The sequence below is a fragment of the Myotis nattereri genome (assembly GCF_964212035.1).
Source record: "Myotis nattereri genome assembly, chromosome: 17".
Lineage (NCBI taxonomy): Eukaryota > Metazoa > Chordata > Mammalia > Chiroptera > Vespertilionidae > Myotis > Myotis nattereri.
This window is the reverse complement of record NC_138092.1, coordinates 19,905,418-21,058,850: the sequence shown is the minus strand read 5'-3', so window position 1 is coordinate 21,058,850 and position 1,153,433 is coordinate 19,905,418. Positions and strand designations below refer to the sequence as shown.

The 1,153,433-nt window shown below is 36.3% G+C and overlaps 1 protein-coding gene across 2 annotated transcripts; it reads left to right on the top strand.

Annotated features, from left to right (window-relative positions):
• The first annotated feature begins 260,816 nt into the window (after positions 1–260,816).
• On the top strand, positions 260,817–1,140,552 carry CSMD3 (CUB and Sushi multiple domains 3). 2 transcript variants are annotated; one of them, XM_081111574.1, is made up of 71 exons: positions 260,817–261,370; positions 354,330–354,552; positions 378,394–378,506; positions 450,402–450,596; positions 497,474–497,681; positions 540,576–540,688; positions 588,060–588,371; positions 608,430–608,507; positions 614,860–614,947; positions 634,420–634,544; positions 677,064–677,185; positions 704,758–704,861; positions 714,971–715,083; positions 777,580–777,762; positions 783,033–783,359; positions 786,560–786,754; positions 797,974–798,112; positions 801,946–802,133; positions 806,067–806,255; positions 809,563–809,679; positions 811,733–811,948; positions 813,525–813,713; positions 851,594–851,763; positions 861,698–861,854; positions 874,634–874,825; positions 880,288–880,414; positions 883,443–883,645; positions 900,391–900,582; positions 906,282–906,420; positions 910,607–910,794; positions 916,166–916,360; positions 934,532–934,648; positions 992,182–992,295; positions 992,796–992,891; positions 994,485–994,688; positions 1,001,366–1,001,490; positions 1,008,401–1,008,497; positions 1,014,552–1,014,656; positions 1,027,192–1,027,310; positions 1,028,646–1,028,715; positions 1,033,011–1,033,127; positions 1,034,296–1,034,505; positions 1,036,660–1,036,848; positions 1,037,540–1,037,717; positions 1,038,554–1,038,699; positions 1,053,817–1,053,897; positions 1,054,580–1,054,693; positions 1,057,759–1,057,947; positions 1,058,300–1,058,446; positions 1,060,889–1,061,077; positions 1,062,860–1,063,045; positions 1,064,289–1,064,483; positions 1,067,810–1,067,983; positions 1,073,674–1,073,847; positions 1,075,546–1,075,719; positions 1,077,702–1,077,887; positions 1,080,196–1,080,369; positions 1,082,480–1,082,662; positions 1,088,055–1,088,231; positions 1,096,422–1,096,601; positions 1,098,601–1,098,774; positions 1,103,672–1,103,845; positions 1,105,208–1,105,281; positions 1,111,629–1,111,740; positions 1,114,040–1,114,219; positions 1,116,803–1,116,868; positions 1,122,369–1,122,527; positions 1,125,935–1,126,047; positions 1,131,222–1,131,309; positions 1,133,359–1,133,494; positions 1,138,658–1,140,552. In XM_081111574.1, exons 1-71 carry the CDS (start codon positions 261,193–261,195, stop codon positions 1,138,815–1,138,817), a joined length of 11,124 nt encoding a protein of 3,707 aa, XP_080967700.1. In that variant the 5' UTR covers positions 260,817–261,192; the 3' UTR covers positions 1,138,818–1,140,552. The 2 variants fall into 2 exon arrangements, with proteins under 2 accessions (XP_080967700.1, XP_080967701.1); XM_081111575.1 differs by lacking the exons at positions 588,060–588,371; positions 608,430–608,507; positions 992,182–992,295; positions 992,796–992,891.
• The last annotated feature ends 12,881 nt before the right edge of the window (positions 1,140,553–1,153,433 follow it).

Sequence of the window (1,153,433 nt, the reverse complement as noted above, 5' to 3'; positions counted from 1 at the left end):
AACAGGAAGCTCTGCTTCAAGAAACAGAGAAAACACATCCGGGGTGCTTATGGGCTAAATGAAATAAAAAAGTAGAGAATTAATTTGCTTTGTTTCAGCAGCTCAATGTGTGTGACACCGAGGGCCAATTTTCTTGTCATCTGCCTCCTCTGCCTTCCATAGTGTAGCTTGTTTTAAACTCCCTCTCCTTCATATTGGCTAACTAGTTTCATTTAGGCTTCACATCAACACACACAAAACGCTGAACAAGAAGTACGAGCGGAGCAAGTCTTGAAATCGTACTGATCGAAACACTTAAATTGAATTAGTGATGGGCTTCAACTAATCAGGGCTTGTCCCCACACCTGAGGTCAGTTCACAACTGGGCATTATTGAAAGGAGTGGAAACCCAAGGAAAATATCTGGATACTTTGAGGTGCATGTGGAAAGGAGAAACGGATGCTAGATTTCTACCACACATACAATGAAATAGGTAAAGCTGAGGATAACTTTAGTATTCCTCTCCCCAGAATGCTGCTCATTTTAAAGTTTCCACAGTTGTGTAGTGTATGTCCAAAGTAGTTCAGTCAATTTATCACATTAAGGACAAAGGGGGTGGGGGGTGGATAGAGAGCAACCAAAGGACTTGTATGCATGCTTATTAGCAAACCAAAGGCCACAGGCACTGGGGGCTTGCCAGGGGTGGGAATGGCTGCGGGGAGGGGCGAGTCAAGTGGGCAAAATGGAGACATATGTAAAACTTTAGACCAGTGGTTCTCAACCTTCCTAATGCCACGACCCTTTAATACAGTTCCTCATGTTGTGGTGACCCCCAACCATAAAATTATTTTCGTTGCTACTTCATAACTGTAATTTTGCTACCGTTAAGAATCGTAATGTAAATATCTGATATGCAGGATGTATTTTCATTGTTACAAACTGAACATAAAGCATAGTGATTAATCACAAAAACAATATGTAATTACATATGTGTTTTCCGATGGTCTTAGGTGACCCCTGTGAAAGGGTCGTTTGACCCCCAAAGGGGTCGCGACCCACAGGTTGAGAACCGCTGCTTTAGACACTAAAAGAAAAGAAAGTAAACGCAGTTCAAAAGAAAACAAGTCTAAAACCTACCTCACTGACTTCCCTTCTTTGATATCTTGTTTCCTTCATACTGGGAAATCACCATATCAAGGTGAAAATACAGAAATATAACCTGAAACAAACGTCTGTTGCTATTCTAAGATTTTATTTATTTATGTATTTCTAACTTAGGAAAGTACATGGGGATTATTCTCCACTTCATGTACACAATTTTTATAGTGTATCATTATAGTCTAACACTCAAAGACATTATACATTATATTACATTAGGAATTTAACATTTTTCATCCATAAACCATCCATTTTTCCAGCCTAACCATTTTGTATTATAATTATAACTAAGTAATAAATTGCATACTGCTTGGATTTCATTTATTAATGCATTCGTTTATGTACAAAGTACCTCATTCCTCACTAGACTTGAAGGCTATCAGTGATGCTTTTATTTATTAATATTACCTTACTAATAAGCATGGGCCCAACATCAATAAACAGCCCTTACTGTCCAGAGTTTAAACAGATATTACAGAAAATAGAAACAATAATTATGACTAAACATTCAAATTCACTGTTGATTTTTATTTAGCAAATGTTCACTAAAGTTTTTACGATGACTTTTGCACATTTTAGGACATGTATTTCTGAATGAGGAGAGATGCTGGAACTTAAACCTTAGATATATTCATGTCTATATCATCTATATCTATATCTACATATCATCTACCTTTATATCTATTAGCTGCTTTGAACATTTTGGTCTTGATAGAGAAGAGAGAGGATATTTGAAAGGACAACCTACAATGAAGTGAGCATGTGTGTCATTCTAGCTTTATTAGTGAGTCGTGCTCCGGTGGGTCCTATTTTACTTCAATTCATTGCATGCAGTTTCTCAAATTTCCCATGTTCCCCGTGTCATTTAATCTTTTCTTGTGTGATCCCTCAAAATGGAATACAGTAATCCCCTCCCTGTGCTTCCAAAGCTTCTTTATTTACATCCCGTGGGTGACCCCGGCAAGCCACTTCTCCATTTTCTGTGCTCCTATTTCCTTATTCTGGGCCGGAAATAATAATGATTCTGACACATGAGATTGTTGCAGCTAATGAACATAATTTTGCCTAAGTGTGTGTGTGTGCTTAAAGTGTTACTGCACATATAGGTTTAACTAGAAATTGTACATTATTAACTGTGCATTTCTTAGTCCTTCTCAATTCTGCTTAATTGAAAGAAGACTAGTGTACATGAAGTGCAGACAGAATAGAGAGTAGAACAAGATGAGGTGGGAGAGGAAGTATGGATCAGAACATTCTTTATCCTGAGGCAACGGAAACGATTGGACAATATTAATCAAGGTTGATAGGGACTGGGGCTTTGAATAAAGCAATATCTTTAGAAAAGAGCTTTTTAGAGCATAATGGAAATAATCCCCTCAGGTACATATGTGCCACGTGGGCTTTCCCTAAACTGTCTGCAGAGAAACATCAATAACCAACACATTTTTAGATGCATCACACATGGCAGATGCTGCACTAGGTCTTGTAGATGCATCACGAAATATCTCACCTTCCTACAGACAGCTCACAGTCCTACTGGGCAGCATTTCTCAAACCTCAGCTCTGTTTGACATTGTGGGCCAGGGAATTCTTTGTTGTGAGGGGCTGGCCTGTGCACTGTAGGGTCTAGCAGCATTCTTGGCCACTACCGATTAGGTGTTGGTAGCAACATCCCCCACCTCCAACTGTGACATCCCAAAATACCCACAGGCATTATGTCTCCCCAGGTGAGGAACATTGTCCTAGGGAAAGACAAATAATTACACCACAGAGAAATAGGATTAGAAAATGGGTACCGGTTTTGTTATTGTATCACAGAGAGGTTAATGTTGCATTCTTATATTGGGGCCTAAATAGTATGTACCTCACCTTGTACAAAATTGATATTGCAAACATGTAGCTACATGGTGGAAACAGATCTAATTGAGTATAAAATATGGTATCATCACTTTTCAATTTTTACCATGATGTAGTCTCATCCAAAGCCTACTTTGTGCTCTGTACAAGGGAAGGAACCAAAGATGTATAAGTAAAAACTACTGCAAGTTAAAATTTGTGCTTTTTTCAATTGGAGCTAAACGGTTTTATGTATCCTTTATGGAGAAGCAGCATGGAGTAATGGGGAATAATGGATTTACAATAAGAGCTCTTCATTATCTTTACCTTATAAAGGGGATATATATTGCACATTTAGGTTTATGTATCACCCATTGTTTTTATGGCACTAATTTATTTCTTCTGTCTTCTCTTAAACTACAATTTCTTATCATTTTAATGTTAATATATAATTATTATTTTTTTTAATATTTTTTATTGATTAAGATATTACATATGTGTACCCTCTACCCCCCCTCTCCCCGCTCACCCCCTCACCCCCCCGTTGTCCGTGTCCATTGGTTAGGCCTATATGCTTGCATATAAGTCTTTTGGTTGATCTTTCCCCCTTGCCCCCACCCTCCCCTACCTTCCCTCCAAGGCCCGACAGTCCAATCAATGCCTCTCCGTCTCTGGATCAGTCCTTGTTCATCAGTTTATGTTGTTCATTACATTCCACGAATAAGTGAGATCTTGTGGTATTTATCTGCTCTCCAGTTCCATCCATGCTGTGGCAAATGGTAAGAGTTCCTTTTTCTTCTTCCTCTTCTTAAAGAATACCTTTCAGCATTTCATATAATGCTGGTTTGGTGGTGATGAACTCCTTTAGCTTTTTCTTATCCGTGAAGCTCTTTATCTGACCTTCCATTCTGAATGATAGCTTTGCTGGATAAAGTAATCTTGGTTGCAGGTTCTTGCTATTCATCTCTTTGAATATTTCTTGCCACTCTCTTCTGGCCTGCATGGTTTCTGTTGAGAAATCAGCTGACAGTCGGATGGGTACTCCCTTGTAGGTAACTGACTGTCTTTCTCTTGCTGCTTTTAAGATTCTCTCTTTATCTTTTGCTCTTGGCATTTTAATTATGATGTGTCTTGGTGTGGTCCTCTTTGGATTCCTTTTGTTTGGGGTTCTCTGCGCTTCCTGGACTTGTAAGTCCATTTCTTTCACCAGGTGGGGGAAGTTTTCTGTCATTATTTCTTCAAAAAGGTTTTCAATATCTTGCCCTCTCTCTCCTTCTGGTACCCCTATAATTCTGATGTTGGTACGCTTGAAGTTGTCCCAGAGGTTCCTTACACTATCTTCATCTTTTTTGAATCTCTTTTCTTTTTTCTTTTTCGGTTGGGTATTTTTTGTTTCTTTGCATTTCAAATCTTTGACTTGATTCTTGGGATCCTCTTGTCTGCTGTTGGATCTCTGTAAAGTATTCTTTATTTCAGTCAGTGTATGCATAATTTCTAATTGGTCCTTTTTCATGACCTCCATGGTCTCACCATACTCCTTGAGGGATTCATTAAATTTATCGGCGGTTTCCATAAAATTCTTGACAAACCTTATAAACGTGGCCTTGAACTCTATATCCAGTCGTCTGGCCTCCTCCGTTTCTGCCAATTGTGACCTGTTTCTTTGTCTCCGCATTTTGGCTGCTTCCCTGTGTTGATAGAGTGGCCTGCGCGCCAGGTGTCCTGTAGGGCCCAGTGGCTCAGCCTCCCCAGTTACCTGGGGTGGACACTCTTGGTGCACTCTTGGTGCCTCGGTTGTTGTAGGATAGGAATTGACCTCCAGGCCAATTGGCTGTGGGAAGCAGCTGTGTCTGAAGTGGGAGAATGGTCCCCCTCTGACCACTGGGTACAGTGGCTCCTGGATCTAAGGAGGTGCTAATTCAGCCCCTGCCTGAGGCCACACAGCAGGAACTACGAAGAGGCTCAGCTGTGAAGCAATGCAAGCCGCTGCGGGGCCTTGGGCCTTCTCTTGGAAGTTCTGGGTCTGGCTGGCCCGGCTGCAGTTAGGTAATTATCAGGTTGCAAAGGGCCGGGGCATTCACATGCAAAAGCCTCTGCCGCAGCCCGGGTGGGGCGTGGTCTCAGGGAGTCAAAAGGCCGGAGAAAGAAGCAATGGCTGATTCTCCGTGCCCGGAGTCGCGCGTCTCAGTGTCCCGGTAACGGCTGCAAGCACCTCTGAGGGAAAGCGGCCCTCAAGTTCGCCCGCTGCCGCCTGAGAGAGCCGCCTCTCCCCGTATGTGTCCTAAGTCCCCAGAGACTTCCCAGGACCGGAGATCAGAGCAGTCGGGAGCTTGTGATTCAAAAAGCCAGCCGCGTCCTCAGGTGCCACCCCCTTTCCACGCGCGCGAGCCGCCGCCGTACCTCTGCACTCAGCCTCCGCAGCTCCTCTGGCTCTCAGCGTGCTTTTCTTTTCTTCTAGTTGTAGAAATTACACTCAGCCAGCCTTCCTGTTGTTTTGGACGATGTTTGCTCCGTCCTTTGGGCTAATTTTCAATTGTTGTGGGAGGCGACTATTTCCCGGTGTTTATCTATGCCGCCATCTTAGTTTCTCCAATATATAATTATTTTTAAAATAACATGATTTAGACTATTGAAAACACTATGATTAACAATACAAATGCCTACTTAAACAATATATAATTCAATACATATTCAGACAAAACGTATCTAGAAAATATCTTTTTTCCAAAAAAAAATAGAAGCAATATCTCACTGCCTTTTGTTAAGTTGCCTTCCTATCATTAGGCAATGCTGAGTAATACAGAAACTATTCACTATGTGTAGTGTTAAAAAATACACATTATTGTACTAGCTGGTTTGGCTCAGTGGATAGAGCATGGGCTTGTGAACTGAAGGGTTCTAGGTTCGATTTGGGTGAAGGGCACATGCCCAGGTTGTGGGCTCAATCCCCAGTAAGGGGCGTGCAGGAGGCAGCCAATCAATGATTCTCATCATTGATGTTTCTCTCTCACTCTCCCTTCCTCTCTGAAATTAAAAATATGTATATTTTACAACATACACATTGTTTTAGTTAATAGTTAAATTTTCTATGCTGAAGGGAAAAATCTGACTACATTTCTGTGAGAATCTAAGCTAATATTTAATGTCATTATAAATTCCTTAGATATAAGTTGATAAGAACTTTGATATCACTAAGATACTCAAATGCTGCTTCTTTTAGTTTAATCTAAAAAATAAAATGGCTAGTCTTCTCAGTTTAACTGGTCGAGTAAGATATTAAGAGGGATCTATGGTGAATGTTAAGATCAGCAAATACAAATGAATTTCAATATAACCTATATATTATAAACAAATTAAACAACTTAACAATTTACATAAGATATTCAATTGTTAATACAAAACTGGGCTGAACTTTTAAGAATGCTTGCATGGTTTGATCTGTTGCTCTGAGAAATAAAATTGTTCTAGGAGTAATCAAATTTTATTTGCCTGTAGAAACATCATGTACTCTTTCTCTAGAAAGCACTCCAGACTTCACAGAAATATTTTGTTACATCTTTATTATAATTACTAATTTATTGTAACTCTTACATTGAATCTTTAAAATTATAACAAAGAATCAAAGTAATATAATGGTTGTATAGAATATCTGCTTGATTCCCCCCATCTGAATAAGATATGTGGATATATTTTCATAGAGATATGAAAATGAAGAGAGTATTTAAAATAAGTGTTTTATGACCTTATTTTTTACAATTCATTCGAATGAGTTACAAGGACTTTTACAGTAAGGAATGCCTTCCTTTTAGTTATTCTTTATTCTTTTGATTTCGTTTGAGTTTGTCTTTATTTTTTTTTGATTCGTAGTAGAAATGGAAAACAGCTGGTCATCTCTATTAGTTCAATTTTATGCACATCAAATGAACTGCTAAAAACTGAAAACTCCATGAAACAATCATTATTTTTGTCTCTTAATGACCTGTTTGTCTTTTTTCCCAACTTAAATAAATAGAAGTTATGTGGCTGAATTAAATGATGTGATTGCTTTTATATAGTTATTTAACTATTCACAACCACACTTGGCCTCCTTTATTCTAAGTTGAATAGTTAAAATTCCATTAACTTTTTTTCATGCAGATCTTATTTTCAGACCTCTGAATAATCCCTGAGAATGATCTCTAAATTTAAAAAATAAAAATCCTCTTGTCATTTGCAGTTACAGTAATTCATCCTACCAATGTTTACTTAGTGGCTACTATGAGCTAGGTATACTGAATTTGTAGAATAAATTGCTGAACCAAAATAAGACACATTTCTAGTCTTAAGATATTTGCATTCTACTGAAGAAATAATAATAGTTAAAGATATTATGCATTTACTATATGCTATTCTGAACATGTAATTTATAGTAACTAATTTAGTCTTCACAACAACCCTACAGGGTTGTTATGTGTACTGAAGACAATAGACACATAAACAGGTACAATCATTACAGATATTAAGATCAATGAAGAAAACAAAACAGAGGTTGGAGTGGGGGCTCTCCTACTTGGCGGACCTGAGATAGCATCACTACCGACATGGCCATTAGCATAACACATGAATTAATGAAGAGGCCAACTCATCCAGCTTTGTGTGGGGTGTCCCAGCACCACAAACTCTCTACGGTGGGAAAGAGTGTTCCATATGTGAGAAAGTGAATCAAACCCTGTGTACCTGCACCTGGGAAAAGGTGAATGATGGGTTGAGAGAGGTCTAGACAGTGTTAGCTAATAAAAGTTGTTTGGATTTTCTGATTCTAGTTTCAATGAATGGTTTTAGGAACTGGATATATATTTTAATATACATATACTTTTTAAAAAGTTTATTTGGGAAGAAACAAATATAAAGTGAACAAAAGTGCAAACAAATGTAAATTTTGCAGTCACCTTGATATAGATGGTATTTCTATGTAAACACATGCTAATAAATGAGGTCATTTGAGACAACATCTACATCAGACTTGAACAAGACTGACTTAGGGGACACTAACATTATTGGTGGAGAGAGGAAGAGGATCAAATACAAGAAATGAAATAGAATACAATGAGGTTAAAAGAAAATCAGAAAATTGAGTCACAGATGTTAAATTAAGATAGGGAGTACTTTAACTGTGTTGCATGCTGTTGAGGAGTTGATTAAGATGAGAACAAGGGGAAAAATAACCTTTGGACTTTACAGACTAGCAGTCATGTTGACCTTTTAAAAAGACAGTTTTGTGGAGTAGTAAGGATTGAAGATCGATTGGAATGGGTTAAAGAAAAAAGTAAGATATTAGGTTAAAACAGTAACTATAGGTGATTCTTGTTTGTTTGTTTTTTTCTACATTTTATTATATTGTGCAAAGAACATTTAGCATGGTCCCTACCTCCTAAATTTTCTTATAATACACTAGTGGCCCGGTGCACTAAATTTGTGCGGGGGGGGGGTGGGGGGGTTGTCCCTCAGCCCGGCCTGCACCCTCTCCAGTCTGGGACCCCTGGGGGGATATCCAACTGCCGGTTTAGGCTCAATCCCGGGGATCGGGCCTAAACTAGCAGGCGGACATCCCTTTCGCAATTCGGGACCACTAGCTCCTAACCGCTTGCCTGCCTGCCTGCCTGATTGCCCCTAAGCACTTCTGCCTGCCAGCCTGATCGTCCCTAACTGCTCCCCTGCTGGCTTGATCGCCCCTAAACACCTCTGCCTCAGCCCTGAACCTAGTACCCAGAATTCCCTCCTCCAGCTGGCTGCAGGCACTCAGAATCTGGGCTTCCTTCCCTCTGGCTGGCCACAGACACCCGGGACCCAGGCAAACTTCACCTGGGCTGGCTGCAGCCGAAGGGGATGGTGGGCAGGAGGCTTCACCCAGGCCACAGGTGCTGGTGCATGGGACTGTGGGGCGGGCGGCTTCTCTGGCTGGCTGTGGCCTGAGACCGTGGGGCGGGCAGCTTCTCCATCTCCCAGGCCATAGCCAGCCGCAGGCGCTGGTGCCTGGGACTGCTGGCAGGCAGCTTTGCCCTGGACTGGCTTTGTCAGGAAGGACATGTGGACGGTCATCCGGAAGACATTCAGTCTAATTAGCATATTACCCTTTTATTAGTATAGATAGAGGCCTGGTGCATGGGTGGGGGCCAGCTGGTCCACCCTGAAGGGGGTCCCGGATCAGGGTAGGGGTGCCCTTGGGGGGCGGGACCAGCCTGAGTGAGGGGCCTGGGGTGCTTTGTAGGCCAGTCACACCCCCATCAGGGTTGGGGGTCCCCGCTGGGGGACAGGACGGGCCTGGGCAAGGGACTGCCAGGGGTTTGCAGGCTGGCCACACCCCCATCGGAGTGGGGGTCCTCACTGGGGGGTGTGGCCAGCCTGGGGGCGGGGCTGAGGGCCATTTGGGGGTTGTTTGCAGGTTGGCCAAGCCCCTGGCTTTGTCCGGAAGGACGTCCAGAAGGTCTCCAGAAGGTCTTCCAGTCTAATTAGCATATTACTCTTTTATTAGTATAGATTATTATTGATTAGAGCTACAATGTTGTACTTATCTCTATAGCTTATTCATCTTGTTTAACTAAAATTTCATGCCTATTGATTAGAAGCACCTCATTGCCCCCTTCTAATTCCTGGAAACTAACATTTCCCTCTTTGAGTCTATTAATTTGACTTTTAGATGATTCATATAAGTGGAGTCATGCATTATTTGTCTTTCTGTGACTGGCTTGTTTTAGTTAGCATAATTTCCTCAAGGTTCATCCATGTTACATACTGAAGAACTTCCTTTTTCTTAGGATCAAATAGTATTCCAATGTATGTCCATAGCTCATTTTCTTTACCAATTCATCTGCTAATGGATAATTTATTTACACATCCTGGCTATTGTCAGTGATGCTGGAATAAACATAAGAGGGCTGATAACTTTTCAATTCTTTTGGATAAATACCCAGAAGTTGGATTGTTGAATCCTGTGGTAGTTCTAGTTTTTATTTTCTGAGGAGCCTCCATACTGTTTTTTTTACAGTGGCTGTATCATTTTACATTCCCACTGACAGTGTGAAAGGTTCCAATTCCTCCACAATACTTGTTGTCTTTTTTTTTATTTTTAATAACAGCATCCTACCACATGTGACATGATATCTCTGTGGTTTTATGTTGCATTTCCCTGGTAACTAGAGACAGTGAACATTCTTTATATACCTGTTGGTCATTTGTATGTCTTCTTTGTAAAAATGTCTATTCAAGTCCTTTGTCCATTTTTAATTGGGATAATTTTTATCACATTGTAGGAGTTAGTTATATATTTTGGAGTTTAATCTCTTATGAGATATATGAGTTGCCTTTTACTCTGTTGATTGTTCCCTTTGTGTGCCGAAGCTTTTTAGTTTGATGGGTGACAAAAACACACAATGGGGAAAGGATAGTCTCTTCAAAAATATGCAGCTGGGAAAAATTAGCATCCACATGCAAGAAAATGAAATAGGATCCTTATCTTTCACCTTACAAAAAAAAAGTCTCAAAATCTTTTAAACGAGAGCATTCATTCAAAAAGATATCTGTACCCTCATGTTCACAGCAGCATTATTTATAATAGCCAAGACATGGAAACAACCTGTGTCCATCGTGCAGTGGACGGACAAAGAAATTGTGATATACATATACACACCTTTTATATTCAGTCATCTAAAACAAGAAAATTCTGACATTTGAGACAACAAGAATGAGGCTTAAGAGCATTATGCTACGTGAAATAAGACAGAAACAAAACAAATAATCCATGCTCTCAATGATATGTGGGATATAAACAAACACATAACATAAAAAACAAAACCCCAAGGTCAGAGGAAAAGCTATCAGACTTGTGGTCACAAGAGGCAGGGGATAGGGTTGGGGGAATTGGAGAAAGCTGGTCAAAAGGTACAAAATTCCAGTTACAAGGTAAGTGTTAGGGATGGAATGTGCAACCTGCTGGCTATAGTCAACATTGCTGTATGATGTACATGAAAACTGTTAAGAAAGTAGATCCTAAGAGTTCGCAACACAAGGTAATTTCTTTTCCCTTTTTATTGTGTCCATAGGAGATGATAAGTGCTAACTAAGCTTACTATGGTGATTATGTCACAAAATATGTAAGTCAAACCATTATGCTGTACACCTTAAATTTACATAGTGATGTATGTCAACTGTATGTAAATAAAACAGGGAAGAACTTAAAGACTCAAACATAAGACCTGAAACTATAAAAGTTTAAAAGAAAAAATAGGGTAAAAGCTTCATGGCACTGGCCTTGGCAATGATTTCCTAGATATGACTCCATAAGCACAGGCAACATAAACAAGTGGGACTACATAAAACTGGATTATCCTTTGAGAAAAAAAAATTAGCATAGAAAATTAGCTCCATACTAGAATGGCTTTGAGATTGAGGAAGGACTTATTTTTTTTTAATATATGTGATTCTATAATATACTTATTTGATGAGGATGAACCAGTAAAAAAGTTTAAGTGGAAAAAGTTATTTGCAGCATCAAAGTTTTGTATTGTGCTCTACAATAGGGAAGCCATAAGCTACATGTGGTTTACTTAAATTTAAATTGAATATACATAAAACTAAGTTAAAAATTTACTTCCAAGTTACACTGGACACATTTCAAGTGCCCAAAAGGCACATGTGTCCCATGTGTACGTAATGAAAGCACACATAAAAATTTCTATCATCACAGAGAATTTTATGGCAGTATAGCTTTCAATCATGAGAAGGGAAGTGACAGAATTCATAAAAATACACTATTGGGACAAAACAAATTTGACTATTGTCCAAAATGGCATTTATACTTAAAGATAAATTATAAAGAGTTTCTAAAGTTTCAGCAGATGCACATTTGGATAGTAAAATCTTAAAAGGCAACCAAGAAAGACAGCTTTTTGTGTGTGTGTGCTTATTTGTTTAATAAGAATGTTTCTGCTAGATCACAGGAGCTCATACTATGCCTAGTAAGTCTTTAAATTAGCTCCAGAATGGCAAAGGATATGCATACATATAAATAAATATATATGCACACATTAACACAGACATGCACACATATAATGAATTGTAACCTGTGTGCTAAAGAGGGTACAACTTACATTTTTTCCTGTAGGATACTGACCCAAGTAAGGCAATTAGCTTCATTTTACTTGTTGACATACCTGTCTTCCTTTAGACTATAGGCTTTGGTATCTTTGTTTTCCCAACATCCAGCACAGTACAAAAGAGAAGTATGGTAATTATAATAAATATATTTAAGCATCTTTACCAAATATAAAAACAAAAGTAAAAGGCTGTTTCTCCCTACATGTTGACCATTAGCTCAAAAATCTGTTTCTCTTTCTTCCTTTATTTATAGTATAGTGATTGACATATATTAAGGGTTTTTTGTTGTTACTTTTATTGGTTGTTTTTGTTGTTGTTTTGTTTTGTTTTTACTAAATGAGCATCAGAAATTTGACATTTTACTTGTGACCAGAATAAAACTCTGAACTGCCCTAAATTAAATTGCAGCAGGCTGGAGGGTAGACAGAAGAGACAAGAGATGCTAATCTGTTACAACTACTGGGCAAACCCAACCAAAGATTATTTACAGTCCTGAGCGCATGTTGAAACTTTGAATTCACTTCCAGGTGGCTATTTTCAAGATTAAAGAGAACAGTCGGGCACCGCTGCCCACCAAGTATCTCTGCTTCTTACTTAGGCATGAACTTTCCAGACGTGAACACTCCAAATCCAAAGGAGTAAACTGTTCTTGACGGACTATGTACCTATCCCAGAACTAGCCCTGCTTCACCTTCTCCAACCTCTTTTTCCTATAGCTAATGCAGATTCTTTCCAAACAATGTATGTCTTTCTTTACAAATCTCTTTTCTTAAAAGAGCCCCTCAACTCCAGAACCACGGGCATGCTTCTCTTTTCTACCTAGCCCTACTACGGGAGGTGTAGACTTCATGCCCGGGACCTGGCCCTTTTCTGGCTATCATTTGGCTCAGTAAGCCTTTTATTTCAGAAAAGCTTTGGCCATGAATGTTTTCTGTTTAACACTTGAAATCACATTCTATATAACTATGTTAATTCTCCTACCTGCTCTCTCTTTAATGACATAGGGTAAAGAAGAGGAGGGAAATAGGTATTTCATTTTTCTTGAATTTTTAGTTGAGAAAATCTTATTAGCCAAACAAAATAAGGAAACAGACTAAAAACACAACTTACATGAGGCTGTGTGGTGTAAAAAAAGACCCCCTTCCCAAACATGAATTGCTGAAATCATTGCTTTTGCACATACTAGAAACCTAAACTTGTAAGTTAATTGGAAATTAACTCAGACAAAGAAATATAAAATAAAATCCACCCCCTCATTCTGTTTTCATGCTTTAAAAGATGTTCTTGTCCTAAATTATCATTATTTCCATAAAACTTTTTTTTATTTTTCCCACTTTGTTGGATTACTTAGTCTCCTTTGTACAAACTTGTCTTGGCATCTAAATTTGGGTAAATGAAGGTAAAGTTGGGAAAAGCTAAAAATGTACATTTCCCCTTATTTTATTTTATTTTTTAATCCTCACCTGAGGATATGTTCATTGACTTTATATAGAGGAAAGGAAAGAGAGAAACATTGATTGGTTTGGTTACCTCCCATACACGCCCTGCCCTGGGATGGAACCCACAACCTTTTGGTGTACGGGACAATGCTCCAAAAACTGAGCCACTGGGCCAGGGCTCCCCTTGTTTTTTATGCAAAATTTAAAAATTAGAATTTTTTTCACGTTGGTTAGGAGGAAGGAAGGAATGAAATATTTCAGATGTTATAAGGCAATATTAGCCCAATTAGGATTTACAAATACAGCAGTGAGCTGGCTGACCTGATAAGGTTTTCCTTTCTAATCCTGTTATCTCCCTTGGGTGGTTCATAGGGTTTGTTTTTTGGTTTTGTGTTTTTTTTAAAATATATTTTTATTTATTTCAGAGAGGAAGAGAGAGGGAGAGAGAGAGAAACATCAATGATGAGAGAGAACCATTGATTGGCTGCCTCCTGCACGCCCCCACTGGGGATCGAGCCTGCAACGCTGGGCATGTGCCCTTGACTGGAATTGAACCTGCGACCCTTTGGTCCGCAGGCCATCACTCCATCCACTGAGCCAAACCAGGTAGGGCAGGTTGTTTTTTGGTTTTTTTGATAGGAATATAATTGTTGAGGGACAACTGTTTAAATTATTATAAATTTAGATATTGTGTATATTTTATAAAGTTATCTGAATCAGTTTAATCATGGGATCTAGTTTGACTCCTATATTATTGACTTAAATACCAGGTGCTTAATAATCTGCCAGGTGAAGAATTTATTCCTAATGTGTCCTGGCGTTCTTTATCCCAGAGGATGCAAAGGCAGAGGTGAATGTGTCCTTGTTAGTTATTTCAATCTCTATAGCACAGAGTAGTTCCAAACTTATAGATAACAGGCAATACTTTACTCCATGCCAGTGTATACTGGACCCTCAAGAAATGTTAGATGCCATTACCACCATTATCTTACTCCTCAGATCTAATTGCCTAGGGCCTAGGCAAATATATAAAACATATATAAATACATTTATACTGTGCAATGCCATTTCAAGTCCTTAAAATAGTGTTGGTTTTGCACCTGACTCTTAAAATGACTATAATATGAGCCTGGCCAGTGCGGCTCAATGGTTGAGCATCGAACCATGAATCAGGAGGTCACAGTTAAATTCCAAGTCAGGGTATGTGCCCTGGTTACAGGCTAGATCCCCAGTAAGGGGCATGCAAGAGGCAGTCCATTGATGTTGATTCTCTCTCATCATTAATGTTTCTCTCTCCCTCCCTCTCCCTTCCTCTCTCTGAAACAAATAAAGACGTAAGATAATAAAGCTCAACAAATAGCCCTAACCAGTTTGGCTCAGTGGATAGAGCATCGGCCTGCGGACCGAGAGGTCCCAGGTTCGATTCCGGTCGAGGGCATGTACCTTGGTTGCGGGCACATCCCCGGTAGGAGGTGTGCAGGAGGCAGCTGATCGATGTTTCTCTCACATCGATGTTTCTAACTCTCTATCCCTCTCCCTTCCTCTCTGTAAAAAAATCAATAAAATATATTTTAAAAAAATAAAAAATAAAGCTCAACAAATATACTAGTAAGATAGAATATTTTATTAAATTAGAATTCTGAAGATAAAGCATGTCTTATTTAATTTCAATGTAGATTTTAGATATGGAAATTATATAAGGTTCATAAGACATACATGTTAGGGAAGTTTCTTTCTAAGTATTCCTAGTATTTTTATGGATGCTCTTCATTCTTATTGTTTATGTAATGAAACTTCCTGCTACTTTCTCTTGAAAAGTCACTTATATACCTTGGATCTTGCAATCTGAAATATATTACATGGAATACTAGTTTATTATTTAATTTTTCTCCAAAAGATATCTCTGTCCAGTACAATATTTTTTCTATATTCATTTGTATTAATACATGCATGATCATATTTCTCCCTCATCTTTAAATTAACTAAACAATATGAAATATTTTAAATTTTAATATTTTATTGCTTCTACTATCATCTTAATATTTTTTATTAACTTTTTTATGTGTCATTGGAATTTTCTTATTATAATTTAGGATTTCAGTGGAACCTACAGATGAAAAATTATTTGACAGTTTTTTGTTAATTAATTCTCCTGACACACATTATATTTTAATAAGAATAGTGGAGGCAGTTTTTATAATGGGAAACTGAAATGTAACAAGCTTTAGTGATTTACTCAGAGTTAAAAAATAAAAATCTTTAATAAAACTAGATTAAGACCTGTAAATATCTTAACATCAAATTTTAGTATCTACTGAAATCATATGATTATCACATAACATTATTTCTCCTTTTACATTCCATGTTTAAAAATATAAAATTCACACATGAGAGATGACAATTAAGTCGTGTCTTATTGGGGAATTTTTGTTGCCAACTAGCTCAACTACAGGTCAAATATGAAGACATAAGTTCTGTGAAGGTAAAGCTGTAATAATGCATTGGTTTTCACTATTTTTGTTCTTAGGAATCCTTTATACTCTTGAAATTTTTTGAGGATATCAGAGAGAGCTTGTGTCTGTGGATTATGTTTATTTATATTACATTAGAAAATAAAAATGGTTTAAAATGTTCATTTATAACTTATTAAATATAATAATAACAAACCCATTATAGTTATCATAAACTACCAATTTTTATGGAAAAAAAAAAACACAGCTGTTTCTAAAACAAAAAAAATAAAATGGCTAAGAAAGCAATGGTTATGGTTTTTTAAACTTTTAAAATATATGGCTTAATAGAAGGTAATTGGTTTCTCATAACTATGCCTGCATTTCAGTATGTGATGATGTGTTTTTGGTAGAAATATATGAAAATAATCAGGCTTCATATAGATAGAAGGTAAAAAAATGGATGTGTATTACAATATATTTTAAAGATAATTATCAAAACTTCTATTTGATATTGTACCAACACTCAAGAAGTGTGCATTTCTTAAGGTATGTTGAAATGTTGAATTATTTTTTACACTTTGACTGGATCATTTACTTCTACATAATTTTGTAACATATTGCATTGCTATTTCATTTTTTTAACTTTATGCATTGCAATATTATGAATTGGTCATATGGAAACTATTGCTTCATTGAGTTATACAGATCTCCCATATTTTAACAAAATTCATTGTATCAAACAATCACAATCATTATTACACTGCCCTCATCAAAAGAGACTGAAAATATTGAAAAGCTGTCAATCACCCAGTAACGTAAGTTTCACCAAAATCTAATTTTCTCTTGAAAGCTTGAATCTTATTGTTAGAAATAAGTATCATAGTTTGTTTTTCACAATATTATACAACATTCAATTAATACACAGACTCATTTCTTTCACTTTTTTTTTTTGCCAGAAAATGTCAGTTGAATACCCAAGTGTGAATAATTACAGTTAATTGTTTTCTTAAATAAAAATGGTATTCTGAAATAAAAAATGGGGGTGGGGGGCTAAACAGCTCACAAGTCTCACAATCACAGACTTTTTCTTCCAAACAACCATCATGTTTACCTATGATCAGGTAGGTGCTTTACAGTACTTGCCCTCTTGTCACTAGGGATGAGGGTAAGTACAATTATTTTTTCCATTTTCAACAAGGACACTATTAAATGGAACATTTTGTTTGTTTTTTATTTGTTTGTCTAAAAAACTGATAGACATCCTGACAGGGAAGAACAAAATGACAACTACTACAGCTTGGGACCACTCCCTTGGTTTCTACTAAGTCGCCAGCAGTTCCCTTCACCATTGTTTTTGCTCTATCAGTGCCAATGTCAGTATAATGGAAAGGCAAATAACCTCAGTATTATTATTATTATAGTAGCTGAGTTTTAGAACATCTTGACCTGGATTTCTAGGTCCATCTGTCATAGGCAGACTGCAGTTTAAGACACTCCATAGTAAGAAAAGTTGTTATAACAGGGACTTCATATATGCGCTAACAGTCATAAAGATTTAGTGATATTGTAATTCATAAAAGAAAATTTTTAAGGGACTAAGGGAAGAAAAAAAATCAGGTCTACAATGTGCCTATAACTTGTCCCAAACACACATACAAACTTGCAACAATCTTAGGGCTTCATGAGCCCACTTTCACGGCTTCTTATTCCCAAGACAGGTTTTGATAGAGTATTTATTAGTTTTATTAATTGCATAATTAGTGTACATCTTAGACTACAACATAAAGTAACAGTTCTCTAATATTTTATTAGTGTTCTTTCACTTCAAAATTCAAACTACCAGATATACAGTGAATATGTCAGTAGATCTCATGATAGAAATCATGAGAAGGAGGAAGAAGAGTGTCAAAGCTTAGCAAAGGGGACATCTCATTCTGGAAGCAAACAGAAGGAAGTAGATGAGTTGATATACAATTTTATCGCTTTCATCACAGGCTGACTCTGTTTCTCTTTAATTTTAAAAACAGACAAGTGTAACTGTGCACATAGATTTTTTTTGTTTTGCAAATGTATGGCTTTCTGGAAATATTGATGCTCAGCAAGGCATAAGATTTATATAAAATAAAATGCGATTATGCTTTCCAATGTAAAGCCAAAGAAGAACAAATTAAAAGAGATTTTCTCCTCTGTTTAAGAATAAACAATTGAAGATGTTGGATATATATATATATATATATATATATATATATATATATATTCAACATACTTGAACATGAACTTAGGAAACAATTGCTTATAAAATAGAACAGAATAAAATTCTCTACTAAATATTTTTTTAAATTAGGCCATGTAACATCTAAAGTAATGGAACTCAGTTAATAATATATGACATTCTGAAACAAGTAGTCCTATCAGTGTACTCTCCTGGTCCCAGTTCAGATCCTCATTCCAGTCCCACAGTGCCCCACAATGCAATATTTTACCTCAATGGTACTCATGAAATTCCATTGAAACTCATGAAATTCCATTGGAACTCATATTCATTCATGGAAGAAACTCTTGAGGGAAAGAGAACACTCCATATGCTATGTATAAAATTTAATGAATGAATGATTGTGAGGTAGAATAAAATAAACATATAAACACATAGTAATAATATTTCCACATTGTCAGTTAATGCACAATAATATATTTATGTGTTCTAGATGCAAATCCTGATTCTATTGTTCCAATTATTTTTAAAAATTATTTTCCTTTTCTGACCTATATGTATGTTTCCTCCTTTTACTGTTGAACTAAAGTAACTATGCTTATAAAAATAGACGTTTGACAAAACAGCAAATAATATAAAAATGAAACAATTTTTACCATATATCACCAATATTATTAGATTATTTTTGATTGCTCAGAAAAAAATAATAAAGAATACTGAAATAGGAATGATTTGACTGATAGATTGGAAATAAAATACTATAATATATGGCAAGTTATTTTAAGATGCCTTGAGAAATTTGCCAGAAAATTTATCTAATTCATTTTTTTCATTCTATAATCACTTATATACCTATAATGATACTGAAAGAGAGCAGTGTTAACATTTCCAGTTATTCTGTGGCAAACATAGCTTCTAATTCTAACATTAATTAAAAAACATAAAAGGAAAGAATCTCAAGTTATTCAGAGAAACAAATGTACTGCTAAACTATTAATGATTTAATTAGAGAAAATGAAAAATTGTGTTCTGGCACGGAAAAGAAAAAAAATTAACAAAATGTAAATTTCAATTAATTAATGTTTGCTTAAGTGGCCATTGTGCTAACAGGAAGAATTTTTCAACATTGAAAACCCATCTTTATCATTTTGCCCACACTAACTCATTTTAGATTATCACTTAATCTTGATTAGAATTTTTCAAAGCAGAATTTCACAGTCCTTAATTATTCCCCTGAACATCCAGCCCACTCAACTTTCTCTCTCACACACAGAGTTCTCTGAAAGACATTGTGTATCTGAAACATGAATGATGTAGCTGCTAAACATATAACAAAGCTATAGCTAGAGTTGATTTGTATTGTATTACTTTTATCTACATAACAGTAACCTTTATTGCATGAAATGGGACACTACCTAGTTATAATGCTTGTAGAGAATATTTTGTGTATCCTTGTTCCTTCTAACAAACTCATCAAATCCCAATAGAAATATCCAGATCCCTGTACAATTCACCTTTTTTTTAAATTAAATCTTTATTGTTCAGAATATTACAGTTGTTCCTCTTTTTCCCCCCCATAGCTCCCCTCCACCCAGTTCCCACCCCAGACTCTGCCCTTACCCCCCACTATCCTCATCCATAGGTGTACAATTTTTGTCCTGTTTCTTCCCGCACCCCCCACACTCCTTTCCCCCCAAAAAATAGTCAGTCCACTCCCTTTCTATGCCCCTGATTCTGTTATATTCACCAGTTTATTCTGTTCACGAGATTATTTATTCACTTGATTTTTAGATTCACTTGTTGATAGATGTGTATTTGTTGTTCATAATTTGTATCTTTACCTTTTTCTTCTTCTTCCTCTTCTTAAAGGATATCTTTCAGCATTTTATATAATATTGGTTTGGTGGTGATGAACTACTTTAGCTTTTCCTTATCTGTGAAGCTCTTTATCTGACCTTCAATTCTGAATGATAGCTTTGCTGGATAAAGTAATCTTGGTTGTAGGTTCTTGGCATTCATCACTTTGAAAATTTCTTGCCATTCCCTTCTGGCCTGCATAGTTTCTGTTGAGAAATCAGCTGACAGTCGTATGGGTACTCCCTTGTAGGTAACTGACTGTCTTTCTCTTGCTGCTTTTAAGATTCTCTCTTTGTCTTTTGCTCTTGGCATTTTAATTATGATGTGTCTTGGTGTGGTCCTTTTTGGATTCCTTTTGTTTGGGGTTCTCTGCACTTCCTGGACTTGTAAGTCTATTTCTTTCAGCAGGTAGGGGAAGTTTTCTGTCATTATTTCCTAGGTTTTTAATATCTTGCTCTCTCTCTTCTTCTGGCACCTCCATAATTCAGATGTTGGTACACTTGAAGTTGTCCCAGAGGCTCCTTACACTATCTTCATATTTTTGGATTCTTTTTCTTTTTGTTTTTCTGGTCGGGTGATTTTTGCTTCTTCGTATTTCAAATCTTTGCTTGATTCTTGCAATCCTCTAGTCTGCTGTTGGAAGTCTGCATAATATCCTTTATTTCAGTCAGTGTATGCTTAATTTCTAGTTGGTCCTTTTTCATAACCTCAAGGGCCTCACTAGATTTCTTGAGGATCTCACTAAATTTATCGGCGGTCTCACTAGATTTCTTGAGGGTCTCACTAAATTTATCAGCGGTTACTAGAAAATTCTTGAAAAACCTTAAAAGTGTGGTTTTGGACTCTATATCCAGTCGTTTGCTTTCCTCCATTTCTGTCATTTGTGATCTGTTTCTTTGTCTCTGCATTTTTTATGCTTCTCTGTGTTGACAGAGTGGCTTTCTGTGTTAGTTGTCCAAAAGGCCCCGTGGCTCAGCCTCCCCAGTTACCTGAAGTGGACACTCTTGGTGCTCCCCTTTGTGCACAGTCTTGTTGTAGTTAAGCCTTGATTGTTGTAGGTATCACTGAGAGGAATTGACCTCCAGGCCAATTGGCTGTGAGAATCAGCTGTGTCTGCAGTGTCTACAATTCATCTTATAAACAATCACCAGATGGTGATGATTGCAGTACTTCCTTATTTAGCATGAACTTTTTAGAGAATTGTCCCATTAAATTTTATGTTTATGTCTATAGAACTTATTTCAGTATTTAAAACAAAAACAAAAAAACCTAATTTTCATTTCATATTTCCAAATGTTTCCTAACCCATAGTAAGTTTATTTAGTTTACATTTTTCTATTATAATGTGAAAATATTCCACAATGGAATATTTTGGCATACAGTTTAAAATATATTTTATTCAATAAGAATAGTCAGTAGACAGTAGATAGTTATGCAATTCCTTTTCTATGGAACCATTTTCATGCTACTAAATTTTTATAGTGTTTGCCTCCAGTACAGGAATTAGCATCCTCTGATCATGCCTGCTGACATTGCTCTTAAACACTCCTTTTCTTGTAAGTGTTGTACAATGCTTTGTTCTCATTGCTTCTAATTATTTATATATTCTTTCTCTTTATAACTTTAGCTAACCTTCACCACTCATGCCCTAAGATCTGCTTCAAGGTTCCTGTGTATGCATATTTCAGCACCAATACCCATTGCTAATTAATTCATCCAATTAATGTTTCCTCATTTACATTTTTGAGAAAGAAAATTTTGTTTTTACCAGATTCTCATTCCTCAGCAGGTTATTAGATATGTTCCAGTATATTGAATATGTTTCTATATATTATAAGAAGTGGCTTCTCCAATGTTTTATACTGTTCCAAGTTTAATATGCTGAAAAATGCTAGCAGAGAAAGGCCATTGCAAAGAGGCTGCCATAAGAGTGGGTACCATGCATGGCTTATCTAATTCATTTGGATAACTGATGGGAAAGTCTGGGAAATATTCCTACAATCATAAATTGAGGCCAAAGAGCAAATGACTTTGAATTTCATACTAACTTGAAGTGGCTTTGCTTGATAGTCAAATTTTTGACATATAAATATTGTGATCAGCAGTGTGCTTTGGTAAAGGTAATCTGGTGATGTAAATGTGACGGAAAGAAAGTGAGGATAGAGAAATCCAGTTAGCACATGTTCAAAAGAAGTAATGAAGTGTTAGATTAGAGAGGCGGTGAGTAGATTAGAGTTGTGTACTAAGCAGTCAGACTGATCTCGTAAACTTGGCAATGGTATACTTTGAGTGATCAATTTGTGAACTATAGGAAACATGTTTTATGTGTCTATTGTTCATTCTTTATCTGTCTGCTTCACCTCTAGAAAGTGGCTGTATTTTCCGCTGATTCATATACCCTACTAAATTAGACATGTTCTTATATTAAATATGACTCTATCCATATTCAGGCAAAATCCTAATAAGAAAGTGTTTAATTTAACCAGATGTCTTGAGAAAGGCATGCTCCTGTACAATGGTAGCTCATAAAATTTCCTTGTAGAGAAGTGCAGGTATTGAATCAAAATTTAGTGATAGCCCTACTCATTCAGAAGGCCTAGACCCCTCTAGACATGACTGAAAAATGAATGCCCCTACTTTTATATTTAACTTAGCAGTTATTCCTGTCATCCTTTAAATGACAGGAATACCGATGCCACAATTCATGTGAACTTTGAGAAGCCATTCATTGTTTAAGATGCATGACGCTAATTAAGATACATTTTAATTTTTTTGAAGTATCTCTCGCCAGTTAACAACTTCACACTGTCTTTCAAAGTAGTTTAAAAATTCTGTCTTATATATAAAAAATATATGTTTTCTAAAAATCCAATATTACGTTCTAAATCATGGTGAACAGTTTGTTGAACCTTGTGGATGACATTGTCACATCTCTGTGATCTTAGTTCACAAAAAGAAGAAGCCAGAACAGAATGCTTCATCAGCTAATCCTCACATTTTACTTTCACACCCATGGGAAATATTCTCATTTGAGATGACAGCTGTAAATTTTTATAATCACCATGTGATATCTAGTCCTTGCAGTTTGCTGGCCACTGTGTCAGCTGTGTTGACATTTGATAGCTAGGATATACCTAAAAGGACTTTTCAGAAAGAATGATACCTTTTTTCCTATTGACTTGAAGCAGTCCTGTGGTAAGACACTCAAATTCTGCAAAGCAAGCAGACTGAGCCCTGTCAAGAGAATTTCCGGAGCAATCCATTACACTTGTCAACAGGGACATTAGAGTATGACCCATCCGTGGTAAGCAATGCACATCATTTTAACAGAAACATTGTGTTAAACAGAGTCCAAAGAAAACTGGAGCTCTCAAAAATGTTTTACATTTTCTTTCATAAATTATAAAGTCCCAAATCTAATTTTGCTCTTCTTATTCTAGAATAATTTGCCCTCCTTGACACCAAAGAAGATGAAGAATATTTCTATCAGTCGACTTTCAAGTTTCATCTCAACAGGCATTCTCAAACTTACTGGGCTATTTATAATTAGGCAGGTTTTTTTAGATGTAGTATGACGAAGAGATACAAATATAATACCTGCCCTGAAAAGTGTTAGGGTAATTTGCAATTATGTTCTCATATTTTCATCTTCTTAACAAAGATTTTCATGAAGCAAAAGTCGCTAATTTTATAAGGTCCCATATTTTAACTTTACTTTCATGAATCATGATTTTAGTGTCAAGTCTAAGGATTTTTCTCTACTCCAAGTCCTGAAGGTTTCCTTCTATGTGTTTCTTTTCTAAACGTTTCACTTAGACATACATTTAACTTCACGAACCATCTGAATTAAGTTTTGTATCAAGTATGGGATTTAAGTTGAGGTTATTTCTTTTTTAAGTACAGATTCCAATGGCTCCAGTACAATTTGTTAAAAAAAAAATTCATCCCTTTTCTATTAAATTGTCTTGTACCTTTGTAGATTCATCTCTACCTTAAGTCTTAATTCAGAGTCAGCCTTCTCCAAAATGGGATCTCTGATAACTCATCAGTTTCATTCTGTCTCATTCTACCGTGTACAAATTACTATTGCTACAAAAACATGACTGCTTTGAACCCATTGTGTGACCTGAAAACTATAAGCTATACTCATGGAAGCTAGGAACTCCTGCATTGAGGCCCACTTAATCTACTATGCTACAATGAATAAAATAAGGTATTTTAACTTTTTAAAAAAGTGTTTTTATCTGGTCTCTGCTATTTAAATGGTGAGTAATTTGGGAGAGCTACTAAAACTTTATGAACATTGATATCTTCATATACAAAACTGAGGTAAGAGAGTATACTTTACAGAATTTCTGTGAGGATTAAACAAGATGAAGAATGTAACATGCCTATCATATTTCTGCCTACCAATGGTTATTAGAAACTTTATTATCTCTTTTCCCACAAGACAGAGGTCTACTCTTAGAAATTGTCAATTATCATCCAAATACTACGAATTCGTTATGCAGAAAAAATATGTTTTATTGCCCCAAACATGTAGAAATAGGTAAAAAAAAAGTGTTATGGACTGAATGTTTGTGTCCCTAACAAAATCCACATGTTAAAATCCTAATCCCCACCTAGCTGGTATGGCTCAGTGAATAGAGTATCAGCCTGCAGACTGAAGGATCCAGGGTTTGATTCAGGTCAAGGGCATGCACCTCACTTGCAGGCTGATCACTGGTCCTGGGGGTTAGGGGGATAGGCAACCTCCTGCAGAAGGCAACCAATATATGTGTTTCTCTCATATTGATGTTTCTCTCTCTGTGTCTCTCCCCATCCTTCCACTCTCTCTCTCTCAAAAACAAAAACAAAAAAACAAAACAAACAAACAAAAAAAAACAATGGAAAAAGGTGAAGATTAATAAATTAATAAATAAATAAAGTCATTTGGTTGTGGTCTCTTCGGGAGGTAATTACATTTAGATGAGGTCATGAGGGTGGGGCCCCTGTGATGGTATTAGTGTCTTTATAAAAAGAGACCAGAGGTTTTGTTGTTTTTAATTTTTTGACTCTCTCTCTCTCTCTCTCTCTTTCTCTCTCTCTCTCTTTCTCTCTCTCTAGCAATATATAGATATATAGATATCTGCAGTGTAAGAACACAGTACAAATGTAGCCATTGGCAAGCTATGAAAAGTGCCCTCACCAGAAACCAAATCAGCTGATATCTTGATCTTAGACTTGACAACTTCTATATATATGAGAAAATAAAGGTATGTTTTTGAGTCACACAGTCTATGGCATTTTGTTATGATAACCTGAGCTTTGTCAAAGAGAAAATAACCTCTCAGAGAAAGTCCCTATACTGTTCTCAGAAGACTTCCTAAAAATTTATCAGTCTAGGCATTGATGCAAGGATATAAGAATAATAAAACAGACTGCAATCAGGGCTTATCTGATTGGAAAAGGAAATATGTACACAAGTAGTACTAGGGAATGAAAGCAGAGGAAATAGGATTTTGAGGAAGGTTTGTGCATGAAGCTTTATATAAATGCAATGTTTCACATTAATGACACTGCTTTTAAATCTCCGAGCAATTGCACGAACACTGGTTGGAAGACTTTATTTCAGAATGGGGAAGGAGAGCAAACCACGGAGGGTTTTTCTCTGAAATCCCACTGTAATGGCTAGTTATTTTCTTTACTGTTCATTGTTCAGTAGCCTTCTCAGGGTCAGCAAACAGGACAGATGGTTCATAGTAATACTGTGAACTTTTTCATTTTTTTACTTTCTTATACAGTACAGAACTTGGAGTGAGAACTCTTAATCAAAGTAATGTGTTATTGACTTAAATACCAGAACTTGAGCCAGTTTTCTCACAAGTAAAATGTGAATTACAGTGTCTACTTCAATAGTAGTGCTATCTTGATAAAATAAATAGATTTCAAGGTCATTGTGAACTCTAAACTACATAATTACACATTATTATCATCATCACCATCATCATCATCATCATCATCATCATCATCATCATCATCAAGGTATTTTCTTAGGTCAAGGCTAAGATACATGTTTCTAAATAGTGTAGGAAAGCCTTGATCAAATTCTTCTTTTTGGCCTGAAGCTTTTTCTCATTTGTATTTAATACTTCCCCACTTCTTTGCAGAGGAGCATAAAAACCATGACTTTTAAAAAATATATATTTTTCTTTATTTTAGAGAGGGAGAGAGAGATAGAAACATCAAGGATGAGAGAGAATCATTGATCAGATGCCTCCTGCATGCCCCACACCGACCATCGAGCCGGCAACCTGGGTGTGTGCCCTGACTGGGAATCGACCCATGACCTTCTGTTTCAGCCACACCAGCCAGGGGTAATCATGACTTTTGAAAGTTATTTTAATGAAGTCACATCAAGATCTTTGTGTATCTACTTCAGAAAAATGAACATGTTTGTAAAATATGTGACAAGTAAAATTTCCCAAGTTCCTGTAAAAGACCTTTCTTTTCACAAAAAGAAAGGAAGATACCTAGTAAACTTATATCATATGAGATGGAATTGTGATCGGACCTCATTTCTAATCATCACTGTCCTAGTTGACCATATAGAAAAACTAGAAGCCCAGTGCACAAAATTCATGCACTGGAGGGGGTTGTCCCTCAGCTCGGCCTGCGTCCTCTCGCAATCTGGGACCCCTCACTCCTTACTGCCCGCCTGCTCGCTGCTCCTTACCGCTTGGCTCTCTGCTCCTTAGTGCTGCTGCAGAGGCAGGAGAGGCTTCCGCCATTGCTGCTGCGCTCGCCAGCCATGAGCCCGGCTTCTGAGTGAGTGGCGCTCCCCCCGTGGGAGCACACTGACCACCGGGGGGAAGCTCCTGCATTGAGTGTCTACGCCCTGGTGGTCAGTGCGCATCATAGTGACGGGTCGTTCTGGTCATTCTGCTGTAATGGTTGCTTAGGCTTTTATTATATAGATGTTAGAATACCACCCTCTTCCCTAAGAGATCCCAAAGTATCGAGGAGACACTTTGGGTCTGCCACCCAAAAATGTGAGTGCCTTAGACCTGTTCAGAAATCCAGGGGAGAATTTTGAACATTCTAGCAAATGTAAATTCTGCACAATATTATTTTGTGTGAAACGCAAGGTGACTATAAAATTAGCCTTTACATGGTCTTTCAGATTTTAGGTGTTCTGAAAATTTCTCATTTTTTTATCCTGCAAAAAACAAAACAAAAACACACTAAATGTATGCTTCTTTCACTAATGACATTAATTACCTTACATTAGACTACTGAATGTATGTTTCACATTAATAATTATTTATGGCAATTACATTATGTATAATTATAATTCACTTATTTATTCAATGAATAGAATAAGTGCATTGTCTAGGCCTAATGTGTAGTCATCACTTATAATTTTTAAACAAAAAATTATCTCTGAATTTCAGATATTTGAGCTCTACAACTCATTAGAATGTTGAGGAGGCTTTAGAGGTAAAATTCCATTACCATGAAAGGCAGTGCTTCCACACCATCTTGTTGTTATAGGCTTATCTTATAATGAATCTTTTATTTGATATGAAATTTTCAGTCAGCAGAATTAGAGTAAAATTTGAATTGATGCCCAGTTTTTCTAATTCATTAGAATAGAAAAAAAAAAAAAAAGCTTTAAACTCAGCAAAGGAAAAAGAGAAAAGCAAGTTTCCTGTCATCCCAATGCAGTGAACCAGGGAGATCATTCTCGCTCGGCTACAGATTCCATCTCATTCCCCTTCTATCTTGTTTTTCTATCTTCCCCTCTCTTTCCTTACCATTTTCTTTCCTGCTCTTTTTTGGCAAGAACCTGAACATTTAGTTTGAATAAATGAGTGGTTTTGAGGTTGTAGGAGGCCTTTGGGGGATGAGATGAAAATATTTAAGATTCAGGGCCATGAAAGTTAATGGCGAATTTTTTTTTTTAAGTTAATGAAATCTTTGCTTCAACTTCTTTTCTCTCAACATGTTTGAGCTTGGACCCACTTGACTCACTCTGATAATGCAAATTACTCTTATACGTGGTTTTGAAAGTGGCTGTTGCTGGGTTAGAGACCATAGGAATCATCCACAGTGTAATGCGATCCATTGTGGAGGGTTCCATTCAATCACATTATTGGAGTTCGTTCAGTGTTGGCCATCTGCCCTTGGTCGAAATAAGTTGGTTAAAGGGAACATTTCTCTGTAATGATGTTTGCTACAAATGGGCTTAAGGGATGGAAGTGCACTCTTAATTATTTATGTGCTTGTTCAATATTTGGTCGTTCTCGGGGTCCTTAATGGCAGGGATCATACATCTAAAATTATGCTAAGCTAAATGAAGTGCTTAAATGGCTTGATACTTGTTTATAGTGTTGTTGAAGATGATGCTAATGGATAAAATGATAATGATAACAGTGATGATGATAATGATGATGATAACAAAGAAAAATAAATGCAACTCAAACATAAGAGAAATGAATTCTCAATAACAAAAGCTTTTAACTAATTGAAAACAACAACAAAATAAGGCTATATGGTTCTGTCTAGATTTGAAAACCCAGATTCTATATGTAGAATGTTTACTAATTTGTGTCAATTTGTAAATTGAAATGATTATTTTTTCCACAATGCCAATTCTCATTTTCTCAATTTGGATAGGTTTTTCCCAGGGCTGGTGAAACAAAGTACTACAAATGTAAAATAACAGAAACAGTTCTCTCACAGTTCAGGAGGCCAAAAGTCTGAAATCAAGGTATCAGCATTGCTGATTCTTTCTGGAGATTTAATAAAGAATCTGTTTGTTATTAGTCTCCTACCTTCCGGCAGTTGCCAGCAATCCTTGGCTTCCCTTGAACAGTAGACACATCACTGTGACCTGCCTCCTCATCACATGGCATTTCCCCTGTGTGTCTCTCTGTGCCTTTCTCTAGGCCTTGAATTCAGAGCCCCGCTCAATGCAGCATGATCTCATCCTAGTTAATTACATCTCGAGCTCCTATTTCCAAATAAGATCAAATTCTGAGGTTCCTGGTAATGGACATGAACTCCTTGGGGACACTGTTCAATCCAATCATGTTCAACTTTAAATTCTCATATCCTTTAGATCTTCCTTTTGGAGAGACTACCTAGTTATTAATGATTTTTAAAAATAACGATAATTAATAACTCTCAATGTTCTAATGCACATCTATACGCTATTAATTTTATAGTAATACATGGAAGAGCTGAAATAATAATATTCATTTTGATAGCTTTATTTTTGTAATTTTTCATTTTTATATACAATTTAATTTTTCTGTTTGGTAAAACCAAGTTTTATTAATTTTGTAGACATTAATTTTGTAGATAAGCCTATTGGGTTCCATTCACAATTCTAGATGCTTTGAAACATAGTTATATGTTAGATACAGATTATTGATTTTAACGCTCTTCAAATAAGAATGATGTAATTTTAAATGTTTATCAAAATAAATACTACTTATATTACACCAAAGAGTTTTGGCTAACTGTTTGGTAAAGTGAGGCCTTTATATCAACCCATGACTATTAATAAGTGGTGCCAAGACTATGTGTAAGATTGTAACTCTCAAAAATTACTAGGATATTTTAAAATCTGAATCTCAAATTATTGTAATTAGAAAATGAACATACACATGTGTGTGTGCACACGTGAACACATAATTTATAAAAACAGTTTGGATTTTGTGAGTATATGTGTGCATTGTATGTGGGAAAGGTGCACATGAGGGCCTTCAGGCTACTGGAGCACTGGAAGAAGACTAGACCCTCTAGTCCAGCGGTTCTCAACCTGTGGGTCGCGACCCCTTTGGGGGTTGAACGACCCTTTCACAGGGGTCGCCTAAGACCATCTGAAAACATATATAATAACGTATTGTTTTTGTGATTAATCACTATGTTTTAATTATGTTCAATTTGTAACAATGAAATTGGGGGTCACCACAACATGAGGAACTATATTAAAGGGTCGCGGCATTAGGAAGGTTGAGAACCACTGCTCTAGTCCAACCTACCAAAGCAGGAGTCTTCTGCACAATATCATGGAGATGGCCATTTGGCTGGTATATTGCAGGGGTGAGGCCACTTACTACCCCATCAGAATAGCCCATTCCATTTTAGAGAAACCCACACGGGCAATATCTTCCTGGCAACCCCACCTTCTGTCCCCCTCCCTCCCTTCACCCCCTCCCCCCGCCGCCCCACCCCCACTCCCCACCCCAGAAACATTCACTATCTCCTCAGCTCTGCCCCTGAGGATGAAAAAGGCAGGTAGGGCCTGAGCAGGAAGGTGTAGAAAAAAGTTAAACCTTAGACTCCTCAGAGATGTGGCAGGATGGGGGAGCATTTCAACGGCCTTAAGTTTCTAGCTTAATGAGGTGGCTAAATGTAGGTTCTACTATAGAAAACTGCTCCGAAGATTGAATTGTGGATGGTCTTCTAGACCCCAAGGTCATCTGCTCCTAAGGTTGCAGGTAGGAAGTACTCGACAGGAGAGGGGGGAATTGATGGGCTTCTGAACAATGCTGTTGTGTGGTGAGAGAGCTCCAACTGATATGGGACACTTTCATGTTAGCCTTCTCCTCTTTCCCTGACTCTCTCTCTCCACTGCTTTATTCTGGCTTTTTAAATTGACATCGAATATAAACTCCCCTAAACCAAGTTCTTACCTCTGATTCTGCTCTTTGGCAAACTAATCTAAGATATCATGATCCTTAAGTTTGTATGAACTTCTATAGCTTTTACAACCTACCAGTGGAAGTTTTGTAGAATTCCTTTCTACTAATTTAGAACAATATGGTTGCTTTAGCTATGGAAATCTGAATAAAAGCTTTAAAAGCCAGCATATGTTTTTCCACATTCTCATTTTCCTCACCCAACAAAAACAAAGCATGTTGCAGGTAGAGGCTGCCCTGTCGGTCTGGCGCTAAAGTGGAAAGCATATGAAGCTCAGTGCAGCCAACCACAAAGATTATATACTCAGGTTAAAAACACCTTTACCATTCTTAGATAATGGAGATTTTGGGTTGTTGAATAGCACAGCAACAAACCTAGTTACTCCTGACTCATGAATCTTATCATTTACTCAGCTGTATACTTACTACTTGTCATCACTTTATCATAATGAAGTCCATGAGACAGAAATGTTTGCATTTCTATCCCTATTCTATACACTCTACCTAGAATAGTCCAAGACATGTACAACATACACACCTATTTTTAAAGTGATGCTGACATCTAGTCAACTCATTGTCCCTAAAATAAAATGAAAGAAATCCCACATATGAAATTGGGTCATGCCATCCTCTAACTCAGACAGGCAAATAAAAAAATCTATAATTTTTTGTTTTGTTTTGTTTTTACACCTAAAACTTCTTAAAAGATAGTTGGCATACGTAGATATTTAAAGTGTATTCAGTGGCACAATAATACCATTTTCAATCCGTGGTTGGTTGACAAAGAGGATGCAAATCACAGAGCGAAGGAGGGCAACTGTATATTTACTGAAAAAAATACGTGGATAAGTGGACCTGGCCAGTTAGAACCTGTGTTGTTCAAGAGTCAACTGTATACACTAGGTTATTATTAACTACAACAGCCACGCTGTACATTAGGTTTCTAGAACTTAATCACTACAATTTATTTCAAATTCAACAGAATGTCACTGCTGAGTCATCAGATTTTAAGGTCTATGTGAGAAGACAGACTTTTTCAAATATGAAAATATTCAGCCATTTCCATGAGAGGAACTAGAGAAATGCACAATACATATGGACGCTTAAACTACACTATGCCTCACACCCTCACCTGAGTGTGCCAATCCTAGGATATGGCCCTCACCTGAGGACTTCACACACATTCAGTCAGTTAAAAGAGGAAGAGATAATTTGTACACAGTAAGTGGGATAAAGTGAGGGGAAAAGTGAAAATATGAAGAGGTGATTTTTTTTACCTCACAGAACTGACCTTTTCTCAGGAGTAAGCAAGGCAAGTACGAGGAATCACACTCTCAGTGGGAAAACATGCAGAAATATCCTTTTGGACAACAAATGTCTGCTGAAAACAAGACAAATGAACAGGGTAATTCAGTATGTAAGCATATGGGTAAAGAGTTTTAATAACATGTCTATATCTCTAACTATATATCTACCTATATCTATCTAACTCCATTGATTAAAATAAAATTAAGGAATCTGGCTTCTGATAAAAAAAACCTGTATGTGTGATTCTTTTGTCCCAACAAGAGGCGCTTATAAAGCCTTTACCTGCCTCGAGCGGAAAGCTACCCTTCCTGTTCCAGACTTGAAGCAAGACCAGTGCGTTGCACTCTCTGAAGGCAGCTGCAGTCATGGGCGCAGGGCAGCCAGCCAGCCATGCTTTCATTCAGAGACCTCTTCATCCGGAGCCTTCTGCCAAGGCCTTCCTCAGAAGCCTCTGAGGAGACTTCCTTACTGGGAGAGAAGAGGAAACCTGAAGACACTCTTCTCCACTCTGACTCACTATCCTAAGTGCTTTTCCACTGCGCTGGTTGGTCTACCTGACCCTTGTTTTAAACTCCTGCCCGGTTCCATTTTTTCTCTGGGGAAATGGTGGGGAATGCTGTTTGATGGGAGAAAATGGAACAGGCAGGAGGTTAGCCTCTTGCTTATATGATCATAGTAAGTGATTAAAGCTTTGATTTTTTTTCTTTCATTTTGGCTTGTCCTAATTGGCTACCTTCACACCTGGCAGCTCTGCTTGCTCTTAGCTCAGCGGAGGTCCTGATAAGGTTGTGTCATTTTATGCCAGTCAGGTTAATTATCTATCTTAGTTTAGGATGAACTTTAAATGTCTAGGTCTTACCACTGTAAATTGCTTTAAAGTATATTCTAATCCTCTAGCTCCAACATAGGTGATATTTTGTTACTTGACTTACTATCATAATAAATAACACTTTTTTTCTGTCTCCATCATCATGATGCTATAATATACCATACTTATAATTTCTAACATATAGTAGAACCTTTTAGAATATTGGCTTTAAAATAAGTAGGTGTCAAATTTTGATGAGTTACAGGCAAACTCCACCTAGAAAACCATTAAAAAATATATCATTTTTACATATTAATATCAAGTCCTTGTTGTGGGATGACTGCCTGATTGTTAGAAATTTGTTTAAGAAAAAGTCTAGGTATGAGAGTTTAACAATATTCACATTTTGAACAACGATAGTCTCTTAATTGGGTAGGGGCAAAAAAGAAAAATAGCACCATAATTACGAGTAATTAATTGGAGAGTACAACAAAATTATTTACTTGTGTCTCTTTTTGGAACTCTGGATTGAAAAACACCAGAGTTAGCTGAATACCACTCAAATACCTTAAAGTTATAGATTATTTTACCTCTCACTGATATGCTGATATATACATTATTTCACTTGATCATTAAAACTATAATCTAACTCTGATTGATTCCACAGTAGAGCTAGCTGAAATATAAGTAAATCAAAGTGTCTTGCTCTGGATATCATATATAATAAAAGGCTAATATGCTAAGTGCCCAGTTGTCCAGTCGGCCATTCAACCAATCAAAGTGTAATATGCTAATGATATGCTAAGGCCACTCAACCACTCACTATGACATGCATTGACCACCAGGGGGCAGATGCTCCGACCGATAGGTTTGCTTGCTGCTGGGGTCCGGCTGATTGGAACTGAGTGAGACTGGCCAGACACACCCTGGAGTCTGCCCACGGTCCCTTCCCGGCTGGCAAACCTCCCGTGTCTCTCCCTGGCCCAGATTTGCACTAGTGGGGTCCCTCGGCCTGGCCTGCGCCCTCTCGCAATCCAGGACTCCTCGGGAGATGTCAGAGAGCTGGTTTTGGCCTGATCCCTCAGGCCAGGCCAAGGGACCCCACTGGTGCACGAATTCATGCACCAGGCCTCTGGCTTTATAGTAAATGGCTAATAGGCACTGACTCAAATCTCTTCAGTCATATTTCAATTTTCATACTTAAGGACACACAGAAAAAGAAATTCCAGGCAACAGAAATATTAATGGATTTGTGATAAGCATCCTCTTCCAGCTTTACTGAAAATGGAAACCCAGGGGGCTCTCCCAACCACCAAATTTAGCTCTAATGAAAAGAGCATGTGATTGGAATTCAAACAGAACTGAACCTCAACACTCTGTACCTGTATCTTCAATCAAAATGTTCTATCAACTTCAGTTTATTCATCTGTAAAATGAATCCTGATTCTCATCTCCCAAGATTGGCAAAAGAAAGCCTCTAACACACAGTACGTATATTGTTGAACTGAACAGAAGCACAAATTGCCAACACAGTAAAGTTTCTTACAGGCATTACTCTCAAATACCAATACTGCTAAGAAAAAAATTGATATGAGACATTAGGAAGATGAAAATGTGAAAACATTGTGAAGTGAAATTCACACAGCTTTTTAATCACTTAATTTATCCTACTCTGCAGGTGACATGCTAAAAAGGGGCAGGTGTTGGCTTTAATAAAACAGGAGTAAATGGTATGTCCCTGTGAGTGCTGAATGCAATCTCTAAGCGGTGAGGAGTTAGCCAAGGCTTTCGCAAGTAGTTAAAGAAAGGAAACAAAAGTGTATCACAGTACCCTGGAGACTGACTCAGTGCTGCATAGAAAATTATCAAGACAGTAATACCAAAATGGGATTTAAAATAAGCCATCTAGAATCTACACAATTTATCAAGTCATAGCTGTGAAACCTCATTGTTATTTATGCTTCAATGTCTTTGTTTCATTCATCTGTGAAATGTTTCTACTCCCCTTTCTCACAGGCTTTGAGAAACATAATTCTCTGAACAATTCTTTGAAACCCATAATAATGATCATAATCTGGCAGCAGTATCAAAAGGAAAGTGAAAAATAAAAATGTGTTGAGGGGGGAATAAGTAGAATGAACAGAGAGTAATGCTTGAGGCTGCCTATGTAATGTGGCAGAAGTCATAGATAATATCATTTGAGTTAGTGTAAGTATGGGTTAAATTGTCACAATGCCATCAAACTAGCTCATAATTGTTGTTGGGTTCAATAGCATTTTGCTCCATGTTATATGTCCAAAGCAGCAGAAACATATCTTTCTCTTCTGATTGACTTTTCATGATCATTCTTTTTGTTGTTGTTGTTAATCCCCGAATAATGATATCTTTCCATTGATCTTTTAGAGAGAGTGGGAGGCAGAGAGAGAGAGAGAGAGAGAGAGAGAGAGAGAGAGAGAGAGAGAGAGAGAGAGAGAGAAACAAAGATGTGAGAGAGACACCTCCATTGGTTGCCTCCCTCACACACCCCAACCAGGGCCAGGGGTCAAGCCTGCAACCAAGGTACATGCCCTTGACCAGAATGCAACCCGGACCCTTCAGTCTGCAGGCAGACACTCTATCCACTGAGCCAAACCAGCTAGGGCCATGACCATTCTTTTTGATGAAAGTTTAGAGCACCTTTGCACACTACTCACTACCAATTCTTCTTTCAACTATCTTTAAAGCATATGCCAGTATGTGCAAATGTATATACCAGGTATATCAATGGATGATGAGCAATGATAATAATACAGTAATTAAGACAATATTGACTAATATTATTGACTCCTTGCTGCATGTGCCTAACTTACATTACTATATCTAATCCTCGATCCTAAAAAGTAAAAGCTGAGAACACTGTATTTTTTGAGATGAGAAATGTGAGGCTTAAAGAAGTGCTCAGTGAGTGCTAACAATCTATTAACAGGAGCCTGGCAGTGAGAGAAACCACTCACTGGAATTCAGTCTTAGGTCACAAGCAGACATAAGAGGCAGGGAATTAAGATTTTCAAAGAGTTTTTAAGGGTTGGGGTTGGGGGGCGTGGGGGGAAGCACCTGTGGTTTCTTTCTTTCAGAAGGATATTTTATTAAACTTTCTTGGGAAATATGATCGTAAGTGTGTATATCATATCCCCCATATGTGTTAAAGTTTTAAAGCCTATATTTTAGACCAATAGAACCTTAGTAAAAATTAAATCTATTAGGTCACCCCACTCGTCTTTTCTCCAGATATGTGTATTTATGATCCAACAACATGGACTCAGTCATACAGTTTTGTGATGAATGCCGATTTAATATGACTCAAGTTGTTAGAATTTTATATATTCTATCAAACTAGAATCTGCTTCTCTGCAAAATTCAGTCACTTTTTCATTTTCCCTTCTCCTCCTCCTCCTCCTCCTCCTCCTCCTCTTCCTCCTCCTCCTCCTCCTTCTTTTCTTCTTCTTTCTCCTCCCTCCACAGTCCTGAAACTTACTAATAAGAGGCTGTCAAATACTATACCAATGTTTTAGAATACTACTGCCCACTCCATGCAAAACTGTGAATATAAATTAAGTGTTAGTATAAGAAAAAGAGAGAGTGTGTGTGGTGGGGGGGACAGCAGTTCTTATACAACTATTTAGAAGACTTCCTAGTAGCAGACTTTTCTTATTCCTCCCAATCTATGTTTAGTAGCTGTTCAGAAATTTTGCCTGGGAATCATCATATCAAATATTAAATTTAAGCCGAAACCGGTTTGGCTCAGTGGATAGAGCGTCGGCCTGCGGACTGAAGGGTCCCAGGTTTGATTCCGGTCAAGGGCATGTACCTTGGTTGCGGGCACATCCCCAGTGGGGAGTATGCAGGAGGCAGCTGGTCGATGTTTCTCTCTCATCGATGTTTCTAACTCTCTATCTCTCTCCTTTCCTCTCTGTAAAAACTCAATAAAATATATTTTAAAAAATAAATAAATAAATAAATTTAATATATATATTTAAAATGTTTTAGCAGACAATTTTAATTTTCTGATGTTTATTTGCCCACATTTAATATATGTGTTTATAAATTATATTCTCTCAGACATGTCTTGACGGGATTTCAACCTTTCAGAGTTGGTTGCATACGTTAAAGGATTTTACAAATGCTAAATACTAAAACCCTTAAATAAACAAAACCCAATAGCACAAAATTTTCACCATGGTCATGGACTGCAGTGACTCTTGCTTTTTCACATGTGTCAAATTTTTTAGTGTGACTTCCTTTCTTCTAGGGTACCCTTCCATTTTCTGTGTAGCCTACTCAAGGTCTTGTTCAAATGTGAAGCTTTATTTTAGTCCCCACAACATAAATAACTCTTCCCCTTTTAATCCAACTTATTTTACTAAGATCTCTATTCCACTTAATCCACTGTTTCTGATATTACATGTCTGTTTCCCCAGCTGGATAATAAACTCAGGAAGAACATGGAATATGTCTATTAATCTTTACATCCACATGACTGAGGGGACACAGGTTTGATGAAGAAGCAAGAATGATATTTTAGGGAAGAATCTAGCATCTTATGAAAAAAATATATAAACTCCCATCTTCATGGGCTCTCTCAGGAGGGAAGAATGAAATCAGGGTTCTGGTGTTGTTTTGTTTGTTTATTAAGAGTGGGCTAGAATGACAGATTTCAGAGGTGTGTGAGGGTAAAGGAGACAGGAAGAGATTAACCAAAGAACATATATGCATGGACACAGACAATAGTGTGGAGAAGACCTGTGGTGGGATGGTGGCTGGGTGGAGGGTGGCAAAAGAGAGAAAATGGGGGACATCTGTAATACTGTCAACATTTTTTTCTAAATGGAATAGGCTGGGTCTAATAGAAGAAAATGAATTTTTGAATGGGCTATGTTGCTAGTTTGTATAGATCAGAGTTTGAACATAACAAATGATCTATGAAAATATCTTCTAAAAAAGGATTTTAACATAAATGAGCAAATATTAAGGCATGAGTGATTTTCATTCTTGAATATATACAAATCATTTAAGTATATATTTTAATTAATATTTTAGATTTTTAAAATGATTCTAGGAATAATTATGTTAAAATAGTTATAGATTTTCATTTTTAAATGTTATGAATTATTTTCAGAGAACTATCAGAAATAGTAACAATAAGCACTCATTTTCCATAAACAAAGCAAATCGATCCAGTATATCTGATATAATAAAAGGGTAATATGCAAATTGACCCCAATGGCAGAACAACCACTGGACCAGTCACTGTGAGGTGCACTGACCACCTCTCGGTTCCTTCCCCTGGCTGTCAGGCACTGATCACCCGATGGCGAACGGGGAACTGGGAGTGGGTGGCGGCGGCGGGCAGAGCTAGCTGCAGGCAGCTGGGGAAGATTGCCCTGATCACAGGCCAGGCCTAGGGACAAATTTCGTGTGCCAGACCTCTAGTAAATAACTAAATTCATGTTCTACTAAAGAAAAAGTAGAATTATCAGTTATTAACTAATATTTGTTCTGTACCTGAGAATAATGTTACATAAATCATATTTACTAATGTATTTATTATAAACTTCAAAATCTAGAAATAGTGTTTAGTCATTTCCCTTTTTCAAGAGGCCATAAAATCAATAAGTCCATTTATAGCCATATTATGGTATAGCTCTATTGTGGTAGAAATAATTCCAGTGTAGAATCTCTTTAGTAAATGGTTAATTTATTCTATATCTTTGACATCAAAAAATTTCTTATTACCGTAAAATTCTTGTTAATGTTTTGTAGAATTCAGGTAAAGTCAAGAAACATACTTAAGTTGTATTAGTGGGGTAATATCTGGACTCTTTACGTGTGCATTCTACATTAACACACAGGTGTTGCACAGCTAGGTAGGGGAGTTCATTATGATACAATAGGCTTATGAAATACAGTGAGAGACATTTGGCAGTCATAGAAGTTTTTATTATCACTGAAATGTATTGACATTTTTAAATATTAGCCCTGAGATTTACCGGTGTCACATCCCATAAAATATTATTTGCTAAACTCAACTGAATTATTAACATAAATGATAAGAGATGTCTTAATTCATCATTTAAATTATTGATTTCAGTGGATTGTGCTGTCAAAATCTTGAGTTTCACAAAGATATATATGCTAAACACTTTTTAACTCAATGAGATATAAATTTGATGTGACTTGCCTTATTCCTTCAGTATACTTATCAGATTTGGGTTATGTTTTCTTCAAATACTTTCAAATCCAATTATGTTTCCTTCAAAATATGAGTTTGATTTCTCTCGAAAATTCAACTCTTAGAACATTATTTAATAATATTTTCCTCATGTATTCATTTTTCTAAGCAAAGATACTATAAAATAAAAAAGACATACTTTTCATTCAAATCATTAAATATTTAATGATGGTTCAAGCAGTTGTGTAGGGGCTTCATATATGTCCCTTCCCCTCCAGACACATACCCAGACATGTAGAGAACTACTGAAATCTACAGTTGGTTAATCATTCAAACAAAGAAATATATAACATAAAAACTCAATGCAGTCAGAAGATGAGATATTCTCAGTATTTGGAAATTTCATGATCGTTGATCTTATATGTTCCAGGACAGATTTGCACTTAAAGTCATGTTATTTCACTGCTACCTCCTATGCTTTTCTTATTCTGTTTCGAAGCACAATGATCTGATTCCTTTGCCAGTCTTTTCAGCAATAGATTGACTTTACCCCCTTTTTTCTTCCTTAACAGGCAGACAAGCACATCATTAGACAATGAATTGACCAGGAACAAGTCCTCAGGGTCAGGCTTCAGATCCGTTTTCTAATTTCATTTCGGCATATTGTTAGTTTTCTCTTGATAGGCTATCAGTCCACCACTTCACTTGTCTTGCCAAAAGGGCCATGTCTTATTTTTCCACATGTCAAGAGCATGTTATTAGTGTTGAGTTGTTGTATATGATTGTCTCAATGACTTAAAATTGTGTCCAGAACAATTGTAAAATAGGTATTCCAGTGATCTGATAGCGTTTTGGATATACACGTTAGAAACAGGTTCTAGACTTAGCAGAGATATAAATTTAATGTACAGGTTCCACAAGATAACTGGAGAACTAAACAGGAACACAGCTAGTGCTACTTCTAACAAATATCCCTTCTTTACTGGATGCACACACACACACACGCTGATATGGACAGCACTGCCCTCCCCACACCATGACCATGAAGATCCTCCTTTTACTTTCCCTTAATCTTGAGTCATTTTTTGAAGATTCATAATCCTTGGTAGGTTTATCTCATTGGCCAAACTGAGATAACTTGTTCTCACCCTTGCTGCCAAAGATTAAGGACATAGTCTGTCTTCTTAATTTCTTTCTAAACAAAAATATTTTTTACCACTTCAAGGACCACAGAAATATGTATATCTCCAAACTAGGAAGGCGGGTCAGATGCTAGGAAATTTGACTTCAAAGCATCTTCTAATAAAGCCCAGAAACATATCCAGGCATTAACTTTCATAAATCTTATATTCCATGCAGCGAACATGCCTGGACCTACTGTGTAGTCAATTTTACTATGCAGTTTATAAGACATAAGTCAGAGAAAGTATATGACTTACTTGCTGTGAAATCATGAAAGAGTCTGAGTTATGGTAACTTTTTAAGACTGCCAAGGTAGTAGCTGCCAGAGCAGAGTCCCACGTTCATTAATTTTATTCATTAGACTAGTAAACAAACCATACGTCTTCATAATATTTCCTAGCTAATCTACAAGAAAGAAAATGCTGATTATAAATAAGGGATAGCTTCCATTTTTCAGATATTCTGTTTAGCAAGAGGAAATTCAGATTTGCCAATAACTATTTTCAAACTATATTCTCAACTTCTTAAATTTCATATATTGCAAATTGTAATATGTTTAAGTTTAGCACAGTTGGAAAACATATTATGACACTGAGATCGCAATGTCCAGTCTTTTTCATTAGAAGACATTTAGACATTTCCTTGAAACTGCTATTCATATTTTAAATTTGGGGAGGGGGAAGGGAGGGAGAGTTATCTGTTATTAGGATGGATTGCCTAGCTAGCTATATGCCAGGGAAATCCCTTGTCACTATTACTCAAAACAGGTTCAATTATTATTTCCTGTTAGTCGTATTCTAACATCAGTGAATCATGTTGAACTTTCCCACTGCTAGTTATTTACTCTTGAAAACCTTGAACATTGTTTAAGATACTTCTCAATTTCAAGAGCTAAATTTACTTACTAAACTGATTGGAAACACTAGCAAATATAGACACATTTGGCTTGAGAATGTAAAATGTAATTTTAAGCTAATGGAGAACATGTCTGTGTTTAATTGAGAAGAATGTCACATAAATAAGAGCAAAACTCTCAAATTAGACTTGAATTAGAACTGGTTCTGCCACACATGGGCACTGTCGTCATTGGCAAATTACCTAACAATTTTAAGATTCACTTACCCAAAATAAGGATAATTGTGCTATTTAAATTATTGGGTGTCTGTGATGATTGCATAAATTGATGTATTTGAATCATCTAGCATAGGTCCTGACATATAGGATCATAATATAACTCTACTGCTGTAAAATCTTCAGTTTGCATTGAAAAAAATGAACCCTTGGAGTCTATCACAGTAACTCAAGTGAGTACTGAGTACTGAGTACTTAGTACTGAGTACTGAGCCTGGGTCAGTATAGCTGAACAGTATCAACTGTGTCTTGCCCTTAACCATAATCTGTGCAGTGACCCCTCATGGTGCCCTACAGTTACAGGAACACAAGTATTCAGACATAAAAACAAGAATTTGAAAGTTATAGCTGCTAGAAGGTGAATTTGTCTACATAAAGAACATCAAGATGTATTCTATATAATTTCTTTCATGTTTTCAGAATTAGAATATGCTGCATTTTAGGGGGAAATTTTTAATGAAATTTTTGGTTCCGGACATTACAACCATGTCAGTTTCTAGTTGTACGTTTGCATTAATTATAATTTTTGTTTGTTTGTTTTGAGTTAAAATTTATATATAATGAGGTAAAAAGGATCTTAAGTGTACAATCTAAAATGTTTTGGGAAATGCAAAAGCACCAGGAATAAACATGTAAATCAAGATATAGAAACTAGTTGCTACTTCATCACCCCCAGAGAGTTATCTCTTTTTCCTTCCCAGTCAATTCCCCCCATCCCTCCCCCCACACACACTCTACAACTTCATATATTGTTTGATTTTCCAGTGACTATTTGGTAGTGTTTTGTTTTTAATTTGTAAAAAACTATTATCTTTAATTTAATAATATTTCACTGGATATTATATTCTAGATTTCTTGATTTGTTAGATATTAGCATTTTAAGGATTTCATCCAATTATTCTCTATTTTCCTTTGTTTCTGATAGAACTGAGCTTGTTCCCCTGTGTCAGTTTGGGATCCAAAAGGGAATAGACATTTAAGAGATTCTTCGGGAGAAATGTTGTGAAGGATAATGGGAGAAAGAGCCGATCAATTGTGTTCCATTATGTAAATGCTAACCATGAGCTTTATTCAATAAATTGGAAAATGCATCTTAAGAATTTTTTTAGCCGAAACCGGTTTGACTCAGTGGATAGAGCGTCGGCCTGTGGACTGAAGGGTCCCGGGTTCGATTCTGGTCAAGGGCATGTACCAGGGTTGCGGGCACATCCCCAGTGGGAGATGTGCAGGAGGCAGCTGATCGATGTTTCTCTCTCATCGATGTTTCTAACTCTCTATCTCTCTCCCTTCCTCTCTGTAAAAAATCAATAAAATATATTTAATAAAAAAAAGAATTTTTTTAAAATAGTATCTGCATCTTTGGTTGTAGTTCTGCTTCCATACTAACACAGATAATAAAAGCTATCATTTATGAAGTTTACTACAGCTCTGGAAAAAATGCTTCATATCAGCCTTTGCCACCCTCCGCTCTAGTTTCTCTAAACAGAATGTTTGTTTAGTGTTTATTTCTTTACTTTCTTTCACTAAGTGCCTGATAGAGGCATACACATGCACTATTAAATTTATAGGTACATAGATTAATAAGACAAAGTCTCCAGGCTGAAATACTGAGAGATTAACATAGAACAGAGAAATGTGTACAAATCCTTGCTTTGAAATAATTGAGCTCTTATAAAATGATTTGGGGGTCTAGAGAACAAAACATCTCTTATCGATCATTGCTATGAATTATGTCCTCCTAAATTTCATATGTTGAAATTCTCTCCCAATGTGATTTTTGGAAATGGGGCCTTTGGGAGGAAATTAGGGTTAGGTGAGGTCATGAGCATGGTTGGGGCTCTCATAATGGAATTGGTGCCTTCAAAAGAAGATACATAAGAAAGAGACCAGGCAAAGAGGTCATGTGAGCACAAGGATGATGGAGGCCATCTGCAAGCCAGGAAGAGTCTTACCAAAACCCAACATGCTGGCACTCTGATCTAGAACTTGCAGCATCCAGAACGGAGAAAATAAATTTCTATTGTTCCAGTCATCCAATCTATAGTACTTGGTTATGTCAGCCTCAGCTGCCTCAGACAATTATTAACAAAATTATATTATAAACATTATTGTTGAATTTCGGACATGAGAACCTGGAGATTTATAAATTCTTCAAATAACCTCTCTCTCACTTTTAGATCCATTAATTGCGGGTCTGTTACTCACAGGCCTTATTACTTACCAGTCCAAACAAAAATTTCCTAGAATCTCAGACCTATAAAATGCTTTAACATCCCCCTGCTTCCTGTTTCTTTACCGTTTCTCACGCCTGACATTCTTGCTCTCTGCTCTTCCCTGGGGCATTGCTTCGAGGTGTCTGCTAATTGATGCCTCATTTTCCTTTACCCAGAAACAATGGCTCCATCTCTGCACACATTTCTCAGGATGAAGAAAATCTCTGAGTTACTTGTTGGAATTTCAGCTGCTTCCCATTCTTTGTATTAAACATTATTTATATGAACAAGAGAATCATTACTCTCCGAAATAAAGACGCAAAAACTACTTCTTCCATCTCTTACATTCAGTCCTAAAACCAGAGCCACTTTCTCTCCTACATTTGGTGTAGTTACCAACACAAGTTGCGAGTATCTAGAAGTCTCATTCTCCTTATTGCCAACATTTGGCTGACCAGGCAAATCAATAACATACATAACAGAGCAGACAAGCATACTATATATCATGTACTAGAAACTTCAGCAAGGCACAAAGATAAAAAAGTAGTAACAGCATATGTTTCATGGGTCACAATTTCCGAGAACTTACATCAAGAGATGTGTCCCATGGAAGATGCCCCCCACTCAATGTCTGAGATAATTAGAGCCTCTAGCGTTTGAAGTTAGGAGCCTAATCTTTAAAGACCCACAACTATAGCATCTCCTGGGAGAAGATGCGCATGTGGGTAGGAGAGCAGCTGCAGAGCACAATTGTGAATGTTATATTACAGTGGGCTGTATTTTACTTAGGAGTACAAATTATAAGTCATCATACTTAGTGAGATGATTAGCTGCCTTGATTTTCTACCACCTGCAGTTTGCTGGCTTTCTACATTTCAATTCTTAGACTTAGTTTTTATTGCTTTGTGTTATCATTGTATTTTAGATCAATGCCCTTGTTGGGTTATGACAATATTATATCCATAGGCTCTCTAAACATTTTACTTCAAGTTTACCTAATCTATCCAGATTGAGCCACTATCTTTATTTACACAATATCCAATATTTAGTTATATTAATTCCTTACTGATGGTTAAATATATATTTGTGATAACTTTCTAGTTTTAACATAAAAGCTGCCTTATTATTGAGATGAAATAACTGGTGAGCCTCAATCAATATGCCTTTTTCTTCCCTCAATTAAATACGGTCATCAGAATCTGAAAATACATAAATTCAAAATTTTTCCATACAATTTATTGGCTAATTGAGATATTTAATTTATATTTCTAAGAAAATATAGGGTATTCTGAACTTTATTGCAAAAATAAAAAGATGCAATAACTAATTTGTTTTAAAATTTTAGATATACTTTAAAAATAATTAATTTATATGCCTGCTATAGTTTGACTAAAGCAACTGGTGTAACTGAGGGAACTGGAAGACTTTTTTGCTGTTTGTTTTTCCATTCCCTGCCAAAGATTTAAAATTTCTAATAGCTCCATTCAAAACTATTATGATTATGAATAAATAGCAGAAACTCTCCCACTGTTGTCTTAAGTTCATGTCACTCCCATGCCTTCTTAAAAGAAAAGGAGCTAGGAAGATTTATAATCTGTCTCTTAACAAAAATATCTTATGACCATTTCAGATATATATATATATATATATATATATATATATATATACACATATACATGTAATTATTTAATAAAACAGTTTATATTAGCTTAAAATGAGCTCTGTCTCTAGTTATAGTCTGTAAGAAGTTTTTTTTGGGGGAAAAAAGTTCAATTCTAAAATTATAATAGGACTAATCAGGCTTGTAAAATACTCCCAAAACTGTTCAAGCCCAACTGAAACGAAAGTGACATTTTAAAGTATAAATATGTCCAGCATATTAGTCAGGACTCATTTGGAAGCATGCCAGGGAAACTTAAACCAAATTGGCTAACGAAAAAACCAAACTAAAAAATAATTCACGTAGTCCTATATTAAGGAGGTACAAGAGATAGAGTTTTTTCAGATATACGTAGATCTAGAAATTGTCCAATTTCTCAGTTACTTCTGTTTGCCTAGACCTATTTTCATTGTCAGATAATGTCATCTTGCTGTGTGTGTGTGTGTGTGCACGCATGTGCTATATATAAAAGCAAAATGGCAACTGGCTGTCTCAGCACAAAGATCATTTATTCACTCAACAAAAATTTAGTGAGTATCAACCATGTGCTAGGCATTATTCTAGTGACTGAGAATATAGGAGTGGACCAAAGAAATAAAACACATGTCCTTCTGGAGTTTCCTTCCGTATGGCGAGTGAGAGACAATAAATAAAATTCCTGCTGACTAGTCTCATTTAGCTGCAGACACACTGGCTGACTTGTTCATCTGCCACATGTCTTGCCCCATCAGAACCTTTAAATCATTCCTCAAATAATACTCTGCTCTATTAGGCCCGCCCTGGTAGCCCCACTTAAAATTCCTCCCCACTCCCACTATTAGCATCGGCAATTTACTTTCTCTACTCATTTTCAACATGGTGCTGCAGCAATCTTGCAAGTAGTGTTTATGGTCTCTTCCACCTAGAATGTGAGTTCATAAGGACTTTTTGTTAGTGTGCTTCTTGCTGTAGCCTAGTGTTTTGAATACGACGGTCACGTTATAGGTGCTCACAGATATTTGGTGTATTATTAGTAGACTGGGTAGCAGAAATAGATTCAGGCATGCTGGATCAGAAACAAGAAAACTGTCAAAAATTATTTTTGTTTTACTATCTATCTCTATTTCTATCCTAATATTTGTTTGTTCTCATAAAAACTCTCTCTATATGCACCAAACTACCCTCAGGCAGAGTTAAATCTGCATAATCCTTTAGAGATTGAAATCCCATTGAAAATATAAGTTCTAGCTGCGCCAGCATCAATTATCAATTCCCTAAAATACCACAGAGATCCACTTCTGTGTTGGAGGAGATAGGGGCAATTCTAAAAAGAAATAACAGATTAGAAGAGCAAAACGAACATAATCTATTCTAGCTACTATCCCAGACCAGGAGAGAAAGTTAAAATAGCAGCCTAGTTGATTTTTTTTTTTTTTTAAAGAATGGCTTTTCTTTTCTTTTTTTTCTTTTTTTATATTTTATTGATTTTTTACAGAAAGGAAGGGAGAGAGATAGAGAGTTAGAAACATCGATGAGAGAGAAACATCGATCAGCCGCCTCCTGCACATCTCCTACTGGGGATGTGCCCACAACCCAGGTACATGCCCTTGACCAGAATCAAACCTGGGACCTTTCAGTCCGCAGGTCGACGCTCTATCCACTGAGCCAAACCGGTTTCGGCCTAGTTGATTTTTATTATTTGCTTCTCTTCAGGGGAAAATGATGTCTAAATTTGTTCTCTAAATAATAGAGGTCATTGAATAGAATTATCAAACCAGCCTCTTATGTACTTCTCAACTAAAGTGGTTAATATAAATATTTAGATGGGGCCATTCACAAGGTCATCATGAAAGCCATCTAAAAGTGTTTTGTAACAGAGATATCAACCATGCTGTGATAAGATTCTTGAATCAGAATTCAGAGCAAGTCACTTCATATTTTGGGGATTCAGATTCTTCAATTTTAGAATTGAGATTTGACCATAGGTACTGTAGTCATGGTCTGCTTTACCAATAATTTATTCTAAAGTAAGCATATGGGAAGTTAAGAAATTTGACATATTTCTGAAAACATATCCACAAATAAGAAATAGTTTTAACATAGATGAAAATATATATCTGCAAATGGACACATACCAAGTATTAACTAATGTCTATTTGTTTGTTTTGCTGTTAAGGGGACCTCCACAAATAAAAACAGGAATAACTTTGTCAGGTTCTTAACAAACTCAAGGTATTTCATTGCTATAACAATTGCTTTCTTTCTGCTTTTGAATTAGTAATATAAAAACATATTTGAAATTTATCAACCTGGCTACATCAGTAAGCGAAGTTATATCAAGATATTGTTAGGCCAAAACCGGTTTGGCTCAGTGGATAGAGCGTCGGCCTGCGGACTGAGGAGTCCCGGGTTCGATTCCGGTCAGGGGCGTGTACCTGGGTTGCGGGCACATCCCCAGTGGGAGATGTGCAGGAGGCAGCTGATCGATGTTTCTCTCTCATCGATGTTTCTAACTCTCTATCCCTCTCCCTTCCTCTCTGTAAAAAATCAATAAAATATATATTAAAAAAAAAAGATATTGTTAGGTTTGATCAAATAATTGAATCGATTACCCCTCCCCTGGGAACTAACCTTTAGACCACTTCACGATGGACATTCCCTTTCCCTTAGACCACACTACACTTGTTAAGACCCTTATCTCTCCCCTCAGGACTTCCCGGGATCCAGACCTGCCCAGGGAATTCTCCGCCCAGAAAAAGCCCACCTTAGAGTCTTTAAAACCTCTGACTCCCAGTCCCGGGTGCTGGTGCCATTTTGGGGCTCAGCTACTCGCACAGGATTTCGTGTGCGCTGGGCCTCTAGGAAATTTATAATCCCTTACCATGAACCCCTGGACCTGCTGGGGTTGGACCCCGGCATTTGGTCTTGTGTGTTCCTCTTTTGGCAACCCTAAAAGATATAAATTAGATTATAGCTCTCACCTAACCAATGTGCTTTAATTTAACATCCCTCCCTATTAAATTTAATCATTATTTTATTAAAAATGATGAATTATAAACAGCCCAAATAAGGTTATTTTGCTCGCTGATTATGAAAAAATCTAGTCTATGCTTTTGAGCAACAACATGTATATTCACAATGGGCTATTCCTTTACTAGCTTCTGTCTGTTGAGAGTCACGTACTGCTTTTAAGATGGCTCCTAGCCAATGCTTTCACGACCTGTTGAATGAATCACCAAAAAAAAAAAAAAAAAAAAAAAAAAAGTCATGCTGTTTGGCAAAACGTATTGTATTGTCTTAATTAGTATGAGGCATCCCCATACCTCTGCAGATTTATCCGATATTGAACTTCATTTACCAATTTTAGCTTCAATACTGGGATCTCCCTTGCAACACTTAAACTATTTTTTTGGTAACCAATGGCTGGTACTCGCTCCGACAATATCCCAGCTCTTAAAACATAGATATCTTGTTGATTCTCTAGTATCTTTTACATCCCATGCCCCAAGCTGAATTTAGTGTAATGTTCATCTTGTCTCCACCTCCTCTAGATACGAAAGTTATTATATACTGTGCAAATATATAAATAAGTGTAACAGTTTCTGAATATGATGAAAAATCGAGAAAAGAGTTGGCCAACTCTTTCCCTCTAAAAGGTAATAACATAAATAGGTTGGCAAAAATTGCTTTCTTTCAACATTCTGATATCTGCAGGCTTACATCATACTCTCTGTAAAGCATTATAACCCTCAATCTTTGCCTCAAAACAATAAAGGTAGGGAACAGCTTATTATTATATTACCAAAAAAGTAATGAGAACAAGCATTTCCCAAAATCCCATTTTTAGATGTTAGTTTATATTTTACATTCCATTTCATTTTGTTCAAAGTGAATTCTGTTGTAATATGTTGGTTTCTCATTCTTAATGTTTGAAATCTTATTTAGCTAAAAGCCAGCACGGAAACAAAACAAGCTGCTATGAAAAGAATTCATGTATAATTTGAAAAGAATTATATTTATATTCATGAATTTTTATTTAGAAAGCTGTCAAAATGAAACTATTCAAAAAATAGAATACAACTTTTTTTCCATTAGGGAATTCAATGTACAACTGATGTAAAGGAAAAGATCTGGGTAGTCGTATTTTGATTAAGTAGTGTTGATGTGCCCTGCATAAGTACACACTATCTGAAAAATTTATTTAAATTATATTAGTAGTTGATTTTCATAACTTGAAAAGTAGAGACCTATCACTTGTACCTAACACTATGTTTCTGTGGATTTGTTTTCCTGGGTTCATAAACAGTTGATTATTTTAAATAAATTTTATTTTAATAATTGTTTATTCTTAATTGAATAAAGAATATTTTTATTTTTAAATAATTTATTAAAACCGCCGAAACTGGTTTGGCTCAGTGGATAGAACGTTGGCCTGCGGACTGAGGGGACCCAGGTTCGATTCCGGTCAAGGGCATGTACCTTGGTTGCGGGCACATCCCCAGTGGGAGATGTGCAAGGGGCAGCTGATCGATGTTTCTGGCTCTCTGTCTCTCTCCCTTCCTCTCTGTAAAAAATCAATAAAACATATTTTAAAAAAATACTTTAAAAAAAGATTCTATTTTAAAAGAATTGATTAAAATGAATTATAACGAATTGAAATTAATAACCTCTCCTATGCCTTAGTGTTTGATACTCAGCCTGAATCACAGATTAACTTTTTCAACCTGGACCTTAAGTAAACCAAACCAGGTTAAAATAAATTTTACCAGAACTTAGTAAATGTAAGAATTTGGACATTAGTAATTTCATTCAGCATGTATTTTTGGTGACCACTGTGTTTTCAAATAGGTAAAAAGACTGAATCTATATAAGCATCAGCACATTTAGTCCACATCTCTCCTGATCACCTCCTACAGAAAAAAAGTGCCTTTCTCTCCCAGGCTGACGTTTCTGTGCTACCGACCTGTCATTGTATCCTGTCCTATCTTCTCCAGGGCTTTTTCACTCCAATTGACATTTCTTCTTGTATATTAACCCTCTCTCTCCTCTGACTCTGCTTTCTCTCTTTTTATTTGTATTTATTTTATTTCCACCACCATTTATCCCCTCTATACCTTCTTCTACACCTACCCACCTCCTTACCCCCACAATCACCACACTGTTGAGCAGGTCCATGAGTTCTCTCTTTTTTTTTTTTTCTCAATCCCTCCACCCCTATGTTCATTGCAGTGCTATGTATAATAGTCAATATTTGATTCTCTGTTTTCACAATATAAGCTTAATTGTATGTTCACCATCTTATAAACGCCTTAGGCTCCGAATTTCTCTTTTATTTTTTTCTCTGCTTACTTAACAGCTAATATTTAGATAATATTTTATAATCTCTACAAAAATGCATGTGTGTTATTAAAAAATAAATGCCTCAGAAAAGCTCAAAAAAGAAAACTGAATATCATAGTTCCACTATGAATAGCCACTTAACATTCACTTATAAAAATCATATGTCCCTATGTCCATAAACAAATATTTTAACAAAACTGGGACTGCACCATGCATGCTGTTTGAAACAGTTAAATAGATCATATAACATTAAATACTATTTGACAACCACAGAACATTTCTACTGCATACACTACAATCTGGGTTCTATCAGCAACATGCCAGGGAAACTGCTCCTGCAATTTCACCACTGCTTTTCTAATTTCCCAGCAGAAGGGACACTTTTAAGAATTTCTATCAGTAGCTAGTTTTTATCATTCACTTAGGGGATTCAATCTACATGGATGTGAATAAAAATATCCAAGTAGACATATTTCGGTTAAGTGGTTTTGATATATCCAGTATCAGTGAACACTATCTGAAAAAATGTATTTGTGATACATATATGTATTCCCTTTTCTTACTGCTTCGTTTAGTAGAGTCAGCAACATATCTTACTGGAATCATTGCAAAATCCACCCAAGTCATCTGTTTACCACGTGTTTTTTCATACCTACGTCTTCTCTAGGTGCCTCCTTACAGAGCTGCTGCTACCATGCTTGTCTTTCTGATCTTCATTGCTTTCCTGTTCCATCTCAGGTCACTTCTGTTCTGTCAAATCTGTCTTTGGCTGCCCTTGATTCTACCTTGTGATCTCATTAGAATTTACATATTCTTTCTACCTTGAATAGCCTTCCCTTTTCTATCCCCTAGTGATTGCCAAATACTCAAGCTTCATCTGAAATCTTCCCATTCACAATAATTATTTTTATTGTTTTAACTTTTTAAAATTAAATTTATTGAAGTGACATTGGTTAATAAGATTATATGAGTTTTGCCTTGGCCTGTGTACTCAAGGGTTAGAGTGTGGACCATGTATGAAAGGGTCACGGGTTCAATTTCTGGTCAAGTGCATGAACCTGGGTTGTGGGTTTGATTGCCAGCCACACTTGGGGCACATGCAGGAGGCAACCAACAGAAGTTGCTCTCTCACTTTGATGTTTGATGTTTCTCTTTCCCTCCCTCGCTCCCTCCCTTCCTTCTAGTCTCTCTAAAAATCAATAGAAAAAATTATCCCTGGATGAGGATTAAAAAAAAAAAGGTTATATAGATTTTAGATGAGAAGACAATAAGGCTAGTCTACTCAGTTGCCTTATTGATTTGCTCTCCCTTAACAGTATTTTGAAATTGTTCATGTATCTCATTATACTTATTTTCTAAATAAAAAGTACAGTTAAAGAAAATAAAAGCATTCATGTAGTTAAACACTGATGCTAACTAAAGAATGCAGAAATCGAAACACTTTCAAGTGATTCTTAGAGTGTACAGTCTGTGAACGTGGTTGACAAATAGATGGCTTGCAGATAGTTTTCAAAACCCATTTAAGCATCTAGAATTAATCAGGAAATTCTGAATTGATTCTACTATAGTTTAATAAGCATTAGTTTGGTCTCACAGTGGAAATCTCAATTTCTTAGAAGGAGAGTTCACAGTTTAATTCTTATACACAGCCTATTATAGCCCTTTCCAATGTGCATCCAGCACATTTCAATGCTAATATGGAACTGTGCAACAGACATTAATTGATGACTCAGTTAAAGCATTTGAGAAGATAATAGCTTATTCCAAATATACAAAAAATACATTATGCATCTTATAAACTGTAAATCCCATGTTACATTTTGAATAGTGTATAAAGTAAGCTTATTTTAATAAGAGCATAAAAATAGTGTTAAGAAGTTACTCATATAATTATTCAAATTCAAAATACTTTAGCTTTTGTTAGACCCACAGATTTAACAGTGCTTAGAAAAAGGACAAAACATCAATTAGCAAAAGGTTGCTAAGCTTATAAAATAGTTTTAAAAACTACTGGGAGCTCCAACCTCCATAAAGAATGTCAATTCTATGTTAATGAAGCTATTCCTATGAAAGTCCTAGGAAACTTAATGGAGGAAAAAGAAAGCATAGAAAAAAATAATATGACTTGCCAAATTAGTAACTTAATCACATAAATACGGGGGGGGGGGGGGGAACACAACACTCATGCAGAAATAGCTTTCTGCAACCTTTTTTTCTCAAAAAAAAAAAAAAAAAAAAAAAGACAACCAAAGTATAAGCCTCCTAGGAATTCAAGACACTTTATCTTTCTCCATGCTGCATTTAATAGAAAACACTTTCCGTAAGAGCTCTAGGCTGTGTCATTACAATATACATCTATGTCAAGCCTTGGTGCCCAAAGGAAACATCTGACACAAATTCAGAGGTCTTTTAGCAAACATGCGGCTAACCAAGAATTATGCCTTGTATCTGAGTCCAAAGAGCTGATAATTTGTCACTTTATTTTTTTTAGTGTTTTTTTTTTAATACTCACCCAAGGATATTTTTTTCCATTGATTTTTTTAGAGAGAGTGGAAGGGAAAGGAAAAAGAGAGAGAAACATCGATGTGAGACACATCGAAGGGTTCCCTCTCACTCACGCCCCCATTGGGGCTGGGTATAGAACCCAATCAGGAATCGAACTCGCTACCCTTTGGTCTGAGGGTCGACACTCTAACCGCTTAGCTGCATCAGCCAAAGTGATAATGTGCCGCTTTAAAAGCTAGAAGTCCTTTATAAAATGTTTGGGTTATTAACCCCTTATCAGATGTATCATTGGCAAATATGTTCTCTCATTCAGTGAGTGGTATTTTCATTTTGTTTATGGTTTCCTTTGGTGTTAGTCCCATTTGTTTTTGTTTGTTTTTTTTTTATTTCTCTTGCCTGAAGAGATATATCAGAAAAAAATATTTCTACAAGAAATGTCTGTGATTTTACTGCCTGTATTTTCTTCTAGGATTTTTATGGTTTCATGTCTAACATGTAAGTCTTTAATCCATTTTGAATTTATTCTTATGTATGGTGTAAGAAGGTGGTCTAGTTTTTATTTTTTGCACATATTTGCCCAATTTTTCCAGCACAGTTTATTGAATAGACTATCTTTACTCCCTTGTATGATCTTGTCTTCTCTGTCAAGTATAAATTGACCATAAGTTGTGCATTTATTTCTGTGCTCTCTATTCTGTTCCTTTGATCTATATGTTTATTTTTAGGTCAGTACCAAGCTGTTTTGATTACTATGGCCTCGTAGTAACGTTTGATATCAGGTAGCCTTAATTCCTCCAACTTTGCTCTTCCTTCTCAAGACTTCTGTGGCTATTCAGTGTCTTTTGTGATTCCACATAAATTTTTGGAATATTTGTTCTAGTTCTGGTGACATACACTGTAGGTATCTTGATAGGAATTGCTTTGAATCTATAGCAGTGATGGCGAACCTATGACACAGCCTATTATACACAGCCTATTATAGCCCTTTCTAACTCATCTAACTAACTCATTTTTTGGTTGATTTTTCTTTGTTAAATGGCATTTAAATATATAAAGTAAATATCAAAAATATAAACCTTTGTTTTACTATGGTTGCAAATAACAAAAAATTTCTATATGTGACACAGCACCAGAGTTAAGTTAGGGTTTTTCAAAATTCTGACACGCCGAGCTCAAAAGGTTCACCATCACTGATCTATAGGTTGCTTTGGGTAGTATGTAATGCAGATTGGTGCAGTCACTGTGGAAAGTGGTATGGAGTCACCTCAGAAAAAAAAATAGAAATGCCTTATGACGCAGTGATCCCATTTCTGGGAATATATTCAAAGAAACCTGAAACACTAATTCAAAAGTATATGTGCACTCACTATGTTCATTGCAGTGCTGTTTACAATAGCCAGATTTGGAAGCAGCCCAAGTTCCCATCAGCAGGTGAGTTCTCACTCAAGCATCATATCGTTTTCTTCAGACATCTTCATCCTCACCTAATATAGCTATATCTTCTTCAAAATATTCCGTGGCTTCCATAGCCTCTTTGTTTCTATTCATGCCATTCCCTCTAAATAATTGGTTAGGTAAAAATCTTCAAGGATATTTTTCTCTTCAAAAGAATCCATGAATCTTTATGTTTACTCTCTCAAAATTTATCTCACTCACCGAAACTGAATTAGGTTCACCTCACTTTTAGTCTCTTAGACCTTGTTATGAACTTCATCATATTGCCTATCCTGCATCTGCCTGTATGCTTTTCCTTTTCTACTAGGCTAAGTCTCCATTTAAAAAGACATCCTTTTTCTGTCATGAATTCCCAGACACTAGCATAGCGTCAGCATGCATTTTGTAAATATTTGTTGAACACATAAATATATAAATATATTAACTGACTGATTTTTTTATACAGTTAGGTTAGTATGCCTCTAGAGGCCAAGCTTTTTTTTTTTTTTTTTAAATCATCCTCATTGAATATTCAGAAAAGATAGGACATTAAAAATGGTAAAATCCCAGCATTAGGAAAAGTGAGAAGGCTGTGAATGCCTCTTCTTTTGTCTATGGAGATGACTTAAAATAGATTTGGAAAGCTTGTATGTACAGTGCATATGTCCCAGTATTCTCAGGACAGAACTGGTTTATACTTGCTGCATTTGCTTAATTATTGATTCTTTTGAGTCTCAAGACTGGCTCAGTTTGAACAAAAAGTATGTAACTACCATATTGCATATGATTTTGAATTAGAAGCTCATGGCATCTATATTTGAGTAAACATAGGAATAAGTAAGTTTATTATGAATAGGGAATAGTACATGAAATTGATAAAATCTTTCCCAAGGAAAAAAGGGAAAAATAAGACAAGGATTCTGCAAGTAAAAACTAAAAATATAGACAGCAATAATTATACTATATACAAAATCTTAAAGATGTGATATACATTATATCTGGATTTACATGCTTGATAATATTGTGTAAAATCTTTGGAAGAAAATATATACCTTCCAGTAAAATATACCATTCTATATTTAATGATAATTTACTGATTTTAAAAATTAAATTACAAACATTTAAATATAACATTGTATTTATATTTGCATAGAAGTTTTAAATTCTATCACTTTTATTATCTAAAAAAGTGCTAGTGTAGTGTAGCATCCAGACAAAAGGTATGCTTGTACAGTTCAAAAAGAATCTTAGACTTAAATAGTATTACTGCAGCCTTATAGCCCAATAGGGGGCTCTTTAAAAAATTAAATTTCTCCCTGTTGGGGAAAAAGCCTCAAAAGATGTTCATAATTAGTCTTGGAAATGTGCTCTCAACTGTGCACAGAAAAAAGAAAAAGAAAATAGTACAAAATTTAGGTTTAAAAACAGAAAAGGTGAAAAAATGCAACATAAAAAATACACAATTACTCAAGTGTGTATATGCATGGATTTCTAATTCTCACATCATGAGACCCTGGAGAAGAGGGATTGTGTTTTTTTAATTTATGTATTAATTCAGTCCCAGATTTAAAAAAATATTTATTGTTATAAATTAATTAGAAGAGACAAATGTTAACTGGCTATAATATGCTGGTGAATATTGGATAATATTATACTTAAATGAATGGATTTAAATCTATATACTGGGATTGAAGTCAGGTTTTATAAGAGATCCTGCCTCACATGATTATTACAAATATTAATTGAGTAATTATTTATAAAGTGCTTGAACATACGCATATAACAGTGTTTGTAAGCTTTATTATTGTTATTGTTATTATTACTGAGATAAAAGATCAGGCTTTATTGCCCATTTGTTCTCTTAACAGTGGAGGAAATAGAAAGATAAATCTATTAGGATGGATTTGAAGAATTTCAGAGCTATAATTATTTTCATTTATATCTGCATTTAGTAATAAAGGCAGTGATATTTGCTCAATAAAAGACACACTGCTAACAATATAAATGACTTAGATCTATGTGTGTGTTTATCTATTATTTTCCACATCATTTAAGTAATTGTATTAACTTAAAGAACAAATAAAATTTTTTCATTAAGGCTCAAGATTTAGAGTTTCATTAGAACTCTGATATTTTTTAACTTCTTACTAATACAAAGAGCTCCTATTATTTCATCATTTTTATAGTCATGGTGTGATGGAAGAGTCAAGAATATTGAATCTTTTGAATCACCAAATTCTAACTATAATGTAAAACAAAGGAGTGCATTAGCAGTAATAAGGCATTTCATCTGTTAAAAGAGTAACACACTGGTTTAAGCTATTATGTATTTCTTTCATAAGTTGATGGTTCAGTTTCATCAAAGGAGTGAAAAAAATTAGGGACAAAATACGAGATGATGACTTCCTAGCCCATTGGCTTTGATATTAAAATATTCACATTCACCATAAGAATACACAAACTCACTTGTCTATACTATTACATTTTCATGATTTTATTTCTGAATAATACGTCACAATTGTATGGGATCCAATATAATAAGAATAAGAATAAGAATAAGAATAAGAATAAGAATAAGAATAAGAACAAGAAATATCCTCTAATGAGATTGCCTATGCCTGCACCTGTAAAGAGGCACTCAATTTTGAAAAAAAGCACTTTGGGAGCCAATACATTAATTTGCTATTGATGAAAGTCACATTCAAGAATCTTGAGAGGTCTGAACATTAGCCATGTGTCTTATAAAAATATTTACCTACATATACATTGTTTCATACAGAACACTGACTTGTTATTTATATCATAACATTTAACGTCACGCATTGTTTTCAAATAGTCAATTTATAACTGGATTGTTCAATAAATACATACATTGTAGTAAATGTATTTTCTCTTCTTTATGATTTTCTTAACATTTTCTTATTCTCTAACTTACATTATTGTAAGAGTACAGTTCATGACACTTATAACACACAAAAATATGTGTTAATATACTGTTTATGTTATTGGCAAGGCTTCTGAACAACAGGTAAGTTTTTGGGAAATCAAATGTTACAAGCAAATTTTCAACTGTGAGCATGGAGGGGTGTCAGCGCCCTTAACCACTGCATTGTTTCAGGGTCAACTGCAATACAAATTCTACTCTTGAACAGAGTGGCTCAAACTTCGCAGAAAGTTTTCTTTCAAAAACTCAACAATTCATGTTGCCTGCTTTGTTTCTGAGTGTATCTTCAGCACCAAGAATAGATTCTAGCACATCTAAGCACACAATTGTCATTCACTACACTTTTTTATTTTAAGGTAGTAACCAATCCCATAGAACATCTCACCATACAGTTATGACAAGCTTCTAATTTAGAATTGGTGGGGAAGGAGGACAGTAATCAAAACCATTCATTCATTCATTCATTCATTCATTCAAAGCGAAAAATACATAATGAGAAAAGCAGCAGCAAGTACAGTATTAGGCAGTGAGAATTCAGGAGACGGAATTACTGGAGACTTGGTTACTGCTTTTATGACCTGTAAATATAGCAGGAATGAAATCACCATTAGCTCTTGATCATAAAAGTGATTTCTATCTCAGGTTTATCTATGACCCAATCAATATTAACATTTCTCTGAAGTTTGAATAAAGGGGAGAGAAGAGAATACAAGTCTATATATAGTCCTTAATATTTTTAAGAAGCAACCAATTTGATTAAGTATTCTTTTTATATTTGACCACATTATGTCAAAAAGTCAAGTCCAATAAAATATTAATGCAATATATATAGTGTCTAAATTTGATTTATTTCAGTTGTATCTTCTGAGACATTCCTTTTTTATACATTTGTGCTTGTAACTTTGCACAAAATGTTATATAGCCAAAGACACTGACAACATTTGCTACCCTCAAACCTAAGGATACTCTTTGAATGCTATTACTTGGGTTAATTAGGCTCAGTAAGTTTCATTTTAGTGCTTAAAATAATGCTGATCTCACTACTACAGAGTGCTTCCCATTCCCATAAGTACTTTTCCTGATAGAATAATACCACGGGGAGGTCCATAATTGTTTGTCTCTTTAAGGAAATTGCCATAAGAACAACTGTGCTTGGAACATTGGGAGGATAGCTTCAGAACATTTGGCCTCAAAGGTTAAAGGGTCTGTTAGTGAGTTACTTATATTTTGAATCAGGTGTGAAAATATAGGAAGGCCAGTAGGAGATGTGTGAAAATTGCTGGACAAGCATTAGCAAAATTAAACCTAGTTCAAGATATTAACATCAAGTACATTTTAATATAAGTTTATTTAACCGGGCCAAAAGAGGGTACTATAAAATGACATATGATAAAATCCAAAATCCCATGAATCCTTAAAAACTAAATTACCATTGTATAGGAAATATAAAAATGAAGTCCATAGAAATAGAAAACTAATTTTCCTCTTTCAGTTTATGTTAAACAATGTACCTGAAAGTAAGATGATAAAGAATTAAATGAGGTTTACATAATAGTGTAGGCTTATAAAATACATTGAATCTATATTCTGAAAAGATGGGACTTCCTACAAATTCTCATGGAACATTTAAAAACGTTGGCTGTTTATTATTATGCAAACCAAATCTCAATAAAAGTTCAATAAATACCAAATAATATAGGAATTGTACTTTGACTATTATAAGTAAATGTAATAAAAAGAATGAGAGACAGAGAAAACAAAACAAAACAGTAGAAAAAAATCAATGAAAAATAATTTCAGTGAGAAAAATGGAAATTACAACCAGAGTGGCTAAATATCTAGAAAAATGTTTTTATGTAAAATTGTATATCTCAACTTATGGATACTCAAAATCATTCTTAGAAGAAATATCAGTTTTAATCTGTTTTGATGTTAAAGATAAAATTAAATTGGATTAATCATCTACTTTAAGAATTTAAACACAATATAAAATTAGGAAAAATGTATTTAAGTAATGAAGAATGGGTTGAATAATAAATATATATAAGAAACAATCCTATATAAAAATAATATCCTATATAATAAAAGGCTAATATGCAAATTGTCCCATCGGGCTGGAGTTCACCCAATGGGGAGTTCGACCAGGGGGCGGGGCCGGATGGCTAACTGCCTGAGACCCCTCCCCTTGGCCATCCCTGCCCCCTATCGGCCCCTCAACCACGGTCATGGGCGGGCCTGACCAGCCAACCTCCCACATCCCCTCCCCCCACCTGGCCCGACCGGTCCAGATCGGGGCAGGCCAGCCAGCTGGACCCCACCCATGCACGAATTTGTGCACCTGGCCTCTAGTCTACACTAATAAAAGACAAAATGCAAATTGACCGTACCCTCACTATGTCTTAAGCCACGCCCACCAGCCAATCAGAGCGACTATACGCAAATTAACCCAACCAACCTGGCAGCGGGCAGCCATGGAGCTGGAGTGAGCAGAGGCTTGTTTGCCCCAGTGATGGAGAAAGCCAAGCTTCCCGGCTCTGAGCTCCACTCAAAGCAACAAAGTTTCAATTATAGGAGGTAAATAAACCCCAGATACCTGCTTTCAGCCAGCCGTGGCCATGGAGCTGGAGAGAGCAGGAGGCTTCCCTCTCGCCTGCCATGGCCGGCTCTGAGCTCCTCTCAAGGCTACAAAGTTTCAATTATATAATGTAAATAAATCCCAGAATAAAAAAATAGAAAGAAAAAAAGGAGAGCCTGGGAGCTTCTGTCGCTGGGGTCTTGGCCAGCCTGAAAATGGCCCTCAGCCCCTCACCCAGACTGGCCAGGCACCCCAGTGGGGACCCCCTACCCTAAAGAGGGTGTGGCCAGCCTGAAAACAGTCATCAGCCCCTCACCCAGGCTGGCCAAGCATCCATGGGGTGAGGGTCCCCACTGGGGGGGGTGCTTGACCAGCCTGAAAACAGACATCAGCCCTCACCCAGGCGGCCAGGCACCCCAGTGGGGACCCCCACCCTGAAGGGGGTGTGACCAGCCTGCAAACAGCCATCAGCCCCTCACCCAGGCTGGCCAGGCACCCAAGTGAGACCCCCACCCTGATTCAGGACACCCTTCAGGGCAAACCAGCCGGCCCCCACCCATGCACCAGGCCTCTATCCTATATTATAAAAGGGTAATATGCAAACTGACTCTAACAGCAGAAAGACTGGTCACTATGACACACACTGACCACCAGGGGGCAGATGCTCAATGCAGGAGATGGCCCCTGGTGGTCGGTGCGCTCCCACAGGGGGAGCTCTGCTCAGCCACAGGCAAGGCTGATGGCTGCCAGCACAGCGGTGGTGGCGGGAGCCTCTCCTGCCTCCTCAGCAGTGCTAAGGATGTCCGACTGCAGCTTAGGTCTGCTTCCTGCTGGCAAGTGGACAACCCCTGAGGGCTACCGGGCTGCCAGAGGGATGTCTGACTGCCAGCTTGGGCCCAATCCCCCAGGGAGTGGGCCTAAGCCACCAGCTGGACATCCTCTGAGGGATCCCAGACTGCAAGAGGGCATAAGTAGGGCTGAAGGACCTCTCTGAGTGCACAAATTTTTGTGCACCGGGCCTCTAGTATTCTAATAAAGGAAGACAGAAGGAACCATACATGCACTGAAATAAAAATGAGAAAAGTCACAACATAGCTACCGTAAACTGAGTCAGAGTACTTTATAAAACTCATGCAAAAATTTAAAGTATTAGATAAAAATATAAAGTACAAATTTTAAAATATTATTATGGCCCAACCAGTATGGTTCAGTGGTTGAGCATCTACCTATGTAACTGGAGGTCACAGTTTAATTCCGGTCAAGGCACATGCCCAGGTTGCCGGCTCCATCCCCAGTTTGGGGCATACAGGAGCCAACTGATCAATGATTCTCTCTCATCACTGATGTTTCTATCTCTCTCTCTCTCTCTCCTTCTCCTTTCTTCTCTGAAATCAATAAAAATATATTTAAAATAAAAATGTCATTATGTAATGGAAAATTTAAATAGTTAAATACCTTGGAAGAAATTGGTAAACTGTCAGACTCATATCATTAGTAAAACTGATTAATACTTACTGAATATATAATATTCTAAGCTCTGAGTAAAGAAGTTTACACACATTTTGGACATAATCCCAATTAAAATAACTTTTTATTTTTTCCTTGGAAATTGACAAAATTATACTCAATTCTGTCTGGAAATTAAGCACGTAAGAAGAATCAGGATAAAGGAAAATAATGGAGTAAAAAAGGACTGGCCAGCTACCAGTTACTAAAATATTTATTATTATTGACAAAAAAAAACTTTGTTAGTTGAGAGAACAGAAAGAGTCTATAAACACTCTCAAAGATATACTAGATTTTACTAGATGATTAAGATGACACTTAAATACCAACATAAATTTCAGGTGGATAAAAGATTTGTATTGAAAGTATAATATGAAAACATAAATTATTAGAAGAAAGCTTGCTTAATAAGTTTAAAATTTGAAGTATAGTCGGCCTTTGTAAGCTTGGCCTGAAACCAGAAGACTATAAATAAAGGGCTGAATAATTAGATTCTATAAGATTGTTAGAAAAATATTTTATAAAATACCATTAACAAAGAAAAAAAATCAAAGAAACCAGAAGAAATGTTTGTGAAACATAATAATTGAGGTTCTAATTCTGTTGGCAATAGTTTATTTAAAAAAAAAAAGAAAGAATAAACAGAGAAAAACATAACTAGGGAGAGAACAAAATTTTTAAATATATGTTGAAAAGACTATAAAACACAAGATAATTTAAGACATGCAAACGAACCAACAGCAACAGCAAAGCGATGAATTTGAATAAGCCATTAAAATAAGCTGACATCTAGTACACGTAAGGCAAACTAAAATAAAAAGTCTTATATTGTTCAAAATAATATAAAGTTTGTTATTCCTAAGTTTTAATGAGGTGATGTACTACTGTTCCTTAGTTACTGCTAGATAGGGTCCACAATGTTCTCAGGGAGTTGCCAACAGATGTGAATGCCTACGCTTGCCAGCCAGAGAGAACCAATAAAAAGCAGGTTCACTGCATGTTTTAACTGGTGTGATCTCATAGGAAGAAGTCAGCAAGATTTCTGGAAGGAAAAGTGCGCCTAATGCCACTCGAGTAAGTTCTTGGATTGATCAATAATGATGAGGTGAATCACAATAATGAATTAAAATGTGTAGATTTTACAAAGAATTATGACAAAGTGCATTAGGCATATCTTTTTATTTTTTGTAATTTTGATGGTCTGACAGGCGGGCCTAACTGGCATGGGAAGGACGGCCTCTCCCAGGGTTGGCTAATTTTTTAGAGCAGAAGACTTGCCTGTGAGCCTGACTCCCACCTGCAAACCAACCAATTCAGAGTCCATACTAAAACTGTTATGACCAAAATTTATTTTGTGAATAGCAAATGATTATTTTCAAAAGCATAATAACTGAATCAGAGAAAGAAATGACGATGTAATGTAAAGGATGGTCAACTGACTAATGCCAAGGTAGTAAGTTTCCTCAGGGATATTTTAGAGTTAAATACATCGTGATGTTCCAGTTTTGGGAGTAAAAACAAAATTATTTTTGTGGCCTGGCATATGGGATTAAAGGGATTATGTCTTAGGGCTTGTAAACCAACAACAACAACAAAAATTTAAGAAAGAAAAACATCTAATATTTATTATAAGAATATGAGGAATATAAGCTAGCCCACAGCATAGAAGGATATAGGAATAAAAAGATAGTTTCTACAGGACACCAAGATATTAGCTCCAGAATGAACTAGTGTTTGTTAGCTCATTTTAAAATTCTAGGTGGTAAACACTGCACTAATTTCACCTAGACCAAATGTTCACTCCTTACCCCAAAGAATGTGAATATGATAGTTTGTGATCAAAACTGATAAAAATGAAGAAGTGGTGAGAACTGGAATATGGTCAACTCAATTATATCTTTGATCTTTTAAATAATTGTTGCACTGCCTTTTTGCTGGTCCAGTGATAAACCAAAGTAAAAGCAACTTTATACCTGATTCTATGTGTCGTTTTTTTTCTAGTCTTTGAAGCTGGGACTGCATATAAGATCCTTGGCAGAAGGATGTCATGATTGACAAACAATAATTTTCTACAGAGAATGGATAATTTCACGATGAAAAATGTACTTGCTGTTACTAAAAGTAGGTGCTGTGTGAAGAAATAAATCATGGAAATTCATCAGAGATAGTTAGTTTGATGAGAGACAAGTAGGATAGTCATTTCAATTCAAAAAGGATTCCCACATGAGACAAGACACTAAACAGCATAATGCCTAACATTGACAATCATTCTCTATGAGTCTCCCCAATCATTGGGGAAGATTTTCTGTATTTATCCACTTGTCCAAACCTATTTCTGAATTAAGTTGACATATGGAATCTCTCCAAGGCATCTTCTTCCTAATCGTAATTAAACCCTGGATACTGAAATATTATCACTTCCAACTGCCAGCTAGGTCAATCCTAAAATGTCTGAATGCCAATGCAATAATCTACAAAGAGATACTCAGAATGTATGTGTTATCTGAAGCATAATCTGAGTTTCCAAGAATTTCCTCTCTCAAGCCGGACTCCATCTAAATTGCTAGTACCCTTCCCTGCCTGGGTCTTATGGTTAAGTTTAAGACATTTCTTGAAACCTAACATGTAACTGTTAGGTAATCTACTATGTTAGGATTTATTCCCTACAACTGTGCATTACAAAAAAGGGAAAAGGTAACATAATCATGGAATTGCCTTCATTGTTTCTAATCTACATAGTTTAGCCTTAAAGGGAGTAATATTACATTTTAACCTTGGGAGAGTTGTTTGTAAAAGATAGTTGAAATAATTTAGCCCCTTCATTAGCATTTTTGAAACCAACAAAGCAGTAAATTTTTGACTCAGTAGGATGTGATGTGACCTTTTAAATTCTACCATATACTTATTTATATAAAGGGGAACAACAGTAACGGCTCATAATAAAATGATAGATGTGGACTAATTTCTCAAAGAAGTTTCTATCCTGCAAATTGAAATAGAAGAATGGCATTGTATGAACCAGCAATTTAAACTGCATGGTCATCTGAATTCCAGTTTCCTTAATAGCTTTATCTCATGCCCCACTAGAAGTTAGGCAATTGTTCATTTAGCTAGAAAAGAATTCTCAAAAATGTGTCAGGCAATCTGAATTGTGATCACTACTTTAGACTTTTTGTAGAACAATGAAAATGCTAGTCCAGAAACTGCTCCTTTCTTGTAAAGAAAGAGCACTATATCATCCACCTACTGGTTAACACAAAACTGTGGATATATGGTCCATCAGGCAGTACTGCAAGTAAAATGTGAATGTTTTCTTAAGAATTGAGAAGGAAAAGGAAGGTTTACCAAAAATTTTTCCTTTGAGACTTCAAGAACCAAAATTAAGGGTTGTGAATACTAATCTAATTGCTTATCTAATTTCTCATAATTTTATACACACTGGTGAAATATTGTAAGGCATGGGGTACAATTCAGTAAGATGTGGCTTTAAATCTTCCAGCCTTTATTAGCTGTGTGGCATCACATCTTAAATATTGTGTTTCATTATGCATAAAAATGATCAAAAAGTTCTTGAGAAGACTCAAGGCAATAAGGAAAGCACCTACCACAACTTCCAATGCATTAGTCAATCATTTTCTTTCTTTTTTAAAATTAAATGTTATGGAGTGACATTGATTAATAACATATAGATTTCAAGTATATATTTCTATGACACGTGATCTGTATCTTGCATTGTGTACCCATCACTCAAAGTCAAATCTTCTTCCATCACCATATATTTGACCAAATGTACCTTGCACTAACTCCTCCCTCTTCCTTCTGGTAACCACCATACTGTTGTCTGTGTCTATGAGGTTTTGTTTGTGTTTCTTGCTTTTAGTTTTATATCCCCCATACGAGTGAAATAATATGGTTCTCAACTTTTCCAGTCTGACTTATTTCTCTTAGAATGATATTCCAAAATTCCATCTGCGCTGTTTCAAATGACAATATTTCATCTTTTCTTATGGCTGAGTAGTATTCCATTTATCTAATCATCTATCCAATAATACTTCAGTTTTTTTCCATGTCTTGGCCACTGTGAATAATGCTGCAATGAACATAGGGGTGCATATATCTTCGTGAATAAAACTTTTCAAATTTTGGGGGTAAATACATAGAAGAGGTGTTGCTGCGTCATATGGTAACTGTATTTTCAGTGTTTTGAGGACTCTCCATACTGTTTTCCATAGTGGCTGTATTAGCTTACATTCCTACCAGCAGTGAATGTAATCTCTGCAACCTCCTCAATGCTTGTTGTGACCTGTCTTGTTGATAATAGTCATTCTAATAGGTATGAGGTGGTTTCTCATTGTAGTTTTAATTTGCATTTTCCTAACAGCTAGTGAAGTTGAGCATATATTCATAAACCTGTTAGCCATTTGTATGTCTTCTTGGTAGATGTGTCTGTTCAGGCCCACTCCCATTTTTTAATTGTATTATTTATTTGTTTTGTATAATACCATATGAATTCTTTATATATTTTGTATATTAACCTCTTGTCAAAACTGTTGTTTGCAAATATCTTCTACCATTCAGTGGGTTGCTTGTTTGTTTCTTTGGCTGTACAAAAGCTTTTTAGTTTGATATAGTACCATTTATTTATTTTTGTCTTTACTTTCCTTGCCTTTAGGGTCAAATTCATACAATTTTCTTTAAGACCAACCAAGGTACGTGCCCTTGACTGGAATCAAACCTGGGACCCTTCAGTCTGCAGGCCAGTGGTCTATGCACTGAGCCAAACCAACCAGGGCTAGTAATTATTCTATTGGAGAATATTTTAGTTTAGGCAGGAAATCCTTTTCTACATTCTTACATCTGGAAACCAAGTACTATAAACACTCAATAAATATTTGATTATATATTATGACCCTCATCCCTACCACCCCAAAAAGTGAAAATGTTTAATAGACTAAAGGTTCATATTTAACTAACCTTGGCAGTAAAAACCACATGACTTCATGTATCACTTCAGAGAGCCTCAAGTCTACCTCCCCAACTTCACACTGCCTCATTCTATTTTAAATGCCAGCAAAGGGCAGGTGATTGCATTTTAAATGTCTGGAGTGACTTTCTACTAGCTTTAAATTATTGGCTATTGCTAACCCACAGAGTTGACAACACACTCACAGTCCACTTGGTGGGCAGACTAATAAGGATGTCCTCAGGGTTTGCATTACCAACAGCTCCTATTGAGTTCTGCTCTGTGGGATCTTTAAAGTATTGTGCTGTTTTAATGGACTTTTCTCTATTTGTTTCTGTCCAGGATCTCTCTTAGAAGTAACTTCACTAAGTTTTAGATTAAAATGACAATTATAATCTTCTCAATTAGCTAATCAAAATGTGAATAAAGCTCATGCAAAATCAATTACTTAAATGATGACATTACAGATACTATAGTGCAAGATTCAGGAAAATAATGTAAACTTGGAATTTTAGCCTAATATTTCCAGACTGAGAATTTTAATATAATAAAAATTGCATTTTACTGATAAATCCCCATATAATGATGTTTCATTTTTACCATTTATTAATTTCTATGTTCACAGTTATATAATATTATTTTTATGAACTGCTATAAAAGTTCAAGAATTCAATACCAGTAGCAATATCACTATAGAACCATCTATAAAATTCAGCATGTAAATGTGTGAGCTTAATTTTCTACATCTTAACAAGTGCTGGTGGCATTTTAATAACAATCTACCGGTCAGATATGAAGGTAGCTCTGAAAAATGCAGCCAAATCAAAGAGCAAAATAAATGAAAATATCCAGTAATTCTTGATAGTGATATTTAATAACGTAGCATCCGGAAGTATGATTTTAACTCTGATTTAAAGAATGATAATACTAACTTTGGAGATCAGGGGGAAATATTATTGTATATACTGATAACTGCTATTTGCTCTCTATTAATTAGATTTTTTAAAGGTATATTATCTTATTAAGAATTATTTGTTAATGTCCCCAAAGAATTACAATGGTTATTATAAAACTGCAGTAATAATTTGAAGCAACCAAGTTTAAGAACAAGCTTAGGATAGAAAAGAATTTTAAAATGTTCTAAATGCTTTTTCTCTATTCTCCAATTCTAAGGTCTATAAACAAAAGACAGCCTACTGCCTTCTTAAAAGTAAATCTTTGATTTCTCATCTCTTTTATAGAGAGTAACTAATTGAATACCACAAAAGTAGGTGGATGAGTTTATGGATTGTTTTAGTGGAGTCAAGAATAGGGCATATGAAGCATTTTAAACATTGAGTTTCATATTTTATAATGTCTAACAATAGACTCTGGGATCAATGAATTACCACATCAATTGTACTTTGAGTAAAAATACCCCCACAAGATTTGGAAGAACAAAGAGTATTAAAAGGAAAGGTTATCGAACTTGGAATTGGGAGAGCTGGATTTCACTCCAAATTTTGGCATGACAGATATTTAACTTTAAATGACATTTTGATCATTGTTAATAAAAATATTTGAATCCCAGACAATTAGATATATTTTAAAATTTCCCAAACTAACTTTAGACTTAAAGGATAGTTGAACAATTGTACAAAGATTTTTATATATCCCTCTCACAGCTTTCTCTAATATATCCATTTCACAGAACTGTAATGAAATTGTTGGAACCAAGAAATTAACATTGGCATATTACTATGAACTACACACAAGACTTTATTCAAATTTTATCAGTTTTTTTAGTAATGTTCTCTTTTTGTTTCAAGGTCAAATCCAGGATCACACATTACATTTAGTTATTATTTTTCCTTTGTCTCTTTTAGTCTATAACAGTTCTTCATACTATCCTTGTCTTTCATGACTTTGACACTTTCAAAGATTATTAATAATTTACTTTGCCCAATGTAAGTTGGCTGAGTCTGAGGTGTCTTCATGACTAGACTGAAAATATGTATTTTTGTCAATAATATCACAAAGCTAATGTTGAGTTCTTAAAGCATCACATCACAGGACCATAATCTGCTGTCTTACTACTGATAATGCTGACCTTCCTGGTTTCTCCACTGTAATGTTGTTGTCTTTCCTTTGTGATTAAAATATGTTAAGATGTGTATTTATTTACATATTTATGGATTCACTATTATTTTTATTCCCTGGGTTAAAACCAAGTCTATTATATTTATTTTGTTGGTCAAGTAGGCAGTACTTACTTCAGTTTGATGGATGTTTTATACTAAGACTGCATCTTTTTGTGAGCATGACTTTATTTTTTAGTTTTGAAGAAATGATAAACCAGAAACAAAAGAGTTTGTTTTTTTGCCAGGCATGTGTAAAAAAGAAATGGAAAGAAGTATTGTTAATAACATAGCAGAGATTAGAAGGAAGTGACATTTCTCATTATCTTTTGTATATTCAAACTGCTAGAATTATAGTAATATTTCATATATTTCAAAGACAAATCAACAATTAAAATCAACCAGGATGTGGGAAAACTCAAAGTGGAATACAAACACTAATAACTAACCCTAACTCTATTAGCATGTTGATGAGTGCCAAGAAAAGAACTATTGTAAGTAATTTCAGAAAATAGGACCTTGACTGGACATTGTCAAGGACAAAAAAAACCAAACATATGTATGTAACAAGTATGCTTCATGCAGAGATATGGGTAGCAATTCTGAAACCTCTTTGGATGTATACTATAATAATCAAACAAGTGAATATATTGTAGTTAATAAGAGCCAGGTTTCTCAATGTTGGAGAAAGAATTTATAAATACAATGGGGCAATAAGGACACATAAGTAATACCTTAATCAATAAAGAAAAAGACATTATTAAAAAAAGGCAATTTGTCTGTGGTATTCGAATGAAGTTTAACTTATAAGTATATATATGTGTGTATAAATAATTAGATGCAGAAACATTGAAATTCTTATTTACAGGGATTGGTGTACATATATTCCCTAGCTCTGTGCAATGAGAAGTCTGGGAAGCAATGGCACCCCGGTAATAATAAATATACCTGGAGACCAGATCGTGGATCCTAAATGCTATTGTTCATTTAAATATATTTAAAATGCATCAAGACTCCTTGTGGAATCAGGGTTGGGGCAGAAAATATAGTTTAAGGTATTTTAATGTTCTAGTTCTAAATTATTCAGTTTTGTTCACCAGGGAAAGAGCATTAGTACATCAAGCAAATAATCTTCTATTAATTTTAAAGAAATTGAAGAAGACATCTCCTTAATAGTAGGATTAGAGCAGAGGTTTTCTTCATATTAAAAGGAAAATAGTGATGTTGATGCAAGCCAAAAAAACAACTGAGGAACCCTCAACTCTGCAAGCCAGTGATTCTAAGACTGGTTTGTAATGTGTGTAAGTTATACTTATGCTTGTTCCAATAAAAACTTATTTATTTCTTTATCCAATACCTCTAATAAATAAACAAGTATTTTTATTTTCAGTAGGATTCCCAAATACATTATTTAATAAACATATTTCTTCATTACAAAAATGTAAGTGAAATATGCGTAATAAGCAATATCTAGTGAGATACGTATCCACAAGTCATGCTTCACAGGTACGTTCCAGTAGCAGATGTATGAAGAATACACAGATAGTTACAACACAACGTATAATCTATCATCATTGCAAAACAACAAAGGCTATATTCTGGGAAACAAATTTAAGTAAATTTTCATAGGAGGCTGTTTTCGGAGAGATGTGACATTTGAAGAGGACCATGAAACGTAGGCTTTGAAAAGGGCATGAAAACGCTAGGCCATTGGTCGGCAAACCGCAGCTCACAAGCCACATGTAGCTCTTTGGCCCTTTGAGTGTGGCTCTTCCACAAAATACCACGTGTGGGTGCGCAGGTACAGTGTGATTGAAACTTTGTGGCCCATGCGCAGAAGTCGGTTTTCAGAAAGGAGACAGACGGAACAAGTATACAAGACGAGTGTGGATGGGAGAGTTGGAAGGGGTCAACCTCAGCGAATGTACCTCAATCAGATTGAGAACGTTTTTAGCAAAGGCCAGCTTAGGAGTACCCTAGTTAAGTTAATAACAATGTACCTACCTATATAGTTTAAGTTTAAAGAATTTGGCTCTCAAAAGAAATTTCCATCGTTGTACTGTTGATATTTGGCTTGTTGACTAATGAGTTTGCCGACCACTGCACTAGGCTGTGGAAATCTAATGTGTTAAGACGTTGTAAAAAAAAAAAATAAGTGAGTATTTCAATGTGTCTTAAGTTCAAGCAACTAGTTAAGTATTGCTTTTAAAAGGTGGCAAAAAAAAGTTAGAAGTCATTGTGTTAAACCACTGTCATTTATTCAGAGAAGATCAAAGCTGAGCAAATATAGGAGCAATTATTTCTGCCTCAAAAGTTTCAATTTTCCTACTGGGACCAGAAGTCAGCCTGGGCATGACTTTCTCATGGTTGTGGCAGAAATGTAAGAGAGCATCTCTCACTTGTGTTACATCAGCCAACATCCCTTTAATCAAAACAAGTCATTTGCTCAGGCCCAGAATCAAAGAGTAGGGAGTGCCCTTGTAAGAAATGGGTAGAGAATGAATATTTTCAAAAAATAATCTTGTATGAAAAACACATTAGTCATTTTCTTTCTACAAAATATCCTCTCTGCATTCTACTAAAAATTCTTATCATTATCTCTTGTTATTTGAATGTTTCTGAATTAAGGAACAATAAATAATTTATATTTTTGTACCAGTTATGTAATCCACTACCTTGACTTTAATATTTCAGTTGCTCATGGAACAGACATTTGTAATAATTAAAGTTTACTATATTTACAATAACTCAAAACAACATATCAAGTGCTCATTCTAGTAGCACATGTACTAGGAATAATAACAGAGAAGATTAGCATGGCCCCTGCACAAACATGACATGCAAATTCATGAAACGTTCTGTATTTTCTTGTAAGGAGTAGCAAATAAGCCATAGAGCTCCAATGCACAGTATAATGACTATCCTATATAATAAAAGCCTAATATGCTAAGTGTCTGGTCGTCCATTCAACCAATCAAAGCATAATATGCTAATGATATGCTAAGGCTACTCAACTGCTCGCTATCATGTGCACTGACCACCAGGGGGCAGATGCTCCAACTGGTAGGTTAGCTTGCTGCTGGGGTCCGGCCAATTGGGAATGAGCGAGGCAGGCCAGACATACCCTGGAGCCCTCCCATGGTCTCTCCCCGGCTGGCGAACTTCCCGCATCCCTCTCCAGCCCCGATCGTGCACTGGTGGGGTCCCTCAGCTTGGCCTGTGCCCTCTTGCAACCTGGGACCCCTCAAGGGATGTCGGAGAGCTGGTTTCGGCCCTATCCCGCAGGTCAGGCCAAGAGACCTCACTGGTGCACGAATTCATACACCAGGCCTCTAGTAGATAATAATATTGTACTACAATATTATGTGACAAATATTGCTTCAATGGCAATCATATGGCAATATACAAATGTATCAAAGTAAGATGCTGTACACTTTAAATTTATGAAATGTAACATCAAATTTAATAATTAAAAAAGACAGTCCATAACGTTATACATTTCATTGAATTCATGATTGATTTTGAACTATTTGTCACAGAACTGAAACTGAACTGTTTTAAAGGAGAGAAATATAAATGGTATAATTGATGTAAATGGTGCATTTTAGCTATAAAAATCTATGGTAGCTATATATGGTTTTAAAAAACATTTCCCTCTCAGCTTTTAGAGAAAACTGAATTTAATTAAAAATACACCTAAAAAAATGCTTTGTGACATATTGGTAACCAGTCCAGTTTTAGCATATCTAGTCACTCGAAGCATGGAAATATGTATTCTCTAAGAAGAACTTCTGTATCCCAAAGTCAGAGTCTAGCTGGAGGATTTCCAACTAGATGCCTAGTCATTGTTACAGAAAACTTCCTAGCTTTCCCAGTCTGAACATAATTCCATGTGTACTATCATGTACTACCTGGGGAGAATACTAGGTTTAAAAATGTGTTATGCATAGATATGAGAGTTCATCCTTCTGTTACATTGTCATTATTACTCAGCAGGGAGTTCAAGGTACCTTGAACTTTGGGTCTCCAACTTTACAAATTACTATATTTACCCTAAATTTTTAAATCTATAGTAGAGGGAAGGCAGGTATTTATTTTTTTCATAGTTGTTTAACTTTAAAGATCTGGGAGATTGAGCTATCTTGCACAAATAACAGGAAAAAAGAATGTATCTGGCTTTCAAAATGTGTAAGTAATGGAAACCATCAATCTCTCTATACACAGTTATTATGGTTTCAAATAACTTCTAGAATGTGTTTTGGAAGTTGATCCTCCAGTTTTACACATGTAGTCAAGAAAACTGTTCCTTACTATAGTAAAGCAAGCAATACACTACGTGTGAATGTGTGTGTGTGTGTGTGTGTGTGTGTGTGTGTAAAACAACTGGTGAAAGATCTAGAACTTTAAAGTATACAAGTCATTTTAGGTTTGTATGTATAATCTTCTTAAGACTCAATAAATATTAAACCCATAGATGATATATGTCAGTAATAGCTATTTTGAATGTGGACATTTATCTTCTGTCTCTATTTCAGTGGTGTTCAAAGTTTTTCTCATTTGATATGAGATTGTACTATATATATTTCAGAGGCAAGATTATGTGAATCTGTTCTCCTGAAAAAAAATATAAGATTTGCTTTAAAATATTATTTTCTCCCACCATATTCCTTTGCTCAGAATAAATGAAATGTAAACAATTGGAAAGGAACAATTCACCAATTATCAATTTATATGCAAATCTCATCAACTTTTCTATGACAATCATGCCTAATTCCAGGAAGGAATATGTATGATACTGTATCTCTGCTTTCCTACGTATTCACAAACTATGCTTTTTAAATGACTGCTGACCACTGGCTACTATGACCACACTTTAGAATGCAGAAGTGAAATATAGCACCTAACAGACTAATTTTTCTTGTTGGCAATGTACTATTTTCACTACTTAAAATTAAGTATTACAAAATCATGCATAGAGTAAAAGTCCAACATAAAATGTAAAAAGTAACATTTGAGCCATCAATTTAGTGTATTTGAATACAGCTCTTAATAAAATTTTCAGTGTATCCAGGGCATGCAAAAAATACTTAATTATTCTCCTTATTACCTGAAAACTGTGATTAATTTTGTTCACTATTAAAACCATGTTTTCAACAGCACCCCCAAACTCATGTTAGATCTAATATCATAGCCCTGACTCCTGAAAGTCAATAAATACTGATTGATCTGTAACCTCTAGAGCAGTGCTTCTCAACCTTCCTAATGCTGCGACCCTTTAATACAGTTGCTCATGTTGTGGTGACCCCCAACCATAAAATTATTTTCGTTGCTACTTCATAACTGTAATTTTGCTACTGTTATGAATCGTAATGTAAATATCTGATATGCAGGTTGTATTTTCTTTGTTACAAATTGAACATAATTAAAGGACAGTGATTAATCACAAAACCAATATGTAATTATATATGTGTTTTCTGATGGTCTTAGGCGACCCTTGTGAAAGGGTCGCTCGACCCCCAAAGGGGTCGCAACCCACAGGTTGAGAACCACTGCTCTAGAGTATTGTTTTTCAGCAGAAGAGTTTGTTGAAAATTGTCCAGAAATATAAACTAAAATATTACCTCTTATGAATATAAAATTTGTTACATTTCACCAAAAACCATCTCTTTTTTAAATAGGTCTTATTTTCTTCCTTGTGTAAGTCTACCTTCTCCTAGACCAACATCTGGGTTTTCTCTTCAACCCTATTCTTAAATCCTCTTAAACTCGCTGAGGATGAATGGATGCTGTCATGGTTACTGAGATCCTGAAAGGGTGAGAGTAGAGAGAGAGTGGACCTGAGTTTACTCTTCATGGAAATAAGCACATTGCAATCATCAGTCGGATTTCCCATAGATATGCAAGGGAAATCAAAGTGGAATATTTCTCCTCAATATGCCTAGGCCCTGCAGAGTTTGAAATTTGAATTTAATGTCACTTTTTTGTTTTACAGAATAGTCTATTGATTATTGAGAGAGAGAAAGGGAGAAGAGAGAAACATCGATGTGAGCGTGAAACATCTATTGGCTGCCTCCTGCACACTCCCTATGGGGATCGCTTGTAACCAGGCATGTGACTTGACCAGGAAATGAACCAGCAACTTTGGGTACACAGGACGATGCCCAACCAACTGAGCCACACTTACACTGACCAGGGCTGATGTCACTTCTCTTTATGAAATGCTTTTGTTGTGATTGAGTCGATACATAACTCTATAGGTAATAGCAGGTCACATTCAGTGAGCTCTGATTTCTCATACGCGCTGTTGCTAAGGGTCCTTGGAGAACAAGAACTAGACCTTTGACCTTTCTGTCTTTAAAAATTGAGGCATGATTCATACCAACGTTGCATCTGGACTTTGAGATTTCTGGGTGTTTTGTTTGTTTGTTTGTTTTAAATATGTTTTTATTTATTTTAGAGAGAGAAAGAGGAAAGGAAAGGGAGAGAGAAATATCAATGTGAGAGAGAAACATGGATAGGCTACCTACTGCATGCCCCTTACTGGGGATCCAGCCCAGAACCAGGGTATGTGCCCTGACCGGGAACTGCACCAGAGACCTTTAGGTGCATGTGATGATGCTCAACCAACTGAGCCACACCAGCCAGGGTAAGGTTTCTGTTCTAAGAGAGTAAAGCAATCCCTTTCATTTGGTGATTGAAGAAAAAGGCTTCTCCACGTATCTCCCCTACCCTTTGCCCTCTTCTGCCTTTCCACAGCCATTATTTTCCTTTCATTATCATATTCATGACTTGCCAAAAAGTTAATATAACTCAAAAGACAGGGCCAAATTGGCAGAGGGGTATCCACCAAAGCTATTCATCCACTTCTTTTTAAATTAATTTGCAAATCAATTTAATAAGTTCTTGAAACCTCTGCCATCCACAATCAACACTTGGTTTGGGATGAGGATGTCTACAATCTCATCTTATTACATTTTGACCTGTGGGCCCATGTCCAGCAGGGAGAGAAAAGAATATAACCTTTGATCTCAATCTGGTACTTTAATCCACTTTGGCAAAGGGTGAAACCACCTGGGATAGCCAATTGACAGACTTGCTGCTATGGAAAATAAAAATATGCCTTGTGAAATTATGCTTACAGACTTTTTTTGGTCTTGATCAAAAATTTCCCCCACCAAAGTTTATTTGAATATAAATAAAGAAAGAGAGAGAAACTCAGAAAATAAATATTAGAAAAGCAATAAAAGATCCCTTTATAGGAAATGGCTTGCCCTAAAAGGAAGAACCACATCAAACCCAGCATAAGACCAATCCCCGCCTTTCTGTTTGCTCCTGCGAGTCCATCTGCAAGAAGCAGACAGACATTTGGGATTTTAAGGTGATGACCAGGAAAACAGATTTATGAAGCTAAGTCTCCTCTACAAATTGACAAATGTATTTAGACATGAAAATTTGATTTTAGTCTTTTTAGAAAAGCCAACCTATACTAGATAAAGAGAAAAGTCAAGATTATATATATAAACATTATATAGATATATATTATATATATATACATATATTTAATTTTTACAACAAAAACATCCATAATTATTAAGTAGAAAACACTATAGATGAAGCCAAGCAGTACAGCAAAAAACTATTATAGGCCTGGCCCAGCTGCCTGCTTTAAAAGTATTAAGGTCCCATGACTCCAGCACATTCATTTTATGTGAAAATAAATTTTCCTGAACCTCTTATATATCTTTCAGGACACATAAATATATTTTAATTATACACTTTTGCTTTCATTTTTTAAAATGTACGTTTTTTAATATTCTTTAGTATTATTGAATTCGCACCATTCAGCTCAGTCTCATAAAATATAATTCATATAATTGAAAAATAAGAAACTGAAGGATAATTGATAAGATCAGGCTTTGGTTAAGTTTCTAAGTGCTAATTTCATAATATGAAATTCTTAATTGGTTATAAAGCTATAGGATTTTTAGTTAGCATTTATTTTCAAAAGGAAAAAAATACAGCCCTAGACGGTTTGGTTCAGTGGCTAGAGCGTTGGCCTGTGGACTGAAGGGTCTCAGGTTCGAACCCAGTCAAAGGCATGTACCTTGGTTGTGGGCACACCCCCAGTAGGCGGTGTGCAGGAGGCAGCTGATCAGCATTTCTAACTCTCTATCCCTCTCCCTTCCTCTCTGTAAAAAATCAATAAAATATATTAAAAAACAAATATATAAATAAATAATAAAAAGCCATTCATTTTTAAAAAAGGAAAAAATATGGATATTTCTTAGCATTTAATTCCTAGGAGGGATTTTAAAAAGTTTCAAAATTCTATAAGTCACAGTTGAAGATGCTAAGACTTAAGAGTAGAGATAATTTGCTTTGTTACCACAGCCAATAAGTTATGGATTAATAACTCAAATTTCCATCTGCTGATTTTCACTTCCATGTTCCTATGTCTTACTACTGTGTATATTTTTCACCTTCTCTGGCCATCCATTTTTTGTTGTTGTTTTATTTTTCCTTTCTGCCTTTAATTATCTGTCCTGTAACTGAAGCTCAGGACATTGAACATAATGCATTAGTCACTGCTTTTCCCTGTTTATTTTGCATTGGTGTATCTGAAATTGGTTTACTTGAAAATTACAGACTGTAACATTTTGTTCACATAATAAAATTGAACTTGCTGGAGTTTTCCAGTTCCCTGCCCCCTCCCCAAATCCTGATACAGGAATATGATTTAGTTCACCGAGTCAGCAACTTTTCAGGATAAGTTACCCTTCTGTTCCCTACACTCTGCTGACATTTCCAGAGTTCCCCCAATCTGTGCATCAGAAGAGGCTACACAGAGTAGAGCATCCACGTAGGGCTGCTGCAAGGAGATCTTGGGAGGCACTGAAATGTTCCGAAATTAAGGCAGCCCATCACTTGGAAATAGAGTCTATGATGTACATTCTAAAAATCCATTTGAAATGTCACTGCCTTCCACTAAGTACTCACTATGGCAAATTCTAGTTTGGAGCTGATTTCTTTTACAAGCAAGTCATAAAGTTTTTGAAAATAAAGTTTGCATTGAAAATGCCAACAAACATTTAATTGTTTAAAAAAAATCAGTGCCTGAAAAGTAGAGAAAATATATATTTCCATAAATTATCCCTGTGTTTTTTGTTGTTGTTGTTGTTGTTTTTTAAGAGTAGGGGACTTTGGCCAAAACCGGTTTGGCTCAGTGGATAGAGTGTCGGCCTGCGGACTGAAAGGTCCTAGGTTCGATTCCGGTCAAGGGCATGTACCTGGGTTGCGGGCGCATCCCCGGTGGGAGATGTGCAGGAGGCAGCTGATCAATGTTTCTCTCTCATCGATGTTTCTAACTCTCTGTCTCTCTCCCTTCCTCTCTGTAAAAAATCAATAAAATATATTAAAAAAAAAAAGAGTAGGGGACTTTGGTGATTGTTTATATACGGTTCAGTAGCTTTGGTTCATTTTCCTTAAAATATTGTATTAGATAAGAAAATTGCCCTAATCGGTTTGGCTCAGTGGATAGAGCATCAGCCTGCGGACTCAAGGGTCCCAGGTTCAATTCCGGTCAAGGGTATGTACCTTGGTTGCGGGCACATCCCCAGTAGGGGGTGTTCAGGAGGCAGCGGATTGATGTTTTTCTCTCATCAATGTTTCTAACTCTATCCCTCTCCCTTCCTCTCTGTAAAAAATCAATAAAATATATATATTTTTTTAAAAAAAGGAAAATTACTGAAACATATTAGTACACATATATGCATTACAATTAAACAAGAATAATTGCTGGAAACTGTATCTTTTTTTCTAGCCTTTGGGCCACATGTCACCAGAACACAGAAATTCCAAATGTCTTTTCACTCTTTTCTTTTAATAAGCAACGGGGCCAGCTAGATGGTGTGTATCATCCAATAAGCTTCCTGTACCTAATTGGTTTCCACATACAAAGTGGCAGGAGTTTTAAGCAGCAGAATTGGATCATAGATAGCAGCACAATCCAATGGCTTATTTTTAGCTCTTCTCTATTCTCTATTATAGCATGTTCTATCCACAATAGCAATGTCTCAAAGTGAGATGTCCATTACTGTGAATTTCAAATTGCACACTGCTGGAGTCTCTGTATCCTAAAGTACCACACAACCTCTCCCAGGCAATCATTTATATTTTCCCAGTCCGTTTTGCTTTCCAATCTGGCCTGTGACCAAGTAAGAGAGCAGAGCACAACTGGAGCATGAATACCTGTTTCACTGATCAAGAGGAGTAGGTTGGAATTTCTCTGCTACACCCCGCTATAAATCAGTGTCTTAAAAATACCTGGCATGTTAACAACAGATCACTATCCACTGAAGCAGAAAATGTTACCACGCAGGAGGAAAGAAGTTGAGAGGTTAGGAGACGGCATTTGGTTCGGCAAAGGAATTAAACCTGAAAATAGCAAAGGGAATCTCGGCTTGCTGCATATTTGAATGCTATATTAAGTGTACTGGAAGAGCAAATGCAATGAGTATGAACTATAATCTTCATTTATTCTTTTTTGTTTAAATTATATTTTTATTTACTTCAGAGAGGAAGGGAGAGGGAGAGATAGAAAGATCAATGATGAGAGATCAATGATGCCTCCTCCTGGGGATCAAGCCTGCAACCCGGGGATGTGCCCTGACCAGCATAAGACTATTACCTTCTAGTTCATACGTAGACACTCAACCACTGAGCCACACCAGCCGTGCTATTCTTTACCATTCATTGGTGGAAATTTTCTTGGGGATGACAAGGCTAATAAAATAGAAAAAAATAAATCATTCAGTAATACTGGGATATGAAATCAAAAGCATAGAGACTCTTAACTAAAATATGGACATTTTTAGTTATAAAGGCAATATGTATACTTTCATAATTTTTATCTTTTTGGAGAATTTATAGCTCTAGTCATTTAAGACTTGCACTATCCCAATATGTTTACAAGGGCAACATTACAATTGCTATAAGCAATTGAATAAGCTCAGAAGACGATAGCAAATAAGAAATGAAAACTCTGCCCTAACCAGTTTGGCTCAGTGGATAGAGCGTCGGACTGCATACTGAAGGGTCCCAGGTTCGATTCCGGTCAATGGCATGTACCTTGGTTGTGGGAACATCCCCAGTCGGGGTGTGCAGGAGGCAGCTGATCGATGTTTCTCTCTCATCGATGTTTCTAACTCTCTATCCTTCTCCCTTCCTCTCTGTAAAAAATCAATGAAGTATATTAAAAAAAAAAAAAAAGAAAGAAACAAAAACTCTGGTACAGAAACTGTTTCATCATTTCCCATTTACGTTCCCATTCAGTTTTTCAGGACCCAGTTGCCTTACTTAACTTATTTTTTTCATGTGAATTGTGAGAATTCAAGATTGCATGCATGTGTGTATACTTTCACTTACATGCTTGTTGAGGCCTTATAAATGTGCACAAGGATGGAATAGGATTGGTTGACAGGCAGGATATAGAGCTAAGCATAGAGATGAGATATTAGAGAATTACAGGTTGAAGAATTAATGCTAAAGGTAAAGAAATAAAATATTTGGGGAGTATAAGATACTTTATAACTGGTATTATTTGGGCAGGGCAGGAAAACTTAGTTCATAAGAGTTTAGCTTTACATTAATATTTAATATTCAAGCCCTCATGTAAGAATATCAAAAACACTAGCAGACTGCTATATGTGTGTGGTTGAAGGTTGGAACAAGATTGAGACATGCTGAATATTTTTAAAAGCACTTAGCAGTCCTGTTCAATAAAATATTTAACCAAAAATTGCTGTTTCAATCCTGAAACATTGATGTTTAATGACCATGGAGCTCTGATTGCACACCCAAGACCTTTGTTAATAATCATATTATAGCCCAGTCGGCGTGGCTCAGTGGTTGAGTGTCAACCTGGGGGCCAGGAGGTCACAGTTTGATTCCCAGTCAGGGCAAATGCCTGGTTTGTGGGCATGCAGGAGGCAGCCGATCAATGATTCTCGCTCATCATTGATGTTTCTATCTCTCCCTCTCCCTTCCTCTCTGAAATAAATAAAAATGTATTTTAAAAATAATAATTATATTGTCTCTGATATTGCAGTAAAATGTTCCAATCTTGACTAAATGTTGTAAACACTACCATTCCTCTAGGCTCTGGGACAGTTTGTCTGTAATTTCTATTAGCAGGTGCCCCCACAAAGGTTCTAGTACTTTCCTTACTCCCAGTCCCCAAAGTAAAGTCTCCAGGGAATTCTGTCTTGCCATAAGGAGTGTATGGGTTCCTTTTCCCTTTCCAGTAAATAGGGAAGCATAAAATAATTATTTCCTTTCATTTAGTTTGAGTAAAAATGTCCAATTCCTTTTCTCACTGCTTAATTTCCTGGAAAATTCCTTGTTTATAATCCTGAATGAATTGGCATTGCATTTCATATACTTGGCTTCTACACGAAACATCCAGTTTTGAAAGCTACATCACACCAGTGTTGCAAGACTGAACTCAGAGTAGTTTTTACAACATGCCTGTACCCTGTTGAAGTTGTAATCCTGTCAGGTAAATCTCTCCTTTCTTGTAATATTAATATTATAGAAATGCTATTGAGGATATTTGCTACTATTACATTTGTTCCTAATGTAAGCTGTTCGTCAAAATCAGCAGAGTGGTACATTTAAAATGATAGATTATTGGACCCAGTCATTACTGAATCAATGATACCTGATATGCCATATTCCGGCCTACATATTCAGATATAAAAGTTTTGTTTATTGCTTGGTTGTTATAGATTTTTCTAAATGTTTATAATAATTTTTTTCACTAGAACAAGAAAAGAACAAGGAGAGAGAGAGAGAGAGAAAGAGAGAGAGAGAAATATGAGAGCTAAACATAAATTGGCTGTCACCTGCATGCCCCACACTGGGGATTGAGCCTGGAACCCAGGCGTCTGCCTTGACCAGGAATCCACCTGGTGACCATTCAGTGTATAGGTCAGTACCCAATCAAATGACCCACACCAGCTAGGGCTGGTCAATATTTATTTTAGAACCTGAAATAGCAAGTCATATAATTTACAAATTGAGTGTGTTTTCCATATAAGCAATTTTACATGTTTTGAATATTTAGTGTTACAAGTTTTTTACCTTCATGCACATGCTTACAATCTTCCTTTTGTTTTGCTTTTAGCACTCAAATCTAAGTGTGTAAATCTATCATGAATCTAGTTGGATATTTGGTACTTGTAAAAGCTTCATTTTAAATTTCCTGCAAGGTAATACTTTTACCATTATTAGGTAGATATATAAGTAGAAACAATTTTGATATTCAATAAAAAATTGTAAACACACAAAAACAAAACAAAACAAAAATGAACAAAAGAACACATACACACATTTTGCCCTGGAATGTTTCCAGCCAAGAAAATTGAAATGTCAGCCAGACATCCTAAAAAATGCTGCCAAGTTGTGGAAAATAAGTGGGAGGAGTTACTCACACGAACAGAAAAAAACATTTTCAGGAATAACACAAGAGAAAAGGAGATATACACTGACATCGGGAAGAAGATGCATTTTTAATGGACTCAATCACCACAGATTATAAGATACTATGCATTTGCAGCCAGTATTATTTAGTAATTTAAAGCCTCTTTTAAAGCCTTCAGTAGACAAGAAATTATAGAAGTAGCAGAAGTTTCATCATAGTTTTTAGATATATTTTAAAACTGAATAGGCCATGGAAATTCTAGTACTCCTACCTTTCATGTTACCACAATCATACATATTTTATCTACCTCCACCTCTTTCATATAATTTTTAAAAATAGGTATGCAATGAATAGAGTAGAACTGTCAGATTTGTAGATTACCAATTAGTATTTTATTGAATAGTCTTTGTATCTGCGAAATAACAAATGCTGGCATAACATAACATAATATAAATGGTTATTCACACTCTAATTTTCTAAGAAGCATGATTCTGAATAATTTCAGTATTTTTAAGGCTATCATTTAGAAATTGTAAAGCTTCATCATATGGGAAAGTAAGGTTCGCAGAAAAATTATTTTTTTTTTAAATATATTTTATTGATTTTTTACAGAGAGGAAAGGAGAGAGATAGAGCGTTAGAAACATCGATGAGAGAGAAACATCGATCAGCTGCCTCCTGCACATCTCCTACTGGGGATGTGCCCGCAACCCTGGTACATGCCCTTGACGGGAATCGAACCTGGGACCTTTTAGTCCGCAGGCCGACGCTCTATCCACTGAGCCAAACCGGTTTCGGCAGAAAAATTACTTTTTTAAAGCCAATGTTTTATATATACAATGAGCATTAATATCTTTTAAAATTGACCATCTATAAGAAGGTCAGCCTAGGGAAAGGATACAGCTATAATTGGTAAAGAAGCAATCGTCACTCAGATTCACTAGAATACAAAGACGGAAGGGAGGAAAACGCTGTTTCTTTTACACTTACACTACACTTCTGCAAGCAGATGTGTGGGCCTTTCCCCACACCAGCTAATTCTCCAACTCTCTAAGACACCGACTGGATGTCCTAGAGCTTAGTTATGACAGTAACTGGAGTTAATACAGACCCCGCTGCTTAATAGCTGTTCCAGGAGACTTCCCTACCCTACTTTAGACACCAATTGTACGTCCAGGTTGTCACTCAACTGTGCTTCTGATCAATTGACTATAAATCGTAGATTTCCATAGCCCTCTTCTCAGGTTTGATAATGTGTTAGACCAGCTCACAGAACTCAGAAAAACTTTTACTTACTAAATGACAGGCTTATTATAAATTACCCCTCAGAGACATCCACATGGAAGAAAGTCATGGGGCAATGTTTAGGGAAAGGGGTGCAGAGCTTTCATGCTCTCTCTAGGTGGTCACCACCTTTCCAGCACCTCCATGTGCTGGAAGCTCTACAAATCCCTTCAGGTAAAGATTTGGTAGAGGTTTTATTGAGTAGGCATGATTGGTTAACTTATTGGTCATTGGTGATTACCTCAACCTGGTGAGGAGGGCGGGAGAGTAATGAAAATTCCAACCCCATGCTCTAGCTGGTTTGGTTCAGTGGACAGAGCGTCAGCCTATGGACTGAAGGGTCCCGGGTTCCATTCTGGTCAAGTTCCCGGGTTCCATTCTGCCTGGGTTGTGAGCTCAATCCTAGTAGGGGGCGTGCAGGAGGCAGCTGATCAATGATTCTCTCTCATCATTGATGTTTCTATCTCTCTCTCTCCCTCTCCCTTCCTCTCTGAAATCAATAAAAATATATTTTTAAAAAAGAAAATGTCAACCCTCTAATCACATGGCTATTTCACCTGTCAACCAGCCTCCCATCCTATTCAGTTACCCTGCCACCTGTCGTCACATTAGTACACAAAAGAATATAAATTGTAAAGCTTCATCACATGGGAAAGTAAGGTTCACAGAAAAATTATAGGAGTATAATTTTTTTTTTCTTTAATAAAGATTTCACATGTCATGTGTTTAATGGGAAACAAAATGTTACATACAGTAGCCCTAGCCAGTTTGGTTCAGTGGATAGAACACTGGCCCGTGGACTGAAGAGTTCTGGGTTCGATTCCAGTCAAGGACGTGTACCTTGGTTGCAGGTTCCCCAGCCCTGGTCGGGGTGTGTGCAGGAGGCAACCAAACAATGTGACACACTGATGTTTCTCTCTGTCTCTCCCTTTCCTTCCACTCTCTAAAAAATCAATGGAAACATATCCTCAGGTGAGGATTAGCAAAAATAAAAAATATTAAAATGTTATGTAAACAGAGCAGTAAATAAATTTTTACTGTTTCAGATCATAGGAGTATAATTTTGTTATAGGAGTTGTATATCAGGAAATGGGGTCAGGGACCAAATATTATCATAAGAATTATACATTTCTTATTATGTCACAGGGATGTTTTGCACTGTAGGTTGGACAATTTTCATGCTTTTTATGTGTATGTTTATGGAATATAATGGACTGCACTGATTTTTCCCAAAATTTTTTATGTTGAGGCCATAACTCTAAGTGTAATTCTTTTTACAGATAGGGTCTTTAGGGAGGTAATTAAGGTTTAATAAGGTCATAAGGCTTGGGCCCTAATCTTATAGGACCAATATCTCCATAAGAAGATGAAAGACACCAGAGAGCTCTGTAAAGTGTATACAGAGGGAAGACACCATAAAAAGGCACTTTTTACAAGCCACAAAGAGAGTTCTCACCAGAAACCAAATCTGCCATCAACTCTCTTTTGGGACTTCTAGACTCCAGAAGTATGAGAACAAATTTCTGTAGTTTTAATCCCGAGTCTATGATATTTCTTCATGGCAGCCTAGGCAGACCAATACAAAGAGGCTTGTTTTCATGTTGATCGATCATAGCCACAGAGAGAACGTGACATATGGAACTCCTGTGAGATTGTTCATTTCAATAGACTATCGCTGTCTGTTTCTGACTGCCGGGGCAGTTCATACAACACCAAGGTCTGACTGATGGTCTGAGGGCAATTCCCGGTTGTTAGGGGCTGCTTTTCTCTTTAAACTTGTATACATCTCAGTTACTCTTGGGGTTTTGTTGTTGTAGTTGCTGTTTGGTTTTCTTAATCCGAACTAATACAGATGGGACTATGGATGGTCTGAGAAAACAGGCAGAAAGGTGAAGTTTTAAGGCTATCTCTCATTACCCACTGCAGGGAAGGCTCCATCCTGAATGAACGTGGACCATAGTGATGCACAAGGAAGCAGGACTAGATCTGGAAGATTTTTATCAGTGGTGACCTGGGAAAACATCCCAGTGGTGGGAGATGCCTTGACTGGTTGGTGAGACGATAAAGGCATTGCAAGTTGTAGAGAAAACAATGTCTACAAAGGCAGTAACATTGTCTTTTCTTTCTACCAAGTTACATTAATGTCCTGCAGCGGAATGATTGGGAAGAAACTGAAGGCAGTTAATACAGATTAAGGGTCAGAGTAGGAGCTTAAGATCCTACTTGGTAGCCTGTACAAAAGCCCTTGGCTCCTACACTAGAAGTGACTCAGGTGAGTATATAACTCAGGATCTGAGTCACAGAAGACCAGAGATGCTTAAATGTTGTCAAGACTGGCTGGTATGCCAACGTCAGGCATCATTTGTAAAACTTGGCATCCTTCGATGTGTGATGGTGTATTTCCACCTAGAACCCTGAGAACTTGTGGTGTGAACACCATTCAGAGACTGAAGAGATGACCCATCTCTGTGCAGGACGATGCAGCACTCCCGCGTACAGAAAGGTATATACAGCCTTTCCTCTACAAGACAACAGATGACTCTCTCAGGAGCTGCTTTCCTAACCGCCAGGCTCAAAACCAGAGTTATACCATCATTACCAGGCTGGGGACATGTTGAGCCTGATAAGGGTGAAAAGTAATTACAGGCAAAAGGAACTGCAGTTTCTGAGATTCTATTTGAGGGCTCAAGGGGACTATAGCATAACTATGTAAATAATAATTATCATAGGTATTTTCTTGGTACAGGAAATAGTAATAGCTAGGCAAGGATTTCAAGGGACTTTCTGCTAGGGTGGTCCTTAGGAACCTGGAGGAAGTAATGGCGTAAGTTTAGCAAAGTGTAAATGCCTGAGTTGCCCTGACAGTAAGGGTGATATCAAAAAGCTCAGGCAGGTGCGTGTGCTGACTGGTTATATGAGCACATGTTTTACCAAGGCTGTACTATTTGTATGATATGTCATCAGTTCAGTGCACCAGTGGTAGTCTGTGAGATATTCAAACAGTCTAGATCTCTTTGGATAATATGAAAGGGAGCAACAGAGTTAACATAGCCCTGGGCAATCTGTACCTAAATGCCATTATCACTTCCAAGTGAATGTGAGCTTACTCTGATTCTCTCCGATTAGAGAAATAAACAAATAAATTTGATAAATCGATGGCCTCATATCATGTGTCTGTGATCATGTTAATTTTCTCTAGCACAGATACTGCATCTGGTTGAGTGGAATTAAAGTCACCACTTACTTGAGATAATGGAATTTAATTTGTATGCTCCACATCCTGCCTCATTTTTCCAGGATCTGGACTTGTGAATTAAATTGAGATATAGTAGGGCTACCACTCCTGCATCCATTAGTTTCTTTTTATGTCCTCACCCAAAGATATATATTTAAATAGAGAAGAAGGGGAAGGGATAGACAGGAGGGGTGGGGGGAGAGAGAGATGTGCGAGAGAAACACTGATTGGTTGCCTTCCATATTCACCCTAACCTAGTAGCAAGCCTGCAACCTCAGTATATGTCCTGACAGGGAGTGGAACTCACAACTTTTTGGTGAACAGAACGATGCTCCAACCAATTGAGTCACCTGTCCAGGGTCATCAGTTTCTAAGGTGCTGTTAATGTTTGCTATACCCTCAAAGATATGATTGTTATTTAATTAAAATCCTAACTGTGTGAGAGGACCAGTTTCGGAGGAACCCTAGGCTATGGACCAAATGCAGAAGTTATGCTTATGCCAAATAGACTCATTCTGATTATGTATTTAGTGGTTAGTGTTTAGAAAAATGAGTACCAGGTAAGTCTGTGGACTCTTTATGGAACCACTGGGTCTGAGCTCAATTTTATAACTATTCCTTTTGTGTCTCAAATGTAGAGCAGGGTAAGAAAAAAATAGTTAAAAACTGGGAAGCATCTAGGATTTGCTCTGCTTGTAAGCTAACAAGTCAGGCTGCCACAAGTTCATGGATGCTAGCAGAAGACATGAGTCTCCTGAGTCAGAAACAAAGAATTTTATTACTCACAACATGGGAAGAATCTTGAGTTTCATGTTTTCATTAGTTCCCGCCCCCCCTCCCCCCCCCCCCCCCCCGGTTCTCCAAGTCCCATTGAGTGTCATGTGGAGTGATCCAGGTAGACACTGCAGAAAGAGTAGCTTTACATCACAGTTGAGGATCTCATGCTTTCAAAATACAAATCAATAATGAAACACTATCAAAAAACTATATCAAATACCTCCCCAGAGGTGGTGATAATTATATTATCATTTCCATAATTATAATCTGATCTCTGCCCTGGAAGGAGAAACTATCTTTATCTTCTAAGGCTGTTTGTTATATACAAACATTCTTTAAAACATATTTCAGAACAGAAGTTGATACAAGATATGTAAAAATTGAGAGCACCATGGAGAATTCTCTACCAACATTCATGATGCTACTTCAGGTCTCCAGATATACATGTCAAATTGGACTTTGTGACCAGCATCATCAAAAGTCTTGGGTATTCCCCCAATTCCTCTTCTCACCATCACAGAGTTATTACAATACTCGTGTTTCAGTTATTTTGGGAAAGGACTGAGGTAATTATCCCTATGTACAATTCCACTGTGGAGTCCTTCCTCTTGAGTACCTAACCTTTAGTTCAGTCCATTTTCTGAGTCAGAAAACTAACTTAGGTTTAAAAAGTAAACAAAGCATCATGATGTTTTATTGGGGCAACTGCCCTTAAAGACAATCTTCCATCGTTGATATCTTTGGATTTTATAAAGTTAGAATAACCCTATTGACTGCCCACATATTTTGCCCTCAAGATCCTGTGTGGTCCTAAATATTCCTTAACACTCTTTAGGTCTTGGCTCTCATTCTGACATTATTATTCATTACTAGAGGCCTGGTGCATGAAATTCATGCACTGTGGTGGTGTGTGTGTGTGGGGGTCCCTCAGCCCAGCCTGCACCCTCTCCAATCTGGGACCCCTTGGGGGATGTCTGATTGCTGGTGGTCGGACATCCCTCTCACAATCTGGGACTGCTGGCTCCCAACTGCTTGCCTGCCTGCCTGCCTGATTGCTCCTAACCACTTCTGTCTGCCAGCCTGATCACCCCTTAACCACTCCCCTGCCATCCTTATTGACACCTAACTGCTCCCATGCCGGCCAATCACCCCCAACTGCCCTCCCCTGCTGGCCCGGCCACCCCCAACTGCCCTCCCCTGCCAGCCCAGTTGCCCCTAACTACCTTCCCCTGCAGGCCTGGTCCCCCCAACTGCCCTCCCCTGCTGGCCTGGTTGCTCCTAACTGCCCTCCCCTGCTGGCCTGATCGCTCACAACTGCCATCCCCTGCTGGCCATATTGTGGCTGTGGGCCCCGCCATCTTTGTGACAGCATGAGGGTCAACTAGCATATTCCTTCTTTATTATAGGATGATAATTGAACATGTGGTAATTGATGACTAAGCATATAATTTTGCACTTCTAATGTCCCGATTATTATCAGTGAGCACAATATTATAACAGAATCTTTCTAAGGTCAACTCTGGCTTTCAGATGAAAGCCACCAGTGAACAGCCAAGATGCTCCACTCACCAGTGCACCCACATCACTTTGGTAAACGGAGTGACCTCCAAACCTTCCCCTGGAACATGCTCATCTTGTGGGTTTTGCGGAGTGGATAGTGCATTCACCTTAACATGCTCAGTGCAAGCATCTCCACCTCAATTAGTACAGCTTATTTCTTGTTTATAATTCTAGGAACCATCATTACAGCAGATTGGTCCTATCTGCAGGGATAGAAAGTAAACATAGTTGCTTTTTAAAAAATGATAAAATAAGCTAATAAACTCCCTGCAAGACTAATCAAGAAGAGAGAAAACACAAATCAACAATATCAGCAATGAAAGAGTAGACAACCACCAGATATACTATAGTAATTAAGAAAATAATAAAAAGTATGTATAATGAACATTATACCAATAATTTGAAAACTTAAATCAAACACAAATTTGTTTTAAGTAAAAGATCAAATGAAAGTTCTCAGTAATGAAAAACTAATTTTTCATTTGAAAATTAATTAATTATATTAGCAATTTCATGGAGAAAAGTGTATGATCATCTCAGTAAATGCAGAAAAAAACTTTTCATAATATTTAACTTGCATTTATTTTTTATAAAACCATTAATTTAGAAATAATCGTCATAGTTCCTAATAAAGAAAACTTAAAAAAAATATATAATATTAGCACATAAGAAAGCATTATATTGAGCAAAAGAAATAAGATTGAAAGTATATTTAATCATAAGTTATTATTTTATTTGTATAAAACCTAAAGATAAGCAATATAAGTCATCATAACATAAATTATAAAATGATATTTCTCAGGGTAGGGGTGTAGAGGATTGGAAATTGACTGAAAAACATTCTGGAACTTTTCATGATAATGGGACGATTCTATTTCTAATTTTATTTTTTATTTTTTAAATTTTTTTGTTAATCCTCACCCAAGGATATTTTCCATTGATTTTTAGGGAGAGTGGAGGAGAGAGGGAAAGACAGAGAAAAACATTGATGGGAGACACATGGATTGGTTGTTTCCTGCACTGGCCAGGGAGAAGCCTGCAACCGAGGTACGTGTCCTTGACCGGAATCGAACCTGGGATGCTTTGGTCCACAGTCTGATGCTCTATCCACTGAGCCAAACAGGCTAGATCATTTTTAGATGGTGGTAGATAAGTATGCATGATTTTAAAACTCATTAAAATAAAAATGTAAAAACTTTATTTTGTTATATATAAATTATATTAACAATCCTATATAATAAAAGGCTAATGTGCAAATAGACTGAACAGCAGAACAACTGAACAACCGGTTGTCATGACATGTGCTGACCACCAGGGGGCATGTGCAGAACATGGTGGGCGTCATCAGCAGGCAGCAGAGCATGGAATATGGCGGGCATCGGCCGTGGTGGGATGGCGAAGCAGCTGAGCGGGGGCACCAGTTACTGTCATTGGGGTGAGCCTCTGGTGGTTACTGAAAACTCTTTGCTCCTGCGCACCATGGTCCTGCCCGGCACTCGCACCTGCTGCTGGCTCTGGCCCTGTTCACACCCACTGCCAGCACCTGGCACCAGCCCTGATTGCTTGGCACTGTCAGTGGGTGCGAGTGGCGACTGCAGGCCCTGATAACCCCTCAGGGCTTCTCTACCTCCCCTGCTCCTGAGGGGTGATCAGGGCTAGAGTCACCACTCGCACACACTGCTGGCGCCCGTCTGGCTTGTACCTGGAGCTGGAACCGCCACTCACACCTGCTGCCAGCATCTGGAGCCGGTCCTGACTGCTCGCACCCACTGATGGTGCTGGCCCCGCTCACACCCGCTGCTGGTGCCAGCCCCAATCGCTCCGCACTGTCAGTGGGTATGAGCAGGGCCGGCGCCATAAGCACATGGCTATTGGCAATAGCAGGAGTGGGGCTGTAGGCAGACAGGGGACCAGGGGCAGCAGCGGGAGGGGCCGGATTGGGGCATAAAGGATGGGCCTAGACTTGTCCCTGTGCCCACCGCAGCCTCGCAGCCCACAGTTCCTTTCAGGGTGCATGGATTTGTGCACTAGGCCCCTAGTATTACATAAACCATTAGATTTGCTTGTAATATTTTCTTTTTATAAGTGGATTCTGAATTGGCCAATTAAAATGGCTTATTTGTTTTGGTTTTGCTGGTCTATGCAAACATGACCCATGATAACTGTCTTGTTTGCAGTGTGCCTAATTCATGTGTAAGTAGACATGGTGATAAAATATCAGGCAAGCTGTAATAGGAGCATTTATTAATGTTTTATCCATTTTATGGGTTTTCACACCAAATTAACCTATTTGTAGCCAATAGTATTTATATAAAATGTAATACAACAAATATTTATTGTGTGCCTACACATCATTCATTCACTGATGACTTCCAAAATCATATCTCCATCTCATCTCCCTACTGAGCACTGAACTCCTTTATCCAACTCCCAACTTGACTTATACAACTGAATATCTAATAAATATCTCAAATATACAAGTCACTATGACCGTAGGTCCCAGTTTAGCCAAAACAATCTACTACATTTATACTTATAGTCATTGTCTTTGCATAATTAGTTTAATGCATTTCTAATCCATCTCAAAGGGATCTTGATTTGGGAACATTCTATCCAAACAGCCCTCTTGAATCCACTCCCCAATTTAGTTTTATTCATGGTAATAACAGCAAATCAATTCACCTAAGCACTTAGTCCAAAATAATGTTTCATTCTTGACTACACTCATTTACTTATATTCTGTCTGCCAGAAACTTCTATCATTTATGATTTCAAAACATATTGAATCTAACCAATTTATTACATGCCACAATCATTTCAGATTTATAATACTTTCATTTTCCTTAGAGGGTACTTTTTCCTCAAATTTTACAACCACATGGCATCCAGGGTGAAGTTACTAAAATCTAAATTAAATCTTGCCATTCCATTACTCAAGCCCTTAAATAGCTTCCCATGACTCTCAACATGAGCTCCACATTAAAACTGATAATAAATATTCTATATAATTTTGCCTATGTTTATCTCCCTGAGTTAATTCTCTACCACTATATGCTTTATTTACTCTGCTTTTGTCAAATATAACATCTCATTGTTTCTCTAATGTGCCATTTTATGTGACTCCAGAGCTTTAAAGTTATTGGCCTTTTCTGATGCTAGCTTCCTCGCTTTAATTCAAATGTCTTCTCAAGGATTCTTTTAGTTGGGAGAAGAAAATTTCAATGAATCTCTTACATTTCTTCATGCCTAGCTATTCAAAATACATTTACTTAAATTTATTTACATTCAATGATTAATATAGAGAATCTATCTATCTATCTATCTATCTATCTATCTATCTATCTATCTATCAATCATCTACCTACCTACCTATGTACCTACCTACCAAGATAGCAAATATAAAGATCTCAATTCTCTTCCCAGAGAAAACTTACTTTTCAGGGTAATCAAAGTAAGGTTTCTCTCTGGAGAGGAAGGCGATCATGTTTTCTAGAAGTCACATTATAAGAATTCCTAAATATTCCTGAGCTGTGACACAGACCTCTGTATATACAACATCCACTTGGGCCCACCTATGAAGCACCCCAGTAGGACTTGCAAGGGTAAGATAGTGATACAAATATTGAGTTCATGCTACCTGATGTACTCTGATTACCTACTTTCTAGATTCATTTGGGTTTATTGTCTCCTCATCAGCTGAATCAATTGAAGTGCAGTGAACCATCCTAGAACCTAGAAGTCGCCACTGCACTACCCCTGAGGAACAACTGGCTATTTAACAATAAAAAATACTATTCACTTAATTTCAAGGAGTGTGTGGTCACCACATCAATAACAGTTCTCAGATACCAGCTAGAGTTGGATAAGCGATAAAGCAGTGATAATAGTTCTTAGTTTGGGAAATGGATTCATACGCTCTCACTAAAAATATGACTGTCAAAACTTATCTTTGAGGAGATTAAATAGTAATGAGTTGATGCAATTAAATTATGCCTTTGATTGAAAATTATTATTTGATTTTGGAATGTATGGGTCGACGTTCTCAAAATTATAAAACAGAAACCAATTTTAGGGTGTTAAGAGAGATTTACCATGGTTATAGCACCATATTTATCTTAGACTGAAATTCACCAACTGCCAAGCATTTTCTTCACTAAGAAATAACTTAAAAAGAATAATGACAACTACAGCAACAAATTGTCAAACAACAACAGCAGCAAAACCCATCCAGCTATATATGACTAGGAGACAGATATGCATTCTAACAAAATATTTGAAGGTAAAAGAAACCCAATACAAATAAATGTATGTCTAGGGATGAATGTGAGTATGTCCTACTAAAAGGAAACGCATTCTATCAGTTTGTTCTATGATTTAGGGTAGAATTCTGCAGTGTGTTTGGCTGCTTTCTGCTGGTAGAGACTTTCAAGTGTGATTTTCAATTTAGGTTCCTTGTATGTTGAAAATATTCTTCTGAATGCATTAAAAAATCATCTGGAATATTCTTTAAGGGTTTCAAATTATTTTATCCGATCTTATAATCTTGCTGGGATAACTAAAAATAAGCAGGCTTATGACAATATTTTATTGACTAATTTTAATATGTGTTAGAGGCTCACATGTATTAAATTCTTAAAATGTACCAGAAACTGTCGTAAACATGTGTATATATTAACTCTTTGAAATATCAGTATTCGTTGAGCTAGCAATTGTTACCTCTATGCAGAGAAGAGGAAAATAAGACACACATAAGTAAACTGTGCAAGTTCACATAGCTAGCGAGGAATAAATCTGAGATCTACAGTTATTTTGCTTAATTGCAGGCCTGATGCTATAATAACTACATCAAGATCTATTAACTATTATGAACTGGAGAATTAAATATATGGAAAGGTTAGCAGAACTAAATACATGGTGGAGGGATGATAGACTTTCACATATTTAGAATACTATTATGCATCCAAAATAAAAATCAATATAATTATCTTGTTTTTACACACATACACTTATTAAGTAATGATATATTTAAAACAACTCTTCATTCCAGTTATAAAACACTCGAGTCCTCATTAGATACTACATGTAAGTGAAATCATGTGGTACTTGTCTTTTCCCCACTGGTTTCATTTAGTATAATACTCTCCAGGTCCATCTGAAATCTATATAATTTAATTAACCAATACCACCCCGATAGACTCAATAAGAATTTTAAAAAATACTCAAGTCTTTAAATGCCTAAGCTTTGTAAGCATGGAACCAATAATGTACTTTATTTATTCTGACCCTGGGATAAACTCTGTTATAATGCTCCTTTGTGAGCCATTGAAATGAGTATGGGATTTTAAAAACCATTTATCCTTACACATTGTGGGTCAAATCAATACCAATGAAGAAACTAAGGTCCTTATAAAATAGCTACATAAAAATGATGGGGGAAAGGAAAATTGAGTCATTTGATTTTTTTTTTCTAGTGCCCAGCCAGAATAGAAATGATGTTAATATTTTCATTCAGTCATACAAGTATACAGTCAGTCCAAAAACCATTTTGATCCAATGAAACACAATAAAAACAAAAAGCAACCCTTTTATTTTATGTCAAGTAAAAGTAATAGCAAGATAGAGGGATGGGGTCAAACTGCTTCAGCCTTAGAGCTTTCAGGGTCCAGAGAACTCGATCTTAGCCTGTGTGTGTGTATGTATATATATATATATTTTTTTTTGAGAAAATAATCATGCAGATTTTAGGTTCTAAACCAGGAATTAGCAAACTATAACCCAAATGCATAGTGAGGCCTTCTGCCTGTTTCTGCTTTGTATGGTGAGCTAATTAATTTTACCCCTAATATTTTAAAAAATATCAAAAGTATGAAAATTATAGGCAGTCTAGCTTTAGTGTATGTAAATAAGGCTTTTTTAAAAACACAAGCATGCTCATTCCTTTATGTTTTGTCTATGGCTGTTTTTGCACTACAAGAACAGATTTGAATAGTTAGGAAAGACGGCATGGACTGCAAAGCCCAAAATATTTGTATCTGTATCTTTATAGAAATGTTTATTGCCTGTCACATATACTATCCTTAAATGAAACACTGACATTAAGATGCTGCCCATTTAAACAATAGCAGTGACTGATTATTTCAATTTTTATTTAAAAATATGATAAGTAATATGTTTCCATTTGTTCAATATATAGTATTTTTGTATTATACATAATATTATTCTATTTAGCTATGATGTTATTAAAAAAAAACTTGAAGGAAATCCTTATTTTCCAGGACATGGATATCATTTCTTTTTAATTTAAATCTTTAATATTAGAATAGATTAATGTTGGGAATAAGGCTAATGTTTGGTGATTTTACTATACCCCAGATTTCCCAAAAGCAGTTTTCAACTCCTGGTTATATTTTTAAAAAGCTCCTGGCTTGTTTTATTAGCAATTTGATTTTCTGGCAGCTTACATTATTAAAAATTAAATTCATATTGATGGCCTAGATTAAAATCAATGATTATCCCCAGATAAGCTGTTCTACAATATAAGTGATAACTTTGGATTCTATCTTATTAGAACAAAGCTTTTTCTCCAGACTTATTTTTCCATCAGAAAATGTTCTGGATTGATTACATAAAAACGTCACTAGTTCTGTAGTTAAGTCACACATCTAAGAGTGGGATATCCTTCATACGTTAACGTGAATAGTAGCATTCATTGACACTTACTGTAAACTGTAACTTGACTTGGAAGAGTGATAAATTATCTATTCAATTATTAATGAATCCCAGTGTAGCCCTAACTATCTTCTTACTAAATTTTTATTTTAAGGACCCCTTTATACCCATAGTTTTTTAAATCACTTTTACATGCCCTTGACTATCCAAAATCTGTACTGCAGCTCTAAATTCCTCTTGAGCACCAAACCAGTGTCTCCAAGTGTCTAGTGAATATCACCCTGTATGTTTCATAATTTAATCTCTTAATGTCCAAATCTGAATACATCTAGTTTTCCTTGCCCTTTCCAATTTCACTTCATGGTCATCTTCTTAATTTCAGGGAATAGTATTAGTCTCCTCCCTCTTGAAGCCAACATATCAGCATTATTCTAAACATTTTCCTCACCACTTCTCCTCATTGCCACACAATGAAACAACTGGAGATCAATTATTTATAAATGTTAGCTTCTACATATATCTCTAAGTACTAAGTATCTAAGCATTCTCTTCTCTCCATTTCAACAATCATATCCTTAGTTTGGTTTATCATTCTGTAGGTTCTTGTTTTTTATATTAATCTCTTTACTAGATTCCTTACCTAATTCATTCAGAAACTATCTATCCTCCATAATGTTTATAAAAACAGTTTAAAAAATCTGTTTTAAATAATTCAGTTGACATTGCTCAAATTAAATCCAAGTATTGTGTTATCAGCATAAAGAGCTCTGAGTCTCCATCCTATCGCTTTAAAATTCATGTCTTTCTACTTTAAAATGTACCCTATAAGTTAGCAAGGAAGAACTAGGGGCATTTTCCGGCACGCAGACCAGTCTCCTTGTGTTTTTGGGCCTTTTGACCCAATACTGTCTCTACCTGGTTTGTTCTCTTACCTTTTCCACCTGACTAATTCCTGTGGGTTCTTTCAAACCCAGTTGTAACATCATCTTAAATGTTTTATAGTGTTGTCAGTGAAAATGGCAAAGAAATCCAAAGTTCACCCTTCCATAAAGTCAATAAGAAACTTGTAAAAACTGTCAGAACCAACTTTCTTCGAACTCTGGAAACTCACCAAAAGCTTTCAGCAATAAGAGTAATGCTTAAGCAAGAAAAGGCATCTAACTCTTGGTTAGAACAGAGAGCTTTGTGGTACCTTAAGTTAACCCATTCCCATTTCACATTCCCTACTTAGGCAATGTCTTTGAAGACAGCAACCCATAACCCTTATAGGGCACCAGTGCTAAAGGGAACAAAACATAGCTCCTTTGCAAAGAATGGTGACAGTTTCGACCTATCTAGTGGTTCCCTGGGAGACCCTCCAAAGGGTTGCCATGATTTTGACTTAATAGAAACTCTTCTGGTGCTGGGGCAGATATCTAGGGTATTTGTCAAGCAAAGGGAGATGTATTAGCCATTGTTCACTGGGACAATGAATAATCTTTGGAACACATCATTGACTAACTAAAAAGCTTAGGTGGAAAAGCTGGGGAATAAAATGCATCGGGGTAATAAGCATTTTTTAAAGCTCCAACATATTCCTGGGAGTCTAGAAGGCCATGTGAAATCTCAGAGCAGGGAAAATGCTCAAGAAAAAACAAAAATGGTCCTAAGCTCTCACCTCTGACTGCTCTTCAGGTGCTGCACAGAGAGGAAGTAAGGGCTAAGGCAGAGTTGTAAACTGCCTGGCTGTGTTGAAGGCATGACCAACATGCATACAGAGGCCATCAGCAAAGACTGGGAGTTCATTGTTTCCAGCTCTGTAAGCAAATCTCGGTCCAATTTCCATCCACCACTAAACTAACAGAACAGAGACATTAGTGGCAACACATGACAGAGAACAGAGACTTTACAAAATTAGTTTAGAAAAAGTCACATAAGTAAACAATAGCAATGGCTATGGGAGAAACAACAAACCTGGGGAGGAAGGATAACTGATTTACAGAGATGCCATTTGTCTAGATTTTAATATTAGCATATTTCAGTTTTCAACAAAAAATATGATGCAAACAAATAAACAAGAAAGGATGGCCTATGAACAGAAGGGGAATAAATGCAATAAATAGAAACTGTCCCTAAGGTAGATCAAAATTTGAACTTACTAGACAAAGAGTAATCTATTTATATGTTTTTATTTATATGAAATGTCCAGAATAAGCAAATTCATTGAGACACAAAATAGACTAGTAGTTTTCAGGAGAAAGGAGCAGGGGGAAATGAAGAATGACTTCTTAATGGGGTGTTTAAATTTTTTTGACTTATAGAGTGGTGATGGCTGCACAGTATTTTGACTATACTACATCTGACTTGAATTGTAAATTTTGAATGATTAAGGTGATGGATTTTTATGTTATGTAAATTTATCTCAATAAAAAGTATTCTCTCCTCTCCCACCCAAAAAAAAAAGACTTTCAAGGCTTCTCCACATTAAGTTTGGTCCCCCGTACAGGTATCATATGATGCCTTACAGGATCACAGCACCTATTACATTATCTCTGTCAGATTCTCTTGAAATTGCCGTTTTCTTCTGTATCTTTTCAACTTGACTACGTGTTCACAGAGATTAGTGACAATGTAACTCAGCCTGATGGCTAGAGCTGTGCTTGATGTACATGTCAACTACAATGAAAAAACTTAAAGCAGAGCCTTTAGATACCTACTAAGGATTTCTTTATGATCACAAGGCTGTTTCAAAAGAATGGTAATTGCCCTGAAAGGAAGTGTCAGGAACTAACATGGTAAAAGGAAAATGCTATAGGTATTCACCTTTCAGAGGTGGCCAGAGAGAGCCTTCCTTTGAGATATCAAAGAGCATTCTGAGGAGAGATGAGCACAAATGAATCAGTTCAGCTACAGCACAAGATTTATAAAATTAAAATATAGGAGATTATATGCATTAAAAGATATCAGGATAAAAAAGTAAAATATGAGAGGGAATGCCATAGAAAGAGCTACTGGGGAAACTGGGACTGGGTCTGGGCATGAATAATGGTTATTTAAACCTTCCTTGGGGAAGTGACTCCCCACTTCCCTATCTGCAGACTTGAGTTCTTTCCCATCTAATTGGGTTGTTGTCAACATGAATGTGGTTAGCAGATATCCTCAAAGCCTAAGACAATTCACTGAATATTATGGAGCAAAAAAAATTTGAAAATTATCCTAAGTTTGCAGGATTTGTAATGCCTCGAATAGAATGAAGAAGACAAGAAGGGAAAACTGTTTTGAGTGTAAAATGATGACCTTAGGGTTGGACTTGTTATGTTTGCAGAGTAAGTGGAACACAGATACAAAAAATGTCAGAATTCAGAGGTGAGGAGTGAATCTTCCTTAATATAAACCCAGACTTTTTACAAATAAATAAAAATCGATGCTTTTCAAATTCACTTCTGGGTTTTATTGCATTAGATGACACATAGAAATTTATGTAACAAATACGGAAAATGTTTTTTTAGCAAACTATTATTTAATTTGGATTTCTAATCCTTGATGTAATGATTGATCCATTAATCCATTTAATCAATATTAATGAAGGTCCTAACATATGCTGAGAACAGAGGCTGAGGATAGTTGGTAAACACTATCTACAAAGTTCATGCCCTTATAGAGCATATATCATAGTAAAGTTCAGCGTATGTCAGTCAAGTAAGGTCTTAATGATTGATTTTAAAATATCAGTATGAATGTTCATTGCATAGCTGCTGTCACATAAAGTTTTGTTTTGTTGTTGGTTTTACCTCCTGTTCCTCAGCAAATTAATTCACTGTTATTAACTTCATGGCAAACCTCAGGTGGTGCTGCCAAGGAGAAACATTTTCATTAGGCTTCAGTTCTGAGCTGTCCATACAGCTTCCCTCATTTGTTTTTGTTTTATGTAACAAAGACGTACTGAGTAAAAATAAGTGCTTACAGCTGAGAAGACAAGCATACCCAGGGATATCTGATGGTAGCCCTATACCAGAAAGATTTTATAGTCTAGAGCAGTGGTTGGCAAACTCATTAGTCAACAGAGTCAAATATCAACAGTACAACGATTGAAATTTCTTTTGAGAGCCAAATTTTTTAAACTTTAACTGTATAGGTAGGTACGTTGTTATTAACTTAATTAGGGTACTCCTAAGACTTAGGAAGAGCCACACTCAAGGGGCCAAAGAACCACATGTGGCTCGCGAGCCGCAGTTTGCCGACCACGGGTCTAGAGGATGAAGCAGAAAAGTACACAAGTATGAAATTTTTAGAGTATGGGATGAGATGTGCAGATTGTTAGCTCTATATATCAAACCAGCGAAACTCAATGTTTTAATCAGAATTAGGATATTCTGTTAAAGGTCCCAGGATCGTGGTCAGCATCAGAATGTCTGAGTCACTAGTGTAGTGAGCAGCAAAAGTGAGAGGAGGTATTTTGCATCCTGTTTCGGTAGCCCTGTGTATCCATGTGGTATACTCCCCATTTGCAAAAGTCAAGATGGTACCATTTTGCTTGATTAAAACTATATTTAGAATCACACATTCATTTCTCCACACTTCAGATTTTAACCCTTTAAAATTATCAAAGTTGGAAATATTTTTAAAATTTAAAAGACAATAAACTTGTATCAGAACTGAAAAACTGAAATTCTATAAACAGTTCTTAAACCATGGACACAGACAATAGGGTGATGAAGGCCTGGGGTAGGGGGCAGGATTAGAAGAGGTCAATGGAGGAAAAGGGGGAATGAATGTAATACTTTCAACAAAGATTTAAAAAAAAAATTTTTTGAGTAGATAAAAAGTACTTAAAAAGAAAAGACTAAACCAGAATATATATTCTTTTCAAATAAGTTAGGAGGAATTATAAAAAATGATCATGTACTAAGTCACAGAGACATTCTTACTAAGTTCCATAAGACAAATTAATTTGCATGACTAAGGTAAAATTATTCTAGAAATGTATTTTGAATTTTTGAGCAAAGACATTCTGGTGACAGGCAACTTCAACTCTTATCACTGAAGAATGGATATGAAGATGATAGAAAAAGTCAAGGAAAAGTATACACAAGGTAGTGCACTGCAGTGGAAGAAACTCGTAGAGCAAAATACAGAAGTCAAATATAAGTGCTGAGTTCAGGAGATGGCACTTAGTTAAACTTGGCCAGAATTTCATTCTTATTAAGGACATGTTGGGAATAGACGATAGACCCCAAATCTAAGTCTGGATAAGCTATGACTCTTTCATTGGCAAAGCATGTATTTTCTCTTCCACAATGTGTACCTGGATAGAGAAACATATAACATATTTTCACATTTTTGCTCTTCCCAGGTAGCATGCTAACTGGCATAAAAGGTTTAGTTCTATCCTTTAAAAGAATTTTTATTTACTTGGCTTGCTTCATAGTCCATCTCTAAATCAATCTTTTTGAGTCAGGGTTTCAGTCCCCATTTGGTTTTACCTACGTTATGTAACCACCACCACGCCACCCTACTGTCAAAATTGTTCAAATGACTCATTTTTGTTTTCTACCACAAATATAGAAGCTTAAAACAACACACAGTTACCCTTTCACATTTTCTGTGGTCAGGAGTTCAACCGTAGCTTAGCTGGTCCTTCCCTCGGGATCTCAGAGGCTGAAATCAGGGTCCAGCCAGGCTGCACTGCATCTATGTTGAGAGTTTAGCTAAACTACATAATATTCTACCTCAGGATCCACATGTGTAGTCAGGAGCCTTGAAATGTCACTAGCCCTTTGCCAGAGTTCATGCCCTAGAAAGCAGTCTCCAGAGTCCCAGGTAAGCATCAACTGCTGATAAGACTCCCCCAAACTCCCTTGTGATAAGCACTGTACCCCACCTCCTAGGGCCTTTCTCTGTGCATCTCTTTGATAAGATCCAAGTGAAGCCTATAAAACTAGTGTCCTTTTGGGTTTGAATTGATCAATCCACCCTTAGCTAGGAAGTCCAAAGCACCCCATCCATATACCCTAATAAAGGCATGTGCCACAGGTTCTGATGTGCTCTGTCGGCCTACACCCCGCCTTGACATTCCCACCACATGGGCTCTGGAGGTGTGCCTTTCAGCTGCCCCAGGATCTGTGAGTAATGAACTTCTCTATTTTCACTTCCCTCTGTGATCTCTCCTTGAAGTCTGGCTCACCACCAACACCCTAGGGCCGTGGTCAGCAAACTGCAGCTTGTGAGCCATACACGGCTCTTTGGCCTCTTGAGTGTAGCTCTTCCTAAGCCTTAGGAATACCCTAATTAAGTTAATAACAATGTACCTACCTATATAGTTAAAGTTTAAAAAATTTGGCTCTCAAAAGAAATTTCAATTGTTGTACTGTTGATATTTGGCTCTGTTGACTAATGAGTTTGCCGACCACTGCTAAGGAGTACCTAACAAAAGTTAATTTAACAGAGTCGCAACATTCGGGAAGGTAGGCTAGGGACTAATCCACTTTAGGTCCCTGAGATTATTGACAGATTTCATTTCTTGTGATTGTAGGACAGTACTCTGCGTTCTTTATGGTCATCAGCCAGGAACCAGTGCCCAGATACTATTTGTAGTTTTTTGCCACGTGGCCCTCTCAACACAGGAGACTTCTTCAAAGTCTGCAGATGCTTTTTTCTTCAGTTTGCTACTCCTTTCTGGACCTCATGCCATTCTTGAAAGTTCCATAATAATTTCCCACAATTATCATGCATTTATTTAAAATTATGCTTTAAAAATCAAAGTAGTCTGATACAACTTTCTGATACAACTTTCCACCTAGATTTGCTTGTTGTGTGTATTTTTTTTTGTATTATCACACACAAAAAAGCCTTCTTTTTCTGACCATCTTTTCCTTTTATCACAACTCTTATAAAAACGATGCCTCATCTGTAGAAATAACCTTCTACAACCCTTTTCCTACGAGGCTAGTCCAGCAAGTTTCAATTCATTGATTGAAAGCAATGTCTACAGGTGAATGACATAAATACCTCTCTCTTGACAAGACTAAGAAGACCACTGAAGAAATGGACACTTTTTTGAAATTCTGAAAGAAGACTGTTATGTGTATTAAATGTATTTGGAAGACCACATTTAAATTGTTAAAATCTTTCTCTAGTGTAGTTCTGCACATCACTCAGTTTACTAACAAACACTTAGAGAATATATTTTCATTTATAATTAAAGCCAGTTAATTATATTAAATATCTAAATTTTATAGGAGAACGAATTTATTGGAAACCTATAATATGATGATACTTTTTAAGGAACATAGGAGTTTACCATGTATTTAAAAGTAGAAGGGGCCATCCTAACTGGCTTTGGTCAATGGATAGAGCATTGGCCTGCGGACTTAAGGGTCCCAGGTTCGATTCCAGTCAAGGGCATGTACCTTGGTTGCGGGCACATCCCCAGTTGGGGGTGTGCAGGAGGCAGTGATCGATGTTTCTCTCTCATCGATGTTTCTACCTATCCTTCTCCCTTCTTCTCTGTAAAAAAATCAATAAAAAATATTAAAAAAAAAAAAAAGTAGAAGAGGCCTGGCCTGGTGGCTCAATTGGTTGGAACGTCATCTTGTACACCAAAAAGGCTGCAGTTTTGATTCCCGGATGATCAGAAATAGTAAGATATGATACTGAACAGATAGGCAGTTTGGTAAATAAGCAGTTTGGTAGAGAGAACTAGAACTGGAAGCCCCAAATTCCTCCATTAAAATTCTAACTCTCCCATTTATTAAACATGTTACCTTGAGAAAACTACCCAATTTCTCTAAACCTCATTTTAAAAATTAAACTTAGAAAGCAATGTATACTGATTATGCATTATGTGTGTAATGAGCCTAGCATAGAATATGACAACAAATAAGTGCTAAATAAATGTGAGTTATTGGTACGGAAGAGTTTAAGCAGGGAAAAGCCAAATCTTAAACTTGTGATGGATCATGCATGGATTTTATCATGAATCACCCACAAATGATTTTAAATTACAAAGTAAATTGTAGGGTAAATATATTCTGAACCATTTAAACTCAGCTTCATTTTCTTTGAAAAAATTAAAATGACTGCTTTTAGCACTTGATCAAAGATCCATTTTCCAAATGTGTTGTATTTACTGTGTGTCATTTTTCTAGTATTTTCCAGTACATAACTTTAGCTAACCTAGTTTAGTATTTTTCCACTCCATTTAATGTATACATCTTATCACAAATAAGTGTGATAGTCTCAACAGTCGTCTTGTATTCAGAGAAGAGATCTAAAATATAATTCAAATATTAAACTTAATAACTGAAAAGCTTATAATTTTTTAAAAGCCATTTCTCAATAGTTAGTGTTGACATGAGAGGAAAATAAAGATGTGATAAAGTACTACATTGCATTGAAAGTGTTCCAAACTCACTAAAAGTGACAATTTATAAACTTCAATTATATAAAATCATACCTCACAATAAATAGGAACCTCAGACTTCTTCCATGATCAAACTAAAGACTTAGACAAATATATTTATAAAATAGCTTTCCAATGAAATACTGGAACTTCTTGGTAGTTTTCTGTGGCATACTAGCTACAAGTGGTATGTAAACAATAATTTCATTTGGTTTAGGAAAAACGTGGACATTTAATCCTAATTCTAGGAGAGAGATCATCAGTTTGAATCTTTCCCTTCACTTTTCCAATGCTATGATGATACTATAAACAGAAAAGTTTTAAAAATTTCTGACATGGCCAGTTTGGCTCGGTGGTTAGAAAGTCAGTCCACAGACTGAAGGGTTATGGGTTCAGTTCCGGTCAAGGGCACATACTTTGGTTGCAGGCTCGATCCCCAGCCTTGGTCAGGGCACGTGTGGGAGGCAACCAACAGATGTGTCTTTCTCACATTGATGTTTCTCTCTCCCCACCTCCCTCCCTTCCACTCTAAAAATCAATGGGGGGAAAAATTATACAAAAATCCAGTATGGTGAGTTAATAATAAATATATTCATGAGGATATATAAATTTTTATATTATAGTTAAATATCTTGTTTATATTTAATTTCATGAAATTATAGTCACTGTTAGAGAGTTGGAATATTTCCAACACAGTTTTCTCTGAGAAATGTTAAGAAAGTCTGAAATTGACCTTAATCCTAAGAAAGCAATTTTAATTATTGGTATGTCATTTGTCTTTACAAACGTCTCCCTGGGTTTTCTTTATAATTAGTTATAGGGATCCTTTATTATTTCAGGGTGGTCTAAGGCAATACCCTAAGTGAATTCCAAATATTTTCACTCCTATTCTATTTTTATGGCTACGGCTGAATCATTTGATGATAAATATTCATAAAGGATTTTTTTTCTTCAAGAAAAAGTATACATTTTTGAAAAATTTTATCCAAGTTTTTTATTTTATGTAGAATTCCTCCACACCCTATGCTACATAGATTTCCTTTAGATGCCCCTTCCTTTTATTTCTAATTTGAAGCATTTATAACTATAATATCAATGTTTTATTTTTGAGTGTCTCTAGAAGCTTCTGAGTTACTTTCTCACTTAGAATCTGAGGCTGTTGGACCCTATGTTAATTCTAAACTAGATGAAACATGTATTCAAATATAGACTCAGTAAAGTAACTCATTCTCTCACTTACCAAATTTATTTTGTCGGCTGTTACTTCATTTACCTGTTTACTCATTATTTTTAGGGAATATGCAATGAATGGCTACCATGGGCCAGAAAATGAACTATGTTACAGGTCTCAGTTACTACTATAAGGGAAATAAACTATGAATGTCAATATAATGTGATAAAATCCATGCTAAAGAGAAACAGTTTTCCAGGACACTTCACAGGACAACTGAATGTGGTACAGGTCAGGAAACCTTTCTTGGAAGAGGTGACGTCTAACCTTATCTTAAGAGGGAACATGCCAGTTAGGTAGTTTGGAGGATGACCATGCCAGGTTAGCAAGCGGGGAGGGACCTCACTGTGAAAGCCTGGGAGCTATTTCCAGGACCTTCCATCACCTCCTATTGGAAATATTTACATCTGTTTATGTACTGGGGTCTCTAGGTGGGTTTGAGGTCACGGGTTATGGAACAAGTGCTTCCAAAACATTCCCTTTGTTTATTCTTCAATAATATCTTTTCATGGTGACTTTGTACAATGTACTGAAGGTTATAATCGGCATGCTAGATTCCCAGTTCAGTCATCTCTAGATGTTCTCAGTATCAGATATAGTATATTCCCAAGGATGTCACTAAAACACTCATACTTACTTGCCTTTTCTCTTCTGCTACAAGATCAAATTTGTTCTACTCACCTTTGACTCTTTTATCCTACATGCACTCCCAAATCAAATTAAGCATTGTGACAGCATTACTATTGTCCATAGTAGTTATGATTTATTTAAAATAAACCACCAAAACCTAGTTCAGTTAGGTTTAAAAAAATTCTTTCTAAGTTTACTTCAGAGGAACACATTAGCGGATAAGGACAAAGTTGCCATGGTTTTTATGCAGAGTCCTTTCCTGTCTTTAATAAATCATTGTGTGAAATCTACATAAATGACTTGAGTAAAATACTCTGAAAGACATTTAGTTTGCCTATCAGTGAAAAGGTAATGACACAGCGCGTATAAATGTAATAGTGTGAGAAACAGCTAGGCAGAATATTATAAAGCAAAATGAGAAAAAATATAATTATTTTTTAAAGGTAATCATAAATTTATATAGATTTTTAGTGGCAAATAAATCAGTGTTGATCAGTGTAGCTGAGCAGTCTTTGATTCTAAAGATGTCAGGCATGGATTTACTTGATAGATATTGTATTTACTGAATGATGACTGAAAATCAATTTGATTCCTCTTTATTCATGCTTAGGATCAGACTATGCAAAACATTTCATATTATCTAAATCCAACAAAGCTAAAATATTGATTGTACATCAGCGTATTGAAAGTGGAAGACACAAACAAATATAAAGAGTGATTATCAGATTGACCATATTGAATAATTTTTTAATGGGAGGGGATGGACACAATTTTAATTATGTACATACTTATGTGAGTTCCTCAAAGAAATAACCCCAAAATTACCTAAGTTTTTTGCATCAGAAGTGTTACTTTTTAAAAATAAAGTTTCTTAAAAAACATCTTTAGTTTTAAAAGGTACTCTTTTAGTATTTAGATCGCTTCCATGTAACATGCATGATTTTTAAATACTACACACTGAGTCACCTTTCCTCCATTTAATTTTCTGAAAATAGGAATAATAAAGACACGAGAGAGCGATTGTTAAATTTAGCATAATAAATAGACATTAAGCTAATCAAAGGTAGTAAGAATACTAATTTAATTTAGCTGATGCTATGGTGAAAATCTACCCATCCTTTCTAATGGAGTCACCTATAGGTGTTTTGGATTTAATGTACCAAAATAGCTGCAGCATTACAGTAGATATTAGTTTCAATAATTCATCTTTGTAATAATATTTGGCAGGTTGGAAAACTTCAATTGTACACCAAATAGTATACAAGAAATATAACTATCTACAGCTTTTAAATCTTTAGTTAGGTGGCTGTTGAGTATATGGCTAAGGAATGCTTTGTCATTGTTTGCTTCTTTGTTAGTTTCTATGAAGAAAGAAAAACCAAATTTAGTGCTATTAAAAGAAATATGCATATTATTTTACTATAAGTCCTGCAATGATATATTAACAGGGTGGATAATATGCAAGTGATATATAGAGAATAAATGAAAGTTTAATTTATTCACACAAATAGTATTTGAATAGCTACAAAGTGTCTAGAACTATGGTAGGAATTCACACTACAGACATAATCTCTGTCCTTAAATAGTGTAGAGTCTAGTTAAAATACAAAAATAAGCCAGGTAAATAAATGTAAAGAAAATGAAAGTGGCACTACAGTGGAGAGTGAGATGTTCTACAAGATGTGTGTAGCTATTTGATGGTAGGTAAATAAAATTTTGAGAAGACCTAGAGTAAGGCAATAACAAACCTGGAATTTCAAAAATCACATAAATAATGTTTCTTAACACTGCCAGATCTTAATTTGTTTGGAATTCTGTTCACTAGCAGTCTGGTTCACCCTGCTTCAGTATTTACTGTAATGAAAGGTATCTGGTTCAGCAGTTGCCTCTTTTCATTGATCTGTTTATAATTTATAAATGAAAGACTCATATTTCCTGTGATCTAATCCTATCGAATTATGTACTGAACATCAAGAATTGTGTTTATTATATTTCATTGTGAAATTTTCCTTCAATCACAATTATTGACCAGTTTTAATACATATCTTTTAAGTAGCCAAGCACATGCTTGTTGGTGTGTTTTTTTAATATAGTTTTTAATTGATTTCAGAGAGGGAGAGAGAAACATCAATGATGAGAGAGAATCATTGATCAGCTGCCTCCTGCATGCCCTACACAGGGATTGAGCCTGCAACCCAGGCATGTGCCCTAACAGGGAATCGAACTGCGACCTCCAGGTTCATAGGTTGATGCTCAACCACTGAGCCACGCTGGCTGGGCAGCACTTGGTCTTAAGTTGACTTATTCCTCAATACTTCCACATTGTACTCTTTTACCAGAAACTGCTTATGCCTACTAGGTTACAATTCTAGAATGAGCCATTCTTCATGTTCCCTTCATTACTTAATACCCCATAATAATAATAGCTTCAAATAGTTACACGCAATTTAACTCCCAAACTCATCTGGCCTTACAAACAGACCTTATCTCCATAACTATAAAATACGTGATATTGACAAGAATGTCTCTTAGATAATAATAGTAAATAACAACATGAATAACAAATTTGTATTATTCATACTTTACCAACCAATTACAAGTTTAATAATTGATCTGACATATAAACATAAATTAACCTTAACCCATGAAAACACAGATCATTAGCATATTTAGATATCACAGAGGTAATAAAAATAATAACTTTGAGATAAAACAAAGACTTAAATATAATTTTTCTAACTGTAGCATCTTTTCCAATCTGTTATACTGCCTTAAGATTATAAGGTGGTATATTAAACATGTATGATAGAAAGTTTATATGAAGTGGACTACACATGTATGCTTATGTTTAAATTATTTATGAAATGTCTTCTAGACAAGTAATTAAGCATGAATTAAGAAACCAAATTCATATTTAGTGTATTTTGTCTAATCATAAATAAAATAATGAATTACAAAAAATGTAGAAAGCAAATTTGAGTTTAAATAAAAGCTTGTTATTAATATGAATAATATCCAAATAGAAATATAAATTTTATGTTAAAGAGTGGATCAGCAGATGACAATCACAATTTTTTCTATACAAGCCACTTAGAGTATATAAACTATAAAATTAATACTCATCAAAATTAGTACTTATAACAATCCTTTAACATGTATATGTCTGCGTGCATTTATTTTCTAATTTTAAGGAACATAAAACTTAACAAAGATTCCTTGAGGGATCAGTTTAAATTATCTGCCTTTCAAAAGCTAAACACAAAATAAAACAAAAACTGACAGATGCTGACATATCCCGTTGATAGTCCTGAGTTAAATTTGTTCCATAATTTCTGACTAAGAAGGTAAGAATTATAGGGAAATTACATGACTTCATATAACCAAGTAGAGAATGGTTTAGAAATGAACTCTATACCACATTCTTTCAAAATGGTATTAAAATCATAAAGCATAAATGATCAAAATGATAGCATAAGCAAAAGTTAATATTTGCACTGACAACTAAAATATTAATTTTAATTTTTCAGAGCAAGCCCTAAAATGGCTGGGGAGTTACAAAGTTTTAGAGATAAATCTTTCTAAACATAGCCACTGAATTATCACTGAATAAATACATGTAGGAAAAACTGATTTGCCAAAATTTAGTGAATAAAAGGAAATACATACTCATTTTTTAGAATCACTAAAAAAAATGCTATTTAGTGTGTTTTCTTTTTTCCCTTTGCACTTACTCCTATTGAAGACCTGAAATATTACAGGTGGAAAAATCAGACTTATAACACTCAGGGCTACTATAAGAACAGAAAATATAATTTGAAAAGAAATCCTAAGAATGGAAGCCATCAAAACAAACAGCAGTTTCTATATAAATATTTAATGTTAATTAACAGCAAAAACATGTAACAATAAATCAATAGGTCTCAAATTATCTATTTCTTTAATCATAATGTTGTTATGCTTTTTCAATAAGAAGCAGTCAACAGACTCATTTAAATATTTTTGCAAAATTTAAGCATCACTCGTGATAGATATGGAATCTTAGAGATTAGATGTAGAATTTAGTAATACTTTTTCTCTACTGATTATTAAACATTTTCCCTTGATTAATGTAGCCCTTTTTGGTCTACTGAATTTTTGTCTTATGTTTTTAAAATTTTAATTATATGTGCAACTATAGTCAGAAATCACATTTTGAAACTACTTCTGGGTATCAAAGTTTGACTCAAATAACCCAAACAATTTGATTTTATAACCCAAATAATTACAAAATACATTGCATGTAGTGGGTGCTTAACATATTCTGTTAAGTTAAGGGGCACATAATTTGTCTCTGCATGATGTGAAAGCTTGCTTTGTATTACTACTTTCTAGATGCTGTACTATTGGTGTTAGAATGAAAAGGCATCATCCTTGTAAAGACCTTATCTAGATATTTAATCTGTTAATACTAATCTCTGACATTTCAACAATAAAATTTGAGGAATTTACAGAATATGTAGAGTTATACACCTTGCACTTTGCAAGGAAGAAATGAAAGTATATAGAAAATGAGAAAAATTACTTTTTATCAAAAGGGAGTAATCAATGATTAGGAGATAATACATTCAAAATCAAAGTTTCTACCTGAAACAAAATGACAAGAACAGATCTCATGCTTGGAGACCACCCACACAGAAAGAGTATATGACAGGAAAATATGACAAAGATCATTTTCATTGCATTGTGGTTTTACTTTTTATTCATGCAATTACTAGGTTGGCAACTTGACACTATTATTTTTATCTACTTAAAACAGAGAAAAAAACCCAAACTCTTTGTGACTCTTCATATCATGAACTAAACGGTCATGAACTAGCTGGATATAAATGATTATTTTATTTTCATTGTTTTGAGTATTTAAGTATTGTTTTCATGAATAGTAATCAATTTTAAGTAATGTGCACATCATTAACTCTGCAAATATTTAGAAAGCTATGTTAGTTTTGGAAAAAAGTTGTCTTTTTCAGGCAGATATATTTTGAGAGAGGATTAAAATAATGAATATCTTCTTCCCAATCTATTTAAGTATGACAGTATTAAATAAGTATTTTTTCTGAGTCAAGTAGAATAAGTATTTTTTCTGAGTCAAGTAGAATTGTATACCTAAATTAGATGAACTGCTTCAAACTCTTTTTACTAAAACAAAATAAAAGGCTATTTACAGGTTATGGAAATAGCTTGTTCCTATGTTTCATAATTTCTTTAAGTTTCATCCACTGTATTGAATGTGAAGATCTGAAAAAATATTCTGCAATTCAGGTCTTCTTTGGAGGTAGTAAAGAAACATCACTAACTGAAAAATACAAGTGTAAATATATATATACTCAGGTATTAAATGTCACCAGAAAAAAAGGATTGATTGAAATCAATATGGGGTTAGCAAAACAAAAAGGAAAAATGAAACTGTCCAAAATTATCTAACAAATAAGAGGAGAGAGAAGATAAAGGAAACATTGGAAAGACTAAAAATAAGATATCATCAAGAAATATGATATCAGATAGACTAATGCCAAGTATATCTATAATCCAAATAAATCAGAATAAATTTGACTCTCACAAAGGAATATAAAAATTATTCAAAAATGGTCCCCAATGGAGGACATGCAGGAGGCAGTCAATCAATAATGTTCCTCTCTCGCCCTAGTTGGTTTGGCTCAGTGGACAGAGCGTCGGCCTGCAAACTGAAAGGTCCCAGGTTCGATTCCAGTCAAGGGCACATGCCTGGGTTGTGGGCTCGATCCCCAGTGGGGGGCATGCAAGAGGCAGCTGATCAATGATTCTCCCTCATCATTGATGTTTCTATCTCTCTCTCCCTCTCCCTTCCTCTGTGAAATCAATAAAAAATACATTAAAAATAAAATAAAAAAATGATGTTCCTCTCTCATTGATGTTTCTATCTCTCTATCCCTCTTCCTTTCAACTTTTTAAAAATCAACAAAAACATTAAAAAAAAAAAAACACCCATGTTATCTTTAGACTGGATGTCTTCAGCATCACCTGGGAGCTTAGATAGTATCACCTCAGGCCATATCCTACCTGCATCAAAATTTTCATTTCAACAGCAGATATTAAATGTGTTATATGGAAAAATGACACATTAAATAAGATATGTGTCACTAAAATATTGTTCCAAACTGTGCAAAGAATTTGTAAATCTCATTTACTAAAAGAGAAAGGAAGTTTGGTCATTTTTTTTCCCTCTTTAGATAATAAACATGGTGATTAAACTAGCCTCTTGATATGTAGCTCTCAATTTACTTTAAATTCCCTGAATTTGAAATTCTGCACAACTTGTACATTAGTAGCATTCAGACAAGGTTGAAAGCAAGAATAGTTTCTTCTCTCCCTCTACCTCATTCTGTCTGAAATGACTAATTCTCTGCTATGGTCTTTGATTGGAAACATAAAGTGAGACTGGAAACATTATTAGCTGAGATAAGGCATTGAAAATATGTATTTTCAAGAGTGTCTGTTTGAAGGCTACCTTATAAAAACTTGAAATGATGAATCTAATACATCATTTGGAGTTTAAAATGCAGAACACATTAAAGGTTTATACATAAGATCATTTTCAGAGCTGTTGCAAGGTTATATTCATTACAGTGAGTGACTAAAGAAACCCCATTTCCTCCCAAACATCTCAGTGAGATTCTTTTGGCTGAAACTGAACAGGAGAAAATATTGCGATCTTTATTTAAATACTTGTTGGACATGTGTGGACTTTTATGTCTTTAATTTAAGATATGTTATTTCTTGAATTCTAATTTCTCCATGAGATCTTAAATTTTTAGAGGATTTAATAATTTTATTATTATTTAACACTGATAATCTTAAAATATTTGTAAAAATGTTATGCTGTTTTTTAGGCTCTGTGTAACTTCTCTTTGGGACTAGTACAAGATAGCAGATAGAACAGAGAGTCATTTTATGCCTAGGGAACTGTATATACTTGATCCATATCACAGCCTATTAAGGACAAAATAAAAAAATACATTCCAATGCTTCCAAATACATACACAAAGCAGCAGTGGTTGACATTGACAGAGCAGAATTATAAATATGGGCATGTGGCTCTGGTCTCTTCCCAGGATGGCAGTTATAAGAGTAGTTGATTGTAATTCTAACCAGTAAGTCCAATATACTATGCAATACTGCCTGAACTTTAATTGACTTAGTAAGCATTTAAAACCCAGAGGTTACTCAGCACCATTCTCAGAGCTTCTGACTTAATTGGCCAAGGATGGACCCAGGTAATGATGTATTTTAAAATTCATTGAAGAGGATTCTAAGGTGCTGCTATATTTGAGGACCACTAAGTTAGTATTAAAAAAAAATGGAGAATGTAAAATGGAATTCCATTCTCCTTTCCTCATTTTTTTCAGCCTACTTCTAGTATTTTGGGCCATTTATGAACACCATACTCTCCCTCTCCCTGGAAAAAGTGTGACCTACAGGATTAGGGATCTAAAATGAAGAAATTAAGAAATCTTAATGCATCCCCTGCTGCATTTTCCCTCTTTTTAAATATCTCATCTTCACAAGTTTTTGATATCTTATGTGGAAAATTGTAGGGGTAGGCCTTATTCTGCAAGTGATTTCTGTGTGGAAGAGGGGAAGAAACAAAGGGAAGTTATAGATCTGAGTGTATGGGCAAAGTTGTAGCAGAACTATTTCATCATGGGTCCTGTCGCAAGTACAGTGGCTCACCACACGATGCTCCCTTCAGGATTGAAAGTGTTACCTACTGATGCCCACAGCTGAATCTCTGTGAAAGTTCTTAGGCAAAGGGAGTTGCTTGCCCAAAGTAACTATTCCTCTTCAGAGATGGCTTTCTTCCAATGACTGTTTCATGCAAGGGTACAAAGCATCCCCATATCTCCTACCCATGAGATGCAATGCAAGATATTGCTGAAGAGCTACTCCAGCTTCAGATCCATTCATGAGACTGGTTGAGCATTTTGTTGCAGCTACATTGAAGGTCAAGTTTTCCCTCTGCCCTGTCCTACTTCCTTGAGTCTCTGAAAGGGATTGTTTTCTAAAGCATTCCCTAATATTCCTAGGACTCCATTTTCTGCAGAATCAAGCTATTGACAGACGATGTCAAGAGAAGGAAGCAGCCCCTAAGAATGGTATTTTGGAGATGAATTATTCATTGGCTATTGACAAGGAGACTCCCTTTACTGGGTGGGATAGGTGTAATATTGTAGTTTCTGGCATGAGTAGCAGTGTAATTGTCAACACTTCCATCAATGATGAACTGGAATGGTATACCAGTGGAAGGAATGCACTGAAGTATCAATATCTTGGGTAATTGAGAGGTTCTGGGGAAATAGTAATTATGAGAAACATAATTGCTAGAAGTATTGCTAGGAGTGATCAATAAATTGGAGAAAGATAGCAAAAACCTGAGTTAACACATCACCAATTTAGGACTATGTGTTTAAAAGCCATACTGCCACCGTGGAAACATAAAGAATTTTACCTTCTGAAGCTAGAAAGCAGAAAGCTGAGGCTCAAGGTCAGCACTTAACTATAATAGTAATGCAGCTCCAGAGAATGTTGGACCCTCAACCCTAGCAATTCCACTGCCCCATGATCTGAACCCTAATTTGGAAGGAGTGAGAATTTTATACTTGGCATTTGGGACATGTATGCCAATGCATATAAACATCTAAAGTCTCCATATTCTCCTGAACTCTCTGAAATTGCAGAATATCCTAAATCCTCCGGGACTTTTAGTGCTCCCCAGAAACCTGGGACACCTCCATGTTAAAATCATGCATGCAACTTGCTCAAAGAAAATCTACCAAGCACTGCCTTAAAAGATAACATGTGTCTCCCACAGATTCTCTGTCTTTTCTCCTATTTTGTCCATGAGAGCAATGGCCAGGGTTAGGAGACAACATAACTCAGCTGGGATGGCACTTGATCTACTGCGGCCTATAACTGAAGGAGCTACATAGCCTTGACAAATGTATTCAACAGGAATCAGAGCCCATGTAAGAAACTGGAGCAGAAAGTCTGATATTAAGGGCATCATGACATAAAGTTAGATAAGGGAAATTTATAAAATTGGGATCAATCTCCTGTGAAACTGGATTTAAAACTCTATTGAGGACACAGGAGGTAGTGCTCACCTTGTAGGATGGTAGTTGAAGGCCTGGAGAAGGATGTCCTCCACTAAGTGAAAAATAGGAGCCATAACTATCACAGCTGGCAGTATAAAAAGGGATTGAGAAGCTCAACAAAATGGAATGTTGAAATAGATATCTATTATGTAAGGCTGAAAACCACCAGTCAACTATATTTTAAAGGAGGCCTGAAGGACACTCCATTTACCCAGTCAATAAGGCATGCACTGGTGAGACACAGGGAAGTAGTTTCTCTGTAAGATTCTGTAGCCCAGGTCTGACAGCTGGAAAGGCTGTTACCACACTTAGTTCCTTGATAGCAATGGTGATGGTAATGGTAGTGAGTGTTTCCTGCAATAAAGAAGACCATGTGAAGGTTCTTAATTGTCAAAAACCAGGTGGAGTTTTTGTTGTTGTTGTTTTTCATTATTGTCATAAGCAACAATATCATAGTAAAACCAGGGTGGAAGATGGCATCCAGACAGAGTTTTTTTTTAATAGGATATAGAATCCTAAAGGAAAAGATATTTAGGGCAAGATGGCTTTATCTGCATAATCAATCTGAACAATCAAGATGAATTGTAGATGCATTATCAGGAGACTCAGGACAACCACTCACAAATGCCATCAAAAAATCTTGATATTGTGCCTACTTTTTGGTCCTGGACCAGTTTTCAGGCCCAGAACTATTTGATTGAATGAAGGAGGGTCCAAGTTCCCAGAAGAAAGGACCCTGAAAAAACACATTATGTGTAAATAGTAATAATTCACCCAGGCTTTTCCAAAAAAGGGTCAGGGCTATTTACTCAGAAAACAATATACTACTAGGAAACGAGGAATTCAAAAACATTTGGAAGATTGATGGACAGAGTCCTAGTTGATGCTGATATAGGATACCAGAAGCAACACAACTCTTGTTAGAGTGGCAGGAAGGGGGGCCCCACTAGTAAATACATAACTAGCTTAGGTCTGGCCTACATCGAAGTCCAATAAGTAAACAGCCCATCACCTAGTCTTCATTTCCCTAATCCCTGAGTGTATAATTTAACTGGACAGTCTTGTGACAAAACCAATCCCAAGATTGGTTCCTTGGCCTGTATAGTAAAAGCCTATTGCCGTAAGGCCTGCAAAATCACCCATTCCCCTAGCCAAGTTACCAAATAAAACAATATCACATTATCAAAGGAAATAGGAGAGGTCAGTGCTACCTTTAAGCACCTAAAAAAATCCAGCATCATGGTCTCAATTATATTCTCACTTATTCGTCATGCCAGCTTTATAAACACAAGATGATAACAGTCAACTGCCTCAAATTTAAACAAAGAGGTATCCATTTTGCTTCTGTACAAGAGGAGCTATCTCTTTAAGGGTATATTATCATGAACCTTACTGTAAAAAGGACCAGAATCAGTTTACAATGTCCCTGGGCTATGTTCACTCTCACGTCCCCCTCTCATAAAATACTCCTTAGGAATCTAGACCATCAAGATATTCAAGACTATCAAGTTGGTTCACTATATTAATGGCAGGATAATCAAACCAACTGAGCAAAAAGAGCAAGTATGTTTGAAGATTTGTTTCAGAAGGTGGGAGATAAGCACTAAAATGCTATGGAACTGGTCAGAGCAGTGAAGATTTTAGTTATCCAAGGCTTTTCTCAAATGTAAAGAACAATAGATTGCATCTTGCACCACTCAAAACTACAAAGGAAGCACAGAACCTGACAGACACTTTATATTCTGTGTACAGCATAACTCACACTGGGTGTTACTACTTTGATCCATTTGCCAGGTGACTGGAAGTCTGACAGCTTTTAAAGAGACCCAGAGCAGAAAAGGTATCTGCAGCAGACACAGGTTGTGATCCCAGCAGCCCTTGTTCTACTTGGGCCATATGGCCCTGCAGGAATAACACCACTTAGAAAGCATGGCAAGTCGCAGAAGTATTGTCATTATGTAAAACCTTAATTTTCTCCAGCAATGTTATGCCATCATGTTAAAACAGAAGCTGGCATGCTACTATGCACTGGAAATATGGAACATCTTATTAAAAGGTATCAAGTGACCTTGAATTAAGAATGTCTGCCATAAATAGTTTCTGTCAGACCGACTGAGTTACTGAGTCAAAAGGTTGGGAGGCCTGGTAGCAATGCATCATAAGACAGAACTGTTATATGAAGCACAGGGTACAGGTAGGTCCAAAGGGCATAAATGAGCTCCACAAGCAATACTTCTCCCTCAGGTCAGACCTCTGGGTGCCCAGGTGTGGGCAGTGGAGGTGCTTAAAATAGACAATGGAAGAACAAAGGTTAGCTTGGTTTGTACATGGCTCAGCTTATATATGGACACAAACTCAAGATGCACTCTTTCTGTGCTATAGCCACATTCAGGTATGGCCCTGAAAGCAAACGGTGAGGTTCAATTTCCCTCTTTGTTGAGTTATGACTTGAAAAACTCAGGTCAAGTCAACCTGTCTTTAGGAAACCCAGTGCTGTTATAATGGCCCCATGATAACAGCAATAAAGAGAGCTACCCCAACTAACTAAAGCTAGTCTAGCTACTGATGCCGCTGAATATCCAACAGAATCCAATGCGTAAGATATAGTATGGAATCGTCCCTAGGAGGCAGCAATGAACTACTTGGTTCCAAGGTGATTGATTACATTGGACTCCTTTCATCATTGGACACCTTCAATTATGAATAACACTGACCCACATTCTTAACATGGCTTTGCCTTGCTTTCTTATAGGACCTCAGCCAGCATCACTATGCAAATATTTGTATAGTGAGCCACTGACACAGACCCCTTCTTATATCACATAGGACAAAACAGAGGATGTGTATTACTGAGAACATGATCATGAAACCCATTTATTCCCCCACATACCACACCCTCAGCAACCACTAGCCTGAGGAGGAAAAGAAACATACTTTTGGAGGTTCACCTAAGACTCTAGCTTGGAGATGGTACCTCAAAAAGATGGACAGCCATCCTCAGGATGCAATATATATATGCTAAATCAATATCAATGAAAATTATACCGTTCTATGTATGTAATATGTCGAGTACATGAGCCAAGAGACCAAGTACCACAGAAGTGGCCTCTTTCACTATCACTCCCAGGGTTTCTGCTCACTTAGCGTTTTTGCTTTCTGTCTCCACAACTCTAAGTTGTGTGGATATAGGTCTCCTGGTGATCACTGGTGGAGTTCTACCAGAGGAAATAAGCAAAAGTAGGATTAAAAGTAGTTACAGCTGATGCCTGGTAATTTGTACTTCTTGTTTTAAGGGGTCAGAAAAAGAGTCACCATGCTGTCCTGATTTCCAGAGGGAAGCTATTACCCATGGAACAAGAAAGAATACATCTGATATTAGGTGATCTAGATAATCCAATGTTACTCCCCTAAAATGATAATGGAAATGGGCAAGAGCAGCAGTCACAGGCTAAGAAGAATATGGCAACTAGACTCACTCAGGAATTCAGAGGTGGCAGCTAAAGGTGAGGAGACGGTAGAAGAGGAGCAAGGTGACATATCTAAGTTGCTGCTCTGAAATGAGCTATAGTGTCAGGGACTTTAATTAATTCAATTAGCTATCCTATATAATAAAAGGCTAATATGCAAATTGACCAAACCGCACAACGACTGGTCGCTATGATGCGCTCTGACCACCAGGGAGCAGATACTCAATGCAGGAGCTTCCCCCTGTTGGTCAGTGAGCTCCCACCACAGGGGGAGTGCCGCTCAGCCAGAATCCCAGAGCCAGGCTCATGTCAGGGGAGCACAGCAGTGGTGGCAGGAGCCTCCCCTGCCTCCACAGCAGCGCTAAGGATGTCTGACTGACAGGACTAAGCCATCAGTTGGACGTCTCCCAAGGGCTCCCAGACTGCAAGAGGGAACAGGCCAGACTGTGGGACGCCCCCCGACAAGTGCACAAATTTCATGCACCCGGTCTCTAGTATTTTTATAAGTTTTCCCAAGGTAAAAAAAAAAAAAAAAAAAAAGAACAATCAGAAGCCCTATTCCCAAAAGATATGATCTTTTTGCATATACAGAATAGATGAAATTAACAAAAAGAGTATTTTCCCAGCATCTTGAAATACTGCTTGGTAATAATAGCTGTCTCTAGGCTAAACAGATTTAATTTTCTCAAGTTTCCATGTGGCCTTAAAGAGAATCCTGTACTCAACGACTGGTCTAGGGTGGGTACAGAGGCCTGACTCTCTTGCATCAATAAGGTACATCTGAGCTTCAGAGCTCCTCATAGAATTGCATGAGATCTCTATCACAACCACTCTCCTCACCCTCCTTCCCCTGTCATACTTCCCCCAGCCTCTTAGGTGTGGTGGATGAGATAGAACATATAAAAGATGCACTCAGAGAAATATTCCAGAACATATCAAATAGGATTCTGTAAGCCAATGTAAGGAGTCCGTGTTTGACATAAGTATAATAAGAAATGGAGGATTTTACCTAGGTGAGTGATATACTCTAATTATCATTTTGAAAATATCACTTTTGCTGCTATGTGGAAGTGGATCAAAGGAGAATAAAAGCAAGAATACCCTTTAAATGCCTAATGTAATAGTCCAAAAAGGAGTTGTTTGAAGTTTGGATACTAAGGAGTTAAACTATGAATATGTTGGAGTGAAATCAATAAGATTCGACATTGAATTGAATTATGGCATGATTTACTAAAATAAAGATTCTTGGAGATCAGGTTAGAGAGATAAAAATAAAACACTGCATATTTTCATACAATGACTCTTACTGACATAATATATCTATTTTCTACAATTAAACATTTTTTTAACTGTATTCTATTGTTTGAAGTAATACAAATAGTATGCATATAAGCATAACCAATGGACACAAGACACAGGGGGGTGGGGGTTGAGGGGGAGCCAGGGGAAGGTCAATGGGGAAAAAAAGGAGACATATGTACTACTATTTGTAATACTTTAAACATTTTTTATTAGGGATTTAGTGCCCATTCTGGATTTAATACTGACTTCAACATGCAAATTATAATAAAATTAGGCTTATTTACCATCACATCAACCTCATAGTCAACAACAACAAAAAGCCATATATTTTAGTCACAGTACTTTGGTAGTATAGGCTTAACTTAGAAACTAGGAGCAATAAACATTATTTGGGGCAAAATTGGTTGATTTAAAAAATTATAGTAGAGAAAGGCAGTTTTTTCTTTTTCTGAGTAATTTGAAAATTCTTAAACATAAAACCTCAAAACATTTTGCAATCTTCATTTTACCAGAATCTTACTTAGTTAGATGATTTTATTGAATTTGTCTCACAAGTGACCTGTTATAATATACGTAGAGCAATTATGCAGGTGCCTAAATGTAGCAGAGACTTGGTATCCTAGGTAACCCTGTGCAAGGATATGAAAACTCTCCCAACTAGAAAATGAGTTGGGTCGATGTTCAATTTATGCTTAAGGTTAAAAAGTAAAGAAGCAATCTCTATTTTACAAAAACAAAATCCCTTCCAGATCCTTTAGTTTCTCTAAATGTCTTTGATGGATTAGCTCTGGCAAAGTAATTGCTACAGCTGACCATTATTTTATATTTAGACTGTGAGGATTAAAGTGAGATCAAGTAGGTATAGGAGGAAAATGGTCACAATTAGGCAGTGATGCTTACATTTATTTTAATTAACTCCTCTTTAGACTCTCTATCCTTGAGAGCTTTCCAGATAAATTTCATGACTGAGCCTTTTATTCAACAACTAAGTACATCCATCTCTATTTTCTCTCCACTTTGATCCACTCTTTTCTCTTTCAGACATTTAACTGTCATCCTTTAAAAAAGAAATGTTGAACATGTTTCTTTTAAAGATTTTTTCTGAGAATGAGGACAATTTACTCATGAGTAAAATTAGAGTATGCCATTAGACTTCCAAATAACACCCTGAAACTATGCCAGATATCTTTTACGATAAACCTCTGATGGCATTATGCATCTATATATATAAAAGCCTACGCTACTGAACGACCAAACGACCAGTCAACTGGTCGCTATGATGCGCACTGACCACCAGAGGGCAGATGCTCAACACAGGAGTTGCCCCTGTTGGTCAGTGCACTCCCACAGCCAACCTCCCGTGGCCGACCAACTTCCCATGGTCCTCCTCCACTGCCGGCCGTTCCCCTCAACTGGCCCTGATGGGGGGTAGCAGCCGGCCAAACTCCTGTAGTCCCTACCCCTGGCTGGTCAACCTCCTGCAGCCCCTCCCCCAGTCGACCAGCCCTTCCCCATCGGCCCCAATCATCGGCCAGGCCAAGGGACCCCACCCGTACACAAATTCATGCACCAGTCCTCTAGTAATAATATAAAGGGCAATTGTAAATATTACAGAAATCTAACAAAATGCATGTTATCATTACTATCACATCACAGGCCAATCACTATATGATCACGACCTTATTACTATCAATTAAAATAAAATCACATATTTTCTTGTAGTCCTATGAAAGGAAAGGAGAAGGAATTAGGGTTATATAAGTGGCATCATGGTCTTGTTAAATCCTATGCTTTTCTTTCAACTATAACAATCATCTTTGTGTTTAGAATTATATAAAAGAAGCCAAATTCACTCTACTGCATTATTTTCCAAGTAAGTCAGAAACTAATCAAACTTAAATTTCAATATTCTTCACACTAAAATAAAATAGAGCAGTGGCTTTCAAAAACGAATATTTGTATCAGATGTATAATTTTCCACTTACAATTTTCTTCTCACCAAATTTATTTCTCATCAGAGATTGGGATTCCAGCCCAGCCAGTGTGGCTCAGTGGTTAAGCATTGACCCATGAACCAGGAGGTCATGGTTAGATTCCCAGTCAAGGCACATGCATGGGTTGCAGGCTCAGTCCCCAGTAGGGACCAGGCAGGAAGGAGCTGATCAATGATTCTCTCTCATCATTGATGTTTCCATCCCTCAGTCCCTCTCTCTTCCTCTACCTGAAGTCAATAAAAACAAAGAGATTGGAACTCCATAATCTCTCACTCTACTAATGTGACAGCCCATGTGATTAATTCATTAAGTTCTTATTTTAGAGACATCATATGCATGAAAATATGGGCATTATGTTGTTGAGTGAGTGGGGAGAGGCAGGAGACATAGAAAAGGAGGGAGGAAAGGACCAAATTTGTAAGCGGCAAATATTAGGCTGAAAGAATTATAGCAGGAGTTTCCTGTTAAAATTAGTAACATTTCAATTCATGTTCTATATAAATCAGTGTCTCATAAAACACCAATAATTTTATCAACAAAATTCTGTTCAACACTTTTGGAGGTCAGAGTTTTAATTTATAATACCTTGATGATTTTTTTGGTGGTGGTTGGGGGGGAACAATACTATGGAAGAATATGTAGTAATATTAGCAGCAGAGAAAAACTGCAGTGACCAAAACTTTGAATGTCAAAGTGTAGCCAAAAGTTAAATATTAGTATCAATGCAAAGTTGATTGATCATAAAATCCAAAACAACATGAAAAAAATGTAGGTTGTTATGGAAGGCAGAGAATATATATTTAGTGGATAAAGCTAGAATTTGAATCCACCTGGAATGAGTCACAGTTTTTCCATTCATTACTTTTATGGTTCTCTATAAGTATTTTTTTTTATTCACACTCCCTCCCACCCCCCACCCCCCCCGCCCAAATGCTCCGAGAATCACCTAGAACAGTGATCAGCAAACTCATTAGTCAACAGAGCCAAGTATCAACAGTACAACGATTGAAATTTCTTTTGAGAGCCTAATTTTTAAAACTTAAATTATATAGGTAGGTACATTGTTATTAACTTAATTAATAATTTTGGATTGAGTACTTAGTATTAACGACATGAGTTCAATACACTAATATATTTATGGAATGCCTATTATGTGTCTAAGACTGGAGATAACATGACATCCTTCTGGAACTTACATTCTAGTGAGGAAGATCAACTTTAAATAAATAGTCACATCAAATAATTGCAGTTGTCATGAGTGCTAAAGAAAGAAATAAACAGTAAGTGAGAGAAGTTATTTAGCAAGGTTAGGCATTTCAACCCCTCTAAGCAGATAAGTTTCTTTTTATAATAAAGCTACCAACACAAAGTAATTACAATTCTTAAATTGATGACAAAAATACCTGTAGGATTTGCAGCTGGTTGGAAAAATACAGGTAACTTCATGCTTCGAGTAGGTACTTTTGCCTCCCGCGCGCGATTTGCGGCCACAACTAGCACTAACCACTGCACAGTGAGACTGTGACTGACTGGCTCACTCAACTAGGGCATGAATCGCGCCTCCCCCGCGCTGCACATCCCACGGCCTGCCTGCTCCGCGTCTCCCGTCCCCCGACTGACCGACACCCCCCACTTCCGAACCACTTCTTCAATATAGACTCGCCCAGGCCGAAAACCGACTTCTGCGCATGGGCCACGAAGTTTCAATCCCACTGCACGTGCGCGCCCACACATGGTATTTTGTGGAAGAGCCACACTCAAGGGGCCAAAGAGCTGCATGTGGCTTGCGAGCTGCAGTTTGCCGACCACTGCCCTAGAATAAGTAAAGAGAAAGTCCTCTGCAATCTGTAAGTGTCTAAGCAAATAATGTTTACTAATGAGTTCTTTCTCTATTCTAGATGACTCTATCTGCTATGGTTAGGGGCAAAAATAGAATATAGTTATGGGAAATATTAATCATGCTCTGTTAACCATGATTGTTTTGTATTGGTTAAAGAAAGGACATTGTAACCTGGTTGGGAGCTATACTCCCCAGAGCCAACCTTGGACCTGGGAGTCAACCTTGAAATGTGGTCCATTCTCATTCAAGAATTTCTTATTATTATGGAAAGATTAACAATGGCGTTGCCGGAACAATGGCGTCCCACTCCAGCCCACATTGCCTACTTCCCCATGTCATCTTTGTCCTACCCTATAAAAGCAACTGGCTTATGGGGGTCTGCAGACCAGATTTTTGTGGATGACCTACTGCTCTCCATACTGCCGGCATTACTGGAATAAACATTTATCGCTGAGTAATTGGCCCAAGTAGTGATAGGCAGTATGGACCCATTGATTGTCTGGTTACACTATTATTTTCTTTTCAAATGTAAAGGTTGTGCCATTAAAAAAAAAAAAGAAAGAAAAGCAAACAAGCAACATGGTTAGGAACTAGAAATTATTCCAAAAACATGTCTAAAAGGTTACATTTTTTAAAGTTTTAATAAAGTGTTTTGAATATAAACTTCAGGAAAAGAATTTGCAATTTGCCACAATTAATTAACCTGAGGGAATAAAATATTTTAATGGTAAGAAGGTGCTCTGTGGAGAACCAAAGAAGTTTATTGTCAAAACAACATAATTTTTAATAACAGATATTTTAATGAATGGGTAGTGGATAAATGGATATCTTTCATCAAATAATAGAAAAATATTTGTCTCAGAATGCTAATCATTTTTCTGTCTGAAGGCATGAAATAGACCAACTCAACATTCTCTGAAACCTTCTTCACAGCCTGTGGCTACAAATAGTCCATAAAGTCAAAAGATTTCTTCTTCCCCTCCCGATTTTGAAAAGTTAATATTTTGACATGTTTTTGTCTTATCTTTCAAGAGACAGAACTTTAGTAAGTCTTCAGAGACTATTTGAGAAACTTCTAGTTACTATCTATAACTCTAAGTTTAGCACTAAAATTTACAGGTTTAAACACAGGCATATTTATGTTTCAAAATTTGCTGTTATTTGTTTTAGCATAATTGTTTTAGCACACTGACCGTTGACCCAGAAAACATGATTTTTCATTTCTTAAGTCATTTATTTTTTTTTTAATTTTATTGGATTTATTGGGTTGACTCAGGTTAACAAAATTATACAGGTTTCAGGTGCACAAATCCATAACATGTCATCTGTACCCTATATTGTGTGTTCAGCACCCCAAGTCAAGTCTTCGTCCATCACCATGTATGCCCCTATACCCTCCTCTTCGAAAAGAATTCTCATTCTCCACAGACCCAGTTTTCGATGGGTCAAGACATGTATCTGCTTCTACATTCTGAAAATATGCAGCTCTTTTTGTGCACAGAGTACTTTTTTTTAACCAGAAAAAAAGTCCTTTCTACTAAAAGAACATGATTCCCGCAGGATGAAATTTTATGTTAAAACGAAGAATAACATATTTACTAAGCATTACTGTGTGCAAGAAACTTGACATAAATTATTTCCAATTCTTCAAAGCTCTGTGAGGTACAGACAGGAAAAACTGAAGCCATGAGAGGTTAACTAACACACAGGGTAGAGAAGTCAAGGTAAAAAAAAAAACAAGTTTATCTAACCACAAAACCTGTGTTCGCTACTCACTGTTCCCTGAAGGTCTCCAGCTAGGAAAAGTTCCTTCTGAGAGATGATGATTCACCCTTCTGTGTATCATTTTCCTGACCATTTAATGTTATGGCCTTCTTGCAGGAGCTTTTCAAACTGAAAATATGTCTGGTAAATCTTTTCCTAAGTACCACCTACAACTTAGCCTTAAGCATATCTGGATGAATATTTTTTTAGCACAAATTACTATGTTCCAAGCTCTGTGCATGGAGTTGGAGTCTAATCTAAATAAGAAAATGTTCCTACTTTTAAAGAATTCAGTAGTTAGAACACATAACACATGAGCAATTTAAAGTTTACATTTTGCCAGAGCAAGAGAAGAGCAAAAGACAAATATTTAATGGGTGTTTTCTGTGTACTAGATTCTTCCTATTCCTTGTTGTCACTTAGCTCTACAAGGTTAGTATCAGTGACCTCTTGGTGTTGGTCAAAGGTCAAGTTATCTACTTAGAGATACGTGAACATGTAAGAGGAAGAGTTGGAAGTTGGACCAAATATGTGAATTCTAAAATATAAGCACTTCCATGTCTACCACACAGCTTCCTCTAAAATTTATGTTAAAATAGTTTAAAAGGATACTTTCTGAAAGCGGACACGGCTGGCTCCCTAAAGTGGTCTATTGGAAATCTTAAAATCTAGGCATAACACTCTCCATTTCAGTTAAGAAATGTTGAGAGCTGGAAGTGTATCCTTCCTACACTGACAAGAAAAAAGCTGGAAAATGATAAGTTAACTACTTTACCTGAGGGAATTGAGATTGCAGGGCAAACTAAACCAAAATATGTTTAAAAAAACAACAACAAACAAAAAATTGACTAAAAGGAGAAACAGGCAGTTGCTTACCTGGGACAGAAATTTCCAAATGTCACAAAATCCAGGAAGAGGAGTCATTTTTATAATTTTTCAAACAAATCTTGAAGGGTTACATGTGGACTAGTGTTGAGTTTTGAAACCCATAGGAGATGCAGACCTATGGAGACAGATACCCTCTAGTGGGCTTTTCCTTCTGGAACCCCAGCGAGTTCCAACAAGGTTAACAAATATGGTGAGAAAACTTCCCTGTGGTGCTGGCGGGACAATAGCAGCCACTGCTGGTGACCCACCCAGAGTCATCTTTGCTATTTCCCCTCAGGAACAAAAGCCTTCCCCTGCAAGAGGCAGAGTTAAAGGCTGCAGCCTGAGGGCCCTGATGGAAATCCACTGCTTCTGGAAAGGGGAAATGGGAAAACAAAAAGAAAGCCTGACTTCTAGGGGTGGGCGGGAACACAGGCAGTCCTTGGGTTATGTCAGACTCGACCTGCGTCCTTTCATGGTTACGTCGCCATCTCCCATTTATTTATTTAAAATAATGTCCATCATTTCGACATATGTAATAATGTGCTTTCTGTTTTTTATTATTTATTTACCACAAGGAAAGGTCTGGAATTGTTATCTTTCTTTTAATTTTTTTTTACTGTTTCACTTCATTGCTGCTGTGTCTGTGCTCCATGTGAGTGACATAGGTGCTTATGTAGGTGGGTTCCGACTTACGGCGAAAATCGCATTGCATGGCGCCATAGGAACGGATCTCCCATGTAACCCGAGGGCCTGCTGTACCTGTGAGACTTTGTATTACATCTAAAGCAGTGGATCTCAACCTTCTGGCCCTTTAAATACAGTTCCTCATGTTGTGACCCAACCATAAAATTATTTTTGCTGCTACTTCATAACTGTAATGTTGCTACTGTTATGAATCGCAATGTAAATATCTGATATGCAGGATGGTCTTAGACGACCCCTGTGAAAGGGTCGTTGGACCGCCAAAGGGGTCGGGACCCACAGGTTGAGAACCGCTGATCTAAAGAGAGAAGGACCTTTGGGGAACACCACACTCCCAAGGCTGAGGGTCACAGTGCCTGCAGTCACACTACAACCAAACAGGACAATTTATGCTTCTCCAAAAAAGTTCTATGCATGCCCTGCTGGATTCTTCCAAGTGTACACTTACTGAGTTTAAGCCATGCATTAAGCACTATGCCTATACTGTATCACTGGGAATAAAATGTGTTCTCTGCTTCCTAAAGATGTTGTAATCTAATAAAGAGATATTCAAGTGTACCTGCCAGAAATCGAATCTAACTCACTTAAGCCAAAAAGGGATTTATTGGCAGGATATCGGATTGAACTGAGGCTTAGGAACCTGGCAAAATCCAACAAGCTCTGAAAGCAAAGGCATTAAGAACCACAAGGAAGGATTTGTCTTGCCCACTGGGTTGCTGCTGTGGCAGATATAAAAGTGACCTCTAACTAGCTCCGTTTTTCTATTACCCCTTTAAGTTTGAAAGTCCCGAAGGAGAGAATCTGATTGACCAGTACATATTCTATATTGCAATCTGACAATCTGTGGTGCTATTCAAACATTCCTTATGCAAGCTATAATATAATGATTTGGCTGTAGTAAAATTTCATTTTTCTTTAGGTATATATTTTAAATAAACGTTGAGGCATAATGTGTGTACAATAATATTCAACAATTTTAAGTGTATAATTCAAGGAGTTATGCCAATGTATGGTATACTCATGTTTACATTTCCATTCCCTCAAAATTCCTCTGTGTCTCATTGGAAGTAAATTCCCAGAAAACCACTCTTTTTCTTTCCGTCCTTACCTTTTAGCTTTTCTTGTTCTGATTTAATGTAAAACTGTTTAATTTAAATAAAGTAATACAACATATTCAATTCTGTATTTGGCTTCTTTAGCTCAAAATATTGTTGAGATTCAATTTTGTTGTGTGATTTAACACTCAAGATTCCAGGTTTTGCTATTGTTGCTGTGTAATATTTCATTTTATACCTAAATATGTTTATCAGTTCACTTATTGGTGAAAATTTGAGTTGGAATACAAATCAAGGTAGTACAAGTTCCATCTTTGTTCTTATTTTTCCTAATTATTTTGGCTATTCTATGTTCATTGCTTTTTTCACATAAGTTTTGTACCAGCTGGTCAATTTTAACCAAAAAAGAGAAAACCTGTTATTTTAATTGGGATGTAGTTAAATCTAAATCACAACTTGCAGAGTTTAAATTAAAATCACATTGTCAAATTTATGTGCATAATATAACTCTGTTTGATATTTTTCGTTGTACATGCCCTTCACCTTCCTCAGGCCCATGACTGTTACCACTTCCTTAAAAGTTTGCTCAGGAGATTCTAGGCTCTCATATCATGTACTCTAAACCACTATTGCATTCCAGTTTTAAGGACTCCTTCCAGCCTCACATTAAAACCAGCTCCAGGTATTCACACAGAATATTATGTTTTATGCCATTGGAGCGTGCTTCCAGGTAAACGAAAGCCTTACTTCCCCAGCCTTATATATGTATCCAGAAAAATACTCTCAATATTCAACTCTATACATGTTTCTGCTCATACATATTCACCTATTAGCCAGTCCTGAGATTTGTCTGATAAAATAAATTACTCATAGCAGAGACTGTAGTTCCTCTCTTGGACTATACTGACAGTTGAACATAGGTACAGATTTGAGTCAAAAGGAGAAAACGTATAGCACAAGGCACTCACCTCAGGTAATGTATTTACATGGTCCGCAGTCAAGGGGAGATTGCCCTCTCGCAACAGTGGCTGCTCTCAAAGTCCAGCAACATCAGGAAAATGTGGAGATGCAACAGTCTCAGGTCCGTCTTTCCCAGCAATCCATCAAGTTCCTCGGTCCCACTTATTCACACCACGTCTTGATGTCAGGACACCCACAGAAGCTGAGCATCCCATGTGTTCAGCGCTGATAATTAAATCCTGGACCTCTTGTTGTTATGGTTTGGTTTTCAGTGCTGCCTGTCCTCCAGTTGCAGGTAGTAAACAATGCAAGAAGGCCTTCTTGTTTTTCTAGCATGTCCTGAGTTGAGAGTTGGCTGACCTGAGCCTGCCATTCTTTTACCTCAAGACTTGTGAGGCGCCCTCCACAAGCCTTATGGATAGCTTGCCCTCAGCGCTTTCAGGTGCTAGAGCTATTGCATCCACCTGGGATCTCCCCCACCTGGGTCTCATTCAACTCTCCACAGTTGTCTTAAAAAATGTGGTGGTAAAGCATATCCAGAGTTTCCAGCACCTCATTTATGACGGGTGATGGGGTCCTTGTTGACATTTGACCTATGAGGGAACCAATTTCAGGGAATCTCATCTTAAGGGGCTACTTTCTATTGCTACTTCCAGTACCAACTGTTTGTTTAGGTTCCTCTCTGAAAGCAGGTCCTGAAACAAGCATTTGAAACATGCTTTTAGGTGTGGGGTTTCTTGTGTTGTTGGGGCAGACGTGGGGGGAGGTTGGGAAGAGAGCGGAGTAACAAAATGGAGAGAGTGGGACAATGGGACAGGTAAAGAAGAAAAGCTGGCGATGGAGCAGCACGAGCTGGTTACCATTGTGCTTTAAGCCGTGAGGACTCAAACCCACTCTCAAAATGTGAGAAAGTACATCACATCTTCCAGTTATCCTTCCAGAGAGCGTGGAGGATAAAGCATCTATGGCTGAGACTCACTTGAAGGGCATTAAATTCCCCTCAGTTCCTGATTCCTCTCATTGTAACTGAGTGGCATTCCAGAGCAGAGAGGCCTCAAGGGAACATTTGATTTAGGGAAACGGGCAAAGGTGTGTGACCATGAATCCTAGTTGTGTGAGCTGAAATCGATGGGCTGAAAGGACGTGGCACGGAGCCTCATGTGCAACCATTGTAACGGCACAGAACCTGTGCCCCTGCAAATGCCTGGCACTTAGTAGGATATCAATAATGTTTTAACTTGTTAAATTGTGGATAAATTAACAGAGTTAAATTCTAATGAAACCATGTGCTTAAAACATTTATCTAACATTAACTACTAAATTCTTGGGGTGGGGGGATTCTTTTATTAATTATCCCCATAAGCTATAAAGTCTCAGCAGAGAAGAGCTATCTCCTTTATATCATCAATAAACACTTCCCCTTTCTGTGTTGCATTTTCTCACCCATTGGGTATGCTTGTGTCCTTTAGTTCAGGAGTGTGTTTGTCAGAAAGAAGAGTGTCTGAATTCTGATGTGCATTAACGTGAAATGTTCCCGGTATTTATATCCTTTTGAGGCAAGTGCCTATGATATATCTTTGACATTGATGTCCTAATATAGCTCATTCATGTCAGATTTCTTTTAATCCCATCTACCTGGGCTGGAAAATTATTTGAGGAAGGCGGGTGAAGGCGGGGGAATCACTTTGTGCTTGCTCATGCTGTAATTATTTCAGAGACTGAGGAAATTTAACAATGTGCTGCACTTAAAGTGCTTTGTGATAGTCATCATCTTTGATCAATGTTTTAAAGCTTCACCGCTGCTAGAGAGGATGAAAAGCAATTAAACAGAATTACTGTTGAGTTGTTATTCAAGGTCCATCGTGTTTTTCATTCTTTTCTCCCTTCTGCTCTTAAGAGTAATATGTTTTTAACATTCTGACACAGGCCTTCATGTTTTATTTTGAGTGGTCGTAAATATCCTGTCTTCCAAATGAAGTCATTGATAAAGCATGTATATGTTGAATTGAAAGATTTATTCTCAATAGGTTATGTTTATCCTCACTGGGAGACTACTTTTTTGAATGTGCATGTCTACTACTCCATTTAGCTCTGGCTCGAAAATGCAATTGACAAGATTTGAAGTTGTTTTGCCTTACATAGCCATTCATGAGTTGAAATAGGGAAATACATAGATTTTCATTACAGTTAGAGCAACACTCTATGGGTTATACTGATTTTTCATGTATTCTGAATTAAAAGAAGTAGAAATATGTTAAACAACAAATATTACATATAGAACCTATATTAACTATGAGAACATTAATGGTCTATTTTGAATAAGGCAATTAGCAAAACATTTAATTTTTAAACCATATTTATGCATAATAAAAGTTTTTAACTTTAATATACTGTCAAAAATAATTTAGTATGATTAAAATAATTTTTGCTATTAAGCATAGATACATAGTAAGTCACAAATGTAATATGCTAATTCAGAATTACTGTACCTACTCTTTGGAGACCAATGCCATTGAAATTTTATTTGACAAAATTAATTCAACAAATGTTTATTGAACACTACTATTTGGTGGATAATTTACTAGTCTTTGGAAATTTTAAGAAAACATCTCAAGATGTCTACAGTTCATATTTTAAGTAAATAACTTGACTGCCACCATTTCCTGTCCTAGAGTCTATAGAAAAGGGTGTAAAGGAAAGGCTTTAATTTCACTAATTCCTTAGTAAAAATTAGCAATCATTTAATATTAAACTATTAAATAACCCTGACAGGGTGACTTAGCTGGTTGGAGTGTCGTCCAGTACACCAAAAGGTTGTGGGTTCAATTCTGGTCAGGGCATTTACCTAGGTGTGGGTTCGATCTCCGATTGGGGCATATATGGGAGTTAATCAATCAATGTTTCTCTCTCTCTCCCTTCCTCTCTCTCTAAAAAAGAAAAAAATTTTTAAGAACTATTAAATAGCATTTAGAATGCCTCCTGTTATTCAACATACATATAAAATAGTCATTTAGTGGCACTAAATTTCAAATAAATCTACCTAGTAAAAATAGAAAAAATTCTTACAAGAGATACTTTTTAATTATATCTCAGAAAAGGAGACATTTTTATTACAAGCAAATAAAACACATAAAAATTATTAAAGCAAATGAAGCATATGAATACATTCAAATTGCTTTATTGGAAATTAGATTTAAATACAACATAAGAACTTAGAGATGAATATGGTTAATCACAATAAATGCAATAGTGGAAGAAAAATTTTAAGCAGTATTTAAAGTGAATTGAATAAAAGAAATTGGAGAAAGTAGAGGAGAAGATACTCCAAAGATAAACTGTCATGGTCAGAAAGAAGATGGTGTGGCTGGGAATCATATGGGGCAGAGGTGAGAGAGGGATGGCCGTGAGGGTTGGGGTGGGGGTAAGAATGAGTGACCACGAATGTATGTCCTGGGAATGGTGGGGAAGGAAGACAAAAGAAGAATATAGAGCAACAAATTTAACAATTTAGAAGATGTTCTTTCAGCACAAAATAAATTAAACACGAGGTAGCATAAAGCCCAGATTGTACTGTCATTTTTTGCCATGATTTAAATAGAATAATGAAGACTCATCAAAAAAAAAAATCTCATAGAAAAGTTTTACTCTTTCTTTTTATAAACTTTTGGTTCGATAAAGCAGACCAAATCAAAGAAAATGAAACGAAAGGAATGTATTTTTAATACTGAAATTAAGAATATGTCAAGGTCAAAACATTGATTTATAAAAGAGATTTTAGAAGTATGAGAATCAATAAGTGTGGAACGGTGGGAAGACTATTTTAGACAATAGATTAAAAAAAATCTCTACTGTTTTCTGTGATTATTTTAAAAGCAGAGACCATAAGGAGCTCTAGGAGGTAGGAGAAAAATAAAAGGAATTCAAATAAGAGCAATAAAATAAAGTTGCTTTGGTTCTTATCCAGGTATAGTAACTATGAGTAAGTTTAAAAAATAAGAAAGCCTTTAAAAAGAATAAGACATTGTTAGGAAATCTCATAAAATAATAATAATTTGATCATGTTTCTAAATTAAAGAAAGAAAATATTTAGATAATTTTAATGGTGAAAATTTTAAAGGTTGAGGAGCATGGAGTTACTTCAGATTAAAAAAATTGAAAAATTTCTCAAAAAAGTAGCAACTTGATTCAGCATGCCCCATACCTCTCAAAAAGTGGCCCCTGGCCTGGCACAAGAAGCTGGGTGCCTTGGTTCACAGTTTGGTTCTCCTGGGCTTCCCAAGCCCAACACAAGTAGTAGTCATCTGCTGATCACCCTAAAGCTTGCTTTAGGTGGCCCCAGGCAGGGCACAGGCTATGGCTGGCTTTGCACCTCCCAGGAGGCCCTATAATCAGTGGACCCGATGGACAACGTCAGACCATGCCAGATTACACCCTATACACCTAGGAACAACACACTCAAGGGTCAGACTTAGTGAACAAGAAAGCCATGCTGAAGCAAGCCCTGCTCCATAGGGGTGTTCCCATTAGAACTGCTTAATAAGCATAACCATTGCATAATAAATATTTATTGCATAATATTATTTTTAAAAATATGCCATAATCTTGACATTTAGGACTCCTATACTAAAACATTTCTAATTTCCTCAATAATATCATTGAGTCAACTTTATTTTTATTTCATACTAGAGCCCCGGTGCATGGATTCGTGCACATTGAAAATAAATTAATTAGAAGGTGTTTGGTGGGGTGGGACTGGGTGAGGTGGGCTGGACATGTCCCAGAGCCAACAGGGGTGCCGCCGGGGCTTGAAGGGCATCTGTGGAGTGAGCAAGGTCCCTCCAGCAGATGGGGTCCCTCGGCCTGGTCTGTGGGGATCAGGCCAAAACAGGCAGTCCAACATACCGGGGGGGGGGGGGGGGGGGGGGGCGTCCTGGACTGCAAGAAGGCACTCTGCAAAGTTGATATTGCTTGGCAGCTCCTGCATTGAGTGTCTGCCCCCTGTTGGTCATTGTACATCATAGCTACCAGCCAGTCAGCTGGTCACTTAGGCCTTTATATATAGGTCATTTGCTTTGGTTTATTACCAGAAATTGTCAAAGGTAAAAAATGGTTTTAACTGTTTTACATATTCTCATATTTCCTAATAATTTTAGAAGGGAAAAGTTTGCATTGGTTTTCTATCCCAATCATAAGTTAGGGAAAGATCTTTCTTACTCTGCTCTAGTGTCACAAGTTCTATTCTCCAGCAGCAGACACTGAGATGGAATTTAAGGGACAAGATCTTTACTGGGATTCAATACCTGTGAATGGAGAAAGCTGGATTGAGCTAAAGGAAAAAATCAAACTACAGTACAGGATTGACAAAGGCTCAGCCAACACGGTAGGGAGCTCTGGAGTACACATTGCCTGTTAGGATGTTTCATGCCCTTGTTGAAATGACAGACCCTTTATAGCCTCACCTGATTTAATAACTGCACATGGGTTGGCACAGGAAGGATGCGATGTTGGGGAAGCTGGCTCTCTGTGACTGAGGCTGGCATGACAGAGCTGACAGCTAGGCAGCTGGCTGCTCTCCCTGCTGGTGGGCATCCAGTCCTTCTTTGAAGTGGAAATTGGGCAGCGCACATCCATGTCTACAACATCTTGCTGTCTAGCTGTGTCAGGTTCTCTTAGTTGAATTCTTTTCTCTTGAGTTAAAATCTTAGATTCTGCCTCTTTGAAATGCCTTATTCTATCCTTTTTTAAAAATTTTTATTAAAACATGTTTAATGTTGACATAATTGCCCACCTCCACTCACCCACACTTCCCCTCCCTTGGCCTTCACCAAACTATTGTCCCTGTCCATGGAATATGCATATATGTTCTTTAGCTAATTCCTTCACCTTCTTTATCCAGTCACCCCCTCCTGACGAGGCTATTTTGTAGCAAATTTTCAATCTTCCAACAGGACTAAGTTGTTTAATGTGCTTATTTCCAATTGCAGCAAGAAAATCCCAAATATGTGTCCATTCTTAATAGTTAGGGCCAGAGAAAAAAATAGCCAGGATATTTAACATCATTAATTCATAAATTAATTATATTATAGTATATAATTATCTGATAGATTTCCCACATTAAAATATTGGAAGAGAAGTGCGGCCAATGTAGCTCTGTGGTTAAGTGTTGACCCATGAACCAGAAGGTCACAGTTCAATTCCTGGTCAGGGCACATGCCAGGGTTGTGGGCTTGATCCCCACTAGGGAGTGTGCAGGAGGCAGCCAATCAATGCTTCTCTCTCATAATTGATGTTTCTCTCTCTCCCTCCCTCTCTCTAAAATCAATAAAAATATATTTTAAAAACTATATATTGGAAGAGCAATTATTTGTTTCCTGACTCACTTAATGACCTTGCCCTATTGTCTCTGTCTCATGGAATAAGTAGACATCAATTATCCTGAACTGATTTACTGAGTGTTTTTTTTATCTTGATACTAATAAAATTAAATTACCAGATATAAATAGTATACAAATTAATTTTACAAACATTACATTATCCAGCATTCAAAAAAATCTACAGAGGGAACAATATTAAAAATAACATTTATTAACACTTAATATTAACAGCACAGTGTGAAGTATCTACACAGAATATCTCATTTAGTATTTCTGGCAACTTTAAATTAGGCAGCATTAATATTGTTTCCATTTTACACATAAAAATACTGGAGCTCAAAGAGAAGCACTTTGCATTTACTAGCAATAAATGTGTGAATTAGAGCCAAGGACTTTAACAAAAACACTCTTTTGTTTCAGGAAGATCACATATAGTTATAATCCTCCCATCCCAGGTGAGAAACCTACATTTTTTTAAGGGAGGTGTCTCACACCATTTGGTTAAATGCAGTGACTAGAAATCTCAGTTAATAATAGAACACCTAAAAATTACTATAAATGATTATTAAAAATAAATTAATATTTGTAAATAAAAGCTAATTTTAGCTCTCTTGGGATATATGATTGAAAATTAAATAATATTGAAAAATAATTAAATATATAAAAATATGTACTATATATCATTTAGAAAATACTATCACATTTATGATCAAAAATTTTTTACTGAAAGTAGCTTAATATAAGGTGTATTTTATTAAAATATTGCCAGTGCCAAATTTAATCTCAAGGAAGTAATATAAAAATGATTAATGTGATTCTTCATTTTGAAATAGGAGACATTCCTCTTTATGTGTGTCTGTGTACGTGTGTGTGTGAGTCTTTGGACAAATGCTGAAAGACAGAGAATGAATTTATCATTTTTAGAAGTGATTCTCCAGATTCTTTTTTGGGAACAGTGAAGTGCTCTACCACTCATTGGTTTCCAACCTCAAGAGTTCCTCAGGAGTACCCCCAGGTGAAATTCAAAACTGGTTCTTGTTCACGGAGGCCAAGGCGGGATGGAAGAAAAAGACCACGCCAGACTGGTAGGTGGCAAGTACACCTGAAACTTTTATAGTTTTGTGAACCAATGTTACCCAATAAATTAAATAAGGAACAAAACAAAAACACAGAGAACTTGTGTTCTATAAATAAGACAACAAAAAAATTTTTTATTTAGAATACTTCATGGAAATAGAAACCCCATTCAGAAAAAAAAAATATATATATATATATATGCAAGGGACCTCACATACAAGATTTGTTTTGGGTGGCAGCCACAAGATGAGATCTCTATACCCTCCTGCCAGAATCTTAAGGGTTTATACAAAAAATAAAAATAAAACATCACCAAAAAAACAAACAAACAAAAAGTTTATACAGAGGCCTTAATGGGACTGTCATGTATGACATCCACCTGGTCTCAACAATGCATTACTCTCTAAAGCAGTGGTTCTCAACCTTCTGGCCCTTTAAATACAGTACCTCATGCTGTGACCCAGCCATAAAATTATTTTTGTTGCTACTTCATAACTGTAATGTTGCTACTGTTATGAATTGTAATGTAAATATCTGATATGCAGAATGGTCTTAGGCTACCCCTGTGAAAGGGTCGTTCGACCTCCAAAGGGGTCGCGACCCATAGGTTGAGAACCACTGCTCTAAAGACTTTGTCCTGGAAATAGCAACTACTATGGAAATAGTGCATGGAAGGTACATTCCAAGAACAGGGCATGGAGTCAGGAGCTCTGATTGCCCAGGTCCAGCTTGCAGGTCAACAGGCACCTACATCCTCTCAATAACCTCCTCCATCATCACTATCTACAGTTTTACCAAAAAGGACTATCCTTTCCATGCCTCTTAGGAAGCATACACCAGACTTGGCAACTTACAACACACATTTATTATCTCACAGTTCTATGGGTCACAAGTCCAGGCATGGTCTGGCTGGGTTTTCTGCTAAGGGTCTAAGGCTGAAATCAAGATGCTGGTCAGACTGATTTTTTTCCCCCCCCTGGAGAACCTGAGAAAGAATTTGCTTCCAAGCACATTTAGACAGCTGACAAAATCCAGTTCTTTCTTAATGTAATATTGAAGTTTTCATTCTTTGATGACTGTCAGCCGGGGCTACTTCAGCTCCCTGAGTTTGTCTCCATACTTTGCTGCTTGGTGCTCTCCATCTTCAAAGACAACTACAGAGAATCTCCCTAATGTTGAATCCTCTCACATTTTGAAGGAATATTTCTCACCAGGAAGATTCCATTTCTTTTGAGGACAATCTCCTTATCTTAAGGTACACTGGTTTGGGAGTTTAATTACTTCGATAAAATACCTTTCGATATACAATATAGCATAATCTTGAAGTCATGGCTCATCATATGAACAGGTGCCACACATACTTACTAGGAGGTGCTTGAAGCAGGGGGTCCCACGGGGGTGAGGCCGACGGAGTCCTAACGAAGCATTCCCGACTCCGGAGGCCAGGTTCAGTGACGCAGATCTAAGTTTATTGTGTAAGTGCAGCAACATATATAACATTCTGGACCAATCAGAAGTTTACACCATCCTTAGGGCAGCCAATAGTAGGAAAGATCAGGGTACTATGTAGGGGCTCTAGGAGGTGTGCTCAGGCGGGTCCTGCCACTTCCTGGTGTGCCGAGGAAGCTTGTATAGGCAGAGTGTGCTCACGCCATTGCATCTGTCACTGCACTGAGATAAATCTCCTGAGCTCTTCCCACAGGTGCTTATACAAGGGTAAGGTCCATTGAATTAGAATTAGAATGAGAATCCTACCTACCACACTCTCCTGGGCCTTTTCAAAGACTCTTCCCAAATCCATGGAGGAGCAGTCTGAGTTCCTCTCTTGATAGCAGGGCATGACAGTTTCAACAATTTGGCCTTGACATTAAAGATGATATCTCAGCATATTTATACCATGGTTACTTAAAAACTTCACTAATATAACAGACCCCTGAAATTTTCCATCGCTTTGGTGTATATACATCTTACTAAGGCATCCAGAAGGCTCCTCAGGTTCAACTAGCATGATACCATTACTACAGCATGATGTTCTAGGAAATGTCAATGTTAACATCCCTGTGAACTAAATTGTGACAAGAGCATGCACATGTATGTGGACAAATGTGGACTAAGTTCTAAACACTTTTCTCAAAACAAATTTAGAAGATATTTGTTAGGACACTAGCTAAATACCAAATTTTCCAAGTCCCCCAGAGGTCCCCTCAGAGAATGCTGGTCATTGTATTCTGGAACAACCCAAGATTCAGGGGCTCATCACATATATATCTGGGATAAAAATAAAAAGAGGGGTATTTATCATTCTATCTGACCTCCAAATACTCATTTTCTTTTTGTAGTGTATTATGCCTATGTCTCACCAATTGTATTTGGTCTTTTTCCTTCAGGATTGAAACAGATAGTTGCTATTTTCTTCCCACTGTCTCAGAAATTGTTTCATCCAGGTGTAAATGTCTATTTATCTGTTGAAGTTGGTGTAGGAAAAAAGAAGTTCATTGTCACTTTCTATTTCTATACTTCCTTCTTCCTGGAAGTCTGGGATTCCTGTTAAAAGCTCTGACTACTGTGTAGACACATCTTTCCTATCAGCATTCCAGCCTGCAAACAGCTCCAATTTGATCCTTGAATCACTAAAAGCCATCGGCTGGAGTTAGTAGCAAGCTCAATGGTACTAGTTTAATCTGGCTTTTGCTGAAGAAATAGAAGTTCCATGAGGCAAAATTCAGTTTCCAGCGAGGGCTCTGGTGTCCACTTGACTTAGAATGTTCAGGGTTCCCTCTCTTTTCATCAAGCATCTGTTTGGGGAAGCAGTGTTGCCTTCCTGGCTTTGTTGTCCTCTTGTCTGAGGAGACTCAGGGAGGCCTGATGGCAAGGTGGCAGTGGGGAGAATAAAGAGTTTTAAAAAAATTAATATGGAGATAAGATAAGCAAGCCTCCTTTACTGCGTGTTTGAGAGTTCAGAGGCTGTGTGCTGTGGGGTTGAGAATGAATACCCCAGATCTCTAAAGGACAGCAGTATCCTCACACAAGCCTTCCTCACACAAATATCCTAATGATATTTCCCCCTCCTCTTTGACGTTCCAGATGTTTCTTGTCATTATCCTAGTTTGTCCAGTTCTGACAGTTTTCTCCATGTCAGTTTTTTTTTGTTTTTTGTTTTTTTTTTTCATCCAGTCTGGTTTTTGAATCAGCCACACAGAACCTCAGTTGCTGGCAAACATCCCGGGAGTTTGGCCCAGAGCAAGAAAACATTAATCTCTCAGACATCCCTACAATTCAGGAGGGGAACTTTTCTAATACAGCAGGCTGTCCGCAAATGGAATCAGAGTCAGAGGGAGTCTTTTTTGCTTCCTAAGTTCAGTGGCTCTCTTTTTCCTTCTGATGGGTCAGTCTATTGCTTTCATGAGAAGTGAGGCTTCTATGTTAACCACTGTCTGCCAGCATTCACTCATTGAAATCAATACTTAAGTTTCTAGCAATTCCAAATGAATAAATGGTGAATCTAGTTGTGTGTCTCACATCTACAGGGGGAAAGATATTCTAGCAATTCCTCCAGGTATTTTTACATATCTATTTGTCCTGAAATATTCTCGAAAGATCCTGGTGTTCTCGGCAATATTAGGATGCTTTAGCACCCCCACTATAGGATGCTGAGATCTTTTATTGTTTTCTCCTTGTCCTTAACCTTAAAGTTCAGAAAGGACTAGAGACTCAGGAGAGGGAGTCATTGAACTGAATTATAGGCAGGTTTGTCTCTTTGTAAACAAAGAAATGTAACTGGATACTGGTCATTAGCAGTTTCTGTTCCAGGCTCTCATTTCAAGTTGAATGCACCTCACAAGGATGCCTGAGAGGTCTCCCTTCTCCTGGACACTGCGTTCACTCATGGTAAGTTGTGGCTTTTCAGGCAAACAATGAAATAACTAGACAACTGGCCCTCCTTATAACCCAGAGTCTTGACTCTCGGTGGTCCTGGTGACACTTGGGTAGGAATATAACCATTAACATCTCCTGTGACCCATCTTTATGCCCAAAGGGTATGTCTCCCATACCCAAGGTAGACCACCTGACCATGATCTCCAGGTGACTTAACTTCAACCAAAGACATGTGTGTCCCAGCCTCTAGGTGGTCAAAATGAACCCATCTACTGTATTCCAAAAGCCATTTCTGGTGCTGGAAGAATATGCCCTTTGGGAGAATGTAACATTTTAATTTTTATCATTGATTATTAAGATTGCTTTGCAAAATTCCACTTTGAACAGTCATGCATATGGCCCCAGACTAAAATGCAAAGCAAGAACTTTGTGCATAGTAATCATTTGTAGTCCTATATACTAACAACAAACAGGAGGAAAATTAAAAAAAAAATTAAAGCATTAATCAATTGGAGAAAATGTGCCATCTAGGAGATGTTGATAATAGGGGAGACTGTGTAGTTGTATATTTAGAAAGTATATGGAAAATCTCTATACCTTTGTTTTACTGGAGTCTTTGCCAATGAAATAAGAAAGTAAAAAGAAATAAAAACTGTAATGATTAGAAATGAAGAAATAAAACTATCTATATGCAGATGACAAGATTGTCTATGTAGAAAATCCTAAAGAATGGACCAAAAATTTCCATAAATAATAAACAAGTACAGCAAGTCACTAAATAAAAGGTTAATATAAAAAAAGAGTTGAGCCTGGCCGGTGTGGCTCAATTGTTGAGCATCAACCTATGAACCAAGAGGTCACAGTTCAATTCCCAATCAGGGCACATGTCCAGGTTGCAGGCTCCATTCGCAGTGTGGGGTGTGCAGGAGGCAGCTGAACAATGATTCTCTCTCATCATTGATGTTTCTATCTCTTCCTTCCTCTCCTTTCCTCTCTGAAATCAATAAAAACATCTTTAAAAATTTTTTTAAAGAGTTGAATAGGGAATGCTTAGGGATTTCTTTAGACTGGTAAAACTATTCTGTATGATGTTATAATGGCGAATAGAAGACAGTAATAATTTGTCAAACTGTAAAACTTGACAACACAAAGAGTAAATCTATGGTTTGTAAAATTTTACAAAAGAATATAAATATATTACAACTGTCTGAAATAACTTCATTGAAGAGGGACTGGGGGAATAAGATGCTGACCTAAGTACCTTTGTAAATGAATGGAGTCTGTGAGACTAAAGACAAAAGGAACCTTACTTAAGACTTGATAAAGTTGTTTACCATGAATATATAGGTTAACAATTCTGAAACAACTTTTCTCCAGTACTCTAGCCTGTGAATTATAGATGTCTTAGCTATCTCAAATTCTAAATTCATCAACTTACAAAAGTTGCCAGGCTCTGTTTGGGTTCTGTGCTTATTTAATTTGTTCTCTCAACAATCTTTACCTTATACTACATTTGGTTCAAGTCTGCAATTATGATTCTTATATTGTGTCTGAATTTTAGTTGTTTAAGAAAAATGGGCAAATGTGTTATTCTATCATGTCTGCAAGTACATTGTCTGATGTACTAGTATGTTTTGCAATAAATTCTCCTAATATATGGATGGCTTATTAAAAAGTTTAATGATGTCTTCTGAACATAAACCTCTTAGTAATAATTATGATACAATTTAATATATTGAGTTTTAATAATGGTTCATGTGTTTTGTGTTATGTTTAAGAAAGCTTTGTGTACTCCACTGTGAAAAACAACAGTCTCTTATTTTTCTGCTAAGAGTTTTATAATTGTAAGTTTTACTTTTAAGCCTAATGATCCATTTTTGGGTTAATTTTTGCTTTTGCCACTATACCAACTTGCTTTCTTTGAAGCAATTTCCAAAAGAATAAAAAAGGTATGTTTTGTCCTGGCAGGTGTGACTCTGTTGGTTGAGAATTATCCCATGCACCGTGAGGTCACCTGTTTGATTCCAGTAAAGGCACATACCAGGGTTGCAGGCTCCATTCCAGTAGGGGGCCTGCAGGAAGTAGGCAATAGATGTTTCTCTCTCATCAATGTTTTTCTCTCTCTCCCTCTCCCTTTCTGTCTCTCTAAAATCATTAAAAAAAAACTTTTTAAAAAAATGTACGTTTTTATCATCTTTCTGAAGTTGTTTCTCAAATATCCAGTACATTTTATTAGCCTTTTTTTTAAAAAAAAAAAATCCAGTGTTCCTGTTTTCACTCTTGGGTTAAAAATCATTTCCTTAATCCATGTTTACAAGTATTGATATTTATAGGTAGATTTTATGTCCCCTGGTAGACTTTGCTCACTCTAGCTCATAAAATTTGAGGTACTTTAATCCCTTCTCATTTGTCAATTCACTTTCTTAATCTCTCATATTGCTTCTGCTGTGAGCTCCTGTTTTTAATTTATTTATGTATTCCTAGGATTAAAATGTCTATAACTGAATATTTAAGCAGGTGAGTTGACATCAAATAAAGTGAAGGCAAATCATTATTTTCATGTTTGTATAACTTGACAAAAGTTGCACAAACAAAAACACTCTCCTATATTAATTTTTTCAACATTTGATTATTATGAAGCATTTTATAGCATGCTATTTACATATCACATTTTAACTTTTTAACACATATCTATATGTCTCATACTTTTGTCTATTTGTTAACTTCTTGGTGTTTATTTATTTTTATTTTTTATTGTTTAAAGTATTACAAATAGTAATACATATGTCTCCTTTTTTTCCCCATTGACCTTCCCCTGGCCTCCTCTACCTCCCGGACTTCTTGGTGTTTTAAATCCTCAAATGCCCATTTTTGTACTTAAGTAGTATGTCTAAATTCTAAAATTTATTAAATATTTGAATTCTGTCTCTGTTAGTACCAATAATATTGCCTTATTATCCCTGTATACCTAATTTTAAAGTCACAAATGTATAGAAAGATGTAGTAGCTACTCTAAAAATTACCAGTTGTAAAATTGTGAAGTTACAGAATGGTTACAAATAATGATGGGTAAATACCTTTTTTTTTAAGATGGAAACACCTTCTCTGATGAAAATCTATTTTTTTTTTAAATCACCATATGAAAATCAATTAATTTAAAATAGCTGAAAAACCTAAGGTATGCCATCTTGGTATTGAGATTTTTTTAACCTACATTTATTTTTGTTTGTTTTCTGAAACCAGAGTCATGTACATCTTTTTAAAACATTAGTACATAGGTCACAACAAATAGTAAATTGTATTTAGGCTTAATATAAGAACCTGTTCCAGGCTCCCTTTATGTTATGATGATATAAATTATAAATAATTCTGCCAGTTGATGTCAGTTCTATTTTAATCATTCCATTACGTATGAAAATCTAATCAATTTATTTCCCACATGTTGTTAAACAGAAAGTTAATGGATATTTATAGCCTTCACAATGTATAAAACCAACTCAAGCTTTTACTGAAAAGAAAAAGTTCACTTTTGTTAACCAATTATGCTCTTTATAAATACTAGCCAATACAGAAAAATAAAATTATAACGGAAAACACAAACTGTATTTTCTATGGAGTAAGACTATAAAATTTATATCTCAAAATCAAACAGCAACATAATCAAGGTATCCAGAAAAATTTACAAGGAGAAAGCATTTTCCACTCACAACTCTGGGAAAGGTAAAAATAGAGAGTTTGATGAAGAATTAAACAAATAAACAGAGAAAGCATCTCCATATCACTGCATCTATCCAGCCCCAATATTAGAAAGTATATTCAAGGACACTTCAAAGTTTCTATGAAGACATTCTGACTAACACCAGTTTCAATTTTCATTGCAACATGTCATATCACAGTGTTATACACATGAAGACACAGGAAACCTTAAATATCAGACTATTGCCATACACTAGGGCTGAGAGGCAGCTTAACACTGGGCTGTAAGAGTCAAAGGTAGCTAGAACTGGAATGAGAGAAACATTGTCTGGCCCTTCCTTCAGGAACCTTAAGGCTCTGCCTCATGAAACTGGCCGGGGGAAAGAAAATACCTCCTACGTCCCCTTGTGGATGCACTTTCCTTGTGTCCTGCAGAAAAAACAACAACAAAACAAGACAAAACCAAAAACCCACGCATTCCCAAAATCCCTAGAAAATGCGGGTTTGTTGTTGTTTTGTTTTGTTTAAAAAAGGGGCACTACAACATGAGGAGAATAAGGATTCTGGAGGTGCTGGGGGTACCTATTTCAGAGCTTCTCTGAACCTCCCAGAAATAAATCAACTTCCCCTAAGTCAGTGGTTCTCAACCTTCCTCATGCAGTCCCTTTAATACAGTTCCTCATGTTGTGGTGACCCCCAACCATAAAATTACTTTTGTTGCTACTTCATAACTGTAATTTTGCTACTGTTATGAATCGTCATGTAAATATCTGGTATGCAGGATGTATTTTCATTGTTAGAAATTGAACATAATTAAAGCATAGTGATTAATCACAAAAACAATATGTAATTATATATGTGTTTTCCGATGGTCTTAGGCGACCCTGTGAAAGGGTCATTGATGAAGAATTAAACAAATAAACAGAGAAAGCATCTCCATATCACTGCATCTATCCAGCCCCAATATTAGAAAGTATATTTAAGGACACTTCAAAGGTTCTATGAAGACATTCTGACTAACACCAGTTTCAATTTTCATTGCAACATGTTTTAAAAAGGGACACTAGAACATGAGGAGAATAAGGGGTCGCGACCCACAGGTTGACAACCGCTGCCCTAAGTTCTTAGGAGTTCCCAGACCCTTGACATTCCCTAATGGTTTTATCTCATAACAAGTAATGCACCCTATTACAATAATGTCAAGTTGTTAGAAGAGTGGCTGAGTACCACTCTGTGGAAATCAGTGACACACAATAAACTTCCCCAAAGGATAGCAACCAAGATTTACTTACAGAGAATGATTAAATAGACTTGCTTCACAGTTCAAACACTCAAAAAGGCTTTTGCAGTCTTCAGAGTCAGACTACTGTTTATTGCTGTTTATAATGCAGTATCCTTATCCACTTTGTAATTCCCTTAGACATCACTATAATTATCAACAGTTAAGGAACACATATTCACAGTATACAGAAAGTTACAAAATACATCGGGGATTTTAACTACTCTCAAGAAGTCTTATGCTGTAAACTCAAATGACAACAATGACAATAATAATCTCAGATAATAATCTGCATTCTCTCATTTTTTGGTTCAAGGATAACATATTGATACCTCTGCATCTACTTTGCCATTCCCTATTGTCCATATGATGGTCTGCCACAATTAGAATTAAAATCACATTTATTCTGTTCTCTGTATGGCTTGAAGTTATAATGCGACATTTTTCACACACACAAAAAAATGTATTTTCCTCTATATGGTGAAATCAAAGCTGTGTTGGTACATGAAAATAGTACAATAAGGCTACTTGCAAGATTTTTTAAGGCATATTTTACATATTCTACTTTAACTGCTAATTTTCAAAATTTGAATACTTTTTTCCTGACATGAATGATTTCTTTTTTATTTTATTTTATTTTATTTTATTTGGGGGGGGGCATGGGATAGTGAAAGATTTTATTTAATGCTATTGTCAGGAACAAACAAATAAATAAACAAACCAAAAAAACTTCTCAGGACATCAAATATTTCACCTGGAGGAAAGTATCAAAATTCTGTAAGAAACATTTTTAATTCTCTGTTACAAACACAATAGAGAGTGAGATCCATTTCTAACATCTTAGGAGACAGAGGAAAAAGCGTAAGGTTACGTTTATGTGAGGCTAATGTGCTGACATGAATGATTTAGGTAACTATTCCATTTTTGTGAATTATTTTCCTTTCTGTTCTTTCCCTTCTTATCTTTTCTCTTTTCTACCATTCTCCATAATAGTTTCTATCCCTTCAACCTCTCGTGTTTCTTTGTCATTTTTCTATCTCTCCTTCCCACTGTCTTCCTTCTTTCTCCCTTTACTTTATTTTTTCTCCTTATAGGCAAGTATAAAGAAAAAAATATCCATTGGTACTCTCTTCAGAAATATTGAGCTCAGAAATTATATATTCTCCCTTATCTGATTGATCATGTGTGAGTATGTTTGTGGGTGTACATGTGTGCAAGTGTATGTATGCAATTATTGTAATTTTGTATTAAGTTTTAAAAATAGAAAGTGAAGTCTTCTAAATTAGTTACTTTTTCAAGCTTATTTTGGCTATTCTAATTCTGTTGAATTTCATATGTGCTTTAGGATCAGCATGTCAATTTCCACAAAGAAGTTACCTGGGGTTTTGATGGGTTGTTGTTTTGTTTTGTTTTTTAATCTGTAGATCAAACAGGGTGTATCGTTACCTTAAAAATGTCTTTCAATCCATGAACATAAGAAATATATTTATTTGTCTCCTTTAACTTGTTTCTACAATGTTTCGTAGTTTTCAGCAAAAATTTTGGACTTCTTTTGATAAATCTACTTTTATGTATTTTTGATGGTATAGGAATTTAAATGAAATTGCTTACCTAATTTAATTTCGTGTTTGCTCATATCTACTATGTAGGAAACCATTGATGTATTTTGCATTGATCTCATGTCCAGAAAACTTGCTGAACTCATTTTTCAGTTCCCATATTTCTTGGTGGATTCCTCAAGATTTTATATAGCAGATCATATCATATGTAAAAATATGCTTACTTTTTTCCTTTCCAATCTAAATGTCTTTTATTTTATTTTGTTGATTAATTGCCCAGGATAAAATATCTATTACAATGTTGAACAGAAGTGGGGAGACTAGACATCCTTTTCTCATTCTGATCATAGTGGCAAACCATTAATTCTTCAGTTATTTAGTATGATGTTATCCATAGGGTTTTCATTTTTATTATCTTGAAAGTATTTTCTTCTGTTCCTAGTTTATTGCATGTTCTTTTACGGAAGGGAGTTGGACTTTGTCAAATGCATATCTTGCACCAATTGAGATAACCATGTGTTTTTTGTCCTTTATCTTATTGATATAGGTTATTACATTGATTTTTATATGTTGAAATTACCTTGCATTCCTTTGATAAATCCCACTTGGTTATGGTACATAATCCCCTTTATATGCTTTAGGACTTGACTTTCAGCAATTTGTTGAAAAATTTGTCTATATTGGTCTGCAGTTTTCTTTTGTTGTGATGTCCTTGTCTAGTTTCAGTATCAAAGAAATACAAGCTATCATCATAAAATACCTTAGGAAGTACACCTTCCTTGCCGGGAGCCGGTCCATCCTTGCTGTTTCAAAGGACCTGGCATATATGGCATACTGTTCTTAAAATGTTTGCTCACCTTCTTGGCACTATGTATTTTAACCAAGGTCTCCTCTCTGAGAAAGATTGTTTCCCCAGGTAGGGATTTTCCCCTGAAGTTAGGGAGGGAATAAAACCCCTCAACTAAGTGCCAGGTGGGTAATTAATCACTTTAACTACGAACAATCATGCTTAAGCTACATAATCTTTACTCCCTGGAATGGAGATAAGAAACGCCCTAATCTTTGTAATAGAGATTGATAGGATTGAATCAACTGGTATAAATACAGATGTAACAAGACAGCAAGAGACAGAACTTAGAAGAAGAGACACAGAACTAAGAAGACAGAACTTAGAACACAGAAAGAAGAAGACAGAACTTAGAAGACAGAACTTAGAAGACAGAACCTACACAGAACCTAGAGACAGAAGAACTTCGCTGGAGAGAACATGGCAAAAGATCCTGGACTGAACCTGACTACAGAAATTGGCAAGAGAACCCGACTAGAATCTGGTGACTGAACCTGGCTGGAGAACCTGGACAGAACCTGGCTGGAGAACCTAGCGAGGGAACATGGCTACAGAACCTGGCTAGAGAACCTGGAGAACCTAGCAAGAGAACATGGACACAGAACCTGGCTGGAGATCCTAACCAGAACTTCGCTGGAGATCCAGACCAGAACTTGGCTGGAGATCCTGGCTAGAGATCCTGGCTAGGCTGCTGATCAAATGAACACTGTCTCCGTGTCATTCCTTCTTCGCCGACTCCGTCCACACCTTTGGGGACCCCTGGACCCGCTGGGGTTGGACCCCGGCACCTCCTCTTCTATATTTTGAAAGATAAGCGTCATTCCTTTCTAAGCGTTTGCTGGAATTACACTCACGAGTGAAGACATCTGGTGATGGTTTGTCTTTTATTACTTTTATGACTAACACATTTCTTCATGTGTTATGGATCTATTCAGAATTTTTATTTCTTCTTCAATCTGTTTTGGTTGATTGTGTTATCTAGGATTTTGTCCATTTTATGTAGGTTATCTAATTTGTTGTCATATAATTTTTCATAGCACTGTATTCTCTTAAATTCTCTATTAATTTCTAAAGGGCCAGTAAAAAACTTTCCATCTTTGATTCTGGTTTTAGTTGAATCTTTAGTCAGCCAAGAGGTTTACAACTGTGCTTTAGCCTTCACTTTCTGCTTGTGCAATATCAGTCAGAAGTGCGAGCTTGGGGAATTCTTAGGTCTTCCCTGAGCATGTGCAGAGTCCAATGCTTATGTGCGCTCTTTTATTTATTTATTTTAAATTTATTTGTATTGATTTCAGAGAGGAAAGGAGGAAAGTAGAGGGAGAGAGAGAAATAGAAGCATCAATAATGAGAGGGAATCATTGATTGGCTGCCTCTTGCACACCCCCTCACTGGGAACCAAGCTCTCAACCCAGGTATGTGCCCTTAACCAGAATCAAACCTGGGACCCTTCAGGCCACAGGCCAACGCTCTATCCACTGAGCCAAACCAGCTAGGGCTATTTATTTATTTTTTTAAAATATATTTTTATTGATTTCAGAGTGGAAGGGAGAGGGAGAGAGAAACATCAATGATGAGAGAGACTCATTAATCGGCTGCTTCCTGCATGCCCCACACTGGGGATGGAGCCCGCAACCTGGCCGTGTGCCCTGACCAGGAATCGAATCGTGACCTCCTGGTTCATAGGTTGATGCATAACCACTGAGCCACGCTGGCCGAGCTGTGTGTGCTTTTTTAGGTTCTCAAAATAAATGGGAGATTTTCAAAGCCCTTAGGGACATCTGACTACTCAGTTTTCCCTTTTACATTCTTCGGTTAGTCAATCGTTTGCTCCAACTCTTATTTATCAGGCACTCAAAACGTTAACATATTTGATCAATTACCTCTGACTTCTAGAGAAATGTGTTTAGCTCTGGGTAAGTAGGGGTGAGATCAGATAAAGGTGCGACTTTCTAGAGAGTCTACCAGGGAACTACTCCACAGTTCTAATGACTATTGTTTTGGAATGAGGCTTTGAAAAACAAGCTCTGTTCTGCTCCCACCTGTACCAAGAAAGCAGGCTATTATTGTTAAGGCTACTGCTGTGCTAAGGAGTCAGATATGGGACAAGGATAAGTTAACATGTCACAAAGCTCTGTGTTCTTGTAAGGATTAAGTCATTTTTCTTGACTAAATTCTTCCTAGGTTGCTGCAAGCCTTATGTTGAATTCCAGAATTCTGAAAGTATTGCTTCTGACCATTTTGGCCAGTTTTCCATAGCTTTTATGTAGGGGCAAACTCAATGGTTCTTACTGTCACTGCCATTTTCATTTAGCATACATATTTAAAGCTATGCTATTAAGCATACATATATTTAGTATTGTGATAATTTTCAATTGGATTAACCTTTTATTTATATGAATTACCCTTTTATCTCTAGCTTCCTTCCTTAAAATGTATTTTGTCTTATATTCTCACTAGAGGCCTGGTGCATGAAATTCATGCATGGGGGGGGGGGGTTCTCCTCAGCCCAGCCTGCACCCTCTCCAATCTGGGACTCCTTGGGGGATGTCTGACTGCCGGTTAAGGCCCAATCCTGGGGATTGGGCCTAAACGGGGAGTCGGACATCTCTCTCACAATCCTGGACCGCTGGCTCCTAATCACTTACCTGCCAGCCTGCCTGGTTGCCCCTAATTGCCCTGCCCTGCCAGCCTGATCGCCCCTCACTGCTTCTGCGTGCTGGCCTGGTCACCCCCAACTGCACCCTCAGCTGGCCTGGTTGTCTGCAACTGTCTCCCCCTGACAGCCTGGTTGCCCCACGCAGCCTGCTGTTCAGTCATTTGGTCATCCCTCACTAAACCCCATGCCGGCCTGTTCGTAGGCAGTCATCTTGTGAGGGCATGAGGGTCAATTTGCATATTACCTCTTTATTATATAGGATAGTTACATTGGCTTTTTTATAAGGATTATTTTCTATATTTGCATGCTATATTTTTATATATTATTCAATTTTCTGCTTTATTTTATTTTATTAAATATATTTTATTGATTTTTTACAGAGAGGAAGGGAGAGAGATAGAGAGTTAGAAACATCGATGAGAGAGAAACATCGATCAGCTGCCTCCTGCACATCTCCTACTGGGGATGTGCCTGCAACCCAGGTACATGCCCTTGACCGGAATCGAACCTGAGACCTTTCAGTCCGCAAGCCAACACTCTATCCACTGAGCCAAACCGGTTTCGGCTCTGCTTTATTTTAAGTGAGATTATATTATCTCAGGCTTGGGAAGAACCAGGAGCTTTTTTAAAATAACCAGTCAAATTCCCAAGTTTTCACGGGTCCATCCCCCAGCCAATTGATCTCGTTTCCAGGTTAGACTGATAAGCCTCTGTAGTCAAGAACCTCCCCTGCACCATTGTGACTTCTATTGTGCATGTGCTTACCTCCTCCTGCTCCCCCCAAAAATTTAGTACAGGAGGGAGAAGGGAAGAGTGTTCCTCTTTGGTGAAGCAATGCTGTGACCCTCTGGAGTGCGTCATTTCCTGGTGGGAACAAACAGGGCCATGCTTCACAGATGACCATGCTTAACGATGTCTGATTCTCTTTATTAGAAACTAGTTAATGACCTATGCTAACACTAGCTGCCATTTCTCTTTGGTTAAGTTTCCATCCATGGTAAGTAAACTTCCTTGCACTTCAGTTTGCAGCATTCAGAACTTCTGCTCTTGTTTAAGAAGCCACATTCCAAAGCTTCTGAAACAGCACTTAATTTAATTAGGAAAGTGGGAAGAGGGCAGTCAAGAGAGGCTAAAAAATATAAGGTTTGTATCCCAATTTTCTGAGAAGTTCATATTCTTTATAAATTAAGTCTCACAACAAGTCTGTAGGGTAGGCAACTAATTTAATCCCTTTTTACAAATGTGTAAGGGATCTTCTTCAAGGTCATACACCTAAAAGTGGTAGAGGCATGATTCAGATTTAATATGATTTTCTCAAGTGCCCACAGTCATATATAATCACAGGCTCAATATTAAATTATTATTCTTTAATTAAACAAAAAGAATGCTTCTTCAATCAATAGTATTATACTGCTACACAGGGAGTCTGCCCTTAGAGTGGTTTGTTTTATCCCATTTGGAAAGATTTAGTAATTTTTTAATAAAATGTTGCTCTGTGGAATTAGAATATAAAATATATGGAAAATTCATTGGATTTAATTTGAAATTGGTTACATGAAAGTTAGAGCAACATTCATAAGGAAACCTATTAAATTATCTAGGAAAAGTACAAACCTAAATAGTTCTTGATACCCAATACATTTTGGCCTAGTAAAGATTATTATTTTCTTAAGGAAGTGGATGTAATAAATATTTGATGCTGAGCCAATTTTCCTCTACACTTCATAGTCATAACCAGCTTCTCCAATACTTTGCCCCATAGACGAAGCACACATTTCACTCCCTCCAAAGCTCAATTATTATCCAATCGCCTCTGAATACAATCACCCTGTGATATACTAGTGAGACAGCAGATAATTAGGAGTCATTTCTCAGTATTCTGGACATCCTTTCTTTTTGTGCCTCTTTAAATAGACATACTCCACCTCTGCAAATCTCACTATAAGTAATGCTCACAGCTTAGGCAACATGATACAAGGTTATGAGTTCACTTTTACTGTCAATTAAGTTCAAGTCTCTTGTTCTAAATAACTAGAATAAAAAGAAAAAAAAAAGCTTTTTTAAATATATATTTTTACTGATTCCAGAGAGGAAGGGAGAAGGAGAGAGATATATAAATATCAATGATGAGAGAGAATCGTTGATCAGCTGCCTCCTGCATGAGGGCATGTGTCCTGGCGGGGAATCAAACTGTGACCTACTAGGTCATAGGTGGATGCCGGTTTGGCAAGACAACAGTTTTTGCAATGCTTTTGGTTTATGCAAACACATTAATGTTCGGATTAGTCATAATTAAATGAAGGATTATGACTAGAACTTTGAGTACATTCCAATGGCCAATTTTGCAAATAAGGACATCAGTAATTATCGCAATGATTATAGAGACAAATAATTATAAAAAGACTCTTTAATGCCTCTATTTTCTTTTCCATCATTTAATTCATTCTGTTTCTTCATCTTTTAGAGAAGTTTTAAGATTTATTTTCACATGAGACAATACTATTACTCAAATTTCAGATATACTCTTTAATTGTGTGTGAGCTTACACACAGTTACAGAAGATAAAACAAATGGAAGATAGGCACCTCAGTAGCTTTACCTTCCTTGGTTTTCAAATTGGTGACAATCAATTTAAATTATTTTGTTTATTAATTACCCATTTAAATGGGAAGTGTAACATTAATTTGAGTTTATTTATTGAAAAGCAATATCACTGGGAAAATAAAGTTAGGTGATCTAAGAAGTTAAATTTATCTTTCAATAAGATAAATGGATTTCCTCCCTCTTTTTAAAGAGACTGTATTATTAAAAGAGGAGGCTATTCCTGCTTACTGTGAATTCTTGTATTTTGCTATGTTCTAAGTACCAGATAAGCTTTACCAATTATATCCTCTTGTTCAGCACTTAAAGTACAATGGGTCAGCTCTAAAATAGACCAACTAGCAGCTATACAAAATTTGATTGAAGTTTGATCTTTATCTTCAAATGGAATAGATACGTTCACTAATTAAACTTTTTTATGGTAAGGTATAGTATGTTACCTTCAGAAAGAACCTTCTTTCTGAAGGTAACATACCTTTAAATTGTCTTACTTAAATTGACATTTTTCTTCACAAGTATAGACTTTAAGATGCAAACTAAATCCAAGTCTCTTATCCTAAGTGAATAGAATAGAGTGAATTGAAAAAGAAAAGTTTTAAAAATACATATATTTTTACTGATTTCAGAGGGAAAAGGAGAGGGAGAAAGAGACTCCCTGATTTTGATGGCCTAAATTGAAGAAAGAAGACCAATCATTCTTCTGTCTTTTATTACCCAAAGGAGTTAAATTATTTTTTTCCTGAGAAAAATAATGTTGCTCTATAACATACTGGGTATAACTGAGGTATCTGAAATCCAATTGTGTTCATTCAAATGTCTAAGTTTAAGTTTTCTAAATCCTTGAGTCTCAGTTTTTTCATTCATAAATGGTAATAAAATAGTAATTTAAGTATACAGATGCCAAATTATAATGTGTATACCTGAAAATTATACTGTTATTAACTACTGTTACCATCAATAACTTTAATAATAGAAAAGAATATAATTACTTCAAGGAATGTAGTTTTATAGTGAGTGTAATATTTGAGTACATTGTTGGATAATTTGTTTTCAATACATATTAACCAATTATGTTATTTTTTATACTGATGTCAATTTTAATTGACTAGGGCAATTTCATTAAAAATTGTTAAAAATTCTGATTAATGATTGGTATCCTGGAGTGGATTAATATCAGAAAAGCATAATGGAGAACTGAGAGCCAGCATTTGAGTCCTAGAACTCCACAAAAGGAGTTGTTTATTGGTAACTGGCCCTTAGCTTAGGAATGGAAAAACAAAGCTAACCATTAGTTCTGGATTGCATCAGAAATTAGTAGGTAAAACACATGGAACTGCAGTCACTAAGAACTGAGATTTTCATTCTAATCTTCTCCATAGCACTTCAATGCAAATTTAGCTCTGCCTTTTAACCAATTAAGAGGAAGTAAACCTGTCATTGGCTATAGTATCAATCCAATAGCCCTGTCTACAGATAATTGAAAATATTTTCTGCATTAAGAAGCAAAATCATTTACATAGTCAAGAGCTGTTGCTAAAATTCTATAAATCCCTTTTCATTGCCTATTTTATAACTATAGAAGCAAAAATGGTAATGTACAACATGGGCAGCATCCTTAGCCAACAGCCATTCTGGACCGTAAGGTTCCAAGTAATTTAGTACTTAATTTATTCTAAATACTCATAAATTCACTGCATGTCAAGTATTATGCTTGATTCTGGGGAAAATGATAAGAGAAGACAAGGTAACTATTTAGTGAAACAGCCTCTATAAAAGGAGATAGGAAATAAATAAGAATATAACGGCATTGATCAGTAGCACTAAATTACATAGTAAAAATATGTAAATTGAGATAAAGAATGGATATAATATCACTACATTTCCAAGGAAAGCCTTATCCTGGGGATAGTCAATACAATACTTGAATGGCAAGACATGAAGTCAGCCAACAGAGTATTGTTAATGTCAGGCTTTTACGAATGTCATATGAAGTTTGGATGCCATTCTAAACTTAATGGGAATCCATTGAGGTTTAAACAAAGTAACTTCTGGACCTGAGTATCCATGGGAAATCATTCTGGTCAAATACAGAAAATTAATGAATTGAGGCAGAGAGACTAAATTGAAAGGGGGTGAATTTTTGTTACTGCATGGGTGGATCTGGAGACCATTATGCTAAGTGAAATAAGCCAGACAGAAAAAGACAAATACCTTATGATCTCACTTATGTGTGAAATCTAATGAACACAAATAAACTGACAATAAAATAGGAACAGAGACATGGGTACATGGAGCAGACTGACAGCTGCCAGAGGAGAAGGGGTTCGGCAAGGGGCGCTATATGAAAGAAGGTGAAAAAATTAATAGACACAGATAAGAGTGTGGTGATAGCTGAAGGGAAAGGGAGGTGAGGGTAGATGGGGGTGGGCAAAGGGGAGATATTTTCCTATAATGAATTGTGCTCTTTCAATCTATAGATTCAAGTCTATTTTAAGAATTTTTTAATGTCTTACATATTTCTATCTACTATTTTATTTCCATTTGCACAGTTCTCTGCTTCTTGAATACCAATACATAAGGTGTCCCCAAAAATGTATACACGCACTTTGAATAATTATAAAGGCAGTGTTTATTACAATACATCTCATTTTCAAAACTGAGCCATCAGCTGTTAAAGTTTGTGTGTACAATTATTTTGGGACACCCTGTATATATCTTGATTCTACGTTGTCTCTACAATAACTATCTTGCCTCCTTCCTTTGCATATATTTTCGTTGTTGTTTTGCTTTCTATTTTGCAGTGAGGCTTTCGCCTTATGAATTGCTCAAGCCAGGGAATATGAGCAGAAGTAATGTGCTACATCGGAGAGGGAGTGTGAAGCATGTCCCTAAGAGGCCATGTGCAGTGACAAATTTTGTTTCTACCAATGAGCAATAGTTTAGATGATGAATAACCCACCCGCTGGGTCCCTGAGTAAGAATGAAATTGACCAGAACCCTATGCCAAGTTTAGTTGAATATATAGTATGAACAAGAAATAAACCATTGTTCTTTTATAGCAGTGAGATTTGGAAATTGTTTCTTACTGCAGCATAACCTATCTTTTCCTGACTGAGGATAAAGAACAATTTGTTTTTCTCACTTATCAGTCATACAATTTCTTCAATTTTATTTTAATTGTTTGTATCTTCATCCTCTCAGTTATGCTCCCCTTTTGCTATTAAGTAAAGTTTAGACTGTCTAATCAATGGTCGGCAAACTCATTAGTCAACAGAGCCAAATATCAACAGTACAACGATTGAAATTTCTTTTGGGAGCCAAATTTTTTTTAAAGTTAAACTATATAGGTAGGTACATTGTTATTAATTAGGGTACTCCTAAGGCTTAGAAAGAGCCACATTCAAGGGGCCAAAGAGCGGCATGTGGCTCGCGAGCCGCAGTTTGCTGACCATGGGTCTGGATCTATGTTCCAGTGTTTAAACTTTTTTCTCAAACCTTCCGTTTTTGTATTTTTCTACTGTTTTTAAATATTTTTTTAATGTTCCACTTTACTAATTTGCTTTTTTTGGTTAACTTAGTATCATAAAATGTCTTCAATTCAAGAATTCTAAGTAATGTTTCCTCATTGGGTTCAATATTCTTTGGAATCATATTTAAGATACAATTTATATTTTTTCCCGAGACTTATTAATTTTCTTATAAATTTGATTCACTGAATGATTATATATTAGTTTCTTTCATTCTTGGCATTGTTTTCTTTCTAATTATTTCCCTATCTTCTGCAATGGATAATTCTTGTTCACTAGTGTTTATTGTTTATTTCTGTTGAGTGTATGAAAGGGGTAGGACTATGTTTAAGTTATTATTTCCCTAAAGCATTTCCCTCAATCTTCAGTGCTTCCATTTACTGGCCAAACCCACCTATACTAAAGCTTTCCACTTAATAACTTTAGCAAATGCCAGAGGGTCAATACTATTTCTATTAACTCTGGTTTATATATCCCTTGAAATATTCCTACTGCATCAACCATATATTTTTGCTATTGATTTGAACTCTGGTTTCCCTAGTTGTGTTCCTCTCTAGAATCTGAAACTGAAATCTTCTTTTACTGACAGAAACTTCCGAAGAGTTTTGACACATTGATGGCAATCTTTCTTGTTTTTATGTGTTATTGTAGCTTTAGTCTGAACTCTGTTTTGTTGCTTAAAGTTTTTACGGGACATGGGAGCTTACAAAGATTGGTGATCTTGACTTTGTCTGGAGTTTTTGTCTGGTGCCCTAGATTTGCTTCTCTAAAGCACAGTACAATTTCTTTAGAAAATGTGACTGTATTTTCCAGTCTGTTGTGATAACTTTATACCTGCCTATTGTTTCAATGGCTTACTGCCAGCTTCAGGTATCCTGTGAATTTCATTAGCATGTTTTCCATGCACCTAAATGAATCACAGATAAAGATACTCAACAGGATAATATTAAAAACCAAGTCCTATCTCTCAGTTCATTTCAAGTTGACATTGAGTCATTAATCAACATTCTCTTGGTAGCCTCATAGAAAAGTTATTAAGCATACCTAACTATGTTATAGGGAAGTTCCAAATGTTCTACCAATTTCTCAAAAATACAAAAAAAAAAAAGGATTTGACAATAGCCCTGCTAACATTCTTTTACTCTGCATCTTTAGCAATTCATATCTGGCCTCTCTGCCTCCACTGCTCACATGACTGTTCATGGTACAGGATCCAAAAGAATCTTTCAAATTTGATGAGAATACAGCCCTGATCCCGAGGCATCAATGTATTTATTAGTTCCCACATGACCTGAGCTCTAGTTACCTCCTACCAGTCTTGTAAAACATTGTCTTTCTTCAAAATCTATTCAATTGCTAATTTTCTTATATACAATACTTTCCCCTTACATAGGACATGGCTCTCACCTTAACAGTCATCTAGTAGATGACTTCTTTAATTTTTCTGTTTCAAAGAATATGCCCCTTCCTTCACATTTTATCTCTTTATACTGTTTTAAGGTTTTTCATAGTACTTGTCACTACTTGACATTACATATCATTTATCACGTATAGATAGATGATAGATTTAGATGTAGGTATAGGCATTGATATAGATGTAGGTAAAGGCATTGATATTGATATAAATATAAATATATGCTTATATTACGCAATTATGTTTTTATCCTTTTTCTTTTCTCATTAATAGGTCAGGGTCATTGTTGTTTTATTCACAAGCCTAACCTTGTCCTTTTAATGAGTCCCTGGCACTCAATAGCTATTTGCTGAATAAATGTCTAAATTACGAAATGAAGGAATCAACCCTCCTCATCTATTTGTCTATCAAAAAATAAATTTAATTAAATGGCATGATTTTTTTGCATTTTCATTTATATGTGGAATCTTAAAAAACAACAACTCACAGATAGAGAGTAGAAAAGTGGTTAACAGAAGCTAGGTGTGGAAAATATAGGGAAATGCTGGTTGAACTGGTACAAACTTCCAGTTATAAGATGAATGAGTTCTGGAGATAATGTACAGCATGGTAACTATAGTCAATATCATTGTGTTATATACCTTAATATGATAAGAGAGTAGATCTTAAACATTTTCACCACAAGCACACAAATAAAAGTAAACTATGTGAGGTTAAGGATGTTTTCATTTTACTGTGGTAATCATTCAAACATACACGTACATTAAATCATTATATACGTATATACTTCTATACTTTAATACAATGCTATTTATTAATTATCTCATTAAAGCTGGAGAAAAATAAAAAATGTGAAAGTTAAATAAAATATTTCCTCTGACTCCAAGAGAATAAACTATAAATCAAAACAGAAAGACAGACCAGCTGGTGTGGCTCAGTGGTTGAGAGTCGACTATGAACCAGGAGGTCAGGGCACATGCCCGGGTTGCAGGCTCCATCGCCAATAGGGGCTGTGCAGAGGCAACCCATTGATCAATGATCCTCTCTCATCATTTATGTTTCTATTTCTCTCTCTCCCTCTCCCTTCCTCTCTGAAATCAATAAAAATATATTTAAAAAAAGAAAGACATGAAAATTCCCAGATACACTGAAATTAAATGATCTACTTCTAAATAACCCATGAGTCAAAGAGTCACAGAGAAAATTTTTAAAATATTTGAATTTATTTTAATAATGTTAAATAATAAAATACTTTCATTTGAAAAATAAAATAATAAATTATTAAATTTTGGTTCATCAAACAATACAATTCAAACAGTAAAAAGGCAGGATATAAAGTAGGAGAATTTTACAAAGGAATTTCAAAACAGAATTTGAGGCAAGTTCCTAAAAACATGTGAAAATTTTCTCAACCATAGTAGTCATTAGATAAATCAAGCCAGAATAACACTATTCACCCAACAATACAAGTAAACCTAAAAACAAATAAAAATAATAAAACACCAAGTGGAAACAAGCCTGTAGAGCTACTGGAATACTCAAACATTACTCATGAAAATATAAATATTATACAACTGCTTAGTAAAATTGATTGATAATATCTATGAAAGCTTACAAAAGCACAGCCTATATATCCAGCTATTTCGGTATTGTATACATAGGCAGAAAAAGACATGTGCAACAATGATCACCACAGCACCATTCAGAGTAGCCCAAACTTGAACAAACTTCCCCACTTTAATTAATGGGGTGCGTTTGACATTTGGGTGAGAGTGTCTGTCTTATTGTAGTATAATTATCATCCTCCGGTCCACCAAAAATAGCAGTACTGTTCCCTAGTCATTTTGACAACCAACGTGTTCCCAAATATTTTCAAATGGCCTCTAGTAGAGCAGCACAAATGCTTTTGTGAATTACATTACCTGAAGGCCGAAGAATGGATGATACTGCAGAATAATAGATACAGAAATAGGACATTGCAGGAGGACAAGAAAATAGTTTCAGGGATTTATATTCTTCTTCATGTGCAGAAATGCAGCCTTTCTCTAAAGGATTGTGAGGAGTTTCAGGAAGAAAGACTTAACAGAGTACATTTAAATTACTTTAGAAAGTGAAATTTTTCACCTTTCTTTGTGGGGTTGGGATCTCATTATATAGTTACACAACCAGTAAGTGAAAAGCTTCTACTTAGACTTTCAGTGCCAAGGAAATAATCCCGGTAGAAGTGAAACAACGTGTCTCACACCTTCTGGCCCTTATAGAGAGAGGCAGCAGCCCACTGAACCTGCCATGCAGGGAGTGGTTGGAGGGAAAACGTTGTGCCAGAGGGTAAGAGAAGTAAGATCCAAGATGCTCCAGGAGAACATATACAGGATAAGGCAAAAAAAAAAAAAAAAAAAGGTGGAAACAGCTCTTCCCCACCATAAGTCTTAAAATGAGGAACTCTCACCCAAGTAGATATCAGCAAAAAAAATATTTGTGGGGTTCATTAAGAGGGGGGCAACAAATAGCAGACTCTTGTCCACCTTAGTCTGAATAACAAAGAGTAAAGGTAGAGGCTACTATATCATCCTTCTTATTAATGAAGACTAATGTGTGGGGTGTAGCTTAGGTTAGCACAAAATAGGACTCCCAACTAGATCCCCAAAGGAGGCAAATTTACCCAGTCATGGCCATCTTGGACTGGAAAGACCTCCCGCGAGCAGGAGCAGAGAAGTATTATGCTCTCTGTGGGCAGCTTAGCTTCCAAGAGAGATGGTAGAAGCTGAGTTCAGTTTGCCCAGTTATTTATTTATTTTTTTCAAATTTATCAATAGGGTAATGTAACATATATCCCTGGGAAGGAGCTAGTAAAAGTGGAAAGAGGCCGGGCCTCTATTTAAAGGAAGAAAATATCAGGCATGAGGAGAAAGTCTCCTTTATTCTGTCCTAGTTTTTCCCCTTGACATATTGGGCTTAGCAATGGAACCCTGGTTAAAGGACTTTGTGGTATTCCTCTGGCTCAAGTGATTAGCAGTTTATCTGAGTAGTTCTGCGCATTTCATGAGTCCATTTCTCCAAACATCTGTAAATCAAAACAACACATTCATTAAACTAACTCCAAGATGACTCTACACTGTCAGCTAAAAAAGTCACTTCTTCTATTTTCATACCAAATTAAGTGCAGCCAGATTATTTGATATTTTATATAAATTAGAACAAACTCAACAAACACAAATAACATAAAAATACTTAAGTAATAAGACATACAAATATACTTCAAAAATAAGTACATACCAAAAATAGAAATGTCTTCTAATCTAACACAAAGTTTCTAATACACTCTAGAGAAAAATTCAAATTCAAAGATTATACCTCCTTATAATGATGTTAAAAATGCAATGAATTAAAGTTCAAAATGAAACCCTCTTCTATTTGGATTACTGATTAAATTCTAAAGTATTAATTTAAATCCTAACCGTTTTCCCAATTCTCTTCATCTGTTAATGCTTTTGTTGAAGGGATTCCTGATGCCTGCTAGGAGCTAGAAATTATATCTCTGGAATTGTATGTTTCCTGCTGCGTCCCAGAAGTTGCATTAGTTTTTCTGAAGTGTAATAAGTACTACATTTATTCATTAACCAAATATTTATTGTCTCCTGTGTGACAGGCACTTTTCTAAATTCTTAGGACACATTAGTGAATAAAACATGCATTTTTTAGAGAAGATGACATCAGCTAAACAATTAATAATACATTAAATAAGTTATATAAAATTTTTGAATGCGCGATTGGAAAAGGGTAAAGAGAATAGTGATGAGGGGGCTAGGAGCTACAGATGATAGTTTTAAACAGAATGGCTGGAATAAGCCTCATTCAAAAGGCACCATTCACACATGATCTGGGGTTGGTGACTTGGGAGAGTGAAACATGTTGGCATTGGCCATGAGAGGAATAAAAAGTCAGAGTTGCTCCAAGACTCAGAGAGTAATTCGACATCTGGGAACAGCTGGGATTCTTCCAGTCACTGTTCCTGAAGTCTCTCACTGATATGGGTACAATTCCTTCAGAGCTTCAGAAGTTACCATATTTGAAGCCACACACATCTAACAAATGTAGTTTACTTTTACTTTCCTGAATTGTATAATTCTAGCTAGGAGGTATGTTTTATTCAGCTGAACTTCTAAATCCAGAAATAGTCTTTATCTGTCATGAGTGCCTTTGCTGCTTCTTCTCTTAGTTTGGGCATATTCCCCCAGGTTACAGGTAAATATGCCATCAATCCACCTACAATGGCTATATTCTAATATTCAGCTCTCCCTCTCTCAAATATATCTAGAGTTTTTAACCTCTAAGTATGTCTGTAATAATTTTAATGGGTAATTTTCCAATTGCTCTTATTATCAATTCCAAAAACCGTAGCTTTCAGAAGTATCTCTCAATGGTTTCCTGAGTACCAATTCCCTTTTAGGAGTAATTTTTGTCTACTCTGGGCTATTTTCTTTTTCCCTTTTAAATTTCTTTGGGTGTCGGTCACTTTTTCTCAATTGCATTTAAAATACTTCTTTCGTTTAATGGCCTTAAGAGCAGTTATATACCAGTACTTATCAGTGTAGCCTGTGCTTCAAGATCTCATTTTCCTCTTAGCTATATCTAATCTGTCCTCTAAGATCTCAATCTTTTTCTTAAAAATATCTCTCCAATTTAATCATCCTCACTTGTTTCGTTTTGTTTTTATTTCCGTACTGTTTCTATCCTGATCATTAAACTGAAGCACTCTTCTCAAATCAATCCAGTTTCTTCTCAATTTTTAAGCAAATCTGACTCGAAGATTCAAAGTACTCCAGATCCAGATCATTGATGCCGCTTTATTAGTGTGCAATAATTTAAGTTGTTTCTCTGCTCTGAGTCATAAAAGTCACATTTGATTTTAATATACAGCTATCACTAATATTTCTTTTATAATCAAACATTTTTAATGGGTAAAACCACAAGTTGAGTCATAGAATATTAAGCTCTGGTCAGAGTTTATGTAATTAAAAAAGCCAGTGCCAATTTGGTCCCAAAGAATGGAGAGGGATACCTAAGTGTCTGTGAATAAGCTATATGACTCCAAAGTGATCTAGCTACTTCATGGTTCCCTCCTTTAGCCTGAATGGAAAATTAAATTTGAACCAGCCTATCTAAAGCTGCCCAAGTATGCCTGGTGTGAAGAAGTAGGAGTTAGGGCCTCATTAATGCTCTGTAGCAACATGAAGCCCTGCTTGAAGGCTTATCTTAGTTTTATACACTATGCTAAAGAGAATATTTCTGAAGCCAAAGAAGAAGTGTTTTTATCCCATGTCCCACAGTTACTGACAGGATGATTTTCCACAATTTACCGTGTTTATGTCTGAGGTGTTCCTTATCTGCAAACTGAAGATACTTGGATTGTTAATACAAATAAAACTGAATACATAAATAGTACATTGAACAGTGTCTTGCATAGGAGAACTAAATACATGGTCAGTTATTTAATGATATAAAAATATACATCTATTAAAAAACAAAAAAACTTTTTTAGAAATAAGTTACAATATAAAGAAGTGAACTTCACAGGGTTAGAGGATGAACCTCTGTGGAAGGAAAGGTGAAGGATTCCAGTCATCCAAGGACTACAAGCGATTAACGGTGTTAAAGAAAAGGGGGTTCAGACCCTGTGTGTATCAATGACTGATTGGGAAATATTATTCTACTTCTCATGTTATGACTGTCCTCCCAACAAATCCTAATCAAATGTTCTAAACACAGCAACGAAAAAGAGAACGAGTTGGGAATTTGGGATGATGGAGTTTCAGAGATGCCATTTCCCATCACATTCTTAAGCAGAGAGAAATATTTTAGGAATGTTGAGTTTCCCATATTTAATTCCAAGAACTACAGCTTTAGAGAAAGAGTATTTTGCATGCATTGCTTCTAAACACTTGATTTTTTTTTTTCCACCAGAGAGGAACAGTTTATCACTCCCCAGTGCTTCTTGTCACACTGCCCTCAGTCGGGAAGATCTCCTCAATGTATTCTACCTTCTAGTTTCATTGATTGTGATTTTGAAGTAACTGATTCTATATTAGTCTCACAAGGTGTTTTAGTTTAGTTTTGTTTTGAACCAGCTTTATATTCCTCGATTTTCTAAGTCCATTTCAGTAGGAGAGCCAAAGTCAGAGAAACTTCATACAAACTCAAGCCTACCACACACTCACTATGTGTCGTTTTCTTTCTGTTAGCCAAACTAGCTATTATGTTCTATATATGACAGTTACCATACTCTGGACTGTATAGTTCTTTATATGATTCCCCCATTGTTCCTTATACTAGTAATCCATGCCCGACATTTCAAAGAAATTTTTCTTAAGGAAGGATACCCTGATGAAGAACATGAGTAGGGTCTCTAAACAGATTGAGGTTTCATGAAAAATTTTTCACTTAGTTAATTTATAGCCCTTAGAGATTTACTTAAATGGTTTGAGTTTTATCTATAAAACTAGAAGCCCAGTGCATGAAATTTGTGCACTCGGGGTGGGGGGGGTCCCTCAGCCTGGCCTGCACCCTCTCCCAGTCAGGGAGCCCTCGAGGGATGTCAGATTGATGGCTTAGGCCTGCTACCCAGGGGGATCAGGCCTAAACCAGCAGTCTGACATCTTTAGCACTGCCACGGAGGGGGGAGAAGCTCCCGTCACTGCCACTGAGCTCACCAGCTGTGAACCCAACTTCTGGCTGAGCAGTGATCCCCATGTGGGAGTGCACTGAGCACCAGAGGGCAGCTCCTGCATTGAGTGGGATCAGGCCAAAACCAGCTCTCCAACATCCCCTGAAGTGTTCCGGATTGCGAGAGGGCACAGGCCAGGCTGAGGGACCCCACTGATGTACAATCAGGGATGGGGAGGGCCGCAAGAGGTTGGCCAGCCGGGAAGGGACCACAGGAGGTCTCCAGGGTGTATTCAGCCCATCTCGCTCAGTCCCAATTGGCTGGATCCCAGCAGCAAGCTAACCTACCAGTTGGAGCATCTGCCACCTGGTGGTCAGTGCACATCATAGCGACTGGTTGACTGGTCAACTGGTCGACCGTCTCCCCCCTGGTGGTCAGTACACATCATATCGAGCGGTTAAGGGGCCTTAGCATATCATTAGCATATTACGCTTTGATTGGTTGAACAGACGACTGAATGACCAGACACTTAGCATATTAGACTTTTATTATCCTATATAATAGTTAATATGCAAATGGTTGTCACGCTCTCACGTCGTCATGCCCTCACACCATCATACCATAACTGCTCAGATACTCAACACTGGGGAGAGAGGAATGGGAGACCAGCCAGGCACAAATGAGCTTGTGAGAGAGGAATGGGAACCAGTCAGGCTATGGCCCGGGTGAGGGACAAGCCACCTGTCCTATGGTTCTGGGCACCAGCGGCTGGGGCTGCAGCCTGGGAGAGGTACAAGCCACCTGACCTGCAGTCCCTGCAGTCCCAGGCACCAGCACCTACACCTGCACCCCGGGAGAGGGACAAGCCACCCACCCTGTGATCCCAGGCACCAGTGCCTGTGCCTGCGGCCTGGGAGAGGGACAAGCCGCCTGCCCCATGGTCCCAGGTGCCTGCGTCTGTGGTCCAGGCAAAGCTGCCTACCCACAGTACCCTGTGGTTGCAGCTGGCCCAGGCGAAGCCAGCCTGGGTCCTGGGTGCCTGTGGCTGGCCAGAGGGAGGGAAGCCCAGGTCCCAGGTGCCTGCAACTGGCCGGAGGAGGGAATCCTGGGTCCTGGGTATGAGGCGAGGCAGAGGTGGTTAGGATCAATCAGTCCAGCAAGGGATCAGTTAGATCAAGCTGGTAGGAAAGCAGTTAGGGGCGATCAGGCAGGCAGAGGTGGTTAGCGGCGATCAGGCAGAGGGGTTAGGGTCGATCAGGCAGGCAGGCATGCGAGCGGTTAGGAGCCAGTGGTCCCGGATTGCGAGAGGCAGTTGGACATCCCCCTAGGAGTCCCAGATTGGAGAGGGTGTAGGCTGGGCTGAGGGAACCCCCTCCCCCATGCACGAATTTCATGCACTGGGCCTCTAGTAGAGGATAAGGGAGAACCATATAATTTCATGCCATTGTTGTACAGATTAGGTTAGATTATATATAATCAGTCATTGGCATATAGCAGGTAAATTCAAAGAACTTAGCATGATGAGGGTGATGACAGTGGTTTTGGTTATCTCACATTTTCTCCTAGGGAGCTATTCTGCATTCCTTTGTACCATGACCTCTGCCTTGGGAGGCTGAAGTCTATAGGGAATGTGTCAGTGTTCTCCCTTGCCTTCTTATGCCCTATTGACTTTGGCCAATTGGGAGCACCATCAGTAGGCTGGAATAAGAAGGAAAGGTAAAGTCTAGCTACTTATTACTTTGGGTGTCTCCTGGGAAGTTCAGGGTCATAACAGCTCTTCAGTTACTAGCTTCAAACATGTTGCATTAGTCCATGCATTTCCTCTACACCAGAAGCACTTTGAAAAGAGCTCCTTTACTAAAATTTCCTCAAAATACCCAACTTGAATGCTACCTCTGTTTCCTGCCAGGACTTTGACTGATGCTATTATAAATTATGATGATAATTGCTTTGTTGTTATTAATTATTATGTTGATTGTTATTTTTAATGCTACAATAATTTCTGTTAAGGCAAAAATCATGTATTGTACCCCTCTTTTCCTCAAAGTCCATTATATCCGAATATAATGCAGATATAAAATCAAAACATTGGATTCTTCTGTTTTAATTTTATTTCTATTAATATTAGTTAAATCATCTAGGTCAGTGATGGCGAACCTTTTGAGCTTGGCATGTGAGCATTTTGAAAAACCCTAACTTAACTCTGGTGCCGTGTCACATATAGAAATTTTTTGATATTTGCAACCATAGAAAAACAAAGATTTATATTTTTTATATTTATTTTATATATTTAAATGCCATTTAACAAAGAAACATCACCCAAAAAAATTAGTTCGCGTGTCACCTCTGACACGCGTGTCATAGGTTCGCCATCACTGATCTAGGTCATTTCATAAGAAGCTCTACACATTACTAAATGATAAGAAGCACATTAAGACAGACACATCAATGGTAAGCTAGCACAAGTGTAACATCATTTTAATATTGGGAATTGTAATGTTCTCTCAGAATTTATACATACAAAAGCCTAAGCAACCATCTAACCAGTAGCTATGACCCACACTGACCACCAGGGGGCAGACGCTCAATGCAGGAGCTGCTGAGCTATGGTGACTTGGAAGCTGCAGTTCTCGGGTGATGCACCCAGAACCAGAGAGAAGGGAGCCCGGTTCTGGAGTGCATCACCTGAGAACCACCCTCTTGCAATCCGGGACCCTTCAGGGGATGTCAAAGAGCCAGTTTCGGCCCAATTCCTACAGCCCAGGCCACGGGGTCCACAGTGCACGAATCTGTGCACCAGGCCTCTCAGAATAGTAATTTTTTTTTAAAATATATTTTATTGATTTTTTTACAGAGAGGAAGGGAGAGAGATAGAGAGTTAGAAACATCGATGAGAGAGAAACATTGATCAGCTGCCTCCTGCACATCTCCCACTGGGGATATGCCCGCAACCCAGGTACATGCCCTTGACCGGAATCGAACCCGGGACCCTTCAGTCCGCAGGCCGATGCTCTATCCACTGAGCCAAACCGGTTTTGGCAATAATTTTTAAGCGAATGTTTCATGTTTCATTCTCTTCCAGAATTTTAAAACCTTGGAAAAAAAATTCCATTAAGCATAACAAATCCTTAACTTGAAATTTAAATAGTTGATAAGCTTCTCATATTGCAATTGTTAGCTTAGGGTTCTCAAGAGATTTGGCTCTGAAATCAGATACAATCACTTTTCTGCCAAAGAAAATTACACCAATTTAATGAAACTGTCACACACTGGACCAAGCAATATACACATAAAATAGATCAGTTCTCAAAGATTGGACTTCAAACTTCATGGCTTTTTATTCCAACAGAATAGCAAAAGATGCTCAAACCTGGGCATCTTTTTACTGTAGGGAGCAATTTCTTCTCAATAGTGAAAGGTCCTTTGGGATCTAAAGTATTAGGCCTATAAATTTTATGTGATCGTGTCATTTATCACTCTAACTGGAACACTTTGAGAATATCAGGAAGGGTTATTAGTAATTACATGAGGCAACAGGTATAAACTGGGACCATGTGGAACAAACCATGAGGTTCACTCTATTAAGTTCATCTGAATTGAATAAAATAGTTGTTAGTGGTTTTGTTGTTGTTAGATTTACAGGTTCTTTCTTCTAGTTCTGTACTAGTGACAGTCCTTGGAATGTCTCACCTTAGCCTGCACATCTCCTACTGGGGATGTGCCCACAGCCAAGGTACATGCCCTTGACTGGAATCGAACCTGGGACCCTTCAGTCTGCAGGCTGACGCTCTATCCACTGAGCCAAACCGGTTAGGGCTTCACAATTTTTTAACAAATATATTTGTGTGTGTGTGTGTGTGTGTGTGTGTTTGTTTTTTTGTTTTTTAGGGATTTAAGATTAGCCCCTGGGTCTGCTTAACAATATGGTTGGCACTTCCATTACTCTACTTCTCTTCTCAGTAGGCATTAACTAAAAGCAAGCAAACAAACAAAAACCACATATCTGTCGGGGTACCTACATCTATCAGTATTTTTTCTTTGTGATTATAAATTAAATATTTTCCAAAATGTTTGCATTCCAAATAAGGCACCCCGCAGACAGTTTTGAATGTTGGTAAAACTTCTGTGAAAGGTATTTCTTATTTTAGTTCAAATCTCTCAGAAAATACCAAAGTCAATAGCATAATATGGAGAGTGTTCTTTCAAATGAATAAATGTAGCTGATTAAAAAAAAATTAAATTTAAAACTCATCTGTAAAGGAAACATAGATGACAAAAATGTCATGTACAGAATTTTCTGCCTGCGGCAAAGTGAACTGACTGAGATAACGACCTCCAATATGACAGTCTGTAATGCAAATAAATACGGAATCATAACACTGAAAACTCTATTAGTGCTGCTGATATAAAGTGAATTAAATATAATAACCTTGTAAATACTCATATTTCAATCAAGACATGAGCATTTTTATGTCGTTTCATGGTTCTACTTTGAAGCAACAAATCATTATCTATGTACTGCTTTGCCATGATTAAAGTTTAAATGGATGAACTAAATTCCACTGAGCTTTGTAAAACCTTTAAAACTGAATATTGAATAACAGCTCTGAGCAGTTTATAAATAAAAACATTCAAATTCAAAGCTCTTTCACTAAAGCTTAAGGCCAGGATTTTGATATATAAAGAACTGTACAATCTATGTAAGTAACTGGAGTTTATCAAACATCTTTTATTAAGCCTTCATGAATTGAAAGATGTGTCTTTTTCTTTTCTTTTTCTTTTTTTTCTTAGTTAATACAGAAAAACTTTTGGCATTCTGTAAAGTAAAATAGTGTTCAAGTTAAAACCACAACTTAGAACTTTCTAGCATGACTAAAACTCATGGTGCAAACTTCAGAAACACACCTGCCATACGTCACTCACCCAAACCATTATTACCATTGGAACTACATTACATAAATGAATGAGTCAGATTAACAAAAAGATGTAGGATGTCCTGAGAGCACACCTGTTGTTGGAGCTGAATCCTATGTATGTAATACATAGACAAAACTTTTTATAATAGATCGATTCATCTTCCATGCCTTAGTTTCTACTTTAATGGAGAGAAAGGAGTTCTGGTTTGAATAATTAAGAAGTGTCAGCAGTAGAGTAAAAACATCGAAGTATTTTCTAAATGTCCTATTATTAATTCATCCATACTTCCATTTATTGATTTATCTACTCAACAGATATTCATTGTACCCCTTAGATGCAGAAATATACACTAAATAATGTAGAAACTCAATTAAACTGAAACAAAAATTCCAGAACTTGCCCAAGGTAGACAGAAGAATTAGCACCAAAGAAGTCTACTTACTAATCCCAGTAACCTGTGAATATTCTACACAGCAAAAGGGACTTTTCGGGTAGGGTAAATTAAAGACTATGGGGTAGGATTATCCTGGATTATCCAGTTAGTCCCAGTGAAATCACAAGGATCTTTATGAATGAAAAACATTTGAGTCAGAAAGGAATTTGCAACTATTACTCAGGTGGTGCTGAAGATACAGGAAAAGACCAGAGGTAAGAAATACAAGTGGCCTCTTGACGGTGGGAGAGGCAACCTCTTCCCTAGTTCCCCAGAAGGAATGCAGCCGTGCCCACATGATGACGTCAGTGTGCTAAGGCCCCTTTTTAACTTCTGGCCTTCAGAAATATTACATTTACTTAATAATAATTTACATTATTTAACAAATAACTAATTTATGTTGTTTTTAAGCCAAGTAGCCTATAGTAGTTTGTTACAGCAGCAATAGAAAACGAATGCACTGATTTGAAGGCATTTGTAGGCTGTGAACTACAGGCTAACCATACAAGTTAACCAAAAAAGTCAATATCTCTTTGAGAGATAAAAGACCTGAAAAATGATAATAAATACTAACAATTGGTAACATTTATTGAGCACTTATTATATACCAGGCACATTAATCTAGTTTTCACAGCAACTCTTAATGTAAATGTATCTGTCACCATTTCTGAGGTGGAAATATTTTTTTTAATATATCATTATTGATTTCAGAGCAGAATGGAGGAGAGAAAGATAGAATCATCAGTGATGAGAGAGAATCATTGATCAGCTGCCTCCTGCATGCCTTCCCCCCACCCCCCCCGGCACTGGGGCTTGAGCCCGCAACCCGGGCATGTGCCCTGACTGGGAATCAAACTGTGACCTCCTGGTTCATAGGTCAATGCTCACCACTGAACAACACTGGCCGGGCAAAAAAAATATAATTTTTTAAAAAGATTCTCTTGATAACAAGTTAAATCCTGTAGATAGGTTGCAGGGAATAAATATTAAAAGAGAAAAAAAGTTTGGAGATCACTTTTCCTAAATCCCTGGTTATTTCAAAGGAAACATTTCAGAGGAACTAACTACACAGTCAGAATTCAGAATGAAATGGGCAAGAGAAATAAGAGAGAAATAATTTGAGTTGGAAATGTGTCAAAATTTCAAAGACGTTAGTGAAACTTGAAGAGGTAAGAGATGAGGAAATTAGGGGGGGGGGAATATTTTCAGTTAAGTAGGGCCTGATATGTTCATTTGCAGAAGGAAACCATTAATAAAAAGACTAATGAGATTCATTTAGGTCCAAGAGAGCGACACAGGAAAAAGCAGGAAAAAAAAATTGGAATAACCTATAAAAAGTGAAGAAGTAGGGGGGAAAAAGAGATAAGAAAGGCATCTTTGTAGAGGTGAAAATGAAAGTGCCTCAGGTGAGATTAACTTGCTGTGAGAAGCCAAAGACTCAGGTCAACACAATGATTTGGCAGGAAGCTGGACTGGAATGGGAAGATCATTGCCTTTAGTCACTGTGTAACTACCAACTGGGTAAGTCTCTCTAACTTCTTAATCTTAGGTTTCATATTATTTTTGTGGAAAGTGGTTTGTAGAGGATGAAACCCGTAAAGAAGATAAAAGGATATAGTCTACACACAGAAAGGTCACATAGGTTTCATTGCCTTGTCAAAGAACGTTTTACCTTTAAGACCTCTGATCTTTCTCCAATATGCATGACCTTAAGCATTTCCTTTATCCATGGATATTCGCAGTATGGATTCTGCTTGGAGTTTCTGTGAGCTTGAGAATCTCTGTTTGTTTCTCAAACTGCTCACTCTCCCACCCTGTTCTATGTGCTCTTGGGAAGGCTGATATTTGTGGGTTTCATCTGTGGCTTCCCTTGCCTTTTGTCTTTCTCTCTCTTTTTTCTTTTTAATTGAATTTATTGGAGTGATATTGGTTTGCAGACCGTACAGGTTTCAAATGTCAACTCAACAAAACATCATCTGCACACTGCATCATGCGTCCATCACCCCAAGCAAAGTCTCTTTCCATCCCCATTTCCCCCCATTTGCCCACCCCACCTAGCTCCCATCCCCCTTCTCTCTGGCTATGATCACACTGTTGTTTGTGTCCATGTGTTAGGTATATATATTTTTTGGTTAATCCTTTCCCCTTCTTTCATCCACTCCCCTCTGACAGTTGTCAGTCTGTTCCATGTTTCCATGCCTCTGTTTCTATTTTGTTCATCGGTTTATTTTGTTCATTAGATTCCACATACAAGTGGGATAAGATGGCATGTCTTTCTCTGACTGGCTGAAATAAGTCACTTACTAGGAAGAGAAACAATTCAATTAAAAAATGGGCAAGGGGCCTGAGTAGACACTTCGTCAATGAGGACATACAGATGGCCTACAGGCACGTAAAAAAAAACCCAAAAAACTCAGCATCACTGATCATCAGAGAGATGAAATTAAAACCAATGAGATATCACCTCACATCTGCCAGAATGGCTACCATCAATAAATCAACAAACAAATGCTGGCAAGGATGTGGAGATAAGAGAACCCTTGCATACTGTTGCTGGGGATGCAGACTGGTGCTGCCACTGTGGAGAACAATATGGAGCTTCCTCAAAAAATTAAAAATGCAACTGCCTTTTGAGTAGTGATACACTTTTGGGAATATATTGGAAGAAACCCAAAATACTATTTCAAAAGAATATATGCACCCTCGTTGCAGCATTATTTACAATTGCCAAGATCTGGAAATAGTCCAAGTGCCCATTAGTAGATGAATGAATAAAAAAGCTGGGTATGGTACATTTACTCAGCAGAATACTACTTGGCCATAAAAAAAAAAAAAAAGGAAATCTTACCCCTTGTGTCATCAGCATGGATGGCCTTCTGTCTTTTAATATGAGTCTACAAAATTAACTCTTCAGTGTAGGAAAGAGAATGGTCAGAGCCACAGGTTGACTGCTTCCCTCTACCAAGGACCCGACTTCTGCAGAATATTCTCTCTATATTCCGATCACTGCTCCTTCACGTTTCTCCTTCAGGCCTTGTTGTGATAATAGCTCCACCACACTGTTGCTTGGAAGTGTGTGCTTCACTATCTTACTGATTTCCCTTAACTCTGCCAACAACTTTATAAATAATTGTGTTTTCTCTTAATTGAATTTATTTTAATTACCCCTGTAATGTGTGTAATCTGTTTCCTCCAAGTACCATGACTGATGCAATTGGTGAATACATGTGTGTGCACACAGCAGAGCAGGTCTACATTTAGGCAGGTTCCCATTTATTAGCTATATTATAAGATTATATCCCTTATTAGTCCATACTGATTTCTCTTTCTCTAACACTGGAAGTGTGTTTTGGATAGGTCAGTTACTTTGATACAACTATTTAGGTGTCTTTAGCTTGGGTGAGTTCATCTAGCCTACCATGCTATTTATTTATCTTCTTAATAAAGATGATAAAACAGAGGCAGATAAATAGAGATTATTTTGCAAGGTCTTATTATTATCTGTATCACCTTGAAAAAGTTATTTCTCACCTATAAACTGTGGATAATTATTTCAACTAATTAATAGCTTCAATGACTAAATTAAATAGGTAACATATGGGAAGTGGTTTAAACTATACATAGTACAGGAATATTAGCTGTTCTTTGTTTTATCTTCTTCTTCTTGTCATTGTTATTATTACTGTTGTTGTTATTATTCCAACATAGTACATAGTACAGGAATATTAGTTATTGTCTTTTCTTGTTCTTCTTGTCATTGTTATTATTGTTGTTGTTGTTGTTATTCCAACATAGTACATAGTACAGGAATATTAGCTGTTCTTTGTCTTTTCTCATTCTTCATGTCATTGTTAATATTATTGTTGTTGTTATTCCAACAGTACGTAGTATAGGAATATTAGCTGTTGTCTTTTATTCCTCTTTTTGTCATTGTTATAATTATTACTAGAGGCCTGGTGCACAAAAATTTGTGCACTCTCAGGGGGAGGTCCCTGAGCCAGGCCTGTGCCCTCTTGCAGTCTGGGACCCCTCGGGGGATGTCCACCTGCTGGCTTAGGCCCTCTCCCTTGGGGATTGGGCCTAAGCTGGGAGTCACACATCCTTCTGGCAGCGCGGGAGCCCTCGGGGGATGTCCACTTGCCAGTGGGGAGCAGGCCTAAGCTGCAGTCGGACATCCTTAGCGCTGCTAAGGAGGCGGGAGAGGCTCTCGCCACCACCGCTGTACTGGCAGCCATCAGCCTGGCTTGTGGCTGAGCAGAGCTCCCCCTGTGGGAGTGCACTGACCACCAGGAGGCAGCTCCTGCATTGAGCATCTGTCCCCTGGTGGTCAGTGTGTGCCATAATAACTAGTCATTCCCAGTCCTTCTGCTGTTAGGGTCAATTTGCATATCACCCTTTTACTATATAGGATAGAGGCCTGATGCATGAGTGGGGGCTGGTGGGTTTGCCCTGAAGGGTGTTCCGGATCGGGATGGAGGTCCTGCTGCGGTACCTGGCCAGCCTGGGTGGGGGATGATGGTCTTTTGCAGGCTGGCCATGGCCCCCAGACACCCAAGCTCCCAGTGGAAGCTGGCTGGAAGTAGGTATCTGGTGTTTATTTATCTTCTATAATTGAAACTTTGTTGCCTTGAGCAGAGCCCACAGACGGCCAGGGCAGGCAGGAAGCTTGGCTTCCTCCATCGCCAGGGCAACCAAGCCTCCTGCTTGCTCCAGCTCAGTGGCTGCCGGCCGCCATCTTGGTTGGGTTAATTTGCATATAGTTGCTCTGATTGGCTGGTGGGCGTGGCTGTTGAGTGTAGGGAAGGTATGGTCAATTTGCATGTTTCTCTTTTATTAGATAAGATTATCATCATCATTCCAGTGGGATCAGCCACCCCACAAAAGATGTGAGTTCCTTAGGGTCCAGACAACTTCCATTGAAATGCACTGAAAACAGCTTAGATGTAACAACCCTCCATTCTATGATTCCATCAATGCTAATTTCATTATTCTCCATATGCCTGTTTACCTCATTTAATACTATAAACCCTCGCCTTCTAATAGATGCATTATCACCTAGAATATTATTTCTATATCACACTTCATATTTCACAATCCCACTAAGTTTCCTTTTCTCTTTTGTCTCAAAACTCTTCATTTTACCTCCTGAAACTCAGTTGTTCATCCACAAATGCTGAAAATTCTTCAAATGTGTCATGCCACCCAGTTCTTCTTCAATGGCTACGTTGATTGAGGGCACCCCATTGACCTCACTACATGACCAAATCTATCCCTGTTCCTTCTTGTCATATTTATCTTTACCCAACCTAGAGTTCATAACTTATATGAAGTTCAATATAACTTATATGCAAGCACCCTCTATCAGTCAAAGATCTCAGAAGAACAGAACCAATAAGATGTATGAATTTGCTAACAAGATGAATTGATTGTTGCAAGTCCGATATCTGTAGGACAGGTAGAAAGGCTAGAAATTCTGTTACAGTCTTTTTTTTTTTTTTTTTAAGTTATAGGCCAATATATATATATATATTTTTAATTTTTGTTAATTTCATAGAGGAAGGAAGAGGGAGAAAGAAACAGAAACATTAATGATGAGAAAGAATCATTGATTGGCTGCCTCCTGCACACCCCCCACTGGAGATAAACCTGCAACCCCGCATGTTCTCTTGACTGGAATCAAGCCTGGAACCCTTTAGTCTGCAGGTTGATGCTCTATCCACTGAGCCAAAATGGCTAGGGCTGTTGTAGTCTTAAGGTACAATTCCTTCTTCTCTAGGAAGGCTTAGTTTTTCCTTTTTAGGCCTTTGATTGATTTGATGATGCCATCCACAAAATGGAGTGTAATCTTTATTAAAATACATTAATTGTAAATGTTCATGGCATCTACAAAATACCTTCATAGACTAGTGTTGACAAAAGAATTGGTCATCATAACGTAGTCAAGTTGACACGAAAATTAATCCTCATACGTCCTTCAATGTGGATACTTTTTAAAAATCATTTATTGGGGGGAAAATACAACTATCAGTTTATTTTGACTGCTTTCCAACTATATTTCCCCAGTAAAGTCATGGTTCCAGTCATCAAGATAGATATTTTAGATCGCTCCTATAATCTTAAACCTCATTCATTAGGTACCTTCAAAAATAAAGAGCACTCGATATTTTTATAATTCAAGAAAAAATAAAGTATGACTAAAGTATTGACAAGTAGATTTATTTTATAAAAAGCTGGAATATGAATTATAACTAAATAATCTGATGATGTAAACTCACATATATCTGATAATTATAGCAAAATTTTTTAAGGTAGTAATATATATTAAGGATAAAGTTAAACCAAAAAAAATTATAACAATGCATAAAAAGATGATCAGTTTCACACTCAGATATTTTTAAAAATACATATATAAATTATATACATGTAGAAATATTTAGATAGACTGAAAGATGCTTCTTAATATTGTACCTTTTAGCTTGTCAGTTCATTGGTGAACATATGGATTTACTACTTTAACAGAAAAACTGATGCTGGCAGGATTAATGTGAGTGATTGCTGTCCACCAACACACTGGAAATGGTGATGGATTTCCATTTTTGGCTACTGTTCTTGTTACAACCCGAGTGGAAACATTCTTCCTTCTAGCCTATCATTAAAAACTCCTACACACAAATGAAGGCAGTCTTTGAATGAAATGCTCTTGAAAAATGAGGAAATAATTTTTTGAAGATGGAATGTATTACTATTTTTAGTATAATTTTTACATGTTTGTTTGCTTGATTGATCTCCCAATTCACATCTAAGATCAAAATTTTGATCTGGTGTATGAAAATGAAATATTTACACATTTCCATCACTATTCTCTATAGTAGTTACTATCATTTATAAACCCCCATCTGACAGCAGATTTAATGAAATAGATTGATATTTGCAATAAAAGATGAATGAGTGAGTAAAGATATTTATTTTCTATTCCCTTCAAAATGCCATTGAAATGACATCATATACAAATTAAAAATAAAATTATAACAATGCTAGTAATGGAACAAGAAGCTACCAATAATTCAGAAATTTAAAGAAATGTCTGGAAGAAAATAAGTACATGGCATCAGAGTGATAGAGATTGAGCAGGAGAAAGTACAAACCAAAACAAGTTAAAGATAATCTTTCTAGGATGTGAGTTTAACTTACATCATCATCATTATTATTATTATTATTATTATTATTATTATTTATTATACACTCCATTTTTTTCTTCTTTATTGCCTCAGTGATGGGGTTTACCAACCATTCAATACTTCCCTGTAAGAACTTTCTGATGTTAATACAGGTTCAATAGTAAGATTTGGCCCTATCGGTCAGACTAAGAGATATTCTAGTAATCGGGGCACCACACGAATCTTCAGGGCTCTGCAAGTCAGGAAACGTGCAAGACAGATGGGGACCGCGGGGACTGAATCGCAAGGTGAACTAGGACAATGAGAAGAGCCCCAGTGTGAAAAGCTTTATAGACACATTGGTAACGAACAACCTTAATTAATTCCCTAAAGAGATACTAAGAGAAAACACTTTTTCAAACAAAAGTCAAAATGAAATTAGTTATTAGAGAAACATAATTATGAGTTTAAGGGGCAGCATGGTAAATAGTGATTACAAACGCCCACAATAAGGAAGATTGGTATAGGAAGGCTTTCTTGTAAAAACCACTAATTGCATCAGCTTTTGTTGTCTTGTTCATTCTCATTCAATCACAATATCATAATAAGCATCAACTTCAAACATCAAGGGCACGAATCATGAAAAATCAGTACTTTCAACCAGCATAGATAAGATCAATTATAAGCTCCTAGTAATAGCTCACAGGTTTCAGTTTAAGAGAACTAGAGATTTTTTTCAGGAAGCATTTTTTTCTTTGCACATCCTTCCAGACTTACACAGAATTATTTCGGATATAAATAAAGCTTAGTAAATTAATTAACTTTGATATTTCTTCTAAGGTGTGTTCTCTACAGCTATAATCAAAATATTTGTGAACCATTCTCAACAAGTTATCTTCCTAGGGAACTTGTGTACCAGTGACTTTTTCATTTTTATAGATTAATGGTAAAATTTAAAATGGAACAAAAGCTTTTTCAAACAAGGTCAAATTTAGTGATTTCTAAGTGAAGAATTCCTGAATTTAAAGATTAAATCCACGGTTCCACCACCACCATCAGTATCATCATACCTAATTTACAAGACCCACATATCCTATATGAAAATTGATTAAACATGGGTCCATATTATGTAAAATGAAAATTATCTTCCTATCTAACTCCTTTTCCTATTTCCATTCTTCTGGTATGTTTTAGAATATGTTTTCCTCGGTTATTTTTTTGTGACCAAATGGAATAAGAGAGTATTTTAATTTTTACAATAACAACAGAAATGAACTGATTGCTTTTTGATCATGTGTCCTGCATTGTCTAAATTGCTTATATGTATTATCTCTTCTCACTTAATAAATGCAACTCTGTAATACCAGAGTTGTTAATATCCCTATTTTATAGGTAGGGAAATAGACATTTTAAGTAAGTTAAATAGACTTGTATTTGTATGTATGTATACATATTAATATTTGTGTATTTGTGCAACATACATGTTCATTGTTGTGCCCAGATTTCAAAGTTCCCAAGACCTCCAGGGAGCCAGTCAGTCCGATGCAAAAGCAAAGAGTCATTTATTTCAAACCTAGGTTTGGCTCCCCTGCCACACTCACCGATGCAACGGTAAGCTCCAGTGGCCGAGAGAGAGAGGCCTGATGGGACAGGGGGTTTTAAAGGGGGGTGGAGTGAGGGCAGGAGAGGGGACTGTGGGACCCGCCGATTGGCCAGGCGCGAGTCGGTACAGGATGTGGTCATAGTGATGGCGTGCACTTCCCTTGATTATTATTGGTTAGTCCAGAGAAATCCTGGGTGTGGCTAGCAGCGGCTTCTTCCTGAGGAAGCACATGGCACCCTCCCAAAATGGAGGACCAAAGGCAAGATGGAGGGCGCAGTCCTTGTCCGGCTCCTGCTGCTGCCGCTCGAACTTGCCACAAGGCAGGATGGCCCTCCCGCACAGCACCCGCAGCTGGCCTGCGGGCAGACCGGGACTCCAGCGCGTCTGGGCGGCACAGGCCCAGCAAACAGGGTGCGGCCGGTGGAGTGGCGCAGCTCCGGAGGAGCGGCATCCGCTCGGAGCAGGCCCGGCCCATGGGGCCGGTGCACTGCAGCATGGCGGCCTCCCAGAGCTAGGGCACGCGCCCCACTCCACTGCCGCTGCTGCTGCACTGGGCCCGGTCTGGGGGGCAGCGGGCGGGTGGCAGCCCGCACCGGGCTCCCGCCGTGGGCCGGGGAGCCAATGCCCCCCCCATGGGGCCCGGCGGTCGGCCCATGCAGGCCCCGGTCCCCCCCCGACCGGGCCCCAAGGGCCGCATGGACCCCCGGCCCCAGCGCGGGCAAGCGGGGAGCCGACCAGGAGGGAAGGGAGGAAAGAGCCAGGCGGTGAGGCCTTCCGCTCCCATGACCTCCCCCGTGGTCGGTCGCCGCCCGGCCCCACCCCTCAGCCCGCCGCTGGCCACCACGCAGCCGGTCCAGACACTCAGACCCGCTCCGGGGAGGCCAGGCCCTAAGGCAGGCGCGGAGGGATTTCAGAGCCCAGCGGCCAGACTCCTCCTCCCGCACCGCCCGGAGAGGCGGGCGGCGCGCCTTTCATTCATAAATGTGCACATACATATGTGTATGTTTATGGACATTGATTCTGGAAAAAGAAACCTTGAAGATAAATTTTTGGGTCAAACTGTGGGGTTATTTCATGTTTGACAGTTATCAAAGAATTGTTTTCTAAAGAGACTAGAACAAATGTCCCTCTCATCATCTAATCACACATGGAGAAGTACTTTATCCGTATCTTCAGCAATACTGGACCTTATCAATCCTTTATTATATTTTTCAATATAATGATTTTAAAGATGTCAAATTTGGTCTGTGATTTGCAGCTATTTTTCCGCTAAGATGTAAGGGATATTAACCCCAAATTATATATGTTTTAAATATTTCTTGTCAATCAATTTTGTGTCTATCCTTGGATGATTTTGTTACAAATCCTTAGCCTACCGAAAAAGTAAATACAAACCCTTAAAATTTATGCTGGATTGCTTTGACCTCTTTAGAGACCTTACAAATGGATATGTCTCCGACCTACATTGTTTTTCCTGGGAGACACAGAAGTTCTCTTTGTGTCCTGTTATCTAAGATGGAGCTATATTGGCTCAATAATCGAAATGAGAAACATCCTGTCCTGAAGATATACTCCTGGACCTTATTATAAAATTTCTGACTTGCATTATCCTGTTAAATACAATATAAACGTATTAAATTCTAATCATTTTGACCAAAGAGCTTATGAAATAAAATATTCACTTGAAAACTTTTCTTTGAAAGACAAAAAAACATACTTTCTGACCTCATTATTATTGTATTTTCCAAACTATATGGAAAGACAATAACCTGTTAAGTCATGTCAATAATATAAAATATGTATGCCCTGTATTCAGGTATCAAGTAGACACTACCATAAATAAATCAAATGTTTAAAAATCTCTGGCATAATAGAGTGTTTATAAATATATAGCCATTTACAGGTACAGAGAGAGCTCTGATGTTTGGCCACTTGGCAGTTCAGACAGGAGATGTCCTTGAGGTGGATACACCTGTGAAATACTAAAAGTTTCTTTGCAACTGTTAGTCCACTAAGTGGGTTTAGGAGCATAGCTATGAATACAATTACATGCCTTGTCTCTTTACTAGAAACTTTAAATTGGTGTGTTAGTGAAGTTATAGCTCAATCTATTTATATGTTTCACTCAATTCAATGGTTTCTTCCAAACACCCTTAGTAGAAAGATTAGCATTCCTAGTTGACTGCCTAAAAGAGAGAGTAGTATTTGTGTTAGAAAGACTTGTATCAATTCTTAAATATACACAGAAAGAAAAGTTGGGGGAGGAACATAAAATTTATAAGCTCCCTTTTATAAAAGAAGAAACAGACTCTTCAACATGAAACTTCATTGATAACACAACACAGTAATGGGAACCAAAGTTTTAAAATACCAAGTCTATTGTTATTCCTGCTACATCACACAATGCCAGGTAAATTATGAGCATCAATATTGAAAAATCCATCCACTGAGAGATGAATGAATAAAGAAAATGGATAATGAAATACATAATTATATATATATAATTATTCAGCCATAAAAAAAAGAATGAGCCCTGACCAGTGTGGCTTAGTTGGTTGGAGTGTTGTCTGTACGCAGAAAGGTTGCAAGTTCAATTCCCAGTCAGGGCACATATTGAGGTTGTGGGTTCCATTTCTGGTCAGGGTGCATATGGGAAGCAACTGATGTGTGTTCTTCACATTGAAGTTTCTCTCTCTCTCTCTCTGTCTCTCTCTTTCTCTTCCTTCTCCTCTCTCTAAAATCAATTACAATAAAAAAATAAAGAATGAAATCTTGCCATTTGAAACAACATAGTTGAGCCTTGAGAGCATTATGCTCAATGAAATAAGCCCAACAAGGTAAAGACAAAAACACCATATGATCTCACTTATGTGTAGAATCTAAAAATATTTACATGTCAATACAGAAACCAGAGTAGTGGTCGCCAGCAGGGTTTGGTGTGCAGATGGTTAAATGGGAGATGAGAATCAAAAGTTCAAAAACGTCCAGTTATGACTCATGGGGCCATAATGTACAACATGGCAACTGTAGTTAATAATATTGTACTGTATATTTCAAAGTTGCCGAGATTCAATCTTAGAAGTTCTCATCACAAAAAACTGTGTAACTATATATAGTGATATATATTAACTAGACTTATTGTGATCACTTCTGAATACATTCAAACACTGAATCATTATGTTGTACCCCTGAAACTAATATAATGTTGTATATCAATTAAACCTCAATTATGTAAAATAACATTTACATAAAAATTAAAATTCCAAGGTATCTTTACCTCAATTAACTTAAAGTAATGGACCAGTAACCCTATAAAAGATGTTTTCTTAAAAAAATAATTTTTAGAAAATGTAAATATGGAAGCCCAATTTATATAATACTTATATGGACTTATATTAGGGTTAGAAGTGAAAAAATATATACAAATTAATTGCAATAATCATATTTTAAGTAAATCAAAACACATCATTATATTTTTTCAAGTTAGGGAAAGTAGAAGGAATGCTAAGAGATGCCAAACATAATTACTTATTTATGTTTTTAAGAAATTGTACAGTGAATTTGATTTGTATATTTCTCTCTACATTTAGACTGAAAAAAACCCGAATATAACATAGTCTACAATATCCTTTAAGTTTTGACCAAAATATTTTAAAATAAAATCTAGGTATAATCAACTGATACAAGATTTCTGGCCAGAAATCCTAAACCTGCAAAATATGGTACAACTCATATTAGTCATTTTGCTAACAGACAAGAAAAGATTTGAAGCCCTGGAGATTTTTACTCAGCTTTCTTGTTTTAAATCAGTTTCATTTCTCCTAAGGCTGGATATGAGAAATATTTCTTCTTTAATGCTAGCCACTTCATCTCCCTTTTCTCATGTTAATTCCTATTGTTCTCCGCTTCTAGTACAAACACACATCTATGACAGGCAAATCTTGCCAAGGGATGTTTCTATGGATGGTGAATTCTTATGATAACTCTTAAAAAGTTAGTATAACTATTATGGATCACATTTTAAATAATTTATATTAGATATAATTTAACATTTTCCTTAATGTTATATTTACCCCCTTATTGTTTTCTCTCCAGCATTAAGCTGCATCCATTCATTTTGAATATTCCCGCTGGCAGGTTACTATTTGATTAGCTACATGGAAAATACAAGTTCAACATCAATTCTATTAAAATTCACGTTTATTTCAGTAAATGACACAGAGTAACAGCAAATATCTATAGGGCAGATTAATACAGAGGTGTCTTGCTTCTTTCTCTGATCTTACATGTAACAAAGGGGCCCTCGGAGACACCACAAAGAGACCTGGGTGACAGAAGGCTCTGGGAGCTCATGGTTGACTTTGTTATTTGATAGCTGACCCAGGAAATCTCTGACTGCTGCTCACAAGTGCCTGCTGAAAACAGCTCAGCCGGGCAGAACAAGTGCTGAGACTAACGGCAACAGAGAATCCAAACACCTGCTGTCTGCTGAACTGAAATAGGCAGCTACAAGCTGGAAAAAGAGATTTAGAAAAACAGACACCAGAGCCACACATCCTCAAGAAATTCTGCCTTGCTTTAGGTATTACACAGTGCCCAACCTGAGTGACGATTGTCTTTCAAAGAATTATTTGGAGCCCAGAACATACAGATCTGTGCAAAATAGAACATAAATATTTTGGATGTAAGGGGCTGTGTTGATTCCCAGAATATATACAACAGTCAAGATTTCCCTTCAGCTGTGAGTGGCCATATGCCTCCCTAGAGGGTTACATGGAAATAAAAGCCAAGGCAGAGGGCAGGGTGGATTATCAGGAATCCAAGGTCATAGAAAAGTGTGGACTTTCGTTGTTGTTGCTGTTAATCCTGAGGATATTTTTTTTTTCCCATTGCTTTTCAGAGAAGGAGTAGAAGGGAAGGGGAGGGGGGGAAAGAGAGAGAGAGAAATATCAATGTGAGATAGAAACATCAATTGGTTGCCTCCTACACTGGCCCCAACCAGGGGCAGGGAGTGACCTCGCAACCCAGCTACCTGCCCTTGACTGGGAATTGAAATTTAGTGAAGAAAGGGCAGTTCCTTTCAGGAGGCATGGGATTTGTCACAAAACTGTGCATGGGCCAATGCTCTAACCACTGAGAAACATAGGCCAGGGCCATCCTCTTCCTTTTCCTTAGTGAAGAAGAACTGACATTCCAAAGCCATTTCTGAACTAGGCCATAAAGCATTCAGTTATTTTCAAGCCAAGTGAAAGTAGAAATCTGCTCTTACGCAGTTGATGTGGGTCTTGTGGCCTAGTGTAAGTCAAGAAATAGGGGAAAGAAACAGATAAGAATAATGGATATGCTGACAGCATTTCTGGATTTTTCATTGCTAATAGGAAGAACAAGAATGGAGCCCATATGTTAGAGAACGACCAACCGAAGGAGCTAGTAAACAGCAAGTTCTAATCATACGATGAGACACTTGTCAGGAGTCCCCTTTGAATTGGAGTACAGAGAAACTTTCAACATCCGAAAGAAGGGAAGCACGAAGCAATTGACCCTACTCATGGACGTCTTTGGAAAAGCTGCTCCCTAATAGTTCTGCAAAAATACCTATTTCTACTTTTGAAGTGTATGATACTACACCTGAATATCAGCTGGTTTAATAAAAAGAATAGTGTATAGTTTTGTGACAAATCCCATGCCTCCTGAAAGGAACTGCCCTCTCTTCACTAAATTTCATAGGGTAGAATCGGACAGGTGTCTTCTCAAAGATTACTTTGAGGATCGGGTTGACCACAGGGCTTAGTACAAGAGGCGGGGTCTGGTAAGAGTCTGTAAGAATTCAGGCTTGATGAAGTGAATGTGGCTGACAGGCAAATGCATGTACACAGAGGTTTTTAAGTAGCGTCAGCTCCGAAGTCACTGTGGTCTTGACAAGGAAAACAGTATTTAGGGCCTCAAAGAAAGGAGCCCATTTGTCTCCATAGGATTTTTTAAAATAAACCTTGATTGTTTAAAGTATAACATATGTCCCTCGCTTTCCCCTTCCAACCTCCCCCCGCTGTTGACTACAGGATATTTTTTAAACACCAGCCTAATGAAGGGGGCTGTGAGCTACTTCTATGTGGCAGTAACTTTGTTTAGTGCTGCCTTTCTGACCGTTGGAATCCAGTTCCCTCATTCATGTTTGTCTCCAAGAGGGTTCAGAGGGCATTCAAAATGAATTTTATTGTTCCCATCAGAAGCATCAACTTCTGTAGCCTCCATGTAATACCTCTGATTCTGCATCCGGGTGCACTGCCTACAGTGGTTTATATACTACTTGAGTCACTGCCCCCGCGCTAACATAGTTACTGCACTGCAGCTACGCCTGACCAGCACTTTATGAGAAAGCTAATTTCTTTGCCTGTCCTTGGCTGTGCCCTGGGTCAACTGCTCTCAATGGCCTCCTAGGTCCGAGTGCAGGACAAAGCCAGCCTTGTTCCCTTCTCCACTTCTGCGAACACCATCTCTTTCACCAATACTGTCCCTGTCGACAGAGCACTTTCTGTGCTGGTTTGCGAATAGCCCTTCCAATGCCATAGATTCTCATAGGCTTTGTCGAGGTGCCAATTCCTTGCCCCAAAGCCAGGTGCTAAAAGGCAGAATGATAATCTCTCTATTGCTCCCCAAACCCCAGAGGCCATTCTGCAGCCAGAAAGGCTCTCTTATTTCTGATCTACCAGACCAAAGTGTTCCAGCATCTCCTGGTTCTTCCCATCATTTGGCTCCGGCTACACCGAGAAGCAAGTCTATGGCCACAATCCAAATGCAATATGAATAAAGCAAGATAGAAATTAAATGGCCAGTATCTGTATAAGTTGTTTAAAATAAGCCTCAAGAGGACTATAGAACCGCTGCTTTTTCTTCTTTGTATCTTATTTCAAGCAATTTATTGTCAAATTAATGAATTTTTAGTTTCTTTGCTATAAAATATGAAGAGGCCATTAAAATGAGGGAGAAATTGCCTACCAAGGGACATTCAATGACCAATAGTTGAATAAATAAATAAAGAACAAATGGAGAACTACTTAGATTAGAAACATATGGCATGCAATGACCTTAAATTTTCCAAACACTTTTCAAAGTGTTCTCCCTAAACTATTTTCATTTAGCTTATATAATTTTGTCTTTGTATTTCCTTAATAAATAGGAAATTTAAACACAGAGTTAGATGTTTAATACTTGTAAGAAATTATATTATCTAAATATCATAGAGTATGCCTTCCTTATTTTATTATATGTGTCTTTGTATGTAGGTACCCTTTTTCTTCATATTGGACCTTCATTATAGGAAGAGTCTGATCTGAGGTTTGCCACCTCATCAAAAAAAAATGAGTTTTTGAAGTAAAATAGGCACTAATGAATGCTCAGACAGGCTTTGTGGTCCTTCTTGATGAATGTGAATGAAAATGATCAATCAAGCCTATGATTCAGCTGTTACGATATACATCATCGCTGCTATATGATGACAGCTCCAATATGGTCTTCTTAATCTTGCTTTGATGCCAGTATGTCACGCAGATTTTCATGTAATAGTAAGAATATGATGAACAGCAGTTACATTTTAAGAAGCTTCACATAATTGTATTGATTCTAAAGTTGATGAATGTTGACTCAGCTTCACCCGATTAGAGAGAGAAGAGGGAAGTGCGTCTGCATCATGAGGAGGGGGGGCCATCCTTTCGGCTTCCTAAGATTGGATGAGAATTCTGAGGCTATGGTACTTTATGAGATGCCTGGACATTTTTTAAAAAAGGCTTTTTGATCTGTAGCCCCAGAATGGTAGTCACTAGAATTGAGTTACAAGTAGGTATGGTCATTTGAGGAAGGCAGCTCCAGTTCCTCCACACTCAGCGTTGTCAAAGAGCATCTGCTGTCAGTGTTCACCTTCCAGGAATCCTCCGCCACTGCCTCAGAGGTCTCATCTGAGGATATGTTCATAGTACTCAGTCCACTAACCAAATCTGCCATGGTTGCTGACTTCCAAGTAACCCCCTTTTAAAAACCTATGTGAGCAGAGCAAATCTACCACTTCCAGACTTATTAATGGCATCATTTAGTCTGCCAATGTATGCTTAAAATGAATCCCTGGGTTGAAGTGTTATTTTGTTGTATTAAAATAAAGTCTCCACAGCACAAATCACCTTTTTTTGACTGAGAAGACCAGACTCTTTAGAAAAACTTTCAAGTCTTTTAGAAGTACTGGAGAGAAAAAAAAAAACTGACAATCAATAATGTCTATCATCTATCTATCTAATTATCTAAGAGTTATAGAGAAAGATACATATCAGTAGGAATATACTAGTAAGACAAATACAAAAGTTAATATATTGATACATTATCCTCACTGGTAACCTTACTTATTCATTTATATAAAAAAATATTTATGGGGAAAATTTTAAAAATGGTATATTCAGGTATATTCAGCTTTTGACTATATTATCACTAGACCCAATTCTTCACGTTTTTTTTTTCACATTCAAAAAAAGAGAATATAAAAAAAGTTAAAATAAATTAGAAACAAGATAAGCCATATGAAAAAACTAGGGACCTTAAGGTAGCTGCTGCTACGATGGTGTCACTTAAAAAACATTCTTGCGGATTAGTCTGGTAGCCCCAGGCAATGTCAAGTAGCTGAAAGGACATTTTCTTTTCAAAAATACTTATAGTTGCTACATGTGAAAAATGATATCTACATATATCCACATCTTTCTCTGTATAGAAGAGTGTCCTTTCCACAACTTTTGCAACTTTAATATATACCATCCAAAATATGTTCTTGTGAAAAATAATTATGAATCAATGAAAAAAGTAACTATTAACCACATAGCACATCAACAGTCCTGTGTTAATAAATCTAAGTCATTTTTAAATTAATGTGACATAAAAATGCCAGGACCTGACTCAAGATCAAAGGCAAAGATTTCTGAGAACATTTGCGATTAACACAGTTGCTTCCTCATGAAAGGTCTACCCTAGAGAAGAGTCAAATGAAGCATCTGTTTCTTGTTAATTTCCTGAAGAAAGAAAAAATGTGAAATGTTCTAAACTAAGCTGAAGTAATCAAACAGCTGCTTTTGTGGCAAACAGTGAAAGGGATTTGGGGATGTTTGACTTTAGGGTGTCTATGGAAGAGACTTTTATCGTTAGCATAAAGAAAATGTGATGACTACATTTACCTTTTAATTGCGTGCCATTTTATTGCAGTCGTTTATGTGCTAATCAACTACTGTCTCATCGGTACCTGAAAATAGTGCAAAGTTATGAAATTTGTATAAAGAAAACATAAAACATTCCACTCCTATTAGACATTCACAAATCTTACAATAGCACAGAGTGTTGATTATTTTTGACAAGAGGAAAAAAATAAACTGTCATTGATCTACTTAAATTATACATACGCACACACAGAACAGTCTCTCTCAACTTCCAGATACAAATATTCCTTTAAAGTAAATAGCAATCAATATGGGTAAAATATAAATGAGAGACAACTGTACAATCTTACTTTTGGTTTCTATAAATTATTGATCACCTGAAAGTGAAAAGGAGTATATTCTGCTGGACAAAACCACTTATACATTTTATCAGTTATTCACTAAGAATAATTCGATGTCAAATGACCTAGAGTTCTAATTCCACCAAAACATAAGTGTAGTCTACCAAATTTGGTGGGAGGTACAATACACTTCAAAATTACTTTCTATTAAAAAAGAAGATAACATTCTAAAATAATTTATTCAAATTGGGGGCAAGAGAAGAGATTTAGAATGGTGCTAAGTGATTTGGAGGATTAATCTAATCCAAAGTTATGCATATTTCCTTACCCCATCACCATAAGTAACTTGAATATTATAAGTCTCAATTGGAAATGAAAATAATTTCTAAAGTCTCTGTAATATATTTTAAAAGTTATGGAAACCAAGAGAACCTCTGCACAAAGGCAACAACCATGTTTAAGCTATTCACGGCTCCACCCTCAATACCTCTCATGGTACTTGGTTTACAGTATAAACACTCATTAAATATTCAATAAAATAATAAAATCCATTCCCTATTCCTTTGGGAATTCTCAAATACAGGGTTACACAAAGGAGGTTTTCAGTTGTGAATACATGAAACAGTTTATTCTTGTGTTATTATAATTATAACCTGCGTGTCTTTCCCCATATGAACAGCTGTAAACCTACGTTTGCCCACCTCTGTATTTGAGAATTTCTTTGCAGAACTATCAACTACTCATAAAAGTTCCTTACATGCACAAATGTGTATATAGTTTTATCACCCTCAAACAGAATTAGAGTGAAAATAATCTTTGGAGTATGATAAATTTTTATCATTGGCACACACCTGGCCTGCCTTGTTTTATTTACTTACTTGCTTGTTTACTTACTTACCCTTCCACTCTCTGCCTTCCCTCTCTTTCAAAATAAAGTTATATGTTCTATAAGCCACCTTCTCCAGGAACTAAGACTTTTATAGTAATTTGCATCTAGCCATGTGAACCTCCCCTATCCTATGCTCCTACCTCCCTCCCCCAAATTAACCATGTCCCTCAATTTTAATTTTCTTACTTTTCTTTACAAATATTTTTTTATCTCATATGTATATATCTGAGAAGTAAATAGACATATACTTAATTTTGAATCTTTTAACGACTTAAGAAGGACATCATTAAGTGTATAATTTGGGATGACTTAATGTTACTTATTGTGCGTTTAACTTTCATGTATTATTAAACAGCACCACAGGTCAGTAACTTATATGATTCCATTAGTATTTCAGTTTATGTATCCACTCCTGTCATAGGGGATCATCTATTCATTTTTTTTTATTGTGCTATTGTTTATGGCATCTTTGTGAATGTCTTGATATACATTATTTAATGTGTACCAAGTGCTAGGTTACCAAGTGCTAAGTAAGAGGATGTGTGAATGTTTAACTTTATGATGCAATGAGTATCAAATGATTTTTCTTCCTTGTCTTGATTTGCATTTCCCCAATTACTAATTAACTTGTTTTAAAGAACAAAAGACCTTAATTTTAAAAGTAGTGCATTTATTTATTTAAACAAAAAGCCCTATTTTGTCCTGCTTAAGATATATCTTTTAATCCATGGTATGGGGAAGTCTTAAGTAGTGCATAAGCACTCTAATTGGTGATGATGTTGGAATTTTTCAGAATTGTTGCTTTTTTTGGCTTTTAACTTTCCATATAAATTTTAGAATCAACCTAATACATTTCATAAAGTACAAGTTGGAATTATGATTGGAACTTCATTGACTCTATATATTAAGAAAAACTAAAGAAATTCAGCTTTTCTATCTCTCCATTTATTTTAGTTTTCTTTAATTCATATGACAATGCTTTATGTTTTTGCCTGTAATTATCTTTTCCATATATTGTTTTACTGATTATGAGATCTTGAATACTATTGTAAATTATTTCTTCTCAATTATCTTTTTTACATGTTTGTCACTGATGTAATGAAAAGCAATTGATTTTTGAATATTAAACATATCATCACCTTTAAAAATTGTTCTCATTTTCAATGATTTTAAAACAAAATGTGTTTCTAATATTTTCCATTTAGATTCTTTTTTTTGTCTTAAATAATTTTAATATATACTTTTGAACTGGTTAGAAAGTTTCTTCTTTTCCTAATTTACTGAGAGTTTTAAAATAAATTTCTGTCAAATTTTACCAAATTTCTTTTTGGTGTCTATTGAAATGTTTGTGTACTTTTTTTCTTCAACGACTGCTATGTTATATTCAGCCAAATTCAGTAATTCAGTTAATATTACTTATATAGATCTGCTAAGGACTACCAATTTTCTAGTTTATTTTTTTCCTCCCCAGTATTCAATTAAACATTCTATTTTGGCAAATTTAAGGTTCAGTATGACCCAGATTTAATTTAAATAAAAATGCCATAGATTTGGTTTTTCCATATATTATCTTTTAAAGCTTCATGCTCTGGTATCATTTATATCTATCTATCTATCTATCTATCTATCTATCTATCTATCATCTATCAGGCTAATCTGCAAAGTGTCCCCTCAGGAGTTTGACCAGGAGACCGGGAGTTTGATTGCTCACTATGATGTGTGCTGACCACCAGGGGGCGACGCAGAATAAAGGAAGGCCCTGGCCAGCAGCTGGAAGGTCCCAATCGACCCAGATCACCGGCCAGGCCTAGGGATCCACCGGTGCATGAATTTCTTGCACTGGGCCTCTAGTTTTTATATTTTTCTCATTTGGGGGCAAATATCTCTAGCAAATACCTTCAGGTTTTATGATAATGATAAAATGTAACATATCTAATACACAAATGCCTACTTAATATAATATAAATGAAATGATTTAGAGTCACATGAGCCAAATATGAATCCCTATTGTACCAATTAGTTTTGCAACATTATGAAATTCATGCTTCTTTGCATATTACTTTATTTTTCTGTATTAGTGTAAACATTTTGTTTTTTTATTATTAAAGACCTGGTCTGTAGGAAGTGAACAAAATTTAATAGGTATTAATTATTAATACCATTGCAGGTACAATTATTAATATTGTTCTATATCAAACAATACATAGGCATAATACAAAGTGAGATTTTATAGGAAAACTTTTTAGGATATTATATTACATGTATAAATATCAAACTTTCAAATAATTTGAAAGTGGTAAATATGAGTACTTAAAAGTAAAACCTCCTATTTCTAAAATAATTTAATTAAGCTTTGGAGTATCAAAATGAAATTCATATTATCTTCTTTTCCTTAAAAGGAGCACTAATAACCATTTACATATGCACAGTATAAAAGGCAGACTGTGCAGAATTAGGCCACCTTTGGGCTGATTCCGGATATATAATTGTGGACCTAATTCTCTATTTTGAGTATGAATAAATGATTGTTTCCATAGATACATGATGACTAATTAGAATAATAAGCTTTTCAAAATTTATTTTTCTCATGGGAACTCATTTGTGATGCATTATATATAGTTCTCATTTCTTTAAAAAATAATAAACTTGTGCTTTAAATATCACTAGTGGTTAATGTATAGAGATAATTTATTATGAAAAGTATTTTTGGTAATTATTATAGAAAAATTAAGTTAATAGACTACTTGCACAATCTTTTCAACAGTATTTTTTGAAGGCCTGATTTTACAAGCACATATATATTATAGCCTTGGACTTTATATGCACTCATTATGCATAAATTAAATAGTTAAGGATTTAATGTATTCTTTCATATAATCCCTATATAACCTGTCAGGCTTTAGATATTATAGAATAAATTTATTTCCATGATAAAGGCTATATTGTTAAAATCCTTTATTTTTTGATGAGCTAAATCATTGTTATATGTAAAATATTTTTAAATGTGTATCTCACATCCTTTTATGTATTTGAGGTACCAAAGACATATGTAATAAAACTAGAGGCCCGGTGCACAAAATCTATGCACGTGTGCAGTACCTAGCCCTGGCCAGCAATCGAAGTGTGAGCATCTGGCATGGAAGGGAAGGTCCCAGCTGACCTCAGGGCCCTGGGCAGCACTTTAGAGAAAGCATTTTATTAAGGGCATAACAATATGCAGTTTTGCTCATCTTCCTTAATGTAAGAATATATACATGAACTCCTTGGTAAATGGGTGATTTTCAAACAAACTTTCTTAAAACAATTGGCCATAAATACTTATTCTCCAGTAAAGTTACCTAACAGATAATAAGGAGAGTCCAGTTCTACGCTAAAATCCTATATGTTTTATTCCAAAGTGAGTTAAGAATATGGGAGATTTATTCATTAACCAACTTAATCAGGGTTTGGTAGGATTGGCTTAAAATACAACTTTTTATAGGGACTCAATTTCACAAGGCCTTGAACTTTTCTTTCTTCTCTGAGTCTAAAGTCCTCCACATTTTTTCTAAGACCTAATATCACCTCTCCTAAGGCAAAATTACTATGGTGTGAACAATCTCTCTTTTAAAACATCCTGGTGCAATGGGAAAGAAGCAATAATTATAATTCCTTCTGATTGGCTGGATACCATGTTCACTCTTGATGAATTACTGTGCTAGTGGAATGTGAACTAATGGGATCAGGGGAGGGGTCTTACTCAAAGGAATGAAAGAAAGATTATAAAACATAACATATGCAGATAACCTAGGTGCCAATCCACTTATGAATGTAGCCTTACCTTCATTGGTCTGAATAATTTTTAAAAACTCTCCTCTCTTTAGTTCTAGAGAAGAAGGCGGTGCCAAGAAAGTTTACAAAAGGAAGCAAACCCAATGCAGGCATATATTGAGCAGGTGATTAACCTGGATATTCTATGTGGTCAAATATAAAGATAGGACTTTAACAAAAACAGAAAGAGGGAGTATTAAGTATCTAGCTGTGCACATAAAAAGAGTCAGAAAGTAGGGCTGTAAATTAAATCAGTTGCCAGCGTCTTGCATGGTATCTTGGTTTTTCGTCCTTCTCATTTTATGAGATAAACTATAGCATTCTGAGTCACAGACTTTGTATGAGGAAACAGTTGAAACGTAGAATCCAATTAAAAAGACAATTTTTTTTTTCTCTACCCAACATCCTGAGTGGAAGACTGCATTGCAGTACTAAATGCATAAATCTATATTAATATACTATATTAATATGGACTTGAATTATATAACTCTTGGATAATGATATTTACTTGCCTATTCATTAAACCATTTATTTAACTAACTCATTAATTTATTATTTAAGCAAAACTTAGAATCCAATGCATGCTATTTATTTTGCTAGTTGCTGAGCGATAACATTATTTTATTTCTCCCTTTAAAAACCTTCCAATTATATAGTTTTTAAAAAATGGGGGGTTCCATGTGTTTATATATTTTCTCTAATCATTAAAATCCCCCAAAAATCTTGAAATTCACTTTAAAAAGTAAACAACTTGTCTAAGATCCACTCCATCTCTTCGTATAGTATCTAAGTATCCTTAAGACTTGTCACCTCCCATCTCCCCTAGCCTTCTATATCCCCTGTCCTCCCCAGAAAGACTATAATTCCCAATTAAGCCCTGAGAATATGAAACTAGAAAATATGCATATGATATGTCTATAATGTATCAGTAAATGGTTAACAATACGTGTCAAATTAAAATATTTACTAATATTTACGTACTAAGTGAGCAACTCACAGAAATTCAATAAAAATTTCTTTTATAAATAGATTTTTATTGATTTTAGAGAAGGGAGAGGGATAGAGAAACATCAGTGATGAGAATCATCCATTAGCTGCCTCCTGCACGCCCCCTACTGGGCATATGTCCTGACTGGGAATCAAACATGGCCTCCTGGTTCATGGGTCCACGCTCAACCGCTCAACTACACCAGACAGGCATATTTCTTAAGGTATATAAAAGACACTATGTTTCTTTAAGACTTTCAGGAACTAGCCCAATGTGTGTAAAATATTTAGGCAAACTTTAAAATATGTATATTAAATTTAATAAAATTTTAATAAACTTTTGGAGGTCATTTCAAATAAAATGGAAGTAGAAACTATTTTATGTCATTCAATTAGAATATAACAAATATATACATTTATAAAACACGTACATAAGAGGAGGGGGTGGCATTCCATCCAAAGGAGAGAGAAAATGACTGTATAACCATAACCAGAATTCCTAAATAACACTTACTTACACTAATGAGCTGAAGATTTCTGCCAAGTCTATTTCTGTTTCACATGCTACTGACAAAAATCTATCAATAAAGGAAACATGTAAAATGTGGGTTTAATAAACTTCAAATATAATGAGATGATTACATTTTAAAATGTCAAGATGCATACACTTCAAAATTGATTATCTTGGGGGTAGGGTCAAGATGGCAGAGTAGGTACATGCTAAACTCACTTCCTTCTATGAACAAATCAATATTACAACAAAATATTCAACAAACATCACTGAGAATCACCGGAAGACTAGCTGAACAGAATTCCTGTAACTGAAGATATAAAGAAGAAGCCACGTGGAGACAGCTAGGAAGGACAGAGAGGCAGTCTGGTCAGGATGCCCACCCATGGTGTAGCAATTCACAAATGGGAGGGATAGGTGAGGCGAGGGTCTTGAGGAGCAAAGGGCTTCCAGACTTCCCAGCTTGGGGAACCTGTGGTGGGAAAAGGAATCCTCACAATGCCCTTTGAAAACCAGCAGGGATAGGCGAGAAGATGAAGACATTCAGATGGCCAACAGACACATGGAAAGATGCTCAACATCACTAATCATCAGGGAAATGCAAATCAAACATGATGTCACCTCAGATTGTCTTTTATCAAAAAAGACACAAGTTAACAAATGTTGGCATGTGTGTGGAGAAAGGGAATCCTTGTGCACTATTGGTGGGATTGTAAACTGGTACAGCGCAGTGAAAAACAGTATGGAGATTCCTCAAAAAAAATAAAAAATAGAACTATTACATGGCCTCGCAATCTCATTTCTGGGTATTTATTCCAAAAAATCAAAACCACTAATTCAAAAAAATATAAACTAGTATATCCCTATGTTCATGGCAACTTATTTACATTAGGCTAGATATGGGCACAACCTAGATATAAATATTGATGGGATATGCCCATCAATACATAAATGTATAAAATAGATGAATGAATAAAAATGATGTGGTATAGCTCTGGCTGGTGTGGCTCAGCTGGTGGGACATCATCCTTAGCACCAAAAGGTTGCTGGTTTGATTTCTGATAAGGGCACTTGCCTGGGTTGCAGGCTAAATCTCCAGTAGAGGGCGTGCAGGAGGCAACTGATCCATGTTCCCCTCTCACATTGATGTCTCTCTCTCTCTTCTCTCTTTAAAAGTCAATAAAGTTTTTTTTAATGATGTGGTATACAAAATGGCATATTATTCAGCCACAAAGACAAATGGAATCTTGTTATTTTTGACAACATGGATAGACCTAGAAGATATTATACTGAGTGAATTAAGTGCAACAGAGAAAGACAAATGCCATCTGATTTCACTTTTTTGTGGAAGTAAAACATACAAAACAAAATAGAAACAAACTCATAGATATAAAAGAACAAACTGATGTTTGCCAAACTCAAGGAGAGTGGAGAGATGGGCAAAAAAAATGTGATGGGATTAAAAAGTACAAATTCTCAATTATAAAATAAGTCATGAAAATGTAATGTACAGCATTGGGAATATAATAAAAAATATCATAATAACTATGAATGGTGACAGATGGTTATTAGATTTATTTTGGTAATAATTTTATAAGGTACATAAATTTCTAATCACAATGTAGTATACCTAAAACTAATATAATATTGTATGTTAAGTATAATTTAAAAGTAAAAAATGGATTACTCTTGCTGAATTAAAATTTAAGTTTTGCAATTCTAGCAAACAAATTTGAAGGAGCGAGACATTATCTAGTTAATGTATCAATTTAAAACAATTCTAGTCAAGTATTTCAGTTATGCAGATGTAGCCCAATTGGTACTATTTTTTAGATGATTTGCAAAACATTTTGTTATCTAACATACATTTACTTTGATATATTCTGCACTTTAAAACCTATGGGGAAATCTCTAGCTTTATCACATTACTTTGCATAGTCATTTTTCCTAAGTTCCATAATATCGTTGCTAACAGTATCTTATTCTACCATCTTTGAAATTAATGGCTATGTTGAGTTCTTTTAACTTACAGTCATTATTTCTGACCCTTATTCTGATAGTTAAACTTTCTTCTGTTTCTGTTAAAAATCTTATAGAATAATTCATGAATTTCAGTATATTGGTCCTAATTAATCTAAATTTCTTGCTACAAATTAACAAGATATTTAGTCTCTTAAAATAAGTAAAAACAAGGAAATACATCAGTATAAATAGAAATCTACACCATGAAAAACATGAGAAATGTGTAACCACATTCAATCCTGATTAGCTTCAGAACTTCCTTGAGATTTATAGATTTGATTTGGTCTAATACATCTTTTATGAGTAGTAAAATCCCGAAAGTAGAATAATAATAAGGTGGAAATTAATTTTTTAAAAAACACTGAAATGTTCACATTGTTATCTAGTCATTTTTGAAGTTGAAAATCTTGTTATACTGCTTCAGAAATGTTTGGGAATTGTTTGAGATGGTAGATGATAAATATAATTTTTCTTAAAAAAGGGAAAATCACAAACTTTCACAATTACTGAGAGCTGTATGGAGGAAACTTTTTGAAGGAACAGCCCTTCTTCCAAATACATAATTCACTCTTTCTGTTTAATCAATTACAGAAGTCTTTGATCTACAGCTTCACTTTTAGAGGTTTCGGTTGCCTGCAATCAACCATGGTTTGAAAATACTAAATGCAAAATTGCAGAAATAAACAAGTCATAAGTTTTAGCAGCATAAATGAAATTGTGCACCCGCTCCATCCCACCTGGGCTGTGGATCATCCCTTTGTCCAGTGTATCCACTCTGGACCGGCTACCCACCCACTGCTCACTTAGCCATCTGGATTATCTATCATGGCATTGCAGTGCTTGTGTTAAAGTAAATCTTATTTTACTTAACAATGCCTCCAAAGTACAAGACTGGTAAAGCTGGCAATTTGGATTTGTGAAAGTAAAGCCATAAAGTGCTTCCTTTAAAAGGTGAGAAAAATTATAAACGTGTCCATCAAGGGAAGAAAATCTATGAATTTTTTGAAATAGAAAGCATACCACAATGTATTCTTTGTAAGTTCTTGCAAATGGCAGCCTAAAATCCTTTTGCTTTAATAATAAAATTTAAATATACTGACCATTTTTCAGCATTTGTTTTATTTTTGATGTAATAACTCCAAGATAGTTTCAATCTCTCTATTTTAAAACTCATATGTATCCAAATAACAAATGACACTATAAGGAATTTGTGAATATCAACAAAAACATGTTTTTTCTTGTATAATTTAAGATGAACGATGGTTATCACTTGTCCAATAAAAAACAAACCAAACTTCTATACTCCTAGTGCGCCAGTTAGAAATGTTTTTGGCTACAGCTTACAGAACACATGACTTTGACATTTGTTTCATATTTCAAGAAGGCTAGCAGCAGTCACCTCTCCGTCTCTTGGCTTTTTTCTCATGACTTTAATATGGCATAGCCGCTAAAGCATTACAATCTTACAGAACACTATCCATGATAAGGAAAAATTCTTAATCCCCTCTCTCCTAGGGAAGAAAATCTTGCCCCGAAGCCTTAAACAGATACTCACTATGTCTCTTTGGCTAGAACTCTATTGTACACCTGTCACTAGAAAAAAATCATTTGATTAAGGAAAACATGAATGTCTTTATAGAATTAAACTCAAAATAATGACCCTCTTGGGCTGGGTGTTTCACTGTAGACATTTTATTTGAGATCTGTTTGCAAGTAAAGAAGAAGAAGAATGGCCGTTGGGAAAGCAATCAAATATGTCTACCATACATATTAAAATATAATTAAAGACTGCATTAAAAGGAAATGTATAACATAATGTTTAGCCAAATCAAATCATAGCTGACATGTTAAATTTAAAAACACAAATGTTTTATCAGACACCATGCTTTGAAAGAGCTTCCCAAGTCAAAAAGGATGGAGATAACTCTGCAAACATGAAACCAAATAAAATATTCCAAGAATAAAATGATCCAAGTTTTCGTTTTGTATTATCCTCACATGGTCTGTCTATAGCATTTATGGCTTACAGAAAAATACAAGTGTTCTACCTGACACATTATAATGGAAATTGGAAATCAAATGTGGTCTCAATATTTCAACTGAAAAAGAACCTGGATTTAGAAACCAGGATAATGGGATTCTTAGCTCAGTAGATACTTCTAATCCTACTTGATCAGCAGCTCTGTGAAAACAGTCTTCATTTCATTCAGGTTTGACTTCGAATAATGCTCACCTGTGATCAGCATGTGGCTGTTCTTAGTATACAATTGTTATGATGTGTGAAGCCTACAGTAATAACGGGCACTCTTTTAGATCTGGACCTAACTTCAAATAACTTTTCTTTTTTTGTAAAAAAAAAAAAAATGAAAATAGATACATGTATGTAGGAGGCCTGGTTCTGTCTGCATCTCTTTGAGGAAGCCAGGTGTTAAGAAAACTTTCAGATTGCAATTTTCAGTATAGCCAGTTTTAATTTTTAATTATTTTTCAATATGGAAGATGTGTTTATTCCGTGATGTTCAGCATCCTTTTATAATGTTACTCCAACACCATGTTTTGAGAAACTATCTCTTCCTCATTGGGCAAGTCAAAGGACAGGCACATAATGTGACTGTGGCAAAATCTCCCCAGAACTCAAATCTTGGCTTGAAAATAGTTGCAGATGCTAGTGATAACGTTATTTCTGGGTGTTCTTGTTTAAAACTTTATGATGATCCTACTTCCTTTCCCATGTGCTGCCTGTTGGATTGGAGCCTAGATTCCCAGCCTACATTCATTTCTGTAAACTGCCAATGTATTTCCTTGTAAAATAATTCCCTTTTCAGTAAGGGAATAAAGGTCAATTTTTATTGCTTTTACCCCCCCACATTTGTCTGATGTTTTTGCCAAAATATTATTTTTGATTAAGGAATATTCAGCCTGCGTATAGGAATTACGAAAGTATGCTCCTCCTATGGGATTTATTTTGTAATTTTGTTACTATACTGTCAAATCCTCATGCAAATAGTTAACATTTAGAAAAAGCAATAGTCATGTTTGGGGATCAATTTGTACAGAAGATAAAAGTAGCAATAAATGTTTTAAAAATGTATTTAAAACACCTTTTTTATTTTCCAGAAGCAAAGCTTCATAATGAAAGGACAGATTTGCAGTATACAAAATCTCAGTTTATTGGGGGTCTTCCATCAATAGTTTCATTAATATTAGGCCTGTGAACATGAATGTCATATTATGTATATTATATATGGTAAAGCATATTGGATTTCTATCAACTTCTGTCTAAATGTTTTCCAAATACTTAAAATTTCTTGACGACATCTGTTAGTAATACAAAAATAATAAGAGTCAAGAGAGCCAGCACGAAGCTTCTCAGATTTTAGTCTACACATATACGAGTACAGGTACAAGATCTGACTTCCATTACATTCATCAGCTAGTGCTTTCCCTACACTGTATGAATGTAAGCAATTTCCTCAGCCCAGAGACTATAATAATAATTGCCTCCCCATCAGTCCAATTTTGTCACTTTATTTTTAATTCATATGATAAAAAATAACTTGCTTGTTAAAAAAGCACATTTCATGAAGAAAATTATCCTTTTTACCAGTCACCTCTCATAATTTTAAAGCTTATTAATGACTTATTTTTTTATTTTGTTTTGGCTAACTATTTCTGTTGGTTAGAGTATCATAATCATGATTTCAACCCCCATTGGGGCCTATTGTTTTTATCCAGCAAAAACAAATATTGTGATTGTCCTCCAAAAAAAATGAGCATTGGTTAATGTGGTATGTGCTGTCAGTGTGTAGAAATTCAGAGCTCAGGGATCATGGACCTGAAGTTTAAGGGTATTTCCACAAGAGAGCATCCTTGCATTTTTGCTATGATAGCCCAACAACGTTACAGTTTAAAGAACTGGCAATTAAAAGAAAGTCTTGGAAAATAAAAACTTTGTTCCAATGTCTCCCAGGCAATAACCACAAAGCTTTCAATACAACTCATAAAGGCAGAGATTCTTTTTGAAGTAGGAATATAAAAGAATTAAGGTTTAAAAATTTTAGATTCCCAGCCCAACTTATATTTCCTACATTTCTTATTATTTCTTTTCAGTTAAATGTTAGAATTGAAATGTGTGAAGACATTTCTCCCACAGATGGTAATGAAGCAAAACTTTAACTTGACTGCTCATTAGAATCATTTGGGTTGCATTTACAAATTCCCAAGCCCAGGTTCCACTCTCAGAGAATCTTATATAATTGGCTAGTTTTGAGACCTAACAATCATGTTTTCAAAAGCTCCCCCAAGTGATTTTAATGCAAATCCAGGGGTAAGAACCATTGTTCTGAAGTCATGATGGTTATTAATGAATGATGCAGCCCATGGAAAGAACTATGAGCCCCAGGTATTCTAAACTTCAACTTCTATATTGAGAAACTTCATAGCGATCTAATTAGTGGCTATTTATACCATTGCACAGAAAAAATCTTCTATTGACTTTATTTCAGCTGTTCTAGCAGCGGTATCATATCTCAATGTGATTTTAATTTACATTTTTTTCTGATAAAAATAATGTTGATCACCTTTTCATTTGTTTATGCCTAGTAGCATAACCCCTTTTTTGAAGTATTACGATCATAATTAAGACTTGATAGCACTGATATAAAGATAAACAAACAAAGCAAAAAGACAGATGGAGTCCAGAGATAAACCCAAACATATATGGACACATAATTGTTAACTAGGTTACAAATGAAATTTATACACAGATTTTTTTCAGTCCCCCCCAAAATTGTATATTATAATCTACATTTTTCTACCACTTTATTTTATAAATAGGATATTTAAAAATAAATGGTTAATTTTAAATGACTGTGGATTATTCAATTATATGAATGTGATTAAATTACTATCCTATTCTCTTTTCCATGTATCTTTTGATTTCTTTCTGACTTTTATTATAAAAATGATCTAATGACAATCTGTAAAATAGATTTATCAAATTATACAATAATTTTTTAAAACTGTGGTAGGAACATTTAACATAAGATTTACCCTCTTGCCTGGCCAGTGTTGCTCAGTGGTTGAGCGTTGACCCATGAACCAGGAGGTCATGGTTCGATTCCCCAGGCATGGCACATGCCTGGGTTGTGGGCTTGATCTTTAGTGGGGGCATGCAGGAGGCAGCTGATGGATGATTCTATCTCATCACTGATGTTTCTATCTATGACTCCCCCTTCCTCTCTCTGAAATCAATAAAAATATATTTTAAAAAAGATTTACTCTCTTCACAAAATGTTAAGTGTACAATACATTATTGTTAACTATAGGAGCAGTGTTGTAGAACTTAGCTTTCATATATGAAACTTTATACTTGTTGAATAACAATTCTTCATGGTCCTCTTTACCAAACTCCCAGAAACTACCATTCTACTTTGAGTTTATTTTAGCAATCTCATATAAATAGAATCATGCAGTATTTGTCTTTCTGTGACTGACCCTTTTCACTTAAATAAATGGTTAATTTTAAATGACTGTGGATTATTCAATTATATGAATATAATTAAAGTATTATCCTGTTTTGTAATATCTTCAAGGTTCATCCATGAAGTCACATATAGCAAGATTTTCTTTTTGTTTAAGGCTGAGTAGTATTTCAATTTATGTGTATACCACATTTTCTTCATCCATTCATCAACTGATAGATATTTAGGTTGTTCCTAACCGACACCTTGGGTTATTGTAAATAAAGCTACAACAAACATAGGAGCAAATATGTCTTCAAGATACTGATTTGAATTATTTTTAATAATTACCAAGAGTGGAATTACTGGATCACATGGCAATTTAATTTTTAATTTTTTGAGAAATCTTCATACTCTTTTCCATAGCAGCTGCACCATTTTGTTCCCACCAACAGTGTACCAGTGTTCCAATACTGCCACATCTTCACCAACACTGTCTTTCCTTTTTTGTTCATAACCACCCTACTAAGCATGAAGTGATCTCTCACTGTAGTTTAATTTGCATTTCACTGACCATAAAAGAAAAATGTATCAACTTGTTTCACCACATTTAAAAATCGCTGCTTATCCAAAGACATGACAAGAAATTGAACAGGCAAGCCACAGACCAGGAAAAATGTCTGCAACATGTATCTGACAAAGGGTTTCTACCCAGTTTACATAAATAAGTCCTACAAGATGATTTCTACATGAAGTTCTGATACTCATAAGAAATCCTAATCACTGTACAGCTTGAGGTACTGACAGAGTTCACATGAAACACTGAATCCCACACATCTTAACTCCTCGCAGAGGTCCTGGAGGAATCTGTGTAAGAGATCTACAGTTGAAAACTAACTCTTGAATGTTGACATTTAAAGCAGCACTCTAAATAAGAAAACAACTTTGTATTTGGCTGCTTGCTTCTGTTTACTCCCCCAGGAAGTCTTTCGGAGGGACCTCACTGTCAAGCAAGAAGGCACTGCCTACACTGAAGGCTGCTTTCCAGCAGCCGCGACGATTTAAGTTGTCTAAAGTGTCATGAAAAGCAACAGTTCACCCCTGTCGCTGGCTGGTATGTTTGCTCACAAAAAGATGTTTCATGATTTGTTTAAGACTCCGTTTGAATTGTGATGAATGTAGGCATATCCTAGCTTTCCGATCAATTCTAACAAACCTTTACCTCCTCTGAAGAGCATGGTAATAAAATATAAATCAGATCACAATGAATGCATGGGGTGGGCAAAGTAGGTCTACAGTTGTTCATATGAAAAAGCATACAATAATCTATATATACTAGAGGCTCAGTGCACAAAATTCCTGCACTCAAGGGGGGAGTTTCTCAGCCCAGCCTGTGCCCTCTCGCAGTCCGGGAGCCCTCAGGGGATGTCTGACTCCCATGGCAGAGGTGGGAGAGGCTCCTGCCACCGCCGCTGCACTTGCCAGCTGTGAGCCTGGCTTCTGGCTGAGCGGCGCTCCCCCTGTGGGAGCGCACTGAACACTAGGGGGAAGTTCCTGCATTGAGTGTCTGCCCCCTGGTGGTTGGTGCATGTCATAGAGAGTGGTTGAGCAGACTTAGCATATCATTAGCATATTTTGCTTTAATTGGTTGAACAGACGCCTGGACAACCAGACACTTAGCGTATTAGGCTTTTATTAAATAGGATAAAAACCAAGTGACCTGAATGGTGGAATGACAGAACAACCAGAATGACCAGAACAACCGGTCGCTATGATGCACACTGTGGCGGCCAGCTAGCCCGATCAGATCCCGATTGCCTCCCCCAACCTCCCGTGGCCCCTCCCCCTATCCAACCCCGCCCCAATTGCCTCCCCACCCCAATTGGGGGTGGGGCCGGCTGGCGAACCTCCTGTGTCACCTCCCCACAACCAACCCGGCCCGATCGGCCCCCATCAGGGCAGGCCGACCAGACCCCACCTGTGCATGAATTTGTGCACCAGGCCTCTAGTAAATGACTAATAATATAAGAATAAACTGTGTTTTGTGTATTCACAACTGTAAACCTGCTTTTGCTCACCCCTGTACATTCTCTTGACTCCCAATAAGTTATTTTATCTTCCTGATAGGAGGGCAATCTAATGAAAAGGAAACACACATACACCTAAGAAAGATAACTCTAACTACAGTGGGAGAATAGCACACCATTTCTGCTGAAAACATAATGACAGCAGTCTCCTGCAATTTACTTCATACCTTACCTTATGCACCATGGTTTACCCCAGCAAGTAATAATAATGTCTTTCCACTGAACACCCAGTTTTCTGGTTTGGAGGGGACCGTTTATCTACCTCTTTTTGGGCCCTAGTTCTTAACCACTTTTGTATCATCTGTTTAATGCCTGGCTCATTGAATATTACCTGAATTGATTTCATTGTTTTAATTTGCCATTCTTCTCACAACTGTACATTTGAATTAAAAATCTCTGCAGCTTTGTCTTTTTGTTTCAGTAATGCAATTATACCCAGGACTGAAGTAATTCAGTTATTGTGGGTTGGTTTGGTAGCTCGGCACCATCTATAGCATTGCTTCCCCAAAAAAGCATATTCCTGAAATATGAAATGCATTTATAAACAACTTTGAAATATAAATAATTCATAACTTGGAAGCTTACGAAAAAATAAAATAAGATGAACTTAGTTATTCCGAGAAGTCAGTTGGTAGCAGCACTTCATATGCATCTGTTAGCAGTAGTGTGTGTGTCTGTGTGTGTTTGATCTATTCTCCATTCTACCCCATGCCCCCAAAATAATGATGATATGACCACGGGTGTTCCTTAACATTTGAAAAAGGCTGCACTTCTAAATAGAAAAAAGAATATAAAGATAGTATTCAGTCTCTGGTTTCTCTGTTATTAAATTATACATTGCTTAATTCATTATTCCTTTTGGGGGCATTTAAACTATTCTTTAAGTAGCACACTTTGGGACTATTCTAATTTGAATATTCTAAAGGAAAATATAGTTTCACACTGAATTATTAGCAAACAATCATTTGGTTAAGTAAAGTTAAGGTCTATGCATTCAGAATTACATAAACAATAAACTCAAGTATATGACATGCTATAGCAAACAGAATAGGAAATTAATAAGTTCTTCATTTAGATTAGCCTCTAAGATGCAAATACAAAGCAATGTATTCATATTTGAGGACAAAAGGGGGATTGGCAATTTCCAGTTTTCTTCACATACTTTGTGGCAATGCCAGTGCTTTCAAATAATCAGAGCACCATGGAGCTGAAATGGGCTTTAGAGATCATCTCAACCAGCAACACTTTTATCATAAATTTCTGAATCTCTGAAGGGTGCCAATTCTCTAAACAAGTATATTCTAGCAGAGAAAATAACTTTATTATATGTTTGTTTCAAAATAGTTGTTTGAAGTCCTGATTAGGGTAGTAAATCCTGTAGAGCGTTTATATTCTGTATTGTTTGCATTTCTCTGTTATATGAATTACATTTAAGAAAAATAAAATACAAAAAGTTTGGGTTTTCCAAGTGGTTCTTTTGAAAAATAAAAATTAGTTATCCAAATAGAATATATCAGAAATAGTATTACTTTTTTTCCTGTTAACTAGCAAACTCAATAATTTCTATTAAGCCATACATGAGAAAAGCTGATTATAGGAGCTGAAAGGGCAAATTCATTCATGTTAAATGCAAAATATGAATTTATAAATCCGATAGGCATGAGGTTATTTATATTCAAGAGCATTTCTATACAGCAAAGAAAACCCTAGAATCATTACTGAAAGATGTAAATTATCTATCTATCTATATCTATATCTATATCTATATCTATCTATCTATCTATCTATATATATATATATATATATATATATATATATATAAAGCCAGCGACCGGAACACTGGAACGACTGGAATGACTGGTCGCTATGACACCCACTGCGGCCAGTAAACAGCCCATCAGGGGTGGGGCCAGCTGGCCAACCTCCCGTGGCCCCTCCCCCTGGTTGGCCCTGCTCCCACTTGGCCTCTCCCACCCTGATCAAGGGCGGGTGGCTGCCCAACCCCTCCTCAAGCCCCCCCTCCCCGGCCAGCCCTGCCCCCAATTGCCCCCTTTACCCCAATAGGGGGGCAAGGCTGGCTGGCCAACCACCTGTGCCCCCTCCACCTGGCTGGCTCCTCCCCCGATCAGCCCCCCCACCCCACCAGCTCACAGCCCCTCCCCCCAGCTGGCCGATTGGGGCTGGGCCACTGGACCCCACCTGTGCACGAATTTGTGCACTGGGCCTCTAGTATGTTTATAAGATTCAATTGAGGAGAGATTGTAAACTTCCTTCTGTAATTCATTTCAGAATTTTAAAATTCTATTGTCAGAAATTTCTTCTTTCTATCTAACCTATTTTACTCATGTTTCAGTTAAATCCATTATCTTTCCTCCCTCAATATAAATTGAGAACTGCTGAGATAGAGCTGATTTAACTGAAACAAATTGAATTGTTTCCCAGATTACTATGTCTTTGAAGAGAATATTCTAAAAACAAAGCAAATGGGTAATTGAGTAGAGTTAAATATATTGAATTACCAACAACAAAAATTTTCACTGAAATAATATGTAAAATTATTAGAAATAGGGGGATTGGTGGTACATTCCTTTTCCTTTGTTTCATACTGCCAGTTCCTTAGGTAAAAATAGGTAAATGCTCTCATTACATTAAAAACAACAGAAATAGAAAAATATGTAAGTACACATTCTCAGAAATGTCAGAATATGTAGAACTCTCCCTAAATAGAGAGTTCTACATATTCTGAAATTTTTATTTTTAAAAGAATGCATCTCTTTTTCTCTTTGATTTAATTGAGCTTACTAAATGAATACTGCAGTTCCTATTTAAGTTGTTGAAACTTAGTCACCAAGTGATTATAACAACTTAGGAAAGATGAGAAAAGCATAGCTTGACATGCAAATCTAGGTGCTGACTTTTTGGAGTATTTTCAAACCAAGTTCACATACCGTACATTATTAGCACTCCCTAGTTTGACCAGTAGCTTCTCTGCCTTTGACTTTCAAACCTTTCAAGGTTAGAGGAACTATGAGAAATCCTTGGCTTTGGAAGAAATGAAACAGATGGACACAAAGATCTGTCTCTGAGAGAAATGGTACTTCATACTCTGCATTAATCTGTGTAGTACCTGTAGTTGACCTGAAGATGTGTATGACCAAAGAGAAAAATTAGCCAGTTCACAGCAAACTTGAAATATTTTATCCATAGAGAAGAAAGCAGAACTTCAAGAGCAAGGGAAAAGTCACTTCTAAGAGATTACAAGTCAGACAACTTGGGTTAATCAGGGTGCTAACGTTCCAAATCCGTTGCACTTGACCTGACTTTGCAGGTTCAGTGTTGGGAAAAAAAAAAAAAAGAAGAAGAAGAAGAAGAAACATATTTGGCCTCCACCACTGCCCTACTTGAAACTTTAATACTTAAGAGGTTTTTCTCTTAATTTTTTTTCTCATTTTCAGCCGTTCCGGCCACTATATTAGTATTATTTTATGTAATAGACATAGTATACATTTAACTTCTCTTTTAGACTATTTTTTAAGCTTTAAAAGAATTCATGTGAAGAAAGAGAGAAAACAAAATTTGTACAGAAATATCTCCTACCCATACAAGAAACTGCCACAAGATTTTAAAAAGTTCCAGATCCCGTAGAGGGGGGAAACAAACAACAGATTTTGCTTAAACCCAGAAATATATTTCCAAACTTATATGAACTGCATACACTGAGGTTAAGATTTTATTTATTTTTTTCTAAATAAGGACTACGCCTTAGAATAGATACTAGTTAAAGATACAGGTTTCTGAGCATCAGCCTTGACTTACTAAATCAAAATCTCTGAAGGTGGGTCTTGGAAATTTGCATTTGAAAGAAGCTTCCTACATAATCACCAGAGTCTCTAACATTTGACAACATCCCTTGTAGTGTTTTACCAACATAAAAGCAAACAAACAGTACCTCTTCTAACAAGAGAAATTTTAATGATGTCAGGTTTAAGTCCCGTTAGACTGGTTAGCTCAGTTGAAACAGGATCCCTTCCCCTTGCCAGAAAGCCGCCTCATTAATACTGGTGTTGGCTGGTAACAGAGTAAAGGCAATCGCCTTGAGGACAGAAACCATGTGGTTCATGATTCTATCCCCAGAATGGAGTAGGCACATAAATATTTGTCAAATGAATGGGTGAACATGATCAGAAAACTTGCCCTACCAGCCAAAGGGCAATCAATTGCCTATTCAAAGCACAGCAAAGTCTTTTCCAAAATGTATCACCGGCTACAATACCTTGAATAATCCAGCTCTGAAATATATTGAAGGCAATGGCGTGTGGGGGAGACTAATGGAAAACTACCAGCCCAGAATGAAAGCAAGCTGAGTTCTTGACCTTCTTCATGCTTTTCCTTTTTACTATGCAATTTGCACTATTATTGTTTTTATCACTGCTGCTCATGGCACTCTTTGTGAGCAATTTATTGGCATACTATTATTTTCTCTACATCTTTCTATTGCATTTCTTCCCTTTAAACTTTCAGTATTTTTTTTTTTTGGATGTAACTATTTATTTTATTACAACAATGGTAAGTAGATACTTAAAATCATAAGAAAGTTTACATTTTACTTACATTTCTTAATGCATTGATTTTAAAGCATTAAACTTTTGGCAGAAATTGAGTGCTAGAAAGGGGAAAAATCAATAGCTGGAGAATAAATGAAGCACTCCAGCAGAGGCTGGTGATTTTATGGTGGACCAAAGCAAAGAGCTTTGTGAATAAGAATGTAATAGTCTGAAGAATGCATACATATTAAAGGATACAGTTTGCAGAAAAATGTTGCTATAAAATAAAACTTCACAATCCAACAGTCAGGCCAAAGTAAGATAATCATTTGATCTATTTATTACAATTCTGACTTTCTGAAAACTTGGTGAAATAAAGTTCATGATTACTCAAATCAAATATTTTTACTTAAAAAATGGAAAGTGAAATACTAACGGGTGGATTTAAAATGGGATGAATTTTGCAAGAACAGAAATGGTACAAAGATTACCTACCACCATTTCCAATTTAATGTACATTTCAAGTATTATATATTGTTTATAAATAATGAGATGCCCATTAAAATCCAGCATCACCTTTGTAAATACATTGATTGATATGAAATATTTTACAAATACAATACTTAGCATTATGAAAATAATAAAATGTTGACATTTGCAAAATAAAAAGTAGTCATTGAAAACATGAAAAGAAGAAGGCAAGGAGAACATTACAGAACATCTCAAAAGCCCTGAGCTTTTCAGGGAATTATTATCAGCCCCGAATAACTTGTGTATGGGGAGAAGGAGAATAGTGGAAACTGAACCTATGTAATAACTGCTTTGTTGATGACAGATGAGAGCTTGACCCACTTTTACAGTACATTTTGTTTTAAACCTGAATACTCCATTATCCCATCTGCATGAACTTTTCCAGGTTCAGACACACCTGCCAACAAACTGTCCTGCTCACCCCTTTTTTGTGTGAAAGAAAATAATGGAACTCTTTTGCCTTTATGATTATTTTCTTCTGAATCTCCCAGTTAAAAAAATTTTTAAGTATAAAGCAATCTTTTTTTGCAGTCTCCACTTTATTGCCTCCCTTCTCATCTGCTTCAAATTCCTTCACACAGCAAAATTATTTTTAATGCCTAAGGGTAAAATCTTTTAAACATCCTTAACTCCAGTTAATTATCACACCTAAGAAGAACTGGATCTATTTCCCAGGCTCGATGGGTCCCTTTAACTTGTGGTTATGCTGGCAGTAAATCACCATGATCCATGTTTACTTTTGCTGTGTGTGAGAGTCTAGGACAGAGATGGTGTCACCTCTGACACGCGAACTCATTTTTTTGGTTGATTTTTCTTTGTTAAATGGCATTTAAATATATAAGATAAATATCAAAAATATACATCTTTGTTTTACTATTGTTGAAAATATCAAAAAATTTCTATATGTGACACAGCACCAGAGTTAAGTTAGGGTTTTTCAAAATGCTGACACGCCGAGCTCGAAAGGTTCGCCATCACTGGTCTAGGAACAAATTACCATTTGTGCTGAATGAGGCAAATATTTACAAAGTTGACAAAAAATAAACACACTTTCAGGAGTTTAAAAATGGTGTACTAATATCCACATCTGAATATTTCATTTTCGTAGAATTTTGTATATTTGAATTTGAAATATATGTATTTGAAAACTCAATTTCTAGTCCTCCTCTAACACTGGCATTCACCATGGTGCATGAAACATTCTTTCTGCCAAGTATTTAATGGAAAACCCACAGGCATGCAGTCCCTATGCATATGATAAACCATATACTAAAAACAGGTATACATAGTTCTTCAGAGTTTAGAGTGCTTGAGCATATATTATCCTATACTAGAGGCCCAGTGCAAGAATTCATGCACAGGTGGGTCCAGCTGGCCCACCCCGATGGGGGCTGATCAAGCCGGGCTGTTGAAAGGGAGGGGATGAGGAAGGTTGGCTGGCTGGCCCCGACCCTGGTCAGGGTAGTGGTGCGATTGGGGGCAGGGCCAGCCCAAGGGAGGGGCCAGCCCAGGGGAGTGGCTGCCCCTGATCAAGCCAGTTGGCCGGCTGCAGTGCACATTATAGTGACGGTTAGTTACAGCGTTCTGGTCGCTTGGCTTTTATATTATCTACACTAATAAAAGAGAAAAATGGTAATTGGCGTATGGCGATACCTTTTTCATTGGCTAATCAGGGCTATATGCAAATTAACTGCCAACTAAGATTGGCAGTTAACTGCCAACTAAGATTGGCAGTTAACTGCCAACAAGATGGCGGCTAATTAGCATATGTAGGAACAATGCAGGGAGGTGAAAGGGAAAGCAGGAAGAAGCCCCCTGCCACTGACAGTGATCTGAAACCCAGGGGGGAGCTAAGAGCTGGGTGTCCCTGCCCCCCAGCCATGATCGGAGAATCAGGCGCCTTTGCCGCCCTGGCCAGTGATAGCAGGAAGTAGGGATGGAGCCAGCGATGGGAGCTGGGCACGGTCGAAGCTGGCAGTCCCAGGAGCTAGGGGTCTCTTGCCTGGGCCTAAAGCGAAGCCCACGATCGCGGCGCCCCCCGCTGCCACTGCAGGTCCCCGCTGCCTGGGCCGGACGCCTAGGCCAGAGGCGTTAGGCCTGGGCAGGGGCGGAGCCTGCAACCGCGGGGAGCTGGGGGTCCCCTGCCCAGGCCTGACACCTCTGCCGGAGGCCTCAGGCCTGGTCAAGGGGCCGATCCGGTGATTGGTGATTGGAGGGTGATGAGGGTCAACTCCTCTGGCCGAGGCATCAGGCCTGGGTGGGGGGCGGAGCCGGGGATTGGGGGGATATGATGGTCCCCTTGCCCAGGCCTGAAGCCTGGGTCAGAGGCGTCAGGCTTGGGCGGGGGGTGGAGCAAGCGATCAGAGGGAGATGGGGGTCCCCTGCCCAGGCATGATTCCTGGGCCAGAGGCCTCAGGCCTGGGCGGGGGCCAGAGCCAGTGATCGGGGGGAGATGGGGGTCCCCTGTCCAAGCCTGACACCTCTGGCGGAGGCGTCAGGTCTGGGCAAGGGGCCGATCAGGCGATCGGAGGGTGATGGGGGTCAACGCCTGAGGGCTCCCAGTATGTGAGAGGGGGCAGGTTGGGCTGAGGGACACTCTCCCCCCCCCACCCCCCACACCCAGTGTACGAATTTCGTGCACCGGGCCCCTAGTTGATAATAAAACCCTAATATGCAAATCGACTGAATGGTGGAACAACTGGTCGTTATGATGCACACTGACCACCAGGGGGCAGACACTCAACACAGGAGCTGCATCCTACTAGTTTGTGCACTCCCACAGGGGGAGCACTGCTCAGCCAGAAGCCGGGCTCATGGCTGGTGAGTGCACTGGCAGGAGCCTCTCCTGCTTCCACTGCAGGCAGACAGTAAGGAGTGAGAGGTCCCGGACTATGAGAACCCTAGACTGCAAGAGGGATGTCCGACTGCTGGTTTAGGCCCGATCCCTGGGGGGATTGGGTCTAAGCTGGCAGGCGGACATCCCCGAGGGTTACTAAACTGCAAGAGGGCACAGGCCAGGCTGAGCGACAACCCCCCAAGTGCACAAATTTCGTGCAGAGAGCCTCTAGTCTTATATAATTCTCTTCTCATTTGTGTGAGGTTTCATTGTCATCACATGGTTTTATTTAGAAAGAAATTAAGAACTTTAGATTATTCTTTATTTTAAATTTAGCTAGTAAATATCAAAGCTCAGTCTTGAGTTAAATTGTATTACTAATCCATGTGTCTTTTGTTAAATTCTTCTCCAGGTGACCAGAATGCATGGGTAATAAAGCCGAAGTCAAGAGTGACATCACTCCAAAACATAATTAGATTTATTCTAATCCAATAATGTATCATCTTAATAGTGACTGAATGTCAGTCCCCTGGTAAATACTTAACACAGATAACTACAGTTATTAGGAAAAAAATTGTGGATAGTTCAGGAGAAATCATAATAACTGCTGGGTAAAACAAATCAAACTACATATAATTCTGATGGTATATTAATGCAATATCAAATGCACGCTTGACTTTCTGTCTTTTTTCATATCTGCTTATCTAAATCTATATTTATAAATATATAAGTTTAAATATATGAAATATCAATGTATAGAAACAACTATTTCTATTTTTTCAACATTTCAGCTTTAACATGCCTTTATTAGTATAAATATTTTTAAATACTTTTGAGAAACTTCAACAAATATATAAATGTTTCACTATTTTTATTATCTTCTTCCTCTCTCTCTGTGGTTTTACTTAGAATTTTGTCTCTGAGTTTTAAGCTCAGTCTAAGATGAAAATTGTGCCCTTTTACTTTAATGTATTAGTTCTCCATAGGTCTCCGAATCCCATTAATCAGTTAAATGAATTGGCATTTTTTTCTAAAAATAGTATGGATTTGAAATATAAATATATACTTGGGTTTTCTATAACTTCTGCCTAAACCTTGCCAATGGCCCATGGCCTGACACTGTGATTTCCATGTAATATATATTCAGTTAGTGTTTATAGAATTAAGGTGGAAATGCAGGGGAAGGATTCAGTTCATGGAGGAGAAGTGATATTGAGTAGAATGATGGATCTGTCAACTTATAGGCAATTTAAATTCTCTTACCATGTGTGATTCACATCCCCATGTGAATTATTCATTGCTCATAATTTTTCTTCCTCCATTTATAATCAGAAATGAAACAGGGAGGGGAAAAATCAGAAGTAATGATGAGAAAAGATTAGACTTCTAAACTTCATGAAAGTTAAAAGTTTGCAGATATGAAAGTTTGTACTTTACATGATCCAGATCATTCGTTTCTAGTAACTCATTAATGACAATTTCTTTGTAAGTGAATTCCTTCTTAGGCATGCTATTTTAGATTAGTCATAGGATCCTTTGAAAAGATGAAAATTATTCCTGTCTGGATTTTAATAAACTTGTATGTTAGAGTGGAATTTGGGGGATAATTTGGTTTCTTTTTCCCATCAGGCTGGAACTATTAGGGTAATATGGGCCAGAAATACAAGGGTCAGAGAAAATCTCCTCCAGCCTACATAGCTTTCTTCATTGAGACGATGTTAAAGACATGATCTCAGAACAGTCCCGGAATTTGACCACCCAAAGCCAATTTTCCTGTTGATAAGCTTTTAGATTGTGTTCCACTTTCATGCAATTTTCTTTTTCCCCCAAAGTACAGGCATTTCAATTCAACACACAGGCAACAAACAGAGCAGCACACTGCTGGCTTGTGTGGTTGATTGTTTTCCTTCCTCAATTCTTTAAAATAAACTAATTCTTCTTAAACAATTTACTTATTTTTTTCTTGCCATCATTCACAACATTTTTTGAAGGCTTGCTAAGTGCACTGCACAGTGAGAGATGAAATCATCTTAGCTCTGCCTTCAAACTCGTTGGGGACTCAGACAGGTAAACAAGTCATTACTCAACACACTGGGATGGGAGGCCTAAGAGAAGCAAATGCAAAGCACACCGATGGCATAAAGACAAAGATGTTTTCAGAGAAGGGCGTACTGAGCAGGATTGTTTTAGAGAAAAGCATGGGCTTGCAGAGGTACAGAAGTGAGAGAAGTGTTTCAGCCAAAGGGAAAACAGTGTGAACAAGATGAAGCATTTTGAGAACAAATGCGATTAAAAAATATCCCTCTTTAGAAGAACAAACATAGATCAAGCTAAAGTGGGAGGCTTACGAAAACCAAGTCCATTGCTGAGTGCTCAACTCATTGACCCCAGTGCCTTCAAAGTAAAATGGTGGCAGCAAGTTCTCAGAGAGAAGAAGAGGAGGAAAGCATTTGTATTGGTTGGAAGCATGGAGTGGGAAGCAATGCTAGCTACTATGCAAGGGCTCGCTACTTCTTACGCTTTCTCTCACTGCCAACAACTTTTAACACTTGGGAAAAGACATGGCGAACAAGGAGCAATGCAAAAGATGGAACGTTCTTGATTCTTCTCTTTATATAATTCCTTACACATATTTTATTCATCAACTTGTCCTGGCACTAAACCTCCAAAACATACGCTATACCAATTCACTTCTCTACTTTTTATGAATTTTCACCAATCAGTGTCTTCAATATATCTGCCTCCACTACTTAAGTAATCTCCCAACTGATCTACTGCTTGTCAGTACTGACATCATGCCCACTACTCCTTCATTCTCCACCCAACTTCCAAACAGTCTTTCTGAAATAAAATAAAACTAAAACATATAGGTTAAGCCCTTTTGTGAAAAAACCCCAAGTATTTTTTATAGCACTTTAAAAAATTTAGTTACATATTTACTTAAAATTTAGATACAGTAAAATATATTATTTTATGTGTACAATTCTATGGGTTTTGTCAAATGCTTAAGTTTATATGTCCACCACTGCAATCAAGAAGGAAGGAAGGGATTTTACAAAATGAAAATAAATAAGACTAATTGTTCAGCCCCCTGTTCAGGCTCTGGGGTGCCCATGCAAATTCTCTAAGCAGTAGACCTCACATCTCAGTGGACACTTGAATGAAAACAAACAGATAAACCACGTAAAGATTCGGCGGCATAGCATTCCAGGCATAAGAAATCAAACCTAAGTGAGAATAAACTTTGCTATTTTTGAGGTATAGAAAGAGCGGAGTGACTATAATACTGTGAACAAAGGGGGAAATAGTACAAGACGAGCCAGGAGAGGTGGTTGGACCAGCTCTTTTAAAGCCTTATAGGTATGGTGAAGAGTTTGGATTTTTTTTTTAGTTGTGATAACAAAAATGATGTGCTTTAATTTATGCATTGAAGATACTTCTGCTGGCTGCTCAGTAGAGAATAAATTGAAAAGAGAAGTAGAATCAGATTGTTCAGCTGGAATACTGTAGCAGTAGCTCAGAACAGCATCTCATGGTAGTTTGAGCAATATCAGTGAAGATGATAGATATGGCTGAATTGGAGATATATTTTGGAGATTGAAGAAGTAAGATTTTCTCTGGAATTAGATGTGATGGTGCAGTATTGCAAAGAAGAGAACAAAAGGATAAATAATTCTGTTCAGTTTTGGGCTGAAAAATCTGTAGAAGGAATGGAGACATTCTTTTTTTTAAAATATATTTTATTGGTTTTTTACAGAGAGGAAGGGAAAGGGATAGAGAGTTAGAAACATTGATGAGAGAGAAACATCGATCAACTGCCTCCTGCACAGCCCTTACTGGGGATGTGCCCGCAACCAAGGTATATATGCCCTTGACCGGAATTGAACCTGGGACTCTTCAGTCCGTAGGCCGACGCTCTATCCACTGAGCCAAACTGGTCAGGGCAGGAAATGGAGACATTCTTAGTGAGAAATTAAGGTCTACCTATTTTGCACTTGCTACATTTAATATTCATTATTACATCTAAGTATTATTGTACAAATCACAGATTTTAATTACACAAGGTGTGGCAAAAGTAGATTTACAGTTGTGAGTATGCAAAACAGTTTATTCTTGTATTATTATTTAATAATTATTGTATTATTTTTCCATAAGAACAACAGTAAGCCTACTTTTGCCCAACCCTGCATTTGGAAGCATATTATTTTCTCAATTCTCAGCCCAAGTGACACCTCTTGTAGAACCACTCCTTGATGTCTCCAGGCTTATCGAAACACCTCTTCTCTGTCCTCATAGTACCCTGGGTTCACCTCTGATAGCCAAGATAATTACAGATACAGCACTCCTTTCATGAGCCCTAGCAGAATTCTTACCCTAAGATGTAATCAATTAATAGGTTTTAAATATCTAGTGTTTCTTTTTCACACTTTTATTTTTTTAAATCATATTTTCCCCCAAAGAAGGACTTTCTACAAGTAATGTTTGGAAGATATCAAAGTACAAGACAACCACATTGGTTGAAAGAAGCACAGACAGCACAGGGTAGAAGAGAAAGAGACATATCAAGAGACAGACCATTAAATTTATTGGGATGACACTGGTTAATACAATGTAAAGGAATAAGAGATAATTTGCTCAAATGAAATGGCCCAAATTCAGGTAAGCAGATGGTCACCTACAGTCAAAAGTGCTGCTTTGATTCCAATAACTTCATAATATTTTATTTACTATACCTCAGAATCTTTTTAATGTAACAATTTATTCTCATCTTTTGCCTTCGGTTTTATATTTTTTTTTAAAAAAAAAATATGTTTTTATTGATTTTTATAGAGAAAGATAGAGAGATAGAAACAACAATGAGAGAGAAATATCATCTATTGGCTGCCTTCTATACACCCTCAACAAGGATGGAATCCACAATCGGGCATGTGCCCAGACCAGGAATTGAACTAGTGGCCTCTTGGTTCCTGGGTCAACGCTCAGCCGTTGAGTCACACTAGCCAGACCAGTTTTGTATTTTTTGATAGTTTAAAATATGTTTCTTTTTTTACATCCAAAAATTCATCTTATCACTGCTTTCTTCCTTAGTTCACATGGAGATTTTTTTCACATCTCTGAGATGAAACTTTGCCAAGATTCCATTTAATCTTTAGATGAATGGTCTTTAATTGCTAGTTGTTATTATGCTCACACAAATATTATAGATGAAACTGACATTTTCTACTGAACATAGTTTTGCCTTTACTCCATTACATGACTGTAACCAAAGCTGAAACTATTTTTTGTTACTCTCAGCCCAAGCAAATTCCAAGATTTTCGAATACTGATCTTTATCCCATTATTTTTACTAATATTGTTGATGCCGTTAACCTGTGGCATCCAGCTTCTATATAATTTAACAGAATAGAGTTTTGCTAAGATTACACAGTATTATTAAACGCACAAAGTTAAAACAATACAGCATATATTTTAAATTAATACCTCACATAATAAGGTAATACCATATAGAAGTAATATTTTACATTAAATATCTATTATCTATACAAAATAGTTAGGAATTCAATTACCCAGATATTTTTTTCACTCCTACACATTTAAAAACAACTAAAGGACTTGTATGCATACATATAAGCCAAACCAATGGACACAGACAACAGGGGGATGAGAGCATGAGTGGGGGGAGAGGTTGGGGGTTAATGGGGGGATGAGGACACATTTGTAATACCTTAACCAATAAAGAAATTAAAGATTAAAAAATAAAATAAAAACAACTTAGCAACAAGTGAACAAATAAGAAAAAAACAAACAAAAACCTCATAGAAACAGACAACAGTATGGTGGTTACCGGAGGAAAGGGTGTGGGGGCTAGTGAAGGGTAAAAGAGGTCAAATATATGGTGATGGGTGATTTCACATTGGGCGGTAAGCATATAATGCAATATACAGATGACATATTATAGAATTTATACTTGAAACCTATATAATTGTATTAACCAATACCCCCCCCAATAAATTTAATGGAAAAAGAAAAGAGTGGAATGGATATAGAGACTTTATAACCAGTTTACAGGAAACAGGTTTTGGAAAAATTATTTAAATAAAAGACTATAATGATGAATCATTTTGGAAATAGATATGGTGATGTTTGCATACTTTCAAATGCAATTAATGTCACTGAATTATACACTTAAAAGATGGGTAAAATGGAATAATTATGTTCTGTATATTTACCACAATAAAAAGACTATAGTATATATGTGTGTGTGTGTGTGTGTGTGTGTGTGTGTGTGTGTATGTGTGTATACACTAGTATATATGGAAAATAATAACAGCTTAACCACAGAAAAAGTCATGTAGCTCCAGAGAGAGTTTCTAAAAATGCTTGATGGGTTGTTGAATTCAGGATGTAAATACTTCTTAATATCTGTTCTATTTGGATTTTTTAATGTATGGGTATTTGTAAACTTTATTTGCAAAGCAGTAGCATTTAATTAGAAATGTTTTTAGGACATTTCAGATGGACAGTGGGTGTAATGTAGGAAAAATGCAGTCTTGTAACCACAATAGATCTAAGAAAGGCAAATTACAGAAAATACAATATTTTGGGTCAATTAAATTGCAAAAACTCCAAGTATATTATCCACATAAGCAGATTGTTACAGCAGAGGTAGAAGATGGTATGGATGAGGAGAAACTTGCTTGACCAATTTGCTACAGGAACCACATAGAAAAAAGTACTTCATACATAGATTATAAACTAAACCCTATATTAGATGCAATGATATAGCAAAGGTTGTTTACTTAAAAAAAGTGTACACATTTATTGGTAATAAAGGAAACTATATAATTGGCATCAAATTGATTTAGAAAATTACAATTACTTACAACTTTTAATATCCTCATTAAGGCTATGAATAATAATATCTTATTTACTAATTATCTTGTGATTGACTTGATTATCATACCATTATTATCCAGAAACATTAAATCAAATGACAGAAGTTTAGTAATATTTTATTTATTAAATGAGAGAATGTCTGCATAATTTAATATTTTCTCTGATTTCACAGAGAAAATGCTTTCTTCATAATAAGGTATAGATTATCTTTATTATCCTATATAATAAAGAGCTAATATGCTAATTAGACCAGAAAGCAGAATGACCTGGTTGAATGCACTTCCAGAATACCCTTTCAGAATGACCAGTAGATAGGGGGCGAGGGCCAAGGGAGCTGGGGCTGCCAGGGCCTGCTCTTGCATGAATTTCATGCATCGGGGCTCTAGTATATATATAAAAAGCTAAATGACTGACCAGCTGGCATATATGACATGGCAATTTAAAAATAAATGTTGACTCATGCATGTGCGATACATATAAAGCTCTTTCTGGGACCAATTGCACGCATGTTTTGATTTTATAATACGATATTATATATACTATTTTGATATGTAATTTTTTGCGGTAACGTAATTACTGCATGAATCTTTGTTCAATTAATTTCCTTTCAATGTTGCACAAATCCATGCACTGGGCCACTAGTTTACTTGTAAGAGATGTTACTGTTTAAGTGGGTTAAAAGTTGCATTGCCTTTAATCTCATATTGAAATGTAAATCATTGTGTCCCTATCTGGTAATATTTTCTTGATTGTTTCTAATTTTAAACTAAGTTTCACATTCCACTTTTTTCAAGTGATAGATCACACAGTAAATTTTTATATTCTTGAGCCTCAAAATTGCTTATGCTTGAAGTTATTTACTGAACCAGAATTGAACCCATGCTTCTTACATTACATCCAAATAAATGATTATCTGTAGCATATTATGCATGTACCACAATCTAAAATATACACACATGCAATATATTTCTGCTGTGTTAAGAAATTATGAAGTTCTCTTGATAGCCTATAGTTCTCTAAGTGAAAAGGCCAATTTTCACAGATTTATTTATTTAAATAAACATATATTGCAGCTATTCTGAAGCACACAACTTTATAGGTCTTTTCTCTAAAATTACTATTTATTCTTCAACAATTATACACAATGAGGCAACAGATACCAAGTTATTAATATCACTTACAATAAGGTTACTATGATTAATGTCTTTATTTTCTGTTTTGTTGGAAGATTTCAATTAAACACTATATGATACTGGAGCTAAAATTTTAGCTCTTTATGCATTTAAAAATTCATATCGGTAGTTAAAATTTATCGGGGCAGCATGCATGCCTGTTTCTACCAAGAGATATTGTGTAAGCTGCTTATCTTTCAAAAACTCAGTCAGCATTGCCCACAGCAAGGACATCATGGGAATATAGAGGAGATAAAAGGAACAAGAGATAAAAATAACAGTTATGTTTCATGATATGAGGCACTAAACAATAGCAACATAGCAACAGTTCAGCCAATGAGAAGTGGGCTCTCAAATTTGGTGTGGAATCTTAGTAATAAGTAAGTCCAGAGTTACACACACACACACACACACACACACACACACACACACACACACACCATCTGATGTAGCAATTCTAAAAATGTTCCATTGTAATGCAAGTCCAACTCCTGATACTGTGATTAAGGAAAAAAACACACACCTATTAGAATAAAATCTATAGCTTTTAAAATACTCAACCTGCCTGATATCAGATGATGCTGTGAGAACATATCCGTACGAGAAGTGGGAACTTGGCAGCATCTAAGTCCTGGTCTAAGAAGCATCACCCCCATCACCACGGTATCCATCACTAGCCAGCCATCTGGATGGAATCCCTTGGGATCCAGGATGAAATGATATGAGTATAGGCATTTGTTGCCTAATGTGCTATTTTTGCTTGATGCCCAATAAATATTATGTTCCTCAGAAGTCTACCAAAGGTTGCTTAATTTGATCACTCCTAAAAGAGGGTCACAAAGAAGTGGGAAATGCTGTGAAAACCCACACTCCTTTCCTTCGGATTCCCCGGATTCCCCAGCTCACTCAGCGGCCATGGTAAACACAGAGACCCTTCGCCCAAGTTCCAATCATTTAGCTCTTCATGAGCCACACTTCACCTCCTGTCGAACTGTTAAACATTCAGTTAATAAGGTGCTAGTTGATGCTGCCTAATTAATTGAATGTGGCCTGAATTTTCTGTGCCAGTCCATTTCTAAAAGATCTACTAGAGGGGTTGAATTCATGTTGCCAAGATGCTTGGATGGGAACAAAGATGGACAGAAATATATATGTGCTGCCCTAGTTTTATTAATTCTTTTGCCTTGCAGTAATATGGCATCCAACTCTATAACAAGTGGCCATTAAATGAATTTCCATTTTTTTTTTTCACGGTCAATAGCTGAAACCATCACAAATCTTCAGTAAAAACCCTACTCTAGTAAAATCACAAGATTTCCATTTCCCAACACATTGTATAACCTGATATGAGAAAACACTAACAAAATAAAGAAAGTATAATCTCATGCTTTCATTTTGCCATTGGAATTAATGGACAAAATTGGCTGCCAATGAATATGACTACCCTTAGTAACTATTAGAAATTGTTTCTCTGAAAAATATTCTATGAAGGAATTCCATTAATTATCAGCCATAAAATGAATAGCGCAAAGTAATTTGGGAAATTTTTATTAGTGAATTGGGAAAGGAGAGAATTTGGAATTAATTATTAAAGAAGAAAACTTACTATAATATTCAAAACTGATTAAAACTACGATGATGAAATAAACTTTGCAATTTTTTTTCCAGACCCTTGGCTGGCCTTCCTAATGTACAGAAAAGCCCCAAGCTCTCAGAGCTGACCAAAGCAGAACAGGCATTCACTCATCATGCTACTAAGGACTTCCTATGATTTTTAAATATTCTATGCTTGCAAAAGAATAAAATCAGTAATCTTTTTAAAAAATATGTTTATTGATTTTCAGAGAGGGAAAGATAAAAACATCAATGATGAGAGAAAATCACTGATCTCCTGCCTCCTGCATGCCCCCTAGTGGGGATTGAGCTGGAAACTCGGGCATGTGACCTGACCAGGAATCGAACTATGACCTCCTGGTTCTGGTTCATAGGTTGACGCTCAACCAGAGTCATGCCAGCCTAAAATCAGTAATCTTTACAGACAGATTATAAACCAATATGAAAAGTAGTTAATTAAAATATCATGAGCTAAGAAAACATCTGAAATCTCTCAAAGGCAAAAAGTGTCTACAGATAGTTATATGTATATCTAGCCGAGGGATTTTAAACTTGTTTTTAAAACAAATAAGAGATCTCAGAATTGAGCTAAATACAAGATTTGCCAAGCTAAGATGTCTTAGAGAGTTCTGAGTAAATGTGTTCAGATCAAAGTTTTCTGCCTCCCACAAAAAAAAAAAAAAGTTTGAGAAAAGAAAAATGTTGTTGAAAACATTATATTGTGAAAATAAAACTGTGAGGCCTAGATGCTCTGTTTTAAGAGAAATAAAGCAAAGAAAAAATAGATCATGAATATGTATTTATTGTAAAGAAATTTTTAGGAACATTCAATATTAATTCTAGATTTCAAACTAAAAATATGCCTATACTATTCAATCAGATACCAACGTGAGTGAGACCTTGACAAAATAAAATATTTATATACAAATCAAAGCATTCATAAAGGAATATAAAATTTACTCTTGAGTCTGCCACTCTAACTCTATAACAGCAGATGGTATTCAATATAGCATAAGTTTACTTCCTTGAAAGAAATCATGATTTGAAAAACCACCAAGAAGTTCTCTGGCAGTAAAATAATATAGCACAGATTAGGGTTTTGTCCTTGTTGTTGTTAATTTTAAAACCCTTAAGCTTACAGAGATTTTAAAATTATGATTCATAATCATTTATTTATTCATTTAACTATAATTTATTTAGAATACTAGAAGCTAGAAAACCAAGAGCTATAACATATATAGACTTTGTCTTCTAGCTTTCATTCTAGTTGAGATAAAAGTGAAATAGAAAAAAAAATGATTAAGCACATGACAGTCAGAAGTTACATGAAGGAAATAAACCAGGGTTAACTGAGGAGTTACTTGCATATGTAACTACTTAAGAAATAATTTAAAAGTGCTGTATATGGCAGGGGTGGTGTGAGATATATAGACACTAAACAAAAAGCAAACTTTGTTCTGAAATTTTAAGAGCAATTTCAATGACTTATAGCATGTACAGCATTGATATAATGTTTCTAGTGTTTAGCCTTGATTTTGGAATACAAAAATGTAAGGGTTTTTTTGTTTGTTTGTTTTTCAAAAACTCAAGCTACAATTTGAACTTTTCTGAACTAAGAGTCAGAAAACCTGGGTTCTGGTTATTTATGCTTATCCATTCATCTTTCCCTGAACATAATTGTTCATTCATTCAATATATACTTATTACATGCCTACTAAGAACCACAAAGTCTTGAGTGGAATTCTTGATATGCAGCAGCAAGTGCTACATGTAAAGACTTTACCTTTTATTTTCTTCATAGAACTTACAACAATTTGGATTAAATATGTATTTTTAAACCACTTGTATATTTTGTCTTTCCTTATCAGAGTAAAATCTCCAAAGATCAGGTAATACATCTGTGATGTTGACTTTATATCTTTCACTGCCATGTAGTAGATGCTCAGTAAATAACTGCAAAAAAGTAATGAAGAGAGGAGTGGGGAAAGGAGAGTAGGAAGACAGAAAGGGAAGAAAGAAGGCAGGAACAGAGGAAGAGAGGAAGGATGGAAAGAAGAAAAGAAACGATGGAATGTAAAGAAGGAAGAAAGGGAGAGACAGAGGGAATTGAACATATGTTTATTGACTTCTACTATTTGTCTAACAGTAGAAAAGCCTTACTGTTCAACCCTGTCTAAATCCTGTTGTTTAACCCTGTTAAACAAACTATTTCTTAGATCAAAACAAATAAGCCACAACCAAGAAAACCCTACCAGTTTAATGCAAGTAAATACACATTTGAAGAGCAGAATGGCTATTGCTATGGAAGAGAAAAACACAAATGAGGACCAATAATCAAGTTTAGCCCAGAAATCAGAGAATGAAAGTCCTGTCACAACTGCATGTCTTCGGATGCTAGAATTCTAACATAACACATTTTACTGAAGTTCAAGTGAACATTTCTAACTGCCTACTAGATATTCACTACGGAGCATTCCAGTGTTAGATAAATTCACTGTTTCCCAACAGACTTTCTCATCCTATTCTCTACAACTGTTCTCAATCATGATTTTTTCACTTATAAATCCTGATCATCAATCTGATTATGATAAAAACAAACACACATAAGAATCTTGAGAGCTTTTCCTTATCTACGCTATCCAAGTGGTTTCCAAGTCCTATCAATGTTCCTGGTAAATATGTCACAAGTCCTTTCTCTCCATTCATACTTGCCATGCCTTGTTTCTGATTCACCTTGTTTCTTTGCTAATTATAATGGCTACTAACAAGAACTCCCTATCCCTCTTCTTGGAACTTTTATCCTGCAACATAAATAATTTTTTTTAAACCCAGATATAATTGTGTCATCTCCTTGACTGAAGGATTTAGTGGCCCTCCTTTAGTAAGGATAAATGTAGCACAAATACAAGTTCCCTCATGATTTGGTCCATAAATATCCCCCCTACCTCATGTTCCCTATGCTCAAATCAAACCCAACTGCTTGAATTTCCCAAATGCATACTTCGTTTTCTCATCTCCATTACCTTGCATATGTTGTTTATTCTGCCTTTACTGCCTTAGCTCTTTGTGTACAAAACGACAAATTAATTGCTTCTTATTCTTCACTTTCCCAACCCCCTCCTCGATAATATTATACAGCCTTAGCAACCATGGGTATCTCCTCCTAGAACTTACCACAATACTATGTAGAAGGTGATAAATTGTCTTCTCTGCTGAATTTTGAACTCCTGGAGGGCAAACAGTCTTATCTGATGCGCTATTTGGTGGATAAGTTTATTTCTAGTTAACTCCAATGATCAAACTTCTCTAATCTTTATTTTAAAAGAAGAAAAATATTCCAGGATCTTGCATCTTATTCTAAGAATTCTTCCCACACAGACCATGTGTGCATTCATGAACACCTGCCTATATATGTACCATTCAGGATATTGTTTCCATATGAAGAGAAAATAGATCAAAAGGATGTTGAGCTCTGGCCTGGTGGCTTGGTTAATTGAAGCATCATCCCACACACCAAAAGATTGTGGGCTCAATTCCCCATCAGGACACATACCTAGGTGGCTGGTTTGATCCCTGGTTGGGTAGTACAGGAGACAACCAATAGATACTTCTCCCTCTCCCTCTCCCTCTTCCTCTTTGCCTTCTACCTCTCTCTCTCTCTCTCTCTCTCTCTCTCTCTATATATATATATATATATATATATATATATATATATATTTCCCCTTGGGTGACGATTAAAAATAATAATGATAATAATAATATGTCAAAATATAAAATTTCCCTGTTGAGGCAAATTATCATGCCAATGATTGATTACCTCTGATTGGTAGAGTTTTCCAAGTTCTAATAATGTGAATAAAGTATTTTAAGCTATACTGTTTTCTCCCCATCATTTTCTTAAGATAATTCAAAGGTCTAAATGACTCCAGGTGTAAGTTTTAAAGAAGTAAATGACACATATAATTTACCATTCACACACACACACACACACACACACACACATCTTAAAAAGTTGAGATGAAAAGCAATGAAATGAAAATTTAGATAAGATGGATTAAATACATATATTAAATGTTAACAGCAAGACAAATCAATCTGTGCAAACCAGCATCTTTTATTCTTTTATAAAAGGAAAAAATACAAGACACAGTCCTAGAAGGGAAAACAACAACAAAATCCTTGGACAGACAGTTTAAATTTATTTATGATTTCTAATTCTTGATTAAATAAAAACCAATACAAATGATTCAGTAGATGCTATTAACACAACAAGCTAGAACCCAATATTGAGTAAGACAAACTATTCTATTATCAAACATACTCAAGGAGAAAAAAATAAATAACACTTGGTAATATAAACTCTAATTATGAGAGGCAAACATCCTCAGACACAATGTACCAGACAGATATATCTTTATGAAGGGAAATATGAAACATGCCCACACCACTAATCACCGCCTACTTTCTTGATGCCCCAAGGTTGAATCTGTGAGGATGCTAATGTAAAAAGAAAATCAATTAGCATTTTTAAAACCTGAATCTAGTACTTTGTTATTTTTGTTTATCCTTTAACTTTTTTTAGTGGCATTTCATACACAATAATGGAAACCATTTCTAAATGCTCGAAATGAAGGCTTATATCATACTGTAATGAAATAGCTCATGTTTTTATTGTTCCCCATCCCATGCAACTGTAAGCTTCTTGAAAATAGAGTCTTTTTACAGACCATGAACACGGGCAATAGGGTGGTGAAGACTAGGGGCGGGGGTGGGTAGGGCTTAGGAGGGGGATAGAATGGGAGATATCTGTAATACTATCAACAGAAAAATATATATATACTAGTAGCCCTGCGCACAAATCCATGTGCCAGTATCTCACTGCCACCCTCCTGTGGCTCCCCCCACCCCCTCATAGCTTGCTGCCCTTCCCTCTCCTGTACCTCTCTGCCACCCGTTTGTAGCTCGCTGCCCCACCCTCCTGTTAATCCATGATCCGGTCCTTACACAGTCGGTCATTACATAACGACCATTTGCATATTACATCTTTATTATATAGGATTTTAAAAGAAGACCACTTGGATCCGATCTAGGACTTGAGTTGTAGTCACTTGAACACCTTGGGTCCCAAACTCCAGATTTTACTACAGATGCTGTTTTTCCTAGAGATCCATTTGTTTTGAATATCGTTCAAAGTGCATGTTACCAACGATCTAACGTCAAGTGTTTCTGAGGTATATGCAGTTTCAGAGGGCATAATACCCAAGGCTCATTTCAATGAGCCAAATATAGTCATTGGTAATATTTATGTGATGTGCTACTCTTCAATTATTGTGAAACTTCTTTCCCATGGTAGGTAGACACTGGAGCCAGTTATCTATAGGCATATACTTCAAGGAAACCTGGAACAACAAGGAAATGTTCCACCTGGCACACTGAGCTTTGATTCACCTTGTCCCACAGTCAACACGAAGGGATACATTTAAGCAGTAAGAAGTGATGTGCTTTTCATTGGCAAGCGGGGATATTACTCAAACCTACACACATATCCTGCCCCCATAAAAATAGCAGAGTTCTCTGGAAAAGGAGTAATGGGCTACACACTTTATTCAGGGGGTGATACTGGGCACTGTGACAGGGATTTGAAAGTCACAGCAGCTTGTCCTTTGGTCTGAGACCACTATTGTTTTCCTGGCTTTGAATCGCCGTTTTGTGTGTATTAAAGGGCCTGTGAGACCGGGCTGAGTCTTGAGTCACCTTTCAGGCACCATCCTCACAATGGAAGCCCTGCTGATGGATGCCTAAAGTACGTTTAATACAAAGCATCCCACTCTGGTATACGGAACTGGGGACATAAAGGAAGTGGAAGGATATGATCCCAGCAACAACAGGATCATAGTTTTAACCATTCCTGGTACCAGACAACAAATGCTGAGTAGCTGGAGAACTGAGACCAGTTGCAAAAGTTTGACTCCTTTGGCCAACTGGTTAAAAAAACAACAACTCCAGAATCTGAAGTAAGCAAAATGTATCATTTCCCTGTGGCTTCTAATGGCTCAATAGAAGAGGCACCTGAGGTTTTGTAAAAGAAAACCACCAGATTAGATGTCTGGCTGGCAAGGAAGCAGATACTAAAACTGTGGTCCCCATGGCTGGAGAGAAGACAGCTGCAATGGTGGTGCTGTGATTGGCTGAGGCCCTGTGGGGCCTTGCAAGACCCAGCCTGGCAGGAAGCAACTTCCTCGGCATGCACTTGCAAACTGCTGAGGTATTAGGTATGGGAAAAGGTAAAACAGGAGTCAAGAAGTGCTTTACCTCATAACCATGCAGTTCTAACTTCCAGAAAGAAAGGGGGGTGGGGGAAGATAAGGGCATCAGAACACAGAAAGGAGACAAAATAATTTAAAGTTTTGCTATTATTTTTAATTGTGAGTAACTGTTTTAAGATGTGTGAGCTAGTCTTGCTTTTACAGACAGGCTGAAGTGAGAGCCCTGACCCTTGCAGCACTGTGCTTTGTGCAAGCTAATTGGGTTACAAATAATGGTATTCAGAAGGCTGGGTATCGGAAATAATTTTCTAATTAGAACAGGTGGCCTCCAAGTGCAAATGTACAAGTACTTGGGGCGGAAAACTTTAATTAATAAAGTATGGTGGGTCTGTGTATGTGATCTGGCTAGAAATAAGGGGGCACTGTTGACGCTGTGAGTGCTACTGTTCAGAACAACCCCACCCATTAGAGGACAATTAGTGATACCAGAACCAGGTGAGCAGGGATTTTTGCCCGTGTCCTGTGTCATGGAATGAAAGAATGAAGAATGAACCCGCACACCAGGGGAGTTAAAACCAGGCAGGAGTTTATTGCACACAAATACAGGCTACTAGCTTGGGAGGGGGAGTCATAGGCGTTGCCCCTGAAGCACTCTGCTCTTCCCCTTACATCTGCTAAAGGCCTGCTCTTTGTCTATGGGTGCCCTTCTCTGATTGATTACTGGCCTTTTTGCAACATTTTGTTTTGCACTTGCTAGAAAAAAATCTTGGTTCCAAAACACCCTGTCTTTCTCTATCCATCCTGTTTTCCTGCAAAACACATTGTTTGTTTCAACTAGCTCCATGATTCCTCCTTCTTCCACCCCTTACCCTGTCTGTCTACCTAATTCTGTTTTAACTCCTTTCATTAGGATCTCTGCTTCCTGCTCATCAAAGGATGGGCATTATCTTAGGGTCCATAGTCATTGAGCAAAAGCACTTCCACAGAATCAAATCATAAAAATATGCCAGAGGATGCACCACCTAGAGGTGTACTTAATAAATACAAGCTGCCCTGACCGGTCTAGCTCAGTGGATAGAGCGTCAGCCTGCAGACTCAAGGGTCCCAGGTTCGATTCCGGTCAAGGGCATGTGCCTTGGTTGCAGGCACATCCCCAGTGGGGAGTGTGCAGGAGGCAGCTGATCGATGTTTCTCTCTCATCGATGTTTCTGAGTCTCTATCCCTCTCCCTTCCTCTCTGTAAAAAATCAATAAAATATATTTAAAAAAATAATAAATAAATATAAGCTGACACATTTTTATCGGTTCAAGATTCTAATATGTTGAGTTCATATGGTCTTGGGACCATGCATATGTCCGTTTCTGGCATAATTTTGGTGAGGTAAAAATGACTTCTTTGGGCTGACACTAATTGGAATAAGGGGGCAAGGGTGAGGAGTAGGCTGGGGGCTGAAACCAGGGAGGGGTTGTCAGTGCGTTTTAATCCTCCCCATGTGACTAGTGTAAAGAAAAAAAGAGACATTTTCCTGTTGTGTTTTTATTTTTAAATAGATTTTTAAAGTGTTGATTTAAAGCTACAGTTTCTCTGCTGGAAAGTGTCAGAGTGGGTAAATATATGTATGTTCTTTCAATATAAGGTGGCTCAAATTAGGGTAAAATTCCTCCAAAAAGACGGCAACCCAGTGGGAGTTGACAAGTATAAACACTTCCCTGTAGATTCTAAATGGAAAGAAGAGCTCAAGTATGATGAGAAACATGTAGACTTGCTAAGATGCTAAGCCCTTACAAGAGGTGGTCCGCTGAGACTTTTCTAATGCAGGTGAAAGGTGGCTGTCCCCCAAGGAGCTCAGGCATTAGATGGAAATGATTCCGTGGCAGGAATGGCAATACAAATGCTTTCTGGTATGGTAAGTCTCCTGCATGAGAGCAGACACTGATTTGACAAGCCAAACAAAAACGTTGGCATCACAAGCCACCAGGCAGATAATGGACGTGAAGTAATTCATGGGACATTTTTGTCAGTTTTTACTCATGGTAATGCCATGTAGTTATCCTGCCCACGCCAGGGGAAACATAAGATGATCCACGCCTTTTTGAAATTTGACAAAATCATAACTGCCTGCTCTATATGAATTTACTCAGATACAGTGATTTGGTGCGCCTTCTCTATTTAAGCCATGCAGTTGGTTCCCACAGGGATGCAATAGCAAGCATGCCCTTATGGTGTGTCTTACTTCATGCGAAATGTTGAACATTTGCAACTGATCTTTCCATAAAAATGATTTAGTGAATGCTTCATGTTTTAAGTGTACATTAAAACCTCTGGTGACGAGTCTAAGGTGACATACAGTGATATATAAAGACATTGAGAGATGTGCAAATGTAATGTAACAAAAATAAATATGAGACAAATTTATTAGCATCCTTTATGGATTGGGTCTTGGGAAACATATATCCCCAGCCTGATTATGAAAAAAACAACACATAGAAAATCTAAAATCTAAATTGAGGAACATTCTACACAATATCTAATGAGTATTCTTCAAAACTGCCAAGGTCATTAAAAACAAAGGAAGTCTGAGAGAAAATGTCATAGCGAAGCGGAGCCTAAGGAAAGATGATGACTTAATGTAATGTGCTATCCCTCATGAGATCCTGAGCAGAAAAGGGATATATATTTGGTAAAAATTAAGAAAATCTGAATGAAGTATAGATTTAGTTAATTATGATGCATCGATATTGGTTCATTAATTGGAACAAATATACCAAACTAATGTAATGTCCTAAATTATAGGGTGAAACTCTCTTCACTGTCTGTAATTTTCCATAAATCGAAAGCTGTTTTAAAAATAAAAGTTTACATAAAAAATAGACTAGATCAGCCTTTTCTTAAAAGCTACTTCTATTATTCCATGATAAAACCTCAGACACTGTTAATATGTGTGATAAGTAATAGCATTCTGGGATACATGAAGCCCTGGAATTATGGCATCTACATTAATAAAAGAGAAACATGTAAATAACCATCACTCCATCACCCCGCCACTCCGCTACACCCACCAGCCAATCAGAGTGACTATGCAAATTAACCCAACAAAAATGGTGGTTAATTTGCATACACAGGTGTGGAGTGAAGACTGAAGATGACTGAAGATGGCAGGAGCCACGGAGCTGGAGCGAGCAGGAGGCTTGGGTTGCTCCCGATGACAGAGGAAGCCAAGCTTCCTGCTGGCCCTGGACTCCGCTCAAGGAGTGGCTGGGGGCCTGGGTCACTGCGGTGGCCGGACCAAAGGCCTGGGTCCCAGGTGCCGGAGGAAAACCGGTGCTGGCAGCCAGGGGAAGGAAGGCCTATTGCATGAATCTTCGTGCAATGGGCCACTAGTATTATGTAACTTGTATTCATTTCACAGTGAATATGGAGCATAATGAATGGAAGGGGAAGAAACATGGGATGAATATACTATTTTAACTCAGTTACACATATGTTTTCCAAAGCTTATTTAGCAAAAATTATAGTTAGCATTAAAGTACGGTTTTGTATGTGTTGTTTCGGGGATAGGAGAGTCGAATTAAAAACCATGGTACACCCTGAGAGAGGGTATGTTTTAAGTTCAGTAGGAATGAATCACAGCTATAAAGTTCTTTGAATGTAATTATTTTGAAAAAAAATTAGAAATCACTGTCCTAACTGATGTTGCAGACATATAGGGATAAAGGCTCTTTTCAGTCTATTTAATTCCATCATGGAAACTGTTTGATATGGGTTTTTAAGCTCTTCTCCAGAAACTTCTATTATCCAAACTATTTGGTACACCTCTTCTAGAGTTACTCTAGAAACCCAGGTTTCCTAGTCTTAGACCAATGATATGTTTATGGAATGAATACTCTCCCTGAAGTCCAGTTAAGAGCATTTTACTTTCTGTTTTATTAAAAGAACCAAACCCAAGGCCTTGTACTCAGGAATTGTAATCAAGAATTCAGATGCTGTCACACATTACAATGAGATTAAATCAACTATTCTTAAATAAGTTCATCACTGTTTTCTTGAGCAAAGCATCCATGCAGAAATGCAGTGAGGAGAAAGCAGGTGGGAAGGAGAGGACACTAATAACAATTCAATTTAGCAAGTATTTATTATATGCTCACTGTGTGCCTGGCAGGGAGAGGCAAAAGTTGTTTTACATCATTGTCCTCGCGTTCATACATTTCTATTTCAAAATTTATCGTAGTGAAATAGAATGGGAATAAGTCCTGATGTTATAAACAACATACTTCACAATGAATTACCTTAGTGCCAAGACGACTCGCTTTAATGAGATTAGTGTTTCTAGCCCATTCATATAAACACATTTTTTCCTATATTTTCGTAACACATTAACTTGCTTATGGTTAATAATCTAACAAAATACAGCCGTTAAGCGTATACTAGCTATGAAAGTCTTAGAATGAATATAGAGACAATTATTCCCATGTCATTCCAAAAGCTGCCATCTCATGCAGTTTGTGAGAAAAGCCTAAACTGGCTTTTATATGTAATTTATCATCAGTTATACAATGATCCAAAAACTAAAGTACCCCATGAGGAAAAAGGCAGAAAAACAAACTAAATGTTCAGATATCTGAATTTATACATTCAGATATCTTCCCAAATTTCTGCAGTAGGATTTTACCTATTTCACAAAATCTACCTTGAAACAAGATTGCTTACAATATGGATAGCTGAAATTTGGAGATATATATGTATATATTAGAGGTCCAGTGCATGAAATTTGTGCACTGAGGGGGGGGGGTGTGGCTCAGCCCGGCCTATGCTCTCTCACACTCCAGGATCCCCGGGGGATCGGCCTAAGCTGGAACTCAGACATCTCTCTCACAGTCTGGGGCTCTCTCAGTCCAGGACCTCTTGCTCCTTATTGCCTATCTGCTGTGGAGGCAGAAGAGGTTCATGCCACCTCTGCTGTGCTCGCCAGCTGCCAGCCATGAGCCCAGTTTCTGGCTGAGCAGGGATGGGGGGGGGTGTGAGAGTGTGGCTCAACCAGAAACAGGGCTCACTGTTTCTTAGCGCTGGCTCTGCTCTCGCCCACTGGTGGGGGGAGGCAATCTGGGGCCAGGCTGGCTGGGGGAGGAGCTGAGGGAGGTTGTGGCACCATGGTTGCACCCCATCCAACCTCTGCGGAGGCTCTGGGACCATACCCCCCTCCCCCCCCCCGCCTCTGTGGCTGCCTCTGCGGAAGGGGTCACAGTGCTAGGACCTCTGGGCGAGTCCCAGGACCCCGGCAGCTTCGCCCAGGCCCCAGCTTTGTCAGGAAGGACGTCCGGAAGATGTCTGGTCTATCCGGTCTAATTAGCATATTACCCTTTCATTAGTATAGATGAGAAGATGTCTCCAACAGAGCATTTGTTTTTGCGAAAATATTATCTGGATCGGTGACTTGTTTTGACCACTTCTTTGAATTAAACAAAGCAATCAATCAATTCTTCAAAGCAAAATATTAGCTTATACAGTGGGGCCTTGACTTACAAGCGTCCCGACTAACAAGTTTTTCGACGAGTCGTCTCTCTGCCGATTTTTTGCTTTGAGTTGCAAGCTAAAATTCGGGTTACGAGCCAGCTTCAGATACCCCACCACTAGTTGGCGCAGCGAATGTCACAGTGAATGCCACAACATCAGCCCAACATCACGTGTCTCACTTGTTCACTTTAATGATTGGACATACAAGTAATTTGAGTTACGAGCTCCGTCACGGAACGAATTAAACTCATAAGTCAAGGCCCCACTGTAATTTATTCAATAGGTTCATTCATTCACAACTGTTGATGTAGATACATGAAGACATTCATAACATCTTCAAACTGCAATATTCCTCTTTTCTTATTTTTCTTTAAATTTATTTTACAGTTAATTTTTATACTAACAAACTTGACAGGGCATAAAAATCACTTAGTTAAAAGAGAGAAAACCATTTTATATTTCCTGGCTCTCAAGGTTTCCTTTAAGGTTCTGTCCTTGGCTCTCTGATTTGTTTTTCCATTCAAGGTTCCATGGTAGATGGATCACCTCTTATTTCATAGTAAACTTTTAATGAATTGTGTTTGCATCATATCACCCTGTACACTTACCTATTGGCATAATACTATTCCTTCATTTTATTGATATTGAGGTGCCAAGCCTAACTTAGCAGCTAACACTATACCAAGCATTAATTGAAACATTTTTTGATAAATGCAATTTTGTTGCTCAAAATACACAGTGGACTTCCACCCCCAGCTGTGTGGTGGACTAGACATTCTGAAATGTCTTCAGGCACTGCAGAACACACAGATGTTGTTTCTGTTCTCTTTATTATATGCACAAGAGAATACTAAACAGTTCTGAAAGGTCAGCCCACATCTTTTATGTAATCCAGAGTGTGTAAAACTCTTTGCTTTTTATCCTTCAACTTATAAAGATGCTAGCTTATGAGAAATTCGTAAAAAAAAGAACACCCCAACAAAACCCACAAATATTGACTAAAACAATAGTTCGGTTTTTTAGTTGTTTGTAAAGGTTTGTATAGTTGGTTATAGAGTAACAGTTTGTAAGTCTACCTATTGTCTAAATTTGTTGTCTTCATAAAGTTAATTTAAACATATTAATCATGTTGTTTTTTATGGATCATCTGCAAAATAATTCTCCAAACAAAACTGCATTAAAGTTTTAAAAAGAATTTCGCCTTAAGGTTGTGTTTTTGTTTTGTTTTTTTAATTTCAACACACTTGCTTAGAGACTTATGCTAAAGAGAACCTTTTAGGCAGAAATGTCAGAAAACATTTATTTTTTAAAAAAATGTTTTAGTTAGGCAAAACTTAAATTATTAACTAACTAGGGGCCAAATGCACGAAATTCGTGCAAGAGCAGGCCTTCCTTCCCCCAGCTGCCAGCACTGGCTTCCCTCTGGCACCCAGGACCCAGGCTTCCCTCACAGCCCTGGCTTCGTCCGGAAGGTCGTCCGGTCTAATTAACATATTATGCTTTTATTATTATAGATCATATCAGTTCCCTCTACTACATCATGACATTTTTAAAGATAGGTCTTGAGTCTTCATATTTATAATATTCACCATTGATCACACTGTACAGCGCGTAGTAAAAATAAAGGAACACACAAGCTGGAAGTAACTTTCTCTTTCTGTATTTATATGCTTTATAATAAGAGGCAATTTTTTCTTGAATAAGCAGATATACTGCTACTTTTGTTCAATATCCATTTCAAAGCACTAAGAGGAGCATAGCAGTATGTGAGATGAGACCATTGATTTTTTTTGTTTCTGTCATTGTCATAATTTCTCTTTGTAGTCAAGGAAAAATCATCTGCCCATTCATGTTATAATGAAAGCAATTGCCTCCTGATTATCCAACGGGGTGGGAATATACAATTCTGCAACTATAATATCCTAGTTTAATTTACTAGGTATATTAATTAAACGTGATAATTAGTTCAAGGGAAAAGGTTTCATTTTTGTCAGAATCAACTAGTAATTTTAATGAAAATGATTGTTTTGTCTGATAAATCCATAGAGAAGATGAGCACATATTTTCATATTTCTTATTTCATATTATTTTTTTTTTTATCTATGTCTATCGAAGAGATAGGTGCTTTCTAGTTTAAGGTGATTTTAATTTGGCTGGAAAACTTTCCTCTCTCTCTCAAAAAACAAAAAAAAAAGATTTGTTCAAGAATGTCAATGCTAAAAACAGGCATTTTGAGAAGTGACATCTTCATAAAGTTCCAAAATGCCTTCTAATGATTCCGGTATTTAGATGGCCATTTGCACATCTTTGAAGAGTAATTTAAAAATGGACATCCTACAGCCAACCAAACTTGGAAGGGAGGGAAACTCCTCTTTACCCTCTGGATGCACTCACTTAGCATTGCCAGGAATACTTTGATGGTGCCTATCTTTTAAAAGCATCTTCGGATGAAAAAGCAGAGAAGAAATGGACATTGGCAGGATGAAGCTTGAGGCCCTTTAAGCTGTCAACTTGTCATTTTTCAGAGAATTACGGTTAGCTTAAAGTGGTTTTACATTATTTCTAATGCTGTCTTTAATGTTATTTCCCGTGAGTTGGTTTCACTCTATGTACGAGGTAAAATATTTCTGATACAATTTATTTTTCCCGGGTGTTAGATATATGTTTTTACCCTCTTTAATTTTTCCCCCCACTACACTACAGAGTTTACTTAAGGGAGTCGTACCTATGATGAGACTTAATTTTTAAGGGTTGAGGATATTTTTTATGTCATAAAGTATCTTGTTGAAATTCCCTTCATCATTTTGAAGCACTAAGAAATGGCTTGGCAAACCCATGAAAATGGGGTTTCTACCGTAAAGTGCACTGCCTTTAGTCACTTTCATATGGGGATGAGGAAATTTAAAGCAGAGAAAATATATTTCCTTTTTTAGCTCATTATAGTCATTAATCCTATAACTAACAAGTGGATAGATTTTTTTTTTGCAACAGCAAATTAGCTGCGAAAGAAGCAGCATGATTTATATAGACAGAAGTACAGAAAGGCTTGCTTTATTCTGTCGTCATTCCATTTTCTGACCACTTGAAGTCTCTTAAAATCAATGGCATTTACACATCAAAAGAAATTAAGGAATTTCTATCGTTCTAATGAATGGTTAATGCAGTCAATATAGTCAGGATGGGTCCCTATGAGTTATGTTACCTGACCTGGAGAGAAAAGGCTTGGGTTCATAACTCACATCTTCCCCTCACTGGTTGTGAAATCTTGAGCCTCTGAGCCTCTGATGAAATATCAGATGCCTGCTTTAAATGAGTTCTATTGAAATTTAAGATAGATTTGCAAAGTTCTCGGCAGAAAGCCTGACTCAAAATTGGTTCTGAGTAAAATGCTAGTGTGCTCTGTATTGAACAGAAAAAAAAATGTATGAAGGGATTAGCCAGTGATGCATTTTTGCTCTGTATGTCTTGTCTTCCCTCTTCCTCACTATCCTGCTCCTCCCCCACCCCCATTGTATAAGCAGCTCAATCTTTAACATGCATTACCTTAAGGGAGAGAACATGACCATCGCCTGCTCACTGGCCAGCTGAACCCAGGTGGTCGGAAGCTTCTTACCCCCTTTCCTGTCCTTGGCCTTGATGTTCTGCCCTCTATTTCCACAGCCTGTTTTCCAGGGCACAGCCTTTGAAAGAGCAATGCATGGAGAAACCTTGGCATATGTGACTGAATCCCTTGAAGGCCTCTATATAAACCGTAAGATTCTAGGAGGTGTGTATGGAGATCTACTCTGCTCACAGCCGCGCAAAACAAGACTCTTTTGTCAGTTCTCTTATTTAATAACCCAGTCGCCTACCTGCCGGAGTCTTCGCTTCCTGGGTCTCCATCCGCCCTCTGGATACAGGGCCAGTTTCTGAACCAAAAAATAGCGAGCCAATGAGGAGACAGACGACATGAGTTTTGGAAAAGAGACTTGAGAGGTGGGAATCCCCAGGTCTCTATGTGAGAACCAGTGGCCGGCAGGTTGAATGCTTGTGGACCACTTCTTACCCCCTCTTTTTCCCCTCCCCCCGCCCCCTCCCCCTCCAATTCCATGTGAATACGCAGATGTTCCGGGTATATTGGCTGATCTCAAACACTTGTTGCAGAACTGCGCTGAGCTCACTCAGGCAAAGAAGGGAAGAGGCGGCAGCTGGTAAGGTAAAAACCTGTGAATTGTCATTGTTTGTTAGGATTAATTAATTATATGTTTGTGCCCTTTCATGCAGTATGTCCTACTATTTTTCTTTAGTTCAGAAATACATATAAGTTAATTAGAAATAAAGTAAATACTGGAATGAATGTCAGAAGGTCTGAGTTCTAGATCTGACATATAATAAGTGACTATTTGAATGTTGAGCAAATCACTAAATGTCAACATTGGTATCATCACCAACTAATGGTTGAATTAAAATATCTGAGCTTAAATTTTTAAGTGGTCAAAATAAATAAATTTAGATAAAGAATTAGCTTTTGAGAAATAACGTTTTAACAGTGAAAACAAAACTTGGTTCTAAACACTTCTTTCTTTTCCACTTGCATTGCCAAATTTCTTGTATTATATTGTTGAGTTACAATAAATAATATTTTTATGTTATTATTTATACCACACTCTGGAAGACAGTCTCTACCGAGATAATAAATGAATGCACATCACCATTATTGGCTGTTATAGTAATGTTGATTTATTTTGCAAAAGATGCATAATTAGAAATCTTTAAAGATGAAGAGAAACACATTCATCTTATGTCATCACTTTCTATCCACATCCCAGTGAGGACATCGTAGAAGATCAATGACTTACAATAATAATAACTAAATGTGCCATTTGCTAAAAAGTAATGTCTACTAACTTTTTTATCACTATATTAAATAATACAGGGAGAAAAACCTAGGAGGAAGATATGATTCATTTTTATTCATGACATGTGGCAATAGCCAATAATGAATACTAATAATTAAATATAGGAAATTTACTAAATTAAGTAATAAATTTTTAGACGAGTTTCATCTTAATGATGAATTTTTCTTGCCTATTCACAGAATCCTTACCACAATTTAATTATGTATATTACTCTTAAAGGAACTAAAGATTGAAAAGAGAAACATTTTCTGTAAAAGTTGATCTAACAGAGATTAAGATTATGGACCTAAGATCTTTCCATTTGTAACATATGACAGATGAATATGTTCTTGTAAATTTTTCATATAGTAGAGAATTGTGTCCTCTAAGCAGAGAAAATTTACTGTTAAAGCAAATACATAACTACTGTTGCACATGCCTTCAACATTTTCCTATGTATTTAGAAAGAGATTTAATTCATAGAAAGGAATTATACTGTATGTTTTCTTATTTCACCTAATAATGTGTCTTGGCAATTTTTCATGTCCAGTAATAGACATCTACCTCATTTTTTTTCAGTATGTTATAGAATGCCATTTTTTAAAGTTGCCATATTTTATTTAACCATTTCAACAATGATGCATATTTGGTTGTTTTTAATTTTTCATGACTTCAAAGTTACACTGAATATATTTATCCTGGATGCAATATACTTGTGAAAGCAATTGTTCAAGGACAGATACTAAAAAGAGAATTGATAAATTGTATGAATAATTATACTTTTTTCTAAATTCTACAAAATCGTGTGAGTAAAAATGTGTAGCAATTACCATCTCACTAATGTACAAAAATCCCAGTATTTCCCTACACAGTAACCAACATACACTATTAACAAACTTTTGCCAATATATTGGAAACAGAGGGAAGAGACTACTTTGAATATGTACATTTAATCACTATTTATAGTATTTTTCATGAAATGTCTGCTCATTATTTTTTAAATACTTTATGTTTTTTATTAATATTAAAATATTGCTTATTTGATTTTTATAGCAAATATATCTGTATGCTTAACACTAACTGTTCAAGCAAGCCTTCAAATTCTGGGGAATTAACAAGATAGAAATGTATTTATCACTAACATGGCAGCTTATTTCTTACTTACATGACATACGACTCATCATATATGTGTTCCAGGTTGACCAAGTGGCTTTCCATAGATTAGCAGTGGTTGGCAAACTCGTTAGTCAACAGAGCCAAATATCAACAGTACAACGATTGAAATTTCTTTTGAGGGCCAAATTTTTTTTTTTAAATATATTTTATTGATTTTTTACAGAGAGGAAGGGAGAGAGATAGAGAGTTAGAAACATCGATGAGAGAGAAACATCGATCAGCTGCCTCCTGCACATCTCCCACTGGGGATGTGCCCGCAACCCAGGTACATGCCCTTGACCGGAATCGAACCTGGGACCCTTCAGTCCGCAGGCTGATGCTCTATCCACTGAGCCAAACCGGTTTCGGCCAAATTTTTTAATCTTAAACTATATAGGTAGGTACATTGCTATTAACTTAATTAGGGTACTCCTAAGGCTTAGGAAGAGCCACACTCAAGGGGCCAAAGAGCCTCATGTGGCTCGCGAGCCGCAGTTTGCCGAGCACGGGATTAGGGTCTCTTCCATCCCAGGACTGACATCTTCAGGGCCCTCAAAGTGCTTTTTATTCAGCCTTCAAACAGATTAAAAGTGAACCAAGGATTCTCACCTGCTTCTCAGAATCCCTGGGCCGGAAGTGAAGCATTAACTTTCCATGCACTACGACTACTCTGGTGGGAGTAAAGGATGAACAGGGGCTGGGAAATACTATCTGTGGCTGGAACCAACTCTATGCTATAGAAGGGGGAAGGTAAACATGGCAAATAGCTCTTCAATATCCTGTTTTCATTTCCTTGGTTAAATAGCCAGAATGGGATTGCTGTATCAGATGGTAGTTTTATTTTTAGTTTTTGAGGCCCCTCCATAATGTTTTCCATAGCGGCTGCATCATTTTGCACTCCCACCACAGTGCACAAAGGTTCTTTTTCTCCACAACCTTGGCAATACCTGTTGTATATAATGTAGTTGTCCGTTTATGGTAGCCATTCTAATCGGTGTGGTTACACTCTATTCTCTCCAAATTTTCCCTTCCTAAAGGCAACAGTTGAAAAACATTTTAATTATTTCTTCTGATATTTATAACTATATTTCAAATGGCGTATTTATTCAAACTGCCTTTTTTGAATGACTTATCCTTGTGGCCATAAAAATTGAAAATTTTACAATCTTCTTTTTCTTGTCTGTTTACCCATTATCTTAGTTCACTGGGGCAACTAAAACAAAAGTACCATAGATTGGGTGGCTATAAACAACAGAAATTTATTTATCATAATTCTGGAGGCTGATAAGTCCAAGATCAATGTACCCACAGGTTTGGTGTCTGGTGAGAGCCCACTGCCTGGCTCCTAGATGGCTGTCTTTTAAGCAGCCACTTCATATGACAGAAAGGGGAGGGGATTTTTTCTGGGGTCTCATTTATAAGGCCACTAACCCCATTCTTGAGGGAAGAATCACATCCTAAGGGCTGCATCTCCAAATATCATCCCATTGGGCTTTAGGATTTAACATATGAGTTTTGCAGGGCACAAACATTTGGACTGTAACACCCATAATATATTAGTCACATGTATAGTTTCCCCTTAATGTGGTAGCAATGCATCCTATTGTTATTAACAACCCTGAGACTGGTACATTTCCTTCCTTTAATAAAACAATTCAACCGAAACCGGTTTGGCTCAGTGGATAGAGCGTCGGCCTGTGGACTGAAAGGTCCTAGGTTCGATTCCGGTCAAGGGCATGTACCTGGGTTGCGGGCACATCCCCAGTAGGAGATGTGCAGGAGGCAGCTGATCGATGTTTCTCTCTCATCGATGTTTCTAACTCTCTATCTCTCTCCCTTCCTCTCTGTAAAAAATCAATAAAATATGTTTAAAAAAATTTATTTTTCTGATCAATATTATCCAGTATTATCTATTATATTATGTTCTTTAATTATATTATTCAACATAAACCTCCTAAAAAAAAACTTCTGAGTTAAGGATTTTGATATTTCTGTTACATATGAATAACTAAGAAATTCATATCAAGTGGTACCCATCAAATCCTATTTACTGGATAGATCGATAATTTAAAAACTCAAATATTTGGACTTGAATGTACTAAAAATCAAACTATGTTTCGAAACCTTTATATAGTCATATATTAAAAATATGAAAGTACCTCATGATTAATCTATGGACACTTCTAGATGGAGATTTCTTCACTGCAGAGTCCTCACAAATAGTATTTCAGTGTTAGAATATAGGCATGATCGTATCTTCTAACTTCAACATATCTTCCAGAACATTCATTATTTCTCCAAACTCCAGAAAAAGCCCAGATATTTTGTAGATGGTGTGCATATGCCACCTTCTATATCAACATTTGTTAAATAATTACTATCTTGCTTTCCCCTTTCAAAAATTAAAGTCATCCTTCCATTCCAAGTTCTTTATATTTCTGGATGACTCAATGTCTATGTGGACAATTGAATACCCTGTTCTGAGTTTATAACTTCATCTCTAAGAAATACTTTCATTTTTCTTCCATTACCACCACCTGAATCCATGCCCACATCTAACACATTATCATCAACCACGGCACTGCTTCATCTTCTAGTTCAACCATCTTAGTTCCCAATTATTTTCCCAGCTTGTTATACCTTTAAGACATTAAGACTTTCAATCTCATTGTCTCTCTACATTGTCTTCCCTTTCCTTGAATTCCCCTCCTGATCCAACTTTGTGGACTTTAAGCCCCAATCCATATTTGTCAATATCCACAATTCCATTGTGTTTTCAACATTTAAGGAGACTAGGAAGTTATTGCGGCAATCTCATCATAATTGAAAATAAGATCTGAAAAAAAAATGGTTGTTTGAATAAATACTGTGAATGACACCACTGTGTCAAAAATAAAATAAAATGGCCCTGCTAGTGTGGCTCCATTGGTTGGGCACCGTCCTGTGCACCGAAAGGTCACAGGTTAGATTCCCAATCAAGGCAGACCCAGGTTTCGGGTTTTACCCCAGTCAGAATGCATGCGGGAGGCAGCCGATTGGTATTTCTCACATGGATGTCTCTGTCTCTGTCTCTCTCTCTCTCTCTCTCTCTCTCTCTCTCTCTCTCTCTCCCCCTCTCTCTCTCTCCCTTCCTCCATCCCTCTTCCTTCCTCTATCTCTAAAATCAACAAAAACATAAATAAAAGTAACTGCTCAGAGATCTCCATTTTCCCTTTCTTAAATTCCTACTCTCTAACCACGTAAAATTTTTATTTTCATTAATTTGTAACTCTTGTCCCCACCAGTCATCCACCCAACTTGACATAACAAAATTCTATTCATATTTTAAATGTCATTTTTCTTAGCTTAAAAAATTAATAAAATATTCTTGAGTACGCCCCATTGAATTTTGTAGCTCCTATCACTGCAATGACAATGCTTTATTGTGGTCTTGTTGTTTATGTCTCCCACTGAATTGCAAATTCCTTGTAGGCAAAAACTTTGCCTTACTTTGTTTATTTGTTGTTGTTTTTTTGGGGGGAGGGGGGTTGATCGTATAGTGTAGCACACGGAAGTCTTCCATAAACCTTTATTAAGGGGATAAATAGGTGGAGAAATAAATATATTAATTGATTAATCTGTAAAGCCGAGTTGAATTAATAGATGGGCAGGTCCGAGGTGGAAGGAGTCAATGGGGGGAAAAAAAAACAAAGGGGACATCTGTAATACATTCAACAATAAAGATAAACTAAAAAAAAACAAACAAACAGTAGAAGAAGAAACATCCCAAAAAACACAAAAAGGCAACAGTACCAATTTGATAGAGTCAGTAAGTTAAAATTTCAAGGGTAAGAAATTCTATTGTATCATTGAAAGTCTTAGTTAATGGTATAAAAATATAAGAGATCAAGGCTTAGAAAATTCAAACAATCTCCACAGTGTTTTCCTGGCTGGTCGGATTTAGAATATGGCAAACCCCCTGATACCTCATTCAAATGCTGAAACTCCCCCTAGTGGGTGTGATGGGGCACCCTGCACTTTCCCAATCCAGCAAACTGGCTTTTGGCTTAATTCTGGACACCTGAAAACTAACGTCCTCCTATGTATGTATAAAGTGAATTATATGGAAAAACTCATGGGGCCTTTTTGAGTTTAAAGTGTATAATTTAATGTGGTATTTTATCCATTTGAAGTATTTAAAATTCACTTACATTAATTATTTGGTGTCATATGACTACAAAACATAAAGTTTCACTTTATTCTATCCAACTCATTCTACAAACAGACATAATTCCTAAAAGGAAACTTAAATAATTTTGGAGTTATCATTTTTGTTTGTTCTTAATTAATGGCACAAAATCTAAACTACATTATCTCTTTATTTGATATGGTGGCTTTCATTTTTATCTGGTTAGTAAAAAATGAATTTGTCTTTTTAATGTACCATAATTTGTACATTAAAATAATGTTTCCTAATTTGACTAACAGCAAATGTTTGTTTGTTTCTAATGCAGCCCAAGGTTGTTAAGATTATAAAATAGCAAATGTTTATTTACTGATAGGTAATTGATTTAGAAATATACACAATTAGGATGTAAAACAGTCATGATTCAACTGTATATAGCTAATAATGTTTCTGCAGAACAAAAATATAAGCACTGAATTCTATGTAAAGCAAGTACAATGAACGTAAATTGTATAAAATGATGAACTTATTTCTTGTGAGACTTAACCAGATGGATACATTTAAGGCAATCTTAGGCATCAGCAGCAGAATTATTTAACATGGCAAAGTCTGGTGGCAGAGAAAGAATACTGGCCAAAAGACCATACTCGGTGACTTAATGTAAGTTATGCTTATTCACTATTTTAGAACAGGTTGTCCTAGAACTGACCCTGAGTCAAGGATTTACCTGAATAACAATATCCATTAATAGAGAACACTCAGAGAAAGGGGCCAAATGATTTAAAATAGGGGTGTTCCCAGCAGAAACGAGAAAAGGACTTGAAAGTAAGGCCTGCATGAGTGGGAAGCAAGTGAGGCCCTCACTCAGGTGGCCACAAATCTCAGCAATTAAGGTAAGTTCTATCTTAATGCAATAGCTTACATAGGTAGAAATTAATACAAAAAGCCATGATGAACAAAATGTCAGACAGGCTGCTGTGCTGCTCTTGGTTTGGAGTTTAACCCTTTGCTACTGAGCAACAAGAACAGCCGTGTGAGCAGCAGAGGGTCCCCAGCCCTCCTGCAAAGTAGGCTTGCGACAGTTGACAATAGTGTGCAAAGAGATAGAGCAGCACGGGACTTTGAATATTGTCATTTTAAAAAATATATTTTTATTGATTTCAGAGATGAAGGGAGAGAGAGATAAAAAAAATCAGTGGTGAGAATCATTGATCAGCTACCTTCTGCATGCCCCACACTGGGGATCAAGCCTCAACTCTGGCATGTGCCCTGACCAGGAATCGAACTGTGACCTCCTGGTTCTTAAGTCAATGCTCAAACACTGAGCCATGCCCACCGGGCTGAATTTTGTCATTTTTAAAATATAGAGCTTCCGCTAACTTCTTCTACTGGGTTTAAAATATAGGAAACTATTTTGGCAAGTATGCATATGGGCACACGTTTTTTGTTTTGCCTCAGGCTCCAGTGTCGGTCAGTGTGGTACAAGGAAAGGCAAAAGCATGCCATTTTAGGTGAAGCCTTATATGCAGCTTAGTCCCTTGAGGAAAACTGGAATATAAATGACACAAAGTTTGTCCATCTTGCAATAAAGGAGCTGAGATTTTATTCTCTCATACCAGATAAGCATTGACCATGAGCAACCTCTGGAAGAAGGTGGGACAAAGACCCCCGCCCTTTTCAGGTTTTCCATACAGACGTCCAAGGACAGTGGTCTCAAAAGATGGCAGGTGCAAGGTTTAGCAGCAAAACACACTGACATGTGGAACAAGAGGGTCGTCTGGCCAGGGCAACAATTTTTTTTTCTTTCCCACTAGACATGTCTTGTGACCATCAGCAAGCTACTTAAATTCCCTAAAGATAATTCTTTTTTTAAAAAAAAAAATACATTTTATTGATTTTTTACAGAGAGGAAGGGAGAGAGATAGAGAGTCAGAAACATCGATGAGAGAGAAACATCGATCAGCTGCCTCCTGCACATCTCCCACTGGGGATGTGCCCGCAACCCAGGTACATGTCCTTGACCAGAATCAAACCTGGGACCTTTCAGTCCGCAGGCCAACGCTCTATCCACTGAGCCAAACCGGTTTTGGCTCTAAAGATAATTCTTATTTTGATCACCTCACATGTTTGGTATAAATAAAAAAATGTAAGGTAGTAAATTAACTCACCATTCTCAAATTATCTATCACTGTCCAAAAATAGAGCAGTCAGACATAGGAGCCAACAAGTGAGGCTAAAACAGTTCTGAGTAATGAAATAATAGTACAAATTATTGACATTGAAATTCACACACTATTCACAGTAGTGGTTCTCATTTTCTCTCTGAGACTCTATTTCTTATTATGTTGAATCAAAATTACAGAATTTAGTTGTTTGGTTTCCAAGCTCCTGCATAACTGGGAAAAATAAATCAGGTGAGAGATAGACTATTCCAGATAGAACTGCAGACAATGAGACAGCTTGGCTGGAGAGAAATGAGAAGTGACCATCTACAAGAAAAGTGTGAATTTTTATGATAAAAATTAGCATAACCAATAGACAGGGCCACTGGGACAGTGGGGGCTTGTCCTGGGGGGTGGGAGTGGCTGGGGAGGGACTGATGGAGGGGGGGGGGAGGAGATGTATGTAATACCTTACCAAACAAAAAATGCTATAGGACTTAAAAAAAGATAAAAATCAGACAAAGGACTGAATTAAAAGAATCAATTTTTTAAAATATATTTTTATTGATTTCAGAGAGGAAGGGAGAGAGAGATAAAAACATCAGTGATGAGAGAGAATCATTGATTGGCATCCTCCTCCACACCCACCACTGGAATCAAACCTGGACCAGGACCTGGAGGATGTGTACCATATGCATACCAATGGAGGGTGCCTTTATGGTGGCAAAGGCAACAGAAGCTAAGGGTTGTGGTTGTGATAGTGTGCTCAGTAATAACCAGTGACTATGAGAGTGCTTTGAATAACGGAGCTAATAGTGAGCATGTCTATAAAAAAAGAAAACAGCCACATTGAGGCCAAAATTAATTTTTGCATCTAACTTATATCTAACTTAAGGAAGGTTTCAGATGCAAGATATATATATGATTTTATTTTACCTTTTTCAGCACCATTTATACCCTCTATACCCTCTTCCACCTCCTCCCCCTCCCCTCTCCTCAATCACCATACTGTTGTCCATGTCCATGAGTTCTCTCTCTCTCTCTCACTCTCTCTCTCTCTCTCTCTCTCTCTCTCTCTCTCTCTCTCTCGGCTCAATTCTTCACCCTTCTCCCAACCACCCCCTGCACACACACACACATGCACACACACAACCAGAGCTGTCTGCCTGCTTTCTATCTACGAATCTGTCTGTATTTTGCTTAATAGTTTTAGTTTGTTTATTAAATTCCACATATGAGTGAAATCCTATGGTACTTATCTTTCTCTTACTGGCTTAGGAGAACATTATGCTAAGTGGGGGGGAAAAAAACCTTAAACTCAAACAGAGGACTCTTCAAACTAAGACTATTTTATTTATGTATGTATTTATTTTTTTATTTGCCATCTTGACCTTGTAGGCATTACAGGCCTGTTACTATTGTGGGGATAAGCAATAAAAATCAATTCTGATTAGCAAATACAAAATGTAAATTCATTAAAGAGCTCTAGAGATACTGGGGTCACTCACAAAATTAAAAAAAAATAGAATAGAAAAGTGAAGAACCAGGTAAATAAAAAATTTCATGTAGTAGGAATTAATTCACAGCTGTATTTTCAAGTCTTTTGACACTGTTCAAGATTCAAGCATCTAAAATAAGTCGCAATGATCCAAGCTAAGTCCTGTGCCCATGTATGTCTAGGGATCTCCAGAATACCCTGACAGACAGCTCTATAAAGATTACAGACAAGGAGAGAGCAGTAATACCTAGAAAAGAAATCAAAGTGTAATTAAAAAAAAAGAAAGTCATGGACACAGACAACAATGTGGTGATTACAGGGGGAAGGGGGATGGGTGGAGTTGGAAGAGGGGATAGGGAGGATAAATGGTGATGGGAACAAAAATAATACTGGCATAATTATAAATAAAAACTTAACAATTGAGATTATATGATATGAATAGAAAAGCAAAAACATTCAAAACCAAAAATCATTGTTTAAAATAAGTATCTCAAAAGCTATTAAGTGCATGTTGGTTAGACAGGCGTCATATGCAGGCTAGAGCAATTTCTGAATAATACTCAATAACATCATGTCTAAATCATCTAACAAAAGTGAGAGTGAAAGATAAGCAAGTCTGATGACCCTACTGTTATGAGGTTTGAGCTGCAATTTGAATTCAATCTTCTTGTCAACCAAACCACAAGTGTCACATCAGAGATCCATATTCAACCATATAAAAATTGATGTTAATACTTACTCTTTGAGTCATCAAAACAATTGTTTTAAATATAGAACCTCTGTGCATTTTGAAACAATATTTTGAATGATACTTAAACAATTATGCCCTCATATATTTAAGAAGTTCTGATTCAAAAAAAAAGGTTTTCTCACCTAGCCAGCATGGCTCAGTGATTGAGCATTGACCTATGAACCAAGAGCTCATGGTTCAATTCCTGACCAAGGCCTATGTCCAGGTTGCAGGCTCGATGCCCAGTGTGGGGCTACAGGAGGCAGCGATTGAATATTCTCTTTCATCATTGATGTTTCTATCTCTCTCTCTTCCTCTCTGAAATCAATAAAAATATGTTTTTAAAAAGTATTCTCCCATAGTTATGAATAACTAAGACAAATAATTGTATTATTGCTGTGCTATATGTACAATACTGAAAAACTGCCATGTTAGAATCCCATAGTCTATAAAAATATGAAGGGTTGATAGAGCTACTCAAGTACTCAACATTTAAATGCAATGTGTAGAAGTCAGTGATATTTTAACATTCTGCATTCATTAATTTTCTAACAAATTAACACATTGTAAATTTGTTAGATGTAAATGGCAATAGCTTTTGATTACATGCCACTTCCGAATTAAACGCTGGTTTGCTCTGCAAAGGAAAAAGGAAATAAAAGCTTACAGGTGCATTAAACATTTATCTGTGCTATTCATATGAAGATAATCAATTTCAGGATTCTACTGCATGCAAGTTTTATAAGAATAGCGAAATAATTGATGCAGAGCTATTGACCTGAGCAGCAGCATAACTTACTTATCAACAAGTCAACGACATGCTCTTTCCCATTGCCTTAGCTCTTCTAGGGTCTCTGTGTATGTTAGATGATTAGTGATTTTCAGATATTATAACAGCATCCCAAGAATCCAGTATTATAATTTCTATTGAGGAAATATGTATATATTTCAGTTAAATTAATCGTAAAAGAGGGTGTGTTTTTTCTTTCTTTAACATTTCTACAATTGTTTTCCATTTATTAAATAGCCATTGGCACCCAAAAGCTTGTTCGAGTAAACCTGGGGGTGGGGTGTCTATTCTCTCTCATGGGAAAAGTGACTTATGTGAAATTCTGTATCCTCTTTGAACCCCTGCTATGAAGGTGCATGTTTAAAATGCAGGGGCCTTGCTCCCATTCTTTTGATACATTAGGTTGTCAGGTCATTTTGATGTACACCAAAATCTTAAAAATTCCCCCATATATGGCACAGAAAAATCCAAGTATCACTTCCAGAGAGAAAACCTTTCAACATGATCAGAATTTGACTAACACAACATCATGATTTGCCAAAAAAAAGGCCTATGTCATAACATCTCTCTCTAGGGCTTTACAGAATGGCCAGCAAGCATCTCCAAATGCCAGAAATAGGTTTTCAACATGACTTCTGTAATACCAGAAAAAGTGCTGTGTTTTCCTGCACATTTTCTCCTTCCGTGTACTATCTTCTTAAATACTCTGACTAGACACTTACACAACGTGTTGGTCTGACAAAGCCTCCCCATATTTTTTTCTGCATTTTAGCAGGATGCCCTGAGCATAATATATCTTATCGATGCCAGATCAGACAAATCTCAGAGTAAAGGAAAAACCAACTGCTTGCTTCAGTGCAGAGTAGCAAGTATAGAGAACCAATCAGCATGAATTATGTCAATACTAAACTAAATTTAGATCTAAGCAGCCCAAGTAACTCCCTTGCTGCCCTTATTTCTATTGATTAGAGATGTTTAAAATCTTTAATTGATTAGGGTCAAATTCCTTGAGGATAATTTTAAAATAAAATGAGAAACAATGATGTTTTTAATATGTGTTTTTGTGCCTGTTACCAAATTAAAATAACTTTCGTGCTTCATTTGTAAGGGAACCTCTACTATTCACTATGAAATGGATTCTTTCCTGCCAAGTCCACTAAAGATGTAGTTGTTAAACTATTCATTCATCCATTAAATAACTTACCAAATGTCCAATATTTCAGGGTCCTGTATTAGTATTTGAAGTTTAAAAGGGGGAAAAAATACACTCTGTCCATCAGGACTGCAAACATTAATACAAAAACTAAATGGGGGGATGGGGGGAATGACAATAAATGTTCTAACAGGATTATGCACAAATTTCTACAAAAACAGAAGAAGGCCATTTTGTTCAAAGCCAGGAGAATAATAAATAAATCCTACACACACACAAAAAAAGTCACCTGAATTTTGGTTTACAGTTTCTGCAGTTTTCCAGGCAAAGTGGGAACAGAAGTAGAGTAAATGTCAGGGAAAAGGAGCCACGGCAACTGGTAGAAATTCACAGATGTTTCAAATATATTTTGAAGAAAACATAGACATTGGAGACTTTTAAGTAGAGAGACTACTTGGTATTATGTTTCAGAAAGATCACTCTAAGTCCTCAGCGGACAATGCATTGGATTGGCCTGGGGGTGTGGAGTGTGAGGCCCACACAAAGGCCGGGATGATGAGATTCACAGAAGACACTGAGGTGAGATACCGAAAAACAAATTTTGGAATAGGTGAGGGACAGAGAAGGATTAAGAATAAACTCTAGGTTTCTCTGCTTTTGTCTGCTGTCTAGGTAATTACGATTCAAACGTTCTAGGCTTTAATTGTGAAACAAGTAGGAAAAGAAATAAAAGAAATTTGATACAAATATAAGAACTATTTCAAATAATAAAAACATTAAAATATATAAACTTAAGAAACTATTTTGCTGGACTACCTAAAACTAGCCTTGGTTTTAGTTCAGAAGCCAGTCTAGTCATCAGTGAACTAAGTAGATACGTAGCAATACTGATAAATCAGAGTACTGCTGTCTGCTACTCATCTGAGAACCAGCAATACATCCATTAAGACCCCATTATTAAGAGCCCAATAGGTATTCCTCATCCTCCATAAGTGAATTATGAATAAAACAAAAGCAAAAGCTGTTTGAGAGATAACAAGAATTAAAGAATTTGCAGCAGATGGTACCAGCTGTGCACATTTAATTCCAGCTCAAACAATCTGCCAACAGACAGAACTGCCTCTGCATTGGAAATTGGGGTGTCTCAGAGCCAAGGAAGAAATCAGAGTACTCTTTCTGAAATTAGTTATCAAACCTTTTATTATAATTAATGTTAGTGGACACAACACTTTCCTTTCCCTGCTTTCTTTGCACAATGTGCATTCTCTCTCTCTCTCTCTCTCTCTCTCTCTCTCTCTCTCTCTCCCAACCCCCATAACTATATACACACCAATGTTTCTATCAATTAAAAAAAGAATAAACTCAAAGAGTTAAATTGTCAAAATGTCATATACTAGGCATTCGGTAAATGTATGATTGTATAGTATTAAAAAGGGTTTATTGAAGACATTTTAAAGATACATTTTTAAATAAACCCTAACATATTTTAATATATTTATAAGGACAATAACTGTAAATAACAAAACACAAATAAAGCAAAGTAGTATAAATGTCACAAAATAATCTATAGTCTTAAAAAAAGATATGCTTAAATTCCATGGAAATTAACAAATGCCACAGGACCGGAGAAAATAAGACCCAAATTCAAAGTTGAAATTTGGAGAGGTTAGTGAAAGATAAGCAAGTATTAAAGGCCAAGAGAGCAATATCAACAAAGGCTTACATGCAGAATGCAGACACGTTCAGTGTGTACATTGATCAGAATGGACTCAGCAGAAAGAAGAAACATCCACGAGTGGACCTGACTATGAGAGTTAAGACCATCAATTGCTCTTGAAGATAATGATAATGAAGAGACAAGAAGGTATTTTGAGAAGATATGAGCCATGATGAAATGACTATACACAGTACATGATAGAATGGAGTAGAAGCTGCAAGCCTGAAGACAGAGTAACTTGGAACTAACATATGCAGGAGATCATTATTACCTAGCTCAGGTGATGGCAGTAGAATAGATGAAAAGATACACAGTAGAGTCGAATATAAAGGAAATATTTTCATATATTAGTGTTCAGTCCTACTGCAATTATGAGAAGAATAGAGGTGTAAAAATGAGGTTTTGACTCAGCAGTTGGGATGAAAAATGGAGTGATTACAGAGAAGTTCAATCAGAAGAAGAAAATTTGATGAAGGAATGCATGAAAGAAGACGAGTGCGATATTACTACATTGAGTCTGAGATTTTAGGAAGAGAATAAAATGTGCAGCTAGGACTCAAGTAGGGCTTAAGAGTTCTAGATCAGACTCAAATATTTATGTAAAACTCATTCTAAAAGACATGAGTCGAAGGAATACATAACTGTTATTGAAATAAAGGAATATTAATAATAATTTATGAAATCTCAAAATATTCCAATTAAGATTGCTCCAAATTTAGGGTGGAGGTAGAAAGAAGAACCCATCATCAAATTGAAATCCTGTAGCCATGTTCATAAGATTAATGTCTTGGCTATTTCAGATGCTGTGGTTTTTTAGGGCTGCCATAACAAATACCACAAACGTGGTGCCTTAAAACAACAGAAATTTATTCTCACACAGTTTAAAGTCAAGATGTTGGCAGGATCGGTTCCTCTTGGAAGCTCTTGGGGAGAATTCATTCCCTGCCCCTTTCCTAAATCCTGGTGACTGCCAGCACTCTGGTGTTTCTTGGCTCTTATTCCAATTTTTGCTTCCTTTTTCCCATTGACTCCTCTTTTGTGTCTCTGTGCCTAAGTCTCTTTCTTTTTTAAGGACACATCGTCGGATTTAGGGTCCATGGTAATTCCAGTATGATCTCATCTCAAGGTTTTGATTTTACTTATATTAGTTATAACTGCAAAGACTCTTTGAAAAAAATAAATAAGGTCACATTCACAGGTTCCAGGGGTTAGTGTGTGGAAATACCATTTTTTGGGGGGGGAGGGGGCACACTATTCAACCAAAATTAGAGGTACTCTGAAAAGGTATGGAGTGATAAGGTAATTTCTTATACTATCATACCTGTTGAGTGAATTACTAAAATTCTGTGAAGTAAGCAGTTATTCTCATTTTACAGATGAAAAATTAAGGTGCATTCTGTTATTAAAAAGTGATAGCTCTCTTACCCTAAAGGCATTTTCAATACCAGTTTGTTTGTTTTTTATCTTGAAGACATCACTGCATATTGACCCAGACTCAGAAAAGCATTGATTTTATTGTTTTTCCTTTGGAAAGGAAGAATTTGTGTTCATCTGTCACATTCGTTCTCCTCACTATCTTCTCATCACTTGAGTGAGCAAGCTTTCCAACCAGGCATAGAATTATTTGTTTTGTCATTGTTGTTGCTTGCTGATTGGAATTTGCTTGTTTGTTTTTATTTAGAAAAGGGCAAAGCTAATTGGGAAAAATAAAGAACAAGATTCATTTTGTCCCAGGAGAAACACCCTCTAAAAAATTTAAATGGACAAATTGAGTTTATTATGATATTGTAATTAAGGAATAGCTTAACCTCCTAAAAAATCCTACGCCTATTATATCCATATATCCATATTATGTAATGCATTCAATTCGTGCTTCATTCAAGCCTAACCTAAACAGGTGAAATCTTCCAAAATTCAGATTGGTATTCATATACTGGATAATGAGGTAAATTATGCATTTTCAAATACAGCATTTGTTCATAGTGTTACTATAAGCAAAGAAAAATATATTCTAGGTCTATAACAGATTCAGATTATATATTGATATTATGTTGTATAGTTTATATATTACATATTACATTTATATTATCTTATATAATTTAAAAATTATTGAACCTTATTTAGTGTGTTTATAATAAATGCCTGAGGACTTCAATCAACTAAAAGGCTAAATTGATTCTTTTTTACAAAGCACTGCAATACAAAATACCAAAACAAATTGATTTGCTTATTCAATGAAACAATTCATTGATTGAGCTGCTTAAGAAATGTGCCACTGGAGGTTTACTTGAACTGACCAATCATTATGGTCCATTAAAGAAAATAGTGTCGGAATTATTGTCAGGGACTCATAACTTCCCAATTCACACTTCTCTCCGACTAATTTTATCTTTCTGGCCTCATCTCCCATATCTTTTCTAAAAGTATCACTTAACCTTAATTGACTAAATCCTAAATATGTTTATAGCATATAAAGTTTACTTATATTTCTGGAAGACAACCTCCCCTCCAAGGTATTTTCCTGTCAAACATTCCTAGATGTTCTAGAAAGGCTCAAATGTATATCTCTTCCTTGAATTTTCTTTCAATTCCTCCAGCTATAATCTCCCAACATCTTAGCATTTTACAGGTATTTCTCCTAAAGTGGTTATACTGTATTGACATTCACTATTATTACTTGAAAATATATTCTATCCATCCTATTACATTGTAAGCTCCTTGAGGATAATGTGTAATTCTTGTTTATGTTTCCTTGCAATAGGAGCTCAAAATGATTTCTCAAATAAATGAATGAACACACAGATGAAAATGATACCTGCTACATAAAGAATAAAGATGAAATTGATCCCTGCCCATGTGGGACAGATATTTGTACTTACAACCCAAATTGGATTATGTGCAGCTAAACCAAAATCAGCTGCATTGATTTTCTTCTCTTTGGTGGCCAAGATGATCATTCTAAGCAAAGGTAAATGTTATCTCTGAAGAAAGAATGCTTATAGTATTTGGCTTCTTGTACTACTCCAAAATATTTCAACATCTGTTCATTTTAGATAAATTTGGAAAACCAATGAAATAACAGTTGTTTGTGATCATTGGGGAAGTTTAAACATTGGGTCAAATTATGCAGTAATGGGTATTCATTCTCTTAATATGGTTCAGACACAAGCACATGTATAGACTTAAATGGATTATAGACTTCAAGTTTGTGAGGTTTCTTTTAATTGGTTTCTGAGATTATGATCAATTATAATTTGAAAATAAATGCTCACAACTTTCCAGAATTCACTTTTAGTTGTAAGTTTGATGATTGCTAGTGTTTAGACTCTTCAACAAAACTCCACAAACTGATGTTTAAATAGGTAAGTGAAATAAAACATAAGATCTCACACATGGTACCTAATCTATGATAGCCTAGAAAGCTGCAAAATAAAATGTATTGGGGTTTTACTATATTCTGAATATTTGAAAATATGCATTTATCTCAAGAATTTATAATCAGGTTTGAAGAATAGCAGAGAATATGTGGATGAGAATAAGGTCAGAGTGTTAATTTGTAGGAGATAACAATGAATTTATTGGCAGAAAAGTTCAGGGCGTGAAATCAAATATGCATTGCATTTTTATAGTAATTTTGATAATTTTTGTGTCTTTTGAAATCCACGCTACTTATGTTCTCTAAATATGTACATATTCTCAAGTGCATTTGGGGCTGATACCACATATCTATGTTAGCGTTTAGAAAGGAATGATAAAAAGATCTGCTACACCGGGGAATTGAGATTAATTCAGATCATGACAGCAAAACAACTTTATTACTTATACAGAGACCTGGATTACCTTTATTATTCATGGAAGCTACCATTTGCTTAACTTTTTATTTCTATTCCTCTACACAGAGACAAATGATATAGGCCTAGTGTTAACAGGAGAGTGAAATATACCTCAAGACAAACAGAAAAGTCTTTAAACATTTTCTAAATTCTTATCTCATTTCTTTTAGGATTATTACCCACATGTGCCCCAACTATTCACCATGTTTCTCTTCTTTCAGTGAAATGTGCTCATATCACTGATAGTAAACTTTCTATATATAATATACTATATTGTATATATTTAAAAGGCAAGAGTTAATAAAATTTCAATGTTCCATTGTGTAGATGTACCACAGTTTTTTAACCCACTTATCTGCTGATGGGTACTTAGGCTGTTTCCAAATCTTAGCTATGGTGAATTGTGCTGCTATATTACACTGCTGTAAAAAGGAAGGAATTCTTACCATTTGCAACATCATGGATGGAACTGGAGAGCATTATGCTAAGCGAAATAAACCAGTCAGAGAAAGATAAATATCACATGATCTCACTCATTTGTGGAATACAATGAACAACATAAACTGATGAACAAAAACAGATCCAGAGACAGAGAAGCATCTATCAGACCGTCAAACCTCAGAGGGAAGGCAGGGGAGGGTGGGGGTAAGGGGGAGAGATCAACCAAAGGACTTGTATGCATGCATATAAGCCTAACCAATGGACACAGACAACAGGGGGGTGAGGGCATGATTGGGGGGTGGGTGGCAATGGGGGGATAAGGACACATATGTAATACTTTAATCAATAAAGAGAAAAAATAAAATAAAATTTCAATGTTAATGTACTAAATTTATTATGTATGTTGTGCATGTTAAAAATAAGTTTTTGTGTGTGGGTTTTTATTTTTTTGAGTCAAAGTATGATTCATTTACGTGAATACAGCAATAGATACTGTCTTCAGTTGTAAAATTTTTCTGTTCTCCCATTCTTTAAAATAGACTATTATTACCCTTATGTAATATAGAAACTTCATTCTCTGATTTTCTTAATGTCATTAAAGCTTAAAAAGACTGGAATGCCTGCTAAGCCTCACTATTCATGAAATTCAGAGGAGTCAGGATATAAGAATGCCTAGGAAGGCACACTTAGCACATTTCCAAGAGCCTGTCTCCATCTTTCAACAATGCTTCCTGATTAACAGCGGGACACATACTTTCATCCACCTCATAATTGAACTTCTTAAATATGATTGTTTTTAAAAAGTTGCTTTATCATGAATATTAGATCTCTTTCTTTTCTCCTCACCCGAATAGGAACTATTGCAAATCAAGGAAAACTTATAGACTTGCATTAGAACTCCCTCATTATTCAACATTTACCTTCAAATATTTTATTTCCCAGGAGTTAGAGAGGTCAGAAAAGACAGTTCCAAGAATGGACATTTATAGGAAAATGAGGAAATAAGCTCCTCTTATTCTCCTCCTCTCCAGCAACAAATTCTATATATAAACATAAAAAAAAATGCAAGCAAGGGGGGGGAAAGCCTCCTTGATTATTTGTAGATCATTAAAAATTTTAGTTTACTCTCACTAGGTTTTCCCCACAGACTCACAGTTCTGAATTTGAGCCTTTTAATTGAAAAGCGTATCTCCACAATCACTGGGCTATCAGCTCTAACAGGCAGCAATGTTATCTATAACAAAATAAATACTGCATTTGGGCAATAATACTCATGGAAACTTGTATCTCTGTGACATCAGTTAAGAAATAAAAACACTTTCTAAGTTCCCGGACTCTGTCAGAAGGATCTACACTTCTTTTAAAAATTGAAAGGAGCCCTTTCTCACGTCTTCGTTGCTCTTTTTCCTCACTGTTCTCAGCCTGCTTTGCTCATGTCTCTGTGATGCGGCCCCTATGATGCTAAACCAGAGTAAATACATAGAGAGGATCAGGTTTAATACACAGCAATTTTTGAAAAGGTGCTTATTTTCTCCCTTTCAAGAGCCATCTGAGCCCTGTTTAAAGATCATGCTTAATGATATTACGTAAGTATTTTGGGGAAAATGGAAAAGGAATGGAAACCTGGCACTTAAATACCCTGTCCATTTCTGATCTAGAGTCTTTTTAAAAGCTATCAAGGGCACTTAATCATTGTGATTGGCTTAATGATCCTTGCCAAGTCACTTTTTTCCTTGACCTATATGTAAGATCAATAGGTTGCAAGTAGAAAAAAAAAAAAAAAGGAGGGAGAGAGAAAAAAAAAAGGATGGTGGTGGTAGTAACTGGCAAATAGAAACAAAAAGATTTCTCTTTATATGTCTACATACATATTTTAAACTTGATCACCTTTAGATTATCTTATAACTTTGTTTTTCTATGATTATACAGATAAATTTACTATAACAATTATATTTTTGTTACTAGACTATTTTAGAACAAGCATCTTTGGGAGCTAGCATAGTAGAGCAGAGTGTGCAAGCTTATTGACTGGGAAATTGGACAGCAGTGGTTCATATTTCCTCTTAGACATATTACCTTGAGTAAAGCAAGATAGTTAACATCTTTGTGTATCAATTTCTTCACCTATAAAATGAGGATGATTGTCGTACTTGTCTCAGCAAGTTGTATTGAGATTGAATAACATACGCCAGGTAAACATAACACAATGTCGGGCATACAGGAAGCGCTTCGTGTTTGCTATTATGTTAGCTATTTTTTATCTTCTCTTTCCAAAAGTCTTAAATAAAGCGGTGCACAACTGTGCTGTTTTCCTACAGATCAGATGAGATAGATGAGTCCTACCTCCCAAATGTCGACACTGTATTTTTCCGGGACTTCTCATGCAGGATTCTGGCTGATAATGTTATGTTTCTGGAATAGCTGTGGAAATAAATGCTCCCTTGAAGAGGAGTGGGTTTAGCTTAAAAGACAGGAATGTGATCCAGCACTAAATGTATTGGATTAAATGGCCATGCTTCTGACGGTGGCCTAGGATAAACACTGGATTTCTCTATGCCTTAACTTCCCCATCTGTACAATAGGACTTTCCATTGGGTCTCAGGAGCTAGGAGGTACGAGCAGAGTAAAAAAAAAAATGTTTGTGATTTATTCTGAGCTATAGAAACTAGAAACTATAGTATTGTTCAGTGTCTTATGAACTAGTAGATAAATCTTTTAACAACTTCACATTAAAATGATAGGCAGGATTCATTTAGGAAAAGATCACTGGATTACAGAATTAGCATTTTTGAAAAGAAATATCAACAACTGGTATCTTGTAGTAGTCATGATAGTCCCACAGTCAAAGTTTTTTTTGTTTTGTTTGGTTTGGTTTTTTTTGCACAATAATTCCTGTTAAAATATTCCTGACTTTTGAGAAATAAAGATTTTTGGTATTTTTTTTTTTTTTTGCTTGTTTAAAGTCCTCCTCTCTTTAAATAATCATGTGTTCAAGTAGAGTACATACACCCAAGAGTTCCCCACCCCTCTTTGTGTAAAAGAGTGAATTCAGTGGAGGTAGCTAACCTCTGCACACCTGCTAAGGAGGGTTTTGTCCAGTGACCTCATTAAGTCCAAGGACCTGTTTGCGTCTACCGCCTTGTTCAGCCCAGCAAAAGCAACAGCAGCAGCAACTCACCCTGACATGGTGACTGTGATCAATGCCAGAGCTGCCACTAAGGCGGTTGATCAGGCTACTGATCTGACGTTTGCAGGGTTGATGCTCCCAGATCACCATTTAGTCCCAACCCTGCGGCCCACTCCCCTTAGAAATCTGCATATGCGACCTAGGGTGGGGAGCCCTGTTGGGAAGGAGCTCTTCTCTGCCACACGCCCTGAAGGCGCCTCTCCGTGTCTAATGAGGTCAGCGGGCGCCTGCAGCTTTTACCTCTAGGTAAGGCTCCCTCCCCAGGAGAGAAATCCTTCACACACACACACACACACACACACACACACGAGAACATACCCGAATGCACACACATATGTACTGCGCACACACACACACACTTGGGAAAACACCCACGCATATAGAAAATCACACCTTCCATCATCTTGCATAAACACGATCTCTTACCCTTCACTACAGCACAAAGCGCGCACGTACACACACACACACACACACACACACACACACACGCACTCCCTGGGAGAATCACAAAATGCCACGTACCCGGAGAGCTCAGAATCCCTCCTATGCTGCAGCTCGAACCCACTCACCGCGCACGCCTTACAGGCGGCTCGCTCGCAGGGCGCCCACTTCCCAGAGCCGGACTCCCTTCCGACGCAACCGCCTGGTTCCCCTGGGCCCGCAGCCCCACCCGGGAGCCCAGGGACCCGAGCTGGCCCGGGCGCTCGTGCGGTGTGCGGGACGGGAGCCATCGTGGGCGGTGTGGGGAGCTGCAAACTCAAATCGGACAGTGCTCGCAGGAAGTCCGGCAGATCGATGCCGATCCCCCTGACGGCCTCCAGCATGCGGATGGAGCCAGAAGCCCCCACAATGATCTATCTATTCCAGAACCAGCCCTGCCGCCCTCCCCTCTGCTGAGATGGGGTCAGATCCCCGATCACCAGTCAGGCGCTTGGTCTAAGGAACTTGGTGGTGGCAAGATCTAGGACAGCTGGGGGGAAAAAAAATTAGGAAAATGACAGCCCAACAAAGCAGCGCGGCTCGGGACACAGCTCTCACAGGCCAGGGGATGAGGGAAAGGGGTGCCTTGGAGACGGTAGAGAGAAGCCGGCGAGTTAAGCGTGGCCAGTAGATGGCGCGAGAACTCTTCCCTTGTACGGTCTTAACCCTTGCGGCGTGTGTGGGGCTGCCAAGTCCAGGCGTATACATAGATACATGCATTTCCCGTTTTGAAAGAAACCCTCCATTTACATATTTGGGACCGATTCAGAATTCAGACAAATGGGTTCCGTCCTAGATAGCTATCCCAGAAAAAGTAGTTTTAACGCCGGCACACGTCAGCGGGAGAGGCAGTAGGGACGAGGAAAGGGCGAACTATTTGGGGGAAATGACTCTGACTCCCCACCCTACCCCTCCCCACCCCAGCCCCGGCCTGGTCTCCGGTGAAATCGGTTGACCGAATCATGAAAATCCGGTTCCCGGTTTACGCGTAAGCATTTGCATATGTAAATGCCGGTGTGCAAATAAATCCTGCTCTGTGCCCTCCCTTTCCCATTAAATCACAGGATAACACATGTGAGGCGCCTGCCTGAATTATGCTGCAACTACAGTAGTAACACATGTCCCATGGTAACGCGTGGGCATCGGTGGAGCCCGATGCCTTCTCATCACGGTTTCCCCAAAAGCAATACCGACCCTCCGATTAAAATATTCCTTTAGCATGCTTCTGTAGTCGCCGGCTGCCATGGCGAGCTCACTAACATCATATTTCCTGGGCTGCTTTTACAGGCAGAATTGATCTATTCGGGGGAGGAAGAAGAAGAAAAAAACACACACACACACAAGCCCCTGAATTTCAAATATTGTGGGGAGTTTGTCGGAGAGCGGAGCTGGGCTTTAAGAGGCTCACTAGTGGTGTCTGGTGGTTCCTACAAGGAGCTAGAATTGAGGTAGGTTTCGGTGGAGGGGAAAAAAAACGCGCAAGAAAAGACAGAATCCAGAGTACGGAGACTCTGTGCCCCCGTTGGAGAGATGGTTGAGTCCTCCTCAAGGTTGCTGTGGTATCCCAGAAACACCATTCACTCCGAGCTGTGACCGCGCACCAACAACAGCAACAACTCCACTGCGCCGGCTGAGGAGCAGGAATCGGGAGCTCGCGGAGAATATGAAAGGGAGCCGCAAAGGAGAGAGCCGAGCAAAGGAATCCAACCCCCTGGAGCCTGGCAAGAGAAGATGCGCTAAATGTGGCCGCCTGGACTTCATCCTGATGAAGAAAATGGGGATGAAAAGTGGATTTACGTTTTGGAACCTCGTCTTTTTATTGACGGTGTCTTGTGTGAAAGGTAGGTCTGCTTTTTTTTGGGGGGGGGGTGAGGGGGATGGGGTGGGGGTCCCGTCTGCTTTTGGATGGAGGTGAGCTGACTCGTCACCAGAGAGAGGCTGGTAGGTTACTTTGTAATTTGCACCGATAAAATAATCGTAATGATCCTGAAGAAGGAGTTGATTCAGAGCTCTTACTTCCCCCCACCTCGGATAGGAAATGCATTTTGCTTGCCAGATTTGGCGTTCAATGCAGTGATTGAGCCTGTGCTCAATAAATATTCTTGCAGTATGCTCAAACGAATACGTGAGTTGGTTCTTACAGCCTCTCTAACTAGTGGAGGTCCAGGCAGGATTCCTCTGCAAGACTTTTCTGGGTGGTGTGGGGGTTACCTTGATTTCTAGTCAAACCAGTCGGGTTTGATGCCTGGGTTGGAATATTTATATTAAAGACACTCCTGGAAATGCCTTTTTTAACCCTTTCCAGTAGGAAAGTTACCGACATGCTAGGAATGTGGTGGTTTTAAATGCATTAGGGCACAGGGGTCTTCCAAGCACCCCCCCACACACACACACACACCTACATAAATATCTTCATGTATATGTGAACAAATGCTATGTTGGTTCTTATCCATTGGTACATGGTAGGGGAGCTTCCTTGGGTCCTGTGGTAGAGGTTTGGCTTAAAATGAGGCTTTAGAAAACCGTCTGAGACACCTTGAAGTATAAAGATCCACCCTTTGAGGGTGAATGAAGGTAGGAGGAAAGTCATTAGCTGACGACCAAAAAGAAGATCCCCAGCAAGTCTCAGCGTTCAGACAGGTAGAGTGAGTGTCACATGCACAGACAAGGGGAGGTGGTGGGTGGGATGTACAATTTATTCTTAAACAGGAAGGCAAGGGGGGCGGTCAGGATCATTGGAAGGAGAACTGTCCTCGGGGGGAGAAAATAGACCCCCCAGCTCTATTCCACAACTTACCCTGCACCCTGCTACCCATTAATTGCTGCCAAGAATACTCAGGAGGTGTTTGTGACTCATGCCATCATTTTTGAACAATCACCTCCCCCTATACTCATGTCAGCTCTAATAGACACGATGGATCTCGCTTTCAGTGAAGCTAGTTTCAAACCCTGGGCGTCTGTGTGTCACGGGGAGGTGGTGTGTGCGTGTCGGGGGTGGAGGGGGCGGGGGTGTCTTGGCCCAGGCGCGCCGAGGCTGTCAACACAAACTGGCCGCTTCTTCCTTTGTGGAGGAGCGAGCGCCGCTCCGAACCGCAATCCGCCGAGTCCCTATGAAACAGTTTATTGTCCAGCTTGCAGCTGGCTGTCCCCCCACAGAAGGCAGCCCATTTGCATTCCGTGGAAATGATAATTCATGTTTTGGGTGGAGGGGTTCCCTCTCCCTCTATTAGGACCCATGATGGGTGGTGGCCTGTCTCGAATTTTAATGTACATCTCGAAATGCCAAGAAGTCGCCCTGGTCTCTCTGGCAGCAACAGCCCTGCAATCAACCTGCTCCTCCAAGCTCGATTCCCGCCGCCCCCACCCCTACCCCCAGCCCCTGGAACCTCAGCGCAGCTCGAAGCCCCGCGGTGTGTTCTGAGCTGCGTAACTACCCTGGCGGGAGCACAGAAAGCGTCTCGGTGGCTTGCGCGGGGGTTGCGTCGCCGGCTCCAAGTGCGAGGAGCCTCACATGTGTGCTTAGTTCGCCTGCCACTGGGAGTCCTTGGTTAATGGATGGCCCTGGGGCTGCCTGCTAGACGCGCGACCGACGTGGGGGAGGCGCAGGGAGCCAGCAACGGCGCCGCGCAGGAAAAATGTGTGTGTGTGTGTGTGTGTGTGTGTGTGTGTGTGTGTGTGTGTTGGGGGGGGCGGGGGAGGGGAGGCTCCTGCCAGAGGGTGACCCGGGGTTAAGCGCGAGTTTTCCAGTGATACCTGTTGAGCCAAAACCCATTCCGGGGGCAGGTAGGGAGAGGGGGTCTCCGATGTAGAGAGAGCACGCCCGCCCGACGAACCCCGAGCCTCGCCGCCTGCAATCCCTGCCCAGCTGCCCGCACCGACCGCATTTGCCCGATCAGGCGCGCCCGTGGGAAGGGAGGGAGCCCGCCTTTGCTTCCAATGGCACCGGAAACGGGACCCCCTCTCCTCTCCTGACAACTTTGCGTTAAGCCAATGGGTCGCCACTAAGGGTATTTCAGTTTGGGGGGCATGGGGAGAAAGTCGTGTGTCACACTCTGCTTTGGTCGGGGCCCAGCACCAAGGTTCTCCGGACCGTTTGAAAAACGTGTGTAAGGGTAGTGAGGTCCTTTATTGTCACTTATCTGCCACTTGGAAGGCGTCTCCTCTACTTTACAACTTGGAAGGCTGCCCTCAGATTCTGAGAAACCAACCTGGAGGCGGCATGCTCTAGACCTGCGCCCTCAGGGCTGGTGGTGCCAATGCTGCCAGTGGCTGCTGCTCCTCCTTCCCTCTCTCCCCATCTCCTGTCCATTTCACCTGAGTCTCCAGGCTTTCCCCAAAATGGCCCTGCTAAAATGGCACGCATGCTGTCTCCCCTCATGCCTGCGCCCGCTTTTGTCTTCCACGGGGTTTCTTCTGGACTCCCGGGCCCACGGGAAAGCTCAGAAGGGGCGCCGTTGGGAAGGCTTTGCAGGTCTCACCCACGCTGGCTCCAGGGCGCAGAAGTTCAGGGGGCGCCGTTTTCCAAGCGCGCAGCTCCGCCTGGAGATTTCCACCTTGTGTCCTGCACTCGCACCCGCCACCTTTTCACCTCTGCCTGCAGCAGCAGAGACAAAGGGGCTCCGTGGGAGGCATCGCTTCGGAATAGAAGACACGGTGGCCCTGGGTAGTAGGCCTGAACCTCCAGAGTGGGGCTGGAGAGAGAGCCGGCCTTCTCTGGGTGTTTCATCTCCACGGTCATCATCTAAATTTGCAGGACAGCAAGCTGGAGGGGGGTGTGCGTGTGGGTGGGGGGCGCAGGGCAGGGGCTGCTTAGAAATGAGGCTTGCTTGTTTCCCACGGACACACACGAGCACAAACCCAGGCAGTCCGAGGTTTGTGAAACGCAGCATGCAGCTGCAGCGTGTCTGCCCAGGTCTCGCTCAGAGAGAAACTGTGCATCTCCAAGTCGTGCTGAAAAGTCCCGCCCACGTAAACAGACACGCGTGGGGGGCTTTCCCACACGCCTTCTCCCGAGAGCCCAGTGCACCGAAGGTACAGAACACACTGACCTTGCTTGGTCCACAGCCAGTGGGAGCCAGGGCGTGCTTCTGGGGTTTCTCTGGGGACCCTGGACTTCCAGAAGGATCCACGTTGCCGGGGGGCCTTATAACTCCGAGGAGGTCTCACTCCCACCACAAGGCTCTCCTGCAAGACTGGGGCTCACCCCCACTCCCCGAGAGAATCACTGCTGGAAAGGGTCTTGTCTCAGGTGTCCGTCTGGTGGAAGAGCTGCCTCCCCTTTCGCCCAACCTAGGGGGGGCCCCCACCCTGCGATCTCAGGGCTGACCCCCTCACTCCCCGCCCTCGAGACTTAGAGTCTGACCGGACAGATCAGAAAATTAGCTTTTCAAAGAGGGGTCGGGTGGGTTAACGTCTTTGCCAAACAATCACAGCAAACAAAAGACCACCCACCGCCAGGCCATCGTCACCCACAGAACCTTTCCCTGGGGGTTTGCAAGACCGGGACTCCTGGGAGATGGCCTTTGCGTTGGAGTCCGGCGTCCCTGTCCGGCCCGGGGTTTGGCCCGGGGTTTCTCCCTTCCATCGATTTCCTCTGGGAGTGTTAGTGGATTTCTTTTAGAAGGCCAGGCTCCCCGAAATTTCCTAGGACCTCGAAGGTTGAACCCGAGTGCCTGACTTGGATCGTGACGCGTGCCTGCATTCGTGTGTGTGTGTGTGTGTGTGTGTGTGTGTGTGTGTGTTGCTCGGAGGGGAAGGTCCACGTGGATGGACACGGAGGGGCCTTTGGGAGGCCTCGAGAATGCGGGGGGTGGGGGGGGGGGGAGTCCGAGGAGAAAACGGGTGGTAGGTAACAGTGCGTTGATGTTCCCCAGACTCATGGTCGGGGAGCTGCGCCACTGCTGCCACACATCTGACCGAGGCGCCCAGGAAGGCGCCCTCTCCCCAAGCTGACCACAGTGCTGCCCTCTCCCAGCTTCCACTCCAACAGGCACTGGGGGTTGGAAAGCCTCCTGGGGGACCAGTCATGGGGTTGCTGATCCTCTCTGATCGCCCGCACCCTCACCCCAGCTCCTTCGCTGAAACGCCAGCAGGGGAGCCCGGCCCGGGGTTCCCGCCCCGCAGTGGCTCAGTGGGACCCGGGAGAGGACAGGGGAACTGGAACCGCGCAGGGTCACCCCCGGCGCCGCCGGCCGAGAGCGGGGGTGCGGGGGGTGGGGGGGGGGTTGCAGCGCATTGCAGAAGAGTAAGGAAGCAGCACGCCCAAGGAAGGGAGACGCACGCGGGCATCAGGCGGAGTCCCTGCTCCCAGAGCTGAGCACCGCGCCTTCGGGGAGGCTGGGCACTGCCAAGTAGCTAAGCCAACCCACCTTACCGCCCTGAAAAGGCTTGCACAGTTCCCAGGATTCTGAGTGGAACTTGCCCTGGACAGTTACCTGGTTGAAATTGTTCTGAAATGTCATTTTTTTTGCAGCGACATATTTCCCCCGAATCTTCTGGTGTTAATGGTTTGGGGAGGGCGCGAGCTCACACACACACACACACACACACACACACACACACACACACACCCATGTAGCAAAAGTGTGAGCAGAAATAATTAAGGAGCACATTTTAGTCTCTTGCAAATCTGATACCAGCTCCTTGGAGATCCTTCAAGGAGAAAGGGGGTGTAATTACTCACTATATTAAGTACTCCAGGAGCATCCACTCAGTTGCAGGAGCTGTAACTGTTCATGGTATTCATCACAGTTACTATTTGTGGGGTAGCTAAGTATATTTGGGGTATACATGTCTTTTCCCTGAACACACAATTTGGTGTCTACAGAAACAATGGAATAATACAATGAAGCAGTAGCTAATGGTATCTACACTGTTCTAAATATAGTGTAAGTAAAACTCTATTAAAAGTGAGATCTGGGAAAAGAAAGTGGTAAGAGAAGTACGACATTAATAATGCCTTGTACGTATGTGGAAACAAACACTGATATTAAATGCTTTCTACCATCTCAAATAGCAATAAGTAAAACAGACTAAACTTCAGTTCCTTAGGCTCCAACTACACTTCTCCCTGTGTCCCAAGAGGTGACGTTATGTATCCATCAGGGTCCCTAGAAAACACTTCAGGATATTAAATACTTTCAATGATTGTATTCATTGGTTCTCAACCTGTGGGTCGCGAACAATGAAAATACACTCTGCATATCAGATATTTACATTACGATTCATAACAGTAGCAAAATTACAGTTATGAAGTAGCAACGAAAATAATTCTATGGTTGGGGGTCACCACAACATGAGGAACTGTATGAAAGGGTTGCGGCATTAGGAAGGTTGAGAACCACTGCTGGAGGCACCCAACCATATGTCTGGCAAGGAACCTATTACTTTAGGGAACGTGACTATTTGAGAAAATATGCCATCTTGTATTTTGAATTCCAATGTTTGGGAGATTAGAAGTACAGTGCTTACAAAGGAAGAGATTATGAAAGATGTGTGAGATACAAATAAAATGAAAGGCAATTTCATCTATGTATGCATTAAAACATAACTCCTGTTTCTATTCTTTCTCCCATTCCTTTTACTCGTAATTTAAAGGGGTTTATAATTTCAGGATACAATGGCAGTTCTGATTGGGATTTTGGATGAGGTCTGTCTCATCCATAGACACTATTCTTGGCAAATTCATCTTTTCTCTCAAAGTGAGTGGGTGGGTGATTCATGGTTCTGTCCAGGGAGATCAATCCCCATGTCTTCAAGATTTCTTCAGAATTAGACCCTTATGAGACTCCCATTCTCATCGGGATTATCACTTTAAAAAAAAAAAAGTCAATTTACTGAATGTCTTCCAGTATTCCTGGTCTTAGTACTGATGGTCGACTTTCTCTCAATCCTCCCATCTTGCAGCCATGAAACGTGTCATGCCATCAGGCCCCTTGTTAAACTATTTCTTGGTGCCTGTTGAGAATTCATAAGGATTAATATTTTCTACATAATGATGGCTTGTTGCCCAAAACCCAGTTTGAAATCTCCTCTAAAAAAGTCTAAATGTAGACCGTTACCATATGCATCATCACATACCTTGTAATTGGTTAACAGGAAGATCAATGACCATCATGTGGCATTAGATCTCACAATATTATTCTACTGGCTCTTAAGTGGTTGCTCTATGATAATTTTCTAAATGTTCCTGAACAGGTAGCACCCTCTGGGGACATGTTAAAACTATGAACTCTCAGATCCCCACCACAGGTCTATTGAACCAGATGCCCTGATAGTTCGGCACTGACATTGCTATTTTTATTTAGTCATCCAGGTATTTCTGATGCACTCTAAAATTTGTGGATCACTGGGGTAAAGTGGAAACTCTGGAGGCACCATGACCCTGATGTCAAATAATTTTACTAGCAACTCAACTTCCTTAGCTTCATTTTCGTTATCTATTTTTAAAAAGTTTAAAATATCAGTAGGACCATAAGGAGATTCTAGAGCAGGGGTGGGCAAACTTTTTGACTCGAGGGCCACAATGGGTTCTTAAACTGGACCGGAGGGCCGGAACAAAAGCAAGGATGGAGTGTTTGTGTGAACTAATATAAATTCAAAGTAAACATCACTACATAAAAGGGTACGGTCTTTTTTTTTTTTTTTTTTTTTTAGTTTTATTCATTTCAAATGGGTCGGATCCAGCCCGCGGGCCATAGTTTGCCCACGGCTGTTCTAGAGGTAACATATATAGTGCCTAACACTAGCAATCGTCAGTATTATCAAAATACATGTCCATGTGCAAAGCCAGTATGAACTCTCACACACTTTATCCCTCACACAAGCAGCCTTAACTTTTCCATAGCAGTAAATAAAAAATGCAGCATCTTCTCACTAGCTATTATTGCACTTTGGCTAAGTTCCCAGGCTGTTATCCATTTGAGAAACACTCTGAAATGTCTACTTATCACCGTTACTCCGTTACTTCAGGTGCTGGCTCTATGAATCAAGGCCAGACCCATAGCTTCAAAATGTTACCCCTGATCCTGGGCTCATTTCATCTGTTACATTTCAATATTGATTTACTTTTAATATTGCTCAATTAATGCAATTACATGAACTTGTGTTATTCATCTTGTCACAGATCATGGTGTTTACAGTGCTGGGAGGATTCTTAAATATCAGCTAGTTCCATGCCAATATTTTAATACAATAAATGCACATGCCTAGGAAGGATAAGTGATTTTTACTAGGTTACAAAGATCATTAGCTCCAGAATTGAGACTAGATCATTGACATTCAAGTTCATGTTCAACTCTCTTTGTACTATGCCTTATCAGTTTTGCTACAGAGCTTGCTCAGATGGCACCAATGAAGAAAATCACAACAGTTAATATTTAAGTACCACATATCAATTAGTGATTATATGTTGTGTGGTAAAATTTTGAAAATGTTAACCACCTGTTTTGTAGAAGAAAAAAAGAAATAATTATGTTATGAAAAACAGTTTCTAAAATATATGATATGTATATAAAATAAATAATTATATTTTAATAATCTATTTCATAAAATATGTCTATAAAAATAAAATCAGTGTATTGACAGCTTTTTATGTCTCAGAGAACTTTGAGGGATAGTATTTAGAATGAAATTCTTATTTATTTTTTCTTATAATCTGGACCAATTTAGTATTTAAAGGCTTTTAAATCTAGAAAATTTGTTCTTAATTTTTTTCTGCATTTTCATTATGTTTAAGTCTTATTAACATCAAATTTATTCATTCTCTCTCACCTGCTTTCTCATGTGCATATTTCTCTGACATGGTCTATATAAGAAAATGCTGTAATTCAAAACTATACCGTAGGAAAAATAGCACATTATGTAAATATTAATAGCACAAAAAACAAGCAATGATATTAAGGGGTTATCTTTAATTTTATTGATATGGGAGATATCTTTTTAACTTTCTTTAAGATATGGGAGTAAAATATCCAAAATAATGAATGCTAGTAAATTTGAGGAGTTTAAATGTTCAAAATGTGATTGAAAAAATAATGAGTGATCTCTTAAAAGCTGAGTTTGTAATGGTCAAGATTATGAAAGTCTTCTTCCTGTCTTTGCTTTATGTTAGTCGATTTTAAGGGAATAGTTATGATTATATATTTTAAAGTGATTGTAGGAATTTAAAAAAATTACATTTAAAAATATGATTGGATACCATTTTGAAAGGAAATTTATAAGTGCAAAAAACAATTCAACTATAACTCTTAGATTCCAACCCAGTGTCTTGAGTAAAATGAACAATTTATGAATGCAGATGAATTTATGGACTTCACATATAAAATAATGTATGGGCATAAAAATTGTTTATGAGTTGTATTATGATCCTTATAAAATAAATTTGTTCCTTTTGGTACCTTAATCTTCCATTTGATTTTGTAGAATTTTAAGGATGGGAAAACTCTGAAAACCTATTTTTACTACCTAGACTAGTGTCAAATAGTCAGGAAATGCACATTAGATTTATTTGAGGGCCAAGGGAAGATACTTTAAAATATTCATATCCAAGTTCCATCAGTACAGTCTACTTCATTCCGTAAGTACACCTTGGTAAAATGTACAGGTGTAGCTGCTTATCTTCACACAAAGAGGAAGCAGGTAAGAGAAATGAAGTGACTTCCCAAGCTAGGGTGCAAACCCGTCTTTACCTTTCCTGCACAGGGCACATTTCTCTTTATTGGATGCTGCCTTATGAGCCTCCTTAATTGTTCCTAATGGGTTGATGGGAGCAAAGCTTCTTGAAATGAAAGCACACTGTGCTTACACCAAAATCTTAACCAGACTTACGGTAAAACAGTATTTCCCGAAGCAATTGTGTTAGGAGACACACATACACCCATGTAAATGAGAAACTTAATATACAATGTAAAGATTAACCTAAAAATTAAATGGGAGCATTGAAATGTATATTATCACCTATAAAAATACATCTATTGAATAGATTACATTTCCTTGTGAATGTGATAAAATGTATTTTCATATGTAACAAAAGTGCTATACTTTGCCCTTTCTGAACTTCAGACACCCCCAACATAAACTAGCCTTTTTCTTGCATTATTAAAAAAATATTTTTTGTTGGTGTATATTTTAGAGATGTTATTTTTACCTACATTAAAAATTTAAAAGCTGATATATCCTAATAATACCCTTATATACAATGTTTGTAGTGCATACTTGTTGCATTGAACACTTTTTTTTTTTTTAAATGGGACATCCTTATTTTGTTAAGTAGTTTTGCATCTTACAACAGCTAGATGTAGATTTCTCTATGGTTGGCAAAAGTCAGAGATAAAGGTACCTCTACAATCTGTCTCCAAGTCTATTTCCTCTAATTATGATTCCAGAAGTTTTGTAATGTTGAGAATTGATTGTCAGCCAAGTTCTTTATTTTAATATTGACTCTATTTTTAAATAATTCACTTGAGTTCATTGAAATTTTAAATCAGAAGTTGACTTGACATTTTGCTTTGATGATATTGGTGATGGGAAGGGAAGCGGATTGCTAACTAAAATACATTTTTTAAGCTTGTTCACATTCCCATTAACTGTTTGTTTCATAGTTACTTAATAAAATTATCAGCTGTGTTATTATTTTATATTATTCTAATTTCTCAAATATCTATTTTAGTTTTTCTGTAGGGGCATATCTTTTATTTTTTTTGTTTGTTTGTTTACCCTATGAGGGTTCTCTGATTTGAAATTCTGAAAAAATGTTAATTTTATTTTCTCTTATAACACCACATAATGGGTACCTGAGGTTTAAGAACTGAGTGGATACTTTAAAAAATGTAAGTTTAAGCTGTATTTTATTATGAGCATTTTAATATAGAGAAGTGAATATGAGTCTACTCTTTTATTCTATTAAAGCATAACAAGATACTGTTAATTTCAGGTAATTTGCAATTGTTAGAAATGACTTGGCTTTCGGTCTTTAAATTATATTTTTGGATACAAAAATGACTCTTCTGAATCTGTTATTGGACATATAATTTGAATTTCCCCCAAATGTTGGTAGTGAATTTATGCTGATCTGCCTGCATGTTCTATATCACATTGAGCTCTGTGTTGCTAAAAGCTGCATTTGCAAGATAACAGATCAAAGTTAGGAGAACAGGCAGAACAAACACAACTGAATCTCCTGGAGATGAAACACAGGATACACTGGATTTATTGGCTTTGTGCTCCAATGGACTGAGCTATGCAGTCTAGACGAACTATTTAGTCAGTGTTCACATATATAGAGAAAACCCGAGTTAAGGTTTTTTGACTAATGTCTAAATCAAAACAGCTGAACTGATTCAAATTTTCCTGTAAACAAATTTGCATCCAGGCTGCTAATTTGTGTGCCAATTTCCAGCTCCATAACTTCTAAAGATGAAAAAGATGATAAACTCTCTTAAATGAAGTTTGCAATAGAAATGCTGACAGGCCCATGATTGCTTGTATTTCATTCATGTTCAATGCTCTCTGCTCATGATTTTAAAAAAAAAAAAAACTTTCATCTATAAATCCTACTAAGACTTGAGTGCCTTTTCATCTGTTAAATCTTTATAAAAGAGGTCAAATAGTAACTCTTAAAATCAATTCTCTAGCAAAGTGCTAAGAAATCTTTAATTTCTGTGTTAGCTTGGCAGTATTCATTAACATATTACAGATGAAAATCAGAAATGACATTTTGAACTTAATTTTTAAGTATCACCAATGTGTAAGTCCTTAGAAATCAGCCATTGCTCAAGAATTTGAAGTTTACTACCTATGTGTACCTGTTATTGTATCTATTATTGAAATCTCCCCATTTTATAAGGACTTCTTTCTAGTTATGCAATTCTTTCAAAAGCAAAATTCTTGAGGTCTCAAAAGAAATTGGAAGATGTTAGAGATGCTAGGTTATATCTTGTGCTAGTAAATATAATCTCAATTGTTTCTATCATTTTCTTTTGGTTAAAGTCAAGTTTGGTTATTATGTCTTTTATTACAATAGTATTATCTTGAATTGAATACTGTAGCTTTGACACATTTTAAGTTAGGAGCTATGAAAGATGCAGTGGTCAGTAGATTTTATGACTACAAAGAGAAATAGCGACTTATTTGATCAGTTCTGGAACTCATCAACATATTCATTCAGCTATCAATCATTCATTAAGGACCAGTATGTATGGGAAACCCTTGCCTAGACTTGGGAAATCAGGGCCCTGACCCTCTGTGGCTCGTTGGTTAAGTGTGGTCCCATACACCTAAGGGTGGTAGGGTTCAATTCCCTGTTAGGCCAGGTTGCAGGTTCTGTCCCCAGTAGGGGGTGTTCAGGAGGCAGCCTGTTGATGTTTTACTCTCACACAGATGTCTCTCTCTCTCCCTTCCCCTTCCTCTCTTTCTAAAAAAGAAAAAAATCAATTAAAAAAAAAGAGTATACCTATTCACTACCCTAAAAGAAGACATAGGCTTTATTTTGAAGTAGGCGAACATAATACCAAAGCAATTGCTTATAGTAAAATTGTTTAGTTCTTCAATGGAATTCTTTTATCATGAAATATCAGTGATATACCACCTTTATTTACATATCTTATATAGTATATCATTATCTATCATAGGTAAGTGTTAACATTCTACAGACATTGTTTGAAACTTTGCAATGAAATGCATCATTTTCTGGTTTAATCTAATGTAATTTCCCTTGTAATTTTCCATTAAAATGTTTATTGACTCCCATCTGTTCAGCCAACTGATATTAACTAGTTTATCCAGTATTAATGATGATCCCACATGTATTTTTGTAACAGTGCTTGTACAGTTATATAATAGCTTGTGATCAGCAAATTGTGCTTCTTACCCGTTTTATTTTTCCATGTTAGGTTTTGCTTCAGAACTCCTCACTTAGCTTGCTAATGCTTTCAGATTAAAATTTAAAATTCTGCCCCTTCTCTTGGTGACTCATATGAAATGAGCCTTGAGCTAACTTATCAAGGTCAATATATGCAAAGGGCCAAATAAATAAGTAAATATAAAATATAACAGTTTCTGTTATAATCTTCTATTCCTTATTTTTGTCTTTATTGAAGACTTAAATAAGTAGATTATATTTCATTTTGCTTTTTTAAAATCTGTAATATAAAGAGAAATAGAAGAATTTATGAATGGCTAAAGGATGAAATACTGGCAATGATTAATACCAATTTTGATACATAGGAGTCAAATAGAATAATCTATCTTTACAAGATTAGGATATTCACCAAATTTGATCTAGGATTTTATATTTATTTCATTTCCCCCACATTGATTGCTTTGATGATACATATTATTTTAATGTTTGCACCAATACCCTACATCATAATTTCCATCTCCTTACCTGGGGTCCTCAAACTACGGCCCGTGGGCCACATGCAAATACAAAATGTTTCCATTTTGTGTTTTTACTTCCAAATAAGATATGTGCAGTGTGCACGGGAATTTGTTCATAGTTTTTTTTTAAAACTATAGCCCGGCCCTCCAATGGTCTGAGGGACAGTGAACTGGCCCCCTGTTTAAAAAATTTGAGGACCCCTCCCTTAGTTCCTTTCACATTCCATAAAGCTTCTTCATTATCTAATGATAATGTAATATGTAAGAAACCAGATTTGGTGTTTATCCATGCAACCGATATTGAAAGATTTTTCAATTTCTAAGTCTCAAAATCTTGACTTATTAATATAAGATCAAAACCAAACATATCTATTATCTATGTAAATTGCTATCTTCTCTGTTTTGATTACTTCAGCAGGGTGAAAAGGTAAATTCAGAAGCCTGAGATATAAGCTTTGGGTTGTTCTACTTAGTAAAACTAAAGGAAGAAATTTCCACGTGCATCGTGGTGAATTTCCAACACTTTCCACAATACATAGGATTAGCTCCTCCTATTGAAACCCCAAACTAATGCATGGGAGACAAATCTGCAGGATATGCTGACTTGTTTTCATCAACATTTCAAAACCAATGTCTAAGTTTCTTCCTTTCTTTGCCATAACAAAAAAAGTGGTCCCTTTACTTTTCACAGAGCTCCTTACACAAACAAATAACCAACCCTGCACTGCCTTTCCATTCCTTTCATCTTTTCTTCTCAACTTCCAACTCTCTATTCTATTCAAAGTATTACTGACACTTCATATATAAAGACAGTGTTATAACAAGGACTCCTTGCTTATAATGAAGTGGAGAGGTTCTCAAGCTGTCTTGTTTGTTGTTAATACATAAGAGAATCTCACAGAAGTCACCTGTTAAGATATATAGCCAGCCTTGGTGAAAATTAGAAGGGGTCATAGATGGTGATGTTTGCCTACTCAGCTAGTTCTAGGAAAGGTGTTTGGATAAAAGAGGCAACTCTGTTACACACTCTTCAAGTACTTTAAATTCCAAAATTAAATGCAGTTGACAAAATCTTGTTGATAGCGAATAAACACAATGCCCAATAAGCACATGCAGATTCATTAATTGTATATTTAAGCACAAATATTCACAATTTATGAATTCTGTCTCCTACATTTTTACTTCAACTTTTATGATGTTTCATTTTTCCTTAAAGCACTTGTGAAAACATTTTCCCCAGTAAGATATCTCATTAGGCATTTCTACTTCAGAATCTTTTCTTCTTTCATCATCTTCATGGCAGGGAAGGAAACTGATTGTCCCTGACCACTGCCGTGGAGTGTGAGAGCCTCTCGTTTAGGCGTCTCAACTTGGCATGACAGATAGACTTAACTCCTTTTAAACTTGAGGAAACAACGTAGAAGGAGGAAATTGGCAAGTGCAGAAAACGGAGTTCAAATCCGGCGTGCCCGCCTCAAAGCCTCTGCTCTTTTTACCCAATTGAAAAGGATTTAATTGACTTTGAGGGGAAAATTCCGGAGATTGAGATGACTTCTTAATTGGTTCACATGTACACGGTTATTTCTTTTCTGGAGTGAGTATTTATGAACATAGAACAATTTATTTCATATGCTGCAAGATGAAGGGAAGGCTATAGAAGCAGGAGAATTCAGACAAGTCAGACGGGTTATGTTATCAGAGGGACAGGCCTCATGTCAGTGTTTGGACATACTTTGTTGAATTCTTTAGTAAGTTACAGATATGTAACAACATATATGCGCATATATACATTTATATGCATATGTACATATATATATATATATAATAGTTAGATATTGTATTTAATGCTACCTAATATTATATATTTTTTACAAATTAAAATAGAAAGTCATAATTATAATTTATGTATAAGGCCTTACTTCATGCTTACTTATATTTTTCCTTATTTTCAACAGCCCAGACTTTATGGAAAACTTTCTATGAATTTATTTCTTAAAAATGTAAAAGAAATGAAACATGTTTCCTTAATTCATAACTCTACTGAGTAAAAGAGAGTTTGTCAAAGATCGTAAATCACCTAGCATGGGATCTCTATACCTAACTTAGTACCTTATAAACAGTGTAAGCACTCATTAAATATTAGGAGAATTGAATTGGATTAAAGTTAATTGAATTCATTAATTTAATTTAAGTCCAACCTGCATTCAGAAAAATCAATATATATTGCCCAAATCTTGTAGTTGTATAAACTTCAAATGTTTCCAGCTCTTTCAATAGTGGCTAGTGATATCCAATAATTTGTAGGAAATAAAAGAATACATAAAAATTTTATCTACTCAACATGTCAAAGTATGAATTACCTTTGCTACTTTCACTTTTGAATATTTAATGCAGTTTCTTTTACTTGAGGATCTGTATAAAGTTCCTTAGTCAAAATATCACTACCTCCATTACAATCAGATTAAGAGCCCAAAGAAACATGAGCCCTGATAAATTACCCTGGCATCAAAAATAACTGTTCATTGTGAGACCCCCTTAGCACATATTTTCAAATAATACTCAGTACATCATAAAGAAAATTAAGTTGGAAACATTGATTATGATTATCCTCAATCTCTAATCTGACAGACTAGAATGTGGATTCTAATACCAGTTACATCCTGTTGGCCAGATGACCCTAAGTGCCTTGTTTCTTTTAGGCTTAGGTTCCTTATCTCTTGACATTTTCACTTTAATAATTAGCTTTTGCTAAGTTCCTATTTTCTTACTCTGGTCAAAATGGTAGATTTGAAAGAATAAGAGAGACTTGAATAATGGTCTCTTGACATTATCCTATTGACATATCTTATCATCTCTATTGACATTATCTTTCAAGTCAGAAGATTCTTTTCAACCATTATTTTCTCATTGTTTTTTTTTTTTTTATTCTATGTCTTCATTTATTATATTTAACTTGTGGAAGTTGGGGGCAGATATTTAAAAATCCCATGCATTTTGAAAACTTTGTACCTCTATGTGACTATTTGACTCACCAAATTGTTCCTTTCTGTTGTTAAAAATTTTACTTTGCAAATTATTTTCCTCAATTGTAAACACTTAAACATGCATTTCATATTCCTTTTTTGAATCTTCTTTATTGGGCATGAGAACTTTTTGGAGGAATGAAAGTGATGTTGACAGGATTTTCTCTGAGAGACACTATTGCTTGTTATATACTGTATCTACTTAAAGTTGCTTCACGAATAACCTTTTTTATTTCCTTTTTGTCTCTAGGCAGCCAGTTATATTACTATAATTACCAAAGCTGTTTATCATTCCATAATGTGCTTTTTATATTACCACATTGTAGTTATATTTCTAAAGAAACAATTGTTTAAAAAATATCTTCTTGTCTTCCTCAGAGTGGGGATACAATAGACATCCATTTTTTCCGATTTGATACACAGGGCATTTAATGATTGTTAGCTTATCTCTTGACTCAGAAAATAATAAAGAAATCAACCAACAGCATATGAATTCAGATATATTTAATCTGTAGCAAATATTTTTAGTAAAATTAACATGACCACTACCAATTGAATGGTTTACAATAGGCCAATCACATAGCTGAAAAATGCTTAGATATTTAGTAGGGGGTTTGGCCATCAATGTTCTGTTTTTACTCACTTTTTGGTTAAGTGGAAAGGAAGCAGAAAGTGAGAAAAGTGGTATACTCCAGCAACTTTATTGCACTACTGCTGCTTCAAATGCACAGGGGGGCTTAGAATCCTAAAACCAGCTTTCGGTGCTCAGGTAGCTGTAACATGTGAGTGATTATTTGCAAAACCGACATAGTTTGTAGACATAAAATTATAATAGTTCTCCACAGCATGAATGAATCTGACATTTGTTTTAGAGGTGCAATAATTCCCAATACCAAATTTTTTACTTTAAAAATTTAATAGCTTATATAGGACTGCTTAGTGAAAACTGCTGTTACAATGTAATGCTATTGGCAAGCAGAATAAAATTGCTGTAAAAAATATAGCATGTATCCTCGCCAGTGTGGCTCAATGGTTGAGCACCCATCTGTAAACCAGGAGGTCATGGTTCAAGACCCAGCTAGGGCACATGATACTGGGTTTCCCGCTCCATCCCCAGTAGGGGGCATGCGGGAGGGAGGCAGCCAATCAATGATTCTCTCTCATCATTGATGTTTCTATCTCTCTTCCTCTCCCTTCCTCCCTGAAATCAATAAAAATATATTTTAAAATAGAAGAAAAAATGTAAACCAGAAAAATTGCTTTACAAAAATATAACATGTAGGTAGCAAAATTCTGTACACTTCTGTAGCACAGCTACCACCAACAAAATCTGAAGCAGGACATTTTCAAATGGTAGGCTCCACATTGGACTTTTTTTCCAGTTTTTAAATTTGATCATCACTTTGCTTCATCCACTGAAAATTAATTGTGGTAAGATTTATTTAAACCATAAAAAGTAAAAGATTCTGATGAGTTAATTTATGTACCACACTTCACATTCCACAATAACAAAAACAATGTGTAGGACATAGTAAAAGGAGAACGAAAGCATTTGAACATATGCTATGTATTTATGTACAGGTTTCTCCCATTGTCCAAAAAGAGAGTATAAGCTGAAATGGCATAAAGGGAAGAAACAATTACCATGAAATTATATGGAAATACTTTTTAGTATTCTCAGAGGCCTCAAATAATCTGCCAAATCATACTAAATATCTTTTAAAAAAAAAACCTAAAGTGGCACTGGCATACAATAAAAGTAGGGGTTGTATGATAAATACACAACCTGTAAAAATAATAAATGTACGGTGTAGTTTTACTTATAAAAAAAGATTGGCCAAAACCGGTTTAGCTCGGTGGATAGAGCGCCGGCCTGAGGACTGAAGGGTCCCAGGTTCGATTCCGGTCAAGGGCATATACCTTGGTTGCGGGCACATCCCCAGTAGAAGGTGTGCAGGAGGCAGCTGGTCGATGTTTCTGTCTCATTGATGTTTCTAACTCTCTATCTCTCTCCCTTCCTCTCTGCAAAAAATCAATTAAAAAAAAAAAAAAGATTGATTTCCCCTAGCCAGTTTGGTTCAGTGGATAGAGCATCAGACTATGGACTGAAGGGTCCCAGGTTCGATTCTGATCAAGTCTTGATCCCCACCCCTAGTTGGGGCTAAGGTGTGAGGCAACCAGTCAATGTGTCTCTCTCACATCAATATTTCTCTCACTGTGTCTCTCCCTTTCCCTTCCACTCTCTCTAAAAATATCCTCGGGCATGGATTAACAAAAACAAAACAAAACTATTTTCTCTTTAAGTATAAGTTAACAGAACACCACAATTTGTTCACTCATCAATCCACACATTCCATTTTATCTATTCCTGGGTGCTGGATAAAAGAGACCATTGTGCTACTAGCAGAACCAATAGCATGTCCAGCAGCTTTTAATTCTTTTTTTTTAATGCATAAATACATTCATGGAGAGACGTTCTGAGAAATGCCTCATTAGGAGATTTCATCATTGTGCCAACATCATAGAGAGCCCTTACACACACCTACCTGGTACAGCCTATTACACACCTAGGCTCTATGGTGTAATAACCTATTGCTCCATGGCCACAAGCTGCACAGCATGCTACTGTGAACAACGGCATGAGACTAAGTCAAGCACAAGAGAAAATGATGCAATGAAAAGACGTGATCAACACAAGATGTATGCAGCTGCTGCTGATGTAGCATGGCGTACTGTTTTATAGCAAAAAAAAATTTAATAAGCACAAAGAATACACTTTAAAATAGTGATAAGAAGTTTAGTAGAGTAAACATAACTAGTAACAGCCATTCATGATCATTATCAAGTATTATGTACTGTACATAGCTGTATATAATCATTCCAGCTTATGAGATTGCTGACTGTCAAGTATGGCGTCCATGCATTGTGGCCGCTACTCCACATACCTAGACATACCTAGAGTCAACTGATGTCCTGCTAAAGCCCCACCCACCAGAGACATGGAGGCCAAAGTAACTTTAATTAGGAAACGGTGAGGTTGGGATTTGGGTGGCACCAACACGTTTTCTGTGCTGCTTATCTTTTTCTGACCTGGGCCCCATATCCAATAACTGGATTGTCTTCTTTAAAAATACAATACCCTCATTAGAAAAGTAGCTTTGATATTTCTTGAACTCAATGAACAAATATATATGTCACTGCATGTATGAATTCTGGGGTTTTATAGGATTCTAATTTTAAAGCCACAAACTTCTGTAAGTCGTTTGGTTTGTGAGACTGAATCAGCTGAGCTAGCTTTTTTCAAAATGAGGACACAATGCTTCTTAAGTACGTAAAAGCCTAAAACCAAGGATTCATTCCTCTGCTTACTTATATAGACATTATAGCACTCTAGACAAAAAAGAAATACTGAACCCATTTTCCAAATTAATCATATTAATTTGAATATTAATTAAGCTGTTGAACTAATCCCTCATTGGCAACATATTCATGGTACTGACAGTTTCAGAGCAAGAGCCTTTCAGTGTATTAGGCCAGTTTTATGATGGAAAAACATTTTTTTTGAATTCTAACTACTGCAAGAGTTTCTTATCTGCAGCATACTCATTATGATTTTGGACTTCAGAAGTCAAAAATGTATGGGTTGTGCCCTGGCCAGTTTTTCTTAAGCTTGGCCTCTGCCTTTGTTTCCAATTGTCAAGCTCAAAGTGCAGGGCGTGGCAGGCTATATCACCTGCCCTGAGGCTGCTGGGAGGGGCTAGCTCCTCTCCAGAGAAATGGCCTTTCCGGTTTGGAAGCAGACGAGCATCCCAATGCAGGACTCCTGGCTCCTGCTTCCCCAGGTCTCGCTGCTCTGCTTCCCTCCCCACCTCAAGTCCACACCTCCCTGCGCCAAAGCCTCAGGTGAGTAGTTGCAACTGAAAAATCCTGTGTTCTGGGTTTAGAGATTCAAAACAAAAACAAAACAACAACGAAACTGCTACCTTCCTTCCCACCAGCACCGCGCTGAGCCGCGTTCCCCTTTCGTGACATCACCTTTTGCAGGGACCCCCTTTCTGGGCTGGGTCTTAGGTCCAGACTCCCAGGCAGCCAGCAGCTCTGAGGCTTTTCCTGTTCACAGTTGGGTGTAACACCTGCCGCTGCTGGACTTGACTCTGGTGCTCAGCCTGGGCCGGGCTTCTATTGTTCTGAGCGAAGAGATTCTCTGGTAGCACAGTGCTCCCTCCCTGGGGTTGGGCCCGCTCCTCTGGAGACGTCGCCGCCCTTCCTACAGGTCTCCAGGTGTTTTCTGTCCTTCCTTACTGTAAGTCTCCTCCTCAGCGGGGCCTCATTTGGTAATTCCGGGTGAATATTCTCCAATTTAGTTGTATTTTCAGACTGGCCTGGGGACGAGGTGCACAACAACTCTGCCTATTCAACTGCCATTTTTCTATTCCAAAGCTCTTTATTTATTTTTTAAAATATATTTTATTGATTTTTTACACAGGGGAAGGGAGAGGAATAGAGAGCTAGAAACATCGATGAGAGAGAAACATCGATCAGCTGCCTCCTTCACACCCCTTACTGGGGATGTGCCTGCAACCAAGGTACATGCCCTTGCCTAGAATCAAACCTGGGACCCTTCAGTCTGTAGGCCGCCACTCTATCCACTGAGCCAAACTGGTTAGGACTAAAGCTCTTTAAACATCATTTGGGAGACTTCTTGTGTGGCCATTATTTTGAATGCACCTGAGTTGAGGAGTGTTTTGTATGCAAAATAAAAAGAGTACAATGTCAATGATAGAACCTTGGAGACCATTCATTTCTAAAAGTAGAAAGTAGATAATGACCTAATGAAAGAGAGAGAACAATTGATGGAAGTTGGAAAAGAACCATGAGGGTTCACTAGTAGGAAAGAAAAATACGGGTGTACAAGAAGGAGGGGAAGATGTACAACACTGAGAGAATTAAAGATTAAAGGGAAAATAATTTAGGAAGGTTCATTGGATTTGGCCATTGATAAACAACCTTTTAATGAGTTGTCTCAGTAGAGTGGTGGAGGCATAAATCAATTTGCAAGGAATTAAGAAGATCATGGGTGATGATAAAATGTAGACACACATACCCAGTTTCCTTAATGAACTTCTGATGTGGGTTATTGGAGGGGTGAATAGAACAGGATTTCCTAGAGCTCTGGTAATAAGAATTTGGATACGTAATACCCATTATAAAATATAACACAAAAGCAAGTAATTAGAAATCCACAATTATCAGTGTCTGTATTTGTGTGTGAGAATTTATTTACCATGCAGAGAATATGGACAATATATCAGCATCTATGCTGATGATATAAGGCAAAGAATAAATAAAAGAAGAACAAAGTGAAGTTATGTAATACAAATATGTATTTTTTACATATTTGTCTATGGCTCAGTGGTTGAGCATCAATCCATAACCAGGAGGTCATGGTTCCATTCCCGTTCAGGTCAGGGAACATGCTCTGGTTTCGGGTTTCAGGCTCGATCCCCAGCAGGGGGTGTGCAGGAGGCAGCTGATCAATGATTCTCTTTCATCATTGATGTTTCTATCCCTCTCTCCCTCTCTGAAATAAAAAAATATTATTTAAAAAAAAATGAAACTGAGACCAAACCCAGGTTCTGTTGCTTGCCACTTGAAAGCCAGTAATCAAGAGACCAGGGCTGGTGGAAGGAGAGGAAGTTTATTCAAGAACAGGCAGTAGGAGATGATAGTGGACTCAGGTCCCAACAACCATCTCTAATATCTCAGCACTGGCAGAGTTTTTCTAAGGAGGGAGAGGGCAAACAGAACAAAAATAAAGGGTTTAAAAAGTTATCTATGTGCAGGCCAGCACAGTCTCTTCTGATAAAGACCATGACACTGGTCAAGGGATGGTTTGGTGTGTGTCATCCTGGTTTTACATCATCCTGGTTTTACAGTTGAAGGTCAGCAAATCTCCCAGAGCTGGAATGCTTAAAGGTGGGAGTTTGCATCTTCTGAGGTTAGTTCCTAAAAGTCTTATACAAACATGCTGTTTATCTACAAGTTACACGTTTAGTCAGAGTCAGTATTTGCAGAAACAATGTCAAGGGAATGGTGAAGAATGGTGGAGTGCGTTACAAAGCAACATGGATATTTTAAGTAGGAGAACTGGATGAGTCTTTCCAGAGATGGGGAGGGCTATATTTGGCCCTCTGCTTTCAGGTTAAAGATTTTCTTTCTTTGGTATGCAAAGGAGGTCAATTAACTTTAATTACCTAAATGTCATCAAGATTAAGACTGCCACAGGCAGCAGCTGTGGCCCAGTGGTAGACCCATGAACCAGGAGCTCATGGTTCCAGGTTTGATTCTGGGTCCCGCACATGCCTGGGTTGTGAGCTCATTCCTCAGTGGGGGCATGCAGGAGGTAGTCTATCGGTGATTCTCTCTCATCATTGATGTTTCTATCTCTCCCTCTCTCTTCCTCTCTGCAATCAATATATATCTCTATCTCTATCTCTATATCTATATTAAAAAAATTAAGACTGACAAAAGTATTCCAATCTATTAATTCCCACTGAGAATGAGGAATGTTCTGAGGATACAGATTCCTGCTATCTCTGTGATCATCACTTGATTTAAAAATACATATGTAAGTTTTTATTATTTGCCAGGAACTGTGCTAGGCATAAGTATATGATGCTGGCCAAGATATACTCTTGGGGGATTTATAGTGCCTCTCATTTTGCAGTCAAGCTTCATGACTTGCTTTAATGAAAATGGGTAGGAACTAAAAAAAATTAGATAATGTAACACAATGTCTCATTCAGGAATATTTTTCAGAAATAAATCACTTTTTAGTTCTGCATCTAGAAACATTTGAAATTTTGTTGCAAATAGTCTCTCTACATTACATGGAAATGTGTTCATACTTCTTTGCTCTTTTAATTAGCATTTATTATTCTTAATTATGAGTAATTAATATATTAATATTATGTCAATGCTTTTATTTCTCCTTTGATCAGAAATGTCCTTGCTCATGCAAATATTATAGAATATAGCCCCAGATGTTTAGAATTATATCTATATTGCCTAATTAAAAGAACTTCTTGAGTTTCCTCTTTTATTATTTTAGCCTCCTAACCCTGTGGGTCAGCCAACTTATGTCAGTGAATGTTGGCAAATTTATTTCTTTAATTTCAAAGTTCATGAGGAAGGTCTTACTGTTGTAGGCAGTGGGAATGGCACCCGGTGTTAGACCCATGGGATGGGAATGCCTTGGGTTCAGCAACCTTAGTACTTGGGTTCCGGCTAGGAAAGAATTCAGAGCTAAGACCCAATTATAAGAAAACATCCTATATAATAAAAGAGTAACATGTAAATTGACTGTCGCTACGCTCACCAGCCAATCAGGAGTGAATATGCAAATTAACCCGACATAGATGGTGGGTTAATTTGCATGCACAGGCGCCAGGTGGAGAGCAGAGCAGGAGAGCTGGAGGCTTGGGGGGGCCGTGGCTCCCTCGGTTGCTCCCAGCACAGGGAGCACCAGGACTTCTGGGAATAGTAGTTCTGATGGCAGCCCCAGGACCAGAAGCGGAAGCCCAGAGCACAGGGAGCACCAGGGATGCTGGGAATCGTAGTTCTGGTGGCAGACGGATCTCCTAGACCAGCGGTTCTCAACCTGTGGGTCACAACCCCTTTGGGGGTTGAACGGCCTTTTCACAGGGGTCGCCTAAGACCATCCTGCATATCAGATATTTACATTACCATTCATAGCAGTAGAAACATTACAGTTATGAAGTAGCAACAAAAATAATTTTATGGTTGGGTCACAACATGAGGAACTGTATTTAAAGGGCCAGAAGATTGAGAACCACTGCACCAGAGCAAAGTGAGCCTGGAGCAAGTTCCTGTTGCAGTGGGGGATGGAGGGGAAGCAAAGGTGAGAGACATAAGTAAAATCAGAGTGTCTAGGAAAAATTAAAGGGAAGATATCCTAAAACTTCCAGGAAATCTCCACCAATGAAGCAAAGTAAAAAAAAAAAAAGAATGCCTCTATTACTCTGTGAGCAACAAACCAAACTGGTTTGGAGGTTTCAGACATTTCGTTCATAGGATTTCAAAGACAGACAGAAACTCCCGGATTAGAGAGGGCTCCCCTGAGGGCTCCCAGATTGGAGAGGGTGCAGGTCGGGCTGAGGGACCCCCCCCCCCAACCCTCGTGCACGAATCTTCGTGCACTGGGCCCCTAGTTTATTTATAAAATGACAGAGGTAAAAGTATTTCATAGAAGACATGGGCTGAGGAAGTGGAAGGGCCATAGGGGCTTGGGAGTGAGGAAGCTAATGGTAATGCACCTGAGGGGTGGGGGAAGGGAAAGACAGAAGGGAGCAGTGTCCCAGGAGGAAGCGCTCTGGGCCCTCAGTCCTAAGGGTTTTAAGGGGGGAGATTTTAGGGGAGGTCTCAGATTTTAGAGCTCAGTAGACTATTGATCAGTTTTCCAGGTGTGACCTTTTAGGGTGGTGGTCTCCACTGATTGCTTGGCAGACACCAGGGCCGATGTCATTATTCAATGCAGCTGGCCCTGACGTCAGCCATGGCTAGTTTTGCTGCTATTTTGGGCCTGGAGCTGAAATACAGATGAGGCCTAGATGATACCTACGGGGAGGAAAGGTCAGGGGGTCCAAACTGCATGACCAGTTATATGCTAGGGGAGAAAATTCACCCTGGGATGAGGTCCCATCCTACAATTGTCCTTTGCTAGGCAGGCAGGGCTTTCTGACCTGGTGGCCTTCTGTACCTGGCCCGTCATCTTGGCTCTGCTCATGTCTGTCTAACTGCCTACCACATTACCATGACCTTCAACTACTGAAAAGAGTTTCCTGTTTGTGGGTTGTTTGTAATTTATGTTTTTAATTATTTGTAACTATAACGTTGTAACAATGATGCATATAGAACCACAGAAAATTTCCATTGATTAGTGGCTTTTCATTAAACTCAATTGAAGAACTATCAAAAATTCTGTTGCCCATTTTCTTATATATTGAGATTTGGAAACTTTTGAGGTAGATCATTGATTTCCTTGCATATTGTAGAATATTCCAGCAGAATTCTTGAAGAGAGGTGGCTAATTTTATGTTTGTTTAATTTTTTCACTATTTTACAAAATAGCTTTGATTAACCATTTAAAAACATTATTTTCTATCACTTTAAACATTGATCCTAGGTGTGCTTTGAAGAGTTACTTAGAATATTAATTCAATGGGGAGTCTATTGGTATTTTTACATTGGCTTTGGTGGAATTATTTAGTGTTAATTTTGGCAAATGCTACAAATCAGAGCTTTTTTTTATTATAGCCACTTTACTGGTAAACATTATATACTCTGTGTACCATCATACCACATGTTAGCACATAGTATTTCACACAGAATTCAAAGTGTATCTAAGAGACAGAGGTGTACATGGATAACTATGATAAAGCTTGCAATGTACAGTGTTAAAGTCATTGTCAATGAATACCTTAAGTATAGCTAGCTCCTTGAAAGTAGTACTACCCCGATACCTCAAATTAGATCTACAGAACACAAAGACATAGACTTTATTCTCATTCTGGATAAAGTAGTTGAAGTAGTTTTAATTTTAATGTTGTAAAGTTATTGTACATGTTGGCTCACTTAAATTTCAGTGAAGTGCAATCCAAAAGATATGTAATGAACTCTTGCTATATCCCAATCACTGAACTAGGTTCCAGAGCAAAGAGACATATATATCCTTTCTTCAAGGAATTTAAAGACAAATTCTTTAGTGGTAAGATAAAACTTCTGCAGTCTATTCATATCAAACATTATTGATTATAGTTCTTAATTTAATTGGAAGATTTCACATTTATCTTTTTTAAAAAATTGTTTGTACTCCACGCCTATTATTTCAGCATGCATAATTTTTATAAAAGTCTAATTTAGCTACCTTTTCTAACTTCTGTAATCTACTAAGTTGGTAAACACGTGTGTGCTGCTGTATGTGCTCAATACTGTTAGAGACTATATTCAGCTGACCATAAATTTACTAACATACTATTGTCAATACAGTTTTAGAAATATCTACAATTTACCACTTCATATGTCTCTGGGTTATTCATATATATATATATATATATATATATATATATATATGCCACTGCAATAAAATAGGATAGCTATATAAGCACTTAATAAATGATAGCTTTGATTATTAATTTGATCATTAATACTTAACAAATTTGTTGTTTAATTCAAGATATATACTCTGTGGAATTCTTCTTCTTTAGTAGATTATAAATAAAAATAAAAGACTCTGTAGCATAATCCTTATTTTATATATTAAAAAAACTAGAGCCAAGTACCTTGATTAAACTCATGTAGCTTAGAATTATACTATAAACCATATTTCCTGATTCCTGGTTCATTGTTTTGTCCACTATGCTATGCTATACTATATAACATTTGTTCTTAGTAAACTATTATTGGCATCTTGTTTTTCAAATGCACTGAAATGTCTATGTTTCTTTATGTAAGATTCCAATTTACCTGCTTAACATTCAGATTAAAAATTATTTCCTATATAAATACTATTATCTCTTTTCTAGAGAAAACTAGTGTTACCTTTACATGCTTCTTAGCATTTGTATGCAAATCTATCACATGACTGTTTTTCCATCATCTTGTTATGCTAAGAGTATACATTTTATGTTATGTGAGTCTTTAAGTATCAGAACTGAACTTAACCTTTGTTTGTTTGTTTGTTAAATCCTCACAGGAAGACATTTTTTCCATTAATTTTTAGAGAGGTGGGGAGAAAGGGGGGGAGGAGGGAAGGGTGGGGAAAGGGAGGGAAAGAGAGGGAGAGAGAGAGAGAGAGAGAGAGAGAGAGAGAGAGAGAGAGAGAGAGAGAGAGATCTATTGGTTGCCTCCCGCACCCGCTCTGACTGGGGCCGGGGATTGAACCTGCAACCCAGGTACATGCCCTTGACTAGGAATTGAATCTGAAATCATTCATTGTGCAGGGCTCACCCTCTAACCAGCCAGGGTGGACACAATCTTTTAAAATGGTAAATGTCTAATAGATATTTGCCACAGGAATTAATATCTCTGTTCCAGATTTGTGCCACTGTTTTGCATCAAACTCTTTTTCTTATATTTCCGAAATCTGCTTTCTCTCTTACTCCAAAGTTGGACTATTTTACCATATACTGCTAGAACACCACTTCTTAGCTTTGTGATTTATTAGGTGATGACAGTGGTTGTAAGATGCTATCTGCAAGTTGTTATATTATCCAGGGACATAATTCAACATAACTCATTTAGAACAGCTTGATATCCTCTAAATAATCCTCTCTCTCACACTGACCTTCAAGACACTCTTAATCATGATTCTTCTATACTCTCTTCAAGAAAAAAAGAAAAAGCATGCTTTCACTTTATACTACCGACCATAACCCAATACTCCCCATTCCCCTCATTTATCAGTTTTGAAGATAACCTTTTAAAAGGTTTTTGTTGTTGTTGCCCTTGCACTGATTGCAATCCTTAAATTATCCTAAATTTTAGTCTTCCTGATATTGATCATACATGTACTGCCATCTTCGTTTGTCTTTAACCTTGAACTGTACTTACCCTTCCTGGCTCACCCCACCTTCTGGATTTTCACATAACCTTTTATGTGAAGCTTCCTCTGAAATTGATTTAGTTTTCTTTTTCCCAAGATTTTTATTTGTATTTTTATAGGTCTTACTCCCCTTATTTCATCTTTTCAATTAATAAAAATCATAATACACTTCATTTTGCAGTACTTCATTTATAAGTACTTTCATACACCGTTTGGGTTGATAGAAATTATTGTTCACATTTTATTCATGAGAAAATAAGACATATTAAGAAATTTTCCCAGGTACCTATCTCTCAAATGACAGAAATGCAATTTAAATCCACATCTTCTCTTATGAAAACTCATGAATTTCCTAATAGTTAATGCCTCCTCTGGTTTCAGCTTTTGGAAGCCTATAATTTTTGAATATTAATTTTATGGAAATGATTTTTCTAATAATAAGGATATTTGCATATATGTGTGCATATGTATATATCCATATAAATCAATCTTAAATTGATAGAGATACATATGAAAATTACAATAATAATTCTCATTCCTTTCATGTTTGTTGCGATTAAAAATAAAGAAAACTTCTTTTACTGCTTTATGAGATTGCTAAAGGAGTACATTTGTAGTAACGTGTTAGGTGATCTTCATAGACTCAGATTGAAAATCTAGACAATTTATGATCACCATTAATAACATACCCTTCATTAGAACAGTATTATTTTATAACTTATATAGTAAGGACCTAACTCCATATCTTGCACATAACACATACATATATTTTTATAAAATTTATGTAAAATTTTATATAATATATATATATATATATATATAAATTTTTAAAGAAAACAAATGGTTGTCAGCTGGTTTCTTTGGTTTTTAACCAGCAATAAAAATATATATTGTGCCCTAGCTGGTTTGGCTCATTGGATAGAGCGTGGGCCTGGGGACTGAAGAGTCCCAGGTTCGATTCTGATCAAGGGCATGTACCTTGGTTGCAGGCACATCCCCAGTGGGGGGGTGTGCAGGAGGCAGCTGATCGATGCTTCTCTCTCATCGATGTTTCTAACTCTCTATCCCTCTTCCTTCCTCTCTGTAAAAAATCAATAAAATATATTTAAAAAATATATATATATGTATTGTTGATTCTGGCAACCACTGCCATTTTTGTGTGTCTTTCTTTTCCCAGAATTGTTTTGTCATGTTTGCTGAACAATGTGAGCGAATGAAGAGATAATTACTTTAGAATTATAATAAAGTTGTTTCCATTTTATAATATGTAATTTCTCAATTTATAACAAAATACAGATATTGAAAACTTGCTAAATCTCAGTCACTGAATTGGATTGTAGATAGAAAAAAATGATATACCCTACCTGCAAGGATTTGAAGGCTAAATTCTCTTATTATCATATAAAACTTATATAGTTTATCAATATGAATAAACATGTTAATTTATCTTTTTAATATTTATGTTAATAAACATGTTTATTCATTGCATGTTTATTAAGGTGTTTTCAATAGCTTGGAGCATGACTAAATTATCTGGTTGCTACATATAAAGCCATGGTAATAGAAACACATTCTTTTGTCTATATTATTTATTTTATTTATTATAAAAAAATTGCATGTATTGGTATTCATTTTTGTTGTTCAGAGAGCATATGAAAATATGGTCATACATTTTTAAAATATAGTGCATATATTTAACCCATTCTTTTAAATTTTGGAAGAAATCTAAAATTTGTATGTTAGATTCATTTTAGAAATTCTACAGTACACATTTTTAATTAAGAAATCATTCAAATGTAACATTTCAAGAAAGTAGTTATTAATGTTTCAAATCTATATAATTACTTCATTAAGTTGGCTTTGGGAATAAATTTGATGGTTGATTTTTTTCCAGTGTTTTTTGCTTGAAACTAAAACTTTTCATGTGACTAGATCATAAGGCATTATTGTGTCATACGTGAAACTTCAAGTACAGTGGTAACTACTCTGGTTTAGATGGGGCCAATGAAATTTTTTCTATCATGCAGGGATGGAAAAGGTCCCTATTTTCAGCCAAACACAAATGTTTATAGTCAGGAAATATGGCTTGATGGATAAGATGAAACTTTTATCATTATAATTTCAAAAAGAAGTATTTACTTTTACATTTGCTATGGCTTCATTTAAAACAGCTGTTCTGGGTTTTTCAGGAGAATTTTCACAATATTAATGCAAAAAATTGCTTTTTCTGTAGAAGTTCATAATCATAGTAAGAAATCATGTTTTATTATGTTTTTTTTCCCCTTACTGTGTCCTCTGAAAAGAAGAAGCGGGGAGAATGGGAAGTTTCCAAATCTCAGGCTGGTGCTTTTGCCAGATTTTTTATGTTTAGTATCCTTTTTTGCCCTGGATTTGATACCCAAACAGCAAGCCAAGGTTCTTTTTGGGATTGTGTCTCACAAAGTCGAAGAATGAAACTGCAGACCAGAAGAATCAAGCAAAAGCATGGAATTTATTATAAGCAGATACAGGCTCCCCACATGGGGGGTGGCAGGGACGGCTGGAGGGCCAAGAGAGGGTTTCCACCAAATCTCACTTGACTAGGCCATGGTTGGCAAACTGCAGCTCACGAGCCACATGCGGCTTTTTGGCCCCTTGAGTGTGGCTCTTCCTAAGCCTTAGGCGTACCCTAATTAAGTTAATAACAATGTACCTACCTATATAGTTTAAGTTTAAAAAATTTGGCTCTCAAAAGAAATTTCAATCGTTGTACTGTTGATATTTGGCTCTGTTGACTAATGAGTTTGCCGACCACCGGTCTAGGGGATTTTATCCACTATGGACCTGTTCTTTGTCTATCTGTGTCACTCTCTGATTGGCTCCTTCTATCTTTCTTGTCTAGCAACAATTTCACAATCCACCTGGTGTTCCCCATCTCTCTTCCTCTTTCTCCCCTTCTCTTGAAACATTGTGCACTTGAAGGATAAACATTCTTGTCTTGTGACATCCTGTTTTCTGCAAGACAAATATTTCTATGGTTTTGGCTAGCTCAAGTGGTCACGTTTGCACATCCCCCTACTCAGTCTGTCTATTCACTTCTAATTCCTCTCAGTATCCCCTCCAATCAGGAAACCCCAACTGCTGTTGGGAACAGGGGTGATGACCACTAAAGCTGCTTCCTGCTGAGCAGGGGTGTTGATTGAAGCAGCTGTCAGGGTCCCATTGGAGTTGGGTGATCTAGGGGGTCCACGGAAGAAGGTGGCTTTCATTTGTGGTTTCATCTGTAGGACCATTTAGACTTTTATATCCTCTATGTGAGAAGAAACAAAAGGCACCAGGAGATTAAATAAGCAAGGGCCAAAGATAAGTAATAAAACTAGCATAAATAAAGGGCCATGAAGAGTAATCAGCCAGCCTCTTAGGGATGGGATCATTCCTTTAATTTGTGTCCAGGCCTCTTGGGTGAGAGATTGTGAGTCCCTTTCCGTCGGCCAGGCTGCTTGCTGGAGGCTTTGGGAAGCATATTACTCCACCTCACTGGAGGTGTTCACGTATATGCAGCAAGAAGTATTAATGGTGGCACAAACCCCACCTTATTCAGCTAACAGATAATCTAAGGACCATGTGGGCTAGAGAGTCTCCAGACTTCTGAAGGTCCCTGAAGTTTTGGCCCGTGTCCTCAGAGACTTGAGAAACTGTTCTGGTTAGATTAGTAACTCCCACCTTAATCCTAAAATAGCCAAAATTAGCCATTCCTTCTAAAGCAATCGGTGTGATAGGCTCTTGTCTGTGTCTGTGACTTGGAAAAGAAATGTTGTTGAATAATGGAATTATTGAGGATTTCGCTGGTGGCTTCATTTAACATGAGCTGTCCTCTGGTCAAAATCCAGCACACCTTTTCCAGTCCAGGCAACGGAGTCCCCATGATTCTGATTTATTGCCCCTTGCAAATAGATATTCTTCTGGGAGGCACAGGGGACCAGGAGTAGAGGGGATAGTGGAATGGGGATCTATAGTGACATCGATCTGTTCAAATCCTGAAGGTTTAATGTGGGGGGAGAGTGCTTCAGAGGAGCATGTGCTGGAAATTATAGGTCTTAGGAGGGTGTCTCATAAACTGCTGGTGTATGGCTTTTGTTTATCATAGTTGTAATTAATGCTGTTAATAATAATACAACTTCTGGTCTCACTAGTAACCCTGAGTGGAGAATTGTTGCATTGTAAAAGGTAAGGAAGGCTCCTGATGCTATTATAGCAAACAGCCTGCTGAGAGGAAGTACAGGAAAGGTTCCTCTGAGAGACTGCATGTATTAAATATGATTCAACAAGGTAGTTGGGGTCTCAGGTTTGCTTACAATTGGGATCTATATTTGTCATATAAGAGTAATATTTTGTGGAGCTAGTGAAGGCTGTGTTTTTAAGAGCTCCAGGAATGATAATCAGCGAATCGGAGATGCTCAAAGGCGCTCATGTGAGGGTGAGATTACGTGACTCCAAAAGGGATATGGGAGAGATGAACACCTAATCATTAACCTCTGACCCTGAGTTATGCTGCTCAGAACACACCCAACAGTCAGGGATTTGGAGAGCTAGTATAGCCGAGAAATTTACTAAAGTGTTTTCTCCCCAGCCCCCTGCTGTGGAAGGGATAAGGAAAAGGGCTACAAGCAAGAATATTTTACTTATCTTGGCACCATGCAAAGAAATAGTTCTACCCTGATGACCACCAGCAGTGTCAAGCCCGAGTCAAAGATGATAAGGAATATCCCTAGGAGAACAATGGCTTCTTTCCTGATTTGAGACCCTGTTAGCTTCCTGGAGTGCGGCTACTATGACCTTCTCCATTTTCATAGCCTTGGCTTGGTCTGTCTTGTTTTTCCTCTTCCTCCTCCTGGCCTCTACTATAAAATACAGAGGTGGCAACTTTCAGGAGGTTCTCTGAGGTACTCTTGGGACCAATAGCCAATTTCTGTAACTTTCTCCTAATGTCTGGATTCGACTGGGTGATAAATTTGTCCATTAAAATCAGTCATCCCTCTACTGTGTCTGGGGTCATATTGGTGTACTTAACCAGTGCCTCCCTGAGTATCTCTAAAAAGGCTGAGGGGTTTGCATCAGCGCCTTGATTAATGGTGGCCAGCTTAGGGTAATTAACGGCCTTTGTTTTACTACATTGGAGGCCCTCTACAATGTTTTATCTTCCACATCTCAATTTCAGGATTCCAATTAGAGTCCGGGATTTAAGACAAATTAAGAGTACTCTAGGAAACTTCCTGGAGTGAAAAGGGGACCTTTTGGGGAGGGGGAGGGGGCAAAACTCTCCACCTGCCCATTCAACTAAGGCAGAGGTCGGCAAACTCATTAGTCAACAGAGCCAAATATCAACAGTATAACGACTGAAATTTCTTTTGAGGGCCAAATTTTTTAAACTTAAACTATATGGGTAGGTACATTGTTATTAACTTAATTAGGGTACTCCTAAGGCTTAGGAAGAGCCACACTCAAGGGGCCAAAGAGCCGCATGTGGCTCACGAGCCGCAGTTTGCCAACCACGGAACTAAGGGATATATACCCCTGGGTCAGGCTGAGACCAAGTCTGGTTTAGGTGTGGGTCTCGTTGTCAGAGGAGAGGTTTTCTCCAGGAGCCCGGATATGACGGGCAGGAGGGCTCATACGGGGAGGCTGATGGTGGGGTTACCATGAAGGATTTTGGGTAACCACTGCTGGAATCCTTGCATAATTCTGGGTTTTCTCTTATGGCAAAGAAGTGTGAATGTAGGGAATTTCTGACCATTTCCTTTCTCTTCTACAAAAAAGGATCTAACTGTAAAATGGTGGTATAATTAAGGCTCCCATCTGAGGGCTAGCTCTCCCCATCCACTAGCTGATACTGGGTCCTGGGTGCAAAAAAGATCAGGCACTTCTTCTTTATTAAGCCTGTGGGTCAAATGCATCTCAGTGTTTAAGAATGCAGCCCCAGGGGCTGTCTGCACGGGGTGTGGATGGAGCGCTTCCCATCTGGAAGAAAACACAGGGAAGGATGCCCAGCATCCTCTCTTCTCTCTTTGGGGCATCCACCACCTAGACAAAGGGATGTGAAGAAAACATTTTTAGCTCATTCCCCTAATAGTGAATAAGTGCCTCATTGTGCACGCCTGCAGATGAGGGTCTGCCAGTCTAGTCACGCTTACAGGCAAGGCCTGGGGTGCCCAGACCTGTAGCCAGGCGCCCTTCCTCCTGATGTGGGGAAGCTTATTGTAATCCTGTTCCTGCTTGGAAATGTCTAAGATGATCCCAATGTTTCCGAAGACTGAGACTCCCAAAGGAGTTGAAAAAGAAGGGCCTGGTAACAGAGTTTTCAAGGGGGGTGGGGTGGGGTGGTGGCAACTTCCCGGTGCCCAAGGAAGGGAGTAGAGAGCTTGAGCTCTACTCTGGTGCCCAAATCTTCCTTCAAAAGACCCTAATCCCTCTGCTTGACTCCTGTGTTTATGATTAAGGATGGACTGATGTAAAAGGGATGAAACCCCACCTTTACTAGGACAAGGGACCTAAGGACACTTATAAGGTATTTTCCTTGGTGGAATAGGTGTTTATGATAGGATGTCCCAGGGAACTCGGAGGGACCATCTGTAATTAATGTTGGAGGGCCTCCTCTAATCCCGGTTGTCCCTTTTCTTCCCAGTCCTCAAATCCATCCACTACTCTCACAAAGGGGAGAAGTCCTAACCTTCCACCCCAGCTCATCTCAAATGCTTTCTGACAGATGGGGAGGTGCATGTACAGGGACAAGCAGTACCTCCTGAAGAGAAACATTCCCTTTGAGGTTTTCCTAGAATTCTAATGAAGACCCAAACCCACTGAGGTCCCCACAGTTCCATAACTAGTTGCCTAAAGAAATAGGGCTCCTGAGGATTAGGTCCGAGGAGGCAATGAGGAGTGATGGGAGTCCTCCTCTCTCACATAGCTGGGTTCCTATGTGTTTGGGGACATCAAGAACGGCAGATCAACCAAGACTGGGACCTGAGGAACGAGGAATCCCTCTACCCCCAACCTCGGGCAAGAGGAGGAAAAAGGCAAGAAAGTTTGAGCAGAGCTCTGGCAGTAGAAATTCTAACACGGAAACAGGCAAGGGTTCAGCTCTGTGTGTTTTTTCAGTGTGTCTTTCGGTGATCAGACTTTGTCTTTCAACCGGTAAGAAGCCTACTGCTTTCTAACCCCATCTAACAACCAATTTATCCTAGCATGGGAGTCTTCTCACAGGGGCGGCCCTACTGGCATTTAATTGGTAGACGCATGCCCACAAAAAGATGACCCATGGGCTGGAGATTACGCTTTGAGAAAAGATTGTAAAAAGAGTTGCCCATTAGGTCTGGCAGTCAAGCAAAGCTTTTAGGGGGCTGACAGGCATCCAGGACTGCCTCCAAAAGTAGAAGGATAGTGAAAGTAGAAGCAATTGGGCCCATTTGCTCACCGTTTGACATCAAGAATAGAGGGTATATCCTAGATAAGGCCCCAAAGCTGATACCCGAACAGTGAGCTGAGGTTCTTCCTGGGATCAAGTCGCACAAAATCAAAGAATGAAATCACAGACCAGAAGAATCAAGCTTTTCATAGTGTGCCCAGCAGCAATTTTCAAATCCACCCAGTGCTCTCCCTCCTTCGTCCTCTTCTCTTGCAACATTCTGCACTTGCAAGATAAAAATTCTAATCCTGTGATATCTTGTTTTCTGCAAGACAAATATTTCTATGGTTTTGGCTAGCTCAAGTGGTCACCTTTGCACTTCCTTCTTCCCCACCCTTACCCTGTCTGCCTATTCGCTTCTGATGCCTTTCAGATTCTTTATGCATTTGAAAGAACTTTTTTTCAGACTTTTTAGTCAGATCCAAAAATACATCCATAGAAGGTACCATAGAAACCAAAAGTAAATATAATTTAAAATTTTAGATTCTGCATTAAAAATCCTTGGCTTTTCTTTTACATGATTGTTCTATGTTACTCTAGTGATGCTATCTTTTCAAGAAGACTTTCAGAAATAGAGCTGTCAAAATTAGTCTCTGGCTGTTTAATTATTCATCATGTTTGTAATACAAACAGTTTTTCATTAGTTAAAATTTTCTAAAAATGTGATGAATTGTAGTGAAAAAGCAATACTAAAATGGACACAGCTGCGGGTTTATTAAATCAAATTCATTCCTGAGAACTCCCACTGATTCTAAAGATAGTTTTGCCTGAGTAAGGGCTGAAAAATTGGTCTTTATATTCAGAGGGTGCAGTTGTATTTAATGCTTGTATAGTTATTCTGTTCTGTCTTGATATCAAGAGGGCTCCTGGTTTATAACTTAATGTTCAAAACGAAAACATGTTTCCTAAAAAAAAAAAAAAAAAAATGGAGGCTATAAAAAATGAACCAGCTGCTTTAGAGATATGCTTTACTAGGGCATATTGTTGTTGTTTTTATAACAAATTATTTACTAGTTAAATAAAATGTTTTACTCTGTACTAAAATCTCAGAGTTCCTCTCTATATTTAGTTACTTATATCTTAATATCAGTAATGGATGCATTTATTTAAAAGTAGTCGTATCTTTTTTCGAGTTAAGAAGAAAAACCTCTGGCTTTGAAGAATACTATCAATTTTCCTTCAAGCACCACTATCAGAAAGAATGAGGAAAATAATTATAACAGCAAATAAGATTAAGCCAGATGATTTATCTTATATTAATATATATCCTCACTAGATTATTAAATTCTTGGACATTGTATATTCATCACCTAACTTGCAATATTCATAGAAGGCACAGATATTCTTTTGAGTAGTTTTAAGCAACTTCTGTACTTAAATCCTGGCCTTACAGCAACCCATGTTTTAAAGAAAATAGAAATCCAGAAATTATATGTAGGTATGTATTAAATTTATTTAAAATTGAAACATAATATTGGTATTTTGGCAAGGGATTCTAGTTGCTTTCATGACTATTCTCTCAATCCCCCAAGAGTGTCAAATGTAAATTAATGTCATCTTACTGTGATGGCTAATTTTATTATGATGTGTTAACTTTGGTGATAAGAACTAATAGTCCTTAGTCATGAAGAAAGCTGTCAACTCAGAAAATTAAGGTAAGACTGTTTGCCTCTCAAATAATGATATAAAATGACAGTCAAAGCCAGGAAGAGCTATCTTCCTGAAGCAAAGATGCCAACTTTTCTAATGGTCTGCATTGTGCTTAATGGAAATTCCTGTCTTTAATCTGGCTTTACTAACTCTAACCAAATTTTTAAAAAGCTATTGAAAGCATTTCACTTCCTTGGGTCTTAAAAAAAAAATTTGTGTATTTCAGTTGAAAGTTATGATTACTTGAAGGTCTCAGTTGCCTTTTATATGCTTCTTTATGTACTATATGCATCATCCCATATCTTGCATTTCTGTCTACTGATGTTTAGTTCCAAACTCACTTAAGGAAAAAATAGTGTTGTCTTCTCCTTTTCACTGACCCATTCCCTTAGATACCAAACAGTAAAAGATACCTCAAAGGCCAGTTTTATCATTGCCCCCATGACTTCTCCATCACTGTAGAACAGTGTCCACATAATCCAGGCATTCATGAGTCTACAAGGCTCTGAACCTACATTTTCATGATCTCTTTCAACTCGTCCAGATGGAAACTCCCTTTCAGAGACAGTGAGCAACCCACCTTCTAAACTTAGCTATATACTCTGCTTTTTTTCACTTATCTCACCCTGGAAGTCTTCCCTTCTTGCTTACCCATTCATATTTATCAAGTTTTCTGGTTGTATCACATATTCCAGCTTCTTGGATGAGGACTTCTGAAACTGACCCCTTCCCACTGAAGCAAATATCAGAAAACCCAATTCTTGTCCAAGCCCTATCACAGTTATTTATATGACCCAGCAAAATAATGAATCTCATACTCTCCGTCTATAAAATACATTCAAATAAGTGCTCATTGAGTTTCTTCCTGCTCAAATTTCAGCATGCCATGATGCTAAACATCCCTCCATAGAGCCCAAGGGACATATTTCTAGAACTCTGAGCAAGCAGTAGGGAACACTCAAACAACATTCCTTCTTCTTTATGTTTGCTAAATATTATATGCAAAACATTAGTAAGCATAATTCATTGAAATGCCACCCAAGGCTACCATTCCTGTTGCCTCCTACATGTCAGACACTGGACCAGAAACTTTAAATTTATTTTTTCCTAAACCCCTACCCCAATTTTGAAAATATGTATTAGAGCCCTTTAGAAAAAAAAAAAAAACACAGTAAAAAAAAAAAAGAAACAAAAATGTGGAAATGTTATATCACATGCTAAGAGTCTCAAATAATTCATATTGGAGTCTGGTTACAAGTAAGGTTCTGTGAATTTCAAAGCATATGTCTTCTTCTCCATGTTATTGCACACTCAAATTTACTGTTTTGTAAAAACTAGCTCAAACTACAAATCAGAGCTGGCTCTGAATTCCAGCAATATGTGGGTGCTGTGCTAAATGCTTCTGTGAAATATTTTCTATTATTATTTTTCCATCTTTACTTGACAAAATTGCGAATTAGAGAACTTAATTTTTCTAAGTACTGTTGGTACAGAAAAAAACACAACACATTTTCAAACTTAGAACTGATATCTTGCTTCTAGCTTGTATAATATAGTGATTCTATTTCACCTCATGAGTTATTATTATTTACCTCAATCTAGGACCCAATCAAATATTTCTGCTTTTTTCCTACTGGAAGTGGGAAATCTATGAATTAATATATTTCTGGATTAGGAGACTTAGGGACAAAACAAAACAAAATTTCTAAATGGGTGCAAATGGTTTTTCTGCTGTAATATTTTATGTCTGATTTTTTAACCTCCCTGAAGTCAATTTCCATGATTTTGTAAAAGTAGAATAATGGTTTCTAAAGGATCAAATTTGAAGATATAAGTGCAAATGTTTTGCCAAAGGAGATACCAACTACTTTTTTTGTTTTCCTTTTCTGAGAAATGATTTTCTGGATTATGTTATGCAGACTGGCAAGATTTCTAGGTCAATTGCTCTTACTGAATTACTCACCATATGAGAATGAGACAGGTTTATTTCCATTTTTATCCATTACCGTTGTGAATCTACCCCTTTTCTATTTATGTCATTTTTTTTACTTGTTTGTTTATTTTGGTATTGTTTTGGTGTATGGGTGTGCATGCTTGCGTGCATGCAGTGTGTGTGTGTGGGGGGGGGGCATAGTTCCTAACATATTTCCTAAAAGTATTAATTTTCGTGGGAGTGTATCACCCTGCGTTTGATAACTACATAGTGTCCTGCTCAATTATTTTGCCAATGAGATATATGTTGAGCATCTTCTCTTTTGGAGAATGTTTCCAAGGACTTTTAGTTCTTTTAATTTTCTTTCCTCGAAATTTAGAGAAAACAGGGTGCACAGAGTTCTGAAGGTTTTTTTTTTTTTAATTTTATCTCAGTGATTGTCCTCTTCCTCATAGCAACTTCTTGCTCTTTATTTTTCTTCCTCCTCCCCCTTTTATTCCTTCTTCTCTTTTTGCTCCTCTACTACTCTGCTTTCTTCATTTTCAGTTAAAAGCCTTTTCAGTAAATTTTAACTAAACTTGAACATGACATTACCTTCAGAAGAGTTAAGCAGGAATTTTGTTGATGCCTAGTTATGTTTTCCTGTAAATATGTTCTTTTTTTCCAATGTTGAGTTTTCATCCCTTGGCTACTATCTCAGTTTTAATATCTTAACTTTCTCATGGCTACAGGGGCTTTATTGTTTGAATATAAATCTGGGATGTCCTAGAATATCTAGAATTTTTTAGTGAACATACCCATATTTAATAACAGTTCTTTGCATAACTGATGAATATATGTTTATTAACTAGATTACACAAAGGTTCATTTAATTAATTATGGCTATAATGTCCTTAAGTGAGGAAACTACTAATTTATAGTGTTTGACCTATATAAACAAACATTCTGAAATTTGGTAAATGCCATATGTACATGTAAAAGTATCTATTGCCAAAATAATGTGCAACTAACCATTTCAAATACCATTGAATTAAAGCAAAAGCATATACTTAGCTCAAAAGTCTGAAAGTTAATTGGAATTGTCTACTGTTCTTAGCTGGATTTGATCACATGATCAGGCGATGCTTGGCTATCAGTGGAAATAGGTTGATTATGGCTGACATAAGTGGAATGAGGTTCTACCTGCCTCAAATTCCAGCAAACCAAATCTGGGCACAGAGATGGCTAAGGCACAAGAGCCGAGGTCAAAATGTACAAGTGCTTTGTCATGTTTCTACATGAATCACATACTAGTATGTTACTATAACCTTAGCCAACGCAAATCATATTGCCAAATTAAGAACCAAGGGGCAAGAAAGTAAACCTAGCCTCATTAGTAGAGAAATTGTAAATTTACTTAGCAAACAATATTAATGTAAGGGAAAATAAAGAAACAGTGCCATTAATGTAATAATTCCTCAATAATTCAAGTGATCTGCCATTCTATATATTGTAAGTATATATAAAACAGTCTTGATTTTTTAACTTAGTGAAGCAGAGTCAATGTTATATGAAATAATAGATTTCTTTTTTTAAATATATTTTATTGATTTTTTTACAGAGAGGAAGGGAGAGAGAGAGAGTTAGAAACATCGATCAGCTGCCTCCTGCACATCTCCTACTGGGGATGTGCCCGCAACCCAGGTACATGCCCTTGACCGGAATCGAACCTGGGACCTTTCAGTCCACAGGCTGATGCTCTATCCACTGAGCCAAACCGGTTTCGGCAAGATTTATTTTTCTTCAACTATTTCTTAGGTACTCCACCCTACTTCTCTAGCTTTCTTATAGTTTTAAAATCTAACTTCATGAGTCAAAGACTTGGCATGCCTCTCATGAATTTTTTGGGCAATTCATGTTTTGTACATTTGCCTTTAAGTATACAGGTCACTGAAAATACCCTGTCTTTATATTTTAACTATAATGGTGTGGTTTAAGTAGACCATTTATCACTTCTTTGAAACTTGAACTTAAATTCTTCATTGTATCAAAATGCTTTGTTCAGTCATTTTAGGGTAAATCATGCTGGTGACAATTTCAAAAATTAGCTTTTTAACTAAATTAACTTTGTATATTTTTATGGATTTGCATTCAGACTTAAATTCTAACTATTGAGCTTATGGTATTTCTGAAGTATTATGTGTGAGTTCACTATTACAGTGATGGTCTGCTTCATGACTAGGATACGTTCTTAGGAATGCATTGCTAAGTGGTTTCATCACTGTGCGAACAGCATAGAGTGCGCTCATACAAACCTATAGTAGAACCTACTACACAGTTAGGTTATGTGTCATAGCCTTTTACTCCTTGGCTACGAGCCTGTATAGCGTGTTGCTGTACAAAACGGCAAGAGATTAAATCAAACACAAGAGACACAGTAAACACAGGATGTATGAGGCTGCTGCCAGTGTAACACGATATACTGTTTTATAGCAAATATTTTTTATTAGTAGAAAGAGTACACTCAAAATTAATGATAAAAAAATAGAATAAATACATAAACCAGTAACCTACTCATTTATTATCATTACCAAGTATTATGTAATAGAGATAAATGTATGTGCTATATTTTTATGTGAGTAGCAATGCAAAATGTGTGTTTACTTTAGCATGACCACAAGCATGTCACTCCTGTGTTGGGCTATGACTTTATGACCTTACAAGGTCACTAGGTGATAGGAATTTGTCACCTCCGTTGTAATCTTATGGGACCACCACTGAATATGTGATCTGTCTTTGACTGAAACATTGTTATGTGATGCATACCTATATAACATATAAAATATTTAAATTAATATTTGTAAAGTAAGAAAACAATCTGATCCTCAACTAATGTTATTACATCCCACTCATGTTATCATTATTATTTTATCACTCATAGTTTTGAAGACTATGAAAACTCTTTATTTGCTTGTTGATATGTTAGCAATGGAGCTTCATTACTTTTTTATGGCACCAAGCAAATGTCAAAATGTAAGTATAAGAAAAAAGAGATAAGAAGTTACTGATGAGTTGTTATCTAAATGAAGAGTACTTGGAAAGAACATTCCAAGAAGGGCAAATGCATGCACACATGTATACAGTATATATGTAGACAGCCCTATTGGAAAATAGAACTAATTTTGAAAAATTTATGAATTTTATGTAAGTGAAAAGAACACATCAGTAACCTCATTCTTTAGAAATACAGTAAATATATAGAAATGAATATTAAGAGCATCATACATTTTTCTAAATATTTCTTTACAATTCAAGCACACACATGTCCATTTTTCTACAAAATTGGTGATGGACTCTATATGTAGTTTTGTCATCACTGTCTCGTTTGCTAATGTACCCAAAGCATTTCTCATCGGGAATAAATGTGCTTGACAACCCCACTATAAGGACAGTAACATTTTTACAGTATGCATATCTATAATATCTATCTATTTCTATATCGATTTCTCTGACTGTATGCAGTTTTCTATTGTTGGGCTTTTGGGTTGTTCTTGCAAATCTAAATATTACTTCAAAAAACAATTTAAACATAAATTCTTTAGCCACATTTCTGATTATTTGCTTCAAAAAATCCTTAATGAGAAATAATTGAGACATATGAGATGGACAGTTTTAAGGCTTTTGATATTCATTTTATAACAGCAGAGAATGAAGAACATTTTTCTGTAATTTCCTTAATATTAGGTATTAGCTTTAAAAAAGAGCTAATCACAGTGTCTTGCTTAATATACATCTCTGTATATTGGTGAGAATGGAAAGTGTTTTTCCAATTTATAATTATATCTATTTTCCTCAGAAAGGTGTGGCAGCATGTATGGATCTTGAGAATATCCTGCTAAGCAAAATGTCAGACAGAAAAAGTTAAGAACCATATGATTTCACTCATAAGTGGGATATAAAACTGAAAGCAACAAATGAGCAAATAAGAAATACAAACAAAACTCAAAATTTAACATTGGTATTATCTTACATCCACCTTGTTTTCATTTATTGTTTCAAGAAATATTTATTGGGTGCTTTTTTATGGGCCAGGCACTATACTATTTGGTTAGAGTAACACAGTAAAGAAGACAAGAGCTCTCTCATATACACAGCACAGATAGACAATAAAAAGCAATGAAATAAATAACATTTCATAGTATTAGTGTAATTTGATAGAAGGTGACTATGTAATTAGACAATGATATGTGTTAGAAAATTTATGCTGCTGTCCAAATAACTTCTCTGATGTTCCTTTAAAGAAAGAATATTCCTTTCAATATTCTAATTTGGTACTAATCTACCAGCTCATTAAAAAATTATTCAGAAACGCACTTGCAAGCATGTCAACCTCATGGCCAGCGGGCGACATACTTCATTTATTTAAAGCATTTACTATGTGCCCGCACTGTTCCAAGCCTATGACAAATGTGGACATATTTGAAAATACAAAAACATCCTAGCATTTGAAGATATTGCAGTCTATTTAAAAAAAAGAAAAAGTACATAGGAATTTATTCACTAAATAAGTTTATAGATGTCAGATGATGAAACCGAGCTAATTAAGTAGAATATACATACATTAACCTCCTGCATACTAAATGGAAGTGAAATAATCACGAGTAATTTAAACTCAAATCTACATGTGACAGTACTGGTAACTTAGCAACTGATTGGTTGTTCTCTGATAGAATGCTTTATGAAAACTTTCAGATTGCTCCTGAACACTTCTTTTTTTTTTTTTTATTGCTTAAAGTATTACAAAGGGTATTACATATGTGTCCATTTTATCCCCCCGCCCTAGACAGTCCCCCAGCCTCCCCTATCCCCCAGTGTCTTATGTCCACTGGTTATGCTTATATGCATGCATACAAGTCCTTTAGTTGATCTCTTACCCCCCTACCTCCTGCCCCACAACCCTCCCCGGCCTTCCCGCTGCAGTTTGACAATCTGTTTGAGGCAGCTCTGCCTCTGTATCTATTATTGCTGAACACTTCTTCATGGTACCTGTGTGACCATATTTCTCTTACAGAATGCAAGGCTCTCTGGGTCATCTAAGAGCTCCATGGTGTCACATATAGTAATCACTTTAAAAAATGATTCCCAATGGGAATCTGGTCTTAATACCAAGGCTGAGCACTCTGAGGTGCGTTTAAAGCATAATTAAATCCGTTTGCCAAGTCATCCCTTAGAGAGTCACTTAGAAGAGGGAAATATAGCATTCTTAATGTAATTAACTATGACATGGTTAGTGGAGTGGACATTGCTTGTCATTTGGAGTTCCTCTCCTCACTGATTTTAACTTAGGAAGAAGAAAATCAATTAATATTGTTGGCAGGAGGAAATGATACCCAGGCTGACTTCTCTTCTAGGATCCAGATACCACTAACTCTGAGTAGAAATTTGAGTAGGAAAAAGTTCCTTCATCGAACAGGAAATTTGTTAACAGAAAATATTAATAATTAAAGGTAGTTTTGAATAAAATAACATAAAATAAAACTTCATTTAGCAAAGCTCCAAGATCAGGGAATGATAATGATGAAGTAAGGCTCAGTAAGGAGATTTACTTAACTACTAGGAAATTTAATATCTGTAATGACTACATAGAAATTTTTAAAAATAATCACACACTTTCTTTAATACTTCATACAAATTTTTAAAGATGAAGCAGTCAAATTGGTCACTGACAACCTCGATAAAACCATGAATTATGAATATGGGGACAGAAAGGTTAATAAATCAAATGGATTACTTCTTAAAATTAACTCTTTATTGTATTTGTGTTTGATGTCAAATTTTGTTAGTTTCCTTACAAGGGTCATACTGATTTCAGGAAAAAATTGACACTAAAGCAATATCACATTGAATATATTCAAAGGGTACATATATATCCACTATGTAATTTTTGACATTCCTTGAACATATACTATGCTATTTAATGCCCCCATACCTTAAGGTTTGGTTTTTCTCTATTCTTTTCTCAGCTTCCAATTACATGTCATCCTTTATGGCCAAACTCAGTCACATCTTATGCAAAATCTTCCTAGACTCCCCCAGTCAATTCTTTATTCTGGTTTTCTTGGCACCTTGTTAACACCTGGACTACATTTCATAATATATTTAATTAGGTTTTCAATGGTTTCTTATACATTAGTCAATTTATTGAAGACAGGGTTTATGCCTTTCATCTACATATTTATATCATCTAAGCGGTTCTCAACCTGTGGGTCGCGACCCCTTTGGCGGTCGAACGACCCTTTCACAGGGGTCGCCTAAGACCATCCTGCATATCAGATATTTACATTACGATTCATAACAGTAGCAACATTACAGTTATGAAGTAGCAACGAAAATAATTTTATGGTTGGGTCACAGCATGAGGAACTGTATTTAAAGGGCCAGAAGGTTGAGAACCACTGATTCCAGCAACTTTTATTTTCACTTGATAGATGAGCAAATGTTCATTAACCTCAAGAGCACAGAGGTGCTTAAGATTGTAGCTTAGTATATTGTAAAATGTAGCTTACAATTTTCCTTTGCTACACTAAAGTGAAAAACACTTTGGAATCCTGAGTTATTTAGCACTTTAAGGACATTCTCTCTCTAGCCCACGCTTCCATTTTAGAGATATAAACTCAATTTGGATGGATTAAATGACCACTTTAACATTTCCTGATTTTGTGCCAGGGGACATAAAGTTAATAGGTGTTCGATGAATAAGGATTTCAAATGACACATTTGTTTAAGACAATAGTCTTATATTTGGAAATTCAAACTGCACATTAGAGTATAAGAGATTCTGAAAATTTTTGTAAGCAATAATCCTATTTAACTTTTAACTCAGCATTTTCCTCATGTGGTTGATCATGAAATCTTGTGTGTGTGTGTGTGTGTGTGTGTGTGTTTGTGAACATGTGTATGTGTGTGTGTATGATTTGACAAACAATAGAGTTCTTTAGTATCTACTTATAAAAATGCTAGAACATACTAGTATTTAACATTGCCGGCAAGATATCTGTGGACAAAATCATCTCCAGAATACATATTCCACGCATTCTAAGTATATTTTAAAACTTCGAAAACCTTTCTTTATAAAATAAAGCATATAACTGTTTTATAAAGAACTTAAAATTATGTTATTTCATTTGATATCATCAATGTGCGCCTGGGGGTCTGCTTTATTTTCAAACAGATGCAGAGACAAAGGGCTCCCCCAAATTCAATGTTTATGCTGGATGATTTTTTCACAAATAAAATTGAGGAACAGAATAATAGTGTTTTAGACCCTGAAAGAATCTCCAAACATGAGTTTTTTCCAGTGTCCATGTGTAAGAAAGCAAACAAAAATAAAACTAACAGCTTTTGTTATTCATTGTAATGTATTCGTGCTTTCAAGTTGTGTTTGTTATCCTTGGCGCTAAATGAAGCTGTACTCACTGAGAAACTGCCATGCAGCTGTCTCTTTTCTTTTCACTAACAGCTTAACAACAATTGGTAATCTATAAGCAGTCGTATTTGCCCATCTAACATTGGGAAGATCGCATTTTAATTTCTTCTCAATATATGGAAGTGGAGAATGTAGGCACATTATCGTGAAACATATTTATCATGCTTTCTCCCACTTCATTTTTTTTTAAATTTTTTTTTCTTTATTGATTAAGCTATTACATATGTGTCATTATCACCTCATTGCCCCCCACCTGCCCACTCATGCCCTCACCCCCCTGGTGTCTATGTCCATTGGTTAGGCTTACATGCATGCATACAAGTCCTTTGGTTGACCTCCCCTCCCCTTACCCCCACCCTCCCCTACCTTCCCTCTGAGGTTTGACGGTCTGATCGATGCTTCTCTGTCTCTAGATCTGTTTTTGTTCATCAGTTTATGTTGTTCATTATATTCCACAAATGAGTGAGAGCATGTGATATTTATCTTTCTCTGACTGGCTTATTTTGCTTAGCATAATGCTCTCCAGGTCCATCCATGCTGTTGCTTTTCAGGTTAAATGCCTCTGTCACTATAAGGATGAGATGAATTTCCTTTCAAGCTTACTTGTTTTCATCTGATCATTCATTGTTATGTCTTGTACATATGTCTTTATGACTTCTTTAGTGAAAATTCTGTCAGCCTCCATGAATTATTGAGTGTTGTGCAATAGAAAGGGAGAAGCAAAGGTCCTGTCCACCAAGCTTTCAAAAGCTGCTTAACACCAATCGCAAATTGTCAACAGTGCTCATCAAACACAGTATGCTCTTCAGAATCTGTAGTGCACAGAAATAAAGTATAAGGCATACATTTTTTTTCTCAACCTATAGAGAGATAAGATACATACTTCTTTCAAAGCACGCCTATATGGTGCATGGTAACAGTATACATTTTTACACCAAAGTTAATTGTACAACAAGTTCAAAAATATAGCATGATAGCATATATAGAATGAGGGCAAAGAAGGGAGGGAATATAAATGTGCAATGGAAAAACCAGAAAGTTATCATCAGTTCTTTTTTTAAAAATTAAATGTATGGGGGTGACATTGGTTACTAAAATCATATAGATTTCAAGTGTACACTTCTATCATACATCATCTGGTATATTGCATTGTATGTTCACCATACTTTTGACCTCCTTTACCCTTAACTACTTCTCATTGCCCGCCATTTCCCTCTGGTAGCCAATAGACTGTTGTCTGTGTCTATGGGTTTTTGTTTGTCTGTCTTGTTTGTTCATTTGTTGCTTTCAATTTCATATCCCATATGAGTGAAATCATAGTGTTGTTGATTTTATTCCATCTGACATTTTGCTTAGCATGATATTTTTAAGACCCATCGTTGTCACAAATGGCAGTATTTCATCTTTTCCTACGGCTGAATAGTATTTTGTAAAGGTATATGTACCCCTATGCTCATTGCAGCAGCATTCATGTGGCCAAGATATGGAAACAACTGAAGTCTCCTTAAATAGTTGAGGAAATAAGATGTGGTACATATATATATCACCAGTTCTTGAATCTCCAAATAACTTTCTTTCTGAGTTGCTGTCTTCTTGCTGGTGACTTTATAGATTTCTTATGAGGATCATCTGAGATAATATATATGAAACTGCTTCCTAATCTGTTTTTCAATAAACATATACAATTACTAGTACCATCACCTATAAGTCCAAGAAGCATTTCCTGGATACCTGTTGACAAATAAATCATTATAGTGATAGGATCCTGACCCTATTTTACACTCATATTCTAATAATTTAGAATCTAGTGATACCACATTATTCTAAAAGTCAGTATATTATTCAGGTTAATGATGTGGCATCTGTACCAGATTTTGGCCTAATCTAACTTTGACTTTGGTTAAGTTACTTAACCTCTCTGGGATCATTTCATCTATTCAGTGAAGATGACAGTACACGGCCTATCTGATAGGATTTTTGTTAAGATTAAATAAAAGTTAATATAAGCTATAAGGACCGGTTACTACATGACAGTGACACTCAGCTGTCAATGTCATACAAACAAAGTGCAACAGAATAGGCACTTAGGGAGTTTGGACAAGTGTTTTAATGTTTTATGTAATGCTTAGAACTGTGATCGCTTAATAAATGGATAGTTTTCACATGAAGTATATTTAAATTTTTACAATAAAATGTTTTATTTCTTAAAAAAAAAAAAAAAAGAGTTAATATGCCCTGACCAGTTTGGCTCAGTGGCTAGAGCATCGGCCTGTAGACTGAAGGGTCCCAGGTTTGATTCCGGTCCAGGGCATGTGCCTTGGTTGTGGGCACATCCCCAGTGGGGGGTGTGCAGGAGGCAGCTGATGGATATTTCTCTCTCATGGATGTTTCTAACTCTCTATCCCTCTCCCTTCCTCTCTGTAAAAAAATCAATAAAATATATTTTTTAAAAAAGAGTTAATATAAACAAAGTTTTAACTGTTCCTGTCACATGGGATACACTAAAAGTCTGTTAGCTACTCTTGTTGCTATGATGTTCCAAGATTAGGTGCTATTTTAACATCATAAAACTGAGGGACAAAGAAAGCAAACCTCCTAGAGTCACACAGGCACACAGTGGAACCCCTATAGGTCCTGGCATCAGACTAAATTGCGTCTGAATTGTAGTTCCTTTGCTACAACTTATCTAGGACACTTCAGTTCTCTCTATTCCTGCCTCTTATCTTGTCAGCTCCTGAGCAACAGAAGGGAAATGTATCAGCACTCTTTTTTCATTTGGTATAAGTGACATTTCTCTCCTTTGCTACCTAATTCTGTATTATATGTGGGTCAATATTCTCCACTTCAATTGTAATCTAGACCAACCAGCACCTTAGACAAAAGATTATTTATACTTTACTCTAAAAATGAATTATAATTTGCTGTTTGAAGAGTTTGAGTGTTGTCTCTGTCAACTTGAGGTATGTGATACCTCTCTGTCTATTTTCTCCAGTATAATTAGTGGTCATAATAAGAGTTTTTAGATTAGATGGGGAGCTTTCCTTTAGGAAATGTTTCTAAACTTTTCATTAGAACAAAAAGTGTTGTGCTGTAAAACTTCAGATTTAATCAAGAGATCTATTTACCAGTTAAAAGACCCCCCAAACCAGTTATAACTTCTCGTAATTTCTTAATGGCATGCATTGTCACAGTTACGGCATTGCTTTTCTACTATAAATAAATTGCTTCTAAAGTCAGGGAACTCTTTGAGGAATTCATCCAAAGTCTCATGTACAAACTAATTATCCCATGTTACTACCATGGGAAACCAAGTGGAGCATTTATACATATTTGATTTGGTTTCTAATTATTATAGTGTTTCATCATAACAAGCCAATTTGAAGAACACTTGGAATATTTGAACAGTTAAAATATGCATACACAGTGCCTATTTTTTTTAGCAGTGATATCTAGAACAAATTTTGTTTCACTTTATTATGGATCTCCTGTATAGTATCATAATATTTCCAGATATTTCTGTTGAATATAAACATCTACTTAACTATGTATATGCTTATCTCATCCATATAATATCAATGGGATGTCTGAGAATGTGTCAGTATTTCTTTGCCAGTATTTTTGCACCCATTTGCAGTTTCTATTTCGCTAATGCATCAGGCTTGTCAATTTCAGGAAGACCTAGGGGCTTTCCCAGTTCTGTCTCCAATGTAAAAAATCTTTTCCTATCTCTCCTAATATGGAATTTCCTTTATAAATGTTGTACTGCAGTCACAGAACTGATTTCTTTTAAGATTCTCATGCTTTCAGATGTAGGAATAGGTCCCAGAGACGTTCCACTATGTATACCAACCAAAGATAACATCATTCATACTTTCATTTAATCATTTATTAATGAAGAATTATGAGCACCTTTAAGTGACAAATCTTGGTTGAGCCCAAGTCCATATATAGGAGGTAATAAAGCAAGTCATGTTATCCATTAATTTTACGGGTCTTAAAAGAGTATTATTTTCTATAATTAAAAAATATTCTGTAAAACTCTGAAGAGGTTCACACATGGTGATGAAAAGAACTGAATAAAGAAATCAATAACTTTAAAATTTGTTACGCTCTTTAATGAAGATAAATAGTGCAGTAAGAGTAACCTGGAGTTTTATTGGGGGGGGGGGGCGGTCCCTCAGCCTGGCCTCCGACCTCTCGCAATCTGGGACCCCTCGGGAGATGTCGGGCCTAAACAGGCAGTCGGATATCCCTCTTGCAATCCAGGATGCTGCATGCACCAGTGATCATACTTTTCATACAGGTGAAAGGCATCTTGCTGTTGTACAAGCAGCTACATTTTTTTTGCCCTGATTTTAAAAAATAGTACATATCACGACCCTTCTGAGGCAGTAGTACGATTTTCCCCATTATATGGGTGGAAAAACTGAAGCAGAAAGAAGTTAACTAATTGGGTTTGTCACACAGTTATAGCGTCAGAATCAGGGCTGACCACAAAATGTGCAAGCCAGAGTCCATGCATGTCATCACTGTATCATCCTGTTTTTTCAGTGTTAGTGTAGCCTTGCCAGGTTTTAATTTTTAAATCTAAGAGATGTTCCCAGTGCATAGGGTAGGGTCGCTAGGCCAGGCCAGCGATCAGGGCCATCTGTGGGGTGACCGGCAGGTGGGGTGATCAGGGTCCCCGGCTGGCACTGCCTTGGCTGGCCTGGGGCCTGTGGGCTGGGGGAAGCTTCTGCATTGAGCATCTGCCCCCTGGTGGTCTGTGCGCATCGCAGCGACCGGTTCTTCTGCCTGTAGTTCTGCTGTTCAGTTGATTTGCATATTAGGGTTTTATTATATAGGACTAGAGGCCTGGTGCACTAAAATTTGTGCACTGGGGGGTGGGGGGATCCCTTAGCCCGGCCTGTGCCCTCTCGCAGTCTGGGACCCCTTGGGAGATAACGACCTGCTGGCTTAGGCCTGCTCCCGGGTGGCAGAGGGCAGGCCCAATCCCTAGGTGCAGCCCCTGGTTGGGCTCAGAGCAGGGCCAATTGGGGAGTTGGGGCGCCGCCCCCTGTCATGCACAGAGCAGGGCAGATTGGGAGGTTGCGATGCCACCCTCAGTCACGCTCAGGGTAGGGCCGATTGGGGGGTTGGGGCATCGCCCCCTGTCACACTCAAGGCAGAGTCGATGGGGAGGTTGTGGTGCCACCCCCTGTCACGCACAGAGCAGGGCCAATCAGGGGGTTGGGGAGCTCCCCCCGTCACGCACAGAGCAGGGCCCATCAGGGGGTTGGGGAGCTCCCCCCTGTCACACACAGAGCAGGGCCCATCAGGGGGTTGGGGAGCTCCCCCCTGTCACTCACAGAGTAGAGCCGGTAGGGGAGTTGGCACACCGCCCCCTGTCACACACAGAGCAGGGCGGATCAGGGGGTTGGGGCGCCACACTCTATCACCCACAGAGCAGGGCCGATCAGGGGGTTGGGGCGCCGCCACTCTCACACTCAGGGCAGGGCCAATGGGGAGGTTATGGCTCTACTCCATCACACAGAGAGCAGGGCCCGTGGGCGGGGGGGGGGGGGTTTGGGGCGCCGCCCTCTATCACCCACAGAGCAGGGCCGATCAGGGGGTGGGGGCGCCTTCCCCTGTCACGAACAGAGCAGGGTAGATAGGGAGGTTGTGGCCCCGCCCCTGTCACACACAGAGCCACAGGGCGATGGGGGTTTGGGCGCTGCCCCCTGTCACGCTGATCCCGGTGCCGGGAGGTCTCTCACCTCCACTGATCCCGGTGCTGGGAGGCATATTACCCTTTTACTATATAGGGTAGAGGCCTGGTGCATGGGTGGGGGCCGGCTGGTTTTCCCTGAAGGGTGTCCTGGATCAGGGTGGGGGTCCCCACTGGGGTGCCTGGACAGCCTGGGTGAGGGGCTGAGGGCTGTTTTCAGGCTGGGACTGAAGCTCCCAACTCCTCCTTTTGTTCTTTTTTTTTTTTTTTTTTTTTTTTTTTTTTTTTTTTTTTTTTTTTTTTTATTCTGGGCCAGCTTTAGCTCTGAGGCTCTAGCTCTTAGGCCTCCGCTCCTGAAAGCAGGTATCTGGTTTGTTTTGGTTCTCGAAACTCTGTATCAACTCCAGCTCTGAGATCCCAGCCGGCTGAAAGCTGGTTTCTGGAGTTTTGTTTAGCGTCTGTATTTGTTATAATGTTTGAAACTGCAGGCTCAGAGGCCGGCAGTGGCAGGCGGAGTCCTCCGTCACTGAAGCAAGCAAGCCTCATGTTAGTTTCAAGCTGCCTGGCTGCCGGCCGCCATCTTGGCTGACAGTTAATTTGCATATTGCCCTGATTAGCCAATGGGAAGGGTAGCGGTTGTACACCAATTACCATGTTTCTCTTTTATTAGTGTAGATGTTCCAAAAAGAAGTAATATTTTTTTCCTGGGTCCTAAAGTTCTCCAAATTAAGAACTTGGAAATTATGTAGAAAGGAAACAGCATAATTGAATGAAATACTGTGTTGAGACTCTTTTGGCATTATTGTGTTGGGTTTATTGGTGTGGGTGCAGTGACAGATTTGAAAGGTAAGGCAGGTTTAAGAAACCCAGAGTATAGAAATAAATGAGCTTTGATTGGAGACCTATTATTGGCAAGATAATTTGTAATCATAATTTCTCTAATGTTTATAGAGATTCAATGAAGTAGAAATCATGACATATTATTTAAAAATGAAAAATCTGCAATGTAGAGAGGTTTAAAATGTCCCAAGGCCACACAGGTAAGAGAGTGTAAACTGGATCCAAAGCCTGGAATAATATCTGCCAACAGAGCTTGGCCTGTTTACACCCCACATACTGCCTCAAGAAGTTCACTACAGAGTGTAAAGAATGGATTGAAAATAATCTAATATTAAATAACAGATATTTTATTAAATAGGAAATGTGGAGTCACCACACATAATTTTAACATAAGAGTGGCATTATCAGTCTAGGTTTTATAGGACAACTTTGGCAGCTGTATGGACAACAGAATACAGCTAGGGAATGTAAGATGAGTATGACAGGAGAAAACAATAGCAATGAGAATGAACAGTACTGAACATTACTTATGTGTTGCTAATACTCTACAGATTATCATTTAATACTCAACAAAATCCTTAAAGTTGGACTATTTGACTAGGCTTACTTTTCAAATATGAAAGTGTGATAATTATTCAAGGTCTATATCAATTTTAGCCCTAAAAATCCCGTCTTTCAGGACATCCTTCAGTCTAGTGCAAACCTAGATTGTTGGTCACCTAAGTCTTAAATTGGATAAATAGTTCACCCAGGATCAATCATTTAGTATATAGTGAAGACAGAATTTAATTTTAGACAATCTTACCTTGGCAACATATATATCCTTGGGCAAGTTACTTAATCTTTTTATGATTTAGTTTCTTCAAGGGCAGAGTAAAAATAACCTCAACTTCCACCTCATGGAGTGTTTTAATGATGGAAATAAAATGCCTTAGTCCATACCAGTGCTTAATAAGCCGGTGTATGGAACATCAGAAGTGCTCAATACATGTTAGCCACTTTATTCATGACTGCACAAATTTTATATGCATCTTTTTTAGGAAAGATAAGAGAATTAACTGATGATACAGAAATAGGCCGAGTTAAGGGCTTAAGAGCTTTTGGAGGGTGTTTTGTTGATATTGTTGCCATTTTTATGTTTTTTAATTTAAATTCTTTACTGTTTAAAGTTTTACATATGTCTCCTTTTTCCCCCATTCACCTCCCCCCAGCCACTCCCACCTGCCAGCACATGCTCTTACCCGCCTACTGTTTGTTCCCATTGGTTATGCTTATATTATGCATACAAGTCATTTGGTTGAACTCTTACCCCGCTCTGAGATTTGAGTCTGTTCCATGCTTCTATGTCTCTGGATCTATTTTTGTTCATAAGTTTATGTTGTTCATTATATTCCACAAATGAGTGAGATCATGTGATATTTATCTTTCTCTGACTGGCTTATTTTGCTTAGCACAATGCTCTCCAAGTCCATCCATGCTGTTGTGAACCGTGAGAGTTATTTTTTTGTTTTCTTTCTTTCTTTTCACACAGCATAGTATTCCATTGTGTAGATGTTCCACAGTTTTCTTTTTTAAAAAATATATTTTATTGATTTTTTTTACAGAGAGGAAGGGAGAGGGATAGAGAGTTAGAAACATCGATGAGAGAGAAACATTGATCAGCTGCCTCCTGCACACCCCCTACCGGGGATGTGCCTGCAACCAAGGTACATGCCCTTGGCTGGAATCGAACCTGGGACCATTCAGTCTGCAGGCCAACGCTCTATCCACTGAGCCAAACTGGTTAGGGCAGTACCACAGTTTTCTAATCCACTCATCTGCCGATGGGCACTTAGGCTGTTTCCAAATCTTAGCTATGGTAAATTGTGCTGCTGTGAACATAGTGGTGCATATATCCTTTCTGATTGGCCTTTCTGATTTCTTGGGATAGATTCCTAGAAGTGGAATCACTGGGTTAAATGGGATTTCCATTTTTAATTTTTTGAGGAAACTCCATACTGTTCTCCACAGTGGCCGCACCAGGCTGCATTCCCACCAGCAGTGCATGAGGGTTCTTTTTCTCAGCATCCTCATCAGCACTTGTCATTTGCTGATTTGTTGATGATAGCCATTCTGACAGGTATGAGATGGTACCACATTGTCATTCTGATTTGCATCTCTTGGATGATTAGTGACTTTGAGCATGTTTTCATATGTCTCTTGACCTTCTGTATGTCCACTTTTAAGAAGTGTCTATTTAGGTCCTTTGCCCATTTTTTGATTGGATTGTTTATCTTCCTTTTGTTAAGTTGTATGAGATCCCTGTAAATGTTGTAGATTAAACCCTTATCAGATATAACTTTGGCAAATATGTTCTCCCATGTGGTGGGCTCTTGTTGCTGTGCAGAAGCTTTTTATTTTGATGTAGTCCCATTTGTTTATTTTCTCCTTAGTTTCCATTGTCCTAGGAGCTGTATCGGTGAAGCTATTGCTAAGACATGTCTGATATTTTGCTGCCTGTATTTTCACAAGTAAATCTATTTACTCCTAAATTAATGGAGCTGCTATCTAGTCAATCTGTAAAACTAAAAACAGCAACAATAGGGTTTTTTTTTTAATTTTACAGATTGACTAGATAGCAGCTCCATTAATTTAGGAAGAACTCGAAGAGGCATAGATTTACTTGTGAAAACATAATACATTTTTGCTTAAAATAATGAATTTAAGGTGTAAAAGGCCATTCATTTTATCCTAAATATTTATTCTTTGTCCTTATCAGCCTGTTAATAATAGAAATTAGCTGCAGATGGACAGGTCTCTGTAAATCGGAGTAACTCAAATTTAACATTAATTCCACTGGACCTTTTGTACTCCATTAAACAACTGTGTTGTGGTAACTTGGCATTTACATCTTGATTTATTTTCATAAATTTCACCCAGTAATGAGGCAGAGGAAAGAAACGAGAATAGGGAGAGCAGTGACAGCTGTCCTCAAAGACTCAAGAAATTCAAGCACTCAGGTACTCATGCTATAATTACTCCCCTGGTGCTTTAGAGCTTATGATAAACAGGTATCTTGTTTGATTACCACATATGTCTCAGGAGCTAATATCTGTGAGCTAAAAATATCTCTGAAATGGAAGTCAATGAAGCTAACATTGTGAAAGGAGCAATTCAGATAGCTGAATGATGCCTTTTCTGAAAGGAATGCATGCATGCTGGTAAATTCAGAACTTGAGTTAACCACGGTCATGTAAATGTTTCTCTTTGGATTGAATTTCCTTAGTGATAATCTTGTTAGGTTGGTAGTCTATTTTAAAAGCCACAGTACACATATTCAATTCAATACAACTGCCATGCCCGGGTATGTACTGTGTGCCAGACATTGGTTTAAGTACTGTGAGTTAAATTTTTTTTAAAAAGATGTCAGTTCCCTACTCAAACTCAGCCAGATGGTTCAGAAAAGGTACCAGATAACTATTATTAGATAGGGCAACATGCCGTATAGAGAAATGGAAAGTAGAAAAGCAAAGTAATCATCTCCCATTCAAAATAGCTTTCTTGGGGGATGGTAACAAAATTTATTTATTTATTCATCCAAACCAGGAACCTGGTCTTTCTCCCTTGTTTTCCACCATGAATTCATTAATATCCTTTTTCTCCATTCCATTCGAGTGGCGCTTTTTAATCCATGCTGGTATAACTGTCCACGAGAACAATTATATTTGCCTCTGGTTCATCTCAATCTTGCACATCAAAATGAAAGTGTGATTATGGGTTATCCCCTGCTTACAATCATGTATTCTAGTTCTGTATTATTTATACTCATTAGCATGGCATATGCAGATAATCAAACATTGGTTTAATTAATATATGAATGTATGAATGAATTGGTGAATGAATGCATTTATTTGCTATTGACCTATCCAAGTTCATCTTTGACCTTCCCCAAATATCAGGACATCTGGCTTTATGTTTATGCCATGGTCTGGTTCTTGTACATGCTACTGCTCCTCTGCTCTGTTATCCCTTCCAATAATATTCACATTATGAGATCCTTGTCACCTTCCCATGTATACTTCATCTTCCCCAGCCACTCTCAGGAAGAGTTAAAATCCCCCAATCTTGTCTCCATGCAGTATGTCTAATCACCTCTGTGCTTATAGTTATGCTGTTAGTCTATGGAACTCTTTAACTGACCAAGAAAAACTTGCGGTCATGAATTGTTTCTTATTTATCTTCTTAACACTATGCCTCATGTCGTCTCTGGAACATAGTAGGTTACTAATATACCTGCTGATAAAGGTCTGTATAAGGTGGGCAAGCGATGTAGAAATACTGCTGTATTCCTAAAAGAATAATAACAACCGTTTCTTAGTCCATTACATTTTACAGGTTCCCAATTTCAACAGGCATCTAATTTCAGTCTCGCTGATGTGAGGTCAGTTATTATAAAGGTAAAATGTAACTATGCCTAAATGAGAAAATAAATTGTCTGCTTTTTCCCCCCCAACAGCTGGATATTTAACAATTAAACCAGCAAGCATGTGTCCAATTAATGAATGAAAAATAGCTTGAATTTGCTATCAAAGCCATACTTCATTCGTTTTGAATCTTCTTTAAGAGCCAACAGAATGGTCTTCTGATGTAAAGGAACACTTCCCATTCAAAATATCTCTTGCCTTTCTGGGTCAAGAAGATAATTTTTCTAAGGTTTAATTACAATAAAAGATTTAAAATGTTTCATAGTGTATAAGTTCAATATATGCCATCACTGGAAACTGGAAGCTCTCTTTATGTTCTTCTTCTTAAAAAATTTTGGATCATATACTTTCTGCACAAAGATGTTCTGATCTAGTATGCTGGAGAAGCGTTTGAAGTAGCAGCGTGAAATGCAATTTCTGGGCTTAATCTCCATGGACTATTGTTCAGTAGGATTGAGTCAAGGTCAGTAATCTCTTTAAATAAGCATCGCAGCTTCATCTGATCTGGTGGTCTATGATCGCATTTCAAAAAAGATTGGTGAATGTACCCTCACAGCTATGAATGTCACTGAACGCCCATTTGTTGTTTTTAGGGTCAACATACTAATATCTTTAGGTTTCAGTTTTCTTTCTGGTAAAATATTCGTTTTTACTTGTTAAAGATACGTATTGTGAGAGAGGTGTCTTAACAGTAGGTGCTGATTACATTAGGCAAGGGAGTACGGAGATGAATAAATGTAAAAGCTATTATTTATTAGAGGTTTCTTATGTGCAGGCACTGATGTAAATTGGCTTCGCGTATCAATTCACTTAATATTCACAATTACTTTACTTAGTGGCAAAAGTTACTCTCATGTTTCAAAATGAAAAGTGAGTCAGGGAAGGTGCATAATGTACTCAGGAGCCAAAGCTTGTAATTGGTCAAAATCAGATGGAAACCCAAGAATGTTGCTTGAGAAACATCTACTCCTCACCCTTAACAAGCACGTTCGGATTCTGTCTACAAAAATAAAAAAGGCAGGACAGGGACAAGGAAAAGAGAATACTGGCACAGCTTCTGCTGCGTTTCCATATATTTGGGCTTTCCCAAAACATTTTGTTTTGTTGGCACAACATTTCTTAAACGGCAACTAAAATTCAAGGCTGTTGTAGAGGAGCAGCTAGAATCTCATTAAAGATTTTCTATCTAACGATACAACTTTATATTTATTTATTTATTTTTATATTTTATTGATTTTTTTACAGAGAGGAAGGGAGAAGAATAGAGAGTTAGAAACATCGATGAGAGAGATACATCGATCAGCTGCCTCCTGCACACCCTCCACTGGGGATGTGCCTGCAACCAAGGTACATGCCCTTGACTGGAATCGAACCTGGGACCCTTGAGTCCGCAGGCCGATGCTCTATCCACTGAGCCAAACTGGGCTACAACTTTATATTTAAAGTTTCATAGAAATGTCTAAAAGAACATCAGGAAAGCTCCAAAATAAAAACCTAATAGAAATAAATAGATAACCCTCATGTAACAACAATAACAACAACAAAAAAACACACCAAAAATAAATGACTACTAAATATGGGAAAGCCATTCAATTGGATTTTAATAAAAATGCAAATTAAAAGAGCAATGTAATAGCAGGACCCATCTCTCTTGAATTGCATCTTTTAGTGCTTTCCATTCTCTTCTTTTCTCTCCCCACATCCTGCCATAAACTTGAAATATTCTTGCTTCCCAAGTACAATCTTGGGTAATTTATCATTGTCTGCAAATTTCTTTGGGAAATTTTATTCTCTTTCATCATTTGAAGTAAATGTTAAAGACTCCACAAATTTTGTCCTCAGCCCTGTTACCTTATTTGAGGTTCAAAATCCTATGTAATACTTCAGTTCTCCCAACAAAAGACAAGAACAAAAAATGTTAGGCAAAGCCATAGTGTGAAATCATCACAGTGTTTATTGAGCACCTCTTCTTCATAGTGTACGCCTGATCAGTTCTCAAACCAACCAGAGGCATTGATGAATTCAGTGAGCTCAATCTTATTGTGTACATTATGTCATTATGGCTGGGCATAAGCAAGATCTTAATGTTTAGGACATTGGTAAGTCATCTTTTATTATTTCTTTTTTGAATGAGTATGCTTCCCCCCCGCGCCCCCCCCCCCGCCCCCTGAGAATCGTTACTTCTTCTACTTATTAAGATTCTAGAATAAATTTTTAAGGTCAAGTTGGTTTGTGCATATACTGTTTCTTAAACTATTTTCTAAGCTCCAAATTTATCCATCTGGTTTGAATGTAAAATAAAATATAGAGGCTGTTTTGGGTCCTGGTGCTGGGGTTATACAAATTCAAATTATCCCTTTGGCAACCTAGCTGGTAAGGATTACTAGGTTCCACAACTAAGGTTATTGGAGAGCAAATGAAAAGCCGGGCAGAGGAGAAGATATTTGTATCTTGTTTGCTTTTCCTGGTAGTGAAGCTCCATTGTGGACTTTCATGTCAGCACTTACACTTTATTCTATCCTCCAGAATCTTTTAGTACTTCTCAAAGCAACTTCATTATGCTTTCTCACATGCTCAAGAAGCAGCTGAGTGGGTGCAGGGGAGCACATCTTCTTGCCATCCACCCAAGAATCTTGTGCCACCAGAGAGAGAAGAAGAGAGGAAGTACTAGGGCTTTTTTGTATATATGCTTGCTAGCTCCTGATTGGTCCTTTCAAAGAATTCTGTCTTAGTAAGATTCTTGGGATTTATTTATATGCCACACTGCCTTGTGATTGATTACCTGCACGTTGCCTATCTTAGCAACATCTATACGTTTTAAAGCTTGCTTTTTTTTCTCACGAACCGCCTCCCCCCCCCCCCCCCCCGCCACCCCCACACACACACCCTCCTAGTTGGGTTTTCTTAGTAACTTCCTCCTGCTGGCTCCCCTGGTTCTATTTTCCCTTCCCATGGTCCCACCTCTATCTACCTAGCTTCCTTCTATCTCCTCAGTGGGACTATGGGTATTATTATTTCCTTATAATTGTGTATTTTTTAAATGTTTTAGATAAGCCCTCTTTCATAAATTTATATATTTCTTCCTTTACCAAAGTGGCCTTTTGGTTGTTAAATTAATGTGTTTTTGACCTCCCAGACCGCATACTGCAAGGGGACATGCACTCTTCTTACTCCTCATTGTATTCCTCAGAAACTTCCCTGCGAGGGCATTAGGTGCCCTAAATGTTTAACAAATGAGTAGATAATTGGAGAGTACTTAAAAAGAGTTTTCCTTCTTTAATAGAGATGGGTTTATTTTAATGAAATTTGAGCTCCCCAGTCCTGCATTTGCTCAGCCTTTTAAAAACACAGCAAAGAGTTTAGTAATTTTCTTTTGGTAATTTTGCACTCGATCTCTTAAAGTGGGTTCCCCAGCAGAATAAACTTCAGGCCTTAAAAGCCAGAATCTGTCTCTGCTCCTTGAATGTTCATTATATTCATAAATTTCTCCTTCACATGTTAATGTTTCATTTTGCACAACCCTCTGTATTTCCAAAATATACTATATAGGTTGGTTTATCCACTTACACCTTAATTATCCTATGAAAACAATTTAATTGTGCTCCCTTTTCCATAGCACCTAGGAAACCATTTTAGTTTACCTGTAGTGATAAATTCTTTTTTTAAAAAATATGTTCTATTGATTTTTTACAGAGAGGAAGGGAGAGGGATAGAGAGTTAGGAACATCGATGAGAGAGATACATCGATCAGCTGCCTCCTGCACACTCCCCACTGGGGATGTGCTCGCAACCAAGGTACATGCCCCTGACCGGAATCGAACCTGGGACCCTTGAGTCCGCAGGCTGATGCTCTATCCACTGAGCCAAACCTGTTAGGGCTGTAGTGATAAATTCTTATCAATTGTGCCAAATAAAAAGAAAAATCTCTTGAAATAATTTGATAACTTTATTGAAGAGAAACATCTAATTCTGGAGTCAAGAAATATTGTGCAAACTTGGCATTTATATCTGGAGACAAAATTTGGATCTATTCCTAGCTGAGAGCGCTGACTGCTTGGAAAAGGCCGGAGGGAAGAAGTGAGAAGCCATCTTCCGAGATTTGCCTTTTTTCCCCTTTTCTTCTTTTTGGCTTATTTGTTTTACTTCAGACTGTAGGACTTCAAGGCACTGTATTTTGGTTACATCACACATTTTGCAAAGCATTTTGTCTCTGAGTAACACATTCTCAAAGGCATGAGAATATAAAGGGATTCTTGGGGTAAGATGGAAGTTTTATTTGATGACTTATTTATAAGTTTAAAGTAATCAGCTCAGTACCTATTGTTTGCTTCACGAAATGCAGTACTAGTTTAAAATCATTTTTGTATTTTAATGAAAGGTTATAGGGGCTCTCTGGTTTTGAAATTGGATGTGTTAGTAAATTGCAGTTGATGTTCATGGCCAGTCTCTGGGAAACTGGCCACAGTTATTCTTGATCAGCAAGTCTAGGAACATTAGACCTGGGTGAAGATCCATTTCCATAAACCGAGTGTATAGTGGTGCCTAATTATTTCTCCTCTTTCTAAATTAATAAGAGAGGGAGCAGATAACCATTTCTATGTGCAAATATTTCAACAATACGGGGGGGAGGGCAAAAAGTAGGTTTATAGTTTTTGTACGCAAAGCAGAGTATATTATTTTATTATTTATTAATTATTGTATGATTTTCCATACAAATAACTAAACCTACTTTTGCCACATCCTGAATATTCAGGAAAATATAGTTCACAGATAGGATATTTTTTTCAACTATATTTTATTCATGTCCTAGTTTGAGGAATTTAAGGATGTGATGGCAAACAATTTGAACTGAACTAGAAAAACATGTCTTGTTAAATTAAAATGTAGTAAAATACACATGTTGAAAAGATAATTTCCAAGCCAAGGTTAAATTTATAGGTCATAAAAATATCAAAATGAACACATGTTAACATTTTTATTGTACATACTAATCAATGAAAGAACCAGATAAATATTATAAATGGTTAAAAAGAGAATCGTTTAAAGAATAGACACATTTTTAGAACAGGAATACTGAAATGAATGTGCAAGTGGAGGCAAACTGGAAAGTCAATTGAACATCTACTGGAAAGGGCCAAATTTGCATTGCTATCAGTTTTCTACAATTTGCATAGTTGTAAAATAGCTTCCATAGAACAGGACTCAGATAAACTGAAGGGGTGTATAAATAATGCATAGTTTTCTATTGATGCACAAAATTTTTCTATACATACAAGATCATTAAAGTATAAAGTCATTATTTTCTGTTTTGTAGCTCTAAGATAAATCTAACCTTTGTTCAAATATAATGAAATACACAAAGGTTCTATTATTAGAATAGCTCAAAGTCAAAATGTTATTAACTTACAGAGGGAGTGGTGCATTTGGAGACATAGAACTCATTGCAAAATTGTTTCATAACCACATCCTTTCTACCTTGCTTACTGGCACCTAATCTGCTTAAATGCTAAAGCAAAAACTTGGGAAGTATTTCTAACCAGGTCTTTGTCCTCGTGTTACATATACACTAACCTATCAGCCAGTTCTCATATTGTACTACCATTGTTTGTCTTAAATCCATCCAGTTCACTCCATTTTATCGGCTCCTTCCTAGAATAAGCTTGTATTATTCATACTCCTCCTGAACATTTATAATAGCTTCCTTACTGACACTCTTGTGTTTGCTATCATCACATGCAATTCTGTAACCCACAAAATGCTCAGAATGTGTGTGTGTATAATTCACAGAAAACTCTGTATTACCAAAGGGGATATGCAGGCTGTTTTTTTTTCCATATATATATATATATATATATGAGAAAGAGAGAGAGAGATTGTTTTCATTGGCCCAGTGTTTCCCAGGGCAATGATTTTTAAATGTAAATGAATGTTATTTTATGCATTTAATGAAACTGAGATGGGCAACTCTCCTAAAAGAGGTAGTATGGATTACTGAAAACAATATATTATTCTAAATAAATTCTAAGTTACTTATAAGTTTTATTATGTTATTTACACTAAAGAAAGATGAAAATGGAATTGAAATTGAAAAATATTGGGAGAAGTCAGGTATAATATCAATATAGTAAACAGGGGCCAAAATAAAAGACTAATATTGTATTTATAAAATCAAAGATAACATCACAAATTATTTTATTTTATAATATATGAATAAAATATTTTTTCAAATAAATCAACACAGATAAATATTTTATTTTTCCCCAAGCCATCTTGAGTACAGATTGGTAGCAGGTGTTAGGTATAAAGGCACAGAATATAGGAATACCATCTGTGTGTGTCTAATTCTAGCCAAAATCTTTTCTCTCACTGAAAGATTAGGGGATTTGATTTTGCTTCAGAGTGGATGCTGGGACTAGTAGCTGATCCTGATGATGCTCAAATGAAAATGCTAATTTTAAACACTCAAAAATTTCTCTTAAAACATCAGAGAATTTTACATCATAATACCCCTCTACATTTTTTATTTTTTACAAACTTGGCATAAATATACATTCCGCATGTGTTTTAGGATGGTGTGAAAAAAGCAGCCAGATTTCTTACAATTGTTTGCCAAAATCTAAGGACTCTGTAATTCTGGGGATAACATCAGGACTCCCTCTACTGGCTATATGCTTGCTTTATTTGCATTAAAAGCAGTGTTTAAATCACTCATGAAAAACTAAAAAAATTAGCAGAATGATAAATTAAGATCATACAAGCCAGTCCCTCATGTTTTATATCATGAAATTGAGGCCCAAGGTATTAACAAATTAATCCTTGTATTCATCCCCTGTGGCCTCAAACATCTAAACTACCGAGAGCCAGCCAAGAAAACGTGTACCAAATTAATATGCTAACTACTAAGGATATTAAGAGAAAAAGGATATTAACTGTAGATTTGTGTGCTAATGTGAACATATTCAAAATAATATTGTTATGGGTCTTCATAGAATTTAAAAATTACAAGATACCTTGAGGAACAAGAGTATTGTCTTACACAGAAAATCATTTTTCTTTCCAAATACAGTACCGGGAACAATTATAATTGGCCTTGCAGAGTAACAAATCCTGAGTGAACAATAAATCAAAGGGTTTAATCATATTGACCTCACCTTAACTATACTTAACTAGTATGGATTTGCAGACTGTAACTAGCTTTTGCCTTATAGTCACATGAGTTTAAAGTCCTTTTCAGTGTTTTTAACGTCTACTTGCTGTAAATTTGTTCTCATTAAAATACTCCCATATGAGCACTTTTCTATAAAAATTGTTGAGCTCTATCTTTGCTTTTTACTTTATTAGCTAATAACTACAATTCATGCAACCATTTCTCAGTGAGCCCATTTCAGAATCTTTTAATATTTTTGTTGATCTTTGTGGAATCTCTTAACTTCCCTTTCCAAATTGAGTAGTTAACATTATTCTTTGCTTAAAGATTAACTTCACAATTCATATTTGTATTAATCTGTGATTCTTTACCTACATCCAACTATTGTTTGTTGTGATAACCTTCCAATATCAGTAAGTCACACCTTCCAATATCAGTAAGTCACATTAACCTTATGAACACTGTTGCTGAGCTTCAGGGCAACTGTCATCCAAGCAATGCAAAACACATCATAATAATAGGCTTGATTTGCATGAAATATAAATTGAAGAAAGCAAAATAACAATTCTGACTCTGTTATATAGCAAAAAATGCTGACATATATATAAATATATTTAAAATATATATTTTATAATTTATAAAACTTATAATAAAGATTAAAGGTACAATACACACTAGAGGTCCAGTGCATGAAATTTGTGCATGGGGGGTGGGGTCCCTCAGCCCGGCCTGCACCCTCTCCAATCTGGGACCCCTTGGGGGATGTCTGACTGCCTCTTGCAATCCAGGACTGCTGGCTCCTAACTGCTCGTCTGCCTGCCTGCCTGATCGCCCCTAACTGCCTCTGCCTCGCCCCACACCTGAGACCCAGGATTCCCTCCCTCTGGCCGACCGCAGTCACCCAGGACCCAGGTCAGCTTTCCCCGGGCTGGCCACAGCTACAGGGGACCATGGGCAGGTGACTTCACCTGGGCCATAGCCACAGGTGCTCAGGACTGTGGGGCGGGTGACTTGTCCCTCTCTCAGGCCACAGCCGCAGGTGCTGGCACCCAGGACCACGGGGCAGGCAGCTTGTCCCTCTCCTGGGCCACAGGCACAGCCACTGGCGCCCAGGACCATGGGGCAGGTGGCTTGTCCCTCTCCTGGGCTGGGTTGCAGGCGCAGGCACAGCCATTGGCACCCAGGACTGCAAAGTGTGTAGCTTGTCCCTCTCTCAGGCCGCAGGCGCAGGCGCAGCCACTGGCACCTGGGACATTTGCATATTAGGTCTTTATTATATTGAATATATATATATATATATATATATATATATATATATATATATACATAAACACACACACACACACACACACACACATATATATATAACATTTTCTTTATCCATTCATCCATCAATGGACACAAGTTGTTTCTATGTCTTGGTTACTGTATGGTACAATGAACACTGGAGTGCAGATATCTCTTTGAGAGTGATTTCAGTTCCTTTGCCTAGGTACCCCAAATTAGAATTATTAGATCATATTCTAGTTCTATTTTTTTTTTTTGAGGAGCCTTCGTACTGTTTTCCATAGTGGCCGAGCAAATTCACATTCCCTCCAACAGTGCACAAGGATTCCCTTTATCCACATCTTTGCCAATATTGTTATCTTTTACCCATTTGATAACAGCCTGTGGCTTTAATTTGCATTTCCCTGATGATTAAGTACCTTTTCATGTACTTCTTGACTATTTTTCTGTATTCTGTAGAAAAAAAAAAATGTCTGTTTAGTTTGCCCATATTTTAATGGAATTGTCTGGTGTCCTTTGCTATTGAGTTTTATGAGTTCTTTATATAAATTTTAGATTTCAATCCTTTATCAGATATATGATTTGCAGGTATCTTATCCCGTTCTGCAGGTCGTCTCTTCATTTTGCTGATGGTTTCTTTTTCTGTGCAAAAGGTTTTTGTTTGTTGTAGTCTCACTTGCTTATTTTTCCTTTTGTTGTCTAAGCTCTTGGTGTCAAATCCAAAAACACTCATTGCCAAAACCAATTTCAAGGAGCCAAGCTGTTTTATTTATACTTATAATTACTATTCCCTACTCATGTATCATTTTGAGGCACATCCAAGGAATAACGATAATCTATTAATAACCAAACAATAACTTTTTATTACCTGACTTTAAGATAAAGCCAAGCCCTTTAAAGCTGTAGACACTTGAAAAAATGAATCTTTTTTTTATGGGAGAATAAGTATAGACGTAGTGGAAAAGACCAATAAACAGAGCAGGGCTCAGAGAATGAGGAGGTTCAATAGGGATGTAAGTTATCATAGAGACTTCTTGTCATAGAAGTGTAGGAAAATCACTGTAAAGTAAAAGTATATACTACGTTTAGGAAAGGATAGATAGCCTGAAGGTGGTGATTATGCTTTGAAAGGTTGGACAAAGGCATTTGCTAATGACTCTGGATGCCATAACTGGAGTTTTAATTTCCTTCTTTTAGGAAAATAAACATCATATTTTTGAGAAAATTTATACATGTATTCAATAAATGGTCTATAATGATCTTTCACAATATTCATTTTCAAGCTTTAGTAACTATTCATTGATTCTATAGTTGTCCACAGGATAAAGTCGAACACCTAAGTACAGCATATTTTGAAAGCTGTTTTTGAAACCTTAGCTTCAAGGCAATAACCCAATTGTAATACATAAGGCTTTATTATATATTTAAATACTGTGGAGAAAAGAGAGCCTCTTTGCTTTAACACCAATAATTTATATAACTGTGGGTTTTCTGAGTATCATTCGGTAAGCATAATTTTTCATGCTTAACACATCATCCCAGGACAGTAGATATTAAAAAGTAGTAGATTTTGTTTAAAGAGTGAATAAAAAAACACTATCTCAGAGGAAAGGGAGAAAAGGGGACAAGAAGAGATTAACCAAAGAACTTATATGTGTATATGCATTGCCCATGGACACACACAATAAGGTGGTGAAAGCCTGGGGCAGGGCAAGAACTGGTGGAAAAAGGGAGGACATCTGTGCTTCAACAATACAGATACATTTTTAAAAACACTATGGTTTAGAAATATTGAATATAAAATATACATTAAAGTTTCCTTTAAATTTTAAAATGCGACAGAAGGCAATGTTTGTGATACTAAATGTCAACATATTAGTTTTAATTCTATGACTTTCTTGAAAGCATTCTCACTGAAGTTACATGGAAATATGTAAAATTAAAAATTTAATGTAAATCTCTACCTCCAAAGTATTACATGTTTCTTCGTCTGACTAATTTGCAAATTCATTTTATTTTAATAACACTTTGAATTTATTTTTACTCCTGAATTATAAAAATGTATTATTTTAGATGTAAGTAATTTATGAATTATGATTAAAGTAAATGTCTCAAAATCTAATGATATAGAGTCTGATAATTTTGAATTCTTAATAGCAGCTTAATTTTCAACACTTGTGGCTGACTCTTCCATGTTAAAGTGAGTTATCTAAAATGTTGTTCTGCTTATATTTACTCTAATTACTATGAAAACTCATACACCCCTGCTCACTTCCCTTAAGGAAAGCTCATCAGGTCCTTGCCTTAGGCCTTTTTATAGTTCAACATTTCATATGAATGTATTCAGTATTTCATATGAATGGTCTCATGAGAGATATTGAGATGTGAGTCATGAAAGAAGGGTTCCAAGGCCATTCAGTTTGAGAATTATGCTGCTCCATTAATTTCAACTTTAAAATGCACATAACAGTGTAACTAATTACAGGTTTTAAGAAACTTATATAGTAAAGAAAACTGTCTCCCCCCCCCCCCCCCCCCCGCCCCCAACAGTATTTAACCTCAGGAGGAGGTTTTGGGTTTGTTTGATTGTTTGTGTTTTTTGATTTTTTTAATTTTTTATGTAACATGCAATGGCATATTTTTAAGGTAATGCATTTTTTCCAGAACATAGTTTTAGCATAGAACAGAGACCATAGCCACAAACAAAGCCTTTCATTGTATTTTTTCCTTTCCCAAACTTCTCAGATATAGCCAATTTTAGAAGACCTTGTATGTATTTTAGACAACATAGGACAGTAAGAGAAAGTTATTTGAAAATTTTAGTTGTTGAGAAAGAAAACTTCAGGTAGTCTTCTATTGCTGAAGGATTTATTTGGGACCATATAGTTTGTCTTTATGTATTCATCATGAAAATTTCATCTGTGAATATCCTGTCAAAAGGCTAGAACTTGTTGGACTTGAAATACATGTTTTGGTGAAATATGTCTGTCAGGAATATTGTATTATAGTTTTCTCAAGAATTCATTTTGGAGAAAAAGAATACATGTCCAGAAATATTTGTTTATTAAGTATTCCATTTGAAGGCAATTACTTGGAGAACATAAATGTAAAGGTAAGGCAATATGGTGATAAGATCTCTTCAACTATACACAACTTGGTAATATTTCTATTCATGTCCTCATGAATATGCTTTATCCATAGACTGTAATAGCCCTTTTTAAACAAAGTATATTTTTATTGATTTCAGAGAGGAAGGGAGAGGGATAGAGGGATAAAAAAATCAATGGTGAGAGAGAATCATTGATCTGCTGCCTCCTGTATGCCCCACACTGGGGATCGAGCCCGCAACCCGGGCATGTGTCCTGACCAGTAATTAAACCATGACTTCCTGGTTCATAGGTCGACGCTCAACCACTGAGTCACGCAGGCTGGGCTGTAACAGCCCTTTTTAAAGACCGATTCTAATAAAGAAATATGCAAACCAAAGATTAAAGAGCACCTCTTCTAAAGAAGCAGATGGATGCTGTAACAAAAATGTGTAGAACAACATAATGTCCACACGCAAAAAAGAAAAAGGAACCTAGATAACAGACCTGACCTACCTTTTACAAAAAATTACCCCAATGAGTGATTTTAGTACGATTGTGGAATAGGAGGTTCAAGCCCTGTGCCTCCACAAGTGAAAATACCTTTATGAGAGATCAGATTCTAGGTGAAAGATGAACGCATACCAGTGGAACACAGAAGTGAGAAAAGGCTTTATCGCAAAGGGTAAGAAGAACAGTTTCACTTTACCCATCTCACCCTTCCCCTAAGCCAGCACAGTGCAGCACTGAGAGAGAACCCCCAGCTTGGGACTTCTCCTGTTGGAGAAAGAAAGGGTGAAGTGACCATTCACCATCCCCAGCTTTTGGGAGCAATAGTTGACAGGCCTGCTTCTGTTGCACTTCCCCCAGAACACTGAGGGAATAAGCATGGCTAGATCACTTGGGGCAGCTAAGAAAGAAAAGGGAAGGGGGCTCTCAACAACTCATGTGCAGCTCTCTACAGCTAGACCCTGGCTCCTTACACTGAGCCTGACTGTGTCCCCTGTTGCTGGCCCCATCCACCCATTAGCTCTGCCAACCAACCCACCCAGAACCTCTGACTGTGGTCATTGGGGAAAGGCTTGTCCTGCCAAAGGCAATCTGGGTTTATATCTAAATGAAATAAAAAACAGAATCTTGAGGGGATATGTGCACTCCCATGTTCATTGCAACACTATTCACAATAACCAAGACACAGAAACAACTTCAATGTCTATCAATGAATGGATGAATAAATAAAATGTGTTATATATGTCATTATTATTCATATTATTCTGCCTAAAAGAGGCAAGAAATCCTACCATTTGCAAAAACATAGACACACTTGGAAGACATTGTGCTTAGTGATATATAAGCCCAACACAGAAATTTGATACAGTATCATCTCACTTATTTAAGGAACCTAAAATAGTCAGACCCATAGAAGCAGACAGTAGAGTCGTGGTGGCCAGGGGCTGAATGAGAGGGGGAAAAGGAGTGGTATTAATATTATTTAAAGTGTACAAAATTTCATGTATACAAGATGAATAAACCCTAGTGATCCATTGCACAGCTGTAGCCTATAGATAATACTGTATTTGTATATTTACAAATTTGCTAAGAGAGTAGTTGTTATATTGTGTTCTTATCACATTAATAATAATAATAATAATAATAATAATAATAATAATGGTAGAAAGCAACTTTTCAAGGTGATGGATATGTTTCTGGCTTGGAATATGGGGAGGCTTCATGGAAGTGTGCTTATCTCCAAACTCATCAGGTTGTATACATTAAATATGTACAGTTTGTGGAATGTCAATCATATATGAGGTGATTTTAAAAAATAACTTTTAGAGAACTTCTAGAACACATAAGAGAAAATCTGTGTAAGCTTGGGTTGGTGATGAGTTCTGAGATACAATGCCAAAATCATAATCCATGAGAGAAAAGTATTCATAGGTTGGACATTATTAAATTAAAAACTTCTGCTCTGTGTAGTGGGTTGAATAATGTCCATCGGAAAGTATCAAGTCCTAATCCTTGGAATGTATAAAAGTTACCTTAAAAGGAAAAAAGGGTCATTGTAAATCCGATTAAGTTAAGGATCTTGACATGGGGAGATTGTCCTGTATTATCCATGCAGTCCGTAAATCCAATCCTTATGAATAACAGGTAGAGAGAGATTAGACACAAGAAGAGAAGAAGGCAAAGATGGAAGTGCAGAGGTACAGTCATACAGGAATGCCAGCCCCACCCGAAGCTGGAAGCTAGAACCTCTCACTCCAGAACCTGCAGAGGGAGTATGGCCTTCCTGACACCTGTATTCCAGTAAAACTAATGAGCTTCTTGTCTCCAGAACCGGGAAAGAAGACATGTCTGATGTTTTAAGCCATCAGTTTTGCAGTAATTTGTTATAGCAGTCCCCAAAACTAACACACTCCACGGAAGACACTGTTGAAAGAATAAAAAGACAAGCAGTGAACCAGGAGAAAGTATTTGCAGATCTTATCTGTTGAAGCACCTATATTCAGAATCTTTCAAAGATACATGTGAGCGATTAATGGGCAATAAAAGGAGTCTTTGATGCAAAAAATGGTTTTGTGTAATTTGACTATAAAGTTAAAAAAGAAGAATTGTGACCAAGACCGAGTCACTGAGTCACAATGATTAACCTTGTAAGACTCAATGTGACTTCATGGTAAAGCAATTAGACTCAAAATATGGACATATCTGAGTTCAAATTCTTTTTTAAAATGTATTTTTATTGATTTCAGAGAGGAAGGGAGAAGGAGAGATAGAAACATCAATGATGAGAGAGTATCACTGAAGGCTGCCTTCTGCATGTTCCACACTGGGGATTGAGCCCACAACCTGGGCATGTGCCCTGACCAGGGATTGAACCATGATCTCCTGGTTCATAGGTTGACACTCAACCACTGAGCCATGCTGGCTGAGCTGGGTTCAAATTTTTGATATGCCACCTTCTAGCTGTGACTCCTTTTACTATTGTGAAACTCTCTTAAGCTGCAGTTTTCCCAGTTGGTAAGAGGACAACGTAATGGTATCTAAAGCAGACGGTTATAAGCCATAATATCAAGTATATAAAAATTTGAGTATCGTACTGGCACATATTGAATTAATGTTATTATTATAATATCTGAATATGATTGATATTAGTTGATAATAAGGCTATAATTTTCACATTGATTTTAAAAAGTCAATCAGAAGTCAGAAAACATTTTTCTGTTGTGATTGGAAAAGGAGCGGTGTTTGTACTAATTTTCTACTTTGTGGTAGCATATGTTACTGGGCAAGAAACACACACACAAACATAACTTTCCGTTATGCTCTTAAAGGTTTTCTCTGGAGAAAACTTGAGTGGTGAGAGATGTTTATGTGTGAATATTTCAATTACATTTATTTCTGTATTTTGCTACTAGAAGTAAGATAAATGTTTAATTAGTTGCTCCCAATGAAGATCAATTGAACAGATTCACTTCCTTTCTGTGCAGATAGTTGTGCATTAGAGCTGCAAAACAGTTCGGATTCCATTAATGTGGGTTCATGCTATTGGGAGGGTAGAGCGCATAATGGGATGGATGTTCACCACTGCACCTGCACTTTTTGTATACTTATTTCTGGCAGGCATAAGTATGTAGTAATCATCTGAAGGATGCAATTGACACATACCTGCCCCAAGGCGCTGCAGGTGCATTGGCCAATGGAGTTTTTGGAAGCTGACATTTTTAAAATGATAGGCTGTATTTAAGGCTATCCAATATCTGTGTGTCATAGGACCCTGGCAAATGAGCCCATCCTTCAAGCCATCTATACATTATCATGAAAAATTACCCACCCAAAGAGATCTCCTTTCAAGCTGACATAATTATACAGGGAGAGGAATGAATGTGATGTAGACACACTATCTTAATTAAGATTTCTATTTTCTAGCCAAGCACATTAGAAATGATGGCAGTGGTTTCCTTGAACTGAGGAGAAATTCTTCCTTCCTTCTCACTGTAAGACTGGGAGAAATTAGTAAGTCTTTGCTGCTCAGGTTAAAAATGATTTTCTTTTTGGGGGGTGTGGAAGGCAATGATGGAAAGGCCAGGCTCTGTCTCTGCGATTTATTGTGAATGTGGTGAGGAACCAGTGAGAGATTTCATTTATAACAGGCGCAATCACACTGACATTCTGTGATGTTCACTCGGGAGTCAGAGAGGAGCTTATGGTAGCAATCCAGACAAGGGATCTGGATGGCTTGGGCTGAGGTTGTGATAGCAGTGACTGTGAAAAGAAAATGGAGTAGAGAAATAGTAAATAAAATCATTGTCTAAGGTAACTTATCCCCAGCTTTTGTTGTTGCTGTTAAGGATCATTCTTTACTGGAAGTGTGATAGGGTCAAAGCTGGTCTAGAATATCATGTTTAGTAACTGCAGGAGATTTCATGTTTCTACTCTGCCTGTAGGTTTTATGAAGTCCTTTTTGTTTGGACTATCATGTTGCCACCTTATTGCTTGATTTTGCACTTATCCACATGACAAATTTTTGCCTTTTTTATTCCAAATGCATATATACCATATACAGTAAATATTAACCAATATTTATTTTGAATTTTGGAAGTTTGAAAATAAAGTGTGGTCGTCTCTATCTTCTGATTTCACCACAATCTCCTCCATATGCCACTATTTCCTGGATTCATTTAGCACTAGTATTATTTTCATTTTACTTTTCCTCTTGAATATGGCTAAGTACATCTGTACTATAAAATGTTTTCCTTTTTATCATTTTCATTGTTGATATTATTTTACTACAACTAGCTTTTTTTTTTTTTTCCTTAAGAATTTCCTGGTCAGGCAAATAAGTGTTTTTCATTTTTTTAAAAAATGGTGCATATTGTTTTCCACTCCATAGTTATGTCATCATTTTTAAAAACAAATCTTTCTCTTCAGAGTCATATAAGTTGTTTCACAAATATAAATAATGATGGAAAAACATACGTGTATACAATTAAGTGTTATAATGAGGATAGTTTTATTCTCAGATCCTTAGATGTGGAATTGTACAGAGAATATGAACTTCTGATAATTTTTATGACTTTATCACTCCCAAATATTTACTGAGTACATCAATATTTTTTTATTTTACATACTTATTGTAAATATGTATTGAAAATATTTATTAGTTATATTGTGTGATAGTATATAATATTATAGCTTTAATAATACTGTATGTTTATACTAAATATACATTCTTATGTTTCCCAACTTGATATTAAAAATATCGAGTGAAGAGAGATAGCTGCTTTGCCTAACCGGGGGTGGGCAAACTTTTTGACTTGAGGGCCACAATGGGTTCTTAAACTAGACCGGAGGGCCGGAACAAAAGCATGGATGGAGTGTTTGTGTGAACTAATATAAATTCAAAGTAAACATCATTACATAAAAGGGTATGGTCGTTTTTTTTTTTTTTGTTTGTTTGTTTTTTAGTTTTATTCATTTCAAACAGGCCGGATCCGTCCGCGGGCCGTAGTTTGCCCACGGCTGGAACCTATACAATTTGCCATGGGCTAAACATCCTCATTAAAATATTAAGCAGTACTACTTCACACTGTCATAGTCTTGTTACCCGCACAGTACCAGAAATGGTGGCTTTCTAACTATAGGGAAATTGTTCTCAACTTTTATGCAGATTATTTTTATTACAAAAAAAGTATACAAGAAAATATCGTGTGAAGATCAAACAATATACTTACTTTTGATCACGGAGGTTATCAAATGAGAAATAGTTTCGACTTTTCTCTTTGCCTCTTTTCTATGGTGCAAATAACTAAATAATGACTTCACTGCTACCATTATTTAATCATATTTTCCCTTCTGGTCTATATGGATGTCACATTTGTCAGTTGTGTTTTGTTTATCCTTGTATGCCCCAAACTAGCAGAGTTCCTAGCCCATAGTTTTTGTTTAATAGTTTTTAAATCAAAATATTTGACCAGCTAGACTTCTGTGTTCAACTTCAGTTTAACATTTCAAATTCATCCTTTCCAATTGTAAGCTACACATGCCGTTTTCCTGCATGCTTTACAGAGATGCAGACTCTTCCGGATAACTTATTTACATAGCTTGTGGCCAATCAAAGCTTAGGAATATACTTTAAAAAAATCTATTTCAATTTCCCTTTGAGATCAGTCTAGTTCTTAATATACACTTGTATATAAAATTAGGAATAATCCTGAGCATAGCTTAAATTGGTCAATGAAGCATTATGATTAGTTTGTATTAGGACTGTATTTCCTGCTGTTAATGAGCTAGTGATATTGTTTTCTGCTCATATGATTTATATTATAAATTTTCCTTCATAGCTTGTACAATGATACAGCTCCTATAAATGTCACGAGTGTTCAGTTCCTTAAAATTACAATTTCACAGTAATAAATTTTAGATGACCTATTGTTCTACTAAGACTATATAAGTTTTGAATTATTATTTTACACCACATGGTAGGAGGAAAGTAGATTGTCTTATCTAATTTTTTTGACAACTTATTAAAAATACTACTATGGTATTTCAATGAAGTGTTTTATATAGAAAAATATTTTTATTTCTGCCAGAAGAAGAACTAATGAAGGTATTTAATAAACATTATAAGAAAATATATTTGTTAAAGTATTTAAGGTATTTACACATCATAAGTTCTTCTTTCATTACATAATTAATTCCACTGCTTTATTGTCTAGTGACAAATGTGCTATGGGTTCAAAATACAGGTTTATATCATAACTAGAGGAACGGTGAATGAAAATTCATGCACTGGAGGTTGGGGATCCCTCAGCCTGGCCTGTCCCCTCTCACAATCTGGGAGCCCTCAGGGGCAGGAGGCAACCTGGCGATCAGGGGAAGACGACGCCCCCATCACAACTCTGCTTCTGCCATTGCCGGCAGCGCAAGCCTTGGCCAGCCCTGGTTACCTGAGCCTCAGGTAGCCTGGGCAGCTGGGCAGTCACCATCCGAGACTTGCCTGTGCCTCGGGCCAGCCCTGGGCAGCTGGGGGGCTAAGGGGCTGGGTGCTGCCATCTTTGTGACAGTGTGACAGTCAATTTGCATATTCCCTCTTTATTAGATAGGATGCAAGTCTTATTCTGTTCATCATTTTGTTTTTAATTGATGATCACAGGATTTGAAATATAAAATTCTGTGACATAGTGTGACATTTTTAGTGATTAGGGAAGTAATGATATGCGCAGTGATTGTTGTGGGAGGGAAACCAACTCAGAAAAGGACAGAATCACAATGAGTTTGCAGTGAAATCAAAAGCCAGCAGGTGGAGCTTTTCAGTAACAGTTACATAATCTGGAGTTAAAACTGTTATCTAAAATAAAATATAGGACATTTAGAAATTCCATAAATGTTCATTTTTAAAAAAATTAAAACTGTTCACTACTAGTAAAACTGCTAGATTATTTTTAGTGAAATAATACTTACATACCCTTATTGATGATTGATTATACATGTTTTCCTTCCTGTGAGTTCATCAATCATCACATTCCTGGTGATAGTACATTGAAATTTTATTGGGACTGAAGTCACATGGTGCTTTCATAGTTAGGTAATAAATGTTTATAATGTAGTCACTTTCGATGTGCTGCAGTGTTATATTGCCTCAAGCACAAAATGCATAGAGTATTCCACCATTTGGTCATAGCCAAAATGCAGCACTGTGGCCAGGCATGCTACAAAGTTCTTGATACGTCCTAGTTTGTCAATCAATCATTTGACATAAATACTGTTATCATAGCACTGTTTTTTTTTTTTTATTATTTAATAAAACACAGTCTGACTGAGGCTAAGACACAAGCTCTGTATCACGTAGCTGTAAGGGGCTGAAGTGGAATGTAATCCCTGGGCTGCCTGAATCCAGAGCCAGTCCTCTGAGCACTAACATGAGATTGCTTGTATAACTTATTTTAGAGTATATTTGTATTGATTTCAGAGAGGAAAGGAGAAGGAGCGAGAGATAGAAACATCAATGATGAGAGAGAGTCATTGATCGGCTGCCTCTTGCATGCCCCTATGGGTGATCGAGCTGGAAACCCAGGCAAGGGATCAGGCCCACAATCCGGGCATGTGCCCTGACTGGGAATTGAACTGTGACCTCCTGGTTCATAGGTCAATGCTTAACCGCTGATCAATGCTGACCATGCTGTGTAACTTTTATTTTTTTAAATCCTTACCCGAGGATATTTTTTCATTGATTTTTAGAGAGAGTGGAAGAGAGAGGGAAAGATAGAAAGAAATACTGATGTGGGAGAAACATATCGATTGGTTGCTTCCTGCACGAGCTCCAACCAGGGCCTGGACCAGGGAGGAGCCTGCAACTGAGGTACATGCCCTTGGCTGGAATCGAACCTGGATCCCTTCAGTCCACAGGCTGAGGTTCTATCCACTGAGCCAAACTGGCTAGGACCAGGATGTATAATTTTTTAACTGCCTCTACCCCATCCCACTATTATCTTGGTTAAAAACCAAAAACAACAACATTGGAAATATACATCAAATTTACTTAAGAAACCTATACCAACAAAAAAAATTGATCCCTAAGGGCAGATTTTAGGCAAACCTGAAGCAAACCTCCAAAACTTGTCATAAACTTGTCTGTTCACTCTTTGCATAAACATCTTCTTTGTATCTTTAGCTTGGACTTTGGAACTTAATTTCCAAAATTGAAAGTGTTGGGTATATCCAAGGTAGCCCACAAAGCCAATTCTATTTTGAAGGCATATACCACTTTGATTTAAGAATCAAGTCTGAATGCTCTTTCCATATGTTAAATACAATGTATCCTTGTCATATGTCGTGAGTTTTGGTCGACTGTAAAGAATATGGAGCTAAAGACTTTCAGTTATTTTCAGGTATATAACCTTTTAAAATTGCTATATACTGAGATGGAGAAGACGTAGGAAGGTATATACATAGCATTGGAGAGTAAATTGGAGAATATTAACATTTTTAATGCTATGTTATATGGAAAATAGACCTCCATCCCCTGAAAAAAAATATTAAGAAAATGTTTAGCAGGATGAACCAGTATCATTCATGAATTTTTGTAAGGCCTTCATAATTTAGTTCCATTCTTAGTCTGCACTACTTTTTCCAGAAATTAATTCTATGATTTGTTTTAGGCATTTTTTTCCTTGAAACTTCAAGGACTGTCCCCAAGATAGAGTAAATAAATTCTTATTGAAACTCCTCTAACTCACTTAAAAAAAAATTTAGAGTAAATTCAGGCATTCAAATTTAGGAGTGCAAAACTAAGTTTCCTAATTTTGAAAAGTGCCCTATTGCAGTTATTTTATGCTCCAGGAAAGAGAATTGTGTAAGAAGCAGAAGTGAGGACACCTTTGAACTCTCTTTGACACAGTGTATTCTGATTTTATCTGGCATCTCCTTTTATATACATGCAATGATTTTTCCTTAACTTAAATGGTGATTCACAGGTGCAAAGGGCAGCCTAAGGATATTGTATTCCTTTAGCAAAGAAAACAGCAAATGAGAATGTTTTGCTACAAGGAAAGCAGATCATATGAGAAAGCTTGGGGACAAGAGAAACAAGTTAGTGGAGAGTTTTAAAAAGGAAAGTAGGTCACTGAGACAAGCAGAAAAATATCTTTTTAAAAAATGAAGTAATTCTTAAAAGGTATACTCCAGCCAGCGATTCAAAAAAAAAAAAAAAAAAAAAAAGGAATAGCTCGACTCAAAATCGCAGAAAACTATTTATAGAGAGAACCATTACATGATTCAGGGTGAAGAAAAATGTCCTCTCTAGTAAGGGTGAAAAACTGATAAGGAACCTTGCCTAAAGAGTGAATCCACCTTAAGAGAACCCTTAGAAGGTCATTATGTAGAACTGGTGAGAAAAGCGAAAATATTGCCAGGAAGAAGTGAAAGTAGTTTTGAATAAACTCACTTGGAACAAAATAATGCCAAATTTGAAACAAATCTAAAAATGTCTTGATGCAGAAAATGGTCCTAAAATGGGCACGGGGGAAAGAATGTGAGGTTAACAACTTTGAGGCAATTGAACTTAGTGTGTCAGTGCTGATCATAATTACTATTCTTTATAGTCAAAGGGATATAAACAGAGCTCAACGGAAAATCGGTCTTGTTAGAAGAGCGTTTAGAACAAAAATACTTTATCAACCCTTCTCCCTCCAGCCTCTTGTTTCCCATATTCATATGAGATATTTTTAAAATTAGTAAGCCACTCTTATTCATATATATAAGACTCTCTTCCTCGGAGGAACATTTTCTAGCTGACTTAAGACAGGAAAGGATAGAGATATCTCTGGCCTGAACAGCTGGTAGAGCCGTAAAGGTAATAAGTCTCTGGCCAAGAGTAAAAAAAAAAAAAAAAAGAAGCTGCTTTACTCTTCTGAGCAGAGAAGCCAGCGGTTTCAGTCCCAAGACTTGGCGGGATAAGGTTGCTAGGTACCATAAGGTAGATCAAAAGTAACTCCAACTCAAACAGATAAGATGAATATGTGAAGGACTAAGAATAGACACAGAATATTGGGGCAAAGGAAACATATTTTCACAGAGGATAGAGGAATGTTGCATATAGGGGAAAGAAGGAGGGGGCATGTGGGCTTTGGTCTTAGCAGAGTGACTAATGAGGAAAGCATGGGAGTCCTAAGTTGGGGGAAGAGTCCAATTAGAAAGGTCATGAAGAGACAAAGAGCCACAGCCTTATAATGCCTCAAGACAGCGGTCACCCTGCTTAGGGGACCCCTCTGTTCCTCTGCACCAGGAGGGACAGAGTGTTAGGAATTTAGAATTATAGTTTTAGAGATAGTATCTGCTTACAATAGTTTTTTTCTGCTTGCAATAAAGTTTCTGTACTCATCACCTACCAACTAATTCGCTCCATGCCAAGTTACTGGGGTTGTAACCCTCTTATGTCCCCTGTGTCTCAGTGCAGAGATTTGATGTTTCACTTTCCTTCCCTCTTATCTATCAACATGGGGAGTAGGACATTCACAAAATCCCTCCAAGGTGTCTCAATTATCATTGCTACTACTGGAAAACCCAGTTTCCTCTCCTAGATAATTGCAAAAGCCTATTTCCGCATCCCCCTCCTTCTACCTTTTCGCTTCTGGTTTGCTCTCCTCAGCCAGTACTTCATATCACCACTTTAAAACACAAATTGGGATCATGCATTCCTCAGCTTGTGTCTCCTTTACACTTCCACGGAAAATATGAGATCGCTTTATGGCTTTCCATTGAACTGAAAATGCAAGGCAATGTCCTCGATAAACTGTACAAAGACCTACTGGTACAGGATCTGGCCTCTTTTTACATCCCCCAAACCCACCTGCGTTCCCTATCTACCGCACTTGAGCCGCACCGGTCTCCTTCTTGTCCTGCAAACACTCGTTAAGTTCCTTCTCATCTTTGTATATTGTCTATTCCTTGCAGTCATCTTATTGTCAGTTCCCTCCTATTTGAAATACTCCTGGTATAATCTTAAATGTCACCCCCTCAAGAGAACCTTCCCTAAGCACTGCGTGTAAACAACGAAGGCATTCATGTGCTGTTTTGGCCCTCGGCATAACATTGCCCAGGGCAGGTGCGCAGAAATGGGAAATAGGTGCTCTATTAGTTTTCTAGGGCTCCAGGAACAATTACAATACACTTGGCAGTTAAACACACACACACGAAAACACCCAGAAACCCATTCTCTCACAGTTCTGGGGTCTAGACGTCTGAAACTGCAGCATAGGCAGGACTGTGCTGCCTCCAAAGGTTCCAGGGGAGAGCCCTTCCTTGCCTCTACCAGACCTGGGACGCCATGAATTGTTTTGATGGACAGCATGATTCTAATCTCTCTGCACCCATTTTTCACGTGGCCTTTTTGGTGCCTCTGGGTGTCTTCCCTTCTCTAAGTGCCGGAGACCAATTCTAGCATGTCATCATTTCAAGCGTTTCATTAAAAGGTTGATGAGACTTGGGGACTCAACAGGGTTGAGTCACACATGTAGTCACCTGTTGAGAATGGCTGAAGGCATTTCCCCAAACCTGAACAGGAAACTGATTGTGGCTGCCAGACAGCTTAAAAGGCATCTTAATCTACATGTTTATTGCCTCCTACTGGCCAAACACCTGAACAGCTGTAGGCTAATTCCCCCATTCTGACAATGGACTCTGTACCTAACCCTGACCCTTTGAAGTGTATATCTCCACCTTGCCTCAGGACAAATTGTGTTAATAAAAAGCATGGGGTCCTGGGGATGAAGGGAGAGAACCTAAGACCTTGGACTTAAGATCTTGGTTCTTAGTTCCTTTAGCTAAGCTCCTCTGACCCCCAATGCCTTTCAAAATTATATCTTGTCTCCGGACTCTTTATTAGTCTCTGGATTCCTATGTCATCTACCCACAGCCTTCTCCAGATTCCTGAACCCTTCTTGATGCTGGGACACGAACCCTGGCATCTAAGGATAACGGTCATTGGATTTAGGGCCCCAAATAACACAGGATGATCTCCTCGTGAGATCCGCACATTAGTAATATCTGAAAATATACTAATTCCCCAAATCATGTCACATTCTGAGGGTGAAAATATCTGTTTTGAAGGGACACTAGTCAACCCTTGTACACACACAGATGCTTTTATATGGCCATTGAATGGCAAGTAATCTACTGTAAAATATGTAAGAAATAGCTGTTATTTCTAAGGAATGTGACTTTTGAAGTGACAGACATTCATGGAAGCAAAAGTAAAATCATGGTGCTAAAAGGATTAGTGTTCATGTAATAAATAGAAATTATTAAGCAATTGAAGATAAAATTGTAATTTTTAAAATAAAATTCTTGTATGCAGGAAATTCCACAGTTTTAGTCTGTTTTTCATCTCATTGTTGACAAGAAACCAAGAGTTAAACCAGAAATCTCGCCATGGCTCTGCCATTTTTTAACACAAAAAATGTGTTAAATTTTAATTTCCACATTTGCAAGGAGTATACTCATTCTTGTCTCATAGATTTTCCTAAGAATTAAAGTTGATAATGTCTGCAAAGCACTTAGTACAATGCCTGGAGTTTATGGATCACGCAACAGCTGCATTCAATATTGTCTCATTGTAATAGTAAATAAATTCAATTCTGTGACTTAATAAAATATTGCTTAATTTAAATACATGCTTCTCATTCTATTCAATATAACTAATTTACCTTTACTTATCTCCATTTTTTTCCAAATCATTTTTAAAACTACCATGATCAAATAGTTAATTTCTTTGGACAAATACAATATAAGGTAAATTATCACTTCCCAGTCATTACATTGATTTTTCTTTTCATTATTTCTTAATGTATTTAAATATAAATGTATTTTATATTTATTTTGCAGGCAACCTTCAGGCCACTTCTAGTGTATGTATATGTAACCACTTCCCACTTTCCCCAGATATAGTAATTTTACTAATCTGATTTCAGTCTACTCTTATAGGAAATATTTTTACAATCTGTATGTAGAAAATATCAAAATAATAGTTGCAAAGTACTTCTAACTTTATAAAATACTAGAGGCCCTGTGCACGAAATTTGTGCACTCAGGGTGCGGGGTGTCCCTCAACCTGGCCTGCGCTATCTCGCAGTCTGGGAGCCTTGGGGAGCAGACCTAAGCCTTCAGTTGGACATCCTTAGCTCTGCCGTGGAGGCAGGAGAGGCTCCTGCTACCGCCGCTGTGCTCACCAGTTGTGAGCCTAGCTTCTGGCTGAGCAGTGCTCCCCCTGTGGGAGCACACTGACCACCAGGGGGCAGCTCCTGTGTTGAGTGTCTGCCCCCTGGTGATCAGTGCACATCATAGTGACCAGTCATTCTGCCATTCGGTCAATTTGCATATTAGTTTATTCTATCGGATTTTTCACATGTGTTATCCATTTCATTTATTATCCACTGATTCACCCAACAAGCACTGCATTGGCTAGCATTCTTGGTACTAAGCTAGATGCTGGGAGAAAGAACTAAAAGCTATCCTCAAGTACTTACAAGCACACTAATGGAGTGTGGTCAGTGCTGCGATGGTATATGCGCTGTGACACAGTATTTTAAAGGTGCAGTAAATGGTTCAAAGTTGTTGTTTTTTAACGTACATAATAGGGTTACAGGGGAAAAGGGAAAAATTGGGAGAGGTAACAGCAGATGCAAAGGCATGGAGGCTTACTATGACTGAAGTCTTGATTTAAAGGAGAGGGGTGACACAAATTAAGAGCAGGGGGGAAAAAACACCCAAGAGTCAGATAGTAAAGGGCTGGAAAGTCCTGCCATGGATGTGGAATTTATTCTTTTTTTTTTTTAAATATATTTTATTGATTTTTTACAGAGAGAAAGGGAGAGAGATAGAGAGTTAGAAACATCGATGAGAGAGAAACATCGATCAGCTGCCTCCTGCACATCTCCTACTGGGGATATGCCCGCAACCCAGGTACATGCCCTTGACCGGAATCGAACCTGGGACCTTTCAGTCCGCAGGCCGACGCTCTATCCACTGAGCCAAACCGGTTTCGGCGAATTTATTCTTAAGATAATGGAAAGCCATTGAAGAATATTAGGTTAGGTATGATTTTTAACTAATTTTAGAAAGCAACAAATTAGGAGTTACAAATCCATTGGAAAGGAGTTATATAGGAGGTATGGGGAATAAGGGTTCCTAGTAATCCTTGAGAGAAGTGTGAAGGGTCTAATCTTTATCTTATAAGTGAGGTTGAAAAGAGTGGAATAGCTTTAAGTGACATTAAAAAAGTGACTTAGAAAAATAAATTTAAAAAGAGAATGAAAATTGGATGTCAGTTCTCAATTAATTTAGGTGACTTCAATTCATTTAAATAGTAATTGTTCACTCTTGAAATATAACTCTCCTTATATATGCCAATAGTTACTATCATGTTGTCTTTGGAGAAACAGCTTTATTGTAGGGTCTGGAATTTCCCAGGAGAGTCTGAAGTTAATTTTTTCCATTTAATTATTGTCTCTTGGTTTTTGATATGTTTTAGTTATCTAAAGCTGGACAAGAAATTATATCCAAAATTTAGTGGCTTAAAACAAAAATGGTGTTTTATCTCTCACCATTCTCTGGGCTGTCTGGGCTCTGCTGACTGGTTCTTCTCTTCTATGTGGTGTGGCCAGGGGTCACTCTGGTGTGGTCTGGTCTGCCTAACCTAGGACCCCAGCTGGGACTACAACATCCAAAATTGCTTTACACACATGTCCTGGACCTCTTCTCGGGTTGCTGAAAGGCTGTGATTGGTTGTGTCTTTCTTCAGCAAGGAGTTTGATTTATGACATGGTGGCCAAAGGCTCCAAGACTGAAATTGGAAACTATCAGGCTTCCCGAGAGCTAGGCCCAGAACTGGCACAGACTTCAGCTGCATTCTATTAGAAAAAGCGATTCAAACAGCCTGCCCGATTCAAGGAGGAAAAACAGACTTCACTTCTGGATGGGTGACATGAGGATGCAGGGATGGGAGGAATTATTTGGAAATGTTCTACTATACTGCATCATTGGTGCTAACCCATTTTGCAGATCATCTCTGAACAGATATTACTTTTTTCTAATTATTATCTTCTTTGAAGTAGGTAATGTAAATTTAAGGGTATATGGTAACTTATAAATGCTTACAGAACAGGTTATTCCTCAGACTGACAATTTAATATAGGCATAGAAGAAATTATTTTTTCATTGCATATGCCCATGAAATATTCTTGAGACATACAGCTTAGATATCTCTATGAATGCATTAAACATCTATCCTGTTCCTTGTACATTCTCCAGTTTCAACAGTGATGATAAAATTCTTTTGCTATAAGACATAAATTTTATAATAATCCCACATAGGGAGGAAAATCTCTTTATAATCTAATATTTTCTGATGAGAAACATTAAAAGGAGTGGTTTATATGTCCCTTTGGCACATGTGCCGGTCAATGTTAGAAATGGGTAAAGTAGATAAAACAAATGGTGGAGTTGAAGAGTCATTGATTTTGTGAGGGCAGTAAGAAACCCTCCACCTTACAACAAAAATTGTAATGTGCGGCTCCTAGGAACCTTTTATTTCTGGGGTAAGGTGATCATTTTATTTCAGAAGGACTAGAGAAGTCTATCATTCTTCCCTTTTCACTGACTCCTCATGGTCATTTAAACTGGACATCCTATATTCTAAATCAAAGAGTAGTAAACTAGTAACACTATTCAGGATATGATACTAATAAATATATATTGCAGTTGTGTAGAAAATTATCTATTTGAATGAGGCAAAGTCATATGGACTTTATTCTATATTGGTTAAGAGTCTTAAAATGAATGTAGTTTAATTTATAAACACACTGAGAAATTTATATGATACAGGTAAGCCTACAATTGAAGTAGACTGATATAAATAAACATAACCCTAAAATACATACACACACACACACACACACACACACCATGACCAGTACTACCTCCCCATTATCAAAAACAAAGCAAAAGCACAAGCAAATAAACAAAACTGTGTCTTTGGGCATTCTATGAATAATTTCTTTGGTTCAATTATGTCATGTATTTGGAATATTAAAACCTTTTTAACTGAATATGAGGACAATCTGGATGTAGCTCCTCACTGCTCCTCTTTCCAGAAACACCAACCCCTTTGATATCCAGGGTTGATTTTGTTATAATTGATAAACTATCTCTTTTCATCCTCACCCTTGCTTCCCAAAGCTGTGTGCTCTGGTAAAGAGAGGCATCTGATCACTTCTTATTTTATATAGGAAGCTGCACTAAATATCTCAGAGCAAGAGCCATGGGTTCACTTGGCCTCTGTTTGAGATAAGGGTCTACTACCTATTAAAGCTGTGTGACCTTGAGAAATAATGTAAACTCTCTGTGCTTCTACTTCCTCTTCCGCAAAATGAGAATAACAATAGTAGGTGCCTCAGTGTGTTGTGATTAAAATCTATGGGTGAACGTCATGCATGTTACACAATTTAGAAGAGCGCTGTGCACACATATCAATTAATAATTGCCTTTAATCTTTAAGCTTCCAGTGAATAGATATCAGTATTTGCTAAATGCATATTGTGGTCAGGACACATTAAAATTACCCTCACGCTTCCTCTTTTCTAATTTTCTGGTGAGAGAACCTGAGGCAAAAATCTTTCTCAGTTGTACTTATTTGGTGACTTTTGCCGTTTTCAGTGAGCAATCTTATCGTCATAATGCCCAAGCCCAACTCCGACCTTCTTTCTTAAGGATTTACTGTTTTCTTGGAGGCATTCACTCCTAGGAAATTTAGTTATCTTCCCTTTGCCAACGTAGGCCCTGCTTTGGGTTCTCAGATATTCTTTTCATAATGTATGTGTTCAATATCATTTCTCTTTTTTTTCATCATCCTTTGAAATACTCTTTAGAAAACTGTTCTTTGGTTAATATGAAAGCTTGTATCTTGACAGTACGTCTCAAATATATCTTCCTGCTAGCAGCCATCTGTCAGCAGGTTGGAGCTGGACTGTCACTAGCGTTAAACTGAAAGACACTTTCAGTGGCGCGAAAACCCATTCAACAACAATTTATCTCTCCCCTCCTTTTGTTCCCCTTTACTACGTCATCTGCAGAATTGAGTCCCCTAGAATGGCAATATCATCTTAGCTGCCACTCATACTCTCACTGCCTTCAAACAGTGCGTGGAAGAAAGCCTACAAGAGAATTCAGAATTCCTTGTGATTTGTTTGTTGATGTGCCAAGGGCTATAACTGCTCTTTGGAATCACAGAATGCCTGGTTTTCACCTTTACATGCCTTTCAATGTACTGTTCCTTCTAAAGTAAATAGTGACTCTAGGCCTAAAGAAAAATCCACAGAGGTGTGAAAGAAGATAATACACAGAACCATTATTATTAGCACTAGGTTAACATGTGTAAGGTAATAATAAGAAGGAAAAAAAAAAGGAAATCATATTATTGCTGCTTGCAGTGAAGAAAAGTAAATGTCAAAAGGAAGATAAGTTGGAAAATACAACCTGAATGCCTTTCAGTCACTTTATTGGTATAGAAATATTTTCTCTGCTCTTTCCAGCTCAGCACTTTCTTGCAAAGATTCTTTTAAAAATAGTATTGTTCATTAAATAAATAAGACAGGCAGCTCACGTCTGGAGGACTATAGGACACCTCTCTCTGGATTTTGTCAAGTGTGAGGAGAAGGGAGATGGAATTAACAGTACCCCCAAATATAATAATCTGGAATAATTTTATTGTTGATGGTATCTTTATTTTGTCATAAAGAAGAAGTGGTGGAAAAGCAAGTTAAATGTTAAGACACCACCAAATCTTGTATTTCTCCACTAGTACCCCAAAGCAGTAAATTCACTATAAACAGTAGAGAACATAATACCCGTTTGTATTCTTAACCATGGCAAAGCATAAGATCATTAAAGCAGTATTTATTGTCACCTCACATAAATTATTTTATAATTTCTATGCTTTGTGATGATTTTCTTGTGTATTCCTCACACTAATTTTATTATTTTAGTACTTGATTGGAGAGAAGGATTCTCCCATGCTCAATGAATGATAGTGCCTTGAACTATTCAATTCCCTTTGAATTATTTTTGCCAGAATGAATATGTCAGTTGATTATTGTGATATTGTTTAGACATAGGCTTTTAGAATGAAAAATTATGTTTGTTGAAAATAGATGCTGAGAGGATGTGTAACTAAAGTCTACAAAAACAGTAGTACAAACATTAAGGGAAAGAGGTAGACTTATAATGCTCTGATGTCCTGACTTTGTTCAGGAGGTGATTAGTATTAATGTATAATTTACCCTAATAAACATGGACACACATTTTACCCTTTAGGGTTACAACTAATATAGGGGTCAAGCTTCTTGGCATTGGTTTGGGCAATGGTCTACTGGACACCAACTGTAATTCCCAACTAAAAGCAATTAACACAATTAAATGGGTAAAGGACTTAGACATTTGTCAAAAAAAGACATACTAAATGGACAACATGTCTAAGAAAACATGCTGAACATCACTAAATATCAGGAAAATGCAACTTCAAACCACAATGAGATATTCTCACATCTGTTAGGATAGCCATCATTCAAAACATCCAAAAGAAATAAACAAACAAACAGAAAATAAGTATTGCTGCGTATGTGGAGATTTTGAAATCCTTGTGCACTGTTGTGAGAGTGGAAAAGGATGCAGCTGCTATGGAAAGCAATATGAAGGTTCCTCAATAAATTAAAAGCAGACTACCATATAACCCAGCAATCCCATGTATGCATAGTATTTATCCAAAGGAGTTGAAATCAGGATCTCAAAGAGATAAATGCACTTCCATGCCCATTGACATAGTATCCATGATAGCCAAGAAGTAGGGGACAATCTAAATATCCATTTAAGTGTGAATAAAGAAACAGAGGTATACATATGCAATAAAATTAGCTTAAAAAAAAGGAAATTCTGTCACATTCCACAACATGGTTGAATCTTGAGGTTATTATGCTAAGTGAAGTAAACCAGTCACAGAAAGGCAAACACTGCATTACTCTATGCCTATAAAGTATCTAAATTATTCAGATTCATAGAAGCAGAAAGCAGAATGGTGGTTGCCAGGGAATAGGATGATGGGAAGATTAGAAGTTATTGTTTAATGGGCATAGCATTTCATTCATGCAAGATGATAAAGTTCTAGAGATCTGCTGTACAATGTACATAGAGTTAACAATACTGTACCTTTCAAAATTGGTAAGAAGATAGACTTCATATTATGTGTTGTTTACCAAAATAAAAAAGAATATTCTGACTGTTAAGTTTTTTTACTTTATAAGTCTTTATCACATAAGCGCTATCTCTCTATAAGAAAAAGTGAACTCTTGATGAAGAACGAAAAAGAGCCATGTTAATATAATTGGGCACAAAATCCAGATTGTAATAAATAAACACAAGTGTGAGAAAGGTAAAAAGTAAATATAAATGTAAATGTTGGTCTATCATGGAACTTGGTTATCACAAAGTAGAATAAAATATATTTAAGCACATCCCTGAAAATACTGTACAAATACTATTTGCACAATTCTCTACTGTACAGGAAAAGTAATATATGGCAAAAAAGAGCAAATATTTAAAATATATGTTGTTAATAAAACTCTTGTTGACAACGTGAACCAATTCTTATACATTGTGATTTTTTTCAAGAATAAATCAACTGTTCAATTTTAGTGGACATTAACAGTTAAGGTGTGAAAAATACAACGTGAGGCACTCAGAAACTGTTAAAGACTAAATCTGTGGAAATTTGCCATGCCAATTTTTGAGACATGTTTTCCATAAACACATAGTGAATTATCTTGATTAGTTTGCTTTCATGGCAAAGTGTGCTTACCCTAATCATTCTGTAAATAATAGCGATCTGCATCTCCCTGCTTCCTCATATTGTAGCTTGTCAGTTCCATAGAGACACTCTAAGACAGGGGTGGGCAACCTTTTTGTGAGTGCGTGCCAAAACCAACAAAATCTCCTACTCAAAATCTTCTGCGTGCCCAACCTAATTTTTTGAGAACATGTTACACCTACTTGATATCTCTTAAGGTGTACGTATGTGAAGAACCTTGAAGAAACAATAAAATTCATTCGAGCGACAAAAACACAGTATATGATGATGAAAAATACATTTATTTTTTAATGTATACATGCACACTGATAGTCCGACAGAAAACTTTATGACTCCGTTTGATATTATCAGTGGGACTTTTGCTGCTGCATCACTGATGACAGAGATTTTACATCAGGTTTATATTTCGTGACCTTCAGAGATATGCACGAGCTACTACTTTCATCCATCAGGCTACTCCTATTACGAGACGTAACAAAATTCATCACTGAGAACAAAGATTCACAATTGTAAATGGAAGATTATAAGAGAGGGTTTCGCGTGCCAGTAAAAGTTACTGGTGTGCCATGTTTGGCACGCGTGCCAGGGGTTGCCCACCCCTGCTCTAAGGTAATGTCCTTTTAATCATGATATATGTGATGAATACATGAGCAAATGTGGAAGCAAGATCATCAGAGGTGATGGGTGGAAAAGGAGATAATGCTTCACACGAACTCTAAAGATCAATAGGTAGTTGTGGATTTATGAGAGCAATGAGTTACAAAGAATAAGCAATTGTTGTTTCATTCAGAAAAGGCAAACATGGATTACCAAACAATAAACAGAAACCAAAGTAATTGTGTCCAAAAAGAGAAATGAGCGTAGGTGGTGTATCCCTTAAAAAAATATGTTAAGGCTATGGAGAGGCAATTCATAAAATTCGAATTATGAATGAATGAGAAGCATATGATATTTGATTTCCATAGGAATCAGAGAAATGCAAGATAAAATACATAACATTTTTTGTCTTGCAAAATTTGCCTTGTGAAAAATCTGGTATTGCCAAAATTGGGGTTGCAGGTAGGAAACACTTCATAACCTGGTAATAGCAGTAAAATTTTTTATATTTATTGAGGATAGTTTGGCTCTTTCAGTTCCATTTCTGGAATTCCATCTGAAGACTATTTCACACAAGTATACAAGGATATACATTTAAAGTTCCTCTTTACAACTTTGTAACCACAAAGAATAAAGCCTTCAATAGGAGATTTATTATATAGATCATAGTACAGGCATACCTTATGCCATCTAGCTCTGTAGTCATTACAAAAGAATGTAGTAGAAGTACACATGGGGATCAGCAATATTTTACAAAAATAAATAGATTCAGAAAAATGTACATAGTATAACTTACTCCATATGTTAAATATATATACAATGCATAAAAATATGCCTATATAAGTGTGTGTCCAGAGGTGGCCTGGAATGATAAACACTAAGTTCATAACAATGACAAACCTTGTGAAGCATAAATAAATGAGGGAAGATTTTATTTTAGTTTTTTTTAAAAATATATATTTTCATTGATTTCAGAGAGGAAGGGAGGGGAAGAGAGAGACAGAAACATCAATGATGAGAGAGAATCATTGGTTGGCTGCCTCCTGCATGCTCCCTTCCCCGGGCATGTGCCCGTGATGGGAGTCGAACCCAGGACCCTTCAGTCTGCAGGCCGACACTCTAGCCACTGAGCCAAATCAACTCGGGCTTATTTTAGTTTTTAAAAAATCTAGTAACTTCTGATTATTTTGTGTTGGAAAAAGTGTACTATCTTATTATGAATAATGTGATGTTCATCAAACAAGCTTAGATATAAAAAATGAAATGAAGAATCCAGATAAAAAAGCTTGGAAAAAGGTATAATTTCTAGTTTGCCTGGAGAATAAAAAAAAGGAAAGTAATTGAAATGCATGAATCAACAGGCCCTTGAGGAATTAGTGGACAAAGCTGAGCATGTTATTTTAGGACATACGTCCTTTTTCTAAAACTGTCAGGGTTATGGGGCTTGAGAGCATATAAAACCACCCATAGATCAGTTTGCAGATGAAGGGATTCATGCCTGCGTTTAGTTATGAAGTTCAAATTGGAAGCTGTTCAGGCAGAAAACTAATAGAAACAGGTGATAGCTAATTAACCTAAGGCTTCACAGTAATTGCTCTGCAAGAAGCAATTTAAAAGGGACCTTTCCCTTTTTTTACTTTGAAAATAATAAAATGCCCTATTTGACATTTGGCGTTTGAGCAACAATACATGTATACACACAAATACTGGCTTTTTAAAAAAACTTCCACCTTATTCAGCTTTTTAGTAAGTTTTTTAAAGGGCAAAAGAATCGTAAGACCTGTGGTTCATGTCACAGTGAATATCCCAGGCTTAGAACTTTGCCCTATATGGAGATAACTGGAGTAGATTCCTGGAGTTACTATGGTAGGGAGCATAGGACTATATTGAGTCATCCAGTCCCCAGCCATAGGTCTCACCACTCGTCAGTATTGTCAGCTAGCAATGAAAAGGTGCTCTTGTGAACAGAGTGTGGGGATAACATACAGCATCCCAAATCAGCCTCTGTCTGTCACAATCTACAATCCGGCCTGCCATCTTTCATGCAAGGTTCTTCACACTTCTTTTGTTTTTGTTTCTTTTTTAAAATTAAACTTATTAAGGTGACATTGGTGAATAAGATTACATAGGTTTCAAGTGTATATTTCTATGATACATGACAGTTTATTGTGTTGTGTGACCACCATATGAAGTCAAATCTCCATCTGTCACCATATTTTTGGCCCAATCACCCTTTACGACCCCCACCCCTGTTCCCTATAGTAAGCACCATACTGTTATCTGTGTCTGAGATTTTGTTTGTTTTTTGTTCTTGTTTATTCACTGTTGCTTTCAGTTTTATATCCCACATATGATTAAAATCATATGATTCTTCACTTTTTCTGTCTGACTTATTTTGCTTAGCAGGATAGTCTCAAGATCCATCCATTTTGTTGCAAATGGTAGTATTTCATCTTTTCTTATGGTAGTATTGCATTGTATATATGTACCATATCAACCATCTACAGAAGGATTTTGGTTGTTTCCATGTCTTCACACTTTTAAAAGAGATCCGCCTATAAAACAAAAACTCATTTCTTCCCAGAGAGAGAAGCCCCAAGTTGCCTGCATTCTCAACAACTACTTCCAGACACAGATGCTTTGGGTAGTATGACATTCCACATTCGCCAAAGTAGCTAATTTCTTCTTCCCCGCGTTAGCTCAGTATCTCTGAATGACACTTTCATGGCACTTAAGCTTCATGTTTGACCCCAAAATGTGGAGATGATACCTGGGTAAAGAGTTCTCTAAGAGTCATACTCTCAATAATTTAGACCTCCGATAGAACTAGTATGAAATCTATAGGATGGCTGATGACAGTTGACCAAGATTGAATTTCTCAAAATATTTTTTCTCCAACATCAGGTTTCACTTGTTGCAATTAAATTAGGATTGTGTTCATTTTGGACCAACTACTCTGGTTTATGACAGAGCAATTGCATTGATTTTTTTTTTTTACTTTTTATTTTTTAGGTCTGAGTCTGCTAGAATCAGTGTGGGGCAGACTATCCTAAAACACATTAGTAGATGGTAGAGATATAGATACCCAAAAGAGTTATGCTTTACCGAGAAAAACTGGAGTTAATTTTTTAAGGTCCAAAGTGCATACTAAAATCATTATTTTTACTTTATTTTTCAGTAATAGTATTTTACATTTTATATTATTTTGTATTCATTTCAGATGTACATCATAGTGGCTAGACAATCATATACTCTACAATGTGATCCCCTGATATTTCAAGTACCGACCTGGCCCAAACACAGTTACTACTATATTCCCTGTGTTGTGCTTTATTTTCCTGGGACTATTTTGTAACTACCAATTTGTAGTTCTTAATACTTTCACCTTTTTCAGCAATGCAGTTATGGGAATCCAAAATTAGATTGGAAACTACCTCAGGGAAGATATCATGTTCTAGAACTGTGTTTGTCTGTTGAGTCATGCAATAGATGATGAGTCACATATGTGGAAGGTTTCATTTCATCTATTGGTATAAAATTATTAAACAATGTATATGACAAATGACAAATCTTCTAGAATTTTGCTAGTTATGTCTTACCTTTTTAAAAAATTTTGTAATTTACATAGCTCTAAAATTGTCATTTCCAAAATGATTGGAGCATTGGTCTTGGAAAAACAATAATAGATCTGGATTATTCTTGTTTTACATAGTGTTAATGTCCGTTTATTTGTCTTTTTGTTGCAGGATTTATTTATACATGTGGTGGCACTTTAAAAGGACTTAATGGCACTATAGAAAGCCCTGGTTTCCCATATGGATATCCAAATGGTGCAAACTGTACTTGGGTAATAATAGCAGAAGAAAGAAATAGAATACAAATTGTTTTTCAATCATTTGCTCTAGAAGAAGAATATGACTACTTATCCTTATATGATGGACATCCTCATCCCACGAACTTTCGGACAAGGTTAGTGTATTTTGAATGGAAGAATGGAGAGAAAATATTTTATGTGTAAAAGCAGTTTATCTTACAAAAGATGATTAATATTTGTGGTGCAAGTATAATGAAGTCATATACACCATGTATCATTCATTTGGAAATATATTATCCCATGAATAAATTAACTCAGAATCTCTGACTTCATGATACTGGTATATTAATATTATCTTGCAAAAAAGTTAATATTAATTAAATTGTGACCTACCTCTTTAGAGTGGCTAAAGGTATTATGTTTTTAAATATATTTATTTAAAGGCTTCATTCTTTATGGGTATAACTTTTGATAAAGTGAATGCATTCCAGGAAATGTGTCTTTCAGTGTATGTACCTAATTTTAATATATAACAATATGCAAAATGCTTAAAATAAATATTCATACAGTAGTAGAATACATGATTTGTAGATAATGTGTATGATTTACAAATATAAATATCTGAAAAATAGGCCCTTTTATGTCACCAACTGGGACATTCACATTTCTGTCCATACAAATGAAATTATTTATTTTTAAGCTAGATGATAAGACAGAGGTGAAATTAGCCGGCACCCTGTCTGTTATTTCAGTGGTTCTTCAGAATTTCTTTTTGGCAAATACAATATGTAAACATAAATATTTTTGCTGTCTTACCGAAAATTCCTTCTAAGCATAGATGAACTCTCATTCAACCAAGTTAAAAGTGCCAGATATTACATATTTCATTGAGTCCTAAAATTTTACCCCAGCGTGTACATATTTCTTTAACTGTAGTAAACCGTTTTTCAAATTTCCAAATTAAAATATTCTAAGCAGATAACTTATAAGAATTAGAGGCTTTTTACATACTTGGCTATGTTTCCAGTCAGAATGACAGTTAAAAATGCCCTCATTGTTGTTTCAAACCACATGTCTATGCAAAGACAAAGGTCACTGGAATGATTACAGGTGAGATTTTGTTTTTCCATTTTTGTGTGTGATACATTCATTCGAGTATTTCTAGTTTCTTCTTTCTTTTACACTGTGTAAGGCATTCAATATTCACCCTATTAAAAAATATACAGTGTGGCTGACTTACTTGACAGTGTTATTTCATCATTAAAAATCTGGATGCTGTTTGTTAATGAGAGAGCATCGAGTCAAGATAGTAAACAGACAGTGCAGTGTGTGTGTTTCTGCTTGCCCGTCGTACTGTGGACGTGTGAGTGTCTGCCTTCACCTGTACACAGTCAATCATATTACAGGCTGTAAGAGAATAAAGAAAACAATTCTCAAACTGTCAAGCCAGCTAAAATGGTGTATATACAAGTTTAAAAATAAAGACTTTTGCATATTTTTTATAGTAGCAATATATGCTCTATAAGTGGTGTAAAAAAAAAATAAAGCTCTTTTACGGCTATCTGGCAGTTTCTAACTATCAATTTAGATGGTTTGGTTTGTATAAGAATCTATTCTCTCTAGATCCCCTTGAAAATGAAAACACATTTTTATTTTACCCCTGCTGTCCCCTTAAAAACAATAATTGTGGCTCCTGGGAAGTTAAAAGACTTTGTCAGATGGGTCAAATCAATTTTTTTGTCCTCATCCTTTGCTTCTTAATCTGTAAATGAAGGAATAATAGCACTTAACAGATATTATGAGGATTACAATGTAATGAAAGCTCAATAACCTAACACAGCATTTACTGAGTCCCTTGTACTGAACACTGCTAAGTATTTTTTATTCATTATATGATTTAACTTTTTTCTTATTCAAACAATGTGAAAGATTTCTATTATTATCATCACTTTACAACTGGGAAAATGAGGCTTATGTTACTTGTCCATGTTTAATACTGTTGAAAGTTGAAAGAGGCAGAATTATCATTGCAACACAGATTTTTCTCAGTTCAGAGCTCATGCTCATTAAAAATATGTTTAATGCATACTATATAATTCATAACTCTATATAATAAAAGCCTAATATGCTAAGTGTCCGGTCGTCTGGTAAGCCATTTAACCAATCAAAGCTAATATACTAATGATATGCTAAGGACCCTCAACCACTCACTATGACATGCACTGATCCCAGGGGGCAGACAGCTGACCAGTCGACCAGTTGCTGTGATGTGCACTGACCACCAGGGAGCAGATGCTTCGACTGGTAGGTTAGCTTGCTGCTGGGGTCTGGCTAATTGGGACTGAGTGAGAGGGGCCACACACTCCCTGGAGCCCTCCCAAGGTCCCTCCCTGCTGACCAACCTCCCCTGTCCCTCCCTGGCCCTGATCATGCACCAGTGGGGGTCCCTTGGCCTGGCCTGCGCCCTCTTGTTATCTGTGCTGAGGAACCCCCCGCCCTCAGGGTGCATGAAATTCATGCACCCGGCCTCTAGTTAATCTATATGTATGTAATCACCAGGGTTTATCTATTCAAATATGAATTTAAGCCTATTTTTTAATAAAATATGGTAAGATAAATAATAAAAACAAATTTTAAAACATGCATAACAAAGATATAAAACACAAATGTAAGCCCCAAATATCATCCTGTCCATCCTAAGTTCATTGGTTAATCTGTTCCAGCTCCCCCCTCCCACCTCCACTGCTCTTTTCCTCTGAAATAAGTCAGTCTATTGCATGCTTCAATGACTCTGGATCTTTTTGTTCAACAGTTTATTTTGTTCATTAGATTCCACATGTGAGTGAGATCATGTGTTACTTGTCTTTCTCTGACTGGCTTATTTCGCTTAGCATAATGCTCTCCAGGTCCCTCCATGCTGTCTGAAAGGCTTAGAGATCCTTCTTTTTTACAGCTGCTTGGTATTACATTGTGTAAATGTACCATAGTTTTTTAATGGTTTTGAGATCCCTCCACATTTTTGCCTGTGTCAACAGTTTTTTACTTTTTATTTCCGAGTAACATTTCATTCCATGAATTGTTTATTCTCCTGTTAATGAACCTTTAAATTGTTTTCCTTAGGGGACTATAAATAAAGACACAATGACCATTCATGTACAGCTCCTCTCTTGGATGCATCATTTGTCTTGGACAATACTTAGAAGTAGAATTATTGGGTTATTGAGTATCTATATGTAACTTTATAGAGGAAAATAAACACACACAAAACTCCCAAACAGGTTTCCAAAGTAGTTGCTTCATTTTATATTCTGCCGTAATTTTATGAGAGTTACAACTGCACACACTGTTGTCAACATTTGAGGTGGTCGATCTTTACTGTGTTTTTATTTTGCATTTATGTGATGATTAATAATATTGAACACTTTTAAAAAGTGCTATTAACCATTCATTCATATATCTTATGTAGTGTGTTCAAATATTTTGTCTACTTTATCAGCGGGTTGTTTGATTTGTCTTGATATTGAGTTATGTCTTTTGATGCAATCTTTATGCTATTTTTGACAAATATATACATTGTAATTTTTTCTTCAGATCTATGACTTGCTTTTTTCATTTTATTACACTATCTTTTGATGAGCTGAAGTTTTAAGTTTTAACACAGTCTAATTAATTAATAATATATATTGTTAATGCTTTCCATGTAGTCTGATAAATATTTGTTTATCCAAAGATAGAAAAGATAGTGCTGTATTTCTCCTGAAATTTTAGAACATATTTAGGTCTATGATTGGTTTCAAATGTGTACAAGAGTCTAGATTCATTTTACTTCATGTGGGTATAATAGTGAACAAGAATTAGCATGGCCTATGTTTTAATGAATTGTAGGAATGATAATTGAAACTATAAGTCCCAGCTGGCTGCTTCTGGGCACAACTATAGTTAAGTATATTTTAAGTAGTTTTTTTTTTAAATTACTACCTGATCAACTAAATTTTGCTATAAGCCTTGTCATATATTTTTCCTATTTCTATGATAAAACTTTTTGCCCTTTCAGTTTTCTTACATTGTGATCGCCCATAATCTATTTATTTCTTTTGGTCATAGTTATAAAATATACTTCAATTACTGTAGCTAAACTCTGTGCTTTATTTATCCTTTTATTGTTTTTGAATGTCATTTAACCAGTTTGTGTTCTCAGTACTGTGAAGACAGATATAAAAGAGTAATATATTCTGCCATAATTTCTTGTTTATTTTTATAAATTTGCTGGATTCTTGACATAATCATGGAATTCACAAGCCTTGGGGACATAATCAAGGAACAGTAATTAGAATGAATAAACAGCAATCTGAAGCTTGAATTCCCACTTGTGTAATTGGTAGACCTTTTCTTCCTCAGAAAATGTTGGCAGTGTGCCCATAAATGTTCTCCAGCAGCCACTATAGTTCTCTTCTGACATAATTAATCTTGTCTCCTTTCTTTTCTCCACTGCTCCCTGGATTTCCCATATCACTTCCTAATACTCATGTTAAAATCCCTCCTCACCCTAATTGCTGCTCCTTTTACTGAAACACAATGATCTCTCTCTTTTCCTATACAATGTTGTGGTAGAAAACGGGTTTCCCACAACAATTATTAGAAAATATCAAAAGGACTTGTTAGGCCACGGAAGTAACTGGCCGTAGAGTGTTCTTTGTGGGAGAGCACCCTAGTGATTTCATCGTACTCCCAAGGCCCCATTTACACAGGTTTGACTGAGCATGATATAACTCCGTCTGATTTGTTGTCTCTGAAGGTATCCCCCTTCCGAGTTAGAACCAGTCCTTATATCTTGATTATGTCTCTTATATAATAAAATGCAGACGCTATAAATGTGTGTGTGTGTAAACTGCATGTGATATTAACAACTGTTTGCTCAATAAGAAAAACAATACCAGTTTTGCATGTTTCTATATTATATGAATGAGTTCCACCTCATAACGTCATGAATTTTGCTTACTGTTAATCTAACTGTGACCTTGATCATAGCCTAGTATATAATATAGAGATTCCACAGGTCACAGGATGGAGGGTAGAATTAGGTTTTTCTCTGGGCAAGCTTGCAAAAGATGTATTGTGGTTAGTGCCTTCCTCCTCAATGCTTTAATTTACTGAAGATTTGTTGTATCACCACGGGGCATGCAAGTGAATTAGAAGAAAAAAGCCAATTAAAATGTTGATGCACCTTAGGCAGTTAATGACTCTTCTCCTTAGATATCATTCCTCACTTTGGAGCATGCAAATTAATAATTGGATAGATCTCAAGGATGAGGTTTCTCAACTTTTTGTCAACACAAAAGACTCTTTCACATCTGAGCAAGGCAAGGATTCAAGAGTATACACAATCAGTTGTTGTTTATACTGGGCATGTTGCCGAAAAGAATGGAGGTGGCTTTTAGTGAAGAAACAGACGTAATTAAACCATTAAGGCAGTGGTTAAAGCACAAAACAAAAGATGTCAGCAAGCAAGTTTAACACTTTGTTCCGTGATTAATATTTATTCAATCTTTTATAGAAAATCTGTGAAACATTTACTATTGTTGCTCTGCTTTCAGTAAAACAGCACTGCTATTCTACAAGCAAACTATGCATGGTGTTAATAAAGTATAACTAGAGCTATTTTTGTGTGCAAGTCACTTATTCTCTGTAAACATTCATTTTTTTTCACCTGTAGAATGGCATTAATCTAAAGCCGGTTTGATGATCTCACAGAGAACTAGTTGATGTTCTCATATATGTTTTAGCAAAAGAAAATTTCATATTGAAATCTCAAACCCTAAATAGAAATTTTAAATTAGACATCCCAGAATTAAATCCTGTGAATTCTTTTAGATTTGTTAATGTATGATATTCTAAGGGAAGATACAGTTATTCTGTATCTGTTAAAAATGAACATTTTCTAATATACATCTTATGCCATGCTATTTATGTACAATTCTCAGAACATCATTTCAGATATTATTCCCAATACTTTTATTATACAGATAAAAAAAGTAAATTAAGAAATACTGATAATTTCTCCAAGATCACAAAATTAGGTGTTTAAGAGAATGAACTTGTAATCTTAATAGTTTAGTGAATAGTTACATAGCTGTATTTATTTACGTTTTGCAAACATACCATTTTTACAATAATGGATTAGAAGATTTACCTTAAACTAGACAATTACAGAATCAGATAATTTTTATTGACCACTTATTTTATAGTCATTTTACTAAATCAAAATTAGGAGGTCAATAACATTAAAAGGCACATATTCATATCAGAAAATACTTTTTTAAAAAAACCACCTATTTACTGTTATGACACGACATACATCCAAAGGCATATTTATAGTATCATAAAAATAATTGTACAATGGGAGCAGGTAGAAGAGGATAAAAGGGAGATAAATGTTGATGGAAGGAGACTTGAGTTTGGGTCCTGAACACACAATACATTATACAGATGATGTATCATAGAATTGTACACTTAAAACCTATAAAGTTTTGTTAATCAATAACACCATAATAAATTCAAACAAAATTTAGGAAAATAATTGTACAAAAAGACTATTCTTTCATTAATATTTAAAGCTTGACATACTCATAATATCTAGAAATTATTGAGCCCACATAGAAAATGAACTAAATGTATCAACAATGATATATAATTTGAGCTAAAATTTAGGAAGACAAAAAGAAATGAAATTTAAGAATTCAAGAAACTTAAATAATAATTTTCTATGTAATCTTCCTCATTAAATGCAGATTTAAAAACATTGAACATGGAGAATATAAGGGATCATAAATTTGTATACACACATCAAACATAAGGACTTCGTAAAATCAGTGGAAAAAATAGTGTGTCAAAATATTGTTATTCTCAAACCATATTAAAATAAATGCATTATATTTGTAATGTATATTTCTTTAAAAATTGCCTTTATGAAGTATTTGAAAATCAGAATACTGCTATATACAGGTTACGGCAAAAAGTAGATTTATCATCGTGAGAATGCAAAACAGAGTTCAGTCTTGCATTATTACTTATTAATTATTGTATTCATTAATGGGATATAATTATGTTTCAGACTAGTAGGAATAGTTCAGTAAAGAAGAAATTTTAATAATACAGAAGAAATAACTATAACTAGCATTTGTCCCCATATGTAAAAGGACATGGAGTCCAGTGTACCAGGTGAGGGAGTGGGTTTAGGACAATGAGAGATTCATTCATAAGGACCTGTTTTCTTACATTATCCTACATGGTCACCTGAGGTGGGTGTTCAGGTGGATGTTTCTCTGTTGCCTGCAGAGCTCCCTGCAGGTCCAAGTCTGTGTTAAGACTCACTGAAAAGTTGCTTTTCATCCTGGCTTGTGATACATTTGGCAATATAATTTCCACTAGAATTTAGTAAGCTTGCAATCTTTTTGTTTTTCTTGAGTCTCATATGTCTGTAACTATGTTCAAACTTTTGTTTTTTCCTAAACCTAATTCCAAAATAGATTTTCTTTCTTTCTTTCTTCCTTCATTGCCCTTCTCTCTCTCTCTCTCTCTCTCTCTCTCTCTCTCTCTCTCTCTCTCTCTCTCTCTCTCTCTCGTCTCATTACTGGCAGCCATCCTGAAGACATATGAAACATGAGAATTTTGAAAGATGGCATCCTTAATCTAATTGTTATTTCTGACTTTGAGGCTCCTTGCTCTCTGGTTCTTTTCCAATCTTCTTAAATAACACATTTGATTCTAAAAGAAGTTGGCCATTCCAGTTTTAGGAGTCTGTTATCTTTACACTCTTCCCTCAGATTTTTACTTGAAAACTAGCCAAATCCTGCTTGAACCCTATTTTGGTAACATAAATCTATATTTTAGTATATCTGTAAGCACAAATGTGTTGCAATATATTTTTAAAGACAGGCAGTATTTACTTTCTGGTCTTTTTAGCCACTTTCTCTAGAAGTAAGGTCTCAATATGCTTGTGATATGCCTTTAAAGTTATTGAGGGGAGTGCTTTACCAAATGCTGTATTGCTACCAAAAATCTATCCTTACATGTTTTGCCTGTGATATCTATTTTCTCAACACTCATTGCCTAACTGCTAAGCCAAAGGCACATATTTTATATTTCTGTTACGAAAACATAGTATTTTAAATAGTAATTTTCTATATTTTTTTCCAAATAAGCACATGAGCGGCAAAAGGGATGGAAAATAATTCTAGTTTTAACACTGTCTTAATTCTTTTAAAAAACTGTAAAATATTCTAGATTATAAATAACTAGAGGCTCGGTGCATGAATTTGTGCATGGGTGGGGCCCCTCGGCCTGACTGGCAATCTGGGCTGATCACAGTCGGCCAGGGGGTGGGACTGTGGGAGGTTGGCTGTGGGAGCACACTGACCACCAGGGGGCAGCTCCTGCATTGAGCATCTGCCCCCTGGTGGTCAATGCGCATCATTGCTACTGACTGGCCGTCCACTCATCTGGTTGTCCCATCATAATGGTTGCTTAGGCTTTTATATATATAGACTAGAGGCCTGGTGCACAGATTTGTGCACTGGTGGGGTCCCTCAGCCTGGCTTGTGGGGATCAGTGGACCTCCGTGCTGCTGCAGCCTGGCCTTGCCCGCCAGCTCGTCGGCCTCCAGCCCACTGTCTGCGTCGACCCTGCACAGCATGAAGTAGTGCACAAAGTGGCAGGCAGCCAGGGAGGAGCCCTAGCCGGGCCAGGCGCTGCGCCGCTCCTGCTCATCCTGGCTGCTCCTGCTCATCCCAGCCCGCTGTGCCCATCCTAGGGTAATGCCTGCGCGTCCATGACTGTGCAGCCACAACTCCTCATCACAGCGTTGCTCCTCGTGTGGCACTGGAGAAGCGACCGCAGGCTCATACCCAGTCAGTCCAGATGCTGGTGTCGATCTCGGTCCCATTCAGGATTGGGGAGGGATGTGCAGGGGAAGTGTCTGCAGGAGAGGCTCACACTGCCACAGCTGTGCTCGCCAGCCAGCCGTGAGCCCAGCATCTGGCGCCCATTGGTCAGCTGAGCAGTGCTCCTGCTGTGGGAGCACACTGACCACCAGGGGGCAGCTCCTGTGTTGAGTGTCTGCCCCCTGGTGGTCAGTGTGCATCATAGCTACTGGCCGGTCATCCAGTTGCTTAGGCTTTTATATATATACACTAGAGGCCCGGTGCACAAAAATTTGTGCACTCAGGGGGGAGGGGGGTCCCTTAGCCCAGCCTGTGCCCTCTCGCAGTCTGGGACCCCTCGGGAGATAACGCCCTGCTGGCTTAGGCCTGCTCCTGGGTGGCAGAGGGCAGGCCCAATCCCTAGGTGCAGCCCCTGGTCGGGCTCAGAGCAGGGCTAAATGGGGAGTTGGGGTGCCGCCCCCTGCCATGCACAGAGCAGGGCGATCGGGAGGTTGTGATGCCACCCTCAGTCACGTTCAGGGTAGGGCCGATTGGGGGGTTGGGGCACCGCCCCCTGTCACACTCAAGGCAGGGTCAATGGGGAGGTTGTGGTGCCACCCCCTATCACACACAGAGCAGGGCCAATCAGGGGGTTGGGGCACTGCCCCCTGTCACTCACAGAGCAGGGCCCATCAGGGGGTTTGGGGCTCTGTGCCCTGTCACACACAGAGCAGGGCCAATCAGGGGGTTTGGGCGCTGCCCCCTCTCACGCACAGAGCAGGGCCCATCAGGGGGTTGGGGCGCTGCCCTCTATCACCCACAGAGCAGGGCCGATCAGGTGGTTGGGGCACCGCCACTCTCACACTCAGGGCAGGGCTGATGAGGAGGTTATGGCTCTACCCCGTCACACACAGAGCAGGGCCCGTGGGGGAGGGGGGGAGGGGGGCCGCACCCTGTCACACACGGAGCCGCAGGGAGATCAAGGGGTTTGGGCGCTGCCCCCTGTCATGCTGATCCCAGTGCTGGGAGGCCTCGCGGCTCCGCTGATCCCGGTGCTGGGAGGCGTATTACCCTTTTACTATATAGGGTAGAGGCCTGGTGCATGGGTGGGTGCTGGCTGGTTTGCCCTGAAGGGTGTCCTGGATCAGGGTGGGGGTCCCCACTGGGGTGCCTGGCCAGCCTGGGTGAGGGGATGACGGCTGTTTGCAGCTGGTCACACATCCTTCTGGGTGGGGGTCCCCACTGGGGTGCCTGGCCAGCCTGGGTGAGGGGATGATGGCTGTTTGCAGCTGGTCACAGACCCTTCAGGGTGGGGGTCCCCACTGGGGTACCTGGCCAGCCTGGATGAGGGGATGATGGCTGTTTGCAGCTGGTCACATACCCTTCAGGGTGGGGGTCCCCATTGGGGTGCCTGGCCAGTCTGGGTGAGGGGCTGAGGGCTGTTTTCAGGCTGGGGGTGACTGAAGCTCCCAACCGCTCCTTTTTTTATTTTTCTTTTTTTTTATTCTGGGCCAGCTTTAGCTCTGAGGCTTGGCTCCAGCTCTTAGGCCTCCGCTGCTGAAAGTAGGTTTCTGGCCTTTGCTTACAATGTTGCGATCCTGCTAGCTGAAGCCCGGCGGACTAAAGCAGGTTTCTGGGGTTTTGTTTAGCTTCTATATTTGTTACAATGTTTCTTAAACTGCAGGCTCAGAGGCCAGCAAGGCAGGCGGGGAACATTGGAGTCCTCCGTCACTGAAGCAAGCAAGCCTCATGTTAGTTTCAAGCTGCCTGGCTGCCGGCCGCCATCTTGGCTGGCAGTTAATTTGCATATTGCCCTGATTAGCCAATGGGAAGGGTAGCAGTCGTATGCCAATTACCCTGTTTCTCTTTTATTAGATAGGATAACGTGTCTCCAGAAGGTCATCTGAATTCTTTTCTAGATGGAATGATTTTATTTCTGGCTCTGATATCAATTACAAAAATTGTTCTTTTCACCTTCATTTCTCTTCAACAAGTTGAGTATAACTAGCAAGGCTTAGAAATAACATTTTTAAATAGGCATTGTGTGCAGACAGTTCCTCTAGGAAATCTTCCATATTACCTTCTTCTTGCTCCTGAGTTCTTGCTCTTTCACCTCCTCTCTGTGTCCTTCATCTATAACCAGACATTGAATTCTTTTTTTATGAATTTTTCATCTTTGCTCTCTGCCATCAGCACCTCCCCTTGGTTAGTCCACATCTCTAAGAGGGTCTGATATAAAGACTTCATCTAATCTCTTGAAGTTCTCTTCCTCTATCCTGGGATGATAACAGAATGTTAAAATAGTAAAATATTGCAGTAAATGGTGAGAACATATTATGTTCTTGATTAATTCATAATAGATGCTCAATAAAATGTTGGTTTCAAGTGAAAAGCAGTTTTTGGTTATGAAACTGATTCAATATAGTGATACATTACTTCTTAATTTTTAGGTCAACAATGAAAATAAAATTTTGAAAATGATCACATAAATTTATATTTTAAGTGTTCATAAATATAAAATGAATTTCACTAGTCATTTAGAAATGACTTTTTATTCTAGAAAAAGCCTCATTTACTTTAAAATACTTCAGTATTGTCAAAATGTTTTGAGGGAGTCCTAGCAGGATTATTCCCCAGAATTAATGAAAATTTTGGGGAAATAGTTTCATATAAAAGCCTAAGTTCTCATTTTTAAATTCTGACCTAACTATACTCTCATAATGCCTTTCCTCACACCATGTAATAACTAAATTTTTATTATGGTATCAATCTATTTTCATACTCTCTCTAATTGATCTTTTTATTCTCTGTTAGTTCATGCAGCTAATATATTACTGGGCACTGGATTAAGGCCTGTTAAAAAATTCAACTTTGTTTATATCAACCAATTTTACTTTGTACATATTGCCTCTTCTGCATACTGTCACTTCTAAATTATTGTATGTTATATAACAAAAGCAGAAAATTGACATTTTTCTAAAAAATTTAGGAATAGCTATCATTTTGTAGGTCGACCAAGTACATGTTACAAAGTAACAATTACATAAATTTTCATCATAAATATTTAAAAATATTGTTATTACCAAGATTGTATAAAAATTAATATAAAAACCTAGTATAATCTGTTCTTGGTCTTAAATAGGCCTGAAGTCTTTGTGGTTAAGGAAGACTTTATCTGTTTTTGTATCTCTGATATTTACTAAAATGATGTAACTATTCATTAACATTTGCCTAATGAGTAGGCCTGAGATGACCATAACTATATTTAATAGCTTAAATATAAGATTACACAATTTTATTAAATTGTCCAAATTAAAATTAATATTTTCTTGGGAAGATTTATTTGACTTATTTAATTTTCCCAACTGATTTACTATTGTGTCAAATTGTTAGTTAAATTTCTCACATTTCAATTCCCTTAGTTTACCTTACTATGGTCTATGATCTAATTCTAACATGCAATTCCTGTGTGTTATATAAATAAAAGTGATGAAAATAAGGACATTGTAAGAAAAATATGAGTGGCTAACTTATACAAAAATGTTGTGAAAAAGTATTATTGTAAAGCAACTGTATAATTGGTATTGGTAATAAATTGATGAGTAACACCATTTTTGTAGTCAAGGACCATCGTATCACCTATAACTACATATATCCAACCATATGACTTTAATAGTCACGTGTGTGTGTGTGTGTGTGTGTGTGTGTGTTTAACATATAATTCCTTAGCTATATGCCTACATAGATTTCATCCTCTAGTATTGAAGTCTACTTGATAACTTCAAAAAACAAACAAACAAACAAACTGGTATCATCATATTCTGCCAATAAAGCTGACATCTTCCTTAAATGAATCTTTTTTTCCTATTATGTGACATTTAAATTTTTTTCTATGCAACCTCCTTTTTTTTTCTAATTTAATGAAGACTAGCTAATATTGATTCAAGGGATGTTGTACTCTTATATTGTAGATTTTAATATCGTTAAAATATCCATACTACACAAACCAATCTCTAGATTCAGTGCAATCCCTATTAAATTACCCACAGCATATTTCACAGATCTAGAACAAGTACTCTTCACCTTCTTTTAATATTTAGATACATAATCTATTTGGAATTGATTTTTGTGTAAGGTATGAAGTAGAGAGCAAGGTTTATATTTTCATTTTTTGTTTCCTTTTTTTTCTATATGAATATATCCTTCACTAAGCACCATATATAGGAAATAAATCTTTTTCTACCCCACATCAGATTATCACAAGTCAAGTAGCTATTTATCTGTGACTCTGTGTCTGGACTCTATCTCATAGGTCTATTTATTAACAATTGAACTAATACCATACTAACTTAAATACTGTTGTTTTATAATAGCATTTCAGGAGAACATTTAAGAATCACATTATTAAAAGTGAAACATCAAGATATACAGACACATTATTTCTAAAATGAAATATTTATACCATTATTTAATTATGTTTGCTAATATTTATTGATCTTAATCATCATCAGTGTTGTGTAATTAAAATTTTACAATTGTTTTATCTTGACAATGCAAAAGATTTTTTAAAAATGCTTTATATACAGTAAAACATCTCATAACAGTATAAAAGTAATTTATAATTTAATTTTAACTAGTCCAATTAAAAATGTTTGGATCTGAATTATGATTATTTTAAAATAACAGATTAATGGACTGAATGATTTTGCACTTGACATTAAAATTTTCATTTGATAACACTAAATTAGTTCATAAATCATGTCTAAATTCACTAATTAATTAGGTAGACAAATGACTGTACATATGTTCTATGTCATTGCATTCTCATATTACTTTTTCTTCATAATGTATTCCAATGAAGAAAGATCAAAATTTTATTTAGCCTAAAATGACTAGAGAAAGTTTATAAGGTGCTATGTATTCACCAGTTGTGTGTATGTATTATATATATGTATATGTATATATATGTATATGTGTGTGTATACACACACACACACACACATATGTATATATATATATGTTATGAAAATTTATAAGATAAAGTGGTTTTGGGCATAGTGAATATAATTAATGGCGATGTACATATTGTAAGAGTGGTTATGTTCTCAATTGCGTCTATCTAATAGCTTTGGGATTAAAAATTTAAACAGGCCCTGAACAGTTTGGTTCAGTGGATAGAGCGTCGGCCTGTGGACTGAAGGGTCCCAGGTTAGATCTGGTCAAGGGAATGTACCTTGGTTGCAGGCACATCCCCAGTATGGGGGTGCAGGAGGCAGCTGATCGATGTTTCTAACTCTCTATCCCACTCCCTTCCTCTCTATAAAAAATCAACAATATATATATATATATATATATTTTTTTTTTAAAAAAAAGTTAAACAGAACCAAAATTTCTGAAAAAGTCACCACTTTCCTGAATTTTAGATGAAGTCAAATTGTATAGTATCTTTATCATAAAATCTTCAATCCTTATCACCATAAAGCTATATTTAAACCTCTGCAATTGCAGTGTTCTCTTTTATGTACCACATAATACTACTTCTTAATGCATTTACTACTTATATAAACCCATAAAACTGGTGGGTGGCATAGAATCTCAAAATCTTTCTTATAATCATTTTAGGTTGATAACAGTTATAATCTGTCTTCATCACTGGAACATGTCACAAAGAATATAGAACCCAAACATTATATATATACTGTGTCTATCTATCTATCTATCTATCTATCTATCTATCTATCTATATATATATATAATCTCCTATATCTATTTAGGGACATCGAATGTGCAGTCATTTCTCTTTTGAAAAAAGCCTTTGATGCCTGGAATAAATAGACAAAATTCCATACTTCTAATATACACATGTTTTAAATACATAGATAAGTAATATTAGTCATATAAATTAGTCATATAAATAATATAGTTTTGCTAAATCTAAGAGTTCAGAATTAATGCCTTTCTGGGAATAGAAAGAGCCATTAATTCTTATTGATGTGCATTGCATAACTGGCTCAAACAAAGAATTGTCAATATGGAAGAATGCAAAGTATACATTTTTAAAGTCATGTTTTTTTTCTTACTGAATGTAGATGGCCCATTAAGAAAGAAAGTAAAATTCCCATGTGTATAAAATGTCTGTTAGATGTCTTTGAAATGTACCGAAATGATCTCAAGGTTGAGGGGAATCAAATTGGCTCCAGTCTCAGGAATTGTGTGTTCCTAAAGGCTGGTCTCTTTTCATCTCTTTGACTCTTCCTCCCTCCCTCTCTCCCACTCTTCCTCCTCCTCTTCCTTTGTCTAATTGAGAAGCTTTATTAATGGTTGGGTTGTAATAATGCTCTCATCTCTTTCTTTTCATAGTTTTGCCTTAAATTTACCTTAAGCAAACAACATGTAATCAGTCTTTACTAATTTAAATACATAAGTCTTGAAATGCTAAATTAGAGGAAAGAAAAAAACAACAACATAGAAGAGCATATTAGAACATATTTGAAGGATTACACTTGTTCAAATAATCCAAATTTATTAAAAGTATCAATAATTGGTGCCACAAGAAGAAAATCTGATAGGTGTGTGAGAGAATTTTCTAATTCTCACATCTGCCATCAAGAGTGGATAGCAATAGTAGCAACTATGCATGTACTGCTTTCTAAATGCCAGTGTTCCAAGTGACATGCTCGCATTAGCATATTTAAAACTGACAAGACTTTAAAGGGTAGGTCATAAAGATTTTCATCTACATTTTGACAGAAAACAGAATGAGAGGGAAGTAACCTGCCCAACGCCACAAAATAGTACATGGCAACATTGAGATTCATTCCAGGTAATTCACCCAAGAGTGATCACTTAATGTGTTTATGCTATTTAAATGAGTCCTGGGTAGGTTCATTATCAATTTATGGTGGAAATAATATTTAACATGTGCTAGGCACTGTGTTACATTTTTACAAGCAATATCCCATTCAATACTCACAATATTGCCATGGGATAATTTCTAGTATTAAACTCATACTTACTTGTTTTAGAATAGTACCTTACTCAATATCAAATTGATGATAAGCAGTAGAATATATCTTTTTCCTTTTGTTTAGAATCCAAGCTCATAAGCACTAACTTCAACATCTTTCTAAAGCCCCGGAAGTTGGAAAAAATATGTTCATTAACAATTGAAGGTGTTTATGTAAGCTGGCGACACTGTTAAATAGATTTAAATGTCTGACATTGATTAATTGACTGACATAGCTTTTCTGCACTTTGTGTATCTCAGTTGTTCAAATAAATTGCCTTTGGAATTATGATCATGTATAACTTTAAAGATAAATGAATCAATGATTTAAAAAAAAGATCTGGAGGCAGGGGCAGTATTTGCAGCAGATAGAGAAGAAATTGTAAAGGTTGGATTTGGAAGGCAATTTCTAGTAATACTGTATTGTATGGTTCCTGGATAAACTATTGATCTTGCAGATGAAATTTCAACACCACTAAAAAAAAGAATTTTATGTAGATGGAGTGACTGTAGAGATGACTTGAGGATATTCTCAAGCTGTTTTCTTTGTTGAATAGAGGTTTCTTAGCCCTGTGCATCCCTTGGGGTTCAAACAAAAAAAGAAAAACATGGAAATACTTAAAGCATAACACTTTTAATAATAAAAATTCCCAATTTAAGGTTGGACCATGAGTGTCAGAGAGAATGTACACTAGCTTTCAGGAAATAAGGAATTTGTAGAAATTGTAGAAAAACACCAGTGATAAGTTCAATTGTTTGTAGCACCAAAACAATTATTTAAAGAAGAATTCTGGTAAGCTTGTGGAATAATCTCACTTTCTCACACACTGCAGCCCATGCACTTACCTGCCAAGACATAATGATGGTTGACACTTTTAACTTACATGCCAAATTTTATGGAAGTGTGTTCTTTGGTAAAATATAATGGAGAACACCCCTGATGATGAGAGATATTCTGGCAAGTGTAGTTCTAAGATTTAAAGGCACTTGAATACAGTGGAAAGATTAGAAAAGAGTGGAAATGAATTCTGTCTGCTTACCTATTTATCTATATGTTTATTATGTTCAAAGTCATATCCTTATCTCCCCCAGTCCCTATCTATATCCATTTGTATATCAGCATCTATTCAATTTCCATAGCTAGAGCTATGTATAGCACATGGTCCTAACATTGTGAATTTGCCTTTCTCACACATGATGCCCTCTCCGGGAATTTTGTATTTGAAGAGAAGCTTCAGATCATTTACTCTCAGCAAATGATCTAATTATTCAAATATGGCCATGGTCATCTTTTTCTTTAATAGTACAATTACTTCCATCTTGACATAACCATGAATTATTTGCTGTGCTTCATGTACCCAGATATCAATAGGGTATGCATGATTTATTCTCACAGAACAGTCATTACTTTAAATATCTACTTGTTCCTGCGTTCTGCTCATTCATTTTGAAATTAAGTAGGTTAATAGTTTGTTTCAGCAGAGAATTCTCTGTGTATCACCTGTTTCATTTTTGAGAACTGTATAACTTAAGTAAAATTGTAAGATAACTCATATCCAAGAATCTTATTGTAAGTCATGATAAATCTCTGTGAAAATGCTGGTGTTATAACACAGTTTGTCTCAGCCACTGCATGCCAGGTTTAGACAAAAGGGCAGTGGGTTCTGAGTCATATCACTAATGAAAATAATTTTTAGTGGCTATTTTTTATGTTCCTGAAAATATACTAGGCCATTCCATATGAATTCTCTTATTTAACAATCACAAAATTCTGAGATTTTGGTAATGTTACCACTTTTATTGTTCAATAAAGCTTCTCTCTCATCTGTGTTTACCATTCCTCATGTCTATTTTCCTTAAATCTCATTATAAGCAGAAATATGCTATGGCTTTTTTAAATTGAATTTATTGGGGTGACATTGGTTAATAAAATGATACAAGTTTCAAGTGTACAACTCTATAATATACTAACTGTATATTGCATCATGCACCACTCAAAGTCAAATCTCTTTACATCACCATTTATCTCCCTTTACCCTCTTCTGCCTCTACTCACTGTCCTTTCCCTCTGGCAGTCAATACTGTTGTCTGTCTCTGATTTTTTCTTCTTCTTTTTTTTTTTTTTGGTTTTCCTGACCCAAGAATATTTTTTCCATTGATTTTCAGAGTGAAAGGGAAGGGGAGAGACACAGAGAGAGAAACATCTATGTGTTTGGATTGGTTGCCTCCTGCAGGTACCTTGATGGGGCAGCCTGGGAGGGATTGAACCTGCAACCAAGGTATGTGCCCTTGACAGGAATCAAATCCCGGACCCTACAGTCCATGGACTGTTGATCTATCCATTGAGCTAGACTAGGTAGGGCTGATTTTTTTTTTTTAACAATTGGAGTTATTTTACATTCTTATGATTTTTGAAAATACTGTTAAAAAACACAGTGTTTTGGTTTGTTAAAGAAAGTGTTCTGACTCCATTCACATTCTCCTACCACTCCAATTCATTAATTTAACTGTTATATACTGAGAACCTTTCACAGGTATGCTTTTCATGAAAGCACTGATTATAAACTAGTGAGTTGTAAGCATTGACTTGACAAAACTTCATGTCCAAAGGAGAAAGAGACATGCTTAATAAATAGTCATACCCATAAATATTAAATTGTAATATGGAGCCTTGTAAGGAAAGTAACTAAAGGGATTCATAACTGAAAGAGCTTAATTTCAAATCAATCAAGCATTGTATTACAGGAGGGAGTAAAATAGGAGCAAATCCTCATAATACTACAACTATTAAAAAATAAGTTTAAAAGTAAATCTTTCCTTATTTACTGAAATAAAAAATTAAATATCCCATTATACAAGATAGTACAGCTGGTTATTTAAAGACAACTTCAGAAAACTAGATTTTTAAAAAAAGGAAAATAATCTTCAGATTATCTTTCTCTATTATCTTGGAGAATTTAATAGTAAGAATCTTCTAAATGCTGTCTAAAAACATTGAATTATTTAACATATCAAAGTGAGCGTAAAAATATGAGACTGCATATAAAAGAATTTTTGTGTTTATGTGTCCTCTACCATCTTGGAAACTTTAATAGTAAAAGTCTTTTAAATTCTGTCTAAAAAATATTGGACTATTTAACATATTGAAGTGAGTGTAAAAATCTGAGCTTGCATATAAAATAATTTTTATGTTTATGTGTACATTAAAAGTTCAGTTTTTTATTTCATCAATGTGCCAAAGAGAATGAACAGGGTGTTCACTAGAAAATGGGACACAATAAGTTATAGTCTTAGACACGACTCTATTGTGAATTTGATCAAGTTGTTTAATTTTTCCCAGCTTCTTGTATCCTCTAGGATGAGTATAAACTTGCATGTTTTACCTACCTAGAGATATTTTTTTAAAGTTATATTCAAATAAGTTTTACACTAATGGGCTCTGCATCTGCTTGTGTTGTACAATAACAACATGGGTCTCAGTGTTAGCTAGGTTCCATGCGGCTTCTATTTTCAATTATTGCATAAACTAATATTTTAGAAGCTTAAAAATTATATTACAGAGCCCCCCAAAGAGCTATGCATTGGTTTCTTATTGCTGCTGCCAAAATTGCCACAAACTTAGTGGCTTAGACAACATAAATTTATGATCTTGGAGACCTGAAGGCTGATGGCCAAAATGAGTTTTGGCTGAAATCAAGGCATCAGCATGGCTGCATTTTTCCTGGAGATTCTAGGAGTGAATCTGTTTATTGCCTTTTCCAGCTTGTAGAGGCTGTTTGTCATTCTTCGGCTTGTGGTCCCCTTCCATCTTCAAGCCAGTAATGGCATCGGACCTCTGCTTCCATTTTCATATTTCCTTCTCTTCCTCTGACCTTCCTGCCTCCCTCTAATAAGGACCCATGGATTACTACTTTGGGCCCATCCAGATAATCTATTCTGGACTGTTTCCTTCTTCTCAAGATTTGAACTTAATCACAGTGGGAACTATTTTATTTTTACATCAGTTTATTAAAATATAAAGTTGAAAAATATCTAGAAAAATATTTATTTAACAGCTAATTAGTTACCAATGATCCTGCAATTTCACTACTGGATATATAGAAATATGTATACATGCTAAAAAAATTATAGTAGTTTTTATGGCAGTATTATTCATAAAAGACCTTAACTGTAAAAATATTCTACCAACATTAGAATGGATAAATTAAAGTATATTCATAAAATATAATCCTATATAACCATAAAAGTTAAATTCCATAGTAAGGCTATAAAAGTACAAACATAATGTTGAGTCAAAAAAGGCATATGCAAAATAATTTTATTGTATAATTTCATTTATATAAAGCTCTAAACATGCATAACTAATTTGTTTTGTAGAATTCAGGATAATGGTAATCTTTGGAGAGGAGTGAGATAGTAACAAATGGGAAGGAACATTAGCAAGTATTCAATATTCCTTGCAATATTTTTTAAAAAAATATTTTTATTGATTTCAGAGAGGAAAGGAGAGAGAGAGTGAGATAGAAACATTGATGATGAGAAACATTGATCAGCTGCCTCCTGCACACCCCTTACTGGGGATCGAGCCCTCAAGCCAGGCATGTGCCCTAACTGGGAATTGAACCGGGACCTCCTGGTTCATGGATTGATACTCAACCACTGATCCACACCGGCCAGGCACAATATTTTATTTTTTATATGAAATATATTTAATTTGTGATAATTCAGCAGTATATATACTTTTGATTTATGCACTCTTCTTTATGGATATTATAGTTCATTGAACATATGTATAAACAAAGAGACCAATATTAGAAGATTAAATTATAAACATATAATCTTTTATGCATATAAAAGTATAACCCAAGTATATTCTGATTATAAGTGATACATTTAAAAAAATAAGTATATCAAAGGATTGAAGGAAAAAGATGTGCTAGACAAATTCTAATAAATGGAAGTTGTACGTTGATTTAAGATAAATTTTAGGATCACATTATTATTAGAAATAGAATGGAAGTTTAAGACAAAACATTTAATTCACCAGGAAATAAAATAAATCAAACCTTTATACGTTTAATAGTGTAGCACCAACATATATTTTGAAATGGACATATTAGGAGCTTTCATCATATCCCTTTAAATAACTAGTAGATCAGATTTAAAAAATACAGCCAATGCTAAACACCCATATTGTTGGCAGAGCAATAGTCCCAGGATAATGGTTGCCACAGAACCTGTGAATATGGTATCTCACATAGCAAAAAGGAACTTTGAAAATGGAATTCATATTACAGATATCATAATAAGGAGATACTCTCTTACGCTGAAGGAAGAAGAGGCAGAAGCGATAATTCAGAGGTGAGGTAGGAGGGGAGACCAGAGAGCTTTGAAGAATGAGAAGGACTTGGACTGCCTTTGCTGACTCTGGAGATGAAGGGACAGGGCCACAGAGCAAGGCATGCAGGCGATCTCTCAATACTGAGAAAACCCCACTGAGAATAACCCCGAGTTAAAGCCAACAAGGAGACAGGATCTCAGTCCAACAACTGCTTGGAACTGAATTCTGGCAATAGCCTTATGAACTTGGAGATGCAGTGGTTCCAGAAAGCAATGCAGCCCAGCTGACCCCTTGATTCCACCTTTGTGAGATTCCAAGCAGAGAACCAGTTGAGCTACCCTCTGCCTAGACCTACATAACTGTGTGATAATGATGAGTGTTGTTTACTAGTAAGTTTGTGGTCATTTGGATTAGGAGTAGGAGAATAATATGCTTATTCTTTATAAGAAAACCAGGCACATAATAAAAAAATTTACACTATCTGATCCAAAAAGCAAATCTCAGCGAACTTCAAAGGATTAAATTCATACAGAAAATGCTATCTGACTATAATGCAAATGAGTTATACATTGGTAACAAAATATAGCTTAAGCAACTCGTGTGTTTATAATTGAAGAAATATAGCTCTAAACCATGGGATGTAGCTTCTGCAGCAAACATAAGAAAATCCAAAGCTTTAAATGCTTTTATACTCTAGAGAAACTGCTACGTAAGTGTGTATCAGTGAACTTTTACCACAGGTGTTGATGAAAATACAGCAGACAAGTTCTAAACAACCCAAACGTCCATCAACAGAAGGACGCATAAATGAAGTATGGTATCTCTATTACAATGAATTCCCATGCAGCTTTGGTTCTCGAAACGTGATGCTTGAAGGTCCTGGGACATTTTTAGGAGGCTCACTAGATCAAAAATATTTCTATAATCATACGGATACACTATTCACTTGTTTCACTGTGCTGACATTTGCTTTCCTGTTACAAAAGTAATAATGGGTAAAACTGCTCATGCATTAAAGAATCTGAATTGGTGACCTCACACTATACTAGTACTCACTAGTCACTGAATTCTTTATGACAGCCTACCAAAGTGCAAACGAAACAAAACAATCCTATTGTACTTAAGAAAGTTCCTGTTAAAGCTGTAATTATTTCATTAAATATCCACCCACTAGTACCTTGTTTTCAATGACTTGTGTGACAAAATGAAAAGTATGCAAAAAATCCTGCCTGTGCCTGCCAAAATATGATGGTTGTCCCAAAGAAAACGTTATATGATCGAGCTGTCCGTTGAACTAACCACCTTTTTTCATGGAACAAACTCTTTACTTAAAGGAATGACTAACATAAATTACTGTTGGCTGCATTTGAGTATTTGGATATGTTTCCTTTTTTATTATTTATTTATATTTATTTATCTTACATTTTATTTTTTAAATTTTATTGGGGTGACATTACTCAACATGACAATATAGGTTTCATGCGTGGATTACTAATTTACAAAATCTGTATATAGGACCATGTGCCCACCACCCAAAGTCAAATCTCCTGTCACCTTGAATCTGACTAGTTCCTTCAGGGAAAACAACTGCCAGGATTTGTTGTCAATATGAAGTCTGAGTTTTCACGTAAAGAATTAACTTGTGGTGGTAGATTATTTTAAAATGAAAGAATAAATGTACATTTAAAATTTTCTCAGCTTCAATTGAAATAGGGCATATCTACCCCACAAAATCCCTTTGGGGTTCTCAATAATGTTTTATAATGTAAGCAGACCTAAGACAAAACTGAGAACTACTGCTGTACAGCAATGAGAATATAAGGTAATTTCAGCATAGATTAATCCTACACATTTAATGTTGATTTTAAAAAAGGAAGTATGTAAAAATATAATTCTATTGCATGCAATTTTATGTAATAATTAAAATGAGAAAAAACAATTCATAAAAATAAAATTATGTATCTTCATTTGTTTTAGGAACATTCTATTCCATGAATGTGCATTTAAAAAAATTTTCTATTGGAAGTGTCAATTGTAAATTACCTTATATATAATTGAGCTTGTAATTATATGCAATAAAGTATTAACCAGATAAGTGATAAATTATGGGTAAGATGGTAAATGTTTATTATGTAAGCATATGCAATATTAATCAAAATGTAATGAAATTGTAATAGAACTTACTGGAATTTTAGAATCTGATAAAAACAAAATCACTTCTCATTTTTAGAAATTTCAATTGCAAGATTTCATAATTAGAGCACATCTCTAATTTCAGCATTAAATTTCACTAAATATTTCCCATTTTTACATAGATTTTTAACTATTAGGGCAATAAATTATTTGACAAAATTGTAAATGCTCAGTTGTTAAAATCAGCAGCATAAAATATGCACAAACACATACTCTCACAATTCATTTCCCAAAGTTTGAATTAATCAATTATTTTCATATAGATGATGAATATGATAGATACAATAAACAGTACTGTGTACATATACATAAATAAATAATAAATTATATTTACATATATTTACAGTAATTGCTTTTGATAAGTGAGATCTAATCAACATGTCATAAATTCATACAAATGTGTATATATATATATATATATATATGTATATACATACTTATACAAAGCTAGGGGGTATGATGAAATTACTCTAATCTCTTTGAACCCTATTAGTTGAAATGTCTGAGACTCTAACAATTAATTCCTTTATGTTTTTAGGTTAACAGGATTCCATCTGCCACCACCAGTAACAAGTACCAAATCTGTGTTCTCGCTACGTTTGACCAGTGATTTTGCAGTTAGTGCTCACGGGTTTAAAGTATATTATGAAGGTAAGTGATGATAATACAAAAGGACCACCACACAGTCTGATGTAGTCATAAAGAAATTCTCCAGGGTGGAAATGGAAGCATCACCTGGAAGAAAGATACAGTTTATCCTGTTACCTCAAATCCTGTCCCGGATTGTTTTGTTATTCACCATTAATCTATAATAAAATGCTGGAATTGATGGGTCTTAATGCTTCAGAGCAGTCTGCCTAGACATAGAACAGTCTTTCCCTGAAATCTTAGGAAATGAGACCATGAAATCATTATAGGGTTAGAGATTAACAAAAGGGAATAAAATGTGAGAATAACAGGAAACTGGGCCTGATGAGAGATTCAGGCAGCATGGTCTCCACCCTGACCCCTGTGAGCTTTGCCTCTCTGCCAAAAATCAAACAAGTCACCTGTCTTCTCTGCAAGTTCAAGTCAAGAACTAAGACACAAGAGTTAACATCTCCTGTTGTAAACCAACCTTTCCAAACCCAGGGATCTAGAATCCCTTAACAACAAAGAAGAAAATGAAAAAGTTCTTGATACTGAAGATTTTAATTTAGAGGTTGGGTACAAATTCATTTGGCATCAAAACATGACTTGAACTGACTGGAGGACACATCACCTTTATTGATCTCACATAGTATGGGAATTCACGTGTTTACTGCAGAAATATTGTTTGATAATGGGGTGGTAACCCAGGCTCTGCTGAGGGTGTTTAAAAATGTATAGAATCTGCATGTTTTTCTTTTTAAACTGTGAAAATATTCCAATGGCAAAATAATCTATCCTGAGGCTTTCAGATAGAGGTCACGGACTTGTAATTTCTTCCGTATGTGATGTGACAATAAAATTCACACCTAGTTTAGGTAACAGCCCCTGCCTTACTCATAGGAATAGTAGATCAGATTCCAACCCACCTCCCCAGAACTCTATCACACCAGATCTAATATTGTCATAAGTACAAAAACGTAAAGCATAGGATAATTCAAAATATGATACATTTAAAAAACACACTAGAAAACAACCTTATATAAAATAGAATTGCTTTAGGATAAAGGTTAGCAGTTTGCATGTGGGGCAGGTTTTAAACTGAACGTTTTACCTAGTGCTACCTTTCTCAGTAGAAAATAAAAATACCCCCTAACAAACAATTGAGTAAAAGTGTTTTGTCCTTTTCCCATCTTAAAAAGGTAATGCCCCTGTTGCAGCAGTGTTCAGCACTGTTTTGTACCTAACACATTACTTAACTCTTTTGTCTAGCAATGGAGGATGCATCCCAACACTTTCATTTCCTCCATTGTGATAGTCAGAATCATTATTTTAAGGTGTTTTTACCCTAGTTGAATATTTTTATCGTAGCAACTTAATTCATAGTTTAAAACACAAAGGTTTAATTTTAATTAAGGTAATTTTGGCAACATTGAAAGAGTTAGTAATGCAATAGTTTTCTATTAAAGACTCCTTACTAGAAAATCTGTTTCTGTGCATGTACATATAAAGTTATTTTAGGTTAGTTTATTGTTTCGGTAAGCAATAGGTATGCTGAAAATGTAGCAACTTGGAAGATGACTTACGACATTGCTGTGTTTTCTGATTTGACAGTAAAGTTTTATGAAATACATTAAAATATATTTTTAAGGCTCCCCATTGTTTCTACATATGCAACATTAAATTTCTGCCTGACATTTGTGCTTCAGTGAAATGGACTCATATGTTTTTGGGACATTTAAATGTATGCGTGGGAGTTCCTGACTTAAAATATAAGGTACTAGGCATCCAGGTAGAATTGAGGGATTGGCTCTCATGCTGCAGAATCTTCAGGTATTGATTTGTGATGGGTATCTTTTACTATGTCTGTTGGGTTTATATTGCTACCATAACAAATGGCCACAAGTTTAGCAGCTTAAAACAATGGAAATATATTATCTCACATCCTATAGACAAGAAGTCCTGCTTGATCTCTGCCAGTTACTCTGCTCAGGGTCTCCAAGGCTGAAATAAAAATGTCAGCTTGTTGAGCTCTTGTCAGAAGACTGTAAGAATCTATAGCTCATAGCTCCTACAGGCCTCTCTCTTCCTTAGCCTCTCTTCCTCGAGTCCTACATCTGAGAGTCAACACTGGAGCATTGAGTCCCTCTTATACTTGGAGTCTCCCTGCCTTCCTCTTCTGATACATTTCTCTACTATCTTCTCGCTTGTCCCCCTCTACATACCTGACTTCAGCTGGAAGTATTTCTCAGCTTTTAATGGTTTATGTGATTGCATGAGGCCCACCTGAGTAATCAAGACTAATCTTTCTTTATTATATCTGCAAACTCCTTCTTGCCATGTAGCATAACATATTAACAGGTTCCAGAGATTTTTTTTCTGGAGAGGGTGGTGGTTGTCTTCATTTGTCCTACCACACCAGGCACAACACTATGTAACACTTTCCAGAGGGCATACGGTAGCTATGAGCATTCGCTATTTAACCATGGTCAATGATGCTATAAAAGCCAACAGGTATATTGATTGTGAAGTCCAGAAAACTGAGTTTGAAATTTCAAAGGCTGCCCTTTTAAAAATTTTTATTGTTTAAAGTATTACATATGTCCCTCTTTTCCCCCCCATTGACCCCTTCTAGTCCCTCCCCACTGCCTGCCCCAGACCTTCACCACCCTATTGTCTGTAACCATGGGTTATGCATTTGTGCATACAAGTTCTTTGGTTGATCTCTTCCTACGCACCTTCCTACCCTTGCCGAACAAAATAAACTGATGAGCAAAATATATCTAGAGACATAGAAGCATGGAACAGACTCTAAAATCAAGCCTGCTCTTTAATACCCACCTCAACCCTCACATTTTGGATCCAGGTTATCACCTACAGTTACCTCAAACTACAAATCTGTACCCTACCCATGCTACAGTAAAATTAATCCTCTAATCTGGACATTTCTCTACATTTATCCTTGCATCCTTTTTTTTTTTTTTAATTTCAAGATGGTCCTAATGTCTAAATCTCATTTATTTTTTTTTCATCTCCCTCTACATAATAATGTATTATTTTCTTCATTTTTAAAAACTTTCCCAAGACTTTGTCCTTATGGATTAGGATTTATGAGAATGCTATTTATTAATGATATTTGTGCATTTATCTGTGTTTGTCAAACTGCCAACACCGGACTACATGCATTAGAATCATCTGGCTAATGACACTGTTACTGTTAGGTATTATTTAATGAGTAATTTCTTTTCAGCCAGTCACAGTGCTAAATATTTTATGTTTTTTTTCTCACACTAAAAAATTTTAAAAAATTGTAATGAGCAGGGATTTAACAAAGCAATAACCTTAATGTAAAAATATGTTTAAATGCCCTGCAGATGTAAATTGTATACATATTGGAGACTTATTTTTATATATAACTATAAATATAATTCCATTTATAGTTAAATGGATGTAACCACATAGAATTTAGTATGAAAGAGCATTACAAAAATAAGAATTACTGAAAACATTGTGTATTGAAACATTATGTATTATAAAAGTTGCAATACATTTTTGTATATAATATGTGACCTATGTATTATTTGTCCTTTTTAGTTAATTAGTTAATTAATTAATTAATTTATTTTTTATTGATTTCAGAGAGGAAGGGAAAGAGAGAGATAGAAACATCAACAATGAGAGAGAATCATTGATTGGCTGCCTCCTGCACGCCCTCCACTGGGGATCGAGCCTGCAATCCCAGGCATGTGCCCTTGACCTGAATCAAACCCACGTCCCTTTAGTCCACAGGCCCACACTCTATCCACTGAGCAAAACTGGCTAGAGCTATTTGTCCTTTAAAATAATTAACATACAAAAGAATATTTATACTATTTACTATTCTATTCAGCTTCCTGTCATACATGTTTATTAAATGTTTATCTTGAAAACATCAAATTATTTTAGTGTTTTTAATTTCAGGGGTTAGTTTTAATTCCTAAGCTCTAACAATTTAAACTGCAGGATGGAATTTAATGAAGAGCTTACAACTTAGAATCAAGTGAATTATGCTTCTGGCAAGATAGTTGAATTGTGAGAAGATAAATTTAAAATAAAATTACATACATTGTTTGCTGGCAATAAAGGCAGGTTAGATTCATAAAAGAAGTAAATGAATCTTTATCTTAAACACTTTCACGAATAAATGAGAAATATTTTTTAAAAAGACAGTGCAAGGAGATATCATATATGTGGACACATTTTTTGCTTCTTGATCAAATTCAAGTCTTTTGCCTTTAGGATTCCATAGAGTCAGCCTACTTAGGAGTTGAAACATCCTAATTCTACAGTGACCTTCTTGCTAAATCATGAGTGTCTTCTCTTCCATTTAAACAGTTGGAAGTGTTCAAAATCCCAATCCAGAGAATGACACAAATCAGCCATTTCCTTAAATATTATCTTTAAAATGGAATGAAAAGACAGTTATAATAAATATGTGGATTTGGTTGGGTATACACAAACACTGATTACTTGTTCTACATCATTTATCCAGGAAGACATACATCACTTTCAACTGTGCTCACAACAAAGCTTCAACCGTACTATGAACACTATAAATGTTTTTAGAAATGAAGGCAGGCATTTTAAATGTTTCGCGTTTCTGCACAGTGTGGCATACACAACCTCTGAAACTAGATAGATCTCCAGTCTTGTTTCCCACCACTCTTTGCCTCAATTCATGAAAAAGTCACATGAACCCTTTACATTTCTACATAGACTAGTACTAAGCTTTTTAAGCTATTCTACCTTCAATCTCCATCTCCTCTGCTCAGATTGCCCTACACAAACCTCTTTGATCAGCACACTTTTTTCTTATCCTTCTAGATTTGTGGTAGACCTTAATCAACTTAAGAAAGTCATGTATAGAAGCCAGGATTGAGCTCAACGATGCCCAATGATCTTTTCTCTATATGCACAGATATTTACACACCTTATCACAACACTGTATTCTACCATTTTAGAGTTTTCACTCACACTAGTCTGTGCGAAATTTGAGGATATAGAGTATATTTTGTTTTGTAAAAGTGTCCCATATTTCAGCACATTCCTGGAATATTGCAAACACTTAACAAATGCTTGTTAAATTCAACCGATATACAGGATATCTAATAATTTTTATCAGTGATGAGAAAATATTAAATACATCTGTCTCTTTCAAAGAATTAAAACTCCAGTGAATGTGTTAGAAGGCAGACATTTGCTATGTTTACCTGCTTAGAAATTGGGTAAACAGATATTTACATTAAATGAATAAGGTTTAGAAAAATTATTGGCCTTTATGTGAGAAAAGCCATCAATGAAACATATAATTATTTTTACTATTTATGGATATTTTCTTTGCTTGAAAATCTTTACTACCGCCCTAACTGGTTTGGCTCAGTGGATAGAGCGTCGGCCTGTGGACTGAAGGGTCCCAGGTTCGATTCTGGTCAAGGGCATGCACCTTGGTTGTGGGCACATCCCCAGTGCCGGGTGTGCAGGAGGCAGCTGATCGATGCTTCTCTCTCATCGATGTTTCTAACTCTCTATTCCTCTCCCTTCCGCTCTGTAAAAAAAATCAATAAAATATATTTTAATTTTTTTTTAATTTTTTAATTTTTTATTTTTTTTTAATTTTTTTTAAATTAAATCTTTATTGTTCAGATTATTACATTTGTTCCTCTTTCCCCCCCCCCCCATAACTCCCCTCCTCCCAGTTCCCGCCCCACCCTCCGCCCTCACTCCCCACCCACTGTCCTCATCCATAGGTGCACGATTTTTGTCCAGTCTCTTCCCGCATCTCCCACACCCCTTTCCCCCCCAAGAATAGTCAGTCCATTCCCTTTCTATGTCCCTGATTCTATTATAATCAACAGTTCATTCTGTTCATCGGATTATTTATTCACTTGATTCTTAGATTCACTTGTTGATAGATGCATATTTGTTGTTCATAATTTGTATCTTTACCTTTTTCTTCCTCTTCCTCTTCTTAAAGGATACCTTTCAGCATTTCATATAATCCTGGTTTGGTGGTGATGAACTCCTTTAGCTTTTCCTTATCTGTGAAGCTCTTTATCTGACCTTCAATTCTGAATGATAGCTTTGCTGGATAAAGTAATCTTGGTTGTAGGTTCTTGGTGTTCATCACTTTGAATATTTCTTGCCACTCCCTTCTGGCCTGCAAAGTTTCTGTTGAGAAATCAGCTGACAGTCGTATGGGTATTCCCTTGTAGGTAACTGAGTTTCTTTCTCTTGCTGCTTTTAAGAGTCTCTCTTTGTCTTTTACTCTTGGCATTTTAATTATGATGTGTCTTGGTGTGGTCCTCTTTGGATTCCTTTTGTTTGGGGTTCTCTGCGCTTCCTGGACTTGTAAGTCTATTTCTTTCACCAGGTAGGGGAAGTTTTCTGTCACTATTTCTTCAAATAGGTTTTCAATATCTTGCTCTCTCTCATCTTCTGGCACCCCTATAATTCTGATGTTGGTACGCTTGAAGCTGTCCCAGAGGCTCCTTACACTATCCTCGCATTTTTGGATTCTTTTTTCATTTTGCTTTTCCGGTTGGGTGTTTTTTGCTTCCTCGCATTTCAAATCATTGACTTGATTCTTGCGCTCCTCTGTTCTGCTGTCGGGAGTCTGTATAATATTCTTTATTTCAGTCAGTGTATGCTTAATTTCTAGTTGGTTCCCCAATATAAGATCGAGGGTCTCATTAGTTTTCTTGTAGATCTCATTAAGTTTATCGGCGGCTTCTAAACAGTTCTTGAGAGACCTTAACAGTGTGGTTCTGAACTCTATATCTTCCATTGACAATTTTGTCCTGTTTCTTTGTCTCCGCATTTTGTTATGCTTCCTTGATGCACCCCCTAGTGGTCTTTGTTCGTGGTCTTACAGTTAAATTTTGATTGTTGTAGCTAATTCCAGGGAGGGTTTGACCTCCAGGCCAAGTGGCTATGAGAATCAGCTGTGTCAGCAGTGAGAGAACTTCTGTCCTCTAGGGAGGTGCTAATCTGGCGTTTGCCTGAGGCTATCCGGCAAATGCCTCTGTGCAGGGCTTGGGCGGGGCGGGTCGCACAGGATCAACAGGGTGGGCTGGAGAGAGCAGATATGGCCGCTCTCAGTCCTGTCCCCAGGGGTTCTGCCTCTCTGAGTCCCGCTGCAAAGCTCGGAGAGAAAGCTGCACTCGCTCTGACCGAAGCCAGGCAGTCCCGCTTCTCCCGTTTGAGTCTGGGTCCCTAAAGACTCGCCCGGATCTGGAGCTCAGAGTCTGCGACTCCCTCCCGATTGAAAACGCCAACCGCGCCCTCCGCCGCCAGCCCGCTCCGCACTCCGCACCTCAGAATTTGACTTCAGCACTGCGCCTCCTCTGAGTGTCCGTATGCGTTTCTCTTTCCTCCTAGTTGTAGGACTTCCACTCAGCCAGCGTTCCAGTGGTTCTGGGTGATGTCCCTCCGTCTTTTAGTTTCACTTTTGAAGTAGTTGTTCAAAGCAGCAAACTCCGGCGTTAACCTATGCCGCCATCTTGGTTCTCTCTCAATAAAATATATTTTAAAAAATCTTTACTACCTTGAACTAAATGGTGTCTTTTTTTTTTTTTTTTTTGTGGGGAGGGAGTTCAATCAAAACCACAATTTCAAAAAGCAAAAATATAGGAATATTTAGAAATTTATTTAAATGAAGAAAGTGTAAATGCTATAGAACTGAAAGTATTAGAAATCTCTATATAATGGAAAGTTAATATAAATTAGCCAACTCTATATGAACATTTCCAACTAAGAATTCATACAAGCCCATTTTATGTATACATGACATGATTTTGGCAAAATTAAGCCAGAATATTAAAAATAGTCACACATTTTAAAAATGGTATGGAATAAGTTTTAACAATAACCTTCTACATGAATGGAAACCTCTGATTTAATTCCATACTTTATTCATGCCAGAAGCATGGTTGGTTTTAATTTTTTTAAATTGATATTGGTATCACACACATTGACTTATTAATGATTAAGGCATTTTGTATGCACAGTATCTCAGTGTGGACAAAATGTTTTGTTACAGAATTTGCCATGAGACCCAAAAATACGCAGGGAGTACTTGGAGATCCAGGATAAACCCATTTATTTTCAGATGTACCAGTACAGTGACTCAGGGGGTTAGTTCTCCAAATCCCTGAGTGAGTGAGTGAGTGACTATGAAAAAAACTTTTCCTTTATAGCCTTTGGTTTCTTTGTCCCCCAAATATGGATCAGGCTTCTGGATCTTTCTAGGGCTTTCCGAAAAGCCCCATGTGCTGGGATGGGGGACATGGGATTACACCCAAAGGCCTGGCCTGGCGCCAGCGCTGATAACCCCCTCCGGGGTTTGTGTATGGTTCATGGTTTATGGCCTCTGCAAAAAGGGAGTATTCTTGGAAACAGGTTCTGCAAGGCAGTTCAGGCATCAATGGAGTTAATTATCGGCTAGCAAGAGTGTGCTTTAGAAGGCAGGTTACTGGCACAGAATCAGATTGCTAGCCCCCCCCAACAATGGCTTATATTTCCCATCAGTTTTAAGATTGATTATTTGCTCTGATGTTTTGAACTTTCAAAGTCTTTTCAACATAAGAAAATAGCTACACGCATTTGAGTGTTTTCTTATAAAATACAATCTTAAAAAAGGTAATGATTCCTCTTTGTGATTTCTAGTAATGTTTTCTTATTTTTTCCACATGGTATAAAGTATATTCTTATGCAGGATTGCATTAAGATCCAGATCCAGTATTTTTAGACAGTGTTACCAAATAACCATATAAATAGAAAAAGTGAACAATCTTCATAGGGCACCTTCTCCTCATTGAAATTGAAGTTGCTCCTTTCAGATAATTTTTTATTTATTTATTTATTTATTTATTTATTTATTTATTTATTTTTTAATTTTTTATTTAAATATAAAGCAGATTGTTACAGTTTTGTTAGTGTTTTCATTATGTGGCTATATAAAAAAAAAGGGTTTTGATTTCTTCCATAATTTGATTATGAGGCATTTTTTTTAGAAATCAAATAGTTCAGGAATGTTTTATATAACCAAATGCTCTTTCATAAATGAAGTCTCTCAATGCAACTGTAATAAATAAGCATCTACATCCTTAGCTATATTATCAGTATTATCCTGGAACCAAAGTTAGATGATTTTCTTGTTCCCATAAGTGCTTAATGGTTGTTTTTAAAATATGAATATTTTACAATTTCTGTTTGGGATGATAGTTCTGACGACCACCTTTTAAAACAACTACTATACATTCTTCAAATTTGTTTTTAAATGGTGTCTTTACTAGAGACAATAAGTATACACTGCAGCAAGGTGTGATGTAACGTTTTCTTCCTGTAAACTATTGGTCAATGCAAAGAGGCCACCCCCCCCCCCCACCCCCACTCCAGGGTCTTCTATCTTCACCAAAATAAGCTGCAAGTTCACTTACAATTCCCTTTTTTCCAGAAAGTTAAAGCTACATTCAATTGCAGATTTCTGCTGAACAAAACTTTTACCATTGTTGCAAGATCCTGAGAAACCTCAGAAAAACAACACAAAACAAACACTGTATTTTGCTGATGGGTGTTTGTGAAGAACCAGAATCACTGGAATTAAGCAAATACGTTTGACTGTGAAGGTGTAATTCTTCAGGCAGGTGGCCTGCACAGCCAGTTTATTTTCTTAATTTACCATGTCACAGCCCCAACATCTACTGGACTGTTCTTTTCATAACAAGAACTTGGAAAAGGATGATAAAGTTTCCTTCTGCAGTACATCGCCTTACACAGTTTGGGCTATTCACAGCTTATCCAATTGTTCTATTTATGTGAGTAACCACCTGTTTGTAGATGTCTTAACCTTCTTCATGTTCTTATTAGTGAAAATAAACATACCTTTTTCTAGGAAGATCAGTGGAATGATCCTCAATATTATCACAAAAGTTTCATTTTTTTACCATTGTAGATTTCAGATCTCTTGAATACCAGCCTCTCAGCTCAGCCCTGGTGCTGATGAATTGTGCCTGGAGTCCAGAAAGTCCCTTTGCTTCTGTGAGAGCCCTAATCAGGGTCATTCAAATGTGGCTGCCTGCAATTTATTCTAATAGAAAAATAAACCAGTGGTGTGTTCAGTTCCTTGTCCCCTAAACACAAATGCGATGGGTGTGCTTTATTTTATGAACTACAATGTAGTCGACAAGGGAAATGTATAAAATCAGCTTTATACAGCTTAAACACAGGCATTAATAATACAATCATTATTATATTAGCTGTCACACTGGTAACTAGAATCTAAGGAAAAATATATTATGGATATTTTTATACACGTTTCAGATGCACTGATAAAATACGTTATAATTATTTGAAAACATGGCTGGGTCCTGCTGAATATTTCCCCTCCTCTAATAAGGCTCCCTGTTAGCCCATGCACATTTTACAGACTGACCCCTGCGCCATTCCCAAGCCTCGCCTTTCAGGTGGAGATAGTGGGAGGCTGTCTTTAAACAAATTTAATGAGCATGGGATCACTTTTTCATTCTGGCTTGACCCTGTTCTTGCGGTGGAATGTTTATTTGCACAGTGACACACTCATCTGAAATATGCGTCTGGTCAGAGGTCCGACCCCAGAGGGTGGTGCTGGGAGGCCTGAGTACAGCCAGCCTCCGCTCCCGCTCCTCAGGTGGGAGAAGGGCTTCATAAACAAGCAGGGCCACGCCTGCTCTGCTCACCTCCACACCCCTGCTCAGGAGAGCCAGAGAACCAGTGACCTGGCACACATGTCACCTGAAACTGCAAGGAAGATTCTGCAAAATAAACCTGGTCAGGAAATTCACCAGATTGACGCGGCTTCTCTGCCCATGACACTCTTCCAGGAGGGGTGTGAGTCTGCAGTCTGCACCCAGTCTGACCGTCTGTCTCTTGGTTCTGAGATGCCCTGTGAGGAGATCCAAGTTGTGGGGCTGAAGCCCCTGCAGAGTGGTGGCTGCGGGCTCTTCCCCAGCCTGGAGGTGGAGAGGGAACCCTTTGGCCTAAGTCTGGAGGAGATGACTGAAGGCGAGTACAGTCAGCTGCACAAGGAGGTAGCAGCAGAAGGCCTGGTGGAGACAGCCCTTAACACTGCCTCCCAGGCTACTAGCGCTGGGCGGGGCTTCCCAGGGGTGGGGCTTCCCAGCACCCAGGGTTGCACCTGAGGGAGCATACAGGGCAGTGGGAGGGAGGGGGTGATGGAGAGGGGGCCTCTGAGGTGGCCCCGCTGGCCAAGGGCAGCATTTTATGCTCATAGAGCAGAAAGAAACGAGCTGAAAATGAAAAATTGCTAAAGTCAGTGATATATGACCTACTTAATCTTTGTGCTTCATGTGGAAAAGATGAGATGGTATTCAAGGTTGTATTTTATTCTCCAGAAATAAGCATGATTAAACCTAGTAGGTAATTTCATTTCACATTGAATTTCCTTCTTTTATATAGGTTGCTGAATGTGTCATATTTGTCAACTGCTATAATTCATCATTTTGATATGAATGCTAGGATTAAGTTTAATTGAGACAGTGATTAATTCAATATTCTAATTATATGTCAAATATAATTTTTGTGTTTCACAGATTCAAAGGCCATACATTGGGACAGGTTGTTATAATTGATGGTACAAAAATAGAAGTTTAAAAGAAAAAGCATAGTATGAGATAGGTCAAGAAATTAATGTGTGAATTTATCTTGATTTCCCCACTACCAAAATGTGGTACGTTAGAAAAATATAATTTTATGTTTATTATTTGTTTTTAAGCATGATACAATATCACAAAAATTAAGCTTAACATAGTTTCTTTTTTATTAAAATACTACAGGCACAGTGCATGAATTTGTAAACCAGTGGGGTCCCTTGGCCTGTCCTGCTTGAGTGGGCTGAAACCGGCTTTCCCACATTCCCTGAGGAGTCCCAGATTGTGAGAGGGTGCAAGAGGTTGGCTAGCGGGGGAGGGACCACAGGAGGGCTCCAGGGCATGCCTAGCCCATCTCGCTCAGCCTCAATTGACTGGACCTTAGCAGCAAGCTAACCTACAAGTTGAAGCATCTGCCCCCTGGTGGTCAATGCACATCATAGGGCTGATGGTTGAGCAGCCTTAGCAAATGAGTAGTATATTACATTTTGATTGGTTGAACGGCTGACCAGATGACCGGACACTTAGCATATTAGGCTTTTAATATATAGGATTATGCTATTTAATAGGGTAACATTTAATTTCATGAAAAAGTAAACATAGCTAAAATAAAATATGCAAATCAAAATTTTAATAGGAATAATAACAGGTATCAATCATTTTGATTCAATTAACATACCTACTGTATTAGATGAAATTATAAATCTTTATGGAGAAGTAATTATGTCATCAAATCCCATTTTCAGTACTTGATACACAATTCTCAGCTTTAAGATGGAGTTTTTAGGAATTTTCACCATACCACATCGGACAGCATAGTTTACAAAATATTTTCAATATTTCAATAAAAATTATATATCTCTATGTGGTGTGATATGTTAACTTGTAAATATATTATTTCGATTTTGTATACTCTTTAAATGAAACAATTTAAAAGTGAACCTTTAATCCCAATGAATGTGGGAAGATGTTAAAACCTTACTTAATGGACTGCCATAATGAGAAATGAAAAAAAAATTATGCTTTTCAGTTGGCCATAGCTGGGGGAGTAGGGTGGGAGAATAATCTTAGTTCCTGCAAGGTCATAATAGGCTAATGTAGATGGGAAGTGGATGATAAAAAATCAAAAGGAATGCAAGAATCTAATCTGAAGCATTATTAATTAACAATACTCTTTGAACAACATATTGATTCTTCCTCATGGAACCAAATGTGAATTGACCTCAAGGCACTGTTTGTGGTGCTTTTAGTATTTCAGGTGACTAAATATTCATTCCATATTGCTCTTTTTAAATCTAATTATTAAATTAATGATAATATTCCCAAACATATAGTTAAAATAATTGAATCTTTCAAAGTAGTTTTCTTCATATCAATTTGAATTTTTTTCATATTTCATAATTTTATTTTTTTAATATTTATTTATTTATTTATTTATTTATTGTTTAAAGTATTACAAAGGGTATTACATATGTGTCCTTTTTTTTTTTCCATGCCCTTGACAATCCCCTGGCTTCCCCTACCCCCCAGTGTCTTATGTCCATTGGTTATGCTTATATGCATGCATACAAGTCCTTCAGTTGATCTCTTACCCCCCCTCACTCCTGCCCCCCAACCCTCCCCGGCCTTCCCGCTGCAGTTTGACAATCTGTTTGAGGCAGCTCTGCCTCTGTATCTATTATTGTTCAAAAGTTTATAATGGTCTCTATTATCCATGAATGAGTGAGATCATGTGGTATTTTTTCTTCATTGACTGGCTTATTTCACTTAGCATAATGCTCTCCAGTTCCATCCATGACGTTGCAAATGGTAAGAGTTCCTTCTTTTTTTACAGCAGCATAGTATTCCATCGTGTAGATGTACCACAGTTTTCTAATCCATTCATCTACTGATGGGCACTTAGGCTGTTTCCAGATCTTAGTTATGGTGAATTGTGCTGTTATGAACATAGGGGTGCATATATCCTTTCTGATTGGTGTTTCTGGTTTCTTGGGATATATTCCTATAAGTGGGATCACAGGGTCAAATGGGAGTTCCATTTGTAGTTTTTTGAGGAAACTCCATACTGTCTTCCATAGTGGCTGCACCAGTCTGCATTCCCACCAGCAGTGCACGAGTGTTCCTTTTTCTCCACATCCTCTCCAGCACTTGTCGTTTGTTGATTTGTTGATGATAGCCAGTCTGAGAGGTGTGAGATGGTACCTCATTGTTGTTTTGACTTGCATCTCTCGGATGATTAGTGACTTTGAGCATGTTTTCATATGTCTCTTGGCTTTCTGAATGTCCTCTTTTGAAAGGTGTCTATTTAGGTCCTTTGCCCATTTTTTGATTGGATTGTTTATCTTCCTTTTGTTAAGTTGTATGAGTTCCCTATAAATTTTGGAGATTAGGCCCTTATCAGATATGACATTGGCAAATATGTTTTCCCACGCAGTGGGTTTTCTTTTTGTTTTGTTGATGGTTTGTTTTGCTGTGCAGAAGCTTTTTATTTTGATGTAGTCCCATTTGTTCATTTTCTCTTTAGTTTCAAGTGCCCTAGGAGCTGTATCAGTGAAGAAATTGCTTCGGCATATGTCTGAGATTTTGTTGCCTTTGGATTCTTCTAGAATTTTTATGGTTTCCCGTCGTACATTTAAATCCTTTATCCATTTTGAGTTTATTTTAATTTATTTAGTTATCAGTCATCTTTGAAGACACTTATCAGTACTTTTGCTTCTGTCATGGTGCTTCCCATGGAAGACTTTATTCCTCAGTTTACAAAGAGATCTCTGACAGTGTGCTCTTTGGGTCATAACTTTCAGGCACTAGTCATCACTAGCTGTCCTTTATACAAAATTTCATTGTGTCTTTCCATGTCCAAACATGTCAAACTTGTGGCCAGCAGGTTTGACATGCTTGGCGTGCATTTGTTTCTCATTGGGATGTTTAAGGGACTTTTCCCCCCACAAAATTATAATTTCCATCTGTATTGTTTATATTGCTGTATAACAAATTGTCATTAGTTATTGGACAAGCATGGCACCCATTATAATTGCATCATTCTGTAGGTCAGAAGACTGGGCAGGCATCAGCTGGGGTCTTAGCTAAGATCTCACAAAGCTTCAGTCAAAAAGTGTTGACTAGTACTGTGATTAAACCTAAGGCCAGGGTTCTATTCCAACTTTACTTGTTGCAGGTATAATATTGCTTAGCAGCAATGTAATTGTGGTCCTTATTTTGCCACGTATTGACCAGAAACTTTGCTTAGTTTTTATAGACTATCTGTGGTTCCTAATTGTTTCTCCCCGCAAAGATAGTTCTCAGTCTGTCTTTCTTCCGGCTCAGCGGGAGCACATCTCTCAGACTTTACTTCCCGCTCCAGCTTGCCTACATAGAATAACATAATCTCAGGAGTGACTGTCCCATCACCACTGGTATATAATGCAAACTAATTAAGGGGGCCACTACTCCACCTCAGCCCCAAATTCCACCTACACGCAGGAGAGGGGATGGAAATCTTGGAACCCATCTTAGAATTATGCCTCATATATCATGTTGGGCGACTCATTTAGGTGATAGTTGAAAATGGGATAAAAAATATAACAAGGGAAAGAATGAGTTTAGAAGATGCATTATATAATCAATCAACTTAAATGGCTCCATTTTTAACTAAAAAGATATTTTTAATGGGTTATTTACATTTTTCCTTTTGATAATCAGGTCAGTAAATAGCATATTTTTTATATGTTAATGCATAAGTTAAGTGTAATTTAATTATAATCTTATAATTAAAGTGTACTTCAGATTTTTTAAGGATCATATTTTAATATTAATGCATTTTTGATACAGCATGTCTTTCTTCTTAGTAGTAACTTTAGGGTAATGGAAATGGTGTTTGTTTTTTAATGCTAGACATGGTGTTACAAAACCTAATATTTAATGCTGACTTCATCACTCAGATGTTGTGAGGCTCAGTTCTTCATAATGTAAAATGAGTAATATACTGATTCTACAAGGTTGCCTTGAAGATCAAGGGAGTGAATGATGCAACATCTACAGAGTAGTGCCTCCTATATAAGCACTATTCAATACATTTTAGTTAGCTAGTATTTTTTTCAGTTCCACCATACAAATAAAATATTATATATTGACATTATTGGTATACACTTAATATTACATATTGACCTAATAATCAATATGTTGAATACATATTGATTATGTATGGTGTGGCTCAGTTGGTTGGAGTGTCATCCTACATACCAGGTTTGATCCCTAGTTAGGGTGCTCATGAGAGGCAATCCATTGATGTTTCTCTCTCACATTGATGTGTCTCTCTCTCTCTCTTCCTCTCCTTCTCTCTCTCTCTCTCTCTCTCTCTCTCTTTCTCTCTCACTCTCACTCTCTCTTTCTCTCTCTAAAGTCAATGAAAACATGTCCTCGGGTGAGGATTAACATAAATATATATATATATATATATATATATATATATATATATATATATAATGTTATATATATATAAATATATAACATAAATATATATAATGTTATTTATATATATAAATATATAATCAATATATAATGTTGATATACAGTATATTCATTAGTGTATATTTATGTATATTATAATGTTTGGTCATGCCATATAACTCTTTGAATTTCTGTTTTTTTTCGAAAGGAACACTATGTCCAACTATTGGTTTTGTCTTCCTTAGAATGTTGTCAAATAAGAAAGTAGATGTGATAATTTACCCAAGTGTTATTTGGGCTAAAATAAGTCATCCAGGGGTATCCCCAGCTAAGGTTTCCCAGAACCATAGTGCAGCCAGTGGAGTAATTCATTTTTAGACTGAACCAAGGAAACAGATGACACTTTCCATGGACACACACACACACACACACACACACACACACACACACACACACTGCTCTTCCAGTGACCAAGCTCAAAGCCCTGACAGAGGCTAAAAGAAGTACTTGAGAGTGGCAGCTCTGCCCTAGCCGGTTTGGCTCACTGGATAGAGCGTCAGCCTGGGGACTGAAGAGTCCCGGGTTTGATTCCAGTCCAGGGCATGTACCTTGGTTGCAGGCACATCCCCAGTAGGGGGGTGTGCAGGAGGCAGCTGATCGATGCTTCTCTCTCATCGATGTTTCTAACTCTCTATCCCTCTTCTTTCCTCTCTATAAAAAATCAATAAAATATATTTTAAAAAAAGTGGCAGCTCTGAGCTAACAGGTCATTGTTAGAGACAGAACTGGAACATGATGAGGCACTAATTCCAATTGACTTGAAAGGGGGGCAAAATGGCAGAATGGCAAGTTTTGTGTAGGGACTAATTGAATAATGACTGTTATTCCGTCCTTTGAATAAGTGCATAAGCAAAAATTCACAGGAACTTTATGGAGAATTATAAGGTCCCTAAAGCAAAGAACCCATTTGTTGTAAAATTAGTTATGACTAGTATAAATCTTTATTAATTGGTGTCAAATATAATACAATGATGCAAATATTTATGAATGTAAATGATTTGAAAAATAAATTCTATTGCTATATGTATACATAAACTATTTGCTTTATTTACCAATTATATGCTAATGAAAAACATACTGTTAGGCCACAGGACAAAGGCTTATTAGTCAGCATTAAAAAGCTGAAGAGAATAATGATTTTGACCTAGTTCAGGGTTTCCTAACTTGTGGTACATTGCTACATATGTGCATTATATTAGATGTGATGGCACCTAGAATAGGCCAGATCCTCTTTTAATGTATTCAAATTCTAGGGGTTTTGTTTGCTTTACTCCATTTCTGCAATTGTGTCTCTGCCTTCTGTATGATTATTTTTTTCCTAATAAATCTTGTCCATTGCTTTCCATAGAGGATATAATATTAGCTTTCATCTTAGGGTAAACAAAAGCAAACAAATGAACTTTCCTTGATCCTGAATTACTTCCATCCCTTGCTCCATCTCTCTGGTTTTCCTTACAATAATGTCCTCACAAAGTTTTCTATATTTTTTGTGGTCACCGTCTCCATTTTTAATATGCCTCTTTGAATACATTTCAATTGCCTCTATTCAATTAAATCTTATTGTTGAGGTTAACAATGATAAAAAAAAGTTGACAGATTTAAAGGTTAATTCCCAAATTACTGTTCCTCTTTTCAGCATTTAACAGATAGCACTTCTCAACTCTTCTTCTTAAAACATTTCTGTCACTTGCCTCCCAGGGTGCCCCTTTTAATCAATGATTTCCCACTAATATACCATCATTCTTTAGACCTCCAATGCAGGTCCTCCTGATTTTATGTGTTGTGAACTGACTATAACATTCTTCAATAGTAATCAGTTCAAAATGCATTTCATTGGCTAAAGGAAGTTTATTACTCAAGTTTCTAAAGAGGTTGGCTCTGTCACAGGTGATATTGGCTAAACTAACTCATGTTTCTGCTTATTGGTTAATCTGGTTTACCTCATCTAAAATAAATGGAGAGATTTGGCAATACTCAAGCCTGTCATCCACTAACATGATACTTCAGGCATGCTCTCATGCCTATACTAGAGAAACAAACATGAGAAAAATGAAAATGAAGAAGTACTTTTTCAGTTTCTTCTTGATTTGGTCTACTAACATCCCCTCAGCTAAAGGAAGTTATATAAGCAAGTCAAAGGCCTATCATACTTTCCAACATGAATTCTAAATTTTTTCATCCCCATGTCTTTCTCAATAAATGGCATCACAATGGTTCAAGAACTATGAGGTTATACTTTATTCCTCTCTTAATCTAGTAACTTATATCTAAATCAAATTCAAATATTGAATCAAAATATATTTTGAATCTTAACTCTTGGTGAACATCTTTCCTACTAAGACCCAAGTCCTAGTAACCATCATCTCTTCCCTGGATTAAATTAGACTACAACACTAGACACTTACCTGGCTTCCTAGCTTTTTCCCTTGCCTTGCCAGTACCTGTGCATTCTTTAATAATGGTCAGTTCATTACACTTCCCTACTCAAAAAATATATATGACACTTTGATTTATATCCAATTGGCCAGATTATAGTCACATGGAACTTGGCTGCACTGGAAGGTGGGAAATGTGGTGTATACTCAGGATTTTAATGTGCCCAGCTAAAACTTATATTACTATGAAAGAAAGGAATAGAGGCCAATGAGGAAAAACAGGCAAGTCTCTGCCACAGAAACAGCACATATTCATGCAGATCTATCTATTATAGGTTTCAGTCCATTTTTCTTTAACTTACTTACGTTTGAGTATCAAAACTTTTAAAATAGGCTGTGAAAGTCCCTGGGATGTTTTGCCTGCATTTATAGAAAGAGAGAAACCTTTTCATTTTTCTCCTGAAAATCATATTATAAAAGGTTAGTTAATAAAGGCTTTTGAGAAATCCTGTCATTACATTCTGGGTATAATCTACGCCCCCACCCCATAGAACGTTCCAATTTAATACAGAAAATCATGTCTTAGATAGTAGGGTTTTACATATTGTAATAAGAAAAGTATGCTTGCAAACAGTTCATATTTAAACATTGCATGTATAAAATGCATTCCTTTGTTACACAAATCTGCCTCAAAAATAAATTAATTTCCCTTAAAAATTCAAAAGGACCTCAAACTTCATTCTGTTACCTAACAATGAGTTCTCACAATAGAGAAGAATTGCTGTTAATGACACAGTTGGAAGCAGAGTGCAGTGTGATGATTATCTAATCTTGATTATCTAATCTTTTGTCTTTACTATGGTGTTAGCTTGATTTCTGATTTTCAGATTGGTAAACTGAAGCTACTCTGGCAGCTGGCCACAGAAATTTTCGTCACTTATTATAAGTGGTTGGATGTTAAAATTCAAGTCACAGAGATAGTACAGAGATGACTGAGTAGATGGCAATAAATTGAAAACATTAAATGTCTCCTCAGCCTCAGAAATGATACCTGATAATATTTAGAGAAACAAAAAGAACTCCATTATACTAATGCTAGAGGCCCAGGGCACGGATTTGTGCACCGATGGGGTCCCTTGGCCTGGCCTGCACCCTCGCAAAATCCAGGACCCCTTGGGGGATGTTGGACTGCTGGTTTCTGCCTGATTCCTGCAGGCCAGGCCGAAGGACCCCACAGGTGCACAAATTCATGCACCAGGACTCTAGTATGCATATAAGATCTTTGGTTAATCTCTTCCTGCCCTTCACACTCCCCCTTCCCTCTGAGATTCATCAGTCTGTTGCATGTTCCATGCCTGTGCGTCGAGTATTTGCTGCCTGGTGGTCAGTGTGTGTCATAGCTACCAGTCGAACGGTTGGCCGGTTGCTTAGGCTTTTATATATATATAGATTTCATTCTGGTCATCAAACTAAAATGTATGTGAGTGACTACATGTCCCTAAAAACACCAAGGCTAACTCTAAAATGTTTATTTTCTTTCCATATAAGTAACATAAAATCTTTTTAATATGTTGACATTAAATATTTAGCTTTCATAATTATTATTTTATTAAAATTTAAATCTTAAATTCATCCCTAGCTGGTTTTGCTCAGTGGATAGAGCGTTGACCTGCGGACTGAAGGATCCCAGGTTAGATTCCAGTCAAGGGCACATGCCCAGGTTGCAGGGCTTGATTCCTAGTAGGGAGAATGCAGGAGGCAGCTAATCAATGATTCTCTCTCATCATTGATTTTTCTCTCTCTCCCTCCCTTTCTCGCTGAAATCAATAAAAATCTATTTAAAAAATTTAAATTCATGTTGCAGTTACTCAATCTTAATGGAAAATAGAAATGATATTCTTCTGAATATATAATGTTGTTAATATTTTTAGTAGAACACATATTTACCTATTTAAAATTGTGTAAATATATTTAGTTATTTTTCACATAAACAGTTATATTGCTTACCAAGTCTAATATTCAGTGCACATCAAGAGCTATCAGAAAAAGAAAAAAACAAAAGCAAACATAAAAAATAATCACAACACTTCTCTTGTGTCAGCAAGGAAGCTTTTCTGAAAAAGTCAGTGATGTGTGTCAGAGGACAAGATAGAATCCTCCCACTTGGATGATGTTTTTCATTTTGAAGTGACATCCATTCTTTGAAATTTCTAACACTTAATGCCTTAGGACCAACCTCTTTTATTCAGAGATCTTAGAGTGTTTTCCTTTCTAAAAAACTGTACTTCTTCACTTTCATTTTGCAATTTACTTTTTTGTACTTAAGACATTCTTTTTCAGTAGGCAGTTAAATACCTGGCATTTAAAAATAGCATTCAAAGAACTCATCTGGCCCTGGCCTAATGGCTCAGTTGGTTGGAACATCATTCCATACACCAAAAGGTTCTGGGTTTAATGACCAGTCAGGGTATATACCGAGGTTGCAGTTCTATCCCATGTTGAGGTACATAAAAGAGATAAGTGTGGGGGGCAACTGACCGATGTTTCTCTCTCACATTGATCTCTCTCTCTCTCTCACACCCCCATCCTCTCTCTCTCTCAAGTTAATAAAAATATATCCTCAGGTTAGGATTAAAAAAAAGAATTCATCCAGATGATTGTATATAATTTAGTGTATAATTTAATATTTTTCTGAGTATTTAAGATGATATAAATTCTTTTTGTGAAAAAATACTTGTGATGAAATAGATCAACATAGGCATAATAATTATTATTTGCCTTTATTTCTTTGGAGACCCACTGCTAAGTGCCTTATATATGTAGGCGTGGATTTCATTCCACAATATTATGTGGCAAAAACCGAATTTAGTAGATAATAGTTAAAATTGATAATTGCTTCAGATTTTTTTATAGGTTGAGGCTAATCTTGTTATTTTTATTTGAAATAACAAAAGTCTGAGTTTCAGAATATTTTGGTCACCTGTTCTAGAAGCTTTAAAGAGAATACAAACTACTTGGTTTTTATCCATTTCAACATTGTGTATATTTCTTCTTTCAACACCTTTTTATTAATAATGACATAGTAATAATAAATACATTCATTTACTTAAAGGTAGATTATTTAACATTTCTTGTCTATCAGATAATTTTACAAATACTGTAAAAAATTAAAATTTTTTATCTTATTGCATAATGTCAAATTTTTAACAAGGAAAATTTATCTGCTGTAACACTGAATACTTCTTTTAAACCCCAAACTACTCAGAAATACTTATTGGTTTATGCCTTATTCTAAAACTTCATTTCTTACTCACAATGGAATGTTTAAGCTACCAGAATGACTGGGTGAATTATAGCTGAATATCATTCTAACGTCTGAAGCAAATTTAGGAGATTTAACCTAAAGCTTATATTAAATATTTTAGTTAACATCCTCAACTGGGTTTACAAATAGTGGTTCTTTTAAAAAGTCTTCAATTTGATCAAATTCAGATTCCCAATTATAATGCTGCTCCGTGCACAGAGAATCCTCAAATTCCCATCATTAAATCAGCAAACTACCTACCACTAGTTATCAGTCACTCTCTTTTCTTTAAAGAGGGAGTTTATATTTATTAATTGCCTTTTAACATTTCAGAATCAGCTATCCGACCCAAAATTGCCAAGTGGAATTTTGACTGAGATTTCGTTAAATAGGCAAATTAATTTAGGATAACTAATATTTTTTTTATTTGACCTGAGTTTTCCAATCCAAGAACATGGTATATCCCACGGTTAATCAGATCTTTAAGTTTTTCTCTTATTGACAATGCATAGTTTTTGAACAGAGGACTTAGACATAGTTAATGTATTTGTTTTCATACATATGGAGTTTTTTTTAATGCTAAGGTAAACACTATTATTTTTAAATTTTAATTTTTACTTATTTTTCAGTGGATTATAAAGAGCAATGACCACTTATTGATTGGTCCTACTTACAGTTACCTTTTGAATCTGTTTATAATTATAATAGTGTGGCTTTAAATATTGTAAATGTCCTACATTTGGTTTTTATGAAAAATAATTGTTTTATTTCTTTTCCAATCCTTCTATCATGTCCCAGTTACCACAGCTGTGTAAAGAAAAATACCATTTTTTCCTAAGTCCAAGATGTCTCCCTCACAATGGCTGAGACTAGAAGCTAGCTGTCAACTGTGAGCGAGCTGGGGGCGGACTCAGGCCTGCCATCTGCCACAGGATAGACTCGGGGTGGGGGACTTCGTGCACGGCAGCCAGGCTTTCCCAGCACAAGAGGCCCACCAATAAGGCAGCAGCTACGTGTGTTCCAGCTCAGGTGTCACGTGGCATCCCCTCTGCCTCATTCTCCTGTTTACAAGCGAGTGGCACACCTGCCCACATTTAAACTTCGGGGCCATAGACTTGACCTCTGTCTAGAGGAGTCTCAACTCATTTGTTGTCCTTGTTTAAGATCATCTTGATCTGTAGTCTGCTCCCTAAGTATTTACATTGTGCCATTGTACAAAATGCATTCACTCCCCAAGGACCCCACAAAAGTCTCCATTATCATATTATCCGTCCCAAAAGCGATGTCCACAATCTTACTCTCTATGTCCTTTGGAAGATGAGGCCACTCAGATATACTAGAGTAGTGGCTCTCAACCTCGGCTGCACATTAGAATCACCTGGGAATCTTTTTAAAATCCTGATTTCTGGGCCTCATCCTCCGGAAATTCTGTTTCTTTGTTACGAATGTTGTGGCCCCACCCCATAACAAAGAAACAGAATTTCCGGAGGATGAGGCCCAGAAATCAGGATTTTAAAAAGATTCCCAGGTGATTCTAATGTGCAGCCGAGGTTGAGAGCCACCGGACTAGTAGATCCTTGAGTAACCTCATCCCTCTAGTTTCAGAGGCCGAGAGCTATGAGAGGCAGGTTATACTCCTCTGGGGGTTGCAGACAGTGATGGCAGAAGCAACAGTAACCACGCCCACAAGCACCTGTTCCAAGCGGGGGCGGGGCTTCCTCCCTGGGACTCTTGGCAGCAGCAGCAGCAGCAGCAGCGGAGGCCTCGGGGTTGGTTCTGTGGCTGCTGAAGGTCCGGCCTGGACCCCTGAGCGCCAGTCTCCGCTGCGGAGCCAGGTGTGCGGGCGCGGGCACCGGTGCTGCGCCAGGTCCCGGAGGCCCCAGGTGAGACCCGAGGCCTGCGTGTCCTCGGACCCCTGTGACCCGGGGGAAGTGGGTCTGGGTGGGCCACACGGAGGCCTAGGAGGCGGGCTGGGCTTCAGGGCCTGCACTGAGGGGCCAGAGCCAAACCGGCCGCTGCCATGGAGGGGTTGGCAGGTGGTGGCCGGTGTCCCAGAGCAGCCCCCCTTTGGCCTCCAGGAAACCCACTTTCTTCCTAGGGCTTTGCTTCTAGGGGTTCTTTGGCCTTTAGCTGGTGGTCTGGGAAATGACGGGGTGGTGGGAAGTAACCGGGTGGAGGTCGGGGTAACCGGGTGGAGGTTGGGGGTAACCGGGTGAAGGTTTGGGGTAACCGGGTGGAGGCCTGGGGGTAACCGGGTGGAGGCCTGGCCTAGGCCGCACACCTAGGAGTGGGGAAAGTGATAGCCGACCGCGGGAGACTGTTAGGGTCACTGTTACAGGTTGACTATTTGAAAATAAACCATCAATGAGAAGCTTGGGCCCTAACCTGCTGAAGGTAAGGAGGCTGTACAAGAACCCACAGTGGTTGATACTGGCTTTTCGCCTGCTAGGGGATGGGGAGGAATCCAGTGGAAAGTCCAAGGGCATTGAAAGCAGGGAAGGCGGGCTGCTCTGTCGTGGAGGGAACCGAGGCCCAGAGCTTAAACGACTGGCCCAGGTTTGCGTGATTGGTTAAGTGGTCACGTTGGGATTCAGCTGCCAGTTGCTGCTGTGTGAACTGGGACCCCTCATTTCCCCCTTGTTGCACCTGCCTCCCCAGATAATAGGTATAATGATACCTGGAGTTGCTCTTAGAATTAAATTAAGATGTGTTTAAAATAGGACAGGGAAGTCTGTCCTTCAAAGGCTCAATAACAAACAATTGGAATAAATTATAGTCTGAATATTGTTGGGCAGTACCCTGGTATTGCAGTCTTTGAGTCAAGTCCTGTTTCCCAGGAGCTGAAGTCACATTTATGGCGATTCTGTATCTCAGTCCTTTTTACAGCTGCGTTTGAGCTTTACGAGTAGAACCACTGCCATGATGTCCATTTGCTATAGTTATACTTAGAGGGAAGGGAAAGAATTGTGGGAGTTCTGTGCACCAGCCGGGGTGCACAAGCAAACAAGTTGCGTAAATGGATCATGAGGAGGATGGGATGATCTGTGCTAAGAGAGTGAATTGTGCAGCACAAACAGATTTTCTAACCGATCCACACCCCTCCACAACCTTATTATCTTAGCAATTCAACTAGCATGTTATCTCCAAGGATCACTAGGGGTAAAAGGTTTGTCAGAAGTTGTTGTTGCAGTTTTGGTAGTCATGCTATTCGTATCCTTTCAGTTACTGAGTTCCCTTTGTCCTGCAAGATAGCTTTAGGGGATCCTGTGACAGTTGATGGCAAAAATAAAAGGAGGCTCAAGAGATTTGAATTTCTGGCCAAGTATGCTAACTAGCTTACAGATGACCTTGGCTTCCAATGAGATGTCTCCTGGATACCTTACAATTAGGGGCTATTGGGTGGGACAAAGATGGTGCACCTGAAACTACTTTTATTTTTTTAAAATATATTTTATTGATTTTTTACAGAGAGAAAGGGAGAGGGATAAAGAGTTAGAAACATTGATGAGAGAGAAGCATCGATCAGCTGCCTCCTGCACACCCCCTACTGGGGATGTGCCTTCAACCATGGTACATGCCGTTGACCGGAATTGAACCTGTGACTCTTCAGTCCCCAGGCCAATGCTCTCCAGGGGTGGGCAAACTTTTTGACTCGAGGGCCACAATGGGTTCTTAAACTGGACTGGAGGGCCGGAACAAAAGCATGGATGGAGTGTTTGTGGGAACTAATATAAATTCAAAGTAAACATCATTACATAAAAGGGTATGGTCTTTTTTTTCAATAGTTTTATTCATTTCAAACGGGCCGTAGTTTGCCCAAGGCTGCATCCAGTGAGCCAAACCTGCGAGGGCCTGAAACTACTTTTAAAGTGAGATGAACTCTGCAAAACAGAAGAGTGGGCAGCTCATAATTAGTCCTAGGAAATGAAAGTGCTTGAACATAATTGCAACGTAGTTTACAGTAGAACTTTGTCAGGAAAGTGTGGGTTGAATGCGTTGCTACTGCAACAAATGTAATTTTAAGTGAAGTTTCAGTGTGACTTGTGAACATTATTTGGAGAATTTTATCTTTAAAGAATTTAGAGAATCTTCAGCAATAGTTTTTGAGTGGTCACATCTTCAACCTCTAGTTTACAGAAAAAAAGCAAGTGATATGAAAAAAATTGATTTCGATGTCACTGTTAATGGAAAACAAAATTCAAAACTGTAAGATAGTGTAGATCTATGTTTAAATGGATGACCATTTACAATAAAGGCTACTTCAAAATTTATGTGCTTTTTTCCCCACCTTTTAAATTTCTTTTTCTTTTTACTAGAGTCACATGTAAAACCAGAATGTACAAAAAGTAGTAATAAAGTGGTTTATCTGTGATAGAATTAAATTTACTTTAAGTGGTTATATTTTCGTGTAAGACTTGACAGTTTCTTAGTTGCTTTAAAACTCAAGAGTTTTAGAACCATTAAAACTTAAATGGCATTGCTGGGCAATCCCTAGTAATGTAAAAAGCACTGCTAATGTTGAGCACATACTGTAAGCCAGGTGCTGTCATAAGCACTTTGCAAGCATTTTGTTTATTCAACAAATCTAAGAAGTAGTTAGTGTATTATTCTTCTCATTTGAGGGATGAAGAAACCAAAGCCCAGAAGTTAGTAATTCACCCAATACGCCATTTTTTTTAAGTAGCTGAGGAGAAATTATAACTTGAATTGCCGCACGTAAACACTACTGTATGTCTATGACTTTGGACAGATTAAGTGCTTTATCAGCCTTAGTTTCCTCATGTGTCAAGTGGGGATGAGAGAACCTCTTGGGGTTCTTGAAGGATTCAATTAGACAACCTAAGGTATCTAAAACCCACAAGATTTAAAAAATTTTAAAAATATATTAATAGATAAGTGGATAGCCAACATGAAAGACAGACTTCTTTATTTTTTTATTACCCATTTTTAAGATCACTTTTTTTAAAACAAGAACAATAGCTAGGTCATTTCTTGTACGCCAAATCCTTCACAAACTCTTACAAAAAATAGAAGACATGACAATACTTCCCAATTCATCCTGAGGGCAATATTGTCCAAACAAACACTTCACAATAAAAGAAAACCATGGACCAATATTTATTTTTTTAAAATATATTTTATTGATTTTTTACAGAGGGGAAGGGAAAGGGATAGAGAGTTAGAAACATTGATGAGAGAAAAACATCGATCAGCTGCCTCCTGCATGTCCCCTACTGGGGATGTGCCCACAACCAAGGTACATGCCCTTGACCGGAATCGAACCTGGGACCCTTCAGTCCACAGGCAGACGCTCTATCCACTGAGCCAAACCGGTTGGGGCTGGACCTATATTTCTTCTGCAAATAGACATACAAAGAGACAACTTGAAAAGATAATGTTTAAAAATTTAAATTAAAAAAATAAATAAATCGAGCCTCCATTTGTTTAAAATATTTTTTTCTGAATGCACCCTTATTGAGGATAATGTTTCTGCCTTTGAGAGGTGACGGATTTAACACTTATTTAGTGTTTGCCCATTCCTAAGGTTGATCTAAATAGTTGTCTAGATTTGCTAAAATCCTATGCAGAATATGTCTGCTTCTGTTAAATAGAATGTGTTCAGTTGAAGTTTTATGAACATTATTAAATGTCTATAATAAAATATAGACTGTATTTAAGAATGTTTGTGTATAATTAACCATAAATAGGACAAAATCTTAGATCTTCCATCATTCTTGACCCTTTTTCTGTCAATAATTGTACATGTCTATTTCTTTTTTAATTTTCATCATTTTTTTGCTTTCTGTATGTATGTATGTCTATATTATTAGCTGCATAAATATTCTGAAAAGAGTATGATCCAGCCTCCAAGAATTGTGGAAATAACCAGTTAAGAACTTGAAGTATTAATTATTAAAATTTATATCTTAACTTTTGTACCTACAAAGTATAACTCATCTTTAATTTGACTTTTAAATTTATTGCTAGGGAAGAGAGTAGAGATAAAAAACAAATGTTCCCCTTACATAAAAAATAATGTTATGAGACATTAAATTTGTCGCAGTTGGAAACACATTTGTGGGAGGAATACTTACAATAAAGTTACACATACTGTTTCCTTTTTTTTTTAGTTTAGGTTGAGTTTTTATGAGAGTAATGTTCATAAAAGAGCCAATGAACCAATAAATGGTACTTATGGATGCTCAAATGCCATAGCACAGGCAAGGCATTTGATTAACTTAAATGTTATTGTCCAACACACTGGACATTACTCCTATAATAGAAGTTGATATAGATATGATCATAAGCACTTTATTTTTTAGCCACATGAGAGGTACAAAATTCAAGTTTTTACCTTTTAGTTTTACTGCTAGTCTACCCAGATCCTTATGTTCAAAATATATTTCTTAGAATTAGCAGCATAACCTGGTAGCATATTAGAAATGAAAATATTAGGCTCCACTTCAAACCCTCTGGATAATATTATGCATTTTAATATATCCAAATAAATTTTAATGCGTATTAAAATATAAAAATACTGGTCTAGATAATTTAAGGACATATCCAAACAGTGAAAAGTTAGAAGATTAGTTTAAGGGCCTTGGTTAATTGATCATGTTGAAAAAAATAACATTTTTTGAAACACTCTTTTTCTTCTAAGTCTCCTGAAAAATTTGATGATAATAGTTTAGACAATTAATAGTTTTAAGAAGTCTTAGAAAAGTAATATGTAAAATATTTTTGTATGTTATATTTAGTTCTATAACTCTATGTCATAAAATTTTCAATAAATATTAGCTGAAGGAAGGAATATTTCCACAGATATTTTTTATAATCTCTAAATTAGATCACAATAAATTATGACATTAGTTGGAATTAATAAGATAATCGGTTGCATTTGAAAAAATTTCCACAAAAGCATACTTAAGGTACCATTTTGTATTAACATTAATTATTAAGCCCCAAATGCTCACTTATAGTAAAGTGTACTCTATGCTTGTTATGCTATGAGTTGACATTACGCTTTAGAAAGATATGCATATGCCCATGACCCAGTTTTTCTCACCTATTGGCAAATAACCTTGAACAGTTAATTATTCACTATAAGAGTAAAGTTTATGAAACAGAAATACCTATCATTTTTGTATAGCAAGATGAAAAAATTTATTGACAACAAAGATGTAACTATAGGGAAATGGTAAAATTATTTGCATCTTACTGCCAAATACTAATTTATTTTACATATTATGACTATGAGAGAATAGGAAATATTTATGATATTTATGTTAAATAACAGTAATTTTGTATTATTATAGTAATCCTGACTAATTCACATGCAAGATAGTGTATATGTTTGTATTCAAAGAGATACAGAGTTGAAGTAGAGTTTAGGACATGCAACTAAGTGGGCTAGTTTCTGATTTTCTTTAATCACACCTTTATATTGATGATTAGAGGTGGCAGGTATTATAGGGAACATTTATAAGCTAATGGGTGCAATTGGGATTGTTGTAAATCATGTCCATGTGAAAAAAAAATTAGCTGAGAAAATTTAATTTGAAGGAGATACATGAGAGTGTTATAAAAATATGATAATCTCGTAGCAATTTTCCAATTGTTTTAAAAACTAACATAGGGAAAATGGACTAAATAGACTAATAGAAGAATAAAGAACAGAATCACAACTAGACTTTCTGGGCTTCAGCGTTAAAACATTAGTAACAGGATAATGCTCAGTGCAATGTAAAACAAAATGAAATCTCTTTAAAATGGCAACAGACAGAAGTAGTGAGTACTTTGTAATAGAGTGTTCAATAGTAGTCGAATTACCTTTGTATTGGATGTTTTCAGAGAGAATCATTGCATTGCATTTGATGGAAGTTGGGCTGAAAAAAATCTAAACTCTTATAATTCAATAGTGCTGCTCTTAGTTTCAGAAAAATATATCTGGGACTCTACAAAGACCTGAAGGTTGTATGAGCAGCGTTAATCATTGTACAGTATATTGGGCAACACAAAAAGTAGCAAATAATTTTTGAAACTAAAAGGAAGATTACAGATCATTTCAACCATTCCTATCATTCTACGCAGGATGAAACTGAGGTTCAAAGGTGTTAACTGACATTAAACTTAAGTCAACAGATGTAATCATGGTTTATCCAGCACCTGTGAAAGGTATTTTTAAAACATCTGGCAATTTAGACAAAGTATTTAATGGAGGTCTTTATTAGCAGATATGCTATTTCTTAATTTCTACCCATGTATGAGTTTAAAACTTCAGAAGCCAAAGGATTCAGAATATTATCTCAACATCCCATTAACATGCTTTCATGGATGTAGTTCATTCAAGTCAACAATCTTGTGATAATTTTCCTCTCTGCATTTGGTTGCATGCTGAGCATAGTGGACACAGTGATAAATAAAGCAGTCACAAACCCTGCCTTCAAGTGGTATAGAGTCTAAATGGCCAGGAATACAGATATAAGAAGAGTAATTATAAGTGTGAATAATGTTACCCTGTCAAATTATTTCACTACTATCTATCTATATATATATATATATATATATATATATATATATATATATATATATATATATATATCTCAGACAGGTGATCCATCTAAGACTGGCAATGAGGAGGGAGTAGATAACATTAGAGAAGACTCAAGAGCAAATATTCAACAATGGAAGATTTGACTTTGGGTTATGGGCACACTATGCAATATACAAATGATATAGAACTGTACACTTGAGCCCTGTATAATTTTATCAACCAATGTCACCCTGAAAAATTTAATTAAATATATAAAAAGAGATTCAGCAACAAGTGGGAAAAAGGGATAGCTGGCATACTTAAAGTCTTAAAATTTTAGAGAAAGAAATTTCTGTAGGAATTAATACAATTAAATATATATTTTTTCTGTGACTTTGCCAAACTTTGTTTACTTTTTTCTTAATTACTATTTTATAAATTCTATGAACTCATTATGTTTGTCATGCTCCTGGGAAATATGCCCATGATCTTAGGAGAGTGTCTAACATACAGTGGGATCTTAATAAATGAATAAATGCAGAGCAGCAAATACAATTTTCACTCACAGAGGTGTACAAGAGAATTAACTTTAAAATTCTTTTTAATTGAACTTAATTATTATGTCAAATGTCCATAATGGTGGGAAATTTCACATAAGCCATTCTTTTGGTCCTCACCTTCAATTTATGCCTTAGACTTAAGCAGTGAGTCATCTCCACATACATGTAGCTGATGGAAAATACATTTATATGCTTAACAGGGCCTTTTAGTGCCAGTGGTCCCCTTGCTTCAATTCTATGTTGGATGGATGCATTTATTCCTTGGTCTCATTAGCCAAGATGATGTACTAGTATGGTACCTTTCCAGTCTGTGGTCTTGCCCCTCCGTGGCTCTGCTCAAGAACCATGTCACAGTTATGCTCTACCCAAGATTCATGGGGCTCTCTATTCCAATTCCATAAGGCAGCTTACCTTTCTGTATATAGCTGTATACTAATTTCTTACCCTATTCTGGCATAGGTAAGTTTGAGAAAGAAAGCTTGGTTAAGATAGTTATTCCTTTAGTTCTAACATAAGACTCACATTAAATGTTTCTCAATCATACCTTGAGATGACAATCATTAAATTTTATCAGAACCCTGTATACCTGTAGGCATAAGTAACAACACTCATTTTTTTTTTAAAAAATTTGCTTGGGTTCTGACCCTCTCCTCTTTGACTAAGGGGGACTCATTTCAGACTTACTCATTTAGGGCAATGCAATAGGATCATTCATAAAGATCCACAATATTTGTTCATATTAGGGAAGTAGCAAACAGGTAATGTTCCTTCAATATATATTTAAACAAAACTTCCATTAGAAACAACATATGAAATATTAACACCCAGGGGATAGATTCACAGCTAGCATGTCATTTTATACTTAGTATTGGTGGTTTTCGAATATAACCTTAATGCTGAATATAACTTCACAGACATTATTGACACAGAGGAGAAAACTGATATGTCTGTCAAATTCTAGGTTCTTTGCTATTGCTCTTTATTCATCATTTAGACGATATTATACAGCACTGGAAGGAGATAAAACCACATATGAAGAGAGTAGGAATGATTAAGGTCTTGAACTTGCTGAATTACTAGTAAGTGCTTGGTTGTTTAAGTGGTGGAGAATCTTCTTTTACATGGATGGATACTCAATATATGGAGTAGGAAGAAAATGCTTTGGGGCCATATATATCTATTTAAGTTATTTCTACAGCTTCACTAGAGCAAATCTCAAGTAATTTTACTATCTTCCTGTAAAGCTGCTTGACTGGAATTCTTCCAGAATAACATTTGCATATCATTAAGTACTAAATACGCAGCAGGAAGGTACTTGAATTTTGTTATATAACCTGTCTTTGGGAGACCAGGAGGCAGGGTTCAGTATATCAATCAACAGTATGTGGCAGGCCTAGAAGGAGGTTGCATAGGTAAATGAATATCGAACCAGCTATGTATTTGGACCACTTATTTTTTCAAAATAGCTAAATGTTATATTTAAAAGGTGAATTTCAAATCTTTTGTGACTTTTTTTATTATGACTTTTTCTCTGGTATGGGAATTGGGACAAAGCACTATGTATACACATTTCATGTTTATTTTTGTAACTTTAATTATTATCTTTACCATACCCCTATAATTAGTCATATAGGGATGTGGAAAAATGTGGAAAAATGGACCTTGAATATGGAAAGTTAGTTGAAGATATTATGACAAAATAAAAATATCCCAGAAGTTTTTAAAGAAATTGGGAATGCTTTCTTTTTCCAAAAAAATCATAAAGACTATAACTGTAGCTTAGTTTATGATGTTGAAAACCAATATAAAAATATACTGAAAGAAAAAAGAGGCAAACCGTAACACTGATAACACTGAATTGTAAGAGTCAGAGGGGTATGATTTTAGAAAATGACCCAAGAACATAGGTGCACAACATTTTGTTCTCTGTAACAATCAGTAGTGCACGAGTTAATTTCATCTAAAGCATTGTAGAGCACTGTGTGGACAAACCAACCAACAGTGGCCAGAGAAACTAGCCTAGAGAGGGACCACATATGGGTGATGGATATGACTCCAGGTCAAACATCTGCTTTTTCAGTCAGACTCATAAACACCATCTGTGGAATTTAATTGCAAGGATAAGATTACAATGTATATATGCAATGAAAAGCTTTATATATATATATGTATATATATACACATATATGTGTATATATGTATATATGTATATATAATGATCTAAAAACAGATTGTATATTTTAAATCATATTGTGGCTCTACTAATTCCTATGGAGTTTAATAATGATGAAGGCAGGGGCATTAGTTGATATCCATGCAATATTTTGAAGGGTTTATTTACTTTAGGTTCACACTCCATTCTAATGAGGAAAATACAATGTAGTTATTACTCAGAACTAACAGAAAAGATGAAACATTTATAATGATACTAACCTGATAAAGTAATTTTTGTTTGGAAACTCACAAATTCAAAATCTCCTTTCATTCTCTAAGTTTCGTTTTCTGAATTCTATGCTTACTTGTCTAACACTACTACTAATTGGTTTCATTAGAATTCGCTCAAAGAAATACGTCTTTGTAATTAATGGTGTCTTTTTACTATGGTGAATTTGCTTAGTCACTATATCAGAAGTGAACAAGAGTAGAATGTGCCTCTTGAAAACTAAACTGCCTTGACTCCTCAACATGTTTATATTAATTCTCACCCATGTGGTAGCAGAGATTGGAACTCTGACTAGTGGAAAAGAGAGCAAAAACAATGCATTAAGATAAGAGCTGAGACACTTAGGGACAAGAGAAGAGAACCCCCACACAAGATGCAACTTTTCCTGAATGCTCTTGCCTAGATGTTTTGGTCAAGAAATTCATGGCACTACTTTCCCCTCTGCTCTCAATCCCTTTTACATTCTTCAGTGATTCATTTAGACATTTCTGGTGTTTTAGGTAAGACAATGCTTTTCCAAGCCTCCTTTGGGATTCATATAAGTACAGGTTTTAACAGTGTTTGGAAAGAGTATGAAACTTAAGACATAGTTATCTAAACTCATCACTTTAATAATTACATTGATCATACTTATAATAAAAATAAAAAATAAAAATACAATAATATATTTAGTTAACTCTATATTACTTAGAAAAAATTTAACTTTGAGCTATTCAGGTTCAAATTAATTACACATAGAATTTGAGATTCCATTTCAACAAGCAAAAAAACCCCACAAAAAAACACCTTATATCGCAAACCAGTTATTTTTTCAGGTCCTAATAGGAATCAGAAGTAAAATAAAAATAAAACCTGGAATTTCTGTCAGGTGTTTCTTAGTGGTTGAGCATCAACCCATGAACCAGGAGGTCATGGGTTCGATTCCTGGTCAGGGCATATGCCTGGGTTGCTGGCTAATCCCCAGTGGGAGTGTGCAAGAGGCAACCAATGAATGTTTCTCTCTCTCTCATTTCTTTCTCTCTCTCTCTCTCTCTCTCTCTCTCTCTCTCTCTCTCTCTCTCTTCCTTTTCTCTCCTCTCTAAAAATCAATAAAAATATGTTTAAAAGAAAAGAACATTATGAATAAATATAATTTAGGTGAATCATTATACCAGTATATACTTTGGTTGCATCAAGTAATATATTTGCTATTTATAAAACTTATAAGTTAAAATGAATATGCCTAAGAAAAGATTTTTGGGTGTTTATTAGTAATAGTTAATCAGTACATAGATAAGCCAAGACTAATTTTCACATGTGTACTTGGTTGCCGAAATTATTAATCATCCTATCCTATATAATAAAAGCCTAATATGCTGAGTGACTGACCGTTCGACCAGTCACTAAGATGCGCACTGACCACCAGGGGGCAGACTCTCTGACCAGTAGGGACTGGGCAATGGGGTCTGGGTGAGACAAGCCGGACACGCCTTGGAGCCCTCCTGCAGTCCCTCCCTGGCTGGCCAACCTCTCTCGTCCCTCCCTGGCCCTGATTGTGCACCGGTGGGGTCCCTCGAATGGGCCTATGCCCTCTTGCAATCTGGGACCCCTTGGGGGATGTCAGAGAGCCAGTTTCGGCCTGATCCCCGCAGGCCAGGTCTAGAGACCTCACTGATGCACAAATCTGTGCACCAGGCCTCTAGTATATTATAAAAGCTTATCCAAGAACTAGAACTTGGAGTCAATGAAAATAAATACTGCTGCCGGAACCAGTTTGGCTCAGTGGATAGAGCGTCGGCCTGCGGACTGAAAGGTCCCAGGTTCGATTCCGGTCAAGGGCATGTACCTGGGTTGCAGGCACATCCCCAGTAGGAGATGTGCAGGAGGCAGCTGATCGATGTTTCTCTCTCATCAATGTTTCTAACTCTCTGTCTCTCTCCCTTCCTCTCTGTAAAAAATCAATAAAATATATTTAAAAAAAAAAAGAAAAAATAAATACTGCTATCCATATATACAGGTGACGCAGGTAGAGGATGTTAATAGATGTAAATTTATGCTTTTAAGAGAGAATAATTTATTATACTATTCCAGTTATAATTTTATCATTTTCAGGAAATATAAAGCCTCAATTGTAGATGTCAATACATGGAAATGTTACCCAATTTTGGCTGATGACTTGAGTGGGTAATTGAAGTAAAAGAGAGAAAGAATGACTAGTTTCAATAAAGGCTAGTACAAAATAAGAAAATACTAGTAAACCAATGCAAAATTAGCACAAAAGTCAGTTACATTAAATGTTTGAGGTTTTAAGAAAAAACAGAAGCTGCAAAAATATAAAGCACAAAGTACAGAGAAAACATGTCTCCTCCCACCCTCCCACCCCCCCTAATAAAGCAATTGCAAACAGAGTTATTGAGAAAATCTCTGATAGGTTTTTGAAGGCATGAAATTGTGGGACATCTGTCTGATGGGAGAATCATGGTATCACTTATTTATTTGGTTTAATAGGAGACTACATGCTGTAACAACCTGCTATAAAATATGGGATGATTACTTTCATTTTCAGCCCACATTCAAGTTTTTCACTTTCCTTGAGTTTCTTCCTTGGGATTACTTGTCTACTTGCTTACCATTACTAATCAATAATATTGCTTACTAGTAATAATAATATTGCCCCTTAATGGTAGAAACACATCTTGTTTACCTTTATATTTCCTTTCATTTTATACCCAGACAAATATATACAGAATTATACACACACACACACACACACAGCTTAGAATAAGTTTTGCCTAAGAAAGTGCTTAATATAAATCTGATAAATACATGAAAAAATAAAATAATGAATAGACAAATATGTAATAATTTTGAAGTATGTTAAAATTCTATATAATAAAAGGCTAATAGGCAAATTGTGCCCTAGACCGGGAGTTCAACTGGGAGTTCGATCAGGGGGTGGGACTGGCCAGCCAACTGCCCGCAGCCCCTCCCCCCAGCCAGCCCCACTCCCAATTGGCTCTCCTCACCCTGATTGGGGGTGGGGCCAGCTGGCCAACCTCCCATGTCCCCTCCCCCTGACTGGCCTGACCTGATGGACCCCTATCGGGACAGGCCGGCTGGACCCCACCCCTGCACAAATTCATGCACCAAGCCTCTAGTATACTGTAAAATATAATACTATTGATATATTTAGAAACTAGTATATATTATGAAAACCCAGTGACTAATCTATAAAAGGGTAATATGCTAATTAGACTGGACATCTTCCAGATGTCATTCCTGACGTCCTTCCGGATGTCATTTCGGGCATCCTTCCTGACGAAGCCAGGGCTGGAGGGAAGCCAGCCTGGGTCCTGGATGTCTGCAGGCAGTCCTAGGGAAGCCAGCCCGGGTCCCAGGTGCCTGCTGGTGGCTGGAAGAGGGAAGCCCACGTCCTGGGTGCCAGAGGGAAGCTGGTGCCAGCAGCTGGGGGAAGGAAGGCCTCCTCTTGCAGGAATTTTCATGCATTGGGCCTCTAGTACAATAATAAGGCTAATCGTTATTTTTGCTGTGAGTCATTTCCTCTTCTGAGTGTTTTATAATCGTTAATCTTTTAAATATTCAAAACAACCATATTGGGCAGATATACTGCCATCCCTATTTTATAAATTAAAAAAACTAGGATGCAGAGAGTTTGTAATTTTCTAATGTCATAAAGCTAGGAAGTTGTATAGCTTGCATTTGTTGACATACTTGGCTCCAGAGCTCAAGTTTAAAAAATGCTAGAAGACTATTAAGTTAGGGTAAACTTGTAAAAGTAGCACTAAAATCCGACCTGCTATTTTTTTGAATTCAGCATTTATCATAGACTTGAATACATATTAAAATGACCTATTTAGTAAAAGAAGTTACTAGACAAATAAATAATATTAAATACCCCCTTTTAAGAAGAAGAAAAGTAAAGTATATGTCAGGATGTAATAAACAGGAGGAGCATGATTCCAGAATAATACTTTATTTTTGCAATAACTGCCTACAACTTATCTCATCTTAATTAGTCATACCTTGTCGATAACTGCCAAAACACAAACGAAGCAGAAAAATTTTGTGAGACCATAACGACAAAAGCAGTAACACTGAGTGATCCTCACTATTTCTTTCAAAGTATGCCACATTGTATGTAAAGCCATAGGAAGATTTATGAAAATGAAACTCGTAACTAAGTTCTATGCCTGATTAATAAAAACAGGTCCAATTAAGTATTTCTTTAAAAAATGCATTTGTATTGATTTTCAAAGAAAGGAAGGGAGAGAATTAGAGAGAGAGAAACATCAATGATGAGAGAGAATCATTGATTGGCTGCCCCCTGCATGCTCCCTACTGGGGTTCGAGCCTGCAACCCTGGCATGTGCCCTGACTGGGAATAAAACTGTGACCTCCTGGTTCATGGGTCAAAGCTCAACCACTGAGCACACTGGCCATGCCAAATGAAATATTGAAATGAGTTGTTTAGAAATGCTTCCATTAGGGAAAATGATATCAAAGAAACAAGATTTTCAAGTGCTAATAAAGAGGGTACATTTAGCATTTTAATTTGTAATATATTTTGGTATAAAAATAATTCAAGTACATGAAGTAACCATGTACAATTCTTAACTTTGTGATAATGATAAATGATAGTTATTTCTTCTCACATAATTCTCTGGATCCATTTAATTATTTTTAACTATGTTATACTTTGGAAAATTTATTCTACTTAGTTTGTATTTTTTAAATTAATGTTTTATAACACTTGGAACTTGTTTTCTTGAAATGATGCATTTGCTATACTTTATGATAATTTGCCATATGTACTACTAGATATCTTTTCAAAATATTACAAAGAAACATTAACATTTCTCTTTTATTTTTATAGACGCAAATATTAGAAGAAATAGATGAATCTACCCTGCTTTTTATTGAATTGTGAATGTTTTGAGATTTTTCAACAGAAATTATTTGTTGAATTTAAGTATTTATTAGGAAAAGAACAGATGTCAGTATAAAATATTAGAATGTGAGAATTTTGGAAACTCTGTCTACCCAATTTCTAAAGGCGTAATGAGTCAAAAATGTTTAAAAAATATTTAGGGACAGTTATCTTTCTTATATCATCTGCTTTTTTAATTTGAAATTTATAAATTCATATTCCATATTTAAACTTCATGTCTAATCATTGCATTTATTGCTTCTTTCAACAAATACTCAATGTCTACATTACTCCACGAACTGTTTGGGTTTTGGGATTGTAGTAATTAACAAAATGAAGACCCTGTGATCATTGACTCACATTTTAATCAGAAGAGATACAAAATAAAGTGCTCTGAGGAAAAATAAAGCACATTTAGGATATATAATTAGATATATGAGAGTGTTCTTTTAAAAAGACTAATAAGGAAATGTATCTCTGTAAGACAATATTTGAGTGTAGATCTGAATAAAATAAGTTTGCAAACTAAGACCTTATCTAAAGGGGGAACAGTCTAAATCCATGGTATGGCAGATAGCGATATTTGCTTGGGATGTGGGGAAAAAACACAAGGAGGTAGAAGAAAGTAAGATGAAGCCAAATAGAAGAGGTACTTATAAGTCAGTGGCAAGATAAATTGAGTCCCCCTATAATGCTTTATATTTAAACAGTTATTTTAGACTTACAGAAAAGTGCCAAAAAAAAATGAGTAAAAACAACATTCATATAACATTTTTCCAGACTGACCTATTATCTACGTTTAAGACCAGTTTCTTTATTTGCCCTGTCTGCTTGTCTTAGGATTTCTCTGTGTGTATACTATATATTTCCTGTTCATTTAAGGGTAAATTAAAGACATTATGGTTCTTTACTCCTATTATTCAGTGTACATTTCTTTACGGATATTTTCTACAGAGTGCAGTTTCAACTTCAGTATAGTCAATATTGACAAAATGTTATATTTATATTCTAAATTTGTAAATTGACACACAACATTTATTCTTTCATTCTCTTAATGTTTTGAAACTTAATTTTTCAAATTACAAAAAATGTGGGTTTATTATCACAACTAGAGGTCCGGTGCACGAAATTCATGCACTGGAATGAGGGTGGGGCTTCCTCAGCCTGGCCTGTGAACTTTCACAGTCTGGACCCCTCGCTCCTTACTGCTCGCCTTCCTGCTTGCTGCAATTTACTGCTCTGCTCATTGCTCCTTAGTGCTGCTGCGGAGGCAGGAGAGGCTCTCACCACCGCTGCTATGCTCACCAGCCATGAGCCCGACTTCTGGCTGAGTGGTGCTCCCCCTGTGGGAGCGCACTGACCACCAGGGGGCAGCTCCTGCATTGAGTGTCTGCCCCCTGGTAGTCAGTGTGCATCATAGTGACTGGTTGTTCTGGTTGTTCTGCTGTAAGGGTTGCTTAGGTTTTTATTATATAGACTAGAGGCCTGATGCACGAAATTTGTAGCTCCGGCTGTCTCAGCCCTCGCAGCCCCAGCTTCATCTGGAAGGTCATCCAGAAGGGTGTCCGGAAGGGCGTCTGGACGGTTGTTCGGCTGTTTGGCCGTTTGGTTGATTTGCATATTACCCTTTTATTATTATAGATTAAAAAATGCAAATAGAATTATTAGAACTCTTGCCAACATTCCTCATATCTCATTCCCTGTTCAAGCTCACCAGTGTTAATGGCATAGTATAAAAGTTTCCTAACCATGTCTCATTTCCATATGGATATATGTAGATATAAACATAATTAGATCATAATTTTTAAGCTTTTTTTAAAGGTATAAGCTTAAAGCATACATAACTAAGCAGATACCTTTATCACTAACTAGAGGCCCGGTGCACAAAAATTCGTGCACTCAGAGGGGTCCCTCAGCCCAGCCTGTTCCCTCTCTCAGTCCAGGACCCCTTGGGGGATGTCCATCTCTCAGCTTAACTGTCAGACATCCTAGCGCTGCCAAGGAGGCAGGAGAGGCTCCTGCCACAACCACTGCACTGGCCAGCCATGAGCCAGCTTCTGGCTGAGCGGTGCTCCCCCTGTGGAAGTGCACTGACCACCAGGGTGCAGCTTCTTTGTTGAACATCTGCCCCCTGGTGGTCAGTGCACATCATAGCAACTGGTTGTTCCTGGTCGTTCTGCCATTAGGGTCAATTTGCATATACCCTTTTATTATATAGGATGAGTATCTCATGTGTATCACTCATAGATCTGTTTCATTGTATGACTAGGAACAATTCAACTATTTGTGGCTCAGAATTTTAGATTATAGTTACTACACAATATAGTTAGTAAGCTTCTTGTTTTTGTTGCTTTTTCTCTGTATGCTAGTATGGGATCCCTGAGTGAGAGTAATACATTCTAATATGTTTTTGGATTACTATCTGAAAGCACATGAGCAATTCTTTTTCACCAGCAATGTATGAAAATGCTAGTTTTCCTGCCTTTTGTTGAAATAGATTTAGAAGTTGGAAGTTGAAAATATCTCTCTTACCAAAATTTTTGAAAATTTACAGAAGCTGAGCCTGACTGAGGTAGAATAAAAGACTGAATCAAGCATTATAAACTGTTTCAAAAATTTATAAATGGCTCAAGGATGAATGAGAAAGTTTGAAAGGTTATGCAGTCTAGTAGAGAATGTAGCCATAAAAAAATAAGTAGTACAGAAAAGGCAAGTGAACATATTAGGATTTATCAAGGTTTTCTTATTTGTTTTACATGTGCTTGCATTATACCATATAATGTTGGAAATATTAGTGTGAAACTGATTTATTATCATATTTACTTGATAGTAAACAACTTCAAGAAAATAAGATTTGCAGTCATAAGTTAATGACCCAAAGTCACACTGACATTCTCTCACCTTTAATTGAACATCCATTGAGAAGATAATGATTTTTTCCAAGGTCAGCTGTAATTAATTTGAAGGCACTTTTATCTTGATTAGTAATTTCACTGATACCATTAACAACAAATGGTCCACCAGCCTGAGAAAGGTTAAATCTACAAATCTAAAGTTCTGATCAACAACTTGAGCCTGTTGTATTAATGTTTAGCTTTCCTTTTGTCTTTCTATGTACAACAAGAAAATATTAAATGGAAACTCTTGCAACCTATGTGGATCACTTCTTTGGTTTTATTTTGAAACTGATCAATCAAAACATGTCAGACTTTTTATCTTCTTCTTGAAACTTGAAACAGAGTCATTAAATTTAGTTGTTCAAATCACAAACAAAGCCAGTCTGTCAACAAGTTTAGATCAGTGAATTCCTTTGCTTCTCTAAAACCATAAAAATGGTATTAAGAAAACTAGAGGCCTGGTGCATGAAATTATGCAAGAATAGGTCTTCCTTCCCCTGGCTGCTGGCACCGGCTTCCCTCCCAGCCCTGGCTTTGTCTGGAAGGTCATTCGGAAGGACGTCCAGTCTAATTAGCATATTATGCTTTTATTATTATAAATATGAGCTTTTCCTGTGGTTCCATAGAGCAGAGCATGCTTGTATAAAAGACTTAAATGTGTTCCCACTCTAAGAGTCTTAATTACCTGATTCCTAGAATCATCTCTTAGTTTCATATCATGTTGGTATCACTATTATATATAGAACGCTACAGTGTTTCTGATCTATAGGTATTCAGAAATTATTTCAAGATGACCAAAACATATATTAATCCACTGTATATTTCAGACTAGAGATACATTTAAGATTTTGTTTTAAAGAATTACATTATTGTCTGCTATGCATAATATATAAAAACAACCTAATTACTGTAAGCATATCTTTATTAAACCATCACTCACCATAGCACTTTCAAGCATTCCTTCTTTTTTTTTTTTTTTTTCCTGAAACAAGTTGATTCAGAGGGTGAAAGAGTGAAATGATGATTTGTAGATTTTTTTAAGGGAGAGTTATTGAATGTAATAATTGAAGGTAGGGAAAGAGACAGTAATAATGCCTAGAAATGTTTTCTTACTCAGAAGGCAGATGATGCAGAAGATCAGAAGTTGTATTTTTCTTATACACTGTACTCAGAACAAAAATCATGTCTCTTATAGGTTCTCCATAAATGTATGACGCTCATGCTAGGGCCATATTCAAATCACCAAACATGCATTATGAATTTACTAGGGGTGGTGGTCAAGGAACTACTATGAATGTATAAAATAACATCTGCTCCCCAGTTATTCACACCACAAACACACTCACTCTATGTAAACACATGGTAGTGGGTGGGTAAAAATCGATATCAGTATACATATTTTTCTTTATCACAGTATATTTTCTTACTGCCTTTTAAACAATTAATTTATCTTTATTGAAAGTTATACAGATGTACCCTTTCCCCCGCATTGATCTCTTCTAGCCCGGCACCTTCCTGTGCCTCAGGCCTTCACCACACTATTATAGGTGTCCAGGGGCTGTGCATATATGCATATAAGTTCTTTGGTTAATCTCTTTCTACCCACCTACCCACCCCTGTCTTATAATACAACATTATAATATTATTATTATTATACAGAGTTGCTAATCTCTTACTGTGCCTAATTTATACATTAAACTTTATGAATAAGAGAAATACGTAATACTGTATATGCAGGGTTTGGTAGTGTTCAGTTTCAGACATCCACTGGAGGTCTTGGGACATATCCCCCGTGGATAAAAGGAGATTATGAATTTTTTTTTTCTGCTTCATCCACAAGGAGGCATGAAGGTGAGATACAGTCTTGGAAATTTCCGTGATCACTTTCCTTGTCTTTAACTCCTGCTCTCTACTTCTAGCTCAGATTATCTTAGCCTGCCTTTAGTAAAAATTGTGCTGTATGTATTTTGTAAAATAAACTTTCAGAACAATTCATACCTCTAATGTAGATCTGATCTTAGCAGTGTGAGACTTCCTCGAATTCCCAAGTTTGGATAAGGTGTTTTACTTCAGAACGTTGGTAGCAACACCTGTCATACTTACTGTTAAAATTGATGAAAGTATAATAAATGAAATGTGGAAAAATCTTATGCCCTAAATATAATGGAACAACTCACACCCTCAAAATAAGTATTGCATTTAATATAATTACTAACTTACATGTACCTCAGCAGATTATAACCTCGGAGAGGCCACAGAACACAGGCATGTTGTATTCACACTGTGTCACACGTGGCAAGCACATTGCCTGCGACTGTGTAGGTGCTGCACATTTGTGGGAAGGGTGAATAAAACAGTGTCACACATTGTGAGTCTTTGCAGATTCCTTTTAACCTTTGTTCTTTTGAAACAGTGGTGTTTTTCTTACAAAGAATCTATACAAGACTTCTTTGAAAGTACTAACTTACTGCACAATCTAGTATATTTCATAAAATAACAATATAAAATTGATCTTTCTCTAGAAAGATGTTTTAAAATGTTTTCTCTACTGTAGAAAGTGAAAAAAAAGCTCTCATTTTCAGAACATTTGTTTATTTAAAAAGAGAAAAGTCAACTTATGCATATCAACACAGAAATATATGTATACCCACACATACATACATATTATATTACACATACACATATATAATGTATGTAATGCTATGTATATACACATAAATTGTTGTTATTATGTGGAAAAGTCAATAGTGATATTTTTTTTTGTATTATTTTAATTTTCAGGTCTTCATGTTTTATTTATCTTGTATACTGTATAGATTTGCTGAGAAACTTTAGGGTAATATTTTAAAACTATAGGTGGTAAATGGATCAAAATAAAGAATGATGTATGTTACATATTATAATGTGGACAAAAATATACACTGCAGGAATATGTTTTTTATTATGGTGATACTTCTAACATTTAATGGCTGGTTGTTCTGTAAGTCACTGTACAAAGTGCTTTCACATATTTTATCTTCACACATCCAATCTAGAGAGTAGGTGTGATATTTTTCTCATCTTATATAGAAGTAACTTTTTATTATAAGCCTTTCAGTGGCATTTGATACTTTAGTTATATACATTTGATAAAAATTACTATATGAAAAAAAGTAAAAAGAAAAGTCTTTAGAGAGCATAGAAAGCATTATAAAAGCATACTTAAAAAATTAAGTTGACAAACAGGTGTGACTCCAAAATTGGATCACCAATGGCGATTTATCCTTCTGTAATTCCATAAATTGTCCAAAACTAGGTTGGTTCTAAAAAAGCATCCAATACCTAGACATCTGCTTCGATGAAAGTAGATTCTAAAAGATGATTCAAGGACGCTTTCTTCTTTACATGTTATTATAGAGCTATATATTCATCGTCTATATTACATGTTAGTGTAAAGTCTACTTATAAGTAGGTTGCTGAATCATTCAGTGTCTATATTACATATTATAAATAGGTTGCTGAATCATTAGAGTATATCATGCTGTTTTCACATTAAATACAACTGGGTTGGCAGCTTGAACCAAAGATAAATCAGTCTAAATCAGTCTATGTAGACATGTGCCTGAGTCATGCGAATGATGACAAAAAAACAGGCCTAAGTGCTATTTAGGTATACCGAGTATAGTTGTTATTTGAGGGTTGCTTATAATATTACTTTTGGAGTTTCAGATGGAAATTTTTCAGAATGAAAGGCAACATCAAAGAAGGTCTGTATAGCAATCCCATGACAAAGGCAGTTCTAAGTGGCCTCTCAAGAGGAATGTCTACTGGTCATCATCAGAGTGCCCTCTGGTGGCTTAGTAGAGTAGTTCAAGTCCCTTCTCACAGATGAACAAAGACAATAGAACTTTATTCAGTTTCTAAAAGAGGCTTTTCGTCACTGGCAGCAACCCGGCAACAGTAATTTGCAAACCCTGCCCTTTATTAAAATTCATTGTTGCTTTCAGAGTTAGAGAACTATAATTTGAGAGATCTGAGCAAGACCAAGAATAAATAACATTTTATATAATCACTTTCAAAAACTGCTGTGTAATTAAACACATGTGTAATTAATTTTAAGCAAAAACAGCAGCCATTATGCAGTGGAAAGTTGCTTGATATTAACCCTGGTTTATAGCAACAGAATGGATATGATGTCAAGTGTTACAATTTAGTATGGTTTCAGTAAATTTACAATTTCATTCAAGTGCCATCAATAGAGCATTGATTTTTCTTTATTTTTACCACCTTTGTCCCTCTATTTTAGTAGCAAAACATGTGGTGTATTAGTTGTGGAAGTTTGGGCTATAGCTGTTGGGTATGTAATCACAAAAAATCTATGTTGGACTTCCATTTATAAAATAAAAAGTATCCCAGTGAACTGGGTGGAGGGGTACATTACGATGTGCAGATTTAGCTATTCCAATTCCTTGTAAACAATTTATTAAATGCACTTTAAAAATGAACTAATAATGCAGTAATTTGATTTACAGAGAATAACATAAAAGCAAAACTTTCTGTGTTAAAGTTTTTAAAGAAAACATACAATTTCAAAAAGTCACATGTCTTTTGACAAGATAAGGGCCACCTTAAAAATATTATGACTATGTAACTCTCCATTAAATGGTAAAACTCCATTTTAAACAGATTCTGTGAGGAGTGTACGTGTTTATGTAATGATATGTTTTCTGGTAATGCAGTCATCAAAGAAAAAGTAAAACAGGCCATCAAACAATTTACCATTTAGCTCAATATCTAGTTAATGTTTAATTTAGACCATTCTGGGACACAGATCAGCAGAGAAGATTGGTTGCATAAAGCTCATCATAATTTTGAAATGTAATATTTCCATTTTCAATAAACCTTTGATAATAAGTAAGCTACAGGAGGATTTTGACATTGTACAATACCCGAAGACAACTGCTATAAAATGCAAGGGACTGAATTCTCAATTAACTTCATGCATTCTTAAAATGATGCCAGTAGAGGTTCAGAAAACAAAGAACTGCAAAACCCAGCTTTGAAATAAGGATATTTATCAGATTTTAGACTCCTTATAGCAGACCTATGACTGTAGGAAATGATTTGAATCCATAAATAAGCTCCATGCAATGCCATCTAAATCAAGATAATGCAAGATCTTGAATATTAAGCTGTCTGTAGAAAGAGTTCTGCGATAAAAATGGTTTGGATTTGCTCCCTTTAACCTGATAGTGGATCTTGTTTCTTTGTGAAATTTCTACTCTAAGACAATTAATTCACTTAGTGCTTAGCACTTTCTAGATGGCAGGGGTTACACAATGCACTGGGAACCATTGATGAACAAGAGAGGCATAGCCTCTAACCTAAGAGATCTGTAGTCTCCATAAATAATAAATAATTATTTTTGCATAAATACCACTAAACACCATATGCATGTACTATACATATGTATTTATGTATGTACATATATGTATGTATGTATATACAGTCTTCAGGTCAGTGCAAGTTTGGCTGAGACTAGGAAGAAGGAGTAAGTATGCAAACGGATTTCTTTTGTTTCTAGGCGCAGTAGTGTGTTCTAGAGCACATGGGTGGTGTTATAAATGATAAGAGAATTGTTACAAGGTTTACACTGGAAGTGCCATGCTGCCGTTTATCTTTTAAGATCATCACTGTGCTGTGTAGGCAGATGGATTGCAGGGAGGCAAGAGTGTGCATAGGCAGACCAGTAGGAGCACATGCCAGCATTCAGGAGAAAGTGCTGGTTGAAATAAGGTGGCAGCAGTAGAGGTGGAAAGAAGAGAGCAGGTATGATGTATATTCTGGGGATAAATATGGTAGAGTTTGAAGATGAATAGAAGAAAAGGTATGAGTTGAGTCAAAGACATGAGGACTCCCACCCTTCTCCTTTTAACAGCTGGGAAGGCAGCAGCACTGGTGACTACACATGGCATAGACCTGGTAGAAAACAGGAAACTCATTTTGGACATGTTATATTTGAGATGCCCAGAAGGCATCTGAGTGAAGATGTGAAATAGGCAGTTGGGTGTATAAATCAGGAGCACAGAGAAGAGGTTGTTGGGTTGAGATAATTGAGGGAGTTTCAGCCTGTAATCAAGCACTGTTCTCCTTCTGATGGCCAAGGCCCTCGCCCTGAGAGAGCAGTCGCCCAGAATATTACTTATTATCTATAATAATAAAAACATTATATGCTAATTAGACCAGACAGCCAAACGACCTTCCGGATGTCCTTCAGGATGACATTCCGGACAAAGCTGGGGCTGTGAGGGCCAAGCCCCTTGCATGAATTTTGTGCATCGGGCCTCTAGTATTTCCAATAATAAAGAATTAAAACAAAAGGCTATTCCACCCAAATTGTGTTTTTATACTAGAAATATACTATACTACTAGTATATATACTACTAGTATATTACTAATACCATTTTAAGTGTGAATGTATTTCTTATTAGCATACTGATGATTATAATTAATGCTCAGCATCTATTGGAAAATAAAATTAGAAGTTATATATTACAGTCAGAAAATTAAATTGTTGCTTTGCCTCTTGAGAGTTAAGTAATTTCATATTAGAACATCTTTAATATTGGCTCTTTTTACTGATTTTGATAATCCTACATATTATTCCAAATGACAGTAAATATTAACTAGGTTAAGTGCAGATTCACAGAATGCACTGAAGTCTCTGAAGTGGACGGGAGAGCCTCAGCGAGCTACTGTGGTTACACTCCTACCCTGAGGGAGTAATAATTAAATAGTAATAACTAAAATTGCAAATTAATTGAAACAGTTATTTAGCTTATACAAAAAAGGTTGTTAATAATTAATATGTAGGAATGTGCTTTGTATATCATGGAAAAAAAACAAACACAAACACCTGTCCTGAATTAATGTATCAAAGGAAAGGAAATGGTATTTAAAAACATTGGTCAGGGACATTTTTGTCAATTTTGTATGTGTATTATATAGTAGGAAGTTTAACATATTTCCCAAAATAAATAATTTATTTCATCTTTATTCAAAGAAGAACTTCAAAAGCTATATGCATACAATCCAGGATAAATATTTTTTTCAAAGAAGAATTGTAAAACCTATATGTATAGAATCTTTCCTTATATTAGGAAATTAAGACCATTATAGAGTACAACTTGGATTGTTTTCTAAAGGGTAAAATTCAAAGTTTGAGTAACAACAATGTGTGTCTTATCATGATTAAAACACAACAATGTGTCTTTTAATTTTGGTTTTATATATATTTACTCAGAATATTCATGATAGACACTATACATACAAAAACAAACCAACCTATGTTATTGTTTTTTCCACTTACAAATGTAAGAACGCTACATCCCTGAAAAGTAAATTTTAAATGTTTTTAAACCTATTGAGTTAATGAGTTTATTGTAAAATTTGATCAGAATTATTTGTTATGTATATAGTATTTTATGGTTTATTCTGGGGATAGATAAGAATCATCCTTGTGTGAGCCACTTGTGAGGATGCTGCAAATCTCTCTTGAGATTGTTGGGATTTGACAGGATGATCGCATGTGTGCTGAGTAATCGTGATAATACTAACTAACAGTAGCTTATACTCAGTGGTGACCATGTGTCAGGCAATGTACTAGGCAGGTTATAAGCACAGTGCCATATAATCCTCATTAACAACCACTTGCCATGATTATTATTACATCCAGTGAACATACAAGAAAAATTGGAGCTCATGGAGATTAAGTGACTTACCAAAGGTCACCCAGATCCTAATCCATGGCAGACCTAGAATGGGAGTCCAGGATCCCAATTCTAAGTCCACAGGGTACCCATTACACAGCAATGGATTTCTACGTGTGTTGATCATTTTAGACATATTGTCAAGTAAATAAGTATCCATGGATTGATTATTTCAGCATTTATCCATTCATTACTATCCACCCTTTATAACAGAAGCAACTATAGTTATTAAGGTTCTATCTGCTTATCAAATATATGTATGTTGCATCAATGCTGAGTCCTACTATGGTGTTTCATTCAGTAAATTGACTTTTTTTTTGTAAAAACAACCTCTCCATTTAATTTTTCCACAAAGAACAGAAATGGTATTATCCAATAAGTCAGATAATTAAGTTACTGAATGTGAATATAAAAATAATGTACAGCTAAGGCCATGTTGTAAAAAACATTTAACGACATGCATAATTTTTATAATCTATTATTGATAGAAAAATAGAGTATAAAATATCCTGTGCCATACGATCTTTATTGTAAGGCATATATTTCCATAGAAAAAGCCTGAATGTGAGCTCATCTTGCTGATTATTTCTGCATAGCATAATAATTCTGGTGAATTTTGTGATTTATTATGATTCAAAGTTTTTCTATGGTAAATGCTCATTATTTTTTGTGTGAGCAGAACATACATATAATCAAATAATAATCAGATGACTATTTTTACATGGTTAAACTGTTTATAAATGCTTATCCCTGCATTCTTTTATTTGATCCTTATAGGACCCCTGTCTGATACAGAAGGCAAATATTATCACTCTATTTAATGAGTAAATGTTTACTGAACACTTATATAATAAACTTTAGGACAGCCGTGGGCAAACTACGGCCCGCGGGCCGGCCTGTTTGAAATGAATAAAACTAAAAAAAAAAAAAAAAAGACCCTACCCTTTTATGTAATGATGTTTACTTTGAATTTATATTAGTTCACACAAACACTCCATCCATGCTTTTGTTCCGGCCCTCCAGTCCAGTTTAAGAACCCATTGTGTCCCTTGAGTCAAAAAGTTTGCACACCCCTGCTTTAGGCCCTAGCAGTGGTTCTCAACCTTCCTAATGCCGCGACCCTTTAATACAGTTCCTCATGTTGTGGTGACCCCCAACCATAAAATTATTTTCGTTGCTACTTCATAACTGTAATGTTGCTACTGTTGTGAATCGTAATGTAAATATCTGATATGCAGGATGTATTTAGGTGACCCCTGTGAAAGGGTCGTTCAACCCCCAAAGGGTATAACTATAGAGTCTAGGCTGAAATGAAACAGAGGACAAGGTAGACATCGTCCATACACTCATGCAACTTACAGGAAAGGAAACTTGCTCTACAAAAGGGTTAAGTACTCACCTGAGGTCACACACCAGAGTAGCAGGACCTGAGCTAGATTTCAGATCTTCTTTAAGTCACTTTTTTACTAGTTTTAGGAGGACTTTTAAAAACACTAGAAGAAGAAATGATTATATAAGAAGAGTGAGCTTAAATAGTGGGTGTCATTAATGCCAGGAAAATGTGAGGCTTTCTGCATGGGGAATAAGAAGCCATGATAGATTCCTGAGCCAGGGGAGTGACTATAACTGATGAATAGGAAATTAGTTTACCATCGGCATAAATCCTTCTTTTCTCTAATTGAAGAAACTTCCTAGCTGATTCCAGTGTCCTTTTGCTCTCTGTTTCAACTCAGCTTTGATTCTGTTGCCATAATTACATTTTCAATATATAATCCTGATCATGTCATTTAACTTTTGTGAAAGCCTTTCATGTACCCAGGCAAAAATTTAAAGTAATCAACAGTATTCACAAGCTGACCCCAATTTATTTTTCTAACTTTGCCACTGTTTGTCTACAGGACCATATGCTTTAACTCTGTTCACTCCAATCTGCTTGTCTTACCCAAACAAATCTTGTGTATTTATGTCTCTTGGTTTTGCTAAAGTCCCTTTTTCTGAATGCCTTTTATCTCATCTTCACCAAGCGATCTTTTATGCATAATTTAAGAGCCAGTTCAATATATATTTTCTCTGAGTTTTCTAAGTAAACCTAACTAGCTTTTCTTTTCTTTTCTGTCTTTCCCATGGCACTTTGCATATAACCTTACTGTCACCTAATATCATAATCAAATATTCAAGAGAGTTTTTTCTACTAGAGAATGTCTACAGAGCAGAGAGAATTTTGGGGAAGACACAGCACCATACTGGGCACACAGAAAGCCAATAATGGTGTAATGAATTAATGGAGAAAATAGTAATAATTTTCAGAATAGATAAGAAATATGTGTGCTGCGGTTAGGAGAGTGTGTGCTCTCTGACCTTTTCTGTCTGCATTTTTGAAGCAATTAGATGATAATCATAGTAGTGATACATGGATCAGAATACTATACTAGTATTTATTACTCTAAAACTGGAGAGGAGGCTACAGTGAGCCCAGGACCTAGATTCGGCTTCCCATTTTTAGCCTCCCAAACATACATACTCACCCACAGAATGCACAGATGGCCAATGGAAGGCTCTCCTGTAGGGCCAGAGCCTCCCCATGAGTTTACACCATAGGAAAAAAGACAGGAATACATAAAAAGTTCTCAGACAAATAGTGTCAGGGGGCAGTAGACAAAAGGGCTGGCTACCCTGCAGGCCAGCAGTGAGACGAGGCTCCCGTGGAGCGAGACAGTGACACTTTGCTGCAGACCTTATAAGAGGATGGTATTTCCTGATGAATGGACTGAAAGGCTTTGGAAGACAAGTTTTCTCATTGTGTAAGTTGTCTTCAAATACTTGTACCGGAGGGATATATAACTGTTCCTTTGGATGGAAGTGAAGAAAAGTCGGCTAATTTTTTTTAGGTAAGTTATGATGAATATGGAGTTATTCCAAAATACACTTACCGTTATGCAAAAAAGCGACATTAATTTTTAATCATTTAATCACATCTAGCTCTAGGCCCCTTCTGAATGTGATAGTAGGAGATGAAGTCTGTTATGCATTGGCGAGTCCATCTTCTTCTGTTTACCCAGAAGGAGCCCTTAAATGATCTCCCTGCAAAATTAGGGTCGTTAAATTTAGCAAATAAAAATACGGGACACATATGTAATACTTAAGATATACAAGACGTGCTTATATTAAATGATTATTATTCATTGTCTGAAATTCAAATTTAAATACACTTTCTCTAATTTATCTGGCAACCCTATTCAAAATAGAAAATCACAATGCTTATTTCTCTCTGGCCCACAAATTCCATTTGAAGGCTTAGTCCCAAAGCTCTTTTCTTGACTTCTAAGACCAAATATTTAGAGTAAGGCTCTCTCAATATTGTGTTTTATACGATTTCTATAAAATATAAAAGTTGTCAACAAGCACCTTAAGTGTGAAAAACACAAGTACATTAAGGATTCTTGGAATGGGGAATGGGTAGTAATATGGAGAACTGGCAGTGTCATGGAAAATGGTTTTCAGTTAGTACTAAGTGTTTCTTAATAAGAAATAAAGCAATAAAACAATATATCAATAACTTGCTGTTACAGTGATAATATATAAGATGATATAAAGAAAAAGATGTATGCCCTAATCTCTTGATGTCAGTGAAGTAGAAGCACAATGACCTGAAATTAAGTGGAGGGGACTGACTAACGCAAAGAGAGAGAGCAGGGGAAATTGAAGTTGGAGGAAAATTTCTATAGCCTATACTTAAAATTTAATAACAGATATCTTATAGTAAGTGCAATTCTTTGCTTGGACAAATAATGTTAAATCTACCTGGTGGCAAACTATGTGTAATCCATAGGAAGGATCAAGTAGCAGAAAGCCTTTGAAATTCAATAGCACCAATGCTAACTAGCATATTTTATTACTATTATTATTATTTTTTTTTAATTTAGGATTCTTATTTTATTTTATTTTTATATATTATTGATTTTTTACAGAGAGGAAGGGAGAGGGATAGAGAGTTAGAAACATTGATGAGAGAGAAACATCGATCAGCTGCCTCTTTCACACCTCCTACTGGGGATGTGCCCTCAACCAAGGTACATGCCCTTGGTCGGAATCAAACCTGGGACCTTTCAGTCCACAGGCTGATGCTCTATCCACTGAGCCAAACTGGTTAGGGCACTATTATTTTATTTTAATAGACTTTATTTTTAGAGCTTTAGGTTCCCAGCAAAATTGAGCAGAACATGCAAAGTTTCCCTAACTAAACCCCTTGACTCTATACACTCATAGCTCCCCCTATTTTTAAATTAACAATGTATGTTATTATGCATCTTAGATTTATGCCTTTAATATATATATATATATATATATATATATATATATATATATATATATTCATGCACCAGGCCTCTAATATATATATGTTGCATGAAATTCACTCAGCAGGGGCGGGGTGGGGGGGGGGCCCTCAGCCCAGCCTGCGGCCTTTTGCAATCCAGAACCCCTTGGGGGATGTCCACCTGCCAGCTTAGGCCTGCTCCCTGGGGAATCGGACCTAAGTTGGCAGTCAGACATCCCTCTGGCAACCCAGGAGCCCTTGGGGGATGTCTGACTGACAGCTTAGGCCTGTTACCCACAGGGAGCAGGCCTAAGCCACAGTTGGACATCCTTAGCACTGCCAAGGAGGCGGGAGAGGCTCCCACCACTGCCACTGGGCTTGCAGCTGTCAGCCCAGCTTGTGGCTGAGTGGAGCTCCCCCTCTGGGAGCACACTGACCACCAAGGGGGAGCTCATAGCATTCTCAGTCATTCTACTGTTAGGGCGAATTTGCATATTATCCTTTTATTATATAGGATATATATATATATATATATATATATATATAGAGAGAGAGAGAGAGAGAGAGAGAGAGAGAGAGAGAGAGAGAGAGAGATAGAGATAGAAGTGGTGTGTTTGGGCATATAATTTAGGGGGAATTTGAGCAAGTTTTTTTTCCTAGCATATAGCGAACATTGTAAACAATGATTGTAAAATATTTCCTTCTGAGATAGTAGGTGCTTTTTGATTTTTTATTACAGTACACAGCTTAGTAGTTTTAAGGTTGCTGATTATAAAATGAGACTTAAAATGTTTATATTCTATATTTTCTTGAAGTCTTTAATATCTAACTGATTACTTTTCTCATAATATAGCTCCAAGATCGTCTAATGAAAATACTGTCTATAACAGTGATGGCGAACCTATGACACGCGTGTCAGAGGTAACACGCGAACTCATTTTTTTGGTTGATTTTTCTCTGTTGAATGGCATTTAAATATATAAAATAAATATCAAAAATATAAATCTTTGTTTTACTATGGTTGCAAAGATCAAGAAATTTCTATATGTGACATGGCACCAGAGTTAAGGTTTTTCAAAATGCTGACACGCCGAGCTCAAAAGGTTCGCCATCACTGGTCTATAAAATATCTGGGGCATCTGCCTAAGAACCACTGCACCAGAATGGAGCATCTGTTACAATCCAAGAACCTACACTGACACATAATTATTACCCCAAATCCATAGTTTACATTTCAGTTCACTCCTCTTGTTGTACATGCTCCGGGTGTGGACAAATGTATAATGGCATGCATCTATCATTATAATATCATACGACTATTGTGCTGCCCTGAAAATCCTTTGAACTCTTGGCCTATTCATCACCCCCCCCCCCAGTGTTTTCCTATATTCATTCACATATCTTTGAATGCATACTTTATATAAAGCAGTGTGCTGTACAAACTATAGGAACAAAGATAATTAATCTTGTAGTTTTAGAACTATATGGCGTTTTAAAGTACGTTTAGTTAAATATTACAATAAGAATTAAATATTTTAACATGTAGCTTTGTGCATAATTATCATATGATTGTCTTTTTAAAATGATGATTCAAGGGTAGTATGGCGGGATTCTTTATCGTTTCATCATATTAAACACTCTGTCTTGTACAGGTACAACAAGTTTAAAATGTACCAGTGTATAGTTTTTTTTTTTTCAAAGGCAGTTGGTACTTGATGCAATGAACTTTCAGATTTGTTCAATTTATGGAAATCAGTAGGCATTCTGTTTTACAATTGTGATGTTATTTTATGTTGTTTCTCCAGACTCAGAAGGTGAAACAGTGTGCACATTTAAGTTAATTTTAATTAAAATGACTTATATGCGGGTAGATTCAACATATTTTCTAATTTGATGACTCCAGATCCTTTAAAACAGTACATATTCTTAGTAAATGTGTTTTAATTAATTCAAAGATATATTGCATACTTAAAATACTCACTAGAAAGAGATCATTTGGGTTTAGGATTTTACAGAGCTTTTTATTTTTTAATATATATTTTATTGATTTTTTACAGAGAGGAAGGTAGAAGGATAGAGAGTTAGAAACATCGATGAGAGAGGAACATCGATCAGCTGCCTCCTGCACATCTCCTACTGGGGATGTGCCCACAACCCAGGTACATGCCCTTGACAGGAATCGAACCTGGGACCCTTCAGTCCGCAGGCTGACGCTCTATCCACTGAGCCAAACCGGATTCGGCAACAGAGCTTTTATACACCTGTAACCAAATGTACCATATGCTTACTAAGTGATGCTCACTTTATAGCTCATTGATCGCCTTCCGATTGATGTCTGAGCACTGGGTATGCAGTTTTGTGTGAAGATAAAAAAGTAAACACATTGACTATTATTCTCTCCTGAAACATACAAAGATTTTTAAATGGCAAAAAGTCATAGATAGATAGGTAGATAGATAGATAGATAGATAGATAGATAGATAGATATAGCTATAGAATATAGATATATATAGAATATAGATATATAGATAGAATATAGATAGATAATGGGAGAGGATAAAACCAAAGAGACAAAATTTTGGGAGCTAGTAATTGGATGAACCAGTAGTAATGAGACTAAAAATTCACCAGAAAGTTGAATCTTAAAGTCACAAGTTGGGAAAGCCAAGAAGTATTTGAATTTAACCTCTCTGAATGTCATGAAGGTCTTATGAATTGGTGGAAATAGGAACCCCTACAAGAGGCAGCGTTTTAAGCTACACTTAAAACAGGAAGATTAGTTAAAAATACAACTAAGAAGCAGTGAGAGAAATAAAAACAAGCAACTATGTAACTTTCATTGAGTTTAAGTTGAATGCTCGGGAAGATATTCAGACAAGTGGCAAAGAGTTTGAGGTTGAGTTTATACTGAATGTGGAATTTTTTAAAAAGGGAAATTATTAATACTATAGGATACAGAATCGTATGCAGGAAACAAAAGTAACCAATATTTAATGCATGTTTCTTCTAAGAATGCTAAGAATAGCACTTACATAGTTATAATGTTAACATTAAATATTTCAACTAAATTTTTATGGGGAGATGTGTTAGGAGGGGGATAGTTTGGGGTGATGAAAGAGAGTAAATCTTTTTCTCCATTGTGAGGAAATAATTTACATGCCTTAAAAAACAAATCATGAAATAGTTATATAAACATTTTTTTTTTCAGAGACAGAGGTAGATATCAGCCTGCCTCAACCCCCCCGTCCCCCCCAGCCCCCCCTCCAGCCCCCCCCCCCCCCGCCCACACTCCCAGTAATGCACATAACCTATAACAGATTCTACCACCCCATGAACTCACTACAGGGCCTATGCTACATTCTATGCTACAAGGTCTTTGTACTTGCAGCTCTCTTTCCTGGAATGTTTTCCCTGGGATATCCTTATGGTTGGATCCTTTACCTCCTTTAGTCAGGTCTGAACTCTGATGTCACCATCTCAGTTTTGTCTTCCCTAGCTAATGTATATAAAACCTCTACCTCCCCCATCAACCTTTTGTTCCCTTTTTTGCTTTATATTTCTCTTTAACACGTATTATCGAATAATACCCTAAATATTATCTGTGTCACCTCTCCACCACCATCTCATAAGTTTAGCTCACAAGCTCCATGAGGGAAGGAGTATACATTGCTCACTGTGGTATCCCCAGTGACTAGAGCGGTGTGTGGCATGCAGTAGGTGCTTAATAAACAAGGAACCATCTATAATAATAAAACCGTAATATGCACATCGATGGACCGAACGAACAACAGAAGGACCACGCTACGACACTCACTGGCGGCAGGCCAGCCAAGGCGGGTGCAATGTGATTGGTTGGGGGGGGCCCACCATTGCCCCACGATCGCTCTGCAGAGGGAGGCCTGCAATCGATCACCCCAAAGAGGGAGGCCCAGGCCATCCAAGCGATCACACCCCATGGCTGTCGCCCGCAGAGGGAGGCGACTGGTAGCAGAGGAGGCGGGAGGGCCCAGTACCGCACAGATGTCAAGCAGTGGTAGCAGCGGGGGTGGAGTCAGCTGCCGGCAGCCTGGGGACCCTAGCTGCAGGGTCCTGGACTGCGAGAGGGCGCAGTCTGGGCTGAGGGACACCTCCCCCCCAGCCCCCCCACACACACATACGATTTTCGTGCACTGGGCCTCTAGTTCAGTGATGGTGAACCTTTTGAGCTTGGCGTGTCAGCATTTTGAAAAACCCTAACTTAACTCTGGTGCCGTGTCACATATAGAAATTTTTTGATATTTGTAACCATAGTAAAACAAAGACATATTTTTGATATTTATTTTATATATTTAAATGCCATTTAACAAAGAAAAATCAACCAAAAAAAATGAGTTCGCGTGACACCTCTGACACGCGTGTCATAGGTTCGCCATCACTGCTCTAGTTAGATAATATTAAGTGAATGAATAAATGAAAATAGAACATCAGCTTATAATGAAAGTAATTTCTAATTATAGTGGCTGAATAAAATAAAAAATAATTGAAAACTAAAATAAAGGTTATACTTTTAGTGCACATTAAGTATTTATATTTTAATGAAATATTTCCCAAACATATATTATCCCAGAAAATAAAACATGATTGATAAAATGCAGCAGGATATAATTATTAATGTTCTCTTACCTGAATTCAAGTGGCTTGCTCTAATTTTTCCAAAGGAAAAGTTAGAGAAAAACAATTCTAAGATCAGAGCTATTTTATTGTCTGATAGTTCTTGCAAGACTCCATCTCATTAACAGTTTCATTATGCAGAGCTCAGTTTTGTCATTCAGAAACAGTTGAGATATATGCCATTATAGAGTTTGCATGCATAAATAAGCATATTATTAATAATCAATGGCAATTACCACACAATATACTTCCTCTTAAATTTAATTATATGCTGATTAAGAATGTTTGGGTACGTAATTAAAATAAGAAGGTCCGATGATACTTAATTTTTGCCTATACTCATATTACTAATAACTCCAGTCCTCACTCAATTAGTTTTTCATAGCTTTGGTGAAGCTATTTCTATTGTACTATATCATCAGTTATAACAAGTACCAAAACTAGTTGTCATGATTATTGTGTGGCAGTGCTAAAAATGGTAAAATATATTCTTGCCCTGGCTAGGGTGCTCAGTTGGTTGGAGTGTCATCCTGTATATCAAAGGTTTACGTGTTTGATTCCTAGTAAGGTTGTGGTTTCGATTGTGGGTCAGGGTACATACCTAGGTTTCGAGTTTGATCCCTGGTTGAGTGCATGTGGGAGGCAACCAATCGATGTTTCTCTCTCACCTCTCTTTCTCTCTCCCCCTCCCCCCACTTCCCCAGAATCGATAAAAGCATATCTTTGGGTGAGGACTAAAAAAAATAAATAAATATATTCTAAATGTTAAGATCTCAGTGAAGATAAATGAACTGAATAATAATGTAAATGCATTGTTAGGAAATCTTTGTCATTGTTAAATGTGATGTGGTTTCTGAATGCAATGAAATCAGACATATTCAATGAGCTCAAGCCTCATAAATACGTTTTCTGAGGAAAATGAGCACATGTACAAACAGCTATGGAAGTGGTTATGGAAGGAGACTTGACTTGGGGTGGTGAACACACAATACAATATACAGATGATATAGAATTTTACACCTGAAACCTATATAATTTTATTAACCAGCGACCCCAATAAATTTCATTAAAAATGAACTTCAGAATATAGAGATATTAAGAAAACAAAACATGATTAAAATCGTAGTGAGTTACTATTAATTGGCTTAAGTAGCCCATACTAATTTTAGTAATGCCTGTGGTACCAAAGAAGAAACTGAAGTATTAAAATCCACATTGGCCACAAACTAATAAATGGCAGAGATAAGATTCAAAGCCAGATTTCTTTTGATTTCATTATATTTCATTTTCTAATGATAAGGTCAACTGCAAGAATGCAGATCAACTAGATCAAGACCTTTGATCTTTTAGTTTTTAGTTCTCTTCCAGATTTTCAGAGCTAGCTCTATAGGAAGGAAAGGTTGAGCATTATTTTGGAAGAGTGAAATAGTGTGGATTTATTATACTCCTTGTCATCCAGGAAACTCTCAAGGCTCTGGCTTCCACTTCCCTACCGTTCATGTCCCCATAAAGTTTATTGTATCATCCTTTGCTTCAACTGGGCTTTGGCCCTTTTCCCCCCAAGGGAATTGAATTCTCAAGTAGATCTGAAATAATTTGGACTTCTTAGATATTTCTAACTTTCTAATTATTCTTTGAACTAAGCTAATTCTGTAACCAAATAAATATTAAGAGCCAAGTATATCTGAATTAAAGAGTTTAAAGATGCACATGAAAAACACAGTATCGCAGTGTAGTATTCCATCATGTAGATGTACCACAGTTTTTTAATCCACTCATCTACTGATGGGCACTTAGGCTGTTTCCAAATCTTAGCTATGGTGAATTGTGCTGCTATGAACATAGGGGTGCATATAGCCTTTCTAATGGGTGTTTCTAGTTTCTTGGGATATATTCCTAGAAGTGGCATCACTGAGTCAACTGATGAACAAAAACAGATCCAGAGACAGAGAAGCATAGATCAGACCATCAAACCTCAGAGGGAAAGTAGGGGAGGGTGGGGGTAAAGAAGAGAGATCAACCAAAGGACTTGTATGCAAACATATAGGCCTAACCAATGAACACAGACAACAGGGGGGTGAGGGCATGAGTGGGGGCGGGTGGGGGGTAACGTGGGGATAAGGACACATATGTAATAACTTAATCAATAAAAAAAAAAATAAAGAAACACCAAAAAAAACCCACAGTATCTGTCTTGATTATGGCCACAAGTCAATTGAGTAGATAGGGGTTTACACATTAAAAAATAGAGAACAATGTAGAATTTTTTAAAAAGATGGCAAATGAAATGTCATAAAATATTTGAATAAGTGATCAATGAATATAATAGAAAATAGAAACTTTTAGTTCTAGAGCAAAGGTGATACTATGGACTGAAGTGTTTGGGAAAGTTTTATGCAAAGGGATTGGTTTAAATCTTCAAGTATAGAAACATTTAGATGGAAATAGGAGATATTTCAAAATGCTGTAAACCTATGAAGCAGGATCACATGTGACATTTTGGGGAGAAGTGACTATTTGATGAATAGAGCATGCGAGTAGGAGTGCATAGGGAGATACAGGCAGTGCATACAGGGGTATGGCTGTGGAGGATCTCGACCATCAGGTGAGAGATTAGACTTCTGTAGGCAGAGTTAGAAGGATTATCCAGGGGTATTTTGAAAGAATTAATTTATAATTTCTGAAACAGGGTGAAAGGGGAATACCTGCATATTAGGCAGTTTGATCAGACGCATTCTCTTGTTCTCCATTACACAATTTTTCAATCGGAAAAATTTTAAAAATAAAATCACATTTCTAAGGCTCATAGAGTGCATGTGAGTTAAGTACTACATCTGTATGTACCTGTGTGAGCCTGAAACATCGAATCTAGGCACAGGCAATTGTCTTGCAGACTCAATGTTTTGCTACAGCCCCTTCCAGCATTTTCTAGCTTCCTGTGAGTAAAACACAGTTGTTGTATTTGTTGCCTCTTGATATAACTCCCTTATGCTTGAAATGTAATTTCAACTGACGCCTTTTCAGTCTCCTGCTGTTCAGGGGATGGTGGTGAGGTGGCAGTGATTCCAGGTAAACTTAATTTCCGAGGTGGCCTCAAGGAAGCAATCCCCTTATTGGGCTAATGCTGTATTAATCAAGAGGCCCAGCCTAGAACCTATTCCTAAAAACTATTAAATCCATTTATGCTTTGAAAATTGGTTTTTATTTCTGACATTGATGAAGTATTGGTAACAGAAGTGGTGCATTGAAAGAAAAACCTAAGATATTTGTTACTGTTTTGTGGCTAGGAGTAGTAGCAAGAAAACATATTATAGCAAGTGTAATGAAGTTATTGTTTATGACAATGTGGATGGCAGACCACTGAAGCTTTAGCTCAGAGGGATGAGGTTAATAAGAATGTTGTTAAGGAGTGTGGCCTGTTCTTGGCTGCCTTTGACAACAACGGGTTTATAACAAAGACAAAAGCCCAGGAATATATTGGCTATTTTTCATGGAGAGATTTAGGGAAATATAGTCTAAAATCCTGGTTAAATGGATTGGAAAAGTCAACTGCTACTGTACAGTAGGGGTAAGAAAGCTTGATAAGTTTCCTATTTTCTTATTCAGGGCAGCCCTGGGGCAAAGATCAGATAAAGAATATCTCATTCCTGCACATTACTTCAGATCAGCCTTGGTAGTCCCAGTTGAAAAGGTTGAAAAGAGAAAGAGAAATGGTTAAAGCAGGTTTTGGATAGGGCCTGAGTATTTACTGGTACATGAAAATAGCTGGAAGCAAACAAACCAGTTGCCAATAAGATTTTGAGGGAACTTTTAGCCAAATAAATTCTAAACTCATTGGCCAGATCCCTTTGGTTGTTCAATCCTTAAGGCCATTTTCATGCACAGGCACACACACACACACACACACACACACACCTTCTGTGCTTATCCAGGAAACCCTGGGTTTGAGAAGGTTGTTGTAATGAGAAGGGGTTTTGTCAGGAGTAATGGGAAGGGAGGGAAAGTTTCTTTCTCTGAACATCCTCTGATTCAACTCCCAGTAGCCTGGATTTCATACTTTTTGATAGTCCAGCTTCATCATATAAATGCAATGCCCTCCAGGATGATAGAGCAATAAAATGGAAAAAATCGGGGTCTTTGATAACCTGAGGGAATAATCTGATCCAACCTAGCCTAGACCAGTCAGAGAATCACATACTGAAAATCGCTGCTATCTCTTTAAACCATTTTATTTTGAGGCCTTTGGTTGGCAGAATTCTGGCCTTGGCAGAATTTGCATAGCAGCATGATCCTGAAACAGCTCATTTAAAGGCTCTAAAGTGTGAAACTCACATTCTTTTCTCAAGTTTAATTCTGTGTTTCCTCATATGTATTGTATTCTGCTTAAGCTATTCACTTTGCATTTTGCCCTTGAGCACATATTGTACATTCTTTTCTCTGACTTTTATTCATATAATTTATTTTACTCTTGACTCCTCTCCAAATAAAATCTTACTTATCTCATACAATATCCCTCCTTTTGTAAAAGTATATGTTTTGTGTGTGTGTGTTTTTTTTTTTTTAGCTTATGGAACCAGTTTTATTATTTAAATGCCAGAAGATCACTGTGCATGACTTATGCTTCTAAATGAGTTATAATTTCAAAAAGAACAGGATTGGTGTCCTATTTTTATATCCCTTTTATATTTATACCTCAGGCTTCAATAATTATTTGGTGATTAATTAATTGCTGAAATACAGTGGCATCTCTCACTCATTGGGTGAATATATAATTAGTAAATTATCCACAATCAGCTTACCATTTTTTAAAGAATTAAGTTACTTTTATCTAAAAGTCTTAATACAGATACTTGTCCCAATTCTGTCACTGGGAGAGGAGAGTCTATTCATATTTTTTTCTATTATTCGGAATCAAGCTATCAAATGCTACCCATGCCAGATGCAGCGTTATTCCATTTTTAGAAACTGTAAAGTGAGAATGGCTGCTAATATATACTTTGTTCATATTCTGATAGCTGCACAGGGTATAGTTAGGTTTAAATAATCATATTTTAAAATAGTTTATTACATTAGTAGTTAAATAGTTTGCAAAAATAATGTTTTTCATCAGTTAATTTTATTATTTTTATTTAAAAAATGTTTTATTGATTTTTTACAGAGAGGAAGGGAGAGAAATAGAGAGTTAGAAACATCGATGAGAGAGAAATATTGATCAGCTGCCTCCTACACACCCACCCCCTACTGGGGATGTGCCTGCAACCAAGGTACATGCCCTTGACTGGAATCGAACCTGGGACCCTTCAGTCCGCAAGCTGACACTATATCCGCTGATCGAAACCAGTTAGGGCTCATCAGTTAATTTTAGATGGGAAAATGTGTTTTGCCAGAAAAGAGCACAAATATTTGAAATTGAAAGAACATTAATTTCCTCTTATTCACATATTCAAAATTACATATCCAGTAACTTGCTAGTCCTTTGTGCAAATGAATTTTCTTCATAGAATCTGATCATTGCTTTCTAACTGACTCTGAAAAATTTATCTATATTGCCTGTGAGATGTACCTACACCCCATTTTCAAAACAGAATCATGTTGCCTAGATAGCATACATTTTTAATGTATTTGGTTTCACACTGACTCTTTGCACTACTTTATATTCCTTCACTTGGAAATATAGTCAGCCCCCTGAAGATTTATCTTAATTTGAAAAAAAAGAAAAGTGTAACAATAGACTTTGATCTTCCTACTGCTTGAAATGCTGGGTAATATGTTTGCATTCCCCGACCCCTCTCCCCGCCACCTAGTCAGTGAGTCAGTGTACAGGCTATTTTCCTCTTGCGCATGCTAGCTAAGAAAACGCTAGTTTGCTCTCATTTCTCCCCCAGCAACTAGTAGTTTGTTAGAATTCCCTTTCATTAAGTGAAAAGAATAAAAGTGGTAATGGACATTCGTCCTTTTGATTGCCAAATCTGAAAAAGAAGCTTTTCAAAGTTTCAGTATGGCTTTCAAAATGCAAATGTGGCCCAGTGTGTGCTCCATCCCTAGTATTCCCGTGAGGATTCCTGGTGTAACCAGTAGTTTGCGAATTGTGCGCATTATTAGGAACTGTCTATAGCAGTTAATGTAGTTTCATAAAACAACAAAAACACAGACATATTTGAATGGCGCAGTATGTAATTTGACCCATACAAGCATGTCAAACTTGTGGCTTGCAGGCTGCATGCCTCGTTTATTTGGCATGTTTAAGCCTTTGAGTTTGACATGCTTGGACCAATACAAGATCACATGTTGCCAATGTGGTCCAGTACTTATCCTGACGTTAGTTTAATCCATGATATACCTACAGCTCTCTGATACTCTACCATTCCACTCTATTTTGTGTCTAAACATCTAATAAACTCAGTGTGATAATCATCTTTTATGTTTTTCCATTAAAGGAAATAAATCAATTAATTGAGTAATCCTTTTGCTTATTTACAGTATACTATATCAGGCGATATGCTAAATTTTTGAAACACAAAGATGAATTAGAAACCCTATTCTCAATATGGTCATTGTCTAGCAAAAAAGAAAATGTATAAAGATATAAATTTTGCCTGGCCAGTGTTGTTCAGTGGTTGAGCATCGATCTATGAACCAGGAGGTCACAGTTGGATTCCCAGTCAGGGCACATGCCCACGTTGCAGGCTCTATCCCCAGTGGGGGCTGCTGGAGACAGCCAATCAATGATTTCATCTCATAATTCATGTTTCTATCTCTCTCCCCCTCTCCTTTCCTCTCTGAAATCAATAAAATTTTTTTTAAAAGGAAATAAAGTTCATTTATATGTATATTTAATTTATATATATATACATATTAAAGTCCATGGGAGCATGATAGATGAAATAACTGATTCAAAATAATCTCAGAATATTTGCTAAACAAAGTCTCCAAGAGAGATCTTAAGCAACACCATTTATATCCTGTATAAATGGAATGACTCAATGACTCAGTATCTGTAATAAAATAACATTTTGTACAACTAACAAATATAGAAAAGCGTATTAGTTTGTTAAGTGCTTTGAAGTCTCAGGATGAGAGGTAGTAGCTGTTTTAACTTGATGTTATGCTTTTCTAAATTATTTTAATCATCTGGGAAATAAAGCCTTGAAATTAATTTTCTGTAAGAAGTACAAACAACTTGATTTTACTTCCCTTAGTAGATATAATTTTACAGTGTTTTAAAGCATTGTTAATTGGTCTTAGCAGGATTATGCTTCATCTATTTGACTGAATAATTATTGAATTCTATAGTCATGGTATTCCTTTTCCTTTCATTCAGTTTTCATTCAGTTTTCTAGGTCAGGTTTTCTTCTTGATGTTTTGCTAAATATCTTGCCTTTCATAATTATTCATGTGTTCCTAATGAATTGTTTTTTTTTTTTTTGAGCCAAGTTTGTTTTAATGTGTTTACTAGTAAGTCACTCTTTCTAAATCGCTTGGTAGAGTTTTATTGAATTTCTCCAAGGAACACCTGATGAAAACACTGTCCTTCTATAGTCCTTTTTATATGCCCTCTTTCAGGATTTACATTTTATTTTAAACATTTTTTTCTTTACAAAAAAAACCACAAAAAACTACAACACACACACCACAAAACAAACTACTGTGGACTTCTTAGGCTGTGGTACATCAAATATATATTTTTTATAATCATAGTGCCTGGCATAGTGCTTGATAAATGGTGTCAACTAGTAGAGGAAAGAATGCATGAATTAATGACACCTATAGGAAAGCTTTGTGAATTTGGTTATACAAATCTTCTACCAGGAGTTGAGATTATCCCTTGAATTTTATATATGACTTAGATAATTAACTCAATTTTACCCTTGATTAAATTGATATTTTTAAATAATTTTTAAAACAACAGGAATGACATAACATAGTATGTTAGCATTTAATGAAGACATGACTCTACCTCTAGTAAATTATAACTTAATCACACCTAATTTAGATGTCTCAAATGCAAAGTTAATTATAATAATAAAGTTGCAATTTGATGAGCTAATATGTTCCATGTATTGAGTGCTTGCTCAGTGTATAAATGAATAGATTGTATTACTTTATGTAATCATATCAACAGCTCTACTTGATAGTATCATATCTGAATAGTATGCATATATTACTTTGGCTGCTCATTGTTTTAAAATTAATTTTGGTGATCTATTTTAAAATCATTCATATTCAATATTCTAGTATTAAGCTTGTAAACTCACACAGCATATATCATACATAGGAAAATCTCTGCTCATATGTGTATTTTGGATGGATTTCAGTAATTTATTTTCTATTTTCTTCTGAAGAGCTTCCAGTACCTCCCCCAAAAGAAAAAGATGACATAAATAGTTCTTTCTATTCATAAGTCTATGCATTGTATATGCATTCACTGTATGAACTTGTCTTTGGTCACCCCTTATGGATTTCCCCCCTCAAAATTCAGTTTCTACCCAATCATATTCATAGAACCTGTACTACCTATATTGTTAAATCTAATAACTATTATACTTTGATTCTTATATTTTAAAATTTTCAAGATACTTGTTAACTCTTTTGTTATCCAGCTAACTCCTTATCCTATTTCTGATCTCAGCTTAAACCTTATTTCATCATGAAATTCTTTTCAGACTTCCTCTTAATTAAGACTAATTGTTTTCTCAATCATAAACTTCATTATAGCCTATATATTTATCTCATTTGTCACCTTATAATTACTGTTCTGTAATCAATTATTTATTGCCTTTGTCAACAGCAGGTTATAAACTCCATGAGGGCAGGACCATGTGTGTAATTTGCAAATCTGTGTTCCCATGAGTATTGCCCATGATAGCTGCTAAATAATCATTTGTAAAAAGAACATCTGTTTTTCATGAGTAACAATATGCAATTATAAAATGATCTGAGACTTTAAACTTGGAAACATCTAAGCTTGAGCCACAAGTCTACCATTTATTGTTGGTGGCCTTGAGAAAGTTACTTCATCTACCTGAGCCTCAAGATTTCCTTTCTATTCAGTGGGGGAATCATATATGTTGTTGGGTATTTTATGAAATGTAATTGGGAATATGAATGTCTATGTGCCAAAACAGTATAGCTCAGAGCTGACCTCAACAGTTAAATTAAGACTGTTAACTTTCTTAAATTGTAAACTCTTAGAAAGCAAAGAAGGTGATGTTGTTTTAACTTGTGCACATCGCAGAGCAATGTTAATAGTAACCCTCAAGAGCTTCTAATGAATAAGTTAGTCCTATCACTTACCAAGTACAGTAATTATATTTCCGTTTAACTGATATTGACAAGTGTCACCCAACTATAACCTCTATATAACTCAATTGGATTTGTTGTTTTTCTTGGGTCTTTCCAAGTAATTTTTTTGATGCATCAACAATATTTTACACTTTAGAATAGTTTATGTTGCCAGAATGTCTTCATATTATTTGCTGATAATTGCAATATCTATGAGAAGACAGATTATATAAAGTACACATCTCTTCATAAAACACACACCCAAATGAGTTTTAATTTACTCAATCATATGCTATGGATAGAGAAGTAAGCTTACATAGAGGGTCTCTGCCATTTTCAGAGAAGTGTTTTGAATGTAAAATCTTCAGACATGTTTTCCAGTAATCTTCTCAATTCACTAAACTGTCTAAGTATTTCTCTTTTATCTATAAACTTTATCTCATGAGATAGATTCCAAGAATTACTTCAAATAAGGCTGCAGTACATGGGGAGATTCTTTCACATATTTATTATTGCATTAAAAAATAAAGGACAAATATGTAATACCTTAATAAGAAATAAATAAAAAAAGAAGAAGAAATAGAAAAAAAATAGATCCAATGCTCAGCAACAGTATGGTGAAACTTTAGGTACTCCCCCTCCCCCAATCACGCTCAACCCCACTTTCATCCTTGCTGAAGGAATGAATATCAGATAATAATTTGTCAGATCCTATCACCGAAACCTTTGATCAATATATTAGTGACATCTTTGATGAAAGAAGAAAATAGTCTATTTGACAATTCTGCTTTTAGATGTAATTATTTGCTTTAGAAATGAATTGAAATGGCAAGCACAATGTGGTTATCTTGCATGTACATCTGATGGATTCTAGGAGAAATCTTAAATTTCTATTTCCCTTAATGATTTTAGAATAGTTAAAATCACTACTTATTGTAAATAACATGTTTTTTTGTTGTTGTTGTTTTATGTTAATCCTCACTGGAGATTATTTTCTCCGTTGACTTTTAGAGAGAATATAAGGGAGGGAGAAGAGGGAGAAGAGGGGGAGAGAGAGAGAGAGGGAGAGAGAGATAGAGAGAGAGAGAGAATGATACAGACACATTGATTGGTTGCCTCCCACACACACCCCAACTGGGGCCAGGGATTTGAGCCCACAAGTGAAGTATGTGCCCTTGACGGGAATATAGCCCTCAACCTTTCAGTCCATGGACTGTTGCTCTAACCACTGAGAAAACTGGCTAGGACAATAATGTGCATATTAATGATTGGTTTATAATCTGCTTTACTGAGTATGGTAGAGTATGTCTTCCTTTTCTCCTGAAATTCAAACTGTTATTTAATTTTTCAGTTAGTTTAGATTCATTATTATTCTGCATTAGTTGCAGATGTATAGCAGAGTGGTTAGAAAATTACGTACTTTTACAGAGTGATCCCCCAGCTGCTTCAAGTACCCACCTGGCCCCGTACATAGTCATCATGACATTATAGACTATATTCCCGATGCTGCAACCTACATCTCTGTGACTGTTCTGTAACTACCAATCTGTATTGCTTAATCCCTTCACCATTTTTACTCAGCTTCCCCAACCTCCCCTCCCCTCTGAAAGACAGCTGTCCGTCTGTTCTCTGTATCTGTGAGTCTGTTTCTATGTTGTTTTTAGATTCAACATACAAGCCAAAGCATATGGTATCTGTCATTCTCTTTCTGACATGAAATTCAAACTCTTATGAAAAATATGATTTTATTTATTTATTTATTTATTTATTTATTTATTTATTTATTTAGAGGAGAAGGGAGAGAGAGGGAAACATCAATCGGCTGCCTCCTGCATACCCGCTACTAGGGTTGAAGCCAGCAACATAGGCATGTACCCTGACCGGGAATTGAACCTGGCAACCTCTTGGTGCAAGGGACAGTGCTCTACCTACTGAACCACACGGACTGGGCTGAAATTCAAACTCTTGCCAGCTGGTAGAGACATGGCCTAAAAGTTAGTCTAACTTAGCTATTCCCAAACTCTTTTTAATAAAAAAGTTAATTTCATTTAAAAATTCAGATAATCAGCACTTTTTTTTAAAGAGCAAGACTAATGTGAATATTCAATCAGAATAAAACATTTTTTGATGGTGGATTATATAATTCCTTCAGTTTATAGCACATCCTTCTTGGCACTGCATGTTAAAATGGACATAGAGAGCTTAGAGAGCAATCCCAAATTAAAGGGTTGGAAGAATACTGAAAATAGAATCCATGAACAATGGATACGGAATTGGAATCTATTAATCTTGAGTGTGGAGCATCTTAATAACTGTCTTCATGGGTTACTCAGTTTACAGAGGATGATGTTAGTTGTTCTTATGAAGGTCAAAAACAAGGGCAATCAATAGCAGTAATTACCTGAAGGTGAGAACCAGATATGTTTTTGAGTTATTTATTTTAGTTTCTTTCGAAACAGCCTGAATATTCTTGTCTATTGGTTTTGAAATAATTCAGCCACAGGCAGATTAGGGCAATTCATTAAGATTTCAACCAGTGTTGTTATTCATTTATTGACTCAATTCATTTGTGTTCCATTTTTGCTTTTAGATACTTTGTTGTGGATAATGTTTATTTGTTCATTTAAGTCCAAGTTAAATATGAGCGTAACAACTATTTAGAGCTTTCCTCTCTCTCTACCCTTTTATTTCTCCACCTAACTACTTCCTCTGAAGTGATTTGGAATCTGCTTTTCCTCCTAAATATATAACTTTTTGATAATTGAAGTACTGACCTTAATTATTATTTAGGGGGTGAGAAGGAAAGAACTTTATGGATTCTAAGGCCACAAATGGTATTTTCATTAAAAGTATTTTCTTTGTTAATACTATGTTCAAGGGGTTGAATTGTTAGTCAGGTTATCAAAACTGATTATAACTTCACCATTTCCTGCAGCAAACATCTCATTTTTTAATCAAATGAATTTGCCAAAAAAATAATTGTTTCAAAATTAACTATTAATTTCAAATTTATTTTGTAAAGAATTGCTAAAATTCACACAAAAGAAATATGTTTTAAATTACACTGAAAATTAACTTATAGCATATGCCTGGAAAAAATAGTAAGGTAGAATATTAGAAATGATTAAACTTGGTTACCAGTATTTAAAAATATTTATGATTATCATTACATGCTAAGGAAGCATAAGGAAATTGCCCATTATTTATAAAAAACATTGATATTTAATTGGTATTAGTTATATTCTTTTCTAGGTTTGAGTCTAAAAAATAAACATTCCTAAAGAAACTAAAAGCCTATTGTGGGTAAAAATACAAAAGTTTAGTTCTGTATACATTTCTTATCCATATATGACCATTGCTTTTGTAAAGTTGCAACTTCATATTATGAAAAAAATTTAATTTTGATGTTTATTTAATATTGTTATTAATATTTTCAATATTATAGTGGCTAATAATTATTTTGTTTAAAATAAAATGATAATGCATGGAATTTACTAACTGCACAAATGGGATGAATATTAAAGAAAAATGTAAAGGTACTTCATTTTTGCCTTGCAATGTCTTGATTAACGTTTTATTTTGCATTAATTACATATTTTCAGGTAATTTATGAAAACAGTACAGAATTTTTATAAATTTTTTATCCAGCTTCCCTTAATATTAATTACTTACCTAATCATAGCATGATTGTCCAAACAAAGTTTCTGGTAGGAACTTACATTTGCAAAAAACTATTAACTAGGCTTTAGGCTTTACTCAAACTGGAATGCTTTTTAGTGCATTGATACCTTACTTTTTTATTCCTATTGATTATGACTTATAGAATAAAAGTAGTATAATTTTATAAATTAGAAAATTTAGAAAATAACATAAGGCAAAAATTCTACTCTAACTTCATTAAATTCTATAAATTTGTATTTCTATAAATTTCTTTCCATTACTTTATATTTAAAGTGAAATTGTATTTTTGTTTGAAGTGAATATTACTTTAAATATTTCATATTTGTATACTCATATTTTTAATCATCAACTAATAAAATATGACAATAGGAAAATTATTCTGCTATATTGGGCATTTTCCAGATATTTTGCATATTGATCTAATTAAAACTTCACAACTTTATATACTTATTACAATTCTTATTATAATTCCAGGTTAAACAAATAATAGAGCTAGGAATTCTAGCCCAATCTCTAACTTCAAAGATGTGTTCATTTTTACTGCACTATGTTTTCAAGTGAAAAAAAATTTCCATCCATATGTGTATTTTTTTCAGATGAATGCTCATGATTCAGGTTTAAGTACAAGTATCAGTAAGGAGAGATATTAATGTTACTTGACTTGTTTATTACCATGTTAGTAAAATGTAACTTTAAAGAAGTGAAGTAAATGGTATTAATTTGCTTTAATTATATGTACAATATGAGTAGTGCTGATTTTAGCATTACTGCAAAGACTAAGCAAAGACTAAGCAATATAAAATATCTAAATTTTTTAGCTCAAAAAAATGACATTTGTTCAATAAAATCTGGTTCCCTTCCCAATTTTCTCTGTTCCCTTTATTCAAATGGAATACTTTTTGTGTGACTCCTCTTAAAAGCATAGGATACATCTTGATCTACATTTTTATAAATCTAAAACATTTAAACTTGTATTAAAATAACTGTAAACTCTCCTTTCCCTGTCTTCTACAGAATTACAGAGTAGCTCTTGTGGAAACCCAGGAGTCCCACCCAAAGGTGTATTATATGGTACAAGATTTGACGTTGGGGACAAGATCCGCTACGGCTGTGTAACTGGATATATCCTGGATGGCCACCCTCAACTCACGTGTATAGCCAATACAGTTAATACAGCCTCATGGGATTTTCCTGTACCCATCTGTAGAGGTAAGGAGAAACACAATGTTTATTTTTATGCTGGTTGAATATTTGACACAATAAAATCATTTTGAAAGTAAGAGTTGCAGTCAGAGATTATATTTGCAAAACATGATTGACATTTGCCAACTGTTTCTTTTATAATATTTGAAGCTTAAAATTATATATACATATCATATACTAGATGACAAGTTAAGAAAAAATGCTTGATAAGGAAAGACTATTTTAAAAATGAGATAGTAAATACATTTATATTTATATATATTTCTACATACATTGTGTGCATGTGTCTTCGTATTTATATTAGAAAAATATGGAACTCATGATGTTCAGAAATATAATTAGACTGTCAAAATCATGTTTTTTTAAATTTTGAAATATTGACTGGATTTGTGAATCTTTTAAAGATTTCTGGTAGAGAACTTAGCAGAAGAAATTATGAAATTAAGAATGCTGTATAGTTTCTTATCAATACTGATGAACATTATTTGTATTATGGGGAAAACACTATAATATATTAATACTAGAGGCCTGATGCATGGAATTCGTGCACAGGTAGGGTCCCTAGGCCTGGCTGGCCATCAGGGCTGATCAGGGCTTTTGTTCCCCAGCTGCCGGCTGCCAGCCAGGGCCTTCCTTCATTCTGAGCCGCCCCCTGGTGGTCACTGAATGTCATAGCAAGCAGCCTAACTCTTGAGGGGAAAATTTGCATATTAGCCTTTTATTATATAGTATGGACAAAGGCTCAAAGTACAGAGACTAGAGCAGGGGTGGGCAAACTTTTTGACTCGAGGGCTACAATGGGTTCTTAAACTGGACGGGAGGGCTGGAACAAAAGCATGGATGGAGTGTTTGTGTGAACTAATATAAATTCAAAGTAAACATCATTACATAAAAGGGTATGGTCTTTTTTTTTTTTTTTTTAGTTTTATTCTTTTCAAACGGGCTGGATCCAGCCTGCGGGCCGTAGTTTGCCCACGGCTGGACTAGAGGATAGAACAAGTTCAACATTAGCTGAATTCATGGATGAATTGTGTCCACAGAAATACTGGGCACAGACTGTTTTCTCTCTGGGCTTCATATTTCCTAATAAACAAATGAGTATCTCATTTAGCTTTGACAAGTGTCTGTAATTCCTCTACAGATGGGATGTAGGAATGTCCAACTGCTCATCTAAATTACTTTGTAGTTTACTCTTAAACATGTCACCACAAATGCATGCAAGAGAAACCCTTGGAAATAAGACACAGCTAACTTCTTATCCCAGCTCTGACTTTTACCATGTGAGCTATATCAGGCAAATCATCAACTCCGTGAGCTTTATCTCAGATTTATCTCTTTTGACCAGGGAGAGAAAACAACAACCGCCACCTGTTCATTTATTGTGAGGATTAAATGAGACATCTATACCTGCCTCTTAGTAAAATATCTGACATGTATGACATTCTCTCAATGTTAGCTTCCTTTAATGCTGCTGCTAATAGTAATACTACCACTGCTGCTATTGCACTGCTACCACTGCTGTTTCTGCTGCTGGTGCTATTTCTGTGACTACGCTTAGCTACCATTTATTTGTGCACTTAGAGTGTACTAAGATATTATAAGCATCATCACTTTTCAGTCTCACAACAATATGAAACCGTGGTTCAAGGTTGCTCAGCAAATGTCAAAAACTATGAAGAGTATGAGCTTTTACTTAACTTGCAAGTTCACAAGTTTGTCTGCCACAGGTACTTGATGGTCATAGAAGGGACAAGACAGTTGGGTCAGAAACAAAGGGGAGTACATTATGCACAGAGGTGTTAGGACCTAAATGTATCGCCATTTGTGTCAGCTCTGCAAGCCAGAGTCTCATAGAACGATAGGAAGAATGTGAGATGTTTTCATGTGTAGTTGGTGGCACTATAGGAAAGGAATCATGAACTTAGGAAAATTGAATCTTTTACAATGGACACATCTGCCCTTTGCTCTAGAGCAGCGGTTCTCAACCTGTGGGTCACGACCCCTTTGGCGGTCGAACGACCCTTTCACAGGGGTCGCCTAAGACCATCCTGCATATCAGATGTTTACATTACGATTCATAACAGTAGCAGCATTACAGTTATGAAGTAGCAACGAAAATAATTTTATGGTTGGGTCACAACATGAGGAACTGTATTTAAAGGGCCAGAAGGTTGAGAACCACTGCTCTAGAGAGAGACCTTACCTCTGTCTCTCAAGCTTGTAAGGTAACTTGCCCTCCGTCTGGTGGAAGACACTATTTTTTTTTTCTTTGCATCTATTTGCTATACAAGCATCTCTGAAAAGGCAGTCTGGTACAAAGATGTGCAGAACTGTTAGCGTCCAAGGGAGAAATGTCTGCCAACGTAAATGGGGTATGATGGCGATGTCAGATTTGAACCCATTCTGTCTGGTTTCAAAGCCTGAGCTTGCTACCACTTTGGCGCTTCACCAAAATAATTTGCATCTCTCTTCAAAAGAGTTTTATTATGAGAGGAAATGGTGCTGTATATATGAATCAGCCAAAAGACATATATTCAAGTTTTTACAAGTGTAAAACTCCCTTTATCAAAAGGACTTAAGATAGTTAAAACCATGAAACATTTGTAGTAGTAAGATGTTTCAATGGAGTAGTTTCAATACTATCTGAAAATTAAATTCTGTTGTGGGGCTTTTTCTCTATCTCAGTTTAATAAGAAAGATGAGTCTAAATACTAATTCTGTCACATATTGACTAGGGCCTTTGAGCAAAAATTATTATTATTTTGGATACTATTTCTTTAGCTGTAATAAGATGAAAAGATAGAAATACCAAAATCACAGTACTGTTAGAGTTTAATATGAAAGCATATGTAAAGGGCCAGGAACATAACTATGTTCTTATTTATGCTCACTCTATCTTTCTAACTTTCTTTAGCACTTGTTACCATCTCCTTCTGAGAGAAAGGAATTACGTCAACAAAAACTGCATGAAAATCAATTATTCTTATATCCTAAACCTAAAACGTTTCAGTTTTAGTTATTGTTGATATTTTGTTTGATTTTGCCATAGTATATGTTCAGCTTTCCTACTCATCAACCTCAAGTATCTTCAGAATTACTTCCTTTGACCCTTTGACTCCATTCTAACCTCTATGATTAAAAAAAATCTAAAATAAATAAAATAAAAATGGCTCTACTGTTTTTGAAAATTCTGCCACTTCAATTTCAGTCTGTCAAATTTGCATTTTCTTCTCCTTAGCAGTAAATGAATACATTTACTCATTGAAATATATTTATTAAGGACCTACGATGTGCAGAGCATTATTTCTTGTACCAAGGATCAAAACATGATGCAGAAACAAGTTTTGCCTTTAAAAACCGAATTCTAGTGTGGCTGATCATAATGTAATCATATAATTAATATATGATAATTGCTTTAATATCAGAATGTGTAGTGTGTTAGGCACCTTGATAAGGAAAATCATAGATTCTCTCAGTTGAGTGGAAGGAAATTCGGTTAGGGACAACATTTTAAGAGAAGCTCTCAGAGAGGTCTTGCTAAAAACACAAACTAGATAGAACAACATTTTCAATGAAGCCATCATTTTCCTTTTTAACCTCAACATAGTTCTCAGTGTTACTAATATTCACTGGCTAATGGTAGAGTACATAAAGTCACACTTAATAAAGCACATGATCTAATTTTTTAAGGAGCAACTTATCTCCCATTAACCATTTTAAAAAATGAAAACTGAAACAATAGAGGAATAGTGTATTTTGATTTTGTGTAGTTGTCATTCATTAGGAAAGAAGAGATGGGAGGCTGTTCAGTCCATGGCTTCCCTCCTCTGTTCTTTGCCATTTGATAGTGTGCAGATTCTTTATTTTATAATCTCACAGGGGGCTGATAACCCTGTAAGGATATACTTATTGCTTTCCCTAGAGTTTACATAGAGTCTGTCCTTGATGAAACTCTTGTCTTTCAGGGAGTTCTTTTGATGCTTCCTAACAATGATAGTTTAATTAAGAAAAATGAATGCCACATCAACCTAGAGGGTATGGTGCAAGGGCTTTTGTGTTCATTCATAGGCAAGATGAATTTCATCAACACCATCTGCTATTATTGGTAAAAGGCAGCTAGCTACCTGATGCTGGGCTAAAGAATATTCTATAAAAAGTGAAACTGAATCCTGTGCTCTCAGTTTAGAATGAAAATACCTGGCACATATGCCATTTCTGCATCCCTCCTTCAATAGACATTTGCATGACACTTATTGCCACTGAGCTTTGATGTGGCCTCAGAGTCCTCTTCATTCCATTGCTCCCAACACTGTTTACTAAATAAGAACAGTTGGAGGACAGTGTAAAATGAATATGCTCTTGCCAGGTTAAACAGTCTAAAATTCATAATGTTGTTTGTATTAAGAATGGCATTTGATATACACATCTCAGAGCAAACTAATAAAGGTGTGTGTAAAAGTTACACATAAATTATAGTGTTATCAAGGCAGCTAAATCTGGGTACACACACACACACACACACACACACACACAGGTCAAGCTATTTGATTGGAAGAATTAACATTTTAAGATTTAAGGAGTCAATCATAGACAATTTAAGGCTGTATTAGGATGATTTTAGATAAATTAGAAAAATATTCAGAAGGTGTTATATTTCCTTGGGTGATTTGATAACTGTATAGTCAAAAGTAAAGATCTTGGACTCTATATAAGTTTCAGGGATAGCACAAATCATTGAAGTGTATAATGTAAATTATTGACATTTCTTTTGATCTGACAGGTGAGATACTGATCGGGGGAAGGCTTGGATGTTAGTGATATAGATGTCATAGTCAACTGGTGCCATCTAAAGCAAATATTTGACAGTACAGTAAGCAAAAGGGCTAATAAGTGAACTGTTGTCTCTGACAAAGCAAAAGGAATTGCAATTATGTAAATTAGCAGTGAAGAGTAAAAGGTCTTCTACTGCAACACGATAAAGAAAATAGCTAATGGAAAAACTAGCAGCAACTTGTATAGTCAGAACATAATATTCTCCTACTTTAAATCTGGATCAGTGATTCAGGATCAAAGCATGATACTGAAACAGGGAATTGGATGAGCAATTAAAGGCAATAGTGGGAAAGGGGAAAGAGAGGGAGGTTTAGCCAGATGTTTTTTATATGAAAATTATACCAAAAGTCCTCCAAAGAAGTAGTGACTTCTAATCAAAGGTTAAAGGCAAAACAAACAATCAGAAGACCTAGCAAAGTGTGTTAGGAAAAGTAAACTTTGTAAAAAAATTATTTATTAAACTGTTGTAAGGGGGCTGGCAGAAAGATGTTCACTGTGTTTATTCCTGTGCTTGGGTCTCTGGAACCATCTCAAAAGGCATTAGAAAACAGAAAACGCCATTTATCCTGTGCATATGTACTGACCACACACTTATGCATGTATAAAAGCTGAGATTTGATATTCACAAGTATGATGCTACATTAATAATAGATCTGGTTATTGATAAAAGCCAAGTAAAAATAATGAAAAATGAAGAAAACTGGAAACTGTGTTTTTGAATGGAAAACCCAAACACATAAATAACTCATTGTCACGTTCTATTCATTCCCTTATAGTCATTAAACATATTAATAAGCTGCAAATTGAAAAATAAAACTCTTTTCTGCTGTGAGATTTTTCAAGACTAGATCAAACTTTACTTTTTTAAAGCTAAAATCTGCAGTTTATTTATTTATTTTTTTTGATCAAGAGAACCTAGTAAACAGCCTTCTTTTTCCCCCTTACATAGACTTCCAAAGCAGAGGAGTTTTAGTGTAACTCCCTGCATCACAGGAGGAAGAGTGTTAATGAGAAACTGATGTATGCCAAAGAAAAATAATTCAATTTGTTGAATATCAAACTGTCACGATCCAGGCCATGAATTAGGAATTCATTTTTAGAATCAGGCCTTTTATGGTTTGATAATGTTACTCAAGAATAATGGCAAGAGTAGTGGAGAAAGATAAAGCCTGTGCTAAAACATTGCCATGTTTTTGAGCAGCGTAGTCTAGGTAAAACATCTTGTTTTCATTTAAAGTGATCTGGTCTCTTTATGTGAACTGCTATATTTGATAGTAACGAGGAAAATATTTTGTGTATGCTTTTCAAATAAATAAGCAAGTTAAGCATGAATCCTTTGGTGATAGGGTTATATTATCACCTCAAAGACTGCCAGCCATACCCCAGTGGTGTCTGGCCACAAGGAAGAATTACAAGTGCCCAGCTCACCTGCTGCTGCTTCATTTCTCCCTAGAAAAATGCTGACTGTTTTATCAACAGTCAGACCAAGATTCAGCTGCCCTCTCATGTACCCTAACCTTGTTCTGAAAAGCCCATTTGTGTGATAAAATGATGACATTGTTTTAGTAGTATCCAGCATGGTAGTGCAAAGGACACATGATTTGTATTTAGGGGCATAAGACCTGTGAGTTTGTCTTCCTGCCACGTATTACCTGAGAGTGTTGTTTCATATGTAAAAATTGAATATTTTTACCTATTTCAAGAGATTGTAAATGTTAGGGAGATTAGATTAAGTGAAATGATGTTTTAAAAAATTGCTTATATAATGCCTAGCACAAAGAAGGTACTCAGAACGTGAAAATTGGTTCTAAATAGATAAAATCATAATTTGTAAAAATAATGTGAAAGTTATAGCTATCACTGATTATATTTTGTTTAAAATATTTAAAAATATCTATTGACAGTTCAATATGTGCCAAGAGTTTTGAAATAATGGAGAGTATTTTTTAAAACAAGAGATTAAACTCTAGAAAGAATAGACATTTGACTAGTAAAGGCCATGATATGCTCTGTTTCTGCCACTGAGGAAAAAGAAGGACTTTTATCTAAATATGTAATTTTTCAGTCTTGTTTTCTCATTAGTATAGTAGGGAAGTTTTTCATTATTTTATAGTATTGTGATGAGGATTATATTAGTTTATATGTATATAAAATATTCTATATTTTATAGAATCTATAATATTCAACTAATCTATAATATTCAACAAGTAGTAATTACTATCTTATGCTTATTGCCTTCATTAAAACAGGTATTTGAAGTCCAAGCAGCAGAGAATGGATGTTTCTAGGTTCTAGAACCATAGTCAGTGGGAATTAATTTTTCTCAAAGTTGCAGTGGTTAAGTCCCACATTGGTTTAGTAAATTAGTTTGGGATCAGCAAATAATATACATGAGTGGGAAAATATATTTCCAAGGCAAGTATAGCATTTCTGAGTCATTTATTTCTGGAAGTACTCATATTTAAAGTATCCTATGTAATAAAAGGCTAATATGCAGTTCTACCGAATGGCGGAACGACCGGTCACTGTGATGCACACTGACAACCAGGGGGCAGATGCTCAACACAGGGAGTGGGCACATGGCTGGTGAGCGCAGTGGCAGTAGCAGGAGCCTCTCCTGCCTCCATGACAGCTCTAAGGATGTCCGACTGCCAGCTTAGGCTCACTCCCTATGAGGAGTGGGCCTAGGCCATCAGTCAGATATCCCCTGAGGGCTCCTGGACTGCGAGAGGGCACAGGCCAGGCTGAGGGACCCCCAGGTGCACAGATTTTGTGCACTAGGCCTCTAGTATTCAATAATTAAACTAATGTCTATTAAGAAGTCACTAAGAACAGATCGCACTGCTAATTACAGTGATGGATGAAACAGCTTCAAACTTCATGAAACCCATAGTCTGTTAAATATGGGAATGTTATCTATTTGGTCATGTGGGTTATTGCCCAAATGTGTGCCCTCTAATTCTATGCAAAAACAGTGGTATTCTTTCATAAGCAATAGGTGCTGGCCTTTCCTTTTATTTCTTACACTTAGAAAAGAAAATTGGGACCTTCTATTAACCTATATAATAAAAGCCTAATATGCTAAGTGTCTGGTCATCTGATCGGCTATTCAACCAATCAAAGTGTAATATGCTAATGATATGCTAAGACCTCTCAACCACTTGCTATAACATGCACTGGCCACCAGCAGGGAGACAGTTGACTGGTCAACCAGTCGCTATGACATGCACTGACCACCAGGGGGAAGACACTCTGACCATAGGTTAGCTTGCTGCTGGGGTCTGGCCAATTGGGACTGAGACAGGCTGGACATACCCTGGAGCCCTACCGTGGTCCCTCGGTGACTGGCCAACCTCCTGTGTCCCTCCCTGGCCTCGATTGTGCACTGGTGGGGTTTCTCAGCCTGTCCTGTGTTATCTCACAATCTCGGACCCCCTCAAAGGATGTCGGAGAGCCAGTTTTGGCCCAATCCCGCAGGCCAGGCCAATGGACCCCACTGGTGCACAAATTCGTGCACTGAGCCTCTAGTTTCCATATAATTAGCCTGTGTTCTGCTGTTGCAACTCATAGCCATGTTCTTATCATCCTGCTCACACATTTTTTCCCCATTTGATATTTGTGAGTTCAGTCTTCATTCAGGTAGCTATTGATCTTCCCCCCGCACACACTTTTTAATCCTGTGTATAAAAACTTAAACATTTTTGTTGCTTTACTGTATCATCCAAGTTTTTCTGATCTTTCATCTGTCATTTTTATTTTAAACTAATCCATTTTCTTTGACAATAAATCATTAGACCTTCATTTTTAGTATTATATGTTATATTATTTATTTATAGAGGTTTGCATTTTTTCTTTAATAGAATTATTCCCATTTTTATCTTTCTGTATAATTCCTAGAAAAATTCTGACAATTTATATTTGAAAAATCAAAGACAAAAGTCAGTTTCTTTTTGAGGCAACTGAGTCTTAATTTTTCCCACTTGTGTAATTTTTGAGCCACATGCTTCTATAGAGGCTTTTGTTTATTTGGGAATTTTTAATGTATTTGTTTTGAAAAATAAGAATTTAAAGTATTTGTTTCAAATGAAAGATCCAGATCATCTGAGGAAAGTTTAATTTTTTTGAGGAAGCTATAACAAATAGGTTTTTTTTAATGTTGCTCCCAAAATAGAAATAGAATTTTATAGACAGCAAGTAATACTCATTTCTAACACTTTATCTATATTTTAAAACATGTAGACATAAAAAATTACATTATTTTTTATTCAAATATGGGACCATGACTTAAATGAAAAATGTTGGGGCATGCTTAGCCAAAAATATATTGACAGCTTCAGAATTCCCTGTGGTGAAATAGACTGCTCAATGCATGATAAGAACCTTGAAAGGCAATCTTCTAACTTCCTGCTAGGACATAAACTCAGTGAACCACAATAATGACCATCTGGTATTCTGTTGCTCTTTGTAAAGCCACCAATCTAAAGATAAGGAAAAATAATTTAGGATAAATGAATGGAGGAAGAGGATGGAAGTGCACCAAAGATACTGGATAATGTCATATGACACATATTCTAATGGACTATTGCCATGTCAGAAGTCCTTACTTTTTTGTGCTAAGAAAGCAAAATAATAAGAATTTTTTATAGGAATTATTCTGCAAAACACTTTACACATTTTTTTTATATTGAGCTCTTTCTCCTCTGTGAAGTTTGGTCACTACTAACCTAAATAAATTATGTTAAGGGTATGTGTGGTTGAGACGTTCAATGCTGAAAGATCTTCTATACAGTTAATGATAGATGACAAAATCCAGTCTTGAAACTTGTATGCCTTTAATAACTCTAATTTTTGGTCTTTTGCTGAATGTGCTTGAAATCTAAATCTATGGTTACTTTTCTTAAGCTTTTTCTAATTACAGATCTGACCCAAAAGAACAAATAATTTTCTTTTTATTATGTAATTATTATGTGTGTAAAACTGGCAGTGACTATCTTAAAAATGAAATCTTGAAAAAAATAACTATTTTGTCTATCATTTTTGTTATCCTTGTATTTATTTTACTAATTCCTTATGGTTTTTACCAAGCAATTTTCTCTTTATTTATTGATCTTTATATTTGAGGATACCATAGCATTCAAATTAAAATATTAAAGTCACTTATTACATATTTATATTTAACTTATAGCTAACATAAAAAATCAATTGATGCAGCATGAAAAACATACACATAGCAAATAAGTTAAATGAAAATAGGGATATCTATGTTAAAAGATAATAACAGAAGAATAAGATGAAACCAAGAGCAAGGTTTATACACAGTATAAAGTTCTGCATTTTTAGATGCTTGATAGAATCAGAATTTTATTTTGTTTTAATTCATCTGGGAACATAAACATCTGAAAAATATTAGTTCATAGTCTCACAAAGTAAAAGAAAATAATTTGAGGTGGAAAAATAAACTTACTAAGAAGAATGCGAAATTCCGTGTATACTATATCACAAAGAAAAAAAATGTAATTTAATCATCTATGCTCATTCTATAGAGAGTGGATACTCTCTAGATCCCTATTTTATATATAGAGAAACAGAGGGACAACAAGGTTAAAATTTCCCAAGGTTAGTAAAAGGCAGAGCTAGGATATGAAATCAAGCAATTTGGCTCCAATACCATTTGTATTATACTCTCTAGTCCACTGTTTTGATTATAAAACTTGTTTTGCATGTTTTTTTTTAGTCTTAGCCTATGCAGATACTTTAGCATTTTTGTTTTTAAAATTTATCTTTATTGTTGAAAGTATTACAGATATCCTCCTCCCCCCGCCACCATGGCCCCCTCCTCCCTGCTCCCCAGTCCTTAGACCTTTTTTTTCTTAAATGAAACATAACCAATCAACCAGAGTTTTAATCTTATAACAACCTACTGTCAAGTGACTGTCTTGTTTACTACTTTATTTATTTCAACTCAAAATTTATTAAGACTGATCTTTTCTTGTTTGTCTATTTTTTCCCTTCACTAAACACTTTTTCAATTTTCAAAATATTTTAATGAGTAATTATAGAGAAAGTACTTTCTAGGTTTAGGGAACAGATGTATTTAGTCATATATAACGCGTATAGTCATTTAATGTTTATTGCTATTTGTATAACTTGGGAAAACTAAAAGTGAGCTTACTTTGGATGGAGAGGAGATAATAAAATTTCAACTGAGAAGATCTGTTAAAATCATCTTTTGGAGAGTTTTTAAGCCTAGAATAAAGAGCTTGAAACTTATTCTCTAGGCAGGTGTAAGCCATTAAGTGTATTTGAAAGTTTTTTTTGATAGTAAGCTTGGTTTTTTTGTTGTTGTTTTTTTGACAATATGGCAAATGCTCTTCATCTAAATGCATTCATCATAAATTAGAGACCATCAACAGTAGGCAGCAAGTTTGTCCTCCATTTTTTGCATACACAAAACAATTTGCACAGTAATGGAGGATCATTGGGGAAAGTTTCTATTTGCCATCTGTATCCCTTCAGATGACTGTAAAAAATAGCATAGAATGGATAGCTTATAAACAACTGAAATTTATTTCTGACAATTCTGGAGGCTGGGAGGCCTAAGATTAAGGCACCACTACACTTCAACATATGAATTTTGGAACATCACATACATTTAGTTATGGCACCATCTCTGGAGTAATAATAATCGATTACTGTTTATTAAGTCCTTACCATGTTCTAAGGATAGTTCTATAAGAATTACCTCATTTTACCTTTATAAAAGCTTGTCATTTAGGTATTATGATTTTCTTATCATAAGTATCTACTGAGGCTTGTGGAAGTTAAAATCTTGCCAAAATTCATGGTGAATAGGGATTAAACCTAGAAAACTAGAACTGTTTTTTATAACATCTTTGTGAGACTCTAGAACTATTATAAATTTCCAATTATAGTAATATTTCGTATTTATAGTACTCTGAATTTATGGAAAGACTATCCCAATTCCTTGTAAAAGGGGAGTGAATCCACCATAGCTAAATAAGACAAATGAAGATCCATTCCCTGGGATACCGTGAATGCTCAGAGGATAGAGTAAAATTCCCTTTAGCAAGAAAAAATTGAGTGGCTGTTGATTACTACCTTAGTAACTAGTATAAGTTTAGTTAGGAACATGCTGCAGTTGGTCCTGGAACATTTTAGTAGAAAGACCATCTTTACATTCCTTGTGGGGCTCTCTTTCCTTCTCCATAAGTTTTAGCATCTTCAGTGCATGGTCTCTTTGATTCAACATTCTTCCCTGAACAAAGCATATTGTTCCTGGATTATATTGTAGATGACTACTTTAAAGATTAAATAGAGAATTTCTTGGTAATGGTCAGTGATTAACAGATATTGTATGGCATATGGGAGTAGATTATTCAATGAGGACATTTTTATGATTTCCTTCCCCAGCAATCCCCAGTAATGCCAAAGGTAAAATTCAGTTATAAGGGGATAATTTGTGTGCATGAATCCTTCTAAAATTTAACTAAATTAATTTGAGATTAACCAAGTAAGTATTATAAGTTATGGTTCATTTTCCTTTGTATGCTATAAATACACAAGTTCCTGAGAAAATTAGTTTGTTTCATACAATGACATTCTTCTACCAACTATAAAACTTATGAATTCTTCCTAGTTTAAACTACTTTCAACATAAAATCCGTGTAGTGAGAGTTAAAAATAAAAATGGAAAAGGAATAAAAATAGTAGAAAGAGAAAATGTGAAAATGCTTATAACATATCTATTTAACTGAACATATTGTGGAACTTAGCCATTGTTATTTATTGGATTCAACATTGAAGATTATATATTACTTTTCCAGTTGAATCAATGGATATCATCTAATATGCATCAATGAATTTTGCATTGTAAGCAGTTTATTATTGAGGAATATGCTTAAAAAAACTGCTAAGTTTTTTATGGATGACTGTAGAAGAAAAATTTAGTAAGATTATTTCTTACTAATTTATACATAATCTATATAATAAAGGAATATGCAAATTGCTGGGACGCTGTAACATCAGGATTGCTCAGCAGGTAGTGGGACGGGGGCAGGGCCATGGCTGCTGGGGCATGGGAGCCTGTGGTGCCTCCTCTCGAGTTGGGGAGCTAATGACTGAAGTGGTTAGGGGCAATCATGCAGGCAGGCAGGCAAGCAAGCGGTTAGGAGCCAGCGGTCCTGGATTGTGACAGGAATTTCCAACTACCGGTTTAGGCCCGATCCCACAAGGACATCCCCTGAGGGGTCCCAGATTGGAGAGGGTTCAGGCCAGGTTGAGCACCCCTCCCTCCCCCCGCATGAATTTCGTGCACCTGGCCACTGGCCATCATTATATACTTTCCACATTATTTCCCAATAAAACTTGTTACCTAATTATATAAATGGATAATTGAAAGTAGTTGATTCCATAACTTTAAATAAAGTTTATTCTGTCAACTTACATTTTCAGAAACATCAAGGTATTCCTCTCACCTATAGTTATTTACAAAAATATCAATGGCCACATTTTTTTTTCACTGCCTGACATAGCTTTTTTTGTGTTGTTTTTCCTGAGCGCAGGTGTTTTGATTAGTTTATTTTCATTCTATAATATTCTGACTTAGTAGCTGGCAGGATTGGTGAGCAGGAGCCCTGTTTCATTTCATTTTATATATAAAAATTGCCGAAACCGGTTTGGCTCAGTGGATAGAGCGTCGGCTTGCGGACTGAAAGGTCCCAGGTTCGATTCCGGTCAAGGGCATGTACCTGGGTTGCGGGCACCTCCCCAGTAGGAGATGTGCAGGAGGCAGCTGATCGATGTTTCTCTCTCATCGATGTTTCTAACTCTCTATCTCTCTCCCTTCTTTTCTGTAAAAAATCAATACAATATATTTAAAAAAAAAATTGACTGGTGTATGGCTTGTATCAGACTAGGATAGGTCACATGGCAATAACAAATAACCCCCCACAATCTCAGTAGCTTCATAAATGAAGGTTGATTTATTTTTCCTCTCAGTCTGCCTATCCAGTGGCAAGTGGACTTTGCTTTCCATAGTCACTAGCTATCTCAGGATGATAGAGGCCTCCTCTCAGCACATTTTCCCATAATTGCTATTGGAAGGTAAAAAAGGAGAGAAAAGAAAAAGTACAAATGACAATTAAAATTTAGGTCAGGAAGTGACTGCCACAGGGTATGCCCCATTTTATTTAATTGGGCAAAAAAAAAAAAAATCACCTGACTACAAATACTTAAAATGGTAGAACAGTATAAGCCTCCCACAAGCCCAGAAGTAGCAGTCTGTAAACATTCGTAATACCAAATGGCTTTAAGGAACAGAAATTACACCGGGATTTCCTAACAAGGCGCCACCGTTCCTGAGTTAAAATACAATGTTGGTACCTGCTAACAGGCTAAGGTATCTCAGACACTCGAATAATGGGAAAACTCTTTAGAAAATCTTGCTAATTTTAAGAAATCATCTAGCACCATCTTCTTTACTGTCCTCCATCATGTTCTCCATTATGCATGTGTTGAAAAAGGGATTATTACTATAAATTTAGGACATATTTCCCATCATCGGATCTTTTTTTTATAAGCACATCCTTTAAAAATTGTGTACAATACTTACATATCTAAATCTAGACCTATATACAGACATTTATAACCAAAATGTTTCCGATCACATATTTTCACAGCACCATATTACAAATGCTGTGTCTAGAGTGGGTAGCTATTATGCTTAAATTTGCAACTTTATTCAGGCAGAGGCTCTGTGCCTTTTAAAAAGATAAGAGGAAAAATGTTTCAACTTGCTTTAAAAAAGGATTTGCTTGGGGCGATGGGTACACAGTGCAGTGTGCAGATGATGTTTCATTGAGTTGTACACTTTAAACCAGTATGGCCTAGCAAACCAATGTCACCCCAATAAATTAAAAATAAATAAATTTAGTAGCTATAGTAGGTGAGGAAGAAAAAAGAATGAAATTGGGTAACTTGCATTTGAAAACTATGAGCTTAGACAGAATCAAACTAAAGAGATGGTGTTCAACTTAATTTATTGTTCTCTTTCATCACCTCATAAGTAAAATTAAAAAGCCAGCAATATCGGTGGGGGAACTTGCTTATCTTACATGCAGCTCACAAAGTCACAGATGTTCTGTTCTTGTTCCTGCCCCTCTTCTCATTGCGGAATCAATAATGTCAGCTTTTCTTTCGGCAGATTGATTTAAAAATTTTTTTTTTTAAATTTTTGTCTAGAAGTGTTGGCTTACCATAGTTTATTACAAACCTGCCTATTCAGTCACAATGTTCAGTTCGGTTAGTGGTGATAGCATTAAATTTCTTTTCTGCCTTAGATGTTGTGAACAAATATATTCTGTGTTAAGTTCCGCCCCTCCTTTTACTAGTACTTATGTTTGGAAATTATTTCAAAATTTGTCATCATGAAAGCTGATCTATAAACATATCCTAAGAATTGAATTTTCCCAGGAACCTCACTAGAGGCAGAAATGTTATGGTTTAAAATTCAGAACAATAGTTTATTTAGCATTGTAACTTCCCAGAGAATAGCATAAATTTGATTTCTGTGCTTTTCTCTGCGAGGTAGCCATTTTTACAGCTGTCACACAATTAGATTTAAAGTCAGCATAGGGAAGTTATATATTCATGGGGAGAGGTGTTTATAAACATATCTCATCCTCTGAAAATAGAACTATTTCTGCATTTTGAGCATCTATTTCTGAAATGCTGAATGCAAACAGAGAAAGCATAGGAAATACACAATGATTTTCATTAACTCCGTCAATGCCTAATGTATTTAGTGTAAAATTTTGTGAGGAAAATACATATGAGGACCTTTAAGCATTAAGAATACATGAAGCTATTTACAATGTTAATTATTTTGGCATAAGTAAACTGTATCAAATGAAACTGCTCTATATTGCAGCATACGGAAATTTCCCAGATTTTTATTTGCCTTTGAAGAAACTGATGAGAAACAAGGAAATAAAAAAGAATATTGTCAACAACTACTGAGGTTTTAAGATTTTTGCCTTACTTAGAAGCTAGCAAGTTAGCCTGTCACAGAGTTATATAAACTGGCAAAAAACCACACACACACACAAAACAAACAAACAAACAAACAAAAAACAAAACAAAAACAAACCCATGAGACCCTAGGGGCAGAGACAAAGGACTTTATTAATTTAAACACAGCAAACATCATGAGCTTCATGCTTAAATCAGTTCACCCTCTGAGAACCACAAAGCAATGTGAACTATCACAGGTGGACACTATATGCAGTGAGTTTGTGTCATGCTGAAGGAGTCCAAACTTAGGAAGCTACAATAGTGTAAATAAATGCAGACTTTTAGCAAACCTGCCTAATATTTGCCCCACAGGAAGACATAACTTGTGTGTGAGTGTTGTAAATATTTAACAAAGGTTTTATACTCTTACACATACTGTATAATTTATTTACAAGTTATTACGTACAGCTGTAGTAAACACATTGTATCTTTAAGGATTACTTACTCCTAAGATTCTTCTCTTTATTTTGTAGCACGATGGGAAGACAGTTCTTCATTTCACCCAACCTAAAAAGATCCTTTAACTTAAAAAAATAGGAATGGCCATGTGGGGATCCATAACTCTCAATACATTATTTTTATTATCCTTGTCAGGAAATCTCCTCTCTGCTCCAGAGGGAGACCCTATCTATATCGCCCTATGCTGTTTGTTATACTAATGTCCTTATAAAGATAGTTTAAGACAAAAACTTAATGCTGTGCTCAGTCACAGTAGAGTCAAAGGATAGAAAAATGAGGTGGGGAAGAGAACATCTACCTTGTCTTTTAAAAAAAATTTTATATCTTCCTCAATCATAGAATTTTCATATTTTTAAAATAAGTTGTCTTGATTATTGATTTTTTAGCATCTGAGATAAGTGCCTCACTTCCCTGACTTTAGTTCTTGCCCCATAACAGCCAATATAAAATTTCAGAAATATAATATCATCTAACAAACTAACATTATTGCTTGTTTTTTGAGGGGGCTTCAAAGTGTATGTAATGTAAGGTTAATTTCAGAAGATGTATTTGTACTAAGTTCCAAATACATTCTTCCCAAGGGTCTACTAATTTCCTTTCTTAAAAAAAAATAATGATTTTAGCCAAAGCCGGTTTGGCTCAGCGGATAGAGCGTCGGCCTGCGGACTGAAGGGTCCCGGGTTCGATTCCGGTCAGGGGCATGTACCTGGGTTGCGGGCACTTCCCCAGTGGGGGATGTGCAGGAGGCAGCTGATCGATGTTTCTCTCTCATCGATGTTTCTAGCTCTCTGTCTCTCTCCCTTCCTCTCTGTAAAAAACCAATAAAATATAAAAAAAAATAATAATGATTTTAAATATTTTGGTGTTCATCTAATGAGCATAATCACAGATATATAGTACAATACCTTGTACAATTATGGTCTGATCTGTTGCTTGTCATATTTATCAGCTTTGTTGATGAAAAATACAAAAATATCTTAAAATACTTTCAAAAATTATTTTTTAAAAATATATCACGTTGTAAATGTAATTCATATCAGAGATCCTAAGAAATATTTAAAAATCCAGGTATTTAGCTGGTTCTCAGATGTTTCCAGTGCTTTTAGTGGGTGGAAGTAAGTGGGGCACAAGCTCTTGAGTCCCTTGAGAGATGCGTCCTTCACTACCCCATTTATACAGACTTCAGGACTTCTGAGAGGTCTTTTCCTTCAATAAGATGAAGTGGCATCTTTCCAAAGCTCCTATTGGTGGCCTAAGAGGTCTTTACACTTGGAAATTCAGTATGACCCTTTGAGTTTCAAATTATTTTAAAAGGTAGACACTAACCATGACAGAGACAGATATTCTTAACAGATTTCTGTGTTGTCTAATAACATAAAGTCTGTTTTTGCTTAACCTTACTTTTTATTGTAGTAAAATATACATGCCATAAAATTCACCCACTGACACATTTTTTAAATATATTTTATTGATTTTTTACAGAGAGGAAGGGAGAGAGATAGAGAGTTAGAAACATCGATGAGAGAGAAGAATCGATCAGCTGCCTCCTGTACTTCTCCCACTGGGGATGTGCCCGCAACCAAGGAACATGCCCTTGACCGGAATCGAACCCGGGACCCTTCAGTCCGCAGGCCGACGCTCTATCCACTGAGCCAAACCGGTTTTGGCACTGACACATTTTTAAGAGTTTGTGATTTAAGTATATTCATTTTGTTGTGCAACCGCCACCACCAGAACTCTTAACATCTTGCAAAAGTAAAACTCTATACTCTTTAAACAGTAACCCCCCATTCTCTTCCTCTCCTCAATCCCAGTTCCTGACAACTATTATTTCATTTTCTGTCTCATTTTGACTTCTCTAGGTATCCCATGTAAGTGGAATCATACAGTATTTGTCTTTTTGTTACTGATATATTTTACTTAGCATATTGTCCTAAAAGTTCATTAATGTTCTAGCCTATGTCAGAATTTCCTTTCTTTTTGAACCTGATACTATTCCATTGTGTGTATGGAATACACTTTTGTTATCCATGTACCTGTGGGTTGACACTTGGGTTGCTTCGATGTTTTAGCTACTGTGAATAATGTCTCTATGGACGTGGTTGTACAAATGTCTTCAAGATCCTGTTTTAAGTTCATTTAAGTATAACCCAAAAGTGGAGTTGCTGGGTCATATAGTAATTCCATGTTTAATTTTCATATGAAGCACAACATCATTTTCCACCGTGGCTGCACCTTTTAACATTCCACTAAGTGTGCATCATTGCCAGAAGTTCTTTCCTTTTTAATTTTTTTAATAGTGGCCTTTCTAATGAGTGTGAGGTAGCCCCATAATCTTATTTTTAATTGATAAAAAACAGCCTTTAGAATATGGTAACTATTATAATGTTAATATTGTGAAAATATAGTAAAAAGAGAAAGGCTAGACAGGAACAGATGATGATTTATTCTGTTTTTAATATGCTAGACACTGGAGATCCAACTATAGATCAAATAATACCAACCATAGTTCCTACAATAAGAGAATAGGATAGTAAATAATATAGTTGCAATAATCTTACAGAAACATATGTAATTATAAATTATAATGGCTGCTCTAAATGGAAAGGTCCTTAAAAAAATAAGGTGCCATTGAAACATATCTGTTGATTGGCAAGAAAATTTAATTGCTGTGGTCATGGTTTATGCAGAGATATTGCAATTGTGTCCTATTTCACTTACAACATATTTCTATTTGGCACTCTGGGAACCTGACTAGGATAATCAATAAACTTATTTTTCTTATAAGATTAACTTAGTAATTTTCCTTTCCTAGCAATTTTCTCTTTTCCTTTTTAATCTAAATCTCAGTTTTCTAAGCTCAAAATTCTTGCATTTGGCTTGATGCCAGTTGTAAGGTACTTAATAATGGGAAACAAAGAAGAAAAACATTCAAGAAAATGAATGGCCATCTATAATCCTGATTATTTAACTCTTGATCCTAGGAAATGAAGGACTCTTTTAAAACTCATAGAAAGCCTAAGAAATTGGGAGGCTTAATATACTCATCTCCCAACAGTTCAGATATTTTCTACATTTCCTCTATTAGTAGGACAACCGAGTAACCTACATGTTGTCATTAATCACTCAGTATGTAGTTACATGATCTATATATAAAAGCCTAAGTGACTGGCCCACCTGTTGACTGGCTGACCGGCCAACTGTCTGGTAGCTGTGATGTGCAATGGCCACCAGGGGGCAGATGCTCAATGTAGGAGCAGAAACCAGAGGCATGGAAACATGGAACAGACTAATAAATCTCAGAGGGAAGCGGGGAGGGGAGAAGGTGGAAAGAGATTAACTAAAGATCTTATATGCATACTAGAGGCCCGGTGCACAGATTCGTGCACCAGTGGGGCCCCCTCGGCCTGCCCTGTGCCCTCTTGCAATATGGGACCTCTCGGGGGATGTTGGAGAGCTGGTTTCAGCCTGATCCCAGCAGGCCAAGCCAAGGGACTCCACCGGTGCATGAATCTGTGTACTGTGCCTCTAGTGTATCTATAATAAGCTTCCTACTATATATGATAGGCCCAATCTCATTGTCAGAATCAACGCTACGTTCGTTATGCACTTTTCCAACAAAATTGAGCCGTTATTCTTCCTAGAGTTATAATATTTTCAGGTTTGCCAATTTGGAATTATTTATAGACAGAAATATTCACAATGTATAAAATTTTGTCATCCAACTGTACTTCTATTTCAATTTTCTTTTTGATTATTAACTTTTACTGAAAAATTCGACCCGCTAATCTTATTCCACTGATGATAGGTATTTGACAGCTTCCATACTCAAACAATAGCTTATACTATTTAATATTATAATGTCATTCTACTTTTGCTTCATAGGTAAAAGTGCCATGAAAGACAAATGCCATTATGATCTTACTTACATGTTAAATTAACAACAACACAAAACAACAACAAAAAACCAAGTTCATTGTTGGTTGTGAGAGGTGGGGGTGGGTGGGTTAAAGGGGGCCCAAAGGTACAACATCCAGTTATAAAATAAATAAGTCCCGGGGGTCCCCCCAGGTGGTGGGAGCATTCATTGTCTTGATACACCAAGGTTGAGGGTTCAGCTATCCCTGGCCAGGGCACATACAAGAATGCCTAACCTCTTTCTCTTTCCCTCCCTAAAAATCAGTAAATAAAATAAATAGATCACAGGATGTAAAGTATAGTATGGCGGCTATTGAATATTTGAAACTTGGGAAGAGAGTAAATCTTAAAAGTCTTGATTACAAGAAAAAAATATTACCTATGTATGGAGATAGATGTTAACCAGATGTATTGTGTTGATCTTTTTGCAATATGCACAATTATTGAATAATTATATTGTATACCTGAAAATAATACAATGTTATGTGGCAATTATACCTCAATAAAAAGTGCTATAAACATGTACAATAATTAATTTAACAAAAGAAAAGTTCTGGAAGCCACAAAAACAAATTTTTACTGTTCTTATGGGTCATATACTGTGCTTGATGAGGGTCATCAACTGAACTCCTGTATTATTAGGTTTGCTCTGAGGTAGGCATTGTCATTTCTATTTAAGATGAGAAACTGTGGGATGGTTGATTTCTGACTCAAGTACTACTGGAGTAGTTGATGTGGAAACTTTCACAAGATACTTAAACTGCTAAATTTTCTCCTTGCTCTATCACTAGAGGAAGGCTGTTTCCCCACTCCAGCAACACCTTTCAGATTGTTACTACCAGTAATTACTAATTTTCCCTTACTTTGCTTAATTGCAGTCTTTCTAACTCTCAGGCAAAATTTTAGAAGATAGTTCATCAAGTTTTCTATTCTCTTTACCTTTAGACACCAAACTAACTTATTTGTTCAAAGAAACTATTTTTTTATTTTAACTCTTGCTTTCTGAAGGAAATACCTTCATCTTAGGGCACAAAGAGAGACACATTTATATTAAGTTCACATGCGAAGCAATTAGAAGTTTAACCAGGTATAGTAGCAGTGATAATAAAAACGGAGAATGTGACAAATAGTGTACATTCAGAAATTTCTCCACCTGACGGGAGAGACATGCAGTATACAAAATATTTCAACATGCCTTATCTCTTTTTATCCTTAAACCAAAGCTCTGAAGTAGGTATTGTTACAGTCAGCGTTTCTTTTCCTTATCCACTCCTGCACAATGTGTTCACTTCTGTTATTCATTTCTGTTGCCTGAATTAAAGTACTTACTTACATAGGCAGCCCTGCTCTAAGATTCTGAGTTCCCCGAGATTATGTTCTACGTGCTTAGGATTCACCCCATAGTAATCACTCAATAAATATTTATTGAATCAAATGAGTTTCAGAGATTAAGAACTGAGTTTTACGAAGAAGGACACACTTGTTAGGCAACAGTACTGGACTGTGAACTCGGGTCTTGTGACTATTAATTTCATAGGCTCCAAATTCCAGCTTTGATACTCTTTATTTTTCTTTAATAAATTTCAGTGATCAAAACTTTTATGATGTTCTCAAACAAAGGTTTCTCTCAGTCACACTTGGATGTCCTGTCAATAATCACGCTATTAAAGTGTTTATAATTATTCAGTTCCTTAGATAATTTTCTCTTAAAAACATTAAATCACTCATTCTTCTTTGTGCATACATTTTTTGTTTGAATTTTAAAAAAGTACCTTCAAACTCAAGTCAAAATGAAAAAGAACCAAAAATCAGAGAAATTTGCAGTAAATGGTATATTTTACATTCGTGCATTAAATTTGACTTTTATTTTAATATAATTTATCTTATATTGACATTGATATATATTTTAGAATATAGAGTGATGACTGACTGATACAGTGGGTAGGTTCATTTCTTACCTCATAGTATTATAAGTTTAAGGGAATCATTTTAAGTCATCTAATTTGGTATTTATGAACTTAAATGATATTCACGTGCATTTCCTATCATAGACCCACAATAAGAGGGTAGAAGAGAAGGTTAAAAAAGAGTATGACTGTGATAAGTCCATCTGCCTGACAAACATTTTTAGTAGCACTAACACATGACTACCTCCTGTTGCATCCTCGCTACTTTTGAACACTCCAGTGACTGTGACTCACAGTCTTTAACAGCTCTATATAGAAGCCTCTGTTATATTGAAATGAAATCCCCATGAATTCCACCTAGCAGTTCACATTGTTCCAATTTTGCAAACAGCTGGTGGAGGAGGTCTTTCAAATATTGGAAAACTGCCGAGACCGGTTTGGCTCAGTGGATAGAGCGTCGGCCTGCGGACTGAGAGGTCCCGGGTTCGATTCCGGTCAAGGGCATGTACCTGGGTTGCGGGCATATCCCCAGTGGGAGATGTGCAGGAGGCAGCTGATCGATGTTTCTCTCTCATCGATGTTTCTAACTCTCTATCTCTCTCCCTTCCTCTCTGTAAAAAATCAATAAAATATATTTAAAAAAAAAATATTGGAAAACAACTTTCATAGCCCTAGTGCCCATCACCAACTCTTTCCTTCTCCAGAGCAATCATTGTTTGTTCTCTTTATTATTTATCTTTCAATAATCATTAAGTCTTCACATATTCCACTATATCTATGGAAATTTCACTTAGTAGTTTAGACTTAACCAAAGAAAGAGAACTTCTCTAACTGGATTAATTTATATACTAGAAAGAGCAATCTAGACCAAAAAAATGCACAGGATAAACTAAAAAGGACTTTAAAGACTAAATAATCCTATCCCCTTATTTTATATAATCACAGTTGTCTTTGGTATTCATAGCTTATGTACAAGGGATTGAATTAATCATGTTTTTTTATACCTGGAACATTGTTATCAGAATTCTTTGCAAGACTTTAAGGTCCTTTTCTTGTCTGGATATGGGTGTTTATATGTGGACATATGTACATTGAATTATTTTATCCTCATTTCATACTCCCATGCATCTCCCACATGAGGACTGCTCAGATGTGTATGTTACGTCCTTTACTTTTTTTTTTTTTAAATATATTTTATTGATTTTTTACAGAGAAGAAGGGAGAGAGATAGAGAGTTAGAAACATCGATGAGAGAGAAACATCGATCAGCTGCCTCCTGCACATCCCCTACTGGGGATATGTGCGCAACCCAGGTACATGCCCTTGACCGGAATCGAACCCGGGACCCTTCAGTCCGCAGGCCGACGCTCTATCCACTGAGCCAAACCGGTTTTGGCCGTCCTTTACTTTTGAGTTCTTATAAAAGACGTAAGTGCAAATGAATTCTTGATTTGTCTAATTATTTCTAAGCTATTCTTCAGAATGGTCACACCTGCTTGTATTCCCACTAGTGAAGCATTGACATTCCTGTTATGCCTTGCCAAACTTGTCATAATTAAAATTTCTAATATTTACCAGAGAAGTTTAGTATTTTTCTAAGATCATACAGTAAGATAATGGCAGAAGTAAAATGCAAGTTTAAATATTCTTTATTCCAAACTCTCTCTATATATTTTTTACCATACCAAAATATGTATAAAATAACAGTTTCTTTGGTTCTATTAGCAATTTTAGGTAAAAAATATCAGTTGTAAAACTGACTAAATTCCTCTGAACATATGAGAAACTTCTGTTAATATTATTATATTATAAAATCAAAGAAATTTGTTGTCTCTTCAAATCTGTATTTCTTACTGTTTTGTATCACTTATTATTTAATAGGATGTTTTATACATTACATATATATTTCTTGTGTTTTGCCTTAAAATGTGATAATTGATGGTTTCCACTGGCTTCTAAAAAAGACCTTAGCACAATCTTTAAATTGAGAAAAAATATTAAGGAACAAAGTATGTTAAAATAAACAGTAAATAAAATAGTAAATAAAAATTGGAAGACTAGAAAACAGATAAGGATGCTTAATATAAGGTGTGAAACAATGGATGCACTGTCCTGAAGCAGAGAAATAGATGTGGTGTTTGTTAGTGATGTACAGAGAAATGTGACAGTTGGGAGCCTGCCAACGTAAAGTTTTTCACCTACAACTATTATGCATTTTCCAAAGTTAAAACCTGATTTCCTTTTTTATGATTCTAACATTTCATCCTAAATAGCTTAATTATTGATGGGAAATTATTTGTGCTCTCAAATGAGATCTCTTATTGTGGAAAAGCTATACTTCTGGTAACACTTTTAGACAAATAAGCAATGCTGGGTTGGCAGTGGCAGCATTTGCTGAATGATATCTGCATCCATTCACTATTCACTCACTAATTAAGCAGTATTTATTGCATCTTTTTCTGTATCAGGTACTGGAAATATAGTTGTGAACACAGCAGACACATTTCATGCCCTCATGGAGGTTACTGATCTGTAAAGAGGAAGTTAAATGTATAATTTAAAGAATTATACAGGAGATACAATTGCAGTTATTGTAAGTACCATGAGGAAGTGATAAAATTTTCTGTGTGAAGATTTAACTGATACATGAAAGGCAACTCAAGGGAATGACATCAGACTGAAATATGAGGAATAAATAAAGCCAACATAGTAAAAGGCTGTGAGGAGGAAAAGGCTGGTAAAGAGACCTTTATTTTTTATTCTTTGAATATCACCTTTTTATAATATTTATTTAATTTGTTACTAAATTATTTTTCAAATATATACTTTATATTTTTTTCAAATTTATACTTTCTGTTTTTATACACACACATGTGTGTGTGTGTGTGTGTGTGTGTGTGTGAATGAATTCAAACATTCTTCCAATTTGTCTCCCACTGGGATAATTCAGAGTGATGTCACGATTTCAACATCATCTGATTAGCAACTTTAATCTGCAACTTTTTTTCTTTTGCCAGTAAAGTCACAATCATAGGTTACTAGGGTTAACATCTCTAGAGTAGGCATTAGTTTTCCTACCACACATTATTAACACTATTTTTAAGTCCACATGTTCCTACTTCTTAGCTGTGTAATGGGGATACATTTATTAACCTCTCTGAGCTAATTTCTTCCTGTTTAAAATAGTTCTGTGAATATGGTTTAATTAAACAATACAAATAAAATGTCTAACAAATGGTTTGCATGGAATGTATGTTCAGTCAATGAAACTACTAAATCTAGTGTTATAACAATTAGTTGGTCCCTCTAACTTCAGGTAGAAAAAAATGATGTCTCAGGAAGGAACCATATAATTGTCTAAAACCCTTCAGCTAAAGTGATTTATTTTCTTGATGTGGGACGCAGAAAGGAACGAGATAGACTGAATGAACATAAACGTACAAAATTATATATACTTCTCTTTATACATCATGTTCTTTTCTATTATTTGGTTTATTTCTTAATAGTAATCCTCTCAATCCATATTTGAATACTAGTTAATGGTATGAGATACATTTGGATAAATATTTATTTTAAAATATTTCTATTTTAGTTGTCTTTGTTTGAGATTTTTTTCTTTATTGATTAAGGTATTACATATGTGTCCTTGTCCCCCAAAGTCCCCCTCCCTCCACTCATGCCTTCACCCCCCTAGTGTCTGCGCCTGTTAGTTATGCTTACATGCATGCATGCATACAAGTCCTGTGTTTGATCTCTCAAGAAGAACTTTGAACAAATCTCATTTTTTCCAGAAGTTGAGTTTTTATGATCTTTAGCTATTTGGTAAGATTTTCTTCTTATGTTTTAATAGGAAAAATTTAGATAATAAGCCCTTTTGGGAGAGAATTTACTTGTTGAAATATTTTTGTATGTTGGTTGGTTGGTTTGGACATTTTCAGTGATTGTATAGCATTTCAAGGTTAGAGCCCAAGCCTCTTCAGGTCTAGATTGAGGGGAAAACCCTGAACTATTGTATTCCTCGGGGAGAAGGTCTTAGGGCCCAGCTAGGTCTGGGAATTAAATAGCACAGGACATGAAGCTTTTGCTTGTGTACCTCATTAGTAGCATTTAAAGTAGCTATGGTGCTTGGTTCTAATAAATCCATCTTCATAGAAAACAGTGGTACACTCCGAAGCACATAATAATATACACTGGAAGCATCAGCATTGCATCCTGATAGCCTTTTCCTGAGGACAAGAGAAGCAGATGGTTTTTTCCCCAGTATTTAACACAGTCGATTGTGCATGACTAATTCTTTTGCTAATCTTGTCTGGTGTCAATCTTTTGGTTTTTAGTGGAGGCTTCCTTTGGGGATTTAGCAGCACACATGGCTGACCTGTATGCTTCTTTATCTTCAGGGCTCAAGTGAAATATTAGCACACAAAGCTAAATTGATTTGGAAACATAAGGCACAAAAAAATCTGGTTTTATGCAAATGTTACCACTGTGTAAAAAAGCCCTTGGACATCATTTAAAGTGCAGCTTTACCTCTCTAACTGGCTCACTGATGTTTGGATGGATGCTAAAATTAACCACTTATAAAAACGTAAGCTTTGCTTGTCCTGGGGCCCTGCATGTAAATATGGATGTTCTATATCTCTGTTCACCCCTACGGTACTACACAGCCAAGTTTTTATTATTTTACGCCAAGAGAGAAATTATGCAAAAGAGCAGAGTATCCAAAACTCTTACATTTGGCTCTAACTTACCTCCCCAGTTATAATGGGTTTGGACTCTATAACAGTCAGCTTGCATTCCCTAACACTTGGTAAGTGACACTGTGAAAGGTGACCTAGATAAATAGCAGGCAGCAAGGTTTGGATGAAAAATTCAGCTAAAATTTATAGGCGAGATATGGACTGGCTATAATTTCTATAAATGCATTTTTGCTAAGCAACTTTTATTGTATTAGAATCAGATACATATTTCTTATAGTAGTATGTTTATATAAGCTTGGTATTTATATTATCTGCTGAATAAATGAAAACACTGTTTACTTTTACATCTAGCATAAGTCATTGATTAGAAGTATTCATTTTATTTCTTAACTTTGAATTTCTTAATCATATAAAAATCCAATTTTTATAAACACATTCACATGTATATAAAAACACTTTGTTTTGAAATAGGAAGTTGTATACAGCTAAAGGGGAATCAATAAAAATAGCAAAATCATAATATGCATAATTTCCCATTTGATTTCCATCTCATTTAATAGATAATTGTGTATTTTACTATTACTATATAACAAACAAAATGAAAGAAAGAAGAGAAGTAAGAAGCATACTAAACTGGCATAAAAATAAAATAAATCGGACCATTGCTGCTCATAATGTACATTTCAGGTACAAAAAATATAAATTCTCCTTTACTTTAGAATAAATAACAAAATATAGAAAAAAAATCTTCAAAGGGTCAGACTTAGTTCATTTAATTTTAATAATAATGAAATTCTTGATGTACATAGGTAGCCTGCAATTTTTAATTAAGTGGAAATATTTTAAGATACTGTACATTTTGTCAACATGCTATATTAAAATAATGAATTTGAACAAGAATATTCTATGTCATATTGAAAACTTTAAATATCGTTCTACTTAAGACTGCAGAAGGATTCTTTGTAACATCATATTTTAAGGTTTAAGAGATGTATGTATACATGTGCACACATTTGTATGAGTGTGTGTATATATACATATTTTACATTGCATATTTAGGCTAACACCTTAATTGTTAATTTAAAAGCCACTAAAAAACGTTTCTATTGAATAAACATCTGAATCATTTAAATAATTTAAATAAAAATTTAAATCCTCCATTTAAATCCACATTTTTCAGAAAATAATCCAGGTAGTAACACAAAACCTATAGAAATATTATAATGATAGTTTTATTTTCATAAATCACTGTAATCTTATAATTTACTAATAAAACAAATAAAAAATGTAATGTGCATTCCGTATTTCATTTGTTTACCATTAAGAAATTTTGTATTGTTTATTTAACTATTTTTTCTATTTATTGTAATTTGTATACAGAGATGACAAATTGAGATAGACATTTGAAATAACATTGTTTTCTTTCATTATATGTGTCTAGATCTAGTCAGAGGGACTTTCTAGAAAAAGTGAAAAGGATGATCTTTGCCTTTGATTTGTTTTATTTCTCTCCCCTTTGGATAGCTTCCATTTCCCCATGCTGTCTCCATTACTGTATATGGTGATACACTACATTCTTGACTTGTGTCACTTAAACTTTATATCACTCTGTAGTATGTACAGTGGTTAAAGCTATTCACTTAGATGACTTCATTGAAACGGCTCTTCCACCTTTTAACTGTGTGATCCCAGACAAGTTAGTGACTGATATTTGCCTTAGTTTCCTTTCCTGAAAGACACAATTAATTATTGCTTTATTTTGTTCTATTTTACTTATTCAGGTATTTAGGATTAAATATGAGAATTTATCTTAAAGGCTTAGAACAGTACCTTTATGCACACAATGAATATCAGCAATTTTAACCAAAATTATCTAGCTTATGACCCAAAAATTTATGATTCAAAGAATTTATGATTTCTAACCAATAGGATCCAAAGCAAAGTGATATTTAAGTAAATTCAGGAGCAGATTGAGAGAGGGCCTATTTTTAAGTGATCGATCGGGTACTGTAAAAACTTCAAGTTATATTACAAGTGCTCTCATAATTTGCCTTTTCCTAGGGCTTTTTCATGGACAAGGACTGGCTACTTCCCCCCACCCACACACACACTTTCTATTCTTTTCTTACTACCGTGTTTTGTCACAGAAAATGAGAAACAAGCAGCAGCAGTCACATGCCATTTCACTAGTAGAGATGGCAATAGTGAAGTGAAATATATGGGACTGAGCGTGCCTTCTCTCTCCCCCTGCTGTGACAATGTTGCTGGAGGTAATAACAAGTCAATTGTGCCATCACCTTACTGGAACTTTCTCCTCACCAACAAAAACATACTCTTAGGATACTGACAAAGAAAACATGTCAGTTAGAGATTGTTAGCAACATTTAAGTCAATAGACATGCATTATCAAAATAATTATACTTTTACAAATAAGAAACCAATTAAGGTCACACAATTTGTTAGTTTAATATTTATCCCCAGGTCTCTGTGATTCTAGAGTACCCGCTTTTAAGTTCAACATAGTAGGTCCTATTTATATAATTGTTCAAAATTTCATGGACAAACTGGGGAGTAAAAATGTATATTTAATCAGGTAATATATTATTTCAGTACCTACCCTAAGCTAGTTCTCTGTTCTGGGAACTTGAGGTAATGCTATGACTAATGTATTAGTAATGTAGTCAAGAGGTCATGACAAGTGTATTCTCAGGTAAATGAGGACACAATAACAAAAATTACTGACTAGTGATAAGATGAATGAAAAATATATATAACAAGGTGAGTGACAAAGACTGATCAGGGATTATTTTAACTGGTATAGTGATTAGTTAAGGAAGCCCTCACGTGTTTGAATGGCATCATATAACCAGTCTTAGGAAGATCTTGAGAAAGAAGACACAAGGCTAGGGGATAGTTATAACACAGGTCATCAAGGTTGAAGGAAGTTTGTTAAATTTAAAAAATGAAAAATGAGTACTGAGGCTTGACTTAACCGAGAGCTTGGTGGATTAAGATCATTTAATATCACTCATGGTAAGAATACTGGTTTTATTCCAAATTCAAGAAAAGCTGTTAGAATGTCCCAAACAAAAAAGTCTGAGTGACATAAACTAATTTCCATTAAAATGTTCTTTTGATTTCCATGGGAAGAATATATTTTAATGGGACAAATGAAGAATTGTAAAGTTGGTAGCTTATTAATTTGGTCCCAACGAGAAATTATGTTGCATGGATAAGTAAATAAACCAAAAATATAGTGAGAAATAGACAAATATATATATGTAGTGACTGGCACAAAATGAATACTCAGATACTTAACTATTATTAGTTGTATTAAACATCTATGTTCAAAGAACTCAGTGTTTATCTGGAAAGATATGAGAAATACACATACTCTTAAGTTTAAAGGCTATTTCTTATAATGCTTAGAACAGTGTTAGTCAAGGTTAAAATTATTTATCTTAATAAAAGGATTTGCACACACAACTGTAATGATACAATATAAGAGTCAGTAAGATTGAACTGAAGAGGGAAATACTCTAATTTTGTAAGAAATCACTCAAAGTCCACATGAAAGTGCTTGATCTCTTCCAAAGACATTTTGTTCAGTATCATTTAACATAGGTAACTTTGGCTACGCATTTAGTGCCAAACATATTTCTAAGCACTGAAGCACTGAAAATATGAGAAAAATAGACATTGTTTCTTAGATAGAGGGTTAAATTATTTCTGCTTAATTGAACTTTCCATAAAATAAGACAACAGATGCACCCAAATTTAAAATTTAAAATTTTTTAGTAAACTAGGCTCAGGTTCTGTAATTTCAGATAAAGTAAAATACTTTGTGAGATTTATAAAAATAAACACAAGACATGATGTCTATCAAAAATACATCACATTTACTAGTAAATCTGAAATTGGGAATTCCTTATTTTTGGAAATTAAAACAAAATACACTTGACAAAATGATTTCCAGGAGGATGGATTACCATTGTCTATATAACTAATAGTTTAAGTTGCAATAATAAGTACATCTTGACATCACAAATATCTAATTCAGTCAATATTTATTTCTCAGCCATGCAATATTCATCGTAGGTTTGGTGACCCATCTTGATCTTGTAGTTATTCCATTCCCATCTGTGTATTGTTATCTTGAGAAGTCTATGAATTAAGATCATTTAAGGCCATGGTAAATACATTGGTCTTATTCCAAATTCAAGGAAAGCAATTAAAATATTACAAACATGGAAGTAAGTGTGACATGATCTGATTTCCAATTTTAAAAATACTCTAGGATTCATTATAGAAAATAAATTTTAAAGGGACGGGAGAAGATGGGATTAAAGTCATAATCTAAGAGAGGAATCTTAAATCACATTTGTTCAATTTCCATTGCACAGCCATTAGCTCCAATGGACCAACCTAACTTTCTGATGGTGGTATATGCAATCTTCCTGAGGAAATAGGACAGTACACACACAATCTTATTTCTGCCTCATAATATTTGCAATCAGAATCTTGGTAGCAATGATTCTTCATCTACAAATGATAACTATTTCTTCATTTTATTCATCATCAGCCACTCTTTCAAACTCCTACACTTTCTGAGAGCTCATTCTCCAGATGAGAATTAATAACTCCTATTGAAATTTATACAATCAATCACTATGAAATGAACAAAGATTTTGGATAGGATGATTGCTGCCCAAATTAGTGAATATGTTTTATTAATATTAAAGATTCCTCTTCAGCAGTTGGATGGGTGCTGAAGAAGATGAAGCTAAATGACATAGATTATGGGATGGTCAATATACCTGGAGGGTAGTTGAAGTAAATATGTAGAGTAGATAACATCACCTTGGGAGAAAAGTGATATTTATGATGAGAACAATGGAGACCTTGGAAGACAATGTGCTTTTGAAGAATTCTTCTTCTTAATAATGTTTTTATTTAAACATATATAAAGAAAAGTCACAAATTATAAGTGTGCAACTTGATGAATTTTCACAGAATGAACACAGGCCAGATCAAGAACAGAACAGTAGCCAGGACCGGTTTGGCTCGGTGGATAGAGCGTCGGCCTGCGGACTGAAAGGTCCCAGGTTCGATTCCGGTCAAGGGCATGTACCTGGGTTGCGGGCACTTCCCCGGTGGGGGATGTGCAGGAGGCAGCTGATCGATGTTTCTAACTCTCTATCTCTCTCTCTTCCTCTCTGTAAAAAATCAATAAAATATATTTAAAAAAAAAAAAAAAAAAAAGAACAGAACAGTACCAGAAACTCAGAAATCTCTCAAATACTTCATTCTCTACCCTGCCCTTCCCTGAATGTAAACACCCCTCTGATTTCTAGCACCACAGATTTTTGTATGTGCCTATTTTCAACTTTTATAAAATGGAATCTTACTAATTTACCCTTCAACCAGTAATATTCTTTGTGATATCCATCATGTTGTTGCATGTAGTAACAGGTTACTCATTTTTCGTTGATTGATAGTGGCACATTGTAAGACTAAATCACTATTTATGGGATATTTTTGATGAACATTTGGATTGTCTCCAGATTTGGCTACTATAAATGATGTGTTTAAGAATATTCCCATAAACATCACTTGATGCACATCTGAGAAAATGCCTAGTAGTGGCAACATTAAGTCATAGGACATGGGTAGCTTTATTAGGCAGCTTCAAATGAGTTTTCTAAAGTGGCTATACTGATTTACAGAATTAACAGGAGCATATTTGAATTCTAGTTGATTCATATCCTTGCTAAGCATTTATGGTATCAATCTTTGTCATTTTAGACATCCTGGTGTGTGTCTAATAGAGAATCATTGTGGTTTTAATTTGAATTTGGGATGACTAATGAGCTGAGTACCTTTTTTATATGTCCATTGATGGTTGGTTGATCCTCCATTGTAAGATGCCTATTCTAGTCTTTTGTCCATTTTTCTATTGTCCTTTTTCTTGGTGATTTATAGGTGTCCTTTATAGATTTTGAATGAGTCCTTATCAGCTTTGTGTATTGGAAATACCTTCCACTGTGTGCCTGGACTCCCTTAGTGAAATCACTTAAGGAATAGAATTCCTAATTTTTATGTAGTACAATGTACCTATCTAAGAAATATTTGTCAGTTCTAAGGACATGAAGATGTTGTCTTATATTATGTTTCAGAAGCTATATTTTCCTTTTACATTTAGGTTATAGTTCATCTGGAATTGACTATTGTGTATGTATAGATATCCAATTGATCAAGTACCGTTCAATAAAATGGATGTTTTAAAAAGATGGTACATCTATATAATGGAATATTATTGAAAATAGAATGAAGTGATGATACTAGTACATGCTACAGCATAGAAAATCATTTAATTGTATGCTTTAAGTGGATAAATTTTATGGTATATGAATTATGTCTCAATAATTCATCTAATTTTTTTTAAAAAGATGTCATATACCCACTGCTGTGCAGTGCTGTTTTTGTCAAAAATTGAGTGTTTCACTGTGTGTGTGTGTGTGTGTGTGTGTGTGTGTGTATGTGTATGTGTATGTGATTCTGAAGTCATTATTTTGTTCAGTTGCTTGACTGGTCTATATTTACTTTTAATTTTTCATTGCTTTGACCAGGGTAGCTTTATAATAAGTATTAATATAGATTATTTAGCTTTATTTTCCTCTTCAAGATTGTGTTAGTTATGCTTAATCTCTTTGAATTTCTGGATAAATTAAAAAATCAGCTTGTCAATTTACACAGAAACCAAATTTTGATTGGGATTACACAAAACCATAGACCAGCCATTCTCAACCTGTGGGTTGCGACCCCTTTGGGGGGTCAAATGACCCTTTCACAGGGGTCGCCTGAGACCATCAGAAAACACATATATAATTACATATTGTTTTTGTGATTAATCACTATGCTTTAATTATGTTCAATTTGTAGCAATGAAATTGGGAGTCACCACAACATGAGGAACTGTATTAAAGGGTTGAGGCATTAGGAAGGTTGAGAACCACTGCCATAAACTAATCTTGGAGAGAATTAACATTTTTAGATTTGTAATCTGAGAGCATGGAATATCTTTAATAATAAAAACATAATATGCTAATTAGACTGGACAGCCAAATGACCTTCCAAACGTCCTTCCGGACCAAGCCATGGCAGTGGGGGCCAAGACAGAGGTTTTTAGGGATGATCAGGCAGGCAGGCGAGCAGTTAGGGGCATCAGGCAGGCAGGTGAGTAGTTAGGGGTAATCAGGCAGGCAGATGAGTAGTTAGGGGCAATCAGGCAGGCAGGCAGAGTGGAGAGGGGCAATCAGGTAGGCAGGCAAGGGTTAGGGGTGATCAGGCAGGCAGGTGAGCGGTTAGGAGCCAGTGGTCCCAGATTGTGAGAGGGTGCAGGCCGAGCTGAGGGAATTTTGTGCACCGGGCCTCTAGTCTATTTATATAGATCTGTATATTCTCTCATAAACAGAAATAGAAATTCTTCAGGGTTTTCATATTTCACTGTTTTTATTCAAAGATATATAAAATATCTTAGTAGAAATATTTTAAAATTTCAGTTTCTAATTGTTTATTGCTGATATATTTTTATATATTGCCCTTTTATTCAATGGTTTTTCTAAATTTACACATTAAGTTGTATATTTTATCTGGTGAATCTCTTTATTCTACATTTTAATTTTCTACATATATAATTCTGTCATTTACAAACAATGAAGTTATAATTTATAGAAGTTAAAAATGGAGAGAAGTTTAAAAATTAACTAACTTCCACCTCTGGGTTCTGAATAACAATAAGCATTTTCCAGTTTTGCTACCTCTCTTTTCCTATAAAGCTTTTGACCTGCGAAATACATTTTGTTCCTTGAATTTATTTGGCAATTCCTCTTATCCTCCTTCTTTGTTTTGATTTTGCACCAGTTATCATGCTATTCCTCTTATTTTCAATAGTAATATAGTCCTTGTGATTCTCTTTTTATTCTACTCCATTGATGTATTAGAGATAATAATTAATTTAATGATCACTTTAAATAATTACTCTTTATTTCATATCTAATTCAATGAATTCACGTACATTTCTACTCTATGACAGTCTTTAAAAATAATAGACATGTTATATTAACAAAAATGGATATAATCTCAGCCTTTATAAAGATTTATAAAGATTAGAGATTTCAAATACCCATGTGGAAGAAACTCTTCCATCAACATGTGGTCTTTAAGGTCACTCAGGACCACAACATCCAGATAGCATAAGTAGAAAAAAAAATAACATGAATAATATTTTGGTAGGTTTTTATGCAATAGTAGCTCATTTCACCGACAACCAATTCACCAGAATTCTATCCACAGTTACATGACCTGACTTAGATGGAAGGAGAGCTCTGGAAAAAGGGTCCTGTTTGAACAGCTGCTTCCCAGCAACAACTGTGTACATGGGGAAGTGGAATAGGAATTTTGGTGCTTAGCTACTTGTCCCTGCCACAGCAAGATGCCTAAAAAAAATCTATGCTTTCTTATTTGGAAATATTTGGGGCCATTATATATTCAAGTAATTTTATATGCTTTACATGTTCACATGCCCCACAACTTTTTTGGTATTTTATTATCACTTATGTTAAACTCCTTAATATTTTCTACAGGGGAGAGGTTTGTTTGTTTGTTTAAGATTTTCTATTCTCCTTGCTTCATTTTGCATGGTTTCTATTGCTCTGTCTTCTATTTCACTATGATTTATTCTGTAGTATCTAATTAGCTGTAAGGCCCAGTGAGCAATTATTTTTATTTCTAATAATGTAGTTTCCATCTCTTAAAGTTTCATTAGTTATACCTTGTATCTTTTCTTTGTTTCCTTACTATGTTCCCTGTGTTTACTTTTTCTGTAAGGGGCTATATCATAGATATTTTAAGCTTTGCATGGCACCTATGGTCTCTATTATGTATTTAATTATCTTTGATTCTGGTTTGTTTTACAGTTGTATTTATAATCCTTTACAATTATAGAAATCATTATTAGCCCTGACCGGTTTGGCTCAGTAGATAGAGCTTCGGCCTGCAGACTGAAGAGTCCCAGGTTCGATTCTGGTCAAGGGCATGTACCTTGGTTGCGGGCACATCCCCAGTGGGAGGTGTGCGGGAGGCAGCTGATCGATGTTTCTCTCTCATCGATGTTTCTAACTCTTTATCCCTTTCCTTTCCTCTCTGTGAAAAATCAATAAGATATATTTTTAAAAAAATCATTATTAGGTCTCAGGCAATGAAACAAGGCACAGACAAGATATGGTCTGAGCTATGGTTTTCCAACTTTTGTTTAAATAATAGAACATAATTATAACATCCCTTATGAAGTCCTGGTCTACTAATTCCATCATCTCCATCATTTTTATTCTATTTCTACTGACTGGTGTTTCTCTTGGTAATGGGTCATAATTTTTACGCTTCTTGATGTGACTAGTTATTTTTACTGGATGTTGATCATTGTGAATTTAAGTTATTTTTTTAAATATATTTTATTGATTTTTTACAGAGAGGAAGAGATAGAGATAGAGAGTTAGAAACATCGATGAGAGAGAAACATCGATCAGCTGCCTCCTGCACATCCCCCACTGGGGAAGTGCCCACAACCCAGGTACATGCCCTTGACCGGAATCGAACCCGGGACCCTTCAGTCCGCAGGCCGATGCTCTATCCACTGAGCCAAACCGGTTTCAGCGTGAATTTAAGTTATTGAATGTCTGGATTTAGTTATCTTTCTTTAGAGGATGTTGGGCTTTCGTCTGATATATGTGAAGTTACATTTGGTTCAGTTTGTGTCTTTTGTGGTTTATTTTAAAATCTTGTTAGGGAAAATCTAGAGTAACCTTTACACCAGGGATAGTTTAGCCCTTCAACTGAAGTGCCTCCCTTCTGAACCTTCTCCTGAATACTCTGGTTATTTAGAGAGGACTGTCCACCCTAGCTGGAGGACACTTAAAAATACCCAGCCCTATGTGCTCTCTTGGAACCATTCAGCAACCAGATCCCTGGTCTCTCTTCGTCTGGCTTCATGCCGTTTCACCCATTGCATAGATTTGTTAGTATTTAGCTAAGACCCATGGGCCCACAATGCAGATTTTGTGAGTTCTTTTTCTGAAAAGTTTCCTCTCCTCTGGAATTCTATCTTAAAACTTACAGGCACCTCATGCTCCCTGAACTCAGCTCAGGGAGAACACCAAGTTCTACTCATAATCACCCTCTCTAGTCTATTGTCCTGAATTGCTTAGACAGAAAGCCAGGCAATTATAGGGATTTCCCCTTTTGTACCCCCTTTTATCTGGGATCACAGTTTTGTATGGCTCTGGGCTAGTGTTTGAAAATAATTATATTTTGCTAATTTCTTTTAAAAAAGAAAAGAATGTAAATTTCCTCCCTGTTGCTCTGCCATGACTTCTGGCTGTAAAGATATTATCTTAAATATTTAAACTATCATAAACAAATGCCTGTATTTTTTTATTTTTAGATTCTGTAAAGTATTTTAAGCTGAATATAAAACTGAACAATCAAACTATAATCAACATATTTATTAATTACTTGCCTCAGTGCACTAACTATCCCTCTCATTTTCTCAACATGTCTCTTAGGAAGTTAATTGTAAATTAACATGGAATATTTTCTCAAAAGCATATTTGAGTATTCAGGAATAAACCTTCCATTCTGAGATGCCATTATGTATAGTTTTTTTTTCCTCTTTCCATGAGGTGTTCATCTGAATGAATGATGAATGTTTTTCTTTGACTTAGAAATCTGTTTCCCAGATAAATCTAATTTCATCTGTTTTAGTATGAAAGGAGCTGGACTCAGAACTGAAGATGATTAAAACCCTTTAATTTTTCTTCATAATCATAAAAAAAAACACTTGTCTTTAAAACTTGGAACAACATTATTTGTTGTGCCTTGACAAACATAAAATAAAACTAGCAATCTGGATGTGCTATTTAACTACCCAGGTGATCAATTCTCTTCTTTATCAAGAAAAGTTTATCTTTAAACACAAAGATGCATAAGGCTGAACTATTAGATGTAAACAAGGACAATTATACTAATGGAACTGCTGCCCTGTATATATAATGTAATGGATAATTAGTGAGTGTATTATTTAAATGTTTTGTCTAATTAAGAGGCAGAGGACAATGATGCCTGTCTTGGGAAGGAACATAAAGCCCCACATAGATGTCTGCTTTACTTGGGAGCTGCTGGGGCTGATGGAATGTTGAGATTCAGCAAAGGAGATTTGCAGAAAATTTTCCCAAGATAACCTTGGAGATTGGATTGAATGCTTAACATCTGGAATTGACCAAGTGTACTCATTGGCTAAATTTATAATTCTTTCTCTTTTGTGATAAACAAGCGTATTTCCGGTCTACCTACCCCGATCCCTAAGCTATTTCACAAGAAACTATTAGGGCAGAGCACAGTCAGAGATCAGTATCCAAAGTTATGTGTTACAGAAAATTGTTCTAGTGGTTTTTTGAAACTTTTTTTTTTAATTGCCATGTTTTGGGGGAAGTTCCCGTTTACAATATGTTAAATGTAATGTATGATCTAAAGACAAAGCAAAGTCAGGTATTTTTTGGTATCTAAATATGTCTAACAGAAATTGAGAGTAAATAAAATTTAATTTTATCAAAAATGCATTTTTTGGAAGGTGCTGAAATATTTTCTTAATTTTTAGCACTTCAAGAAAACTAATTTTGATTTTATTTTGGTACTTTCTCCCTGCTCTATGGCAAGAAATTTAAGAAGATTGTTTAGTAAGTTTACATAAATTCAGTTATTTTAAAGCTAGAAATAGGAGTTATTTGATGATACATTTACAATATTATAAGCAATTAAAATGAGATTTAATAACATTTTATATTTAATATCTATACTTTTTAGCAATAGACTTGAATACAATAAGGAATTAAGAGGCAATTGATAGTATTTCTTCTAGATAATTGGAATACATCTCAAGTCATAATAAGGATTAGTGCTTTAAAAATTCTTATTTTTAAATGATTGCATTACTCTCATTGATGCTATTGGCTGAATCAATTGTTTTCTCTATATTTTAAAACACATTGACTCTGAAAGTTATTAATATACAACTTGCCATCATCCAGTTTATGTATATGTGCATGCATACATACATACATAAAAAAAATTACCACACTATAAACTTTACAACCTATTCCCTTCTCTTAGAACAGGAGTCTGTGTGTGCATATACTAACCTTTTTGTTATGCAAATGATACATATAAAAAAGCAGTTAATATTTAAAATTTATAAAGAGCTTGCACAACTTATTATCAAAAAATGAACAACACAATTAAAAAATGGGCAGAGGTCTTTAATAGACATCTTTTCAAAGAACACATAGGTGGCCAACAGGCATATGAAAAATTGCTCAACATCACTAATCATCAAGGAAATGCAAATCAAAACCTCAATGAGCTATCACCTCCTATCAAAATGGCTATTAACAAAACACAAAAAGTACTTAAGTGTTGAGGATATGGAAAAAAAGGGGACCTTAGTACCTTATTGTGGGAATGTTATTTAGTGTACCCACTCTGGAACATAGTATGGAGGTTCCTCAAATAATTAAAAATAGAACTCTCACACCATCTAGCAATTTCACTTCGTATTTATCAGAAGAAAAAAACCCCATGAATTTAAAGAGATGGAAATACCCTTATGTTCACTGCAGCATTAGTTATAGTAGCCAAGAAATGGAAACACCATATGTGTTCATCAATAGATGAATCTATAAATAATTTTTGGTATGCATATACTATGGAATATTACTCAGCCATAGAGAAGAAATTAACCTTGCCATTTGTGACATGAGTGGATATAGAGGGTATTACGCTAAGTGAAATAAGTCAGATGGAAAAAGACCAATATATGATTTTACCTTTATGTGAAATCTAAAAAACAAAATTAATGAAGAAACAAAATAGAAACAGACTAATAAATGCAGAAAACAAACTGGTGGTTGCAAGAGGTGTGAAGGGGTTATGGGGTGGGTAAAATAGTTAAGTGGTATGAACTTATACAGTTTAGGAATACAGTGTGGCCTTGACTTACGAGTGTCCCGACTAACGAGTTTTTTGAGATACCAGCTGTCTCTTGGCTGATTTTTTGCTTTGAGTTGACAGAGTAATTTGAGTTAATGAGCTCCTTAATGAGCTCCCTAACGAGCTCGGTCTCGGAACGAATTAAACTCGTAAGTCAAGGCCCCACTGTATAGTCAATAATATTGTAATAACTTTTTATGGTGACAGATGTTAACTTATTGTGGTGGTCATTTCATAATGTAGATAAATATTGAATCACTATGATGTACAACTGAAATTAATAGGATATTGTATGCCAATTATACTTCAGTTAGAAAAAAATAAAGGTTACTGACAGGATTTGTACCAACTCACTTTGACCAGAGATCTGGAGATGCTACTTAGCAAAGAGAGCCCAGGACTAGGTTTAAGGATATCGTGGCTTGTTCCAGTGCTGCCTTTCATGTGTCCTATCTCTGCTTAAAATAAAAATTTTACTTTACATAATACATTCTGCTTTATGAATCTATGATTACAGAAAATGTATTGGTTTTTATAAATACTGTATTAAGTCCAGGGAAAATCATAATACATAGGTTCTAACATTCAAATTGTGCCAGCTAGACAAAATACTGCCTCTCTGGCATGTACTAAAAAGCAATCTTTACCTGTTTCACAATTCTGTCATGTAAGGATTCTATGATAGTTTCTGTAGTAATGAAACATCAAACAGCAGCGCTGAACAAAGAAATTGTTACAAGAATTGGCAAGAGCATTGGTCTGTATGCTGCAAGATCTGAATTTTTATTCTTGTTTTCAAGTGTAAGCGGATCCATTTTTAGGCTTGAAGTCATTTTGCTGTAAAATAAGAATTTGCCTGGAGTGATCTATTCTACAAGTTGCTCTCCATTTCATGTGTCATACAAGAATTTTATTTGTATGCCCTGGAGCTTGGAGAACACACTGTATTATTTTTAAAACCATGGATGAAATACTTAAATGTCTCTTGGAAACCCATAGGGCTGCATTTGGGAAGAAACTGAATTTCCACAGAGGAAGAATACATGGAGCATGTTTTCCATTGACCACGTGCAGGACTTTTGTGAGGGATTTCTGGCCTAAAATGGTCTTAGATCCTGCCCAAGAGGCTCACCTCAGTGATAAGAAGACAGTCAGAAATAAGATGGAAATATACTATTCTGTATCCATGCTATGAAGGGAAATGTAAGCAATCAGCAGAGAAACATACTCACCCGAGAAGGAATGATTGGGGTATCTCTGTGGTTCCCGTACAAAGGCTCATGACCAAAAAGAACCACCATTTTTAATCATCTGCCATAGTTCTTGGAAATTTGTACCAAATCAGGACCAGGCAAATGAAAGGATTCACGTCCCCTAATTTCTTCCTGCTTCAGGAGGCATCACAGAGAGCGCAGTGAGGAGGGGGAATGAGTAGAAATACTAGGAAGGAACACGGAAAGGAAGAAGCCGCTTCTCTTCCTCAGCTCCGCCCCATCTGCCACAAGCCCAAGATATGGGGAGCAAAGAACTTTAAGCAAATGAAGTAATTTTTTTTTAAGTGACTACTCAAGACTGGACATATTAATCGGTCAATTTACATTTTTGAATTAAAAAAATGGATAAATGTATTCCTTTAATCTGAGTGTGAGCTGAAATGTCATATGTCTGCCTACAGTGTTATCTGGAGATAGGGAAATAAATAACTCTCAGAGCTGATTTCAGTAGGTTATGTACCAGTTCCACTACAAATATAGAATAGTGTAACATTTTATTTCCAAAGCAGTACTCAACCTTGGTATTGGTACTGAGAAGAAAAAGAGTAGAACTAATTTCTGTTTGAGGATGGGGGCAGCAAGACACATTTACCAGACACTAAAGGTAAAGTGTTGAGGGAAGGCATTGTGTGCTCTGGCAAGAAATTTATAGTACTATATCTCATAGTCTAGACAGGAGCACCAGTTCATTTTAATTACTCTAAAAAAGTGGTAGGACTTGTAATGAAAATAAATATCATATTTACATAGTTTGTGATTTAAATGTTTTATAAGTAATATATTTATGCTTTAAATTTATCAATTGTGGAATTAAGTGGATAAAGAGTGGGGCAGAAAGAAGCTAATGTTATTTGATGTATATAGAGAACATGGTAATAAAGTTATCACCAGTATCAAGGCATTTTGCTATTCCCTGCCTTTGTGGAGTTAGATAGGATGCTGCCCATCTCTATTTATGAAAGTTATGGAATATTAGTCTTTACATGAAATAATAAGTGGTCATTATAGAACCAGATTTTTCCTCTAATGTTTGACTTGAATTGGAAGAATTCCCTGAGTGGATTAAAACAACAACATAAATCTTGAGCAATTTATTGCACAAGTAATCTATTAACTTATTAACTTGACTGGTCTAAACAGTGTTATGACAAGATAGCTTTTATAGCTTCAATTTCTTTATTAATCAGGATCTTTATCTTATACTTTCACACTAAACACAGCTGGTCATGTAACCCCTCTGTCATTATACATTATTGGTCAAAAATAGATTCATGGAGAATTTATAATTCCTATTTGTAAAATGAAAACCATAAGTCCAAAAGTATAGTTAATAGAAAATTTATTTATAATATTTGTATATCCATATATCATGTGAATACATAGAAAAATATATATTATACTAGAGGCCTGATGCATGAACATTCATGCACTCTACTGGGGAGGGTCCCTCAGCCCAGTCTGCGCCCTCTCATAGTCCAGGACCCTTCAGGGGATATCCACCTGTGACTTAGGCCTGCTCCCTGGGGAATAGGGCCTAAGCTGGTAGTCAGACATTCTTCTGGCAGCCTGGGAGCCCTCGGGGGATGTCCAACTGACAGCTTAGGCCCACTCCCTGTGGGGATTGAGCTTAAGCCGCAGTTGGACACCCTTAATGCTACCGAGGAGGTGGGAGAGGCTCCTGCCACCACTGCTGCACTTGTAGCCATCAGCCCGGCTTGTGGCTGAGCAGAGCTGCATTGAGCATCTGCCCCCTGGTGGTCAATGCACATCATAGTGATCAGTCATTCCTGGGCATTCCACCATTAGGGTCTATTTGCATATTATCCTTTTATTATATGGGATTATTGATTATATTTCTACTAGGAGTCCAGTGCATGAATTCATGCACCTTGAAAGGAACTGTGGGCCACAAGGCTGCAGTGGGCACTGGGACAGGTCTTGGTCCATCCCCCTGCCTGCCCTCTCCTACTGTGGCCCCTGTCCCCTGTCTGCCGGCAGCCCCGCTCCTGCCACTACCGCTCCCACATGCTGACGGCACTGGCCATGCTTGCAAGCGTTAATGGTGCAGAGTGATTGGGGCCGGTGCCAACAGCGGGTTTGAGCAGGGCTGGCACTGTCATAGGGTGCTAGCGGCGGCTGCCACCCCAATCACTCCTCAGGTGTAGGGGAGGTGGAGAAGCCCTCAGGGGCGATTGGGGCCTGCAGCTGCCGCTCACACCCGCAGATGGCACCAAGCGATTGGGACTGGTGCCGGGCGCCTGCAGTGGGTGTGAGCAGTGGCTCCAGCACTGGCTGTGGGTGCTAGAAGGGCTGGCGCTGGCTGTGAGTGTGAGCAGTGGCCCTAGTACCGGCAGTGGATGCGAGCAGGGCCTTTGCCAACAGTAGGTGCAAGAGGTGCCTGCCAGTCCTGATCGTCCCTCAGGAGCAGGGGCAGGTGGAGAAGCCCTGAGGGGCGATCGGGGCTGGAAGCTGCCACTTGCACCCACTGATGGTGCCAAGCGATTGGGGCAGGTGTGAGTGGGGATGGCACTAGCAGCAGGTGCGAGTGCTGGGTGGGACTGTTGCATGCAGGAGCAAAGAATTTTCAGTAACTACCAGAGGCTCGCCCAGATGACAGTGACCAGTGCCCTGCCTTAGTCTGTTGCCCCTACCCAACTGCTCTACTATCTTGCTGCGGCCAATGCCTGCCATGTTCCATGCATGCGCCCTGGTGGTCAGTGCATGTCATAGTGACCAGTTATTTAGTTGTGTGATTGTTCCGCCGTTTGGTCTATTTGCATATTAGCCTTTTATTATATAGGACTAGAAGCCTGGTGAACAAAAATTTGTGCACTCGGGGGGCCCCTCAGCCTGGCCTATGCCCTCTTGCAGTCTGGGACCCCTTGGAGGATGTTCACCAGCTGGCTTAGGCCCACTTCCTGGGGGATAGGGCTCAAGCTGGCAGTCAGACATCCCTCTGGCAGCCTGGCAGCCCTCAGGAGATGTACACTTGTCAGCAGGGACCAGGCCTAAGCTGCAGTTGGACAGCCTTAGCACTGCTGAGGAGGCGGGAGAGGCTCTCACCACCACCGCTGTACTGGCAGCCATCAGCCTGGCTTGTGGCTGAGCAGAGATCCCCCTGTGGGAGCTCACTGGCCCCCAGGGGGCAGCTCCTGCAATGAGCATCTGCCCCCTGGTGGTCAATGTGTGTCATAGTGACCAGTCATTCCCAGTCGTTCTGCTGTTAGGGTCAGTTTGCATATTACCCTTTTATTATATAGGATAGAGGCCTGGTGCATAGGTGGGGGCTGGCTGGTTTGCCCTGAATGGTGTCCCGGATCAGGGTGGGGGTCCTGCTGGGGTGCCTGGCCAGCCTGGGTGAGGGGCTGGTGGGTGTTTCCAGGCTGGTCATACCCCCTTCAGGGTAGGGGTCCCCACTGGGGTGCCTGACAAGCCTGGGTGAGGGGCTGATGGCTGTTTTCAGGCTGGTCACACTCCCTTCAGGGTGGATGTCCCCACTGGGGTGCCTGGCCAGCCTGGGTAAGGGGCTGAGGGCCGTTTTCAGGCTGGCCACCCTTCCCCCGGCGACGTAAGCTTCCAGCCTCTCCTTTTTTTCTTTTTCTTTATTTTTTAATTCTGGGATTTATTTATTTATTTACAAAGTTTACCTTCTAAACTTTGTAGCCTTGAGAGGAGCTCAGAGCTGGCCAGGGCAGGCAGGAGGGAAACCTCCTGCTCGCTCCAGCTGCGTGTCCACGGCCAGCTGAAAGCAGGTATCTGGGGTTTATTTAGCTTCTAATTGAAACTTTTTTGCTTTGAGTGGAGCTCAGAGCCTGCCGCGGCAAGCGGGAAGCTTGGCTCCCTCCATCATTGGGGCAACCAAGCCTACTGCTCGCTCCAGCTCCGTGGCTGCCGGCCGCCATCTCGGTTGGGTTAATTTGCATATAGTCGCTCTAATTGGCTGGTGGGTGTGGCTTAAGGCATAGCAAGGTGCGGTCAATTTGCATGTTTGTCTTTTATTAGTGCAGATTGGTGGAATAATCGCTATATATAAAAGGCTAATATGCTAATTGTCTGTCCGACTGGTAGCTATGATGTGCACTGACCACCAGGGGGCAGATGCTCAACGCAAGAGCTGACAAGCTGCAGTGACTTGGCAGCAGCAGTTCTCGGGTGACACACCCTGAAACCAGAGAGGGGCGAGCCCAATTCCTCATGGGGCTGTGCGATTCCACCTTTGGCTGGCTGTGGGTTATGTTGTTGCTGGGGCACTGTCGGCCCCGCATCTGGTTTATTGCATACTTTCATTTGTTCCACACCCTGTACGATAGCAACTTTGCAGAGTGCCCTCTCACACACCGGGACTCCTCGGGGGATGTCGGAGAGCCTGTTTCAGCCCAATCTCTGCAGGCCAGGCTGAGGGACCCCACTTGCCAAAGGGACCCTCCCCCCTCACTCCACAGCTGCCCTTCAAGCCATGGCACCACCCCAGGTGCAGCTGGCTGGGGAGGGACTGAGGAAGGTTGACTCCAGGGCGTTTCCAGTCTGTCTTGCCCAGTCCTGCCCCACCGGCCACTTTCTAATTAATTTCTTTCAATGTGCACGAATCTGTGCACTAAGTCACTAGTCATATCTAATAAAAGGTTAATATGCTAAGGGTCTGGTCATCCAGTCAGCCATTCAACCAATCAAAGTGTAATATGCTAATGATATCCTAAGGCCACTCAACCACTTGCTATGACATACACTGACCACCATGGGGTAGACGGTCAACCAGTTGACCAGTCGCTATGATGTGCACTGACCACCGGGGGCAGATGCTCCATGCAGGAGCTGCCCCGTGGTGGTCAGTGCCCTCCCACAGGGGGCACGCCACTCAGCCAGAAGCCAGGCTTACGCCTGGGAGAGCACAGCAGTGGTGGTAGGGAGCAGGCCTACGCCATCAGTTGGACATCCCCCAAGGGCTCCTTGATTGTGAGAGGGCACAGGCCAGTGAGGGACCCCCACCCACCAAGTGCACGAATTTTTATACACTGGGCCTCTAGTAGGAAATATATTACCAATGATATATTAGTTGATATATTATTTCTCTCTAATTAAAGTTTCTAGACATATGATATATTTTTATTTAAATTGCAATTACACACGTATTTTCAATAGTATTTGAATCATGCCATTAACAAAACTCTATTATATTCTCTCTCAAATTGTTTCTTCATTTTGTTTTTTACTACATAAAAACAAAAAATAAAGCTCAGCCTTACCATAAACATGCACAAAGTGATTAAAGATTTCTCATTACAGACTTTAAGGGTGATGTTTCTTTTATTTTGCTCACTTCATCAGCTAACCAATGAAAAGAAAATCCTGGTTCTGTTATCCTGAGAGCAATTGGAGTTTAGATTTTAATTACTTGTATTGCTATTTCAAATAATGGCTAGAAAATTGTCAAGATGTAGTTTATATATGTTCTTAAATATTTTTTATGGATTTCTCATTTTATTTTATCTCTATAAGGTATATACACTTGGTATCACAACATTTGGTCTGCTATTTTATTTGAAAATGTTATAAGAGTTGCATTTCTCTCTTATATCTGAACATTTCATTCTTGCTCTTAACAGCTGAAGATGCATGTGGAGGAACCATGAGAGGATCCAGTGGTATTATATCAAGCCCTAGTTTTCCCAATGAATACCATAACAATGCCGATTGCACTTGGACCATTGTAGCGGAGCCTGGGGACACGATTTCACTCATATTTACCGATTTCCAAATGGAAGAAAAGTATGATTACTTAGAAATAGAAGGTTCTGAGCCACCTACAATATGGTAAGTAGATATTTTTTATTAACCTAGCATTGATATTGTTGCCTAAGACAAATTGGGGATCAAAGTATAGTTATATGTGGGCCTTTACATTTTTGAAAGAAATTTATAATTAACAGGAAAATTATAAGTGGCAGCTGTCAGAGATAAGGGATATTTTAGAAAGTCAGGGCACTGATAGAGCAAATAGATTGGTAGTATTTTGAAAGACAGAGCTTCCCGTCAGTTTTTCCTTATCACTCTATTCATGGAAAGTAATGTGATTTAATCAAAACTTGAGTAAGGATATTACATTTCTAATGTAATCTACAGTTGTGTTATTTAGTATGCTGGTCCATACTTGATGTTTCCTTTCAAATTAATAGAATAGTCCTGGAAGAAATTTGGCTTGATTTTTGTAGTTAAATCTTATATACCCTTTTATCTGAAAGCAAAATTTAAACAATATATTCTGAGTAAGTATGGTTTCTTTCTTTAGAAACTCAAGACATGTTCAGAAAACTGCAGTTTTAAGATCATAATTTTAAAAGAAAATGTTCCTTTATGCCATTTTAAAAAATTGAACGCATTTATTACTAAAGGGTAAAGTAGATTATGAATCAGTAATTAAGTAAAGAATGATAAGATTAGTGAAGAAAAAAAATATATAAACACTAAACTAGGAAGGGCCTTTTAAGCCATGTAGAGGATTTGATAAGAACAATGGGAATTTATTGAAGTGTTTTTATAAAAAACAATTGCATGAAGAGGTCTAAATCCTGAATTTTCAAATGGTTATTCTTATGTGCAAAGATTGATTTTCAGGGGGACTCAATTAGCTGTGGGAAGACCACTTGAGAGGTGATTGCTGAAATCCCAAAACAAATCATGGTAGCTTGGATTATGATGGTATTGATGGAGATAAAAAAAAAAAAAAATGAGTTGAGAGATATTTAGGAGGTATAACGAAAAGGACTCTGTAATGGGCTGAGGAGTGATTAAAGAAAAGATAGTGCTAAAATAAAACATCATTTTCTAACATACAGACTGTTAAAGACGTATTGGAAAATGTTGAATGAAGGTCAAGTTTGCAGTAGGGATGCTATGAATATTGAATTTTTTTAGATATATTTAGTTTGAAGAATCTTTTATATCTGTCTGTATGATTCAGGAGTTCTGAATAGAAGCATAACTGGTATATAGTACACATAGATGGTAATTGAACCAGTAGACATCAGTAATCATGGCTAGATAGAGGCAGGATGGAATGAGAAGACAGGACTAGAAAGGGACTAAGTCTGTGCATCAATAACATAAGAGTCGGGCGTTTTATTTTCTGGAGTAAGCATGGGGCAGTGGAAAGAATGACTTTTAAAATTGATATGAACTTTTCAGTTCAAGAGAAAGCAGATGATAGACTCTTGGGAGAAGCTGCAGTCAAATTTCAATGGCTGTGTAAAGGAAAGCATGGAGACTTTGGCTGTGTTTGCAATATACCACATACAACAGGACAATTTTAATAATTCAGTATTTCCTATATTTGAAAGTAATGGATACTTAAAAATTAATGTTTATTATCTTTCATGAAGTAAAATATGTTCAGGATTTTTTCATCTCTATATTCAACAAGATAATTACCTATTTGTTTTGGTTCATAGAAAATATTGTTAGTCTTCAATATATCGTTAACTTTATGAGCGAGAGTATATAGTTCATGCTATCATTCCAAACTTTTGGGGAAATTACTTCAGAATTTTCCTAAAAGAACTATTGTCTTCATTTAGTTAAGCTTGAATGGCTGGAAAGTAAAATAAATAAATAAAAATTAAAAACACCTTTTTGGCATATCAGGGATTGACTGAGAGTACGAAAAAACATTAATAAATTGTTCCAGGAATACTACAACAAAAATGAAACAAAACAAAAACAGCAATACAATTGAAGAGGATAAAGAAAGGGCCAGCTTGAGTGAAAATTATGTAGTGAGAGAGAGTGGGAATAGCTGAGAAGGACAGTAGAACACCAACAATGTGCATTAGGGAGTTATTAAGGAAAATACCTGTTTAATGTTCAGTATTAAGATATATGCTCAGGCCCTAGCTGATTTGGCTCAGTGGTAGAGCATCAGGCTGTGGACTGAGCGATCCCGGGTTTGATTCCAGTCAAGGGCTCATACTCAGGTTGCGGGCTCAATCCCCAGTAGGGGGCATGCAGGAGGCAGCCAATCAATGATTCTCTCTCATCATTGATGTTTCTATCTCTCTCTCCCTCTTCCTTCCTCTCTGAAATCAATAAAAAAATATGTTAAAAAAGATATATGTTCAGCTGGGTTGAAATTTAATACTTAATTCCATTCTTGTGGGGTAATCGTTGACAATTGAAATCTGTTGAAATCAGCCTGAAACATTTGCACCAGGTTTTGAAGAGAAATTCATCACCTTTTGACATATGATCCCAAGGTATGTGGTTTATGTACTAGTAAGTAAAGTACAAACCTGTCTGTTTTCTCACAATGTTGTAAATTATCAGAAAAAGAACAATGATTTTTCTAACTTTTCATTTTTTCCTTATGGTGTGGACGTGTTGTATAGTTTCTTAGGAAATAATAGTTTTAAACCAGGGGTTTTAAAGGATTTGTGATTGGGAAAGGATTTTTATAAATTCTATCCTATCTAATAAAAGAGAAACATGGTAATTGTTGTACGACCGCTAACCTTCCCATTGGTTAATCAGGGCAATATGCAAATTAACTGCCAGCCAAGATGGCGGCCGGCAGCCAGGCAGCTTAAACTGAACATGAGGCTTGCTTGCTTCAGTGACGGAGGACTAAAACGTTCCCGCCTGCCTTGCTGTTCCCTGCCTACCTTGCCGGCCTCTGAGCCTGCAGTTTGAAACATAGTAACAAATATAGACGCTAAACAAAACCCCAGAAACCAGCATTCAGCCAGCCGGGATCTCAGAGCTGGAGATGATACAGAGTTTTGATTATAGAACCTAAACAAACCAGATACCTACTTTCAGCAGCGGAGGCCTCAGAGCTGGAGCCAGAGCTAAAGCTGGCCCAGAATAAAAAAAAAAAAGAAAAAAAAGGAGCAGTTGGGAGGTTCAACCCTCAGCCCCTCAACCAGACTGGCCAGGCACCCCAGTGGGGACTCCCACCCTGAAGGGTGTGTGACCAGCTGCAAACAGCCATCATCCCCTCACCCAGGCTGGCCAGGCACCCCAGTAGGGACCCCCACCCTGAAGGGTGAGTGACCAGCTGCAAACAGCCATCATCCCCTCACCCAGGCACCCCAGTGGGGACCCCCACCCTGATCCAGGACACCCTTCAGGGCAAACCAGCTAGCCCCACCCATGCACCAGGCCTCTATCCTATATAGTAAAAGGGTAATATGCCTCCCAGCACCGGGATCAGCGGAGCTGAGAGGCCTCCCGGCACCAGGATCAGTGTGACAGGGGGCAGCGCCCAAACCCCCTGATCGCCCTGTGGCTCTGTGTGTGACAGGGTGCGGTGCCCCAACTCCCCCCCACCCCCCTTACACACACACGGGCCCTGCTCTGTGTGTGACAGGGTAGAGCCATAACCTCCCCATCGGCCCTGCCCTGAGTGTGACAGTGGTGGCGCCCCAACCCCCTGATCAGCCCTTCTCTGTGGGTTATAGAGGGCGGCGCCCCAACCCCCCCCCCCCCATGGGCCCTGCTCTGTGTGTGATGGGGTAGAGCCATAACCTCCCCATTGGCCCTGCCCTGAGTGTGACAGTGGCAGCGCCCCAACCCCCTGATCGGCCCTGCTCTGTGGGTGATAGAGGGTGGTGCCCCAACCCCCTGATGGGCCCTGCTCTGTGTGTGACAGGGGACAGTGCCCCAACTCCCCTATTGGCCCTACTCTGTGAGTGACAGAGGGGAGCTCCTCAACCCCCTGATGGGCCCTGCTCTGTGCATGACAGGGGGGAGCTCTCCAACCCCCTGATGGGCCCTGCTCTGTGCGTGACAGGGTACGGAGCCCCAACCCCCCTGATGGGCCCTGCTCTGTGCGTGACAGGGTACGGAGCCCCAACCCCCCTGATGGGCCCTGCTCTGTGCGTGACGGGGTGGCGCCGCAACCTCCCCATCGACCCTGCCTTGGGTGTGACAGGGGGCGGTGCCCCAACCCCCCAATCTGCCCTACCCTGAGCATGACTGAGGGTGGCATCGCAACCTCCCAATCCGCCCTGCTCTGTGTATGACAGGGGGCGGCGCCCCAACTCCTCAATCGGCCCTGCTCTGAGCCCAACCAGGGGCTGCACCTAGGGATTGGGCCTTCCCTCTGCCACCTGGGAGCAGGCCTAAGCCAGCAGGGCGTTATCTCCTGAGGGGTCCCAGACTGCGAGAGGGACCAGGCCAGGCTGAGGGAACCCCCTTCCCCCAGAGTGCACAAATTTTTGTGCACCAGGCCTCTAGTTGTTTTATAATTAAGCAATCTTTTTCAATTAAATTGGAGTTCATGAACATACTAAACACATACTGATTAACACTGAAAATTCAGTTAAAAAGAAAATTCAAGTTATACTTTTAATTTACTCAGGAAGTAAAGTATAATATCACTCAAGGAAAGACTAGATGAGGTCATATTTAAAAAACAAATACTTAACTTTTCAAGTTCGTTGCTTATATCTTAATGAGCATAAGTAAAACCATTATATTTGTAGAACTATCTTGCTGAATCTTCAGGTAAATTATATAAATTCTTTACATATATTCTTAATATTAATGTAATAAATTATATATACACCCAGGCACATATGCTTCCAATAATGTCTTTGTACTTAATTTACCTTTGTCATATTATCTATTGTTAATATATATATTTTATCTTTTTTAACTCTTCTTTCTTCCACAAGAACAGTTTATCCTCCACATAACCACTTGTAATGATAAATTCTGAAACTTCATGGATTTCACCTTTTGAAATTATTCTGTTTCTTGAGGAAATGATTGAAGGAGCATGACAGGATTAGGTTACTAGGAATCACTGAGTGCTATGAAGACACTTTTTGGAATGAGATCATGGATTTTGACAGAACTGAATCTGTCTTATTAGAGCAGGGTAACATTATGCAAACTCACAGAAAATAGAGTGCTCATTTAGCTATTCACCATGTTCTCATCTTTACTCCCACCCTTCCTTCCCATGTTCCAGTAATAATGGCATCCCTTCAGTTTCTTAAAATAGGACACAATTAATAAGTCCTTTGCAAATGCTATTTAATTTTCCTGAATGTTCTGCCCCTCCTTCTCCATTTTTTTACCTGACTAATGTTTATTCCCTCTTCTAATTACATTTTAAAAATTACTTCCTCTCTTTTGTCTTCTCTGAGTGTTTAAAGTAGGTAAAATCGTCCTGCTGCACTTCCACAACATTGTCTACATCTTTTAATATCCATTAGAGTTTAAAATTCCTTGTTCAGTGCTTATATTCCTTAAATACTATAATCTCAGTGAAGGCAGATACCATATCAATTTAATTTAAAAATCTTAGGACTGTGTCCAGAGCGTATGATGTACCTCATGCTTTTTAAGTGAATGAATAAATGTTATTTATTTGTTTTATGCACCAGAAAACATGTCACCATAACAACATAGTCTCTCCCTGAGTGTAGATATTTATGGCAAGACACGTTATAATTAGAATCTTGCTCAGTGATCACAGAATTAGAACAGAAAAAGGCAGTTATTGGTTTTAACATTCCTAAGCTACCATAACCACATTTGGCCATTCCAGAGTGACATACTTGCCAAAGGAGTGAGAACGATCAAGTCTGTGGGCTGGTGGACTGTTCCATTGAGTTGATGTCTTTCCTTCACTGTGTAAACTGGACAAGTTATAATCTGCTGGGTTAAGATTTTGCTTCCATGCTTTTAAATTCCATCCTTGCCTCGTTAAAAATCTTCACAGGTCTTCTTGACTGAAGTTTGAGTGTTCTTGAATTCACATATCTATAATACCTATACACACACACACACACACACACACACACACCCCATATCTTGCCTAGGAAAAAGTAATTTTGCAGAAGCCTGGGTATATACTACATGCTAAAAATAAGGTCCAGTTTTCATTCATTCAACAAACACATCATACTTTGTCCTGGGGGATATATTTACACTGGTTAATAAAATATTCATGAATTCTGATCACACGGAGACTATAATGTACTCTTCTCTATATACCTTATGATATTAAACACTAATGAACCAGTGCTTGTATAGAATAGTCCACTTGATCTCATCTTACAAATAATTCTTGTTATTACATAACATTTTTCATGATCTTCTTGATGATAGAACTAGATTTGTCTGCTATAATAAAAATTACATACTAGACATAACTGAAAGGCATCCTGGGATAACTTTTTTTTTCTAAAGTACGTTACCTTTTACTTACATAGTTGACCCTTGAACAACTCAGGAATTAGGAAAATTGACCCCTAGTACAATTGAAAGTCTGTGCATAACTTTGACTCCCCCAAAACATAGGTGTCCTTTAGTATCAATAGAGAATTGATTCCAAAATCTATTGAGGATAACAAAATTCATGCATATTCAAGTCCTCTATATCCAAAGATTACCTACTGTGAATCAAAAACAAATATGTAAAGGGGGCTAACTGTATGGTAATAGATGGTAACTGCACTTTTAGGGTGATTACTATGTAGTATATAAATATATCAAATTAGAATGTACACTTGAAGTTACATATTATTGTTTTTTAAACTATCTCTTGATAAAAAATATGATTAATTATTAGATGATTAAAAATTTGGCATTTTTCTGTTTCTGGAGACATTATAGTTATAAATTACCTTCCTAGACTTTTCCATGTAATAAAAACCGGCCTACACTATTATAACCATAATTTATAGTTTTATTACATTCTTTCAGTTGGTGTCACTCTACCCTGTATAACTGAGAATATGCTGTAATGAGATAAAGTTTCTCAACTTGTATTCATAAATGTCACAAATAAAGAACCTTTAAAATATTTTTACGAGTAGAAATCATTATCATGTATACATGTGCTATTTCTACTACTAAATTATTGGGTAAGCTCAGGTATAAGATTTACTGTTTCTGAGTTTTACATCTCTCACAATTTTCCTTGTGCTTTTGAATATTTAATGAACTTTTTAATATTGTCCTGCTGGGTATTGTGGCATTGCCCTCTATCTTTAATTTATTATTTAAATTATTCAGAATTTATATTATTGAGGATTAGACCAATGTTAAAATTAGTTCATGAATTTGTCCTTGATAGTGGCAGCAAGGATATGGATAACTTGCTGAGTAGGCATCAACTTTAAAAGGTTAATTGTGTGATTCATAATCTAGAGCTCTCATAGATAACTTAGTATGTATAGCATCCATGAGTTTATCTTAAGTTCTAGTTGAATACTCAGAAAAGAAAATGCTATGTCCCAGTGATCTTAAGTTTTTATTTCTGTGATTTTATTATCATATATAAATAATGTGATCCATGAGTTCATATTTTACTTTATAAATAAGATTTCCTATTATGCTTGTTTTCCTTAAACTTTGTCAGTTTTTCTTTTTTAATTCTTACCCTAGGATATGTTTTTCTTAATTTTTTTAGAGAGTGTGGAATGGAGGGAGGGAGAGAAGAAGAGGGAGAGAGAGAGGGAGAGGGAGAGAGAGAAACATCTATTAGTTGCCTCCTATACATGTGCCAGGACCAGGGATCCAACCTGCAACCTAAATATGTTCCCTGATCAGAATTCAAACCCGCAACCAGTGCACAGGACAACATTCCAACCAACTGAGCTACCCGGCCAGATCAGACTTCGTTAGTTTTTAAAGTTGGCTTCCAGGGTAAATGCTCTGTAGGAATACAATATTTGTAGAGACCAGAAGAAATTATGATTTCTTGATTCTTTTACCTAATATTTCCTGTCAAGTTATCTTTGATTAAATCATGAAATTTACCAAAAGTAGTCAGCTTTTATGTTATTGGTAGAACATTTTGACCTTTCCAGAAGATCACTGGGCCATTGCATTTTCTTTTATGAGTATATTATTTGATTTCATGTGAGAGCCAATATCAACATATATCAGTGTTAATTATCTTAATAATTATTGGGTGTCACTTAAATATATTGAGATAGATCAATTGCCCTGAACACTATAAGTATATTTTATTACTGTTATCTTTAACAATATTCTTTCAAATATTCAATCCTTTATCTCACTGTTGATGAGAAATGAATTAGTAAAGGCTCTATTGTTCTGGTACTACTTACTATATATACATATTGAAGCTATTTCATGATCATCTTAATCAGAAAATATATAACACTTAGGATCAGAGAGAATTTCAGATATTATATTTATAATACAGGAGGAATTATATGTTTGAATAGATGGAAAAACTAAGGGTAATCAATAATAAAGAGTCAGGGTCGTAATGACTGATTACGACCGAAGTCTTGACCAGACCGGAAGTCAGTGCTGGGTTGCTGTGGCACCCTGACCCAGCACTGACTGCCTAGGAGGCTGCAAATCAGACCCAGAGAGAGTCCTGCAGAGAGAGAGGCAGGGTCTGATCTGTAGCCTCTGTGGCAGCCATTGAACAGAACTTGCCTCACTTTCTCTCCCAGCCTGGCCAACAGCCATGCCTCCATTTCTCTCTAGGCCTCCACCGAGGATGCTGATCAGTCCTGCCTTTCTGATCAGGCCCTGTTGATACGCCCAGAGATGCTGACTGGCATAGAAACTGACCAATCAGAATCAAATCTGGGTGAATGTAAGGAGCCAATGGCTGCCTAGGAGGTAGAGCTTTTGATGCTGACTGGCATAGTAACTGACCAATCAGAACTAAATGGGCAATTGGGGGGCAAGATCAGGCCTGCAGGCTGGCAGGGGAGGGCAGTTAGGGGTGATCAGGTAGGCAGAGGCAATTAGGAGTGATCAGGCTAGCAGGGAAGGGTAGTTGGGGGTGTGCAGGCAGGCAGAGGCAGTTAGGGGCCTAAACCGGCAGTTGGACATCTCTGGAGGGGTCCCTGATTGGATTGGGTGAAACCTGAGTTGAGGGAACCCCCTCCCTCCTCCCATGCATGAATTTTGTGCACCAGGCCTCTAATAGTTATCTACACTAATAAAAGAGAAACATGGTAATTGGCGTACGACCGCTACCAATTTCATTGGCTAATCAGGGCAATATGCAAATTAACTGCCAGCCAAGATGGCGGCCGGCAGCCAGGCAGCTTGCAACTAACATGAGGCTTGCTTGCTTCAGTGACGGAGGGCTCCAATGTTCCCCGTCTGCGGCTGCAGGCCTCTGAGCCGGCAGTTTAAGAAACTCTGTAACAAATACCACCGACTTCAGCCAGCAGGATTGCAACATTGTAAGCAAAGGCCAGAAACCGACTTTCAGCCCAGGCCTAAGAGCAGGAGCCAAGCCTCAAAGCTAAAGCTGGCCCAGAATAAAAAAAAAAAAAAAAAAAAAAGGAGCAGTTGGGAGCTTCAGTCACCCCCAGCCTGAAAACAGCCCTCAACCCCTCACCCAGACTGGCCAGGCACCCCAGTGGGGACCCCCACCCTGAAGGGTGTGTGACCAGCTGCAAACAGCCATCATCCCCTCACCCAGGCTGGCCAGGTACCCCAGTGGGGACCCCCACCCTGATCCAGGACACCCTTCAGGGCAAACCAGCTGGCCCCACCCATGCACCAGGCCTCTACCCTATATAGTAAAAGGGTAATATGCCTCCCAGCACCGGGATCAGCATGACAGGAGGCAGCACCCAAACCCCCTGATCGCCCTGCAGCTCTGTGTGTGACAGGGGAAGGTACCCCAACCCCCTGATCAGCCCTGCTCTGTGCCTGATAGGGGGGAGCTCCCCAACTCCCTCCCCCGCCTCCACGGACCCTGCTCTGTGTGTGACAGGGTACAGCCATAACCTCCCCATCAGCCCTGCCCTGTGTGTGAGAGTGGCGAAGCCCCAACCCCCTGATCGTCCCTGCTCTGTGGGTGATAGAGGGCAGTGCCCCAACCCCCTGATTGGCCCTGCCCTGTGCGTGACAGGGTACGGAGCCCCAACCCCCCTGATTGGCCCTGCTCTGTGCGTGACAGGGTACAGAGCCCCAACCCCCTGATGGTCCCTGCTCTGTGCGTGACAGGGAGTGGCGCCGCAACCTCCCCATCGACCCTGCCTTGAGTGTGACAGGGAGTGGTGCCCCAACCCCCCAATTGGCCCTACCCTAAGTGTGACTGAGGGTGGCATCACAACCTCCCAATCTCCCTGCTCTGTGCATGACAGGGGGCGGCGCCCCAACTCCCCAATCGGCCCTGCTCTGAGCCCGACCAGGGGATGCACCTAGGGATTGGGCCTGCCCTCTGCCACCTCGGAGCAGGCCTAAGCCAGCAGGTCGTTATCTCCCGAGGGGCCCCAGTCTGCAAGAGGGCACAGGCCGGGCTGAGGGACCTCCCCTCCCCCCCCCCCCCCCCGAGTGCACAAATTTTTGTGCACCGGGCCTCTAGTAAATCATAAAAGGAAAAATTTGGTTCAAGATAAGTAGACATTTAAAGTAAGTAACACTTTACCCAAAAAATAAATGATTGCTTATAGGTATTAAGTTTCTTTCTTTGAAAAGATTTTTACATAGGTGTAAGTAATTGATTATTGGCAATAAAGGATTCATGAAGTTTACAGGGATTATTCTGAATGATTATTGAAATATCTTTCCAATGCCAGGTTTCTATTTTTATTGGCAATCTTTTCCGTTCTTACCATATGTTACTAGCATCAAATGGTATATATTCATCAAATAAAACTTCATCTAGCCTGAATTTTGCTTAGTGACAATGCTTGCTATAATACCAACTGATTAGCATACATTGATCATTTCAGCAATAATAATGTATGCCACTATCAAATGTAAAATTATAAAAAATAAGATATAACAAATGTCTGAAAACCTATTTTATCATAGTATTTGAACTATTTAAACATAAAATATCCTTTAAAGTAATTGTCAAGTGTAAAATTATTCATTTTACTATATGAGGGCATAACTTATAGAAAATCACTCATGACCTTGGAATAGACTCTTCTAGAGAGGTTAGCAATTTAGAATGGCTTCTTTTCAGATTCAGTTTGTGACTTAAGCACAGTTGTGCAACACTTTTGTGGATTAAAGGGAAACTCCATGGCAATAAAACAAAGTAAGTAGAGCTATAAGGAGTGTTGCAAAGATAATAAACACATGGCCTTAGCCTCCTTAGCTCCATGGTCTACCAAAGGTCTGACGATAGCATGTAACATTATATGATACAAAATCCCATTCATTAAACCTCTGATTGGAGCAGGCAAAAACTATTGCATTCTCATTTCCTCATTATACAAGTTTCTGCAAATGGCATACCATTAAAAACCTGGTGGAAAGGTATGCCTTAAGGTTATATATCCCATAGCTCTTGATAATATTCAGTTCAAATTGAAATAACTTAATTATATTCTCCAAGGATCCATTTTCAGAGTAGATGCAGCTGTTGCATTTTTTTTTTTGTCTTAGAAAGACAATGATAATTACAGGCAACTTGCTTAAGATGGGAGTTATATTGTGTTATAATTTTAGGGAAACAGTGAGAGAGCACATGTAAGAAAATCTATCAACAAGTTTATTTTTTAAGAGGGCCATTTAGTGTTTACTACATACCAGGCAGTGTACAGTATATACAGTCAAAACAAGATATAATAAAAATGTAGGCAAGCATGCCAACTCAGATCAGCAAGATCACAATCTGGTAAGGAATTTGTCTATAAACAAACACTTCCATGATATGTTCTCATATATAGCATATCCGGAGCAACACAGAGGCAAAGACTGGCTCAAGGATTTAAGGGAAACTGCACAGAGGGAGTACATTTCAGCAAAGTCTTAAAGCAAGAGTTATAATTAATGAGGCCTACAAGATATGGCGCCATGCTCTCTCTGGCCAGGTGGCCCAGTTGGTTGGAATGTAGTACCCTACACCAAAAGGTTTTACCCAGGTTATGGACTCAACCCCCAGTAGGGGGCGTGCAGGAAGCAATTGATCAGTATTTCTTTCATAGATGTTTCTATCTCTCCCTCTCTTTTCCTCTCTAAAAAATCAAAGCATATTTTTAAAAAAGAATGACAAGAAGTTTCATTTGGGTAAAAGATAGTGTACTATTTTTTCCTGGAGAAGTGGAAATTCCAGGGAGATTACCTGATCATGATGATCTTGGCATACTTTATTAATACAGTTGGCTTTTATTCTGAAGGTTGATTAGGAGTGTGGGACACACAATTATTTCAAACAAGTCAATTACATAATCCAACTTGAAGTTGGAAGTGTCATTATGAGTATTGGTTGAGGATGGAAAAAAGGTAGGCAAGCATGCCAACTCAGAAGCTTTGAAAATTAGCCCCTGTGAATGATGAAAAGAATAAGAACCAATAAAGTTGTTCTCAGGTTGAAGGTTAGGAGGATTATATAAATTTAATTTAGTAGATAGTGTTTGGTATTTGCATATTAGTTGAAAGTAAGATGGGATAAAAGAGGTGGAGGAATTGAGCATGCCTAAACATTTTCTGATTCTAAATGGAATAAGAAATATAGAAAAAGTAGTAGTTTAATGGGAGACAAATATATAATTATTCAAATATTGAATTTCCAAAGAATAAGACAAGAAGTGGCTGGTAGGAGAGGTTTTGAAGTTGAGTGAGAATAATTTTGAGGAGTATGGATGAAGTTCTAGGAGTCCCTGAGTTCAAAGAAAATTGTGGAATAATAAAAACTGAAAAGAAACAACTTTGAGATATGGGCAGGAGGAGGCATTAGTGAACAAAACTGAAAACTGTAAGGGGGAAAGGAGAAGAACCCAGAAAGAGAGGTTCTGTGGAAGCAGGGAGAGGAGACAGTTTCAGGGTGGTTAGTGTCCCTGAAGGTTGAAACTCAAAAATCAAGAAAGAAGTAGTTAGAAGGATTTGGAAATTAGAAGAGCCTTAAAAATTCTGGAAATAACTTAATGCTAATTTCCTCTCTCTTCTTACCAATTTGGGGGATGGTGAAGTATTCAGTTAAATATATTCACCTTCCAATACTCCCAGGTAATCGAAATGGCCATATGAAGGAATGTTGGTCAATGAAATTTGTGTACAAGTCATTGAGTTTTGCCTTTTGAGAGAGAAATTTAGAAAAACATACTTGGTTAGGATTTTCTTTGACTATTTGCCTTTCTCTTTATCTCCTACCTTCTGGCCTGAAATGTGATAATAATGGCTAACAGGGTGTCAGTTATCTAACTGCAAGCCTGATGATGAAAACCATCATGTATTAGCTAGAGTCTAGGCCAGTGATGGCGAACCTTTTGATCTCGGCGTGTCAGCATTTTGAAAAACCCTAACTTAACTCTGGTGCCTTGTCACATATAGAAATTTTTTGATATTTGTAACCATAGTAAAACAAAGACTTATATTTTTTATATATTTATTTTATATGTTTAAATGCCATTTAATAAAGAAAAATCAACCAAAAAAATGAGTTCACCTGTCACCTCTGACACGCATGTCATAGGTTCGCTATCACTGGTCTCGGCTATGGAGTGAAACAAATTAATCCTAACATTTCAGTTGCTTACTAAACAAAGGTTTATTTCTCAGTTGTAGTATCAACTCTCTAGGGTAGTGATTTTCGTCTTTTTCCATCTTATGGCACACATAAACTAATTACTAAAATTCTGTGGTATACCAAAAATATAGTACATTTTATGCTGATTTGACAAAAATAGGTCTACTTTTAATTGATTTATAAAATAATAATAATAGTAATTATACATCTTCTGTGCTCTAAAGTGACTTAAAAAAATCGGTACTTGTATATAAGGATTTCTAGTACCAATAATTAACCAATCAGATGCAACCTCATTAGGACATGTGACAAATAAATAAGATGCAACTCTATTATATGACCTATATATTTATGGTTCAATACAGGACATTCACACCAGATGACTATTGTTGCGTTGCTTGTTGTCGTTTTTTTAATTTGACTATCTAAGGCAAAAGAGGTTAGTGCCTCTGACTAAATAGTCAGGTATTGCATGTTTAAAAATTCCTGCAGCACACTGGTTGAAAATTGCTGCTCTAGGGCAACTGCTTTTTAAATAGTAGCTCAGGGATTTTAGCCTGTTACTATCTTGTGTGTGCAGTTACAGCACAGAGTTTCTAAGCCCAGGGAGGGAAGAAGTGAGATGGAATGGGTCAGGAAAGGGCTTTTAACTGCCTTAGTTTGAAAGTAACACTAGACTTCTGATCTTTGTCTGTTGGCCTGAGCTAGTCCCAGGGCCTTGTCTGGCTGCAAGAGGGCAACAGTACATCTTCAAAGTGCTCAGGAAGGGCAGGAGTACTGGGAAGCAGGGAGCATTAGTGATGCAATCCTCCAAGGCACCTGAAGCAGTTGATCAACCCTGTCCTGCCAACTCTGGGAATCTTGCTGTACAAGACAACATATTCCTGCTTATTAGGGCTACTATAAATCAAGCTTTGTATCTGGAAGCCAAATAGAATTCTAAGAGATTTAAGAAATATTTAACTTACTTTAAATTAGCTCTCAAAATACATTAGCTTACATTCATGGTTTATAAAACGAGCTTGTCATACACAGTAAACAGGAAATGGGGTTGCTGTTGAAATGATCCACACTTTGATTTTGTTAATAATGTGATGGTCAGGACCACTGAGACCAAACAATCTTACTTTGAATCCTCGCTCCACCTCTTTTTAGCTGGGTGGCCTTGGACAACTTAAATTTTCTCTATTTTATTCTCTTCTCTAAAATGAGCATGGTATTAATGCCCCCCCCCCCATGGAAATATGAGTTGTACACAGAAGAGCTCAGCATGAGGCTACTCTGAATGCACAATAACTTTTAGACATTGTTATTTTCAATTGTCCAAAGATTTCCTTCTGTTACTTGACAGTAAAGATTACCTTCACTAAATAAGCCTTATCAATAAAAATCATTTTACTTTCACCGTAAACTTTTCATTTCTACTGAAAAGTTGGTATTTTGCTAAAAGAATAAACTCATTTTAGACAGCACTCCTCCCCTCCCCCTGGCTTTTCCTGGGAATGCGATTTTACATGAACAGTTTGTTTTAATTTTGAAGAAGTGCAATTATATTTTAAACCACCAAGGGCACATTTAAACCAGTGAAGTGAAAGGTTGCCCTGGTGATTTTGGAATAGTGCTATGGGAGAATCTCTCAGGCCATTTATTATCTTCAAGTTAAAAAGCCATACTAATTCTTTCAAACCATCAGTACACTATGTATGAACTTCCACTTACACTATTTTCCTGGGTGCTGAATTTAGAAGAATAAAGAAACACGAGGAATATTTTATTGTATACTAGACGCCTGGTGCACAGATTTGTGCACCAGTGGGGTCCCTTAGCCTGGCCTATGGGATAGGGCCAAAACAGACTCTCTAACATCTCCCGAGGGGTCCTGGATTGTGAGAGGGCACAGGCCAGGCCGAGGGACCCCACCAGTTCATGATCAGGATGGAAGAGGGACAAAAGAGGTTGGCCAGCCAGGAAGGAACTGTGGGAGGGCTCCAGGGTGTGTCCTGCCCATCTAGCTCGGTCCCGTCCCGATTGGCGAGACCCCAGCATTAAGCTAACCTACCAGTCAGAGCGTCTGCCCCCTGGTGGTCAGTTCACGTCATGGTGACTAGTTGACCAGTTGACTGTCGGCCCCCTGGTGGTCAGTGCATGTCATAGTGAGCAGTTAAGTGGCCTTAGCATATCATTAGCATATTATGCTTTGATTGTTTGAACAGCTGACTGGGTGACTGGACACTTAGCATATTATGCTTTTATTATATAGAACTAGAGGCCCGGTGCACAAAAATTTGTGCACTCGGGGTGGAGGGAGGGGTCCCTCAGCCTGGCCTGTGCCCTCTCGCAGTCTAGGACCCCTCGGGAGATAACGACCTGCTGGCTTAGTGGCTTAGGCCTGCTCCCGGGTGGCAGAGGGCAGGCCCAATCCCTAGGTGCAGCCTCTGGTCGGGCTCAGAGCAGGGCCGATTGGGGAGTTGGGGCGCCGCCCCGTCATGCACAGAGCAGGCGGATCGGGAGGTTGTGATGCTACCCTCGGTCATGCTCAGGTTAGGCCCGATTGGGGGGTTGGGGCACCACTCCCTGTCATACTCAAAGCAGGGTCGATGGGGAGGTTGCGGCGCCACCCCCTGTCACGCACAGAGCAGGGCCAATTAAGGGGTTGGGGAGCTCCCCCTTGTCACGCACAGAGCAGGGCCGATCAGGGGGTTGAGGAGCTCCACCCTGTCACTCACAGAGTAGGGCCGATTGGGAGTTGGGGCAGCCCCACCTGTCACACACAGAGCAGGGCAGATCAGGGGGTTGGGGTGCCGCACCCTGTCACCCTCAGGGCAGGGCCGATGGGGAGGTTATGGCTCTACCCCGTCACACACAGAGCAGGGCTCGTGGGGGGGGGGGGTTTGGGGCGCAGCACCCTGTCACCCACAGAGCAGGGCCGATCAGGGGGTTGGGGCACCGCATCGTGTCACACACAGAGCAGGGCCGATCAGTGGGTAGGGGCGCTTCCACTGTCACACTCAGGGCAGGGACGATGGGGAGGTTATGGCTCTACCCCGTCACACACAAAGCAGGGCCCATGGGGGGGGGGGGGTTGGGGCCCAGCACCCTGTCACCCACAGAGCATGGCTGATCAGGGTGTTGGGGCACCACACCCTGTCACACACAGAGCCGCAGGGTGATCAGGGGGTTGGGGAGCTCCCCCCTATCAGGCACAGAGCAGAGCTGATCAGGGGGTTGGGTTGCCTTCCCCAGTCACGAACAGAGCAGGGCAGATAGGGAGGTTGTGGCCCCACTCCCTGTCACACACAGAGCCATAGGGTGATCAGTAGGTTTGGGCGCTGCCCCCTGTTAAGCTGATCTCGGTGACGGGAGGCCTCGCGGCTCCACTGATCCCGGTGCTGGGAGGCATATTACCCTTTTACTATATAAGATAGAGGCCTGGTGCACTGGTGGGGGCCGGCTGGTTTGCCCTGAAGGGTGTCTTGGATCAGGGTGGGAGTCCCCACTGGAGTGCCTGCCCAGTCTGGGTGAGGGGCTGAGGGCTGTTTTCAGCTGGCGGGTGACTGAAGCTCCCAACCTCTCCTTTTATTCTTTTTTCTTTTTTTTTATTCTGGGCCAGCTTTAGCTCTGAGTCTTGGCTTTCTGCTCTTAGACCTCGGCTGCTGAAAGCAAGTATCTGGTTTGTTTGGGTTCTATAATCGAAACACTGTTTCAACTCCAGCTCTGAGATCCCAGCTGGCTAAAAGCAGGTTTCTGGGGTTTTGTTTAGCTTCTATATTTGTAACAATGTTTCAAACTGCAAGCTCAGAGGCCAACAGCAGCAGGTGGAGAACGTTGGAATCCTCCATCACTGAAGCAAGCAAGCCTCATGTTTGCTTCAAGCTGCCTGGCTGCTGGCCACCATCTTGGATGCAGTTAATTTGCATATCGCCCTGATTAGCCAATGGGAAGGGTAGCAGACGTATGGCTAATTACCATGTTTCTCTTTTATTAGTGTAGATTAGAAAAGCATCAAAGTAAATCAGATAATTTCTGGCTTTTCCTTTCTATTATAAACTTTTCTGTCAATTTACAAATATTTCAGTATCCATTTTGCCTGCTAATAACACATCCAAGGAGGAAATATTTTAAAGACTGGCAGCATTCATCTTAAATTTATATTCTACATTTCAGTGAATTCTAGAGTATTTTGTCTTTAATATGGATCCATAATACTGATGGCCATGTGTTTAGGGTGTAGTCTCAGTAATAGAGTTGAACCAGAATGTTTTCTAATTGATATTTGCAGAGGTGGACTAGCTTCAGGAATGTGCTGCTAAGTTTCCTCTCCCAAAATAAAGGGGACATTTGTCCTAATTTGTGGTATGTTTCATCCCATGGTCCAAGCTACTAACCTCTGTCACTGAACATGGAGTGTGAAGATGTACGAGTTAGGCTCAAAAGCTGGTCCCAGGAAGCTCCAGCTTACCACTGGTTGGTTTTATCTTGTTCTTCTGTAAATTACCCTTCAGTGATTTTTCTTAATAGCTTAGGTTTATCCCATTGTATTATTGATAAGAATGTCAAATGCTTCTTGAGAGTGAAGTGAGCTTAGACAAATAAATTATTTAAAAAAATGTCTTTTTAAAGATGTCCAAGTTTTCTGTAACTTGTTTGTTATTATTTATGTATAGGTTGCTTGCTTTGTAAACATATTAAGTAAACTTGACATTAAATAAAACAAAAATTACAATTCGTAGGTATCTTTTAGCAAAATAGACAAAAATGGGGCATTACTGATGCATACTAATTGTATTCATAATTTTTTTAATCTAATATACCAATAAAAACTATTTAAAGTTAAGTAATCACTTAAGCTACTTAACAATGATTGAAGATGAAATCAAAGCAAGTGGTATAATATAAAGTTATTGAAGTTTATATTTAAAATATATATATATGTGTGTGTATGTCTATGTATGTATGTGTATATATATATATATATATACACACACACACATATATAATTGATTCCAGAAAGGAATGGAAAGGGAGAGAGAGATAGAAACATCAATGATGAAAGAAACCATCTATCAGCTGTTCCTGCACACCCCGCACTGGGGATCGAGCTGGCAACCAAGGCATATGCCCTGACTAGGAGTTGAACTGTGACTTCCTGGTTCATAGGTCAATGTTCAACCAGTGAGCCAAGACAGCTGGGCTAAAATTATTGAAATTATTTTAAAATACTCTGATTTAATAAAACTCTTCCAATTGTACCTATAATGAATACTATGATTTAAAGAATTTAGAAAACTTCTTTAATATATTGCTCAATATAACAGCACTTAGCTTGTTAACATATGATTTTTAATTCATAATTATTCTTACATTCATTGATATTTAGCTTGCTATAAAAATCTATAAGCATAAGCTACACTGAAGAAAATAGGATATCTTTAACTGAACAAATTCAATGGAAAAGCATTTAGTTTGTAGGCAATTGTTTCCAACAAATGGAGGTGAAATGCTGTGACATGGATCAGTTGTTTGCAGAATGATTTGTTGAGAACAGCAGGGAGCTAACAACCAAACTTACAAGATAGTGTCCCTGAACAGTGTGCTTGTTTTTCAGGTTAGCGTTTTAATTTTCAAAGGAAACCAAGTGTATAAGTAGTGAGTCTGACACGGATTGAGTTGCAATTTTATCAGCAAATTAAATATAAATCTGAAGTGCAGAAAACAAATGATATATTAAACATGGAGCATGCTATTTTATGGAAAATGTAATTCTTGTTTTAAATCAATATGGTTTTTAAATGAATATCTATGAATTGAGGATATGCTAAGAACAAATAACTTATTGACTCAAAGCAATGACTTAATATTAGTTGAGTAGGAAGTTTGATAGAAGAAGGAAGAATGTTTTGTTCTTATAGTGCTCACTGAAAGGATAAAAACTGAAATGTGAATTCTAATTTAAATTATCACTGTAAGGATGTAAATATTTTTCTTTTTACTTTTCTGTTCATAGTCTGTACTAATTAAAATAAAGGAAAACTTTGTTAAAATTATTAAAACATTTGTATTAGTTCTGAAAATGAAAAAAAAAGTTTATTGTAAACAGTTAAAATTATTCAAATTAGTTCTTGTAAATGCCCTTTAACAAAATGATAATCAGAAATCACTGTATCTAAAATAAAGTGTAATTCCTTTCATATACACATGTGTGAACCACCCACAAAAGAGGAGAATATTTTTTTGTAGTGTCACATGAATTCAGTTATGGTATAAATATGGCTTTGCAAAACAAATTCCAAGACTATAGATTTGGGAATTAGTTTGAGTTATGTATATATGTAACTTGATGAAATGTCAATGAATAAGCAATGAAATTTGTATGAAATGAATTTGAATGCTTTGATAAAACAATAAAGATGAATGACTAAAAATCTCTGTAAATTATGTATGGACAAGATAGCTTTAAAGATAAGAAGACAATAACAGAAAACAATAAAAATTATAAAGTAACAGAAAACAGCAGAAAATAGAAAAAATAAGAGAGATTTAAAAACTGAGGTTGATTAATAGGGGTCTTGCCATGGCTGGGTGCTTAGTGGTTAGAGCATCAGCCCATCTATAGAACGGTCCTGGATTCAATTTCTGGTGAAGAGCACTTACCGAAGCTACAGGTTTCATCCCTGGCCCTGGGGGCACATGTGGGAGGCAACCAATGGATGTATCTCTCTCACATCCATGTTTCTCTCTCTCTCCACACCCTAAATCCCTTCCACTCTCTCTAAAAGAGATCTATAGAAAAAATATCCTTGCATGAGGATTAACAAAAAAGTGTCTTTTGTTATTATTTAATTTTAAAGAAATTGGAATAAAAAATTATGCGTCATGAATTATATGTAAAAAAGATATCAAAATTAACTAAATTTGAAAATATTAGACCTTTATATAAAGAAAAAATCTTGGGTTTATATCAGAAATTAGATAAGTGAGTAAATATACATATATAAAGATATAGTATTTAAAGAATTTATGTGCCTTCTTACAGATTGTTCGATACCCTGCTTTAATTTTTTTTATTATTTTATGTGTTCAAATAAAATAGAATAAAGTGTTTCTACTATAAAACATGAACATAATTCTAAGGGTATAAATTATAGAGCTACGGCAATGAATTATTAAAAACACAAGGGGAACTAAACCAGTTCTTAAATTAAAAACAGCTTTATGAATTTCTGAGGTAAGGTGTGATCAAGGGAGGGGTAGAGAGGGAGAGATTAACCAGGGAATTTACATGCATATAAGCATGACCCATGGACACACCGTTGTCTGGTGAAGGCCTGGGAGGTGTAGGTGCAAGGTAGAGGAGGTCAGTGGGGAAAAAAGAATAAAAACAAAGAGGACATCTGTAATACTTTCAACAATAAAGAAAAACAAGTAAAAACTTTATGACAAAAGTTTATTTGAAATATGTTAACAGTGAATTCCATGTATGGCTTTCCTATCATTAATTCCAAAATACTGGACAATGTCAGTTTGTATGTTTTTCTCAGCCTCACATTCCCCCCCCCCCCCACACACACACACACTAATTCAGTATCCAGGTCATGTTGTTAGGACCTCAACAAGGGATTTAGCTTTCCTACGTACAAATTAGCTCTGCATTATGATTCACACAGTTATCTTAGATGCCTTTATGGTTTGGATGATGACCCCTCTACTACTCTAGAACAGTCTGTTTGGCACTAATGCTCATTCTCTGTAGAAAACTGATGCATAGATGAGTGGATAAAACAGCTGTGGTACATTTACACATCGGAATACCATATGGCTGTAAAAAAGAAGCATATCTTACCCTTTGCAACAGAAGCATGGATGGACCTGGGGTTATTATGCTGAGTGAAATAAGCCAGTCAGAGAAAGACAAGAATCAAATGATCTCATATGTGGAATCTAATGAACAAAATAAACTGACCAAAAAACAGGTCCAGAGGCCTGGATGCATAGAACAGACTGACAGAGGTCAGAGGGTAATGGGGTGGGGACAGGAAGAGATTAACCAAAGAACATATAGGTATAGCCTATGGACACAGTACTGTGGTGAAGGCCTAGGGTGGAGCAGGTGTTGGGTGAAGGGAGTCAGCAGGGGGGGAAGAGGGGTATCTGTAACACTTATAAAAATAAATTTTTAAAAAAAGATAGCTGATGCAGAAACCTTTGAGGTAGCTAAGATTTTTTAGGGAGAGTGTACTTTGCAAAACATAAGAATCAGAGCATGAACTTCCAAACTAGAGAGAAGGGAAATATGGGATCATAAAGGATCTGAGGAGAAGCAGACATACGCATGGCCTCAAGGAAGAGAAAAGAAGTGGGTGTGTTCTAGAAAACCAACTGCATCGTTTCTGCGGTGTGTTCTAATACAACCCCCTTTTCTTCCATAGCGGTTTTTCTTCTTGAAAATAAATGAAATTTCTTTATAATATGTAGTATGTCTTATGACGTTTATGAATAACATAGCTCTCAAGCAAATATTTTATTTTTTATAACATTTTTTATTTTTTAAATTGTCAATTATTGTTAAGATACTATATTACAAAATAGTGATTGGACATTTATATACCTTACAAAGTGATCACCTAGATAAATCTGGTACCCATCTGGACTTATACATAGTCATAACAATATTTCTGACCATATTCCCTATGCAGATATTTTAAAAATCTGTTTTTATTGATTTTAAATAGAGAGGAAGGGGAGAGAGGGAGATGATAGATGATAGATAGATAGATAGATAGATAGATAGATAGATAGATAGTTAGATAGATAATAGATGAATAGATAGAGAGAAGCATCAATGAGAGAGAAACATCAACATGGATTGCCTGCCTCTTGCACTCCTCCTGCTGGGGATCAAGCCCACAACCTGGGCATGTGCCCTGACTGGAAATTGAACCAGATAACTTCTTGGTGCATGGGTCAACACTCAATCAAAGAGACACACTGCCTGGGCCCCTATGCAAATATCTTAAATAAGCACACATAGAACTGAGAAGTATTACTATATTTATGGTTAATTGTATTTTGTCACCAATTTGTCAGGTTTACAGTATTTTGTTCCAAGGCGCTTCAGCTCTCAGATTCCCACATAAACCTTGGCATGGAAACAAGGCCCCGCAGACCTCAGAGCCGACTGCTAGGCTAATTGCTCTTAATTAACTTGTAGATCTTATTAAAAGAAAAAAGAAGTGTTATACTTTACTCATCTGCTGCGGAGTCTCTGGCTGCTCCCTAGAAATGCTTTCTGTTTTCCTCTGCTCTTCACGCAGAAATTTCCTAGGGCCTACTTTTCCAACCCAAATGTTTCCAATGAGAACCCCATAACAAAGGGGCCAGCCCATATATCTGAATAAATGTTTTCCTTTCTTCTTTGTTCCCAATAGATAAAACTTTATTTAGAATAACTGATGTTTCAAAAGTCATTCATGGTTCTGATAGGTTATTTAGCAAATGAGATCTGCATCTTAAATAAAGCTACAATTACAGACTATTTCTTTTTTTTTTTCCTTTTTCTGATTTTTTTTTTTTTGTAATTTCTTAAAGTATTACAAAGAGTATTACACATGCCTCCCTCTTTCCCACCCTTGACATTCCCCCGGCTTACCCCACCCCCCAGAGTCTTGTGTCCATTGGTTATTCTCATGTGCATGCATACAAGTCCTTCAGTTGATCTCCTACCGCCCCCCCACCCCCCGCCCCAACCCTCCCCAGGGTTCCCACTGTAGTTTGACAGTCTGCTCAATGCTGCTCTGCCTCTGTATCCATTTTTGTTCATCAGTCTATAATGTTCCTTATTATCTATCAATGAATGAGTTCATGTGGTATTTTTCTCAGCTTCCCAGGGGCCATCTCAGCCTCAACTGGCAGGCTGCGCTGGGTGGGTGGGGCCTCCCTCTACAAGGGAAGCCTGGGTCCCAGGTGCCAGATGGAAGCTGTTGCTGGCAGCCAGGGGAAGAAAGGCCTACTCTTGCATGAATTTTGTGCATCAGGCCTCTAGTTTTAAAATAATGATTAGGTTAGCCCTTACACAGACAAGGTGTGGTGGGGAAATGAGTGAGACTCAGGCAAGTATGTCTGAAAAGGTGTTCTGGAATAAAGGATTACTAAGTGCAATAGTTGTGGCACCTTTTGGTCATTTAAGTAAGCAACATGGTTGGAAGCTTATGGGGACTGGGTTGAAAAAGACAAGTTAGATGAAATTAAGGAAATTAAAACTGTGTGTGCATAGAATTCTTTCCAGAAGTGGCACTTTGATGGGAAGCAAAGAAATGAAGTGAGGCAGTTGCTAGAGGAAAGCATAGCATAATGGTAGGACCTCTCCATAAGAGTATAAAGAATTTGACTGATGAAATATTTTATATGCGTACAAATGAATACTATATAATACAATTTTAACATTAATTACCTGACATTAATTCATTCTTTATCTATTCCAAGGTCATTCAGATAAATGTCCCCCAAATTTCCTTCTGTAATTATGACAATGAAGAATATTTACATTTGCCATTATAATATCCAAAGCTTACTAATAGGTAAATGAAGTAAATTTTAACAATTTACCAGAAACAGATCTCCAACTTCATTATGAGAAAAATGAAAGTAAGTTTAGAGTGAAGTCTTAAAAAAATTCTCTTTAAAAATTAGCATGTAAAAAATAGCACATAAAAAAGCAACAAACCTTCTTTCCGCAGTTTGTTATTGACATATCATCTTGTCACATTTGGTCTTTTCCTTTATTGAAAAATGTGATGACTTTTTCCTGAAGGTTAGATCTTGACATTTAATGCAATTCAGCACGCATTTACTGAGCACCTGTTATATGCTTGTGCTATAAACACTGTGAAGAATTTCAAATGAATCCCTGACCTTCAGGAAATTATAATATAGTTCAGTGGCCAAAGCGGTTGGTAGTGTCTTATCACAAATGCATCATTTTTGTTGAAGTTAATACATGATATCTTAAAATTATTTAAATATATACTTACATTGTATCCTATTTATATAGTTGGTAGCCAATAAACATCTTAAAAATTCTATTTATAAAATTTCTTTTGTCCATAAAATTGAGTAATTAAAGAATAAAAGTAACATTTGCAAATATAGAATTCAGAAAAAATAATTCACTTTTTAACATGAGGAAACAATATATTCTCTCTATAGAAAAGCTTTATTTTTTACAAAGGGAGAGATTTAAAACGCATATATACTTTGAACAGGTACCAAAGGTAATTTTTGAGATACCACCAAGTTAGTTTACAAAATTACCTCATTTGAAAATTAAACATTGAATGGGTAATAGTTTGTCCATCCAGACTATGTGCTTTACTCACTGGAAGCAGTAGGTGGAATGAAATGACTCTTAGAGTTTCCATGGTAATGTAACCAACATTACCAATAGCATATTTCTCAATGAAAGTCAATTGAGAATTTACTTAGCAAAACATCAGCTTCAAAATAATTACCTAATTTTGAGTACATTGTAGGAAAATTGTTAGATTATTTTTCACTTTTAATGTTGACTCCTTGTGAATTTGTTGAAATTAAATTGGAAGATGACAGTTTGATAATAATCTACATTTTTGTCCGCTCCCCCTTTTCATTCCCTTTCTCCCACCAAACGTATCACTGTTGCTAGATATGGAAGCTTCACTCTTTTGTAGAAATTTGAATTGTTAAAAAATGAGAATGTATAATTCTATCTCAAATTATACAGTTAAAAATAGGTCATTTGGTTCCTATATAAAGTATTTTGATATTTATGAGATGTTTGGATTGGTTCACATGCCTAATACTTTATACTTAAAGTAACTTCATGCATATTTATTTAAACAAATTGCCCCTTAGACAACCACATTTGGAGAGCAGTCATTACTGGACACAAGTTATGAATCTAAATTTTTTTTTTATAGATTCAAAAAGCTTAAAATCAAGATGTGGATATATACAAATATATTATGCTTTAAAAATGTTTATCTTTTCAGTTTTCGGCATTACTCTGTAAAGTTTGATATGCTCTTATTCTGGCTTTGGCATGTGTTATTCTTACATCACTGGAAGAGGTGGTTAATTCTTTTATGCCATTTTCTTATCGAGGACGTGGTAGACTTTTTGTTTCTGAAACACTGCCTCTGAACTCTGCTGGCAAGCTTATAAATCAGATCATACATAATTTATTTCTGTAAGTAACTGAATGTGCAGTATAGAATACAGATATGTTTAGAACAATATTTTTTCACATCTTAAATTTAAACAGGTTTAAAAGTTTATAGGATAAATCAATATTTTTGTTTACTTTTTTTTATCCCACTTTCTCTTATCAGTCATATGTGTTATGTTACATGCAGTCATGCAAGCCAGACATGTGCCTTATTACTCTAAATGTATAAACTTATGTTATTTCACTTTAGAAATCTTAGTGTTTAAATATCTATTTTGAATTTTGTATTAGTTTTAAAATGAGGTTAATCTCCTTAATGAAAAATTCTTGTTTCATTTCCTCTAGAGATAACAGATTGTATCTACTGTTAAAAACAGATCCTCTCATGAATCATCATTTTGCCATTGAGAGTATTTTTGTAAGTTAATGAGATATGTGCTAATGTTGGACATTATATGAAAATTCTGAAATGTGAAACAGTGTGACATTTACCCTGTTATATCATATGGGCATGGGTGTATCACAGACTTAAAAATCACTGAAAACAGACTCTTGGTCACAGTTGATGTGGATTCTAAACAGGGAAGAAATAGTCTAACTGCTTCCCTTAAATTTTTACATTCCTTCCTAAGCTCATTTCTAAAAATGTGCTAGCATCAAACCTTTCTTATTTTAAAACCTTTGTACAATTAAAAATGTCAACATAAAATATATGTAAATGTGCCATAAAATATAGCTTGTCCTTTTATTTCTGAGATCTTAATATTTACTGATCTGCTTTTGTTTTGTGTCTATTGTGTTTATTTGTTTTTTTATTCTTAAAAATAATAATTTTTATGCAAAAAGTAATTCTATACTGAGCAGTGTATGAGTCATGTCAATATTCGCACAACTGATTCGTGTATTAGAAGCCCCAAGCACCTTGTTTTAGAAGAGAGACAATTAAAGAAGACAGCTCAGTCGTCAGGGGTGTTGGGACATAGGTTCCCAAATATTTTGCTTGCTGCTTTCACGTGCCTCTGATTATTATGAAGAGTTTGGATTAGTACAAAAATCAAAATGCACATGGCTTCTATAAGAGACTTATAAATCATTAAATGCTAGCTCAATGATTTTTATAGAGAACATTCAAACTTGTAGATCCTGATGCTCATTAAATCAACTTAGTTTAAATACTTATTCAGATGACTTTGGTTTGCTTACAGAAAGTAAAAAGGGAAAGCCAATATAGGACGAGGAAGAAGAACCTTGCCAAATCTCTCATGGTTTTTATTTCCCTGCTGTCTGTCATCTTAATATTGTATCACAAGGACAATGCAGATCCAATGAATCCATCTGACATGTAAAATCATTATAAAGAATAAATGAGATCATGTGTATTAACACATTATGTACAATTTATGTGAATATGTAAATGTGTTTACATTTAATCATCTTGCTTTGTAATCCAGAGTATCCTTTGAGAAAATATTGAATAATGTTCTAAAACACTGCTTTTTAAAGACGTGCATATTACTTTATAAACTTTCTGCTCTAGAATAAAGAAGTGTGTAGAGAGAAGCCTTATGCATTCATTTCTGCCACTTTTCTGCCACTAGGAATTGCAGTCACATCAAATTACATTATGGTGCACGACCCTCTGTTAGGCCTTATTTCAGAGTTGACTCATTTCCCTAGAAAGTTAGTCTTTTCTCTTTGGCACACATGGCCATAAAAAAGGAGGGACATAAAGCTTTATATGATGCAGACTTTTTATTTTCAAAGAAAGTCCTGGTAATGTTCTGAAACAATATTGTGCAGTCATCTGCGTCAGTTACGGTCTCTGTAGCATTGGGCTGTGCCTGCTAAGGTACATGTGACACACACCCAGACCTTTGCTGATTATTGGTTGAGTTGAATGCACACCACTAAGCATAATTAGTTTTAATTTGTTCCACTATTCTGTAACAGTTTTGAGTCATGTTTTTAAGCACTTATAAGTGATTAATTATCTAAAATTTTATGATTTCTGAAATAACTACAAATTATTTTACACATCTAGGATACTTGCCTTGTTTATCAGCACATGATACCTTTTATTTCTTTTTTTATTGTTTCCCATTAAGACAATTGGGTAAAAATATACCACTTGGGATTTAATTGTTCAGTACTCTAGGCTTTTCATTATGGTAAATTCAAGAATAGGAGAAAAATACAACAAAACAAAGCAAAAACCTCTGTTCAGGGACATTTTTTACAAGATTTGGCAAATATTTTAATGACCATCTATGTTGTTGATTTTGTTGTAACCAATTGGCACTTTTGTTATTGAATCCCATGAAAACAAACAAAAATAATTTAGGATTAGTTTATTCTGCAATGTATATTACCCATATTATCTATACCAGAGATATTTACAATTTGAGAATAGATTAATGAATAAAAAAGAATAATTCTTAGCTCATGAAGCTTACATTTTAGGTGATAGGGAGATAGACAATAAAGCTACCAAGTAAATAAAAATTAAATATTCTGTTTATATATATTTAGAAGGTGGTAAGTGCTAATGGGAAAATAATACAACATGGTAAAAAGTGTTAGATCTGATTGGCTGGGGTGGATATGTAACAATTTAAAACAGTAGTTAGGATCTAAATGACATAGTAATACCTGATGCAGCTGGGTAAGCAATAGGAATATTTGATGGAAATGCTTTTGAGAATGATGGAACCAACAGTCCAAATCTTCTGAGAACCCATTCTTTCTTGGAATTACTTCAAGAACAGATTTGTTTTTTTGGTTATATCACATTGAAAAGTTAAGTCCACGCAATCATTTGAAAGCAAGCAAAAGCAAGAATTATCATTTTTTAATTTTCTAGATATTTTGGCATTAAAAACAGGAAAAGCCATGATGAAAACTTGTCTTATAAAAATAACCTTTTTAAGATTGCAAGGATACTTAAAATGTAGTATTTTTACATTTTTTCATCTAAAACTGCTTTTTTTAAACTGAAAGCAATGTGATGTGGCCAGTGTTTCCTGTTGAACATATTCAATTAGCTTGAATTATGGAGGGACATGGAAATAATATATTAGCAGAGGTATGTGTTCTTTGGGCCACAATCCAAGTTTCTAATGTCTAGTTCAGTTCAGATGCTAGCGTAAATCTACATTGTACAATATATAAATTATTCAAGTAGGTAGGTATATAATTGCCTTACTTAATAATTAAATTTTCTTTATGGTTTGTTTTAATTACAGCAATGTGATCAATGATTTTAATTTAGAAATTATAGGTTAGAATAGAATTAGACTTTAGTGGCTTATGTCATTGCCTTTACATGGTTAGAGACATGCAATTAGAAGAAGTGTTAAATTTACTCCAATGGTCCAAAGATTATGTTAGGACAAAAAGATAGAAAATAATGTGAAACATCATGGTTAAAGTTAGTAAAATTATTCAAAACTCTACAACTATATCAAACAGGTGTAACTGCTACTTGAAGTGTGAGTTTGGATAACTACATTAGGATGTTGCTGCAGACATTCAAACAAGCATCTGAAGGTGGTTGATCTAAATGTCCTAAACATTTTTGTTCTTTTATTTTTAGATCTTTTACTCAACAAAGACTTGTAAATGCTAACACTCTAAATTTGTGCTAGACTGTATCTCTGCCTTTAGAGAATAATAAGGCATGACGGCAATTCTTACGTGATTCTGAGAAAATCGCTTATATAATAGCGACAGCACAAAATGTTGTGTGATCAAGAAGTTCAGTTTCACAGATAAATGATGTTTGTGTTGAATCTTTAAGGAAAAGTAGCAATTTGCCAAGCTGCTTGGGCAGGAACAACATTTTAGAAAGAAAAGCAAACAGCATAAAGAAAAATAAAAATAAAATGCAAGGGTTGTTTGGAGGGTAATTAGAGATGGGAAGTGAGTTAAAAGAATGACAAAATGGTACAAATCAGTGACTCTTGCACTTCGGGGACACAGGTGGGGCACATTCATGTTCATGTATTCCAACTTTTACACCAGTTTTAAAGACTAATACTATCTCCAACTTTTTAAAATAAGTCATCGAAGAATTCACTAAATTTTATATGAAGTGAATTACTTTAAAACTTTGGAATTTCAATTATTAGTAATAAAAATTACTTTATAACATATTATGAAATTATATCTGCTCTGTGTCTCTCAATAGTTGGGTTATCGTATCATGTGTCTCAAAAATAATAGGATCAAAATAGAAAAAAATTAACAATCATTCATGGATTCATTCAATAGAACTTACTGAATATCTAGTAAATATTAGGCACTTTTCTAGATACTAAAGACAGAATTACTTCTTTAAAAGGGGGTAAACTATTGGAAATTGAAATTGAAAACAAAAAGAAAAATAAACTTTGCTCTTCCATGTTTCTTATTTCCGATATTATTTTCTGCTCCCTTCAGCACTTATAAAACATTCAAGTATCCTCCAAAGATATAATATCTAAGTACCTGAGAATCTCAATTTCAGATATTAATATTTCTTATTTCTTTATCTTTTCTGTTAGAGGTTGTTGGTAGCAGAACTGCTTTTTTATTTTATATTTTTAGTGTCTAGTTTATAGTTAACACCAAACAAAATGTTATTGATTTGAATAACAATTAACCTAGAGGAAATGAATTTAGTGTAAGTAAATTTATGTAAATAAAATATTTTAATTTTATTTTAACTTTTTAAGTTCTGGTTTTAAAAATTCCAGGATACATGACTTAATATGCTAGGTTTCTTCCTTGCTATTTCTCATCTCTATGATTGTACAATCATATTTGCCTAGTTTTATATCATGGCTTTGTACCCAAATAGGTTTTTAATTTTTAACTCAGGTTATGTCTAGGATGGTTATTTACCTTATTTCTTTTAAATTATTGGAGGTGGAATTACAACTTCAACATGTTTATACTTGATCATACTCTTGGATTGTTTTTTATTTTTTGGTTTAGATTTCCAGTATATTCCTGTTCTTACTTTAGCTCCAGATTTGTAATGTAGGTTATGAAGAATCTCATTTAATAGCAAAATATTTTAGAGAATAATTCTGTTTGGCAAAGTTGTAAATAGTGAGAGAGACAGAGACAGGGAGAGGGAAAGAGAATAATTTCCCAGTCTAAAATTTTCTATACAATGTAATAAATGTTATTATCAAAAGATAGGGTATTGTGGGAGCTCTGAAGAAAAGCAATTAACACAGAATGATGGATTTTTGAAAATGATGATGTATAAACTAAGTCTCTAAAAACTAGCCATTTTATTCATTTACTTCTTAAGCGTTTTTTTCTTTATTGATTAAGTTATTACATATGTGTCCTTATCACCCCTCTCATGCCCTCACCCACCCTGGTGTCTGTGACCATTGGTTAGGCTTATATGCATACATACAAATCCTTTGGTTGATCTCTCCCACTTCCCCCACTCTCCCCTGCCTTCCATCTGAGGTTTGATGGCCTGATCAATGCACGAGGGTTCCTTTTTCTCCGCATCCTCACCAGCGCTTGTCGTTTGTTGATTTGTTGATGATAGCCATTCTTACAGGGGTGAGATGGTACTGCATTGTCGTTTTGATTTGCATCTCTCAGATGATTAATGACTTTGAGCATGTTTTCATATGTCTCTTGGCCTTCCTTATGTCCTCTTTCAAAAATATGTATTTAGGTTGGTTGCCCATTTTTTGCTTGAGTTGTTTATCTTTCTTTTGTTAAGTTGTATGAAATGTTAGAAACCCTTTTTGGTGATAACATTGGCAAATATGTTTTCCCACGCAGTGGGGTTTCTTGTTGTTTTGTTGGTGGTTACTTTTGCTGTGCAGAAGCTTTTTACTTTTATGTAGTTCCATTTGTTTATTTTCTCTTTAGTTCCATTGCCCTAGGAGCTGTATCAATGAAGAAATTGCTTTGGCATATGTCTGAGATTTTGCTGCCTGTGGATTCCTCTAACATTTTTATGGTTTTCCATCTTATGTTTAAGTCCTTTATTCATTTTGAGTTTATTTTTGTGTTTGGTGTGAGTTGGTGGTCTAGTTTCATTTTTTTTGCATGTATCTGTCCAATTTCCCCAGCACCATTTATTGAAGAGACTGTCTTGACTCCATTGTATGTTCTTGTCTCCTTTGTCAAATATTAATTGAGCATAGTGGTTTGGATCGATTTCTGGGTTTTCTATTCTATTCCATTGATCTATATGTCTGTTCTTGTGCCAGTACCAGGCAGTTTTGAGAACAGTGGATTTGTAATAGAGCTTGATATTTGGTATTGAGATCCCTCCTACTTTGTTCTTCTTTCTCAGGATTGCTGCAGCTATTTGGGGTCTTTTTTATTCCAGATGAATTTTTAGAGAGTTTGTTCAAGGTCTGTGAAATATGCCGTTGGTATTTCAATGGGGAGTACATTGAATCTATAGATTGCTTTGGGTAGTATGGACATTTTAATGATGTTGATTCTACCAATCCATGAACACGGTATGTTCTTCCATCTGTTTATGTCTTCCTCTATCTCTTTTTTTTTTTTCTTCTCAGTGTCCTGTAGTTTTCTGAGTACAGGCCTTTTACTTCCTTAGTTAAGTTTATTCCCAGGTTGTCTAATATTTTTGGTGAGATGGTAAATGGGATTGTTTTTTAGTCTCTCTTTCTGTAAGTTCACTATTGGTGTATAAAAATGCCATCTATTTCTTGGCGTTAATTTTGTAACCTGCTACATTGCCGAATTCATTTATTTTTTATTTATTTTTTTAAAAAAATATTTTATTGATTTTCCACAGAGAGGAAGGGAGAGAGATAGAGAGCTAGAAACATCGATGAGAGAGAAACATCGATCAGCCGCCTCCTGCACATCTCCCACTGGGGATGTGCCCGCAACCCAGGCACATGCCCTTGACCGGAATTAAACCTGGGACCTCTCAGTCCGCAGGCTGATGCTCTATCCACTGAGCCAAACCGGTTTCGGCCGAATTCATTTATTAAGTCTAATAATTTTTTGATGGAGCCTTTAGGGTTGTTTTTTTTTATGTACAGTCTCATGCCATCTGCGACAGTTTTATGTTTTCTTTTCCAATTTGGATACCTTTTATTTCTTCTTCTTGTCTAAATCCTATGGCTAGCACTTGCAAGAACTATGTTGAACACGAGTGGTGAAAGTGGGCATCCCTGTCTCATTCTGTTCTTAAGTGAAATGGTTTTAGTTTTTGCCCATTGAGTACGATGTTGGCTGTTGGTTTGTCATATAAGGCTTTTATTATGTTGAGGTAGCCATTTTAAAGTAGAGGAGAGACACAGAAACCAGAAAGAGAAAATATCATGTTCATGAAAGTGCCAGTTATTATAGCAAGAACAAGGTACGAAGGGAAAGAAATTGGGAAACTGAGGTTTAAGTATTATGTCTGATCTTGTAGAACACTGGATGTTTATGTTGTATGGTGAACTATTCTGTATGTGTTTGAGTATCACTGAATACTTAAGCAAGGGATTGATGTCACAGTTTAGGTTTTTAATAAAGAATACTATATTGGCTGTCCTAACCTGTTTGACTCACTGGATAGAACATCGGCCTGCGGACTGAAGGGCCCCAGGTTCGATTCTGGTCAAGGGCATGTACCTTGGTTGCAGGCACATCCCCAGTAGGAGGTATGCAGGAGGCAGCTGATCGATATTTCTCTTTCAACGATGTTTCTAACTCTCTATCCCTCTCCCTTCCTCTCTGTAAAAAATCAATAAAATATATTTTTAAAAAAGAATACTACATTGGCAATGAATAAGATAAAGTGAGGAAAATTTTATCTGGAGACAGTAAAACTAAGTAGTAAGTTCTTGTCATAACTTTGGTCATATATGTTGAGTATCTGGGCTAAATACTGTTGGTTCAGAATGACAATATTTATAAAGTAACAGTAAATAAACTTGATAAGATTCTGACATGATTCAGATGTGAAGGTTATATAATATTTCCAAATCGCTGGATTGAAGGACATTGTAGAGATTGGCTTCCTTCATTCAGCTAGAGGCTGGATTAGGAGAAGCAACGTTAAGGTCTGTAATATTTTCCGTTAGCGCTTTTTCATCTTTTTTATTCAATGAAAAGTTCCCAGCTCCACTTGTATCCTATATTTCAATTTAAAAGTGTATATGATATTGAACATTGGTCCACAAGTTCTTGTTAAAGAAATAAAATGTGAAATTGAGTTGTTTTTAATTTAAAAGGAAGAGACACATAAAAGGAATTAAGTAAAGAACACTTAGAATTTGTAAGAGTCTGCAAGAAAATGACAAAATAAATATACAAAATTTATTAGAAGTAACAAGCTTTTAGAATATATGAGAGCAAAAATAGCAAACTCTTTAAAGTGTAAAATAAAGAGGAATTATTCTAAAAAGAAATGTGAAGGAGCTGTGAGGAAACTAGGGATATATCAAACTAGACAAAGATACATCATTGAGAGATATCAAAGAAGACAGAGATAACAGCATCAGGCTGATACTTTGTTATATTGACTTTAATTGGGTGATATCCTATATAATGAGGTACTATACAAATTGACCCTCACGCCCTCGCGCCATCACAAAATGGTCATCTCACATCATCACGAGATGGCCACCCCTATGTTGTCACAAGATGGCTGGCAGTGGAGGGCAGTTCGGGATGACCAAGCCTGCAGGGGAGGGCAGTTGGGGACAACCAAGCCTACAGGGGAGGGAAGTGTGGGCGACCAGGCCTGCTGGGGAGGGCATTTGGGAAGGACCAGGCTTGCAGGGGAGGGCAGTTGGGGATGACAAGGCCAGCAGAGGAGGGCCGTTGGAGGTGATTGGGCAAGCAGGGGAGGGCAGTTGGGGGTGATCAGGCCAGCAGGGGAGTGGTTATGGCAAGGGTGGGCAAACTTTTTGACTCGAGGGCCACAATGGGTTCTTAAATTGGACCAGAGGGCTGGAACAAAAGCATGGATGGAGTGTTTGTGTGAACTAATATAAATTCAAAGTAAACATCATTACATAAAAGGGTATGGTCTTTTATTTCAATAGTTTTATTAATTTCAAACCCGCGGGCTGTAGTTTGCCCATGGCTGGGTTAGGGGGTGATCAGGCTGGCAGGCAGAAGTGGTTAGGGGCAATCAGGTAGGCAGACAGGCAGGTGAGTGGTTAGGAGCCAGCAGTCCTGGATTGTGAGAGCGATGTCCGACTGGGCAGTCGCACATCCCCTGAGGGGCCCCAGATTGGAGAGAGTGCAGGCTGAGCTGGGGGACACACCCCCCTAAATGCACAAATTTTGTGTACCAGGCCTCTAATTGGTTAATAAAACCATGTAGGTTACAAATGTACAACTCTATAACATCATCTGCATACTGCATTGTGCACTCACTACCAAAGCCAAGTCTCTTTTTGTACCATATCTACCCTTGCCCTCTTCTATATCTCCCCACCCCCTTTACCTCTGGCAGTCTGTGTATTTTTTTTCTTAATCCCTGTACTTTTTTACCCATTCCCCAATACCCATCCCCTCTGACAGCTGTCAGTCTGTATCTATGAGTGTATTTTTTTTAAATTTATTTTTTTCATTAGATTTCACTTATAAGTGAAATCACTTGGTATTTGTCTTTCTCTGACTGGTTTATTTCAATTAGTATAATACTCTCCAGGTCCATCCATGCTATGGCAAAGTGTAAGATCTTTTTTATGGCCTATAATATTCCAAAGCTTTTTTTCTTTGTTGTTATTTTTTGTCCACTCATGTATTGATTGGCACTTAGGCTGATTCCAATATTGGCTATTGCAAATACTGCAATGAACATAGGGGCGCATATATTATTTCTGTTTAGTGTATCAGGCTTATTTGGGTATATTGCCAGAGTGGAATTACTGGTCCAGAAGACAATTCCACCCCCTTTCACCATATGCAAGAATAAACTAAAAATGGATTAAAGACTTAAATATAAGTCACAAAACTATAAAAATCCTAGAAGAAAATATAGGCAGTAAATCTCAGACATTTCTCATAGCAATATTTTTTTCTGATATACTAGTATTTTCTTGGGGAAGGGAAAGAAAATAAATAAAATAAACAAATGGACTACCTCAAACTAAAAAGCCTTTGCACAGCAAAAGAAGCCATCAACAAAATAAAAACACAACTCACTGAATGGGAGAACTTATTAGCAATGATACATCTGATAAAGGATTAATTACCAAAAGTTATAAAGAATTTATAACAACTCAATACCAATAAAACAAATAATCTAATTAAAAATGGGGAAAGGACCTGAATACATACTTCTCAAAAGAGGACATACAGATGGCTAATAGACATATGAAAAGATGCTCAATGTCACTAATTATCAGAGAAATGCAAATTAGAACCCAGATGAGATATCACCTCACACCTGTTAGAATAGTTATCATCAATAAATCAACAAACAGCAAGTGTTGGCAAAGATGTGGAGAACAGAGAACTTTGACGCACTGTTAGTGAAAATGCAGATTAGTGTAGCCATTCTGGAAAAAAGTGTGGAGTTTCCTTAAAAAAACTAAAATTGGCCCAGTTGGTGTGGTTCAGTGGTTGAGCATTAATCTCTGAACCAGGAGGCCATGGTTCGATTCCCAGTCAGGGCATATGTCTGAGTTGCGGGATCATTCCCCAGTGTGGGGCATGCAGGAGGCAGCCAACCAGTGATTCTCTGTCATCATTGCTGTTTCTGTCTCTCACTCCCTCGCCCTTCCTCTCTGAAATCAATAAAAATATTAAAAATAAAAAAGTTAATAAAGTAAAAAAGGCCAATACTCTTCTTGTCTTTTTTAATTGATTTGTATTTCTGCTGTGCTAGTTGTTAACTATTTTTAACCATTATCCAGTTTGTTCTTTCCAAGTGAGTATACTAGTCTATTCAGAACTTCAAAATTATTTTTTAGAAACTTGATAACAAGTTTTGAAACAAATACAGGTGGACATAACTAAAACTTTTCAAAAATTAAATAAGGAGGATGGATCTTTGTACTAGCCATGAACATGGAAATAGAGATGCAGTCATTAAAACAGTCTTGTTAGTACACATGAAAACAGATGGAATCAATGAAACAAAGTAGTAATTCTATTATATATTGGAAAATAAGGCTTGATAAAGCAAACATCTCCATAAGAAATTAGAGTATTTTATTTCCTTTTTCTAAGTTTATTTTTCATTGTTGACATTATTATAGAAGTCCCATATTTTCCCTCAACTTTCCTCTCCCACCCAGCCCCTGACACACCCCAGGCCTTGATCACACTATTGTGTGTGTCCATGGGCTGTGCATATACTACCTGGCTGAATACACTTACTAGTTCTAGGAGTTTATTTTGTAGATTGCTTCTATTTTCATCTTAAATAATCATTTCATCTTCAAATCAGAATAGTTTATTTCTGTTTAATGTATATTTATTTTATTTTATTATTGTACTCACTGGAACTCCCAGCACAATGTTTAATAAGAATGATGTGCCATATTCCTGATCTTAATCAAAACCATTATTTAATATGAAGTTGGATGTTAGTTGTAGGATTTTTTAATATCTCTTTATCAACTTGAGGATGTTCCCTCTATTCCTAATTTGCTGAAAGTCTTTAGCATGAATGGGTGTTGGATTTTAACAAATGCTTTTTCTGTGCCCATTGATTTGATCACTTAAATTTTTTTCTATATGATAGATTACATTGATTGATTTTCAAATGTTGAATGAGCCTTATATAATTTAAATAAATCTCACTAGGTCCTGACATACAATTATTTTATATGTTGCTGAATTTTATTTGCCAATACTTTATTTAGGATTTTTAAAGCTAAGGTAATGAGAGATATTGGTATGTAGTTTTTTGTTTGTTTTTGTACTGATTTTTTTTTGTTTTATTATTAGAGTAATAACTCACAAAATGAGTTCAGAAGCGTTTCTTTATCTTCTTTTTTCTGGAAAAGAATGGATAAAATTGTTAATTTTTTTTTATCTGTTTAGTAGATTTCTCTTTTAAAAACACCTGGATCTGGAGATATTTTGCCTGCTTTTTAATTTTGAAATGGTTAGAGGATTATTTACTTTTTCTTTTTTATTTTCGTTAAATTTTGGTAGGTGAATACACACGTATTTATCTAAAATATAAGCGTATTTTCTTAAGCATGTGTTTATATAAAAGAAAACATTTCTCTGCAGCAGGCAGTTTTTATAAGAGAATATGTGATAGGTAGATCATGGGGGGCGGGGGTAAGTAGAAAACCAGAGTGGAGGTATAGATGGTGTTAACTGGGGGGAGGGGAGGGCATTTGGGTGAAAGTGGAGGAGAAAAAGAAAGGAAATTTAGTATAGCCACTTCTCTTATTTGCTTTGCAAATATTTTATAACATCTGGTTTCACAATAGTTGGATTGCATAACACAGTGCTTAGCTTCTTAATGCTTTTGTTAAAACCACATAGGATTGTCTGTTCTGCAGTCACTGACTTTTTGCATATTTAACCAAGAACAGTCATCTGTGACATAAAAGCTCAGCCTGGTCATGTGTATATCAGTACACTCCACACAAGAGTATTCATGATTACATAGCATGGAATATTAGTGCTTGTAATGTCATCCAAGAAATGGATTAATTTTGTTGCTAATAATAAATTTCCCACTTATGCTGCAGAACATAATATAAAATTATTTTTCTTTTTGACTATTTTAAGATGCTGTATTTTCTTGCAACTATGAAATACCTTCTTTTTTAGAAATGAAATAAATACAGGTAGTGGTTTCTTAGAGTTCTATAAAATAATTTCATTGCATGTTATTTTATTTTATGGCAAAACATGGAAGTGGGAGAATGCTTGTTAAATTTAAGAAATTTTGTATTAAAGCACATATCCGGTATGTGCCCTGACCCGAAAGCAAACTGTGCCCTCCTGGCTCGTAGGTCAATACTCAACCACTGGCCACACCAGTTGGGCTAATTTCTTTCTTGATAAATAATATCAGTGTACACATACTATGTGTCAATCATTCCGTGCAGCACCAGGGATTTAATAACCTACCTTTAAAGTAATGTTGATAGAAAACTTACTACTATATAGAATATTAATGATGTGATAAGTGCTCTCTGAGGACAGAGAAGGAGATTAGCTTAACCTTGAAACTTTAAGGCTGGCTTCTCGGAGAATGCTTAAGGGTAAAGTAAATAAAGGCACAAAATATTATATTTACTCAGCCTCAAAGAGGAATATATAAAAAAAGACCCCGAGTTAAATGAAGGAATGCATTTTAGCAACTAATTATAGTTCAATATAGGGCAATTAACCTAACAGAATCTTGGAAAACAGCATGTGAGGAATGCATCTTATCTAATTGCCACAGGAAGAAGGAGATAAAATGAAGTAAAATAGGGGACTAGAGAGTGAGAGAGTGAAAGAGGAAGAGAAAGAATTAAAATTAGGGAAGAGCAGGAGAACTGGAAAGATTAAAAAAATAAATGTTAGAGGCACCAGACATGACACTTGTTGTTACAAGTGCGGTTTTGAGAAAGTTGAGAATCAGAAATCAACCGGTGATAGCAATAGGGATCTGACAAGAGAATTATGATCCAAAGGATAAGGTCAGAATAATTTTAGGGACTTTTGAAAAATGGTAAAGACTGTTGGTTCTCTTAGGTTTCTTACACTTAAGAACTATTGATAAAAGAAAATGTTGCAGCTATTTTTTAAAAATTATGATTTAGTTATTTCTGAAGAAAGATTATATAAATAGAAACACTTTATGCAAATATTAATTATGGAAAGTTGTACTATATTATTTTCAGTATTTATACATTAAATATTCAGTGAAATTCAATGTCCTTATTAAGTTATTAGGTTAATTTACAATTAGTCATCAAAAGACACGTTTTGAATTCTTCTTTGATACAAATAGTTAGGTTACAAATTTATACCATTTTTAATTATCATAATTTTCTTTGGTTTAATTCTTCTAAAAGCCAGATTAGTAATCTAAGACATAATCATGAGTATGGCTGCTTTGAGTATAATCAATTGGGACGTTTGCTATTTCTAGACATTCTTGAACATGTTACTCTTATTTATTTAGTACATCATTTACTACCATCTGAATTTATATCAGTCATTTACTTATGTTTTCTTCTGTATTTTCACATTGTAAAATCATGGATTGATCTGTCTTGGTACTACTCTATTTCCAATGCTTATTTACCATAACATTTGCCATATAGTAAGTGATCCATAAATAATTATTGAATATACCTAATCTCTTCTTTATCAAGTGTTGATTCTTACTGACTTTATATAAGAATGCACACATAACTGCTTGCCTTCAAATAACCATAGTGATTTGACATAGAGATAACAATTAGTTATATTTAAGAAATACCTCCTTTAGTCTTTTATAAATTAACTAGGGGCCCAGTGCATGAAATTTGCACATGGGTAGGGTCCCTAGGCCTAGCCAATGATCAGAGCCAATCTGTGGGGCAACTGACAGGGCAAATGGGCCCCCACTGGCACCCGCCTTGGCTTCCCTGGCTCCACCTGCTTGCCATCCCCACCCCTCACCATTGTTGCCGGTTGCCTCCCTCTGTGGGGCAACCAGCGGGGTGATTGGGGGAGTCCCCCACCGGCACCCGCCTTGGCTGGCCTGTGGCCTGTGGGCTGGGGGCAGCTCCTGTGTTTTACGTTTGCCCCCTGGTGGTCAGTGCACGTCATAGTAACTGGTCAACCAGTCAACTGTCTGTCTCCTGGTGGTCAGCAAGCAGTTGAGTGGCCTTAGCATACCATTAGCATATTACACTTTGATTGGTTGAACGGATGACTGGATGACCGGACACTTAGCATATTAGGCTTTCATTATATAGGATTCTTTAAAATAATTAGTTTAATTGAATCTTTCTAGGTGGCATATATTTTCCATCTTCCATTTTCAAGATCTCCTCTGATAATATGTAAAATATGGTACAAAGATAAGTAGATTCATTTACTAGAGTTCTACATAAACCATAAATTCATATTGTGTAAGTTGTGTTTAAATAGTAGGTGACTACAATTTGGAAAGTCCATATGACTGCTTTAGAACCAGTGAAGATGCTTTTCTTGTCTGCAGTAGAGGGGTGCTGTGGCACAGTTGCTTTCTAGTTCAGTGTACTGGCTTATCCACCATTTGGCTTCATGAGCTGAAGCAATGAAGGCATCAGGAATATCTTCTTAATTCCACCCCTGTTAATCTGCCATTATCTGATCCACCTCATGGACATTATACCCCAGCTACTGCAGTTCTAATATCTTCAGTTCCTCCTTTGTCAATTTCTGAAGGTAAATTTAGGCTCCGACCTATCATGCCTTAGTAGCTATTACTAGTCTTAACTACACTTTGTTGGTGAAATTATCTTTGATGTCCCTGGGATACATGGGCATTTATCACTTTTATTGTTCTTTTAATCTTCTTTCTTTTCCCACTTTTCTTGATGTCCTTGTTGAGTTCCTTCTCATTTATTGGATCTTCTAAGGACCTCTCTCCAAACTCTGTACTCATTATATTTAGAAATGTGTACAGCCTGTCAAAAATAATTTAAAATTTTGTGAATGGATATTTTTGCTTATCAAATCAGGGAATTGAAGAGAAACATTGTACATCAAAATCTGGCATGAACTGTGCTACTCTATGGAAAATAAAATTATATCAAATCCAAATGTTTAAAACTGTGTTGCTATTTATACTGAACCAACCAACAAGCAAACAGAAGTAAACATAACAGATATTTTCTGAAAGCAATGAAGTGAAATTTTATAACTTGAGTTTTAAACTTCTGCAAGTGAATTACATATATTTACTAAATTCAAATATGAAAAACCACCCAGCTTGAACAATAAATAGAAACACCACTATAAAATAGAAAATAGAGCATTGATAGAGAAAAGTTAAAGATGCATTCCAAAGAAGGAAGAGAAATGAGAAATGTTTGGAATAAAACCCAGTTTGTTCATGTTAGAATGCAAGAAAATTGGGTTATATAGTCTGTTTCCAAGCCCATCCTCTATACCCATGAGTACAATTATACAACAAAAGGTGGTTTTGTATGTCCATGACTTAGCTCATGATCATTCATTATAAGGTAAGGGAAAAGAGTTGTAATCACCACACACACACACACACTCACACACCTAATATGCCTTCTGATGAAGCAAAAGAAAAGTGTAAGCTTTGAAGAATGGAAAAGATACATAACATACTTGTTATTAGAACACTTCAGTCTAAAATTCCCATAGTTTCAAGATCTTGCTTTAAGTGCCTTGTTTTAAAGAGATTATGAAATGTTTTCTTTATGACTAGCTATGTAGAGACTAAATACAGGGTGTCTCAAAAATGTATACACATATTGTAACAGCTGATAGCTCCATTTTGAAAATGAAATGCATTTAAAAAAAATACTGCCTTTATAATTATTCAAAGTGTATATATGCATTTTTGGGACACCCTAAGTAGAAACCCAAAATGCCATGTTTTCTGTCTGTCAATAGGAGCAGACCTTTGGTGCATTATAGGGAATTTTAATAATAAAAATTATAGTATTGTGAAATTACATTAAAATAGTTCTATCCTATGAAATTAAATTGTAAAGTTTGTCATCAAATGTGAAATAGTGAGAATATATTAGGTAGAAAAAAGTATATCTACTGCTTTGAAGTCTTTCTGTTTTGTAACTATACTATATCAATACAAACATAGGGACCACAATGAGCAGCACCATTAAACTCAGTTTCCATTATATTTATTATTACATATGCAGTCAATTTGGGTGAATCAAAAATCATATGTAGGTTACTGTTGAATTTATAAATGTATGCATAATAATTGGAACAATGGGTGTTTGGAATTTCACTGTTTTATGATTGACTTTTCTATACCTAAAACAACTGTTTCATTTTTCATAAAAAAGTTGATGCAGAGTCATGGATATTGTGTACATGTATATAAATTCGGGAGGGGTCCCAACTCAGTAAAATTGTTTAGTGCTGCAAGGCTTTTTAAATGTTTTTGTTGTTGTCTTCCATAATTCAGGTTATCTGGAATGAATATACCACCTCCAATTATCAGCAACAAAAACTGGCTCAGACTGCATTTTGTTACAGACAGCAATCACAGATATCGTGGATTTAGTGCTCCGTATCAAGGTATATTTGATGAATACTTCTGCCTCCTTTGATGTGTAGAATGTTTTTGGTATACACAACTGCATTTTGTGATAGAAGCAAAATATCTTTAGCATTAACAAGTGGTAACTTGAATAAGCAAAAATGGACATTGTCTTGCTATGGCAGTGATGTGATCATAACTAAATGACAGTATAAAAGTTGATTTTCATAGCACAATGTTTAGAATAAAGGGTATTGTGACCTCTAAAGGTCATATGTGACAGATGTTATATTTTACTTTCATGAAGTGCTCCAGCAATTGGACATTCTACCTAAAGCTGCATCACACAACACTGCAAAAGACCTGCAGTTGTAAATAGTCTTTTCATAAATTGAAATTCTTTTTCATATACAGTGTGTCTGCTATTGCTAGTTTAATAAACCTTTTTGGGGGGTTTATTACCTAAAATTTACATGAAGGGGTATACTTTTGAATAAGTAGGATATAATATTTGATGCATTCACTTGAAAACACTCTGTTTAGGATAAGATTGTTATGAAGATGGAGTACTAGTGAAACTGTAGCTTCTACAGTGTTTAGTAATACTATGGGCTTAGTGTACTTGATCCTCAGACTATTATGTAAATAATTCATTTCATTCTCAGTAGTGTATCAGCTACTGTTCAGGGAATGGTGAGCATTGCCACAGTTACATTTTTCCATTTATCTGTTTGTTTTATTTAATGATTTCCATTCAGTAGTCTTCAGACTTAAGTGCTTTGAAAACTTAATATGGTGACTTTAGCCAGCTTATAATCAATATCTAAAACAGTATGAGACCACATATTATTTTCTGGAATACAAATTTCAGCAACCAATTTATATTTTGAGGACCAGCATCCTCTCTTTAGAGTCCTAACAATGAAGTTTTTCACAATAATATCAACACATTAATGTGATAGTATCTTGACCCTTATAATAGTGCACTTGCTATCACTGTAATAAAATTCACTAAGAAAGTAACTTGAAAGTAGAGGTTTTACATAAAATTCACTATAAAAAATCTGTAATTTCTATTTCTAATATAGTTAATTCAAATAGAAGCATGAATGCAAATATGCTCTTAATGCTATACATTTTATTAACATTTCTCAGAATATATTACTCACTTTAGAACACTGTATTTTAAAATTAAAAATTAAATATTCATAGATATTTTATTTTTATATCTTATTAAAAATAACCATTAAAATCATAGTAACTTGAATCTTACCCTTTTAATCTAATGTCACTTTTAATAGAGAACAATACTTTGAGTTTCCTATTTTAGTCTCAAAAGTGCCTGTGCACTTCAGAAATCAGAGGGCTTTTTTTATTGAAAAGAAGTAATTGTTGTGGAGCCTCTTTTTCTCTAGGTTAACCCATTCCCTTGAGTTTTCCTACCGCATATTTTTATGGCTCTGATTCCCCACTGCCCTGAGTTAAGGCAGATGGCACTGCAGAAATGCAAGACTCGTCATCTTTGACTCATGTGGTCACTGAACCTTTAAGACGGCTCCTCTTCTTTATCCTAATATAAATAAAATAACACTTACTTTGTATTTAAATATAAATGTATTTTTTGTTGCATGAAAACCAGATCTCTCTCTAAAAAATAAAATGGTACATAATTTGTTTTATGCTGTATAGTTTCATGAAACTAGTATCTGCAGATGGGGTTATTTTGCATCAAAAGACAGCAGTGCAAAGCTGCGAGTAGATTTGTGTATTTAATTATTATTTTTAATATTCTACTTGCTGATCTTAAATTGAGTTTTATAGTACTTTCAGGATTCAGTTTTATTTTCTGGTATTGCCTCACTTGTTTCATCATTGAAAAATAGCACATCAGTGAATTGACTGAAGTAAAATAGTAAGGAAGTGTTTTATGGGGTATGAGTTATTTCTATTTCCGGCAGGGAAAGGAGCTTAAAATGAGGTAATTTTGGATATAATCTATATCTACCCAATATAGAGGAAATAAAGTGGCCTAACAGAAAAAAGCAATGATTTTGTAGTAAGATCAAAAAAGTTTTATTACATAAAAATACACCTTTGTATTGTGTCCTTTTAAGCCTTTCCTGATTCAGACTTGATTTTCTAATTGTATTATCTCCAAATAATATTTTACCTACCCAACATAAATTCAGTTGGATACGTAATTCTTAAAACAAAAATAAAATAATTTGTATTGATAAACAAACTATCTTAAATAGCTATGAAAATAATAATTCTGACATGTTGAAATGCATGCCCCAGCATGAAGTGGTGATCATGCATTTTAGATCCTCCCATGCTACCATTTAATTTCAGTGGTATCTAAATTACCGTCAAATTAAAACCAATTCAAGGGAGAAAATTTGTGGAACATACTATACAGTAGTCACAACCAAGTCTCCATGTAACAGTTTCTTAGTAAATCAATTTTTTAATCAGCAATTAGTATTGATTTATCAATTATTTTCAATATTTAGTACTTTACTGGAGCTTAGGTTTCCTTATAGCATTTCTCCTTAACCTCTGGTCTTATAAAATACAATGAAAATTAACTGAACATTACTACGAGTTCCTAAATGCCAGTAGATATTTTTTTATATAATTAATTCCAAATGTCTAAATATATTACTATTTCTATATTATAGATTAAGTCTTCTAAATCAATTTATAGTCGATCCTCATTTTGATTTTTAAAGGTTTTTCCCATACTATTCATGTGATTCTTCTTATGCAGGTTAATATTTTGGAGATAGTTATTTTCAATGTAACAAAGATACATTAATAATTATATGGACCATTTTATATTTATGAATAAAATATTTTATATTTGTTCTCAAAGGAGTTATAGTAATTTTGGTATCACCTGTGTATTTTTTGGCAAGAAAACATATTTAGTGGACCAAATTTTCAAATTGTATTGAAAATACACTGCCATTACCCTCAGTTACACAGAGGCCCTTGGCATTTTAGATGTCAATTATTTATATGAAAATAATTTAGGGGCACAGTTAGTCGTCGATCAGGTTGGCAGGGGACTGGTTAAGTGGTGATCAGACTGGCAGGCAGGAGAGTGGTTGGGAGCCAGCAGTCCCGGATTGTGAGAGGGATGTACAACTGCCGGTTCAGGCCCGATCCCAAAACATTTGAAATGTTTTGACAAATTTATGTACACAGTTACTGAACAAAGGTAAATAAGATTATTGGGGATTCAGCATAGAGTAATAAAAAGAGTAGGATTTGGAGTCAGAAAATGAGGGTTAAATTATGAAGTTACTAATTGCTGCTTGAGTTGTCTGAGCTTTAGTTTCCCCATCAATTGAAATATTCACAATAGCCAGATACTGTTGTTGTGTAAAGCAAAAGATATTAAGATTTCTAATAGTGAAAGTTGGGCATGCAGTGAATAAATACACTTCAGTGGAAAGAGGTAATCAACCATTTGGAATGGTGAGAAACACACTTTTCAACCATGAGGTATAACATATTTAAAATTATGATCAAACATAAAATTTAAATTCAGTAAACAACTAAAAAGGGAAAACACTGGCTTTTATATTTCTCACTATCACAAATGAGGCAGCCCATATTTTCTAGAGAAAAACACTTTTCAACTTAGAACTCATTTAAACTAAGATTTATTTTCTAAAGTAAACATGAGAAGCAGTTTCATTTGTTTAAGTGAATTTTTAAAATCACACTTATAGCCCAGAGCACAGCATTAAAGCAACCTCTTTAATTATATATGTTTTTTCTAATTTTGTTTAGACATCAGTTTTTTTTGTACCTTTATATATCCACTAGAGGCCCGGTGCATGAAATTCGTGAACTGGGGGTGGGGGTCCCTCAGCCCAGCCTGCACCCTCTCCAATCTGGAACCCCTTGGGGGATGTCCCTGTGGAATCGGGCCTAAACCGGCAGAAGTACATCCCTCTCACAATCCAGGACTGCTGGCTCCCAACCGCCCTCCTGGCGGCCTGCCTGATTGCCCCCAATCGCTTTTGCCTGCCAGCCTGATCAGCACTTAACCAGTCCCCTGCCAGCCTGATCGACGCCTAACTGCACCCCTGCCGGTGTGATTGCCCCAATTACCCTCCCCTGCTGGGCTGGTCCCCCCCCAGCTGCCCTCCCCTGCCAACCAGGTTGCCCCCAGTTGCCCTCCCTTGCTGGCCCGATCACCCCCATCTGCCCTCCCCTGCTGGCCTGGTCGCCCCCAACTGCCCTCCCCTGCAGGCCTGGTCCCCCTCAACTGCCATCCCCTGCATGCTTGGTCACTCAAACTGCCCTCCCCTGCAGGTCTGGTTCCCCACAACGGCCCTCCCCTACAGGCCTGGTCCCCCAACTGCCCTCCCCTGCAGGCCTGGTTGCCCCCAACTGCCCTCCTCTTCAGGCCTGGTCCCCCACAACAGCCCTCCCCTGCAGGCCTGGTCCCCCACAACTGCCCTCCCATGCTTGCCTGGTTTCCCCTAACTGCCCTCTCCTGCCAGCCATCTTGTGCCCACATGGGTTCGGCCATCTTGTGTGAGGGCATGATGGTCAATTTGCATATTACCTCTTTATTACATAGGATTGTTAATAAAAGATTGCAAGTCATATCCCACCATTCTAATTATAAAACCCCTCCTCTAATTTGATAACTGTCAGTGTATCATGTTTTTGATTTCAAGGTTGGTGGTGAAAAAGTAAATAGTGAAGATCAAAACTTTGGGTTCAGATAATGTAGGTGTAGTTCACTGTCATGGGAATGTTGGGCATGGGCAAATAGACTGCTTTTCCGGTAAAGTCAGTGAAGAGTGCTTTGCCAGCACAATTCAAGAAGTCTGTACGGATATGTATTTTTTCATATTATAGTATTTATTATTTAATTTTTAGTGAGTACATGCTGTGGGAAAATTCATAAACTCTATTGAATCCTTAACTCAAAAAATCTCCTTTTCATACATAGACAAACTGCATTATTTTAAGTTTGTGAAGTAAGCTATTTTTATTTACTGTGTTTTGACAGAATAGGAAGGTGAGTTTCATTGGTGTTCAGTGTTTGAGAATAATTTCTAATCTGTACTTTGTTTTATTTTCTTCTGATTATTATTATTATTTACATAAATTTTCTTCAAATCGCTCTCAATTCAAAATAATTACTTTTACCTGGATTTTCTACCCTTTCCTTTCCTTTCCTTTTCTAGTTAAAAATAAGAAACTTCTTTTTACTTCTTGCTTTATATACCTGTCCTGTCAATGGGATTTATCATCTTAAATAGTATAACCATCAGAGATAATCAAAATAACATATTTAGTAGTCAAATTGTCTGTATAAGTAAACATTGGTCTAAAATAGCCATTAAAAACTCCTAATAGCATTATTTTCTGGGGTGCAAGTGTATATTTTATAGTCATGCCAATATAAAATTTAACGCCTTTAACCATATCTATATATATAAAAGCCTAAGTGACCGTTACAACTGGTTGACTGGTTGCTATAACAATGCACTGACCACAAGGGGGCAGATGCTCAATGCAGGAGCTGCCCCCTGGTGGTCAGTGCACTCCCACAGCCAACCTCTTGCAGCCGACCATCCTCCCATAGTCCCTTCCACAGCCGGCCAGCATCCATTGGCCCAATCGGCCCAAATCGCCAGCCAGGCCGGTGGGCCCCCACCCATGCATGAATTTGTGCACTGGGCTTCTAGTTAGATGATAATAATGATTGCATGAAAATCTTCCATAGCTAACTAGACTTATTTCTTCATTCCAATCCTTATAATTTATTTCTTCCATTTCACACTTCTGTTCATAAATTGTGGGTGTGCTTGACAGTAAACTGGCAAATTGTCATTTAATTACAAGTTTTCCTGAAATAGAAATTCCACTGCAACATAACCTGCCAAACAGAGCTAAGGGTTTTATATCAGAAACACAATGCTGGTGACTTATTTGCTTAACTCTATTCAAACTAATTTCTAGTAAAATACTTTATCTTGCTATACATTTTAATGCTTATGAATTAAAAAGCCACAAGACTATATTTAGAGTTGGAATATAGTTTTACAGTTTATAGATATACATATATGTAATATATGCATACATAGATAAATATATATAAAATGAGATTTAGAAATAAGTAGAATATTAGAAATGTTGTTATTTCCTTTATGCTGTCTGTTTTATAGTCCTTTTTATTCTGGTTATGAGTTAATGTTATGCATGAAAACAGAGACTACCCATGAAGGACATTCATTAGAAAAAGTTACACTTGGAAAAATTAAATTCAGATTCTGATAAAGAGGATTGCTTAAAATCAGATGATAATGGATTTCTGAGAAAAGTACAGCAGGAAAGTATAAAATAAGTTAATGTATATGCTTATGAAATGGTCATGGAAATCAGAATATTAAGGAGTAGATGGATATCTGCTACAAGATTTTTAGTCTAAGAAACTGAATCAATCTTCATTGATAGGAGAGTGACAAGAGCTAATAGTCAAAAGGGAAAAATATCATGATTGTTATTTTTTTAAAAGGTCTTTAGTGCTTACTTTGCTAAGTATTCTTCAGCCAATGTTTTATTTCTTTATAAAATTTTTAATGTTTAAAAATTGTTTAGTGTTTGAGAAATATTCTTTCTTAAATTAGTGTTCAATCCATATATATGTGAACCTTTTATTGATATACCTTAAAAAATGAAAGGCAAATTATATTAACCTTATATTTCAATCATATGAAATTCATGAGGTTCCAGAAATAGTTTAGTAAAATTACTGTGATTTAGATTGCTATCTTCAAATAGAGCAACTACTGTGAATGGGAAATAATCTATAAAATATCCAGTTGTAATATGGACAATATTTTCTGAAACATGTAGTAAGTTTAAAATGTAGCACTTAACTGCAAAACTGGGGGAAAAATCACTATACAGCAACATTTTAATTTGGCTCACGTATTCCTGCTGATGATAGAATAAACATAAAATTAGCCAATCTCTTTTAGGACAGTCTCTTTTGTGTTAACTCAGCATCCTTGGGGTAAACGTTCAAATGTTTAAGGTTCAGATCACTGCCTTCTTCCTTTTTAAATAAAGCTTTATCTAAGACAAGTGATGTCTGCTGAGCACTAGTGGTGGCAGGATGTAACTGACTGGTCCGTATGTAAACTCTTGTTCTTATTAATATCAGCTGACTTCAGTGGCGAGGTCACCTCTTTGTAACCGAGGACCCTGCATTTACGGCGGGTGTCCTCAAGGCAGCTTGTGCTGTGCTCTGTTAGCAAGGTCTGCTTACTATCTTTCTGATTCTATTCCATGACAATTTTTGCTGGGTCTTCCATCTCCAGTTTAACTAAAACTCTTCAATCCACATTTTCCTTTTCTCTTATGATGATAGCCCTGTAGCAGGGTCCTAGATCTTTAACTTACTTATACCTATCTGACACCCAACACTCATCATTCAGCACAGTCAAGACTACCAACTTGCTGGTCACCTATTACTCTGGTGTTCTGCTGAATGTAGGTGTGCCTTTAAGGGGCTTACATTTTCCCTGAGTCCATATTGTAAAATGTCAGAACTAATTCCTTTAGCAAATGGAATTTAACAAATCCATATAGATATTTGTAGTCTTCCTTACTCTATACCCCATGAACATTTTTACACAAAGGGACAGCTTAGGGTTTTTTTATTCTATTAGATTATGGGAGAGCCTTTCTTTTACATGTCCTGAGTTTTCACTAATCATGGCTTTTTATAAAGTCTTCCAGACTTGTCTCTTGAGTTGAAAAGGAAACTTTTTCAAATTCACGATCTCTCTCATCATAGCATGACTCTCAGGACTAATATCTGGGTAGGACTTAAACAATGTAATTGTCAGTCAAAGTTGTATAAGAATGCTCCCAAAACAGAGTAATCCAAGGGATTCAAAGAATGAGGAAATCCACAGCGTCGAAATTAATAGGATTGAGAAATACATGTTTAAAATTTTTTAAATAGCTTTCCTAAATAAGCCTAAAATATATTACTACTAGGGGCCCAATGCACAAAATTCATGCAAGAGTAGGTCTTCCTTCTCCTGGCTGCTGGCACCGGCTTCCCTCTGGCCACTGGCAGGCACCCAGGACTCCGGCTTCCCTTGCAGCCTGGCTTTGTCCAGAACTTCATCTGGAAGGATGTCTGGTCTGATTAGCATATTATGCTTATTATTATAGATTGATTTAATAATGTTCAACCTGCTTTTATAGCTGCATTTTGCTTTTTCAAATATACATAAGTCTATAATATTTGCCATCTTTATTATGCCAACTAACTTTGGCTTAGCATTTTCACTTAATGTGGTTTCTGTCAAGTATTTTAAATTATTATAATGTAATAAATTCATGAGTACACTTTTTAGTCTGTAATTGTATAAATTTCTTGCATTTAAAGTACATTGGGTAGAGTACAGAAATTGCATTGTTTAATGGTAGTACTTCATGGTGATCCAATATTGTTCCAATTAGTATCCATTTGTTTATGATATATCTGATAGTTTTACTCACATAAGCCTCTAGTGAGGGCAGTTTTGTTATATTACCTAAGGATAAGCACATAACAAATGATAACGGATTAATTTGGTGTACAATAAACAAAATTCAGTGTTTTGTAAATTCTGTTGACGTTACAAATATATTTAACAAGTAATTTGTTTTTATAATGACTCAGTAATTGCACAAAATGACCTCCAAAAGCATCAGTCAAGCACAGCAGGTACAAGCTATCAAACACATTATAGATGATTGATCTTCCACGTCAATGTGAAAAGTGGGGTCTGAGGCAACAAGCCATGGGATTATACTTATATTTATTTTATAGACAATTTCATCATGAAATTGAAAATGTCATCATGAAATTTAAATCCCTAGATATTTTCATTCAAATTCAAAGATACCCAGAAATATCTAAAGGCAATTTAGGAAAGTTTATTCAGAGGATAAAGATATTAACTTTGGATTTTCCTTTAGTTTAGAGTTGGAAGGTAATAAATGCTTTGTCAACACTGGATTGAACAAATTTAAGCTGAAATATTTTCTTTAGGTAAATAACCCCTTTCAACTTATTTTGGAGCTACTTATTTCTCAGGCCACATTTTGGGAAATGATTCTATAAGGCGTGATAGTAAGATTTAACTTCATGTGACAATACATTTATCATTAGTTAGTCTGACCTTTTCTTTAGTTATTTAATTACTCAAAAGTTATAGATGAGGCAGGCAAATTGCTAATGCTGTTGGCTGAACCTAAAATAATGTCTTAAATTAAAACCCCCACTTGAGATCTATTATGGCACATTTATGTATTTGTTCATTTGTCCATCTATCCCATTTTGTTCAACAAAAATATTACTGAGCACTTACTCTGTACCAGATGCTGTGCTAGGCTCTGATATTATATAGTCTCAGAATTCAGGGGGTTTCTTCTAAAGGATTTGAAAAGATGAATGTATATTACATTAAAATAAGGATATGATATATTAAAAGTAAGAAATTATGAGTTTCTGTGGGGAGTGAAGGATAATGCTTATTGTCTAAACCACTCAGAGGTTCAATATGAGCTAACTGTAGCCCTTTCAAAAAAAGTGTTAAAGCCCAAAATCATATTAGAAAATGGTGGAGCCAAGTCTTAACCTTTAGAGTTTTGTTTTATTTTGTTTGTTTGTTTCTTCTAAGACTTATGATAATTTTACTATGAACTCCAGCCTTAAATATCTTCAAATTTGCAAATTTACAATGGATTTATTTTATTTTTAGAAAAGGATAAAATTCATTGATAATGAAATTTGGTGAGTAAAGAAAAAAATTGCCTCAGTACACTGTGCTTAATTAAAAGTGACGTGTTAATAAAGCAATGATATTGGTTATGTAATCAGTTAATATGCATAAAGCCTTGAACAGTGTCTGATAGAGCGTAGGCATCATATAAATGGTAGCTGCTATTACTATTATCAGTAGCAGCAGCAGGAGAAGCATTGTTACCCTTATTGTTTGACTACAAATGACTTGGAAGGCAATTTCAAGGGTATTATTGGTAATAGGAGTATTATCTGAAATAAGAATATCCAACATTTCATAGCAATATGTTGCAGCAGCTCCAAGACCAAGCAGCCCTGTGCCCCCTCCCATACTTGATAACATAAGTGCTTGGTTGTTGATTTTTTAAAAGGGATGAATTTAATATAGGTTTCAATACAGTAGATATTATAAAGAAAATTATTCCTAGTAAAACTATATAAAACATTTAACAGACACATGTCTTAAAAATTAACCATGTGATATATCAGCTATATATTCCTTGTCTATTATATGTGCATAGGACAGAAAAAAAATAAAAGTATCTTCTCTTACAGACTTATTTATCCTTTTATTATATTAGGAATACTGACTGTTATTGGAAAACCCAAGGAGGAATTTGTAGCTATAAAATAGCTTAAGGTGAAAGAAGTATAATAACCCTTATCAGAAAAGGCAATAGTTTCATAATACCCAAGTGTACTTTTGTTTGAAAAGGTTGAATTTAAACATTATGCTATTGATCTAACAAGAAAACAACCTTGTTGCTTTGGATTACATTCTTCTGTCCTATGGAAAATATAACAAGTACTTCAAAGAGTTTCCATAGCTGACATGTGTCTCCAGATTTTGTTGTTATGCACTTCTGTTGAATTTCCAAGCATATACTAATTTTTCTAGCTTATCAATGTAACAAAAATCCAGTAAACTTTTACATGGCAGCTGTTTAAGTGATAAGTGACAATAAAAACTAATATTGGAAAAGTAGAGAGAGGTAAAGATTCCCAGGAATACACTTTACTGTGAAGAGCACTGAACTAGAAGTTGGTAAATTTTGCTACAGACTCCACGCTGTGAACTTGAATGTATTCCTTAACATCTCAGGAGTTTAAGGTCATTAGATAATGGGACAATAATTTCTTCCAAGTCTAAAACTTTTTGGGCTTAATCTGTTCCTGATGCCGCTAACTCACAAAAGTTGGCCTAATTAAAGCTCAACTTCACAGTGTTATGTATGTATATGTGTGTGTGTGTGTGTGTGTGTGTGTGTGTGTGTGTGTGTATATATATATATATATATATATATATATATATATATATATATAAATTTTAAATTTTCTTGTAGCTACATAAAATAGAAAAGAAACATTGATCAGACCGTCAAACCTCAGAGGGAAGGCAGGGAAGGGTGGATGGGAGGGAGAGAGAGCAACCAAAGGACTTGTATGCATGCATATAAGCATAACCAATGGATGCATACCCTAGTGGGGTGAGGGCATGAGCGGGGAGGTGGGGGGGTATGGAGGGGTAAGAACACATATGGAATACCTTAATCAATGAAGGGTAAAAACACGCAATGTTTATTTTAATTATATTTAACTAGCATGCCCAAAATATTAAAATTTTAACATTTAATGTAAAAAATGTTAATGCTATTTTGCATTTTATTTTCTAATCAAATCTCAAAAATCTATGTATCTTATAGCAAAACTTGATATAATCATGTATCAAGTGATTTAACAGAAGAATAATCTACTTATAAATAAAATAAAAATATTTAAATTTATGTATTGGCATTATAATTTACTTAAGTTTCATTATTTTTAATGTTTACATAAAATATTCAAATACATACTTTATAACCTTATGTCAGTTTATGCTCCTAACACTCTCACTGTAATGCTACATCTTACAGTGCAAGAGTTAAAAGAAAATCTAATCTATTTAAACAGTAAAGGTGTATTTAATAAAAGATATTTTGTACTGCCTATTCCTAAATTAAAATTAAAATGCATTTCAATGGGATAGAATTAAAATTTCATTTCTTCAGTCTTACTACCTACATTTTAAATGCTCAAAAGCCACAAGTGGCTCGTGGCTGCCCTATTAAATGCAGCAGCCTCAGCAGACAAGGTGAATCGCCTCTTGTGGAGCTGAGTTAGTGCTCTCCAATGATCAGAATGTAGGAAACTGAAAATCACAACACATAGCACACAGAGAATATGATGTATTGTAGTTTTTCTCATTCCTATGCTTTTTGTCATTATTATCCACCAAAACTTTATAATTTATTGTTTATGATCATTGCACTGCAAGGTCTGGCTTATTTCAGAACTTTAGGATCCATAATTAAAAATGATCTCCCATCTCACCATATGCAATTTAAAAGTAATCCATGAAATAAAAGCATTAAAGAAATTCTGACTTTCTCATTTTAAAACTTTAAAAATCATGACCTTATTTAGAATCAATCTCCCCCCACCCCTCTCGCCCTCCCTCTTCTCCCTCTTCTCCCTTTTCTTCCTTTTCCGTGCCCTCAGTTCATGCTCACTCCATCAGGGCATGTAGCACAGATCTGTCTTTTCGGTAACAGGAAGATATTGAGAAGGTTACACTCGTGCTTAAGAAAAGAGATGAATGTTTCTGATTCAGTATGTTTTGATTATCTACCACAGGCGTGATTTCATACATTCCATTATCTTTTATTTTTCTCATAAGGATATTCATTCTTTGATTCAGAAAGTGTAGTAACTCTATACAAAAACAAAATATCGCAAATGAATGTTAAGTTTTAAGAAAAGCCTCAGATTCCTTCTAGTTTTCACAGTAATATATATTGACAATTTTTAATACACTTTAGTTTTACAGAAGAACGTTACCCTCCGTATACATCTGCGCCAGGATGAAAATCCATTTAGGCCCAGTGGACACACGAGAGAGGTGAATTGGTTCGCTAGGGAAGCTGTAATAAAATGCCACAGACGGGTGGCTTAGACAATAGAAATTATTTCACGCAGTTCTGGAGGCTAGAAGTACATCAAGATGTCTGAGGCCTGATCTTTGGCGGCTTCTCTCCTTGGCTTAGAGATGGTTGCCTGCTTGCTGGGCCCTCCTCTAGCTTTCCTCGTGCATACCCATGCCTGGCGTCTGCCTGCATATCCAACTTTCCTCTTCTTAAAAGGATATCTGTCATATCAGACTAGTGCCGCCCCCCCCCCCCCACCGCAAAGACTTATTTAATTTAACCAGCTTTTAAAAGATTTTACATATAAATAGTCACACTTTAAGGCACTAGGGATTAGGGCTTCAACATATGTTTTTTAGAGACATAAAATTCCATCATTAAAACTAGACACACAGTTTGAATTCTATAATTAGAATACCAAGTCCAAGATATTAAATCACCAAATTTGGTTGAATGTCAATTTCTTCTTCCCTCTCCCCTTCCCCAGGCCTTATGAGCCAGGTGCCTTTGTAAAGAAAAGAGAGGATTGAGGTTGGCCATTCTTGTCCCTTCACCTTTATTTTCCTCTTCTTTCAAACTTCTTGCTTGCCGCTCTTTTAGCTTTCTGTAAGATCACGCGGAGGAGCCTTGCCGGTGTGGCTCAGTGGTTGAGTGTTGACCCACAGTTCGATTCCTGATCACGGCACATGCCCGGGCCGTGGGCTGGATCCCCAGTAGTGAGCATGCAGGAGGCAGCCTCTCCATGATTCTCTCATCATTGAGGTTTCTCTCCCTTTCCCTTCGTCTCTCTCAAATCAATAAAAACATTTTTTAAAAAGAAAAAAACAGAGTAGAGGGGAAAGGGGGTAAAAAGGCCTGACCTGGAATTAAGTCCTGAGTTAGCTACATGCTCTCTGGTCCACTATTTAGGCTGACTGGGGCCTAGACAATGACTTCAACTGGTCTCTCTCTTCTGTGATTGCTTATCCCAGGGCAATGCACCTTTATCCTAAACAAATACTTGCCCAGATTTGTCCCCAGTCCCTAGATCCCCCAACATTCTTCTGTTGAGATATATTTACCTTTCAGGTGGCCTGATTGGACAGGTCCTCAGATGATGCCAATTTTGAATCTCTGGTGAAACTGGAAGCAAACCCTAGCTCTGAGAAACATAAAAAATCATGCTTATCTCAACACAGAAGCTCTCCTTTCCCCTCTAGGTTTCCCCAACAGATGTCAGTTTTACCTTAATCGTGTGTGAGTTTGACTTCAGCTTTGTCAGACAGGAATGGTCAGCAATCTTTTTTTTGTGCCAAGGGCCTGAAACAAATTTCATATATGAGTGATTCCATTTAAGCCCATCTCTCCAGACTAGCACTAGAGGGTGTCATTTTCCCACTGCTCCATATAAGTGGCGCGGGGAAGGGTACTGACCCATCTACAGGAGCTCTTTCAGAGGAAATAATTTCACCAAACTCCTCTCATCGCTGTCCCCCTTCTCCATCTTGTTGTGTCTTAAGAGTCCAAGAGTCTCAGAACAGATTTTTCTACATTTCCTTTGAAAATGATTCATATAAGAGGGTGAACGTCATACAGTCACTGAAATATCTTAATATCTACTAAATCAATGCTTCCATTTAAACTGAAGTAGGAAGAGCCCCAATCTAACCTCCTGGTATGCTCTCCTCTCATACACATATAAATACATGGAAATGCTTACACAGTTGCAGAAGTCAAGTCTTTACACGTTGCTAGAATATTTAATAGCTAATGGAAACTGTATCATGTTCACTTATCATTTATATTTATCATTGGTATGATATTTGTGCATATGATGTGTATCATTGTCTTCTTTTAGTTGTGAATTTTCTCTCCCAATAACCGATATTCCACATTGAGATTGAACTTTTGTGATATTCTATAGTTCCTAAGCTAAATATGAAAAACCAACAAGGAATTGATAATGCAAAATTAGCCAATAGTAGGGAATTTCTGGAGATTAAGCTAAATCGGAGGTAAATAGAAAACTAGCAACTTCAAATTTGTTTTTCAGTTTTTTCAATAAGAGAAGTTAAGAGATACACTCTTATTAAGCCAAAGATATAAAATTATGTATTAGAATCCCAATTATGTTACTGGTAAACTTTTAAAAAATTGTTGAATGTCTTTGAATCTTAATTTACTTATAAATAAAATGAGGGAGATGGATTAACATACTTATTACACTCTTTTTGGGGGTTAGGATTGTTTTAAAATTGAATAATTAAATTTCTTTTAAAAATGTTATATTAGTGACTTTCAGTGAATTATTTGCAGATGACAGAGCATTTGATAGCATATTTGCATTTCAGGTATGGCTCTAAATTTGTATATATAGTTATGAGAATGAATTTTTAAGGGAGCTATTATTGGAACTCTGACTTCAAATTAGAAATAGTCAAATGGACATCATTTCTATAGGGTCTTAAATTAAATTACATTGTTCATGATTTCTTATGTTCGCATATAGCATACATGTTCCTATGATGACTTTATTCATTTATATATTTACTAGTGGCCTGGTGCATGGATTTGTGCACATTGAAAGGAAATTAATTAGAAGAAAGATCCGTGCAGTAATTGCATTACTGCAAAAAATTACATGTCAAAATAGTATATATAATATAGTATTATAAAATTAAAACATGTGTGTGATTGACACCAGAGAGAGCTTTATATGTATCACACATGCATGATTCAACGTTTGTTTTTAAATTGCCAGTGCGCATCATATGTACCAATGTACCAGCCAGTCGGTTAGTCACTTAGCCATATATGTGTGTATATATATATATATATAATCTCAAGGAACATAAACCATGGCTGTGTAGCCACATTTATCTGTTAGTTGTGTGATGTGGCAGTTGAAGGCCTGATTGAGGAAATGGAAGACAAGTACTTCCTTCTAGTTTGTGCAGTGACTCAATGATACTTGTCGAGTGGTTTATTTTGGTAATTTCTTTCTCTACATTTCTTCCATCCGAGTGTCTAGAGTCAAATATTGTTCTTATTATTCAAAAATTGTTCATTTTTTCATTTTCTTTCTGGAAGAGAGAGAGATAGATTCCTAGATAGATGGATAGATATCACTGATGCAAGTTAAATTACTCATCCATGGGAATTTAAGTAGGGCACCAAGTTCTCTCTGTCATTAAAACTATTTTTGACAATTTTGCTATTACTATCTATCTTTTTATATACATATCTATTTATTTTTCATCCTTTAACTCAAAAGGTTTATTTATTTACACATAAACTGATTTTTGAAAAAAACTGTCTTAGGCAGTACATGAATAAGTTTGAAAATCTCTATAAAATATAATAAAGTACTTCCTGAAATCTTACACAGGACATAGAAATAATAGTATAGTCTAATAAAATACACTCATTCGTCTGCTCTGCATGATTTTTTATTATCATGCAAATGTTTATGCTTTAGTAGTTTTTTTTTTTTAATTCGTGATGTTGAGCATCTTTTATTTTCTATTGTCCATCTGTGTGTCCTTTTTTTTTCCTTTTTAAACTTTATTATTGAAAGTATTACTAATATCTTTTTTCCCCTGTTGACCCTCTCAACCCCACTCTTGCCCACCCTCCATTTTATATATTTTAAAAATACATTTACTAAATCTTGCCAGCTATAGTTAATACTGATTAATCAGTAAATTCAAACTTTGGCCCCTTTACCTAAAATTCTGAATAAGAGTTACTAAAATATACTAAAGTTCTCTTTTGATGTACAGATTTTAATTTTGAATTTTTCCCATTGAGTTGTACTATTGATTCTGCAGCTATTAAATTACTTTGAAAAAGAGACCCTAACTAAATCTAGTGCTAAATGCTCCAAATTGGAATGATCTTCCTAAAACTGCAAAGGAAAGGAGATGAGGCCAAGTTCTTCTTTTAAGAAAATATATTTTTGCAAAAAAGGACCCAATGTTTTAAGCCTTTCTCTACATTGTTCAATAGCTCTTCTATTTCCTGTCCTGTTTTCTTTTTGGCTGCTGAATGCCTTTTAGCATACCTTTGTGTATAGATGACCCTGCAATATACTTTTATCTTCCTGAGAGAATTCTTTCTATATAATTTGTAATGTGTTTTCATGCTACATTTCTTTGCTGCTTCTGCTACATGACTTACTAAATAGCTCTGCATAATGCTTTCCATTTAATTAAGTGATAAGTAGGGCTGGAGGCGAAAATCAATCTGAATCTGAATGGGACCAACTTAGGATATTATTCCTAAATTTTGTGTTTTTTTTAGGTACTTAGAAAACATATTTTAAAAATTATATTTTATTAATTTCAGACAGGAAGGGAAAGGGAGGGAAAGATAGAAACATCATTAATGAGAGAAAATCATTGATTGTCTGCCTCCTGCATGCCCCCTACTGGGGATCGAGCCTGCATCCCAGGCATGTGCTGCCCTGACCAGAAATCAAACCCTGACCTCCTGGTTCATAGGTTCAGAACAACCACTGAGACATGCTGTCCAGGCAAGGATAACATATTTTAAAGGTGGTACACCTTCCACTCTAACTTAATAGAAAATTTCCCAGTAACGTCTATTCCTAAGGGTATCTTTAATCAGAATGATGTCATTATAAACAAAAGGCAGAAAAAAAGTTGCTGCCTTTTCAAAATAAATTATATTGTTAGAATGCATTTCTGTCATTCTTTTACTGGGCTTTTTTGGGGGAGTGGAAAATAAACATTTTATATTTGCTGAGACTAATGTCGTCCCCAAAATTATAGAGGTATGTTGTTAAGGCTGTACTTATATTATGCAATTTCTTTTTTAAGGCTTTAACTTCTACATTGCTGAAATACACAGTTTCTCATGTGATGTAATTTGATGATAATAGCAATACTGGTTTCCATAGCATAGTAGTAAATAGTGTTTCAGAAATCAGAATGCCTGGAGTCAAGTCTTGATTTTTTTTTTTTCCTCTAAAATTGTGCTTTATTTTTTTCTCTAAAAATATTTCACTAAATAATGTGCATTCTGTTTTTTCCTCCCCTTTTGTCAAAACCTCTGTTCTATCTTCTATTTTCTCAGAGCTTATTTTGCTTTATATTAATGCATAAAATATTACTATAAGGTATTCTAATTATTCTGATAATTTATTTCCAGTTCTAGATAAAATTATTATCCACGGTTTAGGTTAAGTAACTGGAAAAAACACATTTCTTATAATTCTGTAGAAAAAAACAACAAGGAAACTATATGTTAAAATAGCATAGGTTACTCTGATTGTTTAAAATATATATTTCTTTATTGATTTCAGAGAGGAAGGGAGAGGGAGAGAGAGATAGAAACATCAATGATGAGAGAGAATCATTGATCGGCTGCCTCCTGCACACCCTACTGGGGATTGAGCTCGCAACCCAGGCATGTGCCCTTGGCCGGAATTGAATCTGGGACCCTTCAGGCCACAGTCTGATGCTCTATCCACTGAGCCAAGCTGGCTAGGGCTACTCTGATTTTTATAGGGTGTGAAATAAAGAATCAATCTTTTGAAGAACAAATGTATAAAGATAATATAAGCAAACATTAAAAAATTAGTAACCTCAACACAAGTGAATTTCTGTATTAAGTTCTTAACCATAAGAGCAGATTCTTTTTTAAATATGTTTTATTGACTTTTTAGAGAGGGAGGAAGGGAAAGGGGGAGAGAGAGAGAGCGAGAGCGAGAGCGAGAGCGAGAGAGAGAGAGCGCAATGTGGAAGAGAAGCATCAATTGTTGCCTCCCCTGCAAACTTTTGATGCATGAGATGGTGCTCAACCAACTCAGCCACACTGGCCAGGGCAAGAGCAGGTTCTTAAGAACCACTATTTTTCATACTTAGCATTATTTATAAGCTTATGTAATTACTTAAATATTTTTCACAAACTGGAAATTCATATAACATTGAGATCAGTTGTGGTAGATGTCAGAAGAATAATGACATGTACCCTAGTAAAAGAAGTTGATAGGAAAATCTATATCTCTTTATAATCAACGTCAGGAAGCATGAAAAATACAACGTGCAGCATATGATAAAAGGTATATCCTAGTCAAATTAAATATTTTTTCAGACCTTTAGCCCAACTGGATTAATGAGCTAATTGAGTTTTTAACTCCCTCAATTCTGACTTTCAGCTTTCTCATCAACACAGTAAAATTGAATTCAGTATGATCCTTGGGCAAACACAGACATTCAGGTCCAAGTGATTATTTTAAAATTTCTTTTAAATTTAAGCTGATTACCTCATTACAGGAGACTCATATACCTGATTTCACATTTTTCCTTCTCCATGAGTGAGCATTTATTTTTTTCTATTTTCAATAAAATTATTTTTGAAAACCATAGTTTAATAAAAATAACAAATAATACATATATCAGAAAATAATAAAATAATTTAAATATAATTTATGAATGGTGAAGTTTTTTATGATTCATGTAGACTCTGGAAAAGGAAGCCAAGGTTCAAATTCTGTTGTCATTTTTTAGCTTTTCTAGGATCCTCATAAACTTTGTCTCTTTAACTGTAAAATAGAGATGTTAATGCAAATTATTTCAAAGACTTTGTGTCAAATGAAATTGTATACAGGAAATTAACACATGGCTCAAATATTATGAACTGGTAGCCAAAATGTCAGCTCCTATACATTTCTACCCAACAGGTAATGCTTCTCTGGGCTACTTAAGATTATTTGTTTCACAGTTATTTGCAAGTTCCTCTCTTAATGAAGTTCCTTAAGAAGCACATTTAATTCATTCCCATAGTTTCACTATGTGACCTAACCATAGCAGCCATTCATCCATCCATTCATCCAGTCAACATTTATTGAGGATGATGTGTGTACTTTTTCTAAGGGATAGGATGGTAAAGGAAGAACTACAAAGTCCTTGCCTTCATGGCTATTGCAATGTAGTTGAGGAAAGAGTCAAATAAAATATATAACTACAAATATAAATACGTATTAAACAAACCAAAAAATGTGTAAGTGTAAATGTCTGCTATAAATAAATAAATGAAGGGGCTGGAATAGGGAATAAAATAGGAGATGTAGGATCTAGGTTAGGTAGATACCCAGGGAACATATCTTCCCGGTGAAATGATGTAAAAGAGGAGAAGAAGGTTGCTCTGAGAGAGTGGAGGAGGCAGTGCCAGAGCAGTGCCATTGACAAGAGTGGGCCAGTCAGAGGAAACAACGTTCCTGAAGAAGAAAAACAAGTTTTAAGGACCTATAACAACCCATGTGGCCGAAACAGCGGAATTGAGAGCGAGCTGAAGTAATGTTGTAGAATTATCTCCTCAGACAGTCATAAGGGATACATAGCATAATTTTAAGCAGGGGAGAGGGGAAAATATGGTTTGATCTTCAAGGAGATATTTTTTTCCACATCAGTGTGAAAACTGTAGAGGGGCAAGAATGAAAGTGGGAAAAGGTGACTTGTGTTGTCCTGTCCTGGTGGCAGATATGAACTGCCTGAATTAGGATGATGAGGAAAAAATGAAAAGAAAACAGATTTAATATAAATTTGAGTTGAAATTGACAGGACTTACTGATTACTTGGAACTTTACCTGAGGGATAAGAAGACATTATGAATGATTTCTAAAGTTTTCTTGGTAAGATACTAAAGACTCTAAGGAGAAAATTTTTATAATGGCAAGGAAAACAAAACTATCTGAGGCCTGTTATATTTGATTTCTAGAGTATATTTGTGTTAGTACAGAAATGATTATATAGGTATGTTAAAAAGAAAGACAAATATTTTTGTCTGAAGTTCAAGAAGAGTTATACACTGAAATTTCATTTGGGATTGAGCCTATTAAACAAACATTTAAATCCATGGGGTTTGATGACTTCCCCATGAAGACAGAAAAATGCAAAGTGAGAAACGACAGCCCAGGATTGAGCCCTGAAAAATTCACTATTTACATTTTATGTGGAGGAACAAAAACCAACAAGAGATTGAAAAATAATCTACCAAGATGAGTAAAGTAGAGTAGATGGAAACCTGAGAGTGGCTTTATAAAAGCCCAGAAAACAGAATGTTTCAAAAAGAAGGTCAAGTGAATGATAGGCTCTGAAAGATTTTCTGTTCTCCTTTATATTAAATGCTCAGAATAATTTTTAAAAATATTCATTATATGCAGTTCCTCTCTTCTAATTCTGTCTTAGACCATTTAAGTGTCTATGCCTATGATGAATAGAGGTCACCATTCTCAAATTTTGTATTATTTAGTTTCTTAATAGAATTTCACACAATTGATTTTCCCCTCCTCATTGGAACACATTTTGCACTTGGCCTCAACAATGGCATTGCCCTGTTTTGCCCCAAACTCACTGGTGATTCTCCTCACAGAGTTCTTTGGCATCTCATGCAGCCCTTCAGTTTGAAGCAATCTGTGCTAATGACTCCCAAGATTGTACTCCAACTCTGCCCTGAAATCTAGTGTCAACATGCAAGCTCCTTTACAAAATCTCTACTTGGATTTTTAATATGCTTCTCAAACTTAACATCTCCATACTGAAGTGTTTTCTCACAAAGTCTGCTCCTTCCTGTCTTTCTTTCTCATATTAGCAAATGACAGTTCTTCATTTCCAAGTTAATCAGGACAAATCTTTGAAATCATTCTTAACGCCTCATTTTTCTTACGTATCAGCAAGTAATGATCAAGATCTACCTTCAAAATATACGTAATATAACTACTTCCTTCCACCTTCATTGCAGATCACCCGTTTTGAGCCACCACTTTCTTGCCTCTGTCATTGCAACTTCTTCCTAAAAGGTCTCCCTGCTAACATTCTTGGTCTTCCATCATCAGTTAGAAATAAAGCAGCCAAAATAATATTTTAAAAATCTAAATCAGATAGTGTCATTCCTCAGCTAAGAACCCTGTAATGGTTTTGTCCCAATCAGGATAAAAGCCTGTCTAATTTACTTAGAGGAGTTAGCCTTTTAAGTTGCTGACCTCATTCCTTCCTTCCCCACTCCGTCTCTTACATAGCGGCATCCTTGCTGGTTCTCAATGTCTCTTAAAGGTTCCCGTACTAGATCTTTTGCATTCATTGTTCTCTCTGTCTAGACAGGTCTTCCCTCAGATAATTTGCATGGCTCAATATCTGATATACTTTATATCTTTGCTTAAATATTACATTCTCAGTAGGTTTTTTAAAATATGTTTTTATTGATTTTACAGAGAGAGGGAGAGAGAAACATTGATGAGAGAGAAAAATCAATCAACTGCCTCGTGTATGCATCCTACTGGGATTGTGCCCATAACCTGGGCATGTGCCCTGACTGGGAATTGAACTGGCAACCTCTTGGTCTATGGGTTGATGCTCGACCACTCAGCTACTGTGGCTGTGCTCAATGGGGTTTTTATAATATCCTACTCAAATGGTATCTATTTGCTGGCATTTAAACCCCTCATTTTTCTTCATAATGCTGTTTGTCATTTGAATATAAGTTCCTGAAGTCAGGGGTATTTGACGCTTTTCCACACTGCTATATTCTGAATGATTAGAAGAGTTCTTGGTGTGTGATAGGTGCACAGTAAAAATTTATCAAATGAGCAAGTTGAAGACATAGTATAAGATAGTATAAGATAAGAGGGCATTTTAGTGGTAAAATGTGTGCAAAATTCTAAATGAAATTTTAAAAAGGTGTAAATAATAAGTGGGGAAGTAAAAATAGGTTGTGTAAATAATGCTTTCAAGAAATTCACCTAAGAAGGAAGAGAGAAAAGTGAAGGTGGATAGCAATGAAATGTAAGATCAGCAGATGGTTCTACTTTATTGTTTTTTTTAACTTCGAGAGTATATTTTTGTATTGTATAAATGACCAAATAAATTAAGAGAGTAATAAGGGAGAACAAAGAGAATAACCATAGGACCAAGTTCTAGATACAGAAATACTGTTACCTTGACTCTTATAATTAACCTTTTTAAATTAGAATTCATCTCTATTTCAGAGCTCACCTAGTTTTTAAGGCTACTAAGATACAGGCTATATAAATACACAAATTCTGTCATGGTTGTCCACCCTCTAATAAAAAACTATTGGGCATTTTCACCCATCTACTTGAAACAGCCCCTTTCCCCCCCCCACCCCAAAAAAACCAAACAAACTACACACACTTCTTTTTAAAATAGCCAAGTGACAGCTATGCAAAAACAACAACTATATAATTTATCTCCATGAATGCCCCCTTAACGGAATTGCTGTGCATGTATGTTTCTTACATTTAGGGTAAGGTTTGCCCTTCCTGTGACTATATAACTCCAAGGGCTACTCAGTCATTGCATACTTTGAAAATCCCTTTTCTCCTCATAGACTTCATTAAATTAGATCCTAAACTTCATAAGATGGAAGGGAAACCTAAACTGCCCTGTCTCTCAAAGACAAATATTCTTTTTAATTATATCATTTAACTGGGAATAATAAGAACAGCTGCAAATACACCCATTTAATCAGATATGACATAATTCATGGAACAATTACACTTTACAGTTTAAGTCATTTGAATAGAAATATTCAATCTGAGAAATATTAAGGATATGAAAACGAGAGACAAATATTCTCCCTTTCGTTTGAATATTTCTGCTTTAATCTTCATAAAATATTTTATGAATTAAAACTAAATTATGGCTATATTGGTTACTTTCATTATTTAAGGCACCTTAATTATTTATAACTTAAATGCTTAAACTCCTCAGTTACTTCAATTTTCCTAATGTAAATTTTGATTAAATATTCATCACTTAGTGAGACTTAGAGAGAATTAGAGATAAAAACTGACAATTGTGACAAGTTAAAATCCTTCAAACAAATCTCACATACTCTCACTAAGGTTTCTGAGTGGCCAAATAGTAACTAAGAATTGCTTTACACTGTTTAATATATTTTACCTTACACTTTATAGATTTCTTCTATACGAATCCTCTCACATTACCTGCACAAACTGAACTATTTGTCATTTTCTATTTTTTTCATTCTTCTTCATCCTTATACACACTTTTCTTTAAGCCTCAGTTGCCTCATCCCATAATTGCCTATATCTCTCAAATGCAAGCCTCCATATTTTTATATAGCAATTCAGATATGACTTTTATCTTTTTCCATTCTCCCCTTGATTGTAGGTAATTTGTGTAAATCCTATAACTTTTTAAAGTTAAAATATATGCCTTATTAACCTTTATATTTCTCTTCAGAGTAAGAATAGTACCTTGGAAATGATAAATCTAGGTATCTTTTATAGAATGAGTACTTAGAAAATTGTATTCATTAATTTTTATAAAATATTTTATATCAGGTAAATTTTATCTGTTTCCAGCCTCTTACAGATGTATTTTTTTCAGTAAGAATTAAATGCATGCTTACCACTAATACTAATTTTATTATTTTTTAATTGGCAAGGTTATTATTCTTCCACATTTGTATTCCCTAATTACATTGCATTTGGAAAGGAATGGACTGAGTTGCTTGTAAAAGTATTCTAATTTCTAAGTAAGTGTGGATTATATGCATTAGGTGTATTGGTTCTATACTTGTCTTCAGCATAATATGAAAAAAAAGGGATAGATATAAAGATGTAGGGTGCTGTCCTGTTTGGTGTTGCTTAGTGATTAGAGCATTGGCCTGTGCACTGAAGGGACCTGGTTTGATTCCTGTTCAAGGGCATGTACTTGGGTTGCAGGTTCAATCCCTGGTCCAGGTTGGTGCATAAGCAGGAGGCAACCAATTGATGTGTCTCTCTCACATCTATGTCTGTCTGTCTGTCTATCTCTTTCTCTCTCCATTCTCCCTACCACTCTTCTACTGTCTCTAAAACTCAATGGGAAAAAAATATATATCTTCTGTGAGGATTGACAAAAAAAATGTAGGGTGTCAATGCAGTATAATAGAACAAAGAACATTTATTGGATTTTGATTCAAACCCGTGAAATTCTTAGCCTTTGGAATCTCAATTTTATTAGAGATGAAACAGTAATACTTTCTAATAGGTAATACTATTTGTATTAAATATAGCCTGTGATAGTTTTGGAAGATTTTATCACATTAATTTGCCACTTTAGACACACTAAGGACTCATAGAGCTAATTTAACTATTTTCCATTATGCTTAGTTTTTATGAAAGAAGATTGGCAAAATAATCTTCCTTTATTGTGTTTATTCTCTTCATCAGAGTAATAATAATGAAGATGCTTGTGGTCTTTTCCAGTTGCCTTTTGCATCGAGTTATTCTTTACAACAATCCTATTCTGGATTGTAGCTGGATGTATACATGTTCATTGGGTTGGACTTTTGTGATCAAAATAAAGAACATTACTTCACATACTAGTATGTAGACTCTGCTTTTAAAACTTCCTTGCTAGGTGGAACCAGCACAACACAAATGTGTTCTTGAAATTTGGAAGATTTACATATATATTATCTAATTTGAAATACATGTTAGCTTCAATTATTCCATGGTTATTGATTTGCCTGTTGAGTCAATCCATTGCCCCCAATTATCAAGAAATATCTCTATCTTATAAAACTTCCCCAGCCCTTTTTTAGGTCTGTGTCCTCTAACTTTGTTGTCTCTCTATTCTCTATGCAAAAGTAGGGTGACTTTGTAAAATATAAACCAGGTCTAACTCCAAACCTCAACATTATTTGCCAGCACATTACTTAAAAAAATATTGACACAGCTATTTGGCTCTTCTGTGATCAACCCTCATCTATATCACCAAACTAATCACGACCTTCCTCCTCCCTGCCTTATCTCAGCAACACTGACTCTCTTTCTGGAATTCTTTTCCCAGACTTCAAGTAATTTCAACTCCTTCTTGTCTTCCGGGTCATAATATAAACGGTCTCTTCACAAAGAGACCTTCATGGACCAGGCTCCAGGCACTCTCCATTCTGCCACCATAATTTTTCTTTTCTTCAATTCACTGTTGGATATTTCCTCTCTTTGATGATTCATTGGTTTATTGTTCCCTTCTTTAAACATGTAAGTTTTTTGAAAAGAAGATGCTCACCATCATCGGGCCTAGTACACAGCAGCACACAATAAATACTTGTTAAATGAATCAAGAATTAACATTCCCTTTCAGTCTGTAGAATGCCCAGTCTTATTTACTTTTCATTTTAGCCTTGGCATCCTCCTTCTTATTCCTAAAAAATTCAAAGATGAAAATGTTCTGAATACCTTGCATACACATCCCCAGCCGGTAATGCAGGCTTTCAGGGTCATGAAAGAGCATTATTCAGTCACATTTGTGCCAGTGATGCTGGCGTCTCCCTGCTGCTCACAGCACGTGTTTCTTTCAGGGACTGTGCTCCTCAGCTTCTGGCATTCCCATCGCTTTGTCATTTATTTGAAACATCAGTTTCAATTAGCCATTTGGATAGTTTTTAAACCTCAGTACTCATTGTGTGTTCCATATCATCCCAGGCCGCTCCTCCTTCTGCATGGATCTGCGCGTGGCTCTTAACATGGGGTCTCGGGTCTGATCTGTTTACCTCTTCAATCTTTGCACATGTGCATTCTGCTGCAGAAGCTCTATAATAGCTATTTTTGAACCTTTTAATCTTTGCAATGCTGTAGTGGGGGAAAGGGCCAGGAAATGGACTTCATTTTCTTCACTGCTACTGTGTCACATATTTCTTGTCACAACAGCAAACTAGCAACATCATCAACTCCCCACATACATGTACACATACACATAGACAGGCATGTACACACTTGCACCAAGACACTTTGCCCATTAAAATCAAAGTGGTTTGTTTAAATTTAAGTTAGCACTTCATTCTACGTTGCTTACTTAGAATCAATTAGGAAAAAAAAAAGTCCAAACTTCTTGCCATAGCATACAAGTTCCTTATTTCTTAATATCCAGCATTATCTCACTGCCTTCTTAGACACACAATTCTTTTTTCTGCCTTAGGTTCTTTGTATTTGCTGTTCTCTCTGAGTAGAAGATTAGGCTCTCAAGTCTTCCTCTGGCAGGCTTTTTTCACCATTCAGCTGACAGCACAAGACTTTCCTTCTCAGGATAAGCCAGTATGAATTACCCTCAACAGCTTAGGCATTCACTGCCACTACCTCCTTTATTTGTGCTTTAATAGGACTCACATATCAGCCCACCTGGAGTGGCTCAGTTGTCTGAGCATTGTCCTATGCACCAAAAGACTGCTGGTTCAATACTTGTCAGGGCATGTACCTGGGTTGCAGGTTTGATGCCCTGAAGGCTACAGACAGATAATTCTCTCACATTGATGGTTTTCTCCCTCTCTCCTTTCCTCTCTCTAAGCATGGCCTGAGGTGGGGATTTTAAAAAAAAGTACTAACATTCCTGAAATCACCCTGCTTGTTTTCTTGGGATCTCCTTTCTTCCCTTGGTCATTTTAGCAACCTGGAATGGCTGGAATGTATTAAATTCTTAATGCAGTTCATAGAAGGAAAGAAGAAACAGAAAAAGGGATTCTGCGGGAGGAAGAGGAAGGCAGGCAGTCAACTATTAAAATAAATGTATTATTTAAATTAGATTTTCTATTCTCATGGATTTGTAGAGCTGGATGGACCTTAAACACCTTGTAGCCCAGTAAAGCATTATTTTCTGTTTTTCAAAAAGCATATTTAAAATGTAACCATTATAAGACATCATGTGCTAACAAAAAATATCTGATTTCTTTGCTTAGCCAAATAATTAAGTTAACCTCTGGTAGATTGTTTACCTTGTGGTGGTTAGAAGTGCTGGTTAGCAGATGCCATGATTGGTGTCTTTAGATGTGCGTACATTTCTTGCTCTGAAAATAATTTCGTTTATTTGTAGGCTAAAAAGATTTTTTTCAAAACAATAATTTCTTAGGGAAATATAATGAAAGTAGCATTTCATGATGAAACATTTGAGAGCCACTAATTCAGTCCATACTCTTCATACGATAAGTGAGAAAACGAAGGCAAATCACCCACAGTTTTATTCCTAGCTTCAGCCTTTCAGTATAGCCAGCATTGCACCCAGAACTAATTTCTAGCCACTATTTTTCCTCACAGTATATAGAGCTAATCTCTAAAGTGGTATTAAAATGTATTCTAAATAATTGCATTTTGCAGAAAGTGAAAGTATAGATGTAGTCACATTCAAAATAATATTACAATGGATCATTTAACTGGGATAACTCAAGAAGATATTATACATTTAATTTATGTATACAGTTTTTAGGATTACAGAATAATAATTTCTGTATACCATCCTCTCTTTTTTACAGCCCAACCTCAGTTTATGTTATTGACTGACTAGCATATTATTTTTTCATTCCAATTTGTTTCAAGGCATACCATAGGCAGTTTTATTACCGAGGACATGAGAAGACCTTGGTTCTTGTCTTCTTGAGACACAGATTTCAACAAGAGACAAAATTTAGAGAAGCAAGAAATACGGTGCTGATAGAGTGAGTGGGATGAAGGGACTGTTTCTCCAACTGCATGACTAGGTCCAAATATCTTCTCATGCCTCGTACCATATCACCTGAGCTAAATTCTCATTATATGCACTTTACCTATGTTTTCAGCTTAAATTCTTGTGATTTCCTGCTCGCAGTCTATGCGATGAACTCCCATGATATCCATCTGCCATACTAAATGTTCTTTAATTCCTGGAAACCAACACAAGCTGTCTTTCCTCACGGCCTTTTTGCATAAAACATACTCTGGACCGTCTCTTTCCTTTCTCTTCACCTTGGCAATCCCCATGCATCTTTCTGGTTTCAATCTGAAACATTTTCTGAGAAACGTTCTCTTTATTGAATCACCCCCAAGATCAGACTCATGTGGCTATTATATGATCCTATAAAACTCTGTATTTTACTCATTGTGTTAGTTATTCATAGCTTGCAAAAGCCACCCCAAGTCTTACAGGCTTAAATCAGCAATTATTTATTATTTTTTACAATTCTGTTGCTTGGCAGGCTGCTTCTGGCTCACATGTGGGGATACATTAAATTCGAGTGTTGACTGGGCTTCTGGGTCCAATATAGCGTCACACATAGAATGTGAACCAGGGCACGTCAGTTCTCCTCCTTGTGCCTCTCATCTAGTAGGCTGGGCATACTTGCTTATGGCAATCTTGGGAGAACATCCCACAGCAAAGTTGGGAGCTTCAAAGTTGGAAGCTATAAAATTTTTTGCAACTGAGGTTCAAGAATGCCCCTGAAATCATTCTGCTATACTCTTGGTCATGGCAAGTCACAAGGTCAACCCAGATCTGGGGGGGTCAGGGGGGGGTTAGGGGGGGAATAGGCTACCTCTTGATGGAGAGAGTTGAAAAGAATTTGTGACCCCATCTAACCTAATACACCAATATATCGTAATGATATTTTATTATTTTATTCTTGTTTGTTTATCTGCTCACATTATCTGTCTCACTCATCATTATATCCTAGAATGCAACAGTGGCTAGCAAACTGTTACTAGTATATATATCTTCATTGAGTAAAAAATAGTGATGCTGTTACTATTAATTTAAGTTTTATTCCTGAAATGTAGAACTTAAATATTTAAATTTTACTCTCAGTGTATAGTATTTTATTAAATGAAAATACATATTACTTCATAGCACAAGAGACTGTGGAATGTAGTTATAGAGAAAGTAAAATGTCCAATTCATAACTGTATAGGAAGCAGTATGTCACCAAGATTAAAAATATGAGCTGTGGAATATGACAGTCTGAACAAAAGTGCCAGATCTGTCAGGTCTTATATTTTTGCTTCACTCTTTCATTTTATTAAGGTTTTAACTCAAATGTCACTTTGTGTTTCACCACCAGCTATTATACTAATCTGTCCGTTTTTTGTGTCTCCCACTTGAGTGTAATCTTTTCAGGAAACATACTGTCTCTACTACTTACCTCTGGATCATTCAGTGCTTGGCATAGAGTGGGCACTCAATAAATTCTTGTTGAATGAGAGGAAAGAAAGAAAGAAAGAAAGAAAGAAAGAAAGAAAGAAAGAAAGAAAGAAAGAAAGAAAGAAAGAAGAAAGAAGAAAGAAGGAAGGAAGGAAGGAAGGAAGGAAGGAAGGAAGGAAGGAAGGAAAGGGAGAAAGAGAAAGAAAGGGAGAAAGGAATTGATTAGGAAACAAACATGAGTGAATACACCAGTGAATGTCAAGTTATTTACCTTTGTATAAGTTATAATAATATCTGCTGCAGATGAATGTTATGAAGATTAGATGTAAAATGTTTATCATGGAACTTGCATTAAATAAGTAATGTTAGAGATGATGATTCTTAGGACTTTGAATCTGCAGGGACTAGTTTCTGAGGGCTACTTTATTCCTGGGGCAAAAGTTCTCTAGTATGCATCTACTCTCCGTGAGGAATAAAATTTTTGTCAGATTGAGAAAAAAGATTACTCCTATGACATTTTTATGAATATTGGAGAAGTTCTTGTAGGTAAAAGTTAGGAACTAGGAATTTATAGAAGCTTTATTCATGCTAAAAAGAAAACAAGGTCCAATTTAGCAACATAGTAAGAGGCCTCAGGGATGATAATATGAGTCATGTAACTATTGTGCAATTGATAATTTTCAAAGATAAGTGAGATTCGATTACTAAGAACTTTTTTATGAAAAAAAAAAAGACTAAAATAATTATAGAAGGCAATAGAACGCAGAGGCATCATGTCAAACTGAAAGTAAATTCTTAAAAAACACCCACAAAAAACAGCCAACCAGTGTGGTTCAGTGGTTAAGCTTCAGCCTAGAAACCAAGAGATCATGGTTTGAATCCCAGTCAGGGCACATGCCCAGATTGAGGGCTTGATCCCTAGTGGGCAACGTGCACGAGGGAGCCGATTGAAGATGTTTCTCTCTCATCAGTGTTTCTATTTCTCTATCCCTCTCCCTTCCTCTCTCTCTAAAAATCAATAGAAGCATATTAAAGAAAATGAGATTCCTTAGAAGCATGGCACAGACTATGGGATCTCAGAGGAAAGGCGGGGGAAGGTGTGTGGGAAGAGATCAACCAAAGAACTTGCATGCATACTTGAGTAACCCATGGGCGCAGACAATACAGTAAAGGCCTGGCGTGGTGGTGGGGAAGCAGGCGGAGGGGTGAGGGCGTGGGCTAGAAATGGTCAATGGGGTAAAAAAAACCCAAAAAACAGTACATATGTAATACTTTCAACAATAAAGATTAAAAAAATATAAAACAACAACAACAAAAATAAACAAACCCTGGTCAGTGTTTCTAAGTGGTTAAAGCATTGGCATCCACAGAAGGCAGAGGGGTCACTGGTTCGATTCCCAGTTAAGGCCATGTACCTAGGTTTCAGGTCCGATCTAGGCCATTGTTGGGGATCATTCAGGAAAAACCAATTGATATCTCTCTCTCTCTCTCTCTCTCTCTCTCTCTCTCTCTCTCTCTCTCTCTATCTTCTTTCTCTCTCCCCCTCCCCTCCCCCTTCACCTTCAAATCTCTCTGGAAATCAATGGAGAAAATATCCTGGGGTGAGGATTAAGAGAAAAAACAAGACAGGCTATTGGGGTAGGGTGTGCTTTTCTGCTGTATTTGCAAGTGAAACACTTACGAAATTTAATTCACAGACTTGTATGAGCAAGAAATGTTAGTTTGTTCTCTTAAATACAAATAAATTAGAGAGCCCTCATTGTACCTGACAGGAGGAAAATTCTATCTAGGTTATTTGGAGGGAGAGTGGAAGCAACATTGGTGCCTTCTTCCCTTGAGTTGCACAAGAATTCAGGGGGTCTTTGTAGTGCCTGGACATTGGGGAGAAAGGCACACAACCGTCACTGTCCAAGCCCAAATTCCCCACGAAGGTGATGACCTTTCTGCTTCCCGTGACAAGCCCTGCATGGGGAATCTTAGCCAAAGGTGAGTGTCAGGTTCAGGACCCTCCTACTTCCTGCAGTACAGCAGCGAGGGTGTGTATGTCATGCCCTCTCTTGCACTTCCAATCTCTATCCTTATTCATTGCCCATTGCCTATCACTTGATGTAATCCCCTGAAGAGACCTTGACTTTCAGGAAATAAAAGCTATGGAGAGATCTTAGAGGAAATTTATCTTTCAGCCCTGAAGAACCATTCTCCCTTAAGGCAAAGGAATTTCAAGAAGGGTATGGAAATAGACATGGAAGGAAAGGAGATGATGGGAAAGAAATAAAACAACAAAACCATAACAGAAATGTACATGTTGATGCATACACAAGTGCTGTATTGTATTACGGGGGAACAAGTAGAGATATACTAATTTCACAGGATTTAGGATTATGGTTTGGGGTTACACTATTTGGATCCAAATTTCAGCTTTTCCATTTACTAACAAATTGAGTTAGGCTATGTTTTGAAACTGCTCTGAGCTTTAATATCCTTGGCTCATAGGTATATTAGAGGATGAAATGAATTAAGACAGTGCCTAGAACATAATAAATGCTCAGTAAATACTGGTTGCTTTTTACAACATGTTTGTTTAAATAGTTCTGTTATCTAGTCATTTTAAATAAACATGTTGGAATGTCAGATACATTTAACAGTGTCTTAAGTACCTCTGTTCAGAAATTTGGGGAGATATAAAAAGCTCTTCTGCAGGTGAGAGGAGCAAGCCTCTGTCATCCTTACAGGAGTTAAAAGTATACTTCAAGAAAATGAGTGGATAGTTATATTATTACCTGTAATTGGAAGGTACCAAAGGTATTCAGGTAGATATAAAACTCAGATATTTAAAACTCCTTTAATGATCAAGAAAATTACCTTTGACTTAAGATTTTTCCTAAGGAAGTCAACCAATTAAAATGTATATGAGCTTGATAAAATAAAATCTGCTTAGTCCAAAAATCAGAATTCATAGTTGTTTATCTATATAGACCATAAGTATCTATATTTTATATATGACCATATATATATTATATATGTATTATATATATATATATATATGTATTATATATATATTCTATATATACACACACACATACAAACACATATATACACAATATGGTCATATATGATATCATATATATAATGAATATCATATATGTATGAATTTCAAGTCCCTTACATGAAAGAGTATAAGGGATTGAGAGAGAAAACTGAGTTTTCTACTTTCCATTTTGTATTTTCTATCATCTGAATAAACAAGGGAGAAAAGAGTAAAGTTACTTACTCGATAATTTGAAAATAGTCAATTTATTCAATATTTTTTTCTATTTTAGTGCCTTCATACAACTCATTCTTGCAGCAAGTATGTTCGGTTCAGATTTCAATGGACTGGAACATTGTTAAGAAAGCACATTTTATATGTCCTGTTGACCTTAAAATGAAAAGCTAGTATTTTACCAGCAAAATTGGTTTATTTGGGAACATTAAATAATTGCAATTTGGGCCAAGCAAGCTATATCAACAGCAATAGATAGGTCAAAAAAACAACAACCAAACAAAAACAAAACAAAACAGAAAAAAACAAAGGAGAGGAAAGTTAGTTTATGGAGAAAAAGGAAGAAATTGGGATGAATTGTTTTAAATGCAAATCTATGGTAGAAAAGAGCGAATTTAAAGAGATGGCAGTTTCTCATTGGAGGAGTTGCTGGGGTAGTCAATTTCTTGTAGGAGAAGCAAGATACATCTTTTCTTGTTGGGACCTGGAATTGATCATTCTTTTCCATTGATTCTTCTGTTGGGGTCTGTAATCAACAATTCTTCCTGTGATTGAACATCTAGTGATACTCTGTGAGAGCTCCCCCTTCTGGCCTCCGGAAACCATATTAGTGAAGTAAGTTTCCAGTTATTAATTATCACAGGCATCTATAGATTTAATTTTCAGTATGTATTTTCTTAAGTATAGAAAATATATTTTAAAATTAATAAAGGATTTACCTAGAATATTAACTCTTTTAATACTAAATGGGGTTTAAATACAGATGGAATAAAAGTCCTCCGCATACCTCATTCAATTTGTCTTCTTTTTATTTTTCTTTTTTTATATATATTTTATTGATTTTTTACAGAGAGGAAGGGAGAGGGATAGAGAGCTAGAAACATCGATGAGAGAGAAACATTGATCAGCTGCCTCTTGCACAACTCCCACTGGGGATGTGCCCGCAACCAAGGTACATGCCCTTGACCGGAATCGAACCTGGGACCCTTCAGTCCGCAGGCCGGCACTCTATCCACTGAGCCAAACTGGTCAGTGCTTCTTTTTATTTCTTATTAAAAAAAAATACTTGCATGAATTTGGTCTAGATGTTCTCGTGATGTTATCATGCCTACTCTTTGTCATTCCATAAGTTTTCACAGCATCAATGAAAGAACACTTAAATTAGAAAGATCAGTGTTTGTATATAGTTTTTACTTGCTTGGTATGCAGAAAATATTCAGAGTTGTAGGTTAGAATTACTTTCAAAATAGTGTTTCCAGATAATATCCAGAATTCCTTGTTGAGTACAAAGTTCAGGTAAGTAATGGATAATTTTTTATTACAAATGTCTCCCAATTATTACATAGGACATAATTATAGAAAAATATTATTTATCTGACATTTAAATTAACTGAGTGCCCTATATTTTTATTTGCTAAATCTAGGAGCCCTATTGCAAGGTGTTCATAGTCACATGGTTGAGTTACCTGAATGTTTGCCCTGCCTTTAGTCCATATATCTCTAATAGCTTCTCCATATTACATCAGTTACAGTCTTTCTAAAATGACAATCTCATCATATCAGTCTCCTACTTATCTGTCAGTGATGTTGATCTTTTCAAACTAAGTTGAAATTTTTTGGCTCTTAAAGCATTGGTTTCTGTCTATCAAATCTGCTATGGCTCTTTTAATTCCTGTAAACCAAAAAAAATTTAATTGCTTCAGCATGTCTTGCCTTTTATCCTGCCATTCCTTTTTTCAATGCTCTTACCTCTGCTAGGATGCTCTTTTTATTCTTTACATACCGAAGAATGCTCATCCTTTACTATCAATTCCAATACCTCTTCTATTAGAAAGTCTTTCCCATTTTTTTTAAAAAAATACTTTTGTTGATTTACGAGAGGAAGGAAGAGGGAGAGAGAGAGATAAACATCAATGATGAGAGAGAATAATTGATCGGCTGCCTCCTACATGCCCCCACCCCCACCCACTGGGGATGGAGCCTGCAACCCAGGCATATGCCCTTGACTGGAATCGAATGAGGGCTCCTTCATTCAGCAGGCCAATGCTCTACCCACTGAGCAAACAAGCTAGGGCATCGTTCCCATTTTTGAAGCTTAGGTAAAGGGCTATGTGTATTCTTTATTGACTATAACATGTGGCTCTGAATGTTTAAATTTGTGATGGCTTATTTTCAAGGCAGGATTGATGGATGACTATATATATATATGTATATCACACGACACACACACATATACAGATACACACATATTGTATGTGAATTTGTGTGTGTGTGTGTGTGTGTGTGTGTGTGTGTGTGTGTTTGGGCTTATGTATAGTAATCAGCTCAGTGATGGCGAACCTATGACACGCGTGTCAAAGGTGACACGCGAACTCATTTTTTTGGTTGATTTTTCTTTGTTAAATGGCATTTAAATATATAAAATAAATATCAAAAATATATATCTTTGTTTTACTATGGTTTCAAATATCAAAAATTTCTATATGTGACATGGCACCAGAGTTAAGTTAGGGTTTTTCAAAATGCTGACACGCTGAGCTCAAAAGGTTTTCCATCACTGAGTTACTAACTCATTTTTTTCAAAATAGATAATAGGGAAGATAGAAATTACTAGGTATCAGAATCATTTAAAATTCTACTGAAACAAAGAACAGGGGGGAAATCCTTATTTTCTTTCGTGTAGAAAGGATGGGGAATAAAAAGTTTCACTAAGTATATAAAATTTGCTTCCTCTAAAGTGAATATGCGATAATGTTTCTTTTTTTCAGTATCAACAAAGATGTAAAAGCACAAGTTCTTTGCTAAATCTCTTTGCTCATATTTCACTTTCAGTTTTTTTTCTCTCTTTCCAAGTAACTTTTGCTCTGAGATGGAATATATTTAAAGCACAAACATATGTGTTTCTTCCCCAGGGAAGATTTGAGTAAAGGATGCTCTAATTAACCTTCTGATGTATATAACCCAGAGGGTCAGTCTCTCTACTCCTAGAGTGGAAAGTGTCAAAGAAAGTAGCCAGATGTCACAATATTAACACAGATGATTTCTGAGGTCCTTCTCAGTCAGGTCTCCACATTTTATCTCTAAAATTTAACACCATCTATTTCCATAATCAAACTGAAGAACCAAAACATACTTGAAGCCAAATATAAATGTAAATCTTAGACATCATTGTTAGAGTCTTCATGCCTTCGTTTAATTGATGGCATTAAAAGACAGTCCTTTTACTTATTGTCTTGAAAGAAAATTACTCTTTGTAAAATGTAACTTGAGAGGGTAATTATATGAAGAGTTAAGTGTTTACCTCTCAATATGGAAATGTATTTTTAAATATCACAACATCCTATATAATAAAAGCCTAATATGCAAATCAACCAAACAGCAGAATGACCAGTCTCTATGACATTCACTGACCCCCAGGGGGCAGACACTCAATGCAGGAGCTGCCCTATGGTGGTCAGTGTGCTCCTACAGGGGAGTGCCACTCAGCCAGAAGCCGGGCTCAGGGCTGGCGAGCGCAGTGGTGGTGGCTTGAGCCTCTCCCTCCTCTGCGGCAGAGCTAAGGAGCAGTGAGTTGAGCGGAGCAGGCGGTCAGTAAGGAGTGAGGGCTCCCGTACTGCGAGAGGGAAGTCCGACTGTCCACTTGGGCCCGCTCCCCGTGAGAGGGCGCAGGCCGAGCTGAGGGACCCCTCATCCCCCCGTGCAAAAATTTTGTTCACTGGGCCTCTAGTATAATTATATTTAATTCCTCAATGCATAATGTATAATGTATTTGTCTTTCCCGTTAATGATAGCCTTTGATGCTAAAACTTGTAGGTTTTTACCATTTCTGAAGTGTTTTTTCCCCTTTAACATGCTACTTTTCTAAGCCAAGGTTGATATTTATTTTTAAACAAGTTACTCCTACTACTAATTAATTAGCTGCTATAAAATAAAAGTGTTTCAAAGACTTTTTGTGATTCAGGAAACTAAGAGGATTTTGGCTTGAATTTCTTATTAGGCTGCTCAACTTCAGTATATTTATGTAGCTACTCACCAGTTGCTCAGCAACCTTTCCACAGTCAACAATATAATTGTCTTTCCTCCAGAATGTCAGCCCTTCCAACTTGCCCACATTTCCCTTATAACCCACCTGCTAATAGTGAACTCAGTTTTTCCAATTATATATCCATGACATGAGATCACTTATCAACTTATGATAAATGCCTCAACAGTGATCTTACTTCAGCGATCTTACTGCAAGCTTCACACTTCTCCTCAAAACATTTATTTCTCAAACTGTCTCTGTTATTTCTTTAAAATAAACTAATTCAAATTAAATAGTTAAGCAACCACAGGAGGAGGCAGTTCTCTCAACCCAAAAGGTATTTCTCTGGTTGTAAGAGAACAATCTTGAGGGCAATACCTAAAAGAGCATTGTTTTTAGTAGCATCTGGGCACACAGAGAGAAAAATGTGGGCGCGAGGATAGCTCCGTGGTTCCCTTTAAATCACATCACATATATTAACCCAGCATTGTGTACATTTTAACACTTAAGCATTAGAAAGAGGAACATTTACAATCAATGGAAAATGATGAATCCTCAACCTCTGCCAACTTAAAGGCTTTTATAGAATTGAATGGAGAATAAACATGGATACAGCCAATAGTCCAGGTAAGCAGGACTCAGGGACTGAACAGCTGGTAAGGATAAAAACCTCTTATTTTCCTCTCCATGATGATTGGTGTAAAGGATAATCTCATCAGTTCCTTTCCTTCTTTCTATTCTCCCTTTCACTATATGAAATTTAGTCATTATACATTTTTTTTGAGGGGGGGCGGTGGGCTGTTAGGAGGTTGCTGGGAATGGAAGAAAAGGGAAATGCTACCCTCACTGAGAAAGCACCAATGGGGGGCTTACATGTTCTTGGATGTTTCTTCTTTTTTCTTTGCTTTTATTAGACAATGTGAAATTACAGTTATGTGATTTTTCTATTGTTTGAACACATCAGGACAGGTTCAGTTTCTTATATTCTTAAAAACACATGTAACACAAAATATTAATTACACATAAAATAAAATGTATTTTTGAGAAATAAGAGAGAGGTATGTTGAGCCACATTCATTGTTCCCTCATATATTTATTAAATATTTAAGGGGAAGTGGGGGATGCTCAAATATAAGACTTGATCTTTACTTCAAAAAAGTTATTAACTCATTGATTATCAGAGACAGTAAGCTCTGAAAGTAAAGGAGTTCCTGATACAGCACTTTGGAATAAAAGATATGCATATCCTTTTTTAAAAAGCCTTTAAACATCCTATGAGAACGGGCAGCAATTCCACAAGACTTTGTGCAGAAAATTAATCAAGTGTGTGCTAACCTATGTTTTGTTTGTTTAGGGGAAATCCAGAATAGCAAACACTTCCACTTTAGCTAAGAGATAAGAGCTGTTGCAAGAAAGAGGTCTAAAAATACAGGATTTGGGGAGGTGGGATTAGAAAGGTGCGGAGGGACATTTCTATCCCTTCCTCTTATTCGTATGAAATGTTGCCAGGATGACATGAATCTCTTTCAAATCCTCTATCTCAGTCTGGTCTCAGTATTATGGCTTTATGGAAGAACATCATGCTTAGTTACCAAATCAGATAAAATACCAAACTTCGGTTTATATTTTTGTGGATATTTATTCCTGTGAGTGGTGTGTGTGTGTGTGTGTGTGTGTGTGTGTGTGTGAGTGTGTGAGTGTGTGTGTGGGCGTGGTGTGTGAGTGGGGTGTGTGTGGGTGTGGTGTGTGAGTGGGGTGTGTGTGGGTGTGTGGGTGTGAGTGTGGTGTGTGTGTATGGGTGTGTGAGTGTGTGAGTGTGTGTGTGAGTGGGGGGTGTGTGGGTGTGTGTGTGAGTGGGGGGTGTGTGTGTGTGAGTGAGTGTGTGTGTGAGTGAGGGGTGTGTGTGTGTGTGTGTGTGTGAGTGTGTGTGTGTGTGAGTGGTGTGTGTGTGTGTGAGTGGTGTCTGTGTGTGTGAGTGGTGTCTGTGTGTGTGAGTGTGTGTGTGTGTGTGTGTGTGAGTGGGGGTGTGTGTGTGAGTGGGGGTGTGTGTGTGTGAGTGAGTGTGTGTGTGAGTGAGGTGTGTGTGTGTGTGTGAGTGTGTGTGTGTGTGAGTGGTGTGTGTGTGTGTGAGTGGTGTCTGTGTGTGTGAGTGTGTGTGTGTGTGAGTGTGTGTGTGTGTGTGTGAGTGGGGTCTGTGTGTGTGTGTGTGTGAGTGGTGTGTGTGTGTGTGAGTGGTGTCTGTGTGTGTGAGTGTGTGTGTGTGAGTGTGTGTTTGTGTGTGAGTGGGGTGTGTGTGTGTGTGTGTGTGTGAGTGGGCTGTGTGTGTGTGTGTGTGTGTGAGTGTGTGTGTGTGTGTGAGTGTGTGTGTGTGTGTGTGTGTGTGTGAGTGGGGTGTGTGTGGGTGTGTGTGGGTGTGTGAGTGTGTGAGTGTGTGTGTGTGTGTGTGAGTGTGTGTGTGTGAGTGGTGTGTGTGTGTGTGAGTGTGTGTGTGTGAGTGGTGTGTGTGTGTGTGTGTGATTGGGCACATTAAAAAATGACACCGAGGACCCACTGCTGCACATTGTCAAGACTTCCAAAATATATGGAAAAAAAGTGATGAGATGCTGAGGCCTGAATCTGCAAGTTCATTTTTATCAAGGAGGTAAAGGAAGAAATAATCCTTTGAGAGAGAGAGAATATCTTGAAGACCCTCACAATCCTCTACTTAAAATCATTTCCCCGGCCTAACCGGTTTGGCTCAGTGGATAGAGTGTTGGCCTGAGGACTGAAAGGTCCCAGGTTCGATTCCAGTCAAGGGCATGTACCTTGGTTGTGGGCACATCCCCAGTGGGAGATGTGCAGGAGGCAGCTGATCAATGTTTCTCTCTCATTGATGTTTCTAACTCTCCTTCTCTCTCCCTTCCTCTCTGTAAAAAATCAATAAAATATGTTTAAAAAAATAAATATAATAAAATCATTTTCCTTGCCCTAGCAGGTATTGCAAAGTTGTTTAGAGTATCATCCTGCCATACATTGAAAGGTGAAGGGTTCCATTCCAGGTCAGGCCAAATACCCAGGTTTCAGGTTCAATCCTCAGTTGGGGTGCATACAGGAGGCAACCAATTGATATTTCTCTCTCACATTGATATCTCTCTCTCGCTCCAAAATCAATAAATTATATTCTTGTGTGAGGATTAAAAAATAACAAACTTATCCTAGCATTCTCTTATCCTAAGGAATGAAATATCTGTTCTCTCATATTTTTATGACAAAACAGTGATGATAATTAGTATAACATTCATGCACTCACAACATATAATATATATGTGTCATATAGAATATACTAGAGGCCCAATGCATGAAATTTGTGCAAGAGTAGGCCAGTCTTCCCCTAGCTGCCAGCACCAGCTTCCCTCCCTCTGACCACCAGCAGGCACCCAGGACCTGGGCTTCCCTCGCAGCCCCGGTTTTGTCTGGAATGATGGAAGGATGTCCAGAAGGACATCTGGTCTAATTAGCATATTATGCTTTTATTATTAAGATGTAGTTGCTGCACATTTAATATATATGACACAAGAAGCCTGGTGCACAAAATCTGTGCATGGATAGAGTCCCTAGGTCTGGCCAGTGATCAGGGCCCATCTGTGGGGTGACCAGTAGGATGATGGGGGGGGGCGGGGCCTGGCACTGCCTTGGCTGGCCTGGGGCCAGAGGGCTGGGGGCAGCTCCTGTGTTGAGCGTCTGCCCCCTGGTGGTCAGTGCACGTCATAGCGACCAGCCGTTCCACGAGTTGTTCTGCTGTTAGGTTGATTTGCGTATCAGGCTTTTATTACATAGGATGATATAATGGATAGGTGTGCATATGTATATATAGTTTTGTCATAGTTGACTAAGAGTACTCTCCACATGCTTTCTGAAATGATACTTTTCAATATTTCACTTAGGCAAAGATATTTATGTTTTTTAGCATGTGGGTTTATAACATTTTCAAAATTCAGAATATGAGGTTTTCTCTTGCATGTAAACAACTTGACATTACTACATATTTGTTGAGCATTTTTACAATCATTTATTTACTCTTAGTAGATTTAGTAAATGCATCATTAAATCTTGCTATCATTAATTTCAGCTTAGATTGCAAATATTTTTTCAATTTTTATATTAAATCAGTAAGATCACTTGCACTTGATAAACAATAACAAATCTATTTGCTACACTTAATATTGGTTATCCTATTAATGCGTAGAAATTGATTTAGAAATATGTAACAAATAGGAACAAAAATATATAGTAATACGTCAATCAGTTCAGAAAGATTATTTGTATTTAAATTCTCAGTTCTAGTTTTAAATTAGTACTAGTAATTTAATTAATTCATGTTCATAGGAAGTCTTTTATTTGTGTTAGTGATTTTGTTTTTTTTACTCTACGAAGATCAATTTGTTTTACATTTAACATCTCAGAATTCTGTATGTAGGTGACAGCATTTTTTGCATTGCTATGTCATAGTTTAATTGGCCAATGTTTGCTTTCTCAAAGGTGCATTTAACAATCAAGTGTATCTTATACTCATTTAATTAGATATTTTAAGATTATAATCATAGGTAGTTTCAATATCAATTCAGAATGTTAGTTTAAAATCAGAACTTTATAACATCAATGAAGACATACTCTTTAAAACTAAATTGCAATATTTTTCAATCTTTTTCACTAAAATTCTCCTAGTTAAAGACTTTTCTATTAGGTAACAATCAAATGTAGATCATTTATATTCTACACTTAAAGGGCTACTTTCCATTTCAGTTTACCCATTTTTCTTAAGTTGAATATTCATACGACATACACTTTCACCAATTTATGCAGTTAAATACTAAGCAATACAGATTTTGGGATACTGGAATTAGTAATGTTTAAAATGCAAATTACTTATTTTCCCCAAATACAGTATGCTTCCTAAAACTTGTAACATGTAACAAAGCAGTGGCTTTGTTTAACTTACTCTTCATATTTCAACTAATTTTCAAGAGATCTCACTTACTGACTTGTTCTTATAAGTTTCATCTAAGTAATATTAATTAAAATAATAAATACAATATTAAATTACACATGCTAAAGTTTATAAAATATTTAAATTATGGCTCACATTGAATTGTTGCATTAGTTTTATTTAAATTTTATTTTGTATATATTTTCTTTTGCATGTTTCATGTTTAATGTTTTGCAATTTTCTTCATTAAATATCATAATGCCACCAATTATTCATTTAGAATTATTTTGTAAATTAAATTTTCATTCAAATATTTTATTTGAAATACTAAAAATGATGGAACAGAATATGTTTTTATATGAAATAACATGCCAAACAAATATCTAAAAGCTACCACTTTGAATATACAATTATCTTTAATTATACACACACACACACACACACACACACACACACACATATACACACTAGAGGTCCAATGCATGAAAAATTGTGCAAGAGTAGGCCTTCCTTCCCCTTGCTGCTGGCACCGGCTTCTCTCTGGCACCTGGGACCCCGGCTTGCCTCCTCTGGCCGCAGGCTGGCACCTGGGACAGGGGCTTTGCTCCAGCTGCGTGCAGGCACCCGGGACCTGGGCTGCTTCCCTCCAGCCGCCAGCAGGCATTCGGGACTCAGGCTTCACTCCAGCCCTGGCTTCAGACATCCTTCCAGATGTCAGGTCTAATTAGCATATTACCCTTTTATTATTATAGATATATATATGGCCACCCCTTATGTTTCTAGCAACATATTCTATCCTTTACTTATATGGTGAGTTAGACAATAATTACAAAACTAAGTAGCATGCTTTAAAAATATATATAATGCTAAAAATTTAATAAAAAAGAAATTCAAAATCGATTATGATGTGAATATTTGGTACACTTTTTAAATGACACATTATAAATGGCTTTTCATGAATTTTGGTTAGTTTCTTGCAGGTATATTGCTGAAATAAAAAAGCCTTAAAACATATTTTTTTCATAATGAAATCTAAATTCAATGTTGTAAATATTACTATTTAACAAATTTGCCAGTTTACATGTGTAATGTATGTCATTTTTCATTATCATAATTCAAAGATTACATGTAGTTATGATTTCTAGAAGCATGTTTATATATGTAAACCATTTCATTTTTTTTGTTATTTTGGGAAATGTTTTGTTAAAGGATATTAATAAAATTATTTTTAGATGCATTTATATTGTAAACATCTAATTTTATATATATCTCAAGCAATTTAATGACAGCATAATCTAATTGTGATAGACTATATCTTGTATACATGATTTTATTTTAAGTGAAGAATGGATTTTCTCAATGTACTCTTAAAATTTTTGTTGTATGTTTACAACGTATGCATTTAATACTGTGTTATTAAAGATAATATTTACATAATTGTGTAGTAATTTTAACGTTTTTAAGGAAAGTAAAATATATATTTTAATTTTAGATTAGATATATTACATATTTAACATTGGGTTGTTGTTATATTTAATTCTAAGGCTTTTAACAACATTGATAATTACCTCAAAAAACAATTATGTATGCAAACATGTTGAGTACTTTAAATTGTTAAATAGTACATTTTGACAATTTAAAAATCTTTGTTTCATACACTTTCAATTTAAAGTCTAACTAAAATCAGTATTCTATGATCTTCATTTTAAATTAGATTATTAGATCATGTATGATATAACTATATGATAGAGAATGATTTTATGGCCTATTAAGGAAATAAGTATTATTTCTTTATAGTTCCACTAAATATATCAAACATATCTAACTAAAATTACATGCACTTATACCTCCTGACCATATAAAATATAATTACTTTTCACTCTGTAGAAATTTGAACATTCTAAATAAACCTATTTTACACTAACAACGTAAGCTTTTATGTTTTGGGAATGATGGCAAAATATTTAAAGTAACTCTTATTACTTATCTACAGATTCCACACTTTTTCAAAGTGATGTTTTTGAAAGTTAAAACAAATTGTTTTTCATTTTGTTTTTAATTATCCTTGAATCATTTTATTGTTTGAAATACTACTTGGCCATTTTACAAATTATAATCATGTTTCCTTTGGAAAATTTACCCTCCTTATTACTATTAATATTATAGTAGCATTATTATTAAGTAAATTCATTAATTTATTATTTCTTTTGAGAAATATTTCTTGATCATCTACTATGTACCAGGCAATAAACTAGATGTTAGTGAATGGAATATACAAAAACTTAGCCTTCAGAGAGCTTGCATTCTAGTATGGGAAGGAAAGAATGTGAACATGTAAGTAAAGCATAAAAACTAGTGAGTAAAATATCTTGTTGAAGTATATATCTGGTTAGACTGTGATTATTAAGTAAATGGGGTGTTCAGTGCTTTATTCCAACATTACATGTTGTGCACTCGGGTTAAAAAAATAGTACTGAATCATCACCACCATTACCCAGAAGTAGAGCCTTGTCATGAGAATGGCTAGCAAATTCTAGCTGTATATACTACTAAAGATCAGTCTGATTCTCAGATTTGGTCAGAAACTGTATTTATTATCTGGGGTTTTCAAGAAAATGGGTTTGGAATTGGTCTGTAAGTCTTGAAGATTAGTTATAGAAGCAATCTAGATACATTTCCAAGAATTACCACAGATTAATTGACCTAAATATGAGAGATTATTTGGGCTTAGTTGTAGTAAACTCAGTGACAGAATATAGTATCTATTCAACTTACTTCTTTGTTAAAGGTAGGAAAACTGAGATTTGAGACAGAGCAAAAATTTCATTATTTTTCATACTTTTAGATTATATATGGCAACATGTTTGTAGTTAATGGTTTCCTTCTTTTTAAAATTTTTTTTTATTGATTTCAGAGAAGAAGGGAGAGTGAGAGAGAGATAGAAACATCAATGATGAGAGAGAATCATTGAGGGTTGCCACCTGCATGCCCCCCACTGGAGATGTAGCTGGCAACCTGGGCACATGCCCCAGATGGAAATCGAACCATGACCTCCTGGTTCATAGGCCAATGCTCAACCAGTGAGCAACACTGGCTAGGCAAATGATCAAAAAGCCTGAAAGTTATGAAAAGTTTTAAAGTATTAGTCTTTGATTCTAATTTCATATTTTTCTTTAAAAATGCAAGGTATAATTAAATTGTGCAGGAGAATAATTTGAATCGGGTAAGTTTTTGTAGCAATGAGTACAAAGGCATCCCGAAAATCTGATTTACCAGGAGGTCAATTACTGAACATTAGCTGTGCAATCATAGTTATTGCTTAATCATGTGATTAGAGAAAACCTTTACCAAATATTAGTTTAGTAAATAATACTGGCCAGTTGGAATTGCCAGCATTTATTGAGTAGATTCTAATCCTCTCAAAATACCTTGGATAAATATTCAATAACTACTTAATTTTTTTATTTATGCTTTAAAATATATTAATAGTCTTTAAAATAATCTGGTGACTATCATATTTCATTACCCCTTGCCCTGTCAAAATACAATAGTCATTTAACATTTTTGAATTTCTACATCAAATTAAAACAAAATAAGACAACAGGCTGGAGAATTATTAGCAGACATGCATCCCTTTACTTGATTATAAACAAGTGAGCCCCATGCTTGCCTGCTTTTTTGAGTTTTAAAAAAAGGCCAGGATTACTTGTCCTACTAATCACCTGCCTACAAGAAGGAAATACAGGCCAAGCATGCTCAAAACATATTGAGCAATATAACTGTTTTCTTCTTGCAGAATGTTTAAATATCTCTGTATTTTTGTCTAAAATTCTAATTATTTATTGGACTGAAGTTTTAAGGGAAGTTTATTGAAAAGGCATGTATATGAAGGCATATGCCATTCATTGGCTTTAAAAAATATTTAGAAGTTTTCTAACCAGCATCCAACTGTTATTTTTACTGTTATTTTTAATTAGTATCTATACATCCAAATTTTTTTCTTATAAAGCATCTTAACTGTCAAGATTCTTTTAAATATATCTTCTTTCAGTTTCATGCTTCTATTACAAGGTTACTTATTTTCCTTTAGTAAGAATTATTTACTGCCATAGACAATCTTATAAAAAGAATAAGTGAACAGAAAAAAATACACTCTAATTTGGCGTATTTAAAATATATCTTTAAATTATAGTGAAATTTTAATGAAAATAAAAATGAGGAGAGATATATATTGTTAAATACTAATGAGATATTTGGAAATTATCAACCTTTTAAAAAAACTAGTTTTGTAACAATAAATATTCCAAGGTAATATAGTTAACTTTTAAGATATGTTTTTATTGATTTCAGAGAGGAAGGGAGAGAGATAGAAACATCAAGGATGAGAGAAAATCATTGATTGGCTGCCTACTGCACACCCCTCACTAGGGATGGAGCCAACAACCTGGACATGTACCCTTGCCTGGAATTGAATCCAGGACCCTTCAGTCTGCAGGCCAAGGCTCTACCCACTGAGCCAAACAAACTAGAGCAATTTTTAATCATTCTTAAATAAAATAATTTGTTTATTATTAATTAGTTAAAATTGGTTAATCTCAAATTTTACTTTAAAATAGAGAAATTACAAAAACAACTCACTGAATAGCTCATGACATTGAATAATTGCTTTCTGGCAAATGAGGTTAACACATTGTATGCGGGAAACGTATTTATATGTTCTACCAGTGTAGTAGAGCGCGGGACACGTATTAATACGTTTTTATAGACTAGCGGTAGAATGCGGGTAACGTATAAATATGTAAACTAAAGTTATCGTAATTTTACTGAACGTTGCCATTTGTACAAAAGATTAGCAAAAATGGCCCGCGCCACCTGTTAGCGTGAGATAAAAACTACCCGCAAACAATTTAAGTTAGATATTTACATAGAGCAATGATTTCAGTTTAATTTTAAAAATCATTTTTTATTTTGACTTTGATTTTTAATTCTCCATTTGCTTGTCTTAAAATAGATTATTTTGATATTTCCCCCCCCCCCAAATTATGAAGAGAGATGGCACATATTATTCAAACTGTCCTTTTGAGAAAAGTGTGGTTCCTTAGTTACCCATTCTGTCAAAACTTGTCACCTGAATGGCATTTGTTGTTAAACTTCATCTGTAGATAAATAATGAAGAAGACTGATTCAGGGCCACATAAAGGATTTACTCTCCCCTCAATGTGTTATAGTTAAAATTTGGAATATTTTTGTTTACTATCTATTCATTGATGCAGACCAACCCTTGGATCTGGTTGCTTCACATTTTAGTGGTGTGTGTGTGTGTTTTGCCTTTTAATGTTGATTATCTTTAAGGTGATAGAAGGGAATATAATTTATTAAACTTATCAGAAAAATAAATTTAAAAGAAAAAGTTAGCATCTAGTGCTACTGTGTCCCACAGGTTCTTCTACATTGACCCTCACTACCTCCACTGGTGAGTTAGAGGAGCATAACAGGACTGCCACTGGTGCTATTGCTGTTGCTAGCACATCTGCAGATGTTACTGTATCCAGTGTTACAGCTGTCACCATCCATAGACTTTCCGAGGAACAGCGAGTGCAAGTTACGAATCTCAGAAATGCAGGTCTGGACCCCAACACGTCCAAGGACGGGCTCTCTCCTCATCAAGCAGATACACAAAGTACAAGGAGAAGACCAAGAAATGCTGAACAGATAGAAAGAACTAACGAGCTTGCAGTTGTTACTCATAGAGGTATTGGATGTTATTTTACTTGTGCCCATTTAGTTAACAGCCAAAGCTTTATTTTGGTAATGGTTCTAATTAGAGAATGAACTGAAAGACAACCAAGATGTAGGAAGCTAAAGAGAGAGATTCAAAGTAGTAGCTGAAAATTATAGATAGTACTGCCAAAACCAGGATAATTTGAAAGCACAGAAGGTAAAATAAACAAATCAAAATTTTAAAGGGGGTGGGGGTAAAAGCAGAAAGAAGAGAATGCATAAAGAGTAGTAAAACCAAGTACTAAACACATACTGCATATTACATATCAGTTATGTTGTTGAGATAGCATGGAAATAAAATAGCCAGTTTCTACTATTGTGCACATATTTACACATTGATAACTTATCCTATGTAGTAATTTTCAGTATTTGCATGAGGTTTTTGTGCTATACAAATAAATGTTAATTAATGATTGAGAAAATAGATAATTTGGTAAAAATGGAAACATTATGTCTGGTGATTGTTTTGCATAGCTTGCTCTTCTATTTCTAAATAACCTATTGCCTGACTCATATGGGAACAGATTCTCATTTTGAAAAGTAACAGGTATTCATTGAAATTATGGCTCAAGGAATTTAAATATTCCTTGACTTCCTAATTTAATTTTTAGGGAAAAATGATCACAAAGCCAAATCATATATTGGTAATTTTCTAGTTGATTAATATTAGCCTGCCCACCTTTCGCAAAATTAGGGAGTGTAGCAAGCATATTTTTTCTGTTTCTTGGTAGCAAGTTTCATTTAGCAGTTAAGGAAAAGCCAATGTAGTGTCAAAAAATAAATGGATTTCATTTATATCAATATATGCATCATTGGAAATCTTAATTAATTGAACATATTTCAGATACAGAATATCTACTCCAACTCTGTTTTCAGTTCATTATCATATATTCTCTAAAATGGTTATGGTTTATGTAGTGTGGCCAGGCATAGTTTATACAAAGCATGCTATATATAAGTAATCAAGATCTGTTCAATGCTTGCCACACCTAGAGCCAAATTTCAAAATTGGAATTGGCTGATGTCAAATCAGTATTCTTTGTAAAAATAATGCGAACTTAGCCAACATGCTTGAAATTCCTACTGAGTGAGTGCCATGCTCTGATTTATGGGAAATAAAGATAAAGCCTTTCTTTAAAGACAAATACAGTGGACAACTAGAGAAACCCATCTTGGTGAAACAAGGAAGATTTTCTGAAGCTTGCGGCTGATCCCAGTACTAGAGGAGTTATAGGGTATGCAGGCAGTGTGTCACTTAATTGACAGTTTAAATAATCAGTAAACATGATACAAAACTAATTGCTTAGTCTAGATATTTTAGGAAAAATAACTCTTTTTCTTCTATTTTATTCTCCACAGTATAGTCCGAATTATTTTTAGAAAATGAAAGCTTAATCACATCACTCCACTGCTTTAAACCTTCCAGTAGTTTCCCAGCAACCTTAGGAATAACATCAAGGCTCAATGATAAGCTATAGAAACCTTCATGGTCTGGCTTCTGTTTATATCTCCAACTTTAAAATCTCATATGACTCTCACTTCACTCCCTGTGAAGCAGAACTTTCTTTAGTTTGTCAAACATACCATGTTATTTTCTACTTTGAGCTACTCTCATAAGCTATCTCATTTTTCTTGAAACCTGGTCATTCTAATTTATTTTCCAAGTTTTAGCTTAAATTGTTACATCCACAAAGTTTGGGTTTTCCTGTTATAACTCACCACAATACTGAACTTCCCTTGCTTTTGTCATCAGCAGCCCTAGACTTGTACATTTTAAGTTCTATGAGGTAAGGAATGGATTGGTCTTGTTTGTATTGCATTCCCAGGGCCTAAAATAGCTTGTGACCCATAGATTATATTAATATAATATTTGCTAATAAAATAGTGAATATTTACAATTTTATTAGCCAGAGCATTCACCTCAATTACTAAAAGACATAAAATTATACTTCATTATAATCAAATATTTACATATTTCAGAATTAAAGCTAACTACTTCTTTTTGCACATTTATAAAAAGACCAGTGTTTTTTATTTTATCCCTGTTAAAGTGAACAACATTCCTATTAACCCACAATAATACATTGCTTTTATTATATTAGCACTTCAAACCAGATGTAAGTGCCTTGCCTATAGTCTCTATATGTTCATAAAGTCAAAGGAAATTATAATTAAACACAGGAAATATAGAGTTAATGAATTTCATATTAATATTAATATAATAAAATAGATGCAATTTTGCTGACTTTACTATCTGTGACAAGAGAGTGCAGTAGTCATCAAAGGACCATACTTTTCTCCCTTGTGTGACACATTTTTCATCACTTTTCTCTATTCACACTGTACTTAAAACTTTCATTTTATGCTTTTAAATTAACTAGAGGCCCAGCGTATGAAATTGTGTGCGGGTAGGTTCCCTAGCCCTAGCCTACGATCAGGGCCATCTTCCGCCCGTTGGCCAGTCCCCAGTCCCGTCCTGCCGCCCACACCCACCCCGATTCCCTTTTCTCCATCTGGCGATCTATCAGAGCCTGTGGGCTGGGGGGCGGGACCTGGAGGTAGTCAATGCACCTCATAGTGACTGGTCGATCAGTCGTTCTGGTCGTTATGCCATTATAGTCGCTGGCCTTTAATTATATAGGATGATTCCTGATTTATTATTAATAACTGGAGCAAATAAAATACTTACCATTTTCAACACTATCACTATGAACACAGAGAAAACCTGGACACTGAAATTGCATATAGTATTTGGTACTTCTGTGTGAATGTGGACTCAAAATATATGTATTAATTGATGGTATATTAAATTTTAGATCACTGTGACTAGTTTATTATAAATAAAACCTGCACAATTAATTATATGTGAAAACACTTGAAATATCTGTGAAAGATATTTTTAATTTTCTCTGTGGTACTTAATCCAACTAATTTTATGACTTATTGTACTACGGTTAAAGCAGCACTATTTCAATTTAAATTACCTTCTTAAGATATATCTACATTTTGCTTTCTACTTGTTCTTATAAAAAACATTTTTGATTTCCACCATTTAGAGTCTGTTGAAATTGAAATAAAAATAAGTAAAACAGGAATTAAAATACTAATGAAAATATGGTTTGGGTCTTTTCTAAACTCTGCATTAATACCACACCACAATTTCTTGTATTAGTGCCTGATAGTCCTCAGACAAAAATTCAGCTTTTATTGACTGGATTTTAGTTCACTTTACCCCCTACTATGAGTGAGACCCTATGCAGGTCACATGAACTACTGAAGTTCAATTTTCATTTTTGTAAAATAGCATCATAGCAAAACCTTTAAACTCTCAAAGCTGCAAGTTTTGAGGATACTTGCCTCATAGGTAGTTGTGTATAAAACTAGCACAGATACTAACTTGTGTTCAACAAATACTAATTATTATTATTTTATCATTATTTACCCAAATACCTTTTAACTCTTGTTGTGAGCATGACTTTGTACTGGGTAGTAGGGGTATAACAATGATCAGTGCAGGCTTTGCCACCCAATAGTCTATATAATTTTTTTAAAAAAGAGTAATTACAAGTTATTATGAGAAACTGCCATAGCAATATTTCTGAAATATTGTTGAAGTAAAGTAGAAGGACTGACTACATCTAAATGTAAAATGAAGGATGGCTGCATAGAGAATATTTAAACTAATTCTTGAATGGTGAATAAAAATGTCAAACTAGGAGGTTGTGTTTGTATCACTAAGATGCATAAAGAATGCTTTGAGTAGATACTAGTGCTAAATAGAAATATAATAAGGCCATATCAAAATAAATGCAATGTTCAAATATCCTTAAAGTAAGATTTGTATTCATATAAATAAACCTAAAACAATTATATTATTAGTTTAAAAACTATCCAAATATTTAATATTGGACAACATAGTATCTAGTGATATTTAAAATTTTATCAGAATAGTTGGTTGCCTTAACTATAAGATCTCTTTTGAAATTATTTATTAACATTTCATAAAATATATTTTCCAATATTCCCTAAATCCGTTAATTTAATATTATAGCCCAAAGACATTTCAGCTCAAAGCTGTCTTAAAATAGCAGATCCTATGTAATTTTATGATTTAAAAATTGTAAATTCTAAGACTTATGTATCTTAGAATTAGATGCAATCTTTCAGATCATCTAACATAACACCATTACTTTATAAAGGAAATTGTGGTCTGGCAGAGCTTAGAAAAATCAGTCTTCATATTGCTGGACTAGTGTTCATTTATCCTTTCATTTATTCAGTATTCACAGGGTCCAAATTATGCAAAGCCTTGTATTAGGTTAAAGTAATATAGATAATAAGCGAAACTGGGTTTTCTTCCGTGAGAAGTTAATAGTCATACCATCTCAAAAATAGTCATTAAAGTGTGTGTCACTCCACATAATTTATTTTAACATTGTTTTTCTTATGTATTGTACTAGAATTACGTTTCTTTTTAATATGTGTGGGTAAGTTCTGTCAGCTGTTAATGAGCAGTCTGGGTAGTTTCTGTTTTCAAGTACAAAACGTGGACCTATTCTTCTGGAAAATTAGACTCTTCTCACATTGAGTTTGGTTTGATTATATTAAGTTCCTAAATTATTATTTATGGTGAAAATTTAATTTAGATGGCTGTAACCTCGGTGGAGTCTAATATGTGTTATGAGCATTTATAGCCCATTGCTGATGTTTGTTTTGACATAGGGCAGTCAGTTCTTCCATACTGGGTTTAATTGGTAGTGATTACATTAATAAGGTTAAGCATGGTTTTAGCTTAATTCATGGTGTAATTCAAAATTATGAATAACTGAAATTTTATATGATGTAGAACACCCACCACCACCACCAATAAGGGCAAATTAAAAGGTAGTTGATTTTTTAAAAATATATTTTTATTGATTTCAGAGAGGAAGGGAGAGGGAGAGAGATAGAAACATCAATGATGAGAATGAATCATTGATTGGTTGCCTCCTGTACGTCCCCTAATGGGGATTGAGCCCGCAACCCGGGAATGTGCCCTTGACCGGAATTGAACTTAGGGCCCTTCAGTCCGCAGGCCAAATGCTCTATCCACTGAGCCAAACCGGCTAGGGCAAAAGGTAGTTGATTTTAATAAATGATTTTAATAATCATTTTTAAGTAGAACTTTTTATTATTTTCAACTTCTGGTAAGAATGGCTAATTTAGCATAAAACCAGTCATTTTAGGTTAGTGATTTTAAACCAAACAAAAGCAGGAGTTGTTTTTTTAATTTTTGTCATAAGTATTTTTTTTTTTTTTGAGTAAGGTCGTCTGAGCATTTACCTTACTCAGCAAAAAAGGGAACACAGCAGACTATTAGACACATGTCTACACTAAATTTTCAGTTTATTTCAGAAGTGACATTCTATAATAGACAAAACCTTGTTCAAAGTATTAGACTGTAATATGAAAAAAATCCTATTATGTGGAAGTAACAGTTTTTGGGTCCCTACTATGTGCCTTTCACAAATAGGCTATTTGGCTACATGTACATTTTTTTAAAAAAATATTTTACTGTTTGCAAGCAACTAATACTGTGTTCAAAAATTCTGTTAATACTTCTATAGAGCATTAATTTGTAAATCCAGAGCATCTTCATTTTTTTAAGCCATCATAAGAAATACCACAATGTGGAAGTTAATTTATGGATGGTTACTTAATGGATAATGATACATGTCTATTATGTGTCAGGGTTTTATTGAACATAATATCTTTGTGCTAAGTGTGTGATGAGTTCAAAAGTATAAGAGATAGTCTCTATTTCAAAGGAAGAAGTTGTAAAACTAAGACTACAGAGAAACTTTATTGGTCAATTCTAAGAGAAAAATTGATCCAGAATGAGTATGATATGTGGGTAGGGATGAGTTATAACTGTCTTCAAATGTGACAGGTTGTTCTAGGTAAGAGAAGTCAACCTGTTCATAGTTGTAGAACTTAGTGTATGGAACCACTAAAGAAACAACTAGCTTACTACTATAAATTAGACTCTTCTCACATTGAGTTTGGTTCGATTATATTAAATTCCTAAATCAGTAATCAGATATCTAAGCATAGCTTGATGGAAAACTTGGGTATTTAGAAAGCATTTACGCATCAAAGGGTATTGTAGCAAGATGATTGTTACTGTACCTACTAAACCTGTTAATGAATTTATTCAGAGATATTATATATTAATATATTTGCCATCATCTATAGTCTCTTACTTAATTTTGAGTTGACAGGGACTTATCTAATTGTATAGCCAGTGTTAAATAAGCAAAGAAGTGGCCAGTGCCACCATCAAGAAAGTTAGAGATTGGCACTCTTCTAATCCCAGTAAATAGGAATTCAGCCACATATATATTTCCCCCAGGGTCCAGTGCCTACAGAGATACCTTAAATTCCCAAAACTCTCCATTTGAGGATCTAACTCTAGCTTGCCTTTCAGTTAGTGTCCAAGACAAGAGTTATTTTCTTTAAGACCTACCTATCGTCTTTCCTTCTTCCTTCCCTTCCCTACCTCACTCCCTCCCTCCTCCCCTCCTACCTTCCCTCTCTCCCTCCCTCCCTCCCATATTCCCTTCCTCCCTCCCTTCCTTTCTCCTTTCCTTCTTTCCTTTACTCCTTTCATTTTTCTTTCTGTTCTTATTTTTCCTTTCCTTTCTTTCATTGTTTCTTTCCTTCTTCATCCCTCCTTTTCTTTCCTTCCCTTTCTTATTTATTTCTTCAACAAACATTTTTTGTGTACTTACATGCCAGATTTTCTTCCAATTCTTGACTATCAAACATTGAACAAAATTAAGTAGGCCTTGCTTAGTTGAGTTTATGTTAATGTGGGGAGAAAAAGACTATAAGTGAATGAACAGATATCTACCTGATGGTAGCAAGAGCTGTGCAGAAAATTAAAACAGGTTATGGCCCTAGCTGGTTTGGCTCAGTGGATAGAACATTGTCCTGCTGACTGAAGGGTCCCAGGTTCGATTCCGGTCGACACATGCCTGGGTTGCAGGCTTGATACCCAGTAGGGGGTGTGCAGGAGGCAGTCGATCAATGATTCTCTCTCATCATCGATGTTTTTATCTCTCTCCCCCTCTCCCTTCCTCTATGAAATCAATAAAAACATATTTTTTAAAAAAAATTAAGCAAGTTATGTAGTATATGGGTGACCACCTTAGTTTGGATGGTAATTTGGATGGTCAGGAAAGGCCTCTTTGAGGAGTTAAAATTTAAACTGAGGCCTAAATAACAGTAAGTAGGCAGCCATGCTAGGATTAGGGGAGAAAGCATATCAGAGAAAACAAGTAGTAAAAACTTGAGTTTTGCTTGAGAAAAAGAAAGCAGAGTATGCCTGGCGCTCGCTCATTGGAAGTGGAGAGTGGTGGAGGTGAGCTGGGAAACTAGCAGAATCAGACCATACAGGGTGGCTCTGTGGCCTCGGTAAAGAGCTTCATTTTGATCTGAATGAGATATGAAGCCATTGATAGGCCTTAGTAGGAAAGTGATATTATTAATGTAACTCTTTTAAAGCAATCATTTTAGCAGAACTGTAAATAATAAATGACAAGTAATTAAAGGCAGGCAGACAAATTGGTAAGGCACACAGACATGGAATGAAGAGTTGATAGGGACTTAGAATCTGAGTCAGACTATGCTGCTTTCAAACTCATTGTGAACACAAATCAGTGGCTGTCTTACCCAAAGGCGGACTGTGACTTGATGGAACTGGGGTGCAATCTGAAGTTCTGCATTTCAAACAAGATTACAGGTTATGCTGATACACTGCATAACATGAACATAAATGAGGATGATGAACAAGCAGAGAGAGCGATGCATATCAAATAGTTCTTGCTCCCCCTCCTGGCTCCAGGAGAACATGGTTTCCATTAGAATAATCACAATATTGATAAACTATCTCAGATAATATACTACGGCTAGACTTAGAATTCTACAGGAATGAATTGAATGGTAGCAAACTGATGAATGGAAGGGATATTTTAGGGCAGGATTGTCCTGACTAACTTTAATAAACAGTAAATTCGGTCTATCCTTAAGATAGAACAGATTGAGTTAGTTATGATTTTACTGAAAAGATAAATGAATATGTGAATAAATGATGATGACATTCCCAAGTCAAGTTTTAACTAATTTGTTACTTTTAATTTTTACCCTAAATTCTATACCTTAAAATTATTTTTAAACTTTTAAACTTTTAAAACATTTAAAATATATATATTTTTTTTATTGATTTCAGGGAGGAAGGGAGAGGGAGAGAGAGATAGAAACATGAATGATGAGAGAGAATCATTGATTAACTGCCTCCTGAAACCCACAACCTGCGCATATGCCCCTACTGGGAATCTAACTGTGACCTCCTTGTTCACAGGTTGATGCTTAACCATTGAGCTATGCCAGCTGGGCAAAACATTTTATCTTTGAATAATTATGCATTATCTTCTATTTTATACAAATGGTGAAATTGCATTTGATTGCTGATTGAATTCCCTGGTCCTTCTTTATGAGACTAATGTGTTGATTTTCATGCATGTTCAGCATAAGTAATAATTAATGGAGAAGTTATCATTTTTAAAATAATTATCTGGTTCCATATGTTTCTTGTAAGATACTTACTATAATTTATTAAATTAATCATTAATTTTTGAGTAGGGACTTTCATACTGGTAAAGTAAATACATATTTACTACTTAGGTATATTAACTCTTGCATGCTTTATCACTCTTATAATTTTTTATAGTTCTAATAAATTTTTTAAATTATATTATTTTGTGGGAAATTGTGGTCACTGCTAATATTTGTAGCAATTTAAAAATATATGTCCTGAAATATACCAATTTATTATTTAAATACATAATTATTTATTGAATATCATGATTATTTTATATTCTACTACTACCTTTCATCACATTTGTGAAGTTGTCAGAACTATGTCCTTCATAAGAGTAAATATATTTATTGTTTCTAATTATTTTACATTTTGTAGAATAAGTTGCTGTTAGGAGAAATGAAAAAGAAGTGTTAGAATTTACTTCAGAAGATATTTGTGCATTTTTTATAGGTATTATATAAAAATACTCTGAATGCCTGAGAACCTTCATGACAATAGTAAGCAGTGACAGTTTATTTTTTTCACCAGTGACAAATCTGCAAGTAATGATTTGAACATTTTTATCTAATGCTACCTCGCAAGCCATGCTTTTAATTTATTCTTATATAGATACTAGAGGCCCAATGCACAAAATTTGTGCACTCGCGGGAGTCCCTTAGCCTGGCCTGTGCCCTCTGGCAGTCCGGGAGCCCTTGAGAGATGTCCACCTGCCAGCTTAGGGGGAGCGGGCCTAAGCCATCAGTCGGACATACTTAGTGCTGCTGAAGAGGTGGGAGATGCTCCCACCACTGCCCCTGCGCTTGCAGCTGTCAGCCCGGCTTGTGTCTGAGTGGAGATCCCCCTGTGGGAGCTCACTGACCACCAGGGGGCAGCTCTTGCTTTGAACATGTGCCCTCTGGTGGTCAGTGTGCATCATAGCAACTGGTCGTTCCACCGTGAGCGTCAATTTGCATATTACCCTCTTATAATATAGGATTAAAAACTTCTGATGGACAATGCTTTTGTTTTTCCTTTGAGTAGATCTTAGGGAGCATATATCTTTTAACATTAACTGGAACCATCAACTTATAACAATGACCTTGTTTCATAAATGATTTTTTTTTTCAGATTTTCAACCCCAATGTTTGATAGTAATAATTAATCAGAAATCTTAGTAGTTTGTTCATGGTTTTAACATACTGCCTCTCAGTTTTTAGAGAATGGGTAAGAAAAAAAAGGAAGATAATAACATGTACAGCAGTAAATTAAAAGGGAAGGTGTACCTTCAAAGATTGGAAATGAAACTGGTTTTGTGTATAATTGACTTCTGCAAATGGTTACCAGACTTATTTACCTTTGAATAATATGGTCACTGTGAATGTGATGCTTGTGACTTTTAAACTTTTTCCCTTTTAAAAATATTTTGAAAGGGAGAGACATTCTATTTGTGCTCAGAGCTGGTGCCAGAGCTAACTCCTCTGCCTTTTGGAGTATGAAGAAATGGTCCTATATCAGAGACATTTTTATCTTGTTCAGAATTATTTCAGGGCATTTTCACCCACTTTTGCAACAAGCTGCTTCCCTTGCATGTAGTGTTCTAGAGCATATGGCTGCCCTGCTGTGCACAGTGTGAAATCACAATTAAGCTTTAAAATTTTAGGAATAGCAGAGGCTTCATATGTGGCAGAAGAGCATGGTGTTAGATTTGGGGTGCATTGCATAGAATATTTTTCTCTTCATAATTACACCATATTCTAAGTTATGGGCTGTAATTTTTAGTGTTGATGCTTGATTTTTCTTTGTTTAAAATAGTCTTCAAATGACATTTCTTTGGAATACCAAATGAGATTAACATGACAGAAATTCCTAGATTGTATTCATCCAGAGCTCATAGAGGTTCAAACATTTTTCTTTTATTTGGCTTACATAAAGGACACATAGTTCATCAACTCTCCTGAACTTTCACATTAGAAAGGAATGCAGGCAATGATGATTTTCTTAAAAGACTATATGATGATTTGAATTTCAGGTAATAGTTGACTTTTGCTACACCTTTTTATTTAATTTTTTCACACTTTTTAATATAAGTAGTAAAAGGCTCCAAGCCATGCATAAAACTTGGCATTATCTGTACATAATCAATGACATAATCAATATTTTTATTCAATATTATATTTAATTAGTAAAGTTGGTTCTGTTCTATATTAAGTAAACATGCTGAAGGTCAGATATTGTTGACTACTTAACTTTTGACATTAGTTTGCCTTGAAGAAATGAGGACAGGGTACACTAATCCCATCTATTTGTGGTTTTCTAGGATATGCACTTGGGAGTTTGATTGAATATGTACAGTGTCGGTATACACAGTCAGGTGGTGGTACAAATGCTAGGATTCAAATTTCAGTCAATGAATGAACATGTTTTGCTAAAATATATATCTAAGACCTTGAATTCTACTTAGCCCTTCTCTATTTTTATATCTGTAGAAAGGAGAGAAATTATCCCATTCTGAGTAGACAGTTGGCATAGAGTACCTATACTTAAAAAGACATTCAATAAATGATACTGCCCCCTTGTGGCAATTTTACAATAAAAGTATGTTCTCATATAAAAATCTCATAAGGTAAAATATATTTAAACAAAGAAAATAGCACATAATTTTAAATATCTTTGGTATCTGATTTTCTTAGAAATAAAGGAGTTTAATGTAATTTTTAAAGAAAATTATGGAAACAACTAATATATACAGTTCTAGCTCCTACTATTTATATTCAGCTCATGTACAAGTTATACTAATGTGTTGCATTCAGTTCATCTTGAGTTTCTATTAGCCCCATATTTTTTCTTGCCATTTTTACCCTTAGTTCAGTTACTCTAAACTTCAGTATATCCAACTCACTTGACTTTCCTTTTACTTTTGTCTTGTGAATTATCTATGCTTCTTGGGGGGGATGGTTTCTAGAAAAGAGCAAATATGTGTGATATAGATCTTCAAAACATTTCCTAGCAAACAAACCACCATGTTAGGATGTTGAGTACTAGCCACCTATAATCTTACTTGAAAATAATCTTTTGAAGATTTTAAGAATGGTTATAGGTAAATTAAGAGATGTGGTTTAATATAGTTCCTAAAAATTCAAGTCTCTAATGATTTCCATGTAACAGTGGTACTAGTATATCCATCAGAGTCCCTTTGGAAACAGTGGGACAAGAGCTACCTCAAGGAGGGTTTACTTACAAGAGGATTATTTCTAAATGAATGGCTGTAAAGGAATCACAAGGGATCATGCTATAACCTAGAGTCGTAGCAGCCAGGCTGTTATCATTCCCAACCCACTGGGATGGAGGGAGAGTGATGCATATATAGCTATCTGGCTTGAGAGGACTCATTACCTTCAGTGAAGGGTCCTAGTCAGTACCTGTCAGTGTAATGATGAGGGACACAGTGAAATAATCTTACATTCTCCCCACTCTCCATCCTCCTGCTAAAATTCCCCAAGGGATAAGGGAGTCTGTTGATAGAGTCTAGTGCTTCACAAACTTAAGTGTTAATAAGAATCACCAGGGGATCTTGTTAAGCCATAAAGTCTAAGTCAGTAGGCCTAGGGGGTGGGGGGCTTGATTGTCACTGTTTCTAATAAGCCCCCAGGTGATGCCAGTGCTGCCAGTGCAGTGTCACTGTTTGCATAGCAGGATACAGTCTATTCATACCAATCTGCTGTACCAAGAACAACGAAGAGAATAGGTCTAGAAAGGAATATGGGCAATATAGAACATAGATGGGTTAAGACACATGCCTTGCTGTCTTCAGTAGCCATGAATTTAGCAGTATATCCCTGCATGAAATACAGCTATGGGAGCCATCTACACTTGTTTTAAATAGAATCCAGGTAATGATACAAGACTTCTAGTGAAGAACTTGAAACAGTGGAACTGTTTACCTATAACCATTCTTATAATCTTCAAAAGATTATTTTCAAGTAAGATTATAGGTGGCTAGTACTCATGATCCTAACATGGTGGTTTGTTTCCTAGAAAGCATTTGTTGTGCTAGAAAGCTTTCTAGTGTACATATGCAGTCTCTGACTTTGAGTGTAAGATAAGTATGTGACATACAATTACTTAATTTATTTGTAGTAAGAATTTTTAAAATTAGGCATTTAAGTATGTTTTGGTTGTAGAGATAATATGAGGACTTTTGCCTCATCTTCATAATTCTCTTAAGGCATCCATGTGAAAACAAGGGACATACTAAGTATTCCCCAAAAAATGTTAGTCATTTTTCATGTTATGTTTTATAGTGAAATTATCTTTGGTAAAAGTGACTCATAAAAAACACACATAGAAATTATAAACAAAGCAAACAAAACCATTTCTGTGCAAAAGAATATGACATATCAAAATAAAAAAGGGCCTACAGAAGTGAATGGAGGGGGACCTTCATATTTAACTGGGGGACTAAAGATAAAAACATTTATATAAAACTGTGAGAAAGTGAGAATTAAAACAATTAGATTAAAAGTCTCAGACAGTCTTCAAAGTGTTAAAATTGTCTGTAAATCTATCAATGGTAACTCTTGCTATGTAGACATTTTATTTGCTCATTTTAAGAATTCACAAAGAGAATATAAAGCCCCCACATTTTTCATCCTGACATTTTACAGCACACCATAACTGCAAGACCTGTTACGCCAAGCATTGCAGGTACATCTGCTGGTATCTACATAAGTATGATGGATTCCTGAATTTGTTTCATTTCTGGGGGGAAAAAAGCCTATATACACATTTTAGAGTATTCATTTAAATATTAGTTGTGTGATTTTTCAAACAGTTATTTATCCCATTCACTTTCTCTTAAATAAAAGGTAACAAAACCAATTCAATCTCCATTTGTAAAAATTAACAATTTGATTTTATAAAATATGATGTCTTTTAAAACTCACCACTGTGTTTAGTTTTCCAAGCAAAAAAAAATATGCTTATTTTTTTAGTCTAAAGTGGTCAAAAAATACGATTCCAAAGGTTTAGGCTCAGGGCTGACTAGACACAAAACTTTGAGACCAGGTAACTTCATAATCTTCTTTTATAAAAGTGAAAATAGGCCTGTTACACGAATACCTAAAAATATGCTGAATATGCATATGTTCACAAAACCTAATATAAGTATAGTTTAAGGGCGTTTCTTTATATTCATACAAAATTACTATTTTGAACAATGGATTTGGGAGATTTCTAATTTTATATACAAAATAAAATTTATGCCTGGCCATGGTAGCTCAGTGGTTGAGCATCGACCTATGAACCAGGAGGTCACAGTTCCATTTCTGGTCAGGGCACTTGCCAGGGTTGTGGGCTCCATCCTCAGTAGTGGGTATGCAGGAGGAAGCCACTCAAATGCTTCTCTCTCATCATTGATGTTTCTATCTCTCTCCCTCTTGCTTACTCTCTGAAATCAATAAAAATATATAATCAAGTTAGAAATCCAGGGAAAGTTTCTACACAATGAAAAAGACAACACAAAATAATTGAAAAAACGTGTGTATATTGCACAACCAATTGGAAAGGCCTCAGAAACTAACTATATCTTAAAATTGTAACTGATAATAGCAATAATAAAAATAACATTTACTGAACTCTTGCTATTGAGTCCTAGAATTTATTGTAGAATTTAAGCATAATGCTAGAATATATAATTGTGATTTTTTTCAACTAAAAATCGTGCATCGCATAAGTTTTATATTTACATTTTATATTTATACATCATATAGCAAGAATAAATACTAGCCACAAATCAGAATTTTAGCATAAATAGAGGTTAGGACTTAAGAAAATATTGGAGTATATGAGTATATGATTTTTTTAAAAAGGAGACTATATTACATTTTAAATAATTATAAAGTTGAATGCACATCATTTCTTGCTAAATTTAGCAAAATTTAAATTTGAGAAAATTTTGGATCTTGCATATCTCTTAACATGTAAGTTTGTAAAATTTAATTTTTTAGTGCTTTTGAGCATTAGTTGTACTGCTACTTTTCTCATCAAATGATGGCTGGTATTGGTTGAAAGAATTATAAAGCAAATATCAGTTTATCAGAAATTTATGTAGAGTGGTAAGCTTTATGTGAAGGATGGTAAAGCAATCGCCACAGGAATACTAGCTAGCTTTTACTCTGTGTCCGTATAGTTTCTTGATCTTTCTTCTTCTAAGGATAGGGAAGCAGTGACCAAATAGTAGCCTCCGTGATAAATATGTTCTGAAGGACTGTTTTGGTTGAAGCATATGAAGAAAGCCTAGTCTAATATAATGCAGCACATTGTATGTGGAAGCAGATAGAAGTTTGGATGTCATAGTTTTTTTCATTTTGAATAATAATGTTTAAATAAAAATTTAACATGAAATGAGTTTATTATTTATTAATTTATTTAGAAATAACACCTTAAAATGTGCTTTTAAAATTTCTGATGCAATTTATATTAATAAATATAAGCCACGTAAACAAGAAAAAAAAAAGCAAAAGAAATGTTTTGTTTTGCAGTATGGGGTATAAGAAAAAGTGTTAAATTGTAATGTTTTTAAGCCCATAACAGGGATCCACCATTTATTTAAAAAAAAAATGATGAAAAGTTATCCTCCTAACACAGTCACATACTTTTGTAATTGCTAAACACAATTTTAAACTTTGAGATAGAATTGAGAATTCTGATTATATTTGTCTTTCCTTCTTCCTTTGGTTAAAATTCTACACCTGAATACTTAGTGGTAAATGAAAGAATCTCTTAAATAAAACAGAAAAATTAAACAGTGTACCCTGTGTATTATGAGACTAGAACACAGGTCTTCCAACTCTTAATCCAGTGGCGGAAATGCCACAAATAACGCAATGGGTTTTAACATTATACTGACTTATGTTGGAATTACTAGTTAGTGAGTTAGTAATATATTACATTTCTTGTTACCAAATTAAACAAATCTGTCAGTAGTGACATGTGCCATATTTTCAAATTCAAATACACATTAGTTTTAATAACTAAAATGAAAACTAAAAATCATTATATCACTATAGTTTATTGAGTATAAATATAAAGATAAAATAATAATTCAAGGTAACAAGTAGGGATTATTCATCCAGCTTTCATGATATCAAATGCAGTGGGAGGGAAAGGTATTATTGTACATTTGAAAAGTTAAACAAGACAAGATACAAACCACTTTCTAAAAAAGTTATTTTTCAGAAAAGTTATGATCTGATTTAATCACACATTTGAAATGCAGCTATTGCCACTTGCAAGATAAGTTATTGTAAAAATAAATACTATAAATTTGAAAAGTTAAGGTAATAAAATGAATATTGCATTCTATTTCTCTTTATTTGTGTTAGAATATCATCTAAGTAGGAAATGAATGGGGTTGGGGATGTTCTGATAACATTTACTAAATAATGCCATAATAAATAAAGGTCTGCCAGACCTTTCCCCACATTATAAAATATTTCTATTATGCTAAAAAAATCATGTTAAACCTAAAAAGCAGTGAATACAATAAACAAAAATGCTTAGCATTTGAAAACAAGAAGAAAACAAAGGAATGTCTATGTCTTGCATTTAATGAATTTTATTTAATAATTATTAGAACATACATAGTTTCAATGGTTTTAAAAATAGCTGTGAATATAAAAATGCTTCACCTTGAACATTCTTTATCGGTTCCTCCCTTCCTAATTCATGGTTAGTAAAGAAAATTCTTTCCCAAAAAATGCCTTTGTTAAATGAGCCAGAATTTACACTATTGAATTTATTTATTCAATCATACACTCACATGCACGTACCAGACATGTACAATACTATTCCCTTGTTTCAAAAGTTTTTCCAAATATGTGGTGATGGAAGATGATTTGACTTTGGGTGATGGGCCCACAATGCAAGACACAGATCACATTCATAAAAATGTACACTTAAAACGTATCTGATCTTATTAACCTATGTCTCCTCAATATATTTAGTTTTTAAAAGTGTAAACACAGTACACTGGAAGAAATTGAAACATAAAAGACCACAGCATACTTGAATTTATCTTTATGATAAAATAAATTTTAAATGCTTATTATTGAAATACAACTATTAAAAATGTCATTTTAGTTTTATGTTTAATAGGATTTATAGAAGCCCTAGTTGCTTGATCACATGTCAATATTTAAGGTATATGCTGTGTAATACACAATAGAATTTACATTTTTATAGCATACACTTCAGATTTAACATTTCATTGATACATGACTTAGAGCGGGGTCTTGCAATTGTTAATTGAAATATTCATCTTTTTTATATATGTGTTCTATTGAAATTATAAAAGGATGCTAAGTATGGATATATCATTTAACATTTAAAATTTTTGTGAATTTAAACTTTGTTATTTTCAATTTACTCCTTATTGTCTCTTACAATAGATATTCTCTTGGCCTTCTATCTTCTGCATTTGTATTACAATATTTATAATTTTTACTTTCAAAAATATTGATTTTTCTTTTCAATTTAAATTGACAAATGCTTTATAAAGAAAACATATAAGGTTAAGTCCTATTTCAAACTGTTTGGACCGAGGTGGCACCTTCTTAGCTAGGTGTTGTCCCCTAACCTCACCCAACCAAATATTCAAGTTTAAATGTAAGTACATCACAGAAACGTACCCTTTCTACACACACACACACACACACACACACACACACACACACACACACACACAGCTTTTGTAGTGTTCAACATCTCTTATTCCTAGTAACAGCATTATCCAGCTGAGCTCTTTGACCATATGGACTTTTCTTCTGTGGGCTTGCAATCTTTTTTAAATTTTTATTTGTTTTTTTTAGAATCACAGATTTGTGTTGACACTACCATCAAATCTTTAGACTCATTTGCAGTACTTAAATCTTAAAATGAAGAGAAAAGAAGAGGTAGAATTCCTACTTATAATACATTTTTGAATTGGTAGAAACGACAATTATACTTCAAAATACAAAATGCAAATTTTGTTAAAAGGAACTTTAAGACAGCTAGAACATTCACAAATGGCAGAAACAAAATTTAGAGCAGTTGAAAACTCCAGTAGAACTAAACTTTAGCTTACCATAAGGGTGGGTGTGAGGAAGAGAATTACAACTAAAAGCACAACTTGAGAGAGTTGTAGTCATTTTTACACTATAAATAAAGGGTCATAAATAATCTCAAAATTGTAAAGAGACTGAGCAGTCCTCTGATCATAGCTTCTTATTTCTAAGAGAAGAACCCAAGCTCTGGCCTGCGTGCTCAGTGGTTAGAGTATGAGACCCCGTGCACCAAAGGGTCTGTCAGGGGCAGGTATATGGTTGGTTTTATCCAGCCTGGTTGGAGATTGCCTGTTGGGGTGCTTGCAGGAGGCTACCAATTGGTGTCCCTCCCTCCCTCCCCCTCTCCCCCCTCCATCCCCTTTTCCCACCCTTCTTCCCTCCCTCCTAGTCTCTGTAAAAATCAATTGGAAATATATTAGTGGGTGAAGATTAACAAAAACTAAAGAAAGAAAGAAAAAAAAGAGATCAAGGTAAAAAGGCAGATTTTTGTCTAAAACCACACAACTAATATTTGCTAAGAATCAGGTCTCTCTCTCTTTTTTTAATTCTCACTTGAGGATTCCCCCTCCCCCCCCCCCATTGATTTCTAGAGAGAGTAGAAGGGAGGGAGGAGGGAGAGAGGGTGAGAGGGGGAAAGAGACACCCATGAGAAACATCAGTTGGTTGCCTCCCACACAGGGGGATAGAACTGCCACCACTTGCCCTTTACCAGGAATCGGACCTGTGACCCTTTGGTTCCCTGGGCCAACACTCTGACCATGAAGCCAAACCAGCCAGGGCAAGAATCAGGTCTCTTTAAAATACTGCTCCAGGGATCATTATATCTTCTTTTAAAAAAAGTGGTATGGATAGATAGTTATTTGTTTATTCCAGGAGCCCATCAGATCCTGTCTCTACCTTTCTACTTTTGAAAATATTAACAAGAAAAAAAATCATAAACTGTTAAAAACCAATAAAATATCCATAATTGGGTAAAATGAAAAAGTACAATTAGTGAAATGGTCATTTAAAACTAACAAAAACAGTTTTGTGTTTCTCAAATTCATGGCATGAATAAAACCTAATTGCCTATTTTTTTTCCCATTATTCCCACCTATAAGCCTCATAAAGACCAATCTGTAAAAAATTCTAAGTTATAACTGAGGAAGTTAACTATATCCCTCGCCTACTTGCTCATGCTGTATTTTTTTTTTTAAAAGAAAATGATTGATATTTAAAAATCTTGTTAAATAAGATTGCATAACTTTTAATTAGTGGGGTTTCAATTAAATAGATTTTCTTTATTTTACTTGGTATCATTAAAATTTTAAATAGTATTCCGAACTATGGTTTATCAATTTTAAAAATGATATAGCAACTTCAATCAAATAATTTTTACTTAAAAGGAAACGATTCTTTTTTTCATCCAAAATACTTTAAAAAATGTTTTTAGAAAAAGAGTAGTAGACATTTTATTTTATTTTTTTTAAATATATTTTATTGATTTTTTACAGAGAGGAAGGGAGAGAGATAGAGAGTCAGAAACATCGATGAGAGAGAAACATCGATCAGCCACCTCCTGCACATCCCCCACTGGGGATGTGCCTGCAACCCAGGTACATGTCCTCGACCAGAATCGAACCTGGGACCCCTCAGTCCACAGGCCGACGCTCTATCCCCTGAGCCAAACCGGTTTCGACAGACATTTTAGATTAATTCCAACAAGTAGCTGTAATTCAGTTTCACAAATTTTAAACAATATGGATTAATATCAATCATATTGTCAAAACCAATGACTATGAAAGGAAATGGTTATTGGCAGAAATGGTAAAGTATATTTTAATTTTTCAAGTTATGCCATTTAATAAATGTGCCCCAACATTTTAGTTAGGCTAAATTACCTAAAAATGCATTAGTTTATTTTAAAGACCAAGTTCATTAAATTCTTCACACTTCTATGTCTCAGTATTTTAATTTGTCCTGTTTAATACATAAAATTTGAAGAATTCAAGTGGTTTATGATAAAGTATTAATGTTTTGCTCTCATAAAAACCTTGAATAGTATAAAAAATACCTACATGTATATGCAGGATTCTCCCCATAGAACACTTAGAAACCCTTCTTTACTGCTTGGTATTTTACTACTTAGTGATTATATTGCTAATTTTTCTTTTCTAAATTTTTCTTCTGGATACCCTATATTAAGCTTAAGAAAGCAGTTTTTTTTTTTAACTTGCATAAATCCATGCTAACAAGATTTGTTAACTTGAATTTCATTTTAAAATTGTATATCCTGATACATGTTTTTGTTTGTTTTCTTAAATAGTGAAAAAGGCCATAGATTTTAAATCTAGAGGATTTAAATTGTTTCCAGGGAAAGACAACAGCAACAAGTTTTCTATCTGTGAGTGTACCCCTTTTTTTGTTACTTTCTCTAGTGCAAGAGTGAAGTTTGTGATGTCTGTGTTGTTTGTGTGTGTTTTATAAGTTTGTATATTTACCAAATTAACTGCATTAATATCTATATAACATGCATGATTATTATTCAGTAACTTACTGTATTTAAATGTATATTGAGTTAATGGATTAATATGATACACTCCCAAGCTCAGCTTATTTCAAAAGGTAAATAAACTCTTTTGATTTAGTATGTTGATAATACTCTAGTTTTGTAATTCCAGGATATGAGATTTAAAAGAAGAAAAGGAGTGAAATTTCTCAAATCAGAGGTTTCTTGTAGGAATTTTTGTTTGATCATATCTAAATTTCAACAAAATTACTTTTCTAAGGAAAGGCATTAATAACAAATTTTTATTTAAGGAAAAAATATATACTTAATTTGAATTTAAATATCCAAACCTTTTATCTCAATAGTCTTTTGTGAATTAATTATGACGTTCATCCATGAATCTTATTATGAGTAACTAAATGAGTGCATTTATTTACATTACTATACATAAACATAAAAATTTTAGGAGCGGTATGCATTTTTGTAGTATAAATCAATAGCAATTTGTAGAAATCCCTGCCTTGCTGTTTACACAGATAGATATTATAAATTTTGAAAGAAGCTATTTATGACACAGCATCTGACTTCTACAATAACATGTTGGCAGTAAATAAGATTAACAATGTAGCCAAAATGAGGCTACATTATATGCTACCTGCTTTATACTTTTATATATCCTAGAAAATTCAAATTTTTTATACTAAAATATATTAGATTTATTAAGACATTAATATGTATGTAACTCTGTATACTTGGTATATTGCCTTAGTGGGCATATATATTTTGTTCATTTTTTTTGTACATGGGTTATGAAGGTGATCAAGAAAGGAAACAGACATAACAGTATTTGGGGGCTATTGGGGTGACCTGGATTAAAAAATTCTTTAAAGAATATTTGCTTTAAAATTGTCAATAAATTTCATAGGCCAAAAAATATTAATATGAAACAAAAAAGTTAATTTACTTAATAAATTTATAACAAATTTTGTACTTCTCTATTGAATTTTATGTGAGTAGAAAAACACTCTTGTACTTACTTATTTTTATTTTTGGATGTAAATAATCCCACTTCAATCAAAACAACTTATGCCAAATTTTTAAAGTCACAAAATAAGCCATTATTTTACATTTTATTTTACTATAATTTTTATCTAATACTTAATCACTACTTTCAAAAATATATTCTCTGGTTGTTTAAAGAAAAAGATTATATTTCAATTTTATCATTATTATATATCTGTTATCAAATAAGCATTTGGGGCTTCATTTCTTTGAGATCATTTATTAAACACAGGACCAAATAATTTTAAAAGGAGGCATTTTTATATGACACTTTCAAATGAAAAAAAAAAGTAAAGCTTGTGGTATTTGTAAAAACATTAAATTCTGTTACTGGAACTGCCAGACATGAGCAAAATTGTACAGGACATGAACTACACACACTGCCAAAGCATGTCTTTCCATGACAGCACCTGTAAAGTTTATCAAGAAACAAATTAATAAGAGGTTCAAAAAGCTGCAGGTAGTCCTCCTGGGGAGCATTTGGTTGTTTGGATGGCTAATTCTGATTTTTCTTCTAACTTTAGTGAGTAAAATTAAATAGTCTATATTCCTCCTTTGTTATTCTTCTTCAAAAAGAGTACATTTGCGGAGAAAGGAAAAGTATATATACAAGTTCTTATACTTAAAAATGTGGGATTTCGTGAACTAGAAATCTTGCCAAATTTTCTACTAAATTCTAGAATATTCAGGTGTAATAATAAAGAAAACGTGAGCTTCCTATAATGCGTCATTTTGTTTATTTTTTTCATCTTCTTCAAATCCATACTTTCATTCATTCCACAATTTTATTTGAGCTACTTCTCCATTGCAGCACCATGCTAGAAGGTAAAAGAGTGAATGAATAAAGTACAGTCTCATATAACAATTTATAAATACATATAATAAAGACACTTCAATTTTATAAGAAATGACAATTTATTTGATTTTTAAAATGCTATCAATTTTGTCCTTTCTTTTGCCACAAATGTCTGGGGAAAAAGGACTCATGTTGAAATATTGATAATAGTAATAAAACACTTAAAGATCAGAGCAAAAGGGTATGCCTCATAGTAATGCTCTTTTCAACAGGCTGCACCCTGTTCATGTATTTTAACTTTTAAACAATACTTATGTTCTTACCATTTTGCAAGAAATAAAGTGATCAACCACCCAGCCAGTGTGGCTCAATGGTTGAGCATTGACCTATGAACCAGGAGATCACGGTTTCTCAGTCGGGGTACATGCCTGGGTTGCAGGTTCAATCCCCAGTAGGGAGTATGCCATAGGCAGCTGATCAATGATTCTCTCTCATCACTGATGTTTCTATCTCTCTCTCTCCCTCTCCCTTTCTCTCTGAAATAAATAAAAATATATTTTTTAAAAGTGACCACTCTGTTCAGTTACCTAAATAGCATTATGTAGTGGAAGCAGCTGATTAAGTGAGTGAATGCTAACTTCATTTGAATGTCTTGGCATCAAGACAAGTTAGGTAACTTGGGTAATTATAAATTTCTAAATATCAGATAAATAAGTGATTATACATTTTCTTTATTTTTATTTTAAATTTTTTTAATCAATAAACATTAAATACATATATCATGCAGAAGGTTTCCTGTTATCTTTGCATTTTAAATTGGGAAGTCGTTTCCATATAGCAGATGTTCAAAAACACAATTGTTCTAAAGCACAATCCCAAATAGACACAAATAATTAAAATCTGAGATTAACTAAGTGAAAATGGTGAAAGTAACATCTATGCTTTGCTTTTTCAGATAAAATGTCTAGAAAGTGTTTTCAGTTTTAAGTAATGATGCTGTTTGGTCCTGGTGAGATTTCTAGACAATAGATAGGGCTCAAGAGCTAAGAGTAAAATTTCCTGAATCAATCTGCGAAGGTTAAAACCTAGATTAAGGCATTAATTAACAGTATGACCTTGAAACATTTCTAACTTCTCCATGCCTCAGTTTTCTCACCTGAAGGAAGTGTAGAATATTAGTAGATACTCTTAAGGTTGTTGTGAAGAGTAAATGCGTTGATACACGTAACATAGATGTAGAATAGTTTCTGATGCATAGTTAGTGCTAAATATGTGTTTTAGCTATTATAAAAATTTATACAACCCCGGCTTGCTTTTTGAGGCAATAATGACAAAAAAATGGAAAAAAAATATGTTTTATTGTTTTTTATTTCTAATATTTTAATAAAGTACTTCTAGATTATCAACACATAATCTTTTATATATTGTAATATAATGTTATCTATTATAATATAATAGAGTAGGTAAGTATAGTCATACCACTTATTTTCTTCTCTATCTCATGCTAAAAAATTTTTTTGCAATAAAGGAAGATGCTTATTCTTATAAAATATATAATAATTTTTATAAAAGCCATTTAAAGATGTAAAAGATAGTGCTTCCATAGAAAATACTTGACTCATTGAAAATCATATACAAGGATATAGTCATTAATCATACAACTAGGACATATTTACTGTTATTAAGTCCTTTTAGGCATTGTGGGTATATTAAAATAATTATAAGTCTTCCAACTATATTTATCAGGGATATACTATTGTGTGCCTAGGACTAAAGAATGTGAAACTACTCTTTTATAATATGATAAAATAACTTTAAAATTAACTCTATATTTTCCGTGATATATAAAAAGAGGGTTGTGAATAATCTGGAAAAAAATGAAAGATTATATTTTGTAAAAAGTAGCACATGATATGAGTCTTGAAAATTAAATAGGATTTTGACAAAGTGGAAGAAAGGGAAAACATGGAGATATGGAGAAAGCAGAAAGCATAGAATAAGCAAGGCTAACCACTTTTGTCACTTGGAGGCATTTCTGACCTGTTGGATATAACAAGTAAAATTGCAGAATGATAAAGAATCTGTTGCTCTTGAATTATGGATGTGTCTTGATGACCAGTGAGAAATACAATTAATATACTAGAAATTCAGAATAATAGAATTGAACAGTAATAAAAATTTTGTTTGAGGAAGTTCAGTCCGCAAATAAGATGGATTGGAGCTGAGTAATAATGGAATCACAAAAGCATCTTGGTCAGGTTGGTTAGAGCATGCACATGAGATGACAAGAAGAATTTTTATTTTATTTACTTTTTAATAGTTTATTGATTTTTTTACAGAGAGGAAGGGAGAGGGATAGAGAGTTAGAAACATCGGTGAGAGAGAAACTTCAATCAGCTGCCTCCTGCACACCCCCTACTGGGGATGTGCCCGCAACCAATGTACATGCCCTTGACCAGAATCGAACCTGGGACCCTTCAGTCTGCAGGCCGATGCTCTATCCACTGAGCCAAACCAGTTAGGGCAAGAATTTTGTTGGTTTAGTAAGTCATTGAAGGAACAAGAAAGGAACTTGGAAAAGATGGCAAAACTATACTTTGAAAGTCATAAGCAAAGAGGTAATTTTTTCAAGCTGTGAGGAAAATATAAACTATAGATAACTATTGGTTAGTGCCTTTGAATTTGTCCACTATATGTGATATCAACAAAAGTAGCAGAATAGCCACATACACACACACACACACACCAAAAAACAAAACAAAAAAACCAAAGACAGGTAAAATGGAATTAAATAGGAAGTCAACAGACCAAGGCAACATACATATCACGTGCTTTGACCAATGAATATGTAATAAAGTCAGCAATAAGACTATTGTTGGGCTATGGCTATTTAGGCAAGTGGTTTTTTATAGAATAAAGTATACAAAAGTAAAATTTAATATCTAATTGAAAATATGTCAGCATTATTAGAGACATGAATGTTGGGCCATCATCTGACAATTATCTTGCTATTTGATAAATCAATTTAAGCATATTGACTAGTCTGAAATAAATGATGCAGGGATCCAGCTGTTCTCAACATTGACTTTACTTTAGAATCACTTTGAGGTTTATTATAAAATAAAAATTAACAAAATTAATGCCAGGTCCTGCCATAGATTAAATATGTTAGAGTATTTAGAGGTAGAAGTAGCCATCTTTATTTTTTAAAGAAAGCTCCACAGTGATTTTAATCCATTGTGTAAAATGAGAACCATTACAAGGTTTATATATTTTTTCTTTTCTGAAATCTCTGCTGAAAGATACTATTCTTTTCTTTTTACAAAAATTATTTGAATTTATTGGATTAATATTGGCTAATAAAATTATATAGGTTTCAAGTGTATAATTCTATAATACTTCATCTTTATATTGCATTGTGTGTTGACCACCCAAGCAGATAAATTCATGAAGAGCAAAATAGAAGTTATTCTCCAGTTTCTTATACAATTGAATTTATGAAATGATATCAATCAGATATTTCAAAATTATCTGGTTTTATAATATTTCCATTAATAAGCTATCTATCTTAGGAATTTATCCAATGTGGTCACATTCACTGAACATATTAATTAATATTTCATTAACTGGGTGTTCTGAAGAAACTATTGAAAATGTGTACAATGGCTAAGTAAAACATAGTCATGACAATTGCTAGAGGATATGTCATTATTTTATTTATCAGAATTATAACTAGAGGCCCAATGCACAAAATTTATGCAAGGGGCTTGGCCCTCGCAGCCAATGCGACTTCACTTGGCTCTCACAGCCCCAGCTTTGTCTGGAAGGTTGTCCGGAAGGACGGCCAGTCTAATTAACATATTACGCTTTTATTATTACAGATTCTAGGCTTTGCTTAGTAATTTGCCCCATAGTTTTATTTTGGCATTTGTAGCCTAAATTAATAATTTTAAACTTTTTTCATAATAGCTTATTTTTCTATTGCACCTTTAGAAATAATAGGTATCCAAATTACACTGTTATAATTGGTTATGACTTCTTTACTGCAAATAATTAATGGAAACTCTGTTATTGATGCCCTGGGAATGCATATACAGAGATTTCACAATTTAATGGTAATTAAAAATAAATTGTTAACTGTTGATGTATTAATATCATAATAGTATGTCATTTAGAATATGACCATCAAACTTAATATTTTTTAGGTATATAAATAGAAAAAATTGTTTTGTATTCATTACTAGATTATAGAATTTTATTTTAACTTTTGATATTTAAACTGTAATGACAAAATGCAGGAATATATTTTATGTAATTATAAAAATTAATATCCTTACTTTTCTAATTACATAGGTTTTGATTCTTTTTTTTCTCTTTTCTGTGTTACAGTAAATGAGGGAGGTATTAAAACAGCTTCCAATTTATGTCCAGATCCAGGTGAACCAGAAAATGGGAAGAGAGTTGGATCAGATTTTAGGTAATATTTAATTGTTTATTTCGTTATTTTGTTAAAGTTTATTTTAATTAAAATTTAGTTGATGTGTTACTATTAACACTATTTTATTATTTTAAAGTATCAAATAAAAAAAAAACTTTAAAGAGCACTTTTGGAGTTTAAATGATTAATTTCTCATCATGTACTAAGGGAAATGATGGGATTTGGATTTGAAAGACGTGAGTTTGAATCTGAGTTCTCCTGCTTATTAGTTGTTTGATATTGGGTAAGTCATTCACTTTTGTTTGTCTGAATTTCCTTCTATGCAACATGTAAATCAAATCTACCACATGTGATGATGAGTTTGAAATGAGGTACTGCCTGTGAAACCTTCCTGCAAACATTTTATATGTATTTTTTGGAAGTAAACATGAATATGTTTTATCACCATCTTAAAATAGTATTAATTTTGTTAGTTTTAAATTAAGTTACTAAGAACCTGGAGCATGTATGTTATATTTATGGTAGCCATTATTTTACATTACTAACAAATAATATTTTTTAAATCTTGAATTTTCAGTTGTCCTCTGATTATAGCATTTTACAAATAAAAATGTTTTAAAAATCTGTAAAATACTAAATGATACTAAGTGACTTACTAAAATCAATTAAATTCTCAGCTTCGATAAATAAAATTTATAGTTTATAGACTACAAAATGGTAAGCATTTACATGCATTCTTTATTTATTAAAAATTCCCAGCATATATTTATTTAGCCCCTCTTTACAAGTGAGAAAATTGACAATCTGTTTACCCAGCTAATAACTTGATGAAACTTAGATTTGAACTCATTACTCTCGGAATCTAAAACCTTTTAGTCACTACATTACATTTTATTTTGAAGGCAAATTTCATTCAAATCCCATCTTTGCCATAAACTATCTTGTCTTCTCCAAGAGTTTATTTCCTCATATCCTTGAGGGGAAGATTACATGAGATAAGTTATGCGTGGTAGAAATCATAGATCTTAAAACAAGTACTCAATGCTAGCTGCTATTATAGTATGCTATAAAATGAATTTTATTAATGTTAATATTTACTTTGCCCCACTATTTTCAAAAATATATGGTTTATTGGAAATCAATTTATTATAAAAGCAATACAGTGAGTTAAATACCATTATGTATAGTGGATTTCAAGTCTTAAGATCATCTTTCAATTATGTTTCAAGCACCATCATAGATATTAGGCATCAAGAATCCCACACAGGACTACATTGTAATATGGTCATCATCATTTAAGAATGTGCCTGGCCAGCATGGCTCAGTGGTTTAGCGTCAACCTATGTATGAACCAGGAAGTCATGGTTTGATTCCGGGTCAGGGTAGATGCCCAGGTTGCGGGCTCGATCCCCAGTGAGGGGCATGTGAGAAGCAGCCGATTTATGGTTCTCTTTCATCATTGATGTTTCTATCACTCTCACTCTCTCCCTTCCTCTATGAAATTAAAATAAATATATGTATATTTAAAACAAGAATGTATGAAATATTATAGAAGCACAGACAAGGTACGGTGTTTTGGAGACTAGGAGGTAAGGGTCACAAAATGCTAACATTGAACTGGTTCTAAAGGATTACTAGAATCTGGTATAGATAGGAAGAGAAATTCAGAAAAAAATATATTCTTTATTTCTTTATCTATTGTGTGTCCATTATGTACCTGGCCTTGTACTAGAAACTGATAAAACAGACATAATACATGACTTCCATATTTCTTATAATTTAAAGGCAGAAAATAAGAAAAAATGAACACATGCAGATGTAATCACAAATTTATAAGTGCTTTAAAGTAAAAAAAAAATTAAAATTGTGTTTTATGAGAGAGAGAGAGAGAGAGAGAATAAAAATGTCATGGTGGGAGCCCACCCAATTTAAGAAGGTCCCACTCTCATATTTACTGGAATAATTTCCCCCCATATTTTGTATATATATATATATATATATATATATATATATACACACACACATATATATGTGTATATATATATATATATATTCATTCTTTGATGGACAATTTTTAAATTGTTGACATTATTACAGATCTCCTTCATTTTCCCCAACTTTGCCCACCTCCACCCAGTCTCACCCTCCTTCCCTGGTCTTTGCCAGACAAGGAAGGGAGATCCTCAGAGTGAGGAAGAGCTTGATTAACTGTTCCAGGAAAGTAAAGATCAGAGAGTCTAAAAGCATCGAATGAAGTTGAGGAGATAAGAGGGAAACCGGATCTCTTTTGCAGAGGAAGCTAGTTGGCATCCATTCAGCCTAATGAATTAAAGATTTTTTAAACAGTGTTTTTATAATGTGGGAGCTAATATTTAAAAATCAACGGAGTTCTCTCTCTCTCTCTCTCTCTCTCTCTCTCTCTCTCTCTCTCTCTCTCACACACACACACACACACACACACACACAGTTTTTGCACTGTTAGACTTAGCAACTGAAACAACTGTATGTTCATGTTGACATCTGGTTCAACCAGTGAACAGCTGCTCTCTTTGGGCTGAGAAAGCCTGTTCTGCTTCACCATGGTCACCCCTAGGCTACTTCAGTCATTTAGGGCACCTACCTATTATGGGAAGTTGTAAAGAGTTGTAAGAGGGTGGCCTAGCGCAGCTTATATTTTCAGTTGGGCGTGCTTTATATTTTAGATAAATTGATTCAAGGAAAGAGAAGTTTTAGTTAAAAGGCTGCTGAACTAGTCTGGGTGTAAGATGGTGGGGACTTGGACTCCAGTGGTGAGGACAGTAAACTAAACAGATTTAAGATACATTTTAAAGTTAAAATTCTCAGTATTCAATGATAATTTGATGTAGAAAGTAAGAAAAACAAAAAAAAATAATGGAGATACCTTTTTTTTAGCTTAAACATTGTAAAATGAAAATCCAGAGGTTTGTGGAGAAAAATCAAGAGTTCTGTTTTGATATTGTAAACTTTAAGTGATTTAAATATTTTCAAGTGGGAATATTAAGTTTGTAGTTGAACATAATTGATATTCAGAGATTGTAGGGAATCATCGGCATTAGATATTGTAAAGAATATTAAATCAGGAGAACCAAGATGGCGGCATAGGTTAACGCCGGAGTTTGCTGCTTTGAACAACTACTTCAAAAGTGAAACTAAAAGACAGAACGGACATCACCCAAAACCACTGGAACGCTGGCTGAGTGGAAGTCCTACAACTAGGAGGAAAGAGAAACGCATACGGACACTCAGAGGAGGCGCAGTGCTGAAGTCAAATTCTGAGGTGCGGAGTGCGCGGAGCGGGCTGGTGGCGGAGGGCGCGGTTGGCGTTTTCAATCGGGAGGGAGTCGCAGACTCTGAGCTCCAGATCCGGGCGAGTCTTTAGGGACCCAGACTCAAACGGGAGAAGCGGGACTGCCTAGCTTCGGTCAGAGCGAGTGCAGCTTTCTCTCTGAGCTTTGCAGCGGGTGCTGGGACTCAGAGAGGCAGAGCCCCTGGGGACAGGACTGAGAGCGGCCATAACTGCTCTCTCCGGCCCACCCTGTTGATCCTGTGCGACCCGCCCCGCCCAAGCCCTGCACAGAGGCATTTGCCGGATAGCCTCAGGCAAAGGCTAGATTAGCACCTCCCTAGAGGACAGAAGTTCTCTCACTGCTGACACAGCTGATTCTCATAGCCACTTGGCCTGGAGGTCAAACCCTCCCTGGAATTAGCTACAACAATCAAGATTTAACTATAAGACCACGAACAAAGACCACTAGGGGGTGCACCAAGGAAGCATAACAAAATGCGGAGACAAAGAAACAGGACAAAATTGTCAATGGAAGATCTAGAGTTCAGAACCACACTTTTAAGGTCTCTCAAGAACTGTTTAGAAGCCGCCGATAAACTTAATGAGATCTACAAGAAAACTAATGAGACCCTCGATGTTATATTGGGGAACCAACTAGAAATTAAGCATACACTAACTGAAATAAAGAATATTATACAGACTCCCGACAGCAGACCAGAGGAGCGCAAGAATCAAGTCAATGATTTGAAATGCGAGGAAGCAAAAAACACCCAACCGGAAAAGCAAAATGAAAAAAGAATCCAAAAATGCAAGGATAGTGTAAGGAGCCTCTGGGACAGCTTTAGGCGTACCAACATCAGAATTATAGGGGTGCCAGAAGATGAGAGAGAGCAAGATATTGAAAACCTATTTGAAGAAATAATGACAGAAAACTTCCCTCACCTGGTGAAAGAAATGGACTTACAGGTCCAAGAAGCACGGAGAACCCCAAACAAAAGGAATCCAAAGAGGACCACACCAAGACACATCATAATTAAAATGCCAAGAGCAAAAGATAAAGAGAGAATCTTAAAAACAGCAAGAGAAAGAAACTCAGTTACCTACAAGGGAATACCCATACGACTGTCAGCTGATTTCTCAACAGAAACTTTGCAGGCCAGAAGGGAGTGGCAAGAAATATTCAAAGTGATGAATACCAAGAACCTACAACCAAGATTACTTTATCCAGCAAAGCTATCATTCAGAATTGAAGGTCAGATAAAGAGCTTCACAGATAAGGAAAAGCTAAAGGAGTTCATCACCACCAAACCAGGATTATATGAAATGCTGAAAGGTATCCTTTAAGAAGAGGAAGAGGAAGAAAAAGGTAAAGATACAAATTATGAACAACAAATATGCATCTATCAACAAGTGAATCTAAGAATCAAGTGAATAAATAATCCGATGAACAGAATGAACTGGTGATTATAATAGAATCAGGGACATAGAAAGGGAATGGACTGACTATTCTTGGGGGGGAAAGGGGTGTGAGAGATGCGGGAAGAGACTGGACAAAAATCGTGCACCTACGGATGAGAACAGTGGGTGGGGAGTGAGGGTGGATGGTGGGGCGGGAACTAGGAGGAGGGGAGTTATGGGGGGAAAAAAGAGGAACAAATGTAATAATCTGAACAATAAAGATTTAATTTAAAAAAAAAGAATATTAAATCAACATGAGTTGATTCCATTAATTAGATAATGTAGAAAGATAGGAGAATCTATGACATAGTCCCAAAAATCTATGCTATTTGATTATTTGATGTAATACAAGGAGCAATCAAATCATGCTTATGAGTGGCAAGAAAATAGTAGTGAGTAGACCAAGGGAAGGAACTGCTAGTTTCAGCCTGATCCCTGCAGGCCAGGCTGAGGGACCCCACCAGTGCATGAATCTATGCACTGGGCCTCTAGTATGCATATAAGATCTTTGGTTAATCTCTTACCACCCTCTCCCCTACCCACTTCTCTCTGAGATTCATCAGTCTGTTCCATGTTTCCATGCCTGTGCATTGAGCTTCTGCCCCTTGGTGGTCAGTGTGTGTTATAGCTACAGGTCGAATGGTCGCTTAGGCTTTTATACATATATATGATATGCATAACTCATGGGCACAGACAATAGTGTAATGAAGGCCTGGGGTGGGGTGGGAGCCAGGTGGAGGGGACAACGGAATGGGACAAAAATGGGAGACATGTAATATTCTCAACAATAAAGATAAATAAAAACAAAACAAAAAGACCTTCCTAATTTAAGCCACTGTCATCTCCCTTGAACCATTAAAACAGCACTAAATTATCTGTCTATTACTCTTGTTATCTATGATACATTCACCAGAGATCAGTCAGAGTGATTTTTTCAAAACACAGATCTGATCAATTCTCTGCTTAAAATCCCCTAATAACGTCCCCCTTGGACTTAGAATAAAATTGATACTCTTAAAAGTAGTCCTTATAGAACCTGTTCTGTTTTTCCCTCAATGAGCCCATTTTGGATTATTCTCCTCATATCCCACTCTGATCCAGCTATCCTGGCCTCTTTTTTGTTTTTGAAACATATCTAGCTTATTCCTACTTGGGGACCCTCTGGCAGATGCCTATTCCAGTAATGTCTCTTTGTTATTAATATGTCAGATTAAATACAACCTCCCTAACAAGTCATTTTTTATTAACTTTATGTTTTATTGTTGACACTATATAGACAACCACATTTCCCCTCCTTTGCCCACCTCCACCCAGTCCCCACCTCAACCCCTTTCCCTGTGGCCATCACCACACTGTTGTCTGTGCCCATGGGTTGGTTATGCATATAGGTCTTTGGCTAATCCTTTCACCTTCTTTCATCCAGGCCCCCTTCCTCATCCCCTCTGATAGCTGTCCGTCAGTTCCATGCATCCATGCCTGTTTCTATTTTGTTTGTCAGTTTATTGAGTTCATTAGTTTCCTCTAGCCAAGATCTGGAAAGAGCTAGAAAGTCTTTTCTGACCCCTTTAGACATTTCTCACTCTATCTTTGATATTATTTCTCTATAGTATTTGTTATGGGATACTGTTCTACTTGTTTATTCATTTGTTTGCTATCTCTGTGCTGGTCCCTGATCTGATTGCCCTCAAATTCACTTCTTAGACCTTCCCTGCTCTGCTGTCTATCATGGGAGAGTTAGGGAATGAGCCTTATAGGCTCAGTTTCCTAGGCTTCTTGCTGACTTTGACCAGCCACTGACACTAGCTGGAAACGGAAAGATGTAAAATAGGGTGAATCCAGGCTCATCCTCTTCTCTCTCTGCCTTGGAGGCTCCTGGACATGGCAGGCTCAACAGTACCCTCACTTAAAACACACACACACCAAAAACAAAAACCAACACCAAAACTAACAACAACAAATAAATCCATCCCCTGAGTTCTAGTTACACTAATCTCTGAGTGCAGGCTGTGTTTTAAGTGCCCCTGCTCTTTCATTGCCCAATTATAACCAATGTCTTGTAGTAAATTGCCTCCCTTGGAAAGGCCTAATGCGATTTCTATTTTGCATTTGGATCTTCACTGATAGAGTTTGTCTATCCCCACTGGAATGCAAACTCGATGAGAACAGAACCTGCCCTGTCTGGTTTATTTATCGGCATGCTTATAATGTGTGGTTTAAAAAAGAAAACTTTTCTTTTTGGCATAGCCCCAAAGATTAAGAATGTTGTACCTAGCTTAATAAGTTCAACCTTTTTAAAGTATGTAAAATAAGCTTTTATCAAATAATATTTTAGAATGATAAGATCTCATATTAGATAAAATTTTCAAGTAGTTTTTTTCAGTGAGCCTAAATATACAATTTCCATATTCCTTTTTCCAAAGTACTTAGAATCAAAGGATAAAAAAGAGGGCAGAGTCTACCACTGAGCTAGGTCTACAAACATTACAGTTATTCAATTTAATGAACATTTACTACATGCCTACAATGTGTCAGACATATCAATTGCTACAGATACAAAGATAAAAAGGGAATATTAGATTGTATAGAAAAAAAGTTTATGATATACTCTGATGTGAAATTACAGATTTTCAGGGTGAGGGTGGGCCATAGGCAGAAACACAGAGCTCTGTAAACCATGCTATTGTTGAATGTAAGTACAAAGTGGAGAGGTAGATACAGCCCGTGAAGGAGATTGCCAAGTAGACAATGGATTTGTATATATTCCCAACTGATGGAATAACACCGTGATTTACACTTTACAAATACTATATAATTTTAAACAAAAAAAGGGAGAGGCAAAATTTGTATGTCATAAGGTAACTTGTTAAACTCTTTTACATAAATATTACAAATAAGGGAATACCCAGTGACCACTTTACAAATGATTATTTTTTCCAAATAACAAGAATTGTAGAAGAAGTTCTTTCTGGCACAGATTCAGCTCCTCAGTAATGACAATTAGGCCTGAGCTACTTGCTATCTTTTAAAACATTTTTCTTCATAATTCTTTGTATATTAGTTTTGAATCTTGTGCTGAATGTCTCATGATGGTGAAATGGCTGCTCTTCCTCTTGTTCTAGATATGAATCCTCCAGATATCAAAACTAAGAGTAAAGAGTTTTCTCTTTCTGAGAACTTAGCTGATGTGGCTCACTTGATTAGGTGTCATTCCAAGCACCAAAAGGTTGCTGGTTCCATTCCTGGTGACAGCACTAGCCTGGGTTGCCGGCTTGATCCCCAGTAGGGGGCGTGCAGGAGGCAAGCAGATAGAGGTATTGCTCACCCAGCATAGTTTCTCTCTCTCCCCCTCTCTAGAAATCAATGAAAAACTTTAAAAACAATAACAACAAACAATTATGAAATATTTGAGGTATATTTGTTTTGGTGAATTTACTTTAATAACAAGGAGATTGATGCATGGAATGTTACAGCTATAATGCAACTAGAGACAATCAAATCCAATCTACTTGAAATTTTCCTTGGTGAGCTATCATGTTGATAAACTGAATTTGAAAAATTGAGTTTATTTTATATGATAGGCTTAATATGGCAGTTGCAACTTAATATGCCAAATTTTCTTTACTAACATATACAATAATTTAGTATTAATTGTCAACATCTCTATATAGGTTTGGAGCTACAAATATTACATGTGATAGTCAGTGTTCAGTCTTAGTTGTACTTCCAATCTGTAAAACATTGAACGTTCATAAACAATGAGGTAGTTGATCTGTGTATTCCTCTTTGCACTTTAAATATCACACACAAAATGACTTGCATAGTTTTATTCTTTGGTGAGAGAATAATTGGTATTTGTAACTGTTACAGCAGTAGATCAAATGGGATTTTATGTAGGAGAGTGCTTTATAAACAAGAATCCCCTAATCAAATATTAATTCTTCATATTCTTTTCAAAAATTTATTCTAAGATTTTAAAAAAGTGATCACCTTGGATATTTTATAACATTGTGTTTGACAAGGTTCAGTTGATCTGTGCCTCTGGAATATCTTCTTACTTTGACTTTAACTCTTTAAACTTTCACTTAAATTGCTTTTTTCCTCTAATAGCCAGTCTTAAACACAGGTGGCAGTCATTGGGAGGGAGGGGGGATTTTTACAGTTAATTGGTTACAAATATTAAAATACCAAAGTTTTATAATTATTGAAACTGAAAAAATTAGGGACAAATAAGGTTATCATCATTGCATTTCTGAGTTCATGCTAATATGGAGAAGAGGAGAGGAGAGGAATACAACTGAGTACAGACAGAACTAATACCATGTGCAAGTACATGATGGTTATTTGTGCCAATGCAAGGCATATTTTATGGATGCCCACCTGTGAACTTCAAGACAGCCTACGGTGGAAACCATTAAGAAGCTTCGCAACCTAATACCACAGGAATAATACTTTTCAGACCTTAATTTTCTTGCAAAATTTATTTTAAATTTTGATTTGTAGGGATTATATAATCAGGTTATAATTCCTAATTGCATAAACCACTCTCTGTCCTATGGTTATAACAACAAAAATGGTGTGAAACATAGAGCTTTTCAAGCAATACTATTTTCAATGCTTATTAATCCCAAGTAATTTAATCCTTACCGATTGTAAAAATTCCTATCACAGAATAAAAATGTCTTCCTAGATTTTAAATAAGTTTTATTTTGTCTCTTAAATGTGTGCCTATGTTGTGATTTTTAAAAATATTATGTCACTTCATAACTCTTTTTTTTTAATTAATTAAATCTTTATTGTTCAGATTATTACATTTGTTCCTCTTTTTTTCCCCCATAACTCCCCTCCACCCAGTTCCCACCCCACCCTCCTCCCTCACTCCCCATCCACTGTCCTCATCCATAGGTGCACAATTGTTGTCCAGTCTCTTCCCGCATCCCCCTCACCCCTTTTTCTCCCAAGAATAGCCAGTCCATTCCCTTTCCATGCCCCCGATTCTATTATAATAACCACTTCATTCTGTTCATCACATTATTCACTTGATTTTCAGATTCACTTGTTGGTAGATGTGTATTTGTTGTTCAAAATTTGTATCTTTACCTCCTTCTTCGTCTTCCTCTTCCTCTTCTTAAACTATACCTTTCAGCATTTCATATTATACTGGTTTGATGGTGATGAACTCCTTTAGCTTTTTCTTATCTGTGAAGTTCTTTATCTGACCTTCAATTCTGAATGATAGCTTTGCTGGATAAGGTAATCTTGGTTGTAGGTTCTTGGCATTCATCACTTTGAATATTTCTTACCACTCCCTTCTGGCCTGCAAAGTTTCTGTTGAGAAATCAGCTGACAATCGTATAGGTCAGCCATGGGCAAACTACAGCCCGAGGGCCGGATCCAGCCTGTTTGAAATGAATAAAACTAAAAAAAAAAAGACCCTACCCTTTTATGTAATGATGTTTACTTTGAATTTATATTAGTTCACACAAACACTCCATCCATGCTTTTGTTCCGGCCCTCCGGTCCAGTTTAAGAACCCACTGTGGCCCTCGAGTCAAAAAGTTTGCCCACTCCTGGTATAGGTACTCCCTTGTAGGTAACTGACTTTCTTTCTCTTGCTGCTTTTAAGATTCTCTCTTTGTCTTTTGCTCTTGGCATTTTAATTATGATGTGTCTTGGTGTGGTCCTCTTTGGATTCCTTTTGTTTGGGATTCTCTGCGCTTCCTTGACTTGTAAGTCTATTTCTTTCACCAGGTGAGGGAAGTTTTCTGTCATTATTTCTTCAAATAGGTTTTCAATATCTTGCTCTCTCTCTTCTTCTGGCACCCCTATAATTCAGATGTTGGTACGCTTGAAGCTGTTCCAGAGGCTCCTTACACTATCTTCGTATTTTTGGATTCTTTTTTCATTTTTCTTTTCTGGTTGGGTGTTTTTTGCTTCTTTGTATTTCAAATCGTTGACTTGATTCTTGCAATCTTGTAGTCTGCTGTTGGGAGTCTGTATAAAATATTATGTCACTTCGTAACTCTTATAACTACTAATATCCAAAAGCACTACTTACTAATTTATTTCTTTTCTCCATCACAGTATATTATTATCCTACTATGTGCCTTTTCCTTAGTTTCTGACATCATTATTGATCTGTATGGTTCTTCACTTGTAATGTAAAAGCACTGTTTATCAAGTGAACATCTATAAGAAAATCATGGTCAAGTAAGACACATACTTTGTTCCAGCAGATGTTGAATATAAGATGTAAACAAAACGAAACCAAAGGAAAAAATAGTACATTGTGGTAAGGACTCCAGAAAAAAAAAAAAAGAGCAAAAAATATCAAGATAAAAGTAAAAACTTTAGTTTCCACTTTTATTCACTAAAATTGTATTGAATTTTAAAATCTGGATGTAAATAATGAGGAGAGGTGTACAAATCCAAAACCAGGTGGAGTAATAGCCTTTTTAAAAGAAGAGATCATTGTTTTGAAATTAGATTAAAAACATGTTAACAATTACAGCTTAAAGTAATTTTCACTTTTTATTGCTAATCTCCATTTCAACTTGTCTAATTTTAAAAGATAAAAAAACATGTTATAAAAATTTTCTATTACAAATTTCATTTTAGTAAAAATTACCTCAGACTATTTTGCAATTAAACTATTTTTGAAATTACTAATATAAATACATTTAGAGAATCATTTGACTTTCAAAGTTATTAAACTGGTATTTACAGGTCATTTTTATACTTAGTTTCTGCATGTTTAATTTTTCTTTTTAATTTAGAAATGACTTGCAGATTCACTAATTTTTAGGTCATTCTGCATGCCTAGATAATTTCTACTTGTGCAGTGATCATTTTTAAAAATGCACATTGCTTTAGTGGGGAATTTCTGTATTTGTCAGGATATCTGGACCTTTAAATCAAACACACACACACACACACACACAAAACAAACAAAAACAACAACCTAAAACTAAAAAAAACACCCCACATAAATACAAATTCACTCTTTATATAATGCTCTGAAGATTCCTTGCTCCATATTCCTTAAATCCAACATCATGTCTTGTGTTAAAATATGGGGGGGAGATGTAATATATATTTTTATTCTTTGTTTTTTCTTTATTGATTAAGGTATTACATATGTATCCTTATCCCCTCCCTCCAGTGTCCTCCCTGTACCCCCCACTCATGCCTGCACCTCCCTGGTGTCTGTGTCCACTGGTTAGGCTTATATGCATGCATACATGTTCTTTGGTTGATCTCTCCCCCTCACTCCCACCCTCCCCTACCTTCCCTCTGAGGTTTGACAGTCTGATCGATGCTTCTCTGTCTCTGGACCTGTTTTTGTTCATCAGTTTATGTTGTTCACTATATTCCACAAATTAGTGAGATCATGCGATATTTATCTTTCTCTGACGGGCTTATTTTGCTTAGCATAATGCTCTCCATTTCCATCCATGCTGTTGCAAATGGTAAGAATTCCTTTTTTATCGTAGCATAGTATTCCATTGTGTAGATGTACCACAGTTTTTTAATCCACTCATCTGCTGATGGGCACTTAGGTTGTTTCCAAATTTTAGCTATTGTAAATTGTGCTGCAATGAACATAGGGGTGCATATATCCTTTCTGATTGGTGTTTCTAGTTTCTTGGGATATAATCCTAGAAGTGGGATCACTGGGTCAAATGGGAGTTCAATTTTTAGTTTTTTGAGGAAACTCCATACTGTTCTCAACAGTGAATGCTCCAGTCTGCATTCCCACCAGCAGTGCATGAGGGTTCCTATTTTTCCACATCCTCGCCAGCATTTGTTTGTTGATTTGTTGATGACAGCCATTCTGACAGGTGTGAGATGGTACTGCATTGTCATTTTGACATGCATTTTTCAAATGATTAATGAATTTGAGCATGTTTTCATATGTCTCTTGGCTTTCCTTTGTCCTCTTTTTGAAAAGTATCTAGTAGTATTTAGGTCTGTTGCCCATTTTTTGATTGGGCTGTTTATCTTCCTTTTGTTAATTTGTATGAGATCCCTGTAAATGTTGGAGATTAAACCCTTACCGATGATAACATTGGCAAATATGTTCTCCCATGCAGTGGGCTTTCTTGTTGTTTTGTTGAAGGTTTCTTTTGCTGTACAGAAGTGTTTTTTTGTTTTTTTTTTATTTTGATGTAGTCCCATTTGTCTATTTTCTCTTTAGTTTCCATTGCCCTAGGAGCTGTATCAATGAATATATTGCTTTGGCATATGTCTGAGATTTTGCTGCCTGTGGATTCTTCTAATATTTTTATGGTTTCCTGTCTTATGTTTAAGTCCTTTGTCCATTTTGAGTTTATTTTTGTGTATTTTGGTGTAAGTTGGTGGTCTAAGAAGGTAAAAGACCTGTACTCAGAAAACTAAAAGACACTGAAAAAAGAGATAGACGAAGACACAAACAGATGGAAGAACATACTGTGTTCAAGGATTGATAGAATCAACATCATTAAATGTCCATACTACCCAAAGAAATCTATATTGATTCAATGCACTCCCCATTAAAATACCAACAGAATATTACACAGACCTACAACAAACTCTCCAAAAATTCATCTGGAAAAAACAAAACAAACAAACAAAAAAACAACCCCAAATAGCTGCAGCAATGCTGAGAAAGAAGAACAAAATAAGAGGGATCTCAATTCCAGATATCAAGCTGTATTACAAAGCCATTGTTCTCAAAACTGCCTTTTACTGTCACAAGAACAAACATATGGACCGATGGAATAGAATAGAGAACCTAGACATCGACCCAAACTACTATGCTCAATTAATATTTGACAAAGGAGGCAAGAACATACAATGGAATCAAGACAGTCTTTTCATTAAATGGTGTTGGTAAAATTGGACAGATACATGCAAAAAAAAGAGAAATAATTCCATATACTTTTAAAAATTCATACCTTCTTTCACTGAGAGCTTAGATGTTTGTGTTTTGCAGTAATATGTACAGTTTTGGGTTTTTTTTCAAAGATAATAGCACTTAAAGTTAGGCCAGTATAATCATGGTGAAAATCAACACTGTTTTCTAAACTCTGTAGTTGCATAATATATGCTTGGTTATTTAGTAATATCAGTTTAAAATGTGCCCAATTGTTTATTTGCGGGTATACAATCAAATTGAGTAACTTACTGAAATAGAAAGTTTTTTTAGCTGGAAAAGGCAGGTGTCTCTTCAGTGGTGACAGAAAAATTATAGTGAATACAGCTTGTCTTCCTTGATTGTTACTGCAGTATAACTAAATACTTATTCAAGAAATACATATTTTTGAGGAAATGTAGTTGTAAGTGATCCTTTAAATTTGATTCAAATAATAAATCAGTTCATAAAAAGAAGGTGGTGCATTTGCACATGATACCCGTTTCCTGGATGTTACTGAGCCTGGATTTTACCGGAAAGACTAGTTCTTTCGGTGATTTCTGTCCTCTCTATGCTATTTAGTACTTCTGTATTTTTGGTTCAGAATATTTTAAAGTTTAGCTGTGGTCCTGGATAATAGGGCTTGTAGATGACAAATAGTCTTTCTCTTAATAGTAGGTAAGAAATTAATAATTTTCACAATTATTTCCAGTTGGAGAGAAGTAACTTAGTGTTCAATGTGTGTGAAGTCCTGTGTCCGTTATAAATTACATTTCATTATGTGACCACTGCAGATGAGGAAGCTTGGAGAGATTTTTATTGTCTCCGAGCCATAAAGCTGAGCGAGGGAAGTGGTAGGGTTTGAAAGGCCTCTGGGACTCTGCAGCTCAAACTGTTAACTGCAGTTCGAAACTACTTCTCCAGCGTAGTAAAGGAAGAAAACCTTGCTGAGACAGTTAAACTTCGGGTGGAGGGGAGGGTATTCAATTATTTGATGCAAATACCCGGCTGGTCTGGTATCATAGCAATGCACTCAGTTGTTTATTATTGCCAGTTGTCTGTCTTCAGGGTAAGTGAGTTGCTTTGCTATAAAAAAACAAAAACAAAAAAACAAAAAACAAGCTCAAACACTTGTTACAAGATGCAATTTATTATTTTTAGCAAGAAGAGCCTGGTCAAAAAACATATTATAATTATGTGACCAGCAGAGTGACCTTGACAGAATCATTAATTCATTAAGTTAGGAAGAAATTAGTAATTAAAATTACTTCTGTAGACCAGGCCTATTCTAAGGCCTTCTAAACAATTTCTTTTCACCATTGTTAGTTTCTGAAAACCACCTCTGTTGTACAAACCACCATCACTGCATCTCCATGAGAGCTAGGATTACTGGATAGATAGTTAACCGTACTCCCTGATTCTGCCTTTGCCCCTTAAATTGTATTCTTCACCCAGTGCCAGTATTATCACTTTAACACCTAAAGTCACATAATGTCATTCCTTTGGCTCTCAGTCCTACAATAGCTGCCCAATTCCCTCAGAGTAAATGTTAAAATATTTACCATGACTTACAAATTCATAAAAGATCTGACCCCAGTTTTTAATTGCTTCTTTAACGTAATTTTGTACCACTGTCTTTTTCATTTGCTGTGCTCTTATCACATTGCTTTCTTGGCTGTTTCTGGACCATAGCAAGTGTGTCTAGTGGTGGGAGGTGAGTGCACATGGATTAAAAGCCATTAAAATATCCTTGAGAAGGTATTTTACCTGAGAAAAATTTTGCCCCGTTACAGGGATATGGCATGAAAATTTTTGTTTATTACATATATTATAAAGAGCATTTATTCACTCTCAAATATATACATACTAGAGGCCTGTTGCAGGAAGATTCCTGCAAGAATAGGGCTTCCTGCGGCTGAAGCAAAGCAGAGAAGGGAGCAAAACCCACTGAGGCAGGCTTCGCTCCCGCTCCCAGCTGCTGTGGAAGGGTTTGCCCATCGGCTCCCCTCTGCTGCGGCCGGGTTTGCCCTGCCACTCCCAGCCACTCTGGCTGGGTTTCCCCTCCTGCTCCCAGCCACTCTGGCTGGGTTTCCACTCCCGCCTCCCACCTCCGCAGCCTTGGCTCCATTCCTATCTCTGCCGCCTCTACTTAGCTCCCTTCTGTAGCACTTCACTTCCATGTTGTCTTCAGTCTTCGCTCCCAGCCGGTATATGTTGGCGGTTAATTTGCATATCACGCTGATTAGCCAATGGGTGGCGTAGCTAAAGTACAGTCAATTACCATGTTTCTCTATTATTAGATTAGATAGACATATTTAACAATTTACAATATATATGTATGAATATACATATCTAACAATTTACTGTATACTAGGATATATTTGACAGGTTGGGAAACAAAACAGATAAGCACTGTGAGTTTTTCTTGTGGAATGAGAGATGCAATAAGTAGACAAATGAATGCACAATGTATCATAAAATGTAAAGGAAATAACATAGAGGAAGATTACAGAATAGGACCAGCTGTTTTTTAGAGAATAGTCACAATGGACCTTATGAATAAGGTGATGTGAAGAAAAACTAGAAATGAGGATGTGACAGACATGGACTTCTTGCTGAGTATTTTCCAGACTGATATCAGAGCAATGTAAAGGCCCTGAGGCAAGTGCATCCTTAATATTTTCAAGCCAGAGCAAGGAAGTCAATGTAGCTAAAGAACAGAGATTGAAGGAGAAAGGAGAGAAATGGGGGAAATAATAGAAGGTTTGATGCATAGAAATCACATAATTTGAACCATTTTCTAAAAATGATTGCCATGGATGCCATTTAAGGATAGATTGCAAGGAGCCAAGAACAGAAACAGGAAACCAACACATAGCAAAAGGACTATTGGCAATAATATATATGAGAAATTATGGTGGCTCATATAATGGTGGTGACACTGTAGGAGGTGAGACATGTTAGGTTCTTGATTTTGAAAGTGTCGCTAACTGGATTTGCTCCATGGGGAGTGGGTGTGTAAAATAAGAGAATAAGATGACTAAAGAATGACTCCATGGTTTTTGATCTTCAGTTGGAAGGATGGAGTTTCCATTTATGAGGTAGGGAAGTAAGAAAAGGTAGGAAGTTAATCATTAGTAAATTTTTAAGGCTGCTCAGACTACAAGGTCATCTGAATAAAACTTGGGAGTCATGAAGAAGTCCAAGAAGATGCTAAGATCATCTATTTCTTGATATCTGGGTGTTTATTTCATGATAACTCAGTGAACTGTGGATTTTGTTTTGTTGCTTTGTTTTATATTTAAAATAAAACCACTTTTTAAAAAGAAAGAGAGAAAGGAAAGAACTCTGGTGAAGACTGGATTCTAATGCCTAGATTTCCCCTATACTAACCTTTCGGTTCATTGCCATGCCACCACTTACTTCTTACCTTTTGTCTTCTTTAGTCTGGAACAGAAGTTGGATGGCTTTTTCTTTAAAGGGTTAGATCAGGGGTGGGCAAACTTTTTTACTTGAGGGCCACAATGGGTTCTTAAACTGGACCGGAGGGCCTGAACAAAAGCATGGATGGAGTGTTTGTGTGAACTAATATAAATTCAAAGTAAACATCATTACATAAAAGGGTACGGTCTTTTTTTTGAATAGTTTTATTCATTTCAAACGGGCCGGATCCGGCCCGCGGGCCGTAGTTTGCCCACACCTGGGTTAGATAGTAAACATTTTATACTTTGACTACAGGGAACTGGGGGTCTCCGGAGGCAGGCACGTGGAGCGGCCAGGCCCGCCTGGGGGTGGGTGCGGCCAGTCCATGTGCCTGCCACCCCAGTGGGGCTGAGGGGACTGGGCACCACCATCTTATGGCTGTGGGCGCTGCCATCTTTGAGGGCGTGACAGTCAATTAGCATATTCCATCCTCATTGGCTGCGGGCACCAACATCTTTGAGGGTGTGACAGGCAATTAGCCTCATAGGCTGTGGGCGCAGCCATCTTTGCGACAGTGTGATGGTCAATTAACATATTCCCTCTTTATTAGATAGGATAGGCCAAAGTGTTTCCATTTTAACTACCCAACTGTGACATTATAGCATGCAAACAGCCATATATTTTGTAATGAAAGAGGATTGCTGTGTTTCAATAAAATTTTATTTATGGACAATGAAATGTGAATTTGATGTATATTTTACATTTCATAAAATAGTATTAATTTTGTGATTTTTTCAAATGTTTAAAAATATAAAGTCGATTTTTAGCTCTTGGGTTGTGTAAAAACAGTCAGGGGACCAGATTTGGGCTGCGGGATATGGTTTTCTAACCCTTGGTCTAGATTATTTGTTATTTTCTTAGTGGTTTCCCTTTATCTATTTGTCTTCCTTTTAAATTGTCCTCTGCATTTTTGCAGAAATATTTTCTTGCAACACAAGTGTGATCAGATGATCCCTTAGATGAAGAACTCAGGGAACTAGAGGAGCTGTTCTGGCGCAGGCCGGGTGAGAGGGTGCAGGGAAGGCCCTCTGGTCAGGAAGGGCCAGGAAGAGCAGACAGAGAGCCGCATGGCAGGTACAGAAGCTCAGCTGCTGGAAGGGCTCATCATGTGTGGGAATTGCCAGGGACTTAACTGCTTGAAGACATTTTATAAGTTAAGGAAATTGGACTTTGTAAAGTGTGTCCCAAAATTCACGCAAGAAGTAATTTTGATAGAAAACACAGGTTTATAATTAAAAATTGTAATTTTTGTTATTGATTTGTAAAGTATACAGTATAGAGTTATGTATGGAATAGCACATCGGGTAAATGGCCTCCACAGCTTTGCTGGCACATACGCAAAGCTGTGGTCTTCATTGGTCTTCATTGTCCCTGCTCCTGGGCCATAATTGGTACTTGGTAATGCTTATCAAATTGAAGGGATTGAAATCAAAGGGCAACAGATATTAGAATCTGATTCTACAAATCAAGTAAAATTAGGCTTTTATTTTTTGTTGTTGTTAATGCTCACCCAAAATTCAAATCTTGCATAAATTTTGGGACACCCTTTATATATATCTTGCTGGTGAGTTTCTGTTTAAGGATTTTAGGAATGAAAATGCATGGGCAGTTGTTTATTTCAGAAAAATATTTGTTACACTTAGCAATTAGGGTTTTTTAAAATAAACATTTTAGTAACTTTACTTTCAGTGGAAAGGGAAACAAAATTCTAATTACAAAAGGATAAATAATAAAGGATGGGTTAATTCTATAGAAATGATCAGCACCATCTTGAAGCCCTAAATATATGTATACATATACATATAGGCATGTCCAAGTCAATCTATAATAATAAAAGCCTAATATGCTAATTAGACTGGACAGCTGAACGACCTTCCGGATGAAGCCGGGGCTGCGAGGGCCGAGGCAAGCTGCAGCGGCTACAAGGGCCGAGCCCCTTGCATGAATTTCGTACATTGGGCCTCTCGTACACATATAAAAATCTGCTAGAGAAGTACTGTAATGTGGTATGAATATAAGCACGGGGATTCAAGTTAGGAAACCCAATTTTTGCCTCACAATCACCACCTACTTAGATGAGACACTCAATTATTTAATCTTGGCTTCTACATTTAATACAAGATACTTAAACTTGATGACAGTTTTATACAATTCCTACCGATATCTGCATGTTACTGATTTACAATAGATTGATCTGTTTATGACTTTTACTATACATTTACTCAAGCCATTTTTTCATATTCTGCTTTCAGAGTAGACACTTTTGTCACCGTGAGGCACTTTTGACCTGTTGGATATGGCCAGTAGAAATGGAGCCTAATCATTATGTTATATGCTTCTAATCCTGCTTTTTAATCCTTTGTTCAATTTTAGCCTGGGATCAACTGTGCAGTTTTCTTGTGATGAAGATTATGTCCTACAGGGTGCTAAGAGCATCACCTGTCAGCGAATAGCTGAAGTCTTTGCTGCTTGGAGTGATCACAGGCCCGTATGTAAAGGTAAAGTCTTTAAAATAAAAATGGTCTTTTAACACATTTAAATAGTTTGAACTTTGTTCTATTGAGTATAAATTTTAATGACTTCTTTGAGGTGTAATGCAGTCTTTAAGCAAACATTTAGCTCATGTATTTAACAATGTTTATTGAAAATCTGTAATCTGTGAACCACTATCTTAGGTTCCCAATGTGTTTCCAATCTAATAATCACATAGCAACAGATTGGAGCATAAAATATATAATACAAAGCACTAGTAACTTAGTTGGCCTTTTTTTAAAAAAAATAAATCACCAATTACTCTATATAGGCATTGATATGGATGAGATGAATTTTTAACTGTAATTCTACCTCCATTTGTACAGTTTGCCATTTTAATCACTTACGTGTCCAATAGTAGTGATGTTGGGGGCAGTGGATGTGTAGCACAGGTTCCATAGTTAAGTAATTTAATCTAAGACCAATAATGAATATTCTAGTTTTCATATTACCAGTAATCACTGATAAAATTTATTCCCACCACCATTCTACAAATTAAATATTTCCATCTAAATTAAATGAAGCCCCCTTTTTTCATAAACTTTATTAAGCTATGTTTGAAGATGAGCACCTCATCCTAGTCTCCTGGCATTCTTGATTACTTATTTGTGATTATGGAATCTCTGCATATTTCAGTGTCTTACATACTCAACATCCTGTTAGCTCTTCTTCTGCTTCAGAGAACATTTTCAGGGATTCACCACACCCTGTAGATTACTCCCTGATAAAATGAGGGTGAGGTCAGAGGGACACAGAAAGGACACATTTGAGAACTATGGTAAAGAGAGGACAAACTATTTAACAATTGGCTAGATAGGGACGGAGAAAGTGACAAGACAGAGTCAAGGATGAATGTTAATGCCTGTGGGACTAGAAAAAGCTCACACTGTTAAAAGTATGAAGGAAGTGAAAAATCCGGTTGTATGGGGAATTATCCACTGTTACTACAACATTGTTATCAGCACCATGTTTTAGGCACTTAGTGCATGCTAACCACTGCGTGGACTCCATCTCATTTAATCCCCAGGACAAACTGATAGAGGCATTTTCATCTCCGTTTTATAAATGAGGAGTATGAGGCATAGAGAAATCCAGTTACTTTCCCAAGTTCAAATACCTAGGAAATAGCCAAGTCCTTAATAAGGGTATCTATAGAATGGAGAGGAAAGCTAGATTTCAGAGCAGTAGGGAGGAAGGAGAAAATGATAAAATGGAAGCCACAGGTATATTCCACTCACTTGACAATGGCAATGCAGAATAAGAATAAGAATCTAGATTTTTCTCAAATTCAAGTAAAACTTTCTGGTCACAGGTAGATTTTTATTCATTACTGTCTGGCTTTGAAAGGCTTAAAAATGAGATACAGTATGATAGCATAAAAAATAAATATTGAAATAGGGTTAATGAAAAAATAAGACTGAATAGTTACAAATGCTTACGTACAAATTCATAAACAATTTTTAAGGTTGTTTACGGTGCTGCTCAGTTGGTTGGAGCGCCATCTGTGCACCAAAAGGTTCAATTCCTGGTTCGAGGCGTGTGCAGGAGGCAGCCAATGAATGTTTTTCTCCCTTCCTTACTCTCTCTAAAAATCAATTTTAAAAAGAGTCCTTTATATATTAGACAAATATGAGAGCTGCCAAACAAATAGGGAAACATTATCAGTTTAAGGAAACTATTTCCGTGGCTTTAGAACCTGAAATATCTTGCATTGTTCTTTATAAAGTGCACACTGAGTAATAAGTGTTTTGGGGTTACACTCATCAATATCCCAACAATTAATAGAACCGTAAACTGCAAAAGGTTGATTTCTTTACAGTGTCCTCCACTTAAGACAAATTATATTTATAAGAGACAATATATTGAAAATCATGTTTGAAAATGGTGAGATCCAAATGTCCTGTCTCATTAGATGTATGCATTTTTATGGCAAAAAGAATGGGAAAATAGATGATAGATTAAAGAAAAAGATTAATTTAATACAGAAACAAAACATCACATAAGAAGAGAAGTTATAACCATTCCATGGAATTTAAGGTATACATAAAGTAAGATTGAGACTATGAACCATCGTTTTTTCATTCAATCATCTCATTTCAATAAAAAGAATAATATTTATTATAATTGTAAGTTGTTCAAAGACAGAAATGTTACTTTATTTTTTATTTTTCATAATTTCTGTAGCACAAAGAACAGCTGTGTACTGACATAAATCTCAAGAAATATTTGAATATTAGTGTATGATTATTTTTCTTCAATTCTAAGATATATGATATACTATTATACATATATGATAAATATATACATCTATGTATACTAGTACATACATTCAGCAGTCATTCAGCAGTACCTGGGAGGTATAAAATTTTCATCTTCAAGATGTATATATTGATATTTTCATATACATTTTACTTTTCTGCAGATATTAATCATTTATACATAGCTTTATGTGTTCATTGCATGCAAGGCATATGTGTGTATGGTTTATAAAGTACATTTTTGCTATTAGAAATTACTGGCTGTGGTGCTGAAATGGTAATGGAGGGAACATGCTGAAATAGTAATTGAAGTTTTGAAATGACTATCTACTGTGAGACTGAAAAAAGAATAGTTTCCATGTCTCATGGGTACTTGAACAGAATAAATATGCTTTGCTCCAGACAGCAGCATAAATAGCCGTATCAGTGCACTGCACCTTTGAGAGGTTATTAATATAGCTGCTGTCTATGTATTGCATGGTTGAGCAATGAAGAAATGGGGATTTTATAGGAAATTAAAGTTCACAAACAGCAAATTATGAATTAAAAGCAAAAGAGCAATTCAGAAATTAATAATAATGGATTTTACACAAACTTAGATAATATTTTTATTCCCTAAATGGGATATATATATTAAATATTTGTCAGTTTACAGTTATGGAAACATTATTTCTTTGTTGAAAGTGCAATAGATATCCAAAAGCTGGAGCTTATGCAAATAAGCAGATTTAGTCACTTTAATGGCATATAGAATGTTTATTTTAGACATTGATGATGTTCAAAGAAGCAGCATTTGTTTGAGAATTGATAATTTGTTAACTAAGATACATTTAAGAGAGTTCATACTGATTGATTTGACTAAAAATGTTGACTGATTTTCAATTAATATATATTTGGAAACCCCCAAATACATAATGTTTTTTGTCTGTTAGGCACAAGGCGAAAAGAAGGCAAAAGGAAGAAATAACAAAACAAAACTGGAAACTGGGCTAAAATTTAGGGATATTCAATATTGTGTTAGTTTCAGGTATACTGCATAGTGGTTAAACATTTGTGTAACTTACAAAGTGTTCTCCTGATAAATTTTGCACCCACCTGACACCATATGTAGCTTTTACAATATTACTGACTATATTACCTAAGCCAGTGATGGCTAATCTTTTGAGCTCGGTGTGTCAGCATTTTGAAAAACCTTAACGTAACTCTAGTGCTGTGTCACATATATAAATTTTTTGATATTTGCAACCATAGTAAAACAAAGACTTATATTTTTTATATTTATTTTATGTATTTAAATGCCATTTAACAAAGAAAAATCAACCAAAAAAATGAGTTCGTGTGTCACCTCTGACACGCGTGTCATAGGTTCGCCATCACTGCCCTAAGCTGTACTTTGCATCTCCACAACTATATTGTGATTGCCAATGTGTACTTAATCCCTTCACCTTTTTCACTCAGTCCCTCCACCCTCTTCCATCTAGCAACCATCAGTCTGTTCTCTGTATCTATGAGTTTGTTTTTGTTTTGTATGTTTCTTTATATGTTTTTTAGATTCCACTTGAAATGATATGGTATTTGTCTTTCTCTGTCTGACTTATTTCACGTAGCATAATACCGTCTAGGTCCACCTCTTTTGTCACAAATGGTAAGATTTCATTCTTTTTCATAACCAAGTGATATTCCATTGCATATATGTACCACCTCTTCTTTATCCATTCATCTTTTGATTGAAGCATTTAATCCATTTACATTTAAAGTAATTATTCATAGGTATGTAGTTATTGCCATTTTATTAATTATTTTATGATTTTTTTTATAGTCCTTCTTTGTTCCTTTTTTATCCTCTTGCTCTCTTGTATGTTGATGATTTTCTGTTGTATTTGGGTTCCTTTCTTTTTATTTGTTGTATATCTCTTGTAGATTTTTGGTTTTTGGGTGCTCCAGTGGTGTCCCTTGTGTGGGATTGTTTGTGCTCTTCTGTTGTAGTTGAGCCTTGATTGCTGTTGGCACATCACTGAGTGGGTTTGACCTTCAGATGACTGGCTGTGAGGACTGGCCATGACTACAGTAGACCAGCTGTTGTGTGAGGGCTGATCCCAAGGACAATGATTCACATTAGCAGGGCTCCGTGCCTGCCAAGAACACCCTTGGGTGTGTCCTTTCTGGTGCTGATTGGGTGGTGTTCTGGTGGAGTCTGAAGTCATCCACCACGTTTGTTGGTTCTGGGGTCTCCTTGTTGCAGAACAAGTTCAGCTGCAGCCTGTGCCTGGCCCTGGGCAACCTGGTGGGAGCTACAAAGTGATCTGCAGTTGTCAGCTGCCTCTGCTTAGAGGTCCTGGGAGAGGTTTTGTGGTGAACTGAGGTTGGCTGCCATTAGTGCTGGGCTTGGGGCCGCTCAGCAAGAGGTACAGGGCATGCCGATGCCAGCTGTCACTTGTTTGGGATTTGTGGAACTATACAACTCAACACTAGGAAGAAAAACAATCCCATTAAAAAATGGGTAAAGAACCTGAATAGACACTTCTCCAAAGAGGACCTACAGATGGCCAAAGACATATGAAAAGATGCTCAATGTCACTAATTATCAGAGAGATGCACATTACAACCACAATGAGATACCATCTTATACATGCCAGAATGGCTATCATCAATAAATCAACAAAAAACAAGTGCTGGCAAAGATGTGGAGAACTAGTGCACTATTGGTAGTAATGCAGGCCAGTGCAGCCACTATGGAAAACAGTATGGAATTTCCTCAAAAAATTAAAAATCAGAACTGCCTTTTGACCTAGCAATCCCAGTTCTGGGAATACATCCTAAGAGTCTGAATACCAGTCAGAAAGAATATATGCCCCCCTATGTTCATCAGTTTATTTTGTTCATTGAATTTTCTCATTCCCCTGTAATGTGGAAAGCCTTATTTTCTGTGTGTGCTGACAGGATGTGCCATTTAGCATGAAGCACCTGGAAAACCTGTGATGACTTAATAGGCTTTCCACTAATTCTGGTCACATCAAAAAAGGGGAGAAGTAAAGGTAGTCGAGTGAGGACTCCACTTCCTTCCTTAGCTTCTCCACAGTGGAAACTCACTTTTGTTTTAAAATAGCAATGGAGCCCTAACCGGTTTAGTTCAGTGCATAGAGCGTCAGCCTGCGGACTGGAAGGTCCCAGGTTCGATTCTGGTCAAGGGCATGTACCTTGGTTGCAGGCACATTACCAGTAGGGGGTGTGCAGGAAGCAGCTGATCAATGTTTTTAACTCTCTATCCCTCTCTCTTCCTCTCTGTAAAAAATCAATAAAATATATTTTAAAAAAATACCTGTGGAGCAACATTTTTGCAACTACTATTTTAAAACAAAAGTGAGTTTATAAATAAAATGATCACAGCATGGTTGCTAGAATGTCTGACACTTCGCATGTGTGCGCAAAATATAAAATTGTATGATGCAAAGTGACCGATACAATGTGAAATAAAACTATACAAACCTGAGAAAGACATAGAGACCAAAAAAGTAAACAAAAGGCATAGGCAAAATATAAACAGACATGATTGGTGAGAAGAGGGAAATCTTTAATATTTAATTTTATTTGAAATTTTAGAAATCATGGCTTTTACCCTTGATATGAACATACGTAATTTATCACATTTGACAGACCTTTTCTTATATCAAAGTGTAAACTGTGTTGTGCTGCTTAGTTGGTGTGATAGCAGTTTGCGTGGATATAGGTATAAAGCATCAACATCACCAACAACTAGCAATGCTCAGCACATGCCAGACACACTCACAAATACTTAAACGAATGAATGTTTCTGTTTCCCACTATTCTAGACACAATTTAAGAAACACAGGAAAGAACTGAACAAAGCATGCCCTTGAGGACTTTACAGTCTCATTGAGAACACAGTACATTCAAAACAAAGCAACCACAGAACATCCCTTAAGCAACAGAAGCACAGCTGCACAGGCACTATTTAAGTCATAAGGACAATTCAAAGCAAATGAGGGACAGAAGGAAGAAATGATAATATTAACCTTTGGGAAATAAACTCCACTGACCTTGAAAATATTACTTAGTCACTTTAATCTCAGAGTTGAGTATTACTATATAGTTCTTTTATTTGGTAATAATTTATTTAATTATATTGATATTTGAGTGTTAATTATTTATTAGGTAATGAGAGAAAAAATATGACCAAGAAATTATCTTTCCTTCAAGGAGATCTATGGTCTATTTTAATGCAAAAAAAAAAAAACCCACAAAAACAATAGAAATACATATATTACCATACATTGCAATAAAAGATATTGCAGTTAAAATAACACAGTGCTTTGATTCAAAGATGTTAAAACAACAAGAAAATTTTATTTAAGAATTAGTAATGATTTAAGAAGGAGAGGCAGACAGACATAGAAATTGAGAGGTAGAAATATATTGAAGACAGAGTATCCTATATAATAAAAGCCTAATATGCTAAGTGTCTGGTTGTCCGGTCATCCATTCAACCAATCAAAGTGGAATATGCTAATGATAGGTCAGGCCACTCAACCGGTCGCTATGATGTTCACTTACCACCAGGGGGCAGACAAGTCAACTGGTCGACCAGTAGCTATGACATTCACTGATCACCAGGGGGCAGATGCTCCAACCGGTAGGTTAGCTTGCTGCTGGGGTCTGGCTGATTGGGACTGAGTGAGCTGGGCCGGACATGCTCTGGAGCTCTCCTGCGGTCCCTCCCTAACTGGTCAATCTTCCATGTCCCTCCCTGGCCTTGATCTTACACTGGTGGTGTCCCTCTGCCTGGCCTGTACCCTCTCAAACTGGGACCACTCAGGGGATGTCAGAGACCCAGTTTTGGCCCGATCCCACAAGCCAGGCTGAGGGTCCCCACTGGTGCATGAATTCATGCACCAGATCTCTACTACTATACATAAAGTTTCAAGGTTATGAAAGAGATCATATTAGAAAGAGAGACAATGGTGAATGAATTGTGGAAGAGCATGAACTTATTGAGGGTGGGGAAATTTGGGAGATATGGTCTATCTTATTGTGAAGGGTCTTATATGTCAATGCCAAGGTGAATAATGAGTTTTAGTTTAGATACATAAAGAATAGGAAATATTTGCTTTTGCCTAACACACACACACACACACACACACACAAGATGTTAATGTAATTCATTGAACAAGTATTAATTGAGTCATCATTATGTGACAGTCAGACACCGTGCCAGGTACTAGGGATAAAAATAAGCAAAGGCAAAGTCCATACCAGCAATGAATGCACTCTAAGTGGTTGGGGGAAAAGGAGATTCCAAAGTTAATACAATTATAATACTTTACCATAAACTCCATGCTACAGTTGTGTAAAAAGTGAACGTCCTGGGGCTCAACAGAGAAGGCTTCCCACAGGAGGAGAACCTGAGCTAAATCTTACCACGTAGCTGACAAGGCTAATGAGAATGGTGGTGGATATGCGGAGTACACCAGTTAGAGGGAACCACATGGGCAAAGATAACAAAATACCAGGGTGCAGTATGCTATGAAAAACAGAGTATTAAAGGAGAGAAGCAGGGCTGAAGGCAGAGTTTCCAGTTTGGAAACTATTATAATAATTCAGGTTAAAAATATTACTTTAGACTAAGTCAGTGATAAGAGAAATGCAGAGAAGGGATTAGAAGAGAAGTAAACTGCAAGGACACCAGTATGCAACAGGTAAGGAGAGGAGTTGAGCCTGGGAAGGAGACCAAAAAAGGAGCAGCTGGAAACAGATGGTTAATACGAGAGAATGGTGATATATCACCACAGGGAGAGATCTTATAAATGACATGTGGTCAACACTTAAAATCTGCTAACTGGTCAAGAAAATAAGAACTCATTGAATTCAACAACCGAGAGGTCACCAGTGGCCATGGCAGAATCGTTTTCATTGGAATTGTTGATGAGAAAGACACATGGCTATAGTTGAGGAGTAATGAGGTGAGAAGATTGAGTCTTAAAGTGAAAACCAGAAACTTGACTATGAAGCAAAGGCAGGAACTAGGTTAGTAGATAGAGAAGGGAATGCAATTGGGGAAAGGTTGTTTTTTAAAGATATAAGAGGTTTAAAAGCAAAGACAAATCTCCAGTGAGTCAGAGAGCATGCGATACAGATGAGAACTGGGTCGAAATTGAAAGATACAGTTCAGGACACGAAGGGTCTGGGATTCAGAATAGAGGGGATGGCGTTTCCCTTAGACAGGAGCTAGCGTACTCGCTCCTTTGAGGAAGCAGCCAGTGAAGGTAGCGATCATTTTTCAGGTGGGAAACAGCGGCATCATTCTCAAACGGTGCCCTACTCCGCTCCCCATTATTTTTTTATTAAGTAAGTGAGGAGTTTGTAAGGACAGGAAGAGATCCAGCAGTTCTGTGATGAAGTAGGATGGAACTGAAGATGAACTAAATAAAAATAGGGAGCTGGGGAAGTCACCAAGCAGTCAGCCTCTGAGAAACACAATCATATCCTGCGGGTTTCATCTAGCCCAGTGGTCTTCATCCCTGGGTGCATATTACAGCCAATTGGAGAGCTCTTAAAATAAAAACCCATGCCTGGGTCCCAACCCATAACAATTAAATCAAAGTCTTGGGAGGATAATTCAACTAATTTATCCCCTTTGAGATAAATCGGTCAATTTAACTGCATTGAGGATTCAAAAAAACCAAAACAAAACAAACTTGAAATGATATTCTGTTTTCCTAGGGAGTCTCTCTTTCACTCCTAAGGAGCAATGTACTCACTGCCAGGCTGGTTGGACACTTAGTTACACATGCCATGTCCCTGCTCTACAGAGGGCAAAGTGGACGTTTGATGTGTTCAGGTCACAGAGCCGAAGCAGCAGCTAACTGCTTCCTCTTCTTACTGGACACATACGGATACTGAGAGCAATATAAATTTGCATGTTGAATGTCAGAGATGGACTCATTTTCATACTTACCATGTATTAGCAGCTGGAAATGGCACTGATTTACTTTGAATTAAGTGTTTCTTGGGAGGAGATGAAATGGGGTCACACTGAAGGAGCTGCACTTCACTTGCATTCCCACTGCCCCTTTCAGCCACCTTTAGCTTATTCATTCCAAGGAAACAAGACAAGACAAGTGTAGGTTTGCAGCATGGAAATAATGAGGATAAAATTAAGTAACTAAATATGGCTTTATGAAAAATGAATTCTTTTTAAAGTTTGTCAACAAAGTGCCAACATTTGTACATTTGTATTACTTTTGTATTTCTTGTTTTTGTGTATTGATAATCCGATTTATGTATTCAGTATTTGCTTCACTGGCTTATCATTTAAATTATTTTATAAAAAATATTTCTGGAGATTCCAAGATGACTACAGATTCAGTGGAAGCTGGACTCACACACTTCTATCACCAAACCAGATTTACAGCTAAATTATAGAGCAAACAACCTGACTAACTAACTGAAGGCTAGCTGAACTGAAATATTATAACCAAGAATTTAAGAAGAACCCACAAAGAGACTGGTAAGAACGCCAGAGATGTGCAAAGGGCAGGCCCCCTGCGCATAGGTGTGGCAGCTGAGAAACAGAGGGATATATTTCCCCAGGAGTGTGGGGTTGCCCCCACCACAGGGATCCCCAACTCAGAGCAACAGAGATGGCAATAGCATTTGCTAGTGAAAATCACTGGGGATTCAGTGCATCTGGGAGAGAAGGGAGTCTGCTAAAGACACAGAGGCCTTCTTCTTAGGACCAGTCACTCAAGTTGTTACAGCACCAGCCTGGGGAGTGTACTACCTGGTCCTCCAACCACTGGCGACACCACCCTGTGGTGCTCCAGTCCTGCAGGGGCATCTGCGGGCTGCACCCAGCAGGGACCTGCAGGTGCCCTCTCTCTGGAGAAGTTCTTGGTGGAGACTCAGACAGTGATTGAACTGTGTAGGTTTGGAAGGGGGACCCTTCTTCCCCACCTCAGGTGCACAGCCGGTGCGCCCTCCCCAACCTGTTGAATCACTTAGCCTGCCCTTCCCCTCCCTGTGGCCCAGTCCTGCTGAGTTCAGTTTTGTAGGAGGATACAAGTGCCATGCTGAGCCTGGACTTATGGAGCACGAATCCCTGGGAGACTTTTGTCTGGGAAGCAGAGGGCTGGGTTCTGGGTTTGTGGCTTTATCTTGGTGGGGAGGATTTGTGGGGGAATGCTGTCTTCTCTGTAAGCTCAGCTCATGTTATTCTCTCAACAGGAGACGCATTTGGCCTGTCTCAGGCAGCTGGGAGCCACACCCTGCTGAGCTCAGTCCCTTGGTGGGTGGGATCTGAGCGCTGCTCAGAGCTGGGACCTTTGGAGCACAGTCTCCCGCAAAGACTCTTGCCCAGAAAGGGGAAGAAGTGCCCTCCCGCTTCTATAGGCTTCCAGCATCGCCCCCAAAGGGAGACTTTGTGAATCTCCCCCCCCCCCAAAATCCTATTTATGGGAATATATCGAAGAAACCTAAACACTAATTTGAAAGAATATGTGCACCCTTATATTCATAGCAGCATCCTATATAATGAAGAGGTAATATGTAAATTGACTGTCATGCCCTTGCACAAGATGGCTGCCCCCATGTGGTCACAAGATGGCCAGCAGGGGAGGGCAGTTGTGGGCAATCAGACCAGCAGGGGAGTGCAGTTAGGGGTGACCAGGTCGGCAGGGGAGGGCAGTTGAGGGCGATTGGGCTAGCGGGAGGAGGGCACTTGGGGGTGATTGGGCCAGCAGGGGAGCAGTTCGGCATCAATCAGGCTGGAAAGGGAATGTTTAGAGGGTGATCAGACAGGTAGGCAGGCAAACAGTTGGAAGCCAGCAGTCCCGGATTGTGAGAGGGATGTCCGACTACCGGCATTCAGACATCCCCCGAGGGGTCCCAGATTGGCGAGGGTGTAGGCTGGGCTGAGGGACACCCTCCCCTGCCCCCAGTGCATGAATTTCATGTACTGGGCCTCTAGTTAATAATAAACATGCATAAAAGGAACTCAGTATTATCCAAATATATGATTTGTTATGTTACTTTGCACAGCTTGTCAGAATTTCTAATATTGTCATTTTCTTTGTTTATCATCAAAAATAGAAATGTAGCATATAGCATAATCTCCCAAAATATGCTAACCTGAACTAAAAATTTTGGAAGCTGCTGATTTGGGGGCTGTTTTATTGCACTAATTTCCTAACTTTTCTCACCTCTAGTTTGCCTCTTTTCACCTTTGCTTCACATACTACTAGAGTACCTTATTTAAAAACCACTTTCAGTGTGCCATTCTATTTTACAAATAATTTATTGGTTGACTATTCAAGTCAAAATTTGTTAACTTGACATTTTGGAGGCTCTAAAAACTGACCCAAACTTCTCTTCAGCTTTATTTCTTCTTAGTCCCATTCACAAACACTCTTCAGAAAGGTAGATGTGACCACACCCTATGTTGCATTCCATTATGTTCCCTTAGTGAAAAGAATCCCAGACTTAGAGTCAGAATACCTAGTTTCAAGAACCACCTCCTCCATTGCATTTTATGCTAATAATATATATCAATATTTTAATTTACTCTCTGTAACAGAATTTGGTGGACTACTTTACATATATTATCTATAATTAATGCAATAATTTTGCCTTTTATAGTTGAGAAAATAGGTCAAGTAAATTGCTCAAGGAAACACAGCTCTTAAGTGCAGGAACAGGGGTGCAAATTGAGATGTGCATGATTTCAAAATCCATGTTGTGTTCACTGTACCACACTGAATTAAATAACTCAAAACACCAAAAGATGCAAAATATAGAAACCATGGACATGAGTAACAGTTACATTTTGCAAAGGGTCATATAAAGTTTTGGCTCTTAGGAAGTTTCTTGCAAATAAGATTGACTCCAGTTCTAGCCTATGTAAGACTTTGACCTCCTTGGATAGAAACTGCTATTTCATTTTTTTTAATTTTGGTTTATTGCTTAAGGTATTACAAAGAGTATTACATATGTCTCCTTTTTTTCCCCTTGACCTACCCCCGGCCTCCCCTACCCCACAGTGTCTTGTGTCCATTGGTTATGCTTATATGCATGCATACAAGTCCTTCGCTTGATCTCTTACCCCGCGCCCCCCCCCCCCAAGGAACTGCTATTTCTTGTGCCACCTAAACCCCAACTCAGCAGTATTTCTGGATTTTCTTGAAATAATTTTTCTGCATTAACTTGTACCTTTTCTTATTCATCACCCCTGAGTGGTCCTTTGGAAAAGTTCTCATTTTCTTCTTAAAATTAAGTTTCTCCCCAAATTCCAAATTGTAATTTATCAACGTGGTAGGTGTCTATTCACACTTTTCACATTTTCATCCTGTATTTTATTCATAGGCAAACATGGTGATAAGCATTGGCATACCTAATTATTCTTCAATAATGTATTTGGGGGAGCTTGAGGTTGCTGTTAATCCATACATCAACTAATTTTGAAAGAAACGGGACATTTTATGTACAGATATTCAGGTCCTATTACCATAATCTGGAAGAATCAAGGGAAGCAAAAAGATTATTCAGCAAAGACTTAGGATGCGGGAGTGAGAAGAGGAGAGATCTAGAAAGTTGAAGGAATATAAAGCAATATGAAAGGAGGCCAGAGCCTTGGGAACAGGAAGCCAGTTAGAAATCCTTGGGTCTGATGCAGACACAATTATGAGAACGGAAGGATCTGTTATTTGTTTTCTTATTTTAATTTTTTATTTTTTCTCACTGCCTTTGATCCGTTTTTATTCAAAATGAGCTGTCCAGCGTGATTGGACCTTTATGGAGTAAACGCTGTGAAGTCCATGCAACAGGCTTCTTTCCTTCTGTGGGGGGTTCCTTTTCTTAGGGCTTCTTCTCAGCTCTGGTGACTTGGAAGCTCCCTCCTTCTGCTCTGTAGCACCAACAACCGCCTCCCCTCCCCCCGCTTCCATGGGCTTCTTGCCTGGAATCCCCTTCTCATCTGATTTGGTTCTGGTGCTGCTGCTGCTGCTTTATCCCCCCGGAGCTTGTGGTTCTTGGCCTGGTGAAGAATGGTGCTCCGGCACATGGTCTTTGCACATGGGTTTAGCTTCAACATGGTTCTCAGGTTTTTCAGTGGCTCTTTCTTCAGGACTCTGCGGTGAATCTTCTTGTGTGATGCTGGGAGGGCTCTTGGGATGTCTGGGCTTTCCAAGATTCTGCTGAGGTCTGTATTGTGCATCTTGTGCATGGGAAGGCTCTAGTTACTCTTGAGGGTGGCAGCTTTACACTGAGTGCTAACAGATCATCTAACTTGTGGAAAGCACGTTCAGTCCAAATGCAGAAACAGCCCACATGCCCATCAGGAGCAGTTTCGAAATGTTCAGTTTGCTTACAGTGTACAGGGTAACTCCAGGGATGTTTCTGAAGGCTTTGATGATACTGTTACTGGTGAATCAAATCCCCTGTGGCTCCTGGGAGTGAAGCTCTTGTGATATCTTCGGAAAATTAATTTTCTAAGACTCGCAGGGGAGGATGGGATGTGGAAGAAGATTTTATTTGTGCAAAGTTACATTTCTTGGTTTCTAAAGGCCCCTGCTCCTTAAACCAGTCCCGGAAAAGGTACAGCTGGGATTCTAGCAGAGCCAGAAACAAGGCCAGTGTCCAGAGCTTCTGTTTCATGTTGCAGCTGGGTGAAGTTCAGGCCAGATTAAAGTCCATTCGTTTATTCTGTGGAGTCCAACATGGCTGTGCACCACATGGGAGCGGGAGAGTGCATCCCCGGTCACAGGAGAGCCAGGAACCCGTGTGCCAGAGAGAGAAGAGCAAGAACTTCCTCTGTTTGGAAGTTTTATATATTCAACTTTCGCTTACTTGCAGTGGCTATACCTACTCTGACCATGACTGGCTTTCAGGTGTGCTGATGGGCAAACAGGTGGGCATCTTCCTGTGTCCCTCAGACCTTACTGGACATGTGTCTAAGTCTAAACTGCCTTGCCCCATCAATCAGTGGGGAATAGACTTGGAGTGTTAAATGTGCTTTTGGGCAAAGCTGTATAAATGGCATGCCTGTGTTATTGTTCTTCCTTGCTCCTTTCCTGTTAAATAATAACCAGGCTATTACAATGGCCTCCATACTGTTGTCCTCATTATAGATGATGCAAGGTTCCCTGCGCTGCATAGGATGATGATTTGTCATTTTGCCCTTTCCAACTCTCCTTTGTTGAAAAGGAAGTTAGGATCTAATACTTAATCTTAAATTGTTTGTGTTGCTGTCATGTAAACTCCCTACCTGTCCCACTGCCTCAAACCTTAAATAATAATTGATCTAGTAGTGATAGTAGCTAGGGAAACATAGGTGATAAATATAAAGGACAGTTGTCACCTTTTCCAATTATTAGAGGGTTTTTGATTATTTTTAATGAAATTGAGAGTTCTCAATTGTTATAGGGGCTGATTTCATTAAAGCACTGCAGATAGGTGATTTGTTCTTTTGCTAAGGCTTTTGATTGATTGCCAAATAGGTACTCTGGTGATATAAATGGTAGTCATTCTTTTTCAGCCTGTGGATCTAATATATGCCTCGTAGGATGTTCAAAGGAATGTGTCAAGAAGTATGAAGGGTCTGAGATTTTATAAAATTGCAAGTTAACAAGTTAGCTTTAGCTTGCCACAGTTTTACAGTTGCTAAAAGAAGTGAAAAAGACCCCTACTTCAGAGACCAACGATAATTTTCTACTCACTACAAGAATGATAGCTAGTGAGGTTGGGACAGATAATAGGGACCAGTATAGACTGATGAACAGGGGTAGATGCAGAGGCAGAGCAGCATTGAACAGACTGTCAAACTACAGTGGGAAGCCTGGGGAGGGTTTGGGGGGGGGTGTTAAGAGATCAACCGAAGGACTTATATGCATGCATATAAGAATAACCAATGGACACAAGACACTAGGGGGTCGGGGAGGCTGGGGGAATGTCAAGGGGAGGGGGGGAAGGAGATATATGTAATACTCTTTGTAATACTTCAAGAAATAAAAATTATTTAAAAAAGAAAAAAAAAAGAATGATAGCTAGAATATCAGCATTGTTGCCCCTTCCCTGAACCCCTGTTCCTACATGGACACATGAGGAGGACCAGGTAACAGTTGCTCTTGCAATGTGTTGTCGTAACAGGAAAGAAATCATGAATATAAGAAATCCAAACACTTTATGACAGGCAGTATGCATGCCTATCCCTTTGCTCTGGAGGAATACACTCTCTGTTCCTCCCAAGACTATAAATAAACTTGCCCTTTCACTCTCTCCATCTTCCAAGGTTGTCAAATGGTTGACGTATTCTTCAATATACAAAAAAAATGTTAGCAGGTTATTCCAGAACAAAGGCACTTGGTGCCTTTGGTTTCAAGATGTCTACAACTATGATAGACCCATGGAGAATTGCCTCCTGACAATAACCACCCATCATTTGTATAACATTTAACTTCTGGTACATTTTCCCGTGAGAATTTCCATTATTAGTATGACACTCTGATTAATCTGAATGCCAGAGGCTGGAAACAAATCCATTCAATTTTTATCATACAGCATTTAATTAAGATTATTATCAAAGGGACTCCAAACTGGAGAATGAGGCTAACCTACAGGGACCCAGATCGAACTAGCAGAACAAATCACATCAACTATCAATGTCTACTTTAGAAAGCCAGATGGCTTTCTTCTTTCATTTCTGTATTTATCTTTTCACTGTCCCAAGGCATTAATCCAAGTACTTGGGATCCATTAGCAATTTCTATGGTCCTCACGGTAGAAATCTTGGGCAGTTCTGCCATCTCTAACAATTCTGGGCAGTAACTTGAAATTGACCTGAATGTCTTCCAGAATCAATGTGGTGTCATTGATCAATTTAGCTAAAGTCAGAGATAAATTTCATGCAGCCTTTTTAAATTCAATATTTCTCACTATTATAGGATAAGTGCCTACAGGGAACTCATAAATAATGAATCAGTTGTTCCTTCTAGTAGCTCCCCAAGTAACCAACGTAGACTCATATGGCAAGATCTTCAGTTACCTAATGGCTACATGGCCTGTATGTGCTGCTGTTATTAAACTGTTGGGTGTCTCTTGTGTAGATTGTTAAGGTGGATGTCACCATATTTTGGTAAAGGAGGCTAGTTAATACATATCTTCTACATAAGAACTGTCCCCAGTACGTACATCATGCCTCTAGAAAGAAAGTTTTGTTTAAAAGCACTGCCCTCACCTCCCAAGGGAAACCTTCGTTAGTTATGAAACCGGTTTGATAATGCCTTTTCCCAGTGAAGTTCAAATAATTGAGTTTGGCTCTTGTTTCTGGAGGGACTCTCTGTCTTATTTATCTATGCCACCAGAAGGTTGGCATTTGTTCACCCATGGAACAACAGAGTGAAAACGGTAAGAATGGAGGTGGGGAGAATATCTGGAGGCATGAACAGACGTTTTACCTGGAATGTATAGAAGTTGGGGTCATACCCTGCTAGAGACTCCTCTTTGGCATTTTCAGGCATTCATAATATAAAAATGTAACATTCAATACTAATTATATATTGAACAGTAGAATTCTCAACATTACATTGATTTTTGCCAAAAAGGCCCTGCCCACAGGGCCACATTGTCTTCTGTTCTCCATTGTGGCCTCTACTCAAACCTCATCAGTTTGATTTGGGCCTGTAGTTTTCCACAGTATTGACTAGAATAGTGACTTAGGCAAGTATCTACACTAATAAAAGAGAAAAATGGTAATTGGCGTACGGCGATACCGTTTTCACTGGCTAATCAGGGCTATATGCAAATTAACTGCCAACTAAGATTGGCAGTTAACTGCCAACAAGATGGCGGCTAATTTGCATATGTAGGCACAATGCAGGGAGGCGAAAGGGAAAGCAGGAAGAAGCCCCCTGCCACTGACAGTGATCGGAAACCCAGGGGGGACCTAAGAGCTGGGGGGCAGGGCAAAGGCGGCCTGGGGCCGCCTTTGCCCTGCCCCCCAGCCATGATCGGAGAATCAGGTGCCTTTTCCGCCCTGGCCAGTGATAGCAGGAAGTAGGGGTGGAACCAGCGATGGGAGCTGGGCACGGTCGAAGCTGGCAGTCCCGGGAGCTAGGGGTCCCTTGCCTGGGCCTAAAGCGAAGCCCACGATCGCGGCGCCCCCCACTGCCACTGCAGGTCCCCGCTGCCTGGGCCGGAAACCTAGGCCAGAGGCGTTAGGCCTGGGCAGGGGTGGAGCCTGCAACCGCGGGGAGCTGGGGGTCCCCTGCCCAGGCCTGACACCTCTGCTGGAGGCCTCAGGCCTGGTCAAGGGGCCGATCCGGTGATTGGTGATCGGAGGGTGATGAGAGTCAACTCCTCTGGCCGAGGCATCAGGTGGGGGGCGGATCCGGGGATTGGGGGGATATGATGGTCCCCTTGCCCAGGCCTGAAGCCTGGGTCAGAGGCGTCAGGCTTGGGCGGGGGGTGGCGCAAGTGATCAGAGGGAGATGGGGGTCCCCTTCCCAGGCATGATTCCTGGGCCAGAGGCCTCAGGCTTGGGCAGGGACCAGAGCCAGTGATCGGGCGGTGATGGGGGTCCCCTGTCCAAGCCTGACACCTCTGGCGGAGGCGTTAGGCCTGGGCAAGGGGCCGATCAGGTGATCGGAGGGTGTGGGGGTCTACGCCTCTAGCCGAGGCATCAGGCCTGGGCAAGGGGCAGAGCCAGCAATCGGAGGGGTCAGAACCAGTGATGGGGGGAAATGAGGGTCCCCTGCCCAGGCCTGACACCTCTGTCAGAGGCGTCAGGCCTGGGCAAGGGGCCGATCCTGCGATTGGAGGGTGATGGGGGTCAACGCCTGAGGGCTCCCAGTATGTGAGAGGGGGCAGGCTGGGCTGAGGGACAACCCCCCACATACACACACACCCAGTGCACGAATTTCGTGCACCGGGCCCCTAGTCTATAATAACAAAAGTGTAATATGCTAATTAGACCGGACAGCCTGACGACCTTCCGGACGAAGCCGGGGCTGCGAGGGCCTGAGGCAAGCCGCCGCAGCTGCGAGGGCTGATCCCCTTGCATGAATTTTGTGTATCAGGCCTCTAGTCTATAATAATTAAAGGGTAATATGTTAATTAGACTGGACATCTTCCAGATGTCCTTCCTGATGAAGCCAGGGCTGGAGGGAAGCCAGTGCGGGTCCCAGGTGCCTGCAGGTGGCCTGAGGGAAGCCAGCCCAGGTCCCGGATGTCTGCAGGTGGCTGGAAGAGGGAAGCATCCCGGGTCCCAGGTGCCAGAGGGAAGCCGGTGCCAGCAGTTGGGGCAAGGAAGGCCTACTCTTGCATGAATTTTTGAGCATTGGGCCTCTAGTCCTATATAGTAAAAGCATAGTGTGCAAATGGTCTCCTCAACCAGGAGTTGTCTGGGAGTTTAACCAGGGAGCGAGGCTGGCTGGGGGAAGGGAGAGAGTACCTGTCTGGCAGCCAGCAGCCGCTAGGGACCCTAGCAGTGCACGGATTTCATGCACTGGGCCTCTAGTATCCAATAGTCCTTCCAGTTTCCTAAATTTTCCAGCATATTTAGAGAAATGAGTATGGCTTTTGGTCTCCATGAGGGTCAGAGAGGCTTTAGTCCCATCCCTAATCCTTGTCTCTAAAGTATCTGAGGTTGGTGATGGAGGGAGGAATCAGGAAACATGGATGGAGAGACTTCATGCCAGTAGAGTGTGTTTACTTTTTGTTTTGAGCAGTGTAGTAGCTGCATTCAGGAATTTTTCTAGATATCTTTAAGTCAGTTTCTCATCCTCCAGGAGGTCAACTTTGTCAGCATTTTAATCTCAACCTGGGGCAGAAAAAGTGGGAATATTAGTTGATGCTTCACTTATAGTTCCTATGATAATTTGTTTCAGTAAAACATCTGCCAGTGGGCTAAAAGCCATTATAGCAGCCAGAATCCACAGCCAAAAATTCTGAGGCCTTTTAATAGGGCCCTTTATCTTCAAACTAGAGGCCTGATGCACAAAATTTGTGCAAGAGTAGGCCTTCCCTCCCCAGGCTGCTGGCATCGGCTTCCCTCTGGCATCTGGGACCTGGGCTTCCCTTCAGCCACCAGCAGGCACCCAGGGCCCGGGCTTCCCTTGTAGCTCAGGTTTTGTCCAGAAGGTTGTCTGGAAGGAGGTCCAGTCTCATTAGCATATTACACTTTTATTATTATAGATGGATTCATGGTTGGCATTATATGCAGCAGAAGGTTCTGAGTAGTAATGATGGTCCTGTTGTCATTCTTCCTTATCAAGCATTATTTCCCCTACCCTCTCACCTGTGAAGTGAACCAAAAATCTAACAATTAGTCTTATTTCCTTACATGGTGCTTATAAATTCACCTGTTTAACTCTTCATGTAGGTAAGCACCTCTAGAACTTCTCTGAAAGTAGGCAGAAAGCTTTGCCCCCTCTCCCTAGTAGAAATCTTAATTCTAGTTGTTACTATGGTATGCACCTGAGACTGGCTGCCAATTTATTGAGAAATTTCTCTACCTGGAAGAGAGGTTGCATACATAGCATTCTGTGAGATTGTGTCATACTTTCAATTTAAAAAGTTAGACTTCCACAGTTTTGTGGGTACTGGCAGAAGTCAAAGTTTGCCTAGGTCATAGTTTATTACTCACAGTCATGGGAGTAGCCAGAATATCAGCTTTGGTACCACTTCCTTGAACCCCAGTTTCCACATGGCCAGATGAGGAGGGAAGACATCAGCTGCACATGCTGTGCATCATAGGAGAGGAACATTGTGCTTAGGGAACCCTAGCCTTTTACCCCTGGAGGGAGGTATATCCTTATTTCCAAAATTGTAAGTAAATACGTAATTTGTTCTAGAAGGAGATACTGTCTCTCTTTTCTAAGGCTGTTTGCTACATAAAATTCTTGAAAATATAGTCCAAAACAATGGTTCTGCATTCAAGAAGTTCAAACACAGGGCCCTTGGAGAATTGTCTCCCAACTGCCCGGAAAGAAACTTCTTGATCCTGAAGGCACCAAATTCTCCTCAACGGCCTGCTGTGACTCCATGGGCTGTGATGCCATGATGGCTTTACAGGGGTTGATTGCTCTCCTTTCCAGGGGCACAGTGATTAGAAAAACATGGCCATTGGTAGCAAGTGAAAGAAAATAGAGAGAAACATATTTACAAGTATGAAATCAGTATAATTTATTATAATAAGCATTATAACATTCCATATTGAATTAATTTATTCTTACCAATGAAATGAATATCAGATAATAAATCTCTTAAGTGCTGAAGCTGATCAGAAGATCTACTTATAGATGGTTGCTTAAGATATTATAATCTAATCTTGCAAATAATAAATGAAAATTATTTACATTTATAAAAATATTTGTATATGGATAATGATTTGGCTGGCAAATATAAGGACAATAGGCAATATCTATTTTAAACTTGAACTCCTCCGTCTTGGTTTTTATAAGTAAGTCCCTGAAGAGAGGACCACTCAATGTCTGTTCTATTAGTGTTGTTTTGTTTGTTTTTTAACCTGTAGGTTAGAAAATAGAAATAAAATTGTCTGCCACATCCACTTATTATTCCTTTTATGTTGTAGTTAGAGTGTATTCTCTTTGTCTTTCTTTTACTTTATTCTGTGCGTATTTTCACACACACACACACACACACACACACACACACACACAGGAATTGTATCTTTAGAAATTCTCTATTAAAGTGCCTCTTTTCCTGGGATATTAAGATATCATTACAGGCCAGCCATTGGGGCTTGGTGGTTGAGTATTGACCTATGAACCAGGAGGTCAGGAGGTCAGGGTTTGATTCCCAGTCAGGGCATATGCCCACTTGCAGGCTCGATCCCCAGTATGGGGCATGGAGGAGGCATCCAGCTGATCAATGATTCTCTCTCATCATTGATGTTTCTCTCTCTCTCTCTCTCTCTCTCTCTCTCTCTCTCTCTCTCTCTCCCTCCCTCCCTCCCTCCCTCCCTCCCTTCCATTCTGACATCAATAAAAAATATATAGAAATATCATTCCATTAATGCAGATATTCACATTAATCTGAGTTATTTATTCAATGAGATTCAAAATATGAATAAGTCAGAGAAGGTGGTCAGTGGGGCAGAACAAAGCCCTGCAGACTGACATCTAGTTTTTCCTTCCTCCTTTACCTCTGAAACTGTTAGCATCGTGATTCCCTCCTACACTGCTGAATAAAATGTCTTTATGTTCCTTCTTCATTTATTCTACTAATGTTTGCAGATTATTGATTACATCTGTACATCAGGCATCAGACTAGGTTCACTGAACTGTAATGGACACAGTCCCTACTCACTGAACTTACTGTCTAGTAGGGGAAGAAAAAAACCCACACACCTACATATATACGTAAGTGCAACTTTATCAGAATAATGACTTTCTAAGAAGCATTTGGCTCAATAAAAACATTAAATTGGGTGATTGCCTAGAAATGGGAAGATTCATCTGACCATATAATGATTACATTGACCTGTGAAGAATGAGTAAAACTTAAGAAAGGGAGAGAAACATTTTCCAGCAGAGGATGTAGTATATGCAAAGCCTTTGGCTGAAGGGAAAGTGGGTGAAAAATGAGAAGGACCTGGAGAGTATCATGCTTAGCAAAATAAGACAGAGAAAGGCAAATATCGCACGCATATGTGGAATCTAATGAACAACATAAACTGATGAACAAAATAGATCCAGAGACACAGAAGCATGGAACAGATTGCCGAATCTCAAAGGGAAGGCAGGGACAAGGGGAGAGATTAAACAAATAATTTATATGCACATATGCACAAACACAGACGACAGTCTGGTGAAGGCTGGGAGGTACTGGGGGAAAACTCCATAGGATTCAGAATCATAAATGACTTCTGAATATCTGGCTCATATCATTTTCTATTTATGTATGGCTATGTAATAGATCATTCCAACACTTGATAGATTCAATAGTTATTTTGTTCAGATATCTGCAAGTAAGGGCTTAACAGGAAAGCTCATCTTTGTATCATTTGGCATCTACTGGGAAGTTCAAAGGCTAAGAATACAATCGCTTGAAGTTTCTCTGATTCACAGGTCTGGAGTGTGATGCTGAGTGATGCCAAAATGTGTCAGAGCCACGGCCAGAAAACCCACATGTGGACTTTCTACGTAGGTGCCTGGCTTCCCCCAGCCAAATTTCTTCTTCTAGAATAGTGTCTGGCTTTCAAGGATAAACACTGAGAGAGAGTGCCAAGCAGAAGCTGTAGAGCCTTTTATGACTCTGCCTTCTAATCACTCAGCATCATCTCCATCATGTGACATTCCTTAGAAACAAGTCAATAAGGCTGACCTCTGTTCAAGAGACGTGATATCAAAGAATTGTGGACCTGTTTAAAAGTATATATAGAGAACTGGATGGCAGGTTAGACCCACTATTGAGAGCCAAGATATTAGAAAAAGATGACATTTGGAAAAAAATATATTTTTTTCTTCTGCTTCTGGTTGATCTTTAAGCAGCTGTTCTGCATCCTCCGATTTTTTCAGGAATTGATCTATTACTTCTAAACCTATCTTCTAAAACTTATCAAACCTTGATTCCTCATCGAGGCACTTGTATCTCCAAGCTGCTTGTTGTCCCTCAGATGTGTCAACATCATCTCCAATTTAACTTGTTTAAAATCAAACATGTTATTTTTCCTCAGATATTCTCTTTATCTTGAAATCTTTTTTTCAGTTAGGGGAGAAATCATTCTGGTTCAAACTCTTTTTTTTTTATAATATATTTTATTGATTTTTTACAGAGAGGAAGGGAGAGAGATAGAGAGCTAGAAACATCGATGAGAGAGAAACATCGATCAGCTGCCTCCTGCATATCTCCCACTGGGGATGTGCCCGCAACCCAGGTACATGCCCTTGACCGGAATCGAACCCGGGACCCTTGAGTCTGCAGGCCGACGCTCTATCCACTGAGCCAAACCAGTCTTGGCTGGTTCAAACTCTTGGGTTTATTTTTCACTTGTTTCCCTCAGTACCAATTGCAAGCAAATGTCAGATATGGTCAAGTCCACCTTATTCACAGTATTCCGGAAAAGTGACCTTTTTGCTAATCCCAGAATATACCAACTCATTATCTCCTTAGGATTTTGCTCTTTCTGGAATAATTCTCTCAAAAACATATCTCATTTCTTTTACTCATTCATTTGTCTGGTTAGGCTCCCGTGACCAGTATTGCTAATGTGCTTCCCCATACTAATTATTCCCTTTTAAAATTCTTTTTAATAAGATTAGTAAGTTCCGGGGATAAAATGTATAGTATGGTGACTATAGTTAATAATACTGTGTAATTAAGTGTAGTTAAAAATGCGTCTCAGAGATGTTAGAGTGCATGTCCACACAGCTAAAAAGTATCAGGACTGAGTTTCAAACCCCAATCTTCCTCACTTCAGCCCTGTATTATTTACCAGTGCATAATGGTAAGTAGTACCAATGCATTGGACTGTCTGGGTGCATAAATCTGGCTGAAAGTAATGCTCACACAAATGAATCTCTCTCTGATGGAGTTATCGTCTTGAAAAGCATTGTCAGACTTGGAGATATAATGATCGCTCAGAACCTAACTTAGTAAAAACTTTTGAAATTATCTGTTTTCAAAACTAACCCAAGTTTTGTAACAGGGACATATTATCAATATTTTAATCTTTTTTTTAATTGTCAGACTTTGCTTACAATGTAATGTACTTGGCACTGGAAATCTCCCTAATTTTGTTTTATCATGTCACAGCACAATGCTTTTGTAACACATCTGTGCTTTTTAAAACATGACCATCGTGTTTAAAGGAGTGGTTTTAAGGGCCTGTCCTTTGCTCCACAGAGACAGGATACAGACTCCTCTCTCTGTTGTTATGTCATAAAGGCACCTTACAGTGCAGAGAAATGAGGAGCAGTAAGTGCTCTCTGTGTTTTGTGTGTATGTGGGGTTTTTTCCCCACTTACATTTGTCTTTCAGCAATTGAGCACCTATCTATGAAAATCCTATAATAATGAGAATGAAATTTTCATGTTAGTGTATGCCTTTTCCCCAAGATGCACAAAAGTTTAAGAGGACATAGATTTCAAAAAGTTAATATGCAGAATTTCCACGTGTCTCAGGAAATTAAGTAAGAACTTGAATGTAGGTGCCTCCTTCAGTAGCATGGGCTTATCATCTGCTTATTTTAACTTTGTATTACAATGTGAAGTCATTTAATGAAAAATAACTTTAGTTGGCCTTGTTTCTGTCATTGTTATGAAACTATATGTATTATAGAATAGGGGAAAAGATAATATTCCCTCATGTTTCTAAACTAGCTGTTCTTATATCAAGATTTGTTTTCCTCTCTATGCCAGAGACTTATAACAAAGACACTACCATCACCTCGGGAAGTGCTGGCAGTCATTTAAAGAACTTTCATCTGTCTTGGATAATGGCAGTTTAACCCCATGGTGAAATCCTATTCTCACTTGTTGCATTTTGATGGAAGGCCATGGATGTTTTATTTCTCCCAGGAATTTTAATAGGAAATAAGCCATTAATGACAAAACTGACTACAGTATACATCAGTCACACTGTAAAAATTGCTTATTTAAACATTGACAATTACTTTCTTATTTGTTTTTTAAAACTAAGCTTATGTCGCATATATTACTCACTTATAAATTCATTCTGATGAATTTATAATATAATTCTTCAGCAGTGATGACCTGTCAGGTTGTAAGGACATATCAAAAGACTGGCGTTTTACACTTGAGGTCAATGATAAAGGAATTCTGCCCTGAAGACTTATCTTTGGATATATCCTCTTACAAGACTGTCAGGAGGTGGAGAGGGAGGGCAGAATCAGAAAGACCTCAGCATACTTGGAGTATTCTAGTTTAAAATTACTTTTATAAAAGGAGTTGATAAAGACTTTACATCTATAATTAATACTTTTATATACACCTTTCTTTTTTCTTTTGAGGAATTCCAGGTTATCAGTTTCACAGGACCAACATAATCAACACAAATCTGCTTACCTGCTCAGAGGTCAGTGTGAAAATTTCCCAGGCAAACATCAAATCATTGAGTAAGGTTTGCAAGGTTCAAATTAAATACAAGAAGACAAAAAGCACTCATTTCCATAGGCACTGCCTGGAAATGCCTGGGCAGATTGAGATCTAGAAATAGACTGACACTAGGTCTGCGGGAGTCAGTTCATCTGAGAAAACCCAAACTTCCTCTTTTCAAGTCCCTTGGCGTTTCTTGAGCATACCAGCCAAATCTCTGTCTTTAATGGTTTGGAAATGTGCCAGCTCATCTCTCCTCTGGACTTGGCTGCTGAAGAGAGCATGGAGGCTGAGAGCCATCTGAGTCCAGAGGAAATGAATGGCACAGCTGAATAGCATCGGGGTAATGATGGTATCTCATTGCTCTCTAAATCCATTATTTGGGACAGAAATAGAGCAGGGGATTTTCCTGGCATTTCAATTATAAGCATTAGAAGGAAAACGTGAAAAAAAAATATAGGGGCTGTGGGGGGAAAGTTGTGGAGAAAATCCCACAGTGCATTTAACTTTGTCTTTTCCCATTAGAGAATGCAATATTGCAAACTAGGCATTTGCTTTTAGTTTTAAAACATTTCCTGAATGAGGTAACTTTCTAAAAATATTAAATGGAATTCATTTTTGTTAATTGGTTGCCTTAGTATTAGAGTTTTAATGAGGGGGGCAATGTGTCCAATACCTCTCTCCAGCCTACACAGCCCCTGTCTTATTCCGGTAACTGTTGTGGTGACAGGTAAGCATTTTGCAGGTGCACTTGATCAGGCCTCTCTCTCTGCATCTTAGTGTCTAACCTGGGGCCTCTCTGACACGGGGCCAGGACATGTATGAACTGGCTGGGCGTCTACACAGGTACCACCAGACACTGTAGAGGAACTAATGCTTTAGGAATCTACCTGCGATCTGCAAGGAGATAGGAGCCAAGAAAGGCATCCTTCCTCCTTTCTTCTGCAGTTTCTTCTGCTATTCTGAGAGGTATTTCACCAGAAGTTTCTATGGGGGCTAATTCCATAGCCAATTGGATAACACATCCTTGTACTGATTTCCCGGCATTTCAGGCCTGTTTCACTCCCAGCTTTTGCTCATTTCTGCCTCCGGAGAACATACCACCAGTTAAACCTTTCACATGTTAGCCCTTGTTTCAGGCATAGTTTCTGGGCAACATATTCTAAGATGTCACTGTGTGGGCTCCTCCTTTGCCCCCCCCCCCTTTGGCTCTCAGTCAACATCAGGGTAATGATGGTATCTCATTGCTCTCTAAATGGGATACCATTATTGATAGATCCAATCAATCCCTACTTGGCCTTTGACTCTGGGTCATATAATTAGATTACCCATGTTTGGAGAATAATGAGAAATTTATATCCCTAGAGAATGATCCCATAGGACACTTAGGCTAGCAAACACCTGTTTCATGCTCCCTTGGTTCAATGGATGGTCCGAATTCTAAAGGGAATTCAGACATTTTTCTAACCCACATGAGCATTGTATGTGCTAATCTCCAGGGAATGGCGCACTTGCTGATATGTTTATAGGGAATAGACGTTGAAGTCAATCTCTTCACAAAATTTATAGTTGTGTTGTAGATGGGCTTGGTTTCTAGTTTTATGTTATTAGTGTTTTGTTTTGTTTTCTTTTCTCTTCTGTGGTTATATATTTATATGTACACATAAAGGGAAATAGCAGTTGCTGAAATCATTTACTGTGACTCACTACCTAGTTGAAAATGTCACCTAGCTTCCCACCCAGCAGTGCATTATGTACACATTTTTCAGTGACAAACAGAATTGTATTACCAGGTAGAACACTAACGGTTTGACTTGACTTATGGACTAAATAAGTGTGACTTTATTACTGTCCCTTTTTTGGTGAGGGTTTACATGCTGTGGGAAGTTCTTGATAATCCTGAGCTCTTGGATAGTGAGGGTTGTTTTTCTACATAAAGACTGTTATCAAACTGTCTTTTAGTTTGGACTGTTCATCCTTTGGAGGCCAAATGATCTTTAAAATCTTATTAAGTGTACTATCTATATAGTAAAAATAATATGCAGAAAATGTGGAAAGAATTATGTATTACCTATGTATAAGATTTTATTCTTCTAGGGACTAAGGAGTGTTTCTAAGTATTGAAAATAAGAAATGTTTTCATGTATTCAAATATGAAAAAATTGACATACTATAAGTGCACATAAGTAATGGTATACTGGTATTTATATTATGAATATATTTATATATGCAAATAAAAAAGTTACAGTGAGGAGTTAGAACATTTTCTCACTAATATTTGATCATAATTTTACCTTAAAAGTAAACCAAAATTTGACAGTACTATAACAAATATTTAAAAGCACATTAGATAAGAACTTATACTTTGACATGTAGCTGCTGTGAATTCAAATAAATTTGTGGGAGTAATTTAAATGTCTACTCTCAGTTACATTCTTTATAAAATTCAAATAATAATAGTAAATCTTAATTATTATAGAAACTAACACTAATATAGAGCTTACTATTTACTAGACAAGCTTCAATTATACCAATTCACTTGATCCTCTCAACAAATCTGTGAGAGACTAAGCTACCACTTCCCTCTTACAGATTAAAGAGCTGAGGCACAGAGAGAATGAGTGATTCACTGTAGACAAACTGTAGTAAACAGTAGAGCCTGGATTTGAACCCATGCAGTTAGGCTCCACTGGCTGAGCTACAGTTCTCAAAAGTACTATTTACCTCCTGGGTGCTGTATTTTGTTGTTTTGTGTGTTTTTTTAATGATTAAATTCTATAAAATAGACCTTTATACAGCACCTGGCATATAGTAAGTCCTCATGATAAGGTTTTTGTTACTGGTGTTTCTCAGATTAATATAACGATGCCATCCTATTTGACAATCTCTGAGGAATAGGAATGAGTAGTATACACACAAGTGATCTTGGCAGTCGGACATTCGGTAGAATCTTCTATTTTGTTCTTGGAAATAATCTACACTAATAAAAGAGAAACATGGTAATTGGCGTAAGACCGCTACCCTTTTCATTGGCTAATCAGCGAGATATGTAAATTAACTGTCAGCCAAGATGGCGGCCGGCAGCCAGGCAGCTTGAAACTAACATGAGGCTTGCTTGCCTCAGTGACGGAGGAAACCAACGTTCCCTGCCTGCGGCTGCAGGCCTCTGAGCCTGCAGTTTGAAACATTGTAACAAATACCGCTGGACTTCAGCCAGCAGATTCACAACATTGTATGCAAAGGCCCGAAACCTACTTTCAGGAGTGGAGGCCTAAGAGCTGGAGCCAAGCCTCAAAGTAAAGCTGGCCCAGAATAAAAAAAAAAAAAAAAAAAAAAAAAAAAAAAAGGAAAAAAGGAGCGTTTGGGAGTTCAGTCACCCCCAGCCTGAAAACAGCCCTCAGCCCCTCACCCAGACTGGCCAGGCACCCCAGTGGGGACCCCCACCCTGATCCAGGACACCCTTCAGGGCAAACGAGCTGGCCCCCACCCATGCACCAGGCCTCTACCCTATATAGTAAAAGGGTAATATGCCTCCCGGCACCGGGATCAGCATGACAGGGGGCAGCGCCCAAACCCCCTGATCGGCCCTGCTCTGTGTGTGACAGGGGGCGGGGCCAACCCCCCCGCCCCCCCCGGCCCTGCTCTGTGTGTGACGGGGTAGAGCCATAACCTCCCCATCGGCCCTGCTCTGAGTGTGAGAGTGGCGGCGCCCCAACCCCCTGATCGGCCCTGCTCTGTGCGTGACAGGGGACAGTGCCCCAACTCCCCTATCGGACCTACTCTGTGAGTGATAGGGGGGAGCTCCTCAACCCCCTGATGGGCCCTGCTCTGTGCATGACAGGGTATGGAGGCCCAACCCCCCTGATGGGCCCTGCTCTGTGTGTGACAGGGGCAGTGCCCCAACCCCCTGATTGGCCCTGCTCTGTGCGTGACAGGAGGGAGCTCCCCAACCCCCTGATGGGCCCTGCTCTGTGCATGACAGGGTACAGAGCCCCAACCTCCCTGATGGGCCCTGCTCTGTGTGTGACAGGGGGCAGTGCCCCAACCCCCGGATTGGCCCTGCTCTGTGCGTGACAGGGGGTCATGCCGCAACCTCCCCATCGACCCTGCCTTGAGTGTGACAGGAGGCGGTGCCCCAACCCCCCAATCGGCCCTGCTCTGAGCCCGACCAGGGGCTGCACCTAGGGATTGGGCCTGCCCTCTGCCACCTGGGAGCAGGCCTAAGCCAGCAGGTCATTATCTCCCGAAGGGTCCCAGACTGCGAGAGGGCACAGGCCATGCTGAGGGACCCCCCCCCCCCACCCCGAGTGCACAAATTTTTGTGCACCAGGCCTCTAGTCAATAATAATTGTTTGAGGCCCAGCCTGGGGTAGAGGGCAGGGGCAGGCTTGGGGAGGACAATGCAGGGAAAAGGGGACATATGCAATACTTTCAACAATAAAGAATTTTTAAAAATTTTAAGTATAATTTTTTGCATAGGGAACTAGACTCTCCTACGTATCATCACTTCACTTAGAGGATCATTCTATTTGCTATAAGCAGGGAAAAGCTTCTAATGAAGCCCCATTATTTTGGGAAATGGTTAGCTATCATGCGGCCTTCATATCACCAAGGGTTTGTCAAGCCTATTGGTAAAAATAAAAGGATTAGATAAAACAAATTGTTTGCATATATTTTAAAAATTGTTTAGCAGCATCACCAAGACCTCAATTCTAGCCATGAAAGTTCCTAATAATTCATGACAGCATAAGTATAAGATTCAGAGAAAATATTAACATTTGGTTTGGTTGTTGGATACATTTGAAAGAAATAATTTTTTTATTTTGTTTTAAAAATACTGTCAGATTCAGCTTTTAAAAACATGCTTTGTACCTCTTTGCTGGGGTACCCTGTACATTTCTTTTGTAGCATTTTTCATTATTATGTAAATAATCTTATTAAAGACTGCTTCAGGTTTGTATCTCTTGCTATAATGAGAGATGTATGAAGGCAGGACCTGTATGATCACTAATTCTCATACAGTTGAGTGCATCTGATTTCTTGAATACATAGTGTTAATTGAATGAATGAGTAAATAAGTGAAAAAATGTGTTATGCTCTGTATTTAAAACTAAATAGATCTACCTTTTCAAAAGTAAGTATATGGGGAGGAGAGGTCAATACTTGACTCTTATGCTTGTCTCCAGGCCTCTAGTTTTTACTTTCTTAAATTCATCCTGTGTTTGGCTCCTGGACTGATCAAATTAAATTCAGTCATGGTTAGGTCAAATGTCCTTCAATACCGCCAAAGTATCCCTTTAGTTTTGACATAAAGCAAAAATCCCACAACTGCCATAGCCTATCATATATGGCTCTCCTAGAACTGTTATTGTTTTACATCTCCAGCTCCATCTAGAGCAGCGTTTCTCAACCTGTGGGTAGCGACCCCTTCGGGAGTTGAATGACCCTTTCACAGGGGTCGCCTAAGACCATCGGAAAACACATATATAACTACATATTGTTTTTGTGATTAATCACTATGCTTTAATTATGTTCAATTTGTAACAATAAAAATACATCCTGCATACCAGATATATACATTACGATTCATAAAGTAGCAAAATTCCAGTTATGAAGTAGCAACAAAAATAATTTTATAGTTGGGGGTCACCATAACATGAGGAACTGTATTAAAGGGTCGCGAAATTAGGAAGGTTGAGAACCTCTGATTTAGAGAATCTCGCCAGCTCAAATTTTAGGTGTTTGGGGAATTACAAAGTTTTCTTATATCCAATGTGTTATTTAATGCACCTTTTTCCCTTTTGCCTGGAAGCCCATCCTGAATTTCTACTCAGTGTTTCTGTGTTGTAACTTTTCAGGAATCAACTTTGACATCATCTCAAAGACACCTTCTCTAAATTCCCAAGTTGCAAAAATGTCCACCTTTTATGTTGCCATGACCCCTTTATCTTAGCTTTATCTTAGACTTACAACACTAGTAAAATACCTTGTTTGTCTAACTCCACTTTAAGACTTCAAGTTCCTTAAAGGATTCTATCTTATTTCATTTTGGCATTAAAACAATGTAAGTCAGTGTTTGTTGTTGAATAAATACCTTCATAAAAGAATGATAATAAATCATCATAAAATATGTATTTGACCTTCTGCTAGGAGGAAAGATTGTCTTTATAGAGTTACAAGTGACATTCAAATTTCCCTTAGATACTTTTTTGATGAATTGCTTTTTTCTTACATTTTCATTGAAACATTTAAATTGTAAACTTTGACATTTTAATTTTTTCTATGTAGGAACATTTCACATTATTTATTTAATTATTATTAAAGAAAACTTTTTGAGCATTAACTATGTGTTATACTCAAAGCCATCTTCTTGTCACTAAATGAAAGACTTGGTTGTGGACATAAAGAAACTAGTAGGTAAACAAACAAAGTAAAGTATTAATCCTCTAACATAAGTAAGGATGTGGAAGAATGAATTTTAGCTAACAAGTTAGGAACTAAAAAATAATATTCCAGATGAAGGAAATAGCATGTGAAAAGCTATGGAATTAAGTTAGAGCATGGTACATTTTGAAATTACAAATTGTCAAGTGAAGTTTCCTGCCTTGCAGATGTACATTAGATAGTTTAACACCCGTTTTAAATTCTGGGAAGGTGCATAGTCTTTTAAAATATTTCAGTGTATTTCTTGGATCAGTAGGTAAAAAATTTAATGTCTAATGGTTAATACTCCAAATTCCTGCTTTCTTATTTTCTGTGTTATGTAAATTTTACATAAATTCAAGTAGCCATTGTTCACAATTTCTTCTAATCAAACAAGCAACAACAGTGTTTAAATGTACAGGAGGTAACTTGCTCAATTGGGAAGGGATGGCATTCTTATCTTTTAAATCCTTCATCCAGCCAGTTGCTTACATTTTTTTTTTGTTTACTCCTGACTTCCCTATACACCATCGTCCTGCTCACACCATCTTTTTATATTTTTCTCTTCTTTCTGCTTCCCATTTCACTTCTACTCACCTTTTCTTTTGAATGGCCTCAAGAGCATTATAGTTTCTGTATATATTGCATACCGATTCATCTCATTCTGTCTTACAACATAATTTGTCTAATTTTCTTACTGACAAACATATTAAACTAGAGGTCAGGTGCACAAAATTTGTGCACAGGTAGAGTACCTAGGCCTGGCTGGTGGCCAGGGCCAATTGGGGCCGCCTGGCTGCTGGCTGGGGCCTTCCTTTCTTCTGTGCCGCCCCCTAGTGGTCAGTGCATGTCATAGTGAGAGATCAAACTCCCAGTCTCTTGGTTGAACTTCTGGGGGGACAATTTGCATACTAGGCTTTTATATGTAGACTAGAGGCCCGGTGCACAAAAATTTGTGCATTCGCGGCGGGCGGGGGGGGGGGGGGGGGAGGGGGAGAGGAGGTCCCTCAGCCCAGCCTGTGCCCTCTTGCAGTCTGGGACCCCTCGGGAGATAACGACCTGCTGGCTTAGGCCTGCTTCCAGGTGGCAGAGGGCAGGCCCAATCCCTAGGTGCAGCCCCTGGTCGGGCTCAGAGCAGGGCCAATTGGGGAGTTGGAGTGCCGCCCCCTGTCATACACAGAGCAGGGTGGATTGGGAGGTTGCGATGCCACCCCTAGTCACGCTCAGGGTAGGGCCGATTGGGGGGTTGGGGCACCGCCCCCTATCACACTCAAGGCAGGGTTGATAGGGAGGTTGCGGCGCCACACCCTGTCACGCACAGAGCAGGGCCGATCAAGGGGTTGGGGCACTGCCCCCTATCACGCACAGAGCAGGGCCCATCAGGGGGATTGGGGCTCTGTACCCTGTCATACACAGAGCAGGGCTGATCAGTGGGTTGAGGAGCTCCCCCCTTTCACTCACAGAGCAGGACTAATAGGGCAGTTGGGGCACCGCCCCCTGTCACACACAGAGCAGGGCAGATCAGGGGTTTGGGGTGCCGCCACTGTCACACTCAGGGCAGGGCCGATGGGTGGGGGGGAGGTTGGGGCGCCGCACCCTGTCACAGACAGAGCTGCAGGGCAATCAGGGGGTTGGGGAGCTCCCCCCTGTCACGCACAGAGCAGGGCCGATCAGGGAGTTGAGGAGCTCCCCCCTGTCAGGAACAGAGCAGGGCGGATAGGGAGGTTGTGGCCCCACCCCCTGTCACACACAGAGCTGCAGGGCGATCAGGGGTTTTGGGCGCTGCCCCCTGTCACGCTAATCCAGGTGCTGGGAGGCCTCGCGGCTCCTCTGATCCTGGTGCTGGGAGGCCTCGCAGATCCGCTGATCCCGGTGCTGGGAGGCATATTACCCTTTTACTATATAGGATAGAAGCCTGGTGCATGGGTGGGGGCCGGCTGGTTTGCCCTGAAGGGTGTCCTGGATCAGGGTGGGGGTCCCGCTTGGGTTCCTGGCCAGCCTGGGTGAGGGGATGATGGCTGTTTGCAGCTGGTCACACACCCTTTAGGGTGGGGGTCCCCACTGGGGTGCCTGGCCAGCCTGGGTGAGGGGCTGAGGGCCATTTTCAGGCTGGTGGGTGACTGAAGCTCCCAACCTGTCCTTTTTTCCTTTTTTTTTATTCTGGGCCAGCTTTAGCTCTGAGGCTCGGCTCCAGCTATGAGAACTCTGCTGCTGAAAGCAGGTTTCTGGCCTTTGTTTACCCTTCTGTATTTGAAACAATGTTGCAGTCCTGCTGGCTGAAGCCCGGGGTTTTGTTTAGCTTCTATATTTGTTACACTGTTGCTTAGAGTGCAGCTGAGAGGCCGGCAAGGCAGGTGGGAAAGCTTGGCTTCCTCTGTCACTGAAGCAAGCAAGCCTCCCTGTTCGCGTCAGCTGCCTGGCTGCCGGCCGCCATCTTGGCTGGCAGTTAATTTGCATATCTCCCTGATTAGCCAATGGGAAGGGTAGCGGTCGTATGCTAATTACCATGTTTCTCTTTTATTAGATAGGATTGTATTTTCTCTTTTATGAAAAAGTTTAATGAATCATTAATTCATAGAAATTATTTCTATTACTAATAGAATGCTCTATATGCTTTTATCCTAGCACACAAATAGGTGATTCAGTGGAACAAAGCAAGCAGAGGGAGCACTGTATACATAAACATGACCATCATGACTAGGGTAAATTACTAACAACCAAGATCTGTGGATGGGGTAGGAAGGAAGAATTTGCTTACTTTTTTTTCCTTGACAAATCTGTACATTATAGTTCCTCTTTTCAATAGGAATTGAATTTGCTGGGTTTTAATCAAAATTATCTGATCCTGTGCAATCTGCTGTTGCTGATTTTAATTCTGTTCCTTTTATAGTATCTTCTCTGTTTTTCAGTTCCCTGCTTTGGGTTTATTTCATTATTATTTCACATTTATATGCTTCCTATCAGTGAAGACATGGTTTAGACTTCCATTCTTATGCAGATGACAGATGTATTTGAAGATTAGCCCTAATTGTCACTCCACTTCTGACGTTTTATCAGCTTCTCATGAAGACATAGAGACTAGAATGTTCAATTAAATGTTATTAAACTGAACTACTTATTGATAGCTCCAGACACTGATTTAAATAGGTTTTATCATTCACCTTCAGGTGTGTGTATGTGTGTGTTTCATGACCAACAATCAACAATCTGAATTTTAATTGACTCAGAGAACAGTTTTTTATACCTGTTATCTGCAGTTTAATAAGAGTTTATTGATATTTAGGTAAATAATTCTGCACTTTTTCAAGTATCTTATATACTATATTAAACAATTGAAGTAAAATATGAACAAAATGCAATTCTAACATATTAAAAGTGTTATAACTATATTTTATGGCATCACTTAAATCCACACTTTTGTGTGTGGCTTGTTATAAATTCCAAGGTAGAATTTCAACATATAATGTAAATAAAATTGTGTATGTCTTTCAAAACTACCAGGAGTTTACATCCCAGCAAGAAAGTGCAAGAAAAAAGGTGAAGGGTGGTTGAACAGAGGCCTTCAACACATATGCCAGATATCATGCAGAAAGATTAATATTGTGATTCAATCCATAAATCTCTATCTTTTTAATGGAATTCTAGTCTCTGTGTGAAAACTTCAGAGTTCCTATTTATGTCCATTAAGAGAGCAGACACTCTATTACTGGTGCTGTTCTTCTCACATGTCCTATTTTCCTTTGTCCACTTTGATAGTAGGCTTCTAGCAAATCTTTTTTGATCTGAGTTGGAAACTTCCCAACCCTTTTCATTTTCTGAGCATTTCCTCCCTTCCTACATTACTAATCTCTTCATTAAAAAATATTTTGCTTTAATTTATAAAGTATTTTTTTACCAATTTGGAAATATTTATTTTGTTTGAGCTAATAGATCTTTTGTACTTCCTATGACTTCTGTCTTAGAAATTATTTACTTTTCTAAACCAATATATTTTCTCAAAGTCCTTTTTTCACAGTGCATTGTTTTGTATTCAAAAACACATTCATTGCTGAAACCAGTTTGGCTCAGTGGATAGAGCGTCGGCCTGCGGACTGAGGGGTCCCGGGTTCGATTCCGGTCAGGGGCATGTACCTGGGTTGCGGGCACATCCCTGGTGGGAGATGTGCAGGAGGCGGCTGGTCGATGTTTCTCTCTCATCGATGTTTCTGACTATCTCTCTCCCTTCCTCTCTGTAAAAAATCAATAAAATATATTAAAAAACAAAAACAAAACAAAACAAAAAAACACATTCATCTGCCAACACGGAATGATTTTTTTTCTTAGAATGTTCCTAAAGCTTTTCAATTTAGCCATCTCTAATAGTAATGATCACATGCTAATTTTAAAAGAAAATGTCTCATGAAATGTTGCCATGGAAATGGAAGCTGGGTCATTGTGTACAAGTTCACTCCAATTTGATTAGAATGAGTGTTGTTTATAAGGTTTCTACAAAAGCCATAGGAAAAAGACTACCAAGTTACTCTGAGAGGGGGATGTGTGAGGGGCCAAATGTAGAAACAAAACAATTAATTTTCTATGTCACTTCCTATGAATAGCCTTTCCTGAACTGTTATCTAATTCCATAGCCTTTCCTGATCTATTTACTCTCCTAGCCTCTTATAAATCCAACTCTATCTACTAGTTTAGTATTTCTCTTTTTTGCTAGACTATGATGTCCATCATCAGGAACCAATATTTATCTATTTCTGGTCATTTCATATTTGTCCCTAACAATATTTTACCTTGCCATTTCCAATATCCAGCATAGTGTTTCAAAGAGAATTTGCACTCATTTAATGTTTGTGAAATATGTAAATTTGCAGAATAAAAGTTCACAGCATTTAACTTTTATAAATGATTTAAATGTATATTATCTAATATTGAGTAGGTAGACTTTATTAGAAAAATATACATTGAATATAAACATTGATTTTTTTTCCCCAGTGAACAATTTGACTTAATATTTCACTGAATAAAAATTCTTAACTATTAGGTCATAGTTTTTAAGTGTAGAACATATTTGATCAATAAACAATAAAATATTAATTTTTCTTTGCCATTAATTTGGCATTAATCAGATATTGCTATGATAGTAGTTTATGTCAGCTTATATAATAATATATGCTATAAAATATATGATAAAAATCTTAATATTAGTTTATATCATAGACATAGTGTTTTAAATTCTAGATTCTTATTGAAATTTACAAACTATAATAATTCTGATTCTCTTAAACAACCAACTTTAATATTTATAATAGATAATGTGCTAGCCTGGAATACAAAATAAATTTACATTTTTAAAATTATAATTAAGTCACTGGGAACACTGTTACCAGTCTCTCTTCCTTTTCCCTCTTGGGCTTCACTCAGTCCCAGAAGACATTCTTTTGCCTCCTGGAAAGAAAATAAGTAATTAAAAGTCATCCCCCAAAATTCCACATTGTGCTTCAATTGAATGTCATGATGAAAACACAAGCATGTTGCAAAGTGTAGATGGTAAGGAATTGGTGCATGGACAAAGAAGGATTGGGAAGAAATAGTGGGTAGCACCTGCACTAGCTCATCTCTATGAGACCAGGGATAATTCCCTTTTACGTCTAGAAAGTAGCCACGCCATGTCTTTCCGTATTCAATTTCCAAGGACTAATAGAAGTTGTCCATCCTCAGGGACCAGCATTTATCTACTCCTGGTAATTTCATATTTGTCCTTAACAATATTCTCTGTCCTGCCTTACAAGGCCCCATTGGAAACCATTGAACAACTAGGTCTCTTATTGGGATATTTCCCGAGATATGAGCCACTCTCACTTGACGCACTTTATAAAATCTGTGCTGTTCATGCTTATTTATTATTACATACTTATAACTTATTAAACTATCTAATTTCAAGGTACAAGTTAGATATTCTAGAAGAAATAGAAACCCTACTTAGTTAAAATTAGTGTCACCTGCTTTGTCCACCACCTCTTGTGTAACTGAAGAAATATGGTTTATTCTACGGCCAATGGCTAGTTTTTCTCAGAGGAAATTTAACACTATTACTTTTTTAAATCCTAGTCCCTGTCTAATGAGCAATAAAGTAACTGTGGATATTGGAAGATAGAAATAGGAATACTTTTGCTAAGGGGAAGATCACAATGTTTCCCAACTCACAGGTGAAAAAAGAAAAAGAAAAATTATAAATACAACTGAATTCAAAGTGATTTTATAGCGGATCCATTATTTAAAAAATATTTTTATTGACTTCATAGAGGAAAGGAGAGGGAGAGAGAGATAGAAACATCAATGATGAGAGAGAATCATTGATCGGCTGCCTCCTGCACACCCCTCTCTGGGACTTGCGCCCAGAACCTGGGCATGTGCCCTGACCCAGAATAGAACCATGACCTCTTCATTCATAGGTGGATGCTCAACCATGGATCCATGCCAGCCAGGCTGGATCCATCATTTTCCATGTTTTATATGTCATGAAATAATTTTAATAACAATAAGGCTATTTTTCTGAGATAGTAAATGCCTCATTGGACAAAACATAACTTTTTATTGCTCAACCCAGAATTATGGAAACACTCTAATCATCATATATTATTCTCATAGTGGAAGGCTCTCCAAAATTTGCAATACTTACATCAGCTATTGCTTGTTTGTGCTGTTGCAATATATTAAATGCGTTTACATATGCTAATTTGGAATAGTCATAATGATAGGTAAAAACAAAAAAGCAAACAAAATATAATTTCTGAGGAATATTATGGCATTAGCTCAATTTCTTAAAACACACAAACATGTAAAAAAACACCCAAAACCACAGACACAAAAAAAATAACAAGTTCAGACAGTGTGGCTCAATTGGTTGAGCATCCTCCCATGCACCAGGAGGTTGCTGGTTTGATACCTACTCATGCCCAGGTTGCTGGCTTGATCTCCAGTAGGGGGCATCCAGGAAGCAACCAGGTGATATTTCTCTTTCTTTCTCCCTCTCCCTCCCTCTCTCTAAAATCAATAAAAACTTATTTAAACAACAGCAAAGCAAGATGTGTGTAAAAGCACATACACCTAAAAAAGGAAAATGTCTGTAAAAATAAAACCTAACTTTTTGAGGCGTTACTCTCTGGTTTGGATGACTGGAACGAACAGGAAGAATAACATATTCACAGGTGATTTTTACCTGTCATGTTATGAGGACTTTTTTTCTTTATTTTTATATGAAAGAAAATCATTTTCAAAAGGGAAAATTTCTCATTCTGAAACATATTGATAAGGATTCCTTATCAGCATGCAGAGAACACTTATTTTACCGTCTATTTAAGAGCTGTGTCAAGGAACTTGGGTATTCCCATAGTAAACATTCTTGCATGAAAGCCACCTCAGGAGTTAATGAACAAAGATGACAAGCAAGGCCTTGTCCACAGTAGACTGTGAGTGTATATTGCATTTTAGAAAACGCAGCATGCCATAGAATTACTAAGTAGTAAGTGCCACTCAAAGAAGGTCTGTGTCCCATCAGAAAGCTCATTCTACTAACTTCAAACTAATCATTGGATTGCTGTAATTTTGTGTTGCTATAAGTTCTTAAAATATGTATAACTACATTTTCTATTAGGTCACTAGCACCTACACACCTATTCAAATAATGTGCTGTGGGTACTATTATCCATTGCAGAACCCTGAATGGAAGAAATGGGGACACTTCCTGTAGAAAAAGTGGCACATCAGCATGGCTTTGTTTAAATGAATATGATTTCTGCAGGCAAATGTAAGAAGTAATATAATTTTAGACTTTGAGACCATCATAGCAGAAGTAGAAAATTGTAAAGGGTATGGTACATTTAAGAAAGAGCAAGAATTCTTTTCTGGCAGAAGTTGCACATATGGTTGTATAAAATGGCAGGAAATTGTATTGGAAAAGCAATCTAGGTCCTCACAGGAATCATTTTATGTTCTATATAAGCCAGTTTTAATTTAGTAAAATAATCAAATCTGTATTTTAGAAAGAGAAATTAGTAACACTAGTGAAGATGAAACAGAGAGAGCAACTGGAGTATAAGAAGGATTTAAGTAGCTATTTCTAGTCCTGGAAAAAGATGATATGAAGCAGTGGGTATTGAGAGGGGAAGAAGAAAAACAAGATGTTTAGAAGAGGAGTGCATAGGTCTTTGCGAGTACTTATGTGTGGAGAGGGGTTAGATAAGAAAGGTTTAATTAAAAATATCTTTAAGCCCTAGCTGGTCTGGCTCAGTGGATAGAGTGTTGGCCTGCAGACTGAAGGGTCCTAGGTTTGATTCCGGTCAGGGGCACATGCCTGGGTTGTGGGCTCGATCTCCTGTGTGGGGCGTGCAGGAGGCAGCCAGTCAATGATTCTCTCTCATCATTGATGTTTCTATCTCTCTCTCCCTCTCCCTTCCTCTCTAAAAATCAATAAAAATATATTTAAAAAAACAAACATCTTTAAAACATTTCATGGAATATCCAGCAAACAGAAAACCCTATATAATAAAAGGCTAATATGCAAATCAACCAAATGGTGGAACAACTGGTTGCTATGGCACGCACTGACCACCGGTGGGCAGCCGCTCAATGCAGGAGCTGCGCCCTGGTGGTCAGTGTGCTCCCACAGGGGGAGGGCCGCTCAGCCAGAAGTCAGGCTCAAGGCTGGCGAGCACAGCAGTGGTGGTAGGAGAGACAGTGCTAAGGATGTCCAACTGACTTAGGGAGCAAGCCTAAGCCATCAGTCGGACATCCCCTGAGGGATCCTGGACTATGAGAGGGCACGGGCTGGGCTGAGGGACCCCCCTAAGTGCACAAATTTCATGCGCCGGGCCTCTAGTTACTCTATAAATCAAGAGAGATGGCAAAATTGTTGATGCAGGTTTGAAAGCTATCAATACAGAAGTGACCATTGTAGAAGTGAATTGGATGCACTATTTGGAAAGATCATTAAAGAAAGAGAAAATTGGCCATTAAGTCAATTTATAATTATGCTATTTCAGGGTCAGATAAAAAAAATAGAACTAGGACACAGGGTATGGAGCATAACTAATGTTAACAAATGGGGCAAAAAATTACGAGAGTTCAGGGAACTCTGTGTGAGGGAAGGAAGGCAATTCCAAACAAAGTTTATCATTACTTTCCATTACTGCTGGAGATTAAGTATGTGGAAAAGATGAAGAGATATTATTAGGTTTAGCAATTAGGTGATCTTTGTTAGCACTGAGAATGCAATTTCAACACTGGAATGGGAGAAATCAGACTAAAATGCTTTCAAAAGTAAAATAGAGGGAAGAAAGTGGAGTAGTGAACATGGATAATGTATAAAATGTTATAGTGATCTCACTTATATGTCAAACCTAAAAAAGAAAAAATCATAGAAATAGAGTATAAATTGCCAGAGGTGGAGCTGAGGGTGTTAGGTGGAATGGGGAGATTTTGTTTAAAGGAAATATATTTCCAGTTATAAGATGAATAACTTCTGGTGATCTAATGTACAGTATGGTGACTATAGTTAATAATATTGTATTAACATATTGCTAAGAAAGTGTAGAGATCTCAAATATTCTACCACACAAGCACATACACAAATAGTAATTATCTGAAGTGATTCTGTTAACTGACGTTATTATTTTGCAATATACATTTATCAAATGATGTTGTGCACCTTTAACTTACACAAAATCACATTTTAATTGGTTAATAGAGCTGGTAAAAAGAGGCAATTGTGAAATATTCAGAAATTGGTGAAGTCTTGATAAGCCTTTGTTAGCTTAAAATCAGCCAAGATGGGACTATTTATATCATGTGACTTAAAAACCAAAAAACAAAACAAAAAAAAGAGTGAATGGAAGAGAAGAAAATGAAATAGTAAGCATACAAGAATATAAAGAAATTAGGCAGAGAATAGGAAATTAAAGATTGGTAGTTAAATGTTGGAGAAAAAGATATTTATTTTCTCATTACAAAATGGCATAGCTTTATTGTTTAAAATTTATAAATCAGACACAAACAAGATAAAATGAAAAGCAATCATTAAATCACCACAAGATATACACTTCAAGTTAAAGAAAAAGATGGAAGTTAAGACAGATGCAGTGTGGTGACAAGCTCTTTTGTTAAGTAGAAGAAAGAAGGGTTAGAGGAAATATTATAACATTTAACTTTGTGGGACTTTGAATTATTTCATTGTGCTAACTCTTTGTGCAGCCTGAGTGGTCTAATTCACAGTTATATATAAGAACAGAAAGAGTAGTTTAATATTGATGCCTCAATTTTGCTATTATGTGTCCTAGGGTACTTAATAAATATAACTGAAAACTCTACCCTTAGCTTGCTTAATCAATCCAAGGCTTTGCTTCTTTCTCTGTAGATTTTTGTTAATATAATATTGGATAAATACCTATACCTTTCTCTAACTAAACTAACCTATTTGCAGTCAGAAGACACTTCATCATGCCTCACCCTTGCTCATCACTAATTTTCCATTGTTGAAAATAATGAGCTTGTGAACTGCAGAGTGTAAAAAACACTCTCATTTTGATAAGTGAATATTACCCAGCAGTCATATATATATCAGCACAGTTATAATTGTGCAATTTTGCATTTAAAATCCATTTGCACGTTATTTCATCGCTCTGGTTTTGCACATGGTATATGCTCATCTTTTAAAATGCAATTTCTCTTCCAGTGAAGACATGTGGCTCTAATCTTCAGGGACCAAGCGGAACCTTTACGTCTCCCAACTTTCCCTTCCAGTATGACAGCAATGCACAGTGCGTCTGGGTCATCACAGCGGTGAATACAAATAAGGTAAGAACGTCACCCGTGGGAGAAAAGCATAATCACAGAGCCAAAGACAAAGCTCGTGAGGAAAGTGCAGCAAAGAAAATTCATGTCTAAAGTATGATCTCTGCAGTATTTTCTACGTATCTGTTCTATGGAACATAAACTTATCTGAAAAATTTGGAAAAAATAAATTGAAAATATTACAATTCTACTCCCAGTTACTAACATATAATTGACAACACATTAACATTATAAATGAATGTGTTCTGAGACATGTTTTGGAAGGTTTTAAGTATATATTTCCTTTTTAAAAAAAGAAGCCATGAATAACGGCTTTTCACTTCATATCTTTTTGGCTTGACATATTATTCAGGGATATGATGTTTTCAACGTAGCTGACTTTCAGTGTTTCTCTATGCCATGCAGCTATTTTTTATTATAAATTCTTGATTTTAATGTGCTCTGCGCTAATAGAAGTTCATATTATAACATCTGAAAAGGTTGGGTTGTCTTTCTGTTTCACTAAAAGTGACTAATACATCCAGACATGTATGTGCTACAACACTTTGAACAAAATTATAATGCTGAATGAGTGCAAGGGAGGCTGAAAAATTAGCTAATTTTCCTCTCCTGCTCTATCCTGCTTTTCCTTGTAAAAATATAGAGGAAATAATTTTAACCCCCCCAGCCTGTGTCATCAGTTCAGTTCAATTCAACAAATGTCTATTTATCGATTACCTTTAAACTGCAAATTATGGCTTGTTGAGAAAATAAAAAATCATGAAGTACTTGAAAAATAAACTCAGGTTTAATGAACACTTATTAACATGTCAGGTAAAATTTGCAGCACTCTTCATAAATTATTTAATCTTCATAACAACCCCCCCCCAAAGGTAGTTTTATTTCTACATTTAACAGAGAGGCTAAATAACTTGCCTAAGATCTCAAACAGTAAATGTCAGAGCTGTGTATTTTATTTTTTTAAAATATATTTTATTGATATTTTACAGAGAGGAAGGGAGAGGGATAGAGAGTTAGAAACATCGATGAGAGAGAAACATCCATCAGGTGCCTCCTGCACACCCCCTACTGGGGAAGTGCCCGCAACCAAGGTACATGCCCTTGGCTGGAATCGAACCTGGGACCCTTCAGTCCGCAGGCCGATGGTCTATCCACTGAGCCAAACCAGTTAGGGCAGAGCTGTGTACTTTATAAGATACACAGCTTATCCTATTTATGAGGATATAGCTCACTCTAAGATGTAAATAACTTACACGAAGACAAGCATAGAGTGAGTTCATTGTAAAATACAGAACAAACACTTTGAATTAATCTTGCATGGAGATATAAAATCTTTTTGTGTCATGGTAATTACCTGTAATTTTCATCAAAACTTGGCAATTATGTTCTATTCTATAAGATATCTCCTCTGCTAAATTTAATTTATTCTCATTACTGAGTTACCTGAAGTTTCACAGAGGTTGTCACATTTCCTCTTGTTTATCTTACCTAATCTACCAAACTTTCATCTCTTCTTTTTCTCCCTAAAAGAAAAAAAAAAAAATTCCAATTTATTTTCTAAGGAGGACATATTACTTTCACCTCTTTATACTTTTTTCAAATAGCTGACTGAGGACATTAATTTTTAATCTGTTGCTTTACCTCTATGTTCATATAATGTATAAAAATTGGTTTTCAAGCATTTTTAATCCTGACACACAGTTAGAATTATATTTTACATTGTGCTATTGTGTCCCAGATCATACACACACACACACACACACACACACGCACACACAGTGTCACAAAATTATATTTTATCTTACTACAAAAGTGTACTTTTTTATTTTTCTAATTTATTATAATGTATTTTTAAAATATTGTTCATGCTTCACTAAATCAGTATCACAGTGCACTAAGAAGTTACAACACACAGTTTGAAAAATACTTTTTATAGTTATGCTTCCAGGGATTATCACAGTAGAAACTTGTTTTGGAAGGCAATTAATGACATGAACTATAGACAACACAGCTCTCCTAATTAACCAGCCTTCTTGATTCCTCAATAGCTATAATTTCCTCAAAACATTATTGCTCATATTTTTCATTATGTTTGGTAACTTGAAAAGTAATCATTGTATTCTAAATGTCCAAAACAAATATATGGGAGGTGAAAAAACTCTGAGATTTGAAACTGAATGAAACTGGATGGAACTGGTTTTCTATCTGGGCTTTCCCTCTTGGCTAATTATACAACTTTAGGCAGGTCTTTTCCTGGAGTGCTCTGAAACACAGTTTTATGTGTTTTTTAATCCTGTAGATAAAATAACACCATATCATAAAGTTGTTTTACTGATTAGATAAGGAAGTGTGAAATGTCTGGTTCAGAGAAGGATCACTGTAAATGGCAGTGGTTATCAGTTATTTGTGAGATGAGACTAACATATTAATTTAGAAAAACACTACATTATTGTTTTCTTCCACATTTGATTATGTGGCGGAATAATTTGTAGAAAGCTGTGTCTTATACTAAAAGTATTAGACATTAAATTATAGCCATTTTTACTGATCATTCTATCAACATTGCCATTAAACTTACTAAAATAAAGTGTAATGACTGAGCATTACAATCTTAAAGTAATACGTAATTTTAAGGTTGCTTTATATCCCTTTCACAAGCTTTTGTAAGGGAATATTTTCTTTAATTATAGCATTTCAGTAATGGGTATAATTGAGGATTTCTTCATAACAGCAAATTAAAATATTAAAGTTGATATTTTAAATTATCTGATCATTGAATTAATTATTCTCCTTGCATTACGATATGCATTTATCATCAGCTCTGTGTGAAATAATTTTCTGTCTTGAACAGTTTCTTAATTTTTATAAAGATGATTTTCCTCAGTATTAGAGGTGGTCTAGTGCCATGGTTGGCAAACTGCAGCTCGCGAGCCACATGCGGCTCTTTGGCCCCTTGAGTGTGGCTCTTCCTAAGCCTTAGAAGTACCCTAATTAAGTTAATAACAATGCACCTACCTATATAGTTTAAGTTTAAAAATTTGGCTCTCAGAAGAAATTTCAATCATTGTACTGTTGATATTTGGCTCTGTTGACTAATGAGTTTGCCGACGACTGGTCTAGTGCATTTGTCTTTAATCTCAAGGTGTACCTGAGTAGCCTGGGCACCATTTTAAGATATTCCACTTTCTACCACTGTCCTGCCTGATGACCCTCTTCTATCTGTTTGCTTTCTTTTATCACTCTCCCTTTTATGACTATCTTGTGCAGTGTCAAAAGAAAGGCATACATTGCTCTTCCAGCTAAAATATTAATATCCTACTTTACCTGAGTGTAAATAAAACTCTGGACATTCAGAGTAAGAAATTCAAAATCACAGCTCCTAAGTAAGATTCCTTGAGAACAAATCCAAACATAGATTCACTAAGATATATTTGAAGTAGACAATCTTATTTTAGCCAAACAACAAACTTATTAAATGCCCCATATCTTTATGTATGCATCTATGCATATAAGTACCTATCTATCTATCATCTATCTATCTATCTATCTATCTATCTATCTATCTATCTAACTATCTATCATCTATCATCCATCCAACTATACATCTATTTTTAATCTATCTATCCTTCTGTTTATCTCTTTCTATCCTAGAACTAGAATTCACAATACATAGAAGTATGTTATATACCAATTGAATTGAAACACAAAGTTTGGCTTTTAGAACAGAAATAATTTCTGATTTGTCTGATTGATTTTATAGTTTATTCATTTTTAACATATAGATATTTTATAGAAGTCAAATAAACTAATGATGCAAGATTTTAAGGGAACTAATATTTAAGGTATTTGTAAAATTAGAGTATAGTAGAAATTGAATTATTTGCATCTACTCACACTAGGAATTTAAAAAAAATAGATGCCTGTTTAAAATTGTGTAAGAAAGTAGTTTTCAAAAATATTTGATCTATATGTGTAAAAGTATTTGAAGGCTCTTTAGACCAGCACTGTCCGGTAGAAATATAATGTAAGACACATACTTAATTTTACATTTTTCTAGTAGTTGTTTTTTAAAAGATGAAATTAATTTTAGTATTCTATTTAATTTAATCCCAATATTATAATTTCAACATGTAATTAGCATAAAATTATTAATACGGTAATTTACCATCTTTTTTTTTTTCATTCTAAATCTTTGAAATCCAAAGTGTGTTTAACACTTAAGTAGCATCTCAATTCAGATAAGTCCCCTGCCTTATCTATAGCCACATGTTGCTGGTGGCTATCATATTGTACAGGGAAAATATTGAATAGTTTGACTGCTCTTTAGATAATATAAGGTGATGATGGTGACTCTTGAGGAGAAGAAATGCCCCATTGCAAGGGAATTGCCTGAAATGAAGTTTCTGTAGGGGCTTCATGGAAAGAGATGGGAATCGACAGGCAATTCTGGAAGACTTGGGGTTTTAAGATTCTCAGCTTTATTCTGAGGCATCCAGATGTCTCTATTTCAGATTTCAGGATCACTCTCCTTCTCAATTATCGCCCTAATTTTCACATGAGAAATTGTGAATCTATAAGTTAATCATACACTATAATTATGCAATGTGTGTAATTAAATTATGGGAATAAGTTTCAGCCCTATCTGCTCAGTGCTACATTGTCACCGTAGAAGGTCTCTTGTTCTCTGACCATGACTTAAACTGTAATTGAATTTTTTCTGATTCCAGTAAAGCCATCAATAGTCATCTCCTTCCATAATCCTAATAGTTTTGGGTATGACGGTCATCAAATGCAGCAACAGTTGTCTTGCCCCCTCAAGCCTGTGTTCAATAACTGTTTCATTCTAATCACAAGTAATGAATTAAATCATTTTTATGCCATTTTCTACAGACCAGGAGCTCCATGTCAAGACCAAAAAATAAGCAAAGCACTCTCCTAAATCCTATCTCTGAGAATCTATTTATTGGGCTCTTCTTGATACCAAAGGATGTATCAATCAAGGTCTGGTCAGGAAATATAATCTACATTAGTTATTTAAAATACACGGAATTCATTTGGAGGATTTTTATGCAGGTGTTTTAATTTGAAAATAACAAATTAATATACTAGCAGAAGCAATAACGGTATAGATAAACACCATATTTAGTGCTGGAGGAAGAAAATAGAAAACATGGTATCACAGAATCTAAGAGTTTATAATAGGGACTTTCTAAAATCCGCACTCAAATTTCAAATAAGGAAATATCCCATGGTTGGTTAGAGCATCATACTGACACACCAAGGTTTTGGGTTCCATCTCCAGTCAGGGCACATACCAGAAGCAACCAATGAATGCATGCGTAAGTGGAGTAGCAAGTCTCTCTCTCTCTCTCTCTCTCTCTCTCTCTCTCTCTCTCTCTCTCTCAAAGTCAATAAATAAAAGTTAAAGAAGGCACAAGAATAATATTTAATAGCAATAGTTAATCTATATTAAATGTCTACTATATAATAGGCATTGTTTTAAACCCTTATATATAACATTTAATTTAAGCTTAACAACACCCCTATATTGTAGGTACCATTATTATTCAGATAAAGAAACAGATTCTGGTAGATAATTTGCCCAACACCATAGTGTAACTTTCAGAGACAATATTGTTAATTACATCTATGTTTCTTACGTTGTTCACTTTTGTGTTGTTGTTGTTGTTTTCTTATTACCTCGCTTCCAAAGTCTCACTGGGCTCCTGTTCTTTCTTCAATCTTGGATTTTTAGCTTTTTCTTATTTCTATGAACTACCCCATATCGTTATATACGTGCATATTTTTCTAAAGTCAGCCAAAATAGTTTTTTTATTACTTGTCACCAAGAAATATTGAGGCGGGGAAATAATAATACAGTTGCTATTTCTATTGTTTTCTTCTGATCTAGCATAAGGAGTCTGTTGCAATGTTTAGCTCTCCCAATTTGTCCTCTGATACATTGCAGAATATTTTGCTAATTGATAATATGCACATTTCCTCTGTTCTTGTCTATATATAAGTAGGAGAAATCTACCCCAATATACAGTAATGTTTGCTACCTTTAACTTCTTGGGTTTCTAATGTCCTTTGGAGAAGTGATTCTTCAAATATGAACATATAAATTAAAAGTAAAGTCAAATAGTCTTTTCAATTAAATAATTATTCAGTGTAATATGCACAATCAAGAGGAAATATGTGAAAAACAATTATTTTTAAATTTTTGACCAGTTTTTGTTCTCACTTTAAGTGGAATGCACTTTTATCCACATTGAATGATTATTAGAAGAATAATGTTGATGTCTCCAGGATGTCAGCAATTCTCACAATGGAGAAAATAAAACCCATTGGGAGTAATAAAAGATTAAATTAACTGAGCATAGAAGAATATAATTCAGAGAGAATAAAGACAGGCACATGAGGTCAACCTCAGTTTAGATTATAACTCTCAGAAGGTTAGCAGGCATCTTAAGTGTCAGAGAAATAAAATTGATCATCAAAGAATAGGAATTTACTCTTTTGTTTTAATGTTGCATAACACTAACCAAAAGCCCAATATCTTTTTGTACTAAAAGGCTCTGAATATTTAATTTTTAAAAAAATATGGCTCATATTTGTACCTAAGGATTCATAGAATGTTGTTTACTATAACCTAGGTATATCAGTGAAGAGGATCAGTGACTCGCATGATTTAAAATTGTATATTTAAGAACCCACTTTGGAACTTCCTGATTTACGTATAGTAACTTTCTTCTTATTATAGATAGATTTAGAGGCCTGGTGCACAAAATTCATGCACTGTGTGTGTGTGTGGGGGGGGAATGGGGGTCCCTCAGCTCAGCCTGCACCCTCTCACAGTCCAGGAGCCCATCATCAATTGCCCTGAATAGGGAGACCCCGCCCACTTGCCACAGCCCACAGTGCCACCAGCCAGGTAGCCTGGGCCTCCCTCTTTGGGGTGATCTACAGGGGCTCCATGATCAATCGCCCCAAAGAGGGAGGCCCGGGCCACCAACCAGTGGGCTGCAGTGGGTGGGCGGGCCTACCTCTGTGGGACAATCATGGGGCGATGGCGGGGGCCCCCTGACAGATCGCATTGCACACGCCTTGGCTGGCCTGGTACCAGTGTGTGTCATAGTGTGGTTGTCCAGAAGGTCGTTCTGCTGTTCAGCCTTTCAGTCTATTTGCATATTATGCTTTTATTATTATAGAAAATCTATGGACAGAGTTTTGATTTAAGAGACAAAGCCCTGAATTCTTGTGTAGATTAGCTCACCTCTTTGACTCTTGTTTCCTCATATTTCAAGCGGGAATAATCGTCCATGCCTTCCATTCCATACAAGTGTTGGAGGATCCACAAGTTAATAAGCTAAACAACTTTATACATTGGAAATTATCTTGAAAATGTGAAGTATTATCTATGCCTATTATTTATACCAGACCTATTTCAAAGATTATTTTAGGTGGATGATATTATCAGATAAACTATAATACATAGGTTTAGATATGTTGAGTAACTAAAGATGTCCAAACATAAAAAATAGTACCTAGCTAATAGTGGGTGTTCAGTTAACATTTGTTGCATAATAAATAAAAATACTAATAGATAAGAATAAGCAATGTATATGGAATATGTGAGAAATTATTAGGCATTAGTGGGCAGTGGATAGAAAATATTTTGTTGTCATTATACTGCTTTATAAATAAATATAAACTATATTTATATTATATTAAATCATATTTATACTTGTATATTATTTTCTCTAATGTTATCATAAAACAGAGTGACTGGCTGTTTCATATAGTTCTGATAAAATTTCACTATTATCCTCACAGGGATTTGGTTTCTGTTGAAGTGACAGGATAGATGGGAGTTTCTCTCCTCACCTTTTCAAATGTAAATGCAGGAAGCAGAGCCAACCTTTTCTAGTGGGGGTTACTATCCCTTTCTAGGAGGTCCATTATTCTCCTCTTTATTCATTAAAGAAGTAGTGAAGGTCCATTTTATAATGTGGTAAAATAATTAAATTTGAGATATTTTATTCATATATTTAATGCAACACTTAAGCCCATGGTTTGTGTTTAGACTCATAAAATACCCACTCAGTACTCCTCCCTATAAACTCTGCAGGTGTCAGAAAACGCCCTTGACTTCCATGATAACACTATTATTAGGAGTCTTTCCATATTGTCACTGTTCCATCACTGAAGCTACCCTTTTGCCACCTAATTTAGCCTGACCACTTTAGGCACTAGTTCTTTGTGCCAAATAGTTGGAGTTTGAGGACAAATGCCAAACTTCAGTGCCAGGTCTGAGACGTCAGCCAGAGACTAGAGTGTTATTTTTTTTATAGACTGCAGCTGTCTCTTGCAAAAAGCACACCTAAGGTGAGGATTTGTTTGCCAGTGATTTATTAAGAAAGTGTGCCCAGGAAACTATTGAGACAGTGGGAAGTAAGATAGGAAATAAGTAGTTAAGTAAGAGTGCGAGTTCAGGTCAAATCCCAGGTGCAGTCTGAGTCCAGACAATGCACATTACATCTGAAAGTTTATCCCAAATTGGAGCAGGGGAGCTGGGATCTCTTCCTCTATAAGCCATAATCATGGGCTCAGGGTTACCCTGGCCCTTCAGGGCTCATGTAGGACAAAGCAGTTAGTTCCCACAGCCCAGAGGCAGTCTCCAGAAGACTTAGAGGCAAAGGAGTATGGGAGGTAGCAAACAGTTCACAGAAAGGACAAGAAGCACCCAAGGAGATCTGGGTGGAGTACTGACAGTGTCTGCGACACTCAGAGAAACCGGAGGGAGCGAACCTGAGGCGGAAGTTCAGGGATAAACTGAAGTCAGCGCCACCTGGGCTTACCAGGTCTTACCAAGTAACGACTCAGAAAGAGCTCAGGAGTACAGTGCAGATCAGTAGGTTAGAAATCAGAGAAACAAAGTAGAAGCTACTATCCCCAAGCCAGGCAGCGTGGCTGTGATCTCCAGTTACAAGACACCCCGACTTGGGAGCCGGGGAACTATCCGTGGTGCTGACCTTCATTTCCCCTCCTCTTGCCTCACTCACACCCGCCGGTATAGCACTTCTCGATTATTCCCAGCACTTGTCCTCTTGTCAACATGACTTATTTAGTTGAAATATTTTATATAAAATTAATTACTCTAGGCGGGCACATTGAGTAGCCATCTAAAAATAAACAAATATCAATTTGGTCTCAAAGCGGGTTTGCCGGTTTCCGTTGTCCAAGAGCTGCCTTTAATACCAGATAAGACTCATCAGGATCCCGCTTTCTCAAGCTCCAACCAGCAGAGCTGGTTGTGAGAATATGGCAGGGATGGTTTCCCGAGGATGTGGACAGTTGTATCTGGATTTTTTAGATTGGATTAATCATTTTGCTACTGGGACTTGCTGTGGCAGCTTTCTTATGGAATCATTCACATTTTTCTCTTGAAATGATAATGGCTGTTTCTGAATGGTTTTTGCTGTTATTATTGTAATGTTCATTTTCTATGAAGCACATCAAAATTCAGATTCACCTTTCAGCTTAGAAGAATTATCAAACCTTAGAAACACCCAGAGGCTCAGAAAATCTATTGTGAAATGGAGGCAGCGACAGCAACCACTAGACTATAATTTTTATTAAACCCAAATATCTTTGGGCTTTTGGACCCTTTAAGCCCCTGTGAGCATTGTTTTAAATAGAAATAAACTCTGGCTTCTAAAAAAACCCCACAAATATGAACAGAGAAAAAATAAAAATAAATATTACATAATGTTAAAAGGATTATTTTTTGGATAGAACAATGCATTTATTTTATTTCTTTTATGCTCACAAAAGCATTCTGTTTTAAATTTCAATAGTACATGTTATATTCTATAATGAAATATAGTTTAAACAATACAAATTAATTTTAAAAAAATATAGGTAGGGGGTACTTGACATTGCTGATTACTTCCTGCTTTTTGAAACGTTCTCTTCCGCTGGCTTTTTAAAAAAATTATTTTCTGATTCCTGAATTTTCTCCTACCTTCTCAGTCTTTGCGCAGTACTCATCTTCTTCTGCCATGTCATTAAAATATATGTTCTTCAAAATTCTGAATTCAAGCTTTTTTCATTGTAAATTCTTTTTTTCTTTGTTCACACATCTAAATAAAAAATCTGATTAATTCAGTATAGCTGATTAATATGCCTCAGGGTTGCTTAATTCTCTCCTCTAGATTTCCATTATTTCTCTTTTTAAATTATCAATCAACTTTTCAACTAGCGAAACTTCATCTCATTTTACTGCTTACCCAAAGACTGTTGACAAATCCAGTGCAACATTTTATTGTAAAATATAATATCTAGTTCCTTGATAAAATATTAAATACATCTGCAATCTGAATGACTCTTACCTTTCTGGGCTCATGCCCCAATAGTCTACTTCATTCCAGTGCATTACCTGAGCCCTCTGTTTTGGGGACACGCGGCTCTCTCTCTTTAAGGAATATGCTTCCACACGCTGTGCCTCTTTAAACATGCGGTCCTGGTTATTCTTGGCTGTTCTCTAGGCTTCAACCCATGTTTCACTTTTTCAAGGGAGCCTTTCCTGTCTTTCATCTTAGATTAGTTTAGGATCCTGCTCTGCATACTTGCTCACCAATTATTGCATTAAACTGTGATTTTCTGTTTACTCATCTATTTTCTTTAATTTTTAAAGACAAAAGTCATACTTGAATCCTTGCATCCTTAACATTTAGTCGAATAGCTGTACTAAATATCAGGTGAGGGTATTTCAAACAAATATTGAAATAACTGATTAAATGTTCCCATGTAAAAATCTCACTGGTGTATTTGCATATTTATTAGCTTTTCCTGAGAACTGTGATTCTTACAAAAAAAAAAAAAAGGAAAAGTTTTAGTTATTTTTTTCCCCAGTACTCCTCCCATTACTAACTGTTGGTGTTCCTACCACATTAATTTCAATATTGTAATTGTTTTTGAATGATCAAAGCTGTGTTGTCTGATAATTAAGCGTAAATTTTAATTCACATAAATGTTGACAATTACTATATTTTATAAAACCAAATAAAATTTGGGGGGCCTGGCTTAGGAGAGGAAAATGAGAGACTAGACAAAGAAATCCTTAGTTAAAAGTAGCAGGATACTTACCAGTTAGGACTAGGTTGTCTATCCGTGACAGAAAACCCCATTACAAGAGAGATTTAAACAAGATGTGGTCCAAGACTCACGGGAGCTCTGCTTTAGGAACTCCTCAGTGACATAGGCAAACTCACTCCTCTGCCATTCCTAGGGAGGGACCCCTACCCTCAGGTTCCAGCACGATGTCTCACACATTCTATACAGCATACTGTGGGAAGAGATAAAAAAGATGGGGGCGAGGGCAATGGACCAATGCAAGCTATTTCTTAAGAAAGGTTTCTGCAATCTGCTAAAAAACACACACACATTTGTTTATTTATTTGTTTGTTTGTTTACACCAAGACTTAGGAACATGGTCATACTCAGCTACAAGAGAGATGGAAAATATAGTTTTATTTAGGGTAACTTGGCATCAGCTAGAAATCCTACTACCATGGAAGAAAGAGTAATAGGATGTTTGGGAAAGGTTTGACAAACCCTATTACACAAATTTAGTCCAAAATTGATGGGTAAATGAGGACTATTCCTGTTTAAGAGCTGCCTGGTAAGAAGACAGATATTATTAATAACTAAAAGCCCAGCACATAAAATCGTGCTTGGGTAGGGTCTCTAGCCCTAGCCTGTGATGAGGGTCACCTTCCTCCTGGCTCACCAGTCCCCAGTCCCGCCCTGCCACCACCCACCGGGTTCCCGGTGGTTCCCTGTCCGCCATACTGCGATCGGAGCCTGCAGGCCCAAAGGGGTGAGGGGGGGACCGAGGGGTGGTCAATGCATCGCATAACAACTGATTGAGCAGCTGTTCTGATCATTATGGTTGCTGGCCTTTTATTATATAGGATATTGAGACATTAAAATGGACAAGAATTGAGCTCACATAACAGGAATTATTCTAAGCTCTTGTTATATATAATCTCACTTAATCCTCTCATTAAATATATTAAGTATCTGCTATTATTGTGTTCATATTATACATGTAGAAACCAGTTTAGTTAACTTAAATGACTTGTCTAAATTTGAAAGGCAAGTGGCCACACTAAAGAATGTAAAAGTTATGATGGTTACATGGCATTAAAATGGTGATGGTTCTATTGCTGCTGTAACAAATTATCATAAATGTTGCTTAAAACAACACATATTTATCACCTTACTAGAGGTGATAAAATTTGTGCGTGACATTTGTGCATGGGTAGGGTCCCTATGTCTGGCCAGCGATCAGGGTCGATCAGGGCCAGGCCGATCAGGGCCAGGCCAGAAAGGAGGCAATGGTCGCCTGGCCGGGCGTGGAAGGAACGGACGCAGGATGCTGCTGCCACCATTGTCGGGGCTCCGCCACCCCCGGGCTTCCCGCCTCCCCCCTCCTCCTTCCCTTGGCGCTGCACTGCCACAGCAGTGGAAGGGCGGCGGGCTGATGGGCGCCTGCAAGCCGGGGGAGGGACAGTGCATGGGAGATTGGCTGTCATCCCCAAGGAGGAGCCGGCCCTCAACCCCCTGGGAAAGGGGCTGCGTCCACACCACCCACCCCCAGTTCTTTGTCCCAGCCCAGTGGCCAGCCCTAATTAGGCGAACAGGGCCTTCCGGGGGTGAAGGGAAGGAACCACAGGAGGTTGGCCGGCCAGGGGAGGTTGGCTGTGGGAGCGCACTGACCTCCAGGGGGCAACTCCTGCATTGAGCATCTTCCCCCTGGTGGTCAGTGTGCATCATAGCAACCAGTTGTTCTGGTCATTCCAGTCATTCCAGTTGCTTAGACTTTTATAGATATATAGACTAGAGGCCCGGTGCACAAAAATTTGTGCACTGGCAGGGGAGGTGGGGGGGGTGCCCCTCAGCCCCACTTGTGCCCCCTCATAGTCTGGGTCCCCTCGGGAGATAGACACCTTCTGGCTTAGGCCTGCTCCCCGGGTGGCAGATGGCAGGCCCGATCCCTTGGTGCCTGCTCCGCCTCCCTGGGTCGCGCACACGGCAGGGCCGATCCGGGGGTTGGGGCGCCACCCCGGGTTGGGTTGCACATGGACACCCGCCGCCCTGGGTCGCAGATAGCAGGCCCAGATGGCGGCAGGGAAGGCGGGATGGCGCTGTCCCGCCCTGCCTGCAGTATGCAAATTGGCAGTTAATTTGCATATCACACTGATAAGCCAATGGGAGGTGTGGTGAAGGTATGGTCAAGTACTATGTTTGTCTATTATTAGATAGGATGGCTCTCTGGGTCATGAGTTCAATACAGGTCTCACCACAAAAAATTAAGGTCTCAGGAAGCTGTTTTTCTGGAGCTCTAGGGAAGAATGTTTTCTGTTTATTAATGCTGTTGGCAGGATTCAGTTCTTTGTGGTTGTAGGACCAAGGTCCTCAGTTGCTTTGCTGGCTCTTAGCTGAGGGCCATTCCCAGCCACCTTCAAATCCAATAAAGGCAGGTGTATTTCTTCTGGTGTCACATTTCTTTGCCACAGTCTCTGCCATTCTCTTCCACTTTTAAGGACTGTGTGATTAGATCAGGCCCACCTTGAATATCCGGGATAAATTGTTCATCTCAGTGTTCTTAACCTTAATCACATCTGCAAGTCCCTTTTAGCATGTAAGGTACATATTCACAGGTTCCCTAGATTAAGGCATCTTCATCTTGGAGAGGCCATTATTCTGTTTACCACAGGTGAGAAAGAGAAGGGGCAAGGAAATTGGTGACTTTTCCAAAGTGACTTTTAAGGAATGGTGTCTTAAATGGTAAACTCTGTCCAGCAAAGGAGACAGAGAACTCTAATTACTCTCTAAGATATAAAAAAAAAAAAAATGACAAAGGCCAAGCTTAAAATCTTGACTGTGTCCCATTCTGTCTTTCTTTTTCTTTCCCCAAGAGGGATCCCTTTATCAGTAGACAGATTTAAATATCATTTAATTATTCCAGAATTCCATGCCATTTTCATTCCATGCCTTCCCTCTATCCCTAGCAATGAAAGATGATATTTCTACTTAGGTGAGAGGAAGTATTCATGGAAAGCGTTTATGTCCAGATGTCCTCATCTACCCATAATGATGCCTTTAATGGTGAAAAACACAGGCAAAAAGGGAGCAGGTGGTAAAATATAGGTTAGGTAAAGAAGAATTGCTTGTGTAAAAGAGATACCAAAACATCTTCAAGCTAAACCATAGCTTGTCACATCTGTTAATTAAAAGGGCCTGTTAATCATCTTGAGTAAGAGTTATAGAATGGGAAGTGTTCTTTCATAATGATGAGAAAGGGAGAGGTTGTTATGAGTTAGAGTGTAGAAAAGTGTCTGGCATACAATAAATATTTAACAAATATATGGTGTTGATTGTATAAATTTTTACATTTCTGTATAAGCAAATATTGTATGCAGTTTCATATTATAGAAATCACCTAAATGTAATAAAATAATGAATTATAAAACATTTATATTCTTATGTTAGTGAAACAATTCTCAAATATTTATAACTTACTGTGTGCAAGGCACTCTACTCGCTGTAAAAATATGTAAGCTGAATTTATTCATGACTTATGTATGATTATTTTATAATTTTTAAAACAGCTCCTAGAATTGTACAGTTTTCATATTATATCTTTTTTATTTCTATAAATACAATTTTTTAAAATTTATTTTTCTGCTTATGATTATCAGTTTTCCAACTGATGGCACAGAGAAGTAATAATAATAAAAAAAAAAGACCAAAATCTCTCTTCTTTGCATAGCATATATTTATTTATTTTAGAAGCATTATATTTCACTTATTCTTAAAATAATATTTTAACAGTTCATCACATGTATATTGGTTAATTCCATAATTACATGACCAATATTCTAGATTGTAGTTTTAATAAAGTTAGATGTCGTTTCATTTTACATCTTGAAAACTGAAGCAACATCATGTTGTTTTTTTAATAACATGAGACTTTCATCGTGTTTTCTTTAATCAACATTTTACTTTCTCCAGAAGGTGAGTCACCACCTACCTACCTGTTATACCATTTAGGATAAAAATAAAATACTTGTTCTACTTCTTTTCTGTATTTTTTACCATCAGTGCTACGATTTTATCATATTCTAACATAAAATATAAAAATTTCTGTTCGTATGCAAACATACATATTGCATAATGATATAATGAATCACAGATCACCACCCATTTAACCTACCTCGGCTTTTGTTTTCTCAATAATAAATAAAGATAATAACACCTTACTCATGGGGGTTTAGGAAGGATTATATGAGATAATCCACATTATACACTTAAACAGAATCTAGAATATGGTACGTGTTCAGAAAAGGGTAGTGAAATAATAATAATAATAATAATAATAATAATAAAAAATATTACTACTGCTGCTGCTACTAGCACCAGCGGCAGCATTCTCCGAGAGTGTTCTGAGACCTAATGCCTCCAACAGCATTGATGCTTCACTTTCTACTGTGCAGATCACACAGGCTCTCACACATTTCAGAACTCGGAATATCCTCGTGGCGAATCCCTGCTGAAATTAGTCATCAGAGCCATGAACAGATGCTTCTAAGAAGTCAGAATGGTCTTCTGCTAAGAGCCTGTAAAAGGAACTGAGATACTTTATTATAGATTCGAAGGTTATCTTAATGACAGCCTTGGAGTTGCCGAGAGCTGCAGTCACCATTCTGGGGCATTGTTTTCTGCTCCAGCTGCCCATCATCAATAGGTGCAGCTAGAAATGTTAAGGGGGCCCCTTAGCAAGCGGTACAGGGCATGAGGAGGCCAGCCACTGCTTGATTTGGGGGTTGTGAGCCTTTGAGAGGTTTTAGGGAAGTTCATAACCTGTGCAGAGGAGACAGGCCATTTGGATGGAAAAGCCCCTGGAAGCGGTTGGCTGGACCTGAAAGGTGGGTGGGGTGGGGCCTCAGGGGACCCCAGGGCAGGGTGAAGGGTGCTAGCCAGGTTGATGAGGGTGGGAATTAGAATCCGCTTCATGATTCATTACATGTGAAAGTGTATTGTAGGTGATTCTCACTACCATAGTATTGTGCTTAATCATTTTGAATGAATCTCATTTTTTAAGAAAGTTTCAAGTTAAAGATTCTTTGTATAAAAATAGATATAGATGTATAAATGGAGAAACAAATAGATATGGATTAGGCTGACCCATTACTAAAGAGGAAAATAAAACAGCCAAAGGCCTTTCTTATCAAACTCATTTTAATAACTTCATTTTTATTTGTTTCCAAAATATTTGGATATGTACAACTGAACATATAAAAATTTGTAATGAATATCCTCCTAAAACCAATGACATTATCCAAAAGCATTTTCTTCAAAAATTTTAAATTCAAGTTGATAAATTATATGTATAATGAAATTTAAATTATGTCCGCCAGTAGCTAAGCATGACTAAATGACAGAAAAGATCCTACAGTTTTGTACAGTTATGTTATAGATTTGATGCAATTTTTATTTTTACTTTTGTAGCTTCTTCCCTTCAGTGAAACATTTGTAATGCCATATTTAATCTGTCGCTGTTACATTCCAGCAGTCCCCTGAAGGGGAAGGCCGTGTAGTGACACAAAAGGCATAAGAAAAATAAAACAAAGCTGAAAGCTTTCATCATCCTATCAATATCTTTCTGAGTCTCCAGGCTCCCGTCCTCCCCTGCCTCTAATATATGAGCCCTTGTAAGAACTGAAACTATTAACCTGATGCTGGCAGCATCGTGGACGAACCTAGAGAACTGCCTAGGCTGGCACTTCTCATTTTATATGGTCTAGTTCAGTCCTGGAATATGTCTTCTGTAATAAAGTATCCATGTATTCTGTTACAATGTATAATTCTTCTAGAACCTGAGACGTAGTCTTTATTTTAAAGAGACAGAATTACTTTCAAATGAGTAAATGTTGATTTGCATGTGTCATATGAAAGCTTTTTATATCTTACAGTATTTACCTATTTCACGTAAATTTAGCTTTGTAAATTTCTTTTTATGAAAATATGCAAATTGAGATGCTTACTAATCAAACAATTATTAAACACTAATTTTCCATAAGCATATGAAATACATACCACATACAATATCTATTACAGAAACAGGCACATTCTAGGGTTGTTCTGAAATGTGACGTTTAAAACAAATGTACTTCATCTTCTGCTCTGTCTGAATTAGACTTTACACTCAATAAAATTTGGTAAAATAGTCCTGAGAGCCATCGTTTTTGTAGTGGGCTTTTGAATAGTGTTTTTATATGTATGAAGAAGGAAAAAAAGGTAAAAATGATTACAATTATTTTTATTTGGGGTAAAGAATCATGAGGGAGTCCACTCTTCTTCACGCCCACTTCCAAAGCCAGTTTAAGTTCTTGACCCTAACCTTGCCCTGCTCCCCTTCAAATTCAGATGGTTCCTGCTGCCAAAGTAAGCAAGCGAAAAGCAAATGCAACCCAGTCAACCCTTTGCCCAAAACTCACTGCTTGCAGCTCTTCATTTACAAAGTTCTTAACACCATTTGTTTCCTGCCTCCATCTTTAGTTTTCCTTCTCATCACTTCTTCTCTCACAGTTTCTATTGCAGAAACAAAAAGAATATTCCTTCCCACTGTGCCATGTTTTGTCCATTCCCCTACAGTGTTCTTTCCCAGTTCCCATCTTCACCTTCCATTGCACTGCCTGGGAGTTTTATCCTGGGGGAAATCTTTCTTCTTTCCTCTCCAGTTGGATTAGGGGCTCTCATCTCTGCTTCCCTGTAATTCTGTGTGTCCTTGTCCAGAAGCATTTAATACAGAGCGCTGCATGGGTCTTGTTTACCTCGTGTCTCCCCCTTGTATTGTGATTGTCAAGGTCTCTGGAAAGTATGTGAAAAAGGAAGTGCTTTAATTGGATGTTAAATTGATTGTGTGACATGGCATTGCATAGCTGAAACTTAATTAAACTGTGTATATTTTTGTATTTAAGCATATATTTTGCATTCTGGATTTCCTCATCTGGCAACAAAAATACTTGTTAATGTTGGAGTGAATTATTAATGTTCTAAAGTGAACATAATGGAGAACACTACTTCCAGAAAAGAGAATTTTCTAGCAGCATAGAGTTTGGGGGAAATCTCTTCTCTTTGAATCATAGAGGCATTGCCAAAAAAAAAAAAGAAAGAAAAGAAAGAAAGAAAGAAAGAAAGAAAGAAAGAAAGAAAGAAAGAAAGAAAAAGAACTTTATCCTCAAGATTTACTGTGAAGAGATATGAGCATCTATTTTGTGCTGAATTAGTTATCATAGCTAATAATAACTGCCACTTATTGAGGATCTACTGTATATCAAGTACATATATGTTGTTTTATAAACTTTAATTAGATACTTGCTTCAATATGAAAAAAGTATGAACTTTTTATAGCTATCAGAGACTCTCTCCAAATAATATAACATTATATGGCAGCGATGGGCCTTAATACCCTAGGCTTTGCTTGTGCACTTGATTCTATCATTCTGTCTCACTAAAAAGCATAGCATGGTATTGAAGTTAAGCTATCATTAATTTGTTTAGTTGAACATCATGAAGGGTTTATTTTAATTCTCTACTAAATATATTGGTACAAATGCCTAATACCAGCGTCAGGTGCTAAAGACATACTGAGAAATTTCATTTGCTTTCAGATTTGTTTTGAAGAAGACAAACAACAAAAACAAATAGACTTTACCATAGAAGATAAAATAGCTTATTCCAACCCATCCTTCCTGTATTTCCCCCAAGGATTTGACACTAGATATCAGAAATTATCTTCCCTTGCCAACACTACTAGGTATTTAACACATAGGGCATATGCCCAACATCAAAGAGCATAGTTAGAAATTGTTATGCAGTATTTGGCAGACAGAGAGGATTTCCTAAATTGCAGACTTTACTATACAAGCACAGAATAGTGTGATGTTTAAGCACACAGAGTGTGTCATCAGACAAATCTGAAATAGATTTTAGCACCATCATTGTTTGCCAAATAAATCTGGGCAAATTATTTGGACAAGGTATTTCTTTAAAAAGAGAATAGATTAAGCCTATTTATCCACTAGAAAGTTTTCAGTTTTAAGTATAGGAAACCATAAATCAAATGGTTTAAGTAATAAGGAAATGCATTTTTTGGCACAACATGCTGTCCAGAGGTATGCAGTCCTCAGGTACACAGTAAAAACATCTAATATTGGCTCTGAGCATCTTCATGCCCTGGCTTTGTCCTCAAACCATGTTACACAATGGCTGTAATAGTGTCAGTCAATACATTCAGTCACTTCCAAAGCAGACTGATTCTTTGGTTTTCTTCTTACTTCATTATTTAATTAAATTATTGTGGTAACACTGGTTAATATCATTATATAAATTTTAAGCATACACCTTTATCATACGACATCTGTGTATTCTTATTGTAAGCTTACCACCCAAAGCTATGTCTCTTTCATCACCATGTATTTGACATAGTTCACCTTCTTTATCCTCCCCTGACTCTTCCCCTCCTGGTAACCATGATTCTGTTGTTTGTATCTGAGTTTTCCTTTTATTTGTTTTGCTTTTTTATTTGTTACTTCTTGTTTTCTATCCCATATATGAGTAAATCATACTATTCTTGTTCTTTTCTGTCTGACTTTTTTTACACTTAGCATTTAATTTGAGCACCAAGAATCCTTTCCAAAAGCCTTCCAGTAGATTTCTTCTCACTTTTCCCTGATCAGAAGTAGGTCACATACTAATATGTAATCTTACCCATGACAAATTGAAATGAGACTGCTAAGATGGGCACAGGCTGATTAGGACCATTCCATAGAACTCAGAATGGGGTCAGCAATCCATAAATCATGTGGATATGTAGAGTAAGATACATAGTTGAACAAAACCAGTGTTCTCCTAAGAGAAAAAGGTCGGGGTGAACAAAGGAGAGGGCTGTGGGAAGGCAGTTGATTATTTCTGCCACAGTGCTCCCTTTTGATTACCAGATTTCCATATAGATACCTCTTCCTCTGCATTCACTTTGTAAAAAAAAAAAAGCCTACACGAAACAGTCTTCACCTATGTCAGTGGAGAAAACCCAAAATGTCAGCCTGTCACTTCATGCAATGAGCTTAGTATGTCCAAGTGTTGTACTGGCATCTCCATTATTTCCAATGTGGTTTCCCATTATCCAGAGACCTATGGTAAAAAAAAAACAGGGTATCATCACATCCCGAATATAATGATAGAAAACAAAGGTGGTAACTGTCTTAAACACTCCCATTCAGAAGAAGAGAGTATTGAAATTCATAGAGCAATACCCTGCTGGACAAGATTGGTGGAGAGACTACCTTCTCTGGAAGTGGAATGAGTTCCTTGATGAGCCTGGCAAGTAGCAGAACTCCATCTCTCTAGGACCTTACTCTGATACAGTGTGACATGGATTCTGAGAAGATTTTTTTTTTCCATTGGACAATGCTGCTCTAAGACTTTAGTATTATAAACACGATTGCATCTAAAATTAGATGTTTCTGTTGCTTTTGCCACCCTCTACCAGAATCCATAGTTCCTGATCCATAGGTCAAATGCCTATACTCTGCTCATTGGGAAATAGGCTCCTATTTCCTCAAATTCAAGGAGGATATTTAGGTGCTAAGCGGCCAAACGAATGTACAAATATGCACTACATATAGTTTTAGGGTTAAAACAAAGCAATGCATGTAGAATAACGAGCCTAGTATCTTACACATTATAAATATTTGTCAAGTTTAAATTTTACTGGGTAACAGATATGCAGCTTAAAATTAAGCATGAATTTCACATGACTTCATAAAATATAATGATGTAGAAATCATGGCTCTGTGAATAATGCAGAGATTGAAAATTATGAGACATAAGTTTTACACCAGTTTTATCAAAATACCCTAAAAAATCCATGTATTGAAACTTATCGGAAATGAAACTATTACGCATGTAATGTTTAATGCTATTTTCAGATTTCAAACTTCTGTAAAGCCCATGTTAAAATGCATGAGATTATTCTTAACTGACTGCCTTAGTAGCTTCAAAGTTTTAAATAACCCTCAATAAGCAGCACTATATAAGCCATTTGGAATTACCCCCCTACAAATGGAAGTAATTGCTTTTAAAAATCAAGACAGTTATAAGTAATTTCTACATTTTATTATTACGAGTTTTTTGGCAGTACTCTGAGCTAAATGCAGCTTTCTTTTTCTACTCACGAGTGATTAATAATAAAGCAAATAAGGCAAAATATATGACATTTCTTTCTTTACTAATAAACATGATATTATTCCTGTTTTCCTACTAAATATTTCAGCCCTAATGCCAACTAAACATGTAAAGAAAGCATGCATATTATATTGATGATGATTTATTGATTTTTTAAAATCTTTCTACTTTATTTCCACATTATGCCAAGATAAAGGCATGGAAAATGGCTATTTGGTCAACTCCATATTACAGTAGAATCTGTAGAAAATTTCACATCACACTCCTGATGTTACATTTTCTATTCTTGCACAGACAAAAGTATAGTGTGTTGTTTTTTTCTTTTTTTAAATTTTCCAAATTACCTTTATACATTCTATTAAATAATATTTTCTCTATTGGGAGTATCTAATGTACTATTTTTGAGTTTTATTAGCATGCTTTATTTATATTAATGTGACCATTTGAGGGAAAGATCGTTTTTGTTTCTTTTTTAATATGTAGATTTTACTTTTAAACTACTATTTTAGAAGCAATGTTTAAATTAAGCCTCAGTGAATTAAATTATAATGAATGTTTTCTACAAATCAGACTATTCTAGCTTCTCAGTGATTGGGTGTCATTGAAACTGTTCAATAATTACAACTGTCTCAAATTTTAGTGACAGCTCAGTGGTTAAGTGCTTACCAGAAAATATATGGATTATTTAGTAATTAACCCATCACTTTAAAATGGATAGAGTTCTCACTGTGGCATATATACATGCATGAGTCTCAGTTACAATTCAGGCAAAGTCAAGTCTACCATTAAATGGATGTCCAAATTCTTTAGGACATGATTACACAAGAATGACTATCAAAAGATTCGCATAAAATTAGCAATTCAATCAATGAGTCGTTTATTAGACACATATTTTGTATCTACTAGCCTATTAGGCTTTTTAAGCCATTTTAAAGGAGATGTTCCTTAATTTTAAATGAAATGCACTCATGGATCTATTTTGAAATGTTTGGAGTAAAGTGGATCATGGCATTTCTTCTTTTAATAGGATGACAGACGAAGTATTCTGAGAGGTCTACCCACTGAGAAAACACACATCATATTTTTCTTCAGAGCATTGCTAGTTAACAAGAATATGTACACATATAATGAAAAGAACAGTGAGCTGAAATGAAAGAATAAATCAGTATAAAGCTCGGTTTTCCTTGGAGCAAACAGCAATTAGTCTATGGAATTCTAAGATTAGGGCCTCCTCTCCTTAGATCAATAAGTAAAGAAGCTAAACTTGAAGCTTTAACATTTATCTAAAAACCCACAAAGGGTGTTAAATTTACACTAGCATGCTAGTAAACCTTGGATCTAGTTAGCAGACAATGAATGAAATTATACCCAATTTAGGCCTTCAGGATTCTCAAAGCTTAAATTCAAGCAAGATATTCTAAAGAGATATATATACCTAGACACAATCTTGTCAGATTGTTGAAAGGTAAAGACAATCAGGATCTTAAAAGCAGCAGGAGAGATGCCACTTCACACCTGCTAGGATGGCTGTAGTAAAACACAAACAAAAACAAACAGAAAGTAAGTGGTGTTGATGTGGAGACATTTGAAGCCTCACGCATTCCTAGTGGGATTTAAAACGTTGCAGCACTTCTGGAAAATGGTTTGGCAGTGTCTCAAACAGTTAAACATCGGATTAATACATGACCCAGAAATCCCACTCCTATTTTTGGAAGCTAAGTAAAACTATCCTGTAAAAACATCTGAGCCTCTTTTTGGGGAGCAGTAGTTGACATTTTACTGCTTGTTTATTTCATAGTTTAGGCCTCTTATTTTATTTATTTATTTAGTTAGTTATTTAGTTGTTTATTGAGTCAAGTTATTGTTGTTGTTTTTTTCCTAGAAACAGTCAATGCTGACAAAGTTTTCAAATTCACTGTCATATAGTCATTCACTTTCTTTTAGTCTGTGCTGGGCCTGCATTTCTGCCTTGTTTCTATTTCTAATATATAAATGTGTGTCCTCTATTTTTATTTACTACTTTTCTTTTGGTAAATATTTAAAAGAAAACTTACAATTTCAACCATTTTAAGTGTACAATTCATTGGCATTAAGTACATTTACTATGTTGTGCAACTATCACCCATGTCTGTTGTCAATAGTTTTCACTACATCAAGCTAAAAACCTATTACCATTGAGCAATAACCACCAATTACCCTGGCAACTTCTATCTCTATAAATTTAACTTCTATCTCCACTTGTATTTTCTAACTCTACAAATTTACCTATTTTGATATTTTATATATGGGGAATCATATAATACTTGTCTTTTTGTCTGGCTATTTTCAAAGTATTGGAAAGTCTTTCATAAGATAAAAGAACATGTATATTTGTCAACTTATTTTATGATACCAATAAATTTTAAGAGTAAATAAGCAAGGAAAACCAGAGAAGCAAACTTCCTCATGTTTATAAAGTATTATCTACCTTAAAAATATTCTTAATGGTGAACCATTACATATACACCTTTTAAAATAAAATACAGTTTTAATGAAGTTAACTATCACCTATTCTAGTAAAATTATATAAGAGATCCAAGGCATTAAGATAAAAGAAATTTTTTAAGAAGCTTAAAAGCAAGATTTAAAATGTTATTTACAGAAGACATGCTTGTTATGTAGAAAAATTAAGATACTTTACAAAGATTTTTAAATAATAGGGAAGGCTTATCAAATTGCCTAAATATGAAGTCATTTAGCAAAAATAAATTTCATTTCTACATACCAACAGTTGAAAATATAAAGATATATATCATTGAAACAACAGCAAGAAAAGATTTCAGCATATGTATAAAAAAAAGAGTTAAGCCAATTTATGTTGGTTCAGGGCTAGATAAACTGATCAAGAGAATAGAATCTAGAGCCCCAAAACCAACACCCTCTTTATAGAATCTTTATGTATGTCCGAGTTTGACATGCAGATCACTAGGGAAAGGAGGACTATTTATTCAATTAAACTACAGAGACAATTTCTTGTTCATATTGCAGTTAAAGAAAAATTGAAAGCGATGCTGGGCTTGCTTTCTGTTGTTGCATAACAAATTATCCAAAATTAGCAGCATGAAACTAAATAAATTTGTTATCTTACAGTTTCCATGGGAAAGGACTTTAGGCACATGTTAGCTAAATCCTCTTATTAAGGTCTCACCAGAATAAAATCAGGGTGTTGCCCAGGGCTGCAATCTCATTTGAGACTGTGATACCAAGCTCACTGATTATTGGAAGAATTTAGTTACTGGGGTTTACGATTGAGGTTCTCAGTTTATAAAGGCCACCCACTATGCCTGCTACCTGGACCTCTTCCCAGCAACAATGTGTTCTTCAAAGGAAAATAGGAAAGAATCTCTTTTGATTTATTTTGTCTCTCACTATTAGACCTTCTTTAAAGAACTTCCCTGAACTGGGTCAAGCCCACCCAGGATAATCCCCTTTGATTAACTTGAAGTCAACTGAATAAAAACCTTAATTACATCTGTAAATCTATAACATCCCTTATGTTATCCATATAATGTAACCAATTATGGGATTCATTCTCCATCATAGTAATAGGTTTTGCCTGCATTCAAAGGGGAAGTAATTATACAGGCCATCTACATGGTTTGGGGTGGGGGGGCGGGATCTTGGACAGTCATAATCCTGCTCACTACACATACCTACTTTATCCTTTCTATGAAAGTCATTTCCCAAAGATTAAAGTTTTGCAGGAAATATCTTTATCACCTTGGCTCATAAGCCAATGCAAAAGTGCTACTTATAGCTTAATAAGTCTAACTTCATTAACATTATTTCTTCTAGACTAAAATATTTAACACAGAAAGTGAAAAATCAGATTATACACTTAAAGAACATATCGCAACACACATAACATGTAATGTATTAGTATCTAGAATATACACCAGTAAAGCTGATCTTCTCAACAGGTGAGGCAGGCTCAATGATGTATTATGAATGATGCATTATGAATGAGTTACAGGTAGAACTAAAATATTGATCTTAGCTCTCAATATCTGGGGCAAAAAACTTCCATTGTAAGCAGCCTCATCAGCTCCACCTCATTGTTTCTATTCTTTCCTTATGTGTGCTATAATGGAAAACTGTGGGGAATCACTGACATAAAGGATTCTTGAAATCAATAGCAAGCAAACAAGCTGTCCAAGTGAAAATTAGCCAAAATACAAATAGTCATGTCACAGAAAAGGTAGTGTAAATGACATATACATGAAAATACTTGCAACATAATAATTAATGAAGAAAATGCCACACAAATATCATTTTTACATACTCTAAATTGGTAGAAATAATGAAATATAATGTATACATGTTGTGAGCATTTAAATTAGTAAAATAATTTTGGAAAATCATGGCACAGTGTTATAAAATTGAATTTTTCCTTTATTATTTGGACATCCCACTCCTAAGTATATAACTTAGAGATATACTTGTATTTTTGAAGCAGAAAATGTTTAATATTGCTCATAACCGTGTTGCTTATAATAGCAAAAAGTAGAAACAACCTAAATCTCTATTGACAGGCAGTTATTAAATGAGAGTATTTATATTTAGCTCAGGGTAAACTGGGAAACATTTTTAAATTGCAGTCATGTAAAATGTATAATTCAAGGGTTTTTTTGTATCTTCTGTATTAAACTTGACTGAACAATTTCTTTAGTCAATGCAAATATAAAATACTTTTTTAAAGAGTCATAATCACAATTTGTTGTTATATAGCTTTGAAAAGCCAGGTTATGACATCTGTTTCTAGAATTCCTTTTTATGATACCACAGTTATAAATAGTTATAATAATTATTAAAGGTATGCCTTTTTAATTTATTTTCTAGTAATATTGGTAACCTAAAGCATTCATTTTCTTTATGTGGTGATGAGTTATACTTTACTATAAATTAATTTTTGCTTAAGGACTTATTGAATATAGGATAGTGTTTATGTAATTTCTTACAGTATTGATTCTTAACTACATTATTTTTAATTTTTTAAAAAATTTCTTTATTGATTAAGTTATTACATATGTGTCATTATATTAGGTTTCTAACTTAAGAATTACAATTTAGTTAAATATGGCATTTGCATAGGAGCATAAATGATATGGATGTATGAGTATGCTTTAGTAAAAAATAATAATTATTGCCGAAACCGGTTTGGCTCAGTGGATAGAGCGTCGGCCGGCCTGCGGACTGAAGGGTCCCAGGTTCGATTCCGGTCAGGGGCATGTAACTGGGTTGCAGGCACATCCCCAGTAGGAGATGTGCAGGAGGCAGCTGATCGATGTTTCTCTCTCATTGATGTTTCTAACTCTCTGTCCCTCTCCCTTCCTCTCTGTAAAAAATCAATAAAATATATTTTTTAAAATAATAATAATTATTTATCATGGATTAATGTGTCTTCCAAAGTACTGAGCTTTGTTTTCTAAGCCAAATGTTTTGGGGGTTGCCTCATCTGGTGCAGCTCCCAGGGGTTGGGGTGCCAGATGTTGGACACCAAACCCTGGCTCCTCGGGGAGAGATGCCTGTGTGGTGCGATCCCTCCCTATTGTATGCTGCCATGTCAGGGTGGGTTCTTTGGGAAAGTGTCTCTGCCTCTCCTTCGGTCCGATGTGGTCCTTTTATCTTTTGTTGTGGAGAACAGAAGTTCATCTAGAGTCCAGGTTATTTTCAGAGGGAAATGATCCGTATTCAGTTGTGAATTTGGTGTGCTTGTGTGAGGAGGTGAGTTCAGGATCTTCATATGCTGCTATCTTGGACTCTGCCCCCGATACTTTTAAATATGATGATCTAGATTCAAATTTAGCCGTAACATATTTTAAGCTATACTATTTAAGCATGCTCTGTGTTTCATTGAGTTAGCTTTATAAAAATATCTGCAAATGTATGGAAAACCACTCTCCACCTACATGTGCTTTTTATAAAACCTTCTCTAAGTAGATTTGCATTCATCATTCTTCAAATACTTCCTGTACGAGTATTCTATAAACAGAAGCCATGCCATTTCATTGAAAATTATTACAGAAAGAACAATGTGCCAAATGAAAATTGTTGGAGAATCATAAGGATTGAACTTTAGCAATAGTCTGACATGACCTGCTGCCATAGTATGAAATGTCTGAGGTGCATTTTAAATATTTTGCTCCTATTGCTTTATTTTTGTTTTTATTTCATAATGCTACATATTTGAGATGTTTGTTTCTGTGTATTGCTAGGTTATCCAGATAAACTTCGAAGAATTTGACCTTGAGATCGGCTATGATACTTTGACAATTGGTGATGGGGGTGAAGTTGGAGACCCCCGAACAGTGCTCCAAGTGTAAGTCCTCAGTGTTTCCCTCTTGACTTTGCCTGTCAGGTATTTTTGAAAAATTTCCCTTATTTTTCTTTATGTTTCACTACCACCGACAAAAGCATTGTACCTTATTTGTTATCATCAGCCTGCATGTGAGTACATTACATCCCCTTCAGTGGGACTTAATGTACTTAGTCCAAACACAACTTCTTAGAATGTATTATCGGACAGGAGCCCATTGGAAATAGGCATCTAAAGTGAAATTGTGGCGTGGTTGATTGGGTTTTATATGGAAAACACATTTGCCCTCACATAATTTAAAAACAGGATGGAAAAAAGTATAAAATAGATCCCAGAGTCTTAAACTGGTACCAAAGACTGGTCAGTGCTGCTCACTTCCTGGTGGCAAACTCATCCCTAGCTGTCAAGGGTTGGAGCTGAGAGTTTATCAGTGGTTATAAATTTGAAATCTTTAGCAATGAAACTTGAAGTAGTGAACCAGCAATGAACCTCTTATCACAGAACTGAGATAGTTAAAATAGGCCAAATTTGGTTCTTAATGAGAGCTAAAAAAATGAAATTATGTTGAAAAAAGGGAAGTATTAGAAACTTACTTATTGCTGGGTCCTTGGGCTGTTTCCAATTATTTACCTCTGATGAACCCATGAAGAAATGTTACAGGGAAAGTATGTTGTTTACTTGCTATGAACTTCAAAAGCTTAGGGTATGCTCTCAGAATTCCTTTCATAACTCTTGATTTGCAATTCAGGCTTTATCAAATCCATATTTCTAAAAATGGGATATTTTGCATCATAATTACCTGAAACACTTTTTAAAAGTAGACTTCTGGACCCCTATTCCTGACCTATTAAATCAGTGTTCTGGGATTTGCACCACAAAATATACACGTTTAATAGACTTGCCAAGTGATCCTTAATGCACATCAAAAGTTTGAGAACTACCAGCATAAATATTTATAAATTATTTTCAGCATAAACTACTCTCAGATACAATGTGCTTATCATGTATGTATTTCTTTCTGTGTAAATTGATTGAAGGTAAGGTAATTTCATTTCATTCTTTTTTCTCTCTTCTTTTTTCCTCATTTTCTTTGATTATTAATTTTACAAGTTCTTCTGGCATTATTATTCCATAATCCTGTAATAAAGCCTAGGATTTACCTTATGTGTATATTATAGGCCCCAGTACTATTCCTTCTTTGTTCTTATAATTCTAGGAAAAAAAAAACTAAAACAAAACAAAAGCAAAAACCTACTCTTCTTAGCTGTCCTCATGCATGCTTGACTTCAAATTTAACCTCTTCCTCTCCCCACAACATGTATATCATTCATCAACCACAACTTTGTTGTCTGTCTCTGAGCTATTATAATTCCATTTTGTGATTCTTAACATAGAATGTTTAAAAGGGTCAGCATTTTACATGTTTGGCTGTTGTGCTCAGTTTGTAATGTCATCCCCCATAAAAAGTCTCAGCATTTTTATCAGGATGGTGAGCCTGGCAGGTAATTTACTACATTGGACTACTATCTTCTAGAAATAATCTGCAGTTTTTCCTAGATTTCCTTGTGATTTTTATACCTGATAGCTTGGATTTCATTATGCTATAATACTGTATTAGAAATTTGCAGCCACAGAGTTAATATGATCAGTAGATGTGTTTGTTTATTGTTGTTTGGGAAATACAAGGTTTCAAAGAACTGGATATTGCATGCAAGAAAATCTAAATTTATGGTTTCTTTTGTCAAACTGGCAACACTAGGCTTGGATTGTCACCTAGCAAATAATAGCTGGAACACTCTTATTGCCCTCTTTAGAGAGGGTACAGTTTCTCCATAGTCACTAATTCTTCTTTAGTTTTGCACTTGAACTTCTAAGAAGCTTTGCATTTGCCTGCCTGGGCCTGTAGCCATTTATGTATATGACTCCTGATATAAAATTGGTTTTATTCTTGAATTTATAACAGTGTTTACCAGATGTTCTCACTTTTACTCTGTCAATATTTAGATTGCTAGATTTATAAGAACAGATTATGTCAATACTGGTGTAACGGAAAAATTCTGGCAGGCCAGTAAAACAGCCAGGGAGACTTTACTCAAGACAGTTGCAATAGGAATCAAGACTATTGCAGTAGGGTCCCAAGTATTGAACAGAGTCAACATTGTTTCAATAGGAAAGAGAAATTGAACTCAACTCTGCTGAAACAAAAGGTAGGATTGTTTTGTTGTGTTAAAAACAAAAACAAAAACAAAAACAAACAAACAAACAAAAAACACCTCAAGGACAAGTTTTTTTCTTTCTTTTTTTTTGTTTTTTTGAGAGAGAGATGAAGGTAGGGAGGGTAGGAGGGAGGGAGGGAGGGAGGGAGGGAGAGAGAGAGAGAGAGAGAGAGAGAGAGAGAGAGAGAGGAGAGAGATATCAGTGGCATTAAGTTGCTCTAGGAAATTTAAGTTTCAAGTCTTTTGTGAGAGCCACTGTTCAGCCCATCTGAGGTGCCGGCTTCCCCTGGCAAGCATGTGTCCCCCTGGAATTCTCTTCCATTTTGATAGGCATATGGTTAGCCTGCCGAATATAAGTTTACAGGGAAAATATCATGCTTGCTTGCAGGAGTTGCTCTAATTTTTAACAAAGTTAGCAGTAAAGTTATAGGCCATTTTAATCTAGTGTATTGCTGAGTCTTAGCAAATGAGTTTGATTCAACTTATGGGAATCTGCAAACATCTGAATAATTACTGAATGACAGTGGAAACAAGACATCTTTCTCTCTCTGATTCATTATGCTATGGTCTCCCCAAAATAGACAATATGTGAATTAAGAGAGACATAACCTTACCACCACCTGAACATTGGCACCTGAAGAGGGAGAGACTTCAGACCCTGCAGACATCATATACAACATAACTAGACAAAATCTTTTATTATCCATAGGCAATAATTCTACGAAATCCAAATGCCATCAAGTTTCCTGTGAAGTTGTTTGGGGAAGACTGCCTACATATACCTAGGGAATATCCTGTAAAGAATTCTGCTCACAAATTGGCCATCTCTTTAATAAGTTTTCAATAACTTCATATATATTAGATATATGTATATAGTTAGAGTCTATCTATCTTTCAAATCTCTTTTACTTAGATGATTATGATGATGACACAACATAATTAACCAAGAAATAAGGACTGGGGTATAGGAATTGCTTTGTTAGATTATTCCCATAATTTAGTAAAATTTATTCTACAGCTCTCTCAGCAAAAGCATTGCCTTTCGCAGTTTTCATTCTGCCTGGTGTGAGCTCTGCAATGGATTGCTGGCCTGTGTAGGCAGAAGGGCATCTTCTCACAAACCAGTTATCAGCTCTCTGTAGGTTATGTTATTTCCCCTCAAAATTTTCCACATTTCTTCTTTCATGACTGACATGAGGTAACTTTTATATACGTGTTGTAATTCTCTTGTTATTGTCATTGACTAGGCTGTTGTGCCAGTAGTTCTCTAGGAATTATATCTTCCAAAGTTTCATGAGATGTCACTATAGCATACAAAGCTTTAGGCTGGCCACTTTCATTCTGAACACATGATCCTCAGCAAACATCATTAAATCGGCATATAAACGAGGATATCAGACGAATCAGGTAAGGGCCTAGTCTAGTGCCTTATTCTATTACTGTTGTACAGTAGCGATCGTCTATTTGATCCGGATCTTGTAAAAGACTAACAGGATGTTTGCGTCTCCCAAGCACAATGTTGGGATTGAGTAATAATTCTTGTTCACAGCTAGTCTGATGGCACACTCACATAGTCCAGATCTTAGGCCCTTTGTAAGATAGCTGTAACCACACATAGGACATGCAAATAAGTCAAGTGACTAAAGGCAAGGGTTTCAGTCTTTTTAAAAGTATTCTGCAGAGTAGAGTCTTCATTTTCATGACAAAACAAGTAGGAAGGCTTTACAAAACTTAGATTCTTCAAAACTGAGACCAAAGTCAATTTTAGGTTATAAGCATCTTCAGAATCCATAGACTTAACCAGAAGATCTGAGAAAGTATCATGCAGTCGCTCCTTCAGAAGTATCTTCCTCACTGCAAATGCTGGAATCCATTGCCTACAATATTCCTGAGTGTTGCCAAAATTTTCTCTTTTTTTTTTTTTTTTGCAATAGGGAATTTCATCTGCCAAATGGGCTGACTCTTTTGGTGCCTCAACAGCAATAAATGCCCTAAATATTTTACCTCAGTTTAGTAATAATGTAATTTTTCTCGTGAGGCCTCATGCTCTTTCTAAGGGGGATTATGACAAAGAAAAGGCATTGGTTTTGCTTTGCTCTTTAGTTTCTGACTCTACTGGCAAATACTTATAGATCCTTCTGGTGGGAGAGCTTCCTCAAAGTTTTCCTGTAAATGACTAGTGCCATGTAGGAGAGCACTGAAACACTTGAGGAATCCTTGGCCCATAAATATTGGACTTCTTTAAAAGTAAAAGCAAATAAAAAGTTAGACTTGTCTATTAGAGAGACAGGATCCCCCAAAAAGCAGATTATAGATAAATTGCAGAAAAACTTTGTGGATGATGGTATCAAAGTTATAATGTTCCAGTGATAGGAACTATAGAGGCATTAATGGAACAGTGAATTTATTTACCTCTTCAAGATCTCGACAAAGGTCAGCCTTCTTTATCATATTTACCTTCCTTTTTTACTGAACATTTGGCAGTCTTAGTATCACAGGGTGAGTTCCCTTTTATAATTATTCCTTATTTTTCTAATTTGTTTTATAACTGGTTTATTCCTTCTAATTGAGCTCTCGACAAAGGGTAGCGTTTGACAACACATGGCCATGGGTTATGCTTTTGATATGCTATTTCTGTTGGTTCTACATATCAGTATTATTATTCCTAGGGCCCAAAGCGATACATTGATTTGTTTCTGCTGAAGGTACTTTTCCAGTGCCTTGCGAGTCTGCCGCTCTCTGCTGTACCCCTATTTTTAGTAAGAAAATCAGATGCTTTTATTTCCAGGGCTTTCCACAGATGCTCCATATGGAGTATACAATATGGTATTCTTAATTACACGAGAGATATCTCCACAATAGGCTTACATGGGAAGCAAGAGAAAGTAAGAAAACGTGTTCCTCAGTTACAGGATCTATTCATGTGGGAACTACAGAAGAAGAAAAAAAACGCACACACCACAATTATAAAGCTTATTCAAAATACCAGCAGCCAACCAGATGGAAAGTGAGGGGTTTCTGGGGAAATTTCAGAATAAGTAGTGGCAGTATCTACCATAAAAAGCAAGGATATGTTAACTTGAGAGAAAGTTGTTGGAAGTATATTTCACCAGTTCCTACCTCTGAGATTCAGTCAGCTGTAATCCACTTGTTAATTGTGCCCTAGCCTTCTGCACTTTTCTGATTCCCTGTTTCTGCAGTTTCTGCATCATCTGGATCTTTCTCTCCAACCCCTGTTCCAGTGCCCCAGCTTCTTGCAGTAGCAAAGCTTCTTCCATTGATTCTTTTCTAGATTGGACAGCATAGAGGTTATTTCCTTTAGTGAACAGTTTTAACTGAACAATAAACACAGCAGTTTTTAACTTCTTCACATTTTTCTAGATTGTCTCAAAACTGAGGAAGTGCAGCTAAGATTTGAGTAATAATCTTGTTATCAGGATATTTGGAGTGTCCCCTTCTCCATTGAGTGTTGGGGATGGAGTCATTATGATGTGTTGAGAAAAATAATTTTCTGAGGCTCACATGAGAGGATGAGTGATTTTTATTTGTGTGGACTTGCATCCCTGGGTTTCTATAGTCTCATCTCCTTTAACTCAGTCCTGGAAGATGTGTAACCTGGAATTCAGTGGAGCTAAAAGCTAAGCCAGTGTCCAGTTGCAGCCAGGTCCAGGTCAGCACCAGGTTGTGTGGGGTCCACATGGCCATGAGCCATGTGGGAAAATGCAGGCGAGCAGGAGCATGAGAGCCCTGTAAGTTCGGAGTCAACCAGGAGAGCAAACTCTTTTGCTTAGGGAATTAAGTATCCCCAACCTTCCCACGCTTGCAGGGAGACTGACACACAAGTACCTTCCAGACATCACTTTACTGAGCATGCATCTCTTCTCTTCCTTGTCCAGTCCCTTCCCCCAGCCAACTGCAGGGAATAGACTCATGGCTCCCTGAGGAGTGTTAAACTGCAGCCTCCTGGCAAAGTTGCCCAAATGACATTCCTATAGTATTTGGCCTTCCCTTTGCTCCATTTCTGTTATTCGTAACTAAGTCAATTATAATGATGTCTGTCTGTCCTTGCCATTCTGCCACTTTGTCCTTAATTTAAACTTGGATAGTCAGCAAGAGACCCACGATAAAGGTGGGTAGGACCAGAGGATGATTTTGATGTGTCCCTGGATCCATGCAAGTACATTTTGTGGAAATAACGGGAGACTCACCTCTTTTGGAATATAACACTGAGCTTCTCCCAGCTCACCTTGAAGGAAAGGCTATGAGCAATCTCCTCTGATGGGTCTCCCAAGCCCTTAGTTCTTCTGCAGTTGTGGAGGGTGGTGAATATTTGGCTACCCCTTGATGTGGTGGGTCATGTTCTGGTGCTTGCAACATCAAAGTCGCCAGTTGCAGTATTTCATACAATAGCTCGTGCACATGTACAAGCGTGGGGGTCTGAATTGAAAACATGCTGTGAAGGACATCTACAACTTCTGGGAAACAAGGAAAGCTTTCCTGTTGAGTACCATCAGCTGGCAGCAATGCTGGGTAGCTTCTCAATGGCATTAGCATCACTGGTGAGCAGATAAGAGAAGCAGGCTTTCCTCACATTGTAACAAGAAAAATGTGCACTTGTATGGCTCTTTGGCTCACATTATCATGTCGCTGTATTCATCAACATAACACTTAGTAAACCATTTGCCTTTTTCCAAGGAACTAGGGAAACTTCTTTGCATCATGTTGCCTTTGTATAGGGACAGAGTCTTTTATGCAAGTTCTTAACTACTCCCTAAACATATTCCTTTGTAATTTCACCTTTCCTAGACCCATGATGAATAGATGGTAAGAGACTCCTGAAAATAGAATCTATACTAAAACATAGAGTGGGCTCAGGGCTAAGATATGAGGAGCACAAGTCTGTATCCTCTAAGAAGTCAGGTAATCCATTATCAACTAAAGAACTTGTGTCCTCATCCTTCTTTGAAGGGAAACCCATTGACAAATGGAACCATATATCTAAAAACTCATCACTTTCCTTTTCCCAGGATCTATTTGAAGCAAGAAAGGATAAGGAGATATTGGGGGAACAGAGGGAGTAGAAATAGCAAAGAAAGGAAGAAAAGGTTTCTATGAAAGAGAAAGTACCTTTAATTCTCACATTACCTCTCCCATTCTTCTCATTCTTTCCTACTGGCCAGTCAAATCATTTTTAACTTTCCTCTTAGAATGATATCCATCCTATAATTAATTTGCTTGGACTGAGGCCCTCCTAAAGCCCTCACAAATCCTGAAAGACTGGATTCTCATATATATATATTCCAGATGTGACAGAGGTTTACCTATTTAAGAGAAAGAATTGCTGGCAACATTCCTGGCTTTCCATATTTCCCCTCTATCAAAACTACTAATCATGATTTTGATAGGATTTTAGAGCCCAATTTATCCACACTATTGAATAATAAAATCTTGACTTTGGAAAGGGTAGTCTATCCAGCTGGTATTCCAAAAGAGCAGAGCTCTAGAAGGGAGACTTTTATAATCCAGGGCCTCTTATAAGACCGTTATGGGCCCCAAGACCTTCAGCTGGCCCACATCATTCAGGAACTGCCATTTGTGTCCCATCCTCACCACCAAATTGTTGGGGAGGTAGAATTAAAAATGAAATCTCCTGCCAACCCAGTAAACATTCTGCACAAAGTGTAGAAAATAATGAAACAGTAGAGTTGATATTGAATAAGCATTAAACCAGACTGTAATATGCATTACAGGCAATCTGCTAAGAAGATTGCAAAGAGAAATAAATCTCACCTTTGTATATCACCAGGCAGTTCCAGTCCATTACATACACATTAGTTGTCGTTACCAAAAGGCTAAATAAAACTTCTGTTTTTGTGGCAAGCTGTGTGCCTAGGTTCAAACTCCCACAGAAACAGGAAGACAGGGCGATAGCCTCCTGGATGGTCACGTTTCAAAGAGGTGGTTCCACAGCTTCCAAGGAAAACATTCATGGCACAAAAATTGACAAGAGGTTTATTTAGCTTAAAATATGTCTGTACATTTGAAAGATTCAGATATCATTTATTATTTCAAGTTTTCTAAATAAATTTACTAAACTAAAGGGAGATTCGTCTTTCCCTTCTAGTGTCAGGGAAATTATTACTTTTTAGATTTCTATTTTACCTTTATACCAAAAACGAGCTGTGAACTAGAATTGTGGCCAATAGAAGAACAAGTTAATAAGGGAACAATTTGACTATATGTTTAGCTGTTCTTTATGAAGAGACAAAATGACCATGCTAGAGGTTTATTTTTTGTGAAATAGATTGTCGGCATATTTGATATAGTGTATCTAATGCACATCATATTGTTTTAAGCTCTCATGCCCATTTCATAATGGATTTATTTTACTTTGTGTTATATGTCTACCTTGAATCTCACTCTTGCCCATAAAGAGTGAGGGTTCAAGGTAGACACACGACAGAAAGTAAAATAAATCCAGTCTTTTGAACTTCCTATAACTCACCTATTTGCAAATTAAAAGTTCACGTCACAATGTTTAATTGCAAGATGTTTTCAAATAATAGTGTTTGTGTGTGTGTGTGTAGATATATACGTACAGATATATATATATTACAAAGGGGAGTTATGTGTCTCTTTTATATTATAATACTTTAAATTTGGCAAGTAAAAATTAAATATAATCTATATATTTTATGGTATCTTATAGGATCTTGATATCATACTATTAGTTTTCCTCACTATCATGGATAATTCCATCATTAAATCATGATATTTAACTGGGTTTCTTTGTGATAGATTCCCATAGATTCAGGGACATTGGACAGTGGGAACGCAACTGTATTGCGCATGCAGTCCACTGATGATATTTTACAGTTTTGACGGCTGGCATGTTCTGCAATGGTCACTTCAGGGCTATGTTCCTCCATGCTGCCCTCTCCTGGTCTAATTACAGTATAGCCTCCATCCAAGAGCTTCCTGCTTAGGGCAGGTACCTTTTTCATTATGAAGGGTAACTTTTTGCTAATGTAATTTCCAGCAATTCTCTGTTTATAGCAACAAAATAGGTAGGCTCTTAGAGTAATTTCTTCTTTTGAAAAGAAAACACTATATTGTTAATGTGTGATTTAGAATTCCCAATCACTATGGATATTTTACTCAGCAGTGAATCCATTTTTTTTTTCCTCTTTCTATTCTTGATAGCTGTTTACCCCCAAGACCTCATTTACTTATTAATGCTGTCCCCTTTATATGACCTTTGGCTTTGTTTCAAATGTGTGACTGCAACCTTATGAATGATAAAGAAACATGAAGTAATTTTCCTTGAGAGGGTTATAAAATTGAGCATTACTGAATGACATTAATGCATAGATTTAATGATGTCATATGAAATTAGCAATATGTTTTAAATAGAAATATTTGCATTAATACATACCCGAAGCAGTTATCCTAACATTGGTATTGCAGAGGGTTATATGATAGTCCTTGACATTTTATTGTTTTGCACAGTGATTAAATATTTTTACAATATTTCTTTAGAACAGAGTTCTGTGAAACTTGAAAGGTTAAAATGAAGTGCATCCCTGGTGTGTTTATTTTAAGTTTGAAGACTTTTATAGAAGTATACAATTCTCAGAAGGTCTAAAATTTACTATGTTGCCTCAGGAATTATGAAAGATCTAACCTAGTTAAACACATAAAATGTTACTTGTTTGTAATAAACCTTGATCACTAAATGGTGTTTGTTCTGTTACATCACTGCAGAGTGTTGTAAGTTTATCTGACAGGTGCTTTTTTCTAGCGGAGAATGTATTGAGAAACATGTCTTTCTCATAATTTGCCTGCAGAGGGTGTTGTAATAACCCATCTCTCCCTTCTTTGCCCGTCTCTTTTTAGTCTTACTGGAAGCTTTGTGCCAGACTTGATAGTGAGCATGAGTAGCCAAATGTGGCTGCACCTTCAAACAGATGAAAGTGTTGGATCTGTTGGATTCAAGGTTAACTACAAAGGTAATGGTGAATTGCTACTATGGGAAATATGTTATTCTAATACCACCAGAGAATACTTTTAAATTCTAGTTTAATTGCATCTGCAAAGTAAGTTTCCCAGAACACAAGCAAGAATATATTTTAAAAAATGCTTTTCTTTTAAAGTTATCTACAAATGTTTATTTCATTTTCCTTTACATGGAAATTTTTTTAATTGTGTCTGTTTTGCATACATCATGTCTCCCCTAGTCCACTATAGTATCCTTATGCTTTAATCACTCTGAACTCTTAGCCCTTCCCAAAATAGACAGTGTAGTTTTATACATATCACATAGTTTTCCTGGCTATGTATATATTATATATATTTATATATAATCTATATATAATACATAATATATAATATATATATACATATATATATATATATATATATATATATATATATATAAATTATTAAATATTTAAGTACCAAGTAAAGGGCTTAAAAATTTGGAATACTTTTAAAAAATTTATTAGTGATTCTTTCAGATCAAATACATGGTCTTAGTGTTTAGATTATCGACTCCTGTGGTCTATGAACTCATAGACACAAATGTGTGAAATTGCTACTGCCCATACCAATGTTGGTAATGATATAGATTAATTATATGTATATAACAAAATATTTTGTTCTATTTCCAGTTGTAAGAGATAGATGTAAGCATTTTGAAATCATGAATTTCTTTGACACATGATGAACCTTGATGAAAGTTAAAAACAATGAATATATACACACAACCTACATATTAGAAATGCTAATTTGGAATTCTGACTGAAGAAATATATAAATGTTAATAAATTCAATTAAAATCCGTGCTTTAAAGTATGAAAACATAAAAGAGCCCTTTAGAACATTGTCACTTGAATTTATTATTTCTGTTGTGGTAAAAAATTATTATTCTTTAGCTTATCAATTAAACAATGGCTGTACAAAAGTCTCTTACTTGCATAACAATAACTTTTAATCAGAGTTTCCTTTTTGAGCATTGGCTTGCCATGCCTTTGTATGCAGACACAGGGAAATGAATGCATGATGTTGTCAGGGAGACAGGACACAGGCATTCTGTGCTTCTAACTTTTGACTAAAATGGTTCTATATTAATTTGAATAGTTCATTAAAAGTAAAAAGGTTACCCTGATTATAATTTAAAATATATGTTTCTTTCATTTAAAAATCCACATCTATCCCCAGTGAATAAAATAATGTTACAAAATTTAAAGAATAGTCAGCTCATGTTGAAAATACCTACATGATATCTCTTTTCCCTCCTCTAAGTGACTAATTGAACCTGGCATCATTATATTCCTCTCGGTTTTATTGTTTTCTTCACCCTATGAAGGAAAACCTGTGGTCATTTAAACCTTAGACACGATATTAATCAGTAACTACAGCGCTTCAGCGAAGAGCACAGTTATTAGCTCATGACCAGGCGGAGCAGCAGGGAGGCTTTCTCTGTGTTACAAAGCTCTTCACGCCACTGCAGTTCAAGAGTTCCAAGTGCACGGTAATGGAGCACAAAGATTAGCATTGCTTTGTTTTCTTTCTGCTCAGTTTCAACAAGAGTAATTCAAAAAATATTTCCTAAGGATCAGCTACAGAATGAGTTGTTGAATATAGAAGGAACATCCAAATATGATCTCTCTCAGCAAGATCATAAGATAGAGACAGAAAAAAAAAGCACCTAAGTATTCATACACAAATATCCGTGAAGATGAGATAATTGAAACTAACCCCGGAGATTCTTAGTGAATAATGCCCTTATTCTCCCTCCCTTCAATCTGTTCTCTTCCAATCTAACCACCACATCACTAACCGTGATCTCCCAGCAGCAGAGAAGGAATCATATTACTGTGTTTCCATAACTTTCCATTTTCTAGAGTTAAAGTCCAAAACCTCCATAGGTCTTATCTTCTAGCTTCCTTCATCCCATTTTTGTCTTTTTTCCTACAATCCATATTTATCAAATTATCCATAATCCTCTGAACTCAGCAAGTTGTTTCACACCTGTCCTCTGGATATTCAGTAAATTCTACCTGAAGCCCTATTCTAATTTTAATTCAACATCGCATTACTCAGCCTTGAAGACGAAATTCAAATATATTTTCTTCTGTGCAGCTTTCCTTAACTCCATCCATCACAAAAAAAAACCTTTTCATATATATCATATTTATCTTTAGTTTTCCAATAGCAACTCCCTATTTTGTCATCACAGGTGATTAATGATTGTTCAGTAAAGCTGGACAAATGATTTGACCTGTATAACATGATGTAACATATGGTAAAATATGTCCTCAAAAATTTATTTATCATGATTTTTTTTACACTGAAAATATTAATTTTGCATTCTCCATAATTTTAAAACCTGAGCTCAAAGTTGAAGTGGGGTTCATTTTAAGAAGTTTCAAGTTTTGATATGCAGATAACTTCAGCAACCTCGCCTACTAAAAATAATTTTCATAATTATCATGCTCCCTGTTAAGTAGTGTGTTGGTTTTAAATGGAATACTTGCTAAAATAGCTTTCCAGATTTGATCTAAAGATTTATTTTTTGGTCACCTGTAGATTTTGCACGGTATAGCATTAGATGTAGCTCTCCTGTAAATTAAACATATATTGCATATATTGCAATATATATATATATATTTATATAATATATATATATATAACATATATTATACATAATATATATATTATATATATATTATATATATATATATATATATATATATAAATAATCTTACCTAATAATAGACAAACATGTAAATTGACCATACCTGCACTACGCTAACCAGCCAATCAGGAGAGTATGCAAATTAACCCAACAAAGATGGTGGTTAATTTGCATATGTAGGCTCCAAGCAGCGGAGCGAAGACTGAAGGCGAGCCAGAGCAGCAAAGACTGAAGACTGAAAGAGGCTCCGGTGGGAGCAGCGAACATGGAAGGCGGCTCCGGCCGGAGCGAAGGTCTGGGTCCCGGGTGCCGGAGGAAAACCCGTGCCGGCAGCCAGGAGAAGGGAAGGCCTATTGCACGAATCTCTTTGTGCAACGGGCCTCTATATGCATATGTATGTGTGTGTGTGTGTATGTGTATATACACACACACACATACATATGCATATATTTGTGTATGTATATATTCTCTTCTAAATTAAAATAAATTAAACAGTGACTAAGTTATGTAATTTATATATTGTTTTTCACAACGTATTTTAATTCTTAAATTTTACTTTGCTAATTACCTAAGACAGTGTATTTTAAAAAAATGTATTGCAGTAACATTGTTAATACAATTATATAGGTTTCAAGTGTACAGTTTTGATACATCATCTGTATATTACATTGTGTGCCCATCACCCAAAGTCAAACCTCTGTCACCATATCTTTGCCTCCATTTGCCCTTTACTACCCTATTACACCCCGTCTGTCTAATAACCACCGTACTGTTTCTGAGTTTTAATTTGCTTTTCTTGTTTGTTCAGTTATTGCTTTCAGTTTATATCACACATAAGAGTGAAATCATATGGTTCTGGGCTTTTTCTGCCTGGCTTATTTCAGTTAGCATGATATTCTCAAGATCCATCCATGATGTCTCAAATGGTAACATTTCACCTTTTCTCCTGGCCAAGTAGTATTCCATTGTATATGTGCACCACATCTTCTTTATCTAATCATCTATTGAAGGACACTTTGGTGTTTTCCATGTCTTAAACACTATGAATAATGCTGAATGAAACAGTATGGAAGTTCCTCAAAAAATTAAAGATACAGTTACCATATCCCCGAGCATCCTTTCGTCTAGGTATGTACCCTCAAAAACTTGAAAACATTTATGCACAAACATACATGTATCCCTATGTTCATTGCAGCATAAGACAATTCTGTTAGAAACTCAAAGTAGAAAAAGATTAGAATCTAGAACTCTAGTGTCTCATCAGCTACACATATTTGTGTGCGTGCACACACATACACACACACACTTGATTTGTAATGTTTTTACATATTTAGTTAAACATGTTTACTTGATATTCCTTAAGAATATTTAGCAGAGGCATATAAAGAAAAATCTCTAGCCTTTATAGAGCTATGAAAGTGATAATATCTCTTTTTTGAAATCCAACATGTTTTGATTAATTTCCAGTTGTCTAATAGTATACATTTCAACAATAATATTAATAGCAAGCACTTATTGAATGGTTATGTACAAATGTAAGCACATTTAATCTCATTTAATTAACTACAACAAACCTACCAGGCAAGTAATATTATTATCCCTGTTTTATGGATGAAGTAACTGAGACAAACCTCATTAATAAATTGGTCATCATTTTCCCACAGAATTGCAATCTTACATTTATAATCGTAAAAGTTTTCATATAAATTTGCATTCCTGTAACTGTTTTTGTTTTTCTGCTCAAACCATACTGTTACAATTTTACTAGCTTTGAGGTTTTATTTTTTTAAAATATCTTGTAGGTAAAGCTCTCTAATACTATTCTTCAATCACAAAATTTTCATGACAATCCTTTACACTTAATTTCCACCTGTTTGAAAAATAACATTGTTGAATAATATAAAAACTAGTTCTGATTTTCACTAGAATTGCATTAATTTTATATATCACTGTGGGTAATATTGATATTCTTATGTAATGTTTTCTCCTCAAGTCTCCTTTAGTCTTCTTAAATTTCAATTTTATTTATTTTCAATACAGCTTCTTTATCATACATGATAGCTTTATTCCTAAATATTTTCTAATTTTTGTTACATTCTAACATAATATTTATTTTATATTTCCATTTATAACTGATGATAAAGGACTATTATATTATTATATCTCTATTATAAAGATGTCAATTTTTGCATGCCTGTGTAGTATTTGGCCATATATTTAATGCTCTTATTACTTAAAATTAATTATAGTTAGGCATTGTAATAATTGAAAAGGCATTCGTCATTAAATTACAGAAAACACAAATAATAGTGTTGTAATTAAGGCTTTATTATTTTCACATGGCATGTCTAGAGAAGCGTAAATGCTGATTTGGGATGGTTTCTTAACATTGTCATCTGACACTCAGAGGCATCCCTTTCTCCACCTCCCTTAGTGTATTTATCTTTATCCACAAAGTTGTAACATCACTGTTGCCAAATACTGATTGCAGAAGTAGATTGGAACTACTAACCCTGCTAAATTATAATCATGAAAGCTGGCAGTTCTGTTTGGTTCTTCTTTTGATGCTCATGACTTTATTATTTCAACGTTTAACATGATATTTGACTCAGATATGGGGAAAAGAGTCTTTAACAAGTCTATCTGATTGACAAAATCAGATAATTAACTATGTCACTTCTTTAACTCTGTTCATAGATTTCTAATGCTGGGACAAACTTCCATTCTTGCAATAAAACCTTCTTGAAACTGATATTAAATATTTTAATATATTTTTGGATATAATCCTAGCTAATAAAGAGGGAATATGCTAATTGACCCTCACGCCGTTGAAAAGATGGCGGCGCCCACAGCCACTAAGGAGGGAGCATGCTAATTGACTGCCCCGCCCTCAAAGATGGTGGCACCCACAGCCACAAGATGGCGACACCCAGTCCCCTCAGCCATCTAGTTGCCCAGGACTGGCTCAAGGCGCAGGCAAACCTCGGATGGCAGCTGCCTAGCCTCCCAGGGCTGACCGGAGGTGCAGGCAAGCCTTGGATGGCAGCTTCCCAGCTGCCCAGGGCCACCCGAGGCTCAGGTAACCAGGGCCGGCTGAGGCTTGCACTACAGGCAGTGGCAGCAGCAGAGGTGTGATGGGGCATTGCCTTCCCATGATCGCCAGGTTGCCTCCCACCCCTGAGGGTTCCCAGACTGTGAGAGGGGCAGGCTGGGCCGAGGAATCCGCTCCAGTGCATGAATTTTCATACACTGGGCTTCTAGTTTACTAACGTGATTATAATTTTTGCATATAATTAAACTTGTGGCCTGGTGCACGGATTTGTTCACCAACTAGAGCTCGGTATATATTGTGCATGCGTGAGTCAACGTTTATTTTTAAGTTACCAGTGTGTGTCATATGTATTGGCCAGTCGGTCAGACGGTTGGTCGGACGGACAGTTGGTCACTTAGCCTTTTTAATATATATAGACTAGTGGCCCAGTGCATGGATTCATGCACAATGAAAGGAAATTAATTAGAAGATTCATGCAGTAATTACATTAGTGCAAAAAATTACTTATCAAAATAGTGTATATAATTTAGTATTATAAAATTAAAATACAAAACAATGATTGATAAATTGATTAATCTTATTCTAATATTTCCCTGTATACCACATTGAGTAAAATCACTTTCAGGGTGCTTGACTAATTTCCCTTTTGATGAAGTATTTAGGACTTTACCTGTAACATCACACACTCCTCAAACTCGAGAGAGAAAGCAACATATAACTGACCATGACCGAAAACGGGTTCAGGTAGGAATATTCCTACTCTGTCTAGAGTTTATCCTTGGGATTTATTAATAGTCATTGTAAATGCTGGCGTCACAGGAAACTGTCTTCAAATTAATTTAAATGGGTGGCCAGTGTCAGACAGGGACAAATCAGTCCCTGGAATCAGAGTAACCTCTCCTTCTGCAGATCCTATTCATACTTCAGCTTTGATTATGTTAGGTCGCAATCTTTTGTGCCAGTAGTTGGTCTTCAGACATACACTGTTGACGATGCCACTTCCTTTCAGTTTCAGGGGTATGTTGTGTCAATAGTTGGTCTTCATATAAATTCTGGCATCATGTGCGATTGGCACCAGCATGAGCTTTATATGTATCACACATGCACAAGTCAACGTTTCTTTTTAAATTGCCAGTGCATGTCATATGTACTGGCCAGTTGGTGAGTCGGACAGTTGGACAGACAGTCAGATGGTCACTTAGCCTTTTATATAAGTAGATGTGTACTGGACTATAGTTTTTTTGTTTGTTTTTATTTTTTATTACAGTTACATTCAATATTGTATTAGTTTCAAATATTCAGCATAGTGACTAGGCATCTATATGAAGTGATCCCCCAGTAAGTCTAATGTCCACGGGCACCAAACGTAGTTGTTACAATGCTATTGACTCTATTCCCAATACTGGACTTTGCATCCCTGTGACTATTTTGTAACTGCCAATTTGTACTTCTTAATCCTTTCACCTTTTTCACCCAGAACTATAGTTTCTTTTTATGCTAGTTTCATCAAAGTTGGGTTCCAGAATTTTTGCAGTTCCTAAGAATTACTAAGGAAGCTTGTCAATGTTCTGGTAAAGTCTGAATGACATAAAAGTTACATGTCCTTGAGTGTAAGAGAACCTAGCTATAAAATAATTTGGTCACTTTTACTTAAATGTATATACTTAGCAAATTTAAATTTTTCCCCTTATGGCTGTGTCTATTCAAATCTCTTCTTAGATTAATGTTGGTCATTTATATTTTATTTCAAAATTTTCTAGGTTATAGATACTATTTTTCAAATATATTGCTACTTCATATATATTTTGCTTTTAAAGAAAAAACACTTTCTAAAAAATAATGAAGATATCTTTCCAGGTGCTCTATTTATAGCATATACTAGAGGCCCAGTGCACAAATTCACGCACGGGTGATGTCCGGCCAGCCTTGCCCCAATTGGGGCAGATCAGGGCCGGGCCTGTTGGGAAGAGGAGCCGCGGGAGGTTGGCCAGAGGGCCCCAATTGGTGTGGGGGGCTGATTGTGGGTCGGGCCAGCCATGGGAAAGGGCTGTGGGCAGTGGGCTGGTGGCCCCTCTAAATGGGGTGGGGGGGGCAATTGGGGGCCAGCGGCTTGGGGGAGGAGCCATGGGTGGTTGGCCAGCTGGCCCCGCCCCTGATCAGAGTGGCGGGGCCTATCAGGTGTGGAGCTGGCTAGGGGGAGGTGCCATGAGCCACTCAGGGTGGTGGAGGCCCATTGGGGGTGGGGCCAGTAGGGGAGAAGGGCCACAGGTGTTTGGCCAGCTGGCCCTGCCCCTGATTGGGGTGTTGGGGGGGGGGCGATCTGGGGTGGGGCTCCCCAAGGGGAAGGGCTGCAGGAGGTTGGCCAGCTGACCCCGCCCTCTATTGGGGTAGGGGGTGCGATCAGGGGAGGGCCACCTGAGGTGAGGGCTTGCTGGCCAATTGGGTAATGGGAATCTATCAGGGTCAGGGCTAGCCCTGGGGAAAGGCCAGCTGCCCTGCCCTCAATCAGGGTGGGAGAGGCTGATCAGGGGTGGGGCCAGCTGTGGGGAAGGGTTGTGGGAGGTTGGCCAGCCAACCCCTCCCCCGCTCCCCCCCCATCAGGCCAGTTCAGTGGCCACAGTGGGTGTCATAGCAGCTGGTTGTTCTGGTCTTCAACGAGTTCTGGTTGCTGGCTTTTTATTTATATAGATTAATTCCAAGGACTAAATTTTTCTCTGTTTCTTTGCCTGTATCTGCTTTTCTGCCTGCTCAGCAACACTTCCTCTTGCTTCTAGTAACTGAATTACTCTAGGCTTTGATGAACCTTATCTCTTCTAATTCTGTACAGCTCTATAGGTTTGGCTGAACTTATCAAAATTTCCTTTGTTACAGTTATCACCAGGATGTGAGCCAATTGATATAGATTCTGGGTGAAAGAAAATCTGTTTTCTGAGGTTGTAAACCCTAAGGGTCATTTAACTTGGTGCTAAATGAGGTCAACTTTTGTTACCTTGTGTCAATATCTTGCCAACAGAGACAAGGGATAACCAACAGCTGGAAAGAATGGAAACAGTATTGTGGACATAACTGAAACTCTGAAATGCCTGAGGGGAACCCTGTACCTTGGTTTTCCAATTGTATGAAACTATAAACTTTTCCTTGCTTAAGCCACAGCGGGTTCGATTTTTGTCACTTATACCTAAATGAACCCTGATTGTCATCTCTTTACTGTTTAATTCTTTCAACATAGAAAAAAAAGGAATATCAGTATTTATATTATAGTTTAATGCTTTCAGAATCATATGTATTTCTTTATTTTTAAAAGATGTTAGCATAGAAAAACACTATAGACTGGTCCAAAGGAGAATATGTACTCAGAGAAAGGAATAATTATATTTGAGTAAGTAGTATTTATTGCTTTATTTGCTTTATCTCAGGAAAGGAAACAGAAATACTAGAGTTCTGTAATTACCTTCTACTAACGGTATATATCTTAGTGGGAAAAATTCTTTGTTAATCTTAGCTTAGCACCAGTCCTAGTTTTGTTTTATCCTCAGATCATATCATGAGATTGATTGAAATGTGTAGCATCAGTTTCTTGGTTCTTTCATGATTAACTATGACACTGAAATAATTTTGTAGGGATAATGGGAAAATGTGTGTAAAATTTTTTCGTTCTTAGTTCTGTTATGAATAGTTCAGAAATAGATTCACATCTATTGATTTTTAACAAAGGTTCTAAACATTTCAGTGGGAGAGTATATTTATTTTTAATAAATAGTACTGAAATAATTGGATAGATACATGCCTCCTCCCCCCAAAAAATCCTAACAAATCTTACCTTACACAGTATACAAAAATCAATTTAAAATGGAGTGTAGACCTAATTATAAGAGCTAAAAGTGTAAAAATTTTGGAAGAAAAGCCCAAAATTTATATGTTGAAACCATAACCCCACAGTGATGGTATTTGGAGATGGGCTTTAGGGAGGGAATTTGGTTTAAAGGAGGGTAAGACTTCATGTTGGATTAGTGGTTTTATTAGAAGAGACGGAAGACAGCCTGCTGCTGCTCTTCAAGTACTTGCCCTGAAAACAAGCCCTGTGAGTATACAGAGAAGAGGCAGCTGTCTGAAAGCCAGCATGTGAGTTCTGGCACCCTGATCGTGGACATCCCAGCCTTCTGAACTCTGAGAAAGAAACATTTATGTTTTTTAAACCAACCAGTAAATTGCATTTTGTAACGGCAGCCCAAACCAACTAAGACATTTTAGAAGAAAATAATTGCTAAGTTGAGCTTTATCAAAATTAAAAAAAAAAAAAACACACCACATTTGGTCAGCAAAGGACACTTTAAAAAATACATAAAAAGACAAATTATAGACTGGAAGGAAATTATGTCAAATATATACATAATGAGAGACTTACATCCAGAAAATGTAAAGAATTTTAAGAGCTCAATAATAGAATGAATCAGGTAATCTAATTTAAAGTGGATAAAAGAATTGTCCAATCACTTGAAAATGAAGAGATACAGATGGCCAAGAGGCATATGGAAGAAAATGCTCACCATCATGGTTATTAAGGCGATATAAATGAAGCCACAAGGAGATGCCACTGTTTTTCCCGCTAGAAAGAATGGTGAAGAATAAAAAGTATTTACTTGATGAGGAGAAAGCTGAACAACTGACTTCCCATGCACTGTTGGTAGGAAGATAAAATAATATAATCTCTTTTGAGAACTGTTTGAGAGTTCCTTAAACATGTGCCTACTATAAACGTAGACATTTCACTCCTAGATATTTTCCTGAAAGAAATGAAAACAAATGTCCACACAATCTCCTAGGGCAAGGGAAACAAAGGAGAAAATAAGCAAATGGGATACATCAAACCAAAAAGCTTCTGCACAGCAAATGAAACCAACAACAAAATGAAAAGGGAACCCACTGTATAAGAGAACATATTCACCAATGATACATCTGACAAGCAGTTAATTTCCAAAACATCTAAAGTTATATAACTCACCACTGGGAAGACAAACAATCCAATTAAAAAATGGGCAAAGGAACAATATGGAGTTTCCCTAAAAAAAAAAAAAAAAAATCGAACTGCCTTTTGACCTAGGGATAGGGATCCCACTTCTGGCAATATATCCTAAGAATCCTGAAACAGCAATCAGAAAGAACATATACACCCCTATTTTCATAGCAGCATTATTTACAATAACCAAGATCTGGAAACAACTCAAGTACTCAACAGTAGATGAGTGGATCAAAAAGCCGTGGTATATTTGCACAATGGAATACTACGAGGCTGTGAAAAAGAACCTTTTCTTACTCTTAGAGACAAGATGGGTATACCTGGAAATTATTATGCTAGTGAACTAAACCAGTCAGAGAAATACAAGTACATGTGATCTCACTTATCTGTGGAATAGAATGAACAAAATAAACTGATAAACAAAATAGGACCAGAGGCATGGAACAGACTGACAGGGCTCATAGGGGAGGAGTGTGGGGAGGACTGGGAGAGATTAACCAGAGAAATTAGGTCCATATATGCATACCCCATGGACACAGACAGTAACATGAACAAGGCAAGGCGGAGGTTGTGGATGGGGCAAAGTGGGGGGAAATGAGGCATATCTGTAATAGTGTCGACAATAAAGACTTGTACAAGAATATAATAGCAGGGTATTGTTTTTCTTTAAATCTCCCCAACTGTAAACCATCTGAATCCCCATTCACTTGTGAGTATAGAAACAAAATGTAGTATTATGTTTGCACAATGGAATATTACTCATCAATAAAAAAGAGGAAAGTATTAACATATGCAACAGCATGGATGAAAGACCGAAAAAAGAGTACATCCCTGTATGTCTATTTATGTAAATGTCCAGAAAATGCTAACTAGACTTTATAGTAACAGAAGCAGATTATTTGTTTTGGGGCACTGAAATGTATAGAGATATGAATTATCGAGCGTAGCTTTTGTTGGTGATAGATAAGTTAATTATCTTGACTGTGGTGATGTTTTTCACTGGTGTACACATATATTAGAATTTGTCAAACTGTACTCTTTAAATATGGGCAGAGTATTGTTCAACAAGTGTATCTCAAAGAAGCTATAAACAAATTTCCATGTTAACATTATCAAGTGATGTTTTAAATGAACATTAAGTTATGTTATTTTTAATGATATTAATTTGAGAGAATATAAAAAGTTTGTGTGCAAAATGTTTTGGCAATTTTTGGCAAGAACTGTATTTCATTCAAAATGCTTTTTAAGTATAAGATAATATATTCTCAGAATTTATGTATTAAGTGCTAAAGTGATTATAACTGCAGAATTCAAGTTTTTTTCCTTTTTTGGTAGGTGAAAAAACTATGACAAACAAGAGTGTCAATGCTTTAATAGACATTATGTTGAGGAAGTGCTGACTATTGTATTTTTTTAAAAAATTATTTTTCATTAAAACACTCTTAGGCTTATGCCAAGTTATGCAAAGTGAAAACTCTTTATGACAAACCACTACTGCTTAATCCTAGTGGTCATGCCTAAGAAAACCTAACTTTTCCTAGTGAGGAACTGATTCTTATTGAAACTGAAAGCATTATTCTTTTCTTTCTTTCTTTTATTTTTATTTTATTCTAGCTGTATGAGCATTTTTTTTCCATTTTGCTCCATTTATAGGATTTTATAAGCTATTTATTAAGCTATTTCTACAGAAGTCATCATTTGTAGAATCCCCAAATTAATCATTGATATATTTATGATTAGAGTCAGTTAAAAAGAAATTCTTCACCATATTCGTATAGAGTGGAGAAATGATGGTATATGGTAAGAGTTAATTGTGTGTATACTTCTTGTACTTTTAGATAGTACATTTATACAGAGATCCTGCATGATCCATCATTGCACCCACAGTCCTTACCACAGTTCAAATCGATGGCCCAATAAATATATCAAACTTTAACCTGCATGGGAGCTCATTGAGATTAATGTAAAACCAGAATGGCTTTCAGTATTAAATAATTACTATATTATTAACAGTTGATTCTCAAATTTTTAATTTTAAAAATACGCCTTAAGAAATAAAATAAATACTAAATATAAAAGATTATTAAAGATTTTGTTTGAGATTTATAAAGACCCTAAATCTTTCCATATATTTCTTAGTTTTCTAGTGCTATAAAATCAAGTTAATGAAATATAATTATGTATGGCATAGTTGTTTCATTCTTTTTTATATTTTACAAATATTTCTATTTTTCCATACCCCATCCCTTAATTCAAATGAATTACATTTAATGAGATCAGAGTAATCTATAGAACATGATTAGATAATGATTGGATCTCTTAAAAAAAAGCATCTTGTAAATAATAACAATAATATTTAATTACATTGGAAATAAAACTGAAGTTTCTAGTTTCTTAGGAACTAAATCATTTGTCATATACTGACATAATGTTAGCATGCTACAGAGATGTATTTCGATTTTGGTATAATTAGATTGGAGTCTAAATGCATTTATGAAAATAACTATATCCTTTAAGGGAGAGGGGCTTATACATCACTGACTAATTCAATATTTACATAAAGAACAATTTACTTATCTTTAAAACCAGGAGGTTGAACTAAAATGTGTCTGCATTTCTTCTGAGTTCTAACATTTTCTTATTAGATTGATAACTTAAATGCTGACATATTTATTGTACTGTCCAATAATATTAAACTCAATACTCATTCACCGTAGTAAACTGATATATCTTCCATGGGATGTTTATTGTATGAATTCCAAGATAAATTTCTCCCTCAAAATTTAGTACCAGATTTAGTACCTTATTATTTAATTGTGGTCTGTTAATATCTCTTCTCTTCATATTATTTGTTGAAATCTTACAATCTATAAAAAGAGATTTCTCTTTCCTAGGAAAAGTTACAGTCACGTGCATTTTACATGGAATTTTCATGACAAGGTTTCATCTTGGCTGTTGGACTAAAAAGGGCTTTTAAGCATGACTCATGAAAATGTTTATATTAGAGTAAGATTTATGCTTTTTGTTCTTGCTTTTCTTAGCTAGTAGGATTCTTAAATATTTTATTTTACATTAAACACATCAAATTTCGTCAGAAAACTGCTCCTAAAATATCCAATTTGACTTCGTTTATCTCAATCTACTCTAAGCCCTTTGTTTCTCTGCCTCCAAAATGAGAATGAGTAGCAGTAGAATATTAAAAGTAATGAGTTGAAATATTCATTGTGTTTCAGCTATTTGCCAGGCATTGTAGAAAGAATAAGGCACATAGCAAAAAATAGGAGACAGTCACAGCTTTCAGTCTAGAGGGACAAAGACTGACACTTAACAAGTAATTGTAAATGTGATAAGTACCAAGAATAAAAACCAGAAAGTGCCTTTTGGAGACTGTAAGAAAATGCCTAATGCAGGCTTAAAGGAAAGCTTTCCTGAGGAGGTGACCTTGAACTGAGGCTGAGCAGGAGTTATTGAAGCTGGAAGCTGGGTGCATGACGAGCATGTGCTCCATTTGGGGAGCTGGTAGAATTCCAGGGTGTATGGCAAGAGTGAAAAGAGGAGAAATAGGGGAGTAGTCCTAGAAGAGGCTGGAGAGATGGGAAAGAGCACATCATGCTTTGGTTAGGAGCCATGCATAAATCTGTGATGTGAAAGAAGTCCATTTCCCCATGGGAACAAAACATCACTTCCTCTGCTCCCAGGTAGGCAGCTTTCCCAACTTTCCCCTGAGGACAAAGACTCATGTTTATTAACTTATAGAATCATAGCACATTGGAGCTGGAAGATTTTTTTTCGGCAATTGAATCAAATATACAATTGAATCTAAATCAACATAAATGAAAAAGGAATTTAAGGAACAAAATAAGCTGATGAATAAAATAGAACCAGAGGCATGGAAACATGGAACAGATTGACAAATCTCAGAAGGAAGGGAGGAGGGGGAACTGGAAGAGATTCACCAAATACCTTGTATGCTTATATGCATAATCCATAGACACAGATAATAATAGGGTGGTAAAGGCCTGGGGTGGGCCAGGAACCAGATGGAGGGGACAATGAGGGGTAAAAGAGGAACATCTCAGCAATAAAAATTTAAATTTTAAAAAATAAATAAAAATAAAACAATTTATGTTTTATTTAAAAAATAAAGTAAAATTAAAAAATGGGTGAAATACATGAACAGATGAAAAAATATTTAATATAATATGCCATTAGGAAACTGCAAATTAATATGAGATACCCCTAACACCTACTATAATGGCCCAAATACAAAACATGGACAACACCAAATACTGGTGAGAATGAGAACAACAGGAACTCTCATTCTTTGCTGGTGGGAACGGAAATGGTACAATCATTTTGGAAGATAGTTAGTGGCAGTGTTTTACAAAGCTAAATATATTCTCTTTTTTTAATATATTTTTATTGATTTCAGAGAGGAAGGGAGAGGAAGAGATAGATAGAGACATAGATGATGAGAGAGAATCATTGGCCGACTGCCACACTGGGGATCAAGCCCAAAACCCAGGCATGTGCCCTGACCTGGAATGGAACCTTGATTTCCTGGTTCATAGGTTGATGCTCAACCACTGAGTCATGCTGGCGGGGCAAAACTAAATATATTTTTACTGTATGATCCAGCAATCACACTCCATAGTATTTACCCAAATGAATTGAAAACTTATAGCCACACAAATACTGTACATATATATTTACAATAGTTTTATTCGTAATTACAAAACTTAAAGCAACCAATATGTTCTCTAATAGTTGAAGAGATTAATAAACTATGGCACATCAAGATAATAGAATATTATATAGTGCTAAAAAGACATGAGCTATGAAACCAGGAAAACACATGGAAGAAACTTAAATGCATATTACTAAGTGAATGAAGATAATCTGAAAAAGCTACATATTGTATTTCAACTATATGACAGTCTGGGAAAGGCAAAACTATGAAAACAGTAGAAAGATCACTGGTTGCCAGGAGTTAGGAAGAAGGGAGGGATGGATAGGCAAAGCTTGGAGGATTTTTAAGGCAGTAAGTTTATTCTGTATGATATTGCAGTGATGAAGACATGTTGTTTTGCAATTTTCAAAGCCCATGGAATATACAACAACAGAGAGAACTCTGATCTGATTTAAACTATAGATTTTGGAGGATGATGTGTCAGTGTACATCCATCAATTGTAACAAGTGTGCCATTGTGGTGTAGGATGTCAGTAGTAAGGGAGGCTGTGTGTGTGTGTGTGTGTGTGTGTGTGTGTAGGAAAGGAACACATAGGGACCCTCTGTACTTTCTGGTCAATTTTACTGTCAATATAAAAGTTTTATAAAAATAAGTATATAAATTTTAAAAATTAAAATAATAAAACTCAATAGTACTCATAAAGGTGTTTAGAATATTTGTAAAATGATAGTATTTTATATTAATAGAAGTATTTGAAAGCTTTAGGTTACTGTTCACACTGATCTATTAATATAGTTTTCTGATTTAGTCCACTACTCAATTTCCATGGCTTATTTTCAGGCTAGAAAATAAAGAAAAAGAAAAGCAACAATTTTCTGAGGGTATCACTAAGCAGCAAATATGTCATTCATATTGATTGTAGCTTATATAGCATTTCAGACTATATTAAGTTTATAGCAGAGGAATAACTTTGATTCAAATTGACCTCCAAAATCCACTCAAAATAATAATAATGTTATTCTCTGCATGATATGTCCCCGATAGCAATGCGATAGAAATGTTCTCTCTCTCTTTGCTGAAACCGGTTTGGCTTAGTGGATAGAGCGTCGGCCTGCGGACTGAAAGGTCCCGGGTTCGATTCCGGTCAAGGGCATGTACCTGGGTTGTGGGCACTTCCCCAGTGGGGGATGTGCAGGAGGCAGCTGATTGATGTTTCTCTCTCATCGATGTTTCTAACTCTCTCTCTCTCTTCCTCTCTGTGAAAAATCAATAAAATATATATATAAAAAAAATGTTCTCTCTCTCTATTTTAATTGTGAAGCTCAAGTATGGTGGTTACCAAGTTAGGGCATTTTCCAAGCAACCCCTAACTTACTTTGAAAAACAGTAAAAACTTGTATTAAATGCTCTTTTTATAAATATCTTGGTTTACATTTTTTGAAATAATTATCTTTATATATGCTGCCAATTTTTATGGTTCATAAACATCATTAACAGCTAATATTTATTAAGCATCCATCTGTATAGGAAACTGCTAGATACATTAAATGGACATCCTGAACAGGATGAAATGACTCAGACAAATAATAAAAATATAAAAGAACACATGCAGTGTAAAATAGAGTATAAAATAGAAAATTATATTGACAGCCAATATCTATTTATATTAGGTATAATTATTTTCTGTTTATGGTTTGTGTGCTGTGAAATTATGTAGGAAGAGAAAGCTCATCTTGCTTCAACTTCAGCAAAGAATCTGACAAAGTCAGGCCAAGTTTTCTGAATTTTTACACATATTTAAAAAGATGTGTGTGACCACAATATTTGCATGTCTTTTATGTTGTGGCACAGCATATTCAAGTTTTGGTCAGAAAAGATGCATAACCATCTGAAAATGATTCTTTGAGGTTAAAAGAAGAAAATGAAAGTGGAAAAGTAAAATACCAATAAATGTGCAAAGACTGTTTACATAGTAAACCATCAGATTCAATCCAAAGCCATAGCTATGTTTAGGGCCCTTTTACAAAATAAGGTGGAAGATCAATAGAAATGTAGGATGACATGAATTAAGTTATAATCTTATCAATTTCAACACTAGTGAATCAACTAAAATTCTTACCCAGGGTGTATTTTTAAAACAGTCAAGATGTAGAATTGAAAGACCAAGACTTCTAAGGGAAATGTAATGAAACAATATAATATTCCTTGCTTTTGGACTGAAACATAATTTTTAAAATTCGTTTAAATGTTCATTAACATTCAGAAATATGTAATAGGATTTTTGGTCAAGCTCAGACTACTGTAAATCTGTTGTGTATAATGTGTTTTAAGGCAATTTTTCCATCATTTTTAGATCTAAAACTAGGAGAGCAAGTTCCAACAAAATGGAAAATTTCAAGACACTACAAAATAAGCCTTCAACAATGAGATATAGAAAGCGAGGGGATAAGATTTGGCCACAGGTATACCAAAAGTAAAAATGAATGAATGAATGAATGAATGAATAAATAAGTAAATAAATAAAAGTCTTTCTGAGCAGTTCAAATTTGCACCACCTAAATCTTAGCCAACTTTAAAATTTATAAGCCGATGGTTTATTTTTCTAAGAAAAAAATTGTGTTTTTTGTTGTAAATTTATGAAGATAATAAAAAATTAGAAATATGAATCAATAAAGGAGAAAAATTTAATAATCATAAAAAATAATCACATTGGGGTAGAACCCAGTTTTGTTGTATCTAGTGCACTTCCTTTGTCAGTGTAAATTAGCAGGACACGGTCATTGTGTATACACAATTTGTGCTGCTGTTAGAGCTTCCATAGTTTTTTTTAACCATTTTTATTTTTAGTTTCTGGTGTACTACTAAGTGATTAGACTTTTATATAATGTATGAAATGATCACCCTGATGAATGTAGTATAAGTTAGGAGCCAATTTAAAAATGGAAATTGGGTTCTATTACTCCCTAAAAGGTAAACTGACCTCTGAAAAACCTCTCTCAATTTGTGCTTGCTTAGACCTGTCAGGAAGGGAACAGTAACTAACATTGTTTGCATACCTATTATACAGCGAACATCATGTTAGAAGTTGTAAATATGCTGTCATTTCATCTTCATATGTTCATTTTGTTTGTCAAGTGCTGAATTTAAATTACCATGTGACATTGAGACCCATTCAATTGCAAATGATATGTACATGTATTTTACTTGCTTCCAACTAGTCTATAGTGAAAAAGTCTGTGTGAATATTTAAATATATTAATTTATTTACAAAAATATTTAAAGAAGATTTAACTATAAAAGAACAATGGTTACAATTTAGTTTATAAAAACCTAATTTATAAATTATTCTTAAAAATGTAAGTTAAAAGTAAGAAATTCAAAATGATGAGTACTTAGTACAGTGATATTTTAAATTATGCTTTGTATTATTCACACAAATAACACTTATTAAATACCTCTAGTTTATGTGCCTACACTGTGAGGTGCTGTGGACGTGAGCTCTTCTTTTAAGGCAATCTCTGCCTTGTCAGACAAGAAGTAGACAAAGACACAAATAAAATTGCATTGTTATGAGTGCAATAATTGAAGCTAGTACTAATTGCAATGGTAGCACAGAGGACAGAGTAATTAACTTGACAGGGGACAAGGGATCAGGGCAGGCTTCAGATAGGAGTGATGTCAGGTCAGCAGTGGTGGAGTAGTAAGGGGTCAACATCCTAGACAGAATAAATAACATGGGCAAAGGTATAAAATCATGACTCATGGGGCTCAACTAAAAGTAATGATTATTTTTGAAGCACAGGGGTAAGAAGGAAGGAGCACTGGCAGATGAGACCAGAAATGTGGCTCTAGAAATTATGGAGTCTAGGGAGGGATTTAAGCAGTCCCGTAGTAACTTGTGCCTATGTTTGGGTAATACTGTTTTGGAATTTGTATAGAAGGGGAATCAAAGGGAAAAAGTGAATTAAGAAGTTATTTTAATCATACATAAAAGAGATAAGCCAAATCCAAGATAATGGCAGTGGAGGTTATAAGAAGACAATGGAAACTGCGGACACAATTAATTGGCAAATGCTAGAATCCCAACAGATGTGGTTAGAGTTGTGTTGAATAAAGTAGAGGGGATAATCAAAGATTACACCCAGCTTTTCTGCTTGAGCGACTGGAGGAACAGCTGTTACATTAAGGAAATATGTTGAGAAGGAAGATCTTATGTAAACGTAAGGACATAAAATAGATTTAGGCTCATTGCCTATAATTTCACTGTGAGACATCAAATTGGATTGGCTGTCAATATGCAACTGGAATTCAAGAAAGAGATCTTGGCTCTTTGTTTGGGAACCTGGTTGCATGGTATAGGGGACTCTCATGGGAGGATTTGAGCAACAAGTAGTTACTACCAGCTAAGATGCATTGCTTATACTGGTAATACATGTCAATACGTTGTAGAATAAATCCCACAATTCAGAGATATGGTACACATCTGAAATAGAAATCTTGTTAGATGTGGTGGTAATTTGGTAGATGGAAACTCAACGATGCACCCATGTGTCCCTGAGAAAATAGTTAGACATTGGATTACCTGCATAGATGTGAGCAGGAATAGACATGGTGTCAGATATCAGTAGGAAATGTGTAATGATGGTTTAAATGCAGATAAATTTAAAGTATGGGGAGGAGGGAGGAATCAAGAAAGTGTCGGTTTTCATACTGGATGGCTTCAATTTTCTATCAATTAGAAAACACAGAATGCTCAGAACATTTACAATAAGAGGACAAGGGGGTGAGGAGGGTATCAAGATGGATGTAATTGCCCTATCCTCCCAATACCTTAAGTTGAAAGGTAACAAGAAAACCTCTTACTTTCCTGAAAGCTCTAAGTATCCACCCCCTGCTTTTTTGTTTTGGCAGAAAATATTAAGATAAATCATTTTTTAATGTATGACCTCACCCTTATTTTAATCCTAGTTCTAAAATTAAAATGAATTTCTTATAATCAGTTCTCGGCCAAAATTTTCTCACTGGTGTCTTGATTAGACGAAGCGCCTCCCCAGTACATTCCTTAGAAACACAACACATAACAATATCCCATTAGTTCTTCATGTTCAAGACTATTTTTCTATAGCTTTTTACTCAAAGGACAGCTTAGTTGGGCATTAAAGCTTGTGCATGCATTCTGTCCCCTTAAGTTTCTTGATAATACCTCTTCACTGTTGCTTTACTTTGCATGTTGTTTTGGAAAAGGCTGGTAAGAGTCTAATTCTCATACCTTTGTGAGTTATTCAACGTATTAACTAGAGTCTCTGAAGGCTTTTTTTTTTTCTTTTTCTTCTTTATAAAATTAATTAAAATTTGCCTCACCTTTCTCTGGCAACCAGTAGGCCCTTTCAAGTCTAGACTTGCAACTTCTTTTATCTTTGGAAATTTTCTTAGGTTATGTAAATACCAGTTCTGTTTTACTGTTTTGATTTTCTTTTTCAGGGATAATAAATTAGCTTATGTTGTTTTTCTGTCTTCCATTTCAACTACTTCACCTCTGATCCATTTTAATTTTTCACCCATTGTCATTCTCCTGGGCTTTTCTTTTTCCTTCTTTTATTTGATGTCATTTATAAACTTTTCATTTGAATTTTTCTCCTTTGGGTGCCTGCTGATTTATGTTCACTTAGTATAATTTTATATATATATATATATTTTCTATCCTGTTAAATTAACTTTTGTTTCAATATAACCTATCTTATGTCCATTTATAGATCTACTATTCTTCTGTTTCAAGGAGATTTTTAATCTCCCTAGTTGCTAGTTTGAGTATATTTAATTTAGTTTGGGGAGTTGTATTATAATTTTATTAAACTCCATGGTTGTTTTCTGGTAAGTTATTTTACCGTCAGGAATGTGTTGATTCCCATTTCTGATTTCTCACAGTAGTTTTGCATAGGTATGGTTTTGATAATAGAATAGAAAAGTGACCTCTGTGGCCTTAGTGTCTGAAAGGTACAATGCTAGGAGCTGAGGTCACTGAGAAATCAAGAAAGATGAAAACTGAAAATTGACTACTGATGTGGCAGAATGGGTATTTTTTTTTTTTCAGAATGGGTATTCTTGACAAAGCATGATTGAATAGCTTTTTGAGTGGTTCTAAAAAAGCGACTGAAAAAGGACAATAGCTGGAGGGAAACGTGGGACCAAAGGAGGTTTTGATTGTTTATTTTTAAACTCGTGGCCTGGTGCACAGATTCGTGCACATTGAAAGGAAATTAATTAGAAGAAATATTGTAATATCGCTATTTGCCCTTTCTTTATAATAGGGGTGTCAGAGATGAAAGAAAATTAGTAAAATGTATAAGAAAATATATAAATCGATTAATAAATAAACAGTTACAACAAAGACATGATATAAAAACAACAGAAACATGATATAAAACAACAAAATCATGATACAACAACATTGATAAAAACAATACCTGATAAATGGATTAAACTTATCCTAATATCTCCCTGTATACCACATTAAGAGTAAAAACATGTTCAGAGTGTTTGACTAATTTCCCTAGTAATGAAGTATTTACAACTTCAACTTTAATGTCACATGCTCTTCGAACTCAAGAGAAAGCAAGATATAACTGATCATGTCTGAAAATGGGTTCAGGTAGGAATATTCCTACTCTGTCTAGTGTTTATCCTTGTGATTTATTAATAGTCATCGCAAATGCTGGCATCACAGGAAACTGTCTTCAAATTAATTTAAATGGAAGGCCAGTGTCAGATGGGGACAAATATCGTGCATGCAGGGACCATGGCCACACCACCTGGTGCATGAAATTTCATGCCCCGGGGGAGAGGGGAAAGTCCCTCAGCCCAGCCTGCACCCTCTCCAGTCTGGGACCCCTCGAGGGATGTCCACCTGCCAGCTTAGGCCCACTCCCCAGGAGAGCGGGCCTTAGCCACAGTCAGACACCCTTAGTGCTGCAGAGGAAGCAGGAGAGGCTCCTTAGTGTTGCCGAGGAGGCAGGAGATGCTACACTCGCAGCCATCAGCCCAGCTTGTGGCTGAACAGAGCTCCCCTGTGGGAGTGCACTGACTACCAGGGGGCAGCTCCTGTGTTGAGCATCTGCCCCCTGGTGGTCAGTGTGTGTCATAGCGACTGATTGTTCCTGGTCATTCTGCCATTAGAGTCAATTTGCATAGTACCCTTTTATTATATAGGATGGGAGATATTCAGTAAGTTGTCATGCTAATGTGAATTATCTAGTACAGTGATACTCAAAGTACTGGACCATCACCCAAGCCTGAAAAAGCCACCAAGAGATAATGAGTTTGTGCCAGGATGTATCTCAATGTACCACTTCTTTCACTGATAAAGCCTCACTATGGAAAAAAAAAAATGTCAGGGGAAATAAACATTATGATAAATGATATAGTTGATTTATATTCTGGTGGAAAAAAGTTCTTATTTTTTAGCAGATTATGAGGAAACATTTGGTGGGTTTTACTTTTATTAGCACCAAAGTAGTAGAAGGGAGAAAATTGTTGAAGGGATACTATAGAGAGAAGTGACAGGTAGAGAAAATGGTAACAGCTTCCTGATCTTGCTAGCCCTGAGGAGCTGCACTTTTTGTTAGTTTTATCAAACTCTGCCCACACCCAGGCTCAGTGTGCCATTTGTTACCTGTCAGGATTCTGACTGATGCATTATCAAACCTTTATTAATGCCTTCTGGGTGTCAAACTCTTCTGCACATGATAGATAGATAGATAGATAGATAGATAGATAGATAGATAATTGTAAATAAGTTTTGGTTGAAAGAAAGGGCATATGTCAAATTCCTTTTAAAAACACTACATATTCACTTGTGGGTGCACTTTAAAATTACCTGGGACAGTTTAATGCTATAGCTTTTCCTGCAGAGAATCCAATTGTATTCATCTAAAGTGGGTCCAGAGATGAGCATTTGTAAGTTTCCCTAGGGGAATAATGTATAGCCAGTCTTAGGAACTACTTTAATAAAGATGCAGAGATATAAAAGCCTTGCTCAGTGAACTCCAAGAACTAACAGTCTAGCACAGGGAGAAGAACTTTTACTAGTAAATAGTTTCATTTAATGGACGTTAAACAGAAAGGTCATCTATAAGAATAATTTTAATTGATATTGATAAAATTATGAGTAGATATGTACTGGATAATCATATGCAAATTATTTCAACATCTATATAACTGGGTATTATTTAACATGATAATAATAGTCATATTTTTAATGCAGTTAGTAGGCGTTGATATGTGCAATGGGGTGAACCCAGACTCTCCTCGCAGGTCCTTGTTCTACAAAGTTTGAAGAACAAAATTTGCCGACTAGAAGATTTTAACCAAAAATGTGGAAGTTTATGCCCTAGCCAGTTTGGCTCAGTGGATAGAGCGTCGGCCTGTGGACTGAAGGGTCCTGGGTTCAATTCTGGTCAAGGGTATATGCCTGGGTTGCAGGCTTGATCCCTAGTGGGGGGGGGGGGCATGCAAGAGGCAGCCCATCAATGATTCGTTCTCATCCTTGATATTTCTATCTCCCTCCCTCTCCCTTCCTCTCTAAAATCAATTTTTAAAAATGTGGAAGTTTATTGCAGGCATATGCAAACTTCCCCTGGGGAGGAGTCCCTATAAGGCAGTGGTTCTCAACATTCCTAATGCTGCGACCCTTTAATACAGTTCCTCATGTTGTGGTGACCCCCAACCATAAAATTATTTTCATTGCTACTTCATAACTGTAATTTTGCTACTGTTCTGAATCGTAATGTAAATATCTGATATGCAAGATGTATTTAGGCGGCTCCTGTGAAAGGGTAGTTCGACCCCCAAAGGAGTCACAACCCACAGGTTGAGAACTGCTGCTATAAGAGAATCCCTGGGGAGGGGTTGCCCAAATGGAGAAAACCTTCTCTTTCTCTCTAAAATGGGGAGAGAGAAAATAAAACAAAACAAAACAAAAAACTAGTCCTGCCGCATGAGTCTCTTTATCTTTGGGTGTATAAATGCTGGAAGCTTTGTCTCTTCATGACACTTTGTAATTGGACCCTTCCTTATTTCATGTCTCCTGTTTTTTCCTCGGTTTCCCGGCATGGTATCAGTTTCAAAGTTTTAAAGCTTCACGGCCCACTCAGTGCTCCCCCCTCCTTTTGTAAGATAAACATTCTAGTGGCTTGGAGATGTCTCCCCATCACTTATGCATTCCTCTCCCAAGGACCCTCCTGCCCTAAAACTGCCTCTTCTGTCTCTAACAATCCTGTCAGTATGATATGTTAATCTTAAAATAAAAAGCCCAAGTGAGAGGCAACAGCATTTATTTGAGATCCAAAATAATAATATACAGGAAGCACTGATTCAGGCAGAAATCCAAATAGTGTTCCCATTAGGAGGTGAAGGCCAGGGGCGTTTATGAGGAAGGGAAAGGGAACAGTTATGTGAAGAGAAGGAAGAGACTTCTATGGAAGCAAATAAGCTAAGATAGTGATGCTAATTCTAAAGAATTTTGTTAATATTCAGTCCTCTAGTGATAATATCTGCTTCCTGTTAGCTTTGCAAGTAATTGTTTGGAAGGCAGTGCTGCTTCAGGCCCTTCCAAATGTTCTCTTGTCCCATTTTAACACTCCAAGGGTTTGAGGAATAAGACTTGCAAAGCAGGTCCTCTGGGCTGGCAGCCCCCAATCCATTTTGAAGTTTTTCCATTTATATTATTTTTTACAGAAGCATGAATCTAGTGTTTTAATATATTAACTTTAATTCTAAAGGGGGTGAGTGTTGTCACTCTAGAGTTTTTACATGGGCGGTTAGGTTAAGGAGGCATAGACAGCTTGAATCACCTGTCCATGGCCACATGACTAATAGATATTCCAAGTCAGAATTTGGACCCAGGTCATGTGGTTTTGGTGTCCATGCCCCTGTTCCTTTCTAAGGTATTGTTGGTCTTTTTTTTTTTTTAAAGGTATATATATATATATATATATATATATATATATATATATATATATATAATTGATTTCAGAGAGGAAGAGAGGGAGAGGGAGAGAGGGATAGAAACATCAATGATGCAAGAGAATCATTGATTGGCTGCTTCCTGTTCACCCCACACTGGGAATGGAGCCTGCAACCCAGGCATGTGCCCTTGACCAGAAACGAACCTGGGACCCTTCATGCTGATGCTCTATCCACTGTGCGAAACTAGCTAGGGCTGGTCTTTTTTCTTTACCTGGCTACATTGATATATCATCCCATATTTCAGTTCTGTTTTCTTTTTGCAATAATATAATTTTCTTTTTATTTCAGTGGTTATTTTTATATACTTATTTTACTTTATTTTTTTATCCATCACCATTTGTTTGATTTGTTGCCCTATATTATGTTGTTTCACAACACCATTATGCATTTCTGCAAACCAAATTCACCACTCTCCCTCTGCTAGTACCCCAATGTCAAATTATTATAGTATTTCTAAGACACCATCTTTTGCTGTAAATTCTTTTTTTTAAATATATTTTATTGATTTCTTACAGAGAGGAAGGGAGAGGGATAGAGAGTTAGAAACATCGATGAGAGAGAAACATCGATCAGCTGCCTCCTGCACACTCCCTATTGGGTATGCGCCTGCAACCAAGGTACATGCCCTTGACCGGAATCGAACCTGGGACCCTTGAGTCCCCAGGCTGACGCTCTATCCATTGAGCCAAACCAGTTAGGGTGCTGTAAATTCTTATAAACGCTAATTTGCTTCTGTACTAGCTCCTCTACATGTTTTGTTCATGTACAAGATTCATAGTCTCCACTTTTCAACAAAATTTTTCTTGCACATTTTTATCTCATTTATTTTTACTTCAGGAATCGTCCACTTTTCTACAGCAAGTGAATTATCAAAGATCACTCTACCATTTATTGTACATTCCCATGAGCTAAGCCCTAATTAATTGTCTATTACTCTTGACTTCCTGTAGCCTTTACAAAAGACTTGAAAGCAAAGACATTATTTACATTTTGCAATTGTTTTAAAAGCTCACTATCTCAGCCAAGGTCACAAATCTAGTAAGTGGTTGAGCTGGGATTTAAAGCCCCCAGTTCTAATTCCAGAGTTTTTAACTACTGCAATTTGCTGTGCCATTAGGAAGACTGATCTCCAAAGTGAGAACATAAGTTCTATCTGGTACTGCTTGTCCTCTTGCATTAAATCGTCCCTTGGCCATAGCAAAGTGGCCAACTACCAAAGAAATAGGCCTTTCTACCCCTGGGGCCATGAAGAACAGTCAGAATGCTTTCCCAAGGCTTTGCTGTTAATATTTATTGTATACTGTATGATAGTTACATCACCAGTAAAAATTCTGATTTTTAAAAAATGGCAGCATAGCCCTCATTAAATTTTCCCAGGTACTAGTTGCTGAGACATCTTTGTAACAGCCACCTGTTGATATTTTAGGAATATACTTGAAGCCTGGTATATTCGTGCACCAGTGGGGTCCCTCAGCCTGGCCTGCGGGGATTGGTATGAAACTGGCTCTCTGACATCCCCTGAGGGGTCCCAGATTGCAAGAGGGCGTTTCTCTGTGATGCACCCAGGAATTGGGCTCTCTTCTCTCTGGTTCTGGGTGTGGCACCCTAGAACCCCTGCTGACAAGTGACCGCAGCTCAGCAGCTCCTGCATTGAGTATCTTTCCCCTGGTGGGCAGTGCGTGTCATAGCTACTGGCCAGTTGGCTGGTCGCTTAGGCTTTTATATATAGAGATATATTTTTTCATTATCAAAATATATCATATATCAAATTCAAGTTTCTGGAAGACACAAAAAGGAAAAAAAACAACAACAACACATATAAAACCATAAAAGAGAAATTGATTTATGATTGTGGATGCAGAGAAAGGCCCTCTGTTCTGCTCTGTTTAATGTCTTTACAAATTCCAACCAAAATTAAAATGTTGCACGAACACTCTTCTTCTGAACAGTTTAAGTGCCATTAATCTTCCCAGCATGGAGTAACATTGATTAGATTCACTTAGATAGGTTAAATTTTTCTGTGTTACATTGTTTAATGTGTGTGATTTTTTTTCTCACTAAGTAAAGGTGTCCCTGACACCTCCCTTCCTGGCAGAGGATACACAGAGAGGAGAACTCTTTATCAATATACTCACTGATCCTCTAGAAATCTTTTTCAACAGAAAAAAATTCAGTAAGGGGAGGCCTATGGAAATGGGAGCAGTATGAGGTGGGCTAGCTCACAGTCTTAGAAGAAACAAAATACTTTCAGGAACTCGACTTGATTAAAAATTTCTATCTCATGGTTTCAGTCACCCAATGATCATATTCACCTTAATGATCACAAACTCTTCACTTTATTAGTCCCCACATCCACCCTTACACTGATTCTTCTTGATAGCTCCTCTTTATTTATTTCTCAAATTCATTTCCTTATTAGTATTCTTTCAGCCAGAGCTTCAGGACCTCATCATTTAAAACATCTCCCATCTAATTTTGGTTTTCCTCAAAACTATCCTCTTCATTGCTCTGAGTAAAGATCTGAAATATAAATATTGCCATATTATGTCTTATCTTTAGTGGCTACCATTTATCTCTTTAGTGCAGGGGTGGGGAACATCCGGCCCGCAGGCTGAATAAGACCCCCAAAATCATCTGGTCTGGCCCTGCCAAGGCATTAGGAGTGAGTTAATTAAATTTTTGACCAAATATAGCAGGCTAATCTTTAAGTTGATAATTCTGTATAGCCATAAAAAAGATACTATAAGTATCCAAATGGCCCTTGTCAGAAAAAAAGGTTCCTCACCCCTGCTTTAGTGAAATCAAATATCTTTTTGAAGGTTTTAAAGGCTCGCCACGATGAGACCTTATGACCTTATCCACCTCTTCTTTTCCCATTTCCTGTATTCACTGTATGCACTAACAGCCTTTTGTGTCTTGAAAAACCATGCTATTTTCTCTCTCTCTCTTCGTTGCTCGTCTTGTATATAAATTCTGTATTGTACTTCACTCATATTTTTCCGAATCTTCCACTGCTATCCTATTGATCAGATCACAGTCATTAGCTTCACAGAATTTGAACTATTCCGCTCAAATTTGTTTGCTAACCTCTTTTGTGAAGGTTCTGTACTTTTCAAGCTTACTTATGCAAACAGTAAAGTCTTTTAAATTAGTTGTTTTGAACATATAAAACATTTTAAAATGTAACAGTACAGATTTCCCGCCTTATTATTAAAAACTAGAGGCAGGGATTGGGCCTAAACTGGCAGTCAGACATCCCTCTCACAATCTGGGACCACTGGCTCCTAACCACTCGACTGCCTGCCTGCCTCCCAGCCTGATCACCCCCAACTGCTCCCCTGCTGGCCTGATTGACTCCTAACTGCTCCCCTAATGGCCTGATGGCTCCCCACTGCCCTCCCCTGCCGACCTGATTGCCCACAACTGCTCTACCCTGCCACCACCTGCCTCCTCCACCCGGACCTGCCTTCCCTGTGTGAAGTGTCAGAGACACTGGGACTGGCCTCCTCTGTGCCACACAGAGCTGCTGGACTCCCAGGCCTCACCACGCAGAGGGGCTGCTGGGCCCCGCCTTCACTGTGCCCGTAGCCATCTTGTGACGATGTGAGGCCTTGATGCCACCTAGGCCATTATTAGTATAAATAATTAATTTGGCTATATTCCACACATTTTTTCACTAATCATATGCTGTTCTTTTATTTACCATTGTCACATACTTTCACTGTGCATGTTTTCAAGAAAAACCACCATTGTGCCACAGAATACTGCAAAGTATCATCTTTCACACATATTAGTACCTCAGGCAGTTCCATTTACATCTGTCAAATGTATAGAATTCTGTAACATGGATTCAGAAGTAAGGCAGAAGGAGCCAATGAACTAAACACAGAAAATAAGAAAGCCCTTCTTTAGGAAGATGTTTAACAACTTCCTAAATTCCTTTGTACACAGAATTATAAGAGCCAGATTTTTGACAAATATCAATGTCTTAATTAATGCTTGGTTATGAGCACTAAAGAGGTAAGATTAATCATAAAAATATTTCCAGATTTTTTTCTATGGTGTAGACTTCAGTAGTTTATTTTGAAGCCAAAATGTTATTTAAATTCCCAAATCAGCCAGTAAAAGAGAAAGGGGTAAAAAGACTAAATTAGCTAAGTGATATGAAAATCTGTTTGCATATATTTATAAACATATCTGCCTATATGTTTTGCAACATGCTTGTAATATTGAAAATAATAATTTTGCAGTGTATTTCAAACAAAACCTAGAATCAATTTTTTGAGAATCCCATTGGCTGTCTTTTCAGTGGGTGATAAGGTATTTCTACTCAGAAGCATGTTTAATAGGAACTAAATGAAACTGCAGCATGGTCCACCAGTGAGTGAGTCTCGAGTTGGCTCCATGGTAGTAAATAAATTAGAGAAATCGACAAGGTGATTTGAAGGTGTCCCATGGTAAATTGAAACAGAGATTACATCTACCTCTTTAAAAAGGGATATGGAGACCGCTTAATCAATTTTCCACTTTTTTCTTGTGAACATTCCTGCACTAGCAAAGACCATTTGTAAAGGGCACAGCTCTGGGGAGAAGTTTATGTGAATAATCACATCTTCACAAAGAAAAATATTGCCCTGTACTGTGGTTTTAAATAGAAGAGATTTTTCCAGTAACAGTTCCTATAATCAATGTTTCATAAGACTTTTAAATCAAATCAGAACACATTGAAATTAGAACGCTTGGGGGATCCACTGAGCATTCTCCTAAAAGAGCAGCACTGGTCTGGCTATGCCTGCTTAAGTGGATGAATCCTGGAGACTTTGGAGGAAATAAGACTACAAAAATGTAAAAATACCTTAAGTTACAAATTGCTTTTAAAACTCATAGAAATTCAAGAAGAAATGTAATAAAATTATTTTATTTATACAATACCTTGTTTGGCCCCAAAAGCAATAGAGTAGGCACTATTAGTTTAATGGCTTCAATTTTCATGAGCAAATATTTAGACTATTTTTGTTAATGCATGATCTACATTTATATATTAGCTTTTAATAGAAATTATAGACTAAGCCCTTTAATTAATAATAATTTAACATTTAGGTATCGAGCTATGGATAAAATAAGAAAAGTAAAACTGACATATTTTATGTTTTCCCAAATAATAGTTGAAATCAGGCATCTGCCTGAGATCATCATAGTCTATCCCTACCAAGGGGAGTGGACATCCTATCCCCCTCCGCCCACTGCTCTCACACACTAAAGACAGATTTAGGCATTTATCTACTTCTGCTGAATAAAACGTTTTCTTCCTGAAAATGTTGACCTAGAAGATGCATGTTATATTGGTTATTTGTGGTCATGTCTTAGTCTCAAAATTTTTAACAAAATCGATGATACAATAGTGTCATACAGGGAAAGCAAGAGGTATTTGTGGGAAAACAGTGAGTGCAATGATTGAGAGTTTAGTATTGGAGTCAGATGGCTTGCGTTGGATTCCAGTACTTACTTGCAGTTGGCATTCATGAGTTACTTATATTGCCTCAGTTTTCTTACCTGCAAAGTGAGGTTAATGATAGTACCTCATATCGCTAGTGAAAGGAGCATATTTAAAGTATTTAGAAGAATGACTGACATGATAGACACCATAAAATAAGAAGTTGCTATTATTCTGAGAATTATAATTATACCTATAAGACACAGTTTTGCTCAAAAATAGGATTTCTTTCAGACAAAATTTTATTCTAAGAAAATTATAGTGACTATAATCATTAGAAACTGAGCAAATAACATATTTTATAAAAATAGTTTAAAATGCAGTAAAATCAATTTATAGTTTGCAAATTGAATAACATAAGGCACTCTATATATTAATCAAATGCAGAATAACATGCTATCATAATATTATGCTCTATTCCCATATGCAATCATTATTCAACAGTTACTCTTTGCAGCTTGCCAACAAAGATCTAACCACATTGTAGGAACCAAACAGAATTTATAAATTCACCATTAGGACTTTATCATTCTAAAACCTGAGTTTTGCTCCTTGTAGAGAATCTTTATAAGACACCTTATAACTAATTTCTGTGAAGATAGTAACTGATTCTTGTGTAGTACAGAGAACTTTTTCCAGGATGGGTTATCAAAGACATGCAGCATTTCTGGAAAACGGAAATTACTCTGACATTCCAAAGGTACGCTATCTTAGAAGCAAAAAGACAATAGATAGACTTAAATAAGATAAAGATGGAATAGCCATGGCGTGTGTCTGGTACTAATCTTGCATTCTGCTGTACAGGGATGGTTAGTAGGCTTGTGCACTGCTGTTCACTCTCCACATTGCTCTTCCACACATTTTTCTTCCTGGTTAACTTCCTTTCTTACCCAGTTCAAACACCACCTACAACACTATGAATCTCAACCAGAGTTTCTTAGGGGAAAGTATGTGAGCCACTTTTTTGAACTTATATCTCATTCTCAATTTGTCACTTATGTTATAATTATATTTTATTTTTGTATGTATTATCCTCACTTGACTTCTTAAGGACATTCTGGTTCATTCTTCTTTGAACTTGCAATATCTCAGCTATAAAAAAAGGATGAGGAAGATCTACATGAACCAATAAGGGATGATTTCCAGGACATGCTATTTTTTTTTAAAATATATTTTATTGAGTTTTTACAGAGAGGAAAGGAGAGAGATAGAGAGTTAGAAACATCAATGAGAGAGAAACATTGACCAGCTGCCTCCTGCACACTCCCCACTGGGGATGTGCCCACAACCAAGGTACATGCCCTTGACCGGAATCAAACCTGGGACCTTTCAGTCCGCAGGCCAATGCTCTATCCACTGAGCCAAACCGGTCTTGGCCAGGACATGCTATTTTAATGAAAAAGGCAAAGCAGAGAACAAAACCTTATGTTAAATAAAGAAATACATTTTTATAATTATTAGCTCTTCATTCCAAAAACAATAATAGGTTGAAAGTTAGTAAAGTAAACATATTAGAAATGAGAATAAGATGGTAGTGATAGGCTTGCCAGTGCATATTGAAATGGATCAAGGCATATAAATATGTCTTCATATTTGTATCACAATTACATACAATGAGAAAGCAGTGCCAGAAGTTCTGAGACTATAATTTTTTTATAAAAATTTGTGTAGATATTTTGGAAATGCCCAATCTTGCCACACATCTCTTTCCAATGAAAATTTATTTCAAGGAATTCTCTGTGGCCTTTGATATCAGTGTTAGCAAGAATTCTGAATGAGATTCAGATTGTGTTTTCTCTAATTAAGCTTTTGTACTGTTTAGTTTCCTACAACACATAATCATGTGAGAGTTTGGTGGTAATATGTAATGATATCCAAATTAAAGGAAAGATTATAAATTGGGGTAGAAAGTACAAAAACACATTGAAAATTAGGTGGTTAACATTTAACATTCAGATATACAAACAAATATATATTTATTTATGTTGAGATAAAAATATGCATATTATCTTATTACATTTAATTTTTTCTTTTTATTTGATGATTATAAATGTGGTATAACTTTATTGATGTACATAGAATCTTAGAGCTAGGAAACAATGACTACTTTTTTATCTTTCTACCTTACATGTGAGAAATTGATATTCAGAGAGGTTAAGAGACATTTTTAGTGGAATAGATTTCAGTGGAATTAGTCTTAAAATACCAAATTGAAATTTTTTTCATTGTATCAGAAACATTTTCCCTGAACAATCTGTGATCTTTCAATAGGTAAAAATTAAAAAAGAATTGATAAATATGAATTATGGATATAACAACAAAGCAGAGAATGCAGTGTTTGCAGGCTTATGGCCTTAATGAGGAGGGTGGGCAATACTTATGAGTTAGTATAATCAGACATAGGAAAAAACAGATTTAAATTTCATATAAAACACTACAGAGAAAGAATCAGTATGGAATATGAAATTGTACAGAGAATTATATAGGAAAGAATTACAAAGTGTAGGTATTACGTATCACATTAAAACTGTTTATTTATATAAATACTAGAGGCACTGTATTATATAAATACAGTGTGGGTACGGTCCCTAGGCCTGGCCTGTGATCAGGACCATCTTCCCCAGCTACCCACAGGTGGCCCCGCCCCCCACTGCCACCCACCCCTGGCTCCCCATTTGCCATTGGGTGATCAGAGTCTGCATGCTGGGGAAAGGGACTGAGGGAGTGGTTAGTGCACCTCATAGTGACTGGTCAAGTGGTCATTCTGGTTGTTCCAGTGTTAGGGTCAATTTGCATATTACCCTTTTATTATGTAGAGTAGAGGCCCAGTTCACAGGTCGGGGCCAGCCAGCCTGTTCCGATGGGGGCCTTGGATTAAGGTGGGTATCCCCACTGGGGGATGGGGCTGGCCAGGGCGAGGGGCCGCGGGTGGTTTGCAGGCTGGCCACACTCCCAATCGGGGTGTGGGTCCCCGCTGGGGGGCAGGGCTGGCCAGGGTGAGGGGCCGTGGTCATTCTGATCTCTGGTTGTTCTGGTCATTCCGTCGTTTTGGTCCTTGGCTTTTATTATTATAGGACAGGATTTCAAGAAGAGTGAGCTTTCCATTTCAAATTTCTTACTTTTTTAAAATATATATTTTATTGATTTCAGAGAGGAAGGGAGAAGGAGAGAGATAGAAACGTCAATAATGAGGGAATCATTGATTGGCTGCCTTCTGCATGCCCCAAACTGGGGATTGAGCCTACAACCCCAAGCATTTGCCCTGACCAGGAATCGAACCATGGCCTCCTGGTTCATAGGTCAACACATGCCGGGGTCCAGCCCCAGCGGGTCCAGGGGTCCCCAAAGGTGTGGACGGAGTCGGCGAAGAAGGAATGACATGGAGACAGCGTTCAGTTGATCAGCAGCCTAGCCAGGATCTCTAGCCAAGTTCTGGTCAGGATCTCCAGCGAAGTTCTGGTTAGGATCTCTAGCCAGGTTCTGTGTCCATGTTCTCTTGTTAGGTTCTCCAGGTTCTCCAGCCAGGCTCTGTAGCCATGTTCCCTCACTTGGTTCTCCAGTCAGGTTCTGTCCAGGTTCTCCAGCCAGGTTCAGTCACCAGGTTCTAGTCAGGTTCTCTTGCCAATTTCTGTAGTCAGGTTCAGTCCAGGATCTTTTGCCATGTTTTCTCCAGCGAAGTTCTTCTGTCTCTAGAGAACGTTCTGTGTAGGTTCTGTGCCTAGGTTCTGTCTCTCTCTCTCTGTCTTAAGTTCCATCTACTGTTGTCTTGTTTCAACTGTATTTATACCAGTTGATTCCAATCCTATCAATCTCTATTTCAAAGGTTAGGGCGTTTCTTATCTCCATTCCAGGGAGTAAAGATTATGTAGCTTAAGCATGATTGTTGGTAGTTAAAGTGATTAATTACCCGCCTGGCACTTAGTTGATGGGTTTTATTCCCTCCCTAACTTCAGGGGAAAATCCCTACCTGGGGAAACAATCTTTCTCAGAGAGGAGACCTTGGTTAAAACACACAGCGCTAAGGGGAGCAAACATATTAAGAACAGTATGCCATATATGCCAGGTCCCTTGAAACAGCAAGCATGGACCGGCTCCCGGCAAACACACAGCCACTGAGCCATGCTGACCAAGCTCAAATTCCTTACTTCTTTAGCAAGTATTCAAGGTTTAAAAAATAAACACAAACAACCTTTCTTAATATTTTAATTTAACCTTTTATATTTACATTGAATGCTCTTAACATGTATTATTTCTATTTGATTTGGACTCGTTTGGGTGAGTATTTATAACATCTTTTTAAAACTAATTCAAGCTTGTGGTCCAGAGCTATTTTTAGATAGATATTCAATTAGTATCTATTCAGTATCTAAATTATGAAATTATAGGAAGTCTATTCTTAAAGATAATTTTCATGGAAAAAAAACTATTTAGGATGAATCCTCTTAAAACTATCCAAAATTCTTCACTATTTGGTGATTGAAAAGAATTACAGAAAACAATATCTTGAAAATAAATTAAAAATATTGAAAAATATATATTTGTATTCATTTTTAGACAAAAGTTAACCTTTAACTGCAATGGTACAATAGGTCTTAAAATACACAAAAAATTAGTCAAGAGCTACTGGGCATTTTTAAAAATATTAAGTGCAAAATAATAGCCATTATTTCACATGTGGCTTGTGTAGCATGATTATAATGAGTCATTTTTGAGAAAAATGTTTAGTAATTACCCTCTTTTCCTAAGAGCCTGTCAAATCTTTCAAATCCAGATATTTCTCTTCTGAAGTACCTATCATGTTACCATTCTTTTGCAAGTGTTGCAAAATTTACTTTCTGAAAAACTTGCACTAAAGGAGCTGTTTACTAGTGTTAAATGTATTGGGCCTTTGAATAATAATAATTATGTAACTGGTCAGCTGGCTAGTGAATAAATTCATAATATAATGTTTTGTCATGTAAATATTGTTACTGAACACTTACATAAGGACTTGCCTGAATAACTAGTTGGGATTAATAAAATGGCTGCAACTTTTGATATCTTTCCACTTAGAAAGCATTATTTTATCAACCTTTGAGATGCAAGCTTCACATTTATAAAATGAGGTAGTCACTTTAACTATTAGTTGATTGTCTACTTGAAAAATGCCAGACTGACACATAAGCACACAAATGGATCCCTGGGCTAATCCCTCCTACCCCCACTTTCATCTGTAAACCAAGGTCAGGTCATATCACTATAAACTTACAGGTTTATTGTTGATCAAGACTATTTTTCACCTAGCTATCAATCAAACTATCATCAGAATGCAATCATAGCTCTAAGAATAGGAGATGAGCTTAGACAATGATTTGCATTAATAAATTATCTACCTAAGACACCACGTGTTTTAATTTGCAATAGAGGTTTTCATGGGTGGAAATTTAAGCTACCGTAAGGGATTCATAAACTCATTACTTGGAAAGGTGAAAAAGGTTTTTCTTTATGGTCACTACTTTCCTCAACTGCATAAATGAGGTATGCAAGTAAAGCTTCCTTAGGAATGGAAGGTATTAATTAGTCTATGGAATCAGGGTCAGTTATGATGTCTGTACTAGTTTTCAGCACATCAAGAAGCATTATTACATATCTCATCAGCCCACTTCTTTTTTTTCTTATCGTGAGGGTGGAAATATAATTTATTGTTCAAACCAGAACACTTCTCCGAAAGATATGGAATGTTATTAATAATGACAGTGATATAATAGGCATAGACTGGAACTGTCCAGGGAAAGCCAGGACTTATGGTAGCCTGTCTTAGTACTTTTTTCTTTAAAACTTCTGTGCCAAAAGCTCTACTTTACCTTTCAGGAAAATCTGCTTTTAGCTCTTGGTCACTTTAAGCATCAAACACCAGTAGGTAATCAAAATATTGTCTCTGTGAAAAGTTTTAGCATTTAGTATGCCCTAAATGGTGTTATTATGTGCTTGCCTCTCCACCTATTACTGATTTGGTATCCTGTCAAGTTCTCAGAAATTTCCAGAAATTATATGCTCTTTTATATACAGTCTTTTATATACATTTACCCACTCCTTCCTTCTAGCAAATCATGGTGGCCACAGAAAGCCACACGGTGGCTTATTCAATTAATCAATTTTGCCTTCCTTCCAGTCTAATCTCTTCCCTAGAGTTTAGTTCCACTGAAGATTGCCTTGCCTTTTCCAAAAGTGAGCATGAGAGTAAATGTTAGCAATACCAAAGCACTCTAAAAAAGTTTTAAAGAGAAAACAATTGAAATGTGAAAGCAGTAAACTTTTGCAGAGCTGATCCAGTTATTTCTATGAGCCCATTAGGTGAAAAATCTCTAATACCTGTCAGGAAACTAGATCCTGGCTGACATAGATCCAGGAATTCCCTCTCATTCTTTGCTGGGGGAAAAAATGTCATTCATTCATTCACTCGCTCACTTGCCTATTTAGTCAACAGAGTTTACTACAGTCAAGCACTACACTGGAAATATGAAATGAAAGTCTACATAGCTTCTGTCTCACAGTCCAGCAGGGGAGATAAATATACAAACATAGAATTACAATAGTATAGAACCCCAAAACCCTATAGAACAGTAAAGAACATCAAAGACTACCAGAAAGGATTTATTCATCTAGGAAAGCGTCACAGAATCCATGGACCGGTGGAATCCTGAAGCAGGAGTGAGCATTTACCAAGCAGAGAGATGGGAAATTACCCTGCAGGCTGAGGGGAGTTCACCTACAGCATGAAAGCACAGAGGAGGGGATATTCAGGAAGCTGTGAGCAGGTGCATGTGACTAGGACGCAGGGAACCCATGGTGTGATTCCCGTTAAGGCAGGTAGGTCAGAGTGTCAGTGGACCTAGGTAAGACAGGAAGGGTTTTTTAACTAAGAGCTACCAGGATCTAGCAAAGGCATTTATGAAGAAAGCTAATTTTGTTAGCAGTATAAAACAGCATTTGTAGAAATATGGGGGGAAATGTTGAGAGCCTAATAGAAGTACATGGATGACAAGGAGGTTAGAATCAATTCATGCATAAGGAATGGAATACCATATTTACTCACTCTGTATGTGGTTATACTCATGTGCCTAGTACTATGCTAGATGGTGAGCATCCAAATGTGAATTAGGCTAATAAAGTATTATTTAAAGAGAAGAGGATTTGAATACAGTTTTTAATGAAAAATGAAAAGTGATATATGATCTGTTTCCTGCCTAATCTAGTCCTTGAAATATAGAATTATAATTTTTAGATTTTCGTTGATGCATGGATGACGATTTGTGTTAAACTCCTACATCTTAGCCCACAACTGATTCCTATCCAAAGAGTTACAGATGGATGATAAATCAGTAAAAACAGTAAAAAGCATTATGTTATTCTTGGCAGATTTCTCCATTAAGTGAGTGAGAATGTGACAGTGATCAACATTAGAGTGGTTCTGCCTGAAACATATATTTTCCTGAAATGACATTGACCCAATAGACCCAGACCTCTCATTCCAAGAGAGAGCTGACCTCCATTGTGAGCACCTTTTAGCATCCCGAAGGTTCCATTAAGTATTGGTTTACATATTCTTTCTTTCTCCTGGCCTATAAGCTGCTTGACAGCAGGAATTATGTCTTTGTGTTCAGTCTAGAACAAATGTGGGACCTAAAACTATAAATAATTATTAAACAAAATTAAGATAAATGGGTATCTGAGATTTGACTACAGGCTACTTCAGTTAACACTTACATGGGAACCTCTGATCCAAAATATTTTTTATTGTTAGCAAGATCAGGGACTTCCATTGGGTTTTAATATACTCCAGTTGTTTGTTTGCTGGGTTATTTGGGGCCAAGCAAAGGCAAACTTATACCTAATGTTCTGCTCCATTCCCATTGTACTTTGCTGGCTTTCCTAGGATATTCTGCCTGTTGGTTCATTTTAATTCTCAGTATTCTTTAAATAGCCATCACCTATAAAACTTCAGGTCCATTGAACTGTATGTAGGACAGCCAGATTGGTAGAGTAACTAGGAAGTTTGGATACAGGTTATTTTTAGTTTTATTTTTTCACTCAAGCATTTCTCTCAGAATTGGATACTTTAGTCCCAAATAACAATTACTTTTTTTCTTGTTTGTTTGCTTTTTAAAGTATTATATTTTTTAATTCATGTAAGTTCTCTGACACCAACAGAGGGACTTTCAAACACGATAAAAAGAGAAGACATTCCAAGGAGCTGTCCCTTCTGCTTCCTTCCATTTTTATCAATTCAGGGACCTGTCACTGTGTATAGCCTTCTGCTTCGTAAGCTGTAAAAAGCACAGAGGAATGAGTGTGATGGGAGGAAGTACTTCATTAAATATATTTTCTCTATTATGAATTAGATATCATGTACTTGGAATTTATCTTATAGAGCATTTATTGTAATTTACTCACATATTTATGTATTTTAATCCTCTTCACTAAATAGTAATCTGCTTTAGACCAACTTATAGTATTTCGCCCCCTAGTATATTATCTCACAAATGACTAGTATAAAGTATTGTTCAACAAATATCCAGTGAATGAATTACTCTCTGCTAGTCATATTTTTAAATAATGAACTACTTCATTTGGAACAAACAACATTTATATGTAACATTGATTCGGTGGGTAAAATGTGTTCCAAGTTTGAAAATAATTTAGAAAACTTCATCACTCAAACCATGACTTCTTGAAGTATCAGGCATTCATAGTTAATAATTTAAATATAAAATATTTAATATAAAAGAGGAAAAATGATACAGCAAGAAATTAGTGCAACTTTAGCTAGTGTATTCATTATAATTTGAATAACAGTAATTCCTAAAAATTTGTTGACCATTTCCAATCTGCTAAACTTCCTGCTGAGTGGTTTTACATGGAAATGTTTTCAATAAATCCTCACAGAAATTTCATCAACTTATTCCTGCTTAGAAGGTCTTATATTCTGTGATTTCTCTGAACCACACAGCTCACTAAATCATTTGATTCTGAATATCAATCATAATTCTGCATTTTTTATTTTGAAGCAATATAACAGCTTTCTGAGCACTTTAGAATTTATAACCTTCTGAATTCATATTTTTATTTATTTATTAGTGTTTAGCAATGACTTTAACCTATACACACTTCATCCTGCTGCTCTCCCCCACATCTTACATCTCCTTACTTTTTCTTTCCTTCATGTATGATATATACATATAAAAATCTCTCCTCTCTTCTTTTTTTCCTCTCTCTCTCCATTCCTCTCTCCTTCTCTTTCAGGATCTTCAGCTTACATACAAATAAGCTGTGTGTGTGTGTGTGTGTGTGTGTGTTTTCTTTTTGTTAAACTATAAATTATAAAGTCAAATTATTTGACCCCTGTGCCATCCCCAAGTGGTGGACTTTTCTTTTTCTTTTTTTTTTTTTTTGTATATTTTATTGATTTTTCACAGAGAGGAAGGGAGAGAGATAGAGAGAGTTAGAAACATCGATGAGAGAAACATTGATCAGCTGCCTCCTGCACACTCCCCACTGGGGATGTGCCCGCAACCCAGGTACATGCCCCGGACCGGAATCGAACCCAGGACCTCTCAGTCCGCAGGCTGATGCTCTATCCACTGAGCCAAACCGGTTTCGGCAAGTGGTGGACTTTTCACTTGCTCTAGGTTTCTTTCATTCAGGGGTCTAGGTTTTAATTCACTTTTTTTTGCTATTCAATACAGGCGTTTCTATTCTAACTCCTTCTTGGTGTTTAGTAACCTGCAAGTCTTCCATCTGGCCTCCTCAGACAATATCAAAGAAAACTCCTGGAGGAATGTTATTGACGAAATGCCCAAACTACACATACATTTTTTTCATGTCCAAAAAACTCTGAAGAAATAAATTAAGCCTCACAGATCCTCTCTGAGAGTTTGTTATTGTCTGCATTTACAAGTACAAATCTCCACACAGACACTAACATTTTTTCCCAAAGTCAAAGAAAAGTGTCTCAGTGGTTTTCTCTCCCTCCCTCCCTACTGTTGTCCTCTGTTTCTGAATAGAATTAACATAATCTCACTATTATATGACTAAAAGCTCTTTTTATAATACGATGTTTGCAAAAGTAGTAAATACATGAATTATTAGTTTTTGATTAAATAAATTCCAATTACCATAAAATTTACAAATTATTGATTTCTCAGTTTTCCTTAAAGTTCTTCAATTTATTTGTGCATAATTGAGCATTATCCTATTTGTAATTGTGCAGGCTACATTTATAAATACTGTACTCTCTGCTTAGGCTTACTGATACTACAAAGAGGATCTTCCTTTATAAAAAGACTATCAAGTTCATTTTAAAAACAATAGCAAGCACTATGTGAAAAACGTTTTTTTTCCAAATTGTAATTTTTTAGCTGAAACAGAAATATAAAAATATGTTTAAATTGTGAAATAAATTGCATCAAACTAATGACCTAATTAATCTGGAATGGCACATTTGTATCTTCCCCTCCCCCTCATTTTTGCTGAATAAAGGTAAGGATGGTCATGTATAGTTAGAGGGAGAACTATTATTATTTTATTATTATTTTATAATATTATTTACTATTGCTATCTTCCAAATATAATTTATAATATGGAGGTAGATTCACACTTGTGAAGGAATAGTTGATGAAATTTAAAGGTCAAACACATCTGTAACTGGAAAAGTTTAACATAAAAATTACCGGATATTTTAAAAATACATATTGAAAGCAATCCTACCCTTTACTTGATCAACCTCACCTTAAGTAAATTATATATTCTTTTTATATGCACTTAGTCTACTGTGGGATAAAAATTTGATAGTTCTTACTAATTACATATAAGGTTACATCAGTGGGTTTTACTATCTCTCTTGATCAAATTTTATAGAGTGAACCATTACTTTTTAAATGAAGATTGAATTAAAATAATTTGTGGGAATAATTATTATTTGATATGCAGGCCTTCTAAAATAGATCTATTGGGACAATGTCTACTCTTGGTAAATGTCATCCCAAATTAGTCTAATTGAATTAGTTCAATTAAAAAGGATCGAAATCACTAAAATTAGTGGACACCAGTCCTTTCAGCATATTCCCACTCCCTTTCCATCTTAGTTGGGAGAGAGCCCTTAAAGGTTTTGAGGATGTCTCTGTTAAGTTAGTTTGTGCTGATACAAGTTTACTCTCTTAGCATCCTGATGCCAAAAGAATAATGAATCATCTCCTCACTTTGTTGCAAAGGTGATGAGTATAGCTAGAAGAGTATAGCTAGAAACTTAATGCCACCTGATAAAAGATGAGCAATCCATGATTTCATTGTTCCTGCTGTTTACATCACTCCACAAAAACAGAAAAGACTTTGAAATTAATCAACATGACTGGACTTTTCCTTAGACTGGCCATGAGACAGAATTATAGTGGCTTTGGCATAGGCAAGGCAATGTCCTAAACCATTTCTGCTTGTCTTGTAAATTCGCCTCTAACTTCATGGGCATGATCTAGGTAGGTTTTTCCCCCATTAGTCCTTCAATAGCACTGACTCCTGCTCTTGCTGTATGCCTTTTAATACTGACAATTTTCTTTTAATAATATGCTTGTGGATTTACTGGATATTAATCTTGATAATCCAATTCAAATCAAAGAACAAATGCTCATGGAGCATGTTACTGCAGATTATTGCCTGAAGAATTAGAACAAGTATATTTTTTTCTGAAGAAAAAATTTCTAGTGAGGGAGGATTAACAAGCTATAGAACGTGTTGTGGAAAATGTTGTGGGAATTGGCATTTGATATTACTTTACAGAACTATAAATGAGCAGGAGATTATAGAAAGGTTTCTGCAATTCAGGTTGTAGATGTATATTTTGTAGAGTTACAAAGTAAGAGTGGAACCAGTACAAATTTCAAAGATGTGACTCAACAAGAACTTTTAAAACTTAATTTGTCTAAAATGCTTTCCTATAAGTGGTGTTATTCCTTTTCCATACATCTTTGGTGGTTCAGGGGCTATCTAACATATGAACTCATACTAATAAAGATGAAGCATCAATTGTAGGAAACCAAGATTTGTATACATATAATGTACCAATACAGATGTAGAATTTGAAATTCTATCTAGCTTTCTGATAAATATCCTGTTCTTTTCTGTCATAACTATGGTATGATCGTTCTCAGTAGGTGGTTATTTTTATTAGGTGTTATTTGTGGATGCAGTAATGGTAACATTTCTGTACCTCAGGATAACTTGATGCATTTACTTCACTTTTAGAATAAATCCTTCCTGTTAAAATGAGATTACCGGTAACATTGATGTGGTTGCTTAAGAGAGTAACATCAGGTATCTATTTTGGCTACTATCTATTTCTTGTCACAGAGAAAGATAATAGTAATGCCACCCCAACTGGATTAATTTAAAAGATTGATTAGGGTTTGAGTTTCTGAACAGGAGTGATTTGTCACCCTCCTTCCTTGCTTTCATGATCTTCGTGGCACTCCATCCTTAGGTACTTTCTCCCATGTAGTTTCAAGAGGACTGCTAGCAATTTCCTGGGCTCCACCAGGGATGGAATCTCTGGACACTGGTTTTGATCTTAACCTTGCTGAAGGCAAAATGGGACTTTTTCCTTGGTGGGACAAAGGGAAATGGAACCTTGGAAACTCAGAGGTTTGATTCCACAGAAATAAAGCTTTCTACAATATCTCATCCTTCCATGGGGGCCTCAGGAAACTCTTATAAGAACCCTACTTCCAAACGATCTTCATTTTCTATCACATAACTATCATCAATTAACCAGTGTTAATGCCTTTTGTTTTTATGATTAAAAAAACACACAACAACAACAAGAAAATGCTTGTAGGAAAGGAAATTAGCACTATACCAGATAATTCCAAATTGATGTCAACACAGCCCAAGACTGTACATTCTAGAAAATATAAGTCACATTTTCAATACTAAGATTTAATTAACTGATTTATTCAAAATCACTTTTTTTTGGTTAATGGTATGACTTCTCATATAGTGAATCCACAATTTAAACAATTTAAAAATTCCATTTGGAAGCCAACAGTATTTCACTGTTGCATTTCATTTTGAATAAGATTGGGTGAAGTGTACTTATTTCAGAAAAGTAATATAAAGTAGACTGATGCTATATAATCAACCCTAGGCCACAAAAATCATGTGTTGTGAAATAACAAATATACAATGGCATTAGTGTGAAAATGGAAACAATTAGTTTGATTCTATCCTTTTTAATTATACTTATTGGCTGATGTTAAGCATTTTTTAAAAAGCCAATTTTCAAACTATGAAGGAAAATTATGCCATTTCTACTGAAGCCATTAAGAATCTTGAAGCATTATGTAACATTCTCAAAGTTTAAATGCTCAATCATCCCCTTTGTGAGTTTAATTCAACAGAAAATATCTTGTTCACATGTTAAACAGAGTTGGAAAGAAACCACAGAAGATTATGATTACTCAATAAAAGAGATCCTTTATGTTTACGTTGCTGTGCTCAGAATCTCGTATCTGTAGCACTGCAATCGATTAATTATATTCAATTGGTGGAAAATCAGATGCAGGACACAATTTATCTCTTTGACAAATTGTTGCTGCTGATTTCATATAGGGCCTTAACACAGTGTAAGAAAACTCACTGTAAATAAAATGATCATTGGTAATTACACATTTTCATAGTTTTGGCTTTGATTCAATATATATGTTGAATTAAAAAGAGCATATTTAATAGCATATGAGACTTCTTAGTGATATCTATATTTTTGAGGCTTAGGAATGCCTAAAGAATGATGCTAAACGAATAAAGTAGCACAGTCCTTGTGCCTTTAATTCTTTATTTATTTGGTCATAACCTAAATTGGGGAATAAAATGAGCTTCAATCAGCCATTTTCTCTTGAGTTTTATCCTCATTGGTTCTTGTCTTTATCCATTTGATGTAGCATCATTTTCTTGCCCGATGTTATTAATGATTAAATTTAATACCATACATCAATTATCAAATCACTCAGTCATTCTTTTATCTGCATCGTTTGCTTTAATTTAAAGAGAGTTCTATAATATTTGGGTTACTCAATCCCTTTATTATCTTAACTATGCAAATAATGGTAGGGATAAAGAGGAATTTCAAAATAGTAAAGACTAAAATCCTGTTAGTTGGATGAGCAATGCTCCCTCTTCCAAAATACAATCTGAATCTAATTCATATCTAATCAACAAGCACTGGTATACCACTATATTGTGCACCAGGCACTCTTCTCGGTATTAGGCTTACAAAGACATATGACCCTTTATCTACACTTGCTCCAACTACCTCCCTGCCTTAGTCCATTTAGTCTGTTAGAATGAAAATACATAGAATGAGGAGTTTATAAATTAAAAAAATTTATCACAGTTTTGGAAGCTGGGAAGTTCAAGATCCCAGCACTGGTAAATTTGATATCTGGTGAAAATCCCCTCCCAGTTTGCAAACTTCTCTGTGTCCTCACATGGCATAAGGAGCAAGGGAGCAGTTCTCTGGGGGGGTCTTTTATAAGGAGACTAATCCCATTCTGAGGATTCCATCCTAATGACTTAATCACCTCCCAAGGGCCCCTCCTCCTAATGCCATCACTTTGGGGATTAGAATTAGAATTCATACACTAATAAAATTATCTGACCCAACTCATAGTCAATGGCTAAATACTAAGAATGTATTTTAAGCCTAAGAGGAAGCAGAGGTGATATGCTAGTTAGTATCAATGGCCTCACCTACCCAAATAGTAATTCTATAGTTGCTATTGATGTCTCTCAGTAAAAAGTAGCCTGCATGCGCAGAACAATAATACACAATTTGCAGTGTTACATTTTTTCTTCTTTCCTGCCTAAGTTTCATTTCACTGCTTAAAATTTAATAAGAAATAAATGTTTAGGGAATTAAAATCCAAAATAACTAGAATTTTATAACTTATATAACAGTTAATTGGAAATAAATGCTTTGGATCTTTTTTTTCTTTGTCCTAAATTAGGTAATAAATTTTGAGGTACTACATCTTGATGTTACAAAAGCAAATAAAATCAGTTGCTGGTCAATTATCCTTTTAATTTATAGAAAATAAAATAAAAATACTTCAGTTGTGTTAGAAACTAATTTGTATAAATATGTTTTATAGAAATGGTTTAGATTCAGCAGATTTATATTTAATCAGCTTCCATCTGAATTATTATGGGATGAGTTAAGGAACTAATTACCATTCACAAGTTTCCAATTAGAGTTAGTTTTGTTTTAGTTGACATTAATTATTTGCCATACCTATTGCTATATCTACACAGATATTCAAACTTTTACTTATTTGTGGTGTCTTCCTGACTATCACTAGAAATGAAATAGCAACACTTTTATTTAGAGCCTCCGCTAGGACACTAAACCCACTGTCTCTAGCTTGCTCAAGAACATTGCTCCAGCCAGTCTTCCCTCTTTCTCCTGCACAAACTTTCTATCTCTATAGACTATCCCCTTAATCATACAAACAGGGATAAACGGTGATGGAAGAAAGAAAGAAAGAAAGAAAGAAAGAAAGAAAGAAAGAAAGAAAGAAAGAAAGAAAGAAAGAAAGAAAGAAAGAAAGAAAGAAAGAAAAGGAAGGAAGGAAGGAAGGAAGGAAGGAAGGAAGGAAGGAAGGAAGGAAGGAAGGAAGAAAGAAAATAAATAAGTTATTTTGATCCTGATTCCCCTGCTAGCTATTACCCCCATATTTTTGCTTCTCTTTGCTACAAAATTTCTCAACAGAATTGGTTACTCTTTACCTTTTCCCACAGTCCCTAAAATCCATTTCTTTTTTCAGACAAGTGTTTACTACCATGGTGATATTAAAACTTATCTTGTCTGGGTAAAAAATAACCTCCACATTTGCTAAGTCTGGTAGTTGATTCTCTACACATCTTACTTGACAAATCAGCAGTAATTAACTCAGCGTTAAGCACCGGCTTTCCTCTTTCCTTTTATGCACTTGTGTGCCAGAACACTGCACTTTGCGTTTTTCTCCTACCGCACTTTCTCCTCCCCTGCCCAGTCACTCAGTCCTCATCTCTTCTGTAGCTCATCCCCTCAGTGATGCCATATGGTGGTATGTTGTAAATACCATCCATATGTTACCTCACATTTACATTGCCACCTACTGCTAGAGATCCAGAAATTCAACTGCTTTCTTGATATTTCCACTTGGATAACTAACAGATTTCCCAAACTCTACTGAACTGATTTTCTACCAAACTGTTTTACCTATAGTCTTTTCCATCTCAGTTGATGGAAATTTAATCCTTCCTTACTAAGACCAAAATGATTGGAGACATAATTGATTAACTTCCTTCTCTCATTGTCCCATCTCATCTCATCTATCAGAAAATTCTATTAACTCCAATTTGATAATATATCTAGAATCCAATCACGTTTCACCACCTTCACTGCTCATAGCCTGTCCAGGCCACCATCACCAATCACCAGGATTACTGCAATAATTTCCTAATTGATTTATCTGCTTCCACCCTTTGTACCCATCAACACAGCAGCTAAAATGATCCTTTCAAAACTTAAGTCATATTTTGTTCTCCTTGCTATTTTCAACTCAGGGACTTAGAGCCTTTCCCTTTACAGATGTGTGATAACTCCATCATCTTTTACATTCTCAGCTAATGTCATTTTTTTATGGAGTCTTGCTTTAAATACTATATTAAAAATTGGAACCCACTTACCCCTCCACAATTTCCCTATTCTCTATTTATTTACCCATAATGCTATCCCCTTTTAATATACTATAAATTATCATGTTCACTAGTATATTGTCTTGTCTTTCTCTGTCTACTATAATATATGTTAAACTCCCCAAGGGCTGGTGTTTCTCTTTGTCTTTTGTTTTCCTGTTGTTACTGGATTGAAGGGGTTTACTTACCTGTGCACATCAAAGCCCAACAAAAAACAAACAGGTGCTTGCAGCCCAGAAAGTAAGGATTTATTTAGGAGATGGCACTATGCCTGGAGTCACAGGTAGCTCATGCTCAAAGGCATAGCTCCCCGATGGCTTCCAGTGGATGGATTACATGGAGGGGAAACCGTTAATCATGATGAGTTAGTGCTGTGGTCTCTACTGATTGGTTAGTTCTAGGATGGGGGTAATTGATCATTGCATCCAGTCCTGATTAAGCAATGGAGGTATGTCCAACTTCACAAGGATTTGTTCAGTGGGATCCTTCTGCTTCTCTGGGTCTGGAGCTAAAACACAGCTGCGGCCAAGATATTATATGTCGTTTGATTGAAAAACTCTGTCTCTGTGTGAATAGACCCAGGACCTTGTTCCTAAGACTACTGGATGCTGACCAGAACCTCTTTATCTCAAAGGCTTAATGGTTAAACCAAAGGAGAGGGAAATGAGTCAGAGCACTGGGTGAGGCCAGTTTGAGTCAAAGGAAAACAAATCAAAAGTAAAAGCCAGATGAAAGGAAATAAGGTTTCTGTGCCATTTACATTGTTTTGGGGGAAGGAGGTGTGGTTGAGGTTCTCTTTTGTTCACTACAATGTCTCAAGTGCCTAGTACAATACATGGCACAGAATGGGTGTTCAGTACATATTTACAGAATAGCAAAACCTGTGTGCTTTGTATGTGCCAGGCAATGTGCTGTGTTAATTATGTGATTTAAGCATGCTAATAATTCTATGAGGTGGTTATTATTGTGTTCCTTCTGGTAGGATTGACATAACTTGAATCTTTGTGGTTTTAAGTACAATATCCAAAGTTACAGAATCATCAGTAGCAAAGGTGAGATTTAAACCTAGATAGCTTGACTCCAAAGCCTGTGCTCCTAAACTCTGTTAATATCAGCTCATTATTGCTTCTAAAAGCACTGTAGCAACGTGGGTTGAACTCTGCAACGAGGCTCCTGATGATACCCATAGAGAATAATACCCTTATTTCTTGACAAGAAGGAAAAGTCATTGTTGTTGGCATTTGATGTTTAGAATTTATCTTACATGTTAATGAAATATATCAACTAAGCCATTTGCTGCCTTCATGAGTGGGCGATGTGACATGTCAAGTCTGATATACTCACCACGAGAACTAGAAAATACAGAGTGAGATGCTTGTGAGAAATGTACGGAAGCATTTTGACCCGTTGGTTGCACAGGACAGACTAGCAGCTTTATTAGGAAATAAGGAGAGCACATATTCTGACACAATTGACAAGAAAAGTCATGAGAAAATGCGCGCTCATCATTTCCTGTTGAGATCTATAATATCAGTGCTCCTTTTTCTTACTCTCTGTGTTAAGAGTTCTACTTGCTTAAGTTAATGATTATGGCATTTATAGATTTTCAGATTTAAAACTGATAATTTAACTCTGCCTTGTACAGATGCATTGGCAGGTAATTTATTTTTTGTTACCCATCAACAAATGGCTAAGTAACCTGCTTGTCACTTACAAAAATATGTCATCTACATTTTTTATCACAAACTTGGGTCTCTATTTTAGACTATTATATTGTATATATTCAGGGAAATGAAAAAGAAAAATATGTGTTTTGATTTTTTTATGTTCAGTTAGAAATGAATCACTTTAATATTCTTGTTTAAATTATGACATCTGTTTTATTGTGTTTACTATTCTTATGTACACTAGTAATAGTTTTTAGCTTATGAGTAATGACTTATTTTAAGTGAGTGGTTTGTTTTTTATTTTTAAAATTTTAAATCTGAAAGACATCTAGGAAGAATGATAAAAGAGATACCGATAGCCTGTTCACTAGTTTTGAAGATTTTGCCATATTGAAGTACATTCTCTCTCTCACTCTATACACACAAATACGCACAACTTTTTTATTGCCTTTATTTTAATGAAAATATGAGAAAGCAAGATACAGAGCAAGCACTTCTATCTTACTGTTGGCATTTCACCATATGCATGGGAACTGACTTTGTCCTAGGCCTCGTTCTAGTGTTAAAGCACAATAGTATCACAGATGAATTGGGCCTTGGAATAGGTTTTGTAGAAAGTGTAACAATAGAATCATTTACAGTGAAGGATGATGATCTATTCCAAACTGATCATTTCAGCATAGTAAACTCATTTAAATTTCCCTTGAAGATTATTCTCTCTCCACTTCCATATTATTTAATAGAAATGTGGATAAATTGAAATATATATATATATATATATATATATATATATATATACATTTACATTAGAATATTACCTATATTTACAATATCTGTTTGAAATCTAGACTTTGAGCTCCTCAACCAACATTTTTTTTCTGGTAAAGATCTGTGCTTGATACATAGAGAGTTTCAGGGAATGCTTATTGCATAAATTGCCCACAGTCTGGAGAGGGAATGAGCTACATACTTGAACTACAAGCATCTCAGTTCAGAACTTGTTCTGTATGTGGATGGATATAATTCTTTGTGTGTATTTGGGATCGACATTAGCTGAGAGCTCTTTAAAATATAAATGTTTAGAAAATTATCATTTATAAGTGAACTAAGTAATACTTGGCTTTTATTTTAGATGGTTTTAATGCCTTATGAAGCATAATTTGAATACCACAGAACACCTACATTCATGCAAAATAATGTGCTAATGTCACATCTTTCTAACCTGCTTTGTCAGTCAGGGTTCAGCTGAATGCAAAAAAGAAAAAAAAATCCTCTCTAGCCATTTTAAATAGAAAGGGCGAATTTGTTTTTTGGTTGTTGTTTTTTGTTTTGTTTTTATGAAATTGTTAGAAGGTCAAAAGAGCCGGTTCTAGATCTGGTTTCCATGAGAGACTTCCAGAACAATGGCAAGAAACAAACTGACAAATGGATGCTATCTCTACCACAGTCGGGAGGGTGGGAAGTCAGGAAGTTCACCTAGATGTCAACAAGGCTTCCTTTCAGAAATCAATGCCTTTGAAGTCATGACTGGACCATGGGGTTCAACTCTAGGGAAACCCAATGTTCATGCATGCCTTCATGAACAGAAAGCACAGGAAGATGAGCAGGATGGCTTCTGTCTCTCTGACTTTTCAAGTTTCACCTGGATCCACCTAACTGACTATACGTCATTCACCTCTAGAATGTTACCTGCAAAGGACTTTAAATCTTATTAATTCCTTTTACTCCTTTACTTTTCTTTCCTTGCATTCTTTGGGTCCTTGTTATATTGCCGACTTTCCTTCCTTAAATTGTAATATCTTTCTGGAATATATACATAACTTTTACATTATACAATCATGACTTTTACATTATACAATCATATCTTTACATAAGTCTTGAAGAAGGAGTAGGAATTTTCAAGGTGAAGTAGTTGAAAGTCTGAATTACTGATATGTAAATGAAATTAAGTTTTATTGTATGAGACTTTTCCTCTTGCATTGCTGTGTCTATAACTGTCATCTTATGTCACCAAGTCCATATGCCTCAAGGGCATCGGGACAGGAGTGATTAAGGTAGTAATGCAGAGAGAAGAGGATAGTTCAGCTTTTGCCTACCCAAGTGTGACTTTGAGTTGAGTTGAGAAAATAGTCTTGAAATCCAGGCTTTGTCAGACAGAAAAATAAATTTTATGAATGGTTTACTTCTTATGAATCCTATCACCACAGAGTTTCCTCCATAGTTTATTGAAATGCCCGTGTAAATGTGTGCAAGTTAGATCTTCAGACTCATTACAATAGAGGAGAAGAAGAATATGAAGCAGAGAAAATAAAAAGCCTAGAGCCGGCACCACCATCAGCTTGAGGAATTATGGGGAAAAGTAAGACACTAGAGGCTGTACCTCAATGACAGAGTAATAACCAGCTTTCCAAATGCTGAGTTGGCTGGAGAAATCTGCAGGCCATAGTGAATCCAACTTCCCTTTTCTTAGGTATGGGAGAAACTTCAGGCTCTGTTTTTCTGTTTTTGTTCCACACAGTCTGGGCATGTGTGGGGATGCAGTACCTCCTACCTGCCCTCGTAAATACATGCAGAGCTCTTTATAATTCTAATGGCTGGACCCACAGAGACTCGAGTTAAAAGCTGCAATGCCAGAAACCTTGAGAAAAAATGGCCAGATTCCTTGAATGCCCAAAATTCTAGACTGAAATAATTTCACCCGAAGACTCATCAAGCCAATTAGGATAGTAAGCCAACTACTCTCCATCAGTGACAACAAGACGATCAAAGGACATAGGACAGTTACTGGTCTCCATTGTCTTGCTAGTCTTTTTTTTTAAAAAAAAAATCTCATTTGAAGATATTTTTCCTATTGATTTTTTAAAGATAGTCATTTTATTTATTTATATTTAAATATATTTGTATTTATTTCAGAGAAGAAGTTGAGAGGGAGAGAGAGATAGAAACATCAATGATAACAGAGAATCATTAATAGGATGCCTCCTGCACGCCCCACACTGGGGATCAAGCTTGTAATCCAGGCATGTGCCCTGACCGGGAATCGAATGGTAACCTCCTGGTTCATAGGTCAACACTCAACCACTGAGCCATGTTGGCTGGGCCCTATTGGTTTTTATAGAGAGTAGAAGGAGGGAGGTAAGAAGAAATAGAGAGAGAAACACTGATGTGAAGGAAACACATCAATGGCCCAGATCAGGGCTGGGGATCTAACCTGCAAGCCAGGTACCTGCCCTTGACCAGAAATGGAACCCGAGACCTTTCTGTGCATGGCCTTATGCTCTAACCACTGAACACACAGGCCAGGGCTTGCTAGTCTTTTCTATGTCACTTAAGCCCGCACCTTTATGTAACCACTTTGAAGAAGAGCAGGAGAAGGTAAAAGATTTACATAAATCAGCCTCTCACTGGTAAACTGTAATATGTTTAATAGAACTGAGATCTGTTTAATAGAAAGTAACTGAGTTTCCTAAAGAGATTACTTAAAATATTGGATCAGTCTATAATTACCAAATTGAACTATAATTGGTTTTTCCTCCACCAACTTGACAAGACATTTTTATTTATTTATGTTTTATTTTTTTTAATCAAAATAACATTTTACTGAGAATCCTGCTTTTCTGACAAAGCTACCTTCCAGTTGTTGGTCATGTAAGCTCACAATTTAAACCCTGAGACTGCCTGGGGTGGTAGACATGAGTGGCACAGGTGTTCATTTTTTTTTTCCTGTTTTTCATCTGAAGCCTATAGCACCACTGATTTGTTCCCAGAATCACAAATTTTTCTTCTAACCCCAACTTCACTCTCTAAGATCAAAATCTTTCCCATGGGTCAGCAAAGGTTCAAAAATCAGTGTCTCAATAATTGTTTCTTTCTTCTTTTTCCCCTCAGGCCTCTGCACACAATTTTTCTCTCCTTCATTCCTATCCCCATATATATATATCAATTCACAGAGGCACACAGACCACCAGTCACATAATACTCAGACATGATGTCCTAAATCAGTTTTTTCTAGTATGCTTTGATATACAAGTAGTAAATAACTATTTTTTTAAAAAAATAATGGAGATAATATATGTCATACTTTTATTTATGATGTTTCTCTGTAAATCTAATATAGCACATATTCATAAATCCAGATCACGTTGCTTGGGATTAGTACAGTTACAAATAATTAGTGTAAAGTAGAGTTTCTAATGAGGTCCGGCTTTGACTTCCAATTTTCCTACCTCTGATTTCCCTTATGATTCATTAAAATGAAGAAGCGAAAATAACACATTGGGCGCTTCCCATTTGCTGGGTCCCAGGCATATGAAGATAATTTAGAAATGTTTACTGCTCAAGGAGTCCACAATCCATTGAACTAGATCAGCTGCTCCTACATTTTTCTCTCTCGTTATTTTTTTCTATTCCTTCATCTTCCTCAGAGCCTAGATTTTGTCTAAATATTTTGAGATGTAATATAATCTCACTGCTGGTGTGGTCTCCACTTATGGTATTCTGGCTTATTTTAGGGCATTTCAAGGAAAATCTGAAATTTGCCTGGTAACATATTTTTTTATTTTTTAAGTTTTTCCCCCCAGAATTTAAATTACAATTGATATACAATATTATATTAGTTTCAGATGTACACCACAGAGATGACACATTTATGTGCCTTATGAAGTGATCACCCCAATAAGTCTAGTACCCATTTGACACCGTACATGGTTATTAGAATATTATTGGCTGTATTCCCTATGCTGTGCCTTATATTCTTCTGACTGTTTTTACAGCTAGCAATTTGTACTTCTTATTTGTAAACTACCTTCTATATCTTATTCAGTTTTTTTTAACTTACAAGAAGTTACTTGATGATTAAAATTCACAAATTGCAAGAAGATAACTTCCAAGAAGTTATATAATGATTCAAATTCAAACTAAGATATGTATGATTTCCTCTTCAGAAAATAAAATTTTATTCGACACAGAGCCCCTGGAAACTAAAATACAGCAAGATATAATGAAATAGTGCTTATCATAGTAGCCCTAGAAACCTAAATTACATGAAGAAACCAGATCCAAAGACCTTATGCTATATTTATTTGTTATTTCCATATTTATCGCCAGTGCTTCAAAAAGCCTGATTAAATGCTGTGTTTATCTTCTTGAGCAAATGCCTAGTTCAACTCATCTAAGATACTTCCCTCCAACCCCCAATGACTAGCTCAGCACATATGGGAGCTTGATACCTGTTTCTTAGATTGAAAAACTCATGTGAATAGAGCCAGTGCTTAATTCCATAAAGGCCTAATACTGTAGCAGTGTTATTATTTTTAAGACAGAAGGCATATTCTTCTCATTTGTTGCACTCTGGCTTTCTCAATGTAGTCTTTTTTAAAAAAATAATAAAAGTGGTTGATTTTTTCTTGCTTGTTTTATAGATATGCCTTCAAATAGTTATAACTCCTTTGTACCACCTGGTAGATACAGTAAGAGCAATAATGTTTAAATGTTTTTGGTGGCTGCTCTTAGGCTCCTAGCAGTTACGGTTCTTTCAAAAGAAAAATCCATTTACTTTGATTGGTATTACAGTTCAAAAAATATTGATCTATCCCCACTTGCAACCTCTTTTAAACAGGTAGCTATAGAGATTTAGACAAAAATCTATATTTCACTTTGTTCTTTCATTTAAGGTACTTCAGCAGAAAATGTTTAAAGAATAGACAGGTTAAGTGAGGTTGCAAGTGAACAATGCTATGTTGAGTCTTCTTATAAAAAGGCATTCTTCCTGATACTTTCATTTTTACTACTCCATTATTAGACTATAAGTTTGTAAGGGAGTAGGGTCATGTTTCTTGATTGACTCTTTTATTATGTTTAGTTCATTTTACACAAGATTAGTGTGCCTGCTGTCTGTGGAGTATTCATTGGCTATGCATAATGGAATGCTTTATTAATGACTTATGTCTGCTTAGAATAAAGTCAAAGGTCCTTCATATGATACACAAGGGCATCCCACATCTCCCCAACCTCATCTCATACCTCACTATTCTTGCATCCAAATTCCAGCAGTACTGAGCTACTTTAACTTCTCCAAATTGAGGTGTTTTACAGTATCATCCCTTTGGTCAAACTGTTCCTTCTACCTGAAATATCAAAAACTACCACATACCCTATACCCAACCCCTCAACCACACACATTCATGAAAATCTGCCCAAAATTATTTCATGTTTCAGTTTGTAGAATCTTTTTTGCTTTTTCTATTTCTAAGCAGGATTGTTCATTTGCTTCTCAGGTCTCCCATATATCTTATTCTAAAACTACAGTATTTATAATACTTTTATGTGTCTGCATACTTAGAAAGCAATAATAGATTGTCTTGAGTCTCCATTCCCAACATTTAGAATATAGTACAATTTCAAGACATCTTTTTAAATAAAAATACTAATATATCATTGAATGAATATATAAATGGGTATGGTAACTGTATCTGAAAAAAATGATAATGAAATTATCTATGGTTAGCTGGCTTATTCGTTGATGTCATCAATTGGTTTGAGATTTTTACAGGGAAAATGCTCTTGAGCATTTATTCCTGGGTATCCAAGTCTCAATCAGCCCTCCATATTGTCCTTTTGTCATGGACACTGTACTCTAGTCCCAAACTGAAGGAAAATACTCAGGAGGTTGTTTGAAGGACATTAAATATATGAACAGTAGGTGAATTTTTAAGGCTACTACCTCGGGGCAAGTCAGGGAGGTGGAGTCACATGTCACGTGACATTTCATATGGAAGGTAGCCTTTAAGTCAGAATCCATAGGAAATGCATTCAACTTCTCAAATTATCTTGGATTTGAGATTTGAGTTTTCAAACATAGTATAGGTGTTGTCCAGAACATAATCTGTTCTCTTTCTCTTAAAAATGTGTGCCAAGAAATTAAAACATATATTTAATACATCTATTTGGCAGCTATTATAGACTGTGTTTTTTTTTAAGAACTGGAATTATTGATATACACCCTTTTATGGTTATACTTCATGGCAAAGCTCTTGGTACACAGTGCACAGTTGGTCCTTAGTAAATAAAGAACTAAGTGAATTTATTAAGTACTTTAAGTTGGTAAGAATAGCCTTTAGATTCCCATAAATAAAATACTTAAATGCTTTTTCATCACCAGGAGGTGATTTTGGGTATTTTTTAAAAATTCATCTCTACCTGTTTCCATTAAGTTGTTTTGGACAATGGAATCAATTTATATGTGAGGGAACTATTGGGTTAGCATTAGTTTTTTTTTTTTAATTTTGGAGTTATTACATTGTGGTGTATTCAGAACTGTGAAATTTTAAGAAATATGTTATGAATAATAATTTAGATACCTACTTTTGTACATTATTTATGTTTAACTAAATTAGAAGATACTTAGTGGGACTCAATACCCTTCGTTCTACTCCCCTGTATCCCAGCATGTTCTCTTGAGAAAGAAAGAGGATAGAGTTATAATTGTTGAGTAGAATCTTACATAAAACCCCAGGAAACGAATGGCCAAAAGTCTGATAATCACCGGGTTAGAGGAAAACGCTATGCAATCCATATTCATAGTTTGTATACCTATCATATTAGTCCACTTGGGCTGCTATAACAAAATACCAGGGACTGGCTCATTCATAAACAACAGAAATTTATTTCTCATAGTCTGGAGGCTTGAAGTCAAAGAGCATGGTGCCAGCAGGGAGACCGCCTGGTGGGAGTTCTCTCTCTGAATTGTAACTGGCCCTTCTGACTGTGTCCTCACCTGGTGGAAGGGGGCAGTGGCTCTCTCTCTCTGGAACCTCTTTAATAAGAGCACTAATGCCATCTGTGGGGCTCTGCCCTCTTGATATAATTACGTCTCAAAGGATCCAACTCCCAATACCATCATCTGAATTTGGAGGGAACACATTCAGACCATGGCACCTATGAAGGCTAAGAAACTATTTTTTTTTTTTTTTGTAACCACAGACATTAACTGTAGGTCCCTCAGTTACTCTCCAAATTCGAGACTTGGGCACTGAGATAATGGAATATAAATGATTTGCCACAAATACATAAATACAACAATAAGAAACAAATGCAAGTTAATGATATGTCAAATAACATTAGATTTAGCACCAAAGAAAAGCACATTGTTTTTATCACAAATATGAGTTCTTAATTCTATTAAACATATTAACATGTTCAATAACTTTTAAGTTGAAATGTGATTAAGAATTGGGCTGGGTGTGTTTTTTGTTTGTTTGGGAGTGCCTCTATTTTCTACATCTCAGAAGAGTGTATAATTTAAGTACTGACTGCAGAGGTTTTTCTATACCAGCTCAGTGAAGGGTCAACTTTGTGAATCTTGTCTCAGGGCATATTTCCAGCATTTGGAATTTTGCATATTTTTCATTAAATGGTTGTGCAAAGTCTGAAGCTTTTTAAATGTCAGTGTTTTCATCATGATTATAAAACACTTTACACATGTATTATTGTAAATATGTCCTTCATCACTTTTCTTAGGAAGTTATAGACTTCCCTCTCAAAATATCTTTGAATGTTGACTGTAGTCTCATTTGTCTGAGATGCTTGAAGGTGAAATAGAGTGTAACTCACAAGGTCTTTTCTAGCTGCATGATTCAATATTCCACAACCTCTGTAAGCCCGTTGCTAAGGTAATAAGATTCTCAAGAGGCTTCTTAACATTAAGAATCAGCAAAACTGCAAGTTTCACAGATCACTTTCTTTTAACCTACACAGTTTCTCTGTGAGGTATTTGAATTACAGTGTCAACTGTTGTCAAGTCAGAGATTGATCAATGGGAATTTCTATGTCACTTTAAGGCCAAATGTTAGTCTTTGGCTGGAAATCTGATTGAATTTAAAATTAAAGTTTATTACTTTAGGCATCAAGGATCAAAGTTACTTGGTCACTAAAAAAAAAAAAAAAAAAGGTGTTGAAAGAGTCCTGTTGTCCAAATTGCAGCCACTGTCATTTAAACCTGTATTTTCAATTTTGTTCTCAGCTCACTGCAGGACAGCCTCTGAGTAGTCCTCTTGTATTTCCTCTAATCTCCCATTCTCACTTATTTTAGCACCTCTTCCTCAGTTTCTGATTTCTTTGCCTCCGCAGCAGGGAAGGAAAAGAGCAGAACCAGTTGCTATCCCCAGCGCGCCAACCTCTGACTCTGCAACTGGCTACTCACTTTGTTTCTTCCAAATTTAGTTGTGAAGAGTGCATAGTATTTACCTGATTTCCAATAGAGGCAACCCTTGTTAAAGGAATCTCAACCCCATTTTATGTTCTAAAAATATATATATTATAAATAAAGTCAAGTATCAGTAGGCTGCTAACTAAATTATTTGTGTGTGTGTGTGTGTGTTGTTCTGAGATTTCAATGGTAAATTATATTGTATCAATCAGGGACACTGCAGGTAACAAATGGCACCTTCCCGCTGGGTGTGTATGGGCAGAGCTGAAGGAAGTTAACAAGGGGCGATACAATATTCCTGGCTGATAGGGAGTCCTTATCACCCTCAGGAATGAGAACCACAGCTCTCAGAGGGCAGCTGTAAGGAGAGGAAGCCTGAAATAAATTTGGCTTTCAGTAAAGGGTGATCCAGCAGAGGAGAAATTGGGGAGGGGGGGGGGGGATTCCCTTACTGCACTCTTCCCCTGACCTCCTGCCAAGGCCACCTCTTTCCTGACCACCCATTGCACACACAGGAAGTCAGGTAGCATAGGAGCCTATTATGGATCCATGTGGGTCAGCCTTTACCCCCACCCTTGGGGCAGGATAGAAAAGGATTCAGAATAGTTCTTGAATGGAAAACAGAAAATACTCACCACACAAATCCTACAATAATGAGACAACTATAAAATTTAAACTATTCAAAAGTTGTAACTGTGTCATTCTATGATTTCCTGTCTATGTTGTTCTGTATACCTACACAAATTTTAGATGGCTTATATTGGTTACTAGTAGAACCACATGCTTCTGTATGCTAATTCTTTATTGCATTTCTTCCTTCTCTGTATTTCTACAACTACTCTTGAAGAGGGTATAATGCGTAAGAACTCATATTCTAGAACCATACCATCTGGGTTCAAATCCATTTCTGCCACTTAAAATGTGAGACTTTAGGCAAGCTATCTCATTGGATCCTCATAAGGCTGTGTGCAAGTGGCATAGCAGCCCCTTAGGGAAAATGCAGGGGCTTGAGACAGCTGGTATTGTTAGGAGAGAAGCCAAAAGAAATGGTCATGAGTGTCATTGTGCCACCCTTCATTCATTAGAAGCTAGTCACTAATGCTGACCGAAGAGAGAAGCTGAGTCCACCTTCCGATAAGAGGAACAGTAAAGAATTTACAGACTTGATTCAAAACCACCAAAGAACCCTCTGAGGGTAAGATACAAACATAATGCTTCATCACTCCCAGGTGCTGTTTGAATTTCAGCAAAACAAAAACTCTCACATAACAGCCATCCGAATTAGAAAATCCACATCAATACAACACTACCAAATAATTCATGCACTCCATTCAAATTTCTGTATCCAAAAATGTCTCTTTTTCCTTCCTTGTCAGGATTCAATCCATGGAACTTTATTGAATTTGCTTGTTATGTCTCTTTCATTTCACTCAATTTGGGTGCATTTTTTTTTTCACTTTTTCCCTGGTCTGTCATGACCATGACAGCTTTAAAAGTACAAGCCTTTCATCCTGTAATATGACTCTTAATCTGGGTCTGTCCAGTCCTTCTTCATACACAGACTTAGACCATTCATTCTAGGCAAAAATGATGCTCATCATCTTAGTGCATCATGCACGAGGCAAAAGATGGTAGGATATTCTACACCAGTTATGTGATCCTTGTAAAATTAGTGTCTCCTGGGTTTTCCCATGGTAACATCACCATTTTCAAATTTGTGATTGATAGGTGTTTTACAGAAAGGTAATCCATAATTATGTCAATATCTTGTTTTTGTTTGTTTTGTTTTTTTTTATTTTTAACTTTCTCAAATCATTATTATTTTGATAAATTCTTTTCTTGATTTCAGAGAGGAAGGAAGAGGGAGAGAGAGATAAAGAAGATGAGAGAGAATCATCGATCAGCTCCTCCTGCACGCCCCCTACTGGGGATTGAGCCCACAACCCTGGCATGTGCACTAACTGGGAATCCTCCTAGTTCATAGGTTGATGCTTAACCACTGAGCAACACTGGTTGGGCTCAAATTATTATTTTTAATTCAGTTTTATTGTTGAAAGTATTACAGATGTCCCGTTTTTTCTCCACTCACCTTCCTTTTACCTACCCTCACCCCCTCCCTGGGCCTTCACCACACTAGTATCTTGCTTTTTATCAAACACTCACCCTAAATCCAAAATCACTATGATGGCTGCCAAAGGTGGATTTTCATATTTAACTATTATTCTATATGGAGACTGTTTTCTCTTCTCTCTTGTTTATTTATATCAATATGGATTTATGAATTTTTATTGCATTCAATTAGTAGTAATCTGTCATTACATTGTTGTTTAAACTGCCTGAGAATGGCGGTAGAGTCCCTCAAGCTTATTGATACCATCATTGTTCAAGCATGTTGCTATTGTTCTTTGACAGAACAAGGTGTTCCAGTCTCATCTAATTCATCTCAGAAGCAGCCTTCCTTGTTCCTTTTAGTGAGAAATCATATTGAGGTCAAGATCTGGACATTCAATGTATTTGTTAGTATGGATATATTGCTTTTAGGACTCTTAGTGGATGTAGCTAGAAAATGCACAGACATATATGTGTGTATTTTTGATATATATGTGTATTTATATACACATACTCATATCTAGATCTATTTATCATCTTTTTATGTATCTATGTTTATATTTTAAACATGAGTTTCCAACAACTCACCCAATTTTACTTCAACCACCTCAGGATTCTTTGTAGCCTTCCCTTTTTCCACAACCCCTTATTGATAGTGAACATTTGGCTACCATTATTACTTTTTCAAATATATTTTTATTGATTTTAGAGAGGAAGGGAAAGGGAGAGATATAGAAATAGCAATGATGAGAGAGAATCATTTATCAGCTGCCTCCTGCATGCTCCCTACTGGAGACTGATCCCACCACCTGACCAGGAATTGAACCATGACCTCCTGGTTCAACCACTGACCCACACCGGTCAGGCTGGCTACCCTTATTTTTAATGCATTTGTGATTTGCTCAATTCCTTCATGTATAATTAATTCCCCAACATTACTGGCTGCCTCCTTGGACTTACTTCTACTTGCTTGGCTCTCAGCCACACCATCACCTACTTGACCTCAAGATGTCTTCAACCCCTGGCACCACCATCACTGCCTCTGCTATAGGCTGAAAATTTGTGTTTCTATAAAATTCATATCTTGAAACCTAACCCTCAATGTGTTGGTATTTGGGGAAAATACATATGTACAAGGTGGAGCAAAAGTAGGTTTACAGTTGTTCATATGGAAATAATACAATAATTAGTAAATAATAATGTAAGAATAAACTTTGTCTCGCGTACTCACAAGTGTAAACCTACTTTTGCCTCACTCTGTACATATCTGTGTATGGATGAGTATATACACATTACAGACAGAAAATCTGAATTGTTTACAAGTATATATTTTTATTGATTTTTAAAGAAAAAGGAAAGGACAGGGGTAGATAAAAACATCGATGAGAGAGGAAGTTATCGATTGGGTGCCTCCTCCCATTGGGTGGCCTAGGTATCAAGTCTGCAAGAACCTACAAGCTTTTGGTTTCTGGGTCATAATCAACCACTGAGCCACACCAACTGGGTCAGAAAATCTGAATCTTGTCATAACTGTTCTGTAAGGAGCAGTGACAATAGCTCTGATAACCTCAGTTTCCCCTAAATCAGAGAAATACACTATTTCCTACATCATTTTATCAAAACAATCCATAAGAGTAGCAAAAAAATTAATAATAATAATATCAGATAATTTCCATCCTTTTCTCTGAAATAGCTATATAGAGTGCACATATACTAACTAAACTGGTTGTATGGATATCAAATGCCTGAAGCCCTTGGTAAATGACTCTAACCTATTTTTACAGAAATTGAAAAAGAAAGTTGTGGCGATCCTGGTACACCTTTATATGGAATTAGAGAAGGCGATGGATTTTCTAATCGTGATGTTCTGAGGTTCGAATGCCAGTTTGGGTTTGAATTAATTGGAGAAAAATCCATTGTTTGTCAAGAGAATAACCAATGGTCTGCAAACATACCCATCTGTATCTGTGAGTACCAAATGCTTTCTTCCAGATAGCATATGTTACCCTGTCCTTGCATATAATTGTTTTTGTAATTAATTTCAAAGAGCTAGAACCGTGTAATTATTTTTGAATGAGTAGCACTTTGTGATACTATCTTTAACAAATGTGTTTATGCCAAATAAATTTCATTACAGATTTAAATAAAGTTAACAAAGTTTACTTGGTAATTGCAAAGTATATATTACATGTTCTCATAACACTTTATTGGTGGCACTTTATACTTTATAGATAGCATACTTATTATGGAAATTATACATCTGAACTAATTCTAATAAACTCATTTATTTTCACAAGATAGTATATGCTTAGTTGCAAACAAACTTAAAATATTTCTAGCTTATATTTTGTGCATAATGCCTTAACTTATTTTTGCTTGTAGATGCTCACATTAATGCATATTTATGTGCCATTTATTTATATTGTACAGAATAAAATGCATTAATGTTTATGAAATATAGTATGCTTAGGTTAAAATAATGTATTTTTTCAAATACATTAAAATGTTCCAATTTAACTGCATTAAAAATATAATCTGTATTATATACTGAGGCATATTTAGGTTCAATTAAATACTGTCTTCATTACCAACAAATACAACTTGCCAGGTGTGATTGCAATATTAAAAATTTTGAATTTTAATTTTGAATATTCCCAGATGAAAGCATATAAGCCAATAACAATTAAAGTAAAAGTAATTTTTCTAGTTTTTAAATATGGCTTTTCATCTGTATTCAACTTATAATGTTAATGCTTTTTATTTGTGAAATCCTGTATTTCCTGCAAAGACATTAGCACAAACCTTACTTCAATATTTCCTGGTTTAAAAAAAAGACCTACATTTTACCTGATTATAATATATGCCTTAAAATACATTTTCTATTGTTGGAAATGTTGATTATTTAACATTTTAAAATTATTTAACACTTTCAAAAGTGTAAGTGAACTTTTAAAGTGAATACAAGCCAAATAATTCCTGATTGATATATATATATATATATATATATACGGCATAGTAAAAAAATACAAAAATACAGAAACTAACAAATATGCATTGCTGTTTCTCATTATAGTGTTCTAGATACATATTGCTATGATAACTTATCTTACATTTCAGTAAAATGGGTATTTTTAGAATCTGGCAGAAATTTCCCTAGTTACAGTATATTTGTATTGTTCTTTGGGAAATCTAGGAGAGGAAGATTGCACAGGCCCTCCTAAGTGGAACTTTTTCAGTTTAGGGACAGTGTTCATTTTTAATCACGATTACCTTGGGAAGTTCCTGTTGTGGGAGAATAAAACACATTAGATAGTCTGATTCAATTATATCAGCAGCATCTAAAGCTTAGTAATATTTCAAAAGATTTTAAGTTGAAGATCTTTAGTTCTAGGTGTTCTTCCAAGGAGATAATGTTGGTGTAATATTGGATACTCATATTAATGTAATATATCACATAAAAATGATAACACTATATAGCTTTAATAAATGATAAAATGCATTTAATAAAATACTTAAAATATGCTAACTAAAACAAACTTTAAAACTTTGGAAATGTAAAGAACACTTTTCACTATTTTAAAGAAATTTAAATCTTTCATCCTGATATATGTGACAGTATTTTTCTTATATACCAACAATAGCTAATTTAAAAGTGTAATTGGAAGAGAATTTATTCACAAAATAAAGTTATAAAAATATAGAAAGATCCTTACATAAAACCAAATACCTCCTAGAAAAAAAAATATCAACTTATTAGGGAAGGAAATAATGAAAAAAATAAACACCATGTTCCTGAATGAGAAGACCTTATATTAAATATGAGAATTATATAGAAATGCTTTGAAATTTCAATTAAAATTTCTAATATAAATTTTTGGCGATTTGACCTAATGTATTGACATACAGATAGATTTTAAAAACAGGCCAGAATATATGTTTATGTAGATACCAAATTTATGTGGATAATAAAGATGTTTATGTGGATACTATAGCATTTTATTACCATAAAATCAGTGTGGTGCTCACAGACATATAACACTGGGTCAAAGGAAGTCACATAAAAATGGAATCTATAATAATTAAAGTGTAATATGCTAATTAAACTGGACAGCCAAATGACCTTCTGTGTGTCCTTCCAGTTGACCTTCTGGACAAAGCCGGGGCTGCGAGGATCAAGCCCCTTGCATGAATTTATGCATCGGACCTCTAGTCTAATATAATTAAGGCTTTAGACTATAGTAGCCCCCCTTATCTGAAGGATGATATGTTCCAAGGTCTCTCAGTGGGTGCATGAAACAATGGGCTGTATCAAATGCTATATATATTGTATTTTATACATACACTATAGGCCTGGTGCACAGGATTCATGCACTAGTGGGGAGTGTGGCCTGCAGGGATTGGCCTGCTCTGGGAACACTGCTCATCCCTGTCAGCCAAGCCGTGCTCCCACTGTGAGAGCACACTGACCACCAGGGGGCGGCTCCTGCATTGAGTGTCTGCCTCCTGGTGGCCAGTGCACGTCATAGCGACTGGTCGACCAATTGTTCTGGTCGTTCTGCCGTTTGCTTGCTGGGCTTTTATTATATAGGATAGCTACGGTAAAGTTTAATCAATAAATTAGGCAAAATAAGAGATACAAATCTCTATATAAAAGCCTAAGCTACCGAACCACCGAACGACCAAACGACTGGTCAACCGGTCGCTATGATGCACACTGACCACCAGGGAGCAGACGCTCAATGCAGGAGCTGTCCCCTGGCGGTCAGTGTGCTCCCACAGCCAACCTCCCATGGTCCCTCCCACTGGCCAGCCCCCCAGATCAGCCCCGATGAGGGTGGGGAAGCAGCCAGCCAACCTCCTGCAGTCTCCCCCTCAACCAGCTGACCAACCTCTCATGGTGCCTTCCTCCATTTTGTCCCAATGGAGGGGACCTGGCTTGCCAACTTCTTGTGGTCCCTCCCCCAGCCAGCCGCCCCCCCTCCCCCCGCCCATCAGCCCCGATCGCCAGCAAGAAAAGGGACCCCACCTGTGCATGAATTTGTGCACCAGGCCTCTAGTAACTAATAATAAAATAGAAAAGTGGTCACATATAATTGCATGTGATAAAAGTGAATGTAGTCTCTCCCTCAAAATATTGTATTGTACTCACCTTTTCACTTACAGGAAGCACTTTATGGCTTCTCTTTGGCGTATCTGTATTGCCAGCATCACCACTCTTGTGCTTTGGGTTCCTTATGAAGTGGAATAAGGGCCACTTGAACACACGCACTATGATACTAATTCCTAGACCATGTATCTGATAACCAAGAAGGCTGCTCAGTGACTAATGGGTGGGCAGCATATACCGGTGTGGATAGCTGGACGAAGGATGACTCACCTCCCTGGCTGGATGGACCAGGACTGATGGGATTTCATGAAGTTTACTCATAGTGACCCACAATTTAAAATTTACAGAGTGTTCACTTCTGGAATTCTCTATTTAATATTTTCAAACCAAGATTGGCTGTGGATAATGGAAACCTGGAAAATGAAACCAAGGATACGGGGGCTACTATGTAATCTAGACGTCTACCTAGCTTTCTGATGAGATCAGAGTGGTAGATTTTGGACAGCTCTTGCTCCAGGTGGGGGTCATTTAGATCAGAGATTGACAAACGAAGGACTGTGGTCAAATCCAGCCTGAATCCTGGTTTTGTACATAAAGTTTTGTGGGAACATAACCACTTACTTTCCCTTACCTGTTGTTCATGGCTGCTTTCCTGTTTGCAGTGGCAGAGCTAAGCAGTTACAAAGGAGACCATGTGGAGTGTATAGGCAAAGCATTTACTATCTGTCCCTTCACAGAAAAGGTTTTCTGACCCTTAATGTATAGATCAAGGCTATAGAATCAATGATTTCCGGATGCAGTCAGGTAAGAGTGTGAAAAGCGAACAAGAAGTGATAGGGAATTGTAGTGCATTAGGGAAGTTAGAACTCCAGATTTTTTCTCCTCGAGTGTGAAATATGATGAATTTAAAGGTGATTTTATTTGTTTTTAGGCATAAGAAAAGAATAAACCAAACACATTTGCAGTCTGGATTCAGTCCCGTGGTTCTCAGTTTCCAAGTCTTGGTTTTAACTTCTAACAAAATTACATACGGAAAAAGCAAATTGAAATTAAATAGTATATATAAAAATGATAAATTTTATAATTTATATATTTTGATTATTCTTTTTGCATATCTTACATAAACTACATACATTTAGATATAAATTAATCTTTTTCTATTTCTGTAAAGAGATAGAAATTGGTCATTTTTCTATCAAATAAGAAAGGTAAAATAGTCACACCCTTTCATGCTGGTAGGGGTATTGTACTTACTAATATATTTGTTACATTTCAGTATAAATTAATACAACTTTTCTAGGCAGAAATTTAGCAAAATATTTTGAGGCATTTTTACCCTTTGTAACTAAAATTTCGTGCAAAATTGTATGAATTCAATTGTGTTAAAAAACATGTAATAAAAACTGGAAGAAAATGCATCATTATATTAACTGATTTCCTCTGTGTGATCATTTACTTTTCTATTTTTTCAATCCTCCTTTTGATTTCTAAATATTCTATGTGAACCTTTAAGTCAGATGTTTTTAAAAGTTAAAAAGAGAAAGCTGGAGGTGGGTGAGTACTTCGACTTAGTATGGAGTGAGAGTTTACTTGTTTTTCCAGTGTTAGACACAGGCGTGGCAATTGTAACAGCTAGTGTATTTACTTATCTGTGTTATAAACTATCAGCGCATCCCTTGACATGGTAAGAATGAAACTCACCAATGCCACTGTTATTACAAATTTTCTCTGGGCTACATCATCCCATTTCTATTAATAGTCACAACATATTTTGTTGCCTTCAATTATTTCATAAGCATATTGCTTTCTATGATATCTCAAAAGATTTCTCAAATATTATTTTTAAGTACAGGACCAAAATTGCCCAGCATTCTAACACAAACATCATACATGTCTAAATAAATAGCTGTTATTGCTCCAATTATATTTTTGTGCCTATTTAAGCATACAGTCATCTGAAATACTAGTTGCCATTTCTGATATGTAAAAAGGTAACTTTTATTTTCTGTCTTATAAGATATTTGAAACTGTTAGTATTTTTCAAGCTGTAATTGATTATCATGATTGTAGCATATAAGGTAAAATATGACTTTTTAACATTTATTCTATTTTATAATCTTCTTTTCACAGTCCCTTGCCTCTCTAACTTCACTGCACCGATGGGAACAGTCCTTTCTCCTGATTACCCAGAAGGATATGGAAATAATCTAAACTGCATCTGGACAATAATCTCTGACCCAGGGAGTCGGATACACCTTTCTTTTAATGACTTTGATCTGGAATCTCAGTTTGACTTCCTTGCTGTTAAAGACGGTGACTCTCCAGACTCCCCAATTCTCGGAACCTTTACTGGGGCTGAGGTGCCCTCCCATCTTACTAGTAACAGTCATATCCTGCGGCTGGAATTTCAAGCTGACCACTCAATGTCAGGACGTGGCTTCAACATCACTTACAACAGTAAGCTTATGTTTTCCATATGACATATTTCTGCAAAGCTGAGCTAGACAGGAATCATGCAAACCAGCTTTCTTCTTCCATAGATGAGGAAACTTGAGCAAGTTATACACATACTTGGGCCGGGGATGTTTATTTGGTCCTGATTGCCAACCATATTTTACTCCCTATTATGTATGAGAGGCCTGCTATTAAGGGAATATGTTTCAAATATCATTGTTATATCAGCCAGTATGTTAACTTATGTTATTAAGTCTTAGAGTGGGGGCTTGACTTACGAGTTTAATTCTTTCCGTGACGGAGCTCGTAACTCAAATTACTTGTATGTCAAATCATTAAAGTGAATGAGTGAGTCACGTGATGCTGGGCTGATGTTGTGGCGTTCACTGTGACGTTCACTGCGCCCACTAGCGGTGGAGTATCTGAAGCTGGCTCGTAACCCGAATTTTAGCTCGCAACTCAAAGCAAAAAATCGGCCGAGAGACAGCTCGTATCTGGAAAAACTCATTAGCCGGGACACTCGTAAGTCAAGGCCCCACTGTATAAGCATAACCTCAAACCTACTATATAGCACAAGTTTTGCTCTGTTATTAAAAGGGAGATAGAACTTTTCTTAAAATATCTATAAACCAACAGGAGACATTAACAAATAATAACAGCCCAGAATTATAATCTCAAAGACAAGTTCACATGGCAGGAAGCAACACGAAGGATTAATTTAGGGGCAGCAGACCACTGAGCTGATTTGGCAAAGCCACCAAGGAGGACAAATGCCAGCCCTTAACAATTAAAAATATGAGCTTTAAAGGGAAACTATGCAGCTTCAAGTCTTGGCTTTTCTACATATTCATGTTTAACAACTGAGCCTCAGAGTCCTCGCCACTGAGACCCTGCTGGGCTTCTGTGAGGACTAAACTAGATGAGGAATGTACATAATTTAGCTATATGGTACTTAATAAATTATCAAAAAACATCAGCTCTTATTGTTTAGTTGGCTTTTGACTATTATTACCTTGACATTTGTTAGTATATTATTTTCTTTATTATATTGCTCTAGATTTGAGATGTCTTTGGGGTTATTTAGATATTGTCTATCACTCATTCTTGTATTTCAAAACAATGGATATTCTTTTCCTGAAAAAAAAAATAATGGCATAAATATAACCAAAGGATGAATTACATAAAGGGAAAACTATCTTAGTAGGTTAATATACTTAGATACTAATGCTTCGTTTGTAAATGTTTTACCTGAAGCTATAGAATACTAGTGATTTTCCTTAAAACTACCATCATATCAGATATTAACCAACTTAATAAATTGATATTTAAGTGTCATGTAACAGTAGGATTTAGTTTTCTGCTCTTTACAAAAGAATTACACCCCTTACCCATGTCCCTGTCCATTCCATTCTGAGCTTTGGCATTTAGTAATAAAACACATTTATTGCCTTTTCAAAGTGTCACTAGTGGTGAATACTGTTGCTAATAAGTGTCAACATGTAATTGCATAACATTAAATTGGTGATGACGTGTGTCAGAGAGACTTGCTATTTACAATTGTTGCTTTATCTGGAAGTCCTTTTTGAATTTAATTATATATATATATATATATATAGTTATAGGGTATCCAAAAATGTATATACAGTTTTACTAGCTGATGGCTCGATTTTGAAAATGAAATGCATTTTAATAAACAGTGTCTCTATAATTATTCAAAGTGTGTGTGTATACATTTTATGGGATACCTTATATTAATAATTTTCAGTTTGTCTTAAATGAGTATTTTTAACTTCAATGTTTTGGTATCTTCAGGGTATTATGGAAATATGCCTCCTTGTTTCCCATTTTGTTTATCTAGTAGATAATTTAATTCAGCATATGTAAATTCTTATATTTAGTGTTTACTACTAAAATTTTTATTTATTCCTAAAAAATACCTATCAAGAATTTTGTATAGGAGCAACTAGGCTTAAGCACAAATGTGTTTAAAAGCACAACAGAAAACAATGATTCGATATGTGTACCTAAAAGTATATTTTATATATTATAGAATTTAATATTGTTTTATACTGTTTAACTTAAAAATGAGAATGGATAGTAAAGTTATATAATTCATGAACAATATCAAAGTGATGATTAGTGAGAATATTTAGAATAACTGCATGTACTTATGCAGTCTGAATATAATAATGTGAAGTTATAAACCCTTTGTAAAATGTTTTATACATTTAACCTTAGCTACTTTAAATATTCTTCCATTTACATTATACTAGTTTAAAAATTTATAGTACATATTGGGTCATCCAGATAAGAAAGGAGAAAAATTTGTAGTCCTCATGCAATCTATAATTTCTGAGAAATTAAAAAAATACATTGTCATTCCACTTCTGCTACTTGCTGTGACTGAGCTAAAAATTACACGCTATCCTATTTTACCTTGTGGGAGACAGAAGGCTCTGAATTCAAGAACTCACATTCTCTTGAGAGACAGACATATAACCCAAGATACAATATGTTGTTGAGAAAAAAATGAAAACCACACCAGCAGGTACATTTCAGTCCTATCTTTGATCTGAGGCAAGCTCTTTTGCTTTTTCTGAATCTCGGAAAGTGGTGATACTTGGCACATCAGGCCATTCTAAATGTTAAATGAGATAATACCATTTCTAAAGCTCCTATCATAGTGCCTAAAACATGGTGACTATGAAGAGTTATCTATTTTCCCTTTTCCCAGTTGGCAGAAAATAGGTGACATATGGCAAAAGATAAAGAACTTGTAAGACCTTCATGCTAGATTGAAACATTTCACTTTAATTCCCACAATGAGACAATTCCTTCATTCCAAACAGTGGCTCATAAGAAAAGTCTGCAATGGTATAGAGTTAACCTGTTCTGTATTCACATTTGTTGGAATTCTGACTAGCTTTTACTGAAAATGTTAGCATAGACTAAGCCTAACAGTGTCTGGAAATAAGCAGAAACAGTTCTATTTTGAAATCTTATGAAACTAATATTTTAAAGCCATCATTACTATTGCACATTACAGATTGGGCAGAGGAGAGCCTCCAATTTTTATTTATTTATTTTTTTAAATAAAGGCTTTTCTAAATATAAACATAACTTTTTTTAAAAAATCACTTTTACTCACCCCAGGTACACAAACGATTCTCTCATACTGTTTGTTTTTGTTTGCTGTTCTCAAGCATTTGGTCATAATGAGTGTCCTGACCCTGGAATACCAATCAACGCAAGGCGGTTTGGGGACAACTTTCAATTGGGAAGTTCGATTTCAGTCATTTGTGAAGAAGGATTTATTAAAACCCAGGGAACGGAAACAATTACATGTATTCTCATGGATGGAAAAGTGATGTGGAGTGGACCAATTCCAAGATGTGGAGGTAAGCCCAATGGCCAATGAAAAATATAACGCCATCATGATTATGCCCTAGAGACCATAACAGGAAATGCATTGTTCTGTCAGAACTGTTGCAGTCTTTTTCTTGAAATATGAGTTTTATACATTATACATATAGTAATTAAATAAATTACACTTTTAATTTTCCATGTTAAAATAATTTTTAGAAACATTTTAGAAGTTTCCTTTAAAAAGAGCTCTTAGGAAAAGATACACATTAATTAATAGATGATAAAATTGATTGCATGTGTAAATTCTCTTTAGTATACTTTATAGTTAGAGCATATTATACTTTATATAGTTCTATTCATTATTTTTTAGTATTTTAACCATTCTTGGTATAAACTTACTTAATTTTCAAAAATGTGCTATTATTAATTACAATAAATTTATGCTAATGCAGCCATTATTTAAAATTTATAATTTTTGTAGGCATGGTTTGCTATTTTTTTTCAATTTAATTTGCCCAATAAAATGTAGTCAAGAAAGTTCAGGACAATATATATGTGTTATATATAATGTTTGGAAGTATATCTCTTTGAATATATATACTCATATAAAGTCATAAATTATATTAGTAAGAATGAAGGATGATCATAGGAAAAATAAAATACTTCAAGTATATATATAGTATATCAATTTAGGATCTATAGGAATATGGGTGGGGGCTTTATTTAAGAATTATCACAGTAGGAATTAATATCCTAAACTCTACTATTTTCCTTCCACTCTCGTACTTACGGTTATAAATCTATTTTATTAAAAAAGATATAGTAGAGCTTTTACTAAGATATTGATGAACTATAACCAAAAAACACCTTTTAATAAATCACCCTGTAATGATTAGGTGATAATATATTTTTTTTAGGTGATAATATTTTAATGTTTTCTTGTTTTTCTTGTTTTATCAATGTTTATTTTTCCCTGTGCCCAAATTAACAATGCAACCTGTGTGTTCTCAGTTCCTAGTTGATAAATTGAGAATATTCAATATGTACTATTCAGAAGTATAGCAGACTTAATTGAGTAATACAGCCTTTATCTATACATGCTGAGTTTCATTGAATGAACATTTTATGATGTCTCATGATGAAGTAATCCAGACATGCGATTATGTTTTCCTATTAACCCCTTTAATTTCCTCCCTCCTTTTTTAATGCCTTTTTCATTTCTAATACCTGGGGTGCGGGAGGGGGCAAACGAGATGACTTCACTGTTCTCCAAACCTCAAATGTTATAGGCTTATAGTAGGGGCTGCCTTGCCAAGGGTTATGAATGTGCTATTTTGTTTTACAAACATAATGGATTTGCACAATAAAGGACTGAAATAAAAAGAGAAAGTGGAAAGTAATGTTTAATTTTGCTCAACATTCTTTGCCCCTTAATTCATTTCTTATTTTAGCACAGTTCCTGAACTAGACTTGGGGAATCAGTCAGGAAAGCCTTTGTTAGTATTTGAAGGAAAAGTGGGAGGAGGGAGAAAGGCGTTTCAGGCAGAAGGAACGGACTGGTTCCATGTGACTGGAGTGGAGAACAGGGGTTTGGTGAGTAACCAGTGGGGTCAGGAGTATGACCTGCTTCATAAACAATGCTAAGCAGATTCAGAATTATCCTGCGGGAAGCCACTTCAGCTCACAGGTGACTCGATCTGCGCCTCTCTCTCCCCACACTGGGAGCTGTTTACAGTCCCAGTGGACAGGCACAGAGGCCACCTCCGGGTCATTGTTGAGGCTTGTTGCCTTACTTGAGTGTTGGTTTAGGAGCTGCTTGGTGCCTAGCTGCACGGAGAGGTACAAATAATGAGGTTGATACAACAAATCATTTTATGAATTTCTGGTTAATATGAGAAAGCAATTTCAGTGATCATTTTCACTGTGAAAAACTAACAGTATTAAACTTTTAAAAATAAGTGAAACAAAATATTTAGAACTATCGTTGGACATAGGCCAGTAGGGCCCTCAGAAATCCTAATAAGAACTTGATGAAAGTTTCTGAAGTAAAAGAATCATTTTCTTCTGCATGTGAGTGAAGTTACACGCAGTTGGTTGACCTGCCAAGTTCTAGATCGAACACTGACGTAGGGGCATCACTCAGGATAAGGTTGAAGCCGAAAAGGCAGAATCATGGTGGGCTGCAAGCACTCTGACCACGGCATTCGCCAGGGTACCTGCCATACCAGGCCGTGTTTGGAGCCAGTTTCCTCCCAATAAAGCAGAGTGCTGTCAACTCCTCTATAAATAAGAGGAGTTTCATTTCTTGGATTCTATTAAGGATTATAAAGAATTCCTTTAGCTTTGCCTCAATTCTACTTAGGTACTAACAACAAAAGCTTGAGATTAGTTGAGGAAAGCTTCTTTTTCACTGTTTTCTTTTTCTTTTTTTATAAATCACCCCTTCCCCCTTCGCCATTCTCCAGCCTTCCTCACAGCCACTTCCCACTTCCACTGAGAACTATGTCTGGGAGCCCTCTGTTCTTGGTTCTTCAGGTAGTCCATATTTTGACAGAAAAGGTTTGCTTATCATTTATTATAGTTTTTCACTTAAAGCACTGCCACTGCCTCCAATACATGCTTCATGTTTTTGCTAAAACTTTTTTATTATCATTTTATAGAATATGTTATGTAAGTAAAATACATATTTACTTGTTCTAATTAATGCAAATAAATTTCTACTTACATTTTATTATCTTTACACAAAACATTCCAAAACCAAATGCATCATTAGAAGTTGCATATGTCTGGTAGGCTGCACTGAAAGGTGTGGGTTCCATTCCCAGCCAGGGCACATGTGGGAGGCAACTGACTGATGTTTCTCTCTCCCTCTCCTTTCTTCTCTGTCTTGAATCAATGAAAAACATGTCATCGGATGAGGATTTTAAAAAAAAAAAAAGTAGCTTATGTGTATGGATTGCTGCGTGTTAAAGTTAAAAAGTAGGAAGTTACTTGTTTTAATTGGAATTTATAGAGCAAGGGAGATCAGTATAAAATGTTTTCATAAGGAAATCCAAGGCTTCAACCCACTCAAATATCGCCCTCTCCCTACAGTTCCTCTCTACCTCAATTATCTAGAAATTTAGACATATTGCCAAATTAGTGATTCACTCATGTCAACCAGTCTTCAACCTTAAAACTGTGGAAAATCTTTGAGAAAAGTGAAAGGAAACTTTTTATTTGCCCTAGTCCTTTAATAAGGATTGTTTAGACCAAAGGGAAATATGAGATCGTAATATGTTTCAGTTCTATGATCCCACAGCTAAACTTAGATTAATTTCAGATTGTTGAACAGAATTGGGTTATGTTTTTATTCACTGACCTGAAGTTCAACATTGATGTGAAACTAAGGATAGATTTAGCCTATCTTTGTTAAAATTTTAATCTTTCTCTAGATGGGTTGATCAAATTTTCTCATGAGGATCAAAGATTAGCTGTTTATTAAAGCCTTGTGATATTTCCGTTTTGCTAAGTGGAAAACAAAATACATGAATCACTGTACTCGGCATTGAAATCATTGACTTTGAATTCCACAGTCAGCCTCACTGAGGCTAGTGACAATCAAGGACCCCTATCATGGTTGGACTGTAGCCTAAATATAACTGTCCCTATCTGGGGCCAGTCTCTGCCTGGTGTCCCCTTCAAAGATATATCCCAGAGCCATGAAGAATGGTGTAGATGGTTATCCCAGATCTCCTGGCACAGGGATTTTTGTGATGTACCACCTAGGACATTTCTTAAAAATCTCTCTCCACTAAAGTTTCCCACTCATAGCAGCTGCATAAACACTCTTCCTTTCTTGCTTGGTAGTCTCATCATGGCCCTGCTGCCCTTACATTCATCTATTTTTCTATTCAACACAGTCCATGCCCCCTGTTGGGCACCTGTGAGCCTCCTCACTAAATCCAGAAAGTGAAATTTTTCTCTTTACAACCTTCTCCCTTGGAATTCCTCTTACCAAACACACCCTTTTCTTTCTCAGAATGTGGACAGCATTACTTTCAGCAGCCTCTGAGGGCACTGCCAGACTCACCCAGATTGTGTTTTTCAAAGTCCCTTCTACCAGCCTAGGTTCTGGGACATTTTGAAAAGGGAGGAAAGAAACATGACATAACCACATTTACTTTTATTTCTCTTTTTACCTGTATATGTGCATAGTGTCTGTATGTCCTGACGTATGGATAAAACGCTTTCACATTATTATCTTTGTCAAGGGAGTAGTGGGCAACTAGATTTCCTTTACTGCACCGAGTGAAGCAAACTGGAGCCACTCCTGACCCTCAAATCCTGGAATCTTTTTATCAATGAGGAAAATTCTAGATTCCTAGTCACTGGAATTTTCCTTGTGACCAGAACTGCTATATAAAAGGCAAAATTTTAGGTAAAATATTTGACCCACTCAGAGAGGCCGTCTTATTGGACTTTGGGAACCCCATTAGTTTTTGCCACCTACATTCTGCCTGAACAAAGGCCAATCCAAAGAGCTGAGCCTGCCTTATTATCTAACCTCAAATGATCTTAGCATCCTTATTTGGGCTTCTTTCTTCATTGTCTCTTTTTACCATTTTTAGTTTAAAATCTGTATTTTGAGGCTTTCTTAAGTACAGCCACAGTTCAATACTTTTTTCTCAGCTCTGGTTTGCTTCACCGGATTGATGACTCCCTTTGTAGGAGAGCTTGAGTCTGTGGTTATTTTGTGAATTGGCCATAAGTCCACCCTGCCATGAAGTTGTTACAGGTGTTTCTGATCCTCCCATCAGTTCCTAACTTTTTCTTAGTGAATGTCTAGCTTTTAACCATTTCTGAGTTTACCTTATATTCCAAACATATCATTCCAACAAGTTGCACTGAGCTCAAATTTCTCTGAATATTTATTCCCCCGATATGGTGAGGCTGACTGCCATTAGGAAGAGGTTTTGATGGGTCTGAGTCCACAGAGAGCACCTGCTGCCCAATGCTGTAATTAGGAGCCAGGACCTCAGATGCTTACACTAGCAAGGCAGTAACAGAAACTCATTAAGTGAGTGGATGAAGCAGACTACCTACCTAAGTGTGAGGTGTGATTTCTCACTTTTTATAGAGACATAGTTATAAGTAAATATTTTTCTATTTAACAATAATAACAATAATTAATAATATAAGAAGGATATCATTGACAACTGACAAGTATTCTCATTAGCCTATTTAGTTCCTCGTGAACAGGAAATGGCATGTTATAAAAGGGAAATGGCTTGATGTAGTGATTACTAAGGTCATTTTACTTGGAAATCCAACAGCAGCCACTAAAGCCTGGGGGAGTGTGATAGGCTAAAGGAGTGAGTAGAAGCCATAGACTCTTTCCCTTTTGAGAAAACATCCCAGTGTTCCAAGAATTTGGTTGCACTTCGAACTTTCATAAGAACCATTCTCCAGAGAGTTATTTCATGGAAAGTCTTTGAGGTTCCCCTTTTTGTAAATTTGTGTAACACTGCTCAAGGCTGATCCTCCTGCTTCCAGAGTCTAGCTGGCACACCCTATCCTGAACTGTGCATTCTCCCCAGATTGTCATTTCAATCGCAGGGTAAGTCTGTACTATAGCCTTTGGGTTTGCATTGCTATTCTGCTGGTATCTGATTTCTTTCCGCAATTTGTCAATACAATATTTACCAATAATTGAGCTGCCAATGTTGCTCAGTTGAGTAGTTTGACTTGATTCAGGAACTATAGTTATTCAAGAAGCATTAACAAATAATGGAAATTTTTACTTTGTTTTTTCTTTAGAATTAGAATAGAATAGTTTTATATGGTGCAGTAAACAGATGACTTATCTTTCTTAGCCATCTCTTCCCTTATTTTGCCATTCAAGGTGGCTGATACTTGTAAAAATCATCATCATCATCATCATCATCATCATCATCATCATCATCATCTTTCTCTCTCATGATTGTACCCACAATTCTACCATAATGAAACTGTTCTTTCTTCTCAGTTTTATGTCCTTACTCATATGTATTCAGAAACTTTCCTCCATACCTAACCCTCAGGTTAACATAAGACCTACCCAATCCACTGTACTCTGCCCCCAGGAAAAATTAGTTAATCCATCCTAATAATTTTCCGTTAGGATTTTGCCTCCTTGGAAGCTTGGTAAATACAATCTTTTATTCATTATGAGAAATTATACATTGTCTTAAAAACAAAAAGAAGAGAGACATCAAGTTTTTGACTTATTTTCAAGCTAACCTCTGAGTTATATTTCTATTTTATAAATGGCTGCTTCTGTATTTGCCAGTAATAAACCAACCAATGCATCCCAAAAGAAATTGAAAGAGATACCATCCCATGAGACTCAGAGCAAAACACAGAAGTTCTCTTCCTAGGTGTCAGAGAGCGCTAAGTCATCTAGAACTTTTTGATATAAAAAGCAAGACAGTTGGACATAAATTGTCTCCTACCTCTGTTTCAGTCACAGAAGAAAACTGTTTCTGGGAGAATTTATTGTTTATTGATGAATGTCATTTTTAATGCTACTAAACTGTACCCATACAGACTGAAAGATGAGAAGGATTTATTTGCAGACCAGAAATGAGAGCTGGGTTAAATTGTATTTATTATTTTGTTATAAAATCTGAACTGTATACCATTTACCTTTTTTAAAATGAAATGTCTCTTTATCGTTTAAAGCTATAAAATTATTCATGGGAAAAGAAGTTATACAAGTCTAAAAGTTGTATATTTTCTTTTTAATATTTTATTTTATTGATTTTAATTTACTTTTATATATTTTTATTGATTTCAGAGAGGAAAGGAAGACAGTGAGAGAGATAGAAACATCAATGATGAGAGAGAATCATTGAGCAGCTGCCTTCTGCATGCCCCCCCACTGGGGATTGAGCCTGCAACCTGGGCATGTGCCCTTGACTGGAATCAAACCTGGGACCCTTTAGTCCACAGGCTAATGCTCTAGCCACTGAGATAAACCAGATAGGGCAGTTGTATACTTTTTAAATTTCATTTTATTAAATATATTATTCAGGCTCATTTATTTTCTCTTCCTGGTTTCTCCTCATGTCTTTGATCTCTGTTAGTGTGTGTTGTAGTGCTAGCTCATAGATGTTTTTTCTTCTCTATTTCCACTTACTCTATTAGTACTTTTTATCCAGTCTTTAACTTTAAATAAATCCCTGTACGGATGTCTCTCAAATTTAAATCTCCAGGTTAGTTCTTTTCCCTGACTCATATATTTGGCTTCCTACTTAAAGTGTCCACTTAGGCACCTCAAACTTATCCTGTCAGAAACTGATTTGATCACCCCCAATCACTCTAAACATGCTACTGTCACAAACTTCCTCCATCATCCTTAATAGCACTCCCCTTTTCCAGTAATTCAGGCTGAAACTCTTGGAGTAATTCCTAACTCCTTTTTTCCTATAACAACCAACCATATGTAATCAATTAGAAAATTCTCTTAGCTCTATCTTTGAAATAGATTCAAAACCCATCTACTTCTTACTTCTCCACTGCTGACAGCCTGGCATCAGCTATCATCATACCAACTCTTGTTTACTGTGATAGGTTCCAAACTGGTCTCCTGCTTCTGTTCTTATTACTATTCATTTCAGTAAAATTGGTTTGTTGTTCAGTTCACTTATTACCAGGGATTAATTTCTTCATAGTCATTTCTCCTCTGGGACTCAGAGACTCTGATGCATGTATACTATCTGCTTCTCTTCTTTCTATTTGGTTCTTTGTCTTTTACGCCCTTTGAACTGTAGCCAGCAATGCCCTCTTTGATCTAAAACAATCCCCTCAACAAAAATGGAAATGAAATACTTGCCTTCTCGATTACATGGTCATGTTCTTGAATATAATTAGGACATAATACATTCACTGGACTGCTTTAAAGATAAAGAGGATTACATTCAATAAAATATGTTGGAAGAGTTGGATAAATGCTATTGGCTCAAAGCTGTTGATTTAATTAAGACACTGAGTTAAGACTAATGAAAACAAGTTGTCCCTTCCTGGTAGAGACATAATATTTTGAATATTGTTATCATTGTAACATCCCTGACAAGTAAAACAAAATGTATAACAAGGTATAAAGGCAAACTTTCCATTTGTTTTGGAATTGACAATTTGGAGCTCTAGTTAAGGAGAAAAAGATTCAATATCCCCTTCCAAAAATATTGAGGTCAAGATACCCCCTTCATGACTTATTATGTGGGTTCTAACTGACTCGACTCTCAATCATAATCTCAGGCATCTGATTCCCAATTTATATAAGCATCAAAAGAAAAGAGAAAGCAAAATCTATATTAGTGTGTATGTATGTATGTATGCTTAGGTCAAGTCCAAAGAGGTCATTTAAGCTAAAATAAAAGTGTATCTAAAGAAAATTATTAATTATCCTATATAATGAAAGCCTAATATGCAAATCAACCAAACAGTGGAATAACTGTTTGCTATGATGCTCATTGACCACCAGGGGGCAGACGCTCAATTTATGAGCTGCCCCCTGGTGGTCAGTGTGCTCCCACAGGAGGAGCTCTGCTCAGCAAGAAGCTGGGTTCACGGCTGCCAGTGCAGCAGCAGTGGCGGGAATCTCTCCCACCTCTGCAGCAGTGCTAAGGAGCAGCAAGCAGGCAGGCGGTAAGGAGCAAGGGGTCCTGGACTGTGAGAGGGCACAGGCTTGGCTGAGGCCTCCAACCCCCTCCCACAGTGCACCAGGCTTCTAGTATAATATAAACAGTACGTGGATATGATAAAATTGTAAGGTTTGGGCAACTAAGTTATTGCCTTTCTATTTGTGTTGTTATTAAGACTATAGTTGGCATTTTTTTCTCTCTCTCTTGAATGTTTAGTTTACACTTGGTGTCTCCTTATTCTGCCCTGCATTTTGTCCACTCCATACTCTGCTGCTGCTGCTACCATGGCGTCTCCATGTGCTCATTTTCCTGCCATGTACCTGCTTATCAATGTGATGGCAGGGCTTTCCTGACTGACCTGCACTGAGCATCTCTCTTAGGTGTCACAACCTCTTGGGGAGTCCAAGACTTACCAAGAATTTTTGTCAGAAGCTCTCCATATTTCCAGGACCTTCTCTCACTAAAATACTCTGCCATTTAACATTCAGTAATGTAAATAACTATTATGCACATAATTTCATTTTGAGTCATTATAACAAAGAGTAAATTTACATTATAATTGTGAGTCATTATAACAAACAGTAAATAGAAATGGTCTCCTTTAAAAGTCTTTTAAGAAATAATTAAATTCTACTAAGGAGGAGAGTTTAGTTGTATATGAAAGGATTTTTTTTCTCATACAAATAATAAATTTTGGCAATTTTACATAATGGTTTTTTCAAATTGACATTGTTCAGTAATGCTTGATTTCTAGGACACTTTTTAACTATTTCCTATTTTCTTTGGGTTATACCAAATTATTTGAAGAATGAAAAAGTACAAAATAACTTCTGGAGCAATCAGTTTTTATAAATTCTGTAAGGTAAAGCAGCAAGAAACATGTAAACAACAAAAATAAAAACACAGGGGATGGTTTAAATGGAAGGATTTAAAGAAAATAAAAATACAACATGGGAGGTCATTGGGAATGATCTCCGATGTGTTGAAAAGCTGATATACACTTGATTGTTTTTCTTCCTGAATAATTTTCAACAATTCAAGTCCACTGTACTCCATTTTTTACTGTGTGTCCCTCCTGAAGGTACAGAGCAGACTAACGTAGCTGGGTGCAGAGGGAAGGGGAGAAGGTCAGAGTCTAGGCTAGAGAGTAAGCAACAGCTGATCATGCAGGGCCTTACTGATCAACGCAAAAAGACACCATTGAAGGGCATAGTCAGATTTGTGGTTTTAAAAAGCCAGTTTGACTCTAGTCTGGAGGATAGCTAATGTGAATGAAGAGACCACTTAGGACTGTCAGTTCGGAAGGTTTACTCCATGGAATGAGATGATGGTAATTTAAACTATTATAGCAGCTAAGGACTATAGAGATACAGAAATAAGAGTGAGCTTTGGGCCTGGCCAGTGTTGCTCAATGGTTGATCATTAACCTATGAACCAAAAGGTTATGGTTCAATTCCTGTCAGGGCACATGCCCGAGTTTCAGGCTCAATCCCCAGTAGGAGGCAGCCTATCAATGATTCTCTCTCATCTTTGATGTTTCTATCTCTCTCTCGCTCTCCCTTCCTCTCTGAAATCAGTAATATATATGAGCTTTGGACTGGATTGGATAAGGGAGTAAATGGAAGGATAACGGAAGTAAGAAAGATGACTGCTATAGCTCCCTGGCTTATGCAACCCCATGGATGGTAGTTTCATTTACCAATACTACAAGGAATAATGGTACAGGACAGGTTTTGGGGTTTCATTTTGTAAAAACGGACTTGAAAGTACTTTGGAGACTTTCAAATCTTGTGAACTTTGGCATGTTGCTCTTCTCAGAACTTCGTTTATCTACAAAATGAGCTGTTTACACTACGAGACCTAATCAAGTTGTTACTGGAATTACAGTACTATCATTATGGTTTCAATTGTGAGTGTAAGGAAAAGCAGAAGATTGAATACTTAATAAGTATTCAATAACCTGGATGCTAAAAGGAAAGGGATGATAATGCATGTCTAGGACGGGGAATGGTGTAATGAAACTTAATTTTAAGAACATTCTGACAACTGGACTGAAGCAAGAGAGCCGTTAGCAGCAGATGGGAAGTCAGAGAAGATCAATGAATCAATGACGGCCTAAACAGTAGTAGGGACTTTGGAAAAAGGAAAATTAATGTTTTAGATAGTGTAGCATGAATTAGCAGTGTTTGGAAATGTAAATCAGAAAATGAGAGAGAAACAAACTAACATTTTTTTCCCTAAGCTTTGAAGATGAAAAGGATGATAGAGGCACAAGAATGTATTTATGGGATACATAATGTATTTATGGGGGACTTGAATGATTAGTTTTTCTGACATGCTAAGTAGGTAGCTATGCCTTTTTCATTATTATTTTAGTTATGCCATATTTTTAAAAAGTAATTTACTTTTTTAAGGAAAATAATCATTCAATAGTAGAAGGACTGAATGCAATTTACTTTAAAAAATTTATAAAGAAGCATTTAATAAGTCTATGCAGAGATTCACTGTGCAAATCATAGTACTAGGAATAGTTCCTGCAACTTGTTCTGAAAGTTCTATTTTCACTCTCTGACTTCATTCCTCAGCTCCATGTGGTGGCCATTTCTCAGCTCCCAGCGGACTGATTCTCTCTCCGGGATGGCCAGGATACTATAAAGACTCTTTGAATTGTGAGTGGGTGATTGAAGCTGAACCCGGACACTCTATCAAAATTACATTTGAAAGGTCTCTGGAATTTTTTTTAACCTTAAAAGGATATTATGTAAAGGAATAGTTGAGTTCCTCCATTTTATTTACCAAATCAATGTATAATTTTACTGCAATAGTCAGTTGTTATGCCTTGAATACTTCAGGTGATTGGCCCCCTTTTAACATTTCAGCCTGTTGTCAAGCTGTGTTGTATTTGTTTAATGTAGTATCAGCACTATTGAGATACGTAAGATGGACCTTTGAGCTTTAAATATATATGCACATTACTGACTAATGAACATGTGACTTTTAAATTAATGACTTGAGTTGTCCTATACTTTGAAGAGCCTGTAAATTCTGTACTAAATTTCAGGAGGCAAAGGTGCTATAACATATTCAAATCAATACCTCGTTGCAGTCTACAACAGTAACACTACACATACACCTACACTAACAAGTCCTTCAGAAAAATGACTCTATCAAATTAATGCATATTAATGATTGGTTAGTTGAGATTTTTCTTAGGAAAATTAGTATTACTGATTTTGAATTAGTATTACAATTATCTGTATGGTGAAAGATTGTAATATCATGATTAAAAGAACGAAGCTTCCAATCTGTGGTTGGACCACTATTGAGAAATCCAAAGGATTAATATATTTCCCAATTATTAATATATTCCCAATTAATATATTTCCCAATTATTGTTCATTGCATTTCCAAATCCCTTTCTTTCTTTCTTTTTTTTTTTTAAAGAAGAAATGAAAGAAACCTCTGTAAGGTTTCTTGTGATAAGCATATAAATATATTAATACAGTGGAATTAGGGTCTGATTATTGAATTTGTCAAATATGACATATACACACAAGCCAGTAAGATTCTTGAGTTGGAGCTATTTGAAAGGAAAATTAAATATCTCCCATTTCTTCTTTCCCAAGACCCTTTAAGGGTATGCGATTTTGCTTTAGAGCTGTCTGTACTCCCATGTACTTCGTCAGAAAACCAGTCCCTTAAAATAATATTCATCTTAAAAAGCTTTCACATGTTTAATAGTAGCTCAGTATCAAAGCAAGTTAAAAAATAAATGAGAGTTTTATCCATTGGGGTAGTGGCATAAAATATTCACTTTGAAATCAGATAGATGAAATCATCTATCACTTCCTTGTTTTGTAAGACCTTATAATATCTTGGTGCTTCATTTTCCCCTTAAGATTGTTTTAAGAAACAAGTTATCTCTGAAGTATATAATAAGATTATGTTCTTGAAAAAACTCATTTCCTTCTGAATTCCAGCCAAGCTCTTTCAAGGATACTGCCAATTCTTTAATAGTCCCGCTCATTCAGAGAATATGTTTTAATAGAATGTTGTGCCAAATAATGAATTGTATTTATTATAAAGTTATGTTACTTGCTTTCTAGTACTCATGAATAACTTAAATTAATCTTGTTGAAAACATTTTTAAATATCAGATAATATAATTAAGATGGTGCCATAGATATTTTTTATTTTATTTCTTCTAATATTGTCTAGTTGTAGCAATTGGTTAGAATTAATTTACAGAAATAAAACCTAAAAACATTACAAATATAAGCCATTAGTTAGCTTCTTTAGATTGCCTCAAATAGCTTAAATCAATGAAATCTTCAGAAATATAATTTTGTATCAAATACAATACAGAATGCCAGTAATGCCAATGGACATATATGGTGGTTTTTAGCATTTATCGCTTCCTAACGTAGTCAAACACAGTTAACAAGTCTTATCCTTTGATTTATAGATAAACTTTTGCTTTGTGTCTTCCCACAGTTCCTAAATTTTCTCAATCTATGGCAGCTCCTAACTGAACTCATCCTCTTTTCTGTTTCTTCTATTCCTTTTCCCGTCTTCAACTACTTGACCACAAACTATCAGTATCAATCTTCCAGAGAGCAATTTTTTTTTTTTTTAATCACGAGAACTATCAGAATTTGGTCAAAACAGGTTTGAATTAACACCAAGAATGTTTTCAAAAGAACAAAAATTGGGTAAGATTAGATCCAGCTTCATTTTTTAATATCATCTAGTGGATTTATAAGTTATGATAAACAATAAATTTATTAATGTCATCAACAAATGAACATTAGATTAAGACAACTAATGAGAAATTTATACAAACAATTTTAAAATACAAAATGAAATTCAAATTATTGTGTAACCCTGTCCTATTCCCTTTGTTAGTATAATGCATTTTTATAGTTCCTTAGGGCAAATTTGTGATGATTTTCTATAAAAAGACTCACTCCTACTGAACAACATTCTCTGTATCACTAGTTACTGGTCCTATTCTATTACGAATTAAGTCTCTTTATGGTTCAGTTCAAAGTAATCCCTGACTCTTCTGTGCATTTTAATTCAGTTATTATCAACTGACTAGCTATCAAAGTGAAACTCTGATTTCCATACTACAATAGAAGGACCACAAAACAACCAATTATGGATTCACAATGCACAGTTGCATGATTGTGCATTCTTATACAAACGCTTGTGTTCCTGTACACTTCCTATTCTAGATTACATTATTGGAAAAGTTATTTTAGACAAATATAACATATTCCAGGTTGCAAAATGAAAAGTATGATAAACTTATGAAATCCGTTCATTTTACTGTGTTGCTTAAAGAATGTAATAGTGGTACATATTGAAAGGTGTTCCAATTGTTCTTCTTAGCAGCATTAAATTACACACTTAATTTTGACTACTTGCATGCCATATTCATAATAATATCAGAGATTTTATAATGAAGTAAAGTTTTTAATTTTTAAATGTCCTACTCAATTGTTTTGACCAGGTTCTGAGTTTTACTTGTCTGCTTTTGTTTTTAAAGAATAACATAGTTTATGCCTGTAATGATGAAAAGACTGGCAGATATGACAGTAAAAGTGATTATTTGAACATTAGTGGATGTTTCAACTCAAAATTATTTCCTAAAGTGTACCAGAGATAACTCATTACTGAAAATGTAATGAAAGATACATTTTAAAAGGATGAAAATGCATGGTTAAAACTGGAATGTCCAAGTTATTGAGTGCCTTTTTGTCAATTTAGTAATAGCCCTAGAGAAAAGAAAGATACTTTTGTCATTAAAAAACATTGATTCATTCATTTATACTTATCTAATAAATATTCATTGCATGTCTGCTACATGCAAAGCATTGACAAAGCTGACACTGTCTGACCTCATGAAGTTTATAGACTCTTAAAGGAGACAGTTATTAAACAAGCGAACATGACTATGATTAATGTCACAAAAGACACTGTACATTGTGGCAATATAGCGAGGGAACTAACCTATACTATGAAGTCACGGAAAGGCTTCCTGAGGAGATGGTTAAGCTGAATGGATACTGTAAGATCTGTAGGAAAACCTTGGTGAAAGTGGGAAAAGAATTTCCTGGTCTATAGGATCATCATGGGCAAGGAAATAAAATCCTGTTTTTTATGATTCCATGTGAAGTTTTTCCACAGTTAAGATTTCTGATCCAGATTTAGAATATAATATGATCTTGAAGTGCAAGGAAGAAATAAAAAAATTCCATTTTATTAGCATGTAAAACATGTTAAAAGGAGCTCTGTATTGATTGCAGTTTACAAAATAATGGTATCTTATTTTAAGAAATTGAAAATGGTAGGAGCAACAACAACCAAATATCTAAAACTAAAACTAGCCAGCATGCAGAGTGGTTAGGAACAGAGATACTTGGGTTTAATAAGCTAAAGCAAATTATAAAATGGTAAAAAAAAGTAAATAGTGATTGAAATAGCAATCTAAGGTATTATTTCCTATATAGTATTATGCTAATAAATATATTTTACGTGTCTCTTATTCTTAGATTTCAGACTGAACTAAATTACGATGTTCTGGAAGTTCATGATGGGCCAAATCTTCTATCACCCTTGCTTGGATCTTACAATGGCACACAAGTGCCCCAGTTTCTATTTAGTAGCAGTAATTTTATATACCTTCTATTTACAACAGACAACAGCCGTTCTAATAATGGCTTCAAGATTCATTATGAAAGTAAGTATTGCCAACATGCTTTTTATTTTCCTCTTCTGTTTCCCTACATTTAAATTTAGCATTATATTATTTAGCGAACTAGATTTTTTTAAAATTGGAGCTCTCCTTGACCTGTGAGAATGCTAATAGTTTGCAAGTTGTATATTTTAATAAACTAAGCACTAGATTTTTTGACAACATAGAATAGACTTTAGGAACATAATCCATTTTTTTTTGTTGTTTTTGTACCGTTTCCCCCTCCCCAGGAAAAAAATACTTTTGTTTATTATGTCATATTTCTTAAAATACAAATATAATTATGTCTTTGGTGATCTGAATATTTTATAAAACAATTTTTTATAAATGGGTACAAAGCCAATCCATAGCTACAGAGACCCATCTCTAAAGACATATTTTTCATATGCATGAGTCGATATTCTTCTTTTTCCCAACTCTGAAAAACGCTAGACATCAAAAAGAATGTACAATTTAAATAGCAGTTGTTATAATGGGAGGGGGTAGAGGAACCCAGACTTAAAATGATTCTATGTTTTTATCACATATGTCAGCGTAAGAATGGTCCAAACTTGTAGGGCATTTTTATAAGTTCATTTGAGTCAAAGCTGATGACAGTTGCCAGAAAGTAAGATCTGAAATGCTCAGAGAGTGGCGTTTTGCAATTTTTTTTATTCATTTAGATAAGAGGGAAGGGAAGGGAGATTACATGAAGGTGGGAAGGCAAGGTGGGATTGGATTACAGGACAGCTAACAAGATTATGTGCTCTCTTGGGGGTGGTTATGCTTATCTCAATGGTGTGCTAACCTATGGACAAAAACAATGCACAGGCCTTGGTTAAGGCAGAGATAAGCCTTTTATTTAAAAAGTCATATGCCTGGAGTGTGACTACTCACCCTGACCTTCCCTGATAGGAATTTTTGACCAGATCAGCCTGTGAGGTTACTTTCTATAGCACCCTTTTTTCATCTACACATCGAATAACCAAATAAGCAGAAAACCCATTTTGAGATTTTACTTCTGTAAAAACAAGTTCTATAAAATAAAATAAATGAGAAAGCGATAATGTATTTCATTATAATGACATGAACTTTGAAAATTATGTATATTTCCAATACTAAAAAATGTACTAAACCTGCTTAGCTAGCAATTACATTCTAACTTTAGTGATTATTTGTCAGAAAATTATACTGTCTGTTTATCATGACCTTTTAGAGTTCCTAAATTTTGCAATGTTTGCATTGCCTTGACTTATTTGCTTGTCAATCAATTATGAAATGTTTCTTTAGATGTATTCTGTGACTGCTGGATGTGTGCATTTCAGCTGGGAACATAAAAGAAATGTATCATCTTATTTCATGTATCAGTTGGAAAGACAAGGACAAATCAAAGGATTAACCTTATACTATTCACTGAGCTCTACTCTGAGTAATCTGAAAGAATTAAAATCACTTTTGATTAATTAAATTGGCTTGATCTTGCTTTTTCCATAATTTACATTTTGTGTGACCCCATCAACCCCCATTTCCATAAATTCTTAAGATATTACTCCAACGTAAGAGTCCTGAATAAAGGAAAGTCATATATATACTGGAGCATTAGAAGATCAAGACTTCAAGGAGAGGAGATCTGAGCTTGTCTATTAAAGATTGAGACAATTGTGTAAAATAAGGGGACAATTGAAGGTCTTCCTGGCAGAGAAATAAAGCATAGAACTAATTAAGGGAATCACCTGACTGGGAATGGAGAATGACTATGGGGAAATAATGGAAATTAAGAATATTGAGTTCAGTTTGGGAGCTTTAAATTTAAGAGTGCTGACTTTGAACTTGTTGCCATTAACGTAAGGTACAAAGCAATGAAATAATAGGTTTTAGGGATGTATATGCCCAAAATTGTATGTAAAACAGATTGGAGATGAAAGATACTGAAATAAAGGCCAGACATTATTGTTTGTGTTTTAGACTTGAAGTGATGAAGGCCTTAAGTAGGGTGAGGATAAATTGCTTTATGCTTTTCAATGAGGGTGGATTTCAGACATATTTTGAAGAGGGGAAAATAAAATTCTGAGAGGGATTCATGATGAATGAGTATTTCAAAGAACTGGGTGCATAGAAGAATAATGGTCACATTTAGAAGAGGAATATATCAGGTCAAAGTAATTGTGTTGAACATAAATTTTTCTGACACATTTTAGTTTCTCATTAAAAACAACACCATTTAAATGAAATGAATGTGGTTGATAAATACACTTAAAATGTACTCTTTACCTCTTTAAAATTGGATTTATTTTTTAAATATTTTGTTTAGCTTTAGTTTAAAATTGTGTAGCTAATACAAATAAAAACTTTCTCATGTGAATAGGATTTTATATGATATATAATTTTTTAAATTAAATCTTTATTGTTGAAAGTATTACATATGTCCCCCTTTTCCCCCATTGATCCCTTCTACCCTGCCCCCCCTCAGGCCTTCACCTCCCTATTGTCTCTATTGTCTGTGTCCATGGGTTATGCATATATGTATACAAATTCTTTGGTAGATCACTTCCCACTTACCCACCCTCTTGCACCTTCCCTCTGAGATTCCGCAGTCTGTTCTATGCTTCTATGATATATAATTTTTAAAATGCTAATTATTATTTGGGGGAATATAAAATAAGTAGTTATTTGTTGTCCAAATCTCCCTAGGAATAGTAAGATAATTATTTATCTTTTACCCCAGTTCTCAACTGGAGACATTTTTGCATCCAAGGGGACATTTGACAATATCTGGAGACATCTTTGATTGTCATAACTGCAGGAGTGCTATTGGCATTTAGAAGATCCAGGCCAGGGATGTTGCTAAATATATAAGGACAGTATAGCTCCACAGCAAAGAATTATGCCGCCCCAAAATTAACAGTGCCAAGGTTCTGACACCTAAAGTGTCTTATTAAAGGGAAAGGCATAGTCACGATATGGCCTCAGCTAGAGATTATAAATCTCAAGGAAGATTATCATCAGGAGACACTAATGTATAGTATAGGTTATTGAAAGTTCCATCAATCCTGGCCAGCATGGCTCAGTGGTTGAGTACTGACCTATGAACCAGGAGGTCACAGTTTGATTCGCCGTCAGAGAACATACCCTGTTGCAGGCTCGGTCCTCAGTGTGGGTGTGCAGGAGGCAGCCGATCAACGATTCTCTCATCATTTGATGTTTCTATCTCTCTTTCCCTCTCCCTTCCTCTATGAAATCAATAAAAGTATATTTATTTAAAAAAAAAGGTAAAAGAAAGTCCCATCAAGTATTCACAAGAGCAGTTGCATAGTTTTACTTAGAAAGATATTGGTGATCATACTTTCATATATGGCAAAATGCCTCTCTCTCTCTCTCTCTCTCTCTCTCTCTCTCTCTCTCTATATATATATATATATATATATATACTATCAAAATGATAAACTTCCAACTTAAAAGTTTATTAAAAATTTTAAAAACACATAACAAATATTAGGTATAATATTGGCTATTGACAAGGGCTCCAGAGTCAGAGTCACCTAACAATCAAATGAAATGTTCATGGTAAAATTAGTTTTATGGGATTCTTTTAACAACTAACTGAAGAAAATTTTGCAAAATTGTTAGTACTGTCCCTGGAATAGAATGAGCTCGAGAAACATTAGTTAATGCTATGATTACATATATCATTTATAATAATACAATGTTTGAAAACTATATATTTTCATAGAGTTCTTATGTAACAAAATGACCTGAATTTGGTCTTTGTGGGGATGTCAAAGGAAATACCAAAACAAATTTGTTAAATAAATTGTTGGTTTTAACATAAAGCTGTGATTACATTAATTTATTAGTAAAGATCGTCATTCACAATTGTTTGAAGATATATATTAATTTCAGCAAATCTGATTCCCATCAAGCTTACTCTTCATTTTCCAGGTGTAACAGTGAACACCTATTCTTGTTTGGACCCTGGCATACCTGTACATGGCCGTCGCTATGGTCACGATTTCTCCATCGGATCTACTGTTTCATTTAGCTGTGACCCAGGATACAGGCTAAGCCATGAAGAGCCCCTTCTGTGTGAAAAAAACCACTGGTGGAGTCATCCACTTCCAACCTGTGATGGTAAGAATTCATTCAATATGCAAAATGAACTGATTTATGAACCCAAAAGGAATCAATATAGCCCTTATAAAAGGTGAGACTTAACATAACTATGAATATTTTATATTTTGGAAATTTTATGTTATCAAACCATTCATAAAGAAAAGAAGGAATGAATATGGATAATCGCCCAAACCTATCACAGACCGAAGGATGCTATATGTATTTTTCAAATGTGCTGAGGAAATCATTTTAAGTGCATATTGTGTGCTTGGGCCTTTTGACAAAATAACATTGAAAATATCAAATTTGTATCAGATGAATGCACTGATGGAATAGAGCATTTACCCCCTGCCTTGGGAGGCAGCATGTACCAATTCAACTGCCACCTAGCTACACAGCACGGTGGCCGGGTACCCAGACGGCCCTTGGTGGCATGTTGCTGGTCATGATGAATAGTATACTAGTGCCCTTATTAGTTTTTGTTTCCATGGAGAATAGTTCAGAAATGCTTCATTTTTCAGAAAAGACATGAAAATACAATGGAAGGAACTGCTTCCCTAAGATTAGGAAGTGCTTTCATACTTGCTTTATTAAAAAGCACACCATGTAAATCTATGCAGTGTTTAGTTCTGGGTTTTAGTTTTTTATTTATAACACTATTTCCAGCTTTTATACTTTTCTCTTCTAAGTGGAAGATCACATTGTTCATTTTATGATTAAATTTTCAAGTACTGTTGGTGCCATCATTTTTTAGTAGCAGCTTTAGTCCAATTTATTTATATAACAAGGTTTGAAAAAAATCATCAGCATATCTCCCTTGTATTTGGTACAGTACCATTTATAATAGCATTCTTGTGATGGTGACAGAAACCCAATTTTAACAGGTTTAAAAGCATAAAAGCAGAATTTGTTGTTTGACTACCCGAATCTTAGGAAAGGCAGAGGTGGTTGGTGACATCTAAGGCACCAACAGGGACCCACGGAAGAGCATGAAATCTCCGACTCTCTTTGTTCCCTGTCCTTCAGTTCACTGACCCCTGCTTATCTCGGTCACATCTTGAGGCTCCTCCACTGCAAAACTTTGATCAACAGTCATTATTTTGTGCTTATTTTCCCTCCTCTTTGGGAGAGGCACCTCCCAACAATAGGGTTGTTCTCCCAAACACTCAGGCTGCAAGCAGAATTTTTCTAATTATTAGCATATCTGTAGCAGCAGCCATTTGCCTGGAAGACAAGGGGAAAATCCAGGCCAGAATTAAGTTACACTTACAAGCAAGAAAACTAAGACAAACAAAGATTCATTATCTTGCCTAGTGTCACCCCACCAGCAAATCACAGTCAGGATTCAAACTCAGCCAGCCTAAATCCAGATCCTACACACTGGCCTTCTACTACACTGCCTCCAGCCCACATTCTCCACATTCAGAGTGTACTAAATTTATTTAAAGTGAAAGTGTAAATTTAGATTTGTTTACTCAGTGATACCACATATTTATTTTAAAACTTTTATATAAAAATATGTTTAAATAGTTTATGGATACTCTATACTACTTGAAATGTGTGACTGAAAAACAGGACATTGCCCTTTTTTGCTATCAATTATGTCATATGGAAAGAGTACTTTGAGCTCAATTATATTTTCTGTGTACATATATTTCTGAGTAAAAATTGATTCTTTCTGTTAATGGTGAACAATACCAGGTGTTACCTGTGAAGTTAGATCTTGGTTCTTGAGATTTGCCAAGAAAGAATTCAAAGCCAAGAACTCAAATACAAGAGGATGTTTATTAAGCAAGTCACAGAGGTAAAAGTGAGCCAGGTGGGCTGGGTGGACTCAGAAAACAAGTTACAGAGTCAAAAGAAGGGCCCATGTAGCTTTGGAGAAAGAAAGAGCAGATAAGCGCCTTAGGGAGAAGGCACAGGCGAGAGAGAGAGAGAGAGAGAGAGAGAGAGAGAGAGAGAGAGAGAGAGAGAGAGCAAGTGCACATGGGTTCCTTTTTCTTAAGGGTATTAAAGGAGGGGGGGAGGGACTTCAGGACAAGTCTCAGGGGAGACTCTCAATAGAACATTCATTAGCTTTTCCAGGTGTGTCCTTTCCGGGTCTTGGTTTCCACTGATTGGTGGGCACCAGATAGGAGGTCATTAGTCAATACATCTTGTCCTGATGTCAGTCATGGTGTCGCTTCCTCTGATTTTGCTGCTTTTCTGCGACTGGAGCTGAAACAAAACTGAAGCCTAGATTTCATCTTTTAGTTTGACCAAAACTCTGTCTCTCTGGTTAACAGACCCAAGTTTTGTTGCTAAGATTATTTGATGTGGGCCAGAACCTCATTATGGAGAAGACTTAATGCTTAAGAAAGTGGTCTTGCAGGGAATTGTATGGGAGTCATATGAGACTATTCGCCAGACCCTTTTGTTCCAACCACATGACTATTGACATGTCAGGGGAAGAAAGGTCAGGGGAGGGTTTGAACCTCATGCCCAGTGATGTGAAAGGTGAGGGGGTTACATCGCGTGACTAGTGGTGCTAGGGGAGGAAAGCTCACCCTGGGTGTGTGTCCCATCCTACAATACTGATAACATTTTTTGGCATACCGTATCCACTGATGGTTATTGAATATAGTAGAAAGCATTATAGACTGTGATTTGTTCTTGAGTAAATGAATATTGAATAAAAAGTTAATTTATTTGACCTCAGTTCATACACATTTATTTTCATGATCTGGAGCATCTACTTAAAAATCTATACTCTCGCTCTCTCTCTCAAAAAAAAAAAAATCAATACCATTTTGTTCATGATATTTCCCAGAGAAATGCAGAATTCCAGAAGCAGGCTTCAAAATTTTCAGTTTACTAGTACTTCCCTGTTTTAAAAGGAATTCTATGAGGAATGACAACTATCCCTTTAAGAATTTAAAAGGAAGAATTTTATAGAATTAACAATTTGTTTTCTTAAATCTTAATAAAAGAGGGGCTGCTAAACAATTAATTGCTCATGTTTAATTCATAACCGGTATATGCAAATGTTGCTTATAATTAGAACTGTATAAGTATGTACTTCAGATTCAAATGTGGCAAGTGGAGCTACATTCTGTTGGGGCCGGTGTTAATTCTCTGAGGCTATCACATACCCTTTACTTCTCTAGTGCTGCTACAATGGATGAAATGATTCCCCAGGATTGGAGGAGGTCTTTACACATTCCTGTGATTTACCAGGAAGTAGCTTAAGCTAAGAGAACCAGACTCAAGGGAGGAGACTGGTTTGTTCAGCCTCTGCCTTTCTAGGTATGACTGTTAATAAGTCTATTTTTCTTTGTATTTTCAGCATTATGTGGAGGAGATGTTAGAGGGCCTAGCGGAACAATCTTATCACCTGGTTACCCAGAATTTTATCCAAATTCTCTGAATTGTACTTGGACTGTTGATGTAACCCATGGAAAAGGTAATTTTCCTCATAGAATACTAACTGGGCTATCTTCTGAATTCTTACTGCATCTATTTTTATTGCATTGTCCATTACCATGTCATTTTTGCATGAGCAACAATAGATCAGTAGTAAAATTCACTTTGAGTAACTGCAACAGAGGATTCTATTTACTTTTCTATAGTATTGTAATGGGCTCATGTTTAGCCATAAGAAAGATTGACTTTCTTTTTGAAATGTGGGTTTTAAGGTGCAGCCTTTTCTTCCTATGAGTTCTTGTCTTCATGAAGTTTGAAGAATAAACTCACAGACAAAAAGGCTTCTTTAATAAAAAATGTAGACGTTTATTAAAAGTGGATAAAAACTCCATCTGGGCAAGGGTGTCCCCAAAGGAGGCCCCATGGGGAGGGGCCCCCAATGGGAAAAGCCTGCTCTTTCTCTCTAATGGGAAAATAGAAAAAATCCTGCCTCATGTCCCTTTGTCTCCAGTTTGTATATGCCGCAGTTCTTTGTTTGAATCTGACCTTTTAATTGGTCCCTTTCCTTAATTTGCGAACCCCCCCCCCCACTGCTTTCCTCATTGGTCATTCTGCTCCATAGAATTAGTTTCAAAGCTCAAAGCCCACGTGGTGCCCTCCTCATTCTCTCCCCCTTATGTTGCTTGTTGGAGCTGCCTTTGATCTCCCAGCTGCCCAGGCTAGAGAGACCCCTGTCCTTGGTTTACAGCTGTTTTAATTGCCCAGGTTGGAAATATTCCCATCTGCCTGGAGCATTTCTATTCTCTGTACAAGTGAGATAAGCACCCTGGTGTCTTCACGTCTCCATCTTTGTATTCCTCTCCCATGGACCCTCCTCATTCCCTAAACCTCCTAATTATGCAAGCTAGCTAACCCTTTCATTCTGATGTGTTAAGCTAATGTTATTTGGAATTTGCATATCAACAAAATCTTAAACAGATGGCTTTTGTCTCTGTTAAGAGGTTGATTTAAAAAGTTCAAAAGTTAGTATCAAAAATACAAAGATAGTTTGTAGCGCTGAGGCAATTAATTGTAAAGTCCATGTTTATATCTACTTGAATATTAAAATTTTTATGATTATTTATTAAAATTCTATTACCATATAAATTTACGACTATTCTAGAAATATTTGTGTCTCAAATTCTTTATCAGAGCTGCAGATATAACTCACATGGAGTATAAAATTTCACTGTGCATGTGATAGATGTTAACACATCTTTAAGCAAATAAATGAAAGCCCTGTAGTACTAAATATGGTTCATTTGTGTAACGCCACTAAAATAATAAATTAGCAATATAAGTGATGAAGGCAATAACTTAACAATGGGGAAGTGGTCATCCTAATATATCAAAAATGGCTTAAAATTGTTTACCAGAAAATCTGCCTGTACTAATATTTTAAAAAAGAGTTAATTTATTCACTTAAAAAACTCCTGAAATGATAGAAAAGTTTAAGGAAGGTAGCTCTGCTTGTTGGAAAAGTTATCTATTGATTAGGGTGCATTTACAAAGGTGTGTTCAGTTTGTGAAAATTCAATGAGCATTTTTTAGTATAGTATATGCGCAGGTCGAAGTGTGTGGAAAATAAATAAACAGAGAGCCAGTACATTCATTTAACAAATAGTTCCTCTTTACGTCTGCTTTGGAAGTGGGCGCTATGTTGTTCAAGGGGTTTGCAATAGGAGCCCAAGGACGCATGTACAAAGTTTACCAGAAAGCTGTACTTCTATTATCAATAAAGAATATATGTTTTCCTTGCAATGTTCAGAAAACTTGACTTATTTCTTTTCAGTCATTGTTTTTAAATTTTATCTCCAGCAGTTTCTAAGACATGATTCACTATATCTCTTATAAGGATGCTAATAGAAAAAAAAAGATAATATTATACTATACAGTTGGAATATTTTATAGCAGCACCTCTCATTTTCAGAGAAATCAGTTATGAAGGGGGTCCTTTTTCTGTTGGTAGTTTGGTACCTCTTATCGGTTGTTTTGGTAACCCTGTGTTTTACTGATATACGTTGTAAATCTAATTTTACTCTTTTTCTTAATAGGTGTGCAGTTCAACTTCCACACCTTTCATTTGGAAGATCATCACGACTACTTACTGATCACGGAGAACGGGAGTTTCACGCAACCACTGGCACGCCTGACTGGTTCAGAGCTTCCTTCAACCATCAATGCTGGCCTCTATGGAAATTTCAGGGCTCAGTTGCGCTTCATTTCTGATTTTTCAATATCATATGAGGGATTCAATATTACATTCTCTGGTAAGGAAATAGTCAAATAAAAAATGTTATTTTGGCAACAAAAAATCACATTTTTTTTTAACAGGATTACCATTATTTATGTATGACAAAATAAAAAAAAAAGAAAATGTAGTAAATAAATACCTGTCAACAAATTTTAAGGAACATTTGAGCCACTTTGAATAAATAAATTAATTTGCTAAAAAAATTCACTAGTTACTTTTTTTTTTTTTTAACTTCACACATGTAGAATTCTAAAAGAGAGAAAAGCTAGCTAAAATGCCCAGTGAACTTAAAATGGAAATTCAAATGCATATTTTAAAGTTTTAATTAGGCTTTAAAAGTAAAATTTGACTTAAGCCAGTGATAGTCTAGTTTTATGTGTCTTGAAAAAGTTTATAGGCCAAGATTCAGATAAGCAATTTATTTATTTGGAACTAGATGATCAATAAATAATTAATGTGCTTCTCCCTTTATTTTAGAATAACCTCATCTATAGGCAACTTTATGACTTGGATTACAGAAAATAAAATTTATAAGACTAAAGTAAATAAAAACTGTTCTTGTCAGTTAAATTTCTATGGCTGAGTTGAAAGGAATTGTGGAAAAGTAGTTATTTCTTAATGCAGAAATGACAAATTTTATACCAACTTGCTAATATTAAAATTGTAATATTAGCAGTATATATAAAATCATACAAAAGCTAACCTTGTTCTTCAACTATTATTCTAATATTTTCATAGAAATACTTATATAATTTGGGTATTCCAGAATGAGTGGTGAATGAGCATAAACAATTTTAGGCTAGAATATTGAGAGTATGTACAAATATTTTTTTTTTAGCAATGCAATAACAGTTATCAACTTGAAACAATTCTCTTGCTTGCCATTGCAATTACATAGTCAGTTTGTACTCTGGGAATATTTTTAGGTAAGCTACATCTTTTTAGGATGATATATAAATTATATTGTTGTTCAATCAGCAATACTTTCTTATACTCTGAAGAGTGTTTAGCTGATCATTTTCATGTTTATTCATTGCTTCTGTAATATAAAACTACTCAGTGTGAGCACACTTCAGTCTTGCATAAATGCTTGTATCTGAAGTCAGGTGTTTTCCAAATGATGAATTAATTGGATTTGTTGTATACTGGAGACATAAGAGTAAAGCCATTAGGTAAAATGCATTCCAAAAGTGCAAATTATTTAATTCCAGATTTTTTTTGTGTGTGTTTGAAAATATGCATCAATTATCTTAGTATTATAAGTAAAAAAACAAAACAAAACAAAACTACAAAATGGTTATGTTTCTAAAGCAGAAGAAAGAATGATAAATAACTACATTTTCAAATTAGCACTCAGAAGGTGACATTTTATCATCTATATTGAATTTCCCAAATAAAAGTATTCATTAAGTTATTAGATCTTTTACAAAAGAAGAAAATTATGTGGGCCATTTTTATGTTCCCTTAATTAGACAATAGTTAACTTTTTAAATGTATTACTAAGCCCTAAAAGCATCCAGATTGTAAAGTATCAGACTATTCCTAAAAAGTGACTATCGTTTTCTTTGTCCTCCTCTCCACCTAATTTACAGAATATAACCTTGAACCTTGTGAAGATCCTGGGATTCCTCAATATGGTAACCGAATTGGGTTCAACTTTGGGGTTGGTGACACTCTGACCTTCACCTGCTCATCAGGTTATCGACTGGAAGGGACATCGGAGATCATCTGTCTTGGTGGCGGCCGCCGAGTGTGGAGTGCACCTCTGCCAAGGTGTGTGGGTACGTGGTCAGCTGCTTTCATTTGCTTGTATGTGTAGTCACTGTTCATGGAGTTGCATGGTTATACACCCTTCATTTTTTTAATAATCTGTTGAATTTCTTCATTTATTTCATATAAGTTATTTCAATTTTTTTTCCACTTGGCAATCTGGTGTACCTCGATTAACTTCTCAACTGCTCCATACAAGCAACCATGCTTTTAAATTAGTTTTTAAATGGTGGGTATAAGGAATAATAGGTAGATAGAAGGTAGATCGATAGCTATATGATAGATAGATAGATAGATAGATAGATAGATAGATAGATAGATAGATAGAAAGAATCATATTTAGACATCTTACAGAAAATTGCGTTCTTGTATTCTATTGATAGGTGATTTTCTATGACTTCTGAGTGAAGTTTTGACAATATTTTACAATAGAATTAACATCCATGAAACAAGATTACATGGAAAATAACATCAAATAAATAACAGATAATTTAAGGGTGTGTATTGACTCAATTTAAACATCTATAAAATTAATCTATTATTTAGATTAGTTAATATGGCAACTCATTTCATGATGTATGATAAAGAATAGCAATAATTAAAGTATTGAAAGTTGGGAGCTACCACCTTAACCTTTGGAAATGAATGTTTTGATTGATAAAAGAATAATAAATTCTATAAAGAAAATGAAGGACATTTTTTATTAAGATTTAATTCATTTTCTACGTAAATTATGAAATAAGGAGGCCGCAATTTCTTCAGGTCATTAGCCATTCAGCCATTATCAGTACTTATTTTATGATAGAACAAGTACAAATGGTCATTTTACAATTATTTTGTGAAACTATTAAACCTTTCAAAAGCATATAATTTACACTTAGTAAACTTAATTGTGGGTTATGGGTCTGTTTAAGTTATAATATGATACAAGATCAAGCAAATTGATCTATGGTTCAGGACCTTGTCCTTTTCTATGCATGTCTCAGATGAAAAATGAGAATGAAGAAGAAAATACCTCATATGCCTTATTCAATATATTCCTGTGGATTTCCAAATCAAATTTAAAAAAGTGATATTCAGGTTAATGTGGTTCTGAAAGCTTTTATAGTGATGGTATTGTTTTTACAACCCCTCTGGGTTATGTAAAAGACAAGTTGACATACAACATATAACATTTCTTTTTAAAATCCCAGGATTCTATAGAAATGGCATATGCGACCTCAGAGGCTTAAAGCTGAGAGGTGATGACCAGCCACATTCTCAAAACATTTTTCCAAGAAGCTATGTAGGGTGCAGTTCTTCTGAGTTTGTTGCTGTTGTTTTGTTGGTTTGTGTGTGTGTGTGTGTGTGTGTGTGTGTGTGTGTGTGTGTGTGTTCCCCTGCTGTTGCCACATTTGGAATTCCTTTCTTTACCTGTATTGCCCCCATTTCCATTTTTGTTTGGTGTGAATATTTTCAAAGGCCAATTAATGAGAACTTTGGAAATAGACCAAGTGAGGGCTGCAGAGTGTCTGAGTGTATATCCTGGTCATTTAATATTGAGTTATTTCACTTATCTAAACTTTATTTTTCTCATCTGCAAAATGGTTCCAACAGTAGCACCTAGTGCATTGTCATGAGTTAATTCTGAGGATTAAAAGAGGTGAGCTATGCCAGTCAGATACCCAGCACAATCCTTGGAACATAGGAAGGGTTCAGAACTTAGATGTTATTATGACTCAATATTTTCTGTATAATAGGCTATCTAGCCAACCCATAAATTTGATTATAAAAAGCAACTGTAGTAGGGATAGAGTTGCATTTCATAAAACACTAACATTTATGAGGTTCTACTAGGCTCTTTTATTTATAGTCATCTCATTGAATCCTTCAATCCCGTTATTGTTATTTCCCTCATTTTTCATCAGAAGAACCTGAGTCTTAGAATTAAATAACTTGTCCAACCAAGAGCATCAAGGTTGTACATGGCAGAAATATGATTTGTATATAATGTTTCTCATTTCAAAACCCAACTTTTTCCCCACCGAAGGGTTTTATCTCAAGAGGTCTAGGGAAAGGTGAATCTCGAAGGACTCTCGTTCACGCAGAATTATAAAAAGTTAATTTTTTTTTCCTCCAAGTCCCAGGTTGCTTAAGCAGGCTGAAAAGAAATAGTTGCATGTATATTTTTTAAGGCTTTGTCCATGTTTACAATAAATTTTAATAAGTGAATTTATGAAAATTGGTGTTTGCAAAAAAAGTAACTTTAAGTGTGTTTTATTTTATTAAATAATTTTTTTTTTGAGAGAAAGGTTTTTAGTTCCTAAATTTTTAATGGGAAAGAGGAAATAAAACCACCCTGGGGGAAAATCTAGAAAGCAAAATTATTTCTATGGAAATTTCCCCCATTTCAAATGAGCTATGTTTGCTTTGAAGTTTATGAAATTTACAATTAACTCTGTGGACCTTAATAAATTCCACTGTAGGTATACATTTAAGTTATAAGTGATTTCTAACTACTCATATGAACAGACCCAATTTTAGCAAAGCTAGTTTATTTGAACAGTTTTATTTCTTTTTAGATTCTTTGTTTCATTTCATATACCTATAATACCAATTCTGTATTCCATACTTGCTTAAAAGCCATTGTTTAGTTCTCAGCATTGCCAACCTCTTAGAAAGCTTGATACAGTGGCCATATTATACGTAGGTTGTATTCCAAAAGTTTACTTCTGTTTTAGTTTTTTTTTGGAATCTGGATGGTCTTTTCCTGGCATAAATTTGAAAATAATTGATACATTCCCAAAACTAACAATAGATGAGGTTTTAAAATTTTATGTCAAGTGTACAACTAATACATTAAAATGACTTATTTTTATATTGTTATATAAGAAGGTGACTGAAAGTAAGGCAGGCAACTGATAAAGCTAACTTGGAAACTTACTTTTTGGTCATTTTTTTTTTTGGTTGTGAATGTTTAATTTTGATTCTACATTTAGTTTATAAATTAGTGGGTGACTTGCAGTTTCTGTTGATAGAATTAAGTGAAAATTAATTCTGAATGTTAGATTAGTAATAAGTCACATTTTTATGTGAGCAATTTCCTGAATAACCTTTGCATTTGTTTTAAGGCGATATTTTAACAAATATTAAAATATAATAATACCATATTATGATATTTACAATTTATAAAGAATTATATCATGTAGTATCTCATCCCCAAAATCCACTGATGCTGTGAATGTAGGTTTAGCATAACTATCATTGAAAATACAACGCCTGTAACAAACTCAAGGTTAAACACAAACTTAGGGGAAGAGCCATGACTATCACCCTGTCCTTGTCCCAGGCCTGTGCTTGGTTCACAGCAACACACCTTTGTCCCTGACTGGAGACTTCAGGAAGTTAGAGGGAAATCTGGCCTTAATTATACTTGACACATGGCTTCAGAGAACTTATACTGTCCTCTATTTTAATTGGAGGAAACTTCTTCAACCTTGACCCATTTATCTGGGGTTACTTAAGTACCGGGAAATTTGTAAAGGCAGAAGAAGTATCTTGAGAAACATCAAGATGGAAATTGAGAGCATATCATCCACTCAGAAGCAGGGCTTCTACCCTCTAAACAGTGGCCTCCATTGCAGGCAGGTATGTAGTTCATATTTACCCTCCAGGCTTTCCTAAGCTGTGTGGCCTTTTGGAAGTTGTTCAGATCTCTTTCCTGTCAAGGATTCTCAAATGTGAAAAGTGAATATTCACATCCACGATGCAAGATATCTATAACTCTAAGCAGTGAAAGACATGTGAACCACCCAGTGCACTCATTGACCCATGACACTTGCTCAGCGAACCTTTGTCCCTTTTCCTTGTACCTGTCACTCTCTCCACCCCCATATTGTCAATTCTCCTAAGAGCTATAATGACTGATTAGCTGTGAGAATTGATTTTCACAAACCAGCAGGAGAGGAAAGAGAGGAGGAGATGAAAGTTTTCTTGTGCTATCAGCAGCTACTAGTAAGTACTGTAAGTATACATACAATCTCATGTACTACTTAGTGATCAAGATAAAAGTTTCACATTAAAAATATTCTTATGTTTTATATTTTAGAAAAGATAAAAGTAACAGGCAAAATCATATTTTAGTAAAGATATTTTATATGTGATTGTCCTGGAGAGCCGTGTTTCTAAGGAAATGGATATCCTTTCACCTTTTTAAGTAGCAACCAAATGTCACAAAACAAAACAAAAGTTTATGAAAGCTGATTACTTTGAAAATAAGAAACACTGTCCTATTTTGAGTTAAAAATAAGTCCCTGATTTCCTTCTGTGAAGTTCACATTACAAAAAAAACCTGGAATTTTCAACTTGCATGTCTTCACTCAGCTTCCAAATATACCAGGAACTAAGCCAGGTCATGTTGCATATAAGCAAGGATCCTACGAAAGAACAATTTTGGAAAGTAAATTAGTAAGTTAATATTAGTACTGACTTTTTTTTATTTTTTTTAGGCAGGAGTCCATACTTTTTGAAGTCATTTTAAAGACATTCATTCATTCTTAGATTCTCCATTTAACACATCTTCTTCTGTATCTAATTTTATGTGTCATTAATTTTTTTATCTGACCTTGGACAAGTAACAACATCTTACTGTAATCATACATCAAATAAAAAAATTATAACTCTACAGTGCACATCTACATATGATTCTCACTTTTGTGACTTTTTAGACGATATATGCTGATCATTATTTATTATTAGGTTTGAAAATGAATGTTAATAGGGGAAACAAGATACAACACATATAGGAACTCTCTGCACTATCACGGACACTTCTCTGTAAATCTAAAACTAATCTAAAATGAAAAGTTTTATTAAAAATGAAAAAATGTGCCTGATAAAAACTGAGTATTTAGAATGTAAAGAACCAATGTACATTTCCTATTTAATGGAACTGCCGTGAAGACTATGACTCTTTTCATTAATTTGGGAGTTATAAACAAATGGATTTATGGAGAGGCTTTTATCATCTAAACTAGAGGCCCCGTGCATGGATTCATGCACTGGCGGAGTCCCTCGGCATAACCTGTGGGGATCAGGCCGAAAATGGCAGTCCAGTGCTACCTGCCTCTCCTGCTCATCCCAGCCCCACTGCGCCTGCTGCTGCTGCCGCTCAGTAGGCTTGCTGCAGCCCTGCTGGGGTCTCCAGGCTGTGGCGCCCAGCCATGAGCCCTGTGTCTGGCGTCCATGGGTCAGCTGAGCAGCACTTCCACTATGGGAGTGCACTTACCACCAGGGAGCAGCTCCTGCATTGAGCGTCTTCCCCCTGGTGGTCAGTGCATGTCATAGCAACCGGTTCACCGGTTGTTCGGTCTTTCAGTCACTTAGGCTTATATATGTGTAGGCGGTCCATTAGTAGATGAGCTACTAAGCTTTGTTATATTGTAACCGACAAATGAATACATGCTGTTTTGGAGGCGGAAGCTGTATCTTAGTTATCTTTGTACCTCCTGTGTGTCTACCATGAACATTGGCATATTATAGGTGCTCAATCTGAGCATAAGACAGTAGGAAATGAAGTTAATGGGGTCATTGTGAACCAAGTTAATCAGAGTAGAGCTATCCAGAATGATTCACTGACAAGGATTCTTTCATGGAGATGATTCTCTGTGTTTATTAGAATCTCAAATTTCTTTGAACATTTCTTTAAATTTTATGATGACAAAATAGTGGACTCCTAAAAACACTTTATGCCCCATATATGTCCTCTGACTATAAATCTTGTTGCAATCCAAAATTTGCTTGATAATTGGAACAGAGTTCGTTTTGGGATTACAAAAGGGGCATTAACTGCCTTAGAGAGTTGAGTTGCAGAACAGGGGCAAAAAGGGGAACATTTATTGAATCTATGCTTCCGGATCGGATCATGTCCTTGAAACAATTGCAAGAGTGAAGATCTCACACCAGAAAGAATCACAAAAGAACCAAAGAAACTTACTTTCTCTACAATCTAAATGAACCTCTTCCTTATCTTGTGGAGAATATGCCTAAGGTCAGAAATACCTACAGCATACTATTCTTTCCTCTGCGTCTAATAAACTTAACCTAAGCACATTGGAAAAGCTGCTGGACAGAAAGGGTAATGATTAGACCTATAAGTAGGGCTTTAAAGAAAACTAAATGTAATAACCTATAAAACATGCAATTCATCAACTTGGTCATTAGAAAAACTAAATTTGTTTTTTAGCCTAATATATCCTTACTTAATTTGAAGGTGACTGGTCCCTAGTACATATTAGTGCCAGAAGCAGAATATTTTACCCGAGGTAATAATAAAAGCTAATAGTTGCTCTGTGTTTACTATTTACCTAGCGTGCTCTTATGAGGTTGGACTAAGGGCACCAAGGCACAGGAAGGATAAGTAATTTTCCCTAGGAGAATCTATTAAAGAAATTTGTAATTAAGTAGGTTAGATGTGAAGCAAATGTTTGCTGTATACAAATATGAGCCATAAAGGAAAAAAGCATTAAATATGCCAGGGTGGTTCTGATATTCTGTACATATTTCCAAACTGGTTCTTTTTTTAAAAAAAGATATATTTTATTGATTTTTTACAGAGAGGAAGGAAGAGGGAAAGAGAGTTAGAAACATCGATGAGAGAGAAACATCGATCAGCTGCCTCCTGCACACCCCCTACTGGTGATGTGCCCGCAACCAAGGTACATGCCCTTGACCGGAATTGAACCTGGGACCCTTGACTCCACAGTCCTATGCTCTATCCACTGAGCCAAACCGGTTATGGCTTTTTTTTTTTAACTTTATTTTTTCCAACACCATTTAACCCCTCCATGCCCTCTTCCACCTGAATGCGCACAATCTCGTCTGATCCTGAATGGGTTCTTGTTTACAACAGTGACATCTGTGGCTCTCAGGAAATACTATCATTTGGCAGTGTAGTTAACTGGAGGAGATAATTAAATGTTATTACTACTTGTAACCGCATTAGTCTCAGGGGAGGGTAAGATTTAATTGAAGTTGCAATAGACCCACAGCACCTAAAAGCCTTTTGAAACTGGGAAGAAAGGTCATTGTCACATTAGGCAAAAAAGGTCTTAAAATTACTGCTTCTAATTCCATGTTTTTAATACAGTTCATGTGTCTATTTGTTTTTGTATAAAGTATATATATATATATATATATATATATATATATATATTTTTTTTCCCACTTCAGTCTCATAATATTGAAAATAATAGCAAAAATTGTGCATGTCATTAGTACAGAAGCTGATTTCTAATAAATGGTTTTGTTGTTTGTCATCTGGTAATGCACTTAGCTTAGATATATTTAAATGTACCTAGGGCTTTGAAAACAGATGAAAGAACATTGGAATAGACTAGAAGTATCAATTAGTAACAGTGCATTGTACTAAGGAACCAATCAGCCTTAAGCTCAGCGGCACTAATGGGGGTGGGTTTATGGTGTGTCCAGCAGAGTAGGAAGGACTGTGATTATTCTGCCTGGTAAGTGCATTCAGCGTCTAATCAGGGGTATGTCATAAATGAATTTCATTTTTTCATCGTTATTTCTGTTTTAGCTGTTTTCTCCTCAGTTTAAGCTAACCAATTTGAAAGCCAGCTCCTTCACTGCAGGACAAAGCAGCTGAAGTCATCCTCCTTTGTTTATTATACCAAGACAGTTACCATGGGAATTATATAATGTCATAAAATAAGTACCATAAAATAAAATCCAGAATCAAGGAGGGACATATGGGTCAGGTATGAAAGAGTGTGTTTATTTAAATAAACAATGGCTTTGGTAATCATAAAAAAATGTCAAGGTAAATTACTGAGAAGGTACAGAGAAAAATGAACAAAGAGCTTTAGGAAGATATTTTTTTAAAATATATTTTTATTGATTTTTTACAGAGAGGAAGGGAGAGGGATAGAGAGTTAGAAACATCGATCAGCTGCCTCCTGCATGCCCCCTACTGGGGATGTGCCCACAGCCAAGGTACATGCCCTTGACCGGAATCGAACCTGGGACCCTTGAGTCTGCAGGCCAACACTCTATCCACTGAGTCAAACCGGTTAGGGCAGGAAGATATTTGCAAAATTCAAATATTGCCGCGTGTGTGTGTTTGTGTGTGTGTGTGTGTGTGTGTGTGTGTGTGTGTGTGTGTAAGGAAGGAGCTAGAGATTATTAACCCTCTCACAAACTGAATTTCTGGCTATAAGTCAGTTTTCAATATCTCTGCATTGCACACAAGCATTCTCTTTGTAGCTCTCTTTGAATCCCAGTTCAATTATTGGTAGGCTCAATGTGAAGGTCACATTTTTCTCTTCAAGTGTTTTAATCAGTCTACAAAGACTGTGCTTCAAATGGTGATGGGTAGTTTCATTTCATGCATTTTACTATATCTTTTGAATTCATACCAGTTGGTATTTTTATATTTATTTTATTTTATTTATTTTATTTTATATATATTATTGATTTCAGAGAGGAGGCGAGAGGGAAAGAGAGATAGGAACATCATTGATGAGAGAGAATCATTGATTGGCTGCCTCCTGCATTCCCCTTACCAGGGATTGAGCCCACAACCCTGGGCATGTGCTCTTGACTGGAATTGAACCCGGGACCCTTCAGTCCGCAGACTGATGCTCTATTCACTGAGCAAAACCAGCAAGGGTGCAGTTGATATTTTCTTATGCTTGGCTACAGAATTCTGCACACATAAAATATTAACCTTTTTCTATCATGTAAAATGGAACATCAACTGAATCTGATCGCTGTTTTCTAAAAGCAATCCTGGCTTTTGTTCTGGAAAACTTGTGTTCTCCCCCCTCCACCCACCAGAGATAGTTCTGTTCTTCTGATAATGTAAGATAATATCCCACTCATTCATTCATGGTGTTTGAAACCATTTGGTGTCTTTTACCTGTAAAACAATGTATGAGCACTTTACCACCTTATCATTGTCTCATATCTGAAAAAGGAAAACCGGGTTATATCTTTTCTGCTTGGAAAATTTATAGGAAAAAAAAACTCCTCTGACTATGTATGGTCTAGGCTTCATATGCCACCTTGTGCCAAATTCCTTTATTTCTCTAATATACACGTGTTCATGCAATATTTATTCTGTGGTAGTTTGTGGAAAAGGCATCCTGCCTTCTTCCTTTTAAAAGAGGACAAATAAAAACTAGTGAATTTTTTAAAACTGCAAACCCTCCACTTTTCTGCTAAGACGGTCTTCTCTTCTATCCACTCCCAACCTCAAGTTCTCTTCCCCAGGAAACACTGCGGCAGTCAGCTATGATTGCTCGTGACAAATACCCTCAGGTGTGGGGGTTAAGACAGAATGTTGAGATCCACTGGTGAAGAGAGTAAGGTGACAGTGAGGTTCCTTGCAGGCCACATTTTCTCGTGACCTTGGAAAACATTAGCATACCATTCTAGGTTTTGTCTCAGGTGCAATTTCACGGATATTACCATTGACTCTATCATGTCTTGTTTTCTCTCATATATATATATATTCTTTTTTTCCTAATACCCTCCCCTGAAACATCCTCATTTAATTATAAGTGCCAAGTTGGATGGCAATGATCTATATATATAAAACCATAAGCGACTGGGTCACCAGGTGCTGGGCTCACCCTCGCAAGGATAGCTGTGCCAGTGTAGCCTCTCCCGCCTCGGCAGCAGTGCTACCAAGGAGCAGCAGGCTCCATGGGCCGGGATGAGCGGGAGCGGCATGGCGCCCACCCAGGCTCGGGCTCCTCCCTGGCTGCCTGCCGCTTTGCACACTACTAAGTCCCGACTTCCACAGGCCTGGGCCGAATCCGGCAGTCCAACATCCACCCAAGGGGTCCCGGATTGCGAGAGGGCACAGGCCAGGCTGAGGAACCCCACCGGTGCATGAATCCGTGCACTAGGCCTCTAGTAAATATGTAAACATATCCTCTCATCAAGGATCTCCCACTCTGCTATGAGGGTAAATACCTAAGACTAATTATGACATCATGAGATGGAAATGATAAATCAAACCCATAATGCAGCAAAGAGGGGTAACAATTGTTTTCTGAAAGGGTGGGGAGCATCTTCTCAAAAATGACATACTTGTAAAAATGAGCTGCATTTGCAAATAGAAAAGGGGGAAGGCATCTTAGGCAAAGGATGTAACATCAGTCAAGTAGGTAAAACTAATGTGTTTACAAATCTGTGCTGGGTCTGCACCTTTTTGAATCCCAGTTCAATTATAGGTGTAGTCAATGTGTAGCTAACACTTTCTTCTTTCTGCTTTTTAATCAATTCATGAAGGCTACATTTCCTAAAATGATAAATAGTTCTTACTTCACACCTTTTTCTGTGTTTTTCAGAAGGCTTTGTATGTGGTTTATTAGAATTGATATATTAATATGTAACAACTCTGCAATATTTCATATTTCTGGGCTTGGGAAAAAGACACTCTAGGTTCAAATAATGGCTTTACAACCTAGTTCTGTGGCAAGTTGGACAAGATATTTAACCCTTCCAACTCCCATCTGTAAAATGGAGATACAATTTTAAAAATATTTAAGCTTATTATTGAGTTCCTACTATGGTGAGGCAATGTGCTGAGTTATCTACATGTATTAACCATTTCAATCTTCTCAGCAATACAGAGGCCTAACTAATTTAGCATGAATGAGCTTAAATTCATTCTTCTATATGAAACCCAAATTAGAGGTCTTCATCTGTCTTTGAGAAACCTGAAGCTGCGAACACGACCTTCATCATGGCTTGGTGCAATGGGACAAGAGGGGAATGAAATAAGAGGCAGATGGAGTTTGAATGCTGGAGACTCTCTTATGCTATGTTAAGGAGTAACCAATACCCATTAAGATGTTTAAGCAAAGGAGTAATATGGACAAAGTTGCATTTTATAAGATCTTTCAGATCTTATATGGATAATGGTTTGGGTTTCTCTAACTTTAGTTTGTTTTACTGAAGCTAGGGAAATCTATTGGAAAGGAGCTCTAGTATCCTCCATATAAGCTCATGCAGCAGAGCACTAAAATTGGAGAGGAGGAGGCAGTTGAAGAATATTTCTGCTGGAGATCTTCAGAATGTTTGATTATAAACTTCTTAATTTGTTAGAGTTACATGCAACAGCCTAGTAAGGTCCCAATTCCTGGAATCAATTTAGTGAAAGAAACATTTCCAATTCAGAGGCATATTCTTGACTTCCCAATCAGAATTCACAGAACTCCTCTTATTTATGCTCTTCCATTGCTTTTATATCAGAGCCAGACCTCAGACCATTCCAAGAACCAGCCTCCTCTTGAATATGCCACATAGAGAACAAAAGTAGAAATCCTTACTGCTCCTGTGTTACGGTCTCCAGGCTACGGACATGGGAGGTGGGCAGGGGGCAGGGGGATGGTGATGAGGGGATTCCAACTAAATGCACAGTCTGCAAATCATGGGAGAGGTCTAGGCTGAGAAAAATTTATAGATTTTCAGCATATTGATGCTGCTGAGAACCATGAATTTGGATGAGATAAGCATAGAAGTAAGCGTATACTGAGAAGAAGCCAAGCCCTGGGCCTCGCCAGTGTTTAGAAATCTGGGAGATAAAAGAGAGCCAGAAGAGGAGGCTGGGGAGGAAGAGCCTGGAATGTAGGAGAAAAACAGACTGGTTCTTAGAGGCGAAGTGAAGAAAGAGTTTGGAGGAGAAATAAGTGATCCCTGCCCAAACGGCTGCTGAAAGGTTGAGTAAAATGAAGAGTGTGGATGCACATAGGAATGTGGAAGTCATTGGTGAAGTCGGCAAATGCAGTTTCAGTGAATGATAGGGTGAAGGTTTGAGGGAAAGGGAGGAGAATTACAGAGTGAATTCAGACGGCTCTTTTGAGGAGTTTTGCTGAAAATATCTGTGTAGGAAAATGTTGGATCAAGAGAGTTTCCCCCCCCAACTTGCTATGATAAATTTTTAAAAATATGCTTCCGGCACAAAAGAATAGGATGTTGATAAAGGTACCATCGTAGTTTAACAATTGTTGACGTTTTTTTATTTGTTTTTATATTATTTTTTCTGTAACATTTGAAAATACATTTCATACATCATATGTTTCACCCCAGAATATTGTAATATTTGTTGCTAAACACAATGCATAATTGTAATACTATTACTACACCTGGAAAAATTTAACATCCAGTCCATATTAAAATTTCCCTAACCCCCAAAAGTCTTTTATAGTTTTTTTCGGCAAATTAGGATCCAAATCAAGTTTTAGGCTGATATTTGATTTTGATGTTTTAGTTTTTTTACCCTCATAACATTACTTTGAAGAGACTAGGACAGTTTTCATGTAAAATATTATATATTCTGGATTTTTCCAATTGTTTCTTTGATGGGTCATTTAACTTATTAAGTTACATCACTCCCCCACTCATAACTCCCTGACTGTTTGTCATATAAACAGCAAGTTAGGTCTAAAGACTTGATTAAACTTTTTTTTTTTAACTATAGTCCTTCGTGGGTGATGCTTATATATCATTAAGTGTTATATAAACATCTAGATGTCTCACTATTATGGATGCTGTTTGATCACATGATTGAAGGTATTTAAAAAAAATAAGAGAGCAGAAAAAATACATGTTTGTATGCTAATGCAAATGATCCAATGAGGAGGAGAAATTGATGATGAGGAAAATTGATGACAAATTAATAGAGTGATGTCATTGCATAAGCCAGACTAATGTGCAAGTGGAAGGGCCATACAATGTACATTCCTTACATACACACATGATCACCAAAAGCGGTGGCTCCCAGGAGAAAAGCAGAGAACGTGGGCACAGACACAGTAGGTGGGAGAACACGCTGCTGTCCTAGTAGAAACTTGTAAGATGTTCTCTTTCTCTGTGAAGTAGGAGGCAAGATCACTATCTAAGAGGACTGAGGAGGACACCCTGCATTTCTGAGAAGAGAAAGGAAGAGGCGCATAGTCATAAAAGAGTGGGGGAGTGAGTGGATTTTGAAAGCAACAAGAAATAGGACAGTAGTTATGTTTGAGAGTAACAACGAACCTGGAGTGTACATTTAGCCAAGAAATATGGGCGCGGGAGTGGAGGGTGGTAATGACAGCACCAAGAGAAGTACAGTCTGATAACGTGTTTGAAGCCTAGAATGAGGGAAGGAATAAGCAACAATGGGTAATAAGCAGTCCTACTCCATCTCCAGGCTGAGTAGGAAGTGGAGCGGGGGAGGGAAAAGAGCCACTGCCGGAGAAGAGTGCAGAAAAAGTGATGAAATGAACACTATCCGTGCTGAGCACTTAATGACACACCAAGCACTGATCTCAGATTTTACATATATGTCATCCTCAGAGCAATCCTGTGTGGGCACGAGTATTATAGTCTCCACTGTATAGATTCAGAAGCTGAGGCACAGGGAGATAAAATAAAAGTGCCATGTCTTTGATAAGTGAAGGGTCAGAAATCATAGCTCTCAGTCTGATTTTTATTTTAATGTAAAAATTATCCAAACCAAAATAGAGACCCAAGTCATAGATTGGAAAGGAATGAGGCCCAGAAGAGCTGGTTGTAAGCTTGACTTCACCATGAGTATAGCTGTAATATGTGCAGGTATAATCACAGAACACTTCAGTGTTCATGCTCCCTTCTAGGATACTGATTAAAAACCTTTAGCAAGTAGTGACTGCAGTTATTGCCATGGTTCTGGCTTGAGTCCCCAACTTTCTCTATGATCCTTGTTCTCTGTTGCCAAACCAATCATCTGTGTCTATACTCCGTGATAGTCCACATTGGACTAATAGCTTTTGGAGATGGATTTAGGTTTTGTAGTAACTAAAACCCAAAGAATTTTGGAGCCTTTTCTAAGAAAAATAATGGAAAGTTATGGATATAAAATTAGGTACAGAGCCGTGGAAGGAACCCATCACATGGGGTCGCTGGAATTTACACCCCATTGGTAAATCTGGTTTGGGATGATGCCTGCTGATATTAGGATAGCAGAAACATTGCAGTTCCTTTTTTTTTCAAAGACACAATGCCAATCCTTAAAATATAAGCCTTCTGTCTTGACTAGGGCTTAATAATTATATTTCTATTCCTCATTCTATTTCTATTTCTGTTCCTAGTTGCTATTTCTCAATTTGAGTTAACTCGAGAAATGGGAGTCTCCTAGGAAATTCCTTCACAATGTGAAAATCCTGTTTCACCAACCTTCCTTCCCTATTCTGAGACTTATTATATGCCAGGCTATGCGGCAGGAAAAGTGTCTTTATACCGCTTTGTTGTTTTTTAAACCCAACACACTTTCCTCAGTAGTCTTAACTCTCTTGTTAGGAGGTGATTCTTCCCTTTGTTATCATCCCTAATGAATGCATTGACTACTTTCCCCAGTTACTTCTATTTAATCACTTCATGTTCCCGATTTTAAATAATGGGCCTGGTAGCATGGCTTGAGAAAGTCAGCGGATCTGGAGTTAAGCCCTGACTTATGGCTCACTAGCTATGTTGTCTTTAACAAGTCACTAGTAGTCTGGCCTTAATAACTAGTGATTGAAATAGGTATAAAGTTCTACTGAGAGAAGATTGTATGGAAGAACATGTTGCAAAACAAGAGAATATGTTTTACTCTGTTTCCTGGTATTTTCATAAGGTGACAATGAGAAATTTGCTGCAAGTAAAGTTCTCACAGAACTGCAGCTTCATTAAAGTGCTTAGAGGGGAAAAAAGTCAAAGCCAACATCTGAGAAACACAGCTGAACCATTCCTTTTGCTGAACCTTCTCTCTGGAGAGGGAAGATAGTGCTTACCTTGTGGAAGACTCAGCCAGAGCACTTGTAGGTCATCTGGTTGAACCCCAAGTCTTAGAATTCTTTGGTAATAAAGCACTCCAGATACGTGAGTAATACTTTATCCAAGAGGAACCCCAAGCTCCGAGTAGCTGAAGCACTAGGCGGTGCCCTGATTCGGCACTCCCCTCAAGCCTCTGTCCTACCACCCTATCTCCTCCTGACCGCATGGTGAGTCTTTTTTTTTTTAATCTTTATTGTTGAAAGTATTACCTATGTCCCTCGTTTTCCCCCATTGACCTCTTCTAGCCCTAGGCCTTCACTACCTTATTGTCAGTGACCATGGGTTATGCATATATGCACACAAGTTCTTTGGTCAATCCCACCCACCCCCCTCCCCTGCCTTCCCTCTGAGGTTCCACATTCTGTTCCATGCTTCTATGTCTCTAGATATATTTTGTTCATCATGTTACTTTATTCGTTAGATTCCACATATGAGTGAGATCATGCGATACTTCCCTTTCTCTGACTGGCTTATTTTGCTTAGCACAATAAATACCCTTCAGGTCCATCCATGCGTTGCAATGGTGCATGGTGAGTCTTGTTCAGATTTTTTCTCCCTGAACTCTAGCCTCCAGCAGGATCACTCCTGCGCATCAGGCCCATTTTTAGGTCAGCCTCAAAGGCAGAGTTAAAATAGAGGGCTGGTGGGTATCAGGTTTCATTACCTCTTTTCTCAGGAATTTTTCTTGCTCCTATATATAAGCACATGGATGCAAAAAAATACACAATGGACTGGTCCTGGTCAACCCCACCAGCAGCTGCAAACATGTATGTGGCAGGAAAGTTAAGTTCTCTCTAAACTACATTGAGTTGAAGGCCCAGAAAAAGCCTGATAAACACATAGACATATTTAAGTTTCTTGGTGAATTCCTGTTGCATGCATCATTTATTTCACTCTGAAGGTTTGGGAAAGAAAGGAATCCCCTGTGTACATCTGGATAGACAGTGCAAATCATAATCGTTGAAATCAGCTGGACAGTGTAATGAGCCTAGGATTTGACTCATAAAAAGCCAGAGAAAGGGCAGGTCACCTGCATGTTTCCTGGCCATGGAATTTATTTAACATAATCTGAAATTTTGAGTTTTCGACCTTCAATCATCAATGTGAAATGTGATCTTGAATAACAGAAGAGACTCTATTCAGTGAAGTAATTACAGATTTGAAACTCCTGCCTGCTTTACTAATGAGCCCAAATATTTTTAGTTATTTCAAGTTGTTTTCTCTTAGGCATATTTACACATAATCTACCTCACATTCCAAAAGACTGTATTTGTGCTTTAAGCCCTAATTCATGCTCTTCCCTACTCTGGTTCAACGATGGCCTGGGACCAAAGTATGCATGTTTAGATAAGTAGTAATTTTTTTCATGTGAAAAAAAAAGTACATCAGCTGGCTATCTTTATAGCATAGATGTTAATATTTTGCATAAAGATGAAAAAAAAAATCTAACACAGTATTCTTTTCTCCTTGTGCTGGAACATGGAAGATGAAGTTCACATACATTAATATGATTCTATATCATTTTATTGTGAAGATTGTACACTGTCTTACTCTTAAATCATTCAAGGACAATATGCCTGTAAAGAAACAGTTTGTTGTGTAGTGAGTGCCCTGACGATCTTCCGCATTTCCATGTGGGTCGTGTGCGAGGCTTGTCTGTCTGCCATCTGACCCGACTCTTAGTAGAATGTGCTGTGGCTCCTTCTGGAATAAGGGATTGATAAGCAGCCTGCTGAAGTGCTGCCACCAGGCTGTTTCTCACCCATCTCCCTAGTTTCTGTTGAGCACACAAGACTTTCTGCTGCTCCCTCTTAGGGCACATTTGCCAGCTTTTGCATAAGCTTCTGAAGCTTCCTGCCTATAAGTTTAGAGTGAGCTCCTCGGTGGCATAGTGTCCTAAAATGGCATAGTGTCCATGCCATCTGTCACCTGGCCTCTTTGGTTTGGTGTCATCCTGTAAGAAAAGGGATACAGGGAGATGACATGCTGATCTTGTGTTTCCTGACTATGTGAGTAATAAACTGAATCCATCCCGGCTTGCTTTCACCATACCAGTAAAACCTATGGAAGAGTGCAAGCCAGTCTGTCAGCAGTAGGAATGGCTTTGTGGCTATGTCAGCCATTGCACTGCTACTGAGGGACTGTTTGACCACTTGACAATGACATAATTCATCCGAACAATATTCTTTTTTTTAAAAAAAATATATTTTATTGATTTTTTACAGAGAGGAAGTGAGAGGGATAAAGAGTAAGAAACATTGATGAGAGAGAAACGTCGATCACCTGCCTCCTGCACACCTCCCCCTGGGATGTGCCCGCAGCCAAGGTACATGCCCTTGACCAGAATCAAACCCGGGACCCTTCAGTCCGCAGGCCAACGCTCTATTCACTGAGCCAAACCAGTTAGGGTCCGAACAATATTCTTATTTCAAGCATTCAATAAATGCCTATATTTTACTTATAGCATAGGAGTGCTATGTAGTGGGAAGAGAACAATAGATGTAACCACAGGCATTTTCAAGCTTTGTATGTTGATGTCATATATTTCCATATCTTTAAAATAGGAACAACACTAAAAAGTATTGTACATGAGAATAAAATAGCACAATGATAGATATCATTTGTTGATTGTAAACCAGATACATGGCTTTGTTTCACAAATCTACTTCATGTGCTAACTTCTCTAATCACGAGAATATAGAATTTGATAGTATCTCCTCATTTTTTAGATAAATATGTAGGGGATTAGCTTGCTTGATGCCAGAGCCTAGATGAGACCCCAGGTATTCCAACTCCAGACTCCCTTATAATTACTGTACTATAGTGCACCTCTAGTTAGTGAATATGATGTTCCCAAACACTACCACTTCAACGGTAGTTCAAAGAAGGACCATAGCCACTTTTCATAGAAATATCTGCTCCTAAAATTAAATATGCAAAGAATGAATTTTCTTTCCTTAATTCCAAAAATAGTAAGTTGATGATGCCTTCCACTGAAAACAACGCTGATAATTATTTCAAATAAATATTTTCATGTTCAGATTTATCTAAAAGAATTTATATAGCCCTAACTGGTTTGGCTCAGTGGCTAGAGCATCAGCCTGCGGACTCCAGGGTCCCAGGTTCGATTCCAGTCAAGGGCATGTACCTTGGTTGTGGGCACATCCCCAGTAGGGGGTGTGCAGGAGGCAGCTGATCAGTGTTTCTCTCTCATCGATGTTTTTAGCTCTCTATCCCTCTCCCTTCCTCTCTGTAAAAAATCAATAAAATGTATTAAAAAATAATTTATATGACAGAATATGCTCACTGTTCCTTTGATGTATTTTGTTTGTAGCAGCTCCAGTATTCCTAGGGACAACAGATAAGTGCCCACAACACTGCCCCAGAATCCCAGCAATTTTTCTCATACAGAGGTTACAATTTTGTCTTTCTTTAAGAACCACATTTAGTGGCAGCTGCAAGTAGTAGTTATATTATTGGTTAAATTTTATGATAGATACATATTCTATATCTTGTCCAAAGTGACTGAAAAATATTTTACTTGAACCTTTTTGCTTCAGGGTAAGATACTTTTCTGCATGTTTCTAGGTACTAATTACTGTGCTGTCTTAACTATCTGGAAAGATCACCATACTCTCAATTAAAATTTGCAGGTTCAAGAATTTTATGACTGCCTCTATGAGCACTTAAAAAGGAATTTTAGGGGATGTGTTTGGTTTTATTGGTAGGTTAACTCTTGGGACATAAACCATATTTATTCAACTTTTGTCAAACGCTATATACTGTCATGGCTCAAAGCTCTTAAATTAATCTCATCTACTTTGGGTTCTGACAGTTCAAGTTTATGTGTTTTATGATAGCATTTGATATGCTACATTTTGCATGATGAAAAAAATTGCCACTTTTAAATATCAGTTCAAAATTTGTTCAGGATATACAACTATTTTTTTGAAATTTGTATTTTTTTTTTAGGTCATTGCAAAACACATTATTATTTTATATAACTCAAAATATATAAGTCAAGAGAACTTCAATGTGATAAAAATTATGGCCATACAAATAATCAGTAAATAACATATTTGTAGTATATTTTATAGAATAGCATGCTTTGAAATTTTACCTGAATTTTATACTCAAAAAAGCTTAAATAATACTCTTCAAATTATAAGCTATTATTTCTCAAGTAATGACATAAACATACCACAAATATTTAAACATATTATTTTAGTTTAAAATCATTTTTATAGAATTAAAAAAAATTAAATGTTTATTATTTTAGCAAGAGAGAAAAGGAGAGGGAGAGAGAGATAAAACATTGATGAGAGAAGAACATTGATTGGCTGCCTTCTGCATACCAAAACCCAAACATGTGCCCTAAATGGGTATCAAATGGTAACCTCTTGGTTCATGGGTCTATGCTCAACCACATAGCCACATGAGCTGGGCTTTTTATATAATTATTTTTTTTTAATTTATTGATTTCAGAGACAGAAAGAGAGAGAGAGAGAGAGAGAGAGAGAGAGAGAGAGAGAGAGAGAGAATATAGAGAAAGGAATATCAATTTATTGTTCCACTTGTTTATGCATTCATTGGTTGATTCGTGTATGTGCTCTGATCAGGAATTGAACCCACAGCTTGGAATATATTGGGACTATACTTTAACCAATTGAGCTACCCAGACAGGACTAAAGTCACTTTTTTTGATTATGGTCTTTTAAAGAAATTTGGGGCATTATGTAATCTTCTACATAAGTTATAAAGTCCTTAATTGTCAAAAGTTATATATAAATTTAGTTCTTGTTTTCTATGCTTGTCAATTTAATTGAGTTATATATAATTAAATGACAATTAGCAGATTAATTCAATATAATATTAGGCCAAAAGCGCTATTTTTAGTTTTCAATTTTTCAACTAATTATTTTAATACAGTCTAATTTGCATTCTGGCCTTGTCAATGAGTATGATGTGTCAGAATTTTATGGCTGAGTAATATTCCATTGCACATATGTACCATGTCTTCTTTATTCATTTGTCCATTGATGGATACTTAGGTTGCTTCCATATCTTGGCTAGTATAATAATGCTGATTCCATATGCACGTGAAAAGAATGTATATTCTGCTGCTTTGGAGTGAAATGCTCTAAAGATATCAATAAATCCAAAAAATAAAAATAAAAAAATTAAAAAATAAAATTAAAAAAAAGATATCAATAAATCCGTCTGGCCCAATGTGTCATTTAAGGCCACTATTTCCTTGTTGATTTTATCTCTGGAAGATCTATCCATTGATAACAATACTATATGAAAGACCCCTACTATGACTGTATTAATGTTAATCTCTGTCTTCATGTCTGTCAATATTAGCTTTTTATATTTAGGTGCTTCTATATTCAATGCATAAATGTTTATAAGGGATATAACCTCTTGTTGAGTTGATCCCTTTATAATTATTAAATGTCCTTCTTTGTCTCTTTTTATAGCATTTGTTTTAGAGTGTATTTGGTCTGATTTAAGTACTGCTACCCCAGCTTTTCTTTTGTTTCCATTTGCATGAAATATTTTTTCATCCCGTTACTTTTAGTCTGGGTGTGTCTTTTGATCTGAGGTGGGTCTCTCATAGACAGCATATACATGGTCCATGTTTTCTTACCCATTTAGCTCCTCTATGTCTTTTGACTGGAGCATTTAATTCATTTACATTTAAAGTAATTACTTATAGAAACATAGTTATTGCCATTTTATTATTCATATTTATGTTTTGGTCCCCTTATTTTTCTTAGAGAAGTCCCTTTAGCATTTCTTGTAATACTGGTTTGGTGGTGATGAGCTCCTTTAGCTTTTTGTTTGTTTGTTTGTTTGTTTGTTTTTTGGTCTGGGAAGCTGTTTATCTCTTCTTTTCGTTTAAAAGATAGCCTTGCTGGGTAGAGCTGGTTGTAGGTCCTTGTTTCATCACTTAGAGTATTTTGTGCCAACCCTCCAGCCTGCTAAATTTCTGTTGAGAAATCAGCTGACAGGATAATGGGAGCTCCCTTGTAGGTAACTAATTGCCTTTCTCTTACTGCTTTTAAGATTCTCTTTTGTCTTTAACTTTTGCCGTTTTAATTATGATGTGTCTTGGTATGTGCCTCTTTGGGTTCATCTTGTTTGGGACTCTGTGCTTCCTGGACTTTTATGTCTTTTTCATTTGCCAAGTTAGGGAACTTTTCAGTTATTGTTTCTTCAGATAGGTTCTCAAATCCTTGCTCTCTCTCTTCTCTTTTTAGTACCCTATGATGCAAATGTTGTTATGCTTGATGTTGTCCCAGAGGTTTCTTAGACCATCCTCATTTTTATGGATGCTTTATTCATTCAGCTGTTCTGATTGGGTGTTTTTGCTACTTTGTCTTACAGGTTATTGGTTCAATCATCTATACCTCTAACCTACTATTGGTTCCCTCTATTGTGTTTTTTATTTCCATTATTTATTCTTTAATTCTGATTTATTCTTTTTTATATTAGTGCCAAAGTGAAAAGTTCTGAGAGCAGTTCCAAGAATTTAGAAATTTGCATGGGTTGAAGTTGTCATGGAAGACTTTTCAAAGAAATAGGACTATATACGGTGTCCCAAAAGAGGTATACATACACTTTGAATAATTATAAAGGCAATTTATTGAAATATATTTCATTTCAAAATTGAGCTATCAGTTGCTAAAGTGTGTATACATTTTGGGGGAACACCCTGTATATATTATGTCCAAACTAGAACATGTCAGAATGTTCAATCTATGAACATATAGTCTTAATTTTGTCTTCAGGAAACTTTCTGGCTAAATTAATTTGTAATATTCAGCAAAATTTACTTTTAAAAATGCATTGTGTAATATTTATAAACTGTGTTCAAACTTTAATACATTTCATTCAAATGTTATGTTTTTGAAGATATCACATTCCAAATTATCTTATACTTGTATACATTTACTACCTTAATTACTGAAAATAGCAAAGCATTATTAAAATTTATAAATCTAGAATAATCATGATTGTAGTTTTTTTATGTAATGCTCCTTTTAATGAATTTTCAACATTATTTATAATATTTTATAGACTGGTCTCTCTTAAACTAACAGTAAAATTTTTCATGATAGTATTTTTAATTTGTTTTATACATCTTCCGTTCTACAGTTTTATTTTTATTTTTTTCTGACATTAGTGTCACTGCCATTTTTTGAGCACTGGATGCTTGTAATAAATTTTAAAATGACAAAATCGGTAAGTTATAATTACAGTAACTTTTTATTTTTAAAATATTTTTTATTGATTTCAGAGAGGGAAGGAGGGGGAGAGGGAGAGGGAGAGGAGGAGGGAGAGGGAGAGGGAGAGGGAGAGGGAGAGGGAGAGAGAGAGAGAGAGAGAGAGAGAGAGAGAGAGAGAGAGAGACATCAGTTATGAGAGGGAATCATTGATCAGCTGCCTCCTGCATGCTACAACTGTGGATGGAACTAACAACCCAGGCATGCGCCCTGACAAGAAATTGAATCGTGATCTCCTAGTTCATAGTCTATGGCAACCACTAAGCCATGCTGGCAGGCGCTACAGTGACTTTTTAAAATAATAGCAAAGTAATTGTGACCACACTTGCTTTACCAGAGACCATTCCCAAGTTATAAAGCCTGAATGATCTTTTAAAGACACACTTACTAGTGTGTTTGTCCCATTGTAGTCTTTCATCAGAACTTGAAGAGAGGAGAGCAGAAGAGAGCATCATCGTGCAGCTGGGTGGAATGAGGAAGAGGGGGAATAGGATGAGGTGAGGGCAGAGAGATAAGAGGATATGGTATATCCTGTAGGGCTTGGTAGGCTATTTCAGTGATTGTGGTTTCACTAAGAATGAGAAGGAAAGCCTTTAAAAGTTTCTAAACAAAGTATTGTCAAAGGGACAGACATATAGCTATCCTAGGATGTCTGTCTCTAGGAATCATTCAGGCTCTGGATTCAGAGTAGACTCTGGAGAGGAACAATAGAAGCAGAAAGAGTAGTGAGTTTGCAACCACAGTGACTAAGGCACTCTGAGGCACTGGTCTCCTTGCTGTTTCCCCAAATGCCAAACACATCCCCATCTGTATTTCCTGTTCCCTCTGCCCGCAGTACTTTTCCTTAAATAATTGTATACTTGCTCCTTTTTTTCCTTCAGATCTCTGCTCAAATATGATTTCTCATTGGGTATCCTCAGTGAATACCTTTTCTATTCCTCTTTAATTTGCTTTTTCTTCTTAGCTCATATGACTGTCTAGCCTATTGTTTAATTAATTTATTTTTCTATACTTGTTTTTTGCCTGTCTTCTCTTACAGGAATAGATGCTTCATTGAAATTAGGATTTCCATCTCTCCTTTTTTTTTTCATAGCTGAAGCTCTGGTACAAAGGATAGTATCTTGTACATAGTAGGCACTCAGTAAATATCTATGAGATGAATAAATAAATGTCACTACAATCACTTTACCATAATTCTCATGCAAAGCATAATGTACCAAAGGATACCACATGTTAACAGTTACAACTAAGGGAAGGCCATCAAAATAAACATAGTTTACAAATCAAGAATTTTGTCCACAGCTTTGAAATTATGAGTTTTTTTTATCATTTTAATTGAAATATTTACACATATTTTAAAATTTTATATAAAGTGAAGACTTATTAATGTTTGAATTATTAAGATATTTCAAAATTGTATAATTCAAATGTATATAAAAAACTCCATGCACATGATTTGCTCTAAGATTTTCTCCTCTTAAGTTTTATTACAGAGCACTTTTTTCATAAAGGTATTTAAGCAGCAAGGAAAGTAACAAAATGGAACCAAAAACCTTTATCACAATATTAACAGTAGTGGAAAAAATAGGAGCAGGGAAAGAAAGAGCAAAGTGAACACAGATAAAAGAAAAATAAGTCACCTTTCGGTGACAATATGCTAGAAAAACACTCAAAGCATGTTTAGAGAGATCATTGTATTTCAGTCAGTTTAGAACACATGGACTTTGATGTAGAGATTACATTTTTGTTCAGTGTTTATAGTTGGGGATGTCTAAAAATATGTACTGCAGGATCACAATATGTTAGTCCCTCTTTCTTTTATAAATGTTTTCAAAAGAATACCGATCCAAAACCCTGCTCCTAACTCATCTGCTTTAAATCAGTACTGTTGCTATGGAAAAGTCAAGAGGGACTAGTCACAGCTCTCCAGCTGGTCCTATGATATAAAATCTTCTGGTGTGTTATCCCATACTGCTATCATGCCCCTAAATCCGTATTATTTCTTACTTACAACCTATTAAGTTATGAAAGAGAGAATGTACAGCTACAATGCAGGGTGAATGGTACAAAGGATAGTGTCTTCAAGGAATCCTCAACCCATTCACTGATCCTGAGAAACTGATGTGTTAAAGACTAGGGAAGTGGAATGAAATAGTTTCTTATTCACATTCATGCAGGCCTTAGTTCCCTTAAAATAAAAATCCTGATGTTTATATAGCTGTTATACCTGATTAGTATGCCTCTTAAGACCATAAGGAACATAATGAGATAAGATATTTCTTAGGAAATCCAATGATATTGTATGATTGTTTTAGAAGATTGTGCCTCATGCCTTCAAGACGTGATTAAGTTTCACTTTCTCTATAGGCTTTTCTTAATTCCACAGGAAAAATTGGTTATACCTTTTAGAGTGTGCCCATCAAACTTATTCATAATTGTTTTTATAGCTCTTAGCACAGCACATAGCATTTATCTCTTAACTGATCTATTTATTCTACTCTTCTACTCCCAGCAAATGCCCAAGTGCCTGTGCTAGAATTTCTATGCATCTATCATATGTTTAAAATGTAATATTTTAATTTAAGGTGCTTTATTTTAGATGCTTAGATTTTTGTCACTTAAGGGAAATTAGAATTTCTTATGTTTTATGCTGACAAATTATTCTGTATGCTGCCTGGTATCCAATAGACTCAAGAAGGCACATTTGAATTTAATTTTATTAACTAGAATCCATAATGGCAGTATAAAAAGACTCAACATGTGTTGTTTCCAGCAACAAACACTACACTAGTATCAATGGTTTCTATCTAGTTTGAATGGAAAAGCTGTCTTCAAAGACAATAGTCTGTTAAAAATCATGCGGTGGAACAAAATATACAGCTGGCACTATCAATACATAGCTGTTTTGCTGTGATTGTATTATTTTTAAATTTCTGAATGTGTCTGTGTGTGTGTGTATGCCCATTCCAAATTGGACTACTTTTTTATGAAGATAATTTTGTCTATATCTTTTTGCTATTAATATAAAGAAGACAGTAAGTGATTAGTACATTAAAGTGGCAAAACTCAATATTCACTTTCTTGGATTAATTTGATGTTTTCATAGAATGTAAATACTCCCCATGCTCCGTATAAGGAGTCTTGGAAAGGTATTAAGCAACCAGAAGTAGTTCCCTTTTACATGTATGTGGTCACAGATATAAAGTCAAGAGTTATCTGCATTAAAACTATCATTTCTCAGTGATTCTCTCTCTATGAAGCCTTAACTCTTAACTTCTCTCTGCTCATGAAGACCTAAACTTAGAGTAAGGGCAGGTTCAACCTAAAATCTTTTAAATTGTTAGAATGTTGATGTTATTTATCTTAATTTGCAAAGAACTTTCAATCCATAGGAAATCTTCTGACATCTGAAAAACTCATCTATAGTGCCACATTTTCCAAGAATTAGGTGTATGAATAACATTACTGAGTACTTAGCATGGTGAATTTTAATGCAATCTGATGAGGAAGGCATGAGGCTTCTCTGATTTGTAATTGTGACATTTCACACGTTGGCCACAGAGAAGACAGTCATTAGCCCTCCAGGACCTGGAGTACACTCCCTTCAGCCACCAGAGATTAGCTAAGGGATGAGAATCAGGAAAAGATATAAGATATTCAGCTGATGCAATGGCACTCAGACCTAGAGACTTTACGTGTGTGTGTGTGTGTGTGTGTGTGTGTGTGTGTGTGTGTGTGTTTTAATTGTTATAGTGGATGGATTTTGTGTCGATTTATTTTATGGTTTTTGCAGGACTGGAAAGTCACAAGTCAAGATGGCCTTCGGCCACTTACTCAACCCATTCACTGATCAGATGATATTAAACAATTGTATTTTTATTATTAGTAAGATGGAAAGAAATGGTGAAATCAGCGACAACTTGAATTCAAACACCAAAGTCTCATATTGATGAAAACCATTACAAACTTGATGAGAGGAGCTAGGGAAATGTGAGGGCATTGAGATTATATATGTTGCTTTTTCCTTAAAGGATAAGGAGTCTAAGAAAACAAAACATTCCCCCCCACCCCCCCACCCCCGCTTTTTTTCCCCCTGAGGCTCCTTCATAGTATTTGCATGTGAGGAAGAAATAGGGGCCATTTCTCTGCTCATGAAGACCTAAACTTAGAGTAAGGGCAGGATCAACTTATCATGCAAGAAATTCTTTATGATAAATTCTAAGCTTTCTTATGATTATATTTGTGGAGTTGAGCCTTGGAAATTGCTCTTAATGATTTCTGAAGTTTTTTAATATTTACTAAGAGAAACGTGGTAATCCACCCCCTCCCATCCCAACCTGATAAAAAAAAACTTCTTTATTTAAATGAAAAATTGCATATTACAATTTGAAAAAGTTAAATAATATTGGTTTGGGACAGTATAAATGGGAGGAAATTACTATGGTCTTCATAGTAATAATTTTTATTTTATGTATACAATGAAATGTGAATTAATGGTTCTACATAAATGACTAGACTTGCTTAATGTAGATTTTAGTTCTCATAAAGTAACTGTGGGGGTTTTGTAGTTGTTTTAACCAATATTTTACCTAACACATTTCTCATGCATTCATTAGATTATAAACTTTCATCTTTAAATGTGTTTCTACACACTTTAAAAAGTTTGCTTACTATAATATTTGGATCAATAGGGGCCCCTCATATCATAGAAATGACCTTAATATTTAAGAAATGATGTGCACCTTATTCGCTTTCTTATTCTTCCATTAGAAATATTAGAGAGTCAGGGCTCACACTAAATCAATGCAGGAAATGCACAAAGAAGCTATTTCCTACCCTATCTTCTCTTGTCGAGTAGAGGACTTTATGAAGCTTATTCTTAACCTGAGACTATTTTAAATAAAAATACTGCATTTTAAACTCTTAATAAGACACATGTTTTGAACATCCCTGATACCAATGGTTTAAAAATGAAGTTTAATATTAAGTATTTAGCCCGGCCGGTGTTGCTCAGTGATTTAGCGTAGGCCTATGAACCAGGAGGTTACAGTTCAATTCCTGGTCAGGATACATGTCTAAATTGCAGGCTTGATCTCCAATGTGGGGCATGCAGGAGGCAATCAATCAATGGTTCTCTCTCATCACTGATGTTTCTATCTCCCTCTCTCTTCCTCTCTGAATCAATAAAAATGTGTTTTAAAAATTAAGTATTTAATCAACTCATTACAGAGAAAATGTCCCCATGGCTATTACGAAGTTGGGAGGAACAATAAAGATATCTGTTGGACTAAGCAAATTAAGTTGCTCTTGCCTTTTCTTTCTTCTATCAGGAAAATTAATTATATTCTTCAATGAAATTTTCTCCTTTCCCCTGAATCTGCTCCTCCCTTCTTGGCCCATCAGAATTCTACTCCTCCTTGAAAGTGCAGCCAAAATGCTACCTGACATTTTCATAAGAAAGAATTTCTCTCAAATTTAAACCTGTAAATACTGTCTGTTCTTCTTTTACACCTATTTTGTAGTATAATGTATGCAGTTCCTATCTTGCTTGTGAAAGTAAAGTTTCTTGATTTTGTACTTTGTATCTTATTCATCTCTCAATGGCAGTATCAAGTAGGGGTTAAGAGCCAGACAGAGCTGTGTTTGAATCTTTACAACTTTGTGATCTTGACTAGCTTAGCTCCTCCTATCTTTGAATTCTCCTATAGAAACATAGGTTTACTTCACTGGGAAGTGCAAATAAAGTGCTTCGTATAGTAAGCAATTAACAAATCCTATTAACTATTTTTATTGCTTGCATCCCCTCCATATGTGGAGCTTTTTATATGTAGGCAGAGTAATTAAATTCTATTAGATGAGTTATATTTTGTTCTTGTTTTCTAAGACTACTACTTTTCATAAGTTTATTTCAAGGCTAACTAATTTATTATTACTATCCCTACTGCCTTGTTATTGAATTAATAGTATTTATTGAGCTTTCACAGGGTCTAAAAACATACATTCAAATATTTGGATATGAGCAATATTATTAGATGTTGCCTTCCTCTCACTATATTTACGACTACAATTTCATTCTCATCACTGAAGTAGTTCACTAGGAAATATAAAAATGTTCCTACTGCCTAATGGATTATTTTCTCTTGCCTTATAAAATTAATAATATATTTAAAAGGGTAGGAGTAGCTGTATACAAACATTTTTTGACACAACACCAATAATTATTATAATAGTATTATTTTACCAGTTGAGTTAAAAAACGTAGTCAAAGGTAATGTATTTGCTTTTAAAATCTTATTATAAACCAATAACCATCTTGACCCACTATGCAATCTTCAAAAATAAACTAATCAACATACCCAAAGTCACTCCTCTTCATGTTTACTCTCTCTCTTTTTAATATATCTTGATCGATTTCAGAGAAGAAGGGAAAAGGGAGAAAGATAGAAACATCAATGGTGAGAGAGAATCATTGATAGACTGACTGCCTTCTGCACGATCAGGGATTAATCCCACAACTCAGGCATATGCTGGGACTAGGAATTGAACCAAGACCTCCTGGTTCCTAGGTTGACATGCAACCACTGAGCTACTGCGCTGGGCAATTTCTCCCTCTCTTTTTTCCTCCACATCCAACTTGTCCTCATGCTCTATAACTTTTGCTTTCAGTTTCCTCTCTTTCTATGGTAAATACAAACTCTCACCATCTCCTGTTGACACAATCCAATAATTTCTAGTTTTTTCTCCCTCTAAGAACCCAGGGCTATAATCCATTCCCCATACTGCTGACCTAATGGGTTTCTCAAGTCTGTTATCTTCATAAGACTCTTATGTGGACCTACACTGCCTGAATGATAAAGCCTGAATGTGTTAGAATAGCATATGAGCTACTGTGTCTCCTCACCATGTTAATCCAGTATAACCATTCTACTTTCCTTCAAGCAGGTCCCTCTGCCTTGAATTTTTCTTTGTACATTTTGATTACCTTTAGAACCACTTCCACTCAGATCAAGGGTAACCTATTCCATAAAATCTTCCCTGACATCATCTTACTATCCCTGTAAAATGTATTATTGCCTCATTTTTGCCACCCCAGGTCATCGCACAAAGTTGTATCACACTACAGATTGCATATCAGTATGCATATCAGTCTGTATGTTTGTTTCTCTTTTAGACTACATATTACATGAGAACAAAAACCTTATTCTCAACCTAATATAGTACCTGGTATATCCCTGGTATTATTGTTTACATAATTTTTAATGAGTAAATAAACTTAGAATATTAGACCCTCAGTAACTATTTAAGGAAGGAAGGAAGCATAACAGTATAATGTCAAGTTTAGGAATTGTCTTTCATTTTTTTGTCTGAAAATTATATATTTGATTAAAACAAGTTTAGAACTTATGCCCCCCAATTACCTCTGCAATTCACAGAAGAATAATTCTGTGTGGCAATGATGCATGATTTTTCATGGTCTGAAATGCATATAGAAAATGAATTGCAATGAATTTTAAGGAGAAAACAAGTCCAAATTCTTCCAGTGAAAACATTTTAAGAAACTCTTGATATGTAAGTAAGTTTAACAAGCACTATTAGTTTGCACATGAACACATGCATACATTGTATTTAGAGATGTTGGAAAGAGAAAGCAAGTTAAGCATCACTCTTGTCTAAGAACAACAAGAAGAGGGGAAAAAAGCCTGTATGCAAGTTATATTCATGGATGCTCATATCTTAAATAATGGTGTAAAGAAATTAATATAGCCCTGGATGGTATGGCTCAGTTGTTTGAGTGTCATCCCATGCACCAAAAGGTCACTGGTCCAGTTCCCTGTCAGGGCACATGCCCAGGTTGCAGGTTCAGTCACCTGTCAGAGTGCATATGGGAGGCAACAATAAAAAATTTTGTAAATGTTTTTGAAAAGAAAAATATATGTATTTCTACCATCTACTTTCCAACCCCTTCTGAATCCAAGCATTTTTCATGTAACTGAGAGAAAAACATTTTTTATTAAAACTTTCTACAGAACAATGCATTATTAATACTGCCATGTCATAAAAGCATATTAGAAGGTCTCCTTAATATATTCAATCTTAACACAATTTATCACATTTCACAATTTTCAGATGCTCTTTTGAAAACATTTTAACATCTCTGAAAGTTATATGTATTTCATAATCAATGGCTATTATATATTACTGTCAACATGTTTTTTTTCTTAGAGACATGTAAATTAATGATGCCTCTTGCAATCAATGCTATCTTAATTTGATGAAATACAGTAGAAATTAGATTTGGAACATAATGGACTCAATTAGCTAAAAACAACAACAACAAAATTGGCAAATTCACATATATGACAGAAAGAAAAAGTTAATTTGGATTTGAAAGCTTGAATCCACGCCCTCCTATCTGAACACAACCACATATTACTGCTATTTTTTCACTGATAAGAATTAAAATATGGAAAACATATTTCTAATTAATGCTATACCTTAATACTTGGCTTAGCATATCATATATTTAGGTTTGAAAACTAGTATTTTTAATAATACAAGTCAAGTTTATTTTAACTGTTTTTATAAGACAATTTTAAAGTAACCTGTGGTGCTATCAAAATAATACAAAAGAAGGAACTCAATTGCAATGCAAATTCTTAAAAGTAACAGAAAACTTTACTCATAGACATTTTTCAAAATTTCCAGCCAAACTACAGAAAAGCATTTTACCAGTTTATCTGAAAATATATGACTGTGTGTAAACAATAGATGCTACCAGATTTTCTTACCTCAGTAATGGAGATTAATGATGCATGGGCTAGCCTGTTTTTCAGTACACAAGAAAAATGGAAATTCAATGGATTCGCCCGCTCTCTTGCATTTCTCACTGTAGCAGTGACTCTTATCACCAGATTCCAGTATACATATCTCCCCTGTTCCAGTCCAACTAGGGCTGCATTCATCAACATATTATTTTCAACTCAGCGAAGAGTTTCATATTGGTAGCTCAAAATATTTCTTAATCTGTTTAAATAAAATTTATTTTACATGAGCAGGATTTGTTTTTCACAAAATAAAGGCTTCATAACAACAGAAAATATTTATATTTTTATAAAGAGTATTGAAGTCCTATTCCCCAAGAGAAATTTCCCTGATATTCTGCTAAATTATGTAATGTTTTCATATTATTCATTTTTTCTATTTAAAGATGACCTCCCCTCTCAAATCAGAGAGAAGAGACACTATCACCTATTAATATTTTAACATTGATTATTTTGTAGGAAATTCACATTAATAGCCTTAGGCTTTAAAAGAGAGTGATCAGTTATTAAGAACATAAAATTCATCCCAGATCAAAGCATGAGGGAAATAGAAGCAGAGCTTATGTTAAGCTAGGGAAAATGTGCTTACCTCCCTTCTAGAAAGCATGGCAATCCTGAATGCTGAAGCAATGGTTTTCTAACTGAAAATCTAAAAAAAAAAAAAATGTTCCCCATTCAGTCTTCTCTAAGCCTTCAAGATAAAAGTATTTAACCACCACAAGAACAGCAACCTGCTTACACCTTGTGACATTAGTGACATCTCCTTTCAGATACACCTACGAAGAGCATTTTTCCCAACCATACCAGATAAGCCACAAAAGAAATCTCATCCTGAGAGCCTGCCTCTAGCTCAGCCTTGCACCAATGCAGCCTCTCCCTCACTGGGCTTTTCAGTCCTTAGAATGTGTTTCTCCCCACCAGCAAATAACGTTTTCAAAAATGTCCCTCCTACTTGGGATATGTTCCCCTCTACCTGTCTTCTCCCATAACCTTTGACTTACTAAGTTCCATCCTTCAGAGGAGTCTTGACTTTACTCCGAACAGGCCAGGGCTCCAGGTTATGAGTTTTCACGGACTACAGAAGTCCCTCGGTTCGTGTGGGGGGTTGGTTCTAGGACCCCCGAGGATACGAAAATCCATGGATGCTGACGTAGTATTTACATATATCCTGTGCACATCCCCCCCTATACTTTAACTCATCCCTAGATTACTTGTAAGATTTAATACAATGTAAATGTTGTATAAATAGTTGTTGTACCATATTGTTTAGGGAATAATGACCCCCCAAATTGTCTGTGCGTGTTCAGTACAGAGGCAGCCAACATAGGTCTGATTACATAGCACACATCAGCAACAATGCAGCTTTTTTTTCTGCATATTTTCAGTTTCAGGTTAGTTGACTCTATGGATGCAGAACCTGTGGCTACAGAGGACCAATTGTATAAGCATATTTAAATGATTCCATAGTAAATATGTCTTCACTACTGGAAAGTACGGTTTCTGGGGTGTCAACTCGGGACCTCCCATACCCAACATTTATTAAATGAATCAATTTGTTTCTTTCCTATTTTCTCCCTCAAGCCACTTTAACTATCTTAGTATGAACTCTTTTACCAAGGTATCCTGTTAAGCAAATACATTAATTGCTTATATTAGAAGGACATGATAGCTTTATTTCTATGATGACAGATGTTTCTCATACGTATGTTACTCCATATATGCAATTTGTTACGGCACCTGCCTGGAAAGCCTGGCGCTGCCCTGAGGTAGTGAGTCACTGATTTAGTTTTGTCAGTTACCGCTCTGTATTGTTCATATTCTAGTACATCACTATGGCGGGGAGGTGGTGACTGTTTTCAATTCACCTTTGCTACTTGGATTTCTAGGACTTCCTTTACTCAAACTCCTTTTTCCCATGTAGTTGATGTTGTTTTATACAACGTATCTTCCTAGAATCAACTCAGGATCCTTCTCTCTGGGGCTAGCTGTTCTGCTGATAGTTCTTTTTCTCAGTTAACTTGAACATATCTTGAGAATATTCTATCGCAGTTCGCCAGTGGTCACATCTTCTCGTTTAAGTATGCTTTGTGAACACTCAGTTCTATGCATGTCATATACCATGACAATGTGTAGTTATGGTATTTTTCCTGGACATTGCAGCTGTGACTATTATTTGTGAGAATTGTCCCTGATACTTCAGTGTGACATTATTTCATTTATTTCATACACCATCACAGACAGCTGATGCTCAAAAGAATCATAAAAGTCTAATTCCATTCCAAGTCATTTTCGTTCTTTATTTGGTCCCTGAAATCACATCCCTTCCGACTCGAGGTGGTGTTTACATGCAGAGAAAACAGCATGTACAAAGGCCCAGAGTATAGACTGTGACAAAGGGCCCGTAGTTCAGGATAGCTGAAGTGCAAGGTCCAGGGGAGAGAAGGGTGTGTAATAGCTAGAAAGCTAGATTGTGTTCGCGTTATAATGGCCCCGTATGATATTCCGTGGACTTTGACTTGCTGATGGGGAGTATAATTTAGGCGGAAAGTACAAGAGCAGATCTGCATTTGGAAAATATCATCATGTCAGCTTATTACACAACAGAGACAGAAGCATGTTCATTGCTAGACTTAGGCATATGTGCAAAGTTTGTTGTTAATTTCAACATCAGATCTTGTTCGATTCCAGTTGGCAAGCAAGACTGCTATAGCAAAGTACAGAAAGGGAGCTTATATAAGGTAAATGTTAGTGCTACATTGGGCACTGGGAAACCAGTGTTTGGTATATTTTAATTTCAGAGATAAACTCAAAGATGAGATTCCATGTAAAAATAAATTGTTTATTAATCACCTTATTCCTAGGGTTTGCTTTTGTGATTAAATAAGTTTTCCTCCTTAACCTATTAGTAGATAATTTATTTTATTAGAACACTTATTGAAAAAAATTAATTTGTTCATTTTTCTGTATGGATAAGTAGAACACTGAACAAATTTTCAATTTTTATGTTTCAAGATCCTCCTTTCAAATGAGATGATCATTCTGAACATTAATAATTATGTATAATGGAGTACAGATTTATACATTCTATGTGGGATAAATCTGTTCTGACCTCCAGGACATACCCCAGCCCATATAAACTAATCCTCTTGATTTTTAACAGAATGTTTTTAAATAGTATGTGCAGAAGTTAAAAGGAAAAGAAAAAAGTGACCGTGTACACCAACTCTTCTGACATAGTCTCATTTGTACCGGCTGTATAGGATAAATATTAATAGTGCCTCCCGTCACACTAAAAAAAGTATTTAGATGAACACCATGTGCAATGACAGATGTAAATCCAAGCTCTGATACACTGTGTGACTTTAGAAAGAAAGCTCACTTTGGTGTTTTCATCCGTAAAACTGGAGAAGAGAGATTTTTCCTTGCCAAGTTGTGAGGAATAAATTCAGTGTTCGCCTCACAGGTATGGAACACATGTAATTGCACAGGGTTCCACGCTCAGACGGTACCTGTGCTTAGTTTAATCCTCTGTTGGTCTCCTGAAATTCTTGATACATTTCAACACGGGTCAGTGCATTTTCATTTTGCACTGGGCCCCACAATTTATGGTCATCCCAATTAAATGAGAAAGGGGCTAATTAAATTCAAATTTTCTTTCTTAACTCTCTCATTCTGGTTTAAGTCCTGATTTTATTTCACCAAATAGGAAAACCTTTTTACTCATTTTCAACCAACAGAAATATTAAAATGTAACAAAAGCAGGTTACTTTTCATAGAAAAGAAAACCTCCTTTAAATTATACAGTATAAACCTAATAATATTTACGGCAGAAGATACCACCTATTCAAATGTTGAGAACTTAAAAAATATTAATATATTTTAAAGGGTAGTTGAAGTAACTTGTTACTGAGCAAATTCTCAGTTTATACAAGTTGTTAAAATGATTTAGATATCATAAATGACTCTCCAAAATTAGAGGAGTTCTCTGGCTTTTCACACATAAATATCTGTCTACACCTGGCTAGTCACATTAGGGGCAATATAAGTGTCCTAAACTTTTGTGCATATATATAAGACTAGAGGCCTGGTGCACGAAATTCATGCATGGGGGGAGAGGGGAGTCCCTCAGGCTGGCCTGCACCCTCTCGCAATCTGGGACCCCTTGGGTGACATCCGTCTTGCAATCTGGGACAGCTCCTAATTATTCACCTGCCTGCCTGCCTGATCGCCCCTAATCACTCTGCCTGCCTGCCTGATCACCCCCAAACACTCGTCTGCCTGCCTGATCGCCCCTATCCACCTCTGCCTGCCTGCCTGGTCACCCCTAACCACTCGCCTGCCTGCCTGATCACCCCCAACTACTCGTCTGCCTGCTTGATCGCCCCTATCCACCTCTGCCTGCCTGCCTGATCACCCCTAACCACTCTGCCTGCCTGATCGCCCCTAATCACCTCTGCCTTGGCCCCTGCTGCTGCGGCTTCATTTGGTAGGTCATCTGGAAGGACGTCCGGAAGGTCGTTTGGCTGTCCAGTCTAATTAGCATATTACGCTTTTATTTTTATAGATGATGTAACTCGTAGTACTTATACTTAATGATAGCTCTAGTTTTTTAAGCTATTGTTGTATGCCAGCATTTTGCTTATGCTCTAATTATATATTTTCAACTCATACACACACAAACTAAACATTCCTCTGAGGAGGGTATTATTTTTTACATTGTAATGATAATACTATTGAGGCTTAAGAGAGAAAATAAATAACTTGCCAAATATATACAGATAGAAGATGAAGCTTAATTTTGTAAACAAAATCTCTGAAGTTTAAAGCTTGACCTCTTAATCAGTATATCACTGTTTTGCAAGCTGGCATAAAAAAACACTCAGGCCCTGTCTGGTGTGGCTCAGTTGGCAGGAGTGTCATCCTGTCCACCAAAAGTAGGCAGGTTCAGTTCTTCATTAAGGCACATGCCCAGGTTACAGGTTCAGTCCCCGATCAGAGCGGACATGTGTGGGAAGCAATCGATCGATATTTCTCTCTCACGTTGATGTTTCTCTTTCTCTCTCTAAACAACAACAACAACAACACATATTATCAGAACTCCATGATTCTATAACATAATTAAAAACTGTTTGCATGCTCTTACCAAACTGATAAAAATGTACTTGCATTCTGGACCATCTGCAGGATCCAATACATCTGTCTTCATGTCCCCACAAGCACACCTAGATTCTAATAAGCTAGTGAGAAGGAAATGAGGCAGACTTAACATATAAATGATTCTTTCCCACTAAGTGAAGGACGCATGGTGTCGTGTTATACTATACAGATGAAAGTTTCTCAGCAGTGCAGAGAGGGATAAGATGAGGGAGAATTGAATCATTACACAGCATAGTGTAATTAAAAGCATAGCAAACTCCAAAAGCCGGTACTCTAGCAGCTGGTTCTTTATCCACATTGCCAAGGGCAATTTAATTTCAGGAAAACAAAACCGTATGCTACATTGGATACATGTTGCTATTTTTAATTTTATTGTTTTTGTAATTTTGTTCCTGTATTTGTAAACTTGTTTTGGTATTATAATTGTATACAGCTAAAAGCATAAGGACATATCTATTTGTATGTTTGACCGTATTTATGGAACATTAAAATAATTTAAATTAGTATTGGGACTCTTTAAGGTTTTGTCTTGGTTTCCTTTTGTTTAAATGAACTTGGAGGAACATGTATTGGGCCACATTTCTTCATGTGATTGGTAGATTTTTAACATTACAGCATTAGTTTTTATTATTTTATACTATGTTGATATTGTACTGATTGCTCAGTCTTGATCATTTTCATTTCCTCATTAGGCTTTCTTCTTTTGCCTTATTTTTTGTTACTGTTTAATCATTTAAATGTAAAGCAATTCATTGTTCACTTTCTTGTATACTTCCTATGACTGTACCCATGTATCATTATTTTTAAAAATTTCATTTCTGGAAAATAGTGACTTGATATATTTTCTGGTTAGTAAACCTCTAAAAAAGTATGACTCTCCCTGGCCCATGGTATGGTAATATGAAGCAAGTTATTAGATAAGATAGGAAGCAGAGTTCATTGAATTTCTGAGACCTAAGGGGCATGCGTGGGGATTGTCAGGCCTTGTCTGATATCGCAGTCATGCTACAAGTTTTTTAAGTCATGAGTAGAATTTAAATTTTAAATAAATTAAGAAATGTTTAATTTTCTCCAAGTGGTTAGACATGTCCACAAATTTTGCAAAATTAGTTCTGGAGAGTTAGCAGTACAATATACTGATTTCAAGATTGCCTTAATCTGTTCTTTTAAACTGAAAGGTAATATTATTATTTCTAAAGATGCCCAATTTGTTACAGTTATTGGTTAGTGGGTTTTCCTTATTATATCAGTTTTCAAAGGTAATGTAGTATTTATTTACCTTTCTGTTACTGAAGCTGTTGAACCAGGGGAATGCTAATTATTGGGAGGAAGAAGGGCCAAATTCAAAAAAGGTAAAATTAAAAAGATCCAATTAGAATCATTATAAAACAGAATTGATTTCTTGACTTTTTTAATACTTAAGCAATTAAATTAGAAGTTCAAAAGAAAAAAAAATTAATCAGATTTCTAGAAACGTACAATATATCCTAGTAATCTCTTGCTCTCACCCTTTTCCATGCTATCCTTCCCTGGGGGTGGGGCATGTACTGAAACTCTTGTCTATTTCCACTTCAGTACAAGTGTCCTGTCCACAGGCCGTTGTTCTTCCCATGTAATATTTAAGAGGGAATGACTCATCTACAACACACAGCCATTCCATACATGATTTTCCTGTGAGGCTCCAGTTAAAATAAAATGCATTTACACGTCCATACATTATATAACTTAAAAATGATAATGCTTTCTATTAAACTGTACTTCAATATTCTGTTTTACCTGCAGCTGAATGTGGTGCATCTGCAACAAATAATGAAGGAATTTTGCTCTCTCCAAATTACCCACTCAACTATGAAAACAACCATGAATGCATTTATAGTATTCAGGTTCAAGCAGGAAAGGGGATCAATATTTCAGCCAGAACATTTCATTTAGCACAAGGAGATGTTCTTAAGGTAGGTGAAATCAGACATTGCATTTTGATATTTTTAGTCATTAAGTATACATTAATACATATATATGCATATGTAATCAACCATAAGCTGATTCTACAATTCCTAACTTTAAGTTATATATTATTTCCCATTTTTGTATTATTATTTTCATTGAGATGAAATGTTTTGTTTCCAATGTATTTTATAATGAGTAACTTATTTAATGACAAAGTTGAATGTTTCAGTAACACCAAAATAAAAACACTTTTCCTCCCTATTTAATAACTATTTATATAAAAATAATAGTTACCATAGGACTTGTATGCATACATATTAGCATAACCAATGGACACAGACACTGGGGCAGTGGGGGCTTGCCGGGGTGGGAATGCCTGGGGGGGCGGGAGGGGTGGTCAATTGGGGAAAAAGGAGACATATGTAAAACTTTAGACAAAAAAAGAAGAAAAGAAAATGTTTATGAGCAACAACAACAACAACAAATATAGTTAACACATGAATGGTCATTTTTTTAAGAAATATAGTAATAATATGTTTTTATTTTGATGTTTATTAAGTAAGTCACAATTTCTGTTGACACGTACAATTTTTTGCATTTATGACTATAAAACTCATTTCATAACCATATAAAACTAAAAACTCAATGTTTAGAAATTATTTAGTAAAAATTAACTTTGTTGATAATAAACATTTAGTGCAAAATTAATTAATTAAAGAGATATAATTTTAGGCAAATAAGTATTTCCATAATTGCTGATTTATATTTTTCAAAGTATAGTTTTGATAAATATAATTTATAAACATGATTATAATAAAAATGAAACTTCTATAACATCAGATTTAAATATTTTAAAATGAATTATAAGCCTTATTCTTCAACGTTAAGATTTTCTTAAGCCAACTTAGAAATTCAACATAATTCTGTTTTCACAAATCTTGAAAAAAAAATATCATCTCATGTTGGCAGGAGATTCTTATCTAAGCAGTGGTTTTAGATGGTTGGTTATTTTCTTCTTTTAAAAAGAATAGCATTATGATGATAATTCATGATTCCCTAACACAGTCGGTACTATATGCACCTAAGATATGTATAGACGTGGGAAGACTTCCTGCACTATACCTAAATATATAGAATTTTAGTATTAATTTAAGTCCATTCCTGTGTTTTGCACTTTTGTCCATCAGGCTAACTATGCGAGAAATAACGCATCAAGACATAGATCAGAAGGGTAAGCCCAGCCACTAATCAGTATCACACAAGCAACAATAATAAACATGCATTTACGTGTTAAAGTCAGGCAGCACTTGCCCACCCATCCTAAAATATTTGTCTGCTCTCTCCATGATGCTTGAAATGTATGGATTCCTCTTCCATACTGAATAATGTTTATTATTTGCTGATATAAAAATAAAATTGCTGTAGCGAGTTCCTCAGCGTGCTCTCTAGTGCCATACTTGTTTGGAGGAAGGTCACATGCGCTTGTGACATGTGCTGCCTTGAGAAAGAGCAGGACCTCAGTAATAGTGACTGTGTGAGGGGATGTGGTGGTGAGAGATAATGGAAAGAAAGAAAGAAAAGAAAAAAACTTCAATTTAATCATTATAGTGGATTTAATTAAATAATTATTTTTGTTTCATTGATGAAGGGATGGAAATTTATATTCCTAGCATTTTTTAAGATTTTTTTTTGGTATTTTCCTAGAATAATTTCCAAAGTTGAAAATATAATATACTCAATGTTACAATAGAAACTGTCAATTCTATTATCCTCCTACTGCTAGTCTTGCCTGGGATTTATTCTAAATTGTTATTTAAAAATGACTTTAACAAGCCACTCTACAGAGATGATTTGGGATGGGTTTTTACCTTCCAAGTTTGACTTCTTCATGGTCTGTCCATCAGTGTAAGATGTAAAATGTTTATATGTTACCTTTTTCCTCCCATTAATCCCAAGACCAATGATTGGTTCAGACACCTATATGCACAAGCAGTCAGATGCACCCTCAAAGCAAAAATGAAAAATTCTCAGATTTTGGACTCCAGAGTCCTCTAAGGATAAAAGGTCAGTTGCTTTTACTGCAAACTAGTCCACAATAGCCCATCTCAAATCCCCAGCACTCCCTAGCTTTTTATTTGTGTGGAATTGCATCCCCGGGTTTCCAAAGTACTATTTCCCTTAATCCAGTCCTGGAAGATGTGCAGCAAGGGTTTTCAGTAGAGATAGAAGCAAAGCCAGTTTCTAAACCTAGTAGAAACAGTTCTCTTAATACATTCAGATTAGGAAATAAGAAGAAATAAGTAAAACAATAGGCCATTATAGAATCCTCTTGACCAAGAGAAGTTAAAAGCATTGTTTTCTTTATGTGGTAGGATTGGCTAAATTCTCTTATAATGTTTACTAGAGCCCTGGTGCACAGATTCGTGTACAGGTGAGGTCCCTTGGCTTGGCCTGCAGGGATCAGGCTGAAACTGGCTCTCTGACATCCCCTGAGGGGTCCTGAATTGCAAGAGGGCAGTTCTTGTGTGACACACCCTGGAATCAGGCTCCCTCTTCTCTGGTTCCGGGTGTGTCACCCAAGAACTACAGTTGCCAGGTCAGCCCAGCTCGGCAGCTCCTGCGTTGATGTCTGCCCCCTGGTGGTCAGTGCGTGTCATAGCTTACCAATCGGACAGTTGAATGGTCAGATGGTCGCTTAGGCTTTTATATATATTTGGATTATAGAGTTTGCAAGGTGGTGTTTTTTTTCTGGTTTCTCTTAAACTATAACATTACTGTATTGGGTTCTAATAAAAACAAAAACACAATAGAAAATATGTGTACGTATTTAGCTATATCTAAACACACACACACACACTTTTCCTCTTTGAGGGTTCACAATCTATTTTGCTGCTCACTTACTCACTCATCCTCTCTCACCCTCCCCGCTCCTTCCATACACTGCTTTATTTGTAACCACACTAGTAATGTTTATATCAAGTGTAGAGGACCATATGACCCTTCTAGGCAGTCTATTCCTGGCATCACTACCAGATTTTCTGGCTCCTTAGATCTGGAGAAACTGTTTCAGTTAGTCTACACCTAGGATCATGTATCTTTATAAAACTCTCCAGATTATCTGATGGCCAGCAGGTTTTGAATTATGAATATATTCTTCTTTGGTTTGATTCCTTTCAGTCAGCAAGAATATTGAACTTTCCAAACCCTTACGCAAAATGTGTGATGTAATTAATTCTCTCAATTCACATTTAAAGGAGATATTTAATTAGGTGTAGACTCTAAACAATCAACAATGAATTGTTCCCATTGTCAGCCTGATAGCATGAAAGTTGAATACCAATCAGAAATACTGTTTTTGTTTTCGTTGTTGCTGTGTTTAGCAGAGACAACATTCAAGGGAATCATTCTACCACAGTCAGCATTGTGTAGTTTAAAGACTTATTTCTTATGCAGAATAGACTAAATGGATGATTATGGAAAAGAGCCAGCAAAATAACTCAAAATTGATTTTGAGAGTCCAAAAAACAAGGGTTAGGAAAATTAATGTCATATTTATGAAAAAGTCAATATTTGAAGGGCTTGATTAATAACCTATTTTAGGAGTATGATATGAAGGTTATTAATGTGTCATTACTGTTGTTTTCTAAGATGTATTATTTTCAAGCTTTTTCCTAACTTGCCTGTGAGTCTTTGGGAGTGCCACTTGTAAGAGCCTGTTGTTAAATTGGCAGTGATTTGTGAACTAGTTGTTATACATAGCCATTATTAAAAATTAGATAACAATTAGATTATAATTAAATTAATTAAAATTATATTAAAAGCAAAGGTAATAAATACAACTTTAATTTCCTAATTATTTTACTACTTTTACTATTATCTGTGCTCTTTAGGCTCGTTGTGTAGTGTATTGCATCTCTATGGTGGAAATACTAGGTCAGAGTGTGCATCTCTTCCCAACTCTGCATTCAATGATGTTGCATTGATAGTGTGATCTTGGTTATAGTGTCATCAGTGAAAGTGAGGCATCCATTTTCCCACATAAGTGCTCAGGGCAGGGTTCTTATGATAGCTCAAGAAAAAGAATTTTCTGAGACTCACCTGGGAGGATGAGTGATTTTTTGTTTGTGTGGAATTCCATCCCTCAGTTTCCAAAGTATTATTTCCCTTAATCCAGTCCTGGAAGATGTGCAGCTGGGGTTTCAGTAGAGTGAGAGGCAAAGCCAGGGTCTAAACTTTCTGTTCCACGGGGAGCTGGGTCCAGTACAGCAGGAGGCTAGTTGCAGTCCATCAGTCCATCGTGCGGGGTCCACGTGGCTGTGGGTCATGTGGGCAAATGCAGGGGAGCTCATAGAGCACAACCCCTGCCGCAAGGGTCCTAAGAGCCCCAGGAGCCAGGAGAAAGAAGTCCTTTGTGTAGGAAGTGAAACATCTCCTATCTTCCTGCGATTGCAGTGGACAGGCCGACTCTCGCCCAGGATCTGTTCCCAGCTGTGACTGACAGAAAGTACCTTCCCTATTTCATCTGGACTTTACTGGGCATGTTCTATAATGCAGCTTCCCGGCAAAGCTGCACAAATGAATGCCTGAACTATGTGGCCTTCCCTTTACTCCTTTCCAGCTGTTAGTAACTAGGTTAAATTACAATAGTATCAATAATAGGGGTATTTATACTGCAGACTTTGTCAAACACTACAAATACTGACTAGATTTATTATTTTGCTCATATCTACACTTAGAGATGTGTTGTGTCTATAGCAATTACATTGTGCATAGCACAAAAAAATTGAGAAGATATCTTTCCTAATGTTTGAAAACTATTATTCCACTTAGAAAAGTTGCTCATATCATTTAGAAATCAGTTTTGTTCTGAATAGAGTCATTGATGGGCTGCTGCCTGCACGCCCCACCCTGGGGAACAAACCCGCAACCCGGGCATGTGCCCCAACTAGGAATTAAATCATGATCTCCAGGTTCATAGGTCAATGCTCAACCACTGAGCCATGCCTGCTGGGCCTAATGTTGCTATTTTTTGATGTTTCACTTTTATCTAACTTAACGTAAAAATAATCAAACCATATTTTACTCTTGTTTGTCAGTTGCAATTGTAACTTGCAGGAAAAAAAAAGGTTTGGCAAAAAAACACTGAAAACATTTTGTGACAACCAATTAGCTCTAAGGAATTTACAATAATGAATATTGTATATTTTATTACTATTTGTAAATTGCATGCTACACATCCCTTAAATCAGGGATTCATAAACAACACTCTAAGGGACAAATTTGGCCTAAGACCTGTTTCTGTAAGTAAAATTTTATTAGGAGAAGGCCATGTTTATTCATTGACATAGTATTTATAGCTGATTTTGTGCTGCAATGGCATGATTGAGTAGTGACAACAGAAATGTTATGACCCCAGCAGCCTAAAATATTTACTATCTTATTCTTTTCAGAAAAAGTTTGTCAACTTCTCTTTACGTCAATAAAAGTTATTTTTAATGATCTGCATGAATATATACATTCCTCAATTTTGTTTGTTTGAGACCTGGTTGCTAAATATTTTCCAGCACATCCGCTTAGCACACATATCTATCAGCTCTGCTTGTTGCTCACTGCTAATCCTTTACCACCCCTCTCAAAATCACTCTCTAAATATTCATTAGTGTAAAGTGCTGTGGTAGGCCTCAAAAAACCCTTCACTCTCTCCCATACTGAGGATCACAGACATAAAATGATTTGTGACAGGACTTACAACTTCAGTGGTAGAGTTGGGGCTTCAAATTTGTTATCCTACATAATAAAAGGGTAATATGCAAATTGACCCTAACAGTGGAACAACTGGTCACTATGATGTGCACTGACCACCAGGGGGCAGACGTTCAATGCAGAAGCTGCCCCCTGGTGGTCAGTGCGCTCCCACAGGGGGAGCTCCACTCAGACACAAGCTGGGCTGACAGCTGCGAGCACAGTGGTAGTGGCGGGAGCCTCTCCCACCTCCTAAAGATGTCAGTCAGACATCCCCCGAGGGCTTCCAGGCTGCCAGAGGGATGTCTGACTGTTAGGCTCAGGAAGCGGGCCTTAGCCAGCAGGTGGACATCCCCTGAGGGGTCCTAGACTGTGACAGAATTTTCGTGTACCAGGCTTCTAGTATAACTATAAAGCTAATGCCCCTGAAAAGTGGACCTTTCATTGTGCCACAACTCCCATATTAGAATATGCTGGCTCATATAATTGAGGACACAATATATATCTATTTCAGAGACATAAATATTTTTGAATACAAGTTCTCTGCTTTGTTTCATATTACTTTTGGAAAAAAACATAAGATTTCAAATAGAGTCCTTTTTGATTGACCATTAAAACAATCTTTATTTTTCACTCACACGTTGACATCTTCCTTACCTTGTTAGAAAAATGTATTTAAGTTTACAAATCAACCTATAAAACAAATGACAAAAAATTAAATTTGTAATGTCCATGAGTAGGAATAATTCAGATGTTCATATACATAAGTACATGTGTAATTTCTCTCTTACTTTTTTATGTATTATCTGTTCTTAAATTTAGATAACACCTTTTTTGCTAATTCATTGGAGAAATGACTGAGCATATATCTTATAACATACATTCATTATAAAATTAACAACAGTTTTGAATGTTGATCAGCAGTTCATCATAATAAGGTTTGACCTTTCGAACCTAAGGAGTCTATACATCATAACTCATTTCAAGTCCTGATCCATTACAAAAGTTTTGGTAATTGAAACATGGCAATATTAAATTTTAGTCTGTTCTAGTGTTAAACTACCAGATAAATTGCAACCTTTTAACAAATTAGTCTTACCAAAGAGTTTTATTAACATTATAAAAGGGCTCAATGACTTTCATACTATTAATTCTTAAATTGATTTGAAATTCTATATTTGGCATAAAAGTAAGTCTTTATTATCTGAATTAGGTGCTAAGTAACTAAGAATTTTTCTGTGGGAAAAACCAAGAATTTATTAATTTCCAATTAAAAAGTATAATATTATACAGTTATCTTAGTTCTTTTAGCTTTTTGAAAAAAATAGATATTAAGATATATGTTGAGCCGAAACCGGTTTGGCTCAGTGGATAGAGCATCAGCCTGCGGACTGAAGGGTCCCAGGTTCGATTCCAGTCAAGGGCATGTACCTGGTTTGCGGGCACATCCCCAGTAGGAGGTGTGCAGGAGGCGGCTGATGGATGTTTCTCTCTCATCGATGTTTCTAACTCTCTACCTCTCTCCCTTCCTCTCTGTAAAAAATCAATAAAATATATTTAAAAAAAAAAAGAAAAAAGAAAAGTGTCTATGTTTAAAAAAAAGATATATGTTGAAAATAACAATAATAAAATATTATATTTTAAAAAAGAAAAATAGGCCCAAGTAAATAAAAATATTCTTAAAGATCCTTATTTTAATAAGAATAGAAATATGAGAAGTAACAGTCTCAAATAAAAGTTCTGTATGGTTCTGATTAGACCCAATAATCACTCTGTAAAGTAAATTTACTTTTAAATGAAAGTACATTTTAGTTCTTTCATCCTCTTACTTCTATGCTTATATTCATGTCTCTTTCAAAAGTAATTTGTTTTTTACTATACTACATTGTCCTTCCCTGTTGCCTGTATGCTTCCATATGTTTTCGAATACATTTGAAGGATTTTATTTACCAGTTAAAAGCATTGACTTGATTATTACTATAAAACTCTTATCTTTTTAAAGCCTTCCTAATTTACACTTGTGTCATTGGATTTAATAATTTTATACATTCTTTTAAAATTCATGGTTGAATGATCATGCTTCATTTTACTTTGTTGATAGAGTAGTGCTCCTTTAGTGTTTGTTTTCTACCTATTGGCTGTACATTATTAAATAATCTTTATTTAGTGAGTTTAAGTGTTGAATTAGGTCCTCCCAGCAAGGCACATGATAATTCTTTTCCTGTTATATATTTCTAACATTAGTGCCTTTTCTTTTAATAATTTCTTAAAAGTATGTTTCTAAGAAAGTTTCTTTTGAAAAAAAGTATTGTGCTAGCTTAAAAAAAATAGAAAGACTCGAAATAAATATATTTCTCCAATAACAGAAAATATTGGATCATTTTTTAAAATTTTCTCTGGGTCAAGAAGGATAGTACTTAACACAATGCATAAATACCACTTTTGGGAACATTGCTGCTCTGGCAAGATCACTAGATTAGGAGTTTAGTGATCCACTTTCCTACTCTAATGTCAGGCAAGAGACAAATAACTTTGAGGAGTATTTCTCAGGTTTCTCTACTGATTAACATTCACCTTAGAACTCTTAACCCCAACTCCATGAAACTAAATACTATGGAATAATATTTGTAAGATAGAGTTGATCTTTGTAGGACCACAAATCATCATAATATCTAAGAGTTTATGACCCGCAAGAGCCAATTTCCACCTCCTTGGAGGTAATAACCTCACATTGAAAGCACATGCTTCTAAGGAAAAACAGTGCTAACATGCATTACTGGTAAACCTTCAGCTTAATTACTAGACACATTTTGGAAAATAATCTGGCAATACGTTTTAGCCCAGAAATATCATATTTTGAATAATGTCTTATTGAAATACAAGTACCAAATAATGAGAGTTTATATAAAAAATTTGCTTATTTCAGCATTAGTTTTAGTGGTAAAAAAATAACAACTTGAATTCATTAATATGGGAATGATACAGCAAGTTGTAGTAATGTCACTGTATGAAATATTTCCCAGCCCTGGCCGGTATGGCTCAGTTGGTTGGACATTGTCCTGAGCACCAAAAGGTTTGCTGGTTTGCTGGTTTGCTGGTTTGCTGGTTTGAATCCCATTTGGGACACATGCCTGGGTTGTGGGCTCAATCCCCAGGAGGGGGCATACAGGAAGCAGCCAGTCTATGCTTTGCTCTCTCATGGATGCTTCTCTCTCTTTCTCTCTCTCTTTCTCTACTTTCCTCACTCTCTAAAAATCAATGAAAATATATTTAAAAAAATATTACACAGTGTTCAAAAGGAAGCCTCTTTATCTTCTGACCTGAAGAGATGTCTAGAATGCATTGATAAAAGAAAAGCAAGTCAGAATGCAGTGAGAATGAGAATGATAGAGGGATACTTGGGAGTTTATCGGTTTTGCTTTTGAATATTTTTGAGTTTTTAATAAGTTTCTAAAAGCATTTAGCACTCTTCTAAGTTAATATTTTAAGACTGTGCCCTAGCCAGTTTGGCCCAGTAGTTAGAGCATCAGCCTATGGATTGAAGGGTCCAGGTTTGATTCTGGTCAAGGGCACATGTCTGGATTACAGGCTCGATCCCCAATAGGGGGCATGCAGAAAGCAACCAATCAATGATTCTCTCTCATCATTGATGTTTCTATCTCTCTCCCTCTCCCTTCCTCTCTGAAATCAATAAAAATATATTTTTTAAAAAATGTAAAAGTTAGGTAAGTTAAAGTAAATGGGTAAATTATAGAAATTGAAAAAGAAGCATGTACATTTTGTATGATTTATATTATTAGAAAAGCAGGTGTTTGGTCCCCTTGAGCAAGTTGCAGAAAACAACCAATCAGCCAACCTTGGAAATAAATCTCTTTGTAGTTAATATCAGCTTTTTAACTCTGCCATTAAAAATGAAGAAGAAAGGATTGCTTTCATAATAAGAGAAGTTATATAACGTGGGTTTGAGTATTACTTAGCTTCTACTGAGTTTGGAATTTTAAAATTACCCATGTGAATTTTAACTCTTAGCCTGTTATTTATAGGAATCAATATGCATGTATAATTTTCCTTTGAAAACATGTAGTAAACTTATTTAGGAAGATTATGATAATTTTTTCTTTTATGTAGATATAAATACATCATCTGAATTAGTTATTATTGGCACATTTACATTTTAATTATAAATATATTTTGCAGATTTATGATGGAAAAGATAAAACAACTCATCTATTAGGTGCTTTCACTGGAGCGTCTATGCGAGGACTGACTCTTAGTAGTACTTCAAATCAGCTCTGGCTAGAATTTAATTCTGATTCTGAAGGGACAGATGAAGGCTTTCAACTTGTCTATACCAGTAAGTATTTTGGAAGAATAAAGTTGTCAAACACTAATTCTGAGAATCTGTTAAATAATTGAAGTATACTAGGTGAAGTAAAATACAACATTTGATCATCAGTTTGCAATTTGCGGCTGCCTTCTACATACATATTGCATTTGATCCTAACAATAACTCCATAAATTACAGATATTCTAACTGTTGCTGTTTTACATTTTAAATAACTAAGGTTCAGGAAGGTTAAGTAATCTGTGACTTTGAGATTATTTGTTTATTTTCAAAATGGCACTATTCTACCCATCGAATACTTAAGAAATACAACTAAACTCTTTAATAGATAGGAATCCAATATTTTGGCTCCCACCTGTAATTGCAAAACACACACAATTTGTGTATGATAGAACAGTTGGACAGTTATTGATGAGAAATGATGGTTTCAGGTGATTTCACACTAAAGAGTAGCTAAGTTTTTATTTTGTTTTGCCTTTTTTGTGTTGAATTGCTTTATTAAAAATAACTTTATAAAAACCTACTCTATTATACTCAAACAACTATTCAGACAATTAAACAGGTAGCAGTTCAAAGACCATGAATCATAGTTAGGTAGATCACATTGTCATATGAATTAATTTTACAATTGCCAAAATATAAGAAATAGACTAATTACATCAATGAACAATAAATTATATTCAAATAATATATTTATGGAGTATCTACCCTGTGTAAGACACTGTACTAAAAAGTAAAGCACAGATAAATTGAAGTGGTTATATGTGTTTAATAAACTTACCATCAGATCAAATAAATTCTTAGAAGTTCAGAATCCTCATTTAATAAAGCAAAATAAATTAAGTAGCAATATTCAGGAATCTTTACTATTAGAATATTTGAAAAAAAAAAATCTAATGACCACTCTAAATTTTCTCAAGAGTTCAGATGAGTGGAAACTATTACGAAAACAGGGAAATTAAATAGGTAAAGCACTAAAGTTATTCACATGGAATTCTAAAGGGGATATGAATCATAATCATTTGTTTAAATATTCGTAATGAAATTTGAAATAGTAGACAGAAGAGTATGGCTCATTATATTAATATATTCTGGTGTATAATACTGAGAGCTTTCTCTTGTTCCCTGATTATGTCAAGGCTTTTTCTACTTGTTCTTTAATTGTTACATCATTAACATGAAGGAAAAATAAATTAACAACATGAATGTTAAATACCTATTTTTAAATCCTAAGAACTTTGTGTATAATGTGATCTTTTTATGAAGTCCTTGCAAAGACAAATGAAAATCCAAGCCACTTATGTTATAAGTATACTGTTTGATGGACTAAAAGTAATGGTATTGAGGATTATTGCTCAAATATAAATGATGTGATCTCTTCGGAAGGGCAAATATTTTTAAACATGCTTTCTTCTCCTCCTTTCTGTTTTCTAGCAGGGCTGCTGACATTTTTCAAGTCATGGCTCAATGTTTATATATTGGCCTTTCTTTGTTCTGCATCATTTTGCATTTCTCCATGTCTAAAATGTTAATGGGTTTCATAGAGGAAATAGAAATTTTCCTTTCTGATATTCAAACTCTATGCAACTTGACATTATTGATGCAAAGAAACTGGGTATTGTAGGACATACTTGGATTCTTTAATTTAATTTATTGGAGTGACATATCTGAATTTTTAAATTGTATGGGGAGCTTGGGAATCTGGGATGAGGAAAATCATTGACTTTATTGTCATTGGCATGAGTTATTGGATGCCAAATAAGAGGAACCTTAAAAAGCAAATATTTGAAGTCACTCTTTTTTAATGACTCTAATTGTTCATCCTTTAGCACGTCTTTATGGAGACGGGAAGCTAAAGAATTTGGGAAGAAAGTATAAAAGCAATTATTTTTAAAAAGGGTATTATATCTATAAATATGTGTTTATATCTATAATTAATGTGACAGTTATCACACTGTATTGTGTTTATAATTTTTGTAAACATAATGTGCATAGTTCTTTGGGGCCATTTCCCTTCATAATGCCTTTAGTCTGTTTTAGTTCAATCGTATCTATTTACATATTTTTTGGTAAAATTAACATATGGTCTCAATACTGTGTTTATAAAATGCCTTTATGATACAGCAGATTCTACTAGGCCACATACTTTAAATACTCATAAAATTCTTAGCAGCAATAATTCATCTCCTAATGAGAGAATATACTAGGTGTTCATATATGGGAAAAATGAAGCAGCAACAACTGTATTTGTGTTTGAATTCCTGTCTCCAGCTGTTCCTAAATTCAACTCCTCCTCTGCCATTAAGAGAATTAGAGACAGGCGAGAGGACATTAAGGTGGGCAGGTCAGGTAAGGATTCCTGAAGTAGGTGGTATTAAAGGTAGGGTTGGTAGGCCACAGAAAGAAATAGGGAGTATCCCAGGCAAAGAGAATAGGACAAGGAAAGGCACTGAGATTAAAAAGAACATATGAAGCACTTTTAAGGCATATGATACAATTCAGATTAATCCCACTTACCTAGCTTCTCTTAATTCTAATCTGAGCATAAAGAAGCCTTAAAGACCACCCTTGTGTAGTGACACACGGTCAAATGATGGTCACTTTCTAGCTATCTTTCTATTGTCGGTTTTGTTGAGTTAGTAACACTTGCTGTTGTGTGGTTATTTTCAGTTTGAGGTAGACAGAACCTCATTTGGCTGAGATAAAAATAAAGAAATATTGTAAAACAGGCCATTGGGGGTTCATTTCCTTTCAGTTGTCTTCTTGCTCCATTCTGTATATAATCACCAAGACTAGCAAATAGTGAGAATAGTGACTGAGAGGCCGGTTTTGGCTTAAAGTAATGGAAAACCTTCCAATGGCTTAAACAAGGATGTATATGAGAAAGATGACGGGTCGGTTTGACACAAGTGTTCAAACTACTCAGTAAGGGTCTTGCCCCTTTCTTGCTACTGTGGCCGCCCTAGTGTTCACTTTTTCTCTTCGTGCTTGTGACATGGTCACAGGATAGACACATTCAAGGCAGGAAGAAAGAGAGAACAGGCAGTGCCAATCACACGCGTTCCTTCTATCAGGAATGCACTTTCCTCTGTTAGACACTCTCTCAAAACTGGGCCATGCGGTTATGCCTGAAGTTTTTTTAGAAGGCACCCCAGGAAATGAAGTATTTGGCAGACTAAATGGTTTAGTATTAGACCATCATAATACACGGTCTGATATGATTCTATAACTGCTTGTAACAAAATCAGGGGTTTGTTTTAGTGAGGAAGAAGAGGAAAAGAGATAGTGAAAAGGCACCTTACAGTGTCTACTATCAGGTACAGCGATAGCAGATATTCTAAAAATTAATATGTCCAACGGTATTGCATTAATATATGCCTCCATGATTCATGGTGTCATGGAAGCCCAGAGAATCTTCGGTGTTTAGAAAGGAAAAGCATTGGTTTACACATTATTAATATTAGCCTTACTATGCTAAGAAAACGGGGGGCTTGTCTCACTTTCTTGCCACAATAGATAAGTCATATACATACCTAGGATATACTTGAGGGGAGAAAATGTTACACCCTTTGTCACACCCCTTTATTTCCTAAAGCAAATTAAATTTCTTCAGTCTTTACCCTTTAGAGTTGTCAAGAAGAATCTTATTTAGTCTTTTACTCCCAAATAAGTTTCTCAGTCAATTCTAGTTTGATTAGTCAGTTGAAGTGGGGGCCGCTATGCAGATCAAATATAAAATCTCTGTGACACTAGGTCAGACCTTGACTATAGCAGGGTTTCCCACTGCTCCTCCATCCCTCCGGCCTCGCAGAAGCAATTACTTCCTTGAGTCAGATCGCTTTCCCATTCTTCTCAAGTTAATGGCCATCAATACTCTTGCCCTTGAGAAATCTGAAACTCACCCAAATAAAGATCTAGATGAAGCATGTTTTCAGGTGCTTTATATAACACAAATGAGTTGTTAATTTCCCTGTGTCCCATAAAGGCATGGCTGTTTTCATGAGAAGGTATAGGGGAGTAAAATAGGGAAAAAATGACCATTCCTTTTTCCTAAAGTTGGCAGAACAAATCAGAAAGTCAGGTCTCAATACAGTATCCTTGCTAAACCATTACTCTGCTCTGGGTAACACTCTAATATAATTTGGGAAATCCTTATAGGATATTCTGACTAGACTCCTTCAGCTCCTCACTGACCATTTCAAGAATGCATTTCTAAAACCTGGTGTCTTTTATTGTATTTCTCTCTCTGAAGGCTAAGTTGTAAAAATGTCATTTTTTTATTTGGTGACTTGTCTTCCCTTTTACTCCTCTACTGGAAATAATTTATTGTTGAGATTACTTATTTGGTCATAGGTTTAAATTTTTTCTTTCCCCACTGAAATGCTTGAGATCTATAGATAAAGAAAACAGTGAATAAGACAAAGTTTATGTCCATATGAAGCCAATGTTTTATTGGGACAAGACAGAAAATAAAGATATGAACAAAAGATAAGGGAACTGCACCTAGAATTAGTTTATAACAGGGCAATAGTGGATTAAAAGAAGGGGAACCCACATTCAGATCTGGGGGTAGAGGGCAGATAAGTGCAAAGGCTTAAGAGAGGCCCGGCCTTGAGTTGTGTGCCAGGAGCTGGATCAACGAGAAGAACAGGACAAAGTGAGAGGTAAAGTTGGAAGGTAGGCAGAGGGGAGATGGACTGTGAGGGGCTTGGATTTTATTTAAAGGCACAGAGACTTTCAATATTACCATGTCAAATGTGCGGGTTTAAAGTAATAACCGACATTTATCTACCACTTGCTAAATACAATCCTGTGAGTGAGGTACTGTTGTATTCCACAAGAAGAGGAGGAAACATAGAGCACAGAAAAGTTATGTGACTTGCCCAAGGTCAGATAGTTATTAAGTGCAGATATGGAAGCAGAGCTGAGGAGCTCTGCTACTTCTAGAATCCATGCTCTTAATTACCATACTATATTGCACATAACCTGTTGTAGTTTTTTTATTTTTATTTTTTAAATATATTTGTATTGATTTCAGAGAGGAAGGGAAAGAGGGAAAGATAAAAACATCAATGATGAGAGAGATTTCGTTGATTGGCTGCCTCCTGCATGCCCCACATGGGATCAAGCCTGCAACCCGGGCATATGCCCTGACTGGGAATCGTGACCTTCTGGTTCATGCTTCATAGTTCGATGAGCCACGTTGACTGGGCATTTTTTAAATTTTATTTTTGGAAAATTCCATTAAGTAATGCTCTTTCTTATCACTGATGTAATTGTAAAGAAAATTAATGTTTTAAATGTTAATGCACTTCTTCCAAAAGCAACTTTTGTCATTTTATTCCTGAGTATCTGAATGCTTTCCCATTGGCCAAATGCACTGTAGGGTCATGGCATACTCCTAGTGTCTCTCAGGGTGTTTATTAAGTTTTAAAACTCTGTCTCTTGAAGATATGTTTCATTGCAAATTCTTTTAGCTTTTCATTTGTACTTACCCCACTTTCATTCAGTAGAAAGGAGTTAGATATTTAAGCTATCCTATTAGAGAGCTAAATTATACCTTTAGGATGGGTTATAGCATTGTCTTTTCTAAAGCTGATCTGGTAATGTCCGTATGTCCAGTCATTAGCAGTGCCCCTGGGTTCAGAAGTCCCCTTGTTATCACTTCTGTACATTAAATTTACTAAAATGCTTGAGACATATGTGTTATTGCAAGAGAAAAGTTCAGCTATATTTTAACTCTCTTAGACTTCCAGGCTTTTGTTGTTATTGTTTGTTGTTGTTTGTTGTTGGTTGAAATGATTCAATAATCTACACAACATGGCCATTTAAAATTTTATATTCAAATTAAAGATGGGCATTAGCGAATGTTTGATACCTTTTCTTGTGTACTAGCCTTATACATATGTAAGAAATTACCCTCTTTAAACCCTTTAAATTCATTACAGTATGTTGTTGGCAATGTTAACCGTGAAAAATAATCAGATGACCTATTAACTCTAATTTTATTCTTAGTGTATAACTTATTTAATGCAAATGCAAGTAGAAAATAATTAAATTACAAAAGAGCAACAAAATTATTCCATGTATTCCTATGTCCTATAAACCACTTAAGACAGATATTTTTGGCATTTCCTTTATTCTTTAAATCTTGAAATTAACTAAGTAATAAAGGAAGTATTGATTTATGCTGCATTATCTAGTATAATATATTCTAACTAAAATATCAAAGAAATATGTCTTGATTATCAATTTACAGACAATATTGGATGCACTTGCTTCATACTGGAATAACAAAGGAGACATTACCATTTTTATAGCCTTCACATCCCAAAAGTTCTGTTAATCTTAAACATAAATATTTAAAGTCCTACAAATTTACTGTTTACATAAAATTTAATGTCTGGAAGATTAGAGACATATATGAACATCAAAACTTTATAATGTTTAGAAAAAAAACTGTCAGAATAACTATGTCTTTAAGTAGGAGAAAATTTTCTAAAACAAAATATACAAGTAAAAGTCTGTCCATCTTTGCCTTTCTAAGCACATCCTGAAGCACAGAGATTAAAAACCTGGCAGTACCTTTGCCAGATTCTTTCCAGCGACGACCTCTGCTTAGAATCTGCCAATTAAAGGCAGTCCCCTGAGAGCGGAAAGGTGGGATCAGTGGAGAAGCCATTATTTTCCACCAGCATCTTCCAGCTGGATTGTGTTGCTGGCACCTGGGCATGTGTGGCAGCAGCTTCCCAGAACTGGATTTCCTGAAAGCCAGCAGTGCTCCTCTGACCTCCACTCCCTCACATGTCTTATACTTTCCCTCTAATTATTTTTATATTGAATCTTAGCAAGTCTGCTTTACTGACCAAGCCCCAGTCATTATTTTTTTTAATTTTCTATAACAAACATACCATTAAAAAACTAAAAAGATGAGACCGTTTAGGAGGTATTATATATGTATATTAGGAGCTAATATATATATACATACATATATATATATAATATAAAAACATACACTGTATAGAAAGAATCCTACAAGTCAATAAGAAAAAAAAATTCTAAAAGAAAATTTCACAGAAGAAACTCCAGTGGCCAATAAGTCAAATGCATAATAGAAATTAAGAAATGAAAAGTAAACATTAAATAATATGCTATTGTACATTCATAAAATTGGTAAAAATTAAAAAGGTGCACCATACCAAGTGTTGATGACAGTTTGAAGAGCTTTAACCTCTTTTATCTTTGGTAAAGTCACCTAGAATAGTAATTTGGCAATATCTCATTAAATTCCATTCCAAGATATAATTAGAGTACACCATTTTTACATTTGGCCAAATACCAAATGGCTGATTGCAAAAAAAAAATAAAATAAAATAAAAAAATCAGGAAATGCTGAACCCCACCATTCCAGAATGATGTACAAATGTATGATGTACAATACACAAACTGGCACTTTTTTCAGACTTTATACATAGAATTTAGAGCACTGGCAGTTTAAAAATATGTATTCTTTACATTCCACCTATTTCTCCAGTTGGAATGAGTAGCAGTCATTTCCATAATCTTTTTGTTTGTTTGTTTAAAGTCATAACTTCTATAAGCTCAAAACTCTGATTAAACACACACACACACACATAAGGGTCTTTTTATTTTGTTACATCAAAAATACTACTTACATTCAAAAAGTTAATTTTCAGATATCATACATCTCTAAGCCTTCTGCCTTATTGTAGCATTGGTTCTGTTTTTCTGACCAGACATGACATGTCCCTATGTGAATACACAGTTGTTGTTCCTGATAAATTGAAAAGAAATTATGTTGAGGTAGGGAGTCAACTGTTTACCTTTCAGTAAGTCAAGGCAAAAGTTGAATAGTAGATTAGCAAACTTTGAATGAATCTTAGGGACAAAATGGATCCGGACATGGGGCATAACCTATAGAAACACTCACATACTTTTGAAAGGGCACATAGAAGCACAGCCTTTTTGTAACGGTAGTGATTGGAAATGTTATAAATGCTCATCAACTAGAGAATAAATAAATCACTTTGGGGTTGGCCTACAGTGGAATTCCACAGAGTAGTTAAAATAAATACAATGTATATGTGCATAATATAAAGGTTAAAAGAAAATGCTGGGCAATATATAAAGGCTCAGAAGAAGTTTTAAAATAATTTTATAATTAGTAAAATGTATACCTACTTGCAAAACATATTATGTATTTTCATAGACATATAGATATGTGGTAAAATATATAAAATATGTGTGATAATGGTAACCAATTCAGAATATTTGCCAGCTCTTGGTAGGGAAAGACCACAAAGGGATTAAGGAGGGACACGAATGGAACTTTAACTTGTTTTGCAATATTGGTTCTTTTAATAATAATGTTAATTTGAATGTTAACAGTTACTATGAGTATTATTCTGAAAATGAATATGAATTAAAATTAACTTGAGCAACTATGATTCTAGAATGTGATAGAGTAAGTTGGTGAAGTTACATTATCCTTTGTAGGTTTCAAATTATAACTCAAAACTAAATTAGAGCCCAGGCTAAGTGGTTGAGCATCGACCTATGAACCAGGAGGTCATGCTTCAATTATCAGTCAGGGCACATGCCCAGAGTGTGGGCTCAATCCCCAGTGTGGGGCATGCAGGAGGCAGCCAATCAATGATTCTCTCTCATCATTCTCTCATCATTGATGTCTCTCTCTCTCTCTCTCTCTCTTTCTCTCTCTCTCTCCCTCCCTCCCCCCTTCATCTCTGAGATCAATAAAAATAATTTAAAATAAAAACATATTAAAAAAAAAACTAAATTAGAAATCCTTAAAGAAATACTATACTACATGGTGACAGGAAAAGAATTAGATCTCAATGTAAGTTATTCAGCAAGTCAAAAGAATTCAGGTAATGGGGATTTTTCAGTTCCCTTCATGCTCTAGAAATTTTCATTTCATCAGACTATCAGATTTCACAAGGAATGGGGAATATTAATACCTTATATGATTTTGTATACAGTTCTTTATTTAATTGTAAGTTTCAAATATTTGAGCTTTTCAATGAAAAGATTGGCAGCTGAATGTTTCCATAAAGTTCTGAATATTTATGAATAAGCAATAATAATTCCACCAAACTGGACTAAATGATGTTGTGCTTTGTAGTTTATATACTATTGTCCATGTGCATTTCCATATACAATGCAAAGTATTATAAGTTATCTTAATATGCAAAAACTATCTCCATTTTACCTCATCACCAACAATTGCCAACCGCATTTACAGAGCATTCACTTAATTAAGGAAGGATGAATTTGGTAATGAACCTTGAAAAGAAAGCTTGACTTTCATTTTTGTTTTTATTAATGATACATGCTCAAAAGTGGCTGCATCTTGAATGATAAACTCAATATTATGTCTAGTTGAAGGAATGCAGTTTTGCAATTTTTGAACAGGGACACTTTAAAAGTAGTATCAAGTATGCATATTCATGCAGACTGGTATAGCCACTGTGGAGAATATGGAGTTTCCTCAAAAAAACTAAAAATGGAACTCCCATTTGACCCAGTGATCCCACTTCTAGGAATATATCCCAAGAAACTACAAACACCAATCAGAAAGGATATATACACTCTTATGTTCATAGTAGCACAATTTACAATAGCTAAGATTTGGAAACAGCCTAAGTGCCCAGCAGCAGATGAGTGGATTAAAAACTGTGGTACATCTACACGATGGAATACTGCGCTGCTGTGAAAAAGAAAGGAACTCCTACCATTTGCAGCATGGATGGACCTGAAGAGCATTATGCTAAGCGAAATAAGTCAGTTGGAGAAAGATAAATATCACATGATCTCACTCATTTGTGGAATATAATGAACAACATAAACTGATGAACAAAAACAGATCCAGAGACAGAGAAGCATTGATCAAACCATCACAGAGGGAAGGCAGGGGAGGGTGGGGGTAAGGGGGAGAGATCAACCAAAGGACTTGTATGCACGTATATAAGCATAACCAATGTACACAGACACCAGGGAGGTGAGGGCATGAGTCAGGGGGGAGGTAGGGGGGGAGTAATGGGGGGATAAAGACACATATGTAATACCTTAATTAATAACGAAAAAATAGTAAGTAAAAATAGTATCAAGTATACAAATTAATATTCTGAAATTTTACAGTTACAACTTCTGCTATTTCTACTTCTGTGTTTAAAAGACTGACTTGCTAGAACATGTATCCCTTATACCTTGTTTATATATATATATATATATATATATATATATATATATATATATATATATATATAAAGTATATATATACATGTATATGCATGTATGTATGTGTATGTATATATACATATATAAATAATATGTCATCGTTTGAATTAACGTCTAACTTTTTGTCTAGCTCTGTCTCTGAAGCTGTTTGAATTTCCCTTAACATATTTTTACCCAAACTGGGCTGTTACAAATTGATCCGTAAGGGAAATTTCTGAAGATGTGTTTTTTTAATCGTCTCATTAACTCCAGTTTCTCATTAGAATTATTTTAGGTATTTTTTTAGTTGTTTCCTAGAAGTAATTGCCTTTAAAAATCCAAAGTCATCCAGGAGCATTATTGAACATCTGCTGTGTGCCAAAATTTGTGCTTGGTGGGCATTGTGAGAAAGAAAAAGTAATCAAATCATTCTAGTTGGTAGGGAAACAAATACAAGAAGCAGTGATTGTAAATGAATTGAAATATGCAGAGCAATTCTATCAGTTAACTGAGAAGGGAATGATTAAGAACCCCTAAAAGAGACTAGGAAAGGATCCTTTTGTTCTCCAAGAGCAAATATATCCCTCAACACACAGAAATTATAGTATAAACACATTACTTCCAGCTTACAAGTTTTGGTGATTTTATGTATGTTTTGATACTGTAAAAAAGCCAATGATGTAAATTTTACTTTCTAGTTTCTATACTAATTTGGTCAAGGGTTTGTGCCTATAAAAGAGATGCAAATCTTTTTATTATATAACTTAAGGCACAAATGTTTTCCTTATCTCCAACATTTTTGTCTTAAAATCACAGATTTCCCTCATACATGAGGCTATCTGGATATTCTTTTTCATTCTCTAGTCTCAGAAGTCATAACTTGGATAATTTTGCACCTAATTATCTTCTTTTTGTAAAACATTAGAGATAGAGAACTCCATAGGGTGTTGGAAATATGTTTTGATTACTAGTGTTATGTTTGGTTTAAATTATGAAGTATCTTCTAGTTATTTCAGGATCTTAACAGTTTATTGTGCTCCGATTGTTAGGTTTTTAATATCCATCTTTATTAATTTTATTCTGAATTATACACAGGTCTTCTGGATCTTGAGAGATCAAATTATCATTAAGATAATATAATCATAATAACAATAACCCTGTGGGCCCCCTTTGACCCGGCCCTTAAACTTGTAGTAACAAGATGAAAATCAGATAGAAAAATCTACACGAGTGGACAGAGACAAGGGATGAAGAAAAATAGGCTTTCTCTGTTTAAAGGAGCTGTCTCGCCCTCCTGTCTGGAAAGGGGAGAGAAAAACCTTTGCTTCTTTGAGATGGATAGGAAGGACTCTGGCTTTTTATTCTAACCTTTGCAAAGTAAAGACATCTCTTCAGAGGCCAGATTAGCCTCCTGTACATGCAGTTTTTGTCATCTGAAGATGTCCCTCAGGCCCTGGCCTTGTTTTCCCTTCAATTATAAACACAAACCCCCTCCGAAGTTAGGGAAATCTCTCTCGAATTCTCTTACTAATGTTATAGTTGTAAAATAACTTATTAAGGCTTGCTCTGGCCCCAGGGTCCCAACTTTCCAGTAAAATTAATGCAAGAACCCGAAACTCTGCAGAATCACAAAAATATTTTCTTTACACCCCAGAGTGACAACATGTAGGAAGAATAATATGTGTTTGGGGGCTTATTTCCCTGAGAGAATTTTTTCAGAGCTGTAAATTTCTGGAGAAGGCAGAATATAACAATTCAGGGTTCTTCAATCTAATTACTATTCTGTTATTTTTTGATAAAGTATATTTTAAATATAAAACTATTTCATGTTCTAAGACTATAGCAGTAAAGAGTCTCAATTTATATTTGCAGTGGACATATTTGTTACTTGGACAGTTATGATTTCACATAAATTTTATGTTTTAAAATTTGATGTAGTAGTTATAATGGCCAAAATCTATTATTAGCTGTAAATCACTTAAAGCATGCAAGCAGCTTAGTACTAAAACAAGCCATGATAGCCGAAACCGGTTTGGCTCAGTGGATAGAGCGTCGACCTGCGGACTGAAGGGTCCCGGGTTTGATTCCGGTCAAGGGCACGTACGTGGGTTGCGGGCACATCCCCAGTAGAAGATGTGCAGGAGGCAGCTGGTCGATGTTTCTCTCTCATTGATGTTTCTAACTTTCTATCTCTCTCCCTTCTTCTCTGTAAAAAATCAATAAAATATATTTAAAAAAAACAAAAAAAACAACAACAAAAACAACAACAAGCCATGATATAGTCATATAGCCCATGGGAATCATTTGAAAAATACAAAAAAAAAAAAAATACTTATTTTAAAAATGTAAAAACTCTCTTTGGCTGTTTCCTAATATCAAAATTAAATGTGGTAAGAGTATTATAAGTAGGAAAGAGAATACAACTGAGTAAGGGAATGTAACTGTATGAAAATAATAGGAATGCATGATTTGTAGAGTTTTAATTTTTTCTGTTAAATTTCACCTTTAATAAATTTATATTCTTCTCGCAGGTTTTGAACTTTCACATTGCGAAGACCCTGGCATTCCACAATTTGGATACAAGATCAGTGACCAAGGCCACTTTGCCGGTAGCACTATCATTTACGGATGCAATCCCGGCTACACTCTCCATGGAAGTAGCCTTCTCAAGTGCATGACTGGGGAGAGAAGGGCATGGGACTACCCTCTGCCTTCCTGTATTGGTAGGAGACTCGTTTAGATTGTCAGGAAATATTTCTATAGAAGTTTACCAGAATACACTGTAGTTTTTCAAGTGATTCCATCTGTCTACACACAACTCATACCTTAAGTCAAGAAGTTAACGTGCTCCCCGCCCGCAGTCTAGTCTCCGTGTAGTTGACCCCATTTATGCTCTTTGTCCTCCCTTTACCCTTTTTTCTCCTCTGAGAACCACCATTCTCTTGTCTGTATCTATGAGTTTGTTATTTGCTTTTTTTGTTTCTTTGTATGTTTGTTTTCCTTATTCATTTGTTGCTTTTTATTTTATATTTACATATGACTGAAAAAGTATTTTTTTAAATAGATTTTTATTGATTTCAGGGAGAGGGAGAGCGAGATAGAAACATCAGTGATGAAAGAGAATCATTGATTGGCTGCCTCTGGAGGCCCCACACTGGGGACCAATCCTGCAACCTGGGCATATGCCCTGATCAAGAATCCAACTGTGACCTCCTGGTTCATAGGTCAAAGCTCAACCACTGAGCTATGTCAGCCGGACAGTTCTTATCTTTTTTTTGCCTAACTCATTCCATAAGATCCATCCATATTATCATAGAGTATACAACTACAAAGTTGTACACATGAAATTAATGTCAGGTTATTAGCCAGTGTTACCCTAATATAGCTAATAAAAATTTAAAAAAATATATTAGTAAGAAATACACTATTTTCAAAACCTAAAAAAAAATGAAGTTAATGAACTAAAATTTGTCAGAAGGAAATTAATGGAAAGTGAAGGGCTTCTTTTAATAATTTTTATGAGTATGTTTTGATGCAATGTAGCATTATTTTATTTTTCCTATCTTGGTAAAATTTAACACACTACAGAAATGTGTTAAGATTCTTAACCATATAATTTATTCAATCACATTGTACATATTTATCCTATATAATAAAAGCCCAGCAACCAAATGGTGGAATGACCAGAACAACCAGTCGACCAGTCGCTATGATGCACACTGACCACCAGGGGGAATATGCTCAATGCAGGAGCTGCCCCCTGGTGGTCATTGTGATCCCACAGTGGGAGCACCACTGGGCTGACTGGGATGAACAGCACTTCCACAGCGGGTTGATCCCCACAGGCCACGCCCCCCACCAGTGCACAAATCCTGTACACCAGGCCTTTAGTTTTAATATAAAAAATGATTGCCTGTCCTGCTATCAAGGTGATTAAAAACAATAAACTATTATCAATAACTTAAAAAGGGTTTGTTTATATACTCAACTTTTTAGAAATATAAGGAAGTTCATATGCTTTTTAAAATGTGTATGCAGCTTAATATAATTAACCAATTTCCATAAGATTCTTCTGAGTGATATCAGATATATAGTTTACATGAAGCTAGACAATAAGCATTCTCTACTATCTGATAGCTCAATAATGAATATTGGGTATGTGTGGGTGGGAGGGTGGATAGAAAAGTATAGTAAAGACCACTACTCCTCCTGCCTCCCCACAAAATCAAATATATCCCAGGTTGGATTATTAGGGCAACAACAAAAAAACATTTTAACCAAACACTAACTGCTTAGTAGGGAACAAACATGCAGTGACTCTTTGGTCATTCTTATTTTGTACTGGTATTTGTGGAGGCACAGATTCATTCTGTCACATGTCCGTATGTATTAAATTGGCCAAAATATTTTTCTAAAATAGTTTTATTAAGGTTAATATCCAAAAAATGCACATATTTAATGTATATGGTTTGAGGACCTATTGAGACAAGGTTTAATCTTTGTTAGTTGGTATGGTTAACATATGAATCTCCACAAAACTTGCTAGAATACAAACTATTAAAAAATAGAATTTGAGTCATTAGAGGCCTCGTGGCTAACTGCAGTGTTTTTGATGCCCTGAGACCTCTATTGGATTTTTAAAACATAGATTCATGCAGAAAGCAAACATGTTTTTAATCCAACCAAAATGCACTTTTAGTCCTTTCTGTTCAGACAGCAACTGAAGATTATGAGGATAATATCTATAATAATAATCAACCTAAATTGATTAAGCTTAGGATTCTGGAATATGACCAATAAACCGCCCACTGGCAGTGGTTATGAGAAAAATGTAGCATTGATTAATTCTCTCTAGGTTATATTCTTTGATGTGTACAGGAAATATATTTAGAAAATCATTAAAGGTTACAATAACATAAAACTATAAACTTGCAAATGCTGACTTGCATGCTGTCTTGAAAATTAAATTCACAAAACAAATACATTAAAAACCATATGTTTTTTAATATGTATTGATCCAAGCTGAAAATATTCTTTATTTTTTGGAGTAATTTATGCAAATGGAAGAACATTTGGTCTGAGATCAGAAGATTTTAATTATGTTTGCAGTGAATCAATGCACTTTATATAAAATATCCCAAGACAAACTTAGCGACTTAATACTGCTCAAGATCTCATGAGAAGGGTAACGTTTATTTATTTATTTTTTCAATGATAGATGATCAGGAATAACAGCTGAAAACAGTTGGGCACATGGTGATGATTTCCATGATAACAGAAGATGAAATTCTGTTTTGGATAGTGTTCTCTGTTGGCAACAATTGATAGCTTTACCACCTGGCCTAAGATTATAATTTTCTGTGCTTATTAATATTAAATATTTATATGGCTATATTTTTTCCTCAAGCAAATAAACTTTTTCTCTAATACATGGGTAATAATGTTTCTAAAACTTATACTTTGATCAAATAAAAATTAATTTTTAAAGCAGTATACTTTCTTTAAATACTATTTTATTGTTATCCTGCAAACATAAGACTTCTCACAGAAATGAATTCTAGCACTATAACATACCACCCCGGCTCATTTGAAATCAAAATACTAAATAAAGAAAAATGGAGAGAAAAAGAAGTTATGTTTAAATTCAAGATATAACATAGTGCACATAACTCCAATTTAGCCTGTAATTGGTTAAACATTAATCTGAAAAAAATGAAGAATAAAATTTGTTTGCATAATAAATATATGCCAATATTGATAAATCATAAAAATGATGAGAATTAATTAATATAGGTATACAGTTCTAGTTGTTCAATAAAGTTTTTGTTTAAAAAAATAGGAACACCACAAGTGATAGTGACATCTTGAATACTGATATCTTCTTATTTACTTAAAAATGATAAATTGCTGCCTGGCTGGTGTTGCTCAGTGGTTGAACATTGACCTATGAACCAGGAGGTCAGGTTCCATTCCCTGTCAGGGCCCAAGCCTGGGTTGCAGGCTTGATCTCCAGTAGGGGGCATGCAGGAGGCAGCCTATCAATGATTCTCTCTCATCATTGATATTTCTATCACTCTCTCTCCCTTCCTTTCTGAAATCAGTAAAAATATATTTTAGCCCTAACTGGTTTTGCTCAGTGGATAGAGCGTTGGTCTGCGGACTGAAGGGTCCCAGGTTCCATTCCGGTCAAGGGCATGTACCTTGGTTGCGGGCACATCCCCAGTTAGGAGGTGTGCAGGAGGCAGCTGATCGATGTTTCTCTCTCACCAATGTTTCTGTCTATTCCTCTCCCTTCCTCTCTGTAAAAAATCAATAAAATATATTTAAAAAATAAAAATAAAAACATATTTTAAAAAATAATAACATCCTAGCCAGTGGCTCAGTGGTTGAGCACCAATCCATGAATGAAGAGGGTCACTGGTTTGATTCCTGGTCAGGGCATGTGCCTGGGTTGCAGCCTGGAATTCCCAGTAGGGGATGTGCAGGAGTCAGTTGATCAATGTTTCTATCTCTCTCCCCCTCTCCTTTCTCTCTCTCTCTCAAATCAATAAAACTTAACTAAAAAAAATAAATACTAGTAATAATAAGTAAATTACAAACTATTAAAAAATTAATCCCAATATAAATTAGATTGAATTGTTGTTGCAATACAAAAAACTGCTAGTCCTCTATGAATGTGTGTCAATCCCTCTAGAAAAACAGAATCAATAGAATACTAGATCTAGATCAATTGATCTATCTACTTACCTATCTATAATCCGTCTTTCTAAAGAGATTCATTTTAGGGAATTGATTTAAGCAATTGTGGTGACTGACAAATCCAAAATCTATAGGAAAGGCCAAAAGGCTGGAAGGTCAGGCAGGAGTTTAGACTACAGAGAGAAGTTCTTTTCTAGAAAAGTCAGTTTTGGCTCAAAAGGCCTCCCAATTGATTAGATGAGGGCCAACTACATTATCAAACACAATATCAAAGGTGATCTCCTTTACTTAAAGTAAATTGATTGCAGATGGTAACCACATTGATGAAATAACTTCACAGCAACACCTAGGCTTGTGTTTGATTAAATAGCTGGCTCTTGTAAACCTAGCCAAGTTATCACAAGAAACTAACCATCACAGTACAGTGAAATATAATATCTAAAATTTTTGAAACAAATACACTTATATGAGTAGAGCCTGCAAATTTGAACATTAGGTTCTGTTCTAAGGTGTCTCCCAAATGCTAAAACTCTATCTTTGAACTTGGCCTTAAAAAAAAAAAATAAGAAGATTAATTCAGCCGTTGAATTTGAGTAAGATAAAAACAAGGAAAATATGAGAGTATCTTCAAATATTTATGCAACTAGCAAGCTTTGTTTTGGTTATTTTTTAGTAGGAAATAATTTGGAGAATTTTCAAATTTTTAATATATGACTAAAATACTTAGTTTTCTCTTCCTGAATACAGTTATTTCTGGAATTAAGACTACACCAGGCATCCCTATATGTTAAAAAAAAAAGTATTAAAATGGAGAGGGAATCCCCCAAAAGATAAAAATATCTTTAGATTATATGACAATATTTACATTTTAACTTGATGAATTTTATAAAAATTAGAGATTACATTAAATCAAAACCAAACTAGATTTAACTGAAGTAAGAAATTTCTAATAAAAATGATGCTTTGGCTTTTGGGAGGTTAAAGTGAAAGTGTTTAGAGTGATTTAAAGGGGAATAAAAGGACAATGAAATTTAGAAGGCCTGAGGGACTACAGTAAAGATTAGTTTTTCTCAGAGGTGGGTTAGCAAGATGATGAATTATTCAGCCTGCAACCAACTAGCACTAAGCAACTCGCCATCTGTTTCTCCTTTTTAAATTGTCATTATTTAACAACACATCTTAAAGTGTTTGGAATCCTAAACTTAGAGTTTTTGAGTGTGTCTCTCTTTTTTTAAAATCCCGAATTGCATTCATTCCATTATCTTTTATGTGATCTAACTTGACACTCTTGCTTTATTGTGCAATATGTTCTTTCTTCAATTAATACCTTACTCTGAGAAAGCATATACAAATACATACTTTTAAGAAAAGGGGGAGTCAATTCTTATTTTTCTTAAGGTACTAGGTATCAATGTAAAATTCACAGATTGTTTTCAAAAGACTGGCATTAAACTGTGAGTTAAATTTTCATTTTCTTATTTATTAGCTGAATGTGGGGGTCGTTTCAAAGGAGAATCATCAGGAAGAATCTTATCTCCCGGTTACCCCTTTCCATATGACAATAATCTGCGTTGCATGTGGATGATTGAGGTGGATCCAGGAAACATTGTCAGGTAAATGGATTTTATTTTCTTAAAATGATTAGGGGATCTGGATTTCCTGATGAGCCCCTAAGTATAATATCAATCAACATCAACATTTTTCAAGATTTTTACCCTTGGTAAGGGAAAACTTAGATTTTATCTGTTAAACATATGAAAAATAAAAGTATTAATAAGAATGGTTTATTGCCAAACCGGTTTGGCTCAGTGGATAGAGCGTCGGCCTGCGGACTGAAAGGTCCCAGGTTCGATTCCCGTCAAGGGCATGTACCTTGGTTGCGGGCACATCCCCAGTAGGGAGTGTGCAGGAGGCGGCTGGTCGATGTTTCTCTCTCATCGATGTTTCTAACTCTCTATCCCTCTCCCTTCCTCTCTGTAAAAATCAATAAAATATATTTTTTTTAAAAAAAGAATGGTTTATTGATTTATGGGTCACAGTGGTAGCTGATATAACCCCATAGAAAGACGCTTCTTATATTTATAAGAGGGCACAGAGGAAGAGAAATTATTCTGCTTCTTGGCACTTTCCTCACTTAATTCTTCTGTTTTTAATTTTCCCCTGAGGGCATGCCTAGAGAGGCAGGGAGGGAAGAAAGAGAAAGAGAGAGAGAGAGAGAGAGAGAGAGAGAGAGAGAGAGAGAGAGAGAGAGAGAACGAACGAGAACGAACGAACAGTTGCCTTCTGTACACTTTTCAACTGGGGATCAAACCCACAGCCCAGGCATGTGCCCTGACTGGGAATCAAACCAGCAACCTTTCAGTGCATGAGAGGACCCCCAGACAACTGAGTCATCCTGCCTGGCTGCCTGGCTACACATTTACTTCTTGAAGACTCAAGAAGCTGAGTCCACCATTTTGATAGGTATACAAAATTGTCCTGGTCACCATCATAAATTTAGCCTCACAAACATTTAGAATAAATAAGAATAGAAGGGGGACTCAGTAAGTATGTACTCCTTGTCTTCCATGGCTTTAGGCATATCTCTGGAGCACCTGCTCTCGGCCCCTTTACCCAGGCTCGATTCCTCTTTCCTGCTGAGGATAGAGGGGTGGCTAACAATTCTTCACATCATTGCCCTTTAGATGAGAGCAGACCATTGACTCCTATGTCAACAGAGTCAGGTTCCCAAGGCTGTGACATGCTCTCAGTCTTAGGTTAAGTATTTGGGTTATGGCTAGGGAGGGTTTAGTAAATGAACAAACCGTCCTTGACAAATGAGCCAGTGTGTTATTGTTCAGAAAACAATGACTTTAAACCTAGGAACTGATTCTTTTACATAAGTGAAATTTCAGACAGGCTTCTGGGTGGTGCAAGTGGTTATAGAAAACAAGTATTACCATTTAAAAAACATTATGAAAGCCCTAACCGGTTTGGCTCAGCGGATAGAGTGTCGGGCTGCGGACTGAAGGGTCCCAGGTTCAATTCTGGTCAAGGGCATGTACCTTGGTTGTGGGCACATTCCCAGTAGGGGGTGTGCAGGAGGCAGCTGATCGATGTTTCTCTCTCATCGATGTTTCTAACTCTCTATTCCTCTCCCTTCCTCTCTGTAAAAAATCAATAAAATATATATTAAAAAATAAATAAAAAACGTTATGAAAGATATACTGAATGCATTATTGGATGTAAACTGGTATACTGTTGGATCTGATCTGGCATGTCATTTTTGCAAGGGAGTTTGCAGAACTCAAAATAGATTACACTAGATTGACTCTCAACCTATTTTTATTTAGTATAGGTAATGCATTGTTTTATTTAAATATTAGAAACCTTGAAAATATTGATTTCAACTGGATTCTGGGACTTTTTTAAAATTAAAGAACAATACTTGATATTGTTCAAATTTAAAGTTGCAACCATTCATATATCAAACATAAATGTGACGTATATGTAGAAAGTTGGATTTCTAATTTTTGGCACTAGTCACAGAATGTCAGATACTAATTTTGTCTAAATTAGATATAAAGCAGATTAGATTTATTATAAAACAAGGTTATTTGGTTTTCATCCATTTTTTTGGAGGGCGAGTAAACATTATTTTTTACATTGAGGAAGTGATCTTTTACTCCTAGATTGCTGAGTACCATTATAATGTTGAATTTTTTAGAATACTTTTCTCTCTATATATATTGAGATGTTTATGTTATTTTTTTCCTTCTATCTATCACTGTGAGGATATTAATTGGTTTCTGAATGTGAATTATTCTTGCATATATGGAATAAGTCTCATTGGAATCTAATCAAACAAACAAACTTGAAACATTGTTAAAAATATATACTGTGCAGTAAGAAAACTTTAGTTCAATTTATGACTCTGCCATCCTTTGGGCATTTTATTTAATCTATATAAACTCCATTTGACACATTTATAAAATTGAGATAAAAACTATTCCTGCTTCATAGAGTCATAACAGTTCAACAACAACAATAACAAAATGTAATGCATTTTGCACGGTGCCTGGCATGTGCCAGATCCTCTACCAGTGTCACCTGCTGTGGCCATAGTTGAAATTCATGAACAGTGAAAAGAATGTATACCTCACAGTTGACAATTTGCCAGGTGATATAATAGTACATTTAATCATTCTAAAGAAATAAATTATACTGTTCAAAAAAATTTATTATGGTTAAAAATTCTGTTAAATTTTGAAAACCTAATATGCTAGGTGTCCGGTCGTCTGGTCATCCGTTCAACCAATTAAAGTGTAATATGCTAATGATATGCTACCGCTGCTCAACCACTCGCTATGACTTGCACTGCCCACCAGGGGGCAGATGCTACAACCAGTAGGTTAGCTTGCTGCGGGGGTCTGGCTGATTGGCACTGAGGAAGATGGGCCAGACACACCCTGGAGCCCTCCCACAGTCCATCCCCAGCTGGCCAACTTCCCGCGTCCCTCCCCAGCCCCAATTGTGTACTCGTGGGGTTCCTCAGCCAGGCTCTAGGAATGAGTAAGAGCAAAGATGCATATGTGTTATATTTTTTATTTAAAACAGAATTTGTACTTAAACTTATCAAACAGATATATGTTTCTTCCACAGCCTACAGTTTCTTGCTTTTGATACGGAAGCATCACATGATATACTCCGAGTTTGGGATGGTCCACCAGAAAATGAAATGCTTTTAAAGGAAATTAGTGGATCTCTTATTCCTGAAGGAATCCATAGCACCCTCAATATTGTAACCATCCAGTTTGACACAGATTTTTATATCAGCAAATCTGGATTTGCAATTCAGTTTTCAAGTGAGTTACTATTTTATTTCTTAAATGCAAATGAGAAATGCTATTCAAATTGTTCTGTTAACTTTACTGCTCAAAACATTTATGACTTTAAATGTTTTTATTGGATATTCTTAATCTGCAGTTAAAGTAAAATATATTTGGAAAAAAGAAATGCAATTAACTTTGAGTCAATATATGAATCGTTGAGACTGTATCTTCAATTGGCAAACCAATTTTCCTTAAAATATAGGTGGTGTTATAATGATTCAGCAAATGAAATAATTATATTACAAAAGCTTGCAATATAGATTTACATTTTAAAAATGTAAAATTTTTAATTTTATATTCACAGATATATTTAACAAAATAGTTTAGATCTACTTTTAAATTAAAAATTTCCTATAACAAGAAAATACCATGCATAATTACCTGTGTCCATCGCTCATCTGTATGTGTGTGTTGTTTTTTTTCCCAAGACATTGATGCATGACTAAATATATATTGTTCTGTCAAAGGAATTTTGTTTTAGTGGCTGGAGAAAAATAGATGAAAACTTTAAAAATTTAATTGCTATTTTTATATTGCCAACACACATTGTCACTTTACAAATATTATCTGATGGATTTTTTCATTGTATCTGTTTTAAAAATTTTATTAACAGAAATCTATCCAAATTTCCAAGATCATCCATAGAAAGAATGCAAACCAGTATTCTTCAAATGCCCTGAATTAAAACCCCAGCTCCTTACTAATTTGGGCACTTTACCTTATCACCTGAGGCTGAGTTTTCTAATTCACATAGGAATAATAATGCTCATCCCATGAATAAGTTATTAAGATGTAGCATGGTTACATGTGCATAGTACTTGGTATTGAGGAGATGGTGCCCAATGCACTATTATCATTATATGAATAAATGGAGAAAGCTTGAAGGACTTTTGAAATTTGACTCTCCACAAAATATATTGCTTTAGATAAGCGACTGGTTAAGACATTTAAACAATTGGTTGACTTTTTGTTCAGGGAACACAGTTGTTTGACATAATTAACTAACAGAAAACATTTTTTTTGGTATTGTATATAAACCAAGCTTGTGTGAAAGGTGTAAATCAGTGTAGAAGAGTCAATATTTGTAAATTTGCAATTTAAATTCATATATCTTTTGAAAAAAGTCTGAAAAATAAGAAAATTTTTGTTTAATTGGTGAACAGAAATGGCTTCTAATTATAAAACACCAAACATGTTTCATTTTTATGTCTTTTGTTCTCTACTAGTTATCTCTTTTTTTGAAGTTAGGGACAATTTATCAGAGAACTGTTAATGACTGCCGTCCAATTTCAGTTCTAATTGTAGTTTGGAAACTAATAGTTCTCATTTCCTTTACCTTAAGTTAGTAGTATATAATGTTTTACACTTAAATGGTTATTGTGATTAAATATCTGAAAACACTCATGTTATAAATGCCTCAGGATAGTGTTTGTGAATGTCAAGTCCATGTGTTAAGAAACAGGCTGTTTCATATGAGTTTCAGAGAATTTTTAGTGCAGATTTTTCTGTAAAATTAGCAGTGCATCTTTATATTTATTATATTTGTCGGCATATTAAAACAATGTGCATAATACCAGATCATTACTAAATCTGCCCTCATAATATCCTTTTAAGATGTGTAGAAATTTGTACTACTGATCTGAGACTAAAAACTTACCCATTTAAGTAAAAATCCTTTGAGGGTTAATATATTGTGAAAAGCATTGATCATTGAAAATTAGTCTCTTGGTGGTAGGTCTTCTGTAACTCATGCTTACACAGCTTTACAAGTGCCCAGATTTTAAATTTGAAAATATTATTTTAATGAATGAGTTCTTATTTGTATGTCAAGAACCATGTTAAGTGTTTTATATACATGATCTCATTCATTTAATCCTCACAAAAGCAATATGACGTATGATATGTCACCCACTTTCCAAATAAATACTCAGAGGTTTAGAGAATGAGTTAATTTGTTCAAGGTCAACTGCTAGCAATGCCTGGAGCTGTGACTCAAATCCATATGTGTTTGAAAGGAACTCTACACTATGTCTGGAGCATAGCATATGTTTGGTAGTTATTATTATTGTGCTGTCATTATTTATTTTTAAGTATATTTTTATTGATTTTAGAGAGGAAGGGAGAGAGAGAGAGAGAGAGAGAGAGAGAGAGAGAGAGAGAGAGAGAGAGAGAGAAAATCAATGATGAGAGAGAATCATTGATTAGCTGCCTCCTGCACACCCCATACTGGGGAACAAGCCCACAATCCAGGCATGTGCCCTGACCAGGAATTGAACCATCACCTCCTGGTTCATAGGTCGACTCTCAACCACTGAGCCACGCTGGTTGGGCATGCTGTCATTATTATTTAGATACATGTATTAATATGCTAGAGGAAATAGGAAGCTTTTACTTATATATTATTAGTCACAATGAAGTTCTACTCTTTAATCAGCTGTGCTCCTGATTATGCTCCCAAGTACCACATCTAAGGTCACACTTGAAAGGCAGGTGATTCATACAAGTGAAACAGGAAGGAGGAGTGAGAAAGCTGGAGTGTATACAACCCATTTACAAGGGACAGCTGCCCTTCCTCGCTATAGTCATTTTGTCCTGTAGCAAGACGGGTTAAAGTGGAAGTTGAAATAGGTAATTTTGTGTAAAGTCATCTAATTTTCAAGGAAAACAACTACACTTAAAGGAATGTTAACAGACTATATAGGCCAATAAACCACTACTTTAGGTCAAATTTGGCTTGTAGGTCAGTTTGCCCTGTTAGGGCCCTTGCTAAAGTCCTCTTCCCTGGATAAATTTATCTCATGTTACTCATTGGTTTATTCGTTCATTTGTTCTTTAAGGATCATATTCTAAACATATTTATCACCAATTATTTCTCAGTTGCACCTTCCCTTTCACTGAGGCAAGTCTTAGTTTCACAAATACACACACACACACACACACACACACTGTACTGTTTCTGTGTCTAAACCTTCTGCCACCTTAAAAGTTTCTCTGTCTGCTCTCTTATGCTTCAGTATTGCTCATTCTTACAGACTCAGCACCAAGACCTCTCTCTAAAAATATTTTCTGACCTCTTAATTAAACATTTTAATTTTTATAAAATATCTCTTTTAAAACATTTTCTGACCTTTCTTTATTAAGCATAGTCAAGCCCCTGCCCCAGGCACCAGCTGTGATTTATTTCCAAATAAAGATGAGAATAAGTGGTTTAACAATTCATTGTCCTGAAGATATTTGAATTATGTGACATTTGCTACCCAAAGATATTTTGGGTTTCTTTGTCTCCCTAAATCTTTATAAAGAACAAAGATCATGTTTGGGATGGTTATATAGTTTATTTTACTAATCTAAGATAATTTTTTGAGAGTAAAAGGAGAAACTATTAAAAATTAAGCTGGACAACAGGCATAAATCAGGGCAGTTGTTGCCAAATCATGATGTGTCATTTTAATTGTCAGGCTTTTATTCCGTCCTCATTCTCCTCACCATGTGCATTCCTGTTCTGAGCAAATAACTGTGGTTTATTGAGTGTCAAATAATAAAGAAAAAAAGAAAAGAGTCTGGCATAGTAGCAGTTCAGTCTTAAGTGACAAAATGCAACCAATGAAATGTATTTCACTGAACTTGGTACAAAGTGAACTAAACTGAAATGTAGGTCACATACCAACTTCATAATCATCATCAAGCCACTACCAGCAGCCTCATGTCTTCTATTCCACGATCAATTCATTCTTTGTAGTCTGTCGTTATGCTTCTCGGTATTATAGTCTGCAAGGCACTTTTGCTTAATCAGAGCTACTTAAGTCTGACATTGCACCTCATGCTGTCCTACGTGGTGTCCTTGGTCTCAGCAGTCAGCCTTTCTATCTGCTGCTTAAATTGTAATCTGCTTGTCTCACTTTAGTTCCACAGGGAGGACATCTCTGAGTATCGTGCTATCGTTTGCCCACAGAATAGTTGATTTTGACAGGGTATTTTCTGTGCTCTTCAGTCTTTGACCTCTCTGTTAAGAATCTACCCCTGCTGGGTAATACAAAAATGCTGTTTAAAAATTCTCAAGGAAATGAATCCTTAACCATGAGACATTGATGTCTCCCAGCCCCTGCCTTTATCCCTATCCTCATTATTGCTGCCTGCATTTCTGGAACAGTCTACTAGCCACTTACTTCATTAGTGTAGTATTTCTACATTTCCACCTGACATCACTTCTCTATTTAAAATTCTTTAATTGCCACATGGTCATAAGCTCAAAACTTTCAGATTATATTGAAATCCTTCACAATCTGCATCCCAACTACCTGCCAGCTTCATCCCTAATTATTCATGTACATGCATCCAGTCATTAACACCACGATGTGTCTTTTCACATTTCTGCTGCTTTTGCAAACTCTCTTCCATATTCCTGGAACACTTATGCCCATATTCAAGATCTATAAATTCTTAGTCATTGTCCAAGGCCCAGGTCAAATGATACTGCTAGTACTAATGAACGCCTACTTAATCACTACCATATCTGCAGTGCTGTGACACTGTGCGCATGTCATCTTAGAATGGTCATATGTCCCAGTTTGCCCTAGACATCCTGGCTTATGCCTGTTGTCCTGGCATCCTGACTGGTTTGGCATATGGCCTGTATTTTCCATTTCTTTTAAAAAACAAAGTATCATTATTAATAGTTCTGTTAAAATAGCCAAAACATACTTATTAGTTCTCTACTTTGTATTCAGTCTCACCCAGTAGTGTGTGAGATACGTTTGCAGTGCTCAGAGTAATTATAATACATGGTTCAATTTGAAAGACAAAAACTAATAACTCGTCTATGTTTCTCAGTCTTTTCTAGATGATAGGTTATTCACACTTGCCTTTCAGGGACAGCATGCCGGGCATTTGTAGATGAAATGAACTATTCTCAAATGGGAACACCTAACCCATTCTGATCCTGGGTGGTAGTGGGAGAAGCTTTAGATGCTGCTGCCCTGCCAGCTATTTAGTACTATGAAAGCAAGTTATCTCCTAGTCTGTGCTATTGTTTGAAAGCTACATAAAGCTGTCAGGCCATGAATTGGCAGAATTAGTGCGAATTGTGCATAGAAATAGAGGCTCGGCAGATGTGCTGTAGAGCTCTGGAGCTGTAATTTTCAACCTTTTCATCTCATGGCACAAATAAACAAGTTACTAAAATTCTGTGGCACACCAAAAAATATATTATTTGCTGATCTGACAAAAACTAGGTATGATTTTTTTTTAAAAAAAATTATTTTTAGCCAAAACCGGTTTGGCTCAGTGGATAGAGCGTCGGCCTGCGGACTGAAAGGTCCCAGGTTCGATTCCGGTCAAGGGCATGTACCTGGGTTGCGGGCATATCCCCAGTAGGAGATGTGCAGGAGGCAGCTGATCGATGTTTCTCATCGATGTTTCTAACTCTCTATCTCTCCCCCTTCTCTCTCTGTAAAAAATCAATAAAATATATTTAAAAAAAATTATTTTTATTGGTTTCAGAGAGAGAGAGAGAAACACAGGAACATTGATGATGAGAGATAATCATTGATTGGCTGCCTCCTGCACTCCCCCTACTGGGGATTGAGCCTGAAACCCAGGGATGTGCCCTGACGAGGAATCTAACCTTGACCTCCTGGTTCATAGGTTGATGCTCAACCACTGAGCCACACTTGCTGGGCAGGTATGATTTTTATTCATTCATATTGGATAGATACTGTTGTGTTGGCTGTTGTCATTTTTTTTTAATTTGACAGTATAGTCTGAATGCTCTTGTATAAGTGTATTTGTTACTTTATGGGGTAAAACCACAACAATTTATTTTATCATAGAAGTATTTTAAAGATTATTTTGCAAAAGATATTTATGGCAGAGGTAGTATTTTTTAAAGTACAAGTTTAAGAAAGCTGATTACCCCAAAATGTCCAAAAGGAAAGTTAGTCCGTTCACCTGAAGGGTCTGTCAAGAAGATCCCAAGCAGAGATCAACAAAAATATCAAACAAACTTATCCTTGCAAAAGTTGAAACTAAGACCAATAATATAGCGGGAAAGAACCTAGAATAATTTTTTCATTACATTTACAAGTTATTTTAGTTTATATTATATATGTGTATGTGTGTGTGTGTGTGTGTGTATATATTGCAACAAAATGGATGGACCTAGAGGATATTATGCTAAGTGAAATAAGTTAAACAGAGAAAGACAAATACCATATGCTTTCACTTATATGTGGAATCTAAAAACCAAAATAAATGAAGAAACAAAACAGAAACAGACTCGTAGATAGAGAGAATAAACTGATGGTTCCCAGAGGGGAGGGGTGATTGGGCTGGGTTAAAAAGGTGAAGGGATTAAGAAGTTCAAACTGATAGTTAAAAAATACTCCCAGGTATGTAAAAAACAGCATAGGGAATATAGTGAATAAAATAGTAGTAACTATGTATGGTGCCATGTAGGTACTAGAATTATTGAAGAATCACTTTGTAAATTCTGTAATTGTCATAACCATTATGCTGTACACCTGAAACTAATCTATAATAATAAGAGCATAATATGCTAATTATACCAGACATCCTTCCAGACATCCTTCTGGACTACCTTCCAGACGAAGCCGGGGTCCTGGATGCCAGAGGGAAGCCGGTGCCAGCAGCCAGGGGAAGGAAGGCCTACTCTTGCATGAATTTCATGCATCGGGCCTCTAGTATAAAATAATATTGAAAGCAGCGTAATTTAAAAAAAAAACAACAAGAAAAAACTTTGTGATACAAAACATAGTTCATATAGAGCAAGAATGTCAAACTCAAAGGCTAACACGGGCCAAATATACAAGGTTTAAGTTTATGTGGACCGCAAAAAAAAAACAAAAGCTTCAATTTCCATAGACATGTAGGTTTATTTTGAAAAGTATAGTATTAAAAAAAAGAATAAGAGCAATGGTAAAATGAATGTTTTCTTCCTGACACTCGGCATCTCTTCTCTGCTACGATCTCTCCCACTTTGGAGGAAATCTTGTTCACAGTGATTACTTTCAAAACTGACCCAAGGTGAATGTCAGTAATTCTGGATCTGATAGGAGACTTATTTCCTTTCATAACTGTAAGTAACTGCTCACGCTGTTATATTGGCTGGGCTGCGAAAATATCCACTGTGGACCGCATGCGGCCCGCGGGCTGTGAGTTTGACATGCTTGATATAGAGATTATTGACCTCTTTGACAGAAAGGAGCTCTATTAATCTAAGCCATCAATAACACAAATGAGAATGTTTGCATGGTACTTTGCTTTTATGTTGAAGGCTGCTATCAAAATGTGAAATACTGACATGTCACTGTTAATAGTAAAATCGTTATTGTTACCGGTGGAAGTGGAGTTCTTGGGGTGCTGCGAGGAAATGAATTTCCTAAGGCTCCCACAGGAGGATAGGGTTTCCTGGAAAGCTTTATTGATGATGTAAAATTAAAGGAGGTCCCCTCCAAGGTCCCATCTCTGTCCATCCTGCCATGGAAAAATTGCAACAGTACCTTCAGCAGGGCCAGAATAAAGGCAACAGGCCATAGTTTCTGCTGCGTATTAAAGTCCAGTCCAGCCCAGCATTTGGCTCTCTTGGTTTGTGTTCCCAGCTGTAGTACATGGCACATGGGGTCCACACAGCCCTGGGCCATGCAGCTGCTAAGGCCACATGGCTATGGAGAGAGAACAGGTGAGCGCACAGGTGAGTCCATGTCACAGAGTAAGAGCAAACGAGAGAAAAAGCAAGAACAAGAGCACAAGAGCAAACAAGAGAGAGGGAACTCTTCTTCTGGGAGTTTTAACAGGAGCTTCTTTAAACTAACCAAAGAACTTTTCAACAGTCCACACACTTCTGATGGGATCCATCCCCTAGCCAATCCACTGTTCCCCAGGCTAGACTGACAGGCAAGTACCGCACCTGGGCCACCCTGACTTCTACTGATCACCTGCTTATCTCTCCCTTCTTCCCCCAACAGTCCAGTACCAGTTGGGGGAAGGGAGGGGTGTTAATCCTCTTGGAGGAACAATGCTGTGTGAAGCTGTAGCTCCTTGGTGAAGCTTCCCCGTGACCATACTGACAGTATCTGACTTCCCTTTGCTTTCTTTACGAATTAGTGTTAACTAGCAAATCACAATGATAACATGACCATAAAAATTGTCAACAAAAGGTATTCTGAAAAGTAAACATTCAATGTCTGTGAAAACATTTATAGTACACATTGCTGTTGTAAAAAATCTAAATAAAAATTGTCCAACATTAAAAAAAAAATAGCCCTAAATTTAGATACCTCAGTACCTACAAAGAAAGTCTTTTCTTAATTAAAAATAGTATGGCCCATAGAGACATCAGTCTCATATACCAACAATTTAAAATGTGTTAAAAACACCTATGACAATATTAATAAAATAAGAAGATGGGGAAAACAATTCCTCAGAAAGTAAAAAGGCACTAAATACGTCTAAGAAACAAATTTTAAAATTGATTGTACTACAAATAATTATTTTGCTTTCATTATTTTTAATGTTTAGGTAATTCAGATAAAGCGTGAGTTTTGTTGTGTACAAGTAATAATAGTATGTGGTATTTTTTTAGAAATTATTTTATTTTTAAAATAGCTTTTGTATAGAGAACTATTTCGAAGTGTTCATCAATATATTACCAATTCTGTTAGTAATTACATATTTTTATTACATAATTAAAATTATTTTAGCTTCCATTTCATTCCCAGAATTTTTCAGTTCGAATGGCAAAATGTCACCTGATTTTAATAGCCATCCTATATAATAAAAGGCTAAGATGTAAATTGTCCCCTCTACCAGAAGTTTGACCAGGGGGCGGGGCTGGCTGGTCAATTGCCCATGGCCCCTCCCTCCCCCCCATTGGCCAATCAGGGCTGGCCGGCTGGTCCCCACCCATGCAAAAATTCATGCACCAGGCCTCTAGTTGTATTATATTAAAGCCATGTACACATCTGCTGTTTCTCTTAGATTGTGTTACTTTGAAGGTCAAGAATGTTAATCTGTTGATATTTGTATCCCTAAAGCTTGGTCCTGTACTTAGTACTTAGTAGTTAGTAAATGTTAAATGAATCTGATTGGATAGAAGAAAAATAATAATGTAAACTTAAAAGCACACTCATGCTGTTTATGTACTGCCTATCATAAATAATGTAAAAGCATTTTATGTGTTTTTCTTTGATTTTGATATTCTGTGATCTCCAAGTATTAGAATTCTAGCTCAAATTAGACCTTTATGTATATTATCTTTTATAATTTTTAGATATGAAATCAGTTTTCTGTATAGGTCATTTTGACAGTCTTCAAACTAACATGCACATTTTTAAAAAATATATTTTAGTTGATTTTGAGAGAGAGAGGAAATGTGAGGGAGAGGTGGGGAGAGAGAGAAACATTGATCAGCTGCCTCCTGAACACCCCTATTGGTGTACCTGCAATCTTGTACCCTGACCAGGATTCAAACTCGCAACTTTTCAGTGCATAGGACCACAACCAACCACATTAGCCAGGGCCTAACATGCCTTTTGATACCACAAAAATTATATCAGTAATTTTACCCCCACTAGTTGGAGCATAATAATGAAAGTAGGGAGATGTTTTCTCATATTAAAATATATCTCCAATATTATGTATAATACCTGGTTCATTGTCAGTAAACAGTTTTCTGGTGAAATAAGTTAATAAACATGTCTTTAATGAAAGAGATTCTTGTATACTTGGAAGTATATTACAACATTGACTTTGAGGTTTCTTTTGCATCCCTTTTGCTTGGTTTCCCTCCTGAGTTGATGGAAATGACTCGGTCATGCTGCCATTTACTCTCACCTGACTTGCCATATCATTAAGTGTATCCTTAGAAACATAATGAAATTCTAAAGATAGCCACATTACTGGGTAGCTGGCAGAATATAGGCCTCATAATGATGTTGAACATTCTTTATAAAATTGATGGATCTTGTACAAAGCAAGGGCTCAATCAAGGTCAAAATTCTCCAGGGTGAAATCCACCTCTAGGTTACCATCTGCATTTCAAATGTTTTCTGATTGATTTGACTCTGGATGGGATTTCCTTCCAGGTTAAGTATTCGCATTACCCAAACTGATTTCCTTATAGAAATCTAGAATATAGTGTCATTTCTTAGTCAATACAGAATGAGAAAGGGAATGCAAGGCCTTGTGAATATCAAATTTGGGCTACAACTTTTCTGGTCTCCTGATATTGCAAAAATATATAAAACTACTTCATCTTCGGACAAACTATGCAATGAATAGTAAAATATACTGGTTTAAAATTTTTATTTCAGAATTTATATTTCTTAAAAATTATTCAATACAGTTGTTAGAATAGAACTTTAGGATTTTATCTGATGATAAGTCAGGCAGGTAAAATATTACTCTGCCAATTTTATAGATGAGGCTGCTAAAATTCAGGAAATTTATACAACCTGGTCAACCTTCCTTTCTTACTATAATAGAGTCTAAAACCTAGTTTCTCCAGCTTTTGATAATATCATTTATTCAACAGTATGAAATTCAAGGTTTTTCTTCTTTGAAAGGTCTTGAGTTAAAAAAAAAAAAAAAGAGGAAGAAGAAAAAGTTTATACCAGAGTTGACTTACTGAACAGGAAGGAGCCACAAGAACTTATAAGTGATTTTAATGTATTTTTTTGTTATACAAAGTGATGCAATAATAAAACTGGAATGTTGATTTGCCTGTGGTCACCATGATGGTAATTTAATCATTATATCTGAATAATAGTTCAAACTGTCATCTATAATTTAGTTGAAACCTATACAGATTTACAACCTATATAGATTGTAAAATCTATTATTAGGTAAAGTGCATATTTCCAATAAAATTATACTCTAAATTAGATAGAAACAAATGTAAAATGAGAAGTTTGAAGTGTATTTATGATATCAATGAGTTGTTACAATGGTGAGAACTCACTCATATTCTGTAATTCTCAGTACTGTTTTGAACTGAAAACATCCTCAGGTTATCCAGATTAAAGCAAATCAAAATGTAATATTAATAATATTACCACCTATGTGGAAAAATAAGTATTAAATAAAAATTATTAATCTAGTTTACACATGTGAATAATACTTTATTAAGTTTCAACATCATATAATTGCTTTTTAAATTATGCATATAATTATGTGAGATTATTTCACTCCTAATTCCCAAGGAGAGATAACATGGCTCCTTAGATGGTTACTAGTACTTATTTTTTTTCAATGGCAACAGTTTCTATTTGATACAGAAAACAAGAATGGTTGACTCTAAAATTATTACAATTTTGTCTACCCACAAACACAGAACATAACAGTTATGCTGATCAAAATTTCAATAAAAAAAGAAAATAAGACAATAGTATTTACACCAAGTAATTGTTCCTGTGTGTATTTAACTAATTGCTTTTAGAATTCAAATAATGGCAAGAAGAAAAGACTTCTTTGGTCTTTCATTAAACCCTATCATTATCCTTTGTGTCTTAAAATTTTACTACTAATTTGTTTATTAATTAAGAGAAAAAGGAACAACAGAGTCAACTACCTCTCTTTCTTCAAATAAATGAAACCCAAAAGGAAATGCATATTTTTACATATATTAGCTGTCATTTTGCATATTATACATGTTATTATAGCTACTTGGTTTCACATTAAATATATAAGCACAGAAAATCTGACAGAAAAGTAAAAACATATTTCCCCCTCAAATTCACCTAAGACACGATTACATTGACTACTTTCAGTATGCTTTTGTAACTTCGTTATATGTATATTTTTGCTTTTGAGAAAATTATTAAGGTTTAAGTTTCTTGCAGACACATAGTTCAGCACATGGGAAGTCTCAAAAAATAAAATTTTCTCATATTTTTATATTATTTTTATTTTTCAATTTAAAAGCTGAACTTCAGTTTAATAGCACATTTCACATTTTTGTCACTTCTTTTCAATAAAAGCATCTTAAATGTAAATCTGTGTGTAGAACATCACTTTCCACTTACATATTGCAAAAGCAATCTATATATCAGCTTTAGTTTTGGTGGAAACCATCCCAGAGCGCTTCAAGAAAAACATCATGACTGAGTTTATCACAAAAGCATTTTACAAAAACACATGATGGATAGTCTGCCAAGGAACACAGATGATTATACAGAACAAACTCATGTGGAAATTGGAATCAAGATCCTAACTCACTACCCTTGATATTCTCTAATATGAGTTCAACATTTAACAGGTTGATTAATCCATTGACTATCTATCTTTCTGTCTACATATCTCCCTATCTACAAAATAGTAATGTATGCAATAGAATCTGTTAGTACCACCACTATACAAAAAATATTTGATGTATGTTCAGTTCTATTTGCATCTGCTTGTTTCTTCTTTGTATGACTAGCACAACTGGAAAATTTTAAGTCAGAAAGTAAATGAAAGAGTGAATATCAGTTATGTGTCTGTAATCCAGCAATTTATCTCATTACTTTAATACACAACTTATAAAAGTAATTTGTTCAAGTGCTGAATCCTACATTTGTAAATATAATTTAAGAACAGCTTAAATGGAAATTTTAATAGCTTCTTTGTCTTGATACTTAATTGGCATATGCTTTAGGGTAAATCTACTTTGTAATAATTCTAAATAATATTTTGTTCCTTTAACCTGAATAATTGGAGCTAACTCCATAATTAAATGTGCCACTTACTGTGTATAGAAAATACTGTGGTTACTTTCCTATGGTCTCATACTTCTCTCCTCTACTGATATGATTAAACTTTTTAAAAAACATTTTTAGATCATTTTAGATTTACCTGCAATTGTAAGAAATAATAAAGACAGATCCTATATACTGTTCATCCACCTTACCCCAATGACAACTTTTTGCATTATTATAACAACTATCTCACAACCATAAACTTGGCATACAATCCACCAATCTTATTTAGATTTTATAAGTTTTACATATAATTGTTTGTGTTTAGTTAGCTCTGTGTAGACTTGTGAGACCACCACCAATACATCAAGATACAGTACCGTTCATGACAGTAATCTCATATGGTACTCTTTTATAGCCACAGTCATCCCCCTCCATCTTCTGCCCCTACAATACCTGATAACTACTAACCTGTGTCTGACCCCATAATGTTGTCATTTCAAGAATGTTACATAGATTAAGTGAAACTGTATATAACCCTTTGGTAGTGTCTTTTTCACTCAGATTAATTCCCTTCAGTTCCACCCAAATTGTCATGCGTACCATCATTCTTTTTTTTTCCATTTTAATATATTTTTTATTGATTAAGATATTACATATGTGTCCTTACCCCCATGTTACCCTCTACCTCCCCCCCCCCCCCCGCTCATGCCCTCATCCCCTCGTTGTCCGTGTCCATTGGTTAGGCTTATATGCTTGCATATAAGTCCTTTCGTTGATCTTTCCCCCTTACCCCCACCCTCCCCTACCTTCCCTCCAAGGCCCGACAGTCCAATCAATGCCTCTCCATCTCTGGATCAGTCCTTGTTCATCAGTTTATGTTGTTCATTATATTCCACAAATGAGTGAGATCATGTGGTATTTATCCTCTCTCCAGTTCCATCCATGCTGTGGCAAATGGTAAGAGTTCCTTTTTCTTCTTCCTCTTCTTAAAGAATACCCTTCAGCATTTCATATAATGCTGGTTTGGTGGTGATGAAATCCTTTAGCTTTTTCTTATCTGTGAAGCTTTTTATCTGACCTTCTATTCTGAATGATAGCTTTGCTGGATAAAGTAATTTGTTTGTAGGTTCTTGCTATTCATCACTTTGAATATTTCTTGCCAGTCTCTTCTGGCCTGCATGGTTTCTGTTGAGAAATCAGCTGACAGTCGTATGGGTACTCCCTTGTAGGTAACTGACTGTCTTTCCCTTGCTGCTTTTAAGATTCTCTCTTTGTCTTTTGCTCTTGGCATTTTAATTATGATGTGTCTTGGTGTGGTCCTCTTTGGGTTCCTTTTGTTTGGGGTTCTCTGCTCTTCCTGGACTTGTAAGTCTATTTCTTTCACCAGGTAGGGGAAGTTTTCTGTCATTATTTCTTCAAATAGGTTTTCAATATCTTGCCCTCTCTCTTCTTCTGGTACCCCTATAATTCTGATGTTGGTACACTTGAAGTTGTCCCAGAGGCTCCATACACTATCTTCATATTTTTGGAATCTTTTCTCTTTTTTTCTTTTTCGGTTGGGTATTTTTTGTTTCTTTGTATTTCAAATCTTTGACTTGATTCTTGGGATCATCTTGTCTGCTGTTGGATCTCTGTATATTATTCTTTATTTCAGTCAGTGTATGCTTAATTTCTAGTTGGTCTTTTTTCATATCCTCCAGGGTCTCACTAAATTTATTGGCGGTTTCCATAAAATTCTTGACAAACCTTATAAACGTGGCCTTGAACTCTATATCCAGTCATTTGCTTTCCTCCATTTCTGTCATTTGTGACCAGTTTCTTTGTCTCCGCATTGTTTATGCTTCCCTGTGTTGGTAGAGTGGTTTTGTGTGCTAGGTGTCCTATAGGGCCCAGTGGCTCAGCCTCCCCAGTTACCTGATGTGGACACTCTTGGTGCTCCCCCTTGTGGGCTTTGTGCACAGTCTTGTTGTAGTTAAGCCTTGATTGTTGTAGGATCACTGGGAAGAATTGACCTCCAGGCCAATTGGCAGTGAGAATCGGCTGTGTCTGCAGTGGGAGAACTTCTGTGCTGAAGACACCCTTCTGGGGCAAGACTTGCTTCAGTGGGGCTTTGGTGCTCACTGAGTCTGCCCCCTGAGTGTGTCCCTTATGGATCTGAGGAATTGTAATCTGGATGGTTCCCCTCTGACCACTGGGTACACTGGCTTTTGGATCTAAGGAGGTGCTAATTTAGCCTCTTCCTGAGGTTACAAGGCAGGAGCTACGAAGAGAACTGCAGATTCCCCTTCCTTTTTTGGAGTTTGGAGGTGCCCTGATGAGGCCCAGCTATAAAGCAATGCAAGCTGCTATGGGGCCTTGGGCCTTCTCTTGGAAGTTCTGGGTCTGTCTGGCCCAGCTGCAATTTGTTAGGTACTTTGCAGGTTGCAAAGGGCCAGGGCATTCATATGCAAAAGCCTCTGCTGCAGCCTGGGTGGGGCGGGAATCAGGGAATCAAAGGGTGGAGCAAGCAGCTATGGCTGGTCCTCCGCCCTGCCCTAAGGGGCCGTGCATCTCAGTGTCCCGATAATTGCTGCAAGCACCTCTGAGGGAAAGCCGCCCTCAAGTTCAGAGTTCTGCCTGCTGCCAGACAGTCCAGTTTCTCCCCGTATGAGTCCTGGGTCCCCAGAGACTTCCCGGAACTGGAGTTCAGAGCAATCGGGAGCTTGTGACTCCCTCCTGATTCAAAAAGACAGCCGCGTCCTCAGATACCAGCCCCTTTCCGCGCGGGAGCCTCCGTACCTCTGCACTTTATTTCCGCAGCTCCTCTGGGTCTGTGTGCTTTGCTCTTTCCTTCTAGTTGTAGAATTTCCACTCGGCCAGCCTTCCTGTAGTTCCGGATGATGTCCGTTTTGTCTTTTCATTTTATTTTTGAAGTTGTTGTGGGAGGCAGCAATTTCCCGGTGTTTACCTATGCCGCCATCTTAGTTTCCTCATCATTCTTTTTTATTGCTGAGTAATACAGGGGTGGGCAAAAGTAAGTTTATAGTTGTTCATATGGAACACACAATGATTAATTAAAAATAATAATACAAAAGTAAGCTGTTTTGTGTACTCTCAACTGGAAACCTACTTTTGCCCACCTCGTTGTATAATATCAGTATGAATTTCCCACAGTTAGTTTAATTATTCACCCTTTGAAAGGCATTTGGGTTGTTCCTAGTTTTCAACTACTATAAATAAAGCTGCTATGAACTGCCGTGTTTATGTTTTTATGTGAACATAGTTTTTATTTGTCTAGGGTAAATGTGCAATTATTGGGTTGTATGGTAAACACATGTTTAATTTTGCAAGACACTGCCATACTTCTTTTCAGAGTGGCTGTACCATTTTACATGGCCACCAGCAATGTATAAGTAAAACAATGTTCGCCAGAATTTTGCCAGCATTTGGTATTATCTATTTTTTTTTTTTTTTACTTTAGCCAATCTGATAGGTATGTAGTGATAGCTCATTGTGATTTTAATTTGCATTTCCCTAATGGCTAATGATGTTGAACATCTTTTCATGTGCCATCTGGAATCCTCTTCATTGAAATGTTTTTTGCTTATTTTGTAACTGGATTGTTGTTTTTTCATTTTTTTATTATTTCTTCTGCATTTTATCTTTCTCATAGCTGAGTTTCAAGAGTTCTTTATTTATTTTAGATACGAGTACTTTGTGAAGTATATTTCATGCAAACATGTTTTCCCAGCCTGTATCTTTCTTTTCAAACTCTTTATAGTGTCTTTCACAGAGCGTCTAATAATTTTGAGTAAATCTATTATTTAGCTACTGGAATGCCATGTCCCTTCAAATTTAACACACAAGTTACTTAACAAAAATATTTTAAAGTATGTATTGTGCAGGCATGAAAAAGGCTGAATTATTTTTTAAAGTTAATTTCCAAAAGCACATAGCTATATGGAAGGTACTAAACTGTACTTCCTGGAAATTCAGACTTGATTATGATACCATCAAAACTAAAGGTTTGTTGCTGTCTTTTGATAGGTTCTGTTGCCACTGCATGTCGTGATCCGGGTGTTCCCATGAATGGAACTCGAAATGGGGATGGACGAGAACCTGGGGACACTGTTGTCTTTCAATGTGACCCAGGATATGAGCTTCAAGGAGAGGAAAGAATAACCTGCATTCAGGTAGAAAATCGATACTTCTGGCAGCCCAGCCCACCAGTCTGTATAGGTATGAATTAAAGAACAATTAAAATTTTATGCAAGCTTAAAAAATGGTTATAAATGGGCATTAGTATCATTAAGTAAGAACAATATTCTAGAATTGGTTATATATAAGAGTCTATGATTTCACAGGTCAATGAACCTCCAAAAAATGTACAATGATCCTATTTAAATGATAATTATTTTCCCCTGAGGGGCAGGTCCATCATTTTATTAGATTTTCAATGGTTCTAAGATCCAAGTTAAGAATTGAAGCTCTTGAAAAACCCTGATCTCTACTATATAAATGCAGTTATCCACTGCTTTTAATATTTAAAGAGTGATTGAGAGTCTACATTTTAAATGGCCCATATTGATCTTACCTCTTCAATGGTTATTTCTTCTAAGAAAGAACATTTTATTGGAACTTATGCTTGACTTTCAAAGCTTTGACTTTTTATTCAGTTCATGTATTCTAAAAGAATATTAGTTTTGAATTTGATGATCTAAGGATTTGTAGCTGCTTTGTTCATACTTCCAAATCTCTGCCTTCAGTCTCTATGCTCTGTTCTCGAATCCTCAAGTTACACTCCAGAATATTAAGTTACATATTACTTTTCTACTGGATCTGAGAAAAAGTTAGAAGGATGTACCACCTTTGCAATAAAAATAGTGAGAAAACCTGCTATCTCATCTTCTTTTCACAATCTCATCGTTAACTTTTTTACATTAAACTATAATCTCAAACCTTTTAGCTTAAATATTTTAGAATTAGTGTCATCTTCAATTTATAATACATTTTGAGCAAAGTATGTTCTCTGTACTCAAAATCTTATTTCTTTACATATTCTCCTTCTTGCACTATAAGCAACTTGAGAGAAGGTTCCATAGCTTATTTATTATTGTATTTCTTATAATATTCAGCACAAGCAAATTCAGCACAATTAGGAGAAAAAGCGTTTATTTTTCTTATATCCAACTCATAAATACACTTAAATAATCATCTTACACAGATTTTTTTAACTCACATGGTAATAGGAAATGAGCATTTTGTACCTCAGTCAGACGTGAACAAATTCAAGGACTCAATTATTTAGATTTATTTTACCCCATCACATTTTTTTTGTATTTTATATGTTGGCACTTCAAGAGCAATTATGCACAAAACAAAATGCATTCAATAGCTCAAAACAGCCAGGGATTAAGTAGACAGTTCTAGAAAATATAGCAGATAGCAAAGGAAAATCATTTTTAAAAATGAGATTTTTTAAAGGCACAAAATAAGGGCATAGCTTGAAATCCTGTATCTCCCTCTATACTTTATTATTCGCTCTTACACTTCTGTATGTATCTCTGCACAATTTTAAATCATCAAATATCAATTAATTTATATTTCCATAATTTAAACTCATAAAAGCAAGGAAAAGCTTTTATGAGTTTAAATTATGGAAATATAAATTAATTGATATTTGATGATTTAAATATTAAATATCAATTTGATAAAATTAAGAAATATTTTGAAAGAAAAGAAGACTGATATAATTGTTTTTGTTTGTGTATTCCTCAGTTAACCTAAAAATATTCTGATTAAATTAAAAATGCCACATTCCAATTAGAATTTAACTGAGTCCTTTTAGAGAGAATCTGTGTAAATGAGGAATAATAGAAAAACAAACTTACTGTAGAACTTCTTGCTTCATTGTGATTCTTAGACTTTGTTAGGGTGTTGATTACTAGAATTACTAGGAGGACTCATATATGTTTTATGTTTAGAATTCTAAAATATTGCACAGCTTTTTACTGAAATTTCAGTACAGACTAAAATACAAAAGAAAGGAGTTTTGAGATAGGCTGTTAAAAAATTTCATTTGCAGACAAGATTTTAGCAAGTCCTAATTCTAGAGAAAAAGAAAGTTGAACACTAAATCATACTTAAACTGCTGTGGGAAGTTTTTGTATGGATTATGGTGCTGGGTATTATTTTTTGGTAGGAAAAGACAGCTTGAGGAGAAGAGATGCATCAGAGCTTCTGTGAGGAAGAAAATAACCTAAAAATAAAATGCCTGAAAAATTGCTAAGGCTGTAGAAAGTTTGACCTCTGAAACTGATAAGAAAAAAACTGCATGATTGGAAACTCAGTGCCAAAGATTAAACCCTGAACTTTTTAGAATTCCGTAAGTCTACATTTTAGAGCCTGGAGCATGCATTTTGCTTTCATGTAGAAGTAGTTAGCCTCATAGCAAGTGACAAACAGAAGGACGTCATCTTTAAGAGACAATAGAATTCATTCCAACAAAATTGACTGTGTGAAGATTACTCTGACATTGCCAGAGGGAAACTAGCGGCACTCAATATGAAGGTAAATAACAAAGACATTGGTGTGGGTGGGCTGCTGAGGTAGAGAGTAGATGCAAATAAAACTGAAGGGTGGAAACATTAAGACAATTTTAAAATAGTTATTAACAGATCCCCTTATAACTAACTGCCTCACAAGAAACTACCCTCAGAACAAATTATTAATGTCAGAATTTCATGGAACCTAACTGAAAATTTAATCCATAAATCTATTTGACTTAAGGAGAATCTTATTCTGAATGCTTTATGATGCATTAAAACAAATATGCATTTCCCAAATGGTATTAAAATTTACTATATTTAAGGCAAAGAGAATAGTCTTTACTCACTGAGTGTTTGGATATACAAATGTCACATAATGTCTTTAATAACCTCGATGTCTTTTGTAGATTTTTGAAATCAATTAACAGTAATAAAATATATCAGGAAAACCTTGATAAATAATTTAAATAATAGAATCAAAGTAATTTTTAGGGGATCTTATACCAAAATAATAATATAGTCATGGGTCCTGGCCAGTTTTCTCAGTGGCTAGAGCATTGGCCCACAAACTGAAGGGTCATGTTCAATTCCCAGTCAAGGGCACACACTTCGGTTATATATTCAATCTTTGGGCACAAGTGGGAGGCAACCAATTGATGTATCTCTCTCACATCAATGTCTCTCTCTCTTTCTCTTCCACTCCTTTTCCCTTCTACTCTCTCTAAAAAGGCCAATGGAAAAAAATATCCTCTCTCCTGGGGTGAGGATTAAAAATAAATAAATAAATACATAAATAAATAAATAGTAACACAATATAATCATGGAATATATCCAGTAAGATACTTAAAATATATGTAATTTTTCTGTATATTTTATGAAAAAGGATACACATACATAAGTGTATATATGAGTGTGTACATGTGTATAAAATTTCTGCTTCCTCTGAAAAATAAGGAAAATTGAAGCAAACAATACTCTATCACACTTCTGCAAATTATGTGTAATCCTAACACTTTACATGTGAAAAGAAACACATAGAACATTTTGCTGCCATTTCTGTCTTTTATGCATATATACATACAAATATCTGCCATTATGACACATATTTTCTATTTTTTTTCAAATTTAGAAGTTTCAAAGCAAAACATGCTATTATTTTTGTCAAAATGCATAGCTACAGATTAGATTTGTACATCCATCTGTGGTTGTCTTAACTATCTTCAAAATCAATACAAAGAGCCACTAGCAATTCCACAAACATGTATGGAATGTATGCTATATGCTGAATCCCAGGTATAAAGTCACATGTAAGACACAGTCTTTATCTAATAGATGACTGGTGGATTCAGACATTTGAAAGGGATCTTTAAATAAAATATGGTAATGGAAATAATGGAGCTAGGCAGAGGTTGCTATGGATACCAAAGTGAGTTGGAGACTATTTAAGCAGAGCCTAGGTTGGAAATTTCTGTAAAACTTCCTAGAGACAGAATGAATCGTGAAATGTAAGTAGGGGCTATCTAAATATAGAAGGGAAAACAAATAGTGTGGGCAAAGGCAAGGAAGTACTCAGAACTATGTGCATCCTGATGATATTTTTATGCTTAGAGTGGTGAATGAATCAATTGGAAAGGTTGGAGAGGTTGGGTTATGAAAACTGCTTTAGAGGAGACATTATCTGTTAGGCCTTGTGAAACAACTGTAGAATTTTATGCATGGGCATAGTATGATTAGATATTTTTAATAGGGCAAAGATGACTTGGAGAATTTTAGAGGCATGGGAAACAAGAAGCCATGCCATAATTCAGGTGGCAGATAAAAAGGTCAGATCTAGCAATATGGTAGCAGGCAAAGAAAGAAGAGATGGGTTGAAAAGTATCCACGAGGATCAGTGAGGTGGAGTCCTGGCAATGCTTGTTGATGGACTGGACACAGGTATGCAGTGAAGGGAAGGGAAGAATGTCACATCTCTAGTTAGGGGAGATGATAGTGCTAATCAAACAACATAGGGATGCAAAAGGAGAAGCAAATTTGAGTTGAGGTTTGGGTATATTGGATATTTTGTGTTTGATGTACCTATAGGCTATCAGGTAGAGATAACCAGTAAGCATTTGGGCGTATTATACCTCAAAAATACACAGGTGATAAGTAAAAATATTTATTCTCCATTGAGTAGGAGCTGAAGTAACCTACGATGACTGAAGCACCAAGGCAAGGGTATCCAGGGACATGGAGAAAGGATATGGTGGACATCCGTAATTTAGATGACAATTTTATTGATAAATTTGCATATCTAGACTCAGGCAAAAGAACAGAGATCTGAAATGTTACCAGAGAGAACCAGAATTTTCCTCCTTCCCAAAAGAGTTTTATACTGTCATAGAATCAAGAATACCTTATAACTGAATGGTAAAATGTACCTGAGAAAACTATAATTTTAAGAGAAGAATGCTGATGTGCTGATCGTGTGTAGGAGATATCATGAGACTCTCTCTCTCTCTCTCTCTCTCTCTCTCTCTCTCTCTCTCTCTCTCTCTTTATTTATAATCCCACTTCACCACCAGGGACCTTCATATCTTTTTTTTCTCTATTTTTCTGAAGCTGCTAACTCTGTATATCTATCTATCTATAGATATATATTTCTGATCATAAGTTGTGTTTAATAGACCTCAACAGTAATCTTCTAAAGAATCTGTTCTCTGAACTTCACTAAGAACTTTTTGAGCCTGTCCACTGAAGTATTAAAGAAACCTTTGTTTGGGGCTGAGATAATAATTGCAGCAGCTTGTCCATTTCATTAGCAAGTTAGGCAACTAGAATTTAGGAATATCCTAACACTCAATATAAGAGTCTTTTATTGTAAAGTGCTGTAGGTTCTCAGGTAATTATCCATTCTCACTCATTAACTATATCAAAGGCTCTTCCTTCATAAATATATAGAAAGGTAATGGGAGGATGTAAAAATGTGCCAGATATCATACATCCTAGTATTCCACTTATTATTAGAGGTTTTGATTTACTTTGTTTCTAACTTACATAGTAACCTTCAATTTTTTTTTTTTTTTAGTAGCAATGGGGAAACCATCTTTATCCCTTTTCTCAATGCTTTTTCATACATAAAAAAATAGAAAGGAACTTAAGTCCATATGTAATTTTTCTTATCTTTTGAAGTCAGTAAAAGGAGCTAAATCCAATATATCCATGAATGTGTGTATTTACTATTTAAGTGTTTTTTTCTTGAAAGACAATGCAATATCCAAGCATTAAGCGCTATCAAAAAGTCAGATCTGTTCAAAACTTCCTAAGCCTTTTTAAAAAACTGCTTTTACAAATATTGATAGCTAGTAAATTTTATTAACCACTTAAGGGATTTTCTTTGTTCATTTAAAGCACCCTGTGGAGGCAATTTAACAGGATCTTCAGGCTTTATTCTCTCGCCAAACTTCCCTCATCCGTATCCCCACAGCAGGGACTGCGACTGGACCATCACTGTCAACACAGACTATGTCATCTCCTTGGCCTTTATCAGGTGAGTGCCCATACGTTTCCACATTTGTCACCCTGACCAGTTGGGCTCAGTGGATAGAGCATCGGCCCTTGGACTGAAGGGTCCCGGTTTCAATTCTGGTCAAGGGCATGCACCTTGGTTGCGGGTTTGATCCCCAGGAGGGGGCGTGCAGGAGGCAGCTGATCGGTGTTTCTCATCAATGTTTCTAACTCTCTATCCCTCTCCCTTCCTCTCTGTAAAACATAATATTATATATATATATATATATATATATATATATATATATATATATATATATAATCTTCCTGTCATTTTCTTTAGCATCTGCTTAGGCAAATTTTATTTCTATACATGACATTTTTATTATTACTAACTAATTGCAACACTACTTTGCAATCAACATTTTACAAAGCCCTGTATCATGGCAGAGATGCCAATGCAGTTCAGAAGGCTAGAGGGTGAGCATCTTCCCCAGATTCCAGCGTAGAGGAAATGTGTTCAAGGTCGAGTGGTTTATTGACCCTCGTGAAATGCGATCTCTTTATAACCTTTTCTCCCTCCCATCTCTTGCCATCACTGCTTCAAAACTTCAGTTTTTCCTAAACTTCATGATGAAAACGTCAGTACTTCAAGAATTTTTTCCCTCCCTTCTGCAGCATCTAAATGTCCATGTGTGCAGAGGCACCACTGGGCGTGGGAAGACAGATAGTCTGCTTACCACCCTTTCTGGAGGTCTCATTAAATCAACCTAACAAAGAATTTTCCGATCTTCTCCATATTTCTCAGCAGAATTGTCTCTTTTCTTAAAAAAAAATATATTTTAATTGATTTCAGAGAGGAAAGAAGTGGGAGAGAGAGAGAGAGAAACATCAATGATGGGAGAGAATCATTGATCAGCTGCCTCCTGCATGCCCCACACTGGGATCAGGCCTGCAACCTGGGCATGTGCCCAGACCGGTCATGGAGCCAACCGTAACCTCCTGGTTCATAGGTTGGCATTCAACCACTGAGCCACGCCGCCCGGGCAGAATTGTCTCATGACAGAATTTTACAAGGGAGTGTTTTAACACTCACAATAGTTGTTTATCCCTGTAATGAGTCACAGGGTTAGCTTAGTACTGAAGCAGTGGAGAATGTAGCTTCTTGTGTGAGAAAGGAGGCAGCTGAGTTTGAACCTGGGCTCTACCACTGTCACTGTCATTTGTGTTACCAGGATAAGTTATTTGAATGAGCTTCTGTTTTCTCACATGGAGTTAATAACTGTGATCACAAAACCTGGCCTAACCCTCCCCCTTAACATTTCAATGGGAATATTAGGTATCAGCAAGTCCAAAACGTCCTAAGCAGAAATGTTACTAATCTTCAGTGTTCAAGACTGATGTACAGGGGCTCTATTAACACTACTCCTCCTTCTGCTAGTGTGTTAATCCTGCTTTGTAGTTATGTAAAATAGCAACTTTAACTATGCATTTTCTAATATATCAGAGCTAGGTTTAAAAAAAATTAAAGATAGTTTAAATTCATGAATATTTGAAAACATTGTAAATGTATAGAATTTTTAGTTCTATAATTTTTAGTGATACATTGTTCATTGGTAACAAAGAAACAATGATGATGATGTTAGTGTTATGCCAGCACCCAGCTATAGGGAAACTCCCTGAGGTAAGTATTGTTATTGTTCCCATTTTCACAGTCAAAGAAATAGCAGTACAGGTATTCAGAATGAAAATTTATAATATAAGACTTAGTTTACTTATAAAAATTATTCTAATTAAAATGAGTGGGAGAAGGCTTTTTTACAGGAAGTGCATGACCTAAATTTGATTTCCAGCTGTTATATATTATGTGACCTTAAGGAAACTACTGATGTTCTTAGTATAGTCATTGGGAAAAGGAAAATGATAATCCCTTCCCCTATACCACAGGATTATTGATAAAACCAAGTTAATATTTATGAAAGTGCCTTGTAAAATCAATGTATGACTAGAATGTAGTCTCCAGTGTTCCAGGAAAAATAATCATTATAGTTAAGATTTGGAGATTTCCTACAAAAACAACAAAACTGTTCTTGTTTTATTTTCATTTTCAAAGAAGTTACAAATCATTATTTTGAAGTTTTTATTTAACCCCAAGCTAGAAATTAAAAAGAAAAGTACTGCAATCCATTCTTAAATGGGCTTTTGGCCTTCAAGGATAATACACGCCACTATAATATGTCATTTACAAAGCAGTTGTTTCAAGTGATTCTCCCAACAGTGAGCTAGACAAGGAAGTTGCAATTCTCATGAAATCATTCATATATATTACTGATTTCAGAGAGGAAGGGAGAGGGAAAGAGAGATAGAAACATCAGTGATGAGAAAGGATCATTGATTGGCTGCTTCCTGCACACCTCTTACTAGGGATTGAGCCCACAACCCCAGGCATGTGCCCTTGGCCAGAATTGAACCCAGGACCCTTCAGTCCGCAGGCCAATGCTCTATCCACTGAGCTAAACCAGCTAGGGCCTCATGAAATCTTAATGTTGAAAGAGATGAAGTTCAGAAAGGTTGTGTTTTACCCCAGAACAAGGGTAGTAAGCAATAAAATAAGGCCCTCGTCTCCATTTTCTGCTTTATTATACAAAATTTACCAAAATTTAGACCTATTTACTTAAAGGTTTTGAGCCATTAGTTGAATTAGACTTGTGAAGCTAATGAATAAATAAAAACAAAATATAGCAATGCGGTGGTGCCCCAATTATCTTATGTTACAGGTTCCCTTATATGTGGAAAGGTTGGGAACCTCTAATTATCCCAGTCTTTCTTCACCACTACTTATGCAGAAGTAAGCTAGTTGGATTCCTCTTTCTTATACATGCATACAGAAAGGATTAGAATTGATTTGTAAACTTACCTTCTATAAATCCAGTATATTTGGAAATATCTCCCACCTAAGTTTCTTATTTAGATTCAAAGATGATAAAACTTGTAAAAATAGTTTCTCCACTGATGAATGTTCAACAGTGGCAAGCTTTACTGGTATTGTCATAAACTTATTGGCTTTTCTTAACGACCCAATTAAGTCCATTTTTTCTCCGCCACAATATGAGCTAAGAGAGAGACAAATGGTTCTAGAACAGCCGTGGGCAAACTACGGCCCACGGGCCAGATCCGGCCCGTTTGAAATGAATAAAACTATTGAAAAAAAAGACCGTACCCTTTTATGTAATGATGTTTACTCTGAATTTATATTAGTGCACACAAACACTCCATCCATGCTTTTGTTCCGGCCCTCCGGTCCAGTTTAAGAACCCATTGTGGCCCTCGAGTCAAAAAGTTTGTCCACCCCTGTTCTAGAATGTACTCTCCAGTGTTCCAGGAGAGTACATATCTTCTGTCTTCTAAACATGTGGGCTCTATAGTCATTGTGGGACAATGTTCATACTTTTGAAGACTTCTTGAGAAAATTTAATATGCAAATTTGCAATATTAAAATAATTGGAATAATTTACATGTTAAAATGTCTTTATTAGCACGTTATTTAATTTTGACAAATAGTTGATTGGTTTGATTTCTCCTATATTAAGTTCTAAAACAATACAATATATTTATTTTAAGAAAAGTTATACCTAATGCAATGTACAGTGCTTCATTTGTGTAATTTAAATGCAAATTTGTATCTCAAACTTTTATTTGAATATGACATATGGAGTTGACTTTTAAAACAGCAAAGCTGCTTATAAATTTTGAAATTTAGGGCAAATAGTATCACTGATAAAGAAAAAAAGAAGTTTCATTTTTTGAAGCAAAATATCTAAATTAAATAAAGTAGATATTGCCCTCCACATTTTACTGATATAAAGTAACTTACATAAGGTTGTATAGGTTAACAAGGACAGAAGCAAAGCTTGAACCTGCATCTCTGGTTCCAAAACCTATACCCTTTCATCAGCTAAAACTGTTTGCCTTACAATCATTTGCATTCCCTGTAGTCACAAAGCTAACTTAGAAATATTTGAAAATATTAAGATGTCTTTTCTGTTTTTCACTGTTGATTTGATATTCATATTTAGTGTGTTTTTGCCAGGCAAAATTTCCAATTAACTTATTTTGACAGGGTCTGGTGTTATTTTTAAAGATATTGACTGTATTACTATATATACATATATATCTTAGTAATAGCAACTCCATGTCCTTCTCTCTCACTCTATTTTTTTTTTTTTTAGTTTCAGCATAGAACCAAACTATGACTTCCTCTATATACACGATGGGCCAGACAGCAATAGCCCGCTAATTGGAAGTTTTCAAGATAGCAAGTTACCAGAGAGAATAGAAAGCAGCTCCAATACCATGCATTTGGCTTTTCGGAGTGATGGGTCTGTGAGTTACACTGGATTTCATTTAGAATATAAAGGTAAGTGTGAACATTTGATTTCAGCATCATGGTTTCACTTGTATTTTCTACAGGAGGATAACTCTGCAGTGGCCATTGTCAGTGGTTATCTGTGCATTTCTCAGCGCAGGCTACTTACAGTTCATCTCATAAAAGAACTCTGACTTTTCCTATCAGTGAGGAGGAAATTAGGATTTCCCTAATTACTACCAAAGGAAATGTATCAGCAAACAAATTAACAATTAGTATACTCTGAGAGTTGGCCGAAACCACAAAATAATAAAAAAAAAAACCCACAAACTACTTTTTTGGAAGCTGAATATTCACTTAAATATCTTTTATTCAGAGACTATGATCAGTGATAAAGTGAACAAATTATAGAGATAATTATGTTCCAAAAAATGCCTAAAGATGTTTAAATATGTCAATATTCAGAATAGGGATAATAAAATATTGTGATAATTATATTTTAGAATATCTCTGCACGTTTTTAAATGAATTAATGTTACAATGCCTATGGATGCCTATAAACATATTTTATATTTTAAATTGGTTTATATGCTTTTTTCAGTAATATGTGAGTGTCTTTCTAATGGGATTATAGAATCAAAGGCTAATCTAATTCCATAATCAATCTAACCCATATTGCCAAATTACTCTCAGAATAGGTTAACCAATTTATTTTGTCAAAAGCAGATAAAGTGTTTCAGAAACTCCAGATATGTTTTAAGATATAATTGACCCATGATATTTTATTAATTTTATATGTACAACATAATGATTTGATATATGTATATGTTGTGAAATGATTACCACAGTAAGTTTATGTAGTGTCCATCACTACACAATTACAATTTTTTTCTTGGATGAGAACTTTTAAGATCTATTCTCTTAGCAACGTTCACATATACATAATTTAGTATTGTTAACTGTAGTCACCATGCTGTACATTACATCTCCAGGACTTATTTATCTTATAACTGGAAATTTGTATCTTTTGATCACCTTTATCTATTTCACCCACCCCTGACACTGAATTTTAGCAACCACCAATCTGTTCTTTGTATCTGTTCTCTGTATGTGCACCAGCATTTACTTCATTAGGTGCAATGATCAGAAATCCACCAGAGAATACATATTTTTTTAGTTAATAGAGCTTTGAATAAATGAACTGTGTTTTAAAGAGATCACAATATTTCTTTTGAAATAACTCCATGCATTTACATCCTCTACCAGGGCATTCATTTACACTAAATATAAGGATTCAAGACTTATACCTAAAAGGCAGTGCCTATTTTTTACAGTTACTGTAATCTTTGATAACAAATAAAGCTTAAAAATCATAAATTAATATTAAATTTAAACTATAGGGTGTCCCAAACAATGTATATACACACTATGAATAATTATAAAGGCAGTGTTTATTAAAATACATTTCATTTTCAAAATTGAGCTATCAGTTGTTAAAGTGTATAACAACTTTTTATTTTTGGGATACCCTGTATAATAATGAATTGCAGATATAAAAATATGTATTTTTATTTAGTGCTTCAGGTCTATTTTTAAATAAATCTTTTTTGTTGAAAGTATGACATATTGCCCTTCTCCCCCCGGCATTGCCCTCTCCCACTCCTCTACCCCCCAAGCCTTCACCACCCACTGTCTGTGTCCTTGGGTTAACATGGAACTACCATTTGACCCTGTGATCCCACTTATAGGAATATATCCCAAGAAATCAGAAACACCCATCAGAAAGAATATATGCACCCCTATGTTCATAACAGCAGAAATTGCAATAGCTAAGATTTGGAAACAGCCTAAATGCCCATCAGCAGATGAGTGGATTAAAAAACAATGGATTAAAAACATCTGCACAATGGAATACTATCCAGTTATAAGAAAGAAATAATTCTTACCATTTGCAACAGCATGGACGAACCTAGAGAGCATTATGCTAAGCAAAATAAGCCAGTCAGAGAAAGATAAGTATCACATCATCTCATTCATATGTGGAATCTAAGCACCAACATAAACTGATGAACAAAAATAAACCCAGAGACATAGAAGCATCAGACAGACTGTAAAACCTCAGAGGAAGGCAGGGGAGGGTAGAGGGGGGAGAAGAGATCAACCAATGAACCCCAATCCAATTTAATTAATTTTCTGGGCTGGTCCTCAAAATGCTCATTCCTGGGAAAATTACATTCCCCACTTCAGGGTCTCCAGCGTCTGTCTTATCAGTTTCCCTATTTCCAAACTTTATTTCAAAACATCGTTACCTGTTTAACTGACTTGTTTTTTTTGTTTTGTTTTTTTAAATATATTTTATTGATTTTTTACAGAGAGGAAGGGAGAGAGATAGAGAGTCAGAAACATCGATGAGAGAGAAACATCGATCAGCCGCCTCCTGCACATCTCCCACTGGGGATGTGCCCGCAACCCAGGTACATGCCCTTGACCAGAATCGAACCTGGGACCCTTCAGTCCGCAGGCCGACGCTCTATCCACTGAGCCAAACCGGTTTTGGCAACTGACTAGTTTTTTAAAGTTAATGAAATGGCCCTCATGTTTAATCTGGCACAGAAAGACAAAAACCTCAGGATTTTCAAGATAAACTGTACACCCCTCAAAATGAACTGACATATATATGGAGGCCCTGGATAAATTGTTTCCATTGTCATTTGTAATACATCATATACCTTGACTTAAACCTGTTGATTTCTGTTAGCACTGAAAATGTAAAGCTTCTAAGTCCTGACTCACTCTAAATAATGCTCATAGTAGGCCTTTAAGTAAAAAGCCATAGGTCCAGCACCTACCTCTATTACAGCTCATACCAGAATCTAATTACCATTTCTTGTGTTCATGTCTATATTCCCTTCCCCCTGAAGACAGACACTGAATCTTATTTTTGTTTGTGTGCAACTACATCATAGTTATACAAAGTATTTGAATAACGAATGACTGCTATATCGGAACATCACAGAAACACAAGCCTAATATGGATTCTGAAAGAAATACCACTTTATGTTTATAAAGCAAATGATAGAAATGCTCTAACGTTGTAGACAAGCGTAAACTGGAGCAGAGAAGTAGAAGTGTGGGGTGAGGGGAAGATATTTCACTGATTTGAAAGCAATGTCCCCAAAGAGTTTAAGTCAAGACTAGTCTCCATTTATTTCCTTGTAATTTCAATGCAGCACAATATTAACAAATTTTCAGTTGAATAAATATTTAGAGTTTAAACAGTACTCTGATATTAAGAGCATTTAGACATAATATTAATAAATGTGTCTTAAAATGTATAATTGTATTATATATATATAAATGTTACTCATATAGTAGTGATACTATATTATTATAACAAAACTAGAGGGCCGATGCATGAGGCTCAGCCCTTGCAAGCCCTGGCTGCCTCTCAGGCCTGAGCCCCCCCCCCCCCCCCCCCCCCCCCGCCCACTGGTCCTTAGGCCTGTCAAGGAAATTAATCCTTTTAAACAGTAATTTCAATCCTTCCCTTTCCCTCAAGGGATTTAACTCAGTTTCATGAAGGAGGGCTATAAATGCTAGGCTGCTGTTCTGCCTAAAAATTATGTTGTGCTTTTCTGCTTGTTTAAAAAAGACTCAATGTGAGGTTTTATTCTTTAAAATAAGTAAACCAACCCTCCAAGACTAAAGCCCCATTCTTAGTGACTAAATTCACTATTCAGCCTGCTGGTTCTTATCTGAAAACAGTGCTGTGTGGATATTTTATCTGGGAAGAAAAATAGTTTATTGGATTGGGAAATCATTTTTATAGGAAAGTCTAAATATAATAGATGCCGTGCAAAGAGTGTGTGTGTGTGTGTGTGTGCGCGTGCATACACACGCATGCATGCACCTGCACAGGCCCATACACTCATGGGAGATCAAGTGTTTTAGCTTTGGATTGAAACTCAGGAATTGGGTTTATTCGACTTGCACACTCCAGTACACTTTCTCCCCTTCATGACTCTCATCGCTCTGAGACCTAGTCAACTCAGCTTTCTTAATCTTCAGTTTACATGTCAGTTCTTCAGGTAAATTCCTGAATGCCTCCCCTTTGCATACTCAGCACAATTACAAGTATTTAATATAATTCTCAATAGACTGCAAGTGTCATGAGGACTAGAATATTTTCTGATTGTCCACTGCTCTATTTCCAGAGTTGGCTGGGCAATGGGCTTTAAAGTATTCACTGGAAAGAAAGAAGGAAGAAAGTGGCCTTCATTACTCTGATAATCTTTTGAAATCATTGAAGTATTTGGTTCCAACATCCCCTCTTTTGTTGATTTGGTAGAAATCTTACATAGTGCTCTTCCTAAAATACACATTTCTCATCATTTCTTATAAATGTTAAAGTAATTTAAACTTTGCAAGCTTTTATGAATACAAAAAATATACATTTCTGTTGCAATTAATTAGATTTGGACATATTAATATAATTTTTTGCAATAGCCAAGCACCAAGACATTGTTGACTTAAATTCCCAAGATGCCATGATTCATATCCAGAGATATACCCATCTTCTGACTTCCCATTAACTAAGATAAACTCCAATGTCAAAAAAATCACACTTGTTATGCTGAATTTGTGATGGTCCTTATATTGCACATTTCTCTATTATTTCTTAAGTAAATTATAATAATAATAAAATGGAAATATTAAGATATTACCAGATCTTTTAACAACAAAGTGTCCTAGTGCCTATTCTCAAAATGTCCCAACTAGCATATTTTTTCTACATATTTTTCTTTTTAGTTCACTATCTGGGTGCACAGAAAACAGTTTCTTTGTTGTGAATGAACTTAAGTTTTACAATTGCCTGGCGCTGTTAGCTTTGAAAATGCTTGGCTTTGATATAGTTTCTCTGTCCAAAAAGATATTGGCTTGGGTATTTAAAGGACTATTTATAATGGACAGACCTCTGATGGAAATGTGGGAATGATAAAGCAGGTAGTTTAAGAAATATTTTCCAGACAGAAAAAAAAGTGCCTTTTACTTTCCTCTTAGTGGTGAAATGAACTGAGCTCGACATAGACAGTGGTAACATGGAGTAAGTGCACATTAATGAAGGAATAATAGATAAGGAAATAAGCCCTGCTTCTTTTTATAATGAACTCTAAAACCCTATGTTTAACTATATGTATTAGACAATAATTTTAATGAGAAAAACAGGAAAGGATTTTATTCTCTTACTAATGGGTATGACTTAACAAAATGTCAAATATGGTTTAGGGCTGCTTTGTACTTCGGCACTCAGAGGCTGCTGCTGTTTTCCTTTCCATTTAGTGCTAATAATGAAGAAATCTTAAAGGTTGCATAGAAAACAGTATTGTAAACCAGTTCATTTTATATCCACATTGTTTTACAGCAAAACTCCGAGAGTCCTGCTTTGATCCAGGCAATATAATGAATGGCACCAGACTTGGGATGGATTATAAATTAGGGTCAACAGTCACCTATTACTGCGATGCTGGTTATGTTCTTCAAGGTTATTCAACACTCACCTGTATCATGGGAGATGATGGAAGACCTGGATGGAATAGAGCCTTACCAAGCTGTCATGGTAAGAAATATATATATATATATATATATATATATATATATATATATATATATATATACTTCTAATAATTATTATTAGAAAGAGTCAATAAATGTTTAAAGTCAGTTCTGTACTTTAAAAAAATCGACCACTTAACATACAACCTACAAATGTTGAATAGCAATGCAGAGATTTTATCAAAGATTTTTAAATTGGATTCAGTAAAGACATGGTTTTGGAAAGTGCTTATATTCCCAGGTGTCTCTAAAGCAATGTGTATGTTGTGGCAGGTGAGCTAACTGAGAGCACCAAGAGGGCCATTTAGTTCATTTGTGTTCAGGACTTAGAGGGTTTCCTGAAATCATTAGGTACCTAGAAAATACTGGATGAGTAAGTAAGGAACAAACATAATACACCTGATATTTCAACAGAAGGAGATAAATGCAACAACTTAAGTAGTGTCATCTTTTTCTGGTAAATGTTTATAGAAATAGGAACATAGAAAATATATATTTCTAAGAATTAGGTTGTCTAAAAGCAAAAACCAAATCAGAGCTGCTTAGGTAGCTTCAGCAGCACAAGGAAAACTCACAGACACAGGAGGATGGAGAAGGACCTAAAACTGGTTTCAGTGACCTAATATCAGGTATGAGATTGCCAGATGCGTTCCAGCAGAGTTAGTAAAAACGAGGGTACCAGAATCAGACTGACAAAGGATCAGACAGTGATCATAGCAAGGAGAAGACTTCTGATACTGGAAATACAATTAAGGGGGAAAGACATAATATTTTTGAGATTAAGGCAAGTACTGATCAGAGACACCTGAAACAGATATTACCTTCACTTGGGGAATGAAATCTGCTGAGCAGTTAGCTGCAGTAAATGAACAGCTCTTTGGGAATGGTTTTGAAGAGATCATCCAGTGAGCACAAGAGGGGAAACTGTGAATATCCCCAATTAATAATGAAGCAGGTTTTGATAATGGTGATTCAGTATTTTATGAATATATTTCTGGATAAATTCCTAAAGTATTTTTCAAAATAAGGATCAGTTCACCACATTATGGAACTGGTGACTTGTGGCCTTTCCAAAAACCCATATCTTATTGTTAAGCAGAAAGTCAAACACAGAGTGGTTTAGAAATTATTTTAATGAAAACCAGACATCCTATATAATAAAAGACTAATATGCAAATCGACCAAACAGCAGAATGACCGGTCGCTATGATGTGTACTGACCACCAAGGGCCAGATACTCAATGCCGGAGCTGCCCTCTGGTCAGTGCGCTCCAACAGGGGGATCTCCACCAGAAGCTTGGATCACAGCTCCAAAGAAGTGCTAAGGATGTCTGACTGCCAGCTTAGGCCCACTCCCTGTGATGAGCAGGCCTAAGCCATCAGTTGGACACCCCCCAAGGGCTGCCAGACTGCAAGAGGGTACAGCCCAGGCTGAGGGAACCCCCTCTCCTGAGTGCACAATTTTTTGTGCACTGGGCCTCTAGTCTTAACATAAAATGACAGAGAGTTCTATTGCAGACCATGGAGATTTTTTTGTTCAAGCTGTTGGAGATGGATATTATAACTAAATAAAATAATTATGTTAGAAAAAATAATATTGCACATTCAAGAATCATGTTTACATATAACTATATTTATGAGGATAGAGACACAATGAGGGAAAAAGTCAGTAAGGAGAGAGAGACAATGATATCACTATGGAAAGTTATCACAGATTCTCTAGTCAGATGAATGATTCTGATTTTTTGTACAATATTGACCATGGAGATGATGTCATCTAGGGCCGACTTTCGAAACTATGGGTCACCACCATGAGTCATAAAATCAATCCACTGGGTCATGGCTAGCATTTTACAAATGATATAAAATTTTAGTAAAATAAAGAAAATTAGAAGAACAGAAAAACACTATAATTCAAAGAACACAGTAAGAATAAGTATAATATTTGTGCAACTGTTTTTGGTTATATACAGAGATAAATAAAATGCAATAAATATACATAGGTGTGTGTCTTTATGTAGGTGTTTATGTTTTCATTGATATAAACTATATTTCTTACTATGAATGTTAGTGGAAAAAATACACCCAACAACCCTGATCTGATGGTTAAAAATATGGATTTTTTGTGTCTAATACACATGGTAATATTTTCTAGTTGTGTAATATCAATGTATTAGAATTATATGTAGGTGATTTCTAACTTAAACACAAGTTATTTCACTGCTCTATGCTTATTGTCTCTAATCTAAACAATAGGGAAAACTGAAATTTTTTACTTCAAAATGTTGTTATAAGAAATAAAGAAAAGGTAGATATCTACCAAATGGTCATTCTGTTATTGAAATTGCTGGCTAGTTCTTGACTTTAAGTGATGATTTCATCTATCAGAAGATGAAGGGAATAAAAAGAAAATTACTTTGGATTTAATTCTCACAAAGAGAAAAAAAATCAGTGTATGGCATGGAAGTTAATAGGAAATTTAAGAAAAAGAGTGATTATATTGTCTTATAATTTAGAGTTACACAGAAGGGAAATCTGTTTAAGCCAGAAAAAACATACTAAAGCACTTTTCGAAATATACCATCAGTGATCATTATGAAACTTTGGGAAATTTTGGGAGCCAGACAAAATAATAACCAAAATCTGATGGAGAAAACTCAAAGGATACAGAAAATTATAGATAAAAAAATAGGTGTTAAACACTGGGATAAATGATTAAATAGATGCCTTTCATTGACTTAGGTAAGAAAGTCAAGAGAACCAGAGTTTAGCATGCATTCACTCAGTATATATATGCTTAAAATAAGCCTATTCTTTTTGAATAGTGTTTTTTTTTTTATTGATAGGTCATATCAATGCCAATTTCAGCATGGAATATGCCATAACATATACAAATAAATTCCTCTGAACAAAAAAATATTTTACGGGCTCATTTAGAGCCCAATTAAGTATATTATGCAATGTTGGTTGAATAATATCTATAGACATTGTAGAGGGAAGAATAGATGCGCATTCAAATCCTCTCACTGTACCTATAGCCTAGGCCCTAGGGCAAGCTGAGTCTTGATTTTTAAATCTCTAAAACTTGATAATAGTTTTATTTTAATAATTTATTGTAAAGACTCAATTAATTAACACAACACATACAGAAGACCTAGTAACATTTCAACAAGAAGCATATTACTAGAAAACATGCATTGCATGTTATATTTTAGTTGAACTAGTATATTTTTGTCATTTTAATATTAATTAAATATAATTGATTAATGTCATCGGATGGCTTCATATTCACCTCTTCCTAAAGGTAGTGCAGGAGTTTTGGTATTTTTAAATTTCTTAAGAGAAAACATTTTATCAATTAAGTGGATATCACTTGACTTTTAACTATAATGCCAAGGTATTATGGAAAACAAATAAAAGTTATTCAATGCATACTTTATGCTATTATAGCAAAACTAAGGTACATTTATGTTAAAAATATAACCACAACTGTTAATTTCTAGTATATTTGAAGAAAGAAAATCCGTGTTTTAGAATTAGAGATATTAAACTCTAAAAAATGGTTTAAAAATAAGCAAATAGCCTGGGTCAACTCTGTAATTTTGTTCAGCTTAATTATTTTGCATATCTAAGTGAGATAATATTGTATAACTTGAAGGCTGTTAGGAGAATTATATTAAGTGACTTATTTAAGGCATTTGGTCCTGTCATTGTTAATGTCATACAGTAAGGAGAGATTAATACATTTTAGGGTGTTTTTTTTTTTTTTCCTATTTAATAAGGATAAGACATATCTATTTGTTTTCCTTCATAGTGATTGCATAGAAATCCCAAATACACAGGACTGGCTGACTTTTAGATTTATTGATTTAATAGTTTAAGAGGCAAAATTAGTGTGTAAAGCATATGCATTAGCGCAAGAGGGTTTGTTGTTTAAAAGAATATTTTTAATTAAGGTAAATTTTGTATTTTTATTAAAGTAAAATATGCATACGTGCTGTAACTAAAATACAATATGAATAGCTTATCATTTAAAGCAATGGTCATTTCATCTATTCTCTTATTCTTCAGCTGAGTATTCTAATAAGTTCTATTTCTAATTGATCCAATGGGCCAACCTGTGACCCTGCATAACATATGAAGCTCCATTTCTTGATTCGCCAACTCTAGACAATATGTATTGATTTCCTGAAATAATAGATAAAGAGTATGTCACATCCATAGCCCCTCTCTTCAGTGTTCCCGATACGTATTACTTTTGGTTTTTCTAATAATTGCCTTTGTCACGTGTTACTTTGCTTATACTGCTTTTTCTAACTTCATCAGTGTTTGAGTGTTGGGTGGCTGCACTCTGCTGCTTTTCATGCCAAGTTTTTTTGGAGATTTTGACTGACTGATAAGCTTTGCTTTAGAAGACATAAGTAGGGACTATTGGACTGTGATTAGCAAATGCCAAAATAAGGAGATAAAGTTTTTATTTTTATATAAAAATAAACATGACCATACTCTGAAAACTCTTTAAATACAACCACACATATTTTCCTTTTTCTATAATATTGCCTTAGTGTTACCTTAGTCTCTCCACATAAACTTACTAAGTCTTGGGACACTATTACCTTTTAGCATGAAACATGTTAATTTATACAAGGAGACCCTAAGTAAATATTTTATTAACCTGAACTGAACCATAAGAATGCACCAAGTTTTTCTATTTTAGAGTATAGATTATTATCACTGTTAAGGATTAAACATACATTTGAAATCTTAAGAAAATCTTTTTAAGAGCTTATGTCGGACACTGGGAGATTATTTTCTTCAGAAGTAGATCCAAAATGATATCATCCTGTGCTAAGTCCTGCCCAGAGATGAGAAACCCTGCAGATTATCTCATGAGACTGTCACATACATTAAATGATAGCAGAACAGGATATATATATATATATATATATATATATATATATATATATATATACCTGCAATTCACTTTGGATATAAAAATGTGTTTAGAAAATGATTTCTTCCCTTGTTATTTTTCATATTTTGAAAAGTATCTGTTAAAACAAAATTATCTTCTATCATTCCTATCCATAATCTGATTCAATATTAGGTAAAAGTAATAAAACACAAACAGTGACTGATTCATATTTTCCCCTTAAAATTCATCATTTGATTTATTTCCCCTAATGGCATTGGACTTGTTTATATAAACACATCTCTACCCTGATCTAGGCTGCCGGCTATCTCTTAACTCTTATCCTATTTCCCAACTAGTTTTTTCCCTCCTCTGTTTCTCCAGTCTCTTCTGAACACAGCAACATAGTCTTAAAAGCAGATGTAAGATTATATCACATATTTGCTCAAAATCTACCGGTGGTTTCCTAAATCTGAATAAATGCCAAAGATCGTATAATGTTCTACTTAATCTTCCTCTAGGCACCCTACCTCTCTACCATTCTCCCTCTACCACACAGCTGAGCCACACTGGCCTCTTCATGTTTCCTCAAAGCACTGCTCACACTTCTGTGTCGGGGCTTTTGCATTTGCTGTCATTTCTGTCTGAATGCGGTTTCCCCAGCTCCCTGGCTGGCTAGCTCTCTGACTTCCTTGAGCCATATGATTGCTTTTCTTCTTAGTAGAATAAAACCTTCTATTTACTCTCCCACTACTCCCTAAAGCTCAAGAGTGGACTCATATATACATGTCTAAAATTAAAACAATTTATCCTGGGTAAAGATATCTCCTATGTGTGCAAAAGCCTTAGTTATTTTAAGTCCTTAGAATTTTGAAAAGTAAAAACCATTAACCTTGAGAGTATTGGTCACAATAATAATCATTTTTTAATTGAAGTAAAATTGACATATAACATATTAGTTTATTCAGGTGTACAACATAATGATTTGACATTTGTATAAATTGTCAAATGATCACCATAATAAGTGTAGTTAATATCCATCACCACACATAGTTACAAAAAATGTTTTTCTTGTGATGAGGACTTTTAAGATTTACTCCCTGCCAACTTCAACTATGAATACTGTATTTTTAACTATAGTCATCATGCAATGCATTACAGCCCTGTGACTTACTTATTTTATAACTGGACCAATGCAATATACTTGATCTTTTCCATTTTCATGGCAATGGGAAAGATCAAGTATATTGCATATGTAGTGAGCATTCAATTGATAATTATAATAGTAGGACCCTAAGAATATATGTCTTTGGACTGTTAAATAATTACTAGTTTGCCAATTATCCTAAAGAAGAAATAGCATCATTCATTATTTTTTAGGCTTTCAAAAGTACCAATTATCAGCCTGATTCTGCACTAACAGGGATAAGAACATGAATTCATTGTGGCCCTTTCCTGTAGAGAGCTACAATCTGATGAGATACAGACAGATAAGGTCCATTGCTAGAAATAAAAGCAAAGTGCTGTGAGCACAGCATGGAGGTGCATCTGACCTAGTTACAAAGAGAGAGCAGGGAGGTCTTCCCAATAAAAGTGATGCAGGAACTGAATCTTAAAATTAGAAATAAGAAGGAATCAGGTGAGATATGAGACAAGCGGGGATGGAGCATTTAACCCGTAAGGTTCAGCATATGTGAACATATAGTAAAATGAGTCAATGGAATTTTGGATAGAAATTAAAGCTGTTCAATAGGGAAAGCACATCGAAGGAATGATGAGAGGTAATAGCTTACCTGTGTTGAGCACAATATGAAGTTTTGTACCCATATCATTTTACACCTCACCACAACTCCATGACTGAGGGAGTACTGATATTCTCGTTTTACAGATGAGGAAATGAAGACACAGAAAGCGGTTCAGTCTCTTGTTCAAAGTCACACTTGCCTAACAGTCTTGTTTTGGAGTCCCTGCTCTTACTCACTTTCCTATGGGTAGGCTGGTTAATTCTTCAAATGACCTGTACTGACCTTCTTATGTCTCTAGAGCCTAAGGGTACCTGACATATTTTAGTTGGTTAGATGTTTCAAGAAAGGATGCATGACGTCAAGATTAAGTTGTGAGACTGAGCCTGAAATCTTCCTCCAGGCTACATGTAAGAATTAAGGGAAGATAAATCTCTACCGATAATTGATAAAAGCATTTATCTAAAGTGCATTTTTCCATTTTATTTGAAATCAACTTGGCACAGAATACAAATGCCGTAATAGATATAGTCAGTGTTGACTCAGTTCTTTTGAAAATCTGCAACTAATTTTATTTTTTTGTTAATCCTCACCTGAGGCTATTTTTCCATTGATTTTTAGAGAGTGGAAGGGACGGGGAGAGACAGAGAGAGAGAAACATGAATGTGAGACAGACACACATCAATTGGTTGCCTCTGGCACATGCCCTGACCAGGGCCAGGGATGGAGCCTGCAACCAAGGTATGTGCCCTTGACTGGAATTGAACCCAGGATCCTTCAGTCCAACGACCAATGCTCTATCCACTGAGTGAAACTGGCTAGGGCTGGAGCTTATTTTTAACAACTTTATTTCACTCATGCTAACCTAAGTCTTGGATTCTGGGGGTGGAAATTAAAAGAATCAAGAAACTGGATCACTGATGACCCCATAAGTCTGTCTAAAGTGTATAAATTTGAATATGTTACTATTAGACATCAAGTAGTTATCTGACATCATTCTTTGTTCAACTGCCAACTAACTATATAAGGAATGATAAAAACTTTTTTAAAAATATATTTTATTGATTTTTCACAGAGAGGAAGGGAGAGGGATAGAGAGTTAGAAACATCGATGAGAGAGAAACATCGATCAGCCACCTCCTACACACCTCCTACTGGGGATGTGCCCACAACCAAGGTACATGACCTTGACCGGAACCGAACCTGGGACCCTTCAGTCCGCAGGCCGATGCTCTATCCACTGAACCAAACCGGCTAGGGCTGATAAAAACTATTTTTAAAAATCTCTCTTACCCTATCAAATCAAGGAAAACTTTGAAATAAACAAAAAAAATATTTATCTTGTAATTATAGCTTTTCAACTTTAGTTATCTCTCATTAGTAACCTCATGTGGCCTACTTTTAATTAAATCATATTGTTAGACTCTATGAAGAAATAAATAACTGAACTTTTATTCCAGATCTCCTGCTTAAATGGCATAACTTGCCTTAGATTGATTCTGTATTTCAACTATCCTGGAAGTGTATACAGTTTTGAGATGTGAAAAAAGTCTGGAGTCCCATTTCATTATAAATGTACATAGAGATTATCTAGTCTAATATACTGAACTATTATACTTTTACCTCATTTAAATATATGATATAAATAAAGCATGTAGATGAAAGATTCATAAAACAAAGACTTAGTGGTAAATTATTTCTGAGTATTATCAAATATCTGCCTTTCATCAGCTACACATAGGAATTTTGTTCATAGACATAATATACATATTATGTATGAAAACCATGTTCTACAAAGAAGTGAAATGTATTTTGTATTGAAACAAATTAAGGTAGTATTGGGATAAGACCAAAGCATTTTTCATTTTTATAGGATGGGAGGAAAGTATTATTTAAAAGGAAATGGAAAGAGAGTCAGATGTTACTAAGCACCTAATTCTTCCAGGCACTCTTATGTACCTTACCACTCCAGTTGGCCTCCTGCCTGCTAGCCTAGAGAATCATTGACATTGTTATAAATCCACCCCTGCTGCTGTGGATTCTGGGGCATACTATGTAGAATTGCCCATGTAAAAAGCAACTTGATTGCAAATCAATGGCAGTAATTCACAGAATATTTTCTTGTGACCACGGATTTGGAGCTCATATTTAAACCATTTTTATTTCCCCTGCCTTTGGCATCTCAATGGCTGCTCCATATCTCCAGATGGGTAGTCACATGGATGGGTAGCCTCTCGTTGTACTAAGATGTCTCCATTCTCTGCTATCAGGTACTCTATTTTTAAGTCAGACTTCAAACATAACTTCCAAATGTGCTGACAGGTTTTGCAGAAAAACAGAAAAGACTTTATTTATACAGAAAGTTGAATCAACACCCTGGCCAGGTGGTTTAGTTGGTTGGAGCATCATTGTACACTAAAAGGTTGAGGGATGATTCCTGATCAGGGTACACCTAGGTTGTGAGTTTGATCCCAGTATGGGCATGTGTGGGAGGCAAACAAATGATGTTTCTCTCTCACATGGATGTCTCTCTCTCTCTCTCTCTCTCTCTCTCTCTCTCTCTCTCTCTCTCTCTCTTTCGCTCCTCTTCCTCTCTCTCTAAAATCAATTTTAAAAAGGCATGTCCTCAGGTGAGAATTGAAGAAAAAAAAGTTTAAAAAATCAAGTTAAATAAACCAGTGATTCTTTCCTTATCTATAATAATAAAAGCATAATATGCTAATTAGATCAGACAACCGAATGTCCTACCGGATGTCCTTCTGTGCAAAGCTGCAGCAGCTGTGATGGCTGAGGGCAGGCAGAATGGCAGCCGGCAGCATGGCAGCCAGCAGTGGCAGCAGTGGTGGGGTGATGGGGGTAGTGCCTTCCCCTGATCGCCTGGTTGGCTCCCAAAGAGGGAGGCCAGACTGATACTTTGGCTGTCAGTAGGACATCCCCTGAGGGCTCCCAGACCGTGAGAGGGGGACAGTCCCGGCTGAGGGCCCCCCCCCCACACCCCTCTGCACGAATTTTCGTGTACCAGGCCTCTAGTTGATACATAAAATAATGTATATAACAATAACTATTAGAAGTCATGGTGTGGTGTAAATTGTATTACATAATGGTATCAAGGTAATAAGACAAGAGACATTTATAATGAAATGGGACTCCAGACTGGATCTACGGATGGCCAAATCTCTACTTTCATTAGCAAAACAAGAATCGTGCTAACAAAGGTCATTCCACAAAATGTTGAAGAGAAAGAAAGCAGTTTCAGTATTGAATAAGCATATCTGGAATACAATACACATTGTAGCCAGTTTGTGAAGCACACTGAAAAGACCAGACAGAATCTCATGCAGATGCAGACTAGTACATTTACAAAAGAACAAATGACATATCTCCTTGAAAGGCCAGTTGATGCATCTCGTCTCTCCTATCTATTGTTAAGAAGCCTGACTTTATTTCAGAAGTACGTGTTTATATTTCCAAAGGTCAGAAAGCCAGCAGCCTCGCACTGTAAAATGAAAAAGGTTGCTCCATTATATTTCTGAGGACACACTCTGAGAGAGGAGAGGGGAAGCTGCTGATTCTTCCCTTTTATTAGATACAGAAAAATTTCATTTTACTAGTAGAGTTACACTTCAAACAGTGAGCCAGTCACTCCAAGATTCCTAATGGATATATATGCATACAAGGAGACAATATAGAACTTCTCTCTGGGCAACCAGGAATTTGGTTCCAAGTCCCAAAACAGAAATCTAGTTAGTTACATTGAAACACATGGGAGAGTTAGTGAGTAAATATGAACCATAGTTAGGCTATGGTTCTAAATAGCCTTAAACTTAAGCCAATCCTGTAACTGGGCATTTCTCCCCAAGTTCCAAATCTGAGGTTTAGAACTTTTCTGATTCAGGGAAGAATTGATCTGTCCTGTTAGGAAGAGACAAAAGAGCAGGAAAGAAAGAATCCTCCAATAAAACTAATATTTTTCGGATCTCCTTAGGCCAAAGCAACAATCTGTGAGGCAAGCTCCCTTAAGGAAGAGAGTAGATGAATCTAATTCGCACAGGGTTCCCGTGTGTGTGTGTGTGTGTGTGTGTGTGTGTGTGTGTGTGTTGTGTACAGTTTTATGAACACAATAGACCTTAGAACCATCTTTTTAAGTATAAAATACAATAAATACATGAACTTGAAAGATAAATTAATTACAGTGTACTTAAAATCTATAATAAAAACCAAGAGCCATACAAATAAATATATTATTACAAGTTGTAATCAATGTCCTAAAAGTGGCTGCTCAAGTGTTGTATTATGAGAGCTTCTGAAGCAATCTGGAGGACAGGAAGACTTTCCTGAGGAATCGGCATTTGTAGCGAGATTAAGTAGGAGTTAATAAAATATCGTTTACCCTCTAAACTTACTTTATACTAATATATTAACTGCTTTAAGTATTTTTCAATAATAAAATTTTTTAAAATAAAAGATCTATGACTTAGAGAAAAATAAGAATAAACTAAGTGATGAAAAAGAATTTGACTTTTTTAAAAGTGCCAGTAATTCAATCAAAATCATTTTAAGAACTTGTCTTCACATACAGTTTCAATAAAATCAGAGGTTAGAGATTGCTAGGGACTTGGGAGTAGAGTGAATGGGGTATGACTGCTAATGAATACAGGAATTCTTTTTGGGATGACAAATTCTGAAATGAGATAGTGGGGTTGGCTATATGACTTTGTGTATCTGCTTTTAGAAAAACATGCATTGTATATTTTAAAAGGGTGAATTGTATGGTGTGTGAATTATATCCCATTCTAGAAAATGAGATAAAAATGAGTGACTAGGTATTAGACACGAACTACAAGATCACTACTATTAGTAGAATTTGTATATAGTAACATGGAAGAAATGTTCAAGGAATCCAGCTATTCCTAAGGCTTTGTCATAAGAACACATCTCTGATGGAGAGCACAACTCGTCGTGTGCTGGAGGATGAAGAGAATGCCTTCTTAGGGGGGAGGGGGACAGTGGGGGCGGGGGGGGGGGGCGGGGCGGGGAACGGACATCTGTAATGCTTTCAATGATAAAGATAAAAAGAGAGACAGAGAATGTCTTCCTAGCCAGCAAAATCAAATGACTGTGTCTAGGCAGTCAGTGAGGTGACAGATGTAGAAGCTCATAGCCTACTAAGTTGACTTAGTGGGTCATTAAAATGGTTTACAAGCCACTGGTTACAACATTGAGATGGATTTATTTTCTTCAGTGTGAAACAAGAGTATGGAATTATAACACAAAATTAATTCACATATAATAAAGACTGATTTTTTGCTTTTTATATTTAGGTGAACAGATGAAGCAATAGAAAACTCAGAGCACATAAATAAATGTACACATATCAAAATAATGCAGAGGAAAATGAAGAGCAACATAAAAAAGTTACTTAGAGTAATGATTTCTACTTAAACTAGCATTTATCACCATTATGATACTATAGCCTTATTGGGGGCTTATGATCTAAGGCAGATAAACAAAATGAAGTATGTATGCTTACATAAGAGACATGAAGAAGGGAATCAAATGGATAGATGAATCGTTAGGTATTTTTTACTAAGATCAAGATTTGGAACAAAGGGATAAAAAGAAGCAATAGTAATTTTAATCTTAAAGTCAATACTGGCAGTAATGGCTGCCTAGCTGTCTGCATTAAAAATTCACACCACAGAGATTAAGGTTATGAAAGTCCTTCTTTAGAAATAAAGAAAAGACCCCATGAGAGACCTAGCTTTCAAACACATTCTACACCAGGATTTATGATGTGTGACATTCCATCAGGGCATGAGGATTGTACTAGACCTGGGCCAGCACTTTTGTAAGGTACAGCAGTTCTTTCAAACTGAAGGAGTCACAGGCCACATCTAGTAAATTATTGATTTAATATATCATATTGCTCTTTTGTGACCTGTAAGAATTCATCACTTTTAAAAGTACTGAACTTGCTTTCTGAGAAAAAAATTAAGCATTATATAATAATTTTCATTGTAGGGTATATTTGGTAATAAAGTATACATTGCACAAGTGAGAAGACAGATTGAAATTGCAAGTAGCTTGAGGCTGTGTTTCCTGTATTATAAAATCCCTAAGACTCAAGTAGTACCTCTTCCCTGTAAATGGTCTGAGATCCTTCTGCTTCACTCAGTGGGAAGACTCCTCCTCCTCCCCCTGGAGCGGCTGCTTTTCCTCCTGCTTCTGACTGTCATCATCCTCATCTTCCTCCTCCACCCCACACACATGATCAAGCCTCAGCGGGAAGTATTTTCATTGGCTGGCTAGAAGCCGTAAGACTCAGTTGCAGGCTCATCCTCTGATTTCCCTGGAAACACCACATCTGTCTGTTCCGTCACTGCTCATAGTTCAGGAGCGGAGGAAGCATATACAGTATAGTTCCAGCATGGGCACCTCTTACTTATACACATCCAACAATAAATTTCAGCCAAAAATTTTTTAAAAAGTGGACAGAGAAAGAGAAAAGAGAAAGAATAACACATAACTAGACTGTGTGGCTGGTTTCGCTTGCTCAATGAGGGAATACTCCAGAGTGAATAAATGTTAGCATGGATTTGCTACGGTGAAGTGATAGACATTTTGCTGTTTGCTATTTCCTCAGTGGAACTCAGTCTCCATATGGTTCTCATACTGTAAAAATCTTATCTTTGGATACATTTGTAATGTTTAAAGATACATAATCTTTCACATAATAGTAGTGATTTTAATCACATAAAGGAAAAATGGGTTTACCAGTATATGGACTTACTAAGAGAGGGTTTGTCTCAATTCTGCCTTGGATTTAGGTGAATTTCTGGGATTATTTCAACCAAATTAAATGTTTGTTTTTTGTGCTGACTATGAACACCATTTTATAGGGGCCTGATCTTGCAAGCATAGTCCATTTAATCATCCAACTGACATTTATGAGGACCTACTATTTATCAAAACTGTTCTAGGAAGAGAAGAGTTGCTAAGACTTGTGTATTTGAAAAATAACTAGAGTGGTAAGAACTTTTGGAAATGAGGTGAGCTGGTTATCCACTGGAAGAGTTCTTGATGAAATTGTTGGGAGTCTGGGCTGTGGCAGCTACCTTGGCAGACAGGAGAGAGAGGCTGATAAGCTACAAAGGGTGCAAGCTACAAATCAATGATGTATTGGACCCCAAAAGTCAGGGAGAGAGTATCAAGAATAATGACACTTTATAATAGACTATTTTTTGCATTTTAAATCTTTAAAATACTTTGGCTCTAAAACCACTTTGTTCCTATATGTACACATAACACATAGTTCCATAGTGCTGCAAAATCATAATTGATTACAGTCAATAATATAAATGCTAGAATTATTGCCAAAGTGATAGCACATTTTAGAATCATCAACCTGGCATTTTGCAAAGTGTCCTGGGGAACATTGGTCCTGTGAGATGTTTCACTGAACCGTCCCCATGATCAAAGAAGTTTGTAAGAAAGAGCATGATATTCCCCAAACTTTACTAAAGTCTCAATGAAGTCCTATAGGAAAGAACCTTGTTTCTTTTATCCATGTAATTCCCAAACTTAGTTAACTATAGAACCATTTCTTCCCATAATTCATGTGCTCTACAAAAAATGCTATTAAAATGCAGATTTAAGGTAGCTGTCTGGAGAAACAATAGGCCCACATGTGTAAATCAGATAGAAAAAATAAGCGTAGAATTAAAAGCTCTGGCTTCCTTTTATCTTCTACTGATTGTTAAACAGAGCCAGAAAGATAAAGGCTGCCCTTTTCTCTACTAGCCTACAAGATGAAATTAAAACAGGGAGAGAGAATGTGAAAAGCATTTAGGAACCAATATTAGAAAAATTAGTAAAGTTAGCTTGACTTAGTCATTATTTCATTTAGATTTTAATAACTATAAAACAGATTAAAATAAAACTGTATCTCAATGCATAGTTCATTTTCCCTTTTTTATGATATTGATATACTACATAAAATATTTTCAGTCATTACAGTATTCAGCACAATTGAGTATGAATTAGGCCATGTTGTAATCACTGACCAGATGAAACATAAAATTACTGCTACCAGTACAAATAATAGGATCTAACATAATATTAGTAAGGATGTGGCTATATGCAGCCTCATATATATCCATCAATGGTTTAAAATGAAAACCTTTATTTTTTATATTTATAAATTCTATTGTCAACATAAGCTAAATGTCCTAATTATGCAAAATAAAATATACAGAACAAATTGAGCTGTCAGTTGCACATTAATGTGGAATGACAGAATATTCATGACTAAGTCACAAAGCTAAACTTCAATCAGAAGCTCTCATTGCTATTCATACTTTCCAAATTTAAAAATAAGAGTTTTGTCACATACGTGCTAAGTATTGTAATTTTGGAGCACCTTAAATCAGAAAGGAAGTTTAACATAAAACATACTACTTATCCTTGAATGATTATCTCAGAGTAACATTATCAGTTGAATAACATTATCAGTGCTGAAATAAGAACACACCTGACTAATTATTTCAAACAATAATGAGTGATGAGAGTGATGCACCTTTGCTTATTATCACCACTGTCAATTTGTTGTTATTCTGGGGACTTCTAATTTTAGTATCTTTAAGTCTAACTAGTTATTACCATTTTATGGAAAATAAAAGAAAAAAAGGCAGAATTTATTAGCCACCATCACAATACAACATGCTGTTATGTTGTGTGTGTGTGTGTGTGTTTAAATACACTGCTATATTTTAAACTTTGGTCAGGAATCAATAAAAATTTTTCACTTTTTCAAACATTCTTGCCTATTCTCAAGCCACATAACACACCCCATCCAGTTCTCGTCAACAGGAAGGTCAGGCATTACCTCCAATAAATTGCCAGCATAAACCCAAACCTTTGCCTCCTTCAGCCCTTCTCTCAGGAGCATGTCACTTATGCCTCTTATAACTAGTCATTCTGCTTTTGTTGCTAATCTCCCGGTCAGTGCCCCCATTTTCCCTTTGTGAAGACTCCTTCACTGTTAAACAAAAGGACATTAACAAAAACTCAGTGAGCTTTGCGTCTGCCCCAGCTACTCCCTACATTCTCCTTCCCTTTATGGTTCAGATTCTGATTACTTTTGAATTTCTTTATGCACCACTTGTTCTTCATCCAACTGCAGTCTAGCTCCCTCCTCTCTGCTCTGAGTCAAGGGTTAGCAAACGTTTTCTGGAAAGGGCCAAATGGCTTTTGGGGCTTTGCTGGCCACACGTCTGTTGCATGTTCTTAGTTTCTGTGTTGTTTATAACTCTTTAAAAATGTTAAAACCTCTGTTGGCTTGGGCTGGATTTGGCTTGCTGGCTATAACTGATAGAAAGCTGCTCTGGTTGAAACTACCATATTAATAATGCCAAAAACTTCATATATGGTGTTTGAGGGGAATCCTGCACAAGTTCAAAGCTGATTAGAGGTAGGCTGAAAGAAATCACCCATCAGTTTTAATATTGACAAAGGTGAGGAGCAGTAACATTGGGCTTCCTGTGCACTTACAGGTGCAATAAGTAAGGCCACCCCCTTACTTACACTGTAGAGCAGTGGTTCTCAACCTTGGCTGCACATTAGAATCACCTGGGAATCTTTTTAAAATCCTGATTTCTGGGCCTCATCCTCTGGAAATTCTGTTTCTTTTTATGGGGTGGGGCCACAACATTAGTAACCTCTGTCTGATCCCACCTGGGCAATCTCCAGACCTCCTTTTTGGCCATCTTTTCTCATTCTACATACTTTCCTGGTGATTTCATTTACTTAAAGAGCATCAGCTATCTTCTTTATGCTTTGTATTCCTAAATCTCTGTTAGTAGCTCAGTCTCTCTCTCTGATGCATTCACATTTCTTGTGAACAACAAAACAACCACCTATGAATTTTCCAGAAACATTGGTTTCAACCTCAACTTTTTTAGGAACATAGCACACTGTGGGCTGAGGTAGCAAAAAGTCTGCCTCTACCACCATCAGCATCTCCTCAGATTTAAATGTAAATTATATAAACAGGTAAAGGTTGGTGAGAGAATATTTTCTCTAGATGAGTGAGTAAAGGTACAGCCATCCTTGTACCATGTATAGAAATAATTTGGTGACAGCATAATCAGGGTTGATTTTTCAGTAGATTTTCAAAGCCTGGAAGTGAAACAATTTCTCACTTGCATATGTAATTTCTTATCATTATGGAGATGATTATCATTACACTTTTATCATAAAGGAAATCAGGCCCACCATTATTACCTCTAGAGATAGCATCATTACAATATTAGTATATTGCTTTATTTCTGAGAAGAATAAAATCTTGATGTTTAAAATCTTTTGTGCACAATTTTTTTTTATTTTTAAAATACTTGGCAGTGGGGGATCTTGTTAAAATATGGAGAAACATGATATGCCTTAAAATCTAGAAGCCATATTTTATATTAAGAAAATGCTTATAATATTGTTACCAGACAGGGGACCTGGCCCTAAGCAGGTCCTCCTAGGGCTGGCAGTAGGGTGTGGGTTCTTGACTTCCTATAGCAGTGATGGTGAACCTTTTAAGCTCAGCGTGTCAGCATTTTGAAAAACCCTAACTTAACTCTGGTGCCGTGTCACATATAGAAATTTTTTGATATTTGCAACCATAGTGAAACAAAGATTTATACTTTTGATATTTATTTTATATATTTAAATGCCATTTAACAAAGAAAAATCAACCAAAAAAATGAGTTCATAGGTTCGTCATCATTGTCCTATAGGAAAGATTTCACAACAGGAGTCCAGGTGACTGTGCAGGTACATTTATTAAAGCTGGGGACAGTGAAACAAAGAGGAGCTCAGCATAGAAGCAGCAGCAGGAGAGACCTAGGTAGGGCTGCTTTGGTTCACTGGGAAGTGAAAGAAAAGGGGCCCTTGAAGACAGGTTTGGGAGGTTAGCCCAGGACATGCTGCCACTGCCCATTGCTCCCCTGGTTGCAAGTCTCATGGGGCCCCTTGGAGTTGAAGAGATGCGTGCAGTGAGGGAAGAAGTTGGGGAAGGAAAGGGGGAAGGGAATGGCATGGTCTGCTCCACAGAGGGAGGGTTCGCTCTGGGTCCTTTGTCTTTTGGGTTTCATCTCTCTCTTGCAGGCGGGAATCTAAGAGAGGTCTCAGGGGAGAGTTTCAGCAGAATCTTCATCAGTTTTCCAGGCGTGCCCTTTCAGGGTCCTGGTCTCTACTGATTGATCAGTGCCGGGGCAGTGGGTCATTAGTCATTGCAGCTGGTCCTGGCGTTGCCCACCTAGTTTTGCTACTTTGCTGGCCTAGGGCAGAAATACAACTGATTCCTAGATGTTATCTCTAGGGAGATGACCTTCTCTATCTGGCTGTAAATTGCTTGGCCAGTTGTTCAGTTATCTCTCTGTTTCTCTATTTTACTTGCGTTGGCTTATTGGCCTGTCTCAATATGATTTTTAATTTTTTTCCCTAAAAATAATGTGTTTTCATTTTTATTTTCTAGCACCATGTGGAAGTCGTTCAACAGGTTCAGAAGGCACTGTCCTATCACCAAACTATCCAAAAAATTACAGTGTGGGACATAATTGTGTTTATTCTATAGCAGTTCCCAAGGAATTTGGTAAGTAAGATTCATCTCATCATGTAGCATTGCATTACAGACATCTTTATTTTTCACTATATACTATTCAAAAATGTTAGTTTTTTAATGAAAATAGTTACTATTCATAAAGTACTTTACTTTGCAATCCTTTTAGATAGCTTTGTAATAATAAAATTTGAGGTCATTTTATTCAATTTGAATTTACAGTCAAATACACAGGTGAACAACAATATAAAAATGAAAACAGGATTGTTTTTAATTTTTAAAAATAAGTACATCCAGTAACTTTGCAAGTGCCTTCATACTTGAATGATATAAAATGGGAAATTACCAGAGCATAAAACAGTCTGCTCTGCAAAATATGCAGTCAAATATAGAAGTATTATAATAATGACAGAGGTACATAAATAAACAATCATATAAGTTTTACACTTTATTGACACATTCCCAGAAAGAAATAATTTTGTTTTTGAGCACTTCGTTCCTGGGACAGCAACGAATAAAAAAAGACAGCAGAGGACATTTCAGCTCATCTTGTCAACCTGACAATCTGTTCCGCATTGGCACTGAGAAGACTGTGTCCTTTGCGGCCTTTATGTCTCCCTGATCACAAGTCTTAGAGCCATTTACCTGGCTTCTAAAGGTTTTGGATCTGAGATCCAGCTGGATCTAACCCAAGTTATGCTCTGTTTATGGGTGGATGGGCAAAGGAAATTTAGTGAGCAGTAAAATGTGAGAAAGAGGCTGACAGTTCAGACTTCTAGAATTAAGATTTATAGCATCGTGTTATATGGTAAAGGATTTGCTATAGCTGTAATGGATGTGTGGGGTCTGGGTGGCTGTTTGAGCAGAAGGACATGGATATTGTCATATCAAGGTTTTTGGATCATATCTGGATGTTTCTGCTAATATATAAAATAAGCTGATGCTTCCAGTCCAATGTCTTATAACCAGATAGAACCTATATATCGTCCTTTTCTCTCTTCTGAAACAAGTCCAAGGTTCTTACACAAGAGAACGTTGTCATCAGAAATTAAGTACTAACCCTTTTATTTCAACCTTGAACTAGAACAGGGGTGGGCAAACTTTTGACTCGAGGGCCACAATGGGTTCTTAAACTGGACCGGAGGGCCGGAACAAAAACATGGGTGGAGTGTTTGTGTGAACTAATGTAAACTCAAAGTAAACATCATTACATAAAAGGGTACGGGGTCTTTTTTTTTTTTTTTAGTTTTATTCATTTCAAACGGGCCAGACACGGCCCGCGGGCCGTAGTTTGCCCACGGCTGAACTAGAGTGATGATTCCAGCATTAGCAAGGTGTCTATTTCTGTACTCTACAAAACATTTCTTCTTCAGAGCATTTTGATCATTTGAGTCAGAGTTGACCTCTTTGTGAAGAGGACAATAGTTTAGAAAGAGAAACATCATCTACTTAATTGTGTTTATTTTTTGCCTTTTGAGCCCAAGACAGTTCTTTCTTTGCTAGAAGAGTTATAGTCTCCAGCTGCCAAAATTGTTACAGACAAAATGGTTGCGGACATGATGGCATCATTGAAGGTCCCGAGACTTCATGGCTATAGGAGTCCTCTTGAGAAGCCATCAACTTGTTTTATTATATTCTGTTCTTGGGATGCCATGTGGCCACAGGAATGGAAAAGAGGAATAATAGTTATTTTCTTCCCTGACACATAGATATGCTGATCACCTAGTGATGATTTACAGTAGCCTACATATGTTTAAAAAGAGAAAAAAATAGTGATTAAGATAAAATTATATTAACAGATTTCTAAAGAATGGAATCTTGATTTTAACAGGCTTAATGTGAGGTAAATTTAATTTTAATGTAAAAATTGTGCAACCGATAATTGGTGGTTTTTAACACTAATTTTTTAAACAAAATTGAATTATTTGTGGATGAAATCAAATATACTTTGACTTATTAGTAAAGGAACTGAATTTATTTTTATAAATGTGTCATCATTCTTTATTTCAAAGTACATGTAAAGTTAAAGAGACTAGGATTCTAATTTAAGCTATCACATCCTAGCTTTCTGTCTTTGGAAAATCATATAATCTCTTTGAGACCCAATTTCTTTATTTGCAAAATGAGGATCATTATGTCTATAGAGCAGAGTTGTTGCGAGGAATAAATGAGATTGTATATACAGAGTATGTTTCACATAGTTCGTGCTCAATACCATTAGGTTTCAGAATGCCAGTTTTGGAGTAAGATGTCTGCATCCAGGCCCATCCCAATTAGCTTTTTTCATTGGACAAGTCACATCATCAGCCTGAGTCTTACTTTTAAAATCTATGAATGAGAGATGGTAAATGTCTACCTCACAGGGTTATTTTATAATTAAGTAATATAATTTATATAAGTGATTGGCATAATAACACATAGCAAGTCATATTCACATGTGTGCACCTACACACACATTTTTCTTTATGTTCACATTCATAGACTCCTCCCTTCCAAAAAGATGAAATAAAATGGATTGCCAGATTGGACTAGAGTCTTAAGAGTAGCGTGGCTAAAAATAAAACATTTATATTGTGTGATTAAAGCACAAAAACGAATATCTTGTGTTTCACGTCTCCAATGGATCACCAGTTACCTAATGATTCCTTAAAATTTGGTAGCAGACCAGCAGAATTAAATAAATACTGATCATTGGCTACTTCCTATCGTTACCTCTGCCTACTTACTGTGAGATGATCAAGCAATAGTCACTGGGTTTGTACAAGTAAAATTCCTCTCATCCTTGCTTGGCCATAATTTCATCCTGTTGCCCCATTAGGCTTTATTTTATGACTTTTAAAATATAATTTGATAATATATCACTTCTTACTATTTTCTCTTGTCATTTATCCCAAATTGCAACCATGTCTTCTTTTATATCTTTTATATACTGAATATATATATACACTCTTAGAATTTTACTCTGTAAATTTATTTAACATAATATCTGTCAAACACACTCAGTTTATTCATTGGGATTGCCTTTTTTACATGGATTTAGGTTCAAAGTTGTTCTATAAGAAGAAAATCACATATAGCCATTACCCTTGAAATACCTTAAATATCCCGTTAAGATCATCTACATGATTTTGCACAAGTCATATTGTCTCTGAGTAATTTTAACAGGACATTTTACCTCCAATGTCAGAAGAGGTAACAGTTTCTTCAGATAAAACCAGACGAGCTATTCTGGTTTCTTACACAGGTCAAATTATTTCCATTATTTTTACCTGGTGTAGAAATGAATTCACATAAGTTAAATGTGCATATATGTGACTCTGCTTTACTGTTTGATTGAGTGACTACTATTTGATCTATCAGTCAATTCCTATCTTTCAGTTTATCTCAATAAATGAATTGTCAATTATAATACCTTCATAAGCATCATTGGATTTCATTTGAATTTCAGATATTAGGTTCACTTGAGGAATATTCATTCTGCTGGATTCCAAGTGTGTATTATACTTAGAAAAATAATAATTCTAGGTCAGTTGGATAGCATTTATTAGAATTCCACTTTATTCTATACAATTAAATTATTTCAATTGGATTTGTAGATTAAAAACACCCTACTTTATTAATAAAATATGTTTTAATGTTTCTTCATCTTTCAAATTTCAATAACAGTTGCTTTCCCTTATGGTTTGGTTGCTTAAGTCTTCGTGCATTATTTGAAGTGCCAAACACATAGACAGATTTTATTTTATTTTTAGTTTGGTTTACATAAGGTGCTTTAGAATGTAAGCGAACTGTTGATATTTTTGGAGTTGAAATATTTTTATTAATATGCACTTACGCCTAAAGTGTAGCAGCCAAAATCAAATTGCAGGGAGGGGGGAATTAGTAAAATCAGTGAATAAACATTGTGAATTTCTATCTTAATAAACCCGGCTGGGGGAAAAAGGCTAGGATGGCAGCCAAAGTAGGATATAAATCAGAGGCTAGTGTTTGTTTTTGTCTGTTTTCTTCTGGAACAGAAGATAATGGAGCTTTTATTTTAGATAAAGACACAGTGCAGAGGTCAAAATTGAATGGACTAATTGGTAAAGCAAGATACATGAAGCAATTGAAGGAGGAGGGATTGAAAAAATAGAAGCTCTTTAAAACTGTAATTCAGAAGAAATTAGTCATATTTAGTAACATAATACCTGAATTAGTTTCACATGGACTGTTACCTTTTGAAATTATCATTGCTTCCAACTCTCCCATCCCTGTTTCCCTTTAATCACCCTCTCCTTACATTCTAGGGATTATCTGAAAAAGCATATGCATCTGTGTTCTGTGGCAATCATAACAGAATTTCATAAAGTTGGGGGCTTAACATAACGGTTATGTACTTTCTCACAGTTCTGGAGCCTAGACCTGTGAATCAAGGCATCAGTCTGTTCCCGTGCCCACTGCAGGCCCTAGGGAAGAACTTTCCTCGCCTTTTCCTAGCTTCTATGGACCCCGAGGAATCTGTGACATTGGGTGGTTTATAGATGCATCACTCTAATATCTGCCTTTGTCTTCACAAGACCTTTCTCCCTGTTTGTGTCTCCTCTGTTACTGTCTGTATCTCTGACCCTCTCTTCCAGTAACACTAGTTTTTGAATTTAGGGCCCACCTTTACCCAGTATCATCTCATTTTGATGTTTAATTACATCTTCAAAGACATTGCATCCAAATACAATAAAATTCTGAGCTTTTGTGTAGATTATAATTGGAGTGGGGGGACACAATTCAACCCACTACAGAGGATAAACTGCATTGCCACAGTTTTAGATGGAAAATCTTAACATAAATTACTCTTTGTAAAGCATGTATCAAATATCAACTGTGTAAAATGCACACTGACATTCAGATTTCTTAGAGAAATCCAACGTATAAATCAGCTTGAGGAGATTTAGGATAATCTTTGGTGACTTAATTTTGTGTTTAATTCCCAGATCAACGGTCACCAACCTTTGGACCTCACGGACCACCAGTGGTCCACGGGCCACCGGTTGGCAACCGCTGTCCCAGATGATTTTACCTACTAAAAGACACACAGGGATAGATATTTGTTAAGCTGCAAATCTTACTCTTTCCCAATACTAGCTTTCACAGGTGGAATCTTGGAAGTGTGCATAAAAACCTTTTCAAATTTTTCTCCTTTTTTGAAATTGAATTTATTGGGGTGAAGTTGGTCAACAAAATTATATGGATTTCAGGTATACATTTCTATAGTACATCCTCTGTATAATGTACTGTGTGTTTATCACCCCAAGTCAATATGCTCTTTTTCATATCTTGTTATTAGTGTGGGCTCTTGGTTGCATAGATTTCAAATGTATGAATACCTCAATAATGCAAAGTTATTGTCAGTCTAGTCTGCTCTGTACAATGAATTACTCTATACAGTGGGCACATAGAGTTACTAAAACCTTTTGTGTATTGCTGTGGGAGAGACTTTTTCTTAATTTTTAATAGCTATCATCATCTTGAACTTCTCTCCTACTTCCACATATTTTATGTGTTTGTTAGTTGCAGCCATTATCTTTCTTACTTCCCATTACAGTATTTTTTTTCTTTCATCCAGTATCAAAACATCTTTCTCTATGCCATTGACTATAATATAAAATTATAGTTTGTTTGTTTTTATTTCAAACATTACCATAATATTATATTAAAACACAGGTAATAACTAGATAGCTATCTCAGTAAGAATGAATCTTTAATCTGTGAAATTTTGAAGAAGGGAAAAAAAATTTCATTAGTCTTGCTGCCATACTTTAAACTGCAAATGTTACAGCCACACTGGCTGATAAGGCTTAGTCAAGATGGAAAAGGCATTGAATTCGTGGTGGAAGATAGGAACAAAAAACATGTTCCAATTGATGGCAACTTGTTGCCCCAGAAAGGATTGAGGCTATTCAAAGAGTTCAACAAGGGATCCCCAGAAATGAGGGACACCGAGCTACTTACTGCAAGTAAAGAATGGCTCCACAGAGTCAGGGATATGTTTGGAATTTTAGCACCCCACATCATCACAGCAGGAAGGCAAGGTGTTTTGAAAGAGAGATACCATATTCAAATAACTTTTATTATATATGTTACTATAATATTTCTATTTTATCACTGTTGTCAGTCTCTTACTGACCCTAACTTGTAAGTTAAACTTTATCAAGGATATGTGTGTATAGGCTAAAACTTAGCAAATATAGGGTTTGGTACTATTTATGATGTCAGGCATCCACTGAGGGTCTTGGAATGTATCCTCCATGGATAAGGGAGGACTACTGTATGCTAATTCTGTGCCTAAAAGAAAGAAAACTTACCTTTTTTTGGCCCTAACATTTTAGAGTAAGGAAAATATGATTAACATGTCTGTTTATTTATAATTATATTATTTAATTTTGGGGGACTATTTATATAATTTGATCAGTAGGTGTGTTTGGTCACCAGGTAGAAGCAAAACCCTTCCCCATTTGCAATTTGGTTTTAATGTCAAGACTCGTGTCACCACATGTGCACTAAGAGTGGGTGGAAGGCTTTCTTACACATGGAATGAGGCTTTCTGAGCAGAACAGGGCAGGATCTCAAGATGATCCAAAATGGCTTAAGGGAGCAAGGAAAGCTCATTGGTTTTATTGTGTTCAGGGGATGGTATTGGAGTGGAAGTTTCCTAACACAGGTCAGGGCTTTGTGTGGTTTGAACTTTCTACAGGTTCTAAAGGAGCTTGTACCCAGACTCTTGAGAACTGCTTGCCCAGATGTGGAGTAAATAGGGAGGGGGAGAGAGAGGAGGGAGGGAGCAATAAGAGGGGTAGGACTGGAAAGCTGTCAGTAATCAGACATCAAAAATAGGTTAGACTTGATGACAATTCATTCTTGGTGTTTGACTGATGAGTGAAATGTGCCATGCTTAATTTATAATAGAATTTGAACTTGTTTAATTAAGCCATGATGTTATTTTATCTGGCCTGTCTCCAGAGATTGGTTAAAGAGGTAAAAATCCTATCGAATGCCTAGTACAAGAGCTCATCATTATGTATTGTGGGTGCCTTGATCACTGTCAATTACAACTAGAATGCTGAAGAGGAGGTGGGGTATCTTGGTGAGGCCTTGTATTGTGGCTTTAGTACGCAAAATGCCATATATATGTGGCACTGATTTATATTTTAGGTATCTCTGTGGCAATATTCCCAGAAACTTTATCCCAAAAGGGCAACCTTGGGTTATGAATTGTTGTTGCTTTCATTGCTGGATCACAAGGTCAGACAACTGACAGTGGCCCAAGGGTCTATATTTAGCTGGAGCTACTTGCTGACCTCATTACTGACCAGGGCATCCAGTATAAAGACGACAGCTCAGAGTTTGGGCAATTGTATTTATCATTGAGTGTTTTATCAGGAATAGCTTGGTTAAGGTATTAAAAGCAACAGTGCCTTGGCCAGCATGGCTAAGTGGTTAGGGCCTCAGACTGTGTGTACTGGAGGGTCTCATGTTCAATTCCTGGTCAAGGGCATGTACCTCAATTCACAGCCCCAGTCAGAGCCAGTATGGGAGGCAACCAATCCATATGTCTCTCTCACTTTGATGTTTCTCTCCCCTCCTCCTCTCCTTTCCACTCTCTAAGAAAATGAATGGGAAAAATATCCTCAGGTGAGGTTTAACAAAAATTAAAAAACAAACAAACAAACAGCAGCTTACCAGGGAGTTCATTTATGTGTGATGATGGTGGCCATACTGTCTGTAAGGTATGCAGATTTCCTTTGCTGTTTACTCAGTTGATCCCAAGGAGATACTCAAATTGCTAACAGGTCCAGAAGAGGAATGATGGTCTGTAAAACCATAGCATCTACAAGGAAGGCCATATCCTCATCCAAGTGGGATATGCCAGAGGACCTAGGTTTGGCTCTAATATGTATTATTTTTATTTTAGCAAGGAGGCCTTAGTGGCCATACCTGATTTGCAGGGAATTATTTCCATGACTCAAGACATAATGGACAGCTGGACTCAGGGCCTATGGGCTCCTATGAGTTTCCAGGATATACAGTATGCAGAATTGCTGCTGTCATGGCTTATCATGAGGCTTAAGAAGGAGCTTTTTGCATCAGAAGTCCATGGACAGCATATGGAGTCTGTAGGAGGTAGTGCCTATTGTATTATTATTAGGAAAGATTCTAAAGACTTTTTGTAGGAGGCTCCATTCAAGGTGACCAGTTTAATAGAAACCAGCAGAAACGGGCTTAAGTAAAAGTATAAATGAGGAATATGTTGCCCTCAAAACCTAAGAATTCCTGAAAGATTTTGATCTGGGTTTAACATTGTGGTGCCATGAGGGTCAATAGTACTTTCTTAATGGTGTCATAGATGGAGTTGCTTTTGACTGACCAAATAATTACTAGAGATGTAACTAGGGCCTTCTGTTATGGGTGAGGAAACAGAACCTGCCCCTCTTTGTGAGCTCTTCTGTATTTGTGTGCCTTGAATGATCATGGCAAATGAATCTCCTTGAAAGAAGATGTCATCAGTGTGATGTCATTACCCATACTGCTTGAGAAAGTTGGATGCAATCCATGATCTCGCCTACAAAGACAGCGTGTGATGGCTGGGCTGTTGAAAACCTCATTGGCAGCCAGGACCATGAAGTTCAAAGCAAAAAGTGTTGTAGTCCATCAAAGGTGAAGGAAAACTATGGCTGAGAGGCTTTGAAAAAGGCATAAAACAGAACATATGAGTCAAATCAATAATAGTGAAATGTTTACCAGCTGATGATTGGATGGAGTCAATACACTCAATAATAGTGATTATGGGGCCTTTAATGGGTGAAACCAAGAATTAAGGTTGCAGTAATTTACTATGAGGTACCATTGATTCTTTCCAGATTTCAGAACAGGAAAATTGGGCCGTTAAATGGAGAAATAGTGGAGTAAATGCCACTTCTCTAAATAATTCTGTTATTTAAATTTTTAAGTCTCTCTTTAATATATATTGAAACACATTAACTCTCTTGGCTGTGGGAAAAGACCCAGGGAATCTGTTTGTCAAGCCTATTTATTATAAGTGCCAAAGACATGATTTAATTTATTACATTTTTTGGTCAATGTTTTCATGACCACGATGGGAAATTTAGTCAGGGCAATAATTCTGATGACTAAAATGGAGCATACTTCCTTGTTTACTGTCTATATTTCACAATTCCTTCAGACTATAGGATATGCCCTTGTTTAAATTTGGTGGGATCCCCAGAAATAACTCTAATTCCATCCTCTGTATTAAGACCATGAAGGTTTGCAGCTCAGTTTTTATTAAAATTAATTTAAAATCTGCCTTGTAGAGATTTAAGAGCCGATTAGAGATGTTTTATATTTTTATTGGATAAATTCTTATAGTAAATTTTTGTTTTCTCATTAGCTGCAATTGTGGGTCTCTCTTTCAATTTTCCCTTTTCTCAACTTTTATCTATTTTATCAGTTACTGGACATACTTTGAAGGAAGGATAATCTCTTTACCCTGCTCATTTTTCTAAGTTTTCTCCTCTAGTGAGTGTCAAATCTCTAACATCAGGGTTAGGTATTTTCCTATAGCAATTGATGCTTTATAAAGTTTAAGGATATGGAATTTAAGTAGGGTTTGAATCACCTCCTTACTTGTGCATTGTGAGTTCCATAAGTATTTTCCTCAATAAGCCCAAAGGTCAAGATCTTTATTGCAAAGAAGGCTGAACAGCAGTAAAAGCATTTTTATAGGGTCTTAGTGAGCCATCGGCTTTAAGGAGTGTAAACTTCAGCGTGCCACATGTTAACTGCTCTTCCACACAATTGGCCTCCCAGTGGACCCATATATTGCACATGGTATCAGCTATTTTTTTTCCTGAGCATTCTATAGAAGGAAAGCCAATGCCTGGTTGAAACTCACTAGCAACAGTCACAAAGTAAGAGTCTTATCTCGGAACCTAGAATTACTCACAGCTTATGCTGGAATCAGCATACACAGTTCAAACTGAGACCCACCAATAGGTCCAGGCTAAGGCACACAATCCAGAGTCACTTTAAGAAGGCCCCTAACTCTCTCTTCTAAATGCCATTTATCAACACTTCTGATGTAGGTCAATTAAATCTATGATAAAGATTTGGTAGAAGTCAGCAAATGCAGCCCAGAGCAGCACAGCACAAAGTACAGGATTCTAGCAGGTACCAGAGCCAGTAACTAGGACAAAGCAAGAGGAAAGAGACCCTCAGTCATGGTGGTCATCACCTGTACACCCTCCTCACTGCATCAGTTGTTGTGGTCACCCTACATTGGTGTAGATTTAGGCACTGATGTTACCACACAAACACCAAGGGAGTAGGAAAGCTTTTATTCCTCACATAAACGAGGCTTTCTGGGGAGAGCAGAGTAGGCCCTCAAACAAGTCCAGAACGTCACGAGAGAGCAGGGAAAGGAGATTGGCTGTGGAGTTTTATTGTGGTTATGGAGTTGCAGAGGTTTTTTGTGTTCAAGTCAGTGCTTGAATGGTTTGAACCTCTCACTGATGCCGAAAGAGGCAGGACCCGGTCTTCCTAATCAAATTGCCCACATGTGGGGCAGAATGGGGAGAACAATGGTGGGACTTGAAAACCATCAACAAACATCAAAAGATGTTTTAGACTTTTTAATACAAGCTATAATTTATAAAGCTGTAATTTAGAAATTATATATATATATATATATATATATATATATATATATATATATATATATAGCAATTTCTCTTGCTATAATATTCTTTCCACTTTATACAAAATTATTTATTTTCCACCTCCAAGTAAATGACTATAATATGCTCCAGAATGTGATCAGTTGAATTTTCAAAGTAACTGTCAAATGACTTATTAGGTCATTATGGTAAACGTATATTTGCCTTTATTGTATAATGCATATCAAGGTTGATGTTTCACCTTTCTCTCATTTTATTAATTCACTTTTAAGAAAATATATGCTTAAAATTCTAAGGAGATTATTGGAAACATAGTGCAAGAATATTAGGCTAGACATTTTACAATTTGCTTAAACAGTGGTTATATTTCATTGTATCAGTGTTTTTCCAATTCTTATTTGCTTTTACTTTTTGTTTTCTTTTACAAGATGATAAGTTCAGTGGCTGCCTCATCAGACTATTTATTGCCAATTTACTGGCATCAGAGTGCTGAAGATTATTTCAAAATAAGCTTCAAAGTAATAAAGCCAGTGATGGTAACAATAATAAACTGATTAAAGAGAAGATTGGGTAGTTATTGTGGAATAGTGAAAAATAAGTTGAACTAGGATCCAAAGGTCTGAATTATAGTTCTTTATCTTCCTCTAATTGATAGTATGACGTTGAGCAAATTATTTAAGCTTTCTGAGTCTCATTATTTTTTTATGTATAAGAATAAATATTTGATTCAGTGGTCTCTAAGGATCTGCCCATTTAAAAAAAATGTGAAATCTATTTTTAAATTTAAAGAGTATTCTGCTCACAGCTAGAGAAGTAAATTATAGGAAAGTACTAACAACTTTTTCTGAAATTCAAGGGTCTGCTCATAGAATTACAAGGATTTATATAATTGCAGTTATATATATATATAAAGGTGACTATAAATTTAACATAAATTCTGAATCTTTTATGTTCCTTCAAAAGTAAGATAAACAATATAACGATGATACGCCACATTTATTTTTATTATCTTTCTCTTTTATTTCTCTTCTGTTTTGTTTGTTTTTATTGCATCAGAATATCCTCATTGGTTATCTTTACTTTTGTTAACTCTTTCCTCATCAATGTTCCATAAATACTTTTAAAGGCATTTTTTTTATCTTTTACTCACTACAAACGTTAGAAGATTACTTTTTACTGTATTCCCGTGTATTTAAGTACCAAATAATTCCTTAGATTAGTTCAAATATTCATATCCAAGGAGAAAATATTACCTACAATTTCACTGTAAAATGGGTGGCCTTCCTTTAAGAATATGATATGGGGGAGCATTTGAAATAATGAAAAGGAAAAAATGCATATGTATGCATAACATTTTCTGAAAAAAAAAATTTATGGAGAAATTATTAAATATAGCCTTTTTTAGTGTTTCATTATTCTGTCATGCAGAATCACTGTAATATTTCATAGTATGACAGATTAATGGTAAATGATAAATGATTCATAAAAGCACACAGCATGCCACAGGCAGAGTCTTTTGTAAACATGGAATACTCATCATTTTTGACACTCTCCCACTGATATTTCAGGATGGTATAATGATCTCTGATTGTTCAACACTGCAATCCAGTGCTGACTACAATTAAAATACAGATGTTTATATTTTTCTGTTTGTGTGACATATGATATCATTTGTCTGCTTTGGGACTAACAAAAAAGAATTTTGAAATAATTCATTTGTTTGAAAACTCAATGAATTTTATTTCAAATAAGTTAAAGAATGAAGTGTTTATTATCTAGTTGATAAACAAACACAGGGTACCTATCACACACTATAGAAGTGTTGTGTTAGTCCCTGAATTAAGAGGGTTCTGACTACATTCTCTTACATTTTATACAGACTCTTAATATTTTAACCTAACTGCTTTTGCTGAGAATGGGAAACTCTAAAACAGATAGGTAACTAGAATATTTTACAAATTCACTAAGGATATGTTTTCTACTAAAATATCAAACTAAATACCATAGTTTCACTAGTTCTATTGCTTCTGTTAGCAACATTTTATATAATACTATAGACCCGGTGTACAGACTCATGCACGGGTGGGGTCCCTCGGCCTGGGGGATCTGGCTGAAACTGATCTCTGGGTCTGGGGTGTAGGTGAAGCAGATTCCGGGCCAACAGTGCCCCAACAGCAACCTAACCCATGGCTGATTCCACGAGGAATCAGGCTCCCTCCTCTACTGGTTGAAGTGTCTGCCCTCTGGTGATCATTGCATGTCATAGCTACCAGGCAAATGGTCAAACGGTCGGATGGTTGCTTAGGCTTATGGTGTAATATTTATTTTATTGGTACAGGGGTTTCCAATTCAAATTAAAGCTTTGACTTAATGGCAGATGACATAAATGAGACTAGGATGTGGGCCTAGTAGTAAGAAATGGTGGTGCCATGGGGAACTAAAGATTCATGCCCTCTTTATTACAGTAAAATTTCAAAATGTTTAAAACACAATATGATCCAAACAAAACTCATCTGTGGAATGAATCTGACATCAGTCTAATATGTTTTGGTGTTTAGTTGAAAGATTTGGAATCTCAATGACTTCCTTTTTCTTATCCCTGTGCTCTTTTCTATCATCTCTAAATTTATAGGCATATAGTTCTATTAATTTTAACCTCATGGTGGGTAGAAATCTATATTATGTAGCCTGTAAGTTGTAGTTTTTCACTAATTGGATCAATTATTTATTCAGACAGTATGTCTGAATAAAAACTCAGCCTGAAGCTAGAAACTGAGTACACAGGTTATATAAACAATGGTTCCTGCTCTTTGAGAGATCATAGAAAAGGAATTAGATAGTTGAGAGTTTATTTTAAAAGAATGTGGAAAATGCTATAATAAATGTTTGTGAGGCCACTAAGGAAAAACAGGAGGAATACCTAAGGCAGCCTAGTGGCAGGCTTGAGAGATTGGCATCACGGTGTCAGAAATATTTACCTGAAGGGATTGTGTGTGACCTGAGTCTTAGAGAATGAACAGTTATAAGCTACTTGAACAATATTGTAACCAGAGAGAACAACACAGGAAAAGGCATAGACATATGGTAAATGGTGTCTGAAAGGAACTATAGTACATATTTTTCCTCTCTGGTTGAAGAGCAAAGCACTATTCAGAAACAAATATACTTGAAATTGGAAAAGCAGATTATGGAAGGCTTCATATGCCACATTTAGATCAATTAAAAAATGCTTATTGAGTTCCCACTCTGTTTCACAGAGACATTTTCTAGGCTGAGGATATCTGATGCCCAATGAAACAGAAATGTTTAATTGGTCTCAGTAGCATACACTCTATTTAAGTCGGCAGGCAATCTAGAAATAATATTCACCTGGTTCAAACTGGCACAGACATTTTACTTGTTAGAATTTTGAAATATTTCAATGCTGTTGGTAGTCCTGAACGATTCCTCATTTTTCAGACTAGATACCCCTTCCTCTCAGCAACTAAAAAAAAAAAATAATACATAAATACCTAGCCTAGCATTAATTCTGACTGGTCTGGGCCCATGCCATATTGATTATATATTTTGAGAATCACCCTGTAAATATAATTGAATATGCTCACCTCAAACATACATACACACACACACACACACACACACACACACACACGCACACGCACTATGATCGCAAATTCTGCTCAGGGGTATGAAGAGTGAGAAAAAAAGAAAGGATGCTATAAGAAAAAATTACAAAAAGATCAAAATTAGATTAGGTGGGGGTATGGGGCAGAGATCAACCAAAGGACTTGTATGCATGCATATAAACAAACCAATGGACACAGACACCAAGGGGTTGAGGGCATGAATGGGAGTGGGGTAGGGGAGCAATGGGGGGATAAGGACACATATGTAATACCTTAATCAATAAAGAAAAAATTAGATTGCAATACTATTTAAACCAAAGGATAAGAGGAGGTTGAAATGGATCATGTTTGCTGTAGAAACTAATGAAACTATTTATGAGAATAACACAGCCCGTAGGTATTTTAGGTGTATCATTGGTGGCAGGGAGATAGTGGCTTCCTGAGAGTCACAGGTAAGAGTCAGTGAGGGCATCAACTTAGGCAGTAGGAGAAGAGAAGAAAACTCATTGTTTGTAGGGAATATTAGAGATGAAGAAAACATTTATAATTAGTATTCTAAAGTGATTCATTATCTCGAAAGAGGAAATGATGGGAGCAGGCAGCAGAGTACAAAGGGCCAAGTGATATCACAGAGGCAAGGAGACCTGGAGCCAAAGCCATTCCTGGTGTCTGGACTCGAGCCAAATCCAGAATCCAGTCACAAGCTTTCCAGTTCAGAAATCTGGTGTTGTCCATCTTTAGGAGGTTGGTTCACATTGATTACCACTTAAAAAACCCCAGAAGATACTGATACATAAATGGCACTATCAATTACCTAATTTATTGTGAGAGAATATCCGGCAACCTTATTTGTCCTTGCTATTTGCCTAAAACCCTCCATATTGGTGAGTAAATCTACTCCTTGGACAAATGAATATAATCATTTATCAAATTATAGATAAGAATTTTATTGAATGTTAAGGGTATCAGAAAGGAATATTGATTTACTTATGGGAAATGTATCTCAAACTGATATATCTGGAAGAAGGATTCCTGCCTACACTAGGGAAAGGCATTTCTGTCATTAGAATTCACTGCACCAACTCCTAAAGTATCAGAAGGGAACAGTGACATATGGGTAAGAGGGCCAGGGGCAGAAAACCTGAAAAAAGTTTGTAAATACTTGGTTTAATATGTTTGAAAGTGTTTTGGGTTTGTTTCCTCTTAGCCTTCTCAAAACATTTAATACGTCAATGTACATAATTTACCTATGTGTATTTGTGTGTGTGTACATACATTTTCATATATTTGGGTGGGGCCCTCTTCTGTAAGTTGCAGCTCAATGGTAATATCGCATTAATGTGTAAGGTTTTTGTAATCAGAAATTTTATTTTATTATTGAATTCCAAGAACTTAACAATCCTTCACAGTTTATAAAACCCAATTTATGTTTTAAGTATATGACTGATTGGAGTAACAAATGAATCAAGTAACCTTTTATCCTGGGTGGGAATGGCATGTTTTTCCTCTTTTTTTTTTTCTAGATCTTATCTATCATACTTAGTAGCAAAAAGATTAGTGTACTCATGTTTCCATCAACCAGATGTTTGCTTCATTGATAACTCCTTTATATTATTTATAAAATCAGGCTACACTTAATTTCTTAAGGAAATTCTTATCATTGATTATTTTAGCAGGCATCTCCAACTATGTTGTTATTGATTCTAAATTATTTTATTGATCTACCTTGACTACCAATTAAAAATTTAAATTTAAAACAGGTGTTATAATAAGCCTGGTAAACAAAAATTCTAAGTTTTTAAATTATAGGAATAATATTTGGGAAGTTGAAGATTAATCTTTTTAATGTATTTTTATTGATTTCAGAGAGGAAGGGAGAGGGAGAGAGAGATAGAAACATCAATGATGAGAGAGAATCATTGATTGGCTGCCTCCTGCACACCCCGTATTGGGGATCGAGCCCGCAATCCTGGAATATGCCCTTTACGATAATTGAACCAAGGACTCTTCACTCCGCAGGCCAATGCTCTACCCACTGAGCCAAACAGGCCAGGGGGAAGATGAATCTTTAAAGTGACAAAACTCTTTTTTTATTGGCAGTGACATTGTCAGTCTTTGGATTGTTTGGGCATTTTTATTGAGAATTTCTAGTCTAAATGAAATTCTAAAAGGAAGCAATGCTAATTAGAACCCTGAAAGCATGTTCTGTGAACCATATGTCCTGCTGAAATATTTTAATTAATTCTATGGAGAAATATTCTATGACACTCTTAAAATATAAGAAATGATACAGTTCTCACATCACAAATCTAACTGTTCAAAAAAATGTAAGCTCCAGTCTTATCCAGTTTGAGCTACAAGCTTAAAGTTTAGGAAATGCCAAGCCAGAGCAAATATGGGGAGTTGTGAGCAGGGCGGATGTAAGGAGGAGTTCTGGGAGGTTATGATGTAGCATTTAGTCCTGTGGTCCCCAATGAGGCATCATTTCTTTCTGATCGACATGCCAGTACAGCATTTGCTGCTCCATCCTCCTTATTGTGGCTGCAAGGTGCCTCTTTCACCCAATTTCTCCCAGATACAGCTGGATGCCCACTTGTGTGGGACTGAGCCAAGGACTGATGCCCACCTGAATTTCTTCCAAGAACTGAGGCTCAAGTAGCTACTTATACTATTCAAAGGTGCCTCCTGGGTTTTGGCATGGAGAAAACTGTGTGCAGTAACACACCTAAGAGATTGTCATTGTGACCAATCAATTTGCCTGCTTGCCTTCTTCCCCTTTTAGTGTAGATAAATTTCTACCCTTGATGATGGTGGTGAAATACAGCAGAGGAATAACTGCATCTGACTAGCCAGACATGTTCCCCCCCTTTTTTTTTTTCTCTCATTTTGATGCATAGACCTTATCTTTGAGCTCAAAAAGTGCAAATTTGACTGTTACTTTTATTCTGCTACTAGAGGCCCGGTTGCATGAAAATTTGTGCACTTGGAGGGGGGGGGCGGGGGAATCCCTCAGCCCATCCTTCCAGGGGGAGCAGGCCTAAGCTGCAGTCTGGCTTCCCTCTGTGGGAGGCCACCCAGCTGATCTGGGAAGGCACCGCCCCCATCACCCCCTGCTGCTGCTGCTGCTGCCACTGACACTGCCAGCTGCCACAGCTGCTGACCCTCGGCCCTTGAAGCCACCAAGGTGTTTTCATCAACATGGACTCCAGTCCCTTCACCACAAAAAAATGACAACTTTATTTAGGCATTTTCAAGATGTCTCTTTCATAGGATATGATCTATCTATCTTTCTTTCTTTCTTTCTTTCTTTCTTTCTTTCTTTCTTTCTTTCTTTCTTTCTTTCTTTCTTTCTTCTTCTTCCTTCCTTCCTCCCTCCCTCCCTCCCTCCCTCCCTCCCTCCCTTCCTTCCTTCCTTTCTTTCTTCTTCCTTTCTTTCTCCTCCCTGAGGATATTTTCTTATTGATTTTTAGAGAGCATGGAAGAGAGAGGGAAAGACAAAGAGAAACATCAATGTGTGAGGGATACATCAATTGGTTGCCTCCTGCATGCGCCCTGACCTGGACCTGTGGCACAGCAGCCGTGGAGGCTGCTAATCAGGCCTGCCTCTCTCTCCGGCCCTCACAGCAGCCACGGCAGCTGCTGATCAGGTCTTCCCCCGGTGCAGGCGCACAGAGGCCCCCGCCACAGCCCTGCCCCCAGGCCAGCCCTGGCAGAGACCTGCAGACTTCTGCATGCATTAAGACCCCCCGGCACAGGCATGTGGAAGCTGTGGTCCCGCCTCCAATGCTGCAATTCCCCGCCCACCTGTTCCTGCTGCACGCACAGCCTGCTGATCAGTCATTACTGTGATGGCATCCTGGGCAATTTGCATATTCCTCTATTATTAGTATAGATGTCAAGCATCTCCTAAGGTATGGTAGGACTAGAATTAGAATCCTATACAAGAAGAAGAAGGGAGCAAGATGCAAGATTCTGTAAATGGAGGGAGGAAATATTAATGAATATCAAATATCACAATGTATTTTCTTGGATTAACATAAACCAATTTTATAATAGATTCATGAATGAGGCTTAGTTTTGTATGTAATTTTTCAGTAACATATCTTTGTATTTATAATTGAATAATAGGTTAGTATTTGTGTGTTTTTTAACTTTAATAGCTTTTTTATTTTTATTTTTTTGCGTAATGTTTTGAATTTACTTTCCTATTTACTGAGGGGTTGTGTCTAGCCATTTTCATTTCAACCTAAAGCCCAGCCCCTTCTGTAAGAGGACATACATTATAGTTAATATGAGTTGCGTTCTAGTCTTGTTTTCTCTCTGCCTTACCACTCTTATGACCTCAGGCAAATCATTTATCCTCTTTAAAACGATCCCATATAAAATAGGGATAATGTATCTGTACCACCCTAATCCATAAGATCTTTGTGAGCATAAAAATAAAATAAATGTGTATACATGTATGCTCATATTATAAATTGTAGGACTCCAGGAAAAGGTTGGTTATAATATTTTTCAATATTTTTTCTCATTTGTTAATTTTAAGAAATAACATTTTAGAATTATATTTTAAATATATTTTGAGTATTGAACAAGTGCTTGGTTCCGTTTATTTTCTCCAGATAATGGACTCTCCTCCACCCCAGGAAGTACATGCATATTTCATTAATAGTTCTTCAGAGAACCATTTATCTCTACTCAGTGCTTTCTGCACTTGAAAAGAAACTGTAGTAGAATCCTTTAGTTAATAAAATCTGAGCTCTTTAAGCTGCTATGCTGATAACTGTTTCATTTACCCAGTGCTTGTCTTCCACATCAATTTGCTAGAGCATGAGTTGGGTTGGGGCTGGGGGGGAGGTTGGGGGTTGATGGGGGATGAGGACACATTTGTAATACCTTAACCAATAAAGAAATTTTTTAAAAAAATCAAGTTGTTTCCCCTCATTTCAGTGATTTCTGCCATAATTGTTTGGGGATATCCCGTTTGAAAAATTAAATCCACACTTATAGTTCTTGTCTAATTATAAGTTATATCATTAGTCATTTTATTCTATCAGTTGTTTTCCTTCATACTATTTAAAACGGAATCATCCTCAACTTTTTTATTCTGCTTTTAAATTGTGTTTTTCTATTTACTTAGGAAATAATATCCTGGATTTGCTTCCATATAATCCCAGGGGCTGGGGCTGGGGTGATTTAGATAGATGAACCTAGACTATTTGTGAGTTGATAATTTAAACTTTTCTGTATGAAAATGTTTTAAAAAGTAATTGACCTCTTACCACCATTCTTTTTAAAAGTGGGATAAAAATAAATATAAAATCTATACCGTTAATTATTTTAATCTCCAATTTGCATCACCAAGAGTTGATTGAGCAATTGCCTGGGATAGTTGTCCCACTGAGGCAGCATATGATGTGATATTATATAAGTGACTCATTCTCTTATAACTTAGATATACTTAGATTTAAATAGTTTCTTATAGACCAAAAGACCAGCACCTAGCCCTTAGTCAATCAGTTAACAAGCTACGTGAAGCTGAATAAATCATTTAATATCTCTTTGTCTCAGTTTCCTCATTTATAAGGACATTAAAAATACTATTTCTAGAGATACATTCATTGTAAATTTCTATACTTTGATTATGCCGTCGCCTATTTATTATGTTCAATTCATCTGACTTTTCTAGAGGTTAGCAGAGACTCATTTTTCATTCCAGTTCTGCCATTTATTTGCTGGTTATTTTGATTAACTTAGCTACTCAACTTTCTTAATCTGAGGAAATAACTGTTCCAGCCTAAAGACTTTCTAGTGAGAATCAAGAATTTGGCCTGGCCAGTGTAGCTCAGTGGTTGAGTGTCAACTCAGGAACCAAGAGGTCACCTTTTGATTCTGGTCAAGCCACATGCCTGGGTTTTGGGCTTGATCCCCAGCAGGGGATGTGCAGGAGGCAGCTGATGGTTGATGTTTCTCTCTCATCCATGTTTCTATCTCTCTATCCCTTTTCCTTCCTCTCTTAAAAAAAAAAAATCTATAAAAACATAGTTTAGAAAAAGAATATGATGGGAAATAATTTATTTAGAGTGCTTAGCATAGTACATGTCATGTGCAAAATGCTCAGTTAATTTTTACTATTTACAATATCAGTGCTCTGGCCATTGTTATTTTTTAATTGGATGTAAATATATTTTTTTTTAATTCACTGTGTTTCCTAGACCTGATTCAGAAGATGGGAAGTAGAATTCTGCAAAAGCTTTCAGAAAGTAATTTTTTATAATTTGTGTTACAGTGATAAAAGTAAATACTAGTCACTGAAAATTAAACTTAAGATGTACAAAATAATTTATTTTTATTGATCCATGTTGCATATTACCTGAGCAGTATATGTTATTTGTTTACACAAATACCATGGTAAATAAAGGTATATGTCTTAAGTGGTTGAATGTCCCTATTTATTCATGAGAACTGACTAGTTAATTTATAGGATGATATGCCCAGAGCATCTGAAGTCGATCTCTTGTAGAGAACATATGTAAGGATCTTGTTTTCTTAACCATTCAGCCATCCTTTGTTTTTTGATTGGAGCACTTAATCCATTTTTATTTAAAATAATTGATGATAGATCTGTACAGGGTGGGGCAGAAGTAGGTTTATAGTTATTTATATGGAAAATCATACAATAATTAATAAATAATAATACAAAAATAAATTTTTGCTTTGCATACTCACAACCATAAACCTACTTTTGCCCCACTCTGTATTTATTTCCACTTTACTATTCATATTTTCTACCTTTTTGTTTTCTTCTTCTTAAAGAAGACTCTTACATTTCTTGTAGTACTGGTTTGGTGGTGATGAACTCCTTTAGATCTTTCTTATCTGGGAATTTCTTTATCCTTTGATTCTAAATTATAGCTTTGCTGTGTAGAGATAACGCAGTTGCAAACTCTTGCTTTTCACCACTGAATATTTCATGCCAATCCTCTTGGGCCAGCAACTTTCTGTTGAGAAGTCAGCTAACAGTCTTACTGATGCTTCCTTATAAGTAACAAACTGCTTTTCTCTTGCTGCCTTTAAGATTATCTCTTTGCCTTTAATCCTAGGCATTTTAATTATGATGTATCTTTGTGTGGGCCTCTTTGGGTTTATCTTGTTTTGGATTCTCTGTGTTTCCTGGACTTGTAAGTCTACCTCCTTCACCAGGTTAGGAGATTTTTCTGTTATTTTTTCAGATATGTTTTCACTTTTTTGCTCTCTTTCTTTTTCCTTCTGGCATCTCTATGATGTGAATGTTGTTAGGATTAATGTTGTTCCCAATGCCCCTTAAACTATCCATTTTAACAATAGAGGGTTTTTTTTTTGTTTGTTTGTTTGTTTTTTGATGTTCTGATTGGGTGTTTTCTGTTATCTTCCAAATCACTTCTTTGATCCTCTGCTTCACCTAATTTATTGTTGATTCCCTCTAATATATTCTTCATTTCTGTTATTGTATTCTTTATATATGACATTTTAAATGTTTTCTATCTTCATTTTTACATTTTCTATCTATTTAAGTTCTCACTGAGTCCTAAACTCATTGAGCATCCATATAACCAGTGTTTTGAACTCTGCATCTGGTAAATTGTTTGTTTTCATTTTGTTTAATTCTTTTTCTGGAGTTTTGCCTTGTTCTTTCATTTGGGGCATATTTCTTTAATCTCATTGTTGTGCCTGCCTCCTTATATCTGTTTCTATGTATTAGGTAGAACTGCTGCATCTTCCAGTCTTAGAGTGCCTTATGTAGCAGGAGTCCCTTAGGGCATAGTGGTGCAGCCTCCCTGGCCACCCAAGCCGGGCACTCCATGTGTACCCTCTATGAGGTGGGCTCTGTGCACCTTCCTGTTGAAGTTGACCCTTGCGAATTGGCATGTCATTGTGATGGGTTTACCCCCAAGCCAATCAGCTGTGACTACAGTGAAGGAGCTGCTGACCCCATGGATTAGGGTCCATTTCAGAGGAACTCTGGTGCCCACTGGGTTCACCCACTTAGTGTATCACTCATGGAGGTGGCTAGGTTGTGCTCTGGTGTGATCTAAAGCTGTCCAGTAGGTGTGCTGGCTCAGGGGTCTTCTAGGAAATGCAGGCCAAGGTCAGCTGCTGCCTGTGCCCTGCTGAGAGCCACACAGTATGAGCTAAAAGCAATATGCATGTGACTACTACTTGTGCTGGGCTAGATTTCAGGCAGTTCTGAATTATTGTTGTTCTCTAGTTTAGTTGTGTTTTTGATGTGGTTGTGGAAGGATGAGAGCACTGCATTTACCTACACTGCTATCTTTAGCAGAAGTCCCTTAAAGAAAATTTAATCACAAAATTTTTACTAGCCTGGAAAACCTGGTTTATTTTTTGTCTACTCTTAATTTTTAAAACTGTATGAATACATTTTCAGAAATAATATAGTGTATACTTAAAATATTTTTATGTTCTTTCATTCTTCAATTAAAGATCCACATGTTTTTAGAAAGCTGAGGGTGTGTTGGCAAGGTGTACATGTTTTAAATTTCCCTCCCAACAATATATTAATAACTGGAATCCAGCAGTGAAGAATAAAGTATATTTCAGAAACCCCAGGTATGAGTTTGTTTTATAAATATTTTGATTCTTTTATATCCAAAGTCACTTTAGTAGTTTGCTAAGATTTAAACAGTAAAACATAGGGTAGTGTGGGATAGGCTATACAACCTCACTTTCCATTTAGTAGAGAATCTTGCAGGCTTTATTGCAGTGTTGTCTGGCAGATTGTGTATAAACAGACCATAAATCACAGCTGGGGTGGATTTCAGTCACTGGTTCAGTGGTAGAAATGTAAGCCAAATGAGCAGATGCTGTGGGGAAAATTAGTGTCTAACCAAGATAATAAATTATCCAAAGATTTGTTAAAAAATAATTCTAAACAGTGAATATCTTTATATCCAATAAAATAGAAACATCATTAAAATCCAAATTTAAAATTATATCCTTTAAAAGATTTTACTTTCATATAGCTGTTAATTTAGTTTACTAACAATATTAAAAGGCCATATAATTAATCAAACAAGCAAAAAGGAAGGCACGCTTAAGAACACAGTAGTTTTATTTTTAAATCATAGTGAATGCTTTCTAAAATCTTCAAGAATACTGTACCTACAATTTTTTTAAAGATATAACTTTGGACTTATTTTAAATATTTTATACTAATTATAGAAAAAATAGAAAACACAAAGAAAGAGTTTGTTTTGTTTATTTATTTTTAAAAATATATTTTTATTGATTTCATAATGGGGGAGGGAGAAAGAGAAAGAAACATCAATGATGAGAGGGAGTCATTGATCAGCTGCCTCCTGCATGTCCCCTACTGGGGATTGAGCCTGGCATCCGGCATGTGACCTGAATAGGAATCAGACCATGACCTCCTATTTTATAGGTGGATGCTCAACCAGCGAGTCACACCAGCTGGGTGAAAGAGTTCTGGATAAAGTAAACATTGAAGCTTTTTTTCTAGTATTTCATATTTAGTTTTAATGAAAGTGTACACATAGAATATACATCATTTTCTATTCAATTTTTCAGCCAACTATATTTTAAGTATTTTATCAGCTACTAAATATTCTTTAATATCATGAGTTTTAATAGTTGCATAATACTTGTTTCATCATATATTTGTACCTAAATTTATGTAACCATTTCTACAAAGCTGGATAATCAGATTATCTCCCCTCCCCACAAATATCATTGTAATAAGTACGCTTTATGTAAGTCTTTGGCTGCATCCCTGATTAATAGCTAGACTGGGTTCCAAAATAAAAATTGCTAAGTCAGAGGGCATGAACTTTTTGAAGTTCCTGATGATATATATATTTCTAAATTGCTTTCCAGAAAGGTTTAGTCAGTTTATAATTCCATCAAAAAGTGTGAGAAATTTCCTACATCATTGTACTCAATTGTTCTTTGAAACAAAGCTTATGCCTTTTAGATAGAAGCTATAGATCAATCAGCTACAAATTTGAAAGTACATCTTACTATTAAAATGTCCAGGAAAAAGACATTTAATAGGAGTCTAATGAGGTTCTCATACCCAGATGTACTCAACAGATTCAGTCCTCAGCTTTGCTATTTCCAAACGAAGCCTGGAGTGGCTCTCTAGGGACTCATGCTCTTCCACCACACTTACAAATACTGACTTATAAATCAGATGAGAGCCCTAGCCCGTTTGGCTCAGTAGATAGAGCATCGGCCTGTGGACTGAAGGGTCCCAGGTTCAATTCCGGTCAAGGGCACATGCCTGGGTTTCTGGCTCAAACCCCAGTAGGGGGCGTTCAGGAGCCAGCCAATCAATGATTCCCTCTCATCATTGATGTTTCTATCTCTCTCCCTCTCCCTTCCTCTTTGAAATCAATAAAAAAAAAAAAATTTTTAGCCGAAACCGGTTTGACTCAGTGGATAGAGCGTCGGTCTGCAGACTGAAAGGTCCCGGGTTCGATTCCAGTCAAGGGCATGTACCTTGCTTGCGGGCACATCCCTAGTAGGAGATGTGCAGGAGGCAGCTGATTGATGTTTCTCTCTCATCGATGTTTCTAACTCTCTATCCCTCACCCTTCCTCTCTGTAAAAAATCAATAAAATATATATTAAAAAAAAAATAAAAAATCAGATGACATTTTGTTGGTTTGCACAGAGAAATAGGTTTGCATATGCCAAATAGGCCAGCATGCTATCTTTAGCAAGCCAATACATTAAAGTCTTCTTAAGAAGCTAAATCTAAAAATTATTTTTAGTGTAAAGAATCATTTTTGTTAAATAATTCAAGGATAATAATGTTTAATTTTCAAACTATGACAAGGTAAAACAATACTTCTTTGCTTTAGATTATATACTCACATTACCTGGCTTTTATTTTCTTCACCACAAGCTGGGCTTAACCTTTCAGTTATAGCATCTAGTTTTGGGCATCTATCATTTTTAGAAGACTATAGTATATCAATTTTTATTAAGTTGGTATTTTGAAATGACTGTGCTATTATAAGCAATATTACAAAAACAGTTATAGCGAGGTGTTTACAACCATCTCAGTTTCTTCAGATTGTTTTTTATTTTCTAAGCTTTCCATTCCAGAAGTGAAATGTTTAGACGCAGTGGTTCTCAACCTTCCTAATGCCGCGGCCCTTTCATACAGTTCCTCATGTTGTGGTGACCCCCAACCATAAAATTATTTTCGTTGCTACTTCATAACTGTAATTTTGCTACTGTTATATGAATCGTAATGTAAATATCTGATATGCTATATGTGTTTTCCGATGGTCACGACCCACAGGTTGAGAACCGCTGCAGGCTTCCATATTTTGGTGGTTCAAACTGTTTGTTACAGAAACCATTCTTTATACTAATTACCATGTAAGAAAATGCAATTTGTCTTATATTTCCCTTTTCAGAAATCATATTAACCTTTGATAGTCTGGTTTATAAATGTGTAGTCAGGCTAATTTTTAATTCTGGTTTCCAATCGTAATATAATTATGATATTGACAAGTTTCTTAACCTCTCTAGGCCTCTGACTCCTCATTTGTAAAATGAAGATAATAATTGTATAGAGTTATTACGAGGATTTTCCATATACAATAATTATATGCAAGTGCCCAGAATATAGAAACTGCTCAGTAAACATTAACTATTATTACTTTATTTCCACATAATAGAAATAACCCAGTCTATCTTTTCCCACATGTTTGACAAAAACATCTTAACAATTTAAAAGGGTTTTATGTACTTTTAGGAAAAATTATTTGAAACAGAAGCATTCAGAGACATAATGTTATTTCACAATCTCTCTGCAGTATTGGGATTTCTGATGCTCATTCCTGACTGTTATTTTGTCTTCTTGAAGATTTTCTTTCTTTAATTAAGAAATTATTTAGAATTTAAAGATAGATATATAGCCAGGTAAAAGTATGTTTCTAACTGACAAATCTATAGAACATTCCTCTTACAACTTTAGAACAAAGCAAAGATGTCTTGCAAGCATTATTATTTAATCTTATTTTAGAAATGTGCTAAGATAGGAGGCAAGTGTATGAATATTGAAGAGAAAATGTCAAAATATCATTACCTGCAAATGATACCATTGAACATTAGAAAATTCAAAGAAATTGAATGAAACTATTAAAATATAATAAAACTGACTGAATAAAAGATAAATATGCATTGACTTGCTTCTATATCAGTAATAACCAGGAAGAAATATAGTTAAAACAGATCAGTATTCACATGATTTCGAAGAAGCTTTTGAATAAAAGGTTCCCAAAATCTCTAAGTCATTAAGGCTTTACTTAAAGCTAAATTTTCAGACTCAGGTGCTTATGAATTAACTAGAGGCTCGGTGCACAGATTCATGCACTGGTGGGGTCTCTTGGCCTGACCTATGGGGATCGGGCCAAAACCTGCAGTCCGACATTCCCCAAGAGGTCCTGGAGTGCAAGAGGGCACTCTGCAAAGTTGCTGTCGCTTGGCAGCTCCTGCGTGAGTGTCTGCCCCCTGTTGGTCAGTGCGTTATAGCTACTGCCCCGTCGGCCAGTTGGCCAGTCAGCCAGTCGCTTAGGCTTATATATATATATTAGAGGCCCGATGCACGAAGATTCATGCAAGAATGGGCCTTCCTTCCCCTGGCTGCTGGCAACGCCTTCGCTCCAGCCAGAGCCGCCTTTCTGCCTTCCCACACTGCCCAGAGGCCCAGAATGGCTGGGGCGATGCAGAATGCCTGTGTCTCGCCCCGTCCCTGGCCACTCAGCACCTGTGTCTGCAAGGTAACCCACCATCTTTGTTGGGTTAATTTGCATACTCACTCCTGTTTGGCTGGTGGGCGTCACAAAGGTACGGTCAATTTGCATCTTTCTCTTTTATTAGTATAGACTAGGAACCCAGCACGCAATTTGAAATCACACACGCTGCCCTGCCTTGACACCCGAACCTGTTCACGTCAGCTCCAGCACACCTGGCCCAGCCCCCAAACCCTCTGGCCTTCTATAGCCACTTCAAGCCCTGCCCTCAGTCCCTCAAGTCACCTAGGGCTGGTCCCGCCTTTTTTGGGCACCTCCCCACTTCCGCCCCATCTCCAGAGCAACGTGGTGGCTCTGCCCCATCATGGCACCAGAGGAAAGCGTGGAAGCCTCCCGCCTGCTGTGCTGTGCTCCTTCCCCTGGCAGGTGGGCCATGCAGGGCACTCATTGTGAGCGGTGCATGGCGAAGGACTGGTGAGGGGGGCGCTATGCACTCTCACCCCTGCCCTCCCCCACACGGGATGGTCCCACCTCCGAGCACCTCCCCGCTCTGCCCCATCTCTGGAGCAATGCCCCAGCTAATATGCTAATGACCTGGTCATTACCATGATAGCATATCAACCATTAGCATATTAGCTCTTTATTAGCATAGACTAGAGGCCCGATGCACAAAATTCATGCAAGGGGCTCGGCCCTTGCAGCCCCGGCTGGCCCTCACAGCCCTGGCTGGCCCTCACAGCCCTGGCTGCCTTGCCCAGCCCTCGCAGCCCTAAGCCAACCCTCACAGCTCCGGCTTCATCTGGAAGGTCATCCAGAAGGACGTCAGGAAGGTTGTTTGGCTGTTCGGTCTAATTAGCATATTAGCTCTTTATTATATAAGATAGATTACAGCATCTAAAATGATCAGCTTTATTTTTTTTCTTTTTAACAAATACTGAAACCTTAAGGTTTTAGTATAGATAAAGAGATAAAATATATCTTAAATGTAACTGACAGAAAGTGGTAAGCACCCTCTGAGAGATACCACATCATATGTGTCATAGCAGGAAACATGATTGATGTGGGCCTGGGATTGGAGTGGTGGATAAGATCATCCAGTGTCCAGACCAGCCTGGGAAGATAGTCCGCAGGTTTAGAAAAAAAAAAAAAAGTGTTTTAGATCAGGAGTTTTAATAGGATCACGAAATATAAGATTTTTTCCCCAGCTGGCCAAGATAGTGAAATATCTTGGCGCCATATTATATAAGACATAAAGGACAGGGAACATTTCAAGGAAGGATTACTGGCAAGAAACTTCATAAGAAATAATGTGAGTGAATGAGTGAAGGAATGAATCAGAAGAAAATGCAGGGAGGCGGATTCTGGCACAGAATAAGAAAGGGTATTGTAGAAACGAGGTTTTTCTAAGAAGGAATGGGGTTCCTTACCACATGGTGACTTCTCTCTGTCCCTACACACATTTAAATGGAGATTGCATATGGGTGCCTGCGTGAATTGGGAGGCTGGCCTGCTGCTGCCTGTGGTCCATGTGAGCCTCATTGCTCTTTCTCTAAACTTTGACGTGGAAGAGTATATTTGAAGCAGTGTTTTAGGTAAGTAGTGCTTATACTTCAGAGCACTCCTTTCATTTTAAATATCTGCTTTGGAGTATCCATTTTACAGAACACTTTCAAAGACTGACTTTTTAAAAATCATCTTTATATTAGCATATCATATATTGATTTGGGGCTATGAAATTTATTTTGTAACATGAGATTGCTGTATTATGAGTTAGTGTCCAAAAAAATCAAGTTTTATAACTGGCTTCTATTATGTTGACATATTTTGGCTCAGTAAATGTTAAAACTATCCCTGATATGAAATAACTAAAATGGAAGGAGATAGCATCAATTCATATCCAAATATTCTTAGTTATGTTTTGCTTCTAATATCTACCTCTATTAAAATATAATTCTAAAATAATATATTTATATAATCAGCTTTTATGCCATATTTTATTTTATATTGTGCTTTTCTGATTTTTTTATTTTTAAGAGAAACTATTACTTTCATATTATAGGTGCAAATTGAACTGTTAAATCCCTTCAGTTACAGTGTTTTAAAATAGAAATATTAGACATTCTTTATTTTCTTTCAAAAGTGACTAAGATCTCAAGACAAATAGGTCAATCTTTCAAAACAAATTTCAGATGATTGAGCCTAAGAAATATATAAGTTATCGCTGATTTAATAAACAATATATATAATCGCAATTTCCAGAGGACACTGACTTTAGGTTACACTTGATCCAGCTAAAACAAAAAAACACAAACAAAAACAAAAACACCAAGGCACCCAGTTCCTGATTCTTCTGTTTCTGCAGGAAGCTTTTCAGATTGTCAGTTTCATCATCAGATGTCCCAGTGCTCCGTGTCCCTCTCCCTAACCTCACTCCCCAGACCACAACTCAAAGCTCTCCCTTCTTGGAGCTGAAATGCCTTTGACAATTTTATTTTTAATTTATTTTAAAACATATATTTATGTATTGATTTCGGAGAGGAAGGTAGAGGGAGAGAGAAACATCAATGATGAGAGAGAATCATTGATCAGCTGCTTCCTGCACGCACCCTATTGAGGATCGTGCCCACAACCTGGGCATGTGCCCTTGACCGGAATTGAACCTGGGACCCTTCAATCTGCAGGCCCACACTCTATCCACTGAGCCAATCTGGCTAGGGCGCCTTTGACAATTTTAAACCTCATGATTTTATACCACAACATTACAGGAGTGAACGTCTCATTGATTTTTTTTTTAAACAAGAAATTCTTTCAAGAATTTCCACAAAATCATTACTGATATTTCAAGGACTTTGATTGGGTTACCTTTCAATCCCTGAACTGCTCCCAAAGGTCAGTGAATGGGAAATATTGATTCACTTGTACCAAATAAGATTACCCCTGAGTGGGGTGTAGAATCAGTCCCACCCAAATCATATGGGTTGAGAATGAAGTTTATAATTTAGAAGGTGGGAGGAAATCAAGGTACACTTAAAAAAAAAAAAGAATGAATTTAACTATCAAACAAAACAACAAATCCATCGCACATACAGAACCATGATCCTAAAGATCCCTTCCAGTTCCTAACAAAGAACACCTTGAGTATCTTAACTTTACTTGGACTTTATCATTTTAAATTCTTACAACTGCTTTGAAATAATTGAGCACTTATGAAGTCAATTAAAATTTGATAATTATAATCATCATTATTCCTTTACTGATGGAACTAAGTTGTTCAATTTACATGAACTGTGCCTACCTTTTCTAGGTTCTCAAAAGTAAATTAGTTGAAATTTTTTTTGAGTGGGAGTTAAAAATACTGTAAATAAGTAAATAATTTTTTTAAAGTAAAAAAAGAAAAATTTCATAAAAATAAACGTTAGCACTATTTCTGTTGGAAAAGAATTAAGAAAAACTTTACAAAATAACCATGGAATAAAATATCAAAACTCTGAAAATCCACAAATATGCATTCTGGAGCTTTGATACCTTAAGTAGAAAACAGATGTAAACTGTTTTAGGGTATCATATATAAGACCCAAGCATCATCTGTTTTTACATATATAAATTTTAAAATCCCCTTAGCAGTATGTCTCAAAGTGTGTATGTTGTCAACATTAGCAGGCCACTGTGCTAGAGTTCTTGCCATATTTAATAATATTTTTGATGTTTCGTGAAAATATTTGTGCTTAAGTAATACAATTTGTAACTGAGCATGAGATTTAGCAGGATGCATGGTATAGTCAGGGGGACATAGGATACCTAATGAGTTAAGAGTGTAAGCTGTATTTTTAGACTTCTAGCTGATTTTTAAATTCTGGTCACAAGACTTCTTAGATATATGCACTCAGAAAAGTTCAGTGATTTCACTGAGTCTCAGTCGACTCCGTAAAATGTAGAGAAACATTAAATTTTAATTTTTATAAAATCTCCTTGGGAGGAAAAGTGTTGACCTCTTCTAGAACCATTTAAGAAAACGTTTTGTTGTTGTATTGGTAGTAAGAACACTTGACATGAAATCTACAGTATTATCAAAATTTTAAGTGCACAATGCAGTACTCTTAACTATAGTCAGTGTTATTCAGCAGGTCTCTTGAACTTACTCATCTTGCATAACTGAAACTTCACACCCATTAAACAGCAACCTCTCATTTTCCCTTTCCCCACCCACAGGCAACCACTATTCTACTCTTGTTTCTATGATTCTGACTACTTTATATACCTCATGTAAGTGGAAGCATGACATATTTATCCATAAGAACTTTTACTAATATAACTTCTGTTAAAAAAGAATCCAGCCAATGCTGAAATTAAAGTAGTTACTTCTCTATGATAAAAAATATTGACCCTTTAAGTGCAGTTTGTAGCCTCCATGACATGAAAGAAGGGATTGAAATGATATGCACTAGTTTATAAAATTTACCCTTGGTTTTGGAACATGATTTCATAAAAAATAGTATTATCATAAGGTCTGCTGCCTGTAGGCTGTCCCACATATGTGTCATCACTGAAGAATGACTATGTGTATTCCTACTTTGGACAAGATTCAGAAAATTCATTTAAAAACTCATTGGAAATATAGTATAAAAGGATATACATTGCAAATATCCTGAATCAAGGAGTTACTATACGATTTTAACTCTTTTAAATTTTATTTAGCCAAATTCTCTTTTTTATGAATCTGTGCTGCTGAGCACTAGCCATGTCAAGATGAATAAGATGTAATCTATGACCCTTTGACCAATTTACTAGTAACACTGCCTAGAGAAAATTGGGAATTTGCTTTTACTTATTTAGTAGATTTTTACAAAAGAAAAAAAAAGATTTAAAAGGCATTGAAATTATTTCTTTACTTTTTAAAATTAGCTGTTACTCTGCTATATCATGTTACTTTAGATTTCAAATGGAAAATCCAAGAACGGAGTTAGGAATTTTTTTTTTTTATTTTTTTTTTTAACCAATGCTGGCATTAGTACTGGTGAGAGCATTTTGAAAATTCAGGTCGGTCTGTGATACCAATGAGATTACTTTAGTCACTTAAATAGAAAAGTTGAAAGTGAACTCAACAAAATAGTACCTTAGTGACTGCAGCCAAAATCTGAATGGTCAGCATTCTGTCACATGTTAGATTTTGTAATCAGAAATCAAAATCTAGCGCTAAGAAGTTCTAACTCCTCATCAGCTCTTTTCACTATCACCTCTTAAAATGGCAACAGCTGGTCTCTTAAATTGAAATTGGTCAGTTTTCACTTACATTCCTATTTTTTGTCACTGTAATTGCTATGGAAACTTTCAATATGAATGGAAGGAAAATGATAGAATCCAGAAGCATATGAGATAATTCTTCTGCACCTTGACTGTTTGGGTGTGGTTGGAGAGATTAGATGAGATGGAGAGATCCAAGTTGACTTTGTGACTCAGTGATTGAGAATATGGTCAATACTCAAGTTGTTTTTGAGAGAGATTTGAGTTTCTGATCTTCAAGAGTTAATAATGTATGGAAGTAGATGAGACACCACAAATATAAAACTAAATGAAAACGTGTCATTATGCTAAGTGTTAGAATGGACCCTGAATACCGTAGGAGGGAAAAGGAGAGAGACATCACTGAAATCTGAGCAATTGAGATTATCTCTGTGAAAGTTAGAAAAGCCCTCATGGGCTTTTATGTAGTAGCATGAACTCAGAAAAATTCCCTTTGTGCTCTGAATAATGCTGCTATATTTACCATCCTTGTGTCATTTTTGTAAGAATTAACATCAATGAAAATACTGGAAAGCCACCGACTTGTACAATTGTAAAAACACTAAAATCTAACAATAACAATGAAGAGTATTTTTGCCAATACAAGAAAAGATGTATGTGTTCAAATTATGTCACTCAGAAAATTCAGATTTGCATAGGTACATAGCCCCCAAAAGGCTTCAGAAAGGTCTCTTTTCCTCTAAAAGAGGAAAATAATGTTTTATAGATGCCTACATTCTTTTGACATATTTATTCCTGATTCCAAAGATTCTTTTGTTCATCTGTTCAGTGAGCATACATTGAGCTCCCATCATGTCAAAGGCAGCGTGCAATGATGACTACTAATCTGAGATGTTTGCAATCTGTTCTTCTGAAAAAAGCATATTCAAATTGTAGATAAACTCCTCCTTTAAATAAGTATACAATAAACTATGGTTTTATTTTCCATTTTACGGGATATTGAAAATGAATAGCAGAATTTACTTGCTTGTTAGGAATGATAATTGACAGAAATACATGGAACATGTTGGAAATAATTAAATCTGCTGATGCTTCAACTGATTGCAACTGTTGATTTTATTCCAAAAGCTATTCCTTTTCGACATCCTAATGTTGACATAATTCTTCATATCCCTTTTGGTTCAGGTGTTAAAGCTTATATAAATTCAGCGAATTTCATTGTGGTGTAGCCAGGATCTAACTTAATCAGTCTCTAGCTGTGCTTGAATAAGAGCCTGTCATGATGCCAAGTGTAAAGTCCACATTGGATAAAGACTAGACACAAAACCATGAGGATTTCCCACTGAGCATCCACAGTTGACTACTCACAGTGGCATTCACACTCATTCAAACGCCATATGTCTCTGCTTGGTGTGGATTTGTAACACATTTCATGTTATTGATATTCTGATTCAATTTCCAATAGTATATTTAAAATTCCAGAGTTTTACTAGATTGTTATTACACTAGCGTAAAACATCCAGCTAGAACCTAGGAAGAAACATTTATTACTGAATAACAATACAGGTAGGAGTAAAATGTGCCTATGTATACACAATAAAATAAAACATGTCCTCTAAGTTTTTAAAGCAGAAAAACTATTTTTACAGCTGGGAACAGTTTATTCTAGTCAGCAGTACACGATGTAGTGTATAATACTATAAATAATTTATATATGGATAAAAGAAGGGGGGCTTTTTTTTAGATACTCATGTTTTGTCTCAAAAATTGTCCTTGTAGCCTGGCCAGTTTGGCTCAGTGATTGAGCATAGGCCCCAAAACCAAAAGATCGCCTGTTTGATTCCAGGTCAGGGCACATGCCCAGGCTGCAGGCTTAGTCCCCAGTAGGGGCCATGCAGGAGGTAGTCAAGTGATAGTTCTCTCTCATGGATGCTTCTATCTCTCTGTCCTTCTTTCTTCCTCTTTCTCTCTAAAATCAATAAAAACATTTTAAAAAGTGTTCCTTGTAAATGAAGAATGACTATAACAGTATTTTTAAATCCAAAACAGATACATAAAATAGTTCCTTATCTCTTACTTTATAATTTCCTTTATTATACATTTTTAATATATTTAATATTGCAATTGGTTGTATACAAGTATGTTCTTTCTATTAGATCAGTTTCTTGAGGTGTGGACAAGCCGTTCAATAATCAGTGGAGTCCTTTAAAAATGTAGATCCCTTAGTTAGGCTCTATTTCAGTGTTATAGCTGAGGTTCTCTGGAACAGCTCCTCCCTAAATTTCTAAAGCATCCAAGCTGATTTCTGCATGAACTCTACTGGACAACCATTGCACTAGAATGGAAACCACTTGAGGGAATGTGACATGTCAGAATCTTTATCCTTTTATGCTCAGCACATTGCCACAAATTATTTTTAAATTTAACTGGATTAAAAAGCTCTTTATTATATGTATAGGGAATGCATTATGCATACAAATACCTCCAAAATAAAAAATAAATAAAAGTCCTTCAGAGTGTTCAAGACATGGCCATAGATTATATCCACCTGATAACAGTAACAACACACGCACACAGAAAAAATGCACATTGTATTCAGTGCCCTGTGTATCAGGCACAATTTTGAAATATAAATCATATATGATTTTTAAGCTATCTTGAAAAGTACCCAAGCTTAAAAAAATGTGTCGCATCTATTTTTTTGTCTTAGTAAGCACTCTACAAACTACTGTGAAAAATGATTATTTAACAAAAAATATTTTAAGATGTTACAGCATATATCCAAGCCTGGATCTGACTTCATTGAAATGCATGTAAGAAATTTGACCTTAGGAATGAGTTCATGATAAATACTAGTAAACAAGCTTTTCCAACTACTTTCCTGCCTTTAAAAAACAAGACTTTCTTGTTTGAAATATATTATAAGTGCAATAGGACAATGGTTAAAAGTGGAACAGACTAGGTTCTAGTGCTGGCGTGTATTTTACTAGCTGTATGATCATATGAAATTATTTAATGCTAAGTGTCAATTACCTCGTATATGAAACAAGGAATATCAATATCTGCCTCACAGAATTACTTAGAGTTTAGAAATAATGTTTATAAACACTCACTGCTTATTGTTGATACTACTGCATTGCTGTATTGAAATGTTATTATTGGCATGCTTGATGCTTCCGTGCTCTCTCCCATAACCAAAAAGTATTCTTAATTTTTAAGACAAATAACTGCTGTTATCATCTTTCTGTACACTATTTTTCCTGAATCAAACCTATGTTTACTTAAAACATATTGTCCCGCCCTAACCAGTTTGGCTCAGTGGATAGAGCATCAGACTGAGGACTGAAGGGTCCCAGGTTCGATTATGGTCAAGGGTATGTACCTTGGTTGCAGGCACATCCCCAGTCGGGGATGTGCAGGAGGCAGCTGATCAATGTTTCTCTCTCATCCATGTTTCTAACTCTCTATCCCTCTCCCTTTCTCTCTGTACAAAAATCAATAAAATATATTTAAAAAACATATTGTCCCATAATTGGCAGTTTCCAAGGTCTCTGGTTTCACTTGCTCTTCTAAAATATAAGTGCTGTTTGCTGACCCCAAGAGGAGCTGCCCTGTAGTCTTAAGAGCAGGTGAAACAATGTGCATTTCCCTGTGTGCAGTGCGTCCAGATGGACTGTGAACCTTATGACCAACTCTGGTGAACTAGTCTTTGAATGTGTTTCAAAAAAAAAAAATTAGAGTGTCAAAGATTTCAGATTGGAGGCAACTGTACAAATAAATGAACTATTTGAGTTCATGCCCAGAGTAGGAATGGACGCAGGTTTTGTGTGACCTAAAGCTGAGCTACTCTGGGGAGCCCTCTTTAAGAAAAAGAATATGTTACTTTTGCAAATTTTGCCAAACCATATATCTTTGTGAATGCATTGATGGTCCTCTTACAAGGTCTTGGAAGGAGCAGGTACAAGGCGGGAGCTTAGTTAACTTCATAGTACACTTACATAACGGCACAGCTTCTTAGACAGTATGATGTGGCATACATTACAAGGAGCCTGTAATAGAAAGAAAGAATGTATGTTTGGAGAAGGAGAATAAAAGGAACATGCTTATAAGTGTACATGCACCAATCATGGTGCTGATAATAAATTAGTAGAGTAGACTAGAAGTTTTATTTATGTTAACCAACCTGATACTAAATCCCAGCTCTGCCACATAAATTGTATAAAAATGAATGCAGTCATCATGATCATATGCCAGGCATTATGCTAGGGGTTTGCGTCTTTATCTCACTTAATTTTTATAACAGTGGAATGAAGTAGGCTTATTTTATTAAATCACCCCACATCCTTTTGTTAGTGAGTTTTAGCTTTGGATTTACAACTAAAGTCTATCAGTCTTTACTCATAAGTACCACTCCACACTACCTTTCCAAATCCTCAAGAATGCTTGGGCATGGATGAAGATCTCTAAATTTATTGTCAGCAAGTGGAAGTAGTCTGGCGTTAGTATATTTGAAAATCCATCCAGTGCCCTGGCAACTTCATCCTCTCTATTCCATTTAAGAAACAAAATAGCTACTAGACCTCATGCACATTAGTGGTACTTTTCCAGTAAATTCAGTGCAATTACCATAATAGATTCATACAATAAATGCAAGACATAATCAATCCTAACACAAATAATTCACCACGGAAATAGCTGATTTACTGCCGTTGCTTTAACTCACTGAATTCAAAAGTTAATTATTAACTTGAGTACTTCTGCAGTCATTTGTAAAGCAAAAAATGACACAGGTAGATACATAAATGTGTTCCTAAATGTTTCTGCCCACAAGAACTTATATTACGTTCCACACAGCTGGTAAAACACATAAAAGGAACATTCCTCATTCTTTCTCTATTGTAGGTCATTTCTGCCCTTGGGAGGTAGCTGTCTACAATGCTGAATTATTTTGTCTTCTTAGAATATGAGCTTACTCTTCTAATGTATTTCTAAATAAGCAATGATAGCACTACTCTCACACAAACTTTTGTTTGAACTAATCAAACTGTACTTTTGGAATAAGAATTTATTTGGGCCACAATTATCTGTTTCTTTAATTCATGCCAAAATATGGTTGGACCTCATTTAATTAAACTAAAATCATGTCAAGATCAAGTTGTTGTCGTTATGTGGAAATTAATCATTTAGCACGTAATATAGTTACAGACTTTCACACTTTGTGACTAAATCTTACATGAAGAAATGGTTTGCCTCTCAACTCAGTTCCCAATTAATTTCCGTTTGTTTCGGTGATGTCTCTGATCTATTCTGTTCTGTTCTATTCTACTCCACACTCCTCTGATTCACTAAAAATATAATGCTTGTTCTAATTTAATTAATTGATTATAAACTATTAGAGTTGTGATGTCACGTTCAGTATGAACACAGTTGGAAAACCTTGAATATATAACTAAGGGCAATACAGGCTGCAATAGGCATGTTTCTCTAACTTTGTATAACAGGAACATATTTATTAACACATGAGTGTTCTTAGCCTTACTCCTTCCCTTGCTTTAGATTATTGCTTTATTCACTCTTTTTTTTTATTTTTTGTCCTATGCAGAAGGTATTTGCAGGTTTTCAGATTAGTCAATAGGGCTGTGTAATGTAAAGTCAAGAAAAGGGAGAAAGGAAGTCAGAAATAGAAAAGTGAAAGGATAGGAGAAACTTCAGAGTTCTCTAAGGGAGAGAAAAGTCTTGCAAACTGGGTATGGGACAGGAGCTATTCTTTGGAAAAGCAAATGGATGATACTAAGCATTATCTCCTCTCTACTCCATTTTTTGGTATGTTCATGCTTGTGGTGACTATTACTCAATATGTAGCACTTCATGACTGCTTACCACATAACCAGTTAATCTCTGAAAAGTAACATCTATCTATAAAGTACAGGAAATTTCACATTCAGGGTGACAAGTGTGGGTCAGCTCAATTTTATTTATTTGGTAGAAAGAGTCGGTTTCACAGCTCAAGGTGGCCTTCAGATATTTATTGAGCAGTGCAGTCTACAGAAATCATCCATCATTTCTCTGTTGTTCAAACTCTGCCTCTCTAAACAAATTAAAGAGTAGACACATCCATACCTCATCCCCATTCATTCTTCTTCCTGTCCTTCTCTCTAAGTCATTGCTAACAATCGGTAACTTAAAGTGTACTACTGTAAATTTTAGGTATAAAATAAATAAATATACAATGAGAAACTGTTTTTTTTTTCATGAAATTCATCTTAAAGAAGTCATCACCTCTGCTTTATATGATCAGTAGCTTTAAACAAAAATAAATTTTAAAGTATTGACTTTTTATAATAAAGCCAAAAATTAATTTTTCTATTTAGAAATAAGACATGCCTTTTAAACACCAAAACTAAAAGGAAACATCAGGTATGTAATATCTAGGCATATGCAGCCTTCTTTCACCTTTACTTCTCTTTCTGTTATTAGATACCTATATTCTAATGAGGTTTATTAACCTTAATATCTGTGAGGGTTTAATTACCTTCAGAGCCTGATTTGGGGACTGAGAAAACTAAGGCATGAATCCACAGAAATAAAATTGATCCCATCCCCATCCAGAATATCCTTACCTAATTACTGCAAGTGTAAATCTTTATCTCCTCTCTCTCTCTCTCTCTCTCTCTCTCTCTCTCTCTCTCTCTCTCTCTCTCTCTCTCTCTCTCCTCTCTCTTTCACACATACACACACACACACACACACACACACACACACACACTTCCCTAAAAACTAAATCAAATCCCTTGTTCCCCTCTGTTGTTCTATTTCTCTTGAGTACATTTGGGACAGGCTATTGTAAGATTCATATTATATCCTATAATTTGTTCCTTCAATCTCCAGATTAGTAAACCAAGTATTATATAAAATCTGCAGTTGCCATTCATTGAAATTCTGAAACTTAATGCTGGACATAAGGTTGCCCACCAGGTGATTTACATGAACATTTTATGTCTCATAAGATATTTATTTTCTGGTTCATAAGTAATGTTTTATAAACTCCATGTTTTGAACATAAAAATGAATACTACTTTAATTACTTAAAAGCCAATTTTTTTTAATCTCAGGAAGTAGGCTGAGGATGCCCATATGCTTCAAGCTGACCCTGAGCACCAGCCATAGATAGTTATTAATATAACTGATTACATAAAGTAATTAATTTAATCATGATACATTTTTTTACAGGACAGTGTACTTATCTTAGGAAGAGTTATAGATAGAGGTGATGGGGGTTGGTGATAACTGATTTCTCTTTTCCTATTTAATCTGGCCTCTGTCACTTTTCCATTGAATACACTCATTTATGACTGATTTTTTATTTGTTTGAAGTTTGGAGAAGCAAGTAATGAGGGGAGAAATAGAGAATTGAAGTTGGAAAACTACTTTAAAAGCTTCCTGATATGATGCATATAGTATAAGTACTCCCTTTTGGTAAACTTCTATTTGCTCTTCTCCCTGCATCAGACACATGGGCAAAACTTACAGACATTCCAAAAGGAATTTGTAAGAAGATTTTATACAAAAAAATATTAGGGATATATAAAGACACTGGCCTCAGTTGCAAAAAAATGATTGACATTAGAAATGCATGACTGTTATTTAGAATTGTATTGTTAACTTACATTGTTTTAAACTACTCAGGGTACCACACAGCTTTTAAAATCTACACCTGTTGCTGAAGTACAGAAAAAGTGACCTCATATTTGTTACCTCTCTATAAAGGTCACAGAATAGTGACTTCTCAGTGAATATTGTTTAGTGACAAATTACTGATAATTTCTAAACTTTCTATATTTTATAAAAAAGAGGTAAAATCCCTGGTGACATATGTCAGCAAAGATTATATACTTTCATATTTATAAATGAGTTTTTCACTTTAGATATTTTGGTCATAAGTGTTTTTCATTATTGAATAATATATATATATCAGTAAAGTTCAATCGGGTTTTAAATTAGGCTTCCACAATTCTTTTTGTAATTAAAACAATTCATTTTGAAAGTTTCTGCCTAAGAAGAAATCTATGTTGGAGATTCTATATGAAGCTATTCTCTTATCTTTTCATACTAGTAATGCAGAAATATTGTAGCACCTTCATGTTATCCTATCACACACAGGGGTCATAGTACTCATTTGATATACTTAAAATCCATCACTTAATGACTTTCTTCTATGCTAGACTGTCAGTTCTGTGAGACATGGAACTGTGCCTATCTTTTTAAGACTTGTGTCCCCAATGCCTCGTGCAGCACGGATTCCTTTTAAGTAAGAAATAACAGTAACATGTGCGGAATGGGTGGTGGAGATAGTAATATTTAGGAGTTCACGTGGGTTAAAAATACGTGGAGTTGGACGATGGGAATTCAGAGAGGATTCATGGAAAAGATGAGCCTTGTTTTCTGTTGGGAGAGTGGCACATGTCATACAGGTGGAGGGAAAGTGAGAAGGCATTCCAAGCAAGGAGTAGCATGAACAGAATGCCGATTTTTCACCACTGAATTTGCCATACAGGGTGGTAAGTAAAGGTTAATATGTTGTCTCCTCCACTAGCTTGTCAGATCCTTGAGGGCAAGGACTGTATGTTTTCAGCTCCAAGAATATATTTATACATTCTCAGTATTCAATACATATGTGTTGAATAATTGGATATCAACCTTCTAATCTGTTCATAAACTTCAAGCCAAGTTTCCACGTTCATTTCACCCCTTTCTTTTTCCTAAGATTAACTCTCTACTTGGTTGCTTGATATATCCAAGTTTTTACTTTTATGGTGAAATTATATCTCTGTTTTGAGAACAATGTTCATGTATACTTAAATTCTTAATACTCTGATCTTAGCTTGGCTTTTAGTACTTCCAGATCCATTTTCCAAAGATTTGATTATATATCAAGACTTTAAAAATTGAAAAGCAGTTGCAATTGTTTAAGTAATAAGTATTAACAAAGTACTAATATGGCTTAATGATCTAGAGTTTATATCAGAAAGTGAAAAAGAGTCCATGAGTATTTTTCTCAATAGTAGTCATGGTAGTGGTGGACAGGGATCTAGATAAACTTTAGAAATTAAATGCCAAGGAAACAGTTGGGGGGGGGGGGAAAGCAAATGAAAATATCAAACTATTCATGTAGCCCATCTGCTCCATTCCACAGCACAACTGTCTTATGTGGGGAAGTAATATGATCTGATTTGCATTTTAGATTAATTACTTTCATAAAGGTGTGGGGAATGAAGCAGGGTTGCTCCAGATTTGTACCCAGGGACATCACAGAGAAGGTTAAAGAATTGAGGATGTAGTAATGGGAATGGAGAGGAGAACAGGTGGTTGGCTTAGAATCAAGACACATTTAGAAGATAGAAAGTAATGACTTCAGTGCTCCTATATATGAGGCGCTCCGAAGGAAGCAGCTCTGGGGGCAGAACCTGTGCCTGGGGGCCCAGCAGAGATACAGAATAGGTCGTCATGAACATCATAAAATGGTTCTGGTGACCAGGCACATGACTTTTCTCAGGTGAGGAGAGATTTGGCAGAGGGACAGGGAGCTTGTTTTTATTTTACTAGTAGCATTCTATCTTACCTCCTTAAATGAATACTAGGCCATCAATCTCAAGTGAACTGAACAAAATACCCTTATTTTTGTTATCCTTTTTTAAAAAATATATTTTATTGATTTTTTACAGAGAGGAAGGGAGAGAGATAGAGAGTTAGAAACATCGATGAGAGAGAAACATCGACCAGCTGCCTCCTGCACATCTCCTACTGGGAATGTGCCCGCAACCCAGGTACATGCCCTTGACCGGAATCGAACCTGGGACCTTTCAGTTTGCAGGCCGACGCTCTATCCACTGAGCCAAACTGGTTTCGGCTTTTGTTATCCTTTTTAAGCAACTTATGACAATTCAATTTATATTTAAGGAAGTTCTGTCAGATATGATTGATAATTGCTTAAATAAATTGATTGTTTGTAATACAAAACAAGGAAAGAAAAAGAGAGTGCTGTGCTGACACAATCTTTTTTAACACCCGGTATTTGAAATGATTGCAAGGTACCATGAGTACCTGAAAAGAGTGAAAACATTTTCTCGGCGTCTTTTATTCCTTTTTTTTTTCTTTTTTTACATAATTGAAGTTTCTATATTCATCTCACAAATATGTGATGAATGCCAGGGAAGTAGTTACTGAGATAAACAAGTAATCTCAAATAGTGGAGGAAAAAGACATTTAAACCAAAATTTCAAAATAATGTGATAATTTATATGACCAGAGTAAGCAGGGGATGTTTAAGCAGCTCTTAATCCAATACATGCTGAAGTAATGGTAGTGAGACTCAGTGACGGCTTCTCTGAGCTGAGTCTTCAGAGGTGACTAGACATGAGACAGAGGGTCTAGATACACAACTCAGAGAAGTTGGTGAGAATGTACAGGACAGAGGAGTCACAGAGTACCAGGAATCACTCATTGACCTGAATAATTCAGTCTCATTAGCCTTTTACCTATAAAATTAAAAAAAAAAAAACCTGGACACATGATTCTGTTAGTTTATTTTATTCAAAGAATTATTTCAAAAATATTACAGAAAGTTCACAATCAATACAATATGTGGAATGTAATTAATTTTTTTTAACATTTTGCCTATATCCACACCCACACACAACCTAATTGTACTATTTTATTATTTTTTTGTTTTTGTTAAACTTACACCAGAGGATTTTTTTCACCCATTCATTTTTAGAGAGAGTGGAAGGGATGGGGAGAGACGGAAAGAGAGAAACATTGATGTGAGAGAGACACATCAATTGGTTGCCTCCTGCACATGCAGACCAACCTGCCGGGGATCCAGCCAGCAACTGAGGTATATGCCCTTGCCAGGAATCAAACCCACAGCCCTTCAGTCCACGGACTGACACTCTAACCACTGAGCAAGTTGACAAAGGCCATGCTATTTTTATTTACTTTATTATTTTTATTTTTTGCCTTTGACTCACAGGAATTAAGCAAACACAATCCTTTTTTAAAGTAAGTTTTTAATGATTTGGGATCACTCCAGCTCACTTTGGTTCAGGTCTCCTGCCCCATTGTCCTACATATTCCTTCATTTAAATAGTATCAACATGACAGAGCAGTGATTGGAAAGCAAAGAAACTGAATTTGATTTGTTTTAGTTAAGCCATCCTATATAGACACTTAGATTTTTTACTTCTGTTTAAGAGTTAAGGTGAAATGTAGTCCAAACGTCAGTAAAAATTTGTTTCCTCATATTTTTCAAAATTACATTTATATAATTAAAATGTTACCCTGTATACTTGAAACCTATAATGATCCTATCAACCAATGTCATAAATTTAATAGAAATAATTTTTAAATTGTTACTTCATGACATCTTTCCTTTTTGCATCCTAACATTTATTTTCTTAATTTGAAATTATTACTACTATAATATCTATATATATAAAAGGTTAATATGCTAAGTGTCCCTCCCTCCATCCAACCAGTTGCTATGACACGCACTGACCACCAGGAGGCAGACGCTCAACGCAGGAGCTGCCAAGCTGCAGTGTCTTGGCAGTAGTTGTTCTCAAGTAACGCACCCCAAAACCAGAGAAGAGGGAGCCCGAGCCTTTGCGGGGCTGCAGGATTCCACTGTCACCCGTGGGTTATGTTGTTGCTGGGGCACTGTTGGCCTCAAATTGGTTTATCACACACTTGCGTTTGCCTTCTACACCCTGTACGGCAGCAACTTTGCAGAGTGCCCTCTCACACTCTGGGACCCCTTGGAGGATGTTGGAGAGCCAGTTTAATCCTGATCCCCGCAGGCCAGGCTGAGGGACCCCACCTGCTGGAGGGACCCCTCTCACTCCTCAGACACCTTTTGAGCCACAGCACCACCCCAAGTATGTCTGCTGGGGAGGGACTGTGGGAGGTCGGTTCCAGGACATGTCCAGCCCACTTGCCAAGTCCTGCCCCGCTGGCCACCTTCTAATTAATTTCCTTTCCATGTGCATGAATCCGTGCACCGGTCACTAGTAATTACAGTGGGGCCTTGACTTACGAGTTTAATTCGTTCTGAGACTGAGCTTGTTAAGGAGCTCGTTAACTCAAATGACTCTATGAACTCAATGCAAAAAATCGGCCGACAGATGGTATCTCAAAAAACTCGTTAGTTGGGACACTCATAAGTCAAGGCCCCACTGTATATAATTATGCATATCATATTATACATATTATAACCATTATATATAGAACACAGTTCAGTTCCATCTAGGAAACTTTTGCACTGTCTATATTTCTTTTCTGGCCATTATTATTGGCTTATTTTCTGATTATTGGTGAAAATAGTTTTAACATATGAGGGATGACAAAAATGATTCATACTGAGTGTCCAGTATGTTTGATATGCCATTGTTTACTACAGTGGTTAAAAGTGGATGCTGGTTCAAGAGGCCCTTGGTGTGAATCCCAGCTGCACAAGTGTCCCTTGAGGTGGCCTTCGGGCCTCAGTTTCCTCAGCTTCAAAATGGGGTAGTAACACTGATCAAATCCTCATTAGTAAACCCTGAGACAATACACATGTACGTCAAACTCCTGGCACCATAAGCAAGGGCAGCAAACATAGTCATAAGAGTGGCAATCGACTTCCTTTGGATTTTTTCTCGAGGCCTCTCCTCACCCTCTGCTGAATTTAAATGCATTATCTAATCCATAAATTGTGTCCAAATTAACCTGAAAGAATATTTTGAGCTCAGAAATTGAAGTTAGAATATTATTTAATACACAATATCCATCATCTCTAAACATGAAAAAAAATGTATAAAAATATAATTTACTGTAAGATTTCTTATAGTTCTGATTTTCAAAATGTACTTGTAAGTTACATGTGACCCTTTTACAACATGCTATCCAATGGCTTGCAGGGAGTCTTATTTATTTTGAAATATTATATCAAATAAATTATATGAGTCACATTTTAAAGTACTCTCTTTGCTTAATAGTTACTGCTAATTAGGGTCCAGCATTATTTAACTATAATAAATATAAAACAACTAACAATCAAGAAATTAAATGTAGTTACTTATTCTGAATAACTGTTTTATAAGAATATTTAAACAATAGAATTCCTATTAAATAAATGAGAAAAAGAAATAGAAGAATGGAGGTGTGAAAAGAAGCAAAACTTCTGTGATGGTAATTTGTATCAAGGTCAGAGATGATTGTGGGAAGTTGAACAACTTTAAGGAATTGCATATTATATCCTTGATCTCCACTGGGAGTCCTAACAAAAGCTTCACTAAAAAGATTTCATTCACTGAAGAAAAAAAACAAAGCATTCTATTTGTGTTTTACTATAACTTAGTAAACCACTTAATAACACATAATACAAGTTAGTCACATGCACATATAACTGTTTCCTTATATATAGGGTCTTAACTAATAATTATAATGTGATTATAAATTAATTTTAAAATATTTAGTTAAAACATTAATTATTCTTTGTTATGATAACTAGAATCAAATTATTAAATAGATGAGTTGTTTTTTGAAACCCATTTTTCTATTTATACCATTGATCAGGGCTTTAAACAGTTAACTCTTCTTACATGTAAGTTGGGAGGAGTGAAGGTGATGCTATTTTAACTTCCTCTGCTTTAAGAGCCATAATGATTAATTTGCAACCATTTTTTCCATTGAAGACCATCCAAAACACATTTTTCACACAGCTTCTGTTAACAGCTAAGTGCTCTATACAATTCTATGAATACATTTTGCAAATGTAAGTAAAATGCTTCTATACTATATAATATAAGCTATTTCCATTGGAATTACAGCTTATTAAGTAATTTAGATTATTTAAAATTATTTTACACTTCACAGCTTCTGACATGTCTAGACAACACAAGGAACTTAAATACTTCATCACAAAATACTTCCTAGGGCTTTTGCCCTCTGAAGGTGGGGGTGAGGGGTGGGGATAGACACAGTCTGATGAAAATAAGGCAGAAAAAAATTGAATGGGACCTCAAAAATAAAGTGTTAATTTAAATTAAGAACAAGGGAGCAGTCATTCTCAGGCTACACATATGCTTATTCCAATGTGAACATACTGCAGTTGAGTGTAAAGACTTCACTTTTTTCCCATTTCTCCACCTTAGTGATCAACTTAGACATATTTGAGTGTAACAGTTCAGGCAAAATAAGACTAAGCAATGTTTCCATTTGTGTCAGGGGGCTTTAAACTCTCTTCTCCTAGTGAATTCCAAATCCTGTTGGGGTATGTTTCCTGCTATTCTAATTGGAGCTTAGAATGCACCTTCCTATGGGATTGGTGTTACAAATCAATTCTTCAACCTTTTTGAGGCTCAGTTATCTCTTTTCTAGAACAAGTAATTGAACCAGATGATAGTGAAATTTCTTGTCCAGTTAAAACATTCTGTTGTTTTCATGAATTACACTGATTTCAGGTCAAATAGATTTAGTGAGTTCATCTGGGCACCTGTCATTTGTATACTGTTTCCATGAGAGTGTGCATTTTAAAATCTTAAGACCCTTCCATGTATGCTCCATAGGGTAATGGTTAAGAGACCAGGTTCATGATAAATCATATTGCATGAATTCAAATTTTATCTCTTTCCCTCCCTGCTTTTGTAATTTTTGATAGTTTTTTTTTTTGCCTTACTTGTTTCAGTATGTTTCATATTTAAAATGGAGATGTTTTAAGGATCAATCCAGCTGATATGTATAGAGCTTAGTGTACATCCTTATACCTAGTAACAGTTCAATGAATGGTAACTATCTGGCATTATAATTTTGGGATTTTTCAAATATAATTTTATTTATTTAGTAAATAAATGAATTACAAGGTTTTCGATTTTCTAAATTTCTAGCACCAGAAAATTCTCTCACATTTCTAACAAACATGGGTTCAGGAAAATAAATCTCAGAACATAGTAGAATTATATTTATATTAAGAATAAGTAGCTTTGGAATTTCTTCTCTTATGAAAATGTACAAGTGTGATTCTCAATATGGTGAGACTAGAGCCCAAATTAAAGAGATGCCTGGTAATATTTTATTGAGAAACTTTTAAAAAATATTGTCCTGGGATAAACCCCTTCATCTGCCACCCTAAAATAGATGTAAAGTCTGCCAATTAAAGAGCTCTTAGGCCATAGAACTTTGGGAGTTGAGGGTTCCATGGTGCTGTGCCTACAGAAAAAATCTGACATGTGTAGGAGGCAATATAGAGAAGATAGTTAAGAATATGGTGGAAGCAAGAATTTGAACCCAGGCTTAATGCTGAATTGTATGTGAAAGTCCTACAAATAAAACAGTGGGAAATTACACTGCTCTGATTGAAGTGGGACGTAAGGGGATTAGGAACCATGAACGTATAGCAGCCCTCTCACCTCAAGAGAAAATTACTTGCTGTGTAGTAGTAACTTCATAAAATTAACTGTCAACAAAAACTAGATGAGAGTAAAATTTCAATTAGTTGAGTTGTATCTTATTATAGTCCCCCTAACTTTAAAAGGCCCATATTTTCCCATAAGTATATGATATTAAAAATAAGATGGGGGTCAGAGATTCTATACATTAGAAGTCTTTAGTGACATAGCAACCAAATGAAATATATGAACTTTGTTTGGATCCTGATTTGATCAAAGCAACTCTAAAAATGCCTTTCTGGGGAAAAAATCTGGAAATGCAATCAAGAAATGGTTATTAAATAATAGAAAGACATTGTTAGTTTTTCTGTGGGTTTTTTTTTTTTTGGACTGTTTGCTTTTTAGATATGGTAACTTCACTGTGCTTTTTTTTTTTAAGTCCTTATCTATTAGAGATAAGCATTTATGGGAAAAGGATATGACATTGAGAGTTGCTCTAAAGCACTCCTAGGTTGGGGATAAGAGAAAACAAATGACACAGAATTGGCAAATGTTGATAAGTTTTTAAAATGGATGCTGCATTCATGGGTGTTTATTTTACTACTAGAGGCCTTGTGCATGAAATTTTGCACGAGAAGGATGTCCCTCAGCCCGGCCTGCACCCTCTCCAATCCAGGACCCCTTGGGGAATGTTCGACTGCCGGTTTAGGCCCTGCGGGATCAGGCCTAAACCAGCCGTGGGACATCCCTCTCACAATCCAGGACTGCTGGCTCCTACCCACTCACCTGCCTGCCACCCTGATCCCTAACTGCTCTCCCCTGCCACCTGATCCCCCTAACTGCTCCCCCCTGCCAGCCTGATCCCTAACTACTCTCCCCTGCCGGCCTGATCACCCCTAACTGCTCTCCCCTGCCAGCCTGATCACCCCTAACCACCTTTGCCTCGGCCCCTGCCACTGTGGCTTTGTCCGGAGGACATCCAGAAGATGTCCAAAAGATGTCTGATCTAATTAGCATATTATCCTTTTATTAGTATAGATGCTTTCAATTTTGTATATGTTTGGAAATTTTTATAATAAAAAAATCTCACAAATTTATGTTGTTATCCCTGTGAGAATTTTTTCCTGATCTAAATCCTCTGGTCTGGTTGATATTTGGAAGACATGTTAAGCCAAATACATAGAAAAAAATCATAGGGATGTTAAAGAAAAACACTCATCCAAATTGAAATTGAGTTTTTTTAAAACGTGTTAATAAAATATTCTAACACTTTAAACTTTTCACTTTTCTTTCCTTTTAAATATTTTTAGACATGCTATAGAATTTCTTATTGTATTTTTCTTTATTTCATTGCTTCTTAAACACCAAATTAATCTTCAGCTATTGGGAAATGTGACAACTGCCGAATTGCAGATAAGCTATTGGTTTGTAGTTGAATAGATATTTGGTCCTGGAAAAAATTAAAGAAAGTTTAACTACATTTTCTATAAGATGGGTGTCTTTACAATGTCTGTATGTTTATAGTATGTCAAATGAGCTATTTTGAGATTTGTGTAGTAAGCAAATGGTCACAATATAGACAGAGGGCCAGTTGCTAACCTACTCCTTCTAGATTGCTGCTCTAGCATAGGACTGGCTCCACTAAGCTGGAGCCAAGCTTCTAGGGAAGATTGCAGTAGCCCTTTAGATAACTATTATGTGATTCACATGATTCAGGTTAATGAAAATTCTGGATTAGTAAAAAGCAGCTCATTCTAAGTTAATAGTTACTGCTATTATACTATAATAAGAATGATGAGTATTTGAAATCTAACTCTATAGAAATTGTATTTCCAAAATACTAATGAAACTCTCACTTATTAGTTTATCAATTAATGCAACTTTCCCCCAAACTTTTCCACTAGATGACTTTTTAAAAATAAGTAGCCCACTGATTTGATTTGAGATCATTTTTTAAGTTCTGCCTTTTGGAGCTTTTGAGAGTAAAATTTCATAATATTTAACATTTGTTTATATATTTTATAAAATAGAAGTTATAATCGGATACCTTGTAATTATTTTTAAATAAGAGAACCTTTAAAATCATGATTGCTTATGTCATTAGAAGTCATTTTTTATATATAATCAAGTACAGTTTCAAACATATCTTTGATTTCAATATTCTTTATTTCTAGTCTGTTAGGAGTGTGGGTAAATGTATGTGTGTTTTCTTCTACACTGTATTGGTTAATAAAATGCAAATTTAGCAAAGCAGGGGTGACTTAAAAAAATAGCATAGTGAACAACCGTCTGAGTGCCAAAAATAATCAAAATGAACCCTAGAGTACAAAACAAGGTGTAGATTTTTAAAGAGCAGTTACAGGCATGTTGAGAATCAAGCTGAAATATAATAGGAATTGATATTTTCTATTTTTTTCTTCCCATACTTCCTTTTGTGTGAAAATATGTCTTTGTAATAGAGTTTCCCTTTGCAACAGTGGGACACAGAATTATGATAAAGGGAGTTAAAAAAAAAAGTAGAATGACCTCTGACCTTGTTCCTCTTTTCTTTGCCCAGTTAGAAAGCTGCTAATTACATTTTCATATCCCACCCAAAGGGATAGAATATGCTAGTAATATCAAGTGGTTAGAGAAGTACATAGCCATTTTGAAATCATAATGAACCTTGACCAAAATAGCTTTAATACTCTGAGATCAATTAAATGTAGCCTATCAATAAATGTTCAGAATGAATTATCAGCAAATAACAATAGCTGAGTTATTAGGAATAGTAACTAATATGTATTCGTATGTTTGAGTCACCGTTCAAAGTGTTTTACAAGTAGCAATTTATATCATATTTGTCCTACTAGGTTAGGTATGTTTATTATCCCTAGTTTACCAATGAGGAACTGGAGGCATGGGAAGGTGAAGTAACTTTCCTGTGTGTTACATACTGGATTCTATCCTAAGGAATCTGATCCCAGAACTTGAATCCTTAAGTCTTCATTAGATAGTTTTCTAAAATGCCCTGATATCACTTATCACATCATTTTTTAGGGCCTTTCAGTCCCATAGAATGGCAATTTGAAAGCATTAGTCCTTTTAAATCTGCTCCATCTGGAGATGCTGACCATCTTTAAACTGCTTTATCTGCTCTGTCGTGGAGCAAAGAAACCTGGTCACTTTAGTATCTGGCACCAAAATTAATAAGGCAACACCCATCTGACTAGTAGAACCACCCCTGCCCAAAGAGACCTACCTACTGGCATTCTCCACCAAATTTCAACTCTTTTACATCAAAGGAAATTTGAATCAAGCCTAAATTTACCATAAGCCCTTAGACATTTTCATCTTAACTTAATCACCGTCTTCTAAAATAGTTGTTAGCCATGGCACCATCTGATTCTGGTGGTGTGTGTGTGGCAGGGGAAGGGGGTGGTGGTGGTGGTGGTGTTTTTTTTTTCTCTTCTCACATTAGTGTGCCATTAGGATACACTGGGAAATATTCCCTTCTGAGAGAAAAACAAAATTTACAAAAACAAAACTGAAATCCTTCTTTATTTGATAAACCCAATTTTTATTTTTATTCAATAACCCCAATCCTGATCACTGAATGAGAGTAATCATGTCCATGTTTGTTTTATTATCCTCATTCTAAGTTAATTAATTACTAAATCAGTAAGCCTCTGTACAATGACTAGCTAGTTGTTTTGAGGTCACAGGAATTAAATGTAACATCCAAAAGTCCCCGACTTGCTTTGGCAGTGGTGGAATGTTTCAGCAATGTTCCAGAGCCCAGTTTAGAGGAAAAGGGAGCCTTTAACTTCTCTGTTGTTTTATATTCTTAAAAAAAAGAAGCACACTTCTCTGAGCACTAAAACCCACTTAGTGCTTTAGGCCACACTGCAGGTATGTACTTTCCACAATTAGACTTTCAGAGTGACTGTTGGTCTGCACTGAGTACAGTAACAGTTCATCCATCCTGGCCAATAGGCATATGAAAAGATGCTCAACCTCAGTAAACATCAGAGAAATGCAAATTAAAACCGTAAGGAGATATTACCTCACACCTGTCAGAAAGGCTATCATCAGTAAATCACAAACCCAAAGTGTCCGCCAGTATTTGATACAGGTCAGAGCCTCATTGTCCTGAGGGCTTAATGCTTAAGAGAGAGCCCATACAAGGGCTTGTATTGAAATCATAAGAAGCTATTTTCCAGCCCCCTTGTTCCTCCTCTAAGGGGGTCTACTCATGTCTGTCTAGCTGCCTGCCATACTGGTACATCATAGATCAGAATCAATAAATACTAGTTGAATTAATAAACTGTATTCTATAATAAAATGTGTGGAAAATAAGAGGCTCAGAAGTAGTTTCAGGCATAAAAATAGATGCTATGCATAAGCTTATGTGTAGGGATGTTTTACATGTTTATTCTTACTAGGCTTCCTTTTTTTATTTTTTTAAGCTTATATAATGTTATAAACATGCCATTTTTAACAAAAGAGTTAAAACATTTTTACATCTATTACACTTGAAGAAAGAAAATATCCTTTAAACTGGTGTTTCTGTTAAGAAGCAGCTTAGTGTGTATAGCCTACTCCAGTGATGGCGAACCTATGACACGCGTGTCAGAGGTGACACGTAAACTCATTTTTTTGGTTGATTTTTCTTTGTTAAATGGCATTTAAATATAGAAAATAAATATCAAAAATATAAGTCTTTGTTTTACTATGGTTGCAAATATCAAAAACTTTCTATTTGTGACACGGCACCAGAGTTAAGTTAGGGTTTTTCAAAATGCTGACACACCGAGCTCGAAAGGTTCGCCATCACTGGCTACTCTAATGGCCTAAGAATAAAGTGCTTTTCATATCTACATGCACATCTCAAGAGAAAGGGGAAGACACTTGGAGCTGAGATGTATAGAATGCAGTATCTCTGTTGGAAACTTATAAAAAGAAGATATACTACTGCTAATGATTACAGAAGGCATAAGAAGCCCATGCAATGGGAGTTAATTATAGTCCCAGAAATAGAAGGGTGGTCTAGCCATTAAATTGAAGTATTAGCATCTAGATCTGTGTTAAAATGTTTTTATTTTTTGTTTTTGTTTTAATGAGGGCAACATCATGGCTCTCATACTACAAATAGATTATAACTATATATATATATATATATATATATATATATATATATATATATATATATATATATATAAATTTAAGTCATGAATTAATGAGGGAACCAGTAAGATGCTATAGTGGTTCTAAAGAGAATTCAAATTTATTTGAATGATAATAGATGATAGATAGATAGATAGATAGATAGATGAAATGAATTTACAAATAGATACAAGTCTGTCCATTAGATAATAATCCACTACACATACCAGAGCCCCCATAAACACAGCATACTCAGAAGGTGTGTTGGACAATATCTTGCTTATAAAAAGTAATAACCAGTTGTCTTTTGGTCCACCGTAAAGTCTTTCAAAATGTTTTCCTACATCAGTCTCAAACATACAAAGGGTGCAGTAAAATATTCAGAATATTTTACGAGCAGAAGGCCTACTGCGTCCCATATAATAAAAGCCTAATATGTTGAGTTTCTGGTTGCCCAGTTTGCCATTCAACCAAAGTGTAATATGCTAATGATATGCTAAGGCCGCTCAACTGCTTACTATGACGTGCACTGACCACCGGGGGCAGAGGCTCTGACTGGTAGGTTAGCTTACTGCTGGGGTCCAGCCGACTGGGACTGAGCAAGACGAGCAGACACGCCCTGAAGCCCTCCCAAGGTCCCTCCCCAGCTGGCCAACCTCCCATGTCCCTTCCCAGCCCCGATTGTGCACCAGTGGGGTCCCTTGGCCTGGCCTGTGCCCTCTCACAATCTGGAACCTCTCGGGGGATGTCAGAGAGCCAGTTTCAGCCTGATGACAGAGTGGCCGGTCGCTATGACACACATTGACCACCAGGGGCAAACGCTCAACTCAGGAGCTACCCCCTGGTGGTCAGTGCACTCCCACAGGAGGAGCGCCGCTCAGCCAGAAGCCGGACTCATGGCTGGCAAGCGCAGTGGTGGTGGTGGGAGCCTCTCCCACCTCTGTGGCATTGCTAAGGATGTCTGACTGATGGCTTCCTGTGGGGAGCGGGCCTAAACCATCAGTCAGACATCCCCTGAGGGCTCTTGGACTGTGAGAGGGCTCAGGCTGGGCTGAGGGACCTCCCCCACCCCCCACCACCCCCCCCCAAGTGCATGAATTTCATGCACCAGGCCTCTAGTCTAGACATAAGAACAGTAAGTAAATTAAAATATTTACAGACAGAATGGCAAAGCAAACACTAATGTTACCATTTAATTCTTAAAATTTCTGGCTGAGAAGGGGGGATTTGGTTCAGAATTGTAATGTTCAGTGAGACAATTGTTAGCCTGATAATGTGTAAAAAAACACTGTGTAAGTGTTCTTGATTCTTCATACTACAAAAAAAAAAACCCATTAAAATGTAAATAGTGTCATCTTTGATATAATGATTCAGTATCCTCTCAAAAATAACATTTTTATTCTAATACAAGCTATTTTTAATTAAAAATTTCCATTGGCCAAGGGCAGAGGGATGGGAAGATGGGTGAAAAATGTGAAGGGGAATACAGTCAATAATACGGTGATATGTTTGCACAGTGACAGATGATTACTAGACTTACTCAGGTGATCACACTGTAAGGTATAAAAATAACAATATCGAGTCACTATATTAGATGCCCTAAAATAATATAATTAATATGACATTGTATACCACCTATGCTTTAATAGATAAAAGGAGTAGTTATATGAAAAAATAAAAATAGAATAGAATAGAATATCCTCTCGCCATGTTAATGCAAAGTTAGTTCACAGTTAAAGAAAAGCAGCTTACTGATCGCTTAATGAGACAGGTTCCAACACAGTCCTCCCGAACCCCCTACATTTCTTTATTCTCCTAACCTCACTTTAGAATTACTACACTACATGATAGGCATGAGTTACGCAACAGAGCATGCACTACAGTTTTCTTTATTTAATCTCTCTCTCTCTCTCTCTCTCTCTCTCTCTCTCTCTCTATCTCTATCTCTATCTTTCTTTCTTTCTATCTATCTATCTATCTATCTATCTATCTATCTATCTATCTATCTATCTATCTACCTACGTGTGTGTAATATGCAAATCAACCAAACAGCCAAACAGCAGAATGACTGTCTGGACGACCACACTATGACATGCACTGGCACCAGGCCAGCCAAGGCGATTGGTCGGGGGGCCCTGCCATCACCCCACGATTGCCCCACAGAGGGAGGCCCAGGCTACCAGCTGGTGGGGTGATCAATAGGGGGGAGGGAGAGGTGACCGTTGACACGGGCAGCGCCAGGCCAAGGCAGGTGCAGGTGTGTGTGTGTTGGGGGTGGCGGGGGGCGGCTGCAGGCAGCCAGGGGAAGCCCGGGTGCTGGCAGCTGGAGGGAAGCCCAGGTCCTGGGTCCCCACAGCCAGAGGGAAGCCCGGGTTCTGGCAGCCAGAGGGAAGCCTGCATGTCCCAGGTTCCAGAAGCCAGAGGGAAGCCTGTGTGTCCCAGGTTCCAGCAGCCGGAGGGAAGCCCAGGTCCCAGTTGCTGATAGCCAGAGGGAAGCTGGAACTGGCAACCGGGGCAAGGAAAACCTACCCTTGCATGAATTTCGTGCATTGAGCCTCTAGTAATACAAATAAATGGTGTTAATGGCTATATTGTTAAATATTATAGTCTACAACAAGCATGTCAAACTCAAAGACTAGCACAGGCCAAATAAACAAGGCATGTGACCTGTGGGCCATGAGTTTGACATGCTGGGCCTGCATACTCAATTTACAGGTGGTACTAAACTTTGGTGTATTGGTAGAGAAATAACAATTGAGAACAAGAGCCTACAAACAAGAAAAAAGAAGGATATTTTGTGCTTGTTTTTTGTTTGTTTGTTTGTTTGTTTGTTTATCCTTAGAAAAAGCTCTTGGATCATTGTGTAGTTTGGTTGTTTTAGATGTTGTTTGTAAATGTAGCAGTTTGCTTGGAAATTGGACATGCTTCCTAATGGAACTTTGAGATATTTAGGTATAAAGAGTAAAGGATGTTGAACCTTAACTTTTTTTTCTAATGACTTCCAAAAAGATGTAAAGAAAGAATGTTATTTGTCAAGAGCTTTGTTACACAGTGTACTGGATTTAGCGAAGTCCCTGTGGTCGTCCCTGCATATGGAAAGACAGTGGCAATGTCTGCAATTATAATAGAAACTTTTAAAGACACATTTGAAAGCAGATCATCCAAACACCAATCTAAACAAATGGAAAAAAAAGAAAACAAAATCTGTGTTAATAACTTTTGGAGTATTTTTGAAAGAGCTTGGATTTGGTAGACCAAAATATGGATATTTTAAAAAGGTCTGAATTGACAATGTTTTATATGACTTGCAAACTATTAACATAATTGACTACATATATATGATTAGGTAGAAGTATAAATTTGCTTTCATGACTTCTAGGAAACGGCTTAAGAAGGATTAGTTATGAAATTTAGCACTTCAGTGTTCAGAAACTATTCATCTTCTTTTACCCCACAGAGAACTGGACTGAGATTACCAGCTTATTTTAGCAGGCCCAAAAATAAAATAAAATGAGGATAGCTTTGTATACAGTATTTGTGTGTGTGTTCTGTTCATATGCAAAACTCAGCATGCTTCCAATGAAGTAGCCTGTTTTCATAGAACACTACAGGATGATCATAACCTTGATTTAAGGTGTAAAATATGAAGAATATATATATATATATATATATATATATATATATATATATATATTCACCATATAGTTTAATTACAGTAATGTGATCCTGAATTTATTAAAAGTTACCTTGCTTTTATATTATCAAACTTTTAAAAAATCATGCTCTTTTCAACCCCACAGTATTTCTACCTAAGCAATGTCTTACGAATAAATTTTATTATCCATTTCTTTTTAAAAAACACAAAATACAAGCTGATTTCTCTTCTGGAACAGGATATTTGAAGTTATGGTTTCTGCACTTAAAATTAGTATAGAATTTAAGAAAAAGTATGAAATTAAGTTTTAAAAAGACACTTATAAAGCTCCTTGTTAAGTACTTCAGACTTGTACTTACCATGAAAATGCAACCACTTTAGAAAATTGTATAATATCTCAATTACTAAGGCATAATAAATAGAATTTATTTACTTTGGCAGAAGTTTAACAATAAATGCAGATTAAACACTATACCTGAAAAGTATCTTACTGATATTTTTCTGTGAAACTTAATGGGATAGTATTTTAAAAGCGATATGCAAAAAAGTTTCCCCAAATTAAAACTTTGTCTATCTCACATAAAAGAGGAGAAAAAAAATTAGAAAAAGAGAAGAGAGTCACAAAGTGATAAAAATCAAAATACCAATGGGAAAATTTTTAAAAATTAGTTTTTATAAAGCATTAATCACCAACCTTATGGTTTCTGATCTAAATTAAATGTTATACACATTCCATTTATTTTTTTTTTAATAACCTTCCTAAAATCTTATTGTTTTTAGGCCATGGTCATTACTTTTATGACCTGAAATAAATGTGTCAGGCATATCAATCAATTGGCACCTATCCTTTTGTTAAAGGTAGAAAAAAGATGACTATTATATTGTAATACTTTGTTCTCTCTCTCCTCCTCTTTCTATTTTTTTTGTTTGTTTTTTGTTTTTGGATGGTTGGTGATTTGTTTGCTTCTCCTGGTTCCTGTTGATCAGTGGTGTTTGGCCAGTTTGTATTTTTCCAGACATCACTCCACGATGTTGTTGAGGTGTATGATGGGCCAACTCAGCAATCTTCTCTGTTATCTTCCCTCTCAGGATCCCATTCAGGTATCCTTTAATAGCACTGCCATGCATCAGTTATTGATTAAAGACTGACTTTGATTGATATTGTAGTGAAAGTTGAGATTTATGTCATCCATATTAGAGATAAAGTAAACTGAAACTAGAATTACTCGTTATTTCTTTTAAAAAAATAGAAACACAATTAATAGTAAATCAAATGCTTGAGACAAATACAACCATTTGCTGGGATTGTAATCAAGTAAATATAATATTTAGTCTCTTAGTTTCTGGTGTTTATTGTGATATAACATATTTAAGGATTCTTTAAAGAATGAGGCGATATGTTTCAAAATGTAATGAAAGCCTGCCAGTAAAAAGTTAAAATTAAAGCTGAACCCATTGAAAATATATTGTCAGTGGTAGGATATATTGACGTAATTTGATAGAACATAGACTCACATTTTCAAATGACAGTGTAAATATAATTTGTTAGGTTAACTGAATGAAATTATTTATGATATCTTAGTGTTTGTTTTGTTGAGTAGGAGAATCACTTCCACTGAGTTCAGGTAATCAGATCACAATTCGATTTACTTCAGTTGGACCAATAACAGCTAAGGGATTTCACTTTGTTTATCAAGGTAAGTGACCCGGTAGCCTAGAAACACACTAAGGAATGATTTCGGTTTCCATGCTGTGTTCAGAGTTATTGAATGATCAGATCCTCATAATCATATAGGAGAGATAAAAGTTGTTTTTCTTTTAACAGTTTTTCTCTGTTCGTTCCCCATCACTATAGCACGAATACCTTGACTAAAGTCAAAAAATACCTTTTGCTTTCATGATCATTCTCAAGTTAATAGTATGATTTTCCTTTCTCCCAACATATTGTTTTCAAAACACTTATTTTTTTCTGATAATTCTTTAGTTTCTGCATAACCTATTTTGCTCAAAGTCTAGATCTCTAGATCGAATTGTACAAAATTGTGTGCTGATGTCCTTGGATATGCCAAGGAACTCATCACTTCATTCAAAACTTTTAGTTTCTCATTCCCAGGAGAATTCAAATGCTCTTCATGGCTACTAAATATTTTTGTGCAATTAAACATCGGTTTACACAGTTTTTCTCACCTTTTATGGACAATTTTCTATATTAGCATTAACCCAAATTGATTTATTATTTGAAATATTTTAAGTTATATGTGATCATGTAGTATTCTCAAATGTATCTTGAACTTTCTTAAAAACTATAACCATTTGCTATGTGATATTTTTATTAAGCCCTTCTTAGTCCATTTATAATATTGGTTATATTGCACTGTCTTATTTTTAATAGTATTCCTTGTGTAAACAATGTGGGGTATTATTAATTTTAAAGGCACTATTAAAAGTTGAATTACTTTTACTTTAATCACATAAAAGGAATCAATCTATTTGGATTTCATCATATCATTTTTTGGGCTGTTGTCAAACTCTGTAATCCCATCTGTATGTGTTTTAAAAAGAAAAAACATCCTGTTATCATTCTATTTTACTAAACCAAAAAAATAAAAAATAAAAAAAAACAAAAACACCCTCACAATTAAAGGACATAATAATTCTATGAGCAATTTCACATCTGATGTTGTACGATTACTAAAAGATAAACTTCTATTGTTGTTAATCTGTCTGACTTCCGCTTAGTCTGAATGTAGTTATAGTATTCATCAATAACAAACATGTTTGAACACTAAGTTTGTAAACATGCTCTGAAATTAATGAAGTGTTGTGTTTTCTTTTTCAAATCTATGCTTTTAAGAAACAACTACTGAAAAAAATTTTGACATTACCTCATGTAATCTGCCATGTATTTTTGGATCTCGGTATACCAGTTTAAAAAGAAAAATATATATATCACTCCGTGATCACCCCAAAAATTGAAATATATAACTCATACTACTTTGCTATATTAATAAGAGTTTGGTAAAACAAAAAATAGAAAAATACTTTAGTCGATGTTTAAAGGAATGAAGCAAAATATTTTTAACTAAAAGATCTTGATGACAATATTCAGTTTAAGTTGTATTATATTCTGTATTAATTTTAAAACTTTTAGAAATGTATTCAAATTTTTAATTGAGGTTTTGATAAAAAGTGGAGATTTCTTTGAAATCTTCTTAAAAAGCTATGTATTTAATATTCATATTAAGTGTGTATTTAATATGAAGTTAAAATCAATCATTGTTTGTATGCAGCTGTTCCTAGAACAAGTTCTACACAGTGCAGTTCTGTGCCTGAACCAAGATTCGGAAGAAGGATTGGCAATGAATTTGCTGTTGGTTCATTGGTTCTTTTTGAATGCAATCCAGGATATATTCTCCATGGATCCATTGCAATTAGGTGTGATACAGTGCCCAATTCTTTGGCCCAGTGGAATGATTCCTTACCCACCTGTATTGGTAAGTAGTAAATGTCTATGCTTTATCATTGTACATACTTTATATAAAAATTAGTTATCTTGCATCTTTTAGCATTTCTGTTTCAGATCTTATAATTATACATTGATTTTTAATTATTTATTGGTTATAATGTACCTAAATTTTCAAGTTAGAGTGGATATTTGATGCAAGTGGGGTATGCTACAATCAATGAAAAATTGTTTTGAATTAGCTGGAAAGTTTCCTCACTTATTGATTTATATGGATAAAATGTACATCATATTTCCAATAATAGAATTTGAATGTTCCTAATAATGGATTACTGAAATAAATATTATTTTTTCATCTTTAAAAGTTTATTTAAAGAATTCTATGCCAATATGTAAAGAATTTGCATGTCTTTTAAAGATCACAGAAACTTATTAAAGTACCTACATATGTGGTATAGGTACTGAAATAGCTGTGAGGTACTCTTTAACAGATCTGTTTGTATACTTATGCTAATGTCCTAATTAATGGGGTAAAGTTGTAAAGAATCATGTAAAATTGAATAAAATCCTAACAGCTGGGAAGTATAGTAAGTTCTCAGAATAGGGTTAATTAAGTCTTGGGTAATAGTCTAGGCTTTTATTGTGACACTGAAGAGCAGTGAGTTACTACATAATCCTGGAAAATTTACATAACCTGATTCTCGATTCCTGTATGGATAAAAAAAAAAAAAAGAGAGAACTTTCCTTAGCTTTACTGTGGCTATTAGATGATTTAAAGCCTTGGCAGAGTCCTTGGAACCTAGTATGCATTCTAAAATTAAATTGTTTTTGTTGCCAAATCCTCCACCATAGAATCAGGAGATTCTAAAGCTATGAGATATGAAATATAGAATTTATATGCTGTGTTGATAAAGTATTTGATATTATTGATTTTTATTTGTTGATAGGTTGATTTAATAACACTTTAAAGTTTTTATATTTAAAATTTATGTTTCATAGAAGATTTTACATCTTGGAAAGGGCTGAAGCATGGTATCTGTGTCATTCTTTCCAATTCTACTAATTTAGCATTTCGTGAATATAATATTTTCCTTTACACTTAAAATGTTTAAGAAAATTTTACATAAGTAAAAATATACTTTGCATTTTTATTTTTAACTGTAAATATTTTAGAGGAAATACCATGACAATTTTTTTAGAATTATAATGATTATTTATTACAATAAGCTATTTCGAGAGACAGAAATTTCTTTCCATCAGTTGCTGCATTCAAGAACAAATAGTTAAAAAGGAGAGATTTTAAAAATATGCATATAATCATATTTGGTTTGTTTTTATTGTTTGCAAGGGTTAAAAATAAAGTTAAAATTACAATAACAATCACTACAATTCTAATTGGCCTTGAAAATATATATTTAACTAATGGTTTTCACTCTGTGTTTTTCTAACCCTGCAAAATTTGAACATTACATTATCCAAGGAAATTTCTTTTATGCACAATATATGATGATGAGATAGGAGTAGAAAGAAGAAGAAGAAGATAGAGGGGAGAAATGAGCTGATATGAAAGAAAAGGGGGAAAAAAGAAAATGAAAGAATATTTTAGGAAGAGGGAAAAAATGAAATAAAATAATATTTTGGAAGGTGAAGGTAGAGAATAAAAATTTTAAATTTTTAAAATATAAACTATTTTTGTTTAGAGTAAAAGTCCTATATGCTTATTATAAAGCCTTTTTGTATGTCAAACATATCCATTTGCTAATCCCAGTGTTTTTGCCATCAGAAATAAAATTCCATGTAAATAAAAGGAATTTTTTTTTACATCATTGAATAACTTTTTTTTACAGCATTCAATAATGGATTCATCTCAGCAAGGTGCTTCTACCAGCCAGGAAAGATTATGCAAATCTATGGCTGATATTCAAATTTAGGAGTAAATGCTAATGTACTGTCCTGGTTTCAGACACAGTTTCTACTTTAAGGTTAACAGATAAAAAACTGAGGAACCATTACAATCTCTCTGTCAAAAACCCATCTCTTTGTAGGTCCCTGGGCTTTTTTAGAAATTTGCCACTGCATCTATGGAGCGTCTTTAAACATAGAACAGACCACCTTTCATTTTTCATTGGTTTGAAAGTGCATACCTAGGGATAGAAATTGTATCAGATGATTTCTATTTCCTGCCAAGATCACATGAAAAGGACATATTACCTTATGCCACTTAAAAAATGTTTCACCCTATAGAAAACTGAACACTAACAGAAGGACACACGGAACCTGTGTGAGACAAGAAATAGAAAGGCGATAATTCCAAATGACAGTTAGATGATGGCTCAGTTTAGGTTTTACCATTTGGTCCAACTGCTCATCTTTACATAAGTGAAGATATACTTTGCATTTCTATTTTTTAACTGTAAATATTTTTAGATTCAAATATTCTGACCGAAATTTGTTGTCTTAAAATATTCAAAAAAGAAAAAGCATATGTCTCAAAGATTCAAATATGAGTTGAGTACAGAGTTATCATAGATTGATATTAAAGTATTAGCTATAATTTGTGTTCATTTTCAATATCTGTTAATGGATGAAATATGGACTTTCTTAAGGCATTTGAACTTTGTATTTCTTTTCCTTGGTACATGCATCCTTGAGATTTTTTTGGTTTTACTGAATTACTTCATTATTTTTTTTGGATATCCTAGCTAAAATAATATTCTGCTGTCCATCCTCTGTTTGTTCCCTTCGTCCTTACCCTGCTTTTCTTTTACAGCAACAACCCACTATATTATATAGTTTTTAAATTTTGTTTAATACTCTTGACCTTTCCCTTGCCACTATATTGTTTTTCTACTCAACTGAGAGGGGATCTGTCTGGCACATAATAAGTGTTCACTACACATTAGTTTAATGATTGAATTTTAACAAAGAACTGTTATTTCCTGAATTTTTGTTGAGGTCAAACTAGAATCAAAATATGGGATGTTGAGTCTGAGTTCATTGTCTTTTGAAACCAAAGAATGAAGTCAAGGACAAAAAACAGTTAGTGGAGCCAAAATTTATTGAGAGTATCCATGGGAATTAAAACCTATTAGCCCACGTGTGGAGGTCCACACGGCCATAAACCATGTGCTCCCCACCTCAGGAAGGTGAGGAACCCATTGTGTGCTGGGGACAAGAGAGCAGCAAGAGGACGTGCTTTTAGTTTGGGGGTGGAGACAGCCTTGCTAGCTCCTGATTGGTCCTGTTAAAAAGTTTATGCCTCTTTGCATGCACTCCTCCTTCCCCGCCCAGTTGGGGTGCCTTAGTAACTCCACCTGCTGGGTTCCTGGTTCTGTTTTCCCTTCCTGTGGTCCCGCTCCTATCTGCCCAGCTTCTCTCTGTCTCCTCAGAACAATTAGCCAACTTCTTGAGTCTAGGGTCCATGGGTTATTTTTCATTTGTTTTGTATGTTTTCAATTTATATTTATTGTTTAAATTATTACAGATGCCCCCCTCTTTTTGTCCCCCCAGGGCCCAGGCCTTTTAATTTCAGCCTTTTACCACTTGGTGATGTTCTTGCTCACTTTGCTTGGTTAGAACTTTAAAAACCACCTTAAGATTCATGCTCCTCTGAGAATCCCTAGCCTTTATAATAAAAGGCTAATATGCAAATTGTCTCCTCCACCAGGAGTTCCACCAGGAGTTCAACAAGGGTGTGGGGGAGGCGGCCAACCGCTTACATCCCCTCCTCCCAAGAGGCCCACCAACCACCCACGACCTCTCCCCCTGGCCAGCCTGGCCCAATTGGCCCTGACTAGGGTGGGCCAGCTGGACCCCATCCATGCACAAATTCATGCACTGGGCCTCTAGTACACAGATTAAACATAAACAGTAGATTTATACATTGTATGTGTAATTTTATTCTGAGAGAGGAAAAATTCTCTATCTATACTCTATAGTTTAGATATACTATTTGACAATTTATTTATGCATAATTATTGTATTTTCTCAGCCTTTAGTGTTCAATGAATGCTCTAGTTAACAGCTTAAGCCAAATGAGCATCCAATTGAAATGAAAAGAAAATAGTTTTGTATATGTTTAATAATTTCCATCTCAATTGTATTGTTTTAGTTTCACAGTTCATATTGCTGCTATCAACACTCCTTTTTTTTCCCTGCCATATTAAAACACAATAAAGTCTTCCATAATATTGCTTAAACTGACACACTGGAATTAAATTGTTGACTGGAAAGCAGCCCCATTACGTATGTTATGCAAGCTGTGCTTATAGTTAAAATGGTCAGGTACTAAGTTAGGGGATACACACATTTAAATACCAGTATGTAAATAAAATTTAATAATCTTATACAAATCTGTTCTATCAAACCATTCTCCAGTAAATTGCAATACAGTACAGTAATATTTTGATTAGAACATTGGACTTGGAACAAATTTAAAATTGAAAACTCTGTTGAGGACTGTCTTCCAAATTTGACCTTGTATGCTTCCGATTTCTTAAATTTTTTAGTCTCATAAAACCTCAAGTTCTCTGAGTCTCTGTGATTCAAATAACCCCCTGCAGCCACTAATAGCTCTTGCAATATATGGCCTTAGGCATAAGTATTTGTAGTGGAGGTCTCTTTTGAAAATCCCTGAGCCTGCCACTTACTAGCCTTAGGCAGAGTCTTCAACCTGCTGCTTATTCCATTACCCTTATCTGGGTTTGTTTTTTTCAAAGTTCTTCAGAGACTCTGAAAGAATTACTTTATTTGCATTGTCTCTATGACAATACCTGTCTATATCATCTTTGCTTATAGTGTGAAAGGAATAGATGAAGAAATATATACAGGATCTGAACCCGCATTCATTGATTCATTGATTCATCCATCCACCCATCCATGAAAAAGTTGTAAAATATAATAATAGCAAGTATTAACATTTGTATGAAGCACACTATTAAGCATTATCTCATTTAAAATCGACACCAACACTATTAAAAAAAAAACATTTGCCAGCACTCTCTTGAGTAATTACCCTAGGTTTTTGCATTTGACTTTGGAAGTGGCACTGACTGTACTATTAACTTTGAAAAAAATACTACAAAAGATATATTTTGATATCTCACCATTAGATCCACACTAGGACAAATGCCCCTAGGATAACAATGTCATTGGTAACTAAAATAATGATAGTTGGACCCTGCTTGGTTGGTTTAGAGTTGTCCGTGCATCAAAAGGTCAAGGATTGGATTCCCAGTCAGGGCACATGCCAGGGTTGTGGACTTGACCCCAGATAGGGGCATGTAGCAGCCAATATCTCTCTCTCTCTCTCTCTCTCTCTCTCTCTCTCTCTCTCTCTCTCTCTCTCCCCATCCCTCTCCCTTCCTCTCTTTCTAAAAAATCAATAAAAACATTAAAAAATAATAGTAGTTGCTGAAACCGGTTTGGCTCAGTGGATGGAGCATTGGCCTGCGGACTGAGGGGTCCCGGGTTCGATTCTGGTCAAGGGCATGTACCTGGGTTGCAGGCACATCCAGAGTGGGGGATGTGCAGGAGGCAGCTGATCGGTGTTTCTCTCTCATCAATGTTTCTCACTCTCTATCTCTCTCCCTTCCTCTTTGTAAAAAATCAATAAAATATATTTTTAATAAATAAATAAATAAATAATAGTAGTTGCAAAAGGAAATAAGATTTATTGACTTCTTTCTGTCTTCTAAGTAATACACTAGCTTATTTATGTAAACTATCATGCTATATTTTCACAAAAGCCTTTATGAAACAATTATACTGCCATTTCACAGACAAGGAATCTGAGTTTCAGAGAGTTTAAGGAACATTCCCAACATCACACTATATTTAAAATTATAAATTAGGACATGCCCCGAACCAAGCTGATACTACTAGTTGTATGAAAATTTTGCTTTAAAATTAATACCTTTGATAGAAACTCTTTTTAAAAAAAAAACACTTTAGAGCAAGTCCATATACTTCTTTTATATAATGGTTGTTCTGGCAACAACCGGACTGGCACTGCCATACCGAATATCTTCCTTTCACTGACGAACATGGAATTTGGAGTCAAACTACCAGGATTCAAATCCCAGCTCTTTCTCTTATAAACTGTGTGGTGTTGGACAAGTTATTTCATCTCTTCATGACTCAGTGTCCTCAGCTGTAAAATGGGGAGTATATGTGCTCCTATCTCCTTGGATTGTTGGGAGGTTTTAATGAGGTAAAATATATAAAGTGCTTGTAAGAGTGCCCGGCAAATAGTAAGCTCTTTATAAATGTTACGATGGTAACATAATCCTTATCATCATCACTCCTCAAAGGACGCTATTACTCTCATAGGATGCATGAAGAGAAAGGTAACAAATATAAAATAATTCTTCAAAAAATTTGTATCTAGATATGAAAATCTTTTAATGTGAATGTGTCAATGTACTTTTTAGTAATGTATTATAAATGGCATAGTTACTATTGAGTTAATTATATGACTTTAGATATGGAATTGTAAGGTTATCCATTAATGTGTCCTATTAATTCTACAAGTTTTTGTGATATGGGAAGATTTATTGTATATTGTTCTTATGAATTTTAAAAAAACAGCATGATTTGGTTATACTGGCAAGTCTAGCATCTGTCCAAGATAATAGATCTGACCTTTAGTCTTATTTCAATCTTCTGCATCAGAATTAACTTCCTCACTTGGACTGCTTTACTTTTTAGTGCCTTGTGGAGGAATTTTAACTAAGCGCAAAGGGACAATTTTGTCTCCTGGTTACCCCGAGCCTTATGACAACAATCTGAATTGTGTATGGAAGATCACAGTGCCAGAGGGAGCTGGCATCCAAGTAAGGATATTTAAAAATGTCTTCTTCTCATTGTGTATTTGAAATTAATCTTTTCAGAGATGACAGGACATCCATTATTGCTAAAGGTATAGCCTTTTGACTGACATGGTTGAATTTAATAGAAAAGTACTTGTTATTAATTTTTTTCACCTACAAGTAACAGAAGGACAATGCAAAATGGCAAAAGCAATAAGAAAAATGTATTGCTCTACATAATATGTAACCTTGGGGTAAGGTGATTCAAGGTGTTTCTTTTTTTTTAATTTTAAAGGTTCCATTGTATCATTCTTGACCCAGGTGTTTTCCATGCTCTGCTCTGCCATCCTTAGCCTGTTGGGCTTCCTTTCTCATGGCCTTGAGATGGCTGGGACAGCACTGTCCAATGCCCAAAGTCAAACGTCTCTGTCTTATGTACGTTTACAGTGGTCAAGACAACTTTTCAAAAAACCTTCCAGCAGACTTTCCCCCCATACTACTGATCAAAAATGCAACCATATCCATTTCTAAGCCACGCACTGCGCAATAGCAAACGATTTACTATTTTTGGATTTACCTTTATAATATTTCACAAAATTCAAAAAATTACTTGACAGGTGCCAGGAGTAAAATAGATCAGAAAACCAATGAGAAAACATAAAACGCATATGTTCAGTCTTTTTATGGGTATTAAAGGTCAAAAGGTTGTAGATCTAACCTTATATTCCGATTAACTGTGCTACCACTTTATGGCCAATTTATAAAATTGGAGATAACCAATCAATCCTGTCTTATTAGCGGTAAAATTAACAAGGGTTTTAGGAAAAAAATAATTTAGGAACAGGGATTCTGACATGAGATAATACTTTTAGAATCTTCATAAAACATTTACTACATCATCTAACTCTGAAGATTAATCTAAAGCATCTTCTGTATTAACATCATCTTGTCCATTCCTATCTCATCCTAAAATAATAAAGACACTGGCATTTTCCTTCTAGCCCCTGCAATGTGGCTTCAGCACCCACTGCTCTAAGTGAGCCCCTTGCACAGTGATCACTGAGGACTCTCATTGAATCCCTTGTGTTGCTTCTCCTGTAGGTAACATTCTGTCCTGAAATTTTCCCCTCACTCTTAAAACACTTTTCTTAGTTTCCATGGTACCAGTGCTCGATTGGATTTGTTTGTTTGTTCGTTTTCTATATCTGTAGCTTCTGCTTGGTCATCTAGGAACAGGGCCTCCCCTTCCTCTTCAACTCCTCAAATGTGTGGGAGTTTCCATGGCCTTTGTTCATCTCACCTCACACCACTCTCTCTGCCACCTTGTCTCTGTCTGTGGCCCCTGCTGCCCTTATCTGCTGATGCCTAGGACTCAATCGAAATAGACAATCAGAAAACATTTTTTAAATTCAATGTGTTGGGGTGACATTGGTCAATGTGGTCATATAGGTGTCAGGTGTAGGTTTCTATGTTACAAGATCTGTATATTGTACCATGTGCCCCCAAAACATTTTTTTTAAATAAAGGACTGAATAAATGATGATTTCAAAACTTAAATATCTAACCTAAACCTTTGACCTAAGCTGTATGCTATACTAAGTGTGACAAAAGTAGGTTTACAGTTGTTCATATGGAAAATCCTATATAATAAAAGGCCAGACCATAAGTATAATGACCAGAAAGACCTCTCAACCAGTCGCTATGAGGTGGGAGGCCTGCGAGGGAAACCAGCTGGCTGGCAGCAGCTGTGGCTGGGTGGGTAGGGCCTGCAAAGGGAACTGGGTTGCTAGTGGCAGCAGCAGGCGGCCAGGAACTGGTGAGCAGGCAGAAAATGGCCCTGATCGCAGGCTAGGCCTAGGGACCCTATGTGCACACGATTTCGTGCACTGGGCCTCTAGTAATATGATAATTAATAAATAATAATACAAAAATAAACTCTGTTTTGTGTACTCACAACTGTAAACCTACTTTTGCCCCATCCAACTGTCCAACTGGAAATTTTCTGCTAAACTTCTTGCTGGCATCTCAAATTCATCCTGTTCAAAATTGACTTCATTATTTTTTTTATCAAAATTGGGGATTTTTTCCAGTGTGCTCTGTCTCAGAATGTGTCCTAAATCCATTCAGTTGCACAAGCCAGAAATCTTGAGGAGTTTTCTCTGTCCTCTACTCTTCACAGTAAACTGTCAGCCTGTCTTCTACAAATTAGAGTAAGTCTATTTCTTTCCATCCAGACTTTTACCCCTTAAGATTTGGTAGCCATCATCCCTGTCCCAGGTTCTTATTCTCTGTCAGTCTATTTCCATAAGACAAATAGAGTAACTTCTAAAACTATAAATCTAATACTATCACTTTCCTGCTTACAATGCCTGGATTTCCTGTCTTTTATATCGTTAACTCCTTGACACAGTTGATTACTTCTTTGTGCTTTGTGTCCATTCCTTTCCTATTCCATTGACACCATTTTAGTTCTTTATCAAAGCCTAGCTCTCTCTTGCCTCTGGGCCTTTGTGCATATTGCTCCCTCTGCCTGCTACACACTCTACAATCTCCTTTTACTTGGCTACTCTTAATCATTATTTGTGTGTCTCAACTAAGAAACAATTTCTTAGTTGAGAAACAGTTAAGACCTGCCATAAACTTAAGGCGAGGTTAAGTCCCCATGCCATATGTTCTCATGGATTCCTGTATTTTCATTGTCAAAGCATCTATCATGTTTTACTGCTATTACTTATTTGTAAGCTTGGGAGGGTAGTAATCAGATATGTTACAGCAGATAGCACAGTGCTATTTTGAAAATGAACCAGTGAATACCTATCAGTCAGCAAAGTTTGGGATTATTTTAAGGTGTTAACACTATATGATAAACTAATAAGAAATCTGCAGCCCTAGCAGTTTTGGCTCAGTGGGTAGAGCATCAGCCTGCAGACTGAAGGGTCCTGGGTTCCATTTCAATCAAGGGCACATGCCTCTGTTTGCAGGCTCCTCCCTGGCCCAGGCCCTTGTCAGGGCGTGTGCAGGAGGCAACCAATCGATGTGTTTCTCTCCGATATTTCTCTCTGTCTTTTCCTCTCTCTTCCATTCTCTCTAAAAATCAATGGAAAAATATCCTCTGGTGAGGATTAAAAGAAAAATAAAAGAAATCTGCAGAAAAAATATGTTATATATCGGTTGTTCTAGTCAAACACTATTCAAAATTGGACACACATAAATGACACTATAAAATGACAGAGAAAGCATTTAGTTTAATGATTGCATTTTGGAAAACAGTTTTAAATTTAGCAGAGCATTTATCAAACTTACAGAGTGTGAAGCATATTGAACTTATAATTTTAAATTCTCTAAAGGACTACCAAGCACTTTTTTCTAATTAACCTCTTATAAGTATGCTAATTTTAAATATACCACTAAGTCACAGGAAATTCTATAACAGTTGCATACATGCATACATATGTAATACATAACATATTTTAAAATTTCACTAACTTCATCTTAAAGCCACCTGGCTAGTACACCAAGTATGAAATAATGCTGCTTTTATTTTACTCTGTTGGGCTGAATTATATGTATGAATAAGGAATTTTATGAATTTCCAATAAATCCTATATGAGATGAAATGGGACAATCGTTTGTGGAAAGAAGAGTAGAAACATTTGACATGCTGAGCATCCTTTGGAAATAACCTCCACAAATAGATCAATTTTTTTATTAATATTGTTTGTGAAGTTTGGGGGGAAGAAGGATATTCATTTGTTTGCCTGTTCATTTTAGCAAAGTATATGGAAGGGAGAATTCTAAAAGGGTTATGAAGCAAGGAGCAATCTTTATGTAATGAGCCACAGAAAAAATATTGGTTACTTAATTGCCTCAATTTATAGAATGATCACCATTAATATAATATTTCACACAAAGTCAAATGGGATTTGAATATCTATATGAGGGATATCTGGCTTTAATAATTGCTAATTCATTACCTTAAAAAATTGTCCATGAAAAATAACTCCTAATGCAAAGTACCTCCAAACACTGAATCAGTTGCTCCAGTGATATCTTTTAAATATCTTTTTTTTAATATCTTTCACTTGACTCTTTGGTTTTTGTCATAGTTTGTGCTCATTCATTTTACTTGTGTCGTCTACACCCTTTATGATGCCAAATGACATTTATGATGTGCCCAGAATCCTAGTAGCAAATTGTATTAATCTTCTGTGGCTGCTGTAACAAATTACCATGAATTTGGTACCTTAAAATGATGTAAATGTATTCTCTCACTCACAGTGCTGGAGGCCACAAGCTCCAAGTCTATTTAAATGCGCTGAAACCATGGTGCTGAGAGTGGAGAGCCTTCTCCCCTATCCAGGCTACAGGGAATCCTTCCCTTGCCTTTTCCAACTTGCAGTGGCTGCCTGCATTCCTCCGTGTCTGGTTACATCCCTCCAAGTTCTGCCTCAATGCTCACTTTGCCTTCTCCTCTTCTGTCTGGGTCTAATCTCCCTTGGCATATTTCTTATTAGAAGAATCAGATCACATTCAGGGCTCACCTGCATCATCCAGGACAATCTCCCTCTCTCAGGATCCTTAGTTTAATCAAATGTGGAAGGACGTTTTTCTCTATAAGGCAATACTCACAAGCTCTGGGGATGTGGACTTGATGTCTTTGGGAGCATTATTTAGTCTGCTGTGCCCATGTATCTAGAACCAGAATTAAATGTATTTTCTTCCTCTCACCAAGGTAATAGGTTTTTCTGGAGATATCTACATTTTTGTTCTTACCACCGATCTGATCTCAATGAGTAAGGGAAAAAAAAGATAAATTACTCTTAAATTGTTTTTTGTTTTTTGTTTTTTTGTTTTTTCACTTCCTTCCCCTGTTCAAATCATACAGAATCTAATAACTTTCCCTATCTCAACACATGTGACAACTGGGTAACTCTTTCTACTATTCCTGCCTCCAGCCTACTTTAGTCTTTCGTTGCTTCTCACACAGGCTACCGCAATAGATATGAAAATTGTCTTTTCACCTTTATTTCCTTCACCCAGTGCAGTACTCCAAAGCCCAGTCTTGATTATGCTCCCTCTATTCCCTTCTAAAAGCCTTCGGTGGAATACACCCCTCTGTTGCATAATTATTTTGGTGAATATAAACTGAGCACTATCCCAAGCTAAAAGTAATTTGATTTTTACAACAAGTTATGAATCAGGTACCTTGATTAGAATGATTTATGTAAGTCATCTAAGGCATAGTGCATAACTACTCTTCCAGGGTGACATGCCAATAAAACCCTAGAGATGCTTGCAAAAGCTCCCGAGTAGAGGGAGCAGGAAGTTGCAAACTCAGGCATTCTAACTCTGAAGTCTCCTTTATTAATCCACCAAGCTCTACTCGAACTTTTCTCTATTTTTCCCAACTTTGCATGCATATTTCCTTTTATGTAAATTCCCTCTACTGTGGCTAAATTGGATTATTAATGGTTCACTAAATCCACCTCATGGCTTGACTTCTCTACATTTTTACTAACTGAACGAATTTTTTTTTTTTTTTTGGAGGGAAATCTCACAGTACATTTAGCTTACCTTAAATGTCAATTCCTGCAGGAATCCTGTTAAAGCTGAATGTGATTTTAGCTTTTCCGGAATTGAAGGGAAAGAAAACTCAGGTAGATTTGATCATAGATCAAGGAGGTGGTCATTGTGTTACAATCATGCGGCTTTAATTCTGGTCTTCTTCCTGTCCTGGAACATTGCCAGTGGGCATAATGCCTGTCACTCAGGCAGGGTATGTGCTGCCAGGTGGCACTCACCCCATGAAAGCAGACACTAGCATTCACTTGAATGGAAGAATGGTGAGGGACTATTTTGTGGATTAGACATTTTTAATGAATGTGATTGTTATAATTATTTGGTGAATGTGTTGTGCTCACAGCTATACATATTTTAGCTAAATAAAATAAATGAATTTTCATAGTTATTCCTTTCCCTGCTCCAAAACTGTAAAATATGTGATAACCAAAGAGAAAGATAAGATCCACAGTGGTGAGGGTCCTGTGGCTTCTTGCCAAGCTCAAGCTGTGCCAACTGAAGTGCAACAAACTAACACATGCTCTTTCTTTAAATAAAATTTAAGACACTGAGAGGATTATACTCCAGCATTTCCCTTATCGAACTTACGGACTTTCACAGTGATTTAGTTATTACCATTCCCTTCATAAAATAAAAGATGTACATAAATCAATTACAAAGTATCATTTCGGTCATGTATATTGAGACCTATTAATTATGTGCACAAGGGGTAATAATGTTAAAACTTTTGTGTAGGGTTAATTTTGTTTGATATATGGAAAGTTCATTTAAAACTTGAAGTATTTTCTAGAAGGGTACCGAACAAAATGAATCATCATTAAGCTGTTTAATTAACCTAATAAAATAATTTCATGGGGAATTTTTTTAAAATTAAAAAAGGCAAGAAATTGAACAAAGGTTATGCAAATAAAGGAAAATATAAGTATCCAGGATAATCCTAGGACAGTTTTGATTATAAGGTCCTACATACTTGTGGGCAACAAGTCTGGTTGTTTCCTCTTAGCTAAAGATAATGAGAAAACTCAATCAGTAACAAGAATCTATACTCCAAACATCGAGGTTAACCAATCATCTGAAACATGCATTGGGATCCTAGCACTGAGACTTTAGATTAACGCAAAGCTTTTAATAAAGTGAGCGCTCTGAGGTGGAGACAAACTCAGGGTCATATCCATAGTGACCACTGCCAGGTGCCCCGTAGGCCTTTCTGATGACAGAAGGCTCATGCGGGCCAGTGCCATAACGGTGTTCAGGTCTGTTCAATTTCTTTCATGAAGGGCCAAAGTGATGTGAGCCAGGCTTTGAGCTATTGTGTTAGAAATATGTATTCTTAACAGTAATTACTATTTCACAGGTACAAGTTGTCAGCTTCGCTACAGAACATAACTGGGACTCGCTGGACTTCTATGACGGGGGAGACAACAATGCTCCAAGACTTGGAAGTTACTCAGGTAAATGAGAGAGCGGAGCTTCCGCAAAGTACAGTTGTACTGAGTAATTTTACAGTCTCTCTCTGTTAAAAAAGTGTTTCCTGCAACTCTGACTCGGTGGTTTGAATCTGCTTTTTATAAACTCTATGCAATGAACTAAATCACAAAGTTAGAAGTTCAAAGGGCATTACAGGTAATGAAATAGAAATGGCTGTTTAAAACCTTACCATATTTTTTATTATAATGGTGTAAGTATTTTTGATGCTTTTATGTTAAAGGTAATATTTTCAGTTGTGCTTCAGCAATCATATGTGTGCTGTGCCCCTTACCCTTAAAAAAATGAGCAATAATAGTTAAGCATTAGACGTTTCCTGGTAATTATGGTATATGCACGTAGTAGAATGTTATACAGCCATTAAAATAATTATAGAGACTGTGTAACAACATGGTCAAAGCTACAATGCACTACTGAGTGGCAATAAAGAGAATATACAATTATTCCTATTGTGAATGAGATTATATAAAATTAATGTATACATATGTACTGACTAGACGGTTTTAAAACTTACTAAGATTTTTTTAAAAATTTATGCAATAATCTAACAGCTATTTTTTAGCATATGAGGAGAAGAGAAATTTTATTTTAATTTAAACTATATATATATTACATTAACTTTAATTATACTTTAACTAGTGGCCCGGCGCAAGAATTTGTGCACATTGAAAGGAAGTTAATTAGAAGGTGGCTGGCAGGGCGGGACTGGGCAAAACGGGCAGACCTGCCCTGGAGCCAACCTCCCGTGACCCCTCTCTGGCAGGCTGCCCCTGGGGTGGCGCAGTGGCTCAGAGGCATCTGTGGAGTGAACAGAGTCTCTCCAGCAGGTGGGGTCCCTCGGCTTGGTCTGCGGGGATCGGGTTACTGGCTCTGACATCCCCCAAGGGGTCCCGGAGTACGAGAGGGCACTCTGCAAAGTTGCTGTCATACAAGCTGTGGGACGCGGACGCAGGTGTGCAGTAAACCAGATTTGAGGACGATAGTACCCCAGCAACATCATAACCCATGGCCAAAGGTGGAATTGCGCAGCCCCGAGAGGAATCGGGCTCCCTCCTCTCTGGTTTCAGGGGTGCGTCACCCAAACCACCACTGCCAAGTCACTGCAGCTTGGCAGCTCCTGTGTTGATCATTTGCCCCCTGGTGGTCAGTGTGTGTCAGAGCGACTGGTCAGACGGATGGAGGAGGGACTTAGCATATTTATATATTTATATATATAGATTTTACTAGAAATAGAAATATAATCTTTTAACATACATTTCATATATACTGAAATAAGTTTGAATGGTTTCAAGTTTTTAATATATATATATATATATATATGTTTTGAAACATTTTTTTATTGGTCTTTAGAGGAGAAGAAAGGAGAGAAAGAAGCATCAATGTAAGAGCAAAACATCAATTGGCTGCCTCCTACCTGGGACTGAGCCCAAAACCCAGGCATATGCTCTAACCAGGAATCAAACCAGCAACCAATCAAATGGCGCCCAACCAACTGAGCCACACAGGCCAAAGATTTAATAGATTTTCAAATAGAGTATTGTAACCAGTTTTTTATCATCACCATTGAGGAAAGTAAAGAAGAAATATCTAGAATAGGAGTGTTTTGGTTTAGTCATAAAATATATTTTAGATATTTAGATAAGAATCTTTCCTGAAAACTTTTTTTGTAAAATTTGAGTATATATTTGTTTATAATAGATTAGGTATAATACATTCTTAATAATGAACACACAGATGAAGATGATAAAAAGTGGTCAATAACATGCTCATGATGACTGAGTCTTAGCTCTGTGTGAGGGTTGTCACACATTTCCTCATTTGGTCTTTCTAGCAGTCCTCATAGGTGACTGAAGCTTAGATAGATCAAGTTGCCCAAGGTTGTACAGACAATGTTAAGATGAGACTAGAGTCCAGCTGGTGTGACTTCAGAGCCGGGGACTAAAACTTAGATCATGAAAGGGATGAAAGGCAGGTTGAGGGACCTTTGAGTTTTTGTTAATATCTGTCTTCAGTGATTCGATTAGGACACTATGGACTGAGATCAAAAGCACTTATATGTTCTATAATGAATTCACTGTGATTTCTTTTATAGAAGAACTAGAGGCCTGGTGCACAAAATTTGTGCACTCGGGGGGAGGTTCCCTCAGCCCAGCCTGCTCCCTCTCGCAGTCCAGGAGCCCTCGGTGGATGTCCGATTGACAGCTTAGGGCTGCTTCCCCCAGGGGGTGCAGGCCTAAGTCGGCAGTTGGACATCCTTAACACTACCACAGAGACAGGAGAGGCTCCCACCACTGCCGCTGCACTTGACAGTTGTGAGCCTGGCTTCTGGCTGAGTGGTGCTCCCCCTGTGGGAACACACTGACCACCAGGGGACAGCTCCTGCATTGAGCATCTGCCCCCTGGTGGTCAGTGTGCATCATAGCGACTGGTCGTTCCACCATCAGGCTGAAACCGGCTCTGCAACATCCCCCCAGGGGTCCCAGATTGCGAGAGGGTGCAGGCCAGGCTGAGGGACCCCACTGGTGCACGATTAGGTCCAGGGAGGGACAAGGGAGGTTGGCCAGCCAGGGAGGGACCGCGAGAGGGCTCCAGGGCACATCCAGCCTATCTCTCTCAGTCCTGATCAACCAGACCCCAGCAGCAAATTAAATTACTGGTCGGAGCATCTGTACCCTGGTGGTCAGTGCATGTCATAGCAACTGGTCAACCATTTGATCCAGTGATCTCACTTCTAGGAATATATCCTAAGAAATCTGAAGCACCAGTCAGAAAGAGTGTATGCACCCCTCTGTTCATAGCAGCACAATTTACAATAGCTAAAATCATAGAGCTGAAACCGGTTTGGCTCAGTGGATAGAGCGTCGGCCTGCGGACTGAGGGGTCTCGGGTTCGATTCTGGTCAGGGGCATGTGCCTGGGTTGCGGGCATATCCCCAGTAGGAGATGTGCAGGAGGCAGCTGATTGATGTTTCTCTCTCATCGATGTTTCTAACTCTCTATCTCTCTCCCTTCCTCTCTGTAAAAAATCAATAAAATATATTTTAAAAAAAAAATCATAGAAACTGGTTGACCAGTTGACTGTCTGCCCTCTGGTGGACAGTGCACATCATAGTGAGCAGTTGAGGGGCCTTAGCATATCATTAGCATATTACACTTTGATTGGTTGAACATCTGACCAGACGACCAGACACTTAGCATTATTAGGCTTTTATTATATAGGATTAGGATCAGTGATAAAGGTCCACAGAGTTGTGCAAAGTAAGTGTACAATAACTAGTTACTTACAAAAAATATTTGTAACACTATCAACTGATACGTTTTTGAGCTTTATCTTAACACATTGTTTGCGGGTAGTTTTTATCGCGCGCTAACAGGTGGCGCGGGCCATTTTTGCTAATTTTTTGCGCAAATGGCAACGTTCAGTAAAATTACGATAACTTTAGTTTACATATTTATACGTTACCCGCATTCTACCGCTAGTCTATAAAAAACGTATTAATACGTGTCCCGTGCTCTACTACACTGGTAGAATGTACAAATACGTAAAACGTGTAAACACGTTTCCCGCATACAATGTGTTAAAACATACAATTGACACTTATATTTATGCTTGCCATTTGAAATTGCTTGAGTTATAATCTTGAGGATCTTTAACTATTTCTCAATGTTAAGTAGTCAAGAAATAATAAGCAGATATTTTATATTTTTACTCAATAATTGAATAAACTAGTTTATTTCCTTTAGAAGTTTAGAAGAACATCATCATGATGCATTTACTGAAAGACAAAACTAACACTAGCTCATATCTGGGAGTTTTGAATGCTAACTACCAGCTTTTGCTATCAGAGTGTAAGAAACATCAAACAGATGGCCAAGAGACATATGAAAAAACTACTCAAAGTCACTAATCATTAGAGAGATGCAAATTAAAATGGCCATGAGGTATCACCTTACACCTTTCAAAATGGCTAACATCAACAAATGACAAGTGCTGGTGAGGATGTGGAGAAAAAGGAACCCTAGTACGTGCATTCCTGGTGGGAATGCAGACTGGTACAACCGTTATGGAAAACAGTCTGGAGTTTCCTCAAAAAATTAAAAATGGACCTGCCATTTGATCCAGTGATCTCACTTCTAGGAATATATCCTAAGAAATCTGAAGCACCAGTCAGAAAGAATGTATGCACCCCTCTGTTCATAGCAGCACAATTTACAATAGCTAATATCTGGAAACAGCCCAAGTGCCCCTCAGTAGATGAGTGGATAAAAAAGCTATGTTACATCTATGGTACACCACAGAATACTATGCAGCTGTAAAAAAAAAAAAAAAAAAAAAAAAAAAAAAGGATCTCTTACCCTTTGAGATAGCATGGAGGGACCTGGAGAGTAATAGGCTAAGTGAAATAAGCCAGTCAGAGAAAGATAAGTATCACATGATGTCACTTATATGTGGGATCTAATAAGCAAAATAAACTGATGAACAAATAGACGTAGAAACATTGAAGCATGCAACAGACTGACATATTTCATAGGGGGGAGGTGTGAGAAGAGATTAACCAAAGATTTTATGTGCATATACTAGTATATACAGAACCCATCAACACAGACAAGTGTGGTGAAGGCCTGAGGGGTGGGCATGGAGTGTTGGGGATCAGTGGGGGGGCGGGGAGGGACATCTATAATACTTTCAATAATAAAGATTATTTTTTAAAAAAAGAAACATGGCCCTGGCTGGCTTGGCTCAGTGGATGGAGCATTGGTCTGCATACTGAAGAGTCCTGGGTTCTATTCCAGTCTGTGGCACATGCTTTGGTTATGCGCTCAGTCCCTGGTGGGGGACATGCAGGAGGCAGCCAACCAGTGATGCCCTGTTGTCATTGATATTTCTATCTCTCTCTTCCTCTTTCTTCCTCTCTGAAATAAATAAAAATATATTAAAAAAACATTCATTTTAGGTGACCATAACACTTAATACTCTGACTCTTCCCAGCTCTCATTGTTTCTATCTATTTTTAGGCAGTAATGTAAAATGATCTCAAAGGTCTGTCTCCTTGGAGATAGTCAGGAACAATAAAATGAAAGAGAAATATGGGAGAGATATTTTTATTAAAAATTCTGGAAAAACACTTAATGAATACATAATCTATATATATATATATGGCTAATATGCTAAGTGTCTGACCATCCAGGTAATGATGTCATGTAGCAACGCCCAGCTTCCTCTCCCTAGCGACTAGCCTCCTTGCAGCTTCTTCAGCCCAGGAACATGAGTTGCATTATACCCAGGTGGAAACACTTTACATTGTAACCAAATGTCTATGAAGCGTTTTCCAATGCCTCATCTCATTTGATCCTCCCAGAAGTCCTGGAGTAGGTGATAGGAGACTTGGTGGAATCCTATTTTCTTTTCATTAGCCCGAAAACAAAGATTTAGAAAGCTTAGGAACTTGACCCAACTGAAAAGAAGTAAGAAATGGTAGACCTTGAAAATGACTTCAGGTTTTCTCACTATCCAGAATATAGTCACTGCATCAGTTAAATATTGTATCCTTTGTTCTCCCTATGGGATCCTATATAATAAAAGCATGGTATGCAAATTGTCCCCTCAACCAGGAGTTCTTCCGGGAGTTTGACTGGGGGCAGGGCCTGCTGGGGGAAGGGAGGGAGGCCCTGGCTGGTGGCAGGTGGCAGGTGGCTAAGAGAAGGGAGGGAGTACCTGGCTGGCTAAGTTGATTCGTGCATACACAATACATACAAAGCTCTTGCTGGTGCCAATTGCACACGTGTGTTTTGATCTGTTGTTGTCGATCATGAATTTGGTTGAGACTTCTATTATAGAGAAAAGGCTAATAGCAATATTAAAATATTTCTTCTAATTAATTTCCTTTCTATGTGCATGAATTTGTGCACTGGGCCACTAGTGTAGTGATAAACTATTAGCCGATAAATACTTAGCTTACTTAGTACTATTATAGCATTTATGATGTGATTGGTGACCTGCTTTTCCAATTATCATTTCAGGAACAACAATACCTCATCTTTTGAATAGTACATCTAACAATCTATACCTAAATTTTCAATCAGACATCAGTGTTTCTGCTGCTGGCTTTCACCTTGAATACACAGGTAAGTATAATTTCAATTTATTCATCTTGCATAACTTAAACTTAAATTTGTTGAATGGTGACTTTCCATTCCTCCCTCCCCTCAACTCCTGGAACCAACATTCCACTCATTGTTCCTAAGAGTTCTCCTTTTTGATATTCTACATGTAAATGAGACCATACAATATTCGTCTTTTCTGTCTGATTTATTTCACTTAGCATGACACTCTAAATGTCCATCCATGTTGTTGCAAATGTCAGGATAGCCTTCTTGTCCATGGTTTTAATAATATTCCATTATATGTATATAACATATCTTCATTTCTTCATGTAGGTGGACACTTAAGGTGTTTCTATATCTTGGCTATTAATAATGCTGCAATTAATATAGATCTGATATCTCTTTGAGATCCTGATTTTAATCACTTTGGATCTATACCCAGAAGTAGTACCACTGGATCATGTGATACTTCTATTTTTAATATTTTGAGGGACCTTTATGGTGACTATAACAATTTACATACTCATCAGCAGAGCTTGAGGGTTTCCTTTTTGCCACACTGTCATCAATACTTTATATTTTTTTGCTTTAATAATAGTAATTCTAACAGGTTTGGGGTGACATCTCTTACTCTTGATTTACATTTGCTTGATGATTAGCGATGTTGAGCATCTTTTTATATACCTATTGGCCATTTGTGTTTTCTTTGGAAAAATGTCTTATAGATATTCTGCCCATTTTTTAAAAATTTACCTTTATTGTTGAATGTACTACATATGTATATCTCCCCCCTTTTTTCCCATTGACCTCCCTTCACCCCTCCCCCCTCCTCCCTCCCCCGGAGGCTTTCACTGCACTATTGTCTGTGTCCATGGGTTTTGAGTTGTATGAGTTCTTTATAAATTTTGGATATTAACTCCTATTTTTGTGTGTTTGGTTTCTGGTTTCTTCTGAGATTTTTATTTTTCTGTGCAAGCCCCTCTTCTGGTTTAGGAACAATCTGCTCTTTTTCAGTAAGGATCATCTCAATGCGGTGGGGAGAGCTCACGTATGGGTTAATCCACCCTTGAGCTCTATAAGTTCTATGCCACATCTTGGGAGTTTCGTTCACCTGGATGTGCTCAATGACCAGAGAATCTATATCTAACTCCTTAAGTTCAGCATTAATATGTATTTTTAAGTATGTGCCGTAAAAATTCACCACCGACCCTTTGTCCAGCCCCATTGTTTGGCCTGAGAACACCTACTAACTCCACCAGTGTAATGAAGGAATGGAACACTCTGCTTCTATAGTGACATCCTTCCGATACTTGGTGGCTTTTCAGATATGCATACCCATTATGGCCCAGGCAGTGTCACAAGCATTCTTAAAGTGCACAAGAAAATTTGAAGCTCTTGATTTGTATTATTTTGTAGGGTTTTCTGAGTAAGTGAATAGCAAACCATTTTCAGATGACATCTCAGTACACTTATGGGAAGAGAGAGTGGATATTAATTCCTTGTCAGATAGATACTTTGCAGATAATTTTTTCTGGTTACACAGGTTGCCTTTTGATTTTGTTGTTACTTGTGCTATGCAGGAGTTTTGTTGTATTGTCTTTGATGTAGTTCTACTTATTTTGCTCTTGTTGCTTGTGTTTTTGGTGTCATATTAAAAAAATAAAAACCAATGTCAAGGAGCTTTTTCCTATGTTATCTTCTAGAACTTTCCTATATCAGGTCTTATATTTAAGTTTTTAATCCATTTCCAATTAATTTTTTAAAGTGGTGTAAGATAGGGGCCCAATTTTATTCTTCCGCATATGATTATCCATTTTCCCCACACCATTTATTGGAGAGACTATCTTTTCACCATTGAGTATTCTTTATTCCCTCTTCAAATGTAATTGATTGTATATGAGACAGTTTATTTCTGAGCTATTTGTTGTTTGGTCTAGGTGCCCATTTTTATGCTGGTACCAGTATTGATTATTATAGCCTTTCTAATATGGTTTGAAATCAGAAAGAATGATGCTTTCAATTTTTCTTTGTTTGGTTGTTATTCAGTATTGCTATTCAGTATTTGGGTTCTTTTGTGGTTCTAATTGAATTTTAAGATTTTTTTTTTGTATTTATGTGAAATATGTCATTGGAATTTTGATAGGGTTTGCATTGAATTTATAGGTAGCTTTAGGTAGTATGGACATTTTAACAATATTAATCATCCTAATCCATGAATACAGAATATCTTTTCATTTATTTGTGTTTCTATATTTTATTTTATTAGACTGTTATAATTTTCAGTGTGCAGATCTTTTAACTTCATGCTTAAATTTGTTCAATTATTTTATTGTTTTTATGTTATTGTAAATGGAATTTTCTTTCTTTTTTAAATATTTTTCATTTTAGTGTATAGCAATGCAACTAATTTATGTATGTTGATTTTATATCCTGCAACTTTATTAAATGTGTTTATTAGTCATATGTATTTTTTTGGGTGGAGTCTTTAGGATTTTTTTGCATATAAGATAATATTATCTGCCAACAGGCAATTTTACTTTGACTTTTTGGTTTGTATGTTTTTTTTATTTATTGTAATTATATGTTTTAGGAATTTGTCTTTTTTCTAGATTATTCATTTTTCTAGTGTTTAATTATTCATAGTAGTCTCTTGTGATCCTTTTTATTTCTGTAGTATCAGTTGCAATGTCTCCTCTTTTACTACAGTATTTTCAAATTCTAAAAAAGGAACTGAATCCTGTAGAAAATTTAAATCTGAAATGGGAGTAAGTGCCTTTTCTTGTTGGCATAGAAAAAATATATTTAATCTCTCAACTTCCAACTAAACTTTTAAATACAAAAAAAGACTTACGCATCCAAGTTAAATACATATATGGGTTTGTATTTTGTTCCATAAAATGATCACAAGTCTAATTGGGTGATTGTTGGGTAATTTTGAGCTTACTGTCTCCCTCTGCCATTAGCACAGGATCACGTTCATTTAGGATATCGTTTTGTCTCTTGCACTGAGCTCAGTCCTTGAATCTTATTAGTGTTCAAAACATATTTGTTGACTGAATAATGAGTGAGTGATACATCTAGAAATGTAAGATAACAGATATATAATATTGGAATATATCATTGCCATCAGTATGCCTACACTGATGTTGGTGTTCATAAAGGTATTTAGCACCTTTGTCTGTGTATATTTTATAATTCTGTTGGCTTCTGCTTCCTGAAGGTAGTAACTATTATTTTCTCAGCATCACTTTATCTATCACTAAAACATCATTACCTCTATGAAATTCTGATAGAAAAGAAACTCGCTATAGGGAAAGACAGAGGCTACACTGATAGGCATGTTCTAAATTAATTTTTGACAATATTTTGAGTTTTATATTGAAGTTCACTTTTCAGCTACTGCTAATCTCAGATACAATAAATGCATCATTGAATTGTTAATAGATTATAAATAAAAGATTTATTCTTCATTCAGCCAATGATTTTTTTTGAAATACCTACTACATGTCAGCTACTATGCTCAACATGGGAAAAGCAAAGATAAATATGTCACAGTATCTTTCTTTATGAGATTATAGCATAGAATAGACAGAGAGATAAAGCAATAATACAGTGCTCTGAATACAGGAATAGAGATATTTATGGTAGAGTGTAAAAAAGCGATAGTAATCAATTCCATTTATGAAGTTCAGGAAATATTTCAAATAGTAGGTGACAAATTTGGCTGAGTCTTAACAAACAGGTAGGAGTTTTACAATTAGACAGCAGTAGATATTTTCAGCATGAATACTTCAGGCTCAGACAGTGCTATGATATATGGCATATTAGGAGAATTGCAACTAGTTCAGCAGGGCTGAACTAAGGTTTGGGGCAGCACAAGGAACTAATGCTTCTAAAGGTATGATGACTCCTGAAAGTTATAGGATGCCATAATCAGAAATTTAACTTTATTGTAGATGTCATAATATGAAAATAGCAAATGTTTCAATATATATTCATAATATAGATCATTAAGTAATCATAATCATAAAGAAATTATAGCAAGTTTTTTATGTCCTTTATACATGACTTTAGCATTTATAAAATATTTTCTAAAATTCCAAAAAGTCCTTTTTTGTATAAAATAGATAATATAAGAGCATTACAATTTAATAGGATAAGTTATCCCATGATCTTTAACATTTTTCAAACTTATTTTTGGTTGGAAACTCAACGATATTCAATGAAAGATATTGAGCCATATCATTATCAACAAATAGTAGATACAAATATATAAAGAATTTAGAGTTTGACTGCTCTTCTTAAGGGAAAGCAATGATTACCGGATTTAAATCTCACAATTTTTAAAAACATATTTTTAGTTATTTCAGAGAGTAGGGGAGAGGGAGAGAGATAGAAACATCAGTGATGAGAGAATCATTGATCAGCTGCCTCCTTCACAGCCCCTACTGAGGACTGAGCCCACAACCCGGGTATGTGACCTATCCGGGAATCAAGTTTGACCTTGTGGATCATTAGTCCATGATCAACCACTGAGCCACAGGCCCAGCAAGCCTCACAACATTCTATCTTGAAAGCTTAAATCTTTTGGTTGAAAAGTCATAATGTAAGTATTAGAAAACTTTAATCATGATCTTGGATTGAAGAAGTAAAGTTGAGTACCTATGACAAGAAAAGTCTGATTAAAATGGTAGAGGGATTGGATTAGGAATGAGACAAACCTCTGTCTAACCAAGTTGAAACATATTATGTAAAATGTGGGATTTTTTTTATTTTTAATTATTCATCCAACTATGTCAAAACTAATTATTTCTATAAAATGAACAGTCAAAGAATGCTAATATTTTCTAAAGTACTTATCTGATTTGAACTCAATTATGTGGGAAAGGATTCACCACTGCTAATGCATAAGCATAAGAACAAATGATATGTCAATGTATTTTATACACAGTTGCTTTAAATAAGGCTGATAACTCTCCTAATGGTCTAAAGGCTACTCGCAGAGAACGGCATTTAATATTTTAGCTTTCAATTCATATAATCAAGTAAATCTTTTCAAAATCATGCTTTGTATTCAAACTGATCCCCAGATACTTCCTAAGAACTATTAGATATATGGACTCTCCACTCAAGAGAAAAGCAAAGAAACAAACAACTAAGCACCGTGTGTAGATGACAGGACAATATAAACTGTAGTTTTCAAAAACCAGAAGGGGGAATATTATCAGAAGATGGGAAGATGATCACCATTTTAAAAAACATTGTGTTGAGGAGCCTAAACTAAGACAACAAAATATTTGCTGAATGTTTTCTTTTAATTGGAACAAAATTCTAAATAACTTCCTTTAGCAAAGTAAATGTAATTTTTAAAATACCAGCATTACAAAAATCCTATAGAGTTATATTAAAACGTTATTTTTTTAATCAAATCATAACTTAAAGAAGTGAAAATATTCCCCAGGTATAAAAAGACCTTCCTTTTTGGGGAAATTAAATAAATGCCTTACTAAATAGTCACACTTAATGATGTTGTCACCTAAAAATGCTCCAGTTGCATGTGCTTTTTTAAAAAAACAGAGTGAATTTAATTAAAATGGGAATTATAAATTAAAAAATGAAGGTATACGGAGAAATAGATGAGAAATAGAGTTACAGAGGATGGAAAAAGTGGAGCTAGTACAATGATGGCAAACCTATGACACGTATGTCAGGTGACAGGCGAACTCATTTTTTTGGTTGATTATTCTTTGTTAAATGGCATTTAAATATACAAACTAAATATCAAAAATATAAGTCTTTGTTTTACTATGGTTGCAAATATCAAAAAATTTCTATATGTGACACGGCACCAGAGTTAAGTTAGGGTTTTTCAAAATGCTGACACGCCAAGCTCAAAAGGTTTGCCATCACTGAGCTAGTAGGAAGGACAGAGGGATGGAGAAAGAGAAGAGAAAAAGAGAAAATGATAGTGGACAGTAGTGAAATCAGTGACAGAGGCTGCCTAATGTTCTTTTAATTAGTTTAAAGGTTTTTGGAATATCCTTCGTGTTTTCAAATCTATTGTCTAATTAACATTGACATTAACATAGTAATTGCAAAATATTAAGTGAAAGGGAAGGTGGTGGGGGAAGATTTGAAATACAGCTTTACAAATTAAAATAACTAATAACTTCTGCTCTAGTCTTTAAGGACAAATTTATGAAACAAGCTAGAGCAGCATTTTTGGCTGCTTTGCTAATAACAGATTGAAAAGCTGTTACAATGCATTTGGTGGAACAAATGCTGTGCAGAGCAGTTCTGATTTGGGTGCAGCGTCCAGCACGACACGCTAAAGGCTGTCTAGTCACTGTGCCCACTGAGAACACTACTTCAGGGAGCTCCGGAGAACGCACCCAGCAATCCATCTGGCTTGTGGAAAGGGCACCTTAATTTCTGTCATGTTTCAAAATAGTAATTTCCCTTAGTGGAGAAACATCAATTTTGTGTTAATGCAAGAATCTGTTCACTGGTGGAGACTGGTTATAATAACTAGACATAAAAATAAAAATTTTAAAGAACTTCTTTATATAATCAGAAGCCTGCAGAATTACAGTCTGAAAAGTAAGAATGCAATAACCTCTACAAGAGAAAATTGTACTTTTTAATGAATATAAAAGCACTAAAAGAAAAAAAAAAACTATGTTTTTTTGCTAAGTAAATGTGGAAAAATAATTATGTGTGTTCTAAACAAGATAGTTATATTAACTTTTCTCCATTGAGAAGACACCTATTTCACTGCACATCTTTGGTGTTTCATTTGTGACCGTCTCTGAGATAAAAGTTCTGTCCGCTGGGTAATATAAGGAAGGAATCACAACAGGCCAACAGTGGTCTCATAATCACACTATGAATACCAGCAACAGATGCAAAAGACATTAAGGTTTGCTAAAAAAGGACAGATTTTTTAATTTTTTTAAAACAAGAAAGTAAACTCTTTCTATATTCCTAAAGGAGTATTTTAAATGGTAAAGGTTTCAGGAAGCATGACATGTTCTTCTCTTTTGGCAAAGGGAAAATTGGCTGAAATTCTTCCAGCGAGTGTTTTCCCCATCTGATATTTCTATTCACTCATGAAGTTTTCGGGAAGGTGGGGAAGGGGAAACAAAAAACTAGATTATTTGATGGCATGGGTACTATATAGATATGCCATGCTTTTTATTTACTTAAAAAGTAAATGCTGACAAATATCAGTCTATAGTGTTCTTTTTTCTCTTTGAATTTGAGATTATAACACTTTATTTTTTTTTTTAATATATTTTATTGATTTTTCACAGAGAGGAAGGGAGAGAGATAGAAAGTTAGAAACATCGATGAGAGAGAAACATCGATCAGCTGCCTCCTGCACATCTCCCACTGGGGATGTGCCCGCAACCCAGGTACATGCCCTTGACCGGAATCGAACCTGGGACCTTTCAGTCCGCAGGCCGACGCTCTATCCACTGAGCCAAACCGGTTTCGGCAATGATTATAACACTTTAACTTGGGAATGCCTGACTACTGCTATAACTATTATTATTGTTATTATTATTACTAGAGGCCCAGTGCACAAAAATTTTTGCACTTGGGGGGAGGTCCCTCAGCCCAACCTGTGCCCTCTCGCAGTCTGGGACCCCTCGGGGGATGACCACCTGCTGGCTTAGGCCCGCTCCCTGGGAGATAGGGCCCAAGCTGGCAGTCAGACATCCCTCTGGCAGCCCAGGAGCCCTCAGGGGATGTCCACTTGCCCACGGGGAGCAGGCCTAAGCTTCAGTAGGACATCCTTAGCAATGCTGAGGAGGCAGGAGAGGCTTCCACCACCACCGCTGTACTGGCAGCTGTCAGCCTGGCTTGTGGCTGCACAGAGCTTCCCCTGTGGGCGTACACTGACCACCAGGGGGAAGCTCCTGCATTGAGCGTCTGCCCCCTGATGGTCAGTGTGTGTCATAGTGACCAGTCATTCCCAGTCGTTCTGCTGTTACGGTCAGTTTGCATATTACCCTTTTATTATATAGGATAGAGGCCTGGTGCATGGGTGGGGGCTGCTGGTTTGCCCTGAAGGGTGTCCCGGATCAGGGTGGGGGTCCCACTAGGGTGCCTGGCCAGCCTGGGTGAGGGGCTGCTCGAAGACTGGGTTTCCCCTGGCAACCCATGTTCCCAGCCACTCCTTGAGCAGAGGCCACGGCAGCTGGAAGCAGGTATCTGGGATTTATTTATCTTCTATAATTGAAACTTTTTAGCCTTGAGCGGAGCTCAGGACCAGCCAGGGAAGGCAGGAAGCTTGACTTCCTCCATTGCTGGGGCAACCTAAGCCTCCTGCTCGCTCCAGCTCCATGACCGCTGCCATCTTTGTAATGGAATAATGGTTAATTTGCATATTACTCTTTTATTAGATAGGATCATACAAATCTGATGTTCCTTCTGGACAGTCTATTCTTCACATGCCTTGGTCTCATTAATATTTCTAGAGTTCCATTTTGATCATTAAATATAATTGTTTTCTATTACCTAGTAAACTTTTCTATTACCTAGAAAGGCAATACTTCATTTCCTCCCTTAATGTTACATTTCAATATTGCTTCCCAAATATAAGAACAAACCCAGTTGTTTATCCATTAAATATTCATTGAATACCTACTAAATGCTAACTATATTTGCGAGGTGTCAGTACTACAAACTTGCATAAGGTCTAGTCCTAAAAACCTTCAGACTTAATTATGAATAAGAACATGGGAACAAATAATTGCAAAATTACAGTGTAAACACTGTAAGTACTGTTTATTTAAGTCAGAACTTCTCAGATAATTGTGGATTATAGGCATCTTGAAGATGACTAGGCCTGGTTGGGTAGCAAAGTTAGTTAGAGCATCATCCCAATACACAAAGGTTACAGGATCAATCTCGGTTCAGGGCACATACAAGAATCAACCAATAAATGCATAAATAAATAAGTGGAATATCTATAAATCAATTAACAGGGGTTGTTTTTTGGTTTTGAAATTATAAAATGTACATGTTTTAAAAGGGGAAACTACCTGTACTAATGGTGTTTGTAAAATTTAGGGTTGCTCAAAGATCTCAGGACATAGTCTCTGAGGAAGTCAAAGGCAAATGTTAACCTCACCAGACTACACAGGTCCATTTGCCTGTGAGCATTAAAACCCAATCAAATGCAAACAGGAGTTTGCAAGCAAGAAAGTAAACATTTATTTTTAAGGAAATAGCGCCATGCCCAGAGTCATAGGTGAGCTTTTGCTCAAATGCGTGGCTCCCATGGCTTCCTGGGAATGAGTTAGGTTTGTGGGCTCTACTGATTGGTTGGGGCCAGAGTAGGATCTTTGTGTCAGGTCCTGATTCAGCCATGGCATTGTTCTGTCTGGTTCATGAGGGGTGTGGTTCCTAGGGTCATTCTGTTTTCATTGGCCTGGGGATGAAACACAACTGTAATCAACAGACCTGAGGCTTTGTTTATAAGACAGTTGGATACTAACCAGAGTCCAGTGTCCTAAGGGTTTACTGATTAAGGAGAGAGTGGACTGCATGGGCAGAAAGGAGAAGGGGTCCTGTTAAAAAAAAACAGTTTCTAAGTGGTTACATTACCATAATGAGCACATTTTTCTCTCCTCCCACACTGAGAGCACTCCTGATATCTGCCTCTAATAAGTTTGTTAAATCCTGGGAAATTTCAGGTAGTCTAGAAAACATAATTTTACTCCATGCAATAGTTGGAGGGTCTGAATACCCCAAAGCACAAAACTAGTCATAAAATAGTAAACATCCAGAAATGTACCATTTAACTCTAGCTTATAAATAACAAAAGATTCAATTCAGTGCAATAGTTACTTTACTGCTCCCCATCCTTAAGCAATATGCTTAAGTGATAATGCATTAGGTCTTAATGAGTTTATTTTTATAATCACTAAAAATGGTTTCCTCCCTTGGGCTAATTAGATAATTATCTGAGAAAAATAGTGATTTTAAAATTAATTATATTTTTCTTAAACTACTTATTTTGTTCTAACTAGTTTATACAAATCATCACATAAAATACTAATTATAGAAACACCTCCTGTCCAAATTAAATTATTTGTCATTTCTAATTTCACTTGCCACTAACTAAAAATTTACATACAAATAAGTATAATTGAGCTTTATAAATGCATTTCATTCATTAACCCTGTGAGGACATTACAATTGTATTATAGTTTCCTCATTTCTGTTAATCAAAATTTATTTCATGATCATCTCATTGACTTTTCACCTCTTTATGCTATTAAGTTAGAGATGGTTTTAGTCTAACTTTCTGAATTCTGGAAACACAGTAGAGCAGTGTTACAGAATAGAAAGACTTTATGCACCCGGTGCTGGCAGAGGCAAGCACTGGAAACAAGAATTGCAGAGGAAAAATATTGGCGATTTTATTATTATTATTATTATTATTGTTGTTATTATTATTATTTTATTTTCTATACTACATGGTGCTGACATAAGCTACCAAAAACTTTTTTTCTCCCTTAAAGATACGTTATGGATTTTTAGAGTTAGAGGCAGGGAGGAGAGAGAGAAAGAAGCAGAAAAAGATAGGTCTCTGAGAGAGAGGGAAAGAGAAAGAGAGAGAGTGAGAGTGAGAGAAAGAGAGAGCAAAAGAAAGAGAAAGATTTTTTTCTAGAACTAGGATTTAAAACTAAATATAATAAAAGTAATAAGGACCCTTGGCTTCACCAAAATGCGCACAGAGGTTATGTTCCTAATAACTCTGAATTTTCCCTCCATTACTAAACAGAAGGAAAATGCAATTTCCTACATTAGTTAAGGTTCTATGACTGTTTACAGTCTATATCCTGCTTCCCTTTATCAGCTTTATTTCTTGCCACCTTTCCCCAAATTCTACATGTGTTTGTGGGAAAAAACACTTCTCTTGTCCATAAAAGAAGGAAAAATCACTCAAAACTCCACACCATTTTGTTTGTAAGTACATCACATGTACCTTCTCCCTTATTGTCATAAATTGGTGAAATACATCATTTTTTAGTGCTCACTTAGGTTATTTCCTATGAAATTATTATTGAAATGAAGGACAACCTTCATTTATTGTTATTATTCCACTACTCTGTAATCATGTTTTAAACTAACCCCGTCTGTGGTTCCAAGAAGAGTTCCTTTGCAGTGGTTCTCAACCTTCCTCATGCAGCGACCCTTTAATACAGTTCCTCATGTTGTGGTGACCCCCAATTTCATTGTTACAAATTGAACTTAATTAAAGCATAGTGATTAATCACAAAAACGATATGTATTTATATATGTGTTTTCCGATGGTCTTCGGCGACCCCTGTGAAAGTGTCGTTCAACCCCCAAAGGGGTCGCGACCCACAGGTTGAGAACCACTGCTAGAGCATGGTTAAATTGCTAATCTATCTTAACACTCCCAGCATCTAACATGATGCAGAGTATACAATAGATGCTCAGTAAATGCTTATTTAATCAATGAATGAATGGAACCTGCATGTCAGATTCCATTGAACATTTTGTCTTTTAATTTGGCATTATTTTGTAGGCTAGAATTTCTTAAGTAGTATCTATTACTGAATATCCAATTAGTTATGCATGGTAATGCTAAGTTAAATGTCAGAGAAGTTAAACAGAGGTAAAGTGAGTAAGAAAGTGTTGAAGATCAAGCTAAGTATGAGCAAAGCCTGCCCATGTTCCTAAATCACTGCTCCCAGTTCAGATTATTAAGTGTCAGAATTGTTCCTTCTAAAAAAACGTATCCACAGTCAAGTTACATGTTACAAAATATGTATTTGTTTAGTAGATGGACTAAGTAATTCCAAGGTACTTTTACCAGAAATAAGTCTGCATGCTTACTATTGCGGTTTTCTTCATTCTCAAATTAGACTAGTTCTTATTGAATTCACACTTTATCAGAGACTTTTATGTGAGTTTAAAACTGTTGTCTTATGATGATAAATGTGGGATGCCAAATGCTAATTCTAGTACATTAAAATTCCCTCAAATGTAGTAAAAACATAGAAATAATAGTTCTTTCTTTTGTACCCATTATTTAGGGACAGTTTTTAAATTGAAGGCATGCTATATATTTAAAATAACAAGCTCTTCACTTTCACAGAATACAACCTCTTGTGCAAAGACACAATTCAATTCCTATTCCTTTACTAAAAACATTTGCAACTGCAATTTTACTTTATTTTCACAGTAAATTATTATTTTATTTTAGGGTTTCATTTTTAGGATTTTTTTTTCTTTGCAGTAGAAGAGATTTGGGCTGGGAGTTAAAAAAGAATTTAAGTATAATCACAGAGCTACTAAATGTTCAGTGGCATAAAAATTCAAAAGTTATGGGCGTTCTAAAGACATTGCTCTTCACATATGCAGTTAAATCTTATTCACTTAATATTCTTATTGCCACAATGTACAATGTAGTTTTAATGATCCAGATATTAAATTTTAATAATTTAATATGCATGATTTAAGCAGTTATTATTTGAAAGTTACTTATATTATTATCATTAAATATTCTTAGCAATTGGTTTGGATTCCTGTCCTGAACCACAAACTCCCAGCAATGGAATTAAAATTGGAGACAGATACATGGTTGGTGATGTGGTATCATTTCAGTGTGACCAAGGCTATTCTCTGCAGGTAAGTTTATTTTAAGAGAATAGTTTTTATTTTCATTACCCTTTCAGGATATTTTAACAAACCAATTATTATAATCTTCAAGTTTTAAAACTTTATTGATTTTGGGCCTCATTAGCCTGAAGTCAAATGGCATTCAATTTTTCAGTAAAATATATGTGTGAGAGAAATTTGCTGAAATTAACTAAATTTGTTTTGATTGCAAATAAATTAAAATTAATTTTGAGTCAAAATTAATTATTCACTTTTCTGTATTCACATGGGATGTTACAATTGAACTCTTGGATTTAAGAATGTGAAAATAGAAATGAAGTTCTACTTAAATCATTAAATGAAATTTCCATGACAGTAAATTCCCCAAAGGAGTGAAAATCAACCACAAATATATTTACCTAAAAAAGTGGATTTGCAATGTATATTCAGATATTTTTTTTTTGTCTTTATATTGATCCTCTGTTATAGGTTTTTTGAAGGGTCACAAAATTATGGTCTCATAAAAATCTCCCTAAAGAATAGACTTATTAAGAAATTGAAAAGAAAATAAGCACAAACTATTTCACATATTAAGTAAATAAATTCCTTAGAGGAAACTAAATTAAAAATTAATAATTTATAGTCTTTATGGTTGTCTCATAAATGATTAGTCTCAGAAGTGCAATCAGGTCTATCTGGATGTTATATATCAATTTAAAATTTAATATACCTCAACACCTGTTCTAATATTTTTATGAAAGAGTTTTATCAGTATTTAACCTCATCTTGAATATTACAGCAATTTATTATAAACCATTACATATGGCCATTTCACTTGTGTAATCATTATAGTAGAATGTTTTGATAAAAAATATAAAATACAATTCTAATGTGATATGGAGTCTTAATTTTTCTATTTGGACCCTTTTTTTTTTTAATTTTATCAAAAGTATATATAATTGCCATTCTTATTCCAAATAATATAATAAGACTTACAGTAAAAGTTAAAATCTATAAAAGTGACAATATGTATTTAACTTTGTTTTCATAATAGTCTTTCACTATGCCATGTTCAATTTAACTTTTAAAAGCTGCACTGAACCCGGCCTCGGTGGCTCAGTGGTTGAATGTCAACCTATGAACAAGGAGTTCACAGTTCAATTTCTGTCAGAGCATATGCCTGGGTTGATGGCTTCATCCCCAGAGTGGGGCGTGCAGAAGGCAGCCGATCAATGATTCCCTTTCATCATTGATGTTTCTATCTATCTCCTTCACCCTTCCTCTCTGAAATGAATTAAAAAAATAATAATAATAAAATAAAATAATAAAAAAGATGTACTGAACTGTATTGTCCTATTTACACAGGGTCATTCTCACATAACATGTATGCCTGGACCTGTAAGAAGATGGAATTACCCAATCCCCATTTGTTTGGGTAAGTTAAAGAAATATAGAACATTTATAAGGTTTATCAAATTTTAAAGTTACATGCTTTATATGATATTATTCAAATAATAGTTTGCCTTTTGTCAGGTCTTATGTAAAAAATACTTTGAGATAAATGTTTCATATCTTTTTTATTTTAAATTTTTACAGTTCTTTTTTTATTAACCCCAATTCAATATCAATGAATGACTTTAAACTTTAGAGAATTGAGTAAAGACATTAGGTTTTCTGATTCCCTGAGAAAGTTTTTTCAGTATAACATGATAGAAGTACCCAGGGATCAGGAAATAGTAAATATCCTATTGATTACAACTAAGCCAATGTAGATAAGGAATCTGGAGTCTATCAATGGGAACATGACACTCCAGGGGATGTCTTCAGTGGTGACAGACAATAGAGATATGGAATATATGTCAAAAGAGCACTAGGGGCTTTGAAAATATGGGCACAAATGTTTGCCCTAAGTGCTGCTTCCAAATATTTCTATCTCGCCCTTTATTATTATTTTTTTTCTGTTCCTCATTTCTGTTACCTGTATGCAACCATTAGTATGCTGGGTTCTACAGAGTATGAAAAGTATGTGGGGCCCTAGTTGGTTGGCTCAGTGGATAGAGCATTGGCCTGCAGACTGAAGGATCCCAGGTTCGATTCCAGTCAAGGGAACATGCTTGGTTTGTGGTCTCAATCCCTATTAGGGGGCGTGCAGAAGGCAACCGATCGATCAATGATTCACTCTCATTATTGATGTTTCTATCTCTCTCTCTGAAATCAATAAAAACACATTTTTTTTTAAAAAAAGTATGTGGGGTAGGATCTCTATCATTAAAATATCCATTTACCATTTAGAGTGGTAGAAATAAGAGAAATGAAATGAGAGTAATTTAGTATTAAATTATACCATTGATTACATGATGCAATTTCAGAAATATGAGACTGGTATTGACTGAACTGGTGTTGTCTGGGAAATTAGCCCATATTATTTACACAGTTTTGGATGGTATGTGTTATTAAGATAAATGGATAAGAGGAAAGCCCTTTCTGAATAGCAAGAAGGGCAAAATCAAAAGAATTGGTGTGATTTTTATACCTACTTATGTAAAACTAGAGGTCTGGTGCACAGATTCATGCACCGGTGGAGTCCTTCAACCTGGCCTGCACCCTCTCACAATCTTGAACCCCTTGGGGGATGTCAGACTGCCGGTTTCAGCCCAATCCCCACAGGCCAGGCCAAGGGACCCCACTGGTGCACAAATACATGCACTGGACCTCTAGTATGCATTTAAGATCTTTGGTTAATCTCTTCACACTCTCCTCCCTCCCCGCTTTCCTCTGAGAGTCATTAGTATGTTCCATGTTTCCATGCCTGTGCATTGAGCATCTGCCCCTTGTGATCAGTGTGCATCATAGTTAACGATGGAATGGTGGAATGTTCGAATGGTCGCTTAGGCTTTTATATATATACAGATATACATAATGCCTGTCGTAAAAATTTATATATACAGATAATACCAATTATGTGTGTGCTATGTGTGGGGTGTATATTTATGTGTGTATCCAATTGTGTATAAAAATAGGGGGCATAATAAAGTATAAAAAACAAAATAAATATTATGTATATTCTACTGATATGAGAGCAGAGAATGAAGATCTTTTGTTCATCACTATATTGTCAATGCCTAGAAAGGTTCTCATCTTAAATATCCAATGAATATTGTTTAATGAACAAATTAATATAAAGTTTTGGGATTCTACATTATGTGTATATTTTTATAATGTTTTTCTTCTTGGCATTAACCTAGAAAAATTTCCCATGCCATAACATATTTTTAAAAATCAGATTTTTAAAATGGCTTCATGGCATATAGTATAAGTCCTTTTCACATGCCTTCATGCACACTTCTAATTGTTTACTTGAGATTTTACCTAAGTAGACTAATATGTCATTGTATGTAATGCTTAAAAGCTTTGATAAATATTGCCAAATTGCTTTTAGAAAATTTTATTATGTTAAATGCCACCCAGCATTATGTGACAATTTCCATTTTATCATATTAGTGGAACCAATTATTACTCTTAATAAATGGTTAATTTTTAGGTAAAGTATTACATTTTGATTAACTATGCATTCCCTACTATATATTAGTAATGAGTGAAGTATTCGATGGAAATGATATTTTAATAAAACTTGGCTAGAAAATTTAAATTTTATTACGTAGGGGTACATTGGTATGAAACTACAAGGAATACGTAACAGATTTTGATGTCCAACATATCTATATTCAAATATCAGCTAGGGTGCAATAGGTATGCCTGGCAAGTGTTTTATTCTTTGCACTACTGTTTGCTCACCTGTTAAATGGAATAATATGTCTATCGCCCAGACCTATTGTAAGAATTAAAGGAGATAATCTGTTTAAAATGTTTATCACTGCACCTGGGACACACAAGACATTCAGGATAGTAGTTATTATAGTGAAAAATAGATAACTATATGATCCTAATTTCATTATATAGGTACACATATAAACAAACTCACATGCATGCATATATATATATTTCTGTAGAGAAAAAGAAATATAAACAAGTTATATGTGAGTAATGGAATTATAAATCATTTTTATTTCTTTTCTACTCATCTTCATTTTGAACAACAAGTTTGTATGATATTTGATTGACAAAGTATTTGAATTGCCATCATGGCTATATAAGGAGGAAGTGAAGGCAATGGGACTGATTCAGAGAGTATCTGAAAACTCTAGTTACCCAGTAACAAGGTTACAGTGTTATGAACTGTAAAATAAATAATCTGCCAGATATTTTATGGAAGAAAGGAAAAGTCACTTGAGATTTTTAGGTAATAGAGACAAATTAGAAGGAAGAATCAAAGATGATTTTATCTTGGAGGGCTATGCTATGGTTATGTCCTTATCAAAAAGTCTAATGGGGCACGAAAGTCCAGTACAAAGCCACTGAAGGATGGGAAGGTCTACAGGTACATCTCTAGCTCTCAATGATAATCACATTTAAACAAAAGCTTTGTATGCAGATTGACTGCAAGGTTATATATATATCCACCTAGTAAAATCAGCTTGATGCATAATTTATTCAAATCATATAAAGAGAGCAGCCAAACTTGTTATTGCTATCCTACAAAACATGGATAGACTTTCTACTTAGCTTTCCTTTCTGATATATATCCTGAAGTTTGGCTGCTATCTGTTTAATTCCATCTGTTACTATTCTTAACATAAAATAATTAACAAATGAGATTTTTAGTCCTTTTATAATGAAATGATAAAAATATTCAGTTAGAAGAATTAGCTTCCAAAATGCAATTGCTCTTTCAATGCATGTTAAATAGTTCTATTTAATCACTCAAAAATTAGAACTTGGGTAATTATCTGTTCCTATAAATGTTACTTAGCTTATCAATAGTAAATCAGTATAACAGATTCTAAAACAAGCACATTGATAAATTATGCCTACATTCTCAAAATTGGCTGCATCATTTTACGCTTTATATTTCCCTATTCTCTGTTTAAATTATTTTAGGATAAAGACCATATCCCATATGTGATATGTAAATTCCTCACACATTACCATTAGAAACCAATATTTTTCTTAAAATTCTTTATTTAGCTTTCTTACAAAAAGAGTAATAGGAGGCAAGATTTTTGAAAACAGTTCCTTCTTGATCGTGGTACAGTGGGGCCTTGACTTACGAGTGTCCCGACTAACGAGTTTTTTGAGATACCAGCTGTCTTTCGGCCAATTTTTTGCATTGAGTTGATAGAGTAATTTGAGTTAACGAGCTCCCTAATGAGCTCGGTCTCGGAACAAATTAAACTCATAAGTCAAGGCCCCACTGTACTTAGAACTGATATTGTTGGCTTGATTTTATTCTAAATTATGTCATCTTTGGAGTGAATCAAAACATTACTAGAATACTTAAGGATGAGAAGTAAACTGCCCTCTGTGGAAAAGGACATGTGCTTCTTGTTTGATTGTATTCACAGCACATGAGCTACTCCTTGCTGTGCTATAATTGTTTTTACTTGCGGAGAAAGAAAGTACCTTGTCTTTTTATGCTATTTTAGAAAACGCATTGTCGGTTGATTATATTTCATTACTAGTGTGTGGTGAATGAGAGTTGGCAATATTCAAATTTATATCAAACAGTTTTACTTCAGAGACTTGCTGAAGACTTGAAATGATTTCAATCTGTTTTTAATATAGTCAACTATTCCACTGCTCTGCTTACCTGGGACCTCAATTATTTTGCAGCTCAGTGCGGTGGTGCTATGTCAGATTTCAGTGGTGTGATTCTCAGCCCAGGGTTTCCTGGAAATTACCCCAGCAGTTTAGATTGCACGTGGACAGTAAAGCTGCCTGTAGGTTTTGGTATGTATATTAAAAACAGGTGAAAATGTTTTTCAATATCATTAGAAGCATCCTTTAAAAATATCAAATGTCTAACATAAAATATTCATAAATTGTAGTTTAATTTGGGTTACATACAGTTATGTAAATTGAGGAGTGCAATTTGGATAATTGTTGATAAGCCAAATATATTTCAACTGGAATACTTGGATAATTGAAAGAATATGGGTATTTTTTAATTTGATAGATGGATAGATAGATAAGTAGATAACTTCATGGTATTTTCTATTTGATATGCATGGATGTAGCCTGAGTTAGATGTGTGTGGCAATGATAAATTCAACCTAGTTTTCTTGTATGATTGTTTTTGTAATTCTTCACTTTGTACCCAAGTAGTACATAGACAAATTATTTTCTAGTAATATATTCAATTAATTTAATATTCATTGTAAATAAACAAAACTTTGCATTTGAAAAATAGTATAAATTTTTAAATGTTTAGTTTTAAATACCCCTGTAATATACTTATTTAATTCTAATAATAAAATTGCCAGTGTTTTGGATATATTGCATTTAATAAATTCTTTCTCACTCTTAAATCACAAATATATTCTCTTATAGGTTCTTCATATCCCATGAGTCTATAAATGCATAAATAGAAGTGCTAGATTGAGGATCAGCTTTTTCATTAAATTTCAGAAGACTAGGATGAGTAGACACTTCCTTAAATAGAAACTTAATGGATTTAGAGCAATTAAGAAATTCTATACTATCTCACTTATTGAGGACTGAATTTAAGTACCCGATTACCCAAAACATCTATAGCCTCAGAATACAAATTCATATTGAAATGTTTTACATGAATTTGCAGAAACTCATACTTTTAATAATTCTTTACTGAGTACATATTATTCATATTATTCTACAGGTACTATGCTAAGTACTGGGGATAAAATGCATAGCAGAATGGACTTCGTACCCGTCTCCAAATAAGTTACAGTCAGAATGAGGAGACATATTCTCTTTATTATTATTATTACATTTACTGGGTTGGAACAAACACTTAAAACAGTGCCTAGATGGAAACATATCTAAGTGCATTAAAACGAGTATGTGCATTTGTGTGTATGTGCATTTAATTCGGTAAAAAAAAAAAAAAAAAGTAATATTGCTTGCTTTTCTTCCTTAGGTGTACATCTCCAGTTTGTAAATTTTTCTACAGAAACTATACATGATTATTTGGAAGTAAGAAGTGGAACCTCGGAGACCAGCACTGTTATTGGCCGACTTAGTGGTCCTCAAATCCCGTCATCCTTATTCAGCACAACTCATGAAACGAGCCTGTACTTTCACAGTGACTATTCACAGAACAAACAAGGGTTCCACATTGTATACCAAGGTGAGCTGGATAATAAAAAGTGAAAGCTTATTTAGCCCAAATCAGTAGTTAGCAATCTAACTCTAAATATTTTCTATATTTTGTTTTAGAAATAAAAAGAACCTAAACCAAGCAAACTTCAATTAGAAAGATTTTTTTTAAATGCAGTTTTCAGGCAACTATATAGGGGAATGATGTCTTTCTGAGGCCTTAGAAAATCTTAATTCTGGAGAAAGGATTGAGTTAGTCTTAGTGCACAGTGAAATTAAGCATGTCAAGGCAAGGTAGTTAAGCAAGGCAAGCTAGATAAAGTTTTATATTTACATGATGGAGTTAGTAATAGTATCTCTCAGATAAGTTGCTTTGAACTTTATATGATAAAATGAATGCAAAATATATATGGTATATATCATTGCATTTTAGCTGTTATTATTACATTATTCCAACTCTGAAGTCTAAAATTTAAAATCAAATATTTAAAGTTAGGATATTTTACACAAATAATGTAATTCCAATGACTTGGATGTTTAATTCAAATACCTTAAAATTTTATTATATCTCTGCCCTAATTATTAAAGGATTTTGTAAGTATATAATACATTTTTATTGTGATTTCCAAGCAGTGACAATGATCTCTGTATTGTTCCTTGATGCATCTCAAGTGCCTAAGACAATAATAGCACAATAAATACTTTCTGAATAAAAGTATATACCCAAGAGGACATTTAAATATAGTTAAAATAGACATTGTAACATCCAACTACATGGGTCTAAATAATTAAAATTTGTGTTATATTTGCAGACATAATATAAGAGCACTAAATCACACATTATCCTTTACATAAAATAGGAGTCATTTCTACCACCTCACAATACAGAATTAACTGTGCTCTCAAAGACTTTAATTATTTGAGAAACAATTGGGCAACAACTAATTTTCTTCTTTGTTGCTAAAAGACTCAGAACTATATTGTGGTCCTCTTCTAGCAAGTATACTGAGCCATATGCCAGCACTTTGGTATTGAACTTAAACCTGGCTTCATGTTCTTATTCCTGCCCTCATTTTCTTCTCCCTCTCAAAATAAAGTTCTTATTTTAATGATATAAAACTGGAATTTGAACTTCATTAACTGCATTTTTAGTCTATATGTCCTCAAAAAATATTTATTTTTGTAATAAAAGCATAAAATAGAGAATCTATTACTCATTGATCTAATGTTAATATTATTGACATGAGCCATAATGTATTATAATCATGAGTACATATTATTTGTAAGTTACATTGAATTTTGAAACTATCTCTTCGTTTACTGCATTGATATCATTGAGCTGATGCCAATTTTGTGAAATAGATTAATTTATACAGATTCACAGAACCAATGTTATTTTTAAATGATCTTGCAATTAGACTTGAAACACTTTCTGAATTTTGGAAAAGTGCATAGTGTACACTGTTTATAGGCTCAAAATTTATTCAGCCGTCTTTATTAAGCACTTACTATGTGATGGGCAATGGACAAGGCTTTTAGCATACAATGATAAAACAAATAGGAACTTTGATCTCATGTAGAACATAGAACCAAAGGAATATGTACAAATGAACACATTGTTATACTGAAGTGCCAAAAATATCGTGTTAACTAAAGTACAAAATTTATACTAGGAGGACAATTTTTCCTAGTATTTTATATTATTACATAGCTACTTTGGAGAAACTCAACAGTGGCTTATTCCTTTTAAAGAAAAAAATAAAGAAAATAAAATTCAAAAGACTCAGAATGAAGCTTAAATGTGTTTATTTTATTCTATGTGTGTGCAATGTAACCAGGAAGCAATTGTACTCTATGTAAAGGAATCAGAATATGTTTGATTAAAACTGTGGTGGTAATAGTAGTTCACATTTTCATTAAAACTTATAATTTAGATGGATTACATAAGTGGGTGAAGAAACTGAATGCATTTTTGTAAATTATACTAACATTTAAATGGAAAAGTATAGACATGAGAAGCAATTCATATTATACTCTCATTAATATCATTCATCATTAACCTGAATTGCTATTTGTAACCAAATACAAGGAGCAGTGCATCTGTTTTTCAAGTCGCAAATAGTACGCATCTGTGGTCTTTCAAAATTCAGAAAGGAAAAACATTTTCCTTTTTTCCCTTTTGCAGCCTATCAATTGCAAAGCTGTCCTGACCCACGCCCATTTCGCAATGGCTTTGTAATTGGCAGTGATTTCACTGTGGGTCAAACCGTTTCATTTGAATGTTTCCCTGGATACACGCTGATTGGAAATTCAGCTCTCACTTGCCTTCATGGAGTGAGTCGCAATTGGAATCACCCACTTCCAAGGTGTGAAGGTATGCGTCATCCACGTTTAATCATTTTTGTTTGGGCACTGTTTTGTCTTCCTCTTCAAATAGCATGCGAAACACACAGTCTCTCTTTCGGTTGAATAATTATAGTTAGTACCCAGGTTAAATCCTGAAGGCTCCGTAATGAATAACCGATTTTATTATTATTGGCAGAAGCCCTAACCTTCTCCATTGCCAGTAAAGATAAAGTTAATGCTTTAGAGCTCCTCCTATATGTGTGTGTCTGTGTAGCTGTGTGTGCGTATGTTTAATAATCATTCTTATAAAAACCAATAGCCCAGATACTGCTACTGAATTTGGGTACATTTCCTCTTAAAAAACCTTTTAAATAAAAATCCCTGAACCTCTTTTAAGGCCATAAATACATATAGTATAAGACAAATAAGAGTTGAAGAGTGTAAATATATATTGATAAAATATTTGGAAAAAGAACACAATGTAATTTATTAATTTAATAATAGTTAATAATAACTAGGTAGCATGCTTCATATAGAAAAATAAATACAAGCTAGCAATATTTTGTTCATGGTTTGCAACTTTATTTTATATACCTAACTGGAGTAAAAACATAATACAGATGGATTTTATACTGCTTAAGTACTAAATGTGCACCTTTTTCTTTATAATCAATTCATTATTATTTATTTTAACTTTGTGTTTTGTGTCTTTTCTGTAGCTCTTTGTGGAGGGAATATAACTGCTATGAATGGCACCATTTATTCTCCTGGTTATCCAGATGAATACCCCAACTTTCAAGACTGTTTTTGGCTTGTACGAGTACCCCCTGGGAATGGAATCTACATCAATTTCACTGTCCTTCAAACAGAGCCAGTCTATGATTTCATTACTGTATGGTAAGCCAGGGCCATTATTACTTATTGATTCATCAAGGTAGAAATGAAAATATATCACAATCCTCTGTAAACAGAAATTGCCACCTGGTGTGACTGAGGGTGACAGTATGTGGTTTGTAGAATGAGACAAAGAAGAGAAATAGATTTAGATTTTTCCCAGAAAGTAACTAAACACTTTGAACAAAAACTTTATATATGGAAAAATATTTTAATTTATTATTAAACTGATATGCAAAAGCAAGGAATTAATATCAGGGTAAGTTTAAGGTAAGAAAGTTACATATTTACAAAACTAGTGAAAATTTAAAAGCTTATGTACAAATCATACTGATTTAATATAACTTTAATTTCTCTCATAATAATTTGTTATAAAATATATTTGTATTATCCTATTAATTGAAGCATCTTTATTTAAAAATATATTATAAAGAAACTATCTGAATTAATTCCTGATAATTGGTTAATAGAACTACTGTGTGAGTTCTATGATTCCTTCTAAATTTACTCAAGATTAATTTGAAGAAAATAAAAGAAAGGCAGACCTCAAGAATTTAGGAAGCTTGGGTTGTAGTCAGGAAACCAAAGATAGTGTTGTTGATTACAACTAATATGAGTGCATTTCAGTTAGGTAAAAATCTAGTCTATTTTTATACTTTACATTTTTTAAATGTTATCACTGATATAAACACAAATTATACCAATATGATATGGCACTCACTGGTTATTTCATCTGCTCTATCATCTCTTATTTAATGCCTTTATTAAACTTTGTGGAAAACTCACCTAAAAAACTAGTCTTAATCTTTACCCCACTCTGTTCTCTCTCTCTCTAATAGGGATGGACCAGATCAAAACTCACCTCAGATTGGGCAGTTCAGTGGCAACACTGCTTTGGAGTCAGTCTATAGCACTTCAAACCAGATTCTCATCAAATTCCACAGTGATTTCACAACCAGTGGCTTTTTTGTGCTCAGTTATCATGGTTCGTATTATTTAAGAGTTTATGTTTCATTTGCTACTGTTTAAAATTGTCCTGGAAAATTGACTGAAAAATATATTTAACCAATGATTGAAAAGGTATTAAATTGTGTCACTTAACATTGCTTCAAATACATTTACTTGCAAAGAATAACCTCTTAGAAGCATTAGGGACATTAAAATCTAAACTAATGGAGATAGGATATAAATCACTCAGTAATTACCCAGTAGAAAATAATATTTTTTTCCACATGGAAACCAATAAAAGAGAACCAGCTGTTTATATTTTATTGCATGTAACTTTGAGACTTTTCAATACAAAATGTTTATTCAACCTGCTGTCTTTATAAAACTAGCATCCAATATCTTTTTGCTTTGAATCATATTACTCAATCATTTATACTTTGTTTCAAAACTATAGCTAGTCTAGAATATTACAGTTTTCAGTGACTATTCCAGATTATTAAATTCATAGCTTTTATGTCTATAGAATAATTTATGAAGAATTGCAACCTTAATTCTTTGTTTATTTCTGGGTCTCCTCCTCATAAGGGTAACTTCTTCAGAAAAACATCCAGATGGTCTCACAGCTTTTCAATATTTTTATTTTATCTCAAATTGATTTTATTTCATTATAAACAAGAAAATTTTAATTTATTTCTAATGATTACATACCTTTATCTGCTATGACCACACCTCCATGAAACACATTCTGCCTCATGTAACTTTGTTGGACCAATTCCATGAGTATTTCATAGAATCAGTAACCTACTGAATTAAATTCGCAAGTTGTATAAAAATTTACAACATGAACATGTGCTTTGTCCATTACATTAATATACAATTTAATGTTTTTATCTCTCTTAACACAATGTAAAGCTTTGATACTCACATCTTATATTCCATGAAAAATATGGTTATTCTCACATTTAAAACACATCAGGTTTAGATACCCAGAGCATCGGCCAGAAAATATTTGATTTGCTTTATCTCAGCATTTATCAGCCAATAGCTAGTACCCACTTTGTACTTCCCTAGCGCCCACAGCTGCATGAACACTCCAGCATAGCCAATTAGGAAAGGGCGTTCAGTTAGGTAACTTTTGTTTGGGCTTTTTACAAAATAACTCACTTGCCTTGTTTACTGACTTGGATATTGATGCTGGCGTTCTGTAGATATAGTCTAAGACTATAACAACAGTTTTATTACTTTCATAACTAATCATAACTCGGGAACCAATAAATTAAGTAATAAAGTTGAGAAATGAATTAGTTGCTTAACTGCATTTGTACATTTTATCTTTCATAGATCCTTGCATAAATTTTTATTATTCTGTGCCCTGCCTGAACAAATGACAAAGAAGGCACTAATTCATTGATGGACTATAAATATCCATAGATGACCATGTAGGGAATGTACAATTCTTGTAAAATGTAGGATCGATGTCAAAGGGAAATATTGCCAGAGAAAAAAATATCTGTGTATGTGTATTCATATAGAAAAAAGTAGGATTGTAGAATGTATATGTATACACACAAAGCGTGAATATGGATTTACATGGACACTTATGTGGAGATATATATATACTAGAGGCCTAGCGCATGATTAAATCATGCGTGTGTAGGGTCCCCTAGGCCGAGCCTGCCATCAGGGCCATGACCGCTGCCCTGCGACACCTTGCACACTCCGTGGATGCTGCTAGCGCCCCGTAGCACTCCCAGCTCATGCCCTTCCCCCGCGTGCTGCCTCCCCCTGCCGCCGGCCATGTGCGCCCCCTCCCCAACCTCCACGGCAGGAGCACCTTCGCTTGCCAACTGGGGAACTGCACCGTGCTCCCCGTCCCTGGGGAACTGCACCGTGCTCCCCGCCCCCGCCCAGCACCCATCCCCTGTGCCCTCTTCACCACACGGCCTGCCTGCCAGCCCCATGTGAGCCCCACCTACCTCACCGCACAAGCCATCAGTCCTGGCCTGCAAGAGGTGCTCCATGCACCTCCTGGTGACCCATGGTTTGGTCATGCTGCCATCCGCGGGCTCCACCTCCACCGTGCAAGCTGCAGGCCCCACCTCTGCCATACAAGCCGCGGGCCTTGCCTCCACCATGCCAGCACCCCAGCCCCGCGCAAGCCCCACCAGCCCTGTGCGAGCACCGTTTTGCCGTGCAAACCCTGAGTCCCGGCCCGCGAGGGGTGCTCCATGCACCTCCTGGTGACCGGTTGTTTAATGGAGTCATGACCACAGGCCCTTTATGATATAGACTAGAGGCCCGGTGCATGAAATTTGTGCACGGGGGGGTGGGGTGGGGGGGTGGTCCCCTAAGCCCAGCCTGCACCCTCTCCAATCTGGGACGCCTTGGGGGATGTCCGACTGCCAGTTTAAACAGGCAGCCGGACATCCCTCTCACAATCCTGGACCACTGGCTCCTAGTTGCTCACCTGCCTGCCTGCCTGATCACCCCTAACTGCCCCCCCCCCCCGCCAGCCTGATTGCCCTTCACTGCCTCTGCATGCCGGCCTGGTCGCCCCCAACTACCTCCTCTGCCAGCCTGGTCACCCCTAACTGCCCCTACCTGCCTGCCTGGTTGCCCCCAACTGCCCCCCTACTGGCCTAGTCACCCCTCACTGCCCCACCTGCCAGCCTAATTGCCCCTAACTGCGCCCCTGCCAGCCTGGTTGCCCCTAACTACACCCCCCCATCAGCGTGGTTACCCACAACTGCCCCCCTGCTAGCCTGGTTGCCCCTCACGGCCCCCCCCCACCAGCCTGCTTGTTCAGTTGTTTGGTCATCCCTTGGGCTGGCCCTGGGCAGCTGGGGGGCTGAGGGGACTGGGTGCCTCCATCTTGTGGCTGTGGGTGCCGCCATCTTTGAGGGCATGGCAGTTAATTAGCATATTTCCTCGTTATTGGCTGTTGGTATTGCCATCTTTGAAGGCGGGGCAGTCAATTAGCATAGCCCCTCCTTATTGGTTGTGGGAATCACCATCTTTAAGGGGGGGAGTCAATTAGCATAGCCCCTCCTTATTGGCTGTGGACGTCGCCATCTTTGTGATAGCATGAGGGTCAATTAGCATATCCCTTCTTTATTAGATAGGATATATAAAATCCTAAGTGACTGGTCAGCCAGTCACTATGATGCACACTAACCGCCAGGGGGCAGACGCTCAATGCAGAAGCTGCCCCCTGGTGGTCAGTGTGCTCCAACAGGGGACCTGTCCCGGTGGCCCACCAGCCCAGGTGGCAACCACTCACTCACTCAGTAGTCCTGCAGGTCCAATCTTTGGAGAACGGACCAGGCACTGACAGACCGTCATCGCTAGCATGATCCCAACAGCTCCACCGGCCTCCTGGAAGTTGGCCTCAGGCACTATGGCTGCTTCCCCTCCCTAGAAGCTCCACAAGGAAGAAATGATATAGAAGCAGCTGCCAGGTGGCTCCTGACAACCAGCGTGAACATCAGTGAGACAGATCTGGATCCCGGGCTGGCAAGGGTGTCCCACCACCCACCCGGAGGGCCAATCACATCTCAGCTCGCCCCTACCCCTCTCAGGAATATCCACCTGCTGGCTTAGCTGGAAGGTGGACATCCCCTGAGGGGTCCTGGACTGAAAGAGGGCGCAGATCCGGCTGAGAGGACACCCCTCCCCCCCAGTGCACGAATGTTGTGCACCAGGCCTCTAGTTTAAGCTATAAAACATCATTGTAGGATTGCTGAGATTAATGAGATACTGGATATGTAGAAATTACTTCAATTACTGACATAAGTTAGATTGAACAATATGAAATTTTTGGTCAAAAATGCTCAATATTGCATAGTTCAACCCAAATAATTGCTGTCATTATTACTATTTATTATAACATTATATTGCAGAGATTATATAAGAATTGGAGGCAATGGATAATATACAGTTATTATAGTGCCTGACAGAGTAGATGTTCAGTAAGTTTTCCTTTCCTTACCATATCTTATCTCACATTTTACATTTTCTGAGAGAACATTTATTTTATGCTTTAAATTTCATAATCAGGCAAAATTACCAGAGCCTAGAGAATCCTAACATTTGAATCAACATCTCTGGAAATTTTACCCAAACCTTAAAATGACCTTGAAATTTGAGCTAGGTAGGGCTCATTTTAAAATTGACAGATGCCTTATATTCCAACAGCTCACTTAGGATAGTTTTCCTAAGCACTGCTTTCATCCAGATTCACCTTTTCAAGAATGCATGATGCCTACATTAAATCAAATTTATAGCTACCCTATAATCTGGTTCATTGAACCTTACTCCCCAGTGTCTATCTATTCTGGCTTCAGGCAGATATGTTCTCTGACTTCTTCCTGAACTTCAGTTCCTAAATGGTTTCTTACTCATCTTTAGTTCTTTAAGTCTCTCCATCTTAAATCCCTCCATTTCTTGATAACTCGCACTCATAGGTGTCACTACCATCTTCTCTATGATGCACTTATTCTTTTTTGCCAAGTCTAAGAGAACCCGATGACAGTATAGTGTATTGTTTTACAAGCCTGGGAGTTTAATAATAGTGAATGCATTTTTGAAAACACATCATATTTCTGCTTTGTATCTCTTTTATATTTTTACTAGAGGCCCAGTGCATGAAATTCGTGCGGGGGGGGGCGGGGGTTCCCTCAGCCCAGCCTGCGCCCTCTCACAGTCTGGGACCCTTTGGGGGATGTCAGTGTCTGCCTGGGGATTGGGCCTAAGCTGGCAGGCAGACATCCCTCTCGCAGTCTGGGGCTCTTGCAGTCCGGGACCGCTCATGCCTTACTGCCTACCTGCAGTGGAGGTGGGAGAGGCTACCGCCACCACTGCTGTGCTCACCAGCCATGAGCCTGGCTTCTGGCTGAGTGGCACTCCCCCTGTGGGAGCTCACTGACCACCAGGGGGCAGCTCCTGTGTTGAGAGTCTCTTCCCTGATGGTCAGTGCTCATCATAGTGACCAGTCATTCTGCCAGTCGTTCCACCATTCAGCCAATTTGCATATTAGGATTTTATTATATAGGATTATTGACTGATTGGGATTGACTATGTTTTAGTTTTACAGTGGGAAGTGTGTTCACATTTTTTCAAAAAAGCTGTTTATTTACTTTTTTAGCTATACTATTGACAACTTTTGAAAAGATTATTTTACAATATGTAGACGTGTACCTATTTCCTCTCACAGAAACAAAAAAGATGTGTGTTTTCAAATTAGTATTAATACAACTAATATAATTTAATACATCTAAAATATAATATTCCTATTCTGGGCCCATAATCAGTACCTATAGCTTAGTGTCAAAGTGAACTCTTGTAATGATAAAAAAAAAATTTGTTCAAGTCATTTTATATTTGTAAAAATAAATAAACCAGTAGATAATTTATTATTTAACACTTATTTTAAAATGGTTGTATAGCTAAGCTTAGAATGGTTTGCTCCCACATTCAATTTTCTTTAAATTCTCTTAGTGATTTAATAGTTCCTTCTGTTATGCCCTGACCCATTAAGTCATGAGTGGTTTTCTTATGACTTGTGTATTTATTTTATAAATCTGATCTATACTTTCATATATTTTCTTAAGGTCACATTAATCATTTAAATTTTACTTATTAAGGTATTTTAAATATGTTTGAAAAGAGAAAAAAAAGTGTTTTTTTCCCCACCCTCTACCTTGACTTCTTTTATGAGATTCAGCTAGCCATCTGTCTTTTATAAAATATCACTTTCATAAAGCCTTTCCTGATCAAAAATAACATTCATAAAAAGCTTCACAAAATGCAATTTATGTGCAATGAAAAAATAGGACAGGGGTAAATGTTGAGGCACTTTATCTCAACTATCATATTTCTTCTTCATCTGAGGAAATGTTTTTGTCTCTCTCAGTATTGCTGAATTTTCTTGATATCTGTTATAGAGTCAAGATGGGGTTGGCTTATAATAAATAATAACAACTTCCAGTCCTAATCAGTGACTCTTTGAAAGTAAACTACACAAAACCTTTTAGCTACATGTTTTGCAGACACTGACTTTGTACGATGGTCACTGTAACAGCCATAGCTGCCATTTACAGAAAACATAATACACCCAGTGCTATGCTAGGTACTTTCCATGTATTATTGCCAATTTTTGTAATAACTCTGCAAGGTAAGCCTTATGAATCCTATTTTAATAATGAAAGAACTGAATAAAAATTTTGTAGCCTACGTAAAACCAGAGAACTAATAAATAGAAGGGCTGCCTGGAATTCAAATAGGTCCGTCTGACTCCAAAGAATGACCTCTTTTTAAATAATGCAAACCGCTGCAGTAATAAAATAAGTGCTAGGCAATAAGTACCTAAACCGGTACTATCTCATGAATAGATTATACTTAATGGTATGTAAATCTATGTTTTCTTTAAAAATTTAGCAAAAATTACTTTCATTTTTAGCAAGATGATAGGTCATCTTATGTTCTAGAAAATACCCTTTCTAATTACAACTTGAAGCTTCACACTTCTTAGTGCTTCTCCCCCAGGACCTACAAGCTAACTGCAAGATGTTGGGAGGTTTATCGAAACTTAGTATGTTTTCTTCATAGTTCCCCAAATGCCCCATGGTCACTGTGTGAAGAGAAAATATGTTTTATTGAGGGTTGATTTATGCCAATCAAAGCAACCAGAAGGCTATAGTATAGAACATATATTTATTAACTTAGAAGAGAAGGTATCATTTTAATGTTTAAGTCTATTATCCAGGTCACCCATTTTTCTAATATCAGCATATTAGGGTACCTCAATTCATACTCAGATTTTTCCTCTTAATTAGAACTACAAGAACATTTATTAAATCCACCTTCAAGTGGAGCTTATTTCACACAACTTTTAACATTGCCACAATTACATCACTGAACATGTACTTACAATCCTTTTCCTCCTCCAATTTTTCCCCCAAATCATGAAATTATCATTCTTGAACTAATCTGGGTCACCACAGAAGTCTGCCCATGACTATAGAGATCTTAGAGTTTATGAGGGAACAGAGAACACTATTATTTTTTTTTCCTCTGTAAAAAATAGTGCCCTTGTGCACTCATGCTTTTTTGGTTCAGAGGAGGAATGTCAATTTGCCAGTGTTCTATTCTGTCTTCTTTTTTTTTAAAGATTCCTTTAATAGCTCAATTGAATTGAAGTAAGTAATTGAAGTAGGTAAATACAGCACTCTTTTCTGGAATTAGGTTGGACATTTCATGACAAAGAAAATAGGAAATTAAAAGTAACAAAAAATATTGCCAGAATCAAACCCTAAAGTAATCTCAAGAAGCAGGAACCAGAGACCTACACACATTTGAATAAAAACAGGGTACAGTTCAAATGACAGTCATCCTCAAAAGATACTGACATGTAGTCTGGCCAGTGTGGCTCTATTGATTGAGCATTGTCCTGTGCACCAGGAGGTTGTGAGTTCGATTCCAGGTCAGGGCAATGCCTGGGTTGTGGGCTTGATCTTCAGCAGGGCACCTGAAGGAGGCAGCTGATCTATGATGCTTCTCTCTCATTGAAGTTTCTATCTCTCTCTCCCTCTCTTTTCCTCTGTCTAAAATAAATAAAAACATGTATATTAGAAAAAAGATACCGACATGTGGAATATGATGTCCTCATTCAGTTATTAAATCATAAATGGTATTTTAAAGCTGAATAACATGTCAAATAAATGATTCTTCTAAAGATAATACAGATTTAGATCAAATGTGTAGATATATGGTACACAGCTTTTTCATTAATGGTCATAACTCTGAAGCTGTTTCTAAAGAGAGGAATCCATGAAAAACATGTACAAAAATAAATGCTAATACTATTTAAAATTTAAATGACAGAATTTAAAAGTTTCACTTCTGCTCATACATCACTTTGTTAGGTCGCCTTCTCCCTCCACTGCATCAAAAGAAAGATATTAGAATAGGTGATTTATTAGATGACTTTCAGATCAAACAACCTATGATTTTAACCTGTACAGTATTGGGTATATTCATCCTAGATCTGTTTATTTTCTTCCAAAGTAACCAAAGTATATACATTATACAGGGTGAGATATTGTTTTAATTCAGTTCATCATCAGTTGGTATTTATTGAATATTATCCCCAGGGCATTGTGCTAGCAGTTTTGTTATATCTCATACAGGACTCTAACATAGGTTGTTGAACTCAAGGATTTTGTACTACAGTATAATGTACATCAATGAAAAATACATAAGTTACCTCTGCATTTGAAAAATATAGCCAATTTAAATAAGAATAGAAACAAAACAACTTGTTTGATATGTTCTGGGAAGTCCTATGGGCACTAGCCCTGGGAATGATATCAGGTTGTGAATAAGGTCAATAATTGAGATTATACGTATTCAGGACACAGCTGCCATCCCAGCAGCCATGTTAGCCTTATATAAGCAGGGAATGTGTTTTCCCTTTGAAATAGGTGTCAGGCACTCTTCTAAGCACATTACAATCTATCAACTCAGTCTTAGTTTTGTGTTTATTTTGCAGACTAGAAAACTGAAGCACAGAGTTTTAGCAGTTTGCCTAAGAGGCCATGGAGCCCGCAGAACCGAGATGGGGGGAACGCAGCCTGCTTCCAGAGTAAATAGCAGCGTAGGCTGTTGTGTGCACAAGAGTAATGAATAACCAGCACAAATTGGCGGACATATATTTCCCAGGGATGCTCATTGCTTTGATAGAAACATGTCCAGAAAGAGATGTGGAGCTATAATGTTTCATTCCCCACTATGGCCTTCATCTAAAACAGCGGTTCTCAACATGTGGGTCACAACCCCTTTGGGGGTCGAATGACCCTTTCATAGGGGTCGCTTAAGACCATCGGAAAGCACATATATAATTACATATTGTTTTTGTGATTAATCACTATGCTTTCATTATGTTCAATTTGTAACAATGAAAATACATCCTGCATATCAGATATTTACATTATGATTCTTAACAGTTGCAAAATTACAGTTATGAAGTAGCAACAAAAATAATTTTATGGTTGGGGGTCACCACAACATGAGGAACTGTATTAAAGGGTCGCAGCATTAGGTAGGTTGAGAAACAATGATCTAATACATCCTACCACTAACCATTGCCTTTTATACCCTGATCCTGCCAACAAAGATAACATACCTAAATTTTGCTTGGAATTATTGCAGTAATTACCAAAGCAAAATGTCTTTCATGAATATACAGGGAAACCTGGGAACAGCAGAAAGTATTATTATTTTAGCAAATGTTCTTATTTCTCTCTAAACACCAACTATCTAGAAGGAATGGCATTCCAATTTGATATAACAAGAACTTAATCTTATAATGTGCTTACTATGTGCCAGGCACTACTCCATGTGCTTTGCATATATAAAGATGTTGATCCTTATAGACACCTTTTGAAGTGGCATAAAATTATTACTGTTATCATTACTATTTTACAAATGAGGAAAAATGAGGCAGACAATAGGCAACTTATCCAAGACTACCCAATTTGTTAGCCTTAGAAATAAGATTTAAATCCTGAGAGTCTGGGCTGAGTTTATACTCAATATCATAGAAAGTACTTTATATATGTTCACTCAACATTTATCTCATTTTTTTAGATTTGCCACTCAGCAGATATTTATTGAGTATTGTTATGTTAGTTACTGTATTATGCCCATAGGAGTTAGCACTTAATAACATAAACATAAGCCCCTGCCGTCACACAGCTACGTCCTAGTGCAAGAAAATGGACAGTAAACAAATAATTTTTACAGATTGTGAAAACTGCCAGATGGAAATAGAGAGATGTGAATTGGAGTGGTTGTGAAGAATTAACTCCAGGTAGGGTGATCAGTGAAAATGTCTCCATTTCAGTCATCTGAGAACAAAGTTTAAAAAGAGAAAGGAAGATGGGTTTCAAAAAGGCAAATAAAAAATTATACAGAACTTAAAGTTTTAGCCGCATGATCAAATGTTACACCACCAACCATTTCAGAGCTATGTTGATTAGAGAATAAAAGGGATTATGGCAGGGATGGCAAACCTTTTGAGTTCGGCGTGTCAGCAGTTTGAAAACCCTAACTTAACTCTGGTGCCGTGTCACATATAGAAATGTTTTGATATTTGCAACCATAGTAAAACAAAGATTTATATTTTTGATATTTATTTTATATATTTAAATGCCATTTAACAAAGAAAAATCAACCAAAAAAATGAGTTCGCATGTCACCTCTGACACGCGTGTCATAGGTTCGCCATCACTGTATTATGGTAAGGGGTAGGGTGTAGACAGGTTTCATTTTTCAAAGTTTATCTTGAAAAAGTGAAGAGACATGGTTTAATATTTTTTTTGTGTGAGGTGAGAATGGCATCATAGCTGGGTGATACAAGTCGGGTTCTTGAGTTTTAAGCGGAGGAGAGGAACTACATGTTTATTTGCAGCTGAAAATATAAACTGCTTAATATGTGGTGCTAAAGTTTATTAACCAGAGTGAGGGACTGTTGGAGGTCATAATCAAAACTTTTAATATCATGTCATCTGTGGACACCTGTGAGTTTTTTAGAATCCATCAACGATTGTTTATTGAACGCCCACAGCTATGTAGAGTCTGGGTACCCACCTTTGTCCCCTTCCAACTGTGTGTATTTTTCCTACTGCAGCCAGTGTTGTTATTTTTTTCTTTAAGAAATCTGATCACGTTATTCTCAGACTGAAAATTCTTCCCCGGTTTCCCACTGGCCTCACATTAAACCCATCCCGAGCCCAGCGCATAGACTCTGTTGGACTCAGCCTTAGTTTACCTTTTTTTCCTCATGCCTCCTCATTCTCCCCAGGCTTCTCTCTCAAGCAAGCCTCCCTGGCCTCTTTGTTGATTTGATGCAAAATTCTGCTGATTCCTTTGCAGAATCCTTGGCACACAGTGGATTTCGTGTAAATACTGTCTTAATTTCCTTCCACCACTTTACTTGTGTGCAGGGAGGATTGTACCAAAAGGACACAGAAGCCTGTCGGCCAATTTAATAATATAGGAGCATTAGTTTCCTAGGGATACTGTAATGAAGTGCCCCAACTGGCTAGCTTAAGGAAACAGATTTTTCTCTCAGTTCTGGGGGCAAGAGGTATGAAATCAGTGTATTGAGAGGATCATGCTGTCTCTGAAGGCTGTGGTAGCTTCTGGTGGTAGCCGGACAATATTGGCATTCCTTACCTTGCAGATAAATCACTCCAATTTCTGTCCGCATCATCACACGTCTTCCCTGTGTGTCAGTCTCTATCTCTTCTCTTCTTGTAAGGACAGCAGTCATACCGGTTTAAGGGCTCACCTTAATTCAGTGTGACCTCAACTTAACTTACTAGGTCTGAAACAACCCCATTTCAAAATAATATTTTGGGATTTGAAGAAAGACATACATTTTGGAGGATACTATTCAGCCCAGTACAAAAACTATGAAATGACAGGGGTTCACACTAAAATGTTGGCAGCAAGAACGAGAAGACACTGGACAAATTTTAGACTTATTTTTAACAGACTAGTAGACACTGACAAAAATTGAAAAACAGAATTGTTGGAAGCTGGTTTATGATTTAACCTTTTGTAATTCTTTGCCTTTAAGGGTCTAAAGCAGCGGTTCTCAACCTGTGGGACACTTTTGGGGGTCGAACGACCCTTTACCAGGGGTCGCCTAAGACCATTGGAAAACACATATATAATTACATATTGTTTTTGTGATTAATCATGATGCTTTAATTATGTTCAATTTGTAACAATGAAATTGGGGGTCACCACAACATGAGGAACTGTATTAAAGGGTCGCAGCATTAAGAAGGTTGAGAACCTAAGAAAAACAGACACAAAGGGTGTGGTTTTAAAATCTTTTATATTATAATTGGACACAAAGGGTGTGGTTTTAAAATCCTTTATATTATAATCAGAATTATATAGTTAAACCCTGAAAAGCATCTCAAGCAGGTCCTATTTAGATCCCAATCTCTAGAACCCTGACCCAAAATTGGCCCTATTTCCTCACATTTGCAGTTTTAGAGATGAGAGTTATCTTAGGTAAGACTGTTTATTTAGAGACTGTTTTGAGGAAACCTATGTTCTGTATATTATTTGGCAAATATTTGTTAGATAATAAGCATAGTGATAGAAGCTAATGACTTAACTGTGAAAAAGTCTCATCCCTTATGTTACTTAAAGTCAAGATAGAGGCACAAACAATGCACAGCAAGCCAATAGATGAACAATAATAGATTTTAAAACAAGTCATGATCACATGTACCATAAAACAGTTCTATGATTAGAAAGTAACAGGGATAAGGGGAGGGAGGCAGTCAAGAGTCAGAAGAAATAATTATCCTGGTAATCTAAAATTGGGATTTGAAACATGAATTCAGACTTGAAGTCAAAAGAATCCATGAGCCCTAACTGGTTTGGCTCAATGGATAGAGCATCAGCCCGTGGACTGAAGGGTCCTGGGGTTCGATTCTGGTCAAGGGCACATGCCCATGTTGTAAGCTTGATCCCCAGTAGGGGACATGCAGGAAGCAGCTGATCAATGATTCTCTCTCATCGTTGATGTTTCTATCTCTCTCCCTCTCCCTTCCTCTCTGAAATCAATAATATATATATAAAATCAATGAAATCACTTAGGTGGAGACTGTAGAAAATTGTTTCAATGGAAAGTTATTTAGAATTCAAAACTATAAAACTAATCCAAATAGAATTGTTCTTACTGAGGTAGAGGTAGAAGGGGAATAACATTATGCCTCCTAAGACCCTCCATGACCCAAGGTAATTAATTCCTTGGCTCTAGAGACAGTTTATAAAAGTGCTAGTGATGGTCAATAACAGAGAATGAAACAGAATTTAGCTCACAGCACCCAGGTGGTCTTGGGAAAATAACATATCTCTGAGCATCATAATCCTCATTAATGACAATTTACAAACACTGGTCTTTTAAACTCTGCAACTGAGTTATCTAAGCATGTTCTATACATGCAAGAGTCATGGATTCCTCAATAATAAAAATGTGCTTCTTTTACAATAAGAAAATAACATGATTATCACGAAGATTAAAAATAACTTTATAGGCAAACAAAAGTTAAATAATATACACGTGGGCATCTCTACACTTCTCTAACTTCTGAGTTGACCTCTATTCTACTTAAGATCCAATAAAATGCTCTTCTTGAAATCCTAGTTTTAAAAGGATTTCTCCATGTTGAGGCTCTCTATCTCCTCCCCTTTCTCTTACCTCTTTGTTATTTCTAAGTTCAGGAAAATGATTTTCAAAATTCCTAACTTTATTCTCAACTAAACTGTTTCTCAAAATCTAGGCTAGACTTCTCTGCCCTGGGCTCCTTTCCTAGCAAGTCTTCCCTTTTCTAGTGGGGACTCTTCTGCATAGAGCAGTGTTTTCCTTGCAAATTAGCATGCCTGCACAGAAAGTGCTTTTATAAACAGGTTGAAGTACTGGAAGGAAAATGTCAGAAGAGACAGATAACAATTAACAGCAGGATATTGAAAACAAATTTTCCTTGATTTATCCCTCTTTGTCTACATTTTGAATTTTTTTCTTTTTTCTTTTTCCTTAATAACATGAAGTTTATTAGACTGTTAACCACTTATAAATGGGTTTTTGTTATCTAATGATGGATTTGGTACTCAAATCAAATTTTTGCCTGTTTTCTCCAACATCTGAAATGCTCTTATGCCCATGATTACCCTTCAGAATTGCAAATATTTACTCATTTAAAAAAGTTATGTATTTTTTCTTTTTTATTTACATTTAAATTATTTATTGTTTGAAGTATTACATATGTCCCCCCTTCCCCCCATTGACCTCTCCCTGGCCACCCACACCCCCCAACACATGCCCTTACCTCCCTACTGTCTGTGTCCATTGGTTATCTCATTCATCTCCTTTTACAGTAGTCTTCATTAACTGGTCTAATTGACGTACTTCAGTACTCTTATAAATACTCTTATGATAGAGAAAGCACTGAAGGTATGGACTTTGAAGTTAGGAGACATACTAGCTCTGTACTAGTTGTTTGATCACAGACGATTCACTGTGTCTTTTAAGCCTTATTCTCTCTTATCTGAGCACTGAGGTACATACATAACTCCTAAGTTTAAGTAATACAATTAAACATATAAAACACATTTTATTCAAATGTTATAATAGTTTGAAATACGTTCTTGAATGAAAAAGAGTACATTTTTAAAAATACTCCTAATGAAAAAAGGAGTTAATCAAGTGAATGATTATGATGTAGATATCATATTGGGCTAGTAGTCATCATACTTAGATTCATAGAGATATTTGGGGGAGTGGTTTTTAAATTATACCAAAAAGGAATCTATCTAATCTGGTGGGATGACCTGTTTAAGAGATATCAATAATTAGAAAGATGAAATTTAAAATATGGATATTTTGTAAACATGCTAATATAATATAGCTTGGGTAGAGAGGGCTCTGGGACCAGACTATCTAGGTTCAAATTCCAGCTCTACCTCATCATAGCTGTGTGATATAGACCAAATTCTAAACTCCACTTTATCAGTTTTCTTTTTTATAAAATAGGGATAATTATAAAAATAGTTATATAAACTGATCAATAAAATAAGTAATTTATAAGGACTAATATAATTACTATATGTAAAGTGCTCATAATATTTCCTGGAATAGAGGAAGCATGGAGTAGTTGTTTGTAGTTATGATTGTATGCCAGGTACTTCCGTTGTTGCTGGGGGTTCTCTGATGAGCCTTGGAGAAGATTGCATTGAGCACATAAACAGGCATGAATATATAATTACAAATGGTGATTACTCCAAGAAAAAAATAGCAGGTGTTATGAAGCACATAACAGAAAGTAATAGAACAAGGGTAGAATTAAGGATTTTAAATGTAAGCATTCTTACTATGGGATAATATTTTGGAATCTAAATAATGATTTATTTTTCCTCAATGTTATAGAATTTTTTAAAATAAATAATTGAAACTTTATAAATTCTACCATTTGTTGTCCTTATATGTAATCATTGCATAATTTTCTTGCATATGTGAGTATATATATATAGCTGCTCAGAGAAGGAATAAACACATTCTCTCTTTTCAAAGCCTACCAACTGAGAGTGTGCCAACCTCCACCACCCGTACCCAATGCTGAAATTTTGACAGAAGATGATGAATTTGAAATAGGTAAAGTCTTTTATATTACTTTCAAAGAAAGTACACTGTTAACAGAGGGATTTGCTTCAAAAGAAACAAAAATAAAGAATAGAAACAGCCTGTCTTAGAAGCTCTTTCCTCTATGATGGGGATTGCTTAGCATTCTTAAGAATGGACAGCAGTGGAAAGAGGAAAAGAATTATTAAGCAAGAAGAAGGAATTCTATATTTCCAGGATGTACAATTAGAAAACTGTGGGAATTTGAATAATATAGCTGTATAATGTTGCCATAGTAAACTTTTATTATTATCATATTTATTTTGGTTGAGAAATGTAAGAAAATATCAATGAGCAATGTAAGTTGAATCTTAATATTAAAGCAATAATTATAGATAATTTTACTTGCATGATACAGTTTTAATGAATACCTTACCTGTACTGACCAGATTATTTCTTTACTTCTACTGCTTATATACAACTGGCATGACCAGTACAGTCTCACTGCTAGTTTACTCTTGACTTCAGTTCTGATTGGTCAGTGCCTATGAAGTACTAGTAGTTCAATATTTTGAATATCAGCCCTACTTACTGTTAATAGGATTTTTATACTGGTTAAAAGTTTTAACAGATGTTTGTATTGCTTTAGAAACATCTGTTAATTTTCACCATGTTACTCATTGGAAGCCACCTCTGCCTGTTCATTTATTAACAGGTGATATTATTAGGTATCAGTGTCTTCCAGGATTTTCTCTGGTGGGCAATGCAATTCTCACATGCAGATTAGGAGAACGACTCCAGATGGATGGAGCACCTCCAGTTTGTCAAGGTACCAATTATTACGATTGTTGATTTCTAAATATCTATTTTATGTTTAACTCAATACCAGGGGTAATTTTAACTATTTAATATTTAACAGGCAGTAATGTTAAAAGCTATACAACGCTATGGTATTTTTAAAATTCCATTATTTCTCATATTTAATTTTAAACATTTTTTCTTCTCCCAAGTTTTATTTTTTTCTAGTTTATTCCAAAGTCAGTTCAACTTACTTAATTTTTTTCCCAAGAGGTGGAAAATACGATAAATCACTTTAAATAAAGCTCCAGTGTTGATTGCCTTAACTTGAAAGTAGTTTCTAATCTAACCACTACATTAATTAAACTTGACTGAGCATCTTTAAAGTATGAGGATCTGAGGAAAAAAACAAAAAATAAAAACACAAGTTATAGATGGTCCCGTCTATGGAGGCAACATAGCATAGGGATATGGCAGGGGGCTATGGAATCATATAATGTATAACTATTTATGGGGCAGTGAAAGCTTGAAGGGGACATTGGCCTGAGTCATGGGGTCCAAATTACAAGTGAGACTTACTCTGTTACAATAGCGATGGCCCAAATGACAGATGTCTATGTAAAGGCACAGAAGTGAAAAACAGTAGGGTGTGGACTACAAAGAATTCCCTCTGCTACAAGGCAAGACCTTGATGGACCTTGAATGATGTGCTAGAGTGTGGGTGCTCAGGAATCATATATAATTCATTAGATCCAGAAAAGTATCTAACACATAGCAACTAATTATAACTGTGTGGTTAATTCAAATAAAATTATAATTGAATTGAATTATCCTTTTCAGATTTTCTTGGATTATTTTCTTCATTGAGGTTCATTCTGAGGAATGGAAACCTGTTTCCTGGGCACAATATTTACTGTTATAAGCCTAAAACAAAAGTTATGTTGATTATATCAAATTTGCTATAAGTAGGAATTAACATTTGATTTTCTATGTCATTGGAGTTCTTACAAGAAGATGGAAGGATTTTCATAAGGGGTTTTTATAGTAGCAAAAAGAAAAACTTGTTTGGAGGTATAAGCCAGTGCCACTGTGACCAATTCCATTGCTCTTAGCCAGTGGTTTTAGAACATCTTAACGTTGGTAGAGTATTTTGAAGTCTATCATGTATATTCCTGATAGTTAGATGTCATTTATTTGGATAGCATTTATTCAACTTCCTTTTTTATGTAGAGTTAATTTTGGGGTATTTACAATAAATTATTTAGGATTCAGATTCAGATGTTTAGACATGTGAATGGAGAAGACAGATTCTCAGCCTTTTGGGGGATTATGAACGGGAGAATTGCTTGGGCAGACACAGGGAGGTGTAAACAAGCAATTATATACCAGGACGTTTTTCTTGACCCTAATATACACACTGCATTGTGGACTCTTGGAGGAGAACACTTCTTTTTTTATATTTGGATCCAAATTCAATAATCTTTAATAAATAAAATAAAACAATTTGGATAACCTAGATATTTCACAATCCCTCATATTTTAGACTTCCAACATCTTATTTTTTAAAATATGAATTTCCTATAGATTACCAATTGCACCTCTTTTTAATCTAGCTGCTGTGGAGAATACAAAACAAGACAATACATTTTCATCTCATAATAACATTAGATACTTGCTAACAGTTAATTAATCCTACCTCAGAATGAGTTCATTCTGAGTTATTATGTTAATTAATGGACCAGATACAAAAGCTAAGTAGCTGACTATATATTTTAGTTTGTCCTTACAAGCTTGCTAAAAAGTCAGTTGTTTGGAATATTTTAAAACTAATCTACATTGTTTTTAGTCTATTTTAAATTATTTTATTTTTTCCACTTTTTCTAAATGGGGATGCATTATTATTTTTTATTCTTCCCTGGATCCACTTTAAGTTTCAATCTCATAGCTAAAATATGGAAAGCGATTCTAAATGTGATACATTTAAAACAGTTTGATATAAATAAAATATAATGGAGGATTTCATTTGGTGGTTAAAAATATGGGTTCCATTCAGTTGAGTCTGTGAGACTTTGTGGACTTTAAACTTTCTGAGTCTCAATTTCCTCATATGAATAATATGGAGAAAAATTGTACACACTTCTTAAAGCTGTTTTGACAAATAAGTGAGATACTACACAAGAGGTGCTTAACAGTATCTAACATAGAGTCGCAATCAAAAGTATGTATTTACTTTTAATCTTCATGATTATCAGGCTTCTTGCTATACGTTGAAATTGTATGAGAATGGACTATTTTGTAGATTTTCAATGAATTATGGTGGATCATATCAGTGTTTTGAAAGTAATATGGAATATATACTCAGCTCAGAACATTGGGGCCAAAACCTTACATAGGACATGACACTTACTTTTCAATAATCATAGCCTAGAAAGACAGCCCCCAAAATAAGTAAATAATAGCCATGAAATTGCTAATGCAGTAACAGAAGCATATATTACAGAGGCCCCGAGAAGGAAATCTGCAGTTCTGCTTGGGTTGATGGAGCGGTTCAGGGACTGTTTCAAAGAGGAGACTTTTCATCTGGGCCTTGAAATGCACTAACACTTCAAATGCGGCAGACAAGAGAATGCCATTTGAAACAGAAACATGAAAGAATGTGCTGAGTTCAAAATATCTGATTGTGTTAAGGTTTGAGGAGAGAATACACTAAGAAAGGAAGGAAAGGGAAAGGGAAAGGGCAAAGACATAGACCAGAAAGGCAGAGGGGAGAGGGCATAAGAAGATGAGGAAAGGCAAGGAAAGAATGCAAAGAAACAGAAGAAAACAGATGCCTCATCTTTTCATTACTTATTTATTTTCCAGAAAAGTAAGGCATCTTCTATGTAATAAAAAACATGGAAATCAATACCGTAAATTTTTAGGTCCTTCTTCCATTTTTTGAACTGCAAGCTTAATACAAGTTGTTTCTTCTGACACATAATTCAAGGTATTGTCTCCTTTCTAGTATTGAACATGAGCAGCGTATCCAGTATTTAAAGTGTAGTTTTCACAGAGGCCCACACACTGACTTTATTTAATGATATCTTCCTTTGACAGTGCTCTGTCCCGCCAATGAATTGCGGCTAGATTCCACGGGAGTCATATTGAGCCCTGGGTATCCTGACAGTTACCCAAATCTTCAGATGTGTGCCTGGAGCATTTCCGTAGAAAAGGGATATAATATCAGCATGTTTGTAGAATTCTTCCAGACAGAAAAGGAATTTGATGTTCTTCAGGTGTATGATGGTAACCGTGGTTATATTTATTGGATATTCATAAATTCAGCCCAAATACTGTATTTATTATACATTCAGACCTTTGGTATAAAAAACTGCTTATATGATTGTATATTATATATATTTTTACCGTCTCATCAAATTTGCTTATATACCATATGAAAATTGTACTTAACTTGGTTATTGTTTTACAAATTGTAGTTTCTTTAGCTATGAAATTAAAATGTTTAAAATAAACATTTTATATTGTGTGTGGAGCAATTTCATCATATTTAATACTATTCTAAAGATGTAAAATACTGAAGATTAACTGGAACATAATTTTTCAGTTGTATCTAAACTGTTTTATTTTCTTTCCAAAGGACCAAATATTCAAAGTCCCCTGCTTATTTCCCTCAGTGGCGATTATTCATCTGCTTTTAATATAACAAGCAACGGTCATGAGGTATTTCTTCAATGGTCAGCAGATCATGGCAATAACAAAAAAGGCTTCCGGATCAGATATATAGGTATGTGATACATACACACATAACTCCAGTACAGATCTCACCTCCATCCTCAGTATGGTTGTGATTAAAGAGCACAGACACCAACACTGATGAATTAGACATGAACTTAAATCACAGCTCCATCATTGATGATTCTTGAGCAATTTCTATACCACCCCCCTCTCTCAGTTTCCTCATTACTACTTGGTTATATGATTTTTGAAAAGATTAAAGCACTCAGAATATTTATGTCTTATATAATTTAATTATAAATGAAACTCTGACATTTTAATGCTTTTTCCCAATAGATTTCTTTCTTTTGAACTCTCACACAATAGTATTGCTCAATTGTGTATATCTAATCTATTTAAGAACTTCTTTCAATGACAAGTTTAAACAAAAGATAAAAATCTTTTTCATTATTATTTATTGATTTGTGATACTTTGTAAATGTATTAAATATTGAAAGAGAATGATGAACATATTTTTTAAAACTTTTTAAAAATATATTTTCTAGTCATTACTACTTTTCATTCAGTGGAATTTAGAAAGGTATGAGCTGAAAATACTATCAACATGAAATAGTCTTTTCTAAATGCCTTTCTGTTGATAAGGTCTACTGATACTGAATCAATAATTTTTTCTTATCGAGTAAGTTTATAAATAGTTCTCCACTATGTGAAGGTTGTATTCCATTTTTTTGCCATCCTATTCATGTCAGATGCCATGAGTATATGCTCCATAAACTAATATTCAGAATTAGTCAGTCATCTCTCTCTGTACAGTGTTAAGATATGTTTTCCCAAGTCATGGGTCATTATTAATTAGTTAAACTTTCATAAATATTTTATAAACAATTGTGACACAACAGTTCTATTCATAGACTTAAATAAGTTTTTAATTTCAGTTCTAAAAATATACTCTCAAATTTTACTCATTAAGATACATTTGCATAAGTACATAATGTATAATAAAACAATTTTGTCTATCCACTTTGATTTTTAAACCACCTGATGATAGTTTAATTGTAATTTATTAACAGTTTGTCTTTTGCATATTAGAAGTATCTTATCACTAACATCATATTACTAATATGTATAGGTTTTATCCCATGATAGATTTTTAAAAATGTTTTTAGGCTTGCAAAGGAGAAATGTTATAAAAATATATTATTCAGTCATAATATAAGCATTAGTCCTTAAGATTTTTCATATTTGAATCTATGTTTAGATCATATGAACAATATAAATTTTTGTATTAATGTTGTGCCCAAAGATGGCATTTAAAATTTAGCACATTAATTTATATTTTTAAAGACCAGAATAACTTAAAGAGAAACCATTCAAATCAAACAATTATAAGCATTAGATTATGTTCTATAATTTAAAACAAATTTGGATATAAATACAGTGAGAGCACCACTTTTAACCCCCAAAATAGTTTGACATGTTGAATAACTATGTATTTTTCCTTTAAAAGTAACAGGTTATGACATAAATATTCTAAGTCCAATCTACTTCCTACCATTTATCCATCAAGTCTAATTTTTCTCAGATGAATACATTGAAGTTTCAAAGGGTAAATGGATTCTGCCAGTCTGAATATTCTCAAAGTACATATATGTGAAAAAGCCATTTGACATTATCTTGTGACATTTCAGACTTCTGGAGATGAAAAAACTTTATTTTATTGGCTTTTAAAAAAAATCTCCATAAATAAGCACTTTTGACATCATGGAAACTCTTTAATAAACTGGGAGAAAGGATTATGGAATGTAGGGGATCTTTTTTAGACATCAAATGCATGATCTAACATGATATAGGTGTCTGGAGATAACTTCAAAGTGACATGTAAACAACATGATCTAAAATATGCCTACCAAGGCTGTGACATTTAGGCTCTTCAAATGACAGGAAATATAGCTTCCAAATTCACTGAAATATTTATAGGGCGTTTGAACCTCTAGGTTGTTAAGAAAATATGACATTTTAATTTAGAAGGCATCTTTGGTGACAATAAAAATTAAAAGAAGAGTCCAGAGATAATTATGTCTCATAAAAGTTATGTCAGTAGATTGTCAAGACGATAGGAAATAACCTGGCTGGTATGACTCAGTGATTCAGGGTTGACCCATGAACCAGGAGGTCACTGGTTCAATTCCCAGTCAGGGCACATGCCTGGGTTGCAGGCTTGATCCCGTAAGAGTCATGCAGGAAGCAGCCAATCAGTGATTCTCTCTCATTGATGTTTCTATCTCTTTAACCCTCTCCCTTCATCTCTCTCTAAAATCAGTAAAAGCATTTAAAAAAAAAAGAGGGTAGGAAATAATATAACCATATGAAACAAAATTCACATGATGGCCTATTTTTAAGTCTGGCATTCACGTATAGATTTGTATAACTCTGGGCTGTAAAGAAGTGCTGGTTAATTAATTATACAGTGATACTTCTTTCTTTGGAAAAGCTTTCTACTGTAGTACACCGGAATCCCCACCTCATGGGTACATCATCAGTCAGACAGGTGGGCAACTCAACAGTGTGGTCCGCTGGGCCTGTGACCGAGGATTCCGACTCGTTGGGAAAGGCAGTGCCGTGTGCAGGAAGTCTTCCTATGGGTATCACGCATGGGATGCGCCTGTCCCTGCTTGTCAAGGTAAAGTATTTTATTCAAGCCAAGATAAACACATTAATAAAAGATTAACCCTTCTTACTTTTAATTTGGAGCACTGTAATTTCCAAATATATAGGTATTCAGCAGCATTTTATTGATGCTTCTCACGAAAATAAGGCTTAAAAACATAGAATGATAAATTTGAGAACGTGACACGTTGCTTTAAATTCATTTGTTGTAGTGTGCTTTATGCCTTTACTCTCTTCACTGTTATACATACTTTGCTCATACATCTACCACTTCCATTACTTTGTTGTCAGAAAACGATTGACCCTGAGCCGGAGACTGTTGCTGTGGAGTCTGCAGAAAGAATAGAGAGGATAGAGAGGCCAAGGTCACTGACGACTTTCACTCTGAGTATGCAAAAGTGCACGCTCAGAGCAACACATTTAAAAGGGGAAGATATAGCTACCCACCCCATTATTTCTTCTTCACTCTTTAGCTAACTCAACAGAGATCTCTATTTTATTTTCATTTCAATTTTGTTAAAAAGTGAGGCATGGTTTGAACATTGCACACTGCTATAGCAAACAGAAGGACAAGCTACTTAATAAACAAATGGCACATTTTTATAGCTTTGTACTAGGTCTGGTTTTAAAAAGTTGTTGAGTCCCTTATAGCTAAGTATAGTCATAAAGATAAAATCAGCATCAAGAAGATCTTACATCATTGGAATTTGAATATTTTTGATTATTTGACATATCACATTATTTTGTCAATATGAAATTTAATTTTACATTTGATTTAGTCTACCCAGAAGGTGGAGGTGTATATCACAACTATGAACCCTCACATTAACTAAGAGTTAATAAATAATGGTTCTGATTTATAATCTACTTAACGGAGGTGATTTTTATAAAATAAATAAAAATTAAAGTAGATTAATTAAAATTTAAAATTAAACAACAGCAAGTTAAAATGAGCAGAGAATACATATTACCTGACATCCAAAATGGCTTTACAAACTTAGTAAACTGTGATTTCTAATTCATGAAAAGGTAAATCTCATAGGCATGTCTAAATAAATGAGAAATGAAAGAATTATTATTTCTTTGTTTTATTGATGCAGGAAACATTAACCACTTATTAGAATTCTGGGAATTGTCATATCTTACTGGATTGCAAACACTGAAGGTGCTGACTTCATGTAGAATATATATTAATAAATGTGAAAATCTCTGCTTTCCATTGACCAATGACTAGCAGGAACATTTACCAATTCTTAGTATTAAATAATTTCTAGGAACTGGTTTGGTGAAAAATCTTTGATCTCATAATTTTAGAATCATAGGAATTTAAAATATCCTATATAATAAAAGGCTACTATGCAAACTGACCAAAGGGCAACACGACCAGTCGCTATGACATGCACTGACCACCAGGGGGCAGATGCTCAATGCAAGAGCTGCCCCCCGGTGGTCAGTGCGCTCCCACAGGGCGAGTGCCACTCAACTAGAAGCCCTGAGTGGGGCTCACAGCTGGTGAGCACAGAGGCGATGGCGGGGGCCTCTCCTGTCTCTGTGGCAGTACAAAGGATGTCTGACTGATGGCTTGGGCCATCCGCCAAGGGCTCCCGGACTGTGAGAGGGCACAGGCTGGGCTGAGGGACACCACCCCCTCCCCTGAATGCATGAATCTCATGCACCAGGCCTCTAGTATATAATAACATACAGAATTTGAATAAACATTAAAATAAATTTTAATTAACATCTAATAAATTATTTTTATGTTTCTATGATTTTTGTATCTATGTATTTATTCTAGCAATTTCCTGTGGGATTCCTAAAGCTCCAACAAATGGAGGAATACTCACAACAGACTACTTGGTAGGAACCCGAGTTACCTATTTTTGCCATGATGGATATAGATTGTCGTCCAAGGAACTTACCACTGCTGTGTGTCAATCAGACGGAACTTGGAGCAATCATAACAAGACCCCTCGCTGCGTTGGTATGTGTGGCACTGAAATTTCATCAGTTGTGTTTCTATTGGCATCTGACATGATTTGAAATTATATGTATTGTTTAAATTTTAGAACTAACCCATGAAATGTTGAAGTATGATATCTAGGAGGAAAAGGTAATTTGGCTATCTTACATAACAAAGTTTCATTTATTTTGCAAAAAGTCATTCATCAATCAACATGTGTTTTAATGTACAGGAAAAAAATGTTTTAGGCTGTCATTAATAAATTATATTTCAATACTTTCAGCCCTGACTTTTAGAAGGATAAATAAATCTTCTGATATGATCCATAATTTTTGTCTTTTGTTAGTATTCTTTAGGTTACTTATATTTAGAATATTTTCCATTGCCGCCATTACTACATTAGAAAGTAAATGACTATTATATAATGGTAATATAATATACTTCTGGTAAAATATTTGGTAGCAAAAGGATTAGAGAATGTTTGGGTTAAATAAGCTCTTTAATTTGTCTCTATAGTTTGGTTTTTTTTTTATTTAGTACTAAAATTAGCTGTGATTTCATTTAAAATGAGGGTGTTTAATTATTTTCAATCTTAGTATGTCTAACAGTGCTTCTACTTACTAGTATGTTGAGCAAGTTTTGAATTAGCCAAAGTTTATTTCACAAATCTTGCATAAAAAAACATACTCGTAAAAAATTTTTTTCTCAAAATATAGTCCCTTCAAAACTTCTGAAGAAATAAGAGAATAGGTTGTTTCCATATCTTGCCTATCATGACTAATGCTGCAATGAACATGAGAGTACAGATATCTCTTCAAGATCTTGATTAATTTCCTTTGGATATATACCCAGAAGGGAGATTGCTGAATCATATGGAGTTTTACTTTTAATTTTTTTTAGGAACCACTTTACTAGCTGCATGTATGTAGTCCATAATGGCTGTACCAGGTTAAATTCTCACCAGCTTGTATAAGGATTCCCTTATTCCACATTCTGTCAATTATACTGCTATAAAGCTGTACAAAGACTTTGAAGTGTGAAATAACAGGACATATTCAACTTCAAACTCTACCACAGAACTGTGGAGTGGAAAAGATTACATGAAAAAGAAATAGAAAGCAAATGCTAAAGGACATTGTATGGCACAATAGTGAATGAAGTAAGGCAGTGATGATGTAAATGATGGAATAGACATGAGGTATGGTTAAGAGGTTGAGTAAACATGATTGACTTATTCACATTTATGTTCATGGTTTTTATATAGTTGTCACATGTCCAAGCATCAATTCCTTTACCTTGGAACATGGAAGATGGCGAATTGTGAATGGCTCCCACTATGAATACAAAACCAAGGTAGTTTTCAGCTGTGACCCTGGTTATCACGGACTAGGTCCTGCTTCTATTGAATGCCTTCCTAATGGTACCTGGAGTTGGAGAAATGAAAGACCATATTGCCAAAGTAAGTATGCACTCTGCTCAACTTATTTCATAAGCTGTCTTTAGTGATTGATAGTTTCTTGATCGCTTCTTTTTCCAAACACACTAGAGCAATGACATAATATAATTTTTAAGAGGTCAGTTATTCTCATTGCATTTAAAATTTTTCTAATTTTTTTTTAGTAAGTGCTTATGAAAAAAGCATTGGCTTTGGATTCAGAAATCTGTGTATGAATTCTTGGTCTACCACTTACTACAACAACTAGAAAATACTTATTGCATGCGAACAATTTGCCAGACACTACTTTTAGCCCCTTACATGTATTATTTTATTCCTTAGTTCCCATACTATAAATTAGTTGATATTATATCCATTTTCTCAGAAAGGAACCTATGCCCCAGATTTTATCATTTTGCACTACTCACAGAACCTATAAATGGTGGAGAAATGGGACTCAACCCAAGCAGTCTGACTATAACCCCATCTTCTGTTCACTATCTATACTAAAAAAAGGGTAATATGCTAATTAGACTGGACATCTTCCAGACGTCCTTCCAGACAAAGCCATGGTGCCAGGGACTGAGGCAGAGGCAGTTAGGGGCGATCAGGCAAGCAGGGGAGAGTAGTTAGGGGTGATCAGGCCGGCAGGGGAGGGAAGTTAGAGGTGGTCAGGCAGGCCGGCAGGTGAGCGGTTAGGAGCCAGCAGTCCCAAATTGTGAGAGGGATCCTGGATTGGAGAGGGTGCAGGCACCAGGGGAGAGGGGTATCCCTCAGCCCAACCTTCACCCTCTCAATCTGGGACCCCTCGGGGGATGTCCGACAGCCGGTGTAGGCCATCCCTCTCACAATCTAGGACTGCTGGCTCCCAACCGCTCACCTGCCTGCCAGCCTGATCAACCCCTAGTCACTCCCCTGCTGGCCTGGTCATCCCTAACTGTCCTCCCCTGAAGGCTGGTCCTCCCCAACTGCCCTCCCTTGCAGACCTGGTCACTCCTAACTGCCCTCCCCTGCTGGCCTGTTCGCCCCCAATTGCCCTCCCTTGCCAGCCATCTTGTGGTGGCCATCTTGTGACAACATGGGCACAGCCATCTTGTGCGAGGGCATGACAGTCAATTTTCATATTACATCTTTATTATATAGGATGAGAATGCATATCTCATAGTTATTATAAAAATTTAATGGTATGATGTCTTGAAAAATGTCAGCTAGAACTTGATTCACAGCAAGAGCTCAATAAAGATTTATTGAATCAAATTAAACATATTGTCTTTCTATGCATTCTTATAAATGTCTTATTTAGTGCAAATAACTATACATAGAATATTGAGATGAAATATCTCAAACTCCCTCTGAAGTAGTTTCCTTCAGGGCATTTATTGTTTACTTAGTGCCAGGAAATATGCTAGGCTGAAAATTAATCCTTTTATTTTGTGTCCAACACAACTCTATGCCATCTATGGTATAGACACATATTTTATAAGTAAACTGATAAAGGAATCGGAAGTCTAATGATGAGTAAGAAGTTTCACATAGCCGACAACTATCTGTGTGTAATAAGTACACACTTACATAGTTTTCTTCTACTTATATTCTATTTTAGAATTTATTTTTAATCTCTATGTAAACATAGGACTTTGGGGTTGTACTTTTATAAGACAGTCATATTGATGGATTAAAATCCACAAGATAGATATCTAAATTTTAATTGATATTCTAAAAACATGGCATCTGTATTTGTAAATTCTTACCCTATTCCATAGGGCAGTGATGGCGAACCTTTTGAGCTCGGCGTGTCAGCATTTTGAAAAACCCTAACTTAACTCTAATGCCGTGTCACATATAGAAATTGATATTTGCAACCATAGTAAAACACAGACTTATATTTTTTATATTTATTGTATATATTAAAATGCCATTTAACAAAGAAAAATCAACCAAAAAAATGAGTTCGCGTGTCATAGGTTCGCCATCACTGCCTTAGGGTTTTCTCCCAGGATCTTTCCCTGCCTCCACCCTCATTTTTAAAAACAGAATTTCATTAAAAGGCACATAACATAGAGATATTTCAAAGAGTAGGAAAAATGATCTTCAGCAGGAATATTAATCTGTCAGTAGATGTTTGGGTCCTTTGTGCTCAGTCCTCCATTATGTAGAAGGGTTTAATTGATCAATGTGATCAGACTCCTGCCCACAGCTACGAATGGGGAGCCACAAGCACTCTAACAAGTGAAACTCATTGAGAAAATAGAAAAAATAGTAAATGTTCTGGTCCATTATTTACTCATTATTTAAATTAAAACAATATACATTAATATTATTAATGTTAATAAATAATATAGCTACCTTCAAGGATTATTTGGGGATTAGTTCAAAACTATCAATACATTTTAAGTTTTATATGCAAATATTTAAAGTTTGCAAATTTTCTATTTTTTTATCTCATGGCTATCTAAAGCCTGGAGCTGAAAGCCAGAGCTGGAGGCAGAATAAAATATATGTGCTGATGGTAAAGTGTTGGATTTGGAGTTAGACTGCTGGACTTACATTTTGATTTAGCTATTTACAGGCTGTGTGACCTTATTACTTAATTTCTGTGTGTTCATATCATATCCTAATGTACACAATTCAGACCATGACTGAATCTATCTCAGAGTTCTGAGAATTACATAAATGAAAAGATTCGTAATATTTTCTGGTACAAAATAAGGACTCAATAAACATAATCCATTGTTCTTTTCTAGAAAGAGACTTCATTTGTAATCTTTAAATATGACAGAGTCATAAGAGCTGGTTTCTAAATGACCTAGCAAGTGAGTTAATCTCTCATTTTTAATTTTTAAAACCTACAAACACAATGTGAAATATAATTATATCTAATGATTCTTGTGAGAACCAAATGCTTCACATACAAAACATTCTTTATAAACTACAGGGCCCTCAACAAAGGTAATTATAATTACCGTGTTAGCATTGTTTAGATGATGAGGAAACTTTGGCTCAGGTAAGTCAAAGGGATTGCCCAATTTCACTGGGTAAGTCAGAGAAAGACCTGATGATTTTTCCACTCCTCCAAAACCAGGTTTGCTAAGTAAAAGGTGCAAATAAAACAGCTTCATCACATGTCACTGTAACTTAGAAGATTTTTATGGGACGTTAAAGGGGATCAACTTTTAACGATGACATCTATTTTCTCTACATTTTCACATTCATTCAAACATGGTTTACAGATGTCAGATTCATTGTAAATATGTGAAATCATAGGAAATTCAAAATGCTACAAGCATGGTTTAGTTACAAGTATTTATTAACTATGTATTTAAGAGTTTTCAATTTTTATTGTTTTGTAGTTATTTCCTGTGGAGAACTACCTACTCCTCCAAATGGAAATAAGATTGGAACTCAAACCTCATATGGCTCCACAGCCATCTTTACCTGTGATGCGGGATTCATTCTCGTGGGCTCTGCTGTGCGGGAATGCCTCTCATCGGGCCTTTGGAGTGGATCTGAGACCAGATGCCTAGGTACAACATTTTAAACAAACTTTTTTTTTCCCTCCCCTCGGGAAAAGAGGAAACTTTCATTCACTCAGTAAGGAGTCTAAAAAACTAGAAAATGTTAACTTTAAAAATGTCCCATGGTAGAAAAGCTATTAAACAGATAACTCGGGAAGTTAATCAACTAGTATGGCAAATGAGACTCATGTCATTAAGGAGGGACACATTTTATTCCAGGCATGGTGGAAATAAAAAGGAGAAAACTAATTTCTGAAAGTCATATGTCTGCCTACTCAGCTGCAGTAATCGTTGTAGCAATTAATTCATTCTAAACCATAGTTTCACCTATTTGCTTAAGATAATGACTAAAGAAGAAAAATAATTTCCACATTTAAATATCTTTCTCCCTTTTAATTTTACAATTTCAACATGTGTAATATTACTTTCTACTAAAACTTTAATAAAATATCTATTTTTTCAAATCTGATTTTAGGACAAATAGGATTTTCCCCCCATTAGGTTCTTTGAATTGACTATATCACCAAAAGGTGGGGGATTGGATTCCCAGTCAGGGCACCTATCTAGGTTGTGGGTTAGATCCCCCATTTGGCCGTGTGCGGGAGGCAAGGAGGCAACTGATCTACATCAGTGTTTCTCTCTCTGTCTCTCCCCTTCCCTTGCACTTTCTCTAAGAATCAATGGAAAAATATCCTCCGTGAGGATTAACAAAATAAATGAATAGCTAACTAAATAAATAAATGCACACTGTTTTGCTAATAAGCTTGAAAATATTCATGGTAATATGATGACAACTTGAAATTGCAAATATTTGGTTCGAGGTTTTGTAAAATTCCTCCCCCCAGACATATTTGTTAAAACACAGCAACAACAGTTCCTTTATAAGAGTACATACATTTAATGTGCAATATGAATACTGTATAGAAAAGTAAGTACATTATATCTTTATGTATTAATATAGGGTTAATCAAATAAAAATGTTTCCTAACAATTCCTAAACTGATTTTGCATATGCTGATTTCAAGTAAGGATTATTTAGTTTACTTATACCTTTGAGAATCTATATGAAAACTAAATTTAAAATGTAATATTTTATGCCTCTATGCCAGAGGTGGGCAAACTTTTTGACTCGAGGGCCACAATGGGTTCTTAAACTGGACTGGAGGGCCGGAACAAAAGCATGGATGGAGTGTTTGTGTGAACTAATATAAATTCAAAGTAAACATCATTATATAAAAGGGTACGGTCTTTTTTTTTTTTTTTTAGTTTTATTCATTTCAAACGGGCCGGATCCGGCCCGCAGGCCGTAGTTTGCCCACGGCTGATCTATGCCCTTATGAGCTATTATTGTATATTACTTATTGACTATGCCTATAGAGTAGGGGTGGGGAACCTTTTTTCTGCGGAGAGCCATTTAGATTTTTATAACATCTTTTGTGGGCCTACAAAATTATCAGTTTAAAAATTAGCCCGCTATATTTGGTCAAACATTTAATTAATTCACCACTGATGCATTGGCAGGGCCAGACCAAATGATTTTGTGGGCCTTATATGGCTGGAACATAGCGTTGACATCAGATATACATTTAAAAGGATGTTGGTAGGAGGAAAGCGCAGCTGCCAAACAAGCAAATCCTAGCTTCTTATGCTTACAGTGACCTTACAGATTCATGTAGTCCAGTCATTCTCTTACGTTTGAAAACAACTTGTCCTTAAAGCCCCAGACACTTTTGGCTTGGAATGCCACTAGAATATGCTTATAATTAATTATTTATCTAAATAGAATGCATTTATTTCCAGCCCCCCAACATTTTATTATGCATTTTTCATTTGAAAGACTTAACTTTGAGCACTCATATGTCCACATCTAGTCCAGATTCTACAAGTAGCATTTTGTTGTATTTGCTTATTACCTATCCATTATCCTTTCAAGCCTCTATCAATCCATCAATTCATTTTATTTTTTGATGCATTTTGAAGTAAGTTACAGAAATTGGTACACTTCATTGCAAACATTTCAGCATGCATATCATTAGCCAGAGTACAATATTTCCTTAACATTTTCTTTCCTTTATTTACTGTGATAAATAGTATGTACAATGACATGCACATATCATAAATACACTTTAGATGAGTTTTGACAAGAATGTACTCCTGTGTAACTCAAATCACAGTGTAGTTACAGAGCATTACCCTTACCTCAGAAAGGTTCCCATGGCCCTTCACAGCCAGTCAGCAGCTCTTCTCCCCAACCCTGTGACAATAACTATTCTGATTTTTTTTTCATATATGTTAGTTCTTCCTGCTCTAGAAATTCATTTGAATGGATTCCTAAAATATATACCCTTTTGTGTAAGGCTTCTTTCATTCTCTTTCATCTATGCTGATATGTGTATCAGTAATTTTTCTCTTATCACTTAGTAGAATCCCATTGTATGAATCTGCCATACTTAACCATTCCTCTGTTGATGGACACCTGGGCTCTGGTCAGTTTGGGACTATTATTAATAAAGTTCCTATAAATATTCATGCAAAACTGATTAAAGCTGCTATGAATATTTGTATAAAACTCTTATTGTGGATATATGCATTTATTTTTTTGGATATTCAGCTGTAAAATTCCTGGTAGAGTTCTGGTGGTCTCACAATTTTTCCATCATGTGGTACAGTCAGTTTTTTTTTAAATTTTATTCATTCTGTTGGGTGCACAAAGCTATTTTATAATATTTTAATTTGCATTATATTGATGACTACTGATGTAGTACAGTTTCTTGGGCTTATTGGCCATTTGTAAATTTTCCTTTGTGAAGTGGTGAAGTATCTTTTATATTGAATTGCCTTTTATTATGAACTGTAAGAGTTCTCTGTATATTCTGGTTGCAAGGTCTTCATCATTATGTATTTTCTAAATATTTCCTCCCAGTCTGTGACTTGTGTATTCATTTCATAATGGTATCTTTTGATGTGTGGAAGTTTTAAATTTAGATAAAGTTTATCTTATCTTTTTGGTTATTGCTTTCTATATCTTGTTTAGAAAACCTTTGCTCAACCATAAGTCACTACAGTTTTCTTTCATGTTTTCCTCTAGAAATTTTAGTTTTGGTCTTACTTTTATACCTACGACCTATTTTTAAGATGTTTAAGATGTTGATGTTGAGGTGTTTGTTTGTTTGTGTGTGTGTGTGTGTGTGTGTGTGTGTGTGTGTGTTTTCCTCCCCAGAAGAATATTTGGCATTATTTATAAAATATATTTTTTTTGAAATTTTGTATGTCAGTCCTACAAATTTGTTCTTAATTTTCAAGGCAACTTTGGATACTGTAGGTATGAAACTCCACAGTTTCATAAAGCTTTAGAAATTAATTTATTGATTTTTATTTTTAAAAATGCCTGGTAGGTTTTGATCAGGATTGCACTAAATCTATAGATCATTTGTGGAGAATTAGCATCCAACAATAATTGAAGTTTCCAATTATGAACATAGTATGTTTAGTATACTTATTTCTTTATTAAATTTTTTTAACTTTTTTTGCATTAGCAGTATTTTGTATTTTTAGCATAGAGTTAATGAATGTCTGTTGCTAAATTTATTCCTCATAATGTTCAGTGTGTTTATAGTATTATAAGTGAAATTGTTCATTTTTGATTACACTTCCAGTTGTTTGCTGCTAGTATATAAAAACATAATTATTTAAAATACTGATCTAGCATCCTGCAACCTTGCTAAACTTTCTTATTAGTTTTAGGATTTTCTTAAAATAGGATTTTCTACATATATATTATCTAAGCATAGAATAGTTTTCCTTTTGTTCTCCAAATTTATGTTCTTGTTTCTTTTTGTATATTCATGTGTTGCAATGGATAAGGCCAATCAAACAATGTCAAATAGAACTGTTATTACCTCCATGTGCCCACCTCTCACTGGTGGAAGTGGGCTTCTTGGATTATTGTCAGTAAAAATTTCCTGAGGCCCCTATGGGAGGATGAGGTGTCGTAGAAAGTTTTATTTCTGTGGAATTAAACCCATGGGTTTCCAAGGCCCATCTCCCTTGTCCCACCATGGCTTTGAACTTCAGCAGGGCCAAGATCAAAGCCGCTGCCTGTAGCCTCCATTCCATACTGAAGCACATTTCAGTCCAGCATCTGGCTCGGTTAGCTTGTGTTCCCTGCTGCAGTTCATTGTGTGTGGGGTCTGCATGGCCCTGGGCCATCCACATCTAGGGCCACATGACTATGGCTGGATCAAGGGCTAGTTCAAGGAAGCAGGAGGAAAGCAAGAGAAATGTCTTCTTTTACCAGTTCTGTTACTAGCTAGCTAGTATTAATTATTAATAATAGGAAAGGAGCAAAGGGGAGGCCAGACATTGTAAGTATGGTCACTTGGGTAGCTTCACCAGGAAGCTGCAATTTCACACTCCCCAGGTAACCACCAATCCATTCCCTGCCAATCATGGGGGAAGAGGAAGATGGGCACAAGCATAGTGAAGTTGAAATGACTAGGGAAGGTGTTTATCTGTCAGTCTAACCTGGGCTTTTGGCCAGATTGGTGGAGCCAAAGGAAGCTCCTGAAAAGTTGGGAGTACATAATCCCCAAAGGAATTCTCCTTTAATATGGTATGTTACAGTGGTTGATTTTGCATCTTAAACCAGCTTTTCATTTTTGGATAAACGCCAGATATTCTGTATAATTATTTATGTTTCTAGACTGATGGTCATAAAAGACATTGCTCTTTTCATGTTTTTTCCCCCAGGATTACTATTGCAACTAGGATTACCTCATAAAACAAGTTAGGAAGTGATTCTTTCTTTTCTATTTGATCGAATTTACAAGTGAAAATGTCGGAGCCAGAGTGTGTGTGTTTTTGTGTGTGGAAAGGGTTTTAAGAATATAAATATTTTTAATAGATAAAGAACTAGTCAAATTTTTTATTTTCTTTTTGTTTCACTTTGGTATGATATCATTTTCAAAGAATTTGTCTTCTTCTGAACTGTTAAATGCACTGGCATCAAGCTCTTCTTTATATTTTCTTATAATTTTATTTTTGGTAAGCTTGTAGTGATATCACTTCCTTCATTCCTGTTTTTGGTAATTTTGTTATCTCTAATTTTGTGCTGATGAGATTAGCCAGGGGTTTTACCAATTTGTTGCTGTTTTTTTAAAAAAAATAAGTTTTAGTTTAGATGACATTCTCTATAGTTTTTCTGTCTTTTTTTATTTCTTTAACTGTCTTTAATGTAATCTTCCATCTACCTACTTTAGTTTTACTTTCTTCTCTTTTTTATTTTGCTCTTCTTTTTCTCTTATTATGGTAGAATCTTAGATCATTGATTATATATCTTAACTTTCTAATAAAAGCACTTCATCATATAAATTTCCCCACTGAGCACTGCTTTATCTATATTTCTCAAATTTTGATGTTACATTTTAATTTTTAGATTTAATTCTAATTTCTTATAGACCCAAGTGTTACTAGAAGTGTTTTTTAAATTCCCTAATACATGACATTTTATCGAGTATCTTATGTCATATCATCATAGTTGCATTATATATATTATATATATAATATATATATATATATATATATATATATGTCATGCTTCTAAGTAAACTTTAAAAGTTTAGTAATGTTACATATGTATATACATACACAAATAAAATATAGATCACAGTATTAAAAATATCACTTTCTGACCATTTCAGCGGGTCACTGTGGAATTCCAGAACTCATTGTGAATGGTCAAGTCATTGGAGAAAATTATGGATACAGAGACACAGTTGTTTATCAATGTAATCCTGGTTTTCGATTGATTGGTTCTTCAGTGAGAATATGTCAGCAGGATCACAATTGGTCTGGTCAACTCCCATCCTGTGTGCGTAAGTAAGCATGGCAGAAGTAATTAGAGACCTCTGTTCTCATGCAATAACCAGTAATTTTTTTTCTTAGTTAAGTTTTATAAGTATACACACACACACACACACACACACACGCACATATTCGTGTAGTATATGTAAATTCTATTATGTTTCCTTACACCACTGAATCCACAACAGTACATAATAGTTTCACATAATATTCTGTCCTTTTTTGGACCTGAAAGTCATTATCAATGGGTTTCTTATTTTTTTCTCCTAATTATTTCCTTTCCCAATTACTGACATTTTTATTAAAACTGATGTTAAAAAATTAGAACAAACAGTGCAAATATGTTGTAATTGTAACATGATAGGATCATGCAATTGAGATTTTGGCAGCTTCAGATAAATAATGCATGTGACTTTTAGTGTGTATTCACAGAAAATACATAGTCTATAACTAATCACATCCATATGTTTAAATTTCATCATTGACAATTTTTATCCAATCAACAGAAAATCTAGTTTCATGAAAAAATACTTTTGTGTGTTGAGATTTAGTAAGATAATACAGCATATATTTAAAAATTAAAACTACTTTTCTAAGGTGTACACACTCCCCTCCTCATACACACAGATACTTAATGTCTGATGATGACTCAGAGACAGCAAAATTATGTTTGTGCCTTTCCTAGATTTTTTCCATTTATATTCAAGCATAGCCAACTAATACCACTATTTTTCTTTTTGAATAATTAAGCTATAAATGAAAATTGGCCCTTGAGGTAAAACAGATTTCTTTATTATTAATTTTAACAAGAATAAGATGCAGTTAAATTTCCAAATGAGTAGGTTGACATTAACAATACAGCTGAAGAATAACTGCTCTTGGGTCATTTCAAAGATACTAAAAGTGACTCTGGTTTTTCATTGCGCCCAATTATGAAGGACTATTACTTGAGTTGCTCTGATTATAGAGTGAGATGATGCTGTGCAATAGTTCATAGAAATACGAAGTGTTTGGGAAAAGCCAGCCCTGCATAAAATCAGGAATGGAACTGTAACACTAAAAGGATTTAAATAATTCATTAATTGATACCATTATTTACAAATAAAATTGTGCTATATTGTCCAATATCAATTGTGAAGAGAATAAACCAGTAAGAATTCTAATACAGCATCATTTTTATGGTTCACATTTTATAGTCACATTCAATTATTCTTCAAACATACCTTTGCTTATCCATCTATTGTTTGTAAAAATTGATGGTATAAATATTAAAATAAATAATTTCAAAGTTAAATACAAAAACTGCCTTCAGCTATCTTCCAATTCTTGACTGGAAAAGGAAAAGTGGTTCAGTTTCATTCCCTTCTGCTACTAATGACATCAATCGTGCCCAGATTTTTAAATTTCAGTCTTCTCTCCCCTCCTCCTGCCCGCCCCAAAATAAAGAGAATAAAAAGGTACCATGAAACTCTAAACATTGTGCACCACAATGGCAAATGATCATCTACTTATTAATGTAATATTCCTTTTAGAGTAGATTGTTTTACCATTCTAAATTGTTCCTTTACATTAGTAAAAGTACTTTAGATATGTTTTCACATAAAAGTCTCTTCTTTCTACAGTGTTTGAAATGGGTAAGTGTAGTTGTCGTGATTACTGATAACCAAATATTGTTTTGTGATTCCCCTGCCCCAACTTATTGCTCTTAGCTGTCAGCTGTGGTCACCCTGGTAGTCCGATTTATGGAAGAACAAGTGGAAATGGATTTAACTTTAATGATGTGGTAACATTCTCTTGCAATATTGGGTATCTCATGCAAGGGCCAACAAAGGCACAGTGTCAGGCCAACAGACAGTGGAGTCATCCGCCACCAGTGTGCAAAGGTAAGAGTCTAACTCTGGTCCAGCTTAGGGCATGGTAATAATGTGTCTGTGTAAACGTAGATGATAACATTTGAAATAGCTGGGGAAGAACAGTGGACCGTTTTCAGCTACTCAAACAAAAAGATTTAATGTTAATATGATCTCATTATCAATGTTTTCCATCTTCCTTACTTTTTAAAATATTTCTTTTTTAAGTTAAAACTGGTAGGTTTAATTTCAGCTGCTTAACTTTAATATCTTTTATCTATTTTGTGACTATATACAAAAAGTCTTTAAGATTCTTTTACCTCCAATTTACTCCATAATTAATGGAACTTACGTATGGCCTTCTGTTTTCATATTTTGGAAAAATATGTTTGAGGCCTGGATTACCATGATTGCTGAATTGGGAGTGGGTTTATTTATTGTTCTCTGCATAGAAACTGATTAAAGATAATTTTTTGGTGTTTTTTCATTTTCTAAAAAAATATGATATACTTCATATCCTATCTAATAAAAGACAAAAAGGGTAATTGACCATACCTATGCTATGCTTCCCATTGGCTAATCAGGGAAATATGCAAATTAACCACCAACAAAGATGGTGGCCGGCAGCCACGCAGCTGAAGCGAGCAGGAGGCTTGCTTGCTCCAGTGATGGAGGAAGCCAAGGTTCCCCACCTGCCATGGCCTGGCTCTGAGCTCTGAAAGCAACAAAGTTTCAATTATAGAAGCTAAACAAACCCCAGATACCGGCTTTCAGCCGCCGACCGTGGCCACGGAGCTGGAGTCGGCTCTTAGCTCCAGTGATGGCAACAAAGTTTCAATTATAGAAGCTAAACAAACCCCAGATACCTGCTGTCTGCAGGCCGTGGCCTCAGAGCTGGAGCGAGCAAGAGCCAGCTCTCAGCTCCAGTGACGGCAACAAATTTTCAATTATAGAAGGTAAATAAATCCAAGAATAAAAGAAAAAAAGGAGAGGCTGGGAGCTTCAGTCGCTGGCCAGCCTGAAAACAGCCCTCAGCTCCTCACCCAGACTGGCCAGGCACCCCAGTGGGGAACCCCACCCTAAAGGGGGTGTGGCCAGCCTGAAAACAGCCATCAGCCCCTCACCCAGACTTGCCAGGCACCCAAGCGGGACCCCCACCCTGATCCGGGACAACCTTCAGGGCATACCAGCCAGCCCCACCCGTGCACCAGGCCTCTATCTTATATAGTAAAAGGGTAATATGTAAACTGACCCTAACAGTGGAAAGACTGGGAATGACTGGTCACTATGACACACACTGACCACCAGGGGGCAGACGCACAATGCAGGAGCTGCCCTCTGGTGGTCAGTGAGCTCCCATATGGGGGAGCTCTGCTCAGCCACAAGCCAGGCTGATGGCTGCCAGTACAGCGGTGGTGGTGGGAGCCTCTCCTGCCTCCTCAGCAGCACTAAGGATGTCCAATTGCAGCTTAGGTCTTCTCCTTGCTGGCAAGTGGACATCCTCTGAGGGCTCCCGGGCTGCCAGAGGGATGTCTGATTGCCAGCTTAGGCCCAGTTGCCTGGGGAGCAGGCCTAAGCCAGCAGGTGGTCATCCCCCGAGGGGTCCCAGACTGTGAGCGGGAACAGGCTGGGTTGAGGCACCCCCCCCCCCAAGTGCACAAATTTTTGTGCACCGGGCCTCTAGTTGTCTCATAAAATTCAACCAAATCATCATAATCTTTACATTATTTTATGGTTTAACTAGTTTAAAAGGTATCATTTTTAAAATTTGTACTCAGCATAATGCTTATGGAGTTGCTATTGTTAAAAATATTTGCAAAAAAGTTTTCTTCTTTATTTTAAAAATTGCCCAGATTTTACTTCATTATCTTAGATAGTCAATATATTAATTTTATTTCTGAAATATTTAATTTCCTTTATTAAATGTACCTTTACAACTAAATTTCTTATAGTAATCTATGTTAGATGTATACATGTTACTTCAAAATACCTTTTAAATTTGCTCATTTGGTTAGTGGTGAACTGTTCTGATCCTGGAATTCCACCCAATTCCAAAAGAGAAAGTAAAATAGAACATGGAAACTTCACCTATGGTACTGTTGTATTCTATGACTGCAATCCTGGATATTTTTTATTTGGATCTTCAGTTTTGATATGTCAACCAAATGGACAGTGGGACAAACCTTTACCAGAATGTATCAGTAAGTAGATAATGTGAATTCTTCCTTCAAAAATGCCATGTAAGCAGCATGGATATTTATTTTCTTAGAAAATATCTAGAGCTATATATCAGAAGGATTTTGTTTTTAATTATTATTTTAATTTGCTTTTGATTTTATTATTTCATTGTTTTGAATATACACTTTCCTACATTCTTCCAATTCAATTCCCAGATGTCATTCTTATTAATATTAATGTGCTGAATACCTCTCTGTCATTCTTTGACTTTGAATTTTGATAGAGCAGATAGAATACGGAAAGCACACACCTTTCATTTCATCCAAAAAGGACAACTACGTTTTTATTGTCTTTGGTACTACTATTTCAGATTTCATTTAAGGTAATAGTAGTCTTAATATAAACAACCACTAGGGCTTCAGAATACTTAAGGATTTAAACAAAAGTGTTACTTAAAACATACTGACCATAAATATTTATCATATTTAGATTCATACACATATGGATGCAGTAAATATTAATATATAAAATCTTTCAAGTCATTGAATATTTAGTGAGTATATTTTGTTAAATGTTTTGTTGGAGTTATAAAATACAAATAAGAAATTATACTAGATATGCATATATCCATAGTGATGTAATAATGTGAAAATAATTTAACAGAGATAAATAAAAATTATGTAAGGACATAGGGAAGTGAACATAAATTCTAGGAATTCAGTAAGTATAGCTAAGTTTCTCAAAGAATTGGTGAATCTTGGACATGATAGGAAAGATAACTTTATAGATTGAATGAGTATTGTGTCAAGAAGTCATTGTGGCGCAGCCAGCATGGCTCAGTGGTTGAGCTTTGGCCCATGAACCAGACAGAGATCACAGTTCGATTCCTGGTCAGGGTACATGCTGGGGTTTCAGGATCAATCCACAGGGTGGGGCATGCAGGGGGCAGCCGATCAATGATTCTCTGTCATCATTGATGTTTCTATCTCTCTCCCTTCCTCTCTGAAATCAATATAAATATGTTTTTTAAAAATTCATTGTGCACAATAAAGAAAAAGGAAAAAATTCTATAAAAAAATAAAAAAGTCATTGTGCAAATAATTTTTGATTATGCTTAATTTTTAAATTATAAAATATTTTATGGTCATGTTTTATTTAGAGGCCCTTACTTCATGGGGTGGGATTTTTTTAAAAAAAAATTGTAGCACCATTCATGCTCTAATGAATAAATAGAAGTTTATTCAATGTCTATTAAATTTCAGATTCTATGCAAATAATTAAGTCAATTGTTATTCCTTTTCTTAAAGTGCATTTGACTTTCTTATTGTGCACTCACTGGTCTAATAGCTTCACTAATTTAGTTACTTGGCCTTGTGTGGTAGCTATAACATTCAAGTTAAAATATTTTGTAGGACATGGAAACATGAACTTCAAATTTCCATAGCTCTCATATACTTTTTTGCCTTTCTTTGTTTTATAGCACTCCCTGATAGTGTGGGATTTATTAAGTTTGTGTCTATTGTGTGCTATTTAATATTCTAGAGTATTATTGTATTCAGTATTTTTTCAAGTTTGTTTTAAAGGGAGATACAGCCCTAACCGGTTTGGCTCAGTGGATAGAGCATCAGCCTAAGGACTGAAGGGTCCCAGGTTCGATTCTGGTCAAGGGCATATACCCTGGTTGCAGGCACATCCCCAGTAGGGGGTGTGCAGGAAGCAGCTGATCAATCTTTCTCTCTCATTGATGTTTCTAACTCTCTATCCCTCTCCCTTCCTCTTTGTAAAAAATCAATAAAATATATTTTTTTAAAAAATAAAAAATAAATAAAGGGAAATACAGTAAGTTCCCAAACTACTTCTACATTATAAAGAAAATTCAGCCTCAAAATCTTCCTTTTTCAGTGCTGTATAGGCTCATTTTAAATCTTATTAGCATCCTATGTCCTTAATTAGCCAACCCACATATACTGTTCTCACTAATTTGCACATCCTTATTTAGGCACATATGTACTTCAAACCCATGCACACGTGCATATGAACATAGAATCACCACCCCCGTACATGCAGACTTATGCTCATTCAGTCATTTATGCTTACTTACATTGTTCCTGTGAAACTCATGCTCACAGTGAGTGGCATAACAGAATTGCTCCGATAGCTCCAACTTCCATTTTATTTTTTTAAAGTCAGGTTTCACACAGATGTTTGATTTCTGGTGGTTGTATATATTTAAATACATGATTTACTTTTGGTTTATTTTGTAGAAAGTTGGTGCAGGTTGTTCGATAGGAGATATAAAAAAATTTTATATCCAATAATTATGTATTGTAGTGATTGACTGTGGACACCCTGGCGTTCCTCCTAATGCAGTCCTGTCTGGGGAGAAGTATACCTTTGGGTCCACTGTTCACTATTCCTGCACAGGAAAGCGTAGCCTTCTAGGCCATTCATCAAGGACCTGCCAGTTAAATGGCCATTGGAGTGGATCACAACCTCATTGTTCAGGTACCACTTAGAAAATTGGACAATGTGTGTTGGAAATTACATTATTATTATTAGAAATATATGCACAAAAGAGATAAAATACTACATTTGTTCTGTAAAAATCTGAGAGAATCTATAACATTATTTGTACAATTATTGTAATACTTAAGGTAATATAAATTCAGAGCCTAAATTAATTCTAATCCTGTAGATCGTAAGTGACAGATACATGTTTTGAATTGTTTTGTGGCTAATGTAAAGAATTATTGGTTTTAGAATGCTATTTTGTGTAAAGTGCTTTGTTCATTAAAATGGTGAGCTACTGAAGTTTATGTAGCTATTCTATTTTTGTGGATTGCAAATAAAATTTTTCCCAGAAGGCGATGTTATTTCAGTGATTTTTCTGTTAGAATTTGTGTCCATTAAACTTTTTAAACAATTGGTTGCTTAATAGCATACTTTAAAAGAAAGGCTTAAATGTTTTCTTCAATTAAACTAAGCCAAGTTTTATGAAAGATACTTATCTTTTCTAACTTTCTTTTTTACTAACAGGCAACATATAACTTCTGAGCTTCCGTAGCCCCACACTGTTCTGTTATTACTATCTTAGAATAAGTGAATATGAGGGATATTTTTAATTAATAATTTGTTTGCAGAGTGAGTGTTTGATAAATCTTTTTTGAGCTTTTTAAAGTAATACTTTTCTCAAAATATCATTTAAGTTTTATATCTGTGATGTCTTCCTATTTGATCATCCCTATTTGATCCACTAACCAGATAATAGTGCTTATTTTTCTGCCTGTTTTGCTTTATATATTTCAATTATCTTTATATTATTTTATATCTGTGGAGAGCATGGTGAACACTTATTAGGAGTTCTTTTTACATTGTTTTGCATGTAGGGTTATTTATTTCAGAATCTCCTTATAACTAGTGGTTAATATCTATGAAGCAACTTTATGGGACTTCAAATGTAATCTATACACTTTTAAAACTATCAGATAACTGATTATACATAGTCACATACCATTACATATATACACCCCAATGTATTTGGAAATTGCTGCTGAATTGCTAAAAATAAATTATACATAGATATTTAAAGGTGTAATACTTATCTTAAAGTTTGTGTGGTTGTTAATATTACATCTCATGAAAATGAGGAAGTTTAAAGAAGGATTTCAAATACACAGGGCTTGTCAAAAGGCATGTAGACAGAAAGAGAGCATTTCCAGTACTTAAGAATCTCTCTCTTTCTTCCTCTTCCTCTTCCTCTTCCTCTCTCTCTCTCTCTCTCTCTCTCTCTCTCTCTCTCTCTCTCTCTCTTTCTTTCTCTTTCTTTCTCTCTCTCTCTCTCTCTCTCTCTCTCTCTCTCTCTCTCTCTCTCTCTCAATATATACTGATACTGCAGCAATTTTGATTAGAATTGTTTAAGAAATGATAGGGATTAAGTAAATTCTTCACACTAACATAAAATGGTGAACATCTAGTCATGAACAAAATCCTTATTAGAACTTACATAGAGTTTCTAATCTTTGATTATTTGCAATTTATTTTTGTATTTCATATATGAGATTTATGCAGCTCATTTATCTTGGTCAATAGTCATTGGTAGAGAAAATTAGAGAGTGAAATTTTAATGTTACAGGAAATACTGTATTGTAACATTAATATTTTCTGGTACATTACAACCCTAATTTAACAACAATAAAATGATTGTCAGTAATTAGAAAATTCAGAGAAGGACACATGAAAATTACCAAATCCAGTTCTTTAATTTTAGTTTTGTAAACCCATTGTCAAGCATAGAACTGTCAGTTATAAATCTTCCAATAACCTGATTATTGACCAAGTTCTGGAAATACTAACAAAATGACATTAACCTATTTAATAGATCTAAATATCACTGCTAAGGAAAATAATACCATACTCTGCAACTACTTTCTTTTTCACTTGGGCTTTTTCTTATGACTGGACTCAGATGGGAAATATGAATTATGATTCTACCCAGTCAACTTACCACGTTAAAAACAACTTGCACAAAATCCATGCCTATAAGAATATTGGACAAAAACATGAATATAGTAAATGCTTATTGAAATAAATTAACTTGTACTGTGTTGAATTACAGGTGATGCTACTGGTACATGTGGGGATCCAGGTACCCCTGGTCATGGTTCTAGACAGGAAAGCAATTTCAGAACCCAAAGTTCTGTACATTTTGCTTGTGATACTGGCTATATCCTTCATGGTTCAGAAGAAAGAACATGTTTGGCCAATGGCAGCTGGACTGGAAGGCAGCCAGAATGCAAAGGTAAACTCAAGCAGAAATTAAATGTATTGAAATTGCTGGAATTTAATGTGTACCCAAATTCAATTTGTTAGTATTACTGAAATTACTCTTACCAATTTTTAGTGTCCCGACCATGGAATAAAAGCAGGAGTATTCCAGTTTTACTGGCAATATCCTATATATGATAGGTAATAATTTTTAAAAAATATTTCTGATGGGTCATTTATATATAAACATTGTTCACATCTTAGCAAACATCTGAGTTGAAAAGTTAAACATATTTGTTAAAAAGTTTTATTTTTCCCCTGTATCACAGTGCTTTATGGTAGACACTTTTAGGGTAAACAATTGGTTGTTCTTACATCAACCTTACCTCAAGATGCATTTTAGTTTTTAGGTTTGTAGAAATGGAAAGATATAAAGATGCCTAACTATAAATGAGATTTTTATGCATAGGTTACATTGTTTGAAACTAGAATTTTTAAAATGTAGGGTGCTTGAATAAAATTTTTAATTGTTCTGACTGACATATTTAACATAGTTAAGTCTTTACAAGAATGGATAGAAAATGAAATGTTGCTGGAAAATTATTCTTATAATTTAAATGTTCTTTTGAAGATAATTTTAGTGTAAAAACTCAACATGTAGAGGTATTTTTGAAACTTAATATCATATCAAAATGTATTGGTTTTATAAATAGGAAATAATTCCCAACAGAATTTCTTGACAGTTTTTGATTGATTGTATTTCAGAAACATTTTATTGTGTTTAAAATTAGGATGCATATTCTAGGAAAGATAGTTATCCTTTTTTAAAATGGACCAAATTTAGAAATCTTAATTCAGAGAGCATTACAACTCAGTTGCTATTACAGGAAAGGAGTTGCTGGAGAAAGTTGTTGAGCAAAAGACAGGAAGACTTAACTATTCACTTTATTACTTAGACTGACTTTGCAAAGGCAATGTCTCTATAGTGGTGTCATACATTAGGAAGCTAGCCCTTTGTTCAGCTTAACTGCAAAATAGTTTTTAGATGGAATACAGCCTGGTGCTGACTTTTTATCTGTAAAGTGCACTTCATAGATAAAAAAGAATAAGAAATTATTAAAAATAGCAGAATTAATATTTTTCTCATAAATGGTGCTCATACAAATAATTTAGAAAAACAGATTCTAGTAGATAAATGGACAAAGAAAATGAACAGAAAATAAAGAAGAGCAAAAAATGCAACCTATTGAGAAATGTTCAACATATCTACTAATCAGAAAATTATAATTAAACATCATTTTACCTGTTTTAATATGAAATTCTTATGTATATGCAACAAAACTAGAACTTTAAAACGTTTCTAGAGGTATTGTTATTGTTATAGTAAATTTAATTTGACAAAAATGTGTATATATTCACAGAATGTAAATGGCTTTGTTTTATTAACTGGTATTTGAGAATTTCTTTCCTACAGAAAATTAAAATATTAAAAAACCACATAACAGTAAAGTTACAACTTTTATGTCTACTTGATTAAAATAAGCAACAACAGGAAATAATTTTAACAATGAGGAGACAGAAGGAAGCTAGGTAGATTGGGGTGGGACCATGGGAAAGGAAGTAGAACTGGGAACCCAGCTAGGAGGAGTTACTAAGGCACCCCACCTGGGTGGGGAGGAAGAGCACTCACAAGAGGCAGGAACTTTAAAATGTATGGATGTTGCTAAGACAGGCAGCGTGCAAATAACCAATCACAAGGCATTAAGGCGTATAAACCAACTCAAAGGATATTGGCAAGATAGAATTAGTTGAAAAGACCAATTAGGAGCTAGCAAGACTACCCACCCTAAATTAAATCCCTCTCTCTCTTCTCCCTGACAAACAATGGGTTCTTGGCATTTGTTCCTATGGCAGGGGAGCACATCCCTGCATCCACGTGGCTTATGCCATGTGGGCCTCCACATGTGGACTATTAGACTTTAATTAGCTTGGATACTAAACTACTAACATGAAAAGGGAGCTCTGGACACTGGTCTGCTCCTGGATCCTGAGCTACACCTTTCCCAGGACTGGCTTCTCCCAATGAACTTTGCTCCCATTAATTGTTTTTGTCCACAACTTCATGCTTTGATTTTCACGAGACAAGAACTCGACTCAACAACACCCACATTTTCTAGTATCAACAATACTAGAAATAATATTACATAAGCAAGTGTATATTTATTTGACATAAGTGCATATAGTCAGTAAGATATTAGAATAAAGGCTGTGGATCAATGTGAGAAAATGTAAATCATATAGAACTTAGTTAAAAATAAGATTCAAAAGTTTGCTCTATTAAAATCATGGGGAATGACATTCATTTGAGAGAAAGTTTATAAAAGGTGGTACCCAAAGTATGATAGAACAGAGTGGTGAAATTTGATGTACTTATACTCTTATTTTACCAAATGCTCTGAAATATTATATTATTTTAGTAACTTATCATAAACTATAATATCTTTCCTATAATGTAATGGATAAAACACATGTGAAAATAAAACTATCAAATGAATGTGTTAAAAATTTTACTTTAATGTAAACAGGCAAATGTAAAGAATATATCATTCTTTTACAAACTGACAAGGTTTTTAACAATTATTGCACATAGTATTGATGAGGATGTATGAAAACAGGCAAACTTCTACATTATTGATCCAACTGTGTATTACGACAATATCTTTGGTAACTCTATATAAAAATGTATTTCAAAAATGAAAATTATCCAGAACTTCCACTTTCAGAAATTTATCTCAAAATAGAACCAATGTACACACTTATATTAATAAGCTAGAGTATATTATAACCAAAAATGATAAAGAAATCAAACTAAATTTTGTGGTTATCAACAGGGGATTGGATAGGTAAATTATGAATATACATAAAATGGAAAACTATCCCGTTACTGAACTTTATAAAAGAAAGATGCTCCAGTTATTATGTTAAGTAAGGAGAATGAGATTATAAAACAGCATGCATAGCATAGTTCTGTTTTTAAAAATAGTAATATTTCACTATTATATACTCTTTGCTTTATACAGTGCCTAAAATACACATCAGAATGAATATGTTTTCATATTTTATATATAGCTATATAAATATTTTATCAACTTATTTCTTTATTTATAAAGGACCTTTAATTTCTTCATTATGCTTCCACTTATTTTTGTCTTTTCAGAGAAGTCACCTTGATAAAAAGAAAAAAATGGTCCCCTAATTAAAAAATTTTCTCTAGCAATATATAAGGCAAATATAATATACTCTTACTATCATGCATTGGGTACAAAAAAATAATCGATTGACAAAAATATATTATGTTTGAACCATTTTCTAGCCTGAATAAGATCCAATACTTTTATTATATGCTATCAGAATCTTCTGAGGAATTTGCACTAGATGAAACTGTGCCATGAACTAGCTGTGGGACCTTGGAGAACTAATTTATTCCCTCTGTGCTTCAATTCCCAACCAGTACATGGTGTTGAAATTAATATGAACTCATAGTATTTGTTGTGAGGTTAAGAATATTGAAGATGTGGCTATCATAGTGAGTTATCAATGAATGTTGCATGTCTTTTATATTAGGTTAGTTCAATTGACAGCTGAGAAATTATTCTAAGAGAGATGGCATTGTCAGCTAATACTAAATATAAATGGGCCTATGTTCACAGGTATCAATAAAGCCATTTCCCCCAAAATGTCTGCATTACAGAAGCGAAGTATTTGCTGCTTCTTTTCACTGTGTCCACAGAGTTTTCAGCCCTCACTCATGATAGGCGATGCACTTACCTCTCTTCATTTAAAGTTATTTTTACTTGTGTTTAATTCAAATAATTCTCTTGGTAAGAAAAAATGTGTCTACTAAGCACGGAGGAATTAGAGACAAGGGGACAGAAGTGGAAGTGTTATTTGTCCATATCTGTAAACCAGATATGAAGAAGTTCTCAGTTTTTATTAAGTGCAAAAAAAATGGACTGAGCCTGAGGTCCCTATTTCAAAATGCAAATCACCTGACATTGAAAACAAGGATGATATTTTTCAAATCCTACTTGGATTGTTTCAAGATTATAGATCATGACACATAAATAAATATGACTGGATTGTTATTTTAGGCAGGTGATAATATAGAAGAGGGTAATTACTCTGAACAACAGAAGCAAACGTTTTTTTTTTAATGTTATATGTTCTTCTGAAAATTTTACCTAGAGTTTGATTTTATTGTAATTGTTTACAATGTATAAGTCTCCACTCTAACCAGTTTGCTCAGTGGATAGAGCGTCGGCCCCCCAGTTGGAGGGTGGTGGGTTTGATTCCATTCAAGGGGTTGTACTTTGGTTGCAGGCTCCATCCCAGGAAGCCTGGAGGAGGCAACCAGTTCATGTATCTCTTTCACATCGATGTTTCTCTCTCTCTCCATCTCTCCCCTTCCCTTCCACTTTCTCTAAAAATCAGTGGAAAAATATCTTCAGGTGAGGATTAAAAAAAAAATAGTAAAAAAAATAAAATGTGTAAGTCTCCTGTCTCTACACACACAGAGAAACATGCAGCACCACTGTAAACGAAGGCTGGCAAAATTAAATATTTTAGATGCCGCAAGTGATATAAATGGTACTATCTGAAACTATAATTACACTTTATAGTCATAGAGATAACTTTAAACTTTTATGTTACAACAAAATTTAGTAATACAGTGACATAGGCTCGCTTTTACGATATTTTAAAAATTTACCATGGTATTGATGGCAAATAGTTAAACATAATACAGAGAGTAAAACAAGGGGTATTGTGTTTGTGACTCCTGTTTATGATACGTTGAAAACTTAATGAAAACCATTTCTAGATTTTGTATTTATTCAGTCTATATTTTTGTATGCCTTGGTCTTGAAATAGAGATTATACAATTTAATTCAGATCAGTTATATGCTATATAAATAAAAATATACATGGATTCTTAAAATATTTAAATTGTTTATTTTATATCTGTCCTCTTGTATAGTAAATTTCTGTTGCATCTCATTCTTTCATATCTTTCCATTTCACATTATTTATTTTTTAGGCAGAGACTCTTGTAATCATTCCTTGAAAGATATTGTGGTACCTATAGGCAACACTCGAGTAATTACTTTCTGAAGTTTTTATGATGGCTACTAACAAAAACTTTAAAAAATAGCTGTTGTCTGATTTGTATTCTAGTAATTAAACTAATAAAATTAATGTAAATTTATCTTGAATTTCAACCATTGTAAAAGATAATTCAATGTTTATTTTAGAGGATTTTATAGCTTCTTTGGATAATTAAAAAAATCAGTCATTGACTTTTTGTGAGAAGATTTCTAATTACAATATTTTTTAAATACTGTTAACTGTTATTTTTTTCTTTCTTGTAGCTGTACAGTGTGGTAACCCAGGAACAACAGCCAATGGAAAGGTCTTTCGGATTGATGGCACAACATTTTCCAGTTCGATAATTTATTCCTGCATGGAGGGATACATCTTGTCTGGACCTTCAGTTAGACAGTGCACAGCCAATGGAACGTGGTCTGGAACTTTGCCTAACTGTACAAGTATGTTTCTTCTCAATATTTTAAACATCATTAGTTATGTGAAACTATTTGAGTATATTCATCTATATGTGTAGCTTGTAGTCAATCAAACCACGCAAGATATTGAATATTTGTATTGTATTTCATATTAAAAGATGATAGTATTCTATGGTTAGAGTTTATACTAGTGACTTTAAAAATCACTTCGCAGCTCTAGCTGGTTTGGCTCAGTGGATAGAGTGTCAGCCCGTGGACTGAAGGATCCCAGGTTTGATTCCAGTCAAGGGCATGTACATTGATCCCTAACCCTGGTTGGGGGTGCGTGTGGCAGGAAACCAATCATTGTGTCTCTCTCACATGGATGTTTCTCTCTCTCTGTCTTTCCCCCTCCCACTCTCTCTAAAAATCAGTGGAAAATTATTCTCCGGTGAAGATTAACAAAAAAAGAATTACTTGGCAGAGGAAAGAGGGACCACAGAAAATTACTGACATTAAGTGAAATTTAACAGCATCTTAAGAATAGAGATGAATTATCAGCAGTAACCAAGATTAATACAAAGAATGCAATTTTATTTTGCCAAGCTAACACATATTAATAACTACTTGGTTTTTTATTTCATTATGTATTTATTTTTATGTTTTTATTTTTTTAACTTGATTATAGAGAGAGTGGGAGAGAAAGAGAGGGAGAAAGAGAGAAACATTGGTTGGTTGCTTCCTGCACTTGCCCTGACTAGAGATTGAACCTGCAACCTGGGTAAGTGCCCTGACCATGAATCAAACTGCCACCTTTTGCTGTACAGGACAATGCTCCAGCAAATTGAGCCACATTGGCCAGGGCCTGACTAGGCTTATTTGTTTGTCTATCTATCTATCTATCTATCTATCTATCTATCTATCTATCTATCTATCTATATCTATCATCTATCTATTAAGTTTATTAGGGTGACATTGGTTAATATGATTATTCAGGTTTCAATGTGGGTTTCTATGTTATAAGATCTGTGTACTGCACTGTGTGCCCACCATCCAAAGTCAAATCTCTTATCGCCATACATTAGGACCACCCCCCCACCCCCGCCCCGTTCACCCCACCCTCTTCCCCTTGGCAACCACCACATTGCGGTTTGTGTCCATGAGTTTCAGTTTTATATCCCATTTATGAGTGAAATTATATGGTTCTTGGCGTTTTTCTAACAGATTTATTTCACTTAGCATAAGATTCTCAAGATCCATCCATGTTGTTGCAAATGGCAGTCTTTCATACTTTCTGATGGCTGAGTAGCATTACATTGTGTATATGTACCACATCTTCTTTATCCAGTGCTCTATCGCAAAACAATGGGCAGAGGACCTGAACAAACACCTCTTTCTAGAAGACATACAAACAACCAATAGATATATGAAGAGATATTCAACCTGATTTGTGGGCTAATGATTCATCTCCAATAGGCTTTGCTGGTTTTATACTACACCAACCCATCCGAGCCTTAAAGTTCTTACTGGTACCTTTTAACTATCAGTTATTTTTGTTTGTTTGTTTTTCTTTAAATTCTTTGTATTTGTTTATCCTGAATGAGTGTCTCAAATGAATCTACTCTGAGGAGGATGTCATCAGAGTAATGGCATGTCATGTCTGTAATTCTGGAGAATATTCACTGTAAATAATATCTTGCCTGCACCAAATTGTGTGTGATGACAGGGCTATTGAGATACTCCATGTGCATTGTGTCTCCTCAAAGATGAAGGCAAATTATGGCTAAGAGGCTGTTGAAATAAGCATTGAATAGAATATAGCAGCCACATCCTATATAATAAAAGCCTAATATGCTAAGTGTCCAGTCATTCGGTCGGCCATTCAACTCATCAAAGGGTAATATGCTAATGATATGCTAAAGCCACTCAACTGCTTGCTATGATGTGCACTGACCACCAGGATGCAGATAGTTGATTGGTCAACCAGTCACTATGACATGCACTGACCACCAGGGGGCAGATGCTCTGACCAGTAGGTTAGCTTGCCGTTGGTGTCCAGCCAATAGGGACTGAGAGAAATGGGCCGGACATGCCCTGGAGTCTTCCTGCAACCCCTCCATGACTGGCCAACCTCCCAAGTCCCTCCCAAGCCCCAATCACGCACAATGGGGTCCCTTGGCCTGGCCTGTGTCCTCTCACAATCTGAGACCTCTTGGGGGATGTCGAAAAGCCAGTTTTGGCCTGATGGCAGAACGACTCATCGCTCTAATGCTCACTGACCACCAGGGGCAGGCACTCAATACAGGAGTTGGCCCCTGGTGGTCAGTGCACTCCCACAGGGGGAGCTGCTCAGGCAGAAGCTGAGCTCTGGCTGGCGAGCGCAGCAGCAGTGGCAGGAGCCTCTCCTGCCTCCAAGGCAGTGCTAAGGAGGCCCACAGGGAGTGGGCCTAAGCCAGGGGTGGGCAAACTTTTTGACTCGAGGGCCACAATGGGTTCTTAAACTGGACCGGAGGGCCGGAACAAAAGCATGGATGGAGTGTTTGTGTGAACTAATATAAATTCAAAGTAAACATCATTACATAAAAGGGTATGGTCTTTTTTTTTTTTTTTAGTTTTATTCATTTCAAACGGGCCGGATCCGGCCCGCGGGCCGTAGTTTGCCCACGGCTGGCCTAAGCCATCAGTCAGACATCCCCTGAGGGCTCCCGGACTGCGAGAGGGTGCAGGCTGGGCTGAGGGGACTCCTGAACACTCAGGAGTTCTCTCCCTGGATCTCCAGAGTCCTCTTCCAGTGTGAGTCCTCTCTGGCACTGTCTCTTTATTCTCTCCTGGCTCTAGAGTCATGTCTCCAACCAGGAAGCTGGTGGGCTCTGCAGGGAGGCTCCCTGTGCTGCAGCCTGGAAACTCTCTGACAGCAGTATGATGTGGCAGTTTTAGGACTCATCTCATTTGTCTCCTGTCACTCAAGGATCACTGTGCTTTTCTGCCTTTGAAACCTGTTTTTTGATGGTGGTTGTTGTTTTTTTGTTTTGTTTTAATATTGTGTCTTATTTATTTATTTATTTATTTATTTATTTATTTATTTAGATTATTTCAAATGGAGAGTAAAGTCTTCTCTATTTCTCCATCTTGAAGGAAAGAAGTCCTCCTACTTGCTTTGAAAATGTCTCAATTTTGCAAGACTGAACAACTTAACAATTAACAAATAGCCTCCGCTGGTTTCCTTCTATACCAGTCCATCTGAGCCCTAAATTCTTACTGGTACCTTTTAAGTATCAGCTGAAATGGCACCCATTTGGTAAAAGCCTTTCAGGACACTTCTTCCTCGTATCGCTTTTAGCTAAAAGTGACCTCTCTGTACCATATAATTCTTCTAACAATTACATATATGCGAACCTATGACCTTCATATGGCGTTGGTAACCTGGTCTGTTCCTCTCAAATCAATGAAAATGTGTTTTGTTTTTTTTAGTATATATCATGAGATCAAGGTCATGGATTCGAATACCATGCACACTTTGACAGAGGAACTATAAATATTAAGAAACATTCACAGAACTGAAACTGGGAAGGAAAGGGATTTGCTGTAAAACTAGGAAGCTCAGGCAGTACACTAATTGTAAAGTTTGCTTCAGTTGTTTTCTGTGATGTTCAGGCTGAAAGAAAATACATAAAAAATAAGCACAGGTAAATACTCATTCAGAGATACAGTTTTGTTGTTACTGGTTTTTGTTTTCTGGGTTTTGTTTTGTTTTGTCAGCACAAAAACCCCTCCGTGTATAAACCGTACAGGGCCCTTACCTGGTGCTGTCCAACAGGCAGACCCCCTCCGGAACCAAAGCACGCAGTGCTCACAGTGTTTTGGGAACATGGTACAATCTGCCCGAGGACAGGGCTTGTCAAATGGAGTAACAGTTGACTTTCAGGTCTGAAACAAAATATGTGCCCTTATTCCTTGGGTTTTTTAAATCTACCAGAACTTCTTCTAAAGTGCTCACTACCCTGCATCTGGCAGGTCTTGTCATGTGGGTCAGGTACAGTATACTCTATCAGATCCAGTGATAAATGAGCCTAAGGCTTTTGTTACAAACAGCACGGAAGTGGTCCTCGCTGAATCTTTGTTACCAACCCGAGAATTCTCAAAGTTTTCTGTTTGTTGGTTGTTTGGTTTTCTTTAGAAGATAAGCCAGGGAAATGGGGATATTTTCACACAAGAGAAAGCTGGGGGGTATCCCAGCATGAAACTGGGTGAAGTGAGTTAAAAACTCATCTAAATCGCCTCAAGGGAAGAGTGCTATTGCTAAGTCAGTGGTTCTTAAACAGGGGCGATTTGCTTCCCAGGGGACATCTGATAATGCCAGGGGACACTCTTGGCCGTCACAGTGCATGTGAGTGGAGGTGCTATCAGTATCTAGCAGGTAGAGCTCAATGCTAAGTAGCTTTAGTGATAAAGCAACCTCACATGATCAAGAATGAATTGGTCCCAAATGTCAATAGTGCCAAAATTAAGGTAAATAAAATCTCCCTCACTGAGATCTAAAAAGAAAACCAACTTGTGAATTGAAAGATTGGATCACCTTTCTGGAGCTTCATTCTGCTATAGTAGAATTTTATTCTGGGCTTGAAACCTGGCAAAGCAAATGCATAGGATGCCTGAGCTAGCATGTATATTGCTACATTGTCTCTAATAGGAAAACAATGGGATAACTCAAACATTAATCCACAGGGGATTGGTTTCATGAATTATATTGCATGTACATACATGTAAGATAATATTATGTCAGTAAAATGTTACATGGATCTGTGTACTTACATGCAAAAATATCAATTCGATATTGAGTAAAAAATGAATTCCGTTATAAATGTGTGGGTAGTATGATCTTATTTATTTAAAAATGCATATTTATAATGCTCATTTAAGTAGTTAAAGTTTTGAAGTGGCAGAAATTAATTTACTAAATTATGTTTTCTTTTTAGCATAGAGGTTTATCTGTTTTAATTTATTATAAATGATGCCAAATGGACATTAATTACATGACAGAAGCTAATGAGAATACCTCCCATAAAAACAGATTTACTTGTTTGTTTTTGTTTGTTTACTGTTATTGTTAATTCTAACCCAAGGATATTTTTTCAATTTATTTTTATTTTTTTTTAGAGAGAGTGGAAAGGAGGGAGAGAGGGGAAGAGAGAGAGACAGATAGACAGAAATGTGAGAGAGACACATTAATTTATTGCCTCCTGCACAGGACCTGATCAGGGCCAGGAAATGAACCTGCAACCCAGGTACATGCCCTTGACTGGGAATCCAACCCATGGCCCTTAGGTGTAAGGACCCTCTAACCAGACCCACATACGCCAGGACAAAAACAAATTTAAACCTTTAAATAATATATTTGTTTTTGAGAATTTGAACTATTTAATTATTCCTTATGCATTCTATTCACTGATTTATTCTTTAAACAGTATTTACTTTACCTCTTATGATGTACTAGATGAAGCTGTGAGAATACATCAGTGTAGAAAAAGACAAAGCATCTGTCTTGGTGGAGTTTATTGGTGTGTGTGGGTGTGTGTGTGTATGCTTACGTGTATACGTAAGTGCTGTGTCCTTAAGGATTTTGGTGACTTTAGAAAAGATTTTCTTGCAATAAACCATAGCACTCTGTTGTCACGCACCTGTCTCTGAATTTTAAGGTAAAGCTCTAAAGAGCTACTATTCTAAGGTTTTGCTCGAAAAGACCAAAAGCCTCTTTTTGTTGTTGAAAACAAGCTGGTGTAATGAATGAATTGACTTGTGGAGCAGGTGCTGTTTACAAAGATCGTTGCTATTGGAAACTGCCTCTTTGACTGGCCTTTGCTTCCTTAGAAAGTCACCAAACAAATTCTTCTGAAGCTTTTGTCCCAAATTCCACTCATGATGCTGCCTCGCTACGCAGAACTCTTTCCCAGTGCCTGTGCCTCTGCAGAATGAACCAACCCTCTGTCCTCTCGGTTGGTGGCTCCTGTGCCTTCCCGCCCGGTTAGCTGGTCTTTCTTGCCAGGATTCGAATTCAGTCTGTAAAGCGCAGTCCACAAAATAGCAATTTGTGGGTGTTCTCTTTAATTTTCCTCCTCTTAATTGGAATCTAGATTAAAAATATAAAATAACATAAAGTAAAATAAAATGAAATAAATTGAAGGGTATATTCACTTTCAGGAATTTTGAAACTGCAAATAAAATGACCTATTTTTTCGTAAATAAGCTGGATTTGATATCAACTCAGTTATATAATTTAAAAATCTTTTCATCATCAATAATCAAAAGAACAAAAAGCATTCTATATGCAAAATTCTTATTAGGAGTCTAATAGGAACATTCAGAGTGTTAGTTCAACAAACTGGGTCCAAGGCTCTGAGGGCTACAAGGGGAGTGCTGTGAATATTGTTCTTTAATTTAATTGCCATTATTCTTGGTCCTAAAAACTTCCCAGACTCAACAGATTAGAGTAATATGAAAGAAATGTTGAGATTCGTCATTTTTAATGGTAAGTTAATAAATACAATGTAATTAAAGTACTATAAAGGTCTCCCATGATTTAATCTATTTTTAGTTTTTAACCCTGGACTTTCACATTTCTGGGAAGAATTACTTAAAAATAAAAATGAGGGAATATAACTCAGATTCACCTGGTGTAATTTTATACTTTTTTATAAACAAAAAGATTCAAAAGGCAAAAATGATAGTAAAAGGCAAGCATGCCACATTTATTTTATCTACAGAAAAGAAAAAAGTGTAAGCTGGTATGCTTTTTCTTTTTCTTCTTTTCTCTTAGCCGCAAGAAAGCTTTTAGGCCAGTTCATTGCCCAAATCATGCTTAAATCATGTACTCAAAACAGCAGGTGCTTTGGTAGCCTATATATAATTTCTGTTATGCCTTATTCTTAAATGTCATAGTAGGGTTGATCTTTTATTTTCTATGCTGTTTTAAGTCTTCTTGAAAGTTTTTGGGTGATAATATACGTAATCAGAGCCAGCTTTATGGGTGAGTGCAATTGATAGAACCTCATGCCCGAGGGCCTGTGCTTGGGCTGTCTCAGATTTATCAATAATATTATCTTTGAAAGTGTGATTTGTAACTGAAGTCCCCTGGGACACTGGAGCATGTGAAGAGGGTTTGGAGCCTCTGCTCATGTACTCTGTCCGCCTCCCTGCCTCCTGTCTTCCTAGGCTGGGTTTATGGGCCATTTGCCCCCCACTACCTGGTACCACTGTCCCTGCCTGGCCTCTCCATTCCCACCACTGCTTTGCTCAGCAGTTCCATCCTGTCATCAGCAGAGGGAGGCTCACCCTGCAGCTTTGTTCTCCACCCTGCTTCAGAGGCCTGGATGTAGCATGGAGCAAGTCAGAGTTTGGTGTATTCATGAAGTCTCGGTGCAGAGTAGGTAGCATCTCTCTCTGCCCTGGGCTGGCCTTGCTGAGTCGTATTTAGCAAGCGCTTGACAGAAGCCTTGATGGAATCCCATCATTCACACTCAATCCAGGAAGCAAGTGGATTCCAGAATAGAGGTCCCCATTTTTTCTGGGTTGTTCTTTTACCTGGGTTGCCATTGAGTTGGTGGAAATGGGAAATTTAACCCTCTATCCCTAGCTGTAGTATTTTTACTTTATACTGAGCCTCCCCAAGTATGTATCCCACCCTGTACATGATAAATTCACACTTTATAGCTTATTCATTCTTTTATTTATTCAATAAAGGTATTATTTTTACACCTATCATTGTTTTAGTTAAAAACTACTATAATAGAAAATTGAGGAACACTGTGGAGAAAATACTCTCTCAATCCAGCAAGCCTACTAAATCAGAAACTTCAATAGCCATATATAAGAATATGGATTTTAAATATTATATTAGAAATCTTGATTCTATAGGATGGCTTCTTCATGATCACTTAATACGTGTTTAATGAGGTTACCATGTCACAGTTTCCTACAATATAATAGCATATTAACTTAACCTTTTCAAAGTCTAAAAGGCAATTTCTGAACCATGTGTATAGAACCTATAATAAGCGTACCTGGTCATAATCAAGAATTGCTAGTATGTGGTTTAAGTATGCTTATGTTTTATGATTAAAAATGAACATGATAACTAATTTTCCCTACTGATATATTAAGAATGCCATATGCTTACTATTCTTCTCTATTAAATATATGCCACATTAACCATCTGCTTTTTGAATCCAATATTGATAGTAATCAGTTGTGGAGACCCAGGCGTACCAGCCAATGGACTGAGATATGGAGATGATTATGTGGTTGGACACAATGTTTCGTACATGTGCCAGCCTGGCTATACCATGGAATTGAATGGTTCCAGAATCAGAACTTGTACAACTAATGGCACATGGAGTGGAGTAATGCCAACCTGTAGAGGTATAATAATCTCTTAATTATTTATGTTATCACTACCACATAGTTCCTTTTTTAGTATGCAAATTTAAAGTAGATTTAAATGGTGTTTCATGTATTGTTTCACTTTTTTGAAACTAAAAGAAATGATTCAGTTTTTATTTTTAAACCATACAGGTGATAATAATATATAGAATGTAAAGCTATTTCAAAAAATCTTTTATTTTATTGTGAGTAGTGACAGTGAACTTTAATGCAACCCAACCAACAAAAATATCATCTATGCTGCTCTTTATGTTAACTTATGAATATTTAAAAGCTGATGTAACCTTAATGATTTAGAACAGCAATTTCCAACCATTTATTTCATGGCACACATAAACTGATTATGAAAATTCTGTGGCATTCCAAAAAATAGATTGTATTTTTTTGTCAATCTGAAAAAAATAGATATAATTTTGATTGATTTACAAAAAAAAATAATAATAATAGTAATTACCTACTCCAAAGTGACTTTTTAAAAAATCAGGTGCCTGTACTTATATATAAGAATTTCTAGTTCCAAGAATTAACCAATCAGATGCAACCTTATTATGGGACATGACTAATAAAATGCAGTCTATTATATGACCTATGTATTTATGGTTCAAGACAGGCCATTCACACTGGATGGCTATTGTTGTGTTGGTTGTTGGCGTTTTTTAAATTTGACAATCTAAGGGAAAAGTGGTCAGTGCCCCTGACGAAATAGTCAGGTATTACATGTTGGAAAATTCTTGCTCATGCCAATTTAAAATCACTGTCAGAATTTTAATTTGATAGTCCATTTTGGTCAAGTAATTCATGGATAGAGACAAAACCTTTCAGTAGTTTGAGAATAGTCGATTGGAATTACAAAACTGTAATTTTTCCTTAAAGAGACAGAGAAACTGTTTGTTTAAAGAATGTAATCTAGAATTAATATCTTAGTCAATATAAGCATAGATTTGCTACCTTATACCTTTTTTTGAAAACATTTTCATATTTTTCTGCTAGTTTTTCTGATTACTTGTGGAATAGTGTATATGCAATATAAGGTAATTTATATTGTATAATAACAGTATTATTCTTTAATAATTGAGATTTCTCATTCAGGTGTCTATAAACATCTATAAATTGACAGTTTAGTATCTCTCTGACATCTAAAAAAAATCGAACAAAAAGAATGATTTTGATATGTACTTTTCTTTTTGATTTCACAGTTTCTGAATCAGATCACTGTACATAGTGCATAAAAATATGTAACAGGTATTTTATATTTTAGAAGTTATTTCATACATAATTAATTGATCCTAGTAATGGCAATGTTATACAATTCCAAAAATTGTTCAGATATGTTGCTAGCCATCAGAATATAACCATTCCTCATTTTGAGATTTTGTAGTTGGCACCCTTCTTTTTCCTCTCATCTCTGTCACCTCATCCAACCTATCTCTGCTTGAGGACATCTTAACACAGTTTTAAAAAATGAATGTTTAAAACTTTGATAATACACTTAAAATTCTACAGTAAATGTTAACATATGAATCTAAGTGTTTAATAGAACCAGTTTGGATATTTTAATGAGCTACATGATTTGCATTTTCAGAAATGTCACAGAATTACTACCAAATTCCTTGCCAAAGTGCTGATACACGGTATATAGCCAAATAACCCAGTCTACCTAAAGGTCATTGGAATTTATCAGTTACTATACTGGTTAGAAGGTCAGCCTTTTTTTTCCCTTAGATATCAGGCAGCTTGCTATTTTGTAAGAGAATCTCAACCAGTAGCCATTATGTTGTCAAGAAATAGTCGCATGCTAGAGGGATTAATTCTGGGTATGTTTCAGGGATACAACCAGAAGAATAAAACGTGTCACACCATATTGTCCTTCAAAAGGTTAAGTTAGCACATATGCTTCTCCTAATGATATTTATTCATTTATTTTCCATACCCAGGATAGCTCAACAGCTGTGTCTAATCGCTTTCAATGTAATTGCAGCTGTTACCTGTGCAACTCCTCCCCAGATCTCTAATGGAAGGTTGGAAGGAACAAATTTCGACTGGGGCTTTAGTATTAGCTACATCTGTTCTCCAGGCTATGAGCTATCCTTTCCTGCTGTGTTGACCTGTGTAGGGAACGGTACCTGGAGTGGGGAAGTACCACAGTGCTTACGTAAGTATAATTTCCATACTTAAAATTATATTTTCCTGTTTTCACTCTCTTAGAACTACTTTCCTGAGTTTACAACTGTTGTTTAAAATTTCCAAGTTTTGCCAGAATAAATATGAGATTGTTAAACTCCTTCCAATGTGTAAAGTTTAGTGAAATACCAGTATTTGCTAATGTAGCCACTTTTCATCCAACCATTGTGTGCCTTCTGCTTAAACTCTAAAGTTTAGGCTAAATTGATTTGTTTGTAAACTTAATTTTCAAAATTATTCCTCAAAATAGAAACCTTCTGAGCTGAATCTGCCAGAAAATTATTCTTTTTAATAAGTCCAGTGTATCTCAGCTGAATGTTCTAATTTAACCCCAAATTTATTTCTGCAATAAATTAATGTCACTTCTACATGTTTATTCAAATTGAGTTCTTATTATCGTATTTGCCATGATAATGATTGTAATTATACATCAAAAATTACTAAGGTAAGAGTAGAGGTAAGAGATTTTTTTTTTTTTGCAGAGGTTGCTATACATTATATAACCCTTCAAGACTAATTTGGAAGATTACAAAACAAAAAAGCCAGATTCCCGTTTTACATAAGTTATTGTAACCCATGATATGGGCAGTACTCATTCAGAGACATTCAGTGCTATCCTGTGCCTAGCCTTTTCCTTCCCAGCATGTGGCAGAAAGAGGAGTGCTCACCCTGTCCCCTGGCCTTGGAATGAGCCAGAGCTAACCCACTAAGCTGCCCAGAACTCTCCGGTCTTCTCATCTCATTCGGAGCAGAAGCCAGATTGCCTATAGGCTCATGCAAACATTTTATTTTTCCCTGATCTCATCATATCCTGTTCTCCCCCTCATCCACTCTACTCCAGGCACAGAGGCTTCTGTGCTTTTACTTTGTATTGTTGTCAGTATTACAGATGTCTCCATCCCCCCTCTTCCTGCTCCTCTCCACCCAGCTCCCACTCCAGGCCTCCCCCACACTATTGTTTCTGTCCATGAGTTATGTATATACGCATATATGATATCCGGTCATCTCTTCCTCTCCCCTCTCCGCTGAGATCGGCTATTCTGTTCCATACTTCTGTGCCTCTGGACCTATTTTTTCATCAGTTTATTTTGTTCATTAGATTCCACATGTAAGTGAGATCATGTGAAAGACAAATACCACAGGCTTCCTTACTGTTAATTGAGCACTCAGCCTTGCTTTGACGCCAGAGATTTTTGTGTTCACTATTTACTTTGTCTAGAAATTTCCTTTTATTCTTTTAGCTCTTCACTCAGAGTCCCTCTTCTCAGTATTCTCTCATCACCATAATTAAAATTTTATATGTTGGTATATAACACTGCCCTTTTAGGCTTTATTTTTCTCCTTACTAGTCTCCTATCATTCCTTCTTTTTCCTCCTTATATCAACTATACATTTTACTAATCTTGTTTATGTGAATGATGCCCTCCATTCAGGTTTATGCTCCTTAGAGATTATGTTTCTGCTCACTGCTGTATCTGGTATGCAGTGCAGTCCTCTGCGGGTATCAAAACGGAGGATGCTATAGTAGTTAAGACAGTGTGGCACTGGTGCAGGAATAGAAAGTAAAGCGGCATGGTAGAGTAAAGAGCACAGAATCATTAACTGATACTTGATTCATTGGAACAAGCAAATAAGTGGGGGAAAGAATAGACATTGCAGTTAATCAAACAAGGCAATTCATTTTCACACACACACACACACACACTCCATCTCAGACCAAATAGTAAATCAATGTCAGATTCATGAAGGACTTAAATATTAATGTTTTTAAAATTAAAAGACTGTCTATATGACCTTGGAGTAAGAAAGGATTTCTTAAACAAGTTGCAAAAGTTCCACTCATAAATGAAAGATGAAAAAAATCAGGTACATTAAAAAGTTTTCATTTCTCATTATGAAAGGACCAATGAGAAACTTGGATAATGTAATATGCATGAAAAATAATAATGATTGTCAAGGGCGGGGGGAAAAAAAGGAGACATCTGTAATACTCTCTGTAATACTTTAAGCAATAAAAAAAAGAAAAATAATAATGTATAGAACATATAAAGATTCCCTGAAACAAAAAGAGACAAAACAATAAAGATGGGCAAAAGACATGAACAACTATTTACTAAAACAAAATTGGTTTACTGAAAAACAAAACTGGACATCAAGTGTGGGTGACGAAGCTGTGCAATGTAAACTGTATACACTCCTGGTGGATGTTTAAGTAGACACACCATTTGAAGAATTAATTGCTATTATATAGTAAAGTTAAAGATGTGCAGAGTCAGTGGGCCAGAAATCTTATTTTTAGGTATATGCTCTACAAAATTTTTTGTACATGTGCACCTGTACATAAGCAGACATGTACAAGAATATAAACATGAGCATGTTGTTGCTTGTAAAGCTAAACAAGTCAGTGCTTAAGCATGCATGCAGATGCGGTTTAGTGTATGAAAATCTGCTGATAGAAACAGATGGAATGATGGGGGTGGGGAGAGAATTGAGGAGTTTAAGTGGGTATATGTCCCGTCTTTCTTTTTTTGGTTAAGATTTAAAGATGAGTGACCCAGCAGAAATATCGAAGATAGATTATTCAGAAATAAGTTATGAGATAACTTAGCAATAGAAACAGTTGCTGAAACTAAAATGTCTACTGATAATGCTCACTGAGAAAATAGCCATTAAATTCAAAATGTGCTAGAGATATAATTAGTAAGACTGGGACCCTGGCCTAGGAGCCTAGGGCTTAATGTTAAATTGCTAGAAGTGCTTGTATGTCAAATAGCAGTAATGTTAACAGTATATTAGAAATGCTGAAAATTGAAACAAAACACAACAAAAATGTTTATTTTTCCTGTTTTACTTTACTCTCAAATTTTCCTTTATTTGGTTTTATTCTTTATTTAATCTTACCTGTTTAAAAAGTGAAAAAGGTTTCTAAAATGAGGTCTGAAAATTTAACTTTCTTGTAGTACCTTAAATTTCAGGGAAGATCTTTCTTTGACCATTGAGCTTAAGGCTGAAGTATTCTATAATTAGGGTATGCCTCAATTCCAGTTCACCGGGAGCATTCCTAGTTTACTCCTGTTGGTCATCTGATCTGGTTAGAATCCTCCTTTCACTCCACAAAGTGCCTTGGCTGGGATAATGCACTTTATGGTCACTCAAACTATAGCCATCTGAAGGCAGAATTTATAACGTTTGGTTGTTGCTGTTTGTTTTGTAGGGAAGTAAGTTTTTAGGTGATAAATCTACAAATTTAAAAAAAATGAGCACATGTAAAGATAGTTAAAATGGTAAATTATGTATTTCCATTCAAATAAATTGAAAGCATAGTATATATGTGCCTTACCTCGGTTATCTACTAGCTTTGAAAGCATCTGGTTTCACCCGCTGTTATACTGCAAGCTCACTGTGCTCCATCCGCACTGACCTTCTTCTCCCAGCGTGCCCGATGGGGCTGGCAGTGCCCTCTCCTCTGTCAGGATGCCCTCCCTTGGGATATCAGCATGGCCTAATGCTTTGTTTCCTCCAGATCTTCTCTCAGTTAGCGACAGCCTTGCCACCTTATTACAAATCCACTCTCACCCCTCGCCATTAGCTCATCCACACATTCCCCCGTTCTGATCTTCAGCTACACTGCCTTTCCTCTGAAGACTTACCACCTTCACACATTCTAACTGTGCTTGTTTATTTTTGCTTTTCTCACAAATACATACAACCTACAAGGGCAGGAATCTTAGTTTGTTTACTGATAAGTCCAAGTAACTAAAACTACCTAAAATACTATCTTTCTTTTAATAGTTAAATGAGATAGATAGATAGATAGATAGATAGATAGATAGATAGATAGATGATAAATAGATACATGATAGATAGATATTGAATGGAATCATCTAATCAATTTAGAAAGCCTGTCAAGTTAATCCCTTCAGAGGTTGTTGTAGACCATTGAGATTCCTTAGTTTTGCCTAGTTTTAGACTCTGATGGTTTCCCTTTCTCTTAAAAACACAACACTCACAATCCTCCACAGTGCTCTCACCGGTGTTGCTAAGTGGTTAGAGCATCAGGCCCGTGCACTGAAGGGTCTCAGTTTTGATTCCAGGTCAAGGGCACGTACCTGGGTTGTGGTTTGCTCCCCACCCCCGATCAGGGTGCTTCCAGGAGACAACCAGCCGATGTGTCTCTCACACATCCCTGTTTCTCTCTCTCTCTCCTCCTCCCCCTCCTTTCCACCCTTCCACTCTCTGTAAAGCAATTGAAAAAAATAAAAAATAAATAAATTATATATATATATATACATATATATATATATATACACACATATATATATATGCATATATATATACACACACACATACATACATACATACTCGGGTGAGGATAAATTAAAAAGCTGTTTAAAAGCATTCCCCATAGAATTTTGAAGAGGAAGAAACAAAATACCGTGGTGTGTGCTCTGACTGTTCAGCAGAGGACAGCAAAACCAATAAGCATGTACGTTATATATCCTGCAGTCTGGAGGGACAAACTGGACAGGATGGGCTGGTTTTCTCTGGCAGAGCCGTCAGGATTACAGTTCACCTTTGCAGCCCATATACACAAATGCTGTGTGGCTTGATTCCGGCCAATATTTTTTTAGAAACTGAAATTACTAGTACTACTAGGTGGAAAATACCTGAGTCAGATTAATTTTTAAAATATTACACTGAGTCAAACATGCAGTGTTCATGTAGACAAAAATAAATCATTGGAATAGACTAACATGGATTCCATGTCACTTTAGTCTAATATTCCAGTCAGTTCTCACCGTTTTTCTAAATTGTCTACTCAGATGAATCCTAAATCTTTATCATCATTGTCTTTTTTTCACTTCCAGCGAAGTTCTGTGGTGACCCTGGTACACCTGCCCAAGGAAAGCGAGAAGGCAAAAGCTTTATCTACCAGTCGGAGGTTGCATTCAGCTGCAATTCTCCTTTCATATTAGTGGGAACAAGCACCAGGATTTGCCAAGCGGATGGCACTTGGAGTGGTTCCTCACCTCACTGCATAGGTAATATCAATGGAAGGTTGGTTACGCTCAGTAATTCTGCTTATAAGAGGTAGTGGTGACATTTAACGGTTTTCCTATAAACTATGGTTGACTAAATGTGGAAAACGAATATAAAATATAGAAGCAATTAGAAACACTGAAAATTAATATTAGTAAAACATAGGATATTATTTTTAGCATGCAAAACTTACAGAAGAAACATTTGAAATATTTTTTATCAATAAAGTGAAAAAGTAAAAAGCTTTTATATTAATACCATTATTAAGTATAACATTAGTATAGATCTTTAGCATTAATAAAACATATTCAAATGAAATTAAATTTGCTCCAAAAATACACAAAATATATATTGATTTAAAATGGCTCTTAGTTTATTTTCTTATTTCAAGATTTTTAAATAGATTTTTAGAAAGAGAGAGAGAGAAAGAGAAAAACATCAATTGGCTGCCTCCTGCATGCCCCCTACAAGGGATTGAGCCCACAACCTGGGCATGTTCCCAGATTGGGAATCGAACGGGCAACCAACCAACTGAGCCCAACCAACTCAGCCACACCAGCCAGGGCATTTCATTTCTTTCTAATTACTTTTGACATACAATGTTATCTTAGTTTCAGGTGTACAACATAGTGCTTAGACATTGCTGTACCTCAGGAAGTGGTCAACCCCGAGAAGCCTGGTATCCGTTTGGCAACATACATAGTTCTTCCATTATTATTGACTCTACTTCCTTGGCTTACTTGACATGCCTGTGACAATTTTTATAACTGGCAGGTTGTCAAAGTACATACTGCAACCCTAAAACCAAATGGCACATTTGGTAAACTAACCAGATGATCTGTCATGCAAACTAGCCACCTCATGGATGATCATTCCTATGTCTGAATCTCCTTCAGCTATCAGTGAAAACTCCAAGTAACTAAGTCCTGTGTGTGGGCAAAGGTCTTACTTCTTGAGGGGGCTATTATTCTACCTGAGATTATAATTTCTCAAAGTCCTTGGGCAAATATTTTATGCATGCGTTCCTCTTTCATATCCTTCATTTTTCTTTAAATGTTTAGCCACAGAGTTGCAAAAACAGGCTTCAGAATTCAATAATTGCGTCATTTATATAAAATGCAGTTAAACTGAATTTCTGGCTTTAGATTAGTAGGCTCTATCCACGGTGACATGCTATTAGATGTACACCCTTTATTAATACCCAAGGCCATTTCATTATAGCTGATATCACTTAAAATTGTTTTGTATGAGAGAAATACTCTGTGCAAATGCTGTTTATAGATGAGAAATAAAATGATCAACAAAATTGAAAAAATGTAGTAGTAAATTTTGAAGAAATATTATGTTTTTAATCTTCATTTTAGAACCAACTCGTACGTCATGTGAAAACCCAGGGGTGCCCCGGCATGGATCTCAGAACAGTACATTTGGATTTCAAGTGAGTGCTTTAAATAAATATTTTCATTTAGTATAAAACTATATCATTAGGCTTCTTTGGTTCACATGCATTTAGCCCTGTTGATGCAAACAGAAGAAAAGTTATGTTTATAACTGCACTTATAAACATATTATAAAAAGGTAACAGACAACAAAAGAATGGACATAAAAGGAAATGAAGAGAAGGAAAATATGCTTCAAGAATAATAGCCTAACTGACCATAAAGATGAAAGAAAAGAAAAAGTGGACATAGCTGTGAGCACAGGAAAATACATAAGCAATAGGTAGTACAGAAGAGAGGGTAAGTAAGAGTATGTGAGGCAGTAAATGAATAAACTCTACAGGAAAATGTGGGGGCAGTGGGAGAAAATAAAGATGAAATAGGTTAAAGGAGAGACAACTGAGACAAGAGTTCACTATTATATCAAATGTGACTATTCAATAAGGCAATAAGACTAAAATGGTTTTGCTTTATAATGCACATATAATACATATTTTTTACATATTGTCATTGATGTGGGAAATATCTAAAAAAATAACCATAACCTATTGTTACACAGCCCGTAGTTGGACTGTTCTATTACAATTCTTTAACATGCCCAGTCATGTGTGGCTGACTTTCTTGTTCTCTCGTTTTCCCCATTTAGATTTTATGTAGAGATTCAGCGAGTTTTTCATTACAGGGCCTAAGGGGAGCCAAAGTGCATAGTGATTCTAAAAGGAAATTGTCAATTTACACATTACCCAGCTGCCTTGTTTTGCAGGCTTTTCTAAACTGTGCTATTTTATGTGAAATTCAGTGTGAGCCTGAAGAACATCTATTTCTAAAGAAAGTATTCATCAAAGGTGCCATGTTTTTGTTGCTAAAAATAGTTTTCATTTATCTACAGTTCAGGCTCAGTATGAACATTGATTTGATAGCATTTCCAACTCTCCCAGTTTGCCTCAGGCCTCCCTAGATAATACAAAAGTGTAAAAAAGTGTCTCCGTCTCTATTATATTGATGTTTTTAGAAAACTTTAGATTCGTAAGTACATAAAAGGTTTTATCAGTTGATCTAAGTCCTGAAAATTGGACAACTAGCCAAACAGCATTAGTCCTCATTATATGGACAAAGAAGCTGAAACAGATGTGACTTGGCTTTGATCACAAGTCATTGACAATATCCTGACAAAATACAGAATTGTGATGTTAATGTCTGTGCATCATATCAGGTGTTTTTTTTCTGAAAAATATGAGTCCTTTCTAGTAAATACCTTTTGAGATCATGGAACTAGAAATGAGTAAAACTGAGTTTGGAATAGCTATCCAATGAAATGAATAGAATTATTAACTGAATTTTAAGAATTCTATTATAATCATGAAAAATGTTGTTGCAGCACTAGCCAGTTTAGCTCACTGGATAGAGCATTGGTCCAAGAACTGAAGAGTCCTGGGTTCGATTCTGGTCAAGAGAACATACCTTGGTTGCAGGCTTGATTCCTGGCCCTAGCCGGGGTGCATGCAGGAGGCAACCAATCGATGTGTTTCTCTTATATGGATGTTTCCTTCTCTCGGTCTCTCTCCCTCCCTTCCACACTCTCTAAAAATCAATGGGAAAATATACTCAGGTGAGGGTTAAGAAAAAAATGTTGTTACAAACTTAACCTAGCCCCAAATTCATATTATTTGGCTAATAAAACTATATTAGATTATTTTATTCTATCTTGGTAAATATGAATTTGACTAGATTTCAAATATGGTTAGGTGTACATATAAATTATATTAATCTCTATTATAATTGCAAATGATATATTGAGTATATTAAATTAAAAACATCAACTTTTGCCCAGCTGGTGTTGCTCATTGGTTGAGCATCAACCTATGAACTGGAAGGTCATGGTTCAAGATTCCCAGTCAGGGCACATAGCCAGGATGCAGGCTTGATCCCCAGTATGGGGTGTGCAGGAGTCAACCAATCAATGATTCTCTCTTATCATCAATGTTTCTCTCTCTCTCTTTCCCTCACCTTTCCTCTCTGAAATCAATAAAGATACATATTTTAAAAAGACATTAACTTTTGCAAATGCATATGGCTGGTATGTGTGTGTGTGTGTGTGTGTGTGTGTGTATACTAATTATATTTACTATAAGTGTATAATTATATTTACTAAATATGTATAGAGCCAACAGAGTTTTAAAAATTCTAGTTCTAATTAATATCAATTTATTGGTAGATTGTAATGAATATGGTCATATATAACTAGAAAAGCCATCTTTATCAGTTGAGAAAAACTCTTGCAAGTAATATATGGTTTTGAGCTAGCTTAAGCCAAAAGGCATTACAAATCAAATTCCGGGTATGTCTGAGACACAAAGAAGGAATTAAGTGAGAGTCATCAAACCCAGAATTTAGGAACTGGACTCCAATACTCAGTCCCCAGTCTTCTGTGTTTACCACATTTTCTCTCTCTGCAGATTGGCCATATGGCCAGGGGTGCGTCACTTCTATTAACATCTCAACCGCATAGAGAAGTGATTAATTACCGCAATCTCAGTTCCAAATTGCCAGAGAATCAGAATAGTCCCTTTTGTATCTATCTCTTGTTTTATCAGGTGGCCAATGGTGAGTTAAGTAAAAACAGCTATAGTAACCCCACTTCTGGGAGGGACAAGAGAAAGGAGAAAGTTATGAATTGCAAAGGCATTTTCTTAATTTTCTCTTTAATGTGTTAATTTATTCACTTTTCATTTCTACATAGATTTATAATAGTAGATTTTTTGAACATAGATATACTTACTAGTATATAAGACTATATATTACCTCTTGATATAATATATAGTCTAGAGATGATGATAACTCTAGTATTAAAAAATAATACTGATTATAATTTATCTATTTATCTAAAATATTGAAAATTGGAACAATTTTTTCTGGAAATAGATTGCTAGTGAAGGGAGCAGCTGTCAAAATGATTGATACAACACCTAGATTAATTATGGGATAAATGCCAAATACATATTTCGTTAACTGCTGTACCACTCTTTAAATTGAGCTCTGAGATTTGGAAGGCACATTATTTAGATTTAGGACCTGTAACAAAAAGTTATTATAGACATGAAATGCTTTAAATCTGACTCTTAGATGTTTAACCCCAAGTTATTAACCCTAAGAGAGCTAACCCTACCAAAATAACCATGGTAATTTCTAGTTTATAATCAAAATTAGTACTTAAGTACATTAAAAAAGGCAAACATATTACTTAGTGTTTATTATTTTTAAATGATGAATACGACATGAACTTTAAAACATAAATTTTATTTTTTAATTAAAATCTTCTGATTATTTTTTAATATAAACTTACAATATACCTTAAAAATCAAATTTTCTTAAATCCGGAAGCTCAGGGTCAAAATTGATGCTCAGTGAAAATCCCCTATGCATCTCATCTTAAACACATATGCTATTCCTTTATTTTTATGATCCCACCTTCCTACTTCAATTTTATAAACCTTGAATTATATATCCCTTTTACTAGAAATTCTCCCAATTTTTTTTTTGGATGGGGGTGGGAGGTGAAATGTGTAATATAAACATAACAAAACTACAAATAGAAAAATTGTTTAAAATGCATTACAGAAAGCATCTACATTTTTGAAACCTTAACTATAAATATATTTTTGAAGGTCCAAATTTGGTGGTAGATGAAATGAGGGAAGATTTATTGGTGAAAGGTGGCACCCTTAACTGAGATGTAGCCTAAAGTAGGATTGTAGGATTGACAGGGGTTTGAAGAACTGTTTGACGAACAGAATTGCAAAATCTACAATGATCAGTTACGTAATCCAGGCCATAGGAGAAAGTAAAAGTCTGTAGCACCATATTGTACACCCTCAGGGAGTATGTAAATGGCATGCTCCGGAACATAATAGGAAGGCCACTGTTTGTGTGGAATGCAGTATTCTGGCATTGGGCAATATAGCAGCATTGGGCAGTATAGCAGCCTTGGACAAAATGGGGCAATCAGGGGTAAGAGATCTTCTAAAGGCTAAAGTGAATGTGTTATGAGAGACACAATCCTAGGAAACTAGACAGGTAAATGATGTTCTAAGAGAATGACTATTGGAATTGAATGTCGCTGGCGTAGCATAGTTCTGGCAGATAACGAGAGTGTGAGAAATAGTGGATTTAGCTAGTCTCAAGGTCCACATAGAATCTTGTATTAAACTGTGTCACCTTAGGCTCAGCCTCATGTTGCAGGTGGGAGTAGGAGCTAAGGGGAAAGCAGAAAGCAGGTATCTGTGTTACATACTAAGGCAGTGATTGAGCATTCTCAGCTTCCAGTTGTTGGGGAAGGATAAAGTGGCAGGCCCTAACTATTCCTCCATCTCTAATCACTTAATAAATCATGGTGGTTTTTTCTTGTAATTTATTTTGGGTAAACAGCTTCCTTCCCCCATGTACTTCCACACACCAGTCCAGCTTTTATCCACTCATTTCTAAAATGTCAGCGGCAGCCTTGCGATCAGAACTGCCATTCATCATTCATTTTGTTTAGTAGTTTCTTCATACAATGTCCACTTAATTTTCCAAAGAGATTACTTTCTATGCCACTTTTCACTGGCTCCTAAAGCTTTAGCAACTTTGCTTCTATTTAAAAAGGATTTCAAATGTCACAGCTTGCCATTTGAGACCCTTGATTCTTTCTTATGTCTCTGACTTAATACTTATAGCTAGAATTTATTTAAAACTTATGTGCCATCCCTGTGTGGAATAGATTATATCTATCCTATTTTATTTAATCCTCAAAACAAATCTCAGACAAATAATCTTATCATCTTTATTTTTAGATGGGATGTTAAATCTCAAACACGAGATATTCCTTATTTAAGTAAGATCAGATCCAAAGTAACGCCAAGCATAGGTTAGTCTGGGGTCTGGTTGGTTGTTTTTTTTTTCTTTCTTTCTTTCTTTTAACATTTTTATTTATTTCAGAGAGAAAGGGAGAGGGAGAGAGAGAGAGACAGATAGAGATATCAATGATGAGAGAGAATCATTGAATGGCTGCCGCTTGCATGCCCCCTTACCCGGGATCAAGCCTGAAACTGGGGCACATACCCAGACTGGGAATCGAACCCCGACTTCCTGGTCCATAGGTTGACGCTCAACCACTGAACCACACCGGCCAGGCTCTGTTTTCTTTTTAACTATATTTCATTGCCTCCCATTTTAGCCCAGCTGTGTGAACTATCCATGTCAACCAATGAAATGTACTCTCGTTTTTCATAAACTAAAATGATGTGTATTTTAACTTCCATTCATTTTCTTACATTGTTTAATTTTATATCAGTTGCTCTCAAACTTTAGTATTCATTAAAATCACATAAAAGGGCCCTGGCCAGTGTGACTCAGTTAGTTGGGACATTGTCCCTTACACCACCAAGTAGTCATGGGTTTGATTCCCCATCAGGGCACATACCTAGGTTGCAGGTTTGATCCCTTATTGGGGAGTGTGTGGGAGGCAACCAGTCGATGTTTCACTCTCACATCAATGTTCCTCTTTCTCTCTCTTTTCCACTCTCTCCCATTCTCTCTTTCTCAAATCAATAAAAACATGTTCTCAGGTGAGGATTTTTTAAAAAATCACTTAGAAGGTTTGTTAAAACACAGATTGATAATCCCTACCCTAAGAGTTTCTGATTCAGTGGGTCTAGGGTAAGGCCCCAGAATTTTCATTTCTATTAAGTTCCTGGGTGATGGTAAGGTTACTGGTCTGGGAACCATACTTTTGATAACCATTGTTGTATCTATGTATCTCTATTCCACATCCTTGAAAACTCCGTGCAAACTGCATGTCTTCCATTGCATATTTCTGTCACCTGTACATCATTCAGGAAACACTTTTATGTCTAATATCATATTGCATTTACGGTACCCATATTCATTTTCCTCTTATGTTTGTAATCTTTATTTCCATATCTATTTTATCCACCTTAATTTATCTTTCTTAACTCTCTATCTGTCTGTCTGTTATTCTATGTTATACTCATATGTAACTTAATGACTCTTTGGTACCTATATATCTTCTTCATATTGTGGCAAAAAGTTTGGCATCTATGTATACTTTGGGTACTCAAATATTTGACAATGTTATATACACAAAGAGATCTATGCTTTTTTCTTTAGCCTTGACTTCCTCCCCCCAATTTTATTTTAAATCAGATTTCAATTTATTTTTCCTCCAACTTCTATGATGCATAATTTCTTTTGAAAACATTTTCTCATTCAAACTTCTTTTTTTAACCATATTCGAAGTTGCATTGGAACATTTGTTGTTGTTTCTTTTTCCTCCTGTAATTTGCTGCAGGTAGGGAGTGTTGTACAATTTCATTGCAAAAAAGGACACCTTCTCCAGGGGTCTACGACACGTACCTGCCTGCCAGACCTCACGTGGAGTGGAATTCAGCCCGAATGCATACGTAAGTATTGTGGCTAAGAAATTATACTTATCACAGAAGAATTTATATGCATTTTCCCTCTAATGGTGAAAATAAATGTATATCCATACCACAGATGCATCACATTGATGTTTTAGACTATTATAATCATAATTCATGTATATAAGTTTATTACTATATCATAACCCTATGTCCATTGGGAAACATTCTTTCTAAAGAAGGCAGAAGGCATGAGGTACAATTTTATTCTTCTTTAAGAGTTCTTGTAATTGTGTTCAGTTTAGTCACCTGGCAGTTTTAGATAATGATTAGTTTTTAGATTTATAGATCTACACTATGAATCTGAAATACTCAGATACAGGAGGCTCCTGCATAGTGACTCTTAATCTGATCACTTGTGAAACTCTCTGAGCATCTGATGAATGCTAGAAAAACCCATGTAAGGAAACATGCATGTACACCTTGACCAAGAATTTGAATATTACTTCAGGATTTCCTGGAGCTGGTAAATATGAACTGACCCTAAATTGAGAACACTTGCTGTACAAATTAAATTAGAATGAAGTTCAAGGTCACTAAACAATCTTTTCTGACTAACAGAAATAAATTTTAGCTGGTGAGTTATTTATCTCTTCTTTCCTTCCCATCTCCTCTGTCTTATCTCCTCTTCCATCTTTATACATTCTGATCCTCTTGGGGGAAAGAATAAAGAGTAAGAGGGAGGAGAATGGTATAGAACGTTTAGGATTTGCTGAAGTTAAATAAAGACCTACAAATGTACTCTAGTCCTGTTCTTAGCCACCCTAATGATCACGGGAGCCCCTGTAGACCTGAAGCGCACCCAAACACTTCACTGAGTCATGTCAGATGCCCGCTTGGTTTATATTTAAATATGGAAAAATCTCTTAAAAGAGAATTCCTCAGTGTGTACGTTAGAACAGCTGTTTGGAACGTGGCTAGGTATTTCATAGTAAATCAAGATTCTCTGATGATCTACATTTAGGACATGATGATTTAAATGAAGATAAACAGCTTCTGTTACTGAAAAGCATCTCAGAATTTTAATATGTGCTTAATGTGGGGATTAAGAATGTAACAGAGACAGACTTTGTGTTTATCCTTAGCAATATTCCTCCATGAGGGTTAAATTTCATTAACTGAATTGAATTAAATATAAACCATGTAATACAATGTTTATCACAGTGTTAAAAATGTTATTTATAGCTCTGTAAATCTCCACTGAGAAATTTATTTTCCAAACAAATTTGTCCACAGAATACTTTTCTTAGTGACCATCTTTTATGAATTTTTATCCATGAACAAATGATCAGAAATTTTGTCTTATTTAGGGAAAAAGTTCTTGCAGCATCTATTTCTGATTGAGAAAGGCATGGTCTTTAAAATACACAAAACAGGTGAACTGGGGGTCAGGGCCAAGAAGTGCCATAAGTTTAGGTAGCGTGAAATCAAAGTAGAGAATTAGGAGTGAGAGGAAATGAAAAAGGGAAATAAAAAATACAATGATTGAAAAAATACTACTAGCATATACAAAAATATGACCAGAAAAGTTCATAGGTAGAAAAAATGTTAAATTTTACTTTCTATATTAGGAATTAGTAATATCAGAATGATATAATAAGCTGTAGTTCAGTGGTTCTCAACCTTCTGGCCCTTTAAATACAGTTCCTCATGTTGTGACCCAACCATAAAATTATTTTTGCTGCTACTTCATAACTGTAATGTTGCTACTGTTATGAATCGTAATGTAAATATCTGATATGCAGGATGGTCTTAGGCGACCCTGTGAAAGGGTCATTCGACCGCCAAAGGGGTCACGACCCACAGGTTGAGAACCGATGCTGTAGTTGTATTTAACTTTAGAAAAAAATGTTTTATAATTTAAAGTAAATGTAATACATTTTAAAAATCATAAAATAATATTTTCTAAACTGGCATAGAAAATTTGAGTTTGAGAAACTTTAAGAAGTATTTTACCATGTGACCTTTAAAATGTTAATATGCATTGTGATTCTGAAATGATGATGTAGTATACATTGATGAGCTTAATTGTCCACAGTCTTTTCCCCCCTCCATTTACCTATTAACATCATGTTTATCAGAAGATTGTTTAGGAAATGCTAGTCTATAAAATCAGAATGTATATTTACATTTATGTATTTCCTTTGATTCATTAAGTAATTATTTTAAACTATTTATATAAAGGCATTCACATGCCTTTAAAAATATATCATGACTCCAGTCTTGAAATTTTCTTAACATGTCTATGAAAACGAACATTTCTCTCTCTTTTTTAACATAGCCCACAGCTGTAAGCAGCCAGAAACTCCTGTTCATGCAAATGTAGTAGGAATGGACCTTCCATCCCATGGGTATACACTAGTTTATACCTGTCAGCCTGGCTTCTTCTTAGCAGGTGGAACAGAACACAGGGTGTGTAGATCTGATAACACCTGGACTGGAAAAGTTCCTGTTTGTGAAGGTAAATTTTTTTTCCTATAAAACCTTTCACAGAAGATAGTGTATTATTTTGACCTCCCTCCAATAAAAGAGACAAAAAGTAAATAAATTAAATTAGCTTAGGAGCAAGGGAAATTTGTTGGCCAACTCTAAGGAAAGGAGTGATCTAGATCCTTCTGAACCCCGAGGCACAAAAATATTATTCGGGTCTTTATAGCTTCTTTTCCATGTTCTGGTGTTTGTTCTTGCCCTTATTACTTCTTCTAGTTTTCTATTCATGGTAGGCGTACTAGTTTTATAAGGCTAACCATAACAAAATACCACAAGCTGGGTGGCTTGAAAGACTAGAAATTTATTCTCTCACACTCTTGGAGGTTAGAAGTCCAAAATCAGTCAGCCCAATGCCCTCTGCAGGCTCTAGGGAGGATCATTCCTTACCGCTTCTAAACTTCTGACGGCTTCTGACTATTCTTGGCATTCGTTGGAATGCCTGCCTCATCTCAGTTTCTGCTTTCATCACATGGCCTGTTCTATGTATCCTATATGTCCTCTCTTTTTCTTATAAAGACATCAGTCATTTGTTTTAGGGATCATTTCACCTTAAGAGCTCCAAATAATTATATAAGCAAAGACCTGATTTCCAAATAAGGTCATATTCTGAGGTTCCTGGTGAACATACAATTGCAGGGATACATGCTTCAACCCACCGCAGTAAAAAAATTGCTTCCAGCTTTCCTGGCCTCATACACTTCTGGCTCACACCCTGGTAAAAAAAAAAAAAATCTTTCCCAAAGCTTGGTCATGAAAGCATATTAAGGAGTTCCATTGGCACAGTGTTGAACAGAGTCCATTTCTAAGTCCATTACTCAGCCTGAGTGATAGTATGCCTTTTCTAGGTAAAGTGTCAACTGCTCTTGCTGCTTCGTCAGGACAGTCCCCATCTAGACAAGATGTAAGGAATTTATGGGAGGGAATAGGGTTATGTTTCCAAAAGAAGGAGCAGAGGAAATTTTTTTCTGAATTTTTGATAAAATGATCAAGAAACTATCTTTTCCTTTTATTTTTCATTTCTTCAGACCTTCTAATTCTTGATCTCTTGAAGATATTAATGGCTTTATCCTTCTTGAAATGTTTTTTCTCTCTTCTTTTAGCAAGAACATTACTGTTTTTTATTTAATTTTTATGGTAGAAATCTTTACAGTGTGAGATCATATTATTTTATTTGTTTACTTGTCATTGTCTTTCTTTGCTCTTTGCCCTTTCATCTGCTCCTCCCCAACTAGAATATAATATCAATAAAAACATAAACTTTACTTTTTACAACTGTGATTTTAACATCTAGATCAGTTCCTTGCATGTGAATGTGTTAAATAATATTTGAGTAAATAAATATGTTATTCCCCCATAATTCTGGCTCTCTATTCTCCATTTCCTTTATTATTTTGTACCCATGATTTTCTAAAGGCTTGGTTCTTAGCCATCTCTTTGTTTTACTCTATATTCTCTCCCTAGATAAGGTCATTTAAGCCAATGGCTTCAACAGTCTCCTTTAAGGAGATTATTTGCAGATTAATGTTTATAGCTTATGTTTCTTCTCTTTGCTTCAGAATTTATGTTCACTTGCTTACTTGACGTTTCTCCTTGAATTACTCAGAGACATTTCAATACTCAATATATGCACATCTGAACCCATAAATTTTTTTCACTGAAGTCTTCATTTGGTATTCTCTATCTTAGTGGTACCATCGTCATATAGTATATAAACATCTAGTAGTCAGCTTTGACACCTTCTTATCCCTTTAAATCCACCAGTATTTCAACAGTTTTTTAAATTTATCTGCTTTTTTGTTTTATCATCACTACTGCAGTAGTCTCACTGAAGATTAGCTCTACTGGGACCATTGCTACAGCCTTCTAACGTCCCTGCCCATGTCTATATCCACTTCTTTCCAAATTGTTCTCCATCTTTCAGCCAGAGTGATGTTCAACCAAGTAACTTCCCACTCAAACCCTTTAAAGACATTACATTGTCCTTAGGATAAAACTTTAAGTCTTTATGTGGCCTGCAAGCACTGCCTTTCATCATTCTTATAGCTTTCCAGGCACATCTAGCTCTGCACAGGATTTCTTTGGTTTATGGGCTACCTGTGGTGTTATTTAAAGCTCTAGTTTTATGTTTTCTCCATTGAGCCTACCCAATTCCTTATGACTCTATGTACTATCTCAACATTGTTTTTATTATTTTTAAACAAATGATTTCTGCCTTTTTGCAACAGGAACATACACTAGCCTTCAGCTTTTATGTTGGAATCAACTGCATCCATAATAGATATGCCTCTAAAATAAGAAACAGTATTCCATTATGTGGTAGCACTAATCTCTCCCCTTGTTTCCCTGGACATAACAGGGGTAATTACTGAAATTGTTAGCTGTACAATAGGAGTGTTGAGTGGGGACAGACATACTATGATGAACAGGACATATTGGGGAAAATTATATGATATGTCAGAGAATAAATTTGACAGGGGATCATGTTTTGGGGAGGTGTAAGTAAGTGTTATTAATTACGTTAACTTTTATAAAAAAATTTTATTTCTTTTCATAGCTGGTTCCAAAGTATTGGTGAAAGACCCCAGACCTGCACTCGGAACACCCAGCCCAAAGCTAAGTGGTTAGTAACTTCAGTTGTTTTTCTAAAAGCCATGATATCTAAAATGACTATTTATTTATAAAAATATATTTTGGTATGTGAAAACTATGTATTTGACAATTTGGAATTTGACAGTTTGTGTTATGAGATATTGAATCTCCAGCAGTAAAATACTATGACATGTTAATATTCCAAGAATTTTATAGTTCTCCCTATAAAATTTCCTTCCAAGATTATCTGCAAATTACTGAATAATAATAGCAATTATTTTATTTAAAATATTTTAAAAATGGAATGTTATATAAAATTTTTAATTATAGATTTTTTAACAAAAGAACAAAATGCACTTGTTATGTGATTAAAAGTTTAGGAACTTCTAGAACTCATTCAGTTTGTTTTCAATGATTAGATTTAAAAAGCAAAATTTTAAAACCTAGCATAGTCATTAAAACATAGCCTTGGAAGTCCAATAAAATTGATGTAATTCCTATGTTATACACTCCCTACCCTATGACTTTGGAGAAGACTCTAAAGAAATCAATGGAAAAAATATCCTTGGGTGAGAATTAAAAAAAAGTAAGCGTTCTTCTATGAAAGCTTCTCTTTTAGTATTAGTCAATATCTTATTTACATTGACATAAATGAAAAGCTACTAATAAAATTGAAGACTTCAAGTCTAATCTTTACCTGGGAGATGAGTGGCCCAGTTGTATTGAATCAGGAAGAGTGATAGGATCTCATTTTAGTTGGGTTCAGAAATTCTCAATGTACATGTTACAAAACTGGAGTGCTCACAGAACTCTGAGATACTGATTTATTCAGCACTCAGCAATAACAGTCAGAATGTCACTAAGGCAGTCAAATAGCCTGTCAACATAAGAGAGGAAGGTTAGCAATAGAGTCAGACAGCGATACTGGTCAATCAGTGCACAGAATTTTCCAAGAGAAATGCTTTCTCGGGGAGCAGATGGATGCTCTAAATAATAACTCCACATCAAGTATAAATCTGGACTGTCCTGGACAAAACATTACAGTGATGACCAGTAAATAAGTCAGGCAGACAAAATAAAATCATATGGAAGAACTAAACACCGTGATGAGTTTAACTAATATTCAACAGTAAAGATTTCTGCATCAAACAATTATAGAATATATACTTTCCTCAAAGGCACATAGGACAGCTATAACAATGAATCATATATTAAATAATAAATAAATCTACACAAATTTCAAAACACAGTCTTTTCTGATCATGATACAGTTAAAAATTAATAAGAAAGTGAATACGTTTTTAAAATTCTTGAATGTCTGGAAATTAAGAACAAGATTTATGCCGATGAATAATCATGAAATAAAGATGAAATTAAAATGAAAAATATAACACAGGAGTTTAGTTATTTTGAAATCTAAATATCTAAATTTGTGTACTGAAGCAAAAGAAGAGTTGTGAAAGGAATTCATACACTTAAATCCTTACATTAGAAAAGAAGAAAGCCTCAGAATTAGTGAGTTAAGTGCTTCTGTTAAGAAGATATAAAAATTCTAACAGAAAAAAACAAACAAAAGAAAATGTAAATCAAGGCAATAAAAATGAATAAATAACCCCCCAAAAATATAATAGAAAAATCTAAACAGTGCCAAAGGTAGTTTTTGAAAAAACAATGTGAAAATTTTCTGGTAAGATTGATCGAGAAGGCAACAAAAATAAATAATAAAATAAAACTAAGTGTGAACCTGACTATAGAGAGTAGATAATGAGAAACACATTAACCAAAAACTATCAAAACTTTCTTTACAAAAATTAAGTAAAATGAATAAATTACTAGAAAAGTATATTTTATCAGATCTAACTAATAAACCTGAGTAATTAAATAACAAAATAGTAGTTAAAACTATTTCCACAAAGAAAAACCATATACATGGCTCTACTGATGAGTTATACCAAATTTTAAAGGAACAGAACAGATTGTCCAACTTTACAAAAATTCATCCAGTCAATAAAACTCATTCTATGGTACCACAAAGCTCTGATAACTCAGTAAATACATAAAAAAGAAAAATTACTGACCCATTTGACTCAAGATTAAAGATGAAAAAAATTTCTACACAAAATCTTAGCAAATAAAATACATTATAATAAAGATGACACATCCAATTGGGGTCATGAGAAACATACATAAATATGTTTATGTTAAATAATTTTTAAAAGTAATCTATCACAGTTAGAGATTGTGTGCCCAGCATGTGTGCCCAACATGTGCCCAGCCAGTGTGGTTCAGTGGTTGAGTGTCAACTCATGAACCAGTAGATCATGGTTTGATTCCCAGTCATGGCACACGCCCAGGTTGCAGGCTCAATCCCTGGTGTGGGACATGCAGGAGGCAGCTGATCAATGATTCTCTTTCATCACTGATGTTTATATCTCTCCCTTACTCTCTCTAAAATCATTCTTTATAAGAGAGATTAACATGCAAAAAATATGATCATTATAATACTTGTACCAAAAATACTTTTTTAGATTTTACATATATTTTTGAGTTTTTAAAGCCTTTTAATAAATTAAAAGGAAAGGAATTTCTTTAACTTGAGTAAAGGTATCTACAACACTGGAGCAATGTCATCCTAAATGGCAAAATATTAAAAGCATTTCATTTAAAATCATGAATGAGTCAAAGTGATTAGATTACTAAAAAGAAACATTACTAAAAAGAAACATTACTAAAAAGAAACAGCCATAAAAGGCTGACATCTGGGCTGAGTAGGGGGTGGAGGGAATTGAGCAAAAAAGAAAAAAAAGGACATTAGTGTGAGGATTGCAGGAGGCAGGTAAAGGAGTTTAATGGTGATGTATGGAGACTTGGAGTGGTGAACACACAATACAATGTACAGATGATCTGTTATGGAATTGTGCACTGAAACCTGGGTAATTTTCTTAACCAATGCCACCCCAATAAATTCAATAAAAAGGGGGGGGGGAGAATGAATGAAATTGTTCAATGGTTCAAAGTCAGGAGCATTAACACTCTATTTGGCAAAGACCTGAAGCCTATGAAGCAAAGTTGATATTCAAATGTCTTGGAAGAAAGGATAATGACCATCATTTTCCTCCTTGTCATTGATAACCACATCAATGGTAGTTGGATGACACTTTAGAGTTTAAAAAGAACTACCAAATAAGCAATCACATTTAAATCTGAAAATAAAATTAACAATAGAAAATATTATTCCCATGTACATATGAATTTAGATGAACAAATCATGTCTGCCTCTCCTGCCCCATAATGAGTTACATTTGTGTTATGTATGGGGTGGGGGAGGAGGGAGGGGGGAAGGTGGTGCTGGCATGCTGGAGTTTGCAGGTACAGGGTTACTATAGCCAATTCTTTTTTTAAAAAAAATACATTTTTATTGATTTCAGAGAGGAAGGGAGAGGGAAGGAGGGAATCACTGATTGGCTGCCTTCTGCACAACCCCTACTGGGGATCAAGCCCACAACCCGGACATGTGCCCTTGATCAGAATCCAACCCAGGACCCTTCAGTCCGCAGGCTGACACTCTATCCACTGAGCAAAATCAGCTAGGGCTCACCATAGCCAATTCTGTGCATTCTTCCAAGCTACAATCAGTGATGTCTTGTTCATGATTTGAAATCTGCCATTATGGGAATATTTACTCTATAGAAATCAGCAAATACTACAGATCTTTTGTTGTTGTTCTGGGGAATCAGTTGTTAAACATTTACTACCACATCAGTGATTAATCCTCATGCAGTGTGCTTTGCTTCAGCTGCTACCTGCCTCTTTCTCTTGCTATCTCTCCTGTCACTAGATTCTCTTTCATCTCCTTCAACCAACACTCCTTACTTTTTTCTAAGCACCATGGACAAGATCATTAGGTGTAGCAGATTTTCATGAAAGGTTCAGGGGTAGCAAAGAGTAACCACAGTGTGGGGCAGGGAAAGTGAACCATCACAGACAACAACAACACTTATTGTTTGAGTGCATACTATTTGCCAGAACATCCTTCCCCTTACTCCTCCTCTTATCTCTACAACTAAGAGTCTGTTATTCCAAATCCTTGATTTTTGTAATGCAGGACAATTTAGCTTGCTACTCACTCCTACAAACTTGTCCTGGGTATACTGTTTTGTTTTAAATCTGATCATTTTAATACTTTTTATTGATTTTTTTTGAGAGAGAGAGACATGGATTTGTTGTTCCACTTATTTATGCATTTACGGGTTGATTCTTGTATGTGTCCTGATTAGGGATTAAACCTGCAATCTTGGTGTATCTGGACAGTGTTCTGACCATCTGAGCTACCCAGCCAGGGCTAGATATACTTTTTTAAAGTTAAACACTCTTTATGGTGCTTACTCAAATCAGGGGCTTTTTCCATATTCACTGTATCAAATTTTTAGGCAAGGTCTGCCTCTGCATACAGAGCATAACTGTGCAGTCTGAGGTTTGGAGAGAAAGTGCCACTAGGGGGATGACTTGGCAAAGTTCACTGGGTCGGGAGTATGGATTTTTTCATGATATTAACCGCATGTCTGCCAAATATATGTTTTATTTGCAACTACGCAGTGAGGTATAATATGTAAAGTTTCTCTATTTTATCTTCATAATAATACTAATGATAGAGAAGATTAGATGAAAAATGTGAATGACTTAAGAGAAAAAAAAAAAGCTTTTCCTTAAATCCATGCCGTTCACTCACTCACCAAATGGCCAAGGCTCCATTGAATAGATGATTTCGGGGGAGGGGGGGGAGCTGGAGGGGAGGGGGGCTTTGATATGATGTATATGATTAATGGAAACTTCACTACCACAAAGAGTGTTTTTTCTTTAGATGAAAGTTGGATAACATTAAGAATATTCTTTGGTTCTGCTGCAAGTTGTCTCTCTCCAAAAGAAAGACAATTCTAGTGACAGTTCTTTATCCTCAGAGCTGTGAACATGGTGGAGCCAGTTCTTCCCCAGGAGCGTCAGATATCAGAATAACTGAACTTGCATTCTGTTTAGGGGACAAAGGCGTGTCCCTCCTGACAGTCTTCTGAGGCTATTTTGCAAGGAGGGTTTAATCTCTGTGTCCTTCCTCCAGTGAATCTATTCCCCCTGCTAGGGGGAGAGCAGGCCTTTTGGGACTGGTACATAGACTGACTTGACTCAATAAAATCATTCTACTTTCTTTCTGAAATAAATATATTATTATAGGAGACTAAATATAAGTAAACTTGATATTTACCTGGACTGTAAGTATAAGTCTCATGTCTCTTATGGTTGGTGTTTATTTTTTATTGATGACTCATGGACAAATCTATGTTATTGCAATTTTGGTTTATTCTAAAATAATGGGAACACTTTTATGTGAAGAATTTATTTTATAACACACACTCCACATTACTGTGTGTTTATCAAATATCACTATCCAATAAACTACTCTTCATTAACCTCCTGTTTAAGGCTTGTATTTATAGGACATCATAAGTTTAATGTGTGTTTATTTCATCTATTCACAGTTCCTGATGACGTGTTTGCCCAAAATTATATATGGAAAGGCTCTTACAACTTCAAAGGCAGGAAACAGCCCATGACCTTGACAGTCACTAGTTTCAATGCTTCCACTGGGAGAGTCAATGCCACACTCAGCAACAGCAATATGGAACTGCTCCTGTCAGGTATTACCTTACGAGCAACAAATAACGCCTTCGTTCCCATCATTTTTGTTAGTGATTTTTATACTGTGAAATATTCGTTACTTTTTTATGACATAATTCATTCAGAAACAGGCTTTCTGTTTTGTTTGTTTTTGGATTGATGCATAAATATTTCCACACAAATATAAAACTCTGGGATACCGAATAAAGCTCCCTTGGGAATATTTTTGTGTAACTAGAATGAGACATCATGAAATAGAACTTTTCATTTGAATATAACTAAATCTCCCTCTGTTCTCATGACACCAAAGAGACTGGACTCGTGATTTGCCATCTATTTTATGGTCACAGAATCATGTCTTCAGATGAAAATGTTGAGGGCACCATAAGTTAAGACAGAAGAGGTAGAGCTACAGTACTGTGAACAGGCATCAGGGCCCCACGCCACTGTCCATCTGCTTGGCCTACTCAGGTCTCTGTTTTCTCTATCTAGTGCACGCTTCTATCATTATCCTTGATTACTGTTTTTGCAGACATTCAGATGTTTTCTCAGATGTCATCTTGTCAACAGTATGCCTGATGAGGCTTCTAAAGTAGCCTTCACACTACAAACACAGTCAGACCGTATCTCAGAGGTTAGAACAGCATCTGAAACAAAATAGGCCTAAAATAGTGTCAAAGTAATGAATTTGAATTATTGCTCTCAATAAATATATTTTTAAAATATTAATATTGCAAATATGAAGTGTATATATATATATATATATATATATATGTTTAAATACCTTGACAGTGTACATATTCTAAATACAGTAGTTCCCCCTTTCCTGTGGCTTCACTTTCCATGGTTTCAGTTACCCAAGGTCAGTTGTGGTCCAAAAATATTATATGGAAAATTCCAGAAATGAACACTTCATAGTTTTAAATCGCAAGCCATCTGTGTAGCATGATGAAATGTCGCTCTGCTTGCTCCTTCCCTCCCAGCCAGGAAGTGATTCATTCCTTTGTTTAGTGTATCCAAGCTTATGCTGCTTAACCTTAGTCACTTAGTATCCATATCAACAGAACGGTCAACAGTAACCTCATGCTAAGTCACAATGCCTGTATCCTTCTCACTTCATCTCATCGCATAGGCATTCTGTCATCTCACATTCTCAAAAAAAAGAGGTGAGTACAATGCAATAAGATAGTTTGAGAGAGCATGCACTCAACGTTTATTAGAGTATATTGTTATAATTGTCCTGTTTTATACTTATTGTTGTTAATATCTTACTGTGCCTAATTAGTAATTTAAACTTTATCATAGGTATTTATGTTTTATATATATATATATATATATATATATATATATATATATATTTCTGTATTATCTGCAATTTCATACATCCACTGGGATTTTGGAAGTATACTCCTTGGGTAGATCTATCAAACATCACTTAAAAGAATTGAATGATCCTGTAAACCTAGAGTAAAAGTATTAGGAGTTAATACATATTATATTTTAAAAATTATAGATAGTTGAGCCTGGCCAGAGTGGCTCAGTTAGTTATGCATTGCCCTGTGCACTGAAAGGTCGTGAGTTCAATTCCCGGTCAGGGTGCATACGTGAGTTACGGGTTTGATGCCTGGTTGGGGGCATGTATGGAAGACAACCAATCAGTGTTTCTCCATCAGTGTTTCTCTCTCTCCCTTCCTCTCTCTAAGCATGTACTTGGGTGAGGCTTTTAAAAAATTATAAGAGAAATGCCTTTAAATTGTGACTACTGATTTATGCAACTTTGAAACACAATTTTTTAGAATTTTCTTTAAAAGTCTTATCACCAAATAAATGTATATTGCTGACCCTTGAACAACACAGATTAGAACCACATAGGTTCACTTATCCATGGGATTTTCCTTCCAATTGGCCTACGCAGTTTAAACCCGAGTTGTTCAAGCATCAACTAGCAGTTGAAGTATGCCAGTGTAGAGGGCAGACTTCAATTATACACAGACTTTCGATGGCACGAGGACAGTCAGTACCTCTAACACCCGTGTTGTTCTAGGGTCAACTGTACTTGTTCTAATCTAGAAATTTTTCTAAACAAATTTTTACAAATATAGAAAATAAAACATGAATAATTAGATTAGTTTGCTATCACTGTCTCTGTATATATCACTTATAACATTTTCCAGCAATATTATTTTTATTACTCTTATGTCTTTATCCTATTAATTATAATTTACATTATGTCAAGTTCTACTTATCATTATCTTTGTATTCACAGCATATTCTTATATATATAGGCATAATATTAAGTGAATGAATGATTGAATCAAATTTCCACCATCAGTTAATCACAAAATTGTAACTTACATATTTATTTATTACTAGAAGCCCAGTGCACAACATTCGTGCACTTAGCAGGGGGTGGGGGGGTCCCTCAACCTAGCCTGTGCCCTCTCGCAGTCAGACACCCCCCGAGGGGTCCTTAGCGCTGCATCAGAGACCAGAGAGGCTCCCACTACCACCAGCCTTGAGCTTGGCTCCTGGCTCAGCAGCGCTCCCCCTGTGGGACACACTGACCACCAGGGGGCAGCGCCTGCATTGAGCATCTGCCCCCTGTTTGGTCTGTGAGTGTCATAGTGATCAATCCTTCTGCCTTTTGGCTGATTTGCACATTAGCCTTTTATTATATAGGATTATTCCACTGAACACATTTATATTCCAGCTTATTTCAACTCTTAAAATATTTACCATTTAAGAAAAACAAAATAACAAGACAAAACATTGTTTATATTTTGGCTTCTCTTTTTTATGCCATTGCCTTCATTGACCTTCTTGAACTAAAAATCCTACTTGACTTCTCTAGACCCAGCTCAAATGCTTTTTAAAAATAAGAATTTCCTGATGACTCCAGTTTGAAATAATCCCTCTCCTTTCTGGGTTTTTATTTATCATGTTCTCTCATGTATTTTAGTTAACTGTATACGTTGACTTATATCTCCTACTTAATGGGAAATGCTTTTAAGCATTGTATCTTTATTTATAGGCTCCAGTTGCATCTAGAATACTGTCTATCACATGGTTGGCACCCAATTTATTTTAAGAAAAATATAAACAATTTAAAAATTATATTCATATTTTTAAAGATTTTAAATGTCTTTAGGGGAAGAAATAATTTTGTTTGTAATATAATGGAATGATGTTATTAAGGACAGTAATACTTAATTTTAATAGCATAGGTCATTTAAACCCAACAATGAAGATTTAAGTTGAGAATTTCAGCTGAAAGATAAAGCAAATGCACATTGTAGGATTTGTGAATAGCATCACAGATAAAACTGGCCTTGACTTGGCCTTGTTTTATTTCTTTTCCTGTCTAATCTATTACATGATATATGTAAGGAGTTATAGATAATAAAATAAAGCATAACTGTTTTTACAGGTGTATATAAAAGCCAGGAAGCTCGCCTAATGTTACACATCTATCTTATTAAAGTGCCAGCTCATGCTTCTGTGAAAAAAATGAAGGAGGAAAGTTGGGCTATGGATGGCTTTGTAAGTATAGTTCTTTAAAAGTCTGCTACTGATTTTAATAACAAATTTGTTGCTAGATCTATCATTAAAATTCCAGAAAAGGTAATATTCTAAATTTTGCTAATTATGAACATACACACATACATAAAAATGACAAAATTACTATTCTGAGTATTTTTTAAAATAAATGACTGAGTTTATTTAGTAATCTAGAGGTTAAGCCTAGGATTTTTGGATTCCGATGAGCTTTGCTTACTCTTTTAATATGAATGTGTACAGAAGCATATAGTTTTTTATTGCTCTCATTAAATGTATTTTGTCTACAGTCAGTACTATGATAAATAAATCTGAATAAAATATAATTCGGTCTTTGTCTGGAACTACTATTTAAAGCATATGCAACATATTAATAAAAGGCTTCAGAAAAATTAAGTATACCCATTCAATTTAACAGATTTAGAATATTTTCTAAAATTGTCTATGAACAGGAAGTTATGTAAATCGCTTCATGTGAGGAGATAGTTGCCATAGTTTCACCATGGAGTCACCCTGTCCTATTCAGCCACTTATGTGAATGGAGTTTCTAAATTGGGAGTTGGAAACAAGTCCTACATCCACATACTGCCCAGGAGCTTTTGTTGAAAAATAAGCATGAGAGAAAGAGCGCTGACCGTATTCTCTCAAGTAACAAGCCTTCTTTTACAAGAAGGACCTAGCAGGGAAGAAGATATATAGTCAGTCATAGGCTTCAGTAAGTTTGGTTCCTGAGGAAAAAATATCCATTCTGTTTCCCTATCTGTGCCGTTATTCATGGAGTTGGAGACTAAATCTTGTCTTCAATGCATTTAGGCTGTTTAACTGTATTATTTTATCTAGGAAACGAAATGAATGCATTTTAATATTAGAGTTTGAGCTATTATTTTCAGAAGTATCTCATTTTTAAAAACTGCCATGCCCATCCCTAGCTGGCTTGGCTCAGTGGATAGAGCATCAGACTGTGGACTGAAGGGTCCCAGGTTTGATTCCTGTCCAGGGCACGAGTAGGGAGCGAGCAGGAAGTTACCAATCAATGGTTCTCTCTCATCATTGGTGTTTCTCTCTCTTTCTCCCTCTCCATTCCTCTCTGAAATCAATATTTTAAATAATAAATAAATAAATAATAATAAAAATAAAATAAAAACTGCCATGCCCAGAGTATGATGTCTGATAATAAAGAATAAATTTTACCACCTGTGCTATATCAGACTTGTGCGGGTGGTTTGGTATGATATTTTGCTTTAAAGAGAGACAGTCAAGTTTTTGGTTATTGTTTTGTTTTATAACTTTTATAATACTAGTAGAGGTCTGGTGCACGAAATTCGTGCACAGGTGGGGTTTTTAGGCCTAGCCAGCAATCAGGGCCGATCGGGGCCTTCCAGCTGTCGGCTGGGGCCTTCCTGCTGGCACACTGACCACCAGGGGGCAGCTCCTGCATTGAGCATCTTCCCCCTGGTGGTCAGTGCATGTCATAGCAACTTAGTAGTTTGGCGTTCTGGTCACTTTGGCTTTTATATATATATATATACTAGAGGCCTGGTGCATGAAATTCGTGCACTCGGAGGGGGTCCCTCAGTCCAGGAGCCTTCGGGAGACATCCGACGCTGGCTTAGGCCTGCTCCCTGTGGTGAGCGGGCCTAAGTTGGCAGTCGGACAGCCTTAGCGCTGCCACGGAAGTGGGAGAGGCTCCTGCCACTGCTGCTGTGCTCACCAGCCGTGAGCCCAGCTCAGGGCTTCTGGCTGAGCACTGCTCCCCCGTGGTAGCGAACTGACCACCAAGGGGGCAGCTCCTGTGTTGAGCATCTGCCCCCTGGTGATCAGTGCACGTCATAGCAATCGGTCGTTCCACTGTCCAGTCGATTTGCATATTAGCTTTTTATTATATGGGACTAGAGGCCCGGTGCACAAAAATGTGTGCACTCGTGGGGGGGGGGGGGGTCCCCTCAGCCCGGCCTGTGCCCATTTGCAGCCCAGGACCCGTTGGGGATGTCCACCTGTTGACTTAGGCCCACTCCCCTGGGGATCAGGCCTAAGCTTGCAGTCAGACATCCTTCTGGTAGCCAGGGAGCCCTAGAGGGATGTCCGACTAAAGGCTTAGGCCCACACGGGAGCTGTGATGAGGAAGCTGGCGTGACAGAGGAGCCACGCTGTCCCGCCCCGTCGCCCTGGGTCGGGTCGCACACGGGACACCTGTGGGGGGGGGGGGGGGGGGCGGCCGATCACTGCTGCCCTGCCCGACTGCCCCAGGTCGGGTCGCACACGGGACTCCTGGATGGCAGCTGGGTGGGCCAGCCGATCACTGCTGCACCACCCAGCCGCCCCTGGTCAGGTCGCACACAGGATGCCTGCCACCCTGGGTTGCAGACAGCAGGCCCGGATGGCAGGAGGGCAGGCGGGATAGCGCTGCCCCACCACCATGGGTGGCAAATAGCAGGCCTGGATGGCGGCAAGGCAGGTGGGATGACACTGTCCTGTCCTGCCTGTAGTATGCAAATTAGCCGCCATCTTTGTTGGTGGTTAATTTGCATATCACACTGATTAGCCAATGGGAGGTGTAGCAAAGGTATGGTCAATTACCAGGTTTGTCTATTATTAGATAGGATAGATACATAACTTAGGTGGCCAATTGCAGCTAATTAGAATGACCATCAAGGTTAATTATTATTATTACTTAGCAGGAAGATTGAAATGTTTAAATTCCTATTTTATGTATGAGATCAAATGATGCTACCCATGTACAGTTTTTTTTTTAAATCTACACTAATAAAAGAGAAACATGGTAATTGGCGTACGACCGCTACCCTTCCCATTGGCTAATCAGGGCAATATGCAAATTAACTGTCAGCCAAGATGGCGGCCGGCAGCCAGGCACCTTGAAACTAACATGAGGCTTGCTTGCTTCAGTGACGGAGGACTCCAACGTTCCCCGCAGGCCGCTACAGGCCTCTGAGCCTGCAGTTTCAAACATTGTAACAAATATAGACTCTAAACAAAACCCCAGAAACCAGCTTTCAGCCGGCTGGGATCTCAGAGCTGGAGTTGATACAGAGTTTCGATTACAGAACCGAAACAGACCAGATACCTGCTGTCAGGAGCGGAGGCCTAAGAGCTGGAGCCTCAGAGCTAAAGCTGGCCCAGAATAAAAAAAGAAAAAAGAAAAAAAGGAGCAGTTGGGAGCTTCAGTCCCAGCCTGAAAACAGCCCTCAGCCCCTCACCCAGACTGGCCAGGCACCCCAGTGGGGACCCCCACCCTGAAGGGTGTGTGACCAGCTGCAAACAGCCATCATCTCCTCATCCAGGCTGGCCAGGCACCCCAGTGGGGACCCCCACCCTGATCCAGGACACCCTTCAGGGCAAACCAGCCAGCCCCCACCCGTGCACCAGGCCTCTATTCTATATAGTAAAAGGGTAATATGCCTCCCAGCACCGGGATCAGCGGAGCCGAGAGGCCTCCCGGCACCGGGATCAGCGTGACAGGGGGCTGCGCCTAAACCCCCTGATCGCCCTGCTCTGTTCGTGACAGGGGAAGGCGCCCCAACCCCCTGATTGGCCCTGCTCTGTGGGTGATAGAGGGCGGCGCCCAACCCCCTGATCCGCCCTGCTCTGTGTGTGACAGGGGGCGGTGTGCCAACTCCCCTATTGGCCCTGCTCTGTGAGTGACAGGGGGGAGCTCCTCAACCCCCTGATCGGCCCTGCTCTGTGTGTGACAGGGGGTGGCGCCACAACCTCCCCATCGACTCTGCCTTGAATGTGACAGGGGGCTGTGCCCCAACCCCCCCAATCGGCCCTACCCTGAGCGTGACTGAGGGTGGCATCACAACCTTCAGATCGCCCTGCTCTGTGCATGACAGGGGGCGGCACCCCAACTCCCCAATTGGCCCTGCTCTGAGCCCAACCAGGGGCTGAACCTAGGGATTGGGCCTGCCCTCTGCCATTCGGGAGAAGGCCTAAGCCAGCAGGTCATTATCTCCCAAGGGGTCCCAGACTGTGAGAGGGCACAGTCCGGGCTGAGGAACCTCACCCCCCCCCCCACCCCAGTGCACAAATTTTTGTGCACCGGGCCTCTAGTATGTTAATAATCAGCATTTACAGCATTAGACATAGCCACACAATCTCAGAGTCACTGAACCGGGATTTAGTTCTTGCTCATGTGTCTGAGGTTAGTTGTGGCTAGACCTGTTGTCCATGTGGCCCACATTCTATTAGAAGCCATGGAGTCTGTTCTGGGGCCCAGGCTGGCGCTGCATCAGCTCCCTGAAGCTTCTCCTTTTCTGTCAGGTCAGAAGCACTTGGTGACACAGTGGAAATCATGCACCTCCTTGTTTAACAGCTCTATTGAAATATAATTCACACATCCTACACTTAACCATTTATAGTGTTGTCTTCAATGACTTTTAGTATATTTGCAAATGTTCAACCATCACCACAGTGGATTTTAGAATACTTTTCACCTCAAAAAGAAATTCTATATCCTTTAGCTATCATCTCACCCAGCCATTCCCTATCACCGCCCCAGCCCTAGGCAGCCACAAATCTTTTTCTATTTCTACAGATTTCCCTGTTCTTGACTTTCCTATTCATAGAATCATATTATATGTGGCCTTTTGTGACTGACTGACTTAACTTATTATAATGGGAAACATGCCTCTTAAGACCTAGGCTAAGAACCTATATTGTCAATTCCACCCACATTCTATTGGCCAAAGGAAGTCACAGAACCAAACGCAACTCAATGAGATGCAAAATATACTTTTCCCAAGAAGGTCATTGGAGTGGGGAGAAGTGCATAAATGCTGAGGAGTAATTTAATCTGAAAACATGCTATTTTTATACTTTAATTTTTAATTGAGCATTTGCTTCTTGTTTCATCATATCCTTGCTCTTTTCTTTGCCAGGTGTTTTCTTAGCCTAAAAGAAATCTATATATCTATGTCATGACATGAATAATCACCCTTGCCTTTTTAATATCATAATTATTTACAAATTACAATTTTGATTTTTCTTTTAATGATGGAAAATTTATACAATGTTCTGTGGTTTATATAGGACAAGGAACTTTGCCTTTTATTCATTTCAGAATAGCATTGAATATTTATTAAGGCTGGGAAAATATAGCTGTGGGCAGTCTTCACATTTAATCAAATTATAAATATTTTTAGGTTTCTGCTGAGCCTGATGGAGCTACTTATGTGTTTCAAGGATTTATTCAGGGCAAAGATTATGGGCAATTTGGACTCCAAAGACTGGGTAATGTATTCATTTTCATTTTCATGTAGTTTACTTATTACTCCAGACATCATAAGAAAATAAAGTAGATTCTGTATACTAGGCACACTTACTACATTTTGAATTCTGCGTTGTCAGGACTATACATTGATCCATTTTGAGAGCCTTTTAAATAATCTCATTCTTCAAAATATTGGTTCTCTATGTACCACCCTCTGTACAGTGTGGTTTTTCATCATCTTTCCAATAAACATGACAAACTATCTTGCCCTTAAGCAAGTAAAAAGGAGAAAAAGTGATATAGATATAAAGGGAAATATTAAACTGTAAATTATCTTATCTTATCTCATGAGAACTGGAATACTTCTCTTCAGTTTGAATATTGTCGCAATTTTCTCTCTTCTTCGAGACTGCAGTGGCACTTTGAGAAACTCGTAGGGTCTGGAAAGGGAAAGTAACTTTGAGGAATGGGTGTAGCATCAGAGCTCTGTGCTCTTCAGATACAGAAATTTGCTGTGGGAGGGACAGGGCTTTGTCATTCTTATTCCCAATCCTGCTAAAATGTGTGTACACATGTAAGGGCCTTGCCTGAAATGTATTTATTAACATAGCTTTGGATGCGTAAGTTTCGGGGGGTATAACATAGCTTGGGGATATAGTTTTCTTTTGGGGGGGGTTGTATAATTTTCCTCAGTTATACTGTCTGCCATTATCTTGTGTTGTTGCTACATAAAGAATAAATTATGGCTCTAAAAATCTACTATTTGACATTTTCTTAGAAATTTAATTACTTTGAGCTTTTACATAAATATTCTGAGTCCCTGGAAAAATATGTATAGAATAAAGTAATAACTTTTTTTTTTAATCTGGCCTGAGGTATCATATAGTTGAATATAACTATCAAAAAGTGAAATTAGCTTTCTCTAAATAAGCAATAATAGTAATTAATTTCAGATAATGTCTTACCTAAAATTGTGTTATTTTTAAAAACAGGATAAAACATTAACATGATACAGTAAAACGGTTGTGTAATTAAATGCACAATGTTTCCAAAAGCTTCTCAAACACTACATATCTAAGACAGAACCTATAAAAAGGGAACTGAAAAAATAATTGTTATTTAGTTCCTCTTGACACATGTGCCATTGTGTTGACAAATCTGACTTTTCTCATTTTCTGACCGCCAGTGTCATCACCATTTACTCAGCCCAGAGTAAAGCACTATAATCCTATGCCTTTAACCTCTTTCATGTGGCACACAAATAAGTTCTCTTGGTTTTAACTCCAAAATGTTTGCCTAAACCTACCCTCTTCCTAGAGTTTTAATTCACATCTTAATTTTGTTTTATCTGGGTTGTTACTGCAACCTTTAAATTACTCTGGCTTCTGGTCTGGACCCCCTCAAGTCCATCCCACACCAGTCACTGTTCTAAAACATGTCTTATCACTGGACCTTTCATTACTGAACACCTTCTGTTATCCCTCACTGTTAGTGAGCAGTAAGTTTGAGCTCTTTGGACTATTTATGCCTTTTCAAAGTTTAATCATAGCTAACCATCCTATTTCTACCACAGTCATTTCCACACATAAATGCCTAATGCTTGTCACATCCCATAAATATGCCACCGATCTTCCCATTTCTAGGTTATTGATGGTCCTGCTTCCTCCTCCATTCATTGTTCTACTCATTCTTCAAGACAAATCTCATAGTGTATATCCTCCAGAAACATTCTTGCATACCAGCAGATGGAATTTCTCCTTCCCTTCCTAAAGAACATTGCTCATTAATTCGTGCCTGATGCATCCACTTACTTATGTCTTAGTGTTCTTCTCACAGTTGTATAAACTCTTCAGTTCAAAAATGTTGCTTATTTTTATTTTGTATCCTTTCCTGAGAAAATATCTTAAGCATAATAGGCATTGTGCAAAATTGTGTGGAACTGAGCTGAAGGAGTTTCATTATTCTATGTACATTTCCAAGAAAGAGACAAATTAATCGGTTCAGAAAATAAAAATCAACTGTGATAAATTGAGTTGATTATGTACTTATAATTTTATTTTATTTTATAGGATTGAATATGTCAGAGGGTTTAAATTCTTCAAATCAACCTCATGGTACAAATAGTAGTTCTGTGGCCATTGCTATTCTTGTGCCTTTTTTTGCGCTTATATTTGCAGGATTTGGATTTTATCTTTATAAACAAAGGTAAGTTTGTTGACTTTAACTACAAATATTCCCTAAATCTATATTCATGTTCTTTTTACTATTCTACTTCAAATTTTAATTTCCATTTTTTTTCTGGGTTGTTGCAATATCTATGTGCTAAATGTTGCCACAGTTGTTGAAAACCTTATTTTCCCTGCCTTCCTCTTCACCAACCTTATATGCACACAATAAAAATTGCTCTGTTAAATTGCACACGCATTCAACTTAACCCTTTCTTCTTTCGCCTATCAATGTCCTAGTACATAACTAGTTGTCCAAGTTATTTTTAAATTACCCATAATGAGACTTTAGAGATATGAGATCTAGGTTAAGTTTTAAATTAAAGAGGTGATATCCACTATCAGACTTATTTAGAGAACTAGGAAGAAGCTTATAATCAAAGCCCCTTGGTTCACATGAAATATTAACCAATTTCACCCAGGCAGGCAGTTGGTGGAATCCTCTAATCTTCCTGAGTACCTGCTTTTGCTTTAAGAAGATTATCCAATTAATGTGTTATATTTTGACATATCTAGTACAGGATTAAACATGTTATTATTGGTCCTTCTTGACTATATCCATTTCAGTATCCTGGTGAGAAAGGCTTTACTATGAATTCTCCACTATTTAGAACCATCACTTATCATAAAAAATATTTAGGTAATCAGATAATTAAATGAATATTACCTAAATTCATTTTTCCCAAACTGATTTTTTATTATAAATGTCAGTCCCTGTTTTATCTAAGAATGGCTTATTTAATATTACATACATTTGTATTAATTGTGATAAGCAGCTGGTTAGATCTTGTCAATATCAGATTTTATTGATGATAAAATCATTACTAAATGTTTTATAAAGCAAACGATAACAATCATTTTTTATCATTGTGGTAACATACCCACCACAGAAAACCATTTAAACCACCATAGGTGTACAATTCAGTGACATGTAGCACATTCACAATGTCATGGAACCATCACTGCTACTTCCACGACATTGTGTCACCCTAAAATGAAACTGTTCTCATTAAGCTGTCACTCTCATTCCTCCCACCCCACCCCAGACAACTAATCTGTTTTTTTTTTCTATACTGACTTGCCTATACTGGATATCTATATATATAAAAAGCTAATATGCTAAGTGTTCATCCAGGTAAAGACATCACGTAGCAACACCTGGCTTCCTCTCCCTAGCAACAACTAGTCTCCTTACAGTTTCTTCAGCCCAGGAACACGACTTGCTTTATAGCCAGGTGCAGACATTTCACACTTTAACCAAATGTCTGTGAAGCATTTTCCCATGCCTCATCTCAGTTGATCCTCACAGAAGTCCTGGAGTAGGTAGATAGGAGACTCGGTGAAATCCTATTTTCTTCTCATTAGCCGGAAAACAGAGATTTAGAAAGCTTAGAAACTTGACCCAACTGAAAAGAAGTAAGAAATGGTGGATCTTGAAAATGACCAGGTTTTCTCACTGCGCTGAAAATAGTCAAACACCACTGCAGTTAAATATTTTACCCTTTGTTCTCCCAGTGTGACTTATAATAATAATCTGCTTCATGTTGATATTTACTGCTTTGTTGCTGACAATTACCTGAAATAGAAGTTGGGGTGCTTCACTGGGCAGGAAAAAGTTAAGCTAAATCAGAAAGCAGGTCTAATTAAGCAAGTTTATTCAATATCTATAAAAGGCTAAGTTGACTCATGCATGCATGATACATATAAAGCCTTCACTGGCTCTAAATGTACATGTGTGTTTTGATCTGTCATTGTCGATCCTGAATTTGCTTCACACTTCTATTATAGAGAAAGGGCGAATAGCGATATTAAAATATTTCTTCTAATTAATTTCCTTTTAATGTGCATGAATCCGTGCACTGGGCCCCTAGTTTCATATAATTAGAATCATACAGTACATAATATTTTGCATCTGGCTTATTTTTTAAAAAAATCTTTATTGTTTAAAGTATTACATATGTCCCCTTTTTTCTTCCATTGAGCCCTTCTAGCCTGCCCCTACCTCCCACCCGAAGCATTCACCACCCTATTGACTGTGTCCATGGGTTATGCATATATATATTGCATATGCATATTATATATGTTATAAATATTTTATAGATATATATATATATATATAATCTCTTCCCACCCACCCATCCTCCCCTGCCTTCCCACTTAGGTTTGAAAATCTGTTCCATGCTTCTATGTCTCTGGGTCTGTTTGTTCATCAGTTTATTTTGTTCATTAGATTCCACATATGAGTGAGATCATGTGATACTTATCTTTCTCTGACTGGTTTACTCACTTAGCATAATAACAGCAGTGTTTTAAGTTTCATCCATGTAATAGCTTCATGAATACTTTATTCATTTATAAGACTGAATAATATTTCATTGTATGTTTTAATGTGTTCTGTTTGAATATGTCCATTCATCAACTGATGGACATGTGTATGGTTCCTAGCACTTGACTACTGTGAATAGTGCTGTTATATACATTTGATATAGGTTTTAGTTTGGATACCTATTTCAATTCTCCACATCTTTGCCAAAACTTGTTATGTTCTGTTTCCTCCTTTAAAAAAAAAAAATTATAGCTATCCTTGTGTATGTGAAGTGGTGTCTTACTATGGTTTGATTTGTATTTCCTTAATTGCTAATGACATTGAGCATTTTTCAGGTGCTTTTGACCATTTGTCTATCTTTTTGGAGAAATGTGTATTCAAGTACTTTGCTCCTTTTGTAATTGGATTGTCTTCTTCTTGTTGTTGAGTTGTAATAATGCTTTATATATTCTATTAGACTGTTAAGAGTTATATGGTTTGCAAATATTTCTCCCTTTCTGTGGGTTGTATTTCTACTCTCTTTAAAAAATAGATTTTTAAAATTGATTTTTAGAGAAAGAGGATGGAAGAGGAAGAGAGAGAAACATATCTGTAAGAGCAAAACATCAGTAGGCTGCCTCCGCATGCCTCTTATGAAACCCAAGCATGTGCCCTGACTGGGAATCAAATTGAACCAGCAACCTTTCTGTGCACCGGACAACACACAACCAACTGAGCCACACTGGCCAGGGTGTATTTCCACTCTCTCTCTGTCTCTCTTTCATGTTTTTATTGATTTTCTTAGAGAGGAAAGGGAGAGAGAGATAGAGAAACATCGATAAAAGATAACGATCAACTGCCTTTTGCACACCCCTATTGGGGATTGAGCCCACAACCCAAGCATGTGTCCTAACCAGGAATCAAACCGGTGACCTCTTGATGCATGGGATGACGTGCAACCACTGATCTATACCAGCTGGGTTGGTTTCTCTCTCTCTCTCTCTCTCTCTCTCTCTCTCTCTCTCTCTCTCTCTCTCTCTTTCTCTCTCTTTTTTATCTTTAAAAATATATTTGTATTGATTTCAGAGAGGAAGAGAGAGGGAGAGAGATAGAAACATCAATGAAGAGAGAGAATTTTAATCGTGTCCTTTTAGTACAAAAGTTTTTCATTTTGATGAAATCTGATTTATCTATTATTTCTGTTGTTACTTGTTCTTTTAGTGTCATATCTAAGACACCACTGCCAAATTCAGGATCATGTATGTTTTCTCCTAAGAGTTTTGTAGATTTAGCTCATATATTTAGAACTTTAATTCATTTCAACTTAATTTTTGTTGATGGTAAAAACTTTTCTTTTGTAAAGTTTGATGATATTTTTCTTAAGCTGTTGCTCAATATTAGCAAAAGGAAATTTCTTTACATCTTTATGGTTCTTACCTTTTTATAAAGAAATTATGCTGCTTCTGGTTTTTTATTGTGAATCTAGTTTGGAAAAAAAAAGAGAGAGACAAATCTGACTCTTTATGCACCTGGGAAGAGTAAGTGTAAGCAATATAACCATATAGGTGATGCCTCTGAAAGAAACTTAAGATAGCTCTTCATTTGTTTTTTGTTGTTTTTTTTAAATATTGTCTTGCAAAGTACCTAACAATTTTTAGTTTAGGAAAAAAGTTCAGAAAATGCATTAGGGATAGTAAAGCAATGTAATGTCAAATATAAATGATGATAAAATATAGTTTAAGTTTGTGGTGCTTGGTATAAACAAGAGTTGAGAAACATTTATTTTAATATATATCTTTTTTAGGATTTAGGTCTCAGAAACAAGTAGGGACAAGTCTTCTTCTGTTCCATTACAAATGTCAGCAAATTATGCAGTGGCATGTGGGAAAGAAAATTAGAAATAAGCATTAGTCAAAGGTGAGAGAAATAAAAAAAAATATATGAAGCAGGAATGCAAAACAGCAACTTACACCAGCCAGCCTAGACTCTATATGTTTTATTAACTAAAAACAAACTTTCAGCCCTCAGTAACTCTTTGGAAACTATTTTCATGACTTGAGTATCAGTCTAGCCTTTCTTTGAGATTGTGAAGGTACAGGCGCTAATACATAACATTTCTAAGCAAATCACATATTTCTGTCTTAGCGACACTGCAAGTGCCTTCTCAGGTCAGGCCTCAGCGTCAGTTGTCTGCTCGCCTGGAGCCCCGTCTGTTTAGTGCAGAACCAGCTCCCCTTGGGCCTTCAAGTCTCAGATTAAATTTTACCTCCTGTGGCTCCCAGTTACTTCCTATCAGAGCAACCATTTTTCTTTTCATCAGAATAATTCTGATTAGCTATTATTTTTTGTTTTATGTATTTTTAATTTTTTCTGTCACTACAATATGAGCTCCATGAGAGTAATGATTATGCCTAGGATCATGCCTGGCCTATTATAGATGCTCAATAAGTATTTGATAAATGAATGAATGAATAGTAATGCGATTTAAATTCATCATCATCATCACAATGTATTGATAATATACATACTAATTCATAATGATAATTTAACATTTATGAGAAAATCTATGATAGCCATAATATATCATTTATTTATACTTGTATTGCTCAATTCAGTACTGTATATAAATAGGTATTATGCGTAAATAAAGGCACTCAGGATTTAAAAATGACAGGTAAATTATTCAAATCGGATGTATTAAATTTATGACGTGTCAGTAAATACCTTTAAGTCACATTATCCATTAACCATGAGAACTCAGGAATATTATGTTTGCGCTCCACGCTGCTGTTCCTAGGAGAAAGTTGACGCATAGCTAATCAATGTTCTCATCAACAGGACTGCACCCAAAACACAGTACACAGGCTGTTCGGTTCACGAAAATAACAATGGCCAAGCAGCTTTTGAAAACCCCATGTACGACACCAGTACCAAGTCCGTGGAAGGGAAGGCTGTGCGATTCGATCCCAACTTGAACACGGTCTGCACGATGGTATAACATGGCAGCCTTCTTCAGAAGCTTGGAAGTCGACACACAAAACAGTGCACATTAGTTCACTGGTAAAAAAAAAGAAAAATTAAAGCACACTTTTCAGGACTTGCTGGGTCACCTTTTCCCGAGGAATGAGAGAGAAGAGTGTTTTTTTCATAAACTGGACCATAATCCTTCTTCATGTTTACCATGGAGATTTTTACAGAAACCCGCTGCACTCTGAGAGTGCTTACTCACAGTTTATTTGCTTTTTTAAAAAAGGAGATTATTCTAAAACATAAACTTATTTGCATATATTGGAGGAGCATCCATATCAGTATTTCTGTGCTTTATAAACTATATTAGAGGGACTGGGTTTTAAAGAAAAAGACATAGGGTAGACAATAAGAGCTATACTTACAAGAGTCGGTAGATCACTGACTTCTCTTTAACCATCCTGTGCTGCATCACGCCCATAAGTCTGTATTTCACACCACTCTATCAGCTGTGTGTTCTTGTTAATTGAGTCATTGTTTTCCTTATTTCCATGGATATTTGAGATTGAGTCAAGCCCTGAAATGTTTATGAGCTAATTTATGCCACAGAGAGAGAAGATTGCCCACTCTGATTTGACTTTCTAGTTTTTGTCCTTTAGGATCTTATTGCTACTCATGTTTGTATAATTTCTGCAAATGGCAAGATCATCATGCTGTCCTCCCGATTTCCCACGTTTTGTTGTGACCACCAGTATTCAGTGAGCCATGGGGGTAGTGTTTAACTCCTTGTTTCAATCAATTTTGTCATCCAGAAACCACTTTAGCTGGCAAAAATTACCTATAATAATGATGATTTTGCAGTTATCTGAGACACCAAGCTTATCATCCTTAAACAAACTTTCTAATGTTTTTGAAAGACCAAATAAAACATATTAATCTATTGTAATTAGTTTATACCATTTATATTGTCCTCCCAGTTGAGCCTTCAAATTTAGTTAACATTTTTTGAACTTTTATGTAACGAGTTAGACATATATTTGGACGAGCCCCTAAACATAATGACCAAAAAAATAAAATCTACTCTTTCAAATCGCCAATTCCATTTTTTTCTCTAAAGTTGTGGATTTACCAGGTTTCTCTCACTGTCAAATTAAGACATGCATTTGCAAGTTATTGGTGGCTCACTTACAACTGTATGACAGTAATGCCAGCATTTTTGTTTCATAGGTCATTGTCCTCCTTTAATAGCATGTTTTACTTCATGAATAAATTATGTACCCAGTGTGAACTCTCTGTTGTCGTCCCTTTCAAGTATGGATAACTCTGTAAACAGTCTTGACTCTTTGTATCATGAGACAGAGTGCCTAAGAGAAATCATTGCACCCTGAGCGCGCTGCTTGGATCTATCCCTACCACATTTAGTGAATTTCTTGTAAACCACTTTGAGATACTTTGTTTTGGAAATTCATACAATTTTCTCAACATTGTACTCTACTGACAGGATGCTGTTTTAAATTTTATGCCATCAGTTATTTATTCTTGTTTATTCAAATGACTGCAATAACAATGTTTCATTCATTAATGTTAAGGTTAATACATTTAAGATCTTGTTTAAACAATGTTTCTTCTGCGACTGGCTACTCCTCTTATATTAATGCATACACTTTTGTAAAGAAGTATATTTTTATGAAAAAAAAACTTTGTAAAAGTATGATGTAAATTTTCAGTGCAATGTAAACAAAATAAAAATGGATAATTGCTTTTGTAAAATGTGTATTCTTTTAAAAAAAAATTGCCTGACAGTGTACTGGTCAGTAAAAGGAATGAATAGCCCATATTTAATGGATGTTTTAAGTTTCCAAAAATACATATTATATATACTTAGCAACCTAGCAATGACATGTAGGTGTTTTTCTTCATATTCTATTGTTCCCCAACTGTGGCACTCTTTTAGAAGTGCATAGATTCCCAGTTAAAATAATAGTATCATAAGGGCCTTATCTCTGAATTTTTCTTGAATGTAAACATTTTAATAATACTACCTGAATTAGGTATATCTGATGATTTCTAATATTTCTGTAGGAAATTTTCTTAGAGATACTTCTGTTTAGTATGTTTCATAAGTACAAACACAGTAACCTTTTGAATAGCTACATTAAAGTAATACTCAAAAACAAATATATCTTGTCAGGATGGAACATGTAAAGTTTTATACTCAAGAAAGTTATCAAATTTCTATAAAGTGCAAATCACAAGTTATTAAGTTCAATTTTATTAGCAAACTCTTTTTTCACAAAATATATAGTGCTATCTTTATATTTCAAAACCTCAAACTCCATTTAAAGTCTGTCTCTGGTTACTACAATTTCATTTTAGAAATAAATGGTTCTTGATATAATTTTAGTTTCTGGTTTTATTTTATTAACTATATTACCTCCAGCTTTCACTCCTTTCATATCTTCTATATGTTCCCTGGCTGTCCTTAGTCCTTATTTTCATTCCTCTCTGTTTTTTTCTTTTTTCACTTTTTCTTCCTTTTTTGTTTTCTAATTTTTGTTCTCTCACTTCCGATGTTTTTCTTAATATTATTTCTTTGTTTTACATGTCTTTGTTTTAAATGTTTATAGTTTATCTTTTACTATGCTCTTTATACTTAACCCTCTCAAAAGTTAGAAATAAGGTTAGTGGAAGCAGGTTTACTTTTATTTATTCCCAACTTTATTGAAATATAATTAACAAAATTATAAGCTCTTTTTAAAATGCAAAACTTGATGATTCAATAAATGTGTACTTTTCTGTGATAAATTTGCTACTTTCTTAGCCAATTTCAATTAAGGAAGTGGTTTCAAAGAGTCTTCCTGTATTCCCCTTATATGTAAAAGCATGAAAGCTATAGGTTCCACCCAGGATATTGATACTGGAGCCTGATGGTCATGATTGTGAAAATAGACCAAAGGGTCAGATTTATTTTGCCCTTCCTTTTCACTTACAAGTGAGGGGGAGAAAAAGAACATGACATAGGCTAAAAGAGTCAATAAAAATAACTAGGTGATTCTCTCTTAAAAAGAATAAGAGAATGCATTGCTTGTCAAAGTATTAATCTGTGAATATCTATACATTTAAAACAAGAATAGCTACAGTAACTTATAGAATTATAGAAGCCATGTGTCTAACAAGTAATTTAGAATAGGTAGTTTGAAATTTAGCTGAAAGTAATATTGATTTGCTGCTGCTTCTTTTTTTTAGGATGACTTTGGAGGAGAGGGAATATTGATCTGAGAAGATTATACATGTCATAAAAATCTGAGAAATATTTTTCTGTCATCACTTTCATGAGCTTGGTATTCTAAAGTAATTTAAGAGCAGATTTAAAAGCTGCTGGGGAGTAGACGTGGTCACAGGACATCAGATTTCCTTCTTTAGTATGCAAGGCAATGGACATAGTGAACACCTGACATTTTCTAAATTTTTAATAAGTTCCCATGTGTAATCATTTTATTAATATCAAAAAAGAAGTATGTTCTATGCAACCAAATTCATAGCCATAAATTGTAGTGCAAAACACAATATAGGATATCTGTGTTTAAACTCTCATAAAAATCCAAAACTTGCTTGTAACTGTTAGCATATCGATGAAAATAGGAAGGAACCTACATGCTTTGGCAAAACCAATGAGATGCATCGATATAAAGAAAAATAGAAAACCATCTACATGGTATAAATTAAAAGAGCCTGAAGGGCCTTTTTTCTCATCCTTGAGTGAAGATTTTGCATCTCCTAAAGGAACTTGCTAGAATGAAATATGTTATCTGGAGAATATCATGTGATATGATTGTAATCCCAATAAGCAGATTACACATTTATTACAGAGCAAGTCAATAGAATGTGCATTCCTAATCTTTTTTATTTTTAAAACAGGGCTTTTCCCACACTATGTCACTCTTAAATATGATGTTTTCAAAATGCATAAAATGAAATACAAAATAAATTAGTTGTAATAAAATAGTTACAAATTTTTTTAATATATATTTTATTGATTTTTTACAAAGAGGAAGGGAGAGGGGTAGAGAGTTAGAAACATCAATGAGAGAGAAACATTGATCAGCTGCCTCCTGCACACCCCCACTGGGGATGTGCCTGCAACCAAGGTACATGCCCTTGACTGGAATAGAACCTGGGACCCTTCAGTCTGCAGGCTGATGCTCAATCCACTGAGCCAAACCGGTTAGGGCAGTTACAAATTTTTTTTTTAATATTTTAACATATACTAATATACATATATATGAATATGTAAAATATATACAAAGAGATACTAATTAGATATATATATATTCTGATGCATTGCATAATCAGTGGAGCTAATAATATCTGTAGCTTTGAAAGGTATCATAATCAATACTTTGAGATATCCATAATACTTGACCTGAAAATATCTGTGACTTTTATTGGTGAAAAAAGCAGAGATTTTTTTTGCCCAACTTTTTACTGAAGGAAATACTATATTTTAATTACAAGAATAGGGGGGATCATAGTATAATTTTTTCTCATCCAAGTTCACAAACTCTTTGAATTCTTCTGCATACCAGGTTAAGAACCTTGTCTTAGAGGTTTGAATTTACAGCAAGTACATTGAGATGGGCAGGAAAGGAAATATTGTTTGTTCTCTTGTACTATTGGCAATGGAAATATAGTGCTTAATGTGGACTTTGATTACCAAATAACAGCATAAAGTCTAAGAAGAAATGGCCAATATGAAGGAGTGAGTATAAATAGTAAAATGCCACTAATCAGCCCTGGCTGGTTTGGTTCAGTGATTAGAGAGCATCGGCCCCAGGAATGAAGGGTCACAGGTTCAATTTTGGGTCAAGAGTACATACCTTGGTTGCAGGTTCCATTACCAGCCCTGCTTGGGGCGCATATGGTAGGCAACCACTCCATGTGTCTCTATCCCGTTGATGTTTCTGCCTCGCTCCCCCCACTTCCTCCCTCCCTCGTAATCTCTATAAAAATCAATAGAAAAATATCCTCAGGTGAGAATTAAAACAACCAAAAAGTGTCACTAATCAATTAGTTTGTTAATGAAACAAATATTTCTTAGCAAACTTGTGTATACTCCTACCTATGAGGTATAATGGATATTGGATGAATAAAAATGTAAGAAACATGGATCTTATCCTGAAGTAACTTCTTGTCAAGCTATAAAAAATTCTTAAAGTATATCTAAAATATGCTACATATTAATTCTGTTACCTATTGTATGTGTATGTATTATTTCACTTACTACTTTGGATTAATTAAAATAGACTTTTATGAAATTACAAGCATGATAGTTTTAAAATCGTAGTCTGTTGAATAAGATGCTAATCTTTTGTTTAATGATTAAGGGGTAAAAGTATTTAGATTGTATGGCATTAATACATATTTTTTTAGAATATTCAAAATTTGATGGATTTCATTTTAAAATTGCATATTAGGTCAATTTAATTATATGAAAACTTGGCATTTCTTGGAGAGGCTCTTCTCAGTTTGAATGGAGAATGTATGTTTTACCTTTTATTTAGTTTGTATATGTTTTCTTAGGAATCTTTATTAGTTGAAGCTTTAACTATAAAATATTATTTGCAGTTTATTTTAAGAAAAAAAAAAAAAGCACCAGGAACATCGACTGAAATCAATTAGACAAGACAAGATAATGGTCAAGTGTGTATTGAAAAATATATTATCTTCTGGGTGAGCAAAATCAGTTTTCTTTTTTACCCTGTAAGTCTACTTAATAGGTTATCCAAAAGAAATTAATAAACAGAGAGGGGGATTTGACAAGGCTTTTCAAATCATGATTGATTGATTGATTTTAGTCCTCACTGGAGGACATGGTTAGAGAGAGGAAAGGAGAGAGAGAGAGAGAGAGAGAGAGAGAGAGAGAGAGAGAGAGAGAGAGAAACATTAATGTGAGAGGGAAACTGAGCAGTTGCCTCCTGTGAGCTCCCCAACTGGGGATCCAACCCCAAACCTAGGTATGTGCCCTGACAAGGAATCCAATCAAAAACCTTTTGGTGGACAATGGTCAAACTGAGTCACTCCAGCCGGGAAAATTATGCATTATTTATATATGGTGAAAAAAACCCACTAGTTACAAATGTTCACTGGTCTGAGACTGTATTAGAAATGACCATACATTTATAACTAATTTTTAAAAATTATGCTCAAATTTTAATGATGTGGAGACTTCAGTGTTCAAAACAAAAATAACTGTGTTTTTTTTCTCTCCACTTTTCTCTCCTTTTCTTTCAAATACACACCTATACAAACAAAAATGTCTTGAAGCAGAGAAATAAAATGTAAATAGTAGATTGGTTTATCAGGAGTGTATGAATAATTATAATTTTCTTGTTTTATTCTTTTCCAGAGCGCATATATTAATTTCATTATAAAAAATAATAGTTTTAAATAAAAACAGTTTGAAATGTAAAAAGTAGATTTTACTTTGATGGTAACTTTGCATCAATAAGTATGCAGCTCTAGAAGCAATGGAAGAACCTGAGTTTAGGCGACTCATATCAATTGTGTCAATATGAGAAATAATAATAATAACCTAATAATTAAACAGCAAATAGTTTAAATGAGTTAAAGAAATGAAAAATTAATAAATATATTGAATAATTAATTACCTACATATTTTCACCTTCCTTTAGCTGTTTTCAGTGCATAAAATTTACCCAGAATATTATTGGACAAACAGGTAATATTTTTTCCCATGAAAGCTAAACTTATTCTAAAAATGTAACTACAGTACTAAAAAGAAGCTGAACCAACATTTCTATGTAGATTCTATGTAATTTAGAAAACAAGTACTTCTTCAAGTAACTATAACAGCAGATTTTTGCCTAATAACATTTTTTAAATGTTAAAGACCTTAAAAAATACCTGACCAGAAGTTGACTTTTTTATGATTATTCCGTTGAGCCTATGGAGTTAATGGATCTCTTTTTTCTTAAAGCAATTACACTACCCAACCTAATTTTTAATTGCATTTTATCTACTCTGGTTTCTCTTCAGATCTTATATATCTTTTGCCTTATACATTGAATTTTTTGACACTAAGATATACTTACAATACTTTTACCTTGAAGAGTATCATGTAATTAACTTAAGGGCATCATTATTAAGTGACACTTAAAATATTTCTAAGCACTGTAAAGAAGCAGAAACCATATTATTTATGCAGTAATTTAATAAGTGGTTTCTTTATTTAAAGGACATTTTAGGTCTTCATAATTCCCTCCACCCTTACCCACCCCATGATGCATTTAATGGCAAAATTTAGTAGCAATTGATTTTGGAAAGCAAGCCTCTATTTTTCACATATAAAGAATCTTATGCACTATTTTAGTGATGAGGAGGTCTTAAGTCCAATATTAAATATATTTAGTCTCTGGGATTCAGTCATATTTCAAATAAGTAGTTAGAAATATGGATCATACTAGAGTATATGAGTTGGGACAGCATTTTTATTTGGGAGGCCATTTATATTAATATATGTATATAAATATACTAGACGCCCAGTACAAGAAATTCATTCACTCAGGGGGTAGGAGGTCCCTCAGCCCAGATTGCAAGAGGGCACAGGCCAGGCCAAGGGACCCCACCAGTGCATGATAGGGGCCAGGGAGGGACGTGGAAGGTTGGCCAGCTGGGGAGGGACCGCGGGAGGGCTCCAAGGCATGTCTGGCCCATCTTGCTCAGTCCCCGTTGGTTGGATCCCAGCAGCAAGCTAACCCACCAGTTGGAGCATCTGCCCCCTGGTAGTCAGTGCACATCATAGTGAGCGATTGAGCGGCCTTAACATATCATTAGCATATTACGCTTTGATTGGTAGAATGGCTGACCAGACCGGACACTTATCATATTAGGCTTTTATTATATAGGATATATAATCTATAATTGTATATTTGTAGGAATTACAGGTTGGGTAGGGTTTTCTATGAGAATATAGAAAGAAGATGGTTAAGACAGACAGAACACTACAGACTTCTATTTTTGAGCAACTCGCCTGGAATGATTTCACAATGTTTTACATTTGCACTTTTCTTTTTGTACTTTTTATTCTTTTTCTAATTTTATTTTTGAGGTTTGTTTAGTTGTTATTTTAACACCAACCTATTTCAACTATCCTCAAGGAAAAGGAGAAAGACCACTTTTTGTAACAGAGCAACAGAAGCCATATGAAACTAAAGCCCCAGGAGCCTGAAAGTTTGTGAAAACTATAGTCAAACTTAGAAAATTCTAAGGAACAGATTTTAAATTCAGTTTAGAAAGTTAAGGACATTTTATCTGATCTCTTTTTTTTTTTCTTGTCTAGTAGATTCTCTTACCAGGGTGAAATAACTTCAAAAGTAAGCAGGCTTATTTTAAATTATTGCTCTACTTTTATCAGGTAAGTTCTTAAAGGTGATTGACAACTTACATCCTAAAAATATGCGTATCTACAATATAATTACAAACAAGCTTACAAAATCTTTTTCAATTAGCCTGGTTTTCACATATAGATTTTAAAAGCCCTCGTATATATGGATATTTATATGTATTACATATAATTGTATTTGTACATTTATTGTACATTTCCTGGAGATCTAAGCATAATGTAAAGCATGGAGTAGCTACCCAATAAATATTGCACAATTGTTTATTTTATTATAAATTAATTCTAGCCCATCAACTTCACATTAGAGGACAGAAAACTTAAATTATGGTTCATAACCTCTAAGAATAGACTTAAAGGTGCAGTTAGGAAACCACAGACGAGACTTAAAAAAATACTTTGTAGGAAGAAAGAGAAAATATGTCAAATGAAAGAGAAATAATGATCAATGTAGAAGAAAAATGAAACAAATCAAATATAAAATAGAAAAGTTAATAAACTATTTGGTTTTAAATGGAGTTCAATTGAATTTTCATCCACTGTTAGTCTACTAATTTGTGAACAATAGCAAATTAATGAATAACTTCTTCAAAATGTTTCATTTGAAAATATGTGTGAGAGTAGTTCAAAGTATGGTATCTTTGACTTGATGGGAGTGTGTGTTTTAAGAACTTTAATCATTTATAGGAGGAGATGTACCTGGCTCTTTGTACTACTATATGGTTTAAATAGGTTAGTGCCAGTAATGCATTTAGACTAATGTCAGTTATCTCTTTATCATCACAGTATTATATGAAATGTACATCTAGATATGTATTACATATCTCTAAAGCAGTGACTATCTTTCTTAGTTATTTACATTAGTGATTGTTTATTTCCTTTTCAGAAGCAGGCATTTATTTGATGAAAATGACAATTGAACCTCCATAGTTAGTATGACTTAATGATGCAAATTCACCATGTTCCTCAAAATTAGGCCAGCAAAATTGTAAATGTTATGAGGAGAGAGGTCTTAATGAGTTTTTTATTCTTTCCTAAGGGAAACATTTTCTTTCACTATATATAAGTTTTTTTAACAGAGTGATACTCATTTTGACTGGCCCTTACCAGAGAAACAGAGGATTTGGTTTATGTAATTATTTTGAAGATTGCTAGAACGTGTAGAGAATAAAATACCTTTAATCGGGCATTGTCCAACATGGAATATTTGAGGATCCAACACAGATTTGAGATTCATCAAGTGTAAGTGCAGCTAGATGTCCAAGTTATCATTGTCTAATGTACCCTACTGTTTGCTTTAAAGATTGTATTAAACTTATCATAATGGTATTTATCTCTTAGATTAGCTCTTTTTTTTTATGGTGGAGCTTATGACTTATTTATAACTTGCTCACTGCCTAGCCCAGTGCCTGATTACAATGAAAGCCATTAATCCCCTCTAAATGTAGAGAAGACTTGTTTTCTTAAGACTTGTATCTTTTACATTGGGGGATAGGGGAGGCTAGGGGACTGTCTAGGGCGGGGGGATAAAATGGACACATATGTAATACCCTTTGTAATACTTTAAGCAATAAATTTAAAAAAAAAAAAAAGACTTGTATCTTTTTATGTAAAACTAGAGGCCCAGTATACTAAATTCATGTACTGGTAGGGTCCCTAGCAGCTGTAGGCTGCTGGCTGGGGCCTCCCTCCCTTACCCTGGCCGGCCCTGCCCCCTAATTGAACTCACGGACAAACTCATGGTTGAGGGGACAATTTGCATACTATGCTTTTATTATACAGTGGGGCCTTGACTTACGAGTGTCCCGACTAACGAGTTTTTTGAGATACCAGCTGTCTCTCAGCCAATTTTTTGCATTGAGTTGACAGAGTAATTTGAGTTAACGAGCTCCTTAATGAGCTCCATCTCGGAATGAATTAAACTCATAAGTCAAGGCCCCACTGTATAGGATATCCTTAAGACTTGTTTCTTTTTATGTAAAATTATTACTTGAAAGTAACTTAAAATGTTCATGGCAGAAACTTTAGTAAGATTTTAGTATTCACATATACAATACATTACGGACTGAACCACAACAGTAATTTAAATATTCTAATGATACTTTCTATGTAGTCTACGACCCTATAATTCTGCTAAAATCAGAATTGAAACTGTTAACTTGTAGCTGATTTGATTCTGTCCTAAGCAATTTTCAAATAGTCCTGGATCACAGAATACTTTCTTTCCCATTTATATCTAAATAATGTGATTTGACTATTTGATTCATTGGCTCCATGTCCACATTCACTCGATTCAGTTAGCAGACATCTACTGAACAGCTAGCTGATTGGCATATGATAATCACAGAACTCACTTCAGGGTCTATAAGCAAAATAAATTCACTCTGGACATGCCTACAATCCAGGAAGAGTAAAAAGGAAAAGACATGAATACAACCAGAAGAAAATTCTATTGAGGTTAAGATATAAATGTGTAGCCAAGTAAAATAGGAGTGGTTCGTTTTAAGGAAAGGGAAGGAAAGAGCGTGAGCTATAGAAAGCCAGTCTGAGAGGCAGAATGAGGTCACAGAGGATAGCCTTTAGGATCATACAGAAGTCAACACTCCACATTTTCTTATTATTCTTATTATCGTGCACATTTATGTGTGTGTGTGCATGTGCATGTGCGTGCGTGTGTGTGTGTGTGTGTTTTATTCATAGCAGCTTTACTGTTGGCTGCCCTTTTTCTAATCTGTTCATGTGGTTTTAATTACGCTGGTATTTAGGAGTATTTGGGATTATTATTTAGTTATTGCCATAAGGAGAGTCTCATCGTAATTGCATTAGACAAAAATACTGCCAGTATTCTCCAATATTTAAGTAGGTGGAACAATGGCCCTCTCCAGAAATCCATGTATTAATCCCTGGAATCTGTGACTACATCAGGTTACCTGGCCGAGGACGATGACAGTTACAGATGAAATTCATTTGGCTAATGAGCAGGCTTCAGTGGGCATCGTCTGGATCATCCAGGTGAGGCCAATGTAATCACACGAGTATTTAAAAGTGAAAGAAGGAAGCAGAAGCGAAAACAAGATGGCAGCATAAGCCGGCGTCCACGTCACTGAGCACTGAAGCTGGAGCAAGGAACCGTGAGCCAAGGTAAGCAGGTAGTTTCTGGGAGCTGGGAAATATAAGGAAAAGATTTCTTCCCTAGATCCTCCAGAAAATAATGCCCGCCTGCCTCTATCTTGACTTTCGGACACTGAGACCATGTCAGCTTGCTCATCGACAGAACAGTAAAATAACAAATGTGTTGTTTTAAGTTCCACGTTTGAAATAACTTGTTACAACAGCTATAGAAAATCAATCGACCTATCTTCAATAACTTCCTCTCTTAGGGACTTGAAGTACATTTTTGTTAATTTGTACTCCCAACCCCTAGCAGTGGTTCTCAACCTTCTGGCCCTTTAAATAGTTCCTCATGTTGTGACCTAACCATAAAATTATTTTCGTTGCTACTTCATAACTGTAATGTTGCTACTGTTGTGAATCATAATGTAAATATCTGATAGGCAGGATGGTCTTAGGCAGCCCTGTGAAAGGGTCGTTCGACCGCCAAAGGGGTCGCGACCCACAGATTGAGAACCGCTAATAAACGTTACAGGCTTACCTGGTTCAACTTGATTTAGTCAGCAGGTATTTCTGGGATCCTTCTCTCGTGGAGCTCAAAGTCTGCTGAGGGAACAGGATAAAAAAAGCAAACAATGACTGACTGCTATTAAGATCAACTACAAAAAAGCCCCACGTACAATCAGCAATTAGAACCGAAGGGCCTAGTGGGGGAAGAGTTAGAAACATTTGCAAGGAAAACTGACTTTTAAGGAGTGACCTCCATGATGAATAGACATTCTCTGAAAGTAGTTTCAGAGTGGTTTTCAGAATTCTGGAAGTCAGGAACCGAGTCTAATTCCCTCAAGTGGGAAGCAGGTACAGATTTCAGTTCAGGGAGCTGAAAGGAACCACCGCCTCCCCTCACACAGCTCCTTGGTGAGCCTTTGCTAAAATCTTCACCGGACATTGTTTTCTGCCAGTCTGCTTAGAACACCCCTTTACTCCTCATAGTCATAATAGTTTATCTACTTTTGCAGACCTGTGTGAGAAGCCATGGCCTGTCATATTTCACAGCTGGAGAGGATCATTTTGTCTACTTTTGTAGCACTATCTGTTCCCCTCTGGCATTTATCACTCCGTTGTGGATAGTTATTTTGAGCGTGTCTTACTTCCCAGACTAGACTATGGATTTTAGCTTTTCAAGTGTTCTTGGAAAGTGTGAAAGTGCAGGAGGCAGCATATGGTGTGACAGCACTGGGTGTGATGCAGAGATGGAGTCTGAGAAAATGTTGGAAAGCTGAAAACCATGAGCACGCTAAAGAGGAATAGGAGCTGAATAGAGACACTGGTAGCATTTTAGCCTTTTCAATTTCTCACAAGCCCTGTGGCTACATACGGATAATGATTTCTCAGTTAAGCAATTGTTATGACTGCTATTTGCAGTCTTCTGCCAATTACTTCAATCTGGAGATAAATTACAGTGATCTATTTAAGTAAAATGCATCTAAAGGATTTGCAACTCTTTGCCACTACGTGAGCTTGGCATGCTGTAGTCTCAAGCATATACCTAATGTGAGAACATATGGAAGAAAAGGAAAAAAAATAGAAAGAGTTAACTGAGTTTTCATTGCTTAGCACAGAATGTCTGAATATTTGAAAACACTCCCATATTGCATGGAGATATTTCAGTGATGGGCAAATTTTGAAGTCATACTTATAAAACTCTTCTGTAAGATATTGTGCAATATCTTAATACATATGTCAGGATAGATTATGTTGTAATAAAACTAGAAAACTTTTTAAAGCAATAAAAAAGATTTCTCACTTTCACTACATATAATTCAAAAGTTGCATGGTCTAGTCATCCAACACTGGGAGAGGAAGCCCCACTAGCCAGAGAGATTGTTATGACTGTGGAGAGAGAAAGCATGGTGAACTCCATTCATGATACTCTCAACTGCATCCTATTAACCTAATCTTCTCTTCTGATCAGGTTATCCTGTACTTCAAGGGAGTGAGGAATGCAGTCCTCCTCACAGAACCAGAAGACCAGAACACGGATAGCAGAAATATCGGGGAGGGTGAGTAGCAATATTTACTGTGTTCATTTGTTGATATGCATCTTATGACTGTTACCCAAGTGACTTCTGGAAAATGGCAATTATTGGTAAGAATTTATATCTTCTAACTTTTTAATGAGAACCATATTGGGTATCAAAAAAGCCACAGTTGATAAAAGAAGTCCTTGAACGAAGAATGTGAACTGATAATTATAGAAAGACGATCACTAAGGGATTGGTAGTTTACAACACTAACAAAATGATTGACACAACGAAGAAAGGCAGTGGGTGATATAACCAGTAGAGGAGAGGTTGACCAGAACTGGATGTTCCCATGAACACAGATAACTGAAAAATGTGGCTTCCCAATGCAGAGAGCTAGCTCTTTCTATCTTAACCCTGTCAGCAGTCTTGCTACTAACAGTAGAAAATAGCAGAGGTCTTCATTATTCAGATCACCTGTGCACTTTTCTTGCTAAATGTTTCACCTGTGTCTAATAGTTTTTAATCTAGTTAAGTTTGTATATTGCTCAAAAAATAGAAATAGGGGTTAAATGGCAAAATAAATAAATAATACATTTATTTATTTAGATAACTTCAGAAGATGAGATATCCTACAGGATAACTAGACCAGCCTCAACAAACAAATGTCATAGGAAAAGAAAAGTTAGGGGAGAAGGTATTATTCTAGATGAAAAGATAGTTAAGAGAGGTAATATACGAATACAAACTATGTAGTCTTTGATTGAATCCTGATTTAAACAAACTGACTCAGGTAAATTGAGGCAATTCAAATATACTGTGCTATTGGGTAATTGTTGCTAACTTTTAGGATTTATAAGGGTTTAATGGTTATGTAATAGAAGTAGAGCAACATTGTTTTATAGAGATACTAATAATTTTAGGAATCAAATGAAATGGTGTATTTAATCTATTTTAAAATGTTTCTGCAAAATGAAGTCAATATAGGAAAATGTTGCAACAATTGTCCACTCCAAGAGGAGGTTTTATGGGTCTTTTGACTAAAAAGATTGAGAAAATTGTCCAAGTCTGAATCTTGTTTTGTCCTCACTTG

Excerpts from the sequence above, each read along its gene's own strand:
- CSMD3 (XM_081111574.1), top strand. The coding sequence starts at position 261,193 with ATGAAAGGGAGCCGCAAAGGAGAGAGCCGAGCAAAGGAATCCAACCCC. Across the intron at positions 450,597-497,473 it reads TCCTGTACCCATCTGTAGAG|CTGAAGATGCATGTGGAGGA; the intron begins GTAAGGAGAAAC and ends TGCTCTTAACAG. Across the intron at positions 715,084-777,579 it reads ATTCAAGGTTAACTACAAAG|AAATTGAAAAAGAAAGTTGT; the intron begins GTAATGGTGAAT and ends CTATTTTTACAG.